This window comes from Homo sapiens, chromosome 1 (genome assembly GCF_000001405.40).
Source record: "Homo sapiens chromosome 1, GRCh38.p14 Primary Assembly".
Classification (NCBI taxonomy): domain Eukaryota; kingdom Metazoa; phylum Chordata; class Mammalia; order Primates; family Hominidae; genus Homo; species Homo sapiens.
This window is the reverse complement of record NC_000001.11, coordinates 177829168-178982600: the sequence shown is the minus strand read 5'-3', so window position 1 is coordinate 178982600 and position 1153433 is coordinate 177829168. Positions and strand designations below refer to the sequence as shown.

The following is a 1153433-nucleotide window of genomic DNA, read 5'->3' as shown; positions in this document are numbered from 1 at the left end:
TTGTATATGGTGAGAATAAGGGTCTAGTTTCATTCTTCTGCATATAGTTCCCAGCACCGTTTTTTGAAGAAGGTGTCCTTCTTCAATATTTCCCAGCACCATTTATTGAAGAAGGTGTCCTTTTCCCAATGTATGTTCTTGGTGCCTTTGTCAAAAATTAGTTGGCTTTAAATATGTGGATTTCTGGATTCTCTATTCTGTTCCATTGTTCTATGTGTCTGTTTTTATACCAATACTATGCTGTTTTGGTTACTATACCTCTATAGCTTTGTCGTGTATTTTGAAGTCAGGTAGTATGATGCCTCCTGCTATTTTTTTTTCTATATATATTGCTTTAGCTATTTGAGGTCTTTTGTGGTTCCATATGTATTTTAGGATTGTTTTTCTATTCCCATGAAGAATGTCTGGTATGTTGATAGAGATTACATTGAACCTGTAAATTGCTTTAGTCATTTTGATAATATTAATTTTTCCAATCCATGAGCATGGGATGTATTTTCATTTGTTTGTGTCTTCTTCAGTTTCTTTTATCAGTGTTCTCTAGTTTTCATTGTGAAGGTCTTTTGCATCCTTGGTTAAGTTTATTCCTTTTTTTTTTTTAGCTATTGTAAATGGGGTTCATTTCTTGCTTTTTCAGTTCATTTATTATTGCTGTATAGAAACACTACTGATTTTTATATGTTTATTTTGTATCCTGCAACTTTACTGAATTTGTTTATTAGTCGTAACAGTTTTTGGTGGAGTCTAGGCTTTTCTATATATAAGGTTATGTCATCTGCAATAAGGGACAATTTGATTTTCTCTTTCCAAATTTGGATGTCCTTTCTTTTTCTTCCTAGTTGCTCTGGCTAAGACTCCCAATACTATGTTAAATAGGGATGGTGAAAATGGACATCCTTGTCTTGTTCCAGTTTTTAGAGGAAGGGGTTTCAACCTTTCCCTATTTAGTATGATGTTAGTTGTGGGTTTGTCATATATAACCTTTATTATGTTGAAGTGTGTTCCTTCTGTGCCTAATCTGTTGAGAATTTTATCATGAAGGAATGTTAAATTTTATTACATGCTATTTCTGTGTCTATTGAGATGATTATATGGTTTTTATCCTTCATTCTGTTAATGTGATACATCACATTTATTGCTTTGTGTATGTTGAAACATCCTTGCATCCTTGGGATAAATCCCACTTCATCATGTGTATTATCTTTTTGATGTGCTGTTGAACTTGATTTGGCAGTAATTTGTTAAAAAGTTTGAATTTATGTTCATAAAGAATGGTGGCCTGAAGTTTTCTTTTGTTGTTGTAGTCTTGTCTGGTTTTGGTATCAGGGCAATGCTGGTCTCATAGCATGAGTTAGGAAGAATTCCCTCCTCTTCACTTTTTGGAATAACTTGAGAAGAATTGGTGTTAAATCTTTTTCAAATGATTTGTAGGCTGAGTGCAGTGGCTCAGATCTGTAGTCCCAGCATTTTGGGAGGTTGAGGTGGGAGGGTTGCTTGAGGCCAGGAGCTGGAGACCAGCCTGGGCAACATAACAAGACCCTGTGTCTACAAAAAAATAATTAGCTGGGCATTATGGTATGCACCTATAGTCCTAGTGACTCAGGAGGCTGATGTGGGAGAATCACTTGAGCCTGAGTTTGAGGCTGCAGTGAGCTATGATCACACGACTGTACTCCAGACTGAGTGACAGAGTGAGATCATGTTTCTAAAAAAATTTAATAAAAATTGGTAGAATTTTGCAATAAAGCTATCTGGTCCTGGGTTTTTTTGCTGGGAAACTTTTTATTACTGATTCAATCTCATTACTTGTTATTGGTCTTTTCAGGTCTATTTCTTCCTGGTTCAATTTTGGTAGGTTATATGTGTCTAGGAATTTATCCATGTCCTCTAGGTTTTCTAATTTGTTAGCATATAATTTTTCATAATAGTCTCTAAAGATCTTTTGTACTTTTTTCTTTTTCTTTTTGAGACAGAGTTTTGCTCTGTCACCTAGACTAGAGTGCAGTGGTAGGATCTTGACTCACTGCAACTTCTCCCTCCTGGGTTCAAGTGATTCTCATGCCTCAGCCTCCCAAGTAGCTGGGATTACAGGCGCCTGCCACCACACTCAGCCAATTTGTTGTATTTTTAGTAGAGACAGGGATTCACCATGTTGGCTGGGCTGGTCACAAACTCCTGACCTCAAGTGAGCCACCTGCCTCGGCCTCCCAAAGTGCTGGGATTACAGGCATGAGCCACAGCACCTGGCCGATCGTTTGTATTTCTGTGATATCAGTTGTAATGTCTCCTTTATCATTTCTAATTTTATTTATTTGGGACTTCTTTTTTTCTTGGTTAGTTTAGCTAGTAATTTATTGATTTTGTTTATATTTTCAAATAACCAACTTTTTGGTTTTTTGATTCTTTGTAATTTTTTAGTGTCTATTTCATTTAGTTCTGTTCTGATTTTTATTATTTCCTTTCTTCTACTAACTTTGGGGTTGGTTTATTCTTGCTTTTCTAGTTCCTCGAGGTGCATCATTAGGTTCGTTATTTGAAAGTTTTCTACTTTTTTGGATGTAGGTGTTTATTGCTATAAATTTCCCTCTGAGTACTGTTTTTGCTATATCCCATAAGTTTTAGTATGTTGTATTTCCATTTTTCATTTGTTTCAAGAAATGTTTCTATTTCCTTTTTAATTTCTTCTTTGACTCAGTAGTTGTTTAGGAGCATGTTGTTTAATTTTCATGTATTTGCATGGTTTCCAAAGTTGTTCTTGTTAGTGATTTCTAGTTTTATTCTACTGTGGCTTAAGAAGATACTTGATATGATTTTGACCTTGAAAAATTTGTTGAGGCTTGTTTTGTGGTTTAACATATGGTATATACTGGAGAATGTTCCAGGTGCTGATGAAAAGAATGTGTATTCTGTAGCTATTCGATGAAATTTTCTGTAACTTTCTGTTAGGTCCACTTGGTCTATAGTGCAGATTAAGCCTGATGCTTCTTTATTTATTTTCTGTCTAGATGTTATCCAGTGCTGAAAGTGGAGTGTTAATGTTACCAATTATCATTATATTGGGGTCTATCTCTCACTTGAGCTCTAATATTATTTTATATATCTGGGTGCTTCAGTGTTGGGTACATATGTATTTACAGTTGTTACTTCCTCTTGCTGAATTGATCCTTTTATCATTGTATAATGATCTTCTCTCTCTTTGTTTCCTTTTAGAGCTTTTGACTTGAAGCTTGTTTTATCTGATAAAAGTATGGCTATTCCTGCTTGTTTTTGGTTTCCATTTATGTAGAATACCTTTTTCCATCCCTTTGCTTTCAACCTATGTGTGGCTTTTCAGGTGAAGGGAGTTTCCTGTAGGCAACATATAGTTGGGACTTTTTTTTTTTTTTTTAAAACCTATGCAGTCACTCTGTGTCTTCTAATTGGATAATTAAGTCCATTTGCCTTCAATGTTGTTATTGACAGGTAAGGATTTGCTACTACCATTTTGTTACCTGTTTCCTGGTTCTTTATAACTCCTCTCTTCCTTTCTTATTGTTTTTCTTTGTGGTTTAAGCGATTTTCTTTGGTAGTATATTTTAATTCCTTGTTTTTTCAGTGTATCTATTACGGGTTTTTGCTTTGTAGTTACCATGAGACTTAGCTTTAGCTGTAGTAAATTATTTTAAAGGCTTATCTTTAGCTATAATAAATTATTAAGATGACATCTTAATTTTGATTGCAAAAAAAGAGACAGAGGAAAAAGATACTTACCTCCATCCCCCTCTGCATTTTGATTATTTGTTGTCAATTTAAATCTTTTTATATTGTTTCTCTCTTAACAAATTGTAGTTATTAATTTTGATAGGTGTGTCTTTTAGTGTTCATACTAAAGACACAAGTAGCTTACGTACTACAATTACTATATTATTCTGAATTTGTCTATGTACACACTTATTTTTTTTTAGAAAGAGTCTTGCTCTGTCACCCAGGCTGGAGTGCAGTGGCACGATCTCGGCTCACTGCAACCTCTGCCTCCTGGGTTCGAGTGATTCTTGCGCCTCAGCCTCCCTAGAAGCTGGGATTACAGGTGCCCGCCACCATACCTGGCTAATTTTTGTAATTCTAGTAGAGATGGGGTTTCACTATGTTGGCCAGGCTGGCCTTAAACTCCTGACCTCAAGTGATCCACCCACCTCAGCCTCCCAAAGTGCTGGGATTACAGGCTTGAGGCACTGAGCCTGGCTATGTACATAGTTTTACCAGTGAGTTTTATATCTTCAAATGCTTTCTTTTTGCACATTAGCATCCTTTTATTTCAGATGGAAGAACTCTTTTTTTCACATATCTTGTAAGACAGGTCTGGTGGTGATAAATTCCTTCAGCTTTTGTTTGCCTGACAAAGTCTTTATCTCTCCTTTGTGTTTGAAAGATAGCTTTACTGGATACAGTATTCTCAGTTTGTAATTTTTGTTTTCTTCATCACTTTGAATATGGCATCCCACTCTTTCCTGGCCTCTAAGATTTCCACTGGGAAGTCCACTGTCAGACAGATGTATTGGAGCTTTTTTTTTTTTTTTTGACAGAGTCTCACTCTGTTGCCCAGGCTGGAGTGCAATGGTGTGATCTCTGCTCACTGCAACCTCCAACTCCCAGGTTCAAGCAATTCTCCCTTCCTCAGCCTCCTGAGTAGCTAGGATTACAGGCACCAGCCACCATGCCTAGCTAATTTTTGTATTGTTTAGTAGGGATGCAGTTTTGCCATGATGGCCAGGCTAGTCTTGAACTCCTGACCTCAGGTGATCTGCCGACCTCAGCCTCCCAAAGTGTTGGGATTACAGGTGTGAGCCACTGTACCTGGCCTGGAGCTTCTTTATATGTTGTTTGTTTCTTTTTTCTTGCCATTTTAGGATCCTCTTTTTCTTGTTTAACTTTGAGAGTCTGATTTTTTATATGGCTTGAGTCTTATTTGGGTTCAATCTGCTTGGTGCTCTTTGACCATCTCGTAACTGGATATTCATAACTTTCTTTAGGTTTGGAAAGTTTTCTGATATTATTTTTTTTCTTCTCCCCACTCCATGATATTATTTCTTTGAATAAACTTTCTACCCCTTTTTCTGTCTCTACTCCCTCTTTAAGGCCAACGACTCTTACATTTGCTCTTTTGAAGCTATTTTTTAATTCTCGTGTTTGTCTTTCCTTTTTCTCCTCTGTGCATTTTCAAATAGCCTGATTCTTTCTTCTGTTTGATCAATTCTTCTGTTGAAGATGTCAAATGCATTTTTTACTTGATCTATCGTATTATATTTTTCAGGTCCAGGATTTCTATTTATTTTCAAATTTTCAGTCTTTTTGTTAAATTTCTCTGATAAATTTCTGAATTTTGTGTGTGTGTGTGTGTGTGTGTGTGTGTGTGTGTGTGTGTGTGTGTGTGTGTTTAAGTTGACTGAACTTCCTCAAAACAGCTATTTTGAATTCCTTGGCTGAGAGGTCACACATCTCCATCTCTCCAGGGTCATTACTGGTGCCTTATTTAGTCTATTTAGTGAGACCATATTTTCTGAATGTTTCTGATGCTTGCATACATTCATCAATATCTGGGCATTGATGAAGTAGATACTTATTCCAGTCTTCACTGTCTGGCCTTGTTTGTATCTGTTCTTCAGGGAGCCTTCGAATAATTCAAAAGGGACCACCTGTTGAGTTCACTAAACCTGTGGTCAGTGCAGCCATTTTGCAGTAGAGAGGGCCCTAAGCCAAGTTTCACTATGAGTCTTGCAGACTCCAAGATCGCCAACCCTGATGTAGTTCTGGAAAATCAGAGATAGTTCCCTGGTGGGGGAGGGCTGACATGGACATATCCATGGCCTCTGCAGCTGGCACTATGCTAGGTCATACCAAAGCCTATAGTCTCCCTGACCGGTGCAGTACCAGGGCTAGCTCAATGCCTGCAGCTGCTACTGCCTTAATACTGCTGATATTTATTCAAAGGCCAAGGTCACTTTGGTCAGCTGGTGGTGAAGCAGGCTGGGACTTGGGTTTTTCCTGCCATGGTGATGGATTCCCTTCTGTCCCAGGACAAGTCTAGAAGTATGTCCAGGTGGGGGTTCAGCCCTGTGTTTTGTTTTACTGTGGCAAAACTGACACTAGATTCACAGGCAAAGTCTCCTGTACTCTTCTTTCTTCCCAAGTAGAGGGAGTCTCTCTGAACTGCACTGCCTGGAGCTGAGGGAGGGGTGACATGGGTACTTTTGTGGCAGACACCACTGATGTCATACTGTGTCTGGAATTTATCCCTTCTTGTGGGTTCTTGGTCTCGCTGACTTCAAGAATGAAGCCGTGGACCCTCGCAGTGAGTGTTACAGTTCTTAAAGATGGTGTGTCTGGAGTTTTTTCCTTCAGATGTTCAGATGTGTCTGGAGTTTATTCCTTGCGGTGGGTTCGTGGTCTCACTGACTTCAGGAGTGAAGCCGCAGACCCTTGCGGTGAGTGTTACAGCTCTTAAAGGTGGTGCGTCCAGAGTTGTTTTTTCCTCCTGGTGGGTTTGTGGTCTCGCTGACTTCAGGAATGAAGCTGCAGACCCTCGTGGTGAGTGTTACAGCTCATAAAGGTAGTGCAGACCCAAAGAGTGATGCTGCAGGATTTATTGTGAAGAGTGAAAGAACAAAGCTTCCACAGTGTGGAAGGGGACCTGAGTGTGTTGCCACTGCTGGCTCTGGTGGCCAGCTTTTATTCCCTTATTTGGCCCCGCTCACGTCCTGCTGATTGGTCCATTATACAGAGTGCTGATTGGTGTGTTTTTACAGAGTGCTGATTGGTACATTTACAATCCTTTAGCTAGACGCAGAGTGCTGATTGGTGCATTTCTACAGAGTGCTGATTGGTGTGTTTACAATCCTTTAGCTAGACAGAGTGCTGATTGGTGCATTTACAATCCTTTAGCTAGACACAGAGTGCTGATTGGTGCATTTACAATCCTTTAGCTAGACACAGAGCGCTGATTGGTGTGTTTACAATCCTTTAGCTGGACAGAAAAGTTCTCCAAGTCCCCACTCGACCCAGGAAGTCCAGCTGGCTTTACCTCTGAATACTGGGTCACTTTTCAGCCAATGGCCTCTCAGACCAGCACATTACTGGGTCTCATCCAAGGACCATGGTTTCTAAAGCCTGCTTGCCAGCCACTGAAGTTTATTTGGGTCCTGATGCCACTTTAGTTTCCTGGTGATCAAGTGGACAGGGACTCTAGCTCCTCCTGCCTGGGCGGTAGATTCCCCTCTGCCCTGGGCTAGGTATAAATTCTCCCTCTGTGGGCCCCAGCCTGGAATTTCAGGCTGCAGGAGCTCTGCATGGAGCTTTGTTCCATTGTGGTGGGGCTGGCACTAAGTTCTAATTCAAAGTTTCACACTCACTTCCCTTTCTGTTCCCCAAGCAGGCAGTTTCTGTCTCCTACCGTCCTGCCTGGGGTTGGGGTAGGGGTGGTTTAGGCAATGTGAGATTGTCCTTCCTACCCTCTCCAGTGCATCTGTAGCTCTTCAGAAGGTGCTTTTTTGTGTGGATAGTTGTTCAATTTGATGTTCCTGCAGAGGGACAATTACTGGGAGATTCTATTCAGTCACCTTGCTTTGCCCCTTGATATGGTTCGGCTCTGTGTCCCCACCCAAATCTCGTTTTGAATTATACTCCCATAATTCCCACAAGTTGTGGGAGGGAGCCGGTGGAAGATAACTGAATCCTGGGGGCCATTTCTCCTATATTGTTCTCAGGGTAGTGAATAAGTCTCATGAGATCTGATGGTTTTATGAGGGGAAACTGCTTTCACTTGGCTCTCATTCTCTCTCTTGCCACCGCCATGTAAGAAGTGTCTTTTACCTTCTGCCATGATTGTGAGGCCTCCCTAGCCACGTGGAATTGTGAGTGCATTAAACCTCTTTTTTTTTTTTGTAAATTGCCCAGTCTCAGGTATGTCCTTATCAGCAGCGTGAAAACAGACTAATACACCCCTCTCCAAGGTAAATTTTTACCAATAGTTAAAACTAAAAATAGGTTGCCCTTGAGACTGGAGCTCAGAGCTGGATAAGAGTGACAATGGACTGTTGTTCTAAGCCTTGAAGTACTATTATTATGCAAATATTAATGCAATTGCTATGTATTAATTATACTAAACACAAAAATTAGTGCAATTCCCCATAATTTTGCCCCCTTCAATTTTATACTTCACTGCCACCAGGTTCTCTGAATCTGGTGGGAGTGAATCATGAATCCAGTTTATCATGAATCTAAGGAAGTTTCAAGTCCCCTGAAGCCCACCAGAGTTCCTGAAGACAGCCCCTCCACTCTCTCCTGAGAGAGAGAGAAAGCCAGCCAATAGCTCACCAGTGGGTCAAGTTTAGGGCTTATTCCCCCACTTTTCTTCTAAATTGCTGGGCTCCTGCCAGACTCAGTTCTTTACTGCATCAAATCAGCAAACCCTAAATCTCCTGCCTGCTCCCCACCCTAATAATGCAATTCAGCCAAACCGACTTTGCAGGAAGACTCATTAAACTGGAGAAACCTACAAAGTGGCAGGGTTGGGGGGAGGGTAGAAACACACACACACCTCAAACCACAAGCATCTTCGATTGCTTTTGTCTCTGGAGACAGCAGAATGGATGGGCTGCCCTGGGCGACTGAGCAGATGGGAAACTCATTACAGATGTGAGCTTTAGAGGAAGAAGGACATTTGGAGACCCATACACTTCAGGAGTTTGGGGGTATTCATGTGTTGCCTGGAAACCAGAGACCAAATAGGAAACAGGAAACCCCAGGAGAGAGAGGCTGAAATATTTCGGCATCATTTCCAGAGGTGAAGGCTGCTCTCCAAGGCCTGAGGGCGGCTCTGGTCCTTATTTCTCCTCCAGCCTCAGATCATCAGAACTCCTTCCCCCTCATCCCTCCTTACCCCTCAATCTCACTTTGCACCTCTTAGAGTTCAAAGTACAGAGATAGGCTTCTAAAGGGTGTTGGAGCCCATAGACACACACACACACACACACACACACACACACACACACACACACAGCTGCAAAGCCATTTTCTGGCACTGATTTCTGATGAAACTGAGAGTCTAACAGAAATATCGACTCACACCTCCAGGCTTCCTGCAGCTGTAGCAGCTGCCTGTGCGGAGCATCGACTTACCACTTCCATTTGTGTGACCTGGGTGAGGCTGTGGCTGAGTCCATCCCAGAATCAGCAGCTGGAGCTGATTGTGGCCAAGCCTGGGAAATTCTCAGGGCACAAAGGAGTCCAGAGCATAAAACCTGAGTGACCTCCACCCTGGGCCCCCCGCTGAACATGCCAACTGTGTCTTTCTCTGCTATAGAAACAGGCCTGACAAAAAAATGCATCTCCTTCAATATGCCTTGCTGGTTCCTGGCACTCACACTTGGTCTCTCTACTGTATCTCTCTCTCTCACTCTGTCACTCCAAACCCATATGGAACCCCACTCCCTCTCTACCTGAAGAGCTCCTCAGGGGCTCCAGTTTTTTTGTGCTTACCCCTCCTCCTCCACACTCTGTAGCTTTTTTTTTTTTTTTTTTTGAGACAGAATTTTTGCTCTTGTCACCTAGGCTGGAATGCAATGGAATGATCTTGGCTCACTGCAACCTCTGCCTCCTGGGTTCAAGTGATTCTCCTGCCTCAGTCTCCCACGTAGCTGGGATTACAGGTGCCCGACACCATGCCTGGCTAATTTTTGTACTTTTAGTAGAAACAGGGTTTCACCATGTTGGCCAGGCTGGTCTCGAACTCCTGACCTCATGTGATCCACCCATCTCGGCCTCCCAAAGTGCTGGAATTATAGGCATGAGCCACTGCACCCAGCCCCCTGTAGCTTTTTGACTGTATTTCTCATTTGGCACAAGCATCTGCACACTGGAATATTTGGGGCGTGTGTATGGTATGAATTTCAAGCATCGGCAGATCTTGCTTTCTGTCATCAATTGGAGTTGGGGCATTCTCTCAGCCTCAGTTTCTTCATCTAGAAAAATGTGAACAATCCTTTCCTCTCAGTGGTGCTATGAGGATTAGGAGGCATAAAGTATCTGGGTCTTGAATAGACTCTTCTCCAAAGAAGATATACAAATAGTTAACAAGTACAAGAAAAAATGCTCGATATTATTCCTCATTAGGGAGATGAAAATTAAAACCACAATAAGATACCACTTTACACTTACAAGGATGGCTATAATAATAAAAAAATGAAAAACAGACAGTGTTAACAAGGATGTGGACAAATTGGAACATTTGTACATTGCTGGTGGGAATGTGCAATGGTGCAGCATGTGTGGGAAACAGTTTGGCAGTTCATTAAAAGATAAGCATCAGCCAGAAGTGGGTGGCTCACGCCTGTAATCCCAGCACTCTGGGAGGCTGAGGCAGGCGGATCACTTGAGGTCAGGGGTTTGAGACCAGACTGGGCAACATAGGGAAAAACCATCTCTACAAAATTTTTTTTAAAAAATTAGCCAGGTGTGGTGGCACATGCCTGTGGTCCCAGCTACTTGGGAGACTGAGGGAGGAGGATCACCTGAGCCCAGGAGGCCAAGGCTGCAGTGGGCCATGATCTTGCCACTGCACTCCAGCCTGGGCTACAGACAGACCCTGTCTAGAAAAAAAAAAAAGTAGCATCAAATTACCATATAACCCAGCAATTCTGCTCCCAGAATACCCCAAAGAATCAAAAATAGAGATTCAAACAAAGACTTGTACATGAATATTCAAAGCAGCATTATTCGCAGTAGCCCAAAGGTGAAAACAATCCAAATGTCTATCAGCGGTTAAATGGATAAATACAGTGTGTCCTAGTCATACAGGGTAATATTATTCAGCCATAAGAAGGAAGTACTGATTCATGCTACAACATGGATGAACTTATGCCAAGCAAAGAAGTTAGAAACAAAATGTCAAATATTGTCTAGTTCTACTTATATGAAATACACAGAATAGGTAAATCCATAGAAACAGAAGCAGATTTGTGGTTGGCAGGGACTGAGGGGAGAGGGGGAGAGGGGAATGCTTGCTTAATGTGTACAGGGTTTCTCCTTAGGGTGATGAAAATGTTTTGGAACTAGATGGAAGTGATGGTTACACAACAGTGTGAATGTACGAAATGCCACTAAATTGTATACTTTAAAATGAGTAAGTTTATATGAATTTCACCTCAATTTTTAAAAATCTCCACCACAGGCCTGTGTGTGATGATGAATAAAAGTCTTTGGGCTGGGCATGGTGGCTCACGCCTGTAATCCCAGCACTTTGGGAGGCTGAGGAGGGCAGATCACTTGAGGTCAGGAGTTTGAGACCAGCTGGCCAACATGATAAAACCCTGTCTCTACTAAAAATACAAAAAAATCAGCTGGGCATGATTGCACACACCTGTAGTCCCAGCTACTTGGGAGGCTGAGGCAGGAGAATCACTTGAACCTGGGAGGCGGATGTTGCAGTGAGCCAAGATTGTGCCACTGCACTCCAGTCTGAGTGATAGAGTGAGGCTCTGTCTCAAAAAAAAAAAAAAAACCAACAAAGATCTTTGGTTCTTGAAGTTGGCTGCACATAGGAGTCACCAGTTAATACTGATGTCTGGGTCTTACACCCAAATATTCGATTTCATTGGCATGAGCAGTGACCTGAACATCAAGATTTGTGAAAGCTTCCTTCCCTGGTGATCTTAATGTGCAACAAAGTCTGGGAACCCCCTCTTAGAGCATTCCCACCAGGCAGATGTGAGAGGAGAATGGAAACAGAGCTCAGCTTCTCTCAGGCTTGCAGAAACAATGCTAGTACAGTGCTAGCATCTGTACACTTGAATGTTTAGAGGTGTGTGTGTGCATGTGTGTGTGTTAGAGGGGGTTTTGGTTTCTACCTTGCAGGCCAGGCCCTCTTGGTACCGAGAGGTTTAGTTGGTAAGACGGAGGCTTCAACATTCTCATCTCCTAAAGGCCTTGAAGACCAGAGACTTACAATTTCTGCCCAGGGTCCAGGCCCTTACCTTGCAGATGTCCCACCTGGCCTTCCAGGAGCAAGCCAGCTGCCAGGATCACCCACAGTCCTGCACCTTCCCTTCTGTTTCCACCTAGCTGGGCACCTCTCCTCCCAGCTTTCAGGCCTGCTGAGGGCTCCTGGCCAGCTGGAAGGGATGCACTGGCTGCCCTAGCACAGGTTGTGCTTCCTTGTAACTTGCATCGGCAGGGACTGACCTTGTACTTGAGCGTGTGAATGTGAAGACCGTGAAAAGCTACATCTGTCTGTGAACACATGAAAGTCTACCCAAGGCCTCTGGAGTGTGGGGTGACTGAGTGGAGTGTACCTGTGGCCACTTGTCTATGTGGATGAGGGTCAGTGAAGGCTGCCAGGCGCAACCATAAAAACTTCTACCTTGGAGGAGTCCCACGTATTTCCTATGTAAATCACCTGTGGAGCCAACCCCAAAAGGCTGGATTAAACCAGAGGAGGTGGGGTATCTAATTCTTCTGGAAGCAGAGTGTTGGAAAATCCTCAATAATCTTTTCAAATGGCTCCTTCTGGGGGCAGCTACTCTAGACTTAATCTTGACCAAGCACAAAAAATCAGAAAGTGCTGATGGCAGATCTTGTGAGGAGGTGACTGTGCCCTCTTAGCGTCCATGAAAACCAGAGAGCATAGCCCAGATTCAAGGGCAGGAGACTACCCAAGGGTGTGCAGACTGTAGGCACGGGCCATTGGGCCACCTTGTCGTCCAGCTGCCATGCTCAGCATTCATTTCCAGAACTGCTGCTTGTGAGCTCCTCCATGCCCATCTCCGCACGTCTCTGGCCACCCAATCTCCCCCTTTCCCAGAGTTCCTTGTGTTGCAGAGTAGCACAACCATCCAGTCCCCTAATAGTGAACCAGAGTCACCCCTTTCACCTCCCTCTTCCTCCCCTGCTCCTGCCCCAACACACTCAATCACCAAAAGTCCTGCTTCTTCCCCATCCTAAGTACTTCCACTCTTCCCCAGCCCACCATCATGGTTTCACTGTAGGCCACCATCATCCCATGCATGGGCTACCACAGGACCCCCCTTTAACTAGGCTCCTGGACTGGCCCTGCCAGCACATCCCCACACCCACTCCAGAGTGAGTGAGCCACAGAGGGACTGGGCCCTGTCCTCCCCTGCCTAGCGTCCCCTGCTGGCTCCCTGAGTCTTCCACGGGGTCCTGGCCAACCTCCTGAGCGTAACACAGCAGGTCATTGCCTCCCAGGGCCCTTCCCTGACCACCCAATCCAAAGGGGCTCCCAGGTGTGCCCCATTGCAGGGCTGAGGGTTTTTTGTTGTTGTTTTAAGAGACAGAGTCTTGCTCTTTCACCCACGCTGGAGTGCAGTGGTACAACCATGGTTCACTGCAGCCTTGACCTCCTGGGCTCAAACAATCCACCTACCTCAGCCTCCCAAGTAGCTAGGACTACAAGTAAGCACCACCATGCCTGGCTAGTTTTGTATGTTTTTGTGGAGACAGGGTTTTGCCATGTTGCCCAGGCTGGTCTCAAACTCATGGGCTCAAGTGACCCTCCTGCCTTGGTCTCCCTAAGTGCTGGGACTACAGGTGTGAGCCACTATTTTCTCCATAGCATTTCTCATTACTATTTTCTTATGTATTTGTCCCCCTCCACCATGACACCTGTTCTTGTTTCTGTTTCTGTAGTATATTTTTCACACCTGTAGTTATTTGCCTGTCTTCTCTTTTCTTATGTTGAACTTTTATAGAATTACTGATACTTGACTTTTAGATCTTAAAAAAAAAGCAATTTCAGGAGATTCTGCCCAACGGATCTTGAGTGACTTTGTTGTGTCTTGATGTTCTGAGCACTTGGCACTAGATTTTAACTAGTCAGTCCCACGCACCAAGCCTTAGGACAGGACTTCAGAAAGTCCAGAGGAAAGGAAGGCGTGACTCCAGAGACAAAGACAAGAAATGTGAGGAGAAAAGGGAGTGCCCAGCGGATACCAGCAATGACTTCCATGAAAGAGAGGGACATGTTTAAATAAACACAGCACTTCTTAGAGAGCTCTTAGTGCAAAAGAACCTGCATCAGTTCTGGGACCAGGGGCAGAGAAGAAAAGACGAGCTCAGGAGAAAGATAAGAACTTTCGAAAACAGGGTCAGAAAAGCTAAAGCTGAGCTTTGCAAAAACAAGTGTTTTTGTTTGATTATTGTTTCTATATTGGTGGTTTTGTCTATTCATTCCTATTGCTGTGAAAACACATTACCACAGACTTAGAGGCTTAAAACATCACAGATGTATAATCTTACAGCTCTGAGGTCAGAAGGCTGACATGGGTCTCACTGGACTGAAAATCAAGCTGTCACCAGGGCTGCATCCCTTCCTTCTGGAGGCTCTAAGGGATAATCTGTTCCCTTGAATTTCCCAGCTTTCTAGAGGTTGCCCATGTACCTTGGCTTATGGCCCCTTCCTCGCTTTCTCACAGCCAGAAATGTTGGGCCATGTCTTTCCACTCTGCCATCTCTTGGGCTTTCCCTCTTCTGTTTCCCTCTCCTGATTTTCTTTCTTTCTTTTTGAGATAGTGTCTTGCTCTGTTGCCCAGGGTGGAGGACAGTAGCATGATCTTGGCTCACTGCAGCCTTCGCTTCCCAGGCTCAAAAGATTCTCGTGCCTCAGTCTCCCAAGTAGCTGGGATTACAGGTACACACCACCACGCCTGGCTAGTTTTTGTATTTTTAGTAGAGATGGGGTTTCACCATGTTGGCCAGGCTGGTCTCGAACTCCTTACCTCAAGTGATCTGCCTGCCTTGGCCTCCCAAAGTGCTGGGATTACAGGTGTGAGCCACCATGCCTGGCCCCCTCTCCCACTTATAAGGACCCTTGTGATAGGATCCACCAAAATAACCCAAGCCACCATCCCTATTTTAAGGGCAGCTGATTAGCAACTTTAATTCTCTCTGCATTCCTTAATTCTATCTACATCCTCTTTGCTATGTAACACAACACATTCATTCATGGATTCTGGAGATTAGGACACAGACATCTTCAGGAAGCCTTTCTATCACAGTTTTGTTTGGAAGAAGATTAATATGATGAATAAGAAAGGGTAGACCGGCTGCTTTGGGAAGGTGGGAAATCTTAGTAGATGACAGAGCCCACTCAGGTGCTCTCTGTTCCCTGAAATATAAAACATAATTTTAACAGGACATTGTAACCTGATACAGGAGTGAGATAGTGGAGAAGTTGAGAATATTGGTTCATAAATTTAAGTGTGCAAGAAAGGTCACATTTCTCTATTTCTTTTCTTTTCTTTTTTTTTTTTTTTGAGGCATTTCACCCAGGCTAGTGTGCAGTGGTACAATCTTGGCCTACTGCAACCTCTGCTTCTCGGGTTCAAGCAATTCTTGTGCCTCAGCCTCCTGAGTAGCAGGGACTACAGGCATGCACCACCACACCCAGCCAATTTTTGTATTTTTAGTAGAGACGAGGTTTCATCATGTTGGCCAGGCTGGTCTTGAACTCCTGGCCTCAAGTGATCCACCTGCCTCAGCCTCCCAAAGTGCTGTGATTACAGACGTGAGCCACTGCTCCCAGCCACATTTCTCTATTTTCTTCAAGTTGACTTAAACTGACTCCAAGTGCCAGCTTGGAGTCTTCCTTGAACTTCCTTACCAGCTTGGCAGGAAACCCAATTTAAATTATTACCAAGGCTCTCTCCTTTCTCCAGAATTCGGGGGCTGCACCTTAAAACAATCATCATCATCAACAACATAACACTACATGCTAGGCATGGTTCTAAGTATTTATATGTATCAACTGATTTAATCCTAACAATAATCCTGAGACAAGGAATGCTACCATCCTCATTTCACAGATGAGGAACCAAGGCCCAGAGAGGTCAGGAACTTGCCCAAGGTCACACAGTTCCAGGCCATTATGGCTGTGGATCTTAGTAGATGACAGAGCCACTTTGTCCTGTCCAAACCCAGAGTGGTCCCTTGAAGGTTCTGTCTCAATGCCATGTGTGGGGTGTGAAAATTATTGCTGGGATGGGGCACTCTGCTGCCTATGCCCATCCCCAGGGCACCATGCAGCCATCAACCCAGCTCTCACCACTTCCTTAGCACTCCCTCCCACTCTGATTGATGTTTTCTCTCTCTCTCTCTTTTTTTTTTTTTTTTTTTTTTGCCTCAGGGAGTTCTGTCTTACTCTTCCAATTGCCACTAAAAATATTTATCATACTCTTTCAACCAACACCAGGAATAGATAATCAAGTAGGTACTTCTGCTTTTGGCCTCTTTGTGCAAAACTTCCCCATGGGAAGGAACACATAGGGACCCAGTTGCTTTCACCAATCTTAGGACCAGGACATTTCAGTGAGAACACACTCACATTAATACTTTGAGAAATCATCCTGTTACACAGGAAGAGCGTGTCCTGCACCTTTGAATTGGTTCAGATACATCCCAGAGCATGGAGAGAGGCTGCAAAGATACCCAAACTCTGCTTGGTCCTCTTTGAGGTATCCTGGAGAAAGCAGCAGGTGCCAGGAGACCGGCAGACATTGAAGCAACTTTCAAAAAACAATTCAACCATTTTTTAAAGTTTAAATTTAAAAATGGAAAAAGAGGTAGATTCCAAAATTGACAACCAAACCTTGGCAAAATCTTCTGAAAAGATTACTAAATATGTAATTTGTAAGCCTTTAGCAGAGGAAATGGTCTGACTTCCTTTAATAATACAGTCATCACCAGACTGGAGGATCAGTGAGGTTTATACTCAAGGAGATTCTGGACTGTAGCAGGGACCTTAACAAAGACTCTTGTTACATCTTCAAGGTCAACATGAAGAAATGCTGTCCAGGTAAAAACTTGGTTGGATTGGTTTATAGCTGGTTCAACAAAAGTCCTTTAAGAGTGTTTGCCAATGGAATTCTATCAAGGGGGCAGAGTGGGCAGGGATCAGGGCATCCTTAAATTGATGTGTACTAGGTAGATCTGGCCTGGCCTTATCACATTCAATATCTGAATAACTCATGTGATGATACAGAAGGCATGTTTATGGAAGTGTAGCTTGCACTGCTGAGCTGAGGGTGGAGTGAAGGAGAGCTCACAGTTCAGATAACTGACTCTCAGCACAGTGCCTGCCACACAACAAGTAGCATCTTCTTCGCGAAGCCTCTACTGACCTGTGTTCGGTGAAACTGAGTACCCCTGAGTGCTTTGTATTTCTCATGATCCTGTTTGTTGTATACGTGTGTGTACACAGGGCCTCTCCTACTAGATATTAGGCTCCTGAAGGGCAGTGACTGCCTTGTTCATTTTTGTATCAGCATCTAGCACAGCGCCTGGCATGTTGTAGGTGCTTAACAAACATTTGTGGAGGGAAAGAAGGAAGGAGAGAAGGAAGAAGGGGAGAGAGGGGGAAGGAAGGAATTAAGTTGACTATTGCTCATCTCTTCCCATATGAAGGGGTTGTGATCATTTATATTGTTGCGTAACAAGCCACCCCAACATTTAGTGGCTTAAAGCAATAATCATTTTATTTTCTCATGATTCTGTGGGTCAGGGATTCAGGCAGGGCTCAGCTGGGTGGCTCTTCTTCTCCACGTTATTGGCTGGGGCCATTTACTTGGCTGTATTTGGCTGGTGGCTTGGCTGGCCTAGAAGGCTTCATTTGCATGGCTGAAGCTTCGGTGCTCCAGCAGGTAGCCTCTCCCCCTCCATGTGGCTTGAACTTCCTCTCAGATTGATGGTCATGGGATGGTTACATTTCTTACCTCACAGCATGTTTTCAAGAGGGAACATTTCAACTGACAAAGACTTATAAGAAGCTGTGAATCTCTTAAGGCCCAGTCTCAGAAGTTACATTATATCATTTCCACTAAGTTCTTTTGGTCAAAAACTGGTCACAGGGCCAGCCCAGATTCACAGGGGAGGGGCTCACTGGGAGGAGTAACTCAGGTTATGTTGCGGGGTGGGGGTGCTCCTAGTGGCTGTGTGATGTGGTGAAACAATCCTAGGCTTTAGAGGCAGGAAACCTGGTTTAAATCTCGCCTCCCTCACTTACCAGGTGTCACGTCACCTAGCTTCTTGAGATGAGGATAACAGCATCACCTCTTTCAGAGTGCTATTGTGAGCCTCGAGTGAGATCCTGCATTTGAAAGTGTTCTACAAAAGCCAGGCCAGTTATTATGAGTGGCAGAACCAGGACTAGACACTGAGCCAGGCTTCTAGCCCACGTCCTTCTCCTCCCTTCACACTCCCCTTAGGAAGAAGCAATAAATACATATTCATTGAGGGCCAGTGGACACAGGCCACCCTCTCTGCGCAGGGATTCTTTCTCATCCTAAATAAGATGCAGGTTATGACATTGCCATGTGACTCAATAGGTCTTGGGCTTCTGTTGCTGAGGACAGGGAATAGGGTTTCCAGGAGAAAGTGGAGTTTTTTGTTTTTGCTAGGGGAGGTGTCTGATTTAAATCCAGGCAGAAAATAAGAGGAGTAAGAGGCTGGGCGTGGTGGCTAACGCCTGTAATCCCAGCACTTTGGGAGGCCAAGACGGGCGGATCACAAGGTCAGGAGATCGAGACCATACTGGCTAACACGATGAAACCCTGTCTTTACTAAAAATACAAAAAATTAGCTGGGCGTGGTGGTGGGCGCCTGTAGTCCCAGCTACTTGGGAGGCTGAGGCAGGAGAATGGTGTGAACCCGGGAGGCAGAGCTTCCAGTGAGCCGAGATTGTGCCACTGCACTCCAGCCTGGGCGACAGAGCGAGACTCCGTCTCAAAAAAAAAAAAAAAAAAAAAAGCAGTAAGAAACATTTCTTTTCAAAAGGCTTTAAACTAACAATGTCCTTACCCTGCAACATCCCCCTAGCCACCCCTCACCCATGAGTAGCACAGAATACATCCTGACCCCACAGCCAGAGCACATTTGCCCAAGACTGTGCCTACAGACAGCCTGGCATGGAGAGGCCAGCAAGGCTGACCAAGTGCCAGCCATTTCAGGGTTAACAAACAAACCTGCCAAAGAGAATTGGGTCATGTGTGTTCTTTCCACAGAGAATGGCTGAACGAGCATTTCTCTCCTAACTGGTTTCCAAGCTTCCCCTGCAGTCTGTTCTCCACACAGCAGCCAGTTATCCCTTTAAACCTTAAGTCAGAACTCTCCAGTGGCCCTTCAGCACATCAGGGTAGAAGCCCACGTCCTCAGCTATGAAGTCCTGCTGGGCCTGGCCTCTCTCTCACTCTCAAATGCTTGCCTTTCCTCCCTCCCTCCCCACCGCTCGTGGAATACGCCAGGCTTTGGGCTTTGCACAGGCTGTCCCCTGCATCTAGAACACTCTTCCTCCAGATATTGGTGTGGCTCACCCTTTCACTTCCTTCAAGTCTTTGCTCAAATTTCACCTTCTCAATGGGGCCCACCCTGACCATCCTATTTAAAACTGTAGCCTAGGGTGGGTGTGGTGGCTCATGGCTATAATCCCAGCACTTTGGGAGGCCTAGGCGGGAAGATCACTTGAGGTCAGTGATTCGAGACCAGCCTGGCCAGCGTGGTGAAACCCTGTCTGTACTAAAAATATAAAAATTAGCTGGTTGTGGTGATGCATGCCTGTAATCCCAGCTACTCAGGAGGCTGAGGCACAAGAATTGCCAGAACCCAGGAGGGGAGGTTGCAGTGAGCCAAGATCATGCTATTACACTCCAGCCTGGGCCTCGCGACAGAATGAGACTCTGCCTCAAAAATAAATAAATAAAATAAAATAAAATAAAATAAAATTGCAGCCTTCAACTTATTACCTTTATTGTCTTTCTCCCTTCACTAGAAGGTAAGCTCTATGAGGGCAGGAGTCTGTTTGGTTCACTGATATATCCCAAAGTGTCTAAAGCAGTTGCTGATTTGTGGTGCTCCCTGAAGTTCTCTGCTGCTATTTCCAGTGCTCCCCTTTCTGGGTACATGGCAGAATTACACTCTCCCTACTCCTCTAAGACAGCCATGTGATTTGGTTTGGTTCCTGAAATGAAAATTAAAGTAACTTGGTACTTCCAGCAGGAACGTTTAAGAACCAATGTGTGACTTGCTCTGATTCCCCCTTCGTCCTGTTATTGATGGGTGATACCTCCCAGGGTGGTGGGGCTTTGTCAGCCCTCATCCCTCAGTGAGGAGCAGGTGGAACAGAGCCCCTGGAACCTGAGATGGACAGCGAGCATTGGCAAGAAACGGACTTTGCTGGCCAGGTGTGGTGGCTCACACCTGTAATCCCAGCACTTTGGGAGGCCGAGGCAGGTGGATCGCCTGAGGTCAGGAGTTTAAGGTCAGCCTGGCCAATATAGTGAAACCCCATCTCAACTAAAAAAATACAAAAAATTGTCTGGCCATGGTGGTGGGTACCTGTAATCCCAGCTACTTTGGGAGGCTGAGGCCGAAGAATCACTTGAACCTGGGAGGTGGAGGTTGCCATGAGCCAAGATCGCACCACTGCACTCCGGCCTGGGCAACAAGAGTGAAACTCTGTCTCACAAACAAAAGAAAGGGACTTTGCTGCTGTGAGTTACTGAGATAGTGGGGATGTTTGTTATTACAGAATAACCTAGCTCATCCTGACTGATGCAGTAGGCCCTCAATTAATATTTAATAAATTGACAATGAATCCTTTTGCAGTCCTCATAAAATCCTGAGTTAAAAGAGCCCCACTCTAGGTACTCATATATGTATATATATACACACACACACACATATATATATGTGTATGTACATATATATGTATATATTATAAATAATAATTATGGCTATTTTTTGAGTGGCAAGCACTTAAAATTTTGCAAGTCACAGTTCTAAGCATTTATCATTTACTTCCCCACTTAATTCTCTCAATAACCCTATGAGATAAGCGCTATTATCATTTCCATTTTTCAGATGAGGAAACTGAGGCCCAGAGAGGTCAGGAAAGAGGTTAGTGTCAGCCACTGGACTCCACTTGAATTTAACCAACATTCTGGAGCTCATAGTGGGTGAACCCAGGCAAGCAGCCCCCAGGGGGCCGCAGTCGAGGTGTGCCACCTGGCCGGTGGAATACCTGTGGTCACCATTTCCTCTGCCAATGGATGTGCAGCCCCTGGGTGGAGAGCAAGCAGGGGTGTGGGCTCAGTGGCAGGGAGGGGGAAGACACTTGGCTTATATGCCATGTAGGGTGTTGGGTCACATGGATGCCTCAAGTCTGGTTAACATGTTAGGATGTTTTAAGTGCTTTGGCTTCCAGTAAAATTTCCCCAAAATGTACTTTTGGGGGAAAAAACACCCAATCAGAAAAAAAAAAATCCAACCCCCTTCCTTGCCCTTTAATTTTTAAATCCATGTGTATTCTTTGGGAAAATTCAGTCCATATGTTTCTCAGTCTTTTATACATTGAAATGTTTCCTAGGGAGTATTTGACTTCCAAAAGCCTCAGAACCTCCCCTCTCTTTCCTGTCCCTGTCTTCTGCATTACCCCATCTCTCCCAACACTTTCGGAACAGGAATTCACATCCTGGCAAAGGCAAACTGTGGGGGAAGCACTCAGGCTATACTCAAAGAAGTCAGAAGCCTGAATGGCCCTGGGCCACTGAGATGCCCAAAGCAGCATCCCCCAGGGCCTGTCACCTCCGAGCCTCATAGCAGATCAGGCTGGACGCTCTCGTCCTTCCCATGTGAGTCCCACTCCACTCCCTGCACACTTCTTTTGGAACGATGGATGCCGGAGTTAGGACAGCCAGAAAGTACAAAGATGCATGTGAAACCAGATGGGGAGTCACATTTTGTTGGGGGCTGGATCTTGGGTGCATGAGAGTCTCATAGCTCTGCCCACTTCTGATGGTGACTCTTCCTGAGGGAGGGGTGGGTGGCAGGGGGTGTGTGTGTGCAGTGCAGCAGGTCTGAAGTGCAGGCTGCACCGGGGCTTTAAGCCAAGCTGCAGGAGGTGGAAATAATAATAATTATTAATGCTTGCCATTTGAGTAGCACTTCATAGTTTAAAAAATGCTGTCAGCACTTTGATGTAGCCAGTTTTTTGGAGCCAGAAAACTTCGATTTGGATTATTTGTCCTAGCTGTGCAACCTGGGCAAATCGTCTCATCTTTCTGAGCCTCAATTTATCCTGCTGTGAAATGGGAACGATAACGATTCCTGCCTCATACGTTAGCTGTGCGTCTCCTGAGGAAACGTCAGTGAACACCCTTTCAAGCTGTGAAGTGCTAACAGCTAAGGTGCTGCTGTGGAGGTGACGCCGCCACTCAGTCTCAAACCTTGATGCGCAGGGGCATGGCCTGCTCAAGGATGACAAATGAATTTTCAACTTTCCATTCTTTATTTTAATCTAAAAAGGAAAACAGATGGTACCACTGTCTGGCTTCTTGGGTGCTCCCCATGGTCAAAAATATGTGTGGGTCTCCAGATTCTGGATGCCGGGGCCATTTCCAGGAGGGACCATGGAGCCTCCTTGGGGAGAGCTCGTCCTAAGGGAAGAAGGCAGGGCATGGGTGTCTGATAGAGAGAGGTGGCTTTGAGTGCCTCTGGGGAATCAGACCAAAAGACAAAAAGGATGGAATGGTTTCCATGGGTGCTCCCTGAGCCCCCAGGAGCACAGGGCAGCTGAGCAGAGGCTCACATAAAGAGGCTGTATTAGTACGTTTTCATGCTGCTAATAAAGACATACCTGCGACTGGGCAACTTACAAATGAAAGAGGTTTAATGAACTCACAGTTCCACGTGGCTGGGGAGGCCTCACAATCATGGCAGAGGGTGAGAGTCACATCTCACATGGCAGCAGACAAGAGAAGAATGAGAGCCAAGCGAAAGGGGTTTCCCCTCATAAAACCATCAGATCTCATGACAGTTATTCACTACCACAAGAACAGTGTGGGGGAAGCGGCCCCCATGATTCAGGTATTTCCCCCTGGCTCCCTCCCACAACACGAGGGAATTATGAAAGCTACAATTCAAGATGAGATTTGGGTGGGGACGCAGAGCCAAACCATATCAGAAGTCTAGCATGGAGACGCCTCAGCAGCCACCCACAGTGCCCCCGTGTCCCTCCCTGGGCTCGGTGGTAGACAACTTTGCAGGGAATGGGAGGAGGCACAGCAGGGGTGGGGCAGGCACCACAGTACTGTCCCGACATGCATTGACACAACCCCGAGGACTCTGAGGATAATGGGGTATTGACGTGGGCGTCCCATAACAGCGGGTGGAGGCAGACTGGGAAGCGCTGTTGATCCTGCGACTGTGACCTTATTTGGCTCAGGATCATGTGTTTGGGAAGTTGGGTCCCCAAGACAGAGCTCGAAAGCCTTAGCATCACACATGAGGTGTGGCTGGGTCCTTGTCTGTGCCTCCCTCCGCAGCATCCCGGTCCTGCCTTTTACAGCTCTGTGTCTTTGCCCAGTCTGCTCCTTGGCCTGAAGATTCTCCTCCTGGAAACTTTGCCCCAGACAACACACACATGAACACATGGTACACTTGGGGTGCAGCCTTCCACGTGTACTGCTGGCCTTTTCTACTGCTGGCCTTTTCTGATCCTTTGCTAAAATGCACCCCCGCCACCCCTGCCCCCCGCGCCTCCAGCAAGCCACCTTCAGCCCAGCACCAACAACTATACCTGGCTCCTTGAGAGCAGGCCTCGTGTCCAACTCCTCTTTCCCTCAGGGCCCAGCACAGTGCTTGATCAATACTGGTGCAAAGCATGTATAAAAATGAATTAATAGGTGGAGAGGATGAGGGACTCACCCAGGATTCAGACCAAGATCAAAACCCACATCTTCTGAAGGAACAGCATTTCTGTGCTCTCGCCCTTCTAGCTGCCTCCGGGGCTCCTGTGGAGGGATGATGGCCTGGGACACACGGCCCCACGAGCCCTGTTTGCAGCCAGCACTCTCATTCAGCCTGGGGTGGCCAGGACAGCAAGCGCCCAACCTGCATCACTCCAGCCAGGGCGCACCGGCCCGTTGCAGGGGCCTCAGCTTTGCAAGCTGCCCTGGGCATCCCTGGCCGCTCCTGGCTTTGATTCTACTCAAGGTTCTCAAGGGATGTCTTTCTGAGCAGGAATGAAAGTCTGACAAGACTGAGGAAGTGGCAGCCAGTGTGATGCAGGCCTGCTGAGGAGATGCCTCCAGCTGAGAGGCGTTTTTGCTGTACATTAAGATCACCTGGGGAGCTTTGAAACCCACCAATGCCCAGGCTCCTCCCACTTTATCAATTATGTCAGACTCTCTGGGGGTGGGACGCAGGCATCAGTCTTTACAACTCCCCAAGTGACTCCAATGTGTAACCAAGTTTGAAAAAAGATGATCTAGAGAACTTTAAAGAAATGCCCATGTCCTGGTCTCACCCCTAGATTAGGCTGTCTCTGAGCCGGGCGTGGTGGCACATGCCCGCAGTCTCAGCTACTCACAGGAGGCTGAGGTGGGAGACTCACTTAAACCCAGGAGTTCGAGTCCAGCCTGGGCAACATAGTGAGGCCCCTGTTTCAGAAAATAAAAAATTAAAAAATGTTATGCTCTCTCTGGATGTCTGGGCATCATTTCATGTGGTGTTAATAGGTCTCCAGGTGATCCCAATGTGTAGATGAGGCAAGAACCGCTCATCAAGCCTGAAGCACTCATCGTGCCGATGGAATCTGCAGCCTAGAGAGATCAAGGCACTTGCCCGAGGGCATGTACTACCCAGAAGGACCAGGACATGAGCCCAGCTCCAGGCTCCTGGATCCTAATCCAGTGTTCTTCCTGTCACAAGGCAGAGGACACACATGGGGACTCCTTCTAGCTACTCATTTCAGTTTAGGTGTTGGGTTGCCACATTTAGTATAAACAGGTTGCAAAGCTGCTCTTGATCAGAGAGCTTACGCAGGGTGACCTATCTACTCCCCTCGACTTTTATCAAACCCAAGGGCAAATCCTTTGGAGAGATATTACCCAGCTCTGGGAACAGTTAGAGTTCTTGTGGCATGACTACTGACACAGATGGTGATGTTAAAATGCAAACTTATACTGGGTAAAACTGGAAGAAAGAACAATTCCCAGAGGAATTTTCTGGGCTGCACACACCCTGGGGTCTCCTGGAACCTGCCTGGGGTCTCTAGTGTCTTTTTTTTTTTTTTTTTTTTTTTTTTGAGATGGAGTTTTGCTTGTCGCCCAGGCTGGAGTGCAGTGGCGTGATCTTAGCTCACTGCAACCTCTGCCTCCGGGGTTCAAGCAATTCTCCCGCCCCAGCCTCTGGAGTAGCTGGGATTACAGGTGCCTGCCACCACGTCCAGCTAATTTTTGTATTTTTAGTAGAGACGGGGTTTTACCATGTTGGCCAGGCTGGTCTCGAACTCCTGACCTCAGGTGATCCACCCACCTCAGCCTCCCAAAGTGCTGGGATTACAGGCATGAGCCCCCGCGCCTGGGCTCTAGTGTCTTTTGTCCTGATTCATAGCACTTTTTTCTGTCCTTCCTACCACGTGGTTCAGTGGGAGCATCGTGGACTTGGAACAGGCTGCCTGGGTTTCCTGCCACCTCCACCAAAAATAAGTGTGAAAGCCAACATGTACTGAGTACTTGCCAGGTGCAGGCACTGTACTTTCAGATCCATGACCTCTCTTCATACACAGGAGAATTAATACTCAGGTAGAGATCATTAAATGCCCATTTCACAGACGAGAAAACTAATATTAATAGTTTGCTCCAGGTTACCTGGGTAGTAAGTGATAGAGCTGGGATCTCAGCTGAGGATGCAAAGTCCATGCTTTCTCCCCTAAAGCACCCCGACCCCCAGCATGGGTCCTACCCAGACAAAATCCTCCTTGTCTTTTTTTGTTGTTGTTTGTTTGTTTTGAGACAGTCTCGGTCTGTCGCCCAGGCTGGAGTGGAGTGGTGTGACCTCAGCTTACTGCAACCTCCGCGTCCCAGGTTCAAGTGATTCTTCTGCCTCAGCCTCCCAAGTAGCTGGGATTACAGGCACCTGCCACCATGCCTGGCTAATTTTTTGTATTTTTAGTAGAGATGGGATTTCACCATGTTGGCCAGGCTGGTCTCAAACTCCTGACCTCAGGTGATCTGCCTGCCTTGGCCTCCCAAAGTGTTGGGATAACAGGCGTGAGCCACCACCGCTAGCATTTTTTTTTTTTTTTAAAGGCAGAGTCTCGTTATGTCACTCAGGCTGGAGTGCAATGGTGCCATCTTGGCTCACTGCAACCTCTGCCTCCCGGATTCCAGCGATTCTTGTGCCTCAGCCTCCTGAGTAGCTGGGACCACAGGCACACACAACCACATCTGACTAATTTTTGTATTTTTAGTCGAGACAGCATTTCGCCATGTTGGCTAGGCTGGTCTTGAACTTCTGGCCTTGAGTGATCCTCCTGCCTTGGCCTCCCAAAGAGCTGGGATTACAGGCAGGAGCCACCATGTCTGGCCCCTCCTTGTCTTTTGAGACCTCAGTGACTCGCTTCCTGCCCTTTTAACCCACACTGTAGCTTGGACTGACCCTGGTCTCTCTGTGTGTCCCATGGAATGGGGCAACTGAGGATTGGGTACCATCTCTAATTTACCTCTTGACTGCTGGGCACCTGGCCCATAGGAGGAGCCCAGAAAACTGTGGTGCCTTCTATGGCCACCTGGGCCCCCGGTGCCCGAATTCTCCGCCCTGTGAGGGCACATGCCAGGTGCTGAGGCAGCAGAGACCTTGCTCCACTCTGCCCTGTCCCAGACCTCATCTCCTAGAGTTTCCTCTTAAATTTAAGAGGTCTCCTTCCCAGGAGGCTTCTTTCAGATCCAAATATACAACCAGGGGAAGGTAACTCCAAGCCATGATCATCTTGACATGAACTTACTTGGAATAGGACAGAGGACTGGCATTTTTATTTTTATATGACATTTTTATTATTAACATAACTTTGCAGTAACATTAAGGGAATTTAAAAGCATGCCAATGCATAACCCCTTCTACTCCTCTTACACAATTGTTTTCATTTATCTGTGCCCCTTTCTAACTTTAGTCAGAGAAATACACATTTTTTTACTTATTTCTAATCACAGTGTTTATAAACAATCTTATGTTCTGCTTATTTTACTTAGAACCAGCTTATAAATGTGTTTTGAGACATTTGTCTTCATGTTGATGCATTCTTACATCTGTAGAGTCTTCTATAACATTTTTTATGCTGTAGTTAAATTGTTCCTCAATAGTTGAAGATCGAGGCTCATTTTATAAATAATTTTGTGATGAATATCTTTGTACACACATTTTTCTTTTTGGGGGGAATTATTTCTTCAGGTATGTTTTGGAGGGGCAGGGAGGCCAGCACTGGTGAGGAGACCCATGAGATTGGAAGGGGTGTGTGGGGAGGAATGGAAGGTCGAGGAAGGGAAGGAAGAGAAATATTTGCTCACACAGCAGCTTCCCATCCACCAGCTGACAGGCAGTTACACGTACCAGACATCACTAGGAACTTCTGTGCCGTCTCTGGCTCTGAAAACCTTTGCCCTCTTCCCTGCCTACATTTATACAATTTGGCCATGAGAAAAGACCTCACCTGTGAACCCTACTTATTTAGAGCACAAGGCTGCGGAGCAGTGCATGCATCTATTTGTGCTTGAAGAAGAGAACAGAGGCTGGGTGCAGTGGCTCACACCTATAATCCCAGCGGTCGGGATGCCAAGGTGGGTGGATCGTTTGACTCCACGAGTTTGAGACCAGCCGGGGCAATATGGCGAAACCCCATCTCTACGTAAAATAAAAAATTAGCCAAGCGTGGTGGTGCACACCTGTAGTCCCAGCTACTGGGGAGGCTGAGGTGGGAGGCTAGCTTGAGCCCAGGAGGTTGAGGCTGGAGTGAGCTGAGATTGCACTACCGCACGTCAGTCTGGAGAACGGAAGGAAGCATGAGCTGGTCTTGTTTTCCTTATGAAGGTTGGGCTGAGGATGGAATGTAATACATGCAGAAATGCCCGCTTAGACCTATTGAGGAAGTACCGTGTGCTGGATGCTAAGTACTTTGTGCAAATGATCTCACTGCATGCTCCCACGCAGCGAGGCGGGTGTCGCACATCCTCTCTAGGCGCTGGTCGGTGGTGATCACAAGGTTTAATCCACATATGTCTGACTTACTTCACTTCCAAGCCCTAGTGAGCAAGGAAGATTTAAGTCATTTCCCAACAACTTCAGGAGGCAGCTGGAACTCTAGCCCACACCCCCACCCAGGCTGGAAGAGAGGCTGTGCTGTCGGTGGCGGCGGGGTGGCAGTGAGGTGGCAGGCAGAAGTGCCTGGGAGACCTGAGGAAGACAGCAGCGAAGTCGGCTCGAGGATGTTCTCTAAATGCCGAAGAGGAATTTCTCATCCTTCCAGTTGGGGCTGTAATTGTTAACGCACACGTTCGCCGCTGCCTGTGTCAGAAGCTGCTGGAAGGCAGGGTGTGGTCACATTCTACCTTGGTCCTGAGCGGTGACCAGGACCCAGTCACTGTGGGCTGGAAGCAATGACGGCCAAGCTCAGCTGTGAGGACAGGTGGGGTCCCAGGAGGTGTAAGGAAATGGGAAGGGCACCCCCAGCAGGGGAGAGAGTATGAGCTCAGGCTGGGAGAGGGGAATGAGCCTGGAGTGTGACGGGGCCAGGAGGAGATGGAACTCTCGAGGTTAGGTCCCTACTGGGGAAAGGTGAGAAAGAAGGCTGGGAACAAGGCCCCTGGGTGAGCTTTTGGCCTTGGGAACGATCCTTCTCTAGGTCTGATTTTCTCTGGCTCAGAGCCGAGAACAGCGATGGGCCCAGACAGCTGATTACATTTGGCACTTTCTTGCAATCAGGAAAGGGGAAAAAATAACCCAACGCTAGATTAGGTAAACAACCAGGATCCAAGTTGCCACGTCCAGACCCTGAGTGAAAACAGGCTGCAGTTCAAACAACACTCCCAGATGAGCACAGTCCTGCGGATGCTCCGAGGGAGGGAGGCGGTGGTGCCTTCTCTGCGGGTGGGGCCCAGATGCTGCCCTGGCCAAGGCGAAGTCTTGGGGGGCAGGTGGTGCTTGGGCCAGACCCGTCCCACAGCACCCCCACAGCACCACCAAAATTGCTGCATGGGAGGTGGGAGAAGATCTTTCCTCTGCAAACCCTCCTCTATTCCTCACCCCTACTGTCCCTCCAGACACTCCAGAACCTACCAGGAAACCCTGGGAGGCAGAGACCATCTTTTGGAATCGCCAGGGCTTGCTCTAGAAGCCTCTGTGGCCTAGATTCTAGGTCCCCAACCTTGTTCTCTAGAGCTGGCAGTGGAGAGACATGGTCAGCCCTCTCTCTGAGTCCCACCTCCTGGGCCGTTTGCTAATTTGGGTTGGAACTCTGGTGTTAAGTAAAAACACCAGGGATTCCTGGCAAGGACTCACACAAAATGAGAATGAGAAGTGCCTCCAAGTCTTCCCAAGCCGTGTAAGCAAACAACCCAAGCTGTTGACGGCCTCTGGAGAATACTCCTTGGCAACAGACAGCTCCAAACCACCTGCCTGAGCTTGGGAGCTTCCTCGGCCTGTGGTTTGTGTTAGACATCCTATCCCATGCATCCAACAGACAGCTGGATATTTCCATCTGAATGGAGACACCTCAAGCTCAAGGTCAAAACCAAGCTGACTCCAGGCCCTTCAGGTGTCTGTGTCTCCCACTGTTCTCTCCCTGGGCTGGCACCTCCTTCCACCTGGAGACTAGGGCCAGGGACATGGGATGCACCTTGATCTCCTCTGTCCAGACACCAAATAATCCCCAGCTCCATGTCCTCCTCTCCACCTCTACTGCTGCCTCCCTGGTTCAAGGCTCTCATTCTGGACGGCCGCAGCCCACTCTTTTTTTTTTTTTTTTTTTTTTTTGAGACGGCGTCTCACTCTGTCACCCAGTCTGGAGTGCAGTGGCACAATCTCGGCTCACTGCAAGCTCCGCCTCCCCGGGTTCCTGCCATTCTCCTGCCTCAGCCTCCCAAGTAGCTGGGACTACAGGCGCATGCCACCACACCTGGCTAACTTTTTGTATTTTTAGTAGGGACGGGGTTTCACCATGTTAGCCAGGATGGTCTCGATCTCCTGTCCTCGTGATCCGCCCGCCTCGGCCTCCCAAAGTGCTGGGATTACAGGTGTGAGCCACCGCGCCTGGCCCTGCAGCCCACTCTTGAGTGACCTTCCTGCTTCTCTGTCCTGACCTCTGTCCTGTCATCCAGCCTTGACCCAGCTACAGGGGCGTCCGTGCAAAATACAAAGTTGATCATGCACCCACCCCCATTCCCATAGAATATATGCTGGAGAAAGCAGTTGAAAACCAAATCCTTGTAGGGCAGCCTTCTTACAAGAGTAAAGTGGTGGCACTGTTTCTGCTAGTCAGAAAATAATCTCTGTCCAGCTTCCTTCCCCTGACAGGAAGGGATGGGGAGAAAAGGTAAAGGCTGAATTTATGGCTTCTTATTTAGGTCTGCATGGAGAAGGTCTTAGTGGCCTCTGAAGGCTCATACTGTGAGAAATGTGGGTGGAACCCACCAGGCACGCTGTGTTAAGTTGGAAAGAGTAGTATGAACACAACCTTACAAGTAAATATGTTTCTGTCTCTGTTGCCACCAAAGCAGCACGCTTACCCCGTTTCCCCACCTTCCCTGCTCCACGCTCACATGCAGCCAGCACTCAGATTGTGATCTTTAATAGCATTCTCCATTAAAAGGAACCAGGATTATTTGGAGGAGAGTTGATTCCATATCTTGAAGCAGGAAACAATCAGAATGGGTCTGGAACATCTTGTTGCCAGGAGGTAAGGATGTTTTCAGGAAGTCAGGTGCAGCACTGCCAGGACAAAGGAGTCAAACCAAGGGCGCTCTGGAGCCACGCCTTGGCATTTGGACATTAATTGGAACAGGCTGAGCTAAAGACAGACTGGATTCATTACAATCCTCAAAAAACTTTAAGTGTACAGAGAAGTGGTTGGAGATTAAAAGGAGGCTGGATCTAATGGGATATGTTCATTCGTATTGACTTTTTTTTTTTTTTGAGACAAAGTCTCGCTCTGCTGCCTAGGCTGGAGTGCAGTGGTGCCGTCTCGGCTCACAGCAACCTCCTCCTCACAGGTTCAAGCGATTCTTCTGCCTCAGCCTCCCGAGTAGCTGAGATTACAGGCATGCACCACCACACCCGGCTAATTTTTGTATTTTTAGTAGAGACGGGGTTTCACCTTGTTTCCCAGGCTGGTCTTGAACTCCTGACCTCAGGTGATCCGCCCACCTTGGCCTCCCAAAGTGCTGGATTACAGGCATGAGCCTCCACACCTGACTGTGTATTGACTTTCATAAGTAGGGCATTTCCTATGAACAGGTCTTTTGTTTTTTCTGTTAATTGCTTATCTGTATATAAAGATAGATCTGTGTTTGTCTCTGCTGTGTAAGCAGGAAAGAAGAAATGCAGGGAACTCTGAGTCAGCAGATTTGTTTGGGGGAAAAGTAGGCACTGTCCTAGGACAGGGTTTCTCAGCCTGGGGGTCACACATGACAACTGGGTAAAGAAGGGTCCCTCATGTGTTCCCAATGGGCCTGGAGAGAAGCACAAACTTCACGGACTCCATGCCTCCTCCCTTAGCTGATGAAACTTCACGATGGCCCCTACAAATTATTATACAACACCAATGAGGACACACACGTTTTTAATAATCTAACAGCCCAGGTCACCAATATATCATGATGACAGGGCAATGGACTGTGTAACGCTGCCAAGTGAGATGTGAACTCATCTCATTCCAGGGGGAAAATTCAATGTTGCAAAACCCAGACACCTTTCCAAAAGGTGTGGACTTTAAAAGTCTTAGTGAAGTAACAAGGTTTAATGATGAAAAGGGAGCTCCCCTTATTTGAATCGTCTTGGACTTTGCAGCCCAGCCTCATATCCTTACCCAGAATCAACTGTTCAACCACCCAGACTCTGCAATCCCAGCAGTTCGAGGTGGTTCTTTTTCTTCTTCTTGTGGTCTGGTAAGATTGTTAAAAACCCTAGGAAGGTAAAAATAGTACTTGGTAAAAATCACTGAAATCCTAGGAAGCTGTCAAAATTGGCACCCCAGGAAGGTGTGGAACTTAGGATAAAAAACAAAGCGAAATCCACTGTATTAACACTTTTATAACAGGCTTTGCTGTAAGGGTATTAAACAGTTCAGAATCATGACTTTTTTTGAGTTTTATATATTTAATATCTTTAAAGTAGTTAAGAGGAGCTGCTCTTTATGAATTTAATTAAATGTTTGGTTGGAGGTGTTTGCTTAAGTTTGCAATCAAGCTAAATATTTGTGAAAATCCAATTTGCTAAATTCATGATTTTTTTTTTTTTTAAAGGGACAGGGTCTCACTCTGTCACCCTGGCTGGAGTGCAGTGGTGTGATCATGGGTCACTACAGCCTCGAGCTCCTGGGCTTAAGTGATCCTGCCACCTCAGTCTCCTGAGTAGCTGGGATCACAGGCTTGTGCCACCACATCTGGCTAATTGTTTTTTTGTTTTTTTTAAGAGATGAAGTCTTGGCTGGGCACGGTGCCTCATGTCTGTAATCCCAGCAATTTGGGAGGCTGAGGCGGGTGTATCACTTGAGGCCAGGAGTTTGAGACCAGCTTGGCCAATGTGACGAAACCCTGTCTCTACTAAAGACACAAAAATTAGCTGGGCATGGTGGTGCATGCCTGTAGTCCCAACTACTCAGAAGGTTGAGGCATGAGAATGCTTGAACCTGGAAGGTGAAGGTTGCAGTGAGCTGAGATTGTGCCACTAAACTCCAGCTTGGGCGACAGAGTGAGACTCTGTCTGAAAAAAATAAATAACTAAAACAAAAAATAAAAAAGAGATGAGGTCTTTTTTATATTGTCCAGGCTGGTCTCAAACTCCTGGGCTCAAGGGATCCCTCCGCCTCGGCCTCCCAAAGTCCTGTACTGGGATTGCAAATGTGAACCACCACACCTGGTCATGATTTTTTTTTTTTTCTTTCCCAAGATGGAGTCTCGCTCTATTGCCCAGGCTGGAGCATGATCTCGGCTCACCGCAACCTCCGCCTCCCAGGTTCAAGTGATTCTTCTGCCTCAGCCTTCTGTGTAGCTGGGACTACAGGCATGCACCACCACGCCCGGTTAGTTTTTGTATTTTTAGTAGAGACGGGGTTCCTCTATGTTGGCCAGGCTGGTCTCAATTTCCTGACCTCGTGATCCACCCACCTCAGCCTCCCAAAGTGCTGGGATTACAGGCGTGAGCCACTGCGCCCGGCCAATTTTGTTTTTTTAATATACTGTATTTTGTAGAGCAATGTTAGGTTCACAGCAAAGTTGAGCAGAAAATACAGAGAATTCCCATATATGCCCTGCCCTCACACACAATCTCCTCCACTGTCAACTTCCCAAATCACAGTGGTACCTATACTGACGCGGCATCATCACCCAGAGTCCATAGTTTACATTACCATTCACTCTTGGTGTTGTACATTCTATGAGTTTGGGAAAATGTATAATCACATGTATCCACTATTACAGTATCACACAGAATATTTTCACTGCCCTAAAAATCCTCTGTGCTCCATCTATTCATCCTTCCCTCACCCCTAGTCCCTGGCAACGACTGTTCTTTTTACTGTCTCCATAGTTTTGCCTTTTCCAGAATGTCATATCGTTGGAATGATACAGTATATGGGCTTTGCAGTCTTCTCCATGCCTTTTCGTGACAGCTCATTTGCTTTTATCACTAAATAATATTTCACTGTCTGGGTATACCACAGTTTAGCCATTCATTTACTGAAGGACATCTTGGCTGATTCCAAGTTTTGGCAATTATGAATAAAGCTGCTGTAAACATCTGTGTGCGGTTTTTTTTTTTAAATGGACATTAATTTGCAATTTATTTGGGTAAATACCAAGAGGCATGATTGCTGGGTCATACAGAAAGAGTATGTTTAGTTTTATAGAAACTGCCAAAGTGTCTCCCAATGTGGCTGTACCATTTTGCATTCCCACCAGCAATGAATGAGAGTTCCTGTTGCTCCTCATCCTTGCCAGCATTTGGTGTTTTTGGATTTTGGCCATTCTAATAGGTGTGAAATCGGACCTTGTTTGAAATACGTGTTTGATGTACTAGCTATGTAGTGTGTGAATATTTAGAGTAATGTTCATAGTTTAAGGAGTGATGATTGTTAAAAATGCATAAGATTAATAAATGGGCATTGAGCCAGGTGTAAACAGTAGTTGGTATTCCTCTCCATGCCTGGGAATTCTACAGATTTGCAGCGCCTTGAATATGACATGAACAGTGCAGGACTGTGTACCAGGTGGAGGTGGCTAGGGACCACATTCTCTCCATGGTAGTATTTTGAGGGAGTGTCAAGGGAAGATGGGTCAATCAAGGTTGGAGAGGGTGGACACAGGACTTGGGGCGGAGGTGGCTAGGGAGGGCCGCATTGCTCTCTATGATGGACTAGAAGCATTTTGAGGGGAGTGTCAAGGAGAAAAGGGTCAACCAAGGTTGGAGAGCATGGGGGAAAAGCAATATGGCAGAAGATCAAAGCCCAGGATTGTGTCAATGGCCAAGGAAAAATTTAATAGGGTGTTTAATATTTCATTTGATGTGAGTAGCATTGCTGTGATGTGAACCTTCTTTGTTTTTATAAGTTGGCTACACTATAAATGCCTTACGTGAGTGGTTTTTATGAAACTCCAGGAAAAATGTCCATGCCTGCATCCATGAGGGACAGAAAGAAGGAACAGCCATGGGCAGGGGGAGGTGAGTGAGACTGAGATACTTGTGGCAACAGCCTGAAGTGACTTCATTAATGTGGTTCCCCTCCCTCCAAGGACTGCTTAGGGATGTTGTGACAAGGAAGTGGGTGAAAAGGTAACAGGTGACATATGATGCAGGCGTGTTCGAGCCAGCCCTTATCAGCTTGCAAGTTGATTGTTAAATTTGCAGGAATTTTGGTGAGCCAGATATTAAACCATTGGTAGAGTGAAGTCAACCACAATGGGAGGTATTCTAATATTAACACCACAGAAACTGGTACAAACATTACAAATCAGCACTCGCCCCCCCCACCCCCTGTCCACAGCCTGTTAAACATTGACCAGCACACCACCACATATGAGGCCATTTCTTTTCTTTTTTTTCTCCCTTTTTAGAGATAGGGTCTCGCTCTGTCACTCAGGCTAGAGTACAGTGGCTCTACTGTACTCTACTGTTTGAGCTCACTGTAGCCTCAAACTTCTTGTCTCAAGCAGTCCTCCCACCTCAGCCTCTGGAGTAGCTAGGACTATAGGCATGTGCCACCACACCTCACTAATTTAAAACTTTTTTTTTTGTAGAGATGGGGTCTTGCTATGTTGCCCAGGCTGGTCTCAAACTCCTGGCCTCAAGCAATCCTCCAACTTTGGCCTCCCAAACTGCTGGGACTACAGGCGTGAGCCACTGTGCCCAACCGTGAGTCCATTTCTGATCTTGCTCCCATCCTTTTTCCAGGCTCATTTTGTGTTACTTCCTGTTTTCACCCAGATGCCAAAGCAGTCACAATTTCTACCTCCTGGTCTTCTGCAAATACACTGCCCTTACCCTGGCTCCTTTCCAGTTTTCAACTGAAATATCACCTCCTGGGGCTGCTGCCAGCACAGACAGTGCTTGAACACCTTAGGAAAAGGTGTCTGACCCCATGGGGCCCCTCCTTGTGCTCCCCTCCCATCCTCTCCCCTACAGTTTGAGGTCCTTGAGTTGGGCCTGCACATTCACTCATTTCTGAATGAGGAGAGCCTGGTGTGGACCGGACCCTCTCTCAGCTTCTGCAGAACTAATCTCTCCTGGTAGTTTTGTGCCTCAAGGACAGTCATGGTGGGACCAAGTGGCGGCTGATGCCGTCTTTGAAGTTAGAGGGAAAAGTCTGCAGAGCTTCCCTGGATGAGGCGAGGTGAGGGGCAGCAGGGGGCGCGTGCGGATGACAGGGAATTAAAGAGAAGACCCCTCATGTGCTGAGGCCTGAAGCTCCACTCCGGTGTGGCAGGATTTCTGGCCTGCGCCTGCCTCTATTGTGGAGGGAGGAACCAATATCACAGCGTGAACTGGTCCCCAGGGCTCTGGGATGGCTCCAAGGTGTCCCTGCATCAGACCACGCTGTCTCTGGGCCGCCCTCTGTCTCTGCTGTTGCTCCCGGTCAGAGCCATTTTCTGACTTGTCGGCAGGACTGGAAATGGTGACTTGAATGAAAAATTCAAGCTGCAGGGAAAATTTTTAGGGCTGCAGAGAGAACTGCTCTCGGGGCTTTTACAAGGCTCTCTTTTCCCAAAGACGGCGCCATCCCAGAGCATTTAAAACTTGTCCCTGCCCTCAGCTCCACCAACTCCTGTTAGAAGGGAGGGGAGGGAAGATGAAGAGAAACACAGGGGAAGATGCCTGCTGAGTCAGCCCTGGGAACCGAAAGACAGAGCCGGCCCCTGCACGCCCTGCCTCCCCTCGGTTCACCAAGGACAGGCAGCAGTCAGGAGGGGCTGCCAGAGACTGTGCCCTCACACCCGCTTCCTTACTCGGAGCAGCGCCCATCACAAACCCTATTGACTTTAGAATGCTGTGTATTGCTTAAAAATCCGTACTGATGCAAGCCAGTCTTCCTAAGGGTGGTCACTGTCGCCATCCCCAGCAGGAGAGTGCTTCGGGAACCAAGAAAGTAAGCGTCCACGCCCGCCTGGTGCAGCAGAGAGGAGTCCTGCCCAGGTGCCTGGCCCGTCCCAGGCTTGGTTGGGACATGCGCTTCAGCTACCTTACCTCTCTGGTTTCAGATTCCCCTCTGAGTGGCCAAGATTTCTTTTCCTGGAAAGCCGAGCACCTGTTTTTCCCGAGCCTCTGGTGCCCAAGCCATCACCACTGCTTTCCTGGGAACCACTCCAGGGTGGTTGACTTGGTACCTTGCAGAAACCCTTTTGCTCAAAAAAAAAAAAAAAAAAAAAAATCTACCTCTGAGCCAGGCGTGCCTGCCAGGAGAGACCTGGGAATATGAAATTCCTTAGAAGGTTTGCTCTGAGGCTGAAAGCAACTAAATGGCTGAATGGGATCATGTGGAGCTTCTTGTCCTTCTAACCTGAGAAACTCAAGCATCACATATTTTCTTGTATCTTCTTTCTCCCTTTTCTACTTAAGACTAAAATAGGTGCTCAAATAGGCGACCGTCCTGCTGCCTCCATCGAAACACACTATGGCTCTAAGACGCAAAGATGCAACTCTTTTTGTGACTCGTGGACATGGGGTCATCCCTCAGTGCTCATTGTGCTCTTGACATAAATGATGACCCTGCAAACAGCTACTGGGTGCTGCCTATAGGCCAGCATTGTGTTAAGCAGTGTACAGGCACCATCTCATTTAATCATTTCAACTACGTTGTGAGGAAGGGAAGTATTATTTTTGTCATCATTTTCCAGGTGAGAAAACCAAGCCTCAGAAAGTTATGAAGCTGATCACACAGTTCATATGCAGTGGTGTTGGAATGTAGACTCAAATATTTCGGACTCGGGGTACAATACTGCCTTCCTGTGACTTGTAAATTCAGTCCAGTTGTGAAGTGCAAAGTCTCACTTGGACTGGTAATATGGTTTGGCTCTCTGTCCTTACCCAAATCTCACCTTGAACTGTAGTAATCCCCACATGTCATGGGAGGGGCCCGGTGGGAGGTAAGTGAATCATGGAGGTGGGTATTTCCTGTGCTGTTCTCATCATAGTGAATAAGGCTCACGAGATCTGATGGTTTTATAAAGGGGAGTTCCCCTACACATGCTCTCTTGCCCGCTGCCATATAAGACATGTCTTGCTACCCCTTTGGCTTCCACCATGATTGCGAGGCCTCTCGAGCCATGTAGAACTGTGAGTCGATTAAACCCCTTTCTTTTATAAATTACCCAGTTTTGGGTATGTCTTTATTAGCAGCATGAGGACAGACTAATAGAACTGGTCTTTGGACAATAGACAAACTATAACACCAATCCTTTTTTTTTGAGATGGAGTCTCACTTTGTCACTCAGGCTGGAGTGCAGTGACGTAATCTCGGCTTACTGCAACCTCCGCCTCCCGGTTTCAAGTGATTCTCCTGCCTCAGCTCCCTGAGTAGCTGGAATTACAGGTGCCCGCCACTACGCCCAGCTAATTTGTGTATTTTTAGTAGAGACGGGGTTTCACCATATTGACCAGGCTGGTCTCAAACTCCTGATCTCAAGTGATCCACTTGCCTTGGCCTCCCAAAGCTCTGGGATTACAGGCGTGAGCCACTGTGCCCGGCCTAGTCCTGTTTTGAGAAAGTAGAAAATGCCATCCCTAGACAATCTCTGTCAACACATTATTAAAAGGTTAAATTAGTGTAAGTTTACCAGTTGCTGACAGACATTGAACTTCTTTGGCCTGGGTTTTTCTCTACAAGTGGTGTTTTCCCACTTCCATGTTGTACCCAGGAAGTATGATGTTGGACCATCTGAAGTTGGTGTTATTGTAGGTCAATACCGATAGACTATCAGCAATTTCATGTGAGTCAACCTAATCACAGATACTGCAGCTTGAGAAGCCTTTACTATCTTTACCACCCCATCCCCCCAAACCCTCAAGCAATAATTCTTTCTGCCCCAATTTTACCCTCACTTCAAGTTCCAGCTAAAATAATGCCAGCTCCTCCAAGAAGCCTTTCTCGAATTCTCAACTGGAAACAGTCTTTCCTGAACTTCCACAGCACCTGATTTGTACCTCTCTTCACTATCTTCTGGACATATTGGTTGTGTATATGTGTGCATTCTTTTGCCTGGTCAAGGAGCCATGTCTAATTTTTTTGTTTGTTTGTTTTTGTTTTTGAGATGGAGTTTTGCTCTTGTTGCCCAGGCTGGAGTGCAATGGTGCAATCTCGGCTCACTGCAACCTCTGTCTCCTGGGTTCAAGCGATTCTCCTGCCTCAGCCTCTGGAGTAGCTGGGATTACAGGCACCTGCCACCATACCCGGCTAATTTTTTGTATTTTTAGTAGAGACAGGGTTTCACCATGTTGGCCAGGCCGGTCTCAAACTCCTGACCTCAGGTGATCCACCTGCCTTGACCTCCCAAAATGCTGGGATTACAGGCGTGAGGCGCCTGGCCAGCCATGTCTAATTTATCCCTATCTGATCAGCTCTCAGCATAATATCTGGCACATGGTAGCTGCTGGTTAAGAGTTTACTGAGCTCAGCTGTATGACTTTCTGCTCTTGTGGTGGCAGTGTCTATCCCAGGGCTTCACACTCTAGCTTGTAGGATAATCTGAGCAGAAATCGGGGAATGGGGGGTAGTCCTCCCAGTCTCTCCCACCCCCACCCTGGTACCTTCTCGGGAAAAGGGTAGTGAAAGTGCACCTCTGGCCCTGCTTGGGTGGAGAGTAGCTGAGAAGCCCTCTCTGAGTGAGACTGAATGAAAGGCTCAGGTGAGGATCACTTTAGATGTGCCAGGGACAGGGCCCTTTTAATGTCATTCTACCTCAGAGAAACATCTCCCGAATCCGGCTGATTGGCAGAGCCACAGCCACAATTTCAGTCATTGCCTCATGTACCGTCTCAGGAAGTGGTCTGCTGGCCGGTGAGTCAGAAGGCAGGGGCTCTGCATTTTCCCCACTGACTACGTTCTGGAAAGGATCCCCTGGCAGCCCTTCCCTCCCAGGCTTGATTAAAATGGAAGGGATTAGTGAATTTGTGTTTCCTCCAGAGAGGCGAAATCCACACAAACTGAGTCGGCTTCGTCTCTAGAAAATGTTGATGGTAGAAGACTGCATGCTCTTGAGTAGCTCATCTCAAGAGCTGTGGTTTCCTCTTTGTATCTCCTGGCTTAAAAGCATGACAGGAAAAGGGGGAAGCCAGGATTTGAAGTGGCTGACAATCTCCATCTCTTTGTGGGCAACTACCCAGTGCAGACTCCAGATCCAGCACAGTCTCCAAATCCAGCGCAGTGGAGCCAGCATATGGGAGACATGGGGTGCGGGGGAGAACACAGGCGGAGACGGAGGGCTGTTGGGTCTTCCAGGCACCAGCTGTGTGACCTGGGCAGCAGGACCCCTCCGGGTCATGCTGCACCTCACTTTCACCACCTCTCCTGTCTGCCAGCCTCAAGTGAGAATGCAGATGGTGCAGGCAATACTGCTGAAAACAAGTTCAGGGGCACAAAACCCAACCGCAAACACACATAAGAAAGTACTTAGAAAAATCATAAAGAGCTGCATGAATGTAAAGAATCAATATTATCCACTCAGTCCTTAACTCGCTTACTGAGTGGTTAGGAGATGCTAGGCAGTATGGGCAGTGCCTGGACACAGATGAAAGCTCCTGGCCCTCGAGGAAGTCAGACAGCAGTGGGGAGACAGACAAAGACAAGAGGAATCACCAACGCTAAGCAAAGACACAGGCGTGAAAGCATGCAGGAGCACGCAAGAGACTGTGTTGAGGAGCCGGTAAAGTGGCAGGGGTGACCCGGGGGAAACAGGATGGGGAAGGCAAGGGCGTTCCAAGCACGGGAGCAGCACAGGCAAAGGCTCTGAGTCAGGGAGACAATGATGCATGGGGGGGGACCTCCAGCTGTTGCTCATGGTGGGTGGGAGGGTGCAGGGCAAGGGCTGCAAGGCCGGAGCCTGTGAAGGTGGGCAGGATCGGATCACGGAGGGCCTTGGAAGCCATGCAAGTTGCTCCAGTGTGCTCTGGAAATGAGGAGGCCGCTGCGGGTTTTTATTCGTATTTATTTATTTTGGAGGCAGTCTTGCTGTACCGCCCAGGCTGGAGTGAAGTGGTGCGATCTCACTGCAACCTCTGCCTCCCGGGTTCAAGCAATTCTCATGCCTCAATAGCTGAATAGCTGGCATTAGGCATGCACCACCACGCCCAGCTAATTTATTTTTTTTATTTTTAGTAGAAACGGGGTTTCACCGTGTTGCCCTGGCTGGTCTCAAACTCCTGATCTCAGGCAATTCGCCCACCTTGGCCTCCTAAAGTGCGGGGTTTCAGGCATAAGCCACTGCGCCCAGCCCCACTGCAGGTTTTTAACAGGCCCGTGGCAGGAGCGGATGTGGGTTTCAGGGAAGATCACCACGGCTGCAGGGTGCCCGCATGGAGGCGGAGAGCATGCTGAGGAGCCAGCCTAGCCCCATCGGTAGCAAGCAAGGTAGTGGAAACCCAAACTGAGAGGCAGTGGGCGTGGCACCTGTGTGAACAGGAGTCAGGAAATTTAAGTATGAAGGAAGCTGCATGTGGAGACTTAGTAAGTAATTGGATGAATGGGTTTAGGGAAGGTAGGAGGCTGGGATGCCTGTGGGACGTGGGCTGGTGAGAACCTGGTGCTATTTTCAGAACTGGGGATGCAGGAAGAGAGTCAGGTTAGGGAGGGAGATGAAGAGTTCTATTTTGAGTATCCTGAACTTCCTTCCTTTTAAGTGGAAAATAGCATTTCCCCTCCTTTATACTATCAATTTGTTTCGTTGAAATGTCCTTTGCTGCAAAAAATTTTTCAGGACACCCAGAAGAATACATAAGTGAATAAAAATTCTCAATTCTATTACTTGGAGATAGTTAACATATTGGTGACTGTTCTTCCAAATCTTTTTTCTCTGCACGTTAATTCTAAAAAACATAATTAGGGGCCAGGTGTGGTGGCTCACACCTGTAATCCCAGCACTTTGGGAGGCCGAGGCAGGTGGATCACCTGAGGTCAGGAGTTCGAGACCAGCCTGGGCAAAATGGTGAAATGCTGTCTCTACTAAAAATACAAAAATTAGCTGGGCGTGGTGGCGTATGCCTGTAATCCCAGCTAGTAGGGAGGCTGAGGCAGGAGAATTGCTTGAACTCAGGAGGTAGATGTTGCAGTGAGCTGAGATTGTGCCATTTCACTCCAGCCTGGGTGACAAGAGTGAAACTCCATCTCAAAAAACAAACAAAAAACAAAATACATAAATAAGATAGAGTATAACACCTTAAAAAACTTTTGGTGCTCAGGCGTGCCCTAGATCAATATAATCAGAATCGCTGGGGGTTGGGGACCAGGCCTCAGTGTTTTTAAAGCTGTCCAGATGATCGTATGTGCAGTCAGGGTCAAGCACCAGCCCCTTAGAGATGAGGTAGTACAAGGAAGGAGAGCACAGGCAGCATCTGTGTTGATTCCACACTGTTCCTGCCTTCCTCCTGGAGTAGGAAGGATTCCATGCTTTCCTTCAGAAAGAAACCAAAATCTATGCAATAACAAGAGTCATTGACCCTAAGGCATTGCAGACTTCTATCCAATAGAATCAGACCCAGTCATGGTTCAAAGACTTGAGGAAACGGCAGGACTTTTGGATAATCTTCTCAAGCCCAGTGGAGGCTTTGCCTTGGGTGATGGATGGTGAGGAGCCACGTCAGTGGTTGAATCATTGCATTAACACGTCAAGGCTCAGGCTTTCTAGCTGGCCATTGGAACTGAGGATGTCATTAGTCTCTTAGCAAGGTTAACTTTGGGTAATACGAAGAAAAGGGATTATGAACTCTTGGAATCAGCATTCACCTTCTTAGAGAAAGAAAAGAAGGCGAAGACGAAAAAGAGTGCCTCCGATTCACGTTAGAGCTTTGAGTCCAAGAATTGTAAACATGTATAGGCTGCCAAATCTCACTCTAAATATATTCCAATGATCTCATGTTTTCATATGCAGTGGAATAAAAAGAGGCATTTTTATTCATTTTGGATGACAGCATCTTGAGCTTTTATGGGAGTGTTGTAGGAGTATTAGTTTAACCAAGAGCTGCAATCAATATTTCAACCATTCAGAGTCACCACAACAGGCACGTTAGACACTGAATGACAATTATCTTGTCATTGCAAGTTGGACCCTCAAACGTGTTCCCAAATATTGATGGCAAATCCCCCACCCCCAGGGGGAAAATCCCCCATCAAAGATCCTCTGAGGAGAGCCAAGCGAGGCACTGGAGAGAGCAGTGCACATATTTCGAGGTGATTAACATTTCGGTTTTGGCCTCCTCATCTGCAAGGGCTTCGTCTGTTACTCGTTTTCTCTTTGGCCAAAGAGACCACATCCAGTGTCCCGAAGGAGAAGGCTGGAAATTTTTCGGAAAGCCCTTTTAGGAGAAGCCCAGTGAGAGGGCAAGCAAAGCTTCATTCCTTTTATGGCCAAGATCTCACAGTGTGAGACACAAAAAAGAGAGCAAGAGCAAGAGAGCTGGAGAGCATGTTGTCTCTGTTCCTCTGCTCCCGGGGCTGTGGCGTCCACATGGTCTCCAACCTTGAGCTGAACACAGTTGATACAAAAACCAGGGACCCTTTCAGTGGCCCCTGGGGTGACGGGAGAGTCCAGCACCCCACTTCCCCTCACCCTCGGGGTTAGCCTTCACCCCGCTCTGGCATCTTCGTCCCAGCCCTGCGTGCACATAAATCAAGCAGCAGGGTAGCTCGGAAACATGACGAATACCTTGGCTGGCTCCTGCTTGAAAAGACAAGGGGGGAGAAGAGGGATTCTAAAGTAACCCGGCCTTGACTGGAAACGCAGCCAGAATTTAGTGTTCCTGGAGCTGGCCCCAGCTGCTCAGACAGGAGCTGCCAGGGGAGACTTCCCTGGGGGCAGCCCCAGCCCTCCACGCTCTGGAGGAGGAAAAAGCTTTGGTGTCTGTCAAGAACATTATTCAAAAATTCTTGGACACTTCTAAGCCCTTTCTGTGAGCATGGAGACAGGGGGTTGAGGGAAGCTTTGCCTAGGCTGGGATGGCACTTGGGTATAGCCCCAGGTTTGAGTGCTGCTGTATTCATGGACAGTGCCCCAGAGGTGGGTGTGTGATGCCTGTGTGTGTGTGCATGTGCATGCGTGTGCATGTATGTAGGGGACCGGTGAGGCAAGACAGCCCACTTAAGGACACGGTTTTAAGTACACTGCCAGCTTTCAGTCTGGGGGCCTGTGAATGTTGTGGCTGTTGGCTTCTCCCTTTCTCTGTTTCCCAGTTCCACCAGCTCCCAGTGTCTCTGGTCTCTCCATTCATTCTTTTCAGTGGGTCAGGCCCCTGCTGGAATGACTCTTCAAGAGTCTGCTCTGCCCACCCTGACCAGGGGCTCCCAGTAGGGAAAGCCGAGGGTTCTAGGCGTTGCCCTCCTGCCTCCTCTGTCTGCCAGGACCACTGCAGGGGGCTCCTGAGTGTCCTGGCTCTCCTGTGAGGTGCCACAGAGGCAGGACTGCGTAAGGGACTAGTTCAGCCTTCAAGGAGCTTCAGTCGAGAGATTCTCTTTGTTTTGTTCTTGAGGGTCATGAAGAGATCATTCCAGCTGTCACCGACAAGAGATTCTGGGAGGCACCTGAACACAGTGGAGGGCCACAGAGAGTCTTCTTCCACAGAGAGCTCTGTAGGGATGAGGCCTCAGATGTGACAGGCTCTGAGCACGGGAGTATTAGAGGCTGAGAAGGGCTGCCTCCCTAAAAAACATTAATCGTGTTAAAATATTCACTGCCCTCTCCAAAATCTCAACACTTAAAAGCATTTTTTACGTTTCTTTTCTTTTCTTTTTTTTTTAAAGGAAGAAGCACCGTGGGGACTCTCACTGCAAAGAAGACAGACCATTATCAACACTCCTCCCCTCTGTTCCCCAAAGTCCCCTCCTGACCGCAGCATCAATCTTCCACGCTGGCCGGCCGGTAATTAGCTTTCCTCAGGGCAGGGGCAGATCACCAGCTCAGGCCTCCATCCAGGGGTTTCCTGTCCCCAAAGTTGCACTAATGCAAATCCATTTTTCATTAGGAGAAAATAAAACTCACAAGTGACATCAACTGAAAAATGTTTTTTGAGAGCAAGTTATTTCCATTTAAAGCTAAGCACATGACAGCTGGTGACTTTTAATGGAAAGTAAAATTTGCTGGGCTGAATTACTATCAAACCACTTGAGAATTTGTTTCTAATTTTCCTTTTTGGAGGAAGGCAGTGCTCTGGAGTCCAGCAGAGCAGATGAGGAATGGAAAGGTCTGGTCTCATCTCTAATTGCGGCCTCAAAAGACCCTGGACAATCCTCAGTAAAATCATGTCCCAAGATTTAGTTACATTAATTTTCTTTACTCTGTACTTGAAACTCATTTAATAAGCTGGTTAGAAAACAAACTTTCTGTACCACCTTTTGTTTGGGCCCCCAAAACCAAAATGGTTGTATGTGTACTGAAAACTATCTACGGTTGGCCAGGCGCGGTGGCTCACGCCTGTAATCCCAGCACTTTGGGAGGCCGAGGCGGGTGGATCATGAGGTCAGGAGATCGAGACCATCCTGGCTAACAAGGTGAAACCCCGTCTCTACTAAAAATACAAAAAATTAGCCAGGCGCGGTGGCGGGCGCCTGTAGTCCCAGCTACTCGGGAGGCTGAGGCAGGAGAATGGCGTGAACCCGGGAAGCAGAGCTTGCAGTGAGCCGAGATTGCGCCACTGCAGTCCGCAGTCCGGCCTGGGCGACAGAGCGAGACTCCGTCTCAAAAAAAAAAAAAAAAAAAAAAAAAGAAAACTATCTACAGTTTCTCCACTTAATAGAAAATATCTGGTATAGCAGAACCTGGTGGGCATTTGCTATGGACTGAATGTGCCCCTGCCATTCATATACTGAAGCCCTAACCCCCAGTGTGATGGTATTTATTAGGAGGTGGTGCCTCTGGCAGATTTAAATGAGAGCATGAAGGTGGGACCTCCATTACTGGATTAGTGTCCTTATAAGAAGAGGAAGAGACCAGAGCTCACTCTCCCCACCACGTGAGGATACAGTGAGAAGGTGGCTGTCTGCAAGCCAAGAGCCCTCACCCAAACAGAATCTGCTGGTATCTTGATGTTGGATTTTCTAGCCTCCAGGACTGTGAGAAATAAATGTGTGTTGTTTAAACCACCCAGTCTATGGTATTTTGTTATAGTAGCTAGGGCTGACTACAACTGAAGTAGGCTAGAAGGAACTCTGTTATCATGAGCTCCAGGGATGAGCTGTCTATACACTTGTGCTGCATCAGACATGAAAGAGGAGTGGTGTGAGACTTGCTTTTCTGTGCATCCTGTTTCAGAGCAATATAAATTCAGTTCCTCTTATCTTCCAGAATCTTCTAGCACTTCTGGAATCTATAACATATGTCTGTATGGATAATAGCACCTCTGGAATTTGGGGACAAGGTCAAAGGGTGTCGGGATTTGAAGGGGAAGCCATAAGAATCTTCACAATATAAATTGAGATTAAACACTTGCAGATGCAACCCATCCTTGGGGTGGTTTTGCAAACATATTGCTGAGGATTTCATGGTTTGCTACATCAAGATTAGATACCCAAAGTTTATTGGAAGATTAAATTACAAAAAGTAATGACAAGGTAAGTTGTAATAAGTCATGTTATTTGATGAGAAGTAAAGATAATTAAAGGCATGAAAGAGTCTGTAAGGAGCCTAGAAGAAGAGAGGTGAAGAGTAAGAATCTAGCTAGTGTTTCCCCAGGGGTGTCAGGGAATGGCAAAAATGTTCCAGACTGTACCAACGATCTGAGCCACACACTCCTGAAGACTTCTTTTACCCTGATTCCTGTTTAACAAGTAGTTTTCTAAATGCTAATTCAGTTTTTCTGGTACACAGCAGAAAGGGGTCCCCTGCATAGTAATTAGAAAGGTGTGTCTCTGATGGTACATTACTTCAACTGGCATGCTGGTTTTCCCGTCAGTCTACTATGGGAGTTTGGTTGGCAAGAGTCCATTCCTTGAGGCCTGGTCAACGTTGTGTGGGCTGATTACAACATGGGGTTTCTGAAACTTAAAAGTTAAGGGCCCGATCTGGACCCAGGCCTCTACCAAGCCACAGATGACCTTTGAGGCTCCGCTTGATCAGGCAGCCAGCCATGGAACATCATCATGTGGCAACTCCACACCCACAGCTATCATGGCTCCCACTTGCGGACACATTACTTTGTATGTATTTTGTCTTTCTTAAACAACTCCTTGCTCCCATTTCTTCTCCCTCAAATTGTGAGATTTTCTGCTGCAGGGCCTTGTCTCTCCTCTTTCATACATTAAATGTGTAAGATCTTGACCACAGGGACACTCAATATATTGAATGACTTTGTTGGCAAAGATATTTGAAAAGATGATAGGTGCAAATATAATTTATTTATCTTCTTTGGAATCCAGCTGTAAAATACATAGTTAAAATAGAAGCTAAAATGTTCTGTTGTTTGATCTTCAGCTTCTGTCTAAATTGAATTGACTCTCCATCCCATCCTACTTCCTTAGAGACAGACAAGAAACTCCTGTCACCATGCTTTTCTGTACTCTGTCCTACGACTTTGCTTCCATTTAATTTGTCCTCTACTTGTCATTAAGATGTTATTTGGGGCTGATTAGAGTTTGCACCTGTTTCAGTTTATTCCCAATTATATAGTTATAGGTAATCATTATAGCCAGCCACCATTATGGAACTACAAACCTCTCAATCATCCTATTACAGAAAATTTGCTGAATTGGAAAGTCATGGTAACAGGCCAGGCATGGTGGCACACACCTGTAGTCCCTGCACTCGAGTGGCTGAGGCAAGAGGATTACTTGAGCCTAGGAGTTCATGTCTGTAGTAAGCTACAATTGTGCCTGTGAATAGCCATGGCACTCCAGGTGGTGCAACACAGTGAGGCCTCGTCTCCTAAAAAACACATTGAAAAAGGAAACTCATAGGAACAGCAGCAGTAGGCTTACCATGTGGCCTCAGCAGCCCTGGGAGGAGGAGAGTATGCAGGAAATAAGGAGCTTCAGCGAGGGGCACCAAGAGGCAGAATGTTGGTTGCAGTGATGACTAGATGTGTGAGTTTGGGTAAGGCCCTTCAATCAAGACTATTTCCTTACTTACAACAGTGCAGATAACAATCCCTATCTCATAGGACTGGTGTGAGGGTTACATAACATGACACGTGTCAAAGCCACAGCACATTGTCGTTAAATGTCAGTTCCTCCTCTCTTTCTATGTCCAAGACATACAGGGATGGGATGAGGGAGCTCTTGTGTGAAGGCCCTTCCAGTATTCCCAGGACTTGACCTCTATGGAAGGGGTCCAAAAGCATCCTAAATTCCTATCCAGGGGCTCTGCTATAGCTTGGCTCCAAGACATCATGGCATAAACACAAAAAGGAAGAAAAGTCTGTCTGTACAACTTATAGAATAAGAAACTATGAAGTCATGCTTCACTGTCAGAATGAAACAACTTCTGGCTCTTTTGTTAGGAAGTTGCTTATGTCCAACTTACCTGACAAGGAGCCCCAGAGAGAGACCACAGTTCAAACTTGCTTGATTTCACCTTCAGCTGTCTGCTAGTGTCTAACATTTCATAGAGAGAGACGAGAATAGCCACTCTCAATAATGGGTCCCAGCTGACCAAGGGTGCAGAATATTTATGCTGGCGGTTCCCATCTGCTGAGCGGTTACAAGCGCCAGGCCCTGTGCTTTGCATCTTCCACGCATGACCTTATTCAACCTCACAATAAACTTAGGAAGGAGGAGCTTTCTCATGCTGTTTTTGCAGATGAGGAAATACACTTGGGAGGGTAAGTGTGGTGGACAGGAAGAGTTGAGTGATGTGGGCAATTGAACATGGAGGGATAGGGGGCCAGAGTCCCACTCTTCTCCAAGAAGGGTGCCGGGTCATCAGGGAGGGCCAATGCATCCACTGGCAGATCAGTTAATCAGCATTACTAGTCCCAGAGCCTAGCAGAGGGCAGGGCTCCTGGGCACAGGAGACAGAGGAGCCTTCATCCTTCAAAATGCCTCTCAATTGTTTCCTACCTGTGCTCCCACTTTGGGACAGACCCTTGCTCTCTCTCTCCTGGAGAACAGCTGTTTCCTGCCTGGTCTCCCAGCTTCCATTCTCCAATTCCTCCTTCTGGCACTTAAAATCCTGAGCAATTTGGCTCCAACCTACTTTTCCAACTTTATGTGTTGCCACTTCTCAGTGTGAGCTCTTCCCAGCCTCAACTGTATATTTCCAGCTCTTGCTTGCAATTCTTCTCCCCTGGTCCTAAATCCTACCCACCCATGGACTCTCCTCTTCCACGTGGCCTTCCCTGGCCTCTCAGGGCCACAGTGTTTCTCCTGAATACGAAGAACTTTCTTAGTCTAGCATGGGCATCCAGCACATTTATGCAATTCAGGATTGCTTGTGTTAACCACTCTGTTTTGTGTCTGTAGTGAGGCTGTAAAACTCCAGGGACCACATGCAGCACAGTGCAAGGCCTACTGGGAGGCTCTGTCCCGGGAACAGACATTGGAAAAAAAAAAAGGTTATATTTACATGTTGACAGCACATGGATTTCTTCAGCTGAAAACTGTCATTAGCAAGGAAAATTAAAGTAGGAAGCTTGTTCTTTCTTTGAGTTTCATAATAAATCACAAAGTCATTTGCGGAGCTTTTGTGCTGCAGGTTCTGGGCACCAAAACTGCAAGTTACAGCTCTGAAAGCCAGTGTCCACCAGGGCCGAGAATCAGACCAGAGTTTGAATCCTGGCTCCACCTCCTTACTGGGTGACTGTAGGCAAGTTCTTCAACCTCTCCAAATTTTCTGGTTGTAATTCAAGAAGAAGTATCTCTACTATACAGGGTTGTTAAGAAAGAATAAATTAGATAACAATGTATAAAATAAGCTTAGAACCACAACATCAGAACCAATGACTATATGATGAATCAAACTGACTTACTTTCACAAAATGCGTTGGGAACTTAGAATGGTATCGGTAGGAAAGTAGTGAGGACCTGAGGTGGGGTGAACAGGAAAACAGCTGCTCAGTTGCCTTTGCTTAGGATGAGTTTGTGCTCCGGGCGCAGGGATTAGGTGATGAGGAGGTAGTTGCCACTGGACAGGGAAATGTGTTGCTTCTTCCCAGCGACCTCAGGGGACACTCTCCTCACTGACTGTGAGATCCCCTTGGTCAGGGACTGCCTCCCCTTCCCCAGAACCTAGCACAGAGCAGGAGTTCAGCACATACTGGTTTTCATTGAACATTCCCAAGTACTTACTTTCCAAGAATAAAAGAAGCAGTTCTTTCTAGACTTACTTGCTAAGCAAAAAATGGATAATTAAGATGTTGCAAGAAAGTCGCTGGCAAAAGTCCAAGGAGCTGCTTTTCTTAAACCCTGCACGGAGGTGCAGGGGGTGACATATTTTGACAGCTATGACATAGCTCAGGGCAGATGGAAGAACAACAAGTACAAAAGAGAACTTGATTTTGGCTTTGGCCAAAGAGAACTTTTGACTTTGTTTGGCAACTGTTTACTGGATACCATAGTAGCATGCCTTGCCCTAGTGTGGTGTGAGAGCTGCCCCTCAGCCAGTGATGGAGAATGAAAATACTTGAGAGTAAAAGCCTAATTATTTAAAAATACATCAAAACAAAAGCAAAGAGGGAAACAATCTGGCTTCAACGTTTATGAGAGTCCAGAGTCTCTGAAGAAGCTGGTCCTGTTAAGGAATGGAAGACAGGGCCCCAAGGGAGCTGAGGGCGTGGCTGCTTCCCCAGGGCCTGCTGTGGGGGCCAAACTGACCCTGAGAGGCAGTGTGTCAGCTTCACAGCTGACTTGAGAACCAGCGGGGCCCTGGGTCTGGTTTACCACAATAAAGGAACAAAATGTTCCCTTTCTAGCAGAGCCGCTGCTGGTGGGGTTCGGGACAGAGGCGGGTCAGGGCCCTCCGAGATGTAAGGACACTGCTTTGCTTTGCCAGTGAACTCTGGTTTGGTTTGGGGGTATTTCATCTTTAAGGACTGTGAAGGTCCCATTTGTTCCCTGCTTTAATAAAAAATAACACAAGAAATAGGTGTTTCTCTCCCTTATTTTGAGACCACTAATCAATACCATCTGATCATAGTTTTAAAAATTAATAAATTGGGCTACACAAGCAGAAATCTATTTTTTAAGCTATATTATTTCTTACCAGCACATGTAAAATTCTTAAAGGTGGCTGATGTTTTTCCCCCTTTCTTCTTCCTCTTTTTCCCTCCTTCTTTCCTCCCTCCCTCTCCTCTCTTTTTTCTCCTTTCTCTCCTTTTTTCTTCTTCCCTATCTTTCTCCCATTTTTCTTTTTTCTTTCTTAAAAGTCCAGAAGTAAGGCTCTTGTAGGGTTAGTTCAGTAGCACAAGAAAATCATTATGGGGCTAGGTTCTTTCCATCTTTCCCTTCTGTTCTCTGAGGACCAGCTTTGCTCAAGGGCCAGCCTTTATCTTGGTCATAAGATGGGATGCCCAGTTCTAGGCATCACATGACAACACCTGAGTTGGTAAAGAAACATCAGTCAAAAGACTATAGGGGCCGGGTGCGGTGGCCCATGCCTGTCATCCCAGCACTTCGGGAGGCTGAGGCGGGTGGATCATCTGAGCTCAGGAGTTCGAGACCAGCCTGACCAACATGGTGAAACCTCGTCTCTACTAAAAATACAAAAATTAGCCAGGTGTGGTGCTGCATGCCTGTAATCTCAGCTACTCAGGATGCTGAGGCAGAAGAATCACTTGAACCCGGGAGGTGGAGGTTGCAGTGAGCTGCGATCGTGCCATTGCACTCCAGCCTGGTCAACAAGAGTGAAAAAAAAAAAAAAAAAGAAGGCTATAGTGAGTGGTGGGGACTGTAGTGAACTGGAGAGGAAATGGCCCTATTTAACACATTCAAATACAAAACCATTTTTTCTTTTTGTAGTTTCAAAATATTTTGTTATTGTTAGGGAGGGGGAAAGGGAATTATGGATGTTTTCAAATAATCCTTTTGCGAGTAACTACACTGTTGCAAGCAGTCAAAACACTGTTAATGTTCCAATTTTGCAGAAGTCAGCATGGAACTTCAGGGGAGGTTAGGTGATCTGCCCCAGATGGAACTGTTACAGGAAAGGGGTCCTGATCCAGACCCCAAGAGAGGGCCCTTGGATCTTGTGCAATAAAGAATGCAGGGCCAGTCCACAGAGTAAAGTGAAAGCAAGTTTACTAAGAAAGTAGAGGAATAAAGAATGGCTACTCCATAGACAGAGCAGCCCCGAGGGCTGCTGGTTGCCCATTTTTATGGTTATTTCTTGATGATATGCTAAACAAGGGGTGGATTATTCGTTATTCATGCCTCCCCTTTTTAGACCATATAGAGTAACTTCCTAACATTGCCATGGCATTTGTAAGCTCCCATGGCGCTGGTGGGAGTGTAGCAGTGCGGATGACCAAAGGTCACTCTCATGGCCATCTTGCTTTTGGTGGGTCTTGGCTGGCTTCTTTACTACAACCTGTTTTACAAGCAAGGTCTTTATGGCCTGTATCTTGTGCCGACTCCCTATCTCATCCTGTGATTTAGAATGCCTTAACCATCTGGGAATGCAGATGACCAGTAGGTCTCATTTTACCCAGCCCCTACTCAAGATGGAGTTGCTCTGGTTCAAACACCTCTGACAGAATGGGAGTAAAGGCATTGTCAGCCCCAGGCTCTCTCTGCTGCTTCATGGCTGCTCAGAAAACTTGCTGCTGCCCAGGTGTGAGCTCTACCTCCTTTGCAAGATCCTGAGCTTCCTAAGGGTTGGGTGGTGTCTTCTTTTGTGCCCTCCCATCCCCCAACTCATATAATCATGATATCGAAGGGACCCCATTCACATTCACGCAGAGCTCAGGATGGATCCTCTGATGCTTCCCTTTCTAATCCAATTTTTAATTTATGTGTTTTAATAAGTCCTCCAGGGATTCTGTTGCCCTCTAAAGTTTGAGGACCACTGTTCAAAAGTCTCTGTAATGCTTATAGACCAACAATCTAAATATTGGTTCTCAACCTGAGCTAGATATTCAGGTCACCTGGGGGAGCTTTCAAAAATTGTTAATGCCTGGATCCTAGCCTGGCCTCCCACCCACAGATTCTGATAGAATTGGTCTGGTGTGCAGCCTGAGAACTGGGACTTTTAAAAACTCGCTAGGTGATTCTAAATTGCAGCCAAACTTAAGAACCACTGATCTAAATAAAATATGAAGGGAGACAACTGCACTGTAAACAAATGAAAGATTAAGTGGAAATCCAAAAGTGAGATGCACACTGACAAAAAATGAAAAAAAAAAGGCTAACATGAAAGATTAAACTCTAACAATAGAAGTATAAGGGAAGAGAGATTATTTGGTTTAGGCACTACTGGAGGTATTTCTCTTCCATATTTAAAGGAGCCTGGAAAGCTCATGACTGCCTTCAGGAACAGGTGTATGTACTGATGGTTTCTAAATTGCTGTGGATTAGTGTTACTGGAAAAATCCTCTTTACTGCTTCAAAATGCACAGCTCAGTATGTTATGAAACACTCTCATCATTTGATATGTTCTCCTAACTGTCCTTTTCCCTTTTCTGTGAGTTCAGAGAGAGGGAGTGGGTAAAATAAGCTTGTGCTGTAACAGGGAACCTCATGTCACTTTCAAACAATAGTAAGATGTGCCCCTGGGAAAGTCCCATGACTGCAGAAGCCCTCCTGCTACCAGGCAGCTCAAATAACAAAGGGCACTCGGAGACTACTTTAACCAATATGAACACAGAATAAAAGGCTCCTTTTAGAGAAGGAAAAACAGAGAGACAGAAATGAGTTTTCCTTTAAGAGGGGAATCAGTTTTAAGTAAAAGCAAGGAAGCACATAGAATTTGTTACTCAAGTGCAGTACAGTATTTTGATTTGGAATGAGACAGAACTTCATTAACTGTACCCTAGCAAGTTAGTCTAGAATCAGAGGTCTCAATTCAAATTGCACCAGGCCATATTTGGATATTTTCTTAGGCTAATTCAAAGATCCAGGGAGATACAATCACCCTCAAAAGTGTAGTCATTTCTCTTTTAAAATGGAAATACTAACCCCATGCTTTTGTGGTTAAAATTTGTTAAAACATGATTTAGGTTACATAAAGTCATAAAACATGGCTACTAGAAGGCTTAACGGCTGGCAGGGGGTTCATTGATTGCACCTATTGTTAATTGTTCACGAATCTCCAGGTTTTTCTTCTAACTCAATTAAAAAATTTCCACTTTTCACATTAAAATCTCAGAATAGTTTCTGGCAATAAAAATGACGACTTGCTTGTCTGTCTTTCTCCCACAACAGCTTAACACAGATGCCAATGGTTTCTGAAAAGCTTGGGTCTGACAATCAGGCAATAATAAAGCAAATTCAGCAACTGTTACTTCTAGTTTAACTTGGGCTGTGGGCAAATCAGGTGCACATTTTAGTGTGCAGCAGACTCTGGCCTCAGATTCTGATTTGGCTGGTGGGGTGGCATTCAGAAGTCTGCATTTTATACAAGGGCCTCCAGCAATCTAACCCATGTGGCTGAAATACTCCTCTTAATAATCAACAATAGGCTGGGCGCAGTGGCTCATGTGTGTAATCCTGGCACTTTGGAAGGCCAAGGCGGGAGGATCACTTGAGGCCAAGATCAGTCTGGACAACATGGCAACTCCCTGTCTCTATAAAAACAAAACAAAACAAGGCCATTGTGGTGGCTCATGCCTGTACTCCAACACTTTGGGAGGTCAAGGTGGGCGGATCGCTTGAGGCCAGGAGTTTGAGACCAGTCTGGCCAACATGGTGAAACCCTGTCTTTACTAAAAATGCAAAAATTAGCTGGGCATGGTAGTGTGCACCTGTAATCCCAGCTACTCGGGAGGCCGAGGCATGAGAATCTCTTGAACCTGGGAGATGGAGGTTTCAGTGAGCCAAGATAGTGCCACGGCAGTGCAGCCTGGGTGACAGAGCGAGACTCTGTCTCAAAACAAAAACCCAAACCAACCACCCCCCCCCCAAAAACCCCAAACAATAATAAATGCGAATTGTTTCTTTTTTTAGACTCACTCGTCCCAGGCTGGAGTACAAAGGTGCCATCTTGGCTCACTGCAACCTCCGCCTCCCGGGTTCAAGCGATTCTCCTGCTTCAGCCTCCTGAGTAGCTGGGATTACAGGTGCCTGCCACTACACCCAGCTAATTTTTGTATTTTTAGTAGAGATGGGGTTTCACCATGTTGGCCAGGCTGGTCTCAAACTCCCGACCTCAGGTGATCTGCCCACCTCGGCCTCCCAAAGCGCTGGGATTACAGGCGTGAGCCACCGTGCCCGGCCACGGGAATTGTTTTACAGGTGGCTTTTCTTCAGGTTTTCCTCTCCTTGCTAGTTTGTTCATAAGGAATATGCCTGGTTTATTTCTATATTCGATAAACAGGTGAAGACACTCCTTAGTTCACTGTGACTTAATTCATAGGTAACTGCAAAGACCTGACTCTTGTGACTAGTTTTATGACTGTTTTGTAACTGTTCCATGTAAAATTTCCCCTTCATTCCTAATCTCACTCCCAGTGCCTGATTCCAAGAGCAGCTAGTAGGTTACAGTGTAACAATGACACTAATCTACCTCACACTGACGAAGTGTTTCCTATGTGCTAGCCCTGCTCTAGGGCTTGAGATTTATCAGCTAAGTTTAGCCTTACAACAACTCTATGACATGGGTTTTGACACTGTGCACATTTTACTGATGAGGAAATTGAGGGACGAAGTCACCTGCTCCAGGTCCTGCCGCTAGTTAAGTGACAGAGCCAGCGTCTGAACCCAGGCAGTTCAATTCCAGCATCAGAATCCTTATTCCTGTGCTCTATACACATACATGATTTCCCTAATACTGTCCAGATGTTCTCTGGCATGGCCTCATCAGTTTATACCCTCATCTGCTGAGTGCATGAGGATTCCAGTATTCCCCAAACCATAACCGGTATTATCTGGCTATTTTTCACCAATTTGATAAAACATATAGAACATGACAGCTCTCACCTTGCACTTCTCTACTAGTGAGGTTGAGCATTTTTTCATGATTTAGATTTCCCTTTATAAATTGTCTATTCATATCCGTTAGCTCAGTTTTCTCATTTTATTTTGCAAAAATGTCCTGTTATCTTCTTGACATTAATCTTTTGCTCTTATAAACTCCAAAAGTTTTCTTCCAAATTTTCACCAGTCTGTTAACTTTGTCTTGTCCATTGAACAGAAACCCTGTTTTTTGTATTTACAGAAGGGCTTTGAGGGATTTAAGTTCTTTCCCATCCAGGTTCAGAGATTTCCTTTTACTGTCTTTGTAGCTTTAACAATCCAATCAGGTCTTTAAATTTCTCCACATCCTCACCAAACACTTGTTATTTATTTTTTGATAGTAGCCATCCCATTGGGTGGGATGTGGTATCTCACTGTACCCTTGATTTGCATTTCCCTAATTAGTCCTGATATTAAGCATTCTAAAAAATGTATTTATTGGCAATCTTCTTCAGAGAAATGTGTATTCAAGTTCTTTGCCCATTTCTGAATTATTTCTGTTGCTGAGTTTCAGTTCTCTATACATTCTGGATATTAATCCCTTATCAGCTAGATAATTTGCATATGCTTTCTCCCATTCTGTGGGTTGCTTTCTGTTTATATTGTCTATGACACACATCTTAAATTTTCATTAAGTCCAATCTGTTTTTCCCTTTGTTGCCTGTGCCTTTAGTGTCATACCTATAAAGTCACTGCCAAATTCAACGATGTGAAGCTTTTGCCCTATGTTATCTTCAGTAAGACTTACAGGCTTAGGTCTTACATTAAGGTCTTTGATTCATTTTGAGTTAATTTTTGTATACAGTGTTAGGTAAGGATACAACTTCATTCTTTTGCATGTGGAGATACAGTTCCCCAGCGCCATCTGAAAAGACTCCTTTCCTTATGGGTGTCTTGGCACCCTGTCAAAAATCATTTGACCATATATGCGAGGGTTTATTTCTGGGCTCTCTATCCCGTAGGTTTATGTTTTTACGCAAGTACCACAGTACTTTGATTACTGTAGCTTTGTAGTAAGTTTTGAAATCAGGAAATAAGTCTTCTAGCTTTGTTCTTTTTCAAGATGTTTTGGTTATTAGGGGTCCCTTGAGATTCCATATGAATTTTTGAATGGGGTTTTCTATTTCTGTAAAAAACACTACAATAGGGATTGTATTGAATCTATATATTGATTTGAGTAGTACTGACATCTTAACGATATTGTCTTTCAATCCAGGAGCAGGTGATATGTTTCCATTTATTTGCCTTTAATTTTTTTCAGCAACGTTTTATAGTTTTCATTGCACAAATATTTTACCTCCTTGGTTAAGTTAGTTCCTATTTTATTCTTTTTGATGCTTTAGTAAATGGAATTTTGTAATTTTCAGATTGCTCATTGTTAGTATACAGAAATGTGACTTTTATGTTGACTTTGTATCCCGCTACTTTGCTGGATTCATTTACTTGTTCTAATAGTGTGTGTGTGTAATCTTTAGGGTTTTCTACATATACAATCATATCATCTGTGAACAGAGATAATTTTATCTTTCCAATTCTGACTAGAATTTCCAGTACTATGTTCAATAGAAGTGGTGAAAGTGTACATTCTTGCTTTGTTCCTGATCTCAGAGGAAAAGCTTTCAGTCTTTCACCATTCAGTGTATTTGCTGTGGGTTTTCCATATATGGCTTTTCCATATATGGCTTTTATGTTGAGGTAGAGTCTATTAGTTTGTTATTATCATTTTTTTAATCATGAAAGGGTGTTGAATTTTGTCAAATACTTTTTCTGCACCGAGATTTTTTTCCTTCATTCTGTTAATATGGTATATTACATTGATTTTCATGTTGAACCATCCTTGCATTTCAGGAATAAATCCCACTCAGTCATGTTATATAATCCTTGTAATACGCTGCTGAAATTAAAATTATAGTGTTTTGTTGAGGATTTCTGCATAAATTGCTCATAATAGATATTGATCTGTGGTTTTCTTGTAGTGTCTATGTCTGACTTTGGTATCAGGATAATCCTAGCCTCACAGAATAAATTAGGAAGTGTTCCCTCAGCTTTAATTTTTTGGAAAAATTTTAGAAGGATTGGTATTAATTTGTCTTTAATGTTTTATCATTCACCAGTGAAGCCATCAGGTTCACGGTCTTTCTTTTTTGGGAGGTTTCTGATTACTGATCTATAAGCTCCTTACTAGTTATAGGTCTGTTCAGATGTTCTTTGTGATTTTGTGTTGGTAGGTTTCGAGTTTCCAGAAATTTGTCCATTTTCTAGGTTATTCAATTTGTTGGCATATATTTGTTCAAAGTACTCTCTTATAATCATTTTTACAGCTAATTCGACCAAATAAAAAATAATGTAACCAATGCATCACAAGTCTATGTGGAGTAAGGACGATACTTTTTATGCTTTTAGCTCTGACAGTACTAGAGTATATGTAAGGGTCTTAGATTGGGCAAAGGTTTGAGGGAGGTGAAAAATCATTCTTCAGAGCCTGAGACTGAAAGAAACTAGGCTAGCATTACAGGAATTTAGTCAAAGATAGATGTTTTTATTAAATTTGGAGATGGGAATTTGATAGGTCGGGCATGCATTTTTTACTGTATAGTTTTCTTTAATTGAACTTTTTATAATGTGGATATAACACTATCATAAGAACAAAAAGTAAATAGCTTCTGGTTTTATTAAAGCTCAGATTAAATAAATAATCCAGCCTGACATATTGATAACCTATTTTGTCCTACTGCTATTGGGGTTATCTTTTCAGACTTGGAATAACCATACAGAGGTAGACAAACATTTCTGTAGGTCTGCACTCATTTAGAATGTCCCCACAAATCTACTTTAGGTTGAAACATGTAGCTTTTAGCTCAACAAATACTTGAAGAATAACACATTATGGTCCAGGCCATGAATATATTCCCATGCTATTAATTTATCTCCTCTGGCCAGTAGGTTAAACTTCTGTAAGAAAGGTTAACTTCCAGGGAAAAGTTAAAGTCCCTTGCCAAACATAAACCGAATTCTTTCCTACAACCAAGCTCAATATATTCAACTTATGAGATACAATAAGTCACTCACATAGAGCAGGATTTCACAACCTTGGCATTATTGACATTCTGGAACAGATAATTCTTTGTTGGGGGGCTGGCCTGTACACCATAGGATGTTTAGCAGCATCCCTTACCTCTCTACCTACTAGATGCCAGAAGAACCCTCTCCCAGTTGTGACAACCAAAAATGTCTGTAGACACTGACAATATCTCCTGGGGACAAAATCGCTTCCAGTTGAGAATCAGTGACATAGAATAAGAAAATTAATTACACGTGGATACTCTAAATTTTGCAGTATCCCTGTGACCCACCATTTTACTTAGTTTTGACTGATAAGTGGTGGCTGAGAGCAAATGCCACTTATTTTCTGCCTAACAGTATAAACATACTTTACAAGAAAAAGGAGAAATTTAAGTTGATGATTAGTTGGCCTACAAATACAATAAAGATTATACTTGGGCTACACTATAACATGCTTAGGGTTCATTCTAGGGCTGTGTTATATTCTGAGGTTTTCTGAGGAGACTGGATAATTAAGTTCTTTGGCATTGTACCACTGCTTCTAATCCAATATTGTACTGGAGTCCTAGCCAAATAAGGATAAGACAAGAAAAAAAAGGTACAAAGATTGGAAAGGAAGAAACAACTATTCTTATTTGCCACTAATATAATTCCAACAGATCTTTGGACAAACCATTATAACTAGGTAAGGGAGTTCAACAAGGTTGCTAGATATAAGAATCAACATAAAGACCAATGGCATTCCTACACACAATAGTCAATGAGGAAATGTAACAAAAAAGTCACATTCATAGTAGAAAGAAAAACTAACTTACTTAGACATAAACTAATAAAAAATGTAAGAGACTACTCAGGAGAAAACTGTAAAACATTACTGAAGGACATTAAAAGCCCTAAATGAACAGAGAGACATGTGTACAGATGAAAGGAGTAAATTTTTCAAAACTGTGAATTCTCAGATTAACCTATAAATCCAAAGTAATTCCAATAAAAATAACAACAGTGTTTTCATGGAACATAACAAACTGATCCTAGAATTTACAGCAAAGACAAAGTCAAGAAGAGCTAAGCTAATTCTGAAGAACATACAATTAGCTCACCAGATACCAACTTATACAGCTATATAGTAATGAAGACAATATGGTATTGGTTGGGACAAACAACCGTTGAAACAGGAAAGGGGATCTAGAAAATTCTGCATATATGGGAAACTGATGTATGACAAAGGTGGTACTATATGAGGTAATGACAGGTTGGCCCCAACAAATAAGTGTCATTCTTCTCTTTTGGTTCAAGTAAAGGGACAGTGAGAAGTTTCAAAGGGCACTATGGAGGTGAGAAAACTGCTGAAAACTGAATTATAATTTGCCAAAATATTGGGCTTTTCCTGGCTGGGGGTTCCTAAACCATGCAGAGGCTAAGCTAACGTGGAATTCTCAAGCATAACCAACACCCAGACAATAGCCTACAGGAGACTCCACACAGGTATTTCTGTACTTCTTCCAATTTAAAGCTCCATGGTCTCGAATATGGATTGTTTTCAGAAATGGTAAAAAGAAAAAAATGTTATGTATTAGCAAAGAGAGCCTCTTTGGGGACTACTCCTATCGTATCACATACTCAGAGTGGGAGATGTAGTTGGAAATGTTATGCCCTTACTCTCTATTCCCCACAACCCCATTTGTCCACATGCGAGGTGGCACATTCTTGTCTTGGGCTAGAGAAGAGTGACTAAAGTTTTTTCAGAGCTTTCCCTGCACCAACAATAGCCTTGTTGACTACCTTAGAAAGGGGAAAAAAATCAACTTAAAGTTTATTTGCACCTTAAAAGTTCATGATAAAAATGCAAATACAGTAACAAAAACATCCTCACCCAATCTATAATTTTAAGTAATTTATTTCAATAGAAATATTTCAGAAAACTGTACTTAAATTCATCTTAAGTTAGCTTATGCAGACACACTGAAGATCGCACACTCACATTTGCATATTAAAAAGAAACAAAAAGTGAGAGAGGAACCAAGCTGCACATCACTCAAGGAGGTCATAGTGCAATCGAGTGCTTCATCATTAGAGTACCTCAAGTTAATTGGGATAAAGAATAAAAATGGCTTGTGTTTTCAGATATATTATCATCACTGGGTACCTGTCCTTACAGATGTTTGATCTCCTTCAGATTATGTTGTGAACCAGTTCCCCACCCCCTCCCCACACACATGTTCTTTAGTAGGATGTAAAACAATGAATTTGTCAATAATCAAGGTACAGAAACTCTTGAGAGTCTGACTTATTATCAGCTATTTTACCATACCTATTAAGTCAGTAATTATTGGACTATATATGTGAGTAGTTCTAGTAGGTCATATCTTCAGGGGAAACAATATTTGTTATCTGGTATCTAAAGCACAGCTATTATTTATGAAGTTTCTGCTTTTCTATTAAGAAAAAAAAGAGCCCAATCCCAAAACACTGTAATTATGTATTCTTTTAATCCCATAATCACTTCTGTAGTACAAATGGCCAGGGTCAAAATTTAAATTTTGCTAACACTCCTCAAGGACCAGTTAACTCTTTCATTTGGCTTGAATGACTACTTGCCTACTCTGGAACATACTAGCCCTTTAAAAAAATGTGAAAAGAACATCTTGATTCAGGTTAACATCCAGTAGCTCTAGGTCTTCCAATAATCTGAGAGAAGCAAAATATTTCCAACTTTGCTTTCACTGAAAAAACTAGCTTAGTCTCTTAACTTTCCTTTAACTTATATATTAGAGATATTTTTACTTTCTTGTATATTTTCAAGAAAATAATAACTGGCAGGTTAAGTGACTACTTGTTTGTTTTGAGTGTTACTTAAATGTAAAAATAAATGGAAATAAATCTCATTTCTGGCCAAAGGGATTTTCATTACAAGATTTCAGTACATTTAACAAAACTCAAATATTTCTGGTTGTATCTTATTCTTTTAGGGCTTTTCCAAAAGGCCTTACAATTAAATGTATGCTCAAAACATCAACAACAAAATAAAAATGAACTTGGCTGAAGAGTGCTCTTCAAATTTGTTTTTAAGAGTGCTTATCTAAAGGTTGACTGGGGTGGGTTTATTTTTAATCTCCTACTCTAAAAGGATAGAAGCAGGGTAGGAGCTTGTTTAAAAAGACTCAAAAACCAAGGAAGACTGCAACAATCACCTACAGAGGTTTCTGTAAAGACTTTGTTAGACTTGGGGTGAGAAAGATTAAGCTGGTGGAGAGAGGGATAGCACACACTCCTGAAATAAGAGGAGCAAGAGGGCACATGATTATTGTCATACTTGATGCCCTAAAATTGCTCTTCAAATAATAAGGCACTGACCAAATTTTCTCCCCACTATAACCTGAAACATAGGTGTAATCAAATTGCTTTCAATAAGCAAAAGAGTTTTTATGCCTGGATCTCTTTCATTAGAACCCTCCAAATAGGGAAAAAAATGTCACTTTAGACACAAGCCATTTTTAGGGGAGCAAAATCAAAGGTACTTAAATCATTTTGAGAAGGTTCACATGGAAAGTAATTCATCATCAATGTGATTAAATAGCAATATTTGTATCTCAAAGCTTAGAAAAAACAGAATACCACTTTGGCTGTAAAATCATATATTTACTATGTTTGAAAGAAATAATACAAAAAAGAGAGGAAAATAAAAGCAAACCCTAAAAGGTCACTAAAGAAGTCATACCAACCTCATCACTTGCTTTGTATCATCTATTCATGCAACAGCAGTACTATTACTCCACCTGGACACAGTTAAACTCATCTTCCTTTTCAAAAAGGGATCCAATTATTTCAAAAACCTTTGAAGCAGAGGATTTGCTTTATTAAAGATTATCTTCTGTTAGGCAACACTGGCACCCCTTGTTTGCAGAAGATGATTACGTGGTGGTTTAAACACTGGTTGTAAAGGAATGTGCCTCAAAAAAACAGGAAGGAAATCAATACCAGATCTATTCATTTAAAAAGCTAATGGATGGAACCCATTACTATTGATTTTCAATTAGTATGATGCCCTATAGTTTTGTTTTCAGTAGTAAAGGTATACAGTTTACGATTTAACCTTAAAAAGAAATAAAAGACTTATGCTCAAGTCATTTGGCCAAAAGATCAACAGGCTGCTCTTTGAGGGCCCCAGTTTAAGCTAATAAGGAAAGCTAGAGTCTGTAAACATGTTTTCCATTCTTTTTTCCTCCTGTACCAATAGTGCTTCCTAGGCTCCTCATAAATCTTCTAGAAGAGGAATAAAGCCACTTATACAAACTTTGCAGTTATAAACACCCTGACTTTTGATATACAGAAAGAACCAATACCAACACAGTCCACACAGAAGGTAGTGCAATAGTTACATGGCATTTTCCACACAGAAAAAAATATTTGAAATTGAAGCACATGCCTAGGGAGAAAAAAATACTGAAACTCAAATTGTTTGGATCCCTTTTTGTAATGTTTGCCCAAATAATATTTACATAGTGAAGAAAACAAAATAGGAAGGTGTGTTTGATCAGTTCTTGTTCAATTCTTACTGTCTGGAGGTAAAAATCATATTCTGAAAAACAAGCAGAGCCTGAACAGAGCGGGCACGAGGCCAAAAACAGTGCTCTGGAAGGTCATTCTGTAGTTATTTTCAACAGGCTATATAACATGCCAATCATTATGCTTATCATAAACAGGCTTAAATTGAAATTATAACTGAATTTCTAATGAGTTCTTCTTGGCTAAGGGTGAAACAAATGACCTGAATGCTGATGAACATTTTGAGTTTTTGAGTCACTTATTTACAATTGAGGGCAGGCTTAATAAGAAGATTCATCTTCCCACGAATGAACTACCTATATATTTAATATATTTTGGTAACATATTTTCTTTGAATTATTATCAGGTATTATTTGGTAAATTATAGATAAAAAATTCACCTACACTATTTTAAGTCACTTTTCTGTTTTCAATTTGCTTCAAATGCTAAAATAATCTTAAAAAGCAATGACTAATTTTCTGAATGAATAAATTTTAAAGACAGAAAAACAACGACTTCTGTGCTGTTAAGAAATTTAGTCAGTCAGAGGCCACAAGTCTATCTATAAACTATTAACCAAATTTGAACGCTATCTTACTCTACGCAAACATCCATTAATGTTTAGAGCCGAAAGTATCAAAAACATCTTCCAGCTTAGCTCTCTCCCTTTGGCAAAACTATGTGATGTCAGGCTCTGACTTCCAACTGCATATTTCCACAGATATGGTTAACCTACAACATTTCTACGTTAGCTTATTATGACAAACAAATGAAATAAAAAAAATCCACAGGGTTCTCATTCACAATACTTTTTAAAAAAGCACATACACTGTTAAAAACGCTATTTCTGAAGAGAAATAAACAAATTAAGAAATTTTTAAAAATGCAAAACAAAAGTAAGATGTGCAAGGTCTACGTAGTAATACTGCTGGCTATGTCTTTCTATTACCCAACATGGGTTAAGCTTAGAGCATTAATTGAAAAATCATTCAGGACAGGAAACTTTTGTCCTCTCCAGCCTGTGTCACTAAACCCCAGAAATAATGGTATTTCTGTTACATAAGAAGCATATTTGAACTCTTAACATCTTTTCCAAACAGAATACTAAATTAAAAAACTTAACACTCAAAAAAAGCTCTTCTCTTTTCCTTTGGATGGATTTTAAGCTAATTATTGTATAAGCAATATTTTCTATTGAAGTTTCATGGACTCAAGGGCAAAATACTTATAATAAAAAAGTATAAAATTCTCTAAGAATACGAATGTGAGAAATTTTATGTGAGGCCCAAAGTAACAGAAGTCTATTAGTAGATATCAGTCACAAAGCATTACCTTACTCTAGGCCACTGCTAAAATTCATTATGTCTCAAGAGTTTATAACATTCGACATATAGCCTTTGTTTGAGTGTCATTTTTCATTAAAATTCTAAGGCATCTTACCTTCAAACTTTTTTTTTAATAATTCAACATTTACTTTAGAAATTAAATGCATCATTGCATAGAAGAGTTCTCATAAAACTGCTTGGTCAACTACTGACAAAATACGGTTTCATGTCAGAGACCGACAGTAAATTTTCAGAAAAATGTTTTGGTATGTTTATGGTAAATCATACAAGTATAAAGTTTAGATACTTAAAATTTCCAGAATCTGATATTTTCACCTTTATCCCTCTTAAAATTATTTTGTATGTCTTATAACAAAATATATACATACATCTCTATGTGTTACCTTTTAAACAAATATGATCCTGAATCTCATATTGAACAAAAAGAGAGAAAATGAATAATAAAAAAATAACTCTGGCATTATGCACATCAAACACTGTAAAAGAAAATATCCTGACAAAATATCAGTCTGTCTTGATGATAAAAACCACCTATGACTGGGAGAAGGGAAAACCCAATTAACTTGGAAAAAGATCTAATTATTGTAAAATCTCAGAAAAGTTTAGGTTGGGATTATAGCTCTTTACTTAAGCAGATCTGTGGTCCAACAATGAATTCATATAGAAAGCTAAACTTTAACCCTAGTTAGAAACAACCATGTTTTCTGGAACCTATTTAAAAAAAAAGCGTCTGGCAAATGAACACACAGCCTTTGTACCTCCTGCAGGAAATAATGTTCCCCTTACAGTACTACATTTCAGAAGTTTAGTGTTTAAAAAAATTCTCCCCTCATCCAAAACAAAACAAACACCCCCACCCAATCCCAAACAAACCCAAGAACTCACATGACTAACATTTCTCATTCCTACACTCTTGCTGTGAGAAAGCCAGTGAGGTTGCAGACTACTAGAGGGAGAACAAACCTTGCAGGTGGGCTGCTGGTACAATCCCTGCTAAGTCTCTTCACCTCGGTTCAAAACCAGCTCCTGATGGAATCCACAAGAGTATGTTTTTCCTTTTTAAAGCATATCTAAAAAAGGCAATTCCCCCCTCTAAAATTATTACAAAGTTAAAAGAAATGCAAATTAGCTACGATCTATTCCAAGCACAGCACCGCCAGAAGATTCACACACACTATTTGGTGTTTCATGTTGGTTTTCCTTTCATTCTTTTAAGGCAGTGGTTTCCACAGGTCAGTTCTGAGATAAGAAGCATGGTTCATGGCAGTTTGTTTTGCAACTCCAATTTGTTCTCTGGGAATATCTCAAATCATTCCCTGAAATTAGTGCTTTTTTGGTTGAGAACTCCAACGACTGAGACAGAGCCTCTGGGCTCTTCCTGGCACAGGATGGTTTATAGCTGGCGCTCTTTTATCAGGTCCTCATGCTCACGTAGAAGCAACAGTTCACCTCTCTTTTTTTCTCAGGCTTCTACTCAAAAGTCATCAAGTTTGTAGGAACCTAAAAAATATAAGCATTAAAAACTGAGTTTAAAAGTTGTTTTTCAAAGGAGTATTTCTTATCTTTCCTTGTTATTTAGGCAAGCCCAATCTTTCTACTTAAGTATCTTTTAAAAGGAACTTGATATAAGGAGCTTCAATAGTTTATGAATAATTAACATGCTAGAACATTTTTGAGAGAAAATCACCAAAATGAGTTAATACTCTTTCTAGTAAAATGACATCTATACAGGAGAAGGGGTAGAGACAATATCTTTCTTGTCTAACACAGGGGGCTCAGTAGACGTTTACTGAATGAATAAATGAGAGCAAGAGTAAGTATGACTCTGGTAGGGTGAGATTCCAGATACACTTGTTTGCCATTATTTATTTTCTCATTATATATTACAAAAATTCCTAGGTGCATATTTTTAAAATCAGCAAAAATAATTTTATAACAAACATTACTAAGAATTTATTTGTAAAATCATGATTAAAATAAGTACAGAAAAACAAAATTCCTTATTAGAGTTTCACTATGTTAAAACAAATCCTCAAAACCAGTTTTCCAAAATACTGGGAGAGGTATTCATATGTCAGTGGTCTTTTCTGTCCTTAAGACAGCTCTCACAGTTTAGCAACCTCTCTCTGAAACCTATTATATGCAAAAACATAAATACCTTACAAGTGTCAGCTTCTGAATAAAAAAATTATGTTGGCCAATGTACTCATAACTGAATTACAAATCAAATACAACACAAATGCTCAAGTGCTTAAAGTATAAATTTTCAGGTCTGATTATAAGAAACTCATATTTGGCCGGGTGCGGTGGCTCACGCCTATAATCCCAGCACTTTGGGAGGCTGAGGCAGGCAGATCACCTGAGGTCAGGAGTTTAAGACCAGCCTGGCCAACATTGTGAAACTCCATCTCTACTGAAAATACAAAAATTAGCTGGGCCTGTGGTGGGTGCCTGTAATCCCAGCTACTCAGGAGGCTGAGGCAGGAGAATGGCTTGAACCCGGGAGGCAGAGGTTGCAGTGAGCCAAGATCGCACCATTGCACTGTCCAGGCTGGGCAACAAGAGTGAAACCCTGTCTCAAAGAAAAAAAAAGAAACTTGTATTTAAGTAAAGTAAAAGTTTCATTTCTTTTTAAGTTGCCTGAATGTGGTTTAAGATATTTTGCATTTGAGTCAGAGTTTTCTACTAAAACTTTCACAGGTTCTACTTACAAATTTGCCACTATTCTAATTCTTGCAAGTATAGAAACAAATATTTATACACGTCTGGTTGACTTGTTGCACAGAAATACTCACTAATACAGTAAAAGAAATTGAACCTTTAAGCTGGTATATGTATATATTGTCTAGATTCATCTTGGAATCTGAGATTGAAAAAAAAAGAGTCTTAATACCCTAAATTACATTTAAAGAAAATGTATAGCAATGAGGTGAATCCTGAAAGGCTTAGTCTAGACAAAGCCTGATCTGTTTCTTTCATTCTGCCCCAGACACTAACCTGACAAGGCAAAAAATAATTTTCGCTCTATGACATTTCATGTCCTTTATGGAGGTTGCTAAAAATGGTACTAAATACTGCTATTAGTGTTGCATATATATTTGAAACAATAAAAACTATGAGAGAACAAAGCCCACTCCAACAATATTTTAAAAAAATGCCCTCGGGATTGGGACAAGATGGCCAACTAGGCAAAGCCAGGAAGAGCTTCTCCCACCAAGAGAGATCTGAGTATCTAGTAGACCAGCATACTCCAAGCCTATCTTCTGAGAGGATGCACTGAGAGAAAATCACCGATTTTCTGAGAGTGGGTGGAGAGATGATGCAGAACCAGGGTTGAAGAGCGAAGAAGCTAGGAACCCTGCACAGGGCTGTGGAGTGCTGGGACTCATTCCTGGTCCTGAACAGCTCCTAAGGAAGGGGTGAGTAAAGTAACTGTGGAATGGCCCACTCTCACCACAAACCGCTGGGATCCTAGTGGCAGGAGATCCCATAGTCCTCCTGGATATTTGAGTTGCCAGGGGGAACTGCCTGGAGAGCTGGCAGAGACAGAACTTAGGTCTACATGGAGCCCAGGGGGTATGGTGTGGGGAAAGCTGCAAAGGAACACGGCCATAGGCGCCCACCCACCAAGGCTCTTCATACTCCTCTAGGTGGCTCTGACCTTTGCTAACTGCCATATTTGGAGAGAGCAGGGCTGTGTTTCCCATGGGACTGGGGTGAGTCTGAGCTGCATGTCCCACTGTCTACTGGCCCCTTCCAAGGTCCCTGTTTGGCCACTCCCATGGGAGCAGGCACACAGTGTAGCTTCCACTATTCTGTTGGAATGCTTTTGCGGGCGACTGTCACCATAGTGCTTTTACCAGTGGCCCCCACCATCCTGCCAGAACACTTTCAACAGTGGCCCCTGAGGAAGTGCTTTTGCCAGTAGCCTGATGGAGAGGTTTTGCCAGCAGCCTGGGAGCACCTTGGTCCACCCAGTGCAGCCGGTGGTCGACCTCAAGAGGCCAGAGGAAAAAGCCAGGGGCCCAGTCCCAGCCCCTTGGGAGTTACAGGACACAGCCCAGGAGTGCCAAGCTGAACCTTGGTTCTCTGAAGACATCCAGAAAGGAAGCCAATTGACTATACCCAACTTATACCACAGTCAAACCCTGAAGGGAAATCAAAAACATAAAAACAAAAAGCACCATCCAAAAGTCAGCAACTTCAAAGGATAAAGGAATATCAGCCCTCACAGATGAGAAAGAACCAATGCAAGAACTCTAGCAACTCTAAAAACCACAGTGTCTTCTTACCTCCAGACAACTACAATAGGTTCCCAGCAATGGTTCTTAACCAGACTGAAATGACAGACTTTGGATTTAGAATCTGAATAGCAAGGAAGCTCAGTGAGATACAGGAAAAAGTGAAACCCAGTTTAAGGAAAACAGTAAAACAATCCAAGAGTTGAAAGATAACACAGCCATTTTAAGAAAGAACCAAACTGAACCTCTGGAATTTAAAAATTCACTCTAGAAATTTCTTTCTTTTTCTTTTCTTTTTTTTTTTTTGAGATGGGAGTCTTGCTCTGTTGCCCAGGCTGGAGTGCGGTGGCATGATCTTGGCTCATTGCAACCTCTGCCTCCCAGGTTCAAGCGATTCTCCTGCCTCAGCCTCCCTAGTGGCTGGGACTACAGGTATGCACCAACATGCCCAGCTAATTTTTCTATTTTTAGCAGAGACGGGGTTTCACCATGTTGGCCGGGCTGGTCCCGAACTCCTGACCTCAAGTGATCTGCCTGCCTTGGCCTCCCAAAGTGCTGGGATTACAGGTGAGAGCCACCACTCCCAGCCTAGGAATTTCATAATGCAATTGGAAGCATTAACAACAGAATAGACCAAACCAAGGAAAGAATCTCAGAACTCGAAGAGCACTCCTTCAAATTAACAGAGACAAACATTAAAGAAAAAAATTTTAAAAATGAGCAAAACCTTTGATAAATATGGGATTATGTAAAGAGACTAAACCTATGACTCACTGGTGTTACTGCAAGAAAAGGAGACAGAGTAAGCAACTTGGAAAACATATTTGAGGATACGATCCACAAAAATTATCCCAATCTTGCTACAGAAGTTGATGTGCAAACTCAAGAAATTCAGACTCCCCACAAGATACTATACAAGATGAGCATCCCCAAGACACTTAATCATCACATTCTCCAAGGTCAATGCAAAAGAAAAAAATCTTAAATGGAGCTTGAGAAAAGGGGCAGTAAAGGGAACCTCATCAGGTTAACAGTGGACCTTTCAGTAGAAGCCTAACAAGCCAGAAGAGGCTGGGGGCCTATTTTTAGCATCCTTAAAGAAAAGAAATTCCAACTAAGAATTTCATGTCCCACCAAACTAAGCTTCATAAGTGAAGGAAACAGAAAATCCTTTTCAGACAAGCAAAGACTAAGGAATTCACTATCATCAGACTTGCCTTACAAGAGGTCCTTTAAGGAGTGCTACATGTGGAAATGAAAGAAAAATAACTGCCACCACAAAAACACACTTAAGTATATAGTCCACTGACACTATAAAGCAACTATACAATGAAGTCTACATAACAAGCAGCTAACAACATGATGACAGGATTAAATCCTCACACATCAATAGTAACCTTGAATGTAAACAGGCAAAAAAGGCAAAGTGATAAGCTGGCCAAAGAAGCAAGACCCAACTGTCTGCTATCTTCAAGAGAACCATCTCACATGTAACAACATACTAGGTGCAAAGTAAAGGTAAGGAGCAAGATTTATCAAGCAAATGGAAAACAAAAAAGAACAAAGGTTGCTAGTCTTATATTAGATACAACAGACTATAACAATGGTCAAAAAGGACAAAGAAGGGCATTACATAATGATAAAGGGTTCAATTCATCCAGAAGACTTAACTATCCTAAAGATACATGCACCCAACATTGGAGCATCTAGATTAGGAAAACAAGTTCTTAGAGACCTACAAAGAGACTTAGATAACTACATAATGGAAGACTTCAACACCCCACTGATAGTGTCAGGCAGATCACTGAGGCAGAAAACTAACAAAAATGTTCTGGACTTAAACTCAACATTTGACAAACTAGACCCAACAGACATCTACAGAATACTTCATTCAACAACACAAGAATATACATTCTTTTCATTGGCACAAGGCACATTCTCTAAGATCAACCACATGCTTGGGCATAAAGCAAGTGCCAACATATTCAAAAAAATTGAAATCATACCAACCATAGCCTCAGACTACAGTACAATAAAACTAGAAATCAATACCAAGAAGTTTTCTCAAAACCACACAATTATATGGAACTTAAACAACTTTCTTCCAAATGACTTTTGGGTAAAGAATGAAATTATGACACAAATCAAAAAATGATTTAAAACTAAGGAAAACAGAGACACAACATATCAGACTCAATACCTATGTCAAGAAGTTAGAAAGAGCTCAAATTAACAACCTAACATCATACCTTGAGGAACTAGAAAAACAAAACAAAAGGAAACCAACCCCAAAGCTAGCAGAAAAAAAGAAATAACCAAAATCAGAGCAGAAGTGAATGAAATTGAGATGTGAAAATGCATACAAAAAAGCAATGAACCAAAAGTTGGTTCTTTGAAAGAAAAAACAAGATCGATAGACTGGTAGCTAGATTAACAAATAAAACAAGAGAAAAGATCCAAATAATCACAATCAGAAATTACAAAGGTGACATACAACTGACTCCAAAGAAATACAAAAAATCCTCAGAGACTAACACTTATATGCACACAAACTAGAAAACCTAAAAGAAATGGATAAATTCCTGGAAACACAACCTCTGAAGATTGAATGAGGAAGAAACTGAATCCCTAAAAAGACCAATAATGAGTTCCAAAACTGAATCAGTAATAAACAACCTACCAACCCAAAAAAGCCTTGAAATAGGTGGATTTCACAGTTGAATTCTACCATATGTACGAAAAAGAGCTAGTACCAATCCTACTGAAAATATTCCGAAAAATCGAGAAAGAAAAGACTCCTCCCTAACTCATTCCATGAAGCCAACATCATTCTGATTCCAAAAACTAGCAGAGATACAATGAAAAAACAGAACTACAGGTCAATATACCTGATGAACAGACACAAAAATTCTCAACAAAATATTAGCTAACTGAATCCAGCAGCATATCAGAAAGTTAATTCACCACAATCAAGTAGACTTTATTCCTGAGATGCAAGGTTGGTTCACCAGATGCAAATCAATAAATGTGATTCACCACATAAACAAAATTAAAAACAGAAAACCATATGATCATCTCAAAAGATGCAAAAAAGGCTTTTGATAAAATTCAACATCCTTTCATGTTAAAAGCCCTCAACAAATTAGGCACTGAAAGAACATATCTCAAAATAGTAAGAGTCATCTATGGCAAACCCACAGCAACATCATTCTAAATGGGCAAAAGTTGGAAGTATTCCCTTACAGAACTGGAACAGGACAAGGATGCCCACTCTAACCACTCCTATTCAACATAATACTTACTGGAGGTCCCAGCCAGAGCAATCAGACACGAGAAAGAAATAAAAGGCATTCAAATAGAAAGAGGAAGTCAAACCATCTCTCTTCAGACTATATGATGTTATGTCTAGAAAACCCCATAGTCTCTGACCCAAAGCTCCTAGATCTGATAAACAACTTCAGCAAAGTCTCAGGATACAAAATCAATGTACAAAAATCAACAGCATTTCTATACACCAATAACACTCAAACTGAGAGCCAAATCAAGAACACAATTCCATTTACAATAGCCACAAAAAGAAAAAAATATCTAGGGATACAGCTAATCAAGGAGGTAAAAGATCTCTACTATGAGAATTACAAGCCGGGCACAGTGGCTCACGCCTGTAATCCCAGCACTTTGGGAGGCGGAGGTGGGTGGATCACGAGGTCAGGAGATCGAGACCATCCTGGCTAACACAGTGAAACCCTTTGTCTACTAAAAATACAAAAAATTAGCTGGGCGTGGTGGCATACGCCTGTACTCCCAGCTACTCGGGAGACTGAGGCAGGAGAATCGCTTGAACCCGGGAGGTGGAGGTTGCAATGAGCCGAGACCGCGCCACTGCACTCCAGCCTGAAGACAGAGCAAGACTCCGTCTCCAAAAAAAAAAAAAAAAAAAAAAAATTAAAAAAGAAAAAGAGAATTACAAAAATTGCTCAAAGTAATCAGAGATGACACAAACAAATGGAAAAGCATTCCATGCTCATGGATTGGAAGAATCAATACTGTTAAATGTCCATATTGTCCAAACCAACCTACAGATTCAATGCTATTCTTATCAAACTACCAATGACATTCTTCAAAGAATTAGAAAAAACCATTAGAAAATTCATATGGGAACAACAACAACAACAACAACAACAAAAGCCCAAATAGCTAAAGCAATTCTAAGTAAAAAGAACAAAGCTGAAGGCATCACACTACCTGACTTCAAACTATACTACAAGACTACAGTAACCAAAAAATAGCATGGTACTGGTACAAAAACAGATACCAATGGAACAGGATAGAACCAATGGAACAGTATAGAGAGCCCAGAAATAATGCCTCACACCTACTACCATCTGATCTTTGACAAAGCTGACAAAAACAAGCAATGGGGAAAAGGCTCCCTATTCAATATGCTGCTAGGATAACTGGATAGCCATATACAGAAGATTAAAACTGGACCCCTTCCTTACACTGTATACAAAAATCAACTCAAGATGGATTAAAGACTTAAATGCAAAACCTAAAACTATAAAAACCCTGAAAGATAACCTAGGATATACCATTCTGGACACAGGCCCTGGCAAAGACTTCATGATGAAGACTCCAAAAGCAGTTGCAACAAAAACAAAAACTGACAAACAGGACCTAATTAGAGAGCTTCTGCAGAGCAAAAGAAACTATCAGCAGAATAAACCAACATTCCTAGAGAATGGGAGAAAATATTTTCAAACTGTGTATCTGAAAAAGGTCTAATATCTAGAATCTATAAGAAACTTAAATTTACAGGCAAAAAACAACCCCATTAAAAAGTGGGCAAAGGACATGAACAGACACTTCTCAAGAGAAGAAATACACATGGCCAACAAGCATTTGAAAAACGGCCAATATCACTAATTGCCAGAGAAATGCAAATCAAAATTGCAATGAGATACCATCTCACACCAGTCAGAATGGCTAAGTCAAAAAATAACAGATGTTGGCAAGGTTGCAGAGAAAAGGGAATGCTTATACACTTGGTAGGAATGTAAGTTCAGCCACTGTGGAAAGCAGCTTGGAGATTTCTCAAAGATCTTGAAACAGAACTACCACTGAACCCAGCAATCCCATTACTGAGCATATACCCAAAGGAAAATAAATTGTTCTACCAAAAAGACACATGTATGTTCATCCCAGCAGTATACACTATAGCAAAGACATGGAATCAACCTACGTGCCTGTCAACAGTGGATTGGATAAAGAAAATGTGGTACATATATGCTATGGAATACTACACAGTGATTTTTAAAAAACAGTGAAATTATGCCCTTGGCAGCAACATGAATGCAGCTGGAGACCATTAAGTGAATTAATCCAGGAACAGAAAACCAAATACTGCATGTTCTCACTTGTAAGTGGGAGGTAAACATTGAATACACCTAGACACAAAGATGGGAACAATCGACACTGAGCATTACCAGAGTGGGGAGGGTGGGAGAGGGGTGACGGTTGAAAAACCAGTGGGTACTCTGCTCACTAACTGGGTGACAGGATCATTTATACACCAAACCTCAGTGACACACAATATACCCATGTAACAAACCTGCACAAGTACCCTCTGAACCCAAAAGTCAAAAAACAAACAAAAAGAATGGACTTAAAGGATGAAGAAAGTTTGAATCCACCATTTTTTACTTGTGTGACCTGTGTAGGTCATTTTGTATTATGGAGCCTTAGTTTCAATTATCAAGAAAGGGTAATAACTTACATCCTGATATGACAGGGTGAAAAATACTTCTGTAAGCTTTCTAAGCTTATATAGTGCATCATATTCAATATTACCTACTGATAATGCTAACCATAGACTTCTGCATTATCAATATGCTAAGTCAATGATTTTCAAATATATTTAACAAACAACTGGTTCTACAAAAAGTCTATATAAATTTCTATAAATGTGGCTATGTGTTTTATGTCTGCTCTACCAATCTGTGGTTCAACTCTAACTGTGCAACAGGGTTTGGGGAAAACAACACAATGGATTCCTGCTCTTCTGCAGCTGAAAGCCTTTCAATTAGACCATTTTTGTTTCAGTAAAATAAAAGCAAACAAAATTTAAATGGTTTTTGGTTTCACTACCACCACAGAAACCCACATCAAATTGTCAATAGATCAAATAAAGATGAATTCGAATAATTTTTATTAATTTAATATGCCATCTAATTTTTACCCTTTAGAGAACTATACTCTGACTACTATACTAGCTACCTTTCTGTGCTTTGAACTCACCTTAAGCTTGTTCCAGCTTCAGGCTCCCTGCACTTGCTCTTCCCTTACACAGCACTCTGCTCTCCTCTTCTTATAGCTCGTTCCTTCTTGTGGTTCTTGTCAATACCATCTCCTCAGGGAGATCTTTGCTGCCCAACCTTATGTTATCAAAAGTTGTCTGTACTCCCATTGCTCTATATCACATACGTCTATTGTTTTCTTTATATAGTTCTGACTGTTCGAAATTTTGTTACTTGTTTGCATGATTACTGTCTAGCTCCTCACTAAGATGTAGACCTTCATATCTTATTAACTGTAATCAACAAGAATAAAAACACCACCATTCTCCTAGTTAATTCAGAACTAGTCTGTTTACTTCTCTTGGAACTCTTTTACATATGTTCCCAAATTATGGACTATTCTGAGAATTAGGAGAAATGCTTACCTGTTGTTTGTTACTTTGGCAGGCTGCACTCAAATGCTTAAACCATAACATTGCATTCATTCTATTGCCAGCTTGAAACTTGTACGAATTTCCTAAAATTATCCAAAATAAGGGGGAAATATTAAAAATGTAAGGACGACACATAATAATTCTGCCAGATAATAATGAGCAAATTAAACATGACTAGAGTTTTCAGTTTTAGAATTCTATTCAACACCTCCATTTTATTGTATTTCCTATTTTTATTGTATTTCCAATACAATAAAGAGTTCTCGATGCAACACATTTACATGCTATCATATATTCAGAAAGTCACTTTTGCTGCTTATGAATTAGAAGAAATAATTTTGTCTCCTTAAATATTCTTTAGAATGAAATACACCTACATAAAATAACTGTGTGGCATCTCTAGATCTGTGTGGATAAGACTGCAGAATATTGGTTCTGAATACTTACTACTTAGATGATCTAAATATTAGATTTTTTTTTTTTTGAGATGGAGTCTCGCTCTGTCGCCCAGGCTGGAGTGCAGTGGCACAATCTCAGCTCATTGCAACCTCTGCCTCCCAGCTTTATGAGATTCTCGTGTCTCGGCCTCCCAATAAGCTGGGATTACAGGTGTGCACCACCATGCCCAGCTAAGTTTTTTGTATTTTTAGTAGAGACGGGGTTTCACCATGTTGGCTAGGCTGGTCTCGAACTCCTGACCTCAAGTGATGTGCCTGCCTTGGCTTCCCAAAGTGCTGGGATTGCAGGCATGAGCCCCCACACCTGGCCTAAATATTAGTAGATGTTAATGTTAAGTTTTAACATGCCAGAATGCTTCAATATGTTTAATACTTAAACACTAGCTATTCAGTATAATTAAGGATTAGTCATATAACATTGATAGACTATGCTTTTAGTCTTTAGTTACAAGATATTTGTCAATATTATTACAGATTTCCAGTTCTGTTGAGGGCTCTTGGGGAAAGTCTAGGAGGCAACTTTCTCTCTTTTAAGAAATTAGATATTCATTTGTGCTGTGTGTATTTTGTAATTTCTATATTGACTTTAATTCAAGACTGACATATAATGAGGATATTTTAAATGGTTATATGTATTAAGGTGAGAAAACAAATTGAGAAAAGAAAGGATCCATGTACTATAGGCTGCTCTAAATTAAGCTTTATTTCCTTTTTTCATTGACCTAAGTTCTTTTTATTTCACAATTTGTGCTGAATTCTATTCTTTCCTTAATAACTGCATTCAATGGCTCAAGAGCCTAACTATATTTAAGCATTATTCAGCTTTTCCTTGAGATTCTAACACTCAAAATAACTTTTTCACTTTCTGAAGTAATTGTTTCTTCACCAAATGTTTAGTCAAGTAACACCGTTACACTTGCTGAACTCAGACACAGACATTAGGTCAATGTGAAAAAAAGCCATATCTACAATAAAGCTGGCCACAGCTACAATTTACATACTCACCCCTCCCCCGCAAAAAACCATTAGTATAGATAGACTTCATAAAATTTTGGCTACCTGAAGTAGTTCTATTAGGCATGCTAAGAGAAACTGAAGAAAACAAAGAATCTGTTAACTAAATCCAATGAAAATGCTCTCATCTTGAAATGTAATTTCGTGAATTATGCCTTTGATATGGGAAGGAGGCTGGGGCTTTGAATTCAAAATTTTGAGTAGGCTTCTATACACCAACAATGACCAAACAGAGAATCAAATCAAGAATTCAACGCCTTTTATAATAGCTGCAAAACAAAACAAAACAAAAAACCACTTAGGAATATACCTAACAAAGGAGTCGAAAGAGCTCTACAAGGAAACTACAAAACACTGCTGAAAAAAATCACTGATGACACAAATAAATGGAAACACATCCCATGCTCATGGATGGGTAGAATCAATATTGGGAAAATGACTATACTGCCAAAAGCAAAATCTACAAATTCAATGCAATCGCCATCAAAATACCAGTATCATTCTTCACAAAATCAGAAAAAACAATTCTAAAATTCACATACAATCAAAAAAGAGCCCACCACAGCCGAAGCAAGACTAAGTGAAAAGAACAAATCTGGAGGCATCACACTACCTGATTTCAAACTATACCGTAAGGCCACAGTCACCAAAACAGCATGGTACTGCTATGAAAATAGGCACATAGACCAATGGAATAGAATAGAGAACTCTGAAGTAAACCCAAATACAGCCAACTGATCTTTAACAAAGCAAACAAAAACATAAAGTGGGGAAAGGACACCCTTTTTAACTAACGGTGCTGGGATAATTGGCTAGCCGCATGTAGGAGAATGAAACTGGATCCTCATCTCTCACCTTATACAAAAATCAACTCAAGATGAATTAAGGACTTAAATCTAAGACCTGAAACTATAAAAATTCTAGAAGACAACATTGGAAAACTCTTCTAGACATTGGCTTAGGCAAGGATTTCATGACCAAAAACCCAAAAGCAAATGCAATAAAAACAAAGATAAATAGTTGGGACCTAATTAAACTAAAGAGCGTTTGCACAGCAAAAGCAACAGTCAGCAGAGTAAACAGACAACCCATAGAGTGGGAGAAAATCTTCACAATCTATACATCTGACAAAGGACTAACATCTAGAATCTACAATGAACTCAAAACGAATCAGTAAGAAAAAAACCAATCCCATCGAAAAGTGGGCTAAGGATATGAATAGACAATTCTCAAAAGAAGATACACAAATGGCCAACAAACAAATGAAAAAATGCTCCATATCACTAATGATCAGGGAAATGCAAATCAAAACTACAATGAGATACTAGCTTACTCCTGCAAGAATGGCCATAATAAAAAAAATAAAAAAACAGTAGATGTTGGCATGGATGTGGTAAACATGCAACACTTCTACACTGCTGGTGGGAATGTAAACTAGTACAGCCACTATGGAATACAGTGTGGAGATTCCCTGAGGAACTAAAAGTAGAACTACCATTTGATCCAGCAATCCCACTACTGGGTATCTACCCAGAGGAAAAGAAGTCATTATATGAAAAAGATACTTGCATGCGCATGTTCACAGCAGCACAATTCACAATTGCAAAATCATGGAACCAACCCAAATGCCCATCAATCAACGAGTGGATAAAGAAACTGTGGTATATATATGTGATAGAATACTACACAGCCATAAAAAGGAATGAATTAACAGCATTTGCAGTGACCTGGATAAGATTAGAAACTATTATTCTAAGTGAAGTAACTGAGGAATGGAAAACCAAACATCATATGTTCTCACTGATACGTGGGAGCTAAGCTATGAGGATGCAAAAGCATAAGAATGATACAATGGACTTTGGGGACTTGGGGAGAAAAGTGAGAAGGGGGATGAGGGTAAAAAGACTACAAACAGAGTGCAGTGTATGCTGCTCGGGTGATGGGTGCACCAAAATCTCACAAATCACCACTAAACAACTTACTCATGTAACCAGATACCACCTGTACCCCAATAACTTATGGGAAAAAAAATGTTGAGTAGGGTGTATTTATTCTGTAAATCAATCTACTTAATCTAAAAAGAAGACATTTTGGTATTATTTTTTCCTGCCTCCAACATATTTGCTTACTTGTTTACTTAAAACACTGAAACATAAAAGTGGGATATCTGTTGATACAAAATAGTATCTGAATAAACAGAGGTCAAAATATAGTTGTGAAGTCAATAAAAGGTAACATAGTATTCCAGTTGTGAACTGCTGAAAGTATCTTTCTGGTACTTGTCAACAGCTAGCAGTTGTTATGATGGAAGAAAAGCAACCACTTGGGGATATTTTCTGATGAGCCTTGAGGTATCCACTATAGTCACAGGTAGAGTAAGAAGAACATATGATGTGATTATACATGGCCCATCCTCCAATTTCTCATATCTACTTTATAAACTCCAATGGTCAATAGCCAGTTATTTTATTCATAAGTGTCTCTCTATATACTGTATGTAAAATATTATAATTAACTTGGAAAGTGATCTGAGCCAAATATATTCAGAAAGTCACTGTTTTGCTGCTTATGGATTAAAAGAAATAATTTTGTTCTTAAATATTCTTTAGAATAAAATACATCTAAATAAATACAATAATTGTGTGGCATCTCTAGATCTGTGTGGATAAGACTGCAGAATATTGGTTCTGAATAATTTAATTAAAAGTGATAGAATAAATATTTAAAGGAAAACTCTGCCACTTTCAGAACTTAAGAATAACAATCCATTTCAAGGTATTGATGAAGGAAGCAGTATGGCCTATATGGCAAGTCTCTAAAAATTTGAAGTAACAATGGGGTATATATTCTCAAATTCCCTCCCTCCTTTCCTAGTTAGGTCTCTAGGGATTAGCTGGGCTTTTAATTTTCAAGCATATATGCCCATGGAGCAAAGAAAATAAGCTCCACAAATATTATTAAAATACATAATGGGACAGAAGTATTTCCCAATAGATAAAACTACACAAATACTTTCTCTCTTGAGTATTCCAGTGAAACTAGGTTTTGGCTCATCAAGTTCTTCATGTATGCATAAAACATTATATATATGACAAGTATACACACACACATACATACATACATATACACAAACACATACGCAGTATCGTAAGCCCCAGTTATTCTAACAATTCACCTTTCTCAGAGTCAGTCAGCAGGAAGAGATCAGGATGTTCAGGGTCATCAGCCATCATCACCATCCATCCTATCACAGATACGTTCTTATTGGATGTTGATTTGAACTGAGAGAAAAAAAGATAATTAGCGGAAACAGAAAATTTATGGTTTATTCTAGCAAAACTTCAGTGTTAGGGAGTGTATTTTCAGTTTCTCCTAATGAAAGATGAGATTTGTGACTTCATGCTGGTCTCAGCCAGCCTGGGGCCTTTTACTGCTGAATTTCATCCTAGGCATGCCTTCTTCAGATAATCTCCTACTTTCCAGACCTTCCCAGCTTCAACTCTGCATCAAAACCTAACTGATCTATTCCCTATTCCCAGAGAGCATGTTTGTGAATATGATATATTAATCTGTTGTTTTTTTTCTGAATTACTGTACTACTCCTTATAGGAAGGACATTTGCATTTTAGTAGCTATGCTGTCTTAAATCTGATGATGTAATAAATCAGCAGTGCTATCAGAGAGTTCTTTTTTTTTTTTTTGAGACAGTCTCACTCTGTTGCCCAGGCTGTGGTGCAGTGGTGTGATCTCAGCTCCCTGCAACCAGATAATTCTTAATGACAATATTCTTACTTGTATTTTTCAAAAAAGAAGGGTATTCTTAGCCTGTCTATTACTTTTGTAGTTAACCATTCTTTTATTATTATTTTAGCTACAACTTCTTTTCTTAATTCTGAGAAAGGGCAGTTATAAAAGAAGAACAGGTTGGCTTAAGCTAGTGCTTAAGACTGTATGTGAAGCCATTCAGGTATTGTTTAAAAATCAAACAGTGCATTGTATAAGGACGTGTACATGGTAAAACACTAAAGAAAAACAAGGCGACAATTAACAAGAAATTCAGGACAGCAAGAAGCTGTGGATATGGTTGACAGGGAAGAAGTGGATGCCTCTGGGAAGGCTTTGACGGTTCTAGTAACATTCTGTTCCTCACACTGGGTGGAGAGTATACAGGTGTTCATTTTATTTATTATGCTTTAAAATGTACATGTACACTACCTATCTTCTTTTGTATGTATGATATGCTTCACGATTAAAGGAAATGGGAAAAAGAATGAACATGGCACATTCATAACAACATGAAATTGAAATATGAAAGCTAAAGAAATCAGTAAGTTTTACTACTGTGAAGAATGAAATTGGCCCTACCACAGGACTGCTGATTTGACAGCTCATAATGTACTTCGACATGAATACTATGATCTTCTAATATTCTTTTCTTAAGCCTAAAAACTTCCACCTCAATTCCCTTTTTCAAAAAGTAAAAAGTAACTCAAGCAACATAAACTGCTTCAGAAACAGGGATGAAACTAGAGTGCAAATGCCCTTTAACCACCAGCGAATCCCATCACATTCCCCAGATATAATCATCACTTGAGGTGACAACCTCCAGACCTTATTCTATGCATTTATTATATCAGAGGTTTGTGTCATTGCTGCTGTTGGTTTTTACGTATTAATGGGGGATATATTTACACTCTGACTTGTGTTTTTCATCTATCAGTAACCATTTCCTTATTGATAAGTATTTTGGGTATTTCCAGATTTCTGTTGTCATAAATATTATAGAAATATTCTTCTACAGATAATCTTTGTGCACTTGTTCAAAAATTTCAGTAGGACAGATTCTCAGATGAGGAATTTCTGGTTATTACCAAGCTAAATACTGACTCGGACTGGCCACCACAAAAACAATACCAATTTAAATTTTTACCAGCCATGGATGACAGTCTGTTTCCCCATATCATGACCAATGCTATGTCATCAATCTTTTAAATTTTTGTCTAATGGCAGGAAAGTGTCTCCCTTAATTTGCATTTTTAAATAGTAAGTGAGGTTGATCACTCTACCCACACAAACTGTTCTTCATAGGCAAAAAAATATATACTTTATAGAATACTAAAATAAGGTATACAGACTTCCATATGTCCCACTTCTGGGTTTATTGCCATGAACAGGTATATTTTAATCTATGATTTTTTTTCTCCTCCAGCTTTTTATTTTGAAAAAATTCAAACTGTACAGAAGTTGAGAATGCCACAATGATTAGCCATATATCCTTAATCTACATTTTTGTGTTTGTTTGATCTTTCTGAACATTCAAATGCAAATTGCAGACATCATAACATTGAACCCTAAATATTTCAACATGTATCTTTTAATAACAAGAATATATTCCTATACAATCACAACGTAATTGTCATTTCTAAGAAATTGAAGAGACAACCACATAAAGTCCATGTTACATTTTCTTAAGTTGTTCCAATAATAACCTTTATAGCTTTTTAAATTTTTTCCCCAATATAACTCCAGGATTCAACTAAAAGACATACATTGCATTTAGTTGTCAAGTCTCCTTTAATCTAGAACAGTCCTCCTGTCCCCCTGCCCTTACTCCACCTGCCAAATTTTGGTCTTTTTAAGAATCTAGGCCAGCTGTCTCATAGAATGACCCACAATTTGGATTTGATTATTTCCTCATAAGATTCAGGTTAAATATTTTGGCAAAAAAAAAAACCAAAACCAAAACCAAAACCAAAACCAAAACCAAAACACAACAATACAGGTGGTGCTATGTTTAAATGGTGATTTTAATCCTTTTTCGGTTGCTTACATATAGCAGATATTTTCCTCCAATTTATTTGTATTCTAACTTTATTTGAAAACGATTAAAATTTTTTTCTTCCATTTAGTTCTGTGCCATATCTTTTCTATCTCAAGATTAATACCAAATATAGATATAGACCTGTCTCTATACCCTCTATCCTGTTCTTCAAATTTATTCTTTAATTATATTTTAATTTAATTAGAAAAGATGAGAAATGCGGTCAATTTCCTTGGTACTCAATAAGATTTTCTCACAACTCACTATGCTTTAATTTCCAAACATTTTGCATACATTACCTATCAGAAACCTCATATAATTAAAAACCCAAAGTATAATATACTAGTAACTTTATGCACAAGCAACAATGCAAAGCACAAAACAATATTTAACATATCCATTAGATGACAAATTCAGTTATAACTTCTCTAATTTGGACTTTTTCTAATTGAAACTAAGAAAAAACAAAAAACAAAAAAACCATTTTATTTTGAATAATGACTTTTCTACAATAGTCAGCTAAGTGAAATCTATCCAGCAAGTATCTCAATGTGGCTATGTGAAAAGTTACTTTCCATATGAAGCTAAGGATTTAATTGAACTGAATGAATCCAACCTTTTTCTCACTTTGAGAACAGCAGTACTAACTCTACAAATTGTTCTAGCAAAACTAATCTATGTAAATGTTGTAGGGTATATAGGCATTATTGTCAATTTGACCAGAATACAAAAAATAAATATTCACCGAAGAAATCTCCATGATCCTTCACTCAAGTCCTTTATCTCAATGCAAGAGCTATCTTAACAATTATATAATAATAGTGAGCAAAAAAGCTAGTGCTTAAGAATATATATGATCCCACTGAGGTACAGTTAAAAAATGAAACCATGGATTAATTAGGGAAACATATATGCTAACACTATGAAGAAAAGCAAGACAATGAGTCATGATGATCAGGAGGGTGGCAGGTGGTGGGTATAGCTGATAAAGAAAGGCAATGCTATCTTACGGTACTTCCCACATTCATTTAAACCAAAAATGTTCTTTTCTATACCTGTGGTTTGATTAAAGGGCTAAAACTGTGAGAATAAAGAAGAGTTTCTCTGAATTACTCTGAATTATACAGTATCATTTGGTTAAGTTTTAAGTAGAAAAAGGACTTAAATTTTTCTTCACTGGCTTACCTTTCCTCAGTAGGATAAACCACGTAATTTTTCTCCCCCAAAACATGTGACTTAGAAATAAAATTCCTCTCAGATTTTATTAATGCAACATAGAAAATCATTCTTCCTTTCAAAGATTCTATCACTGGTATGTAAAAACAAAACAGCATGCAAAAAAGATTTATAGGAAAATTCTACAGGGTGAAAAGAGGCTTCTTTTAAGTAATATGAAGCACAAGAAAGTGATTGCAGTAACTGTTGTAATTGATCATTCCTCTTCATTGTTGGGAAGAATCACTGAACCAGAGATTGAGGTGGAAAGAACTTTAGATGTTGGTCCCACATTTCCACATTTTGCTGATTAGGAAAGGAAACTCCAAGGCAATAGTTTTGAACAATATTGAACAGGAAACTCCAGATTTGAGAAAGCTTTGATGTCAAAATAGATAAGCGTAATGTGCAGTTTTGACATTTGCAATGGAAAAATGGTATTTAAAAAAGAAATAAATGTAAAAACTTTTGGACTAGAAGATAGGAAAAAACAAGGCAAACCCAAAAAACCTTTGTATCCCATTAGGACTGCTTTCTTTATAACCATGAACAGTCTGGGAAACCACGCTAAAAATGTAGAGAACAAATACTTACATGTTTTCTTTCGGTAGCCTTTAGAGATTTGGCAGCATAGTAAAAAAGCTGTGTCCCACACAAAGCTGCCCAATATTTTGTCCAAGATGCTACCTGGATAGGACAAACACAGGAATATACTATTACAATGCTCCTGGCTTCTTAGTTTCTTTACATTCTAAGTGCCAATGATCAAGTCCACTTCACTTCAACCAAAGTCCTAACCTCAGAGTTGAGCTGTATCACTTCTGAAATCTTAATCTCAAATACTCCTGTCACTGCCATGTAACTACCTGTTTGTAGACCCACATACTCAGTCTTTCCTCCAGCTACAAAAGAATAGTTAACCCCGATTCTATCTAAAGGCAAACTCAACTCTCTTTTTATGCCCTAGATTCCAACTCTCTCTCACTTTTTAAAGAAGTTTGCTTTACAGTCCCACCAACAGTGTAAAAGTGTTCCTATTTCTCCACATCCTCTCCAGCACCTGTTGTTTCCTGACTTTTTAATGACTGCCATTCTAACTGGTGTGAGATGGTATCTCATTGTGGTTTTGATTTGCATTTCTCTGATGGCCAGTGATGATGAGCATTTTTTCATGTGTTTTTTGGCTGCATAAATGTCTTCTTTTGAGAAGTGTCTGTTCATGTCCTTCGCCCACTTTTTGATGGGGTTGTTTGTTTTTTTCTTGTAAATTTGTTGGTGGGACTGTAAACTAATTCAACCATTGTGGAAGTCAGTGTGGCGATTCCTCAGGGATCTAGAACTGGAAATACCATTTGACCCAGCCATCCCATTACTGGGTATATACACAAAGGACTATAAATCATGCTGCTATAAAGACACATGCACACGTATGTTTATTGCGGCATTATTCACAATAGCAAAGACTTGGAACCAATCCAAATGTCCAACAATGATAGACTGGATTAAGAAAATGTGGCACATATACACCATGGAATACTATGCAGCCATAAAAAATGATGAGTTCATGTCCTTTGTAGGGACATGGATGAAATTGGAAATCATCATTCTCAGTAAACTATCGCAAGAACAAAAAACCAAACACCGCATATTCTCACTCATAGGTGGGAATTGAACAATGAGATCACATGGACACAGGAAGGGGAATATCACACTCTGGGGACTGTTGTGGGGTCGGGGGAGGGATAGCATCGGGAGATATACCTAATGCTAGATGACGAGTTAGTGGGTGCAGCGCACCAGCATGGCACATGTATACATATGTAACTAACCTGCACAATGTGCACATGTACCCTAAAACTTAAAGTATAATAAAAAAAAAAAAAGAAAAAAAAAATAAAGAAGTTTGCTTTTGCAATTAACTCCATTGCTTCTCAATCTCTCTCCCTCTACCACCATTATACAAATGAACCTTAATAGTACTCCCACCTTTAAAATCCCTCCTTTGACCCATCTCCTCACTCCCCAGACACCAACCAATTTCTCTTCTCCTTTTCACAGCATAACTTCTTGCAAGGGTGTCTCTAAATCTTGCCTCTACTTCTTCTGTTTTGCCCATTTTCTACTTAACTCATTTCATTTGGCTTTTGGGCCATCAAGGTCACTGATGATTGTAATTTTAGCAAAGCCTCTATCCTTATCATAGCCAGCCTCTTAACAGCATCTGACCCAGCTGGCCACTCTTTGCTTTTTGAAGTACTGTAACTGCTAGGCTTCTGGGATAACAGTTCCTTAGTTTTCCTTTATACTCTTCTTTGTGGGAGACCTTTAATGCTACAGAGCCCCATCTCCAACCTTGTTTTCTTCTCTAGCTATACTTTCTTCTTAGATAATCTATCATCCAGTTCCATATTTCAAATACTATCTATCTGTATGCTAATGACTCCCAAATCTATCTCCCTGCCACCTCTCTGCTGACCTCATGATCCATACTTTTTCAACAGCCACAATGACACCTCCACTTGAATGTTTAATAAGCATATCAAACTGAACTTGGCCAAGACTGACCTGCCCCCCATTTCAATAAATGTCCCCAACATACACCCATCTCAGTCCCCAAACCTAGAAGTTATCTTTGTTTTCACTCTTTCTCTCATACATCATGTTTAATTTATCATCAAACAACTCCAGCTTTTGCCTCTTACTTGATCTCCTCCACCTTCCCCAATTTCAATGCGTAAACTACACAAGCCTTCTTGTCTCCTGAACTCTAGATATTCACACAGCTAACTCACCTTCCTCATTCAGATCTCAGCTCAAATGTTTTGCCATGGTGGCATCCCTCCTTGCCCCATCATTCTGTATCCTATGACATTATTTTAAAGCCTTATTCTCTATTTCTCCTCACTGAAATGTAATCCAGGAGGAAGACACTTTGCCTCACCTTGTTCACTGCTCTATTTCTAGCATCCAGCACACAAAAGGTATGGTAATGCTTCAACTGACATGCAATTCTGAGTTCACTAGCCTGCCTAAGAGATTCTTGATTTGTATGTGCCTTTGGCTTACTGTGATATAAACAACAAAATAAGATTACTTATATGAAGCCCCCATATCTTCAAAAGCTTTAAGTGTGAATATATATCAAAGGTTTTATATTTCAAATTTGAGAAAGGGAAAAAAATTGTTCCTTAGTAGTCAAACTACTATGCTGGTGTTGAGGAAGAAGAAACTTCTTTGATACATATTAAGAGCTTTGTTCCACCAATCTTCCTTTTTTCCCCCCCCAATATAGTTATAGGTTTGGAAAGCATTTAATATTTGGATTCTATGTTATGTAGAAAACAAAACTGTATTACAGGAATTTAAATAAAATGATAAAACACAATCAAATTCCATTTTTTAGGGTTGTTACTCTTTATTTTCTATTTTACCTAAACTTAATACTAAAATACTTCTTCATGATATACTTTCAGGGTTCTCTAAGAAATAATTTTGTATACGAACTATAATGGGGGTAAAAAAAAGTACAGGATTTAAGCACCCTTAACACATGATTTAACAGAAATCTATATGGCACATATAATAACATTTTATGTTAAGAAAACATGGTGAAACAAATGTGTACAATATTTTCCCTCTTATCTGTGGTTTCAGTTACCCACAGGCAACCATAGTCTAAAAATATTTATTGGAAAATTTGAGAAATAAACAATTCACAGGTTTTAAAATCATGTGTTGTTCTGAGTAACATGATAAAATCTCACACAGTTCTGCTCTGTGCTTCTGTGGACATAATCTTCCCTTTCTTTGTCCAGCGTCTCCACACTATATGTGCTACCCTTGTGTCCCACTCCCCACTGCTTCCTTAAGTGAAAAGAAAACTTCTTGGATTAAGGAAAGAAAAATTAGACGCTAAGGTTGCTAAGATCCATGGTAAGAACAAATTTTGTATCTGTGAAATTGTGAAGAAGGAAAAAGAAATTCATGCTAGTTTTGCTATAGCATCGCAAACTGCAAAAGTTACGGTTACTGTGTGGGCTTAAGTGCTTAGTTAAGATAGAAAAGGTATTATATTTGTGAATGGAAGACATGAACAGAAACATGTTCCAAATGATGGTAATTTGGTTTGGTACTATCTGAGGTTTCAGTCATCCCCGGGGGATCTTGGAATGGATGACCCAAGGATAAGAGGGGAGGACCTTATTTAATATTATTTCAAGTCTACTATAATCAGGTTTTATTTTAATTGTTTTAGTACTTTTACAGAGTCTTATAAATTTGCATATTTTTAGAGGTGTATTAAAATATAATATGATGAAATCTTACTGTAGGCTTTTTGCCTTCTTTTAACAAAGTTTTTCTCCTGAGAACACCTTGAATAGTAACAGCTCCTGGATATAAATGTACTGCCAAATCTTCTGATTCTGCAGAACTATAATAACGAAGAAAAGAACACATAAGAGCTTTTGTCTACAATAGTCATCAAGTAGGTACTTAAATAAAATGTAATTATTCTTAATTTTAAAAGTTTGTTACTTTATTCAGAGCTGAGAAGACACTGACAATTCTAAAGGTTTATTAATCTTGAAATTTATAAGCTGTACAAAAAGTTGATTAGAAAGTTATTAAAGTCAGCAGATGGTTAAAAAACACACTTTATTACATATTTGAACAGTATAATTTAGAAAGAATGCAGTAATTCACTTTAGTAAATATTAAATTAAAAATTTAAGATTTGTTTTCTTCTTCTTAACATGCCACACTGCATCACTGTTGCAACCTTATTTTCCACATAGAAACTTTAAGTCCTGGTAGGAAAAATGAGGATTCTATTTGTTAAAAGTATTTAAGTATATATAAAACTGAAAATAAAAATACAAGCTCAAAAAAAAAAAAAGAAAACATGCTTAATTTAATTCTAAAATAGCAGAAAGAAGTAATAAAGTCAATAATAATATATTTTAAAAACTAGCTTTCTGCAATACATTTTAATAACATTTAAATGGTGTCAATGGATAAGTGATTATGGCCTAATAGCTCTCCACGAAAGGAAAAAACCCAAAACTCAAGATTTCCTTTTCATGTATCTTTTAAAAAAAAAAAAATCACAAAATAACCAACACTTTAATATCTTTCCCTAATTGATTTAAGGTCCTATGTTTAATACAATAATTAATGATTTCTACATGAGCCAATAAAACATACATGCTGACAAAAATGTCACTGGTGACTTGACATGAGCTGCAGAATTCCTATAAGAGCAATGAAAACTAAAGTTTGCCAGTTTATTCCTTTGTGATTATTTAGGTGTCTTCAGAGTGACTTAAGAACCTATAAACCAGTAGAAATTTCATGCTAGAGCTATTTATATTCAGGGAGGTACATGCACGGAGATTAGACACCATCAAACTGACGTAAAGTTTGCTTCTGAAGTTTGGTATTTTGTTGTATTATGAACTGATTACCCATCACCACTAAACCCCACGTTCCCAATCAATACACCACCCTTATCTGCCTCCACAGCTAATAACAGTCCAAAAGAGACCTGGTTTAACCAGACAAACAACTGAATGAATATGAATTTAAATATACAAATGATTATTTTATGAAATAGACTCGTCTACATTCAGGACCTGTAGTTTATCTGAAAAACTTTTTAAAAAGACAAATCAAATATAAATTTATTAGCAAAGAAAATGCTTTGATTACAACTTATGAATAAAGAAGCAGATTTTTATATTGTTCATTCAAAAACTATCAGCATTAGAAAGACTGGTGCAGTTTAAAGGCTACCAACTTGGAAGCATTTTAAAATATGTAACATTAAGATGCAAGTTTTAGCAATTAGCTCTGTGGATCAGAAAGAATAGTTGAAATTTATCTTCATATTAGATCTTGGAAAGAAAGTTTTTCTAGGTAATTTGTTTAGTTTTTAAATCAATTAGTTGAGAAAGAAAAGAAATAACGTCAGACCACACCCATGTAAGCCAATCACCAACACCATAAGGGAGTTCTGTGACCCCTGAATGCAGGGGAATTGTACCTGCTGGCCTTCATGTGACTTCGATAGCCATTTCGTGCCACTCTTGTCACCGGGCCGAGAGAATGGTATAATCTGTTCCTGTTGGATTCCATTATAAATTGTATATATTACATATACTTTTATTCACACAGTCATTATCAATACCTAGAACAGTATAATAGTTTCTTCTTGTAATATAGCTTTCTAAATCTTACAAAAGGATAGTATGTGATTGTTCCTCTTTCTTTTTTAAAGCATGCAGCATAGATTTCAAAAAATTTTTTCTTCTACTATTGACTCTAGAAATACTTAGAGGTATTTAGTACACACCATATATTTACATATACATTCACTTTCACAAATCTGCTAAAAGAATTAAAGAGCTATTTATAGCCAAATAATAAAAAAAAAACCTCAAAAATACTTCAAAAATTCTTACGTTTCTATACCACTTCTTGGATTCTAGTTTAAATATGATGCCCGGATTTATATAAGTAATTCATTTTTATTATATGTCCCTATGAAGACACCTAAAAGCAATGTGGCTTGTAAACTCATGAGGAAAACTTTATTTTCCTCTTTATCCTTTATAGTAAATAAAAGAAATGAACTGAGTAATATAGGCGTTATATTATTTCTACATTAACTGACAAAGCCAATAAATGATAAAAATGATGAGTTAATACTTATCCAAAATGGCACATAATAGTTAAAAACAAAAAAAATAAAAACAGACACATAAAAATACTGATACTTCTTTGCCTAGGAAAACCCGAAAGCACTGTTGATAAATGATGTTTTAAAGGAAAAGCATTATTTTAGCAACTTAAACAATGTATTTGATGTCTGTCTAGAAAAAAAGACAACAATGTATTTGATTTCTGTCTAGAAAATAAGACAATGTATTTGATGTCTGTCTAGAAAATAAGAACAGAAAATGGTATGTCAACATTCAGAGTACATTTTTCAAGTTCACTATCCATGAGTAGTACTTTATATCCTAGTTCTTTATTCACTTTCTATTATTTCATGTCTGAATCTTGCTGGGCAGCATTCATTTCACTGTTCTCAAAATGTTCTAAGAGCCCACTATTTTAAACTTGGCATAAGAAAAGTAGCTTTTTTTAGCCACACATGTCTGCAAAGCAAAACACCTGTTATAAAGCAAAAAAATTGTTTTGAGACGTGAAGGTAACATCATTAAATACTGTCTTCATAAGTAACCTGCTGGGATGAGAACAGATTATTTAACACACCACCATTCTGGTTAGTCATAAGTCAAGCAATCTAAAAAACAATTTGGTTAATCAATATTTTTTAAATATAAAGATTACAGTACACTCTATAATCAACTTCTCATGGTTTTACGTTCTTTCTAGAGGGAAAGACAATTTGAACAAATTCAGACAACATGTCAAAGGCAATTCTTGTGTTTTTCACATTTCAGGCAAACCCAAATGAACAGATCAGAAGTAAAGGTTGCAAGAAAAATAATGCAAAAATAAATAAAAATAATTTGTTTTTACTTATTATTATCCCGCAAAACAAAGAGAACAAAAGTTGGGAACACTGATAATTAGAGTAGAAAGGATCAAAAGTACTTTGCAATGTAGAACTTATAAACAAAATCTTAATCACATAATAGTGAGAAATCTTTATGAAGTCACATAAAAAATAAGGATCTATTTTTCCAATTAAACAGCATGAAATTTATGATTTCAAATAAAATTTAATTTAAAATTGTTTTATAAATTGTGACTGATAAGGAGTTATGCAATTACACATTTTCAACTTCAGTATTAATATGACATTTAACATTCAATCTAAATGACCCGCTTGAGTAATGAATATAGGCATTTTCAGAAATTTAGTTACTTAGTTCATATACAAAAAAGGGAGCAATTGTTTTGGTCAAAAGCCAAATACCTTATGAGTCTGAAATGGCAGAACTGAAATGGTCAGTGAAAACATAAGAATCCTAATGGACATTTAATAAATAATTATTTGCATTGTTTGGTCACATTCTTCAGATCTTATATGTACTTAGACCTCAATATAGTATGATATTTGCTACAGGCAGATGACAGATTTAACAGCTTAAAGCAACAAAGGAAGGAGAAGGGAGCACAACTTAGAGTATTTCAGTATAAAAGTGTACTCTGAAAATTTTGAGTTTATGACCATTTAAATTCTAACCTTAACTTGCTTTACTTGTATAATTTAAAATTTATTAAATCATTTTGTCCTTGACAAAGCAGCAGAGAATAAAGTTGACCATTCCACTAAATGCCTTAAAATTACTTAAATGAACCAGAACTTAAGGAAATAATTTTTTGAATATGTAAGTAGGTTACTTGTCGATGATCGGTTATTATTTTTAAGTTATAAATGTAAATGTATTAAAATTCAAATACATGTGTCATGCCACCAAATAAACATTTAGAGATAAGACTATCATTCATTCTCATTACTTACATATCCAAACTTAAATATCAACTTCTAATTTCTTTTACCAGTAGAAAACTTAATCGCTTAGGGATATGTAGTAAATATTATCTCTGAAAATTTGTATTATATTATTTAACCCAGACAAAATAAACTCCAAGTAGTTCAAATGGACAATTTATCTTACCTTTCAAAAGCAGGCCATGAGGTCTCTTCACTTAGTTCAGAACCATCGCTGCTACCTAAAATGAAAAGTTATCCTATTTTTTAAACATCAGAATTACCTCTCTAGTTTGCATTTCACAATGTAAAAATAAATTAATTAACTATGCTCATAAAATGACAATCGCATTGTAGATGAACATATCCACATATTAATTCTTTATTCTAATATTACTGCTGTTAGGTTTATTTTGCAATATATTGGAATACAGTTGACACGACAACCTAAAATAACAAAATAGCATAAAACATTTTTGCTTGCCTATTTGTAGCTGAAATTCATTATGTCAATAAACAATTTTTCCTACCATTAGAGAACATAAAATAACACAAAATTTCTTATTAGGTTTGTCATAATTTAGGACCAATATAATTATAAAATCCTTGACGATTCATGGCATACTCCTTTCTCTTTGTATTAAAGTCCATTACTACCCTAAGTATAAAAAGCCTAATGAAATCCACTTATTTGTCTCTAGAGACAAAGAAGATGGAATCTCTAAATTTAAAAAACCAAAAACCGGTGCTATAAAAATGCAACAATTTTCTCTTTGGCCAAAAGATCAGTTAAAATAAAATGGTCTTCAAACAGAACGTTTACAATTAGCTAGGGGGAAAAAAAACCAACAAAAAAACTATGGGGAATGAATTTAGAGAGTCCAAAACAGCTTAGTTTACTTAAATGTTACTTTAAAGGTAATTCTGGCTCTCAAAAAAATTAGGATGATTAATAGGTCAAGTTAAATTGTCTATCAGACAGGGTTCTAAGAAGAGAGACTCAAACTCTTTTTTACGGGCAGGGTTCTGAGAGACTCAAATTCTAATGCTGTAAGGTATCCATCAGACACCTGTAATGGATGCTGTAAGGTATCCATTAGACTCGTCTCTCTTAGAGACGATGGATTAATACCCTTCTACGGGTTTGCAATGGCACTAGTTATGTACCATCCTTGGATAAACTGAGATAACAATCACTGAAATAATTTTCTGTATTGTATGGTTCAGAAGAACCAGAGGTAACCCGTGGTGGTGGTGGGGTCTTGTACATTATCTACATTATCCTTTGATTTGTGGCACTATGTGGTAAAGACTGAAAATTTAAGCATAATTAGGATAACTTATTTGTAGAAAATGTAAGCATGAAGCTCAGAGTGAATATGCTTCTCTTAGTTAGCTAGGTGAGACTACTCAAGATTATCTAGGATAGATACCACATTAGAAAATGTTTAAGGCCATTGTTCTAAGCACTGGTTAATTTTCCCACAGTATTTTCAAAGCCTTCACTGTAGATTAATATTGCATGTAAAAGTTAAAGCTGAGGGAAAAACTCGTGTGTGTATATTAACACCTATCATCTTATGGTAATAGACTTATTCTTTTTTTCATATTGTTAAAGCTTTAAAACAAAAATCCTCGAAGGTAAATGCCTATGTGTAATGTTCTTAGTTTACAAACTAGGATGCAATGATCTTTTACTGTTTACTTACTTAGCCTTAGAATAATTAAAAAATAAACACAAATGCAAAAATCTGCTCTAAAAGAGAAAAGTCTCCACACTGAGACACTAACTGTAACTCAATAAAATAACTAAACAATAATCTTTTGGTAGCCAAAAGGACATCCATGAAAAGTAAAAGCTATAAACTACAGAATAATTCTCATTATAACACTTATGAGAAAGAGTAAAATATTATATACTTGAGAGCTGTAATTTTAAAAACTTTTTGCTTTAAGTGGCATGCCAAATTCCATGGACGTGTAGAAAATTTTTGACTGAAAAAAAGTTCTTTCTTTTGCAAAATTATTCTTCATACTGAGATTAGTATTTGCATATAGGCAACTTAGAACATTGATAAGAGGTATTTCAGGTGACAAACTTGCCTTCTTTTTAAAACATTTTATCATTTAATCACTTGTATTTTTATATAAAAAGGGGACTATCAGAATAAACAACTACTGAATGGTAATGGAGAGCTCTGAAATAATTTAATTTTAACTCTCAAGGGCTAAGAAAGTCAGTATGTTCCAGAAAATCAATCTCCTTTTGCATCTCCTTCTACTGGCTGTTTACCAATATTAAGATATTAGTAACAATAGGCTTAGTCCTTGAACAATCTGGTAGTTAATCATAGATGAAGACATATTCCTCCTTTATTTCTTTTTAAAAATAAAAGTAGCTATTATATGAACAATTTCTTTCTTTTTTTGAGACAGAATCTCGCTCTGTGATCCAGGCAGGGTAGTGCAGTGCTGCGAACATGGCTCGCTGCAACCTCTGTTTCCTGGGTTCAAATGATTCCTATGCCTCAGCCTCCTAAGTAGCTGGGATTACAGGCATGCACCACCACGCCCTGCTACTTTTTGTATTTTTAGTAGAGATGGGGTTTTGCCATGTTGGCCAGGCTCATTTTGAACTCCTGACCTCAAGAGATCTGCCCATCTGGGCCTCCCAAAGTGCTGGGATTACAGGTGTGAGCCACACTGCCCAGGCTATATGAATAATTTCTAATTGTAACAAGAAATAATGCTCATCTAGAAGACTCAAAAATTAAAAGTTTAGGAAGTAAAAACAAACAAATCCCTCTCTTAATCTCACATCCCTTTCTAATATGGTCTCTATTTTCTGCTCTCCTTCACAGTAGCTATCTCTGTTTCCTCACCTCTCATTTTCAAATCTACTCCAATCCAGGCCATGCCCTGACACTTCCATGAAGCAACTCTTATCAAGGTCACCAATGACTTTTATCTTGCCAAATCCCCCAGTCAATTCCCCATTCTCATCTTAGCTCTCTTGTTCTGCATTTGATATTCACACATTCAGTACTTTCCTCCTCCTTGAGATACTTCATCTACTGGGCTTTTGTTTTTTTCCCCTTACTTCACTGATCTCTCCTTTTTAGTTTCCTTTGATGACTCATCCTTCTTTTAAAAAATAATCAGACTTCTAAATGTGAGAATGTTTTTTTATTTATGTACACTCTCTCTTTAGGTACCCTCAACCAATCATGGCTTATAAATATGCTACCTCTCGTATATCTTCAGATCTGACCTTATCCCCGAGCTCCAGATTCACATATTCAACAACCTACCTGACATCTCCATAGGGACTAAACATGTCCAAAACACACCTGATTCCCCAAATTCACAAACGCTTCACTGCCCACAGATTATTACTCTGTCTTCTCTACCTTGGTAATAGCATCATCATCTAACTATTATACTTGTTTAACCCAAATAACCGGAAGTCATTCTTGACTCCACACTCTTCCTCCTCCCCATATCCAAATCACATGCAGTTAACTAATTCAACCAGCCCATATGTTCTTTTTCCACCTTCTTCAAATGCTTCCCCTTCTGGAGTTAAAAACAGCAAGCACTTTTAAAACCATCACAAATTATTAACTTCATCCCATATTTAACTGCTACTTTGTTTTTTTAACCAAATTTTCTCTGTGTGTGGGTGGGGTTTTTTTCCAGCCAAGTTTTATTAACATTTTTATTTAAAGTTAAATTGCAACCCTCTCAGAGAAGTATTTCTCACCTATTGATATTCCACTAGAAAGAGTAGAACTTTCAGCTTGGCCTCGAGATGGCGCATGGGGCTCCATGACGCTATCATCTAACAGATGTCTTGGTCCTGCATTTGGAAACGTTGCACTCTTAAATTCTGCTGTGTTCATTTTATGAATGAAACTAGAAACAGAAAAAAAAGTTCATATCTTTTATTATTGTTACTAATTTAAAAACTGCTCTTTATATAAAGATTTAGGACATAAAAGATTTACCTAACTGTCATACTCAGATCTTACCATAAAAGCCTCAAATGAACAGTTTAGGGAAAATGTTTTAGGAAACCTGGCCCTATCTATCTATATAATTAGAGCATACTTTAAAATAATTTCATTTTAAGCCTCGTGTCCGTTTAAAAAATTGTTTCCACATTCACTTTTGGAGAACAGTTATTACATTTCCAGAGAAATCATGGCAAAAGTGAACATGTGTCCCCATTTTGAAAAAACAATACTGCAAAACTAATGAAGTTAAACAAAAAGTCAGTTTTCTTTATATTTAGGAATAAAGAAAATAATTTTTATAGCTGTTATTTTTGACTTATTTTGGTTAAGACAAACAATGACTGTCTTGATATAAAGGTTGTAACTCTTTTAAAAAGGTATATTGCTATCCTGATTTTATTTATGATGGCCCTCTGTAATGTTCATTTATCGTCCCCAAATATAAATGCATTGTTGACAAAATCCCATTTCCAAATTCAGGTAAAGTAAGAAATAAAAGCTTTTAGGCAAACAAGGCATTTTACTGAATCAGAAAACAGCTATTAAGAAAAAAGAAAACTATTCAAGGATACCATTTTCTACTGAACTAATAAATCGACAATAAATCCAATTACAAAAGACTTAAAAATTTGAAAGATAAAATTAAAAATGCTGACTTATAACCCAAACTATGGCACTTCCTATGTCCATGTGGAATCAGATTCCGAGGGGATGGCGGTGTCTGTGGGAGCAAGGCTCCTTCAGCTGCCACACTTTTTCGTCCACTCTGTGGAGACGCTCCTACTTCAGGACCTAAGGGTTAAATTTAAAGAGATTTTCAAATGATTACTTTATTTTTCAGTCCCTTGAAAGAAAATATTAAATGTGGTTCAAATTTTGAGATAGTACTGATGTTAGTTCTATTTAATTGGCTTGAAGATGAGAAATATATCTAAGTCCTAAAACACAAAATCCCAAACCATACAAAATCCATTAATTTTTATCTTACTTATACTAAGTAGAGGCAGTGTAAATATTTTCTCCATTTACATAGGAAGAAGTAGAATTAGAAGAGACTAGCTTTCACATCACAGACAAAATCTGGACTAAACACACAGGTCTTCTGAGTCCTAGGTTCAGTGCTCTTTTAATTTTATACATTACTTCTTTACTCCTAGTTTCAACTTCCTCTTAGATAAAGAATGTGTAGGGTAGGTCAAACACTCAAATCAGAAATTAAATCTACACTGACACTGTTCAGGCTTATGGGAATAAATAAAAGAATATTATAAAAGTGCAAAACAGCACTTTAAGAATAAAAAGAAAAGCAAATTTAAGAAATTTAAACTGCAATGTTTTTTCTGCTTGGAATATTCTTCCCCATAGACATTGTCATGGTTTGTTTCTCCACTTCACATCTTATCAGATTAGCCATCAAATATTTTTAGAATATACATGAAACTTAGTGCGAAGGCCTATATTGGGAATTTTAAAAAAGGTACTTATCAGGGATTTCTTAAATAATGATAATTTTATGTTTTTTAAAAAATTATTTGTGGTATATGCATAATATCCCCATTACAATGTAACAGGTAAAGTAAGGAACTATGATTTTTACATTTTTAATACTTGGTCTAGTATTAAAGTGAACATTTGAAAAAATTACGTCACTAAAATTGACTTCTATAATTATTCAAATTAGTAGACTTTCCCATTAGACCACAGAAATTTCTAGTGTAATCAACCTTCATTGCCTAGGACAGTGCATTCTTAATCAAAAATGAATATTCATAACTACTTATCTATTATTTTCCATCTGTTGCATCTATCTATTTTCCTTGATTAGGTAGCATACTTGTTTGTACACTACTGACAAACTATAGCAACATTTTTTTTTTTTGAGATGGAGTCTTGCTGTGTCACACAGGCTGGAGTGCAGTGGCACGATCTCGGCTCATTGCAAGCTCTGCCTCCCGGGTTCACGCCATTCTGCTGCCTCAGCCTCCTGAGTAGCTGGGACTATAGGTGCCCGCCACCACACCCGGCTAATTTTTTTGTTATTTTTTTAGCAGAGACGGGGTTTCACTGTGTTAGCCAGGATGGTCTTGATCTCCTGACCCTGTGATCCGCCCGCCTCGGCCTCCCAAAGTGCTGGGATTACAGGCGTGAGCCACCCTGCCCGGCCAGCAACTTTTAAATTAAAAACCAAAAAACCCAGAAAGGACAGATTTTAATATCAAAATAAATTTTACATGCAGTATAAGATGTACTAAGTTTTTATTTACTTTGGAGTATATTCTTCCTTATTAGGTTATCTGATTTAGATTTGGTAACAAGAGAAAACTACGTACTGACCTACTAAATCTTCTCTGGAAGCAGCAGAACGTGGGGTGCTTGTCCCTGGTTCTATCTTTAATGAAAGCCTGAATTTTAAAAAGACAAAATACATACAATGATTAATTAACATTTGACAAAATAAGATTAAAGTTGTGTATTTTCTCACAAAAAAACTAAAAACATTTTTATGAAATAATCTGACCTATATACTTTTCTTCAAGAGCAATCTTCTTCTTTTTAAGAGACAGGGAATCTCACTTAAGCCTCAAACTCCTGGGCTCAAGCGATCCTTCCATCTTGGCCTCCCAAAGTGCTGGGATTACAGGCATGAGCCACCAAGCCTGGCCAAGGGCAATTTTTAATTAAGATGTTAAGTCTCTTATCTCTTTCATACAAAGCTGATCTTATGGTTATTTTAGGAAATATTAGGAAGGGAAAATACATTAAAAAGTTGTATTTAAAAACACAAAAATCTCCCCAATTACCCCAAAGTTGCCAAACCATGGAACACATTTAAAGATATTTGATGAATGACTAAATGATGATTCAACTTAGAGCTTACACTGATACTTTACATTTAAATTCAGAAACTTTCATATGTATTATTAAATATATTATGCAAATTATTTCTAAAAACACCTTATTTAAAACTAACCATCTAACAAACCAGCTGACAGAACTCTTCAGCAGAAAGATCTATACAAATAAAAATGTTGTTTGCAAAATTCCTAGTAAGTCCCTGTCCTAAGTCAGAGTTTATTATATGGTACTTAAGTTTCATTTAGGATAATATATCCAGTTCTGAGTTTCACAGTGAAAGAGATTATGATTTCTATCAGTGGAAGCTATTTCAGAAAACAGGACACTAAAGTAGTTGTAGAAAATGCTTTGGTGTAATACACGAAGCTTAATATTGCGGAGTCTGTCTGAAATTTAATAAAAACTGTTTAGTATTCTACTGACTAAAATTTTAAAAATAATTGAATAATACAAGAGGCATTTATAATGATAAATCTACTGTAGGTTATTAATTATATTCCAGTTATTTGATAATATAAAATGCATATATTGAATAGATAAATGATTAACCAGACTTTTTCTTTTTATGAAGATGTTTAATTATTTAGGCTACAAACTATACTGCATTCATTCATGTGACAAATATTTACTGAACACTTGTGTTGGGCACTGTGCTCAGAACTGGAATATAATAGAGATTACGGCAGACACGGTATTCCTGTCCTTCTGAAGCTTACAGTCTAGTGGATGAAAGAAAAGTAGTAAATGAAATAACTACCATTTCCCAATGGCACCAAAATAGAAAGGAACAGAAAGGGAGCTTATTGGGTGAATCACATTGCTATTGGTAGCACCTAGAAACTGACAGCAATATAAAAAGCAGAGGCATCTTTAAAAAGCAGTGAAGGCTAGTCTGAGTGCCAGCTGCTTACAACATCGTCAAAGCACCACATTATAATAGAGATGCTGATTCATTAAGAACAGATATGTTCAGTATTAAAATAAAATCACCCAGAAGAATTTTCACCCTGATCAAAAGACATGTAATTTGTAATATCTATACTGGCTGCCTATGTAGATGAAGTTGCCCAAAACAGGCCTTTTGTAAGTGACATGCCATTTCTATTTACAAATTTTTCATCATAAAAGGCATTTTTTCTAAAAAATGTTTTCTTCTAATTTTTTCTAATAATTTTAATGACATCTTAAAATGCTCTATTTTTCAAACACACTAAATTATTAGGCTCAGGCAACACACTGCATTTTTAGAAAAACAATCTGTCAGTGAGTGCGGTGGCTCACGCCTGTAATCCTAGCACTTTGGGAGGCCAAAGCTGGTGAATCATCTGAGGTCAGGAGTTCAAGATCAGCCTGGCCAATATGGTGAAACCCCATCTCTACTAAAAATACAAAAATTAGCCGGGCATGATGGCGGGCACCTGTAATCCCAGCTACTCGGGAGGCTGAGGCAGAAGAATTGCTTGAACCCCAGGCGGCGGAGGTTGCAGTGAGCTGAGATTGTGCCATTGCCCTCCAAACTGGGAAACAGAGTGAGATTCCGTCTCCAAGAAAAAGAAAAACAATGTCTTCTCTAGTGCCGTATGATGTCCCAATAACACCAAATGACTCATCGTTCGCCATGCAAAGACACTGTTTCTTATCCCATTCCTTTGATCATTCCATCCCCAGCATACTTTTCCTTACCCTTCACGTGAGACTAACTCCCACTCACCTGTTAAGATTCAGCCTCAGATGACGCTGTCTCCTGAAGCTGTTCATATTTCCTTTTAGTTTTCCTAGGTAAAGCTAGGTTAGGTCCCCCCTTATCTATGTTTCCATAGCATCCTTGGCATATCTTTATTATGGTTCTGTTTGAAATGTTTTATAATCATCTGTTTTGTGGATGTATCTGACATTAGACTGAGCTTCTTGAGGGCAAGAACAGTATCTTATTTTTATAATCCCAGCAACTAGCACAGTAACTGGCCTATAACAAAACCTTAGTAAATATATGTCAATGTAATGGAAGGGCTGCTCTGGTTCTAGCTCCTCATGAAAACAAAAACCAGTATAATAGCATTAGCTTTCCTACAAAAATGAAGGCATTATATGATATGTCAATTTACAGAATGTCAGAACTACCTCATGGCTTCACTGGCTAAGTCTACCCTTTTAGCAAAGTAAAAACTAGCTTTAATAAATATTGTATTATAATTTTACAGTAGTCACAAAAAATTTGCCATCCTCTATAAACTGTGCAAAATTTTCTTAGATTACATTTCAATCTAATAAACTTTAAATTCTTTTAAATTCAGTAAGTTTCTTGAGCCAGATAAATGACTAATAGCTACTTACTCACATTTTGAATTTTAAGATATCTGTTCTACATCTCACTGGACAAAACTTAAGTATTTATTAGGTAGGAGTTCTATGTCAGTAATTAGAGAGAAGGGAAAAATAGTGGTAAGTATAAGACACAGACCATCAAACTTGAAAAACAACCTAGGGCAACAGATTTGTGAAACAACTCCAGTCTTAAAAAGCTTCTTCATTGACTTCATACATTTTCAAGTAAGTAACCATGTAGAAACTTTTTGTAGACTGAAAATTGGTACAGAAATACAGTGTTGCTATTATGGTGTGAGAGAGAAGATGGCAATAAAGGCATTTTCAAACATCAGTAAAATTTTAGATGCATTTAGAAAAATTATTCCTAGATGTTTTCCAGAATTTCTATAGCCATTTACTGGGACTAATTCTGTTCTACAAAATTTTTTAAAAACTGTCAAAATCTGGAAAAAGGAAGTTAATAATCATTACCAAAGGAAGATAAAAAATATTTCTATGTAATGCATTAACACTGAAAAATAATCTAGTCTTTCACTTCGATAAATTTTTGAAACACGACCTTTTATTGGAAAAAATATTTGTGAAAGTGCAAAATTCAATTTGAAAGCTTGCGAACAAATGGGATAATAAAGCTAAATAAACTTTTTAAAAAAAGTAACAAATGAAGCTAAAAGAAAAGAGTGAAGCTTCAAGAGAAATAAGCTCTTTATCCTCCTACCTTAAAAAAAAACCCAGCAGTTTTGATGTAAACTGTATCAACGAAAGATGAAAGGGTTAATAATTTAAAAATTTCCTCTCCCATCTTTGGGAAATACTGTGGATATAAGGAGATAAAAATGGATATCAGCTATTTTAAAAATGATTTCAAACAATCTTTTTTTTTTTTTTTTTTTTTAGACGGAGTTTTGCTCTTTTTGCCCAGGCTGGAGTGCAATGGTGCACTCTCGGCTCACTGCAACCTCTGCCTCCTGTGTTCAAGTGATTCTCCTGCCTCAGCCTCCCAAGCAGCTGGGATTACAGGCATGCACCATGCCCGGCTAATTCTGTATTTTTAGTACAGACAGTGTTTCACTATATTGGTCAGGCTGGTCTTGAACTCCTGACCTCAAGTGATCCACCCGCCTCGGCCTCCCAAAGTGCTGGGGTTACAGGCGTGAGTCACTGTGCCCGGCCTCAAAAATCTTTAATAAAGAACTTGCTATAATACAGGGAAGAGGATAATTCTGCTACATTGGAGAAAGGTTTCTTCTCCTGAGACAAGATGGACCAAGTCTCTCAATCCGCAAAAACAATGAAAAACAAACAACGATGTGTCAATACTTAGCATTAAAGAAGAGTAATTTTTCTATTTTAAAAAGTTTCATTAATTTTTCTGTCTATTAAAAGACAAATTCTATAAGGATTCAATGATTGAATATGGGGGAAAGGAAGAAATTTAAATTAGAACTATCAAACGTTAGCTCTCTACAAACAGAGATAAAATATTAAAAAGAACAGATGAGGTATTTGTATATTGGCTCAATCATAACAAGTGATTAAGAAGTAATACATGTTAGTACCTTTACTGCTGTAAACCACTGGATTAGTCCTTTGTATGATACCATGTAGGATTTAGATGTTTAAATACATAGGGATAGAAAGGTGGAGGACAGGACAAAGTTATACAAACCACTTTTGAAGATCCAACCTACTTGTAATTATCGTCTTCCACAAATTTTTGTAGTTCTTCTATATACTGAACAGAGTTGAGATATTTTTGGACATGAGGCAACATGGGAATATCTAGGCAAAAGGTGATAAATAATTATCTGATAAAGTACATCTTAACCAGAACTTTAAAAATTAAGCTGAAAATAACTTAAAGGTAAATTAAGGCCACATGGCAGCAAAATTTAAATTAACTCTAGAAGGACATTACTGAGATAAACTTTAATGTGAATCTGAAGGTAATTTAGAAAATTACAGTTGTATATTGTTTGTATAGATTGTTGTATTTTTTTAATAGCTCCAATTATAAAGTCCCATATATTTGAGAAATTTCACAGAAAAAGATCAAGAACTATTCTAAACTAAACAGAAGACATGAAGGCAGTTACTTTTCTTTTAAAGAAACCTGGTTCCCATTTATAAATGTGGTTTATCTCCTCCCCTTGTAAGTTTCAAGCAAGATTAATTTAACATCACAACTTGATGCTATGTTTAAAATACTGAGAAAAGGACAAAATAAGGAATTATTTGATTTAACTTTCAGTAAGATTCTATCTCCACACTGATAGTTTTAGGAAGTTTTTGAGGTTTTCTAAAAAGTATAGATGCATGAAGCAAAAGTTAGCTTTAAGATAAATTCACTTGAAGTAATCATATAATGTAAAACTCAGTTTTTTAACCCATAAAAATTATGTATTAACAGCCTAACTTTATTTCCTATCAAACTGGAAGTATTTAAACATTAAAAAAAATGCCTTTTCTCATCATTTGGGCTTATGTAGCTGTTTCTATATTTGTCATTCCATAAAATACATGTTGGACAAAAACTGGCTATTTACTCGATAGTCTGACTCAAGAAAGTTGGTCAATTGTCACGAGGCTCAAGGGTCTCAGCTATACTTCCCTAATTGAAAACTGTAAGAACGATTTACATAATAGATCAGGGAGATCAAATGAGATAATAGAAAATGACTAGAAAATGACTTTGTAAACTATAAAGGGCCAAATAGCTGTGCTATAAAGGGCCAAATAGCTGTGAGGTAGTAATATTAAATACTTAGTGCCTTTGTGCTGTGAGAAAGTTGCTGCAAAATAGCAGAAAAGCAAAATATAAAAATAAAAATTTTAAATATTAAATACTTAAATTCCTTAAAAGCAAGATCTTAAACAGGATGCTACATAGTAAATGGCAAAATAAAACAAGCATTATTTTCCTTTACATTAGAATGGAAATAAGAAATTGATGTCCCCTGCTGTGTGAAAAGTGATCATCAGTGTGTGTAAATAAATCACTGGATTACAGCAATCTTAATGGCTTGGCATTATCCCCTAGAAACTTACCATATTCACAAGACTGCTGTAAATCAGAAATTATTCGAAGGATATTATTCATTAAATTTGATCTTTGCTCATTTTCTAGAATGCTGCCAGTTGATGGGTATGCTGAATCGATGTATGTTAAATCTGACAAATAGATACCTGAAATACAATTAGATAAATGAACGTTTTCTTAGTTGTAGGTTGGGAGACTATGACAAAGAAAAGGGGGGAAGGGGTTGTTTATAGATATATTCCACTGTACGCTACATTTAAAATATATTGCTATTAATACACTGAAGCCTGGGTAACATATGGTTACTGGGGCCTAGCTTTCCATACAGTTGGGGTCAGACATATACCAATTTTTTGTAATAATATGCTATTTTGTAAATGTCTTCTTGTGATTTCATTTTCAAGTATAGTTTGAGGCTAGAGTTAGAAACTCCAGCACATATGGGAATTAATGGAAAGGAGCTGAGTTCTTCAATTGGCTCTGCCTCTGACTAGTTTCATAATGGAGAGTTATTTTAAACTGAGAACCTCAGACTTAAAACCTATGCAAGTATCCATTTTCCAAGGTGTGTTACAACTTGAAGATATTAATTTAGCCAGCAGCCCAGCCACTGACTGACATAGGGAAATTATTTAATATTTGTTTTTACTCTCTTGCCTTGAGTTGATAGCTATCATTTGAGTCTTAACTACTTTGAAAATTATCTCAATCTGGTAGAAATGTTTTACATTTTAAAGATCAACAAATAAATTTCTGAAATGGTTCATGTGACTACAAATTGAAGTTAACTATTTCTTACCCTCCATGCTTTTTGTACCAACAAAAATAACACATCCTCTAAAATTTGGTTGTACTAGTCCTTAACATGAAAGGTCACTTATTTAAGTTTATTTCTGGAGAGTTCACAATGCACATGTGAAATGTATTAGACAACTATAGCTGGAGAGAAAAGAAAAACATACCTTCCTACTTTTACCCCATTACTTCATGTTCATGTACTCTCAGGGTAAATGCAACCAAAATGACATACCCACTGCCTTCTAAATAAACCCTGTTTTTACTCAGCTTTTTCTTATACCTAAAATGTTTTCTGGACTTATCTCTGCCTATCCAAATCTTATATTTTGCTTATCTAATTCGGTGTCAATATTCTCTAGTTTTCTCACAGATTCCAAGAAAGGAATTCAGACACTGTCTAGTCTAATCCTCTCCTTTTATAGATGAAGAACCTGAAATACATAGATAGTAAAGGGACCTGTCTAATGCCATGCAACCTGTTAGTGACAGCTGGATCTCAGACGTTTCACTTATAGCCCAATTTAAAAAAAAATTACTTATATTCTATTAAAAAATCATACATTATGTGTGCTTACTATTCACTTAATGACTTTTATGACTTCAAAATCTCATTACTTATTTTTTTTACATTTATATCTTATCTATTCAAGACTGCAAACTCATTTAAGGCAGTTGCTCTATCTTGCACTCCAAGAGAAAGAAAATCTTGTGCAATGTTTTGACAATAGGTGCTTAACATAAAAGGTTGGCATGGCAATCTTTTTACTCATCCTAGTATCATTCATTTTCCACTCAGTAAATCTTTACAGTATTCTTTAAGTCACCTATCATACTTTTTTTTCTTTAGATAACCTCAACTTTATTTCCCTATGACTCCAAATGAATCTTGAGGTTCCAAATGAAGCTGAGGTTCTTCCCACTTTCCCCAATCTTGGAGGAAGAATCATCTCTCTCTTCTTCCGAAATCTCAACTGTAATTTTGAATGCAATCGTTGCTGCCTCCTTCCAGACAACCACTGTTGCCTCTACTATCATTCACCCCTACTGGCTCCTTCCCCAGAGCCAGTATACATATTTTTTTTTAAACCATTTTTTTTTTCAAGAAAGAGTCTTGCTCTGTCACAGGCTGGAATGCAGTGGTGCGATCTCGGCTCACTGCCACCTCTGCCTTCTGGGTTCAAGTGATTCTTGTGCCTCAGCCACCCGAATAGCTGAGATGACAGGCATGCGCAACCACGCCTGGGTAGTTCTTGCATTTTTAGTAGAGATGGGGTTTCACCATGTTGGCCAGGCTGGTCTCGAACTCCTGGTCTCAAGTGATCCACCCGCCTCAGCCTCCCAAAGTGCTAGGATTACAGGCATGAGCCACTGCACCTGGCCCAATATACATGTTTAAATCTCCCCTACTTATAAAACAAAATCTAAGCAACTCTTCCTTCAAATCTGATCCCACGCCTCAAGATAACATCCTTGTCCTCCCTTCAACAAACACCTTGGAAGAGAAACATACAATAGTACACTTCTTTTATTCTTCGTTCTATTTTTAATGTAATATTTGATACACATGTGTCAGGAAAATTGTGAAAAACTTTGAGATGGGAAAAAAGATTACTGGGTATCCTGTCTCCAGTGCACCCATTTGGTCCTTCTGAGCTATTTTACAACTCTGCACAGCTGTTGAAAACTGGTAATACAAATTATTGTCCATAAACATGCCAAAGAATTATGTCCAGTGGGATCTAATCAGTGATGACCAATTTTGCAACTATTTGTAAATTTACTTCAGCGTTCCTGATTGCATATATGTGTGTTACTTTGAATTCTCCCTTGACACATTTTTGATTCCCTTATAAATTTAATAATTTAAATGAAAATTCTGACACATATTCATTTCATATTTGTGTGAGAATCGTGATTTCACAAAAATTATTGCCGGGAACGGTGGCTCATGCCTGTAATCTCAGCACTTCGGGAGGCTGAGGCGGGCAGACTGCTTAGGAGTTTGAGACCAGTCTGGGCAACATGGTGAGACTCCTGCCCTAAGAAAAAATTATCAACACATGTGACACTTGTTGTTATCAAACAACATAATAAACATTTGTGAAAGACCAGTCAACTTATGACTACAACATCCCTAAGGAGAGCTAAAAGATTCCTCAAGGAAATGGCACGGGGATGTTGGCATATGTACATCAATAACAGCAATAGAAGATATAAAAAAGTAGCACAGAAAAGTTTAAACAGGAGTTTCATAAGAATTCTGTGCAAAAAAATGTCATTCCTTGCTGATGGGATCAGAGAAAGCTTCAAGGAAGAAGTGGGATTTGAGCGGGGTACTAATGTGCCAGTTCTTGCCATTCTTCCATCTTATTAAACTCAGATGACAACTCGCCTGTAGTCACTCGCTATACTGTGCTGTCCAATATAACCACTTGCCACATGTGACTACTGTTTCGTGGGTCTATTCTGAATTGAGGTGTATTTGAATATAAAATAGACAAGATTTTGAAGAGTTAACATGAAAAATTAATGTAAAATATCTATTAACTTTTTTATTGGTTACATGTTAATATTTTAATATGTTGGGGTAAACTACTTTAAAAAAGAACTACGACATCATCAATACTGTTGCATCTATCTGTATGTTCCTTCTCTACTTCATCTCCTTGCTTCCTGTCCAGAAGTAACCATTACCTTGAACTTTAAGATCATTCCCTTATTTTTTCCCCGACATTTGTCTGTATTCCTACTTTTGCCTATTTTTGAGCTTTAAAAATCATATTTTATTGTATGTGTGGATTAAATAATAGTATTTGTAATGTTAGAAAAGTGTCTAGTATGGGAGGCTGAGGCAGGAGAATGGCGAGAACCCAGGAGGCGGAGCTTGTAGTGAGCCGAGATCGTACCACTGCACTCCCGCTTGGGTGACAGAGCAAGACTCCGTCTCAAAAAAAAAGTGTCTAGTACATACCAAGTGATTTATAAGCATTTATTAAATAAAATTTAAAAATATGGTCTTCTGTGGTTGCTTCGTCTATTTTGTTTCTAAGACTTGTCCACGCTGTTAAATGCTGCTGTAATTCCTTATAATGAGAACAAGCTAATGTGTGACAATTGTAACTCATCCATTTTATTTGATAGACTTTTGAGTTACTCCCATCCCACCCCCAACCATGTTGCTATAGACATTCTTATACACATCTCCCAGTACACATGTACAAAATTTCTTCAGGATATACAAACATGCCTAGGAGCAAAACTGCCAAGTGCTAAAGTATATTAATATTCAACTTTACAAGATGGTGTCACATTATTTTTCAAAGCTGTATCAATTCATACTCCCACTCACGGTATATAAGCTTCTGTTGATCCACATTTGTGCTAACAATTGGTATTATCCATCTCAATTTTGCCAATCTTCTGAGTATAAAATGGTATCTCTCTGTGTCTTAATTTTTATTTCCTTGATTAGTAATAAGGTTAAACGTATATATTTCTATGTAATAAATGTTTCTGTTCATTTTTTCTTTTGGGTTGTCTTTTTCTTATGGATTTCTAATTTCTTAATGTATTGTGGACACTAATTTGTCAGTTAAATTTTATCTAGTCACCCTTCAACACACTAAATAATCTGAAATCTGTATGTATCACTTATTTTGGCAATGGCATTAATAACTTTCTCATTCTAAGTCTTAAAACATCTCTCTTGGTCTCCCCTCCCTATGTAATGTCTCTGCAGTATTGTAACCATTCTCGTCTAGTTCTCAGGTTTTCCCTACCTTGAACTTTCGTATCTTCCCCCTAAGCCCCCACCATTCTTCTTTTTCCTCATGTTTCTTGTAAGCTGGTTTCCTGGAAATTGGTATCATGGTCTGTCATTAACCTTCCTTTACATTCTACATGTACTTTCTCTAGTATCTTAGTTCCATAGCTTTAGCTACTACCTAATTGCTGGTGACTTTCAAATCTCTCCATATAACTGAGCTCCTGACTTTCATTTTCAATTTAACATATCTAACCATAATCTGTCCCTAAATACCTGTCATTCCAATTTCCTACCCTGGCTAGTGATATTACTAAGTGCTCAAGTTAGAAAGCTCCAAACTGCTGAAAGTTTAAAAGCTCAGAAAGAATTTATTATCTCTTATTTTTCCCAGATTTAAGCCATTAGTGACTACAACATAATTACTGAATGCTCAAGAAACGATACATAATACAAATCAGAGGCCAGAAGCTGGCAGCACATCTGTCCCAATGTTTTTTAAAATCAGGAAGTATTACAGGAAAAATCTAAATGGCTCTTTTTTCCTGAATAATGGGAAGATCTGGCAACACTGTCTCATAATCCTTCATGGCCACAAGCACAGCTGAGAAGGTGCAGGCAGATCCCTTTAAATTAACCAAAAGGATGCCAACTTGCCATAAACTTCATTTCCCTCCAGTATCTTACTACTGATTTACTTCACTGATTTATATTACCTGCTCCATTCTTCTTGTGAGCATTTGCCTTTCTAGGCCCTTGTGTTTGCAACCTCTGGTATACCTATATATGGCATAGGAATTCAAATAAATGATTCTGTGAAAGAGGTAGAAAATAAGCTCAGACTTTAAATAAAGGATGTGGATCAACAGTGTGGCCTAACAGAAAGAGAAACACAGCACAAGCTACAGCAATAAGGAAGGGAAAGCACAGGTATGTAGAGAAAGCCCAAAAGTTTTATCTAGAAGCAGCTTACAGCAACTAGGTAATCAATGACAGAGAGTGTGGCATAATGCTTTGGCATTAGATTCAAATCCCAGTTCCACTACTTAGTACTTAAGTGCTAAGCTAAGTTACTTAAGCCTAAGTTTGTGTTTCTTCAGCTACTGAGTTATTTAACATTTCTTCAATTAATGAAATACAATAGTATAGTTGTACTCAACACTTATTCATTTCTTCCACCACCTTATTTCATAGCAGAAGAACCTTGCCAGAGGCAGGTAAAGTGATTTGTCTAAGTTCACATAGCTGGCATAGAGTCAGAGCTTCCTTGTTTTTTACTCAGTTCAGGGTTATGTTTGTTTTTAAACCACACCACATCAATTAATAACAAGAATGACCTTTTACAGAGAGGAGAGGTCATTTTGTAGAATAGGAGGATATGACATTATGTAACACCAGAATGTAATATTTAAAAGTCTTAAGCATCTGAAAGAATTTCACTTATGTTTGGTAATTATATATAAAGGCTGTTTTATCTTAAGACACATTACACAGTAAGACATAACATACTACAACAACATCAAGTTTCTTGTAAGTTTAAAACCTTCATTAGCAACTTAGTAAAATGTTTACAAATTCTTCTAGGCTATAAAGAGTATTTATTACATTATTTAGGTGGCTGCCTCCTGACAAAGTCTAGCTCTTGTTCTTTGTTAACAAAAACCAAACTCATCAGCCTGCAACTACTTCTAAGTGAAGTGGAGCACTATTTTTTTTTTCGGTATTCAACTTAAAAGATCTCTGGCCAGCAGACTAAAATGTTTGTTTTATAATTGCCCGCTGAACTATGATAGTTTGTTTCCAGATGGTGCCCTTCCTTCAACCTGCACACAATCTCTCCTTGTTCAAAACTATTCAACCTCCTGCTGATCCCACCCCCCTATTTAAGGCTACAAAGAGGAAATCCTAAGGAGATTCCCGCCCCCAGTCTCCAGCAATTTTTGGTGATGTAATATGTGGGCTGAACTTGAGTCTACTGAGAAAGAGGGAATCACTATTCAGGGGTACTGTATATACAATCTGGGTCAGCTGCAGCTGGTTACTGCATTTCTCCATGTGGCAGACAGAGCAAAGCCACAACGCTTTCTCTGCTGGATTAAAGACGGCCCACAGACCAGAACTTCCACTATACTACTTAAAATTACATAGGTGGCTTGTCAAATTCAATTGATTAGTATTGTAAAAGGAAAAAGAAGTTCCTTCTTACAGCTTGGATTCAACGGTCCAAAACAAAAATGCAGCTGCCATTAAAGTCACAGATGAACAAACTTCTACACTGATTTTTAAAATCAAGAATAAGGGCAGCAAGTTTCTGGATTCACTGAATCAACAGACACAAAAAGGTATTTAATATTTCTTTTATTTAAAAATATTATGTATAGCAAATGCATAACTATTTTATATTTGTAGTAGAAATTTCAGAATCTTTTACTAAACAAAGACCTTTGGAATATACTACAGTTTATCTCATCTGAAAAAGGTTTTATCTTGCAACTTGACATAAAAACATTAAGTACTGTGCAATGGTTAATGCATTATTTGAGGTTCAATTTAATGATGTTTAGTGTATATGATTACAGACTGATACATGCATGCCATGCTGGGTTTCTGAAAACAAGTGCTTTAGTGACAGTAGAAAGAAATTTTAACAAGTAACAGATTAAATGTATAAGGCTTACAGCACAATGATTAAAAACAAAGGAATACAAACTAAATAGTCGTGAACACAATTAGTTTCTCTTCCTGCAGCCACAGTGTGTGTGCTGAAGATATACATAAACTGTTGGATTTCTCAGTGTAGTCATAAAACAAAGCTAAGATACAAAAATAGTTGAAAGTCTTTGCAACAAAATCTCAATTACAGTATAACCAAATATTAAGCAGAAATTCTTGTACAGATTTAAGATTAATCTATGGCATTTCTTGTTCCAACTCAAAATTTTAAATAGCTTTCCAGGCTTACATGTAATAGTAATTTAATTTGGATGACAGAAATTAAACTTGCTACAAATGGAATCACTTGGAAAAGCTAAGTTATTGATATACACACAAAAGCATTATGTAAGTGGTATTAACAATAGAAAATAAGAACCCAGAAGATGTAATTAAATTCATGACTAAAAGGCCAAAAATATGTAATATTTTAGGTAGAAATAATTTTGTTAAGCACACATAAGAGGTTTCCTTCAATATTCTATCTGGGAGCTTTTTTTACATGCATTATAAAAACTATTAAAGATAAAATTACTCGTTACCAATAGTATGCCTTAAACCAAAGACACTTAAGTTTGTTAGATTTGGGGCTCCTTTAGCCTTGTAAAAATTAAAGATATTAATGGTTAAGAATCTTGAACAAGCAAATAATGGTAAAGCTAAAATTTTTTCCAACTTTGCTTTTGTGTCCTTTCCTTAAAGATTTAAAACTGTAAATGCTGGCAGGATTTCTGTTAAACACATATTTTACAAGAAATTCTAACAAAATTTCCAAGCAACAGTGGATCTGAAATACTGTCATCTCTCTTTTTTGTTGTTGCATGCTATGGGAAGTGCAGGACTTCATTAAGCCTCAGTTCTTACTGACGCTGTCTTAAGGCAGGCATTTAATCTGAACCCCAAATTACACAGATAACTATTTATCCTTTTCTTAAATATATCCAGGGGATTAGATTGTTCTCAAGTCTCTTCCCAGAACATATTTCACAATCTAGAAATTCTTTATCTAACATATCCTGAATGCTTCATAAATTTAACTTCATTGCCTCATGCTGTTTTCAGTGCATGACACAGCCAGTTAAATGCCTCTGTGAGTTTACCATCTGAAAGGAGGCAAATCCTGACTTTCGTTTCTTCTCTCTACTAGCTGGCAATATAGCAACTATGAAGAGAAAAGCTACTAATAAAATTAACCCAACGCATAGAAGACTTTTTTTTCTCTTCTAAAAACAACTAAGTAAAGACTTAAATTTAAACGTAAGTATTCTATAACTAATTTATAACATTCTCTTGGGGCCTAGGAAAATTTTAACATATACAGAAAGTTTTATGAGGTAACATAGATTTATGGATCTTTTGCTTCAAAACTGAACATATGTGAGAAAATATTAAATAAGAGAATGTTTTCAGAAAACATAACAGTAAATGTATTTTTAAAACCAGTTCTTTACTCCTGACGTAGCTAGTCTACTACTTAAGAAATGTGGCTCCTTGCCCTGCTTTAAGTGACAGTGAAGCCAATACTTTTGTATTTATTAAAAAAAAATTATATTTATTTAAAAACTAAACTTTTAGTTGCCTCCTTTAAATGCTAATTTAGACCACTTTCTCTTATGGTAAACAGTGATTTATCTTATGATTTAATCTTATAGGAACCACAATGAGCCAAGGCAGAATACACACAAGGAAGCTGTTTTTGTTTTAATTTAGATTAGCATTTTGGTGTTTTTTGTTCTTCAATGACAACACTGATGCAAAGTCCTAACAGCAGTCTTGGATGATGCGCTTTTAGCTGTTTTATAAAAATCTGTGTCTGGTATTAATACAAGCTGTTCAATCAGAATATTGCTCATAAAATTCTATTTGTTTTAGAGTTTTATATTACTTCCTGCATTTTCCTTGTTTTGGTAGTTTATTTCATAGTAAATATTATTTAAGTAAAATAATTTTATGATCTCAGAGTTTCCATTCTAGTATTAAAATGAATGGACTTTAGCAGTGGTAAGTTAAATTAAATATATAGGAAAAATGATATGCATGTGCCCAGGAGGATGATGGCTTTTATTTCTTGTCCCTAGTTTTTAAAATAACCCATATCTAAATTCCACGAATCTGGAGATATAATAAATGTTTTATTGGTTTTTGGTATAGGTAACTCCTACATAGTAAAAGTCTATTTTTAAAAATAAAATAGATGACTGTTTCTAAATTTTCTATATATGTCAGAAAGCAAGGTATGAAAACATAAAAAGCTAAAAAAAATACCCATGTGTGCTTTGGCTATCAGTCAGCAAAAGAAGGCCTCGATAGAAATACAGATTGTTATGTCCTCCCTATCTTTTGTTTTCATTCCCTCTCTTGTTAGTAAAATAATAATAATTCTCCATACTCCATCTATATTTGCCTTATTTTCATTATCTACCCATTTTGAAGACACTATTCAATTGAAAAATACCAAAAAAGGAACATGGTTTTAGAAAGTGAAAGTAGCAGTAGTCTTCATGACGACAGCATAAGAGTTATATTTCATTGACATGACCTTTGTTTTCGGGAGGGGTCCATAATCATAGGTTAGATATATAACTATCAGCTGACAGAATACATACAGAAGGAAAGAAATTGCCGCAGAAGAGTCTGAGATGTAAAAAAATGATCTGGCAGAACGTGGACACAAATTCTACCAAAAATTATCCATAAATACTTTTGCATAATTAAGTAACCGGTCAATGAAAAGGGACATAAACCAGGAAAAGGCAGCGAAAAACAAGAAACATAAACTTAAGACTCCTCTGTGGTTATGACATGACTAGGGTAAAAATCATAGGTCTAGAAAAGTTAGGAGTAGAAGGTTTGAATCCCATTTGAGTGATTTAGCTTCTCAAGGATTTTCCTCCTTTATAAAATGATACAGCATTACTTCAGTGTTATAAATGCAAATAGTTAACATGTGTTAAGCTACATAAATACAGGGGATTGAAAACATGAACTCTGAAGTCTTCAGCCTGGATTCAAATTCTCGCTCCATCACTATGAACCTGTGTGACTCTTGATAATAAGGTACTTAACTTTTGGATGCCAAGTTTTCCATCTGAAAGTGGGGATCATAATAATCTACTTCATAGGGTTGTGGTGATAAGTAAAACATGAAAATGGCTTAAAACAGTGCCTAACACTGAACAAGCACTCAATAAATATTAATTACTGTTATTGTGTTGTTATTAACAACAGGCATAAACAACTTAGGAGCTGGTTTCTTAAATCAAGAAACAGGTACTTATGTGGAAATTTGGACAGAAAAGCTCTGTCTTAGGGTATCCACTGCCATCCTTCAAAAATGGCAGATAGGTATGAAGTTCGCAAGAGTGAAAAGGTGGCCTGTAATAGACCAGCTCGTTAGTAGATCTGACAGAGTGAACATACCTTACCCATTCTACTTCTGCTACTCTTGTGGGAGGTAACTAGAGAGAAAGGAAAAAGTCTTGGCTCTTGAAACTGTTTCCTCAGAAGAATTTGTACTATAAAGAAGTATTTCTCATCTGCTACAGCAAAAACGAAACATTCTAAGCACATATTTTAGTATAGGTGCTGCTTCTATAAATACTGACTATGGGTCAGAGAATCCGATCTAGACCTGGTTCTAATCCTTGTGTGGCCTTAGCCTTCAACATGCACAGAGTACAAAGAGGTTCTTGAATGACAGGGTCTCTAAGGCATTTCCAACTCTGACATTCATATTCAATTACAGACAAGTTTCTTTCCTTGGTAATGGTTGTAGAAAATTACTAACATTTTACTAAAATACAGTTCAGTAGGACTTCTGTTAGAAGAACAAACCTGCTGAATTATCTATAAGCTCAGAGTACATATAATTACAGTTCAGGAAATATAATTACCCACAATGACTGTGAGCATTCTATCATTCTAAAACCTGTCACTAATCCCAAAAGGAGATGCTATAAAAATAAAAAGCATGTGATGCTAAAACTATCTGGGTTTAGATTTCCCTAAAATCTTTAACTTTATTGAACATTTTAATGAAGATGACATAATTTATTACAGAGGATCAATTTAATTGGAATTGCATGGTATGAATCTAAAACATTGGCTAGTAAAGTCACCTGGTAATTTTAATACTAGTTAGGCAAGAATGTTTTAATTAATGCCTTACAAACACTGTGTACCATTTTCATAGTCTTAAGGCAGTGAGCTTTTTAAAGGTAAGAAAGCTATCTTATCAGGGTCTCAAAAGCCTCAACAGCACTAGCAGCGTATCTTTGCACAGAGTAGACACTGACCAAAATCTGCTCAATAAACTGGGGAACAAAAAGGATTACAATAAGGTGGTAGCTGGAAGAGTTATTCTCTGAAACCTAATCTTTAAACAAATGCCAAAGTATTACAACTTAATATTAAATTTAAGAAATTAATAAAGTTAATTCTAGCCTAATCTATTAACACCAATAAATATTCAGTTTTTCCCTCAGATAGTTTTTAAGATTACTGACTTTAACATAGATTAATATGAATTCTTTTTGCTTTTTCTCCTTCACTGATTTGTTTTTCAAAAGACATCATTTTACAACCTCATTTCAAAATGAAGACTTTTACCTGGACCCTAGGTGTGCTATTCTTCCTACTAGTGGACACTGGACATTGCAGAGGTGGACAATTCAAAATTAAAAAAATAAACCAGAGAAGATACCCTCGTGCCACAGATGGTAAAGAGGAAGCAAAGAAATGTGCATACACATTCCTGGTACCTGAACAAAGAATAACAGGGCCAATCTGTGTCAACACCAAGGGGCAAGATGCAAGTACCATTAAAGACATGATCACCAGGATGGACCTTGAAAACCTGAAGGATGTGCTCTCCAGGCAGAAGCGGGAGATAGATGTTCTGCAACTGGTGGTGGATGTAGATGGAAACATTGTGAATGAGGTAAAGCTGCTGAGAAAGGAAAGCCGTAACATGAACTCTCGTGTTACTCAACTCTATATGCAATTATTACATGAGATTATCCGTAAGAGGGATAATTCACTTGAACTTTCCCAACTGGAAAACAAAATCCTCAATGTCACCACAGAAATGTTGAAGATGGCAACAAGATACAGGGAACTAGAGGTGAAATACGCTTCCTTGACTGATCTTGTCAATAACCAATCTGTGATGATCACTTTGTTGGAAGAACAGTGCTTGAGGATATTTTCCCGACAAGACACCCATGTGTCTCCCCCACTTGTCCAGGTGGTGCCACAACATATTCCTAACAGCCAACAGTATACTCCTGGTCTGCTGGGAGGTAACGAGATTCAGAGGGATCCAGGTTATCCCAGAGATTTAATGCCACCACCTGATCTGGCAACTTCTCCCACCAAAAGCCCTTTCAAGATACCACCGGTAACTTTCATCAATGAAGGTGAGTTACCTCTTACTGTAAAAAGTGGGAGTATGAGGTTTATATTTTTATGCCTTATGAAACAATGCTCATAATAAATGCTTATTCATTTTGCGATGTTATATATGTACATTAAAATTTCTATTGTTTTTTATTAATATCAAGAATTGAACTTAAATACATCTCCTCTTCCAGCTCTGAAGTTCCAGGAGTTTATAAAAACTTAATGTATTCTGTGAAAAAAACCAGTCTTCCATCCAAATTCTTATGATCGAGGGGCTACTATTCTTGAGACAGGAATAAGTACATGCTCCACTCCGAACCACTCCTGTGCACCATAACCATCCTATCAGCTTCTAGCTAGGTCGTCGCTGCTACCCGACAATTCTTTTATTTACTTCCTGCTGCTTGTACATCATCTTCTTCAAAAGAAACATGTAAAATTTTGCTTTCACTCTCTTCAAGCTGTAATTACACCTCATTATCTCCACTCTCAGCAGATGACTCAACTACTACTATACTGAGTAAGTCTAATCAGGTCCTGGGTTTTGTTCTTTCTTATCTTGAAAGCATCTGTACAAAAGCCATGCCTTCTTGCCGTCAGCCTCAAGAAAAGGTATCCCTCCTATTTTCCAAGGCTAAACAATTAGTACTGTGTATCCTAAGAAATATAAATGTTCATTATTATAAAAAAAAACTATTGCATTGATCATGCATGATTCCAAACTCTACTTTTAAATTTCATTTCTTTCTCTCTTCATGCATTCAATGTCAGTCACTGATCTAGGTGTCCAGAAAGCAAAGATGAATAATTCATCTTTGTTTCAGTTTACTAAACCCACTGCTAACTTTCTGAATTCAGTATTTTATGTTTATTTTACACTTGCATCCATTTTCTCACAACTCATTCCCCAGAATCCTTTACAAGCTGATTTGCTTCCTTAGAGTGGAAGGGAAAACCCAAATGCCCCAAAGCAACGAGTAAATAAATTGCAGCTCATTCACTTATTGAAAAGGCAGGACATAAAACATATACTATGAAATAATTTTAAACAATAACAATAAAAACACAGACTAAAGACTAGAAAGAAATATATCATGAAGTGGTTTCATCTCTCTGTCAGTGAATACCACTTCGCTATTCACAGCCCTGCTTTCCTGGCCTTCTACATTTTAATATTCTTCCTTCACTTCCTATTTCTTTAGGTCCTTCACTGGCATCTTCTTCCTTCTATGCCTTAAAGTCTTTCTTCAAGATATTCTACTTTAGAGTATTTTGGCTTCAAGTATCACCACTGCTCAGATGATTCCTGAATGTAGCTCTCCCTCCTGATTTAACCAAAGCTAGACGTTTGCATTTGGATATTTCACCATTACCTCACATGCTACTGCTTTCTTTACTGAAACACCTTCTTTCAGCTTATCTGTCGTCAATTTAGCAGATCTCAAGGCTTAACTCAAATAATACCTCTGATGTTATGACTTCCTAGATTCAAACAAACACACCTAGGTGGCTTTTTCCCCAAATCACTGACTATTTCTTAAACATGTTTTCTATATGATATTACACTGAAGTTATTTATTTATGTCTGTCTCCTTGCTGGTCTGAATGCTTCTGGAAGACAGTTAACTGTCTTTTCACCATTTGATCTCAACATCTCTGTTTTGATTAATGTTGTCATCCATTTCCAAATAAGCTTGGCTCATCTTTGATACTTCCCCAGCTGCCCCATACACAGTCCACTGAATTCTACTCATGTCCCCTTTTTGGTCTCTTGTGTGCATGTCCCTCATTTCTATTCAGAGCCAGAACTCTTGTTTAGATTCAAATGATCCACAGCAGCAGCTAGAAGACAGAGACTCCATAGGCTACCAGCTGTGTGATCTTAGGGGAAAGAAAATTATCTGTGCCTCAGTTTCCTTACCTGTGAAATGGGAATAACAGTATTTACTGCATAAGATTTAACAATTGAAGAGTGCTTAGAACAGTGCCTGGCACTCAAATGTTAGTTCTTACTATGAACTGTGTAATAGCTTGCCAACTGGTGTAACTCTGTTTTCTCTCTCCATCAAAATATATTTACATTGCCAGCAGATTCATCTTCTTAAACTACTCACATATCTGCTTCTGCAAACAGAAAAAGTCCAATTTGCTTAGTCTGGCTAAGAATAATGTCCTCCTAAAGAATGAAGCCTACTTTCCTAGCGGACCTTCCACTAGTTTCCTTCACAAAAACCATCTGTTCCAATAAAACAAATTCACTCATTTTCCCCTAAATATTTTCATGCTTTCTGCCTACTCAAAGAATAAGGCTCAAGCCAAACCAACCAACCAACCAACCAAATAAATAAATAAATAAATAAATAAATAAATAAATAAAAAAAATGCAACTCCTCCTTGAGGCCCTTGTTGACGCCTACAGGTTTGAAGTGATCGTTCCTCTCCATGAATACCTCTACTCTCTGTAACATACATAAGACATTTTGTATAGTCCCTCTTAAATTATCAATTATCTTTACATACACTCAGAATACATCTAACTAAGAGGCTTTCCAACTATATTATAAGCTCCTTCCTGGTAGATGGTTACAGTGTCTTACCTGCAGTTGCTAAATATGTGTTAGTTGATTTGGTGACATTTTTATAGAGCTTCTTAAAATTGTCATTCCAAAGACCCTCATGAAAGTAATTTAATACGTTATATCATATTGGATTTGTTCATTTTATACTGTTCTAAGTTACAGTAGCAATAGGCCAGAGTATCATTAAATTAAGTAAATGATTATCATTATTAATATCCTCGCCGGGCATGGTGGCTCATGCCTGTAATCTCAACACTTTCGGAGGCCGAGGCAGACGGATCACTTGAGGTCAGGAGTTTGAGACCAGCCTGGCCAACATGGTGAAACCCCGTCTCTACTAAAAATACAAAAAAGTATTGGGCATGGTGGTGCGTGCCTGTAATCCTAGCTATTCAGGAGGCTGAGGCAGGAGAATCACTTGAACCTGGGGGGCGGAGGTTGCAGTGAGCCGAGATCGCACCACTGCACTCCAGCCTGGGCAACAGAGTGAGACTCAAACAACAACAACAACTACAACAACAACAAACAAACCTCAATCCCTTTGATTTCCAAAGGAAAATGCAGTGTATAAAGTGACCCACTGGGTATAGAAATAAAAAACAGAAAAAAAATTGCTTTTGATATCCTTTAAAAATTTTGTTTTATGTAAGCTTTTATATAATTTATCAGTAGTTTGTATACGTAAGTTATAAATAAACATAATTGAGCTGTGTGAATTTTTTTAACTGATGAGGTATACAATTATGTAAGTATGAAGACAACTGCCATGGAGTATTCTATGTGATCCCTGAAGCTTGAGTGGATGGTATAACCAATTCTAGCAGAAATCACTATTCACATTTTTAAACACTGACAAACTTTTCTAAGAAAATGTTTATACAAAATGAAACATACCAATTCTATGTTTTATTATACACTTAGCATTAGTACAAAAAAAAAAACCCACGAATGCTACAGAATTAAACCTCATATTAGGGATTTAGTATGTCAAAAGTCCTCTTAAACACATTTTGTTTTAATGAAAACATGGTGTACCTATCCCCAGTGAAACTTTCTTTAACACAAAAATTAAGGGCAGATAACTTTTTCTGTTATTCATTATTTGTTTTATGTAAACATTAACTTTTTACTTATTTTATTCTATAAATGTGGATCTCTTAAATTCAAAGGGATAATCTGCTAGACCATAAGAATTACTATACTAATTAGTACATTAATGAACATATAAGGGAAAGAGCATGGAATTAAGAACACCTGGTTCTACCACTACCTTTGTTATGTGACCTTGGGTAAGTCACTGCCAGTTTGTGTTTTCTCATTTGTATAATGAGAGTGCTGGACTGGATTATTCTAATATCCTTTTCAAATTCTAATATTCTGTGATGCTTACTAAATTAAATTACTACAAGCAACAACAAATAGGCTGGCTATTTTCCTTACACAATGTGCTCAATTATTCACTTATGTTATTTTTACATCTGTCTGGAAAAAAATGTCTCAGGCTGTTTAGGTGCTTGCACAAAAAGGGTAAAGATGGATGGCTACTGGTGTACTTATGTATGCTCTGGCACCAAGAAATTCCTATTACTGTACTTTACATGGAGGTACATGGTCATTCTAAAGTCTCCACATGCATAAGGTGAAAATATACAACAATGTATATTTTAAGAGGTGTTTAGCCAGTTACAAAAGATAAACACTGTATGAGACTCTACTTATATGAAGTATTTAGAGTGGTCAAATTCATAGACAGAAAGTAGAATTGTGGCTGCCAGATGTTAGGCGGAGGGTGAATGGGGAGTTGTTTAATGGTTATTTAATAGTTACAGTTTTGCAAGATGAAGAGTTCTGGAGAAGGATGGTGGTGATGGCTGTACAATATAAATGTTCTTAATGCCAATAAACTGTACATTTAAAAATGGTGAAGACAGTAATTATGCATATCACATTTTATAAAAGATGTTATGACAATCTTTTATTTTCTTTAAAAATGGTTATAAGAAAAATCTACCTCAAAAAACCCATGAAGTTATAAAAAATAGTATTTAGATAAAAAACATTTTTCAAACACATTACCTTCTTCTCTACCTTAAAAACAAAATGTTTGAGAATGTAATAATACACCTGACAAGCTGCAATCAATGAAATTCTTAACTATTAATGTTATTTGGTGCCTGCATTTTGGGTTAGTCTTTTATTAAAAAAAATTACTCTTTTACAAATAGCGTATTTATAAAAACAAGTTTATTCCTTGTAGGAGAGCTGAGTGGAGAAAGTTCCTTCACCATGTGTAAAAGCATAGATCTGAGTATCAGTAAACTTGGATTCTGGCAAAGCTTTCTGGGGTCCAGTTGCCTCTTTTGTAAAATAAATTGTTGTGATGATTAAATGAGGGGGTACAGGTAGAAGTGCTTTGTGTAGCCGAGACGGGTGGATCACGAGGTCAGGAGATCGAGACCATCCTGGCTAACATGGCGAAACCCCGTCTCTACCAAAAATACAAAAAAATTAGCCAGGCGTGGTGGCGGGCGCCTGTAGTCCCAGCTACTTGGGCGGTTGGGGGGGGGGGGGCGGGCAGAGGCAGGAGAATGGCATGAACCCGGGAGGCAGAGCTTGCAGTGAGCCGAGATCGCGACACTGCACTCCAGCCTGGCGACAGAGCGAGACTCCGTCTCAAAAAAAAAAAAAAAAAAAAAGTGCTTCGTGTATGATGTGGCATGGTTTGACCACCATTAATCATTGCATATTTTGTACACTTCCCTTTATGTGTCTTTCCTTGTCATATTAGGTATATGAGGACATAAATGGTAAGCTTAAAAAGTTAAAACTTCGTAGTGGCGGGCGCCTGTAATCCCAGCTACTTGGGAGGCTGAGGCAGGAAAATTGCTTGAACTCGGGAGGCGGAGGTTGCAGTGAGCCGAGATCGTGACACTGCACTCCAGCCTGGCGACAGAGCGAGACTCCGTCTCAAAAAAAAAAAAAAAAAAAAAGTTAAACTTGGAAAGTAGTCATTAGAAACTAAAAATATGCTTTTTAGTGGTAGGCTTATTTTAAATCACCAAATATTTACATTTTTCAAATTATTTATAATGCTTCTTAATATACTTTTTAGGTATAATTGGTTTCAATGGAATACTTATACTAACATTTAATACAAAACAAAAAAACTAGTTAAGCCAAGGTGCTGTTGGAAAATGACTGTATTAGCCAGTTATGAGAACGTAATTGATAAATTCTTTAATAATTAAAAGTTTGGGTTGCTAAATACAGTTTAAACATACAGATTAATAAACTAAGTAATTCATATTATTACAGAAAGACCCTACTGTCACTTCAGAAAGTATTTGTCTCAAACTTCCCACTCCAGAAATGTTGAATATATTTAACTGAAAGTTAATGCACAACCCAACTGAAAAGTTTACCTCTCAAAAGATCCTACTTGGTAACCAATAATTTGAAAGCTCTGAATTGGTTTACTGTTTCTCCTGTCATAAAAAGGATTCTCTTTGTAATCTGTAATTCTCTTTGTAAAAGCTCTTTTTACAGAAAAAGAACACATATGTTACAGATGGCTCCCAGTAAAGCTGCTATTCAAAGTGTGAAATCCTTTTTTCTTTTTTAACTCACTGTTCTATTCAAAATATGGGTTCTTAATAAATACACCTTGGGAAATAATGTGGCATGACTGGTCAACATTTTTCTTTCTATAAATCAGAGGTATTAATATGGTTTCATTAGCCCTATGTAAACTTTAATCCTCACATAAATTGAGGAACAGAGAGACTGGTTCTTCAAATTCAATGTACAGAATTCCAGTTGCCTGCTTTGAGAAGACTCTTGCAAAAAATAGTTGATACTATGCTTAGTTTAAAAGAAAGGTAATTCCAGTTTATACCTTTTGAATCATCATGAACAAATTCCTGATTCACAGATCAATCAATTTATTTCTGAAAATATGCAAACCTGTGAATTAAATCTGGCTTCTCAAGAATAAAGCTTAAAATTTTCTATTTGTCATTAATTTCTTTCAAGCAATGTTCTTTATGGTACAGAAAAAGCAGTGAAAACATTTAAGATAGGGACAATAGAGAATCTAATTTTAGGGCAGAAAGTAAATAAGATTTTCAAGTAATAATGAGAAAATATTTCTGCTAGGATCAACAATATACACTGGACTAAGACAGGTTAATGGTATGTTTATAAAAATAAATACAAATAAATATTGAATTCTGATATCTAATATCTTTACTGAGGAGAAAAAAATAGCTTTAGGCACTGCTAAATTTTATCCATATGTTCTGGAAAAGAACTTCAACTACATTTCCCTAAGTCTAACAGATATCCAACTGTAAACACAAAGCCCACTGCAAAACATGGGTTGAAAATTAAAGCTGAAGATAATCTTAAATTTGCATAATTGAAGTCTTATGAAATCAAAGCTGGATTCAGAAAACCAGAACTCTCTATTTTGCTTTAAACATCTGAGTGTCTATTAAATAGCAAAAAATGAGTATAGCTCTATGGAACAAATGATACTTGACAAATATTCTGTCAACATTCAGAACACTGATGTTTCTAAATATTCTGCAGCAAAGCAAATAACCTAATAAAAGTCCAACCTTTGAATATATACTTAAATGTAAACTGTCAAAACTATACTCAAATGAATGCAGAGTAAACATTTACGAAAATGATATTCATAGAATAAGCAATAAGCATAACATTTACAGAATATGCAAATTTATAAAATGAGATAAATATATATATGTTGTAACAAAACTACTTTCATGTGTGCATTAACTATAATACTAATAGGTTTTAAAGTAAGAGCAATGCTCCTCAGATATCTCAGCTAGTTCTTAGACTTTGCTACCATGTGCGCTACATAACTCCATCAAAGTACTTGTCATATTATAGTGGAATTCTCTCTTTCTTGTGACTTCTCCCACCCCCCACTTGACTCTAAGGTTGTTTCTTTATCCCTTGAGCCTAAAACAGTCCTTAGCCTGTAGTAGATGCAGAAAAGACATTTCTTGAAAGAATAATGCAGAACTAAGGGAATTCTGGGAACCATGCCTACTAGGAATCACATAGTTTCATATCTACATATCTGAATTCCTAAGTGGGCTCAAACTGTGGATACATACTGAAAGATAAAGTCCTTGCCTATGAATACTGTAAGTATACAAATATACTACCTGCATTACACGCAATAATCTAAGTATGAACCTGGGAGTCATAATTTACTTTTCCTTCCATCTCACTCCCACATAAGAAATTAAAATTCTGTAAATTTCATCTTTTCTGAAATATAGGCTCTTTACCCTTCCTTCCTACTTGACTACAATGCATGTTTCTATAATGTGAAGTAGCCCATATGTGACTAGTGAAAAGGAGAATAGTGGTAGCAAAACAGAGAGGTTATACTGGTTTACATGGGATTTTTTCCAAGCACATTAATGTTTTGTGCCACAGGTAACTGCAGCTGAATACAAATTATGTTAAGAGCTAAAATTGGCTACTATTTTTAACGCATGAATTTGCAGAACATGAGGTTTTTCAGTAATATTTATCTGCAGTAGAAATGACTGTACATTCATCTTTGATGAGCTATATTAAATTTATTAAATAAGCAGACATTAAATAAGCTACTTTATTAAATAAGCTACAATTATGTGTTAAGATGAGGAATAAAGGAGAAACGAAATAACTAACAATTACCGATGATGACTACTTTGTTGGGTATAGTGTTAAGGGCTCTGAATACGTTCACTAAGTTGAGTCTATCCCAGAAGCACAAAGTTGGTTTAACATTCAAAATACAATCAATGTAAAGGCTGGGTGGAGTGGCTCATGCCTGCAATCCCAACACTTTGGGAGTCTGAAGTCCGACTTGAGACCTGGAGTTCACTTGAGACCTGGAGTTCAAGACCACCCTGGGCAATGTACCAAGACCTCATCTCTCAAAAAAAAAAAAAAAAAAAAAAAAAAAAAAAATTAGCCAGGCAGGGTGGCACTTGCCTGTAGTCCTAGCTACTTGGGAGGCTGAGGTGGGAGGATCACTTGAGCCCAGAAGTTCGAGGCTGTGGTGAGCTATGACTACACCACTGCACTCCAGCCTGGGAAACAGGCTCCAAAAAAAACAAAACCCAAAACCATATATATATATATATATATATATATATATATCTCTCTCTCTCTGGAAAAGTACAGGTAACACAGTTCTCAAAATTTCAACAATCCTATTCTCCTTATAGTACAGAAATTCTTATAAGGATAAAACTATTATCCTTATCGTACAGAACTTTTACTTGACTAAACTCTCACATATTTCTAGTAAAATATAAAATTTGACAATCAGAATTTTTATACATTCTTTGTTCTAATATATATATTTTGTTCTTATATATATTACTTTTTTGTTCTTATATTAGATATTATATATAAAATGTATATATATTCAATGTAATTCGTGTATTAACAAACAACAAAAAGAAAAACCCTATCATCATCTCAATAGGCAGATAAAAAGCCTTTGATTCCTGTGATGTGTCTAGTTAGAAAAGAAATTAAAAAAGAAAAGATTTTAAAAGCCTTTGAAAAAATCCAAAATCCATTCATGATAAAAACTCTCAGCAAACTTGGAACTGAAAGGACAATAATTTTAAAGTAGTGGTTGTAGCTATTTTCAATGTCTTAAAGGAAAATATGTTTATAACGAATGCAAAGATAGGGCATCTCAAAAGAGAAATAAAAACTATAAAAAATCAAATTGCAACTCTAGAACTAAAAAATACAATACCTAAAATAAATATAACGCAGGAAAGACACCATAAATAAGGCTTTCCAGTTTCTCAAATTTTTACTAGTCTGTACTACTTATGGATATTGCATTATAATTTTTAAAAATTTAAGAGAAAAATATCAATGAACTATAATAAACATTTGGACTAGAGAAACTGATGTCCTCTTGATTTTTGCGTGTACTTTTCAATTTCCTTGTATTTAAAATGAGAAATTTAATCAACAAAAAATTATAGACAGTTTCCTAAGGGTTTAAACACTGATGATATGAAGTAAAAAAAAAAAAAAAAAGTCTCTGTCCTCACGGAACAATCTACAAGGAAGAGATCATAGTCTCTAAGAATCCCTTCTATTGTTATAGTTGTGTAACTACCTAATGAGATTAATTCTATCCCAGTAAGACCCAAAAGGAATACTGTACATATCTGGCAAAGTATAGATAACACATTTCTCAAAATTTCAACAATCCTATTATCCTTATAGTACAGAAATTCTTGTTAAGAACTTTACTTGACTAAACTCTCACATATTTCTAGTAAAATATAAAATTTGACAATCAGAATTTTTATACATTTTTTGTTCTAAGAGATCTTTAGGGTAATTCTTTTTTCTAAATCCATTAATATATTTTGCATGTTTATAAAAAAGGCTCGAAACACTGGAGAAGGATGATATTCACCTGATCCAAAAATGTGGAAATCTCAAGTTCAAGAGTCAGACACCCTAAAAGTAATTTCACAAAATGTGTTGTCACTTGTAAAATTTGAAGAAATTATTAGTGGATTAAAAATGGAGAATACCTAAAATTATGAAATAACATGAGGGCAAATGCATGCAACACAGCAGTTCAGAGCAGGGACTCTGGGATTAGACAAGGATTTATGTCTATCTAGGGTTTACCATCTTCTGTGATACATGACCTTAGTTAATCGTTCTATCTCTAGAACATCTATCAACTATCACCAGGTAACTGTAGGTTAAATGAGAAAATTACTATTAGTCATACAGATTGATACAACTCTTTAGATACTCATTTATGCTAACATTCCTGAAATGTATTCTCATGGGCTGTTAGTAAGTGTTGTTGGGGGAAATTTAAGATTCTATGAGTTTGGGCATCTGGTTTATTTCAGGGCTTTTCAGTCTTTAATATGTGAATGTACATTGAGAATTTCCAAAAGGGAAACATAATATTTTGCATTTCTAAAACTTATTTGACTGACCCCATTTGCAATGAGTATCTCAAGGTACTAGTATGTTCCACTGAAATCAAATTTCCAAAACTGTAACTTGGGTATTATGTAGGACTATGAATAAACTGATATCCTCTGATCCAGTAGATCGATCCCTCAGCATTTTTATAATATTAAAAAATGAATTCAATAAGAATGAAGACACTTTGTGCAGTGTTTTTATAATAGCAAAAATCCATAAAACCTCAATGTCCAATGATAGAAGGATAAAAATATATCAATGTCAAGGATTATTATGCAGCTAGAATGGAGACTATAGCTGCATGAAAATGTTAAGACAGAATCCAATTTTCTACATGTATTAGGATTATAACAATATAAAAAATACATATATGGAAAAGAAAAGAACAGATGAAAACGAAACAAATTAATGTTCCAGATAGAACTGGAGTCACCCTTTTATTTAGTTATATTTTATAATATTGTATATATGATAAACAATGGTAACTGTAAACAAAGACACAAAGGTAAAAATCTTGATTAAAAACTTTTAACATGTCTCTTCTCATATTAAGTTTGCTGATAATAAATGATATTTAAATTATAGGACCATTCAAAGACTGTCAGCAAGCAAAAGAAGCTGGGCATTCGGTCAGTGGGATTTATATGATTAAACCTGAAAACAGCAATGGACCAATGCAGTTATGGTGTGAAAACAGTTTGGACCCTGGGGGTTGGACTGTTATTCAGAAAAGAACAGACGGCTCTGTCAACTTCTTCAGAAATTGGGAAAATTATAAGGTAAATCAGTGATGCAGACCTAAGGGAAGTAAAACAAATCCATTCTTGCAATAATGCAAGAAACAAGATGCTATGCAATAAATAAGACACACAGTTAAAAATAACTATCCATATGTTTTTTCATTATCTACATCTGTCAAAAAAATGATTCTCATCTCTGGTTTTAAAGTCAAAATTAAATTGCAAAAAGGAAACAGAAGATATACTTTTAAATGATCCCTTTCAGTCTGGATGACTTATACTTACTACTTTACAAAGATTACTATTAGGAAAAAAATGTTGGGCTCTTTAGATGAATATGAGAGAGACCAGGAACCCTTTTTAAGGATCTGGGTAGTATACTAGCTAATATTTTTAGTAGCTATGGATAAATTTTATTCTCATTTGCATTGTCTTATTTGTAGGATTTGAAGCTAGCTATGCAAATGAATACTGACATATCAGAAGCAAAAAACAAACAAACAAAAAGAGAATGACAATGTGTGGCTTATAAAACGCAAGTGACCAACTAAAATGGAAGCTCACATTACCACTTAAATGGCCAGTATCTTTATGCTATCGAATGTTTAACACTGCTCTGTAAAAATGTTTACTATCTCTATACTTATTTATGCACTCATGTTTCTTCACTTATTAACAGAAAGGGTTTGGAAACATTGACGGAGAATACTGGCTTGGACTGGAAAATATCTATATGCTTAGCAATCAAGATAATTACAAGTTATTGATTGAATTAGAAGACTGGAGTGATAAAAAAGTCTATGCAGAATACAGCAGCTTTCGTCTGGAACCTGAAAGTGAATTCTATAGACTGCGCCTGGGAACTTACCAGGGAAATGCAGGGGATTCTATGATGTGGCATAATGGTAAACAATTCACCACACTGGACAGAGATAAAGATATGTATGCAGGTAAGTATGAAAAACTTTCATTCTTTGTAGAATCATCACCTTCTATGCATTAAATAGAATCTACTAATATATATGCTACTAAAGTCTTTTCAAAAAGGTCAGTTTTGGTCACTGTGGCAGGAAATACAACCAACCTACTGAAAGAAATAGCTTTTAGGATTTCTTCTATAAGGCAATCCCAAAGTGTGATCTATGTGAAAAACAAAGTTCTGGGAAAAAAACACAAAGCAAAACAGAAACACATTAATCTGGAAATAAAATGCAAGTGCCTACAATTCATAACAAATACTAACTGAACACCTACCACGTGCCAGGCACTGTTGTAGGTGCTAGGGATATAACAGTGAACAAAGTTCCCGCCCTTTGGAGCTTACTCACTGGAGGAGAGACAAAACAATTTGTTAGGTGGGAATAAGTACTCTCAAAAATAAAACTGAGTAAGAAAATAGAAAGTGGTGGGCAGCAAGGCCTGGGATGGCAGCTATTTTATATGGGTTCGCCAGGAAAATCTGCTGTGAGAAAGCAACATTTGAATAAAGAGTCGCAAGAAATGAAGGATGCAAGCCATTTGGATACATGGTGTAAGAGCATTTCTTTGAGGGGGAAAACCAAGATGACTGTGACATGTGGCATAGGAATAACAAAAAAGCTTGATTCAAAGGGGAAATTAATATTTTCATTAGAAAGAAACAACTAGACCATCCACATAATTTCAAATTTAGTTTTCATATGCTTTTGACTTTTTAACCCAGGTTTCTTCTCGTCCTGATACAGAGATCCCCTCCTCCCCTCCACCCAACAATTCTCCCCCATCCCTGTCCCAAACTGGTTTTTCTCTCCAGCTGTATTTTGGCAAACAGCACACAGGTCTCTATTTTAACCAATTTTACACTGGTAAACGAGAAAAGAGGAGAGATAGACCATAACATATGTCTTATTTACAGAAACCCATTTGACTGCTGGTTTTATTTTACTTTGTATTATTTTTTGCTATTTTATTTTGACAATTCAATTTTCCTCAGACTTTTATCTTCTTCTGTATCTTTCCTTCCCAATTTCTCCCTCTGTAACTCTTTCACATATAAACACTGCTTGCATCTACTCTGCTAACTAGAAAATTAAATCCCCCTTTTTAAAAAAGTACATTGTAAGCAAGCAAAGAGTTAAAAAAAGGCAATTCAAGTGATTTTTCAAGCAGTTGATGCAACAGCCATCAAGTAAGTGAAGGCATTTAAAACTGCTGAGATAAAGGTAACTGGGATTAGTAAGGGAAGTTCAAATTAAAGGTAGAATAAGTTTTTTATGATTGCAGAGTACCACACCTAGAAGAAACTTTTACATTTATATCTGTATTTTTTCCTCAAAGGAAACTGCGCCCACTTTCATAAAGGAGGCTGGTGGTACAATGCCTGTGCACATTCTAACCTAAATGGAGTATGGTACAGAGGAGGCCATTACAGAAGCAAGCACCAAGATGGAATTTTCTGGGCCGAATACAGAGGCGGGTCATACTCCTTAAGAGCAGTTCAGATGATGATCAAGCCTATTGACTGAAGAGAGACACTCGCCAATTTAAATGACACAGAACTTTGTACTTTTCAGCTCTTAAAAATGTAAATGTTACATGTATATTACTTGGCACAATTTATTTCTACACAGAAAGTTTTTAAAATGAATTTTACCGTAACTATAAAAGGGAACCTATAAATGTAGTTTCATCTGTCGTCAATTACTGCAGAAAATTATGTGTATCCACAACCTAGTTATTTTAAAAATTATGTTGACTAAATACAAAGTTTGTTTTCTAAAATGTAAATATTTGCCACAATGTAAAGCAAATCTTAGCTATATTTTAAATCATAAATAACATGTTCAAGATACTTAACAATTTATTTAAAATCTAAGATTGCTCTAACGTCTAGTGAAAAAAATATTTTTAAAATTTCAGCCAAATAATGCATTTTATTTATAAAAATACAGACAGAAAATTAGGGAGAAACCTCTAGTTTTGCCAATAGAAAATGCTTCTTCCATTGAATAAAAGTTATTTCAAATTGAATTTGTGCCTTTCACACGTAATGATTAAATCTGAATTCTTAATAATATATCCTATGCTGATTTTCCCAAAACATGACCCATAGTATTAAATACATATCATTTTTAAAAATAAAAAAAAACCCAAAAATAATGCATGCATAATTTAAATGGTCAATTTATAAAGACAAATCTATGAATGAATTTTTCAGTGTTATCTTCATATGATATGCTGAACACCAAAATCTCCAGAAATGCATTTTATGTAGTTCTAAAATCAGCAAAATATTGGTATTACAAAAATGCAGAATATTTAGTGTGCTACAGATCTGAATTATAGTTCTAATTTATTATTACTTTTTTTCTAATTTACTGATCTTACTACTACAAAGAAAAAAAAACCCAACCAATCTGCAATTCAAATCAGAAAGTTTGGACAGCTTTACAAGTATTAGTGCATGCTCAGAACAGGTGGGACTAAAACAAACTCAAGGAACTGTTGGCTGTTTTCCCGATACTGAGAATTCAACAGCTCCAGAGCAGAAGCCACAGGGGCATAGCTTAGTCCAAACTGCTAATTTCATTTTACAGTGTATGTAACGCTTAGTCTCACAGTGTCTTTAACTCATCTTTGCAATCAACAACTTTACTAGTGACTTTCTGGAACAATTTCCTTTCAGGAATACATATTCACTGCTTAGAGGTGACCTTGCCTTAATATATTTGTGAAGTTAAAATTTTAAAGATAGCTCATGAAACTTTTGCTTAAGCAAAAAGAAAACCTCGAATTGAAATGTGTGAGGCAAACTATGCATGGGAATAGCTTAATGTGAAGATAATCATTTGGACAACTCAAATCCATCAACATGACCAATGTTTTTCATCTGCCACATCTCAAAATAAAACTTCTGGTGAAACAAATTAAACAAAATATCCAAACCTCATAGTGGTATTATTCTTTGTTTTACCTGTGGTCATCTTAAACTGGTTTTTCAGTCCCTCTCCACTTCCTTCAGAACCAAAGAATCTGTTATAAGATTCCTGGAAGGAACTGGGCATCTAACTGTTACACCAAATCTTAAGTGAATAAAACTTTACCAAGGCTTCTCAGTTATTGAAAGCAGTATATCATTTCATTTAAACACCCAAAACTTTATCAAAGACAAGCCTTACAGAATTTTCACAGAAGAATATCATTAAAACTAGAATTTGAAAGTCAACATACAACCTTGGAAAACTAGGCTGAATGCTAAACTGCCTTAGCCAATGGGCCCATTCTGCTCTCCTTCAGAGAGCTGATTTATTTTACTCTGAAGTTCCTAGACAGCATAATAACTTGGGCAACTAAGTTTCTTGAGAGGAGAGAATAAGAAGCGGTATTATATGATAGTTAGTGTAGGTTCTGAAGTCAGAACTGCTTGGGTCTGTGGCCCAGCTCTACCACTTGCTAGCTGTGTTACCTTGAGCAATTTATAAACTCCTATCTCAGCCTGAATCTATAAAATGGGGTATAATAAGAATATCTAGCTCGTGGTTTTTGTGACGATCAAATAAATGAGTTAATACAGGTAAAACATTAAGAATAATGCTTGACATTCGTAAGTACTCAGATTTAAACTATCATATTATTACTACTCATCTACGTACTTTCTGCAATACAAATCATAGCACCTTGCATAGAGTAGGTGATCAACAAACGTGTTTTAAAAACAATATCCGGGCCAGGCGTGGTGGCTCACATCTGTAATCCCAAGACTTTGGGAGGCCGAAGCAGGTGGATCACTTGAGCTCAGGAGTTTGAGACCAGCCTGGCCGACATGGTGAAACCCCATCTCTACTGAAAACACAAAAATTAGCCAGATGTGGCACATGCCTGTAAACCCAGCTACTCGGGAGGCTGAGGCAGAAGAATTGCTTGCAGTGGGCCGAGATTATGCCACTGCACTCGAGCCTGGGGGACAGAGTTAGACTCTTTCTCAAAAAACAAAACAATATCCAAGTTTTCGGGTATGAAATTACATTGATCCATTATCTTCACTTGCAAATCTAACAAAGCCATGACAGCTGTTATAGTAGGCAGTTAAGTGGCTGGACCAAAAATAAAAAGAAAACTTAAGGCAAGAAGAGACATAGTATGAATTTCAGCCTAAAGAGAGTCTTGTGAAAGACCAGGTTAGCTCATTTGTGTGGTAGGTAAGGTCCAAGAGCTACCTACTTTGCAGGTCATCTAGGAATAAAGATGGGTTTGCCTTATCTTCAGTAAGACTGAACTACAACCTTCTCTTAGAGCTGGTTTATAGAAGGATTCTTTTACTTAATTTTTCTTTTTGTTTTTTTTTAGACAGGGTCCCACTATGTCACCCAGGCTGGAGTGCAGTGGCATGATCTTAGCTCACTGTAATCTTGAACTCCTGGGCTCAAACAATCCTCCCACCTTAGCCTCCTGAGTAGCTGGGACTACAGGTGCATGCCACCATGCCCAGCTAATTTTCGTATTTTCTTTGTAGAGATGGGGTCTCACTGTGTTGCCCAGGTTGGTCTCAAACTCCTGGCCTCAAGTGATCCTCCCACCTTGGCCTCCCTAAGCACTGGGATTACAGGTGTGAGCCACTGTGTCCAGTCAAGAATAAGTTAATGAATTTTATCCTACAACAGATATAGACTCTATTCTGGACTAAATGGGAGGCCATCATTGCCTAGAACACCTGACCTCCTGAAGCAGATTTTAAAAATTTGAGATTTTGGAAAATGCCAAAATTAGACAGCAACTTGAAATTTAGTAGACACCTACAAATACACTATCTCTGGGCTTCATGCCTCGTAGAATAAAGATCAATTTTCATTCTACTGTTTACTTAACTCTGAGTCATGACAGGAGAGTGCTATTCTCTTAGCATTATATTTCTTAGGACTCCTGCTGGTAATATAAGCAGCAGAATAAACCTTCCACAATCATAAAAACATTTTAAATAACTTATAAATCTGTACTAAAGTAATATGGTTTACATATATTTAAATTAATCTTTGTAGTAAGTTAAAGATTATTATACCCTAACAAGTTTTTAGTCTTTTTATTCTAGTGTCTGTGAAAAATAACCAAGTAAGAAAACAATGATTCCACTTACAAGGCTATGACCTCGCCCTGAAAAAATGGCCATCTTATCTTAAACTAGCTCACTTTTCAGTTTTTTTTTTTCTTTTTGAGACAGAGTTTTGCTCTTGTTGCCCATGCTGAAGTGCAATGGCACAATCTCGGCTCACTGCAACCTCTGCCTCCCGGGTTCAAGTGATTCTCCTGCCTCAGCCTCCCCAGTAGCTGGGATTACAGGCGCCCACCACCACACCCAGCTAATTTTTGTATTTTCAGTAGAGATGGGGTTTCACCAAATTGGCCAGGCTAGTCTCGAACTCCTGACCTCAGGTGATCCGCCTGCTTTGGCCTCCCAAAGTGCTGGGATTACAGGCATGAGCCACCATGCCCGGCCACTTTTTAGTTTTATCAGTGGAGTTAACTGTTATCAAGTTATAATTGTACACATAATTACAGGAAAGACTGATGAATGAACTCAAAATTTTAACCTGAACACAGATACCCCAAATTTTAATGTAATCCATAATGCTTTCTTTGAGCTGTGAATGAAATACGTATCTTTACAGCAAGTCAATTTAAACTCCTTTGTCTCAGTTTCTTCACCTGTAAAATACAAGTATCATTTACCTTATAAAACTGCTGTTATGTATTAGATAATCTATATAAAGTACAGTGTCAGCTATATAGGCCTAAGTGTTGAATAAATGTTACTGAAATTATTACTTTCCTGCTAAAGCCTGCTTAAAAAAATTACAAAACAAATCACTGAAATATTCACAGTTGGAAACACCACTGGTAAAACTGTTGTTAGGGGAATCTGATTCTGTTTACAATTAGCATGCAGATCTGTATAGCTGCTGTTCTTATTTTTTTAGAAAGACAAGGCACTTAAAGAAAACACTATGAACATGGGGATGAAATTAACACAACCCCACCCCCAGCTCTTTTATTTCAGAAGTCTTTGGTCTAAAGTAAACTTCAGAAAACATATCAACAAAGAATTTAGAGGAATTTTAAATATATAAAAGAGTGAGGGTAAAAAAATATATAAATGAGGTAATGGAAAATGGGGATGTAATTCTGGCTAAAGAAAAGGGGCTAGCTGCCATTTGGTCAGAGCTTATTCTCAAATCCAAAAGAAAATCAGTGAAGATGCTTTACTGCTGTTTTAGTATACAATATATAACAACATATAATTAAAAGAATAGGGTAAGGTAATCCATAATGTATATTATTGACAAATCAAACTAAAGAAAGGAAAATGGAATAAAACTTGAAATATTAAAAGCCAATGACATTTATTGACCAACAGGCATTTCTGAGATCAGTGTCAGAGCCTTACATATTGAAGAAAAATTCTATCAAACGAGAGGAAAAATCTCCTTTTAATTCCTACAGATCAGCAAAAAGACTTGGACTTTGTTGAAATTATCTGAATAGAAATATGAATACAAAACTATTATTCTTGAAAACATTTTTACATGAGTTAGAAATTTCTAAAACTAAATAACTATATTCTACTGAATATTTAACAATTCAATATATGCAAAAACGACTGAAAACCAAATCGGTAAGATTCTTATCATTTTAGGTATGCTTTAAAAATGTCATTAACTATGATAAGGACACCACTAACAATGTAAGGCACAAGGCAATGATATGCATCTCTTCCAGGATATAGAAAAGAGGAGAGATTATTCATGAGGTTAATGATATCCTGGACCTTTGTAATTCCAGAGATATTAAGTTCTATAAAGGCAGGGACAAAGCCCATTGTAATCTCTTGCTATATATTTAGCACCAAGCACAGTGCTAAGTAAATACTAGGTGCCAGCTGAGGCACCAAAAACAAAACAAAATAACAACAACAAAAAAAATCAGGGGTGGGTAAGGAGTTGACCCATGCAAATATGCCACACAAATACATTTATTGTTTAAACAGAAATTAAATCAAAATCACTGAAACAATGGGAAGAGCTAGAAAGGGATAATTAGTTGAACCAAGAAACATTTATTATATGACTACTTTTGTTCTAGATGCTGTAAGGATAAACCCTTAAACCAAGACAAATAGGGGCTTACATTCTGTTGAGGAGGAGACAGATTAATGAAAATATCATAAACAGGGTGCTTTTCAGAGAGCAGTAGGCAAGGAACACTATATTACAGAGGGTTATAAGAAAAGTATTTCTCTTCTAACAAAAAAGTACTATCATGAAAACCTGACATATTAAATTAAAAATTAAATGGGGAAGGGGAAGAAGTCTCTCTCCAACAGGAAAAAGGAGTCATATCTAGATCCACCAAAAGAGTATACTCACATTCTACAGAGGGCTAGAGATTTTACAAAAACTTTTCTGTTACATTCTGCTTCTACTTAATAGGAAGCAGTACAGAGTACTGCAACAATTTACTGATTTCCACAGTTCAAAAAATATGGTTTTTTTTTTTTTTTTGAGATGGAGTCTTGCTCTGTCACCCAAGCTGGAGTGGGAATACAGGCGTGTGCCACCACACCCAGCTAATTTTTTGTATTTTTTAGTAGAGACGTGGTTTTGCCATGTTGGCCAGGCTGGTCTCGAACTCCTGACCTCAGGTGATCCACCTGCCTCAGCCTCCCAAAGTGCTAGGATGACAGGCATGAACCACCGCACCTAGCCAAAATATGCTTTCTTGGTCGAGCTACTGCATCTTTGTAGTACATAAAGTAGAAATGAGGCTTAGAAAAAGCACATTAAAGAATATTTATGATGTTTCATATAACTAAATTATTTTTTTCACAATATTCTAGTTTGCTCTCGTCAGCAAAATAAAACTTACCATGCCAAATTCTTCAACAAGCCCCTTAAGACTGTTCTCCAATGACAAGAACAAATAAGTGTTGTTAATGACTTTCAGATTTAAAAGCAATAATTCTCTTATAAAGCAATTTTTTCCTTCAGATTTGCCAACTATTCCTCTCTAGACAAATTATATCCTTATTCTAAGAATTTTTCACGATATTGTCCAAGCTGACTAATTTTTACCTTGAATGCAAACCAACAGAAGAGACAATTTTTCAAGGGATGATGAGTTGAGAGCCGAGAAAACATTTCTACTTCTTATAATTTAATCCACATTGAACTACAGATAAATTTGGTGGTATCAAAATAAGAGTTTTACCAGCATATAGGACTCTACTCCCTTTTACAAGCTTCACAAAAATTGGTAGGTTTTGGTTCTCATTTTTAGGGGAGAAAAAACTATTAGTTTGGACCATATACCTCATGTTAAGAAATCATTAGCGGTTACCTTTTTTCTATGCACTATAGATATTTCATGGATATATTCTTTCCATAATAACCTCTGCAGACATAATGAATAAAGCATAGCATTATGCAAACTCTGTATACTTGAAGAGGAATAGTTAAATGAAGCTACCAATTTGCATAATGAGTTTTACCTTTTAATTGTTCTTAGGGCAACTTCTATCAAATGTACAGCATTTATAAATGCTGAAGTTTTTGTCAACTGTACTAAGCCTCCCTTCACATGAATAGAAAAGGATTCTGAATCAAAACCATGTATGTTTTAATAGATTAAATACATTTAATCTAACGGTTTGCTATAAGGCAAAGCAGTCATTACATTAAAAGGATGATTTTCATACTGGAAACGAACTAAACTGAGTCATAAAAACTCATCTGACAAATGTTTCATTTTCCTTTCCCATGTCTACCAAATATTTATGCCCAGGAGTCCACAATAATCTCACAATCAAGATGCTTCTTCACATACCCAGATAGGGATGAACTATATGAAGAATACCAGTATCTAAAATTATGCAGATGCTATAGTGTATGTTCTTAATTTCCTTCTGTTTTTTTTTCCCTTTTTGGTTTCTTTCTTTCTTTTTTTTTTTTTAATTATACTTTAAGTTTTAGGGTACATGTACACAATGTGCAGGTTTGTTACATATGTATACATGCGCCATGTTGGTGCACTGCACCCACTAACTCGTCATCTAGCATTAGGTATATCTCCCAATGCTATCCCTCCCCCCTCCCCCCACCCCACCACAGTCCCCAGAGTGTGATATTCCCCTTCCTGTGTCCATGTGATCTCATTGTTCAGTTCCCACCTATGAGTGAGAATATGTGGTGTTTGGTTTTTTGATCTTGCGATAGTTTACTGAGAATGATGATTTCCAATTTCATCCATGTCCCTACAAAGGACATGAACTCATCATTTTTTATGGCTGCATAGTATTCCATGGTGTATATGTGCCACATTTTCTTAATCCAGTCTATCATTGTTGGACATTTGGGTTGGTTCCAAGTCTTTGCTATTGTGAATAATGCCGCAATAAACATACGTGTGCATGTGTCTTTATAGCAGCATGATTTATAGTCATTTGGGTATATACCCAGTAATGGGATGGCTGGGTCAAATGGTAATTCTAGTTCTAGATCCCTGAGGAATCGCCACACTGACTTCCACAATGGTTGAACTAGTTTACAGTCCCACCAACAGTGTAAAACTGTTCCTATTTCTCCACATCCTCTCCAGCACCTGTCGTTTCCTGACTTTTTAATGATTGCCATTCTAACTGGTGTGAGATGGTATCTCATAGTGGTTTTGATTTGCATTTCTCTGATGGCCAGTGATGGTGAGCATTTTTTCATGTGTTTTTTGGCTGCATAAATGTCTTCTTTTGAGAAGTGTCTGTTCATGTCCTTCGCCCACTTTTTGATGGGGTTGTTTGTTTTTTTCTTGTAAATTTGTTTGAGTTCACTGTAGATTCTGGATATTAGCCCTTTGTCAGATGAGTAGGTTGCAAAAATTTTCTCCCATTTTGTAGGTTGCCTGTTCACTCTGATGGTAGTTTCTTTTGCTGTGCAGAAGCTCTTTAGTTTAATTAGATCCCATTTGTCAATTTTGTCTTTTGTTGCCATTGCTTTTGGTGTTTTGGACATGAAGTCCTTGCCCATGCCTATGTCCTGAATGGTGATGCCTAGGTTTTCTTCTAGGGTTTTTATGGTTTTAGGTCTAACGTTTAAATCTTTAATCCATCTTGAATTGATTTTTGTATAAGGTGTAAGGAAGGGATCCAGTTTCAGCTTCCTACATATGGCTAGCCAGTTTTCCCAGCACCATTTATTAAATAGGGAATCCTTTCCCCATTGCTTGTTTTTCTCAGGTTTGTCAAAGATCAGATAGCTGTAGGTATGCGGCGTTATTTCTGAGGGCTCTGTTCTGTTCCATTGATCTATATCTCTGTTTTGGTACCAGTACCATGCTGTTTTGGTTACTGTAGCCTTGTAGTATAGTTTGAAGTCAGGTAGTGTGATTCCTCCAGCTTTGTTCTTTTGGCTTAGGATTGACTTGGCAATGCGGGCTCTTTTTTGGTTCCATATGAACTTTAAAGTAGTTTTTTCCAATTCTGTGAAGAAAGTCATTGGTAGCTTGATGGGGATGGCATTGAATCTGTAAATTACCTTGGGCAGTATGGCCATTTTCACGATATTGATTCTTCCTACCCATGAGCATGGAATGTTCTTCCATTTGTTTGTATCCTCTTTTATTTCCTTGAGCAGTGGTTTGTAGTTCTCCTTGAAGAGGTGCTTCACATCCCTTGTAAGTTGGATTCCTAGGTATTTTATTCTCTTTGAAGCAATTGTGAATGGGAGTTCACTCATGATTTGGCTCTCTGTTTGTCTGTTGTTGGTGTATAAGAATGCTTGTGATTTTTGTACATTGATTTTGTATCCTGAGACTTTGCTGAAGTTGCTTATCAGCTTAAGGAGATTTTGGGCTGAGACAATGGGGTTTTCTAGATATACAATCATGTCGTCTGCAAACAGGGACAATTTGACTTCCTCTTTTCCTAATTGAATACCCTTTATTTCCTTCTCCTGTCTAATTGCCCTGGCCAGAACTTCCAACACTATGTTGAATAGGAGTGGTGAGAGAGGGCATCCCTGTCTTGTGCCAGTTTTCAAAGGGAATGCTTCCAGTTTTTGCCCATTCAGTATGATATTGGCTGTGGGTTTGTCATAGATAGCTCTTATTATTTTGAAATACGTCCCATCAATACCTAATTTATTGGGAGTTTTTAGCATGAAGGGTTGTTGAATTTTGTCAAAGGCTTTTTCTGCATCTATTGAGATAATCATGTGGTTTTTGTCTTTGGCTCTGTTTATATGCTGGATTACATTTATTGATTTGCATATATTGAACCAGCCTTGCATCCCAGCGATGAAGCCCACTTGATCATGGTGGATAAGCTTTTTGATGTGCTGCTGGATTCGGTTTGCCAGTATTTTATTGAGGATTTTTGCATCAATGTTCATCAAGGATATTGGTCTAAAATTCTCTTTTTTTGTTGTGTCTCTGCCAGGCTTTGGTATCAGGATGATGCTGGCCTCATAAAATGAGTTAGGGAGGATTCCCTCTTTTTCTATTGATTGGAATAGTTTCAGAAGGAATGGTACCAGCAACTCCTTGTACCTCTGGTAGAATTTGGCTGTGAATCCATCTGGTCCTGGACTTTCTTTGGTTGGTAGGCTATTAATTATTGCCTCAATTTCAGAGCCTGTTATTGGTCTATTCAGGGATTCAACTTCTTCCTGGTTTAGTCTTGGGAGGGTGTATGTGTCCAGGAATTTATCCATTTCTTCTAGATTTTCTAGTTTATGTGCAGAGAGGTGTTTACAGTATTCTCTGATGGTAGTTTGTATTTCTGTGGGATCGGTAGTGATATCCCCTTTATCATTTTTTATTGTGTCTGTTTGATTCCTCCCTTTTCTTTATTATATATATAGTCTTGCTAGTGGTCTATTTTGTTGATCTTTTAAAAAAACACCAGCTCCTGGATTCATGGATTTTCTTGAAGGGTTTTTTGTGTCTCTATCTCCTTCAGTTCTGCTCTGATCTTAGTTATTTCTTGCCTTCTGCTAGCTTTTGAAGGTGTTTGCTCTTGCTTCTCTAGTTCAATTGTGATGTTAGGGTGTCAATTTTAGATCTTTCCTGCTTTCTCTTGTGGGCATTTAGTGCTATAAATTTCCCTCTACACACTGCTTTAAATGTGTCCCAGAGATTCTGGTATGTTGTGTCTTTGTTCTCATTGGTTTCAAAGAACAGCTTTATTTCTGCCTTCATTTTGTTATGTACCCAGTAGTCATTCAGGAGCAGGTTGTTCAGTTTCCATGTAGTTGAGCGATTTTGAGTGAGTTTCTTAATCCTGAGTTCTAGTTTGATTGCACTGTGGTCTGAGAGGCAGTTTGTTGTAATTTATGTTCTTTTACATTTGCTGAGGAGTGCTTTACTTCCAACTATGTGGTCAATTTTGGAATAAGTGCAACATGGTGCTGAGAAGAATGTATATTCTGTTGATTTGGGGTGGAGAGTTCTGTAGATGTCTATTAGGTCTGCTTGGTGCAGAGCTGAGTTCAATTCCTGGATATCCTTGTTAACCTTCTGTCTTGTTGATCTGTCTAATGTTGACAGTGGGGTGTTAAAGTCTCCCATTATTATTGTGTGGGAGTCTAAGTCTCTTTGTAGGTCTCTAAGGACTTGCTTTATGAATCTGGGTGCTCCTGTATTGGGTGCATATATATTTAGGATAGTTAGCTCTTCTTGTTGAATTGATCCCTTTACCATTATGTAATGGCTTTGTCTCTTTTGATCTTTGTTGGTTTAAAGTGTTTTATCAGAGACTAGGATCGCAACCCCTTTTTTTGTTTTCCATTTGCTTGGCAGATCTTCCTCCATCCCTTTATTTTGAGCCTATGTGTGTCCCTGCACATGAGATGGGTCTCCTGAATACAGCACACTGATGGGTCTTCACTCTTTATCCAATTTGCCAGTCTGTGTCTTTTAATTGGAGCATTTAGCCCATTTACATTTAGTTAATATTGTTATGTGTGAATTTGATCCTGTCATTATGATGTTCGCTGGTTATTTTGCTCATTAGTTGATGCAGTTTCTTCCTAGCATCAATGGTCTCTACAATTTGGCATGTTTTTGCAGTGGCTGGTACCAGTTGTTCCTTTCCATGTTTAGTGCTTCCTTCAGGAGCTCTTGTAAGGCAGGCCTGGTGGTGACAAAATATCTCAGCATTTGCTTGTCTGTAAAGGATTTTATTTCTCCTTCACTTATGAAGCTTAGTTTGGCTGGATATGAAATTCTGGGTTGAAAATTCTTTTCTTTAAGAATGCTGAATATTGGCCCTCACTCTCTTCTGCCTTGTAGAGTTTCTGCAGAGAGATCTGCTGTTAGTTTGATGGGCTTCCCTTTGAGGGTAACCTGACCTTTCTCTCTGGCTGTCCTTAACATTTTTTCCTTCATTTCAACTTTGGTGAATCTGGCAATTATGTGTCTTGGAGTTGCTCTTCTCGAGGAGTATCTTTGTGGCATTCTCTGTATTTCCTGAATTTGAATGTTGGCCTGCCTTGCTAGGTTGGTGAAGTTCTCCTGGATAATATCCTGCAGAGTGTTTTCCAACTTGGTTCCATTCTCCCTGTCACTTTCGGGTATACCAATCAGACGCAGGTTTGGTCTTTTCACATAGTCCCATTTTTCTTGGAGGCTTTGTTCGTTTCTTTTTACTTTTTTCTCTAAACTTCTCTTCTCGCTTCATTTCATTCATTTGATCTTCAATCACTGATACCCTTTCTTCCAGTTGATCGAATAGGCTACTGAAGCTTGTGCATGTGTCACGTAGTTCTTGTGCCATGGTTTTCAGCTCCATCAGGTCATTTAAGGACTTCTCTACACTGGTTATTCTAGTTAGCCATTCGTCTGATCTTTTCTCAAGGTTTTTAGCTTCTTTGCGACGGATTCGAACTTCCTCCTTTAGCTCGGAGAAGTCTGATAATCTGAAGCCTTCTTCTCTCAACTCGTCAAAGTCATTATCCATCCAGCTTTGTTCTGTTGCTGGCAAGCATTCCTTTGGAGGGGGAGAGGTGCTCTGATTTTTAGAATTTTCAGCTTTTCTGTTCTGTTTTTTCCCCATCTTTGTGGTTTTATCTACCTTTGGTCTTTGATGATGGTGACATATAGATGGGGTTTTGGTGTGGATGTCCTTTCTGTTAGTTTTGCTTCTAACAGTCAGGACCCGCAGCTGCAGGTCTGTTGGAGTTTGCTGGAGGTCCACTCCAGACCCTGTTTGTGGGGATATCAGCAGCGGAGGCTGCAGAACAGTGAATATTGCTGAACAGCAAATGTTGCTGCCTGATTGTTCCTCTAGAAGCTTCGTCTCAGAGGGCTACCCAGATGTGTGAGGTGTCAGTCTGCCCCTACTGGGGGGTGTCTCCCAGTTAGGCTACTTGGGGGTCAGGGACCCACTTGAGGAGGCAGCCTGTCTGTTCTCAGATCTCAAACTCTGTGCTGCGAGAACCATTACTCTCTTCAAAGCTGTCAGACAGGGACATTTAAGTCTGCAGAGGTTTCTGCTGCCTTTTGTTCAGCTATGCCCTGCAGAGGTGGATTCTACAGAGGCAGGTAGGCCTCCTTGAGCTGCGGTGGGCTCCACCCAGTTTGAGCTTCCAGGCCGCTTTGTTTACCTACTCAAGCCTCAGCAATGGCGGATGCCCCTTCCCCAGCCTCGCTGCCGCCTTGCAATTCGATCTCAGATGGCTGTGCTAGCAATGAACAAGGCTCTGTGGGCGTGGCACCCTCTGAGCCAGGCACGGGATCTAATCTCCTGGTGTGCCATTTGCTAAGACCTCTGGAAAAAGTGCAGTATTAGGGTGGGAGTGACCCGATTTTCCAGGTGCCTTCTGTCACACCTTCCCTTGGTTAGGAAAGGGAATGCCCTGACCCCTTGCACTTCCCGGGTGAGGTGATGCCTCGCCCTGCTTCGGCTCGGTGGGCTGCACCCACTGTCCTGCACCCACTGTCCGACAAGCCCCAGTGAGATGAACCCGGTACCTCAGTTGGAAATGCATCAATCACCTGTCTTCTGTGTTGCTCATGCTGGGAGCTGTAGACTGGAGTTGTTCCTGTTCGGCCATCTTGGAACCCTCCCCGCTGCCTTTTGTTTTCTAATTCTTGGGTAACCCTCAGACACATACATTTTACTAGAGAATATGAGAAGCAGAGGAGGAGGAAACAGAAATGCATTAAAACACCAGGCTGTAGTGTGGTACCGCAGTGTCAATACTACTACACTGACTGGTCACTGGTAGAGAAAGCTAGGAGATCAGATGGGGATCAAGTTTGGAGGAAGAAGAAGACATGATGAATTCACTTCTGCACATGTTGAATGGGAGATACCTGTAGATTTTTCTCACTTAATGAATCAGTATTTTAGTACCTAAAAATGTTAGACGGCCCCAGGGATTAAGTAGATAGCTAAGATATACAGATAGATATAAAATATACAGTGATATACAAAGTTAGACAGATTCAGTCTAGATTTGGAAGATCAGGCAATATACAGAAAAAACCTGAATGAGACCACTCCGATTATATAGAGTAAGAAAAGAAGTGGACTGGCTGAGCCCAGTGGCTCACACCTGTAATCCCAGCACTTTGGGAGGCTGAAGCAGGAAGACTGCTTGAGGCCAGGAGTTTGAGATCAGCCTGGGCAACATGGCGAGATCCTGTCTCTACAAAAAAAATTTTAAAATTAGCTGTGCTTGGTGGTGCACACCTGTAGTCTCAGCTACTGCAGAGGCTAAGGTGGGAGGATCGCTTGAGTCCAGAAGTTTGAAGCTGCAGTGAGCTGATCATGCCACTGCACACCAGCCTGGATGACAGAGTGAGACCCTGTCTCTGAAAAATAAAAATAAAAAAAAGAAAGAAAGAAAAGAAGTGGACTGAGACCTCTCAAGAATACATTTAAGAGACAAAGGTAGAGTAAGAGCAGCTAATAAAAGCCAGAAATGTAGAAGGGAAACCAAGAAAGACTGGTGCTACTTGTGGAGAATTTCAAGGAGGAGAAATAATTGACACCAACCCTCACACAATTAAGATGGGGCTTGAGAAACATCTATAAAATGTTTCAACCAGGAAGTCACTGGTGACCTTATTAGGAAAATTTCTAGAGAGTGAAGATGGAGAAAAAGGTGACAACAAGAATGAGATACTTTTAAATTGGCTTAAGTATAAAGTGAAGCAGAACTACACGGTGAGAGTGAAACGTAAGATCCTACATCATGAGAACATATAAAATGAAAGGGAACTGAAAAAAAGAAGGAGTCATTGGAGATGATGGGAAAAATGGAAGATACGAGAAAAACAATGCTTGTAATATTTTCTCAAAATTAACATCTGTACCTCAACATTTTCCGCATTTGCTTTAACCCGTAGGTATGATTACTCTTTGTTTCAGGTCGGGGGCTGAGACAGAAGAGGTATATTCTCCACTAGAAAACCTTTCCTGATTCTACTAAACTCCAACTTGGCTAGTGCTTTCTTCCCCAACTTTCTCTCTGTGTGTGCATGAGAGTGCATGAATGTACCTGAGCACATATACAGACGTACACAGCTTCAATCCTGTACTGATGTCTCCACTGTGGAAAAATGTCAAGAAGGTCCAAGAGTACAAGAAGGTCCCCAACTAGAAATCACAGCATAAGGATTCCTATTATCTTATTTTCTCATTTTGAATGGAAAATAATCTTAATTTTCTTTTCTAGAAGATACAAATTATGAAATTTAGTTTGAGAAAAACATATTTCAATGAGAAAAAGAAAGCAATCGTAAAATTGGTAAATTTTAAAATGAGAGTTCAGCAGGTATAATTGGAGCTCTCTAGGTTAAGACTTCAGAATGCAGACCTGTCAGTAACTAGGTCTTAGGACTATGAGCCAGGTCTTCTACCTTTCTGGATCTTGGTTTTCTCGATAGTAAAATAAGTTAATTAGAAGACATCACTACAGCTGGGTGCCATCACTCATGCCTATAATCCCAGCAATTTGGGAGGCTGAGGTGGGCGGACAACTTGAGGTCAGGAATTCAAGACTAGCCTGGCCAATATGGTGAAACCCCATCTCGACTAAAAATACAAAAATTAGCTGGGCATGGTGGTGCATGCCTGTAATCCCAGCTACCTGGGAGGCTGAGGCAGGAGAATCACTTGAACCCAGGAGGCGGAGGTTGCAGTGAGCTGAGACTGTGCCACTGCACTCTAGCCTGGACAACAGAGCGAGACTCTGTCGCAAAAAAAAAAAAAAAAAAGAAAAGAAAGAAGATATCACAATGCTCCCATCCAGCCTTAAGGAGAACATGATTCTAGTCCTATGCATGCTATTTCTAGGTAAAGAGAACAAGGCTCAAAGAAGAAAATTCAATGACTTGAAAAATAAGGACTGTAGAGTCATTGTGGAATTGAGGATTGCCAATTCTCAGTCTAATGTTCTTCATACTATAAAAAGTACACATTCTTCTGAATTGTGAAGGTATTATTTTTGAAAAATTCCCTATTCCTTCTCTCCTCAAATTATATTTGCAAGTATGGGCACAGCCAAGGCTATGGTAAAACACAGAGCACCACGCTGGGTGTGATGGCTCATGCCTACAATCCCAGCACTTTGGGAGACTGAGATGGGCGGATCACTTGAGGCCAGGAGTTCAAGACCAGCCTGGCCAACATGGCGAAACCCTGTCTCTACTAAAAATACAAAAATTAGCTGGGCGTGGTGGTGCTTGCCTGTAATCCCAGCTACTTGGGAGGCTGAAGCAGGAGAATCACTTGAACTTGGAAGGCAGAGGCTGCAGCAAGCAGCGATCGCACTTCTGAGCTCCAGCCTAGGAAACAGAGCGAGGCTGTCTCAAAAAACAAACAAAACAAAACAAAACAAACAATGACAGCAACAACCTAAAAATGTAAAGCACATACAGAATGTCTTTCTCCTAATATCCAGCTTAGAGCCTCTCTGATAAGAGTCATGCTTACTATGATCCTAAGCTGTTTATCAAAGAAACAGGACAAAATATTCTGGGATGCAGTGGCCACTAACTCTACTGTGCTTAGGGGTATTCTGCCTTCAACACAAGGTACACAATAGGTCCCCATTCTCTGCAATCCTAGGGTGTCCCACAATATTCTAAAGAGTTAAACTCTTCTCTGGGAAACTAAGGTTGATGTTCTATAGTAGCTAAATGGGCATGTATCAACTGCCTTTGTCCCTTCTTTGTCTTCTAGTCACTGGGACTGTAAACACTTCAAGGTGACACTGTAATCACTCTCAGAAATAGCTATCTTGAAATTTAGTGTGAGTAATTTCATCAAACACAAAATCTGGGGGGTGGGGAGGACCAGAAAGCACCAAATCTTCATCATTTGATTACTCTCTACATAGGATCAAATCAATTCATTTTAATGTATGCTAGGTATGTATCATGTATTTTCCTTATGTTTGATTTACATACCTATTTAAAAGAACAACTTATTTGGGTCTTCTTTTCATTCAAACACCTAACAAAGCATTATTCATATTTTGTTAAAAATAATCTTATAATATTACTGGTTAAATACTTCTTGAATTTATAAGCACTACAAGATATATAATAAAGAGATAAATTCTTAATTAGATGAGATGCGAAATACAGAACTGTCTCAGCACGAAGCTAAATTGCCACAGTGAATCAACTCATTTCATTCAGGTAAACAACAATACCAATATGCACTGAGACTACTTCAGAATTCACACTAAAATATCTCCTCACTATATAAGGACTTTGATCAATTTCCTTAATGTATTAAACATCATTACGAACTATTATATTCTTTAAAAGCATTACTAAAACAGCTAAAAATATTGTTTTACTATATGGTCCTACTCTAAGAAAACATAATAGTCTAAGAAAAACCTTGAGGGCAAAAGGCTAATCTAATATGAAAATACATTCCAGGTAACAGGGTAACAACTATCTTTAGTCATTTTTTTCAGCTTACCAATCTTGAAGTAATTTATTTAAAAGATACAAACATTTAAAAAATACCTTGAATTTCACATAAATTACTGAGTAAGGAAGAGTAACAACTAGAAACAAAAAACACACAGTGACATAACTCACCTAAATAGGGAATGCAAGGTGTCATCTTTAAGCTACTTATATAGTCTCTGAGTCTTTTGTAGTTATCTTCTTTACTCATTACATATTCTAATTTTTCAAAGGTAGTTTTGTCTTTTCGACTTAATAACTAAAAAACAAACAGAAAAACCTAAGTTATTTACAAATCTCATTTTATTGTAGCAAAGACCTGAACTGAAGTTGTATTTACTGTGAATATGGATTTTAATTTCAAAGTTATATCTTCTTTAATTATATCTTGGTAGTATATAAATAAGACAAAATCAGATTTGTCTATTAATAATCCAAATTCATTATTTATAAGATATCCTTTGTATGTTCATAAAATTAACTAAGTAATAAATTATAACATTTTCGTGTTTACTATTTTAAATTAATCAATTTTTATTAATCACCTTCCTAATTTTAGAAAATTATGCATTCATATTTAGCTCAAATGTCCAAGTATTTTAATGAACTGTCCCTTGCCACCTCAAAGATAAACATCATTCTTGCATAATGTTAAGAAATAAACACCAAATTTTGCGATTAACACTTTTTCTTGATAAATCTAGTCATGGCTAGTCCTAATAACTGTAAAATCCTTTAATTCCTTACATTTTTGGATTTCTGATATTTTCTTCTCTTTGATCAGTGCTATATCACATACAACATAACTAAAAGATACTGTTGTAAGACACTTGAGAGGCAGATTTGCAGTAAGTGCCTTTGAGATCAATGTAAATAATCAAGGGGAGTTGAAAAAAAAAAAAGCAAAGTCAGTCACCCACAATGGTGTTCACTAAAAGGTTCAGGAAATAGTTTTTCAAATCATTCCAAAGACTGGAAAATTTTTTTTTTTATTTAGACATGAAGTTTCTATTTCATTACTACATTAGATTTCACTTTATTTCATATTAAAATATTGGTGTTGTTTTACAGCATGCAAAACATTTCCACCTATGTAAGTCTCACCTAATTTTCCTATGAGATTAACAAAAAAGTATGAGTATTAATTTAGAGATGAAGAGACTGAGATCACAAGGTTAGCAAGCAGCAGAATATAATACTCTCTGTTACCCACTCACTCACAAAGATGTATGTCCTTGTTTTTCAGGATCTTATAGTCTGGTTCTGGAGATAAGAATATTCTGACACCTAATCCACTACTCTTTCTAGTATTATAAGTAGTACAGTTGGGATCTATTGTTCAGAGGCTCAAAGATGCAGACTATCTTCAGAAAATCTCTATTAGAAAAATGTCTCAACAGTATCGCTCCCTCTTTAAAATACAACGTCAAGGGGTCCTTTGCTTTAATGTTTTAGATGGATATTCCATGGTCTAAAACAGCGGTTTTACAATTTTCTCTTACTCCACTTTCAAGATACTTGATTAGTAATCTCAAGATTAGGTGCAAATGTTTGCTTGCTGCCTGTATATCTAACTCTTTACCACTTAAGGAAGTATCTGGATATGCAAAATATAGTTATGTGACATAGGGATAATGATAAACCTGCTCTTTATTTTCCCCTAAGTCAATCATTCAAAAACTTTGGTACAATACCAGGAGAAACAAATTACTTAGAACTCGTAACTAATCTTGCCACAGCTGAAACACAGAACTGTTATAACAAACTATAACATGATTTTGTAATTTTCATAATAAATCAATAATCAGATAAATAGAATTCAATCTGAGTTGTGGTAGGAGAGACTTGTTTCCAGAAGACTAGAGGAAGAATATGAATATAAAGAACTAATTAGATGTTAATATAGGTATTTCCTGAATGATAGCTCAGAAGCTCTATTAACTGAGAAGCCTTTTCTTTCTTCTTTTCAAATCTTCTTTTGATATTTATAATGTTATATTTAAAAAGTCTCTTTACTGTATTTTCCCCTCCAAAAACCGCTGGGGGTGGGGGGGGCGGGGCGGACAAAATACTTCACAGTGTTCTACTTCTACATGTCCTTGGCACCAAGAGCATGACAAATGGGGGCAAGCCTCTTCACACTTTCATTGATATTAATGAAAGAGGAGACCCACAGAATTCTAGATGTTCCTGACCAGATATCTAACACCACCTTACCACCACAATCTGTTTTGGGGGAAAACCTAGATGAATGCCCGCTCATGTCAGTCACCCCAGGAAACACAAACTCCCAGATTATTCCTCATCACCTTGGTTTGTATCTTCACACAATATGTGTGAATGTGTGCAACTGCATAAATGAATACTTTATCTTAGACCCGGGGTGCAGATTAATTATAATCTTTTGTTTGTGACACTCAATTATCATTAGAGCCTGGTATGGCTTTGTTAAATGGATTTAAACTTTATAACGAACACACATGACTCATCTTCCATCCAATTGCCTTGACTGCCTTTAAGAGGTAACCAGTAACCACTACTCTGAATGTTCTGTTTATCATTCCCCTCAAATTTTATTTCATTTTTGGCAAATTTTATTCCATTTTAACTTTTATTTCATTTTTAGTCTTTGGCAATTACTTTGTTCATATAACATTGTGATATTAAAGCTTCATCCATGAAGTTGTGGGAAGCTATAGTTCATTCATTTTCACTGCTTCTATGTGTATCCTCTCCTCTACAAAATACATTTATAATGTTAATTTTTCTATTTTTTTTCTTTTTTCGTTGTTAAGAGTTCTGGATGCAAATTCTTGTGTTGGACACATTCTAGTTGGACAACTAACTGTTGCACATATCTTCCGCCCACTGCATCCTCTTTTCCATTTTAAGGTATCTTTTGATGAACAGAAATTCTTACTCTAACATGACAAAATTTATTATTATTTTTTTCATTGTTGGAGCTTTCTGTATCTTATCTAAAAAATCCTTACTTATCCAAAGCCAGAAATCTATTCATGCCAAACCAGAGAGATATTCACATATATTTTTCCTTCTAAAAAACTGAAGTTTTTCATTTCACATTTAAGCCCTTGAGTCATCTCACAAGGATTTTTGTGAATGGCGCAAGGGGCCTGATTTCATTTTTTCCCCCAAACTGGTGACCAATTTTGCAGCTCCAATTAATAAACAGCCCCTCATTTCTTTACCAACTTACAATGCCACCTCTGTCATACACGTATCAGAATCCTGTAAAAACAAGGAGGTATTTCTGGGTTCTTCATTCTGTTTCATTGGTAGATATGTCTAAAACTGCAGGAATCATACACTGTCCAAGAATCTAGTATATCCTGACATCTGTTAGGCCAAGTGCTTATCTCCCCAATTCCCATTGTCTTCTTTAGCTATTCCTGAACCTTTAAATTTCCATATAAATTTTACAATCAATCTTCCACCAGCAGTACTGGGGTATAACTGACAAATTTAAATTGCATATACTTGAGGTGTACATGTTTTAATACACATATATAATGAAATTATTATCAAGCTATCAAGCTAATTAACATATCCATCATCTCACAAAGTTAGTTACTTCTTATGTATTTGTATGGTAAGAACATTTAAGATTCACTCTTTTAGGCTGGACACGGTGGCTCAAGCTTGTAATCCTAGCACTTTGGGAGGCCAAGGCAGGCAGATCACTTGAGGTCAGGAGTTCGAGACCAGCCTGGCCAACAAGGCAAAACGCCATCTCTACTAAAAATATAAAAATTAGCTGGGCAAAATGGTGGGCGCCTGTAATCCCAGCTACTCAGGAGGCTGAGGCAGGAGAATCACTTGAGCCTGGGAAGTGGAGATTGCAGTGAGCCAAGATTGTGCCACTGCGCTACAGCCTGGGTGATAGAGCGAGACTCCATCTCAAAAAAAATAAAAATAAATAAATAATAAATAAAATTTAAAAAGATCCACTCTCTCAGAAAAGTTCAAGTATACAACATAGTCTTATTAACTATAGTCAACTATAGTCCTCATGCTGTACATTAGATCTCCAGAACTTATTCTCTCTCCATTAGTGGTCCCTAACCTTTTTGGCACCAGCGACAATTTTTCCATGAACATGAATGGGGAAAGGTTTTGGGATGAAACTGTTCCACCTCAGATCATCAGGCATTAGATTCTCATAAGGAGCACACAACCTAGATCCTTCACATGCGGAGTTCACAATAGGGTTCATGTACCTATGAGAATCTAATGCTGCCACTGATTTGACAGGAGATGGACCTCATGCCGTAATGCTCACTTGCCTGCTGCCCACCTCCTGCTGTGGCCTGGTTCCTAACAGGCCATGGACCAGCACTGGTCAGCAGCCCGGGGTTTGGGGACCCCTGTTCTACATAACTGAAACTTTGTACCTACTGACCCAACATTTCCCCTGCCCCTCAGCAACCATCCTTCTACTTTTTGCTTCTATGAGTTCAGCCTGGTAAGATTTCACAGATAAGTGAAATTGTGCAGTAGCATTTGTCTTTCTGTATCTAGCTTATTTCACTGAGGATAATGATCTCCAAATTCATCCATGCTGTTGTAAATGTAAGGCTGAATAGTATTCCATTGTGTATATAAACCACATTTTCTTTATCCATTCATCTGCTGATGGACATTTAGGTTGGTTCCATATCCTGGCTATTGTGAATAATGCTGCAACGAACATAGGAGTGCAGATATCTCTTTGACATATCAATTTCAATTTCTCTGGACACATACTCAGAAATGGGATTGCTGGATCACATAATTGTTCTATTATTATTTTTGGGGGAATCTCCATACTGTTTTCCATGACTGTACCAATTTACATTCCCACCAACACTGTACAACAGTTCCCTTTTCTCCACATCTTTACCAAAACTCGTTAGTTATCTTTTGGCTTTTTGATAACAGCTATTCTAACAGGTGTGAGATGATATATTATGTGGTTTTGATTTGCACTGCCCTGATGATTAGCGATGTTGAGCACCTTTTGATATACCTGTGGGACTTGTGTATGTTTTCTTTTGAGAAATGTCTATTCAGATCCTTTGCCCATTTTTTAATTGGGTTGTTTTCTTGTTATCACATTGTCTGAGTTCCTTATACAGTCATGTGCTGCAAAACGACATGTCAGTCAAGAACAAACTGCATATACAACAGTGGTCCCATAAGATTATAATACTGTATTTTTTACTGTGCTGTTTCCATGTTTAAATATACAAATACCACCGTGTTATAACTGCCTACTCAGTACAGTAACATGGTGTATAGGTTTGTAGTCTAGAAGCAATAGGCTGTACCATATAGCCTAGGTGTATTGTAGGCTATGCCATCTAGGTTTGTGTGATTACACTCTATGATGTCTGAACAACAAAATCACCAAACAACACATTTCTCCGAAAGTATCCTCATTGTTAAGCCATGCATGACTGTATTTTGGATATTAACCCCTTATCAGATGTATTATTTGCAAATATCTTCTCCCATTCCATAGACTGTCTCCTTTGCTGTACAAAAGCTTTTTAGTTTGATGCAATCCCATTTTGTATATTTTTGCTTTCGTTGCTTGTACTTTTGGGGTCATAGCCAAAAAATTATTGTCCAGATCCACTGTCAAGAAGCTTTTCCCGTGTGTTTTCTTCTAGTAGTTTTACAGTTTCAGGTCTCATGTTTAAGTACTAAGTATATTTTGAGTTCATTTTTGCAGATGGTATGAGATAAGGGTCCAGTTTCATTCTTTTGCATGCGGACATCCAGTTTTTCTGACACAATTTATTGAAGAAACTACCATTTCCCCATTGTGTGTTCTTGTTATCTTTGTTGAGGATCAATTGACTGTAAATGTGTGTATTTATTTCTGGGCCCTTTATTTTGGTCCATTGGTCTACATGTCTATTTTATGCTAACCACAATATTTTGATTACTATAGCTTCACAGTGTATTTTAAAATCAGAGAGTATGGGCCGGGCGCGGTGGCTCACGCCTGTAATCCCAGCACTTTGGGAGGCCGAGGCGGGCGGATCACGAGGTCAGGAGATCGAGACCATCCCGGCTAAAATGGTGAAACCCCGTCTCTACTAAAAAATACAAAAAATTAGCCGGGCGTAGTGGCGGGCGCCTGTAGTCCCAGCTACTTGGGAGGCTGAGGCAGGAGAATGGCGTGAACCCGGGAGGCGGAGCTTGCAGTGAGCCGAGATCCCGCCACTGCACTCCAGCCTGGGCGACAGAGCGAGACTCCGTCTCAAAAAAAAAAAAAAAAAAAATCAGAGAGTATGATGTCTCTAGCTTTGTTGTTGCTCAAGATTGCTTTGGCTATTCTGAGATGTTTGTGATTCCATGTGAATTTTAGAATTGTTTTTTCTATTTCTGTGATAAATGTCATTGAAATTTTGATAGTGACTGCACTGAATCTGTAGATTGCTTTGGGCTGTATGGATATTTTAACAATATGAATTCTTCCAATGCACAAACACAGGATATCCTTCCATTCATTTGTATCTTATTCAATTTCTTTCATTAATGTTTTATAGTTTTCTGTGTATAGATTTTTCACCTCCTTGGTTAAACTTAATTTTTCAGATAGTTCGTTATTAATGTACAGAAATGCAACTGATTTTTGTAAGATAATTTTGTATCTTGGAATGTTACTAAATTCATTTATTTAGTAACATTCAGTTTATTTTACAGTTTCAAAAACCTGTTAGAACTCTAATAGTTCTATCCATGAACATGGGCTATTGCTCCCTCTATTTAGTTCTTTGTTAATGACTTCCTGTAAAGTTTTATAACTTTCTGCATATAGGTCTTACACATTTTATTCCACTTATTGTTTGATATTTTGTTTCTTTTGTTGATATTGTAAACGATGTCCTTTTAAATAATACTTGTTTCAAATATAACCAATTTTGTATTGCTCATATATTCAACCACTTTAAGTAAACCTATTTTTTAAAAACTGTGGTAAAATATATACGTAACATACAATTAACCATTTTCAGGGGGACATTTCAAGGATATCACCAACATCCATATCCAAAAGTTTTTCATCTTCTCAAAATGAAACTCCATATCCATTAAATAATAACTCCCAAATCCCATTTCTCCCCATCCCTGGCAACCATCAATCTAGATTCTGTCTGTATGAATTTGATTACTCTAGGTACCTCATATAAGTGGAATTATAGGAATTATACAGTATTTGTTCTTTTGTATCTGGTTTATTTCACTTAGCATAATGTCTGAAGGTTTATTCATGGTGCAGCATGTATCAAGATTTCATTGCTTTTAAAGAGAGATGAATATTCCACTGTATGTATAAACTATATTTTGTCTATTCATTCATCCACTGTTAGATGTTTGGGTTGTTTCTACCTTTTGACTATGTGAATAATGTTGTTATGAACATTAAAACATATACAATAGCAATTATATGTTGAATACAACAGTGAAATTGTGCATCCTTTTCCTTGATGCTCTTAATATTTTCCCTACATAGAATGTTGTTGTCTTTTTGGTACATTCCCTTTATCGGTTAAAACAAAACAAAACAAAACCATCCCAAACCTTTCCAACTGTATCCTCCTGAATTCATGGTCCATCCTCTGCAAAATCCCTATCCTTAACATTTTCTCTAAGCATTCCCTTTCTTTTCTTATAAACCTTGTAACATATGCCTGGAGGTAGGTTAGGTGTAATCTTTGCTCCTTACTCTTCACAATTTCTTCCAGCTCATTATCTCTCACCCTGCTCCCTAAAATCCTCCAGCTTCTATTAAATTGAAGGCACTAGGATAAGTGCTGTCCAACAGAATTTTATGTGATGGTGAAAATCTATGCCTGTGCTGTCCAATATGATAGCCACTAGCCACATGTGACTACTGAGCACTTGCAATGTGGCTAGTATGATCAAGGAGCTAAATTTTTTATTTTATTTTATTTTAATGATTTAAATGTAATAGCCACATGTAGCTAATGGCTACCATATTAAACAAGAGAACCCTAGATTACAACACTTATGTTACTGTCATTTATAGATCTACAAGTCATTTTCCCCCTATATCTTGAAGATTTTTGTAGTTGGAGAAAAAAAATCCATGAACCAAAATTATTATCATAAATCTTGGTGATTGCCATTTCATGGAGAGAATACTCCCAATACTCTGGTTTCTTAGTTTCTGGACTTCTGCTCCAATGATCTTATCTTCTACCACCCTCAGCTTGCACTCCCTTTCTCATTCTGAATCCAGTGATTATTTGACTCCACTGTGGCTTCCAAACCACTGACCAGCCTACCTTTTCACTGTTCATCATCTTCCTCCTTTTACTTGGCTTAGTTTCCTCATCTGTCAATAAAACAACTCTCATATTTTCCGTCTTTCACCTCTTGTGCTACCCTTAACCCTTCTGGTACAAAAGCCTCGAAAAATCCCATCTCTGGTTAAATACAACTCTTGGCACTATTGAAAGCTTATGCTGAATATCTGAACCTGGCTGGAGAATACATAACTCTGCTGACTGGTTTTACTTTAAATTCATGATTAAAAAAAAGTCTTAAGTAGATGGATCCTACATAAGGTCTATCAAACCTATTACGTTTTCTTAGTTAACACACTCTCACACTCTCCAGATGACTTTTATATCCTCTCTTCTTTCTTCAAATCTCCAACACCTCTCCCATACCACCTTAACTAAAGACCTTGCTTTTTTATGTCTGAGGAAACAAAACAATCAGAACTTCTAAGAATCCCACCACGAAATCTACCAACTTACCTGCATCTGTAACTAAATGTGTTCCCTTCCCTGCTGTTAAAATGGATAAACTATCTTTTCTTTTTTTTTCTTTTTTTTTGAGACAGAGTCTTGCTCTGTCGCACAGGCTGGAGTGCAGTAGCGCGATCTCGGCTCACTGCAAGCTCCGCCTCCTGGGTTCACGCCATTCTCCTGCCTCAGCCTCCAGAGTAGCTGGGACTACAGGCGCCCATCACCACGTCTGACTAATTTTTTTGTATTTTTAGTAGAGACGGGGTTTCACCGTTTTAGCCAGGATGGTCTGGATCTCCTGACCTTGTGATCCGCCCGACTTGGCCTCCCAAAGTGCTGGAGTTACAGGCATGAGCCACCACTGCACCCGGCGTAAAATGGATAAACTCTTACTGATACACTAGGGTACTAAATCTAATTCTCTTTCATCTCATCAAGCATATCACTGGTATAATTCCTCATTCTCTTGTCATTTTTTTAGTTCTACTAGATTATTGCCACCAACATAAAACATATTGCCATTGATGCCATTTCCAAAAACAAAACAAAATACAACAAATCTTTGGTCCCACATTCCCTTCCAGGTACCATATTTCTCTGCAAACCACACTGCAGCCCTTTACAGTAAAATTCCTCAAAAGCATTCTCTATACTTGCTGTCCCACTTCTTCATCACCATTCTCTCAACTCCAGTCAGTTTTTCACCCCATTCTCTACTGAAATCACTCTTCCCGAGGTCACCAATCCTTTCCAATTGTCAGGTCATCTCAAACTTTGCACCTTATTCAAATTATTAGTAGCATTTGACAAAGGTGATCAATTTTTATTGAAACATTTTCTTTACCTGACTGTGAAAAATGTGTCCTACCCGTAATTTCCTTTGTTGATTTCTCCTCATTTTTCCAATCTCTACTTGGGAATCCTGGAGGTTCCCAGGGCTTTTCATCTATGCTCCCTCCTTAGGTAATCCCATCTAGCTTCAAATAGTTTACATTGATGATTATAACAATCTCTCTCTAGCCCCAACCACTCCCTTAAACTTGTACATCTAAGTCTGACCTTACATTTCACATGGATGTTTACTAGCCAACTCAAACACAGTATGTGTAAAATAGAACCCCAGCCCACAATGGTCCTTCTCTATACCTCTCTGAATATAAGTAAACAGCACCTCCATTATCTGATTCATGCCACCTCTTTGAAATCATCTCCTACCACCGGGTACCTTCCTAGCTTATTCTACTGTCAACACTAACCACTCTGCCATTTGAATGTATCTGGGCCTTTTTACTTGTTATTACCTCTACTTGGAATTCTCTTCTCCCAGATATCCAAATAAATGGTTCCCTCAATTCCTCCAGGTCTCTACTGAACTGTCATTTATCAACAATTCTCTTACCATGTTACATAACACAGTACTGTCCTGCCTTCCTTTCTACTTTTCTTCAGAGCATTTATTGCTATTTATGTCATTTATTTATTTGTAATTTATTCTTCCCCAGCAGAATGTTAGCTGTATGAAAATGGAACTTTGTCTAGATCATTCACTATTAAATGTCAAGCAATTACAGAGTGCATAGCACAGTATGAAATATTTTAAAATACAAACCATCAAAAGTTTTATTCAGATAAATAATGAAGCTGTTACCAAATAAAAATTATTATTTTCCACAAAAATACATAAGGGAGGCAATGAAAATATCTTCAAGGAAAATAAAAATTAACTTCAGCAAAATCTACCTCATTACTAAACCAAATCATAAATAAAAGTATAGGACTGGGCGTAATGGCTCATGCCTGTAATCCCAGCACTTTGAGAGGCTAAGGCGGGAGGATCACTTGAGATCAGGCGTTCGAAAACAGCCTGGACAACACAGTGAGACCCCATCACTATAAAAACTTTTTAAAAAATTAGTTGGGCATGGTGGCATGTGCCTGTAGTCCAGTTACTTGGGAGGCTGAGGCTGGAGGATCCTCTGAGCCCAGGAGTTGGGGGCTGCAGTAAGCTATGATCGTGCTACACTCCAGCCTGGATGCAAAAAATAAAAATAGAATTTTTTTTTCACAGCGTATAATTCTTTTCCCTAAAACTTTAAAGATATAATTCATAACTGTATATTTATAATCATTTCCATTCCTCCATGAAATTCAAATTTTAAGAAAAGACAATAAGGCCATAATTATTAAAAAGAATTTTTAAAGAAAACCCTTCACACCAAGGTTTTTCTATAAAATAGAAAAGAGAAACATAAAAAGGATCACAAGCTTTTCCATACTAATGTTTTTCCAATATAGAAATCTACACTGGTTTTCATGGGAAACATCTGTCTCTTCAGATACTATAAAAAGCAAAAGCAGCACTTTGTTAATTAAAAAGTTATATTTTAGTAATAAAGTTTTAAAAAGTCAGTCATGATTTTAGCCCAGAACCTTAAAAACACATTGATCCTTTGTACAAAATGTAATCGATTCTAAACAAAATAGTTGCTCTTTAACATTAAAGAATAGTATTGAATATAAATAAATTTAATTGAATATAAAATTTTACTTATATAAACTATAAATGAAAACTACCTGAAAAGATTGAGTACAATATCATGTTACTCAAATATGAAAATACACAAATTTGCAGAGGTCAAAATTCATACTCTGATCTCATATAAGTAATAGAACCAAATATGATTAACATAATATCAGCATGTGCAGCAACAGCAAATAATTCCATGTTAATCATCTAGTTTTCCATTATTCCTAAGGAAAAAACTTAAGATTTACTCACTAAAAAATAATGGAAATTGAAATCAGTAAAATTTTTTTGAAACCTATGATTCAGATATGCCTCAAACTTTCCAAAAGCATAATCTTTACGATTAAATGCAATTTTTTTGTATTCATACCTTCCATCAGTTGAATATTAAACATTACGTTGTCAAAGATATTGAAAGTGTTTCAACAAAAATGATTCTCTAAGGAGCAAAAACTAAGCACCAAGCTGTACCCAAAAATTACCTTATACCCAGTGCACTGCTTAAGGAGAAAAAATGTAGGTATCAAAGAATAGAGTACAAAGCAATTTAAAAATCCTTATTGATTATCATTATATTAACTTTAATAAGAATTACAAAGGAAATGAATATATCTTTCCTTTCCACAGGAAGTCTAACCTTTCATTAACTAAAGAATATTACTCACCGCCCATGTTTTAGTCAACCTGAAAATTGGGGCACTCTGTAGGCCAGAAACCACTGCCATAAGTGCATGAAGGTTATTCAGCTCATACAGTTTCTGAAGATTTGAAAAAAAATGGGGGAGAGGGATGAAAAAGAACAACATGAATACAAGAAAATTTAGACTAACAAGTACAATCTTGGCAACTGGTAGTGTTCCAGCATATATTACCTTCATTACTGAGAACTGTCTTTAGAGTACCCTGTGTTTACACTAAGTTATTTTGGTGCACAACAGAACTTACATGTTCTACCCTGGCATTGTCCCCAAACTCTGGGAATAAATCTACCTCTAGTTGAGTAATATATTAAGAAAACCAAGGTTATGTCTCATTATCAAGTTTACATGGTATGATCATGAAAGCTGGTTTCTAGTAAACAGTCTCCCTTATACTGAACTATTACTAAGCCTCTGCTTTATGTTTCAAGTTTCAATAAAGGGTCAACATCCAGGATTCTGATTTGGTTTCCCATCCAGTACTCCCATTATTCCAGGGCAAGGGAGAAACCTGCCTTTCACAGTACAGTCCCTCTCAATTTTCTGCTTCCTCCTACCCAAATCCCCAGATCCTTTTTCCCTCATTCGTGCTGAGACATTGATTTTACAGTCTGTATGCATAAAACTCCTACCTAACACTAGTTTCCAGCACTTTCCCATGAGATCTGCATAACATTTATTGCTAATTTCCCAGATTTTTAAATACTGCCTGATGCTTATATCCTGCAAGTCCTGTCTAAAAATCAGTCATTTTACAACTGTCCTAATCCTACAGCCAGGTAAGCCCCAGGTCTAGAAAATGCTGTGGATACAGCATTTAATTGAAAGCCCGAAGAAAACAAATAAAAACAAAATAAATTAATAACACAAAACATAATATAAACCCTCATCCAAGGTTATATAATCTAACTGGAAAACCATTCAATGAATGTATTTTAAGCATTTATTATACTAGGCACCATATTAGACTGCATATACAAAAATGAAAAAGACCTATCAAGAAGCTTCAGTCTAGTGAGACATGAAAACAAATACAAATCCAATTTGCATATTTCTAGAATAAAAGTATATATAGGGTTATATAAATAAAAGTATATATAGGGTTCTACAGAATAATCAGCCCCTAACTTTGTCTGAGAGATTCAGATTTCCAGAAATGACACTTGAGAGTGAGGGGCTATGAGAAAGAGGGAATACAATTTACAAAAAGCACAAAGGCATGAAGGTGTCTGGAAGCTGAATATGAGAAGTATCAGAGTACCAGAAGATGAAACCAGAAAGGGCCATTTTTACATGTGAAGCCTCTTTAAAGGCTAGATTTGCTCTCATAAGCAGTAAGAACTCCAGTGGAGGATTTGGAGAATTTTTAAATTTGAGAATGATATAACTGAATGCCAGGCATCGGTTCACAACCCTTTATCTGCAATTCTGAGATCTCAAACCTGAAAAGTCAAAGTTTTGTTTATTTGGTAGTGTGGTCTCAGGTTCACTAGGTGGGAAAATCTAACCTGATGTGAGGCTAATGACAGACTTCATTGATCTCACTTAAGGTGAATAATTACATGTTTTGCTCCAAAAATATTAAGTGTGTTTGATTTCAAGGTATTACATAAGCAGGAGGTGGAGGTGATTGTGATGAGCATACCACAGATGGTATATGAACTATACCACCTTTCTAAAATCTGGGGAAAAAAGTGTATTCCTAAATATATCTGGCCCCAAATGCTTTGGGTAAGATATTATGGATGTGTACTACATTTTGGAAAGATCAGGGAGCAGAAGGTGGCATACAGGAAGGGAATCAGTTCAGAGACTACAGTGAGAGATGATGAGAAGGATCTGATACATTAGTGTCAGTGGAGTTGAAGAGGGGGAATGGATTCAAAATTTAGTAAGGACTACATACCAGAAGTCTGGTAAATTAGACACCTTGACCTACTCTTCCAGTGAAAATAATTAAAAATATTGGGTAAGATATGAAACACATCTTATGAAAATTCACTGTAAAGCTAGCAATAAAGTAAGGAATACTTAGGGCCCTAAAACTAAGGAGAATCCAGAGATGTAAGCTGAACACCAAAGCTGGCAATCCCTTGGAGGACATTTGAAAATCTGGTTAGCTTTCCAAGCTTCATGGGACACATTGCCCAGGGCCTAATCTATGGTGGGGGTTCCAATAAGAGACTCTCATTGCATAAAGCAGAGACACTGAAGGACTCATTGCCTGAGCGTAAGGGCAGGATAGAAGTAATCCTTACCCACCATCAAGAGACTGCCAGACAACAATGCCTGCTGTGAACCTTAGTGCTAAGGGAAGAGGGGAGGGGTCTTATGGAGGTTTGCAGCCCAAATAACTACTTCATAGTAAGAATAAACAGAGGCCAGCCATGGTGACTCACACTTGTAATCCCAGCACTTCCGGCGGCTGAGGCAGGTGAACTGCTTGAGCCCAGGAGTTCATGAACAGCCTGGGCAACATGGCAAAACCTTGTCTCTATAAAAAAAACACAGAAATTAACCAGGTGCGTGGTGGCATGTGCCTGTAGTCCCAGCTACTGGGGAGGCTGAGATGGGAGGACTGCTTGAGCCCAGGAGGCACAGGTTGTGATGAGCCATGCTTGAGCCACTGCACTCTAGCCTGGGCAACCCAGCAAGACCCTGTCTCAAAAAAAAAAAAAAAAGAAAAAGAAAAACAACAAAAACTCATGCTGAACTAGTAGCTTCTGCCTAAGATGTAGAACAACATGAGAAACCATTGTTAAAGCCATAATGGCAAGAAAACAAAACAGATAAAACTTAGAAAACCATTTTATTAAAGACACTGGAGAGTTGTGGACACAAAGAACACAAATAACTAAATTCCAAAGTAAAAAAAACCAACAGCCTTTAAACAGTTTTTCCTCCCTGAGGGCATACGCTGAATCTCTACAAGGCTAGGCAAAGATGAAGGCTCCGACAGGCAGATTTTGCTAAAGTAAAATCTGTGGGCTGGTATAATAGACTAGAATCTGTAGGAGTCTCAAACCTAGAGTTGGCTCTGTGTCCACTGATTCACTCCTAATGGAACTTACTTTACTGTGTGTCAGTGCTGGAGGCTGACAGCTGGGTTAGAAAGCAGAGAGAGATCTCTGGGACTTAGATCCCAGGGTCCCTACTACAGCAAGGGGCCTGTACCATACAAAGTACAGATTTTGCCCTGAGTCATTTGTGACCAGAGGTTATATGAAACTAACTAAAGCTAAAACTCAACCCTATCCACCTCAATTCCTAATTGGATCAGAAAAATCAGCTTCTCTCTCTTTTTTCTTTTTTGAGACGTGGTCTCGCTCTGTTACCCAGGCTGGAGTGCACTGGCATGATCTCGGCTCACTGCAACCTCTGCCTCCCAGGTTCAAGTGATTCTCCTGCTTCAGCCTCCCGAGTAGCTGGGACTACAGGAGAGCCCCACCATGCATGGCTAATTTTTGTATTTTTAGTAGAGACAGGGTTTCACTATGTTGACCAGCTGGTCTCAAACTCCTGACCTCAGGTGATCTGCCCGCCTTGGCCTTCCAGAGTGCTAGGATTACAGGCGTGAGCCACCATGCCCAGCCAGAAAAATCAGCTTCTCATTCTTGTTCCCTCACAGAGGATTGGGCTTAACCACCCTGGGAGAAGAGAGTATTTACTCCAGTCTCTACCATTCTTTTAAATATAATGTTTAAAGGTAGAAAAGTCAGAAAGGAAGAAGTCAAATCTGCCTTTATTTTCAGGTAACACGACTGCATATGTAGCACCAAACAATTAGAAAATGAGCCGGAAAAACATTTACAATAATATCAGAACATTGGCTGTCTATTAGAAATAATGATATACAACAGTGCTTCACTGAAAATAAAGCACTGCTGAGAGAAATTAAAGAAAACTTAAACAGAAATAAACCATGTTTGTGGATTGAAAGTCTTAATGTTGTTATCAATTCTTCCCAAAGTGATCTATAAATTCAATAAAACCTCAATCAAAAATGGAAGCAGGCCATGTTGTAGAAATTGACAAGCTACTTCTAAAATTTCCACAGATATAAAATGGAGATAGCATAGCCAAGACAATCTTGAAGAAGAAAAAAAAATTAGAACACTATCAGATTGCAAGGCTTACTACAAAGCTACAGTAATTAAGACAAAGAGATATTGGAATAAGAATAGACAAATAAATCAAAGGAACAGAAATATACCTACACGTATTTGATCAAGTGATTTTCAACCAAAATGTCAAAGCAGTTAAACAGAGAAAAGAATGGAGTTAGCACAATTAGATATTCTTTTTTTTTTTTTTTTTTTTTTTTTTAAATTGAGACAGAGTCTCTGTCGCCCAGGCTGGAGTGCAGTGGCGTGATCTTAGCTCACCACAAACTCTGCCTTCCAGGTTCAAGTGATTCTCCTGCCTCAGCCTTCTGAGTAGCTGGGATTACAGGAGTGCGCCAACACACCTAGTTATTTTTGTATTTTTTAGTAGAGTTTGGCCAGGCTGGTCTCAAACTCCTGACCTCAAGTGATCTGCCCGCCTCAGCCTCCCAAAGTGCTAGGATTATAGGTGTGAGCCACTGTGCCTGGCCTAGATATTATTATGAGGAAAAAAAATGAACCTTAACTCCTACACCTTCCACCAGACACAAAAATTAATTTGGCTGGGTGCGGTGGCTCACACCTGTAATCCCAGGACTTTGGGATGCCGAGGTGGGTGGATCACCTGAGTCAGGAGTTCGAGACCAGCTTGGCCAACATGGTGAAACCCCATCTCTACTAAAAATACAAAAATTAGCTGGGCGTGGTGGTGCATGCCTGTAATCTCAGCTACTTGGGAGGCTGAGGCAGGAGAATCGCTTGAACCTAGGAGGCAGAGGTTGCAATGAGCTGAGATTGCGCCATTGTGCACCAGCCTGGGTGACATGAGCAAAACTCCATCTCCAAAAAAAAAAAAAAAATCACTTCAAACTATAATACTTCTAGGAGTGATCAAAGGAAAATGTCTTTATGACCCTGGATTAAGAAAAGATTTATTAAACAAGACACAAAACACAGTAACCACAAAGATAAAAATAACAAATGGGACTTCATTAAAATTGAACAGTTCTGCTCACTAACCAAAAGACAGCATTAAAATAAAAACGCAAGGCATAGACTAGGAAAAAATACTTATTTCTGAAAAGGGTTTGTATTCAGAATACATTAAAAAAATCCCTACAACTTGATAAGACAAACAATCCTATTAAAAATATGGGTAAAAGATTTGAAAGGATAGTATCACAAAACAAAATATCCAAATGGTCCACATACATATGAAAAGATACTCAACCATCACTATCATCAGAAAAATACAAATTAAAACCACAGTAAGATACTATTACACACCCAAAAAGAAAGGCCAGATTAAAAAAAAAAATTAAACACCAAGTACTGGCAAGATGTGTGGAGTAACTGGAAGACTTATTGCTGACTGCAATTTAAAGTGGTAAAACCAACCGGGTTATGTTGGAAAATAACAATATTTGGCAGTTTCTAATAAAGTTAAAACATATTCCTAATCTATAACCCAGAAAGTCCACCATTCCTAGGTATAATCCAAGAAAACTCAATGCATACTCCACAAAAATGTTCATAACAGTTTTATTCATAAAAGCCAAAGTAAAAACAATATGTGCATTAATAAGCAAATGATGAAGAAATTGTGGAATATCCATACACTGGAAATCTACTTAGCAATAAAAGAATTATCAATAACATGCAATGTGGATGAATCTCAACAACATGGTGAGCAAGAGTAGTCAACCACAAGTAATAGCTTTCTGTAGGATCCCACTTACATAAATTCCCAGAACAGCCTTCATCTATATTGTAGCAGTGGGGTGTGTTGGCAGGGCAATATGGAGGAAATGTTGTTTGGGAAAATGCTTGAAGGAACTTTGTTGCAACATGAAGGGCTTTATGAGAAATGGGCCCTTACCAGACACTGAATCTGCTGACACCTTGATATTGGACTTAATCCTCACAGTTCTCTAGAATGTTCACTGTTTATAAATGTTTGTTTTTACAAGCCACCTAGTTAACGGTATTTTTGTTATAGCAGCCAGAACAGACCAAGACAGAAATTAAGGATCAGTAAATCTGACTACTAAAATTAAGAACATGTAAATCAGAAAATACGAAAAAAGTGGTAAGACAAGCTACAAATAGCAAGATACATGCAAAGCTTATGAGAACTAGCATCTAGAGTTATATAAAGAACTCCTACAAAAATCAATAGAAGACTGCCAGGCGCGGTGGCTCACACCTGTAATCCCAGAACTTTGGGAGGCCGAGATGGGAGGATCACCTGAGGTCAGGAGTTCAAGACCAGCCTGACCAACATGGCAAAACCCTGTCCTACTAAAAAAAAAATACAAAAATTAACTGGGCATGGTGGTGTGAGCCTGTAATCCCAGCTACTTGGGAGGCTGAGGCAGGAGAATCACATGAACCCAGGAGGTGGAGGGTGCAGTGAACCAAGATTGCACCACTGCACTACAGCCTGGGCAACAGAGTGAGAATCCATCAAAATAAATAAATAAATAAAAACAAACAAACAAAAAAACCAAAACACACACAATAAAAGACCAATACCAAAACAGAAAACTGCTGAAAGATCTTAAACAGACCTTTCAAGAGAGAAAACCTAAATGGCCAACATAGAAAAGATGTTCACTCCTATCAGATTCAATGAAAAGCAATTAAAACTAAAATGAGATAAATTTCACATCCACCAGAATTGGCAACAATGAAAAATTTTGACAATATCAGATGGTGACATGGATGTGGAGCAACAGGCATCTTCATACATTGCTAGTGAGCATATATAAATATAAATCAGTTTGGAGGTTATCTATAACAAAGCTAAAGAGACGAGGGGACAGGTACAGTAGCTCACACTTGTAATCCCAGCACTTTGGGAGGCCAACATGGGAGGATCACTTGAGCACAGGAGTTCAAGACCAGCCTGGGCAACATAATGAGACCTTGTCTTTACAAAACAAAACAAAACAAAAAAACAGAAATTAGCCACAGGTGGTGGCATATGCCTGTAATCCTAACTATTCGGGAGGCTGAGGTAGGAAGATTGCCTGGGCCCAGAAGGTCAAGGATGCAGTGAGTTGGGATCACACCACTGGCCTTCAGCCTGGGTGACAGAACAACAAGATCCTGTCTAAAAAAAGAGAGAGAGAGAGAGACTCAGTAATTTCACTGCTAGTACGAACTCTGTATTTCTAGGGCTTCAACCGTCACATAAGCACCAAGAGACTCATACAAGAATGCTTATGGCAGCAGGGCTCATAATAGCCAAGAATTTGGAAATAATCCAAAGTACATTGAATAATTTGTGATATATACAAATAGGATACTCTACAACAGAGCTACTCCCAAAACCATTAAGTAACACTGCTGAGTTATGAAAGTACAAAAGTAAATATGGAATAATTCAATTTAAACAAAATCCAAAAGCATATATTTGCAGCAACATATGATTCAGAAACATACACACTGTAAAAGAAAAAATTCAAGGCAGTAGTTCCCATTGCAGTAGAAGGGAAGGAGGTGGCATATGAAGAGGCATATGAAAATTCCCAGTGGTCAGTGGGTGCATGGGTATCCACATTATCATTCTTTTGATACTTTAAATATTCTTATATTCTTTTGTATCTATGTGATGGTAAGTTTGATGTGTCAACTTGTCTAGACTATTAGTATCAGTTATTTAATCGAACCCTAATCTAGGTGTTGTCATGAAGATATTTTGTAGATGCGGTTAACATCTACAAATCAAGAGATTCCACTTGATAATGTGTGTGGGCCTCATTTGATCAGTTGAAAGGCTTTAACATTGAAAATTGGTGTTTCCTGGAAAAGAAATTCTGCTTCAAGACTAGTGCCTAAACTCCTGAGTTTCCAGCCTGTTGGCCTACCCTACAGATTTCATACTTGCCAGTCCCTTCAATTGTATAAGCCAATTCCTAAAATCTATTTATACATTTTATATTTAGATCTCTTTATACATGTTTATACAGAATGCTACGGTTCTATCTCTCTGGAGAATGCTGACTGATAACAATACTCAAGTAAGAGACCTGCCAGTTTTATAACAAACAGTATAGAAGGCAGAGAGTCAGAATAGAAGGGTTTAAGGGACAATGAGAAAAAAACAATTATGAGTTTAGAGCTTGGGATGAAGGCAAGTGCTGTCAAAAATAATTCAAAGTCTGAACTGAAGTTAAATGATTGTTTGATGAAGACAGTGGTAGGTTTGAGCAAAATTTGGTGGTTTTGAGTGGAACATACAAGTAAATTTAAAAACTAACAAAAATATCAGAAAATAATAATGCAGAATCCATGAAGAATCATTAATTTTTATTAGTTAAAAACCAGTATTGGCCGGGTGCAGTGGCTCACGCCTATAATCCCAGCACTTTGGGAGGCCGAGGTGGGAGATCACTTGAGGTCAGGTGTTCAAGACCAGCCTGGCCCAACATGGTGAAACCCCATCTCTACTAAAAATACAAAAATTAGCCGGGTGTGGTGGCATGCACCTGTAGTCCCAGATACTTGGGAAGCTGAGATGTGAGAATCACTTGAACTCGGGAGGCAGAGTTTGCAGTGAGCCGAGATCGCACCACTGCACTCCAGCCTGGGCCACAGAGCGCAACACCACCTCCAAAAAAAAAAAAAAAAAAAAAGTATTTACCTAACATATCATCACAAAGAATTTCTAAAAATATTTTGACACTTTTGCAAAATATCAAATTTGTAGAAGGCTAGCTCTGCCACCTAGTGCCATAGAATGTTAGAATACAATTGCTCCCATGTTCTTAAGGAAAATAGGAAAGAGTTATGACTTTTAATAACTGTAAACATGATATCCTCATTTTATTCTGCCTTCTTTCATTCACATGTGAGGAAAGTTACGTATTTATTACAAGAGTAATGAATGAACGTGGCTACAATTACCATACTTCTTAGTGAACTTAACATTAAAGGAAACCAAAAATATATTACCCTAAAATATACTTCTTTGACATATTTTGAGATAGCTATTCAGAGGGCCTACGGACAGATATAGCCCTGAAAAGCTGCCCTTTGTGGAGGAGATTCACATCTGTAAAGAAAATCTACAATGGTGAAATGAACAGCTAGGCTTCCTCTGAGCATCCTCTCCCTTGTCCAGATCTAGGAAAGATTAACTCAACCATAGGCGACCCCAACTATTCTTTCTGAGGGTAGCTCTGAGATTATCTGAGATACTTCCTTGAGATATCTGTCTTTGCTTAACATGTTCTTCTCCCTTCGCTCTCCCATAACCTGTAATGCCACCTCCCCTAGAGCTCAGAGAAACTTGGTCTCAGGACTTCGTTCTCTGGGCTCATTCATTTTACCTGAAAATCACTTACTCTTATGTACCCCCTCCCCCAAAACTCCCCTCTCCCCAGTGAAGAAGATATTTAAGCATCAACCATTTGGCCCTGCTTTGAGTTTATACTTTGTATGACTCCTATGCACATGTAATAAATCTGCTATGCTTTTCTCTCATTAACTTGTCTTTTGTTACATCGCTGCCGGCCTTGACCCTTCATGATGGAGAGGGAAGGGCTCACTCCCCCTTTCTGCCCCTCCAACCAAATTCAGAGTTGTTACAAGTTTTAATAAAATCTTGGTATCCTTTGTAGAACATCCTGTCTCACCCTTCTAATTTCCAACTACCTTTGAAATCCATTCTCCATTTCTCTTGCTGTATTTATTATCTATGTCACACAATAACTGTTCAGTTAACAATGTGGTAATATCACATATACCATTCTCTTAAAAATAAAGTCTTATTCTTCACATGGTTCACTTCAGAAGTGAAGTAGTATTCTCCTACTTAATTCTTTATGGCTTTCTTCATCACCTGCAGAATAGTCCAATATTTTATAAATATCATACTTTACCATAATCCAACCTTTGTCTACTTATTCAGTAAAACAGATCACATAATTCAGCTACTCAGAGAGTGGGAGGAAGAATATAAAAGAAAAGGTAGGAAAACAGGAAGAATAAAGGAAAAGGCAGAGAAAGTAGGCATCCAATTTTAAAAATTGACTTATATCAATGAGTCTTATTTTTCCAGTATCAATAAACAGTGAATAAAGCATCACGAATATTTATTCACTTACAAACATTTATGAATGGTTGAACTCAAAAATAAAAACACAAGTTTTTCTTACCTTAGCAGTTTTAATATAGTGGCTCAAAACTTCTGCTCTAATTTTTAATGTTTGAGCATGAAGAATCTCTCTAACAACCCAAAAGCTTACCTGTAAATAAAAATTTTAAATAAATATCACTATGATTTTTAATTTGTAAGTTTTTTTGCTGTATTTTAAAAAATTTTGGCAGAATTAGGTAAGCTCTAAAATTAAACATTGTTAAAGGTGCTACTTATAGCAGGTTTTTCTGTGGCTGTGTAATTCTACATGACTGTTTATTTAGATTGAGTAGAATCATAAGTGAAGATTCCCAAGTAGGGTTTTCTTGGTGTAAATAAAATATCAAAAGAAAAAAATATATATCTAAGTTAACATTCTAAGATTAAAACTGCATTTCAAAAATTTTGTAATGCTTTCAAATAAAACCATCTTGATTTAAAAAATAATTAAAACTAATTTATTAGAAGGCAGATTAGATATATAATATGATAATGCTCTACTCTGAATAGTTTGCTTATTATATGATACAATATGTCCATGTAATACACTTTAATTCATGTACTATGAAAAAAAGTCAAAGCACTGTAAGTTGGTTCACTTATACAAATCTAAATACAGAATATAGTTCAAAATTATTGTGCAACAAATAATGCCACTGCCTCATATTTCTTCACATTTTTAATGAGAAATATTTCAGATTTTACTTGCAATTTTCATCTGTAAAGAAATGTCATTATGTATGTATTTTACATATATTTTACAAATATATATGTAAATATAAAGTATACATATTTTACAAAGTCACCTTAATACTTGTTACTATACTTGGGCTACTAAAAGTAATAATCCTCCCCAGTTCTAACAAGGTTTACTCCTAAAAAAAAAAAAAAAATCAAGTTATGCTATGGAAATCTTAACAATAACCTTAGCAAATATCAACTACGAATTCAAATCTAAAGTGCATGTTCACCAACTTAATTAAATTTAACATCAGGCAAATTTTAATACAAATATTATGGTGATTTGTTTTGTTTTGGAGACAGAGTCTTGTTCTGTTGCCCAGGCTGGAGTGTAGTGGGGTGATCTCGGCTAACTGCAACCTCTGCCTCCCAGGCTCAAGTGATTCTCCTGACTCAGCCTCCTAAGTAGCTGAGACCACAGGTGTAAGCTGCCATGCCCAGCTAATTTTTGTATTTTTTTAAATTGAGACAGGGTTTCACCACGTTGCCCAAGCTGGTCTCAAACTCCCGAGCTCAGGTGATCCACCAGCCTCTGCCTCCCAAAGTGCTGGGATTACAGGCATGAGCCACTACACCTGGCCAACGTGACTTTTTTTTTTTTTAAGACAAGGTCTTAGTATGTTGCCCAAGCTGGTCTTGAACTCTTGGGCTCAAGTGATCCTCCTGTCTCAGCCGCCCAGCAGCTGGAACTACAGGCACTTGCCACTGCACCTGGCTTAGACAAATGCTGTGGTGATTTTAAGCATACATTCTTTGTCACTCTCTATCAAAAGTTAGGACGTATATCACTTCTTACTGAATCTGGGCAGGCTTGTGACTGCTTTGATGAAGAAAGTGTTAGTGAAAGTGACACTGACTTCCAGGACGAGGTCATAAAAGACCATGCAGCCCCTGCCTCGATTGCTGGAACATTCTCTTGGAGAGCCCTAAGCTACTATGTAATAAATCCAGCCACCCCGAGACCCCAATACTGGAAGGGTAAGTGTACGTGCTCCCCAAATGACAGTCCATTAAAGCCAACTACATTTAAGAACACTGACCCAGAATAACCAACACCAAGACATGGTTTCATAAAATTACTGGACTCACAAGAAAAAGTATTTTTGCTATCAACCCCTAGAATTGCTGGGTTACATATAACAAACTGTTTTTTTTTAATGTATTTCTGAATTGGAAGAAAAATAAAGGATTTCCTCTAGAGATCAAAAACAAATAAGGAAATAAAAGCAAAGCAGTGGTTACAAGAGTGGGTACTGTAACTGCCCTTGGAGGATTTCCTATCTCGGTGACATTAGGGGCTTGGGACTTAATGCTCCTTCAAAGACATAATACAAGGCCTCACACCTCTCCGCTCCTCCATTTCTATCTAATGCTACTCAAAGGTCTACAATCTCAGTGAAAAGGCAGACTAAAACAATTCACTTATTTTTCAACTCCCTTGAAAAAGGGAGACAACATACAAGTGCATCTATAATAATGTAAGCTCTGGGTGGTCAAGGAGAAAAAAGAAAAACTCTTTCATAAGAATTTGTAGACTGAGAAGAGTGACTCATGCTTACAATCACAGTGCCTTGGGAGGCTGAGGCAGGAGGATCGCTTGAGGCCAGGAGTTCGAGACCAGCTTGGGCAACATAGTGAGACCTCATCTCCACAAAACATTCTTTTTAAATTAGTCTGGCGTGGTGGTGCATGCCTGTAGTCCTGGCTACCTGAGAGGCTGAGTCAGGAGGACTGGTTGCAGTGAGCTATGACTGCAGCACTGTACTCCAGCTTGGGTGACAGAGACCCTGTCTCTAAAAAAAGAAAAAATTAATTTAATTTTAAAAGAAGAATTTGTTAACTACAGGCTGCCTTTAACTGGATTTGGTATTTAAATTTTTACTACAGAGAAGTACAAAGATGCCCCAAGCAAAACAATAAACATAAAAAACAGTCCCAGGTCTGCGACAACCCTACGTATGAGCAAAAGCAAACAAAAAGCCTCTTAGAATAATGTATTCCCTCAATTGAGGCAGCAGCAAAATTCTCATGAATAAAGCTTAAACAGACACGAGCTTTCAAGCCAAAGATACAAAATTCACTATATATCTTTGAAAAAACCACTTTAAGAATGAGCAGAAATAGAGTAGTAGTACCCCAAGAAGTTCCAATAATAACACAGAAACTATGTTGAAAATTAATAAATTTTAAAAATAAAATAAAAATAAGAAAAGAGCATGACTGGTGTAAAAGCATAGAGATTTGAAACAGATAAAACACATCTGAAGAGAATCAGTGAACTGAAATGTAGATCTGAGGAAATCACTCAGAATGGAGGACAAAAACAGAGAGAAAATATGTAAGGTTAAGAGACAAGCAGGAAAGAATGTCAAGTTCCAATAAATTTTCAATAGGAGTTACAGAGAAAAAAAGAGATCATGCACAGAGACAATACTTGAGAGATACTGGCTGAAAATATTCCAGAACTGATGTAAAAAGTTAAATTATTTCTTAAGGAAAAAGTATATATTGAGGAACTGAATTTCAGACACAGTATCAAAATTTATAAACTCACATGATTGAATCTTCTTGTGAAGGCAACTGCATTTGGTGCAGAACTATATTTTTCTTTTTTATTCCATCCACAACTTGAAAGCTCCTGGAAAATTAAGGTGAAAATTAAATTTAAGTAATAGCCTAGTTTTTTTCTGCCAGATTAAGGCTTTCAAAACATTAAAGACAGTTTGTGTTCTTTTCTAGAATCACTTTATTTAATGGGAACATACATAATATTATATCCATTCAGTTGGATCACAAAAGCAAATTTGATTAGCAGGACATAAGAGAGCACAACGACTATGAAAACATAGGCAAATTTACATTCCACAGGCAGAATACTGGTGGATTCTTTTCTGAAAAGATTTGAATCCCAAGAGGAAAAGATCCACAGATAAAGATGAGCATCCCACAACATACAGTGAAGACTATTCAGTCACCCAGAGCTCCCAATCAGCTTTCTAGTATCTCACTCTTTGAGCTAACAGTCAATTACCCCAAACACTTGAAGAAACCTTTAATAAAAGGGATCATGATCCCCAAAAAGTGCCTGTCGACAGAATACAAAATGCCCACAAACTTGTATATTAAAAAATTAATTTTCATTTTACACTAACCTCTAACTGAAATAAGACAGTCCTTTTAGTTATAAATGTAGGCTACAGATTACAGTGGCATTGGCAACACATGTGATGTAGTTACCAATCAAAATCACTGATATTTTCATATCACATTACAGTTGATGCAGATACCTTAAAAATATCATTTACACTCATCACTGCTTCAAACTTATGGTAGTTATTTTATTTTTTTGAGACAGGGTCTTCCTCTGTTGCCCAGGCTGGAGTATACTGGTAGGGTCATAGTTCGCTGCAGCTTTATCTCCCTGTCTCAGGCAATTCTTCCACCTCAGCCTTCCAAGTAGCTGGGGCTACAGGTGTGTACCACCACATTCGGCTAATTTTGTTTGTATTTTTTGTAGAGACAGGGTCTCGCTATGTTGGCCAGACTGGACTTGAAGTCCTTTGCTGAAGCAATCCTACTGCCTCAGCCTCTCAAAGTGCTGGGATTACAGGCATGAATTATCACACCCAGATACGGTAGTATTTAAGACTGACCTCTAGATTTTAATACATTAAGGGCAAAGAAGCACATGTATTGCTGTGTAACAGCTTTACAAAATATTTTGTTAAGTATATTTTAATAGAACTGATTTCCTTTTAAAGAAGGGTTAGCATTCCATAGGCTTCAGCCTGCCGGACGAGTCCAAGGTCCGAAACAGGTTAACAAACTTCTGTAATACAACAATAGCCAGGGAGAGAGAGAACCACAACAAAAAAAGAAAAAGAACTGAGGAAATAGAGTTAGGGCAGAGAACGAGTTAGGGCAGGGAGCGAAGAAAACTGAGAAAAAAAGAAGCCAAAACCATATAATTATTATTTTTTAATACATGAGAAAAAGACATTGTACCCACTAAGCAAAAACAGGAGGATATATAAAAAGAAATATTCAGAGAACAAAATAGAGCTTTTAGAAATAAAAAATATAAGAGAAATTTGAAAGTCAGTAGAAGAGTTGTGAAATAAAGGTGACTAAATCTTTTAAACAAAAAGTTAATGATAGGAGTAAAATGTTGTTATGCTAATTTGAAGACCATAAGAGTCAACATCTGAATAACAGTAATTTTAAGAGGGAACAGAGAAAACTGATCAGAGATTCAAAAACAAAACAACAACAAAAAACAGCACATATGGAAAACAGGCATCAGAAGGTATCAGATATCTTAATAGCAGCACTGGAAGTTAAAAAACAACTGAAGCAATGCCTTCAATTTTGAAGAATTCAATTTTCTAGAATTCTATATCCAACACAAATATCAATGAAGTCTGAAAGTAGACTACAGACATTTTCAGACATGAACATCTCAGAGAATTTGTCTTCTATGTACCTACTCTCTGAGAACTAGTAGAGTATGTGCTTTATCAAAACAAACTAGCAAACAAAGAAAAAGGAAGATATGAGACCCAGGAAACTGAAAAGCCAATATAGAAAAAAAATATATATATATTGGGAATCCTCTGATTAACAGCAATGGGAGATCCTGGGGCAAAGCTATGAGCAGACCTTTAAGAACAAGAGTCAAGAAAGGAGCAAGAGGACAGAAATTCCAACAGACATCTGTTTCTGAAAGTGAAAAAAAAAATTCCTTATGTGTTTGGAAATATTAAGAAGAGACATTCAGTACATTCACTTCTGGCAGAAATTTAGTGATGGATACAAAGAAAACTAAAGTACATTTTAGCTCAAAGAAAACAAAACTTAAGTACAGTTCGATTGTAAAAAATATAGTTACTTAGTCAAAATTGTGATATAACTGTATGTGCAAAAGAAGGAGAAATGAATTATATAAATGGGGGGAGAGAATATAAGACAGTGAAATCATCTTCTATAGTAAAGAGTTAACATATCATACTTAAAATAGAAAAATCAAGGAAAAGTAAGGATTTAGATATATTATGTGAAAAACAGACATAAATTCCTCAAAGAAGAAACAGCTAGCCAACTATCTGATCTTTGACAAACCTGAGAAAAACAAGCAATGGGGAAAGGATTCCCTATTTAATAAATGGTGCTGGGAAAACTGGCTAGCCATATGTAGAAAGCTGAAACTGGATCCCTTCCTTACACCTTATACAAAAATCAATTCAAGATGGATTAAAGACTTAAACGTTAGACCTAAAACCATAAAAACCCTAGAAGAAAACCCAGGCATTACCATTCAGGACATAGGCATGGGCAAGGACTTCATGTCTAAAACACCAAAAGCAATGGCAACAAAAGCCAAAATTGACAAATGGGATCTAATTAAACTAAAGAGCTTCTGCACACCAAAAGAAACTACCATCAGAGTGAACAGGCAACCTACAAAATGGGAGAAAATTTTTGCAACCTACTCATCTGACAAAGGGCTAATATCCAGAATCTACAATGAACTCAAACAAATTTACAAGAAAAAAACAAACAACCCCATCAAAAAATGGGTGAAGGACATGAACAGACACTTCTCAAAAGAAGACATTTATGCAGCCAAAAAACACATGAAAAAATGCTCATCACCACTGGCCATCAGAGAAATGCAAATCAAAACCACAATGAGATACCATCTCACACCAGTTAGAATGGCAATCATTAAAAAGTCAGGAAACAACAGGTGCTGGAGAGGATGTGGAGAAATAGGAACACTTTTACACTGTTGGTGGGACTGTAAACTAGTTCAACCATTGTGGAAGTCAGTGTGGCGATTCCTCAGGGATCTAGAACTAGAAATACCATTTGACCCAGCCATCCCATTACTGGGTATATACCCAAAGGACTATAAATCATGCTGCTATAAAGACACATGCACACGTATGTTTATTGCGGCATTATTCACAATAGCAAAGACTTGGAACCAACCCAAATGTCCAACAATGATAGACTGGATTAAGAAAATGTGGCACATATACACCATGGAATACTATGCAGCCATAAAAAATGATGAGTTCATGTCCTCTGTAGGGACATGGATGAAATTGGAAATCATCATTCTCAGTAAACTATCGCAAGAACAAAAAACCAAACACCGCATATTCTCACTCATAGGTGGGAACTGAACAATGAGATCACATGGACACAGGAAGGGGAACGTCACACTCTGGGGACTGTTGTGGGGTGGGGGGAGGGGGGAGGGATAGCATTGGGAGATATACCTAATGCTAGATGACGAGTTAGTGGGTGCAGCACACCAGCATGGCACATGTATACATATGTAACTAACCTGCACAATGTGCACATGTACCCTAAAACTTAAAGTATAATAATAAATAAATCAATTAATTAAAAAAAAAAAAAAAAGAAGAAACAGCTAAGAGATCTGGGTGGGAGTGGAGCTCCAGGATCGAGGTTGGAAAGATGCGAATAACTGAGTTAGGATTTTGCTATATTTTGTTCTCTTATGCAAATATTTGACTTCTTAAACATGATACATGCAAAACTTCAATAAAATCTTAAATTAAATTAGAAACCAAAAAAAAAAAAAGGAATAGATTGAGTCAGGGGAAGATTGAGGAAACAGTTAAGATGATACTATAGTCCTTCAAGAAAAAAGTAATGTTCCCTCAACCAGGGCACTGTCAGTGGATATGGATACGATAGACTCAAGATACTCTGGAGGCAGACAGGACTTCATCAAGAATTGGACTCATGTGATGTAAGCTAAAAACGAAGTCTGCAGAAGTACTAAGATTCCAGGTTTCTGCTTTGAGCAACTGAGATAGGGAATACTGAGGGGAGAGATGACAATTATTTCTACACAGTAGATAAGGAGTGAATGCTGTGGAGATAAAAACTGCCTTTTTAAATCTAAAATTAGATCATATCTTTCAAGCTTGAAATTTCTGAAAGAAATAATGAAATGATAAAAAGCAATTCTATAGCAAAAATAAAAATTTCTGGATATTCAATTAGCCTAGCTATATGATCATTTTATATTATCTCCCTGTAAAAAAAGAAAACATTTAGTAGTAAAAATTATATTCACACAAAAATATTATGACAATGATACTGAAAACATCAAACTGCTAGAAACATTTTTGTTCTTTCCAAAATCACAGCATACATACACAACTACATAAAGATGTCATATTTTAGGATAAAATTCCTAAGATTAAATCCCTAAGTAACTGAATTCGTTTTTAGCCAATTACTATAATTACAAAACTTATATTAATGCTATAATCAAAGTGTCTATCAAATTAAACTTATCAAACCACTCAAAGTAGCCATTTGACAAAGAAGTCAAACTCCATTATAGACCTTTACACAAAAGGCTGATTTCATTTTCCTATTGTTAAGTAATGCTATAATTACAAATAATGAATATCCTTGCACCTCTTCTGACATTTCTGATTATTTCTTAAAAATATAGTCCTACAAGAAATCACGAGGTCAAAGAGTATGAACCTTTTCAAGGCTCTGCTACCTGTCAAACTGCCCTCCTGAAATACTGAATCATTTACACTCCCACGAGAAATGAATGTAAGTTTCACAACACTCTTATCAAAATGAGGTACATAGTTGACCCTTGAACAACATGGGTTTGAACTGTGTGGGTCCACTCATACACAGATTTTTTTCAAAAAATATTTTGGAAATTTTGTCTTGAAGATTTGCAACAATTTGAAAAAACTTGCAGACAAACCACATGGCTTGGAGTATCGAAAAATTAAGAAAAAGCTAGGGATGGCGTGAATGTATAAAATACTAGTCTATTTTATCATTTACTACCATAAAATACACACAAATGTATTTAAAAAAGTTAACATTTATCAAAATTTATGCACACCAACAGACCTTACATGCTGCCATATGCAGTCCAGAGAAATGTAACAAACATAAAGGTGCAATATTAAATCATAACTGCATAAAATTAACCATAGTACATACTGTTCTACTATAATAATTTTGTACCCACCTCGTGTTGCTCTTACAGTGAGTTTAAGTGTAGAGAGTATTCCCTTAAAACACCCTGTGATGACACTACTTATCTCCACATGAGCAGTTCCTATCTCCAGTAAATTGTATTATCACAGTAAAATGTGATTTCTCACGGTTCTCACGTTATTTTTCATCGTGTTTAGTGCAATATCCTAAACCTTGAATAACACCATGGGACCCATAAGAAGCACCACTAGAGATGCTGGAAGTGCTCCTAAGAAGCAAAGAAAAGTCATGACATTTCAAGAACAAGTTGCATTGCTTGATATGTACCATAGACTGAGGTCCTGCTGCCATTTCAGTCAATATATCTTATAAACAGACTATGTAAACTTATGATGTACAATACAGTACTGTAAATGTATTTTTCCTAATAACATTTTCTTTTTTCTAGCTTACTTTAAGAATATATTATATAATATATATAACATACAAACTATGTGTTAATCGACTGTTTATGTTATCAATAAGGCTTCCAGTCAATGGTAGGCTATGAGTAGTTGAGTTTTACCTGCAAATTTTCGACTTCTGGGAGCCTGGTGTTTCTAACTCCAGAGACATTCAAGGGTAAAGTGTAGTTCTGATTATTGTTGTATGAGATAGGCTAGTGATGTAACACTGTTTCATGGGGGAAATGTTTTCTGATACAGAAACTACCATCTTATGAGGTTCAAAAACATTTTCTCTTGTTTTCTAATTATAAGCTTCTTTAGAATGGAGGGCTTCAAACGGAATTTTAACCCAGCTGCTTCCAAAGAATGTGACTACACACCTCTCCCTCCCTCCCTCCCTCCCTTCTACCCATCAAGTCACCTTTTGTTAATTCCTCTGGTGTGGTGTTTATTAGCTCTTGAATTTCTCCAAGATCCATATCTCGAAACTCTTAGCTCCCTACCTTTTTTGCCATATCCACAATCTCTTTCATGATTTCCTTTCAGTCACCTTCCAACAGTTTTCCTCAAGTGACAAAGCATTTTTTCCATTAAATTAATGATGCAGAAATGTTCTAAGAATTGGACGGACTTTCCAAAACCTCTTGGCATTTATTTGAGGAGTCAGAAAAGTATTAAAAAATTTTTTTAATGTAAAAATGAAGCCACAATCCACCATACTTTTGTCTGGCTTCCTTATTTATCACGATAAATTATAATGATGAAACAGGATCAAATGGGTTGATATGTATAAAGCCTTTAGACTGGCACATAATAATCTCTGTATTAGTGTTAGTATTATTATTATTATTGCTACTATTAAGACATCTGTTTTCAGGATGGGAAAGACTTTTAAAACACAGTAGATTAAATTACACAGCAAAGTATAGCTATTGGCTACCTTAAACAAATGAACAAAAAAGAGACCCACATATGCACATAAAGAAGATTGGGAAGGCTGGGCATAGTGGCTCACACCTGTAATCCTAACACTTTGGGAGGCCGAGGCAGGTGGATCACCTGAGGTCAGGAGTTCAAGACCAGCCTGACCAATATGGTGAAATCCCTCTCTACTAAAAATACAAAAATTAGCCAGGCGTGGTGGCATATGCCTGTAATCCCAGCTACTTGGGAGGCTGAGGCAGGAGAATAACTTGAACCCAGGAGGTGGAGTTTGCAGTGAGCTGAGATCACGCCACTGCGCTCCAGCCTGGGCAACAGAGCGAGACTTCTGTCTCAAAAAAAAAAAAAAAGATTGGGAATATGTTTACATAGGTTTTCTTTGGGGTTTATAGGTGATTCACAGCCCTCTCTCCACCCTTATTTTCTCTCTACTTCACATCAAACATCTTTCGTCTCAAAGTTGGGGAAATTAAGTCAACCATATATAGAAAGAGTAGTAAATACAGTTGACCCTTAAACAACTCAGGGGTTAGGGGCACTGACCCTCCGAACAGTTGAAAACCCACATCTAACTTTTAAAATTATGCACATATAACCTTTGACTCCCCCAAAACCACTAATAGCCTACTGCTGACCAGCCTTACTCATAACATCAACAGGTGATTAACATGTATTTTGTATGTGATATGTATAATACACTATATTCTTACAGTAAAGTAAGCTAGAGAAAATAAAATGTCATTAAGAAAATCATAAGGAAGAGAATTTACTATTCGTTAAGTGGAAGTGGATCATCATTAAGGTCTTCATCCTTGCATCTTCATGGTGTATAGGCTGAAGGGGTTGGTCTTGTTGTCTCAGTGGTGGCAGAGGTGAAAAGAAGGCCAGAAAGGCAGGCACACTTGGTGTAACTTTACAAAAACATATGTAATTTAGGTCTGACTTTTTTTGCTTTTTCCATTTCTCTAAAGATGTTTCCATATGGTACCAATCTTTCTTCCGTAGTTTCCTTTAGTTTCAATGCCTGTATCATAGAACGGTCCATGTTGTAAAAGAAGTCAAATGCAGTCTTGAATCACTAGAACTCTTCTGCTGGACTGTCTAATGTCAATTTGTTTTCTGGTGCTGCTTTTTCTACATCTTCTTCCTCATCATCTGGCACTGGCTCAGAAGCGTTCATCTCCATCAAGTCATCTTTTGTTAATTCCTCTGGTGTGGTGTTTATTAGCTCTTGAATTTCTCCAAGATCCGTATCTTGAAACTCTTAGCTCCCTAACTTTTTTTGCCATATCCACAATCTTTTTCATGATTTCCTTGGTTGGCTCTGTCATAAAACCTGTGAATTCACGTGTAACATCTGGACACAGTTTTCTCCAGCTGAAATTTATTGTTTTGGGCTTGATGGCTTTCATGGCTTTTTCTTTAACAATGATGGCATCTTCAATAGTGCAATTCTTTTAGACTTTGATGATGTTCTATATAAGGGTTCTTATATATCACCGACAATCCTTTTCATAAAGTACTGAGTGTAATGAGCCTTTGGTGTTGAACACACGGGGCTCTGGGTGGCCAGGCGCATTGCTCAGAATCAAAAGAACTTTACGAGGCAGTCCCTTATTAGCAGGGTTCTTCCTGGCTTCAGAGACAAAGCATCAATGGAACCAATCCAGAAAAGGGGTTCTCATTTTCCAGGCTTTATTATTTTACATCCAAAGACGGGCAGCTGGTGTTTACCTTTTCCCTTCAAGACTCAGGGTTTAGCAGCTTTATAGGTAAGGGCAGTCCTGATCATAAACCCAACCGCAATTGCACAAAACAGTAGAGTTAGCCTATCCCCATCTGCCTTAAATTGTGGTGCTTGCCTCTCTTCCTTGCTAATATATGTCCTTTGTGGCATTTTTTTTTTCCAGAGTAGGACACTTTCATCTGTATTAAAAACTTGTTCAGACTGGGTGCAGTGGCCTGTAATCCCAGCACTTTGGGAAGCCGAGGCAGACGGATCATGAGGTCAGGAGTTCAAGACCAGCCTGGCCAACACGGTGAAACCCCATCTCTACTAAAAATACAAAAAATTAGCCAGGCATGGTGGCATGTGCCTGTAATCCAAGCTACTCAGGAGTCTGAGGCAGGAGAATCACTTGAACCCAGGAGGTGGAGGTTGTGGTGAGCGGAGATCGCGCCACTGCACTCTAGCTTGGGTGACAGAGCAAGACTCCGTCTCAAAACAACAACAACAACAGCAACTTGTTCAAGCAGATACCCATTCTCCTCAATGATTTTCTCAATGGTGTCTGGGAGCCTGTCTGCTGCTGCTTGGTAGGCAGAAGCTGCTTCTCCTGTTATCCTGACAATTTTTAAGCAAAACTTCTTTCTAAAATTATCAAACCATCCTTTGCTGGCATTAAATTCTCCAGCTTTAGATACTTCACCTTCCTTTTAAGTTGTCATATAATGAGTTTGCTTTTTCTTGAATAATATTTGAGGCTATGGGTATACTTTCTTATAGAAATCCTGGACCCATTTAAAAAGCTGCATTTTCAATACAAGATAAAAGACACAATATTTCACAAAACGTGTGGGGTTTCCATACCTGCTGGTGTATGAAAAGTGATGACTTCACAAATTTCCTTTTTAAAAAAAAAACGAAACACAATGCTCCTTACACTGGATTCATTTATCTTGAAATGGCAGACAACTGCAGCTGCAGACCTTAATCTGTGGTACATTTCAAGCAATTCAACCTGTTCCTGTAATGTCGTAACTTTTCTCTGCTTCTTAGAAGCACTTCCACCACCACTAATGGTATTTCTTATGGGTCTCATGGTATTATTCAAGGTTAGGATATTGCACTAAACACAGTGAGAGATCACATTTTAACGTCATAACACAATTTACTGGAGACAGGAACTGCTCATGTGGAGATAACTGATTAGCATCATCATTTTCAGCAGATACTCTCAACACTTGAGCTCACTGTAATAGCAACGCGAGGTGGTTACAAAATTACTACAATAGAATGGTATGCACTACAGTTAATTTTATGCAGTTATGACTTAATACTGCATCTTTATGTTTCTTAATAGTTCTCTTGACCGCATATGGCAGAACACAAGGTCTTTGTGTGCATAAGTCTTGATAAATATTAACTTTTCTTAATACATTTGGATATATCTCATGGTAGTAAAAGACAAAATAGACTAGTATCTACATATATTTTATACATTCACGCCATCCCTTTTTCTTAATTTTTTTTTATATTTCTAAGCTATGTGGTTTTTTTTTTTTTTTTTTTTACAAATTGTTGGAAATCTTCAAGACAAAATTTCCAAAATATTTATTGAAAAAAATATGTGTATGAGTGGATTCTCACAGTTCAACAAGATGAAGAACAGATTTGTGGCTGCCAGGGTTAAGGCTGGTGAGGAGTAGGAGAGGAGTAATGCGATGGGTGTGACTATAAAGAGGTAGCACAGGGAGAGATCTTTGTGGTGATGCAATAGTTCTGAATCTTGACTGAGGTAGTGGTTAGATAAATCTACATATATGACAAAAATCACAGATTTATACAGACACGTATTATAAAAATATCAATTTCTTGGTTTTGATATTGTACTATAGTTATGTAAGATGTAACTGCTGAGGAAAACTGAATGAAGAGTAAGTAAATGGGACTTTTCTGGACTACTTTTATAACTGCCTATGGGCCTCTAATTATCTCTGTACTATTTTGTTGCAACTTCCTGTGAATCTATTATGTCAAAATAAAAAGTTAAAAAACAGCAATAAAAACAAAACTACATAATGAATTATGAAGCTAAAATTGCACCGGGACTCCCAAGAACTAACCCACTATTTCTTCTTAAACTTTGACATGCATTTATGGTTACCTGGCATTAAAGGAATTTTGCCCTGCCCCACCTCTACCTCTCAAGAGCTGCTAAATTTCTCTGTGATTAAAAAAAAAAAAATTGCTTTTCCCTTTGTCTCTATCTCTTTCTGTTTCAGATTCTAAGATCTTCCTCCAAGTCACACTAGAATACAATCCAGGAAATAAATTATGCCACAGATGCCATCTTGCATATTGACAGTTCAGCCTGGTCAAGAATTAGTCTATACTAAAATATCTCATATGAACATCAAAAGGTTGAAGTAAACTCAACAACTCAAAGGATGCTTTTTTCAAGGGTATGACTTAGGAATAAAACTGTTTTGAGTATACTATGTAAATAAGCCTCCATTTTAGCAAAGGCTAAATGAAATTTAGCAGCCTTGATACCCCTTAAAATTTGTTACAATGGATTTAACTTGCAATTTTAAAATCACGTAGTAAAGAGAAATCTTCAAATAGTAAATCATATATAAAGGCAATTTCTTAACAGTCATTATAAGTGTATTTGAAAGAATATTCATTGATTAATTTTAAACTATGAAACTACTAAGCCCAATTTTCACTTGCATTTATTTTGGAAGCACAGGGAGGGCAAAATCCCACAACTGATGACCACCTACCCTATGAAAGAATTACTGAATTCACAGAAGTCAGAGCTTCCTTATATCTTGTAGGTTTGTTCTGCAAAGAAATTCTTGATCTAAATTTCATCTTGTAGGTTCCAATACTCTTAAAAGGAATGTTCTAAGGGTGATGCTGTAGGGATACCTACAGATAGAAGAGAGAAAAAGCCAATATAGACTAGTATGTAGATAAGAGACTGAGGGAAGAAAAGAAAAAGCGATGGAATCTGTAAATGACTGGAAGCAGGGAGAGGGCAATGGGGCTGGGAGATCCTAACAAAGAGAAGATAATTATTGCTGAGACATCTCTGTGCTCAAAAGAGGACAGCTTTAGAGGAATACGGCATATCCATTAGCATTCAGCCTAATATGGTTATCTACAAAGAAGTCTCAGTCACACATGAAGTGCTCACTACTATTCCTATATCTTAACCCACAATATAAACTTTAAAACTAACTCCTAGGTATTAAGATATATATATATAAACCCTTCTATTTTCTAATGTACTCACATCCTCTTTTCTCTTCCTTCCTCCCAATATGTTAAAGCTGTCCGTATAATGAGATCACAGATACAGGCAGGAGCTTTCTTTTCCTATCTCTGATGTCATATACACCTACACTACCAAACAACACTTTTCTTCTCTACCTTCCTTAATCCTAATCTAAGCCTTATCTTATTATATATTAAAGAAGTTCACAGTGATGAACAGCAGTAATACAAACTGACAAAACAGCGGCAACTCGCTTCTAACACAGCAATTGGTTTATTCTGGTCTGTATAGCAGAACAATTTCAAGTCTACAAGTCTTCTTTGCTTTCTTCAAATCTCTCATTATATTTATTAATTGTTTATATTTTAATTTTAAGGCAAATGATTAATTTTCATTAAAACAAGGATAGAATTATGATATTCCTGATGCTGGAACTTTGGATGTTTCCAAGATTATATTATCTTGACATACACTAGAAGGTTTGCACAGAGAAGCTTTTTCTATATACTGTCGGAAATATCTCAATTGTTAAATTTTTCAGAAATATTTTAATAAGATACAGTCCAGGTGTGGTGGCTACACCTGTAATCCAGCACTTTGGGAGGCTGAGGTGGGTGGATCACCTTAGGTCAGGTGTTCGAGACAAGCCTGGCCAACATGGTGAAACCCCATCTCTACTAAAAATACAAAAATTAGCCAGGTGTGGTGGTAGCACACCTGTTATCCCAGCTACTCAGGAGGCTGAGGCAGAAGAACCACTTGAACCCGGGAGGCAGAGGTTGCAGTGAGACAAGATCGCACCACTGCACTCTAGCCTGGGCAACAGAGTAAGACTTTGTCTCAAAAAACAAACAAACAAACAAGAAATATTTTAATTAATAAGATTCAGAATTATCTATTACATACTTTCCCTCATTTAACCAACATTCTTCCTTGATCCCTAGTAAATCCTAGTGATCCCAGTTATATAGAGGGGCTTATTATTTTTTGAATTTAATATCTGTTTGTTGATATAATCTAAATGTCTGACTTAATGTATTGATCTACGAGGATAAATAGAGTATAAAACTTTCTTCTTTGCTTTTTTTTTTTTGAGACAGAGTCTCACTCCATCACCCAGGCTGGAGTGCAGTGGCGCAATCTCGGCTCACTGCAACCTCTGCCTCCCTGGTTCAAGCGATTCTTGTGTATCAGCCTCCCGAGTAGCTGGAATTACAGGCATGCACCACCATGCTTGGCTAATTTTTGTATTTTTAGTAGAGATGGGGTTTTTCCATGTTGGCCAGGCTGGTCTTGAACTCCTAGCCTCAAGTGATCCACCTGGCTCAGCCTTCCAATGTGCTGAGATTACAGGCGTTAGCCACCACGCCCAGCCTAAAACATTCTTTGAATGCTCTATATGTCAGACTTTCAGATATATCCTGTCACTTTATGAATACTTGAGACCCTCATAAAAGAGGCAAACAGTATCCAATGTAATAACTACAGCACAAATTTCAAGCACAGTTGATCCCCTACTTAAGGCTTATTAAAAGCACCAGAGAATTGCTACTGGAAAGAAAACCGCACTGCAAACCACCTTTTTGTCATAACTCACCTTGTGCTTAGTAACAGAAAGTTCATTCTGAAGAGAAACCCTATTAGTGTAATCAATGTAGCAATGCCTTCTGAAGAAATACAAGCTTTATAGAACATCCGATAATTTATAATAGACAAAAATCTAAAACAAAAATCCTCTAAATGTAATAACATGGAAAAACCTTCAGAATACAGTCAAGCTTCTGCAACATGAAAGAACTCACACTGGAGAGAAGCCCTATAAATAAATGTGTAAGAGCCTTCTAAAAGAAAACAATCTAAGCCAGGTGTGGTGGCTCACACCTGTAATCCCAGCACTTTGGGAGGCCAAGGCAGCTCACTTTAGGTCAGGAGTTTGAGCCCAGCCTGGCCAACATGGTGAAACCCTGTCTCTACCAAAAAATACAAAAATTAGCTGGGTGTGGTGGCATGCGCCTGTAGTCCCAGCTACTCTGGAGGCTGAAGCATGAGAATCACTTGAACCCAGGAAGCAGAGGTTGCAGTGAACCGAGATCACATCACTGCTCCCCAGCCTGGGCAACAGTGTGAGATCATGTCTCAAAAAAAGAAAAGGGAAAGAAGGGAAAGGGAAGGGAAAAGAAAACAAACCTTCATGATCAAAAGAGAAATCATATTGAGGAGAACTATGTATATAAGAAATATGGGAAAACTTTAATAAGTGCTGAGCTTTGACTGAATACCAAAAATCATTACTAGAAATTAATGAAACTACAGAATCCTTTGGCAAAACTTCTGCCCTACTCAGCATTGGAAAATTCATACTAGGGAAGAAACCTGAAAATATAGCCTAAATTATGGGAAGGAAAAAACTCCTGTTTCTGTAGAAAGGATGCTATTTTACAAAAGTCACATTGGGTGGATAACACTTCTGCAAAAACGACTCCAAAATGATAAACAATGGGAGATCATATGCATACAGGCTATACAGTATGAAGTTTTGAAATGGTCATTTATCAATCTCTAATAGTAAACAGGTGAGAAGGTATTATTCTAAGGTGCTAGAGATACCAGTGAATGGAACAAAGATTCCTGCCCACATGGAATTTATATTCTCGAAATGGGATGACAGACCCCAATCTGTACGTGCTTGACTTGTGACAGCCCCCCAGACTTTATCACCTATTAAGACTCCCGGGCTGGGCATGGTGGCTGATGTCTGTAATCCCAGCACTTTGGGAGGCTGAGGTGGGAGGATCACTTGAGCCCAGGAGTTCAAGACCAGTCTGGGCAACACTGCGAGACCCCATTTCTTAAAAAAAAAAAAAAAAAAAAGACCCCTGTGGTTTTGATCGAAATTCTTATTTATTAAAGCCTTATAACTACTAACTGCAGCTCAACTCTGAAATTACCCACTTCCAGGAATTTCTCAGAAATCTATAAAGTATTTTAAAGATCAACCAGTCTAAATACCCTTTATTTAGATTTAAAAAAAATTTCAAGGCCAAAGACAAGAAACAGATTGTATTAGCAGCACAATTTATAAATAGCAAAGCTGAAACAAAAATACAAGTCTTCTGGCTCCTTGCTCTTATGGTTTGGCCGCTAAAAAATTATCTTCTGTAATTCAAAGGGCTTTTAAATAAATTTTAAAGTAAGTGAAATTAAGTAATTAAGGATTTATTGAGCACCCATTCAGACTGCTGTGTGTTGGACCCTGATTTTACAAAGGGGGAGGGGCAGCAGCAAAATATATGGCAATTTGTCTTCAAAACTGCTTTAAACTAAAAAAGAAAAGACGGAAAGTGAGAGAGCAACTGTGTGAAAGTAAGAGTTGCAAGGGTATATTAATAGTGGTTGAATATAGATGATGGAACTTTCCCCCTTCTTTATAATCACTGTAATTACAGTTTACAGTTACAACCATGTTATTGTATTTTCTCCCCACCACTAAGAGACTACATATCAAGAGGAAGGGGGAACAGTAAAAACCAAGGTTTTGTGTGAAAGGGATCACTATCCATAGAAGTATCCAAATTTGGTCACGCAGCTTGGGCCAATGGACAAATGGAACATCTTAGGATTTCTGCAGCACCAGTATGGAAACACCAGGGCACAGTACTGAGGCCAGGGGTGGAGAGGGAGCTGTCAGGATATATATAACTGACTGAGCTGTGACCAATCTCAGTCCCAACAACCACAGACAGACACTAAAGAATACTCCTATTTCTAGAGCCAATGAGCTGCAGCCGTGTAATAGCATTTTATTCTTTCAATAAATATGCTTCAGAGTTGACAGGAGAAAAGAAGGGGAGAAAATTTAGGAGGTAACGTCAATGGGAGATACTGGAGAACAGAAGAAGGACAGAGAAAGAAGTGGAAAGGCTGAATTTTTGGTTTCTCAATTGTATTAAAAATGGATGGTTCAGAGCACTCAGAGAACCTTAAAAAACTTAACAAAATATGAGTGAACTTTTTTTCTATGTAATTAGATTCCTACTAAGTAGTTTTTAAAATGACTGGTGAAGTTTAATGGTGAATTCTTTTCTTTGGTAAACATATTTGCCTGTCTTCTCTATCATTACACAAAAAACTAGAAAATAAAGTACCAAAACCTGTTTTCTTGTTCTTCAATCTGAAGTAATTTCAAGTGTGTTACAGAATTGGAGAAAAACCAGGCTTAGCATTATGTTTGCTTCAGATCTGCTTTTAAAGATGTGATTTTACTTATCCAGTATTTTATCAATGACCAAGGACAATCTTTGTACAAAGAAAAATAATTTTTAACACTTCAGAGATAAGACAGTTTCTACAGTGAAATAAAAGACTTGGAATTTTTCTTTTTTTCCCCCGAGCAATTCTGAGATATATAGTACAACAGACATTGTAGGTAAGCAGCTTTATTTCTGAGCAAACAACTGTACCTCTTATAATTGCCCTATAGTTTCTTCCTCCAAGTCAAGAACGAGTTTAGGTAGAACACGTTTAGCTAAATTCTGTTTGACATACGAGAGTTGAAAATGCAGAATTCCATAAACTAGTAAGAATTACCAGGTCCTACTTAGGAAATTAAATCAGGAGTGGGAGATATATATTATACGTAACTCAGAAACTGTCTACATTATTGAAAGCTGAGACTTGCGTGGTTCAATCACCAATCTGCAACTAAAATCACTATACCACACAGTTGGATTCAGAATCTATATTCTTCAAAATTGAAATTTAGTTCATATTTTAATATAAATAAACCATCACCTAAAATAATGTTACATGTGGAAACACAAAAATGAGCATTGATTTAAATAGTTTTCAGCCTGGTGTGCTGGCTCACACTGATCCCAGCACTTTGGGAAGCCGAGGCCGGGGGATCGCTTGAGCCCAGGCATTCAAGACCAGCCTGGGCAACGTAGTAAGACCTTGTCTCTATCCAAAAAAAAAAAAAAAAAAAATTAGGCAGGTGTGGTGGTGTATGCCTTTAGTCTTAGATACTTGGCAGGCTGAGGTGGGAAAACCACTTAAGCCCAGGAGATCAAGGATGCAGTGGGCCGTGATCATGCCACTGCAATCCAGCCTGGGCAATACAGTGAGACTCTGTCTCAAAAAACAAACAAAAACAAAATACACTGAAGATCTTTTAAACAGTTTTATAAAGTATATGTATACTTTTAATATACAATTATATATGAAGTAGAGACCTGAATATTGATATAATGGACACAAACATAAAATTAATTTACTAGTTATAGACTCAGTTATAACCAATATCTTTTCATAATATCTGAGGTTTAATTTTGATTTAACAATAAGAATTCCTTTATCCTCCAGTGAAGGTAATATTCTAATGTATACTATATAAAGAGACATCATTTTATGTTAATAAAGATTAATACACTAAACTGGCTGCCATCATAGGTTAAACAATCTATTTTTAACTTATCAGTAGCAAGAGTTTTGACATAATAAACAATATCTGTACAATCATTTTGGAAAACAAATTAGCAATAGTTGATTAAAAATTTAAAGATGCTCTATAATCCAGTGATCAATGCATTAAAGTGTATATATCAACACAGATGCTAGTCAACAATGTTGAACATCAAAAGCATGCTACGAAGACAAGAACATCAAAAGCATGCTAAAAAGACCGAAACAACAGAACACCATCTACATAAAATATTTGAAACTGCAATAGCATGCGTTAAGGGATACCTATACATAAAGAAAAAATATAACTAAATAGACAGGAATGATACAGACCAATACTGGATGGTGATTACCTTGGTGGCAGAATGCAGAAAGCCTTTCTCAGTACTGGTTAGATACACAGGAATTTATCTTATTATTTACTATGCTTTGTTATATGTCTTTAATATATCATACTAAATTTTAAAAACATTTTTCTGCCAGATAACAAAGGCCTTTTTATACTGGCCAGATTTAATACACTCTTAGTGTTCACACGAGACTAATACATTAAGAATATATTGGCTGGGCGCAGTGGCTCACACCTGTAACCCAGCACTTTGGCAGGCCAAGGCAGAAGGATCACTCGAGCCTTGGAGTTTGAGACCAGCCTGGACAGCACAACGAGACCCTGTCTCTAAAAAAATAAAATAAAAAATTAGCCAGGCATGGTGGCACATGTGTATGGTCCCAGCTACTTGGGAGGCTGAGGTGGGAGGATCATTTGGGCCTGGGAGGTCCTGGCTGCAGTGAGCCGTCATTGCGCCGCTGCACTACAACCTGGGGAACAGAGCCAGACCCTGTCTCCAAAAAAAAGCTAAAAGTATTTTGGTGCTACATCATTTCTTCCAATAGTTACTGTTGTCAATTTTTAAAAACACTCTCTCATTGGGCAGACATTTACTAAATACTATGTTCAACCTCTCATTCTAAATATTGAGCTTCCACTATGTGCCAGTCAGATAAAATGGTAAGCAAAAATTGTCAGTCTCTGCCCTCATGTAGCTTAAAATCTGGTGGAGAGGCAAGCAAATCAAGTACCTGTATTCACTCTCTTGATAATCTCACCCACACTTTTAAATACCACCTCTACACTGACATCTCCTAAACTTATTATTTCTAGACTGGACTGGAAATATATGCCAGTATACATTCCCAAACTCAACATTCTCCTTGGCTGTCTAACAGGCATGTCAAAATAAGTATGTCCAAAGCCAAACTCCTGCAAAATCTGTTCCTCTAGCCTTTCTCCACAAGGGTGCATTGTGCATTATATTTTATATGAATAGCAGCCCCAGGAGTTGTATACGACAACAATAATAATTTTTCATCCCAGAGAATATCAACTACATGCATCTGGCTTCAGGCCAAAAACCTTGGTGTCATCCTCTACTCTTGTTTCACATACAATGTCTGGCAACTTCTCATTTATCTCTTCCATTCCCACCCTGATCTAAGCCACCTTCATCTCTCACGTGGTCTCCTTGATTCAGTCCTTGGTACCACCTCTTCTTCCCCTATGCTCTTTGCCACATATCCTAGTCAGCAGTATCAAAGAGCTGCTTAAGGCCGGGCACAGTGGCTCACGCCTGTAAACCCAGCATTTGGGGAGGCCAAGGCGGGTGGATCACTTGAGGCCAGGAGTTTGAGACAAGCCTGGCCAACATAGTGAAACCCTGTCTGTACTAAAAATACAAAAATTAGCGAGGCGTGGTGGCATGCACCTGGAGGCCTAGCTACTAGGGAGGCTGAGGTAGGATAATCACTTGAACCCGGGAGGCGGAGGTTGCAGTAAGTTGAGATCACACCACTGCATTGCATTCCAGCCTGGGTGACAGAGCAAGATTGTCAAAAAAAAAGAAAAAAGAAGAAGAAAGAAAGGAAAGAAAGAAAGAAAAGAAAAGAAAAGAAAAGAAAAGAAAAGAAAAGAAAGAAAGAAAGAAAACAAAAGAAAAGAAAAGAAAAGAAAGAAAGAAAAGAAGAGAAGAGAAAAAAAAGAGCGACTTAAAACCTAACGCGGAAAATGTCACTTCTCTGCTCACAACCCTCTAATGGCTTCCCATCTTTTTCACAATGGCCCCACACCATCTAGCCCTCACCCTACCTCTCATCTTCTAGTACATTCCCTCCCTTGCTCACTCACTGTAGCTCACTGGCCTTTGCCCCGACTTTCCCTTTGCCTGGAATACTATTTCCCCAAACACTCATATGGCTTGCTCTCTCACTCACCTCCTTTAGGCCTTAATGCAGATGTCATCTTCTCAGTAAGGTCTTCCTGATCATCCTATCTAAAGTTGCAACTCCCACTACCCTCACACTTCCTATTCTCTTCTCTCTGCTTTATGTTTTTCATGACACTCTATAGCTAACCTCACCCAAATATCAGATCCATGAGGGCAGGAATTTTAGTGTTGGCTTACTGCTATACCTTCAGCAACTAAACTAGATGTTTTAAATTGCATAAAATAGGCATACAATAGGCATCCAGTAAATATTTGTTGAATCACAACACAAATGTAAAATTGCAATTGACGAGTCCAGTGAAAAAGTATAGAGTGCTAGGTGACCCTGTAGAAAGACAAAAAAAGCTTACCTGAGAAAGTCAAACTAGAGCTGAGAACTGAAAGATGAGTAGAAGTTAATTAGGATGTGCACAGGCTCAGTGGTGAGAGGGGCTAAAGGAAGGCTAGTATATCTTAGACCAGAAAGACAGGAAAGATGTAAGATGGGGTTGCAGAAGGTAGAAAAAGGTAAAACTGTGAAGAGATCTGTAGACCATATTAAGATGGTTCTTTATCCTCAGAGCAACAGGAAGCCAATGAAGTGTTTTAAGCAGAGCGATCACATGAACAGATCCAACAGATGTTGAAAAGATTACCATGGCTACTGGGTAAAAAAGCATTTAGAGGGGTCAAAGTAAATGCAGGTAGATGAAGTAAGAGGTCACTGCAATAATTCACTTGAGAGAAGACAGTATTTTACATTGGGGTGTTGGGAGTAGAGATAGACTGGATAGATAAGGTACTTAGGAGGTTAAAAAAATCAAAGGGATTAGATAAATGGAGTAAAGGTCAAGGGAATTTTAAGGTTTATTTCTAAGTTTCACAAAGTACTATCAGATGCCCCAAGGGAATAAAAATTTCCCATAGATGTGAAGTCTATGTCTTCAAGTAGTATTATCTGGATCTTCAATATCCAAGCTCCTAGCCACCAATGGCTACTAAGCACTTGAAATATAGCTACTCCAAATAAAGATGTACTGCAATTGTTGTATATGTTGGATTTGAAGGCTTAGCGGAGAAAAAAGAATGTAAGATATCTCAATAATTTTTTACACTGATTACAAGTTGAAACGATAATATTTTGTATGTAGCAGGTTACATAAAATCATTAAAATCAATTTCATCTTTCTTTTTACCTTATAATGTGGCTACCAGAAAACAAAGTTATATAAATGGCTTATACTATATTTCTGCTAGACAGCACTGATCTCATATAAAGCAGCAATACAACTGTTGCAGTTCATTCAAAAGGAAAAAATACACCTAAGAAGAAGACAGGTGAATTTTAGGTCAAAAACGTAATTTGCATAAAGAATTTCATTTTTTTGATTTTTTTTTTCAGGGAGGAGAAGAAATAAGTATTTCTGGTTTTTTCTTTTTGCCATTTAAATACAAAAGCCATTTTCTTCTTGTGCTTTATTTATAGAATACATTGTTCTTCTTCTATTGCTAATCCAATGGTTCTACTTAGAGAGCCCTCTGAGGTATGGGGGAAAAGTTAGGAAAACACAGAATTGTGGAAATGATGGGAACTGACGATCATTTCGGCCCACCCCTTCATTTATAGGTATCGAATTTGAGATACTAAGACAGGAAGTAACTTACTTGAAAATCACAGGACTAATACTACCTACATCATGTAGGACATAAATGGAAACTCATAGTCATTACAGTGTTCAGGGCCACTACAGACTTGTATATAGCACAATGAATACACTATATTTTGTTCCCGAAAGAACTAAAATTGTATCTATTTTGTAGTATTGAATTTCAGGATTATCAATGACTTTGTTTTGGAATACAAAATCACATTGATATACTAGATGAGAGGTTAAAAAAAATCAGATTTTAGAGTCTGAAACCCAGTTCCACCACTTAGTTGTGTACCAAAGACAATTGTCACTGTTTCCTCATCAGTAAAACAGAGATACTATCATACTCAGGATGTTAAAATGATAGGAACACTATACACACACACACCCCCATGCTTATAGTGGATAGATGCATAACGCCAGTCCCTTTGTTTTCATTAGAAACAAATGATGTGTTTCTTGATCCTTTCTCTCCTCTCCAAAATGTCAACGCAGTCATATTATTAAGTCATAAAATAAAGATATAAGGGAAAAGATTACTAGAGTTAGTGGTGAAACCCAGTTTCAAATTTCCATCTTCCCATTAAAAAGCTTCAAAGCAATAGGTAAATCATTCAACTTCCCTAAGTCTATTTCCTCCAGTAAGTAATGCAGCCAAATCAATCAAAATGATTCAAATACAGCTGACCTGTAAACAACACATGGGTCTACTTATACACGGATTTTCTTCCACCTCTACCACCCTTGAGATAGCAGAACAAATCTCCCTTCTTCCTCAGTCTACTCGATGTGAGGCTAATGAGGATAAAGACCTTTATGATGATCCGCTTCCCCTGAATGAATAGTAAATATTGTTTCTCTTCCTTATGATTTTCTTAGTAACATTTTTTCTCTAGTTTATTGTAAGAACCGAGTACAAAATACATATAACATACAAAATATGTGTTAGTTGATTGTTTATGTTACCAGTAAGGCTTTTGGTCAACATCAGGCTATTTGAAGTTAAGTTTGCAGGGAATCAAAAGTTATAGAAAGAGTTTTCACTGAGCAAGTGTCAATGCTCCTAACCTCCGCTTTGTTCAGATGTCAAGTATAGTCCTATCTATGACTCAATAATGTATTGCTATGAATGCCACGTGGGTTTCTGAGGCCCAAACAGTATGTAGATAAGTTACAACACAAGCTTCAAACATTTTAAAATTAATATGAAGTATAATTTGACATTTCTAAAACACTTAATTTGAGATTGATCGTTTTCTATATTTAAAAGGAACATTCTCAAAACTACTTACATCTGGTTGAATAGCTTTAAATACTGGAACATCCATTAATGTTATCTGACCCTGAAATATAAAGTAAAAATGACAATTTCTTCTTTGGAATTCTATACCATAACATGTAACCTAAATTAAAATTATATTCTATACTAAAATATTACCAAATACTCAATTTTATAAGGGCTTATGGAAAACAAAATTTAGCCCCTGTACCATTAAATAGAATTATTTCTAATGATCTCATGTCTATTTATATTTTCTTGGAAGATAAATTGTGTAAAGTTAAAAAATAAAAATAATTTTAAAAATTTGGACAGTCACATTAAATTATAATCAAAAAATAAAAACCAGATTTATTAGTTCACATAGCAGTGTTCTTGTTATGATGATTACAGCTCCTCAAACAGTGGTATAAAATCAGATATTACTAAAAAGGTTTTCTTCCTAACTTATAAAAAAATAATGAAACTACACTAAAGCCAACATTATATCTAAGAGCTTTATATGCTATGGACCTATCCCACTTATGGCTATAGATATAAGACAAAAGTCAACACTATCAAGGAATAATATGCTATGACCAAGCACAGTTTATCTCTGGAATGCAGGAATGGTTTAACATTAGGAAATCAATATATTCTGTTAACAAATTAAAGGAGAATGAGAAAACAAATAAATTTATATTAAGAAATAAATGTTTTTCTAGATACCTTTCATCTAATAACACCTTCATATTTCATTTTTCAATTTTTTAATTAAAAAAACCAGTGAAAATGTTTCTTAGATATGTCAACAAAATACAGTTGGCTTAGAGAAATGGTATAGAGGGATGACAGCAATTACCATAATGGTAAATACATATTGCTACTTACCAAATTGAAGTGTAACTTATAAAGTTGCCCTAAAAAAAAATGTACAGCTTTTCTTACTTTTCCCACTTCATCCCTCTGTTTGCTCCACAGCTGTACTATTTTCCCCAATAATTCCCATATCCAGGTTTCTAAAAGCTGTCTCTTTTGCTGGACCTACAAATTCTAACTCAATAGCACCAATATGTAAATTATGTGCAAAACCGGAGAAGACAGAGGTAGGAGGCTTACCGCATATTCTTCTGGTGTAACCTTAAGAACATCGAATACCACAGCATCAAAGCTTTTCTTCAATTCAGAGCCTTTGTCACTTAAGGATTCAGAGCTGCTACTTTTCTGTTAAAGTGAAAGAAAATGCAGCCTTTTACATACTGTCTCACAATCAAGTGATAGAAACTAGATTGGCCTTAAAAACTGAGAAAACAAAACAGTAGGTTAACAAATGCTGCAGAAAAGCTGAGCACAACATGCTGCTTAGTTGTTAGAGTACCAGATAAAGGGTCAGACAACTTGAAATCTAAAACTGTGACTTTAAATTTTTAGGTTCTTGAATGAGTCATTTTCTTGTGTGTCAGTTTCCTCATCCTGACAACCTATCATTTCCTATAGAAATAAATGATTTTAACTAGTTCAATGATTCTCAAATAAGGTAAAGGGAAGTCAGGGGAGAAGGCTATACACTTACTTACAATTTTTTAAACTAATTTTTATTAAGAAAAAGACAAACTAGCTTTATAACAAGTTATCAGAAAATATTCAGAATGCTGTTAATTAAAGAGTTACATATAATCCATTCTTAGTTATGTGATCTGTTTGTGATAGTACAATTAATACTATTCTTCCTATTATATTACAAATTTAAGTTTTCCCTGCTTAAAAATTACTGTTTCAAGTTTGAATATGTTGTGGCTATACATAGAATGAAAGGTGGATTTTGGCCCTGAAAATCTTATTACTGTTAAAAATTTTCCACTTCGTCTGTGCCATGACATAATAATATATTCTGTATCAGCTGGCTAAATTCAGAGGAACATCAATATGAGAATATTTAGATCAGGCTCTATTAAATGGTGGTAGGATATGAGGCTACAGATAACAGCAAAAAAATTAATCAAAGTTTCAATTAGCACAGTACACACAGATCAACCCACCAGCTATTATGTATTAGTTTTAAGCACTTGTCATTATGCCTCATTTTTGCTTTTCCTCCCTTTTAGTAGCAGCTAAATACGAAGTATCGAGCCACGATCATTACAAAGAAAGGGATCTGTCCTTAACTTTAAAAAATTCTCAACTATTATTACTTCAAATATTTCTTCTGCTTCTTTCTCTTGTCTTTCTGGTGTTCCCATTATGCATATGCTACACCTTTTGTCACTGTCCTACAGTCCTGGGCTATTCTGGATTTTTTTTTTCATTCTATTTTCTCTTTGCATTTCAGTTTGGGAAGTTTTACTGACAAGTCTTCCAGTTCACTGATTCTTTCCTTGGCTGTCTATTGGTCACCAGTCTACTGGTACTGGTTAGCTCACCAAAGGCATTCTTCGTTTTTGTCACAGTGCTTTTGAATCCTAGCATTTCTTTTCAATTCTTAATAGTTTTAATATCCCTGCCTATATTATCCATTTGTTCTCGCATGCTGTACGCTTTTTTTCATTAGAGACTTTGGCATATTAATGACAGTTAATTTTAACTCCCAGTCTGATAATTGTGAAATCTCTGCCTCATGAGTGTGGTTCTGTTGCTTGATGTATCTCTTCAAATTGTGTTTTTTCCTTGCCTTTTAGCATGGCTTGTAATTTTTTGTTGAAAGCTAGAAATGGTATATTGGGTAATAGGAACTCAGGTTGAATAGGCCTTTACTGTAAGGGTTTATTTTTATCATGCTAGGCATTATGCTGTGCTTATAATTTGGTGTTGTTATAGGTGTCTGAGTCTTCAATTTCCTCTAGTATCATTTTTTTATCCTCTGTTGTCTTTGGTTTTCCCTAGAAATCTCTTCTTACAGTCTGAGCCTTGCAGTTCTTTCAGCTGAAATCTTAGTATTATACAGGAGCCCTGCTGATGTGGTGGGGGAAGGCAGGGTGTGTGTGTGTATTTGAGGGGTTGCTGGGGGGGAGTGCCCTATAGTCCTAAGATTAGGTTTCAGTCTTTCACTGAGTGTGTCCCCAGGCTATGACCTTCACAAATGCTTCTCTGTCCCCCTGGCTCTGCTTAGGTGAGACAGGAAGTCTAGAGGGGCTTCAAGTTGAGGATTTTTCCTCTCCCAAGTAGGTTAGGCTCTGGTGAAGTAGTTTCCCTTGAGGGCAGGTGGAGAACAGAATGCTCTGGGCATATTTCAATATGGTTACTTTCTATCTGGGTGTATTTCAAAATGGCTGCTTCTTTCCTCCTCCTGCTAGAAGCAGAAGTGAATTTTTCTCTGTCTTTACTGTGAAAAACTGGTGGGCATCCTAGAGGTAATAAAAATCACAAAAGCAGAGGGTGAGAAGAATCTAAGACTGGACACCCAAGGAGTTTTTAACTTTCAAGCTAGTCCACACACTGTCTCCAGCAGTTCATCAATTAGGGTTTACGTGGCTCCACTGACTTCTGCTCCCGTAAGCTGTGATTCTCTATTTGCCTCTCTCTCCAGGTTTCAGGGCATCACTGTTAAATGTGCTCTGTTATAGCAATTCTCTGATAAAGCTAAGAGGAGTTATTGATTTTCAGTTTGTTTAGCTTTTTTCCTATTGTGAGGACAGGAGTGATGAATTCTAAGCTCTTTACAAATCTGAGCAGAAACCTGAATTCCAGTGAATGAATCCAAGCAGAAACCTCAAGTCTCATAAACAAAATGGAGTTTTATTTCTTGTGTTTAATCTCTGTAACTATGACTAGTTTATAGTATGTCAACAATATTATTTTACATCCCAAAACTAATAAAACATTTTTTTCATAATGTTAAGTATTCAAATAGACATCAGTTAAACAGTATACACTAATCCAATAGCTGTCCAAATAACCAGATGCATTCTGTCAGGTGAACACATGAATCATAAACATAAATCAGTAATTTTCTCCAAGTTTTTAACTCATCCAAGTTAGTAAACCATCATGACAATTTTATTGCTTATCAAAAAGAATAAACACTTCTCTTTTTTCCTTCTTAATGGCCATTAGAGGCTTAAAAATTACTAGTGTGCATTTTGACATGCTTCCCTAATACCAGTAATAAATTGGTAATGATAAGACACTAAGCAATAATGTTCACCAGGAGAATAGCAATAATTCATTCAAGGCATGACTCAAAAACTTCTAAATGTCTTCTAAATGTCTGAAAACAAGTTCACTGTAATTCTCCTACTGACGGAAACTTCAAACACGAGTTAAATATAAAAGGATAAAGTATTTTATCCATTCTGTAAGCTTATCACTTCTATAAGAAATTTGTACTTTGATGTTACTAGACCTATAATTTGAGAGAAGGTGGAAAATACAGATTTTTAATTTTATTTTCTTGCCACAATAAATGGACAATTTAAAGGGCAGACTTTTTTCACTCTTACTTTATAACTGCTAATTATACTACTCTGAAGCCTGATGTAATTAATTCACTTTTGGTAAAGTCAACAGAATTGTTTGTACAAGTGAAATGATCTATTTTATTTAACAAATATTTGTATTCTGCTTCCTATGATACTAGAACAGGTATTTCTGGATATATAGTTAAAAATATACACATACATATATATATATATAACATATTCAAGAAATATGGTTATAAATATACAAAGAAAACAAACATATATTACAAACATATATATAAACATAATCTTATGGTTGTAAATATAAAAAAGCTATGCATACATTTACGGAGAAAATTACAGAAAGAGATTTTTCTAAGTGACAGTTTTAAAAATAGGAAAGCTCCCATCTGTTTAAGGGATTAGGAGAGGCTTTATTAAAAGCATAGCATTTGAAATATGTTTGAAAGACAAAACTTTTTGTGTGTGCAGTGATGGGGAGGGGACACACCAGAATGGGAAGAAAAATTCCAGCTAGAAACATTGGTATAGGCAAAGTTATGACAGAAGAAGGAAAATGTAATAGTTTATACAGACAACAGCAAATGTAGTATTCTCTCATTAGACTGTTAAGTTTCAAGTAGAGGATTAGTAGGGGTTAAATCCAAAAATTTGGGGCCATTTTGAAGAAAGTCTTGAATAAAAGGCTCAGTGGGCATTTAAATTTAATTAGTAGGCAATGAGGAACCACAGACAGTTTTGAGAAAAGATAAAGTTTAAGAGCTGTATTTTAAGAATATTAAACTTAAATTTCAGTTGAAGGATCAGAAACAACAGAAAATATAAGTGCAACACCCAACTAAAAGGTCATGGCACTAATCTAGACAAGAAATAATAAACGACCAAACTAACATGGTAGTACAGTAATAGAAATAAGGAGAAAAGTACTGGATCCCAGAGATAAAGCACAGTGGACAGGCTCTAAGATAGCTGCTAAAGATCTCTATCTCTTGGTATTCTCAACCCTGTGTGATCCTCTCCCCTTGAGTGTGGGCAGAACCTGTGACTTGTTTCTAACCAGCAGAATATGGAAAAGGAGATGAGATGTCACTTCCATGATTACGTTATATAAGATTGTAACTTCTGTCTTGCTAGCAGATTCTCTCTGCTATGATGAGACAATGGTTGTGGTGGGCAAAAATTAACAACACATTGGCCGGATGCAGTGGCTCACATCTATAATCCCAGCAGTTTGGGAGGCCAAGGCAGGTGGATCACCTGATGTCAGGAATTCAAGACCAGCCTGGCCAACAAGGTGAAACCCCATCTCTACTAAAAATACAAAAATTAGCCAGGCGTGGTGGCAAGCACCTGTAATCCCAGCTACTGGGGAGGCTGAGGCAGGAGAATTGCTTGAACCTGGGAGGCAGAGGTTGCAATGGGCCCAGATCGTGCCACTGCACTCCAGCCTGGGCAACAAGAACAAAACTCTGTCTCAAACCCCACCACAAATAAACAACACATCTAAAGATTTAAACTTAGATGGCTATGGAAATGTGATGCTATTAACCTAAGTTAGAGAAAAGGCTTGGACTATTTTCTTTATGGTTGTGGAGCAGAACAGTAATAAGAAACTTGATTTTGTGGACATTAAAATGTCTGGTCCATCAAAAATGCTTAATAAAATTCATGAGGGAAGCCAGGGCTAGAGATAAAAATAAATCATCTACATAACAAAAACAATTGAAACCATAGACTTAGACTATTTTCAGTGATATCAAGGCCTAAGTAACTAGCTGGGGCAAAATGGAGTTGGGGCTATTAAGGAACTTTGAGGTCAAGGTGTTAAAGGGTCATAAACATTATTCTCATCCAATATACTAAGAGAAAAATAAGAAATATAGAAGCCAGATGCTAAAGTTATTAAGGAAAGCAGGCAAGTTCCCTAGATTTATACACAAAGAAAAAAATAAAAAAGTTGGGGCAAAAATACAATCATAATATATTAACTAGAGGGGTGAGCATCTAGTTCAGTCTTCACATCTCCATCTTAAATGCTAAACTACATCAGCAGAGTAAGCCCTTACAACATTCCAGCCTAACGGTTCTTTTGTTTCCTCTAATATATGTGGAATCAAGGGATCTAGATGGGTCCAAAATTTAGTGATTCCAAGTAAAAGAATCTTTCTTTGCCTTACTTGCATTATTGCCCTCAAGGATGATGTAATGTAAAAATACTCTAAAAAGAAATTCTATGTTTCTTTTAAAAATAAAGAGTTTTATGAGTTACCATTATTTGTCATTATTTTTCAAGTATCTTAAGTAGATAAGGATTAAGTATACCTATGATGCACAGGGAACATACGAATCACTAAAATAAAAGTTAAAATATGTGTATTTCTCATTGTTCAATTCCCACCTATGAGTGAGAATATGCGGTGTTTGGTTTTTTGTTCTTGCGATAGTTTACTGAGAATGATGATTTCCAATTTCATCCATGTCCCTACAAAGGACATGAACTCATCATTTTTTATGGCTGCATAGTATTCCATGGTGTATATGTGCCACATTTTCTTAATCCAGTCTATCATTGTTGGACATTTGGGTTGGTTCCAAGTCTTTGCTATTGTGAATAATGCCGCAATAAACATACGTGTGCATGTGTCTTTATAGCAGCATGATTTATAGTCCTTTGGGTATATACCCAGTAATGGGATGGCTGGGTCAAATGGTATTTCTAGTTCTAGATCCCTGAGGAATCGCCACACTGACTTCCACAATGGTTGAACTAGTTTACAGTCCCACCAACAGTGTAAAAGTGTTCCTATTTCTCCACATCCTCTCCAGCACCTGTTGTTTCCTGACTTTTTAATGATTGCCATTCTAACTGGTGTGAGATGGTATCTCATTGTGGTTTTGATTTGCATTTCTCTGATGCCCAGTGATGATGAGCATTTTTTCATGTGTTTTTTGGCTGCATAAATGTCTTCTTTTGAGAAGTGTCTGTTCATGTCCTTCGCCCACTTTTTGATGGGGTTGTTTGTTTTTTTCTTGTAAATTTGTTTGAGTTCATTGTAGATTCTGGATATTAGCACTTTGTCAGATGAGTAGGTTGTGAAAATTTTCTCCCATTTTGTAGGTTGCCTGTTCACTCTGATGGTAGTTTCTTTTGCTGTGCAGAAGCTCTTTAGTTTAATTAGATCCCATTTGTCAATTTTGTCTTTTGTTGCCATTGTTTTTGGTGTTTTAGACATGAAGTCCTTGCCCATGCCTATGTCCTGAATGGTAATGCCTAGGTTTTCTTCTAGGGTTTTTATGGTTTTAGGTCTAACGTTTAAGTCTTTAATCCATCTTGAATTGATTTTTGTATAAGGTGTAAGGAAGGGATCCAGTTTCAGCTTTCTACATATGGCTAGCCAGTTTTCCCAGCACCATTTATTAAATAGGGAATCCTTTCCCCGTTGCTTGTTTTTCTCAGGTTTGTCAAAGATCAGATAGTTGTAGATATGCGGTGTTATTTCCGAGGGCTCTGTTCTGTTCCATTGATCTATATCTCTGTTTTGGTACCAGTACCATGCTGTTTTGGTTACTGTAGCCTTGTAGTATAGTTTGAAGTCAGGTAGTGTGATGCCTCCAGCTTTGTTCTTTTGGCTTAGGATTGCCTTGGCGATGCAGGCTCTTTTTTGGTTCCATATGAACTTTAAAGTAGTTTTTTCCAATTCTGTGAAGAAAGTCATTGGTAGCTTGATGGGGATGGCATTGAATCTGTAAATTACCTTGGGCAGTATGGCCATTTTCACCATATTGATTCTTCCTACCCATGAGCATGGAATGTTCTTCCATTTGTTTGTATCCTCTTTTATTTCCTTGAGCAGTGGTTTGTAGTTCTCCTTGAAGAGGTCCTTCACATCCCTTGTAAGTTGGATTCCTGTGTATTTTATTCTCTTTGAAGCAATTGTGAATGGGAGTTCACTCATGATTTGGCTGTCTGTTTGTCTGTTATTGGTGTATAAGAATGCTTGTGATTTTTGTACATTGATTTTGTATCCTGAGACTTTGCTGAAGTTGCTTATCAGCTTAAGGAGATTTCACATGGACACAGGAAGGGGAATACCACACTCTGGGGATTGTGGTGGGGTGGGGGGAGGGGGGAGGGATAGCATTGGGAGATATACCTAATGCTAGATGACGAGTTAGTGGGTGCAGCGCACCAGCATGGCACACGTATACATATGTAACTAACCCGCACAATGTGCACATGTACCCTAAAACTTAAAGTATAAAAAAAAATAAAATTTAAAAAAAAAGGAAATGTGTATTTCTGCACTAAATGCACTTCTGATTTAAGTATGTGAACAAACATAATGCTTGAAAAATTAGAAAGCCAGGTAAGAAACTTTACACCCAAGCTTCTTAAATATCTTACCTCAGAAGCAGTAGCTGCAATATTGACACTGCTTGCCTGCCCGTTCATTAGGTCCATGCTTTCCTCATCAGTCCCTGACCTTATGTTAACAGCAACAGAGGACTGACTGCCTCATGTCCAAGGCCACAAATACATTATTCCTGTAAAAAAAAAAAAAAGTTAAGCAAATGTCTTCCTCGAAGTTCAAGAAAACAACTCTATGCCTACCACCATGCCAAGAAACAAAAATTTCAACTTCACTAAACTCTATTTATTATCTTAGCTCAGTCGCTAAATCCAAACTGAGGACAATCTTGTATGCTCTTTTCAAACAATCAGAACACCAAATAAACAGTATTCAATAGATGTTATTGTTATGTTCTTCATAAGCAAAGCAAAAGCATAACTTTTCGCTAAGTGGGTATTGCGAGGGAAAAAAATCAAATGTACAACTTTCTTAAAGTAAATAAAATGTGTAAAAACACAGGTGGCAAAGTAACACATACCACAACACAATAAATTTTTAGCGATCCAAATGACACCTGTAAATCAACAATACTGAATAAGCTTATCACAGCTAGTGATCTAGATTACCAACATATCACAAATACTTAAAATATTATGAACTACATGTCATAAAAATACAATCATCTCTCAGTATCCATGGGGGATTTGTTCCAGGATCTACTATAGATACCAAAATCCACCGATGCTTAAGGCCCTTATATAATGGTGCAGTATTTGCATATCACCTATACACATCCTCTTGTATACTTTAAATCATCTCCGGATTACTCATAATACTTAATACAGTGCCAATGCTACGTAAATTGTTGTTATATTGTATTTTTTAGGGAATTATAGCAAGGAAAAGTCTGTACATGTTCAGTACAGATGCAACCATCCTTTTTTTTTTTTTTTTGCCCCAAGTATTTTCAACTCAGATTTGTTTGAATCCAGATGTAGAACCCATGGATATGGTGGCTTTACTGTACCATAATATACACTATGTTTATTTGTATAGGACTTTAAAGTTTATTAAATATCTTTAATACATTATGTTGATTTGCACAACTACCAATAACACTAATTAGGGAAGATATACCCACATAACAAACAAACACAGAGCTTCTGAGGACACAGGATGGTAAATAAGGAGCCAAGAACAAGTTTCAAGCCATCAAAATTCTAGTCAAATATTCTTTTCACAACACAGATTTTCCACTTTACTGGAAGTCAGAGTACTTACTTGAAGTTCTAATACCTTTCCATAAATAACCTGTCATATAAACTGAGTAGGTAACTTTACCTCTAGGACAGAATTTCTTCCTCTTTGTAAAATGACAGTGGTAAATGAACTTTAAGATCCCTTTTCAACTTTAAAGATCTATGACGTTTTTCATAAGAGAAATGGTAAGTGTCTATAAATTAGGTACTCTATGCTACATTCACTTTAAAAGCTGAGTTTTAAATGTTAATAATAATTACTTCAATGCTAAGTTTCCTTTCTCTGGAGAAGCAATATAGGATATAGTGATTTAAAAGCACAAATTTTGGAACCACATTACCTCTGTGTAAACCCAGGAAATTTTAACTTTTCTGTACTCAGTTTTCTCATCTATAAAATAGGGATAATAAGTACCTACTTCATAGAGTTGTGGTGAAGCGAAATGAGATAATATACACAAAGCACCTAAAACAGTGTTGGCACATGGTAAATATGCTATTACTATGATGTAATGATGATGCAGATGTTACTATCTGCTTAATTCCCATAAAGCTTAAATTCAACAGAGTCTCTTAAATAAAAAAGAAAAGACAAAACCTTAGAAATACACCTTTGGGAAGCAATTGTTGCTGGGCATTACTAAAAATCCTAATTGCAAACACAATGAATGAGAATGGCTAAGATCTGTTTCCTAGAAGTAGTAAAACATGCTCTTGGTTTTGAAATGCTTAAAAATTATTACTAATGATAGCAGCCTTCAGTCACATCTTGAATTTATCTTAATTTATTCAGATACAGCCTAGGTACCTGCTAAGAGCAGAACATCGTGCTAGGATTTTTAAAACAGAAATATATTCAAAATCATGAAGTTTTAAAACCATTTAACGCACCTACTTAGAAAATCAACGTGAAAATGAATAAACTACAAAACAATTTCCTCCCATCTAAACTATCTTATTCTATAAGCTTCATTATCCTTATAGTATTAAGAATCAACTTATATTTATACTGCTATGCAACAAAACCAGCTGATAATCCAGATTCTCTTTGAACATAGCACTCAGTTTGCAAAATATTTTTCAAATAATTACATTTCATTCCACTTTCTAGGCAACATTAAGTATAACATGAATTTATAAATCAGGGGTGCCCCCTAGTGCTAAGAAAAAGATTTTAATTTAATAGGTAAAGGAGTTATATCTTTAACTTACTTTACATATCAAAATATACAATTTATTACTTTTACTTAAAAAAATGTAATACAGACCAGGAACAATATTAAAATATTTGTAAACTATAAGCATGAAGAATCACATTTTCTCTCCTTTTATTTTTTTTTTTGAGACAGAGTTTTGCTTGTTGCCCAGGCTGGCATGCAATGGCATGATCTCAGCTCACTGCAACCTCCGCCTCCCAGGTTCAAGCAATTCTCCAGCCTCAGCCTCCTGAGTAGCTGGGATTATAGGCACAAGCCACCACACCCAGCTAATTTTGGGTATTTTTAGTAGAGACAGGGTTTCACCATGTTGGTCAGGCTGTAGAGACAGGGTTTCACCATGTTGGCCAGGCTGGTCTCGAACTCTTAACCTCAGGTGATCTGCAGGCCTTGGCCTCCCAAAGTGCTGGGATTACAGGCGTCAGCCACTGCACCTGGCCTTCTCTGCTTTTAAAATAAATTGTCACCCATGTATTTCATGAAAATTAAGGTCACATTAAAATCCATTACATATTTTAAAATATAGCAAAGCATACCTTAAAGAATATAAACTTTTCGTAACTATTTACAAATGTACATGTCAATAGTATTTTTTTTTTTTTTGAGACGGAGTCTTGCTCTGTCGCCCAGGCTGGAGTGCAGTGGCGGGATCTTGGCTCACTGCAAGCTCCATCTCCCGGGTTCACACCATTCTCCTGCCTCAGCCTCCTGAGTAGCTGGGACTACAGGCGCCCGCCACCACGCCCGGCTAATTTTTTGTATTTTTAGTAGAGATGGGGTTTCACCGTGTTAGCCAGGAGTCAATAGTATTTAATAATGTTGAAGTATAACAGAGAGGCTTATACGATATTATAAAAGTACTACAAGTTCTAAAAGACAGAGATACGAGTTTATTCTTTTAGTACGTCCTTCAAAGACCTTTCTATACTTTGCACACAGAAAAGTTCACATTAAATATGCCAAATATATGCTTTAATATTTTATTTACTTTTCTTTGTGTTATAAATGACAAGATCTTTCAACATGACTCAACATCACAGTAGCCTTTTTTTTAAGAGACAGGGTCTTGCTCTGTCATGCAGGCTGGAGCATGTGGCACAATCTTAGCTCACTGCAGCCTCCAATTCCTGGGGTCAAGCAATCCTCCCACCACCTCAGCTTTCTGAGTAGCTGAGGTGTGCACCACCATGCCCAGCTAACTGTTTACATTTTTTTAGAGACAGGGTATCACTATTACATCATCATCTATAAAATAGCAGACGTTATTTCTCAAAGTGTAAAGAAAAGTTTAAAAATAGGCCAGGTACAGGGGCTCACGCCTGTAATCCTAGCACTTTGGAAAGCTGAGACAGGTGGATTACCTGAGGTCAGGAGTTCGAGACCAGCCGGCCAACATGGTGAAACCCCGTCTCCATTAAAAACACAAAAAATTACCTGGGTGTGGTGGCACGTGCCTGTAATCCCAGCTTCTTGGGAGGCTGAGGTAGGAGAATCGCTTGAACCTGGGAGGCAGAGGTTGCAGTGAGCCGAGATTGCACCACTGTACTCCACCTTGGGAGACAGCGAGACTCCGCCTCAAAAAAATGTTTAAAAATAACAAAGTTACTTCATTCACTTAAGTTAAAATTGTTTTGCCTTCAGTCAATAAAAAGAGATTCTACACCTAAGTCTTCCAAATATAATTTTGTCACATTTGAACTAAACTATGAAAGTATGGGCTGATTCATTTGTAAACTGTCCCACATCTATACAGAAAGGTTATATTTCCATATACCTGAACAGCTTGAAACTAAACAACTTGTAGAAGAGAGACTTTCAAATGATTAAATATTAAAGGGAGAAAAATCTATAAAATAATGCATTTAAAGGTTATGCTTTATCTCCTGTACAGAAAGTTCACTAAGATAATTTGCTAAGTAATCCTAATAGACAAGAGCTGAGATCTCCTAAGATACCTGACCCAAAATACGAATATAGGTTAACTAGAAATTCAGGTAATAGCAAAGAAGTTCCAAATAAAAAGATAAACTGTGCTCTCCAAATATTTTGTGTTTTTGTTTTTGGTGGGTATGAGGTATTTTGGCCAGATGCTCTACTCAGAAGACTACCCCATAAAAGTTCACTTAACTCATTATAGCCTATATTTGCAATAAGACAAACAAGAAAACCAACATCTGGATACAATATTAGCAGTTAAAGCATGAAAACAACCCAAGTGAATCAGAAATAGGTTTAAATATTTGACAAAAGTGTGCTACTGTGGACCTAGGAATGGTCAGAGAAAGGAACATAGCATATTAGTGTGGAACAGCAGAACAGAAAAACAACATGGCAGTGCTGATGGGATAAGACAGACATCAAGATTCCATGCTTGGAGGCTCCTGGGTTTAAGAGATTCCCTAACCCCTAGGGGACAGCCACTAAGGATCTCTTGTACCTGGAATGTGAGGCTAAACTGAACATCACAGAACAATCTATAGGCAAGTGACTGCTACACAATGGAAAACTATGCAGCCATTAAAATACTGTAATACTTAATGACACATGAAAAAAATATTTATAATATACTGCTAAATGAATGAAGCAATTTACCAAACAGTATTTAAGGTATAGTCCTTTTTGGTAATCATTATTATAACATAAAGAAGAGAGATGAACCAACATACACTAAAATGTGGTTATCGCTAGGTTTATGACAATTTTTCCCTAACTTTAGCTTACCTGTATATTTTTAAATTTCCTACAAAGACATTAATTAGAAAAAAGTAAAAAAACAAAAACAGTTTTTCCTCACAGACTGCTTACTAGTTACAAGAAAAAAAAATAAGTAACTATATTGTGTGAAGAACTGGACAATCCCTTAACTGAGTACATCAAAATTATTATCACCAATGGGGAAAAGAGAGACATCATGTGCCTCTGGATGTGATGATACTCCGGGAAGGACACAACATTACTGACAAGAAGTTGAGCTGGGAACCCATAACTGAAATCTAATCTCAAGGACATGGACAAGTCTAATCTGAGAAACATTCGATAAATATATTCTTCAAAAAATGCCAATGTTATGAGAAAGGCTGAAGAACTATTACAATTTAAAGGAAACTCAAGAGATATGGCAACTAAAGGTCCTGTACTGGATGGTAGTAAATGCTTTAAGAGATATTAATGGTAATTCACAAAATTGGAATATAGACTGTAGATTACCATATCAATTTCCTAAATGTGACAATTTCCTGTAGTTATTAATACATAAAGAAGGCTGGGTGCGGTGGCTCACGCCTGTAATCCCAGCACTTTGGGAGGCCGAGGCAGGTGGATCACCTGAGATCAGGAGTTCGAGACCAGCGTGGCCAACATGGTGAAACCCCGTCTCCACTAAAAATACAAAATTTAGCTGGGCGTGGTGGCCGGCGCCTGTAATCCCAGCGACTAGAGAGGCTGAGGCAGGAGAATAGCTTGATCCCGCGACGGGGAGGTTGCAGTGAACCGAGATAGTGCCACTGCACTCCAGCCTGGGCAACAAGAGCAAAACTCCGTCTCAAAAAAAAAAAAAAAAACAACAACAACATAAAAAAACTTTGTTTTTAAGAAACGCAGAAGTACTAAGAGGTAAAAGGGTGGCCAGGCGCGGTGCCTCACGCCTGTAATTCCAACACTTTGGGAGGCTGAAGTGGATGGATCACCTGAGATTAGGAGTTCGAGACCAGCCTGGCCAACATGGTGAAACCCTGTCTCTACTAAAAATACAAAAATTTGCCAGGCCTGGTGGTGGGTGCCTATTGTACCAGCTACTCGGGAGGCTAAGGATGCAGTAAGCCAAGATTGCACCACTGCACTCCAGCCTGGGCGAGAGTGCAAGACTGTCTCAGAAAAAAAAAAAAAAAAAAAGTATGAAGTATGCAAACTAATCTTAAATATTTCAGGAAAACAGTATGTATACGTGTGACAGAGAAAATAAAGTGAATGATAAAGATAATGTGGCATCTTTTTCCCCCCAACATGGTTGATTAGAGGCTTTTAGCATGCATCAGCCACTTGGAAATATCAAGATAGTGCATAAAGATCAACTGTGGGCTGGGCATGGTGGCTCAAGCCTGTAATTCCAGCACTTGGGGAGGCCGAGGTGGGTGGATTGCTTCACTTCTGCTTAGGAGTTCAAGACCAGCCTGGGTGACATGGTAAAATCCTATCTCTAAAAACAAAAACAAAAAATCAGCCAGGCATGGTGGTGTGCACCTGTAGTCCCAGCTACTTAGGACACTGAAGCAGGAGAATCACCTGAGCCTGGGAGGCTGAGGCTGCAGTGAGCCGTGATCATGCCACAGCACTCCAGCCTAGGCAAGAGAGTGAGACCTTGTCTCAAAAAAAAAAAAAAAAGAAGCAATCGACTCTGTAAGCTTTAATTCAGGAAGGAAAACAGAAACCCAGTGGAATCATAAACGACACCCAGAGCCTGGGAAGGAGAACACAGGCTGATAAAAGTGAGTGAGGCCCCAGTATGCAAGAAAGGCAGAGAGCCTCTCTCTGTGACACTTTTTCCCTGGGCATCTGAGCAACCCAGGCCAAGGAATAGAACATTGTTGCTCCTAATCCCTGAAGCTAACTGGGGTGTTGGAACTGTGCTTTCCCCCACTGCAGGCCTTGGATGCGTGGGGAGAGCTGCTACAGCTGCACTTTCTCCCGGACAATGAGACGTGCAGCCAGGGCCAGCTTCATGACCTGAAACCAGTCTATGTATATCACTGCTGGGTACCCCAGCAAGCTCTCCTAAGATCGTGGTGCAGCAGGGCCCTCTCCACTCCACCTCAGGCATAAATCCAGAAATTTGGAGCACCCACTTGCCTGGACCAGCAGCCTGGGCCACCCTACCCTTCATGGACATTGATCATAGTGCAGCAGGGCCCTCTCTGCTTCATACCCAGGCAGATCTCCAGGTATTCAGAGCATCCCTTTCCAAGGATCAGCAGGCTAAACCAACCTACACCCTTTCTATGCATAGATTATGGTGCAGTAGGGCCCTCTCTACTGCACGCTTAGGCAGATCTCCAAGCATTTGGAGCACCTGCTTGCATGGACTAGCAGCCTGAGTCACCCCATCCTTCTTGTGCATGGTGGGTCCTCTCCACTTCATACCCAGGCAGATCTCCAGGCATTCAAAGCACTCACTTGCCTGCTTCAGCAGCCTGACCTGCCCCACCCTTCCTGGGTATATATTGTGGTGCAGCAGGGCCTCTCTGCTCTATGGCCAGGAAGACCTCCAGGCATTCAAAGCACTCATTTGCTGGGATTGGTAGCCTGAACAGCCCCACCTTTCCTGTGCAGAGATCCAGGTGCAGGGGTCCCCATCTCTGCTTCATATCCAGGCAGATCTCCAGGCATTTGGAGCACCTGCTCATCTGGAACAGCAGCCTGAGCCACCCTACCATTCCTGTGCAGAGATCCTGGTGCATGGGTGGCTATCTCTGCTCCATGCCCAGGTCCCAGGCATATCTCCAAGCATCTGGAGCACCCACTCTCCTGGATTATGAGTTTAGGCCACTCCTATCTATGTGTAGAGAACTTGGGGTCAAGGAGGTTTCTCAGTTCCACACCTGGACACACTTCTGGGCGTCTGGTGGCCACCCACTGGATTCTCCTTTGGCCTTGGTTCTTGTGCCTGCCACTGGGGGACCCGTAGGTGGACCTGCTTGGTCCAGCCCTGCCCACCTTCCACCCCTCCCAGCACCTCCCCAGGACTGAGGAGGGAGCACAGACCACTGTTTACTCCACAAATCAGCCCACTGCCTGAGGCAACAGAGAGCATCTCCCAGTAAACAAGGATCAAGTGTACACCCAGCCACTTTGGCCACAGCTAGCTCTTACCCGTAAGCGCCATCTACTGGCTGATAGGTAGAACTGCATATCCCAATTAAAAACCTGCCAACAGAAGTGCTTATGGTTACAGAAGCAAAGTCAAAAGACCCTACCCAGCATTCTCTATAGTCACACCCCCTAGGGAGTGGGGAAAGGGAAGGAGGAAAAAATAATATCACAGAAAAAGAAGGAAAAAATTCTACCTGCACAAAAATAATTACAAAAATTGAAGTGCCAATGTCTCCAGATGAGAAGGAACCAACACAAGGATTCTGCACCATGAAAAATCTGAATACAGTGACACCACCAAAGGATCACACAAGCTCTCCAGCAATGGTCCCTAACCAAAATGGAAACTCAGAAATGACAGAAAAAGAATTCAAAGCACCGACAAAAAGGAAGCTCAACAAGATCCAAGACAAGGTCGAATATCAACACAAAGAAACTTCTAAGGCAATCTAGGAAACAAAGGAAGAGATAAACATCTTAAAAAGAAATCAGGCCAGATACAGTAGCTCACATCTATAATCCCAGCACTTTAGGAGACTGAGGTGGGGGAATCGCTATGAGCCCAGGAGTTCGAGACAGCTTCTGGCCTATAGTTGTGCTCTGTGGGAACTCAGCTGGATGGCATGGCCTCCCGTTATCCTAGAAAGCACCTAGATGGCAGGGCGGGCATCCCCACCCACCTCTGCTACTGGTAGCCAGGCAAGCTGCACCTGCTACAGCTTCTAGTCCAGTGATCCTACTTCAGCCTGAATCTGTTGAGAAGCACAGCCTCCCGTCTTCCTGGAAACACTCAGATGACAGGGTGGTCAACTCCACCCACTCCTGGCCTGGCCTCTTGTAGCCAGACAGGCCATATCTGCAACAGCTTCCAGCCCAGCAGTCCCGCTTCTGCCTGAATTCCGTAGGCAGGCACAACCCTGTGATTCCTGGGGAGCACATGAACAGCAGAATAGGGCTTACCTGGCAAGGATACGGCCTTTGCATGAGGGAGCCCCATGGATCAGAACATCCAATAAAAGAAATGCAGGCATAGAGACAGTAAACAGAGGGGGCTCCTTCACAACCCAAGAGCAGACTAGACTCAAAGCCAGTCGACTGAACCCACCTTATACCATAATCAAACCTCCAAGGGCATCCAAGAAGATAAAAGCCAAAAAAAAAAAAAAAAAAAAAAAGCCAAAGGACAGCAACTTCAGAGACTGAAGAAATATCAGCCCACATGGATGAGAAAGAACCAGTACAAAAAACTCAAAAGGCCAGACTGTCCTGTCTTAACTCCAACTACATTGGTTCCCCAGCAATTATTCATAACCTGGCTGAAATGACAGAAATAGAATTCAGAATATGTATAGGAATGAAGATAACTGACATTCAGGAAATAGTCAAAGCCCAATCAAAAAATTCTAAGAAATAGAATAAAACAATACAGGAGATAAAAGATGAAATGGTCATTTTAAGAAAGAACCAAACTAAGCTGAAGGAACTGAAAAACTCACTTCAAGAATTTCAGAAAACAATCACAAATCTTAACAGCAAAATCAACCAAGATGAGAAAAGAATTTCAGAGCTCAAAGACCTGCTCTCCAAAATAACTCAGACAAAAACAAAAAAACAATAAATATGTGATTATGTAAAGAGACCAACTCTACGACTCATTGGCATCCCTGAAAGGGAGAAAAAGCAGGCAACTTGGAAAACATTTCAAGATATTATCCATGAACATTTCCTCAACCTCACTAAAGAGGCCAACATTCAAATTCAGGAAATGCAGAGAACCCCTGAAAAATACTACACAAGAAGACCAACCCCAAGACACACAGTCATCCGATTCTCCAAGGTCAAAATGAAAGAAAAAATGTTAAAGGCAGCCAGAGAGAGCAGGTAGGTCATCTAAAAAGGGAACCCCATCAGGCTAATGGCTGTACTTTGAGCCAAAAACCTACAAGCCAGAAGAGATTGTGGGCCTATGTATTGGTTAGTTCTCACACTGCTATAAAGACACACTGACTAGGTGCGGTGGCTCACACCTGTAATCCCAGCACTTTGAGAGGCTGAGGTGGGCAGATCACTTGATGTAAGGAGTTCAAGACCAGCCTGGCCAACACAGCAAAACCCCATCTCTACTAAAAATGCAAAAAAAAAAAAAATTAGCCGGGTGTGGTAGCAGGCACCTGTAATCCCAGCTACTCGCGAGGCTGAGGTAGGAGAATCACTTGAGCCCAGGAGGTGGTTGTGCAATGAGCTGAGACTGCACTGTTGCAGGAAGTCAGGGACCCCAAATGGAAGAACCGGCTGAAGCCATGGCCGAAGAACATAAATTGTGAAGATTTCATGGACATTTATTAGTTCCCCAAATTAATACTTTTATCATTCTTACACCTGTCTTTACTGCAAACTCTGAACATAAACTGTGAAGATTTCATGGACACTTATCACTTCCCCAATCAATACTCTTGTGACTTCCTATGCCTGTCTTTACTTTAATCTCTTAATCCCGTCATCTTTGTAAGCTGAGGATGAATGTTGCCTCAGGACCCTGTGATGACTGCGTTAACTGCACAAATTGTTTAAACAATAAGAAATCTGGGCACCTTGAAAAAAGAACAGGATAACAGCGATGTTCAGGGAACAAGGGAGATAACCTTAAAGTCTGGCTGCCTGTGGGCCGGGCAGAACAGAGCCTATTTCTCTTCTTTCAAAAGCAAATAGGAGAAGTATCGCTGAATTCTTTTTCTCAGCAAGCAACATCCCTGAGAAAGAGAATGCATTACCAAAGGGAGATCTCTGAAATGGCCGCTTTGGGAATGTCTGTCTTTTATGGTTGTAGATAAGGGACGAAATAAGCCCCTGTCTCCCATAGCGCTCTCAGGCTTATTAGGAAAAGGAAATTCCCGCCTAATAAATTTTGGTCAGACCGGTTATCTGCTCTCAAACCCTGTCTCCTGATAAAATGTTATCAATGACAATGCGTGCCCGAAACTTCATTAACAATTTTAATTTCGCTCCGTTCCTGTGATCTCACCCTGCCTCCATTTGCCTTGTGATATTTTATTACCTTGTGAAGCATGTGATCTCTGTGACCCACACCTTATTCGTACACTCCCTCCCCTTTTGAAAATCACTAATAAAAACTTGCTGGTTTTGCGGCTTTGGGGGCATCACGGAACCTGCCGACATGTGAAGTCTCCCCTGGACACCCAGCTTTAAAATTTCTCTCTTCTGTACTCTTTCCCTTTATTTCTCAGACTGGCCGACATTTAGGGAAAATAGAAAAGGACCCACGTGAAATATTGGGGGCTGAAATTCCCCCGATACTGCACCACTGAACTCCAGCCTGGGCGACAGAGCAAGACTCTGTATAAAAAAAAAAAAAAGACATACCTGAGACTGGGTAATTTATAAAGAAAAGTGGTTTAATCGGCTCTGGTTGTACAGGCTGCACAAGCTTCTGCTTCTGGGGAGGCCTCAGGACACTTACAATCATGGCAGAAGGCAAAGGGGAAGCAAGCATATCTTCACATGGCCAGCAGGAGAGAGAGAGCACAAAGTGGGGATCTGGTTGTTTTACACACTGTCCAACAACCAGATCTCATGAGAACTCTATCATGAGACAGCACTAGCAGGATGGTGCTAAACCATTAGAAACCACCCCCATGATCCAATCACCTCCCACTAGGCCCCACCCCCAACACTGGGGATTACAATTCAACATGAAATTTGGGTGGGGACACAGAGCCAAACCATATCAGCCTATATTCAGCATTCTTAAAGAAAAAACTTTCCAACCAAGAACTTCATATCTAGCCAAACTAAGCTTCATAAGCGAAGAAGAAATAATATCTGTTTCAGAAAAGCAAATGCTAAGGGATTTCATTACACCAGATCTGCCTTACAAAAAGTCCTGAAGGGAGTGCTAAACATGGAAAGGAAAAACAGTTACTGGCCACTATAAAAATACACTTAAGTACACAGGCTAGTAACCCTATAAAGGCACCACACAAGTCTGCATGATAACCAGCTAGCAACATGACAAAAGGAAATAATCCACACATCGCAATACTTACCTTGAATGTAAATGGACTAAATGCTCCAATTAAAAGGCACAGAGTGGCAAACTGGATATAGAAGCAAGACCCAATTGTATGCTGTCTTCAAGAGACCCATCTCAAATGCAATGGCACCCACAAGCTCCAAGTAAAAGGATGGAGAAAAATCTACCAAGCAAATGGAAAATAGAAAAAAGCAGAGGTTGCTACTCTAATTTCAGACAAAACAGACTTTAAACAAAGATTAAAATAAATAAATAAATAAAGGGCATTACATAATGGTAAAGGGCTCAGTTCAACAAGACCTAACTATTCTAAATATATACACACACCCAAAACAGGAGCAGCCAGATCCATAAAGCAAGTTCTTAGAGACCTATGAAGAGACACAGACAAACACACAATAATAGTGGGAGATTTCAACACCTCACTGACAACAGGCAGATCATTCAGGACCTGAACTCAACACTTGATCAAATAGACCTAACAGACATTTACAGAACACTCCACACAGACAAGAGAATATACATTCTTCTCATCTGAACAAGGCACATACTTTAAAATCAACCCACAATCGGACATAAAACAATCCTCATTAAATTAAAAAAAAAAACAAAATCATACAAAGCACACTCTCATACCACAGTGTAGTAAAAATAGAAATCAATACTAAAGAAACTCAGTCAAAACTGTATAATTACATGAAAATTAAGCAACCTGTTCTGGAATGATTTCTGGGTAAATAATGAAATTAAGGCAGAAATCAAGAAATTCTTTGAAACTAATGAGAAGAAAGTACAAAGGTACAAAAATCAGTAGCACTCCTATACACCAACATCCAAACTGAGAGCCAAAGCAAAAATGTAATCCCATTCACCATAGCCGCAAAAAGAATTAAAAACCTAGGAATATAGCTAACTAGAGAGGTTTACTATCTTTACAATGAAGATTATAAAACACTGCTCAAAGAAACAGAGAGGACACAAACAAATGGAAAAGCATTCCATGTTCATGGCTAGGAAGACTCAATATTGTTTGGCCAATGGCCATGCTGCCCAAAGCAATCTAAAGATTCAATGGTATTCCTATCAAACTACCAATGACATTCTTCACAGGATTAGAAAAAACTGTTTTAAAATTCATGTGGAACCTCAAAAGAGCCCAAATAGTGAATGCAAGCCTAAGCAAAAATAACAAAGCAGGAAGCACCACATTACCCAACTTCAAACTATACCACAAGGCTACAGTAACCAAAACAGCATGACACTGCTACAAAAACAGGCACACAAACCAACGGAACAGAATAGAGAGCACAAAAATAAGGCCATACACCTACAATCTGATCTTTCACAAAGCTGACAAAAACAAGCAATGGGGAAAAGACTCCCTATTCAATAAATGGTGCTGGGATAAGTGGATAACCATATGCAGAAGACTAAAACTGGACCCCTTCCTTGTACCATATACAAATACAAAAATCAACTCAAGATGGAGTAAAGACTTAAAGGTAAAACTTAAAACTATAAAAACCCTGGAATGATAACCTAGGAAATACCATTCTGGACATAGGCCCTGGCAAAGATATCATAACAAAGACTCCAAAAGCAACTGCAACAAAAACTGACAAATGAGACCCAATTAAACTAAGGAGCTTCTGCACAGCAAAAGAAACTATCAGAGTAATCAGATACCCTAGAGAATGGAAGAAAATATTTTCAAACTATGCAACTGAAAAATATCTAATATCCAGGATCTATAAGGAACTTAAACAAATTTACAAGCAAAAAACAACCCCACTAAAAAGTGGGCAAAGGACATGAACAGATACTTCTCAAAAGACCTAAATATGGGCAATAAGCATATGAAAAAATGCTCAACATTACTATCATTAGAGAAGTGCAAATCAAAACCATAATGAGATACCATCTCATACCAGTCAGAACGGCTATTATTAAAAAGTCAAGAAATAACAGATGCTGGCAAGGCTGCAGAGAACTGGAAATGTTTATGCGCTGCTGGTGGGAATGTAAATTCGTTCAGCCACTGTGGAAAGCAGCTTGGCAATTTCTCAGAGATCCCAAAGCAGAACTGCCATTCAACCCACAATCCCACTATTTAGTATATACCCAAAAGAATATAAATTGTTCCAACACAAAGACATATGCACATGTATGTTCACTGCAGCACTACTCACAATTGCAAAGACATGGAATCAACCTAAATACCCATTAACGGTAGACTGAATAAAGAAAATATGGCATATATACATCATGGAATACTACACAGCCATAAAAAAGAGTGACATCATGTCCTTTACAGCAACATGGATGGAGCTGGAGGCCATTATCCTAAGCGAACACAGGAACAGAAAACAAAATATTGCATGTTCTTCACTAATAAATAGGAGTTAAACACTGAGTACAGTGGGCACAAAGAGGGGAACAACTGACACCAGGGCCTACTTGAGGGTGGAGGGTGGAAGAAGAGTGAGGATTGAGAAACTACCTACTGGGTACTATGCTTATTACCTGGGCAATGAAACAAATCTATACATCAAACCCCTCAAAACACAATTGACCTACATAACAAATACCCCGGACCCTAAAATAAAATAAAATTTAAAAATCAATCAGAGCTTCTGGAACTAAAGAACTTAAATTTAAAAACAGGAGGTGAAGGCGGGTGGATCATTTGAGGTCAGGAGTTTGAGACCTGCCTGGCCAACATGTTGAGACCCCGTCTCTACTAAAAACACAAAAATTAGCCAGGTGTGATGGTGCGTGCCTGTAATCTCAGCTACTTGGGAGGCTGAGGCAGGAGAATCACTTGAACCTGGAAGGCGGAGGTTGCAGTGAGCCGAGATTACACCATTACACTCCAGCCCAGGCAAAAGAGTGAGACTCTGCCTAAAAAACAAACAAACAAACAAATAAAAACAATTGAAAGCTTTATCAATAAACTGAACCAAACAGAAGAAAGAATTTCAGAGCTTAGAGACGAGACTCTCAAACAAACCCAGTCACGCAAAAATAAAGCAAAAAGAATTTTTTTTTTTTTTGAGACAGAGTGTCACTCAAGTCGCCCAGGCTGGAATGCAGTGGCTCGATCTCCGCTCACTGCAAGCTCTGCCTCCTGGGTTCACGCCATTCTCCTGCCTCAGCCTCCCGAATAGCTGGGACAGCAAAAAGAATTTTTTAAAATGAACAAAGTCAGGCCAGGTGTGCTGGCTCATGTTTGTAATCCCAGCACTTTGGGAGGCCAAGGTGGGCAGATCACTTGAGGCCAGAAGATCGAGACCAGCCTGGCAAACGTGGCCGAAACCCTGTCTCTACTAAAAACACAAAAATTAGCCAGGCATGGTGGCACATACCTGTAATGTCAGCTACCTGGGAGGCTGAGCCACAAGAACCCCTTGAACCTGGGAGGCAAAGGTTGTGGTGAGCCAAGATTGTGCCATTGCACTCCAGCCTGGGTGACACAGCAAGACTCTCAAAAAAAAAAAAAAAAAGAATAAAGTCTTGGAGAAATATGGGATTATGTAAACTGACCGAATCTACAAATTATTGGCACTCCTGAAAGAGACCGAGAAGAAGAAAACCACCTGGAAAATATATTTGAGAAAATAATTCAAGAAAATTTCCCTAATCTTGCTAAAGAGATAGATATCCAGGTATAAGAAATCCAGAGCACCTGTGAGACACTATGCAAAATGAACATCACCAAGGCATATCATCACCAGACTGTTGAAGGTCAATGCTAAGGAAATAATCTTAAAGACAAATAGAGAAAAAGGTCAGATCATGTATAAAGGGAACCACATCAGTCTAACAGCAGAGTTCTCAAGACATAGAGTGGCACACTGGATAAGAAAAACAAGACCCATCCGTCTGCTGTCTTCAAGAGACCCATCTCACATCTAATGACACCCATAGGCTCAAAGTAAAGAGCTGGAGAAAGATCATGCAAAGGGAACACAAAAAAGAGCAGGGGTTGCTATTCTTATATCACAGAAAACAGACTTTAAACCAACAACAGTAAAAAAAGACAAGGGCATTACAGAGTGATAAAATATTCAATTCAACAAGACTTAACTATCCTAAATATATACACACTCAAAATTAGAGCACCCAGATTTATAAAACAAGTACCTTTAAACCTAAGGAAAAACTCAGCCACACAAGTAGTAGTGGGAAACTTCAACATCCCCATGACAACGTTAGATCATTGAGGCAAAAACCTAACAAATTCTGGACTTAAATTTGACACAGACCAACTGGACCTAATAGTCACCTACAGAATACTCCACCCATCAACCATACAATATGATCTGGAACATGACAAGGATGCCCACTATCACCACTGTTATTCAACACAGTACTGGAAAGTCCTAGCTAGGGCAATCAGACAAAAGAAATAAAAGACATTCAAATTGGAAAGGAAGAAGGAAAACTATCCTTGTTTACAGACAATATTATCTTATTTTTGGAAAAACCTAAAGACTCCACCAAAAAACTATTAGGACTGATAAACATTCAGTAAAGTTGCAGGGTATAAAATGAACATACAAAAATCAGTAGCATTTCTGTATGCTAACAGTGAACAATCTGAAAAAGCAATTTTAAAAAGTAATCCCATTTACAAGAACCACAAAAAAAATTAAATACATAGGAAGTAACTTAACCAAAAAAGTAAAAGATGTCTACAATGAAATTATAAAACACTGATGAAAGAAATTGAGGAGGATGCAAAAAAAAATGGATATTGCATATTAACGGACTCAAAGAATCAATATTTTTAACTTGTCTGCACTAACTAATCTACAGATTCAAGGCAATGCAATCCCTATCAACATACCAATAATATTCTTCATGGAAATAGAAAAAACAATCCTAAAATTTATATGGAACCACAGAAGACACAGAATAGCTAAAGCAATCTTGGGCAAAAAAAAAAAAAAAAAGAACAAAACTGAGGAATCCTATTACTTGACTTCAAATTATACTATAGAGTTACAGTAACCAAAACAGCATGTACTGGCATAAAAACATAGAAATAGACCAATTGAACAGAACAGAGAATCCAGAAACAAATCCACACACCTACAGTAAACTCATTTTCAACAAAGGTGCCAAGAACATTCATTGGCAATGGGAAAAGGACAGTCTCTTCAATAAACAGGGCTGGGAAAACTAGATATCCATGTATAGAAGAATGGAACTAGACCCCTAACTCTCACCTTATACAAAAATCAAACCAAAATGGATTACAGACTTAAATCGAAGACCTGAAACAATGAAACTACTACAAGAAAACACTTGGAAAACCCTCCAGAGCATTGGTCTGGGAGAAAATCTATTGAATAACACCCCACAAGCACAGGCAACCAAAGCAAAAATGGACAAATAGGATCACATCAAGTTAAAAAGCTTTTGCGCAACAAAGGAAACAATCAACAAAGAGACGACTTACAGAATGGAAGAAAATATTTGCAGCCTACCCATCTGAGAAGGGATTAATAACCAGAACATATAAGGAGCTCAAACAACTCTACAGGAAAAAAAAAATCTAATACTCTGATTTTTTAAATGGGCAAAAGATCTGACTAGACATTTCTCCAAAGAAAACATATAACTGGTAAAGAGGCATATGAAAAAGTTCTCAACATCACTGTAAGTGTCCATCAACAGATGAACGTATGGATAAAGAAAATATTATACATATACATCATGGAGTACTATTCAGCCATAAAAAGACTGAGATCCTGTCATTTACAACAACATGGATGGAACTGGAGGTCATGTTAAGTGAAATAAGCCAGACACAGAAAGATAAACATTGTATGTTCTCACTTATTTGTGAGAGCTAAAAATCAAAACAATTGAACTCATGGAGACAGAGAGAAGGATGGTTACCAGAGGCTGAGAAGGGCAGTGGAGGGGATGAGGGCAGGGGGGGTAGGAAGTGACAGATAATGGGTATAAAAAGCAGTTAGAAAGAATAAGACCTAGTATTTGATAGCACTACAGGGTGACTATAGTCAATAATAATTTAATTGTACATTTTAAAATAACTAAAAGAGTATAATTGGATTGCTTGTAACAAAGGATAAATGCTTGAGGGGATGAATAACCCATTTACCACGAGATGATTATTACGCACTGTATGCCTCTATCAAAGTATCTCGTACCACCTAAATACATACACCTACTATATACCCCCAAGAATTAAAAATTAAAAGAATCAATGAAACCAAAAGTTGGTTCTTTGAAAGGTTATATGAGATTAACAGACCACCAGATAGATAAACTAAGAAGAAAGGAGATCCAAATAAGCAATCAGAATTGACAAAAGTGACATTACAACCAATTCCACAGAAATACAAAACATCCTCAAAGACTATTATGAACACCTGTACACACACAAACTAAAAAATCTAGAGAAAATGGATAAATTCCTGAAAAATCACAACCCCCCAAGATTGAATTAGAAAGAAACTGAAACCCTAAACACACCAATATCAAATTCCAAAACTGAATAAGTAATAAAATACCTACCAACCAAAAAAGGCCCTAGACCAGATGGATTCACAAATTCTACCAGACATACAAAGAAAAACTGGTAACAGTCTTCCTGAACCTACTCCAAAAAATCAAGGAGGGGGGACTCCTCCCTAACTCATTCTATGAAGCCAGCATCACCTTGATACCAAAACCTGGCAAAAACACAACAAAACAAGTAAACTGCAGGCCAATATCCCTGATGAACATAAACGTAAAAATCTTCAACACACGACTAGCAAGCCGAATCCAGCAGCACACCAAAAAGTTAATTCACCATGATTAAGCAAGCTTCACTCTTGTGATGCAAGGTTGGTTCAACATACACAAATCAATAAATGTGATTCACCACATAAACAGAATTAAAAATAAAAACCCTATGATCATCTCAATAGATACAGAATAAGCTTTTGATAAAATCCAACATCCCTTATGATAAAAACCCTCAAAAAAACTAGGCATCAAAGGAACATACCTCAAAATAATAAGAGCCATCTATGACAAACCCACAGCCAATCATACTGAACAGGCAAAAGCTAAGAGTATTCCCCTTGAGAGCTGGAACAAGACAAGGATGCCCACTCTCACTTAACATAGTACTGGAAGTCCTTGTCAGAACAATTGCACAAGAGAAAGAAATAAAAGGCATCCAAATAGGAAAAAAATAAGTCCAACTAGCTCTCTTCACTGACTATGTGATTCTATACCTAGAAAACCCTAAAGACCGCAAACGGGCTCCTACAACCAATAAATGACTCAGTAAAGTTTCAAGATACAAAGTCAATGTACAAAAATCAGTAGCATTTCCATACAACAATAACGTTCAAGCTGAGAGCCAAATCAAGAACACAATTCCATTTACAATAGAATCAACAACAACAAAATACCTAGGAATACATAGAAACAAACAAACAAATACCAAGGAGGTGAAAGATCTCTACAAAAACTACAAAACACTGCTGAAAGAAATCACATATGATGCAAACAAATGGGTAAGCATTCCATGCTGCTGGTTTGAAAGAATCAAAAAAATTAAGGAGGAGGGACTCCTCCCTAAACTCATTCTATGAAGCCAGCATCACCTTGATACCAAAACCTGGCAAAAACACAACAAAACAAGTAAACTATAGGCCAAATAGCCTGTGGTAAGTAAACTATATGGCCAAATTAAAATGGCCACACTGCTCAAAGCAATCTGCAGATTCAATACTATTCCTATAAAGCTACAAACATTTTTCACAGAACCAGAAAAAAACTACTCTAAAATTCATATGGAACCAAAAAAGAACCTGAGTAGCCAAGGCAATCCTAAGCAAAAAGAACAAAGTGTGATGCATCACACTACCTGAGTTCAAACTATACCATAAGGCTACAGTAAGTAACCAAAACAGCACGGTTCTAGTACAAAACAGACATACAGACCAATGGAACAGAATGGAGAACCCAGAAATAAAGCCAACAGCTACAGCCATCTGATCTTGTATAAAGTTAACAAAAATGAGCAATGGGAAAAGTCTTCCTATTAAATAAATAGTGCTGGGATAGCTGGCTAGCCATATGCAGAACAATGAAATTATACCCCTACCTTTTACCATATACAAAAATTAACAAGATGGATTAAAGATTTAAATGTAAAACCTAAAATTATAAGAACCCTAGAAAAAAACCTAGGAAACACCATTCTGGACATGTGCCTTGGGAAATAACTTATGACTAAGTCCTCAAAAGCAAATGTAACAAAAACAAAAATTGACAAGTGGGACCTAATTAAAGAGCTCTTCCACAAGAAAACAATCAACAGGGTCAACAGACAACCTATAGAATGGGAGAAAATACTGACCAACTATGCATCTGACAAAGGTCTAATACCCAAAATTTATAAGGAATGTAAACAATTGAACAAGCAAAAACAAAGGACAAAAGATACAAACAGACACTTCCCAAAAGAAGACATACAAGTGGCCAAGAAACATATAAAAATGTTCAACATCGCTAATCATTAGGGAAATGCAAATCAAAACCACAATCAGATATCATCTCACACCAGTGAGAATGGGTATTATTAAAAAGTCAAGAAATAAGAGATGTTGGAGGCTATGGAGAAAAGGGAAGGCTTACACACTGTTGGTGGGGATGTAAATAGTACAGCCACTATGGAAAGCAGTTTGGAAATCTCTCATATAACTTAAAATAGAACTACCATTTGACACAGCAACCCATTACTGGGTAAACTTTCAAAAGAAAATAAATTGTTCTTACCAAAAGACACACGCACTCATATGTTCATCACAGCACTATTCACAATAGCAAAGACATATAAAATCAACCTAGGTACCCAACAATGGTGGACTGGATAAAGAAAATGTGGTCCACGTACACCATGGAATATTACGCAGCCATAAAAAAAGAATGAAATCATGTCCTTCGCAGCAACATGGATGCAGCTAGAGGCCATTATCCTAAGCAAATTAACACAGGAACAGAAAACCAAATACTGCCATGTTCTCACTTATAAGTGGGAGCTAATCAATGGGTATTTGTGGACACAAAGATGGCAATGATACTGGGCACCACCAGCAGGAGTAGTGAGGGAAAGGGGGAAGGGTTGAAAAACTAACTACTAGGTAACATGCTCACTACCAAGGTGATGGGATCAATCATACCCCAAACCTCAGCATAACACAATATACCCAGGTAACAAATCTACTACACATGTACCCCATGAATCTAAAATAAAAACTGAAATTATAAAAGAAAAAAAATCACACATGCATTGGAAAAAAATAAAAAGAAAAAAGGAAATGTGACAAAATGTTAAAAACTGGTGAACTGGCCGGGCACTTTGGCTCATGCCTGTAATCTCAGCACTTTAGGAGGCCAAGACAGGCACATCACCTGAGGTCAGGAGTTCAAGACCAGCCTGGCCAACATGGTGAAACCCTGTCTCTACTAAAAACACAAAAATCAGCCAGGCATGGTGGCATATGCCTGTAGTTCCAGCTACTCGGGAGGCTGAGGCAGGATAATCACTTGAATATGGGAGGCAGAAGTTGCAGTGAACTGAGATTGCACCACTGCACTCCAGCCTGGGCAACAGAGTGAGACTTCGTCTCAAAACAATCAAACAAACAAACAAACAAAAACTGGTAAATTTAGTAGAAGGTATATAGGAGTTCTCTATTTTAAATAATTTTATATGTCAACTTGACTGAACCACAGGATGCCCAGACATTTGGTCAAACACTATTCTGGGTGTGTCTTTGAGGGTATTTCTGGATGAGATAAAAACCTGGATTAGTAGACTGAGTAAGGCAGATTGCCCACCCAATGTGGCAGACCTCATCTGTTGAGGGTATGAATAGAACAAAAAGGCTGTAAGAGGGAACTCTGCCTGCCTGAGTGCTTTAACTGAACATTGGTGTTTTCCTCCCTTTGGACTCAAGACTGAAACAACAAAACTCTTCTCAGGTCTAGAACCTGCTGGCTTTTGGACTAGAACTTATACCACCGGCTCTCCTGCTTTTCAGGCCTTCACACTCAGTCAGGAATTACATATTAACTGTTTTGGGTATCCAGCTTACCAATGGCATATCTTGGGACTTCTCAGCTTCTAGGATCATGTGAGCCAATTCCTTGTAATATATACTATATAAGAAATTATATAGTGTATGTAATTATATAAGGATTATATATATAATAAAATATATATACACATCCTATTCATTCTGTTTCTCTGGAGAACCCTAATACACTGTAAATTCTCCCAAATTATACAGAAGCTCCTCAACTTAAAAACCTTCAACCTGCAGGCTGGGGCACGGTGGCTCACACCTGTAATCCCAGCACTTTGGGAGGCCGAGGCGGGCGGATCACGAGGTCAGGATATCAAGACCATACTGGCTAACACAGTGAAACCCCGTCTCTATTAAAAATTAGCCGGGCGTGGTGGCGGGCGCCTGTAGTCCCAACTACTCGGGAGGCTGAGGCAGGAGAATGGCGTGAACCCAGGAGGTGGAGCTTGCACTGAGTCAAGATTGCGCCATCACACTCCAGCCTGGGCGACAGAGTGAGACTCCATCTCAAAAAAAAAAAACCTTCAACCTGCAAATTTTCATAGAAACCAACAAAGCTACACATCCAATAGACAGTACAACTCTAATGCAGGTACTGTTATAACTGAAGTGTTTTACGGTTTTTTCTTCCTGCTTAAAGCACTTGGTACATAAGTATCTCTAACTCGATTCCATAATAAGACAGAGACGCTTGGTCTCAAACATTTTTGTTTGAGTATTACGGTGAACATTACGCTACAACATAAATTTTAAAAGAAAAAGTACAACTGTTACCACCAACAGATGGCGTTAGTGATCACTTGTTTAGCATCAATCTGGACTTGAGACAAAATGAGCCGAGGAACAGCTTTTTGGACCTAAGCTCATATATCCATAAATTTTTGCCTCATGCTAATAATACAGATGAATATTATTTAGGAGATGGAAGATATTTTAGAGATCTCAACTTAGGGTGCATTTCAAACCCCCAGGTCTTCTCTAATTTTAATATTTGACTTGTCTCAGGGCCCATGTCCCACCCCCAAATACCATAGAGAATCATGGCTGTAGGAATTCATTGTAAAGTGATGAGAAAGTGTTGTATCTTTCAAATGTGTAAGAATGAAAGAATACGAAGGCAGGAAAAAAAAGGACAAATTTGCTAACCCACTGCTTTGTTCCAATCCTGATTTTACATAAGACAACATCAATCCAATGCCAAGGTCATGTGATCTTGCCAAGTCCACATAACCAGTATGGCACATTCAGTGCCTCGTATTCAGTGGACTACCAGTAGTTCAAGTACAGTACAGAGGGCAAATGTAAACAGAGGTGGGAAGCATCAGGAACTGAGTCTGAAGAAATAAAGGGCAATGTTTGTCACAATAACAGAAAAGCCTGGACTGTACACAATGAAAAGGCAGAGTCCATATTAATGAACTATTAAATTGTATCTTACAAATTCCATTCAGGATACATACATAAACAGAAAAAGAGAGAGAGAAAGACCATACTGAATTCAGAAGTCTCAACAAATGGATACCTAAGCAATGACTTCCCCTACAACAGACCCTTGGTATCAGTTTATTAAGTATTTTTTCCAAGGCAACTTGAAAGATTTCCAAATTGGAGAATATTACTATGGCATATAAAACATTAAAGTATAACTATTTTTTAACTCCTTCAGACCTTTAATGATTCTAAGAAGATTGAAATAATTTATACTTATTCACATTACTATATAAACTGTAAAGCTGACTCATATGCACCATGAATTTAAGCCATCACGAAATGTTACATTTTACTCTTTAATTTACTCTAAATTCTTCCTTCTACAGCTATTGCTTTTTGCTTCTCTTTGATCACCAGCAGTAGGAGTAGCTGCAGGAAGATAGTGCTGGCAACAAAAGCTACTATGGCCAGGCAACATGGCTCACACCTGTATCTCACCACTTTGGGAGAGGGAAGTGAGAGGGCCACTTGAGCCCAGGAGTTTGAGACCAGCCTAGGCAACAAAGTGAGACCCTCCCCCCCGCCACCAATCTCTACAAAAAAAAAAAAATTAAAAATTAGCTGGGCATGGTGGTTCATGCCTATAGTCCCATAGTCCCAGCTACTTGAAAGGCTGGGGTGAGAGAATTGCTTCAGCTTGGGAGGTCAAGGCTGCAGTGGGCCAAGACTGTGCCACTGCACACTAGCCTGGGCAACAGAGTGACACCCTGTCTCAGAAAAAAAAAAAAAAAAAATTACTACACAAATAGTAGAGATTAGCAAATCAAACTGAGATTTACCTACTAGGTAGCAGACTAGGACCAATCTGGGCTCAGTAAATTACAAATTGTCATATGCCATGCATCCTCCCTGTCATTCATGGGATGGAATAGTGAGAACCCACAATTATAAGTGTTAATTTGTGAAAGCCAGGAATCTATTCTATCAGCAACCGACTAGGAAAAAAAACGTTTTTTGCTCTAATAGTAAAGATCCCTCTGGTCTTTTAAAAGTAACAACACCTATAACAACATAAATATTTGCATAGCGACTTGTAGCTTACCCACATACTTTAATTTCACCAGAAGGATTTCAAGAAATGTTCTAGTAAATTTATGACCTAGTTTTTCATCAGAACATTTTTATTAAGAACTGAGAGTACTAGGTCTCTGAAGATACACTTACTCCTTCCTGCATAAGTTCCGGAGGCCACCCAATGACCAGAAGAAGGGAATTTCCTGTATAAGTATTGAGGTGTTACAGAGATTGAAACACTGTTCTTCATTTATTCTAATACTCCTCTAAGATAAATATTATTATTTATCAATAATGTAATCAATTTAAGAAATTGATAACCAGTTTAGAAAAGGAGGCTTAAAGAGGTTCAGAAGGTTATGGAATAGTGTTCTCTCTCAAGAAGAGCAAATAAAGCTTTCCAAGAAAACTTCCTTCCATATTCCTCCCCACTCTGAAAAAAGGTGTCCCTATTTGTTTCATTTGCTAGAATTCCTTCGTATTTACTTCTGTCTGCCAAGGAAGAGATGTCAGGAATATCTTCACAGAGAATCTGGTATCTGAGATGAGTCTTAACAAGTAGAAAATGGGCATATGGAAGGGAAATTTATGGTAAGGGCAATCCTGGCACGAGGAAATGCTATTTGCAAAGCCACAAGAACGGAAGAAATTGCCATAACGGAGGAATGTTGGTTCTTTGTAGAAAAAAGCATAAGGGTTTGGGGGGGAGGGACATAGGGTGTGTGTGTCTGTGTGTGTGAACATGGAAGATAAATTACAAAGACTCTAGCCAGCTCAAGAAGCACTTACAACAGCATGGAAATAAATGTACTTTAATGTAAATCAAGATTTCCTAACTAAGAGACATGAATAAAACTTTAGGGCCATACATTGTCCAATTCCCCCCAAAGTATGAATACTGTGTACATGAACACACCCAAAAATAAACTCATTTTCCTGGATCCATAGCTATTAGTGATTTTCAAAGGGACTCAGGAATAAAAAGCAGTTAAGAACCACTGTTCTGGGTGACTGGGAGTCCCTGTATAATTATAGACAGAGAAATGTACCACAATACTTTTATTTTAGAAAGGTAGCTTAGGTAACATATGCGGACATTTGACGAATTTGAGAACCTTAAATGCAGAAGGAGCAATAAGAAGGTTATTATCCTACTGCAGCCAAGAAATTATAAATACGAACATCAAAAAACCTAATTCCAGAGACTTTTCAAAGTAAAAGTGCCTGAATTCATCAACCAGCTACATGCAGACTGTGAGAGAGAAAAAAGCTAAGGTTGCCTTATTCTACTTCTTAAAGTTCACGTCATTCACTTATTACATACCATCATCAGTAAAAGCCATTAAACACAGCACAGCAGCTGCAAGTGATAGGGTGCCACTTTGTTTTATTTGCAATGAGCCACCACTGGAAAATTAAGCACAAAATATCAAATATCCCAAAGAGGAGACACTGGTGGCCTAGAGCAAGGTTTGCCAAACTGGCCCACAAGCTAAATCCAGCCCCATTTTTGTAAATAAAATTTTAACAGAACACAGCCACTCATCCATTTATGTGTTGTCTATGGCTGCTTTCACACTCCAAAAGCAGAACTGAATAGCTGCAACAGAGACTTGCATGGCCTGCAAAGTGTAGATTTTAATTTACTTTTTGGGCCTTTAGAGAAGGTTTGCCAACCTCTCGCCTAGAACAAAAATGGATAGATTCTACTTCAGAAAGTACTGTTTTTTTGTTTGTTTTCTTGAGACAGAGTCTCACTCTGTCACCAAGGCTGGCGAACAGTGGCGTGATACTGGCTCACTGTAACCTCAACCTCCCAGGCTCCAGAGATCCTCCCACCTCAGCCCTCCAAGTAGCTGGGACAACAGGTGTGCGCCACCATGCCTGGCTAATTTGTGTGTGTGTGTGTTGTTGTTGTTTTTGTAGAGATGGGGTTTTGCCACACTGCCCAGGCTGGTCTTGAACTCCTGAGCTCAGGCAATCTGCTTGCCTCAGCCTTCCAAAGTGCTGGAATTACAAGCGTGAGCCACCACACCCAGCCAGAAAGCACTGCTTTAGTGCAACAGATGTGAGTAATATGCAAAGTAAGGCACTCTCTACCTCTGTGCATGGATCAAATCCAGCCATGTAGCCATCAGCCTTCTGGAGCAGCTGTAGATAACTCTGCAATAGCAGCAAGCTACTTCTAAGATCCTCATCAAATTGAATTTACAAAATCCCAAGTGTTACTCCGTTTAGAAAAATACTACTCCTCAAAAGCAACATATTAGGGGCCAACGTTTCAAACCAATCCAAATCATTGTCCTTCCCCTATTCTTCCATTCATATCTACCTTCTCTCTCCTCAAGGTTGTCTTTTAAAACGAAAAAGAAGAAAATGCTAAAGATCCAAGTGTTATTAGTAAACTGCTGAAAAACCAGGCTCACTGCAACCTCCGCCTCCTGGGTTCAAGTGATTCTCCTGCCTCAGCCTCCTGAGTAGCTGGGATTATAGGCACCCACTACCACGCCAGCTGATTTTTGTATTTTTAGTAAAGACAAGGATTCATCATGTTAGCCAGGCTGGTCTCACACTCTGGACCTCAGGTGATTCATCCACCTTGGCCTCCCAAAGTGCTAGGATTATAGGCGTGAGCCACCACACCCAGCCTGCATGAATTAAAAAAAAATTTTAAAAACAGCTTTATTTGGTCCAAAAACAAAAGACAAATTTTGGTCTATTAATTACGTGACAGACTAAATGGGTTGTTGGTGGTGTGTACCTGTAAGTGAGAGGACAGCTTGAGCCCAGGAGTTCAAGACTAGCCTAGGCAACACAGCAAGACTCCGTCCACCTCAATGTTTAAAAAACAAAACAAACAAACAAAAAAACCTTTATATATAGGTTACACACAATAAATTACACATGTTCAAAGTACATATATAGTATACACCTATGAAAAATCAAGATAGGGAACATACTTAGTCACCCCCAAAGTGCCTGCCTTCTTTTTTTTTTTTTTTTGAGACAGAGTCTCACTCTGTCACCCAGGTTGGAATGCAGTGGCGCAATCTCGGCTCACTGCAACCTCCGCCTCCTGTTCAAGCGATTCTGCTGCCTCAGCCTCCTGAGTAGCTGGGATTACAGGTGCCCGCCACCACAGCCAGCTAATTTTTATATTTTTAGTAGAGATGGGGTTTCACTATGTTGGCCAGGCTGGTCTCGAACTCCTGACCTCAGGTGATCCACCTGCCTCAGCCTCCCAAAGTGCTGGGATTACAGGCGTGAGCCACCGTGCCCAGCCAGTGCCTGCCTTCTTTTGCTCTGCATAATTATTTTGAGACCTCATCCCTGTTGTTGTGACTATCAATAAATAGTTCATTCCTTTATATTGCTAAATAGTATAGTCACATCACAATTTGTTTATCCATTTTTTCCAGTTTGTGACTATCATAAATAAAGCTGCTGTGAACATTAGTACACAAGTCCTTTCAGTAGATACCTAGGAGTGGAGCTGCTGGTAGGTGTACGTTAACTTCTTTTTTTTTTTTTTTTGAGACGGAGTCTCACTCTGTTGCCCAGGCTGGAGTGCAGTGGCACAATCTTGGCTCACCACAACCTCCACCTCCCAGGTTCAAGGGATCATCTTGCCTCAGCCTCCCGAGTGGCTGGGATTACAGGCATATGCCATGATGCCCAGCTAATTTTTGTATTTTTAGCAGAGACAGGGTTTCACCATGTTGGCCAGGCTGGTCTCAAACTCCTGACCTCAAGTGATCCACCCGCCTCGGCCTCCCAAAGTGCTGGGATTACAGAAGTGAGACGTTGTGCCCAGACTGTATGTTAGCATTTTAAGAAACAACCAAACTGTCTCCTAAAGTAGTTGTACTGTTTTACAGTCCTAAAAGCAAAGTATAGAGTTCTAGTCTTTCACATCTTTGCGAACACTTGGTATGGTCAGTCTTTTAGATAGGTAGTGCTAGTTCACTGATTTTAATTCCCATTTATTTAGTAACTATTAACATTATGATTAATGTAATATAGGCTCTCTGCGGATCGTGCAGGGCCTGAGCGTCTCCGCTGGCACAGGCTCTGCTCGCACCAGCTCGCTCCTGCTGCCATGCCCACCACCATCAAGTGGGAGTTCAAGGAGTTGGATGCTCAGCATCGCTGGCAGCTGCTGTACTTGATGATCACAGTTGTGTTAAACTGCAAAATGCTGAGAATGATTATATTAATGCCAGCTTAGTTGACATAGAAGAGGACAAAGGAGTTACATCTTAACACAGGGTCCACTTCCTAACACATGCTGCCATTTCTGGCTTATGGTTTGGCAGCAGAAGACCAAAGCAGTTGTCATGCTGAACCGCATTATGGAGAAAGAATTGGTTAAATGTGCACAGTACTGGCCAACAGATGACCAAGAGATGCTGTTTAAAGAAACAGGATTCAGTGTGAAGCTCTTGTCAGAAGATGTGAAGTCGTATTATACAGTACATCTACCACAATTAGAAAATATCAATAGTGGTGAAACCAGAACAATATCTCACTTTCATTATACTACTTGGCCAGATTTTGGAGTCCCTCAATCACCAGCTTCATTTCTCAATTTCTTGTTTAAAGTGAGAGAATCTGGCTCCTTGAACCCTGACCATGGACCTGTGGTGATCCACCGTAGTGCAGGCACTGGACGCTCCAGCACCTTCTCTCTGGTAGACACTTGTCTTGTTTTGATGGAAAAAGGAGATGATATTAACATTAAACAAGTGTTACTGAACATAAGAAAATTCCAAATGGGTCTTATCTCAGACCCCAGATCAACTGAGATTCTCATACATGGCTATAACAGAAGGAGCAAAATGTGTAAAGGGAGATTCTAGTATACAGAAACGATGGAAAGAACTTTCTAAGGAAGACTACCTCCTGCTTTTGATCATTCACCAAACAAAATAATGACTGAAAAATACAATAGGAACAGAATAGGTCTAGAAGAAGAAAAACTGACAGGTGACTGACGTACAGGACTTTCCTCTAAAATGCAAGATACAATGGAGGAGAACAATGAGAGTGTTCTACGGAAACGTATGTGAGAGGACAGAAAGGCCACCACAGCTCAGAAGGTGCAGCAGATGAAATAGAGGCTAAATGAGAATGAACGAAAAAGAAAAAGGCCAAGATTGACAGATACCTAATATTCATGACTTGAGAATATTCTGCAGCTATAAATTTGGAACCATTGATGTGCAAATCAAGACCTGAAGCCCACTCTGGAAACTTAAGTGAGGCTCGCTAACCCTCTAGATTGCCTCACAGTTGTTTGTTTACAAAGTAAACTTGACATCCAGGGAATGAAGAGCATCCACCAGCTAAGACCTTGCAGAACCTTTAACTGGATGTTAAGTGTTTATAATGCATGTATGAAATGTAGAAAGATGTACAAGAAATAAATTAGGAGAGATTACTTTGTATTGTACTGCCATTCCTACTGTATTTTTATACTTTTTGGCAGCATTAAATATTTTTGTTAAATAAAAAAATATATATAAGGACTAAACATCTTTTCATATACTTAGCGTATCTTCTGTGGTGAGGTATCTATCAAATATTTTGCAGATTTCAAAAAGTTGGATTGTTGGTGTTGAGAGTTCATTAGTATATATTCTATATACAAGACCTTAATCACATATTTGATTTGCAAGTATTTTCTGCCATCCTGCAGCCGGTCTTTTCATTCTCTTAAGAATTCTCTCTTCGGCTGGGTGTGGTGGCTCACACCTGTAATACCAGCACTTTGGGAGTCTGAGGTGGGTGGATCACCTGAGGTCAGGAGGTCGAGACCAGCCTGGCCAACATAGTGAAACCCCATCTCTACTAAAAATACAAAAATTAGCCAGGTATGGTGGCACATGCCTGTAGTCCCAGCTACTTGGGAGGCTGAGGCAGGAGAATTGCTTGAACCTGGGAGGTGAAAGTTGCAGTGAACCAAGATCACACCACTGCCTCCAGCCTGAGCGACAGAATGAATCTCAAAAAAAAAAAAAAAAAAAAAAAAGAAGAATTGAATTCTCTTTTGAATAGCACATTTTCAATTTGATAAAAAATCATTTTATCAATGTGCTATTTTAAGGATCATGCTTTTGGTGTTGTAACTAAAAATAATTTTGCTTGACTCAAGATAAAGATTTTGTCCTAATTTTGCCAAAAGTTTGTAATTTAAGTCTTGACCATTTAGGTCTTTGATTCATTTTGAGCTCATTTTCCCATACAGTGCAAGATACAGACTGAAGTTCATTTGTTTGCATTTGGATATCCATTTTGTGCCAGCATTATTTGTTGAATAGACTATCCTTTCTCTGCTGAACTGCCTTTGCACCTTGTCAAAATTCAGTTGTCCATTTATGTACTGGCTTACTTCTGGACTCTGTTCTATTCCATTGATCTATTTCATCATCCTTATACAAATACAACATTGTTTTGACTACTTCAGATTTATAATAAATTGTGATATCAGATAGCATTAGACCTCCAACTTTGTTCTTCTTTTTACAAAGCTGTTTTGGCTATTCTACGTCCTTTACATTTCCACACGAATTTTAGAATCAGCTTGCCAATTTCTATTCCCCCACCCCACCGCCAAAAAAGAAAGCCTGCTGGCATTTTGACTGGAATCACATTGATCAATTTAGGGATAATTGTCTTCTTAGCAACGAGTCTTCTCACCCATAAACAAAGAGTATCTATCTCCCCACCTATCTAAGTCTTCTTTACTTACTTTCTATGATGCTGTGTAATTAACAGTATTTCATATCTGATACTATTATCAATAGTACTGGTTTTATTACATTTCAATTTCCAACTGCTCATTGCTAAATAAATGCAATTGATATTTACAGACTGATTCTGTAATCCACAACTTTACTAAATTCACTTAGTCCCAGAAATTTTGCAAGTTCCATCAGATTTTCTACAGACAATCATGTCAACTACAAAGAAGATACTTTACTTCCTCCTTTCCAGTCTGGATGCCTTTTCCTTTCTTTTTTTTTTTTTTTTTTTTGAGATGGAGTCTCGCTCTGTCGCCCAGGCTGGAGTACAGTGGTGCGATCTCGGCTCACTGCACCCTCTGCCCTCCCAGTTTCAAGTGATCCTCCTGCCTCAGCCTCCTGAGTAGCTGGGATTACAGGCAGCTGCCACCATGCCGCGCTAATTTTTTTTGTATTATTAGTAGAGACGGGGTTTCACCATGTTGGCCAGGCTGGTCTCGAGCTCCTGACCTCAAGTGATCCACCCCTGCTCTCCAGCATCCCTAAGTGCTGGCATTACAGGCATGAGCCACCAAACCCAGCTTATTTCTTTTTCTTGACTGTATTGGCTGCAATGAACCTCCAGTACACTGTGAAACAGAAGTGGTGAGAGTAGCCATCTTTGTTTTGTTGCTGGTCTTAGAGAAAAAGCATTCAGTCTTTCACCATTAAATATGATACTACCTACAGTTTTTTCAGAGACATCCTTCACTGGGCTGAAGAATTTCCTTTCTAATCCTAGTTTTCTCAAAGTGACTACCCAGAATGAAGGTTAGATCATCAAATGCTTGCCTCCCCTGCCCCCAATTTTCTGAGATGATCATATAGTTTTTTTTACTTAATGTAGTGAATTACAACGATTGCTTTTTAAATGTTAAACCAACTTTGCATTCCTGAAATAAACCCCAGTTAATTATGATGTATTTTTTAATAAACTGTTACATTCAATTTACTAAAATATGGTTAGAACTTTTGTATGTATGCTCATGTGAGTTATTTCTGTGTAGTCTTCTTACCTCACAACGTCTGTCTAGTTTGAGTAAGAAGGTAATGCTGAGCTCACAAAATAAGTGAGGAAGTACTTCTTCCTCTACAATTTTCTGGAAGTGTTTGTATAGAACTGGTCTTAATTCTTCCTTAAACGTTTAACAGAATTTACTTGTGAAGTCATCTGGGTCTGAAGTTTATTTTGGGTTTTTTTTTGGTGTGGAAATATTGTAATCACAAATTCAATTTCTTTAACAGATACAGGGTTATTTCAGGTTGTATATTCTTCTTGAGTGAAGTTTGGTAGTATGTGTCTGTCAAAAAATTCGTCCAATTCATCTCTGTTTTAAAATGTATAGGCATAAAGTTATTCACAGTATTCCTGTTATCCTTTTATATCTGTAGGCTCTGTAATGATGTCACTTCTGTCTTTCCTGATCTCAATCAGCACAGTTAGAGCTTTATCAATTTTATCGATGTTGCCACAGAACTAATTTTTTTAACTTAAATTAGTTCCATGGCAACATCAATAAAATCAATTTTCATTGATTTTTGTCTAATTAGTAGAAAGTTTAAAAACAATTTCCACACTGATCTTTATCATTTCCTTTACTGTAATTGCTTTCATTTTACATCAAAATCATTTTCATTGATTCTAATGAGTAGAAAGTTAAAAATAATATCCACACTGATCTTTAGTATACCCTTTCCTGTAATTACTTTAATCTGCTCTTCCTCTAATGCCTGAAGGTAGAAATGGAAGTGAATGATTTGAGATCTTTCTTCTTTTCTTATGTAGGCATTCAGGGCTATAAATTCTTTCTGAGTTCTACTTCAATAGTATCCCACAAATTCTTTTTTCTTTATTTATTCTGTTAAGAGACAGGGTCTCACTCTGTTGCCCCAAGCTACAGTGGCATAATCATAGCTCACTGGCCTCAAATTTCTGGGCTCAAGTGATTCTCCTTTCCAGTAGCTAGGACTATAGGGATGTGTCACCATGTCTGGCTAATTTTTTTTAAAAAAATGTTTGTAAAGACAGGGTTTTGCTATGTTGCCCAAGCTGGCCTTGAACTCCTGGCCATAAGTGATCCTCCCACTTCAGACTCCCAAAGTGTTGGGATTACAGGCATGGGCCACCACAACCAGCCCCACAAATTCTGATTTGTTGTTTTCATTTTGATTCAGTTCAAAAGACTTTATAATTTCCCTTTTGATCTCTTCCTTGAACCATAAATTATTTAAAATTGTGTTGTTTAGTTTCCAAAGACCAGATTTTCCCCCATTTTGTTAATAGTTTCAAATTGAATTACACTGTGATCAGATAACATATTTTGAAGGATCTCAACCCTTTTAAATTATTGAGACTTTTTTGTGGACCAAAACATAGTCCATCATGAAAAATGTTCTGTAGACATTTGAGTAAACTGAGAATAATATGTTATTGTTGGGTGGAGATTCTGTAAATGTTAATTAAGTAAAATTGGTTGACAGTATTGTTCAAGTCTACTATATATCCCTATGATTTTCTGTCTGCTTGTTCTATCATTTACTGAGAGAAGAGTAAGTATCCAACACAAATTGTGGATATGACAATTTCTCCCTTGAATACTATCCGTTTTTGTTTCAAGTATTTTGAAATTCTGTTATTAGGGGCATAAATGTTTAGAACTATTACATCCTCTTGATTAACTGCCCTCTTTATCATTTTGTAATGACATCCTTTATCCCTGGAAATACTCTTTGCTTGGGTCTTGTCCAATATTAATATAGCCACATAATGCTCTTTTGACTATTGCGAGCATGGTGTATCTTTTTCCATCCTTTACTTTTAGCCTATTTGTGTCTTAATATTTAAAGTAGGTTTCTTGCAGGCAGGAGATGGTTAACTCTTGTTTTTTTAATCCAATCTCACCATTTCTGCTTCTTCTTCTTTTTTTTTTTTTTTTTTTGACGGAATCTTGCTCTGTTGCCAGGCTGGAGTGCAGCGGCACGATCTCAGCTCACTGCCACCTCTGCCTCCCAGGTTCAAGCAATTCTCCTGCCTCAGCCTCCTGAGTAGCTGGGACTACAGGCGTGCGTCACCATGCCCGGCTAATTTTTGTATTTTTGGTAGAGACAGGGTCTCAACATGTTGGCCAGGATGGTCTCGATCTCCTGACCTCATGATCCTCCCGCCTCGGCCTCCCAAAGTGCTGGGATTACAGGCGTGAGCCACCATGCCCAGCCCATTTCTGCTTCTTAAATGTGTTTAGGTCTTCTAGATTTTATGTGATTATTGATATGGTTAGGTTTAAGTCTATTATATTTTGCTATTTGCTTTACATTTGTCCCTTTTTTTTCTCTTTTTATGCTTTCTTCTGAATAAGTAAGTATAGTTTCTAATTCCATTTTATCTCCTTTGTTGGCTTCTTAGCTACAACTCATTGTTTCACAGGATTGTGTTAGGATTTATAGTATTTAACTTTAACTTACCATGGTCTTCCTTCAGGTGATATACCACTTCATGTACAGTACAGGAACTTTACCAAGAATCACATCTTGTTTCTAGACCTGAGGTATACTATGTCTTTGTCAAAATGGGAGAGAAGCAAGTACTAGAAAAACATAAAAGAAACAGTAACAACAAACTGAGACCTCCTCCTTAGCTTCATTTAAAAAGAAAGAATTGAAAAGGAATTAGATATTTAAAAATTAAAACTCTGTAACTGGACCACCTGGGTTTGAATTCTATTTCTGCCCGTTACATATTGTATAACCTTGGGCAAGTTGGTTAGCCTCTCTGTGCCTCAGTTTCTATATCTTTACAATGAAAGTAACAGAAACATCCAATGAGTTAATACAGGTAAAATGCTTAGAACACCAAGCATCTATTAAATGCTCAGTGTATTATTATTCACACTGTATAAGACAATATTTTCTAACTCCCTATACCTTATCTTGTTTACACAGCTCCCACACAAGGTTACTCTGCTCCAAGTGAATCAGTAAGGAGATTAACTATAGTTAGACTCTTAGTTGCAAAAAAATCAAATTACCTCAAATATCATTACATATATGATACTATTTATTGAACATCTGTTATACGCTTAGCATTGTTCTAAGCTTTCCATGTGTCATTCTCACTTAATCCTCACATCAACCCAGTGAGAAGTATTGTTATGATGCTCATTTTACAGATGAGAAATGAGACAGAGAGTTTAAGCGATTTGCCCAAGGTTGCAGGGGCTGGTAAAAAAGCCAGAATTCTAATGTCAAATGTCTGACACCAAAGCCTACAATCTTTCCTGGGGGTGGGGAGGAATGAATGCAGTCTCAAGAAGGGCAGGAGCCACAGAAGTACTAAAGGAAGAACAGTATCTACAGTGCCAGAAACTAGAATCTTCACTCTCATGTTCCATACCTCTCTCTCAAACCACATGGTTTCTCTCAGAATTTTGCACTTCTCTCAGCACACATGCCCTACTCTTTTATAGTTACCAAATGGCTTCCTCATCTCCTTTATCATTTCTGTAATTCATAGCTTCTGCTTACATCTACTTTCCATTCCCTTAAACTTTAGTTTTACAGGACTCTACACCAACACATCTTTGCAGCTTCAGCTCCCATGGTTCAATGGTAAATTAACTCCATGTTTTCTATAACTGACTATATAAATTTTCCCAGGTGGTTGATGGATTAGCAACCCTTAGGTCAAATGCCCACTGCTGGACCAATCCACTGCAATACAGTTTTATATGGTTAAAAAAATAGCTATTGAGGTCTGTTCTTCTGCAATGTACTGTAGAAAAAGCAGATTTCCTCCAAAGGAACTGTGGGCAAGCCAGAATTATAAATGACATATCTAGGATACTGACTCAGATAAATCACTACTACTCTGGGACTCAAAAGTCTTGCCAGGATTTCTAATCTACTTAGTTATAGTAGTTAAGTAGTTATAAATACAAAATTTGGTTGTTACTAAGGGGATCATATAATTTACAGCATCACACAAGACATGAAATACAGGTCCAGTGATTATTAAGTCAAAGGTTGCCATACTCCATTCAAGAGTACCACAACTGAGGAGGAAAACCCACTATTATCTATTATTTCAAATACCGCTCAGAGTTAGAAGTAGTATCAATGACCCTATTCATCCTTATAGCTATATCTGTTAGGCCATATTGGAATGAAGCAGATGAGGTGGCTAGGTTTGTTGACTTCATTCCTACAGCCAGTTCAGCTGTCCAAACTGTTTAGATAAACAAGTGCAGCACAGATGGCTTCAATTAGTACTGCCTGTTCCCTTAAGTCCAAACCTTCAAAGTGGTTATCTTTAAAAACCTTTTGGCAATGAGTTCTATCTGTCACCTTTTGGATCTCTTGAAGAAAGGAAACAGAGTGACACGCTAAGTTAGTGAATAACAATATGTACTATCATTTCAATTCTAATTTCCCCTGCTTCATTTCTAAGGGCTGAATATTTAGTCCCACCTCATCAAAGGTACTGTATTTCCCGCCACATCCCAAACAAACCCTTCAATCCAAATCGTGCCAACAACACCTAGTTCTGGTTGCCACATCTTGAGTCATGCTGTTTCAACAATCAGTATGTTCTTTCCACATAAATGAAACACATTCCTTAAGGACCACTCCTGTCCTCACTGAGCCTCTTCTTCTGTGACCTGCTAATGCTCTTCAATCTGACACAAAACAACATATTGTTTTATGTTATTTACTGTGGTTTCACATATAAGACTGTCTCTGACCAAGAAGACATGAACAACAATACTTTTATGATAACACTCTCAAGTACTGTGCTTACAAGAAAACATTTAAAAATGCCAGTGGCCAAAATAAGCAAGTCAGAAGCAGAGTTTCTTATCCATAAGATATCCTCAAAATGTTGCTCTTTAAGTAGACTTATTCCTGTCCCTCTAGCTTTAAGAGATAGGATCTAAACTACAAAAACATACAAAAATATATCAGCATATCAAAATTGCAAAAAAAAGAAAAAACTTACTAATCACCCACCTACAAACCCCTAAACTATCTATAAAGATTTCAGCACATACACAAAAGTGTAGCTTAAGAAAAGCAACAGAAAACATACAGATTTGTCATGTAAGCTAATTCCAGAAGGCAAAAAAATGTTCTAGACAAATCCTGGAAATCTAAATCAGGACTGGAAGAGGTATAACGAATAATTTACTCCAGTAACCCTAGAGATCTAGAATAACCACAGATGCAACAGAATCTGGGCTATAATTACACTTGATCTTCAAAATTCTGAAAGAAAGAGTAAAAGAAATCCTTACAATGATCCTATGAGAAGGCACTATTATACCCAATTACAAATAAAAAAGCTGAATGTTAAACAAATTAAGTAACTTGCCCAGATTCATACAGACTTTCATCAAAGAATTATAACCATTGTCTATCCTTAAAAAATTTATTTAATTTTAGCTTAGTAAATTATATGGCTGATCCCAAAAACATGTAGATACTTATTAGAAATTTAAGGAAACATAAAATTGAAATTTAGTTTTGACATTCACATTCCTTTCAATGCAAATTTAAGATATACAACTATTAGCCGACGGCAGTGGCTCACACCTGTAATCCTAGCACTTTGGGAGGCCAAGGCGGGTGGACTGCCTAAGCTCAGGAGTTCGAGACCAGCCTGGGCAACATGGTGAAACTCTGTCTCTACTAAAACACAAAAAATCAGCCAGGCATGGTGGCATGTGCCTGTAATCCCAGCTATTTGGGAGGCTGAGACAGGAGAGTACCTTGAACCTGGGAGGTGGATGTTGCAGTGAGCTAAGATCGTGCCACTGCACTCCAGCCTGGGCGACAGAGTGAGACTCTAACTCAAAAAAAAAAAAAAAAAAAAAAAGATATCCATCTATTAGAAAATAAAACTGATAATTTTTGACTAGACCTAACCAAAATCTATAGCCATATTGTGTTCCTAGCCAGCACATTTGAGCATATCACTACTTGTTCAAAAATCATTATTGTGGTCAAGCGTGGTGGCTCATGCTGTAATCCCAGCACTTTGGGAGTCTGAGGCAAGAGGATTACTTGAGCCCAGGAGTTTGAAACAAGCCTAGGCAACAAAGTAGAGACTATGTCTCTACAAAAAAACAAAAAAATTAGCCAGGGGTGGTGGTGTGCACCCGTAGTCCCACCTACTTGGGAGGCTGAGGCAGGAGGATCACTTAAGTCTGGGAGGTCAAGGCTGCAGTGAGCTGTGATCATGCCATTGGAATCCAGTCTGGGTGAGAGAGTGAGACCCTATCTCAAAAGGAAAAAAAATCATTAATGTCATTTAACTTTTTGACAATTGTTTAACCATTTGGGTAAAAAGACAAAAATTAGATCTTACATTAAAATAAGATGAATTAAAAATGAAAAATATTTAAGCCATAAAAATACTAGAAGTAAACATAGGTGAATTTTAAAATATATTCTGACATAGGAAAGGCTATCTAGGACTCACAGTAGAAACAGAAACAAAAGAAGAGATTGATCATCTGATTAAAGGTGGCGCTGGCCAGGTGCGGTGGCTCATGCCTGTAATCCCAGCACTTTGGGAAGCCGAGGCAGGTGGATCACGAGGTCAGGAGTTCAAGACCAGCCTGGCCAAGATGGTGAAACCCCGTCTCTACTAAAAATACAAAAAAATTAGCCAGGCGTGGTGGCAGGCGCCTGTAATCCCAGCTACTCGCGAGGCTGAGGCAGAGAATTGCTTGAACCTGGGAGGCAGAGGTTGCAGTGAGCCAAGATCATGCCACCGGCACTTCAGCCTGGGCGACAGAGCAAGACTTCATCTCAAAAAGAAAAAAGGCGCAAGACAGTGAAATACATGTATTTCATCAATTCTTAGATGTGCATTTTCTTACCTTTTAAAATCTCTGAAATTAAGATGCCTCTTAAATTCGAATGCCATATTCTTATTTTTAGATGTACATAAATAGTGCATCTTGCAACTGAAGCCATTTTAGATTCAATGAAATACAGTAAGTTGGGTAACAAAAGATAAAACAAGGAAAAGTAAAACAAGAGACAAAGAGTTAATATTTTTAATACATAAAGACTTCTTACACATTAATGTGAACTAGTAGGGTGCTTCAACTGCATTGGTTAATTTCTTAAGTTAGGGATTAACTGTATTAGTCTTCATATGCTTTTTGTTTTTTAAGACAGGGGTGTCCTTCTGTTGCCCAGGCTGGAGTGCAGTGGCTCGATCATGGCCACTGCAGCCTTGACCTCCCGGACTCCAATTCTCCAGCCTCAGCCTCCTGAGTAGCTGGGACTACAGGCACACACCACCATACCTGGCTAATTTTTTGCATTTTTTTGTAGAGACAGGGTTTCACCACATTGCCCAGGCTGGGTCTTAAACTCCTGGGCTCAAGCAATCCGCCCACCTTGGCCTCCCAAAGTGCTGAGATTACAGGTGTGAGCCACCGCACCTGACTCTATACACTTTTTTGTATAACTATTTCATTAAAAGACTTAAAAGATTGAGCAAAAAGAATGGGTAGGATGTGAAGAGAAAATTGGAGAAAGTAGTATAATATCACACATATGAAAACAGTACTTTCATTGAAAACGTTTAAAATGCAAATTAAGGCTGGGTGTAGTGGCTCACATCTTTAATCCCAGCACTTTTGGGAGGCCGAGGTGGCTGGATCACTTGAGGTCAGGAGTTCAAGACCAGCCTGGCCAACATGGTGAAGCTCTGACTCTACTGAAAATACAAGAATTAGCCAGGCATGGTGGTAGGCACCTGTAATCTCAGCTACTTGAGAAGCTGAGGCAGGAGAATCTTGAACCCAGGAGGCGGAGGCTGCAGTGAGCCGAGATCACCACTGCACTCCAGGCTGGGCGACACAGTGAGACTCTGTCTCAGAAAAAAAAAAAAAAAACAACCCACAAATTAAAACACAGAGCACTTATTACATAACACATCAACATATATACGTTTTTAAAGCTAACTGCCAAGTGATTAAGGGCATAGAGAAACAAACATGTACACCATAAGCGAGTATGCAAACATACTTAACCTCCAAATAACTCCCTTTTTAGGAATTCATCAAAAGGAAATTATGTAAGTACAGGAAGAGCTATAAAAAAAGATGTTAACTCTATCACTGTTATACTATCTAAAAGAAACAACCTAAATGCTCAAGAGTTTAAATAATGATACATTCACACAATACAATGCTACCATTAAAAATGATAGTAGAAACTATCTTTGAATGCAATACAATTATCCCCAGAAATATACAAATACTTTTAAATAAGTACAATAATTTTTTTGCTTATTTTTATTTTTTATGGTTTCATTTTTTACTTTTGAGATACATGTACAAATATAATGTACATATATCTAAGGTATTCTGTGTGATGAATTTTACAATGTAGACACCCATGTAACCACCAATCAAATATGGTGAAATCCCATCACTAAAAAAAAAAAAAAAAAAAAAGAATACAAAAATTAGCTGGGCATGGTGGCACGTGCCTGTAATCCCAGCTACTTGGGAGGCTGAGGCAGGAGAACTGCTTGAAGCAGGACCTGGGAGGCAGAGGTTGCAGTGAGCTGAGATCACGCCACTGCACTCCAGCCTGGGCTACAGCATCAAAAAAAAAAAAAAAAGAAAAGAAAAAGAAAATATAGACATTTCTAGCACTCTAGAAGGTCCCTCTTTGTTGTTCCTCTTACCTTTCCAGCCCCAACTCCTAAACACCATGCTCATGCTTCTATCACCATACATGAGTTTGACCTTGCCCTAAACTTTATGTAAATGAAGTCATGGAGTATGACTTCATGGAGTACGTACTCTTTTGTGTCTGGTTTCTTTTGCTCACCATTTTATCTGTGATAGTCACCCATGTTTGCTGAGTATAGCTATAGTTCATTCTTTTCCAGTACTGTACAGTGTTATACTATAAGGCTATACCACAAATTATTTATCCCCTTTTTTTGTTGTTGTTGACAGACATTTGGGTTGTTTCCAGCTGGAAGTGATCACGAAGCTGCTATGGACATGCCCTGTTTGCTATGGTTTTGGCGGTTTCATAACTTATTTTTATTTTATTGCCTCTTAATATCATTTTAACTACTTCTATTATAAAATAAAAAAGATCAAACAACCAGAAAATAATAAAGAAAAAAAGATCTGCTATCCCACCACACAAACTACTCAACATTTTTAACATTTATAGTTCACATAACTGAGATCTTGCTATACATGCTATCCTTTTTCTAAATCAACACCTTTAGTTATTTTTTCCCTTTTTTCTCTCCCTCTCCCTATTTTAGACCAACAAGAAAACAAACATTTACATTTAGTGTGCAACATTTTCCACCTTACAGAATCATCGAAACACATACAGACATAAAGGTTTCGGAGTTGTTTGCTTCATACAAATACTTGGTATATCCCTCTGCATCTTGCTCTTCTCAAATATTATGGCAACACTGTCACATCACTGATTATTTTTCCTATCTTTAACAGCTTTACTGAGATATAATTCACATACCATACAATTCACCCATTTAAAATGTACAAGTCAATGGTTTATAGCATATTCACAGAGGTACAACCATCAACACGGTCAATTTTAGAACATTTTCATCATCTCAGAAAGAAATCCATACCCTTTAGCTACCACCCCCTTACCCCTGCTACTGGCCTAAGCCACTTATCTGTTTTCTACCTCTATCTGCTGTTCTAGGAGAGGAACTGCTGGGTCGTATGGTAATGCTACGTTAAATTATTTGAAGAAGTGCCACATGGTCTTCCAAAGAAGCCACATCCATTTACATTCCCACAAGTGTATGAGGATCCCAATTTCTTAACATCCTTGCCTACACTTATTATCTAACTTTTTCATTCAAGTCATCCTAGTGGTGTGAAGCGGTATCTCACTGCGGTTTTGATTTCATTTTCCTGATAGCTAATAATGTCGAGCATGTTTTCATGTGCTTATTGGCCACTTGTTTATCTTTGAGAAATTTCTATTCAGCTCCTTTGCCTGTTTTTAAATTGAGTTGTCTTTTTATTATTGAGTTATAGGAGTGTTTATACATTCTGACTACAAGTTTCTTGTTAGATATGACTTGCAAATATTTTCTCCAATTCTGTGTATTGTCTTTTCACATTCTTGATGGCATCCTTTGAAGCACAAAAAATTTAATTTTTAAGTTCAATTTACCTCTTGCTTGTTTTGTTGCTCCTGCTTTTGGTGTCACTTTGTGTCATACGTAAGAATCCTTTACCTATTCCAAGGTCATAAAGATTTACCCCTATGTTTTCTTCTAATGTACATGTCCTCTGATGCACACATATACTGATTTCTATCAGGTCTATCCCCAGACATGAAACTGGTGGATCACAGAGCATATACAGATACAGTTTTAGGCAAATGCTGCCAAAGAATTTTCCAAAGTGGCTGTACCAATTTTCAAACCCACTTGAAATGTATAAGGGTTCCAAATGCTCTACATTCTTGCCAACACTTTGTATTTCAGATTTTTTAACTAACACCATTCTGGTGGGTATGCAGTGGCATCACATTGTAGTTTTAATTTGCGGTTTTCTAAAAATTATGTATCAGTACTTTTTAACCTTGGCCATCTGAACAATTCATTTTCTGAATACCTGTTCTAGTCTTTTGTCCATTTGTTTTAAAACTGGGTTGCCTGATTCTTTTGCATTGGTTTGCATACTTTTAAATATACTCTATATATAAGTCCTCTGACAGATATAAGTATTGCAAACACCTTTTCCAGTGTGTTACTTGCCTTTTCCTTCTCTTAATAGTATTGTTTAATGAGTAGATGTTCTTATTTAATGAAATACAGTCTTTTCTTTTCTGGTTAGTACTTTTTGCATCCTGGTTTAAAAAGCCTTTGCCTCCAACAGGGTCATACAGATATTTTTCCATGTTTTGTTTTAGAAACTTTCATATTAAATCTATAGTTCCTTCAAGGAACAAAGAATCCCTACGTTACAGAATTATTTCTGATAATGGGGGAAAAAAAAGAAAGCTTTACAACTGATTTCATGAAGTCAGCGAAACTTTGAATTCAAAATATACCCATGTAAACCTCACTGATAAATGTAGATCTTAAAGAACTCTAAGACACCAGCAAGTCAAATTCAGCCGTGTGGGTGAAAAAATGCACCACAGCTAAATAGGGTTTAACTCAGGAATGCAAAGATGGTTCAACAGGAGATAATCTATTAATGTAATACATCCTATTAACAGATTAATGGAAAAGATGATCTCTACCTGCAAAGAAAAAGCACTTGATGAATTCAACATTTTATGTTTAAAAAAAAAAAAAAACTTAGAAAACTAGTATGACAAAGCATTTCTTAATCATATCTACCAAAAGTCTTAAGTTATTTATCAAAACCAATAGTAAGGCATTATAATTAATGATGAAATATTAAAGGTACTCCTATTAAAATCAGGAACATGGCCGAGTGTGGTGGCTCACGCCTGTAATCCCAGCACTTTGGGAGGCCAAGATGGGCAGATCACGAGGTCAGGAGATCTGAGACCATCCTGGCTAACATGGTGAAACCCTGTCTCTACTAAAAAAACAAAAAATTAGCCGGATGTGGTGGCACGCAACTGTAGTCCCAGCTACTTGGGAGGCTGAGGCAGGAGAACCACCTGAACCCAGGAGATGGAAGTTGCAGTGAGCCGAGATCGCGCCACTGCACTCCAGCCTAGGCGACAGAGTGAGACTCTGTCTCAAATAAATAAATAAATAAATAAAATAAATCAGGAACATAAAATTCAGAACCATGTATCTCAAGTGAGCCCTTACTGCTGCCTGGCAATCATACTCTCCCTCTTCTATTCACTTTTTTACTCTTTGACAAGTGACTATGTCATGTATTATTCCTTCTCAAACCTCTAATACATATTCCCATTCTTCCTTACTCTCAGATGATGAGCTTGGCCTCTATACACAAAGGTAAATTGAAACACTCATGAGAACGTTCTCAAGCTACCACCATCATGTGTCTATCCATATACTTTGTCTTCTCTCCTATTTCTATAGTAACTCTCCCTACTCCTGGTGAAGCAAAGGCTAATCCTTCTGCTTGTATAAGATCAGGTGTCAGCAAACCACAGTCCCACACTGCTTATGCTTGATTTCACTAGACAACAGCAAAGCTGAGTAGCAGTAATGGATTGTATTGCCCAAAATGCCTAAAATACTACCTAACCTTCAAAGAAAAAGTCTGCTGACCTCTAAACTAGATCATATCTCCTCTCCATATAATCATGGACACTGCTGGTTGAAAGCGCCCACTAAATTCAGTGTAGAAGAAATAAAGTAAAGTCAATACAAGATACATAAAATATCAGGGACATAGCAGATATACTGAAGACAAAAGATCGTAGGGCCAGGTCACATATGAAGGATGAAGATTTTGAATGGCATAAGACTTTTCAACAACCACTTCAAACTAGAAAATCAGGCCAGGCACAGTGGCTCACACCTGTAATCCCAGCACTCTGAGAGGCCGAGGTAGGCGGATCACTTGAGGTCAGGAGTTTGAGACTGGTCTGGCCAACATGGTGAAACACCATCTCTACCAAAAATACAAAAATTAGCTGGGTGTGGTGGCGCATGCTTGTAATCCCAGCTACTTAGGAGGCTGAGGCAGGAGGATCACTTGAACCCAGGAGGTGGAGGGTGCACTGAGCCAAGATCATATCACTGCTCTCCAGCCTGGGGGACAGAGGAGACTCTGTCTCAAAAAAAAAAAAAAAAAAAAAAAAAAAAACCAAAACAACTAGAAAAGTATAATCATCTGCTAAATTTGAAGATGATTTTTACCTTGGAATTCTATACCTATCCCTGCCATATTATCAACCAGGTGTCAAGGTAGAAGGAAAATATTTTCAGCAATACACACATCTCACAAATTTTACCTCTTCATATACTCTTTCTTGAAAGTTACCAAAGGATGCATTTCACCAAAACAAAGGAGTAAATCAAGAAAGCGGAGGATATGGATCCAGAGATCACAGGAAAATGGCAAAAAGAATTCTCAGAATCAGCCAGGCGCAGTGGCTCACGCCTATAATCCCAGCACTCTGGGAGCCTGAGGTGGGCGAATCACTTGAGGTTGGGTCGAGACCAGCCTGACCAACATGGAGAAACCCCGTCTCTCCTAAAAATACAAAATTAGCTGGGTGTGGTGGCACATGCCTGTAATCCCAGCTACTTGGGAGGCTGAGGCAGGAGAATCGCTTAAACCCGGGAAGCAGAGGTTGTGGTGAGCCGAGATCACGCCATTGCACTCCAGCCTGGGCAACAAGAGCAAAACTCTTGTCTCAAAAAAAAAAACAAAAAAAAAAACAGAATTCTCAGAATCATGATGAAGGGAAGTCACAATTATAGCTACACAGCATAAGTGGAAGGCAAAAGTGCAGATTTGAGCAAGAAGATAGTTCAAGAAGAATTTTCATTTTTTTTTTTTAAAACTGAAGGGTCAATTACCTGATGTTTGATGATATTGGGACAGTTTGTAGAAAAAAAAATTAGAGACAAATAGGAAACTAAGAAATAAAAAGAAATCAACTCCAAGAAATATAATCATAGTACACTGTAAGGTTCCACTGTAAACATATTTACAAACTCATAATAATGTAAACAACGAATGCTGATTTAATCAAAAGCATGACTATATTGGGAAGACATGGGAAAGAAATTTCAAGGTGGCATAAGAATCCTAAAGCATAGACTCATCTACCACAGAAGAAAGCCAACAGACAACAGCTAAAATTGAAAAACAGGAAAACTGAAAAACAGGGCCAGGCATGGTGGCTCACACCTGTAATCTCAGCACTTAGGGAGGCCAGGGAGAACGGGTGGATCACTTGAGGTCAGGAGTTCACAGCCTGGCCAACATGGTGAAAACCCGTCTCTACTACAAATACAAAAATTAGTCAGGCATGGTGGCACATGCCTGTAACCCCAGCTACCTGGGAAGCTGAGGCAGGAGAATCAGTTGAACCCAAGAGGTGGAGGCTGCAATGAGCCAAGATCGCACCACTGCACTTCAGCCTGGGCGATAGAGCAATACTCTGTCTCAAAAAATAAATAAATAAATAATAAAACTGAAAAACAAACAGTAAAAGTATATAATTTTTAAATATGTAAATAAATAGAAGAAACACCTATGGTTGCTCTGAAAGCAGGACACAGGAGGGAAAGTCATAAAGACATGAGGCAGAGGACCGGAGTTTTAATTACAGGTTATCTGAGTACCTGGCTTGGGGCCAGAAAAATTCAGATTTCAAATTTTGTTGAATTTCAGATTTTGTCAGATTTTGGAAGACTTGCATTGCCAGTTGGGCATCCCAAATCCAAATATTTAAAACTCAAACTGCTCCAATGAACATTTTCTTTGAGAGTCATGCTGGCACTCAAAAAGTTTAATATTTTGGAGCATTTTGGATTTCAGATTTTCAGATTTGGGATGCTCAACCTGTATAACCCTTGTAGTACAATTTTCTTTTTAACTGCACAGCTGTATAAATCAAATATTAATCTTTTTTTAAAAAAGGAACAAAACCAGGGGTCCTTTGATCACTTAATAACAATACCCCACAAATATCTGAGCATCACTACGTGTCAGATACTTTTCTAGGTGCTAGGAAGAGAACAGTGTACAAAATAAGCCCTTGTCCTCATGAAGCTTACAATCAGAGAGGGAGGCAGATAATAAACTAATGTACGTTTTAATGTCAGATAAACCAATGATGTAAAAATAAATAAATAAAGCAAGGCAAAGGCACAGAGTATGATGGGGGATGCTATTTAATAAGGTTTTCAGAAAACACTTCTGCAAGAACAACAAAAGGAAATCAAACTAAAGAAAATCTGTTCTGAAAAAAAAGGTCATGTAAGTGAAATAACAGAAAACTATCAATTAAATTCAAGATGAGAGATTCAAGTCTTTCACACTCCAAAGCAATGTATTATTCAAAAGCCAGTACCAAAAGTTTCTCTGTAATGAAATAAACGGCCAAGCTTCCTCAAGCTAAGTCATATGAACACTGCTATATCCATATAACTGTATGTATATATAGATCCTTCCCATATCCCTAACTAGCTACTTAGTAAAGTGACTATGTAAATTTATATTCAAACTTTTTTCTTTCCATAGAATAGGTAAATGTAACACATTTTAAATTCCAGTGTTTTATTTCTATTATGTAGTTAAAAGTTTTCCTAAATCAAAAGCTCAAGACATTAAACCAAAAAAGATTCCAGATTAATTCCACGTTACTAAAATTTATCACAATCTTTATTCTCTCACTAAAAAGGATTCAATAGGAAATTTAAGACACATTTAAAGAAACAATTTACAGGGTAATGCAATACATTCATTTTCCTCTCCAAGGAACTTCACTCAGGCTGGGGTAGTTTCAAGCTATTTGAATTATCTTTCATTGAAAATTAACTTAAAAAAAAGTATTCATATTAAAGTGACAATTTTATTCCAAATACAGTCGTTACACAATAAATATCTCATATTCAAAAAATGGATACACTTCAATATCTTATTCTCAAACTGTGTATCATTAAAATTAAAAGTAAACCCAAACTATGTGCCTATTTTACATAGCAAAAAAAAAAAAAAAAGCATACTTTCGGAGAAAATGGGTTTAAAGTTTAACTCACAAAAGAAAACAAATTTGATTCAATAAATTTCAATTAATAGTTTGGTTTATGGTTTAAAAGTTATTTAAAAATTTCTGAAAAAGCAGATTATCAAGGAATTGGTTCACTCACAGTCAGCCAGAAATAAAAAGGTGATATTTTAAAATTTTAGACCAAAAAAGAAATTTAGATTCCCTTATAAATAAATGCCGAGAGAATATTTTCAGCAAACATTCATTTAACTACATAAACCAAAAGAATAAGGCTGTCTAACCACATGTAAACTACGCATCATCTGACTTCAGGTAGAATGTTTATCTTTGGTATACTTGGTAACCAGAAACCCAAAGTATATAAACATAGGCATATTCTAAAAACAATTGTCTTAATGTTTTTGTTCGCTAGGCAATAATTCCCACAATTCTCAGAAAGAAAAAAACAATATCCTTAACCAAAAAGTTATCAGAGGAGTTTCTACTTCTTAAACTTTTAAACAAACATATTTGCCCACTTATCATTTAAGCCCCATCAGGGCTTAAATGATAAGCCCTGTTGTGTCTCCCCTGTTGTGTCCCCAACCTCTAGGGAACTAACTGGCACCAAGTAGGTACCCAATACACATGTGCAGAATGAACTGAGTCTCTGGAAAAAGCTTAAGTGTTTTAAGTTGCAACAGGACAATTTCACCTATATATCCATCATTCACTACACTGAACTCTAATGACGTAATAAAAAGACTCGTACCAGGTATTTAAAAACACACACAAAAATATATTACTCACATATGTATCTGACTCACAAAGCCAGTTTTTCAGTTATGTTTTCTCTCAGGAAAATTTGTTGTATTCTTTCTAGTATTACTAATAAATATTAGAAAAGCACGTTGTGTTCTGCCAATGCAAGCATTATCTTCAAACTTACGTTGCAATCTGAAAAAATTTAGGCAAACTAAACAGTATTTCCAGAGTCCTGCCCCAAAGTATTACTAAAAGTCAAATTCCTTAATTCAATGAAAAGTGAAATAACGCACAGTGGCGCATGCCTGTAGTCCCAGCTTCTTGGGAGCCTGACACGGGAGGATCGCTTGAGCTCAGGAGTCTGAGACCAGCCTGAGCCAAATAAGGAGAACCTATCTTAAAAGGAAAAAAAAAAAAGTGGAATATAATGGGAAAAACGCACATCTTACCGTTCAAAAATTATGCTGAATTTTAAAAAGAAAAAATGAACTACGCTTAAAATAAATACACTGAAATTGTTTATCCCAAATGGCATTAATGCCCTTACATTTTGATATTTAGATCTGCCTCAAAAGACCTTTGAAGCTACATGATAAACTTCATGCCTACAAAGCTTGAGTTAGAGGTTATCTTTGTTAAAATAATACTGTTTGGATGCTCAGTTTTGGAAGTTTCCTCATAATTCTAAATTAAGATATTTAGCCGTAAGAGTAATACACTTATGTGTATGATTCTATAGCACTTGTTCTATAGCACTTGTACAAGCATAATGATCTTGAGTGGAACAGGCTTTATAATGAGCAAGCTATGATCTGTCTAACAGCGATACTCTGCAAACACGGGCTGAAAAGTTTCCTAAAATTCTGATGGTCATCTTCAAAGAAACTTGAACAGGAATCGATCTAATGGTGGACACAGAAAAATACCCAAGTCAACTCATGAACACTGGTAAGAAAAGGCTCTCTATAGCAACTAAAGTGTTGGGGAAAAAAAATCCAGGGAGCATAAACGATAAAGCTCAATTAACTGCTGCTTGTGTGATTCCACTTTATGGTCTTAAATACACAGTAGGCATTAGATATTTCTTTTGGGGTTTTTTTTTTTTAACAGAAATTTAGTATTTCAATTGCCCCTCCTCCACAGCTAACATCAGTGCCCTTTCTTCCTCCTCCCTTACCCCTCCCAACTCAAACAAATTAACATTTGTACTAGGTACCTCCTATCAGCTCGCAGCTTCTTCCCAAACACGCCCACGTACACTGAAACTGGCTTGCGTCTACACAACACACAGCTACAGGAAAAGAGCTTCGAGGGGGGAGCTGGGGCGGGGGGTTAATAATTCGCTCCGCACAGGTTTACGGCTATTTTCCAGAAACTAGTTCCTCGCTCGTGGCTCGCGTTTCTTCCAAATCACCTCAAAAGCACGGTGTTTATGAGCCTACCTAATCCGATACTGCAATGGAATTCCGGATATTTGCAGACAGATCTCCCGGCTTTGCAAGTGTTTGATGAGATACGTTCGGAATCTCCTTTTTTTTCTAGAGCCCGGTTCCAGGCCGTAGAGCAAGCCGACCTGGGGCTGCGGCCCCTGCCCCACACCCGGCCCGCGCGCCCGGCCCGAGGCCAGCACAGGACGCAGCCCCTCCGGGGCCGGGGCTGGCGGGGGCCGCTCGGGCTGCGGGCCGCTCTGCAACAGGTCACCCTGACCGCGACTCCGCGGGTTCGCGGGCGGCCAACTCTGCGGCCAGGCTTCTGGGCGCAGCCGCCAGGGCCAGGGGAGGGGGTGTGGCCCGGCTTCTGCTGGTCCTGGCTCCGAGGTCCGGGATCGGGCTCACCTGAAGGAAGACTGAGGCGCCGCTGGGCGCCAGAACAGAGCGGGCGGAGGCTGGGGGCTTCCGCCACCCAAGAGGGAGAGCGAGGCGGGTTCAAGGGGTCGCAGCGCCCCCGGCTTCAGGACGGCGCCCCCGAGCGGGGACCCCACGGCCGCTCCGACTCTGAGAACCCGCGGCCGAGGGAGGCGCGCCGCCCAGCGCCCTTCTCCCTCAGCCTCAGCCCCAGCTCCGCAGCCCCCTCCCTGCGCGCAGGGCGAGCAGCCCCGGGGCCCGCGGCCGGGAGAGCCACACTCCGCAGCGCCGCCGCCGCCATTCCCCGCGCCGCCCGGGGGGCGCCGCGTACCCACCCTCCCTCCCTCCCTCCCCCGCACCGCCCCGCGGCCTGAGCCCACCGACCTGTGCAGCCGCGGCCGTCGCCTCAGAGGACGGAAAGACGATGCCGGCCTCACGCTTCACCGCCACGGCCGCCGCCGCCTAGAGTAGCACTCGTCGACCCGAACAGTCACCGTCTCTCATTCAGCGCCCGCAGCAGCCGCCGCCGCCGCCGCCGCTGCCGCTCGGGGGAGGAGAGTGAGCTGGAACCACCCCGTCCGCGCCAGGGGTGGGGGACGAGAGCGGACCTGGCGGGGGCGCGCGCCAAGCGGGCGGGGCGGAGCCGCGCGCGCGCGCGCACCAACGGAGCGCGCTCGCGGGGGCTCTGAGAGCTGCAGCCGTCAGGGTCTTAACCTCGCGCTTCCCGCCCGCAGCTTTTCGGCCCCGCGGAGCCCAACTGCCGCCGGTGATCGGTGCCCGCAGCGCGCGCAGCCATCCGCAACCCCACCGCCCGGCGCCTGCTGAAAGGAGGGGCTCCCACCGGCCAAACAACGGGGGGGGGAAGGGGTAGGAGGATGGACAGGTGGGGCGTCCGCCACCGCCTGGCCACCCGCTCCCGGAACGCGGCCCTCTGTGAAATCCGCCGTGATGTCTGTGGCCTTCAGCGCCGGGCTCTTCACCTTTAAGGCCAGAGAACAAAGTCTGGAAGCACTTGGCCCCAAGATCAAATATCCAGCCCACGCCAGCGGTGTTTTTAGAAGTCACTGAGGACAAATGAGGGGGCTCCCAATGTGGAGAGTCACCCCACTGTCTTAGATAAGGTCATAAATTATGGTGATCAACATCCTCACACATTAAGATTCGGGAAGTGTTAGAAGTAGGCCTTTGTAAGATGTTACGCAGGGTACTACCCTTGACTTAAGGAGCAAATGACAGAAATTGGGCGGAAAGGTGTTGTTTCAGAGTCTACTAAATGGGTGGCCTACTTAAAGCTAGCACCATTTGATGCAGTGTGACTGTTAACGGAAGGTTTTAAGTGAGCCGCCTTTGTATCTGCTGTCATTAGACCATTTGGAAATGGATAATTATTTGATGATCTGCAGTTCTTTCTCTAGGCAATGTGCAGTAGAATGTGGAAAGAATACTATGTACCAGCATTAAGTGTAAAACATGAAAGGACCAATAATTCACTATTCCCATTTGGTTTCTTTCTTCCCTTTAATAACCGCTAAACAGAACTGATTAATCTTGAACGTTGAAGATTGCTAATTATTTCCTCCTTTGATTGCCTTCTGTCATAGCCCTTTTACTCTAGTTGGGGACGCTAGAATGCCCTTCAACCTCCTTCTCTCAAATAGGGTTACTTTAAAGCACCCCAACGCAAAGTTAAGTCAAAAAGAAAAACAGCGAGGATAGGCAACAAAGTTCGTAGTGTTTCATTTTTATTCCATTTTACTTTCAAAGAAAGTCTTGAATCATGACGAAATCACTAGAAGAAGTAGAGCAATCAAAAGAAGAAAAAAAGCGTTCCCCCCCACCCAATATTTCAAATGACAAGAGTCCAAAAAAGAAAAGAAAAAGGAAGATGATTGGTAAAAAGGAGGGAAGTGCATTATGTATACAGAAAGTTTTCGCATAGATGTTAGTTGCTTCAAGTCCCAAATAAACAACAACTAAATGAATTAGCACTTGGAGGAAAAACCCCTTCCAGTTATTGAGTTGGGTAAATGTTTAGTCTTCTTAAAGTGTTACTAAGAGATTAAGGAAAATGTCGTTGGCTATATGCCAACAATAATACATGCAACATACATACCATTATCACACATAATTAACTGCTCTTAAGAAATATGAAAACTGAGGAACGGAACTCTTATGTTGTTAAATGTCATACAATTACTTGAAACTTGAATTAGGGTTTCATAGATATAAATGAGGCAGGGTCCCTACATCTGCCAATAATTTTCACAGCTTATTGTAAAAGCAGTGAAGTTTTCACTTGGACTTTGAAAAGAAAAAAACATATGACTCATGAGCAAGGCCATGGATACACTAAATTCTTATGCCTACTGAATTTGAGTTTGAATAATTACCCCAAATCTGTTTCTCACATTGATAACTTATAAAACAATACTTTTATTAACCTTAAGAGTTGTGTTAAGTTCAAATTTGTGAACTTGGTAAGATTAAGAATTTGTATATAGGCCGGGCGTGGTGGCTCACACTTGTAATCCCAACACTTTGGGAGGCTGAGGCAGGCAGATCACCTGAGGTCAGGAGTGCAAGACCAGCCTGACCAACATGGTGAAGCTGGTCGCTACTAAAAATACAAAAAAATTAGCCGGGCGTGGTTGTGGGCACCTGTAATTCCAGCTACTCAGGAGGCTGAGGCTGGGGAATCACTTGAACCCAGGAGGCAGTGGTTGCAGTGAGCCAAGATCGCACCACTGCACTCCAGCCTGGGCGACAGAGGGAGATACTATCTCAAAAGAAAAAAAGAATTTGTATATAAAAATAGAGAAAAAAGTTTGTCCTCAATATCTTTTATAAAATAAGTGTCCCTTCCCATTCCTTGATAAATGAAAGCAGTGGCTTTTTATACCAAATTTTCTTTACCAGAGCACTTTTATCACAATTAAATTCTGTATGTTGCTTTATGGATTCCAATTGCTTTTGCCAAAATACAAGAAATATGCAAAGTCTTAGTATAACAAAAAGTACTAATGTATAAAATAGAAATGCCATTATATGAAATAGAAATCGATAAGAATTCAATATGCTTAAAAGTCATTTCAGAGGAATCACCATTATGTAATAGTTTTATTACTATCCATCCAAATTATTTCCAAGGGGCAAGCCAAGGAACTAATTTAGATATAGAACAAACAGTTCAAAGAGACCACCACTGCAGTAAACCAATCAACAAGCAACACAATTCATTACAGCTGTCAAAACAAAATCAAACTGGCATGGTAAGAAAGCTTATTTTTTCAGTAATACTTAATTCTATTACAACCAAAAGAATTTCAGTAATAACATATACCTTTGTTATTTCTCTAACCTTTCATCTCTTTTTTCAAATGTATATAGTGGCTGGACATTTTGAAGAAATTTGTTGGTTGTGTTTACGATGTCACAATTTAAAATAAAGGCAAAGTTAGCATTCCCAAAATTCACCTTGAGGGAAAGGACGCATAAGGGAACTTCCAAGGGCTAGACAGACATTCTCCAGAAAACTGACACTATGGTACAAGGAGAGCCTGCCGTAATTCCCAATCGACAGAGATATGTCACAAGTCTTCAGATACCAAAACAAAGATAATCAACAGTCCGTTCAAATCTGAGCACCATATTAATTTTACAGTTACATTTACAGTTAAGCTGCATCTCAAAGGGGCAACTCTATGTAGGGTGTTAAGCAGCAGGGATTTATTTGCTTAATGATGGTTAATGTTTTCCTAGACTAATTCTTCAAAAGGCCGGAAAGTATATAAATGTTTGCATACACTAATGCTTTTCAATATTAATTTTAAAGATAGTTTTAGTAGGGCCGGCACAGTGGCTCAGGCCTGTAATCCCAGCACTTTGGTAGGCCAAGGCTGGCGGATCACGAGGTCAGGAGATCGAGACCATCCTGGGTAACACGGTGAAACCCTGTCTCTACTAAAAATACCAAAAAAATTAAAAAATTAACTGGGCGTGGTGGGGGGGCGCCTGTAGTCCCAGTTACTCAGGAGGCTGAGGCAGGAGAATCGCTTGAACCTGTAAGGCGGAGCTTGCAGTGAGCCAAGATCATGCCACTGCACTCCAGCCTAGGCGACAGAGCAAGACTCCGTCTCATAAAAAAAAAAAAAAATAGTTTTAGTAATGACTTGTTTATCTGACAGTATTAGGAAAGGGGGCAGTAAAGGATTAGATATAATTAGATATTCTAAATAACTGAGATTTTCATCTTGAAGTACTAGAAACAATTTAAACCACTTTTATTTATTTTTCCTGAAATATCACCAACTCCGTCTTAAACTAATAAAACACAGCACAGTTGTCTTGGTATCCACAGGAACTTCCGGGATACCCAAATCTGTGGATGTTCAAGTCCCTGATATAAAATGGCAGAGTAGGTCACGCATGTAATCCCAGCACTTTGGGAGGCCGAGGTGGGTGGATCACGAGGTCAAGAGATCAAGACCATCCTGGCCAACATGGTGAAACTCCATCTCTACTAAAAATACAAAAATTAGCTGGGCGTGGTGGCGGGCACCTGTAGTCCCAGCTACTGGGGAGGCTGAGACAGGAGAATCGCTTGAACCCAGGAGGCAGAGGTTGCAGTGAGCTGAGATCGCACCACTGCACTCCAGCCTGGCAACAGAGCGAGACTCCGTCTCAAAAAAATAAATAAATAAAATGGCAGAGTATTTGCACATCACCTATGCACATCCTCCCCTATATTTCAAATCATCTTTAGATTACTTATAATCTCTGATACAATGTAAATGCTATGTAAATAGTTCTTAAACCATATTTTTAAATTTATATCATTTTTTATTGTTGCATTGTTATTTTTAATTTTTTTCCCTAATATTTTCCATCTATGGATGTGGAACCCATTGACATGGAAGGCCAACTATATAGCTGAACCTATTTCTGATAGCCTAGAGGTACCTCAGGAACAGGTAAAGTTAAAAAACAAAAGCTATAGTACCAAGATATCCTCAGGAGCCAACAAGTACTGTACTTAGTACTCTTCACCATACACTAAGTAATCACAGCCTTCTATGTTCCTGCACTCTTCTGAGTCTAATGGATTTGGTGGCCCTCATAATTGATCTTTCTGCTGTGCCTTCTTGTTGCTGCCCCTGCTGCTACAGGTTAGCTCTGCACACACATTTCACACACATACACCTCCCCTTGAATTGTCTTATCATGTTAGAGTGGGCTGGGGAAACTAACCAATGTTTAAAAATGCATATAAGGCTGGGCACGGTGGCTTACGCCTGTAATCCCAGCACTTTGGGAGGCCAAGGTGGGCAGATCACCTGAGGTCAGGAGTTCGAGACCAGCCTGGCTAACATGATGAAACCCTGTCTTTACTAAAAATACAAAAAATTAGCTGGGCAAGGTGATGGGTGCCTGTAATCCCAACTACTCGGGAGGCTGATGCGGGAGAATCAGTTGAACCCTAGAGGCGGAGGTTGCAGTGAGCTGAAATCTTGCCACTGCACTCTAGCCTGGGCAACAAGAGCAAAACTCTGTCTCAAAATAAATAAATAAATAAATAAATAAATAAATAAGCATATAAAATAAGAAAAGGCTAAAACAACTCTGATATTTTGGGGGCATTTACTTAGTGTAAAGACCTTTCACTTGCTTTGATATTTTCCTCTATATTTTGGATCATTACATTTACCAGGCAACTTTTTTTCCAGATAAGTGAATTATTATTGTATTCTACTTCCTTTATAATATTTTTAAGCATTATTCTTTATATTTAATGATAGGAAAGGATTTTGGTTGAGTGTTCATCTCTATAGTTTTCTTTTTATATATCCTGCATGTTAAAATAGGTTAGAAATTTTTTAAAAAAACAGGAATTCATAAAGGCATACCAATAATTAATTGATAAAACAAATGGAGAAAAAGGAAATACTCTTGCTTATGGTAGAGTGTTGAGAGATTGTTGAAGTTAGAAAATCATCATTTTGCAACCAGTTAGGGCAAAGATTGGGTAAGGCAAAAACCATCTTATATCTAAACATAGGAAGAAATGTTGATGAGGAACAAGATATTTGCATGATCTTAGAGTATTTTTCCATAGACTTCTTATTAGTTGCAAGGAAATGAGTAATTATACACTGGATAAATTGGACAAAACCCTCACCAGGTGATCAAAATTAACATCACAATTGAGGGACAGACGGACATCATTTGCCTCCAGATGTGATTCCCCGAAGACATAGCATATAATGAGGAAATGAGGAATCTAATGAGGAAATACCAGACAAATTCCAAGTGAGCAACGTTTTGTTTTGTTTTTTAAAAGAGGTAAGGGGTGCTGTATCCTTCAAAGATGTCACTGTCATAAAAGACAAAGGCTGTGAAAATATTCCAGCTGAAGAGCCATGACAACTAAATGTAATATGAGATACTAGACTAGATTCTTTCCTGGAGGAGGAAAAAAATGCTATATTGGACATTATTCAGTTAATTGGAAAACTGATGGTAGATTGATCAGATAAAAATATTTCATCAATGTTAAAGTCACTGAAATTGGTAACTGTGCTGTGGTTATGTCTCTATTCTTAGACAATATATACTAAAGTATTTCAGAATAAAGGGCCAGGACATAGGTATGGTTCTGAAAAAACACACACACACACACACATATATAGTGAGAGAGAAAACAGAAATGATAAAAAGGTAAAATGTTAATAATAGGCGACTCTGGGTAAAGAGTAGATATTATTTGCAGTCTTTCTATAATTTTGAAATTAGTTCAAAATAGAACGGTTTATTTAAGGTTACAATTTTAAAGAAGCAAGAGCAGCAGAAGTAAGCAATTCATAGACTATAACATCAGAGTAATTTTAAATAACCACCTTACTGCAAGATCCCTTATGCTTTCTGAAGTTGTTGACTGCCTCCATGAAATTGTCTCACCTTTCAGGTTAAAATTAGAGACAAGATGTCTTATAATTGAAGAGGCATCTTATTCACCTTTTCATTTTATAAATGAGGGAACTGAGACTCAGAGATTCAAGAGACTTGCTCAAAGTCCCTTAACCAGTTATGACAGAGGACAATCTTGATTCTACTTCTATCTCTACAACTGCTAAGCTGCTACTGCCAGTTTCTATCACTGTCTCTCTTCTCTCCTTCCTGACTCTGAGTTTCCTAATAGCTTTGTATTGTCTTCTTTCTATGATTATACAAGGAACCCATATGCGGCCTTACTCTTTGAACTATCACTGCTCCACTAGTAATTCTTACCCAGGCTTCTGTAGCACATCTCTCATTGCCCCCATGATGTCTACATTAGGACATTTCATCATCAGTTCAACCTCTGTAGGTTCAAACTGAAAAACAAATAGAAGAAAAAATTGTAACGGCTAAGAAAATCTATTCAACCTTACCAATAATCAAAGAAATGCACATTAAAACAAGATTTGTTTTGCCTAATAGCTTGCCCAATTAATAAGATTTGTAATATTTTGTTCTAGCAAGGATGTGGCCCACAGACTCTTTCATACCCTGGGTGTGTAAATAAGCATATCTCTTTCATGTACAATTTGCCAAAGTCAATGAAAAACATAAATGTACATAGACTTTGATCCAGCAATTTCACACATAGGTATTTGTCTTAAAAAAAATACTGTGATGCTGTTCAAAGAGATATACAAGACTGTTCATTAAGCATTGTAATAGCAAAAATTAGAATAATATATGTCCATCAATAGGTGAGTCAGTAAATACAAAATCACAGTATGTTTTTACAATGAAAAGATAGCTCTATATGAACCAATATTGGAAAAAAAAGTTGAAGAGAAATATGCATACTATGATTTCATTTCCTTTTATGTACATAGAAATCAGCCTAGAAAGCTATACAACAGATTATCACAAGATAATAGAATTGGGGGACGGAGAAGAGAACTTTCATTTTCTACTTATATATTTCCATTGTTTGTTGTTGTTGGAGGGTTTTTTTGCTAGAAGCATGTATACCTTCTATAAAAACAACAAAGGTGTTGCTTTCTTTTTAAACTGAAAATATTTAATTCCTTAATCAACATCCCCTGCAACATCACTGTTTCCATTATTTCTTTTCTCTCTCAGGCTTTAAAATGACCTTTAACTCTTTTTCTCTCCTTCGTCATGTATCCATTTAGTCCTGACTCTTGTAAAAAATTTTATTGCAATTATTAGCCCCAACCACATATGTAGAAAGGTAATTCTAACTGATCTCTTAGATTTAGCTACTCCCCACCCCCTTCTTTTCACACACCTTTTCCTACACCACTATCTTCATTGTGTCACATGTCTTCTTCATCCTCCTCACTTCCCAATTCAAAAATCCCTAGCTGTTGCTTTTTGATTTAGTAAGGTGATATCTAGGGACTACCATTGCCCCAGTCTCCCCTACTAATTCACTTCATCACCACTCTACACACTAGCCAAACCATTCTTTTATGTATTCAATAAGCAAACACTTATTCTCTGATCACCAAATACTCCCCTACTCCTATCATTTCATTGCAGTACACCTTTTCCCTACCCTTTCTCTCTGTCTGTTCTAACAGTTTCTTTAGGATCTGACTTAAGACCCACCTCTACTCCTTCCTAGAGGATGTGCTGATTGATATGTCTATTTCACACTGACGTCTCCCTTCTCCAAATTCCTGTTGAGGTTTTCATTGGCATCCTGTCTCACTTTGGCAATTTATTATATAATGCCTTACAGTTTTGTCAAAGTGTGAACTTCTCATATCCCCCAACAGACTGTAAATTCCTGGAGAGCACGATCCCTGATTTTTTCCCTGGATTCATTTTTGCTGAGCATTTATAATAGACAGACAATGCATTAAATGCCTCACCTATGTCACCTTATTTAGTTCTCACAACAATCTTGAAAGGTAGATATTTTTGCTACATTTTGGTAGTGGGACAAGGTTAAATGACTTGTCCAAGGTCATGCTGCTAGGAAATGGCAAAGTGAGTTATCAGATCCAAGCAGACCGATTCATAGTCTCCATGCTCTATTGCCTCCCTATAAAACTGCGTTTCCCATGTATTTGTCAGTTAACAACACAATGTCACAGATGTCAATGAGGCTTGAAAGATACTTATTGAATATAATATGCTTTGTGCTATCAATCAGCAATCCAACATGTGCTACTCGGTACACGTCTAATACAGGTTTAGTATTTTCTATTATTTAGTCCTGTTATAGAAACTTATTCAAGAGCTCCGCAGAGTAAAACTAGTTTCAAAATCTTAACACTTTTAGAATAATGGGAAAGTTAAATTGGAAAAAAAAATGGCATTAGGTTCAATTCCTCATTTTGTCCACCCAAGTGTATTAAAAATATATGTTTCAGGAGATAATTTTCTACCATAATAGCACAGTAATAAAGTTGGTTATCACATTACAGATGGGAAAGGCTTACTGCATAACCACTGAGTCTACTTTCCTGGAGAGATGCAATTCTATCTGTGGTTTCACATTCCAGAAAGAAAGATTCTTACTCCTTCTGGAAATTAGTAACATAAGCATTTTAAAGTACTTATGTTAGATCAACCAGTACATTTTATATAATTTTTACTACATTTAATTGAGACCACTCAGCAAGAGAGACTTTCTTAATTATGATATAAACCAACATATACAGGCTTGATATTCATTGTTGAGTGCTGGCAATTGTATTTGTCACTAAAAGGCACTATAACAGAGTAGTTATTAATTAAGATTGTCAGACTTGAGAAAGTATAAGTGGTAATAAAATTAGTTACAAATTGACTTTCAAACTACGACTCTAGTTAGAAAACATGACTTCAAAAATGAAAACAGCCGGATATGTTAGTCATTTTTCAAAAAATTGGTAGGAATGTACTGATATGTATTACACTATAAATGTTAACAGCATACACATTGAACCTAAAATAAAATCACTTCAAAACTAATGAATGGGCTTTAGGGCTGAGTTACATCTAAATATAAATACTCACGAAGACTTACTTATACTTTTGTTCCTATCAATGTTATTAATTTTGAAATATACCCACAACAGAGGCAGTGCTTCTGGCAGATAAAGCCAAATTTACTGACCACCTTCTATACTTGGTAAATTGAATATACATGTTTATCTGTGCTACCTCCCCAAATTTCCCTAAAATTATAACAAAGAACAAAAAGAATGGAAGAGATGCTAACAAATGATAAATTTTGGAAGATAGTGAAAAAGACAAATAGTAATTGAGTTAGCTAAGCAGAGAAAAATGAAATCAACTGCCTGTAGAGGTGAAAGGCAAAAATAAGCCAGCTGATTTGCACCGCAGAACTTTGGAAATTTTAGGAATTGGAGACACCAGATACTAAGGAAAATGGGGATGAGAAATGCCTCTAAAAACAAGATTGGATAAAAGTCTGTAAAAAGAACAGTTGCAGCCTCTGTCCTACCTCAAGCTACCACGCCACCCCCACCCTAAAGGGAGAATGCACTTTTGCTCTGTGGAGATTTAAACCGGAGAGATTGAGGAGAGGTATCTGACTCTTAATTATGAGCAAGCAGTGCAGCACCACCAAACATTTTAGGAAAGTCTCTAACATGATAGGCAGAGAGCATCTCCCAGTCCCAACCAACACCCACCCCCTCACCAGCCCCCAACATACCTGTCCCCTCCAGAAAACAAATGGCAGGAACAGGGAGAATTTTTTTTAAGTTTAATTAATATCTGTGGAAAGATACAACATTGCGTTCATTAACATTGCATTCAAATAAGGCTATGATGCTATGAAAAAGTTACAATCAAGAACAGAAAAAGGCTCTTACAAATTACAAATATAATAGCTAACATAAAGATATTAACAGGAAGTTGGAAGGTAAATTGAAGTTTCCCAGAGAGTAAAAGACTCTAGCCCAGGCGTGGTGGCTCAAAGCCTCTAATCCCAGCACTTTGGGAGGCCTAGGTAGGAGGACTGCTTGAGCCCAGGAGTTCGAGACCAGCGTGGGCAACAAAGTGAGAAGCTGTCTCTACAAAAAAATACAAAGAGTAGCCAGGTGTGGTCATGTGTGCTAGTGGTCCCAGCCACTTGGGAGACCAAAGTGAGAGGATCACGTGAGCCTGGGAGGTTGAGGCTGCGGTGAGCTATGACCATACCACTGCATTCCAGCCTGGGCCACAGAGTGAGACCTTGTCTCTAAAAAACAAACAAACAAAAAAACTCTAGACCTAACCATATTTTAACTCTACACTGAGCTAAGAATGTAGGCAAATCAGTGCTTTATAAATTGCTAATGGGAAAGAAATTGGTAAAATTTCTCCTGAGGACAGTTTGGCAATTTCTCTCAAAATTAAAAATGTTACAAATTCCATTTCCAGGAATTTTATCCTACAGATAAAGTCACTTGTGTTTAGAAAGAGGTATACGCAAAGATAGTAATAGTAAAAGACTAAATATACTAAATGTCATCAGTAGGAGACTGTTCAAAAAATTACATTACACCCATACACTGGAATGCTGTGCAGCCATTTTAAAAATGAGGTTGCTCTAAATGACCCACATGGAATGATTTCTATGGCATACTGGAAAAAGCAAGATATGGAACTTTGTGTTTAAATACAGAGAGCACATTTCTAGAAGAATACACCAGAATTGACAATGATGATTACCTCCGATAAGGGGAACTGAGGGCTGGGGTATGGGTAAGAGGGAGACTAAGTTTTCAATGTGTGCCCTTTTGTATCTTTTTAATTTTGTATCTATTTTTTAAAACTATTTTTAATCTATAGAGTTAATGCTTCCATTTATCTTCATTAAAATTTATTCATCTCTAATCAAAATAAAGTTTGTAACTCTCATCTGATTTATTCCTAAATCCTTTACGATCTTTTGGTTCAAGTGCCCAAAATAAGACCCTGAACTATAATAAACAATACCCTTGAATTGAACATGGCATCTTATTATAATCAATTAAGGTATACCGTCCTCTTTTTGGTTTTTAATTATATGGCAATACTGATAACTGGTGATCCTATATTTTATCATAGTCATTGTGCATGTACCTCTTTTCCTACACTTCTACCATGACCTACAGCCTCTAGTAAAATGGTGGCCCTGAGTGACTGTGAACCTGTACACATCCCTCCCCTGACCTGCAAAGGTGATGGAGGACCTAGGCCAAGCTCAATCTTCCTGCTTCCCCCAGGAATTTGGAAAAGGGTCACTGAGAAACAGTCAGTTAGCCTTGGAAGCCAAACCACAAAGTTATGTAATGCTTGATTAATGGCAGAAAAGACACAAGTAAGCAGAGAAAGGAAGCCAGTCTCCAACGAGAGGTACAAGGCTGATGGGGGACAGAAACCACATGAGAGATGATTCCTGTCTTTCCAATTCCAGACCCATTGGCCTTTTTTTGCTTGTATATCCTGGTGCTTGTCTGCTGTCTGTTTCTTAAGCTGGTGCGAGTAGTTTTCTATTCCTTGTGCCAAACCATTTCCTTTCTCCCTCCCTCCCTCCCTTCCCTCCTCCCTCCCTTCCTTCCTCCCTTCCTTCTCTCTCTCTCCCTCCCTCCTTCCCTTCCTCCCCCCTCTTTCTCTTTCTTTCTTTCTTTCCCTTCCTTCCTTCCTTCCTTCCTTCTTCCTTCCTTCCTTCCTTCCTTCCTTCTTCCTTCCTTCCTTCCTGCCTTTCTTTTCTTTCTTTCAAATGAGGTCTTGCTCTGTTGCCCAGGCTGGAGTGCAGTGGCATGATCATGGCTCACTGTGGCCTTGACCTGCTGGGCTCAGGTGATCCTCCCGCCTCAGTCTCCTGAGTAGCTGGGGCTACAGACGTGCACCACCACACCCAGCTAATTATGATACAGAGTCCTTTTTTCTTTCTCTCTTTCTTTTTCTTTCTCTTTTTTTCTCTTTCTCTCTCTTTCTTTCTCTTTCTTTTTCCTCCTTCTTTCCTTCCCTCCCTCCCTTTCCCCCTTCCATCATTCCTTCCTTCCTCCCTTCCTGCCTTCCTTCTTTCTCTATCCCCTCTCCTTCCCCCCCTCCCCTTTCCCTCTCTTTCTTCCTTTCTTTCTTTCTTTCTTTCTTTCTTTCTTTCTTTCTTTCTTTCTTTCTTTCTCTTTCTTTCTTTTCTTCTTTCTTTCATTCTTTCTTTTTCTTTCTTTCAAATGGGGTATTGCTCTGTTGCTCAGGCTGGAGTGCAGTGGCATGATCATGGCTCACTGCGGCCTTGCCCTCCTGGGCTGAGGTGATCCTCCCACCTCAGTCTCCTGAGTAGCTTTTCTTTTCTTTCTTTCTTTCTTTCTTTCTTTCTTTCTTTCTTTCTTTCTTTCTTTCTTTCTTTCTTTTCTTTCTTTCTTTCAAATGGGGTCTTGCTCTGTTGCTCAGGCTGGAGTGCAGTGGCATGATCATGGCTCACTGCGGCCTTGCCCTCCTGGGCTGAGGTGATCCTCCCACCTCAGACTCCTGAGTATCTGGGGCTACAGAAACGCACCACCACACCCAGCTAATTAAAAAAAATTTTTTTTTGTACAGAAGGGTGTCACTGTGTTGCCCAGGCTGATCTTGAAATCCTGGGCTCAAGCAATCCTCCTACCTTGGCTTCCCAAAGGGCTGAGATATAGACTATTTTCCAGCCTCCTTATTAAAGACTGGTCTTTTATTTATTAATACTTCTCACTATTTATCCCAGTAGAAATAACATTATAATGGGAGCAGGGTGATGTGGAAGTTAGTCCCTGTTCTCCCAGTGAACCACAATAAACAACTCAACCTTCCTTTCTATATCCAGTTTCTTTTACTTTAAAATTAGGATGAGAATATTTGCCTTATCTTCTTTATAACTTTAGCCTGAGGATTAAATAATATTACAAAAGCAAAGATAAATTTGAAAAGTGTTTTAAGGCTGGGTGCGGTGGCTCACGCCTGTAATCCCAGCACTTTGGGAGGCTGAGGCAGGCACATCACTTGAGGTCGGGAGTTCAAGACCAGCCAGGTCAACACGATGAAACCCCATCTTTACTAAAAATACAAAAATTAGCCGGTCATGGTGGCAGGCACCTGTAATCCCAGCTACCTGGGAGGCTGAGGCAGAAGAATTTTTTGAGCCTGGGAGGTGGAGGTTGCAGTGAGCTGAGATCATACCATCGCACTGCAGCCTGAACGACAAAGCTAGACTCTGTCTCAAAAACAAAACAAACAAAAAAAAAGTTTTAAAATTTCAGGTATTATAAGTAGTATTATGGTTATGTGTCATAATGTCAATTTCAGAGCACTTCCTGAAATCACTGAAGTTAATTTGAGTGTTTGGTGTTCACTTGAAGTTGTGAGACCTGCAGGGTCTTAGTCGTCTCCATTTTCTTTCCTTTGTTTCCAAATTGCTGACCCGGATCAAAACACCAATGTGCAGGCTGGGCTGTGTTTGCCTACTTCCAGATTTGTCCCTCAACACTATCTTTCAGACACCTTCCAATTCTCCGCTTCCCCAACCCCTGGCTAGCCTTGTCCTACCCATGTCCAGGTCAGGCTCCTGGAAAATGAAGCGGGCCCACCTTGCCTGGAAAGGGAATTCACACAAACTTACCTGGGTAGCACTTAATCAACACACCCCATTCTCTCCTGAGTTGTTCAAATGATAAACCCACGTCAGGCTCCAAACTCGCATTGTAAAATCTCATTCTCCTGCCACATCTCTGCAATATCTTAAGAGAGACAGCCAGCTCATGGTATCAGAACAATTAATCATCTTCAACATCTATCCCCCTTCAGGAAGGACAAAGCTCCATCCCATTCTTCTTACAAACATATGCTGTCTTCTGACTTCTTTTCCTTGGATATTTATTTCAATTTGATATTACCTGAATACATCTATTTTCCATTATGCAGGGCACCAGTATGATTTTCTCAGGTTTCATACAACCCCCTAGCGACAGCCAAATGGATGCTTAAGCTACAAATGAGTTAGGTTTCAAATGAGGTATGAATCCTATTCAATTAACTGTATAAAATTTGTTATATAACCAGCAAACAGAAGTTTAAGTCTAAAAATAGTATTCAAGATCTAGGACAAGAGGTGGAGACAAAAAGTCAGGAAGAATATGAAATCCTCAGGAAAAGAAATAATTCAACTACTAGGTTAGTATTTGTTTTCTACAGAAAAACTTCCAACATAACCCATGCTATAGTGGGATTTAGAACATACTGATAAGAAACTAAGTTTCCTCCTTGAATGTCATCAGGAAGAAACTAAAAGTGTAAACTTGGAAATTGTAACATGTTAAAAATCTCTCTTCACATGAAAAAAAGAATGTGTTATAATAGAAAAAATATAAAAAGAGGAGTCTGGAAAAATAATTGTCTGGACACAAAAGTGATCACATAGTTAATACAAATATTCTTAGAGTGGAAAATGTCAATCTTTCTGACTCATACCAAGCAATTTCTTGATACACAATCTATTCCTAAAATGAATCTCTCTACCAGGAATGGTGGGGGGTGGAGATGGAGAGAGGAGAGTCAGGGGTTGTACAGATGATCAGTTCTGTTGGTTAGCTATGTAATCTAATAAATTCTTATTCTGATTCATTTCTTGTTCATTTAATGGGAGTCTCATCAGCCTCTGAACAGCCTGATTAAATTTCTCATCCTGCAAAGGCAAGGTAGAACTAGTCTTAATAGCTATTGTACCCCACGAGGCCCTTCCTAAAGGACTAGATTCCCCTCATGTTCCTCATGTTCATTTTTACATTTGGCATCTGAGCTCCTTTGTGCACCAAAGACTAACCCATTTTTTAAATGTGCTTATTATTGTGTTGCCAGTTGGCATTGCCCTTCCGTGGCACTCTCTGTCTTGTATTTCATTAATGTATAACTTCTTGTAATAGACTATAAGTTCCTTGAGGATAAAGGTGTCTTTGAATTTGTAGTCCTTTATTACCACCATCCCAATGCCTCGCACACAGAAAGTTTTCACTGAAAGGTTTTCATACATAACAAATTGAGGTGAACAATACTGATAATGGACAAGTTACTTTACCAAAGTCCTCAAATTAAAATTTCCACAATGATTAAACCACAGCTCCTTCAAAATCCAGGTCATGGCTCACTTTCTCCAGAAAACATTCTCTTTTATCCCTTGTTTCCTTAATTCTTATTTCTTGATTTTTATTAGGGATATGACAGTGCATACCTTGACTAAAGAAGCTGTTTTTAATGTTAGACATGTTTCTTTTTCTTTTTCTTTCTTTCTTTCCTCTTTTTTTTTTTTTTTTTGAGACAGAGTCTCGTTCTGTCACCCAGGCTAGAGTATAGTGACGTGATCTCAGCTCACTGAAACCTCCACCTCCCAGGTGCAAGCTATTCTCCTGCCTTAGCCTCCCGAGTAGCTGGAATTACAGATACACTCCACCATGCCTGGCTGATTTTTGTATTTTTAGTAGAGTCGATGTTTTGCCATATTGGCCATGCTGGTCTTGAACTCCTGACCTCAGTGATCCACCCGCCTCATCTTCCCAAAGTGCTGGGATTACAGGCGTGAGCCACTGTGCCCGGCCTGTTGTACCTGTTTTAAAGACATATTATAAGCAGATGCTTTCTCTTCCCAGCTAGTTTCTAAGTATTTTTGAAAGTAAGGAACCATATCTTCAATTTCCTCACACAATTCATACACGATTCTGCATACAGTTTTAACTAATATTTATCCAGTGCTTTCCAGGTACCAGGTGGTTTTTAAACACTTCATATGGATTTGATCATTCAACCCTCATGGCAACACTGCAGTACTAGACATAAGTAACTAACTCAAGGTCACACAAAGAGAAAGTGGCAGCACCAGGATTTGATCTTGGGCAGTCTTGCTCCAGAGCCCCTTGTCTTAACCACCCTACTTTACTGCCTCCTAAACAAAAAAACATTAATACAAATCTGCTTTATTGCCCTGTAGACAGAAAACATTACAGTGGCTTCAAGAACAATTGGTTTAATCTAAAAAGTTTATTACAGGCATGCTTTTTGGTAAATGGTGGTTTGTGCTGTAGTCAGACAGAAGAGATTTTTCTGCTCCTTTTGTTTCTCTCTTTGCTCCTTTTATTATTTATATTGCTAAAATAGCTGCCTTACTACCATAATGTGATTCTGTTTTTCATGGAAAATACTGCACTACCACCAAGTTATCCATAACACCACAACTTCTTGACAGGTTGGTCATTTCTGACACTTGTGTATGTCTCAGAATGTCAGTCCCAAAGCCCCTTGCTGCTGCTGCCTCACATACAACAGCAACAGCAGATTTACCTGAGGGTGGGTCTCTGCTACTTACCAGCTGTGGAACCTGTTCTTTAGTTTTTTTTTTTTTTTTTTTGGATGGAGTCTGCTCTGTTTCCCAGGCTGAAGTGCAGTGGCGCGATCTCGGCTCACTGCAACCTCTGCCTCCTGGGTTCAAGTGATTCTCCTGCCTCAGCCTCCCATGTAGCTGGGATTATAGGCATGCACCACCACAGCTGGCTGATTTTTGTATTTTTAGTAGAGATGGGGTTTCACCATGTTGACCAAGCTGGTCTCAAACTCCTGACCTCAGGTGATCCGCCCACCTTGGCCTCCCGAAGTGCTGGGATTACAGAAATGAGCCACTGTGCCCAGCCCCAGCTGTGGAAACTTGGGCAAATCATTGAAATTGTCTTCACCTCAGTTCTTCATCAGACAAACAAGGACAATAAAATCTTCATGAGAGCGTTATTGTAAGGTTCAGAGATGATGTAGGGAAAGTAACTAGCACAGCCTCTGGCACACAGTAGGTGCTGAATTAATAGTAGTTGTTATTATTCTCTTAGCAATTCATACAAGCATTGCTGCGCAAGAATTATCAACATAGAGCTGTTCTTAAAGATCTGCCACTCACTGAGCCTCCTGGTACTGTAGTTTTTTTGTTGTGCTGTTGTTAAAACTGTTTCAATTATAAATCTCACAGATTCTTGTGCCCCATTAATCAGTGAAAGGACATAGTGTCTTTATGGATTTGCATATTATTGCTTTAGATCCCAGTCACTCCAGAGAATTTGCCGTGAGGCAGCTGGTCATTTCACCTTCCTTGGTTAGTCCCACAGCTGTCAAATAGATAGAACAATGACATTATTGATTTGGGATGTTTCTTGCAAGTAAAGAATAATAAATTAAAAATTTCCTATCACTCTCCTAATGCAAAGATGCAAAGTTGTCTATAAATGTGTCTCATAGGTCCTTAATACTTTTTTTTTTTCTTTTGAGATGGAATCTCACTCTGTCACCCAGGCTGGAGTACAGTGATGTGATCTGGGCTCACTGCAACCTCTGCCTCCTGGGTTCAAGTGATTCTCCTGCCTCAGCCTCCCAGGTAGCTGGAATTACAGGCATGTGCCACCATGACCCAGCTAATTTTTGTATTTTTAGTAGAGATGGGGTTTCACCATGTTGGCCAGGCTGGTCTCAAACTCCTGACCTCAGGTGATCCACCTGCCTCTGCCTCCCAAAGTGTTAGGATTACAGGCGTGAGCCACCGCACCTGGCCAGGTCCTTAATACTCTGAACAATTCAGGGCAGATTGTACAAATCAATCTTTGTCAATGAGGAATTATTATGATTTGGGTTGTTGCAATACCTAAAAGGAAAAAGACAACAAGTTATTGATACTATGATCAATTTTAAGATTAAGCAGTGTCGAACAAAATAATCTTGCATTTGGAGGAGTCTTGAAGATCTCCCCATTTTCCTCTCTTCTTCCACCTCCTCCTACTTGATATTTAGATTCCTTTATAAAGAATGACAAAATGTCATTCAGCCTCTGCTTCACCCCCACCATGCAGCTCATGAAGACAAGACAGCTTGCAATTACCAATCTCTAGTTGGCCAATACTGTTCATAAATTCAGATTCTATTGTCTTTTTTAAAATTAAGCATTTCAGTGGCATATTGTGCTGTTCAGCCCATTAAATGCACATCACTATTCTTATTTCATTGAACAGCATTAGTTATGAAGGTAAGGCTACTAAATTAGAACTGTAGAGTCCTGGGGACCTGGGCTGTAGTTGGAGTTGTGTCACTAGTACAGACAAGTCAACCACAGCAGGCTCCAGTTTATTCGATTGTGAAATGCTGGCTCTCTGTCTGACCTGCCCAGCTGCAACCTCCCTGCTCAGCAGACAAGCAGGCCCCAACTTACAAATGATCCTGTTCCAAAAGACCATGGAAACTTGTTACTTGGAACTCAGAAACTATTTTCCTATTGGAACAACATTATAAATGACGGTTGGGATCTCAGGTTTGTCCACAGCAATCTACTTCATTCATAAAGGTAGTTAAATTATGATATCATTCCAAGGGTAAGAGGGATGAAAAAGAATTTCTTTTTCCTTTTCTGGATGCAAGTCAACACTAGACAAAACTTTGAAATACGTGCTGTTTACCTTGGCAGCTTCCCACTTCCATTCCTTTTCCTCTCTTCCATCTTCTTAATGTCCTTTAGGGACCCAAAGGATCCAACCCACACCTGTTTCACTCTACAAAGTTACTAACTTTCTCTATCCTCTCCATTTCCACCCTACCATTCTCCTACTGCTCCTCCACCCCCATCTTCCATCTCTAACCCCGCTGGTCTTCGCCCTGCCCCCACCTTGTCCTCCCATCAAACTTCCACTCCTTCAGTGAAGCTGTCCTCAGCTAGATTAGGGAGAAGGAAATCTGATTTAAATAATCTGTAAATACCTAAGCTTAATAAGAGCTGACATTCACATAGTGCTTCCTGTGTGCCTGGCACTATTTTAAGCATGTATCAACTCTCTAGATTCTCAACAACCCTGTGAGAGAGGTGCTATTATCTCCATACCACAAATGAGGAAACTGAGGCACAGAGAGGTTAAGTGACTTGTCCAAGGTCATAACGCTATAGTCAGTGGTAGAGGTGGTATTTGAATCCATGCAGTCTTATACTGAAGCCTGTGATCTTACGCTCATTTTAAAGAAGTCTATTTTCTTCTTTAAAATGAATGCTTAACCCAACTGAGTCTCCACATCTTAAGCAGCATAACAGAGAAGTAAACAACATTTAAGTAGTGTCAGAGAAGATATTCTGGGACAGGCAGGCACAAGGCCAGAGTGAAAAGTGAGAATGAGGCCGGGCATGGTGGCTCACGCCTGTAATCCCAGCACTTTGGGAGGCCGAGGCGGGCTGATCACGAGGTCAGGAGTTTGAGACCAGCCTGGCCAACATGGTGAAACCCCATCTCTACTAAAAATACAAAAAAGTTAGCCAGGTGTGGTGGCAGGTGCCTGTAATCTCAGCTACTCAGGAGGCTGAGGCAGGAGAATCACTTGAACCTGGGAAAGCGGAGGTTGCAATGAGCCGAGATCGCGCCACTGCACTCCAGCCTGGGCAACAAGGGTGAGACGCCGTCTCAAAAAAGAAAAAAAAATAAGAATGCTTTGCAGGGCTCAAGTAGGTGATGAAAACGAATAAATGGTGGCTTTACTATTGGTGGCTTAGATTGGATTCTTTCCTCATAGGCACAACCTATAGGAATGTTCTTCCCATCCACAGAAAAAAGTTATCTCCTATGTTTCTTGATTCTCTCATTCTACCTTTCTCTTCCCAGTTTTGAAACAGATACAAGAAAAGGTTGACATTTCTCATAAAAGACCTATAAGACTGGCAGCAGTGTCAGTGCCAATAGTAACTGGAAATCAGCTCGGGTGCCTTGGTGTGCTGAGGCTCTCTCTGTGGCAACCAGACAGCATGTATCCTCTCTAGAGAGACAAAAGCTTCTCAGACCCAGGTGTTTTTTAGTAGGCAGGCAAGCAGACAGTTCCACTCCAGAGCCTGGACTCTTAACTGCTGTGTTATCCTGCCTGGGTTCAAGTCACACTTGGACAATGTTTTTAACATACTTCATTGTAAATGTATTGACTTTCACAGTTAATTGTTACAGCTGTAAACAAATTAGAAAGATGTCTGTACTTATCAGAACTCCTTCAGTTGCAAGTGCCATGAACCAATTCAAACTATCTGTAAAACACACATGTGTATTGGGATGTAAGGACACAATGTCAGACATGAACTAAATCTAGGGACCCAAGCAATATAATTAAGCCCCCTCTTTCCATCTTTCAGATCTTCTGTTGGTGTGTTGACCTCATCTATTTCTACAGATGAGAAGATAGCACCCCAGATACACATCCTTTCAGCCCATAAATCTCAAAATGAGGACAGGCTTCCACCCTAGCTCCAGCTGAAAAGTACCAGTGAAGGGCTTTGATTGGCTTATTTGGGGTTGTGTGTCCACCCCTGAGCCAATCACTTGACATGAGGAGCTGGATTTCTTTGATTAGCCAGGTCTAGTTTATTTATTTGTCACCATGATGTGGGGAGTAGATGGCAGAGTACTGTGACTGATAACCCCGCCATGCTCTAATAAAGTTGGATGGCTCTGGGCAATCAAAACTATAGCTGTCTCCTGTAATGTTCAATGTTATCTCCAGCTTGAAAATTAGGGAAATTAAAGAGACAAATTATAGCTTACATTGGATAACTCAAAAAGCCAAAACCAGCTTTAGGATAATCACTTTGTGTACTTAGCATATGCCTTATTGGCTATGACAAATGTCTAAATAAAAAGTGAAAAATTCATTCAATCATAAAGATGTTTCAAGATATTAATTTTGGTGTCTTACAAATATATAGGTAATTGACTGACTCTTTTTTTAAAATCTGGTTGTTTTAATACTATATAAACCCAACTTAATGCCATTCAGAATCTAGAACATGTAACCCTGAATCGTAATTACATAATTAAAAAAACATTGGATTTTAATAGGCAATTTATTGTCTTGCCATATCATGTTTCCACTCGACAAGCTAGAGCTAAACCAGAGAACTAATATAAGATAGAAAGGAGAAATTGCATTGCCATTACATTTCCATAATAGAGTTGAACAAAGAACTAAAATCAAGATATGCTTTATTTAAAAATTTGAAAATCATTGAAGTCTTTGTAAGTCTTTGCTATAATTTTCCATCACATTTAATTGGTATTTTATACAATGAAATACAAAAATGTCAACGAATTTTCTCTTCAAAGTTAATGCCTTGTCTGTTTCTCTTTCATCATATTCATTATCAATAGAGTGTGTTAAATCTCCAAATTCTCAGTTGTAATATGCTATGCAAAAGTAAAATAAACATTTAATTTTATATTGTTAAGTCAGATTTATTTCTCTACTTGCTAACAAAATAAATTTATTGAAGTTATACCATAAGCCAGGCCTTCATGCTAAGCATTGTTCACATATAACCCTTTTAATCCTCACCACAATCTTAAGAGAAAGAGACCATTTTACAGGTGAGGAAATAGGCACTGATGTAATCCTTAAAACAATCATCTGGGGTAGATAACATTTTAGTCCTCTACACTGATGAGAAAACTAAGGCTCAGAGTGGTTATGAAAATTACCCAAGTTCACAGAGCTAATAAGGGATAAAACTGAGATTTGAACTCAGGCAGTCTGGGTTCAAATCTCAGTTTTGGCCGGACATGGCGGCTCACGCCTGTAATCCCAGCACTTCGGGAGGCTGAGGTGGGTGGATCACTTGATGTCAGGAGTTTGAGACCAGCCTGGCCAACATGGTGAAACCCCATCTCTACTAACAATACAAAAATTAGCCTGGCGTGGTGGTGCGCTCCTGAAATCCCAGCTACTTGGGAGGCTGAGACAGGAGAATCACTTGAATCCAGGAGGCAGAGGTTGCAGTGAGCTGAGATTGCACCACTGCACTCCAGCCTGGACAACACAGTGAGACTCTGCCTCAAAAAAATAAAATAAAAAAAAAAATCTCGGTTTTATCCCTTATTAGCTCTGGTTTTGTGCTTACACTCTTAATCACTATTGTTTTACCTCTTCCAATTACTTAATAGTATATATAATATCAAATATACAACCTATAACCGATGGTAGTTAATGCTTAACCATAAAACATGTGTTAAACCTTGTTTTAGGATCCCCTTGGTCAAATTCTTCTCTATAGCTCTGTAGTTACCATAGCACCACTCTTCCCATATTCTCTTTTTGGAAAAAAAAAAAAAGTGGAAATAACTAATAGTAACAATTATTGTTTTCAAGTAAAATATGCCAAGATCTGTGTGTGCTTTTCTCAAAAAGACGAATTTCACAGTATTGCAATAATACAACATGGAATGCTTACATGTGCCTGTGGAAAAACTCTATGACCCAACTTGTGTCAGTTTCTTGTTTAATACTACAATAAAGAGCAGAGAAGGATCTGCTTATTAGGTCATTTGGACCCACCTCCAAATAGAATTAAGACTGGGACCTCTCCATAACTAATCATTTTTGCACCAAAAAGAAGGTCTCACTCCCTCTGCCTTTGAAGCAGCTGTTTGTGGGCAAAAATTCTTGTGTCTTGCGTAAGTCCCTTTCCAAAAAGTAAATGTGACACATCCAGGCTTGCTTGCATATATAAAAGTGAGGGGTGGTGGAGGGGAGGGAGACAGGGAGAAAAAGTATCACAGGCAGCAGCTAAAATCTTTGCGACTTTGTAGAGTTTGTTTAGACTTCTTTTGTGACAAGATTGCAGCCTGAAAGGGCCCCAACTGGAATGACAATTTTGTTCCAGGGAGGCCTCCTTAAGGATTAATCAAAGCACCTTAAATCCATGGGTCTTCCTACCTTTTAATGTTTTACCTATATTTCTGTTAAAAGTGAAGTTTGAAGTTAGAAACAGTGTTGGTTTCATGTTGGGATGGTATAAATTCAGAACATTTGAAGCAGTACAGGTAAATAATTCTTATTCTTTTAAATGAAACTATAATATTTTAAAGTATAAAATTTTAAAAGCATTTAATAAAACTAGTAAAAATTGTATGTGATTTATTTTAAAATTGGCATGATTTGTTTGATAAGTGCACCAATATACTTCAAATAGCATATAACCATATCCAAATATATATCAAATATGATATATTCAAGGCATATCATAAAAGTATTCTAATTTTGATTGTCACCTGATTTTAGTTTATAAAATATTTAATATATGTTCTCTTTTATTAGCAAGAAGTAAACTTATTTAATTATGATGAAAACTGTATATGTCAACTTAAATATGTGCAAGAGAACACATTTTTCAAAATTCTTATATAATATGCATAAGCTAAAAGCTTAAAGATCACTGCTCTACAGAATAAATTCCTGACTTTCAAAACCCTTCATAATCTGACCCCCTACTACCTCTTCAATTTTGGTCTTTTTCACATGTTTATGTGAGGTTTTAAAAAATCTTAGGTAAGATAAATGAAAATTTAAAAAATCATATTTACACATCTAGTGTAACTGCAGAACAGCAAAGTGAAAGAGATCTCAAAAAAAGACAGGGGGCGGGACACATTATCTTCAGAGGAATGAAAATTAGACTAAACAGCACCAGTGAAAGCCAGAAGGTGGTAAATCATATCTTCACTGGGTTGAGAGAAAATAATCTTCAACCTAAAATTGTATAGCCAGCAAAAAATCTTTCCAGAATTTGAGTTTGCCAATTTACTGAAGAAAATTCTAAAGAATATATTTCAAGCAAAAGTAACATAATTTCAAATGGAAAGTCTGAGATGCAAGAAGAAATGAGCAAAAACATGGTAAACATGTGAGTAAACATAAATCTAAACTAGATGAAACTATAACGACACCTTGTGGGGTTCAAAATCAATAAAGAATAAGTGCACATCTGCAATAACATATAAGTCAAGGGATAAATAGAAATAGAATGTTCAAATGTTCTTATGTTATTTAAGAGGGAAATAAAGGTATTGATAAATGTTAGAATTTGATAAATCAAGTAGGCAGACTAAAATGCCTTAGTCACTAAAAGAATAAGATTAGAGTGTATAACTTCCTAATTATTATAAGAAAAAACAGATGGGAGGAGAAAGATATATTCAATCAGTCTAAAAAAAGACAAGAAAAGATAGAAAAAAACACAGTGGAAGAAAAAACAAGACAAATAACACAAAATAAGATGGTAGAAATAAGCCAAAGATAGCCACAATTAATACAATTAATATATAATTATATAGTAGTAACCTATATTATGCCAGATAACACAATATATTTATTCATTCTCTTCATATAGTCCAACTAAATTACTAATAAATATCAAGGAGATAACTAGTAAAAACTCACCCATTTGAAAATTAACAAACACATTTTGAAATAGCTCAGAGAGCAAAGATGATAATGAAAACGAGAAAATATTTGTAATTGAATCATAATGAAAATACTGCAGTAGTACTCAGACAAAAGAAGAAAGTTTGAAAGTTAATGAGCCAAACACCCAGCTAAAGCAGCACAGATCCAAGGAAAGTAGAAAAAAGAAATAATTCAGTTAAGAAAACAGAAACTAATGGGAAAAATACATTAGATAAAATCAACAAAGTCAAAGTTTTCTGAAAAGATGAGTAAAATGGACAGAATTCTGGTAGCTTATCAAGAAAAAGAAAAGAGAACATCAATAAACAATACTGGGAATGAAAAAGGGGCCATGTTGTAGATATTGCAGACACTAAAAGGTGAGAGAATACCCTGAACAATGAACATGCCAAGAGATTTGAAAACTTCAGTAAAATGGAAACATTTCTTGGAGAGTATAACTTAAAACTTCCTCAAGAAGATACAAGAAAACTAAGTCTACAATTTTAAAAAATAAATACTTAGAAATCTTCCAACTAAACCAAACCAAAGCAAACATGCCATCACCACTACCTCCACCAGCTTTGCTGCCATTTCTACCATACATTCAAGGAACACATCATTTCAATATTTAAAAACTTATTCTAGGCTTGGCATGGTGGCTCACACCTGTAATACCAGCACTTTGGGAGGCCAAGGTGGGCGGATCACAAGGTCAGGAGTTGGAGACCAGTCTGGCCAATGTGGTGAAACTCCGTCTGTACTAAAAAATGCAAAAATTAGCTGGGCATGGTGACGCATGCCTGTAATCCCAGCTACTTGTGAGGCCGAGGCAGGAGAATTGCTGGAACCCAGGAGGTGGAGGTTGCAGTGAGCCAACATCATGCCAATGCACTCCAGCTTGGGCGACAGAGCGAGACTCCTTTAAAACAAAAACAAAAACAAAACTTATTCTAGGTTACAGCAAAGGAGAGAATAATTTATGATGTTTGGCTAACATAACCTTGGAATCAAAACTAGTAAGGACAGAACAAGAAACAAAAAGCTCAGTCTCAATTATGAACACAGTGGCAAAAATATAATACTAAACAAATTATTCATAACTGACTCCAGCAGGTTGAATTTATCCCTGAAATATAAGATACCTTAACATTAGAAAATTGATTAATATAATTCACCACATCAACAGAAAAAATGAGAATAATCTCATGATTATTCTAAAAATAAAGAAAAAGATTTGGATAAAATTCAATGTTCATCCATGATCATAATTTCAGCAAGTCAAGAAAAGACAGGCTATGTTATCATTTAGAGAAACATGTGAAGTATTTTATTTCTCCTCACATCAAGAGGTTCACTCTATTTCTGTTCCCCTTGAAAGTGAGCTTTCCTAGTGATTTGCTTTGACCAACAGAATACAATGGAAGTTACCTGTGTGATTTCTGAGTCTAGGCTTTGAGAGTTCTGTGGCTTCAATTCTACTTAGAAGCCCTAAACTGGCCAGGTGCAGTGGCTCACGCCTGTAATCCCAACACTTTGGGAGGCCAAGGCAGGTGGATCACTTGAGGTCAGAAGTTCGAGACCAGCCTGGCCAACATGGTGAAACTCCATCTCTACTAAAAAATACAAAAATTAGCCAGGTGTGGTGGTGGGCACCTGTAATCCCAGCTGCTCGGGAGGCTGAGGCAGGAGCATCGCTTGAACTTGGGAGGTGGAGGCTGCAGTGAGCCAAAATCATGCCATTGCATTCCAGCCTGGGTGACAGAGCAAGACCTCACCTCAAAAAAAAAAAAAAAAAAAAAGCATAAAAAATAAAGGTCATGACATCCTCATCTCAGACTCCTAGCCTGCAGAACTGTGAGGAATAAATGTCTATTGTTTAAGCCAAAAAAAAAAGCTTACAAATAAATGTAACAAGAGAAGTGTGTAATATATATCAAAAATTGTCTTTAAGTTTATTGAAATAATTAAAGATGGCCTATAAAAATGGAAAGACATACTATTTTATGTTTTAGAAGTCCCAATTTCATAAGCATGTAAGTTCTACCCAAATTATTCTAAAAATTCAATGTAATTTCAATCAAAATGACAACACAGGGTTTTTTTTTTTTTGTTTTGGAATTTAATAAGCTAATTTAAAAATATATATACAGGAACTAGTGGCCAAGAATAGTCTGAAGAAAAACATAGTTGGAGGTAGGGCAGGGTAACTGCCTTATAAGATAGCAAGACTTATTATGAAGCCGAAGTAATTAGGAGTGTGGTGTTAGTTTGGGAATAGAAAAATTGGCCAATAAAATAGAATAAAGAACCTATAAACAGATCCACATAGATGTGAAAAACTGAATTATGTCAGCACTGTCAGTGCAGGTCATGGGAAATCAATAAGTGGTACTGGGACAATTGTTTACCCATAAGGGAATAATTAATTTGGACCTCTACCTCATACCGTACCCCACCCCCCTAATCAATTCCAGGTGGATTATATACTTAAAAGTAAAAGGCAAAACTATACAACTTATAGAAAATAATATAGGATAGGCTAGGCGCAGTGGCTCACACCTTTAATCCCATCACTTTGGGAGGCTGAGGTGGATGGATCACTTGAGGTCGGGAGTTCAAAACCAGCCTGGCTAACATGGCGAAAAGTCATCTCTACTTAAAATACAAAAATCAGCCGGGAGTGGTGGCGAACGCCTGTAATCCCAGCTACTCGGGAGGCTGAGACAGGAGAATCGCTTGAACCCAGGAGACGGAGGTTGCAGGGAGCCGAGATCATGCCATTGCACTCCAGCCTGGGTGACAGAGTGAGACTCTGTCTCAAAAAATAAATAAATACATAAATACGTAATGTCTTCACAATCTCAGTGTAGGGAAGAATTTCTTGAACCAGACTTTAAAATCACAAACTCAAAAGAAAAAATTAATATTTTTAATTATATATATATTTGAAACCCTGGTCATTAAAGACGAGCCACAAACTTGGAGAACAAATCTGTAAAACATAACAGCAAATAATTTATAATCAGAATGTAAACAACTCTTACAAAGCTTGATATAAAAAAGGGAAAAACATTAGAATAGGAACTTCACAGAAGGAACCTGAATGCTCAGTAAAAACATGAAAAGATGCTTAACTTTATTAGTAATCAGGAAGATGAAAGTTAAGATTACAATGTGACACTGCTATGAAACCAGTTTGACTAAAACTAAAAACATAATAATACCAAGTGTTGACAAGTATATTGAGCAACAGAAAGAAACTCTCATAAACAACCAATAAGCATGCAAATTGGGACAATAATTTTAGAAAACTATTAGTGTTATCTAATAAGGTTGAAGAGGCATGTATCTTATAACCTAGCAATTCCACTGCTAGATAAATATTAATGCCTTAGAGAAACTTACACATGTGTACTAGGAGACACACACAAGAAAGATCAGAGTGGTATGATTTGCAAAAGCCAAAACCAAGAAACAACCTAAGTATTTATCAATAGTAAAATGGATAAATCAACAGTGGTATATTTCATACAACAAAATACCATACAGTGGTGAAAATCAATGAATTACAAATATATGCATGAATCTGAGGAATATAATTTTGGTAAAAGAGCAAGTCACAGATGAATACCCACTGCATGATCTCATTTGTAGAAAGTTCAAATACATGCAAAAGTAAACAATGTAGTGTTTAGGGATAAAAACTATAAAGGAAAGTAAAGGAATGTTATTTACAAAATTTAGGACAGTCCTTGTCTCTGTGGGAGAAAGGAAGAGGAAGTATAGGAAGGGGTTCACAGGTTAAATTTGATTTTTTAAACTTGAAGGTTGAAGGTTAGGTGAAGGATAACTCTATCTTATCTGTCAATCTATCTATCATTTTTGTTTTTTGAGATGGAGTCTGGCTCTGTCGCCCAGGCTGGAGTGCAGTGGCTCACAATCTCAGCTCACTGCAACCTCCGCCTCCTGGATTCAAGCGATTCTCCTGCCTCAGCCTCCCAAGTAGCCGGGATTACAGGCATGCGTCACCATGCCCGGCTAATTTTTGTATTTTTAGTGAAGACAGGGTTTCACCATGTTGGCCAGGCTTGTCTTGAATTCCTGACCTTAGGTGATCCGTCTGCCTTGCCTTCCAAAGTGTTAATATTACAGCCGTGAGCCACTGCGCCCAGCCCAATCTACCAATCTATCTATCTTATCTATCTACTCTATCTATCTAATCTATCTATCTATCTATCTATCATCTATCATCTATCTATCATCTATCTATCTATCTATCATCTATCTATCATCTATCTATCATCTATCTATCATCTATCATCTATCTATCTACCTATCTATCTATCTATCATCTATCTATCTATCATCTATCTATCTATCTATCATCTATCTATCTATCATCTATCTATCTATCATCTATCTATCTATCTATCATCTATCTATCTATCTATCTACCTATCTATCTATCTATCATCTATCTATCTATCTATCTATCATCTATCTATCATCTATCTATCATCTATCTATCTATCTATCATCTATCTATCTATCATCTATCTATCTATCATCTATCTATCTATCTATCATCTATCTATCTATCTATCTATCTATCTATCTATCTATCATCTATCTATCATCTATCTATCTATCTATCTATCATCTATCTATCTATCTATCATCTATCTATCTATCTATCTATCTATCATCTATCTATCTATCATCTATCTATCTATCTATCTATCTATCTATCTATCTATCTATCATCTATCTATCTATCTATCATCTATCTATCTATCATCTATCTATCTATCATCTATCTATCTATCATCTATCTATCATCTATCTATCTATCTATCATCTATCATCTATCTATCTATCTATCATCTATCTATCTATCATCTATCTATCTATCTATCATCTATCTATCATCTATCTATCTATCTATCATCTATCTATCTATCTATCTATCTATCTATCATCTATCTATCTATCTATCTATCTATCTATCTATCTATCATCTATCTATCAACTATCTATCTATCATCTATCTATCTATCTATCTATCTATCTATCTATCTATCTATCTATCCCTTTTACATAGTTAGTATTCTCTTCAATCCACTCAATATTTATTAAAGATTTAGTCAAGTGTCCAAAAATACTCTCACGTTTAATCAGGATGACCTCAGGTCATCCTCAGTTGCATCAGGTCATCCTGATTAAAGAAACCTCCATGTTTGTTTGCAACTGACAAAGCCTAAACTAACCAGTTGTGGTGGACTTTGCAAAAAGAAGGTCTTGGAAAGAGAATGATCTGATTTGCTTAGCCTCCCTAAAAGGAATGCAGCCAGATTTGGTGGTATGTGCCTGTAGTCCCAGCTACTCAGAATGCTGAGTTAAGAGGATCCCTTGAGACCTGGAGTTCAAAGTGTAGTGCACTATAATGGCACCTGTGAATAGTCACTACTGTCCAACCTGGGCAACATAGTGAGACCCCATGTCTTAAAAAAAAATAAAATAAACAGGTTGGGAGCGAAGGCTCATGCCTGTGTTCCCAGCACTTGTGGGCCAAGGTAGGTTGATTGCTTGAGCCCAGGAGTTTGAGGCCAGCCTGGGCAATATGGCAAACCCCATCTTTACAAAAAAATACAAAAATGAACTGGGTGTGGTGGCACATGCCTGCAGTCTCAGCTACTCTGGAAGCTGAAGTGGGAGGATCCTTGAGCCTGGGAGGCAGAGATTGCAATGAACTGAGATCCTGCCACTGCACTCCAGCCTAGGTGACAGACTGAGACCCTGTCTCAAAAAATAAACAAATAGGCTGGGCGCAGTGGCTCATGCCTGTAATCTCAGCACGTTGGGAGGCCGAGGCTGGCAGATCACTTGAGGCCAGGAGTTCAAGACCAGCCTGGCTAACATGGCAAAACCCTGTTTCTACTAAAAATACAAAAATTAGCCAGTCATGGCAGCGTACTCTTACAATCCCAGCTACTTGGGAGGCTGAGGCATGATCAGGAGGCTAAGCTGGGCGTAGTGACTCACATCTGTAATCCCAGCACTTTGGGAGGCCGAGACGGGTGGATCACTTGAGGTCAGGAGTTCGAGACTAGCCTGGCCAAAATGGTGGAACCCTGTCTCTACTAAAAATACAAAAATTAGCTGGGCATGGTGGCAGGCACCTGTAATCCCAGCTACTTGAGAGGCTGAGATAGGGGAATCGCTTGAGCCTGGGAGGCGGAGGTTGCAGTGAGCTGAGATTGCACCATTGCACTCCTGGGCAACACAGCAAGACTCCATCTCAAAAAAAAGGAAAGGAAAGTAGAAGAGAGGAGAGGAGAGGAGAGGAGAGGAGAGGAGAGGAGAGGAGAGGAAAGGAGTCTGAATCTGAGGCAGGAGAATCGTTCGAGCTCGAGAGGCAGAGCTTACAGTGGAGCCAAAATCATGTCACTGCACTCCAGCCTGGGAGACAGAGGGGAAACTGTCTCAAATATAAATAAAAATAAATAAATAAATAAATACTAATTAAAAAAATAAACCAAACAAATCAAAGAAATGCAGAGAGCAAGAATTTGGCAGTGTCTGTCAAATATCACCACGCACACACCATTTTATATTCTACTCCCTTATACCCTCTACCTCATTCCATTCATATTAATTTGCATTTTCAATATTTTTCACTTCTCCCTATTTTGAGTGGGTTCCCAGTTTCTCTCAATGGGAGAAAGTACATCTTCCATTGCTTTCCTGGGACTGGGGATTTTTCCCAGGCAAAATTTACCAGCAATAGAGTCAAAGCCTCCTCTTGGGTTTTGTAAAAATCCCAAGGCCCTTGAAGAGAATTATGAAGAGTGTCCTGGAGGAAAGAGAAGAGGGCAAATACTTTTCTTTCTTTCTTTCTTTCTTTTTTTTTAACTTTTGGAGAGAAATGGTAATTCTCTCCAGAAATTCCCCTGGATGGAGAAAGGGGGAGCCACAGGGAATCTCACACTGCTCAGCAGCAGTTTCCGGGAAGCATCAGCAGAGGCTGGCTGCATGTTGTATCTAAGGGCTAGGATCTCAGCACCAGGGGCCCAGTCTCAGCGAAGATTCCTGAACCTGAGCACTGGGTGTGTGGAAGGAGAATGCTGCTGGCTTTTAAGGGACCATAGGCTGGGTCCATGACCTCATTGCCATTCTCAATTTATAGAGACAGAATTGAAAGCTAATTCAGTTTTCTAGCTTGGCTGATCCAAAAAAAAAAATTAAATTATTGATGATTGGGGTATACAAAATACTTAACTTTTCACACAAATATATTCATAGTTTGTAATACTACAATACAAATACAAAGGTTCTAATAAGTTCTACTCTTCCTCATTCTCATCAAGAAAAAAAAATTGTGACATGTTTATAATTGTATGTATGGATAATTGTATGTATTGCATAATTTCTTCCCGATGGGAGAAAACTCGCAGTTTGAATAGGCATTCAAGATTACTGAAATTTCTACTTACAACATTACATATGTGAAGGCTAGAAGGGTTTCCCACAGATTAGCTTCTGACTCTACATTTCAAACCTTCTTTCTCTTTTGTTCCACTTACCTTCAATACTACAGGACATGTTCATGTTGCAATCTGGCTTTTTGACCACTGAGACCCTTGGGTCTCAATACTGGGTAAGCTGTCTCAGTGGCAGTAGAAGCACTCCCCAAAGGCATTCTGACATGGCGAAGTCAGCCCTCTAAACCCCAGCATACTGTAGCTCCAACTCAACTTCTCATTTGCCAGATCCCCAAAATGCCTGTGAGATACTCCAGTGCCACCCTACTCAAGAGGAAGTGTGACCGAGGAAGTCAGCGCACAAAGAGATAGTAGTCTTAACCAACTGCATGTAAAATATCTTACTTTTGAAAATCTTACAAAAAGTATGAATGTATCAACATATTACCAAGGCCACTCCAACAGCCTTGAAAGGGCCCTTGTAAGTGAGGGCCATGAAACTTAAGCTTTAATGGCCCAGTAAATCTGCTAGTGGGCTTGTAAATGTTCACTGAATGAGTAAATGAATCAAATGTGAAGCACCTGCAGCCTAGAACTTTTCGTAAAGTAGAAATTGTTCATCTTATCCTATCTAACAGGGCCTGGATGTGATGTCTTTTACTAATTCCATGCTCCTCAAATCTTCTGAATAAAAAAAATTTCCCCAGGTACCTTGATATAGGAAAGGTGGTGCCTAGACAGCAGGCCCGAGCATCCTGGTTGTGAAGAAAGTACATCTCCCATTGCAAATAGATAAGATGTCAGTCTGGATTGAGTATCAGTCTATCAGGAGTTTGGGAGTTTGGTTTGTGCAGTTGGGTCCTGAAAAAGTGACACTTCTGAGTGTCCCGACAAAACTGAGTTTCAGAATTTACCAAGCCAATGTGCCTACATGGAAATGCGGCACCCAGTGTACTGCCACCCAAAAAGCCAAGTCACTGCAGCTAGGTTGGCCTTTCGTAGGGAGATGCATCTAACTCAACAAGCATATGGCAAAACTGCCACTGTGAAGACTCAAAATAACATTCAAATTGGGTGAGAATTATAGATTAACTGGATCTTATACAGGTGACGTTAAAAAGGAGGGGGTTGCTCTTTTGCCACTGCCTTTCCATACTTTAAAAATAATTAATGCTTGGCCGGGTGCGGTGGCTTATGCCTGTAATCCCAGCACTTTGGGAGGCCGACACCAGCAGATCACTTGAGGACTGGAGTTAGAGACCAGCCTGTCCAACATGGTGAAACTCCTTTACTAAAAAAACTACAAACAAACAAAAAAAATTAGCTGAGTGTGGTGGAGCATGCCTCTGTAATCCCAGCTACTCCAGAGGCTGAGGCAGGAGAATTGGTTGAACCTGGGAGGCAGAGGTTGCAGTGAGCTAAGATTGCATTCCAGCCTGGGTGACAGAGTGAGATGAGACCCCATCTCAAAATAAATAAATAAATAAATAAATAAATACATACATACATACATAATGCTGTTTTTTCTTTTCTTTTTTGAGACAGAGTCTCACTCTGTCATCCAGGCTGGAGTGCAGTAGCGTGATCTCGGCTCACTGCAACCTCCACTTCCCGGGTTCAAACAATTTTCCTGCCTCAGCCTCCCAAGTAGCTAGGACTACATATGCCCACCACCATGCCCGGCTAAATTTTGTATTTTTAGTAGAGATGGGGTTTTGCCATGTTGGCCAGGCTGGTCTCGAACTCCTGATCTCAGGTGATCCACCCACCCCGGCCTCCCAAAGTGTTGGGATTACAGGGTGCCACTGTGCCCAGCCCATAATTCTGTTTTCATAATAACTAAAAATTATTTTAAAATCTACTTGCCAGTGTGTGGGGCCAGAATTTTTTTTTCTTTTCTTTTCTTTTTTTTCCAGCTATGGGACAGCAGTTCTTAAACCCGCTAGGAGAAAACAGAAGAATAGAAACCCCTAAGCAGTTGCTTTAAAACTGCACAGGGACGCATCAGCTATTGTTTCGAGATCATGGTCAAACTCTTCACTCCTTCAAGCTTTAAGTGCTTTTGGGGAAAGAGAAAAGGACTGTGGTTACATTCACCATTTAACAACAGATCCCATTTTCTTACGGAATTTTTAGAACTGGAAGTTGAGAGATCATTGCATCCAATTCCTTCATTTTACAGACAAGAAACAAAGTACCTAGAGTAAATTACTCCTGCAAGGTCACATGGCTAGTGATAGACATGTGGACTCTGGAATGGGCTTAGGATATTATTTTAGACCCAAGAAATCCAGAATCGACCATCACAGAGCCTGTGAAAGAAGATATATGGTGAGCCAGCCGCTGTCCCAGATTGTTTGCAGAACGGCACTCAGATCCCCAACACCTCTGCCAAATTAACAGCTGGTAACAGTTGGAAGCAACTGTCAGTTCTAGAATTTTGAGCTTATGAAAATCTTGTAATTAATGGTATTAGGGAACCGTTGCTCCTCCTGGTCCCATCCATCATTCATTGGAAGGTGACTGGGACCACTAGCTGTCGCATACAAGCTTAATCCTAGCTAGAACAGAAACTGGATTTGGAAGATGATAAAACCAATATCAACCAAGGGCAGATTGGCATTTAGAAGAAAAGTCTGCAGGAGAGCTTAACCTTGTCTTTTGAAAGAAGGGATAGGAGAAGAAGAAAAAGAAAGTATGGCAAAATAAGCTAAAAAGGCCCAACTACATATCTCCTGGGGGAAAAAAGTGACAATAAAAGGAAATGATAATGGAATATCTCTGGAAGGATAAGTAAGGAAGGAACTGATAATTGCCTCCCAGGAGGGAAACCAAGTGTTAGGAGTTTGGGCATGGAAAAGACTTCACTGAATTACCTTTCATACATTTAGGCTTTTGAATCATACATTTTTAATCTTTTTTTTAAAATGTAACTTTAAAAAAGAAAATAACAAGGGAATATTTCTTAAGATTATAGTGGTTTTAAAACAATCCTTGTGAAGGAAGGATAGGATCAGTTCAATAAAATCCAGACTTAACCTGGCTCTTTTGCAGAGATTCAGAGACAGCATGGCCAAGGGTGTGCTGCCTTAGGCCTGATGCAGGAACAGCTGGCTTCGACTGGAGCATTACATTCTGATTGAAGGCCAATGCACGTTCCTCATTCTTCTCTAATGTTTCTTGCTGTAATACCTCTCTGAAACTAAATATTTCCTTTTTTGGAGAAGGATTAAATATAGGCAGAATCCTATTTTAACAACTATCACCACACTGTCCAGTTCAATATAACAAAGTTCTTTTCCTAGCCAACAGCCCATACTAGCATGGTTTTGTTTATATTTTTTGGTATGTATAGAGGCAACAGTAAAGGATTTTATACACACACACACACACACACACACACACGTATATATCTTCTTGAGAAATTATATATATACATACATTTTATGCATGTATGTGTATATATACAGATGAAAATATTTCAGAGACATAGCATTATCAGGACTCAGAACTAACTATAGAGGTGGTGTCAAATAGCATATAAAGTAGTTAATGTGTTATGTAGGATGTAGCAGCAGAGATGAGTGTGTAGCACAGAAAAACACAGCATTCAAGAAGCAGTATAGCATAGCAATTTAAGGCATGGACTCTGGAGTCAGGCTACATATGAATCCCAGCTTTACCACTTGATTAGCAATGCAACTTTTAGCAAGTCATTTTCCCCTTTTGTGACTCAGTGTTAGCATCTGTAAAATGGGGCTAATGATAGCATAAGTCTCAAAGTCTTATTACAAAGATTAAGTTAGTTAATAGATGTCTGGAATAGTGATTGGTCACATGGTAAGAACTACCATAAATAAGTATTAGCTATTGTCATTCTACAAAGAGAACTTTGATAATGTGGACCATGCCACATTCCCTTTGGCCCCCAGATAGATTTTTTTTTTTTTTTTTGAGACAGAGTCTTGCTCTGTCACCCAGGCTGGAGTACAGTGGCGCCGTTTGGGCTCACTGCAACCTCCACCTCCTGGGTTCGAGAAATTCTCCTGCCTCAGCCTCCCAAGTAGCTAGGATTACAGGCACCCGCCATCATGTCCAGCTAATTTTTGTATTTTTAGTAGAGACAGGGTTTCACCATCTTGGTCAGGCTGGTCTCGAACTCCCGACCTCAGGTGATCCATCTACCTCGGCCTCCCAAAGTGCTGGGATTACAGGCATGGGCCACCGTGCCCAGCCCCCTAGATAAATATTATCACCCATGTGTGAGGATGTATTTTATCAGAGTCTCATCATGACCTGGGTGAAATAGTCCTCAAGACAATCCACTCCCTTTCTCTTAATTCCATGCTCACCCAGCAGTTGTCTTTATTACTAATCCAGCTTTCCAATTTTCTACCCCTAGGAAAGGGAAGTGTGGTGTTCTGAATGAAATGCAGGTCATCTATCTCCTGCAAAAGGTCATCTCCATTGAAAAATGAAAGCATTGGCATTCTGATTTACATGTCCATCTCATGTGAGTGTTCCACTGAGTCTGCACCTCTGGGAATACACTTATAAAGTCTAGTTTATGGACCTGCCCAAACTGAGGTCCAGAATCTGGATCTTGGTAAAGTCACCAAGGAAATGTCAACCCAGAGGCCTCTTGGGGGTGCATGAGCTGTGTTCTTCCCCAGGAAAGACCTCCGGTGCTCTTACTTCATCGTTGATGGCAACCACTCAACATGGTTGCAAAACATGGTGGTTACTTTGCTCAGAAAAAAAATTTTTTTTTTAAACAGTACTTGTGTATAGTAATTATTTTGAAAACCTGCAATTTGTTAAATACACATGTCAAAATTAAACTAAGCAAGGAGTTGGTAATTCTGTTTCTGAAAGCTAAAGCAGAAACAGAAGGGACTTTGAACTTTTTATAGAAAAGGATATTCTGAAATATCAAAAGTATATTCTGAAATATCCTTTCTATTTTCTCCTGCAAGCTCCTGGGTGTTTAGGGTTTGTGTTCCCAAATGATTCGTAAAATAGGTAGTTTTCTGGTGATAGTTGTTGGAATTGGGGTGATCAAAATTCCAGTACAGTTTCAAGTTCAGACATAATAGCAATACATTGGGATCCAGGCTCATTAGAAAGCCTCTGTGGCCTGCCATGGTCAATCTCATCTACAATAGTAGGTTGTGTTCTGGGAACCTGGTAAGCAGGTCACTGACAAACTGAAGTCTGTCCAAAGGCAGGCAACTCTAGGGAAGAACCATCTCACACATATCAGTCAGGATATTTTCAGTTGCAAGTAACAAAGCACTAGACTCAAACTGGGCTAAGCAAAATAGTATGTTGACTTGTAGTTGAAATCACATAATTCTAAAGTAGAATTGCCTTCAAACAAGGCCTTTCTTCTCATACAAGAAGTACTCAGATTTTTCTCTCCATCTCTCCACCTGCTTTTTGAATATTGGTGCATTTTTCAGTAGGCTCTTCCCTTCATGGTCCAAGATAAACGTCAACAATTCCCAAGGTTCCATGCATCCTCATCTTCACCCCACACTTTAAAACTATCATTTCTAGTTCACCCCTGAGATTTGTTCTGATTGGACTAGCGTTGATCAAGTGTCCACCCCTTGAACCCATCTCTGTGGCCAGGAAAAAGGAACGATAGCCTAGGTCATATACTCCACCCTTGGAGCAGGGGCAGAGTCAGCTTCTCCAGAACCAGATGGAGCCCCGCTCAGAAATCAGGGGCTATTGGGTCAAGGGAAGAAAAAAATAAATGCTGCAAGAGGTAACTAATAAAGGTATGTGCTTGATCATACGAGGAACATTTGAAGGAATAGTGTCCTTAGCTTAAAGATGAATAGACATGAAAAGGACAAGGTAGTTTAAGATTTGAAAGTGTTATTTGGAGGAAGCGTCAGATTTACTGTGTGTAATTCTAGTACTGATGGTTAAGGGGATGCAGATTTTGATTAAATTTAAGTAATTCACCCACAAGGGAAAAAATACATTCATAACAAAAGGGTATATTATGAAACTTGAAAATCTTTCTCCTCCTTTCCCTTTCCTTTCCTGCCTCTCACCTTCCTCCATCTCTACTCTCCAGAGATAGCCTGTGTGAACTGTTTAACGAAAAGAAAACCTTTCTTAAGATTAGAGCTACCCATAAGGACTTGGCTATGTCTTCAAGTATTGATTGCCCCATCATCTCAAGTAGGATATTTTAAAGATTTCTACTTTAGGTGGAATATGGACCAAGTCACTATAAGTAACTATAAGATACCAGTACTCCATTTTTGAGGCAGCATGACTTAAAGACGGGCTGAGACAATTTAAGGGGGAATTCCTGCTTATAAAAAGGTGAGAAAAATTTGAGACATTCAAGAGTAAATATTGTTTGTTGATGGAACAAAAGAACTGTGAAATCCCCTTTCCCTAAAACCAAAGCTATGATGGCAGATGGAATGAGTAACTAGGTAAGGAGGATGAATAACTAGGTAGGAGGATGAATGAAATTGAGATGAGTAGATGTGAAGTTCAGTCCTGTCAAAAAGCACTTGAGGCCAGGTGTGGTGTCTCATACCTGTAATCCCAGCACTTTGGGAGGCTAAGGTGGGCAGATCACTTGAGCTCAGGAGTTTGAGACTAGCCTAGGCAACATGCCAAAACCCTGTCTCTACTAAAAAAAAAAAAAAAAAAAAAAAAAAATTAGCCAGATGTAGTGGCATGTGCCTGTAGTCCCAGCTACTCAGGAGGTTGAGACAGGAGAATCGCTTAAGTGTGGGAGACGGAGGCTGCAGTGAGCCAAGATCGTGCCACTGCACTCCAGCCTGGGTGACAGGAGTGAAACCCTATCTCAAATAAAAAAATAAAAAGTGAAAAATTAAAAAGAAAAAAGCACCTTGAACCAGATCACAGATGCAGGAATGAGCAGAAAACTTAGGAGAGGCAACAACACTCACACAGATGGCCAAGGCCCCTCTGGCCTGTGAAAATACTGGTTTGACTGAATGTTATTTGGGATCTTTCCTTTACACATGAATAATTAAATGTATCCCATGTATGTTCTGAGCTAAAGCAGAAAGAACAGAAAAACACTTAACCTTTTCAAAATTATTTCACAGCTGAACTTGTTCCAATTGACTCCTGATATGTTAATGAAATAGTAGTGGTTGTCATTTAATGTTTCTAGTGTGATCAGAATCAGAAGCAAACGAAATATTCTGAATTTTCTCTTTCATAGACTGTAAGAGTAATAGAAATGAGATTATGTCTTGTCCAGGCCTAGTAAATAAGTAAATCTTAAATAAATGAATAAATACCATTCATTAGGGTTTGCCTCTGTTTCACATTCAATACATCTACCTAGCATTCAACACATCTGATTTAATGAAAACTTCAGAAAACCCTGTGAAGTTATTATTACCTCTATTTCACAGATGAGAAATGAGGCCTGGAAAAGTCAAATAACTTGTTCAAAATCACACAGCTAATAAGTGGTGGAACCAGGCCGGGCGCGGTGGCTCATGCCTGTAATCCCAGCAGTTTGGGAGGCTGGGGCTGGTGGATCACCTGAGGTCAGGAGTTCAAGACCAGCCTGGCCAACATGGTGAACCCCGTCTCTGCTAAAAATACAAAAATTAGCCAGGTGTGGCAGTGGGTGCCTGCAATTCCAGCTACTCAGGAGGCTGAGGCAGGAGAATCGCTTGAACCTGGGAGGCGGGTGTTGCAGTGAGCTGAGATCACACCATTGCAATACAGCCTGGATGACAGAGTGAAGCTGCGTTTCAAAAAAAAAAAAAAGTACTGGAACCAGAATTGGGACCCAATTCTATCTGACTAAATCCATATCCTTTCCACATCCCCCTGTCTTTATGTATGTGAATGTATAGACAGAGCATGTTCATGACTCTACATGGTCAAATATCATGCATGTGTACAGAGCAATCTCAAAATAGAAGTTTTTAGTTCTTTCTAAAAACAAATTTATCCAGGGGAGAAGATCATCATAAAGACATAAACATGCCTACTGGATTTTCAGAGGCTCCTATAAGTTCTTTAATACTTAGATATCTGGACTGCAAAATAGTCTTATTTTTTTCCTTTTGTTGTGGATTTATTTTTCAAGGAGTTGTATAGCAATGACACATTGGATTGTTATTTCTGAGGCTTGTTTTGAAATATGTATTGAAACCTATGAACTCTGCAGTTCCTGTGGTCACACATTTTTTCTTAATGACTGTTAAATGATGTGTTTTTTTTCAAAAGCTCTAAGAGAGCATGACCTTTACCCAACAGGTTTCAATTTTCAAAAAATATTTCCTTACTTTTACACTAAGCTAGATATTTATTTTCATTTCCCTAGTTTCCCATTCACTTTAGCAGATCTTCATGTGCTCAGCCTCTATGCCAAGGCCTGTGAGGGCTTCAAAAGGAGGACACATGGGTTGGTTAAGTTTTCCAGTATCAGCTCTTCAGAGAGCCTGGCCTTCACCACCCAAGCAGACACCCTCCCCCATGCCCACCCTCATCATTCTCTGAATAAGGTACGCTTTTCATCTCTTCATTTCTTCTCACAATCTGTAATTGTTTCATTTATCTACTTGTTTATTAACTGTTGTCCCCACATAAATTTTGCTTTTTTTTTTTTTTTTTTTTTTTTTTTGATGCAGAGTCTCGCTCTGTTGCCCAGGCTGGTGTGCAGTGGTGTGATCTTGGCTTCCTGCAACCTCTGTCTCCCAGGTTCAAGCAGTTCTCCAGCCTCGGCCTCCTGAGTAGCTGGAATTACAGGCATGTGCAACCACATTCAGCTAATTTTTTGTATTTTTAGTAGAGATAGGGTTTCGCCATGTTGGCCAGGCTAGTTTCAAGCTCCCAGCCTCAGGTGATCTACTCTCCTCAGCCTCCCAAAGTGTTGGGATTACAGGCATGAGCCATCACGCCTGGCCGACATGACACAAGTTCTGAGAGGGCAGAGATCTCATCTGTCTTCCTCACTGCTGTGTCCCCCAGCAACTTAGCATAGTACTTGGCACAGAAAGCTCTGAATAAAAATTGCTGACTGACTGAATGAGTAAATGGATGTCTCCAGAACCTAGCAATGCCTACCACATGGTAGGCGCTCCATGAACCTTTTCTCATAATGAATGAAGTCATCAAGAAAGGAGACAGGATTTGACCTGTGATGTGAGGATGTGAGGTAATGATCGTGAAGTTCAGTCCACTCAAAAAGCACCTGAGGCCAGGTGCGGTGGCCTATAGAGGGGCATTCAACCTTTTGTCTGTACAGAACAGGCATTTTTTTTTTTCTGGCAAATGCTCCTTAAAACCATGTGGGGGCTACTAATCATGAAGTACTTCAGAGGTATGGCACATGCTCAAGTTGAGTTAATCAGTGTTCTTCTTTCTTCTGGGCACATTGACTGGTCTCTAGATAGGCACAAAGTCCCGCCCAGGTCATTCAGTGTCTTTTTACCACTCATTTTCAGACTCAAGCGGAAGAAAGATATTCCTTTTTTCTCTAGTCAGAGAGCTGCAAGGATGTGTGCCCAAGGCAGCTATGTCTTCAAAGCTGGTCTGAGAGGATGATGCCAACAGGCAGAAATTCAAAGGCAGGGGATGGTAAGCAAGCCCCAATGGCCAAGGGCCAGAGGACTTTTTCAAGGCTTAACTGTTCAGCTTCAAATCTGTGAGTGAATCTTGTGTCTTATCATAAATAACCTCCCTAAAAAACAAAAACTTAAGTGATTAGGTTGAATCTGAGAATCCCAAGTAATACAAATATGGGTAGGTGAACAGGAGTAGGGATGAGCTTTTGGATAAAAGCACGAAGGTTAGATTAAATATGATTTTTAGGAAAGTTCATAATGAAACGCTTAAATGATAGGTGTTTATGACCTTCAGCCAATGTATATTACTGCTATCTCTAGTATGACCCTCATTTATACAGTTAGCTTTTTCCATTAAAATAGGAAATGGAATGTGATGACATGAGGAAATACTTAGGATATAAAACTAAGTGGAAAAAGATAAATATGAATACAGATACAGCTAGAGTACAACTATATAGAGGACAATGATGCAGTGAAATTGCACAGACTTAGAGTCATGGATTTTGATTTGAATCCAGTTTCAATTTCCTAGGGTGTGAACTTGAGCATATTAATATCTTTGAGCTTTTGTTTTTCTCATCTGTAAATCAGGGATAATATCTTTGAGGGGTTTTGAGAGATAAAATGAAATATAGTATGTAAAATCCCTAGCGCAGTGCCTGGCATTGAATAGATGTTAGTGTTCCATCCTGTTACAAAATAGTAAAACTTGCTGCCTAGAAAACTAGAAGAAAAAAGTCTAAATGTTAACAGTACTTGTGTTTGGATTCCTCCAACAAACGTTTATTCAAGACCAACAATGTACAGGCACTAAGGATAAAACAGTGAACAAAGTGGACAAAGTCCTTGACCTCATGGAGCCTAAATTCTGGGTAGGAATATAGACAATGAACAAAGACATAAATTAAACAGTGATTCACACATCCTGAAGTGCTAAAGATCAGAAGAACCCAGCATTTGTGTATGTGGAAGTGGTAGTGCAACAAGTTTAAACCACGTGTCCTGAAAAGCCTCACTGAGAAAGTGATATTTGAGCAAAGACTTGAAGATGAAGGATGGTAGCACTATGGATACTTTTTCCTTTTTTCTTATATCTACTTCTCTGATTTTTAAAATGAGCATTTACATTTTATTGTTTTTAATTTTTTATTTTGAAAAATGGTTTAACTTTTCTAGCCTTATTAAGGTATAATCAAAAAATAAAAATTGTATACCTCTAACATGTACAATGTGATGATTTTATCCATATAATAAAGATTTGATTATATGTATGTTTTATATGTATACACACACAGTGAAATGATTACCACAATCAAGCTGATTAACATATCCATTACCTCACATTGTCACCTGTGGTGAGAACACTTAAGATCTATGCACACAGCAAATTTCAAGTACACAATAGGTCGGGTGTGGTGGTTCATGCCTGTAATCCCAGCACTTTGGGAGGTTGAGGTGGGAGGATCACTTGAGGTCAGGAGTTTGAGACCAGACTGGCCAACATGGTGAAACCCCATTTACTAAAAATACAAAAATTAGCTGAGTGTGGTGGAGCATGCCTGTAGTCCCAGGTACTCAGGAGGCTGAGGTGGCAGAATCACTTGAGTCTGGGAGGCAGAGGTTACAGTGAGCTGAGTTTGCGCCACTGCACTCCAGCCTGGGTTACAGAGCAAGACTCAGTCTCAAAAAAAAAAAAAAAAAAGTATGCAATAGTCACCATGATGTATGTAAATTCCCAGAATTTATTAATCTTAGAACTGAAAGTCTGTACCTTCAGTTAACATCTCCCTCCACAACCCTTCCCCCTCGCCTCAGCCCCTGGCAACCACCATTCTACTCTCTGCTTCTATGAGTTTGACTAGTATAGATTCCACATATAAGTGAGATAATATAGTATTTGTCTTTCTATATCTAGCTTAATTCACTTAGCATAATCTCCTCCAGGTTCAAGCCTGTTATCACAAATCGTGGGATCTTCTTCCTTTTTCATGGCTGAATGATATTCCAATATGTGTGTGTGTGTGTCTGTGTGTGTGTATGTGCACGTGTGTGTGTATGTGCGTGTGTATAACATTTTCTTTATCCATTCATCTGTGGACAGACACTTGTATTATTTCCATATCTTGGCTACTGTGAATACTGCTCAATGAGAATGGGAGTGCAGATACAGGTTGAATATACCTTATCTGAAATGTTTGGGGCCAGAAGTGTTTTGGATTTCAGATTTTGAAATATTTCCAGATTATGAGATATCTTAGGGATGGGAGCCAAGTCTAAACACAAAGTTCATTTATGTTTCATATATACATTATACACATAGCCTGAAGGTAATTTTATACAATATTTTAAATAATTTTGTGCACAAAACAAAATTTGTGTACACTGAACCATCAGAAAGCACAAGTATCACTATCTCAGCCACCCAAGTGGACAATCTGTGGTTGTTTGGCATCATCATCATTCCTGACTCTGAATTTATATGCTACCAATAAGCAACCATTTTCTCAGACTTATTCACACATTAGTACTTACAATAAAAAATGTGAAATATCATTAATACAGTGAAAAAATAATGTGTTCAGGGAAACTAAGCAGCACAGTGGCATCGCCAGAATACCTGTATCAGCTGTGAAACAATGGTAACGACAAAGGAAGCAAATGTTTTTGCTTCTCTGTCTACAATGCTGCGTTTCAATTAAAAAGTTACAACTTTACACTGTATTTCTTTTTCTTTTTCTTTCTTTCTTTTTTTTTTTGAGACAGAGTTTCGCTATTGTTGCCCAGGCTGGAGGGCAACGGCGCGATCTCAGCTCACCACAACCTCCGCCTCCCGGGTTCAAGCGATTCTCCTGCCTCAGCCTCCCAAGTAGCTGGGATTACAGGTGTGCCACCACGCCCAGCTAATTTTGTATTTTTAGTAGAGACGGGGTTTCTCCATGTTGGTCAGGTCTCAAACTCCCGACCTCAGGTGATCCACCCACCTTGGCCTCCCAAAGTGCTGGGATTACAGGCGTGAGCCACCACGCCCAGCCTGTATTTCTTTTTTTTAGGTGAGAAGAAACATCAAAAGAAGTTGAAGGACCAGGAAGTGGGTCCTCTAGGGATGAGGGGGCATCTGCTGGCTTTTTAAAGTGTTTCCTCCAGATTAATCTGCTTCATTGACCATGGTTTTTGCCTTAGAAGTCTCTCTTGATTTTATAAACAGACATGATTTCTTGTTCTATTATGAATGCACACTGCTCAAATCCTTCAATAAGCTCATCACACATTTGCACCATGTCATCTGTAGGCACTTTTTCTGCAGTGTTAACAACATCATCTTCGTCATCACTATGATCACAATCACCTTGATTCAGAACCATTTTCGCTATTTTACCATAAATCTGTGAATGAACAACTGGAGCCTCGGTATTGATGTTAAAAAGTCTTCAATATTCACTTCTTCCAGCTTACTTAGAGACTCCAAAAGTATATTTTTTGCATATGTAAGGAGGTCAGGCATCATTTTATTCTAACTTGACATATGGAATCCTTTAGAGTCACCATCTTGTTTATCATCATCACTGAACATAGTTGTAGGACACAGGTTATGCCAGGCCAGTGACTTTAGTCACTGTGTGCCAAGCATTGCAAAAGCATATATAGTATACATAGCTAAACTCCTTTTGAAAACCTTCCACACCCACACCTCTGTCCACTGCTGTTAGAATGCTGTTTAAGAAAGTGTTTTTATATTTACTCTTATCTAAGAATTCCCTGGTCATGTGGTTGAAATAATGGAGTCACATTTGGGGGAAAGTACGTGGCATAAACATTATTTTTGGTGAGAATTTCAGCTGGCGGATGAGAATGAGCATAACAGTTGTCAAGGAATAATGAAATCTTCCAATTGCCATCCAGCCCAGCTTCCCAGCAGTGAGCACATGCCACTGGTACAAAATGTTTGTGAAATCAATCAGAAAAGATATTCCTGGTGATCCATGCCTTTTTCTTAATATAATCATAGATTGGTATGAAATTCACTTTTTGGAAACAGTGAGGATGCAAGCTTTTCCCTACCTCAGCAAGTTTACACTTATGTAACTTATGCATACATGCTGCATTGGAACATCCCAGCATAGTTATTCTGTCCTTGGCATCCTTAATTCCTGTAGGAGCTGTCCGATTAGCAGTGGTCAGTGTCTTTCTGGGGCAACAATGCCAAAATAGCGATGTCTCATTAGCATTATTGCTATAGTTTGGATGTTTGTCCCCTCCAAATCTTATGTTGAAGTTTGATCACCAGTGTTGGAGGTGGGAACTAATGGGAGGTGTTTGAATCGGGCAGTGTGGGGCGGGGGTTTGCAGATCCCTGGTAAATAGATTCATGGCTTCCCTGAGGGGAGGAGGCATGAGTGGGTTCTCACTCTATTAGAGAGAGCTGATTGTTAAAAAGAGCCTGGGACCTCCCCAACCCCTGCTTCTTCTCTTGCCATGTGATTTCTGCACAAGATGGCTCTCGCTTCACTTTCCACTATGAGTGGAAGCAATCTGAGGGCCTCACCAGAAGCAGATGCTGGCACCGTATTTTTTGTGCAGCCTGAAGACCCATGAGCCAAATAAACCTCTTTACTTTGTAAATTCCCCAGCCTCAGGCATTCCTTTATAGCAACACAAAATGTACTTAGACAATTACAAGCTTGTTCTGGCATCAGATTTTCATCAGTGATGACCTTGACAAATTCATCAATGAATTTCTCTACTGCTTTGTGATGAGCAGATGCTTTACCACAAAAAAACTTCAAAAATTTAATACCATATCTTTTTAAAAATTTCTGCAACCAGCCTATTGAATATTCACAGCTCCCTCCAATTTTCAGTTCACTGTGATAGATGTTTGCTTGTTTCATGATCAGCATACCATTAAGTGGCATGTGTTCACTGCAATGCTGACAGATCCACTCTTTCAATACATAATCGAGATCTTCATTTTTAGCTTTATGCTTTTCCATTTTTCATAACTTCTATTCATCACTTTAAGCATAGAACTTCAACAGCTTATCCTTCTGTTTCTTCAGGTCTTATATGGTGGCCATTCCAACACAATACTCTTCTATAAGACATTTCACACTTACACTGCTGTCCAGTTTCTCCAATAGCTTGACTTTCTTTCTTTCTTTTTTGTTGAAACAGAGTATCTCTCTGTCTCTCAGACTGGAGTGTGCAATGGCGCGATCTCTGCTCACTGCAACCCTCACCTCCCAGGTTCAAGCAATCCTCCCCTCTCAGCCTCCCAAGTAGCTAGGATTACAGGTGTGCATCACCATACCTGGATACTTTTTTTTTTTTTTGGATTTTTAGTAGAAACATCATTTCACCATGTTGGCTGGGCTGATCTTGAACTCCTAACTTCAAGTGATCTGCCCACCTTGGTCTCCCAAAGTGCTAGGATTATAGGTGTGAGCCACTGTGCCTGGCCTGCAACCTCCTTCTCCCAGGCTCAAGCCATCCTCCCACCTCAGCTTCCCACCATCATGCCTTACAAATTTTTGTAATTTTTTTTTTTTTTTTGATGGAGTCTTGCTCTGTCACCCAGGCTGGAGTGCATTGGTGTGATCTTGGCTCACTGCAACCTCCACCTCCCAGGTTCAAGTGATTCTCCTACCTCAGCCTCCAGAGTTTCTAGACTACATCACACACAGAGTTAACTTGAAATGGACTAACTAGTGGAAAAATTAGTCCATTTTGAGTTAACTCTGTGTGTGATGTAAGATAATGGTCCAATTTCATTATTTTGCATGAGAATATTCAGTTTTCCTCATGCCATTTATTGAAGAGATGATCCTTTCCCTATTATGTATTCTTAGTGCCTTTATTAAAGATTAGTTGACTATATATGCATGTAGTTTTTCCTGGGCTCTCTATTGGTCTATGTGTCTGTTTTTATGCCATTGCCATACTGTTGATTCCTATAGTTTTGTAATATTATTTGAAATCAAGAAATGTGTGCCTCTACCTTTGTTCTCTTTGGCCATTCGGGGTCTTTCATGGTTCCACATAAATATTCAGATAGTTTTTTTCTATTTCTGTGAAAAATGTCATTGGAATTTCATTGAGATTGCATTGAATCTGTAGAGCACTTTGGGTAGTATGGCTATCTTAACAATATGAATTCTTCCAGTCCGTGAACACAGAATTTCTATCTTTCCATTTTATTTGTGTCTTCTTTCATTTCTGTCATCAATGTCATAATTTTCCGTGTACAAATCTTTCACTTCCTTGGTTTAAGTATTTTATTTTTTCTCATGCTATTGTAAATGGGATTGTTTTCTTCTTTTTCAGATAGTTTGTTATTAGTGTATAGAAATGCAACTGATTTTTGTATGATGATTTTGTATCCTGGCACTTTACTGAATTTTAAAATTATTTCCAACAGTTGTTTTGGAGGAGTCTTTAGGGTCTGCCACATATAAGATCATGTCATCTGCAAACAGAGACAATTTCACTTCTTCCTTTCCTATTTGGATGGCTGTTACTTCTTTTTCTTGCTTAATTGCTCTGGCTAGAACTTCCAGTACTATGTTAAATAGAAGTAGCGAGAGTAGGCATCCTTGTCTTGTTCTTGATCTTAGAAAGGAAGCTATCAGTTTTCCACCAGTGAATATGATGTTACCTGTGTGTTTGTAATATATGGCCTTTATTATGTTGAGGTACCTTCCTTCTATACCTAATTTGTAGAGAATTTTTATCATAAAAGGATGTTAAATGCTTTCTCTGCATCAATTGAGATGATCATATGATTTTTACCTTTATCCTGTTAATGTGGTTTATTACATTTATTGATTTGTGTATGTTGAACCATCCGTACATACCAAGGATAAATTCCACTTGATCATAGTGTATGCTCCTTTTAATGTGCTGTTGAATTCAGCCAGTTAATATATATTTTTTTAATTTAACATTTTTTTTTGAGACAGAGTCTCACTCTGTCACCCGGGCTGGAGGGCCATTGTGCAATCTCAGCTCACTGCAACCTCTGCCTCCCGGGTTTAAGTGATTCTTGTGCCTCAACCTCCCAAGTAGCTGGGACTTCAGGCATACATCACCTTGCCCAGCCAATTTTTGTTTTGTTTTGCTTTTTGAGACAGAGTCTTGCTCTGCCACCCAGGCTGGAATGTAGTGATGCAATCTCGGCTCACTGCAGTCTCCGCCTCCTGGGCTCAAGCTATTCTCATGCTTCAGCCTCCCAAGTAGCTGGGATTACAGATGTGCACCACCACACCCAGCTAACTTTTCTAATTTTAGTAGAGACATGGTTTCACCATATTGGCCAGGCTAGTCTCAAACTCCTGACTTCAGGTGATCCACCCACCTCGGCCTCCCAAAGTGCTGGGATTACAGGTGGGAGTCACCGCACCTGGCCCAATTTTTGTATTTTCAGTAAAGACCGGGTTTCACTATGTTGGCCAGGCTGGTCTAAACTCTTGGCCTCAAGTGATCTGCCCACCTTGGCATCCCCAAGTGAGCCACTGTGCCTGGCCTCAGCCTGCAAAAATTTTATTGAGAATTTTTCCATCTGTGTTCAGTATAAGCCTGTAAGTTTCTTTTCTTTTAGTGTTCTTATCTAACTTTGATGCAAGGGTAATACTGGCCTTGTAAAAAGAGTTTGGAAATGTTCCTCCCTCTTGATTTTTTTTTTTAGAAAAGTTTTAGAAGAATTGGTGTTTATTCTTCTCTGTTTGGTGGAATCCACCTAATCTTTTGTATTTTTGTGGTATCAGTTGTAACTATTCTTTTGTCATTTCTGATTGTAATTTTTTGAGTCATCTTTCTTTTTTTCTTGGTTAGTTTACTAAAGGTTTGTCAATTTTGTTTATCTTTTTAAAAAATCAACTCTTAGTTTCTTTGATCTTTTAAATTGTCTTTCTGTTCTCTATTTCATTTACTTCTGCTCTAATTTTTGTTATTTTTCTCCCTTCTGCTAACTTTGGGCTTAGTTTGTCTTTTTTTTTTTTTGAGACAGAGTCTCACTCTGTTGCACAGGCTAGAGTAAAGTCGCACAGTCTCAGCTCACTGCAGCCTCTGCCTCCTGGCTTCAAGGAATTCTCCTGCCTCAGCCTCCTGAGGGTGCCTGCCACCAGGCCTGGCTAATTTTTGTATTTTTAGTAGGGATGGGGTTTCACCATGTTGGCCATGAACTCCTGACCTCAAGTGATCTGCCCACCTCGACCTCCCAAACTGCTGGGGTTACAGGCATGAGCCACTGCACCTGGCTGTGAGATCTTTCTTTTTAAAATTTAGGTATTTATCTCTATAAATTCCTCTGTTAGAACTGCTTTTGTTGCATCCCATGTTTGGTATGTTATGTTTCTATTTCTGTTGGTTTGAAGACAGTTTTTTAAATCTTCTTTGACCCACTGGTTGTTCAAGAGCATGTTGTTTAATTTCTATTAATACTATTTGTGAATTTTCCAATTTTCCTTGTTATTAATTTATAGTTCTATATTATTGATTTCAGGAAAGATACTTGATGTGATTTCAATCTTCTTTAATTTGTTAAGACTTGTGCTATGGCCTAATATATGATCTATCCTAGAGAATATTCCATTGCTCTTGAGAAAAATGTGAAATCTGCTGCTGTTGAGTGGAATGTTCCATGTGTGTCTGTTAGGTCCATTTGGTTTATAGCATTATTCAAGTCTACTGTTTCCTTATTGATTTTTTGTCTGAATGATCTATCCATTGTTGAAAGTGGCATATGGCCAGGCATGGTGGCTCATGCCTGTAATCCCAGCACTTTGAGAGGCCGAGGCAAGCAGATCACCTGAGGTCAGGAATTTGAGACCAGCCTGGCCAACATGGTGAAACCCTGTCTCTACTAAAAATACCAAAATTAGCTGGGCATGGTGGCACAATTCTGTAATCCCAGCTACTTGGGAGGCTGAGGCATGAGAATTGCTTGAATTCGGGAGGCCGAGGTTACAGTGAGCTGAGATCACACCACTGCACTCCAGCCTGGGTGACAGAGCAAGACTCTGTCTCAAAATAAAAAATTAAAAAAAAAAAACAAAAAACAGTGGCATACTGAATTCTCCTATTATTGTATTGCTATCTATTTCTCTCTTTAGTCTTGTTAATATTTCCTTTATGTGTTTAGGTTCTCTGACATTGGGTGCATATATATTTATAATTTTTATATTCTCTTGATGAATTGACTCCTTTATCATTGTTTAATGACCTTCTTGGTTTCTTGTGACAGATTTTGACTGAAAGTCTATTTTGGCTGATATAAGTATAGCCACTTCTGCTCTCTTTTGGTTACTATTTGCAAAGGATATATTTTCCCATCCATTCACTTTTAGCCTATGTAGGCTAAAGTGAGTCTATTGTAGTCAGTATATTATTGGTCTTGTTTTATTTTTTAATTTTTTTTTTTATTTTTTGAGATGGAGTTTTGCTCTTGTTGCCCAGGCTGGAGTACAATGGCATGATCTCGGCTCACTGCAACCTCCGCTTCCCGGGTTCAAGCCATTCTCCTGCCTCAGTCTCCTGAGTAGCTGGGATTACAGGCATGTGCCACCACGCCCAGCTAATTTTGTATTTTTAGTAGAGATGGGGTTTCTCCATGTTGGTCAGGCTGGTCTCAAACTCCTGACATCAGGTGATCCGCCTGCCTTGGCCTACCAAAGTGCTGGGATTACAGCCATGAGCCATCATACCTGGCCTCGTTTTATTTTTAAAATCTATTCAACCACTCTGTGTCTTTTGATTGGAGAATTTAAACCTTTATATTTAAAGTAATTCTTGATAGGTAAAGACTTACTATTGCCATTTGTTAATTGTTTTCTGACAGCTTTGTAATTCCTTTGTTCTTTTCTTTCTCTCTTATTGTCTTTCTTTGTGATTTAATTTTTTGGTAGTGCTATGCTTTGATTATGTACCCTTTTATCCATTATATATCTGCTAGATTTTTTTTTCTTTTTGGTTGCCATGAGGATTACATAAAATATTTTATAGTTATAATGGTCTATTTTAACCTGATAACAAATTAACTTCAATTACATACAAATACTTTACATTTTTACTTCTCTTCCACCTTGCATTTTATGCTACTGATGTCACACTTAACATCATTTTATTGCGTCTATTAACAAATTATTGTAGCTATAGTTATTTTAAACATTTTTGTCTTTTTTTTTTTTTTTTCTGAGTCAGAGTTTCACTCTTGTTGCCCAGGCTGGAGTGTAATGGTGCAATCTTGGCTCACTACAACCTCTGCCTCCCAAGTTCAAGTGATTCTCATGCCCTGGCCTCCTGAGTAGCTGGGATTACAGGCGTGTGCTGCCACCCCTGGCTAATTTTTTGTATTTTTAGTAGAGATGAGGTTTCACCATGTTGGCCATGCTAGTCTTGAACTCCTGACCTCAGGTGATCTGCCTGCCTCGGCCTCCCAAAATGCTGAGATTACAGGCGTGAGCCACCGTACCTGGCCATATTTTTGTTTTTTAACTTTTATACTAGAAGTAAAAATGATTTACCTACTGCTATTATAGTATTAGAGCATTCTGAACTTGACTATGTATTTACCTTTACCAGTGACTTTTGTGCTTTCATATATTTTTATGTTGCTACTTAGCATCCTTTTGTTTCAACTTGCAGAACTCCCTTTAGCATTTTTTGTAAGGCAGTTTTAGTGGTGAGCTTTGTTACATTTTGTCTGGGAATGTCTTTATCTCTTCTTTATTTCTGAAGGATGGCTTTTCTGGCTTTAGTATTTTGGTTGGCATGCTTTTTTTTTTTTAATTTTGTTTTTGTTTTTTAAGCACTTTGAATATATCTGCTGAGAAATCTCTGATAGCCTAATTGATTTCCCTTGTATGTGAAGAGTTTCTCTTGCTGCTTTCAAAATTTTCTCTGTGTTTGATTTTTGATGATTTGACCATATGTCTTGGAATAGTCTTCTTTGGATTGATCTTGGGAATTTTGAGATTTTATGAGTCTTGATGTCCACTTCCCTCCCAAGATTTGGGAACTTTTCAGCCACTATTGTTTTAAATAAGATTTCTACCTCTTTCTCTTTTTCTCTTCTTCTGGGACTTCCATAATGCACACATTTATTCAATGGTGTCCCATGGGTCTTGTATTCTTTTGTCACTTCTTAAATTCTTTTTTCCTTTTCATTCCTCTAATTGGCTCTGGTCCCATGTGTCTCCTCAAGGGTCTACAGTTGGATCCTCAGATAAAGGGCCTGTTACCAGGTGAATGAATGGGTGTGGCTCCCTCCAGGTCTCTGGTAGGACTCCTACTAGGTCACTGGATGGGTCCCTGGACAGGCGGTGATGACTCCAAATGTTAGCTGAGAGGGGCTGGAACTGAGTCACATGGCTGTTTCAGGATCCACAGCTGTGATGGAGGTCTAACTGGGGACTTGACAAGAGAAAGTCTTTATCTGCTTAAACCAGTGTGTAAAGACTGGCAGAAGTGACTGCACCTTCAAATGCACAGACATGAATGCAAGGCTACATGAATCATGAAGAAACAGGCAAACATGACACCATCAAAGGAAACTAATAAAGACCTAATAACTAGCTCCAAAAGCAGGCTAGAGCTGGGTCACAGGGCTGCTTCAGGACCTGCAGTTGGATTGAAGTCAGTGGGGCTGCCTCCAGGGGGACTGCCCTGCCAAAGACAGCTCCTGAACCATGGCTGAGAGGGGCTGAAGCCGGGTCATGGACTGCTTTAGGGTCCATAGCCAGGACCCAGGTCAGCCAGCCTATTATCCAAAGCATGGGCAGGGGTGTCTCCTCCTGAGTCCCTTGATGGATGGTGCTGGTGGGGAGGACCTAAGCCAAATAGGGCTATATCTCAGTCCATTGGCAGATGGGGCTATTTCTGGGTTTATAGCCAGGATCATGGTCAGTGAGCCTTCCACCTGGACATGGGCCTGCCTTCTTAAAATGGCTTACCTAGGTCTTGGGTTCCACCTGAGGTTTGCAACCTCCTACGTAGATCCCAAAGCTCTCACAAAGGCACTTTTGTCTGTGGATGGCTGCCAAATCATTGTTGCTATGGGGGGATATGAGCAGGGACCTCCTATTCAAATATTTTGTTGGCATCATTCTACAAACTGATTATTTTTTTGAGACCGAGTCTCACACTGTCGCCCAGGCTGGAGTGCAATGGCACGATCTCGGCTCACTGCAACATCTGCCTCCCAGGTTCAAGCGATTCTGCTGCCTCAGCCTCTCTAGTAGCTGGGATTACAGGCATGCACCACCATGCCCGGCTAATTTTTTGTATTTTTAGTAGAGAACGGGTTTCACTATGTTGGCCAGGCTGGTCTCAAACTCCTGACCTTGTGATCCACCTGCCTTGGCCTCCCAAAGTGCTGGGATTACAGGTGTGAGCCACTTCGCCTGGCCAAAATGATTTTTAGATTTAAAAAATATAAATGAGGCTGGGCGCAGTGGCTCACGCTTATAATCCCAGCACTTTGGGAGGCCGAGGTGGGCAGATCACCTGAGGTCAGGAGTTCAAGACCAGCCTGGCCAAAATGGTGAAACCCCGTCTCTACTAAACATACAAAAATTAGCTGGCATGTGCAAATGCCTGTAATCCCAGCTAGTCGGGAGGCTGAGGCAAGAGAATCACTTGAACCCAGGAGGTGGAGGTTGCAGTGAGCAGAGATTGTGCCATTGCACTCCAGCCTGGGGGACAAGAGCGAGACTTCATCTCAAAAAAATATAAATATAAATATAAATATAAATATATAAATATAAATATATAAATATAAATATATATATATCCAAAACAATTTTACTAAAAGCATTTATTATTATAACTAATTTATTCGTGATTCCTAGCTCTAAAAAATTTTTCTTTATCACTATTTTCAAAACATCATAGCATTCCTAGAAGGCAAGTAATATTTTATCCCTATTTTACAAATTTAAAATGAACTTCCTCAAGGTCATACAATTAGTAAATGTTAGAATGAATTCTAGAGTCCAGACTTTCATGCTGCAGATCCCATGTTCTAGGGTAAATTCATATTTCTTACAGTCCCTATACACAGAATCATCTATCTTCTCTCAAAATTTACCTATTCAGCTATACCTTCAGAGGCACTACTCAATTTTAACAATTTAACAGTTATTTATTGCAGCCACTGGAGTGGGAACTACAACAATATAATGGTCCCTACACATATGGGAATATATGTAAATTTTTTGAGTGGGGTTGTGTTATTTAAAACGCCATATGGAAATGACCTTTATGTGATATTTAGTATGATGCTTTTTAAGTGGTACCCTATTCCAAATGTTTACTGCTAAAATGTTTTCCCTAGAATGAAAATTGAAAACAAGAGGGCACTAACATCTATCAGTGTTATGTTCTGGGATGATGTGAAAATAGCCATTGTGCTCATTGACACTTTTTACAAAAGGGAGAGTTAGAAAATGTGCCTTGAGCTTGTTAGATGTGAGGGAGTAAATCAGATATTCCATTTTTCTAAGAGCCTAATCCCCAGCAGGTATTTCTCATCCTGACTTCCTTTGTAATTTTTCTGCTCACTTCTGTGACAGTTTTAGCTGAAACCCAGAATTTATGTTTCAATGCAGAATCAAAACATACAAATAAACTAAATACAACAGGGCACTATAACTAAAATATATAGTTATAAAATATACTCATAAAAATATTGGCTTCGAGTTGATAGAATTAACTTTATGGTCTTCAACAAAAACACACTTTTTCTATTTGTTAGAGAAATCCTGAAAGTATCTGAGTCTTTGAAATAGTAGTACTAAAACAAAGTAAGAATGACCTCTTGTTCCTGTTATTCAACACCACCAATGCTACAACCAAAAAAAAAAAAAAAAAAAGAAAAGAAAGAGAGACAATAAGAGAAAAGAAATTTTCTTAGCTGAGAACCAAAATAGTTGCCTCAAGAAGTCTGCAGTATTTTCTAATCTATATAGTTATGGCTGTAAATTAAAGGAAATAAAATGTGTTAAAACACACAACATGACACAAAGTAGATGTTCAATACCTGTTAGTTGAATCTTCATTTGATTCTAAATCTGAATGGATGGTAGAAAATTTGTGAACTGTAGCACTCATCAATTCTGCCATTTACAAAACCTCTTTTGTGACTATTTCCTCAACTGATACGACTTCATTGACTTAGGTGTTAAACCCAATAGAACATTTTTTTTTTTTTTTTTTTTGAGATGGAGTCTCGCTGTCTCCCAGGCAGGAGTGCAGTGGCGCGGTCACGGCTCACCGCAAGCTCCGCCCCCCGGGTTCACACCATTCTCCTGCCTCAGCCTCCCGAGTAGCTGGGACTACAGGCGCCTGCCACCACGCCCGGCTAAATTTTTTTTGTATTTTTAGTAGAGACGGGGTTTCACCGTGTTCGCCAGGATGGTCTCGATCTCCTGACCTCGTGATCCGCCCGCCTCGGCCTCCCAAAGTGCTGGGATTACATTGTTTTTTAATTAAGCACTTAATATATTCCTAGCCTCATGTATGTTTTAGAAGATTTGTATTAATTAGCTTCCCTTTAAATCTCTCTTTTCCTCTCAAACCTCAGACAAGAGTCAGTCAGGGTGGAAGCTTTTTCAGGTTAGGATCTATTTATAAAAGGCATGGTGTGTTTAAACTTGTGTCATTGTCACAACTTGTAGGAAAATGTTCAAATATTTAAAAAGCAAACTAGATCATTTGAAGGGCAAAGAGAAATAGCTTTGATCCATAGATTTTACCAAGAACTATTTGCATGTTCTATTTTGCAGAGCCTGCACATTTATCTGCAGATTATGAAATGTTTTGTGAACACTAAAGCAGAAAACTCCCCAGAGTAGACAATCTTCTGTCTTCCCTTGTTACTTCTATCTTGCAGAACTTCTCTAAGCTGTAATTCTTGCTTCTGTGCTCTTTAGATGTCAGCAGTGGTAAGAATAGACTCTTTACATAAAGGGAGGAAGATCTGACTGCGAACAGGAGAAGCGGCATATGCCATGCTACCCAAAGGGCAGTTTCTCTCTCTCTCTCTCCTTCCTTCCTTCCTTCCTGCCTCCCTCCCTTCTCCTTTCTCGTTCTCTCTTTCTTTCTTCTTCTTTTATTTTTTTATTTTTTTTTATTTTTGAGATGGAGTCTCACTCTGTTGCCCAGGCTGGAGTGCAGTGGCACTGCACTCCTGCGCCTCCTGGGTTCAAGCACTTCTCTCACATCAGCCTTCTGAGTAGCTGGAATTACAGGCCTGCACCACCATGCCCGGCTAATTTTTCTGTTTTTAGTAGAGATGGGGTTTTGCCATTTTGGCCAGGCTGGTCTTGAACTTCTGACTTTAAGTTATCTGCCACCTTGGCCTCCCGAAGTGCTGGGATTCCTGGGATTACAGGCATGAGCCACTGCACCTGACTGAGGACTCCACTTTTTAAATCTCCTTTTTAAAAGAAAAAAAAAATTGAGCTCAACTGCATGAACTCCACTTTTTAAATCTCTGTGGAAGTAAGAGTAAGAGTACCTATGGGGAAACTCATGGCAGGAAAGGTTAAAACCAAAGGGGCTACTTCCCTTCATCTCCCCACCAGAAACTAAAAACTTCAACAACACTTGAATCAAGGGGCTTTGAAATTGTCTGATCCTCCATCAGTTCTTTGGATGAGAAATTGGTCTGGGCCAATTCCTTGGTAGAGTAGATCTACTGAGGTTATTTCAAATACAGCAACAATCCAGGACTAGCCCACGTTAGATAACTGTTGCTTTTATAAACTTATTTTGTGTGTGGTAAAATACACATATCATAGCATTTCCTATCTTAATAATTTTTAAGCATACAAGTCAGTGGCATTAATTACATTCATAACAAGTTCATTTATTCATTCATTCAACATATCTTAGTTGAGTGTATGCTATAGGGCATGCATACTGTCTGATCTTAAAAACAAAGATCCCTAGTTTCATGGAGCTTTCTTCATTCTAGCAGAGAGAGGCAGAAAACTAATAGCAAACATAATAAATAAATAGATTAGGTGGCATGTTAGTAGGTGCCAAAGGCTATGGTTAGGTCCTGGGGCACAGCGTGCCCAGTGTCTGACGGCTTCTGCATCTTTCAAATAGTCCAGAGACCCTTGCTTATCTCCTACCTCCAAAGTCCCACCTTCAAAGACTATTAGTGAACTTGGAGAGTTCACTGGTGTATTAGTAGTTCGTTTTCACGCTGCTGGTAAAGACATACCCAAAAACTGGGAACAAAAAGAGGTTTAATTGGACTTACAGTTCCACATGGCTGGGGAGGCCTCAGAATCGCAGTGGAAGGTGAAAGGCACTTCTTCCATCGCGGCAGCAAGAGAGAAATGAGCAAGATGCAAAAGCGGAAGCCCCTGATAAACCCATCAGATCTCGTGAGACTTATTCACTATCAAGAGAATAGCACGGGAAAGACCAGCCCCCATGATTCAATTACCTCCCCCTGGGTCCCTCCCACAACACGTGGGGATTCTGGGAGATACAATCGAGTTGAGATTTGAATGGGGACACAGCCAAGCCATATCAACTGGTTACCTGACTGAGTAATTAACAAAGAAAATGTGTTCCTTTGAACTGATCTATACGACAACTAAATATACAACAAATGCTGATGGCAGTTGGGGCTGTCAGTTAAAAAGTGTAAAGGTTCTTGCTACACATAGTGTGTTTTCCCCAGACAATAGTCTTCACTTTGAGAATAAGTGTCAAGACAGGTAATTTAAACAGAAAGCCATGCTTTTTTTCACCAATAATGTGATTTTTTAAATAAAAGAAAGAATTATATAGAAATATATACATTTTGAAAATTCTGTCACCTCAAAACCTAAAGTGGCCAAGGACAGAAGAGATGAGGAATGCAGTGATTTATGGTACTCTGCAATGACAATGGAAAACGAATTTTGAAATGCTTTCTTTTGTCAAGTGCAAGGATGCTATCAGATGTTTCCTATAATATATTTTGAGCTTCTGCTTAGGCTGTTTCAGGTAGCAAGGAACACTGTTAACAGAAGTTTATTATAAGCATATATGTGGAAGGAAATAGTAAGCACATGATTATGAAACTAGACCACACCTTGATCATGATCAAAATTAACGTTACCAATGCAGGACAGATGGACATCTGTGCCTCCAGCTGTGATACTTCAAAAAGGACACAAAATCACTAATGTAGTATTCCAACCAGAAATGCATAACCTGGGAGAATATCAGGTAATATCAAGTTGAGGGATGTTCAATAAAGTATCTGACTTGATTTCTTTAAAAATGGCAATGTTATAAAAGACATAACATTGAAAGGCTGAGCCAACGGTTCCAGATTAAAGGAGACTGAAGAGTAGCATAACCAACTCTTCACCCATTCACCTAGGACTGAGTAGTTTCCCAGGATGCAGGACTTTCAGTGCTAAAATGGAGAAGGTCTGGGAAAACAGGGTTATTCTGAATTGATGACTTGATCACCCTGCTGAGGAGACATAATCATTAAATGCAATATGTAAAACATGTGATCCTGGACTGGATCGTGGAATGGAGTGAAAAAAAAAACATGCTACAAGTACATTATTGGGATAATTCACAGAATTAGAACATCAACTTAAAAAAAGTACAGTAAAGTACACAAAACATAAAACTTACCATTTTAACTATTTGTAGATGTACAGCTCAGTAGCATTAAGTCCATTCACACTATTGTGCAACCATCATCACTATCCATCTCCAGAATGTTTTTATCTTTCCATACCTAAACTCTATACCTGTCAAATAATAACTCCCCATTTCCTCCTACTCCTAGCTCCTGGTCACCACCATTCTACTTTCTGTCTCTAGGACTTTGCCTATTCTAGGTATCTCATGTAGGTGAAATCATACAGTATTTGTCCTTTTGTATCCAGTTTATTTCACTTAGCGTAATGTTTTCAAGGTCTATTTATGTTATAGCTTGTGCCAGAATTTCATTCCTTTTTAAGGCTGAATCATTTTCCATTGTATGTATGTACCACATTTGTTTTTGTTTTTGTTTTTGTTTTGTTTTGTTTTGAGACAAAATCTCACTCTGTCATCCAGGCTGGAGTGCAGTGGCACGATCATGGCTCACTGCAAACTCCACCTCCCAGGTTCAAGTGATTCTCCTGCCTCAGCCTCTCAATCAGCTAGGATTACAGGTGCTCGCCATCACACCCGGCTAATTTTTGTATTTTTAGTAGAGATGGGGTTTCACCATGTTGGCCAGGCTGGTTTTGAACTCCTGACCTCAGGTGATCTGCCTGCCTCGGCCTCCCAAAGTGCTGGGATTACAGGCGTGAACCACTGCGCCTGGCCACATTTTGTTTATTCAGTCATCTGTTGATGAACATTTGGGTTGTTTCTACCTTTTCGCTGTTGTGAATAGTGCTGCTATGAACAATGGTGTAGAAATGTGGGGTTTAACATTGAACTATTATATCAATGTAAAATTGCCTGAATTGGAGCTGTGTACCACGACTGTGTAAGAAAATATCTAAGGAAATACATACTGAAATATTAAGAAAAAAAGTGATATATGCATCCTAGTCTCAAATGCTTCAGACAAAAATGAGAAAGAGAGAGAAAGAAATGTGGCAAAATGTTAAAAATTGCTGAATCTGGGTAAAGGGTATGAGTTCTTTGCAATATTCTTGCAACTTTTCTGTAAGTTAATTTTTTTGAGTACAAGAGAAAGGAAGCAAGGGAGAAATTTGATGTATGATATGCGGTCCTTGTGGAGAAAGAAGAATCTATGAAAAGCTGGTCCTCACAGAGCTTGCAATGTCATCAGGGTAATGGAAGATAACGCAGGATTCATCACAGCTTACTTGGGTATCTTGTCCCTATGAACAGAAGTTGGCAACTATACCTATTTCTAGTGCTCGCTCTTTCAGTTTCCAAACTACTCTTTGCTTCTGCCGCTACCAACTAATTTCTCCATCCTGTCCTCTCTTCCTCATCTTCAGCTTGCTCATAGCTTCTATTTTCTTAGGGCTTCTACTTCCTCTTCTCTGTGTGTGTGTTGGCTGCTGCTGCCATCTTCCTCCGGTCCAGGCAGCTGTTGTGGGGTCATGTGGTACACAGCGTGACAACCTTTGCATAGGAGGGCTGCAGCCATGTAACATAAGTGTCTTGCTTGGCCAGTCTAGTCCAACTAAAAGACTATGGTTGGAGCCCTAGATGTGGTGTAGGGAGTTGGTGGTGAGAAAAAGCAAAACACCAAATCTCCCCTGAGGCATTGTGACCCATGTTTGATTTACCTTGGAAATATGAGGAAAAAAATAGAAACTGTGTATATGAAAGTTCAGTAGAATTGGAGGAGACAAGATTTCATTGTAGTTTTGGAGAACATTTTAAGGTTGAGTACTGGAAAAATTCGTCTCTCTCTCCCTCCCTCACTTCATTCCTTCCTTTTTCCCCTGATTTCCTTCCACAAAAATTCATTATGTGCAAGGCATTATAATAGTTGCCACGGGGAATCTAAACTGTATAAGATGTGGTCCCTGCTACAAGAAGCTTATAATCTAGGGTAGTGCATTTTAAACTACAGGCTGCAACCCATTAGTGATTAGTAGATTGTGAAATCAAATCGGTGCATCTGACCAGCATTTAAAAAAACTGAAATTCAATAGAAAGCTCTTAGAGTCCGTCACACTTGGTCATGGTAAATACTGTTGAATGAACATTTTTATAGGTGTGTGTATGTGTACACAGGATTGTGACATAAAATGTATTTCTGCTGTGGGTTATAGAAAAAATAGTCTCAAAGCCATTGATCTAGTAGAACTTAAGCCTATAGCTTCAGTGATCATCCCAGTGCTGATGTCTATCTCCAGCCTAGAACTTCTTCCTGCTCCACACACGGCTTTTCAACTCCCAGCTGGACATCTCAAACTAAACATATCCCATATTGCCCATATCATCTTCCTCCCTAAAATGTTTCTGTTCCAGACATTGAATGTTGGTTAACGACATGCACATCTATCTGGTCATTCAGGACAGAAGACTGAGAGGTACCTAAAGTGTCTTCTTCTGTGCCTTCTCCACTCATTCTTCACATTCAGTTAGCCAATCTGCCTCCTCCCCTCCATCCTTATTAGCACTCTTTGGTTTAGGACCTGTATAATTTCTCTCCTAGTTTCTTGCCATACCTTCTTAACTGGTCTCCTTTTCTTCAGTCTTGTTTCCTAACTCCTGCCCAACAAGTCTGTGTCCTACATTTATTCCCAAGTAATCTTTTAAAAATGCTAAAATGAGTCAGGTGCAATGGCTTACACCTACAATCCCAGCACTTTGGGAGGTTGAGGCAGGAGGATCACTTGAGCCCAGGAGTTTGAGGTCAGCCTGGGCAACATAGTGAGACCCTGTCTCTACAAATAATATTTTTTTAAAAAATTACCCAGGCATGGTGGTGGTATGTGCCTGTGGTCCCAGCTATGTGTAAGGCTAAGGCAAGAGGATCGCCTAAGCCCAGGAGGGCTGTGATTGTGGCACAGCACTCTAGCCTAGGCAACAGAGTAAGACTCTGTCTCAATTTTTAAAAAAAATGTTAACATGACATTTTTTTCTGGTGAAAAACCTTTGATGGTTCCCCACTGCTTTGAGAAAAAATGTCTAATCATGAGAGCCAACATCTTGCTTGGTCTACTTTTGCTACCTTCATCAGCCTCAGTTCCTCATCCTCTCTTAGCCTTACCCCTGATTCTAGTGGTACCAACTAGCTCAGGTGCTCTCATATTTCAGTGACTTTGACTCCCACCTTGAATGTGCTTGCTTCGTTTCTTCGCCTGCGTCTAAATCTTACCCCTCTTTCCCAGCACAGCTCTAATGTCACCTGGTCTTGGGACCCTTTCTGACTGCCCTCCAAGGTTCTCCTTGCATCCTAGGCACGCTGCTGTCCTAGCTAACAGCGCGGTCATTGTTGTTTGGGTTGTCTTCATTATGACCTAGCTGCTAGCAAGGACTCTGTTTTGTTCATCTTTATAAAATAAGCAACTAGCCCAGTACTTGACATCCTAGGCACTGACCAAACATTTGTTGAAAAAATGAATGAAGATGAAATCTCTCAACAGCCCACTCCTTGATTATAATGATAGTATCATAATAATGTTAAATAATTCTTGACAATACTCTTGTTTTCAAAAGTCTTTAGAAGTAGAGGGTGACTGGTTGGCTAGATGTGCTTTGTCTCTATCAGTCCTTTTTCCACCGTCCCCTTCTCTGTCTGGTTCCGATGAGACTAAGAGAACATTGCCATCTGCTTGTAGGAAACATCCAGGAATTCTCCCACCAACAGATTCCTGTTAAAAAAACATACACACAGCCAGAAAAGACAAGAAAAGAAGACAAGAATGCAATGTGTATTGTGTTTATTTTATCTTAAACCCACTTTGTTGTTCTTATTGTTATCTGTATTGTGTTCTAGGCCTTAGGGAGAGAGGTCAGATCCTTTTGTTGCTTACTTTGGATGTAAACGTGCCTGGAAGCAGTGGGCCTGGTCCAGAGTGACTTTGAAGGAATCTTTCAGTCCAGACCCCATAATGCAGGGTCCCAAAGTCACCATATGAATTCATTTGCCCCCACAGAACTATCTCAATTTCCTCTTCACTCTAGGCACTGGGGATATAGTGACAAAGGAAATGTGGCCCCTGTCCAGAGGAGAAAGGGATCATTTGTTTTTTTCCTCTGTATATTCTTTTGTTGTCCTGGACTTTTGTTTTCTCAGTGTTTTTTTCTTGAAACAAGTGAGAGTTAGATATTTCTAAGTAATACAGCATTTTTTTTTTTTTTACAAAGGGTTCCACCTCTATGTGACCAGGCAGAGCTATTCTCTGTGTGTGTGTGTGTGTGTGTGTGTGTGTGTGTGTGTGTGTGTGTGTGTGTTTGTGTGTGTGTGAGAGAGAGAGAGAGAGATAGACCCAGTCTCACTCTGTCACCCAGGCTGGAGTGCAGTGGCGTGATCTTGGCTCACTGCAACCTCCGTCTCCTGGGCTCAAGCAATTCTTGTGCCTCAGCCTCCCTAGTAGCTGGGACTACAGGCGTGCGCCACCATGCCTGGCTAATTTTTTGAATTTTTAGTAGAGACGGGTTTTCACCATGTTGGCCAGGCTGGTCTCGAACTCCTGACTTCAAGTGATCCACCTGGCTTAGCCTCCCAAAGTGCTGGGATTACAGGCGTGAGCCACTGCGCCAGCCTGACAGAGCTATTCTTATTGCAAAAGTTTGGAGTTCAGAAATGAGAGCCCCAAGGGTCAATATATTACTTATCTGAAACAAACAGATGATGGAGGGAAAATGTTCTCTGGAATTTGCTTTTTTCATATGTAACATGGGTGTGATGTTATTTCCTTCACATGTGAACACTCACTGAGCACCCAGCAGAGAGGTGAGTACCCAGGGATGTAACACCCGCTAGATATAAGTCTTCTTCCTAGTGCATCAGAAAACAGGAGGGACACTGAGGCCAGTGTGGAGGAAGGTAGCACAGGTTCAGTGTTCCCATCACCCATGGTGATGCTGTGGTGTATGACACAGTAGGAGGCACAATGGAGGCATTTTCTTTTTTCAAATGCAATAAATGGCCTAGTTACAAGCTTGGGAATAAAGTCAATGCTGAAGCACTCTTTAAAATGTCGCTTTGGTGCTACATAATGAGATGCCTTTCTCTTCTTTGAGAAGAGGTGGAAGCCAGGGAACTATAACAGGTTTAACCATCCAATTAGTCACTTCATCTTAACAGAAAAAAATGAGTGGGTCCTTTGGGTTTTGCTGTGCTTATCTAGGTCATTTCCAGCTTCTAGTCACAGTAAATCTATTCTACACAGCTGGAACATTAGCAACATCTGGATTTCTCAAAAGGTCATGTGTGTGCATCATTAGAGCAAGACTACAAAGTATCATTTTGAATCATAATGAATATTCCACTTCCAAAAGCAAGGATGTTTTTAAGGCAGCTGCAGCAAAACTAAGGAGGCAATTTACTTGAAATTCAATTGTGATCATTTTTTGGTGATTAAAAACCTAACATTTTCCCAACAATATCTCCAATGTGCTTTCAGAAAGCCCCCCAGTGCCATGCCTTCACACAAGAACTAATACTTACTGGATTCTATAGCAACAAACAATTATTTCTAACCAGTGAGTATGTGAGGTCCTCCTGGCTGGGTCCATTCTCAGATTCAGCTGTGACCTCTAAGTTTCTGAGACATATTCCAAGAGCAAAGGGGCTTCTCCTTGGGATTTCTGCTTAGGCTGTGGGGAAATCTAATTGTAGCACCCTTTATCTGTTCCCAAGGTACTTTGCCTGAGTATTGTGCCGGCAGCAGAATACTCCTTTATTCCCAACTTCAGTCACGACATGACACCACACTCATCCTTGACACCTTGACACCCCACTGGAAAATGTCACGTCCCCTTCAAATAACTCCTCTATGTGACACATTCAAAATTTGCTCTGCTCTGACCCTTTTTAACCTATTCAATCTCAGTTCCTTTTTGCCTCTGTCATTTTCTCTCTGCCTCTATTAGATCAGTTTATTTTTATTGCCACACGAATCTTGTGGTTTCCCCACCTAGCTTATGTTAGGCCCTTTCTTCTTTTTTTTTCACCTACTCAAATATTTCCAGCCCTTCCAAAGCCCCAGATAGAATCTTTGTTTTGTTTTTGGTTTTTGTTGTTGTTTTGTTTTTAGTGTACTAATACTCATTATTCTTCTGATTCCCCAAACCCCCTTGTTATTAATAGCTGATATCCGTTCCTCATTTGTTCTTTCATTCTTGCAACAAATATTTACTAAGAACCCACTATTGGTGCTATAGTTTGGATATTTGTCCCTGCCTAACTCTCATGTTGGATTGTAATCCCCAGTGCTGGAGGCGGGACCTGGTGGGAGGTGTTTGGGTCATGTGGGCAGATCCCTTATGGATTGGTGCTGTCTTCATGACAGTGAGTGAGTTCTTATGAGATCTGGTCATTTAAAAGTGTATGGCAACTGCCCCACTCTATCTATTGCACCTGGTCCCACCATGTGAGACACCTGCTCCCTCTTCACCTTCTGCCATGATTGTGAGCTTCCTGAGGGCTCCCTGGAAGCCAAGCCGATGCCAGAACCATACTTCCTGTAAAGGCTGCAGAACCAGAAGCCAATTAAACCTCTTTTTTTCTAAATTACCTAGCCTCATGTATTTCTTTATAGCAACACAAAAACAGCCTAATACAGCTAGTGACCATTCTGGAACTCAGGATGCCATGGTAAGTAAGACAGTCTTTGCCCTCTTGGTGATTTTATTCTAGTATGGCAGACAGATAATCAGGTAGTAAGTAAATAAGTAGTATAACGGACTGAGACAAATGTTGTGAGAAAAAATTAAAAGGCAGGGTAAGGGCTAGTGCGTGACCATAGGAATAAGAGCTTTTTCCATATGGTGATAGGGAAAGGCCTCTTTGAGGAGGAGACACTTGTATTTGAGGAGAGACTTAAATTATGACAAGAAATCAACCATAAGCTGGCCGAGCGCGGCGGCTCACACCTGTAATCCCCACACTTTGGGAGGCCAAGGCAGGCGGATAACGTGAAGTCAGGAGTTCGAGACCAGCCTGGCCGACATGGTGAAACCCCATCTCTCCTAAAAATACAAAAATTAACTGGGCATGGTGGCAGGCACCTGTAATCCCAGCTACTCGGGAGTCTGAGGCAGGAGAATGGCTTGAACCAGGGAGGCGGAGGTTGCAGTGAGCTGAGATCGTGCCCTTGCACTCCAGCCTGGGTGGCTGAGTGAGAATCTGTCTCAAAAAAAAAAAAAAAAAAAAAAAAAAAAGAAAGAAAGAAAGAAAAGAAAAGAAAAGAAAAGAAAAAGAACGAAAAGAAAAGAAATCAACCATAAGCTAACCCAAGAGAAGAAAGGGAAAGGGAACAGGAAGTGAAGTCCCTGAGGCAGGAATGTTCTAGAAAGATGAGGGGTGCTCTAGGAGACCAATAAGAAGGCTAACATGGGCAGAGTGTAGTAGGAGATGAAGATGGATGGGAGGCAGAGGTGAGAACCTGCAGGGCTTTGAGGGAGAGAAGAATCAAGTGCAACTCCTTAGGCTGGGTGCGGTGGCTCATGCCTGTAATCCCAGAACTTTGGGAGGCCAAGGCAGGTGGATCACTTGAGGCCAGGAATTTGAGACCAGCCTGGCCATCATGGCAAAACCCCATCTCTACTAAAAATACAAAAATTAGCCGGGCAAAGTGGCACATGACAGTAATCCAGCTACTTGGGAGGCTGAGGCAGGAGAATTGCTTGAACCCAGGAGGCAGAGGTTGCAGTGAGCCGAGATTGTGCCACTACACTCCAGCCTGGGCAACAGAGTGAGACACTGTCTCAAAAACAAAACAAAGAGCAACTTCTTAATGTTAAGTCTAAGTGCCTGGATAGATGATGTTACCACGTCCTCATAGGGAAAGCTTGGGGAAGGAAGTGAATGCAGATTTGTATGGGGTTATTGAATCTGGAAACAAGAATTTCTTTTTGGACATGTGAAGTTTGAGAACCTTTGAGACATCCAAGTGTAGCTGTTGAGTAGACAGTGGGATATGTAAGAGTTTGAAGCTCAAGGAGCCATCAGGCTAGAGATACAACCTGGGAATTCACTTAAGCTTAGGGATGAGAATGTAAATTGAGAAGAGGCCAGAACCCCGGAGCCCACAGGCATTTAGAGGTTAGGAAGGAGGAGATAGAAGGAAACTCCAAACATGTGGCCTTTGAGGTGTCCCACATATTTGGACACATCCATGGTGTTGTGTGGCATGCCAATAGTTTCACGTGCGCCGGACTTACCATGAAAACCAAGGCTGCAAACTTCCTGAGACCACTCATATTTCTCCATGAGAGCAGGGCTAAAGGTCCAAAATGTTTTATTGGTGTGTAGTCTTGGCACAGTCCCTGTTTACCATGTATTTCTTAGAGCAAGGAGTGTACACTGCCAGGCTATTGAGGGAAGTGTGGCTTCTTCCTTTCTCAAGGACTATATCTTTGAGTTAGTTAAGAATTCTCAGACTTACTTTACTGGCAGTGAACTGATGCACAGAGAGATTAACTGATTTATGCCCAGCCCAAACTGAGTCAACAGCCAGCCCGAGGCCACACTGCAGTGTTTATTAAATTATGGACTGAGGATTGCCAGCATCTCAGCCACCTGGAGTGTTGCTTAAGAAAAAAAAAAAAAAAAAATAGGCCGGGCGCAGTGGCTCATGCCTATAATCCCAGCACTTTGGGAGGCCAAGGCGGGCGGATCATGAGGTCAGGAGATCCAGACCATCCTGGCTAAAATGGTGAAACCCCGTCTCTACTAAAAATACAAAAAAATTAGCCGGGCATGGTGGTGGACGCCTGTAGTCCCAGCTACTTGGGAGGCTGAGGCAGGAGAATGGCGTGAACCCAGGAGGCAGAGGTTGCAGTGAGCCGAGATCGTGCCACTGCACTCCAGGCTGGGCAACAGAGCGAGACTCCGTCTCAAAAAAAAAAAAAAAAAATGCTAACATATATGGGTTATCTATTAAGTGCTTTACAAATGGCAACTCTTAATCCTCAGAACAACTCCATGCAAGAGGCTTATCATCACCAATTTACAGAGGAGGAAATAGACATGAGAGAGTTCCACAGGTAGCAAAGGGGCAGATTAGTCTAGTTCCATGCTCCCAACCACAATGCCATACAGCTTGCTGAAACAGAATCTCTGGAAATGGGACACTGGAGTAGTCTGTATTTAGAAAAATTTCTGGGGGCATTTTTGTGTACTGTATATGAAATCTTGAGAACTGATGTTTCACTGGATCTCAAGTTTGTTCTTTGAAGCTCAGGAAAACCTTACTTGCTCTACTATTTTTTTTAACATCTCTAAGTATCCATGTTTAAGTAAATGTATTAGTTTCAGATTATTCTTGGTAGTATTTTGTTAAACACAGGTAACAACTTACTGCACAGTTGTCATTTCAAGAGGTAAAGCATATGATTGCACATTAAACCGGCTGGCATTGTCTAATATGTTGACAATAATTACCTAACAATTATTGACATTGTTGCATCCTACTGTCAAAAGGAATAATGTGTCTTTTTTTCCCTGTGTTCATGATTGGATACATTTGCCTACAGAGATCCATAAACAATAATGAAATAAATCAATCCTATGGCGAATGCAGTAGTATGCATGACTCCATGGTGGCAGTTTGCCTTGCTGGCTGAGAGGAGGTGGTACTCTGACACGTCTCAGCTCTGCACTCCTTAGCCGAGTAAAGATATGGCCTTTTGATGTATGGGATATCCCAGAGAGCTCAGACATTACTCTCTGCTGACCTTTGTGGATGGTCTCAAGAGCTTATGGGGTGAAAGAAATGAAGTCATAGGAGTATTTAAAAAGAAAGAAAGAAAGAAAATAAATAAGTCCAGTTCAGTTGAAAAATAGACACATGTTGAATATCCAAGGCCTTTAGATCACAAGAGATAACATTAAGCAAACTCCTTTCTGTTAACAAGAAATTGTGCTTTACTGTCACAGATCTCCACCCAGATTGCCCCTTGAATTTGCATTATTCACACAATGAGACTGGTTTCACCTGTTTGCAATTGTTTTAACTATTAGTCATCAGTTCAGAGGTTGCTTAAGCTTATTTCGCCTGCAGTTTATCTTATACACCTTTTATTTATTTATATATTTTTGAGACAGAGTCTCACTCTGTCGCCCAGGCTGGAGTGCTGTGGCACCATCTTGGGTCACTGTAACCTCCAGCTCCCAGGTTCAAGCAATTCTCCTGCCTCAGCCTCCCAAGTAGCTGGGATTATAGGTGTGTGCCACCATGCCTGGCTAATTTTTTTTTGTACTTTTTTAGTAGAGATGGGGTTTCACCACATTGGCTAGTCTGGTCTTGAGCTCCTGACCTCAGGTGATCCTCCCGCCTCAGCCTCCAAAAGTGCTGGGATAACAGGCATGAGCCACTGCACCCAGTCCTTATGCACATTTAAAAATTACACATTAGAAATCAACAAAGGTGACACGCCTGTTATATATTGTCAAAGGAGAAAAAATATCTAAAAACAATTTGGAAGAGAAGTGAGGCCATTACACCAGGGAGAACTAAAATCTTAGTCTTTTTTATGAAAAGAAAGAAAGATAAATAAATGGGGTGGAGGATGGGTTATCAGGTTTAGAAAAAAGAAAGAAAGAAAAATACAAGATGCCCAATTAAGTTTGAATTTCAGATAAACAACAAATAATTTCTTAGTTAAGTATGTCCCTTGCATGTCTGAGATATACTTATGGTGAAAAATTATTTACTATTTATCTGAAATTCAAATTTAAGTGAGTGTCCTGTATTCTCTCTGGCAACCCTGCTTAAGTAGTGCCTTTTTAATCTAAGTTTGAAAAAAATCCTTTTAGAAAACAGATGTCTTCAGGAAACTGGGTCATGGATTCAACAGCATAAATACTTGCTAATTATGTTGCACAGTGTCATGGGATTACATATTTATTAAATATAAATAAACTAGCAATAATAGTGACTGAAACTTACTTTGATTTGAAAACCCATCCATTTTATTTATCTTTTTTTTTTTTTTTTTTGAGACAGAGTTTTGCTCTGTCTCCCAGGCTGGGGTGCAGTGGCACGATCTCAGCTCACTGCAACCTCCACCTCCCAGACTCATGAGATTCTCCTGCCTCAGCCTCCGAGTAGCTGGGATTACAGGTGCCATCACCACACCTGGCTAATTTTTGTATTTTTAGTAGAGACGGGGTTTCACCATGTCGGCCAGGCTGGTCTTGAACTCCTGACCTCAGGTGATCCAACACTTGAGATAAACTGAGTGGGCTTCTGCTCCCTGCAACAAAAGGAGCCTGATTACTACAGATCTGCATCTTCAGGTAAATAAAATAACTCAGATTCTCAAGTTGGAATCTTTACCATCCTGATTTGAGAAGCAATAAAGAATCAAATCACCAGACAATATGTACTCGCAGTTATCAAATACTGCCTTTACAGAGCTATTAGTTGTCTTAGGGAAACAAGGCAAAAAAATCATTAAGTGGGTGAAATGTTTGCATTTCTCTTCACATCTGCAGCAAAGAGCTGACACTAGTTTAAAACCTACAGACTGTGGAACAAACTGCTTTCTGGTCTGAGTATTATGGGTTATTCAGCCATTAGCAACATTGCTTTTTCTTTTCTTTTTTTTTTAACTTTACAAGAAATTTAAATAAAACTTTCTTTACCCTGAGTGGATTTCACGTTTTGGTCAACCCTGGCCTTTTACTACCTACGTAGACCTCAAAGAGGGGCAATTAATTTCAAGTGTCTTAGGAGGAAATAAGTTCTCACAATTATGTTTTGAAAGTGTTTTTGAAATTATCCATGGTATATTAAGGGAGATTTATCTGCTGGCTGATGGAAATTTAAACCTAGCATTCAAGAGAGAGGTTAGGACTATAGGTATAGAGACTTGGAAGTCATTGGCATATAGGTGATAATTAAAGCTCCAGGTAATTAAAACAAGTTGGAAGGGGGATTGTGTACAGTGAAAAGACAAGAAGACAAAGGTTACTATCTAGGGCTTTTTCCCCAAATCCACCATCATCAGATTCACTTGTGGAACCTGTTGTTCTCAGGTCCTACCCTGGACCTATTGAACCTAGAAGATTGAGGCAAGGGTGACTCCCAGGAGTCTGCATTTTGAAAAAGCATCCTAGGTGATCCTTATGCAACCCCACAGAGCCAAGGCTTTATTTGCCTCAGTCAAAAAAAGAAACATCCTGGATGGTGGCTCCTGGATGGTGGCTGCTGTTGGTTAAAGCTACAACTGCACATCTATCAGTGGTTCCTGGCACACAGGACTCAAGAACTGCAACATTCTTGAGGCCAGTGGGACCTCCAAACATCAGAAATTAGTTAAAGATACGATACTTAAATGGGATTGGTCACAGCCTTGGTTCCTTGTCCCTGCACTGCATGCTTCCATTGCCCTACCGTGAACCACTTAGGGTATACGAGGAGCATTTGTGAATTGCCATAGTGGATTCTTCCGGGGATTCCTTGGTAGGGCTTTTTCCTTGACTGAGTCACAGCAGTGGGTTGAAGGTAGAGGATCCGAGGTGGTGGCCAACTCAGAGGCTATGTAAAGTGAAAGAACATGACTCAACAATGAGTGATACATAGTCACTAAGTGCCCTGTGCCCAGCTTGGCCTTTGTACCAAGGCCTCCTCTGTGCCCTCTGCCAGTAGGGTGAGGAAGCCATAATCATACAGGCCAGAACGCAAGCACTATGAGAGATTTGGGAGCACCAGCAGGCCATAGACTTCTGAACCCAAAGTTACCTTTCTGGAGGTTGGTGAAGGGGATTGCACTGACCATTGGCCATTGGGGCTGCCTGGAAGTTCCAGAATGTGGCCCCAGAAGCACTCCAGGGGGCTGGGGAGGTATGCCCAGAGGGTTTATTTGAAGAGGGCAAGCTGTGTGCCACCAGAAAGAATCACTCTTATGCCTAACAGCTGCAACTGGCCTGGCATAGACCAGGAGGCAATGAGTCGGGTCAAACCAGTTCTAATAGCGCTTGCCTCCAGTGGTGCTTGGCAGTCAATCCTATAAGATGCTTTGATTTTTTTAACTGGTGACTATTTTGTAAAGAACTATTTTTATAATATATGGTATTTTTGCTTAAGTAATTTCATCTTCAGCTCACGATGAATTTGAAGAAGTGTCTTTCAACAGAACTGGATGTTGCTGAGGAGTGACAGGTTGCTAACATGTAGGAGTGGGGTGGAGTTTCTTGGCAGGGTGCATGTTTCTGTAGGGGATTGATTATGGGTAGCTGTGAAGGTCCTAGAATTGCTATAAATGTATATGGGGTTATTTTGAAATAAAAATGCTTATAACTTGTCTGCATTGAACAACTGGGGTGGTTAAGTGCAAGTTTACATCACTGGGATAAAATGTATATGTTCTCTCCCTTTACCTTCCCAAGGGAGCAGATGTAAATCTTACCTGAATAGTAACTTGTACTTTCCTTTAGGAGGGAGGGGTAAGCAAGCCTTGGGCAGCTTTACTGTGAGCCTTGATAATAGCTATTTCATATATTGTGAGGGTCAGCTGCTTAAAATTGTTTTGCCTTCAGAGAAAAGCACCAAAGAGAGACAATAAAGCACAAAGCGGGTGTGTGTGTGCAAGCATGCTTACGAATGTGGCAGGCATAAATGTTTATGCTTATTTCTCCTTGTTATACATGCTCATTGTAAATATTTCCAAGATCATAGAAATATAAACCCATCTTCTACAGACAAGCAGGATTAACAGCTTAAATATTCTTGAAATTTTAGATACACAATCACATGGATGATCAAGAAACTGCTTTCCATAAAAGGTTAGGGAACATACAAATCCCTGGGAAAACACATTTCCTGTGGGAGGGATGAGATAAATGCTTGTAATAAGATGTATTAACCATCCTCAGAGACAGATCCAAACAGGCAAAAATCAACAGCAAACTGGGACGCGACTGCTGGGGTAGCTAGACGTCACCCTTGTACGCACACCAGAAGCCAAGAGATTTACCGAGCTCCCAGATGCAAGCACATCCTTCCTTTCTTTAAATCCGATTTTCTTGCCATCTGTTCCTTTACTCCAGCCTTGGCTGTAAACAAAGTTTATGCACAGCGATGCGTTGCGTTGCCAGGCAGCTCTCCTCACTCCTCTGCAGCAAAGTCAGTTCTGGAGTGAAAATCTGTGGGCTTCATTATTATCCATTTTCCCTAATAATATAAATTGTGAGAGAGTAGAAATTGGTCTTATAAATTGGATTTTCAGCTTCATTTGGGGAACATGGTATGACACATACTGTCTGGTTTTGAAAATTCTGTAAGGAAACATCTAAATGAGTAGGGAGGATTTAACTCATAGAAAAAGATTTCCTCAGCCCTCAAGAACAGTAAGGACATTGTGAAGGGGGCCGTCTCAAGGGCCACAGTAAATCGGTCAAGGAGAAACTGACACAGCAGCTGCCGTGCAAAGGAACTTGCTGCCTCCAAGGTTACAATTTGACATGGGGCTGGGGACGCAGTGGGTTGGAGGCAGGAGGCGTGGAAGATGACTTAGGGATGTGTATCTAGGAAGTGAGCTGGTGGCCCTGAGAATATACTAGAAGAGTCAACCATCTGGCAGCTGTGAGGAGGGATCAGCTGACCTTTGGCCTCAAGCTATATAATATTTATCATGCACTCTTCCTGAGAGAAGCCTGGAGCAGGACACATCTTTGAATGGATTCAGTTAATCCTTTTACTGTCCTATGAGTAATCAGAGAAGTAGAGAGGAGCAAACAGAAAAAAAAAATTCCACATTTAAAGGGGTCACTGCCATGGCAAAGCAGAAAATAACATTCACTCTGCTAAGCAACAACAGGAAAAGTCAACCTTGTGATCCTTGTCCACCGATTCTCAGAGTCCAGGCAGTGGCAGAAGTGGGCAGAATTCCCTCAGAGTGTGCATGCTGATCACTATAGGGCATTGTTCATTCAGTCCCACCATGGTGGGGGAAAGGGACTTGCCTGTTTGGGGGAACCCATGGTAACAGGACAAGCTTTTGCCATTGCAGTTGGGACTGATGACATATAGGGATGATTAAGCAAAGAGGTAAGTAAAATGAGGGTTACTTGAACACAAGCACTCTGAGACCCGACAGTCAATCTGAAAACCAATGCAACTACTAAGTGACCAATGGCAGGAGCATAGACATCGTGGATATGTTGGACAAAGGGAGGACTCAAATCCAAGGCAGGACAGAGCAGGACAGATCACAAGGTCAGGAGTTCGAGACCAGCCTGGCCAATATGGTAAAACCCCATCTCTACTAAAAAATACAAAAATTAGCTAGGCACGGTGGCACGCACCTGTAGTTCCAGCTACTTGGGAGGCTGAGGCAGAAGAATTGCTTGAACCTGGGAGGCAGAGGTTGCAGTGAGCTGAGATTGCGCCACTGCACTCCAGCCTGGGCGACAGAGTGAGACTCTGTTTCAAAAAAAAAAAAAAAAAAAAAAGAGCTCCCGATGGTCAAGTCTGGGCAATTTGAGTATCTGAATAAGTGATAGTTACTGATTTTTAACCCTTTGAATAAAATAGGAATCTGTGAATCTACATTGCTAAAAAATAAATGCATAAATGGAGACGAAAGGAAAGCTCTATCTGATAATAGAAGCCTTAAGGTATCTCCTCATAAAATACTTAGGGATGACTCAGTGGAGATACCCGTGAGACACCATCTTTACCAAATACATTGAGCATGATGAGAGTCACATTTCTCGCTGTCAGAAGGGAATTATAAATACTGAAAGGGGAATGGCTAGAATAAGCCCTGTGGTATTAGACTGGAAGAAGAGGAACCAGTGTGAACTCATAGCTTTATGTAGACATTGACACAGATGTTGACATAGGTACCAATGTGTGTAGGTGTTTATGTGGGTGTGCATATGCCCTTATCTGTGGTTTTGCTTTCCTCAATTTCATTTACCTGAAGTCAACCTTGGTCCAAAAATAATACATGGACAATTCTGGAAATAAACAATTCATGAGTTTTAAATTGTGCGCCGTCCTGCTCTGTCTTGCCTAGGATTTGAATCCTCCCTTTGTCCAACATATCCACGATGTCTATGCTCCTGCCATTAGTCACTTAGTAGCTGCATTGGTTTTCAGATTGACTGTCGGGTGTCACAGTGCTTGTGTTCAAGTAACCCTCATTTTACTTACTAATAGCCCCAAAGCACAAGAGTAGCAATGCTGGCAGTTCGGATATGCCAAAGAGAAGCTATAAAGTGCTTTTAAGTGAAAAGGTGAAAGTTCTCCTTAATAAGGAAAGAGAAAATTGTATGCTGAGATTGCTAAGATCCACAGTAAGAACGAATCTTCCATCTGTGAAATTGTGAAAAAGGAAAAAGAAACTGCTAGTTTTGCTATCACACCTCAAACTGCGAAAGTTACAGCCACATTGTTTAATTAACGATGGAGAAGGCATTAAATTTGTGGTTGGAGGACATGGATAGAAGTGCGTTCTAACAGCAATTGGGTTGGGTACTATTCATGGTTTCAGGCAACTACTGGGGGTCTTGGAACACATTTCCCACAGATAAGGAGGGACTACTGTATACACACAGAGATATATATACACATACATGTATATACTCATACAAATATGTAAATAGATATATACATATATATTTCCTAGTTCTATGTGCTGTGAGGGCTGGAGGGAAAAATACCTAGTAGCAATGAGCATCCCTAGCTTGCAGGGTGTGGCTTCTAAATATTATTCTCCATTTAAAGGAACCAGGGTTCCTTAGAGAAATGGTTGATTCTAGGGCTGAAGTACATAAAATAAAAGATGAAACAGGGACATCTTGTACTACAAAGTAAGGAAATGTCCAAAGCATGGTAGGGACATATCAAAAGGTCACAAGATCTGCCTTAAAAGAGCTCCCAATGGGCTGGGCATGGTGCCTCACGCCTGTAATCCCAGCACTTTGGGAGGCTGAGGCAGGCGGATCACGAGGTCAGGAGTTCGAGACCAGCCTGGCCAATATGGTAAAACCCCATCTCTACTAAAAAATACAAAAATTAGCTAGGCATGGTGGCACACACCTGTAGTTCCAGCTACTTGGGAGGCTGAGGCAGAAGAATTGCTTGAACCTGGGAGGCAGAGGTTGCAGTGAGCTGAGATTGCGCCACTGCACTCCAGCCTGGGCGACAGAGTGAGACTCTGTTTCAAAAAAAAAAAAAAAAAAAAAGAGCTCCCGATGGTCAGGTCTGGGCAATTTGAGTATCTGAATAAGTGATAGTTACTGATTTTTAACCCTTTGAATAAAATAGGAATCTATGAATCTACATTGCTAAAAAATAAATGCATAAATGGAGACGAAAGGAAAGCTCTATCTGATAATAGAAGCCTTAAGGTATCTCCTCATAAAATACTTAGGGATGACTCAGTGGAGATACCCGTGAGACATCATCTTTACCAAAACCAGCGATAGGACAATTCGGCATCGTATGCCTCCTGATAGATGCACTGAGAAGAGTAAGGCATTGCTTCTGCGGTGTTCTTGCTACAAACGCATAAATCACGAGGAAACATCAGACACACCCACATTGCGGGACATTCTACAAAGTACGTACTTTAAAAAAATGTCAAGGTCGTGAAAGAGAAAGAAAAGCTGAGCAATTGTTCCAAAATGAAGGAGATTAAAGAAAAATTGTAACTATAAAAGGCCTGTATCTGTACAAGATATTCTTGCAACCATAGGGGAAATTTGAATGCGGTCTGTGAATTATGCGGTAAAGTTGGATCAATGTTAATGTTCTGGTTTGTTCATTGTCAACGTTAATTGATGGTTTGAATGTGTAAGAAAATGTCCTTGTTTACAGGAAATACACACTGAAAGATTAAAGGGTAAGGGGGCATCATGTCTGTAACTTTTTCTCAAGTGGTCCAGGAAAAAACGAAAACAAGTTTAATGTGTGTGTGTGTGTTTACTAGAAAGAATAAGGCAGATGTGATTCAATGGTCATAATTGGTAATCTGGGTGAGTGTCAGTGCTTGGAGTACTTGGAGCTCCAAGTACTATTTTTACAATTTTTCTATAACTTTTAAATTTCAAAAAAAAATAGGCTGGGCACGGTAGCTCACACCTGTAATCTCAGCACTTTGGGAGGCCAAGGTGGCTGAATCACCTGAGGTCGGGAGTTCGAGACCAGCCTGGCCAACATGGTGAAACCTCGTCTCTACTAAAAATACCACAATTAGCTGGGCTTGCTGGTGGGCACCTGTAACGCCAGCTACACGGGAGGCTGAAGCAGGAGAATTGCTTGAATATGGGAGGCAGAGGTTGCAGTGAGCTGAGATAGCGCCATTGCACTCCAGCCTGGGTGACAAGAGTGAAACTCCGTCTCAATGAATAAATAAATACATAAATAAAAAATAAATAAAAACAGAAAAAACTATCTACTATGGATCTCTATGTACACTGACCACAGTGAATCAAACTGAGCAGTTCAATTCAAATCAAGTCCAGTGTTTATGAAATAACAATTAAGTTGAAGGTACTATGCTGCTTTACAAGACTCAATCCCTGCCCTCGGGTTACTCACAAAGAGGGTGGTGAGAGCACAGTGAAATAGGGTAGGGTGGGAAATGGGATGGGAGTGCTAGAGAAATGACACCAATAGTAAAACTGCTGCAGACATTCAAAGGAGCCAGAAACCTTCCCGGAGGAGGTGGTGCTTGCAGAGGTCCTGGATGGGATTTGGGCAAGATTGGTGGTTCTTTTCAGCAGAGAATCACAGGATTTAGGCATTTCTGAGACTTCTGTCTCTGTTTTCTTCTCCATCAGCAAGCAGGCTGCTCTGTTTCTCACCTCCACGCTCTTGCTCCTACTGCTGCTTCTGCCTGGAATGTGGGCAGTTTGTGAGCTTGGAGGATCCATTGCATCCATTCTTCAAGACTTAGCTCATGTCTTTTGCTCTGGATTTTCTGACTGGCTCACTCCCCTCCAGAAAGAAAAGTCCTTTTCTCCCTTGTACCTCTACTATTCTTAGAGCATGTATCGCTCCACACGTGGCTCTTTATGGCACTTGTCAGCTCATCCGTGCATCCCTCCCAGCCTGCAGTCTCCTTGTCGGCTTTGTATGTATCCATCTCCAGTGTCTGGCCATAGTGGAGGCTCAATAATTGTTAAAAATAATCAAATTAACCTAAGACTTCCCCAAACTGTATTTCTTCCCTTTCTTTCCATTTTTACTCCTAGGCTAACTAAAGGTTTCCTTCCTTCCTTCCTTCTTTCTCTCCGTCTCTCTTTCCTTCCTTCCTTCCTTCCTTCCTCCCTTCCCTCCCTCCCTCTGTCCCTCTTTCTTTCTTTCTTTCTTTTTCTTTCTTCTTTCTTTTTTTTTTGACATGAAGTCTTGCTCTGTTGCCCAGACTGGCGTACAATGGCATGATCTGGGCTCACTGCAAACTCCGCCTCCCAGGTTCAAGCGATTCTCCTGTCTCAGCCTCCCAAGTAGCTGCGACTACAGGCGCCCACCATCATGCCCGGCTAATTTTTGTATTTTTAGTAGAGACCAGGTTTTGCTGTGTTGGCCAGTTTGGTCTTGAACTCCTGGCCCCAGGTGATCTGCCAGCCTCAGCCTCCCAAAGTGCTGGGATTACAGGCATAAGCCACGGCGCCCAGCCTCTAAAGGTTTTCTTTATTCAATAAAATTGAATGAAGTACATGGACTTTTAAATTTCCAGCAGTGTGAATCTAAATTTAGGGAAGAATATTTTCTTCTCTACCCTGAGACCATCAGTGAAGGTAGAGGGAGAGATGGACTAGCATGTCCAGCATGTTAGTAATAGCAACAAGATCTGCCACATCAGTGTCTTACATTCTTGGTTTATTAAGGATCCAGTGACTAACCCACATAGAAATATGCGAGCTACTCTTTGGAGTTACAGTAGGGGAGACACCATAATGACCACAGCTGAGCATAATATTTCCCAAACAAAATTATGTTAACCACTGGTGCTTGGGAGCTTCTTACATCAAAGCAGGATATTTATATAAGGCCAACCAACCTCCTATCCACATAATATTATTATTATAGTAATAATTATCGATTGTCAACATTCCTATAAGCACCCTTCATCCAGGCACTCTAAGCACTCAACAAATGTCACAAACTCTGTGTGCATAGATGCCACCTGACCCGTCTGTGGAATGAGGCAGCATGTGGGGGCAGAAACAGCTGCTACCCCTGAGCCTTGCCCTATTATTGAGGCTCCAGTTACAAAGCCAAATGCCTCCTCCCCTTCCTTCTCCATGGTAATTGCAGTCTGAGGCTTGAAAGAACATCTTTTGTGAGTCAATTTATTTTCCATCTCTTAATATACACCATGTATGAGATTGCTGTCTGCTTAGGAGCAGTAAGCCATCAATCTGATGAAGAATGCTGAGGGATTTCTAAGTCGAAAAGTTTCTCCTTGCTGTAGCTAACAAGTAAGTGATAAAGCTTTCCTTTGTCTTCTGTCTTCAGCAAATTTTAAACATTTGTTCCTGCCGAGTGTTGCTTTACCCTTGAGAGAGCGCCTCCTCACCCCATAGGCAAGGTGGCAGCTGTTGGAAGAGTTTTCAACACCAGATTATTTTAAGGCATTTGTAAAGAGGGTGAAAACTAACTCTAGCGAAAAAAAGAAAAACCCTTAAAATAAACTTTTAGAAATAAATCAGAATAACATTCAAGCCCTGCAGCACAGCTGGCTCCTCCAAAACCTAGAATTTTACTTGTTATGCAGAAGCATTTGCAAAATTCCATCCTGAAAACCATGTTATGGGCCATTCTTAAAAAAGTATAATACCAATCATTTTCATATGCTATTCAGCAGAGTGACATCTGACCAATAGCAGGACAGCAAAAAGACTACTGTAATTACAGTTCCTGGTTTCAGCAACTTCACTCTGAGATGATAAAACAAAAAAGCTCATTGGCGTATGTTGCATAATTTCTAAGTGTGTACTTAGTAGTAAATATCAGCTTGATTCCACAGTTTGTTGACATGGCCTTAAGGCAAATTTTAAAACAAAACAGTTTTCATTTCTACACATAATAGAGTACAGCATATTTCTCTGTCTTATACTACCATTCACTGGCACTGTGTCACATGATTGAGCAAAAGTAAATGAAGATGCTTACAACTATCACTGCTATATGTGCAGAGTCATTCACCATCAGTCCAGCCTCATGAAGCCCATAAGAAGAGGGTAGTGCTTCTTACCCTCCATTGACAGATGAAGGCCCACAGATGATGCATGGCAGCCAGTCCTGCAGCAGGATTCTCATAGTCCTAAATTTAGCCCATCAAGTCATGACATCTCTCCCGGTTGGGGATTATGGCTTTAAAAATGATTGTTCATGCAGCAAATCGTTATGATAAACAATCTAATAATTCATGATGAAGGAACTAGAAATTCAGGCTAGCAACAAGTGTGTGACAGCTTGAATTTTCACCAGCTGTATTCCTTGGCCTCTGGCCAGGATGCCATCTGACCTTTAAGCTAACCAAGCACGTGGGTATTGCTTATCAGCACTCAGAACCAAAAAATTGCTGTGGTATTTTAGAGATAGAGAATTCTATTAGAGAGGGAAAAGGGTGAAGAAAATAAAGAGGACACATGTTTTGAAATGGACTTATTTCTTCTTAGAAAAGGCTCTGAGGGTGAAAAGCATCAATACTATTAATCGCATATTTGTTGAGTACTTAATTATGAGTCTATCCCTGTATATAGATTCTGTGGAGAGTCAGAAAAGGTTAAGATATAGTTTTTAAGCCCAAAGATGTTCTATGTAGTTGTGGAGAATATGAACACGGAAGATGCAGTCTGAACGGCTGGCAAACTTTGGCCTATGGTTCAAATCCAGCTGGCCACCTGTTTTTGTTGCAGATCATGGGCTAAGAATAGTTTATTTTTAAATGGTTGGAAAAAATAAAAAGAAGAACACATTTTATGACATGTGAAAATTACATGAAATTCAAATTTCAATGTCCGTAAATAAGATTTTATTGGCGCACAGCCACATTCACTGATTTAGTGATTGTCTGTGGCCGCTTTCATGCTACAGTGGGCAGCAGAGTGGAATAACTGTGACAGAGATGATATGGGCCACAAAACCTAAAATATTTACAATCGATTCCTTTACAGCAAAAGTTTGCTGACCCTTGAGTTAGGTAATACTCTAATGGTGCTAAGGGGGGTGATTTCGAGCCAGTTGAAGAACCAGAGGACGACCACAAAGGAAGAAATGACTTTGAGTGAGAATAAAGCTTCAAGGCGGAAGTGCATCCAAATGGAGCTTAAAGGATAAAGACATTGAGCATCATGGTGAGGGGTGAAGGGCAGCCAGTTACGGCCTGGCAGCTTGACTCCACTGCTGAGTGCAATGTGACCTCAGTAAGTTCTTTGACTTTTCTGTATCTTAGTTTCCTCAGCTGTTGAGTGAAAATAATAATATCTACCTCCCAGGGCTGTTGTAAAGCTCACAACCAGATTTCATATGCAAAGCAGTTAGCACATTGCCTGGTATGGAGCTGGTGTATCATAAATATTAGCTGTCAATAATAGTGACTGCAATTAGTTCTCACACTTGGGTGTCTATTAATAAAAACAAGTCTACATTTCACATAAACAGTAAGCCTCTTAGGGGTTATTAGTGAATAAGCTTTTAAAATATTTCTCATAAGATGAATTTGAGCCACTGAATTCTATGAAGTTATTTAAAATGGTGTCATAAAAGAAGAATAGCACAGGAAAATATTCCCAGGGTATTCTGTGAAAAGAAAAACAAAACCATGTTATGAATAATCCCCTCAATCTAAGATATTATAGTTAGAGTGAGAACAACAACAACAAAAGCATACCCCCTGCCTGATAGGCATTGTTTTACAGCACACCACAGCATACTGTCTTATTGTGGACACTTCAATTTTATAAGCCCAGAAATACTATTTTGCCAGTGTATCCAGACTTGAAACCCTCTATGAGAATCTGTTGAAAGCTATTTCCCCCTCTCCTTGATGAATGCACACTGCAAAGGCACACACACACTTTTGCAAGTAATCTTAGGGCTTAATGGATCCCTTGAAGCCCGCCCCTGGTTTCCAGGTTAAGAAATCCTGCTCCAGTTGCTCAGTCATACTTACAAAACCCACACGATATTGATATATGAACCAGAATGCCAAATAACTAATTTATGAAGAAGAAATAATGTCAAATGGACTAAAATCCTTGCATTGGCCGATCAGCTCATTATCTTGCTATGCAAAAGCTACACAGATCGCCAAAGCACAATTAAAAGTAAGGATGGAATCATAGAGAAGGGAATTCAAGAATGGTCTTAATGGCTCTTGTCGCCAAGCTATGATAATTGATGCATCTGTCTCTGCTGTCGAGGTAACTCTTGCCAAGGATGCTGGAACAGCCAGTCCAGACTCTTTCCTGTGAACAATTCTTGATGTTTGTACTCTGTGCTTGCAGATGCAGGGAAGGCTAACTCCTTCTGTTATCACTCTTGCCAAAGAAAGTTACAGTGGAAACAGCAAGACCCCGGGTTTAGACATGCTAATTTCCTCATGCTACACCTAGGCTCTTCCATTAGGAAATGTCAGCCATATACACATTCCAGTTTAAGGCGGGCTAGTTGTGTTGATCTTTCATAATTTCCTTCTCAGAAGGGATCTTTATTTTCAACTTTAGGAGGCACCTTACTGTCCCCCACCTCTTCACTTCCTCTAGTTCATCCTGACTGCTGTGCCTACACCCTATTAACCTCAACAGAAAAGGCATCAGGTTCAAGAGGCCAAAGAAGAGACACAGAGCCAGAAATGAGATACGTGGAGGTTTTACTAGGGGGTGACATACAAGGGAGAGAGTCCAGTGGTGGACAAGATAACCCCCGGGCCCAGTAGGGGCAGGCCAGGCAGAAGAACCACAACCGCTTGCAAAAGGCATGCAATTTAGGTAGTGTTTTCACTCAGCACCCTTTCCCTAACAATCTCCACCTGGCAACCTTCATTCAACCCAAACTTGGGGCCTCCTTCTCCTGTACAACCTGTGTTTCACGGGCCAGAACGATGGTTGGGACAGAGGCAGGCAGGGCTCAGATGCTCCTCACAGACAACAAATGAATCCTCAAGTTGGCCACACCTGTATTCTCCAGCGCAGAATACAAATTGGATGCATCTGCCATACGGGGTCATTCTAAGGGTGTGCTTAAGTTATTGCTTTCAGGTGTCTTTACCCTACACGGACCACAAAAGGAAGAAAAGAATCCCTGGTGTTTCCTCCCTTCTCCCCTTCTTTCTATCCTCCCCTTCCCTCCTTTTATTTTAAGGCATTTCAAATACCTTTTATTTTGAAATAGTGTAAGACATAAGTTTTTATTTTGTTTTGTTTTGTTGTTTGTTTGTTTTTTGAGATGGAGTTTTGCTCTTGTTGCCCAGGATGGAATGCAGTGGCGCAATCTCGGCTCACTGCAACCTCCGCCTCCTGGGGTTCAAGCTATTCTCCTGCCTCAGCATCCTGAGTAGCTGGGATTACAGGTGCCTGCCACCATGCCTGGCTAATTTTTGTATTTTTAGTAGAGACAGGGTTTCACCATGCTGGCCAGGCTGGTCTTGAACTCCTGACCTCAGGTGATCCACCCACCTTGGCCTCCCAAAGTACTGGGATTACAGGTGTGAGCCACAGCCCCCAACCAAGACATAAATTTTAGCCGGACGCAGTGGCTCATGTCTGTAATCCCAGCGCTTTGGGAGGCCGAGGTGGGCGGATCACGAGGTCAGGAGATCGAGACCATCCTGGCTAACACAGCAAAACCCCGTCTCTACTAAAAATACAAAAAATTAGCGGGTGTGGTGGCGGGCGCCTGTAGTCCCGGCTACTCGGGAGGCTGGGGCTGGAGAATGGCGTGAACCTGGGAGGCGGAGCTTGCACTGAGCCGAGATTGCGCAGCTGCACTCCAGCCTGGGCGACAGAGCAAGACTGTCTTAGAAAAAAAAAAAAAAAAAAGACATAAATTTTAAACGTAGTAGTTTTCTTCCTTTCTCTCTTTCAAATGACTTTTATTTTAAAGAAGTTCAAGATTTACAAGAAGTCTCAAAAATAGTATAGAAGGTTCTCATGTACACTTCACCCAGCTTCCCCCAGTGAAAATAATTCACATAACATAGTGCAGGTTCAAAACCACATTACAGTGGTATGATATTCACTCAGGTACAGACGATACAGATTTTACTAGTTTTCACATTCACTGTGTGTGTGTGTGGGGGCATTCTATGATATTTTAGCACATGTGTAGAATGAGAAACCAACTCCACAATCAAGACATGAAACTTCCTCATGTTATTCCTGAATAACCAGTGATTTTCTTTATATACTCTATTCTCAGTGTTATAATAGAAATCTTAGTTCAGCCAACTTATACGAATAAACTCAGGGACAATAGTTGTGACATCATCAACCTCCTTCTCTGGTAAACATATTTAATATTACCAAGGCCTCGATGGCAGTTTTTAGACTCTAATTATCTTAGGCTTTATTTCTGAATCTCAGTATTTTTTGTCACTTGGCAAGAAATTTTAAATGTATATTCTTGCTATTGTGTAAAAACAGTCTAGAAAGCTTTTCGAAAAGGTTAGGATTTCTGACCACAGTTTCTTTAACTATGGAGGCATAATTAAAAAAAAACATTCTAAGGTAAATTTGTGCGACGTGTTGGTGTATACCTTCTTTAACCCTACACTTGTTTTGCTTCTTCCCTAAACTTGTTTCCTCTGGCCTCTGAGGTTTTCTATGTACATGTCCTCTGTACTAACTTTTCATCTTAATGAGTTTCATGTGGACACATTTGGGACCAATATACTCTTACGGAAAATACCACCTGAGGTTGCACTCTTGTGAAATCTATTTTTGAGGAGTTCAGTTTCCCGGCAAATCTTCTGAGCTGTATACTGTTGTTTGCCTCAGAGTTTACACAAATACCTTTGCATGACCATTCCCTGAGATAGTTAAAAATCAAATGGTTGTTGGAGTCAACTTGATGAGCTAAGTGTTTTAAATAAATAGATAATGACACATGTGTATATTGAGTATACATGTCATAAATGACTACTCAAGGTAACTGTAGAGAATAAAAGTGACATTCAACTCAGGAAAACATAGCTGAAACATTCTCAGTGACCTCATTGAATCTTAGAGTAAAAAAACTGGAAGTGGATCAAAGATTAAAGGATACTTGTCTTATGTCTTAGGGAGGAGAAGTAACCCACAATTGCTGGTGGGAATGTAAAATGATAAAGCCACTTTGGAAAGCAGTTTGGCAGTTTACAGTTGAAAGTTAAATATGAAATGATCTGGCAATTCCACTCCCAAATTTCCTAAGAGAAATGAAAACATATGACCACACAGAGACTAACATGAGAATGTTCATAGCAGTGTTATTCATAATCACCAGAAGCTGGAAACAGCCTAAATGTCCATCAGCTGGTAAATCAGTACATAAAATATGCTATACTCATATGATGGAATACTACTCAGAAATGGAAAAGGAATAAACTACTGGCACATGCTATGTTATGGATGAACCTCAAAAACATTACACCCAGTAAAATAAGTTAGACACAAGAGACCACATATTGTATGATTCCATTTGCATGAAATATCTGGAAAAGGCACATTTATAAGACAGGCAGTGATAGTGATTGCCTGGGGCTAGGGATGGGAATAGGGATGAGGGCATATGGGATCTTACAGGGAAGATGAAAATGTTCTAAGACTGGTTTAAAGAGATGGCTGTGCCATTTGGTAAAGTAAAAATAAATGAACTGTACAATTGAAATGGAAAGCATACTTTGATAATGCTGTTTTAAAAAAGAAAGTGATGCACATCTTTCTGGAATCAGCAAGCTCTCTAAGGGCCCTTAGAAACCCTGCACATGATAAGGGATTTTTCAGATCTCATCCAATCACTCTCTGGGTGTCAGCTATCTTCACAGTCTTTCTCTCTTTAGAAGGTGTTCTTCCCTTCTAGTTTCTGGCTTGGGGCTAGAAAAGGTTTATAGTCCTGGCTGGTACTTGAGAGAAAGGACCAGCACTTTTGTTTCCTATTCTACCTTCTGCATCTTGGAATGGGAAGGGCCAATTATGCAGGCTCCTGGTGGAAAATCTTCCTGGTAGCAAGACAAGCTTATTTTTAAGTCCATCGTGGGGTAAACCTGGCCTGAGGAATGGGAAAGGGCTGAGTGGAGGCTTGAGGAGTGAGTGCTCTGGAGACCTAAAGGAAGGAAGGGGCTGGTTTGGGGCCTACAAGATTCCCTTTGGGAGGAGCCGAGGGGGTGCTGTGGGCACCCAGACCTAGGGAGAAATCTCACACTGTGATGAGAATCTGCCCATCTTACCCAGGGACTTTTGCTACTGCCAATGGTCCTGTCTCATCCAGGACATGCTCAAGACAACAAGGCCAGAGGAAGCCAGGTTGATGAGGAGGGGGCAAGCACAGCAGTGTAGACCAGGAGAGGAGCCCAGAAAGCAGAGATCCAGTCACGATGCCCAGCAGTGTCCAGAAGAGGATAGCTGGACTAGGAATGTATATTGTGCGAACATGGGCCTGTTTATATATTCATATATATCACTTAGAAGCTCTGTGTTCTTGAGCAAATCACTTACCTTCTCTGTATCAGTTATCTATGACTGTGTCTATTTCATAGTATACATATGCTACATTATTACTATCCTAAAACTTAGTGACTTACAACAATAGTTCTATAGTTGCTGACTATAGTTCTTCTACTGTCCTTTTCTAAGTGGCTGCACACTCAGGAAAAGGGGAGGGGGCTGAGATGTTGAGCCAGCTGGGCTTCTCTCACCATGTGCTTCTTTTCAGTCATCAGTTTGGTCTGGTTTTTTTTTTTTTTTTTGTGTGTGTGACAGAGTCTCTCTCTTTTGCCCAGGCTGGAGTGCAGTAGTGAGACCTCGGCTCACTGCAACCTCCACCTCCTGGGTTCAAGCAATTCTCCTGCCTCAGCCTCCTGAGTAGCTGGGATTATAGGTGCCCACCACCAGGCCTGGCTAATTTTTTGTAATTTAAGTAGAGATGGGGGTTTCACCATGTTGGCCAGGCTGGTCTTGAACTCCTGTCCTTAAGTGATCTGCCCACCTCGGCCTCCCAAAGTGCTGGGATTACAGGCGTGAGCCACCGTGCCTGGCCCTGGTCCAGGATTCTTAAATGGTGTCTAGCTTCCAAAAGGAAGAATTTATCAAGCCACCGCTTAAGTCATGTTTGCTGATGTGCCATTGGCCAAAGCAAATCACCTGGGTAACCCAGGAATCAATGTAGGAGGGGGCTGCAGGAGGATGTGAATTCTGCGAGCCCTGATTCATTTGGGGACTATCAGCATAATAGTCTATCACACTTCTCAAGGCTCAGCTTCTTCATCTGTAAAATGGGGATATAACAGTAGTTTATTAGGCTTCTTATGGAGAATAAATGAGGTAATGTAAGTAAACCATCTATCATAATGTCTGAACTTTAGTATTGATGACTGCCTTTTCATTATCATTAACACTGGTATTATGTGACTACTGTATTTTCTCCTCAGTGTTTATCAGAGGCAGATGTGAGAGTGAAAACCAGAGGGCCTGATCTAATCTAGGAAGTCTGGAAAGACTTTTAGAGCAAATGGTATTTGAACTGAGATCTGATCGATACATTAAAAGTTTCAGCACTTTGGGAGGCCGAGGTGGGAGGATCACGAGGTCAGGAGATCGAGACCATCCTGGCTAACACGGTGAAACCCAGTCTCCACTAAAAATACAAAAAATTAGCCAGGCGTGGTGGCAGGCGCCTGTGGTCCCAGCTACTTGGGAGGCTGAGGCAGGAGAATGGCGTGAACTCGGGAGGCGGAGCTTACAGTGAGCCGAGATCGTGCCACTGCACTCCAGCCTGGGCTACAGAGTGAGACTACGTCTCAAAAAAAAAAAAAAGATAAAGAAAAAGAAAAAAATGTTTCCTAGGCTAGAGGGATCAGCGGGGAAGAGCATTCCAGGTAAGGGAAAAGTGTGTGCAAGGGCCCTGTGGTTGGGGGGAGTATGTGGCAACTGCCAGTCATGAAAACAGATGATTATATTAAATACAATGCTAGCACTGCAAACCTAGAGCTATTCCCAGGGTATTATGAGCAGTCCCACATTTAACATTTGCAGGGCCCAGGGCAAGAGTATAAAGAGAAGCCCATGGACTATATGTCTAAGTATTTAAAAGTTATAAACCAAGCTAACAAACTATCAATGAAATATGTCCTCTCCTCCTACCTTGTCAGATAATCAGATATACCCCTAGCTCAGCTCCTTGGGGCTTCCCCATCTCCAGCTCCATCCTGTTCCACAGAGTCAGGTGCATGTGGACTCCTGGGACCGCAGATCCAAGCTCTCTGGCAGCAAATGGTTTTTACCTGGTCCCTCTTCAGTCCCCCCGGGGTGTGTTCACCAGCTGCATGGTCCACTTTTAGGATGGACCTATGGAAGAGGGCTCTGGGCTGTTTAAGGAGAGTATTCTGGGGTGTTGGGTACCTAGAATATGGTCCAAAAGGGAAGGCATGGGCTCTGGGAGGGCACTATTTGTCCTGTAAGGAGGGAACAGTCAAAAAGAGGGTCAGAGGGAGGCCCCCTAAAAACACAGGACCCAAAGCAGAACAATACTGTTTATTGGTTATGCGAACCCAGGGAAAATAACTGACCAGTGAAGGGAAACCAGGGTGAAGAAACGATTCCTGGAGGTAGAAATGTTTGAACCCAATATATTCCTGCAGAGGAAGCATCTGTCACAAAATGGAAGTACATGACATAATAAATCTAATGTTCCTTGAAATCAAATATGAAATGTTACAACCAGGTTGCAGATGTTTTAGCTTTGGTTAAGAAGGTATTTCTCTTTTAACCACTTCATTTGGCAAGATTACCATGTTCTGATAGACTGCAGTTTCTGTTGAGACGTCGCTCTACCAGGCTCAAATATGGCTTAGTAGAGAGCAGTTAGAGGTTCATGTACTCATTTCCAAGTTACCAGGTGGATAAGAAAGAATTTTTATTTTTTTTTTTGAGACAAGGTCTCACTCTGTCACCCAGGCCAGAATGCAGAGGCATGATCACAGCTCACTGCAGCCTCCATCTCCTGGGCTCAAGTGAGCCTCCCACCTCAGCCTCCCAAGTAGTTGGGACTACAGGTGAGTGTCACCATGTCCAGCTAATTTTTAAATTTTTTGTAGAGATGGGGTCTCCCTATGTTGCACAGGCTGGTCTCCAACTCCTGGGCTCAAGCAATCCTCCCGCCTCAGCCTCCCCAGTCTGCACCACCATGCCTGGATAAATTTTTTTTTTTTTTAGTAGAGAAAAGATCTCACTTCATTGCTCAGGCTGTGAAAGATATTCTTAACTCAAGGGCCACACTATGAAAACTTTTTTTTGAGGTAGAGTCTTGCTCTGTTGCCCAGGTTTGAGTGCAGTGGTGCAATCTCTGCTCACTGCAACTTCTGCCTCCCGGGCTCCAGTGATTCTCCTGCCTCAGCCTCCTGAGTAGCTGGGATTACAGGCATGAGCCACCATGCCCAGCTAATTTTTGTATTTTTAGTAGAGACAGGATTTCACCATGTTGGCCAGGCTGGTCTTGAACTCCTAACCTCAAATGATCCACTTGCCTTGGCCTCCCAAAGTGCTGGGATTACAGGTGTCAGCCACCGCGCCCAGCTGAAAACTTTAATGGCTCATACAACTAGGTCTAATGCAGTCCTTGGTGTGGAATACCCACTGGCTAAGGGTGGCTTGGGAGAGAAGACGGTTAAGAAAATACAGATTGGAATGCAGAAATGGCAGCATTGGTACCTTTGTTTTCCTTCAAATTCTGACTGCTGTCAGTGAGGCAGTCATTCATTGTCCCTCCTTTCCTCCCCTATGTCAAGATAGCAGTCCTTTATATTTAAGGACTACAACACTTGACAGATGGAAGGATTTGTTCTCGTGTGTATTTATTTATTTTACTGTGAAAATGCTAATTGTGCATTTGTTTGTGAAGTCCAAGGGAAGAGAGGGAAATGTAAGCTATGGTGGGAAGATTAAACATGCTAAAGAGAGCCAGGAAACCCTGTATTTTTAAATATATCTATCTTGGTCATTTGGCCCAGGGGGAAATAGCAATGTCAGGAATGAACTACTAATTACCAGCAACATCCCAGAAGAGAGACTGGGAGAGTCCATGATGGGAGGGGCGTGGGGCAAAGGCATGTAACCCTTGAGCTGAGAAGTCTCCTCAGCAGCTTAGCCCAAGAGCCCTCGCAAGAAAAGGGCAGCTTCCCAGGGAATTTCCTCCTAATTCCTCTTGCCCCATCCAAGTCCCATCAAGAAGGGGACAATATAAAGATAGATGAGGCCAAACATCTGGAATAGAGAAAGGAAAGAGGAAAAAAAATAAACCCCAGAGCTTGGCAGTTTGGAAGACTGGGGGACTGTGGGTGGGGAGGGGAAGTAGAGGGGAAAGCCATACATAGATATTCAATTTTGGGAGAATTTCTTGGTATCATTACTGCATTATCAATAGTGAATTTTTACTGAGTGCTTACTATGTTTCCAGCAGTGTGAAAGCTTACAAGTCTTGCCTCTATGGGGAACATACAAAACACCCTATGAAGAAAGTCCTATTATTAGCCCATTTTACTGGTGAAAACAAAGAGGCTTAAAGATGGTAGGTTCAGGGTAATAGGGAAGATAATGGGTTCATTCTAGGACACGGTGACTTTCAAGGGACATCAGTTCTAAGAGGGAATCCTGGCTGGGTGCAACGACTCATGCCTGTAATCTCAACACTTTGGGAGGCTGAGGTGGGAGGAATGCTTGAGGCCAGGAGTTCAAGACCATCCTGGGCAACATAGCCAGACGCCCATTTCTACGAAAATTTTCTAAAAAAATCACCAGGGTATGGTGGCTTGTGCCTATAGTCCCTGCTTCTCAGGAGGCTGAGGTGGGAGGATCTCTTGAGCCTAGGAGTTTGAGGCTGCAGTGAGCTATGACTGCGCCACTGCACTCCAACCTGGGCGACAGAGTGTGACCCTGCCTCTCAATAAATAAATAAATAAGTAAACAAACAAACAAACATAAAAGTAGATCTCCAGGATGGTAACAAATTAGAAATTGAAGTTGGAGGATGATGGCGGAGGGGTTACAGTCAGGGAAAGGAAGGACATAATGCCTACAGATTTATACTAAATAGCCTTTTGCATTTCTCGAGTTTTGAATCATATGGGTGTATTGTTTAATAAATAAAAATGTAAAAAAAAAAATCAGAAATTAAAGTTAAGGAATGGTCAGGACTAAAAAAGTAGATTTGGGAGTCAGGTGGTGTTGAAGATAAGGGAGTAGGTGTGAGTGGGAACCTCTAGGAAGCAGGACACAGGGGCAATCCAGTCACCAAGATGGGAGAGATTTTGTTTGTTTTTGTTTTTAATCAGCCAATCAGAAGCAAGCTTAATACTCTGTTGGGCCACAGCTTAGACTCTTAACAGACAAGAGTGACTGAGTTTGTAGAATGACTTAGAAGGCACTAGGAGAGATTCTCGCCACCTGAGTAATCCAGGAAACATTTATCCTGCAGAGAAGTCTGAGGTAAACCTTTCTATAGCTAGTAATAGAAACATGCCAGAGTGATTCACAGCCTTATTCCTCCTAGAAGCAACTGGCTCAAGCATTTTAGTAAGAAGCCGAGGCAGACAAGCCACTGCGTGGAACGTAATTATGCATCACTTGGTTTCTTCAATGTTTCCTGAGCTAAGTAGGGTTATTAAATGTTCTACGTTTAATCTGTACCTATTGCAAGCAGAGGTTGAGTCTGAATGCCCAGGAGAACTGTTTCTCCAAAGTTCCAGCACTCCCAACTTCCTGGCCAGCCCTTCGTCAGCACCAAATAAATGATGAATGACTTGGGGGAGGGATATCCTTTTTGGGAATGGGTTGTCCTCAGCAGGAGAGACAAATGAGAACCGCAGAACATTAAGGCTAAAGAGGACCTTAGTAATCAACTAGGGCAGTGGTTCTCAAATATGAGCATGCATCAGGATCTTTTGAAGGGCCTGCTAAAACATGGGCTCTATTCCCAGTATCTGATTCAGGTCTGGGGTGGGGCATGTACATTTGCATTTCTAACAACTTCCCAGATGACGCTGTTTTAGAAGTACCACGCTTTGAAGACCACTGAGCCAGTGCAAATGAAAAAACTGAGGCCCAGAGAGTTTAAATAACTTGTCCTAGATGCCCCAGCTAATAAAGTTGGAACTAGAATTTCAATTTCCCTCATCCGTAAATACTTCAGTGTGTATTTCCTAAAAGCAAGAACACTCTCTTTCATAACCATAGTACAGGTATAATATCAGGAAATTAACATTAAAACAATACTGTTAACTAATCTACAGACCTTATTCAAATTTTGTCAATTATCCCACTAATGTCCTTTATCTGTCCCAAGATCCAATTCAGATTCAAACAGATGTAGTTGTCATGTCTCTTCAGTTTCCTTTCATCTGGAATAACTCCTTTGTCTTTCTTTGTCTTTTAGGACCTTGACACTTTTAAAGAGTATAGGTCAGTTATTTTGAAGAACGGCCCTAGATTTGGGTTTGTTGGAGTTTTCTTGTGGTTAAATTCAAGTTCTGCGACTTTAGCACAGACACAGCACAGTACAGCCATGGTGCAGTGTCCTTCTCAGGGCATGATATCAGGAGGCACATGAGGTTGCTAGAATCCTACTGTAAGTAAGTTTTCCGTTTGCCCCTATTCATTCATTCATTCATTCATTCATTTGTATTAGTATGGGCTCCTGGGTTCTATTTTATTTTATTTTATTTTATTCTATTTTATTTTTTGGACACAGTCTCGCTCTGTTTCCTAGGCTGGAGTGCAGTTGTGTGATCTTGGTTCACTGCAACCTCTGCCTCCTGGGTTCAAGTAATTCTCATGCCTCAGCCTCCTAAGTAGCTGGGACTACAGGCGCATGCCACCCATGCTCACTTAAGTTTTTGTATTTTAGTAGAGACAGGGCTTCACCATGTTGCTCAGGCTGGTCTCCAACTCCTGAGCTCAGGCAATCGGCCCGTCTTAGCCTACCAAAGTGCTAGGATTACAAGTGTAAGCCTCTGTGCCCAGCCCTGGATTCTTTTTTTAAAAAATTCTAGAATCCATATCTCTTGCTACCCAAGTCAGTTCTCTTTTCACTATATGACCCTGGGGCTAATACCATTATTTCAGAGATGATTTATTAATTTATCACATTAATTCAAAATTGACATATTTCAAAATGTGTTGTACATTATATCATGTGTATATTTATAGTTTTCATTTGTTGATTAAAATAATTAGTTTTAAAAATGGATTAAAATACTATAACAGAACTATCTAATAGAAATACCATGCAAGTTGTAAATTAGAGCCACATATATAGTCTTTTTTTTTTTTTTTTTTTTTTTTGAGACAGAGTTTTGCTCTTGTTGCCCAGGCTGGAGTGCAGAGGAATGATCTTGGCTCACTGCAACCTCCACCTCCCGGGTTCAAGCGATTCTCCTGTCTCAGTCTCCAGAGCAGCTGGGACTATAGGCGTGTATCACCAGGCCCAGCTAATTTTTGTATTTTTGGTAGAGATGGGGTTTCACCATATGGGCCAGGCTGGTCTCAAACTCTTGGGCTCAAGTGATCTTCCCGCCTTGGCCTCCCAAAGTGCTGGGATTACAGGTGTGAACCACCGTGCCTGTCCCACATGTGTAGTCTTACAATTTCTTCAGCCCATAAACTTTATGATGGTTCTCCTCTTGCCAGTGCAGTTTCCAAGCTAGAGCCAAGGAATCCCAGAAGTCTTAAGGGGTACCAGAGCAATTGCTCTGGGTCATATTTTCTGGGGTTATAATAACAATCTCTGAAAATCTGCCTTAAAGCCATCGTGTTCATCATCTTAATTCTCTTTAGGCCTGTGTGTGCTGAGTCTAACCATGCTCACGCTGTGGTGCTTAAGCTAAGGGAGGACCCCACCTCAAGGTCAGATAATGGGAGAAGGGGCCAGCAGAGTTGGCCATGACCAAACCTTGATTTCTATGAAGGAAAAAAAAAACTGCCTTAGCTGACAAACTCTCTCTGTGATTGTCCTTTCCCTCCATTGTCCCTGGGATACAGGAAGAGGGACACTTGACTTGCATTGGTGTTTGGTTGTATGAGTCCAAAGGAGAATACCAGCTCACAAGTAAATATTTGCCATTTTGACTACTAATTACATTATATGATGAAAAAAGCCCAAACATTTACCATATTCTTGATTTCATCATCATGCCATTGTGCAAGAAAAATAAATCAGCTATTTAGCAGGAGCAAGATGTGACTTTTAAAAAAAAGAAAACCCAAACACAGTTTGCTTTTTAGAAACATACATTGGTGACTCAGAATCATAAAGAAATGAAAATGTCATTGGGTTTCCATACACCTCTCTATCCTCTAAGATGCATTCTGAGGGAACTTCCTCTCAGGATTTAGCCACTTATGACCAATATTAGAATTAACTGGGAATAAGACACCAAATCAAACAGTTTGAAATACCTAATGAAGTGTTTCTGACATTAGCATGATGCTGTCCCCCAATGGGGTATTTGGCAGAATATTTTATTTCTTTTCTGGTTGTCACAATCAGTAAGGTGGAATGCTAAGGGCATTTAATGGACAGGGGCCACTACGTGAAATGTCCTGCCAGGGATGGGAGAGTTCTGCAGAGCATGACTTGCTGTGCCTAAAAAGCCAACAACATCCTGTACAGACACAACCAAAGGGTTCCCCAGGAATTTAGAATTGGACTAAGATTCCAATCCAGTATAGGTGCTCTCTTGAACTGGAGAGTTGTATCTCCAGGAGATGTTAGGAACTATTGGCCGTGGCCATTATTTAGTTTGGGGGTTGGAAAGAGAACCAATCTGCAGTGAGAGATGACTGATAAGATAAGTAAAAAGAGATAGGGAAAAGTGACCATATGAGACTCTTGCCCACATTCTCATTCAAGTCCCTGGCTCTTCTTGTGCCTGAGGCCCATCTGCAATCCTGCTGTTGGTTTCTGTGACACCTTGTTGCTTGCAAACAAGAGTTCTAACTTTGGAGAGACAAATTTCTGCACTGCCATCTTCTGCCACATGGACTGAGCAACAGAAAGAGCCAGTCTGCAGAGGGAAAAAGAAAAGCTGAGAGAAGAGAGGCAGCACTGGGTGCTGCCCACAGGCCTTAAGGTCTGGTCAGTTTCTGAGGCCCAGTCCCTCCGGACCAATCAAACACGGCCTGAGAGGTCAGTCCTAAGAAGCAGGTCTTCCCAGAAACTGCACTGTGACTTGATGGGGAGGCGGGGGGCAGTTTCAGAAGAGGAGGAGATGCTGGGCAGCAAATTTCAGAAGAATTCACTGCATCTCCAGTTAGGAATTTGGCCCACACTGAGATGGGAGTTTGGCCCAGACTAATCCCTGGAAGGGATTACTGTGAGATCACTCACTGAGGTCAGGGGATGAAGCCGTTTTAGCATAGGCCTGACTGCCAGGGGGTTGCATCTGTGAATTAGAGGTCAGTTAAGGAAATATCTGTGAGCTGAAAGTAAGAAAGTCACTTTCTTTAAAAGAAAAACAAAAAACCAAACCCTTCACATTCAAGAAAAAATGTGACTTGACATATTAGCTTTGCTTTCTTCATTAGCTTTTATCCACTTGTGCAGTGTACTCAAGTTTGTGTTGAATATAGCAGGTTTCATTTCCATTACTATTGTAACTTGATGAGATAAAGCCGAAAGTGGTTTAGTGGTGTGTTTCTGTGGGCTAGTGCTTAATTGCATGGCTATAGCTTCTTTAACTGCAAAGGAAGATTAGAGAGGGAAAATATAATTCCAAGAAATTTTGGTTTTGCTAGTCAGCATATCATTTAACAATGACAAGGGCATGGCTTCAGAATAGGTTTCCATTTTCACCTGCCATTTACAGGCAGTGAGCCTGGACAGGTGAAGGAAGTGTGGTGGATGACATCATATTCTGGTCATAGACACTGGCATGGCTTGGGCTGTAGTAGCTGAGTTTTTCCTTGCAAGGCCTCTGTCCCACTCTTGCTTTACTTGGATTTCAAAGAGGATGCTGGGTTTTCCACAGTTGATGACTAGCACCTTCATCACTGATGGTGCCCTTGGTACTTCTCCACCCGTCATTCCCTTAACAGAGTTCTTTCATCTCTACATCTTCAGAATTTTCTGACTTAAAACATGAATTATTTAAAAAAAATCTCAATTTCAGGAATGAAAGTATTTCTTAAAGCAAAAATTAGGCCTGGTGCGGTGGCTCATGCCTGTAATCCCAGCTCTTTGGGAGGCCAAGGTGGGCAGATTGCCTGAGGTCAGGAGTTAGAGACCAGGCTGACCAATATGGTGAAACCTCGTCTCTACTAAAAATACAAAAATTGGCCAGGTGTGGTGGCAGGCGCCTGTAGTCCCAGCTACTCGGGAGGCTGAGTCAGGAGACTTGCTTGAACTGGGGAGGCAGAGGTTGCAGTGAGCCAAGATCGTGCCACTGCACTCCAGCCTGGGCGACAGAGTGAGACTCTGTCTCCAGAAAAAAAAAAAAAATTAAAACTTGTGAAATACTCATCTGATTAACCCCCTACAGCTTGCTAAAGGCAGCTGTTCCCCATGTTAAAATGTCTCCAACAACAGAATGTCATCAATTCAGTCATCCTTGTTCTTTCTTTTTTCTTTCCAGTTGTCCTTGTCCTTTTTTTTTTTTTTTTTTTTTAGATAGAGTCTGGCACTGTTGTCCAGGCTGGAGTGCAGTGGTGCGATCTCGGCTCATTGCAACCTCTATTTCCCAGTTTCAAGTGATTCTCATGCTTCAGCCTCCCAAGTAACTGGCATTACAGGCATGCGCCACCATGCCCAGGTAATTTTTTTTTTTTGTATTTTTAGTAGAGACGGGGTTTTGCCATATTGTCCAGGCTACTCTTGAACTCCTGCCCTCAAGTGATCCGCTTACCTCAGCCTCCCAAAGTGCTGGGATTACAGGTGTGAGCCACCATGCCCAGCCATCCTTGTTATTCAACCCTACCACACTTTAAAATCTCTGACAGGGAGTAAGTAGTTACCTGACACATGGTAGGCAATCAGTAACTATTAGTTTAATTGAATTGAAGCAAAGCCTGAGTTCTAATCCTATCTGTGTCATTAGCTATGAGAGTGAGCTGGGCCTTCTCTTTTGCATTTGTTATAGGAGAAGACTGAAGGACTATCTTATCTCTAGGGTCTCTTGTAACTCTAAAATCTATGAGGAGTAAGATGTTTTGTAGCGCAGTTAGTTTTCAGAGCCATTTCTCAAGGTCTATGTCTAACTTTTAAGAATTAATTGCACTACCGATCCCATGCCTGCCCCTGGTTCACTCATTACATGCAACAGCAGTCTTCTCTCTGACCCTTGTATAGACCAAGTTCTCCTGCTAAGGCAGGAGCTAAGGCTCTCGCTGTTTCCCCTGTCTGGGCTGCTATCCTCTTTGCACTTTGCAAAGTTGGTTGCTTTTCATCACTGGAGCCATAGCTGAAATGTCAGCTTTTTAGAAGCCTTATCTAGAGTGAGCATCTCCCCCAGCCTGACGCTCCCCATGACCTCATCCTATTTATTTCTCTATGGTGCTTATTACAATATACAACTATCTTCTATGTTTGCTGGCTCATTACTACCCTCCACCTCCAGACTACAAGTTCCACAAAAGCAGGGAATTGTCTATATTCTTTTTCACTACATCTTCAGAATCAGACTTTGGGAACCCACAGAATGTCTTTTCTGAAATAGAAAAGTCTGCTTCTTCCTCTGAGAATACCCAGCCCCTTGCTGGACATTGGTTTGGTGAGCAGACATTGCCTGGATTTCAGCCCCTCCTTGCCCCTTGACCAGGTACCCTTGTTCAGTGAACAACCTATACAACTGTGTACCCTTTCCCTGCCCAACACCACACAAGGTGCCTGGCAGAATATAGAAACATAATATTAGTTGGATGAATAAATCAGCTTTATTGAGGTGTAATTTATAATACCTACAATGAAATGCACCATTTTAGCTGTTCGGTTCAATAAATTTTGACAAATGCATGCACCCAGGTAACCACTGCTATAATCAAGATATAGAAATTCTGTTAACACCAAAACCTCCCCTGTGCCCTTTTGCAGTTGTCTTTCCTCCCACACTCCCCGCCCCTGGCTTCAAGCAATCATGGAATCATTTAATTCTAGTTATATCTCACCTCTTCCCAAAAGAACTTTAAAATGGCCTTAAAAGGGAATACATATATCAAAATCAATACAAGAGAGGGAAAATGAGGAGAAAGAAAGATGAAGAGGAGAAAGGCAGACATCCCAACCCATAGGGTCGATAGAGCTTCTGTGACTGAGCTTGAGGGCTGGGGCTTGGCTGTAGCCTCCTTAAAACCAACATAAAGAGGGAAAAGTGGTGCTTAAATGACCGACTGAGAGGAAGAAGCATTTCATTTCTCAGGGGAGATAAAGTTTCCCTAGTACAAAGATCTGAGCTATTCCTCACATAGATGATCAGATAGAAGTTTCTGGAAGATGCTCTGCACTGTGTCCTGGATGACCATTTCATAGCAAATGCAGCAGGAATATTCATTTGTCTGTTTTTTCTGCACAATCGTCTATAAACATTTCTATAGCAAATATTAAAGTTTCTGCCCTAAAAAAGATGATCTCAACTGGGCTTTTCAAAGAAGTGGGAGAGTAAACAGTTCAAAATTATCTTCTCTAACAAGGGTCTGGAACTTGGGAATTACTCCCTTATGGGCAGAGGCATTTGCTTTGAAACCCAGGTGAGCATGTGGGAGGGTTAATGTTCAGTTATGAAACTTAAAAGGGCCTGGACAGGATCCCTGTCTAGATCAAAGGCCTCCCCATCCTGCCTGGAGGTTGGCTGTCAGGGTGGGGGAGCTGTCTGAGGAAAAGCCAGGATTATCTTTAGGATTCAGTTTTGGAGCTGGGCCAACAAGCCAGGGCTCCGTTGAGATGCCAAATTTCCATATAGTAGAACATTAAAAGTAACACTTTTAAAATGAAAGTGGGTAAGTGTTGACAGCTTTCTACTTCAGCCATAGAAATTTCTTTGTAATGTCCTTGGAGGACTTAGTTCTCTCTCTCTTTCTTTTTTTTTTTCTTTTTCTTTCTTTTTTTTTCGAGACCGAGTCTAGCTCTTTCGCCCAGGCTGGAGTGCAATGGCATGATCTTGGCTCACTGCAACCTTTGCCTCCTGGGTTCAAGCGATTTTCCTGCCTCAGCCTCCCAAGTAGCTGGGATTACAGGTGCCCGCCATCACGCCCACCTATTTTTTGTATTTTTAGTAGAGATGGGGTTTCACTGTGTTGGTCAGGTTGGTCTCGAACTCCTGACCTCGTGATCTGCCTGCCTAGGCCTCCCAAAGTGCTGCCTGGGATTACAAGCGTGAACCACCATGCCTGGCCGGAAGATTTAGTTCTAAGCTCTGTCTCCTTGCCCGTTGATGGGTTAGAGAGGTCCTGGAACTAATGGCCCCTACCCTATTGGATTCTGAGTCCACGGAGAAATAAGACAACGTGGTAAGGCAGATGGGAACAAAGTACATCTGATGTTGGGAAATGTGGCTTGTGTCTGTGGGCAAGTGAGTTTCCTGGGTCTGAGCCCCAGAATTAACCTTTCCTACCTTGTCATCGGCAATGCCTCGGCAGCACAGGCTTCTGTAAGAAGTAGGACAAGAATGAACTGAGAACATGTGGTCCCTGGTGGAAACATGCTCCCAAGGGGGTGGGGAGAGAACGAGAGAGACAGAAAGAAGTGAGGGCTGGGCAACCCTGTCATTTCACCTTCCAAACCCCCTAAACCTACCGCTCAGGCAAAGCACTTCCCTTCCCCTGGACTACCAGAACAATTCATTCCCTGTGTGTCTTGTAGGATGAAATAGACACAAAAAACCATTGGAGGGATTAAAGTTATGTCATGAACATGTTTGATAATGTTGGTGGCTGCCTGCCCTAAACAGTAATTTTTGTGTAACGTCTTTGGTTGTTGAGGTTAAACTTTTCTTTTTGAAAATGGATAAATGCCAACACTATTTTCTTTTCTTTTCTTTTCTTTTTTTTTTTGGAGATGGAGTCTCACTGTGTCGCCCAGGCTGGAGTGCAGTGGCGTGATCTCGGCTCACTGCAACCTCCGCCCCTCCAGGTTTAAGCAATTCTCTGCCTCAGCCTCCAGAGTAGCTAGGATTACAGGCGCGTGCCACCACGCCCGGCTAATTTTTTGTATTTTTAGTAGAGACGGGGTTTCACCATCTTGGCCAGGCTGGTCTTGAACTCCTGACCTCGTGATCCACCTGCCTAGGCCTCCCAAAGTGCTGGGATTACATGTGTGAGCCACCATGCCCAGCCAGCACTATTTTCTTTTGCTGCTTTTTGATAATGAAACTATACCTGCTGTTAATTATGGAACGGGGTGTGTCTATGCAATCTAAAAGTGGTATACGCCATTAGGATCTACATCAAAAGAAACAAGGGGCTGGGCATGGTGGCTCACAGCTGTAATCCCAGCACTTTGGGAGGCCAAGGCAGGAGGATCATTTGAGGCCAGGAGTTTGAGACCAGCCTGGGCAACAAAGTGAGACCCCATCTTTACAAAAAATACAAAAGAATTAGTCAGGAGTGATGGGATGTGCCTGTAGTCCCAGCTACTCAGAAGGCTGAGCTGGGAGGATTGCTTGAGCTGTGGGAGGTTGAAGCTGCAGTGAGCTGTGATTGTGACACTGCACTCCAGCCTAAGCATCAGAGGAAGACCCTGTCTCAAAAAAAAAAAAAAAAAAAAAAGAGTGGATGGCCCAAATGCACCCTTATTTTACATTGCCTAACACTCATCTGGTCCTTCAAAGTCATTTTTCCACACCTTGATTCAGCGGTTGGTATTATAAACAAGATTTTGCAATAGTCTTAAAAACAGTGATCTCAATATGCTCCCGTTGCTTGGTTTGCAGCTGGTCAATGGTATGCTGGTAAATGCATAAAAAATAGCTAGCTCTCTGAAATAAAGTCCTGATTTACAGCTTTTTCTTTCCTTTTTTTTTTAAGACAGCGTCTCACTCTGTCGCCCAGGCTGGAGTGCAGTGGCACGATCTTAGCTCACTGCAACCTCTGCCTCCCAGGTTCAAGCGATTCTCCTGCCTCAGCCTCCCGAGTAGCTGGGACTACAGGTGCCCACCACCACGCCAGCTAATTTTTGTATTTTTAGTAGACACAGGTTTTCTCCATGTTGGCCAGGCTAGTCTTGAACTCCTGATCTCAAGTGATCCACCTGCCTTGGCCTCCCAAAGTGCTGGATTACAGACGTGAGCCACCTCGCCCGGCTGATTTACAGCCTTTTCAACTTCCAGTTTCTGTGGGGCAAACACTCTCTCCATGGCTGATTTCATGCTACCAATGTGATGTTACTAAATGCAGAGTTAGGGAGAAAAACACAAGAGCACACTATTTTATGATGTTTCCGCCATATCGATACAATAGGCCTAAATAATCTCAAGATAATAGGTATTAGATATCAGTAAAATATTAGTAAATAAAATATTGGTAAAATAGAAAGTTACACATTTTATGCATTATTACATTTGTTTTTAATATAATTTAGCTGTAAGCTTATTTAATTTCATTGTGAATAATGATTATTTTTTTAACAACCAGTTTGCAAAATTCCTGAAAACTTAAGGATCAGTTCTCATGAGCTAGTTAAGTGGTTCCAGCACATCACTGGTTCTGGTCAACATAATGAAGGGTCAAAGAAAGATCAATTTCTCCATGAGGGTAAAAAGCACCAATTGGTGGTCAATACTGCAAAGTCAACCTTGGACAGAGCCCCAAACCTGCCATTTTTTAGGAACAGAGCTTAATGTTTTTGATGGTCTACCCAGCAAACTTAAGAGGTCTACAATTTTGAGAAAGAGGATTTTCCCTTTGAAAAAATGAGATAAATTATACTTTGAGTCAATCTAGAGCAAGCTTGTCCGACCCGTGGTGCCTGCAATGGCTTTGGATGCAACCCAACATGAGTTCCTAAACTTTCTTAAAACATGAGATTTTTTGCGATTAATTTTTATTTATTTATTTATTTTACCTCATCAGCTATCGTTAGTGTTAGTGTATTTTATGTGGGGCCCCTGACAATTCTCCTTCCAGTGTGGCCCAGGGAAGCCAAAAGATTGAACTACCCTGAGAGGGAGGAACAATTAGACAAGGATTAGAGCCCACTGGTTAGAACACACTGACAATTTAAGCCAGGCGCTGTGGCTCACGCCTGTAACCACAGCACTTTGGGAGGCTAAGGTGGGTGGATCACTTGAGGCCGGGAATTCAACACCAGCCTGGCCAACATGGTGAAACCCTGTCTCTACTAAAAATACAAAAACTAGCTGGGCGTGGTGGCGTGCGCCTGTAATCCCAGCTACTAGGGAGGCTGAGGCAGGAGAATCGCTTGAACCTGGCAAGCGGAGACTGCAGTGAGCTGAGATTGTGGCACTGCACTCCAGCCTGGGCAACAGAATGAGTGAGACTCCATCTCCAAAACAAAACAAAAACAGAAAGAACATACTGACCATTTTGATGACACACATTTTAACATTTTGATATCAAATTTAGGTCTGGAGCTTTCTGCGTTTGCGCAGCATTTCATCAGGAGTGTTGTGGCTGCAGGGGCCGTCAAAGACCCACTGTGATGTTTAGGGGTGAGGCAATGAGGGCCCATGCAGGGAGGCGAGCGGGAGACTGGGAAGGAAAGGCCAACGAAGTGACGCAACAGACCCTCTCCTAGGCAGAGAGTCAGTCACCTCCACACACACGAAAATCTGGAGATCGGTTCATGAATTCGAAAGGAGACTTTTCCCCCCAAAGATATTCAGCAAATGGAGATGATGGTACCAGAACAACAAATATGCATTTCTTTCTTCTTTTAAAAAAGAAACACAATGATGTTGCCTCTGACATGTCTGTGTGTAGAGTGAGAAGAGGAGAGTATCTGAAGTCACACACCTCTGAGCAGTTTTTCTCCCTTGGACAAATCACTTAACTTCTCCCAGTCCGACTCCTCCTCTGGTATGAGTGACTATCCGATGTGTGTGAAAGGCCAGTGCATGTGTCCAATGTGTGTGAGTGTTCAATGTGTGAAAGTACCTCACAAACACTAATGCACTAGCCACCCTTTAAAACTAGTGTGCTGCCCTTGCAAGTAGATTTCCTTGTCTTTTTAAACATCCTTGTTGCCAGCGTCTACTGGACTGTGAAATGGGAAACTGCCTCTTGCCCCCACTCTGTTCGTTCGCTACCACCCCTGCGAAGAATGACCATTTCTCTGAGAGGCCGTTTCCTCATCTCCACAAGGGAAGCCTGGACAGTTGGTCACCATTAACATTAGAAACCTCCTTCACGCCTCTCTTTTTGCTCTCTTACTAACAGCTTTATCTGTGCTTTGACCTAAAAGCTAACTCTGAATTTTTTATGCACCTGTGAGGTCTCATGTCTTATCAGAGGGTGTCTTCACAGAAGTGACATTTCCATCTGTTTTCACACCTTGGCAGGTGGGTGGGTGAACAAAGGGGATAGTTCTATTTTCCCCTTCAGGTTTCTAAACCAAATCAATGAAAACAAACAAACAAAAAAAGATCACAAATCAGAGTGAGTTGTAAATCGCTGAATGTCCTGAAAAGTGACCTGTGGTTCTTCATCACTTGGTCTGTTTGCTAAGTTCAAGGTCTGATGGGGTCTGGATGTTTGTTCCCTCCAGATCTCATGTTGAAATGTGACCTCCAGTGTTGGAGGTGGGGCCCAGTGGGAGATGTTGGATCATGGGGGTGGATCCCTAGTGAATGGCTTGGTGCCCTCCCCATGGTAATGAGTGAGTTCCCACTCTGTTAGCTCACATGAGAGCCAGTTGTTTAGAGGAGCCTGGTGCCTCATCCTCTCTCTCTCTCTTGCCATGTGATACACTGTCCCTCCCTTTACCTTCTGCCATGATTGTAAGCTTCCTGAGGCCTCCCCAGAAGCCAAGCAGATGCTGCTGCCATGCTTTTACAGCCTGCAGAACTGTGAGCCAAATAAACCTCTTTTCTTTATAAATTACCCAGCCTCAGGTATTCCTTTATAGCAATGCAAACGGACCAATACAAGGTCATTTAGGGTTTAGCAGAACATCACACTGTTTTTTCAGTCCTAGGACAGCAGGTGAGTGCAAAGCATATGTTCTATGGGCTCCAACATGAATTCAATATGTATGTTCTGATTCATTCACACTCTACTCACTAAATAACCATTTGATATCTGAGAAGTCTTCAGAGTTTTAATGAAAAAATCTCTTCAAAGTATTATTTTCTTTGAATCCAGCATTCATATTTTCCATTGTTAAGAATAAGAATTAATAATAGTCCATAGAGTTTGCGTAGGTTTGAAACATTGCCAGAATCCTTTGTTTCTCAACTTCAGGGTTCCTTCAAAACATCTAATCACATAATCGTAATTTTAAAAAATACTTATATGTGGTGTGTGTGTCAACCATGGGCATGTGCCAGGAATTGTGCTAGGCACTTTGCGTTGTCACTAACATTTATAACAATGGTTGAAGGTAAGTATTACTTTCATTAACAGGCAAGGAAGCCGAGGCTCAGAAGATTTTAGGACTTGCCCAAGGCTAGAGCTGACAAGTCAAAAAGCAATTCTATTGAACTCTCTCTATTTGAATCCCCTTAGTTAATTTTCTTTAATTTAGAAAATGTTTATCAAGTGCCTCTATGTGCCAGGTGCTGTCCTAAGCCTGAGGAGAAAATCTTGAGGGGCTCCCAGTGAAAAGTCTCTCATTTTTATCCTTCAACATGTGATTGCAGATGGCAGGTAAAAAGGAGTTTCTGAGGTTGTACCAATTAGGGTATATTTGATTGCAAGTAACAGGAAACCCAACTCAAATTGCCTCTAGTTATCCTCTAATATCCATTTTCTTCTTCTACTAGGAGCACAGTCTCCAAGGTTTAGCCAGTCACGTGGCCTCCCAGAATAAAGACAAGTCTCTCAGCCTCACCTGAAGCTGGGTGTGGCTGTGTAATTAACTCCTAGCATACAAGCAGAAGTGCTATACGCCTCTTCTGGGAAGGATCATTTCCTTTTCTCCTTGCTGACGGGATTTGGGTGTGATGGCTGGAGTTGGAGAAGCCATCTTGGATGGGGGAAATACATTATGTGTTAATTTAGCTGACAGAGCTACCAGACAAAAGGTATGCTCTCCCTGGAAATTTTTTTTTTTTTTTTTTTTTTTGGCCTGGGAAATAAATAAAACTTAAACTTGTTGAAGCCACTCTTGTTTGGGGTTTCTGGTTACTTGCAACTGAACCTGATCCTAACTCATACACTGTTCACATAGCTGGAAGTGCAGAGGTGGGGTGGGCTCAGTGTTAGTTTGACTTGGCAGCTTGGTCTTTGTTCTGCTTTTGGTGCCAGTCTCATTTTAATACTGCCTTTCTCTCATGGGGCAAGATGGCTGCTAACAAAAAGATAGTTAGTACATGCTTCCTTATCAATTTTCAGAGAAAGGGAGAGAGAGAATCATGTCTACAGCCCTCTCATAAAAATGATAAAGCTCCTTCCCCAGAAGGCCTCTGATATCTTGCTTTTCATCGCCCTGAATTAGGTCAAATGTAGCCAGGGGATTGCCATGACTGATTGGTTTAGTTCTGACAGAACCAATCACTGTGGCAAGGGAATCAGACTTACATTAATTGACTTGGACTAATCAGGGTCTACCCCTGGAGGTGGGATAGTCTCTCTTTCCTCTTTCGTCTCTTTTCTCCCTTCCTCCCTTCTTCCCTCCCTCTCTCTCTCTCCCTTCCTTCCTTTCTTTTTCTTTCTTTCTTTTCTTTTCCTTTTCTTTCCTTTCCCTTTCCTTCTTTCTTTCCCTTCCTTCCTTCCTTCCTTCCTTCCTTCTCTCTCTCTTTCTTGACAGAGTCTCGCTCTGTCATCCAGGCTGGAGTGCAGTGGTGCAATCTTGGCTCACTGCAACCTCCTCCTCCCGGGTTCAAGCAATTCTCCCATCTTAGCATCCTGAGTAGGTGGGATTACAGGCATGCACCACTACGCCCAGCTCATTTTTGTATTTTTAGTAGAAATGGTTTTGCCATGTTGGCCAGGCTGGTCTCGAACGCCTGGCCTCAAGTGATCCGCCCACCTCAGCCTCCCAAACTGTTGGGATTATAGGCATAAGCCACGGCGCCCAGCTAGATAGTTTTTCTTTTTAAATTCAGGATAACAGACGAATTTAGGGTCAGTATAGTTAATCCTTGGCACCGATGAATTTAACCTTCCCAGTTTGTACAGCTTTGAAAGACTCCAGTGGTCTACAACTGTGCAAGGGGTGGTACAACACCTTCCTTCTGTGGGTGCTGAGAAGATTCAATGACATACATTGTCCTCTATTTCAGGAACTAGAGACTGGTGGGCTAGGAAGAGTCATTTTACTGGTGAGTCCCCAGACTGGCGCCATGCAGTCCCCAGATAAATGAACCCCTTGGAAATGAGCAGAATTGTCAGTACTACCTTCTCCCAGGCTGGCGTGTCTTAGGGAGGGCTGCTACCTGAGAATTTCTCCTCCAGCCCCCACCCACCTCTGCTCCAAGGCTGCTTGAGGTGTCTATAATTTCTGGAAGCTTTATTCTTCAGGATCAAGACATCTTCTTGCCAGAAAGTCCCCAGTAAGCTAGGAGGAGCAACACATTAAACCCAGCAGAAATTTGTTGATTAGGAAAATTAGAAAATTAAAAACCCCTCTTACTCATCCCCGCCATTTCCTCTACCATTACAGACAATGGGCCAGTGTGCAGTTGGGGTGTCGTCATAGAAAAGAACAAGTTCCCTGTTCAGGCTGATCAGAAAGGGCAGGATGGGCTATCATAGTGGGAGTCCTAAGTCCCTGCTGAGGATAGAAGGCGGGGATAATAGGAATGATCAGAAAGTGGAGATCATGGAGACATCAAAGTCAAATTCAGTGATTTAATAATTTAGCCAGCCGGGCACCGTGGCTCAGGCCTATAATCCCAGCACTTTCGGTGGCCAAGGCGGGTGGATCACTTGCGGTCAGGAGTTTGAGACCAGCCTGACCAACATGGTGAAACCCCGGTCTCTACTAAAAATAAAAAAATTAGCTCGGCACAGTGGTGCATGCCTGTAATCCCAGCTACTCGGGAGGCTGAGGCAGGAGAATCGCTTGAACTGGGGAGGCAGAGGTTGCAGTGAGCTGAGATCATGCCATTGCACTCCAGCCTGGGCAACAAGAGAGAAACTCTGTCTCAGAAAAAAAATAAAATAAAAATAAATAAAAATAAAAAATAAAAAGAAAATAATTTAGCCCTGGGCTAGCCTCATGCAATCTATGCTGAGTGACAAAATTGCTATCATTTGATTCCATGGCTATTGATTGACAACAGCTCTATTACTTCCCTTCTTGGATACACCAGTGGTTTCCAGAATCTTTGAAGCTTTGTTTCTTACTCATCCATCTGGCCTGTGGTATGCCCACATGGCTTAGTACACAGCCTTGTTAAAATGACAAGACTCCATCAATCTCCCCAAAATGGAAAAACAAAACAAAACAAAACAAACAAACAAACAAAAAACAGAAGAAGAACATTAATGCAGTACAGAAATCATGTCAGAGAAGGAGTGAAGCCAGAAACACTGTCCCAAAATAGGATTAGAGGGAGCTAAGTTGCAGTGGAAAGCAAAAGGTCTTTCTTACTTTCAACCAATTCTAGAAGCAACTTTTACAATGAACATCTTTTTCTGTAGTAAATTTATGTGGGCACTATCTTTCAGTACATCATCCATTCATTAGCTTATTTAAGCTTATCACTTAAATCAATGAAATATGTTGGATATTTAATCTCAAACTGTCAGGATCCAATTTATTCTTCTGAAGGGCCATTTCTGAAGTTCTTTTGAAGTGTCTTACTTCACCTTTACCCCAGTATTTCTCCAAGTGTCATCCCTGGACTATTCATATACAAATCACACAGCAGGGGAAAGAATAATGGTGGTGGTGGTGGTGGTGAGTATTAAAAATGCAACTGAGGCGGGCGGATCACTTCCGGTCAGGAGTTTGAGACCAGCCTGGCCAACATGGCAAAACCCTGTATCTACTAAAAACACAAAAATTAGCCAGGCATGGTGGTGCGTGCCTGTAATCCCAGCTAATCAGGAGGCTGAGGCACGAGAATTGCTTGAACCTGGGAGGCAGAGGTTGCAGTGGGCTATCGTGCCCACTGCATGCCAGCCTAGGTGACAGAGTGAGATTCTGTCCCAAACAAAACAAAAACCAGATGTCTGGGCTCTACCTGGGACCTATTAAATTAGACTCTGTGGAACTAGAGCCTGGAAATGAGCACTGAAAACCAGCAAGTCGTGTGATTTTAATGTACTTCACGGTTTAAGCACATTGACTCCTGTACAGTGCCAATAATAGTAACACCTTAGAGCTTATAGGGCTCTATGCTTTACAAAGACTTTTATGTAATATCTCATTTGAGCCTCACCATAACCCTCAAGGAAGAATGTCAGAACAGGTAGTATCATCTCCATTTATGAAGGAGAGACCACAGCTCTATGCTATCAAGTAACTTTTGTGAGGTCACACACAATAAATGGGGTAGCCTGGACTGCATCTCAGGTCTTGTAGCATCAACTTTGGTGCTCTTGCCATTACCCTGGATGATACTGACATTCCAATTTACTAAATAAGAAATCCAAATTCAGGTCGTGCACGGTGGCTCATGCCTGTAATCCTAGCACTTTGGGAGGCCGAGGCAGGTGGATCACTTGAGGCCTGGAGTTGGACACCAGCCTGGCCAACACGGTGAAACCCTGTCTCTACTAAAAATACAAAAATTAGCCGGGTGTGGTGGTGTGCACCTCTGGTCCCAGCTACTCAGGAGGCTGAGGCAGGAGAATCCCTTGAACCCAGGAGGCGGAGGTTGCAGTGAGCCGAGATCACACCACTGCACTCCAGCCTGGGCAACAGAGCAAGACTTCGTCTCAAAAAAAAAAAAAAAAGAAAGAAAAGAAAATCCAAATTCAGGCCACTGTCTTAAGGGAAAGACAACAGACATAGAGCACCCACAGGAAGGAGAACCTTTTGTGGCAAGGGAAAACAAAATGGTGAAAACTTGGAAGATATCAATAACAAGCATACTTACTGCCATTAGTGGCCTAATGATAATGCTGAATTTGTTCAAACTACAAGTATAATCAATTACATATTTATTATATATTTAGGTTTAGAATGGTTGACTCAATTGGCTTGAGCAGGAATGATCAAGTTTTTACCATAGTGAACCATGTGATCAGAAATTCAATTAAGTGAATGCCACCTTAGTTTACTTTTAAGAATGACAGTGTTGGCCGGGTACAGTGGCTCACGCCTATAATCCCAGCACTTTGGGAGGCCAAGGCGGGCAGATCAGCTGAGGTCAGGAGTTCAAAAGCAGCCTGGCCAACTTGGTGAAACCCTGTCTCTACTAAAAATACAAAAAAAAAAAAAATTAGCTGGGCATGGTGGCAGGCACCTGTAATCCCAGCTACTTGGGAGGCTGAGGCAGGAGAATGGCTTGAACCCGGGAGTGCAGTGAGCCGAGGGTGCGCCACTTGCACTCCAGCCTGGGTGACAGAGCGACACTCGTCTCAAAAAAAAAAAAAAAAAAAAAAAAAAAAAAGTAAAAGAAAAAACCCCCAAACAAACAAACAAAAAAAGAATGACAGTGTTGAATGAGAATCCATGTGACTCAAACCTGAGTCAAGGATGTAGGAGGAATTGATACCTACTTTCCTTTTGTCAGAAATCCATAATGTCCCAGTTTCATTCTGAATTTTAGTGGAAGTAAATCTGAGGAACTCAAAATTATCTCATGAATTATGATTCAGTTCAGTTAGAATTATTAGCTAATCCAAGCCCACTAAAGAGACACACACTGGTGATTAGTTTCACAAACATAGTGTTAGGCAGGTGAATAGTCCCTGAGGAACCCCTAGTTATAAGATACACCTGTTTTTCTTCTCCAAATCTCAGTGGCCACACTGTGGTGGCAGATGGGTCCCATTTAGCCTTGGACCCTTCGCCAGCCATTGGATTTATATCATAATGCTGTGGAGACCCAGGTGATGTGTCGGGCCCCGTCTGGAACTGCTAGTTAGGCCTTGCCTCATAGCTAGAGATTGCAAGGACAGCCATCTTGTGGCCTAAGAGAGCATGAATGGCCGGTTCAGAAGTATCAGAGAGGCCAGACCCCTCTCTGGCATGGCTTCAGGAAGCCATCTCTGGTAAGACACTGCATAAACTGAATAAGTCCTTTGTTAACTCAGACTCCGCATAAATTTTTACGTCACACTTGATGAAAAACGCAGATTAAACTACTGGGCTTATACCACTGTAATGAAGACATTTGGCTAACGGGCTCTTCAGGATTTATTATATTCAGTCCTGAGTTAGAATGAATCCAAGCTGTTTGGGCACAACCTGGCTACAATATGTGATTACATTTCTGTAAGTGCTGGTCAGCCTGTGTGTTTTTCCATGACCCCATTTGTCTAATTTCCTCTGTTTTTATTTTTGTTATTTTGATATCCAGATATTTATCTTTCCTCTACCACTGAGACAAAGAATAGCTTGGTTTTCAAAATAGTTTGCGGTTAATACTTTTTTGGTCATCTGGATTTATTGAAATGTATGATGTGCATAATCGGTATAGTGTTTCACGGCACTTGAGGGGCAAGAAATATTACTTTGTTTTTCTGGATCATCAAATTCATCTCCAGTATTCTCTGAGCCCAGGAGCAATCATCTGGGGAGGGGTCCTCCCTCTCCATCACCCCTCTCTTGAGTTGTCCCAGGCTTCCAGGGCTTACTCAGTCTAGGAGGATGGGGAGAAAAGCCTCTGTCATTAATCCATTTGGTCACTGGAGAAGATGCTCTCACGCAAGCCTGCATGGACCTCTGATGGCTGGGAGCCCTGCAGCTATACTTCCTCCTCACTAGAGCAGACAGCTGTTCCTGAGCCGAGGAGTTGGAGGTCCAGCTTCAACAACATCCACACAGCCATCCGCCAGTCAAGGTCCTATCAGCTCCTGGGCACTGTCTCTCCCCAACTCTAAATGCCTCATGGCCCTGATCCCACCTCCACCCTCAGCCTTCTCCTGCCTGGAACCAGTGCTCCCAAGATTTGGAGCACTGTCCCTTGGGAGCCAAATGTGTCCCTTGGGAGCCAGGGACATAAAAACACTGAAGCTTGCTGCCTTCTCTGAGGTTAGGGGAGAATTCCCTTCAGTTCAATCCACAGCAACAACAACAATAAAACCTCCACAAAACCAAAAACCACAAATAAAAGGGCACAACACTAGAAAATTTCTCAACAATCCACTCTAAGTAGGATATATATATATGGCTATAATTCTTCTTGAGTTTTCTCTACAATTTTATTTAAATAATGTTTCTTTTTTCCATTTTTTGTTGTTGTTTTGTTTTGTTTGTTTTTTGAGACGAAGTCTTGCTCTTGTCGCCCAGGCTGGAGAGCAATGGCGCAATCTCGGCTCACTGCAACCACCACCTCCCAGGTTTAAGCTATTCTCCTGCCCCAGCCTCCTGAGTAGCTAGGAATACAGGTGCCCGCCACCACACCTGGCTAATTTTTGTAATTTTTTTTGTAATTTTGTACTTTTAGTAGGGGTTTCACCATGTTGGCCAGACTGATCTCAAACTCCTGACCTCAGGTGATCCACCCACCTCGACCTTCCAAAGTGCTGGGATTATAGGCATGAGCCACCGTGCCTGGCCTCTTTTTTCCATTGTTATACTGCTTATATTCCTCCCTCCCCTCTCCCTATATATTTTCAACTGAAGCAGTTGAATCTATTTCTGGAATACCCATTTTATTCAATTAGTGATTTTTTTTCTTCTCCCTGTTTTGAAGTTGATACCATATTTTCATGAAGATTTAGTTGTTACAGGTTTCAAAATCTAATAGGGTCTACCAAAAATGAAAAAAAAAAGATTTTGTTATGGTTTACAGCTCTTTTGGACTAATTTCACATTATTTGTCAAGTTGTATAAATGATCTTTGGGAATTTTAATTGCATTAAATTCACATACTCGTTTAAGACATATTATCTTTACTGTATTCTCTTCTCAACCAGAAGCAGAGTAAATGACTTTGCCATTTTTTAACGTCTCCCTTTGTGTTTCCTATTATGGTGTTTTACATTTCTTAGAATAAGATAGTTTTTTCATTCCAAGTTGAGTCAATACTGAAGAATGTATGTTGTTTTATTACTGTTATAGAATGGAATCTTTTTTTGTGTATATCACCAGTACAAAGAATAACACCAAATTTTGTGGAGTTAGCCTGTAATCCAGAGCTCCTTATCACCTCTTGCCTCTTGGGCTTCATAAATATATAATAATATCATCTCTCAATGATACTTTCTTCCTTTTCTGTGTAGCTCCCTCCATTTGCCCTTCTCTGACATTACTGTCAGCATTGCAGTACTGTGCTGAGTGTAATGATGGCAGAGGCAGACTGGCTTTGTTTCTAATTTGAAGGGATTCTCTATTTTATATAATATTGGCTTTTAGCTTTAGTTTCTTTATGAAAGAAACTTTAACAGAGAAACTCTCCTTATTCAAATATTTAGTTTTCAAAAAGAATAGTTGTTGAATTGGTTTGAGTAATTTTTTGGTAGCTGTTGTGATAATGAAGTTATTTTATAAATTTATCATATTAGCACAGTAATTTAAAACCTATCACTTGAATAGATATGTGGACAATACAGTAATATCTGGACTTGACTCACAACTCAAAGCAAAAAAAAACAAAAAAACAACAAAAAAATGAAGAACCCAGTAAGTAAAAAAACCAACTAACCCAGTAGCTCAGAAAAGCCCATGCTTCTTTATGAAAGAAGCGCAGTTTATTTAGGAGTGTTTCTTTCCTTTAGGAGGCCCACCACTGGCAGTCTTTGAAATGTGCTCAGTGGTTTACCCAGACCACTCTTTTTTTTTTTTTTTATTTGAGACAGAGTTTCACTCTGCCACCCAGGCTGGCGTGCAGTGGCGGGATTTTGGCTCACTGCAACCTCCAACTTCGGCCTCCCAGGTTCAAGCGATTCTCCTGCCTCAGCCTCCCGAGTAGCTGGGATTACAGGCATGCACCACCACACCCGGCTAATTTTTGTGTTTTTAGTGGGGACAGGGGTTCACCATGTTGGCCAGGCTGGTCTCGAACTCCTGACCTCAAGTGATCCTCCCACCTCAGCCTCCCTAAGTGCTAGGATTACAGGCATAAGCTGCTGCACCTGGCCCAGACTACTTCTTACCCCTGTTTCCTGGACAACGTGAAGCCGCCTTTGCAAAATTATGACTGAGACACTGGAAGGGATCTAACTTAACCGACTCCATCTTGCTTCTAACCTCCAAGCTGTCTTTGTTCATTCCTGGGCATAGGCTGAACTAACTTTGGGAGAAACTTTGCGGTTTATAGTTTAAACAAAGACAGTAACAGCCCTTTCCCAAAGCAGACCTCCTTCTTGTCTGAGGACTAGATTAACATTAGCCACAGGATTAGAAATTATGGTTTAGGAGTCATGCAGCTGGAGGCTACAAGATTCTGACCCTCCCTAAACTGCTCCTAAGATCAGTGCTTGAGATATTTTGCAGACTTAGCTTTGATGGATCAGCTGGCACCACCCAAATCGATAAACTGGCTCATCTAATCTTGTGGCCCCCACCCAGGAACTGACTCAGTGCAAGAAGACAGCTTCCACTCCCTATGATTTCATCCTGACCAATCAGCACTCCTGGCTCACTGGCTCCCCGACCTACCAAGTTATCCTTAAAAACTTTGCTCCCTGAATGCTCGGGCGACTGATTTGAGTAATAATAAAACTCTGGTCTCTTGCACAACCAGCTCTGCGTGAGTTACTCTTTCTCTATTGCAATTCTCATCTTGATGAATGAGCTCTGTCTAAGCAGAGGGCAAGGTGAACCCCTTGGGCAGTTACAAGTATATGTGCATCGGAACAAATACCAGAGGAAAAACATCAAATTGTTTTTGAGTAATTCCTGTTTTAGCTGGGTAATTCTCATTTTTACCATTATACTCTTCTTTTCTTTTTTTTTTTTTAGACAGGGTCTCACTCTGTTGCCAAGGCTGAGTGCAATGGTGCGATCATGGCTCACTGCAGCCTCTACCTCCCAGCTCAAGCAATCCTCCCACCTCAGCCACCTGAGTATCTGGGACCACAGGTGTGCACCACCATGCCCAGGTACTTTTTATATTTTTTTGTAGAGACGGGTCTCACTATATTGCCCAGGCTGGTCTCAAACTCTTAGACTCAAGTGATCCTCCTGCCTCAGCCTCCCAAAGTGCTGAGATTATAGGCATGAGCCACCATGCCTTGGCCATTATACACTTCTATGTCTTCTAAACATTCTACCAAAGAATTGTATTAATTTTCAGTGAGAGCAATAAATGTTTTTTAATTATAAAAATTACACATTCTCGTGGTCAAATAGCCAAATAGTATTCTTCCAGAATTTTTCTATGCACATAGAAGTATAATTTCACTTTTAAAAAGACACACAAATAAAGGCAGGCTACACACATTGTTCTCCATCTTGTTTTTTCACTTGCAATGTCTTGGTCATATTTTCATATTAGAACCTCTGTATTTACCTCATTCTTTATAGCAGTTGCAGGGGATTCCATTGAATGGTTGTATCATGACTGACTTAGCCAATCCATTTTTCAGATGTATTTAAGATGCTTTGAGGTGTTTTGCTATTATAAATACACTATATATCCTTTTTTTTTTTTTTTTTTGAGACAGATTCTCGCTCTGTTGCCCAGGCTGGAGTGCAGTGACATGATCTTGGCTCACTGCAAGCTCCGCCTCCTGGGTTCACGCCATTCTCCTGCCTCAACCTCCCGAGTAGCTAGGACTACAGTCACCCACCACCATGCCCAGCTAATTTTTTGTATTTTTTTTAGTAGAGACGGGGTTTCACCGTGTTGACCAGGATGGTCTCGATCTCCTGACCTCGTGATCCACCTGCCTCAGCCTCCCAAAGTGCTGGGATTACAAGCGTGAGCCACTGCGCCCAGCCTACACTACATATCCTTATACATTGCACATACATTTTATTATATATGAACGATACCTAGCAATGAAATTACTAGGCGAAAGGGCATGTATATTTACAACTTTGATAGTTATTGCCAAATTGCCCTCACCTTCACTAACTATGGGTTAAATTTTTTTTTATTATACTTTAAGTTTTAGTGGGTTAAATTTTTTTTAACCTTTGCCAGTTGAATATATGTAAAAACAAGAGATTCTTTTACAAAATACTTATAAAGAAAAATGTTCCATCATTGAGCAATATGAAGTATATATTTCAACAGTCCAAAATACATTAGATAATTATACAATTCTTTTAGCCAAGATTGTGACTCAGGGTTGTAATATTTTCTCTCAGTATCCATTTATGAAAAACTACTGTTTATTGTTAATTGTTACTGTGTATCTAGTAATGAAAGCCCAGCCCTATTTATAGTAGAACGTGAGAGTTATCTTATGACTAAAATTGCTATGATTCATGGTACGAGACAGTCACTAAAATTTTCATCCCTGTGATTGAATAACCCAAAAGAATGCACCATGGTTGCAAAGTATAGTTGAAAAGAAGGAAGATTTTCAGAGGGGGCCATTCTCAGGGATGGGGCTGAAGCCTGACCACTGTCCACAGGACAGACGAGCACAGAATACACTTTTTAAGATTAGCACCACAATGCTTATGCAGTCTGGTAGTCAATCTTTTCTCCATCACTCAGTATCATATCATGAGCATTTTTCTATGTCATTAGTCAATAATAAAAATATTTTTTCCAGCATTATTCAGTCTTTCTCTATATTATAACCCAAGGCAGTTTTAGCTTGAGCTTTCCATTGCTGGGTAGCCCAGTGCCCTGGAATGAGAATAGACTTCAGAATTAGACTTCAGAATCTACATTCAAGTCATGCTTCTGCCAGTTAGTTATGTGATCTTAGGCAAGTTGCATAACCGGACTGAACCACATTTTCCTCTTCAGTAATCTGGGTAAAATAAAAGCCAGCTCTCCCCCACACTACGATACTGTGAGGATTAGAGGAAGTAACACAGGCAAAGTGCTTTTTTTTTTTTTTTTTTTTTTGAGACAGAGTCTTGATCTGTCACCCAGGCTGGAATGCAGTGGCATGATCTTTGCTCTCTATAGCCTCCGCCTCCTAGGTTCAAGCAATTCTCGCGCCTCAGCCTCCTGAGAAGCTGGGACTACAGGTGTCTGCCACCACACCCAGCTAATTTTTTGTATTTTTATAGAGATAGGATTTCACCATGTTGGCCAAGCTGGTCTCAGACTCCTGACCTCGGGTAATCTACCCATCTCGGCCTCCCAAGGTGCTGAGATTACAGGCTTGAACCACAGTGCCCGGCCGCAAAGTGCTTTTTGCATTGTTAAGTAGTAAGAAGTGACTCATTGCTTTAACTCAGACCCAAAGGGCCTCTCCCTGGGTCTCCTGACTCCCCCTTCTCCTTACTTGAGTGATTGAGGTCCTCTGAGAGGAACCCCCTCTTGAGCAGTGAAGACCAGACTTTTATTCTGTCACTTAAAGACTCTCACAGTCTGAACCAAACTTAGGCCCATCTGCTGATCCCGGTATCTTGCCACCATTTCAGTCCATTTCTTGTACTTTCACATAAAAGCCTAATTTTTAGGTATCTTGCTGATATTGCCATTTGCCCTTTATTTTCTCTTATGCCTGGCCCAGTGCCAACTTTCTTGTGAGGACTTCCCTGACATCGAAGACTACTATGGTTTACTCCTCTGGGCTCACACAGCACTTGGTCTCTATTGCTGACCTATACATGGTTATCACATAGTTCAAGAATTCCTTGACTCTTGGGGCATAGTTGTCACCTTTTAGGTAGTCTGCTAATCCTATGACTCCTCTCTATTTTTTCAAGACTTGCCTCTTACGCAGCAACCCTATTTGGCCACAGCTGATGGACAAGGGTGAACCCCTGGGCCAATAAGATTCTCTCTTCAGGGACTTTAGAATTGACAGCCAGGATGTTGGTCAGTATTGCTGGAAGTGAGAACACGGCCTTCAGGAGTTGACTCAGCCTTTGTGAAGTGCCCATTTTTGGCCCACCCAGGTACACAGAGGTAGAGAATGTTGTCTGCCAAGGAGATCCAAAAGCAATGAACAGACACCAGAAGCCACGTAACCCAGTGAGAGAAAATGACTGAAAGAAAGCACCTTGGTATCTGAAAGCTTTCTAATTCAGGGTTCCAGTGCTTGAGAGGCCCAGCTATAGTTTCAGCAGCTTTGGGCTCTGTGAACTATCCCTGTATAAATAAATGTCTCCCTTGTGTTTAAGAAAGATGGGTATCATAAAATCATGTGAATGTTCGGTAATAGAGACACATCCAAAGTTTCACGGGGCACCTGGAGGTGAGGGAAAGTAGTCAGGAATGGCTTTCTGTAGAAGGTGATGTTGGTTGGACCAGTAGGGAGGGCACTTCAGACAGCGAGAACAGCATAAGCAATGCTGGGAGCTGCAAGCAGTTCAGTGTTGCTGGCACATAAAGGCATGGACTGGCCAGGAGTGAGGCTGGCCGGAGAGGGTGGCCAGGGGCCCAGTCAGGAGCATCTTGGGTGCCATGGGAAGGAGCCTGGACTTTATCCTGCAGGTCAGGGGTTCTCAACCATGTTTGCACATTAGGATTTCCTGGGAAATTTTAAAAAGAAATATGGTTTCTTTCTCCCATCCAGTCCACTTAAATCAGAATCTCTGGGAATGGAAGCAGGAACTGATTTTTTTTTTTTTTAAGGGCCCAGGTGATTCTAATGAGCAGATAGGCTGGAGAACCTGACAGGATGCCTTGAAGGGGTTTAAGTGAGATATAGACATGGTTTTAGAAAGATCACCATAGATGCTAGACTTTGAGGATGAGACAGAAGGCGGGGTGACTGTGGGCAAACTGCTGCAGTGTGCAGGGAGACGCTGAAGAGAACCTGAAATGGGATGAGGGTGCCAGAATAGAGGGGAAGTTTGCAAACATTATTTAGGAGACAAAATAGTTTTCAGTTTAAGATTTAGTGACTGGAGAGAGATGGAAGGTAGTCAGGGTTGTCCTGAGGGTCCTAGCTTGGGTGACTAAAATTGCCCCAGGCGGCACTCACCAGGGTTAAGCTGTGGATGTGTGGAATATGAGGTGGTGCCTGGTAAAGATCAGGCAGCTGAATAAGGCACCTAAGGCTTCAGGGCTAGACCAGGTGGAAACAAATTTCAGTTTCACAGCTCATTTTGAGTGTTGTCATTTATTTTTTATCATTTATTGAGGAGAACCTCCAAAAAAAAGTCACTTTTGTAGGTTACAAGGTGTTATGGGTGTTGAAAGCAGAGTGAGCCCCACCCCAGACCACCTCCTGAGACAGGGTGTGATGTGTGTCTCCAAGTGCCTTGAAGTCAAGTGACTTCTCAGAGAGGTCTAAAATTAGCAGAGCAGCTGTGCCTAGTGGGTGGCAACACCTCAGCTCACTAGGCCGAGAATGGGGCCTTCCTGCTGTGGGCTCTGTTGTGTGAGTAGGTCAGGAGTTAAAAGCAAGAATCTGTTTCTTTGGAGAATTTCCCCAGGAGCTGCATGTAGTCCCAGTGTGCTCAAAGAGAAGAGAAAATGTCTTCTGTTGCCAGGTGGAAGGGAAAGAACAGGGAGGGGTATGTTGGAAAGAAGCTTCATAGAAGGGCTGATTTTCAAGAACGTTCTCTATGGAAATGACGCCCTTAATGACAGGTGAGGAGTGGAGGAGCTCACACTGGGGAGTCAGTTCTGACAACTGGAAACCTGCTGTGGGCTGTGTTTTGCACAGAATAATGCTGTGTAGATGCTTTTTTTTTTTTTTTTTTTTTTTTTTGAGACAGAGTCTTGCTCTGTCGCCAGGCTGGAGTACAATGGCGCGATCTCGACTCACTGCAAGCTCCGCTCCCGGGTTCACACCATTCTCCTGCCTCAGCCTCCCGAGTAGCTGGGACTACAGGTGCCCACCACACCCAGCTAATTTTTTTTTTTTTTTTTTGTATTTTTAGTAGAGATAGGGTTTCACCGTGTTAGCCAGGATGGTCTCAATCTCCTGACCTCATGATCTGCCCGCCTCAGCCTCCCAAAGTGCTGGGATTACAGGCGTGAGCCACTGCGCCCGGCCTGTAGATGCTTTCTTGTTGTGGGTTTTCACTCTCGGGGGTGGTTCAACCTGGCCTCCAGATCAGGCCTCTGCTGCCAACCCTGCCAACCCAAGGGATTTGTGGTGGGGGCCAGGCAGGTAGGTAGAAGTGGAGGGAGAGGAATCTCTTCACATTTTTTTTTAACATAGTATAGATGTATATAACATATTAAGCATACATTTTAATAGTTTTATATAAAAACTAACCCTCAAGACATATAAAAGCCTGGAGAGGAGATTGGAGGGGAAGGGTAGTAAATGACACAATGTTTCGTTGTGTTTCCATTAGGTTGGATTCTCTCTTCCTTGAGCTTTTGTCTACAGATTATTCTACACACACAGGAAGGATGACTGAGAAAATGAAAAATGGCAAGATACAGGACTCACTACCTAACTGAAAAGTTAAGCATGAACAAGCTGTAGGGGTATTATATATCCAGGAGTATTAATTTATATGGCATTTATCTGGGGATTTTTTTCCTACAAAATACCACCATAATCCCAGATGATACCAGAAAATATTTAATAGCAAGATTAAAAAATTAATCTTAACATGTCCTTTACGTTAATGTCCTCCATTCACACAAGGAATCCCCATTCTCCACCCAGAGATCCCAGCTATCTCCATAACCACGGGAAGTTGGTGAGATTGCCTGGAGCAGCCGCTGTGAAAGGCAGGGAGGAGTACAAAAGGAGGAAGCAGATGGGATGCTCCTAGGGCACCTACGGACTGAAAAGGAAGACTTCTGGGCTGGGTCTCAGGGATCATGTTGAGTTCAAGGAAAGAAACTCCCCAAGAAGCTGTGTCCGTTTGGCCTGTATGCGAGCAGATGTGCATTATCTTGGCCAAGCTGCTTCTCTGAGCTCCGAAAGACTTGCTTTGCTTGAAATAGTCTCTTTTGGCCGGGCACGGTGGCTCACGCCTATAATCCCAGCACTTTAGGAGGCCAAGGCGGGTGGATCACAAGGTTAAGAGATCGAGACCATCCTGGCCAACATGGTGAAACCCCGTCTCTACTAAAAATACTAAAAAATTAGCTGGGCATAGTGGCGCGCGCCTGTAGCCCCAGCTACTTGGGAGGCTGAGGCAGGAGAATCACTTGAACCCGGGAGGCAGAGGTTGCAGTGAGCTGAGATCGCGCCACTGCACTCCAGCCTGGTGACAGAGTGAGACTCCGTCTGGAAAAAAAAAAAAAAAAAGAAAGAGTCTCTTTTGTAATCTTGGTTGTGTTTTCTAGTGAGTTCTTGGATGCATTTAGGAGGTGCTACCATAACTAGGAGACCAAGAGGGCAGCAATTCACTCATGAGGGAGGGCAGAGAGAGTCCCAGGGAGGAGGGAAAACTGTGGGTGGAGCTGAGTGCTAGAGGCAAGAACTCAAAGAGAAAGCGGGGACAGATGAGATTGATGGTGCCATACAACCCTCCTTTCAAAGCTGAGTATTTAACATTGTTGAAAAATCAGCATTCATCCCTTTTATTTTATAACTGGTAAAGACCTTTATAATCCTTCAGTGGCCGAGAGGACCTACTGGGCCAGTCTGCTCTGTGACTCTCCCTCATATCTAATGAAATGGGCAAGGCACTCCCAGAGGCAGGCCCTGGGCCCTTGGGTCAGGGATCTACCCCTGCTTTTGAACTTCTTTTGGCCTCCTTCAGTGCTCTGCCCCTTATAGCCGGGCTTCAGGGTATAGTCCATGTCCATGTGGTTGCTTATACCTCAAAGCTACTTCTGGATAGCCTGAGCCAATCTCGTGCTACTCAAGAAGTAAAGGAGAAGAATTTCCAACTATATACCTGGCTTTGTGAATAGTCTATGGGAGCTACTTATTGGGAGCCTCCACAGAAAAACCTGTTTCCCACTGTTACATATGCTCACTTTTCATCCATTCAGATGCAGAGGCTAAAATGTAAAACCTAATATAAATTCAAAAAGGAGGTACATAAGCATTTCTGTATCTATCACTTGCAATGCTCTTTTTACCTGGACAAATCAAGAGCGAACCTGTTCTTATTTGAGGTCACAGGAACGGCACGTCTTTTGTGACATTTCAGGCTCAGCTTACGGAGAGTTTCTTAGTGGTGAACCAGGATGTTTTGGTGATAACTTGCAAAAGGGATGAGTGAAGTAACTACAATGAAGACTGATGATCTAGATTCAGGATTCCATTCCCTTCTTGTTCCTATATGGTTGAACATTGGGAGACACTCCCAGGATCTCCATTTGTTTCTCCATAACTTTAAAAGCAACCAAAATTTTTAACTAGCTCTATGCACCATGCTAAATGCTTTATATAGATATATGTGTGGAATTTAGTCCTCAAAACAATTTTGTGAGATAGGTGTGGGTAACCCCATTTTACAGATGAGGACTCTTTGAGTCCCTGAGAGGTTAAGTAACTTGCCCGAAGTCTGAGTGCTGGTGAGTGGTGGATCTAAGATTCTAAACCAGCTCATCTGATGCCAGGTCCACATACTTTATGCATTTTACCTTCTGGGAAAGAACTAATGCCTCTTTTCGTAAGGTTTGAGAGAACAAATAAGAAAGTACATATAAAAAGCTTTGAGAGTTGGGAATCAAGGTATCTGTAAGCCTTAGATTCTTAAGTATGGTGAAAAGAAAATTGAAAGGGATCAGTTAAAATCTCACAAGATCAAAATGTATTGCTCAGGGATTCTCAAAATTAGGAATTGTAAGTAGAAACATGGATCTCAGCCTTTTTATCTATAGGTAAGAGGCTGAAAAGGCTCAGTTTTGCTGCAGATTCCAAATTGATGAATATGTGTGATGGCTTTCCAAGTGAGAAGAGCTCTCTGAGTCTTGAAAAAATGGTTTATGACCACAACTTATAGGAGGACTATTAGTGAAGGAAATATGGACTTCCAACTGTTTAAAACAGATTTTAAGAAAGAAACCATGACTGTTTTACAAAAGTCTTGTGTAATGGACAGAGATAGCCATGTTAGTTTCCATTTTCTGCAGAAAGGGGGCATCTCATTTAATTCAAATCAACCCAACAGTCCTCGGGGTTTGGAGACCTCTGTCATTCTCCAGATTTAGCCAGGCCAAAGTATAACATATACATGCCTTAGATGTCTTACAAAAGTCACGTCACTCCAGAGAAAATGTGAATACCTCACAGAAGCTCTGGGGACAGTCCACTGACTTCAATTATTTTGGAAAGAAAGTGAAAGCTCAGGAGTGGCCTTTGAGTTGTGACACCCCCCCTTGCATTGCAGGGACTGGCCTCAAATCAATCTAGGCTCTCTGGATAGGCTGGCTTCAGAGCATTTGGTTCTGAAGTGATCTAAACAAAGACATATTTTTTATGGCTATTCTAAAAAGATAGCTGTTGCTGGGCATGGTGGCTCATGCCTGTAATCCCAGCATTTTGGGAGGCTGAGGCGGGCAGATCACCTGAGGTCAGGAGTTCAAGACCAGCCTGGCCAACATGGTGAAACCCAGTCTCTACTAAAAATACAAAAATTAACCGGGTGTGGTGGTGGGTGCCTGTAATCCCAGCTACGCAGGAGGCTGAGGCAAGAGAATTGCTTGGACCCGGAAGGCAGAGGTTGCAGTGAGCTGAGATCGTGCCCCTGCACTTGAGCCTGGGCGACAAAGCAAGACTCCGTCTCAAAATAAATAGGTAGATAAACAGATAGCTAGCTAGCTATCTGGTCTACCCTGTCCTCTGATGTTAGATGCCACAGAAATAGAGAAAATGCAATGTCTTCTTTTCACAGTCTAACTCTGTTGGATAACATGATTTTCCTATTTGACTGTGTTTTTCATGTTGTTAACTCCATATGTAGAATATGTCAGAGCCATGAAGGTGTTTGGCTGAGAATCTTGGAGGCTGGGGTTGTAAACTGAATGTGTAGCCTCCTTCGATGGGAGGAGTATTCACAGAATCTGAGTGCTGAGTGTGGGAGATAATTTGAAGTAGGCAGCGTCTAAAATAGTTCCTGACAACCCAGTGCAATGACTCACACTTTGGGAGGCTGAGGCAGGAGTTTGACACCAGCCTCAGCAACATCATCAGACCCCGTCTAGACAAAATAAAATAAAATAAATTAGCCTTTAGTGGCACATGCCTGTATCCTAGCTAGACAGAGGCAGGAGGATTGCTTGAGCCAGGAGTTCGAGGCTGCAGGGAGCTATGATTGCATCCCTGGACTCTGGCCTGGGCAACAGAGTGAGACCCTGTCTCTTAAAAAAAAATTAAATAAAAATTGAAATGAAATAAAATCATAAAATAGCTCCTGATGATTTCCCCCTTCTAGTATTCATGCTCTTGTGCAGTTGCCTACAGCCTCCCTGGGGTATGGCCTGGGCTTAGTGAGTCAATTCTAATGAACAGAATATGGCAAATGTGATGGGATGTCACTTTTTAATACATTTATTTATTTTGAGACAGAGTCTTGCTCTGTCGGTCAGGCTGGAGTGCAATAGTGCAATCACAGCTCACTGCAGCCTTGAACTCCTGGTCTCAAGCTGTCTTTCTGCCTCAGCCTCCTGAGTAGCTAGGACTACAGGCATGTGCCACAACGTGCTAATTTTTTATTCTAGGAGAGATGGGGTCTCACTATGTTGCCCAGGCTGGTCTCAAACTCCTCGGCTCAAGTGATCTTCATATCTTCTCCTTCCAAAGTGCTGGGATTATAGGCATGAGCCACTGTGCCTGGCCAGAATGCTACTTTCCTGATAAAATTACATGTAGACTCTGACTTCTGCCTTGCTTGCCCTCTCCTATTCTATATCTTTGATCTTCTGTAGTTTGAATATGATATGCCCAGGTATAGTTTTGGGATTTTTTGTTTGTTTTTGCATTTGTCCTTCTTGGTGTCCTCTAAGCTTCCTGGATCTGTCGCTTGGTGTCCGACATTATTTCGTGGAAATTGTTGGTCATTGTTTCAAATAATTCTTCTGTACTTTTCTCTCTTTCTTCTCTTTCTGATATTCTCATTGTGCATGTGTTATATCTTCTGTAGTTTTCCACCAGTTCTTGGATGTTCTGTTTTTGTTTTGTTTTGTTTCCAGTCTGTGTTCTCTTTGCTTTTCAGTTTTGGAGGTTTCTATTGATGTATCCTCAAGCTCAGAAATTCCTCACCCACGTCCAGTCTCCTGTGAAGACCTTCAAAGGCATTCTGCATCTCCCTTAGAAATTTTGATCTCTAGCATTTCTTTTAGATTCTGTCTTAGGATTTTCGTCTCTCTGCTTCCATTGCTCATCTGTTCTTACATGCTGTCTGCTTTCTCCATTAGAACCTGTAATAGACTAATCATAGATATTTTAAATTCCCATTCTTATAATTCCAACATCCCTGCCATATTTGGTTCTGATGCTTGCTTTGTCTCTCTAAACTGTATTTTTTGACTTTTAGTATGCCTTGTAATTTTTTCTTGTTAGCTGGTCATAGTGTACTGGGTAAAAGGAACTGCTGTAAACAGACCTCTAGTAATGGGGGGGTGAAGTGGGGAAGGCATTCTGTGGTCCTGTGGTTAGTCTCAGCCTCTTAGTGAGCCTGTGCCTCTGAACTTCACAAGTGCTTCTCAGTCCCTTGTCTCCTCCCCACCTTATGTGGGACAGGATGGCTAGAGTTGCTGGAGTAGGGTATTTCCCTCCCCCAGGTCGGGTAGGCTGTGATAAAATCTCAGGGGCTTAGGCTCTGGTTGAATAGTTTCTCCTAAGGGAAGGCCTTGTTAAGAACAGGGTGCTCTGTGCATTTCAAAATCGTTCCTTTCTCCCTCCCTTTGCCAGAAGCATGAGGGCATTTTTCTCTGACATTTAATGTGAGAACCTGGTCGAGATTTTGAAGGTAAGTTTCACAAAAGTGTGGATGGAGCCCCCCTTATGTCTGGGTCCCCCTGGAGTCTTTTTACTCTCAGACTTGTCCACACACAGCCAACAGTAATTTATCATTTACAGTTTGGATTTTTCTATCTTGGCACTAGTTCCCACAGAGATTTCTGCTCATGAATTTCTGCTCTGGTAGGTAAGTTGTGATTCTCTGTATCCATCTGTCTTGTCTCTCCAATTCTGGGGGCAGTGGTTGTCCCTGGGTCCTCACTTCTCTTAGAGTTCTAAGAAGAGTTGATTATTCAGTTTGTTCAGCTTTTTGCTTGTTGTTAGGGGGCAGTGGCATCTTCCAAGCTTTGAAGTACCAGAAAGCAGAAGTGTCTCTTGCTAGCTCGATTGAAGCCTGTCGCCATGTTATGAGCTGCCCTATGGAGAGACCCAGATATCGAGAAACTGAGGGAGGCCTCCAGCTAACAGCCAGCAAGGAACTGAGGTCCTTATTCCAAATGAGACTCTTACTCTGGGACTCCAAGAGGGATTGAATTCTGCCTAACAATCACTTGGGCGAGCTAAAAAGTTGATCATACCTGGTGGAGCCCTGAGTGATCACTGCCCCAGCTGACGCCTCCACTGCAGCCTCAGGGAGACTCTGACGCTGGGGGCTTGGCCACACAGTGCCTGGGTTCCTGACTACAGACTTCATGAGATCATCAGAGTTCTTTGTTTCAAGCTGCTAGGCTTTGAGTTAATTTGTTGTGTCTTTTAAGATAATGAATACTTCATCCAGTCCAATTTCTGTATTCTCAAAGAGCTGATGGAGACCTGGAGAACGTCAGTCCTTTTCCTACGCTCTCACACACTCGGACCAGATTTGAAGCCAGGCCCCTGAATTTCCTGGCCTGGGCCCTCCCATCTCTTTGAATGCTCTTCTGCAATTTGGCATTACGGAGATTTGCCTGGCATGGTTTTGTTTCAACTCCCTTTAAGCGAGCTCATACTTTTTCCGAATAGAATATCAATATCTCCATTTCTACCTGGCCAGGAAGAGGACAGGGCAGTGTGCAAGCCTGATCTCCAAGCCAATCTGCTCCTCCCCTGGCTCCCAGGCTCCTTCTCCCGATCGATCCCCATTCCAGGTACTGGGCTTGGTCTTCTGCTCTGAAAGGCCCTGAAATTGCCAAATCTCCATAGACAGTAGATTCGAGTGTTTTCTAGCCTTTCTCGGTCCTCCTACCATTTAGAGCTTTCTTCTCTTGTTAATCCTTAGTGGAAATGAACAGCAGCCTCTCCCCATCCCCATTCTTCTCAAGTCACGTATGTTATGTGCCTTCCTTTAGCCCTGAGTCCTCTGAGGAGAGGGTATGGAGGAGGCTCTGGGATGGAGAGAACAGCCCCAGAGGTACAGCTTTCAGTGTCCGGGCTGAGGATAAGAGGAGGATGGGGTAGGGTGAGCCTAAGTGAAGCTGGGTGCAGAGGGTGTGGCTGGGCCTGGGAAAGACCTGGCCTGAGGGAAGCCAGTGGCCCAGGCAGAGGTGGAGAAAAATAGGGAGTATGTGTGGGGTAAGAGGCAGGGCTGGAGTTGCGCAATGTGCATAGGAGCAATGGTTTGAGGGTCAAAACCAGGCTGCTGGGCAGGAGTTGTTTGGAGCTTGGAAGCAGGGCAGCTACCAATTTTAAAAAGGGCAAGGCGGCCAAGGCGGGCAGATCACGAGGTCAGGAGATCGAGACCATCCTGGATAACACGGTGAAACCCCGTTTCTACTAAAAATACAAAAAAAAAAAAAAAAAATTAGCCGGGCGTGGTGGCGGGCGCCTGTAGTCCCAGCTACTCAGGAGGCTGAGGCAGGAGAATGGCGTGAATCCAGGAGGCTGAGCTTGCAGTGAGCAGAGATTGCACCACTGCACTCCAGCCTGGGCGACAGAGGGACACTCTGTTTCAAAAAAAAAAAAAGTGTCTTCTGTATGCTAATGAAATGACTGGTGGCTGGCAGATCCTTGGTAGCTTCAGGATGGGGGCCGGTCACTAGAAAGACCAAGACAGGATTAGAGGGTTGGGACTTTCAACACCCCCCTCCTCTAACTTCCAGGCAGGAAAGAGGGCCTGAAGGTTAATTTGATCACCAGTGGCCAATGATGTAATCAATCATGTCTATGCAATGAATCCTCCATAAACACCCAAAAGGAAGGGGTTCAGAGAGCTTCCGATTGCTGGACACGTGGATGTTCCTGGAGTGTGCATGGAAGCTCTGTGTCCCTTCCCCACACTTTGTTCTACGCAACTCTGTCTGGCTTTTCATTTCTATCCTTTATCATATGCTTTATTAATAAACCAGTAAATGTAAGTAGAGTGTTTCTCCGAGTTCTGTGAGCCGCTCTTGCAAATTAATTGAGCCTGAGGAGAAGGTTGTGGGAACCCTGGTTTATGGCTGGTTGGTCAGAAGCACAGGTCACTACCTGGGTCTTGTGATTGGCATCTGAAGTGGGCACAGTCTTATGGGACTGAGCCCCCAACCTGTGCGATCTGATGCTGTCTGCAGGTACATGGTGTCAGAATTGAATTAGAGGACACCCAGCTGGTTAGTGTCTACTGGAGAATTGCTCTGTATGTGGGACACTCTCTCTCCAATCTGGCGTCAGAAGTGTTGTGTTGAGTGGTGAGAATGGAGAAGGAAAAAGCACTTTGGGTTTTTTTCCTCTCATCAGGCAGCCTACTGGGTCCTACCCTTGGATAAAAGTATTTGACCCAGCTCAGTACTTACAAAAATAAAAATAAAGCCACTTAAAAATCAGGATACTTAGTTCAGATTTCTGGTTTCTCTGGCTGCACTGGGCCTCATTTCCTTATGATATAATATCAAGTGCTAGACTGAGGTGGGTGGCCTCCTTCAGGGGAAGCAAGCACTCCCTCTAGTCCAGGAGTCCATGGCCCTTAGGCGCATGGCAGATGCATAGCACTTGAACCCTACCTGTTTTTTCCATTTACTTTCTCTTCCTTGCCCGTGTAGACAGCTGAGATTTTAGCCCATGGAACTGAAGAACAAACCTGGCCCAGAAGAGGTTACAGACATCACACTACAAAGACCAAAATTCCTATACTTAAAATACATTTTTAAACACCTGGGAAAGGATTTTCATAATCTCCCTAATTACATGTCTGCTCCATTTTATTCTTTCTTCTCATTGCACTTTCAAGAGCTCTTGTAGTAGAAATGCCTGAAAGAGACAACTGCACTTATATAATTGGCATAATAATATTGGTCAAGATACATTAGCTTTGCATAAACATGAAATGATCAGAGGGAACCATTTCTCATTAACCGAAAGAAGTCATACAAGGTAGGTTGTGTCAAGAGATGCTAGTTTGGTCAAAAGTAATCTGCTCTGGTTAAGATAGAAATAAAATAGCTGAATTATAACAAGAGAGCTGCTGCTAAACTCACTGTTGATTTCATGAGACAAAGGAGTGGAGGCTACTGATGATGATTCCTGAGAGTCACATCCAAGAAGAGGCAGAGTAACTTCCATCTACCAAGTTATTAGCTATTCAAATCAATATTCCTAAATTCAATAGATACAGTGGATGATTTGCTTCTGCCCTGCATTGATTTTCAATATGCCCCTTACGTGATTGCACTTAACTAGCCTGATACAAAGCAAATCCCCACATATAGTTCTCAATATATTCTAATTGAATTTGAAAATGTGCTTCTCAAAAAGATGACTCGGGGAACAGTGAATTCTAGTTTCTAGTTTGGCTTAACTGCTATTTTGCTCTATAAAATTGAATGAGTGATTTCCTTTCTGGGCCCTCATTTTTCAAGTCTCTCACTCTGCAGGAATCATGAAAACAAGTGCTTGAGCTCTAGGACTTCACAGAGGCCTTTTTCATTAAGGCAGAGACATAGGGAAGAGAGGCTCTGAGGGTAGGCGGCCTGGAAATCCCTTTGAGTATTGAGCTATTGCAGTCACATCTGCCTTCAGCGTACTCTCCTGGATGTCACAAGGGGTTTTGGTTTTTGGAGAGTCACATGAGGAAAGGGAGTTAGCTTTAAAAAGCTGGTAAGCTGGGCACGGTGGCTCACGCCTATAATCTCAATACTTCGGGAGGCTGAGGCAGGTGGATCACTTGAGGTCAGGAGTTCGAGACCAGCCTAGCCAACATGGCAAAACCCCACCTCTACTAGAAATACAAAAATTAGCCAGGTGCTGTGGCACATGCCTGCAGTCCCAGCTACTCGGGAGGCTGAGGCATGAGAATCACTTAAACCTGGGCGACCGAGGTTGCACTGAGCTGAGATCACGCCACTGCACTCCAGCCTGAGCAACAGAATGGGACTCCATCTCAAAAAAATATTAATTAATTTTAAAAAATAAATAAAAAGCAGATAAATTCCAAAAATCTTAGGTAATGAAGCAGAAGAAAAGAACATGGATCAGTACAGTGTTTCTAATGAGAATGAGGAAGTAGGTTTAAAAAGGATTTAACTATAAAACTACAACTTAATTATTCAAACATATATTCTATGGCAGTCTCTATGGATGGGCAACTGGTTCTACGGCATGATTGGGGAGTACCAGCAAATTGACTCTCTTAGGAAAGGAATCAAATCCATCTCCACTTGCTATTACAGTATAGTGTCCTGCGTTAATTTAATCAACAGACATAATGAACCTGCTACAATGCAGGGACCCAGCCTAATAAATGCTAATAACTGACCAATGCCCTACTCTCAATATGAAGTTTCTTCTCTTTAATGTCTCTCCTATCTGCCTACCACTGGGACTGAAGTCTTATTAAAAATGAATTTCAAGTTGTATATGTGTGGGAGATGGACAAGCAAAGTGAAAACAGAACATCTTTGTGTATGTGAGGACCTCCAAGACAACGATGCAACTTGCAGGCTCATGCTCACATCACCCTCATTTTGCTGGTGTGCAATACATTGTCTCTCTAACCTCACCCAAATAGCTGTTTTTAAATTTGGTTTTGTTTTAGATATCAGGCACAATATGCATCACGGGATGTGGGAGATATTAAAATCCTAGCATTTGCCCCTGCAAATTCCTCTTATTTTCTCCCATTCCCAGTGTGAACCTTTACTTCCAACTCAGCCAAAGGTGAAAATCTTAGTTCTTTATTGTTTTCTTTTAAATAATTCGTACTTGGTGAGATATGCAGTTTTTGGAAAAAAACAAGAAAGGAACTCAAATAAGGAGAAGACTTATTTTTATAGATTTGCCAGTGTGGGACAATCGTGCTGGAGCTTGGGCAGGACTGAGCTGCTGAGGGAATATCGACTACAGGGACCAGGGGAACCCGCTGGACGCCACCCAATGTCCAAGGCAGGAAGGAAGAGTCATTATGCTGCCTTGCCCCTGGGAAATGAGTGCAAAAGCCAGTTTAGCTACAGAAAGGAGGGTTGTTTCTTCCTCCTCTTCCTTCTCTTCTTCTTAAAACAACCTTTTCCTAACCAAGGACTCAGAGAGGGTGGAACATGTTTTCTCTCTTCTGGTTAGAAAAACAAATACCAGTGCTGCGCCTCCAGCTTCTCTTTTCTGGTTCATCACAGAGGCCTGTATCTGCCTTGCTCAAGGAGGAGAGAAACTGCCATGCCAAAGGCCCTTCATCACCTGGTTCATTCCCAGTCTAATTCTGTTTCTAGGATAGCTAGCCCCCATCCTCAGGCCTTGGCAGGGAAATACCCCGCTTCAAAGCATGGAACTTTGAATGTTGCTGAGCCCCCAGGACTTGCACTTTATCACTCTGGGGGTATTTTCTTTGAATACAATCCAGTCTCAGATTCCCACATCCCAAGAAGCTGCTCTCTGTCTGATGGAACAGTCTGTAGCTGTTCACTGTGAGCCCATCTTATTTTGTTCTTTTCATTATGGAATGTTTTCATCAGGGGCCTGTGAGTTGAAAAGGCTTCATGCTGAGTAAAAGGGTGGCTTTGTCTTTCCCCCTTTCCTGACCTCTGTCAGGAGTTCTTTCTGGGCTCCACAGAAGACATAATGGGAGAAATGCTGAGAGCTGTACTGATGGAATATTGGGATTTGCAAAGAAATTCCTGTCCAGGCTGCCTGGTTATACTAAAATGTCATCTCTATTTTGGATGTGACTAGCTTGTTTAGTTAATGCTAGAGGGGAAAACAGAATTTGTTCTCAAGAGAGAGAAGCAGAAGGAGGAAACAGGCATACAGACAACTGACAATGTTCCAGCCACTTTGTCACAAATAACTAAATCCACCGTTATTAGGATCCAAAGATTATCAGTCAATTTGAGTCCTATCAGCATGATGTTCGGCTCCAGCAAGGTGGCCAAAAGCCTCCTCAATATAGAGATCGAATGCTAAATTCATTCTGTAACTCAGATTCTTAGGAAGGGAAGTATGTTTCTTAACATTTGTTATTAATTATGTCTCAGGCACTGGGCTTGCTGCTTTATGTTATTTAATTGAATCCTCACAACAACTTGGAAAATAGGTATTATGCCTTGCATAATATCTATGCATGGATGGATTTATTTATTTTTATTTCATTCACATGACTCTTTTTTTTTTATTATACTTTAAGTTCTAGGGTACATGTGCATAACATGCAGGTTTGATACATAAGTATACATGTGCCATGTTGGTTTGCTGTACCCATCAACTCATCATTTACATTAAGTATTTCTCCTAATGCTATCCCTCCCCCTCCCCCCACCCCATGACAGGCCCCAGTGTGTGATGTTCCCTGCCCTGTGTCCAAGTGATTTCATTGTTCAATTCCCACCTATGAGTGAGAACATGCGGTGTTTGGTTTTCTGTCCTTGTGATAGTTTGCTGAGAATGATAGTTTCCAGCTTCATCCATGTCCCTGCAAAGGACATGAACTCATCCTTATGACTGTATAGTATTCCATGTTGTATATGTGCCACATTTTCTTAATCCAGTCTATCATTGATGGACATTTGGGTTGGTTCCAAGTCTTTGCTATTGTAAGTAGTGCCACAATAAACATACGTGTGCATGTGTCTTTAATGTAGCATGATTTATAATCCTTTGGGTATATATCCAGTAATGGGATTGCTGGACCAAATGGTATTTCTAGTTCTAGATCTTTGAGGGATCGCCACACTGTCTTCCACAATGGTTGAACTAATTTACACTCCCACCAACAGTGTAAAAGTGTTCCTATTTCTCCACATCCTTTCCAGCATCTGTTGTTTCCTGACCTTTTAATGATTGCCATTTTAACTGGAGTGAGATGGTATCTCATTGTGGTTTTGATTTGCATTTCTCTAATGATCAGTGATGTTGAGCTTTTTTTTCATATGTTTGTTGGCTGCATAAATGTCTTCTTTTGAGAAGTGTCTGTTCATATCCTTTGCCCACTTTTTGATGGGGTTGTTTTTTTCTTGTAAATTTGTTTGAGTTCTTTGTAGATTCTGGATATTAGCCCTTTGTCAGATAGGTAGATTGCAAAAATTTTCTCCCATTCTATAGGTTGCCTGTTCACTGTGATGGTAGTTTCTTTTGCTGTGCAGAAGTTCTTTGGTTTAATTAGATCCCATTTGTCTATTTTGGCTTTTGTTGCCATTGCTTTTGGTGTTTTAGTCATCACATGACTCGTTCTTACTAAGTCAGGCTGCTGCTTAAATGTGTCCTTTAACAAGCCTTTCCTGAGCCCCTGACCCATAACCACAGTGCCTGTCATTCTCTGTCTTATTCAGATAGCCCCTTTGATACTGTTACTGTCTGGATGAATTCCTTATTCCTATTTGTTAATTCTCTCTTCAACTATGTTTAGTCTAGAATCTATCCCACTGAGTGGCCCCCTGCCCCTTGTCAATGGCTGCATTTTTCTTCTCCACGGTTTTTAATTTTTAAAACTACCTGTGCTTATTTTATCTGTCCCTATTTGGTGGCATATATCTCTTTTAAGGATGTAATTTATTTACCCATCTCTTCAAGGATTTTAAATGTACATATTTTCAAGTCTTTTTTAACATTTAAAATTTTGTGTCTTTCTAGAAAAAACTCATATTGCAATTATTGATTTTATTAGCTATCTTCCTTGGTGTAAGATTTCCTCATGTGTTTTAAGATCGAGCTTCTAAGGTCATCATGGGCAGAAGGTTTACCTCTGCCTCTCTATTTTTTTTTTCTCTCTGTCTGTGCATCCTCTTTATGGGACTTGTGCTTGAGTTCACTCTAGGCACTAAGCTACACTCCAGGCAGTGGTTATCAACAGATTTCCTGGCCTCCTCTCCCTAGCCAGGAAAACCCTGCCATGGCCTCTGGGTGCAGGTCCTGAGCATGGCTCTGGTTCCCCTGCTTCATGTGGAGCCCTTTTACCCTGTGCAGCCTGTCTACCTGCAGAAGTCAAATTCACATCTGCTATTACCTACTCTGAGATCCAGAGCTCAGCAGGCCCTCTACTCGTTGTTTTGCATTTTGACTCTGTTCCATGGACACGTGTATCTCATTTTTGGGGCATGGCTATGACTTTTAAATTCTCTTTTATATGTTATATGTTATCACGCTGTGTGTTGGTGCAGAGAGAGCTTCAAAGCAGTCATTAAAATGCCATCAAATTAGACGAACAAAGGCTAGAAACTAGGAAAAATATTTATAGTGGGCTGGAACTGAGGAGTGAAAAATGGACGATTATGTATAGGTTGAAAGAATAATTAACCTGAAGAATTATTGAGTTCAAATATCATGGGTGAGTTTATGTGCAGGAACCTCAGTTATTAAAATGGAAAGAAAAACCATAAAACTAGGGTTGGGTTGAAAGTCCATAATTTCTCAGTTCTTCCTTTCTTTCCCAAATTCCCTCTCTCTTACCCCCTTTCATGTTGGTAACTACCCCTAGGGTGACTAACCATTCTAGTTTACCTAGGACTGTCCTAGTTTTAGAACTGTAAGTCCTGCTCTCTAGGAAAGCTCTCAGTCTTAGGCAAGCCCAAACCCAGGTAGTTCAAGTAGCCTCTCTGTTAGTAGAAGGATAGATTGTACCTTGGTCGAGGATGAGTAGAGAGGTAAAAAATGAATTATGTGTGGGAAAATCTATGGAACAAGATAAAGGGAACATCATCCCAAAAACTCAGAGGAAGAACATATCTCTGAAAATGTTTTACTGTAGGAACAGAAGATTTGGAGAAATGTGTGACATCCTTAATAGACAAAAAAAAAAAAAAAAAAAAATTAACAGAAACCCAAAGAAACAACTAATCATCCCTGTTTGACATGATCTCATATGTAGAAAAACATAGTCTACTCAAAAAACTCTTACAACTGATCAATTCAGCAGAGTTGCAGGATACAAAATCAACATACAAAAAGCAGTAGCATTTTTTAAACATGAACAACAAACTAGGTGAAAAAGAAATCAAGAAGGCAATCCCATTTATAATAGCTAAGAAAAAGAATACCTAGGAATAAATTTAACCAAGGAGGCAAAAGACCTCTACAAAGGAAAACTACAAAACACTGATGAAAGAAATTGAAGAGGATACAAACAAATGGAAGGACATCTTGTGCTCATGAACCAAGTGAATTAATATTGTTAAAATGACAATACTACTCAAAGCAATCTACAGATTCAATGTAATTCTTATCAAAATACCATGTCATTTTTCACAGAATTAGAAAAAACACTCCTAAAATTTGTATGAAATCAAAAAAGAACTCTATAGCCAAAGCAATCCCTGAGTAAAAAGAACAAAGCTGGAAGCACCACACTACCTGACTTCAAAATATTACAAGGCTCTGGTAACCAAAGGAGCATGGTATTGGTATAAAAACAGACACATTGACTAATGAAACAGAATAAGGAACCCAGAAATTAATACATGTATTTACAGCCAACTGATTTTTGACAAAGGTGCCAAGAACACTCACTGGGGAAAGGATATTCTCTTCAATAAATAGTTCTGGAAAGACTGGATGTTCGTATGCGGAAGAATGAAACTAGACCTCCCACCTCTCACATTATACGAAAATCAACTCAAAATGGATAAAAGATTGAAGTGTTAGACCCAAAACAATAAAACTACTAGAAGAAAACGTACGGGAAACACTTTACGGCATTGGTCTGGGAAAAGATTTATGAATAAGACCTCAAAAGCACAGGCAACAAAAGCAAAAATTTTTAAATGGGATTATCTTCTACACAGCAAAGGAAACAATCAACAGAATGAAAAGACAACCTACATAATGGGAGAAAATATTTACAAACTACTCGTTCCACAGGGGATTAATATCCAGAATATACAAGGAACTCAAACATCTCAGCAGAAAAAAAAATCTGATCAAAAATAGGCAAATGATCTGAACAGACATTTCTCAAAAGAAGACATACAAATGGCCAACAAATATATGAAAAAATGCTCAACATTACTAATCATCAGGGAAATGCAAATCAAAACCACAATGAGGTATCATCTCACTCCAGTTAGACTGGCTATTATCAAAAAGACAAAAATGACAATGGCTGGTGAGGATGAGGAGAAAAGGGAACGCTTATATACTGCTGGGTTTTTTGTTTGTTTGTTTTTTGAGGATCCCCCATACCGTTCTCCATAGTGGCTGTATAAATTTACATTCCCACCAACAGTGTATAAGAGGAATGTAAATTAATACAGCCACTATGGAGAACGGTATGGGGGTTCCTCGAAAAACAAAAAAACAAACAAAAAACAACTACAAAGAGAACTACTGGTAGTCAGTCTAAAAATCCCACTACTGAGCATTTATCCAAAAGCAAGGAAATCCGTATTTTGAAGAAGTAGCTGCATCCTTATGTTTATTGCACTTTTCACAATAGCCATGATATGGAATCAACTTAGGTGTCCAGCAACAGATGAATGGATAAAGAAAATGTGGTATATATCTACAAAAGGGAATACTATTCAGCCATAAAAAGAATGATATCTTGTCATTTGCAGCAACATAGAACTGGAAGACATGTTAAATGAAATAGGCCAGGAATAGAAAATTAAACACTACATGTTCTCACTCATATGTAGAAGCTAAAAAAAAAAGGTGATTTCATAGACGAAAAAAGTAGAACAGAGAATCCTAGAGGCTGGTAAGGGTAGGAGGAAGGGAGAGACAGGGAGAGATTTGTTAAAGAATACAGAATCACAGATAGAGAGGAGGAATAAGTTCCAGTGTTCTATACCACTGTAGAATATTTAACAATAATGTATAGTTTCAAATAGCTAGAAAGAGGATATTGAATGTTCCCAACACCAAGAAATAATAAATGTTTGAGATGATGAATATGCTAATTATCCTGACTTGATCACTATACATTATATGTATGAAAACACTATGTACTCCATGAATATGTAGTTATTATGTGTCATATTTTAAAAATTAAATTTTTAAAAAAGAATGAACCATAGGACTTTTGAGTGCCTTTAACTTCTGAGTGTGTATCAGGCAGCAGGACTGCACTCGATGCTGGAGTTCGGCGATGGCTAAAGCACAGCTCCTGACCACCAGGGGCTCCCAGTGCAGTGATCCCATTCCAACATCAAGACTTATTCCAAATTGAATTCTAACCATGAGCTATGATGTCATGAGGTCCTACTGTATTTAAACGTGGTTTTTAGACAAAGTCATTCTATTTTGGAAAAAAATTAAATTACAATCTCCTAAGTAAACAAAGCAGAGAGTGCACAGAGAAATAGAAGCCAATGAATGCTTTCTTGAGCTCTGGGGTGTTTGATGCAAGATAACCCTTCATCATTTAGAAGACATTTCTTCTTGCTTATAGGGAAGTGATGGAAGGTGCCCAGGAAGAGAGGTAAAGGAATGACAATGAAGGCTACTCTATCCAGCATTCATCTCTTGGGTTGAGCTGTGAGCTCCATGAGAACTCAGATGAAATGACTTTGCACCGTCACAGGAACTTGTCAGGGAAGCTCACCATTGTCTCTGATGTTAACAACTGTTGATCCAAGCCTGCCCAGTTTCCTACCTCCAGTCTTCCCTGGCCCTCCTCTGAAGATGGAAACTAAGCCAACAGGCTCAGAACTTCCTATCCTCTCTTCCTATCTCCAAGGAAATAGCAGCTCACAGCAGAAGAGTGCAGGGGGAGAGGGAACAGTTATTTCTCAAGCCATTAATACAGTTCTTCTTACACGACTCTGCCTCCTGGCCCACAGTGATGGACCCATGGTTGGGAATGGACCACACAGTGGGCCAGCTGTAAAGCCTGGGTAAGGGATGGACATCTGACCCAAGTAGGGACAGTGCAGTACGTGCTTGGAATTGATGACCTAGGGACCAAAGAGTAGTGCTCATTGTCTCTTTGTGGCGGGGTTAGCAGCTCTGAAGTCATCGGGATGGCGTTTCCCACCAGATAGAGGAAGCTGGCCTGTAGCTGAAGGACTGACACCCACACCCAGAGCTGCAGAGAGAGGGGGGCGTAACAGCAGCATGCCAGATCCATTTCCAGCTCTTCTGAGGTGCAGCCACACCTTGACCTTCCTGCAGTCCTCTTAGCCTTCCAAATACATTTTCCTTTGAGTGTAAATGAGTTTAAGGTAGGTATTGACATTTATAACCAAAAAATATATACACACTAATTGTTATACCCCTTTATGTGTTTTGGTTTGTTTTGAGACGGAGTCTTGTTCTGTTGCCCAGGCTGGAGGGCAGTGGCGCAAACTCAGCTCACTGCAACCTCTGCCTCCTGGGTTCAAGTGATTCTCCTGCCTTAGCCTCCCAAGTAGCTGGGATTACAGGTGCCCGCCACCACATCTGGCTAATTTTTATCTTTTTGGTAGAGATGGGGTTTCACCATGTTGGCCAGGCTGGTCTCAAACTCCTGACCTCAAGTGATCTGCTCACCTTGGCCTCCCAAAGTGCTAGGATTACAGGCATGAGCCACCATACCCAGACCCCCAAAAGTTATTTTTTTCTGATTATAAAAATGATGCTTATTTTAAAAACTTTTCAAACAATATTGAAAGTATCATATATAAAGTAAAAATTACTACCCTCCCACCCACCAGACATAGCCATTGCCAGCTAATATTTTTCCAGGCATTTTTTTCTTTTGAAAGATAGATAAATAATTTTAAAAGAGTACATGCTATAACACACCATTTCATTTAAAAATATGTTTTACCTGGGCACAGTGACTTATCCTTGTAATCCCAGGACTTTGGGAGGCCAAGGTAGATGGATCACTTGAGGTCAGGAGTTCAAGACCAGCCTGGCCAACATGGTAAAACCCTGTCTCTACTAAAAATACAAAAAATTAGCTGGGCATGGTGGTGCACACCTGTAGTCCCAGCTACTCAGGAGGCTGAGGCAGAAGAATCGCTTGAAGCCAGGAGGCAGAGGTTGCAGTAAGCTGAGGTCACGTTTCATTCTTTCACTCCAGCAATGAATATTCACTGAGAATATATTATGTGCCAGCTACTCTACTAGGTTTTGGGGAAACGTGGATAAGTTTTGGTTTCTATCCTAAGGATGAAGGAGAAACTAGTGTCTATTGAACTCTCACTCTGTGCCAAGCACTGTAAAGGATTCTTTATCTCATTTATTCTCTATTAAAAAACAAGAACAACCCTGTGCAGTAGATAGTATTATCTCTTGATATAAGTGAGGAAAAAGAAGATCAGAAAGCTTGAGTAGCTTGTCCAAGATCATATAGTTAGTAAGTACAAAGCTGGGATTTGAACCCAGGTCTGTCTGATTTCTTTATGTCACACACAGTTTACGAAGAGAGATGTGAAAATGAATAACAAAAGCCAAGTCATACGTGCTTTATAAAATCTGAACAAAGGGATTTATTTAGGCCCATCAGCCATGATGATCAGAGAGGCCGACTTCAGACAAGTCTTTTCTCTGTAGCAGGCAGCTTCTTAATGGTCCAGGATAAAGAGACAAAACCAAACATGAAATGATTTGCCCTGACTCTTCACAGCACCAGGAGGCCCTCGATAAGCCAGAATATTTGCTGACCAGGAAGCTAGAGAAGAGTAGGAGGGTGTTTCTAAACAGCTACAGGGAAGCCAAAGCCAGCAAAGATAGGAATAGCATTTGAGGAGCAGGCAGAGCCATATGGAAAGAAGAGATTGGAGGAAAAGGACAAACTGTTGGGAGGTCTTAGGGCTCAGGCTGGTGGGACTGACACCTTGAATGGCCTTGCACCATGAACAGGTGATGTGCCAACATAGGCCAACCTGTAGGGTGAGTGTGCATCTCATTGGAGGCCAGGTTGGGAGGAGCCTGGAAGCATTGCTTACCAGGCACTGGGCTGCAGCAGCTGATGAAGCTTGGGTGGGCTGAGTTAGTCTGCTGAGGGGTTTAGATTTGCCTGGACAAGATTCATGGAGTTGACCAGGCAGCATCCCATGAAGTCAGTCCAGGAAGAACGTCCCCAAATTGACAGCCCTCAGCTCTTTCTTTCCCCATCTAAGAGAGAACCTGAAGTGTGGAGCATGCACTTGCTGAGGGTTCACTGGGAAATGGCCACGCCCATGGGGGCTGGTCCTTTCCTTGCTTGTACTTGTTCCTTATGTTATAGCTGAACATCCCCCCTCCCCAGTGTAGGGATCATGGCAGAGGGCAGCGACTTGCCAACTTATTTTAATCCTTTTTTTTTTTTAACAAACAAAATCTTATATACTAAAATTTTTAATACATAAGGCAAGTAAGACTGTAGCTGCTGTCATCTGAGTGATCAGGGAAGCCAGTATCCTCTTCCTCTCTGAGGATGTTCTGTTGGGTACACAGTTTAAAAATCACTGACATAGGACCAGGTGTGGTGGCTCGTGCTTGTAATCCCAACACTTTGGGAGGCCGAGGTAGGAGGATCACTTGAGGCCAGGAGTTCGAGACCAACCTGGCCAACACAGTGAAACCCCATCTCACTAAAAATAGAAAAAATTAGCTAGGCATGATGGCACATGCCTATAATCCCAGCTACTTGGGAGGCTGAGGCATGAGAATCACTTGAACCTGGGAGGCAGAGGTTGCAGTGAGCCGAGATCGCACCACTGCACTCCAGCCTAGGCGATAGAGTGAGACTCCGTCTCAAAAAAGAAAAAAGAAAAACCACTGACATCACTAGAAGAGCCCAGAATTTAAAGTTAGAACACTCAGGTTCTAATCCCAGCTCTGCCATGGAAAAAGAGTGTGGCTTTCAAGAAGTCATTTAGCCTCTCAGACTATTTTTCATCTGTGAAATGAAGATAATTCTTGTCTGCTTCAGATGTGGTTGTGAACATCAAGCACAACCATGTGGGGGAAAGCAGCTGTAAAATGCCATATAAATGTGAAATATTCCTTTCCTTGGCTTTTCCACGTTTGCATAGCTCCATGACTTCTCCACATCCAGGGGCTAGGGGACAAAGCCATACCATTTGGGACCAAACAGTATGATCTACTCGCTTTTCTGATGTCCAAAAAGAGATGGTCATTTGAAGGTATATTTCTTTGGGTTTTTCTCCTCCTCCATGCTGTTATTCTTGGATTGCCCTTTTCACTTTTCTCTGCCAGTCAGACCCATTCTGTATCTCAGTCCACCACATGCAGAGACCCAAATCTGCTGCCCACAAGAGCACTCACCCGGGTCGCAGTCTCTTCCACACAGGTGCTCCTTGTGTGCTAGCCGATTGTCGTTTAGATTTTATAACTCTCTGGAAAATCCATCTTAGCAGAGAATAACAAGGTCATTTCCTCTACTTCTCCAAGAATACCCCAGGTCCATACAAAAGAAAAGCACCAACTCTCTTCTCTGGGTTGCATCAGGGAAACTTATTTCTAGTGGTTCTCCTATTGTTCAATGCTTTATGTTGCAGCATTATACGTGGAAAAAATATCCGAGAGACTGACAGTGTATTCACCCCAGATCCTTCCTCTTGAGGCCAGAGGTGTTAGGAATGAAGATGGTATTGGTGCGGAAAGTGGTTTAATGCTGGGGTTCAACAGAGAGGACCATGTCAATTCCTCACGGTCCTGGGCAGACTTAAATAACGGGCTTAATGTGGAGGTGGTTTTGTACACTCTGGTGCCTGTGCTGTTCCTAGCTTTTCCACCAGCAGTCCACACTGCTGAGGGTTGCCTTCTATAGTAGTCCCCTCTTAGCCTCAGTTGCACTTTCTATGGTTTCAGTTACCCACGGTCAACCATGGTCTGAAAATAGGTGAATATGATACAATTAGATGTTTTGAGACAGAAAGAGCCCCCATTCATGTGACTCATTACAGCATAGCATTATAATTGTTCTATTTTATTATCAGTTATTGTTGTTAATCTCTTACTGTGTCTAATTTGTAAATTAAACTTTATCACAGGCATATATAGGGAGAAACAGTATATATAGGGTTTGATACTACCCAAGGTTTCAGGCATCTACTGGGGATCTTGGATGTCATACAATACAGTAGTCCCCCTTTGAATAAAGTGAAGACTACTTAAATAAGGGGAGACTACTGTATTGCACAACACTAAGAGTGGGAAACTGACGAAAGTGGCATAAGTTGTATCTCCACGTTCCCAGCTATATATAGTTACCACCTATATACCAAAGGCATGTGGGTGTAGGTATTGTGTTAAATGGGATAGACTTTGATTTCTGGGTTAGGATCTCAATTGGTGTTATTGTGATATCTACTAGTAGAATGGCTTCAGGCCTGTGACATCAATAGTCCCCACCTTAAGAGAGAACCAGTGGGCTCACCTGAAGGGCCAGTGGTTTCAATGACCCACTGTGGGCAGAGCAGGAATTGGACTTCATTTGATTGATTGATTGATTGAGAAAGGGGTCTTGCTCTGTTGACCAGTTGACCAGGCTGGTTTTGAACTCTTGGCCTCAAGTTATCCTCCTGCCTCAGCCTCCCAAAGTGCTGGGATTACAGGTGTGAACCACTGTGCCTGGCCAGGAATTGGACTTCAAATGGGGGCAAACCAATCTGCCACATATCCTACAGACTAATAGAGCTTAATTTAGTGGCTGCTTACTCAGAAGGGATTTACTTCTTCTTTTCCCATCTGTTTGGATGTTTCCTATAGGTTCAGAGTCCATCTGACTTTAGTGGAGCCATGGAGACTCTTGCTGGAACTGTGCAGCCCATCTTTGCATTTTCTTTTGAGTGGCATCGTCCAGTGAAGAGGAAGAATAAATGAGGTGAAAGGAGAGAGGCCACTAGCAGGGAACTCTAGCTCTGATTTCCTGGCAGCAAAATCTGCTCCTCTTGCCAGAGGGGCACTTGGGGCTTTACTGTTTGGCCTCTTCCCACTGCTCATATCTGTTTCTTGATATTCCTCCAAAATGTACCAGTCCTTCTAAGACCAGACATCAGGACTCTGAGTTCTTCCAGGGAGTGACATAGAAAGAGAGGCTTCTTTTTCTCTCCTATTCTCTTCATTCCTGCAACCCAACCCTGTATCTTTCCATCGTGCCAAGGAAGCATCACACACACTGCTCCATAGTCCCTACTCCATAGTCCTCACAGGCAGGGCCTCCTGTCCTCCCATCTGCCTGGCATCACCCAGTACACAGGTCCCAGTGGCGCGTCCTGATGCCTGGGCTCACCAGCTTTCAAGTAGGAGACCAGAGAACTCACTGGGAAGTGGGTGTAAAATATGTTTAGTGCCCACATTAACATTTCATTCTGGTTATGCACCATCAAGGGGCCAGAGAGCAGATGGGATAATTAAAATCTCAAGACAATTGGTTTTAACTTCCTTCCCCATTAGACCTTTCACCAGTGCAATTAATTTCCCTATTTTTCTCCTTTTATTTTCTTTAATCAACCTCTGTTTAGGGAGCTAATGAGCCATGACAAGAACAAAAGGCCAGCAGCCAAGAGGAGGGGGAAATAGGAGCTGGCAGACCAGACCGGACTGCGGCTCCTGAGCTGGTTGTTTCCCTTCTCAAAGGCGCAAGTAAGGTGTCGCTGTCCTTTACTCCGCTCAAAACTTTAGGCCTCCTCTGCGAGGCTGCTCCCCTCCATGGCACCCACCCACAGGGCAGAAATGCAGAAAGCAAGGCTTTGCCTCTAGGGTGGGAGGGGAGGGAGGAGCTGGTTCCCAAGGGAACAAGGAATCCCGTTTGAGAGACTAGGATGTTCTCAGCCTCAGAACTGGCTTGCGAGCTGGCCAAACATGCAAATACCCACAGGTGCAGCATGTAAAAGAGAAGTGGCCTTGGGTGAGGCTGCAGGGGCAGCTGGCCGCACATTTTGCATATGCTCCTAGGAAGCTAAAGTTAGGCTCTGGTTTACCCCAGGTGTAGGGGCCACATTTAGCTATTCCTCACCACTGAGCAAGGGGCTTGCTGCATTATTTGGCTAGGGCAGGGTCTGGCTTGCCCTCTGAGTCCTGAATTGGGTCCCGGGCCATTGCTGTATTTGGGTAAGGTTAGGGTAATCACAACTACTCTTTCCCTTCCCCCAACCAAGTCTGAACATCATCGATTTAACACCTAAGATGGACTTGAAGGATTGTCTCCATCCCAGAGCTAAGACATCACCAGGATTCCATACTAGCAGACCCCAATCTGGTTTGCTCATGGACTTCGCCTGTACCATTTCTCCTAACCAGTCTTCTACAGCATCACTTGCTCTGCTTGGCACCCTGCCAGCCTCTGACCCCTAGATGGGCCTTCCTTTTTGTGGCCCAGCCTCATCCCCATACCCGATGCTCTGCTTCTCTGGCCTCCCATTTTTCTCTCTTCTTTGGCCACAGTTTGAATTCCTATTCCGATGAGCTACCTTGAGCCACGTGGCTCACTCCTAGGACCTCATCCAGTTCCCCATGTGTGCAGGACCCAGGAGTCTGGAGGAGGGAGCGGCCTCAAAGACCAGAGGAGGGGGAGGGTGTCGATCAGAGACTGGCACGGGGAGAGGAGGTGTAGGCTGTTGGTGCTGAGGGGATGCCTGCACCCCTCAGGTCTTGTTTCTTCCTCCACCAGCTGCCCCCTCCTCCCAGAAGTGGGATCTGAGCCACCCCAGGGTCCAGGCCAGGAACAAGGGCCCTGTTTGCCACACTCCAGGGCATCTGTGTTGTGCTAAAGGCATGGTGCCCTCTTTTTTCTTTTATAAAGAGTTCAGGATGTGCCCTGAGGAGGAGGGATGGGGAGGGAATGGTGGTGGTCAGAGGATGTGAAGCATCCACTTAGGGTCAGAAATTGCCATGTGTCAGTGGGTGTCAGGGGCAGGTGAAGTCTTTAGTGGTCTCTGAGACCTTGTACTAGTGGGGTGAGAGGGGAGGATGGAGTAGGGAGAGATCAGACCCCCTATCCCATCTTCACCTTGGGCAGCCACCCAGTCAGTGAGGAAGAGCGCATTCCTTTTTTTGGTCCTGGAGCTTAAGGGCTGTTCTCTTGTTGGTAGAAAGCTATAGATTCTAATGCTTCCAAATCAGAGACAGAGGCTGGCTGTGACTGGATTCTGGTCACTAGAATCACAGCGAGGAAGGCTGAAGCCTGTGACGGGGAAGTGTCTAGGAAATCATTGCCCGTAATCCTCCCTGGGCTATTTTTTTTTACATGGTGGTTTTTCCTAGTTCATTGACAGTGATGACCGGTTCCCTACAGAGCTGGCCACCTTGCTGAGTGCACTGGATGGCACACAGTGACAACAAATGACACAGAAGCCTCTCTTCTCGAGGACTCGAGGAGTTAAATATCTGATGGAGAAGAGAAGACAGGACCCAGGCACAAGCAGCGCAATCTGTATGAACAAATACAAGAATCACATACTCCACAGTCCCATGAGCCACGGGGATAGATAGCAAAGGGTTCCCCAGCAGCCCTGGCAGGCAGGTAGACAGCCACAGCTATGCGGGCCCTTAGGTCAGCCCTCTCAGATGATCTGAAACCACTTCAGTCTGTCTGAAGCTCTCATGAACATTTCCTGTTAAGTATTGTTTTCAATAATTTATTCTGGAGGAGATGTTGGCTCCCCTGGGAATCACTTTGCAGCACATCCCCTCCAGAGACCAGCTACAGACATCAGGCGCCAGGATAGAAGAGTCGCTCTGTGTAGACGGTGGACCAGGAATAAGGTTGCCTCAAAAAAATAATAGCTGACATCCGCCCCACCCTCCACTCTTCAATCAAGCCAGTCAGGCAATGAACCTTTTCACACCTGAGGGATTATTTTTGCTTTTGTCTGATTCTGCTGTGTTAAAGGAAACAAGTGTTGAGAAAGGTAAGTTGTAAAAGAAAACTGCTGCCTTTCCCTGATTAACTGGGAACTGACATAGAGGAGATTTTCTTCTTAGGGAAGTCGAAGTGGGAGAACAGAATCGGGGGTTCTGTTCCCTGGTTAGCTCTTTGTTCTGGGGGGCTGTCCTATGCATTGCAGGATGTTTAGCAGCACCCTGGCCTCTGTGACTATGCACTTCCTCTGCTTGTGACCATTGACAGTGTCTCCTGATGCTGCCCAAAATCTCCCTGTGGGCAGTATCACCTGTAGCTGAGAGTCACTGCCACAGATTAAAGAGGATGGAGTCCCAGGCAGCACCAGGGATGCCCCCGGCCGCCTGCTTTGGAAAGGGCTCAACTCCCTAAAATAGAAACAAACCCCAGAAGTGTCTGTAGGTCACAGAATTCAGCATGGCTGAAATTTGAGTGATGTGCACTGCTTTCTCAAGAAAAAAAAAAAAAAGGATGATTTCCAGTGTTAACATAAACCACTTTTATAAAGATTGTTAGTTGGATGTACACAAACATAAAATTGGGTATACAACCCTTGTAAGTTTTCTACAACTATAAAATCAAAATAAGTTCATGATTTGACAAATCAAATATAAAACCAATAAAACTCAAGGTAACATTAATTGAATGAGACAGATAGTGTGATTTTGTGGAGTCAAATTGCCCCTTGCTTGGTAACTCAAGCACCGAGTCGGTTCTCTGAGCTGGGCACGCCTTACACCTGCATTGTCTCATGACTTAAATCTCACGTGGCATCGTCTCTTCAAACTCCTATGGAAACACTGGTTGTGGGCCTTCTGTGAGCTCACTTGGCAAGTACATACTCTACTAAGGCCACTTGCGTTTTCTTCTGATTGGCAATTAACAGTTGACAACTGGCAATTAAAATAGCGCATCTAGGTTGCATTGTGATTGTGAACACTGAGCAAGGCTGGCACTGTACACTCAAACGTGGACATAGGGAGGACCCCAAATATGCTTATATTCTTTAGATTCTTGTCCAAATGAAAAGAATTTTATATTTTAAAAATGACAAACTTCCAACAGATGACTCTTAGTAATATATTAGGAGACTCTCAGAGGAGCAGATCCAGTCTGGGCCTCTACAGATGAGAAACCAAGCCTAGAGAATTGCCTGGGGAAAGAGATGTGGAGGAGCAGAGCTGGCTGGGAAGCAGCCCTTGCCTGGGAGCTGATGCTCCTTCCTTTCCTCTGGCTGTCCTTCCAGCACAACACTGTAGAATTCTGAGGCACAATGGTGCATAGATTCGGCTTGTTGTTTTGAATGTTCATTCAACTGAACTGAATACTTAAAGTTCATTTTTTAAAGGTACTAAATTGAACTAGGGAGTTTCTTTTTCTAGATTTTGATCTTTCAGTATTTAGTAGTATGACTAGAAAGCATCATGTGTGTGTATGTATGTGTGCGTGAAACATAACGTACATCCACAAACTATGGAAGTAAAGATCCAGTTCAGTGAATGATGATGAAGTAAAAACCCATGAAACCACAGCCAGGTCAAGAAATAGAACATTTCCAGAGTGCAGAAGTCTCAGAGTAAGCTCGGTCACAATTCTTTTTCTCCTCTAAAAGTAACCACCATCCTCACTTTTATTATAACAATTTCCTTGCTTTTCTTTAGAGTTTTACTATCTCTATATGCATCCCTAAACAATGTAGTTTAGCTTTGCCCGTTTATAAGCTTTATATCAATGGACCCTGACTCTGAGTATTTGTGTCTTGCTTCTTTTCTTCAACATTATATTTATTAACTCCAACCATGCTGTTGTTAAGTGGCTCTAATTCTTATGCTTTCTATGACAGGCCAGCATTTGGTTTGGTTCCAGCTTGGGGCTATTACAAACACTGCTTCTCTACACATTCTTGTATACATCCTGGTCCACAGCATATGCATGTACACCTGCCTTGATGGCATTTTCCCACATCAGAATTTCTCCACTTGTGAATAGGGTGTGTGAATCTTTAACCTTAGTAGAGAATGGCAACTATTTGCCAAAACTTTGCTTCAATTTAAACTCCCAAAAGCAGACTGGGTGCGGTGATCACACCTGTAATCTCAGCACTTTGGGAGGCTGAGGTGGGAGGATCGCTTGAGCCCAGGAATTCAAGGCCAGCTTGAACAATACAGTGGGACCCCATGTCTACAAAAAAAAGAAAAAAAAATAGCTGGGTATGGTGGTCCACTCCTGTAGTCCCAGCTACTTGGAAGGTGGAGGCTGCAGTGAGCCATGATCGCGCCACCGCACTCCAGCGTGGGTGACAGAGCAAGACCCTGACTCAAAAAATAAATAAAAACAAACTTCCAACAGCAGCGGTTCTCACTATATTCCATCCTCAACAGCACTTGTTATTGTCAAACTTTAAAACTTCAACTGATCAGGTGGCTGTGTAGTGAGTAACATTTCACTGTGAGTTTAATTTGCATTTCCCTGATTATTAAACAAAACCAAGAATCTTTTACTATGTTAATTGGCCACATGAATTTCCTGTTATGTGCCTGTTCAAATCTTTTGACATCTTGCTATTGCCAAATTTAAATTTCCTTTTTAAATAAATTTCATATTCATTAAAATTACATTTGACAGAAAAGTATGTCCGTCTTCCAGGGTACCTCTGCACACCTGAGAACTGTATATAGCTAAAGGTAAAATGTCTAAGATCTGTAAGCTTATAAGCAATTTTTTTTTACTATAAGTCATTGAAAAGATTATAACAATAGTTCACAGAAAAACATGGATTTAGATCATTTTTTCTTATCTCTATTTTCAAATCTAACATCCTTTTTTTGAATTTTGTCCCCTCATTTCCCTATACTTTCATAGAGAACAAACATACTCCTATATATCACAGTCCTTTGTTAAAATCAAGTGCAACCAAAGTTATTTATTATTCTATTCTGTATTTCTCATGCTGTGTGCGATATGAATTGTTAGAAGTTAGCTAAATGTCTGTAATAAAGTAGTGACACTATTGTATATATGACCTTTGCAGCTGAGATAATATTAAGTAAAATATAAATGGCTACAATAGTTATACATATCTAATAAAAATAAATAAACAGCTCACCCAAGCCTGACATCTAGCTTTTGCTCACCTTATCTCCTTTAGACATTTGGGTATGAGCTCACTGGCAAAGAGTGAAGCCCATATAATCTACCATTAAATAAATTATTCAGTAATCTGTGATGTCCTTGTAACATGAGAATCCCCTATTTAAAAAAAAATAGCTGCACTGCTTACAGAGGCACATGCCTGCTATTTATAGTCTTTATGGAAGTTGCTTTGCTAGCAAATCCAACTAGAACTCCCCGGGAATCTACAAGGATTGATGTTTACTGCAGGGTTTTTACACTGAGCTATTTTGCATATGTGTGGGTGTGTGATGCACACACAGAGGACTGACGGAGAAAGCCCAAGCAGGTATGAGGTATTTGTTAGCTCTGCTCCATTTTCCTCTTAACATTCAGGAAACTCAAATAGGGACAAAGTAACTACAGGTCACCCACAGATCCAGTGATATGTATTCCTGACTGTATCCAGGCAACTGGGGCTCTACTTTTTTCTAAGAAGACATGTTAGTTCTCTGCCAACAATGTCAGATTTCTCTCACAGACAAAGCAGACCCAGGGGCACTGAGCCTCCCTTTTTACTTCCCCTTTTCCCCCAGGTGCGAGTATGATGTCCTGAAGACAGGAGGGGATGTGGGTTGCAGGGAGTCAAGGAATCAGGGAGGCAGCTTGCAGATCAGAGTGGGGCAGATGGCCTACATGAATTCTCATTCTGGAAGGGCTGGAAAAGAAACAGCCAGGTTGGCTGGGCATGGTGGCTCACACCTGTAATTCCAGCACTTTGGGAGGTAGAGGTGGGTAGATCACTTGAGGCCAGGAGTTCGAGACCAGCCTGGCCAACATGGTGAAACCCCATCTCTACTAAAAACACAAAAATTAGCCAGGCGTGATAGTGTGCACCTGTAATTCCAACTACTTGGGAGACTGAGACACAAGAATCGCTTGAACCCTGGAGGTGGAGGTGGAGGTTGCAGTGAGCCAAGATGGTGCCACTGTACTCCAGCCCGGGTGACTGAGTGAGACTCTGTCTCAACAACAGAAAAAGAAAGAAACAGCCAGGTGTCTATTTTTTCATAGTTTCAATTAATTTTTTGATTAGAAAAATATTTTATAAATATAGAAACTTAATTGGTATGTGGATGAAGCAATTCTCTTTATAAAAGGCTCAGAATAGCCAATTAACTCCATTTTCATGAAGTATATGTCGTGTTAACTTTTGAGTTGACAATTATCAAAAAGGTTTCATCAAGTGAAACTTGACATCAAGTTATGTGTCAAAAGTAGGCATAGAATTCTTGGCATACTGAAAAAGTATGGACAGGCAAGTGAAATGGAATTATGTGAAATATTACTTGGATTTTTCTAACATGTTACACAGCTATTCAGTAATTAAAATGTTTCTGAAAAATAAAAATATAAAAGCTGCACAAATATTTAGTAACAAAAGTTGAAAAGTACAAATTGTTTTTTAAAACGAAATAACTTCAGTGAAATTTTACTACACACCTATCAGAATGGTTAAAATTTAAAATAGTGACCATATCAATTGCTGATAAGGATGTAGAAAAACTGAATCTCTCATACATTGCTGGTGGGTATAGCCACTCTAGAGAACATTTTGGAAGTTTCTTATAAAACTAAACATGCAATTACCACAAAACCCAGCAATTTCACTCTTGGGTACTTATCCCAGAAACATAAAAACATATTTTATGTTCACACAAAACCCTATATACAAATGTCCACAGCAGCATTATTTATAATAGGCCCTGGAAACAACCCAGATGTCTCAGTGGGCAAATGGTTAAACAAACTGTGGTGCATCTAGACCTTGGACTACTACCCAGCAATAAAAAGGGAGCAAACCATGGATACACACAAAACTTGGATGGATTTCAAGTGAAAAAGCCAATCCCAAAGAATTACGTATGTTATGATTTTATTTATATAACGTTCTTGAAACCATAAAATTAGTGTGAGAGAGTATAGTTTAGTGATTGGCAGGGGTTAGGGCCAGGGGGTGGAGGATGGAAGGAGAGGGAAATAGATTATGTTACAAAAAGGCAACATAAGAGATGGTGATTGATATACAAACCTCCACATGTGATAAAATGGCATAGAATTAAATACACGTGCACGTGCACACACACACACACACACACACACACAGAGTAAATGTAAGACAGGAGGGAAATCTGATCAAGATCTATGGATTGTACCATCAATTTCCTAGTTGTAATATTGCACATACTAGAGTTTTGTAAGATGTTACCATTGGAAGGAAACTGTGGATAAAAGACACATTGTATCTCTCTGTATTATTTCTTACAACCCGATGTGAATCTATAATTACCTCTATTTAATTAAATTGTAAAAAGTTAAATGGAATCTAACTAATATTCTCATGATATAGTTGTTAACCCTGTACAGAAAAAGAACCCAAGTATGAAGCCAAAGAAAGAGCAGTGGTGAAGCCTGAAAAAAGCTCAAAGCGCGGGACAAAGGCAGAGCTGGAGCTGTTCCTGCACCTGTGGGTGTATGGGGAGCAGGGGAGAGAAGGTATCAGCACAGGTCATTTTTAGGGTGCCAGGGCAGGGTTGAGGAGGGAGTTCTTAGCAGTAGAAACCCACTGTGTGCTAACAGCAGTGAGGAGAGTCCTAGCAGCAAGGGTGGGAACAGATAGGCAGCTTCCAATGGGTGCCCAAGGTCCAAGCATGAGTTTTTTTTTAACTCTAGAAACCCAAACATACACTATTTGATAAAACTAAAATTACTTTAGCTGCTGGAAGCAAATCTGTGTTTTTTGTGATCGATTCAAACCACAGATAGAGCAGGGGATTGTCTTTCGGTAGGTGTGAATGGGGCTGTATTAGTCACCAGAGTTTCAAGTGTGCTTCTGTTTAGTTATCAAACTGCAATTCCATTGATACCCCGTCTTGAGTGTCTCCTCTGTGAGTAACATGAAAAGGACCTCTGGTTAAATAGAAAACTTGTCTTGAATTTGGAATTACAACATGCCCTTACTTATTCAGGACTCAATTAACTGAGCTTCAGGATAATCCAAGGTGAAGAAAAACAAGAGCTGACAAAGAAAAGAAATGGGTGAGTCAAGACAGGCACTGGGGTCTCTTCCCACAGACCTTGGGTGGGTTCAATGGAACCTTGAGGCCTGGGTTTAACTGGGCCTAACCCCACCCCAGGGATGTATGGGGGTTAAAGGGATTAATACTAACCTACTGACTGGTTGGAAGGGCCTGGGAGTCTGGGAAATTAGTGGGAAAAACAAAACAGAAGGTACTTAGAGTCCCAATCAAGACAGCAACTTTTAATACTGATTTCTTAATGGCAATTCACAGCCTTGACCTAACCAGTTCCTTAATCCTGCTCCAGTATACAAGCAAGTTCTACAGTGTTTGTTCCTTAATAGCTCTTTCTGATTATCTAGCATTTTGATTCATTTGCTGACCTTCAGATATTTATTGTTGTCCTGGTTGTTTAAAGGGCACTTTATTTAGGTATCTTAATTGGCCTCTTCCAGGTGTTTTCAGCTTAAACATTCAGGTCTATTTTTTGTCACTCCTCCTGGTGGCCCACCAGGGTAAGATAGATTTGGGGCAACTAAGGGGGAAAGGATAAGCTCTGGGGCCAGACAGATCTGCACTAGCCAGCTACATGACCTCAGAGTTCTTTAACTTCTCTGAACCCCAGTTTCCTATTCTGTAAGGCAAAGTGATTTAGGGTCAGGTTGCCTGATTTTTATTTATTTACTTATTTATTTAGAGACAGAGTCTCCCTCTGTCACCAGGCTGCAGTGCAGTGGCATGATCTCAGCTCACTGCAACCTCTGCCTCCCAGGTTCAAGCAATTCTCCTGCCTCAGCCTCCAGAGTAGCTGGGACTACAGGTGCGCGCCACCATGCCCAGCTAATTTTTTGTATTTTTAGTAGAAACGGGGTTTCACCATGCTGGCCAGGATGGTCTCAATTTCCTGACCTCGTGATCCACCTGTCTCGGCCTCCCAACGTACTGGATTACAGGTGTGAGCCACTACAGCCGTTCAGGCTGCCTGATTTTAATCCTAGCACCACTACCTATTGCTTGGATGTCCTTGGGTAAATTACCGAACTTCTCTAAACCTCAGTTTCTTCACCTGTAAAATGAAGGCGGCAGAGATAGCTAGTTTCCCTCATTCCTTGGTTAAAAAAAAAACCCTTCATTTTTAGTTGTACACATGGTCTCCTAAATAAAGGCCACATTTTTCAACCTTTCTGAAAAACAGAAAGACAACACCAAGGCAGAGTTGCTGACTGCCTGGCTTAGTGTTGAAGGCACGCCCCGACACTCACACGAAGCCCTTGGCAAAGACTGGGAGACTTACTGGCTCCAGTTGTTTAAGAAAAATCTCTGTTCATCATCAGCTGACCATTAAACTAACTGAGCAGGGACTTCAGTGGCCTCACCTGACAAAGAAAACAGAGTTCAGAAGAGTCAATAAACAAACGAACTAAAACAACAGCACCATCAAAACAAACCTGGGGAGGGTGGAGAATCTGATTTCCAGAGTTGCCACATTATATTATTTAAAATGTCTAGTTTGGGCCAGGCGTGATGGCTCATGCCTGTAATCCTAGCACTTTGGGAGGCAGAGGCTCACTGCAGCCTCTGTGTTTTGGGTTCAAGCAATTCTTGTGCCTCAGCTTCTGAGCAGATGGGATTATAAGCGCCCGCCACCGTGCCCAGCTAATTTTTGTATGTTTAGTAGAGACAGGGTTTCACCATGTTGGCCAGGCTGGTCTCACTCCTGACCTCAGGTGATCCTCCTGCCTTGGCCTCCCAAAGTGCTGGGGATTACAGGCATGAGCCACTGTGCCTGGCCCAGTTATTTTAAATATATTCAAATATATATTTGAAAACCATGTCTAAAAAAACTGAAGGAAACCATCTCTAAAGAACTTGGCCAGGTGCAATGGCTCACGCCTGTAATCCCAGCACTTTCAGAGGCTGAGGCGGGTGGATTACTTGAGGTCAGGAGTTCAAGACCAGCCTGGCCAACATGGTGAAACCCCGTCTCTACTAAAAATACAAAAATTGGCCAATCACGGTGGCTCGCACCTGTAATCCCAGTACTTTGGGAGGCTGAGGTGGGTGGATCACAAGGTCAGGAGTTCGAGACCAGCCTGGCCAATATGGTGAAACCCCATCTCTACTAAAAACACAAAAATTAGCTGGGCATGGTGGCAGGTGCCTGTAGTCCCAGCTACTCGGGAGGCTGAGGCAGAAGAATTGCTTGAACCCGGAGGTGAAGTTTTCAGTGAGCCGAGATCACACCATTGCACTCCAGCCTGGGCAACAAAGTAAGACTCCGCCTCAAAAAAAAAAAAAATATATATATATATATGTGTGTATATATATAAAAAATATATACAATATGATATAATATATACACATATATACATATATTATATATTGGCTAATTATATTATTAACATACTATATAAATATAATATATAAATAATTATATTAATATAATTTATATATTATATATATAGCCAGGTGCAGTGGTACATGCCTGTAGTCCCAGCTACTTGAGAGGCTGAGGCAGGAGAATCGCTTGAACCCAGGAGGTGGAGGTTGCAGTGAGTTGAGACTGCACTCCAACCTGGGCAACAGAGTGAGACCCCATCTCAAAAAAAAAAAAAGAACTAAAGCAGAGTGTGAGAATTATGTCTCAGCTGGGTATGGTGGCTCACATCTGTAATACCAGCACTTTGGGAGCTGGAGGTGGGAGGATTGCCAGCTCAGGAGTTTGAGACCAGCCTGGGCAACATGGCAAGACTACATCTCTATTACAAAAGAAAAAAAATAAAAATAAAGAGAAATGTCGCACCAGATAGAAAATATTAATAAAGAGATATAATTTGGCCGGGCACAGTGGCTCATGCCTGTAATCCCAGCACTTTGGGAGGCCAAGGCAGGCGGATCACAAGGTCAAGAGTTCGAGACCAGCCTTACCAACATGGTGAGACCCCGTCTCTACTAAAAAAATACAAAAATTTCCAGGTATGGTAGCACGCACCTGTAATCCCAGCTACTCGGGAGATTGAGGCAGGAGAATGCTTGAACCCGGGAGTTGGAGGTTGCAGTGAGCCAAGATCACACCACTGCACTCCAGCCTGGGTGACAGAGCGAGACTCCATCTCAAAAAAAAAAAAAAAAGGAGAGAGATATAATTTATTTTTAAAAATCAAATAGAAATTCTGGCATTAACATGAAAAATTCACAAGAGGAACACCAGGAAAGGTGTGAGCAGGAAGAAGAGAGAATTGGGAAACTTGAAGATAGGCCAATTGTGGTTATCCAATCTCAGAAAGAAAAAGAATGAAGGAAAATGAACAGAGCCTCAAAGACTTGTGTGGGACACCATCAAGTGTTAATAGGCATAACTGAAGTACCAGAAAGAAGCAAGAAAAAGAAAGGGGGAAAAAAAGTACTTGAAGACATAAGGGCTCAATACTTAACAGATTTGATTAAAAACATGAATTTACACATCCACGAAGCTCAACAAACTCCAAGTGGAATAAATTCAAAATATCCACACCTAGACACTTCAAAATCAAACTGTCAAAAGCCATAGACAAAGAATCTTAAAAACAGCAAAAAAAAGTAACTCATCATATACATAGGATCCTCAAGATTAACACTGAAACACTCCAATTAAAAGACAGATATTGGCAGAATGGATTTTAAAAATCATAGAACTATATGTTCTTTGTAAGGGACAAAATGTAGATTCAAAGACAGAAACAGTCTGAAAGCAAAAGAAGGGAAAAAGATACACCATATAAACAATAACCAAAAGAGAACTGGAATAGAAATACTAATATCTGAGAAAAAATACAAATAAATTATACTATATTATGCTAATATATAACAACATTTTCCTAGAGAAAAAAAAAGGAAATTTTATAATGATAAAAGAGTCAGTCTATCAAAAAAAATTTCAAATATATATGCACCTCTCAACAGTTCCAAAATATATGAAGAAAAAAATGACAAAACTGAAAAGTTAAACAATTCAACAATAGCAGTTGAAGATTTCAATATCCCACTTTCAATGATGAATATAAAAACTAAGTAGAAGATCCACAAGGAAACAGAAGATTTGAATAACACTATAAGCCAACTAGACGTAACAGTTTCTATGGATATAGAAAACTCCACACAACACCAGCAAAATACACATCCTTTTCTTTTTTTTCTTTTTTTTTCCAAGACAGGGTCTTGCTCTGTTGCCCAGGCTGGAGTGCAGTGGCCCGATCTCGGCTCACTGCAATCTCTGCCTCCTGAGTTCAAGTGATTTTTCTGCCTCAGCCTCCTGAGTAGCTGGGATTACAGGCACCCGTCACCATGCCCAGCTAATCTTTTGTATTTTTAGTAGAGACAGTGTTTCACCATGTTGGCTAAGCTGGTCTCGAACTCCTGACCTCATGATTCACCCGCCTCAGCCTCCCAAAGTGCTGGGATTACAGGCGTGAGCCACCATACCTGGCCTACACATTCTTTTCAAATGTGCATGAATATTTCACATGATGGACCCTGTATTAGTCCAGAAAACAACTCTCTAATTTTAAGAGGACTGAAATCATACAAAGTATGTCCTCTAACCACAATGGAAGTAGAAACCAACAACAGAAGAAAATTTGGGAAATTCACAAATATGTAGAAATTAGACAAGCGATAGGTCAAAGAAGAAATAAGAGATATTAGTAGTCTTTGATATGAATGAAAACAAAACACATCATACCAAATCTTATGGGATGCAACAAAAACAGTGTTTACAGGGGAAAATTATAGCTGTAAATGCCTATATTAAAAGGTAAAAAGGATCTCAAATCAATGACCCAACCTTCCACTTTAAGAAATTAGAAAAGAAGAGCAAATTAAATCCAAAGCAAGCCAAAGAAAGAAAGTAATAAAGGTGAATAGAAATAAATGAAATGGGGGAGGAAAAAAAGTAGAAAAAAAAAATCAACAAACCCAAAAGTTAGTTCTTCAAAAAGGTCAAAAAATTGACAAAACTTTAGCTACACTGACCAAGAAAAAAATACAGAAAACTCAATTATTAAAATCAGAGATGAAAGAGGGGACATTGCATTGAACTTAGAGAAACAGAAAGGATTATAAGGGAATACTATGAACAATTGTATTCCAACAAATTAGATAACCTAGGCCGGGCACGGTGGCTCACACCTCCCAGCACTTTGGGAGGCTGAGGCGGGTGCATCACATGAAGTCAGGAGTTCCAGACCAGCCTGGCCAACATGGTGAAACCCCATCTCTACTAAAAATACAAAAATTTGCCAGGCGTGGTGGCGCATGCCTGTAATCCCAGCTACCTGGGAGGCTGAGGCAGGAAAATTGCTGGAACCCGGGAGGTGGAGGCTTCAGTGAGCCAAGATCATGCCACTACACTCCAGCCTGGGCAACAGAGCGAGACTCTGCCTCAAACACACACACACACACACACACAAACACACACACACACACACACGAAAGAGAAAGAAAGTCTAATTTGACCTATAACAAGAGATTGAATTATTAATCAAAAATCTTCCCACAAAGAAAAGTCCTGGACCAGATGGTTTTATTTGTAAATGCTACCAAACATTTGTAGAAGAATTAGCAACAATCCTTCACAAACTCTTTCAAAAAGAAACAGAAGAGAAGGGAACACTCCTAATTCATTCTATGAGGACAGTAGTGCCCTGATACCAAAGGCAGAAAAAGACATCACAAGAAAACTACATGACCAATATCCCTCATAAATATAAAAGCAAAAATTCTCAACAAAATACTAGCAAACTGAATCCAGCAACATATAAAAAAAGGTTATATTATTAACTACTCCATAGGGTTGCTGTGATAAGCGAGTTAGTAGGTGCACAGGGGCTGCACATAGGAAGTGTTCCATAAATGTTCATTTCTTCTTCCTGTTTTCTCATGAATGGATGTGCCAGGAAGTACTAGGTTCACCAATATCTGGATTCTCTCTTTTATGTATAGTTGATCTCATTACTCATGGATTCTGTATTTGTGAATTCACCTACTTGTTAAAATTTATTTGTAATTCCCAAATCAATACTCATGTTGCTTTCTTGGTCATTCATAGGCATGTGCAAAGCGATGAAAAATCTGTGTTGCCTGACAAACAACTGTCAGTGAAACAAGGCTATATTTTACCTTATTTTTTCAGTTCTCATATCATAAACAAGTATCCTTTTTGGGGATCTATTTAGTGACACACTTTTTACTTTTTTTGCTTTCTGCTGGTTATTTCACTTTTTCCCAAATGTAATGCTATAATGCTGATGTTTATAAGCACAAAAAGTCTGTGATGTGCCTTATGGAGAAAATACAGGTATTAGATAAGCTTTGTTTAGGCATGAATTATAGTGCTTTTGGCCATGAGTTCAATGTTAAGAAATCAACAATATGTATTTAAAAAATAAGATGTCTTCAAATAGACACACATAGAACAAGGTTATATATTGAATAGGTGATGAAAATGTTGTGTCCAGGGGCTTGTAGGAACCTAACCCTGTATTTCCCTTAGGAGCAATGGTTCAATATTCTCTAAGTCAGTGTTCATAACAACTTTGTAAAACATAACTACCACACATAATGAGAATTGGCTGTACATGTTCCTGCTGTGATAGATTAAAACACATGGCGACAACATTTGCAACTCCTCCATTAAGAGACTATTTCCCCATACCTTGAATCTGGGCTGTCCTGTGACTAGCCTTGACCAATAAAATATGGCAGTTTTGTGCAATTTTTGGAGCCTGGACTCAAAGGATCTAGCAGCTTTTGGCTTTGTCCTCTTGGAACACTGTCCTGAGATCATCATGTAAGGATGTGAGTTGAGACCGCCCACTGGAGGATGAGAAGCCACATGGGGAAGAACCAAGACACCCCAGCCAACAGCCAGAAACAATTGCTACACATGTGAATGAGGACATCTTGGACTTTCCAGCACAGTCAATCCTCCAACCACATAGAGCTGTATGAGTAAGCCCAGGCAAAACCAGCAAAAGAGTTGCCCAGCTGACGGATCACTTGAGGTCAGGAGTTTGAGACTAGCCTGGCCAACAGGGTGAAATCCTGTCTCTAGTAAAAATACAAAAAATTAGCCATGCGTGATGGTGGGCACCTGTAATCCCAGCTACTTGGGAAGCTGAGGCAGGATAATTGCTTGAACCCTGGAGGCAGAGGTTTCAGTGAGCCGAGATTGGGCCACTGAACTCCAGCCTGGGCGACACAGCCAGACCCTGTCTCAGAAAAAAAAAAAAAAAAAAAGAGTTGCCCAGCTGAATCATAGAACCATGAGAAGTAATAAACTGTGTTGTTTTGGGGTGGTTTGTTTTACAGGAATCAATAACTGGTATACCTACCTGCTGGGAGTTCAGTGTGGCTATGGGACTTGCTTTTGCAAATTAAATATGACACATGTCGCTTCTAAGTGGAAGCATGTAATTGCTCTTCCCCTACTGTGGCAATCAGGGAAGGGTATGTTGATAAAGAAAAGCTGTGAGATCGAATGGCATGCTAAGTCATCACGCAAGGACAGTTGCCCTGGATGGCAGCCACCCAAACCCAAAAGCAGACCAGGGTGAGCTATGAATAAACTTGTATAAATCCTAAGATTTGGGGGATGTTTTTTACTGTGGCATATCTAGCCTATTTTGACTATCAGAACTGGAGATTTTAATAAACATTTTATTTATTTATTTATTTATTTATTTATTTATTTATTTATTTATTTTGAGACAGGGTCTTGCACTGTCACCCACGCTGGAATACAGTGGTGCAATCTTGGCTCACTGCAACCTCCACCTCCCAGATTCAAGCAATTCTCCCATGTCAGCTTCCCAGGTAGCTGTGACTACAGGTGCCACCATGCCTGGCTAATTTTTGTGTTTTTAGTAGAGACAGCGTTTCACCATGTTGGCCAGGCTGGTCTGGAACTCCTGGCCTCAAATGATCTGCCTGCCTCAGCCTCCCAGAGTGCTGGGATTACAGGCATGAACCACTGCGCCTGGCCTAATAGACATTTCCTATGCTAAGCCTTTTTCCTACTCACCCAAGAATTTCTAGACCTCTCTGGAAAAAGGAAAAAAATGCTTGAATGTAGGCTGACAGGTCAATGCCAAGCTGGGTGTCTGGGATTAATTACAAATATTCATCTGCCCCTTTGAATCCATTCATTCCACATACATTTGTTAGTGTCCTTACCAGTTAATTGTACAGAAGATGCTCTTGGACCACCCTGGTGATAATCTGATAGTCCTTTGCAGAACAAAGAGGTGATCCCGAACCAGGTCAGTGGATATGCGTACAGAAAACAGAACACCAGTCAGCTGACCTTGCTGTCTTTGCTGAGCTGTGTCCCATTATCACAGTCAAGTTCACCTTACAGCTCAATTGGCATGCAACATTTTTCTCATATGTCAAATGAAATGAGAAGTAAAATGTGTCCTGAGATCTAAATGGTAGCTGATAAAAATGAAAGTTTCCTAATGATACTTCTTTAAAAATAAATAAATAAATAAGACCTAGTTACTTCTACAGACAGGGCCCTGCAAGGGGGCAGACACTAGTTAGGTTTTTACAAATTTTAATGCCTGAGATGTTTCTACACAGAATGCCCTTAGCTTAACAACACGGGACTGATTTAACACAAACAGGGAGATCCTTGCTGAGAAAATAGGCATGGACTTTGGTCTTGTTGTCAAAGATGAAAGTGCCCCTTGGCACATATAGAGACAGAAGGCAGATTTATATGTGCAACCGGACAGGGCTGAGGAGATTAAACTGTGCTTAGCAGCTTCAGTACCCATTTGGGCTCATGGTGAATGGCATTTTTGTTCCACCTTGCTGTCAGTATTCTCGGTTGCTTCAGATTGGTGTCAATCAGCATTAGAAATTACACCACTGGAAGACTCAGGTATTTCTGATTTTCCTTCTCATTCATTTTGCCAAGTGGGAATTGTTCACGAACTTTTCTGCAGAACAATAGCTCCCTTCCTATGGCTGCAGTCCAAGCCTCTGTAACAGTGTAATTCATTTTCTAGAAATGCTTGGTCCACAATTTCCATTGACTGTGGTCACAGACTTTTCCCTTCCCCAGCTACTCCTTTTTCTACAACTCTGGATTTTGTGGCTCAAAATTTGGGACACTGACAAGGACTCAACTTGAGCCAGACCAGAAGAAATGAATTTGAATCTGAATTAAAAGAGGAATGATTTAAAAGATGTGAAGGAGGACTTTTTTTCTTTTTTTTTTTTTTGATATGGAGTTTCATTCTGTCACCCAGGCTGGAGTACAGTGGTACGATCTTGGCTGACTGCAGCCTCTGCCTCCTGGGTTCAAGTAATTTTCCTGTCTCAGCCTCCCGAGTAGCTGGGATTACAGGTGCCCACCACCACATCCAGCTAATTTTTGTATTTTTAGTAGAGATGGGGTTTTATCATGTTGGCCAGGCTGGTCTCGAACTCCTGACCTTAGGTGATCTGCCTGCCTTGGCCTCCCAAAGTGCTAGGATCACAGGCGTGAGCCACGGTGCCCAGCCAGAAAGAGGACTTCTTGATAAAATTTATCTTCAGATTAGAAGATTGGTGCCTCTTCCCCAGTGAAATCTGCGGTGTGTGACCTGCATATGACCGGGAGCACTCAGCTGCTCCCTACCTTCACCTCAAGCCCAACCAGTTACCTCCCACTGCTACCCATTAGCGCCAAATGCACCTGTTAGTAACATAAATTTGACTGAGGCTTGCATGGGGAAACAGGAATGAGGAAAGGTGAATGAATGCATGTCACACAGCCACCTTCCATCCCATTCATCATCTCCTCCTCTGAAGTTCCCCTCCACAGTCTCCTTTTCTGCCTCTCCAGCCCCTGCTCACTCCACTCCCATCCCCGAGTTCCCCTCTCAAAATCTCATCAACTCACATGCCCCTCAGACAACCAGAAACCACTGAATAGCATTCACCAAAGGAAAGCCCTGTGGGTGCTGAGTGCGACCCTTATGCCCCTGGGGATGCAGGTACCCCCACCACAAGGGGACCTCCAAAACAGGAGGTCAAGTGAGGAGCTACCCTGGCCCTTTCTTCTGCTCTGAACTCTGGAGCAGGCCCTCAGCACCCCAAGGCCCCCTCAACCCAGCTTGGAAACTTGGGGTTGGGCCTCCACTGGGCTCAAGGCCTCAGGTTAGTCCCTGATGGCTGAATGGTTCTGTGACTGACTTTCTCGGTGAGTTAAACAAATTGTGTTACCGAGAACCCAAGCATCTGTCAGAAGGCAGGACACTTTCCCTGGAGATAAAAGTTCTTATGAAAACCAAGAATAAAGGGAACAGGGACAAGCCAGAAAGAATGGCAATGGTGTTGAATAGAAAGTACTTGGAACTAGAAGACACAATTTCTTGTTGCAGCTGGCCTCAGACTGGCTGTTCTGGGCCCGGAGGAAATCTCTCAGGTCTTGTGAACCTTTGCTTCTAATTTAAAAATGGAAATGCCCTTCCCACCTCACGGGGTCATTGTGAGGCTAACATGAGGTGCTGCCTAGGAAAGGAGGAGAAGGGGGATAAGGGGAAAGGGGGCTTAGCAACATGAGGGAGCCGACATGTACTTCCGTTCAGCCTGAACCTAGAGCCTCTAGGATACAGTTAGACTAGCTTTTCCCCCGCGACAAGGGTTTACGGTTCCCGACATGTTGGTACTTGTGAAGAGCTTACTCATTGTTTCAAAAGAAAGCTCCTTGTACCGTGAAATTTTTGCCCTTGCAAATCATTATAGCTAAAAAGTAGAGGTCGGGTGCGGTGGCTGACGCCTGTCATCCCAGCACTTTGGGAGGCCGAGGCAGGCAGATCACCTGAGGTCAGGAGTTCGAGACCAGCCTGGCCAACATGGTGAAACCCCGTCTCTACTAAAAATACAAAAATTAGCTGGGCGTGGTGCTAATTACTGTAATCCCAGCTACTCAAGAGGCTGAGGCAGGAGAATCACTTGAACCTGGGAGGCAGAGGTTGCAGTGAGCCAAGATTGTGCCACTGCACTCCAGCCTGGGCAACAAAGTGACACTCCATCTCAAAAAAAAAAAAAAAAAAAAGAGTAGAATCCCTGATATGCCAAAATTCTCCCTAGTATAGCTCCAAGGCTAGGTAGTTCAAGGGACAGATGAGCTTCAAGGAGCAAAAGGAGCCAGAATTGGATTTGAATTTGGGGCCAGAAAACTGGTGGAAAACTTTCTGAAAACACGGCTGAGGGTCAGAGCCCAAAAGGGGCCAAGAAAGAAGCCAAAAGTATCTCAAGAGGGCTGGTGGGTGGGGTGGCAGGAAGTAAGGGGGAATCATAATAATGGCCTCTCACTTTGTAGAGCACAGCAGAGTTTTAAAGGTGCTTGTGCATTGGTTATTTCCTTCAACTCTCACGTGAATCCCATGTTGTATTACCTTGACCCTCATGAAATTGCCATATTGGCTCAGAGAGTTAAGTGACTTTCACAAGCTCACACACAGTAAGTGTTAAGAGCGTGGCAGAGAGATGAGGTCTGGTAGTTTGTAAAGTGAAGAAGTTTGAATTTTTTCCCCCACAACTTCTCAAAGACTTTTCTTTTTACTGTCATATGTTGCTGAGTACAGACACCAGCCTAGAGAAAGAAGTTGTAAATGGCATTTGGAGGTCTGGTAGGGCTGGGGTTTCAGTGGGATGGCAAAAAGGTAACCACCTTTTTCACCCCTAACTCCCTGTTTATCACTGAACCAAACCCAGTTGATTAGCAAGTTTAGGAGCAAGTTTATCTCCTTGTAGGAAGCCTCTCTGAGCCAATATGGCAATTTCATGAGGGTCAACATAATATGTACAAAACAGGATTCTTGTGAAAATTCAAGGAAATAACCAATGCACAGCATTTTTAAAACTCTGGTGTGCTCTACGAGGTGAGAGGCTGTTATTATGATTCCCTCTCTCTTCCTGTCATCACCCCACCCACCATCCAGGCTGCTTGGCCCCACACGTCCTCCGGCCTTGGCCACTGCTACCATCGCCCCTGCACTTCACTCCTGGGAGGACACTGGGCTTCTGTATGTTTCTCTTGTGCCCAATGCCAGGCCAACCCTGAATGAGTGAGACAGGCACAAGGTGTGTCTACTCGGGGAGACAAGGCAGCAGAACCTCAGGGGTAGTAACGCTCCACAGAGAGACCCGTGATCAGTGACAGACAGGAGACAGCAAACAGCCTTCAGACATTCCTTTTCTCTCCTCTCCCACTCCGAGGTGTGATGGGTCCATGTGGCCCCATCTGTAAGGCTGCAGGGTGTATTTTCTCCCATCCCCCCCATCCAAGTACTAACCAGGTCAAACCCTGCTTAGCTTCCGAGATCAGATGAGATCAGGCATGTTCAGGGTGGTATTGCTGTGGACAGGGTGTATTTTCTTGTGAAGCTGTTCCCAGCTTGGTAATACCCCTGCCTTCCCTGCCTCAGCTCTCCTTTTCCTTCCCTCTTGCAGCCTTGGTATTGCCCCTCCCGGTTAAGCCTTAACACACAAACTTTGCCTCAAGGACTTTTTTTCCTAGAGAGTCTAGGTTAAGACAATCACTTTGACCCAAATTCCCATTTCCTACCCACTCTGTGGAAAGCTCTGTCATCTTCATGAGCATGAAGTCTTTGGACTCAAAGCACAGGACCCCGTCCCTTGGTGAGGCCTGCAGCCACAGAGAGGACTGATGGATGACATTTGCAAGAATGCCATTCTGTGCAAAGCTACCAGACGGTTTGGCTAAAGATGGAGGCAGGAGAAGAAAAATTTCTCAGGTGAAGTTCTCTGGGTAAAATGGTTTTCTCAGGCCCAGGTGTTGTGAGCAGGCACCCCAAAATCTGGCCATAAACTGGCCCCAAAACTGGCCATAAATAGAATCTCTGCAGCACTATGACATGTTCCTGATGGCCATAATGCCCACGCTGGAAGATTGTGGGTTTAAGGGAATGAGGGCAAGGAATACCTGGCCTGCTCAGGGCGGAAAACCGCTTAAAGGCATTCTTAAGCCACAAACAATAGCATGAGTGATCTGTGTCTTAAGGACATACTCCTGCTGCAGTTAATTAGCCCAACTTATTCCTTTAATTTGGCCCAACCCTTCATTTCCCATAAGGGATATTTTTAGTTAATTTAATGTCTATAGAAACAGTGCTAATTACTGGCTTGCTGTTAATAAATACGTGGGTAAATCTCTGTTTGGGGCTCTCAGCTCTGAAGGCTGTGAGACCCCTGATTTCCCACTTCACACCTCTATATTTCTGTGTGTGTGTGTCTTTAATTCCTCTAGTGCTGCTGGGTTAGGGTCTCCCCAACTGAGCTGGTCTCAGCAAGTGGCGTCCATTCGTGGGAGCTTGAATCCAGGTCGAAGGGTCACCGGAGCAATGGTTGGAATGGAAAACTAGCTGGAGGACACCCGAGTACTCTAAAAGCAATCCCCATGGTGAGTAAGAAGGGGAGCTCGGAAGTGTCAGGGTAACAATGGGACAAGTGTGGGCTGTGGTTTGTTCCACCTTGGAACTTTTTCACACTGATAATGAGGAGGAAGGACTGTATAACGAAGTAACAGAAGAGGTTACAGACCAGGTTTATTTGCCAGCTAAATCTAAAGCGGCAAAGGAGGGAGAGGTCCATCCCTACCCTTCTGCACCCCCTCATTATTATTTTGAAGAAAAAGACACTCCAGATCTTTCTTTTCCGGAGGACACTGGACGAAAAGTAGTTGCCCCAGTGACTGTTTGAGCAGCACCTTGAGCGACCACTCTTAGTTCTATTCAGGCAGGAATTCAGCAAGCTAGACGAGAGGGTGATATAGAGGCTTGGCAGTTCCCTGTTAGAATATACCTCCACTGATCAACAGGGAAGTATTATAGCTACATTTGAGCCTTTTCCTTTTAAATTCGAGAAAGCACATTTAGTTGATTATATCAAGGCCTGTGATGGTATCGGAGGTAATCTGCATAAAGCTACTTTGTTGGCACAGGCAATGGCAGGACTGAGAGTGGATAAAGGAAATACTCCATTTCCTGGAGCTTGTTTTAACTGTGGGAAGCATGGTCATACTAAAAAAGAATGTAGAAAAAAATCAGTGAGTCAGGCCACCAGATAGGGGAAAAAAGAAAACTGCTGAGCCTGAAATATGTCCAAAAGGTGAAAAAGGAAAACATTGGGCTAATCAGTGTCACTCTAAGTTTGATAAAGAAGGGAACCCGATTTCAGGAAATGCCACAAGGGGCCCGTCCCGGGCCCTGTTCTAAACCGGGGCACTTCCAGCTCAGGCCATTCCCTCACCCCTGTACAATGTCTGTCCCCTGTCACAGCCAATAGTGCTGCAGTAGATTTATGCCGCACAAAAGCTGTGAGCCTTCTGCCTGGGGAACACCCACAAAAGGTCCCAACAGGAGTCTGTGGACCCTTGCCAGTGGGGACAATAGGATTACTTTTAGGAAGGCCTAGTTTAAGTTTAAAAGGGGTACAAATACATACAGGAGTCATTGATTCAGATTACAATGGGGAAATTCAAATTGTCGTATCTACTTCTGTTCCCTGGAAAGCAGAGCCAGGAGGAGAGCGCATAGAATAGCTCCTCATTGTGCCGTATGTGGGAATGGGAAAAAGTGAAATTAAATGAACAGGAGGATTTGGAAGCACAGAAAAACAAGGCAAAGCAGCTTATTGGGTAAATCAAATTACTGATAAATGCCCTACCTGTGAAATAACTATTCAGGGAAAGAAATTTAAAGGTTTTGTAGATACAGGAGCAGATATTTCAATCATTTCTCTATAGCACTGGCCATCCACGTGGCCAATTCAACCCACTCAATTTAACATAGTTAGAGTTGATAAAGCCCCTGAAGTATATCAAAGTAGTTATATTTTGCATTGTGAAGGGCAAAATATACGTGATGGACAACCTGTGACTATTCAACCAATTATAACTTCTGTACCTATAAATTTATGGGGAAGAGATTTATTGCAACAATGGGGAGCACAAGTTCTAATTCCAGAACAATTATATAGCCCTCAAAGTCAACATACAATGCATGAAATGTGGCATGTCCCTGGTATGGGACTAGAAAAAAGTTGCAAGGTTTGAAAGAACCGCTTCAAGCAGAAAGACAAAATTCCCGCCAAAGATTAGGATATCATTTTGATGGCAGCCATTGTTAAGCCTCCAGAACCTATACCTTTAAGATGGATAACAGATAAGCCAATTTGGATAGAACAATGGCCACTAAGTAAAGAGAAACTGGAGGCTTTAGAGAAATTAGTTGCTGAACAATTAGAAAATGGGCACATAGGTCCAACATTTTCCCCTTGGAATTCTCCAGTTTTCATAATTAATAAAAAATCAGGTAAATGGAGAATGTTAAATGACTTAAGAGCCATCAATTCAGTTATACAACCTATGGGAGCATTACAGCCAGGATTGCCTTCTCCTGCTATAATTCCAAAAAACTGGCCTTTAATAGTCATAGATTTAAAAGACTGTTTCTTTACTATCCCTTTAGCTAAGCAAGACTGTAAACGGTTTGCATTTACAATTCCTGCAGTAAACAACCTGCAGCCTGCTAAGCGTTATCATTGGAAAGTGTTGCCACAGGGCATGTCAAACAGCCCAACAATTTGCCAGACGTATGTGGGGCAAGCAATTGAACCTACGCGTAAAAAATTTTCACAGTGTTACATTATTCACTATATGGATGATATACTTCGTGCTGCCCCCACTTGAGAAATATTACTCCAATGTTATGATCACTTGCAAAATTCAATTTCTCACGCTGATTTAATTATAGCTCCTGACAAAATGCAGACTACTCCTCCCTACTCCTACTTCGGGACCTTAGTAAATGACACTACTATTGTGCCACAGAAAGTAACCATATGTAAGGATCAACTAAAAACATTAGACTTTCAAAAATTACTAGGGGATATTAATTAGATATGACCTGCTCTAGGCATTCCTACCTATGCCATGAGTAATCTGTTTTCTATCCTTAGAGGAAATCCTAGTCTCACTAGCCCTCAGCAGATTAACAAAGGAGGCGGAGGCAGAGTTACAACTGATTGAGAAGCAAGTCCATAAAGCTCAAATAGATAGAATAGATCCAGAGAAGACTCTAGATTTGCTCATTTTTTCAACTCAGCATTCACTTACTGGTTTTATTGTCCAAGAACAGGACTTAGTAGAGTGGCTTTTTCTTCCACATACTACTTCACAGACTCTAACTCCTTATTTAGATCAAATCGCTACTATGATAGGGATTGGGAGAACTTGGATTGTTAAATTACATGGATATGATCCTGGAAAAGTTATTGTCCCTCTCAGGAAGGCACAAATACAGTAAGCTTTTATAAATAGTCTTACTTGGCAAACCCATTTAGCTGACTTTGTGGGTATTCTTGATAATCATTTTCCTAAAACGAAGTTGTTTCAGTTTTTGAAATTAACTAATTGGATTCTCCCTAAAGTAACTAAATTTAAACCAATTGAAGGTGCTGAGAATGTTTTTACAGATGGGTCTAGTAATGGTAAAGCTTCTTATTCTGGCTCAAAAAGTAAAGTTTTTCAGACGCCCTATACTTCAGCTCAAAAAGCGGGGCTTGTAGCTGTAATTGAGGTATTGACTGCTTTTGATATGCCTATTAATGTGATTTCTGAATCTTCATACATGGTTCACTCCACAGAGTTAATTGAAAATTCTGTTATGATTTCATGCAGATGAACAACTGATGACTTTATTTACCCAATTGCAAATAGCAGTTAGGAGTAGAATGTACCCTTTTTACATCACTCACATTAGGGCTCTTACACCTCTTCCAGGACCTTTGACTGAAGGGAATCAAATGGCTGATCACGTAGTTGCTACTGCGATATCCAATGCTAGACACTTTCACAATTTAACCTGTGTTAATGCCTCTGGTCTCAAATGCAGATACAGCATTACCTGGAAAAAAGCTAAAGCTATTGTCCAGCAATGCCCAACTTGCCAAATGGTACATTCCTCATCTTTTACAGGAGGAGTTAACCCTTGAGGACTGGAACCTAATTCTATTTGGCAAATGGATGTCACACATGTTCCCTCATTTGGGAGACTAGCTTATGTACATGTATGTGTGGACACCTTTTCTCACTTTGTCTGGGCTACATGCCAAACAGGAGAGTCTTCTGCCTGTGTTAAACATCGTGTTTTGCAGTGATGGGCATTCCGGCTTCTGTTAAAACAGATAATGCCCCAGGCTATACTAGCCAAGCTCTAGCTACATTTTTCTCTATGTGGAATATTAAACACATTACTGGTATCCCATACAATTCTCAAGGACAAGCCATAGTGGAAAGAATGAATCTCTCCCTAAAACAGCAGTTGCAAAAGCAGAAAGGGAGAGACAGAGAATATGGAACCCCACAAATGCAACTGAACCTAGCATTATTAATTTTAAATTTTTTGAGCCTGCCCAAAGGCCAGATGTTATCAGCAGCTGAACAGCATCTACAGAAACCAGCTGCAAAGACAGAAACAGAACAACTGATTTGGTGGAGAGATCCGATAACAAAAAGTGGGAAATAGGTAAAATAATAATTTGGGGTAGAGGTTATGCTTGTATTTCTCCAGGCCAAAATCAACAGCCAATTTGGATACCATCAAGACACCTGAAACCTTATCATGAGCCAGATGCCAAGGAAGAGATTCGGGAGGATCCTGAGGACCCCCCGGTTGCAGCCATGTTGAGACTGATGCTGAGGAGGACCCCAACTGTCACGAGCAACACCCGTCGACCACAGCCACCCACCTGGGGACAGATCAAGAAGCTGTCACAGATGGCGGAGGAAAGCGGAACAACCAGTCACAATGAATAATTTAATGGTAGCTATGATAGTGGTTATCACCACTGCCGTGAGTATTCCTACAATAAGGGCTGGTAATAACGCCTGGATGCAATCACTCTATGACACAGTTACATATGCTTTCTGATCTCAGTATTTACCATAATAAATCTGCTCCTATAATTGAGGCATACCACCCTTAAAAACCTATTTGTAAACAGGATTGGACCCAGTTAGAAAAAATGAACACAATTGTTTAGGAAGATTGCCTTGCAGAACAGGCAGAGATGCTGCACAACGATTCCTATGGAATCATTATTAATTGGTCCCCTAAGGGGATGTTTAGCTTGAATTGCACCTCTCAGTCTGCGTGCCACAGTCACACTATGTTTAGATGATCTGAACAAAACAGTCAGATGGTAGAAATGTTAAGAAGTACGGCAAAAGTTCCTATTATGTGGAACCATGGCGGTATAGTGGCACCTCAACCTCAAATGATATGGCCTGCTCTAGGAGCTAAACATAAGGATTTGCGGAAACTATTAAATGCTCTTAATAAGATCAAAATTTGGGAAAGAATAAAAAAGCATCTAGAAGGACACTCTACAAAATTGTTTTTGGATATAGCAAAATTAAAAGAACAAATATTTAAAGCATCCCAGGCACACCTGACCTTAATGCCAGGAACTGAAGTGCTTAAAGGAGCTGCAGACAAATTAGCAGCTAGTAACCCATTAAAATGGATAAAAACACTTGGAAGCTCTGTGATTTCAATGATGACTGTGCTTTTAATCTATGTTGTTTGTCTTTGTATAGTCTGCAGATATGGATCCTGACTCCTGCAAGAAATAGCTCACCGTGACAAAGCTGCCCTTGCTTTTATCGATTTGCAAATCAAAGAAGGGGGACATGTTGGGAGCAGGCCCCCCCCCCCAAAATCTGGCCATAATCTCTGCAGCACTATGACATGTTCATGACGGCCATAATGCCCACACTGGAAGATTGTGGGTTTATGGGAATGAGGGCAAGGAACACCTGGCCCACCCAGGGCGGAAAACTGCTTAAAGGCATTCTTAAGCCACAAACAATAGCATGAACGATCTGTGCCTTAAGGACATACTCCTGCTGCAGTTAACTAGCCCAACCTATTCCTTTAATTCAGCCCATCCCTTCTTTTCCCATAAGGGATACTTCTAGTTAATTTAATATCTATAGAAACAATGCTAATGACTGGCTTGCTGTTAATAAATACGTGGGTAAATCTCTGTTTGGGGCTCTCAGCTCTGAAGGCTGTGAGACCCCTGATTTCCCACTTCACACCTCTATATTTCTGTGTGTGTCTTTAATTCCTCTAGCGCCGCTGGTTTAGGGTCTCCCTGACTGAGCTGGTCTCGGCACCCAGGGGTGCTACTCACAATGACATGGACTTCTTTAATACAAAAGGGACAACTTTGTAAGATAATAGCAATTTCAAATCAAAATCTCTAAAAGTAGGGAGCCATTTATATCCAGAAATTATTCACATCTATAAAAAGATTAATGCTACCCCTACTTAATAACAAATAGATAAAAAAGAAAAATAACTTCTACATGGTACATGACAGTCCATTGTGTAAATCATTTTAAAAGAAGAAGAGGCCAGGTGCCTCTCTTCCACCCACCACACCTCAGAGCAGGAGAGGAAGGAAAAGGAATTTGTCTGCTGGCTCTTTGCTGTCTCCTGGGCAAAGTCTCCTAGCACTCCCAAAGTGCTAAGATTACAGGTGTGAGCATCGCTTGAGCCCAGGAGTTCAAGAACAGCCAGGACAACATGGTGAAACCCCATCTCCACAAAAAATACAAAAATTAGCCAGGAGTGGTGGTGTGTGCCTGTAGTCCTAGCTACTCGGGAAGACCTCCACTTGAGCCTGGAAGGTTGAGGCTGCAGTGATCCGTGATCACACCACTGCACTCCAGCCTGGGTGACGGAGTGACAGTGAGATTCTGTATCCAAAAACAAAACAAAACAAAACAAAACAAAACAAAACAAACAAACAAAAAACCCGCAAGAAGAAGAAGAAAAATGTCCATGTGGAGTCCAGGCATTTTTAAATTCCCTAAATGGGAGGGCTCTGGAAATGTCAGGTGTAGTTACCACTAAATGGGTTTGGGGTTTAAAAGGCAACCCTTTGGGATCAGCCATCATTTCCACTCTCTGTCCTCCTCCAGGAAAATCTGTCACACCTGACATTTGGTAACTTTATCAGCTGGGGCCATGGACAGGCTGTGTTTGGGACTAGGGTGCATCTATAACCTGAGCATTCCCAGGGAGTGGCCCTGGCTTGTCCCCAGGCTGAGAGCTGCTATCAGGTGAGCAGGGCCAGCTGGTGCCAGCAGGAGGAGAGGGAGCCCAGGACCTCTCCCCTACATGTGTGAAGAGCTGCAGATCCCGTGGATGCCAGCTCCCAGAAAAGCAGGTGCTGGTCAGGAGGCCGCCCTGGCGGCAGCCTCTTCCCTGCCCTCCTCCTTTTCTCCCCACCCAGCCAGGGCCCATCCTTGCTCCCTGTTCTCTCCCTGGAATCCAGTTTCTCTTCCTCTCTATGGTGGTGCCTGCTTCAGTCAGGCCTTTGCCAACTCTCACCCACAATCCAAGCTCCATACTGATCTGGCCACCAGCTTAGCTTTTCTCTAGTCCAGTGTTTGATAAGGTCTGCCAACTGTCAGAATCATGAGGTGAGGGGGCAAGTACACATGCTTAAAATGCAAATTCTCAGGCCCTGCCCTGGCCTAGTGAATGAGAATTTCCAGGTAGGGCACAGCAACCTTTACCTCCAACCAGCTGTCTAGGAGATTCTGCTGCAGGCTAATCATTCTCTCCTTGGCTGCCATCTAATTTTATGTAAACACAGATTGGCTCATATCACCCCCTTGCTTTAGGTAGCTGGGGTGGGGATGGGAGGGGTTCGTGTGTCTAGATGTGCCAGACGAACTGGTGGGATTGAGCCACCCAAAGTCTCTTTACTGAGAGCCGGAGATGCTGCCTGACCTGAGAAAGAACTTGTCTTAAGAGACAGGGCGGGCTGGACCTCATGAGGAGGATCAGCCCCAGGAAAGGCCAGTGCTTGGCATTAACTTGGCCCTTGGTTAATAGAGCCAAACAGATACCTGGCCCTAATTTACTATGCCTAAGGACAGAGGGAGTTGTAAGTAAAATCTGGATGTACGATTGCACTAAACATTGCTTAATGCACTCACGCACACCCATGCACTCACATGCAGCAGCACTTTTTAGAGGCCCCTGTAGGAGAGCATTTCTCCCACTTCCACACAGGGTGACTCTGGCCCCCTGAGGACTCTGTGTGTTGGGATGTCTGGCTGGAGAAGGTGAAGACCAGTGCAAAAGGGCAGCAATGCCTGCCAAGGGACACCAGGACCTCACCACTTTAAAATGAAGGCTTTCTCCCCTCCATAGTTAACCCCTACCTGTCGTTTTAGATTCATCAACCCCCTCCCCAAGCAGGCACCCTGATTTCCAGTCATTCCAACCCAAACAATTCCCCTCTGTCCCCTGCACGGGATTAGGCTGCAAACTTCAGTGGCAGGACAATTCGTGGTTGAGGAACTTAAACCCTTATGGGGAAAAACAGACAGTTGGGAGTTGAGACAACAGAGAAGCTAGAAAAACTTCTGTAAATACTCATATAACCAGGACACCACATAGAATACACCACAGAATAAAGACAACGTTTGTGATATTTGCTCATCTTTATTAATTTCCATTAGAATTTGTAGACAATGGAATCTTCCTTCCCTGTATTTTAAAGGAAATGCTTGTCAATGGATTTTGCTTTGCCCCCTATATTATAAACATGAGGGTACTGTCCTTGATTTTTTTAAACTCAGAATGGTTAGCTGTTGTCCTGTTCACAGGCCCCACAGCTGCAATGTCGCCTGGGGAAATGGTAACTTGGATGTTTGCACAGAAAACATGGAGTTGTCCTTTTGCCAGAGGCACAGAGTCCTTACTGCTTCTGATCTTTGGGCCAAAGCTGGCACCATCTCTGCTTCCCCCCTCTCTGATCCCACCACAGTTAGTTCCAAGGCCAGGGTCAGCTCCCTGTAACTTCCACAGAAGCATCTTACGGACAAGACTTCAGCCTGTACTCATCTCTGTGGAAGGAGGCGGATGCCACGACTGGCCACTCTTTTCACTCACCTTATTATCATCTTCCTATAATCTGGTCCCCACAGAGTAGTCACAGTAATAATTGGAAAGTATAAATCAGTCTTATCATGTCCCTACTTAAGATCTTCCAATGACTTCCCATTCTCCTTGGAAGAGAATCCAAGCATTTGGCCATGCCTAAAAGGCCCACATGGCCTGACCTCTGTGACTTCTTCATCTTCCTCTCCCACTTTTCTTCCTCTTCTCCAGCTCAGCGATACTGGCACCCTCTTGCTCCTCATCCAGCACATCAGGGTCCTTCCTGCCCCAGGGCCTTTGTACTTGCTCCGTCTGGAGTGTCCTACCCCCGCCCCCGGTGCTTCCCATCGCTGGCTCCTTCGCTGCTCAGATGTCCTGACCTCAGAGAGGCCTTCCCTAACCACCTCTTTAAACAGCCCCTTTTCTTCTCTCACACTTAAATCTCTTTACCTTGCTTTATTTTCTCAGCGCAAATCGCCATGTGCAACTCTTTCAATTATTTATCTATGTGTTTACAGACTGTCTCCTCTGACTAGAATGTCAGCTGCAAGAGGCCAGGAACCTGCTCTCCTTGTTCATGGGTGTGTCCCCAGGACCTAGCCCAGTGCCTGGCACATAATTAGCACTCAAAAAGTGCATACTGTGAACAAATGTATCCAGACCTTAAGGTGAGGTGGCTTAGGAAGGCTGGGCCTTGGAAGTGGCACATCCACCTGGAGGCACTTGGATCTACGACATGACCAGAACTTGTGGCTTGGACAGGTGAGCAACACTTCCTGGTGAAGGTGCAGGCAGTAGCCACCACAGTGGGGGCTCTCTTCTGTCACCTTTCCGATCTCTTGTCTCCTTCCAATCCATATCTGACGCCCATTCCCCACCTTTCTCAGAATACTTTCTCATTCAAACCTATTTTCTTTACCTTATTGGTTTTATGATGTTGTTCATATAAATTAGAATATGCCATTACTTGCAGTTGGGAAAGCTACTAGATCCTAAACTGCCTTCTAATACAGAGGTAGTCACCTTCAATATTGTCAAAAGTTACAGGCACTTTTCTTTTTGACTATTTATGAGCCTTGTACAATTACTAGTTAGATGAGTTTACCGTAAAATATCTTTAAAAGGATAAAATATACTTATATGATTCCTTTATGAAACAGCTCACAAATCATGTAAAAATGGGCTGTTCAAAGGAAAATAAGCTGGCACTTAGATCCTTAACCAATTTTCTTTTGTGTTTGCATACATGTCTGTCTACAATATTATAAATTTCACTCAATTGCCCTTCCGCAACATCAGATTCTTAATTAAATGAACACCACTGCTACAATTCTCTGAAAAATAAAACAGCATTTCCACATGAATTAGAAATGACAACTTGTTAATTGCGTCCCTGAGGTTTTGTTACAAAATCATCACTCTTTTTGTCATTGTTCAGGCATAAAAAGACCATGCTACAATCTGGAAATAAGAATGTTCTTCAGGCAATTGATTCTCAAGTGTGGACTCAATATTCCATAAGACGGCTTTCCCCCTTATTCCTATTATAATACATGACAACAGTTAATTGCGTAGAAACGTTTTTCGTATTGTTTTATTTTATTGAAATTCACCAAATTCAGATGAGCTGGAAGAGGAAGCTGGCCTGAACTTATTAGAGAATTTACATTAAAAAATACTAGGTGGTAAACTTCTTAAAGGCAGACAGCCTGTTGTACTTGTCTTTGCTTTCCTAGCATTTAGCTAGGTAATTCAGGCAAGGCACTTGGAGGCCTTCATTTTCCTCCTCTATAAAATGGTCATAATCCTAGGCCTGTGGTGAAGACTAAATACTTGGAACTGAGGAACTAGCATGTAATAAACACCTAACAAATGTTACCGACTTAAAACGACTCAGTAATTATTAGTATCTGCCACCTAGGCTGAAGGGCAGTGGCACGATCATGGCTCACTGCAACCTCTGCCTCCCAGGTTCAAGCGATTCTCCTGCCTCAGCCTCCTAAGCAGTTGGGATTACAGGCGCATGCCACCATGCCCAGCTAATTTTTGTATTTTTAGTAGAGACAGGGTTTCACCATGTTGGCCAGGCTGGTCTCGAACTCCTGACCTCAGGTAATCCACCCACCTTGGCCTCCCAAAGTTCTGCAATTACAGGCATGAGCCACCACACCTGGCCTTCAACAACTTAAAATGCTCCCCAAGTCTTTCCAAGAAGAGATCCTTTTCCAAGAAGAGATCATTCTTCAAAGAATGAATGATTCATTTATAATTCACAACCCCACTTGCATACCAACAATTATTCTGGTTAAGCCCTTTAAAGAGCTGATTTCTTAATTAAACCTAACATTCCCTTTGCACTTTCGTTTGTCCTTTGAATTTTTTTAGTAAATCTTTTCTTTTAAGCAGTGTAGACAAGTGCTCCAGTCTAGCCTAACCATGTACATTTGCCCATATATTAAATGAATGGCATCTAAAAGAATGATGCTATGCTGTGTTTTACGTAATAGAACAATACCAAGAATGGTCACCACAAATAATGCACACTCGTTTTTGAGGAGGAAACTTGGTATATTCAGTTTGATGTCAGCTGCCTTCCTCTTCTAATCACCCCCCTTTGCCTTATACTCCCTTTTTAAATTAATGCATTGTTGGAACGGAGTCTTTGAAATCATTACAGGGACCTGCAGTTTGCACTTTTTCATAATTTATTTAGAAAGACCTCATGGTTTTGTTTTTAAGCTTAGGTAGGCATTTCATTATTTTGGTGACTTGTTTCTTGGCACCACATAGGTGACAGCAAGATGAGAATTAAACAGGGCTTTGAGGGATTGAATGGGCCAAGACATACCCAGGCTGCCTTGAACATGTGTGAGGCCTGGAACAAGAGATCCAACAGAAGCCCACATTCCTTATGCTGGGAGGCATCTCCTCACACCTGCCACTCCAGCCAGGTAACCTCTGCCCACCAGGTGTCTCCAGCACTGCCAACGTCTGCTGGCATTACCTTTTACATCCTGCAGAGGAACATGAGGCTGGGGAGTCCAGTTCAAATGAAGAATTTGTGGCCTCTCTGGAACTCTACACTAAATGTGGTGGCACGAGGTGATAGTCCCTGGTGCCCAGTCTATAGCCCAGCCCACTTCTCTTCCCACCAGGCTCCGGTGCCATGAAAGTTCTTCCATACAGGCATGTGGACACCCCAGCTCCACAGCGGAGCTCTGTCAGAGCCTCTGCAAATAGCTGCACCTTGGCCATTCCATAGAAAAAGGAGTGTGCACAATGCTGTGGTTTGAATGTCTGTATCCCTCCAAAACTCATGCTGAAACTGAATCCCCAGTGCAACAGTAATAAGAGATGGGGTGTTTAGGGAGTGATTAGCACCTTATAAAAGGGATTGATGGAGTGAGTTTGGACACTTTCTGCCCTTCTGTCTTTTCTGTCATTCGAGAACATACGTTCATCCCTTTTGGAAGATCCAGCAATGAGGCACCATTTTGGTTTTTTGTTTGTCTTTTGAGACAGAGTCTCGCTCTATCACTCAGGCTGGAGTGCAGTGGTGCAATCTCGGCTCACTGCAAATTCTGCCTCCTGGGTTCAAGCAATTCTCTTGCCTCAGCCTCCCAAGTAGCTGGAATTACAGGCATGCATCACCATGCCTGGCTAATTTTTTGTATTTTTAGTAGGGATGGGGTTTTCACCATGTTGGCCAGGCTGGTCTTAACCTCCTGACCTCAGGTGATCTGCCCGCCTTGGCCTCCCAAAGTGCTGGGATTATAGGTATGAGCCATCACGCCCAGCCCCAAGGCACCATTTTGGAAGCAGAGAGCAGCCCTCGCCAGACACCAAACCAGCTGGTGCCTTGATCTTGGATTTCCCAGCCTCCAGAACTGTGAGAAATAAATGTCTATTGTTTATACATTTTTCAGTCTCAGGTATTGTTATAGCAGCAGGACTAAGATACCATTCCATGGAAATACAGGTGTGCACACCGACAACACAGTCCACTCAAGGAGGACAAACCCAGTAAGTGACTTATGAAGCCCTAGCTACCCAAAGAATGTTCTAGAAGGATGGCCTATGGGCTTGGCCCTTGAAAGTAATGTCCCAAGGCTGGGATTCCTCTTACCTGGGTCTAAAGGCAACGCCCACTAGGTCTGTTCATTCTTCTCATTGAAAAAGCAGCTCCTGCCCCCAATCTGTGTGTTGAAGAAGGGAGTGCAGTCAAATGTAAGAGGGTAGGTTATTTAAAACACTATGGTATATTCTCTACATTAGAAAAACCTCAGATGGGCTGGGTGTGGTGGCTCACGCCTATAATCCCAGCACTTTGGGAGGCCGAGGTGGGTGGATCATTTGAGGTCAGGAATTCAAGACCAGCCTGGCCAATAGGGTGAGACCTGGTCTCTACTAAAAATACAAAAATTAGCTGGGCATGGTGGCACGCGCCTGTAGTCCCAGCTACTCAGGAGGCTGAGGTAGGAGAATTGCTTGATCCAGGGAAGCGGAGGTTGTAGTGAGCTGAGATCATACCATTAGACTCCAGCCTGGGCATCGCAGCGAGACTCCATTGCCAAAAAAAAAAAAAAAAAAAGAAAAATCTCAGATGACATCAGCGAACAGAGAGAGCTGAGATTCTAGTGTTGCTTGTGAGCTTCCCCAGAGGAGGTCGAACCGAAACCAGGTCTCAAATGCAGTAGGGATATCCATCTGCTGTTTTTTAAAAATATTTTTTAAAGTATATTTTTAAAATACAGATAGGGTCTCACTTTGTTCCTCAGGCTGCTGTCAAACTCCTGGCCTCAAGCAATCCTCCGGCCTCCTCCTCCCAAACTGCTGCCATTACAGGGATGAGCCACTGCGCCCAGCCCATTGTAGTTTTTATTAGAATTTATGATAAACTTTTCATTTCATGGCATTGTCAATTATATCAGGTATTTTCTTGGTCATTTTTTATTTTTTTTGTCTGGAAAGCTGCTCTGGGGAGACCTCAGTTTTCTGCCCACCTCCTCTGTGTGTGGCCCTCAAACTAAAGACAAGCCCCTTAAGGATCACCACTCCCATGCCTTGCCCCTACCACGGGTACCTCAACCGCTTCTAAAATTTTTAGATCATCTCTGCTATATTCAACGGCCATGGAAGTTTCAAAAGTTTCCAAAGCAAAATGTTTTGTCTGAAACAAGCTGCTTTGGATTTTGTCTACATGATACAGGCACCTTCCTCTGGGCCCCATAATTGTCTCCTCTGTCACTTGCTTGGTGTTATGACATGTAACAAATCAGAGTGGGAAGGTCTTAGTTTTCTCTTTGTCAGCATTCTGGGATGCCCTGGTGGTAACAGGAAATGCACCCACAGCTCCATGCAGCTCTCTTGTAGGTGCTTTTCTTACCTGTGGGCCAGATCCTGTCCTATGTAATGTTGATGTTTGTAGAGTTTATTTTTTGGTTTAGGGCATGAAATGATAATCGGCTTAAGCAGCACCAGAATTGAAGCAGAGAAGGTGAGGACACAGATTTCTTGGCCCTTTGACGAACAAACTGAAGATCACTGTTCAGTCTTCCCAACTGCAGAAGCTGTGATGTGGCGGAAAGAGCTGGAACCGTGCAGCTGGGCTTGCTCCCCCATGTCCCTCGTCCATCCTTCGTGGCCCACTCACTTGCCAAGAGCTGTTGATGTTGAAGCACCCAGGATATCCAGGAGGCAGCACCACATTCAGCAGGGCATTGTGACTTGGGGCCAAGTCTTTCAGCCTCCCTCAATCTCACTTTCTTTACTTGCAAATAGCAATACCACAGACCCCTCACAGGGATCATGGGAAGGTTAAAGAAGTGGAACTGGTTCAGCTGGAGCTTAGTAAGTAGTCAAAATCAACCTTCAAGAGTCCGTGTCCTGGAGCTCAGCAGCTGTCCTGGGCCTGGAAGACGGGGTGTGCTTCTGCTCTGTCTCCTTCTGTGGTTCTGGGGTGGGGGATCTGCATAGCCTGTGGGGTCCCCAGAGAGCCTGGGGCTGCTGCAGAGCAAGTTCTCTGTTGTTGGCAAATAAAGCCATAGCAGAGATGACTCCAGCAAGTTGAGCACCCTCTGAACAAAGAAGGAAATGTATTATCTCTTTCCTGAGGCCTATTCATATTGGAAAAAACACTACCAGATTTAACTTCAAAATATAATTTTTCCAGCACAGCTGGAATGCACCCCCCGGCCATCCAGAGGCTTCTAAATGCATTGGGAGCTCAGTTACGACGCTCACCAAGTTGTCTCATCTCGCCTGGAACCCACTGGCCCTCACAGAGTTGAGAGAATATTCATTTTCTTGAACTCTTATGAACGACAGTTTCTCGCTTGCCATGATTCTGTGGAACTGGGCATCCGGCATCTCAGAGATGGGAAGTCGGAGAAATTCTGAGCATAGGCTGTATTTGCTGAGAAGATAAAGAGACTACTTTCCATTTCTCACTTCTCTCTCAAAGCGCAAAAACAACGGGCCTGTCTGGCCTAGTCACTGCTTTCTGTCTCTGAAGTGTTCCAGGCGCCAGAACCAGCCTTCCTCCTTATTAACGTTCCATGATGATTCCTTCCAGGTGCTGGGGATCCAGCCCGTGGGGTTATTAGAGGGCAGACACCAACAGGGAAGGTGTTGTTGACTCACCCTCACAAATATCATTCCTTACATTGTCAGGGCAATTACAAAACACGACTTTAAAAATACTATAATAAAATATCCAACTGAAGACTTTCAGTATAATTAATCCGCCAACCTTATATTTTGAGAAGGTTGAGAGCCGTGAGGGAAAATAAACCCTAGAGAAATACATTGTTTTTAAGTTCTTTCAATAAAGACATGTAGGCATTTTCTAATGTTTTTCCCAAAAAGAAAGAACATCTACTCCTCTAATTCCACAAGAGATATAAAGAATTAAAGAAATTGTGATTAACAGCCCTGTGTCTGGAGCTCATGAAGCTCAGAGGATTGGGAATGGAAGTGGCAGGTTTAGGCTTGAATCAGAACTTCTGGATTTAGGAAAACAAAACAGGCCAGGCGCGGTGGCTCACACCTGTAATCCCAGCACTCTGGGAGGCCAAGGCGGGCAGATCAGGAGCTTGAGACCAGCCTGCCCAACGTGAGAAACCCTGTCTCTACTAAGAATAAAAAATTTAGCCAGGCATGGTGGTGGCACGCCTGTTAATCCCCGCTACTTGGGAGATTGAGGCAGGAGAATCGCTTGAACCTGGGAAGCAGAGGTTGCAGTGAGTCGAGATGGCGCCACTGCACTCCAGCCTGGGCCACAGAGCGAGACTCCGTCTCAAACAAACAAACGACAACAACAAAATGCAAACTCTGGCCAGGCGCGGTGGCTCATGCCTGTAATCCCAGCACGTTGGGAGGCCAAGGTGGGCGTATCACTTGAGGTCAGGAGTTCAAGACCAGCCTGGCGAACATGGTGAAACCCCATCTCTACTAAAAATACAAAAATTAGCCAGGTGTGGTGTCATGCACCTGTAGTCCCAGCTACTCAGAAGGCTGAGGCAGGATAATCGCTTGAACCTGGAAGACAGGTTGCGGTGAGCACAGATCGCGCCACTGCACCCCAACCTGAGCGACAGAACAAGACTTCATAAAAAAAAAAAAAACCCCACGCAGATTGCAGATTCCTGGGCCCCATCTTCGCCTTTCTGAATTGCAGCCTTTCACCCTTTAAGAATGAGAGGGTGAAATCTGCACGTCATACAAATAGCCCAGGGGCTATTAATCTGATGTTGCTCCCCAGCTCCCTCCAACACCGTCAGAGGGTGCACGGATTAGGCCTCTGCTGCGTGCAGAGAAGCATCCTAGGTGCTGCGTGGCTGTGCCAAAGCAGCAGAAACCGGTGGTGTGCCTTAAGATGCATGCTCCAAAGCTGTCCACAAGGCCTCTGGTACAGGCTTCCAGGTCTACGTCTCGGCTTCCCCGACAGTGTCCATGCGACACTGTCACCAGTTTCTCCTCTCACAAGCAGAAAATCAAATTCGGATTGGGCAAATGATTCCCTGCCCGGGTGTGGAATAAGGGTCAAGTCCTAAGTATGGAGAGAGAGCGCCGGCTCCCGCCAGGATATGCGAAGCTCTGGAGGGGAGGCCAAGCCACCAGGCACCCGGCGGGAGAAGAGGAGGCTGGAGAGCGCCGCCCAGTGCCTGCAGGCCGGGCGCTCCACGCCTCCCCTCCCTCCTGCACACCCCATTCCCCTCCGGTTGCCCCGCCTGGGAAGCCCCCTCCCCACACCTCCCGGCCCAGCATCTGCACGAGAGCCGCGAGCCCTGGCCCAGAGCTCTGGGTGGGCCTCTCACCCCAGACGGCGGCCGCAGCCCGTCCCTGATCACCGGCCGCCTGAGCCCTCCGTTCGCTCGGCGCGAGCGCCGCCACCCGTCCTTACCCCCATCCAGTCCGAGGCCAGCCCCGTAGGCTCCGAGCCTGCTCCGTGAAAAGCCTTTTCCCCAGGAGGAGAGTTACTGTAAAGCAAGAGGAAGCCGAGAAGAGGCGGTGGCTGCAGCGCGCGGGGCCCGGCGGGGGCGCGGGGGCGTCGGGGTACTGACTGGGCAGCGCGGTTTCCCCTCATCCCGGGACACGGTGCGGCGCTAGCGCCACCCAGCGGGCGCGGTGGGAATTGCGCTCCCTTCCTGCGCTGGGGCTCTGGACACACAGGCGACCAAGAATGACGCCTGCAGCCGGATAAACGCTCGGGGCAAGGCCGCTATCATCCCTCTGCCGGGAGTGAGTCAAGTCTCAGCAAAAGAAGAAGCCACTTTGGCCAAAATTCCAAGAGTGCTGATGAAGACGGTGACATCTGACATTTCAATGGCACTTTCCATTTCCCCCGGGGTGCGCATTCCGGGCCAGTGGAGCGCTGCGTCGCCTGTGCAGGACCTGGAGGTCTGCAGGACTGTGACCAGTCGGAGTCTCGGAGTCGTGGGTTAAACATTAGTCGGGAGCACTCGTTCATTCCCTGAGCTCCCCTTGCCCTTCACCCTTCGGTCCCGGAAGCCGGAAGGGAGACTGCCCCGCCCCTTGCCTGCCGCCCAGTGGCTCTCCCGGGGCCCTCTTGGCCCCTCTCTCCCAGCCCTCCATACAGTGAAGGGTTGTTTCCGCTGGTGACTTCCACCTGTGGGAGCAGAGAAAGGAAGCGGGGCAGAGGAGAAGGGGAAGGTGTCAGGCGATTCCCCTCCTTGCGCTGCAAGCCGGGTGGGAATAGAACACCTGCAGCCCTCCCCGGCGCCCTGCGAATGAGGTGGGAGTGGGAACGCCATCAGGGCAGAGCCCCTCCAGCTGGCTGGGGTCTGCACCTCCTCGCCAGCCCGGCCACCTCAAAACGGTGCTTGCCTCCCTGCGGGGGTGTAGAAGCCTCTTGGAGCAGCACTTGTAGAAAATCAAGTCCCTGGAAAGAAGCAAAATTAATCCGTTTGTTTCTCTATTTATTTTTGCTTCCCCACACCAGGTATTCACTTCATCCAAGGCTGCCCAATGTCACCTTCCACCCAGAGGAATCTCCCCTCTCCACCCCAGGCCAACAGCCTCTGCCTTCAGCTGTGGCCTCCACTCTGGCATTACTCTGGGCAGAGGGCTCAGGAGGGCTCAAGGAGGACCAGTGACATTCAGAGTGGCCAGAGTAAAGGGAGGGAGGGGGAGTGGTGGGAGAGGCGTGCAGAAGGCACAGGTGAGGTGGCGGAGGGGGGCAGGTGGTGGGGGGAGCGGGCTGGGGTGGGATGGGCCTGTCAGCATAGCAAGGGCTGTGATGGGCTTGAGTCTGACAGGGGGCAATGACCTGACCTACGGTTTTGTAAGATCACTCTGGCTGCCACCTGGAGAGCTGGTGTGGGGATGATGGCCATGGTAGACACAAGGGGAGCAGTTAGGAGACCACCACAAGTGACCATGCGGCCCAGGCGAGTAGGGTAGCAACAGAGATGGGGAGAGGAGGTCAGATTTGTGATCTGTATCTGAAGGTGGAATGGACAGGAATTGCTGATGAGCTTGGGTGTGGTGCATGAGGGAAAGAGAGAAATAAGCATCATTCTTAGGATTTGTCCTGAGCAACTGGAAGAAAAAGAATGACAGTGGCTAATACGGTTAGCCAGGCGCTCCTCTAAACCCTTCACATAGTTTAACCTGTCTAGATTTCATAACACTCCTATGAATTAGGAATTAGTTCTTCCCACATTTTACAGAAGAGGCAATCGAGGCCCAGAGAGTTGAATCAGTTTGCATAAAGTCCCACCATTAGCAAATGGAAAAGCTGGAATTTGGACCCAGCACTTCACCACTGCACACTTCCCCGGCTTTACAGAAAGAGAAATGCCGTGAACTGAGCTAGATGAGCCCGGGGGAGGAATGGGGTTTTTCCGTGGGGGTGTGAATCAAGAGTTCTAGTTGGAATGAATTCAGGCTGAGGTGCCTTTTAAACATCCAAGTAGAGATATTTAGCTCAGCAGATGGATGTATGACTCAGGCCCTGGGTGGCAAGGAGGAGCATCTGGGGCTGGCGTGTTAAGCATGGAGAGGAGACAGGAGAAGAGGGCAGAAGGCTGGGAAGTGGGATTAAATGCTGCATGTGAACGGATGAGGACAGAAATGGATACTTTAGAGCATCCTGTCAAGCCTTGGGGTGTCGGGTGATGAGTGTGTTTAGGAAATATTATTCTAGAGCAGTGCTTGTTTTTGTTTGAGGATTCAATAAAGGCTGTCACCTTGTTCCAGAAAAAGTACATGAACACACACGCAACATTTTGCATACAATTTCAGGGTGTCCGTGGGTCCCCAGAGGACATGCATGGGCCATTCTATTTCTATCAAACCTTACTTCATCCACCAGCCACAATCAAATTTCACTGTATCTCTCAAGTCCTGACCAGACCTCTGATGCAGTCACCCCACCCTCTCTGTCTGCATGAGATAGGAGCTGCACTCCTCTGAATCGAGACGGTTTTGAATTGAGACGGTTTTGAATGTCTATGTAGAATGCAGCTCGCCCTGCAGGTATTGCCTGTGTACATGTCTCATTTGGAAATGGTTCCCCTGAGGAATGAGAGGATGAACCCACAGAGTCTTTTGCTCTCTTATTCACCTGGGAGGTGATGTTATTCATCTATTTCCTAGATTTATTTGTTTTTTTGGTGTTTTTTGTTTTTGTTTTCGTTTTGAGATGGACTCTTTCTCTGTCGCCCAGGCTGGAATGCAATGGCGTGATCTCAACTCACTGCAACCTCTGCCTCCCGGGTTCAAGCGATTCTCCTGCCTCAGCCTTCTGAGTAGCTGGGATTACAGGTGTGCACCACCACACCTGGCTAATTTTTGTATTTTTAGTGGAGACCGGGTTTCACCATGTTGGCCAGCCTGGTCTCGAACTCCTGACCTCAAGTGATCCACCCTCCTCAGCCCCCTATAGTGCTGGGATTACAGGCATGAGCCACCATGCCTGGCCTTATTTCCTAGGTTTAAAGACAAAACTAGCTCGTTCTATTGTTTCCATCGACACAATTGCTTCCCCAATATATAATGGGCATTTGTTGCTATTGTTCTGTTTGTTTTGGCGGTCCAGCTTCCAGCATCCATTCTATTTGGGAGGATTCCCCGGTGACTCTTGGCAGGAATCCATCAGCCCCTCTGGAAATGGAAGGAATGGAAGGAACCAGGTGTCCCTCTTGTCCCCCACCCCTGCAGAGGTCACAGCCTTCCTATCCTGCCCAGCCCAGTGGGGCTTTGAAGGCTAGGGTGCAGGAACAGAAGAGAACTTATTTTTGGCCATGGCAGCTAGGCCAGGAGACCATCTGTGAGAGTAGCATCCTGTGTCCTGTGGCAGCAGTCCCGGCCACGGTATCCTCACCACAGCCTGGCCACAGCTTGGCCTCGCCTGCATCTCCTGCTGCCAGCCGCCTTGATACCTGCCCATTTTCCCCATGCGGTTCTCCAGCCTTCCGACTGATAAGTTCTGCACATATTTCCCCATGTCCATTGCCTGCACGAGTCAGCCAGGTCAGCTCTGTCGCTTCCACCAAGACCTCTCACTGCAGTGGCTGTGCTGAGCTTGCAGCTGACGTCTGCTCTACAGTGTCAGCACTTGGGATTCTTCTTCTGTTGGGGGTCCCTGAAGGTGGGATTCCTGGCCTGTCGAAGCATTGCTGTGTGACACATGCCAGATCCTTGCGGTTGCCTGTGAAGCTCGGAGCCCTCCATATCGAGGGAGGAAGGCTTTCCTTCCAGCAAAGTCTTGTGGCTTTCAGCGAGAGCGACTATGCAGCAGCCAGACCAACTACAGAGGTCACAACAACAACCCCTGTCCCGATGACAATCCTGTGATTTTCCTGGCTCAAAATGAAGTTTGACAAGTCTTGTTTTATACTCTTGTCATCACTGGGATTTCTTCTGACTTTACAAGACCAACAGGAATTGGAGTCAGACTCACAGGGGAGCCTGAGAGCCTCTCTATCCCACACCGCTGTGGGAGCCACGCCCAGGTGGGGCCAGGGCTGCAGAGGGGGAAGCTGGGAATGGCTGGGCAAGGATAGAGGCAGCTCAGCTTCCCCTAAGCCTGGGGTGGCCTGAGGGGCCCCCTGCACTATGCTGGAACGTACCTTCCTTTCCAAGGAAGGAAAACAGCAGCTTCTGACTCATGACTGTGTCCTCCTGCAGACAAGTACACAGCTCATCCCCTCAGAGTGTCTGAGTGCTGAGCTCACATCTCATGGTGGGGTGTTGCGGCCATGTCGCTGCCCCATCCCACGGGCATGGTGAGGATTCTGTTACTGCACACTCTTTAGGGTCCTTTATAGTTAATAAAATATTGAACCACTTCCATACTGGTTGGTAAACAGCTGCTGCCCTGAGCTGCCCCCACCTCCGACCCAGTGGCCACCTGCCCATCATTCTCCTGGTCCTTTCCCAGGACTGGCCAGGTGTCCCCACAACCTAGCAGCTAAGGGTCCTACCTGGCACAGATTCTGGTGGGTCAGGGCCCATGGTTAAGTATTTGGGGGTATCACCCCACCCACGAGTGTTCTCAGCACGCACTCACTCCTGCCTCTTCTCTGGTCCCCACACACTCAGCCACCCTGTCCCACCTCTTCTCACCACCAAATTAATATGCTCATCCTTCTCACCTCATCCTAGCCCCACCTCCTTCAAGAATCAGTCCTGAGTCCATAGCCCCTGCATCTCCCCCTCACACCCAGAGCACTCCGCCTCCTACAGATAGCGCTTCCCAAATACGTCTCTCTCAAAGCTCTTTATGAGTCTTCAATATTTCCTTGGCCGGCTGGCCGATTGATTGGTTACAGAGCCTTGCCTTCTCATTTTCTGGCAGCAGATAAGTGAGGCCGGGACCTCTGGGGCCAGAGGCAGAGAGGCAGAGGTCCCAGGCCACACCTGAAAAGGCCGCCTGAGAAGGGAAGTTTCTGAAAGAGGCCAAGCAAGAGGGACCCCAATGCTGGGGCACTGTGAGCAGTGCTGAGCTGGTCAGTGGTCAGAACAGGTAAACTGGTGGGGCTCAGGCAAAGAGAAGGTCAAAGTGCAAGTCACACCTGGAGCAGGCGGGCATGACGCAAGGCCAGCTCAGCCACAAACCCCGTGTTGGGGGCAGGTGCCTTCCCTCTGGATCAAGATGTCCTGGAAGTGATTGGCTCCTGTTGGACAGGCAAAAGGTTAAGCAACACTCATCCTAGCTTCGAGCTGTCCCTCCCACCGACCTGAGTGGCAAGGAAGTTGCAGGGAAGGGGGCCTTGCTCTGTGCCACAGCTAATACCTGAGAATAGAATTTGGGAAACTTGAATCACAGTTTCCCATAACGTGTCGCGATTGCTTAGAAACTACGTGTCTCCCCTCCCCACAGTCGTCGGGGATCAGTGGCTCCTGACGCGTTTGCTTTAAATCTCTCTGTTCCCTGCCAATTAGCCAGTTTGACTTTCTGCTGTGGCAGGGATGAAAGTCACACTATTCAGCGCTAGACACGGATGCTGGGGGAGGAATCTCATTGCTGTGGAGATGGAATCTGGGCTTGGCACTGCCTGTTCAGCTGCTGAGTGTTACTTTGGGTTGACTCACAGCCCAGCATGAAGCAGGAGGCCAATCTTCGTGCACTCCACAACTCTTCCCTCCCCAGCTTTATCCAGACTGTGTCTTCTGCTGACCAGCTGTTTACGCTTGTACTTGATATGCGCTTGCCAAAGCCTGCAGCATAGAAGCCCACAGCTCAGTCCAAAGCAGCCAACCTTCGGCCTACTAGGATCTTAGCCACACCCCAGAGTCCCAGAGAGAAGTGACTCAGGTTGGACACAGTGGCTCCAAATGACCTCAGGTGACTCACAGCAAACAGATTAAAGGTGACACCCAGTGTCTCACCTATCAACTCAATTTGTCATTGAGTTGGCAGCCATGGCTGCCACCATTTCCCAGCTCGTTCACCCAGCTGTTTTTAAATATGGGCACACCAGCTTAAATCCCAATCTTGCCTGTCCTAACACCACAAGTCTCAACTCTGGCTGCAGGTTAGAATCACCCGAGGAGCATTTGAAACCACTGAAACCCCAGGCCTCCCTCCTGCAGAGATCTCAATCTAATTGGTCCAGGATGGGCCTGGGCATCTGTATGTTTTCAGAGCTCCTCAGGTGGGATGTTTGTTTGTTTGTTTGTTTGTTTGTTTGTTTTGTAGAGATGGAGTTTCCCCATCTTGCCCAGGCTGGTCTCAAACTCCTGAGTTGAAGCGATCCACCCGCCTCGGCCTCCCAAGGTGCTGGGATCACAGGTGTGCGCCACTGTGCCCAGCCCCCAGGTGGTTTTAATGTTCAATGGTCCTGAGAACCAGGGATCTGCCATCCAATTCTGTGAGGAAGGAGGATGCCAGACAGATATGCTATTTTCATATCCAATTCAGTCACCAGCACGTCTGCAGCCTGGCTCATGCCTTCAGTAGAGGACCTTCTGGTGTGAACACTTGCTCATTTCTGACCCAGAATCTTCCATAAATTTTTCTGCATCCAACTCTTTCTCCTTGGGTTTTAGTAATCTGTAAGTTTCTGCTTAATTTTCTGGATTAGGAGTTGAGAGTCCCAGCTTGTGAAACACACATTGCCAAAAAACCTAGTTATGGAAAAACTGGCTGAGATGAGAAAGATCTTGTTCTTACATAATTATGGATTCTCAATCTGTTCCATTTTGTTTATATTTGTTTCTCTGGAGAAATACTTTGTTATACATCATATATATTTTTTGATCTATATATATCTTTGTTTTAGCTTTATTAACTTTGGAGACTCGAACATACACAAAAGTAGACAGGATAGTATCATGAACTACTACAAACCTACCCACTCTCCTGCCCCAGCAATGGCTTAACCCAGCCCCATCCCCACACCCATCAGTTCACTCCATCTTCTATTATTTTCAGTCAAATACCAGATATCATACTATTTTATCTGTGAATGTTTTAGCAGATCACTCGAAAAGAACTTCTTGGGTATCATAACCACCATTCTACTGCACAGCAAAACTAGCAATAATTCCTAGAATTTAAATTTCCCAATTGTCTTAAAACTGTCCTGTGTGAATTATTAAAAAGAATTTGAGCCAGGCACAGTGGCTCATGCCTGTAATCCCAGCACTTTGTGAGGCCAAGGCAGGTGGATCACCTGAGGCCAGGAGTTCGAGACCAGCCTGGCCAACAGGGTGAAACCCCATCTCTACTAAAAATACAAAAATTAGCCGAGCGTGGTGGTAAGTGCCTCTAATCCCAGTTACTTGGGAGGCTGAGGCAGGAGAATCACTTGAATGCGGAAGGCAGAGGTTGCAGTAAGCTGAGATGGCGCCATTGCACTCCAGCCTGGGCAACAAGAGTGAAACTCTGTCTAAAAAAAAAAAAAGAATTTGAATCAGGGTACAAATGAGATGCAGATGTTGAAACTGGCTGATATAACTTTTTAGTCTGTTTTAGTCTATAGATTACCCCTCCTTTTTTTTTTTTTTTTTTTTTTTTGAGATGGAGTCTGGCATTGTTGCCCAGGCTGGAGTGCAGTGGCTTGATCTCGGCTCACTGCAGCCTCCACCTCCCGGTTTCCAGTGATTCTCCTGCCTCAGCCTCCCAAGTAACTAGAATTACAGGTGCTCACCACCATGCCTGGCTAATTTTTGTATTTTTAGTAGAGACGGGGTTTCACCCTGTTGGCCAGGCTGGTCTCGAACTCCTAACCTCAGGTGATCCACCCACCTCGGCCTCCCAAAGTTCTAGGATTACAGGCGTGAGCCACCACGCCCGGCCTCCATGTTCCATTTTTGAGGAACTGCCAAACTGTTTTCCAAAGCAGCATCACCATTTGACATATTCAGTTTGATGAATTTTTACACATAGTACACACCCATATCCCCACCACGAGATCAGGAATAGGGCATCAGCACTCTAGAATCCTCCCTGTCATCCTTGCACTCTAAAGGTAACCCTATTTTGACTTCTGTCACTCTGGATTAATTTTGATGGCCAGGACTTGAGAGGTGATCCGAGGAATGCTTCCACTGGAGAACTCAGCGTTAGCAAAGGCACAATGGCCGAGGCAGGGCAACCCCAGCTTTACATTCTGCAGGACAGGGACCCAGATTCTCTTGTGGTCCCACCAAGGCCTGGTGAGCAGGCAGGTCTCCTCCTCCCCTGCCCCGCTTCCTGCACAGCCAGCAGAACTTTTCAAAGGAACAGCAAGCAGGGGGGCTTCTTAATTGGGATCCCCTGGGAGGCAGAGGAGGAGATCCATGTGCGCGATGACTAAGTTTCATCCTAATGGAGGACTTTAGCATGCAGTGCCATGGCAAAACCTGGCTTGCGGTGGGAAGGGAATCTGTCCTTGCATGGCCCTGGCACAACTGTGTCCCCGGGCCTGTTAGGCTCTGCTCACCTCCTACAGCAGGCTCTTTAGGAAAGACCCAGGCTCCCAGAGCCCAGCTCACAGCCGCTGAGGCAGGACTTTCTGAGCAAGTCTCTCCTGACCACAGGGAACTGCTGTGTGGGCAATTTGGCAGCAAGGGCATCTGTTCTGCAGGGCAAAATGCTAGAGAACCAGCTGGAGAACCATGCTGCATGGGGAGGGCTCTCAGGTGGTGGCCCCTGGAGAGTCAGGCCTGCTGCAGCCCCATTACCTTGAGGCCTTTCTCCCAGCTCAGCAGTTCTCTGGCTTCCAGCCTTTTCCCTGAACTGACCTTCTGTCTCTGGCCTCACCCAAGCACACATGCAGAATGACACTGAAGTCACTCAAAACTGCTAGAGATATTTACCCCTGATCTGCAAACCCCCTAACTTGCCAATGATCTTTCCATCCCAGCCCCTAACTCTAATTTGCTTCCAAATTCCATCCTCAGCACAGTCTGAAATTGTCACTCCCCTCCAGCCCACTGCCTGGGAACTTACCAATTAGAGGTTAATTTGGGTACTCATTAAAAGATGCAAACAGGCTGGGTGTAAGGGCTCACACCTATAATCACAGCACTTTGGGAGGCCGAGGTGGGAGGATCACTTGAGCTCACAAGGGGTTGGAGACCGGCCAAGGCAACGTGGTGAGATCTCCGCCTCTACAATAAAAAATATTTTAAAATTAGCTGGGCATGTGCTTGTAGCCCTAGATACTCAGGAGGCTGAGGCAGGAGGATCACTTGAACCCAGGAGGTTGAGGCAGCAGTGAGCCATGATTGTGTCACTTCATTCTAGCCAGGACAACAGAGCAAGACCCTGTTTCACTCAAAAAAAAAAAAAAGATGTGCAAAGTCCCTGGGAGGGCTGGTCTGTCCCATATCAGGGTGCTTTCTTTTAAGAGATTGAGCTCCTACCAACACTGAGCTGGGAAGAGCAGCAGCTGCAGACACTTGGCTTTGGGGCGCCTCACATAATGCTGTGCTCTGCAGAGATAAGTCTCGGGTCCAGGTCTAGAAAGGGAAATAGGATGATGCCAAAACCAAACCTTTTATGGTTCAGTATTTTGTGTACACCAGGGCCGGGTGCAGTGGCTTCGCCTGTAATCCTGAGCTTTGGCTGAGGCTTGAGGCAGGAGGATCACTTGAGGCCAGGAGTTTGAGACCAACCTGGACAACATAGTGAGACCCTGTTTCTACAAAAAGAATTAAAAATTAGCCAGGTATGTTGGCATGCACCTGTAGTCCCAACTACTCGGTACTATTTTTTTTACTCAGGAGGAAAAATAATAAAATAATTATAAATATATATATACCATGATGGGATTGAAACCCAGCTTCTTTTTCTCTCCAGTCCTCTCGCTCCTACTTGTCTCCCTTCCTTTCTCTCTCTTCTCCACACTGTCCTTCCCCTATTCCTTTTCTCTGACCCTAAAACAGAAAATAGTCTCATTCCATTAAAGATATAAAACAGTTTTTTTTTGGCGGGGCGGGGTGGGGCAGCAAACTTGGAATCTAACCATTGTCACAGCATCATTTTATGGAAAAAACACCTCGTCCAGCCCTGTACCTGGCCCATTGCAGGTACTCAACAAATGCTAGTTAAGTAAATAAAGGAATGAATGGAAGTCCCTTTATTGTGAGTTCCGAATACGGATTTGGGGTGTCCTTTTGGAACTGATCCCTCTGTGAGGGGCCACTGGCTTTCCTGTAGGCACAGATCAGCGGTGTCAGTCTTCCTGGGTCCCCCTGAAAATTCCAAAGAGGAAGCCATGGTGGGACCGCGTGGGACGCAGGGTCTAGACTCCCAGTCTGGTCTGATTTTCTTGTTTGCATCCTTGCCGCTTTTCCTTCTGGAGAGTTCAGTGGGCAGGGACTGATGGGGCCACAGCGCCCTCTGCTGGCGTGTTCTCACAGTCGACTTTTGCCTGCCCGAGCTTATACATACAGCGCCCTCGGAATTGGAGGGCTTGGGGCAGACTGAGAATGGGGATTTCTGGTTTTATTCCAGGCCCACTCCTTAGTGAATGTCAAGACCAAAGGTGGCTCCTGGTAATAAAATGAGTGTCAGGGCTCCCAGGCATTAATAACCTAAATGAGAGTAGGTTTTGTTTTTGTTTTAACAGCCTTCCTGGTCCAAGTGCCTGAGAAGTGTCAAGGGGAAATGGCTTCTTGCCCGGGCTCAGCGCTGTACCTCTGATGTCAAATTGGCTCTCTGCCTGCTTTTGAGAGGTGCAGCCTGCTGCTCCCTAAGTGAACGGGGAGCGTTTTCTCCAACAGCCCTGTCCATGACAGGCCTGGCTCTCACACACAGGCAGGGGCTGAGCCTTCCCTGATCAACACGAAATCTGGCCCTCCGACAGAGGCCCGTGGGCAGCTGAAGAGGAAGCCTAAAGCCTCACTACCTGCACCAAGCCCTTCTCAGCCTTCTTTCAGGATTGCAACAGCAGACAGGGGAGCGCTCCTGGGTAGGGCGGGGGGCGGTAATGGCAGGGGAATGACCCCCAGGCCGTGGGCAGCCCCTTGTTCAGAGCGAGGCCCCCTGTTTTCCATACAGCAGATCCCATTGCTTATAGTGGTGACTTTAGTGTGCCCTGGAAGGGCTCACCCAGGAAGTATTGTGAAAATGCAGATTCTGATTCAGTAGGTCTGGGGTAGAGCCTGAGATGCTGCACCTCCCACAAGCTCCCAGACAGTGCTGATGCTGCCGGGCCGGGGACCACATCGAGAGAAGCCAGAGTGTCCAGGAAACAGGTTCTGAAGTCAGAATGCTAGGATTCGAATTTCAGCTCTGCCACGTATCCTGTGACCTCAGACAGATTATGCTCATTACCTTCTCTCTGAGTTTATTTCATCCTGTATAAAATGGCAAGAATGACAATTTCAACGGCTGCATAGAATGACAGAGGGACTTCACAGGGTTGTCATAAGTATAAAATGAAATAAATAACCAGGCGTGGTGGCTCACGCCTGTAATCCCAACACTTTGGGAGGCTGAGGCAGGCAGATCACAAGGTCAGGAGTTCAAGACCAACCTGGCCAACATGGTGAAACCCTGTGTCTACTAAAAATACAAAAATCAGCCAGGTGTGGTGGTAGGCACCTGTAATCCCAGCTACTCGGGAGGCTGAGGCAGGAGAATTGCTTGAACCCGGGAGGCGGAGGTTGCAGTGAGCGGAGATCACGCCACTGTACTCCAGCCTGGGGGACAGAGCAAGACTCTGTCTCAAAAGAAAAAAAAATGAAATAAATAATATTAGAAAAGCTCTTAGCCCAGAACCCTCAGTGCCCAGTAGATGGTAAGTCTCTTGATGTCCACGTGGCCTTTCGACAGGTGCTTATCGATCCCCTGCTAGTGCCTGGCACTGTTCTGGGCCCTGGGATATGGCAGTGACAGAAACAAAATCTCCACACTCAAAAAGCTTAGATTCTCGTAGAAAAAGACAGACAATAAACAAATAAGTAAACTGTATGGTATGTGAGTTGGTGACAAGAGTGCTGGAGAGAAAAATAAAGCAGACAGTAAGAGAGATAAGGAATGCTGGGACTGGGGGCCACTGAGAAGGTAACTTTGAGGCGAGGGAGCTGGCCGACTGGAAGGCTGAGAATTCTAGTGATGGTGGTGGCAGGGTGGTGAGAGGGGGTAGGGTTTGCAAGTGCAGAGGCCCTGAGGCAAGAGGGTATGTGTTGTGTTTGAAGAAAAACAAAGAAACCAGCATGGCTAGAAAGTGCAAGTGAAATACTGTACAGGGTTAGGGATGGGGAAGGCAGCAGGGCGGATCCTGTAGGGCTTTGTGAACCATTGACTTTGCATTTTGCTCTGAGAGAAGTGGGAAAACACTGGAAAGTTCTGAGCTGAAGAGTGACATGTTCTAATTTATGTTTTTAAAGGACAGCTTCAGTTTGCTGAGACTAGACTGTGGCAAGTCAGAGTAGCACCCCTTGGGAAGGTGGGTAGGCAGCCCGTTGCCATGGAATTGGGGGATCCTCAGAGCTGCTGAGTTTAAGAGAGATGGATCTGGGCCCCAGTCAGAAGTGTTGGATGCCTGAGCCCATCCTCAGCCACCTTCTGGGCTGGCCTGTGGCCTGTGACCCAGGAGAAGGAATGTTGTGAGTGGGCACTGGGCCAGTGCTGTGGCAGTGATGGGATGGATGACACAGTCTGGCCTCCTCCTGGGCCTCCCCTCTTAATTGCTCCCAGATGACTCACCCTCATGTTTCTCTGATGACCACATGCGTCAAGGCCTGGGGCTGCCGCACCTGTTACCTATGGGAGGGCTGGGGTGAGCCAACTGCCCCTCACTCTGTTGTCATTGGCCACCAGGTTGACAGGAGTGAGATGCTGTGTTACAAGGGACCCACCCCTGTCCTCTAGAATAGCCAGTCCTGATCCCCACCCACTCACGTTTTCCTATTATTTTATTTCCTACCTCCTCTCAAAATAACTGTAAGTCATTTGTTTATTTTTTAAGGTAGATCAAAATTCATTTCATTGCAGGCCTCGACATGATAAGTGTTAGTCAATGTGTCAGAAAACTGGGTCTGTGAATGGAAGGCCTTTGATCCAGGAAAGGCAACTCTGACCTCATGGTTACTGTCAACACAACAGTTTTTAAAAAATCTAATTCCTCCATATATACTCATTTAATTCTCACAACACTCCTATTAACTAGATGTTATCACCCCTACATTCTGGAGGAATATGCTGAGTCTCAGAGAGGCTAAGTAACGTGTCTGCAGCATCCACCAATTTGTATCTGGATCCGGCTGGCTGTGACCTCTGAGCTCCTCCTATCTCACCTGCTATCTCTAAAAGAGTTGCTGGCCCCAGAGGGCCACAGGGCAAAGGGAGCAAAGTGCTGGGCCGGGAGCCAGAAAACCTGGGCTGTAGTCCTGGCCTGGCCACAGCGGAGGGCGCCTCGCCACACACCTCTGGACCTCAAACCCCTCACCTGTAAATGGAAGAGATTGACCAGACCATCTCCAAGATCTCTTCTGTGTGGCCTTAGCTAAGGCTTGTTTGGTGATAACAGAAGCCCACTCTGCCTAAACAGGAATGGGTGATATAGTCCAAGAGGCCAGGGGGTCCCTCAGAGCTAAGGTGGGAACTACAACTGGACCAAGAGGGCCTGGGACCCGGAGAGTGGCTCTTGCAGCCCCCTCTTTGGATTGCAGGGCCTTTCCCTCCACTCCTCCACTTCATTCTTCTCTTTCTGTGAACTGGTTTTCTTTTCCAACAGATCAGCTTTTTCTGCATCTTCAGCTAACGGTGGCAGATGGCAACCCAGCTCCCAGTTACATATCTTCAATTCTGGGGCCAACTGAGCTCTCACCAAATTCCAGTTCCAAATCCCCAGGGAAAGGAATCCAACTGGGTGAGCTGGGTTTGGCATCCACCCCGGTCCAGTCAACCGGCTCCTGATTATGTCCAGGAGGGCAGGGTCCCATGGCACAGAAGTAGGGGCCTGGGTCAGGGAGATGCCCACCATGGCTCTGTACACAGGACAGGAATAGTATTTTTAGGAAAAGAGACAAAATTAAGTATCATTCTGTCCCAGAGGAGGTGACATTGAGACCTACGAATAAAGCACAAGCTTGCCAGTAAAGCTGGCCTGTGCGCAGTGTCAGCAGGAACGTCTGGCGGTGGCTCCCTGCAGGTCTCTCCCCAGGGGCACAGGAAACAGCTTTTTGACAGCCAGGCAAGCCTGTCCCTGAAACACACACAGATGTCCTGTTGCCTGTGAGTTGGGTGACATGGGACTGGGGCATGAGGGGGCTTGGGAAAGATCAAGGGATGGGGAAGGCAGAGACCACTGCCACCAGTCCTCGGCACTGAATTAGAGCTGCAGCATCATTTCCATAAAGAAGTTAGTGCCTCAGCAGATTGTGGCAGCTCAGTTTCCCTGATGACTTTGCTTCTGTTCTTAAAACTGGCACCTACGTAGGCTGGGAGGCAGCCTTGCTCATCCCGTCTGCCAGCCTGGCACCATGGTGATGTATGTATATTTCCAGATATGATCTGGGATGGACACTGGATAGTATGGAGAATTTTCTTGGGATCGCCCCCAAACCTGCACAGTCCCGGAGGGCTCCATGTGACAGGAGACCCCTGTTGGCACCCCAGGACCCTCGGGGATGTCCACAGTCCCAAGGCCACAGAGCCAAGAGGGCAGGAGTGGGTCAGAAGGGCCAACATGTGAATCTGTCAGGCTAGGCAGCAAAAGTTCAACCAAAAAATTTTTCCTCAGCCCCTGCCAAGTGCAGGGTTCTGACCACCATGCTGAGGATGAAGATGAAGACAGCATAAGCTCTGCCTCTAGAAACTGACAATCTGCATGGAGAGGAAAGACATATGCAGGTTGGAACAGTAAGATGGGAAACACCTCTACACGGCCGAGTGACCTATTCCTTGGGTCAATGAGGAGCTGTTAGAGCAGAGGGCAGTGCAGCGGGGATGATGGGAGATTCCTGGAGCTCAGAGAAGAAGGGGAGTGAAGGCAAGGATATGGGAATGTGAAGGGCACATTTGGGACCCTAGAGTGTAGGGTTTACAGATAGGAACGGGGGAGAAAAGGTGAAAAATAATATGGGAAATGCAAGGCCTTGAACGGCAGGTTAAAGAGTGTGTCTGTTATCCCACCAGTAATCAGCCCTGGGGATGGTTTTTGAGCAAGACGGTGAGTTGCAGAGTAAAGTAGTAGTTCGGGAGGAAATCTCTGGAAGTGGCGTGGACAATGGATTCCAGGCTGTGAGAAGAAACTCCTGGAGTCAAGAGGACTGGGTCAGAAGCTACTGGACATAGCTCAGGATCCAGACACTAAGAGCTTGGATTAGAGTGTGTATGGGAGAGGGGAGAATTCAGGAATAAACATTTGAAATGGTTAAAGGCCATGGGACCCAGGTGCTCATTTGCTATGGGAGATGGAGAAGATGTGAAGCTTTAATGACTAACGTGGTACCAAGGGCAGAAAAAGGGCATGCTCTCCACAGCCACGCAGCCATCAAGTGGCAGGGGCAGGGCATAATCAATGAATTCTACACAGTCTCTGCCCTTAAGGGACTCACATCCTCTTTTTTCATCCTCAGCTCTTCGGAAAAGGCCCTAAGAAGCCATCAAAGATATGTCATGGAGGAAGCCATCGAAGAGGAAAGAGGAAGCTTTGTAACAGGTACTTTACCTGTATTCTCAGAAATCCTCAAAATAACCAAAGGAGCTCTGGGACCAGCTGCTCAGGGCAGGGGGCTCTGAGCTCCACAGCACTCCAGGTTTCCTCCAGGGATGTTTAGTCCAGGGCACCAAGTGGACAGGCAAACAGACAGGCTGGTGAAAGCCCTGTGGGGGGATGAGGTCCAACCTTTGGCTGGAGATCAGCCTGTGCTCTAGCTGTCAGAGAACTGAGCAAAGACAAGGACTCCCATCAGCAAGTCAGACAGAGAAGGGTTTGGGGACACGGGGAAGTTTGGTTTTGGCTGTGTTGAAGTTGACAGGATGATGAGGCCCTGAAACAACAGGTAGATCCAAGCTTGGGTGACAGGTCAGGGCTTGAGTCCAAGGCTTGGGGTCACCTGCCAGAGACCGTGATTTGAGGCCACTGGTCAAGTTCATGCTTCTTTTCTTTCTTTTTTTTTTTTTTTTGAGATGGAGTCTCACTCTGTCCCCCAGGCTGGAGTGCGATGGTGCAATCTCGGCTCACTGCAACCTCTGCCTCCCGGGATTAAGTGATTCTCCTGCCTTAGCCTCCGAAGTAGCTGGGATTACAGGGGCCCACCACCATGCCAGGCTAATTTTTGTATTTTTAGTAGAGATGGGGTTTCTCTATGTTGGTCAGGCTGGTCTCAAACTCCTGACCTCAGGTGATCCACCCACCTTGGCCTCCCAAAGTGCTGGGATTACAGTCATGAGCCACCGCAGCTGGCCAAGTTCATGATGCTTTAGAGCAAAGTTGACATTGGTACCTCTTAAACAAATTTATATTCCCTCTCAACCAGTTTACCTGGGAGGAATAACAAGCTGCCATATGAATACTGATGAGAAAGGAGGTGGGAGAGACATTTGATCATCAATCAAGTTATGATTATGAACACTCAGTTAAGAAAGAAATGTGAAGTCAGTGTTCCTGAACATGAAGAACAAGACCAGGGGTTGGGTTTTGGAGTCACACGGACTTTTTTTGTTCCAGCTCATTTGTCTTTTTACCCATTAATAAATTAATCTAAACTCTAGATTCCAGAGCCAGTTTGATCTCTTTCAGGAGGCCCTGTGTCAATTTGGTTTCGACCTCCTGGTCCTGAGGGTTGATACTGAGTGCTACATACTCATTCACTGAGCAGTGTGTTAATTCTGGGGCTGCTGTGTTGAGTGAGACAGACTCAATTTCTACCCTCCAACTCCAAGAAGGAAGTGAAGTAGGTCCCTAGAAAAATGTCAGGTAATTAAGGGAAAAGCCTAGGGGTCATCCATGTTGAGAATGGAGGCAGATGCTATGGTCTGAAAGTTTATGTCCCTCAGAACTTGTATGCTGAAACCTAACCTCCAAGGGGATGATGGATGGTATTAGAGTTGGGGGATTGGGTCATGATGGCAGCACCCTCACGAATGGAATTAGTGCCTCTTATAAAAGAGAGACCTCTTGCCCCATCTACCATGTGAAGACACATGAGAAGATGCCATCTGTGACCCAGGAAATGCCTGCATTAGAAACCAGATCTGCCGGTGCCTTGAGCTTGAACTTTACAGCCTGCAGGACTGTGAGAAATAAATCTCTGTAGTTTATAGGCTGCTCCATTTACGATATTTTGATATAGTAGCCCAAACTACTAAGACAGTGGAGGAAGAGTAACCAAGAGAGATACAAAAGAAGTTAGGGGTAGAACAGGAGTCAAGGAAACCGGGGAATTCAAGGAAGATCGATTACTCACCAGGGTCAAAAGCAGGAACTCAATCAGAAGAACAAGAGCTGCAGAAGGGTCAATAGAATTGGCTGTCAGGAGGTGACGAGCTTCCTTTAGGGGAGCAGCTTCAAGAGAAAAGCAGGCAGAGGACAGGCATTCAGGGCTAAGCAGAGTAGGCATGGGGAGGCAGGCAGGCCCTTTCGTACACTCCTCAGTGAAGAGGAAGCAGTGTAACCCACCAGGCACTGTGGACTAAGGAAAGTGTTCAAATATAGGGAAGAATGGACAGAGGGCAACTGGGAAAATGGCTTTTACTTAGATTATTTTAAAGAACAATCTGGACTACCAACAGGAGAATAGAAAAATAGATTATGAGGTAGACACAAGATAGAAACTTCATGGCAGTTAAAAAATAATGAATTACTGCTATATACAAACAATATGCATGAGTTGTACAATTTTGAGCAAAATAATACATAACATATTATCCCATTTATGTCAACTTTAAGAACAGGCAAAATAACACAAAATGGTAGAGATTAAAATAGTGGTAACCTGGATATGGGGCAAATGTGAGCTGGGAAGAGGGGATGGAAGTGTTCTAGAACAATTCCAGTCATGTATCTGTATGTAAAAGTTCATCAAGTTGTACATTTGTGTGCATAACCATATAAATCTCAATGTTTCAAGTCTTTAAAACAATGAAGAGGAGATAGACACATTCTTATCTGTTGCTAAGTAACAACAAATTACCTCAAGACTTAGCAACTTAAAAACAACAAGCATTTATTATTTCATGGTTGCTGCAGGCCAGGTGTCTAGGAGAAGCTTAACCGAGTGGTTCTGGCTCAGGATCTTCTCAGGCAGTTGCAGGCAAGAGGTCAGCCAGGGTTGCCATCATCTGAAGGCTCTACTGGGGCTGGAGGATTCACTTCCTGGTCAAATGGCTCACTCAAATGGCTATTGGCAGGAGGCCTCAGTTTCTTGCCATGTGGCCCTCTCCACAGGATTGCTTGGGTGTCCTTACAACATGGCAGCCGGCTTCACTCAGAATGAGTGTCCAAGAGAGAGCAAGATGGAAGCCACCATGTCTTCTACGACTTAACCTCAGAAGTAATACACATCACTTCTGCTATGTTCCATTCATTAGAAGCAAGTCACTCTGTGTAGCCCACACTTAAGAGGAGAGGAACTGGGTTCCTCTTGAAGGAAAGAGTATAAAAGGAGTATCAAAGAATTTGTGGGCCTAGTTTAAAACCACCACAGCACAGAACTGAATAGTGCAGTGTTCCCAAGTGTTTGGAGGCTTGGTAGTCAAGGGACAGGGTCTGGGAAGTCCCCTGTGGTGGGTAGAATAATGTCCTGCAAAGATGTCCATGTTCTAACTCCCTGAGCCTGTGAATATGTTATGTTACCTGGAAAAGGGGAATTAGAGTTGCTAACTGGCTAACCTTAAAATAAAAAGATTATTCTGGATTACCCAGGTGGGCTCAATGTAATCACAAGGGTCCTTAAATGTGGTAGCAAGAGGCAGAAGAGTCAATGTCAGAGTGATGAGGCACAAGAAAGATCCCATGGCCATTGCTGGCCTTGAAGATGGGGAGGGACCATCAGCCAAGGAAGGCAGGTGGCCTCCAGAAGTGGGGAAAGGCCAGGAAGCAGATTTTCCCCTAGAGCTTCCAGAAGGAATGCAGTTGTGCTGGCACCTTGATTTGAGCCCAACAAGATCCATCTTAGGCCCATTTCTTGTTGTCTTAAGTCATTAAATTTGTGGTGATCTGTGACAGCAGCAATAGGGAACTAATACAGAGTTCTGCCCACCCTTCTTCTTTTCCCTATTTCTGATCCATTTCTGCTTTCATCACATGCTTATGATTATTGTACTTATTTCTACACGGTCCATATTGTTATTCTGCATGTTTGCCATCTCACCTTTAAAGCTATAAGCTCCTTGCAAACAAGGCCTACATGTGTTTTGAGTTTTGTTTTTTAAATATTTATCTGAAGCACCAAATACATTGCTCATTAATTTGCAGCCATTAAGAACTTGACCCGGAGAAAAGGGAATCTTTGTACACTGTTGGTGGGAATGTAAATTAGTACAGCCACTATGGAGAACAGTTTGGAGGTTGTTCCTCAAAAAACTAAAAATTGAGCTACCATAGATCCAGCAGTCCCACTGCAGCGTATATACCTACAAGAAAGAAAATCAGCATATTGAAGAGATATCTGCACTCTCACATTTGTTGCATCACTGTTCACAATAGCCAGGATTCGGAAGCAACCTAAGTGTCATCAACAGATGAATGAGGAAAATATCGTACACACACACAATTGAGTTCTATTCAGCCATAAAAAGAATGAACTCCTGTCGTTTGCAACAATGTGGATGGAACTGGAAATCATTATGTTTAGTGAAATAAGCCGGGCACAGAAAGACAAACATCGCATGTTCTCACTTATTTGTGGGATCTAAAAATGAAAACAATGAAACTCATGGATATAGAGTAGAAGGATGGTTACCAGAGGCTGGGAAGGGTAGTCAGGGGCTTGGGGGCCGGTAGGGATGGTTAAGGGGTACAAAAAATAGAATAAATTAGACCTACCATTTGATAGCACAACAGGGTGACTACAGTCAATAACTGTACATTTTCAAATAACTTAGAGCGTAACTGGATTGTTTGCAACTCAAAGATAAATGCTTGAAGGGATGGATACCCCATTCTCCATGGCATGCTTATTTCACCTTGCATAACTTTGTCAAAACATCTCATGTACCCCATAAATATATACACCTACTATGAACCCACAAAATTAACCATAATAATAAAATTCCAAAAAAAAAGAACTTGGCCAATTATTTATTAGATGGTAGAAGCAGCCAGCTTAGCAAAGAGATGAAACAAGGAGGAACTGGTGTGAAATAAAATATGAAATCCCATCATTCCTCGTCCTTCAAATTGAAGCCAAAGAATCACACCCAGGGCAGGACAGTTTCTGAAACACTGTTTGCTCTGTATCTTCTTTACTCTCATTTCAAGCTGGCAGTTAAGCTTCACCTTCCCTCAGTCTGGGACTTTGGGGCAGGCACAGCGTGGCCCACAGAAGGTTGGGTGGTCACTGGCTCCTCTCCACCTTTGTAAAGGCCTGAGGCCTCTGAAGGAATGTTCCCTTTGGGGGTGGAGGGAGGGAGAGGAAACCTTCAAGGGGGTGAGAAGGGTGGATCCCCAGAACCCAAGAAAGCTACCCAGTTCCTATGAGCAGCAGGGACCTGAGTCCTGCTTGGTGACAAGACCTCAGAGGGGTGTGGTGCAGGCAGAACTCGAGGCTGAGGGGTTCCCTGCATCACCCAAGACACCCTGGCCCCATGCACAGGTGGAGGCTGATTATGTGGAGGGAGCGGATGGGCCAGGCAGCAGGGTCTCTCCTGAGACCACACAGACTGGCGTCCGCTATCATCAGGGGCCCTCCCCATGCTATGACCTGGGACGTTTGCAGACCCAGGTGGAATGGAGGGAGGTGGTGGTTGGGAGGACCCTAAGATGACTAAGATGTAATTTCCCACCAATCCATCAGGAAGCAGGGGGAAGGGTTGGAGTCTGAAATACACTGATATAGAACCAAAAATAATCAACCTCCACACACTCAAGTTTTGGACTGGTACTCAAAACCATGACATCCCCTTTGGCTTTGAATGAAGGTTTTTAATCTCCAGTGGAGGCCTGGGGTTGGGGTGGTATTTAACAGGACAAGAAGCCCTGACTGTGCATCTTAAGGAGCTTGGAGGTGATGAATCGGAACTGCTGGTAGGTTCTGCAGCTGCGCTAGGTTGGAAACACATATTCGATGTCACCGGGGTTGAGGTACAGATAAATCAGAAGGCAGCTCCAGAAGCCAAGGGTGAAAAGGGTGCCCAGACCTGGTGTGAATATTTCCCACTGGATGGGGAGAAAGGGCAGGACCTGAGGCAAGGTCAGTTCCGCCACTAGTGGTGCACCCTCCCCACCATGGGAGCCCCAGGCAGCAGCCTCTAGGCTGGGTGACCCAAGTCCTCCTTCCTGGTGCCACATCCTGTATGACTGAGCATGCTGGGTGGCAGCATCTGCTAACAGTCCCTACTCCTGGCACAACCTCAGGAGGGGTGTGATGTGAATGCGGCTGGGAGCACATGGCCTTGGGGACAACAAGGCACCTGATCGAGAAAAGGCACATCTTGTATGAATCTACCTACCCCGATTGTAGTTGTTCTTTAGAGCACACAACAAACATTTCTCCTGCAGAGGACAGAAACGGCACAAGAAAGATCAATTTCCCCTGGTCCAAGAAGGGCAGCCTGCTAGGCACCTTATCTGCCCTTGCTAAAGGGAAGGACAGAATAAGAGGGTGGAGCTGGCGGGTAGGCCCATCCAGGGTCAAGTCCTGCATGGTCACAGCTAAGGAGGCTCCACAGGCCTAGAAGGCAAGGCAGGTCAGGGAGGGCGCAGGCTCGGGCGGCACCCAGAAGTCAGCAGCGGGCGGACCTGTCCCTTCACTATGATACAGCACAAGCTCGGGGAAGTCACCAGGGAGCCGGAGCCAGGGGTCTGGCACCAGTGCTGGGCTCGGGCAGGGTTTCACTTACGCAGCAGGTCCCACAGTGATGAAGGGGATCCAGTGAGCCCTGTTTTGTTTTTTGTGGTGCCATCGTCTTCTTGTGAAGAGCACAGGGTGCTCCATTGACTCCACTGGCTCCATCCATTTTCTTGGGCCTGAGCTGTGGTTCTCTGTGAGTCTTTCCCATCAGCCTGAGTTCCTGCTGCTCCTTTGGTGCTCTTCTAAGGGGACTGGGGGAGGAGGGCCAGGGAGGGGCAGAGAGTTGGGGAGACATTTTGCAGCATGACAAGGAGATAACCAGTACACGGGTGGCCATGGAAGGCCTTGACTCCAAGTCACAGGGGCAGTAGGAGCAAAGACAACTCCTCCAAGAGTCTGGGTGTCCTCTGAACCCCAAAGGGATCCAACAAAGGGAAGGGAGGAGACCCTTTAGGGATGAGGAGAGACGAGTGCAGGTTACACTTACAGCTTATAGTTCTTCTGTGTATTTATTAAAATGTCCATCTTCTCATCCATATCTTTCTGCATTTCCTTCGAGAGAGAATTCAGAACTAGCATCTTCATTTTGAAGGACTTTGGAAATACCTTCCTCCTGCCTCTCTGCAAACCATTCTGCATCTTACTTCCTCAAGAATCCTCGCTAGACTTGGGTGAGGTGGCTTTTGGAGTGTCCGTGACATGTACAGCTTCTCCCCTTCCTCATCCCCCTTCCCCAATGAGACGAAAGCACAGGCAGAGACATTAGGGGACTTTTCTGAAGTCTCTAGGTGAGCCAGAGGCCAGCTACTGTTTTATCTGATCTCACACTTTGGATAAAACCAATGCTTGCCTTGGTTTGATGCCTATAAAATGATGGAACCAAGAAGACCAATCTTGTGACCCCAAAGACAATTTGACTGCAATGTTTTGACCCTTGGCATGCACCCAGATCCTGCATATTTATGTTTGCTTCATCTTTTACCTAATTCCTGGCAAAGATGGTCAACAAAAAGTAAAATGACAGCAGCTAAAGGGATACATCACACGTATTATTCGCTCAGAACAGAAGGAATAATAAAATCTTGACAAAGTTTTGATCTATAAAATGTGACCTGGGTAAATTGAATGGAAATAGTGGACATGAGAAAAATTCTAAGATGGTAGAAGCTATAACTGACAATATTTGTCACAGAGAAAAACAGGTTTGGGTTGTCATAAAACAGAAATAAAAACAATTTATTCCAATAAAATAATTTTCATTAAAAATGAAAGATTTGGTAACAGTTTAATTGATGTACTATAGAAAATTGATCAAGAAATTACACCATCTGCATAGAGATGATTTCATAAAATACCTTCTTGAAAAGCATTTTTAAATGTTAGTACAAATTTGAATAAAATATTTGTATTCATAGAGTCAAAATATCCTTGAAGTCAATGTCCCCTAGGTCCAAAACATCAGAGTCAAAATGTCCCATATTCTTACACGTTTCACCAACATGTACCCCTTCAAAATCATCATGTTCCAAACTGATTTCATTTTCCCAAGCTACCTCTATCTCCCCACTGTCATTGTCATCGTCACCACTTTCTTTTAATCAACCAGATTAAAATTTGGTGTCATCACGGACGCTTGCCTCTCAAGACTTCAGTCTCCATATTGAATCAGTCACCAGGAACTGTTATTTTTCCCTCAGTGCATCTTTCAGATTTATCTCTTCCTTCTTTCCCTACACCTGGTCCAGCTGTGGTGTTCTTGCTGTCAGACATCTCCACCTGCTCCCTGGGCCCCACCCAGGCCGCCTTGCAAACAAAACCTGCCGGGCTAAGCTTTTTGAAGTGCTCCTCCCAGAATGTTCTTTGATTAAGAATCTCCAGAGGCCTCTTGCTGCTCACAGAACCAAGTCCTAGCTTGTCTGCATGTCTTTCAAAAGCCATCATTACCTACAGCCTTTGTGCCCATTCATTTTTTTTTTCCCTCACAGTTTCCCCCAGTGGTCCCACTTCATGACTGATCCCCGTGCTGACCACCATATACAACATACTCCTCCTGCCTCCTGCCCTGCTTAAGGGGTTCCCCTGCCTGAAATCGCCTCCTTTGTGCCTTTCCATACCCAGCCTCCCCACCAACAAAACACTTAACTTTGTTTGGATTTTAACAGAGAAATAATTAATGCATGCCCTTTGTAGAAAATTTGGACAGTACAGAGGGATATAAAAGTATGAATATTCTCATCCAGAAATAACTGCTATGAACCCCTTTGGTATATTTCTTTCCAGTCTTTTTTCTATATATTTGCTTATTTTTTTTAACCTAGCTGAGATCAGCCTATGTATATTACTTGTATCTTGCTTTTTTAGTTCTTATTATAAATATTCTTTCTAAACATTGTCTTTAATAGTTCCTAACTTTTATTATATAAGTATTTCATAATTTATTTGGCCATTCCCCTACTGTTGAAAATTGAGGTCGTTTCCAAATTTTTATTATTACAAATAATCCTGTCATGAACATCTTTTTATGTATACCCATGATGGCGTTTCTGATTATTCTCATAGGTTAAATTCTAAGAAGTGAAATTGACAAATCAAGAGGTTGATTTTTTTATATCTATTGTCTAACAATGTTCCAGTTTTGTACAAATTTGCACTCTAATTAACAGTATAAGAGCATTTATATGTCTTATACTGTAATTGTAATAAATTAAAATTTTGCTTGAGTGTAACAATAATTGATTGTTCATTTGCATGTATTTAATTATGAGGTCAGGCCTTTGTTAATATGTTTATTGCTTTTTAGTTATATTCTCTTCTGTGGATTGTCTGTTCACACTCGTCTATTTTCCTACTTAGTTCTTATTGATTTATGTGAACTTTATATGTTATGGATAAAAACCTTTTTTCTGTGCTTATATTTTTGGAAAAATGTTCCCCCAAACAGTTTCTTTAATTCTGTAAATGTAAGTGATTTTTCTGTCATAATTCTTTTAAAAAAATCTTACATAGTTAAATATATCAATATGTCCTTTGTAATTTCTTCCATTGTATTTATATTTAGAACTTCTATTTACATATTTACTTAACATTTCTTCTTATTGGTTTTTATTATTTAAAATCACTTCATAGACTATTTAGCTTTACAGTGTTAACTGGCTTAAGTTTTTTCTTCATATAGTCAAGCAATGTTTCTAATATTACTACCTAATCCTTTCCTTCTGACTGACATCAAAAAATCACCTTTATCATATTGTAAATTCTATAGAGCTGTGATTCTCAACTTGAGTATACACTGGAATCACCTGGGCAACTAAAACCCACTGGCGTCTGGACCTCATTCTAAGAGCTTCTGACTTAATCGTTATGAGGTGTAGCCTGGATGGGGAGGGCATAGGTGAAAGGCTTTCCAGGTGATTATAATGTGCAGCCAAGGTTAGTAACTGCTGCTAAAGTGTTTAGGACCTGGTTCTCATCCACAGGCAAGCATCTGAATCTAAACGGAGTTTTAAGCAACTCCGGCCCACCCTGGAGATTTTTATTCAGTTCCTCTGGGAAAGGGTCTAAGTAAATGGAGTTTTAAAATTCTCACAACTGATTCTCATTACATCCCAGGCAGAGAGGCTGTTGAGGCGTTATCTATCCCATTTCATTCATGTGTTTGGTTATCGTTGGGCTGATTTAATAACTTTGTTTTTATCGTGAATTTTAATATCTGGTAAGGCTAATGTCCCCTTACAACTCTTGAAAAATGGGTACCTATTTGCTTTTGCCAGCTTATGCTTCTCAGTCTTTCCCCTGGGAACTTGTCTAAACTACAAGGGCCCAGCACCATCTGAACATGAGCCCAGGCTCTGTTTTATTAGTGTTCCAGGTGATTCTGAAACACACCACATGTTGTCAATCACTGCTCTAGAATCTAGATCATCCTAGTAATTTTTTGAGTTAAAAAAGAATCTTACTGGGCTCTTGATGAGATTTGCATTAAGCTTCCCATGCAGTCTTCAAGGCTCAACTTGAGACTCACTTTCTCTGTAAGGACTTCGCTGCTTACTCCAACCCGCATTCATTTCTCATGTCTCTAAGCCCCTAACTAGCAAACAACGAATTAATTATTTGGCTTGCAATGCTTTCTTGCAATGGAATATGGGACTACTAGTAGATAATAAGCTCCTGGAGGGCAGGGTCTGCTGGTGTCTCTTCCACAGTTTCCAGTATGGTACTGGCCCATGGAAGGCACTCAAGTAATGCTTACCTTCATAATTTCCACAAATTCGTGAAGTTTATCAAAATCCTTGTCCATTAGATCCTTTATCTAACAAGGAAGAAAGGCATGGCTTGACAAAGCACAGAGCATGTTATTGAGGTTAGTTGTGGCATCTTTCAGGCATTTTAAGCAAAGGGCAGTGGCTGCTTCTCTGGCATGGACTAATAATGGCCTGTTAGAGCCACTTTCTTCTCAAGGAGTCTGTGAAGGGACTAGGGTGCAAGCACCATCAAGTCACCACCACCATCAGCCTTGGCACGGCTTAGATCTGGCTACTGCAAGACTGCATGTGGAGCTTGAACCACAGCTTCGATTACACTTTCTTGCTCGATTATTCGCTTTTTTCCTAAGGATGCTACAGGTGGTTGGTTGGTTGTATCATAGAAATGAGAGGTTTCCTGCTTTGCAACTTGCTCAGGGGAAGTGAATAAGGAAGATGGGGTTGGTCCCTGACTTCCCCTAAATTCATATTCCAAATCAGCCCCTCTTACTCAGCTTCATCACTAAGGTGACATCACCCACCCTTACCAAAGAGACACTTTAGGGAGTCCTCAGTCACTCAAAAATTGGGTTTAGGCATCAAACAAGTAAGAAGTGAATAACCTAATACTGAAGTGCTCTGGGTATTAGGACTGAGTTACATTTTTCCATGCAATTCCTGCTTTCCTTCACTATTCAAACTTAAGGATTGCATTTTTCCTGAAGCTACACTTTCCCTCCATGATATGGAAGGCCTCATCTTCTTACCTGTTTTATCTCCTCCATTTTCTCCTTGAGCTCTTCTCTCACTTCCCTGAGTTCATTCTGAGGAAATAAAATGGAGAAGAGAAGGAGGAAAGAAATATCTAGGATGGAGGGGAAACCATCAACAGGAGGAAAGGAAAGATCCTGGGACACTGTCAGAGAAAAGCTTTCAATAGGGAGGAAAGAAAAGATGTTGTTGAGACAATAGGATAGACCAGGTGCACTGGCTCACACCTGTAATCCCAGCACTTTGGGAGGCCAAGGCGGGAGGATCACTTGAAACAAGGAGTTTGAAACCAGCCTGGGCAACATAGCGAGACCCCCACCCCCATCTCAAAATTAATTAATTAATTAATGTTTTAAAAAGACTATAAGATAGTGGGACCTACAGGCATCATGTGTCTCTGCCAAAAAATGCACAGCCTGAATCTCATCATGAGGAATCCAACAGACAAAGCCAAATTGAGGGTTATCCCACAACATAAGTGATCTGTAATCTGTAAAAATGTCAATGTCCCCAGACGAGGTGCAGTGGCTCAAACCTGTAATCCCAGCACTTCAGGAGGCCAAGGCAGACAGATCAGCTGAGGTCAGGAGTTCAAAACCAATATGGTGAAACCCTGTGTCTACTAAAAATACAAAAATTAGCTGGGCATGGTGGTGCACGCCTATAGTCCCAGATACTCGGGAGGCTGAGGCAGGAGAATTGCTTGAACTTGGGAGTTGGAGGTTGCAGTGAGCCTAGATCATGCCACTGCACTCCAGCCTGGGCGACAGAGGGAGACCTTGTCTCAAAAAATAAAATAAAAATAAATAAATGTCAGTGTACCCAAAGAAAAAGAACTGTTCTGTTCCAGATTATAGAAAAGACACCTGGTAATTCGAGGCAATGTGTGATCCTGGATCAGACCCTAGACCAGAAAACGTCCCCTTTCTGTTGTTATGCAACACATGTGTGGGACAACTGGTGAAATTAGAACAAGGGCTATAGATGAGTATTGTCTGTGTGTTAACTTCTGGATTTTGATAATTGCACTGTGCCTATGTAAGAGGATATTCTTGTATTTAGGAAACAGGCACTGAGGATTTGGGGAAAACTTACACTCACGTGGTTTGGAATATAGACATGCCTCCAAGTTCACGCACTCACCTTTAGGTCCTGTGTCACTCCTGCTTTGGTAAACCGCCCTTCTTGTTTAACTGCTTTGTAATCAAATGTCTGTGGATTGAAACAGGAACACAGACCTTTGGGAATTGCAGATGGGCGGTGGAAGTGCAGAGGCAGAAGAGATCCCCCTGTGTTTCTGTTCCTCCCTTAGGGCTAAGGCAAGAGGAAAGCTGGTGGCCCCACCTGTGCAGAAGGTTCCTCTATCCTCCTCCCTCTTTCAGCTCATCTTGTTCCACTCCCCTGCTGGCCCACGGGGCCTCAGCTCCTTTTGTCCCTTGAACAGCCAGGCTCATTCCCACCTTGGGCCTCAGTGCATGCTGCCTCCTCTGCCTAGAAGGCTCTTACTCTGCCTTTGCAAAGCCAGAGTCTTGTCCTTCAGCTCTCAGCTCAAAGGAAGGCCTTTCCCTACCACCCACTCCACGGCAGCCACTCAGACATGTCTCCCTGTCTTGATTCCCAGCAGAGCAGGTAACACTGCTGAATGAGTCCTTGTTCGTTTATGTATCTGATTGGTTACAGTGTGAAGTTCTATGAGAGCAAGAACTCTCAGTGCATCCCCCAGCACCTGGGACAAATCTTGGCCACTAGGATCAGCAAATGACCCCTGACTCCTGGTCACTTCCCCATGGATCTCAGGCCTGGCTGCCTGCATGGCCTCAAAAGGGCTTCTTACTTTGGTCGGCTCTGGCTTCAATTCCAGGCAAACTGCCTTGTAGTTCTTGCTCTGCAAAAAGAGGAGACTGAGATTCAGGCTGGCAGACATCAGGATTGGGGAGGAGAACATCTGGCCCTTGCACGGGAACCCTGCCCCCTGCCCCCCACAACCATGCAACCCTGCCTGTCCAACTGGCTTGAGCTCAGGCTCACAGACCCCGCAGCACCCGGATCCGATTCCTAACAAATCACATCTTGTCGTGCTGTCCTCTTCCTATGGGCGTGTGTCTGCCTATTTGGCAGGCAGCCCTCTCCCTGCTGGAGGCGCCAGCGTGGAGAAAGCACTTTAAGATAACTAGAAGCAAGCCCCGGAAGTGTTGTTTCCAGAGCAAGGGCTTTGGCCATAGGCAGATTTGCACTATAGTCTCAGCTGACCTCTCTACTATCTCTGTTATTTTGGGTGAGTTGCTTAGCCTCTCTGAGCCCCCATTTCCTCATCTATAAAATCGACGTGATGATTATATTTATCTAATAAGGTTATTCTGAGCCTTAGCCCTGCTGGTTAGATGTGGGCCTGGCAGGCCTGGCATGGGCCGTGGAACCATGAGTGGTCTTGGAGTAGGGAGTGCTCCCTTGGCAGTGCTCCTCATCCCCAGAGGGAGGCAGCAGAGGCCTCTTTCCTTCCCACCCCCAAGGCTAGGGATTAATCCCACACCCCTTCCAGACTGAGAGGCTGCTTTATGCTCAGTACAGAGAAAGAAAAACCAGAGATTCATGCGAGCATTCTCTGTATCCCTTGCCCCGACACCATCTCCATTCAGTAGGAGCTCAGAGAGGACCCACACTGTCCAGCAATGTCTCTCTTTTACCAGATGTGTTTTCTTCAATTCTGCCCTCTTGGCCGACATGATGGAGGAGGCCAGGGTGTTCTTCAACTCCCCACAACAGCCCCTGGGACCAGGCCACTGTCCTAGGCAACTTACAGGTCAAGGTGAGGGCAGGGTGACCACCCCTTTGTGTACGGAACAGCTGAGGTCACAATGCCAGGACCCACATGGTGGTCCAGAGCGTCACCACAGCTTCAGGCCTGGGGGGCTTCGGCCACTGAGATGAGGGGTTCAGGCCAGGTTTCAGAGTCCCACCAGGCCTCCCTCTTGCAACAGAAGGAAAGTCCACACTGAGGAGGATCATGGCCTGCTACGGTCGAAGTGCAAGGCACGCGTCAGAAGCAGTGGCTCCTTCTGCAGCAGGACTCACCTACTGACTCAGAAGGACGTCCTCCAGGGACAGCCAGCTCCTCCTCTGAGCGCACAGCCCATGTCCTCTGCTGTGCGCTCCTCGCGCGAACCGACCCCACCTCGGACCGGAAGCCACCTTGGGCTGGAGGATGCCATGAAGTCTCTCTGGTTCAACGTGCATGCACCGTCTCACTTAACCTGGGTTACTCTGTATGAGGTGGGGTAGCCAGTCTCAGCAGGATGGTTTCTGATGCCTCTGACCTCACACTGCCCCTGTCCCACAACCACCCCCAGACCCCTGCCCACCTAAAAATTCTCTTTTCCTAGTTCTTCTATCATCCGGGAAGAGGGTTGGGACAAGAAGCTAAAGATAAGAAGCTTTTCGGGCAAATGAAGAATACTAAAGAAAAGGCCATTCTGCGGGTAGCCATAGTTTGTGCTAAAGTAGACAGTCAGAGGAACATGGCACCCCATGGGATAAAAAATCACTGGGGATCTGGGTTGGTGAAATTGATTTCTCTTTTCCTCTTATCACTGGTCATTCACTTCCTTCTTCCCTCTCATTTCAACTGCTAGTTGCACAGAAAAGGCCAACATGGACATCTGAGGACAGACAGCACAGGAGTACAGGAACTAATGCAAATTGCATGTGAATGACATCCCCATGCAGGCCACTACTGACCACACTTACCCTCCCATTTCACACACCTGCTTGGGACTATCCTTCCTGGAGGCCACTGGAACTTCTGGAGCCACCTGCAGCACTTCTGATGCATTTCCTAGGTGGTGATTTCCCAGCCCTGACACTGGTGACAGCTGTGGGTCTTACTCCACCATAGCCAGAGGAGAATGTGTCTGCCACTGCATCAGCGGAAGGAGAGGGAGTTGGGGGTGGTCACCAGCTTCCCAGGCTTCACTTTCCCCACTTATAAATGAGGGGCTGGAACTTTTCAGTTTCCTTGGACCTTTTAATTCAGCCCTCTCAGATCTGATGGCCTCGTGGTAGGAATGCCCTTCCTCTAAGGGAATTACAGTGAAAATGACTGACTCCATCTCAACATCCACCAGCCCCGTGAAAATGTGCCCCACCTCCTTCTGCTAATTTTGGCTTGGGGGCCTCCTGGACCTGCAGTAGAGCTTCCCTTGCTTGGCTGAGCAGTTGTTAAATGAGCTGCCTTCTAGCCAAGCATAGCACATGAGCCCACTGGCCTATCTATTAGGAAAGAAGGTCTAAGAGAAATCAGGGTCTCAATGCAAAGCTGCATTATAAAGTAAAAAATTATCTATGTATATATACACAAGTACACATGGTATTATCATTTGGGCAGAATTTTAACTACAGAGCCACAGCTCTGGGCTTGTGCCTTCTCACAGCGTTTACTATTCATGTTCTCAAACATTGTACACCATTGTTTTATCGATATATTCTGGCGGGGCTGGGGGAATCCACGTGGCGAACCTGAATACTGATTATTTATTTATGAAGAGACAGGATCTTGCTCTTTCTCCCAGGCTGGAGTGCAGTGGTATGATCATGGATCATTGCAGTCTCGAACCCCTGGACTCAAGCAATTCTCCTGCCTCAGCATCCTGTGTAGCTGGGACCACAGGCATGCGCCACCCCACTCCCAGCTAATTTTTAAAATTTTTTTGTGGAGACAAGGTCTCACTATGTTGCTCAGGCTGATCTCCAACTCCTGAGCTCAAGGGATCCTCCCACCTCGGCCTCCCAGAGTGCTAGGATTGCAAGCATGAGCCACCATGCCCAGTCTGAATAATGATTCTCATATTCTTTTAAGAAGCTTTTGCACCTGCAAGAGAAACGAGGTTGAAGCAGTGTTGCAGTGTTGGTATTGCTGTGGTGTGACTTTGTTCTAGGTAAGCCATAGGACGTTCTTACTTGAAGAACGCCAGACACGCTTTTCCTAATCCCCCTTCAGGGCAAAACCCCTCTGTACCAGGGCAAGCAGCATAGAGCCCACTGCTGCTCCATCGGAGTTTGGGGGAAAAGGAATATTCACAACAGACAGAAAGAAGCAGCCACCTGTCTCTGTTCTCCAAGTTGATATCATTTGGGTTTCATTTTCTTTACAAGGGTCCTGCTTTTTTTTTTTCAGTTTTAAGGATACAGTGTTGTGAGGGGAGGCTGGGGTCGGGGGGAATTTTAAAATGGTTTTAAGCCTCTGAGTTTGGCATTTTGTGATTCTGGGTCTGGCCCATGATGAGGTCCAGGCTCAGCCACTCCCTGCGTCAAGGCCCAGAGAACATGAAGAGAACATCATGCGTGCTGAGGGGCCTATTCGACCACTGGGGGCCCAATGTTCTAAAGTCCTTTGATTAGGGTGGAACATTTCACAAAGACCCAGAATCCCACAGGCTTTGCTGTCCAGTCAAACTCAAACAGACACGGCTCAATACATGTGACCTAGACGACTCACACTTAGGATGCCCTGGCTGTTTACATCCCAACAGGCTGCAGTATCTGGGTGGCTGCCCTCAGCCAGAGACGATCTTACATGAGATCCTCTTACATGACATTTTTAGAGATCTCATATGATTGATTCCTGTGTCATCCTACTTGACTGATTTATAGACACCTTGGAAAGCTTTACTCCGAGCAGAGTAGAAATAGCTTTTATCATTGGCACACTGATTACTATGCAATTTCTGATCATTTTTATCATAGTGTATCAGACCTTGGCTGGAATCATAATCCTATTATGTTGTTTCTTTGGAAAATTTATATCCAGTTTTTATCATATGAACTTCCTGGTACCTCTATTTCAGCAACAAAACATAACAGTCTGAACAGATCATTGTAAATCTCTGGCTATTTCAATACAGCCAATGACAAGTGAAAAGTCTGAGCAAATGTATTGTGGAAGGATCTTCTCTGTAAGTTCACCATGACAGGCCTATGCTTGCCAGGGCCTTCTGAGACCCAGGGGAAACTGCTACTCTTCCCACAACCAACCATCACAGGGCACCTACCATGTGAGATAAAGACAACACCGCCAGCCAGCAGAGGCTCTCCCTGCTCCTGCCAAACAGGGCTCCTGAGGCCTCCTTACTTAGCCAGTTCCCTTTACCCTCTTTGGATGGAACCCAAATAGAGTACAGTGATGATTTCACGCCTGTCTCTCTCAGCTTCCCTGCCGGAAGGTGCTCTGCAGTTGAGATTCCCTCCCCTAATAGCCTCCTGTCCACCTCTGACAGCTTCAAATTCCCATCCATCACTGAAACAATCAAACTGAGTGGCACAGTAGCCTCTTGGGGCTGGCCTTGCTGGGGGACTATGCTTCACACAGGGTCCATGGAGAGTGGAACGTCTCAGATGGGAGGGTTTCTTGGGTTAGTCCTGGGAATAGCCCTCGTCTCTCCCACTCACATTCCTTTGGCTGGAATATAATCACAAGGCCATATCTCACTGCAAAAGAGGCTGGGAAATATGGCCAGGTTTCTCCCAAGAATAAGAGGAGACAGGCTTATGGGGCAGGCAGCTAATCTCCGCTATACTTTCCTGACACATTTCATCTTCCTTATTCTACTCTAACAAGTCTCCTCATAAGAAAACTTGATTTCGAGTTCTTCCACACTTAGGGTAAAAGGGAGGTAGCTTACAAGGTCCAAAATCCATGAAGTCAGTAGCTGGGTTTGGTGGTGCACGCCTGTGGTCCCAGCTACTTTAGAGGCTGAGGTGGAAGGATTGCTTGAGCCCAGGAGGCCAAGGCTGCAGTGAGCTAGGATCACACCACTGCACTCCAGTCTGGGCAACAGAATGAGACCCTGTCTAATTAAAAAACAAAAAACAAAAAAGAAGAGGAAACCTACACTGGACACTCAAACAGAATGAAATCTCCTAGCAAATGTGAACTGGAAGAGTTAGGATTAGGGTTAGGGACTCACCTCTGTGTCACCTGAATGGCCAGTGGGCTGGAGCATTGAGACAGAGACTGGAATAATGATCTGGTTTGTCCAGGGCTTTCCCGTGCAATAGTTCCAGTCTGTCCCAGTCCCAGTCTAACCCAGTCTCATTCTGTGGAAGGCCCTGCAAACCTCCCTCCCCACCACAGGCTTCTGCCCTTCTGCAGCACAGAATGTGGGTCTGGTCTACACTTCTCTTGCTGTTCTAAGCCCTCTGAGTAGCACTAGGGCCCAACCAAGTTGCCTCAGCTTTGCCAGCCCCTTCCTGAGGGGTGGGCCCTGCTGCTGTCTTCTTGGCTGAGAATCCATAACCTTCTTCAGCTGAACCTTTGTGTCCAGCCCCATGAAGCCACCTGAACTTGATTCCTGCCTGGAGATGCCAAATGCTAGGCCCCACCCACCGAACATGGCAATGACTCAGATTGAGCCAAGTTTTTCAGAACCCGGAGATACTGACTGCTGGTTGGCATCCAGTGGGGTCAGCCTGGCCATTGACTCTTTTACATCTGGTTTACCTCCTTCCCTTGAACGTTCTGCCCCCGAGGTCATTAGGACCTCAGAGCTGAGTCCATGTGAACATTGGCCCAGAAAGTTTGAATCCTCTTCTCTTGGTAGGGGTTTGGGCCTAGGCTGGAGACAGAGCATTTCTCTCTCTCTCTCTTTTTTTTTCCTTTTTTTAATTTAAGACAGAGTTTCACTCTTTTCACCCAGGCTGGAGTGCAGTGGCATGATCTCAACTCACTGCAACTTCCACCTGCCACGTTCAAGCTATTCTCCTGCCTGAGCCTCCCAAGTAGCTAGGATTACAGGACCCCATCACTATGCCTGGTTAATTTTTTTTTTTGTATTTTTAGTAGAGACGGGGTTTTACCCTGTTGGCCAAGCTGGTCTCGAACTCCTGACCTCAGATGATCCGCCCACCTTGGCCTCCCAAAGTGCTGGGATTATAGGCATGAGCCACTGCGCCTGGCCTAGAGCATCTCTTACCTGGGGCTGTGGGGTGGTGATAAAAGTGAGGGAACTTGTAAAGCCAAGAGTCACGTAGAGAGCTGAGGTCAATGTGCTCAAGAAAACTGGTTAAGTGGGTCTCCAAACAGAGAAGCCAAAGGCAGATCCTGAGAGCTCTGGTGGAGAGACCCAGGGGAGATGAGAGAAGTGAGGGAACTGATGCTAGCATAGACATAGCCAGCCTGGGAGGTTCTCCTGGGTGACTGAGTGGTGAGTAGGGAGCATCTGGGTGCATTTAAAGACTAAGAATTAGGCAGTTTCCAAGGTGGTTTGCTCCTTTCTTCTTGTTACATCACTGAGCCCTGTGCAGGGCTGTGGATTTTTTCTCTTGTTGGCAAAGAGCATTGGTAGAATGCTCATAAACAGGCTGTGTGGTTTTCTAGAACTTGAATTCAATGGATTCTATTTTCCTCTCGCATTTAATGCCAAAATATTTTTCTTCTCTAGTTTAGGTTTAACAAAGTTAAACAATATACATCCAGATCCACGTTGATATGCTGGACATAAGATTGGGTTGTGTTTAGCTCTGAGTCACGCCCTGAAGAAACCCCTGCGAGGCATCCTGTTTGCCTCTGTGAGTGGAGCGAGGGAGCCAGCTCCCTGAATCAGCCCATCTCCGAGGTGGCTCCGAACATTGTTGCTGGAAGCTTAGAGTCCAGCCTTATTCTCTAGTCCTTCCAACAATTAAACCAGCTGAATGTGGATTCTCTTTGCAACTGAGAACCTAACTGACAGAGCTGGCCGCATGTTCCTGGTCATTGTAGATCTTTGGGGATGCCCAGGTGTGCAGAGGTAACTCCTGGTTGGTGACCCATGAGGACACTTCCTATGCAAACATCAAGGATGTCTACTTCGTGCCATGTCGTGAATTCTCAGGGTAGGTAATTTCGACTCGTGGCCATGAGCAAAAGGAAGCCCGATGTGTTTCTGTTTAAGCCTCTCATGATTTTTTTCCACAAATGCTCTCACTTGGCTGGTTTTCTGCAGCCAAACATCAGACCTTTTACTGCACCCAGACACCTGGGACAGCCTTTTCCTCACAGAGGGTTGAGGTATCCTTATCTTATCTGCTCACCCAGCATGCACTTTCACCAGCAGCCCTGCTTGTGCAGTGAGCAGCCAACAGAAGCCTGCTTCCTGACGCTTCCGGCTCCTCCCTACATGGGACTCTGAGGTGTTCTTGAGCCATGTGACAAACCAACACTTCAAGATGAACCCTCTGGGGCCCTGGACTCTGACTTAAAGCTGAGGAAGAGGCATAAGTGACATTACTCTTCTGGGTGGCAACATGTGTGAAAATTGCCCTCTAGGGAAAGACAACTTGGATTGAATCAAACGCTAGAGCAAGCTGCACTCATTTGCCAAATCCCCTAAACACACATGTGAATTTATTTGTATCTAATTATTGATTAAACCCCATTGATCCCCTTCTTGTGCCCTCATCCCTCGAAAGACCATGATGATCATCCAGAGAAACCCAGCCAGAGAAACACGGATCCCGGGGCCTGCCTGGCTCTCAGCCCCACAGCTCGCTGGCAGGCCCAGGCTCCGGGCCAGGCTGGCTCTTAGCAAGCAGCTCTAGTTCAACATGCAGGTGACACCACACCCATTCCCATGTTCATTCAGCACAGGCTTCCTGAGCATCTACCATGCGTCAAGCACTCTGCAAGGCACCAAAGGCACACAGGTAATTAAGACATGGTGCTGGCTCCTGGGAACTCACCATCCATGAGGCTCACAGAGGCATCATTTGACCATTTTAGCACAAGATGGTAAGTGTGATGCTTGCGGTAGGCTCAGGGAACTGAGGGAGCCCAGAGGAGGAGCACAACCCAGCTACTGGGGCTGGGTCTCTGCCATGTTCATCTGGACCTCATTCCTGGCCTGGTGAGCTTCCCAATACCCCAGCTCCCCAAAATCCTAACTCCTCTGAATCCTAGCTCCCCTGAATCCTAGCTCCCCTGAATCCTAGCTCCTCTGAATCCTAGCTCCCCGGAATCCTAGCTCCCCTGAATCCTAACTCCCCTGAATCCTAGCTCCTCTGAATCCTAGCTCCTCTGAATCCTAGCTCCCCAAAATCCTAGCTCCTCTGAATCCTAGCTCCCCTGAATCCTAGCTCCTCTGAATCCTAGCTCCCCTGAATCCTAGCTCCCCTAAATCCTAGCTCCTCTGAATCCTAGCTCCTCTGAATCCTAGCTCCCCTGAATCCTAGCTCCCCTAAATCCTAGCTCCTCTGAATCCTAGCTCCTCTGAATCCTAGCTCCCCTGAATCCTAGCTCCCCTAAATCCTAGCTCCTCTGAATCCTAGCTCCTCTGAATCCTAGCTCCTCTGAATCCTAGCTTCTCTGAATCCACTGCAGGAGCCAGGCAGGGCCACTGAATGCCAGGCTTTGCCAGTCCCATTGCCTGCCTGAGCCTCTGAAGACGGCACACCCCCTCCGCTCATCATGGGGAGCTCCTGTCCATGCTGGGCCCTGGGGGGGCAGTGTGCCCCTGTCATATCAAATGGCTCTTTCTTCTAGCAGAGACCATGCTCACCTGTCCCAGCAGGCATGCTGCATACCAAATCAGCCCTCTGTCTGCTCCACTGGCCCAAGAGCACCTTTGCCTGGCCTTGTCACTGCACACAGCAGTTTGGACTGGACGGAAATCTACACATCCTCTAAGACTGTTGAACAACAAGGTGTTCTCTGAGCTGTGTGTGTCAGACTGACATTTCACCACATGGGGGTCTGGGCAGCTAACATATTCTTGTTTTTGGAGGTCCTATCATTCCTGCCTCAGGAAATGATGGGCTATTCATAAACGCAGCAGCCCTTGGGTTCTGAGTATTGTCTCCTTCAGCTGTCAGTGCTCAGAGAATAAGAAAAATGGGAGCCGGCCGGGCACAGTGGGTCACACTTGTAATCCCAGCACTTTGGGAGGCCGAGGCGGGTGGATCACCTGAGGTCAGGAGTTTGAGACCAGCCTGGCCAACATGGCAAAACCCCATCTCTACTAAAAATACAAAAATTAGCTGGGCATGGAGGCATGCACCTGTAATCCAGCTACTCAGGAGGCTGAGGCAGGAGAATTGCTTGAATCCAGGAGGCGGAGGTTGCAGTAAGCTGAGATTGCACCACTACACTCCAGCCTTGGCAACAGAGTGAGACTCTGTCTCAAAAACAAAAAAACAAACAAAAAAAGAAAATGGGAGCCACAGAAGTCCACAGGAAGGACACTGTGAAGTGCTGGCCTGGTGTCCATGAGACTCCTCTCACTGATGCAATAACCTTACCTGGCCTTCATCCTGCTGTTCCTCTGGACGTCCCACCCTTCCTCCCTCTTGACCCGTCACTTCATCTCCTGAGCAGAGCACATCTCCTCCCTCAGCTGTGGCGCTTACGGCCCAGCCTCAGGGTAGCTGACCACTGGGTGGACTGCAGGACCTTCCTCTCTTGACCTTCCTTCTCAGGCAGTTCCAGCAGGAGCTCTGGGGCTCTCAGGCCCCTCCACTCAGATCCTGTCCCCTGGCTGTTGGGATGCCAGCTCCTCCCTTCCTCCCTTTGTCCCTGTTGGAGACCTGCAGTTCACCCAGCCCCATGGCTCCTGATACCAAGGCAAAGTCTCCCAGAAGGACATTTCTCTCTCTTGGCTCAGTGATAGGAATGGGAATGGGCACATTCTAAAGCCCCCACCTCCTCCTGCTCTCATTCGTGGTGTTTCCTCCCCTGGCACCTGGCTAATATAAGGGTATTTGTCTAAACCCCACGCCCCCACCAGCCCCTTTTTCCAGGATGGAATATCCCGTTTTTCAGATTCCCTTGAGCAGTCCTCAGCCACAGCTGCACCTGCCACAGCCCCTCCTGAGCTCACTCTCAGACATCCTCTCAAGAGTGCAAACCCCAGCTCCATGTATGGCCCCTCCTGGGGAAGCCCCTGGCCCCGCCTCTGCAGCCTCCTGCTGCTCCTCAACCCGTTTCCACAGCTTGGTTCATGCCAAATGGGAGAGCAGCTTAGGGGCCGGGGACACATGGCACCATTTCCTCATGGAAGGGTGGATGGCTCAGGCTTAAAGAGATGTTGATCTGTCCCATTGCTAAAGGGCAACTGATGAGGAGCTTGGGGCCTGCATCCTCTGTTTCAATGTGTTTCAGTGGCCCTGCCAGTCTTCTTCCTTGTGGGTCCTTAGAGTCAATGGTTTGCCTGCTGGGATACAGGGAACCACTGTCACAAACCAGGTAGTGGCTTGAGCAAGCATTTTTTTTGTGTGTGTGCGTGCCTGTGTGTGTGTATGTGCGTGTTTCTTGGAGACGGAGTCTCGCTCTGTCGCCCAGGTGGAGTGTGGTGACATGATTTCAGCTCACTGCAGCCTCTGCCTCCTGGGTTCAAGCAATTCTCCTGCCCCAGCCTCCCGACTAGCTGGGACTACAGGTGTACGCCGCTATGCCTGGCTAGTTTTTTGTATTTTAGTAGAGACGGGGTTTCACCGTGTTGCCTAGGCTGGTCTCGAACTCCTGAGCTCAGGCAATCTGCCTACCTCGGCCTCCCAAAGTGCTGAGATTACAGGCGTGAGCCACCACACCCGGCCTTGTGTGTGTTTATTTAGCCCACATGACTACCCTAAGAAATAAACACTGCTGCTATTCCCATTTTGCAGGTGAGGAAACTGTTTAACTCAGAAGTTAACTTTTCTGAAGTCACAGCTAAATGGGGGAGCCATGGCTACACAGCCAGCACATTTGACCTGCACCCCAGACTCTTCCCCGAGGGGCATACACCCTCCACCTTCCTTGCTTGGGGAGTAGAGGGGTGGACTGTGTTGACCACTGCACCCCGTGACAGCATTTCCCACTTGACATTTGTAAAATTGTGGTTTAAAAAAATGAGTAAATAGACATGATCCCTGCTTTCCCAGGCCATGCCCCGATGCAGGAGGGTCATCTGCATAGTGTGGATGGAGGGACTCCATCCTTTCCCCCGATAACTCAGTTGGCCTGAGGCGGGTCCTGGAATAGCAGCCTTGGGAAATGAGCCTGGGCTGTAATATCACACAGCCCTGCTCTAAACTCCAGGTCCTTGCCATACCAGTTACATGGCCTTGGGCAGGTTTCTTAACCTCTCTGAACTTGTTTCCTCATTTGTAAAATCGGATATTATACAGTACCTACCTCATAGGGTTTTAACATTTTATTTCTAAGAATTAAATAAGGCAAAGCATGCGAAGGGTGTGACACATGCTCCTTGTGAACCCTAAGTGCCCCCAAAGGCCTCTAGTTCTTGGGGACGATACCCTCCAGTCCTTACTCCTGTCCCAGGATCTCGCAGGGTAGGATGCTCCACTTAGCAGAGACACCAGTGCTTCCCTTTTTTAATGGCTCCACTCCCACCCCCAGGGCTCTGGACCCAGTTCAGAAGTATGTTGGGGTGGGAGTTGGGGGGTGGAGGAGGCTTTAGGGACAGGTGCTCCTGTGGCGGTCCCTGCACTGTCCCTGAAGCCAGCTTTTTCAGAGGCACCCATCACATGTGGTGTGTACCCAACCCACTCCCTCCTTCCCCCTTCCATGAATACTTGAAATAAATAAAATATTAAGAGGAAATTAATCATGTATCTAACCAAGCTATTGGTATGAAATACTTGCTGAAGAAAATTATATGAAGCAGAACAGAAAAGACCAAAACAGTTATATAAAACAAAAGGAATTTAGTAATTTGAAAGGTAAGAGGATCAAAATCAGAGATAATATACATATTAGGTTAATGGGAAGAAAAATAGTCAAATTAGGTACCTAGTATTAACTCAATATTTAGTTGTAAAGGAATCAAGTAGAATTGTTTCTATTTAAGACTAGCTATTAAAGCAGCACTTAAACAGGGGGAAGGGGGTGGAATAAATGAAAGATACAAGCAGCAGTAGCTTAGAATGCAAGGGTTCACCCTTCCTCTCCCCCACCAGCAAAAAGGGCTCTTCAGGTTGAAGGAAGCCGGTCTGGCTGCCCAGTACTGAGTGTTTGCCCCTAGGGGGCGCCCAAGAACAGAGGCTCTCGCCAAGGGATCCAAGTGTTCCAGAAGTACCCCAGTGACCTGCCCCAGCTGCTCCCCTGCTTTCCCTGCCTGCATAGGGATTTAGAGCAGAACTTTTCCCTTGGGCAGAAATGGCCCCACGAGGCACAGGCGACTTCACAGGTCATGTCCAAACCCACACAATCATCAGCAGGAAATCATTTTTATCCAACCACTCATTCAGTCAACATATACCGACTGCCCCTCCTTGCCAGGCATGGCAACCCACACTTATAACAGAGGATGTGGAAACAGATTTAGGTTACAAGCCGAATAAACAGTTCAGAGCAGGGAGCAGGAATAAAGGGAACAAGCTCCTCACCGCAGACACCCTACCTTTCAGGGTGGGCAGGTGTTCCTAAGAGCTGCCCCTCCATCCAATGGGACATGGCCTGTGGCTCTCCAGTGTCCACAAAATGAACAAAGTGCAGCCGAGCTTGAGGTCCTGCGGTCCTTGAGGATGATCTGAACCCACGCAGCTGATGGAGCCTTCGGAGGACACAGGTGCTGTCCCCGTACTGCCCTCAGAGCACAGCCCTGGTCTCCAGTTCACAGCGCCTCCCACAGGGAGAGGAGAAAACCTTCCTTTCTCTGAAGAAATGGAAGGAAGTCTAGCTGAGCCTCTTCTATGGGTCTGGGATGAGGTTGAGTGCTTTATAGACACGAGGCAGGATAAGCTTGTTAGGTAGTAATTTGTGTTTTTTTCCCAGAGCCCTAGGCGGGAGTAGGACCTCAGAGAGGAGCAGCCATGTGGGGGTCCCAGATTCTCAGAACATCCTCCGTCACTGGGGTGGCTCATCCATGGCAGAGCTGGCTGACCTCAAGTCACCCTAAGGACTGGAAACGGGTGTCTCAGTGGTGAGCAGTGCAGACAGGCCCAAGGCAAGACCCAGTCTCTTGTTCTTTCTCTACAGCCTGTGAGTATGTGTGCAAGAGAGTGTGTGTTGGGGGAACAGCCCTGAAAAAAGAGGGGCTCTAATTTCTTCCTTGCTTGGCAGGGTGAGCGCTCAGAGTGAAAGCTAAGTTGCTTTACTGGTTATCAAGGCAGCAGAATAACTGGGATTATCATACATTGGGGTAGGAGTAGAAAATGAGACACCCACTCTAGAAAAGAAAGTGTTTCCTGCACACTGGAATTTGTAAAGTGCATCATATTCATGACAAGGAATCCTCATGATACCGTAATGCCATTGTCAAATAGCTATGTTGACTCTCATCTTGTAGATGAAGAATCAAGGCTCAGAGAAAATCTCTCAAGCTGGCCGCAGGGCTGTTTCCACTGTGCCTGCTCCGATGGTTGGCAGGGGTACTGCGGCCACGGCACACAACTTTAGCAAAAGCACTGTGGGAAACGCAGCTCCCACATTGGGAATGCAGATCTGGTGGTTCTGGGAGAAAAGGTGTGGATTGTAGGAAAGTGAAAGTTGTCTGTCTATAAAGAAGGGTTCTTTAAGCCTGGGTAAAAATGGCATTCCCGTGTTCGGGGATAGGAAAAGAGTGGCTGGGAGTTTCCCTGAACCATTTGGCTTCCTGTAGCTCATGCAAACCAAGTGTTTGTTCCTGGGCCACTTAGGAAGCCTGCTCCTCCCTCACTCTTGGTTCCTTTGACCCTTGCCTAGATTTCCTGGCACAGCCACCAATGTAACTCACACACTGGGTGCCAAGGCTGTCCTCCCCCGCCTTCACCATCGGCCCTCTGTGTCTTGTTCAAGCCATCTCCTTCATTCATGTATTTAAGGTCTCTATGTACCAGGCAGAGCACTGCGTAGAAGCTGCAATCTAAAGAGAATAATAATAGCAAATGCTACTGTATTAGTCAGGGTTCTCTAGAGGGACAGAACTAACAGGATAGATGTATATATAAAGGGGAGTTTATTTTATTTATTTATTTATTTATTTATTTTCGAGACGGAGTCTTGCTCTGACCCCCAGGCTGGAGTGCAGAGGCGCGATATCGGCTCACTGCAAGCTCCGCCTCCCAGGTTCACGCCATTCTCCTGCCTCAGCCTCCTGAGTAGCTGGAACTACAGGCGCCCACCACCACACCCGGCTAATTTTTTGTATTTTTAGTAGAGACGGGGTTTCACTGTGTTAGCCAGGATGGTCTCGATCTCCTGACCCTGTGATCCGCCCATCTCGGCCTCCCAAAGTGCTGGGATTACAGGCGTGAGCCACCACGCCCGGCATAAAGGGGAGTTTATTACGGAGTATGGACTCACATGATCACAAGGTGAGGTCCAACAATAGGCCATCTGCAAGCTGAGGAAAAAGGAGGCCAGTCCAAATCCCAAAGCTGAAGAACTCGGAGTCCGATGTTCAAGGGCAGGAAGCATCGAGCACGGGAGAACGATGTATGTTGAGGCCAAGCCAGTCTAGTTTTTCCGTGTTCTTCTGCCTGCTTTTATTCTGGCCGCGATGGCAGCTGATTAGATTCTGCCTACCCAGATTGAGGGTGTGTCTTGCCTTTCCCAGTTCAGCTGACTCAAATGTTAATCTCCTCTGGCAACACCCTCACAGACACACCCAGGATCAATACTTTGTATCCTTCAATCCAATCAAGTCGACACTCGATATTAACCATCACAGCTACTAATGATAAACATAATGCTTGCCATTTATTGAAAGGTTTTGTTGGGCTTGTGAGAAGCGAGTGCTTTGTGACTTTGGCACAGTCCGTGCTCTCAAGGAGCTCACAGTCAGGAAGGCACGTGGAATTTCAGCCTGGAGTTCCAAGTGCTGCCCTCAGGGAGTGCTGGGCCTGAGCTGGGGTGAGGCTGCAGGGCCCTTCCTGGAAAGACTTGAGGGAGACGACTGGGGGAGTGGCCAAATGAAAAGGTGGCTGGCAGGGCAGCATCTTCCAGGTCAGGATTGTCAGGTTCTCTTCTGTCCCCAGAGAGTGGTCCTGGGAGGCCCTGACACAAGCAGGACCTGCTTCTGGGAGGAAGTTATCCGAGGCCATTGCTGCACGAGAGAATACTGTGGCAGGACATTTTTGTGGCTGCATTAACAAATTTTCCCCTCTTTCTCTTTTGCCCATTCAGAGGGGCCGTTTGCCCTTCCATCAGGGAAGGGTGAGAAGGGGTAGGGGGTAGGAAAAAAGAGAGCCTTCCAGACTGTGTTCCTGAAAGTCTTCGCCCTTAGGCCAACAGAGAGGGCTCTGGGCCTAAACAGCATGTTTGATGTTGTGTAGAGAGAGAGAGAACACAAGCAAGCTGTTTTTGGTTCCCCAGAGAAAGTGCCTTGGCCTCCAGTCCTGCACTTTATTTTTGTTTTACTTGTTTATTTATTTATTTTAGAGACAGGGTCTCGCCCTGTCTCCCAGGCTGGAGTACAGTGGTACAATCACAACTCACTGCAGCCTTAACCTCCCATGCTCAAGCAATCCTCCTGTCTCAGCCTACTGAGTAGCTGGGACTACAGACATGCACCACCAAGCCTGGCTAATTTATAATTTTTGTAGAGATGGAGTCTCACTATGTTGCCTAGGCTGGTCTCAAATTCCTGGGCACAAACAACCCTCCTGCCTCGGTTTCTCAAAGTCCTGGGGCTATAGGTGCATGCCACTGTGCCCAGCCCAGTCCTGTGCTTAATTTTGGAGTCAGAGCCTAGACTGGGCCTGGGGGTCTCTGACCGTGCGGAAGCAGAACTTGTCGGGGCCATCACCTCCCAACCTCATGCTTTTCAGTGTATTCACTGAAAAGCTTTTAGTATTCAACCTAAGCTTGAATACTGTCTCACCTCTGCCTGCGGTGTAGTCCTGAGCATGCTGTTTCACTTCTCTGAGCCACAGTTTCTCCCCTGTGAGCCAGTGAAAATGACAGCCCTCTCCCTCACGTCATGTGGTTGCTGTGAGGAGGGGTAGGGGGTGAGTCTAGCAAAGCCTGCCTGGTCCACAATTTCCAGCTCCTTCTCCCTCCTCACCCGCTTCTTCCCCATCCTTCCTTTCTGCCCCTTGCTCCTCTGACCCTGAGGACCCAAGGGGTCTAGCCTCACCCTGCCCTCTGCTACCCTACTCTCTTTCTCCCCCAGCAGCCAGCCCCAAGGATGGGTTCCTTCCCTCCCCGATCTGCTTATTAATTACCAGATCCATGTTGCCTTCCTCCTAAGTTGCAGGAGGACCTCTGAAGATGCTCTGAAAAATCAACTTGCAAAAGGCAGATTAATTGGAGGAAAGGCATACACATTTATTTAACATGTGTATGTGTCCCCGGGAGCCTTCAGAATGAAGACCCAATGATAGAGGGAGACATTGTTCGTTTTTATGCTTAGGTTCAACAAAGTGTGGGCAGCTGTGTAGAAATATGATTGGACAGAAGGGTCTGATCTAATGTGAATAGACTGAGTGGGGAAACCCAGCCAGGCCTGTGGGTCTGGATTCTTCTTGGCCCCTCTGAGCATGAAGTCCTTCCTTCTGGGCGTGGAGCAGGGCCCTCTCTGGAATGGGGGATTCTCATGACCTACAGTCAAACGATGATCCCTTCAGATCATTTCTTTACAGCCAGTTTCTACACAGCCAGGCAAGGGCAAGTTAGAGTAATATTTTTAGGTTTTATGGCTGGCTTTGGCGAAAAGGGGTTCTAGTTCCTACGGCTGGCCTTGGGGAGAGTGGGGCTGAGAGACAGGAAGGCAGGAGAAGGTAAGAGAAAAACTTGTGCTTCTGGGGCCTTCATTTTGGGACACTGTTTTCTGAACCCCCACACAGGGATCTCTTCCGCATCCTCCAGGCCGCATCTCCAGCACCTCACACCCTGCTGGCAGCGACAGACACTGGGTAAGTATTTGTTTAGTAAAATCCAGCAGTTTGGGTGGCAAAGAGGAAGAGAGGAAACAGCAAGGAATGAAAGGCCAGAAGGTCAGACGCAGCCTCTTCTACAGTCCCCGCCAGCTCCGGGGTCTTGTCCCGTGCCCAGCCAGCACCCAGCCATCGCCCAGCCAGTGCCCAGCCATGCTGCCCCGGGCGCTGCTGCTCTCCTTCTGCGCAGCAGGTGAGGCCCCCCAACCTGGAGGAGGGTGCCTGGCTCCATGCTCCCCCGGGCTAGAGGCTGAGGGAAGGGGGCGCACCCCTGAAGTTCCCAGATTTCCAGGTTGGAGGGAGGCAAGGTGGAAAGAAATGAATGCTTTTCAACCCTCAGAACAGGGTTGGGAAGGGAGCTTCGCCCTCATCGCCCCTAACCAGACAGTACTCAGCCAGCGTCCAGAAGGCAGCAGTCAGAAACAGTGCGGCTCCAGCAGCTTTCTTTCTAGCGGGGCTAAGACATTCCTCAAAGAGACGGCCGCGCAGGTCACTTCAGAAGCATGTGCAATGCAGGGAAGGACATCACCGGGGTGTGGACAGGGACGGGCGTTGTGGGGGTCTGTGGACCAGGGGGCGGCAAGGGTTCTCGGAGAAAGGGAGCCGTGGGTGAGCCTGAGGGGGAGAAGGAGCCACCAAGAAAGCCAGGAAAAGCCCTGGCTTGGAGGGTGGCGGCTGCTGATGCAGGTGGGAGGGGAGGGCGCAGGGCCCCATGGCTGCGACCCACATGGCGGTGGGTGGTCAGGTTTTAGGCCCTCTGGCTGCAGAGTCGGGGCGTGTGGGGACTGCCGAGGGTAGAGGGGTCTTGGGCCCAGGTGTCGGCAGGCAGGCAGAGAAGGGCTAAGTTCAAGGCCATGGAACTGACTAGAGGCTCCCGGGTAGGGCTGGAGAGGCCGGCGGGAGGGGCGCCCTGCATGGGGCTGGGGTGCCAGGGGTGGACACCGTCCTAAAATCAATTATGCGGGCCACAGCCAGTCATTAAAAAAATAAGCAGAATGCTTTTCTCAGTGACAGGAAGCATCCTCCCCTACGGTGGGTGTGAGGAGCTTGTTCTCCTTGGCAAGTGCCTCCTCAGCCCTGGCCCCTGGCTTCCATGCCACGGCCTGTGCCCAGCTCTCCAGTCTCATTCTCCTCTCCTGGGGCATTTAGCTTGAAGGGTTCCTTGTGGCCCAGACCCCCAAGGTCCCAGCACCAAGCCCTTCATTCTTCTCTGCCTCCCTCCATAGGCAGGGCCTGGGCAGACAGAGCAGCCCTGGACCAACCACATTTACTGGGACCAAGAGGGTGGAGTCAAGGAAGGAAGGAACACAGATCTTGGGGCTTGGGTTGGCTTCCTGGGAGACGTTTGATTTGCTCATTAGTTCCTCCCTCTCTTTCCTTCCTCCCTCCCTCCCTTCCTTCCTTCCTTCTTTCCTTCCCTTCTCTTCCTTCCTTTTCAATACATTGAGCCCTTGTGATGTGGCTGGCATCATGCTGGGCCCTGGGAATATAATGAATGAGGCTCGTTCTTTGCTCCTAAGTTGCCTATACCAGGTGATACAGACAGACAAGCAAAAAGGTCTCTTCCCTAAAAGCTTTTAAAAAATCCTGATGCTAGTCCCAGCAGCAGATCTTTGCTTTAGGGTGGGCCTGGAAATTGGTATATTTGAAAAGCTTCCTAGGTGACTCCAGCTTGCAGCTCTGGTTATGAGCCCCAGATGGAGGGGCAGTGCCCTGCCATGGATATGGGCCTGGAGCTGAGAGCCTGCCCAGGGTACTTGAGTCTGGGCTGTATTCCTTCCCACTGAGTGACCTTGGCTGTGCCTCTTTAACTCTCTGTGACTTGGTTCCTTCATTTGTAAAACAGAGTGCTATCTTAGGCAGCTGGAAGAATTCCTTGAGCTGATGGCACATGGCGGGTGCTCAGCAAGCATTGTCTATTGTTATCAAGCACTAACAAAGGTGCACTGCAGCATGTAGGAAAGGCACCTCACCTTTTCTGTAGAAAGGATGGGGCAGAAGAGTGAGGAGTTAGCTGGGCAAAGGGACTGGGGAGATGAGGGAATGGGAGAATAGGAATCGTGGATTGAGGGAGCTGGAGGAGGTGGCCGGCTCTTCAAGAACAAGAGAACAGCTTGTGCCAAGGCTGGGAGGTAGAGCTGGATATGACTGGTGGGCCAGCGGCGAAGTGCAGAGTGGGCGGGAAGAGGCTGGGGAGGCCCACCCGAGTGTGGCTGAAAGCTCTTTGAGGACTAGGGGCTGGGGTGGGGACAGCCATGCTATGACAGCCTCTCCTGTTCCAGCCCTGCAGCTGGTGAGCAGTAAGAGGGACTTGGTTCTGGTGAAGGAGGCGCTGAGCTGGTACGACGCCCAGCAGCACTGCCGGCTGCACTACACAGACCTCGCTGACCTGCAGCCAAGTGGCCTGTGGAAGCTCTACTCCCTCATGACCAGCACCCCGGCTTGGATTGGCCTCTTCTTCGACGCAAGCACTTCTGGCCTGAGATGGTCCAGCGGCTCCACCTTCACAGCCCTGGAGTGGGGCCAGAAGCTACCTGAATTTGGGGTGGGCTTCTGTGCCACGCTGTACACTTGGCTGAAATTACCCAGCATAGGGGCTGCCTCCTGCACAGCCCAGAAGCCCTTCCTCTGCTACTGTGGTGTGTTCACATTCATATTTCAGGCTTGGTCTTTCCCCCAGGGGCCTCACTCTGTTGCCCAGGCTGGAGTGCAGTGGTGTGATCATAGCTCACTGTAACCTCCAACTCCTGGGCTCAGGTGATTCTCCTGCCTCAGCCTCCTGAGCAGCTGGGACTACAGGTGCATGCCACCATACCTGGCTAATTAAAAAACAAAACAAAACAAACAAAAAACCAACCTTAATAGAGACAGGGTCTCGCTATGTTGCCCAGGCTGGTCTCAAATTCTTGCCTTCAAATGATCCTCCTGCCTCAAGTCTCCCAAAGTGCTGGGATTATAGGCATGAGCCATTGGGCCTGGCCCAGGGTTGGTTTTCAATAGCAAATGACGGGGCAGGGAGAGACAGAGAGAGAAGCACCCTTTCAGAGGATAACTGGTCATGACTTTACTCTTTTTGCCACATCACTTTCTCTCTGTGGCCTCTATTTCTATCTCCTCTGCACCCCTATTCGAAGACCTCAATAGAAAAAATGGGTGTAAGTCAGGATAGAATACAAATAAAATTTGGAAATTTCCTTTCTTTCCAATTAGGGATTTGGGGGAAGGAGAAAAAGAAAGGGAGCCAAGAGGGAAAGACAGGCTGGGGTTGGGGGGATGCATGTGTACCTATGCAGAAGCAAGAGCAGAATTCACTGTCTTCTTCTCATGAAGCACAGGTGGATGGTTAGGGTCTCAGAACTGGGCAGGAGGGGAGCGGCCACCCTCTGGGAGATCCCCTGCTTCCCGCTAAGTGGGCAGTGGGAGCCAACTCTTCGGGCATCTTTGCGGGAAATCCACCATCGGTACGCCATGCGCAAGGCTCCAGCTGTTGGAGAACAGCAGCCCCCTCCTTGTGCTCCACCGGGCCCCTCTCTGTCCTGGCTGCCGGTGCCTCCGACTCCTGTCTCGTTGCTGTTGGGAAGATCATACGTGGGCTGGTTGTGGCGTGCACAGCACTTGCCCGGTAAGAGTGTCACTTCCTGCTTCTCCCTCTGTCAGCCAAGGCTCAGTCCAACTCTGTGCCATCCTCACCTCTCAAATAGGGTTATGGAGGACCAACCTCAACATGTGCCCAACATGGCCACGTGGTGCCTGCCCCGGGACCTTGAGAAGTAGCAGGTGGTGGCTGCCTAGATTTAAATGCTGGGTTCCCAAGGGAGTAAGGAGATTCCCAGGGGTGGTGAGTGTGCCTGGGACCAGGAGGCCTGCAAAGGGAGGGGTGTGCGTATGGCGTTGTCTCCCGCTCCCCACACTGTCCCCACACTCCACCAAGATGGGTCCTGACCTCTCTCCAGCTCTGCACCTCTGCTGCTAGCATGTGGGGTCAAGTCAGCGCTGTCTCTCCTCTGGGTCTGCCCTTGACCCCTAAAATCTGTTCTCTACACAGAGTGAGCTTTTAAAAAGGTAAATCAGGTCACTTCCCTGTAAACAAAAGAATCAGGAGGACCTGGCAGCACTTAGAATCCTGTCCTCCTTTAGCCATCAGGCCTCGCCTCCCCTCTTCGGCCTCATCTCCTACTCCTGTCCCAGCCACATGAATTCCTTTGGCTCCTTCTCACTGCAGAACCTTTGTCGTGGCTGTGCTTGGGCAGCTCCTCCCAGCTCTCTACAAGATTTGCTCCTTCTCATATTCTCTTCAAGAGCAAGGACTCCGCTTGTCTTATTTCTGCCATTTTTTCCCAGGGTGTAGAATAGCATCTGCGACACAATAGGTGCCCAGTATTTATTGAATGGATTGAATCGATGTGGAAAGGGATGGACCAGCCTGTCTGCCCCTGAGCTAGGTTTTCCCGGCTATAACCGGACAGCTCCTGCCTGCAGAGGATCCTGGGCCTCCCCATAACTCGTGGTCTGTTTCTGTTTTACAGACCCTGACGTCGGGCACCTCATCTCCACGAAGCCCTCTCTCAGCCTGACCACCTCTCCAAAGCCAGGTACATACCTGCTCCCCATTCCCTTTTCTGGGAATTTGGCTTGTTTTGCCTTGGATCTCTCCACCAAGACCAGCCAGCAGGATCTCCACCCCCGCGTCCCCTCTGTTCCCCTGATTTCTGCCTGGCTGTCCGGGAGGGATTTCCAGAATTTGCTGCCCCCTGGCTGAACCCCATGGGGAGAATCAATGTCCTTATTTTTATTTTTTATTTTTTATTTTTTTAAGACACGGATGGTCTCACTCTGTCTCCCAGGCTGGAGTACAGTGGCACACTCACAGCTCACCCGACATTCCCGGTGGCTGATCCTCCTGCCTCAGCCTCCTGAGTAGCTGGTACTACAGGCACATGCCACCATGCCCAGCTAATTTTTTGTATTTTTAGTAGAGATGGGGTTTTGCCATGTTGCTCAGGCTGGTCTCGAACTCCTGGGCTCTAGTGATCCACCTGCCTGGGCCTCCCAAAGTGCTGGGATTACAGGTATGAGCCACCGAGCCGGCCATTGTCTTTATTATTCTGATGGGCCCAGAGGGGAGGGTGACTGGCTCAAGGTCTCCAATCACAGACTAGAATCAGACAGTGGATGGGCCCTTGGCTGCAGCCCAGCTCTCACTCTGGGGTTGGGGACAGGGTGGTTCCTTTTCACAGCCCAAGTACCTGCTCATCCATCTAGGGGTGGGGCGGCTTCTCTGAAATAGTCCCCTCTGGTATTACTGCATTGGTGTCTTTTAAAAAGTTTCTTCCTATCTGATATGGAGAAGATCTATGACAGAGGCAATATACTCACTCAATCTGCTCTGTAGAGTGGGTTTTCTGCATGGTATGGAGTACAGAGTTGTAGAGTGAAGATGGCGTGGGCTTCCCATGTTCGAATCTCTAGTATGGCCTGAGTTCGGGCAGGTTGTTGCCTCCCTGAGCCTCCTTTTCCTCATCTGTGAACTGAGGCTAATGACACCAACTTCTCAGGATGGTAGTGGGGTTTTCAAAGATGACACAGGCCACATGCATAGCTCAGGGCTGGCACATACTAGGGGTTTAATCAAGAGTAACTTTAAAAAATCTGTTTAGATAGGGAAAATGTTAGGGAAATTGGAGGCAAATCTTGATGGGCTTAGGTGAAAGGCTCATGTCCGAGTTTGGGAGGCTCCATTTGAATCTGAGGATGTGACTCCCGACTCAGCAAACAGGAGTGTTTCATCTTCCGGGCCTCCGGAATCAATGCCTCAGGTCAAGTCCCAGCCACTCACGTCGTTGGCAATCTTCCATTGTCTGGAATCTCAGATGTGTGGGCTTATGAGCTGCACCGGCGATGGGCAGGGTAGGCTGGGCCTGTCCTACCTCAGGACCTGGCCCAGTCCAGCCTCAGGCAGGGACTGGCAGTGGTGGTTGTGGGAGGATAGCATCTCAGTCTGTCTGGGCTCCCCAGAAGGCAAGGCCACTGAGCCTGCTCTGCCTCCTGTCCACCAGGCCCATCCCTCCAGGCTGGCCTCTTCTCCCTGGCTCTCCAGGCACGGTGAGTCTAGGAACATCGCACAGTTCATCTATTCTGCTCAGCCCTGGATTCGCCCGAGAGCCAGTGGGGGCAGGCACCGCCCCTAGAAATCACACTGGAGGGTGGCCCCAAACCAAGATTGTTCTGTCTTCCTCATAATCTCCCCCGAAATGGTCACTACCATCTTGCCAAGTGCTTACTATTAATATATCACTGTGCTAAACCATTTGCATATGTGATTTCATGTAATCCTGACCTTAGGTACTATTATTTTCCCATTGTATAGATGAAGAAATTAGGACTTAAACTGAACTTGTGAGGCCATATAGCTACAAGAACTCTTAAGCTCTGCTTTCCCTAATGTTTCCCCCACCTGCTGCTATACTATCTCATCCATTCTTCCATCCTGGTATTTAGTCTACCTATAAAACTGTTGTTTTGATCAAATCTAATACTCAAGGACCAGGGACAAGGGCCCATGTCAGACCAAAATTCTATCCCCAAGGGTGATGAAGGCTGGGCTGTCAGAGACCCAGGCCCTCAGGCCAGTGATCTCCACATTCTTTGACCCCAGCTGTGGTCCAGATCAGTGGTCAGACCTTCATGCGATTTGACCAAGTGATGACATGGTCCTCGGCCCTGCTGTACTGCCGCAGCCACCACACGGATCTGGCCGACCTGCAGATGGTGACGGATGAGACAGGCAAGGAGGCCTTGAGATCCATCATGAGTGAGACTGAAGCCTGGATTGGCCTCTACCTCAATGCAAACTCCGGATCTCTGAGCTGGTCCAGTGACCTGGGGGCCAGCATCCCCTCCTGGCTGCAGGTGCCGATGATGGTGAGAGGACTGTGCACAGCTCTTGGCATCTATATGACCTACTCCCCAAAAGTGTACTCAGTGAACTGCTCTTCCCTGCTGCCCTTCTTCTGCTTCTATGGTGAGTGAGAGTCTGCTCTTGCTGGCCCTCGGCCCATTGAGGATAGAATGAGATGGGAAATGGGTTTACTTGGCAGCAGATGACATTGAGGATAGACCCAAGGAAGCACTTCCAGACTCTGAGGGGTAACTGAGTTCTGGAGCAGGCTCCTGAGATCCTTGCACTATAAACTTGTGAGGAAGTTGTATTATTTTAATTCTGGGAATCTTTAAATAATGGAACGGATTCCATCCAGCCTTAGGGCAGTGGCAATTAGCAAGAGCAATGCGTTATTGGACAATGAAGTTAAGAGTCTGGGCTTTGGAATCAGACTTTACAGAAATAAGGTGGGCAGCATCTCGGAGCCTCCTTTTCCTCATCTCTGAAATACACTGAACAAAATGAATTGGTGGCACCCATCTCATAGGATGTCTTTGAGAGCTGAATGAGAAAGTGAATGTAAGGGGCAGAGTAGAAACTCTGGCACAGAGTGGGCCCCGGTGGACGGGAGCCATTGTCCTTGTTCTGTCCCTGTGAATGCATGGGATCCCAAACCTGCCTGGTGCCCACATCCTGTGTGATGGGCGTCCTTCTGCCTTGCCCTTTCCTTCTCTCCTTCCTCCCTTCCTCATTCCCCACCTCTCTCTTTTTTGTAAGTTTTGTTGAGATATAATTCCCATCTTAAAATTTACCTTATTTTTTATTTAGTTAAATTAATTAATTAATTAATTTTTGAGACAGAGTCTTGCTCTGTCGCCCAGGCTGGAGTGCAGTGGTCCTCAGCTCACTGCAGCCTCCACCTCCTGGGTTCAAGCAATTCTCACGCTTCAGCCTCCCAAGTAGCTGGGGTTACAGGTGCCCACTACCACGCCTGACTAATTTTTGTATTTTTGGTAGAGACGGGGTTTTGCCATGTTAGCCAGGCTGGTCTTGAACTCCTGACCTCAAGTGATCCACCCGCCTTGGCCTCCCAAGGTGTTGGAATTACAGGCATGAGCCACCGCACCCAGCCAAAATTTACCTTTTTAAAGGGTACAACGCAGTGGCTTTTAGAATATTCACAAGGTTGTCCAACTATCATCACTAATCTGATTTTAGGACATTTTCATCACCGCCCCCCCCACCTCAAAGAAACCCCTTACCCGGTAGAAGTCACTCCCTCTCCGCCCCACCGGCAACCACAAACCTATTTTCTGTTTCTGTGGATTTGCTTGTCCTTGGCTGTTTCTTTTTGTGTTTTGGATTTGATGAGACGCATGATCCTTATCCTTAAAGATGCTCTTCCTCCCTGAGGAGCTGCTTGCTGTGAGGATTAGAGATGGTGAATGTGTCTCCTGCAGGGATTGGCACACGGTAGATGTACAATAACTGCGCCCTCCTGAGTTTGGCTACCATGATGGGCAACCAAATGCGGGGCCATCAGAGCCTGGGGTGGCCACTCACCTGCTGGGTGTTGCAGACCCTGCCCTCACACTCACTCTGTTTTCTTGCAGACTCCTCCACTGGACACCGGGCATCAGCAGAGTTGCCTCCACTCTTCCACACTTCCCCCACAGAAATGACAGAGGAAACAACTCCCAGGCCAGGCAGAGGTGCTTTGAGCCTGCCCTTGGCTGGATCTGGGTCTTCAGGGTCTGGGGAAGTGGCAAGGCTGGCTTGCAGGCCCCATAAGCCCCTCTTAGAAGGGCCAGTGTATGCCTAGAAAAGGGGTGAGCTAAGGGGGTGGCAGTCAAGGGCCACTTACGCAGAGGGGAGTTTCCCTCCGCTCCCCACCCTGCTGGTCCAGCCAGGGCTGGGGAAGGAGGACTGGGCCACATCAAACTCCCTTTTCCTGGAATTGGGCCACTGAACTTGCAGCTCCAGGGCCAGGAGACCCAGGAGAGGCCGTACGGTCTCTCAGGTGAGAGGCTGAGGCCCTGGGGGAGGTGGAGGGGAAGATGCCTGAGCAGTGTTCCTGAGGAAGAATCATCAGAGAGGTCCTGAGGCTCAGCATCCAGAGGGAAGCACCGCAAAGTCCCTCGGAATTGCAGGCTCCTCTGCAGGGAGAGGATGAGGGATGATGAGCTGTTGGCATTATGTATGGGGAGGTGGCTGGGAAGGACAGTGACAGCATTCCTATAGCATTTTAAAATTTCTGAAACATCTTCACAGCTGTTACCTCATTTTACTTCCCAAGAGTTCTGAGGCTAACTAGAGTAATTGAGGGCAAAATCACCGTTTTCCTGGCCTCCTTACAGATTCCTATATCACACAAAGGGATTATTGTCTTTTTTTGAGGACACAGAAAAGTGAGGGCACTTGATCAAGGTCGAGCAGAGCCTCGTTCATTCACTCATTAGAAAGTGTGGATGGAGTCCTGTGCTAGCCCAGGCACAGCCACCAGGCAAGATTTTGGGGACACAACGAAAAGGGAAGGTTTGTTCTGAAGGCGCTCACAGCCAGTTGGGAAGAGGCTGGTGCTTGGTATAGGCACAGGCGTGGTGGGGACGCTGAGAAGGGGAGCATCCCCCCCTGTAATTGTCCAGGGGATTTCGCAGAGGAGGTGACTTTATAACTATTGGAAGGATGAGAAGGATTTAGCTTGCAAAGTGGAGTGGGGGTGCGTGGCTGGGTGAGGACTGCAGATGGAAGGAGCTGCAGGTGGGGTGGGGACAGTCAGCGCTGGAGAGTGTGGGAGCCCAGATCCTGCCGGCCGGGCCCCCTGTGAGTCACTAAGGGACCTCACCCTGAAGGCGACAGAGCCCAGGCTGGTAGCTGTGATCAGATTTGGGTCAGAAGCTGGGTAACAGCCTGTCTTCTCATCTAAGGTCTATCCTGGCACCTGCCTGGCTGCCCCAGGCTCGCTGGCCACCTGGGCCGCGCTATTGGGTTCAGGAGGCCCTCCCTGCTCGCCCCTGTCTGCACTGGGTGGGCAAGGCCAGGCGTGGAAGAGGCACAGGCCCGGGGAGCCAGCGCGCGAAGCCACTCCTTCTTGCCCTCGGCTTTGGGAGGGGTCCCGGGCGCAGCGGACCCCACAGAAGTCTTCTCTCTGGCCCTAGGGACCAGCACCGGCCCCGTGGGCGCCTCGCAGGGCCCGGCTTCAGCAGCGCGGCTCACTCAGAGGGGCAGCCCGGAGCCCCGCGAGCCCGACCTCCGCACCTCCTACTCGCGCGCTTCCGCCTCCGCGGGCCCAGCGGCCCTCCAGCCCCAAGGGGCGGTAACACCCGGCCCTTCGGCCAACCTCGCGGCCCCGGGGGGCACCTTGGTTCCCGCGGAAGGACCCAGGATGCCGCCGGTCACTGCCCAGAGTGCGTCTTCCCACCCTGCGCCCTCGGCGTCCCAGCCCTCCAGCCCTGCTGCGGCCTCTCGGGGGAGCCTCTCTGTCCCCCAGGAAGTAACTGCGACTCTTCTGGCCTCCGCTTCGAGCCCCACACTCGATGCCACCCGCGATGCCCCAGCTACTCCCAGGATAGCAGCACCCCCTGGGTCTGCCACATCCAGCCGGGGCCTCGGCTCCCAGGCTCAAGGGAGCTCTCTGGGGACCAAAGAAAGCATCTCGGACTCATTTGGCTTAGGGAGCCCAGCCGTGACCCAGAGGACAACTGCACCCCCTGACTCTGCAGCCCTGAGCCAAGACACCCGCCCAGAGGCAGCTGGGAGCTGGCCAGGGCCCCAAACAGGTGCCTGTCTGCGTCGCTGGAAATTAGGACCTCCACCCCAGGCAGGCCCAAGCATCTTGGGGAGTTCCTCTCTTGGGGCGACCAGGCCTGGCTTCCATGAGTAGGGTGCAGGCCAGGGAGTTGAGGATGAGAGGTGGGGTGTGGTGTGGGCGCGTTGTGTGCTGGGCCACAGTCTCCCCACTCCGGCTGCATTCCAGCGCATCCTACAGGGGTCCTGTCTGGCCAGAGCCAGCTCACTGTCTCGTCCTCCCTGGGTAATTTAGGATGGAAATGGAGGTGAAGTGGGGTGATCTGGGGGAGAAATAATCCATTTTGGTTCTAAAAGCAAGAGTCTGACAGTCAAGAGTTGGAATATTGGCTCCAGTACCTACTGTGTGGCCTTATGCAAGTTTCCTAACTTCTCTGAACCTTATTTTTCTCATCTCTCAGTGCCTGGCATCTGGCAGACACTCAATAAATGGTAGTTATTACCATTTTAATCTCAGTTCTCTAGTGAAATGTTTAGTGACTCACTCCTTCTCCCACCTCTCTCCTTAATAGATGGAGCTGGCCTCATTCTCATTTTATTAATCATAAATGATTACAATTATGAATTATTGAGATTGCAGAATCTCACAGGGCAGGGGCTGTTCTGTACTTCTTTGTATCTCTCTGGGGACTAGGATAGTGCACATTGGTAGATGATTTAATTGGACGATAATTTCCTGAGTACTTGTTTTGAAGAAGGCATTGAACTGTGGATACCAAGATGAGCAGGGCTGTTTCCTGTTTTTAGAAGCACATGGTCTCATAGGAACTAACGGAGACAGTCAGGACGGTTTGGAAAATGCTGCACCAGAAGTGTGAACCAAGAGCTGTGGCAGGAAAGCAATTCATTTCCTTCTGCCTGGAAGGTGGTAATAGGATAGAAGGTGTAACAATGGAGGATTTCATCTGGCAGAAAAGTACAGAAAGTTCTTCCTGGCAGAAGGAATAGCATGGGTAAAGACAGATGTCAAACTGTATGGTTTGCTTGGGAATGACAAGCAGTTTGATGCGACTGGTGTAGGCCACATAGTGGGGAAGGGAGTGGCAGGGGATGAGGAGAAAGGGGTACACTGGGGGCAAAATCTGAAGGACTTGATCCCCCAGCCAATGGAGCCATCAGAGGTTTACAGCAGGTGAGCAAAATGCTCAGATCTGTAGTTTCCAGAAGCAAGGTGGTTAGGATGATGTAGGACAATGCTTGTATTAGGGTGCTAAATGAAAAAAGCATTATCAATGTTATGTACATAATACAGTCACAACAAGGCTGAAAGGAAATAGCAATGCTTAGGAATCAAGTCTGGAAGGAGATGTGTGACAATGTTAACAGTGACTATATTCAGGGGATGAAAATACAGATGTTTCCTCCTCTTCTGTGTTTCTGAATTTTACACATTTATCCACTTTATTAAAGAAATTTATGATGCTTTGGGTGGGGAAAGAGGCCTTTGAAGGGGTGGCCAATCAGAAAAGGAGAGACAGGAAACGTGTGTGTGGGGAAAGAATATTGCACAGTCTGGGTGGGTGGAACCCAGGCCTGTTCTGGAGCACTGGAGTGGGAAGGGACATGACAGCGAATTGATTTTACATTGTTCACAAGTGACGTTAACTGAAGTACCAATACAAATACATTTTAAAAAATGCTCAGCTTTGTTCACTGAATCACACAAATGCAAAGTTTATAAAGATGCTTACTTTTTTTTGCTTTTTGTTTTGTTTTTGTTTTCAGAGACAAGGTCTCACTCTGTTGCCCAGGCTGGAGAGCAGTGGTATGATCATAGCTCACTGCAGCCTTGAACTCCTGGGTTCAAGCGATTCTCCCACCTCACCCTCCCAAGTAGCTAGAACTATATGCATACACCACCACGCCTGGCTAATTTTTTTTTTTTAAAGACAGGATCTCGTCATGTTGCACAGCCGGCCTTGAACTCCTGGCCTCAAGTGATCCTCCTGCCTCACCCTCCCAGTGTTGAGATTACAGGTGTGAGCCATCACACCTAGCCAAAAGATGCAGTTTTAAAATGTATTTTTGTACTTAACAGTGTGGCAAAGATTTGAAAGGTAATAATGCTGAGAATGTGGGAAAAACAGTGATCTTGGCACAGTAGGTATGCCGACTGGGGCTACCACTCTGGTATCAGAATTTGTGTCAGTTTTAACATGTGCATAATCTTTCGTACAGAAATTCTACCCTTAGAAATTGATTAAGGAAATAGTAATATGAGGTACACACATATATATGCACCTTCCACACACACGGTTGTTTGTTGCGGCATTGTTTATTACAGTGAAAAGGTGGAAACAACGTAATGTCCACTGAAAGCAGATCGGTTAAATAAGTTATGGTACATTCAGTGAAATACTACTATGCAGCCTTTAAAGAGAACAAGGGAGATCTTTACACATTCAAATTAACAAATTCGAGAGTGTGAAGGACCTTCTACAGCAAAGTGTTAATCATGGGTGTCCCTGGGTTGGGGAGGGGACAAATTTGCTTACATATTTTACAATAATATATTCCAAATAAAAGGATTATTTCCATATTTGAAAAAATAAGACATCTGCAAGGCACTGACAGGACTTTGGTGACTGAACATGAGAGCAGGTGAGATGGAGCAAGGGAGCCGCTGAGGACACCAGGGTCTCTGGCTGGAGCGCCTCCGGGCATGGCCAGCCATACAGGAAGAGAGGGGGTGCTGGGGGAGAGCCTGAACTTGGTTTGGGATGGAGATGGCGATATTGAGGGTCCCTGGGTGCCATGGTGGGGGCTTTGTGTAGCTGGCAGACAAAATAAGGACATTAGGCCCTTTGGAGCACAGGCTACTGAACAAAAAAAATTTGATGAGGAAAAACCTCCTAACATTGCCCAAGCCCCACAGGTCCTGCTGCCAGGGGGGCTTTCTGAAAGATGATGGTGTAGCAACTCAAGTGCTGGGTTAAAAGAGCCTGTAGGGGTGAGTCAGGGATTGGCAGGAATTGAGCTTCCCACATCGCTGGCTTCTGCAGCAACTGTGTGCCTAGCAGTGGCTGTCCTTGCCTGTCTTTTAGCTCAGGGGCAGTCACCAATATCAGGCCACCTTACTCCTGGTTGTATTTGCAATAAATCTTTTATTTTCCCCTCCTGTAGCTGTGGCCAGTGTAGGGAGTGGCACTGATAGAAGAGATACAGCTGCTGCCACGGAGGCCCAACATCTGAGTTCAGAATCTAAAGAAAAAACATCAGCACAAAAATCAGGTAACTGCTTCTGTCTACCAAGTTCCTACTCTTACCAGTGGAGCAGTTAAATCTGGACAGTCACTCCTTGGCACAGGGCCCTTGAGACCTTTTCATGAAAGACAGCATGAAATGTTGGGAATAGGGATAGTAATAAAGAGGTGGATTCTAGTTTATGCTCCATGACTATTATGAAAACTTAGGGGACAAGTTTCTGAATTTCTATTTCTCTTCTGTGAAGGGGATGTGGTAAAAACTACCCTGCCTATATCACAGCGTTGTTGTGAGCACCCAATGAGATAACTATAAACTTTATAAACAATAAAATGCAATGCAAATATAGTCTTATTATGAGATTGTAGTTCCTGTAATGATTATGGATGGCTCACGGGCAAAGGCTGGATTTATTTAAAAAGTCAGAGAACTTCTTTAGAATTTTCTGTGGTGGGGAGCTCAAGGAGAGATGAGTATTTCCGGCATGGTGTGGAGTATCTACTTACTGGATTAAAAGTAAGGAGAAAAATACAGAAGAAACAAAAAAGAAAATAATTGCCTGATGGGTAGCCAGGCTGTGGAAGACTTCGCATTACCCAAAGCATGGGACTCTTTTTTTCAGCCACTAATTGGTTAACCCTAATTGTGGCTGAGCATTCTTCTGCTCAGCAGTTTCTTTCTTCTTCTTGAAATCCCAAATCAACATGTAGCATCTATGGTGTCCACCGGGTGCTCCTGACTGCTAAGAACTTGAAATGGAAATAGGATAATATCCCCCTGAACAGGTAGCACTTTCTTTTTCAGGGCACCCTTTTGGAATCTTGAAAGCAGACTTTACCATCTCAACTCTGATGGACCCAGAAGAGATGAAAGACCAATTTCTGAGACAGGTGAGACTTCTGCACACTCTTCTAATTCTGATCAGATGATTGGACATTGCAAGACAATCTTATAAAAACCAATATATTAAGGTGGAAAACCTGTGGAATATGACCTCATCTTGTTCCACTGCCATCACTTTGGCTCATGGTGACAAGTTGGTTATGTGGCAAGATCTTTTTGGATCTTTTCTTACCCTCTCCAATGTCTTTCCTAAGTTTTTTTTTTTGTTGTTTTTTTGTTTTTTTGTTTTTTTTTGGTCAAGACAGCACGGTCAGAGGGATCTGAGCGTGGGTCTTAGTTTTGCCCTTATCCATTGTGTAGCTTTGGGCAAGTAACTTAGTCTTTCTGAGCCTCAGTTTCCTCCTGAAATAAGAATGATAATAATAATGCCTAACTCACATGGTTGGTGTTATGATTAAATGATATATTCCATATAAAGTGCTTAGCAAATAATCTGACACATAGTTGGTGCTCAATAAACATTAGCTATTATTTTTGAGTCAGGGTCTTGCTTTGTCCACCTTGGCTGGAGTGCAATGGTGTGATTATAGCTCACTGCAACCTCCAATTCTTGGGCTCAAGCAATACTCCTGCCTCAGCCTCCCAAAGGGCTGGGATTATAAGCGTGAGCCACTACGCCTGGCCAGCTATTATTATTATCAACATTATCACTGTAGTGTTCTGAATATACATTTGTTCCAGACTTTATTTTTTTTGGTTCTTAAAAACTACTGTGCCATGGGAGACTGTGGAGGAAGAATTGTTCCTAAATACTGAGAGAAAAGCTTCAAGCCGATTTTTGAACATAGTCTAAGGACACATTTCTCAATTATATCAGATAATAACCACAGAATGTCAGTGCTAGAGAGTACCCTATACACCATTTAGCCACAATCTTAATTTTACAGACAAGGAAACATTGGCATTTACCTGTTAGTTCATTGCAATTTATTCATAGGCCAAACAAATATCACCCTGGGAATTCATTCTAGAATTTCACAAAATCAAGTTTCTAGAAAGACCAGTAATATGTGTGTGTGAGTATATAATGTATATGTGTTTACTATAAATTTTACTGATATAAAGAATGTATAGCACACAATTTACAAATTATAATAAAATATATAATACTCTTTATTGTAATTTCATATAACCAACTGAATCTTACAAAATGCTCATGATTTTGGAAAATTCACACGAGCACGTGACTGCATGCTTGCCAGGAGTGGAGGGGGGACTGGAGAGCTTTCAGTACATTTTGCTATTGAAAGAACAATAAGTATGAATGGTGTAATTTAGCATCTGATAAGTTTCAAGTAATAAGACTTCAGTGCTGAATATTAGGTCAAGAAAAGTTAAGAACCTTTTCTTTTTTTTTGGGTGGGGAGAGACAAAGGAATTCTGAGTTCTCTTATGTTTATTCCTTAAAGTCAAATGTAGTTAAGGGCCTTTTTTTTTGGTGGGGGGTGGTGGAGGTAGACAAAGGAACTTTTGAGTTCTCTATGTTGTTTACTTTTTTTTTTAATTTTTATTTTTTTAAGACGGAGTCTTGCTCTGTCGCCCAGGCTGGAGTGCAGTGGCGTGATCGCGGCTCACTGCAAGCTCCACCTCCTGAGTTCACCCCATGCTCCTGCCTCAGCCTCCCGAGTAGCTGGGACTACAGGTGCCCGCCACCACGCCTGGCTAATTTTTTGTATTTTCAGTAGAGATGGGGTTTCACCATGTTAGCCAGGATGGTCTCGATCTCCTGACCTTGTGATCCACCTGCCTTGGCCTCCCAAAGTGCTGGGATTACAGGCGTGAGCCACTGTTGTTTACTCTTTAAAGTCAAATGTAGCATATTTGATTCTGGCCTGGGCCCTTCAGCACTCCTCAAGGGGTGTACTCATTGAAGCTTCTGACTCCAAACCAGAAGCCACCTACCTTCTGCTTTAAATTGAAGCCAGTGGGGAAACTGAGGTCGAAATAGGGAATTCCATCTTCTGGTCAGCTTTGTCAGAATGTATCTATTCCATAAATGGGATGACCATGTTAATGGAGAGAATTTCTACCTCACAGACTTAAAGGACAGATTGGTGGGGACAAGGTGTATGTGGGGGAAGGCTGAGTATATATTGTCAGTTTTAGTAGAATTTTAAATTCCAAATAGAAGGGAAGGAAACACCTGTAACCAACTTACCCCAGTTTCAGGATTGGGGACAGAAAACATTTTAAGACAGCTACGCACAGTGCTCACAGCTTGATTTGGACTAGTGTTTCTTACCCCCTGGCTCTTCGGAATCCCCTGGCAAGGTTAAAAAGAAAAAAAAAAAAAAAAAAGCCTGGCCAGGCCCAATCCTTAGAGAGATTCTATTTAATTGTTCAATGGTGGAGCTCAAGAGGTACTCCTCTGTTTTTTTTCTTTTTTTTTTTTTTTAAACAACTCTCCAGTGATTCTGATGAACAATCAGGATTGAAAACCACTGATTTAGTCATCTGTTTTAGTGTTCTTTGTCATTAAATTTTTTTTTTTGCTAACAAAATTAATTTATGTATTTTCCTACTGGTAAAATGCTAATAAAAAAAGTCAGGCAGCTGGAGGGAGGCTAAAAACAATTACAGGGTATGGATATGCATAAAGGGTATACGGATGGATAGTTTAGGGCTAAGAGGACCATGAAGTAAAAAGACCGCATCAACACTTTCTCTCTTTTTGATGTTTCAGATCCAGGAAGTCTTAAAGCTTACATTAGGTCACGAACAATTTAGACTGAAATGGGTCAGCTTCGAAGTGAACAAAAAATAGCACAATTCTTGGATATGCAGTTTCTGTTTCATGCAATCTTCTCTGGATTTTGAGTAAATTTTAATTTTTTAATCCCTAGTAGAACAAGATTAGGAAGAACTCGACATGTGCCAAAAAGCACAGACCTACAACTAACACAAAACAAGACTACACATGAAACCTGCATCCCTGGATTTTACAGAATGAAACAGGGATGCAGGAGAAGATGGGTGTATTTGGGAACAATCATGTTGGGAATGACAAATGAACTTCTATTAAGAAATTAAAATAAAAAACCTGAACCAAACATCAAAAATCCTGAAAACAAACCCCATTAATCTAACTGGAAAATTACAAGAGGATGGTAGTGGTCTAGGAAGCTAAGTGGGGCTACATTTCCTAATAAACCAGATGAAACTTTCTTTACCTGTCACAAGTTATTAAAGAGATTTCAAATTCTGCAGAATTCGAAAGTAACAGTTTTATCACAATACATGCTAATGCTAGTTATTTTTCCTAAATTGAAATCTTATTACATGGAAGTTGGGAAATTCTAGGACAGACTGTTCTTAATGTTAAAATATATTTTTAGAAGAATATTCCGGCATACATTTCCTTTCTTGTTTCTCTTCAAGTGTCCTAGTCACCCAGGTGCATGCTAGAAGACAGCAATATGTCAAATATAGTAGCAACTTTAGTCTGAAATGTTTAAAGTTAAAGTTTATTTGTATTCTTTGTAGGAATATCAATAAAAGACCTCAAACGTATCTATATCTGTACATGTACAAGAACTGTCAAAAATTATTCACAGAACAAAAATAAATCTTCTTTAGAACAAACCCAGGTAATGAAATGCTGATACGGATCTCACATACGGAATAATCTAAATGCTACTAGCACAAAAATATGGCTTTAAAAATAAAATAAAATCTTGGGTTTTGTTTTTCTAAGGTGTATTTCTCTTTCTTGAAATAAAAAATAAATTATTTAGAGCTATCATTGTAAAATAGTCGTGTGTTAACACACTCTTATTAAGGCCCTGGAGATGAAAAACAAAATCAAATTTAGAAGGTCATTTCCTCACAGGTGTAACTCAGGTTAATGTGCTGCTGTCTGCTTAAGTTAATATAACTAGGAAATGTCTAAGCACCAGTCAAAATTTAACCTAATTTACTATTTAACTTTCCTGAAGGTGGTCATTGAGTCAATTAGTATTTAACCTTTTGTTGAACTGGGAATTGAAATGTTTCCCTCGAAAATTTGGAAATCACATAAAATGATATTTACACATAAATATCTGTACCCCCACAAAGATGATGGAGGTCCCTAAAACACAACTTCTGTGGAAATCTCTCTACAACAACAAATAAATCTGGTTTTAAGTCTCAAACTAAAAAAAAAAACAAAAAACTTCCTAGGGTCAAATGAGGGTATTTAAGTGGAAGATAGCAACTGAGTAGGAAAGGAAAATGCATGCTGAAATGCAGGCAAAGACTACCACTTTCCTTTCCTCGGGTGCTCACTGCATTTCCCAAGTCTTGCTGTGTTGGTTACTCAAACACTTGAGGCTTAACTGATCAGGAACTGAAACTACTTATTTCTGGATCCTACTCTCAGATCAATGATATTCAACTTTATTTCTATGATTCCCCATGGTATCAATAATGATATCTAGGGTTCTTGAGACAATGCCAAACCAAGTCAATTTCAAGTTGCTTTAACTTATATATACATATAACACATATAGTACATTTTTTAGGATGATAGAATGTCATAAAATCTAACAGACGAGAGCATAAAATCTGAAAATCTCAAAGTTTGGGAATCACTGCTCGATAAAATGGATTAACATTCAGAAAAAGGAAGCCCCAGGAATTATGTTTTGTGTGGGTGTGTGCATGTGTTGTCTACAGAGACTGCCTTTTTATGTATCTATGTATTTTAAGAGTGGGCAAGGGATATAAATATTCCTGTTTCCTGGAAACTCTGGGCTACTGAGAAGACTGCTTATGCATTCATTCCCTTAGGGTCGTGTCTCTTCCTCAGGTTCTTTCACTCCTCCTAAGATATTTATTCTATCTCATGCAAATTTCATCACTTTTGTCCTTCCTAAACCCAAGAGTATACATAATCGGGTCATGACAAAGAGAATGCTTCTAGAACTAATAACAATCATTCAAACATGAAAAGAGATTCTATTTAAAAATTCAACACTCCAACATTTCTTGCTTTTAAGAAACTAAATCCTTCAACTGACGCATTGAAAAAACAAAGTATCTCAAATTATCGGCCCCCAGGTAAGGGGTAGGAAGGCAACTATTTACTGCTGGGGTAAGCAGGAGATTTCACTATTAGACTTGAAAAAGGGAAGGAGAATGGAGAAGGGAGCCCTTCTGGCTTTCCACAGTTGATAGGAGAAGGTGGCCTCCAAAGGTGTAGCTGAAAATGCAGTGAAGCTATGGCATGTGGCTGTTGGGTTTGGCCCTGTGACAAGTCTAGTCTGGTGTCAAGCGTGTGTGTTGGGCTCAATGTCACAATGGGGTAGACTGATGGGACTGAGGTAATCCTGAAGAGGGTTCCTTTCCCACGCTCAGTCCTATAACCAGCCTTCTCAGGAACTCCAAGCTAGAGGTAACTAAAACTAACCCTCTATGGAAGGGGAAACAAATACGAATGCAAACTCACTTGATGGCAGTTATTTTGCTCTGGGACTTCCAAAGAAGAACTCTGCTCTCAATCTGGTGTACCTCTGAGAACACAGTGAAAGCCAGGGGTCTACAGAACCACAGACCCATCAACAAAGGCCCCGGGTAGACTAAGATCTGAAAAGCTTTACTTCCAAAGTCAAGCTCATTCTTAAGGGCATATAGTTAACACTTGTAGCAGTCTTAGGTAATCTTCTTTTTCTTTCATAATCTTAACACCATCACAGAGAAACACGGAAGCAGACCAGTCAGAGAAAGCTAATTCTGACCAACTTGATACTATATGAAAAAAAGCAAAAAGCTATAGCAGCATGATTACCTCATTTTACCACATTTTTCTTACCGTTAGACTGCCATAAACCCCAACAGTACCTTGGTGATAGTGCTTGGAACATGGTAAGTGCTCAAGTGCTTGTTATAGTTACCTAGTTATAATCTCCCCTCTGACATGGCTTTTGCTGCAGAGACTCAGGGAATATGATGACCTGATGGAAATGTGACTCTTTTTGCTGCTTCAGCTCAGATTGCTTATTGCTTCAGTAATATAAAAGGGGAATATGAAGCTCTTTTCTGACTCCTACCAACACTGTCCTCATTAATGGTCAAGTCTGTTGTCAGCTAGACATGCACTTTACAAGCACTTCACCTGAATTCCAAATTCCACTCAACCCTGATCTATCCTGCGCCCCACAATGTGGTGTTGTTTTGAGGGAAACAGGAAGTGCAAGACATTGCTATCTTAATCTATTTGCCTCTCTTCAGCCATGTACCTCCTCCCAGCAAACAAAGTTATTTACCTACTTGAACTGAGGGAAAGCCAATTAAGAAACATCTCCATAAAAATTATCACCTGTTGGTGGCTTCTCTTCTTAAAAAATCCTTCAGAGTAACTTATACAGATTGCAGCATTCTCTAAAGAAATACTGAGAAAAAAGGTTGGACAGGAGTAGGCTCACAGGATAACTTAACATTTAACATCTATCAGCAACTCTGAACTTTTAGCTTATTGGTAATGCTCTATTATTATTATTTTTTACTATTTCTTCTTCATTCAAGATAACCTGGTAGTAGAAGGCTGCATAATCTGTCCAAATGTTTTGGGCATTAAATCTTTCAGTGAAGACAGCCCTCTAAGGAGCTCCCATAATGCTAATAAGATACACTCTATCCATCAAAAGCACATTTGATTTTTTGGGGCTTCTCTCAATTCCCAATATAAGTAATTTTATCAGCCCTCTGTAATCCATAATCGGCACTTAAGAGCTTCCAAACCTCAATGGCAAGACATCACCCACATTACATACTTATGGCCAATGAAACTGACAATTCTCTTACCAGGTTTTCTGTGGCACAATTGAAGGCTTTTACAAAGAATGAATTAAACATGGCTTGAGCTGAGAATAGCCAGAAACAAGAACAAATCTATGCTTACATCCCTCCTCCTTCAACAAAGGACACTACACTTTGGAACAGTTACCTCTTTTTCCTAATAAAATAAGTGATTTTGACCACAGTGTGCCCTCCGCTTGGAGAGAAGGTGTAAGAATTTGCAAACCAAAACCAAAGGTGAAGAAAACGTAAAAGTGCCAAAACAGCTGGATATAAAGTGTGCAGATCAGATAAACACAGTGAGAAACTCCCATTTTAGATCTGTCTGGCAGAAACAGGGATTGCTATGAAAGAAACTGTTTTAAAAGGTTGTGGGTTATGTGGCCATGGTGAGGTTGCTGAAACGTAAGGTCCAACACAAAGATCCACCTGAGAGAGGGCAGAGCTCAAGAGGCTGGAATGCAAGCCTGGGACTTGGTGAAAAGGAGGGCTTGGTGTCTGTCGGCATCACTCAAAAGAGGGCACTATACATGTTCTCTTATAAATATTCTGTTATGGAGAAACACTCACTTGATGCATATGGCTCCCTCAGGTCCTTTTTTTTCCATCCCCTTTTTCTAGAAAAAAAATTCTTTAAAGCTTATAATTTAAAATCAACATCAACTTATTCGAGAAACATTGTTGCTTTCTCAATATAAAACAACTACTTAGATCTTGCTTAAAGAGGTTTGAGACCCTTTTAACATTATATCTGAACAGCATAGAAGGCATGAACTTTTCCTATTTGTGCAGTTATATGTACATATGTGTGAATATATATTATATATATATTTGTATATATAATGTCTGTTTAACATGTAACCTTCCATACTTCTGGTAATCAAGGTTGCATTCAAGATGACATTGCACACCTCTGGAAAAAAGGAAATGAATTCGTTTCCATGACTTTTTCTGTTCTATAATAATAAGGCTATGGATGACAAGTGTTGAAATTGGGTCATTATTGTCAGATCTACGAGCATTGGAATAATAACTGGAATGTGCCATCCTGACACTTTCCATTATTTTCTTTTTCTTTTAAGAGAGTGATGCTTCAAATTTGGATTTCCTTTCTTTATTGAGGGGATAAGGGGAAGAAGTACTTTAAAAGTTAAAGATGGAGATAAAATTACCCCCCATAGATTTGCTAGTACAATGGATAGAGTCTTTATCCCAAACAAAAATTATAACAACACATAGAAAAAATTTTTAATAGGAAATATTCAGAGATTCCAGCTGTGGTATGGTTAGCCCTTTTCTGTATGGAAGAAAGGGTGTTGATCTGGATGGCTTATGGACAGCTATTTAAATAACCTCTCCAGGGGAGAGTAAACCCTGTTGGTGATGACAGCTCCCACTATGGGGAGGAAAGCACAGTGAATGTGTGAAGATGAAGATGGTATGTGGAGACACAAATATTTATAGTTTTGTAAACTCTAAAGAGGAAAAAGAACACCCTTTATTACAATTGGGGTTAAAAACAAAAAGCCCCTGTCTAAAAGAGAAGACTCCCATCTGCTGTAGACAGAGGAAATAAACATATTGACAGGAGTTCAATAGAAATTACTCCTAAAGTCCAGTTTTGATGCAACAGCTTTTGTCTGTGTCCTCTGAAACAGTGAATCCCCAAATCAGATTAGCTGTCCAACCAGAACCAGTCTTGGTTGATCAGTGGAATAAATTATTGTTTTGTATGGATCTTGGTATTTGCATGTTTTCTGAAAGGACAAGAGGGCCAGAGTGGGGTTTTTAAACTAGTAGATGAATCCCTGAAAAATTCCTTCTCACAATGTCCTATTGCACTCCATGTGCTTCTATCAGATAGATGCTTGGTCTCTACCTACTGAACCTACAGGCTCATGTCTCGCTCACACAACAGTTCCTACTTTACTTCCTGTAACAACTGCAGTGCTTTCAACAAGAGGAAAACAATAATAAAAATAGCAATAATCAAAAAGGTAATCTACATTATTAACTTCCTTTTGGTATATTACAGTGATATTTTCTGTACATGGCCCAGAACTAAGTTCCCTATGTACATAGAGATGTGGGGGAAAAGCATTGACCTTGGAAGTCGCCGCCTTATGCCCTGAAAGACAAGGTTCCTTTCTTCATTCAGGAGTTTCTCACCACATCGCCATTGTGAAGTAGCAACATTCTGTAAACCTGGAGGGGCTAGGTAAAGGTCTGGAGATAGGAGAGTGGGTCAATTTCCTTCTGTCTCCTTCCACAGACAAAGCCCGTCAGCAGCTGCTGTTTTTGAATTCACCATTCTCCGTGATGGAAAGCTTGGTGGGGTTGGTGGGGGAGATGCCATTGCGGACCTGCATGCTGTACCGCTCCTTCACTTGGGTCAGCGCGCTCATCAGTCTGGTGTTGGCTGAATCCAGGGACACGATCCGTTTTTCCTACAACACACCAATCATGGCTTTATTCAGGCTACAGGCAGGAGGTAACACGCTTTCTTTACTGAATGACTAGTCCAGTGCTTTCTCTCAAACAGTTGTATGCATGGTGCTTCCCAGACAAATGGAACGTCTCTGCCTCTTTCTGCACACTGGTCAGGTTCAGCTTCCCCTGAGCCCAGTGGATCTGTGTTTATTTTTTTCTCTCTCTCTTTTTCTTTCAGCATAGCAGGACTTTTTATTAACAATCTCTTGGGACATTAGACTGTCATGTAAAAGTGATACCATGTGTTACCTCAGACTATGCAACACAGGTATCAAGCTGCCTTATTATACTAAGTGCTTTAGGTCAAAATTGAAACATGGAAATTAGGTGGCAAAGAAAGAAGCACCAGAGGTTTCATTTCACAGAGGAGAAGAGCATGTGATCTATGGGTTCTTAGCCCCAAAAGAGGGCATATCAGTCACATTTGGAAGGAATTCACATTGTGCTCAAAATTAAAACAATACATGGTGGCAGTGTAGAGTCACCAACAAGGTGAGGTTGCAACAGCAAGAGGGGAAAAAAGCAGCCAAAAAGCTCAGACCAAGGAGTTACTTGAATATGGGGAGGGAGATGTGCCGAAAAGGGAATGCCATCAACATAACACATGAGAACAAACAGAGAACACAGGCTCCTAGACCCATTCCAGCTCAAAGTTACTCCAGGAGGGCTGCCCAATACGGAGATTGCTTTCATTTTACTTTTGAGTCTCTGAAAAAAAATGCTTTAGAAACAATATTTGGAAACCAAGCATTGGTGAATACACACACACAAAAACCAAGGGGGAAGAAAAGAGGAAAAAAAATAGGCAGTCTAACTAAAGGAAAGTAGGACTATCTAAAATTTTTTTAATAAAATCATTTTATCAAAACATTATCAGTCTCCTAAGGATTAGGTTAGAAGAGATACCCTAATCTTAGCTTCAGCAGCTCAGTAAATCATTCTAGAACCTTTCTAACATGAAGTCTATAGTTTTCAGAAAACAACGCAGGAAACAGTCTTTACCTATGCCTGTAAAATTAAAAAGAAAATAACACATAGGGAATACCTCCAAAGCCAAAAGGAGTTTTACTACCTTAGGGGTTTTTAAAATTGACCCTGAGAAAAGCATGGTAAAGTTTAGTCATGGTAAAGTTCAGAGAGGAAGTAGCAGGGCTCAGGGCTGGTGCTGCTCCTTGCTATTAAAACAGCAGCTACCCAGGGCTGTCATGTAGTGCTACACTTTGGGACACATGCTACTGGGAGCATGCAGAGTGAAGACCACGGCCCTGGGGGAAAAATCTAGGTAAAATCACATACCACCATGGCATCAAGTAATACTTCCCTTTACTCTCCTGCTTTCTGGGGGCAGGAGGGTAGGATCCGTAAGGCAGCAGTGCTGGTGGTCACAGTTTCAAAAGTATATTAAAAAAAAAGAAACAACAACAAACTAGCTCTTGCTTGTCATTATCATTTAAAAAAAAATCCTTCTTTCCCTGATGGAGAACTCATGTGGTAAGATATACAAAATCAGCACTATTAATGACCCATGCATCTGGTATAAAATGCTTTTTATTTTAGGAAAGTAATTCATTTTAAGGATAGACAAAACTAAAGGAAAGAGCTGCAAGGCTTTTAAAAAATAATTATTATTAAAAAAATTTTAACCAATGAAGTTTACTGGGATAACAAATATAGATCTTTGAAAAGCCAATAGGTAAGAACTGGCCAGTGAATACTAGAAAACAAGAGGTAAGAGCTAAGTATGATATTCCCCCCTCCCTACTCGCATTATTAGGAATGATCTCTAAACTGAGTAACTGATAATTTCTTGAACGATTAAAGAAAAGATATTTCAGAACTGGGATAAATTATAAGGCCTCATAAGGAAATTAGGATTCTCCAGGGTTCATCCAAAAATAAATAATTCATAAAAAATTTGATTTTTAAAGGGTCAAAAAGCCTAAGAATGACTGTAATTACTTACTGCCTAAAAAGGTAACAACTGAAGACAAACAGCCCCCCTACTAAACAGCTGAAAGTTTCCACATAAAGAAACTCCCTTTGTATTTCCCCCTATTGCCAACCTCTCAAAATAAAACAAAAAAGTTAAAAAAAATCAAATAGAGACTTATGAAAGTCAAGTTCAGTTGACAAAAGATGCTCGGACATTTCAATTCTGCCTGGATTGTAAGGGAAAGCAATCTAGTCCACACCTGACAGGAAGGATTCCCATGTGGGGAGTGGCAGGAGCTGGAATGTGTAGGAGGCCAGTGCACTGGGCCAGGGCTGGGAACTGCTCAGCTAGAGAACGGACGCGGGGTTTACTTGCCTGTTTGAATAATCTCATCTCCATTTATGACCTGTAATTTAACACAGCGGAGATATCACTTGCAACAGTAACTAGGCAGCTGCTTTTGCTTCTCATAGGAGGAAGCCCTTCTCTGTTCTCCACCTGAGTCACATAGAGAGATCCTGGGAGCCACAGTGTCTCCTCATGCTCAGGGGTGAAAGGTGGCACATTCTCTGGTCTGATATTTAAGAAATGGATCCTTATGATCACCACTAGGATCCCTATGGCCCCTAAGCTACAAGGTCCAGGATAGGTGCTTCTGCCACTCACCAAAGGAGTGCTCATCCTTTTGCAGTTCCTGTTAGAAAGTGGCTGATGCAGGCCTGTGCCTTGTAGCATGAAATGACTCAAAAAGAGGCAGAGGCTGAATTCAGGGACAAGATTTTCCTGGGAGCACAGGGCTGCTGAGAGACATGAAAACCAGTTTACTGGGCACCTGGCTGGTAGTGTTTTGGGAAGTGTTGACATAAGAGTCACTTCTCTGGGAAGCTTTCACCCCAAACACGTCTTCATTCTATTAAATGATGCCAGAAGGGCTGCTCTGCTCCATCATTCACTTAAGAGAGAAGATTTATCCTTACAAAAGAAAGGATCTGATACAAAAGTCATTCATTACAAAGAATGCCAAAGGATGTTTAAAGTCATTTGCTATAATAAGATTTTAATGTATCAGTAAGCCAACAGCTGGAATTAAGAAACCTTCCTTTTAAGGACACTATAATTTTTTAAAATTTAACTATAGTGTTTAGGATTTGTGCTATGCATGGTGCAGAGGTTTTCCAAATATAGTTTAGTGGATTCTCCCAACTATTCTTTAGGGATCCACAGTGGGTCTCTGGTAGAATAATTTATTATATAGTAATATTTGTGTTTGGGTAGGTAATTTATTATATTTAACCAATCCCAGTATGATTTGATTCATTAGTTGAGAGTGTGGTCCTTGCTGTTGAGTGGTCAGTGGAAGGAGCTGGATATTCATTTATGAAAGGTGCCTGGATTCTACCAAAATAGTCCAGAGAACCAAACCATTTCAAAACCACTGTCTTGAAGTATGGACTGAAAACATTAACTAGCTTAGCAGACCACCAGTCTGACAGTGACTTACGGTTTGAGGATAGCATTTCTCCCATTCCTACACATGACACCCTCCTGGTTAACTGAGAGAAAGTCCTTACTTTCCAGAGCATTTGAGTCCTAATAAATCAGATTCCCTCCCTGGCTTTTACCTCCTATGCCTAGCAGGTGACTTCTGCTTTATACCCAGTCACCTAGCCCTAATATAAAATTAGGGGGTGGGGTAGAAATCTTCAGGAGCTAATCATGAGGCTGTCCTGTCAGCCTGTGTACAGAACCACAACTGTGGCACACCCAAGCTCCCTCTGCTTAAGACTATTACATTTTTTTTCAAGACAGGGTCTCACTTTGTCGCTCAGGCTATAGTGCACTGGCGCAAATATGGCTCACCACAGCCTTGACCTCCTGGGCTCAAGCTATCCTCCCACCTCAGCCCCCCAAGCAGCTGGGACTACAGGCATGAGCCACCATGTCTGACTAATTTTTGCATTTTTTGTAGAGGTGGGTCTCACCATGTTACCCAGGCTGGTCTTGAAATCCTGAGCTCAAGCAATCCGCCTGCCTCAGCCTCCCAAAGTGCTGGGATTACAGGCATCAGCCACCTTGCCTGGCCAAGACTGATACTTTTAAACCAGCTGAAATTATTTAAAAAGTCTGTTTTATCTCTTAGTACTAACATCTCTCCTTGTGTGGTTATTAATAGAACTCTTCTTGCTTTATATTGTTATATTGAAATTTCCAAAGTGAAAACCTACTAACATTAGTTTTCCTGACTCAATTGCCTTATTTATCCAGGCTGTTTTTCTTAAGTCTCTGGGATGATTTTTTATAGTGTGAATAGTGAGATGGCCTAGTCTCCACTACCCTTACCTCACCTACCCTGGGGGCATCTAGAAAGATTTCTTTCAAAGGACCAAGTAAGATAATTACTACAGACCTTTCTTCTGATTCTCCGCATGTCTAAGTATCCAGAAACTATAGAGTTCAAGAATCCAAAATATTTTAAGGAGCAGTGCTGATTGCATCCTCACAACTCTCACCTGACTTCCAAGTCTAGTGTGTTTAAAGGAGTGTGAGGCCCATGAAGCATTCTTTCCACGACCGTGCTTTCAGCCTCACTCTCAATTTTGTTGAAAAATAAACCCATTCCACATGGACTCTGTAAGGAAACTAGACTGTTAAGTACATGTTTAAGAATACTGGGGGCTCTAAAATATGTTGATTACTAGCTGATACCTAGAGAAGGGAGGAGGCTATCTATGCATAAAATCCTTGCTCTCATTTTTTATTTCACAGCTTAGGGATATGATATGTCATTTAAGGTTGAAAAATGCAAACCTGGATCGGCTATCTTCAGGGAAGCAACACATTCAGTGGCTAGATCAGCCACTATCAAAACTATAAAAACTGTAACTGCTTTTTGTTATTTGTTTCACCCTAAGAAATACAACCATATTTTGCAATGATAAAATAAAAAGGAGTTAGAAACACTTCTTGCCTCCTGGATTTTGCTCTAATCATTGACATGTCCCTATGAGGTGCTCTTGGCAGCCTTTATGTCATTGGTGTCACAGGTGTGAGCTACAGTGAGCAGAAGCCTAGGTTCTGATTTCAACAACCTTTTCTTTTTTTAAAGTTTTATCAAAAGATGCTCTCTAAGCACAGCACCAACAAAGAAGAGCAGCCAAGCACATTCCAAGCAGCAATGCCAAACCCTAAACCAAAAGAACAACAAGGAAAGGTACCTTTTTACAACCTTGTCTTTCCCTGGCAATTCCATTACTGTCTGGGGCAAAAGGTTGATGGCAGTGGACGTGACTGACAAGACCATGAACAGCACAGCCAAGCAATGGTCAGTGGAGGTCACAAGCCAGGCACATGCAGTGCACTTTTCACAATTACGCCCTTAGAAAATGCCCTCCTTTCCATAGGGAAAGAAGCAAACCCCATCATGCACTAGGTTGAGATTTGTCAAGCAACTGCACTAAACACGCTAATACTTTGCTGAGTAAACAGACTTCTCACCAGTGAAAGAAAGGAAAATAATGGAGGTCACACAGACACTCATTTAATCTTCAAAATGTAGCGTCTAGAACTTTTCAATGACACATTTTTGGGTACCTGCCTTGGCATTTGCAAGGGTGTGAAGTCAGGAAATAATCGTTACTATAAACAAGTGCCTTCTATTAGATTCAAAGCCTGCTTACCTGTGCATCAATTATTTTCTGCTTTGCATCAATAACTGCTTGCATCTCAGCATGATCCTTCTTCAGTTCCTCTTCCACAGCCATTAGCCTAGAATGTGGCAGGAAGGAAATATCAACATCTTCAAAGAAAGGGCTAGCTAGTGTAGAGAACAGGAAAACTCAATATCCTCTGCCCTTTTTAATAAGACACCTGCAACCATCTTTTCTTTCTTCTCTACTACCTTGGAATAAGACATCTAAGGTTGATTTTTCTCCTTGTGCCTGGATCCCACACATTTTCATCTCCCTTGGAATAGTAACCCCATAATCATTTCCTCCCTCTTCTCTCTCAGATTCCTTCCTGAGCACAACTTATTTCATCTTAAAATATCAAATCAACCAACAAAAAACAAACAACCCTCTCTTAATCTCAAGTTACCCTAAACCTGGCCCACTTTCTCTTCCCTTGCACAGCTAAGTTTCCTCAATGAGTACTCTATACCTAGTATGTTTAGCTTGTTTTCTGTCCGCCATTCACATCTTAACTCATTGATGTTTAATTCTGCCAGTCTACCCAAACACCTCTCAGTAAGACTGTCAATTACCTCCACACTATTAAAACAACAAACAGTTCTGTTTACTTGACCTGTCCATAGCATTTTACAAATATTGAGGCATAGAGGTTATGAGCATGGAATCTGGAGTCCGGGATTCAAATCCTGGTGCATCACTATGTGACCTTGGGCAAGTGACTTAATGAATTTGTTGCCTGTTTATTTGTAAAATGAGAATAATAATGCGTAGGTGGAGGCTGTGATAAAGATTAAACAAACTATTATGTGTAAAGTGCTTAGAAAGGTGTGTGTCCCATGTCGAGTGCTATACAAGTGTTTGGTAAAACTGACCCTCCCTTTTTCTCCCTTGGCATCTGCAGCACTCTCAAAAGAGGTCCTCTGGCCCTAAAGATATTCCATAAAATTCCTTTCCATGTTTCTGGACTTATTTTGAAAGATTAATTTAGTCTTGGGCATTGGATATTTACATTTTTAAAACCGAGTTCTCCTCTAAGATTTCTCAAGTAAACCACCAAGTTTTAATTTTTTCTAATTGTTATGGTTAAAGAAAAACAGATTATCTTCATAGGAAGTGCCCAAGGTCTCATATTTAGGATATTTTAAGAGATACAGTCAATTATCACATTTGTACTCAGTACCACAAGGATAAAAATGGCTTTTGCTGCCATTCCTTCAGGGTTCTGTGGATCATCTCAATTCTTTGTCTTGCTAACTAGCCCACATCTGCTGCCAGGTGATGTCTAACCTGCTGATGATGCTTTTCATCTGGCTATCTTTTTCTTCCTGCTGTCTTCGGAGCCGCTCCTCGCTGTCCTCCAGTCGGGCCTTGTATTCCAGCAGCAGCTTCTGCATCTGCTGCTCCTGCACCAGCAAGCGGCGTTCATATTCCTCCAGTCGCCGGCTGGAAACTCTCAGGCGCTCCTTCAGTTTAGTAATTTCTTGTTCATACTAGGGCAGAGGAGGCAAGGAGACAAAAACTAGAGTCACATTGCTTTTAGAAATCAGTGATTTACTTTTCTTTCTTTCTCTTTCTTTCTTTTTTTCTTTTTCTTTTTTCTTTTTTTTAACAAAAGAAACCCTAAGCAGTGTAGCTAGATGCTGGCTGTGCTGTCATTCCCTATACTGTTCTTAATATTCTTTATAATTATCAACTGGCATAAATGTTAATGGAGCATTGCCTTCCTTACTAAAATTACATTTTAAATCTTAACTTGGCATTCCAAATTCTACATATATATGTATCTCTCTCTACACTAGGCTACCATTGCTATAAGCCACATCCAATCTGTGATGGTATCAAATGAAAGGGGGAAAAAAAAACCAGATGAAGTACTTAAAAGTCTGACAAATCACTTAAAATAAGCCAAAAGTCAGTTGTCTATAAGAGAAAAAGATTCTGTGTCATCATCTGCACTGTAGGATCTCTGATGTGTCTTAGCTCATCAGACTGCCATTCCTTTGTTCTACTAGAATCAGCCCTACAGAGAACAAGCAACATTTCTATAATGTTAAGCCCATGAATCAATAAGACTTTCATGGCAGAGGTTATTGCTGCTTTTTCCCCAACTATAAAAGTGTAAAGTATTCCAGTCACAAGCACTAAACAAAGGCCTACATGTTCTCTAGGGCCAATTAATATTGCTTCTTTGCCCATTTTTGTAATATGACTCACCTGCCCAATTTTGTACTGCTTGCTGGAACATACATGTTTGTGTTCTAAGGAGCTTTACATAAATTCAGTGACTCAATTAGTTACATGGCCCTTTCCTGTACTGTAGTTGCTGTGGCTGGGGTTTGAGTACACTGGAATATCATGCTGATAAAAAGAAGCTAATTGTCTGGTTGTCAATTAAATAATATAATGCTATATATGATGACAAGGTTCTTGTTTGATAACCCTTTTACCCCTTGTCAACTTTTCCTTAAAAAACAAAAAAACAAAATCTAAACAATAGATAATATCCTTTTAACAGTCATTTATAGAGCTATACATTCTTTATCCAGAAAAGGCAAAAAAAAAAAAAAAAAAAAAAAAACAACTAAAACCAAAACCTAATTGTTACCAAGATAAACAAAAAGTCTTGCCCTAGGGTAATTTTGTCCTTGGGTGAAGACCAACAAGTTTATGGAAACACAGAAACATGAAATATTTACCTAAAATGACTAGAAATGAATAGTAGAGTGTCCTCTAGATTAAGGCATCTACATTAAAAAAAATAGTAGCTAACTGCCACCCCCTAGCAAGATGAACATTTTCCATGTATATTCACACACACACACACACACACACACACACACACCACTGACCTATTTTACATAGATATGTATAGGATGATTAACATAAGGGGTAGAGGTGAAGATGGGGGTGGGATGAGTTTATGTTCTTAGCTAGATAACCTTTTTAGTGGCCTGTCATTTTGGGATCAGAAAGTTGATGAAGCAGACTAGGTTCTACCTTCTCAGCATGCTTGGCTTCATCTAGATTTTGCTCAGTTTCTTCCACATCCTCTTCATACTGCCCATTGTTCAGAACCCAGGCTGCTGTCCTCTCTACTGGGGACATTGTGGCAGAGTCCACAGGTGACTGAACCTGCATCAGAAACAGTTATTAGCATTTCCCCTAACAGCTCACCCGTGTGCTATGTTTCACAAACAGCTATTCTTGGAAGACATTAACTGTGATCTCTCAGTTTTCTAATAAATGCTCTTAGCTTTAAGTATTATTTTACTAATGCCAAGGCTAGGGGTGGGGAAAGAGAATATACATTTGTATAAGTGCAAACTATTCTGAATAGAAAGTTGCATATATCATATCCAAGAGGCATCCTTATTCTCCCTCTAAAGAAAGTCAAAGCCTTAAAATTGTTAATTTGCCCAGTGGTCCAAATACTGGTAGGTAACAAATTGCCTGCTGAAATTAATAAATGACCTCTGCCATAAAAGTCTTTTATGCCATAAAAGTCTATTTGATGATTAAATAAGAGAAAGAAAGCATAACCTGATGGTCAAAATATCTGTTTAGCCCAGACACAATCAGAAACCAAAAAACTGATTAGTGCTAAACAAACTCACAAAGTGCCCATTTATATATCAGAATGGCAAATACTAGGTTGGTGCAAAAGTAATTGTGGGTTAAATGGCAAAACCTGCAATTACTTTTGCACCAGTCTATTTAGTTTTCATATTATTGATTTAGAGAAAAAGAAGGACAAGTGATGCTGGTTATCTTTACAGAACACTGACTTCATGATGGATTAAGATCACTCAAGGGTCCTTATACTGGAAAATTTCTTGAATACAGGATCAAAATGATGGATACTGGGTAGTCTATTTTCCTAATCTACTGAATAGACATACCAACACTGTCACCACCACCTATCTTGATCATCTCATAGGGAGCTGTGAGGATAAGACAATATATTTGAAAATTCTTTGGAAACTTCAGAGTGCTACAGAGAGGTTAGGTGTCAGTCATTACAATATTTATGTTTCAAAAACTAGCATTAGATATTACAATTTATATTAGGCTATTGAACATTAGTGCTTTCTCCACAAACAATGATGGAAACACACAATTTTTTTCCCCTCTGTCCTGCCTCAGAGAGAGAGAGTAAGCTAAAGAGAGAGTACAAAACTTGGCATGTGAGTTAGCCTTTTATAATTAAATAGAGGGATTTGTATTTTAAGGACCAGAATTCCATAATTTCATAATTGAAGGGCATTTTCTCCCCTATCACAGCCATTACATCTTAAGGATCTTTATACCATTCTGAAATAGAACTCAGTTAAACTCTAAATAAATATTTTAAAAGAAGGGGTATTTTGATGAACTGGAGAGTGAGGAAGACCAGATTAAAAAACTGATTGCAGAGACTAAAAGGCTATCAGAGATGGGTTGGGAGAGACTTTAAAACTTACACATGCAAAAGTAACATAGGGACATTTCTTAAAGGTGTGAAGAAAGATCTGGTTTAGTCGATTTACAGATTATAGTTATATATCAATAAAAATAGCTTCATGCCTGAGGATGGATGTGCATAGTTTATATAAATAGACCCGTACACACTAAGCAATTGTGAATGAACTTCTAGAAATTTCTACTATTTTGTTGGTCAAATCTTATTTTCAGCCACTTCCTAATATATCCTAGCACTTTGCTTGGCATACAGTAGGTGGTCAAAATAATAAAAATAAAAGTGACAAAATAGATCAATCCTAACTATTCCTTCTATTAATGATAAAGCCTTCACAAAATTGTAAAAAGGCTAGAAATATAGAATAAATAAAAAATAGTTATTGTGCTAGATTGAAAGGAAACAGAGGTGATTTTTGTTTCATGAATTTTTTTGTTGTAGTATGTTCTTCAAATGAAAAAACTATATACTATCTTTTATATATTCTTGGTCTTATAAGCGTTGCTCTTATTTTCCAATTAGTCAATCTAATGGGCATCATATCATACAGTTCTTTTAAATGATACTGACTAGTTAAATACACAACAGATGCTCAATAAAATATTATTCATTTATTATTCTGGATTATCTTTAGAATTCATTACTAAAATATAATTTATTACTTAGAGAATATTCTATGTTTTTCCCCTAATCCTTTGGAAGGGCACCAAAGGCTTCTTTTCAATGATTGTTCCATCTCCTTATAAGCTGGATAAATAGCAAAAAATATCTCTAGTTTATAGTCCAAAAAATTGAGGGAGGAGGTTAGTAAGTGGTTCAGATTCCATCTTGCTTAGGAATGGCCTTAGAAAGAGAATTTATATCCACTGACTTTCAACATGATCATCAAAGATAATGAAAAAGACAAAAAGAAAAAGGAGCAGGAATTCCCATTAGGAATATCTTCCCTTTGAGATAAAGCTGTATAGGGTTTCCCTGGAAAAACAGTAACGCTTTAGGGCAAAAGAGCCTGATGCAGCAGTTTCACTGATACTACAATTAATCATAGCCTGGCTATGCTGAGGCCAGTTCCTCGTTCCTTGCTAGTATTTACTAGACATAAACAAGACCAATTGGTTTCAGCTTCATAGTGTGAAATAGTCGGATTCCCATAAATGAATAACCCTTCTGCTATCAACACCAAAGAAAGGGCCGAATAAATTAATCCACAAACTTTGGGAGTTCTTGAAGAGGTTGGTTAAGAGACAGTTCAACAAATCTAAATGTGAAAACTGCAGCATCATATTAACAGGCTTGTCAATTATCTATTTTAAAAGGTCTCTTCAAATTCAAATTTCTAAGATTAGAGTACATGATAAATCTGAACAACTCATATATATAAAGTCTACTGTTTGTACGAAGTAGATGATACATGAAAAACAAAATAGAGAGGAAAATAAGAAAAAAGCAATACAAACAGAGGCTGAAATGGGTTAAAAAATTAAGAGAGTTTCTTGAAAAAAAATTTATCTGTGAATTTTTTCACCAGGATTTTATTTCCTTCCTACTCATTAGACGTAGAAGACTGAAGCCAGTTACTCTGCAGACAATGGCCACTACTTTGTGCTAAGATATAAATGGAATTTGCATGGGACAAAGCTACTGATAATTACAGCCGCCTACAGAACAATCCCCACAAAGAAATCCTCTAGTTTCTGGGAGAGAATTCCCCAACACAATTTGCAATTAAAATATGTAAAGGAATTTGCCTTAAAAATGTGCTGATTATATAGAACTTCAGAGGCTTCATGGGAGTGAGATGAACAAAGCAAGCAAGAAACAGATAAGAAATAAAAAACTAGGCCAGGCACGGTGGCTCACTCCTGTAATCAAAGCACTTTGGGAGGCCGAGGCAGGTGGATCACTTGAGGTCAGGAGTTCAAGACCAACCTGGCCAACATGATGAAACCCCACCTCTACTAAAAATACAAAAATTAGCCAGGCGTGGTGGTGGGCATCTGTAATCCCAGCTACTCAGGAGGCTGAGACAGGAGAACTGCTTGAACCTGGGAGGCGGAAGTTACAGTGAGCCGAGATCGTGCCACTGCACTCCAGCCTAGGCGACAGAGCAAGACTCTGTTTCAAAAAAATAAAAATAAAAATAAAAAACTAACAATGTAAGTTCAAAACAATGAACCAAAAGCCAGTGTAGGAAAAAAAAAAGAAACTTGAGCAATCAAAATACGGTGATTTATGCTTCAACTGATAGGACAGTGGCAGTACCAGCAAAAGTATAAACAAAGATTAATATTCAAAGCTGTACCTGGACATCTCACTGTGCCTGTACCCCACTTCATGCCAAAAAATATATTTGGTGACTCATTAATGGCTGTGACACAAAAACTAATTTTTATATTGGTTGTTTGGAGACTGTATGCATTTCCTACCTCCCATCCATCCAGGCAGCCCTCTAATCATAACCCACAGAAACATGTATTATGTGCTTATGCGATAGGTATTGTATTTTCCTAAAGAAAAAATGTTATAAATGACAACTGGTTCCAGATGAGCACAAAAAAGGCTATTTAATTTATAATATTAATAAACAACCAGCCTGAGTCATAGGCCCTCCATGATACAGAAGGAAAGGGTAAGCAAAAGAAAAAAAAAAGAATCTTTATTTTCCTTTTCTGTACAGGGCTGGGCCTAAGTACACTTTTGAAAAGCAGGTGGAGGACACTTTCCCTGTCCTGTCCCTCTCTGCCAGATCTCATGCTCTTCGCTAATCCTATTTTATCTTCAGTGCCCTTGTGCTGCCCTAAGTCCCTGAGTAGATATTTGCTTCTACACAGTATTCTGATTTCTAAAATTATGTATTTTTTCCTTTCTCCTCCCAATAAACATCTTAATTCTCTGAAAGTAGTTGATCGCAACTAGAATCTAGCACAAAAGTGATGTGAGGAAACTACTTCACAATAAGGTAGGAATGACTGATAGCCTTCTAACACATACATTTTATGCTTATATACACATACACATTTATATATAAAAAATACATATGATACATATAAAAGATATCTATTTTTCCTTTTCTTCAAATAAAAATGCTTACTAAATCAAATGATTTGGTAAAATTTTGGGAAATATAACAAAATAAAAATGAAAAATTTAAGACTGTAGAAAAACTTTATTACTCAGTAAAAAATGACCAACTAGGAGGTTTAGCCCAGGAAGTCTGCTTCCAGAAACAGCTTAAGTTAGTCATGCTTTTCATCCCTTCTTCTATTTCTGTATCCAAGGATTCTATAAATAATCCAATTAAAAAATCAAAGTAGGTGCAAGGGGCTCTGATCATAGCAGACTGGAGGCAGAGGCAGCCATATAGGTAAGTGCCTAAACTGTAAAAATGCAAATATATAACAGATACAAACTAGGATTTTATTGCAGTCTCCCTGCCCAGTTATTTTGCTGCATAAAAGGATTTGTCATAGAACTCTTTTAATCTCAAGTTTTTTAGTACTATCATTAGGTTTCAAAAAAAATTCAACTAATACAATGCTTTTTTAGGAGAAAAATCTTTTTAGATGAAAGATATATAAAGATATATATTATATACATGAAAAATTATATGAATGTGTATATTATATATTTAACAGTAGTTTGTTTCAAAGGGAAAAATATGTATTGATGCTTCAAAATGTAATATTTAAGGAAGAAATGATTAGTTTCTTGGCAAAGCTTTTTATTTGTCAATAAAAAAATTAGAAAAACTTATATTAAGATTGGATGTGATGTTAGCTGGGCTTGTCCATGTAAATAGAAATGTAAGGGATTTGCAGATGTTTAGAATACTTCCTTTTCCACCTGTGCTTCTATCTTTTTACTCTCTCCTTTACCTTGACTCTACAGGTGTTCAAGTGTTTATTTTTCTAGCTATTTCCAGGAAAAGCCACATGGGACTTTGTATTTCCAGAAGGAGTTGAGGGATGGAATGGAGAGCAGTCATATTAAACTCTTGGCTCGGAATGCAAACCTTTATTCTGGAAGCTTAAGAAAAAAAATTAAGAAGGATTAATTTTCAGATTTCCAAAATAATAGCTGGTTTTGCCTACAGATTTTAAGTATCTAATTATTCATTCAACATCATAGATTTGCTCTAAGTGCAAACTGAGGTAGCAGCTCTGCTGCTTGAAGAGAAGGAAGGGGGCCTCTGCGTGTTTGTTAGACTCTTAAGGGTAATGAGTCAAACTACATTCTGTAGTCACACCTGGGCAGAAGCCTCCCAAATTTTTCCTTTCCTCTTTCCATTTAAAGGTTGCTTTTAAGAGGAAATCTTGTTAACAATAGGATTTCCCAATGATTTATGTATAAAGAACCAAGGAAACAGATGGACCAAGTAGAAGCCAGGCCCCTTCAGCACTCACACCTACCTGCTGTGTCTGTTGTCTCTGGATTGCTCTAACTTTGGGAACAGGGCTCTCTCTGGAGGAAGAGGACTGCTGCCGGGACCGGCTCCCATTCTGCACAGGTTCGGCCACCAGGGCTGCGGACACCACTGACATGCTCCCGGTGCTACGTAAAGAAGCACTGTGTGGCAGGGATGGTGGGGCTTTGGCTCGGGCACCTAACCCACCCTGGTCCACTTTTCGGATCTGGGCCTGCCCAGTACTATTTTGTCGTGGCAAAGCAAGAGGTATGTGTCTATCTGGCACCGTGTGCCGCCTGGAGAAGTCCTCACTCTGAGTGCTACGTTTAGTGAAATCTTCCATGCTGCTATTGCTGGGTCCACTGAGCTTGAAGTCTTCACTGTTACTTTGGCTTCTGGAACTGGCAGTGCTTAGGTTCTCCAAACTGGAATCTATAGAGGCCTTTGGCATTGCTGGAATTGGGTTATTGAGGTGATAGACAGGGTTCTGGAACGACAAGGGCTGAAGGCCACCTGGCTGGTTCAAGGCTGGGTGCAGGGGCCTTCTCACTTGGGGTGCACTTTGGGGAGTGCTCTGGGTTTCCCGCAGCTGTTTGATGCTGGCCACCTGGGTTATGGAAAGCTGGCTTCCGGTCAAGCGTATAGGCACATCAAGCATGACAGATGCATGCTCCACTTGAGCAGCATGAGTGTCCTGGAGGTCCATGAGGGAGACGCTCCGACCATTAGGAAGGCTACTTTCCCTTTCATCCTTTTCAGAATAAGTCATGCTCTGAGAGGAGGCTTGCTGAACCAGCAATAATGTTTTCCCTCTGAAGTAGCTGTCTGTGTTGTCCTGGCTTGGAGATTTTAGTTTATGCAAATCACTGTGGAAAAGGAAAGGACACTTAATTTCTCTTGAGACAACTTCAACATGGCTAAGATGCCTCAATTCAGGCATATGAACTCCTCCGAAGGTTCTTATGTGGATACGTACATTTCTTTGGAAACTCAGATTTTATCTAATTAGGGAATTATTACAATGCTTAGAATAAAATCCAGCATTTTTACTTTTTCCCCAAAGGTACAGAATAACACTGTAGATACCAACCCATCACTGTCTTCAGTTTTAACCAGGATTCCAATAATTTCCTAGTTAGGTTTTAAACCTTCCCCAAATATTCCAATTCATACTTACTTGTCTAAACCTTCAAGAGAAGAAGTTCTAAGCACACAACTGAAAGGTCCCTGCAAAAGGCACAAGTCTTGCCAATCCCTAAAACAGTCTAAGCATCGACATTGTATCTACCTGTCCAGTTGACATAGCCAGCTATAAAATGGTTTTAACCGAGGTTCTCCAAGATTTTGAATGCTATAACGTACAGAAACATGAATTTCATAAAGCCTTTAGTCTTCCACTAAGCAAGACAGAAATTTTAAAAATATGCTTGTGGAATATATTGTAACTCTCTATACTACCATTCTAGAAAATAAGTCATCCCAGATCTTGTGCATTATTATGACAAATAATTGGACTGCTCTCAGGTCAGATGAGTCTTCAGTTGCTCATGATTTTAAACTTGTAAATTCAACAAATAGGTTGAATATACTTCTGCTAAATCTAAACATTATGTTTCTCCGAGATAGTGGTCAAATTCTCTCTTTCATACCTGTCAGTGGGGTCTTCAAATATTTTCTGCAGCCCAGAGGAGAGGCTTCCACTGACATTTGGACTGGAGTTATGTTCAGTGAAGCGTCTCAGTTGCTGTTGTATTGGCGTAGGATTAGTCAATGACTTGGTAATATCAGCAAGAACACGAGGGAGAGGCCCCAATTTTGCCACGGTCGCCTGTAGGAAGGAATTTTCACCCTAATTGGATAATAAGCATTGCGACATCCACCACAGATTGTTTTTGGCACAACGATGGCCATTGATGGAGGGGTGTAGGTTGGAGGGAAGGGTAAGTGTTTGCATATGGGAGTGGCAGGTTCATAATGCATTGTTATGGAGCAGCAGAACCATGGCGTCGAGATGAATGGAGGAGGCGAAACAAGGTGCGGCAGACATCGAGGAAAGAAAGGAAATCGAAATCAGGATTATGCAAGTAAAAATTAAAAGACATGCTCAAAACTACCAAACTAATGCCATTCCAACTAAAATAGGCATGCGAAGCAAACTAAATCTTTGGGAGGCTAGTAGATCAAGGTGGGGGAGGGTGGAGGCAGAACCAAATTCCTTCTAACCAAAAGAACTTCAAGATCAGAGGATCAACTAGTATGATAAACTTTCAAAGAAAAGGGATCATGTGAGAAAAGAAATGCATGCCAACATATAAGAAGGTGCTCATTCAGGAATCCAGAGTACTGCAGGGCACACAGATGATACTGCCATCCACTATCCCAGTCAATCTTGGGAACCCTGACCCACTGCCAACTGAGTTTCCATCAGTAAGACAATTTTTATTGTTAATTTAACAGCAAAATCAGGTAAACTTCCTCTATGAGATATGTCTAGATGTATTCCTGGTTCCCAGGACCAAACACAGATTAAAAAGGAGAAAGTGTGTTTACATAGCAAAGCCCGTTAAAAAGACTTTGATCCTGAATAAACCAGGCCCATTTCACAGGAAAACTGAATCTGCATTCCACTGAGATGCAGTTATTCAACAAAGACGAACTCTTTAATACTTGCTTTATCCATTTCAATCATTTTTTTATTTAGGGAATTCTTATTCTCATGGGGTCTTAGGGGTCCCCTTCAACTGTCAGTCAGTTTGGCATAGCTGCCTTTGGGTCTTTGCCTTCTCAACAATCAACAGACTCTTCTACCCTACTCAAACAGGGATAGATGCCACCAAGGCCTTTACTTGCTCAATAATGTTGGGCTACGATTCACATGAAAAGGGTTTATCTTTGGCATAGCTGCAACTTAAAAATCTAGCTAGCATTTCTAAAAGTGAAGAAAAGGTCCTCGAGAATAAGGAACAGTTTATTGTTTTACAAATATTTTAAGCACTGGAGGACACATTACCACATATGTTTCCTCAGCAAAGTGGTCTTTGTTAATAGGTTTTATTCCCCTTCAAATTTTACTGATATAGCATTTTTATTGATAGGAAAATAGAGGAAAATAAGTAGATCATTATCATAGAAAAATGACTGTCTTTTGAAGTTATTCTAACATACCACCACACATATTTATAAAGTGCCTGTAGCAAACAAAAACATCAATAAATAATTATTGTAATAAGCCTAGCCAACGTCTTTTAGACTATTTTTTACTACCAAATCTATTCCTTTTTGTTAAATTCCAGAAGGAAGAAAATGATTGGCATGGTGTATATTTACTTATTAATACGGTATATAATAAAATTCTTAGCAAACGATTAAAAATAATTGCTTTCTGTATTCTTAATTCACATCTGTAAAGAAAGAAAACAATGACTGTTAGCACTAATAATTATATGAAACTCTATGACTTGTATAGTAAAAAAATTTGTTTCATGGGTAGTTACTTAAAACATGATAAACCTAGTATTTTCTTAGCTAAATCTATACTTTTATTAGAAATTACTATATGAGGTTTCATCTTATCCTATTAGACATGCATAAGGCTGTATATACCAATATATTAGTTTCTAGTCAAGTTTTCAGATATGCACTCTGTATATATAAATTTAGAGAAATATACTCCATTAATTCAGATAATTATTAAAAACATATATTAATAATGTCATGGTTTTCTAGAGTTTCATGGTTGTCGATCTCATATTTTACTCAGAAATGATGACCATTTACTCTCAGATTTCTAGGGTAAACAGTTGCTTTCAATTAGCAGAAAGAGTGAGTGCTATCACTCTATAGTTACTTTCCAGAATTCAGGTACATTAAAGTTCTCTATCTTCCACCAACCTACTTTACCTTATCAAGTTGGGAAACTACTTCCCACAGTAAGGAATGCAAAACTGAAAGCTCTCGGCCCAGATCAATGTAACCATCAAAGCCTGGGGTGTTTGAGATGGTGTCTGGATTAGAGATCTCCAAAAGAAAGCGCTTCATTCCACCCCATTCATGTTCTAAAAAATCATTCATGAATGCCATGTATTCCTCTTTGTTACCAAACCTGAAGTAGAGGATGAGAAAATGAGAAAGAACATATTCAAGAGAGATATGATCATTTTGATTTGACATTACACAGAACTATTACTTTTTTTTATTTTGTGGAGGGAATGACTAATTTTGTTTATTATCTATAAGTGATAAATGTTATAACATACTTTCTTAATATCACTTTAATATTCTAATGCTTTGAGAATAGCTTTCTATTCTCTCTAAAGGGTAAAGCCAAAACTCCTTTTTTTTTTTTTTTTTTTAGTTCTGGGATTTAAATTTCTCTGCAATATAGCCCTCACTTACCTACCAAAAGCTCACCAGTACAAACCTTCAATACTGCTAGCTTCTACAAAGTCTCCCAAATATATTACACATTTTTTTCTTCTCCAAGCTTTTGCCCATGCTATTTACTTGCACTAGAGAAAAACTTCTCTCCTTTGCCTATCTAGATTCTAGCTATCTGCAGGGCCTAGTTTAAGTCCATAAAACCTGTTCCAAAATAAAATATAAATATTTTTAGCTCAAATATCGATAAATATGTATATTTCTGCATTGGCTTATATATAAATTATACAAAATTAAAATAGTACACCTCTAAAAAGCCACCACTTATACTAGAAAACAATCTGTTCACTGAAGTTCCAATTTTTTTCTTCAATACATTGCTAACAGAAACTTGTCTTTAAGCATCAATACTGAGTAAATCTGTGGTCAGTTCTGTAAATGTGAATTCCTTCCCAGCCATTTCTTAAATTTATTTTCTATAAATTATAAAAATATCATAAACTTACTGAAAAAAGTTTGAAACAATGAAAAGTAGAAAGAAAAAAGTGTGGATGTATCATTCAAGCTACCCAAATATATCTGCTGTTTATATTTTAGTACATTTCCTTCCCAACTGTTTTCTCCTAATTTTCTTTTGAAAAATTTTAAACCTACAGAAAAGTTGAAAGAATATACAATGAATACCCATATGCCTTTCATCTACAATAACCAACTGTTATATTTGCCAAGTTTGCTTTCACACCCTCTCTTTCTAGACAGATTTTTTTTTTTTTCTTTCTGGAACCATTTTAAACTAAGTTGCAGACATCACCTCTAAATAGTTTAGCGTCCATTTCTTCAGAATAAGGAATATCTCTTACATAAACCAATGCTATTATCACACTAAAACTTTTAAAAACATTATTCACGAATTATCTTATCTATATATTTAAATTCCACCCATTGCCCCCAAAAGGACATATATATATATTTTTCCAACTTAAGATCCAAATAAGTTTCAAGTATTGCATTTAATCTCTTTTAATCTAGAACAGCCCCCCTCCATCTTTTGCATTTTTCATAAAATTGTCTTTTTTGAAGTGGCCAGGATAATTGTCTTAGACATTGTAACCGCAGAATTTGTCTTTTCTTCCCAACTTTTTTTATACTTAGATTTTTGTGTTTTCATATTGCTGGGATAACAGTATACATACCACTTTTTATTCTGCCCTTTTTTTCCCACTAAAGTATTTTTATCAGCACTTTTAATATAATTTTATCTTCATGCTCTATATTATTAGATAGTTTTTGTAAACAGTTTGTAGTGCCTGCAAATATTCCATTGAATGCATGTATCATAGGTTACTTAACCATTCCTCTATGAAGTGATTAAGTTGTTTCCATTTTTTTGCTATATTTATTAATAACACAGTGAAAATCTGGTAACATGAGTGATGAGGCTCCCAACCCTCATCCAAATTTTAGGCCTCAAGTATTTTTTAAACTGTGTTTTTAAAGTGGTTACAACAGTATCACCTACTTGGCAAAGTTGGCCAGGTTCTGAATGACCTTGGCAATAAGAGTTAGAGTCCGAGATGTGCGGTCATCAGGATACTCCTGCATAAGGTTGAAAAGACTGGGAGACATAATGGCTGGACACAGAAAACGGAGAAATAATGAGGCACTGATGAGCCTCTCGCTGATGTCTTGCTTGCCACGGTTCAGGCACTGCTGCTTCCATGATGCAAACACTTCTTTCAACTCACGAGGGAAAACACTAGGGAAGGAAAGAAGTACCAAAACCTCTAAACACAGAAGTACCAGTACAAGCACAAGTGATTCCACCCTGACCCAATATACTTTTGCTTAAGAGTCAGGCTGTGAGGAGGACCTAGTAGAAATTCCGGGATGAGGTTTTACCTGATTCATGGCTGAGAGGCGGTGGAAAATTCACAGAGGCCAGATGGAGACTGGAAACCCAAGGCTACAGAACTCTGGATTAGTTTAAATTTAGTTTTGCAAAGTGGGAAAATGGCATGAGGCTCCTGACTAAACCATCTGGTTTAGTATAACTCACCATAATCTCTCTAAAGACTGTTTATCAAAAATCTTCCAAAATTTCGCCAATTGCTGGAGTTAGAGCAATGATCAAAATTCATGAACACATCTGTTCAACACTAGTAAATATTTTAGAAAGCAAAAGAAATACTTTTGATATTAGAGGCTATAGTACTAATATTCTATTAGAGAGATTATATTTATGTAGATAGCCAGTTCAAAAGTACTTCTGCTTACAATAGAGATTTCAATTTTAGACGGGACTGTATTAGGGAAACTTTCAATTTTTCTCCAAGACCCTCCCCTTTGGTTGTAAAATAATTGTTAACATTGTGATGACTTTTACATGAAAAAATGTAAGTTCCACTGTGATGACCTTTACATGAAAAAATGTAAGGCAGAGGATAAGATAAGCTCACCAGTAAGAGTTGATGATCTTGCAGAAAGCCAGCTCACAGCACATTTTCAGGTTGCTCTGATGGTCTATCAGTTCACTAGATGAACATTTGCTGGGATCCACTTCACAGTTCTCATCGGACTCATACAAAGCTTTGATAAACTCCCCTATTTGAAGAGAGAAGATAACGGTATAGCTATAAACAGTGTCTTCCTGAATAGAATAAAAGGACTTATGATTTCTGTCCTAAAACGTATAATGGGGAATTCTTTTCTAGATCTGACAGGGAGGGCACAAAAGATGGCCCATGAAGCCTCATTGCTTTGGAACCCAAGAGTTGCCACATCCTACATATCATGTTTATTTTTCTTATCCTGGAAGTGGAATAACAGCAATCACTAACATCATCATCACAGTATTTATAAAAGTGGTAATGATACTACTCAAAAAATGTATTAAACTAAATATATGTTTAATTAGTACAAACTTGTTATGTTTTAAGGCTCGCTCTACTTAGGTGACTATTATTGTTATTCTAGAAGAACAAATGACCCAAGCTTGATTGAATAGTCCAGTGAAGGTTTTAAGTGCTAATGTTGGTGCCAAACACGGATGCAAGTAAGGATCTATCTTCTATGTTTACCTCTTGTAACGGAGACAGTCATTCAACATTGCACAATAATATAGCAGATCTCCTTACATAATCTGTATATGCTTTTCCATATAAATTTAGTTTAGAAGCCGTGTTCATACGGCCTATGCTCTATGAAGATACACCCACTATTCCCTGAAAGAACAAATTCCTACCTTACCTGTTTATCCTCTAGTATACACCATACCTTGTATATCTTCGACTACTTCATATTTCTCATTATTTGTGTTTGTTTCATTCCTAGGATGAATACCTTCAGAGGTTAGGTACTAGGTTTTATTCATGTTCAAATCTTGACTCTTCTGAATAGCTCCCAAAATGTTACAGGTGCTCAATAAATATTTATCAGAGATGGCAGTATGTATTCTTGGTTTTTTATAGGTCTTTATGAAAGAGGAGTGGATCTTTCAAAGATCCTCCTAAATATGTGTTTATTACTTGAGGTTCAGGCTAGTTATAACAGACTTCATGAAAGTGAACAATAATGCCTGCAAAACTAAGTAGCAGCATCAGCAGCAGAAAGAGCATTTCTATCAAAGTGGTTAGTATTTGGATAAATGAAAGCTTTTAAAAATACCCGTGACAGGAGATGAGAAGCGATAATTTTGAGGAAAAATGCTTAGAGAACAGGAAACAATGTGGTATACAGAAAGGAAAGTGGTGCACAGAAAAATTAAAGGCATTGAGGTCAGAGATCTAGGCTCAAATCCGGATCCATCATTTAACTGACTGTGGGGCCTGGAAAAGTCACTTAATTCGTCTGAGTTTCAGCTGTCTTGTTTGTAAAACAGTGTTAATAGCAATCATCCTGTAGAGTTGTGGTGAGGAACAGACATAATGCATGAAAAGCATCTAATATGGTACCTGGCTCTTAGTAGGTGCACCATACAAAAAGTATTTTAATTTAAAAATCATGCAACTTTTGAATAATTTTTTGTCAGGTGAAATGGCCAAAACTAGTAAAAGACTGTTTTAAAATGTTATCAATTCTCCCAAGATATGTAGTCAATATGTTCTCTATGTCTCCTGTGCTATGTGTTTCCACAATTAAACTTCATTTAAAGAGTACCTAAATTTAAAACTAAGAAATCAATGTCAAATATCCCATGTAAAAACTGGCCAAACTCTACACCTGTATCCTAAATATTCTGTTTAGTGACTTCTTTTAGGTTATATGTATTCAAGGGAAAAAATACTAATATTAATAAAAAACATGAATATTAACCATATTTTTCTTTAATTCTTCAAGAAAAGTGCCAGATAAATAACTCCAGGGCCCAGAAGTAAATTAATTGTCTATAGTACCAGCTTAAAAAGTTTTTGTCCCTGATTATCACATATTTAAAATGCTCCAAAATAGAAAAATAATACTTTAACTGTTGAAACAATAACCAATGTTTGAGCATGCAGAATGTACCATATTGAAAGGAGAGGCTTTTATTGATTTGTAACTAGAAGGTGCTTAATTACCAACACAGATTAAAAAACCCACTTAAGTTTGCCTTCTTGCATTTGAAAAAAAAACCAGAGCCAAAGGGGGTGCTTGTTATGTTGTTTACATGTTAAGTTTGTGCCCAGAATGTTCTATGATGTATTTTCTATGTAAATCATTAACTCATTACTATCTGGCATAAAAATTTCACATGTAGGAATAAGTCAACAAGGATGGACATATTACTGCCGAAAGAAACCTGCCTCCACTGCTACAAGTGGAAATCAGGTCTTTTCATCAGGGCTTTCTTTAGTGTATCTCACAGATAGTATTTCCTGTGTGTCACAGGATACCAAGGTGCAATCTGATTTCAATTGGAAAGGTAAAATGGGATAATAGATGGAAGATTCAAGTCTAAACAATGCAGAGTCTGTGCAGAAAGAGTGACGCTTTAATTAAGATAAGGACTGGCTAAGAAGCAGACAGATATCGTACACTATTACTGGCAACTTTTAAAATCAATTCTCTCTGAAAATTCTTCAAGCAGTCTGGAAACAGCATCTATTTCCTGCCCAAAGTATATGAAATATAGCAAAACTTTAACGAGAAGAAGACAATACAGCCCCTGTCCTGAAGAAGCTTACCAATTAATTCTGCTTATGCTCTTAGAAGCAGCAGCCATTTTTACTACTCTGGCCCTTGCTCTTGGATTATAAATATTATTACAGAGATTTCTGAGGGGTTAATTGAATTTCTTTCCATGTCCACTGAATTAATTTTCATGCCTCATTGAGCCCATCGGCCATTTAATCATTCACTGTTATAAAAAGACTAGTATCCACTTTTCATTTTGGAAATTATTTCATTCAGAAATCCTGTTTAGCACACTGAATTTCAAATATGAATAATTGATTTCAAAGAAGCAGATAGTCAATAAATACTCACTCCTATCTCCATAGAATGGAGAATACGGTTTGAGATGCTTTTTTTTTTTGGTGGACTTTTTTAACAAAACACAAATCATTAAAGCAAATCATGAGATATAATTTATGGCTGTAATAAGCTCTTTATGTAAATGACACTATAAACCTCTTTGTACTTTTCTTAAGCTCTTTGTACCATTCTTAATGTCTATATGATTAGAGAAAAAAATATGAAGATAAGCAGGAAGACAAAAAATCTGCTTCAGAGCAGAAACTAATTGTAGTAGCTACTATAATGTGTCTGCTTCATGTAAACACAGTGATCCTGTTTCTTGAATGGCGACTCACTCTATTCCTTACAGCCTGCCTCCTTTCCTCCTGAAACCAGTGTGAGCCATCACTAGTGATATTTAAGGTGCCAAATGCAATATCCATTCTTTTTCTTTACCTTCCATAATTTCTGACTCTACTGATGCTCTCTTCTCTATTGGTATCTAGGACTCAGTATTTTCCTGGTTTTCTTTCTTTTTTGGATGCTCTCTCTTTCTCTGATCACTTCTCTGATTCCTCTTCTTCATTCTATACCATAAACCCAGGTGCACTCTAAGATCTATCCTTGGCCCTGTTCTCTTCCTGCTCTGGTAATCTTACAGCTTCATTTAACCTCTCCACAAGCATAAATTAGTCTCAAATTTCCAACAGCCAGCTAGACAGGTATCTTAGATTGCCTATCTAAAACCCCTGAGATTTCCTACTAGAACTTCAAATTGAATATATATGTAATTTCCACTGTTTCACACCTACTACTTCTGTGGTTTCTATTCCTGTTAAGAATCTCATCATCCCCCTAGTCACTCACAACACCCCACAATTCTCTGTAATATTCGTTCCCTCCTTGCTTCCCACAAACTGAAAAATTTGCCAAGTTCTATCAGTTCAACCTTAATATTTCTCATATCCGTCTTCCTCTCTATTCTTACTTGCATGATTACAGTCATTCAGAGTCTCATTCTTTCTTATTACAATGGCTTTTTTTTTTTTTTTTTTTTTTTTTTTTAAGAGAAGGAGTTTTGCTCTTGTCTCCCAGGCTGGAGTGCAATGGTATAATCTTGGCTTACCGCAACTTCCACCTCTCTGGTTCAAGCAATTCTCCTGCCTCAGCCTCCTTAGCTGGGATTACAGGTGCCCGCCACCATGCCTGGCTAATTTTTGTATTTTTAGTAGAGATGGGGTTTCAGCATGTTGGCCAGGCTGGTCTCGAACTCCTGACCTTGGGTGGTGGGCCTGCCTCGGCCTCCTAAAGTGTTGGGATTACAAGTGTGAGCCACCGCGCCCAGCCTACAATGGCTTCTTAATTGATTGGCTTTCAGTAGGCTTTCTTCACCTTTATTTATTTATTTATTTTTTTTAAGACAAGGTCTTTCTCTGTCACCCAGGCTGGAGTGCAGTGATGTGACCATAGCTCACTGCTGCCTCGAACTCCTGGGCTCAAGCAGTTCTCTTACCTTGGCCTCCTGAGTAGCTGGAACTATAGATGTGAGCCACCATGCCTGGATACAACTCGTCTTAATCAGTCTGCTAAGTTAATTCCACTGAAAACACCTGCTCAAAACTTTCAGTGGCTCTCCAGTTATTACTGTAAACTTTAAATCTTCACCCAGGCATTTGAGGTTTTCACAAATTAGTTCTAATTATTGTTTAATCTTTTTGTTGTTGTTGTTCACATGTTTCTTTCATGTCTTTTTCCAGCTAAATAGTTTTATTCCACACATTCCTGGTTCTGTCCCACCTCTATGTCTTTTTGTTTATGGGTCCTTTCCCCCATGCTACTTCTTATCTTATCTGCTCTTGCTCAATGTCTGTTTTTAACCTTTCTATTCATCAAACTACATACAAAACATAAATGTATTTCACACAGAAAGTTTGACAATTCTATCAGCTGGATTCAATTTTTTTAAAATTATTTGAAAGAACACAGAATGTCTCTTTTTGGTATAGAGATATCCCTAATGTTATATCCTTACATTGCAAACTTCTCGAGGGTAAAAATCTCTCCAATCATTCAACATGTTTTTACTTTCTATTCTTGATAGTCACACGTGGCTGTTGAGCATTAGAAATGGCTTGTGCAAATTAAAATGTGTGATACATGTGAAATACACACTGATTTTCAAAAAGAATAAAAAAGTAAAACACCTAATTAATAACTTTTATTCTTCTAAACCATTAAATAGTATTTGGATATACTGGGTCAAATGAAATATGTTATCAATTTCACCTGTTTCTCTTCATCCTTTTTAATACTGTGACTACTAGAAAATTTACAATTACTCAAAAAATAAAAATAAATAAAAGTATTCACACATGGGTCATATTTCTATCGGACAGTGCTGCTCAACAGTGTGTGCAGGTAGTGGGGATATGGAGGTAAAACAAAGGGCTATTTCCTTCAAGGAACTCACATCTGCTCTATCATGATGTATATTAAAGTGACCAGCACAGTACCTTACTCTAGCGGTTAATGCCTCAATTTCATGACCAAATCTGGAACTGCAAGTGCGTAGCCTAGTCAGCAAGAACTACTGATTGGACAAAAATTAGTTATGTTAAAAATTCTAGAGAAAGGCAGAAATTTGTGGGGGAGTTGTGGGAAGTGGCAAGAGTTTCTTCACTTTTGATTAGAGTTTTGCATGCATGATAACAAATGTCAGGGTAACACTCTCAAGACTAGGTAATAATATCATCATATAAACACCCAAAACTTTGGGCAAAACAGACCACCTCAGATCTATCAGTGGACACTGCTGATATTACTGTGCATCCTGGAATCATGAAGCTGGGGACCTGGGGTAGCAGTGTATGCTGACAAGGTTTCTGTTTCTACATTTATTATTATTTCTCTACTGGTGAGTACTGCAGACTTCTTACAGCCATGATTCAAACCTTAACACCTGAGTCAGCTAGAACTAAATAACATGCAGAATTTGAGCTCAATTCGTCTCATGGGGGTGAAATAGCTTAAAACTGAAAAGTAAATAAAAGAAAATAGATGTTTTTCTCTTTCATACCCAGTGCGTCATGAAGATACTGTTGTCCCACCAACTTGAGGTATTCCTCAATGGATTTGGTGGCAATAGTGTTCTCTCTGAAGATCAAGACATCATGCTCTCCACAACGATCCACCTCAGACATCACCAAGTCAGTCAGAAAATCCTGGTAGAATAATGTTCAATCAGGCAGAAAGCAACTGAATAAATAATACACATTAGAAGAGACTTTTGAAATATCAGACATCCTGGAAATGCTGCTTTAAAACTAAAGCTATCAGATTCATCTGAAAGGAAAAAAAGCAATCAGGATAAAATGTTAGGTGTTCCTACCCCTACATTTAAAATTCCCTCAAAGATTTTCCATTGCACTTTTGATAAAGGCCATAATTCTGAATGCAGTCTACAAGTCCCTATATTTTCTGGTTTCTGTCTACCTTTCAAGCCTTGTACCTTTTCTTTTTAGGTCCTTTAATACACCAAGCCCTTTCTAACACACACAATGTTCTCTATTCACCACAAAGCCTTTTTTTTTTTTTTTCCAAATACTGTTCTCAGTTCTGCTCTGCTCCCACCCTTGCTTCCACTCCCACTGTCAGGTAGCTCATTCCTGGGATCCTTTGGATTTTAGTTCACACATCATTTCCTCAGTGAAGGTGTCCCTGACCAACATTGCCCCTGAACTCCATTAGTCAGCTCCCCTTGCTCCATTTCATAGTATCATCTCTCTTTTTATCCTCTGTAGTTCTCACTGTAATCATATTTATTTCTGTAATTACTTGATTAATATTTATTTTCCCCAGAAAACCAGTTTCTGTTTTTGTTTACCACCATATCTCCAGCACCTAACAGTTTCTGGCATATATTAGGTGTTCAATATATAATACTTACAAATCGGTCCACAGTGTCAATGTAGAATCTACTGAACTCATCACTTGAAGTCATTGTCTAGGCTATCTTTCTGTCTGCCCGCCCACCCATCCATCCGTCCATCCATCCATCAATCCAGAAGGATAGCATAAGGGGAAATAAAGGTGCAAAGAAACAGCTGCTTCATTCCTCAACAGTCTTAAAGAACTTCTAGTAAAGCTCAATGTTGGTTGTTCAGTTTGAATGTGATAACATCATATATTTTGAATGCTATATAATTATTGGATATTTCAAGGGCTGCAAATGCCAAAATAGGAGGAATATGCTGATTTACTTTTACTTTAAAATTAAGCATTTTAAACATCAATGGGACTTACTCTGGGGCAGCTTAACAGTATAACAGAGTTGTAGACTTAGGAATCACTATTAAACTTAATGCTAAGAGACAGGAGGAAACTCTTGGGGGTAACGGTAACATTCTGTATCTTGATCATAGTGGTGGTTTCGATGGGTGCAAAATCGGTCAAAGCTTACTGAACTTTTCCACTTTAAATGGGTGTTTATTCTACCTAAAATGTACGTAAATCAGTATTAAGTCATTTAAAAAAGTCTTAATGTATATTCTGAACCTTGAGCAACTGAAAAGTAGAAATATATCCATACAATTCAAAATTTCAGTGACACCTCGCTCCAAACTCATAAGCTTTTTAATGACAGAATGCCCAAGATTATCATAAGTAAATTTAAACACAAAAGTTATAATCCATAGAAGCCAGATAAGAGACTAAATATTGAATATATTGATATATTCCGACATATCAAGAAATAGTAATAGTACTTTGTTTGGTTCTAAATACATTATTCTAGCTGTGAGTTTCTTTGGATCTGAGATGTAATTTTATCATGACCAGTTTGCATACAGTATAACGGTAACTCTTCCTAGTTAATATCCTTCATAGGTCAAAGACTCTCTCAACTAGTTTTTGTTCTTCCCACAACCAGCATATTTCTCCTTTAAATAAAAAATATTCCTGAGTTTTTACTTCTATCCAAGGTGAAATAAGTGTATCATGAAACAGCTACCAATTGTATCATATCCCTTGGATTTTTATTCTAAATATAGATTTTAATCCCACAAAGACTCTTGCTAATACTCAATATGCTTCTGGAATACTTCCTTCTGTGCCTAGAGGATACAGTCATCAGTTAAACTTAAATAAAATACAGTGAGGAAGAAAACCACCATACAACACTCTAGAACTAAATTAAAGATAAGGAACCTTGAACATGCTGTAGGGTTATCGTGCCAATCCTACCATTTATTTTGTCAGACAAGAAAGAGCTGGCTGTGTTATCTATGTTTCATGCAAATTGGCTTTAAATATTTGCTGGTCTCTCCATTTTACTTGTTTAGTTTTATAATCTTCATCTTTTCTGGATCTAATAGGTTTTCTTCTTAATTCTTCTTGTTTTGACCAATAGTAAAGCACATTTCTCTAATTTGGATTTCTACAATATCCATATCTTGGTTTATGAAAGGTAGGGAAGAGACTTCAGGTACTGCAATCCCCCTTTTCCACTTACCTTGGCTCTGCCAGTACTTTGAAGAATGTGCACTAAGGCACAAGCCAACTCCTCTTTATTTCTCACACTAATTACTGGCTCAAGGACAGAACACAGCATGGTGTAGTTGCTGGTGACAAATTCTGCAAATTCTTTGTATTGCTCCATAGGCAGAATGGTGATAGTTTGGAAACGTGATTTAATCCGAATAGAAGGTCCTCCTGTCTTTCCTTTGTTGGGTGTAGGTGTACTCACTGGATACCACTTTTCTACAAATTGGCGACCAGTCACACTGGCAGTGGGGATGTTGACTAGCCCTACATAATTATTCTTGTCCTTTTTTTTCTTTTTTTCCACATCCTTGTAAATGTGAACTGTGATACTATGAAGAGGTGGAAGGCTGAAGAATTCAAAATGTTCGCCCCAGAAAATATTGTCTGCTTTGGTCTTGCTGGTTGTACGAGCAAAGAGGGTATCATCAAGGCACAGTTCGCAGAAATATTTCTTTTTAGGGGCAAGGTCCTTGGCTTCAATGATCCATAAACGAAGAACATTTTCAGCTCGCCTGCAATTGTCCTATAAAGAGGCAACAAAGCTGAATTTCAGAGCTGACATTGCAGAAAAAAAAACATTTTTTTCTTAAGTTGGCAATGTTCATTAGGTACTCTATTAAGGGGAGTCAACAAATAATGAAAGGGATTGCTATCTCATTGCTTAGGTTAACAGCAAGCTCTAAACAAGCATGCATTAGAATCTTGAAGAATTATATATAGTTCATTATATATATTATATATAGTTCATTCTATTTTATTTACTTGGGTTAAGAAAATATCATTTTGTAACGGTAAGTTTTCATATAACCAGTCTAATATCTGCAAATAAAAGAGATAAGCTGTTAAGAAGCTCGTATTCTAGTCCCTCTTCTATCATGTACTAGCTTCTGACATGGCCAATTCACCTAACTTTTCAGAGTCCTTTTATCCATGCTGGTAGAACCATGGCAATAATATCTGCAGTAAGACTGCTTTTAGCTTAAAATGATAATACAGTTTGGATAGTTGTCCCTGCCCAAATTTTATGTTGAATTGTAATCCCCAGTGCTAGAGGTGGGGCCTGGTGGGAGGTGTTTGGATCATGGGGGCAGATTCCTCATGCCTTGGTGCCATCTTCCTGATACTGAGTTCCTGTGAGATCTGGTGGTTTAAAAGTGTGTGGCACCTTCCCCCCAAGTCACTCACACACACACTCTCTCTCTCGCTTGCTCCTGCTTTCACCATGTGATGTGCCTGCTCCCCTTCTGCCTTCTGCCATGACTGTAAGTTTCCTGAGGCCTTACTAGAGGCTGAGCAGATAACAGCACCATGCTTCCTGTAAAGCCTGCAGAACCGTGAGCCAATTAAACTGCTTTTCTTGATAAATTACCCAGTCTCAGATACTTCTTTATGGTGATATAATAAGGGCTTACTACAAATGGCATAACATATAAATGTGCTTTAAAACTCTCAAGCTATAGACAAATTAAGGTATTACTACCACACTTACCTTCTATCAATTAACTGCTTACAAAGTTATACATTTTTTAGATACTTGAAGCTACTATTACCTTATTAGGTTGAACTGTCCTGCGAAGGTTTTCCATCCACTTGTCTCTCTCAGAAGCAGAATTACAGCTGAAGCATTTACTTCCACTTAAGTAGGTAACCTTCAACATAAAAATTAGACATAAGAAAAAGAAAACACTGGATTTCAGGGCTCTGTCATTAGGGTTCACAGCATACCTCTAACTCTTAAATGATAAGGTCGAAATGTCCTGGAATTAGGATGGATGGATGGATAGATAAGAAAAACATGGTCTCAGATCCCAAACTACTCATGCTGTGGTTACAAAAATAACCTAATGAGCGACATCCTTACCAATACTAAAAAATTAATATACTAATTTAGTGTTATTGTTAGTCTCATCCTCTGACGAAAATGTACTAAGAGTCCAATTTTATTGAAAGTAGACAAGGCCAAAAGGAATGCAAAGCTGTGAGTTAGACATATGCTATGAACCTAAATCATACCATAAGAAACTAAGATGATCTTTGCTAGTTTTCCGATACTTATATCTACATCTACATCTGCTTTTTGCTTAGGTAGCATCCACATCCATTTCCAGGTATGAGAACAAAGGCCATTTTAAATTCATCCAAGGAAATTAAAACTGGCCTATGGTTCAGAAAAATCAAAATTAAAGGCCTTTTAGGCAATAACTTAAATTACCTGCAAATAAATATGTTCAACTTTGAGTTAGTAAAAAATAGGTAATAAAGGATGAGAGTTTCTGAAACAGCTTATCAGATTTCTTGAGACTGTCCTCACTATATTATAGAAGGGTGCTAAATGAAATTGAAGAGTTACTAATATTGAATTACTATCTTTGGAACCCATTTTTCCTCCACTACGCAACCAGCCTGTTGATTTCTAGTCATTTATTAGGTTAGCCTGACCACTATTAACACAGTCCTTTAAAAATGAAATATGTTGTTATATACTTAGCACCTAACTCTGGGCTTGATATACAGCCTAATGAACTGAGTTCCGCAAATACAAGAAAGTTCAACTGATTTTTATAAAAAAGAACACCAATAAATGTCTTGCCCAAATTGCTGAAGTCTGCTCACTTATTAACTCAATCTCTGGTCACAACCTAATAAATCCGATCAGATTATATGCTCTGTCCAATACAGCAGCTACTAGCCTCACATGGCTATTCCAGATTGAGATGTGCTGCAAGTGTAAACACACATCAGATTTTGAAGACTTAGTTTTAAAAAAAAAGGAAACAATTTCTCTGATAGTGAACATGTTGAAATGATAATATTTTGGATATGCATGCAGATTGTACTATATTTCTTTTGGACAGTGCTGGTCCATAAGAAGAGGAACCAAACAAACATCTTTTGACTTCTACAACATCTAGTATAGGACTCATCTGTAGTCACTTAGTAAGCTCTTGTTAATTAATCAAATCTCAGCCCTAATAATTCTATGTATGTATAAATACATGTATATATAGTTTTTGAATTTTACTTGTAACTGGCTAGTAGTACATATTTGGAAGGGAGAAATTACCTTATGATAGTTGGCAATTTTGTTTATTCAAAAATCAGGCACCTGCAATGTGCTGGGGTCTGGGTTAGTTACAGGGGATTTCAAAAATAAATAAGACATTTAGGTCAAAATGTCCTGGAATTAGGATGGATGGATGGATGGATGGATGGATGGATGGATGGATGGATAAATAAGAAAAACATGGTCTCAGATCTTGAACCACTGATGCTGTGGTTAGAAAAATAACATGATGAGTGACATCCTTACCAATACTAAAAATTAACATAGTAATGTAATGTTATTGTTAGTCTTGTCCCCTGATGAAAATGTACTAAGAATCAAATTTTACTGAAAGGAGGCAAAGCCAAAAGGAATGCAAAGCTATCTTTAATAACTTTAACTGCAAATATGATTAGATGAAAAGATTTCTAACTTTTTCTCTGTAAGTAGATAATTTCTAGCAACTGAAAACCAGTTAATTAAATCATCAACTGTACAGCAATGAAATCGCAAAATTACTGGACATAAAATCCAATTGTTGTTTAACTACTCTTCCTTTTTTCTACACTTTATTTTTACCTCAAAGCAGAAGTCTTGTCCAAGGATGCTACTATGAAGTGGTTTCACTGATACAGGTTCCCCTCTACCAAGATCCAGACATTCCACTGTGCTGCATGGGCTCAGCAAGGATTCATGGGAACGTGACTCTTTTAGTTTAGGCAGCCCACGAGACCTAAAAGTAGAAAAAGATATTTAAGGTAGTGTAACTTGGCCAGCAAGGAAATGAAGGTCTAATGCAATGGAGGATAACAATAAATGTACAAATGCCTAAGGGAAGAAATAAATGAGGAACAAATTAATAGTTAATCTACAGTAACAATAATAGTAATCATATTTATGTGGCAAATATATTCTCTCTATATATCTATGTGAGTGCACACACACTTTTTTTCAATATGGCATAAAAATATACTATAATTTTACTAGTCTTGAGTGACCTTCAAATCCCATTACAGAAATTGTTTTTTATTCTTATTCCTATTTTGGAAGACGGAGAAATATATACTCTTTAAGGTTATCTTATATATTCTTTCTTATGCAAAGGTATTGCCAAAAGACAAATGATTTCTTTTTGTTTTTCATGTTATAGCTTTATCCTCTTATATGATTGACAGAATAGTAGTGGCTGAATCTTCATTTTGTTTCTTTCTACTTTGGCAAAACACACACACACACACACACACACACACACACACACACACACACACACACAGAGTCGAAGCTCAACTTTTTATCACAAGACCTTGTCTTTCAAAAGTCCTGATTTCCATCTCAATATAGAATTCTTTTCTGGCAGGCTTTTGGTTCAATACATGCTTTACTATATAAGCATGAATAAAGAATAAAATGCCTTGAAGAAACCTCCCAGCATGGAAAAAAAAGCCCAAACTCTCATCTAGAAGAGAGATCTTTGTCAACACCGTTCAGTCATCCTGGCTGATTTTGTTTCCTAGTTGCTTATAAGAAGAATGCTAGGAATCATGACTTGTCACTACAAGAGCCAGTACTTCACTGCCTTCCTCTTGAAAGAATTAAAGGAGTCAAACGTAAGTACAATATTCTTGAATCCCAAACTGGATGGCCATGCAGTTTGACTCAATAATTATAGTATCTATTGAAGTAAACACCCAGAGTTACACACATATATTTCAAGCAGAAGTACTTAGTAATAAGGATAAAAAGAAATGCCTTGTGTAAAGACAATTGTTTTTATAAAACACATTAAATAAGTAGCTTCATTTAATTCCTTGAAATAACCACATTAACACTAAAAGGAACTTAAATATTTAATGCCAGAGTAGCTTTTGGTTAAATTATAAAGTAAAAAGATATAAGAAACTAGCACTAAGGCTGCTTTCTCCTTTCTACCTTTATTCTAACACTGTTTAATCAAATTTCATAAAATAAGAAAAATCTTAAGCTTATAAGGATTTTAGTTCTTCTTCTTTCCACACACACACACACACACACACACACACACACACACACACAAGCCACCATTTAAAGTTTAGGCTGCAAAACATGTGTTCTGATATTTAGTAATTTTTAAAGTAAAAAAGTCAACATTTATATTTCTTGTTGACAGTACAAAGTATGCACAAAAGGGACAAATGCTACCTAATGTTTTGTATCTTAAAATGACAATGTTTATTTTTCTGATATTGGGCAAGAACAAAAAATTAAAATATTTAAAAATTAAAAAAACAAAAAAGAAAAATATAACAATGTAAGCTCCATATTTATTTCCTTCTGTTCTATGTATAAGACAATGACATGTTATGTACTGCAAATATAGTACATCAACTATAAATAATTAAATGTTAGAAAGATTGTACTTTAATTATCATATAATCTTTCCCAATATGCTACACGGGAAGCCTGATTAAGGAAACTGGACACTGTAATCTTTCTTAAACAAAACAACAATTCTAGCTCATTTTTCCCAGGAGGAGTTGCTGGGAGGAAAAATCCTCTCATGCTCTGGGGTGAGCTTCTCAACAGGAAAGATTAAGGCATGTTTAAAACAGAAGGAGGTATGACAAAGGCAACTTTTATTTTTTAAATTCTCTAGGAAAAATTTCTAAAGCATAAATTAATTTTATTTCAAACAAAATAAACGTCTACCTACATGAAGCAATGGTAGAGCCACCTGGCAGTGCAACCCCAAATCATAGCGGTGCCACATGTCCCGGTATAGCAAGTCACTTTCTGAACTATATGTCAGAAAACAACTCTCTGTTTAGAAGACGAGAACAAATAGAAGATGGCTTCTTTGTTGCCTTTGGTTACTGATAAAATCTTTGAATAAATGTTTTCCAGGTGTTATTTCAAGTCTTCCATAGAAGCAGAACAGAAACACAAACAACAGATCAAGACTTCATCTATCCAAACAATTTGTAGGATAGGTAATATTCCTTATTCTATTCCTTCAGGCTGCACCCAGCCCCTCAGGTAACAAACAAGGCACCTGGGCTCTAGGCTGGGTCTGTTGCCATGGTGCTACACCTATAAGGAGATTAGAGCTGGAAGGCAGCAAGAAGCTATGGCTTGAATAACGCAAGGGGCATGCTCTGCAAACATGGCAAAGTTGACTACTTTAAGACAGAAAGGAAGGAATGGTGAGGCTTCTATCCATTTCTATGAACAAGTTCTCAGTAAAAGGCAATAGAAAAGAGACGAGGCCAACTCTGGGAGTGGGAGATAATCTCTTATTAAAACCTCTACTAGGTGGCTCACACCTGTAATCCCAGCACTTCGGGAGGCTGAGGTGGGCAAACCACTTGAGTTTAGCAATTTGAGACCAGTCTGGGCAACATGGTAAAACTCCAACTCTACCAAAAATACAAAATAAATAAAAAATAAAAAGTAAAACCTCTACTAGGGACTAACTTGAGAAACTTTAGCTTGCTTCATATACAATTCCCATGCCCCTACTAGAAGCTATTTCCTATATCTCACCTTGCAAGTACAAAGCTTTCTCTCACATGTATTCTGTTTCCTTTACAGTGCCTACCGTGGTTTAATGTTTCTAGGTATTATTTTACTGAAACTTACCTGGCTTACATATATTTTCTTCTTTTACAGAAAGATGGTGAAAACTATTTTTTCACTGTATTTCCAGTGCTGAACAAGTTTCATTTTGATACTCAGGTCTAACTTCAAATGTAGCCATAAGAGAATTTAAAACTAAGCCACTTAGAATTATAACTCCAAACTCTTCCTAGTTACCGAAATTTTAATTAATACATAGTTCAGAATGTCATATCTTTTGGCATTTTTATGTGTGTGTGTACTGAATTGAAAACCAAAGTCACGAATATATTCAACATTATTATTGAATAAATAAGCAAGCCCTCCCTGTATTGGGAAGAAAGTATCTCTAAGAAGACAGAAGTAATTCCCAGAGAAGCAAGATTATAGTAAACAGGAAGATCAAACAGCCTGGGACTGGCTTGGGACAGGGGAGGCATTATTTGTACAAATATTTCAATGTAATAGCATTAGTAACCCCAAGTTTCCTCTAATTCATGTTTACCTCCTTCTGAATTGATTTTTCTTAGATCTACTAACTACAGAGTTTTAGTAGCCCTGTTTGGCACCAGAGTTTACTCCTCTAACAGAAAGCAGAATGTGGATTTATTGGGAGAATAATGAGTTTAAAATAATGATTCCCAGTCCAATCTGACAATGGCCTTCATCAAAAAATCTAACCCATCCTTGAAAGTGGACTTTGTGAATCCCTTGACTACTGGCCAGGTTCTCTCCCTGACTACTTCCCATACTGCCCCATCATCCTGAACACCATGTAAGAATAATTCAGGGCTCCAACAGACTATGTATTGATTTAAATAAAAAACTGCTTCCCAGAGGCAATTTTACTTCTAATTAAGGCACACCATATTCTTTATATTTTTATCTTAAGGTCAGCAGACAATCTTGATTTCTGTGTAAACTTCAAGACCTCTAGCAATGTGATAGGTAATGGTTAAAATCTAATTGCTTTGCTGATGAAAATTACCTGCTGCTTCTGACTTATTTAAGAAATAAACTACTAGCCAGGTGAGGCTTTCTATTACTCACTAAAGTGAATGAGTATTATATTGCTTGAATCCTCATCCCTATATGAAATCAGTCTTAAAAGATAAAAGTGAAGGGCTGGGAGATGGGGAGCCAACATTCACATAACAGCAGATACACTGGTGAAGAAAAAGAGGAATAAAATAACACTGATTAGTGCAATTTTAAGTAAAACACAGCTGGATTTTCTCAGCTTAACTGGCCAATTTTTCAGAATGCCACATTTCCCCCACAGCTCCAATGAGGCTTGGTGGTGCTAGCTCAATCTGCTACATGTTTACAGATTAAGTTCCAAATTTAGGAATTGGGAAACTTTTAATTAAAAATGCTTATTGCCACATAAAATCCTGGACTCCAGTGCAGGTGAGTTTCTGCTTGGCTTGGCAGTTGTGATTCCAGACTGCTTCAGTGAATTCCTGATGAGATAGCTCAGCCAGTAAGCTGGGTGCAGCAACATACTGTTGTATTCACCAGTATGCATTTCTAAGGCACTCACTTTGTTTAAAAATGTCCTAGGTAGTAATTAACAAAATTGGGTACCCTAATACTCTACCAGCAAGTTTATATAGTGTCTAATCAGTTTTTTAAAAATTGAATTTGAGCTTTCACTTTGGGAAAAATGTAGCTTTACTTGCTCCCTGGATTTTATTATTTTCCAATTAGGTATTTTGTGAAAATCTTCAACTGATGTTTGCCATTTGAAAGTGCACATCCTTTCTTGTATTATAATTTTAAAGGTTTTCCTCCCTGGATTAAAAAAAAAAAGAAATTAGAGCTCATTCGCCAGAGCTCTACTTATGTGCAAAGACTTGTTCAGCCTGAGGATCCTGACAGCACCAGCTGAGCTGGTTTACCTGCTGTAGTTAAAGCCAGTAGTCTCTACTGCTTATATTACTCACTGATTTTTATGTTAGCTTAAAAATATGTACCACACCACTCACATTAAAAAGCTATTTATGGAAACATAACATATAGGTCTTACTTCTCCCTGCTCTCAGCCTCTAGGACAGGATGGTCTAATGGGACCAGCTGGTAATGATGAAGAAGGATATTTGTCAGCCTGAGTTGTCACTCAAAATGAGAAACTCATGGTAAAGAAATGTATCAGCATAGACAAAAATATCCTTACCTACTTTGTACTTGGTACATATACATGTATACACACAGTGAAGGTGGATACAGAAGGAAGACTAGATTATAAACATTAAGACATATTCTAGGGAGTAGAAAATCCAACTTGCCTCCAATATGATAGACACTAGGGAACAATTCCTTTACAGAAACTGTACCATGTTATAACATATCTTTTTGTCCTTAAATTGCAAAGGTAATATAATCTACTAGCACCTATTAAACAAATTCAATATAAACACAACTACATTGAATTTTAAAAAACAGAAACTAAACCAAACCAAACCAAACTCGTAATCCAACTCAAGTAACATACCAGTAAGAGTGGACAGACTACAGCTTTTATTTCCTTATTTCTGATTTCAGTTGCTAGACTTTTAGTCTCATAATTGCCATAAAAGTAATGGGTAGAAGGATAAGAGAGGAAAAAAACTGGTGAAGTTCAATAACACTGACTTTTTTTTTTTTGAGACATAGTTTCTCTCTTGTTGCCCAGGCTGGAGTGCAGTGGTGCAATCTCAGCTCACTGAAACTTCCGCCTCCTGGGTTCAAGTGATTCTGGTGCCTCAACTTCCCAAGTAGTTGGGATTACAGATGTGTACCACCAACCACTCCCAGTTAATTTTTGTATTTTTAGTAGAGACGGGGTTTTACCATGTTGGCCAGGCTGGTCTTGAACTCCTGACCTCAGGTGATCCGCCCGCCTCAGCCTTCCAAAGTGCTAGGATTACAGGTGTGAGCCAACATGCTTGGCAACACTGACTTTTTAGTAATTCCTAAACTCATAACTGATTTGCTTTCCCATTAGTTTCTCGTTTGGTTGAATAAATGAATATATGTATGAATCCATCTATCTAACCAATAATTACCTGGTGTGCATTATGGGTCAGGCACTATACTAGAGGTAGATGCAAGGAATACAAAGGTGAAGAAGAAAAGCACGGTCTGTGTACTCACACACAATTTATAATCTAGTGAGTTAACAATCCATTATAATACAATGTGACAAGACTTACGAAAAAGGATGCCAAAAAAGGCTCTATGAGCACTAAGTAGAGGATTTTAAGGTGGGGGTGGTTCAGAGAAGACTTCTTGGAGAAAACAGTAACACAAAGTTGTAACCATCTTCATGGGGATGGGGTGGATTTCACTATATGCAGGTGTGGAGATCTACAGAAAATGGATAGCATGTGAAAAGGCCTGTATGACAGTATGCAAGGCTGTGGTGTTCAGACAGTGAAAGAAATTCAGCAGTGTGGCTCTACTATAGTATGGATGTTAGAAGGAGAAGAGGCTGGGGTGTTGGAGTGGGTGAGGCCTGGTGAATAATGACGTTTGAGAGAGATCACAGACTTGTAGTCATGTGTGGGTATTTGAATTTGATCACAATACCAGTAGATGTACATCGGAAGGCTTTAGGTGGTAGAAGGGGAATTACATGGTAAGATGTGTGTCTCAGTAAAACTACCTTGGCTAAGGAGTGGAAAAAGAAAGGAGTACACAGAGAGTGGAGAGAAAAGAAATGAAAGACCTAGAAACCAGTTCATTGATTATGGTAGTAATCTGAGTAAAGATAATGAATTAGACTAACAGATATGGGGAAGAAGTAGATGGCACTGAGAGATATTTAGGAGGTAAATAGGCTTTGATGACTGGAATGCTGGAGGAATTGGGGAGAGGGTAGAGTCCAGGACAACTGCTCATTTCTGGCTTGAAACACTGGGTGAAAGATGGTGATGTCCTTCACAGGGATAGGAAAGAGGAGGCAATGCTGGTTGAGGTGAGAGTACAAATAAAATCAAGTTTTATACAAGTTGAGTTTGAGGTTCCTGTCGGGGTAGATGTGAACAGTGAAACAGAACATACATATTGAGAAGACAACCTAAAAACATAACCTGAGGCATGTTAACATTTAAAGCTACAAAACTGACAAAAGACACTGAAGAATTTGAGAAAGAAGAAAAACCAGGTGAGTCAAGTATCACAGAAGGCCAGGAAAGAGGGATCTCAAGAAAGGTGGATTAATAGTAGCCACTGAATTTGGGAATTGAATTTAGAGGTAATTGGAGACTTTGGCAAGAGCAGTTTCAGAAAAGAGGACAAAAATAAGATTTCAATGGGTTGAGAAAATGAATGAAATATGAGGAAGTGAAGATTAATTCCACAAGTCTGATTGTGAAGGGGTGACAACAGTAAAATAGCTAGAGGGAGACATGGGTTTGAAACAGGTTTTTTAAAAAAATTAATCATCTTTTAATTTTTCTCCTGAAACAGTAAGTGATAAATACTCTTGGTAAAAAATTCCAGGAGTTCAGAAGGATAGAAGGTAAAGAATAAAAAAAGGGTACCTCCCACAACCTCCTATAGAAAGGAGGCCATTAACAGTTTTTGTGAACCCAGAAATATTTTATACGAAGGTACCCATATATGTATATAATTATATAAAGTATGTAATATATAGCATATTACATATATTTATATAACAATATATTTGCATGTATTTAACATAATATACATAATTTATTTAAATACAAACATATATGTCTATATATACATATTCATTTACATAAATGGGATGGTACAATACTGTTTTTAAGAGAATATTTTGGACTTCTATCCATATTGGAACCTACAGATATACTTTGTCTCTTTGTAATGACCACATAGTATTCCTTTACATGAGCCTGTAATAATTTACAGTCCTTGATGACCATCTAAGTTTCCTTTTTTTGTGATTAGCAACAAAATTCAGAATATCTTACTACATATATCTTCATGCACATGTGCATACATTCATACTTCAAATTCTCAGATGTGAAATTGCTAGATCCAAGGGCATATGCATTTAAATTTTTGATATGGCTCAATTACCCTCCATAAAGACAACATCAATTTAAGTGTCTATCAGCAGTGCATGTTTCTACCTGCTATCTTCAACATGAGATGTGGCTGAACTTCAAAATCTTTTGCCTGTTTAATTGGTAAAAAATGGTATTTCATTATGGCTTTAGTGTGCATTTCTTTAATTATGAGATTGAGGACATTTGTACATGTTTATTGGCAATCTCAGTTCCCTTTTCTGTGAATTATAAACTGCTATTCCATGTTCTTAAACCATTTTCCTAATTGTTAAAATTAACTGATATGTAAACACTCTTTGTATATTAAGTAAATTAGTTCTTTTTCTGTCATATTTATAATTATTTCCCCCCAGTTTATGTTTACAAAGGGTTTTTAAATTCCAAGATCATAAGAAATAAGCTACATTTTCTTTTAGTGCTTTTAAGTTTTCATTCAATCCATTTGGATTTTTTGGCAGAGGAGGAGAGATGAAAAGAGTACAGTACGGAGTCAGCTTTGTATTTTTCCAAATTGCAGAAATATTATGATCATAAATTGACTCAATTATTACCGTATAGTATTCTGCTGGTATAAGAGGGGTGTGTGTGTGTGTGTGTGTGTGTGTGTGTGTGTGTGTACTTTTTTGCCTTTGTTTTTCCCTTCTTTCTTATTTTGTCAGCAAGTTAGGATTCGTATCAACACACACAACAAAGAGTATAATGGAAAAAAACACTCAAACTGAAGCCAAAAGCCCTACATATTCACATCAGCTAGAACCACTTATTAGCCATGTGACATGCAGTAAATAATTTATTCTTTCTGAACCTCAGTTATCTCATTTAAGATATGTGTAGATAATGTGGATAATGATTTCTCTTCCTACATCTCACACAGTTGTGAGAATCAAATGCAGTAATCTATAATTTCACATCTATTTCATAAACTGCAGTACAATACAAATGTGAAGGAGTAAGATTGTAGACACACAGCTTTTTTTGCAGTGATATGACATGCATTAGTTCATTTTATGTAAATTATTCATCTGGTTGAGATCAGGAAAGCTATTCTTGAATACACTCTTCACTGGAAGAATACAAAGATGGAGTAAATGTGTAGAAATATTTTTTCTATTAAGATAAAGCATTTTAATGAATTTAAAATGTTATCATGATGCAATTAGATACTTCAATTGGGTTTTAGTTCATAAAACTAAGGGATCCTTAATTGGCCCATGGCTGTAAATCTGGAATAGGAAACTCTAATCGATAGCTAGACTGTATTGATTAATTAATGGCTTGGAGTCCAGTAATTTCTGAGAAGTTGTCATATCCACATAGACCATATTTTAAAAGATTGTAATTCTTTATTATCTGGAAGTCAGTTTTGACTCTCCTCTTCTGTTTCAGGCCAACAAATGTGTATTGAGTTCCTCAATAGGACAGTCATTGTGCTAGGGAATGAAGATACAAAGATTGTATCCTGGAGGAGCTTTCAATCTGCTGCAGTAAGCAGACATATGAAAAGATAAATTCAATAAAAAAGTTAGTCCTAGAATAAAGTATGCAGAGTTGGACTCAGGTAGTTGGGGGGTGGGGTAGGCACTTAGTCTAGGATGATATGTGGGAAGAATACCAAAAAGAAGGGAGGGAGCATGTAACTCCTGACTTGGGTACTGTTGCATGAGGATGAACTAGAAGTGAGCTTGACAAAAGACAGGGTATAGGAAAAGGAAATGGCATTTGGGTTAGAGGAGACAGTAAGATCAAAAGCAGAGAAATATGAAACAGTATGACAAGTATAATACTATAAAGAAGACTTTTGGCAGGAGTGACAGGAGGTAATATTGAGAGGGAAAGACTGGGCCATGTTGCCTTTTGTGCGGTAGCTAAAGATTACAGATTTATAGAAGTATTACATACATAGGCAATGAGATATGAAAATTGCAGTTTCAATTGAGACACCTAGATAAAACAGATTCTGTATACCAAAGTCATGTATCAGATCAACTGCAGCATTTACAAAGGAAATGTGTTAGAACCAGTTCCACTACCTTGATCCTCTCAGTTATGTCAAGACTATAAAAAGTGGTCAGAGAATGGAGAATGGGAAAGATTTTGTGAGAAACAATTTTTGAAAGAAGTTGTGAGGCTCATCCTCCTGCTACCTACAAGGGAGAAGGGTAAAAGATACATAGAGGGCAGGGTTTGATTCCATCTGGGAAATCTAGATGATGAGAAATGACCAACTAACTGTTGGTGGCAGAGCAAGAGCATTGATGCTTTTGGATAAGCCTGTAGTCCTAGAGGTTGTTAGGGCAAAAGATTTGTGGAGGTTTCCTGCGGACCATAAGACTGCATGATGAAGAAACCAAAGCATCAAGAACTCCTTTCTAGAAAGGATTCGCAAGTGAGCACTTGGAAGAGAAATGCATCTGTCAGAGTCAATGAAACCATAGGTGAGAGCTCCTCAGGGATGATAAATCTCTGAAAAAGTCCCCAAATCACCCCATGAGAGAAAAGTCAGCTTCAAATTTCTGTTAGGCTCAGTGAGCATTATGGAAGGCTAAGATAGACTTTGTTATCCTCTTTCTCATCTTTTTGTTGCTTCACCTTCCCCAAAACCTGGAGGGTGCCTAAAAACATGGTGAGTAGGCTACAGGGGAAGAGCAGATGAGGAGAGAAGTAAGTAGTCTATCATACTTTCTTCTCCAAAGGCAGGCAGACTGCCTGTAACTGGTTTGGCTGGGGCAAGTGTGTAGTTTTGATTAGAATTTTGTAATATCTTAAACTGGGCCTGGTGCCACAGCTCATGCCTATAATCCCAGCACTTTAGGAGGCTAAGGCAGGAGGATTACTTGAGCCCAGGAGTTCAAGGTTACAGTGAGCTATGATGGCACCACTGCACGCTAGCCTGAGCAACAGAGCAAGACCTTGTCTCTTAAAAATATATATATATTCAATATATATGTAGAATATATATATAGAGAGAACATCAATAAGTTCTGAATTAAGATCTTTTATTTAAAGCTATCACAGATGAACTCTAAATGGATCATAGACTTATATATAAAAGCTAAAATCATAAAACTTCTAAAAGAAAACATAAGTGAAAATCTCTTGGGACATAAAAAATTCCTCTGCAAACATTGCTTATCAGGATGTAAAATGGCACAGCCTCTTTGGAAAAGTTTGGTAGTTTCTTACAAACCTAAACATGTACATACCATAGAACCCAGCAATTATACTCTTGGGCATTTACCCCATAGAAGGGAAAACACGTTCACAAAAACCTGTATCTAACTGTTCACAGCAGCTTTATTCATATTAATGATAGCAAAAACTGGAAACAACCCAAACGTCTTTCAATGGCTGAATGGTTAAACAAACCGTAGTACATCCATACAATGAAATACTACTCAGCAACCGAAGAAACAAACTACTGATACATGTAACAATTTGGATGGACCTCAAGGGCATATGTTTAGTGTAAAAAAAAAAAAAAGCCAATCTCAACCAATTATATACTATATGATTCTGTGAAACACTATTCTTAAAATAATAAAGCGATAGAGACAGGAAACAAATTAGTAGTTCTTTAAGGGATGTGATAGGTGTGGGGAGGTGGGTATGACTATAAAGGGGTAGCATAGGGAGTTCTTTCTTGGTAATGAAACAGTTCTTTATCTTGATCATGGTAGTAGTTACACTAATCTATACATATGATTAAATTGGACAGAACTACACACACACACATGCACAAATGAATGCATGTAAAATTGGCGAAAACTGAATAAAGTCTGCAGTTTATTTAATATTACTATACCAATGTCCATTACCTGGTTTTGATATTATACTACAGTTATAAGACCTCACTATTGGGGAAAGCTGGGGGGAAGAGTCTACAGAACTGTATGTACTATTTTTGCAACTTTCTTTATATAATTTCAAGATAAAAAGTTAAAAAATTCTAATTAATAAGGAGAAACTCAAGAAGCTGAGAATATTGTTCCATAATTCCACCTACCAATGAACACCATACTTACTTTCAGGTATCTTTTGACAAAGAAAAAGTAGACTACTTAAAACCATACTTTGTTAGTGAGCCTTAGAATTGAGAACATTACTGTGAAGGTTTTTATTTGAGGGAAGTTTGGAGTGGGTGAGAATATTCTACTCCATATGCTCATCTTTACCTTTAGTCTTTGGTAAATTTAAGTAGCACTTCCAAAGCAAGGCTGGCAACAGGCATTTGGAATCTTGGAATGCCTGACAATACAGTACCACTGTTTTCAGTCATTTCCTAGTTTTAAGTGCATTTGAATGAAAGGCAGAAACATCACAGAGTCTTTTTGTGTCCCAACACCCTCCTATATGACATGGCTTTAATGTGAAAATGCTGCCAATATTGATTCTAGGAAATCGCTTTACTGGCTTTTATCTGATTAGATGGCTTTGGAACAATGATGACTTTGTGACATCCTATTGATTTTGCCTCTAAAACGTTCCTCCTATCTTGTCTCTGCCTCTCCATTTCCACTGCTACTATCCGCCTTGGAGCCCTCATTATATCTTCTTACAGCTTTTTGTTAACTGGTCTCTCAGACTTAGTATCTGCAAACTAAGTTACCTGAAATTCCACTGCTGGATTAATCCATCCATAGCAAAACTCTGATTAGGTCATTTTCTTGATCAAAAATGTTTAAAGGCTCCTTGTTTCTTATAGGCTAAAATCCAAACTCCTCAGTTTGACATTCGAGATCTGCTCTGGGTATGGAATATTGGGTTGAAAATAATTTCCGCTCAGAATTTTCAAGACATTGCTCCACTAACGTCTGGTTTTCATTGTTTCTACTGAGAATTCCAATGTCATCCCCCCACCCCCAACATTCCTTTGTATGCAACCTATTTTTTCTTTCTAGAAAATTTTAATTTTTTTTTAAACCTTAGCATTCAGATATGTCACGATGATATAAATTGATTTACCTATTCTTGGCATTTTCATTTCTTATACATGGAATCATCCAATATGTGGTACTTTGTGACTGACTGGCTTATTATTATTACTATTATTGAGACAGAGTCTCTCCTGTTTCCCAGGCTGGAGTGCAGTGGCACGATCACGGCTGACTGCAGCCTTGACGTCCTGGCCTAAAGTGATCCTCCCACTTCAGTGTTTTCAAGGTTGAAAACATGCATACACATTGCAACATGTACCAGTACTCTTTTTATTGCTGATGAATATTCTATTGTACGGGTATATCATGTTTTTGTATATCTATTGATCAGCTGATGGGCATTTGGGTTGTTATCACTTTTTGCCTATTATGAATAATGTTGTTATGAACATTCACATACAAGTTTTTATATGAATATATATTTTTATTTCTCTTGGATCTACCTAGGAATGAATTTATCAGCTGGGATTTTAATAGGCAAAAAAACCTACAGATATAAATGTAGCTATCTGTAGGTCTGTTTCTCCAGGGTGGTTCAATTTCTCAAACTGCTATGTGACAGGGGTAAGTCTGGCTGCTGACTTTCTAGAGCTGGGTGGAAGCTGAACCTTTCCAGAGTAGGTGGGTAAATCAACTTCCTATGCAGAGACTGCTAGCTGTTTTACCAATGTCCATCCCTCTCTCTTTCCTTAAGAACAGAGTCCTATATTATTGGGCCCACCAATATATCCAGGTATAAAGTTTCCCAGGTTCCCTTAGAAAAAGGTGGCAATGAGACAGAAGTCAAAGTCAACTAGGTATGGTTTCAGAGAGATTGCTTTAAAGGGAGATAACTCAGCTGGAAAGCATGTGTCTTTTTATGGGCCCATCTTTTCTGGTATCTAAAACAAATATGTTATGGTTGGAGCTCTAGTAGCTATCTTATGCCTATAAAGAGATTCTTGAAGATCCTGAAGAATGGCAGACTTGAACAGGACTGTCCACTTTCAGACAGAAGTGAAAAAAAAAATAATTCTACCTTGTTTCAGTCATTTCTATTTTGGGTATCTGTTAATTGGCAACTAAACTGAATCCTAAGTAGAGACTTCTTTTTAGAATTTCCTTTTGTAGGTAACTACATCTGTTTGTCATCTAAGTGAGAATTATAGATTAAGTAATCTATCTCTCATATTTTTCCTAGTTTCATTAAAGATGGAGTTCATATTTGTTTCTCATATTAATTTTTAAGACAAAAAAAAGCAGAACTGTTTTCACCCATTAAGTTAAAAACTGGAATTTTACCTTTCCAAACTTATTTCCTACCTTGCCCCTTTTCATGTTAATACCATGAACTATTCAGTAATTCTCTTCAAGCTCCATAATTTCCTACTTTCTACTTTTGCTCATTATTTCCATTCCAAGGAAAGTTCTGTGTGCGTGTCTATTTCTATGTTCAAATTACACCTGTAAGATCCAACTCACAGGCCATTGCCCTCTAAGGTCTCTCCTGATCCACTCAACAAGAAGTAATTTTATCTTCACCGATACCATTTCCTCCTTGACACTTACCTCTTTTACTGGACTCCTCGAGGTTGAGGGCTGTATCTTTGGTTCTCTATGCTATATTCTCTGTAGCATACAGCATAGTAGCTTGTACATAACTGTCACATATTGAGTGTGTTACTGTATATCAATACATTTGGATTTTAGAAACATTATTTGGTAAAACTATGGTATTTTTCACAGCTTGCTTTCTTTAGATAAAATTAACCATTTTAAAAATGTTTTTCTGCTATCTTAAAGTGGTAACTCAGACCTCCTGAGAATAATTTTATCTTTTAAAAATATGAGGGCTGTGCATGGTGGCTCACACTTGTAATTCCAGACTCTGGGAGGCCAGGGTGGGCAAATCACTTGAGCCCAGGAGTTTGAGACCAGCCTAGGGAACATGACAAAATCCCATCTCTACAAAAAGTATAAAAATAAGCCAGGGATGGTAGTGTGTGGCTGTAGTCCCAGCTACTCAGGAGGCTGAGGCAGGAGAATTAAGTAAGCTTGAGAAGTCAAGGCTGCAGTGAACCGTGATCGTGCCACTGCACTCCAGCCTGGGTGACAGAACAAGACACTGTCTCAAAAAATAAAAATAAAAGTGTAATGAGTGAAGATAAGGTTTGTGGTTTATCTCAAAAATTTTGAAGATTTCTGGCTGGAGGCAGTGGCTTATGTCTGCAATCCAAGCTACTCAGGAGGCTGAGGCAGGAGAATTGCTTGAACCCAGGAGGTGGAGGTTGCAATGAGCCGAGATTGTGCCACTACACTCCAGCCTGGGCGACAGAGTGAGACTCCGTATCCAAAAAACAAACAAACAAACAAAAAAAACCAAAAAAAAAAAACCACAACACTTTGAAGATTTCAAAATATCATGTCCACTATTTCATTATCCTCTGGATCGCTCCAGATAGAATATTTCTCCCTTTTGAAGAAGGGAAAAATAAAGTAATTTGCAGAGTATCATAAAGAAGAATTTAACAAGAAACAGGTCCCTCACCTCTTGAGTTCAATGTTCTGATCAAATTTGATCAGATAAGCCCCCCTTCCCACCCAAAAAGACTGACATATCAGAGAAAGGAAAATTGAAAACTTCCATGTAACTTGAAGACATGATTTTAAAACACAAGAAACAGATTGGGAGAAAAATTTTATTAACATGCATAGTAGTGGCTTACTATCCGTAGTAATAAAAAGTGCTATTCCAAATCATAAGAAATAGGACAAACAACTCAATAGAAAAATGGGCAAAGGAAATAGGTAAGTCACAGAAGAAGAAAACATACGACAGGATATTCAGTATACTAAGCATTAGCAAAATACAAATTAAAACAAAGAAATCCCCCCCCATCCCATCTTTTAGAGAGGCAATACACAGTAAAGATTACAAATACAGACTCTAAAGCCAATCTTCCTGGGTTTGAACCTCAGTTCTCTCATTTTCCAAGCTGTATAACCTCAGGCAACTTACGAATTTCTCTGCGTCTCAGTTTTCTCATCTTCAAAATAGGAGTAATGACAGTGACTATCTCTTAGGGTGGTTGTAATGATTAAATGAGTTAGTTTATATAAAGTACCTAGGATATATCTGTCACATAATAAATACTACATTTTACTATTTCTATTCTTTCAACATATTGATAAAATGGAAAAGGTTGTCTGAAGGATAAAAGTAATCTCAATTTGTTGGTGGGAAAGGTCCTTTTTTGAAGGAAAATTTGATAACATACATACTCTATACCAAGCAGTTCTACTTCTGAAATCCAACCCAGCCACCAGTACAAAAAGGCACATGTTCAAAAATGTTCATGACATCTCTATTTTGTACCAAAAAAGGGAAACAATGTAAATATCCATCAATAGAGAAGTGAGGTACATTATTATAAAAACACTGTAGCATACAAAGATTCAGTTGTTAAAAAGAATGATGTGGACTGACATTTACTGACACAGGGAGAGTACAAAATATTTATACTAAAAAGCAAGTCACAAAGTAATATGTGATCCCATTTATATGAAAACATGAAAACATATACTTGGGTTCCCTTTATGTATGGAGTTTTAAAGAGGTTTGAAAATATACAAATGGTTAATAAGGTTATTTATGTGGGGAGATAGGAAAGATAAAGAGGGTCTTTAGTTCTTTTTCTCTTTACTTATATACTGAAACTTTTCCCCCTCCAAAACAAAGACAAATGAGTATTTTACTTTATAATTTAAAAATGGAAAAAAAAGGAGCTGCTTACTACATTTAACTGGAAGTTCCACAGATTGGATAAAAGAACAGAAATGTTTTGCTACTTAGATTTAGACACTGTATAACATTTTGAAAGAAGTGGCTGACTTCAGCAGTTGATGTATCTGACCCAAGAAAATCAGGTCTTCAGAAAATACTTGGTCACACCTATAAGGGCACTAATTCAAAGAACTCAGCTGATCAATATCTTGTACCTTAGCTCTATTTATCTGACTGTTCATATGATCTGAAGGCAAGAGAGTCTTTTTTAAAAATGGTAACACATTCAAACTATATTGAGTACACCTCTATACAAGAAAAAGTTTTTTGAAAAATTTCTGTATAGGAAATCTCTACAATTCAAATGGAGTTGATAAATTAAAAGGGTTACTTAATATTTGAGATTTACTAGCACTTTTTTATTGTGCTGTACTTAAGAAAGAAAGACTTTGCTATTGATTAAAGCATTAACATTATAAAAGTCACAAATAATACATTTCAATCACTGGAAAGGCTAAAAATACAGTAACTATATAATAGAAATACAAGAGACTCTGGGAGAATATAATCTCTTGGTAATTCAATCAAACAATTCCCATGGGCAACCTAAAACAAAATGGAATAGGAGAGAGCCCTTTGTTTGAAATAAAGAAGGTAACATTTAGTGCAAGGTTAAAAAATAATGTAAACTTTAAAAAAAAAATCTTGTCTCCCAAGTTTCTATATGATGCTGCAGAGTTTAAGAAATTGCCTATTGAATTGGGAGTGTTTTATTTGCTGCACAACATTTTTGTTCTTAAGAATCGATAATCTGAAAAAAAATTGTTATTCTATTTTTTGAGACATTAATAAAATGCTTTGAATTCCTGGAATGATGAAAATTATAGAATAACAGGAAACTAAGAAAAATATTTTAAAAATCTTTTTTTATGATTACCTTAAAACAAAGAGGTATAAAAGAGATAATAATATAAATATAATGCAAATTGGGCTGACTTGCAAATTTCACAGAGCACCTTTAATGTGGTTCAAGAAGGGCTAATAAAGCAGTAGTCCCTCATCAAGTCCCTTCATTTACAAAATAAAGACAGTAATCATCTGCTTGGCAAATCTATAATTTTATTTCTGTTTTCTAGGTAGATAAGTGAAAAAAAGTCACTTACTGGAAAAAAAAAGTAAAACATAAATAAGAGTATCAAATATGAGAGGCAGACCTGAGTTCAAATCTTAGCTCTACTACTTATTAGCTGTGTGACCCTGGGCAAGTTTCTCAAACTTTTTATGCCTCAGTTCCTCATCTATAAAATGAGGATAATAATAGTATCTAGGGTTGTTGTATTACATGAGAGACTACATTTAACACGTATGGCACACAGTAGGTACTTAATAAATATAGGTGGTGGTGATGATGTGCTGATGCTGATACCACAAGCACTGTTTCCAAAATTTTGAACATTATCGAGACATGATGTGTCAAAAATGTGTTAGCACACATTCAATGATTTTTGAAGCATATTATCCTTAGGGAGCTGTACTCAAGCTAGTAGTCCTAATTATGGAAATCCACCCAGGCTTCCTTTTCAGCACGTCTTCTAGATGTAATTGCAAACCAACAAGGCCAATTTCATATGCTATACATACAGAACATAGCAGTAAAAAGCATGGACTCTGGAGCCAAACTGCCCAAGTTCAAATACCATTTTTGCTATTTACTAGCTGTATGACCCTGGGCAAGATTATTTAACCTCTCTGTACTTCAGATTCCTCATCTATAAAATGGTGATAATAATAGTATTTATCATATACGGTTATTATAAAGATGAAACAAGATAACATGTATGAAGCATCCTGCGACAGTGCTAAAATTGTTTAGCTATCATAATCATTATTCTTTATAGTCATTCTACCAAAAACCAAACAAAAGATACACCTCTGACCACTGTAACTTGATTCTACAGAAATAGCTTAACTGACTCTGAAATTAGTTTTTATGTATCCACAAACTCTCCAATATTATAACATTCTTAAACTGGTTGGGTATTTGAGTCAATATTTTGTATCTTGCCTTAATATGAACACGACATAAAAGTCAATTTTTTATTGTATTTTTCTATTTGTCATTGATTCAAATTCAGAATAGACCAAAATGCCTTAACAAAATTCACTCTCAAACTGCTTTTTTTGTTTTAAGAAAGTTAACTTCCTACCTGTCATCTGTACTGCGAAGGGATGGAAGCCGAAAGCTCGTGTTTCTGTCAAGCTTTGACTGGCTTTTGGTCCTCTTGATGGAGCCTTTCAGGCGCTTGCTGAAGAATCCCTAGAAGGAAAGGCAGAAGGTGATGGGAGAGAGAACCAAAAGGGAATGTTACTCGTCCACACTATCTCTGCAAAAGGTATTTAGACTTTTACAATAAAGACCAGAAATAGAAACTAGCTTTTAAGCTTTTTAATTTTGTAAATAATAGTCACTTGAAACCACCTGGCAATGTGATGAGAAAATTTTCTTCTGTGAGAATTGGGATAACTAAACTTTCTAGTAGCACCTAATTTATTATTTATTAATGTTTATATTAGTTATGGAAGAAAAACTTCTAATTTTACTGGTAGATTTCTAAAAAGCACAACAATATAACATACACAAATATATTCCTTTCTATGAAGATGGTACCAGCAATTTCAATACAAATGACATCTACTGATTTCCCAAACTAAGGGAAAACAGGCAAAGAAAATGGCATGTGCAAAGGCCCCCAGGTGAGAAGGTACTTGGCGCATTGGAGGAATTAAAAGATAACTGACAGAAGAGAAAAAGCTTTGTTCTAAGATATGTAAAAAGGAGTTAACTAAGTTGTAAAATATAATGTATTGGTGGTCTCAGAAGTGTTAAAACTCAGTCTATGTCACCTTGGATATGGCATTGTAAAATTAAGTATTGAATGTGGATAAACTATTTTAAAATGAAGTATAGATCATTTATGAAATCATTAAAGCTTCCAGACTGGAACAAAGTGCTTTACAGTCTATGGCCCCTGCCTGCCTCCTGCCAGTTTTACCAAACTATCTAGAGTTCCCTGAACATCCTCCTCGACTCTGCACCTGGCAAATAGTGAGCACTTAACAAAAGTTTGTTGAATAAAAGAATAAATGCAAAAATGAATGACGGTCACTACTTTCAAGAAATTTACAATTCTGTCATTGGCAGGTGAAAGGAATCTTATAGAAGCATATTAAAATTTCTCAGTCAGACACGGTAGCTCATGCCTGTAGTCCCAGCATTTTGAAAAGGCTGAGGTGACAGGATAGCTTGAGGCCAGGAATTTAAGACCAGCCTGGGCAAAATGGCGAGACCCCATCTCTACAAAAATAAAATAAAATAAAATAAAAAATTTAGCCAGCCATGGTAGCACATGCCTGTAGTCCCAGCTACTCAGGAGGATGATGTGGGAGGATTGCTTGAACTCAGGAGTTCGAGGCTGCAGTAAGTGATGACTGTACCACAGCACTCCAGCCGGGGCAATAGAATGAAACCCTAACCCAAAAACAAATAAATAAAATAAAACAAAATTTTTCAAGCAAAGATTCTAATTCAAAGAAAAATATTTTGACACATGGAGAATGACTCTTTCTTGAGATGAATATCATTTTATATAAGCTGTGTACAATAAACATTTCTATAATGAAGAAAAAGAAATACTAGGCCAATATTAGCACATCAAATCTTTTATATTCCTTTAGTAACTACCAAAGCCCACTGTTTTGGGGTGAAGGCTATATTTATCAGGATAAGCTAGGTTATGATTATCTAATCACCCCCCTAATCTTCGTGGCATAAAATATGTTACATGTCCATAAGCAGGTCAACTGAGGGGGTGGGATCCTGTCTATGCTGTCCTTACTCAGGAACTTAGGCTAAGGGAGGCTATCTGGGCTTCTACAGTTTTTGCAGCAGGATAAAGGTAAAATAGCAAATTATGTACATGTACTAGCTCTTAAAGCTTCATATCACTTCTGGTCTCATTTCACTGACAAAACAATCACGTGACCATATCTAACTTCAATGGAGGAAGGGATATATAGTACTACCAGGTACTCAGAAAGGGAACTGAAAATATTTGGTGAACAACAGTATAGACTGCCACAGTGTTTTACCAAGCCAAGTGATTTTTAAACATGCAGGCATTGCTCCTTTTATTAGAGAAAAATGAAAACAAACTTACTCAAATCAAAGTGGAACTATTTAGATTACTGAAAGAAAATACTTATAATGCTATATCTTATTGTTTTGGCCATCCAAGGAGTTAAGTGTAAAAACTCCTAGTATATATCACATAGACATAATACCCTAGGCTGTTTTTCACTCCAGCTTATTATAGGTATGTAGAGATTGACTAAAGGCAAGGGAAAAAGGCTCAATGTGAAGATGATGAGGATGAAGGTCTTTATGATTCACTTCCACCTAATGAATAGTAAATAGTATATTTTCTTTTCCTTATGATTTTCTCAATAACACTTTCTTTTCTCTAGTTTACAATTTTAAGAATGCAACATATAATACATATATCACACAAAAGATGTGTTAATTGACTGTATATGTTATTGGCAAGGCTTCCAGTCAACAGTAGGCTAATAGTAGTTAAGTTTTGGGTGAGTCAAAAGTTATATGAAATTTTTCAACTGCATAGCAGGGTGGTGTCTCTAACCCCCATGTTGTTCAAGGGTCAACTGTACAATTTTGGTGTCATTAGGGAGAGTCACTGTCATTAGTCACAGTCATTAGTACATAAAGGCAAAGGCTTTATGTACTATTTTCTATGACTCAATCAGAATGAGTCACCACATTTGCTAATAAATGTAGCTAGCAAACCAGGCTTAAGTTTATAGAATTGTAATAGGATTGCTAGGCCTAGGTTGAGATCCAGGCCGAGGAGTCGACCAAAAATCATACATATATTTCTAATGAAAATACAGTTAAGCATTTGACTGAGACAGTATTAGTAGACTGTCTACTAATTAAATCTAGTAATTTAATTCTACCTTTTTGTGGCACTTTTTTTTTTTTTTTTTTTTTTAGACGGAGTTTCACTCTTGTTGCCCAGGCTGGAGTGCAATGGTGCAATCTCGGCTCACCGCAACCTCCGCCTCCCAGGTTCAAGCTCTTCTCCTGCCTCAACCTCCCGAGTAGCTGGGATTACAGTTGGAATTACACACCTGGCTAATTTTGTATTTTTGGTAGAGATGGTGTTTTTCCATGTTGGTCAGGCTGGTCTTGAACTTCCGACCTCAGGTGATCCGCCCACCTCGGCCTCCCAAAGTGCTGGGATTACAGGCATGAGCCACTGCGTCCAGCCTTGTGGCACATATCATATCATACCTCATATGACATAATATGATACATTGTATTTAATAAAACTTATGCTTATTTGTTGTAGAGAACTCTACTAGGAGTTGTAAGGAAATCAAAGATAAACACAAACTCTGCCCTCAAGGAACTTGCCATTTAATACAGACTTTAGATACTAAATATAAATTTATGCACAGGCTTATTAGTAGACTGGACATGGCTGAGGAAAGAATCTCTAAGCATGAGGATATATCAATAGAAACATCCAAAACTGAAAAGCAAGCAGAACAAACAAAAATAACCCAGAAAAGAATATCCAAAGACTACAGGACAACTACGAAAGGCGTAACGTGTAATGGGAATACCAAAAGGAGAAAAGAGAAAGAAATAGAAAATCAGAAACAATAATGACTGAGAATTTCCCCAAATTAATATACCAAACCAAAGATCCAGGAAGCTCAGAGAATACTGAGAATACCAAGCAGCATAAATGCCAAAAAAAAAAACCCTAAAAGAAAAAAAATCCCAACCCCCAAAACTACACTGAGGCATATAATTTTCAAACTGCAGAAAAACAAAGAAAAAGAAAAAATCCTAAAGAAGCCAGAAGGAAAAAACACCTTATGTACAGAGGAACAAAAATAAGCATTACATCTGGCTTCTCCTCAGAAACCATACAAGCAAGAGAATGGAGTGAAATATTAAAGTGTTGAGAGGAAAAAAAAAGAACCCAAACTACCAACCTAGAATTCTATAACCTGCAAAACTATCATTCAAAAGTGAAGGTGAAATAAAGCTTTCTCACATACATGAAAAAATTGAGGAAAAATGTTGCCAGTAGACCAGCATTGCAAAAAATGTTTAAAGAAGTTCCTTAGAGAGAAAAGAAAACAATATAGGTCACAAATTGGACCTTCTTAAGAAAACAAAGAGTATAAAAGGAATAAGTGAAAATAAAACCACCTTTTATTTTTCTTCTTAATTGATTTAATATTGAAGTAATAACAACAATGTATTTAATTATGTATGCTTATGTATATATGCTTATGTCTATATGATATATATGCTTATGTATACTTATATATAAGGGAAATGAATAATAATGATACAAATGACAAGGTGGAAGAATTAAGATTATTTTATTATAAGGTACTCATACTATCTACGAAGTTGTATAGTGTTATGTGAAAGTGGACTTACATTAGTTATACATTTAAAAAACTGCAAATTCTAGGGAAACCACTAAATTTTTTAAAAAATAAGTATAACTGATATGCTAAGAAAGGAGAGAAAATGGAATCATATAAGTCATTCAATTACAATCACGAAAGGTTATAAACAGTGGAAGACAAAAATAAGGACACAGAACAAAGGCAACAAATAGAAAACAGTTAACAAATATGGTTAGAAACCCAACTATGTCAATAATCACTTCGAACGTCAATAGTCTAAATACCCCAATTAAAAGAGATTGTCAGTGTAGATCAGAAAACAAAACCCAACTATATATCATCTACCAGAAACTCACTTTAAATATAAAGGCACATAAAGATTAATAGTAAATGGATGGAAACAATATACTATGCCAACACTAATCAAAAGAAAGCAGGCATAGCTATATTAATTTCAGACAGAGCAGATATTACAGCAAGAAAACTTAACAAGGATAAAGAATGGCATTATATAATGATAAATGGGTCAATTTTCCAAGAATACAGCCTTAATGTGTATGTGCTTAATAACAGAGTGTCAAGAGACATGAGGCAAAACTGGTAAGAGTTGCTAGGAGAAACAGATAAATCTATATAGTTGAAGACTACACACCTATCTATCAGAAATGGACAGATCTAGCAGGCAGAAAATCAGTGAGGACATAGTTGAACTCCAAAACACCATTTAATCAACTGGATATAATTGACATCTATAGACTACTTTATCCAACAACAGCAGAATAGAGATTCCTCAAGCTCATATGGAACATTCACCAAGACAGATCAAATTCTGGGCATAAAACACATATTAATAAATTTAAAAGAATAGAGATCATACAATGTCTTCTTTTAGATCATAATGGAATTAAACTAGAAATCAGTAATAGAAAGATGACTAGAAAATCCCAAAATATGTGGGGATTAAACAACATACTTCTGAACAACACATGGATCAAAGAAGAAATCTCAAGAGAAATTAAAAAACACTTTGAACTGAATGAAATAAAAATGAAAACATAGCATCTAAATTTTGTGGTATGCAGTAAAAACAGTGCTTAGAGGAAAATTTATAGCATTGAATGCATATACTAGAAAAGAAGAAAGATCTAAACCCAATACTAAGTGTCTATCTTAGAAAACTAGAAAAAAAAGAGCAAATTAAATCCAAAGCAAACACAAGAAATAAAAATTAGTGCAGAATCGATTAAATTGAAAACAATAAATCAATAGATAAAAGCAATAAAATCAAAAGCTGGTTCCTTATGAAGATCAATAAAATTTGTAAGTCTGTAGCCAGACTAAGAAAAAAATAGAGATGACCCAAATGACTTATATTAGAAATAAAAGAGGGGTCATCACAACAGGTTCTATGGACCTTAAAATGGTAAAAAGGGATTTGATAATCTAGGTGAAACAGATCAATTCCTTGAAAGACACGATCTGCCAAACTTATACAGGAAGAAATAGACAATATGAATAGGGCTATATCTATTAAAGAAATTGAGTCAATAATTAATAACCTTACAAAACAGAAGCACCAGGCCCAGATGGGTTCCTCTGGTGAATTCCATGAAACATTAAAGGAAGAAATGATACCAATTCTCTACAATGTCTTTCAGAAGATAGAAGATAGAAGCAGAGACAATACTTCTTAACTTAGTTCTAGATTCACAGCAAAACTGAGTAGAAGATATAAAGATTTCCAATGTTCCTCCCCTTCCCTCTACACATGCATAGCCACTCCCACCAACATGCCCTACCAAACTGGAATATTTGTCACAACTGACGAATCTACATTGACATCATCATCACCCATATTCCATAGTTTACTTTAGGGTTTGTTATTGGTGTTGTGCATTCTATGGGTTTGGACAAATGCATGGTGATATGTATCCACAATTATAGTATTATGCAGAGTATATTTACTACTCAAAATCCTCTGTGCTCTGCCTATTCATCCCTCAGTACCTCCCACACTCCAACCCCTGGCAAACAGTGATCTTTTCACTGATTCCATAGTTTTACCTTTTCTAGAATGTCATACATTGATAGTCCCCCATTTAAGATGGTTTGAACAATTTTTTGATTTATGATAGGTTTATCAGGACGTTAAATACTTTTCAATTTAGGATATTTTTGACTTATGATGGGTTTATTTGGACATAACCCTATTGTAAGTCAAGGAGCATCTGTGGTTGGAATCATACTGCAGCCTTTTTAGACTGGCTTGTTTCACTTAGTAATATGTACCTAAGGTTCCTCTGGGTCTGTTCTGTTTTTGTTTTTTCTGCAGTCTTTTTTTTCTTTGCTTTTCAGTCTTGCCACTTTCTACTGAGGTGTCCTCAAGCTCAGAAATTCTTTCCTCAATTGTGTCCTGTCTACTAATATGCCCATAAAAGGCATTCTTCATTTCTGCTACAGTGTTTTTGATTTCCAGCATTCCCTTTTGGTTCTTTTTTATAATTTCTATCTCTCTTCTTACATTGTCCATCTGTTCTTGCATGCTATCTGCTTTATCCATTAGAGCCCTTAGTACATTTATCATAATTGTTTTAAGTTTCCGATCTGATAATTTCAATATTTTCTGAGGCTGGTTCTGATGCTTGCTCTGAGGATGGTTCTGATGCTTGCCCTGTCTCTTTAAACTGTGTTTTCTGCCTTTTAGTATGTTCTGTAATTATTTTCTTGCTAGCTGGATATGCTAAATACTAGGTGAGAGGATATGCTAAAACTAGGTACCAGGTGAGAGGAACTGCAGTAAACCAGCCTTTAGTCATGTAGTAGTAAGGTGGGGGAAAACATTCTGAAGTCCTATTAGATCTCAGTCTTTTAATGAGTCTGTGTTTCTGGACTGTGAACTTCATAAGTGCTGCTCAGTGCCCCTCACCCCACCCACCCCACTTAGGTGGAAGGGGATGGCTAGAGAGTGCTGGAATTGGGTATTTCCCTTCCTTCTGATCAGTTAGGCTCTGATTAGTTTCTTCTGAGAGCAGACCTTGTTAAGAAAAACAGAACGGGCCAGGTGTGGTGGCTCATGCCTGTAATCCCAGCACTTTGGGAGGCTGAGGCAGGCGGATCACCTGAGGTCAGGAGTTTGAGACCAGCCTGGCCAACATGGCAAAACCCCATCTCTACAAAACATACAAAAATTAGCCGGAGATCGTGCCACTGCCCTCCAGCCTGGGAGACAGAGCAAGACTCTGAAGAAAAGACAGACAGACGGATGGACAGACGGAAGGAAGGAAGGAAGGAAAGAAAGAGAAAAGAAAGAAAGAAAGAGAAAGAAAGAAAAAGAAAGAAAGAAAGAAAGAAAAAGAAAGAGAAAGAAAGCTCTGATGCATTTCAAAATGCCTCCTTTCCCTTCTCCCTGCTGGAAAAATGAGGGGAATTTTCTCAGATATTCACTGTGAGAACCTGGTAGGACTCTAGGAGGTAAAATTTTTAAAAATTGTGGCCTCCCCATTAATGAATACCCCTACAGTTTTTATCTCTCAAACTTGGCCACACTAAGCCTCCAGCATTTCATAAATTACAGTTGAGGTTTTCCTATCTGAAAACAAGAAGTCTTGCATTTAAACTTTCGAGGGGATGGCATAATGTTATATTTACCTTAACATCAACCACAATGTTTAAACTTTAGTAAGTCCTTGATAAATACATACATGAAATCATGGCTGATTTAGGAACACAGATAAGGAAAAGGTTAAGATTGCACAGAGTGGGCAGTAATACTTCAGGGAGGTAGTGAAACCTTTCAAAATTTTGTGGTCACCTCCTTGATGTAAATGAAGCATAGTTTTAACCTGAGAAATGGTTTCTCTCACAGCTCTATTTAGTTGAAGTTTTTTCATTCTCCATTACCCAATATTCAGTGGTACCCAGGAAGAGGTAGCTGGACTTTACCTAGCTTACCATGACTGTTTCCAAATCAATAGTCCATAAAATCATGGTTTGGAGTAAATGCATATTTTTTAAGGTACATACCATCTTGATTTAGCATTCTTCATCTCTCTTTGCTGCTCTCATGTTTCAATCTCTCTTTCACTTTCCTTTATTCATTAAGAACTTTAGCCCCTAGCTTGTAATATTTTTCTGACTCTTAACACCATGCTAGAAAATAACCAAATAGTGATGTCTAGTACCCTAGCTTCATAATTCCTTGACTCCATTACTCAGTATCCTCCCCTTCAGCCACCTACTCTTTTTTTTTTTTTCACATGATGGCAATTTATTTTCAGAAAGTATTTTGAGGAGTCTTGTTCACAGACGGTGACCACAGCGACCCCACTTCCTGTGGGTGCCGTCAAGAGGGGATGGGGGGTGATGTCCTCAATCTGCCTGATCTTCATACTCAAGCGGGCAAGGGCTCTGAAGGCCGACTGGCCCCAGGTCCAGGGGTCTTGGTCCTATTTCCTCCTGTGGCCCAGAGTTTGACGTGTAGGGCAGTGATACCTGGCTCCTTGCACCTCTGGGCCACATCCTGGGCAGCCAAAAAAGCAGCACATGGCGAGGATTCATCTCGGTCTGCCTTCACCTTCATCCCACCAGTCACACGGCAGATGGTTTCTTTGCCAGAAAGATCAGTGACATGGACAAAAGTGTCACTGAAGGTTGCAAAGATATGGCAGACACCAAATACATTTCTCTCCTTCAGCCACCTGAAGTGTGCCATTTCTGCATGTCGTCTCTCCATCCACTCATTTTTTTAAATCAAATTTTTATTTTTATTCAATAGTTTTAGGGGAATAGGTCATGTCTGATTGCATGGAAAAGTTCTTTAGTGGTGATTTGTGAGATTTTGGGGCACCCATCACCTGAGCAGTGTAGACTGTACCCAATGTGTAGTCTTTTATCCCTCACCCATCTCCCACCCTTCCTCCCAAGTCCCCAGAGTCCATTATATCATTCTTATGCCTTTGTGTCCTCACAGCTTAGCTCCCACTTATAAGTGAGAACATACAATATTTGGTTTTCCATTCCTGAGTTATTTTACTAAGAATAATGGTCTCCAACTCCATCCAGGTTTCTGCGAATGCCATTATTTCGTTCCTTTTTGTTTGTGACTGAGTAGTATTCCATGGGGTGTGTGTGTGTGTGTGTGTGTGTGTGTACACACACACACACCACATTTTCTTTATTCACTCATTAGTTGATAGGCATTTAGACTGGTTCCACACTTTTGCAATTGCGAATTGTGCTACTATATACGTGTGCAAGTGTCTTTTTCATATGACTTCTTTTCCTCTGGGTAGATATCCAGTAGTGGGATTGCTGGATCAAATGGCAGTTCTACTTTTAGTTCTTTAAGGAATCTCTATACTGTTTTCCATAGTGGTTGTACTAGTTTACATTCTCATCAGCAGTGTAAAAGTGTTCCCTTTTCACCACATCCATGTCACCATCTGTTATTTTTTTATTTTTAATTATGGCCATTCTTGCAGGAGTAAGGTGGTTATCTCATTGTGGTTTTGATTTGCATTTCCCTGATAATTAGTGATGCTGAGCATTTTTTTGACGTTTCTTGGCCATTTGTATATCTTCTTTTGAGAACTGTGTATTCATTTCCTTTGCTCACTTTTTGACGGGATTATCTGTTTTTTTTTTCTTGATTTGTTTGAGTTCCTGGTAGATTCTGGATATTAGTCCTTTGGCAGATGCAGTTTGTGAACATTTTTCTCCCACCCTGTGGGTTGTCTGTTTATTGATTCTGATCTCTTTTGCTGTGCAGAAGCTTTTTAGTTTTATTAGGTTCCATCTATTTATCTTTACTTTTGTTGCATTTGCTTTTGGGTTCTTGATCACGAAGTCTTTGCCTAAGTCAATGTCTAGAAGAGTTTTTCCGATGTTATCTTCTAGAATTCTTATGGTTTCAGGTCTTAGATGTAAGTCTTTGATCCATCTTGAGTTGATTTTTGTATAAGGTGAGAGATGAGGACCCAGCTTCATTCTTCAACATTTCAGCCACCCACTCTTATATCTACACACTAGATCTTATCATCATTCAGAGATCCTCCATCTCAGACATCTTAAACAGTAATATTTTTTTCTCTGATTTCCTCCCTAATCACATGTCTTTCATATATCTCTTTCTCCACATTAATCTACTCTTCAACCTAACAGAAACCTTCACTTTCTGGACCACCTCATTTTCTCCCTGTCCCTTGTTTTTTCCTGCTCTCTTTTCCTTCTCCCTAGATTCCACAGCTAATCATCTGATGCTATTCAATTACCAACACCCTCCATTTTCTTAATGATTAGCTATCCAAAATAACAATTAAAACAATATTTAAGTCAATCTTCCTGGTGCCATGACGAAGCTCTTTAGGAAGACCACATAGCTGTACCGGATGAAACCACAACAAATTCACTGTTTTCAAGCTTGGCTTGGCTTCTACTATCCCTCCATCCTGGACCAACCATGTACTGAGTCTTCCCACATTATCCTCTTCTGAGAAACAACAAAGTACATGTCATGCCCAGTTGCCCATTGCCTGCTTCTGAGCAACTGCTTACATATTCAGGTCACTATGCTTTGTGCCATGCAATCTTTCTGCCCTGGATCCATATGACTGGTCAAGGGATGGATAATTAACCCAAAGGTACCTAAAAGCAGCTAGGCATGGCCCTGGTAAGAGTTCTGCCTATAAGATATAGTATCATCTGGTAACGACTTACCATTCCAGCTGATCCCTGGTCATTCCACTTCATACTTTATCCTCCACTAACTTGAAATACCTGTAATTCTCTATATTCACCATGCATGTTTACCACTGCTCATATTCTCTTCCTTCTCCCTGGCTGAATCATCCTTTTTGATACCGCTTAGGAATGATCTCTTCTAGGGTGTCTTTTTTGACATGACCTGACCCTGCCCTAGATTACGTGCCCCTCCACTGTGCTTTATAGAGAGCTAGCCTTACATCTAGCACAGTGTATGCCCACTTATGTGTCATCCTCACTAAACCCTGCAAGCTTTGTGTTCCCAGGGCAGGTCTGATATCTGGTATTTAGTAGGGGCTCAAAAATTGCTTTCAGAACTGAAAAATCATATGCAGTGTGTCCTCAGATCATCTGAGAACTCACTCACTCACTATCATGAGAACAGCATAGGGGAAATCCTCTCCCATGATGCAATCTTCTCCAACCACCTCCCATGGCCTAAAAGTATGGCAGTTCCCCGCTTGCTCTCTCTTGCCTCCATGTGAAGAAGGTCCTTCTTCTCCTTCCGCTATAACTGTAAATTTCCTGAGGCCTCCTAGTCATGCTTCCTGTTAAGGCTGTGGAACTGTGAGTCAAACCTCTCTCTTCATAAATTACCCAGTCTCAGGTAGTTCTTTACAGTAGTGTGAAAACAGACTAATACAGAAGATATATGACTTTCCCAAGGTCACATAGATGCTAAATGGCAGAGGAGAACTTTGAGCCTAGGTAGCCTCACACCGGAACCCTTCCTTTTTAACCACTGTGCTATATGAATTCTTGACATTCTAATTCCACATCAAATACTTTAAGTACTATAACATAACTTATTTTCCCCATATGTATTATATGTAACTTCTACACATACCTTATTATAGAATTATGTATCATAAACAGCCAGAAATGTAATATGACAATTCAAAATATGAGGAAAAAAAAGAGAAGCAAAACAAAAAACAAAAAACAAAAAAAAACCAACCAAACAACAACAACAAAAAACCTAAAAAACAAAAAAACTACTATTGTGGCATTTGACTTACAAGAATTTGCCCCTAGGATTCCTAGCTATATAATTAAACTAAAGTAAAATCAAAACCTTATTGAAATGGCTTTTATATGTAACTGATTCTGTGGTCACTGAGTATAAAATAAAAAAATCCAAATATAAAATTTAAAAATAGATGGATACCAAGAGGAAAATGCTTTTTTCTCTTTCACAGTTATGATATCCATGCCTTATAAAAATGTGAAGAGTGTGAATGATGTTCCAGTCTAAATGGAAACAAAGGAAAGAAAGAATGTAAATAAACTGATTTCATCCTTCTGACACCAACCTAATCTGAAAGCATACTAATCAAACACTCAAAACAAATCCTACTCTATCCAATTTTTTCAAATGCTGTTGCTACCATTTACAAGTCTTAAAAATAGTAAAAAGCTCATTATTTTTTTAAAAAAGGTACATTGTCATAGCAATTGATACAACTAAAATAATTTAATTAGTTGGTATTCATTATTTTCTTTCAAAATAAGGCTTAAAATTAGCAACAGTCAATGAAAGAAAAAGCCAACTATTGCCTTTCTCTGGAGCTTGGTAAATGTTAAGACAATGATAACTAAAGTTGTTGGCCACCTGCAAATTGGAGTATTCCCTGAAGACTGAACTCGGCTAGCTGTGAATGAGTGGTAACTGAAATAAAACTGCTGCTATGCAACTGCTCTCAGAAGCCTCCGTGGGGGTAATAAGGGACAATGCCTTGCCAGCATCCTAGCACTGCTGCGTTCCCTTAAGACAGGGAGAAGCGGAGACAGGGAAACATGTCATCACCTTTCACATGAAAAATGTAGGGATGTGCAACAAAACCCTGCTTTAATTCTGCTTGAGACTTTTTCACATCAGTGACCACACAAGGGATTAAGGACAATGTTACAGCAATTCTAAGTGATTAACTATTTTTAAATGGCAATTTCTCAAAATGTTACCTGATTCACAGTAAGAAAATGCCACCCTGTCAACTAGAAAGGACCCAGGTGAGAATTGTTTTCATTCTTGCTTTTCAAGTTTTAGTTTATTAGTAAATTAAAATCTCTATGTATTTTACATATTTGTTTTATCATGGATTGTAAATACCTGAGAAAAAAAGCTGTGTCATCTATAAATAATTCCCTTCCTTGCTCTCAATATAACTTAGGAACTTGTAGATATTCACTAAATGTTGACTAAAACGTAATTCTAAAAAATTAACAAGGAAAAAGGAGAAGACTAACTGAAAACGTTCAAGTTTACTTTCTAGTCTTTATATTTTACTTAAGTTTATCTTCCAGTTATTTGGAAGTCCAAACAGGAAGGGAGACTGTAGATGACAAGAATAACAAAACAAGAAATAGTTGCAAAGTGCATTATAGTTTAGTTGTAGTATGGGTAGTTTATCCTCTAGTAGGTTTTTTGTTTTTGTTTTTCAAATTTAAGCATCAAAAGGAAAGAGAAAAGGTTCTGTCATAAATCACAATTGTTCTTCTAGCACAGATCTGATATATCGGAATCTTTGGGATTGGGGCACAGTGATCTACATTTTTAACAAGCATTCAATTCAATGTGATTTTTTTATTAAGCAAACTAAAACTTTCATTATGAAACTTTTAAACATACAAAGCACAGAAATTAATAAACACATATCCATTAATCAGATCTAATTGATGTTGACACATTAATGTCATTATGCTACATTATGTATAATTATTATATTAAAATATAAAATACATATTATATTACAGGTATTACATTATAACATGTTAAAACACATATTGACATGTTAAGATCTGCTAGAGGGACCAATGGAAGATATCTAGCATACTTTATTAACTAATTACATTCTTAGAGATTCATTTTCATGAATCTGTCATGTCAGATTTTTATTACCTTCTTGTTATATTATTTCAAACCTTTTATGTCCAACTTTTTATGTATTTTGTTTTAAAACATTTCTTTTAAAACAGGTTTGAGGTGTAATTTACAAAAAACAAGTCAATATTTTTCAATGTACAGCTTGACAAGTTTTGATAAATGTATGCTGTACCAATACAAGTGAGATATGGAACATTTCTATCACCCCAAAAATGTCTTCATGCCTTTCTGTAGTCAGTCAATCCCTTCCTCTCACCCTCAGCCCCTGGAAACCACTAATATGACTTGTTCCTATAGTTTTATCTTTTCCACAATGTCACATAAATGGATTTATGCAGTATGTAGTCTTTCTTCACTTAGCATAATGTTTTTGAAATTTATGCATGCTGTTGCATGTACAGTTTGCTCCTTTTTATTCCACTGTATGGGTACACCAACAATTGTTTAACCATTTGTCAACTCATGGACGTTCGAGTTATTTCCAGTTTTGGGATATTAAGAATAAAGTTGCCATAAACATTTATGAACAAGTCTTTATGTGGACATATGGTTTGGAAACCACTGAGTTAAAAGCTTGGTTGGAAATTCACAAATAACAAGACGACATGGCAACTTTTTAAGGGGATGTTAATGAGGTAGAGTGGGGAAAGGACACTGAGGAGGGAAGGAATCCTTAGTTATTTTTCCTCTAGATATGAAGTAATTTTAGATGTACAAAAAATTTGGAAAAATAGTACAGAGTTTTCCTTTGCCCAGCTTCCCCTAATGTTATTATCTTATATAACCATAGTATGATTATGAAAACTAAGAAATTAACATAGGTACTATACTCACCTAAACACAGCCCTAATTCTAAATTCACCAGTTTTCCACTGTATTAGTTTTCAACTGCCATTATAACAAATTAAAACAAATGTGGTTTAAACAGTACAAATTTATTATCTTACAGTTCTATCGATCAGAAGTCCAACACAGGTCTCATCTGGCTAAAATCAAAGTGTCAGCAGGTCTGCATTCCTTTCTGAAGGCTCTAGGGGAGAATCTGTCTTATGCCTTTTCAAGCTTCTAAAGGCCACCCACATTCCTTGGCTCATGGCCTTTCCTCCATCTTCAAAGCCAGCAATGTTGCATCTCTATGAAAGCTTTTCAGCTTTTAAAGTCTCGTGATCTGACTGGATCCATCTGGATAATTTAGGATAATCTTCCTATCTCAAGGTCCTTAGCCTTAATCCTATCTACAAAAGTCCCTTTTGCCACATAAGATAGCATATTCACAATTTCCATGTATTAGGATGTGGACATCTTGGGAGATGGGGGAGGAACCACTATTCTACTCTCTACATATAGTTTAGTCACCCTCTTATGAATGTGCATATAGGCTGTTTACAATATTTTGCAATTAAAAAACAATGCTGCATAAATAACTTTGTGCATATGTGTTTTCATAATGGTGGAAATGTATCTTCAGGTTGGATTCCTAGAAATGGGATGCTGGGTCAAAAGGTAAGTGTATATGTAATCTTGCCAAATCCCCTGTAGAAGGGTTGTACCAGTTTGCCTTCCCTTCAACAATGTATGAGAGTGTCTGTTTCCCACAACCTTGCCAACTGAATTCGTTGTCATCCTTTATAGTCTGTCAGACTGAAAGGTGAAATAATATTTCTATGTTGTTTTAAAATGTGCATTTCTCGGCTAGGTGCTGTGGCTCATCCCTGTAATCCCAGCGCTTCGAGAGGCCGAGGCAGGAGGATTGATTGATCCTAGGAGTATGAAACCAGCCTGGCCAACATGGTGAGACCTCGTCTCTACAAACAATACAGAAATTAGCTGGGTGTGGTGGCATGTACCTGCAGACCCGGCTACTCAGGAGGCTGAGGTGGGAAGATCCTTTGAACCCGGGAGGTGGAGGTTACAGTGAGCTGAGGTTGCGCCACTGTACTCCAGCCTGGGCGACAGAGCGAGACTCAAAAAAAAAAAAAAAAAAAAATTGGGGGGCCAGGTGCGGTTGCTCACGCCTGTAATCCCAGTACTTTGGGAGGCCGAGGTGGGCGGATCACGAGGTCAAGAGATTGAGACCAGCCTGGCCAACATGGTGAAACCCTGTCTCTACTAAAAATACAAAAATTATCTGGGCGTGGTGGTACGGGCTTGTAGTCCCAGCTACTCCAGAGGCTGAGGCAGGAGAATGGCTTGAATCCAGGAGGCAGAAGTTGCAGTGAGCAGAGATGGCACCACTACGCTCTAGCCTGGCGACAGAGCGAGACTCTGTCTCAAAAAACAAACACATAAACAAAAAAATTGCATTTGTCTGATTATAAGTGAATTTGAACATTGTTTTCATATGTTCAGAAACATTTTTACCTATTACCTCTTCACGTCTTTCTTTTCTTCAGTTTTCCTATTGGGTCTTAGTCACTTGTCCCTTAATTTTTTTTTTTTTTTTTTTGAGACGGGGTCTCGCACTGTAGCCTCAGCTGGAGTGCAATGGCGTGATCTCGGCTCACTGCAACCTCTGCCTCCCGGGTTCAAGCAATTCTCCTGCCTCAGCCTCCCGAGTAGCTGGGATTACAGGCGCCCACCACCATGCCCGGCTAATTTTTTGTATTTTTAGTAGAGATGGGGTTTCGGCATGTTGGACAGGCTGGTCTCGAACTCCTGACCTGGTGATCTGCCTGCTTCAGCCTCCCAAAATGATGGGGTTAGAGGCGTGAGCCACCGTGCCCGACCTTAATAGTTTCCTACATGTTGTAAATATTTTCTCTCAATTGATTCATTGGTTGTCTTTTAACTTTAATTTTTTTATTTTTTTGTCACGCAATTATTAAAAAACTTTCTTTTGTACAATCAAATTTATCAATCTATTTTTAAAAAATTGCCTCTGGCTTTTCAGTAACCATCATAGAAAGTTTTTCCCTGCATTAAGGTTAGAGAATTCATCCATGTTTCCGACTAGGTATGCTTTTTTTTCACATTTTAGATCCCTAATCCATTTGGAGTTTACTCTTGTGTAAGGTATGAGATACACATCTAATATTATCTTTTTCCACATGGTTACTCAGTTGTCCTTATATCATTTATTTCAAGTACCAATTCTTGAGGAAACCATTCCTGATTACTCTAATAGGACTTAGTCTCTCCCACTTCTGATTATCTAAACTTTTTATTTATACTACTGTTTTCCCCTACCTTGACCTATAATTAATTCTGTTCCTATTTTATATTCCCTATGAATCTTAACTCCTGAAGGCAAACAGAAAACAAACACATTGAGCTCATCTTCATATTTCTGTAATGCTTAGCATACAGTGGGCTACTTAATACGTATTTGCAGAATGCTGATAATGATTAATGTGAATTATTAAGAAAAGTTGAATTCACTCAAGAAAGTACGGAAATAACACATAGGAGGGAAAACCCCCTCAAAATTATTAAAACCAAACTAAATCTGGTGGTTAAGGAAGAAAAGTTTAGTATCTGGAAAATTCACTTCTGTAGAACACTTCAGTTCCTGTTAATGAGGCGTATACTGATTTTTTTTAAATTTTATTGTAAATTGAATGTCATACATACTCTATATAGTATGTTGATTTTCTTATGACTAACAGAGACTGTGCTAATCTCATTCAAGTTCACAAAGTATGAATATTGAGGATGATGGCTTTAAGGAATATAATAATGAGAAATGATGGGTCAAAATGAAGACCTCAAAGTGAGGTCTATTAGCCTATTGGACAGTCTCTCAGAGGTTATCATGGAAGGCCTGAAAAAGCATTAGATAATATAATGTGAAATACTATTTTTTTTCATTGTCAGGGGAGACGGACTAGATGAATTTAATTGAAGTTTTCCATCTCTCATTTCTAGGACTCTAAGAATAACAGCATCAGAGATGGAGGGGGGCTTTTGAGCCTATTAGTTATTGAAAAAGATAAAATTCTTACTGCCTCTGTTGAAACAAAATGTACCAAAAATCCACATTATGGATGGTCATGAGCAAAAGGTATAATGTGAAACAATGTAATTACTCTTTACTAACGTCTATCAGGATGGATTTGTTTTTTCCTAAGGATAAAATGAAGGGGGAAAGAAGTGGGGAAATACATTACTGAAAAGATTGTATTAGACTTATTTTATTACTTCTAGAGGCTATTTCCTAACTATACTGTTTGTAATACTGCAAACAGTTTTTCCATTGTAAATTTGGCACCAAAATATTAACAAATTGGTCCTTACTATATATAATATATATGTTGGTCCTTTTTTTTTTTTAGATGAAGTCTCGCTCTGTCGCCCAGGCTGGAGTGCAGTGGCGTTATCTCAGCTCACTGCAACCTCCACCTCCCAGGTTCAAGTGATCCTCCCGAGTAGCTGGGACTACAGGTGCCTGCCACCACACCTGGCTAATTTTTTGTATTTTTAGTAGAGACGGGCTTTCAACATGTTGGCTAGGCTGGTCTCGAACTTCTGACCTCAAGTGATCTGCCCACCTTGGCCTCCCAAAGTGCTGGGATTACAGGCGTGAGCCAACACACCCAGCCTATAGTATCTTTTTATCTGCAAACTTCCAAAGATCTTAAAATATTTGTGTAATATTTCATTACTACAGAAAAGAAATCATAGGTGTTAGAGGAAGTCAAACAATTTGCTCTTGATCATACAAGTGAGATGCTAGTTGAAGAACGGTAAAAAATACAGTTCTCTTATCATTCCTTTGCCTATTCTAGGTACAAATCCTTCAAAGTTAATAATATGAAATCTTTGTTCTGGTACTCTCACAGAGTTAAAAAGACAGGGTGACGCGGGCCCTAAATCTTATGATCAGAAAAGCTCAGGGCCTTTTTAAACTGTAACCACCTTATTTTAATGAAAAAGTTTCCGAGTAACAGTCTCACTGACTGCATAACATATAAGCCCAGGTAGCTAGGACAGATCATCAGGTTTTCACCTTCACTTCTGTTGACTGTATTGTCTTTTCTCCCCATTTACCTTTAATTTATTTATTATTAGTATTAGTATTTTTTAGAGATGGGGTCTCACTACGTTGCCCAAGCTGGAGTTCAGTGGCTATTCACAGAACAATCATCCGCACTACGGCCTGAAACTCCTGGGCTCAAGTGAACCTCTTGCCTCAGGCTCCCAAATAGCTTGGAACTACTGGCATGTACCACCAGGCCCAGCCCCATGGAACTTTTAAAGAGTTGACAGGCAGAACACATTCTTACACATTCAATTATACCTTAAATGAGAAGCAAACTAAGATACTCCCCATGAGTTTCTCTATCATTATTCTCACAGGACTTCCACAGAAATTCTTCCTACTCACTAAATTCCACCCTTCTTAATTCTATTTCACTTAATAGATTTATTGTAGACCCTTTATAAAAACCAGTACACAATGTTGATTAATTAAAAACTACCAACTAATGATGAAGAAACTATGGCATAAGAGGTCAATGTCTTTGCAACGTGCATACTTTGGGTAATCAAGAATATCACCCATATATTAAATCAGTTTTCATAAACAGATTAGGAAAAATAAAAGGTCAGTGCTGAAGTTATGAGATGAATAAGATATAGTTCTTGTCTTCTAGAAGAGTGGTTTCTAAATTATTTTGACTATTGGCTGGGTGGGGTGGCTCACGCCTGTAATTCCAGCACCTTGGGAGGCCAAGGTAGGTGGATCACCTGAGGGCAGGAGTTCAAGACCAGCCTGGCCAACATGGCAAAACTCCGTCTCTACTAAAAATAGAAAAATTAGCCAGGCGTGGTGGCATGTGCTTGTAATCCCACCTACTCGGGAAGCTGAGGCAGGAGAATCACTTGAACATGGGAGGCAGAGGTTGCAGTGAGCTGAGATTACACCACTGCATTCCAACCTGAGTGACTGAGACACCGTCTCAAAATAATTAATTAATTAATTAATTTTGACTATGAAATGAATAAAATATTGTTGAGTGTGCCTTCCTAATAAAATATACTTATAAAATATGATTTTCTGATATATGACTGTAAAATATTCAATAACATAAAACTTTTAAAGAGCAAAAATTTTTTTAAAATATCAAACATTTAATATTTTCTTTCTGCACCCCAAATGAATTGTCTGTGTATCCTCTGAAGTATACACAACCTATTCTGGAGATCACCAACTAGAATATCACAGACTAGGGAAGGCAACCCTACAATATAATAGTGTCGGTGCTATAATGGATAATGTACACTCCCGTGGAAGGACAGAGACGGCCAAGGTTAATGCTGCCTAGAAGAGGTAACGAAACACTGGAATTGAGTCTTAATGGATGAGAATACTTTTAGCAAGGATGGAAGGTAGACTTCCTGGGCAGAAATGTGTAAGGAGACCTGAGAAAACTTGTTTGGGGAACTCTCAGATTTGTTAAAGATGGAACTCAGGACTGAAGAGAGTTGGGGGTGAAAATGAGGATACTGAGCATTAGGAAATGAGTCTGGAAAGGCAGTACAAAATTAGACAATGAAAGCTCTCAGTGCCAATTTAACTTTGGTTTTATCATCCTGTAACACAAGTTCAACTCAAAAGCCTTCAGCGGGCGACTGACAGTTTTTGAAGTAAAAGGTAGTTCTGTCTGAAGACATTCAAATGAAGGGAAAGAAGAGGGGAAAGGAAGAGAGAGGAGGAAGAAACCACTGAGCAGGCCAAATAAAATGTATGAAACTAGTCTTGTTCATGGGCATGGAATCGTAGAGAGCTAAAAGACATTAAGCAAGGGAGGCCCAAGTAATGATGGAGTTTAGATTTTAGAGACCACTCTGGCAGCAGAGCGAAGGCTAAAGTTGATGAGGAGGAATTGGAGGCCGGGAGTGAGTTAAGAATCTCTACTGCACTAGACAGGACCTGCAGCATAATTAGAGGGGCTCAGTGCAAAATGAAAAGCTGGGAGTAGTACTGTTCAAAAAGCAGGAAGACAATGTCATTAAACGTACTATTATAAATTAGGAAACTTTTCCCTTTCTTCAGTAGTTTTTGTCTCCACTTGCCATGCTGCCTTTTATTTACTATTTAATGTCACACTTCCTCCAGTACCAGGAAAAATTACAGGTAAGTATAAACCTTCAGAGGTGCCAGGGGCCCCAGACTATGACTCAGCAGTGGGCGTCCACTGGCTACCAGGTTCCACCATGCCAGCCACCAAACCTGCGTGTCATGCCATGCTGGGAGGCTGATGCTTCTTCCCTTCCTGTGGCTGCCCCTACAACTCACTAGGTACCTGGCTTGGAGATAGGCAAGAGGCTTGTCCCTTCACTCCCCTGCCCCTCCCCCGCCCACCCAAACACAGTTGTGGTTTCTATCTACCTGTAAGACATCCCTGGAGATGACAGGCAGGGGCAAGGACTACCCTTACCAAGCCCTGCTCCAAGACACCATGGGTTGTGCTGTCTAATCCCTATCTTTCTCACACTTGTGCAAAGGCCCCTGCCAGGGTCAGAGAGTGACAGCTGTGGCTGGGTGAAGAGAGAGGGAGGCTGAATGAGATCAGGGAGTGGGGAAGTGGGCAACAGATAATTCATTCCAGGGAGGCAGCAGGAGGTGGTACCATGCCCAAGGTCCCCACGAATTCTCCATTGTCCCATTAAACTTCACTTAGAAAATACAAATCCAAAGATCAATCACTAAGAACTTTGAGATGGCAACAATACAGCATTGAACTTCATGCATTGAGCCTTTGTAAGTGTAGGCCCTGTGTACTGCACTGGTCTCATGCTCATGAAGCTGACCCTGGTACTAGTTCAGGGAAGGAACCACAAGTACTGATAAGCGAAGTCAGTAAATGGCAGTGGGGCTGGAAAAGGGGATGAATGAATTTGAAGAGAGGTAGACAAGATCTGGTGACAGAATTTGAGAGAAGGGGAAGAGTATATTATGACTCTTAGGGTTTTGGCCCTGGGAACTGAAGAAATGTGCAGCACTACAAAGAGAAATTCAAGGGAAAATTTTTTAAGAAAAACATAAAGTGAATACAGTTTGGGGGAAGCTGAGTTTAAATTACTATGAGACATCAGAACCAAGCCATAGTACAATACAGAGGACTGAATGAAAGAATGTTTGCCAAAACAGCATCCTTTTCTATTTCCTGATTTGTTGATATTAATTGCATTGATATACAAATATAATAAAAACACTCCTCTAATATGAAATCTCAGCATTATCCCACTAAACAAACCCACATATAGGACATCTTACAAGAATGGAGAGGCAGAGGTGGACTGTATTAAAAATACAAAAGGTCAAACAATTTAACAGGTATGAATTTATAGAAGAAACTATAACATATGCTATGCAAACATGAACAAGATATAAAAATTTGTTGATAATTTGCAAAAATTAAAAAATATTCCACATATAGGACACTACTGTAAATTAGCTTTTTTCTCTTTAAACTAAATATTATGCTTCTATTTCTACATCCTTGAGTAAAAGTAGTTAGTACTATCTCCCTTATAGTAGGCCAAATTATGGTAGTTTGTATAAAAATGCAAATATGCAAAGTATCAGAAACGATTAACTAAAAAAAACTGTAGAAAATAAGCAGCCAATATGTAATATATTACATATCTAAAATATATCTAAAACATTATTTCAATTTATAATCAATATTAAAGTATTAATATTTTCAAATTTTTTATCCTAAGTCTCCTAAGCCTGGTGTTTTACTTTTTAAAAAGTTTTACTGAGATACAATTCATATACCATAAATTCACCCTTTTAAAGTGTGCAACTCTGCTGGGCATGGTGACTCATGCCTGTAATCCCAGCACTTTAGAAGACCAAAGCAGGATGACTGCTTGAGCCCAGGAGTTTGAGACAAGCCTGGGCAACATAAGCAAGATCCCATCTCTCCAAAAGTTAAAAAAAAAAAAAAAATTAGCCAGGTACAGTGCCATGCGCTTGTGGTTCCAGCTTCACAGCTGAGGTGGGAGGTTCGTTTGAGCCTGGGTTGTTGAGGCTGCAGTGAGCCAAGATTGTGCCATTGCAGTCCAGCATGGGTGACACAGCGAGACCCTATCTAAAAAAAAAAAAGTAAGTAAAAAATAAAAGATGCAACTCAGTGATTTTTATATATCCCCAAAGCTGTGCAACCATCACCACAGTCTAATTCCTGAACATTTTCATTATGTAAAAAGAAACCCCATGCCCATTAGCAGTCACTTCCCATTTCTCCCTCACCCAACTCATGAGAAACACTAATCTCTTTTTTGGTCTGTATAGATTTGCCTATTCTGAACATCTCATATAAATGGAATCATACAACATGTGGCCTTTGGTACGGCTTCTTTCACTTAGCATAATATTTTCAAAGTTCATTCATGTTGTGGCATGTGTCAGTATCTCATTCCTTTTTCATGGCTAAATAATAAGCCATTGTATGGATAAATCATAGTTTGCATATCTATTCTTCAGTTGATAGACATTTGGGTTATGACTACTTTGTGGCTGTCATAAATAATGCTGCTATAAACATCTGTGTACATTTTATGTGGACATATATTTTCAATTTTCTTGTGTATATTCCTAAAAGTAGAATTGCTAGGTCATATAGAAACTCTACATTTAATGTTTTGAGGAGCTGTCAAAAGTGGCCACACCATTTTACATTCCAATTTCTCCACATTCTCACCAATACTTATTATTGTCTCTCTTTTTGATTGTGGTCATCCTAGTGGGCATCAAGTGGTATTTCATTGTGGTTTTGATTTTTTTCTTAATGAATAATGATATTGAGCATCTTTTCATGTGTGTATTGGCCATTTGTATATTTTCTTTGGAGAAACATCTATTCAAATTCTTCTAGAGCCTTTTTTTTTTTTTTACCAGCCACTCAACAATCTGACAAAAAATTTTGTATTGATATTATAATCAAATAATACTGTTGGAATGAAGTTTCTTTAAATTGAAATTAGTAGATGTTTAATATAAAAGAAACAAAGCATTTTAAAAATCCAGTGGAATGCTACTGGCATTGGTTATGAAATTAAAGGGCCTTATGGTAGAAAGGCACACCAAGGGTATTATTGTTTACCAGCAATTCTCATACCTTGCTGAGTATAAGTACAGCTGAGAAGACCAAAATATATATATATATTTTTTTGCATAGCTAACTCTAGCTTAATCATGAAGGTGGCAAATTTTCTTTTCTACATCTCTGGCTTCAGAACTTCTGTAAAAGAGGTTATACTTAGTAGCTAATTACATGCTCCCTTAAGTGGGCATTAGGCCTTCAAAGTGTTTATCTCTCATTGTGAAATGAGAGGTCTTGTGTTTCCCCTTGCCCATTAAAACTGAGGAGAAATATCTTTGCTTTGAGAGGAAAAGGGTTTATGGTACATCATCTATAAGAATGAGCTGTGAGTGTATCTCATCCTCTCTCTCAAACAGCCCTCTTCTCCTGGTTAGGGTAAGTTGGAATCTCCAGTAGTTAGTGCTGCTGCAAGCCCATTTCTAGGAATTACCACAGATTGAGGAGGGCTTCCCTCATTCTTTAATTCTTTCAAGTTTAGAGTCTTGGTAGTATTTCCTAACCAAGCCTGCTCCCTTTTCCTCCAGGTATTTGCCAGTTCTCACCCTGTTCCCTTAAGGAGTTGTATCTAACCTTATTCTTTTTTTTTCTCTGCTCTGAGACCTTTGGTTCTAAATTATATATTTTCTAAGATATTTATCATTAGAAGATTTTAAAATTATGCCCTTTCTGATTACAAAATGACTTAAAGATATAGTTAATATCTACAGGCTATAGTTTTCTGACATACCCATGATTGCTATATGATTTCTACCTTTGGTAATAACATTTTCATAGACATATGAATATACTCATATCTATACATTCATACACATATGAATAAATAAATATATATATATATATATATACTGTTCATTAAAAGAGGTCTCACTGGAGGGCGATCCTATTATGGATTTTAACTCCATGCAGATGGTTAGTGAAAAGAGGGAAGAAACACGGATAGAGAGTCTTTAAGCATCATGGGAAATAAGTTTTAAGTATCCTCTTGGAATACAGTAATGCTGAGAATATGAAAGTTGGAACTGTATTGTAGCTTGGATGCTATGAATTGAATTTCAATATTTCACCCTGAAATCTGAGATTCTTAGGCTGGTCAAAGGTAAAGCAAGTATTTTGTAAATTTACATTGGTCATCTGAACTGATTGTGGCAAACACAGAAGGGCAACTAACAGGCAACTCAGCAATTAGTATGTGAGTAACAAAGGCCACTGAGAAAATACTGCTTCTTAGTTTCTTATGTCAGACTTGAAGGTAGGAAAGAAAGCACTCATATTCACAGGTAACACACTGACTAAAATGAGTTCCTAATATTTTATCAATCATTTAGACAAATGGCTTACAACCCTAGCTGCATATTAGAATCATCTGGGACCTTTAAAAAAATACAGAAGACTGGGCTCTAGTCTAGAGATTTTGATTTAACTGGTCTGAGGTGGAGTCTAAGCATCAGTATATTTTTTGAAGTTCCTTAGGTGATTTTCATGTATGGCCAGAGTTGAAAACCCCTAGTTTGGACAATGGACACTTACTAGTCTTTATTAAATAGTGGACGTGAAGCTTTCTATCTCTTTGTTTAACTTGGAAAAACACTTACATAGGATCTTATAGAGGATTCAAAACAGAAACCAATAGCAACTGAGTCTGATAATCTCGATACTTAAGACACATTTCTTTTTACACAGGACTTTAACTTAGCCTATATCTTATTTCCCAGGGCTTTAGATTCTTCTAAAAACTATGTAAAGATTTGTTTTTTTGACAATGTTTTCTTTCTAGTGTATTTATTTGATTGGGAATGCTTAGGTGTCACAGTGACAAGAGCACAGGGAGAGTTACATAGGAATATTCAGCTACTGCCTTAGTTCAATTATGCTTTCTGGATGTCTTGGCATAATTTTTGGTGCCTGAATTCTTTCAGAGCCAAGCTCAAAGCAAACACAAATGAAGCAGCTGCAACTGTATTGTGTTATACTTACATGAAAGGCCAAGTTAGACCATTGTGTTATGAAAATCAGAACACTAAGCCTAGCACCTGGCCCAGAACACAAGCAGTTCCCTCTTGACCGAAGCCAAATTGATGGTATCATGTAAGTAGAAGTGATTAAACAAATCATAAATATCAATAGTCACTTTATAAATAGAGTATAAAGAAAAAAGCCTGTTCCAAAATATCAGGCACTGTGAAACAAATATACACAATTACAAGACATAATCATTTTCTCTTTCTGAATTAAACTTAAGTATGTACCTGGATAACTTTTCATTATTTATTCAATTGTTCCTCATCATCCCAGTAATTTCATTTAAATGAAAGTCTAGCACGATGTTAAAGAAAAAATGAAAAATGATCTTTAAAAGAGGAGAAAATGTCAAATGACTAAAGTTGTTTTTGAAGAACAGTCAAAACTCAGATGTGCAAAAACATTGTGAATTTATACATATGTATAACACCTAAAAGGTTCCAAGAAATAGCCACAGAAACAAATCATTAAATAATAAAGAATTCTATCTAGTTTCAGTTACCAACATAAGTAGACAAAGTATACACTATATAACTAAAACACCATAGTTCTGAATTTCAAATATTAATTAAAATCTCTCTTTAAGGAAAAAAATCCATCCATTCTGCTCTTATCCCACATGATCTCTTATTAAATGTTTATTAAATGTAATTACATATTTAATATTCCATTTGACTAGGGACATTATCAGTAATACCAAGAGAATATGTGTGAGATAAACTCGTTCGATTCTGGTCTTTGATAATTCATGCATATTTTATCTATTCAACAATTATTTGTTGAATGTTTGCTCTGTGGGAGGTACTGTGTTAGGCACTGGGGTTGTTATAAAGATGATCGGAACAGATTATCTGTTGTCTAATGAGGGACAGAACCTACAAACAAATAATTGCAATTGGAATTACGGTATGTGTGAAGAAATATGGAATGAGAGCGAAAGAAGGAAGAAACTCTCCTATAGATCAGGGGTCCTCAACCCCAGGGCCATGGACCAGTACTGGTCTGTGGCCTGTTAGGAACTGGGCGGCACAGCAGGAGGTGAGCAGCAGGTGAGCGAGTAAAACATCATCTGTGTTTACAGCTGCTCCCCATCGACTTGCAGCCTGAGCTCTGCCTCCTGTCAGATCAGCGGTGGCATTAGATTCTCATAGGAGCACATACCCTATTGTGAACTGCGCATGCGAGGGATCTAGGTTGTGTGTTCCTGATGAGAATCTACTGCGTGAGGATCTGTCACTGTCTACCATCACCCCCAGATGGGACCGTCTAGTTGCAGAAAAACAAACTCAGGGTTCCCAGTGATTCTACATTATGGTGAGTTGCATAATTATTTCATTATATATTACAACCTAATAATAACAGAAATAAAGTGCACAATAAATGTAATGCACTTCAATCATCCCCAAACCATCCCCCACAACCCAACCCTGGTCCGTGGAAAAATTGTCTTCCACAAAACTGGTCCCTGGTGCCAGAAAGGTTGGGGACCACTACTTTTTCTTATGGCTATGATTAGATAAGAGTACAAATACATTTAAATATTGCTGAAAACCAAGACATTGCCTTAACCTACAGGTTCAGTAGCCATATAAATTTCCTCTTCTTCCCACATTTTGAATGTTATTATACATGAATACCCTGCTGTACCAGTTGCCTATTTTAAGTTTTTAAAAGTATAAATTTTTGTGAATGAGGAAGGCATACAAAGGTTTTTTAGGGTTCCCTGCTTTGAGCTCACTGTTACAGTTATTCTTCTTTCTGCCTAACTTGGCATCAACCAGCAGGATATGAGTGATCCTTACCCACTGGCTTCTCCTTGATCTCCTTAAGGCTAAATATTATTCTAGAAAAATCAGTAGTATCAGCTGAAAGGCCAGGGGTGAGTGCTGGGCTGGCCTTCTATTGAATGATAGCCCCTTACCTATCACCCTGAGTTGGAATAGTGACAGCAAGAGGAAAAAAGACTCACTTAGGAGAAGAGTCAAGTAATTTACCCATATTTCACAGTATTCATGCCACTTTGTTCAGTTTTAGAGTCAAAGACAAATATTCTAATAAACACATCTTTAATGCTTCAGCAGCAAGTATAATTTAGTTAAGTTTGATGAACAAACTCAATCACAGTCTTGCCCCCACCTACCTTTCCGGCCTTCTCACCTGCGATTTTTGCCCACATACTTTTCAATTCCTGTCTCACTCAGTTCTTTCTATAATCCCTGGAAGCATCAGTCATCCCATGACTGTGTGTCTTTCCAAAATGCCATTCCCACAGCCTGGAGTACTTTCTTCCCCTGTCAATTATTTTCTTTCAGACTTTGAAACTCTGCTCAAATGCTGCTCCTTGTCAAAGCCTTAACTTACACATTGTGTTGTTAATAACTTGTGTTACCATGCTCACTTATCTCTTTATGAATCTGGTCATTTTTCTATCTCTTGCTACTAGGCTATATATAGGGTCTCAGAATGGAAAACTTTTTTATACCACGCACAGTATGCCAAGAAGGTATCAATTGATGAATCACCAATACTTTGCCCAAAGTAAGCATTCAATAAGTGTGTCATTGTAAATAATTTCATTTAGGACTTGTTAAAATCTATTTTATCTGCTCTCAGTTAGTCTGAAAATGGAGCTCGGAAGAATAAGGTCCTTTGTGAGAGTCCACTACTATAATTTTGGGGTCCAATTGATGAGTGGTAAACCTACTGCTCACCATAGCAATGACATCTGAATCCTGGAACCACTGGTACTTGTGGTAAAATATTGGTTCTGTCTCTCCACAAAGTTAACATAGAAACGATCTGAGATATTGTATAAACAACTCTAAGTTAAATATCTCAAAGTCTGACTCCTTTTTGTACTGCTATCCTAAATTCAGATATTGCATAAACAACTCTAAGTTAAATATCTCAAAGTCTGACTCCTTTTTGTACTGCTTTCCCAAATTCAAAGAGTCCACTGTGATATTAATTATAAATGTATTGTGTGTTGACCTGAAAATTAGACATTCTTCTAATCAGCAATATATTTAAGTGATGTAAATCACACTACTATTGGTATTACATGAAAATTTAAGAAAATACAATGAATTTCTACAGATATCCAAGTACTCATTTAGCCAGCATATTTTGATTTCTCTTGAAAAAATAAATTATTTATCTAGCATGACCAAGGAATGAGGTACTTCACAAACCACTTTTCTGGATAACAAGTTTTATAAACATCACATATCTTCAACATTTTAAATGTTCTCAATGGATGCATGTCACAAACATAGTTCCACTTTTTAAAAAAATAGTGAAATAAATATAATCTCACTTTTTCTTGATGATTCAGGATCATTATTATCAATGTCAATTTCTGCACTATAGACCATCCTGGAACACAATAATATCCTTAAGGTCTAATTAATCCTCCCACCTCAGCCTCCCAAAAATGCTAGGATTACAGGTGTGAACCACTAGGCCCAGCCTCTTTTGTATTTAATGCTGATTCTCAATACTGCCTGGTCAATTTAAGGAGTTAGTTTCTTTCAAGGTTTTTCTTAAGCACTTCCATGGTCATCCAAAAGATAGCTTAAGCAAAGTGCAGACCAAGTCTTAGGATTAGAATTCACAATTGTCTAATTCTCTGTGAATTTAGTCTGCAACTTTCTGAGTCTCGTCACTCTCTGCTTATGTTCCAGCTCTGAAAAATAAAAAAAACCACATCCCGTTCCTAAAAAAAAAACCTGCCACCAGATTCTTTACAGAATTGTGATAGGTTTTTGCTAGCAACTTGATAAAAAGATGTCTGCAAGGATTTGAACTCTACAGTTGAGAGGAATTTGAACTTAATGTAGTTACATATTTTGTTAAGTACCCTGTGAGTAAAAATAATATTCCCTAAAACCTAATAAATATTATACTGAAAGTAGTGGACGGCTGGGCATGGTGGCTTAAGCCTGTAATCCCAACACTTTGGGAGGCTGAGGCAGGGGGATCACTTGAGGTTAGGAGTTTGAGACCAGCCTGGCCAATGTGGTAAAACCCCGCCTCTACTAAAAATACAAAAATTAGCCAGGCATGATGGTATGCGCCTGTAATTCCAGCTACTCCGGAGGCTGAGGCAGGAGAATCGCCTAAACTCGGGAGGGGGAGGTTGCAGTGAGTGTTATCGCGCCACTGCACTCCAGCCTGGATGACAGAGTGAGACTCAGTCTCAAAAAAAGAAAGTAGTTGACAATTAACCACAGTTAATTTACACAAGTTGATGAGTCTATCCTTTAATCACAGAATTATAAAGAAATTCTTGAAGAGAAGAATGTTTGGATTCCTTAGTAGCTGCCCCTAACTCTAAGAAGAAAGGAGAAAAGGAAAAGTAAAATATTCTTATAAAGAAGATAAACACTTACTGGTACTTTGAAGGGTGAGGTATTTGCAGTGTCCATGGAGTTGGGTTTCTCTGATGTACTGGTCCCTGAGATACTCCGTCTACGAGGGGACCTTTCTGCTGGTACCTCTGGAAAAAAGGAGGAAAGTTGAAACATCATTAAGAACCCCAAATTTAGGATCTTCCACTGAACTGTAAAGTTACTGGTTTTTCACAATAAACCAGCATGCTTTAAAGGTATATTACATTCTATCTCACATAATTTATCTATCTTTGAGGTGCTTAAACTATCAAGACACTAGAGAGACTTGGTCACAGTTAAGAATCTGCTTTAGTGTGACAGTTTATATTTTCATCTGTGCACATATAAAAATAATTTCCTCTGAGCTATGTTTAATATCTTTAAGTTCACTTAATAGTTGCATCTCACAGTATATAAATCTACTTCTCTACATGTCAGCAATGTAGGAGTTAATAGAATAAAATGGAATTTCTAATATTCTTCTGAACAAAATATAGTCTAATGTTGCATATGATTTGATGGTGTTTGCACAAAGGTCAAAGTTAGTTCTGTGCAGATAAGATGATTCACCAGACTGCAACAAAAGGGCCATGAGAAGACTGAAAGCTGCTGCCAAGATAAAATAACATATATGCCTATGCAGATATAAAAATAGATCAGCTTCTCCTTGTTCTGGCAATATGACCTTACTAAGATCTTACTCTGGAATCCTAAATCTGTTCAAACTAACCTAACAAGCTTAGGATTTTGCAGATAATGTGATCTTCTCCCATTTAATTACTATATACTGTATTAAGGCTACATTTTTAAGATTTTTTCATAGAGTGATATATATATACATGTGTATATATATATGCATACACACGCACACACAGATGATAGATATATACGTATTATACCTTTATCACAACTGCTTCCCATCGCCACTTCAACTGACAGACATAAAGGAATCCAGCTTCTCAGATAACATTAGATAATCTCAACATGGACAAGGAAAAAAAAGCCACATCCTAAAAAAAGTATTCTGTGTTATCTTCCAGATCTTAGAAAACAAGGAGTAAATCGTAACTCCGGAGACTGACATTTTGATTCCTGCTGTTCTCCCTTTAAAAGACAGATGCAGTTTAAACTTCCATTTCTGGCCTCCTGGCCCCTGGGATCCGTGCTACTTCCACTTAAGAGAGAGCGTTTTTTCTCTCGCTCCCTCTCTGTGTCTTGCTCTTCCCCCTCCCTCTCCACAGCTTGCAGAGAGCAAGCAAGAAAGAAATACACAGGACTGCAGCTATTCAATCAATCGTTCTGACTGCACATCCTCATTAGTTACTTTCAGGCTATTAACAGATGCCCAACCACTGCCTTCCCTCAGTTACTGAAAATTTCACTGTCTTACACTAATCTGCAGCAAGAAAAAACATTTACTGAAATGTATATCCACCTAGTGCCAAAAGGACACCATTTTACACAGATCCAGTAATGCACACAAATCAATTCCTCCTATGAAAATCCAACTGGAAGTGCTTACCCTTTTACTATCTTTGCATGCTGGACACTGATTTTCTTTTCCATGACTAAACATATCTTCTCTGTGACATCTTGACTGGTAAGGCACAAGCCAAATTGGAACATTCCTAAAGACTGAGAGGCTGACAACATAGCATCTTGTATGCTTGCAGTACAAGAGAGTTCCATACTACTACTGTATTTTAAAATTATGACCAGTAACTGTAAGTCCCTTAACTTCTCTCTAACCATCACTAGTCAAATGAGCCTTAATGTGCAAAGCTGTTCTCAGAATTAGGCACACATGACTTCTAATGCACATCGCTGAAAAATGGCAGCATAATTAGCTCAGATTCATGGGAATGGCACAAAGCACTGAATTTAAGTAAATCAGCTTGTTGGAGCACATTGAACAGAAAGACTTCCAGACTTCAGGAATATGACTTTACAGAGTAATTATCCAAGTTAGATGACTCTATGTGGCTAGGGGCAAGGCAGGCAGGGAATGGGGCTGGTGAAGGTAGAAAAAAAATCTCACCTTTCCTCTAATAATTACCTATAAAGGTAACCTCATATCAAATTAGAAGACACTGGAGATTTAATATTACAATATAGTATGTTTTAATTTCTGAATAATTGACAGAGAAACTAAATTGGGGGAAAAATAAATTTCATTAGCTGGGATAAAATGATCTAGTAAACCATTTCCTTAATTTGCAATGTTCTGGCTAAGGAAAAAAAACTGAAATTAATTTCCTCACTTTCTTCCATACATCCAATTTTAGTTTTCAGGCATACAAACTCATTAAATGAATATGTTTCAATGCTTTTAACTATTTGAAACTATATTGACTAAAATTAGTGGCCACATTTCAAACTCCAATAAATATGGTATTGTTATACTTCTGTTTTCTTTTCTCTTTTTTCCAACAATGATAGACTGGATTAAGAAAATGTGGCACATATACACCATGGGATACTATGCAGCCATAAAAAATGATGAGTTCATGTCCTTTGTAGGGACACGGATGAAACTGGAAACCATCATTCTCAGCAAACTATCGCAAGGACAAAAAACCAAACACTGCATGTTCTCACTCATAGGTGGGAACTGAACAATGAGAACACATGGACACAGGAAGGGGAACATCACACTCCGGGGACTGTTGTGGGGTAGGGGGAGGGGGGAAGGATAACATTAGGAGATATACCTAATGCTAAATGATGAATTAATGGGTGCAGCACACCAACATGGCACATGTATACATATGTAACAAACCTGCACATGGTGCACATGTACCCTAAAACTTAAAGTATAATAATAATAAAATTAAAAAAAAAATTCTCTTTCTGTATTATGGGAAAAAATACAATGCTGATGTAGCTTATATGATGTATTATCGGGTCCAGAAAGAAGATATTAAATCATTCCTGAAGTTTGAACAATTTCCACTAAAAAGGGGAAAGAAGGGGAAGAAATAAGGTAAAGCTAAATCACCTAATGAAAAGAAGTTTACACTTTGTTGCTTTCTCAACCCCCACAATAATACCACTCACCTGCTAGTGTAGAATAGGCCTTTGGAGAATCCCAGTTCTTTAGTTCTCAGAAGATTCATAACTACTTCAAAGCATACAGAAAAATAAATACCCCAAGTACCAATGTCCACTTAGAAGCAAGGTAGCAGCATTAGCAAGAGCGGAATGAGCAACCTGCTGGATTAGTCACAGAACGAACAGCATATTAAACTTGTGCCTTTAACTTTAAATCTGTAAGCAGAAAGGAAAGCTGCTACTATGCTCTAAGAGCTACATTTCTGCTCAGTTTGAAGGAAAATCTACACTAGTTCCAGTAGACCAAAATTAGACAGCTGTATCCTCTACCCCCACTCATGCTACATACTATTGCATTATTTTCACCTGCTGTAAAATTAATGTTCTTTTCATAGTTACAATATTTAATTACAGTCATTTTAAAATATGCTCATTCTCTGAGACTGATGAGACAAGAGAGATACAGTATTGTTTCAGATAAAGGCCTGAAACTGCCTCACTTTCTCATCTCTAAACATAATATTTTTCATCTTCAGATTGAAAGGCAAAAAGAGTTATAAAAAGCCTGGTTAAGTTTTAAATGTATCTCTTCATTTCCTTTGCCATTGGATATGACCTCAGATGATGTGATGACTTAAAATGATGAGAGATAACCTCCAATACAGCTCCATATAGAATGATGTATTGAACAAAGAGAACATCTGGATGTTTTTCTTAGCAGCTCTACCAATGATATGTACGATTCTGTGTAAGCCATTTCACCTTTTCTGTCCTGGTCTTCGCCATTTAATAAACTGGGTTATCCAGACCAAACAGAGATAAAGACAAGATTAATGAGTTTATATGCTTTGAGGCAAAATTAGCTTTCTGGAAGGAAGAATCTTTTAAAATCCAAAATAGAGTACTATCATTTCCTCAACATACACATATTCCTCTATGTCAACGCACTTTCTTTGGAAAGTGTGGCAAAGAAATTGAAAATTGGATAATTATAGGGGCAAATATACTTTTGGTGGAGGATGTTCCTGTTCAACAAACAGAAGTCAATTTCTGCCTTAGAACCTAATAGTGTATACACTGCCTTTGGTTCACTTACCAGGGAGTAAATGCCAAAAATTCCTATCATGTATTTGAGAGGACCCTAAGGAGTAAGTTAGAAGGTGACAAGTGTTTTAGGGGAAATAAAAAGTAGTCAGGGAGATGAATAGGTACAGTAATTTTCAATAGGTAGTTGCACTGCAAAGGTGAGGTGTGAGTCAATACTTTAGGAGGTAAGGAAGTCAGCCTTGCAGGTTTAACAGGGAAGAAGACTACAGGTAGAGGGAAGCTAGTACAAAGCTTCTAAGGTAAACCGCAACAAAGAGGCCAGTGGGATTGGTGCCAGTGAGTGGGAACAAATAGTAGGAGGTAAAGTCTGAGAGGAACTGGGGCAGACATGTTCAGATAATACTGGCCAATATAAGGACAGTGACAGAAGAAAATGTATATGCTAAGGAAATGACACTACAATACTACTATATTTTAAAGAACCCCTTTCTTCCAAAAAGCTAATTTTGCACCAAAACATATAAACTCATTAATCTTCTCTTGTAAGGACTTTTTTTTTTTAACTCTAAAATGAAAAACCACCTGGTCAGACATGCGTCACCAAAAGGTACAAATCGTATTGAAAGTCCATAGATATACACTTACTGGTATTTCTTAATGCTTTTCTTTTTCTTTCTTTTTTTTAAGACAGTCGCCCAGGCTGGAGTGCAGTGGTATGATCTGGGCTCACTACAAACTCCACCTCCGGGGTTCAAGTGATCCTCCCACCTCAGCCTCCTGAGTAGCTGGGACTATAAGTGTGTGCCACCATGCCTGTTTCTAGAAAGGGTATTTCACCATCTTACCCAGGCTAGTCTCTAACTCCTGGGCTCAAATGATCCACTCGCCTTGGCCTCCCAAAGTGCTAGGGTTACAGGCTTGAGCCAACTCCACCAGGTCAATTTTCTTTTCAGGATTTTGAATAATGAATGTGATACAGAATAAATCTGGAATGTTATTATGTTTGGAAAGAGAGTAAAGTGAAATGTCTATCATATTAACTGAGGGTTAGGTTCCAAAAGACTCCGAAAATATCTTAAATGAGAAAGGTATCTGCTACACAATGTCATTACTATACGGTCAAATATCTATAGGCATCAATTACATTTACTTTTTGTTCAATCTCGTTTAACCGAAGGTCATATGCCATATAATATTTGCATATACTTAACTATTATAAATAACATAAATTTCTTATAATGTCTATCATTTTTAGAATTAGTTACCATAGCGTAAAAAACAAGTAAAGATAATAATTTAAATTTTTTTTCTTTTAAAAGAGTTACATTATAAAAGCTATTTAAGCACCTCTTTGTGAATAATTTGTCTAGGGAAAATAGTTTTATTATAATTTTAGCTCATATTGAGTTTTTTTTTTGTGTGTGTGTGTGTGTTTTTTTTTTTTTGAGACATGGACTCAGTCTCCCAAGCTGGAGTGCAGTGGCACAATCTCAGCTCCTTGCAGCCTATACCTCCCATGTTCAAACGATCCTCCCACCTCAGCCTCCTGATTAGCTGGGACCACAGGTGCGTGCCACCACACCCAGCGAATTTTAGCTCATGTTGAGAATTTATGTGCTAAGTACTGGGCCTAGTATCTAACTTACTTAATCTTTGCTGTAGCCCCTGAGATAGTAACAATTATTACTCTCTCTGAGGATGGTGGCAAAATTTAAAAGGGAATAAAGTAAGTTCAGAGGAGGAAATTCAGCAGGAAAGGTAAATAAAATGTAGAAAGATATTTATAGCTTTAATTTGGTGAACAATTATATAAGAAACTAAAATATCATAGTAAAATTCTCAAGTTACAATAGAACAGAAAAATATTACATGTCACAGATGCAGTTTCTTTGGCATATACAGGATTCTAAGCACTTCATATTAATGGCAACCTGAACCAATTCTTAGTAATTTTTTGCACAGAATTATAAAACATGAATAAATGTAAATACTCTTTCAATTATAATTATTCACATGCCTCTTTAATAATTTTGATATTTGTAGGTAGGAAACAAGTTTCTAATGTTTTTCTCATAAAGTGAATTCTTCAGTTTACTTCAAAAGCCTTTTTAAAAATCAACATTTCAACAAAACATGATAAAACATTGAATACAAACCAAACTGTTTGTGTACCCATTCAAGTCACTGAAATTTTGGCATATATAGTGTTGCTATGAATGAGTCCACTTCACTATAATCTATTTTCCCTTGCATTTTGTAAATAATGACAACATTAAATAGGATGTGGTATGTTGGTGGCTCTAGTTATTAATGAATGAAATAAGCAAATAACTTCTCTCTCCATGCTGTGAATTCTGAATTAGGAGGGTTCTTCTTCCATAGGATGCACAGAAGACATTTAAGGCACAGAAGACATTTAAGAAACAGAATAGGAAGGATGAAATAGTAGGAGGAAATGGGTTTGTAGCTCTTCAGTAGAGGGGCTTTAATAACAAATGGCAAATTGTGAAACAAAAAAGGCTTTCATGAAAATAAGGTTTCATATTTTTTTGCTGGAGGACTCCTAAAGGTAATAGGAACTTAAAAGACAGAGTTAGAAAAATATTATAAAGAAAAAGTGACAAGAGCAAAGAGAAGAAAAATCACATACTGCATTTATACGGCTGCTAACACTATAGCACCTGGGTGTTTTTATAAACTTCATCCACCATTTTCAGTAGGATACTTTCTGCTGTATCCCACTTTTACTGCCTTAAAGCCTATGCACTGTCAGCCACAAGCATCCAGCTGCTCTGAAATACAAATCCCCAGAGCCACTTTAATTCACCCAATTTGTATCACTCAGACTGCAGTACTTCACTCAAACAAGTAGTCCTTTCAAGTTTGCATGCCCCACACACTCCAATATGTACAAATTGGTGCTAAGTACATAAATGTGGTAAATTCTCATAAAGTAAAGCCATCCAGTCTCCCCACCACTTCCTTGCTTCAGTAAATTTATTATTATTTTTAATATTTAATATTTCTTCTTGTTAACATAATAGAAAAACAATTTTTTTCCCCAGCCAAGGAATCTGAATACCACCCACAAGTATTCCATTTCTTCAACTTAGGGCTTCACATGACAATGTTGGATGAGATGGTAGAGAATACTTTTAGTGCAAACAACACTCTCAACTGAAAAGGCCAAGAAAATAGCTCAGGGATATTTATGTGTTATCTTAAGTTTCAGATAGAAAACACGTATCTAGTTCTTAGTGATGACAAGTGGGTATCTTAATGATGATGATGAAAACATAACAACGACAAGTACAAACATCAAACTGTCATGTTTGGTGCAAAAGTAATTGTGGCTTTTGCAACTTAAAAAATGTGAAACCACAATTACTTTTGCGCCAACCTTGTATTATGCCTTATTATTTGCTACATGTTTTACATAAGTTACATCTTTAATCCTCAAAACAACTCTTTGGAGGTGGAACTATCACCCATGTATTACTCTGCCCATGTTTGCACAGCTGGTAAAAAGGGTGGGGGCAGGATTAGAATCCATGCAGTTTGGCTTTAGAGACAGCTTTAATTGCCATGCATTCTATCCTGTTCTCCATGTGTTTTGTATAATGGGCTGCAATGGAGAAAAAAAATAAGATGAATGATCACAGAGACTCTAGTTTTCTTCATATTTTAAAGAGAATTAAGTCATACTCTTGAGGTGTTTTCTGCACACAAAACCTGTAAAGAACAACTCAATCCTTGAATGCTGATGCTGATAAAAACATTCTAGTCAAGAAACACAGAGAGGTGAGGCAAAACAATAACAAGGGACAAAAGTTTACTAACTTAATGACAAAAGTTAATGGTGAAAAAATGTGAACAAAACAGGAAACAACTTATAAAGAATATCTAATACTGATCCCTTGAACAAAAAAGTGACAAGAGCCCTCCAAAATAAACCATGTCTTTCAATGCCACTAATCTTCAGTATACCTATGTGGGGAGATAAGTACTTAGATAAGTTGTATGAGATGAACAGAGATAAAAAGCATTAATATTTTAGGTTTTGCAAAGAACAATTACTAAACAACAAAGCATTGTTCAGCATAAAATGACTATTTTGAACATGTCAGTCCAATTATTTATAATGTATTAACTTCAGTTTGGTATTTATAAGGTATCAACTTCAGTTTGGTGAGTTTTATTTTGTCATCAACTATCTCTTCTAATCTACAGATAGGGCCTAACACCTTTATTTAAACCTTTTCTGTAACTGATTTAATAATATATACTCATTATTAATATGCTTCATATATAACTTTTTCTGTAACTGATTTAGTAATATATTCTCATTGTTAATATGCTTCATGTACAATTGGGGGTATAATGGTAGATTTATTCATACCATCATTTTGGTAGTCAGTGAACATTAAAAAAAAGATTTAGTCTTGATTATGCCAGAGCCTCTGTTTGGGTTTTATTTCCCAAACAAATATTAATAGAGGACATTAAAAAAAGAAAACATACAAATATGTAAACCTGTAATATAAAGATGAAAATTTAATCATTTACCAAGAACTAAATATGCACATGACACTGTACAAAAACAAAATCATTTACACTCAACATCACCCATTAGTGAAGGTAATAAAAAAGAAAGGAGCCTATGATGTTGATTTGCCCCCCTTTAGCCAACACACACTGCTAAGTATCTCTTCGAAATGGCTGTTGGCTTCATTTTGTCTTATTTCCACTACCATCCACCATCCTAATCTAGGGCTTTTTATCTTCTCATGCAGATTATGGCAGGAAGCACCTAACTGCTCTTACTGACTCCAGTCTCTCCCTGCTTAAAGCTATCCTACTCATCATTACCAGATTAATCTCCCTAAAACATTACTTTCTGGATGAAATTTCCTTCCTAGAGATCTTTAGATAGTCAGACATTAGGAAAAAAATCACCTGGCCCTACTTTGCATATTTAGTCCTTTCTGCCAACAGTTTTCTACAATTTGCCTCAGTCAGATGATCTCTAATCTCAAACTGGCCACATTCATTCTCACATGCCTGCTTTTTTCACCTACATATCTGCCAACTCTTAGATGACCTTCAATATCAACTTCAATTCATCTACTTCCATAAAACCAGGCCTAATTACTCACATTTCTTTGATTTCCAATTAATACATTTATATAAGTTCATATTCTTTGATTATATGCGTTTTAGTTTTGGGTACCAAACTAAACTATATTCCTGACTAATACTGATACTAGTGTTCCATAATGGAGGTCTTAAGTCACTGCAAGATTGGAATCATCTTGTGATTGTGTCTAAATTTTTAAACAAATTTTAACCGGTAGAATTCTCTCTGTTTTAAGTATTTCTCTCACAATGTTTTTATAAACCATTTGCACCCATTCTTGCTTGTCTGCAGGGATTATTAAGATAGAATAAAAGATAATAAATAATGGCAAATATATTTTAACAACTAAAAAATAGTTAAGCATACTTTGTCTGGACACCTGCCCCTACCCCCACTCAATAGACACATGTGCTTATAATCATGACTCTATTAGGTACAGCCCTATAGAACTGCCTTTTTTTGGTAGATTAAAATGGTAAAATACCAGCAATTTCATATAGTTCAATTTAATACAAAATAAATTAATAAATTTTCTAGTTACCTCTAACTCACACATGGAATTAAATTCAACCAACTGGTTGAGTTTAGGACCACTCTCCTTTATGTATATTAAATTGTTATTTTTTCTTCTAATTTTTTTCTTTTTCTTTTGATCTCTCTATTAGTGACATGGCTATCACAGAAAAATTGAGATTATGATAAATAAGCCTCATGGGAAATTAGGTTTAAAAGTTTTGAGGATTTTCCTTCTATGCATCATTCTATTTAAAAAGGTCACAAATTGGCGGGGCACGGTGACTCACGCCTGTAATCCCAGCACTTTGGGGGCCCGAGGCGGGTGTATCACTTGAGTTCAGGAGTTCGAGACCAGCCTGGGCAACCTGGTGAGAAACCCCATCTCTACAAAAAATACAAAAATTAGCTGGGCGTGGCGGCGTGCGACTGCACCTGTCGTCCCAGCTACTACGGGTAGGGGGCGCTGAGGCTGGGAGGCAAGGCGCTGAGGTGGAAGAGGCAGGGCTTGACTGACAAGAGTGAGACCCTGTCTCAAATTAAGTCACAAATTTCCAAATTTTATTGAGAAGCACACTTAAACATAATTACATTTAAGTCTTGATATCTTATTCATTTTCTTTAGATATCTGTTCAGCTTAATTTCCTTTAGTTTTTAAATTATACATCCCCAAAAGGAAAATTTTTGCAAGAACATCTTCTGTTCTACACTTTTTCTGTTCTAAGGAAATCCCTAAACAAAGGATGTAAGACTTAAAAACTCTAAGGGAACCATGTCCACCTGTGAGACTCAATATGGATTCAATAGCCATACTGAGGTACTTTTTGCTTTTAAATTTAGATGCCAGAATGCTAATTTATTCACTTGCTATGAAAAACTGAATTATCACTGATTGGAAATATTAACGCAAGTGTGCTTTGACATTAATTATTTTTCTGAAGTCAAGCTGTATGAGAAATTAAACCATAATCAGTGGTAGATTTTAAACTACTGATTCCATTTCTCTCTCTCTTCTCTCTTCCTTTCTTCCCTTCCTTCCCTCCCCTCCCCTCCCCTTCCTTTCTCTCTGTCTCTCTCTCTCTTTCAAGACAGGGTCTTGCTCTGTCACTCCCAGTAAAGTGGCAGAATCACAGCTCACTGCCTCAAACTTCTGGTCTCAAGTGATCCTCCCAACTCAGCCTCCCCAGTAGCTGAGACTACAGGTGTGCTCCACTGTGTCTAGCCTCTGTTTCTTTAATGGTTACAGGTCACAGGCCTAATTACAGTTTTTTATTGCTTCTACAATTTTAAGTTACATTTTTCTTAAAATGTCCACTTGTCTAAATTTCCAAATATATTATCAAAAAGGTCTTTTTTATAATAGTCTATTTTTCAATTCTCTAATTTTCTATAATTATACCCTTTTTTCATGTCAACATTGTTTATATTTTCTCTTTTTAGCAAATCTTGTCGGTTTCATCTATTTTCATTAGGCTTTTTAAAGGAACAACTCTTGGCTTTATTGATTCTGTTTATTTCTATTTTCCATTTCATCATTATCTACTCTTATTTTCATTCTTTCTTTCCCTAAACTTTCTTTGGGTTTGTTATTATCTAACTTGTTGAGTTAAACGCTTAGCTCATTGATTTGTAGCTTTTGCCCTTTTCAATGTAAAAGACTACACATTTCATTTAAGAACTATTTTAGTGATATTCCACAAGTTTTGATATACACTATTTTCAGTATTGCTTAGTATTTTATAATTTCCATTATGTTTTCCTTTTTGACTAACAAGTTATTTGCAAGTAACTTTAAAAGACTGCAAAAATAAAGGTTTTTACAGTAAATTTTTGTTACTAATTTCTAACTTAGTTCAACTGTTATTAGAGAATGCAATCCGTATAACTTTGAAATTTGTTGAGATTTGTTTTATGACCTGGTCTATTGCCAGTTTTTATAAAGATTCTGTATGTGCTTGAGAAGACTAATTGTTGGAGTCAGGATTCTATATATGTCCATTAAATCAAGCTTACTGCATTTTTGAATATTCTCTATATCCTTACTAATTTTTATAGATAGGACTGTAGAATTATCCATTTCTGTCCATTTTTGCCAAATAAAATTTGAGGTTTTGTTATTGGGTACATGTAAGATTGTTATGTCTTCCTAGTGATTTTTATATTTTATCATTATTTAGGGACCTCCTTTATTCCAGTAACTTTTTTGATAGTCTTATTCTATTTCACTGGCTACACCAGCTTTCTTTTTCCAAGCCTTTACTTTTAACTTTCCTAGGTCCCTGTGTTTTAGATCTCTCATTCATAGCATTAAAAAAAATCCAGTCTGACAATATTTATCTTTTAACATTTTCATATATAATTTATGATATAATTGGATTTTATTTTTACCATCTTACTGTATTTTCTATTTTTTTCCCCATTTTTTTCTGATTTTCTTTTTTTTAAAATCAGGTTAATCAGGTTTAAAAAATTCCATTTTCTTCTGTATTGCTTTTGAAAATATTTTTTAATATTTTCAAATATTTCAATAAAAATACTCTATTTTTACTCTTCTAGTAGTTGTCCTTAACATTTTAACACGTATACTTAAAGCCTAAAGTTAATCACGATTTCTATCCTTTTCTCGAATAATTCAACAATCTTAAAATACTTCAATTCCAATTACCCACTTCCTATCTCTGACATATTAATGTTGTCCACTATTTCAGTTTTACCTTATCACGACTGTGATTATGAATTCTCAGGATGTTTTTCCCCCTCCCACCTCACCTACCAGTCCAGGTTAAGATAATTAAGATTTGTCTATATTTGTCAATGAGAGATTTTTCTAACTTCAACTCTCACTGAAGGTGTAACTCATTCAGAGGCCCAGTCCTATGGGGAAGAATGACATAGGCCTTTCAGTTCTAATTCTTTACTTTGTTAGACCCTTGGCCCATCTCCTATATTATAGCCATTAAAACTTAACTCTAATATTCTAAAATTGGTAAATGCCCCCAGGAGAGTTTACTGTCTAGATTTCGAGTTTTGTTTTGTTTTCTTTTTCCTCTTCCTGGGGACTTCCTTTCCTTCCTGAGAGTTCAGCCATTTAGTTAAAAGTGTTTGTTACACTAATGTGAAATTTCTAATTGTCTCTATATTATTTTTGAGGTTATCTAGTCTGGCATATTACCAGAAATTAGAGTTTCAATTTTTGAATATGTTTCTCCCTTGATGTTTGGTGTAAATTTTGGGAATCAGATAATAGTTGCCAATGCCAAATAATTAACTATAGTCAACAGAGTCATTTAGAAACTTAAAATGTTTAGGATTTGTCAAAATTACATTATTCTTTCATAGAACTATTCCATCACATAAATTACTTCACTCTATGAAGTAAAATGAAATCATTTAAATTCCATTTAGAAAAGGCAAAGTGGAAAAAAGTATACGCTGAGTATTTTCCTTCTTATTCTAGAATTTGGAAAACGCAATCATTATCTACTGAATAATAATTTCAAATGCTATCAAAGTACCTGAAAAGGTTATGGGACTACAGAATAGTAGTAGAATAAGAGGGAAAAAAAGCTGGATCTGACAGAATAATTTCAATAATTTTGAAAAGTCCCGAGTCTCAAATTTTTGGGTATCTGGATATCATTCATTCATTCAAAAAGTATCTACTAAGTACCTATTCGGTGCTATTCTGGAAGATGCCAAAATATTAAGAGAAGATCCTTATCTGGCAGTAGCAGGGAAGTATTTGATGGGCACACAAATAACAACATAAATGGGTACACAAATAGCTAACTCTGCAAGACTGGGTGTGATAAATGGCATAAGATTAATACAGTAGCTGTTATCTCCCCATCTTCCCTACATTCCATTGCTAAATCTCGGCATGTATATTTGGTTCCTGTATGAGTTTTTTCTTTCTCCCTTCAAAAGGTTAATCCTATGCTTTTAATTCTACTCTCACCTCCAAACCCATAAAATGTTTTGTTTTCTTAGTCTTTATTCTTGTAGGTTCAAGATCTTGCTCTCTCCTCCACTTAAAAATATGTACAAGTCTTCTCAATCTAGTTTTTAACAGGGTACATGTTTCTGTCAGTCACAGATTTCTTCAGGCAAAAGGCTTAACCTGTGGTTTCCACTATCTCACCTCCTACTGTCATTCTCAGTATTATAAAATCTGACTTCTCCCTCTTCAACTTTACTCAAATAGCATTAACACTTTCACAGGTTATCAACAGTCTCTTACATTGTCAAGCCTAGTGGTTTTTTTCTGACTTCTCTTTGGCTTTTGTAGCCACTGACACTACTGACCACATTGTTAACCTTTTCTACCTTAGCACCTGTAATACCACACCATCCTGGCTTTCCTCCCACATTTACGGTCATTCGCTCTGTGTCTCCTCTTTGTCTCCACCCACCCCCAAATGTTGATATTCTTCAAGTTTCAGCTGCTGCCCTCTCTTTTTTCTTGACAAGCTCTTGATAGCAGATGACCTACAGATGCTTAGAATATCAACAATCTTTCTTCTCTAGATGAACAGCTCCCACCTGTGACTTCATTTCCAATTACCAAAACTGTTTTTTCTGTCTGGATGTGGATTAGTCTTCTAAAAGTGAAAATACCTAAACAGAACTCCCATCTTCCTAAAAAATTGGCTCCCTTTCTCAATTTATTTCTGTTAATAGTACCACCATTCTTCCAAGTTCAAAAATTATCTTTGATTCATTTTGTTCCCCATTCCTCTAATATGTCACCAATTCTGCTGATACATTCTTTGTAATCTCTCCATCTATTTTAATCTGTTATTCACCTGAGCTACACAAACATTCATCTGCACAAGGAGTATTCCACGTGCTGAAAAGACAGAGGATTAAGCCCTCCTTGTGGAGGCATTCACAGTCTGGTTTTAATACACAAACCAACAATTATAATACACAGGGATAAAAAAAGTAGAGGCACTTATTGCATACCTGTACTACTGCAATAGCTTTCAAACTGATTTAACTGCTTCTAGCCTCTTCCCCTTTAGTATCACTTTCAGATGTCTTTCTAAAAAACTATTTTGATCATATCTTCTTCTTGCTCAAGGGTCTTTCATTCTTCTCTATGGCTTTCAGGATAAAATTGTCACTAGTCCTACATAGTGAGCTTCCAAATACCCTTCAAATGTTATCTCTCATTACTTCTTTACATGAATTCTGCGTTCTTTTCAAGACAGTTTGCTCACCGGATGTGAAATTATTTAATGTTCCTCAGGACACTGCTTTCATACAGAAAACCCTACCATTTCCATAAAAAATCTTTTAGGATTCAGATTAAACCCTATCTCTGTAAGATAATTTTCAATGTTTTTAAATGTCTCTTCTTCAAACTCCCAAAGCAATTTTTACCTGGATAATTTTACAATTAGGAACTGCCTTATTTTCATTTTCTCCACTGTCGTCTGAATTACCATTTAATTTTTCTCATTTAACTTGTGCGTAGTTCATGTTTTCTCCCTAGCCAAACACTATGCCTCTCACAAGCAGCTTTTTCTTATACTTCTCTGTATCCAGCCACAGCATCTAGCAGTGTCTAGAACATTGCATTTATTTATAAGAAAGTTTTGAAACAAGGGCAGAGTTTTAAAAAGCTGAATTTAGAAAGCTGAGTTTGAACACTGCTGACAGAAGAAACAAGGTAGGAAAGGGCAATATTTGTTCCAAGACAGGAAGTAAATCAATTTGGTTGGAAGGGAGGCTTGGGGATTTTCTCCTCTAAAATGAATAATAGAATGTCAGGTGTGAAAGGCCAAATTAAGTTTCACAGTAAGGTGTTTTAAATTTATCTGGTAGGTGATGAAGAAACCATGGAAGGTTTTTTAACAGATTAATAACAGTGCACAGTTGTATGAAGTTTCATCAAACTAGCAGTGAGCTACGTTATTGGGAAGGCCTGAACATCAGTTAGGTGGTTACTGTACAGAAGTAAGTAGTAGATCCTAACCAGCACAAAGTACTTTTCTTGCATCCCCCCTTCTGGAGGGAAATCTGCCTTAAAATTCCTTAGGCAAAGAAAGCATAATTTGATAGCTACCAAAAGACACAGTGTTTCTTGGTTCTACTCATCCTAGATTCACCATAAAGTAGATTTAGTTTTCTTGTTTTTCTCTTGGCATCTTCATTGGGAAAAGCATGTTGTCACTAATGGTAATTACATTAGCAAATGACTCAACACAAGGGTTTTACTTAATCCTCGAACTATCACAAGCTACATCTCAGATAGTTTTGTTCCTCATTCCTGTGGAGGAGCTCAGTAAAATTCCTGTTTATCCACAGATGGAGGTGTTTGCTGCCTATGGTCAGGAGAGAGCTTCAATCCTAAAAATAAGATTTGCTGACTTTCACAGCTTAGCACTGCCACAGCAGAGCATGGGATACATTGCTGTCTATTCACTCAGCAACTAAACTTATTGTAGCCCTTGAGCAGAATCAGGACTCTAACTTACCTGTTTTTATCTATAATCTGAAGCTTCCATTGGGTGGATAATCGGGAATTGACTACCCAGAAGTCAACATCATAATTTATGGAAATTTGCGTTTTTTTCTTCTAAGCAAGTTCTAACATTCTTTGTCTTTATTACCTCCATTTATCCATCTGTGGATAAATAGGAATTTACTAACTCCCTTAATCAGAGGACAGGAGCAGGGATGGGTGGGGGCACTACTATAGCACTTTTTATTTACTCATCTTTGTTAACCAAATTCATTTCAGGTATAGTAGGATAATGCCTTCCCCACAAAAACAGGAGATAAATAAATTTATCTTTAGGCTAGATAATTAGAATTCATAAAGGTATGCCAGAGCACAGAAAATATGTTTAATGATAACTCTGCCTTCCTTTCCCATGATGTAGTAGAGTCTAAGTGATTGGTTTTACTTAGGGATATCTGTATTTGTTTCTTCACTGATGTTTCTCTATGTGTATGTATGCATGTGTCAGGGGAGGGGAATGGGAAGCAAGTAGAATGAGATAGGCTTCAGAGAAACGAAGGCTTAAGAGGTATACATATTTCTTAAAGTCATCCAAATGCCGAAGATAAATAAGGCCATGGTAAATTAAGAGTCGGGTTAGTATCTAAATATATGTACCTAGGAAGACCTGATTAGGATGACCCTTTACATCTAAACTGCAAAAAAAAAAAAAAAGGAAAGAAACAGAATGCTAAGATTGACAACAGAATTGAAAGATAAACTTATGCTAACTATAAGAAAGATTTTCAAATAATAGTAGAGATAACTTTTGGACTGGCAGAAGACTATCCATAGGTCATACATAATATTCATGAGGAATAAATTAGAAAATTAGAAGATCAACTGAATTTTGTCCATTTATAATAAAGGCATACTTATATCTAGGAAAATAGAAGATAAATCAAATTTATAAGAAAGATAAATTTGAAGGCTATAATTAATCTAGGGAAAGTATTCACAAATAGGTTTTTAAATGAGTATCAAGCTCTTCTATCACATTTAAGATATGACTGGATTTACAACCTAACTTTCCTAATAATTTGTTTATTATATCAATAACCACAAGATAAACAATTGCTTTACTTAGAAATTTATTAGAAAGCATTCAAAAATGCAAAATTAAAGCAATGGGAGGTCCATGTGTCCTATTTTATGTAGTCAGTAGAAATCATATATAAGCATTACAAATATTTCACACCTTGCATAAAAGCTACTTCTCGATTTGTACATTGGCTTTTCATGCACACAAAGCCTACTCCCACTCTCACACAGCACACCTCACCATCACTGTATTGAGAGTAAAGTAAAACAATAATATTATTTTGGTTGGCAGAAGTTGTCTAAATACCATGAACAGCTGGCCAGATGACATGGTAAGCCTTGAATGGAGCTAGCACTCTTTGTTAAGGCAAAGCAATCTCTCTCTTATTTCTCATAGCTAGTGTTGGTGGCATTATTTCTACAGACAAACAAAATTTGAAAAGCAAACGACTTAAACATATTCCCTTAATTCCTCTTCTCCTTTTAAAAATACAAAAGTGGATTTAGAGAATTTGGGGTCCTATTCCCAAAAGTAAGAAAAGTTCAGACAATAAAGGGTTAAAAGAACAAGCAAGCCCTACCGTACCCAGAAATGACAGAAGGCTCTTCTCTTCTTCGGTGCTACTATCCAACCACTCCGCCACATCACCGGGGGAAAGGAGACTCATTCTCCAGCCAGAAAACTTTTCCATACAGAGCACAATTACTGAATGATGAAGTGAGAAAAAAAGGATACAGAGACTAAATTCTTGGGGGTCCAACACTTAAATTGCTGGCTAGGCAGTAATGATGAAAGAGAAAATGTGATCCTCCCTCCACTCTGAATTCTGTCTCTGTGACATCAATCTAATACAACCAGGGGGAGGGGGAAAGAAATAGGGTTAAAAGAGGGTGGTATAAGAGAAGAGAAGGGAGATTTGTCCTTCTGTCTCTTGGTGTTATGCTTTAGTCTGAAAGAAAAAGCCAGGATAACACTGAATAATGAAGTGTGTTTAATGACAGGAAAAATCATACGAAAATAAAGAATAAAGACACTCAAAGAAAAAGAAACAGGTTCCTACACTGGAAGCAGCTTAGATAACCAGACAGCACAATAGCTAATCAGTTAAGTAAAAAATATCAAACAAAAACAAAGACAAAAGAACAAATTCAGCATTTTGTTTTGTTTTGAGGAGAAAGGTTTTCAAATTTCCTTTCAGTCCTCCGCAAGAACTGCAGCCCCCTTCCCCTTCCTGCTTTAGCTATTTCAACAGCCCCCTTTACGAAGATTTCCTGCAAGAAAAGGCAGGTTGATAAATCTGTGAATAGGAAGCTCTCATCCCTCCTTTCTTCTCCTCCTCCTCCATTCCTCCCCCCACCTCGCATGGCGACTGCACTGATCGACAATAATGGAATCTGTAACTGACTGCCAACAGCAACATTAAGGATATTACAAGTCCACTTCATAAGAATTCGAGCTGGTGGTCGGAACTTGGGGGCAATTCTGGGCTTCTAGTCAATAGCTGTCTTTCTTTGCGAGGAAAGAAAGGAAGTGTGTGTGTGTGTGTGTGTGTATTTGTGTGTGTGTGTGTGTGTGTGTGTGTGTGGGAAAGAAGGCTGAAATCTGAAAGAAGAGAAGTAAGCTTGTTGGGCTGAAGGTACAGAGATCAACATAGAGAATGACTGTTCTGCAACATCATCATGAAGGTGTCAGATCCAGATGAATTTTTTACATCGTTTACATTACATATTTTCATGGTTTGACTTAAGATTATTTCACAGGTTTATACCTTATTACCAGGCAGAGAAAAATCAAGCAGAAGAGGTATGTTCACAGAACCATAAATTATTAATATCCTTGTTCTCTGGAGATTGATTAGGCTTGTTACTAGGATAAAACAATATTCTTAATAAAAGATAGAGCTTTTTTTCCCCTGTATTAGCAAAACACTAGCTCTTTTCCTAAGAATCTGGTCTTTGCTTCTATTCTAGTAGTCTGCTTTCAGTGAGAGATTCTCATTGATTAAGAGTTACTACCTCCTTAACATATCCTGAATCTATACCCTTTTCTCCATGCTTACTTCAGTCTTATTTATTTTTAATCTAGACTCTATTTCATTATGACTGTAAGTTCCCTGAGGACATGGACCTTGTTTTATATTAATCTTTGTAATCCTAGTGGCTAGAGCAGTGCTTGGCACTTAGATGGAGCTCATCAAATATTAACTGAAGTTTTAGATGGTAGCTCTAGAAGTTTTAACAGGTTCAACACTGGCAGGAGATGCCAGGCTGAATATTTTAGGACCTCATTTAAAAATTAACCATTTTGACGATTACTTAAAAGTAGTTAAAGTGACAGTACCACACGATTGAGAAAATAAAAATTGTCGAAAAAGGTATTATGAATTCATATGTTTAAATGAGTTTCTATTACTCAAAATAACTACAAAAAATTGAGAAGTAGTACAAAAATAGGTGTAAAAGACATTTTATTAAAATCCACAGGCTATGCATGCTTAATATCTAAGCATGGATTGCTAATTCCTTTGTAATAACTTCATGACACACCAGTATCCCTGGAGCTCTGGGATTGGACATCAGTAGCCTACAGGATTACACTCAAACTTCCTGGTGTGACACGGCTTCTGCTTTTTTCTTGTCAGGGACCCCCAGACTCCTCTCGACTCAGCCATTCTGTATTATTTACCTCACTTCCACGCCTTTACATGTTCCACTGAAAGTGGCAGAAAAAAGTCATTTGTTTTGTTCATTTGTATAGAACAACTAGACAACTGTTTTGTTTTGTTCAACTGCCTAAAACATTATCTGACACACAGTAGAAGCTCAAAGATTTTTGCCGAATGACTTTGGTACCTCTTGTGTGGTATCACTCTACCATATACATCTGACAATATTGAACTGTTCCCTTGAGACTCAGCTCAAATGTCACCTCTCCAGGTCTTCCCTGACATCTTAAAGTAGAACTAATGGCTCTCACGTCCGTACTTTCATTGTTATTACTATTATGTTATTAAAATTACTTGTTTACATAATGTTTTTCTCAACAATATCTCATACCTTTAGAAAACAAAATTTCTGTTCTACTAAGTTTTTAAAAAATTTTAATGCCTAGCATATAGTAGATTTATAACTGTTTACTAGATTATTATTGAAAGTGAGATTATAATTTCATGTATTGCAGATATCTTAATACTAAAGATATCCTGATTTAAGGATTCATACCATTGGTCTTCTTATTTAACAACCAAAATAACTTGGTTAAGGAAAAATTAAATCTCTTATTTATTTTAACAAAGAAAACACTGTATAGTTAGAAAGGTCATCAAAATAATCCAGCCCTATGAATTTGCCTTCTGTATACTGACAGTTAGAAAATGAGGCACCCAGACCAGGTGCTGTGGCTCATGCCTGTAATCCCAGCATTTCGGAGGCTGAGGCAGGCAGATCACTTGAGGTCAGGAGTTCAAGACGAGCCTGGCCAACATGGTGAAACCCTGTTTCTAATAAAAATACAAAAAAACTAGCCAGGCGTGGTGGTGCACGCCTGTAATCCCAGCTACTCGGGAGACTGAGGCAGGAGAATTGCTTGAACCCGGGAGGCAGAGGTTGCAGTAAGCCGAGATCGCGCCACTGCACTCCAGCCTGGGTGCAGAGACCCCATATCTGCACCCTAGTAAGAGTGCAGACCCCACTGCACTCTTTGTATGGGGTACAAGCGAGACCCCATATCAAAAAAAGAAAAAAGAAAATGAGGCACCCAAGAAAAAGTTCTAGATTGAAATTTTGTCATAATATGATGTATAAGGCATTACACTGTTTTCCTCTTTTTATAATCCGAACAAAGCATGAACTAGTCCTTCCTTAAAAATAAAACATTGAAACTTACCTGAAAATGTAAAACTCTATAGTGGGCTGTACATTTTGCTAAAATGTGAGTCAAGAGCATCAAAATACTGTAAATAGGGCTGTCAGAAATAATGCTTGAAGGTTAGGCATGGTGGTTCATGCCTATAATCCCACCATTTTGGGAGGCTGAGGAACCCAGGAGTTTGATAACACCATGGGCAACATAGTGAGACCCCACTTCTACGAAAAATGCAAAAATTAGCCGGATGTGGTGACATGTGCCTGTAGTCTCAGCTACTTGGGAGGCTGAGGCAGGGGGATCGCTTGAGCCCAGGAGTTTGAGGCTGCAGTGAGCTATGACTGTGCCACTGTGCTGCAGTCTAGGTGACGGAGTGAGACCCTGTTTCTAAGGAGAAAAAAAAAAAAGAAAGAAAGAATGTTTGACTATAATTTTCTACATAAAAAACAAAATCCCATACATTTTGGCAGTTTACCATGTCGTCTTATGTGTAGTAAGTACTTACTAATTAACTTTATTCATTATTTACTTAAAAATATAGAAAGTGTCTGGAGAATGCTTGGTGACTTACAGAGTTCCTATTTGAGGGCATATGCATTTCCTGTGTGTATGTGCATGTCTGTATATATGCATATACACATATGCATGTGCTACTTACTGGGCTGACATTTACTGTTTACTAGGCACTTCACTAAGTGCTTTATACACATTAGCTCAGTTAAAATTCTTAAACAACAACCACGTGAGATAAGTATTCTATTCATTTTCAGATGAGAAACCGAAAATCATAGAACTTAACTTTTCCAAATCAACACAGCCAGTCCAGGAAATGAAACGTAAACTTCTGAAGGCTTGGTCATGATTCTCTATTATACTAATCCATATTCCACAGAGACCAATTTAGGCAGGGGTCAGCAAATGCACTTTTTCTGTGGAGGGCCAGATAGTAAATATTTTAAGTTTTGTGGGTCATATAATCTGCTGCAACTACTTTAACTCCACTGTTATAGCACAAAAACAACCATAGAAAATACGTAGACTAATGGGCATGGCTGTGTTCCAATACAAATTTTTTTACAAAAAAAGGCATGGGCCATACTTAAATGATCCCTGATTTATGTCAACACTGTCCATTCAGGCAACATATTTTCAGTACTTAATGTATGTCCGGATATCTACCAAGTCCTTATCATTGAAAAGTAAAGTAACTATTATCTGCCTGGGTCAAATAACGTTTTATTTCCATTTTAATAACTGAATAATTGTCTTATTATTTTGCTTTCAAGACAGAAATTACTGCTTTCCTTCTACTCCTTTAGTTTCATGGTCCCATGAGATACTTAATTTTTATTTTAATAAAGGGCATAAAATATGTAGCCCTTTCTTCAATTACTTAGTATTCCTGATTTTCATTATAGCTGCTTGTACTCATACTTTCAGATTCATTCATTCAACAATATCAGTGCTAATATGTGCCAAGCATATTTTAGACCCCCACATACAGTTGTGAACAAAAGCAACAAAATCTCTGTCCTCAGGGAGCTTATATTTTATGGGGAAGAGAAATAGTAAGATAAAAAAGTAAAATATATATTGTGTTAGATGGTAAATAATACCAAGGAGAAGAGTAAAGCAAAAAGGGGAAATAGGTAATCTGGGGGAGGTTTACAATTTCAGAGAGGGTAGCCAGGGAAAGCCTTGCTGAGAGGTTGACATTTGACTAAACTGTTAAAGGTGGTAAGTTTTAGGAAGAAGGAACTACCAATAAAAAGACTAGAGGCAAGAACAGCCAGGAGGCACTGCAGCTAGACTGGAATGAGAGGGAAAAAGTAAAAGGAGATCAGACTGTGGAGTAATAGGAAGCCAGATCATGTAATGTTAGGGGTCTTTGACTTACCTTTAATTAGACAGGAAGACTCCGAGGCAAGAGTGATGGGCAAGGTTTTACTTTTTTAAAATAAGAGCTTTATTGAAATATAATTCACATACTATAAAATTCATCCTTTTAAAGTGATTTTTAATACATTCACATTTTTGTAGCCATTACTACTATTTAATTACAGAACATTTTCATGGCCTGTAAAAGAAACTCTGTGTCCATTAGCAGTCACTCTGTATACTCCCCAGCCCCTAATCCCCTAACAAATACTCATCTAAGTTTTGACTCTATGCATTTGCCTATTCTGGACATTTTATACAACTGAAATCATATAATATGTGGTCTTTTATGCCTGGTTTCTTTTACTTAGGTTCATCCATGTTTTAGCGAGTACTTCATTCCTTTTTATGGCCGAAAATATTCCACTAATGGACATTTGGGTTGTTTCTACTTTTTAATATTATGAAGAATGCTGCCATGAACAATTTGTGTACAAGTTTTTGTGTGGAAGCCTTATACTTCAAAAGGATGTCCAAATAAGATGTTTTCTATAATCTGTGTTTTTTTTTGGCGGGGGGGGGTGGGAGGTACCAAGTAATTTTAAAATGTGACAGCGGATGAGCGTTATCTTCTAATTTTACAATCACCACATTTTCTCCCTAATTCCTCTGGGATTTCCATCCTTCTTGAAGAAACCAAAACCACTAACTCAGTCTCTTTCCTCCTGCTTTAGTATTCTTGCACATAGGAAAAGATTAATGCTAGATACTCAAGAATGAACAAAGGCAAGTAATACATGATCTTTTCCTAAACTGATAACTAAAGTTGGTGTAGATTTTTTAGTAACTTTATATAAATAGTATAAGCAACTCCTGAATATCTTTTTTCCAGATTTATCAACAGTTTACATTTTGCCAACTTTGCTGAATCACTCTATGTATATTTTTATTATATATATGCATTTTTCCTGACTCATTTGAGGAAGCTGGAGACATTATGCCCTTTACCAGCAACTGTTTCAGTGTGCATTTTCTAAAACAAAGGACATTCTCTTACTAAACCAAGAACAAAAATTAAAATCAGGAAATTTAACATTGATGTTGGTTGACATTTTAAGGATAAAATTAGGCATGCTACTCCATGAATAATCTACTATACAAATTATATTTCAATATCATAAAAAGGCATTTATTTGAAAAACAAAGTGTCTTCAAGCAATGGTGACTGAGAAATCATGGGTACTGATTGCAAGTATAATTCAAAGTAATAATCTATATAATATTAAAATATGTCTCAAATATTTGGAGGATTACTATTGAACTTACGGACATTCAATACACTATTGTGATAAAGGACTGAAAGCAAGAATAACTAGTTTTCTAAAAGGCAACTAGGTTGGCATGGTGGCTCATGCCTATAATCCCAGCACTGTGGGAGGCTGAGGTGGGTGGATCACCTGAGGTCAGGAGATCGAGACCAGCCTGGCCAACATGGTGAAAACCCATCTCTGCTAAAAACACAAAAAATTACCTGGGCATAGTGGTGCGTGCCTGTAATCCCAGCTACTTGGGAGGCTGAGGCAGGAGAATCACTTGATGCCGGGAGGCAGAGGTTGCAGTGAGCCTAGATCATGTCACTGCACTCCAGCCTGAGCGACAGTGAGACTCCATCAAAATAACATAACATAACATAACATAACATAACATAACATAACATAACATAACATAACATAACAGGCAACTAGAGGATAGATACCATGATTGCATCTCTATCTTGATACTCCTTTGTACATGTACAATACTTTTCCTCAAAGAAGCTTAAAGTAAATATCAAACTATAACTTTCCTTGTATTTTAGTGAGGAGATATAGTATTATATGATCATATAAGGTATTATAAGATTAGAGCTGATGAAACTAATGAAACTAAGATGAATTTTCATTTATCTAGATTTAGGAAGCAATACTTAGACATGCAAAGCCACAATGTAACAAGGATGTTAGCATCAGAAGTATTCCCATCATATGAATATTTAATATATACATAGAAGTTGCTTTGATTTCAGTGAAAAAGGCTATCAAGATGTAAAGTAATAAAAAAAAAAGCAAGGTAGTCAACAGTATTATAAAACATGTGCTCAACAGAAATATTCCATTCAAAGCTAAAGGCAGGTTCTGTTTAAAGACGTTAATGATTATCTAGAATTAAAGATAATCAGATTCTTTAAATACTAAAGCTATTCTTCTAAGAAAAAAAAAGTAAATACAGTGACAGCTGTTGTTAATGAACAGATAACTCCTTCTCAAAAAGACCCAGAAAGTAGCTAATGCATAACTATTCTTGAAATATTTTTTCTTTAATATAAAGTTATATTTTACATTTTACTCATAGTATATACAATTCTTGGAGCCTATCACTTTTAGCACCTAACAAAATATCAAGCAAATAGTAGCTACCTAATATTTATTGAGTAGATGCATAGATGGATATATAAACCCAATATACCTATGATTAGCACTGCTCTGTAAGTAAACTGAAAATCATTAGGGTAACATCTCCTGCAATTTGTCACTAGGCCTAGCAATAATTTGAATACTTGTAGCAACAATAATAATAGATCAAATGTATTCTGCATTTACAATGTACTAGGTAGTACGTGAGGTGCTATTAACCTCTCATTTTCTCCTCATATCAACCCTACAAGGTTGTAGTAACATTTTTCCCATTTTATAGTTAAGTAAACTAAGGTTCAGAGAAAACAAAGGTTTAGAGAAGTGATGAAGTCATATAGCCAGTATTGGAGGTTGGGTGAAGACTTAGATATTCTTATTCCAGAGCCGACACTCAGAACTACATTCCATATTGGAATTTCTTCCATAACATTTTTAGATATTTTGGGTGAGGTATGAAGGGTGAAGGTGAACAGTTATTTAATGAGAAGTAAAACTCTTTTCCTTGATCAGTGATCTGAGACACTACAACAGAGTTAAGTAAATTGTGTAGGAATCCAGAGAGTTAGTGGCCAAATAAAAAGGCCAGACCCCATAGTTTCTTCTTTTTTTTTTTTTTTGAGATGGAGTCTCGCTCTGTCACCCAGGCTGGAGTGCAGTGGCGCGATCTCGGCTCACTGCAAGCTCCACCTCCCAGGTTCACACCATTCTCCTGCCTCAGCCTCCCGAGTAGCTGGGACTACAGGTGCCTGCCACCTGGCCCCGCTAATTTTTTGTATTTTTAGTAGAGATGGGGTTTCACCGTGTTAGCCAGGATGGTCTCAATCTCCTGACCTCGTGATCCGCCCGCCTCAGCCTCCCAAAGTGCTGGGATTACAGGCGTGAGCCACCGCACCCGGCCTTTTTATAGCATATAGATGTTTTACTCTTTTCCACCAATAAATAATATTTATAGTCTGATTGTTTTTCAAAAGAATCTCTTAACAAAAGGATTTCACTGAACATTAGTCAATGCTGGGCACATAGTAAGTGCTTAATATTTGTTAAATGAGCAAAATTTTTCCATATCTGAACAGGGTATTTGACATGGTTATTTGCTCCTATGAACATTTAATGAGGCTGTTTAATGCTTCGACAAATTTACCATTGCTAATTTTACAATGAAAACTATGTTAATTTAAATCTAACTTTGGACGTGTGGTACCGGATAAAAGTTAATAGCCTTTTTTTGCACAGCAAAGGAAACAATCAACAAAATGAAAAGGAGGCCTACGCATTAGGAGAAAATATCTGCAAACCATGTATCTGATAAGGGGTTAATATCAAAAATATATAACGATGCAATGCCAAAAAATTGAATAACCTAATTAAAAAATGGGCAAAGAACCTGAATAAACATTTCTCAAAAGACATAAAAATGGCCAACAGGTATATGAAAAGATGCTCAACATCACTAATCATCAGGAAAATGAAAATCAAAACCACAATAAGATATCACCTCACCCCTTTTAGGATGGCTATTATCAAAAAAACAAGAGATAACAAGTGTTAGTAAGAGTGGGAGGAAAAGGGAACCCTTGTACACTGTTGGTGGAAATGCAGATTTGTGCAGCCCGTGTGGAAAACAGTATGGAGGTTTCTTAAGGAATTAAAAATAGAACTAGTAATATGACCCTGCAATCCCGCCTCTTCTGAGTATCTACTCAAAGGAAATGAAATCACAATCTTATTAAAAAAATCTGCATTCCCATATTCATTGCAACATTATTCACAATACAAGTTATGGAAGCAACTGAAGTGCCTGTTGACGAATAAAGAAACTATGATGTGGGTGTGTGTGTATGTAATGAAATATTCATCCTTGAAAAAGAGAGAGATCCTGCCATTTGCAAAACATTAATGAACTTAGAGGACATTATGCTAAGTGAAATACGCCAGACACACAGAGAAAAACACTGCATGATCTCACTTATATGTGGAATTAAAAAAAAAACATAATGAAAAACCAAAAAATGCAACAACAAATACACAGATAGCAACAAAGAGCAGAATACTGGTTACCTGGGGCAGAGAAAATGGGAAGAATTAGGTCAAAGGGTATAAAGTTTGCAGCTATGTAGGCTAAATCTAGAGATCTAGTGTACAACATGAGGACTATGGTTAATAATATTTTATACTGGAAATTTCCAAGGGAGTAGATTTTAGATACTCTTACTATGAAGGAAAAGAGAAGGGAAGAGAGGGAGGGAGGGAGGGAGAGAAGGAAGGAGGGAGGGAGAGAAGTATATGAGATAACAGATATGTTAATTTGCTGGACTGTAGTAATCATTTCACTATGTATATCAAAACATCATGTTATAGACCTTAAGTCATACACAGTAATCTCTCGGTATCCATGGGGGATTGGTTCCAGGACCTCCTACAGACATCAAAATCCATGGATGCTTAAATCCCTGATAAAAGAGGGCACAGTATTTGTATATAACCTATGCATAACCTTCCATGTACTTTAAATCATCTCTAGATTACTTGTAATACCTAATACAATGTAAATCCTATGTAAATAGTTATTACACTATATTACTTAGGGCAGGGGTCCCCAACCCCCAGGCCACGGAGCAGTACTGGTTTATGGCCTGGTAGGAAGTAGGCCGCACAGCAGGAGGTGAGTGGCAGATGAACAAGCATTACCGCCAGAGCGCCACCTCCTGTTAGATCAGTGGTGGCATCAGATTCTCACAGAAGCACATACCCTATTGTAAACCGTACATGCAAGGGATCTAGGTTGCGTGTTCCTTATGAGAATCTAATGCCTGATGATCTGTCACTGTCTCCCATCACCCCCAGATGAGACCATCTAGTTGCAGGGAAACGAGCTCAGGCTCCCACTGATTCTACATTATGGTGAGTTGTATAATTATTTCATTATATATTACAATGTAATAATAATAGAAATAAAATGCACAGTAAGTGTAATGTGCTTGAATCATGCCAAAACCAACCCCCACCCCCGACTCCCTCCTGTCCATGGAAAAATCTTCCATGAAACCAGACCCTGGTGCCAAAAAGGCTGGGGAGCACTAGTTTAGGGAATAGTGATGAGAACAAAAGTCTGTACATGTTCAGTACAGATGCAATTTTTTTAAGAATATTTTTGATCCATGGTTGGTTGAATCCACACATATGCAGAACCCAGAGATATGAAGGGCCAACTGTTCAATTAAAAAAAGCTAACGGGTACTAATAGCTATGGAGAATGTATACATTATTACAGAAATGTTTTGGCAACTCAAAAAAAAGTCAAGGGTTTTCATACCTTTCTTTTTTTACATTAAAAACCACAATTATAAAAAATGTTCAATACATTTATCACCTGGATTGTTACAACACTGTATCTAGATGTATCCAGAAAACACTTCTGATTGAAAAAAAAATACCACAATCAACTCATTAATTTCCTTCTGGTTAGTATTTGAATCTGTTGTAAATTCGGCTGTAGTTGGACAAAACAGTTGCATCAACAGATATGTAAAGCATGCCCTATTTGATCTTAAATGAGTTTAAATGGCAGAACTATTTTACAGAACTACATTATTATCTACCTCAGAAATTCATTAACATTACAATAAAATACATCACATTTGTGGAATATAGAGACAAATTAGAAAAAGATTTGTTCTCAAGAAGCTCATGGTCTATACTTCTTAAATATTATATCAATAGAAAATTTAACTTCATATCTCTAGTATATTTATTCATAAATGACATACATGGGCTCCAAATCTATAAAGCAAATATTAGTGAAGTACACTTTTCCTTATTTCAGATAAAAACCAAAGGGATAAAACTCTATTATTTTCTTCCCACCCATACCTACAAACCAAGGAACACCAAACATTGCCAGCAACCCACTGGAAGCGAGGTGAAAAGGCATGCAACAGATTCGTTCTCACAGCCCTCAGAAGGAAACAACCCCGTTGACACCTTCTAACTTCCAGAACTGTGAAACAATACATTTCTGTTGTCTAAGCCACCCAGTCAGTGGTTCTTTGTTATAGCAGCCCTGGTAAAATAAAACCCTGAACAAGGTGCTGCAGTGGAGCAGCCTGTAACCTTGCTGACTGGAAGAACAAGAATGCAAAGGAAAGATATAGTTGATTACTATGAGCTAAGTAGACACCAAAAAAGAGAACCAGGTCTATATCGTGGATGCTGGATCTCCAACACCAAAGAACTATTCAGTAGGGAAGCTTCCTATGGGCCCCTCTGAAGAGTTTGCACCCTTCTACCTGTAACAGAACCAGCACTGGAACACACGCAGAAGGCATTCAAATTCACGGCCAATGTTAGCTAGAGAAGCAACAATAACCAACAGGGGCTTGTAATTTCATGTCTGGCTAAGTAAAAACTGTGGCATCAGACCAGAACACCTTTTCTCCAATCCTGTCTCCCTACTCCAATGCCAGAAGGGTTAGAAGTTGAAGAGGGTAGAGCAGGGGTGGAGGAGTGAAAGAACTGGCTGGCTATCTCCTACTCCATGGTGGGGTTGGGGGTGGAGTTAAATAGGATATGAGATAAAATTTTAATCAAGTAGATTAAATTAACTTTAATTACTGAAAGTAAAGTAAACAACGATTGGCTCCCCATCATAGAGATCAGCTTTCTAGCAGTGATAGCACAATTGTGGGCAAGAACTGGGGTAAATAAAACCCCCACTCTTCACCCCTTACACCCAGAGGCAGACTCATGTGTTGTGGGACCTGAAGCTTATATAATCTGTGAGTCCATATGTTAAAAAAATCACAAAATTGCAAACACAATTTTTTTTCTTCTTCTATCATTTATTAAGGTCTCATACGCTAAAAAGATCTTAAGGTTTGGGGTCAACAGAGGCCGCTGTAAGACAGGAGAAATTAATTCAACAACAGTAACATCAAAGGTTTATCAAAGATCTACAGTCATTTATAACAAAATCAGAGTTCACCATCATCATCTGACTACAGCATAGAATAAATGGTAGTAAGTTGCTGCCTTGCTTTCCCTAATTGCATCTTCATTTTACAGCAGTAGTGTAATTAGCTGGCATGAAGAGAGACCCCAAGTTTTTCTGCACATAGTTAATAAATAATAAAAATTTAAGTATCTTGGGAAATTCCAAAATGATGTTTTGTAAAATGAAAGTAGATAAGCAGAGTAAAAAGATGAGCACAAGGTCGGTATGCTGGATGACAAAACACAAAAAATTCTAAGGCTTTAAGAATACTGCAAAGAACAAATTTGTATTTTCAATGACCTGCTATATTTAAGTTTCCTGGCTTTACTTTTGTGACTTGGGAGAAATGAATAAATATTTTAATACAACATCATTATGACACTGTATTAAGAGATTAAAAGGTAAAAACAAAATGATTATATCAGTACATGCTGAAAAGGCAACTGACAAAATCCTGTATTTGGCCTTTTATTAATGTATTTACTTTTCCAAATGAATGGTAGTATCAAGTCCCTCTGTACTCCCAGCCAAAAACAAAAAACAAAAAACGTGTTGACATTTCAGTTGGAATTACAACGAATGTATAGATTATTTGGGAGACAATTTACTTTCATACACATTTTTAAATTTTAGTCATTTTTAACTTTACATAAAGAGCATGTTTTATATATTCTTTTGAACTTTTTCCATTTAAATATTATATTACTCATATCTCTCCATATTTTTGCTGTAGTTTATTTGACTACTGTATAATTTTTACATTGTTTGAATATAACAACAAATTTAGATTAAGAGTTGCGGTTGGGGTTGGTATTCAGGTTCAGTCTCTTATTGAAGTATATTGTATTTCCTTTGTTAAGAGTTTTGCTATTGGTGTCAGTGCTGCTGTGAACATCCTTGCAAATGTCTTCTTTTATCCTTTGTAGGAATTCCTCTTTGGTATATACATAGGAATAGAATCTCTGGGCTTAGGGTATATAAATGTTCAACTTCAGCAATGCCAAACTTTTTCCCACCAGCAGGATATATGAAATCCTGAGTCATCTACATTCTGCTCAATATTAATACTTGGTATTGTCAGAATTTTTAGTGTTTCTCATGGAATGAAGATAAGATGGTTGATTTTGCATATCCTGACTACCAGTAATACCGAACATTTTTCATAAGTCTATGGGTATATATGTTATGCTTTTGTGAAAGTCTTCTTTATATCTCTTGCCCACTTTTCTATTGAGTTGGTCATGCTCAGCCTATTAATAGATAGCAGTTCTTTGTATGTCCTTGATAGTAATCCTGTGAAAAATTGTGGGTCTTGTGAATATCATTTCTCAGTTTCTAACTGGTCTTTTTACCTTCTTTACTTAAAGTCTATAGATGGACAGAAGTTTATAATTTTAATATAATGGCCAACCCCACCAGTCTTTTATAGTCAATACTTCTTGTTTGTTTCCTTTCCTTTTTTTTTTTTTTTTTTTTTTTTTTTTTAGGAGACAGAGTCTCACTCTGTCACGGAGGCTGGAGAACAGTGGCGCCTTCTCGGCTTACTGCAACCTCCGCCTCCCAGGTTCAAGCAATTCTTGTGCCTTGGTCTCCTGAGTAGCTGGAATTACAGGCACATGCCACCACGCCTGGCTAATTTTCTTATTTTTAGTAGAGACTGGGTTTTGCCACATTGGCCAGGCTGGTCTTGAACTCCTGACCTCCAGTGATCCGCCTTCCTTAGCTTCCCAAAGTGCTGGGATTACAGGTGTGAGGCACCACACCTGGCCTTGTTTTTTGTTTAAAAAATATACTTCAATAAGAGACTGAACTTGAATACCAACCCCAACCACAACTCTTAATCTAAATTTGTTGTTATATTCAAACAATGTAAAAATTATACAGTAGTCAAATAAACTATAGCAAAAATATGGAGAGATATGAGTAATATAATATTTACATGGAAAAAGTTCAAAAGAATATATAAAACATGCTCTTTATATAAAGTTAAAAATGACTAAAATTTAAAAATGTGTATGAAAGTAAATTATCTCCCAAATAATCTATACATTCATTGTAATTCCAACTGAAATGTCAACACATGTTTTTTGTTTTTTGTTTTTGGCTGAGAGTACAGAGGGACTTGATACTACCATTCATTTGGAAAAGTAAGTACATGAATAAAAGGCCAAATACCTTTTGAAAGGAAAAACTAATTAGAATTCCCTATATCAGTAAGAGAAAAACATTAAAATCTATAATCATTAAAATACTGTGACATTGATATAGAAATAGATCAGTAGAGTAGAAAAAGACATATAGACATTTAGCTGATGATAAAGGGTAGCTTTTACATCACTGTGCAAAGAACTGACCATTCGAAAAAAAAAAAAGCACTGAAACAACTAGCTATATGGCTGAAAAAAAATCTCATTTCACATAACCAAAAATAAATTCCGGATAAAGACATAAACTGAAGTTGAAAAAGGCTTTCTAAGCATGACACAAAAGCGAGAAATTACAATGGAAAAGAGAGACAGATTGAACAATAAAAAATTAAAAGCTTCAAATAGCAAAAGACAGGCTGAACAAATTTGCAAGGCTATTTAACAGCATCTATCAAAATATGAAATGCAAATTATCTTTTGATTCTATTTCTGGAAACCAATCCTACAGAAATACCAGCACAAGCAAATGAACACAGATATATGTACAAAGATGCTTAACTCAAAGTTGGCAACTGCAAAAAACAAAAACACTCCAACTATTCAAAAGGAGGGGAACAGATAAATCTACAATGGAATAAGATGCAGCCTTTAAGGATAACAAGTATAGATATGATGAAATAAAAATGTCTTCAATATATGCCTTTATTTTATTGTGAAATATGATGCCCCACAGAGAATAGCATAAAACATAAATGTAGAGTTTAATGAATTATAATACCGCCATAGCAAGAATTAGAACATTGTCTGCAACAAATGATTCCCCAAATACTCCATCCTGATCCCAATTCCTTTCACCCTATAGATAACCACTATACCTATTTCCGGGGTAAACATTCCTTGCTTTTATTTAGTTTTAGCACTGAAATGTGCATATCTCAACATGTTTTCTTTTTCCTTTTCTTGAATTTTATATAAATAGTATAAGAAGATATACTTTTTAGTTTGATTTACTAAATATTATATTTTAAAGATTTATTAATGTTGCTGTGTGTCACTGTAGTTTGTTCATTTTACTACATGATGATGTCACTTTTTTAAAACTCATTTTACTGATTTTTTTCCAGGTTGTATCCATTTTGGGGCCATTATGGATGCTTGTTTATTCTTGTACATGCATCCTCATGTACATAAGCATGTATTTATGTTGGGTTAGCATTACTTTCAATTTTATTAGATAATGCTAAAGTGTTCTCCAATGAAACTGTACAAGTTTTTACTCCCACTAGCAATGTAGGAGTTCCCATTGCTCTATATGCTTGACAACTTTAGTATCATCTGATTTTAAATCTTAGCCAATCTGGAGATTATGTGGGGGTATCTTGTGGGTTTTTTTTTTTTTTTTTTTGAGACAGAGTCTTGCTCTGTTACCCAGGCTGGAGGAGTGCAGTGGCACAATCTCGGCTCACTGCAGCCTCTGCCTCCCGGGTTCAAGCGATTCTCTGCCTCAGCCTCCCAGGTAGCTGGGATTACAGGTGCCCGCCACCATCCCGGCTAATTTTTTGTATTTTCAGTAGAGATGGGGTTTCGCCATCCTGGCCAGGCTGATCTTGAACTCCTGACCTCGTAATCCACCTGCCTCGGCCTCCCAAAGTGCTGGGATTACAGGCGTGAGCCACCGCGCCTGGCCCCATTGTTGTGGTTTTAACTTGGGATTCCTTGATAAGGCTGAGCACCTCTTTAAATGTATACAGCCATTTGGTTATATTCTTTTGTGAAGTGCCTATTAAGTCTCTGCCCATTTTTCTATTGGGCTTTGTCTTTCTCAATTTGTCGGGATGCTTGAAATATTCTGGTATAATTTCTTTGTTGGTTTATATAGCTTGACTTTTTGCACTTTCAGTAGTGTCTTTTGACAAACAGAAGTTATTAATATTAATAAACATTATCACCTTTTTCTTCTTTATAATTGGTGCTTTTTCTATTTGATTTAATAATTACTTCTTTATCCTCAGGTCATGAAGATGCTATAATATATTCTAAAAGTGGTATTATTACTATTTGGTGTTTTACACGTAGGTCTACAATTTAGATGGAATTCATTTTTATGTAAATTGTTAAGAAATAATCCACTTCCACTTTATTTTTCCATATGGATCTCCAGATGAGCCAGGATCATTTATTGAAAAGATCTTAATTTCCCCACCACTCTGCAGTGTCAATTTTATCATAAGTAAAATGTACATATATGCACAGGTCTGTTTTTGGACTCTTTATTCTGTTCCATTGGTCTATTTCTAACACTAATACCACTTTGTCTCAATTAATATAGTTTTATAAAGAGCCTTAATAGCTGACAGAGCAAGTCCTCCTAAATTAGGTTTCTAAAAGAGTTTTTGGCTATCCTAATATATACAAATATATAGATACCTAGAAAGAAAGAGAGAAAGACAGACAGACAGGGTCTTGCTCTGTCACCCAGGCTGGAGTGCAGGGGTGTGATCACAGCTCGCTGCAATCTAGAATTCCTGGCTCAAGTGATCCTCCCTGCTTCAGTCTCCCAAGTAGCTGGGACCACAGGCATGTGCCACCACGCCCAGCTAATTTTCAAATTTTTTGTAGAGATGGGGCTTATCATGTTGCCCAGGCTTCACAAGATTTTTAAAACTGGAATTACATTGAATCTATAAAGGAATTTAGGGTAAAAGTTAACACCATACAAACCAGTTTTCCAACTCCAGAAACGTAGTATATATCTACTTTAGATTATTCTTAAATTTCTCCTAATAAAGCTTTATAGTTTACTTTTTAGATGTTTTACACATCTTTTAAAAGATTTACTCCTAGGTTATTACATTTTGTTATTGTAAACAGTATCTCAAAAAATTTGCTTTCAGTTTATTGTTGATCTATGGAAATGCAATTAGGTTTTGTTTATGGATCTTGTTATCTAGCAACTTGCTAAACTCAATGCCTGTAAAGTTTTTACTGGATTTTCTAAATGATCACATCACTTGTGAAGTTTTAATTTTCTAATCCTTACATATTTTCTTGTATTGATTGAGACCTTACTGTATTGATTACTGTATTGATTGAGACCTCCAATACAATGTGGAATAGCAAGGATAATAATGGACATCCCAGCCTTGGTCCTCATCTAAAAGGGAAAGCTTTTCACCATTACATATATTTGTCGATGGGTTTTTGTAGATATCACTAATCAGAGTAAAGAAATTCTTTTCTATTGTTGTTTTGCTAAGAGTTCTTATGAATAGTTGTTAAATTTTATTAAATGTCATTTTTGCTCAATCGAGATGATTTTAAGATTTTTCTCCTTTAGTTCATTAATGGTAAACTATTCTAACTTTCTAATATTAAATCTACTTTGCATTTTGTGTTATAAACCCAACTTTAGTCATAATGTATTATTCCATTTGCTAATATTTTTTTTAGGATTTCTGGAACTATAATAATGAGTAAAACTCCCTGTAATTGTCCTTTCATGATGTGTCATTGCTAGGTGGTATAAAAGTAGCTGATGTGTGTAGTCTCTTTTACTGAAAAAAATTTGTAATTTGAAAATGTATCTTCCTTCTTCTTTTTTTTTTGGACAGGGTTTCATTTTTGTCACCCAAGCTGGAGTGCAGTGGCACAATCTTGGCTCACCCTGTAGCCTTGACCTCCTGGGCTCCAGTGATCCACCCACCTCAGCCTCCTGAGCAGCTGGGACTACAGGCATGAGCCACCACACCCTTGTATAATTCTCTACCCTCAGGGGCCTGGAATCTGTAATATGATGGGATAGCCACTCCACTGATTAGGTTACATTACATGGCCAAGGTGACGTATAGTCACTATCATGATTACAGTTGTGTTATACTGGATTACATCATAGCCAAAAAATTAGTACTGAAGAGTTGGGCACTGCTATAAAGATACCTTAAAATATGTAAGAAGCTTTGGAATTTGGTAACTGGTAGAAGCTGGAAGAGTGTGGAGGGTTGAGAAGAAGACAGGAAGATGAGGGAAAATTTGGAACTCCCTAGAGACTGGTTAAATGGTTGTGACCAAAATACTGATAGTGATATAAACAGTGAAGTCCAGGCTGAAGAGGTCTCAGATGGAGATGAGGAACTTATTGGGTACTGGAGCAAAGGTCACTTTTGTTATGCATTAGCAAAGAACCTGGTGGCCTTCTGCCCCTGTCCTAGGGATCTACGGAATTTTGAACTTGAGCGTGATGATTTAGTATATCTGGCAGAAGAAATCTCTAAGCATCAAAGTAATCAAGATGTAGCCTGGCTGCTTCTAACAACCTATGCTCATACGCATGAGCAAAGACATGACGTAAAACTGGAACTTATATTTAAAGGGGAAATGGACAGTAAAAGCTTGAAAAATTTGCAGCCTGGCCATGTGGTAGAAGAGAAGAGCCCATTTTCAGGGGAGGAATTCAAGCAGGTTGCAGAAATTTGCATAAGTAAAAAGGTGCCAAGTACTGATAGCCAAGACACTAGGGAAAAGGCCTTGCAGGCATTTCTGAGACCTTGGCAGCAGCCCCTCCCATCACAGGCCTGTAAGCCCAAGAAAACAAAATGGTTCTGTGGGCCAGGCCCAGGGTCTGCTGCCCCATGCAGCCTCAGGACACTGCTCTCTGTGTCCCAGCTGTCTAACTCCAGCCATGGCTCAAAGGGACCCAGGTACAGCTTAGGCTGCTGCTTCAGACAGTACAAGCTGAAAGCCTTAAATACATGGTGTTAAGCCTGTGGGTACACAGAGTGCAAGAGCTGAGGCTTGGGAGCCTCTGCCTAGATTTCAGAGAATGTACGGAAAAGCCTGGATGTCCAGACAGAAGCCTAATGCAGGGCCAGAGCCCTCATGGAGAACCTCTACTAGGGCAATGCAGAGGACAAATGTGGGGTTGGAGCCACCACAAATAATCCCCACTGGGGCACTACCTAGTGGAGCTGTAAGAAGAGGGCCACCATCCTACAGACTCTAGAATGGTAGAGCCACCAAGAGCTTGCACCCTGCACCTGGAAAAACTGCCAGCACTCAATAACAGCCCAAGAGAACAGCACATGGGCTGACCTCTGAAAGGCCCACAGGAATGGATTGCCCAAGGCCTTGGGAGCCCACCTCTCACATCAGTGTGTCCTGGATGTAGGAAATGGAGTCAAAGGAGATTATTTTGGAGCCTTAAGATTTAATTCTTCTCCTGTTTGCCCCAAGAATACTTGCTGGCAAAGCTTGCAGTTTCAGCATTTACCCCAAGATAACTTTGCCACAAAACATCTCATTTTTATTATTATTTTCACACTGCTCTAGTATATCAACTTTGAAAACAAAAGACATCATTCTATTTATAGCATTCTGTTTTTAGTAGTGGTATTTCCACTTACAAAATATAGTAATTCTCGATTGCTAAAAATGTCAAATCCTAGAAAACATAGCATTCCTATGTGTGATGTTAACATCATTCTGGAACAGTTGTTGGCCAAAGATTCCTTTGATGAATTCAATTTTTCTGAAATAGACAATTCTGATGATTCAGATGATTCTGATGTTAGTTCTATTTAGAAATAACTCCAAGAACAGTTTTTATATTTTGTTTTCACACTGAAAATCAGTCAGATTTGCTTCAGCCTCAAAGAGTATGTTTATGTAAAATTAAATGAGCACTGGCAGCGAGCTGCACTTTTTGTTTTCTAAATGGGAAAAGGGCTAATGGCTGCTCTGCTGGGTTTCAGACTTGTATGGGGCCTGTAGCCGCTTTCTTTTGGCCAATTTCTCCCTTTTGGAATGGGAGTATTTACCCAATGCCTACACTTTTTTTTTTTTTTTTTCCTTGAGATAGAGTCTCGCTCTGTCATCCAGGCTGGAGTGCAGTGGCACAATCTTGGCTCACTGCAAGCTCTGCCTCACGGGTTCACGCCACTCTTCTGCCTCAGCCTCCCAAGTAGCTGGGACTACAGCCGCGCCACCACACCTGGCTAATTTTTTGTATTTTTAGTAGAGACGGGGTTTCACTGTGTTAGCCAGGATGGTCTTGATCTCCTGACCTCGTGATCCGCCCACCTTGGCCTCCCAAAGTGCTGGGATTACAGCCCAATGCCTATACTTTCATTGTATCTTGGAAGTAACTAACTTGTGTTTGACTTTACAGGCTCATAGGCAAAAGGGACTAGCCTTCTCTAAGATGATACTTTGGGTTTTGGACTTTTGAGTTAATACTGGAATGAGTCAAGACTTCAAGGACTGTTGGGAAGGCATGACTGTATTTTGAAATGTGAGAAGAACATGAGATTTGGAAGGGGCCAAGGGTGGAATGATATGGTTTGGATCTGTATCCCTGCCCAAATCTCATGTCAAATTATAATCCCTAATGCGGGAAATGGAGCCTGGTGGGAGGTGACTGGATCATGGGGGCAGTTTCTCATGGTTTAACACCATGCAACCTTGGTCCTGTCATCAGGATAGTGAGTTCTCATGAGATCTGGTTGTTTAAAAGTGTGTAGCATCTCCCCCACCCAAGTCCTGCTCCTGCCTGCATGTAAGAAGCCTGATCTCGTTTTGCCTTCTGTCATGAATAAAAGCTCTCTGAGACTTCCCCAGAAGCAGATGATGCCATGCTTCCTGTACAGCCTGCAGAACTATGAGCCAATTAAACCTCTTTTCTTTATAAATTACCCAGTCTCAGGTATTTCTTTGTAGCAATGCAAGAATGAACTAATACATCCAACCAGAGTAAGATTCTCTCACTGGCTTTGAAAAAGTAAGCGCCAAGTAGTAAGGGGGCCATGGAAATGGGACATAACAGTGGCCTCTAGAAGCTAGGAGTGACTCCTTGCCAACAGCAAGCCAAAAAACAGGGATCTCAGTCCTACCACTGCAAGAAACTGAATCCTGCTGACAACCTGAACAAGTTTGAAAGAGGACTCTGAGCTCCAGATACGAGTGTGGTCTGGCTGATATGTTTGTTTTGGCCCTGAGCAGAGAACCAGCTGCACTCTCCCTAGACTTCTGATGTATAGAAATTGAAATAGGCTGGGAGTGGTGGCTCACACCTGTAATCCCAGCACTTTGGGAGGTCAAGGCAGGCGGACTGCCTGAACTCAGGAGTTTGAGACCAAGATGAGCATCATGGCGAAACCCTGTCTCTACAAAAACAAAACAAAACAAAACAAAAAATTAGCCAGGTGTGGTGACACGCAGTTGTAGTTCCAGCTACTCGGGGGGCTGAGGCGAGAGGATCGCTTGAACCCAGGAGGTTGAGGCTGCAGTGAGCCATGATCATGCCACTGCACACTCCAGCCTGGGTGACAAAGTGAGACCCTGTCTCAACAGAGAAAGAGAGAGAGAAGGCTGGGGGACAGGGTAAATGAATGCTGTTTTCACTTGCCAAGTTTGTGGTAACTTTTTACACAGCAACAAATAAATAATATGCTAACATTAAAACATCAAGTTTGAGTAAAACAAGTGATATGAAAGAACTAGTGAAGAAGATTGCTCTAGAAGAATCCAGAAATAAAACTAAACACATGTGTTTTAATGGTTCAGAACAGGAAGAACAGCACAGGTGGCAGAGCTTAATCTGAGAAGATAAGACGGGCATGTTCAAGAGTATGTCATGTTTGTAGTTTTGTAAAGACAAAGAAGGATATTAACATTTATTAGGCGTCTTCCATTTGTTGTATTGGATATTTTCACATTTCACAATGATGAAAAAGCTGTTATTTTTCGTCCAATATAACAAGGAATTACACATCCTTTAAAAGTCCAAATACATATTTTTAAAGCAAAATTATATTAAAGCCAAAGTATGGAAAATTCTTATTAAATTTGTATCATCAACTCTTTAGTAACTATATGTAAAAGTTAATGTGTTAAGTACGAGTACATATATATCTTTTTATATATATTACTATTATAAAATATTTTCAATTAAGGTATGACTAGATTAGTGTTTTTATACAGTAAGCTCAGAGCTTTAGAAAGCCTAGAAATTCTATTATTTACATGATGAAATTTTGTTTTGAGGATACATCCACAAGCCTAGTTTCCCAAATGCTTTCCTCATCTAACCTATTCAATGACCCCAAATGTAAAGTCCTTGATGGCACACATAGACTGGTGAACTTTCTTTATTTTATTTGGAGACCAAGTCTCACTCTGTCGCCAGGCTGGAGTGCAGTGGCACAATCTCAGCTCACTTCAACCTCTGCCTCCGGGTTCAAGTGATTCCCCTGCCTCAGCCTCCCGAGTAGCTGGGACTACAGGCGCGCGCCACCATGCCTGGCTTTTTTTTTTTTTTTTTTTTAAAGTAGAGACAGGGTTTCACCATGTTGGCCAGGACGGTCTCGATCTCCTGACCTGGTGATCTGCCCGCCTCAGCCTCCCAAAATGCTGGAATTACAGGCGTGAGCCACGGCGTCCGGCCAGACTGGAGAACTTTCAACATGAAAATAAACCTGGTGTCGGGCCGGGCGCGGTGGCTCAGGCCTGTAATCCCAGCACTTTGGGAGGCCGAGGCAGGTGGATCACGAGGTCAGGAGATCAAGATCATCCTGGCTAACACGTTGAAAGCCCGTCTCCACTAAAAATACAAAAAATTAGCCAGGCATGGTGGCAGGCACCTGTAGTCCCAGCTACTTGGGAGGCTGAGGCAGGAGAATGGCATGAACCCAGGAGGCGGAGCTTGCAGTGAGCCGAGATCGCGCCACTGCACTCCAGCCTGGGCGAGAGCGAGACTCCATCTCAAAAAAAAAAAAAACCAAAAAGAAAAGAAAGAAACCTGGTGTCCTGCTCACATTCTCCATAAACAAAAAAGGACTTTTACAGAACATCACTTCCATCAACTTGGAAGTTGCCTAGAGTTTTTTGTTTTTGTTTTGTTTGTTTGCAAACTGGAGCGCTTATAATAGGAATATTTTCCTTGAACTTTTTACTGAAGTATAACATACATGTAGAAAAGTGTACAGGCTGGGCGTGGTAGCTCATGCCTGTAATCCCAGCCCTTTGGGAGGCCAAGATGGGAGGGCTGCTTGAGGCCAGGAGTTTAAGACCAGTTTGGGCAAGATAGCAAGACCCCATCTTTACAAAAAAATAATTTTAAAAATTAGCCAGGTGTAGTCGTGTGCACCTATAGTCCCAGCTACTCAGAAGGCTGAGAGGTGGGAGAATCACTTGAGCCAAGGGGTTTGAGGTTACAATGAGCTATGATTAGTTGGGCCATTGCACTCCACCCTGGTTGACAGAGAAAGACCTTGTCTCAAGAAAAAAAGAAAAAGAAAAAAGAGCAGTGTACAAATAACATATGTACAGGTCAATAAGTTTTCACAAATGTAATTCATGCTAGTAACCAGCATCTGAATCAGAAAACAACACCACCACAGAACATCACCAGCAGCCAGAGGCCTCTCTTATGTATCCTTGGCAGTTATTACCCCCATAAGGATAATCACTATCCTGATTTCCATCACCCTAGATCAGTCTGAACTCTATATAAATGGAATCACTCAGTGAGTATTCTTTTGAGACTTTTCATGCTCAACATACATTTGTGAGGTTCATGCATTCTGTCACATGAAGCAGTGGTTTGTTCTTTTTCATTGCTGTATAGAATTCCATTTTATAAGCAAACCACAATTTATTCATTCTACTGCTGATGAGCATTTGGGTAGTTTCAAATTTTTAGCTGTTATAAATAGTGCTGTTAAAAGCATTTTTGTACAGGTCTTCTGATGAACCTAGGTATACATTGCTATTGGGTACATAAATAGGAGTGTAATTGCTGGGTCACTGAGCATTGTTCAGCTTTAGGAGATATTGTCAAATAGCTGTTCAAAGTAACTGTACAAGTTTACACTCTCGTCAATATGGTATGAAAACTATTTTTGTTCCAGATACTTATCAACATTTGGTATTTTCTTTTTTCTCATTTTAGACGTTTTGATGGGTATGTAATCCTATTTTGGTTTAAATTTGCATTTCCCTGATGACTAACAATAGCTGCACACCTTGTTATATACTAAATGGTCATCTGGATTACCTCTTTTGTAAAATGAGCATTCCAGTCTTGCTTTTTTCTCACTGATGTGTAGGAGCCTGTTATATATTATGATCAAACGTTAAAATTTAAAAATTTATTTTTTCAGACTATCAGAGAAAATGTAACATAAGCAACATCTGAACTAAATCTGAAGAGCCTTAAAACAGTTTCTATTCTCCCGTCACACAGGTCTGATAGGGGGAAAGAGAAACAAAAATTCTACCTTTAAATATTTAATTCAAGAACAAAGTAAAATGAAAATGGGTTTATAATTTCTGACACTGGGAGAATTTCTACTGGGAAGCTGTCATAAATCACAGCACTTTATGGCAATAGTCACACCCTTCAAGCTCACTATTTCTTGATAATTAAAATTTCACCGTCAAATACATTTTGCAATTTGTTCACAGTAAGATAGCTTCTGAGAAAAACAGGTAAATCATTGTTTGGATATTCCTTTTAAAAAAGACCAGATGAAAGCCTGGCTTCTGGTTTTAAATACCCTTCCATTAAAAAAACCAAACAAAACCAAAATAAAGCAGTGTCATCAAGTGTTGACCTAAACAGTTCTACTGAGGCACTGGGGACAAACAGCTATACTTCCACTAGACTTCTACCTTTTATATTACAATAAATTTCCTCTGCCTAGTACATTTTGATCTTGCATAAGCTAAAAAATGTTTACAAGGGAGACTAGTTTTCATTCCTTGTAATGATAGCAGTTAACTCCTAGGGTTTCTTCTTTATACTATATTTTTGGTTAATAAAAATGGTCTATACCATTTCTCAGAGATGAGAAGAGAATGGTAAGGTGTTTAATTGATTTTAAAAAGCTACTTTAAAAAATTATCTTTAAAAGTTGATCACCAATCATTTTCCAAGTGCTGTTTTTTATAGGGGAAGGAAATAAATAAAACTTAACATACTAAAAGCATATTTCAAAATTTCAGCAATTATACCCCAGCAAGTAAATGATGCTACTCATATAATAGCGTATTTATTGTTTCAGGAAACTACAGTGACATTTCACTGGACTTCAGGTGGAGGAAAAATGCTTCAAGGAAAATATCAGGATGTATATAGCGATTTCTTTTCTTTTCTTTCTTTCTTTCTTTTTTTTTTTTAAAGATACAAGGTTTTGCTCTGTCACCCAGGCGGGAGTACAGTGATGTGACCATAGCTCACTGCAGTCTTGATTCCTGGGCTCAAGCAATCCTCTTACCTCAGCCTTCTGAGTAGCTGGGACTAGAGGTGCATGCCACGATGCCTGGCTGATTTTTAAATTTTCTGTAGAGGGGAGGTCTCACTATGTTGCCAGGCCTGGCCTCAAGCAATCCTCCTGATTCAGCCTCCCAAAGTGTTGAGATTACAAGTATGAGCCACTGAACCTGGCTGATGTGGCAAACTATATGAAAGATAAAATATTTCAATTAATAAAAAAACTCCTTAAATTTCAGCTGTACAATAGAGATTCATAAATAAAGCAGGCCAAATACTGTGTGATGCAATTCCTCTACCACATGTTGAAAGCATTGAAATAATCTATTTCCCTTTGTTTGAGGGATTAGTTTCCCATACTTTGAGAAAATACTGATAAGAAATATTCTATAATCATACTGGACACACTCTTCGAAATGAGCTCTTGGTACACAGGAGATGATTATCCTTCCCTGTTAATAGACTTATCACATCTTCCCTTGTCCTTTGACTGAACAAACTCAATTCTATGTACTCACACAAGCTAGATTTTTGGTGGCTCTTCTTGCACTCATTTTGACAAATCACTTCTCTTTGTTATTTCACTTCACTTATTTACCTGAAACTTCATATTCCAGGTATTCCTGGAAAGAAGAGTGATTGAAGTAGGGACCCAGACATCTTACCTTCTCTGATCTGACTCGAGAGGCACACACAACCCACTTGAAGTATTTTAGCAAAAAAGTTACAAACCAGAATCTTAAAAATGGAAAGAATACCCATTTTACTAATCTTCATATAAACTAAAGGTAGTATTTACGAATAGTTACACAACAGTGCTGTTACAACATTTTTCAAAGGTACTCCGTAATCTTTGGAATTGGATTCAGGACATCAGTTAGCAACTTGTCTAACAGGCTAGCTATCCTAGGCAACACTTGATCCTGAACGACACCTGCTTTATTCCAGCAGCTCAAGTTGCTTATTTTCCAAGATCTGACATTAGAAAGAGCAAGCAGAACCAGGTATCTTTTCTTCTTCAAAGAATAGGGCTGCACAAACCTAAACTACTTTTTCAAGGTGTTTTTCAGCAACTCATTTACTCAAAAAATATTGCAAACCTGAGAATGACAGAAATGTGGAGTTCTATAGAGTCGTATTATTAACAGGATCTCCTCAATGGTTCCCTCTTCATGTGCTTGAGTTAACAGTATTTCCAATTCAGCTTAATGACACGGTTTGAGTAGGGGCAAGGAGGGTACCAGAGAGGACAAAGGCCTTCATCTGAATTTTAATCACTGACTCAGTAAGTCTCTCTTACTTGTCAAGTATGTACAAAGAAAGTATTCTGAGTGGCATTGCTTAAGGCTTCCAAACACAAGCTGAGATCATACCCACAATTAAATGTGGAATTTTGATAGATGGAATTCCCATCAGCAGTTAAAAATAACCCCGGCTAAAAGAGAATTCATATCGCTGAGTCATGACTCATTTTCTTGAATCATTGTCCACTAGGAACAACAGGACAAAAATTTTTGCTTCTGATTCTGCATATAAGAATCAGTTATTTTAAGAAAGTTTATGCAACTCAAATATAAGAATCCGGTGAACCTTATTTCACAATACAATAGTCACCTCCTTCTCCTTCTCACTACAACTGATATACAGGGAACTGAAAACAAGAATGACCATGAACAACCACTAGGGAGCGTGAAACAACAGAAGAGAACAAAAAGAGTCTGTAACAAACACTTTTCCTCTTTAGAGACTGCTGAAGGTCAAGACTGGAGCAGAAGGGCAAACACAATCGTGTTGTCTACATAAAAGGACTCTTGGAGTCTTGGGTGGATAACTGGGTAACTTTCATGAGTAAAGAATTAATTTGACATCTCAGAACAATTTATATGTCCAGCTTCAAGTCCCTGCTCCTGGCCCCTATCTTTTGCCTTCATTTTTCTTTGAAGATATTTCATTCTTGGGGATTTAACTGGGACACATAACATAGAATTATGCCCAAGAGGTAGAAAGAAATTGCAACAGCAAAGAAAGCAGTTCCTTTCAATGAGTCAAAAGTTTTGATCAACTATAGCCAAATCTTTTTCAGAAAATGTTGTCATTACATAGCAGAGCTCTTTACCTTCTTTGAAAATTTAATATATAAACAATATTTATATATAGATTGTTCATGGGAAAAAATTTTAAAACAGTATCAAGGAGAAAATCATGAATAGTGAAAATAGGTCTGCCTTCAAGAAAACACTGGTCAAAAGAAAATTATTTCACATACATATGAGAGTTTCTTTTTTATGCCACTCATTTCACTATACCCATTCTATTCCCATTTAAAATTTGTCTCCTTTTCAGGTGATGGGTATCCCAAGTATACTGATTTGATCTTTCCAAATTGTGTAAACATATTAAATTATCAAATGAATCCCACAACTATCTACATGTATTATACACCAATAAAAACTTGTTTAAAAATAAAATTTATCTTTAGCCACAAAGTGGGCACCTTTTTATTGTTTTTTTTTTCTAACACGGAAGGTATGAACCTGCATAATCTGACATTTGTTTTCAGAATTAAAAAAGAAGTGTGTTTCCTTTGAGTATTTTTCTCTTTGTAGTGCATGGTAGTGAGTTTTATCATGATTAGCTTGGTTAATAAAATAGTTTCTTTTAACTTAGGTCAGTAAAATACCAGCAATAGATTAATGACTTCTGATCATTTCTGGCATCAGAAAATATACTCAGGCCAAAGGCCCATTTTACTCTCTATTCTATCATATAATATACACACACAACATAATATACATAGATATATCATGGCAGTCCTTTCACATATTAAAAGCAGGATAAAAGCTCAGAGAAGAATCTAAGCTTTGTGTAATACAACATGAATACTGTTAAGTTGGATAGAGCATTAATGTCCTCATTCTCACAGCCATCAGTCCTCTTAAAAACAGTGCTTAAATAATGGATTCTCCAGTAAGACAGACAGTCTCTTCTTTCCTACTGGGTGGAGAATTCACTTGGTAATTTGGTTTCCGATATAGCCGAGAGGAGTAATGAAACTATTCCTTATAACTTGCTGCCCATTCCACACAGACTTGTAAGTCAGTACTACACTTACACAGACCCAGCCAAAAACTGGAAAGAGCAGGTCAGGCTTTAATACAAAAGGACAACATCCCTTTACTGTGCTTATAGCCAAATCAAGCTAACTTGTTCCCAGGAGTTGTAAAGAGCCATGACAGATTCTGTTGACAGTGGCTATCTTTACTATTTAGCTCACTAGAATAGTGTGGCCTCTCATCCCCACAATGGTCTCCAGAAAAATGGAAAGGGCAGCAACCTTTTTTAGGCACTAAATGAAAATGTATGAAGACAGATGTTCACTGTCTGTTGCGGCTCTCAAGATCCTTCACTTAAATTATCTGCTAACACATAATTCATGAGGTGAAGTAACAGACGATCCTTATAAGCAGGGAGAAACAGAAATGGACCTTGGATAAGGAAGCAACTGGTCAAAATAGCTGGATAATTTAAAATATTATCTTATATTTTTGAATAAACATAACAAAGGCAGTGAATACGATTTGCTTTCAGTAAAACAGATACATTACAAAAATAGATATTTGCATACAGAAAAAAGTTTACTAACATATTTATACAGAAAATTGATGTCCTAAAGTCTTTTAAAAAATTAAAAGCAGCGTACAAACTAATTTTCCTTCACTGAAAGCCATTTTTTCCTCTTGATAAATATTTTGTTACATGTTTTTGGTTTTGGTCAAGAGCATGTATCAATAGTGATTTGATGACATCCATTTCTCAATACCTCCTCTCCATAAGATTTCAATCTAGGTTTATGATGTACTTGGTCTATTTAGGCAATAATTCATTGTAATTGGGGCTAGCAGATGTAGTATAGAGAAAATATAAGCCTATATATAATTGGTTCTATGAAAAACACGTTAAACTGACAATAAGGAGATCTGGGTTTTCATTTCAATTCTGTTCCTAATTCTGACCTTGGGCAAGTACCTTAGACCACAAAATTTTCATTGAAAATGGAGAGAATAGACTATAGATAATCTCCAAGTCTCTTTCAGATTTAACTTTCAATAAGTCAATAAACTTTCTTACCTGTCATCTTGGCAGAGGATATTAAAAGCCTACCTTGGGCAAAAATAACAAGCAAAGTTCTCATTTGAATGCTCTTACTGCTGTCTATGGATCAAACCTGTTAAACTTTTGAATGACACAGATTATGTGTTACTGAGATTCAAGCAAGGCTGTTAATATCTTGTTGATGGTCAATATATTCTGTCTCACTCAGAGAGAAATGAGCTTTACCTGTTCCCAGGTATCTTTATATTTCATAAAGAATTTTAAGAAAGATCCAGAATAAGGACCCATTTCATATTATTAACAGAACAAGTACATGCTGCAGTGTTAATATTTTGCTATGGTCATTATTCTTTTAATTTATCTGAGTTTCTTAGATGGCTATTCTTGTGCTGGATTTTGTACTGGAATGCTAACAGACAGCTTCCACACAGTATTTCTGTGAACTCACAGCAATAAAAACCAACCTATTTTTTTAAAGCCAATAATCATAAAGGTAAATAGTCACTGCATTTGTGTAATTTTTAAAAAGCCACATTCCCCTTAAATACGTGACTTTTCATTTCGGTCTCAGACTCTACAAACTCTTACCTGGGGTCTGCATCGTGTGAAGTTTCTGGGTGTGCTAACATGATCTTTCCGGCACGCCAGTCAGAAACTCAAAACACTTTGTATACTGTACTCGCCTGTGCTCGCTTTCCTGCTCTCTCCCTTTTTGCTCTCATTTCGTGCCTCAGACAGTTTGGAATGCAGAAAAGCCAGAGCCAATGCCAGTTAAACTCAATCCTCGCCCCAACCCCGCCCCCAATCCCATTCTTTTGCTAGAGAGCACTAAACAATAGCCACCCTTCCTTACTCACTCACTGGGCTTTCTTTCACAGCACTGGGTGAAGGCAGTCTACTTCAGGAGAAGCAATGTGATTTACCAAGCTAAGTATTTCATTTTTTCTATCACAAAGGATGGGAGGGTGGATGTGTGAATCTGTGCACTTTAAGAAGTGATTTTTTCAAAAGCAGTCTAAAATAAAACTAAGTTCAGAGATTCTTATTTTGAATGTTTTATTATGTTGAATTTAAATATAAACTCTTCAGAGTATAAAAACCAGGTAAATCTTACAGCTGACGCAGAGATAGAAGCCTGTTAACACATATACATTACTATCTTAAACTACCTTCTTAAACCGATCAGTTTAACTTACCATAACGGAAATATCTAAAATTTAGAAAAGGAACAAAGTTTTTATTTCCCTAAAGCCCTTAATTCAGGTCTTAGGCTAGAACTTCATTTTTTAAAAGTTATTTTTAAAAAATATTTAATACTTTATTCATACAGAAATGCCCTGTATTGTATGGACTCTGTATTATATAGTCTGTAGCTGTGCTGAGGACAGTGTTGACTACTAAAGGCAAAGTCTTAAAATGAAAAGTTCATCTACTGTTAGGCAAGTCCCATTAAGTTAGGAAGTTATTAGACCCCTGGAAGCTGATGCCTGATTTCCTCCTCAAAATTTTTTTAACTTATTGACAGATAAAAATCTGCTCTGCTGTAATCAAGAGATTTCCTGTTGAGATTAAAACTGAGAACTTCATTTTTTAAATAAAGAATAATCAAAACAATTTTATAAACTGAGTGGCTTTCCAAAGCTAATTTTCTACTAGATGCAATGAAATTATAGATAGTATTACTGTTCTCAATCATCATTTTAGTTTGTTTTAAAATCAGTCATATTTCTAGGGTTTTTTTCTATATTCCCCCAATAAAAAGGCAAGTCAACTATGTAATCTTCATTATTAATATGATGACCTAACATATTATGCAGGTGCTCAGTTGCTGAGGTTAGCATGTCAGAATTGATCAATGAAAAAATTCATAGTTTGAATCACAGTGGACTCCACCTGCCACATTAAAGCAGTAGAACAGAAGAGACATGAAAATGACACAGTATTAATCTATCATCTACCTTTTAACAGCTGATGGAAACACATACACTGTATCTATCATCTATCTACCCATTTATATTTATGTATATATGTATTATATATCTTACACATTAGATATGTATTATACACATTAAAATGAGGAGCACATAGTCATCTAGTATAAAAATAGCTAAATCACTGTGATAAGTTCCAAGAAAGACAAGAACAGGGTGCCAGGTTTGTGTACAATATGAGCACCATGGTTTCATAAGTTGGTAGCTAAGTATTGAAACTGACTGATGATGTTATTTATGTTTGAATTATAAGGTCATGAAATCCCAGAACCGGAAGAGATCTTTAAAATCATCTAGTCCAACCAGTCATTCACTGCTTGAATTTTTCTTATTATTCACTTGACCATTGCTGATATTTGACTATTTTTTGACTTACAAACACAGCATTTTTATACAGTTCAACCTAATACAAACATTTATTAAGTTTGGTGCTGGGCCAGGACCACATAAGATGGATTAGTCAAGACAACCCTACCCAACTCTTTATACAGGGGAGAAATGTGAAACCAAATAATTATAACATAGTGACTATTTGTAGAAATAAAATGGCTAAAGTGGCCTCACCTATCCAAAATGAACAGGCTTGGTGCTGAGTTGAGTGGTCAAATTGTGTGATCTAATGCAACAGTTCAAAACTCCATCAAACTCTATGAGGCTATTCGTAACCAATGAGGGATTCACTACAGAGACATGAATTTCGGCCACTTTCTAGCTTGAGCTCATGGCTAAATAGTGAAGCATTTACTCGTGCTTCTCCAGCTTCTTGGAGAACTCACTCATGCTGCAGGAAAAGATTACAATTTTACCAGTCACTTCAGTCTCTATCCCAAAAGCTGTGTTTCCCATAGCACATGGCTATGGGTTCATAGACATTGAAGGTTAAGTAGAAATTACTCTTAGAAGCAACTTCTATTGACCACGATCCCACCTGTTAGAAATAGGTCCTAACTGTGTAAATGATGAAAGGACTATCTTTCCTTGGTATTTAATTCTATTGGCTTCAGTTAGTCACTTGAAACTGCACAAGATGGAGATGAATTCCTTAATGTTCTTATTTCAGCACATAACATACACAGTGCTAGGCTGGCATCAGAAAATAGATATGCTATGGCCCCTGTCCTCAAGTTATGCTAAAGTCCTCTTAAGTCTAAATACTTTAAAAAGGTTTGATGAGTGTAATATATTCATCCATCCATCCATCATTTATGAAGCACTGACTAACGTCAGGCATTTTCCTGAACTCTGGGATAAGTGGGAAATAAGACAAAGTCCCTGCTGCCACCCCACCCTTACCATGTATATATTTATTGGAACAATATACTGAATTTTCAAAAGGACATTCCACTTATGTGCTTTTTTCATTTGTTTCAGCAACCGGAGAAAACTGTATCACTCAGAATCTGAGTGGTGGCAGAGACTATAACTGCCTTGTTCGCTGCTATATCTGCAACGCTAAAAGTATACTGTCTGCCACATAGTAAGTGCTTACTAAGTATCTGTTGAATAAATAAATGGTTTGAAAACAGAGAAAAGTAAACTCCCGGAGGCTACATCTATGATAGTTTCAAAGTTCAATATCAACAAATATAGTGTTTCTAAAAGGCTGTGAGATTTTTTTTCTTAGTTATGAATCAACCAAATAGTATACTTGCTGAATTTTGAAGAATGTAGATAATGTATTTTCCCTCCATCCCATATAAAAGTAATATTATGGGATTCTGACTTTGGTTCAGGTATACAATTCAATATGCTAGCCATTAAGAAATTCTGAAACCAGGCCCGGCACGGTGGCTCACGCCTGTAATCCCAGCACTTTGGGAGGCTGAGGTTGGTGGATTGCTTGAGGTTAGGAGTTCGAGACTAGCCTGACCAACATGGTAAAACCCCATCTCTATTAAAAATACAAAAATTAGCCAGGCGTGGTGGCACATGCCTGTAATCCCATCTACTTGGGAGGCTGAGGCAAGAGAATCGCTTGAACCCAGGAGGCAAATGTTGCAGTGAGCCGAGATCATGCCACTGCACTCCAGCCTGGGTAACACAGCAAGACTCTGTCTCAAAAATAAATAAATAAATAAATAATAAAAAAAAATTCTGAAACCATAAATGCATGATCTTTTTGAAAATCAGTGAGCACAAAAATAATAAGCTAGCTGTATATAATTAAAAATCACAGCTGGGCACAGTGGCTCACGCCTGTAATCCCAGTACTTTGGGAGGCCGAGGTGGGTGGATCACCTGAGGTGAGGAGTTCAAGAACAGCCTGGCCAACATGGTGAAACCCTGTCTCTACTGAAAATACAAAAATTAGCCAGGCGTGGTGGCAGGCGCCTATAATCTCGGCTACTCGGGAGGTTGAGGCAGGAGAATCGCTTGAACCCGGGAGAAGGAGATTGCAGTGAGCTGAGATTGCGCCACTGCACTCCAGCCTGGGCAATAAGAGCAAAACTCCGTCTCAAAAAAAAAAAATTACTTGCATATCAATTTTATTGCTTATCAAATAAATTAATGAACAACAAGCCACCCTCTGGATACCTATGTTCTCCTCTTCCAAGCAGAAAACACATCTCAAAGCAAACCAACTGAGGTTATACCAGGCTGTAAGTGTGCTGGCTCTTGAGCTTACATGTGCTTCCTCTTTTGAACAGCAGATGATCATATACTCAGCTTCTTCTAACCATAAACACAGTGTCTTTTCATGTTTACCCATAAAAAAGATTGGCATTCTGATATGTGGGTCTTCCCACTGCATTCTTTTGAGAGTTCATATTTAAAAAGAAAACCATTGTTTATCATTTGAATGACAAACACCAAAGTCACCCACTTATTCAGAAATACCATTAAAACTTTATTTAATTTCATTTTTGTATGATGGGATGCCAGCACAATACACAGATACACATACATACATACTTCTGCTCTCTGATAAAGGGAGGCATTATGAAGATCAGAAGACTTGTTAATTCATATGGTTAGCAAAGTACTTACAAGTGTTTAGAAAGGGCCATGTCAAACAAGTAACAATTATGATAGTCACAAAATATTTTTAGAACTTCTGGCTAAGCATTAGAGCTTTACCTTGCTCTTCCCACTAAGATGACTTAGTAGACTGCATTTTTTTTTTCTGGAATGGCAATTGGCTAGGAGGAAGTATTATAGGGAGTAGGCAAAATCAAATATCAGTCCCCTGATATTGAGTTGAGAAACTAAGGCTTTCATGTGAACAAGACCACAGTTCAAAAAAATAATAATAATAAGCAAAATCTAAATGGGAAAATACAAGGAAATCTTTCCTACTTTTATTTCATCATATGAGTAAGATTATACTAAAAGAACAAAACCAACACTTTTATTTCTACAAAAAAATTCATGAATAAACAATGAAAAGCAACTAAAAGTATTTTCGGATAGTGTTGGATATTACTGGGTACTATCTCTGAATATGCTCAGAGAGCCAAGGACGTGCCTGTAATATTGGACCTCCTCATTTAAAAAGGGAGTTTAAACAAATTCATTTTCTTTAGTGGATTTAAAAATATATTTATATATTTATTTAGTTATACATACATACATATATTTTTATATATACACATACATAATTATACATATACATACACACACATAATTATGTTAGGCTTACAGATTTCCTATTAAGCTAATGTGCTGTCACAACTAAAGCATTAGTCCATTTTTCTCATATAATGCAGATAACACTCAGTTTCAGTAGAAATAACGATCATTAGGCATTTGGTTTTGCCTTCGTTTTAAAGAATATTTGCAACTATGGGCTACTGTTTCTATAAAATCTATTTAGAAAAAGCATAGATCTTATGGTACAATCAGTCTTTGGCTTACCACTGATACAAAGACATACATATGTATTATATAATTCAAAATACTACTGCAGGCAGTTAACTTCATCCAATTTCCAATTTCCATTATTTCCTTACAACTAACTGAAGCACACCAAAATCCAGTAGAACTCTAAAGACTGTTATCAAGCATTAAAAAAAAAAAGGAAGAAAAAGGAAAATTACAACAGCGATTTCCTAGGAAAACAGACTTCTAAAATATAAAAACCTACGAAGTAAATTATACTATTTTGCCCATTTTACAGATGAGGAAATGGAGACACAAGTTAAGTGAGTAACTTGCCCAAGGTCACAAAGTGGTAGAGCCAGAATTCATGCTTTAGCTGGCTCTTGGAGTGCTTTCCCTTAACCACTATGGTATACTAAACTACTCCAAATTTATCTTTAATTGGCATTTTGGGTTTTTTTTTTTCCTCTTCATAGCTTTCTATACTTTCCAAATTTTCTATAATAGTATTAATTTTATAAAGGAGCTTGCATATTGTTCCAAATTAGGTTTATCAGAAGCTATTGCTCTTTTCCTCAGTGTGTATTAATCCAGATGCAACAATGTATATATTTATTGGAACGATGTACTGAATTTTCAAAAGGACATTCCACTTATGTGCTTTTTCATTTGTTTCAGCAACTGGAGAGCCTGTATCACTCAGAATCTGAGAGGCAGCTCCTGACTTGAAAATGATCATTGTGTGTAATGTGTGAGCAGTTTCCAAACATCTGTGTCCGAGAATACGGAGGGGCCAGGGAGAGGAAGATCAGTGTGTGTGTCTGAGAGTGTGTGTGTGTTTTAAGGGAGAAGGGAATAGATTGAGTAAGGAAAGGAGAGGAACATATTCTCAGTATCAGCAGTCTGGCCCCAAATTTTGTGTTGTTTGGAAGAAATCAAATTCAAGAGAAAATGAGGGGCCCCTTTCCTCAGTTCAGCGGCTACTTATTTTCCTCCTCTATTTTTAAACATATTTAATATTAAATAGGCCAATGAATTTAATCAGACCCTATATTTTATATAAAGGAAGAAAGAGAAGAAAAACCAGTATTACAAATATATAGTCTTTGGTTTGTAGATATGCTATATTTTTTTTCTGTAGAATATTATCCTTTATCCAAACCTTTGAAAATTATGGTCCTGATTATTTTTTAAAAGAAAATAAATTCCCCAAAGGAAAATTTAAGTTCTTAAGGAAAAAAAAATTGATCTGTGGTACTTCTACTTATTACTTCTGATCCATTAGGATAGTGATAGTGACAAAAACAAAACTCTTTTATTCAATTATTTTTCAGGCTCCAAAAGGACAATCTTGTTATATTTTATGATACTGGTTATATTACATTTTTATTTCAAATATTATATTTTAAAATACATTTTTTTTTTAAATTTTAGACAGAGTCTCACTCTGTCACCACACTGTAGTGCAGTGGCGCAATCTCAGCTCACTGCAACTCTCCCTCCCGGGTTCAAGCGATTCTCCTGCCTCAGCCTCCCTAGTAGCTGGGACTACAGGTGCACAGCACCACATCCAGCTAATTTTTGTATTTTCAGTAAAGAAGGGATTTCACCATGTTGGCCAGGATGGTCTTCATCTCTTGACCTCATGGGTCCATCCCCCATCCGGCCTGCCTATTTTTTTAGAAAGATTATTTTTTAAAGTTCCTATGTAATGACATGCATTTTTTTATCTTTTAAAAGTTGTGGCCGGGTGCAGTGGCTCATGCCTGTAATCCCAGCACTCTGGGAGGCTGAGGCAGGCAGATCACCTGAGGTCAGGAGTTCGAGACCAGCCTGGCCAACATGGTGAACCCCTGATTCTATCTATTAAAAATACAAAAATTAGCAAGGCGTGGTGGCGCATGCCTGTAATCCCAGCTACTTGGGAGGCTGAGGCAGGAGAATGGCTTGAACCCAGGAGGTGGAGGTTGCAGTGACCCGAGATAGTGCCACTGCACTCCGGCCTGGGTGACAAGAGCAAAACTCCATCTCAAAAAAAAAAAAGAAAAAAAAGTTGCAATAAATGAATGATTTTTTACCAAGTATAAAACATTGTGGACATGAGAAACAAACCAATAAATAATCATTTTTAGTTTTTGAAAATCTCATTAAATAAGAAAAATAACTTTCAAGAGGTTAAAAATTCCCTCTAAATTTCTGCACATGCAGTAAAAAATTATTACTAGTATTAAAAAAATTCAACACGATAAGAAATGAATTAGGTATTATACCCAGAAAAGGCAAAAGCAATGTTATAAAAAGCATGGAATTACGCAAGGCCTATAATCAATTCATGATCAATTCCAAAACAATGATCCCACAAAGAAAACACAATGTAGTTCAAAAACACAAATACTACATTCAAAGACTGATTTACTGTTGCTTTAAAAACAAGCCAAGTTTTTCTGTCTACCACAAGGGTTAACATATTTTCTCTTGGCAATAAAACATGATATCTAAATTTATTACTGCTGAAACTACAGACAAAATAAATTACTACTAATGAAAAACTGAAAAATCCTCTAGGAGAAGTTTGTTTCAGTGAGTAGAGAAGTAATTCTAAGAAAAGATAATTTGTTTTTTAGTATAGTCAAGAATTATGATTATTTACTATTATGATTATACACTATTTTGTAACTTATCTTCAACAGTAGTTACTATCAACAGGTAAATGTGCCCCATGGGTAAAGTAAACTCAGCATATGGCTTGGGTTTTTGAACTCATTTAAAACTAAATAATGTATCTAACATGCTGGTCTTAACCCATTTATGCCAGAGGTTGCAATTTTTTTGTTTTGCAAAAAAATCAGACTTTGGTGATGACCTTGAGCAATAGGATATAAATAACTCCCAAAAGTTTAGTGTTCCAATAATGGAACACTAGGCATAAATGGGTTAAAATGTCATATTGACAAAAAACAAAAATAGGTGAAAAATAGCTTCACCTCAGTAAAGTCTAATATTTGAGGGATATTTTATGGATGACAAAATTCAGAGAATAAAAGAGATATTAATAAATCTGGCCGGGCGCGGTGGCTTACGCCTGTAATCCCAGCACTTTGGGAGGCCGAGACGGGCGGGTCACAAGGTCAGGAGATCGAGACCATCCTGGCTAACACGTGAAACCCCATCTCTACTAAAAATACAAAAAATTAGCCGGGAGCGGTGGCGGGCGCCTGTAGTCCCAGCTACTCGGGAGGCTGAGGCAGGAGAATGGCGTGAACCCGGGAGGCGGAGCTTGCAGTGAGCCCAGATCGTGCCACTGCACTCCAGCCTGGGCGATAGAGCGAGACTCCGTCTCAAAAAAAAATTAATAAATAAATAAATCTGATAAGGAAATATTCATTAGTGACTAAAGGCAGATTCAAACAGCCACTATTACATTTCTCAAGGCCACACAGAGAAATTAGACAGGAATATCTTTGTATAAGAATTGGAGACAATTTGGCCAGGCGCAGTGGCTCACGCCTGTAATCCCAGCACTTTGGGAGGCTGAGGCAGGCAGATCACGAGGTCAGGAGATCGAGACCACGGTGAAACCCCGTCTCTACTAAAAATACAAAAAAGAATTAGCTGGGCGTGGTGGCGGGCACCTGTAGTCCCAGCTATTTGGGAGGCTGAGGCAGGAGAATGGCGTGAACCCGGGAGGTGGAGCTTGCAGTGAGCCAAGATCGCGCCACCGCACTCCAGCCTGGGCGGCAGAGTGAGACTCCGTCTCAAAAAAAAAAAAAAAAGAATTGGAGACAATTTTTTCTCCCTCATACAAGGAAATAAAGAATGGTTTCCATCTGACTGGCAAAGTGTCAGGCCACAACATTGATTTTGAGAATACAGGTTTTTTGTTTTGTTTTGTTGTTCTTTATTGCCTAGGCTGGAGTGCAGTGGTGCAATCTCGGCTCACTGCAACTTCTGCCTCCCGGGTTCAAGCGATTGTCCTGCCTCAGCCTCCTGAGTAGCTGGGATACAAGTGCCTGCCACCACCCCTGGCTAATTTTTTTGTGTGATTTTAGTAGAGACGAGGTTTTACCATGTTGGCCAGGCTGGTCTTGAACTCCTGACCCTCAGGTGATCTGCCCGCCTCGGCCTCCCAAAGTGCTAGGATTACAGGCGTGAGTCACTGTGCCCGGCCGAGAACATAGGTTTTTCTGTAGAGAAAATCTAGGCTTGAATTAGAAAAATTCTATTACTAGTGGGCTATGCTTTATCCTATACCATCATTTATTGCATAATTAAAATCATAATCCAAAAAACATTTAAAATTTACTAAAATTTTTATGACACGTTTTAAATTTTACATATCTATACATGTAAACTGAAATTAATGAGAATATAATCAATTGAATAATGCTGAAAGTATATTGTACACTCTTTTTGACATTTAACTGAACTCAATATTTATTGAATGCTATTAAATGCCAAAAATGTTCTTTGTATTGAAATTCTTTAAATGATGCATGAAGTGGCTGGGCATGGTGGCTCATGCCTGTAATCCCAGCACTTTGGGAGGCCGAGGCAGGCGGATCATGAGGTCAGGAGTTTGAGACCAGGCTGGCCAACATAGTGAAACCCCGTCTTTACTAAAAGTACAAAAAAATTAGCCAGGCGTGGTGGTGGGCGCCCATAATCCTAGCTATTCGGGAGGCTGAGGCAAGAGAATCACTTGAACCCAGGAGGCGGAGGTTGCAGTGAGCCGAGATCACGCCACTGCATGCCAGCCTGGATGACAGTGCGAGAATCTGTCTCAAAAAAAAAAAAAAAAAAAAAGATGCATGAAGTTACATCTCTAAGAAACATGATTATTTCACTCATCACAGTTTGTCCTATGATTGCTAATAGCAACAAAAACCCCATATAGTCTCTTTTTATGTTTTTAAATAGATTACTACACATTTTTCCTCCACTAAATAACAGTAAAATAGACAACTTGACAAATAAATTTATTTTTATAAGGGCATAGGGATTCAACCACTGACAATGTCATAGGACACGGGAGTATAGAACGCTGCCTCTTAGTCACGTGTGGTGCTGCGCACCTGTGCTCCCAGCTACTCAGGAGGCTGAGGCGGGTGGATTTGCTTGAGCCTAGGAGGTTGAGGCTGCAGTTTGCAGCACTGTATCTTGGCCTGGGTGACAGAGCAAAACCCCGTCTTAAAAAACAAAAATAAAAAATAAAACAGAACTCTGCCTCTTTTGCTCACCACTTCTAAGGTACTACATTAGCAGACAGAAGAGCACAGTGGTTAAGAGGACTGACTTTAGGGCCAAATTCCAGCTATGCCATTTACTACTTATGGTGTCTTGGACAAGCACTGTCTCAGTTTCATTAATTGCTGGCAAACAAACAAAGAGGCATAATAACAGTACCCACCTTATAGGGTTATGTGAATAAATATTTGCAAAGTGCTTAGAACAGTACTTGGCACAAACCACTACATAATATTTTGTTAAGTAAGATAAAATAAAAACAGTATTCCGGGGGAGAGGCACTGTTATTAAATGCCAAACATATTTATTGTATAGAAATTCCATAAATGAAGATGAAAGGTGAAAAAAAGGAAAATGAGAGCGATTTTTATCATTCACCCCCCATTTGACATAGTATTTTTTTCCCTCAAAAACCTTACCTCTTTATACACTGCTCCACTCACTAGGACCCACAAGCTATTATTGATCAGACTCTCTGAAATCTTTTTCTTTTCCTTCCATTTACAGAAATGTTTAATTCTTTTACCAGAGAACATTTTTAATCTGTTATTTCATGACCCAGACTACAGCCCACTGCAACTACAATTATGTGAAAAAGTCTATAACTTTGTCAAAAAGAACTCCACTTTACCAAGAGTACTGTTCACTGTTCAGTCTTTTGTTCCATCCACAGAGAATATGTATTAGAAATAAGACACTACATACTCTATGTTGTAATCATAGACACCTTGGTAAAAAAATGCAGACATCATAAATCACCCAAGGAGAGATATAAATAGAATACTTTAGTGAAATAATTTCTCAGGTATGCAGGACAGTAGCTTGCAGAATCTTAGATATATATTACAAGCAGAACCATTAAGACAAAATAATACATTACTTATGTTACTCATATTATGATCTAGCATTAGCCCAATCTTCCAAATTTATCGAATCAAACAATTTTGAGAAAAGATTTGTGCAGGTCTTACTAGTCATCTGATAACACTGCTGTAACACAGTGGAACTGTAATAAACTAGTGCCTTAACTTGAGCATTCAATAATATTTATCCTTCCCCCTACCCCTACTAATGGCTCTGATTAAAGCAACTTAGTCAACAATATAATTAACCAAAATTTACTGAATGTATACTTATTATTAACTTATAATACTAATATATACCAGAGCCTTCCATCCTTTTACCCCAGTTTGGACTGGATGCTCACTCAGTCAGCTACATAGCTGCCATCCAGAGACTTCCTTTCACCAAGATTCTGGGGATAACCTTTGTCTTTCTCTTGTCCTTTTTTTTTTAAGAGACAGGATCTCGCTCTGTCACCCAGGCTGGAGCACAGTGGTGTGATCATAGTTCACTGCAACCCCCAATTCCTGGGCTTAAGCGATCCTCCTGAATAGCTGGAACTTCAGTCTGGGTCCTTAATTTACCCCTTCTTATACTTGACAGATACATTAGCTTGGAATATAATTTCAGTTTAGACATCATGTTCACTTGGAATGATATTTAGACATCACGTTCACTTGGAATTTTAAGGGCACTGCTCCAGCGTCTCAGCCTCTAATATTACTATCAAGAAGTCAGATGCTGCTCTCATTCAAATCCTTTAGAGAGTATTTTTTGTTTCTGCTTTAAATCCCTGAAAACTTTTAGAAGGGTCTCTCCCATTGTGGATGTTCTGAAATTTCCTGAAGATGTGCCTTCAAGGGGGTTGTATTTATTTACAATGCTGAGCACTTCACAGGCCTATTAAATTGGAAATTCACAGGCCTATTAAACTGGAAATTCAAGGAACTCAAATGTCAGTTCTGGGACATTTTCTTTCAGATCTTCACCAAATGTTCCTTAATCAGTGAGGTCTTCTCTGATGATCTCATATAAAAGTAACATTCCTTTGCTTCCTTCTCCACCCACAGCACTCCCTACATCTTTTACCTTACCTTTTTTCTCCATTGCATTTATCACCATGCGGTATATTGTAAAGGTGTTTGCTTTGCCAGTCTAGTCCCACCAGAATGTAAGTTCCCTGAAGGCAGAGGCTTTTAACTGTACTGCCGGCTATTTTTGAATGCTTTGTTCAACAGGCCAGAACAGTGTGTGGCACATAATAGGAATTAAAAAATATATATTTGAGGAATGAAAGGCTGTACTCCCTAGGTTAGGCAATTTGCTAAGTCAATCACTCTGCGGGGCTCTGAATCAGGGAACAAATATAGCTGGGGAGAGGAAGAGAAGAGAGACAAGGTCTCACAGCTGCCTGTTAGTATTTATAAGTCACTCATAACCCGAAATACCCTACTGGTAATTGTGATTTGTATAAAGCAGTAGGAAAATACCATGGTAAGGTGGATTTAAAGTCATACAGACCTGGGTTTGAATTCTGGTTCTGCCACTTATTTGGCATCAGTACTCTTCTCTATAAAATAAGGGTACTAATAATACTTGTTTCACAGGACTACTGCCAGGAATAAATGAGATAATATATATCCAGAACTTAACATTGTCACTGTTTTGTCATCATTATGTCTACCTAGTTACATCACTTATTGTTTCTTTACATTTATAACTATTCTTTATTTTTATTCTAAAAACATAAAGAGATGAATTTGAGATGGCAATTGGTGATACTAAGAAATAAGAATTACAGAATAAGTAAGATCTAATATTTGATAGCACAACAAAGTAACTACAGTCAGCAACAATTTGTTGTACCTTTTAGAATAACGATTGGAATATTCATAATACAAAGAAATGATTAATGCTTGAGGTGATAGATACCACTTACCCTGATGTGATTATTACACATTATATGCCTGTATCAAAATATCTCATGTACCCCATAAATATATACACCTACTATGTACCCATACAAATTAAAAATAAAAAAAATTTAAAAAGAAATAGGAATAAGAGACTCACAATTAAAAAGAGCAGATTCATGGTACTGTACACCAAAAACGTGATAGGAGATGAGATAGTCTGTATAGCAGAAAAAATAACCAGATGTATCATTTCCCTAGTGCTACCATAAGAAATTACCACAAACAGAGTAACTTAAAAAACAAAGGAAATTTATGCTCTCATAATTTTCTGGAAGTCAGAAGTCCAAAATCAAGGCATAGGCAGAGCCACCCTTCCTTGGAAGTCTGCAGGGGAGAAGACCTGCTTGCCTCTTCCTATTTCTGGTGGCTCCTGGCATTCCCTGGCTTGTGTCTGCTTTACTCCAATCATTGTCTCTGTCTTCACAAGGCCTTCTCCTCCATGTCTATGTCTTCCCTTTTTCTGTCTCTTATGAGGAAATTTGTCATTGGATTAGGACCCACCTAGATATCCAGGATGTTCTTATCTTGAGATTTTTAATTATACCTACAAAGACCTTTTCTCTAAATAAGGTCATTCTTGGGACTGGCCATTTCTATACTGTTTTTCTAGGTACAAGAACTAACAAGGTTGTCTTTCTGCCAATTATGCTTTCTGATTCAACAATGAACTGTGGCTGGGCACAGTGGCTCATGTCTGTAATCCCAGAACTTTGGAAGGCTGATGCAGGTAGATTGCTTGAGCCCAGGAATTTGAGACTAGCCTGGGTAATGTGGAGAAATACTGTCTCTATTAAAAAAACACAAAAAATTATTAGCTAGGTGTGATGGTATGTGCCTGTAGTCCCAGCTACTCAGGAGGCTGAAGTGGGAGGATTGCTTGAACTCAAGAGGTTGAGGCTGCAGTGAGCCAAGATCATGCCACTGCACTCCAGCCTGGGTGACAGAGTAAGACCCTTTCTCGAAATATAAATAAATAAAATAAAAATAAAATAAACTGTATTTTATTAATTATATTCTCCCTGGTAAATTAATAATTTTCTGTTATCTAAGATTCTAATTTAAAAATACTTTATAGCCTGAAGAATGTTACTTATAATCTAAATGAATATTAGGAAATACTATAGTTTTAAAAAGCTACTTAAGAGGACCTCCATGGGAGCAACTAAATTTGTATATACACACATACTGAAATGTTTTAAGAGTTTGATGATTTTAAATTTCATTCAAAATAGAAAAGAAATGCTAAGTTAGAATGAGATTGTTCTATTTACCTGGACAATATTACTATATGAAACTTGTCCTTTATTAAGAGCCTTTCAATATTTATATTGTAGCATGGTTTAAACCATAGGGATAATGCTATTTTTGATTGTCTCCAGAAAGAACGAATCATCACTTAAAACGTGATAAAAAGTCGGTAAGAGAAGATAACATAGGTAAAATGGGAGAAAAAGGGGGTTATAGAAAGGAAAACAAAATTGGCCAGGAGTGGTGGCTCACCCCTGTAATCCCAGCACTTTGGGAGGCCGAGGCGGGCAGATCACCTGAGGTCGGGAGTTCGAGACCAGCCTGACCAACATGGAGAAACCCCATCTCTACTAAAAATACAAAATTAGCCGGGCATGGTGGCACATGCCTGTAATCCCAGCTACTTGGGAGGCTGAGGCAGGAGAATTGCCTGAACTTTGGAGGCGGAGGTTGTGGTGAGCCGAGATTGTGCCATTGCACTCCAGCCTGGGCAACAAGAGTGAAACTCCATCTCAAAAATAAATAAAATAAAATAAAAAATTAATTAGATATTTTCTGAGACATAAACTTTTAGTACAATAATCAATTCTGAAATAGCAGAGCATTATTATAAATAAAATGTAAATAGTATACAATAAATTTTGAAAGACACATACATACTAAAAGGTGACTTCTTAGAGTCTAAAAACATTTCTTTTGAAAATCCACTTATTATTCTCACTTATGAGGGATAATTATGAGGGAGGTAGATTTCTGCTAATGAAATTTTGAACCTATTCTCTTATTCCCTGATGGGAACTGATACCATATACCTTTGATATATGATTCATTCTTTCTAATGTGGAAAACATATAATCCAGCCTTTTACATGGGTACATGAGATTCTGCAAAATTAATTTTTCTTGGGAAAGTTAAAAAAAATTCTTATTTATTTATTAATTCATTTCTTTATTTTTAGAGGCAGGGTCTTGCTCGCTCTGTCACCCAGGCTGGAGTGCAGTAGCATAATCGTAGCTAGTGTAGACTATATAGTCATAGCTATATGTAGAATCAAACTCCTGGGCTCAAGTGATCCTCCCACCTCTGCCTCCCAAGTAGCTGGGACTACAGGCACACACCAACATGCCTGGCTAGTTTTTTTATTTTTTGTAAAGATGGGGTCTCATTATGTTGCCCAGGCTGGTCTCAAACACCTGACCTCAAGCAATCTTTCTGTTAAAGTGCTAGGATTACAGTCATGAGCCATGGTACCCAGCTAATTTTAACTTATCAACTGCAGTAACACATTTAGTTATAAAAGCTCATCTTTTACTGTAACTCTATACTGTATCAGTGATGCCAAGCCTTATTAGAAGAGGCCAAATTTTCTCTTTTCTCATATTCTGCATACAGTTTCTTTCAGGGAGCCTATCTACCACTATGAAACTTTCTAGCTTTTAGTGGCTACTCCAAGGCTATTTCTATCCAACTGTTATATGCACTGCTAATGATATTCTGCTTTTAAATGTATTTTTTTCTCTTCTTATTTTAAGTCACACCCAATGTATTATCTCATTAGCTCTATCCCTAGCTCATCTAGTTCCTAATACATATATCTGAATGAATACTTCTCTACAATTCCTACCTTTAAAAATTAATTACAAAAGATTTGTTTAAATAAGTTTTTGACTCTTCGGTGGCACTACTCTGATTAAAGTGGGAGGGAAAAAACCTAAAGGCCTTTAAGAGGAAAAAATGAACTGATAATTATCTTTCCTCTATTACTAGTTCTCTTTCTAATTCACTCGCTTTTACTTCCTTCTCATCCTGTGAATTCATGTTCTAGACACTATTTTCTACCTTGAATTTTTCCTATGTTATTCTCTACTCTTCAGAGTTAGAAAGAACACGTCAAACACAGACAAAATAGGAATGTTGTAAGGAGAATTTTTTTAAAAAATGAAATGAATGGAAGCTTCCTGTTGTGCTATATTAAATATCAATCAAAATGAGGAAACATGTTAACATGCAAATATCTGAAGACAACAGGAAAAGAAAATAGGCTTTAAATTTTACAGAAATAAAAGTAACCAGAACAATCCAATGAACACAACAGCTTTATGAGAAACTAGGGAGCTTTCTTGGTTAAGCATTGTTACTAGAGAGACCAGTTGGCAGGTGGGTGCCAAGGGGGTCATAACAAGCCAAAAACTTCATTCCTTGAGGCAGTTAGAGTCTGTTTCGCACATAAAATTAAACTAGATTTTCCACCAATCTGATTTATAAATCCTTCTGCTTGAAATGTAAACTTAAAAGGCTTTGGTAAACAGCATAGCCAATCTTGGGCTACCTAAAAAGAGAGCCATATGCACATGTACAATTAAACGATATTTAGCTAATTTTGCTCAATTTATCTGAATTACTTATTTTTCCTTTCAGAAAAGGTTCTGGGCAGTCAAGGGCCTAGGTCAAGTCTCCAAATATATTTCAAGATGCATTGTAAACAAGCCCACTCCCATCTTTCTACCTTCATTACATAACAGACTGGTGAATTATGACTATACTTTAGAAGAAAGGAAGTGCAAGTGAAAATGGAAAAAAACAAATGGGCAAAGTCACAAGATACAGAGATAGAATGCTTTAAGATGTCACACCTCAAATTTCTTTTCTTTTTTTTTTTTTCCTAGAGATCGAGTCTTGCTCTGTCACCCAGGCTGGAGTGCAGTGGTGTGATCTGCAGCCTCAAAATCCTGGACCAAAGCAATCCTCCCACCTTAGCCTCCCAAGTAGTTGGGATTACAGAAGTGAGCTACTATGACCAGCTTCAAATTTCTTTAATAGCTTAAACCTGTCCAAGCAAGATGAGAAACATAACACCTAGTCTATTATCTCACTGGTTCCATGATTTTATGAGTCAGAGCGAACTGAAGTTTGGCTCAAATCAAAGTTTATGTTATTGCTCCTGCATTCTTCTTTTGAATCATAATAAAAATCTCATCCAACAAGGAAGCTGAGGTTCAGAGTTAATGATGAGAGCATATGGAATTTGAATCCAGGTTAAGACAACTTCAAAGCTGGTGCCATTTTCCACTACCCAGCACAGTCACTGGTAAAGGTATCCTTCCAGACAGAATGTGTTCTAGTTACGGGTATGCATTTTCTTTCCTGAAAAAGTAAACCCTCTATCTGTGAAATAACTGCTAAATCTTCTTGTGTGGTTTTTATATACTAATTAATCTCTTAACAACCTAATACATGTTTTTGTTATAAATAACCTAATATTCATTTTGTGAAATGCAGCAAAAAGGATAAAATGGTCATTTCCTTTCATTAAGATACTTCATTTTCTCTTATCATTCTCTATAAATATAAGAAATTAATAAAAGTGATTTACTATTAATAAAATCTTAAAAATAAACACAAATATCTTGCTCACTAACACAACTATGGTTATGATATTAACCAACAGCACGGAGTTCAGACCTGACATTCACAACCAAGTACACTTGATACTGTGACTTGTTAACTTGGACAATGGCATTTACCAACTTTGTATTTATCAAAACCAATAGTTGTGATTATACTGCTTATAGTCCTGTGGCTGTGCAATGATATTTAGTAATTCTCTAATTTCATTACTAAACGATTTTCTCTCAAGTGGGTATGGTTTTCCCTTCAGGATAAAAAAAAATTACCCACATCTAAGATTATTTTTCACTTTGACATGCTCCACCTGAAAGTCAAGAAAGAGTTTCTCTAGTATGTCTCATATCAGTCATTTGCTCAACAATCAGTCACTCACTCAGCCTGCAGTTATGTACAAAACAACCTGCTATGGTGATACCAAGGTGAGTAAGATACAATCTTGCCATCTAAGAGGTTCCAATCTAGTAAAGATGACACATACCAACAACTTACTGAAAACATAAGAACATACATCCAAATATCAGAAGTACAAAAAGTACTGTTTATCACAAACAAAAATGCTAATGAATTCTGATTAGTGAATGAAGAAAAAGATTGCCAAGAGTTAATATCTTATTGGTCCCTTAGGATAAATGGGATTTCTACATACAGAAGGTAGAAATGAAGGTGGAAAAACAGAGCAAGATATTCCAGGTTTATGCCCTATGTGAACAAAAGCCCATGTGTATTGAGAATGCCTAGGGAATCTGAAGCAGTCCTATGTGGCCAGAACCCAGAATACATACCTGTGGTGGGTAAAAAGAAAAAAGATGATCTTAAAGAGCTAACTCTCAGTCAGAATATATAGGACGTTTAGTGTCACTGTAAATTTGAACCTCATCTTATAGATCAGTGGAGATACAGTAAAAGTGTTTAAACAAGGAAAGTAGTATGATTCAATTAGTGCTCTAAGATGACAAAAGAGCAGTGAAATGAGTTAATACAGAAGGATAAAAATGGAAACAGGAAAAGATATATGAGTAGCTATTCAGATATTTAGGTAGAAATAAAAGAGTAATGTAAAGTTAGAATGACTAGAAGGATGGTGGTCATATTAACAGAACCAACCACCACATGAGAACAGGTTGTTGGGGAGGGAAGGAACAAAGAAGGGAAACTAATCAAAGATAATGGCTTCAGTTTTGAACATTCTAGTACAGACGACCAGTTGGGAATTCAGGTCTGGAACTGAGAAGAGACGAGGAAGCCAAAAATAGAGATTTAAAAGGTACTGGCCCAGGGATGACATTTGGAAACATGAATATAGGTGAAGTCAACTACTGAGAAAGGACAAAGCAAAAGAAAAAGGGTAAGGATAAGACCTTTAGACATCTGCATTTAAAAAGTGGGAAATATTTTAAAAAGTACGGTGAGGCAGGACATAAGCAATAGAGGAAAAAATGTCACAGAAGTCAAGAAAGAGAAGCTTTAAAGGGAAGTCGATCATTAAAAACCACGAAGAGAGTTAGAAGGTGATGAGGACTAAAGTTATGAAACTTGGCCAGATGCAGTGGCTTGTACCTGTATTCCCAGCACTTTGGGAGGCCGAGGTGGGAGTATCACTTGAGGTGAGGAGTTTGAGACCAGCCTGGGCAACACGGTGAGACCCCATCTCTACCAAAAAAAAATTTTTTTTTTTTTTTGAGATGGAGTTTCGCTCTTGTTGCCCAGGCTGGAGTGCAATGGCGCGATCTCGGCTCACCAAAACCTCCACCTTCTGGGTTCAAGCAATTCTCCTGCCTCAGCCTCCCGAGTAGTTGGGATTACAGACATGCACCACCTCACCCAGCTAATTTTGTATTTTTAGTAGAGACGGGGTTTCACCATGTTGGTCAGGCTGGTCTCAAACTCCTGACCTCAGGTGATCCACCCGCCTTGGCCTCCCAAAGTGCTGGGATTACAGATGTGAGCCACTGCACCCGACCTACAAAAATTTTTTTAAATAAAAAAATTATCTGGTTCTGGTGGCACATGCCTGTAGTCCCAGCTACTAGGGAGGCTGAGGCAGGGGAGGATCACTTGAGCCTAGGAGGTCAAGGCTGCAGTGAGCTATGATCATGCCATGCGCCACTGCACTCTAGCCTAGCCACAAAGCGAGACACCAGCTAAAAAAAATAGAAAAACAAAAAAGAAAAAAATAATGAAGTTATGAAACTTATTATCAAATCTCTGATAGTTGGGGGTAATTTCAGTGGCAAATAAAGCCAGATTTCAGGGTATTGAAAAAATTATTAAAAAATTATTGAGGCGGGGCGCGGTGGCTCACGCCTGTAATTGCAGCACTTTGGGAGGCCGAGGTGGGTGGATCACCTTAGGTCAGGAGTTCGAGACTAGCCTGGCCAACATGGGGTGAAACCCTGTCTCTACTAAAAATACAAAAATTAGCCATGCATGGTGGCAAATTCCTGTAATCTCAGCTACTTGGGAGGCTGGGACAGGAGAATCGATGGAACCCGGGAGGTGGAGGTTGCAGTGAGCCAAGATCAAGCCACTGCACTCCAGCCTGGGTGACAGAGATGAGACTCCGCCTCAAAAAAATAAATAAATAAAAAATTATTGTGCACAGATAAAGTACTTTTTAGAAAAGGTTGGTGAAGAATGGAGATAGCCACTAACGTGTCAAAACTTTCACAATCTGCTAAAAACCAGCTGATATACTGAAAACTTAGAATGTGCTTGTTACCGAAGAGGATGTTAACTGACTCAGTGAATGAGAGCTTAACTGGGAATAACTCAAGTGTGCCATTTTGGTTTTAACTTAGTTTCTAAATTGAGTAAATTTTACGAATTAAATAGTCATAATAATAAAGTGAGGGGAGGAGCCAAGATGGCCGAATAGGAACAGCTCCGGTCTACAGCTCCCAGCGTGAGCGAGGCAGAAGACGGGTGATTTCTGCATTTCCATCTGAGGTACCGGGTTCATCTCACTAGGGAGTGCCAGACAGTGGGCGCAGGTCAGTGGGTGCGCGCACCGTGTGCGAGCCAAAGCAGGGCGAGGCATTGCCTCACCTGGGAAGCGCAAGGGGTCAGGGAGTTCCCTCTCCCAGTCAAAGAAAGGGGTGACGGACGCACCTGGAAAATCAGGTCACTCCCACCCAAATATTGCGCTTTTCAGACCGGCTTAAAAAACGGCGCACCACGAGACTATATCCCACACCTGGCTCGGAGGGTCCTACGCCCACGGAGTCTCGCTGATTGCTAGCACAGCAGTCTGAGATCAAACTGCAAGGCGGCAGCGAGGCTGGGGGAGGGTGCCCACCATTGCCCAGGCTTGCTTAGGCAAACAAAGCAGCCGGGAAGCTCGAACTGGGTGGAGCCCACCACAGCTCAAGGAGGCCTGCCTGCCCCTGTAGGCTCCACCTCTGGGGGCAGGGCACAGACAAACAAAAAGACAGCAGTAACCTCTGCAGACTTAAATGTCCCTGTCTGACAGCTTTGAAGAGAGCAGTGGTTCTCCCAGCACGCAGCTGGAGATCTGAGAACCGGCAGACTGCCTCCTCAAGTGGGTCCCTGACCCCTGACCCCCGAGCAGCCTAACTGGGAGGCACCCCCCAGCAGGGGCACACTGACACCTCACATGGCAGGGTATTCCAACAGACCTGCAGCTGAGGGTCCTGTCTGTTAGAAGGAAAACTAACAAACAGAAAGGACATCCACACCGAAAACCCATCTGTACATCACCATCATCAAAGACCAAAAGTAGATAAAACCACAAAGATGGAGAAAAAACGGAACAGAAAAACTGGAAACTCTAAAACGCAGAGCGTCTCTCCTCCTCCAAAGGAACGCAGTTCCTCATCAGCAACAGAACAAAGCTGGATGGAGAATGACTTTGACGAGCTGAGAGAAGAAGGCTTCAGACGATCAAATTACTCTGAGCTACGGGAGGACATTCAATCCAAAGGCAAAGAAGTTGAAAACTTTGAAAAAAATTTAGAAGAATGTATAACTAGAATAACTAATACAGAGAAGTGATTAAAGGAGCTGATGGAGCTGAAAACCAAGGCTCGAGAACTACGTGAAGAATGCAGAAGCCTCAGGAGCCGATACGATCAACTGGAAGAAAGGGTATCAGCAATGGAAGATGAAATGAATGAAATGAAGAGAGAAGGGAAGTTTAGAGAAAAAAGAATAAAAAGAAATGAGCAAAGCCTCCAAGAAATATGGGACTATGTGAAAAGACCAAATCTACGTCTGATTGGTGTACCTGAAAGTGATGGGGAGAATGGAACCAAGTTGGAAAACACACTGCAGGATATTATCCAGGAGAACTTCCCCAATCTAGCAAGGCAGGCCAACGTTCAGATTCAGGAAATACAGAGAACGCCATAAAGATACTCCTCGAGAAGAGCAACTCCAAGACACATAATTGTCAGATTCACCAAAGTTGAAATGAAGGAAAAAATGTTAAGGGCAGCCAGAGAAAAAGGTTGGGTTACCCTCAAAGGGAAGCCCATCAGACTAACAGCGGATCTCTCGGCAGAAATCCTACAAGCCAGAAGAGTGTGGGGGCCAATATTCAACATTCTTAAAGAAAAGAATTTTCAACCCAGAATTTCATATCCAGCCAAACTAAGCTTCATAAGTGAAGGAGAAACAAAATACTTTACAGACAAGCAAATGCTGACTGATTTTGTCACCACCAGGTCTGCCCTAAAAGAGCTCCTGAAGGAAGTGCTAAACATGGAAAGGAACAACCGGTACCAGCCGCTGCAAAATCATGCCAAAATGTAAAGACCATCGAGACTAGGCAGAAACTGCATCAACTAACGAGCAAAATCACCAGCTAACATCATAATGACAGGATCAAATTCACACATAACAATATTAACTTTAAATATAAATGGACTAAATGCTCCAATTAAAAGACACAGACTGGCAAATTGGATAAAGAGTCAAGATCCATCAGTGTGCTGTATTCAGGAAACCCATCTCACGTGCAGAGACACACATAGGCTCAAAATAAAAGGATGGAGGAAGATCTACCAAGCAAATGGAAAACAAAAAAAGACAGGGGTTGCAATCCTAGTCTCTGATAAAACAGACTTTAAACCAACAAAGATCAAAAGAGACAAAGAAGGCCATTACATAATGGTAAAGGGATCAATTCAACAAGAAGAGCTAACTATCCTAAATATATATGCACCCAATACGGGAGCACCCAGATTCATAAAGCAAGTCCTGAGTGACTTACAAAGAGATTTAGACTCCCACACATTAATAATGGGAGACTTTAACACCCCACTGTCAACATTAGACAGATCAACGAGACAGAAAGTCAACAAGGATACCCAGGAATTGAACTCAGCTCTGCACCAAGCGGACCTAATAGACATCTACAGAACTCTCCACCCCAAATCAACAGAATATACATTTTTTTCAGCACCACACCACACCTATTCCAAAATTGACCACATAGTTGGAAGTAAAGCTCTCCTCAGCAAATGTAAAAGAACAGAAATTATAACAAACTGTCTCTCAGACCACAGTGCAATCCAACTAGAACTCAGGACTAAGAATCCCACTCAAAGCCGCTCAACTACATGGAAACTGAACAACCTGCTCCTGAATGACTACTGGGTACATAACGAAATGAAGGCAGAAATAAAGATGTTCTTTGAAACCAATGAGAACAAAGACACAACATACCAGAATCTCTGGGACGCATTCAAAGCAGTGTGTAGAGGGAAATTTATAGCAATAAATGCCCACAAGAGAAAGCAGGAAAGATCCAAAATTGACACCCTAACATCACAATTAAAAGAACTAGAAAAGCCAGAGCAAACACATTCAAAAGCTAGCAGAGGGCAAGAAATAACTAAAATCAGAGCAGAACTGAAGGAAATAGAGACACAAAAAACCCTTCAAAAAATCAATGAATCCAGGAGCTGGTTTTTTGAAAGGATCAACAAAATTGATAGACCGCTAGCAAGACTAATAAAGAAAAAAAGAGAGAAGAATCAAATAGACACAATAAGAAATGATAAAGGGGATATCACCACCGATCCCACAGAAATACAAACTACCATCAGAGAATACTACAAACACCTCTACGCAAATAAACTAGAAAATCTAGAAGAAATGGATAAATTCCTCGACACATACACTCTCCCAAGACTAAACCAGAAAGAAGTTGAATCTCTGAATAGACCAATAACAGGAGCTGAAATTGTGGCAATAATCAATAGTTTACCAACCAAAAAGAGTCCAGGACCAGATGGATTCACAGCCGAATTCTACCAGAGGTACAAGGAGGAACTGGTACCATTCCTTCTGAAACTATTCCAATCAATAGAAAAAGAGAGAATCCTCCCTAACTCATTTTATGAGGCCAGCATCATTCTGATACCAAAGCCGGGCAGAGACACAACCAAAAAAGAGAATTTTAGACCAATATCCTTGATGAACATTGATGCAAAAATCCTCAGTAAAATACTGGCAAACCGAATCCAGCAGCACATCAAAAAGCTTATCCACCATGATCAAGTGGGCTTCATCGCTGGGATGCAAGGCTGGTTCAATATATGCAAATCAATAAATGTAATCCAGCATATAAACAGAGCCAAAGACAAAAACCACATGATTATCTCAATAGATGCAGAAAAAGCCTTTGACAAAATTCAACAACCCTTCATGCTAAAAACTCCCAATAAATTAGGTATTGATGGGACGTATTTCAAAATAATAAGAGCTATCTATGACAAACCCACAGCCAATATCATACTGAATGGGCAAAAACTGGAAGCATTCCCTTTGAAAACTGGCACAAGACAGGGATGCCCTCTCTCACCACTCCTATTCAACATAGTGTTGGAAGTTCTGGCCAGGGCAATTAGACAGGAGAAGGAAATAAAGGGTATTCAATTAGGAAAAGAGGAAGTCAAATTGTCCCTGTTTGCAGATGACATGATTGTATATCTAGAAAACCCCATCGTCTCAGCCCAAAATCTCCTTAAGCTGATAAGCAACTTCAGCAAAGTCTCAGGATACAAAATCAATGTACAAAAATCACAAGCATTCTTATACACCAACAACAGACAAACAGAGAGCCAAATCATGAGTGAACTCCCATTCACAATTGCTTCAAAGAGAATAAAATACCTAGGAATCCAACTTACAAGGGATGTGAAGCACCTCTTCAAGGAGAACTACAAACCACTGCTCAAGGAAATAAAAGAGGATACAAACAAATGGAAGAACATTCCATGCTCATGGGTAGGAAGAATCAATATCGTGAAAATGGCCATACTGCCCAAGGTAATTTACAGATTCAATGCCATCCCCATCAAGCTACCAATGACTTTCTTCACAGAATTGGAAAAAACTACTTTAAAGTTCATATGGAACCAAAAAAGAGCCCGCATTGCCAAGTCAATCCTAAGCCAAAAGAACAAAGCTGGAGGAATCACACTACCTGACTTCAAACTATACTACAAGGCTACAGTAACCAAAACAGCATGGTACTGGTACCAAAACAGAGATATAGATCAATGGAACAGAACAGAGCCCTCAGAAATAACGCCGCATACCTACAGCTATCTGATCTTTGACAAACCTGAGAAAAACAAGCAATGGGGAAAGGATTCCCTATTTAATAAATGGTGCTGGGAAAACTGGCTAGCCATATGTAGGAAGCTGAAACTGGATCCCTTCCTTACACCTTATACAAAAATCAATTCAAGATGGATTAAAGATTTAAACGTTAGACCTAAAACCATAAAAACCCTAGAAGAAAACCTAGGCATCACCATTCAGGACATAGGCATGGGCAAGGACTTCATGTCCAAAACACCAAAAGCAATGGCAACAAAAGACAAAATTGACAAATGGGATCTAATTAAACTAAAGAGCTTCTGCACAGCAAAAGAAACTACCATCAGAGTGAACAGGCAACCTACAAAATGGGAGAAAGTTTTCGCAACCTACTCATCTGACAAAGGGCTAATATCCAGAATCTACAGTGAACTCAAACAAATTTACAAGAAAAAAACAAACAACCCCATCAAAAAGTGGGCGAAGGACATGAACAGACACTTCTCAAAAGAAGACATTTATGCAGCCAAAAAACACATGAAAAAATGCTCACCATCACTGGCCATCAGAGAAATGCAAATCAAAACCACAATGAGATACCATCTCACACCAGTTAGAATGGCAATCATTAAAAAGTCAGGAAACGACAGGTGCTGGAGAGGATGTGGAGAAATAGGAACAGTTTTACACTGTTGGTGGGACTGTAAACTAGTTCAACCATTGTGGAAGTCAGTGTGGCGATTCCTCAGGGATCTAGAACTAGAAATACCATTTGACCCAGCCATCCCATTACTGGGTATATACCCAAATGACTATAAATCATGCTGCTATAAAGACACATGCACATGTATGGTTATTGCGGCATTATTCACAATAGCAAAGACTTGGAACCAACCCAAATGTCCAACAATGATAGACTGGATTAAGAAAATGTGGCACATATACACCATGGAATACTATGCAGCCATAAAAAATGATGAGTTCATGTCCTTTGTAGGGACATGGATGAAATTGGAAATCATCATTCTCAGTAAACTATCGCAAGATCAAAAAACCAAACACCACATATTCTCACTCACAGGTGGGAACTGAACAATGAGATCACATGGACACAGGAAGGGGAATATCACACTCTGGGGACTGTGGTGGGGTGGGGGGAGGGGGGAGGGATAGCATTGGGAGATATACCTAATGCTAGATGACGAGTTAGTGGGTGCAGCGCACCAGCATGGCACATGTATACATATGTAACTAACCTGCACAATGTGCACATGTACCCTAAAACTTAAAGTATAATAAAAAATAAATAAATAAATAAAGTGAGAGGAAGCTGTTTTTAGTTTTATAAGTATCTGTGATGCCTACCACTTCAAATCAAATAAGATGTTACAACTAGTATTGAACAAGCACAGAAGCTTGCTTTACTTCACAGAGAAACACTAAAAATACTGAATCTCAGTCAAAAAAAATATTGTAAACATAATAATTTCCCCAATATTTTGGGGGAAAAAGAGATAAAGAAAATCTTACCATGAGGCCAAATAATAGAACATTAGAAAGTAGTTTGAATTCATAAAATGACAGTTTGAAACATAACACTTGTCCAATAACCCTGTAGATCATGTTTTATTTATTTCATTTTCATGCAGATCACTGGCAAATCTGTAATCTAAAGTAGGAAGCTGCGGTACTTTAAAAGCTGCAAGAGAATTATTTTGTTAGCCTAATATTTGCTAGGCTCACCACCAATACTACTTGGAAAACTGTAAAATAAAACGACTTACATACAGATAATTTTTCTTACTGACATTTTCTGAATTCTATTTATATGACACTGCAAGAGACACAGTAAAAATATTCCTAACCTAGGTATAAAAACTCCACTTTTGGATCTTCTCACGTGAGCAAAGGTTGCTGTGAGTCTACAAGAGACCTATGTGGAATTAATTCTTATGTATTTTACTATCGTGGTCCCTGGGTTTTGAATTCATCGGCAGAAATATAAACAATCAAAATGATACATTAAATCATAGGCACAGCATTTATGGTCTGCAGAAAACTTGTTCTTTAGCATTATTTCAGCTGAATTTTTATTTAACAAAGAGACAAAGAGAAGAAAATATCTTCTTAAAACATTCCTGAAGCATCCAATAGAGGTTGTTTTTATTGTCTATTAGATTATAATAATTTAACCTGAAAACGCCAAGAAGTTTTTAGTCTTGTTTTGTCAGATTCAATTTATCTTCCTTACCTTAGATAAGGAAAAACTAAGCTGTTTTAAAGGCTAACTTAATATCTTACTACAAGTGACTATAGAATGAGAAAAGACTTAGCTAATTTTAAAAACAGTATATTTTAGTAGTGTGAAACCCACCTGTCGTCATCAATGTAATATGCCCTCCCATTTAAATCCCTAAAAGCTAAGGAATTAATGCCCTTAATTAGCTGGGTGTGGTGGTGTGCACCTGCAGTTCCAGCTCCCTGGGAGGCTGAGGTGGGAGGATTGCTTGAGCCCAGGAGTTTGAGGCTGCAGTGAGCTGTGATCATGCCACTGCACTCCAGCCCGGGTGACAGAGTGAGACCCTGTCTCAAAACAGAAAAAAAAAAAATGTGCACACAGTTTAGAGTCAACTGGTTCTACAACTTGTTAAAACAAACAGCAATACCCAGCCCTCCTCTTTTAACACATTTCCTTCTGCAGAAGCAACCACTTTTACCTCTCTTAGCCAATTGTTTTGGTAGTTAACATCAAATATTGAATAATATTGCTTTGTTGATACTTTAAAATTTCTCTATTTTAGACATTATCTATTGACTTTCCACTATGAAAGATGAGAATGTGAATCCTTCCTCCTCCATCACCATCCCAGTAGGTGCATACATACTCCTATTCTCTCACCTTCCCTATATAGTTACATAATAATTTTGGTAAAGGCAAACAATATTATGACTATGTACGTTATTTAGACTCCAGCCACAGAGTAAATCCTATGTAGACTGTAGCATAGTGGTCAGGAGCATAGATCTTGAAGGCATACTTCCAGGGTTCAAAGCCTATCTTTGCCACTTAATGGCTGTCTAGCTATTTAGGCAAGTTACTTCACCTCTCTATGCCTCAGTTTCCTTATCCATAAAATATTCATTGTAACATTATCTACCTCTTGGGTTTACAAGGATTAAAAAATTCATATATGTAAAGTGCCCAATATGATAAAAAGTGCTATAGAAGTGTTCTCTTTGTCCTGAGCTACTTTTTTGTTTCTCTTATAGTGTTCTCTTGTATTATTCATTTGCTTAGATATCTATATGCTTATTGTTAATTCAACCACAAATGCGCTTCCTATTGTTTCCGCTGATTGAGTTAACTTATCAATTTTGTGTTCTTGGAAAGTCTCGCTACAGCCTTATCAGCTGCTCCAGTCTGAACTGGCTGTCTTTATTCTACATCTTGTACCGAGCTATTAAACTTGGTTCTGTCTTTAGCATTCTACTAAAAGTTCCCTTTTTCTCTCCCCTGTGCTAGATCTCCTGTCCTCATTCTTAGTAAAACATATCTTTCATTAGCTTCAGGAAAAATGATGTGTAGGAGGTAATCTTTTTTGAGTCTTGCATGTCTGAAAATGTCTTTATGCTATTCTCAAATTTGACTAATAGTTTACAGCTAAATATACAATTCTGGACTGGAAAAAAATTTCCTTCAGAATTTTGAGGGCATTCCTCATTGTTCTCTAGCTTCTGATATTGCTTATTGTAAGTCCGCAGCCTTTCTGATCCTTTGTATGTACTCCAATTTCCCTTTTTTTGCAGGTTTGTAAGACTGTCTCTTGTCACTAGAGACAATTTAGAATTTCATGAAATGTGACTTGTCATGGGAACTCAGTAAGCCCTTTCAATCTGGAAACACATATCTTTCAGTGGTGGGAAATTTCCTGAAATTATTTTGCTAGGGTTTTGCTCCCTTTCTTTCCCTTTTTCTGGAATTGTTGTTTTGATATTCAACTTCCTAGACTGGTCCTCTCATTATTTTATCTTTTTTTTCTCTCCACTTTCTATTTTCTCAATTCCATTTTCCAACCCTTATATTGAGTTTTATATTCTAATTTTTTAGTAGACAAAAGCTCAACTTTGTAAAACATTCTGTTCTTGTTTCATGTATGTAACATCCTATCTTTCTGAGGATATCAATCATTTTTTTAAAGTTTTCTGTTCCCTGCCTAGTCTCTACCTCCAAGTTGTTTTTTCCCTTTTTTCTTTTTCTTTTCTTCTTCTTCTTTTTTTGTATGTTTTAGTCTCTCTCTTTCAGGCTTTTCTTCAGATGTCCACTAATCTTGGGAAAGTTGGTATTCTTAGATCTTTCTTCTTGGGCTAAATACACCAAGGGGTATTCTACTAATCTCCTGCCTGTAGGGTAAAGGCAAGTGAGAGAAGAAAGGTGGAGGAGTCCCATCATTCAGCGTGCACATATTCACCTAATTCCCTCATATGTGGTAAAATGCCCTGTTCTCAATTTTGCCTAGTATCTCCCAATCCAAAGATACTTGGGCTTTTTTTTTTCCCTCCAAAGAGTATACTTGGAGTCTTATACTAAGGTGGAGGTATAGGTAGGAAGAACAGTTGTTCAGTGGAATGGGGAAGAGGAGGAGACCTGGGGATCTGCTACCACATATGTCTGGCTCAATTCCTGAGCTATTTAAAGATTCTGTGGTAAAGGTCAGCTTCATTTTTAGCCTTCTTCATAGCCAAGTTAAGATTTGGCTTTCTTAAGTAAGCTATGTCATTTGCCACACTCTATTTGCTTTTCAGCTTTCAATGTGTGTGTGTGTGTGTGTGTGTGTGTGTGTGTGTTTGTGTGTGTGTATGGCTGTTTTCTTCTTTCTCGTTCTCCATATCCTTGATGGATCATGTCTTTAAAATAAAACACCTTTAGTAGGTTTGGTGGAGTTTCTGGGAGGAGTATAATTAGATGCTTGTGTTCAATCTGCCATTCATCTCCTCCAGATGTCCAGGCTGAATCTAAAAATCATTCCTACTTCCCACCTGATTCTCCAACCACCACAGTGGTTTCCTAAGAACTTGGCCTTAGGGCTGATTAAGAGGAGCCTCTAGTGTGGGTATCACATTTTGGAGTACTCTACTCTGGTCTTCTTGGGCACCCATTTCCACAGAACTTGACTGTACAAACTGGGAACAGTAACCATGACAATAGCCTATACAAATGACTTCCACAAATTAGAAAGGGAGTCCTTTATTGAAGAAACTCTACTGCCATCTACTGGAAATTTTATGAAACAGCTACAAATCAGCGATAACAAGTGACAGGTAATTGGGTAACAGTTTGAGCAACCATAAGTGGCAGCACTGCCTTGGAGCCACCTTCACAGAAGTAAACAAATCTCCACTGTGCTAAAATATGGAAGATAAAAGAACAAATTAGGAATCCAAACTTCAAATTACAGCAGAATTGTGGTCTCGCACCTCAACTTAGAATTGAGAACTGATGTCCCAATCGAAAAAAAATGTTACTGCTAATCAAAATCTAGCTCATAAGAGTAACAAAAGTAACAAAATCAAACAGTAAAATTGATTTTAGTAGGTTAGCTTGAGAACTTAAGTACTAGTTTTTTTTTATTTTATTCATGTCAGTTTTGAGACCCAATTAACTACTTCCAAAAGAAAATCAGGAAAATGTTCAAATGTAAATGAAGTTTTTGCATTTAATTGGCTAATAATGCAAACTTCTTTCTAATGGGCAAATCTAACTATATCAGATTGGTAGTAAGGTCAGTTCTGTTATAATATTTGCTTTGAAAACTTTAATGTTCTACTGCAATTGATTTATTTTAGGTAACAATTTGCACATAACACAAAATCTGTGTTTCCTTATGCACAACCTTCACTACTCACATATCCTGTCTATCAATGCTATTATCATCCAGTAGTTTTATAGAAGATTCTAGCATCTTGAAAATATTTCACAAATTATCTAGATATTTCTAACAATGTCTTGGGAATAAAAACAGAGTCCTCACTAATTTACAAATTTCATCTGTAATAAACACTAAATGAACAAAGGAAACTCTACTCACCAAGCCATGTTGAATATACAAGATGTTCATATTCAGATACACCTCAAACATCTACCAGCTGCCTCAGTTCACTGCATGAGTGTTATTAGCCACACCCAACATGCCTGTTGTAACAACATTCTATCCGCTTTTAAATAACCCTCCTTCTATCAATTCAAAATACACTTACAAATTAGTCTGATGCCCTCTACCACAAGGAAACTTTAGGATTTTTTCAAGGTAAAGTGCTATATTCATTATAGTATTTGAAACCTAGTTTTATCACTTTTTTGTGTGTTACTGACCATGTTTTTGAGAGTAGTGCCCCTAACCACTTTGTCTCCACTTGCATAGTGTAGTGATTTTTAGGACTCTGTATGTCATATTATAACAGAACTGACTGTATATGGCTATTTTATCCCATAATCAAGCCAATTCTTCCAGAATATTACCATCAGTATTACCACATACATCCTTCCAAATCTTATTTCAAAGAATAAATATATAGTCACTCATGGTTTTTAAGAAAACCCAAAACTACTCAACCAAAACCTTGAGGAAGATTTTTCCAGGGTTTTCTACCTTAATTATTCATAATGATTTTGATAATTCTTGAGCTTATCTGAGTTCTCCTCAAATTACTTGCATATCACTGCCATCTATTAATGTGGAATACAAATATAATGCCTAGATATTATGCAGCTGTTTTAATGTGAGCTTTCTTATAGACAGTAGTCAAATAATCTTATTTTACAGGAGAGGAATAAGACATGACATTTTAAGGAAATTTCAAAGAAAATCAGTGGCTGCCATTATCCACTGAGCTCCAACTTTCAGAGCTAGAAATACCAGGATATTATTTTTTATAAAGATTTTGATCTTTATATGTATTAATATATCACCATAAAGTTCAAGGTCTGCTTCTGTTGGTTAAGTAAATACACACATTAATTTAATAGCCAATCTAAATATTGAGTACTACCATACACAGACATTATTTATCAGCATTTTTACTCTATTTTATAAAGGAAAGAATATATCTCTTATAATATTAAATCTTCATTATGCACATATCCTGTCTACCAATGCTATTACCATCCAGTAGTTCTACAGAAGATTCTAGCATCTTGAAATTATTGCATAAATTATCTAGATATTTCTAACAATGTCTTGGGAATAAAAACAGAGTCCTCACTAATTTACAAATAAAGTTAGAACTGAGGCTAATTTAATCTAACAGAAAGGGCCAGGGTTTAAACCAAGGTTTCCCAGCATGAGCAACATAGTGACACCCTGTCTCTAGAATAAATTAAAAAAAAAAATAGCCAGGCATGGTGGTGAGTGCCTGTAGTATCAGTTGCTTGGCAGGTGGAGGTGGGAGAATCAGTTGAGCCTAGGAAGTTGAGGCTGCAGTGAGTCATGATTACACCACACCACTGTAATCTAGCCTGGGCAACAGAGTGAGACCCTGCCTCCAAAAAAAAAAAAAAAAAAGCTAATGTTTGAATAATCAATATCTTTTATTAATTCTGATCAAAAGCTTTATCCTTTATAATATTTTTATAAATACCCTAGAGAACATATTCTACTTTAATATTAATTTTCTTCAAAGTTTTCTCAAGTTTTTGGTCACTCAGAGGTCAATAAACTTAGGAAAAGATGGTATAAAGTAAAAGGCTGGCTTTTCCTCAGAGTTTTCCAACTTAATTTCCTTTTTTGGTCTTCATGTATACAAACATAAAAATTTTAGATAGCTAGCTTTGACTCTAAAAGACTTTTGATACACTCTTCTCTAAGGCTTGCTAGAATATATCGGAGGCATACTATGTTAAATTATAATTTTAAATGTATTTACCAAATGTTTATAGGTTTTTGAGGACTCTAGGATAATAACACAAATTTACTATCACAGGCACAGTTTTTATAAAAATCCAGACATTCTGTAAGTAAGATGACGGGATAACTTTAATATTTTATTATAATATATTAAAATAGAGGCATGAGATCTCTGCAGCCTTGAGTTAGTAAATGTTTGGATTTGAATTTACCAGTTCAATCTGAACTTTCTGTTTGAGGACTGAGAAAGCCTCGGATTTACGAATGTTTGGCATTTTCTAATTAAACCAGCTTTATGAACATGTTTATGATGTTACATGCAAACAACTATCCTTGCTCATTTCAGGCTCATACTGTAGTTTGCCCATTTGGGCATGAAAACATGAACTTTACCGGAATGTCAAAGAAATACAACAAAAAGATTGGAGACAGCTCCAAATTCACCTTGTGCTATCCACCAGCCAAGCAGTAAGCAATATGCAATAACAGAGATAAATTTTCTTCCATAAATGCACAGTTCATAAAAATGTCCACTCTTCAGCTTTCACTTTTCCCCCTTCTCAGAGTTCTTGCAAGCTATTTGATAGCTTTGGTTTTTTTAAAAGAAGTTGAATTTGTAGGTTACATTGACATTGAAAATGACTATTTACTAATTTTAGTTCACACGGCCAACTAATATGCCTTCCAGTATTATTTGTATACAAAGAACCCTACTACCTCCTCTTGAAAATTCAGCAAGTCATGCTTTGCATGGTTTGAATCTAGATAGTCTTTTGATGAATAAATTAAAATCTGGATACTGTTACTAGGGGAAAATAGTTTTTTCCTAGGTTTTCTAAATCTGGAAGTGGGTACTTTAGACATGATGCACACATGCCTTAAGAAAACATCTCATTTTCAGTGGAAAAAAATTTTTTTTTTAAAAGTAATTAGTATATTTTATTTAAAAATATTTTTAGTATGAAAGAAATGCACATTGCTTAAGAAAATCTAGAACATACAAGCAAAATAAAGATAATGCTCATAATACGTTGATGTGTATAAGCAATCTTTATTCTGTGTGCATACTGTACCTTTTTTTAAAAAATGAAATAATGATTAGACTGCACATGCTGTTATATAACTTGTCTTCTTCGCAATTTATTTAGAACATCTTTTTCGTGCTTTTTTTTTTTCTTTTATTATTATACTTTAAGTTTTAGGGTACATGTGCACATTGTGCAGGTTAGTTACATATGTATACATGTGCCATGCTGCTGCACTGCACCCACTAACTTATCATCTAGCATTAGGTATATCTCCCAATGCTATCCCTCCCCCCTCCCCCCACCCCACAACAGTCCCCAGAGTGTGATGTTCCCCTTCCTGTGTCCATGTGATTTGTTCATCTGACAAAGGGCTAATATCCAGAATCTACAATGAACTCAAACAAATTTACAAGAAGAAAACAAACAACCCCATCAAAAAGTGGGTGAAGGACATGAACAGACACTTCTCAAAAGAAGACACTTACGCAGCCAAAAAACACATGAAAAAATGCTCATCATCACTGGCCATCAGAGAAATGCAAATCAAAACCACAATGAGATACCATCTCACACCAGTTAGAATGGCAATCATTAAAAAGTCAGGAAACAACAGGTGCTGGAGAGGATGTGGAGAAATAGGAACACTTTTACACTATTGGTGGGACTGTAAACTAGTTCAACCATTGTGGAAGTCAGTGTGGCTATTCCTCAGGGATCTAGAACTAGAATTACCATTTGACCCAGCCATCCCATTACTGGGTATATACCCAAAGGACTATAAATCATGCTGCTATAAAGACACATGCATACATATGTTTATTGCGGCACTATTCACAATAGCAAAGACTTGGAACCAACCCAAATGTCCAACAATGATAGACTGGATTAAGAAAATGTGGCACATATACACCATGGAATACTATGCAGCCATAAAAAATGATAAGTTCATGTCCTTTGTAGGGACATGGATGAAATTGGAAATCATCATTCTCAGTAAACTATCGCAAGAACAAAAAACCAAACACCGCATATTCTCACTCAAAGGTGGGAATTGAACAATGAAAAAAATTTGATGAATCAAAATCTATGTCAAATTTAGTATCCTTGGTAACTGTAAACTGCTGAATGCAACAGTCGGAGAACTCTTGTCAATAAGAAGTAAATTCTGTGCTTAAGCACTCCCTTCTTCTTCCCCATACACATTTGTCTCAATTTGCTTATTTGGAAACAAAATTCTGGATTTTCATCTTTCCTCTTTAGTTCTTCCTTTGCTAGTGCTACTTCATCTTCCTAACCTCTAAATGTTGTCCCAGGGCTTAGTCTTTGCATTTCTTCTGTCATACATTCTAATAGGAATGTCATTAAATCTCAGGGTTTTAAATATCATCTATTTGCCAAAGGCTTGCAATTTGTATCTGTAGTCTGTACCTTCCCCTTTATTTCCAAATTCATATATCCAACAAATTTCGACTTGGGGGTCTAATAATACCCTCAAACTTAACGTGTGCAAAAATTGAGCTGCTGGTCAATCACACTTTCAAACTAGTTTCTCCCAGTCTTCCCACTTTAAACAATAGTAACTTCATTCCTGTAGCTGTTCTAGCCAACATTCTTGAATATTCTATTTCTCACTTTCCACATCCAATCCATTAAGCAAATTCTGAGTTCACTGTAGGTGTGTGGATTTGTTTCTGGATTCTCTGTTCCACTGGTCTGTGTGTCTGTTTTTCTGCCTGTGCCGTGCTATTTTGGTTACTATACCTCTGTACTGTAATTTGAACTCAGGTAATGTGATTCCTCTAGTTTTGTTCCTTTTGCTCAGAATGACTTTGGCTATTCAGGGTCTTTTGTGATTCCATATAAATTTTAGTATTGTTTTTTCTATTTCTGTGAAGAATGTCATTGGTATTTTGATAGGAATTGCACTGGATTTGTCGACTGCTTTGTGCAGTATGGACATTATAACAATATTGATTCTTCCAACCCATGAACATGAAATATCTTTCCATTTGTTGCCATCCTCTTCAATTTCTTTCATCAGTATTTTATAGTTTTCATTGTAGCGATACTCACTTCTTTGGTTAATTCCTAGGTACTTCATTTTACTTGTGGCTCTTGTAAATGGGATTACTTTTTAAATTTCTTTTTTTCAGATTGTTCACTGTTAACATACAGAAATGCCACTGATTTTTGTATGCTGATTTGGTATCCTGTAACTTTACTGAATTTGTTTATCAGTCCTAACAGTTTTTTAGTGGAGTCTTTAGGTTTCTCCAAATATAAGATCGTATCATCTGCAAACAAGAATAAGTTGGCTTCTTCCTTTCTAATTTGGATGCCCTTTATTTCCTTCTCTTGTCTGACTGCTCTAGCTAGGACTTCCAGTACTATAACAAATAAGAGTGGTAAAAGTGCACAACCTTGTTGTGTTCCAGATCTAAGAGGAAACGCTTTCAGTTTTTCCACAGGCAAACGTTTAAGAAGAATTGTCTCCATTTGCTGTTTTGATTTCCTTATCACACTATCTTCTCAACTCATTTCAGTAGGGCTTCTGCTGCCACATACCATTAAAACTACAGTTCCTAAACTTACCAAGAACCCTAATGTCACTTAATCTAATGTGTGGTTTTTGTTTTGTTTTGTTTTTGAGACAAGGTCTCACTCTGTCGCCTAAGCTAGAGTGCAGTGGTGTGATCTCAGCTCACGGTAGCCTCAACCTCCCAGGCTCAAGAGATCCTCCCACTTTAGCCTTCAGAGTAGCTGAGACTACAGATGTGTGCCACCATGCCTGGCTAATTTTTTTATTTTGTAGAGATAAGGGTCTCACTATGTTGTCTAGGCTGGTCTCATACTCCTAGACATAAGTGACCCTCCAGCTTCAGCCTCCCAAAGTGCTGGGATTATAGGTGTGAGCCATCACACCTGGCCTAATGATTTTCGTTAGTCCTCATCCTAGTGGCCCTTTTGGTAGCATAAAACAGAGTTGGCTATATAGTTCTTAATCCTCCCTACTGTGTACTTTGTAATAGTATAGACCACTTATGTGACAGTACAATTTAGCTTGTTTTTCTTTGTCTTTTTAAAATTTTCTTTAAGTATAACACACATATGCTCAATGAATTATCACAAAGTGAACACACCTGTGTAATTCCTACCCAAGTCAACAAACAGAACACCACTGGCACTCCAGAATCCACCTTTATATTTCTCCCAATCACTATTCATGCCTCCTCCCCAAAAGTAACCACCATCCTAATAACTAACACCATAGATTAGTTTTAACGGTTTTGGAACTTGATATAAACGGAATCAGACAGGATGTACTAATTTGTGTCTGTTCCTCAGTGAACTCTTCGTTAAAATATCTGTTCAAGCCTCTTGCTCATTTTCTACGAGGAAGCATTTATATATACTAGATAAAAGCCCTTTGTTCATTATAGGTGTTGCAAATATATTATTCTACTCTGTGGTTTGCCTTTTCATTCTCTTAATGATGTACTGATTGACAGAATTCTTAATCTTAATATAGTCCAATGTATCAATTATTTCCATTACAATTTGTGTTTTTTGTATTGTTTAAGACAAACTTGTCCAACCCACGGTCCATGGGCTGCATGCAGCCCAGGATGGTTCTGAATGCAGCCCAACACAAATTCTTAAACTTTCTTAAAACATTATGAGATTTTTGCATGAACCTTTTTTTTTTTTAAGCTCATCAGCTGTCGTTAGTGTTAGTGCATTTTGGGTGTGGTCCAAGACAATTCTTCTTCTGATGTGGCCCAGGAAAGCGAAAAGATTGGACACTCCTGACTTAAGAAATCTTTCTTTATCCAAGATCATGAAAATATCCTACACTATTTCTAGAAGTTTTATTGTATTATCTCTCTTGTTCAGATCTTGGAATTGATATTGTGCATGGTTATAAGGTCACTATCTTATAGGTCAATTCCTCCTCATTCCCACCCCACTCCAAAAAGATATGTTATTGAGCCAGCACCAATGACTAAAAAGACTGTCTTTTCTCTCACTGCCGTGAGGGAAATGTCACACCAAATGTCCTTATATATGGGATAACTTCAAGACTCTCTATTCTATTTCACTATTCTATTTGTTTATTCTTCCACCAACACACTATTATACTTTGTTTTTTTTTGAGATGGAGTGTCGCTCTGTCTCCCAGGCTGGAGTGCAGTGGCTCAATCTTGGCTCACTGCAACCTCCACCTCCTGGGTTCAAGCGATTCTCCTGCCTCAGCCTCCTGAGTAACTGGGACTACAGGCACATGCCACCACACTCGAGACAGGGTTTCACCATATTGACCAGGCTGGTCTTGAACTCCTGACCTCGTGATCTTCCCACCTTGGCCTCCCAAAGTGCTGGGATTATAGGCGTGAACCACTGCGCCCGGCCTATTATACTTTTTAAACAGATCTTAATACTAGTAATTAAGTCTTCTCACCTTGTTTTCTTCTGCTGTGGCTATACTTGGTCTATGGCATTTCGAGATGAATTTTAGAATCAACTTGCCAATTTGTATACGTGTATGTGGTGGTAAGGATGGGGACAGAAATTTTGAAATTCATTGAAATTTTGATCTTAAAGAGAACTGACATTGTATTAAGTCTTCTAAACCATCATCATGGTATTTAGCCCTCCATTTGTTTATTTAAATCTTTTTTTCTTTTATGTTTTAAAGTTCTCTATGTAGAAGTCTTTCACATCTGTTATTAGATCTTTTCCCCTAGGAATTTGTTATCATGATGCTATATTAAACAGGATATTTAATTTTTTTTGTTTCCTGTTTATTGCTAGTATATAGACAATCAATTTTTGTACACTAACTTATATTTTAGTTTCTATGTATATTCATCCTATCTTGCTAACTACATAAAAAAAATGTTCTAAGAGCAGAAATCTTATACTTCTTTTCACTCTTAGCGACTGGCATAGAATGTTACATATACAGCAATTATTCAATGAAATACCTGACAGCAGAAATTTTGGCTAAAGACAAATCACTTGGAGATAACAATAAAAAAACAGAACAATTATCTAATTCAAGATTAGACTGGCATGTAAGGAAGAATGGCTCTAGAAGTAGTGTTTTTCCCTATAATATTTACGAGGATAGCTTTTAGTGCAAATTTAGGACATTTGCTCATGGACTGTCCATGAGTCAGAATGGCTACTGGACTTCTTGTTAAGCACAAAAGATAAGGACTGGCTCTAGACCAGACACTTTTGTCACCTTTAGTTTGTTTTTGGGGCCAGTACCTCGAACACTGTAGATATTTAACAATTTCCTATATAGTTCTCTCTTCTATAACACTGCAATAATTCTTGAGACTATAGTTGTACTTCCTCAAAATCTATTGACTTTTATGGGTCAAAACTTGAAGAGCGAAAGGTTCCTAGAAAATTGGTAAAGACAATAGTCAGGCTGGGCGCAGTGGTTCATGCTTTATTCCTAGCACTTTGGGAGGCTGAGGAGGGCAGATCATCAGTGGTCGGGAGTTTGAGACCAGCCTGGCCAACATGGTGAAACCCTGTCTCTATTAAAAATACAAAAATTAGCCGGGCATGGTGGTGCATGCCTGTAATCCCAGCTACTTGGGAGGCTGAGGCAGGAGAATTGCTTGAACCAAGTAGGTGGAGGCTGCAGTGAGCCAAGATCACGCCATTGCACTCCAGCCTGGGCAACACAGCAAGTCTCTGTCTCAGAAAAAAAAAAAGAGAGACAACAGTCAACATATCATTGCAAATAATGAAAGCAAAGGAACTGAAAGAAGGTGACTCTAAGCCAGTTCAATTTACATAGAACTTGGATGTGAAATATAAATAGGCTATAAAATGGTTACACCCAGACAGGTTTTTAGTAGAATTTAGGCCCACACCTAAACTGGTTTCAACACATGTTAAAGAAGTATAGTGGAAATAAGATGAGAGAAAAATCTGACTTCTCCAAGGTGGCTCCTTGGAAAAAAGTACTTGCTAACTCAACTAATTTCTAGGAAAGCAACAACTATTACACAATAAAAAGAAAAATAAAAGATTCAAATTCTGCCCAAAAGGATTCAAATTCCAGCCAAAAGCTCTGGGTTCCACTTAGAAATGAAGAAAAAGGCAACCCCCTCCAAAATCCCAAACCAAACCATGATTTTAGAAAACACAAACAAAATTACAGAATTATCCATACTGATCACCATAGAGACAATAAATGATTTCATCTACTTATCAAATGTCAAAAGTCTATGGTTCACTAAGCAAATAATAACACAACAATATAAAGCACCAAAACAATTCCTACTTTTCAAATTGCTTCATTTTTCTATTTAATCTTAATTATGTTCTTTTAAAATTACCTGACCAGTCTGATTATTTAAATATCCATTATTAAAAATGAAAACATTTAACAGAATACATTTGGTAGGGAATGGGAGAAGAGCTAGCTGCTTTGATATTGACATTAACTCCTTTAGTATATAACAATGGAAGTAAGGTTTCTTTAGTAACCTTACTGGAAAAATGGAAGTAGGATTTCTCCCTTTTGTCACCCACTCCAACCATAGTCCAGCATATGACTTTTATGAGACATGCAAGATTAACTTAGCTAAATTAGCCTGATCTAATATTACATCATATAAGACAACACCAGTAGCTACCTGAACAAGACACATCTAAACCACTTAATACTAAGTTCCAACACATACTGCTCCCTTATGAACCTCAGTGCTTCAACAAGATCACCAAATACTCTCTCAAAATCTACAGCTGAGCAATAAACCCAGAAGCAACACATTATCCCATCTGCCTAGGACTAAACAGCAACCTTACTAGTGCTCACATAAAGTCTTTCTCTTTAAAATAACTTTGCTGTCAGTTGGTTATAAAGAACAGAACTCTCTAATGACCTCTAACTCTCGCTTAACGTGCCATTGATTTCAAAGCACTTACTTAACAGGAAATGCAGGATGTTCTGTTTTACTCAGTAACAAGTCCATAAATTATGGGATAAAAGCTAGGAATTTATTTCCTTTTCATAGTAGCTTACCCAGTTTAGTGGCGCCCTCTGGTGGGTACTCGGGAAACTGACCCTCGGAAGGGACACTGACAGTTCTCCTCAGGCATCGCCCTTTGGTGGAATCTGTCTGCTGCTCCTGTCCCCCTTCCACAGGTATCTAGTTAATCAAAAGCAAAAGATAAAACTTAATAGTGAACTCACCATAACTACGTTCTGATTGAATAATGGTTTTAGTCAAAGAAGACAGGAGTGTGTAACAAAGAGTAAGGCAGGAGAAATATAGAAATAAAGTATATACAATGGTAAGGTATTACCAACCCCTTCACAGTAAGCTTTCCTTTAAAAAGAAAACTGGGCCAGGTGCAGTGACTCACGCCTGTAATCCCAGCACTTTGGGAGGCTGAGGTGGGTGGATAACGAGGTCAAGAGATCCAGATCATCCTGGCCAACATGGTGAAACCCTGTTTCTACAAAAATACAAAAATTAGCTGGGCGTGGTGGCGCCCACCTGTAGTCCCAGCTACTTGGGAGACTGAGACAGGAGAATCGCTTGAACCTGGGAGGCAGAGGTTGCAGTGAGCCGAGATCACACCACTGCACTCCAGCCTGGTGACACAGCAAGACTCCATCTCAAAAAAAAAGAAAAAAGAAAACTGAAACATCAGGAAAGGTGGGCATGTAAATTAGCTAACATGAAGTATGTACAAATCATAACCAGGTGCGTACTTGCTCCTGGAGCTCAGAAAACAAAACACCCACACAAATAAAATGTTTTTCTATATCAGAAACTGGTTCACAAGCTCCAATTTTGTCCAATGTTAAATAAAATAAATGGAAATAAAAGTTGATCAGAAAGACTTCGCCTCAAAATTATCTTAAAATATTTCATTAAAGGTAGTAAGATCACCCAAATGTTCTTCAATTTTAGAGTTGAGCACTTAGACATAGTTAATAAATCACATTTTCAGTGGAAACTTGTATAGATACCAACATAAAATGGTATATTTTCTTCCAAAGGTAAGAGTGTTTTTATAATCCTAATAAACATTTTTTCTGACATAATTTCAGAAACATATCAAGCGGTTATTTGCATATCAAGTGGAATGAGAACTATGAATAGTAAAAAAAAATCTCTAATACTAATAACTATTTTAAGACTTACAAAGCAGGTTATCAATGTAGAGTAATGGGATGGTTCAAAGTTGTGGGTTTTTTTTGGTTTTGGGGTTTTTTTTTTCTGGTAATCCTAAGTATTCAGTAATGAGATTTTACTAGTAGCTTTTATCAGAATTAAGAATTGTAACATCCTAAATAGTTTGGCAGAGTATGTCATAATTAATCATAACTCCTAATTTATTATGGCTCCAATACTGTTTTCAATATATTTCAATAATGAAACACTGAGTTCTTACATGTGCAAGTCTAATGAGTTCATATGTGTGACATTATGAGGGAGACATTATTATTATCTCCTTTTAAGAGATGGGGAATGAATGATTTATTTCTTCAAATGATTATAATGGACATGTATTGCATCAATTGATCCAGCAAAAGTAGGACAGGTATAGGCTTAAGTGTACATGCCTTCTGCTTTGCTTCCGTAATCCAACTCCTGTGACTTGGGTCAAGGAGATGATGGCAAGGAAAACTCTCTCTCTGTTACTGAGAATCCGAGGAGCAAATTCCTAATGCCTCCATAGGCACTTCAAATTTTCATACTCCTTATAGGACCCCCAATTCTCCCATTTCCTTATTACCATAACTATGGTTACTCTTTGCACATTGAGAAATTGAAGGGCAGAAGAAATGTAAAATTACAAAAATAAGCTGAGGCCAAAAAATAGCATCAATAAAGACATGAAGTCTTCCAAAAGTACTCTGTAATATAAAACTTCACAAACAGTAATCTAAGTCATCTGTCCCTTTCAGGATGGAAATTTTATTATCTCTACTTAAATAATTAAAAGAGTATCACTGATAGGTTTAAATGACTATCTCCTATTAAAAAAGGCGAAACATATCCTGTATCTGCCTTAAAAGTGGGAAGAATGACAGTAAATTTGGAAAAAATAGTCTGGTTCTTTGAAGAAATAGTTCAATCTAAATAAACATAACTATTTGATAATAGTTCTAAAAATGCCTATTATTTTAAATAATAAAGGTCTAAACCATGCAGAAAAAAAGTAGTAGTTTCTTATGGTGTTTTAGGAGGAAATATTTTTTCTATGCAAATTTATAAACGCCATATCCAAATAAAGTAAGAATGTCTTCTATGAGGACATATTTTGTCTCTGCTATATCAAAGGAGAGAATAAATACAATATTTTTTATTTGGGCCTAAAATTCACTCAATTATTTTCTCAAAGTTTTAATGTAGACTCTTTATTTCCCAGTATTAAAACTTAAAATATGATAAAAGGTTGTATTCAAAGTTTCACTTTTAAAGGTTAGGGCATTTTACTTCTCATTCAGGATACAAAGAACATAATATAACCTTTATTCTGAATTGCATTTCTTAAGTTTTTTTTTTTTTTTTTTTTTGAGATGGAGTCTTGCTCTTGTTGCTCAGGCTGGAGTGCAGTGGTGTGATTTTGGCTCACTGCAACCTCCGCCTCCCAAGTTCAAGCGATTCTCCTGTCTCAGCCTCCCAAGTAGCTGGGATTACAGGTGCCCGCCACCACGCCCAGCTGATTTTTTTTTTTTATTTTTAGTAGAGACAGGGTTTTACAATGTTGGCCAGGCTGGTCTCAAACTCCTGACCTCAGGTGATCCACCCGCCTCAGCCTCCCAAAGTGCTGGGATTACAGGTATGAGCCACACTACAGATTGCTTCTTAGCTAAAATATTTTTTAAAAAGATATTGATCTACTCCTTTAAAATTGGATAGATCCTATTTCAAGTAATTTCAAATGACCCAAGCTGAAATATACAAATCTTAGCATATAGCTAAGAGAATCAGCTATACATGAGCAATTTTCTCCAGTGTGATTGTCGTAATTTATTTTACTAGTTCATATTTACTTGTTTATACTGAATTCCTCATAAAAATTATGTATCTTCCAAGTTCTATAACATGAGAGTAAATTTTCTTTCTTTGTTTTTTTTTCTTCTCTGCCCTTGTGGCCCTGTACTGGGCTTCTTCTCATCTTCTTTTGCCTCAACTAAAAAAAAAAATTGGCTGGGTGTGGTGGCTCATGTCTGTAAATCCCAGCACTTTGGGAGGCTGAGGTGAGTAGATCACCTGAGTTCAGGAGTTCAAGACCAGCCTGACCAACATGGTGAAACCCCATATCTACTAAATACAAAAAATCAGTTGGACATGGTGGGGCATGCCTGTAATTCCAGCTACTTGGGAGGCTGAGGCAGGAGAACTGCTTGAACCCGAGAGGTGGAGGATGCAGTGAGCCGAGACTGTGCCACTGCACTCTGGCCTGGGCAACAAGAGCAAAACTCTGTCTCAAAAAAAAAAAAAAAAAAAAATCAAGGCCAGGTGCAGTAGGGCTCCCACCTGTAATCGCAGCACTTTGGGAGGTCAAGGTGGGAGAATCTCTTGAGGCCAAAAGTTCAAGACCCTGGGCAACAACGTGAGATCCCCCATCTTTAAAAAAATAAAAAATAAAAATCAGCCAGTTGTAGTGGCATGCACCTGCAGTCCCAGCTACTCGGGAGGCTGAGGCAAGAGGATCACTTAAGCACAGGAATCTAAGGCTGCCATGAGCTATGAACACATCACTGTACTCCAGCCTGGGTGACAGAGTGAGACCCTGTCTCTCAAAAACAAACAAACAAAACCGAGCACTTTAATTTCATTCCATTTTATAGGAAGAAAGTAGAAAAGGAGATATCTCAGGTATCTAAGATGTGTTAATAACAAAGCCAAACTAGAGCTCTGGCTCCCTGTCCTCTTTGTTAATTTCAAACCATCCAGGAAAATCAAAAAGCAATGTGGCACATATTTATATATATATATATGCACACACACACACATATATATACACATATATACACACACATATATATACACATATATATACACACATATATACACATATATATACACACACATATATACACATACATATACACACACATATATATACACACACACATACACACATATTTTCTGTAAAACTGCCTTTCATATTGTTTAGAATCATATGGAAATTAATGTTGATTTCAATCTAAACTCATACAGATTAAACAGATAGTCAAGTACAGGAAATCAAGATTACGCTAACTAGCATCAGAAAGCTCTTCTTATTTCTTTTCCTAAAGAATGCTAAAAAGATGCTCAGGACTACTATATGCTTAAGAGGATTTTTCAGTACTTTAAAGAAAAAACAATTCCTCAACTTTCTTATTTCCTTAAGGCACTGGTTCTCAAAACAAGCGGTCTAGGTACCAGCAGCAACAGCATAACCCAGGAACTTATTAGAAAACCACATTCTCAGTCCCCACCCCAGACCTACTGCATCAGAAACTCAGGGTAGAGCTTGGCAATCTGTGTTTTAACAAGCCTCCGACTGATTCTGATGCTCACTAAGGTTGCGAACCACTGCCTTAAGGTGTTGTTTCCTCTCCTTCCTATCATGGATAAGCATCTCAAAGTGTCAGGTATAACAGACATTCTCAACCTTGGCTGCAACTTATAATCATCTATGGGAGCTTTAAAAAAAAAAAACCAATGCTGTTCTCACTCATAAACGGGAGCTGAACAATGAGAACACATGGACACAGAGAGGTGAACAACAGACACCAGGGCCTGCTGGGGGGTGAGGGGTGAGGAGAGGGAACTTAGAGGACAGGTCAATAGGTGCAGCAAACCACCATGGCACACGTGTACCTATGTAACAAACCTGAACATTCTGCACATGTACCCTGGTTTTTTTTTGTTTTTTTTTTTTTGGGAGAAAAAAAATGCCAACGCTTAGACCACTCTAGACATTCTAGACATGCAAAGTTGAGAACCACTGATCTATACTCTGTACCTCCAATTCTAATTATTCACTTATTAGTCCTTGGCTACCAGTACTAAGTGTGAAGATATAAATAAATCATTTGGCTTTAATAAACCTCAATTTCCACAACTTTGAGGTATCTTTCTGGTATCTCAGCTGGATTCCTGGAGTAGTCAGGTTTTAAACAGATTTCTCACTGGCAGTGTCAGATCTCTGTCATTGCTCAACATGACCACTAGTATCTCTATTCTGTTTTCAATATACTTCAGTTTCTCTCTGGAAAACTTACGTAGTCTTTCCCTGGACATGTGCAGTCCAGCTAAAGACTCTCTGGTATCCTACCCAGCAGGTTCCAGCCCTTTCAGATGCAAAATTCTGTTCTGTGCCTCCTCAGCTCAGTGAGTCTATTGTACTCTGGCAGGCCTGGCCTCCAGATTACAGCACCACAGTTGGAAAATAGTATGCAGCAGACACCTGGGCAATGGTGACCAACACAGTGGCTGCCTATTGTCCAATGCCTGAAAATAGTTGTGTTGCACACCCATGCTCTCTTTCGATTGATCGATAGATGGACAGACAGATAGACAGATAGTGAGGGGGTGGTGTCCTATTTTTTGTTGTTTACAGTGGGAGGGCCCATCTTGCACCAGTCATTCTGTCATAGCTGGTGCCAAAAGCCTCTATTTATCTCTTAATTAAACTCCTGCAACAGTTTCTTCACTGGTATCTGCCTGGGACGTTCTGCCCCTTAAACCTATCCTTTACATAGTTATCATAATAGTTCCAAAATGCAAATACGATCATGTCATCCTGAGGTTTAAAGCCCTTCAGCAGTTCTTTGCCTCTAGCAGTGGTTTTCAAAGAAGTGGTGGTGTGTTTGTGTATGGAAGTATGTGGGGGTGGGGGGAAGTATCTCTGCTTCAACCTGAACATCATTCTCAGTGTATCTGTTGTACAGGGCTTCTGCATAAGCCTTTCTACAAAGAAAGTGTCCTTCTGCTTAAAAAGGGTTTAAAAACTACTATCCTATAAATTAGTGCAAGCTCCCTAATATAGTACACCAGATTTTCCACAATCCAGCCACTGTCTCTGTCTGTGTGCTCAGTTTTAGACTTCATTCTAGAAATACCAAATTGCTTGCAATTCTTTAATACATTCCCTATTGTGTAGTTCAGTGCCATGGCTTAGTTTGTTCTCTCTTCCTGAAATGTTTTCCCTCTTTCTTTTCTATTCTACATCTGCAAGGTAAACTCCTAATCATCCTGAGGCTTAGGACAGGCTTTGCATTTCCCAGGAATCTTCCTCCTCTATCAGTCCCCTAAGGGAAGGTCAAGGTACACTTCCATTTAGTTCTCCGGTAACACATCTTTCTCTGTCATTATACTTACTGTGTTAAATTATAATTATTCATTTATGCAACTAATTCCACGTAAGTTAACAGCTTGTACTTTACCAGTAAATCCCCAAACCTTAAAATAGTTCACAAATAAGTGAATGATAGGTAGAGATGGGGGCCATTTTAGGCAAAGGAAAAAGCATAACATCAGCCAGGAAGCTGGTAAGTATATGACTTTTTTGTTTTGTTTTGGAATAGGGAGTAGGCCAATTTGGCTAGAGCCTCTTAATAGGGAGAAAAGGGATGGAACAATATATTATGAACATGTTAGGAGGGCTGGAATACCAGACCACGCATGGGGAGCACTGAGAAGCCACTCAAGCTTTTAGATCTAAGGACTGGCAGTCTCCTAATTGTTCTGTTTCCTGTGTCTTGTTCTTCCAATACGTCCTACAGATTAATATTTATAACACCTAACTTTGATCAAATTGCTTCTTTTATTAAGCTTTCCTTTGGTAATTCCCCATTGCCAGTGGCATCTTAATGACATATTTAGTTAGGCTAAGGTTCTTTTTATAATTAATGGATTTCTCTCTCTTATTCTATCCATTTACTTGTGTTATTTATCAAATGTCACTTTAAAATTGTCTTATTTTTACCACTAAATTTGTTACGGGGGAGAAAGAGGAAAGAAGATCTGTCTTGTGCTTTGTAACTCCTAACACAGTGAATAACATATAAGGGCATATTATATATCTATTGAATAATTTAAAAGTGGTTCTGAATGAAATATGCCATAGGTAGCTCACCCCAGAATAAATACCAGTTAATTTTTAGCTATTTGCACAAAGACTGATATTTTCATCAACATATCTGAGTGTAAACACTTTCAAAAGAAAAATGTTTTAAAACATTTAAAAGTGTCATTTTAAATGCCTTGCTGCCTATACACCAGAATCCAGCCTTAAACATTCTAAATATAGAAAGTAGAGTTTGCATTAAGAAAAATGGAGTCAAATGGACCCTGCCTAATAGACTGTTATTGCCAAAAGAAATAAACTCATAAATTCAGCTTTTGTATTTTTATAATGGCTGTACCTCTGAGGGGTTCATGTTTGTCTTCTCTACCATTTCCCTCAACTCCTTAATCTCAAATTTACTTGGTCTCATCTCTTGCAAGCAAAATGAAAGTCAAATGGCCTCCTGTGCCCTCTTTGAACTGGGCTGGTATCAAGCCAGTTGGGGCCTTTCCTGGTACCCAGGCAAGAAAGTATATTTCATAGCACATAAGCAATATCTATTTGGCACAATTTGCATGAAGCAGTTTACTGAACCAATAAGTCATTTGTCAAGGTGACACTCCCAGCAAGCTTCTCTTTCAGCATTCTGCCCCAATCTACCCTTCTGCCACATTCCCAGATTGGTCATTGGAATATTTAACACTCTTCCCATGTATACTCCTCAAACAGACTTTTCCCCAGTTCTGACAAGAAACATGTAGAGTTAAGAGAAAGCATTAAAAGATGCCACACACTGACTTAATACATGAGTGATACTAGACTAATATAATCCTCCCACATTCCAGCAGTGCCTGGCTAAGGATTCAGTTTAAATCCTTACAGAACCCTTTTAATTAATTTTTTAACACAGCAATAAACACCCCCATGATGATTTAATTAAAGTTTAAAACCATCTTTTTAGATAATTTTAGCAGGAAATTCCTTAAACTCATTTTAAGAAATTCTAAATTATTCAATGCAAAATTCCAAGGATTAAGAGTTAAATTCTTTATAATTCTTTTTTTTTTTTTTTTTTTTTTGAGACAAAGTCTTGCCCAGTCACCCAGGCTGGAGTGCAATGGTGCGATCTCAACTTACTGCAACCTCCACCTCCCGAGTTCAAAGGATTTCTCCTGCCTCAGCCTCCCGAGTAGCTGGGGTTACAGGCACCCGACACCATGTCCAGCTAATTTTTGTATTTTTCGTAGAGACAGGATTTCACCATATTGGTCAGGCTGGTCTCGAACTCCTGACCTCGTGATCCACCTGCCTCGGCCTCCAAAAGTGCTGGGATTCCAGGTGTGAGCCGCCGTGCCCGGCCCACATTCTTTATAATTCTTAAGTGTGGGTGAAAGGTAGAAGGGTGACAGCATATTCTGGTTCCTACACAAGAAATTGATTTATAATCTTTTCATGTAATGAAATTAACAGAAAATCAAACTTATTCAAGTAAAGCAATGTAAAGCAATGGCTTCACATTTTCTTTTCCTAGAGATTTAATTCAATTTTCCCCATATAATAATGGCAGAACATAAACACCTGTCTGAGGGCATTAAACTGTTTTTGTAAACTGTTTTGTAAATTTATCCCTTCATTATTCCTCACCTGGTCTACTGCAGCAATCTTGTAACTCATCTATTTGCTTCTAATCCCTTTCACTTCATTTTCCATATAATCCACAGAGTTACTTCTCTAAGAAGCAAATCTGATGATGTCATTACCTTGCTAAATACCCTTTCCCTGGTCCAGATCATTTCCGGAATAAAATCCAAATTCCTCATCATAGCCTTCAAGGTTCTTCATTACCTAGTTCTTGCTAGCTATCACTTTTCCTCTTGCAAACTATGTTCCATGAACTCTGAATATTTTTCAGTTTGCCAAAGAGACATATGTTTCTTGACTTTGTATCATTATATACACTCAGAATGTCCTTCCCTTCTTTTTCTCCTCATGAGCCCTTATTTGTCCCTTAAGATACAGTCCAAGCATAAATTTCTCTGTAAAACACTTTTTTGGCATTCTCCACTCCATACTATAATCCATCCTAGGCCATATCTCAGTTAATCTCTTATGGTTATATTACAATTAAAAACTAAACTTGGCTGGGTGTGGTGGCTCACACCTATAATCCCAGCACTTTGGGAGGCTGAGGCAGGCGGATCACGAGGTCAGGAGATCGAGACCATCCTGGCTAACACGATGAAACCCTGTCTCTACTAAAAATACAAAAAAATTAGCCGTGCGTGGTGGTGGGCGCCTGTAGTCCCAGCTACTTGGGAGGCTGAGGCAGGAGAATGGCGTGAACCCAGGAGGCGGAGCTTGCAGCGAGCCGAGATCGCACCACCGCACTTCAGCCTGGGTGACATAGCAAGACTCCATCTCAAAAACAAAAAACAAACAAAAAAATAAATAAAAATAAACTTACTGAAGCAAAATTTATATAACATAAAATTTACTATTTTAAAGTGAATAATTCATCAGCATTTAGTACATTCACAACGTTGTGCAACTACCACTGCTGTCTAATTCCAAATGGTTTTAACTTTATTTTACCTCTCAACAAAACTGCATCTTTGTGTCCACAATACTACAAATAATGATAGGTGCTCAATAAATAAAGATGGAATCATGTATTCAACTGTGGAAAAGCACCGCATCAATTATTTTTCTCTTTTTATTAGTTTTAGAAAAATAAAGAATTAAGTTACATGTTCTGGGTAGATATATCATGGAAAGAAAGGATAGAAGATATTTTCTATTCAACTTATATTAAGGAAATAGACATTCAGAAATAAAAGTTTTTAATTTGGCTTTTGCAACATTCATTCAACAAATATTTATTGAGAGTTTCCTATGTTTCATCAGGAACTGTTCTAAGAACTGGTGGATACATCCTTGAACAAAACAAACAAAATCTTTGCTCAAAAGCTTATATTCCAGTAGGAGATGAGAGACAGTAAACATAATAAATAAATTATATAGCATTTTAGCAGGTGGCAAATGCTATAAAAAATATATTAGAGCCAGGTAATTAGGTCAGAAGTTCTGGATACAGATGTGGGGAGCAGTAGTGATTTAAAATAGGTCAGGGTTGGCCTTACTAAGTATGTGGTATGTAAGCAAAGAGATGAAGGAGGTAAGAAAATGAGCCATGTAAATATAAGAGGGAAGAATGTTCCATGCAAAGAAAAAGCCAAGACCACGGCCTTAGGGAGGAACATGCCTGATGTACTCATGAAATAACGATGAAGACAGTATGTCTGGAAAGTAGCACGTTGGGGAAGCTTTTGGCCTTTGAAACTTGGAAGGATGGAGTTGTCATTAATGGAGATAACTTACCTATGGTAAGTCATGAAGTGAAGATTAGGGCTGAAGTGTGGGGCATGTTGAAAATGACTCTTACATATCCAAGTGGAGATGTGTAATGCACAGATGGATATATGAGTCTAGAGAAGAGAGATGGCCTGGTGCAGTGGCTCATGCCTGTAATCCCAGCACTTTGGGAGGCTGAGGTGGAAGGATCACTTGAGCCCAAGAGTTACAGACCAGTTTGGGCAACATAGTGAGACTCCATCTTTTGAAGAGAGAGAGAACAGTGATATGTAGTTTTAAGATATAAAATAAGGAATCATCAGCATTAGAGGACATTTATAGTCTCAAGACTATAAATGAGATGAGATCCCTAAGGAAATAAGGTCCCATGGCGCTTCCATGTTAAGATTTGAAGAGAAGAAGAGAAATCTGTAAAGATGACTCAAAAGAAACTTCCAGAGAGGCAGGAAAGAAAAAGAACACAGTGTCATGGAAGCCAAATAGGAAAAGTGACCTTAGGAGAAGAAATGAGTGATCAACTCTACTAAATGCCATTAACAGATTAAGATGAGAACTGAGAACTGACCACTGAATTTAACAATGGGAAGGTCACTAGTGAGCTTAACAAGCACAATTCTGGCAGTGATGTGGGTAAGAGTCTGGCTGAAATAGATTTAAAGGAGAACAGGAATTAAAGACAATGAGCATAGAAGTTTTGAGAATTTGTGTTATAAAGGAGAGAAGAGAAAGGGGTGGTATCTGGAGGTACAAGTGAGGTTAATACAGGCTTTGTTTTTTTCAGATGAGAAAAAAAGCTGGGCTCAGTGGCTCACACCTGTAATCCCAGCACTTTGGGAGGCCGAGGCGGGTGGATCACCTGAGGTGAGGAGTTCGAGTCCAGCCTGGCCAACATGGTGAAACCCCATCTCTACTAAAAATACAAAAATTAGCTGGGCATGGTGGCGCATGCCTGTAATTCCAGCTACTCAGGAGGCTAAGGCAGGAGAATCGCTTGAACCCAGGAGGCGGAGATTGCAGTGAGCTGAGATTGCACCATTGCACTCCAGCCTGGGTGACAGAGTGAAAGTCTGTCTCAAAAAAAAAAAAAAAAAAAAAAAAAAGAGAGAGAAAGAATAGCATGCTGATGGGAATGATCTGATAGAAAGCAAAAAACTAAAATGTTTTTCAAAAATGGTAGGGGAGAATTGCTAGTGATATATCCTTGAACAGGCAAGAAATAATGGAATGAACACAAGCAGAAGGGCTGACCACAGTGGACAGCTCAATCACAGTTAAAAAAGTAAAATAAGGGTAGAAGGAAACAGTTGCTGTTAGGCAGATACAGTAATGGAGTGTGCAGAAGTTCTCTTGTGAATTTTCCAATTTTCTCAGTGAAGTAATAAGCAAAGTAATCAGCTCTAGGTGGGAATAATAAAGAAGAGATTGGCAGTTTGAGGAAACAGGAGAAGGTATGAAAAACATCTTCTTAGAAATTATTCTGGACTGTGTTACTCAAAGTGTAGTTCAAGCTCCTGTGCTATCTGCAAATTGTGACTAGTCCACAATAAACAAAATAGTACAGAAACCGAGAAGCAGCATGCTTGGTGTGATCAGTGGGTTTGTACAGCCTACTTTCCATGAATATATACAATTTTTATCCTTCTATTCCTTCTTTTCCTATGTTATGATTATGCTGAACATACTTAACTGAATTGTGATTTAATGTCTGTTAAACCCAATAAAAATTTGGTCTTATATATTTTTTAAATTTTTAATTATTATTTCAATAGGTTTTTGGGGGAATGGGTGGTGTTTGGTTACATGGATAAGTTTTTTAGTGGTGATTTCTGAGATTTTGGTTCACTCATTATCTGAGCAGTGTGCATGGTACCCAATATGCAGTCTTTTATCCCTCACTTCTCTCCCACCCTTTCCCCTGAGTCCCCAAAGTCCATTGTTATCATTCTTATTCCTTTGCATCCTCATAGCTCAGCTCCCACTTATGAGTGAGGACATACTCCATTCCTGAGTTACTTCATAGAATAATGGTCTCCAGTTTCTTCCAGTTTGCTTCAAATGCTATTATTTCATTCCTTTTTATGGCTGAGTAGTATTCCACAGTATATACATACACCATATTTTCTTTATCCACCCCTTGATTGATGGGCATTTGGGCTGGTTCCGTATTTTTGCAATTGCGAATTGTGCTGCTGTAAACATGTGTGCTGTAAACATGTATATCCTTGTTATATAACGACTTATTTTCCTCTGGGTAGATAGCCAGGAGTAGGATTATATTTTTACTTTTTTTTTTCATTTTTTTCTTAACAATCCACTTTATTGTATTTTATTGATCACAACAAGGTGGGTGGAGAGGAAACTGGTACTTTACCACAGATAGAATGTGAAGCACTAGTCCAGGAGAGTGGGACAGTAACTGAAGTGGGAAAATGTTTTGTGATTGCCAAGCAGCATTATGGGCTGATATGAGGTTTGCAGCCATTTGTTTAACACCAGGCAGCATGGTATGTGTAATTTTCTCCAGATACATTAAGCTGCATAGATACTGGGCAGACTAGATAAAGAGTAAGATTCACTTCAGCTATCACTTTGCCAAGTGTGTATGATGAAGCAAGGGAAGGGCAAGGAAACAGTATGCAAAGGAGTGATGAGAATGACTGACCATGGAACTCAGGGGAGAGAGAGGACATCAGAGGCTTTATAAAAGCCAGAAAAGGTGACAGGATCAATGGGTCCTAGGTCTCAGAAGGGTTGAAGGATTGCTGAAATAAGAAATGAGCTAGAAAGATAGAAGGTATTAGTCAAAGAGTAATATGCACACAATTGTGAATATGAAGGAGTTGTAGCAATAAGGTGGGATCCTTAGAGAGGAAAAAGTTCAAGGAACTGACAGCTAGTGTGTTACAAAAGAAAAATCTCTCTATGGATATCAGAATCGTAAAAAATTAAAACTGGAGTAGTCTTGGAGATAATAATGGCCCAGGGGATAGAATCAACAAAAAACGACGAGGAAGGTTAGAAGATGACTACAGGCCGGGCACGGTGGCCCACGCCTATAATCCCAGCACTTTGGGAGGCTGAGGCGGGTGGATCACCTGAGGTCAGGAGTTCGAGACCAGCCTGGCCAACATTGTGAAACCACATCTCTACTAAAAATACAAAAAATTAGCTGGGCATGGTGACAGATGCCTGTAATCCCAGCTACTCGGGAGGCTGAGGCAGGAGAATCACTTGAACTCAGGAGGCGGAGGTTGCAGTGAGCCGAGATGGCACCATTGCACTCCAGCTTGAGAAACAAGAGAGAGACTCCATCTCAAAAAAAAAGAAGATAACTATAATGTGAGACTCAAAGTTTGGACATTTTAGGGAAAACAGGGGAGAATAGACAGCAGCCATGAAAGAGGAAGACAGCTATCACAGACATTATGGTATGAGGAAAAACGGCCATCCACTGACAAAACTTAATGGAAGATAGTGTCTTCAGGGAAGATCTCAGTTCTTGTAAGACTAAGAAGTTAAGGGACCCCTTCAGAGAAAAGGTGGAAGAAACAGCTGGTTTTGCTGATGATGAACCTGGAATTGCAGTGGACACAGTGAAAGGGTTTCAAGAGGTGGAGAAGGACAAGTGGAAGACAGTGTCAGAAAAGAGAATACACAGAGCCATAGGGAGAGTACATACAGCGTGGTGGATGAGGGTTACCCAGGTGTTTAGGGTTACTCATGATGACTGGTATAAAAAGGGATAAAGGACATAAGATGTTGTTTTAGAAAATTATTTATCATGGACAGTTATATTATGAGACAAAAGGTGGCCCAAGCGCAGGTAACTCAATTGACTAATTTGCACCTTGGTTCTGGAAAAGGCATGCTTCCTGACTTTCTGCTATCTATACTTAAAGCTATTTCATCTCTTACAGTACTAAATTGAATAAAATGTAGGTAAGGGCAAAAAGATGGCAAATGATTTGTTTATATTACTCCTTACTAATAGCTCTGAGAAAAGACTGCTGACAGTACATTTGGTTAAAATGAAGATTTTGAATAGTTTGGATAATTAGAAATGTTCTATACTAATATTCACTTTACCAATTTTTATTATCTACTTAATATAAACACAGCAACATACACAACTTGTTCTAGAAAAGTCTGGCCTTTATTCAGTTATTTTAATAAAATTAAATTTAAGAATATTAAAATGCTGGAAAAGGGTTACAGGTAGGGAGATGATAACAAAAGTAAAAGATATTTTCAATGGCAAGAGAAAAAGAATGAGCAAGTTCTTCATGGAGGCATATTAACAAGCCTCTTGGAAGTAGCAATGCCGGCCGGGCGCGGTGGCTCATGCCTGTAATCCCAGCACTTTGGGAGGCCGAGGCGGGTGGATCATGAGGTCAGGAGATCGAGACCATCCTGGCTAACAAGGTGAAACCCCGTCTCTACTAAAAATACAAAAAATTAGCCGGGCGCGGTGGCGGGCGCCTGTAGTCCCAGCTACTCGGGAGGCTGAGGCAGGAGAATGGCGTGAACCCGGGAAGCGGAGCTTGCAGTGAGCCGAGATTGTGCCACTGCAGTCCACAGTCCGGCCTGGGTGACAGAGCGAGACTCCGTCTCAAAAAAAAAAAAAAAAAAAAAAAAAAAAGAAAGTAGCAATGCCTATTAAAATACAAGAAGAAACTGGAATTGTTTTATTGGTAGTATTGTTACCACATTAAAAAATGCTGAGAAAGAGAAGGGATAGGTAAGAGAAGGAACAGGGAAGGAAGGAGGAGCAAGAGAAGAGAAAGGGGAGGTAGGGATCCACAGAGGAGAATTAAGAAATGTGTTTCCTGTTGCTTCTTTTGAACTCACCTTTCTGGAAGGTGACTTACTGAATGGATATTCTACCTACATCTTTCTAGTTATTTATATAGTTTTGGCAATTAATCTTTCTCCTTCATTGAATCATATCTTCTCCTTCCCTTTCATTATTCCTCTTCTTTGTCAATATTATATTCACTTATTTTTTTATATGGTGGAAATTGGGAATTATGATGATTTTACAGAGTAGTTTTATCATACCAGATCAGAATATCAATTACCTGATTAATCACCAATAAGCAAATAAATGAGATAGCTGTGGAAGGATTTGTAAACTGTAACAGTTTGAGGAATAAAATAGTAATAGCATGTGATAAGTTTAAGAGTTTTTTAATTTAGAAGAACAGAAAGTACACCTAGAACTAGATGCCTGTCCTGGTTACATTCTGTCTACCTCGCCAGATCTATTCTACTCTCTGCCCTTCTTGACCTTGTTACATGTTTCAGGAAGCTGACCTCTACAGAATACATCAAAAAGCAATCTTTTTCTGCCTTCGAGTTAGATTTGGCCAGTAGGTGACACTGGCAAGAAATCAGAAGGCAGAAGAAAAGAGTTGGAGTGTTTATTCTGTCTTACTTCCTCCCTGCTGGCCATTTTTGTTTGGTATAGAGACTGTGTTCTTTTGTGCATAACCACAGCAACTGTCAAGCAGCATTCTCATGCAGCTACAGTTCTCTAGGTTCCAGAAACATCACTTTCTTCCCTTGCCTTGGAAGCCCAGGGTGATAACTGCTTTCTGCGACTGCTAGCTCGTGGGTGCTTCCTCATCCTTAGTTAGGTCCTTTATGCTGCCCACACATCTGCAAATAGTCCCTCCAATAAACCTCTTTCAATTAATCCAATTAATGACATTTGTTTTTGCTAGGAAGTACTGATGTAATTCCCAATGGCCCCTCGAGATCATTTGCAGGGCCAGGCCTATATAATCCAACCCCTTCCCATTCCAAACTCCTCAGTTTAACTCAGTATCTCTTCCATTGTTTCTTAGTGAAAATCCAGCCCTATCTTGTGAAACCCACTCCTTCATGAAGATAACATATCTTTATGACATTAGCAGCCTTTTAGACTTACCTATATCTTCATCAAGCCTTTATTTTTATAATCCAACTTTTCAAAATGCAAACAAAAACTAGGTAATTTCAGGAATTTACTCAGAAAAGGAAACTAACTTTCCTGAATAATATCCATCTCACCTCCTTCTCCTTGTTGAGCAATACCAACTGGCTGTCTGTGAGGATGCAATACTTCCGCTCCCACGTTGTTGTCTCGGTGTAGGGTGACTGACCACAAGACAGACGGTGGGTGGGTGGTCCTTTCACATCTGCATGAGAAAAGGGAAAAACAAAAGTGACAAATCATTATCTTGCTTAGTAAACCAGTATTTCAAATGTAAAATTCTTCCAAATCAAATAAAGAGGTGAGCCTAAACACGAATCTCAATGGTAAATTTAAAGCTTCCTCTTAAGAAAATGAAAACTATTATATACAGAATAAGGAAAAAATAGCCCTATGACCTTCAGAGAAGAGGGCTGAAACACTCTGGGAAGAACTGTTAGTGCAAACTTTACATAGTAATTACCACTGTATATAAACTATAATAATGAGAGGTTGCTTCAGAGCTTAACCAGTATCGTTTAAAATACAGAAGCAGAGTGACTCAGACACCTTCCCTAGTCTTTAGGAGAAAGATGATGTTACATGTACACTTTGAGAACACTGTTAACCCAGAACTCTGAGAGTAAATGTATCAGCAGACTAGGCCTTCCAAATGGCTTTACACTCACAGGAATTGACAATGTTTAAACAACAGCATCGTATTACCACTAGAGGCCAGCAAGATCTTAAAAACATGGAAAATAATTTTCTTAAGAAAATATCTAAATATATTACCATGATGTTTCTTAAAGGTGGAGGTACCCGATATTAAAGCAAAATGTCTCAGCAATTCCCAACTGTCTCATTTCCTTATAAAATACCAAGTGGTTACTAACATCTCTGTCATTTTCAATTTTTTTGATATAAAATGTTTACTCATTTGGGCTGCTGGAACTGGGCACATATTTTAATTTATAAGTACACATTAGCTCCATTAAGTAAAGCTTTTATGACAGTTCGATATATATTAAAAGTTCTTCAGGCATGAGGAACTAATTCTTCTCAGGAATATACTATAGAGACTACTTAACATGCATTATCATTACTTAGTTATTATGCTAAAGTAAAAACTCAAATTGAAAAGATTAGAAAACCAATACCCATGAGGGCAGGGGAGTTGTAAATCATAAAAAAGTACATTATATCTATTATATGAGTATTTTTCATTATCACTGCTTTCTGTAAAATTTTTGTCTTTTGTCACAGGATGATAGGTATATTACTGGCACTGGCTTGACTTCAAGGAAAGGCAAATAATTTCCTAGGTGTCTTACATTATAATTAACCAAATATGCATAATTATAGCTGGAGTTCTGTAGAACGTTAGCAACAAGTCAGTTGCTATATGTCTCTCTTCATAGAACTACGTAGGTCTCTGTTTATAAATCCCTTTATGTGTTCAATATTGTCTTCATTGTTTCTTCTGGTTTAACTTCCTGTCCTCTCTAAGGCTATCTAAACTGCGCTGCATGTTTGGGGGTTTATCAACTCCCCCCAAAGATAATTCAAGGTCCAAGAACCAACAGTGTTATTAGGGCTTGGTTAGACATGTTACTAATTCTTAGAAGTTCACTGTTTTGTCTTTTCTTCCCTTATTTTCTGTTTGTATCTCCTCCGCACTATGCACAGCATTACATGCTACATCTGTAGCATCTCCAATCTACACCAACCCTCTCTCCCCTACCCTCAACCCTCCCCTTGTAGTCTAAGCATCTTAAATTATTTTATGTTAGAACTGCATCTTTAGTTCTTCCAAAGTTTTCTTCTGACTTCAAAATCTCAAAATTATCACAAAAAAGCTCTAATGAAACTGACTCTTAATCCTTTTGTACATATATAGGATATTCTTGCCTACATTTAAAAGCCATGTCAAAACCAATTTTCTTCACATGATTTGGACAAAAATATGGGTTACAATTTTACCACACGTAGGCCTATTTTTAGAGTCAAATACCAAGACGACTTCAACAGAAAAAGATGCATCTACTTTATGTAGAAATATGAATAGTTTTGTGGTCTAAACAATTAGAAACTTTGACAAAATTAGACAATTTATGGTCATTCAAATAACTAGCTTTATTATATAAGTTAGCCATGGGTGACCTAAACTGCGTACTGTAAGCTTTACTGTAAATTAACTTTAGCAAGAAAACACTGATAAACCCTGTCCATAAAAATTTTAATACAGGATATTGATTAATAGCACAACCCAGGTTTCCTGACAAAATATAAATCTGTATCAACACTGAATTTAAGAAAATCTAAATTCTCTTTTCTGTGAGATCCTAATAAATTCTCTTAAAGCCTCACTGTCTAATATTCTCCCTTTGTCCAACCTAATCCTTTTCCTAATTTCTTCATGGTATTGTGAAAACAAGACAATGTCTCAAAAAAACATTCTGGAACCCCGAACCATCCCCCTCTAGTGCTAAAGATAAGAAGAAATAGAGAACAATGAAATAGAGAGCAATGCTTCTATATTAAAAAAAAATTATGTCTGTCTAAACAGAGGGATTTATTAGCCATCCTATAGATTTTACAGCTTCTTTTTCTAATGCCCATTTTTGGTCATTTTATGAGAATGTATACCAAGGGGGGAAAAAAAACAAGAAAAAAAGTGATAGTTTCTGTTCTTTTTAGCACTTCTCTATTATCTAAAAGGCATTTTAAGTAATAAAATTATGTTTTTTAAAATAACCTATATTTAACTTATATAGGTTATGTTATATCATGTTCTCATTTCCAGGGCTAAATGAAGGTTTAAAAGCAAGTAAGCAAGGCCTGTATACTGAGACTATACACGTTACCAGGACAAGCTCAGATTTTTGTCCCATTTCACCTTGCCAATCCTATCTTATTTTTTGCTCTAGTGACTTACTTTTAATTTCTGACTTCCAATTATTTTTAGTATCTAAAATTCACTAGAGAAAAGAATAACTAACTTAGAATCACACAGAAGAATCTTAATAGCAAAACTGAAAACAATTTTGGATTTGCTCTGTCCATTCCTAGGAGGATACTAAGGACAATGAATGCTGGCCTCATTACAAAAATTAAATTTTAGAAACATTAAAAAGAATCAGAGGTAAGTCAATGGATCTCTTTGTAAATACTTCTTTAAAACTGTATTATTCTGTAGACCAGCAATTCTCCACTTTCTTGACTGCAGGACTCCTTTAGGCTTTAAAATTACTGAGGACTTCAGTATATGGGTTATATCAATATGGGTTTATATGGGTTATATCAATATTTACCATGTTAGAAATTAAAACTGAGAAATTTAAAAAATATGAATTCATTTAACAATAACACTCCTACTGCATGTTAACATAGGTAACACATTTTTAATGAAATGTAACTGTTTTCAAAAAAAATTAAAAGAGCGACTCTTTTATATTTTTGCAAATCTCTTTAAAGTCTGGCTGAATAGAAGACAGCAAGGTTTTTATATCTGTTTCTACATTCAATCTATTGCTTTGTGTTCTTCTGGTTGATATACACAAAGAAAATCTGGACTCACAAATATGTAGTTGGAAAAGGAAAGAGTGGTTTAATAATATTTTCAAATAACTATGAATATTCTTCGTTAATACTATACCAAACCTGACAAGCAGTTGCTTTTCAAAAGTTAGTATACAATGTGTAATCTGAAACCAAATCAATGAACTTTTCGTATTCTGTTACATCAAAAACCACTGGTCCACCTTGTCCTTTGAGTGCATCTTTCACCCCATGTATGTGAGTTTATAAACATCATGCACCGATCAGTTAAAAAATATTGGTTCATTCAGATTTGCAGATATTCCAAATATTGACACCTTTCATTATATAATATCAAAAAAGTCACATTCATCAATCTTCAGAAAAGTTTTGATCTCATCAGAAAAGACTTCAAGTACTACTGGGAAGCTGCCAAGCTCAAAGTTGCAGATGCAAATTTTCTAACATTCTAATTTTTGCTTTTAGTCTTAAATTTTATCATTAGCAATAAATACTCTTGGTTGTTTCCCTGAAGTGATAAGTTTATGTCTTCCTTTTTTCAGAAAATGTCTGCCATATAACCAAGACTGAATAACCATAATTAGTCTTATAGTTCTACTATAAAAAATAGTTTTAAACTATCAGATCGGGGGGGTCCTGGAGATCTAGCATTCCACAGACCACATGCTAAAAACCACTGCTTAGAAAACAGAAAGTCAATGAGGTATTCTAAGAAAATATGGCAATACTAGTTTGTAACAAGATGAAGAAAGTGGGGGAAAGACCAGAGGTCTTAACAATGTATGGGAGACTGATGTAATGGCCTGGTTTAGGGATGGTCAGGGTCTGAAACAGATCAGTTATAGTGAAAATGGTAACAAACAGACCATGTGAGCCAGATTTTGAAATAGGAATCAACAGGACAGGTAACTTTCTAGTTGTTTGTGGTGGATGAATAACACAAAAGAGATGAGAGAATAAAAGAGTCACTAATAAAAATACAAATTGATAAAAGTTAATAAAGCAGGTTATGTAACTATAATATATAACAGGAAGTCCAATATAGATGGTTTTCAAAAAAGGAAGAAAGATAACCTAAAAGGGAAGCTTATTTGAAGTATTCAATGCAATCTATTATTTCCAAATAATTTCAAAACAGCATTCAAAATACTAAGTCATTTGGCCTGCCACTAAGTCTAAAAAGCAAACTTTGGGCTCCTTCAAATGCTAATATAAATTCAGTAACTGCAAATGCTAATATAAATTTAGAAACTACTTGGCAAGGAAACAACAACAATAACAATAGATCTCTCATGTGTTAACCCTTCCTTGTAATGGGAGAAAGGAGCATCATAGCATGATATATTACTTGACAAAAATGACAAACTGAATGATATGATAGAGCTGGAAATTTCAGTATAGGAACACACACACAGACACACTCCAACTTTTTTCTTAGAGGATAAGCAACTTATCTCTTCCATACTTAGGAAAAGTGCCTCAAAAATTTTATAGCAGGAGAGTAATTAAAGGGATCTGATAGAAAGCAGAAATAGGGATAAGGGAGAAAGGACAATAAGTCTATGGCCAAAATATGAAGAATGGGTAAGAAAAAATTGCTGTGAGAAATTTTATTTTTGTATCTTACGGCTCCTTAGAAGTTCATCTGAGTTGCTTTTGAATCACATCATTTACTAGTCTCATGTTTTTAAAAATTCTGACATGATATGTTAAATGCAATTGGTAAAATCATGAACCTATTGAGAGGAGAAAGAAGAAACTGGTCAGGCAGGCAGCTAGGGTGGGGCCTCAGTTGAATCCTTTCAAACAAAAGCCTGATTTTTCAGGCTATAGGCACAAATAAGGGAACTTAGACAAGGAAGCTTGCCTAAGACATGCTCACAGCCACACAGATAAGACAGGTTACAGAGATGACTTGCCCAGACATGGCCACAATGGAAAATTCCATCCCCTAACACATGTGCAGTAAGGGGAACAAAGCATTATGGAGTAACTCAAGCTAAGGGCCCACATGTACACTAGCAGGACGGGGTGGAGGTACCAGAAATTCACACCTTATGTAAATGAGACGCCCAGCCCTCATCAGTTTCGTATAAAAGCCTTTGCATTGAACTGTAAAAATGGCAACCCTCTTCTGGGCCCCCTCTCTGCGGCAGACAGCTTTCATTCTTTTGCTTATTAAACTTTTGCTCCAACCTCACCCTTTGTGACCATGCTCCTTAATTCTCTTGGTCATGAGACAAACAACTCTGGGTGATGTCTCACAATAACAGACACTACACTGTGTTGCATTGGTGAGACTGTAACACTATTAATATTTACTGCCTTCCAGAGAAAGCTTTATAAAGGGATTCTACAGAGAGAATCTTCCCAGTTAATACAAACTCTAATGTTTCATTCAGTCTCAGGGGCCTTTCATCTATCTTAGTGCCAACCTAAAAAAAGAAATAACAACAGCATAGTTTTGGGAAATCTATCTGAATAGGGAAGGTCTTAATACACTAAAAGAGAAACATATTCCCAACAGATAATTGGTGTAAACTGCAGAAGTCTGAACTGTTGTGGAAGGATAGATCTGTATTTTCCTGTATCTATACATACATTTTCATTTCCACACCACAGCTAACCTGGCTTAGAAATGGCAAATTCTTCGCAACTCTGAAATTTCAATGACCAGATTTGTTTTGGCTTTGAACCCAAAGTCAAAAAGTATTACTTCATAAAAGCTAAGAATTAAAGTGATCACTTTATTACAGAAGCAAAAACATCTGGCCAGGAACGGTGGCTCACGCCTATAATCCCAGCACTTTGGGAGGCCAAGGTGGGTGGATCACTTGAACTCAGAAGTTTGAGGCTAGCCTGGTCAACACAGTGAGACCTCATCTCTACAAAAAATACAAAAATCAGCCAGGCATGGTGGTGCGTGCCTGTAGTCCCAGCTACTTGGGAAGCTGAGGTGGGAGGATTGCATTTTTTCTTTTCATCAACATGTTCACAACAGTTTTAACAGGCATTCATGTTTAATATCATATTAATAGGCCAATTAACAAGTTTTTGGTTTTTTTTTTTTTTTTTTTTTTTGAGAGGGAATCTCACTCTGTCGCCCAGGCTGGAGTGCAGTGGCGCGATCTCAGCTCACGGCAAGCTCTGCCTCGCAGGTTCACGCCATTCTCCTGCCTCAGCCTCCCGAGTAGCTGAGACTACAGGCGACCGCCACCACACCTGGCTAATTTTTTCTATTTTTAGTAGAGATGGGGTTTTACCGTGTTAGCCAGGATGATCTAAATCTCCTGACCTTGTGATCCGCCAGCCTCGGCCTCCCAAAGTGCTGGGATTACAGGCATGAGCCACTGTGCCCGGCCAACAAGCTATTTTTTAAAAGGCAGTTCTTTATTTTTTTAATAAACAATAAAATCCTTGCCCCTGACATGCAGATTTAAAAATATGGCATACACATGGCTATCTTCTATAGACAATTTCTGATATAATAGAAGAAATAATGTTAGAGTTGTTACGTGGAGATGATTCTTAACAATGTCAATAACTGTAACAGGCTGGGCACAGTGGCTCATGCCTGTAACCCCAGCAGTTTGGGAGGCTAAGGCAGGAGGATCACTTGAGCCCAGGAAGTCAAGGCTGCAGTGGGCCATGATCACACCACTGTACTCTGCCTGGGCAACAGAATAACACCTTGTCTCAAAAAAAAAAACAAAAAAATTGTAATGTGGTTGAGGAGTAGTCCACAATATACTGCAGATTTATGCTCAAATTATTTTATAAATGTATTAATGTTGTCTGCTTAAGACCTAGTGTAGTTCCCATCAACTAAGTCACTCTCTTTCATTCTTAAAGTACAAAAGGAAAGGAAAATCCAGTCAGGTCACTTAAAGTAAAGTTTAATTTTACTTATTTTATCCCTTCATTACCTTCCCACCCTCTATATTCTGTCAAAATGTCAGAAAATAACATTTCCAGAACAACAAACAAAAATTTTCTTAGACTGATAACCACCCAACACACAGTACCTGTGAACTTTGCTTTGTCCTGACACACAATGAACATTTGGGCTGGCAAATTATATTATAGTTCATACAAATAAATGGCCTCAGTGGATTTAAATATGGCCACCCTCGTACCTTGATGAGTAATATGGATACTAAGTAATCATTCAATATGTTTAAGATATAGTCATTAGGTCAGAAATGGTTGCCTTCATGGAAATACAAGTCTTAATCCTTACATTACCATAAATTTACTATGAGACCACAACTATTTGCCGAAATAAATTTATATTGTGTCTTTTAACCTTAGCTAACCACTTTAGTTTCCTTGTCAACTACAAAGGCTTAATTTCCGACCTACTTGATCACTGGTGTCTAGTTAGTAAATCCACTATGCTCATTATCACCCTTGTTAAGAGAAGGAGAGAGCAGGAAAGAGATAACATGTGATACTTCTCTCTGGTGAGTAATTTCCTTTAGTCTAACATTTGCAGAGTTCTGCTGCTGCTTCCCTCTCAGTCTCAGCTGCATCACAGTTCAGCATGAATGTTCTAACTCTGCTCTATCACAGGTCAGAGTGAGTTATCTGGTAAAAAAGTAATAAATTCCTTGAAGGCATGACTTATTTATGGCAGACAACTTGATATTTGATAAAGGTAACACTTCTCTATAGAAGAGCTCATTTTAGTTTGGTGCCATTACTTATTTTAAGAAGATGGTAAGGATGGGGAACAATTCCTATGATAGTTCTACCTTGCTTCTCCCTTCCACATCACTACAACAGTTTGCACTGTCCTGATCACATGTGCCGTGAAATGCAAACAAAGCAGATCATATAGTTTTCTTCCACTTCTTAAATATGCACTTGAAGAAATAAGTCCTGCTGGGATATCAGGGCATGCCTCTATAGTCCCAGCTACTTGGGAGCTGAGATCACTTGAGCTCAGAAGATCAAAGCTGTAGGGTGCATGACTGTGCTCTCAATAGCCACTGCATTCAAACCGGGGCAACACAGCACAACCCAGTCTCTTAAAAGAGGTAAGTCCCTTAATTTCCACATTAAGCCAAGTCTGCTTAAGCAACTATGTGGCCTAGTTAACTGAATGGAGTCTTATGAATGGTGCCAGCAGTAAGATGAGAAATGGCAGTCCATCACAGCCTGTTCTTCAATCCCAATAGATCAGTCATAATCTACAGTTCATACTAAACCTCTTAAACAGAAAAATATAAAATATTCAAAATAAAATAGGTCACTTATATACTAATCCTTTGAAGGAAATAAAAGCCTATCTACAATTTTTTCTTAAATAAATATTGTGCTAATTTAAGAAAAGTGTAGCCAAGCACGGTGGCTCATGCCTGTAATCCTAGCACTTTGGGAGGCAGCAGCAGGAGGATCCTTTGAGCTCCAGAGTTCAAGACCAGCCTGGGCAACAAAGTGGGACCCCTGGCTCTACAAAAAGAGTACAAAAATCAGCCAGGTGTGGTGGCTTGCACCTTTAGTCCCAACTACTCAGGAGGCTGTGGCAGGAGGATTGCTTGAGCCTGGGAGGTCGATGCTGTGGTGAGCTGTGATTTGTGTTACTGTATTCCAGCCTGGGTGACAGAGCAAGACCCTGTCTCAAAAAGAAAAGAAAGAGAAAAGCATAAGAAAAACTAGCATGGCACTTAAAATATGACCATAGTATTATATTACTAAGCGATAAAAACTCAAGATCATTTTCATGTCTCGTTTCTGTTACCGACAGAAAAATGAACTACACTAAGACTTAATCTCAAACAGCATTTAATGCACATTCCTTTTGTTATATTTAGTATCTCTCCCTATATTAATATATTCTCATGCTTGCCTCTTTTTGAATTGGATCGCATCACTTTCCTTTAGGGGCAGCTGGTGTGGGAAAAGAATTAGAGCTTTTCAAGGAATGTGATTCTTTGTGGAGAGGGTGAAAAAGAGTGAACTCAGACACTAATTTCACTATTGAGAAATTAGTGTCTGACTTTTTAGCAACTGGTTACACAACCAATGCTGTGATATCACCTCTCTACCTAAGAAAGCAGAAGAAGGCAGGCTACATTAGAAATAAAAGTTGTCAAGAGTATGGCAGCACTAAAAATCTTTAATAGCTCTACCTCTATTTATAGCATCAAGTGCAATAGAATCCAGAGCTACATATGCATCTTTTCTGAATTGAGACCCATTTGAATCACAAATCGCTGAGCTTACAGTGAAAACTATCAAGGTGATAATATAAGCATCTCTAAAGAATGTTATCCGTCACTCACTAGGAATTAGATAACCCAATTCGATGAGCACAACTTAGCTGACTCATATCAGCAGTGAAAAACCTTTCTTTTTATGAAAAACCACTGACCTCAAGTGAGTGGTAGGAAACAAACACCTACAATACAAGGCTATAAAGCAGTAAGAAGCAGCATTTAGTTTTTCTCTTTAATACGGCCAACACAAATAGAAAAACATCCCTCTTATCGAAATCTAATCCATTCCTGAAAATGCATTGGATGGCAAATTTTCATGTAACAGGAGCCTATATTCCATGATTTTTTAAATGGAAAAAGAAAATTTAGTTCAAACCCATCTAAAACTCCAAATTAATTTCCCCAAATATTAAGTATTCTTAAACCCCTATACGTAATCCATCAGAAAGTTCTAAATTAAAAATGCCAATACAAAATTGTTTAACATTTGGTGAACCTGTTAGTGGGTATGTTTATACATAGTATATACATCAGACACAAGTTACATTCCCTTCGACACTACAAACCTGTACTGTAAGGTAAATAAACAATAATTTGTTAAAGATATATAATGAATGCAAATAAGGCAATAAAATTAAACAAATTACAAGGCTTTCTAAAACTAACACCATTATCATAATTTTCTTTATAAAAGTCATACACACAGTACAAGAGGACATATCCACGGCCAAGTTTATGGTTTTTGCCTCATTAGCCTTTATCACATATCTTTTCTTCAAAGTAAGAATTTTTCTAATTTCCTAGGCAAACCTACTTTTTGCAGCCTTTTCCATTATCTTAGAAGATATTAAGATTGCATAAAACCCTTAACATAATCATGAAATACAATCCTATTGGGAACATAGCTGATACAGGACAATAAGTCTATATTCTCCAACCACATTTGTGTGGCACTTATGTTTTTGGCCACAATACACGTGCAGGGTTCTTTTAGTAATATTTTAATCTGGATAGTCAATTTAAGGTTAAAAAAATTCCAAGTCGTTACAGCAAATATTTGGATTTTTTTTTTTTTTAAGGTGGAATCTCATTCTGTCACCCAGGCTGCAGTGCAATGGTGCGATCTCAGCTCACTCACTGCAACCTCTGCCTCCTGGGTTCAAGTGATTCTCCTGCCTCAGCCTCCCGAGTAGCTGGGACTACAGGCATGTGCCAGCACACCCAGCTGATTTTTGTATTTTTAGTAGAGACAGGGTTTAACCATGTTGGCCAGGCTGGTCTCGAACTCTTGACCTCAAGTGATCCACCTGTCTTGGTCTCCCAAAGTGCTAGGATTACAGGCTAAGCAACCGTGCCTGGCCAAATAGTTGGATTTTAATTGAGAAAAGAAAATATAGTTCAAGCCCATCTTGAACTAAAGTGAGAGTTCAAATACCAAGGAATATATTCATATTACAGAGAATAAAAAGAATGAACATAAGGAAGAAATGATTTATGAGTATCAAGTAGGAAAATAAAAATGAAAGCCAACTGGAAAAGAAATGAATAGAAAGGGAAAGGGGGGGTCCTTTAATGTAGAGTTAAAAGGTATCTTAGAGATCAATAAATCACACTTCCTTAATTCATAAATAAAATAAGGCTGAGAATTATATAATTATTTGCTCAAAGTGACACACCTAGCATAGCTATCTTAGAATTCAGTTATTCTGACGTATAGTCCGGGATTTTTTTCTAGCATATCAATAAAGCTTCTCCTTTATTTTTAAGTTCAATGAGTATTTGTTTATTGTAAGTAAAGCACTGTACTCAAGCCTCGGGATATAACAATGAACAAGACGGATCTAGTGACTGGACTTGTGGAACATCAACTTAATGGGGTCAAATACTGTACAATCAGTATATAACTAATTTAAAATAATTCTGATAAACACTACAAAAAAGCAGTATAGGGTGCTGTGAGAACATTCAACAAGCAATAGACTTAGGCTTGGGCATTATTACAGCTGGAAGAATGGTAGGTGGTGAAGGGAAATGTATTAGCATTTCAGACAAATGAACCACAGATGTAAAAGCCCTTGAGGAAGACGGTGGTCCTACTTCAACAATCTGAAAGGTGGGGGGCCCTACGGCTGAAGCAGTTTTGGAAAGCAAGGAAGTAGTGCAGAGATAGGAGGCTAGTGAAAAGTTTGGGGCAAGATCATGCAAAGCCCAATAAACCAGGTTAAGGAGGTTGATTTTTATCCTATGAATAATGGGAAGCATCTGAAGAATTTTAAACAGAGGAATGACACCGCTGATTTGCATTTTTGTCAAAAGGTGAACAGAGGTTTCATTTACTGAGATTAGGAATTCTGAAAGAAGAACAACTTTGAGGAAGAAGCTGAGAAATTCAGTTTGGGTCACATCTAGTCAGATAAAGTCAAGCCAAATGCTAGATCCATCTGTCTAAGGCCAAGATCTCTAACTCTGGCCTACAAAAAAAAACTGGAATTGCTCCAAGAGCTCCATAATGCCTTATTCAAATTTCATTTTAAGAAATATATGGCAGCTACTAGGTTAAAACAGTAGATTGAACATATATAATTTCACTTCCTTTCAAAACCCCACTTAAACTACAGTAAAGATAAATTTATATACGGAGAGACAGAGACATGGACCCACAAAAGTAGTGAGAACGGAAATAAAAAGTAAATAAAAGTTTAAAAGCTAGAAGAAACATGTTCAAGTGGTAACTGACTTAGCAGGCCTGAGTAACAGAATCCTAGGTTAAGAATGAGAAAAGCTAAGAACCAACCTAATTTAAACCACAGAATCCTTGAAAGGTTCAGGGATAGGCCAGTACTAGGTAGCTCTCAATGGAGAAGAGGGGTAGTATAAAATCTGTTTAAGAGGCAGAGTACCAAGATCCTCTCGCCCATTATATAGATAAATGTCCCTTCCCAACCCAGGTAAAAGAATGGAGGTTTGCTCTCCTGGGAGGGTAAAATAAATGGTGGACAAAAGAGTAATTGTCACAGTTGAGAAAAGGCTACTCTAAACATGTTAAGACATGAGCTTCCCCCAAAGGTCTCTTCAACTCCCATTTGACTCTCAAAATTAGACTTTTACATTCCAGACAGGCAATTTAGAAGAACACTCTGGGCATCAGACCATCCCAAGAGAAAAGAACTAAAGATACTAACAAAAGGGTTCCCCCGACAAACAGCAGGTCCAGGTCACCTTATAGTAAAGCCCTTAAAATGGGCAAGGTCCATCTTCACACTTAGATCCTCCAGTAAGCTTTCTCATCTCCCATTCTTAATCTGAAGCAGACCAACAAGAATTACCAGAACCAAAAGAAAGCTTCTAGCAGAAGAATATAGACATAAAAAAAAAAAAAAGAGAGACACAGAAAAAGGCAACTTGAAGGAGACACAAACAATACAGGGAAAAAACAAAACACTGTTATCCTCAAAGAGACAGATACAAGAAAAAATGGCATCCAGGAAACAAAAATAAGATATTTTTTAATAAAAAGCAACACTTACAGAGCTAAAAAGATCTTTTGTATATTAAAAACATAATAGCAGAAATGAAAAAAATGCAGTAATATAATTAAAAGATAAAATTAAGAAAATAGATCAAAAAGACAAAAAGATGGAAAAGAAAAAGGTAAACTGAGAAACCAATCTAGGAGGGTCAAGATAAAAATAATAGGCAAGAAGAAACAGAAATGAGGAAATCATTTGTGAAATTTCTCAGTACTAAATGATGTGAGTTTCTAGATCGAAACCCGAGTGTCCAGCAAAATTGATAAAAACAGATGACCACCAAAACATATCAGTAAGAAAAAAAACAGTTATGTATAAAACATCAGGAATAAGAATAGATCTGGACTTCTCAAAAGCAACACAGGAATTTGGAAGACAATGGAGCAATGAGTTCAATATTCTGACAGAAAAGTATTTCTAACCTAGATTATTATTCACTTAGCCAAACTAACAACCAAGTGTGAGAAAAAAAGGATTTTAGATAATCAAGGCCTCAAAAATTTTGCCTACCACGAACTGCTAATCAGGAAAAATACCCTACTGGAGTGTTACAGGAAAGGGTCCCGATCCAGACCCCCAAGAGAGGGTTCTTGGATCTCACGCAATAAAGAATTCAGGGCGAGTCCGCAGTGCAAAATGAAAGCAAGTTTATTAAGAAAGTAAAGGAATAAAAGAATGGCTACTCCATAGACAGAGCAGCCCCAAGGGCTGCTGGTTGCCCATTTTTATGGTTATTTCTTGATAATATGCTAAACAAGGGGTAGATTATTCATGCCTCCCCTTTGTGGACCATATAGGGTACGTTGTCATGGCATTTGTAAACTGTCATGGCGCTGGTGGGAGTGTAGAAGTGAGGACGACCAGAGGTCACGCTCGTCACCATTTTGGTTTTGGCAGGTTTTGGCCAGCTCCTTTACTGCAACCTATTTTATCAGGAAGGTCTTCATGACCTGTATTTTGTGCTGACCTCCTGTCTCATCCTGTGACTTAGAATGCCTTAACCATCTGGGAATGCAGCCTGGTAAGTTTCAGCCTCACTGTACCCAGTTCCTACTTAGGATAGAATTGCTCTGGTTCACACGTGTCTGACAAGAAGATGTCCTCCTTCAAAATGGGGGAATGTCTTAGTCTGCTCAGGCTGCCTTAACAAAATATTATAGACGGTGTGAGTTAAACAACACAAATTTATATTCACATAGTTCTGGAGGTTATGAAGTCCAAGATCAAGGTACTGGCCAATTTAGTTCCTGATGAGGGCTCTTTCTTGGCTTACAGATGGCCACCTTCTCACTGTGTCCTCACATGGGGAAGAGAGATCACTGGAGCCTCTCCCCTTCTTTATAAGGGCAACGGCCCTATTAAATTAAGGTCCCACCCTTATTACCTCATTTAATCTTTATCACTTTCCTCACAGGTCCTATGTCCAAATACAGCACACTCAGATAGAAGGCTTCAACATAAAATAACTTTGGGGAGACACACTCAGTTCATAATAGAAAGTAAACCAAGAAAACAAAAAGCATACAGTATTTAAAAAAACAGGTGCTCCAATACAGGAGAGAAGCAAGTAGTATCTCAACATGACAACGAATAAGAATAGGAGGTTGATAACTATCCACCAGTCCTGATTGCAGCAGTATGGTTAAAGAGACTGGCAGGCTGAAGGCTGTCATACCATGCTTTTCTGCCTATGTGCCATCTTTAAAAACTATTGAAGGAAGCCAGGAGCCGTGGTGCATGCCTGTCGTCCTAGCTACTCAGGAGGCTAAGGCAGGGGGGTCATTTGAGTCCAGGAGTTCAGGTTCAGCCTGGACAAAGGAGCAAGCAATACCCCTCCTCTCTCTCTTTTTTTTCTAAGAGACAGGGTCTTGCTTTGTTGCCCAGGCTGGAGTACAGTGGTGTGATCATAGCTCATTGTGACCTTTAACTCCTGGGCTCAAGCAATCCTCCCAAGTAGCCATGATGACAGACATGCACCACCACACCCAGCTAATTTTTTTTCTTTTTTTTTGAGATGGAGGCTCGCTCTGTTGCCAGGCTGGAGTGCAGTGGTGCAATCTCGGCTCACTGCAACCTCTGCCTCCCGGGTTCAAGCAATTCTCCTGCCTCAGCCTCCCAAGTAGCTGGGACTACAGGTGCTCACCACCATGCCCAACTAATTTTTGTATTTTTAGTAGAGATGGGGTTTCACCATGTTGGCCAGGATGGTCTCCATCTCTTGACTTCGTGATCCACCCGCCTCGGCCTCCTAAAGTGCTGGGATTACAGGTGGGAGCCATTGCGCCCAGCTGCTAATTTTTAATTTGTTTATTTTATTTTGGTAGGGTCTCACTCTATTGCCCATGCTGGTCTTAAATTCTGGCCTCAGGCAATTCTCCTGCCTTTCCACAACTGCTAGGATTATGGGTGTGAACCACTATGCCTGGCCTAGACCTTGTCTCTTAAAAAAAAAAACAAAAAACAACAACTAACTACTGGAGGATATGCTTGAACAAAGCAAGGAAGTAAGTAAAAAAAGAGAGGAAGATCCACACAACGAGGAATACAACCTATGAAAAAGGCAAAAGGAATTCCAAGAATGACAGCAAAAGAAACTCCTAAAATGATAGCTATTCAGGAAATAGGCCTAAAGGTAAGAAGAGGAGGGCTCCATGAGGAATGTTTCCAAGAAAAAAGAAAAGAAAGCAAAATAACACTAGATCTGAGGTGGGTGATCACGAGGTCAGGAGATTGAGACCATCCTCTGGAGGCTGAGGCAGGGGAATAGCTTGAATTCAGGAGGTGGAGATTGCAGTGAGCCCTGCATTCCAGCTGGGCGACAGAGCAAGACTCCCTCTCAAAAAAAAAAAAAAAAAGACACTAGATCTGATACGTTACCTGGTATTATCGACCTTGAGTAAAAATATAATGCAATATTACAGTAAGGTCTGAGAAGAATAAGTAATAAGAAAACTAAACAAACAGGAAAAAAGGGCAATTACAAACTTCAAAAAAAAAAAAAGGAAGGAAAAATAATAATGATATTCAACCATACTCAGCATGGCATAATAATACAAACATTGAATACTGATAAAAACAAACCAACCAATCACCAAAAACTATAGTGAGGAAGTTGGAATGGTTTTATGTGATAGCTAAATCCTCATCCGCCATAATAGGAAATCAGTAAAAAGGTCTAAAATGGATGAATAAAAAAGCAACAGTGTATGTATATTATTTGGAATTAAGAGAGATATGTAAATGCCGAAATAAAATGCTAGAAGAGTCTAAAGTTCTTTCTTCAGAAAAAGGGAACAGGGATGGAGAAAGTCAATGTAATCTGTTAAGAAAAGGATGGATAGACTGACAAAAATGTGGTAGGAGTTAAGAAATTATTTTAGGCAGATAGGAGAGGAAAAGGGGTCCTTGGAAAGTTTTTGTCTCTTTCGAAGCAGCTTCAGAAACATTTCTTGTCTAGCAGGAAAGCCCAGCTCTTAGAGCTGGGCTGGAAACCTTTGATATACAAATGCCAGCCATTAGAAACTGGGTCCGCCCAGCATGGCGATTCCTACCCTTGTTCTCTTGCCTTTGCCCCCACATGTGCCTGGCAACATGGCTGCCCCCCATTTCCCCAAGTGTATAGAAACTCATGGCACTCTGCATTTGCATATTAAAAGGCTAGGGTGGGAGGGCCAGTTTTTTCCCACAGGCTACATGAATGACATGCCTGATCAAACCAATCCCCTGAGCCCTATGCAAATAAGACACTGCCTCTTCCAGCCTCTTCATATACCTGGCTGGTTTCTGCCGCACTTGAGGTCTCCTCTCAGCTTTGGAGGCCCCCTCCCTCTGTCTCTGTACAGGGTAGCTTCTTCCTTCTTTCTTCCCTCTTCTTTCTTGCCTATTAAACTCTCTGCTACTTAAAACCACTCCACGTGTGTCCATGTCGTCTTATCGAATTTGGTGTGAGACAAGAGCCCTGGTGTTCCTCCACTCATTGGAGCCGTATCAAAATGAATAAGGCTGTCCAGTAAAACCAAGTGTAAATGGTATGAGAAAAAAGAAACAAGGGCAGACAAACCAGCTGAATACAGGCAAAAGACTTGAATGCTCACTTCACAAAAAAGAATATCCAAATGTCCATTTAACATGTAAAAAGATGCTCAACTTCATTACTCATCAGGGAAATGCAAATTAAGGCCACAGTGAGATAGCACTACATACCCACTAGAATGGCTAAAATGAAAAAGATACTAAGTATTGTTGAGGAATTGAAGGATCTGAGGGTGAGAGTATAAATTGGTAAAATCACTTTTGAAAACTGTTGGACAATATTAACTAAAACCGAACGTATACATATCTAGCAATTCTACTCCTAGATATATACCCAACAGAAATGTGGACATGTTTTAGTCAAAAGACATGTATAAGAACATACATGCCAGCACTATTCAAAATTGCCAAAAGCTAGAAACAATCCAAAATAAAAACCAACAGTAAAATGGATAAATTTTGGTAATTCATAAAATGAAATACTATATACCAGGGAGAATGAAAGAACTATAACTATAGAAAACAATATGTTTGACTCTCACAAATATAACGTTGAGCAAAAAAAGATACAAAAGATGTGTAATTTTGTTTAAACATCAAAATTGGGTAAACCTAATCTATAGTATTAAAAGTCAGTTTAGTAGTCACTGTTTGCAGGTGAAGTGTCTGGGACAGGACATAAGTGGGCTTCTGAGATGGTAATAATGTTCTGTTTCTTGAGCAGGGTATAAATTACACAGATATGCCCCTTTATGCAAATTCATCAAGCCATACATCAAGCTATACAATTTATGTACTTTGTGTACATTATCCTTTCATAAAAAGTTTACTTGAAAAAGACTGGACAAATTACTCAACCTAATTGAACCTCAATCTCCTCATCTATGAATAGGGACTATAAAAATACCTACTCTTTTAGGGAGTTTTTTGAGGTTCAAATGAGATAATGCATACTGAGTGCTTAACAAAGCACTTTGCACATACTGGCATACAATAATAACGTTTTTCTATTATTAATTATTTGGGCATTGAAAAGGAGGGAAACTGTAATTCCAGCTATTTGGGAGGCTGAGGCAGGGGAACTGCTTGAACCCAGGAGGCGGAGGTTGCAGTGAGCCAAGATCGTGCTACTGCACACCAGCCTGGGTGACAGAGGAAGACTCTGTCTCAACAAAAACCAAAAAACCAAAAACAACAACAACAAAAGGAGGGAACCATGACTATATAGTTCCATTTGAACATTTGAACAAGGCCAAATGTGAGTTATATGAAAACACTAATTTAGTGGTATAGTCAGATAACTAGATTCAAATCTTCCATGTATTACAGATGATTTGGGGCAAGTGTGATATTCTGATATAATAAGAAATACATATTTGGTCTTTGTCCCCGGTTCCTAGCACAGAACTGCTAAAATCCTTAGAATTTCTAGAGTAATCAGTTGGAGAAGCATCTTTTGTTATTCATAGTAAGTCCCTTTCAAATTTACTTAAGTTTATACTAATGAGTTGACTCTTAGTGGCCCCCAAATGGGGGCTGGTTGCCAGAGGAACCAACCCTGTGATTAGAGGGTTGGAACTTTCAGATGTAACCCACACCCCCATGGAAGAAATGAGGCTGGAGATTGAGCTAATCACCAATGGCCAATGATTTAATCAATCATATCTATGTAATAGAGTTCCATTAAAACTCTAAACAGTGGGGTTCAGAGAGCTCCCAGGTTGGTGAATACATCCACATGCCAGGATGCTGGTATACCCTAAAACTCCATAGGGACAGAAGTACCTGCCCTTAGAAATCTTCCAGACCTTGCCCTATATACTTCCTCATCTGGCTGTTCATTTGTGTCCTCTATGATATCCTTTTGGTAAACTGATAATAGTAAGTACTATATACTGTTTCCCTGAGTTCTGAGAGCCACTATAGCAAATTATCAAATCTGAGAGGGGGTTGTAAGAACCTCTGATTTTCTAAATTATACAAGGGGATAACATCACAGTTTTGTGCATGAGGGTTTAGAGAGAATTTTAGAAATAGATTACAAGTAGAAGGCAATTCCAAACAAAGAATGTTTAAAACTGTATAAGTCTATCTTGGTTTCATGTATGCGTACGTGAATACATGAGTTATTTAAAATATGATGGTAAATAGTGAAAGAAACCTCTGAAAGAGTTGACAATGGATGCCTCTGTGGAGCAGAAACTAGCTGAGGCAACGGGTAGAGATAGGGAAAGTGAATGATCATTTTCATTTAAATCCTCGCAGAACTGACTTTTTAACTATGTACATCCACTGCTTTAACTTAAACAATCAGAAAAGAAATGCTGGTTACAAGGTATTTAATCTTTCCCTTATAAATATCTAAGCAGCACTTGAAATATTAGGTTCAAACTTAGACTTCTGCATAACTCTCTAAAATTTTTATTTCTCCCATAAGAAAAGTAAGAGTACCTAAATATACCAGAAGGAAGGTAATACTAACTCAGAGCACAATGGCACACGCTGACCTCTGCTAGAATTCCTATGGAGTTGTTTAACACAACTCAATACAGATTTTCAGCAGACACAAATTATTTTCAAAGATCTTTGAGGCCCAGCATGGTGGCATATGGCCTGTAATCCCAACTATTCAGGAGGCTGATGGGGGAGGATCGCTTGAGTCCAGGAATTCAAATCCAGCCTAGGCAAAATAGTGAGACCCTGTCTCAATTTTTTTTTTTAAACGATTTTAGAGAAGAAGTTACCAAACCACAAACGTTTGGCAAAGGGAGGCTCAGAGTCAAACTGAAACCCTGGCAAGACCCATGTCCTCAACTTAGGTTATTTGATTCAATAAGTTAACACACCAGAAAGAGTTGAGAGCAATTTCTGGAACACAGAAAAGTACTCAGTAAATGTTAACTCTGATTATTATCATTCTTGAGAAGCATGAAGGTCAAGTGGTTAAGAGCACAGACTTTGGAGTCAGACTGCCTGAAAAGGAATTCCCATCCTATCACTTGCCAGCCATGTGACTCTAGTCAAGATACTTAACTTCTTAGAGCTCCAGTTTTCTCATCTTTAAAATGGAATAATGTGGTTTCTACTATGTAGGAATGTGGTGAAGATTAAGTGAGAAATATCAAGCATTACAAACAGTGCTTGGCATACTGTAAAGCCCTCAATAAATAATAGCACTTGTTATTATTTTAACTTCACACATCTGAAACAATGGGTTCATTTGTTACTCCTATTGAAAATGTTCAGATGGTAAAAATATTGTAATAAAATCTGATAGAAAAAACTGATTTAAACTGTGAATGGTCTTCAGGATTATATGATGAATGTAAATAAACCTTTCCTTGGAAATATTCTGAGGAAAAAAAGTACTGCACAGATTTGCTCTAACAAAAACATATTTCCATCTGATACCATCAGACAGACTCTAGTTATATTGCTGTGCCAAAAATCTACATATTATTCTTAATACAAACTTTACAAAGGAAAAGACAACAAATCCAGAGCCTTTTGGCTAGAGAAGCAGTTACAAGCAGAAATGAAATATAAGGGCCAAAACACTTTCTGTTATTTAGGTCTATTTGTTCAGCTTAATGTACACCATTTAGGTCAGTCTACCAATTCCCTCTCAGATTTAAAAAAAAAAAAAAAAATGAGTGGGGGGCAGGGGGGATGAGAAGAGAGAAAAAAATCTTTTTAATAGCACTGTTTTACTCTAACCAGTTATCAAATACTCCCAGCTCTAAAAGTCTCTTACCACTCACAGTTGATGGCTAAACTTGAGAGGAGTAATTGATCTTCTTCATCTATTTCTCTACAGGTTTCAATTGGTACAAAAATGTGTATATACTTCTCAAATGCAATCACAAGAATATAAAACAATGACAAATTTGATGGGTGACATCTTTTGCTATTTTTAAAAAAGCTGAATCCAAACTCGTAAGATTTAAAGAAGGAAAAGTAAGGTTGTCACTCTTTCTTAAAATTAAAGCCTGAGAAAACACACACACAAATTAAGCCTTAAATCCTATGGGCATTCAGTTGCTTTTCCAAAACTATCTGAACTCCTCTGTAGGTCCACAAACAAGACGTTCATTGTGTGGATCTGTAAATTGTATGACGTCACTGAAACACAAGCACCAATTGGTATTATAAACAGTTTGTGTTTCCAAGGATACTGGGAACTTTAAATACCCTGCATTTATACAAAGCCCAAGAGCACGACCTTCCTAACAATACAAGGAGCCTGCCCACTTTCTCTTTTTAGTCACTGTTTTCAGCAGAGAAAGGATACTGATTTTGCTAATAATTCCTCCAAATAATATACTTGGAATATTCCTCAATCATTCAATTATTCGTCTTTATATTCTTAATATAATGACACCAAAAAAAGAGGATTAAGAATTTAAATAGCCCTAGCAGGCCCCTAATAGAGAGACTCTCAAAAGGCTAGCTAGGCTGGAGTCCTTTAAGAAAACTTCATGATATAGATTTTTTGTAATGCAAAGCACATCAACACTTTTTTTTTTTTTTTTGAGACAGTCTCACTCTGTCACCCAGGCTGGAGTACAGTGGTGCAATCTCAACTCACTGCAACCTCCACCTCCCAGGTTCAAGCAATTCTCTGCCTCAGCCTCCTGAGTAGCTGGGATGACAGGCGCCCACCACCACACCAGGCTACTTTTTTTGTATTTTTAGTAGAGACGGGGTTTCACCATCTTGGCCAGGCTGGTCTTTAACTCCTGATCTCGTGATCCACCAGCCTCCCAAAATGCTGGGATTACACGCGTTGAGTCACCACGCCCATCCAACACTTCTAATTAATCCTTACAGTTATGTTCCTCTGTGTTATGAAGTACTCTTTTAGTAACACAGAGCACTTATGTGCATTTCCTGGAAAAGTTACTTTTCTTTACTTACTATTCACCTTGAACTCACATATAAAAATTCAGTATATAAACTTGTTTGTGTTAGCTGGAGTAACTACTGCAACATAAAAACACAGGTGGAATATGGGGTGATTATATTATTGTTAAAAGTCAAAAAGGTTGTATGTCTTTATAAAGGTATACAAAAAAAGATATGTAGAGCTAAGTTGTTATAAACGTCTGTAGCTAAGCTCTTCTCTAATACCTATCCAGAGGTAGGCCTAAATATTTATATTATGCTCACATCAAATTTATTTGTTTTCCATGAGTTACAAACATGAGGGTTTGGACAATTCCAGAGTTCTTATTTTTCTACTTAGGAGATAAATATTTTAATCAAGTATTTCTCAAAATACAGATTGGAAACTGGCAAGGAAAAAAGGGAGAATTCACAGAGACTAAAATTAGAGAGTTCCAAAGAGCTGTTTAATAATGATGGCAGCAGCAAGGAGCTCGGAGCTGTATGAATAGAATGACCTCCACACCTTCTGGCTCTTCTCCTTACTGCATCTCACATTCAGACTGTTCTAACGCCAAGATTATAGAACAACAACAATTTCTATTTAGCATTCACAGTTCATCAATTTATTAAACACTGAATATCAGTCTAAGTACAATAACAAGAACAAACTGCCAAATTTGGGAACAAATCACTGATTTATGATAAGCTTACAACTGATGGGTGCAGAAGTAAGTGGGCATGTTGAAGAGCAGTCCTCTCCAACATGTTCAATGCACCATTAGCATCAGTCAGTAGGTTTCACAGAAGGAGTGGAGAAATTTGGGGGAATTAATCATGTCAGTTAATCCAGCAAGTCCTTTATAAAATACTCTTGATATTTTAGTGAAGTTAGTTATTTAGGATATAGAGTTTGACTTAAGGAAATAAAATAATGGGAAATATTTTACCTGTAAGTGAATTTGTTTTTTCTTATTTGGAAGACTTTTTAAAAACTTTGTATGAACGATTCACCTAATAGTGTTAATGAGAACTCTACAATTCTTAACAAAAGTCAAGACTGTAGGGAAAAATAAAACTAGAAACACACATTAGATAAAAGGTGCCAGACTTTCTTGAATCTTCCAGTTTGCTAAAATTATTATCATATATATATATATATATATATATATATATATATATATATATATATATATATTTTTTTTTTTTTTGAGACGAGTCTCGCTCTGTCGCCCAGGCTGGAGTGCAGTGGCGTGATCTCGGCTCACTGCAACCTCCGCCTCTCCGGTTCAAGCAATTCTCTGTCTCAGCCTCCCAAGTGGCTGGGATTACAGGCGCCAGCCACCACGCCCGGCTAATTTTTTTGTATTTTTAGTAGAGACGGAGTTTCACCATCTTGGCCAGGCTGGTCTTGAACTCCTAACCTCGTGTTCCACCCACCTCGGCTTCCCAAAATGCTGGGATTACAGGCGTGAGCCAACGCGCCTGGCCTCAAATATATTTTTAAAACAAAATTTACATCTGTGACGAAGGCAAAACAAACCTTACATTTCAGGTCATTTGTAAGATCATTAGGTCTAAAATAAAAGATTATTTTTCAGTAATTCAAACTGTTAAGGTTGTTTATGGCTGTACTCTACACTCTGAAGTCTAAATACAATGATTAACAAAATAAACATCACTAGTGATATCAAAACATGCAGGGGGGAGTGACCCATCCCCGTAATCTCAGCACTTTGAGAGGCCAAGGAGGGAGGATGACTTGGGCCCAGTATTTCAAGACCAGCATGGACAACAAAGTGAGATCCCATCTCAACAAAAAAAATTAAAATATTAGCTGGGCATGGGAGCACACACCTGTAGTCCCAGCTACTGGGGAGGCTAAGGCAGGCCTGGAGGCCAAGGCTACAGTGAGCTGTGTTCACACCACTGCACTGTCCAGTGAGTGACAGAGAGAGACTTGGCCTCTAAAAACAAAACAAAACATGTAGTTTACCTAGGAAGACGGACATCTTTTAATAACAGCTTTATGAAGATACAACTAACATAGCACATAATTTAGCCATTTAAAGTGTACAATTCAACAGTCTGTACTTTATTCACAGATATGTGCAATCAACATAGACGATTTTAGAACATTCTTGTCAGCTCAAAAAGAAGTTTCACACTTTGGGAGGCCGAGGCGGGCGGATCACGAGGTCAGGAGATCGAGACCATCCTGGCTAACACGGTGAAACCCCGTCTCTACTAAAAATACAAAAAAATTAGCCGGGCGTGGTGGCGGGCGCCTGTAGTCCCAGCTACTCGGGAGGCTGAGGCAGGAGAATGGCGTGAACCTGGGAGGCGGAGCTTGCAGTGAGCCGAGATTGCGCCACTGCACTCCCACCTGGGCCACAGAGCGAGACTCCGTCTCAAAAAAAAAAAAAAAAAAAAAAAAAAGAAGTTTCATTGCCCTTTACACATCCATCCACCCATCCCCCTCGGCCCTAAGAAACTACTAATCTGCTTCCTGTCTCTATATTTCCATAGTCTGGATACTTCATATGAATGGAATCATATAATATGTGTGGTCTTTCACTTAACATAATATAATCAAGATTCGTGTTTAGAAAGTGTTAGTACTACATTCTTTTTAGGGCTGATTATTATTCTATTGTATAGATATACTACATTTTATTTATACATTCATCAGTTGATGAACATTTGGGTTGTTTCCACCTTTTGGCACTTATGAATAATGCGGCTATAAACATTCATGTATGAATTTTTATGAGGACATACGTTTTCATTTCTCTTGGTTATATAACTTGGAGTGGAATTGCTGAGTGATTTAGTAATGTTATTTTAATTGTTTGAAGAACTGCCAGGCAGTCTTTCAAAGCAGCTACACGATTTTATGTCAGCAATGTAGAAGGGTTAAAATTTCTCCACATACAAGTCAACACTTGTTATTATCTGACTTTTTGATTCTAGATATCCTAATAGCAAGATGTGGTATCTCACTGTTGTATTGATTTGTATTTCCCTAATGATTAATGATGCTGAGCATCTTTTCATGTGCTTACTGGCTATTTGTATACCATCCTTAGAGAACTATCTACTCAGATCCTTTGCCTGTTTTTAAAATTGGCTTGTCTTTTTATTATTGAGATGTAAGAGTTTTTATATGTTATGGATACAAGTCCCAAATTAGGTAATTAATTTGCAAATTTTTTCTTCCATTCTGTGGGGATGTCCTTTCACTGTCGTCTTTTTTTTTTTTTTTTTTGAGATGCAGTCTTGCTCTGTTGCCCAGGGTGGAATGCAGTGGCGCGATCTTGGCTCACTGCAAACTCCACCTCCCGGGTTCAAGTGATTCTTCTGCCTCAGCCTCCCGAGTAGCTGGGACTACAGGTGCGTGCCACCATGCCTGGCTAATTTTTAGTATTTTTAGTAGAGACGGGGTTTCACCGTTTAGCCAGGATCGTCTCCCATCTCCTGACCTCATGATCCGCCCGCCTTGACCTCCCAAAGTGCTGGGATTACAGGTGTGAGCCACAGGGCCCAGCCCTCCTTTCACTGTCTTGATGGTATCGTTTTGTTTTAAATATTGATGAAGTCCAATTATTTATTTTTTCTTTTGTTCTTCATGCTTTTGATGTCACTTCTAGAAATACTTTGCCAATCCAAGGTCATTAAGATTTAGCTATGTATCAATTCTTTTTTTTTTTTTTTCTTTTTTGAGACAGGGTCTCACTCTGTTGCCCAGGCTAGAATGCAGTGGCATGATCATGGCTCATTGCAGCCTCAACTCACGGGCTCAGGTGATTCTCCCACCTCAGCCTCCTGAGTACCTGGGACTACAAGCACACGCCACCAAGCCTAATTTTTTGTATTTTTGGTAGAGGTGGGGTTTTGCCATGTTACCTAGGTTGATCTTGAACTCCTGGGCTCAAGCACGTGGGCAGCCACCTGCCTTGGTTTTCCAAAGTGCAGGGATTACAGGCGTGAGCCACCATGCCCAGCCTACATTAATTTTTATAAAGTTATTATACTCTTATGATGAGTGGTCTTGATAACCTTGTCGAAAATCAATTAGTTTTATTAGACACTTGATTTTATTTCTACACACACACACACACACACACACACACACACATATCCCTGAGCCAGCACCACACTGTCTTGATTCTTGATTGGTTACTACTACTTTGTATTAAGTTGTGACATTAAGAAGTGTTCTTTTTATCCCCTATGATTGTTGTGGCTATTCTGGGTTGCTTGCAATTCCATATAAATTTTAGAATCAGTTTGTCAATATCCACAAAAAAGTCAGCTGGGATTCTGACAGGGATTGTATTGAATCTGTGGACCATTTTGTGAGTATTGTTGACATCTTAACAACACTAAGTCTTCTAATCAATGAACATGGGGTGCATTTCCATTTATTTAAATCTTCTTTAATTTCTTTCAATAGTGTTTTGTGGTTTTCAAAGGTTTTGCACTTCTTTTATTAAATTCCTAAGTATCTTATTCTTTTTGATGTTTTATGAATAAAATTATCTTAAATTTTTGGATTATTCATTGCAAGTATATAAAAATACCATTGGGCCAGGCGCAGTGGCTCATGCCTGTAATCCTAGCACTTTGGGAGGCTGAGGCAGGTGGATCACCTGAGATCAGGAGTTTGAGACCAGCCTGGGCAACACGGTGAAACCCCATCTCTACTAAAATACAAAACTTTAGCAGGGCATGGTGGCGTATGCTTGTAGTCCCAGCTACTCGGGAGGCTGAGTCAGGAGAATTGCTTGAACCCAGGAGGCGGAGGTTGCAATGAGCCGAGATCATGCCACAGCACTCCAGCCTGGGCGACAGAGCAAGACTCTGTCTCAAACAAAAACAAAAACACTGATTTTTCTATACATTGATTTTGTATCCCATAATCAAGGTGAAGTTATATATTTACTGTATATTTTAGTGGATTTCTTAGGATTACATACATGTGAACATATCACTTGCAAACAGAAATAGTTTTACTTGTTGGTTTACAATCTGGTTGCTTTTTATTTCTTTATGTTGCCTAATTGCCCTGGTTAGAATTTCCAAGAAGATGTTGAATAGAAGTAGTGAGAGCAAACATCCTTATCTTTTTCACATTAGGAGGAAAGTATCTAATGTTTCCTCATTAAGTATGATATTAGCTGTAGATGTTTGTTGATGGCCTTTATCAGGCTGAGAAAGTTCCCATTTACTTGTTGAGTGTTTTTTATCATGAAAGGTGTTGAATCTCATCGAATGCTCTTTCTGTGTTTATTGGAAGAATCATGTTTTTTTCCTTTATTCTATTAATATGATATATTACCGTCATTGATTTTCTTATGTTCAAACAACCTAGCATTCCTGGGATACATCCCACATGGTCATAGTTTATAATACTTAGATGTTGCTGGATTCAATTTGCTAGTATTTTATTGAGGATGCCCCTCTATTTCTAATAAGAGGATTCCTTTGTTGTTACTGTTTAGTCTATTTTCTCTGATGTTAGTATAGCCACTTCAGCCTTCTTGTTGTTGCTCCTTGTATGATACATGTTTTTCCATCCTTTTACTTACAACCTATTTGCATTTCTTAAAGTGTGTCTCCTGTAGAAAACGTATAGTTGATTCTTATTTTTAATCCAGTCTCACAAGCGCTTTTGATTGGATTGTGTAATCCTTTCACATTTCATGTTGTTATTGACATAACTGAATTTATATCTACTATTTTACCTTTTGTTTTCTATTTATCTCTTGTTTTGTTGTTGTTCTTCTATTTTTCTTTTACTGCTTTCTTTTGCATTAAGTGAATATTTTCTAATACATTTAAATAAAGTTATTTTTCATTTTTTAAAAAAGCTATTGTTTCCTCGTTTCTCTATGGCTTACCATACATATCTCACTAGAATCATCTTCAGATTTGTTCTAATTTAATTGCAGTGGGATATAGAAATTTTACTCCCATACAGCTCTATTCTCTTTCTCCACTTTATTGTTATAGATATTACATGTATTAATATTATAAACCCAATAATATTAATACATTGCTATAATTACTTTACAATCATTGCTTTAGTCCAATACAGCTTTATTCCCACCCATGTCTTTCGTGCGTAATTAGCAAATATACTATGATATATTACGTTTCTATATGTTATGAGCCCAACAATAATAATATACATATTATTTTATGCAATTGCTTTTTCAATTAGAAAAAGAAAGGAGAAAATAAGCATTTATACTATCTTTTAAAATTACATAATTAGCTTTACTGGAGCTCTTTGTTTTTTTTCATTTGGATTTGAATTACTGTCTGGAGTTACTTGCTTTCAGCCTGAAGAACTTCCTTTAGTATTTCCTCTACGGCAAGTCTGCTGGTGACAATTTGTCTCAGTTTTTGTTTCTCTGGAAATATCTTTATATCATTCTGATTTTGCTTATATCTCAACAAAGATAGCTTTGTTAGACATAAGATGTTTGGTTGACAGTTTTTTTGGGTTTTTTTGGATTTTTTCCGGAGTACTTTCAGTATGTTATCCTATTGTCTCCTGGCTTCCTTTTTTTTTCCCCCACAGAGAAGATGTTAATCTCACTGGAGCTTCCTTGTAAATAATGAGTGGTTTTTCTGTAGCTGATTTCAAGATTTTCTCCTTGTACTTGACTGACAGTATTTTTATTATTATGTGCCTATGAATTTCTTTGTGTTTATCCTACTTGGAGTTCACTGAGCTTTCTGGCTGTGCAGCTTATTGTTTTTCAATAAATTGGGGGAGTTCTCTGCTACTGTTTCTTTGAATATTTTTCTGTTTCTTTCTCTCTCTCCTCTCCTTCTGTATTCCTGAGAAGAAAGAATTCCAACAAGGAGCTGAGGAAAGATGGAGCCTTGTGTTCTTGGCTTGGTTGCCAAGATTTGGTTGCAACAGTCTCAGTGAGCTCAGTAGTGGGAGGTCAGGAGCAGTTTCAAGTATTACAGACTCTTGCTTTTTCTTAGCATATTTTTCTAAGTTTTCTTGAACTTTTGTAGGTTTTTCTTCATTTATTGTATGCCTTTATGACCATTTCCAAAGGCTTTAAAATAACTGTTTTCTTTATAAGTTTCAATAATTTCACTGAGAAATGGATCAGCAGATAGACTGCAATGCCAAAAGTTGACATAATCCAGACATTAACTTTTAAAGACCCTGTGCATGTAATTACAGTTATGATATATGAAACGTACAAAATATTATGAGTATATAATATGGGGAGACTTAATCTAGTTTTGGGGATCAGGGCACATTTCTCTAAGAAAGTGACATTTGAATTGAGCTCTGAAGGATAAATAGACATTACCCAGAAGAATAAAATGATGGGGAAGAAGGAGCAGCAAAAGATCTCACACAGAGACAACAGCATTTGACTTGAGGTGAAAAGGAACATGGCACATTCTGGGAACTGAAAGTAGGCCAGTCATTGGAGCAGAAATATGATGGAGACGAATGGCTCCAAGTAAAGCTTGAGAAGCAGAGGCCAGAGTGTGTTATAAATTTTAAGCCTAATTTCAAAAAGAATGGACAACCATTGGATAGTTTTGAATAGAAGACTTACAGGATCGGATTTGTCTCTTTGAAAGATCATTCTGGCTACAAGTCAGGCCTCTGAGCCCAAGCTAAGCCATCATATCCCCTGTGACCAGATGGCCCGAAGCAAGTGAAGAATCACAAAAGAAGTGAAAATGGCCTGTTCCTGCCTTAACTGATGACATTCCACCATAAAAGAAGTGAAAATGGAAGGTCCTTGCCTTAACTGATGACATTACCTTGTGAAATTCCTTTCCCTGGCTCATCCTGGCTCAGAAAGCTCCCCCAATGAGCACCTTGTGACCCCCACCCATGCCCGCCAGAGAACAACCCCTTTGACTGTAATTTTCCTTTACCTACCCAAATCTTATAAAACAGCCCCACCCCTATCTCCCTTCACTGACTCTCTTTCGGACTCACCCGCCTGCACCCAGGTGAAATAAACAGCCTTATTGTTCACACAAAGCCTGTTTGGTGGTCTCTTCACACTGACACGAGTGAAACTACATACAGACAATTGACTCAAAAAAATCTCAAATATAGGGACACTTTTGCTTAGAAGCTGTAACAGGTTGAATTGTATGCCCCCCAAAAGTATGTTAAAGTTATGGCCCTTGGTATCTGCGATTGTGACCCTATTTGAAAATATGGGTCATTGCAGACGTAATTAAGTTAAGGTAAAGTCATATTGGAGTACGGTGAGTCTGAAATCTAATCACCCAAATCATTATAATAAAAGAAAAATTTGAAGTCACAGAAGAGACACACAAATAAGGCAGCCATGTGACACCGGAGACAGAAATTAAGGTGATGAAGCTGAATGCCAAGAAACACCAAAGACTGTCAGCAACCACCAGAAACAAGGAGAGAGGCATGAAACAGATTTTCCCTCAGAGTCTTGAGAAAGAACCAACCCTGCTGACACCTAGATTTTAAGCTTCTAGCCTCCTGAACTGAGAGAGAATAAATTTCTATTGCTTTAAGCTACCTCTTTGTGGTAATTTCTTACAGCAGTCCTAGAAAATGAATACAGAGGCTGCTACGGTAATCCAGGCAAGGTTTACCAGTTACTGGTAGATTGAGACCAATATAGTCGGGGGAGAGATAAACGAAGGTTGTAATAGAGAAATATTTAGGTGGCAAAAAGAATAAGAATTGCTGACGAACTGGATTTAGTGACAGGGAAAGCAAGGTGTTAAAGATGGTCACTTGATTTCTGGATTATCCAATCAGATGGTAGATTTTGATTTCAGGATTTTCTTGCATCAGACCCTTTTCTAACTATCATTATAAAGTTTTTCCCTTTAATTCATATCTAAAGATTCCTCCTTGAGCTTTATAGGCCAAAAACTGTATTCTGATCTTAATGATTTCATTTCTATTTCATTTCTCTTTCTTTAGTAGCATTTTAGGGATCTGCAACTGAAACAAAAATATAAAGAACTAGACTGCCAATTCCAAAGCATCACACCATCAGCCTGAAAGTACTCTTTTCTTAAAAACAAAATAAATTTTTTATTTTCTAATCTCCATACAACTATAAACATCAAAAAACAAAATGTTAACATTTTACATAAATATTAATGTTCATATTGCCATACTGCTGAGATAGATTACATCTCCTCCTATTCCAACATTTCCTTCCTAGTATAAGTGAATAGTGAGATTTCAGAGTGAGTATACTATCTGCATATTCATAATTTACCCCTGGATTTTTATTATTTCAATGTAAAATGCAAAATTAATAGGTTTAGAATATATTTTTCCACATAATTTTATTTTAAAATATTGAATTAAATTCCTCAGAATTAATTTTAAAATAAAACTCATTCAGGCTCAATCATAATCTCAAAGTGGATTACGAGGAAATTAGAACAAAAATTTCCTCCACCCCCACATAAATTTTCAGTTTATAAAATTTTTCAAGCACTTTATTCTCTTAAATAACATAATTTTTCAATGTTTTTGGACCCCAACCAGAAATGAATTTGGCAAATCTGAAACCTTTATGTGTATATCTTTTCTGATCTGACCATCTGACACTTAGAGACTTATATATAAACATTTAGTTAACTGTAGCTAATTTAAAATAGTTAAAATTTACATAACATTCTATTTCAAGCACTGACTATATTTGCAACCATCTTTACAAGGCTAATTCATTAATGAGGATGAAAGAATAAAGTAAATAGTTATGTTTTTACTTTCCCTACTAGACTGATAAGCATCTGAAGAAAAAGACTGTTTTACTTTTTTAATGTGCCATACACATAGTAGCCACTTGATCAATAATTATTGAACTGAATTAACATACAATTCTACTGTGGCAGGACAGGCTACATGATCTTTCAAGGTTCTAGCCCATGTTTTATCACTGTAATTAATCAACCATTCCCTGTCCCCACTTTCATCCTTTTTCTTTCCTTTAAAAAGTACCAAAGCTCATTTCAATTAAAACTATGTAGATAAATGAGGAATTATGTTCAGTCATTAACTATAATTTACATATACTGATTTTTACATATAGTTTTAGTATACTGTGGCAGCAAGTATCTACATTTCTTAAGTGATGAGGAAATCACAAAAGGGAGTGTTCTAACGGAAGCATCAACACTCCCACATTGCACATATACAGTAATTTTGGATTGCTAGTTAAGCAGATTTTTAAAGATTGTATGAGCAAGTTATTGTCAATGGAGAGAACAAAGTTATAAGCTTACATAGTACCTTTCTCCCACAGATGTAAAGCATTTTCCATCATTTTCTTTACGATCTCCCATGACGTAGGCAGATGGCAAGATTCTCCTAGCTTTAGATGGCTAGATTTAGACACGAAAAGGTTAACCAGTTTCCCAAAGAGTCCAAGTGAGTCAGGAACAAAACAGAAATGGAACCCTAAACTCCTGATTCTTAGTTTCCTACAAAAACTATCAGACCTCACTTCACTCTTGCTTTCTCTGATCTTAGAATTTTACAAAATAGTAACAAAAGTTATTAACAGTAGCAGCAAACATGACACTTACTAAATGCTAGCTAGCCCTTGACTGTACTAAGAGCTTTACATCCTCATGTAAGCCTCACAGTACCCCTGTGACTTTATTTTACTCATCTGTAAAATAAGTACATTTGATTCGAAGACTTTATGGTCTTTAAATTTCAAAATAACGTGACTAAGCAAACACAGTGTAAGGACACACATATATATATAGTAAGGTGTTTGCTTATAAGTGTTCACTGCAGTCCCCATAGTTGTAAACTTTTATAAAGAAATAAGGTTTTCTGGATCTGGCAAGATGACCTAATAGGAACAGCTCTGGTATGCAGCTCCCAGCGAGACCAACGCAGAAGGCGGGTGATTTCTGCATTTCCAACTGAGTGGCGCCTGGAACCCCAGCAAGACAGCACTGTTTACTCTCCTGGAAAGGCAGCTAAAGCCAGGGAGCCAAGTGGTCTCGATCAGCGAGTCCCACTCCCAAACAGCTCAGCAAGCTAAGAACCACTGGCTTGAAATTCTTGCTGCCAGGACAGCAGTCTGAAGTCGACCTGGGATGATCAAGCTTGGTGGGGTTGGGGCGTCCGCCATTGCTGAGGCTTGAGTAGGCGGTTTTCCCCTGACAGTGCTAAGGAGGCCTGGGAGTTTGGACTGGGCAGAACTCAACACAGCACAGCAATGTGGCTGTGGCCTGACTGTCTCTCTAGATTCCTCTTCACTGGGCAGGTCATCTCTGAAAGAAAGGCAGCAGCCCCAGTAAGAGGCTTATTGATAAAACTCCCATCTCCCTGGGACAGAGCACCCTGGGGGAAGGGGCGGCTGTGGGCGCAGCTTCAGCAGACATAAACGTTCCAGCTTACTAGCTCTGAAGAGAGCAAGGGGATCCTGACAAAGAGGGCCCTTCCAGCACAATACTCAAGCTCTGCTAAGGGACAGACTGCCTCTTCAAGTGGGTCCCTGACCGCCAAGCCTCCTGAGTGGGAGAGACCTCACAACAGGGGTTGACAGACCCTTCATACAGAAGAGCCCCGGCATCAGGCTGGTGCCCCTCTGGGACGAAGCTTCCAGAGGAAGGAACAGGTAGCAATTTTGCTGTTCTGCAGCTTCCGCTGGTGATAACCAGGCAAACGGTCTGGAGTGGACCTCCAGCAAACTGGAGCAGATCTGCAGAAGAGAGGCCTGTTAGAAGAAACACTAACAAACAGGAAGCAATATCAAAATCAAACACTAACAAACAGGAAGCAATATCAAAATCAACAAAAACGACCCATACAGAAAACCCATCCAAAGGTCATTGGACTCAAAGATCAAAGGTAGATAAATCCACGAAAATGAGGAAAAACCAGAGCAAAAATGCTGAAAATTCCAAGAACCAGAATGCCTCTTCTCCAAATGATCACAACTCCTGTCCAGCAAGGGCACCAAACTGGACAGAGAATGAGTTTGACGAGCTGACAGGAGTAGGCTTCAGAAGGTGGGTAATAACAAACTCCTCTGAGCTAAAGGAGCATGTTCTAATCCAATGCAAGGCAGCTAAGAACCTTGACAAAAGGTTACAGGAACTGCTAACTAGAATAACCAGTTTAGAGAAGAACATAAATGACCTGATGGAGATGAAAAACACAGCACGAGAATTTCGTGAAGCATACACAAGTATCTATAGCTGAATCGATCAAGCAGAAGAAAGGATATCAGAGATTGAAGAACAACTTAATGAAATAACACGTGAAGACAAGATTAGAGAAAAAAGAATGAAAAGGAACGAACAAAGCCTCCAAGAAATATGGGACTATGTGAAAAGACCAAACCTATGCTTGATTGGGGTCCCTGAAAGTGACAGAGAGAATGGAACCAAGTTGGAAAACACACTTTAGGGTATTATCCAGGAGAACTTCCCCAACCTAGGAAGACAGGCTAACATTCAAATTCAGGAAATACAAAGAACACCACAAAGATACTCCTTGAGGAGAGCAACCCGAAGACACATAATCATCAGATTCTCCAAAGTTGAAATGAAGGAAAAAATGTTAAGGGCAGCCAGAGAGAAAGGTCAGGTTACCTACAAAGGGAAGCCCATCAGACTAACAGCAGATTTCTTGGCAGAAACCCTACAAGCCAGAAGAGAGTGGGGGCCAATAGTCAACATTCTTAAAGAAAAGAATTTTCAACCCAGAATTTCATATCCAGCTAAACTAAGCTTCATAAATGAAGGAGAAATAAAATCCTTTACAGACAAGCAAATGCTGAGAAATTTTGTCACCACAAGGCCTTACAAGAGCTCCTGAAGGAAGCACTAAATATGGAAAGGAAAAACTGGTACCAATTACTGCAAAAACATAACAAAATATAAAGAACAGCACTATAAAGAAACTGCATCAACTTATGTGCAAAATAATCAGCTAGCATCATGATGACAGGATCAAATTCACATACTAACGATATTAACCTTAAATGTAATGGGCTAAATGTCTCAGTTAAAAGGCACAAACCGGTAAACTAGATAAAGGGTCAAGACCCATCGATATGCTGTATTCAGGAGACCTATCTCACATGCAAAGACACACATGGGCTCAAAATAAAGGGAATGGAAAGCAAAAAAAGCAGGGTTGCAATCCTAGTCCCTGATAAAACAGACTTTAAACCAACAAAGATCAAAAAAGACACAGAAGGGCATTACATAATGGTAAAGGGATGAATGCACCAAGAAGAGCTAACTATCCTAAATATATAAGCAGTCAATACAGGAGCAACCAGATTCATAAAGCAAGTTATCAGAGATCTACGAAGAGACTTAGACTCCCACACAATAATAGTTGGAGATTTTAACACCCCACTGTCAATATTAAGCAGATCAACGAGACAGAAAATTAACAAGGATATTCAGGATTTGAACTCAGCTCTGGACCAAGTGGACCTAATAGACATCTACAGAACTCTCCACCCCAACTCAACAGAATATACATTCTTCTCAGCACTACACAGCACTTATTCTAAAATTGACCACATAATTGGAAGTAAAACACTCCTCAGTAAATGCAAAAGAATGGAAATCATAACAAACAGCCTCTCAGACCACAATGCAATCAAATTAGAACTCAGGATTAAGAAACTCACTCAAAACCACACAACTACATGGAAACTGAACAACCTGCTCCTGCATGACTACTGCGTAAATAACGAAATTAAGGTAGAGATAACGAAGTTCTTTGAAACCAATGAGAATAAAGACACAACATACCAGAATCTCTGGGATACAGCTAAGGCAGTGTTAAGAGGGAAATTTATAGTACTAAATGCCCATATCAGAAAGTGGGAAAGATCTAAAATCAACACCCTAACATCACACTTAAAAGAACTAGAGAAGCAAGAGAAAACAAATTCAAAAGCCAGCAGAAGGCAATAAATAACTAAGATCAGTGCAGAACTGAAGGAGATAGAGACACGAAAAACTCTTCAAAAAATAAATGAATCCAGGAGCTGGTTTTCTGAAAAGATTAACAAAATAGATAGACTACTAGATAGACTAATAAGAGAGAAGAATCAAATAGACAAAATAAAAAATCATAAAGGGGATATCATCACTGATCCCACAGAAATATAAACTACCATCAAACTACCATCAGAGAATACTATAAACACCTGTATGCAAAAAAAACGGAAATTCTAGAAGAAATGGATAAATTCCTAGACACACACACCCTGCCAAGACTAAACCAGGAAGAAGTCAAATCCCTGAATAGACCAATAACAAGTTCTGAAACTGAGGCAGTAATTAATAGCTTACCAACAAAAAAAAGCCCAGGACCAGATGGATCCACAGCCGAATTCTACCAGAGGTACAAAGAGGAGCTGGTACAATTCTTTCTGAAACTGTTCCAAACAACAGAAAAAGAGGGACTTCTCCATAACTCATTTTATGAGGCCAGCATCATCCTGATTCCAAAACCTGGCCAAGACACAACAAAAAAAGAAAATTTCAGGCCAATATCCCTGATGAACATCGATGTGATAATCCTCAATAAAATACTGGCAAACTGATTCAGCAGCACATCGAAAAGCTTATCCACCACAATCAAGGCAGCTTCATCCCTGTGATGAGAGGCTGGTTCAACATATGCAAATCAATAAACGTAATTCATCACATAAACAGAGCCAATGACAAAAACCATATGATTATCTCAATAGATGCAGAAAAAGCTTTTGATAAAATTCAAAACCCCTTCATGCTAAAAACTCTCAATAAACTAGGTATTGATGGAACATATCTCAAAATAATAAGAGCTATTTATGACAAACCCACAGCCAATATCATACTGAATGGGCAAAAACTGGAAGCATTCCCTTTGAAAACAAGCACAAGACAAGGATGCCCTCTCTCACCACGCCGATTCAACATAGTGTTGGAAGTTCTGGCCAGAGCATCAGGCAAGAGAAAGAAATAAAGGGTATTCAAATAGGAAGAGAGGAAGTCAAATTGTCTCTGTTTGCAGACGACATGATTGTATATTTAGAAAATCCCATCGTCTCAGCCCCAAAACTCCTTAAGCTGATAAACAACTTCACCAAATTCTCAGGATACAAAATCAATGTGCAAAAATCACAAGTATTCCTACACACCAATAATAGACAAGCAGAGAGTCAAATCCTGAATGAACTCCCATTCACAATTGCTACAAAGAAAGTAAAATACCTAGGAATACAACTTACAAGGGATGTGAAGGACCTCTTCGAGGAGAACTACAAACCACTGCTCAAGGAAATAAGGGAGGACAAAAACAAATGGAAAAAAATTCCATGCTCATGGATAGGAAGAATCAATATCGTGAAAATGACCATACTGCCCAAAGTAATTTATAAATTCAATGCTATTCCTATCAAGTTACCACTGACTTTCTTCACAGAACTAGAAAAAATGACTTTAAATTTCATATGGAACCAAACAAGAGCCTGTATAGCCAAGACAATCCTAAGCAAAAAGAACAAAGCTGGAGGCATCATGCTACCCGACTTCAAACTATACTACAAGGCTACAGTAACCAAACACCATGGTAGTGGTACCAAAACAGATATATAGTCCAATGCAACAGAACAGAGGTGTCAGAAATAACACCACACATCTACAACCATCTGATCTTTGACAAACCTGACCAAAAAAAGCAATGGGGAAAGGATTCCGTATTTTACAAATGGTGCTGGGAAAACTGGCTAGCCGTATGCAGAAAACAGAAACTGGACCCCTTCCTTGCACCTCACACAAAAATTAACTCAAGATGGATTAAATAATTAAATGTAAAACCTAAAACCGTAAAAACCCTAGAAGAAAACCTAGGCAATATCATTCAGGACATAGGCAAAGACTTCATGACTAAAACACCAAAAGCAACTGCAACAAAAGCCAAAACTGACAAATGGGATCTAATTAAACTAAAGAGCTTCTGCTCAGCAAAAGAAACTATCATCAGAGTGAATAGGCAACCTACAGAACGGGAGAAAATTTTTGTAATCTACCCATCTGACAAAGAACTGATACCCAGAATCTACAAGGAACTTAAACAAATTTACAAGAAAAAAACAACCCCATCAAAAAGTGGGTGAAGGATATGAACAGACACTTCTCAAAAGAAGACATTTATGGAGCTGACAAACATATGAAAAAAAGCTCATCATCACTGGTCATTAGAGAAATGCAAATTACAACCACAATGAAATACCATCTCATGCCAGTTAGAATGGTGATCATTAAAAAGTCTGGAAACAACAGATGCTGGCGAGGATGCGGAGAAATAGGAACGCTTTTACACTGTTGGTGGCAGTGTAAATTAGTTCAGCCATTGTGGACGACAGTGTGGCGATTCCTCAAGGATCTAGAACCAGAAATACCATTTGAACCAGCAATCCCATTACTGGGTATATACCCAAAGGATTATAAATCATTCTACTATAAAGACATATGCACATATATGTTTATTGCAGCACTATTTACAATAGCAAAAACTTGGAACCAACCCAAATGCCCATCAATGATAGACTGGATAAAGAAAACGTGGCACATATACACCATGGAATACTAAGCAGCCATGAAAAAGAACGAGTTCATGTCCTTTGGAGGGACACGGATGAAGTTGGAAACCATCACCCTCAGCAAACTAACACAGGAACAGAAAACCAAACACTGCATGTTCTCACTCATAAGTGGGAGTTGAACAATGCAAACACATGGACATAGGGAGGGGATCATCACACACCGGGGCCTGTTGGGGGATGAGGGGAAAGGGGAAGGAGAGCATTAGGACAAATATCTAACGCATGTGGGGCTTAAAACATAGATGACAGGTTGATAGGTGCAGCAAACCACCATGGCACATGTATACCTATGTAACAAACCTGCACATTAAGCACATATATCCCAGAACTTAAAGTACAATAAAAATAAAACAAAATTTTAAAGAAGAAATAGGCTGGGCACAGTGGCTCACGCCTGTAATCCCAGCACTTTGGGAGGCCGAGGCGGGTGGATTACAAGGTCAGGAGTTCAAGACCAGCCTGACCAATATGGTGAAACCCCATCTCTACTAAAAATACAAAAATTAGCCGGGCGTGGTGGCACGCGCCTGTAGTCCCAGGTACTTGGGAAGCTGAGGTAGGAGAATCACTTGAACCCGAGAGGCAGAGGTTGCAGTGAGCCAAGATCGCACCACTGCAGTCCAGCCTGGGTGACAGAGCGAGACTCCTTCTCAAAAAGAAAAAAAAAATGAAATAAAAGTTTACCAAGTACAAAAATATTCCTTAGTGAACTGACCCCTTATACAACTTAATACTATCCCCACTTGAATACTATCCATCCCAGTACCTTTTTGATCATTGCTGAATACTGTATAAGTGCAAACTGACTGAAGGGTTAAATTGCTAATCTTGCAAAAAGATAAAATTTCACAGAGCCAATGAAAGTGACGTTGGAAAAGTGCTCAGATTCCATGTAAAAAGCACTAATAAGTGAGGAATAGAAGAGTTATACCATTCAACAACTGCAGATATTTGACATGGATGATGACAAGCTAGGCACTCTAAATGAAAATGATATGAATAACAAAAGATTAAGAAAAAGTCTTGGGCCAGACAAGATGGTGTAGACTCGTTTCTCCCAACTGCTCCTCACTAAATATGACAAAATTTTGAAATAATACAAAAGACAGTCATAGAAGAACTCTGTAAAAAGAAAAATGGCTGATTTGCTAGGGGCCCTAGGACAAGGAGGACCAAAATAGTGGCAGGACATCTGAGGACCCTGCCTCCCAATCCATTAAAAGAAGGCAACCCAGGCCTGACCTCAAACCTAGGAACAGAAAATACCTGGGGCTATTTATTTTGTTGTTGTCATTTTTTTTTTTTTTTTTGATAACAACAAGCAAGCCTAGCATCACTAGCAAGGGGTAATGATGGGGAGGCCAACAGACAATAAGCAGCCAGGGAAAGCATTCTTCTTCCCCTCCAGATCTGGGACTCCCCTTCCCCAGTGAGAGATTCAGGTAGCCAGGTGGATAACAGAAAGGGGGATGCACCACAACCAGGGCTCAGGCTGGGAAGTGTTCCTCATTTTCACAGGCTGGGAGGTCCTGCCAAAACCCAAGAAGCCTCATTTTCCCCAATGGGCCAGAGATTCCCTTCTGCCTCCTAGAGGCACCAGATGGCCTATCCTGGGGAAGCTCATTCCCTGCTTTGGGCAGCACCAGCAGGGATCGGTAGGAACTCCAGCTAAACTAAGCAGACAAAAATAGTACTGCAAAATCTCTGAAAATTAAATTGTCACTGGAAGCACAGCTCACTACTGTAGGCTTGGAGCTGCATGCTAAACTTGAGTAGGGCAACTCCCTGCTAAAATAAAAGATCTAAATAAAACCCAGAGTTCCCTAGCATAATAACCAAAATGTTCAAGATTCAATAAATTTTTAAAAAATCAACACACCAAGAACCAGGAAAATCTCAACTTGAATGAAAAAAGACAATCAACTGAGAAAAATCAGACATTAAAATTATCTGAGAAGTTTAAATTGCATGTCATAAAATGCTTCAGAATCAATTAGAAATTATCTGGAAACAAATTAAGAAAAAAACCTTATAAAAGAAATAGAAGTTACAGAGCTACTCAGGAGACTGAGGTGTGAGGATCGCTTGAGCCTGGAAGGTCAAGGCTGCAGTGAGCTTTGATGGCACCACTCACTCCAGCCTGGGTGGCAGAGTAAGGTCCTGTCTCAAACATAAATAAATAAGATCCAACATCTGTATCACCAGAGATCTAGGAGAGAAGAAAGTAGAGCTAAAAGGGTATTCAAAGAAATAATGGTGAAAACTTCCTAAATTTGGCAAAAGACGTAAACCTACAGATTCAAGAATGTAAGTGGGCCAGGCATTGGTGGCTCACACTTATAATCCCATCACAGCACTTTAAGAAGCCGAGGGTGGAGGACTGCTTGAGCCCAGGAGTGGGGAGAGAGAGAGACAAGAGAGAGAGATGAAAGAGAGAGAGAGAGAGAGAGAGAGAGAGAGAGAGAGAGAGAGAGAGAGAGAGAGAGAGAATGAATTATAAAAATTGTCATTAGCAGACCTATGCATAAAGAATGGCTAAAGGGAGTTCTTCAAAGAGAAAAGATATGTTAAAAGATATGCTAAAATATTAAGAGTATCAGGAAGGAAGCAGAAATATGGGAACGTGTAAGTATCCTCATGAGTTTTATAAACCATATATACTAATTGAAGCAATAATTAGAACACCATCCAATATTCAAAGACAATGATACTTAAAAGTGGGGAAGGCAGAGGGTGTAAATGGAGAGTTTACTACCTGACATTTACTCAGAGTAGTAAAATGTTGATAAAAATAAACTGTGATGTCACATATGAATACTGTAATACCTATAGCAACCACTAAGAAAACTACCCAAAGAGATACACTCAAAAATACTATAAATAAATCAAGAAACAAACCTGAGGGTGAAATAAAGCAGTTCTCCATCCTTGTGCTCTGACCAGTGCTCCCTGCATGAGCAAAAAATTGAATTGAAGAGAGAGCTAGAGGTAAACACCACCATAGCAAGAGAAGACAGAGCCTTCAGATTGAAAAAGCTTTCCAGACTAAGCAACAGCCATGGCCTCTGCATACACTTCTTTGCATGCATATATGTACGTATTTGTGGAAGGGGGAGAATTAATCTGTACTATTATTTCCTGCATTTAACAGCCAAATGAAGAGTAAGTTTGTCCAAGATAATATACTGATAAGTTGGTATGTCATCTGCACACCTTTGCACACCCTTCTGAGTGCAATACTTTGGTCATCCATTTCTGAGAGAGGAAGGTGAAGTATTATGTAAATGTTATTTAATCCTGATGCTCATGATCAAGGCTCAATGTATTCTAGTTAAATTAAAGATGGATAGAGATATCAGATCAGTGGAGGATTCAAGTTTGATTCTCAGACTGACTCTCCATTTCCAAATCCACAGCTGCCTTAAAAGATGAGAAAAGAGCTTACCCATGGAAATTTAATATGTACCCCTAAAGTATTTCTCCTCACACATAAAGTGAACTTATTACTTTCTCCACAATATACTAGCAACACACGTGAAAGAGATTGAAAATTACAAAGAACCAAAAGAAACATATAGTACTTTTGTAGCTTATTTCCTAACACAGCTTGGAGATCTTTCCATATCTGTATATAAACAGCTCTTCATTCTTTCATTCTTTCATACAGTGACTCAACATTCTGTGTACTTATCTCAAGTATATGAATCACATCAATAATACTCATTTAGGGTATTTAAGTTGTAATTATATAGCACACCAGAAAGAAGCATAAATGTCAAAACCTAAATATTCAAGTGTATTCATAAATTCATCCTATTTTAAAATTTTATTTATAAATCATTTTCCTCAAAATTCCACCTCATACTTTATATTCTGCACTCTTATTTAAAAACCACACTGGTCAATTAGAACAATGTGACAGTAGGATACACCAGAGGGCTTATGTTTCTAATCAATAAAAAAGTCATGAATAAAAATAAAAATATGTATAAATAAAATAATTATAATAGAAATAAAAAGGAACCTTAAAAACTAACAAAATCTTCCAATAATTTTCCTAAAAAACATTATAATAAAATAATTCTCCAAAGTAAAATGTGAAGTGAAGGATATTGATTTGCAGTCACACAATTTTGTTCAGGGAAAAATACCACAAAAAGTTGTTAATAATTAGCTTAATAACTTTATTTTAATAACTAGTATATAGTTACAATTATAATGTAAATTTTGTTTAAAAGACTAAAAAGTTTATTTTCATAAATTTTCATTTAAGATAAATTCCCAATATCCTCTCCAGCAACACATGTATACATTATTTACTATGAAAATTTGACACTTGCTTTAAATAATTTAAAGTGGTCTTTTTTCAATGCCATTTGCTTTTGGATAAAACATCCCTTTATATTCTTGTATTTAAAATAAAGTCTAAGGCTAAGAAAAAAAAACTGGATAAAAATAAGAAAATGGACCTATTGTGTTTAAATGAATGTTCTTTATTGGTAAAGAAATACAATAAACACTAACATCTGAAGTGATAGGGTTTACAGGAAAGTATTAAGTTCCTTTTGGCTAAACAAAATGATACATCTAGAATTCTATGAACAGGAAAGCATTATTCAAAGAAATACTGTCTACATCTAGGGACTAATAACAATATCTGCGGTATCACTAACAGTCCAATAAATTGAAATAATAGGCTAGAGAGGATTAGTAAGCCAGCAACTCCATAATTTCCACTAGCAACTGACCTTGTTCACTGTGGACAACATATGTTCATAAAACACTGTGCTTGAAAAGCAATGCCCTAATGTTACATCACAGGGCAAAAAGTAATTACAAAAGTTTATATTAAAGACAAAATAATCAAGTATAAAAATCTGTGTAAAGGCAAATATTTTATGTTTTATTATAGGCTAAGGGATAGCAAGGCACCACAATGTTAAAAAATTTATAAAATAAAAATTTTAAATAAAAATACCATTCATCTGTTTTTAATAAGCTAGGAAAATACCTTTATTACCTTATTTCAGGGGCAGAACACCTCCATCCAGCTCAAGCTTTAAGAACCATGGTTTAGGATGCCATCAAGAGGATAGAGGTAAATAAAACTTAAATACTAGAGTATCAGTGCCTAACGTGTCCACATATTAGAATCATCACACAATCTTAAACGTATTCCTTACTCTTAGATTCTGGCATGTACTACTGTGATATATGGATGGTGTCCATGAGGTAGTGTCCTCAAAAGTCCCTTGGATAGAGAGTAATGTCTAACCACTTTGAACTAAAAATGTTTATTATAAGTTGCTTAAAATACCACACTACTACTTGGAAACAGTAATCATGCCTTTCTCAAAGAAAGATTTATTAAATAATAGAATCACTAAGTACCAGTGACAACTATCATTATTTTACACATATTGTGAGTGATTTATTGCATATTATTCTGCCAGTTGTATAACATCTTCACTAGTATTTACAATATATCTACAGTATGTAAACCATTGCACTAAACATACAACAGGCATGGACTCTGACTTTCCTTTTAAAAAAGCTTGGATCTGGGAAGAAAACCCACAAATGCTGACAGTAACTCTTATGTTCTAACCACCAGATACCACTTTACTTCAGAACAACAAACCACACACATAGCTTTCAAAATACTCTTTAGTTTGACCAAGGTTATGGTTATATACTATGCTAAATTATATGAATCAATATCCCTTAAGATTCAAACTATTTTGACATTTTGGTGACAAAATCTAAAAACATAGATAGAATAGGGTTTCTACTTTGTAAAGGTGAATAAGTAATCATCCTTAAATCCAGAAATTAGAGGCAAAATTTTTTTAAGACATTTCAATGAAAATTCCACATGAGAATGACAGGAAAAATACCTGTGGTTAACTGACTCAAGCTCAGTCACTAAGAACCTGTGTACTCATAAGGATACGGTTTCATAATCATAGATCCAGAGTCATTACTCATCTTACTCTTCTCTTTGCTTCCTCACAAAGACAAACTGGCCTTGAGTGTGAGAAACCAAATAAAAACTTGCCTGAGGCAGATAAATCATTCCAGGATGACAATCATCCTGGAAATGCAGACAAATCATACTGTTCATTGTAATCAAGCTACCAGTTGAAAACTCTAGATCACATTGAACTATATTTATATTTTGAGCAGAGGTGTGGGAAATTACTAACTACAGAAGGTATTTGACTAAGACTAAAATTTTATTTACATATATATATAGTGATTGCTAATAGGTACTTGAGGTGATCAAAGTGTGTGTGTGTGTGTGTATATACACACATACACACAGAAATATTTTACTGAATGAATACACGGATATAAAACAATAATAAAGTAGCAGCACCATTACATGTTCAGATAACAAATGGAAAATTTAATGTGACTTAAGGTCACAAAACACCAAATCATTATTCTGGAGGCAGAATACACTGTTTGCAAAATACAAGGGTAAATGCCCAGGCGAAATGAAAACATATGTTCACGTAAAAATTTGTTCATGAATGTTCATAGTAGCATAATTAATAATAGCACAAATGTGGAAACAACCCAAATGTCCACCAAATGATGAATGTATAAATGAAATATAGTATATCCATACAATAGAAAGTCAGTGATAAAAAGAAAGTACTGCTGCTATAACATGGAGGAGCCATGAAACCATTATGCTAAGTAAAAGAAGCTAGACACAAAATGTCACATATTGTAAAATTCCATTTATATAGCATCTATAAGCAAATCTATAGAGACAGTATATTACTGATTGCCTAGGTCTGATGGATGGGACCTTTAAGGGTAAACAGGAATTGCCTGCTAATAGGTATTTGGTGTAATGAAAATGTTCTAAAATTGTGGTGTGCTTGTACAGCTTTGTAAAAATACTAAAAATAAACTGTACAAAAGAATATTATGATTCCACTTATATGAGGTACTTGGGAATCGAATTCATAGAGACAGAAAGTAGAATGGTGGTTACCAGGGCCTAGGGTGAGGCAAGAATGGGGAGTTAGTGTTTAATGGGTACAGAGTTTCAGTATGTGAAGATAAAATAGTCTGGAGATGGATGATGGTGATGGTTGAACAACAATGTGAAGCTACTTATGCCACTGAACTGTACACCTAAAAATGGTTAAAGTGGTAAATTTTTTGGTATGTGCATGCTATCACAATAAAAAAGTAATTGAATTGTGTGTATTAAGTAGATGAAATACGTTATGTAAGTTATATCTCAAAAAAGCTGTTAAACAAAAATAAATAAGGTGTGTATGCAAGTATATGTAAAAGTAAGAATATTAAAGTTACCACCACATTGGTAAACTCCAAGTCTATACTCGTAAACCACTGGCTCTGTTAACAGACACTGGTTAGACTGGAATAAGATGTCCAGATGTGTTGAGGCTGGGATGCTAGTCTCAACATTCTCATTACTCTCCCACTATATCCCTAGCCTGTGTGATTTCACCCACTCCTGTGGCTTCAATGTCCATGGGCTGATGGCTTCCAAATGTATATCCTCATATGGGAACTAACCTCTGCTGCTAAACTCCTGCCCCTTTATTCCGCAATACTGCTTGAAGCGATGCTCTCAAGTTCCTGAAAAACTCTCAAACATCATGTGTTCAAAGTGGGCCCCCAAATGGAGGAGCACAGAATCATAAGAGACCTAGGACCCACAACTTACTAGCTGTGTAGTCTTGGAGAAGTAACTGAAACTTTCTGAGGCTCTAATTCCTTACTTTTAAAATGAGAATAACACTCCCTCGCAGGATTATTCGGAGGATTAAACCAGATAAAATGCATTTAAAGTACTCAGGGAGGCTGGGCGCGCTGGCTCACACCTGTAATTCCAGCATTTTCGGAGGCTGAGGCGGGTGGATCACCTGAGATCAGAAGTTCGAGACCAGCCTGACCAACATGGCGAAACCCCATCTCTACTAAAAATACAAAAATTAGCTGGGCTTGGTGCTGTGCACCCGTAATCCCAGCTACTCAGGAGGCTGAGGCAGGAGAACCACTTGAACCCGGGAGGCGGAGGTTGCAGTGAGCCGAGATCGCACCACTGGCCTCCAGCCTGGGTGACAGAGCAAGACTCTGTTTCAAAAAAAAAAAAAAAAAAAAAAAAAGTAGTGTCCAATATAAAATATCACAGATTAAGTTTTGCTCATAAGTAAAAGCTAGAGAAGCCTAGTGTTTTGTGCAAGTTATACCCTAAAGTTTTAAACAGTGAAATAAACTACCAATCATAATGCTTAAAGCAAACCCTTTCTGTTTTTTGTTTTCCTTTGTTTTTTAAGACTTCCTTGGAAAACAATGAGCAACTGAAAACCAAGGAATTACTAATCTTTATAGGCTTGAGAAGCAAAGAAATGACCCAGTTGCCACATGGATAAAAAATAACACTTGGTTGACTAGTAAAAATTTGGGGTGATTATTAGACATTCTACAGGTTTTTAGTGGCTAGTCTAAGCTCTTAAAATCCAGAATCTCTGATTTTTGGAAACCAAGTGTAACTGCAAATTCTAAAGCTGAGAGACAGGTACATGGTTATTACAGTATCATACCTCTACGAGGACCATCATAGTATATACTTATGAAGAGATAAATTCTATTATAGGTTGGGGTAGCTTAGCCCTCAAGATTATTAGGCATAATCTAAAAAACCAACAACTTTATAGCTGATGTAACAATTAGCTACCATGACCACACTGGGTCAGATCCTTTGCACCTAATATCTGAACAAAAGAGACTATCTTCTGGTTATCTGAAGGTTTGGTAATCAATAGCTTTCCAATTCCAGTATCTGGAAAATGAGCATTAAAAAAATACTGGTAGGCAGGAGAAAGTAGGATAACAACTAGATAATCTTTTTTGGAAAATTATTTCCAAATAATTTGGATTTTAAATAAATAAATTGCCTCAGAAACTTTATTCATTAGGATACTAGCTCTCGCCTATAAATTCACTTAATTTGCTAACTCAGTGAATTCAACTTTAATTACTTTCTCTTAGATAAGAAAATCAAACTAGTCAGTTATTTGGTAGTCTTTTGCTTGTGGGAAATAAGGGATGAAGAAAGGCTCACAACTGCAAAAGGTTAGAAAACCACTGATGTAGACACTAGGCCAGAAAGAAGTTACTGCCAAAAGAGAAAAGGAGACCTCTGCACAGGCACTTGATCCGGTCTTTATAATAAACAGTACATTTCAGTCTTAAGAGCTTAATCCCCCCTCACTTGCACATACATACCCATACACACACACAGACACACACACACACACACGCACACGAAGCACTTAGGAGATAGCGGAGTAACTGTTTTATAAATGTTGTTATGTTACTGGTAGGACACTATGCACTGTTTTTTCGTTACTGGAATCGAAATTCCTTGAAATAGCACCTTAAACTTAAACTCTGTATGTGCTTCCATATACATATTATTACATTTTATATTTCCTTAAGTAGACCATATATGTGTAAAATGCAGGGACACCTTCTCACAGCACCTCACACATTGTAGACAGTCAAAAATAGCTTGGTATACTTGCTAAAAACTGAAAGTGCACTATCAAAGTCCAAAAATGATTATAAATGCAAAAATTTAAAGTATTGCTTCTTTTATCAAATGCACACATGCTAACCATTGAGAGGAACTGATTGTAAGATTTTAAACTCTTAATTTCCTTTGACATTCTTTTACTTTGATCACCTTATGATCACCTGGCAAGGAAACAGACATACAAGTATCCAAGAAACTGAAACAACCAAGTCTTTCAAAAATTTTAATGGAATGTTAATAGAGGCACATCAAGGAGGAAGATTTTCCTCTAGGTAATTATCTATTTGCCAAGAGTAAGGAGAAAATATATATGTTTAAGAGTATCACTAAAATTCACTGAGCAAAGGAACATCTAGGGAGGACAGGGTTTATAGAAAATACTTAATTTTTGGCATACATTAATTTGGAAAATTACTTCAGTTTTCACTGAAATGATCTCATTAGCATTCTTCAACTTTATTTTAAAATAAATTAAATTATATTTCAATAACAAAATTCTTCAACAATTCTCACAGTTTTAGAAAGGGTTTAAACCTTTGATGATACGTTCAATCTCCTAATAATGAGAGGCTGAAATTTTCTTAATGGTAAGAGCTTCTCAAAAAATGATCTCAGCTGGTCATGAAGATACTACCAAGCTTCCAGTGCTAAGGTTTTTTAAAAAACATAGGCCCCAAGTCATAACCAAAATTGTTCACCAGATAAGGTCAACCATTTTTAAGGCAATCAGTTAAAAAAATTAAGCACTGTGGGCTTTTTGGCTTTAACAATGCTATAATCAATATGAAATAATTTTTAAATTTTAAAAAGTCCCAAATAAGATTTTTAAAAATTTGACAATTCTATTGTCTTAAATGAATCAAACACAAATTTCTATTTTGTCATCTAAACAAATATTCAAGATTTGCATGCTTGGCTTCCATATTCAAATGGAGTATTTTATGATACAAGCAAATTAAAATCCCAACTTTTTAAGAGCTATCAGTGTAATTCTGCTCTACATTTCTCACTAATAACATTAATTTAAAAATAATGTTTATGAAGAGATAACAGTAGAAATACATTTTAAATTCTCAACAGTCATGACAAATTACTTGAATATTTTCCCCTCCAAATTGCACTTAACCTGGAAAAGTAGATCAGTGGAGACAAATGAGCATTAAAAATAATTTTTTCACATGTGCTCCAAAATTGAGTTCAAGAATTAACAACATAAAAATATTCCTTAATTAACCAAATCCATTCACTTCTTGCTATTACTATAAGTCATTAAAAGGTTTCTGAAGCAGTGATGATCACTTTTTTAAAATTGTGCTAATTAAATATATTTGTTTTATAATGAGAAAATGAAATGTTTCACCTGATTATAAAACAAATAATTAAAATTTCAACAGTAACTAAATCTGAGCCATCCCTTTTTTCCCCTTATTCATTGCAATATACCTTCTCTTACTGGCTCATTGGTTGATTCTCCTTTTAGATTCAGCATCCTGGAGAAGCCATTGGAAAGAGTAGAGAAAATGCCACGGATGAAATATCCCTGCTGCTCAGACTCCACTGACCCAAGTGAAGTTGGCCACAGTCTAACAAATGGGATACTGCAGCGGGGTTCTGGTTCTGAAACAGATCTGGTGAATGGTGCTCGAAGTGATCGGCTGTTGACCAGGTGTGGCTTCTCTGTTGATGTTCCAAGGACCTCATCAGCAGAGGAAGAAGCATTATTACTAACCATCTTTGGCAGGATGACCTTTTGTTGTTGTCGTTCAACCAGGTCTCCTTTATTACTCTGCAATCTCTCCCTTTTGTTCCCTTTCCACCTAAAACTCGGATGTCTCTGCCACCGATAAGCACCCAGTGGCTTTCCCAGATTGGAAACAGCAGAATCATTTTTCTTCCTCTTGCTTTTCACTGGACCACACCATGGATAACTCTTTAAACTTGTTCCTATCTCTGAATCTGCATAAGCAGGTTCTGACAAAGATCTTCGATAGCTTGGAGGACAAGGTGATGTTTGTTTCTTAAAGATGCTCATCTTCCCTGACTCCAGTCTTTAACAGTCTCTCTAAACTTTAAGATTCCTCTACTCTGCAGTCTTTGCAGTTGAACCACACATGTCTGTGCAGTCCAAAACATTTGACTGCTTAAGCAGCTTTCTTTGTGTGGCTTTGAACCACAGCAGATGTTGCTGCTTAAGAGCTGGTGTCATGTTATTACGCCATTTTCCAAGATCTCAAAAACTTCAGCAGCACCTAAAAACCTCTTGCCTGAAGCAAAGTATCATCAGAGTAGAGACAAAGTCAAGATTTCCAAAGGATCACCTCACTTCCTGCAGTAGGTTACATTTCTGTAATAGGCTTTCGGGAAATGATTTTTTTAAGTGAAATAAAAACAACAACAACCCACCAACACCTTTATGGACCAGTAGTAGTTAAGTGTTCACCATGCAAATGATAGCGAGTTAAAAACAGATTGTGAAGAAAATCAAATTACTCAAGCTGATATTGATACTTTCCAGAAGAAGAAAAAAAACCTTGCCTAGTCTTGGAGTGACAACTCTTCAGAAGAGTTTTGATGGCCTGCATTTCAGAAGTTTAATTTCAAGCAAATCAATGCTATTTATACTACATCTCTCAAAGTTAATATTGTTTTTCAACCAATAGGTAAAATTCAAACTGGTACTGTAAGAGGAGGAAAAAAGCCAAAAGAAAGCCAACACCATTTTTAGTGTAAATATATTACACTATGAAGAATTTAAAAAGCATAAATAGGAAGAAAAAGAGCAGAGGCAGAGGGTATTTGCTATAAACTACAGCAAAGGAAAAGGAAAATCTTGAGGCAAGATCTTGTGGCAACTGGAACATAGGAATGTACATACTTAAAAAATTTCTGGAAGAAGAAAGTTTGCTATATAAATCCAATTGGGATAAGTTGGCTGGAAAAATATTCCCTATCTGTTTAACCAAAGAAATTCCTTTATTCCTCTTTGTGCTCCTTACAACTTTAAAAAAGAGCTGACTACTTAAAATTTGTTAAAGCAAGTACCTTATACTGAACCAAGATCATGAATGCCAAGTTTTTGCTGGTTAAGTTCTTTTCAACTGCCTGCTCATAAACCCCTGAAAATAGGGGTTTCAAATGGAAAGCCTCACAGACTTCAGACTACCAATAAAACAGATATAACAGTGCAATCAAAGTCACTCTGCAAGTTGTTTTAAAAATGATTTCATCTGGCAAACTAAAAAAACTATCCACTTATTTGTAGAATGTTTTACAATGAAAAACAGGTCTCACACTAAGTCTTTTTCTTATTATGGTCGAAATCGTAACGAAAACCAACATACCTATTCCTTTAAACATATTACAATGTTCTATTTATCACTATTATCATCAACCAATAACTGCATTTTGATTTGTTTATATAGTCTCTAAATCTACATATTTGTATATTAAAGAAATGAAGTATTTGGCTTTCTCAAAAACATATCAAATTAGAGAATCTTACAATTGTACATTTTCCCCTTATTTAAAAGAAAACCTAGAATGGTGAATTTGCACAAGGAAAGGAACAATAAATATCAAGTTCTAATCTCTATTTATGGCACATCACATCATTCACAAAAAATAATCTGTGAGGAGAAAAAAAGACCTAAATGTAGAGTATAAAATTATAAAGCTTGTAAAAAAAAACTGTGAGTGAGTATTTTTGTGACCTGAGGGTAGGCAAAGATTTCTTAGGACACAGAAAGCAAAACTAATACAGGAAAATGGTAATAAGTATGATTTCATAAATTTAACAACTTCTGTTCAATAGAAGACATCATTAGGAAAATCAACATGCAAGCCACAAAATGAGAAAAAATATTCACAATACAAACATTTCAAATAATTTATACCAGAATATACAAAGAACTTCTATACCTTACTGGTAAAAAGAAAAACCAATTTTTTAAAAAGTCAGTAAGAGTTGAACAAACTCTTCACGCACACAAAAAAATATTAAAGGCCAACAAGCATATGAAAAAAGAATTAATCTTGTTACAGTAGGTATCTAGTCAGACATGAACAGGACAGGAGAGGGCCCACCCCACCAGGAATGTCAGGTGACCACCAGGCATGTCAGGTGACCACCAGGTGATGGTCAGGCAGTTGTTAACTGTCTCTCTAAAATAGTAATTGGTTGCAGCCAGCACCAGGGAAAGGCAGTTTCCCAACAGATAGAAACACATGAAACTGGTGATCAGCAGCTTCCCGATAAGATCTCAGGAACTGGGTGAATGGGCTCAAGCATGCACACAAAAGGCAAAATGGCAGAGTTTAACTGGTATATGACCTTCTGAGGACATTCCACCGGTAAAGAGAAGAACGCCTCAGGTAAGCATGTGTACAACTCCAGTAAACACACTGCGCACACTCACTTCCCAAGTGCTAGCAGGCCCCTGTGCATGCGGGCAGCCTACCCCAAGGGAAGAATCAAAGGGAAAGGGACACAAGACCCCAGAAGCATGCCAACATATAAAACCCTAAGTCCATGATCGAATGGAGACATCTGTCCTCCAAGATGTCCACTTGGCCCTCTTCCAAGTGTATTTTACTTCCTTTTCATTGTTGCTCTAAAGCTTTTTAATAAACTTTCACTCCTGCTCTAAAACTTGCCTCGATCTCCTCTTCTGCCTTATGCCCCTAAATTCTTTCTTCTGAGGAGGCAAGAATTAAGGTTGCTGCAGGCCTGTATGGGTGCACCACCAGTAACTCAGATACCCACCACTGATAACAATCTCATTAGTAATTGGGGAAATGCAAATTAAAGCCATAATGAGATATTACTCACATCCACTAGAATGGCTCACACTTAAAAGGCTGATAAAACCACATGCTGGTGAGGATGTAGAGTAACCAGAACTCTCATGATTGGTAATGGGAGCACAAAATGGTACAATTTCTATGGAACATGTTTGCAGTTTTTTAAAAAAAGTTAAGCATACATCTGCCCTATGAACCAGCAATTCCACTTACAGGTATTTACTCAAGAGAAATTAAAAATATATATACTTGTACCTAAATGTTCACAGCAGCTTTATTTATAATAGTCATAAAATAAAACGACCCAAATGTACATCACAAAAGAATGTCTAAATACATTGTGGTGTTTTCATACAATGGAATACTACTCAGCCATAAAAAGAATGAACTACTCATTCACAAAACAATGAGGATGCATCTCACAGATATTATGCCAAAAAAAGACCCTAGACACTAGAGTATACACTGTATGATTCTATTTATACAAAGTTCTAAACCAAACCAAACTAATCTATAATAGAAAAAAAATATCAGAAAAGCAGTTCTCAGTGGTAGATGGCATTATTATTAACCAGAAAGGAGAACCAGGAAGCTTTTGGTGATGGAAACTTTCTAAGCTTTGATAGGGATCTGGATTATGAGGGTTTAAGTATTTTCAAAACTCATCCAAATGTTCCCTTAAGGTTTACCATTTCATCATAATTAGATTTTACCTTGAAAACTAAAAGCAACACTGAACTCTATCTAGTTAGCAGATTTGCTTAATCAGTGTTATAGATTAGCCAGTCAGAAACCACTTTCTGTGTATTATTGGCTTGAGGAAAGGAGTAAATACATTGAAGAGAATGAATGAATCAATCAATCAATGAGCAAGTGACTAAATGGCAATACTGGAACAAACTGACATTATTTGCCTCCTGATATGATTGATGAACAGTGAGGGATACAACATCATTTGTGTGTCATTCCTGCAAAAAAAATGCATAGCCTACATCTAATCATGAGCAAAATCAGACTGGTACCCCCTCCCAATAAAAAAAAAAAAAGTTCTACAAAATAACCATCCTCCTTGCTTCAAAAATGTCAGGATCAGGACAAAGAAAGATCATGGAATTGTTCAGTTTCAAAGAGACTAATGACAGACAATTTAAAGCAATGCATGATTTTGGATTGTATCATGAACTGGGGAAAAACAGTTATGAAAGACATTATTGGGACAACTGACAAATTCTGAATGTGGATTATGGGTTAGGCCATTATCTAATTACAAAAATATTAAAATTTTCATTTTAATAATTTTACTATGGTTATGTAAGAGAAAGTTATCATATTCTTAAGGTACTCACAGAAGGATTTAGGGATAGAGGGTCACAATGTTTCCAACTTATTCTCAAATGACTCAGGAAAAACTGCATATAAAGGTAGATAAAATATGATAAAGCAAATGGGGCAAACTGTACACAGTTGTTGAATCTAAGTAAAGGATTTATGGGAGTTTATTGTACTATTGCAAATTTCTATAGGTTTGAAATCACATTAAAATAAAACAATACGCAAGTAAATATTTTTAAATTTTACAACCTCTTCCTTTGAGTCTATAATATAGATTTTTATAATTAATACTGTAATGTTCCCTCTTTGAGAGTATCTTTTGAGTAGTATAACAAAATATCTTGCTTCATAGATTTTATGAGGGAGAGAAGTTAATCAAGATCACCCTATTAAGATATCTTAGTGGAAAATTAAATTAGAGCTATAATTTTGAGAAAAGTTGCAAACTGGGAATAGAATTTGAGTCCTGAAATCCACATGGTAAAATTCAGAGACTCCTTGTTAAATGAGTCTTATACCAAGAGGTAAGGTTAAAGGTAACAAGGATTACGGTATTTTGTAAACCATCAACACAATTGTTTCGAAAAACTACCAAAATTCTTTTTTTCGTTTCCCCGGGACGGAGTCTCGCTCTGTTACCCAGGAGTGCAGTGGCACGCTTGGCTCATTGCAACCTCCGCCTCCCCAGTTCAAGCAATTCTCTGCCCCAGCCTCCCAAGTAGCTGGGGTTACAGGCACCCGCCACCACACCCGGCTAATTTTTTTTGTATTTTAAGTAGAGACGGGGTTTCACCATCTTGGCCAGGCTAGTCTTGAACTCCTGAACTCGTGAACCACCTGCCTCGGCGTCCTAAAGTGCTGGGATTACAGGCATAAGCCACCGCACCCGGCCCACAATTTTTTTTACCATAAGCTTCCCTATTTAATTCAGAAATATGGAGATGGAAAATATTAAATAACAGAAACAAAATCAAATACAATTAGAAGGCAGAAAGAACCATGGACTGAGGAAGACACACTACACAAGCAAGAATCAAAGAAATAAAGGTGAAGACTCAGATCTGTCACGGCTAGCTAAAATTTAATTTGACAAGTGCTCAAAATTATGTTCTATTATTAACGAAAGCCTAATATCACTCACGTTAGTTATTTCTCTAAGCTTTATCCTTAATCTAACTTTAAAACAATAACTTGACACTTCATTTTCTGAATTTTCTCAAATATATATAATGAATTTAGGAATTTTAAAGAAAATATTCACAGGATGTATAATCTCTTAGAAACAATGATACTAGAACCACTGGATTACTACATTCATTAAGAATTCTTTCTACTATAAAAGTTGGCTGCTCATTGAAATGTCAGAACAAGAACATTTCTGCCACTTCCAACAGCAACTACTTACTTTTACATTTTTTAAACAACAATTTATAACATTTAAAGCACAGCTTTAAGAATCATTCTGGTTGCTATGTCAAAATGACATTTAAATTCTCTGAATAAATATGCAATTACTTAAATTCACAGAATCATATTTCAAATAGTTATTGAGCACCTACCTATCAGGCACTATATTAGGACTAGAGGAACAACAACAACAACAACAAAAAACAACCAGACACTGTCCCTGTCTTCCTGGAACTTCCCATTATCAGGAAAGGCTTACATAAGGAAGGGGAAAATGTAAGGTGTTAGGGAAGTGTGTAGTAAGGGGATTTTTACAAAGTATAAAGTGTAAAGGATGGAGGCAATGTCTTTTGAGAGTCTTATGATCTACAGTCAATTCTGCCATAATGTAACATGAATTCTTTAAAATTCCCTGCACTAAGCAAAACTGCACCCTAAAACCACAGGGCTTACAGGGAAGATGGAGTTAGGGGAATAACATTCAGAAACTTAGACAACGACATGTAAGACAAGACGCTAAACTGTAGCACCATTTTAAATGGCTAAGAAACACATAAATACAAAAATAAATAGGGTGTTTTTTTTTTTTAAACTGGAAGTTTGCTTGTGAAAGTAGGCATCAGAATGGTTGCAGCTTTTGATTTTTTCTGAGGTGGTAGAAGGAGGGTTACCTGAAGTGTACAGCAAGTAATGCTGTAACACCACAGGTGGGCAGGTATGGCTTTAACATGTGGAGAACTCAGGCAGCTGGTAGTTGAGATGTATGTATTTTGAGTATTCTTATGTAGCTTGCTTCAGCTGGATACAGTTGTGGGGTTTTGTTTGTTTGTTTGTCTGTTTGTTTTCTGAGACAGTCTCATTCTGTCACCTAGGCTGGAGTGCAGTGGCATGATCTTGGCTCACTGCAACCTCCACCTCCCGGGTTCAAGTGATTCTCCTGCCTCAACCTCCCGAATAGCTGGGATTACAGGCACATGCCACCACACCTGGCTAGTTTTTGTATTTTTGTAGGGACGGGCCATGTTGGCCAGGCTGGTCTTGAACTCCTGGCCTCAGGTGATCTGCCTGCCTCGGCCGCCCAAAATGCTGGGATTACAGGTGTGAGCCACCGTGTCCAGCCCTGGATACAGTTTTCTGTATTCAGTTAGTAATTCTTACAGACAAATGGCATATAAGTCAACACAAAATTCACATAATGCTTAAATTTTTCCTTAATATCAATTGTGTAGTACAAATCTGTGTTTTCAAAGCAAGTATTACAACACAACCGTTTTTTCTCTTCTCTTCCACATAGCTGGTGTGGTAAAAACCAGGTAAAAATCAACAAAAGACTCTACCATTGCAAGGCACAATAAAAACAGGGAAAATGGCTTTTATCCTTAGTAAATTCAGCTCTTTAGTTCAAACATTTGTATGTTTTTCTTTTCTTCCTCTTCTCTTAATCAGAACAACAAGAAGCAAAGGACCAAACTCATGATGTGGGCACAAAGAAACATGCCCCCCCAAAAAACAATGCAACAAATCTGCTTCCAGACCAGTGCTTCTCACATTATAATGTGTGAATGAATTACTATACTAGGAGATCATATTAAGATGCAGATTTCAATTTACTACTCCGCCTGAGATTCCACATTTCTAAGCTCCTAGATGATAACTATGCTACTGGTCCACGGACCGAATTGTGAATAACAAGCTGTAGATAGATCTTAAACTAAAAGAACTAAGTTCTCAAGGTTCCTCTGTAATTCAGTCAAGTTCACCAAAAGAGAAAACTGTATCAAGATTTCGGGGCAAAATGAGAACATTTGCCTGAAATGTTCTGTGAGATTGTAGAGACCTACGCAGTGCTCATGATAGTGTGCTAAGAATCAAAGATACAGTAATCCTAGCCAAACCTCCTTGAAGACAAAGATTATCTATAGCACATAAAGAAAGCACAATAAAAAATTCAACAATCTTTTGCACTTACATTCTTATGAGTTAGCATATACATATATACAGGATATATATATATATATATGTATGTACAGTATGAAAGGAAAGGAGGCAAATGCTAATGACCATCAATAGAAAAGTGACTAAATAAATCATAGTACATATATATACATACAAAAAGAAACACACATATATTTATACATGCTACAAAGACACACATGCTTTTATAACAGTGATTACTTGTGAGGAGTATAGCTAAGAAATCACCTTAGACCTCTGGTTTTAAGTTTTAACCATGGCTATATACTACATTCATAACAGTGACAAGAAAAAAATGTAAGAGATAAATGTATATGGAAAGGAATCCAAGAGACAAGATAGAAAGGTAAAATATACCATAAAAAGTAGACCATGATCCTACTTTTATTTAAAATAATGATTAATATATCAGTATGTACACGGTAGAATCATATGCATCAAGAAAAAATGTGTTGTTATTTTCTTTCAGGGTAGAATTTCATTTTTTATATTATTAATTTCTATCATATATCAAATTTTATAAGTATGTGTTTTCATTCCTTTTGAAAGCAGAAAAGTTAAGTAAAAATATATATATTTAAAATCCACAGCAAAAATAAAAGCCTTAACACTAATCTACAGAATCATAATTATAGAACAGAGAACTAGACAAGTCATCACAGACCAACTTCACTAAGTCTCTCATATTATAAATAATCCAACAAAGCCAGACAAAAGGGACCTGTCCCTTAGAAGTTAACAGCAAAAATAAAAAAACACAAGTATATCCTAATTTCCAGTTCAGGATTCCATGACCTGCTTAAATTAGCATTTTCTAAACTATGATCCACAGAACATAATTGAGAAATTCAGGCTTAAAGAGCATAGTTGTGGCACTAACTCTTAGATATTCTAGGATTAGTGTAAATGCTAAAAGTCTTTTAAAAAGTTTAAAATAGGATATCAGTTTCTCATTAAAATGTGTTTATTAGGGAAACAAGTAGAGATGAAAAGGGAAAACATGAGCTTTCTCAGCTTAGACATAGTCTGTTGTCACTTCCTATTTTATGACACAACTTTTCTATACGAATATTCTATTTTATTATATGTATCCCACTTGCTCTTTTGTATTAGAATACATGATAGATGCTACGGTTAACAAAGAGAGTTCTAGAATTCTGTTACTAGAACAAGTGACTACATAGCTCTTAGATCAACTCATAAAAATCTTTAAAAATAGAACTCATTTATATTAACCAGAAGATGACATCTTTCAAAAGTACAAAGTCCTTGTTTATACAAAGCTAAATAATTAATAACAAAACATCCTCTTCCCATTTCCTATCACTGGAGCACATATGCTTCCCAATGAAACACTTCCTGCAGTGAAAACTACCTTTCTTCTAAGTATCAGAAGTGAAAGGCACACCTGACATGTACACAACCGCTTCTCATTTAAGAGACAAAGATACGTCTAGAAGGGCCAAATAAAGATTTTTTAAGTGTTGGAATAAAAGATTTATTTAAATAAGAAATCATTTTTAAACAAAAACAAAAACTCCTAAAACCATAATGAACACCTTTAAATATTAAAAAAAAAAAAAAAATTCTAGTTTTCCCCTAACCTCTGATCACACTTCTGACTGGTTCAATCAGAGGTTCAATATTTTCTATCTAGTCTCTAAGTGTTGGGAGACTTTGAAAGCTGGATCCTTGACATCCTCTGTCCATATTCTCACCATGCATATCATCATTCACAATTAACACATCTACTTATATCTCCAGTTCATACTTTGTCTTCTTTGAGCAACATACTCATATATTCAATTTAACACTTAATAGCTATCTCAAGTTCAAAACGTATAAAACCTACACTATGATCTTTCTTTTAAAATCTGGTCTTATTCTAGTGTTCCTTATCCTAATAAATGGGACCACATTCATCCAGCTATACAAGCCCCAAACCTTAGTTATCACCATCTCTCACCATTCAATATCCAATATCTAATGAATCTTACTCATTTCCCCTCCTGAGTATTATCCAACCTATCTACTTCTCACCATTCTCCCCTAAATGAATCTACCATCATCTCTCACCTGGATTACAAGAGCCTCCTAAATTTATCAACCTACATCTACTATGACCACCAAAAAACATTTTTCCTACTGTAGTCAGAATAATCTTTTCAAAATACAAATTTACCTCATCTTGTCTGGAACTATTCAATGGTTTCCCACTTACAATCAAGACAAAATTCTTGATTTTGGTATGAGCCTACTCATACCCACTCTACCCTTGTAAGGCTCCCTCATAAAGACATACTTGAATTCTTTCAGTTCTTCACACCTGTCACTCTCCTTCCCACCACAGGGCTCTTGCTCATCCTGTTCTCTGCAACTGGATGGTATACGATCTTCCTTCCATCATTATCATGCTTCAGATTTCAGTTCAAGTGTCACTTCCTCAGGGAAGTCTTTCCTGACCCCTCTGACCAGGTCAAATCTCCCTATTACAGGCCTTTACAGCCCAATGCATCTCTCCATCACAGCTGTGGCGTTGTAATTGTATATTTCCTCGTGAAATTATCAATCAATGCCTGTTTTACCCACTAGGCTATAACATCCATGTTTGTTTTGATTCTCCATAGTGTCTCAAGTGCTTAGCAAATTGTAAGCACACAATAAATATTTGTTGAATTAATTAATAAAAAGAGAGAGATCTAAAATAAAACTACCTAACTTCAGACTAGTAATGAGAAAGTCAGTAAGCACCTATTTGAGTTTAACATTATCTCTGATACCATGAAGATTACATCAAAATACAGATCATGGGTGAGGAAGCAGTTAAATGCACTACAGGGAGTCATTTTCTCTATACCAAGTAATTTTTTGTTTCTTAAAGGATATGGACAGAATATTAAAAAAGGAAAAAAGAATAATGTGAAACAGGAGGATAAGGAGAAGGCAAGAAATACTACTAAAATTGTTAAAGCAATTTTCTTCCCAGAAATGCCAATTTAGTAGATGTACAAACTATTATCTGGCCTGTTCAAGTTTTTTATAATTATTATTTTTAACATTAGCATCACAATTTAGGGAAATTTTTAAAGCATAAAGAGATATCCACAAGCTCTTAACAAGCTTTATATGTTCTTTAATGAATATATACTTAGAAAATAAATATTCTCATAACCTGAAACAAATATCAACATTGGACATCTGATAAATAATCAGGCAATCGGTTCTAAGATAGAACTTTAAGCATCAAAAATTGAGGATTCCAGAGAGAGATTAGGAATATTTTCTTATTATAAGATACATGCAGTATCTGTAAAATGATACAGTGTTATTTGAAACTAGACTTGAATTAATCGTAAATGTATATTGCAAACTCAAAAGCAAACAATTTAAAAAGTTAAAAAAAGATAACTGACATGCTAAGAAACAAAAGAAAATGGAGTGAAACAAAATGCTCAATTAAACCAGAAAATGTAGAAAATGGGTGGAAGACATATAAGGAAAAAAGAACAAAGGCAATGAATACAAATAGGAAGTAATATGGTAGATATTAATAATCCAAATATATCAATAATCACTTTTACACATCGATAATCTAAATCCAATTTAAAAATAGAGACCGTTAGAATAAATCACAAAACAAAACCTAACTATACGTTATCTACAAGAAATACATTTTAAATATAAAGACACACATAGATTAAAAGTAAATGGAGAAAGCTATACTGTGCTAACACAAATCAAAAGCTGGAATCACTATATTAACTTCAGCACAGCAGACTAGAGAAATAAAAATTATCAGGGGTAAAGAAAGGATAAAGGAGTCAATTCTCCAAGAAAATTTAACAATCCTTAATGTGTATGCACTTAACAACAGAGCATTAAGAGATAGGAAGCAAAAATTAAGAGATGCCAACGAGAAATACATGAATCCAGTATTACAGTTGGAAATTTTAACAGCCCTCTTATCAGAAATGGACAGATCCAGTGGGCAGAAAATCGGTGAGAATATAGTTGATCTCAACAGCACCGGCAATTCACTGAATATACCTGACATCTACAGACTACTTCATTCAACAACAGCAGAACACACATTCTTCTCAAGCTCACATGGAACATTCATCAAGATAGGCCACATTCTAGGTCATAAAACACACCTTAACAAATTTAAAATAGAAATCATACCATGTCTGCTCTCAGACTACACCAGAATTAAACTAGAAATCAATAACACAAAGACAGCTGATAAATCCTCAAACACATAAAGATAAAGCAACACACTTTCAAGTACATGTTATCAAAGAAATCTCAAGAGAAATTTAAATATATTGCAAACTAAGTAAAAATGATGATATAACTTATCAGAATTTGTGGGATGCAGTGAAAACTGTACTTATAGGGAAGTCTATAACATTGAAATGCATATCTTAAAAAAAGAAGGTCTAAAATCAATAACTGAAGCTTCTACCTTAGGATACTAGAAAAACAAAAGCAAATTAAATACAACGTAAGTAGAATAAACAAAATTAGAGGAGAAATCAATGAAATCAATTAAAAATGGGCAAAAATCTCAACAGCCTCCTAACCAAACAAGACATACAAATGGTAAATAAGCATATGAAAAGATGCTCCACAAAGTATTTCACTAGGGAATCAATCACAAGTTCAAACAACGACATATCATTACAAACCTATTAAAATGGCAACAATCCTAAACACTAAAACCACCAAATGCTGGCAAGGGTGTGAAGCAACAGGAACTCTCATGCACTGCTGGTGGGAACACAAAAATGGTACAGCTACTTTAAAAGACGATTTGGCAGTTTCTTTAAAAACTAAACATACTCTTAACGTACAATTCAGCAATCGTACTCTTTGGTGTTTACCCAAATGAGCTGAAAGCTTATGTCCACACAAAAACCTCCACATGAATGTTTATAGCAACTTTATTCATAATTGCCAAAACTTGGAAGCAACCAACATGTCTTTCAGTAGACAAATGGCTAAATAAACCTTGGTACATCCAGACAACTGAATATTATTCAGTGCTAAAAAGAAATGAGCCATCAAGCTATGAAAAGACATGGAAGAACCTTAAATACATATTACTAAGTTAAAGAAGCCAATCTGAAAAGGCTACATACTGTATGATTCCAACTACAGGCATATCTCATTTTTTTAGCACTTTGCAGATATTGCATTTTTTATAAAATTAAGGTTTGTGGCAACCCTGTGTCAATCAGGTCTGTTGGCACCATTCTTCCAGCAGCATGTGCTCGCTTTGTATCTCTGTATCACCCGTAGTAATTCTCACATTACTTCAAATTTTTCATTACTATTGTATCTATTATGGTAATCTATGATAAATAATCTTTGATGTTACTACTGTAATTGTTTGGGGGCACCACAAACCTACGTAAGATAGCAAACATAACCAATAAACCCTTATGTGTTCTGACTGCTCCATCAACTGGCCATTCCTTGCCTCTTTTCTTCCCCTTGGGCCTCCCTATTTGCTGAGACATGATGATGTGGAAATTAGGACAATTAGTCATCCTATATGTTAGTCTACTTTGTGTCTCTATAAAGGAATACCTCAGGTTGAGTAATTTATTTAAAAAAGAGGTCTGTTCAGCTCAAGGATCTGCAGCCTATACAGGCATGGCACAGCATCTGTTTTGCTTCTGGTGACAGCCTCAGGAAGCTTACAATCATGGTGGAAGGCAAAGGGGGAGCAGGCATATCACATGGTGAGAGAGAGAGAGTTAAAGAGAGGAGAGGACATACCACACTCTTTTAAACAACAATATCTCGTGTGAACTCAGAGCAAGAACTCACTCATTACTGAGAGGAGGGTACCAGCCATTCACGAGGGATCCACCCGCCCCTATTAGTCAGACACCTCCCACTAGGCCTCACCTCCAACATTGGAGGTCACATTTTAACACAAGATTTGGAGGGGATGAAACATCCAAACCATATCACCCTACAATGGCATTTAAGTGTTCAGGTGAAAGGAAGAGTCACATATCTCACTTTAAATCAAAAGCTAGAAATGATTAAGCTTAGTGAGGAAGGCAAAACAAAAGCTAAGATAGGCCTCTTACACCAAACAGCCAGGTTGTGAATTAAATGGAAAAATTATTTTTCTTTCTTTCTTTCTTTCTTTTTTTTTTTTTTTCCTGAGGCAGAGTCTCACTCTGTCACTTAGGCTAGAGTGCTATGGCGCGATCACAGCTCACTGCAGCCTTGACCAACGATGCTCCCACCGCAGCCTCCTGAGTAGAGGGGACTATGTGCGTGCACCACCAAGCCTGGCTAATTTTTCTACTTTTTGTAGAAATAGGGTTTGTTGCCCAGGCTGGTCTCAAACCCAGAGCTCAAGCGATCCACCAGCCTCAGCCTCCCAAAGTGCTGGGATTACAGGTGTGAGCCACCACACCTGGCCTGAAAAGTTCTTGAAGGAAATTAAAAGTGCTACTCTCCAGGCATCACATGAAATATAAGAAAGCAAAACAATAAAGCTTGAGTGGTCTGAATAAATGATCAAACCAGCTATATTTCCTTAAACCAAAGCCTAATCCAGAGCAAGGCCCTAACTCTCTTCAATTCTATGTAGGTTGAGAGAAGTAAAGAAGCTACAGAAGAAAAGTTTGAAGCTAGCAGAAGTTGGTTTATAAGGTTTAAAGAAATAACCCATCTCCAGAACATAAAAGTACAAGGTAAAGCAGCAAGTGCTAATGCAGAAGCTGTACCAAGTTATCCAGAAGATCTAGCTAAGACCATTGATGAACACTAAGAACACTGATGAACACTGTACACTAAACAACAGATTTTCAACATAGATGAAACAGTCTGCTATTGGAACAAAATGCCATCTAGGACTTTTCATAGCTAGAGAAGTCAGTGTCTGGCTTAAAAGCTTCAAAGGATAGGCTGACTCTGTTGTTAGGGGCTAATACAGCTGGTGACTTTAAGTTGAAGCCAATGCTCATTTTCTATTCCAAAAAATCCTAGGGCCCGTATGAATTATGCTAAATCTACTCTGACTGCACTCTATCATTAAAATAACAAAGCCTGGATGACAGCACATCTGTTTTAAGCATGGCAAACTGAATTTTTTTTTTGAGACGGAGTCTCGCTCTTGTCGCCCAGGCTGGAGTGTAATGGCGCATCTTGGCTCATTGCAACCTCCTCCTCCAGGATTCATGCAATTCTCCTGCCTCAGCCTCTCGAGTAGCTGGGATTACAGGAGTATGCCATCATGCCTGGCTAATTTTTGTATTTTTAGTAGAGAAGGGGTTTCACCATGTTGGCCAGGCTGGTCTTGAACTCCTGACCTCAGGTAATCCGCCCGCCTCGGCCTTCCAAAGTGCTGGGATTACAGGCATGAGCCACTGCACCTGGCCGCATACTGACTATATTAAGCCCCACTGTTGAGACCTATTGCTCAGAAAAAAAGATTCCTTTAAAAATATTACTGCTCATTGACAATGCACTTAGTTACCCCAAGAGCTCTGATAGAGATACACAAGTAGATTAATGTTGTTTTCATCCCTCCTAACATGACATCCATAATATCAACATTAACAGGTATCTGGAAGAAGCTGATTCCAACTTTCATTGATGACTTTGAAAGGTTTAAGACTTCAGTGAAGGATGTAATGCAGATGTGTTAGAAATAGCAAGAGAATAGGAATTAGGAGTGGAGCCTGAAGATGTGACTGAATTTCTGTGATCTCAAAACTTGAATGGGTGAGGAGTTGCTTCTTATGGATAAGCAAAGAAAGCGGCTTCTTGAGATGGAAGTTTATTCCATCTTGAGATAGAAGTTTATTACATAAACTTAGTTGATATAGCAGTGGAAGAATTTGAAGGGATTGACTCCAGTTTGGAAAGAAATTCTGTGGGTACAATGCTATCAAACAGTACTGCATACTAAAGAGAAATCTTTCATGAAAGGAAAAGTTGATCAATGGGGCAACTTCATTGTCGTCTTCTTTTAAGAAATTGCCACAGCCATCCCCATGTTCAGCAACCAGCACCCTGAGCAGCTAGCAGTCATCAGTATTGAGGCAAGACTCTTCAACAAAAAGATTACAACTCTCTGAAGGCTCAGATGATCATTAGCAGTTTTTAGCAATAAAAAAATTTTAAATTCAGGTATGTGATTTTTTAGACATAATGCACAACTTTTATATGGACTGAGAAACAAAAAAATTCATGTGACTCACTTTATTGAGACATTTGCTTTATTGCAGTGGTCTGGAACTGAACACACAATATCTGCAGTATGCCTGTAGCTTGTCAAAACTCATAAATGTACAACACCAAGAGTGAACCTTAATGGAATTATGAACTTTGGGTGGTGATGATGTGTTGATGTGGGTTCATCTATTTTAACAAATGTACCACTCTGGTGTGAGAAGTTCTAGTAGGAGGGCTTTGGGGAGGAAGCAGGGTTTACATGGGACTTCTTTGTATTTTCTGCTCATTTTTTCTGTCAACCAAATAGCACTCTAAAAAATAAAGTCTACTTGGCTGGGCGCAGTGGCTCATGCCTGTAATCCCAGCACTTTGGGAGGCCGAGGTGGGCAGATCACCTGAGGTTGGGAGTTCAAGACCAGCCTGACTAACATGGAGAAACCTCATCTCTACTAAAAATACAAAATTAGCCAGGCGTGGTGGTGCGTGCCTATAATCCCAGCTACTCGGTGGGCTGAGGCAGGAGAACTGTTTGAACCCGGGAGGTGGAGGTTGCAGTGAGCCGAGGTCGTGCCATTGCACTCCAGCCTGGGCAACAAGAGCGAAACTCCGTCTCAAAAAAATAAATAAATAAATAATAATAAAATCTACTTAAAAAAAATTAAGGGTGCAACTTCTTACTTGCTGCTTCATGGTTCCCACAGAACACTTTTATAATTAGTACAGCCTCCACATTTGCTTCAACCTTTGAACACTATCTTCTTCAACTTCTGATTTCAAAAGAGTGGTTCAAAACTAATAACCATCCAGGCACAGTGGCACACACCTGTAATCCCAGCTAATCAGGAGGCTGAGGCAGGAGAATCACTTGGACCCAGGAGGCAGAGGCTGCAGTGAGCCAAGATCGTGCCACTGCACTTCAGCCTGAGCAACAGAGTGAAACTCCGTCTTAAACACACAAACAAACTGATAACCAATATAATTATTTAAATTAGCTATCCTGAATTCGGCAACCAAAAAAACATTAGATAAGAGTCAATGGATGGCTGGGTAGGTAAGGAATGTTATTTTTACGATAATTGGTTGGTTAAACTAGATAAAATAGTCTTCCTTAAACCAAAAATAATAGTAAATCCAAATAATTGCATTCTCTAATTTTACGGCTGCAGTTATACATATATCTAGAGATGTCTTTTTGGATCATTAATTTAAAGCTTAGAAAGTAAACACAGGCATGTGGAATAGAACATAAAATGTCACAAATTTCTTCTCTGGCTTATGAAATCAGTCTCATTATAAAACACTGTAAATCAACGACAAGATCGAGCCTTTTTTAAAATCTCACAAACAGTGGATTTTCATATCTGATTTATAACTCTTCATATTTAACACAAATTGAAGACATGAAGTAAAAAACATAAAATGAGTTTGATGATGAGATGTTATTAAGACTAGAAAATTCTGTAACTGTAACATCTGAGATCCAGTCTTTCCTAAGGACTTCTAAATCAACCCAATCTTTTCCTCTCATTGTCAACCTCTAAAATGATTATTAGAGCAAAAAGTCTCAAGAGCATTTTAATTCTCTTCTAAGCTACTATTTATTATTATTGGTTGGGAGAACAGAAAATATGTTCCACTGAATAGATTTAGTTACTTTGCTGAAATTATTTTGTAAAAGGACAAATCTTTATTTTCTTGGATCTTTTTTCTCATATAAGTAATATATTCATAATTTGAACTTTAAGTAAGGCTAGATGGATATTGCAAAGGTCTTCTGGTCTAATTATTCCTAATCACTGATTCAGTGATAATTCTTTGTGTCTTCAGCTTGTTTAGGCATTAAATGAAATTACCCCTAAATTGTCAAAGCTGACATATTTAAACAAAATAAACATTCATAATACTTTTTCTCCTTTTCTGAGGAGAGGAGTAGAGCTAGGGAGAAGAAACTATCTTTAGGACCTATTAAGACTTTCTAATCCTGCTACCTATTAGAAAAGTGCCTGGTACACTGAGATGATGAATATAACTTTTATAGTCACACAGACAAAGTGTATTCATAAGTAATACTAGCTGGTATAATGAACACTCAAGTCTTAGCAAAGATTTAGTTGAACAAAACAGAAGCTTGTTTTCCACTCACGTAAGGTCCAATGGAGTATTCAGAATCCTGGGTTCTTCCATCCCCTAGGACTTCCCACTATTTCTCAGCATCTTCTCCATCCAACAAGTACACCAGAGAAGAAGAGAGAGAACCCATGGGAGGTTTTGTGGTGTCAAAGTGGCTTACATCAGTTCCACCCATGTTCCCTTGGTTAGATCTCAGACACATGGCCACTGCTAATGAAAGAGAGGCTAAGAAATATAGCTTAGCTACATGACCAGAGTCAAGAAACAAAGAAACAAACAAAAAGCAGATTTGGTGAGCACCTAATCCATCTCTGCCACACTTGAATACAAATACTGGCCTGCTATATATCAGTTGGATGATTTAATGCAAGTTAACTGTTACACATGGAATACTGAACTTACACATGAGATAACATTTGAAGAAAAAGTTCCACAGCTAAAACGAAGTTTGAAAACATCTGTACTACAGCAACAGCAAAGTTCCCCTTACAGAAAAGGTTAGACACCCATAAATTCACGATGCAAACAGTTAATATGTCCCATTTAATATGCTATCTGCTTGGAGACCAGATAGCTTTACTAGGGATAAATGCAAAATAAAAATGCATAGTCCAGGTGGGCCAGGCATGGTGGCTCATGCCTGTAATCCCTGCACTTTCAGAGGCCGAGGCGGGCAGATCACGAGGTCAAGAGATCGAGACCATCGTGGCTAACACAGTGAAACCCCGTCTCTACTAAAAATACAAAAAATTAGCCGAGCGTGGTGGCAGGCACCTGTAGTCCCAGCTACTTGGGAGGCTGAGGCAGGAGAATGGCATGAACCCAGGAGGCAGAGCTTGCAGTGAGCCGAGATTGCGCCACTGCACTCCAGCCTGGGCGACAGAGCGAGACTCTGTCTCAAAAAAAAAAAAAAAATACATAGTCCAGGTGATGTTACTGATTAAAATGTGTGAGTTTCAGCCAATGGCAGCTACTATGTGAAACATACTTGACTGCCCAAAAGGTATTTGTTTTTATCTTTGGCTTAGCATTCAGGTATTTTCTATGACCTGGTTAAGTAAGGTTTCCAAATAGCTAAGTTCCAAATAAGTCAAGTTATATGTATGGCTACAGTAACTACTACTACAAGACACAAGTTAATCTTCTTACCTTCCTGAAATTATTTATTTATTTATTCATCCATTCATTCATTCATTCATTCATTCTAAGGTTCTCACTCAGTCATCCAGGCTGGAGAGCAGTGGCAGGATGATAGCTCGTTCACTATAGCCTTGAACTCCTAGACTCAAGTGATCCACTTGCTTCAGCCTCCCAAGTAGCTAGGACTACAGACATGGATTACCACGCCCAGTTAGTTTTTGTTTTGTTTTGTCTTGTCTTGCTTTTGTAGAGGTAGTCTCAAGATGTTGTCCAGGCTGGTCTTGAACTCCTGGCCTCAAGCAATCCCAAAGGATTGCTATCAATCCTTTGGGAGTCTCCCAAAGTGTTAGAATTACAGGTATGAGCTACCACGTCCAGCCTCTTCCTGAATTCAGATAGAAATATATTCTTTTCAGGGTTTGTGTTTGGAGTTTTTTTTTTCCCTATATAAAGTCCTCATATCTATAGTAAAAAGTTCAGTGAGTTCTCATGTATTTGTATTCACCACTCAATTCAGCTCACAGATTTTCAGGATCCCAGAAGGTTCCCTCATACTCTTTTTCAGTCTTTTGTTGCTCCTTCCCCCACTCCCCCAAGAACCTTCAGGTAACTTATTTTCACTTCTGTCATACAGATTAGTTTTACTCTTTTTAAAAATTAATTCATATAAATAAAATTTATTATATATAAATAAAATTATACATTATGTACTCCTTTGCCTTGCTTCTTATGCTCATCATTGTGTCTCAGATTCATCCACATTGTTGTATATAACTTGATTATTTTGTTGCCATGTATTTCATCGTATCATAATTTAACTGTTCCACTGTTGATGAACATTTGATCGTATCCAGTTTTTGTCTATGATAAAGCTGCCATTAATATTCCTGTACAGACTTTTGGTAGATGTCTACACTCTTTTCTCATAGTTATGTTCCTAGACATGGAGTTGCTGGTCGTAAGGTAGGCACATGTGTAATTTTAGTGAATATGGCTAGGTACAGTGGCTCATGCCTGTAATCCCTGCACTTTGGGAAGCCGAGGCAGGAGAATCGCTTGCACCCAGGAGTTTGAGATCAGCCTGGGCAACATAGTGAGACCTCGTTTCTATAGCAAACGAAAGAAAAAGAAATTGAACTGGGCACAGTAGCATGCACCTGTAGTCCCAGCTACTCCAGAGGCTGAGGTGGCAGTATTGCTTGAGCCAGGGAGGTCAAGGTTGTGGTGAGCCGAGATCACACCACTGCACTCCAGCCTGGGCAACAGAGTGAGACCCTGTCTCTTAAAAAAGAATAGTGAATATAACCACACAGTTTTCCAAAGTGGTTGTACCTAGTTGGGAATACAATTAAACCATCTTGGAGAAAGACTGCTTTGTACTTTCAAAGGTCAGGAAAGTACACACAGCTTTTCTCAGAAAATCATTTCATTGTCTGGTGATTACGCCTAAATATAATTCTTTATTGATTGAATATAGTGGGCACCAATGAGACTCAAATACCTTCAATGTTATGATATTTAAAGAGTTAGATAGAAGTGGCCGGGCACGGCGGCTCATGGCTCATGCCTGTAATCCCAACACTTTTGGGAGGCTGAGGCAGGTGGATCATGAGGTCAGGAGTTTGAGACCAGCCTGGCCAATACGGTGAGACCCCATCTCTACTAAAAATACAAAAATTAGTTGGGCGTGGTGGTGCATACCTGTAGTCCCACCTACTCGGGAGGCTGAGGCAGAAGAATGGCTTGAACCCAGGAGGCGGACGTTGCAGTGAGCCGAGATCATGCCACTGCACTCCAGCCTGAGCGACAGAGTGAGACTCCGTCTCAAAAAAACAGAAAAAAAAAGAGTTAGAAGTCTACATCATCTCACTTCCTTCGCGTTGTTTATTATACTGCCGCCTCTTACCAGTTCCTCCGTTAGCTGGCATGATCATTAAAAGATCACAAAGCTCACATATGAAGACCACAAAAACAACAATCTGAAAATGCTATTTTTATATTTGTTTCAGTTATTTATGCTTGTTATAGTTCATTACATTTTGTGTTTGGGAATTCTTTGTAATTCATTCCTTAAATATATATGTTGAATGCATACTGCCTTGTAATGGAATGAACTAGCTGAAGTTTTTATTCTGCCGTTTTTTTGGCAAGTTTTACAATTTTTCAGGGTCACTTTCACTTTAGACATTCTTTCCCAAAGTGTAGACCATTTCTACATCTACCAGAATCCTAGAAGTATAGAAAAGAAGGGACCTCATAAACTATATACTATACCTCCTCATTTTATAGTTCATTTGAATATTAAGTGGGATAGAATAAAAAAATACTGCTCAAGCCGTAACATTCATTCAGGGACCTCAACTGACATTTTTTAAAGCATTTATTGTATTATCAAATTCATGCTAAGGACTGGGGATAAAAAACAATGCATTCTATATTCCCTCAATGGCCTCCATTTAGTTAGGGAAAACAGACATGGACACAAGTAACTGTTACGATGGTTGGTTTGTGCAAAAATATAAAGTACATACAGAATTCAATGGGGACAAAATGGAAACCATAGTCTACCCTATGGGGAATGAGAGAAAGGGAGAGTAAATGAAGAAAGCACTATAGAAAAAAAAGTCAATTTTCCTAGGTTTTACAGGAGGAGGGTTTTTTTAGGTTAAGGGGATAGAGTTTGAGGGTATAAGAAAAGCATTACCAGCAAAGAGAACAGCATGGGCAAATATATGAAGACATAAAACAGCACGATCCATTTCAGGTACTGATAAAGAATCCAGAGTATGGGGCGAGAAGCAATGGGAGACAACACTGTAGAGGCAGATCAAGGGAGGAATAGTGAGTTTCTTCCTTATTAAAGAATCTGGACTTCATCTTATAAATAATGAGGAGCTACTGAAAAAGTTTAAATAAGCTAGTAATGTGATCATGTTTGTGCTTTTTTAAGAAAGCTCTTTCTGGCAACGAGCAGGAAATTAGATGGGAAAGGGATAAGGATCAAGGTAGGGAGGTGAGCTAGGATACAATCAGAAGTGAAATGATGAGAACCTGAACTAAGAGTGGAGTCAGAGCTGGCTCCAAGATCTATCAAAGACTTCACATATGAAACAACTAACCAGATGGTGAAGAAGTTCTTGGTTGAGTCAACAATCTGGAGAAGTGAGCATGGTATCAGGAGCAGTTCTTGCTTGAGGGCTTTTGTTACCTAGAAGAGGTCCTCAGAAACTGAGCTGTGTCTTTAATAGCCACATGGAGCTAAAGGGATAAAAGTCAGAGACCAGGCTTGACAGGGTTCAAACCCCAGGTGACCAATCCCTGTCCCTTTAGCCCATGTTAGACCGGGAGTCTAAAGAGCTACACCCTAGGACTACAGGTTAACCATAAGTAAATGAGATTTGTAAAGAGACTAGCTTCAAGTCTTCTAGGTAGTTCATCAAAAATCTCCAGTCCCAGTCCCAAAACTAAATTATGTTCTACAGTACTAGAGCCCTTGGTGTTTGGACAGAGCAAACAAAAATTTTATTAAGAGAAATGCATTATCCTAAGCCCAAAATGATTTCCATATATAAATTTTCAAATAGGTCCACAGATCTTTATCTAAACTTTCAGACCAAATGTCTTTCAGAATTCAGAAGACTTTAGATTTTAGAAAGGTAATATGGCACATGCACCATAATACTATGTTATATCACCAGTGGAATGTTTGGCGGCACCTGTTATCAGTCTGAAGCAAACTTTAACAACATTCCCGCAAAGTAGGATAAGACTAAACAGCTCTGTGGCACTTCACAGCAGGTTTGGCCAACAAATGAGTCACAAAAAATCTTTTAAGTTATTTGAACTTTTTTGATTTCAAAATTGTAGACAAGGGACTATAATTTCGTATAATGTTCAACACACAATCAAAGATAAGGAAGTCCCCAAGGACAAAAGAAATCATAAGCACTAACAAGAAAATCAACAGGCAACAAAAATATATTAACAGAAACATTAACAGAGATATGATGTGTTTGAATTACAAGGCCAGGTCAATATAATTATATGTTTACAATATATAAGACAATAAATCCAAGCTTGAAAGTTTGGCAGAAAACTAAAAATTATAAAGTGTCAAAGTAGATTAGAAAAATAACTAAATACAAATCCTAGAACTATGAAAAACCATTAGATACTGCTAAAGAGAGAATAAGGTCAGAGGAAACTATCTAGAATGAAGCATGAAAAGACAAAAACATGAAAAATATAAAAATAGAAGAGTAAAGTGACCTAACAGTCACAGGGAGAAAATTTAACATGTTAAATTGAACTACCAAAAGAAAAGGAGAGAAAGAATGGAGAAGCGGTGTTATTTAAAAAGATAATGACTAATATTTTTCCACATTTGATAAAAGATATCAATCCATAGTTTCAAGAAGCCCAAAGAATTCAAATAGAAATAAATAAAAAGAAATCCAGGAAATGGAGATGAAGTAAGAAAGAGAAAGAAGGCCCCTAAAACAGGCAGAAATTAGAAAAGCAAAATATAATATACATACATAGTCTAGGAGACTGATCTGTATATATTAATCAGATAATGATATCTGATTAATAAGAGTCCAAGAAAGAGAGAATGGAAAAATGGATGTTATCATATGAGAGAGAGAGAAAAAGAGAGAAAAGGAGATATAAACAGATGAATTATCCAGAAATGAAATACAAGTCTTTAGACTAAAAGCCCATGAATTAAAAAAGACCCAACCAGAGCACATCATCATGCTATTTCAAAACAATGGGAATAAAGACATGAGCTTAAAACTTCAAAAGAGAGGTGAATATAAAGGTCACCTATATAGGAATGGAAAAAGATGAGAAAACGCTGACTACTTGGGAGTTACACTGAATGCCTCTAAAATACTGAAAGCCTGTTACACCAAAATGACAGGCAAGGATTCAGAAATATTGATCCCAATGCACTATTTCTTAGGAAGCTACTTGATAATATGCCTCAGCAAAATGAAAATTAATTCAAGAAAGAGAAAGAAATGATATCCAGGACAATAGTATCCAATCCATAAAAGCATTTATGGGAAGTCTCATGGCTAAGTCACATAGCAGGTCTAGAGAGCAACCAACGGAGACAAAAGATAATGGACACAAAGCTCCAGAATTATCTCCAAAAACAGCAAAATATGTGTGGGGTGGGATAATTTAATATAAAATTATATAAGAGCACTTGATATCATGGCATACTTGAAAAAATGAGAATATGAAAGACAATACAAAAAGACAATTAAAAATTTAAGGAAAAATTGAATAAGATGCACCAGAAAAGAAATATAACCAAAGTACCATACGATCATTTAAAAAAAAAAATCTTTTTTCCCTGATTTTATCAGAGGAACCTGCCCCCAATATTTCAATGTAGGTTCTTTCTATTTTCCATAAGTGTTGGCCGGCTGAGAAATAAAGAGAAAGAGTACAAAGAGAGGAATTTTACAGCTGGGCCGCCAGGGGTGACATCACATATCGGTAGGACAGTGATGCCCACCTGAGCCTCAAACCAGCAAGTTTTTTATTAAGAGTTTCAAAAGGGAAGGGGGTGTAATAACAGAGAGTAGGTACAAAGATCACATACTTCAAAGCGCAAAAAGCAGAACAAAGATCACATGCTTCTGAGGGAACAGGACAAAAGGCAAAAGCAGAACTACTGATAAGGGTCCAACAAAGATCACAGGTCAAAGGGCAAAAGCAGAACTACTGATAAGGGTCTATGTTCAGCAGTGCATGTATTCTATTGATAAACATCTTAAACAACGGAGAACAGGGTTCGAGAGCAGAGAACTGGTCTGATCACAAATTTACTAGCGCGGAGTTTTTTTCCCACCCTAGTAAGCCTGAGGGTACTGCAGAAGACCAGGGCGTATCTCAGTCCTTATCTCAACTGCATAAGACAGACACTCCCAGAGCGGCTGTTTATAGACCTCCCCCAAGGAATGCATTCCTTTCCCAGGGTATTAATATTAATATTCCTTGCTAGCAAAAGAATTTAGCGATGTCTCTCCTACTCGCACATCCATTTATAGGCTCTCTGCAAGAAGAAAAATATGGCTGTTTTTGCCCAACCCTGCAGACAGTCAGACCTTACAGTTGTCTTCCCTTGTTCCCTAAAAATCGCTGTTATTCTGTTCTTCCTCAAGGTGCACTGATTTCATATTGTTCAAACACACATTTTACAATCGATTTGTACAGTTAACACAATAATCACAGTGGTCCTGAGGTGACGTACATCCTCAGCTTATGAAGATAACAGGATTAAGAGATTAAAGTAAAGATAGGCATAAGAAATTATAAAAGTATTATTTGGGAACTGATAAATGTCCATGAAATCTTCACAATTCATATTCCTCTGCCGTGGCTCCAGCCAGTCCGTTTGGGGTCCCTGACCTCCCGCAACATGATTTGACTAAAATGTGTGCTACAGCTATATGGGGGATGCTATAGTGGAACTGTGTGGTATAAGAGTTCTAATGTTTTTATCATGAGAGAAAATAAATAGATAATATCTAAAATGAATAAGTTAAAAAGTAGAGGATATTATCATGTTACTTATGTGTGTGGGGGGTGGGGAGAGGACTGTTTTTTATTATAAGCTGTATGATATAAGTTATTAACCATATGCATTTTTCAGTCTGATAAAACTTGTTTTAATAATAAAAAGGAATCATCCAAAATCCCATCACTCAATACTTTAGCCTATTTTTTTCTAGGATATTTGTCCCTCAGTATCCATGGGGAATCGGTTCCAGGATTCCCTTCAATACCAAAATATGAGGATGCTCAAGTCTTTTACATAAAATGTCGTAGTATTTGCACATAATCTATACCCAATTTTAAATTATCACCAGATTACTTATAATATCTAACACAATATAAATGTTACATCAATAGTTCTTATACCGTATTTTGTATTTGTGTTATTTTTATTGTTATTATTACTTTTTCTAATATCTTCAATCCATGGTTGGTTGAATCTGCAGATGTGGGACCTGAGGATACAGAGGACAAACTGTATTTATTTTTTCCCATATGTGTGTGCATATTTCTTTGGATATAAGGTCAGAATGTTTTTCTTTTTACATAACATCAGTATTTCCAATCATCATTTAAATGCTTTAAAATCATTACTTTTTTTTTTTTTTTTTTGAGACAAGGTCTCACTCTGTCACCCACTGCAGCCTCAAACTCCTGAGCTAAAGCAATCCTCCTGCCTCAGCCTCCCGAGTAGCTTGGACTACAGGTTTGCAACACCATGCCCAGCTAATATATATATTTTTTATTTTTAGGAAAGACAAGGTCTTGCTATGTAGTCCAGGCTGGTCTCGAACTCCTAAGCTTAAGCAATCCCACTGCCTTGGCCTCCCAAAGTGCTAGGACTACAGGAGTAAGCCACCTCGTCTGGCTGAGATCATTACTTTTAATGTCTGAATTACATTACATTGAGTGGAGTACCATAATTTATTCAGCCATTCCACTATTGATGAACTTTTTTTTAAAGGTTACTCCAAGTTTTTCATTTGTTTGCTTTGTTTTTACTGTTAGAAGTAACATTATAAAAAATGTTAATATAGATCTTTGTCAAATCTTTACTTTTCTCAGGTATATTGTTAAAATTACTGGTTCAAGGGACATAAAAAATTTAAGGCTTTCACCAAAGAGTAGTGACTAGGATGGAAAAATTGATAAAGAAGACAGTGATGAACTGTAAAGAACAAGGACTTTGCAGCCAGGAAGCTTTCTATGCCCAGTATTAGTTCTATTCCTTATTAGCCATGCAACTATATTTTGGCTTGTCACTTAACCTTCTTCCTCATCTGGAAGATGAAAATACTTTTCTCATAGAGTTGTTATAAACATTGATTGAGATAACATAGCAAGTGTCAAGTGTCACACCTATTATCAATAATCCTTAGCTGAGAGTTTTAACTAGTAGAAAGGGAAAGCTTGACTATACAAGACAGGATCAGTGTAGCAAGATCTGGTAGTGGATGGGAAGGTGAAGGAAATACTAGAAAGGAATATACTTTAGCCATTTGGTCTCTCAAATGGGATCTTTGTATAAGAACAAAACAGAATGCTACCCCTCTTTCCTGTCTCGCTTTCTTCACCTCTATCTTTCCTGAAACTTTCGTCTCAAGATGGCTTTTCTGGGTAGACAGGAGTTCAGAGAGGACAGAGTACACAGAGCAAGATAAATACACCAAAAAGAATTCTCTATTTAAGAGAAGGGCAAAGGACTTGAGCTAAGGAAGAAAGCTGAAGAACAGTCAGAGTGTCAGGATAACAATGTCAAGGAAACCAGAGGAAAAAAGAATTTCAAGGAGAGGATGGTCCGTAATGTCACATAGAAGTCAATAATGTTGTGGAGTTAAAAGTTGCCATTAGATTTATCAGCTAGGAAATTTGTAATTTCAATAAAATGGTAAGTATGGGTGGCAAGTTCCTATAGGCTAAGAAGTAAGTGGTTGGTGAGGACGTATACATCTAAAGTGATCTAATGTAAGGCAGCAGAGGTGTGAACATGAGTCTTTTTTTTTTGTTAGACGGAGTCTCGCTCTGTCGCCCAGGCTGGAGTGCAGTGGCGCGATCTCAGCTCACTGCAAGCTCTGCCTCCTGGGTTCATGCCATTCTCCTGCCTCAGCCTCCCAAGTAGCTGGGAGTATAGGCGCCCGCCACCACACCTGGCTAATTTTTTGTATTCTTTAGTAGAGACAGGGTTTCACCATGTTGGCCAGGATGGTCTCGATCTCCTGACGTCGTGATCAGCCCACCTCAGCCTCCCAAAGTGCTGGGATTACAGGTGTGATCCACTGCGCCCGGCCCATAAGAGTCTTTTTAAAAAATTATTGTTAACAAGGTTGGTGACCCATGACTCTGCTTTTGGCTTTTAATTAAAGCACTCAAGAAAAAGTCACTTTATAAAAATTTCTCTAAGATCTGGTATAGCCTGTTAATTCACACAAGCATGTATTTTTCTATAAACAATTTTCTGGGCTGGGCACAGTGCCTCACACCTGTAATCACAGCACTTTGGGAGGCCAAGGCAGGCAAATCACCTGAGGTCAGGAGCTCAAGACCAGCCTGGCCAACATGGTGAAACCCAGTCTCTACCAAAAATACAAAAATTAGCTGGGCATGGAAGCGTACGCCTATAATCCCAGATACTCAGGAGGCTGAGGCACAAGAATTGCTTGAATGCAGGAGGTGGAGGTTGCACTGAGCCAAGATCATGCCACTGTACTCCAGCCTGGGCGACAGAGCAAGACTCTGTCTCACAGTTTATGAATGACAGCAAAGATGCTTTGACACCAGATGATATTTTCAGCTAGTAATTCTAATAATTCTTTTCTCTTTTTTATGATGGATATATGGTAGATCCTAGTTATGGTCAAGGAATGAATTTGGAAGCCTTCACATTTTCCTCTGATTATGAAATACCATTGTATTTCATTTTCTGGAAGAAAGCACACGCTAAATCACAATTGAAATTAAGTGGCAAATGATGCACCTTTTAACTTTATAAGCATTTTGTACATAATTGAAAAAACCTGTGAAACAATTTCATACATTGCTTTGATTCTTTCTGTACAGAATATAGGATGGATTTACTCAAATCTTAAAGTCAGGGTGTTTCAGATTTCAATGTTTTGCTTTTTAATTTATGCAAAATTTCAATATTTGGCTTACGAACCATCTTTCAGTTATTTAATTCCATCATCAACATCAGCAAGTAGTTTTGTTCTGGGTATCACTTTTAAAATATAAAATACTCCAGTCTGTGTAGCTGCCTAAGAAGGGTATGGCATACTATGTATCCTTGAGGAACAGGGTCAAACTATCAAAGATACAGAGATGAATAGTGTTAGTATAAGGCTTCACTTACTTAGTGCAGTGCCTGGCTTCCTCTCATGAACCTCCTGGTGTGTATTAACCATCAATATTAACTATCACAAGTCCACCCCTTGTCAACCTGAACCCATATGCATCTCCTGAGATCATAATCTCCAAATAAACACAATAATAAGGTCATAATTATGCCTAACATAATACAACTATCCTTCGTACAACCAGAGACGCACCAATCCCCAACCCAAATGTTATTACATAAAGTTAACAACACTTAAATGCCGATACAATGAAGATATTTTCTTAATACAAGTGTATAAATGTACAAATATGTTTTTAGCAAAAGGAGAAAATACTCATGACAATTATGGTCCTCATTTCTGCAACTGGCCACATGGTTGTAGCTGGTATTGATGACCTTCTTCTACTACTACCAATTCTGTATTCCCTTTGCCTTCAGCAAGCACCTCAGCAGGTCATGGTTTTTTTTCCTGGTGGAGAGACCCAAACCTTCATTCCTGAAGAGTCTGGGCCATTTGTAGTCTTGCCTGGATTGGGCTGTTGTAGTTTCCCATTGACCTTAATCACAGAGTATGGTAATACTAAGAGATGCTCCAAGGGATCTCCTGTATTCTACACATACTCTTCCTTACCTCCATTGTGGAGCAGTAGACTGATTTCATCTTGATAGTCCAGTCAATCACCCCAGCCAACACAGTAACTTCCTTCTTAGCCTGTTAACTTAAAGGTAGGAGGAGCCCAAAGTGTCCAGGTGGCAATATTAACTTCCAGTTTAATGGAATCACTGTTGTGCCTCCTGGTGGCAGTGTTCTTCCCTCTGGAACTAAGACCTCTAGGCCAGCAGAACATAATGTTGCAGGAATAGGAAGCAAAAATTGTGCTAGTGGATCACTAGGGGTGATACTGAATGGTGCCACTTTTCCATCCCTTGATTCCTGGACCTGTGAATTCTGGCTATGCAAGAAACAGTACCATGTATTAGATGCCGATTCAGAGCATGCACAGCCTTCTGGAGAACTCTGCCCCAGCCTTGCCAAGTATTCTCACCTAGATGGCATTGTAATTGTAACTTCAAAAGGCCATTCTACCGTTCTATCAATCCAGCTGCTTCAGGATGATGAGGAACATGGTAAGACCAGTGAATTCCATAAGCATGAGCCCACTGCCACACATCTTTAGCCATAAAGTGAGTGCCTTGGTCAGAGGCAATGCTGTGTGGAATACCATGACAGTGGATAAGGCATTCCTTGAGTCCACATATGGTAGTCTTGGTAGAAGCATTATGTGCAGGATAGGCAAGCCCCTATCCAGAGTAAGTGTCTATTCCAGTGAGGACAAACCTCTGCCCTTTCCATGATAGAAGAGGTCCAATATAATCGACCTGTCACCAACTAGCTGGCTGATCACCCAGAGGAATGGTGCCATTTTGAGGGCTCAGTTTTGGTCTCTGCTGCTGGCAAATTGGGCATTCAGCAGTGGCCATGGCCAAGTCAGCCTTGGTAAGTGGAAGTCCATGTTGCTGAGCCCATGCATAACCTCCACCCCTGCCACCATGACCACTTTGTTCATGGGCCCATTGGGCAATGACACAGGTGGCTGGGGAAACAGGCTGAGTGGTGCATACAGAACGAGTCATCCCATCCACTTGATTATTAAAATCCTCCTCTGCCAAGGTCACCCTTTGGTGAGCACCCACATGGGATACAAATACCTTCACAGTTTTTGACCACTCAGAGAGGCCCATCCACATACCTCTTCCCCAGATTTCTTTGTCACCAGTTTTCCAATCATGCTTCTTCCAAGTCCCTGACCATCCGGCCAAACCATTGACTATAGCCCATGACTCAGTATATAATAACACATCTGGCCACTTCTCCTTCCATGCAAAGTGCACACCCAGGTGCACTGCTTGAAGTTCTGCCCACTGGAAAGATTTTCCTTCACCGCTATCCTCCAGGGATGTCCTAGAAAGGGGCTGTAGTGCTGCAGCTGTCCACTTTCAGGTGGTGCCTGCATATTGTGCAGAACCATCTGTGAACCAGGCCTTAGTCTTCTCTTCCTCTGTCAGCTGATCATAGGGAACTCCCCATGAGGCCATCAGTGCAGGCTGGGGGAGAGAAGGCAGGGTGGCAGGAGTGAAAACCATGGGCGTTTGAGCCACTTCCTCATGTAACTTACTTGTGCCTTCAGGACCTGCTCAAGCCCGATCATGTATATACCACTTCCATTTGACGATGGATACTGTAAGTCAAACCTGAGCTAAAACTCCATTAATTACCTGACCTCCATAAGCCACTACTTTAACTGGAGGACCACAGTGATGTTTTGGGTCCCCTGGAATCAACGTCAGCTCAGAGCCAGTGTCCAATGGTCCCGGAAATGTCTGATCATTTCCCTTTCTCCAATGCACAGTTACTCTGGTAAAAGGCCAGAGGTCCCTTTGGGGAAGCAGGGAGAAAGATTTACACATAAATTGTCGGTAGAGGGATCCTTCTTCAAGGGGACCCGGCCTCCCCTTCATTCAAGGGGTTCTGGGTCTGTAAACTAGCTCAAGTCTGGAAATTGAGGAGCCATGATTCTGTTTTTATAATTCAAATTAGTTTTCTGTCCACTTGACCTGAACGTTTTCTGCTTATATAAATTAAGTAGGAATGCCGTAGGCTTCTATCAGTTTCACTTCTAGAAACACCATGATTAATTAGCCAATGGCAGAGCTCTACACAAGTCAAACTATTCTGATTGCTGCTTTGCCTCTGCTGTCCATTATGGTAGCTATGTTTACCTTGCTTTTGACAGTTGAGTGCCACCACTTGGCCCCTGCCACACTGGAATCCAATTATTCCCACTGCATTTAAATTTTGTAGTTGAACGACTGCAGTTCCCACAGTTAGATCTGGCATACAGAGAAAAGCAATCCCTATGGAGCTCTTCCAAGATGCAGATGCTGCCCTCACAAATCCATTTCGCTAAGGGTATAGCTTCTGGACTCTTCCAGCTGGGATGAGTAGGTCTAAAGTGACTAATCCACTCCAGTATCACAATCTTCCTAAACCCTTGGATCCCTTCCTCTACATTAAACCAAGGGAGATTAGGCATTTCCAGCTTACTCACAGTGGGCCATCTTTTAATTCACAATTCACCTAACCAAGCAAATGAACTATTAGAACCTTTTTTTAACTCCCCAAGCTGCCACATAAATGCAGAATCCCTACTTAGGGGGCCCAAATTGATAAATTCAGCCTGATCCAACTCTACGTTCCATCCACCATCATCCCACACCCTTAATATCCATTCCCATGCCTGTTCTCCAGATTTCTGCTTATATAAATTAGAGAACTCAGCAGTTTTTTTCGAGTGTAGCACACCTCCTTGTGGGTCACACTCTGAACCTCACCTCTAGGAGCCTGCTGGGACTTTAGTCTAATTATAGGTCTAGAAGCTCACAGGGTGTTGGAGGTGGGTCCTGGGTGTCTTGCCAGGCACCGGCCTCAGGGGACGCCATCACTGTTGCCTTAGGCAGCATATCTCCTCAAACAAAGGTGGAAAGGATGATGGCAGCATGGGTTGGGGAGGGGATGCTGCCACTACTGGGGATGAGGAAGCTGTTTCTTCTGGTAAAAAGGGTTCATCAGAGTTTACAAGCTCAGTGTCCCCAGCTTCGTCAGGGTCCTCTCACACGTCACCATTCCAAGTTGCAGGGTCCCATTCTTTTCCAGTAAATGCCCTCACTTTAATAGTAGACACCTGGCGAGGCTGTCCATGCACCTTTTGTTGCAGGTCAGTCACTCACATAAGAGCTTCTGTCTGTTTTCCCACAATTTCAACTCTTTCTCTACAGGAGATAAGACTCTCAATCACTGCAATCTTAACAGATTTGAGGCTCAGTATCTGCTTCTGAAGCCAGCAGTTAGAAGCCCCGAGTTCATTATTTTCTTAAATCACTTGGTCCAGTTAGAAGCAACTAACCAACTTCATTATGTTTTTTGGTTCTCCATATATGGTCAAAGGTATTATGTATAAAGTTGCTAAACTCTTTGCCTCTCAGGAGCAGCGCATCAGGAATGTCAAACGCATTTATTTTGCATAACTCTCTAAACAGTTCACGCCAAGGACTATCACTGTTCTCCACATTATTAGAAGTAGCGTCCTTAGCATTTTGGGGTCTATTCGTATTAAGCAGCCAACTCCAGAAACCCCAGAACCAACAAAAGAACTCCATCCTTAATATTCTGTTCCTCTAGAACCACTCTTGGTACCAAAATTTGTATTAGTCAGGGTTCTCTAGAGGGACAGAGCTAATAGGACAGATGTATATATAAAGGGGAGTATATTAAGGAGTATTAACTCACACGATCACGAGGTACCATAATAGGCCGTCTGCAAGCTGAGGAGCAAGGAAGCTGGTCCGAGTCCCAGAGCTCAAGAACCTGGAGCCCGATGTTCAGGGCAGGAAGCATCCAGCATGGGAGAAAGATGTAGGCCGGGAGGCTAAGCCAGTCTAATCTCTCCACGATCTTCTGCCTGTTTTTTATTCTGGCCACGCTGGCAGCTGATTAGATGGTGCCCACCCAGATTGAGGGTTGGTCTGCCTCTCTCAGTCCACTGACTCAAAAGTTAATCTCCTTTGGCAACACCCTCACGGATAGACCTGGGAACAATACTTTGCATCCTTCAATCCAATTAAGTTGACACTATTAACCATCACATGGTGGTTGTGCCTAACATTTTTGTCTCCAAAAAAAAACACAGAAGATTGGTTGTCATGAAACATACATATTCACATGTGCACATATTCAATGTTGTATGTACCTGTAGTTCATTTTTACTACTGTAAAATATATTCCAATTTATGAATTTATCAGCATTTAACCAATCTACTGATAATGAACATTTGAGTTATCTCCAATTTTTTGGTTTTATGAACAATGTTCCTGTGAACTTTTTTATATATGTCTCTTGGTCCACATATTTAAGAATTCCTCGGGGTGTCCGTTCCAAGATGGCCAAATAGGAACAGCTCTGGTCTGCAGCTCCTAGCATGATCAACGTAGAAGACAGGTGATTTCTGCATTTCCAACTGAGGTACCTGGTTCATCTCATTGGGACTGGTCAGAAAGTGGGTACAGCCCACGGAGGGCGAGCTGAAGGAGGGTGGGGCATCACCTCACCCGGGAAGCGCAAGGTGTCGAGGGATTTCCCTTTCCTAGCCAAGGGAAGCCTTGACAGACTGTACTAGGAAATCGGGACACTGCCACCTAAACACTGCACTTTTCCAGTGGTCTTAGCAAATGGCACACCAGGAGATTATATCCCATGCCTGGCTCAGCGGGTCCCACGCCCACGAAGCCTTGTTCACTGCTAGTCCCAGATCGAACTGCAGGGCAGCCAGCCTGGCTGGAGGAGGTGTCCACCATTACTTGAGTAGGTAAACAAAGCGGCCAGGAACCTTGAACTGGGTGGAGCCCACCGCAGCTCAATGAGGACCACTTGCCTCTGTAGACTCCACCTCTGGGGGCAGGGCACAGCTGAACAAAACACAACAAAAACTTCTGCAGACTTAAACGTTCCTGTCTGACAGCTCTGAAGAGAGCAGTAGTTCTCCCAGCACAGTGTTTGAGCTCTGGGAATGGACAGATTGCACCCTCAAGTGGGTGCCTGACCCCCAGGTAGCCTAACTTGGAGACACCTCCCAGCAGGGGCCAACTGACACCTCATACAACCAGGTGCCCCTCTGAGACAAAGCTTCCAGAGAAAGGATCAGGCAGCAATATTTGCTGTTCTGCAATATTTGCTGTTCTGTAGCCTCCACTGGTGATACCCAGGCAAACACGGTCTGGAGTGGACCTCCAGCAAACTCCAACAGACCTGCAGCTGAGGGACCTGACTATTAGAAGGAAAACTAACAAACAGAAAGGAATAGCATCAACATCAACAAAAAGGACATCCACACCAAAACCCCATCTGTAGGTCACCATCATCAAAGACCAAAGTTAGATAAAACCACAAAGATGGGGAGAAACCAGAGCAGAAAAGCTGAAAATTCTAAAAACCAGAGTGCCCCCTCCAGATGCTGGAGAGGATGTGGAGAAATAGGAATGCTTTTACACTTTTGGTGGGAGTGTAAACTAGTTCAACCATTGTGGAAGACAGTGTGGCAATTCCTCAAGGATCTAGAACTAGGAATACCATCTGACCCAGAGATCCCATTACTGGGTATATATATACCCAAAGGATTATAAATCATGCTACTATAAAGACACATGCACATGTATGTTTATTGTGGCACTATTCACAAGAGCAAAGACTTGGAACCAACCCAAATGTCCATCAATGATAGACTGGATTAAGCAAATGTGGCACATATACACCATGGAATACTAAGCAGCCACAAAAAAGGATGAGTTCATGTCCTTTGTAGCGACATGGATGAAGCTGGAAACCATCATTCTGAGCAAACTATTCCAAGGACAGAAAACCAAACACTGCATGTTCTCACTCATAGGTGGGAACTGAACAATGAGAATAGTTGGACACAGGGCGGGGAACATCACACAGCGGGGCCTGTCATTGGGTGGGGGAATGGGGGAAGGATAGCATTAGGAGAAATACCTAATGTAAATGATGAGTTAATGGGTGCAGCAAACCAAAATGGCACATGTATACACATGTAACAAACCTGCACATTGTGCACATGTACCCTAGAACTTAAAGTATAATAATTTTTTAAAAAGAAGAATTTCTCTAGAATAAATAGGCAGAAATAAAATTGCCGAGTCTTAAGCTATGAGCATGTTTAACTTTTTTTTTTTTTTTTTTTTCCCCAGATGGAGTCTAGCTCTGTTGCCCAGGCTGGGGTGCAGTGGCACAATCTTGGCTCACTGCAGCCTCCCTTTCCTGGGTTCAAGCAATTCTCCTGCCTCAGCCTCCCGAGTAGCTGGGGCTACAGGTGCACACCACCACGCCTGGTTTTTTTTTCGAGACAGAGTCTCGCTCTGTCGCTCATGCTGGAGTCCAATGGCACAATCTCGGCTCACTGCAACCTCTGCCTCCCAGGTTCAAGCAATTCTCCTGCCCATCTCCTGAGTAGCTAGGATTACAGACGTGAGCCACCAAGCCCAGCTAATTTTTGTATTTTTAATAGAGACGAGGTTTCACCATGTTGGTCAGGCTGGTCTCAAACTCCTGACATCGTGATCTGCCTGCCTCGGCCCCCCAAAGTTTTGGGATTACAGGCGTGAGCCACCACGCCCGGCCACACCTGGCTAATTTTTGTATTTCAGTAGAGACAACGTTTCACGATGTTGGCCAGGCTGGTCTTTAACTCCTGAACTCAAGTGATCTGTCCACCTCGGCCTCCCAAAGTGCTGGGATTATAGGTGTCAGCCACTGTGCCTGGCTTAGCATGTTTAATAGGTAATGTCAAGGTATTTTTCAAAGGGCTTCTACCAATTTACAGTCCCATGAGATAAAAATGAATTCCTATTGCTCTACATGTCCTTCATCACTAATGTCAACATTTTTTAATGTTTAGTCATCAGATGGTATATAAGAGTATTTCTTTGTGGTTTAAAGTTGCATTTTCCTAATTACTAATAAAGTTGAACACCTTTTGTTGTAGTTACTAGTAAGCTGTGTTTCCTCTCTTATGAGGTCTCACTTGAAGTCTTTTACAGTCATCCCTTGGTATCTGTGGAGAACCGGTTTCAGGATCTGCACAACCATGTACCAGAATCCAAGGATGCTTAAGTCTCTTATATAAGATGGTGTAGTATTTGCATACAGCCCAGGCACATCCTCTTGTATACTTTAAATCATCTCTAGATTACTTATAGTACCTAATACAACGCTTTTATATCACTTCACTGGCATGGATTCAAAGTAGTACTCAGCATGCAGCAAATTCAAGTTTTGATTTCTAGAATTTTCTGGAATTTTTTCCCCTAATATTTTCAATCCATGGTTGGTTGATTCCAAGGATGAGGAACCCATGGATACAGAAGGCTGATTACATTTATTTTCCATTGATTGGTTTGCCTTTCTCTCTTAAAAGTTCTTTATTCTGAATTTTAATCTTTTGTTTTACATGTTGCAAATATCTTCTCACTTTGTACCTTGACTTTTCCCTTTCTTTATAGTATTAGTTGTTTTAAACATGTTTTTAAATGAATATGAATGGCCCCCAAATTCGTAAGGCAATATATTTTTAGGTATATATAATACAATTAGCAACTATTTATTTATTTTTTTAAATTAATGAGAAGAAGTACCCCAAGGAGAGGGTAGAACTTCTGAGAATTTAAGATCCTACCTTATTTCTTAAATATAATACCTATAACATTCTACATCTGTTCTTCTTTCATTTATATTTTCATTTGATAGGATTATATAATATCCTCAAATATTTATGAGATATGGAATTTTTACATGTCTGGTCTTGGGATAGTAGATTTATATCTTTACCAGGATATAGAATCCAAAGATTTTCACAGGTCTCTAGAATAGTATGGGTAATATATATGAATAGTATGGCTAGAAGGATGACTGTCAATAACTCTTATCCTTTTATGATTATAATAACAGCCTTGAGACAGCAGATTCAGTGTCTTTAATTCAGAGCTCATCATAATTAGCTTATTTTTTTAAGTGTCATGCTTTCAATAGATCTATCTAGAAAATGTATAGTTTGATGAGTAATTCTGTTTAGTTCTGATGTCATAAAAAATGATTCATCTTCTATAGCAGTATTTTCGAGACGAAAAATATCAAGTGTGCTAAAGGAAAATAATATCTACCATTTATCAAATACTTACTATATAGTTACATCTTATATTTATTATTTTTAATTCTCACAGCACTCTACGAGGTAGGTTTTATAAATGAAGAAAGTGAAGCTTTTTCTTCACTTATATTCTTATATACTTCATTCTATTGTGTGGCTTTGGGAGCCACACAATAAGTGCCAGAGCAATAGTTATTAAGTGGTACAGCAATATTTAGCAAGAGCAACAATTCAAACACAAGCCTAGTAACTTTTAACCTTACACTAATTCACATTGCAAATTATTGAAAAGATCACTAACAATTAGCTATTCAAATGCAGTTAATTAAATCAGAAATATTTAATAAACGCCTACTATGGAAAAAATACTATATTGACTGCTGGCAAATTAGAAGTAATCTAGATTGTATGCTAGAATATAACCTTTAAAATCAGGAAAATATTAAGTCTCACTGGTCCCAGCCACACCTGTCTAGTTGACTGCCTTTGAGCAAGTCATTTAATACCTCTTAGCCCCACTTTACTCAAATATAAATGAAACTACAGTGGAAATGCACTGTGTATGTTTATCTGTGCTGAGTGAAATAGAAGCAGGAATTGAATTTGGTTTTAAAGTAAATGAGGAAAGCAAAAATTAGATACATTCAAAATTACCCTTCAAAATTCTTAAATCACTCAAACTACAGTTTCAAGATAACATCTCTTACTGGATCCTTATACAACTATTTTTATTTTTATTTTTCATCATTTGAACATGACAAGTTGAACAGTAAAAATGGTTGGGCATGTTATACCAAAACTATCTACATTTAAAATCATTCTTTGTGTCAGGTGCAGAGTGTTTGGTCATTCATCGGAGGAGCATCTTTTCTTTGCTTGGTGACTGCAGAAGCAGTGCAGCAGTTGGAGAAGTGGCCTAAGACTTCGGCGTTGGGTAAAAGATGGCCCAAACCAAATAGACTGCTAGTAAATCCACTGGTGAGGAAGCCTCCTGCAAACAGCTAGCCACTAAAGCTTCCAGGAAGAGCAGACTCCTCTAACGATGGTAAAAACAAAACAAAACAAAAAAACAAAAAGAAAACAACAACAACAACAAAAATCATAAAAATGCATCACTACAGGCCCAAGACCTTGGTGCTTAGAGAAATTCATCATTACCGGAAATTGACCAAGCTTCTCCTGTACTTCCAGAGGCAAGTGAGGCATAGTTGGTGGATGTGTTGGAAGACACTACTCTGTGTGCTATCCATGCTAAGAGATGCCCAAAGACATCCAGTTGGTTTGCTGGATATGGGGAGAGAGAGTTTAAGTGAAGGCAGTTTTTATGGAGTTTTGTAGTAAATGCTGTAAAATACTTTAATTCATGACATTTTTGTAAGAAATGACTTATAATAGCTGCATTTATACTTAAGTCATTCCATATTTCACTCAAATGTGAAAAGTGACTGTTCACAGGCCTCAGTAATGAGATGTTGCTCAGGAGTGATAAGTTGCTAATATACAGAAGGGATGGGTGATAGTTCTTGTTCTCATGATGTATGTTTCTATATGTTAATGAGCTGCTGGGTAGATTTTAAGGCACTAAAATTGACAAATAAATGTGTACAAGTCCTTTGGCAATAAACTTAGTTATGATTTGATCCAAGTGTTTAACGATTGGGCCTCAGTTTGACCATACATCACAGTGATAGAATGTGGGCTTTTTCAAGGGTGAAGATATGTCTTAACCACAGTGTAACTTAAAGCTTCCTAAAACAAAAAAGTCTAGTTGGTATCTACAAAATACACCATGTGCATTTGTAATAGCTAGCTATTTCATACATTATAGTGTCAACATTTTAAAATTAAATGTTTTATATTCACCAAAAAAAATTCTTTGTGTCAAGTACTCGTGGTAAATTATGTTTAAGTTTCATGTATTATGAGGCAATCTAAGTGTTTAGGTACAAGGAAAAAAGGAATAACTCCGTTCCAAACAGGACATTTAAATCTAGGTAGGGAAATAATATATCAACTACCTGTGCTAGCTGCTAAGAAAGAACAGGGTGAAGGAGGGAAAGAAAGAAAAGGAAGGGAAAGAAAAGAAAAAACTTTTTTTTAAAGAAAGTTTAAAGAATTTCCAAATAGAATTAAGTTTTACAAAGCGTCATGTCATAAAATCATGTCCTCAGTTTTTCAAAAGTGCTGATTTAATTTTTATTATTTTCAATATAAAAATTCATTATATTATGAACAAAAGTAATTTATTTTACTGTTGCAAGGCTTTCCCAACAAATAATTTTCCAATCAGAAAAAGGAGGGTTGGGGCAGAAAAGACAGTTTGTTATTTATTGTGGTCTTTAACATTCAATAACCTGACTTGCGTTTATCCTATGAACCATATTTAAAGAGCATTATGCTGCTAGGAGATAGAGATAAAATACACCAGAAGATTATCAGTCAATGTTTGTGAAGGAAAATCAACAGATGTAATTGTCACATGAATCCACACTGATTTATTTGTCATGGCAGAAAAACCTGAAAATTTTGGGATGAGTTCCCTCAAACGTGATCTAGATTTAAATATATTTTTTTCGCTGCTTCCTGTTTCGCTATGTAAAAATTTGACCCTACTAAGAGCCTTTGTTTTTTTAAAAAAATAATTTCCCTGATTCTCTAATTGTGACTCAGTCTGGCTGTCTCTATCTGCCTTCTGCCAGGGATCGGCTTCTCTGTGGGAACTGGAAATGTGCACATACCCAAGAAGTAATGCAAGATATCTCACTTTCCCCAGGGGCAGTGCCAACAACCTAGGACTTCAGACTTCTGTACTTCCTTCCCCTAAACCAGTGCCTTGGAGACAGAATGCAAAGGAAATAGCTGGCCAGACTCAGAGGAGGAAGTACTGAAAGAAATATATTCATTTGCCTACTTAGATACAGATCAAAAACTGAAGAAGACTGTAGGTTGCTAAATTGCTTACCATCTTCTTCCCTTTTAGACTCGTTTCTACCTTTAGAAGCTAAATGTGTCCATTTATTGAGAAGTTGATGAAGCTAGTTCAACATCACATGTATGTGTGTGTGTATATACACACATACACTAATGGTTTGTTTAAAGAAAATAAATCTACTTCACATTTATATAGATGTGTCATCTAAAACAGCTGTCCTAAGCATATCCATAGACTGCCTCAGAAGAAACACAGATTTGAAAAGCATTCTGTATTTGAACACTTTTAATTTTAAAATAATTTATTCATATTTTTAAAAGTTCTTCGTTCATGTGCTATTGCACTTCTACCTAATGCATTTTTTTGTCTTTTAGTTAATTTCATGCATTTCTCTTTGTACTCTCCAAGGTGCCTAACAGAGTAGATAATAGACTGTCATCAAATATTTACTGAAATAAAAGTAGTATAACAAGATACCAAATATTAACAGTTGGAGGGACAGGGAAAAGAAAAAAGATAGCACAGAGTACCACGAAACTCTGGGGGCATTAATTTTCAACTCCCTTTCCCATCCCCACCTCCGACCCCCTCACTGTTAAAAATTATTTAAATCAGCATTGCTAGCAAGTTCTCTTAAGGGGTCTTGAGTTTTTATTTAGGTCCATATGCTCCTTCACCTCCACAGTCTGTGTTATACAGTTATGAAATGTATGCATGTGTTCAGGTGTCTATCAAGGGTTATTTTTATAATAATTAGATTCACATAAGTCTTTTGAGACTGAGAAACTGTCTTTTCTTTCTGCAAAATGAAGTTTTCCTTTATCCAGTGTGTGTTGTTATTAAAGCCTCAGGATTTTGCTACAATTCATTCGTTTTTTATTTCATTCATTAAATAAACATTTACTTATTGTCTGTGTGCCACAAACCTTTCTAGGTCTTAAGGACTATTTTTACATTTTCTTTAAATGAAATAAATGAATTGATATCACAGTTGCTATACTAGAGGCCCTTTGGGGATACAGCAAGATTATAGGCTAGGAATTACCCAAGTCAGCTTGGGAAAGTCAAGGAAAGCTTTGAAGACAAGACAGCATTTGAAAGTAAGCAGAAATCTGTACTGAACAAAAGCTAACGTGTAAACGGCAGAGAAAGAAATTTTATTTCATATAATTTCTACTGAAATTCGTGCAACCCAAAGTTTGGTTCACAGGCTTCTGATGATCCACAAACTGTTACCAGGCTATGTCAAGATGGATATAATAATAGAGGATAAGTATTTAGAAACCTTCATTGCAATTTGACAGTAATATTATGTCTGTTGAATCTAAATTTTAAAATTATGGCTTGTTTTTGTATGTGTTTTTTTTTCATTTATCTATTCATTTATATTATATTTAACAAAATTATTGGCTCACAACATACTGAAATTTTTTAAAAGCACATACAGTTTGAGAAGTGCTATTATTAACTGCGTCTAATTCTGCCTGTAACTCTAAAGTTGTTCCCACTTTTAAGCTCCTTTTGAGTTCTAGAGTGTATGCTAAGAGGTTTTTCCACTGACTTCAGGAAGAACCTTCTATCATTTGGATGATTTTAATTAAGGATCATGCTAACAATTCAGCTAGGCTGACCGAAAGCATCCTAAGTATCTCTCAGTGGAGTGAACAGTAGCTGTTTCACATTCTGTGGCACATATTATCAAAAGAAAAAGCAATTAGATGGTGATAGAATACTATTCTATTTAATTCTCCTAATACCTGAAGCCATTAATCCTTACTATTCTTCTGAGAGACAAGCCTTACATCTCTTTGGCATCATCTTTATTTAAAGAACTCAAGTGAATTGTTATAAAAATAAGAGTTTAATTCACATACAAATTCAACTAAGGACAGGTCTTCACCACCTAAAAACCTATGCTCTAAAATGGACAACTCACAGTGACTGTTTATTCCGGCTACATATAGGGGATTTTTTTTTTTTTTAACTATGAAATTACAACAAAGTTTAATATGCATAAGATCACGCATATGAGAAGCATACCAATTTGGAAATTAAACCCTCAAGTCAGAATCTTTCACAAAAATCATTAGATCACGGACTCCTTGTTCTTTACTTTGCACGTAGTTTATTCTAGCTAGATAGATTCCTTCCTGTCAATCTTATCAGTAGCAGCTTTCTTTTTAGATTTCAATGAATCAGTACACCAATGCAGTTCATAAAGCATCAAAAGATTTGATAGGAATTACAAAACAAAAATTAGAACTTAATGAACATATTCAGTTAATCTTAGAAGTGTAAAACCACAAACAAATATTTTAGATACCACTCTGTGTGTAAGGCCTTACACATTTTGTTACCTCTTTTCCTCTAACTGTTCAGAGTATTCTTTTGGTTTTATAAAATTAAGTACCTTCAGTTCTCTTGTGCCTATTTTTGAGATATTGGAAAATATAGACATATACGTAAGAAAACCAAGTAGTCAGCCAACAGCAAGATGAAAAAGAAAATAAACAGGCTAGACTCACTTCTTTGCGATCCCTCCTTCAAGGAAAAAGAAATACACAGTATATACCTGTGTTTCTCAAACTCATTTTAGACCAGATAATTCTTTCTGCGGAAGGTGGGGTAGGGGGCTGAAGGAAAGCTGTCCTGTGAACTCAAGGATGTTTATTTAGCAGCATCCCTGGCATCCACCCACTAGATGTCAGTAGCACACCCTTGCCCCCTTGACATGACACTACTCAGCATGCCCCCAGTTGAGAACCACTGGTTCACAGCACAAAGCAGTAGTTTCAACTTTGTTTTCCCAACATGTACCATCAGTTTACAAAAACAATTGGACATGCATCTCTATCCAGGTGTATTTATAAATTACATTCGTGGACTGCTGTAAATATACATTGCAAAAGATAGAAACATAAATTTAAACACAATGAGAAAAAAACACATAAATAGATGTGCTAATAATTTTATCCTGAACCCCAGAGGATTATCTTTGTACTCCCAGGGATGTATACACCATACTTTTGAGACAACTGGTATAGATTATTTTCAGATTTGATTATCTTATTGGCTCATTTACTGTTTTTTACAGTGAGACTGCGAGGTCATTGGGTTGTGTAGAACATATTCGTGCCATTTATAAACTAGATATAATCACTCCAATATACAATGTAACAGAAATGCTGTGGCCTTTACTGAAAAGTGAAATAACTCTAAAGCTTCCAGAAAAATGTATTCGTTAAATTTTTGGTTCTACAGAAAAGTATACTCATAAGACCAATGACTCAGGATGAATTCTCTGGTTTACTTTGGTCTTTCTTTCTCCTGTATCTGGTACTTGTATTCAAGGATAGACAGATGTCAGCATTTCTACCACACAGTCCTACAACCCTATTTACAAATGGACCCCACTAATGTAGCAAGAATTGGTTATTATATCCTCACATGACAATCAATTTTTATTTAACAAAATTTGTGGAATACATACCAAGGAATATAAGAACTGTAATTATGCTATTGCTGAAGGTCTCTTATTTTATGCCATAATGATTAGCCATAAAATAGTAGTTTGGGAGAATATTATCAGTCATTCATGTAGTAACTCATGGTTGATAATGATGCAGCTGGTATCAATGTCATCACTCCAGATTTACACAGGTAACATAAATCAACATTTGAAGCGAACCACAATAATTGCTATGGTTATTTGCCTTTATCTTGAATGCTTCTAACTACCATATGGGTCTCAATTTTATAACTGGCACCAGTAAATATGGCTCTATATTAAGTGAACTCAGTGGTCCCATCAGAGAAACAGTATTCATAGCTTTTTAGAGGGTATAAAATTTAGAAATTAGGTACTTTTAGTGACTCCTGTGGTTCATCACCCTCAAGCAAAACAATTTAAGCTAGTATACAGATATCTGTAAATAATGAAGAGTATCATTTGCCTTCTAAATAGTAACACTCATTCAATAAATGTTGAATTAGGATCACAGAATGTAAGCTTAAGAATCATAGAATCCGAATGTAAGTTGAAGAATTTTACTACTTCTAAGTTTTATTTGAACATGCTTTTGAGAGGAAATACTTTAAATAATCTGCAAAGTAAAATTCCTTTAGTGGCAGACTTTTTGGTGATGTAATTAATATCGTACTAAAAATGAAACTGCCATCATCCATTTCCTATTATGACCAAGTGACCGATACTGAACTTGCCCTCCTATAAACACCTAGAAAACCAGACAAAATATATGAAACAACTTTTTTTCAGATGCTAGACAACAGAGCACAGGACTGTGATCCCTAAGAAAAGGAAAACCTATCAATAAATCCTATAATAATCCCAGATTTTAAGCAGGAGTCATGTTTTGAAAACTGGTACAAGGAGAGGGAACATAGGCAGAATACAATGGCCTCAATGAATTTGAGGAAACAGAAATGGGAGTTTAGGGAGACTGAGACTGGTAGAATTTTCAGGGTAGAATACCAAAGAAAAGGGAGTTACAAAGAGAAAATGATCCAGAAATGTACAGAAATCCCCTTGAGTTATTGGTTGAATATTAAAGTGTATGTAAGTAGGATTAAACTTCATGACTGAAGGCAAAGAAAACTGCTAGGGAGATATAAGCTGAAAAGTTCCATAACTTACTCAGGGCTGGAGGTCATTTGGGATCCTTCAAGTCAAAGAGGAAGAGACTTTGTTGAATACCCAGAGCATTGTATAGCTATCTTCCAAAGGGTTACACATTGGTATTAATAGTAAGAGTAAATTAGTCCTAGAAAAAAAAGCATACTTTGGGGCCAGGTGCTGTGGCTCACACCTGTAATTCTAGTGCTTTGAGAGGCCAAGATGGAAGAACTCCTTGAGGACAGGAGTTCAAGGTTACAGTGAAGCTATGACTGTACTTCTGCAGAGTGAGACTCTGTCTCTTAGAAAAAGAAAAGTAAAAAGGGTACTTCAGATCCACCCTAATAAAGCTTTCAATCAAGCCTCAAAACTAGCAAGCTGATTCTCAAGAAGTTTAAACCCAGTCATAATTAAAGAAAGACAACAAAAATCAAACCATCAAAAATGTAAAAATTGTTTCCCAAGTAACAGTTTTTCCGGTTGTGGTTCACCTTTTGTGAACTTTTTTTCAGATACTAGACAACAGAGAGCACAGGACTGGTTCACCTTTTGTGAACTTCAACCAGAAAAAAGAAAATCAGTCAGTAGGTACAATACCTACTGAAATGACAGACATGATAGAATTAGGAAAGACTATAAAACAGCTATTATAAACATATTCAATGTGCTAACAAGGAGAGAAGTGAAAGATATTTTTTAAAGGACCAAATAGAAGTTCTAGAATTAAAAAATACAGTATCTAACATGAAAAATTTACTTGATGAATAGAACAGTAGATTAAATACCACAAAGAAAATATCAGTGAACAATAAGATATGGCAATCTAAAATACACCAATTGAAAAACAGAGTGGGGGAAAAAGGGCTGAAAACAGTGGCCAGTGGCCTATGGAGGTTATCAAGGAATCCCTGGTGAAAAAAATAGAAAGGGAGGAGAAACAAATATAGTTGAAGAAATAAGCCGGGTGCAGTGGATCACACCTATAATCCCAGCACTTTGGGAGGCCGAGGCAGGAGGATTGCTTTAGGCCAGGAGTTCGAGACCAACCTGGGCAACACAGAGACCCTTCTCTCCACAAAAAATAAAAATGAACAATTGGTAAGGCATGGTGGCACATGCTTGTAGTCCTAACTACTCAGAAAGTTGAGGCGGGAGGATCACTAGAGCCCAGGAGTTGGAGGCTGAAGTGAGCTATGATTGTACCACTGTCATCTAGCATGGGCAACACAGAGAGACCCTGCCTGCCCAACCCCCCAAAAAAAGAAAGAAAAAAGAAAAAGGAAGAAAGAAGGCTGAAATGTTTTTGAAATTTGAACTAAAAATCCATAAAACCAACAACAAATCCCATGCAGGATAAAACCAAGAAAACCACACCAAGACACATAATAATTAAATTACTGAAAACTGGTTATATAGAAACAAAATAATAATAACAGCCAGAGGAGGGTAAGTATTACATGCAGGGGAACAAATAGGAGAATGACTGCTGACTACTACTCATCGGAAAGAATCAAGCCTCAAGATGATGGAACAAGACTTTAAATGTACAGAAAGAAAAGAAATGAAATTCTATAATTAGTAAAACATACCATACCCTTCAAAAATGAAGGCAAAATACTTTTTTAAAAAGCTGAGTGAATTCACTTCCAACAGACCTTATTTAAGCCTAATGTAAGCAGAAGTAAAAAAAATAACAGAGTAGAAATCAATGGAAATGAAAACGGAGAATCAACAGAGAAAAACAAACAAAACCAGAAGCTGGTTCTTTGAATAGATCAACAAAATAGATAAATCTCTACCCAGTATAAGAAAATAAAAAGGAGAGAAGATAAATTGTCAGTATCAGAAGAAAAAAAAAAAGAGAAAAGTCATCACTACTGATCACATGGACGTTATGCGGACAATAAATGTTACAAACAACACTTTGTCCATAAATATGATAACTTAAATGAAAAATTCCTTAAAAGATGTAATTTACCAAAATTCACACAAAAAGAAATAGATAACTTTAATAGCTCTATATTTATTAATGATATTGAATAAATAATAAACTTTCAAAAAACAAAGTACCAGGTCCAGATAGTTTCAATGGTAAATTCTACCGAACATTTAAGGAACAAGCAATAACAATTCTCCACAATCTCTTCCAGAAAACAGAAGTAGATGGAACACTCCTAATTCAATCTATGAAGCCAGCATTATCCTAATACCAAAACCAGAGAGAGACATTACAAGAAAGGAAAACAATAGAACAATATCTCTCATAAACATGAATATAAAGACTCTCAACAAAATATTAGCAAATCATATCCAGCATTTCATAGGAAGAATTATATAACATAACCAAGTGAGATTCTAGGTGTGCAAGGCTGGTTCAACAGTTCAAATCAATAAATGTAATCCACCATATAAACAGGATAAAGAAGAAAAATCATATAATCATATCAACTGAAGACCAAAAAGGGAGCTGGGAAAAAAGTCCAACACCCATTCATGATTTAACCCCCTCACTCCCCATGACATGAGTTCATCTATGTTAACAAACCTTCTTATATACCCCCAAGCCAAAAAAAAAAAATTTAAAAAACCTTCTCAGCAAATTTCCTCAACTTTGTAAAAAACATCTACAAAAAACCTATAACTAACATACTTAATGATGAGAGACTGGCCACTTTCTCTCTAAGATGGATAACAAGACAAAGATGTTACCCATCTGTCATCATTCCTCTTCAGCATCCTACCATACGTCCTAACTAGAGCAATAGTTAGGAAAAGAAGAAATAAACCTGCCTTTATTTGCAAATGACATGACTGTCTGTAGAAAAAAAAAATGTAAAGACTCTACTAAAAACCTCTCGGAACCAAAAAGCAGTTATAGCAAGGTCACAGGATACAAGGTTAATAAGCAAAAGACTATTGATTTCCTTTATGCCAGCAACAAACAACTACAATTTGAAAATTAAAAAAAAAAAAACAAAAACTAAAACCATTTATGATGGCATCCCCACACATACAACAAAAAGAGAATAGAAAAGAAATACTTCAGTATAAACCTAACAAAATATGTACAGAACCTGCATGCAAAAGCTATGGAACATCGATGAAAGAAACCAAAGAAGATCTAAATAAGAGAAATTCTAAATTCATGGATTGGAAGACTCAATTTTGAAAAGATTCAATTCTTCCCTATTTGTTCTATATATTCAACACAATCTCAATTAAATTTCCAGCAAGTTGTTTTGTGGATAACAAATTATCCCTAAAGTTTATATGAAATAGGAAAAGACCTAGAATAACCAACACAATACTGAAAAAGAACAAAGTTGAAGGATCACACTGTAGCAGATCTTAAGACCTACTACAAAGCTACAGTAATCAAGAGAGCATAGTATCTACAAAGAACAGAAAAAGCAATGAAACAGAATAGAGAGACTGGAAAAAGACACACATTTATATAGTTAACTGGTTTTTGACAAAAGGAAACAAGTAATTCAATGGAGAAAGAATAGTATTTCAACAAATAATGCTGAAACATTGGATGCCTGTATGTAAAACTATGAACCTAAACACAAACCTAACATCTTTCACAAAATAAACTAAAAATGGAACACAGATCTAAATGTAAATAAACTAAAAATGGAACATAGATCTAAATGTAAAATGTAAAAGTATAAAACTTCTTTAAAAAAAAAAACAGGAAAAATTATACGTGACCTGGATTTTGATGAGTTTTTGGATGTAACACCAAAAGCATACTCCATGAAAAAATTAATTTGCAGGATTTAATTAAAATTAAATTCTTTGCAAAACACACTGGTAAGAGAGTCAAAAGACAAGATATAAACTGGAAGAAAATATCTGCAAAACACATATCTGACAAAGGACTTGTATCCAAAATATACAAAGACTCTATAAAGTTCACCAATATAAAAACAGATAACTCAATTTTAAAAATGGGCATAAGGTCTGAATGGGCAGCTTACCAAAGAAAATACACAGATAGCAAATATGCATACAAAAAATGATCAACATCATCTTTCATTAGGGGAATGCAACAGTGAGATTTGTTGTTTTAACACTACATACCTATTAGACTGGCTAAAATCCAAAATACTAACCAACTGCTGGTGAGGATACAGAGCAACAGGAACTCTCATTCATTGCTGGTAAGAATGCAAAATGGTATATTTTGGAGTACAGTTTGGCAATTTCAGAAAAAGTTAAACACAGTCTTACTACATAATCCAGCAATCATGCTCCTAGGTATTTACACAACTGTCTGAAAACTTATGTCCACACAGAAACCCACACATGGATGTATTTTATACCAACTTTATTCATAATCACCAAAAACTAGAAGCAACAAAAATGTCCCTCAATAGGTACATAAATACTATTCAGTGATGCAAAGGAATGAGATATTAAGCCACACAAAGACATGGATGAATCCTAAAGGCATATTACTACATGAAAGGAGTCAGTTTGAGAAGTCTACATACTCTATGATTTTAACAATATGATATTCCAGAAAAGGCAAAACTGGAGAGATGGTAAACATATAAGTTGGCTGCCAAAAGAAGGGAGTGGGTCGGGGGTACTGAACAGGTGAAGTACAGGATATTCTTCGGGATATTCTTGGCAGTGGAACTATTCCCTATGATACAGTAATGATGGATATATGACACTATATATTTGTTACAACCCATAGAACTTTGCAGCACAAAGTGTGAATCTTAAAGGATACAAATTTAAAATAAATTCTTTAGGAGGTCTGGGAATCCCAGGATTGAATGCAGAATGTGACAAAACAATCTATTTGTAATACACATGGTGTGAAACAATCTTACTGAAGATGGTGGGTGGGAAAGGGTGCTGTCCTAAGTAACCCTGGAAACTAGTGAAGTCTGTAAAACTAAACATGAAAGACATTATATGTAAGCACTATACTCTAGTTCAGGGGTCCCTAACTGGTACCAGTCCATGGCCTGTTAGGGCCTGTTAGCAAGTGGGCCACACAGCAGGAGGTGAGCGGTGGGTGAGTGAGCATTACTGCCTGAGCTGCACCTCCTGTCAGATCAGTGGTGGCATTCAATTCTCATGCAATTGCAAACCCCACTGTGAACTGCTCATGCGAAGGTTCTAGGCTGCACACTCCTTACAAGAATCTTAACGCCTGACGATCTGAGGTGGAACAGTTTGATCCCGAAACCATTTCCCCCACCTACCCACCCCCACCCCAGTCCATGGAAAAATTGTCTTCCACAAAACAAAAAGGTTGGGGACTGCTGCTCTAGTTGATGAAGCTGTTTCCCAAAGGGATATGGATTAACAATTCTGAAAACCACTATACATGTATAGTGGAACTGTATACATGTATTGGAACTGAAAAAATAAGTAAATGAGTGGGAGTCCAAGTTTCGAATTGTTGGAGTGGGAGTTTACAGATATGCCAGGGGAGAAGGGTAGAATGATCCAGATAGTAATGGATTAGAGTCAGAAACATTAATATGAACTTACATTTAGCTTATATAGATACAGGTGGTCACATACAGAAATGCTTATCAATATGTGTATATACACGAATCAGTATAAACACATTTAATTTCTTGCTCTGTCAGCAGAGAGGACCTAGAAGCAACGATGCCCCAGTATAAACAAACATACCTAGTGCCTAGATCATGACTTCTAATATTATTCTCCAATAAAAGGAACCAGGGCTCTTTGGAGAAATGGCTCATTACAGGACTGGAACAGGAAATATGTAAGATGGGCCTGGAGCATCTTGTAGTGCCAAAAAGTAAGGATATATTCAAACAAAGGTACAATGATGGGGTCAAGGATCCAACTAAAAGAGTACCCAATGGCTAAAGCTAGAACAATTTGAGTGATAGAATATATAAAGAACTATTGGATAGTAATGCAAGGTATGAATAAATATCCATGAGTCTAGTGATATAAATAAATAAATAAATGGGGTAGGAGGGTGGACAAATCTGTGCAGAACAATTTCAAGTAATCTGTGTAGACACTCTACCCTCAAGGAGGTGGAATATAACACATCATTCCTTAAGTGTGCTGAGCACAGTGACTTCCAAAGAATACAGAATGGAAATAAGGGGGAAAAAGTAACTTTACAGCAGAGAAACCTAGCAAACACTATCTCAACAAGGTGATCAACATTAACAATGTTAAGTCATGTTGATAGTGTGTACCCTTGACATGATGTAATGAAAATGGCACTTTACCTTTGTGTCTCCCTGTAAATAAAAACCTTAAACTGAGTCTAACTATGATTAAAAAAAAAAAAACTGCAAATCCCAGTTGAGGTACTTTTACAAAACCTTATCAATACTCCTCAAAACTGTCAAGGTCATAAAAAATAAAGAACGCCTGAGAGACTGTCACAGCCAAGATGCCAAGATGGATCGGATCTCAGAAGATATGACAACCAAAGTTAAATGTGGTATCCTAGATGGCATCCTGAAACAGAAAAAGAATGTTAGGTAAAAATAATCTAAATCAACGACGGTGAAACCCCGTCTCTACTAAAAATACAAAAAATTAGCCGGGCACGGTGGCAGGTGCCTGTAGTCCCAGCTACTCGGCAGGCTGAGGCAGGAGAATGGCGTGAAGCTGGGAGGCAGAGCTTGCAGTGAGCTGAGATCGCGCCACTGCACTCCAGCCTGGGTGACAGAGTGAGACACTGCCTCAAAAAAAAAAAAAATTCTGAATCAAGTAGGAAATTTATTTAATAATAATGGTTAATATTGTTTCATTAAGTATGATGAATGTACCATATTAATAAGGATGTTAATATAAGTAATAGGGAAATTGGGTGTGAAGCATATGGGAACTCTGTACCATCTTGGTGATTTTTCTATAAATCAAAAACTATTCTATCATTAATATTTATTTTTAAATATCATAAAAACGTTAGTAACACAAAAAGCTGGTTCTTTGAAAAGATTAATAAAACTGAAAAATCTTTAGCCAGATTAATCAAGGAAAAAAGAGACAAGCTACAAAGTATCAATATCATAAATGAAATGGGGACATTACTACAGATTCCATAAACACTAAAAGGATAAGAAAATGTTATGAATAGCATTATGTCATTAGGTCGAACAACTTAGAAGAAATGTGTATCTGTTTCTTATGTGATATGAAACCTGAGAAGCAGAATTAAATTTCAGTGGTTTCTTCTCCCCAGCTTCAATTATGTCTTTGGCTATTTGTATACAGAATAAATTGTGGGTTTTTTTTTTTAAGTAAAGTAACTTTTCAGGATTATTATAGTATTTTGTGCATAAAAATTCTAGATACTACTAGCTGAGAGGCTAATTAAAAATTGTGGTTAGAGTCGCAATAATGCCTTTTCTTCTTTCTCAGAATCGTGTGTGTGTGTGTGTGTGTGTGTGTGTGAGACAGTCTCGCTCCATCACCCAGGCTTGAATGCAGTGCTGTGATCGCAGCTCACTGAAACCTCCACCTTCCAGGCTCAAGCGATTCTCTCACGTCAGCCTCCTGAGAAGCTGGCACTATAGGCGCGCCATCATACTAGGCTACTTTTTGTGGGTTTTTTTTTTTTTTTTTTTTTTTTGGTAGAGATGAGGTTTCACCATGTTGCCCAGGCTGGTTTTGAATTCCTGGACTCAAGCGATCCATCCACCTGCCTTGGCGTCTCAAAGTGCAGGTATAACAGGAATGAGCCACCATGCCCAGCCTCTTAGTATCATATTTTAGTATCAGATTAATTTTGCAAGAATGGTAAAGGGAAAGATTTCTAAAATTAATAATGCATTGTCTTCCCTGTGTGTCCTGCTACTTAGCTCAACTGTGACTATATGCCTTATGAAAGAAGCTAAGTATCATTAAGATAACTCAAAACATTTCAGTAAAATACACGACCTTTATGTGACTGGTTATAAACATATGGAAAGACTTTTTAATCTGAAACCTTATGTATCTCAAAGCTACATACAACGACAGGATTATACTGTAGATTAGAGAATCCAGATTAATAAGTATTTCATAATCAAACTCTAAAAAATTCCAGTGAACGATCTTTCATTCCAGATGTCCTCTGGAACTAGCTTCCTCTCCCCTTGTTATTTATAACAACAAGAAATTTTGTAAACGTTGAATGTACAATGGCATAGTTGGCTTTTTTACCCTCAGAAAATTATGGTTATTTTCTATTTCGTACGAACAAGATTGTTATTTATTATCTAGATTAGCTACTTTGTTGAGCTGCTTTGTGTGTAGCAGTGTGGTCATTAGTTGAAGTTGTATGAATGACAGTGATAAGAATAGATCATCAGTTGCAGGAAGCTTGTCAAAACACAATTCCCCTTAAGTTGTGGTAGCCATTATTATCATTTCTATATACTAGGTGTCCTCTTGAAAGTGACAAAAACACAGCCGACTGCTGCCATTTTGATAAAACTTGTGTTATCACTTTATAAGACTTGTTTTTCTTCTTCCACCTCCAAACGATCTACATCAGTTGCTCTCAATCTTCAATCTAAAAGCTCCTTTCTTCCTCCCTCAACTTTGCTCACTACCTGTCCTCTCTCCTTTCTCTTACCCTCTCTATCTCCTCTACCTCTTTCTTCCCTTCTCAAGTTGAAGAGGTGGACTCTTCGCTACTCTTTTATCCAGTAAAGAAAAGGAGTATTGTGGAAAAAGCACAGTCTTTAGAATTATTAGACTGATACAAGTGTGAATGTTGGCATTATCAAAGAAAAGTTACTTCATTTTTATGTGCCTCAGTCAGTGGTGTTTCAGAACCAGATCACACTGGCTGGAGAACCAATTGTGCTCATCTCTTCTTCCCAAATCCCCTTCACTGACTTCAGGCTGGTAGCTTGAAATCAGCCATAACAGGAATATTTACACCACAGAAATCAGCAAACACTACAAATCAGAACTTTTACCCCAAAGAACTAGTTTTTAAAACATTCACCAACACATCATCAGCTTCAGTTTCCACCTCTCTCAAACAGGACTAATAACACCAACCCTGCAAATATGTTGTAAGGACTTCAAATAATATCAGTAAAACACCTAGCAAAATTCTAGTCACATAAAAGGCACTTAGTATGTGGTATATAGCAAAAAGTTATGGTACTATAAATGAAATCTGGCTATATGAAAGTAGAGCATAAATAATAAGTAATGCAGTCATTCATGTATAAGTATAATAAAGCAATTGAACTTTAGTAGAGGTGCCGGGTCCTTTAGGATTTTTAAATGAAAAGAATTAATACAGAATTCCATATACTTTTCCTCAATTAATGAGAACAATCTTCTTTTTGCATCTTCTCCTATTTTCCAGGTTTCTTTTTAATTATGATCTCTTGTGTTCAAGTTGTCAGCCACTACTACATATCCCATAAAAACAAACTGTTTGAGTACTAGTAGCTGGCACGAATTCAGAAAAGCACAAGCACTGGAAAAAGCACTGCGAAGGAGAAATCATACATATAGGTAACTTAGTATATAATTTAGTAATATATGTTTGAGGCTTTCACAATTCTTTAAGGTTTCAGAAATTTGAGCAAAATCCCTCAACTATAATTTATGTGTAATAAATTGACTTGCAATATCTCATATAAAAAAGATTACATGGAGGCTTCCAAAGTATCTCAGAGGAAAAAAATAGTTACGAATCTGTCTAGAAATATATTATTTTTCCTCCCTTCACTAAGTAATGATTTGAATGATTTTTTTTTACCTTGGCCCCCATAAATGAATGTGAGGTCTTCATTTCAGATTATCATCATGTTGCTAACATCACATAAATGAAATAAATTATTTAAGTAATTTTTAAATTTTCAAGCTCTTTGTTTTAAGTTGGTACACACATTTCCCACTTAGGCCCTCATATCCCTCATATCCTCTGATGCTGATTTATTATTCCTATTGAATTTTTTTATGGTGATCTTACGTCTAAATGTTTGGACTAGTGTTAAGAAGCACTCAAACTGCATTTTTATTAATGACACAAGTCTTATGATAACTGATGATTCTAAACTCAATTCAGTAAGCAACACTCAATACGAAATTTGAAAACTATAATCACAAAAGAGAAATAACCCCTACAATATGGAGATTCAAGTTTCTCCACTGAATAGTTTGAAACTTTATCAAGAGGGGAAATGCTTTTCTAGTCTAAAACATAATTGTAATGTAGGGCATTATCCATTATTAATTACAAAAACTATTTACAGAACGTTTCAGAATTATCATGTTCTATAGTCATTTAAGTTAGTTATTTATACTATAGTTGTAGGTCTACCCCTTGCCTGCCTCTCTGGAATCATCTTACACTGCCTAGGCTCCTTACTTTCCTGGCTCAGCATTATCCCCTTCCTTCAGTTTTTCTAATACATCATCCTTCTTCATTCCATGGGGACCTTCCCATGCTATTCCCTCAAAATGGAATGTTCTTCCAGTGCTTTTTCCACTTTAATCCCAACTCAAAGATCAATTCCTCAGAGAAGTCTTCCTGTATTTCCCAGTGAAGGTACTGTTCCTTTTTAATATATTTTTTCTATTAGAAGCATGTTTCTTTCCTTTACAGTACTTACTAGTTTATATTTATGCATTTGTCTGTTTAACCTAAACTTCAGGCTCCTTGAGAGCAAGAACCTTGTCAATCCCTGCTTACCATTATTACATCAGCAAGTAGCATGGTCTCTGGCACATAGTAAGTGAATATTTAATGAATTATATACATAGATTACTACAAATTAAGCTGCAAGGTATATAAATCAACATCAGATGCAATTCAAGATCACAGCATAATTGCTGAATCCCAAGTAACACTGATCCAGATAACTTAAGATCATACTGAAACCTACAGCAACCATTCGAAAGTATTAAACTCCAAACACGTAATTCAGGCCTTATGTTTTTCCAAACAGCATGGCAATTTTAATTCTCAGGCAGTATCACACACTTAATTCATGGTACTATTCTCACAACTATTCATGTTACCCACTGTTCCTTTAAACAACTAAAGAAAATATTCAGCTGAAGACTATTCTGGAACTAGCAAAATTTAGACTAATTTTCTGTATAAAGAATCCCTGAAATAGAATCCCTGAAATAGAATTTTGAAATTGCACCTGATAGCCAGGCATGGTGCTCACGCCTGTAATCCCAGCTCTTTGGGAGGCTGTGGTGGGAGGATAGTTTTAGGCCAACAGTTCAAGATCAGCCTAGGCAACATAGTGAAACCCTGTCTCTACAAAATGATAAAAAAAGAATTAGCCAGGCATGGTGGCACACGCCTGTAGTCTCAGCTACTCAGGAGGCTAAGCTGGGAGGATCACTTGAGCACGGGAGTTTGAGGTTACAGTGAGCTATGATCACGCCAATGCACTCCAGCCTGGAGGAATGAGGGAGGGAGTCTCTCTGTCTGTCTGTCTCTCTCTCTCTCTCCCTCTTTCTCAAAAAAAAAAAAATGCAACAAATATGGCTTAACATACAGTTACTAATTCTGATGAGTTGGTTATGTCTGTCCAAAGCAAGTATTAAGAAGATTCTGAGGCTGCGTCTAAGCTCGGTGAAAGAGAACTATGAGAATGGGAGAAAACATCTGCAAGCTATGCATCTGACAAACAACTAATATCCAGTATCTACAAACAACTTGAATCAGCAAGGAAAAAAAAAAATCCCATCAAAAAGTGGGCAAATGACAGGAACAGACATTTCTCAAAAGAAGATATACAAATGGTCAAGAAACATGAAAAAATGCTCAACATCAGGGAAATGCAATTTAAAACCACAAGGAGATATCACCTTATTCCTGCAATAATGGCCACGCAAGAATGGCCACAACTAGAGTCAAAAAACAACAGATGTTGGCATGGATGTGGTGACAGGGGAATGCTTATACACTGCTGGTTGGAATGTAAATTAGTAGTACAACCTCTATGGTAAACAGTATGGAGATTTCTTAAAGAACTAAAAGTAGATCTACCATTCCATCCAGCAATAGCATTAACTGGGTATCTACCCAAAGGAAAGGAAGTCATTACATCAAAAGACACCTGTATATGTATGTTTATTGTTGTATAATTCACAATTGCAAAGACATGGAACTAACCTAAGTGCCCATCAACCAATAAGTGAATAAAGAAAATGTGGTATACATACACCATGGAATACTACTCTGCCATTAAAACAACGACAACAACAAAATAATGTCTTTTGCAACAACTTGGATGAAACTGGAGAAAATTATTTTAAGTAAAGTTAACTCAGGGATGGAAAACCAAATACCATATGTTCTCTCTTATAACTGGGACCTAAACAATGGGTACACAAAGGCATTCACAGTGATATATAATGGACTTTGGAAACTCAGAAGGCGGAGGTTGGGAGTGGGGTGAGAGACAAAAAAAAAAACCTACATATAGGGTACAATGTACACCACTTGGGTGATGGGTACACTAAAATCTCAGACTTCACCACTATACAATTCATCTATATAACCAAAAACCACTTGTACACTAAAAGCTGTTGAAATTTTAAAAAGTTTAAAAGAAGTAAATTAAGTAAATTAAATAAGTACGTTTAATTGGTGAAAAAAGGGCATAGTTATCACACACACACACACACACACACACACACACACACGTAACCATGTATATACACAGAATATTTCTGGATGGATACAGTTCCAACAGTTGTTAGTTCTGGGAGAGTCCTGTGAAATTTGGAAGTCTAGGTTAGAAGACGTAGATCTCCCTTTCATCATAAACCCTTGCAGGTATCACAATGTTTTCTACTCTCATATACGACTTTTCCCCCCAAAAAAGTTAATAAAAATGTTCAAAGTTAAATTAACAGCATTAATCATTCCCATAACTTAACTATAAGGGAAAAAAACACATGTCAAAATCATGGCAATGAAAGGGACCTAAGATAATACTTTCCTATTTTATTAATGAGAAAACTAAAATAGTTAAGATAATTTTGTTAAGTAGTTAATTCCAAAGGCAATAGTCAATTCAGTGACATTAGTTCTAAAATCTAGGACCTCCTTATTCCCAGTAATCTGCCATGTACTATATGATTCTATCTCATCTTAGTACATTACAGTAAAACTTGTCTAAAAGCTTCTTGCAACCTAGGTAAGCAATACATAGCAATCACAATTTGACAATAATTTACACCAATTTGAAAACAGGTAGCTCACAAGCTGCAATCTGGCAAGGATGATTATTTTTTAAAGCAAGCTCAGGAAAGAGCTGAATTTAGCACATGAAGGAACCAGCTATTGCCTTCAATTGTCCTTGGAAAGTAAATGCCAAAGTCAAAGGGTTCGTGCATGAACACTCTACACTGTTTAAATCCAGAGGCAGAAGCAGGAAGCAGGAAATTAATTAGCCTCTCATTTGTTATCTGTGGCCTTCTTGACTGACCTAATAATAACTCATCTCCAACATTTAGAGAATTTGGTCTAGAAACAGTTTAAACTTCATCTAACCTATGCAACTCATTTTATCAGGTGCCAACCTGATAAGAAAAGTACCCATTAACTCTTCTTCTTCCACAGGATTCTTGCTTAGAAGTGTATATTAGGCCATCACTCAATTTCATGTGTTAGAAAAGTACAGCATTTGTTTCTGCAAAAGTTGATGAAAGCTTTTTAAATTTTCCAGCTTAACAGAGTGGAAACCGTATTACCATGCAAACTTTAATCTTGGACAGTAAATAAAAAATGACAAATATTGAAAGAAGTCTGAACCCAACTCCCAAATAATTAGGATATAGAAAGACATAAGATGAGGGACACAGATATAGTATTCTAAAATGACTACTAGGAAAAGAGCTATAAGACCTAAATTAAGCATTTAGAGAAAGGTATAAGAATATTGCTGACATTTTCCAAGGACAGAAAAAAAATTATATGCTAATACGTTTTTCATATCATACTAAATTATTAGGGGACAAAATTTCTTCTTGAAAACTTTTTAGAATAAGTAACAAGCAAAAGGAAGAGGCTGCATCAACTAAGTAAAATCTGTCCTAATGTCACTGCCTCACTTAAAAGTAATTTTCATAGAGTATGAATCATAGTCTTAAATATGGAAATAACTAATAGTGGGGAGGGGGGAATTAAGGAGAAAAGTCTTGATTACAATATGAACTTTTTTAAAAAAAAAAAAAGCTTGTTTTTCATAACTGATATCCTGGAAAGCTTTACCCAACCATTAAAATTCCTCTCTTGTCATGTGAAAGGATAAAGACCCAATGACAATATGTTAGCTTTCCTTCTGCACTTTAATGCCACAGTTTCAAAAAAATCTACATTTTTCAAAAATGGATTTCAGGATTTGAATCCTTACTTCTAGGAAAAAGGAAAGAAGTAGTGGTAAAGGTAAGGCTACTCGAATCTTAGTCAATCTCAGGGTGTGCCACTAAGGTTCACAGAAACAGAACAGGTTCCTTCCATACCTGTTAGACTCCATCATGACCTTAGGCACTTCTTTACAGATCTACTGAAAATCATCTCCCCAGAAAAATGTACCCAAGAACATACATACGAAATGTGTAATTTCAGGGAATACCCAAACACCAAATTAGGACCTTTGCCCTAAAAAGGAACAACAGGTATACACACTTTCCACCAAGGCAAATGCTATATTTAGATGTACATTACAATGTGATGGTGGCCTTTTATGTTTCATTTATTCTGTGCATTCTATGACAAAGGCCATTATCTCAGGAAACATGAATACCAAGAACAGACCACACTGCCTTACTGGAGACACACTGGACTGTTAAAACTATTTTCCCATTGATCATTCCTCCAGGGCAGTGGTTCAAAATAGGGGCTATGCACCCCCGTAGGTGGCACATTGGAATTTGTGTGTATTTGGTTACTACAGTAACTAGAGGTTGCTATGGAAATGCAGAGTTCTCTCCTCCCCACAACACTGGGGAGGAAGGGATGGAGAAATGGACACGTATGTTAGAATGGAATGCATGGATATTCCCACAAAGTGACAAACGTCCAACCACACATGCACATAGGTGAAAATCCATTTATAATTATCTAAGCCTGAAACTGAAATCTGTTTTACACATAAATATAAGATATTTTTACACAATTTTAAGACACACTGAATTTCTAGGAATGCAATTACCAGGTAAATAGATGAAGTCTGTATTTTGTTTTGTTTGGAACTTTACCAAGGTTGTTGACCTTTTTGAAAAATCATGTCACCAATGACAACACTATTTGTGGTATTTGAGCTGCCAATGAAACATACCTTTATTAATCTGCATTTGGAAATACTGCAATTATGATGATTCTACACATAGGTGCAAGGACTTCACTATCTCATTATGTCTCCTAGTGTATATGCTTAAGTGTTTACATACTGAAATACAAATTATTTTATTCTAAATTATTTTCCTTATTATTTCTCATTTATATTACTTAGGTATTACTATATAATCACTTTTGACTTATGTTCAGGTGATTTTCACTATATGTCAATTTTACTTCAGGATAGGCTAAAGAGAGCATCACAAAATATTTGCTACAACAAGCGGGCAATAGGTCTGATAGGATTGAGAACCACTGATCTAGGGATAACAATATTAGATTTAAATGAAAAACCTGTTAAACATCTTTACAAACAGAATATTCAATGGTAGCTTACAGGATTAATTTGTAGAATATTTTTATCTATCTCATTATGCTAGGGGCTGGGATTACAGCCAGCTTCTCTACTGAGACCACCACCATTTCTACACATTATTTAGGCCACAGTCAGAGGCAGCCATTCCCCTCACATTAACCTTTGACAAACTATTATCTGGGCCAATTTGTAGATATAATTGATTTTACAAAACAATGTGAAAAAGATGGCATGGTAAAATGGTATGAAGGACTTGCAAATTCATGAAATAGACATGTCTTTCATCTCCTATTAATTTTTCATGGACAACCTCTCCAAACAGGTAACAGTCAATAACAGTTTCAAACTTAGGCCTTGTCCTGGCCCAAGGTTTGAAAAGGACTATCAATGAATGAATGAATGGAAGGAAAGGAAGAACAGAGAGAGAAAAAAGGAAAGGGAAACGTTGGTAAGGCAACATATGAAATAGAGCATGAAAAAGCTCTCCAGGAACATATCAAGTTTATATACCCATAAACTTATTAATTCAAAACATATTAGCCATGATAAATCCTTTTGAAAATACTTGAATGACAGACCCAAGTAAGAAGGCAAATTTGTAGAGATGGTTACTCATGGTATATTCCCATAAGAGACTGCCAAACAGAAAGCAATGAAAATTTGGGAAGGTTACTACTCCTAACACTTTAGTCTTAAATCTCTCTCCTCCAACCTCATCCCTTAGGCCAAAGCTTCATAAAACATCTCCAAATAGGCCACCTCATTAAAATAGCTTATATTAAGTACTGGATAAAGAACTTTGCCACAGAAACTATTTATAACCTATTCTCTATAGCAGGAATATAATCCACACCAACCTGTGCACCCCAACTATACAAGTAAAATATTGTCTGAATAGGCTCACTTTCAAAATGGTTAGTCCTTTTTTCCCTCAAAACTACTAACTACTAGGGCTTCAAAAATATGAATTTCCCAATATTTTTAACAGGCAACTCAAGTATCAATTACTTTTATTCTTTTGTGGGGAAAGCTACTCGGAATATATATGACAGTCTGCAGTTAGCCTTTACTCTGTTTACAGGAACCAGTTACTGGTTAAATTGCCTGAACTACTGGTGTCTCTTTCTGAAAACAAAACCAGTACCCTTGTGAAAATAAGAGTGAGCAGGTACAATGTGCTGAGAGATCACATTATTTAAAAGGCCTAATGTTTCATTCCTCTTCTTTTCAACTCATGTCTTAAGGAGTAGAAATTACTTTTGGATGGCACAGACATAATACGGATAAAAATACTCCATACGTTCTGTGGAATTTTCCAAGGAAAACCCACGTGGAATGGTGTATAAGTTTACTGACTGCTGATTAATAATTATTAATTAACTTAAGGACATAAAGACAAGCAAACTTACACTGAATTAAGAGCATATGCCAAGAAATTTAAATGAAATGAATTCGGTGCCCCCATTCAAACCAGCTGAGACAAAGCTTCATAAAAAATAAGTGAGAAATGACAAAGGAAGAAATGAAATCATGAACAACTCAAATCAACAAAACTAAAAAACAAAAAGAACTGATAACTTTAAATAAAAGCACCTGGGCTGGTATGTATGTGCCTCATGTGTGTGACTACATGCATTTATGTTGAATTGCTGATGAATAAATATTTAATATTTAAAACCTAAAGAACTGAAAAAGAGTTATAGATAGATAAGAGCTCATGGATATATAATATATATAAAAAGACCATGAAATATGAATAAATAGAATGTCCTTCAGAGAAAAAGAGCAAATAAAACAACTTTAAGAAATGAACAAAGAACCACCTCCAAGTAAAAACCACCAAAGAATTCCTCTTGAAAAATATGCTATAAAAAGGAGAAAATATTTAAATAGTTATACATATGAATAAATATTAAATAGTTTAATCCCCCTAAAAATTCTGTTTCCAATTACATATTCCCTTGTCTGATTATATATTTTACTACAATGAAAGAATAAACTATGACTTAGCTCTTCCCACATTAGCAGCATCCTCCATTATGCTACTACCAAAATATATATATATAATATATCTTTACATACTTCCTCCAGGAAAAGACCACAGAATTTCTCTATCTCAATTTAGCTAGTGCATGGGACAATTTGCTGTATCTTTATAAATATTAAAATAGGGAGAGGAAACTTTTTTGTCTACTTCACAAATATGTGGTTCTCCAGTCAACAACATATTTCCTATAAATGCAGGTCAAGAATCCACTTTCAAATGTCTTGAATCTTTTTTAGCAACCAAGTAACAGAGAGGATTGCCTATTTTCAATGTATCCTATTAAGAAATAAGGAGCAATTTAAATCAAACAAGAAAAGATAAAATCTAAAATAAATGAGAATGGGGAGGATAGAGAAGGATATAATCATACACTGAAGAAATTAAGTGGAAATAAATGTATTCATAATCACTTAGCCAAACTGTTAATGTTTTAAACCTTCCCATTCTTCCATGATGTGTATTTCTTTAAAGTATAAAATGGAATGTTAAGAAGGCAGCTCTCTGGCAAGTGTAAACACCCTAATAATTTTTACAAGTTGCTTTTTGGTAAGGCCCATACACCTAACTCCACCCTCATTTTAAAACTGTACTGTCACATAATTAAATACCACAGCCTTCATTTTAAAGGCTCTAAATAGAAATGCAACTGTGGTCTACATTCAGAACTCAGCATATGGGTTCTGAAGGATAATTTCAACAATAAATAGAACGGCTGGGAAAGGTACAAACTTGAAAACTGTGAAGAGTACTCTTCAATTAATAAACGTGACACAAGTAGGACCAATAAGACTTCCGCATATCTCTTGGCTTGTACCTCCTCAAAGGATAATGATCTCTTGGACCATTTAATAGTTAGCATCCTTATGACATACCCAAAGGTAAGCAATTAGTGTCAATTGTAATGATTAAAAAGAACATCTTTTAAAAATAAACTCATCTGAGTAAATGAAGCCAGTTGAAAAGTCAACCAGATGTATTTTATATATCTTATCTAAAAGAGATGTAAAAATAAATGAACACTTCCTTGAAATACAATCTTCTAATACGAAGTGTCGCCAAAGATCCCCTGGGGTTTCTCTAAGTTATGTGAATACAACTTGTCAATCATAGAGGGAAGAAAGTAACCACCACAATTAAATAAGACTTGGAAATATTCAAATATAAAGACTATACATTAGGAGTATTTTTTCGTGTACTAGGTAAGTAGGTAGTCATAAAAATGTCAGAAAATTGACAAATGGTACATTTTTAAAGGAAAAGTAGGCAACTATGCATATTAATGTTAAAAAGTTTCATAATCAAAGATTATATCTTCTATTGCTCTCACACAATAAATACTGCCTCAATAAAAGATGAAAACTAAGGATAACTTCATTGATCTTTTTTCATTGTCCGGGACATCTTCAATGTTACATAAAAACAGTTTTGCAGTTAAAAAATGAATAAATCTATACAACTACAATGAACTGGAACATTATCAAATATGTTCAAAAACATATTAAAATTAGACTTTGGTGTATACATAGGAGCTGCAAAACACTCGGTGACAAACTCTAAAATTCCACACAGTAAAGAACAGGAATAAGAGTGGCTATAAAGAGTTCATGCTGTGTGACTCACAACCCACCTCTCATGTGATGGTGCAGACAGTCCCACTGACTGCTGTGAGATTGAACATAAGCCTGTAAGCAAAAGTCTCACAAACACACAGCCCGGTGTGCATTTCAACTAGCCTACAGAGCTAGCAGTGCTATTGTTGAGATTCTGCAGGCCACATAAAGATGGTACATACCACAATTCCAAATTTTAAAATGAGACTTTAGGTCTAGAGAATATCATACTCAAAACAGCAGTGCCCTCATAGATTACCAGTAAAAACTTCTGATTACAAACTTCAAACCTTCATGAAGTACTTTACAAAAAACAATCCTCTAGAAATTAAGCTAAAGGTATAAAACGGAAAAAAAAAGATTTATAGTAGTAATATTTCTGATAAACTTTTCTTCTTGGGGATATGTATCTACATCTTCATATAATATATGTAGTATTTGTGCAGTCATAAAATACTATATTTTCTGGTCTACAGTTTTTTTTTTTTTGGCTTCTCACAGGGTCTAAAATAAGACTAAATCTTAGTTATTTGTGTGTTATCTTCAATTTCAACTTCAATAAATGTTTGTTAAAACTGGGGAGAGTATTTAAGTTTAAAAGTGTACAGGATTTTATAAAGACTAGAACATATGCAGGTGGGTGCTAAAGGAATTTTCTGCCTGTTTTGCCAGAAGCAGGATGCCATCTGCTTGTGCCATGAATCAAGCTAACCCTCAGCAGTTTCCAAAGTTGAGAGGAAAATCTGGTTGTTAGTTAATATTGAAAACACGCTCTAATCCAAGAAGAACTGTTATTTTTGTAAATGCTCTTAGATACAGTTAAAACCTTGCACTCCCCCTTAAAAGCAGTGATCTGTTTATCCTTTCCTCACACAACAACAGTCAATCCTTGAGCAACACAGGTTTTAATCGCACGGGTCCACATACATGTGAGTTTCTTTCAATAAATGTATTTGAAAATTTTTGGAGATTTGTGACAATTTGAAAAAACATGCAGGCAAACCATGTAGCATAGAAATTTAAAAAAAAAGGAAGAAAGAAAAGAAAAAGTTGGGCAAGTCATCAATGGATAAAATATATGTAAATACTAGTTTATTTGTATATTAATCAATCGTTTATGTTATCAGTAAGGCTTCGGGTCAACCGTAGGCTATTAGTAGTTAAGTTTTGGAAGAGACAAAAGTTACATGCAAATTTCTGGCTGCAAGGCAGGGAGTATTATAGACACCCCCATACCCATTTTGTCCAAAGATCAACTGTACTTTAAAAAGAAAAATCAAATTAATGCCAATCTCTTATTTATAAATAGTATTCTCTATTAAGTAACTGAAATTTTATTATTTTGATTCATTATCTGAAAAGTAAGCACAGCTTTATATTTGAAACTATTTCTATCTTGTATACTACAGATATCAACAAATAAGACAAGTAAAATCACTTATATGAAGAAGTTTCACAGTAGCCAATTAGAAATCATAATTCTCTGATTCTGTTACTGCTTTATCTGTCTGTCTCTCTAATTTAAACTTAAAGTCCACAGTCATTATGTGCTGTGTTTAAATAGCATAAGACACAAAACCTAGTGGTTTATGAACACTCTTACTGTACATATTATTAAAGCCTAAAGAAAACTCTGAAAATGGAAAACATCTTGCCAGATCTTGTTACAGGAGGAAAGTCTTATTGGATTTATCAGTTAGGAAATTTTTTGTTTGAACATTTTGAGTAATAACCTTCCTCAGAGTAGGGGCTAGAAAGAACTTTAATAAAACTCTGTGAAAATCCATGTAAATGACTGAAAGTTAACTTAAAAATGACTCCTAATAATTGATTTTTAAAAATTAATTCAGCAGTTTTCCTTTTGAATAAGCATAACAACAGGGGACTTTTAAAACTATATAGAACTTTCAGCCACATCCTAATCACATTAGGCACCTACAACCTAACATAAATTAGGTACCATTTGTCAATTTTCTGACATTTTTATGACTACCTACTTACCTAGTACACGAAAAAATACTCCTAATGTATAGTCTTCATATTTGAATATTTCCAAGTCTTATTTAATTGTGGTGGTTACTCTTTCTCCCCTCTATGATTGACAAGTTGTATTCACACAGCTTAGAAAAACCCCAAGGGATCTTTGGTGACACTACTTATTAGAAGATTGTATTTTGAGGAAGTGTTCATTTATTTTTACATCTCTTTTAGATAAGATATACAAAATATATCTGGTTGACTTTTCAACTGGCTTCATTTACTCACATAAGTTTATTTTTAAAAGATGTTCTTTTTAATCATTATAATTGACACTAATTGCTTACCTTTGGGTATATCATAAGGATGCTAACTATTAAATAGTCCAAGAGATCATTACCCTTTGAGGAGGTACAAGCCAAGAGATATTAGTTCCATGAGGATTTTAGTCCCATGAGGATATCTATCATTTCATAGAAAACTTTCACCTGAAAATTGTTGCCACTTGGATGGCATGCCTTGAATTTTAAGTTAAATGATCACATTAATATTGTGTTACACAGCTATTATTTTCACATTTTGCAACAGTGAGATTGACCACAAACACACAATCCATTTTAAAAAATTCCTCTGACCTCCCTTATTTATAGCACAAGGGACAGGTCTCGTTTTACTTTCAGGAAGCCGGAAACAATCAATTTGGCTTTGGTGAGATGAGGGAACACTTACAGGGAAACTGGGTTTGCTGATACCAGCAGTGAAGGTGGGTAAAGTGGGTTTGGTGAGTATGTATGTGCACATACGTACAAAGATGGGGGGGAAATGCAGCTTATAAATGTAATTCCCGCTATCTACTCATCTATGACTAAAGCCTTTAAAATACACCACCCACCAAGTATTAGGTTTATGTTGGTCATGGTTAAAAGACAGTGAGCAGGGCAACTCTGGACAAGAGACATTAACTTTCTCTGGACCTCAGCTTCTTTATCTGTAAAATTAGCAGTAAGGTCTACTTTAGCTTGTAAGGTTCCTTTCAGTTCTGAAACTCAAACATTCATTGAATATCAATTTTTAGAACATAAAGATGAATAAAACACAGCTCTGGCTCTAAAAGTTGACTCAATAAAAAACTCAATCACCATGTCCACTGTTTCTAAATAAAACATACTGTGTTTGCATTTGTGTGTATATGTGTACATGTATGTGTACAGTCATCCCTTAGCATCCTTAGGGGATTAGTTCCAGGACTTCCCTTGGATACCCAAATCCACAAATGCTCAAGACTCTGACATAAAATGGCATAGAATTTGCTGTATAACCTATGCACATCCTCTTGTATACTTCAAATAATCTCTGGATTACTTATAATATCTAACACAATGTAAATGTTACACAATAGTTACATTGTTTAGGGAATAATGACAAGAAAAAAGTCTATACGTGATAAGTACAGATACAACTTTTTTCCTGAATCCTTGCTCTTTGGTTGGTTGAATCCACAGATGCAGAGGGCTAACTGTACATACACATTCATATGTAACTATAGACATATATACACATATATGTGTAACTATAGATACACACACACATATATATGTATACACCTGCACGTACAGTTTTACTTTGATATCTGTGGGGGACTGGCTCCAGGATGTCTCTCAGATAATAAAATCCATGCGCTCAAGACTCTTATATAAAATGGTGAAGTATTAGCATATAGCCTACATCTTCCTGTATACTTTAAGTCATCTCTAGATTATTTATAATAACTAATATAATATAAATGCAATGTAAATAGTTGTATTTTTCTTTGTATTATTTTTTAGTGTTATAAAGTTTTCTTTTTATTGTTTTTTTCCAATACATACTTGGTTGAATCCAGACTCAGAATATGCAGCAGATACAGAGGGCCCACTGTATACACACACACACACACACACACACACACACACACACACACACAAACGTTTGATGAACAAAGCGTATGTTCTAAAAAACTTAAAACTGTGGTCTCATGAAATGGAAAACAATCAGTGAAAATTGACAACATATCACTCCACCAAAATAGGTAATTTATCAACTATATCACCACCCAAGAAAGCTTTTAATGCCATGCTCAGTAACCCAGGAATATATATTTCTGCCTTCTTTAAAACAGAGAAAAAAATCCTGTATGCACAGAAGAAAATGACATCCACAAATTTACTGATAGTTTATTTTCAGGAAACCATTTAGAGCAAGGAAGGGGAAATACAGTTTAAAACACACACACACACACACGCACACACACACACACACACACACAAATGCTAATTATCATTGTAATTCTTGCTGAGATGCTTAAAAATTAAATACATTTCCCCTGAAGATTTTGGGCCTGTTCCATTTGGAATAACCAGCTTTTTCAATAATAGGAATTAGAAAAGACATTAATCTCTCTGATTGCTGGCATAATGATGATTGCAAAAATGGAAATAACATGTTATAATTGGAGTCCTGAACTCAGAAAAGTGCCGCATTTTTGACCAGCCCCTAGAAATAAAAATTGATGTCAATAATTAGTATTGGGAGTCTTAGAGCTAATTTCTATGTCTATCAGTTGCCCTACCTTCCTTTTCTACAGTTTTTTAACTTTTTATTTTGAAACAGTTTCAGACACACAAAAAAGTTGAAAGAATTGTACAAATAATTCCTGTATACTCTTCATCCAGATTCCCCAAATGTTTACATTTTGCCATATATGCTTTATTATTTTCCCTTTTTTAAACAAAAACAGGAAAATGAATAAAATACTTAGGAATAAACAACATAAGTGAAAGACTTGTATCCTGAAGACTACTAAACAGTGTAAGAAAAACGTAAATAAATGAAAAGACAATCCCATTCATGGATTACTAGGTTTAATGTTGTTACAAAGGCAATATTCCCTAAATTGATCTACAAATTAAACAAAATCTCTATTAAAATCCCAAATGGTTTTATTATGCAGAAATTGATAAGCTCATATGGAATAACAAGGGCCTCCAAATAGCTAAAACAACCTAGAAACAGAAAAACAAAGTTGGAGTACTCGCATTTTCCCAATCTCAAAACTTACTATAAAGTTACAATAATTAACATTATATGGTACAAACATAGGATAGACACACAGATCATAAAAATAAAAGTAAACTCATAAATTTGTGAGCAATCGATTTTGACACAGGGGCCAAGACAAATTTGGGAATAGTCTTTTCAACAAATGATGTTGGGTTAACAGGATATCCACATGCAGAAGTATAAAGTTAGACCCTAGTCACACCATATACAAAAACTGACTCATCACAGGATCAAAGACCTAAATATATATGCTAAAACTAGAAAACTCTTAGAAGAAAACATAAGCACAATTCTGTTTGACCTTGGAATAGGTAATGGCTTACTGGCTATGACACAAAAAAGCACAGGTAAGAAAAAAGAAAAACTGGACATCATAAAAATTTAAAATATATCCTTCAAAAACTATCATCAAGAAAGTGTAAAGAAAGACACAGGGGCTCATGCCTGTAATCCCAGCATTTTGGGAGGCTGAGGCAGGCAGATAATGAGGTCAGGAGTTCAAGACTAGCCTGGCCAACATGGTGAAACCCCATCTCTACTAAAAATATAAAAATTAGCCAGGCATGGTGTGCGCCTGTAAGCCCAGCTACTCGGGAGGCTGAGGCAGGAGAATTGCCTGAAACCAGGAGGCAGAGGTTTCAGTGAGCCGAGATCACACCACCGCACTCCAGCCTGGGCAACAGAGCAAGACTCTTTCTTGGAAAATAAAAAACAAAGAAAGTGTAAAAATCTGCAAAAGGGAGGAAATGTTTTTCAAATCATGTATCTGATAAGGTTCTAGTATCAAGTATATATAAAGAAATCTCAGCTGGGCACAGTGGCTCACAATCCCAGCACTTTGGGAGGCTGAGGCAGGTGGATCACCTAAGGTCAGGAGTTCAAGACCTGCCTGGCCAACATGGTAAAACACTGTCTCTACTAAAAATACAGAAATTAGACGAGCATGGTGGCTTATGCTTGTAATCCTAGCTACTTGAGAGGCTGAGGCAGGAGGATCACTTGAACCCAGGAGGTGGAGGTTGTGGTGAGCTGAGATCGTGCCACTGCACTCCAGCCTGAGTGACAGAGAGACTCAGTCTCAAAAATATGTATATATAAAATATATATTATATATATTTTATATAAAGATATATTATATATATTTTATATAAAGATATATTATACTTTATATAAAATATATATAATATAAAATATATATATTATATAAAATATAAATATATAAAATATATTTAATATTATATATATTATATATAAAATATATATAATATTATATATAATATATAAAATATATAATATATATAATATATAAATATATATTATATGTATATTATATATTATATACACATAATATATATTATAAATATAATATATAATACATTATATATATATATATATATAAAGAAATCTTATAAATCAACAATTAGGCCAGGTGCGGTGGCTCACGCCTGTAATCCCAGCACTCTGGGAGGCCGACGCGGGCAGATCACGAGATCAGGAGATCAAGACCATCCTGGCTAACACGGTGAAACCCCGTCTCTACTAAAAAATACAAAAAATTAGCCAGGCGTGGTGGCAGGTGCCTGTAGTCCCAGCTACTCAGGAGGCTGAGGCAGGAGAATGGCGTGAAGCTGAGAGGCGGAGCTTGCAGTGAGCAGAGATCACACCACTGCACTCCAGCCTGGCAGACAAAGACTCCGTCTCAAAATAAATAAATAAATAAATAAATAAAAATAAATAAATAAATCAACAATCAAAAGACAAATAACCCAATTTAAATATGGCAAAGAATCTGAATAGACATTTCTTCAAAGAAGACACACAGTGTCTCAAACACATGAAAAGATACTCAGCACTATTAGTCACCAAGGAAATACACAGAGATGCCACTTCACACCCACTAGGAAGGCTATAATAAAAAAAAAATGATAAGAAGTGTTGACAAGGATGTGGAAAACGTGGAATCCTTATTCATTGCTGGTGGGAATATAAAATGGTGGATTTGGCAGTTCATCAAAATGTTAAGCTCAGAGTTACCATGTGACCCAGACATTTCATTCCTAGGCATATACCCAAAAAACTAAAAATGTGTCAACAACAAACGTGTTCACAAATGTTCATATCAGTATTATTCATAATAGTCAAATGGTAGAAAAAACCCAAATGTCCATCAAATGATGAATGTGGTATATTCAAATAATGACTGGAATGATATTCAGCCATAAAATGAAATAATATAGTATTGATACATGCTATAATATGGATGAATCTTGAAAATATTATGCTAAATGAAAGAAGCCAGTCACAAAGTCCATACTGTATATTCTATTTATGTGAAAAGTACAGAATAGGTAGGCAACTCCATAAAGACAGAAAGTAAATTAGTGGTTGCCAGGGCCTGAGGGAGGGGAAATGAACAATGACAATGCATAAGGGGTTTCCCTTCAGGGTGATCAAAGTTCTGGAACTAGACGGTAGTGATTGTTGCAAAAGATATTGTACAAAGTACTAAAAACTACTTAATTGTACGTTTTAAAAGAAAAAAAGTACTGTATTTAACTATATCCTTTTTTTTTTAAAGTATTTGAGGGAAAAAAATGTGTTAGAAAACTCTGTGAGTAAAAAGAGAAAGAAAACAGAAAATAGCCAGACAGACACTTGCGGGAACTCTCACCTATGTGGAACAAAGAGGAAGAAGAGGCCAGAGAAGCAACCAGATGGAAAATGGAGTTTGTAAAATCAAATGGAACACTATTAGGGTCAGAAGTGTCAAATTCTTTCGGAAAATCATTCTGAGTGATGAGCATACTTAATACAAGTCCCACCCAGTTTAAATACGCTCTCTTAAAAAGAAGCCTGCTTACTACTCCATCCCCCTTCTCTGGTTGGAGACCAATCCTGGACATTATTGAAAACAACTAAGCTACGTTTCTTTCACAGTGTTCCATAAGTCAGGTTTTCACCATCTGTCTGATCTTTTCTTCATTAGATAGGATTAAGGATTAATAAAGATGGACTCAATATATTTTTTTGTTTTCATTATTATTATTTTTTTGAGACAGAGTTTCACCCTTGTAGTCCAGGCTGGAGTGCAGTGGTGCGATCTCGGCTCACTGCAACCTCCGCCTCCCAGGTTCAAGCGATTCTCCTGCCTCAGCCTCCCAAGTAGCTGGGATTACAGACACCTGCCACCACGTCCCGCTAATTTTTGTATTTTTAGTAGAGACTGGGTTTTGCCATGTTGGCCAGGCTGGTCTCAAACTCCTGACCTCAGGTGATCCACCCATCTCGGCCTCCCGAAGTTCTGGAATTACAGGGGAGAGCCACCGCGCCCAGCGACACAATAGGTTTAATACAAATACGACCCCCTTATTACCAACCTGATCTTAATCTCATTTCATGAGTTAAATTATGAAAAGAAAATCTACTCTCTTGATGATCATATAAAGTAATAATTTTATTACCTTATTGTTTTTATTAAGTAATGATGTTTCTTTTTTCTTTTGTACTAGTTCTATTGTAGTTTGTAAAACTACAGAATAGGGTGCAGCAAACCAACATGACACATGTATACATATGCAACAAACCTGCACGTTGTGCACATGTACCCTAGAACTTAAAAAAAAAAAGAAAGAAAGAAAATAGACCGGTTATTTCCTTAAAAAAAAAACTACAGAATAATTTTCCTAGAGGCTGACTGGAAATTTAAAAGTTCTGATCATTTTGATTTTTGCTTTGGACACACTTATCCACAGTAGTTTTTTTTGTTTGTTTGTTTGTTTGTTTTAGACAGAGTCTTGCTCTGTCGCCCAGGCAGGAGTGAAGTGTCGCGATCTCGACTCACTGCAACCTCCGCCTCTGGATTCAAACAATTCTCCTGCCTCAGCCTCCCGAGTAGCTGGGATAATCAACTTTTTTATTTTTAGTAAAAACAGAGTTTCACCATGCTGGCCAGGCTGGTCTCAAACTTCCAACCTCAGGTGATCCACCTACCTTGGCCTCCCGAAGTGCTGGGATTACAGGCATGAGTCACCGCACCCGGCCCACAGTAGCATTTTATGGAATATATGCAGAAAAGCAAAAACAAAAACAAGTTTCTTGTTTTTCAATAATAGTCTAATAAGCGAGAGCATTTTAGAAAAGAACAAGTGGATGTATAAATCAGTTTGTTTTCAAACACTTTCCCTGTATCATTTTGTTTTATTTTATTTTCTAGGGCATCAGAAACTGCTACGCTGTATGCAGACTGGCCAGCCAAGAGAAAGTCTTGGCACTACTCTGAAATAAGATATGTCAGGTCTACCCTTCCATATTGCGTGACTGGCCTAGTTAGAGTAAATATATACATGACAGTAAAGAGATACAGTATCAATATGGATGCTACGGTGTTATCACCTCATTCGCAATGTTTCTTGTGTCAATGACATGCATGCTAACTAAAAAAGACTAACATATGAAAAGATAAAGAATTCAAAAATAAAACCAAGCTAAGCAGTATGACACCAATTTGCACAATTAAGTTTGAAAGACCAAACAGTACAAGCTTACACATTCACTTTTAAGACTATTTTATTTTCGAAAAATAATTCCTAAAGTATTTGTTATTTATATTCTAAAATTCAAGTTATATTTTACTTTATTGGTTCCAAAGTGATCAAAACCTCTGTAAGACTGTATTTTGAGCTCACAGGGTAAATATTATCCGGTAATCTGGAGTTAAGCCTGAGCATCTAGAAGTCATCAAGAAACATTTCTATCACAATACTTTAATATTTGCATAAAGTATGTTTGTCTCATGCCCTTTAGCCTCAGAAATATCAGAGTGATTGATACCTATTAAAAGAAAGTTACAAGGCACATATCTTTCTCCTAAGAAGAGTAAGCATCAAATAAATTTTAAGAGAGAAGTCCATTTACATATTTCAACAAAGAGCAACTTAGGGATTTGAATTATAAGGGAAGAAAACATGAGAGATCAAAATAATAGGTGCTTCTAATATTTTAAGAAAACTGCCATGATACTAACGATTCTTCTATTAGCTTTGTCTACAATAAGAATCACTACCATTTATGGAGTACTTGCTATGTGCTAGATGCTACATATAAATTAGCTCATTTAATCCTCAAAAATAATATTTTCCCTATTTTACAAATTAGGTAAATAAGACTTAGTCAACTACTTTGTTGAAGGATGCTCAAGGTATGAGGCAGAACAGGATTTTGAACCCAAGTTGGTCTAAGAATCACTACCATTCATGGAGTACTTGCTATGTGCTAGGTGCTTCATATAAATTGTCTCACTTAATCCTCAAAAATAATATTTTTCCTATTTTACAAATTAGGTAAATAAGACTTAGTCCACTACTTTGTTGAAGGACACACAAGGTATGAGGCAGAACGGGATTTTGAACCCAAGTTGATCTAATTCCAAAGCCTATTCCTTTGCTATACTATGATGCACATCCTCCGTTCTTTTAAAGCAAGGCTGCAAACTCAAAAATGTCAAATGGGGTCTTGCAATTAAAATAAAATACATGCTGTGAGTTAAATAGAGAATAAAGTGATTTTGCAATCAAGTATATACCTGCCTACCTAACCTGGTCTCTTGATATATATTGTACAAACATAACAAAGCAGTCAAAATATGTCCACTGGCCACTAATCTGCTGGACTCATTTTTTAAAATCACCAAGTGATAATCAATAGAAGATGAAGAGCAATCCTAGCAAGGTGTTTTTTTTAAATGTCATTTTCACATGAGATGTGTAGGGTTGAAACCAGTTACCAATGAGCAAATGAATAAAATATTGATATTTTTATGGTAACTCCTTTACTTTTGCCCCTTATATACAAACCTTGTAGCAATAATAAACTCTGCAGAAAAGTATCATTTAGTATTGACTGTTTTCTACTTTTATAGTTAGCATTTCCAAAGATGCACTTGAAGGGTGAATGTACGCAAGTCTAAAAACAGACTTCTTACCTAACAGATTTACATGCAATAGTGGTGGTTATGTACTCAGGGAGTTAAAGGATATAATCAAATCCCTAATTATTGCTCTGAGAGCACTATCAACTACCTGAACACCATCCCTACTCTAAACCAGCAACCCAGGGAGCAGCAGATAACCCTCATAGGCACCCCAACTCCCTGCAGCCTTGGGAATTAGAATTAGGTATTTCTCCTTCCTACAGCCTACAGTCCTTCCCCACTGACCAATTCCCCACTCCACACAAGGGCAAAAACTAGGTGGTAAAATGGCAGAGGTGTGACAGAAAAGGAAGGGCATGGGGAAAGTCTGAGTAGATGGACACCACTGTTAAACAAATTCCAAGCTCTGGCTGTGCAGTGGTCCACAGAAGCATTTGGCAATCTAGGATTCCTGGGAGGCTCCTCCACAAGGCAAAGCACAGTAAAAATACTTAGACCACTGCCAGATCAAGTGCCTACTCTAAAAAGCACTGTCAGTGGTCTAGGGCAGAAGTGCCAAAATGCAATAGATCAAAATTATCAAGACTCAGAAAACAGAACATGGAAAATTCAGTTCCATATGCAGAAGAGAGTTCAGGAAGTCAATATATAATGTTTTAAAACATTATTTTTATGACAGTCAAAGCCCACCAAATGAGTACTAACACTAGATATAAACAAAAGACGTTACCCATAATGTCAGGTATTATAAGCAGAAGTTATACATCTAAGTAGGTATTTAGGCTAAATAAAACTGCTGATTTATAGATTAAATAATACATTATTGATCTGGGCACTCACAAAATGACATTGCCAAACACTGATGAGGATTTTATGCATAACCACGTTTTCAACCTGTCCTAATATCATATTTGCTTCTATTTTAATGAGTATTATGTACCTAAGAATATCACTGTATCAGGCTTTTAACACTGACCTTAATCGCTGTGTTTTTTAAAAAAGAATATTTATTAGAAAGTGTAATATTTCATGTCTTTAGCTCGTTTTCTCTGTTCTCTGTCTACTCAACAGGTCACGTTAAATGTCTGCCATCTAAAAATCCATCACTAGAATTATTGAGTGGTTCAAAAAGAAGTATACACTTTAGTTGAAGTTTGTGACTCATATATACACTTTCACGTGTATTTCTTTCAAATAAAAAAAATATGCATCTGAGCACAGCTGACATTCTGACACAGAAAATATACATCTTCCCTAATCTCACCCATAACTTACTATTATAACAACCAGTGTCATATTAAGACTCATATATTCAAAGTTTACTGTTTATAAGGAGTCCATTAAACCAACACATTACTCATATGTATTCTAAAACTACCTGATATAATGAGAAGTGGAAAAGGGTAGAAATCACACAATTAATCCTTACTTAGAGATAATTTTTATAACATATAAAGTTTAATAAATGAGAGAGAATTCTAAAAACAATAATTTAAATCACCATTGTTCCTAAATCAATAGCTTGATTTCTTTGCATTCAGGTATAAGCTTTCAGCAGCAAATACTGAGTAATACGGTAGCTCAATTCATCTTTAATCTGCTTCAAATTGAATCATTTTTAAACTTCCAGTTAGAAATTCTTGAGCTGTGAGTTTCTATTACTGCATAGCAATTACAAGCTCCCAGCTGTGCAGTAAATATTACCTGAACAGAACTTCTTAAAATACCCTTTACAACTAAATACCTAGTAATCATTAAACAAGGCAAGAAATATAAGGTTTGGGGTTGTCGGGGGAAGAGCAAGCAAACATTGTTTTACAACAGGTTTCTGGAAACTATAAACTCAAATAGCAGATTACTAATTATTGGGAAGGAGATGGGATCTTGGTTCTAAGAATCTCTGTAACAACTTGGATATAGATGTAATAGAGCCTAACTAAATTATTTCTTGCAAAGACAGAGGTGTAATATTCTCAACAAAGTCCTGTAGAGTACACCCAGTCAGCTGACAGTCATCTGTGGTAAAGTCATTCATGGGGGCTTTCAGCAGAACGGAGGGAGAAAGTCCAACATATTCAGCATGCTCTCTAAAGAAAAAGGAAAAAAAAAAAAAAGACTGGCAAGACGACAGTGATCCAGCAAGATCTGTCTCCTACGTCACAAAAGATGTAGGAGGCTGCTTCAGAACTGACTAAAAAAGTTCCCTGGAAGACAGTAACAGATTTTTTTTAAGGCAATGTAAATTATAACTATAGGATGTCAACATCGTACTTCTAAAATTTTTTTTTTTTTTTTTGCTGGTTTATAATGTACTGAGTGAGCTATGTTCTTCAGGGGTAAAAAAAAAAACTTTCTAAAAATGCCTTAAATTTTTAAAATAAACAGCAAATTTATCAGGGGAAATGTACATAAATAATTTAAAAATTTTATTAGAAGACAAAGAGCATGAAACTTGATGATACTCAGAATTGAGTAGTCTAGATCAGAATGATATGTATGTCCAAGAATTTTAGAATATTACAGTATTTTCTAACAACCCCTGGGGCAATAGAAGAATACAGAATCAAAATCCTATTTCCTGCTACTATATCTAGATTATATACCCAAACTCTCCTTTAATTAATAATTATGAATCTGGCCAGGCGCGGTGGCTCACGCTTGCAATCCCAGCACTTTGGGAGGCCAAGGCGGGTGGATCGTCTGAGGTCAGGAGTTCAAGACCAGCCTGACCAACATGGAGAAACCCCATCTCTACTAAAAATACAAAATTAGCTGGGCGTGGTGGCACATAACTGTAATCTCAGGTACTCAGGAGGTTGAGGCAGGAGAATCGCCTGAACCCGGAAGGCAGAGGTTGCAGTGAGCTGAGATGGCACCCTTGCACTCCAGCCTGGGCAACAAGAGTGAAACTCTGTCTCAAAAAATAATTATTATTATTATTATGAATCTATTATACCAATGGCTGATATCCCAATAAAATGAGACAAGCATACACTATGTGCCCCCTGATAGAAGTACACAATAACTTAAGATGTGCTCTTGCAATGTTTATCCAAAGAAGATATATGAATGGCCAATATGCACATGCAAAGATGTTCAACTTAATTAGTCATCAGGGAAATGCAAATTAAAACAACAGATTTAATATCATTTTTCACCCAATAGAATGGTTATAATGAAAAAGTCAAACATTAACAAATGTTGTCAAGGACGTGGAGAAAGTAAAGCCCTCATACACTGCTAATAGGAGTGTAAAACAGTGTGACCACTTTGGAAAACAGTCTGGCAGATCCTTAAAAAATTAATCATAGGCTAGGCAGTGTGGCCCACTGCTGTAATCCCAGCACTTTGGGAAGCCAAGGCCGGAGGACTGCTTGAGCCCGGGAGTTCAACACCAGCCTGGACAACACAGGGAGACCCACGTCTCCACAAAAAATTTTAAAAATTAGCTAAATGTGGTGATGCATAGTTATAGTCCCAGCTACTTAGAAGGCTGAGATGGGAGGATTGCTGGAGCCCAGGAGTTCAAGGCTGCAGTGAGCCATGATGGTGCCACTGTACTACAGCCTGGAGTATAGAGCAAGACCCCATCTCTTTAATAAAAAAAAAAAAAAAATCAATCAGGCCATGCACGATGGCTCACACCTGTAATCCCAGCACTCTGGGAGGCTGAGGCAGGTGGATCACCTGAGGTCAGGAGTTCAAGACCAGCCTGACCAACATGGTGAAACGCTGTCTCTAATAAAAGTACAAAAATTAGCCAGGCGTGGTGGCGGGCGCCTATAATCCCAGCTACTCAGGAGGCTGAGGCAGGAGACTCGCTTGCACCCAGGAGGTAGAGGTTGCAGTAAGCCAAGATCGCACCACTGCATTCCAGCCTGGGCAACAAGAACGAAACTGCATCTCAAAAAACAAAAAAATGTTAATCATAGAATTACATTATCTATCAATTCCATTCCTTGATGTCTATATACACAAGAAAAAAAAAACTTGTGTCTGCACAAAAATTTGTACACCAAAGTTTACAGTAGCATTATTCTTAGCCAAAATATTAACTGGTGAAAGGCCAAGCAAAATATGGTGTATTCATACAATGGAATACTATTCAGGATTAAGAAACAACCAGTCATTGCTACAACATGGATGAACCTCAAAAATATGCTCAGTGAAAGAAGCCAGATACAATAGAACACATATTGTATGATTCCGTTTATATTAAGTATCCCCAAAAAGCCAATTTATAAAGACAGAAGTAGATTAGTGGTTGTCTACATCTGGGGGTGAAAATAAGGACTTACTATAAATAGGCACAAAGTTTATTTTTAGAGTAATCAAAATGTTCTGTTGAATTAGATTGCTGTAATAGTTGTAAAACTGTAACTATACCTAGTTCACTTAAAACCAGTGTATTTTATGTTAAATATTATGCACATTTCACCTCAATAAAGCTAATTTTTTTAAAGTCATCTTACCAAAAAATGTCTAAATCAGATTAAGCTTGTGGATCTAACTATAAACATAGAGAACATGCAGGGGAGCAAGAGGAACATATTAATGATACCACAAGGATAAAACCAGCAAAATCTACACTATGGGAAACTATACAAGATAATCAACCCTGTTTCTTTGACAAAACATTACAAAAAGGGGGTTGGGAGAGAGAAAGAATCTATAAATTAAGAGAGATCTAGAAATATAACAACTACCAAAATGTATGAAATTTATCTGGATCACATTCAAATACATTAAACTGTAAGACAATAGGGGAAATAAATATCTATTGGATATTAGATTATTTTTAAGAAATGATTACTAATTTGGAGGGATATAATAATGATATATAGATTATCTTTTAGAGATATATACTGAATTATTTACTGAAATAATGTCTGAGATTTGCTTCAACATAATCTGAAAGGGTGTGACTGGAAAGTAAACAGGTTCAAACGAAACAAGACTGGCCATGAGTTGACCACTGTTGAAGCTGAGTAATGGTTACATGGGACTCATTAAATTATTTTCTCCACTTTTGTGTATGTATAAAATTTTCTACCGAAAAAGGTGGCTTTTTTGTTTTGTTTTGTTTTGTTTTTTTGAGACAGAGTCTAGCTCTGTTGCCAGGCTAGAGTGCAGTGGCCCAATCTCGGCTCACTGCAACCTCCGCCTCCCAGGCTCAAGTGATTCTCCTGCCTCAGCCTCCCGAGTAGCTGGGACTACAGGTGCCCGCCACCACGCTTGGCTAATTCCAGGCACCAGTCTCAAGTCCTGGAGGGGCCACCCATACTTCTGACTGACCAGCTATAAATCAGGGGTCTCCACAACAACCTCTTCATATTCAATAATTTGCTAGAATGACTCACAAAACACTGTACTTATATTTACGATTTATTATAAGAGATACAACCCAAGAACAGTCAAATGAAAGAGATGCGTAGGGCAAGTTAAGATGGGGAAGAGGGACACATAGTTCCCATGCCCTCTCCATGTGAACCACCCTCCCAGTACCTCCACGTGTTCAATCCAGAAGTTCACCAAACACTGCTGTTTTAAGGAAGAGCTCCTACAGGACTCAATCTCCAGCCTCTACTTCCCCCAGAGGTTGGTGAGTGAAACTGAAAATTTCCACCCTCTAATCACATGGTCTGTCTGGTTACCAGCCATATCCTGAGGCAATTCAGTGGCTCCACTCTAAGTCACCTCACCAGCATAAATTTAGGTGTAATCAAAAGGAACTTCTTATGACTAACAAAACACTCTCCTAACACTCAGGAAACTCCATGAGTTCAAGGAACTCTGTGCCAGGAACAGAGACAAAGACCAAACATAAAATTTACTACACCTCAGCCAGGATGTTAAGTTCCTCTCCAGGTGGGCCTTTCCACAGGACTATACAGACGTCCTCTGGGTACAGTGGAACAGCTGGCTTCCTCCAGAAAGAACAACACAAGTATCAAGGCAGAAGTTTGTAATTCTTCTCATGACCCAGCCTCAGAAAGCACAAATCATCACCATCCACTGTATTCTATTGCTGACACAGAGTCAACCAGCTATAATTCAATGTGGAAGGGGACTACACTAGCATGTAAACACCAGGAGCCTTGGATCATTGGAGGCCATTTTGGAGGTGAGCTACCACAATATACAATCAATTCTGGTTATTATCAATAGTTATGTTCTACCATGTCACTGCAAACACCGAATTAGCCAATACTGAACCGCTTAGCGAATATGAGAAATACAAGGTTAGGTTCCTGTAAGCCTCTGGTCACAACATTTTCATCAACTGATCAATACATAATCTTGTTTAATGTGTGTTTCTGTTTAAAGTACCTTATTTTATTTTATTTTATTTTTGAGACAGAGTCTCACTCTGTTGCGCAGGCTAGAGTGAAGTGGTGCGATCTCGGCTCACTGCAACCTCCGTTTACTGGGTTCAAGCAATTCTCCTGACTCAGTCTCTGAGTAGCTAGGACCACAGGCATGTGCCACCACATCTGGCTAATTTTTGTATTTTTAGTAGAGACAGGGTTTCACCATGTTGGCCAGGTTGTTCTCAAACTCCTGACCTCAAGTGATCCACCCGCCTCGGCCTCCCAAAGTGCTGGGATTACTTACAGACGTGAGCCACCATGCCTGGCTGCTAAAGCACCTTATTTTATATTGTTGATTCATTAACATTGAACTCATGGTCAACAGTCTAAATAAAGCTTATTCAACACTCATATTTTCTCCAGAAGGTAGAGCATAGCCTTCTTGCACTTACAAACACTAGATAACACTTCAGCACTTCATATGGCACCATTTAAACAACCATATCACCAAGAAAAAGCACAAAAGAAGTGAAAAAAATCATGGCACTAAATAGCAAAAAGGATGCTTATTTACAGTATAACAGCTGAAATAATAAGGCAGAGTGTTGCTTTTTTCCCACCTCATCTGGGAAGATGAATGACTGGTGACTCAAATTTTTGCTGCTCTGCAAGTAGCCACAAAAACAACACAAGTATTGATTTGGGGGTTAAAAATAAAATTTAACAAGCAGGTGAATTTGCAAACACAGAATCCATGAATAATGATGAATAATGAGGATCCAACGAATATACAAACAGATAATCCCACAGAAGCCACAGGTTTTAGAAGTGTTCAATATTTTTATATTGAAATACTTGAATTAAATTCCTAAAGTCCACATCAATGTAACAATAGACAACATTTTATCTTCTATGGAGAAAACCAGTAGATTCTTATTTTGGTTTAAAAAACACCTAACAGGCCAAGAGCGCAGTGGATCACGCCTGTAATACCAGCACTTTGGGAGGCCAAGGCGGGTGGATCACCTGAGGTCAGGAGTTTGAGACCAGCCTGCCCAACATGGCAAAACCCTGTCTCTACTAAAAATAAAAAAATTAGCCAGGCGTGAGGGCTAATCTCAGCTACTTGGGAGGCTAAGGTGGGAGAATCACTTGAACCCAGGAGGTGGAGGTTGCGGTGCACCGAGATCATGCTGCTGCACTCCAGCCTGGATGACAAAGTGAGACTCCGTCGCAAAAAAATAAATAACCTAACAGTTAAGCCCAATATACTGTAATTTCTTAATTTAATCAGTCAATAATATAAGGCTTTTAATTATTAAAACATCACAGAAAATCTATTAAAAGATGAAAAGTTTCATAATCAAGCTTATCTAATGAATTGACAAGGAAGTAACTTACAATTCTAACTCTCCTAAAATAGGATGGTACCTTTAAAAGTGGAAAAAGTAGAAGTTGAACCATCTAAAGCAGAAACCAATACTAATAGAACTCACAAAATTTATATACTGGGGGTTGTGGCAGTTTCTAAATCTGGTCCAGTAACAATCATTCCTAGTCTAATTGTTTCCGTTAGTTAATGAAGGAGGATCAGTGGTCAAACAACAGATAATTAAGTATCAGAGTGATCCTATTTGCATGTTAAATGTAATTTATTTTTAAGTACAACAAAGAATCATTCAGACTGCATTATTTGATCAAATCTGCCTTCCATCTAGAAAGGCGGTAGAAGGAAAGATGATAGGAAACATATTTAAACAGAATACAGGACAGTTTTGATTTCATACAAAGAAGAAAGAATATTCTTTCTTCCAATTTGGCTCACAAAGAAGATGTGGACTCTGTGATACTCAAAGTTTGGCAAAAAGGTACATTAAAAATTAATGCACAATATGGAAAAAGACAAAGACAGCAACTACTATGAGGCAAATAACAGAAAATTATGAGATGACAAGCAGAAAGAAAGAATACAATGATTAAAGAGGTACTGGCAAAAATTTTGAGGTTAAGAAAAAAATGAATTAAATCCACAACAATTTTAGAGTATTTTATACTGACAATTTGTACAACAGCCAGAAATGAAAAATAAATCTACCTTTGTTATGTTTTACTTAATCAGATTTTGGCATACTCCTTAAGATAACAGATTAAAATTCCTACAAATGCCTAGTACATTCCCTTTTATAGAGTAAACACATACACACAAAAATCTAAGAACATAAACTCTTCTTATATTATCTGTAAGTTTAGAATCTCTAAAAGGCTTAATTTTCATATCATTAATACCCAAATTAGTGAGTAATTTGGAGACAGTTTATGTCCTAGAATAATCTAACTCAACAAGGGTATTTTTACATGGGTTTAGATCATTCATATGGCACAATCCTCCTTAATAAAATACTTCTGTCATCTATACTTAGGAAAAAAGAAGGGAGGGAAGGGGAAAAGAGAGGAAGAAAGAGAGAGAATGAGAATAGGAATCCAGCTGTCATAGTCGTTTGTTTTCCAGATCGGAGAAAGAGAAGATGGATGGGAAATTAAAGTAAAACAAAACAGTTTACAAAATTACAAAGAGAATCTCCAAGATTATCTAAATAAACCCATGTATTTACATATTGATATTCATATAAGTGTACAGTAACAACTTTGAGTAGCCATGGACAACTCTCCAAATTTCTAAATCTAATTCAGTTAATGGTAAAGGGGTTGGGTGAGGTGTCTCATGCCTGTAATCCTAACACTTTGGGAGGCTGAGGTAGTGTATTGCTTGAGCTTGGGAATTTGAGACTAGCCTGGGCAACATGGCAATCCTGTCTCTACAAAAAATACAAAGCAGCCAGGCATGCTGGTGCACACCTGTAGTCCCAGTTGCTTGAGGAGCTGAGGCAGGAGGATCACCTGAGCCCAGGAGGTTGAAGCTGCAGTGGGCCGAGATCACACCACTGCACTCTAGCCTGGCTGACAAAGTGAGACCCTATCTCAAAAAATAAATAAATAAATAAATAAATAAATAAGAATGAAATAGATTAACCACATTAAGCCTATTGACTATGCGTTTAATAAAATTACTGTGCTTAAATTCACCATTTAAGAGATGCTAACTAAATGGCTTTCCTCCAGACAATTTATAGTGTATACATAAAACTTGCCCCACAGGGGTCAAAACTGAAAGTCAAAGCACTTTACCAAGCCTTACCCTTTTCTATCTCTTCTTTAATCCCTTACTCATGGTTAAGCCCCCTTTCAAAAAAAAAAAAGTGAGCAAAGAAAATAAATGAACACTGGAGAAATGTCAGTTACTCCAGTGTAGATGCTTATAGTCACCTAACAACTCAATCACTCAATCATTTTATTTTTTTAATTAATTTATTTATTTTGAGACAGAGTCTCACTCTGCTGCCCAGGCTGGAGTGCAGTGGCATCATCTCGGCTCACTGCAACCTCCGCCTCCTGGGTTCAAGCGATTCTCCTGCCTCCGCCTTCCAAGTAGCTGGGATTACAGGCATGCACCACCATGCCTGGCTAATTTTTTGTATTTTTAGTGGAAGCAGGTTTTCACCATGTTGGCCAGCCTGGTCTCGAACCCCTGACCTCAGGTGATCCACCCACCTTGGCCTCCCAAAGTGCTGGGATTACAGGTGTGAGCCACCAAGCCCAGCCCAATCACTCAATCATTTTATAGTAAAGCTGGAAATTGAAATCCACATAAATTTGGAAATAAGTTGCTCAGTAAGGTGAACTTTCTCCTGTTGCACATATGTATACAACCTAGTTATATTACTATTACTGCAGGCATCTCAGACAACCAAGGAAAGATCAGCTTGCCTCATATAATCCCATTTATTTGCCAAAGGGAGCCTGTGTGCTCATATATATTTTAATGGTTTGTTCATATTCACTTACCACTTTACTGCTTTACTGTTTATATAAACTAGCTTTCCTTTACTTTTCTTTTTTTTTTTTTTTTTGAGACGGAGTCTCACTCTGTAGCCCAAGCCAGAGTGCAGTGGTAAGACTGCAACCTCCACCTCCGGGGCTCAAGCGATTCTCCTGCCTCAGCCTCCCAAGTAGCTGGGACTACAGGCACACACTACCACGCCCAGCTAATTTTTTGTATTTTTAGTAGAGGGAGGGTTCCGCCATGTTGCCCAGGATGGTCTCTAACTCCTGAGCTCAGGCGATCCACCCACCTCGGCCTCCCTAAGTGCTGGGATTATAGGCATGACCTACCGCGCCCAGCCATAAACTAGCTTTAAAAGGGCAGAATAGAAGATAGAGATGAAGACAATTAAAATATTCAATCCTCTAAATATAAAAGTTCAAAATAAAACGATTATCTACCACAAGTATCTACACTGACAAAACCAATTTTAAGAAAGACTTAATTACAGTTAAAATCTGTAACCTCAGAAATTATTCAAGTTGTATGAAATAAATGAACCAGTCTTAAGAGAGAAACAGCCAAAGGCTACTGCTAAAAGGAAACATTTTATGCTATTAAGTAATTTTGGCATTCACGCCAACCCTTTATATAGACATCTCCACCTGCAGGTTAGCCTGACATACACCTGCTGAGACCAAGTTGATGTGGAAAAGGTTGCTGCCATCCATCACAGTGAAAATTAATAGCTTTTAATAGTTGAAGAAATAATGGTATGGCACAGCAATCTTATAGCAAATATAATTTGCTACCAAAAAAAGCATAGGCAAAGTCCATTCATAACATTCCCTTCCCATGGCCACCTACATGTTAATTCATTATTCAAATGCCAAAGACAGCAGCAGGCACACATACTCAGCCAAGAAGTCACCATTATAAAAGCTGCATAAACATTTCCTGCTCAATCACCTAAGAATAATAGAATGAGACAAGAAGATGTTTTCCAAGTTATCTCAGTAATAAAACCTGTAACAGCTTTGAAAACAGCATGATTACACGCAAAAATGGCCGCAACCAGTATTTTTTGAGCATCTCATGGAATAATTTATATATCCCAAAATTTCTCTAATTATTTTTGAACATAAGAAAACAAAGAATGCAATCTGACTATAAGTGTTAAGCATTATACAGGCTAAATAAAGCCTGCAAGGCTTCGCCTACGTCAGTTTGCAAAGGATAAACTCAAAATCCTCTTAGGACTACAGAGCTTGAATATAACAAGTAAATAAGGACAACCATTCCTCTCTGTTGTGAAAAATCAAAGTATAATCTGTATTATTTTCCAGAAGTACCTTTTTAAAGCCCTCTGAATACAAGTCCATGGCAACTGTCTGTGTTTTTTCCAACAGGAATTTATAAAAGACACCTTGCTAATGGAAAATATACTGAAAATTTGCAATAATCAATAAAATTTGCAGAATTACCTATCATATCTCAGTAGAAACAAAAACTATTACTTCTCTCACTATAGAAGAGAATGCTATTTTCCTATCCAATACACACTCTCTTCCTTCCTCAATAATGGATCCCCAATTTGATTTGGAGTAGCAATTCATCTAGGTTAGTTTTCCAGTTTCCCTTATAGCTAGGTATGACTATGTGTGTGAGTTTTGGCTAATGGGTGCAAATGTGTGGGACTTTCTGGGAAAGTCACTTATAGGTAGTTGGCTTAACTGAAGGGTGGAGTCATTGATCCACTTCCTCTTTGCTGCTACCTAAGGATACTGATGCAATGGCAGAAGGTCCTGTAGGCACAGTTGTCCATAAAGTCAACTGGCCATGCCAGATGATGATAGGAAGAAGAGGAAACTGGTCCTTAATGACTACCCGTTCCTACCTGTCTCCAGTCTTCTTTCATAAACTTCTATTTTGTTTAAGCCACTTTTATTTTTGAGTTTTGTTTTATGCTGTCAAACTTAAAACTAATATACTCCCCCTTTTTTTTTTTTTTTTGTCAAAGTCACTATTTGGGCCCTAACATAATCCTGCTCAGAGCAACGGAAAAAAGGCAAGCCTTTTCAAACATAACTCTCTCTACAAGCCAGCTATTATGGCAAGGGAAAAAAGAAAGCATCTAGATAAATATCTATCAAAATTAACTTTAAGAGAAATACTCTCTTTCCTTAAAAGCCCTTATTTTTTAAGACACTAGAAAATAAGTTACTATAAAAAGTGGTGGTCTGGGGGCTAAAAACAAAACAAAAAAAATCCTCTTTTCTACATTTTTTAGTTTTCTGGCATATTTTTGAAGATTTTACAGTCCCAAATGAGTCAAATGCCTATTTGTTTTTTGAATAAACAATGGACTTGTCATGTGATATATGTTTCTAAACTTAAGTATTACAGAAAACATCACTATCCATTTGTAAAAAACTCATTCTGGAAAATACCTTTCCCTTGTGTTTGCTATAAAATAACTTTCCATAGAGCTTTTTGGTAATTTTGACATGAAAAAACAACAGCATTCATTTATTTCCCACTTCAAAATCAATGGCCCAGAACTTAAAACATATTTTTACAAAGATGTTAAACTTACTACATCAGGTAATAGCAAAAGGATACTAAATAATAGCAGTTCTAACCTAACTCCTGTTGTATGAGTACGCAATTATTCCAGCTGACAGCTGTGAAGAAGCACTAAATTTTTCTGGTCATCTAAAATATATGTGTATAGTTGCTATGTATAAATCCATGGGCAAATCTCCTAGAATGATTTAGAAAAAGACTAAAGCACATTTCTTATCAAAACTGAATAGTGATTACTTAAACTGATAACCATTAACTGCATTATTCCAAAGTCATATTACACAACCATTTACAAACAATGGTTTACACTGGTCATTTAATAGTTCCTCTACAATTCTTTTACCCCATTCCCAAAAAGAGATGTCAAAAATACTTAAATAACCTAAAAAAGTCAAAAAAGCAAATATTAATTAACTCACTGCTTCTCAAATACTTAGAGATTACCAACTACGTGTCAAGCACAGTGATGATACACAGTATTAGGCAATAGACAGAAATTATTCTTTCATAAAGCTTTCAAAGTGGAGGAAAGAGAAACAATTTTAAAATATTTTTAAAAATCAATACAGAATGTGAAGAGCTGTAAATGAAACAGAATAACATGATTTTTAAAAAGGGGAAATTGTAATATATGTTGAACTCATTCCACAGAATGTTTTGTTAGCCCACAAAGTGTCTTAAAAATCAAGATTAGCCAAAGGGGTAGAAGAAAAATACAGAATTGGTGTCAGAGAAGCTGAGAAGAGAGGAAGTGATCAACTTTCTCTCTGTACGGAATCTATCTGTGCAGAGAGGTTAAGTAGGAGGACAGAAAGTGTCCACTGGGCTCAGCAACATGGAGTTCATGGTGACTTCTCAAGAGCATATTAGAGCATTAGTCAGACTGGAGTCAGTAAATGAGACAGAGAGGGAAATAGAAACTGAATACACACACAACTCTTGAGACATTCAACAGTGACAAGAATAATGAGAGAGTGAAAAGAAATTATTCCTGATAGTAGGTAATAATGATACTATAACACCACTTATGATATAACACTTATGACATAACCACCTATATAGGAAACTTCATTTCTTTCATTCATCATAGGTTCAATGATAGGTGTTTTTGGTTTTGCTTTAGATACTTGACTGCCTCCATTTCAGGTTTCCCTTTCTCTTTTGAAAATTTATTTTTAATTGTATAAGTAATACATGAATGTATTCTACTTGTCAAAAAAAAAAAAACCCAAACAATAGAGATAAAGCAAAATTATCCTTTAACCACCCCCACTTCCCAATCCCAGTTGCATCAGAGGGCTTACACTTACCAATCTCGTGTATATCTTTTTCTATTCATTTGCATACACTGATGCATATGTAGAACCATATATTTGGTTCTTTAGGTATAATTCGTTTACATAAATGTTAACATATTCTATCAATTATTCTGCAATTTGCTTTAGTCCCCTAAAGTATCTTGGGAATCTTTCCATATAAATTCATATAGATCTACAATGGCAAGTTAATTTAATGATTTGGGGTTTTTTTTAAATCTGCTTCAAAAAATTGCAGCAAAGGCCTGAATAAAAAACACCCTTTTTAAAAATCTATCTTCCACGCATTCTCAATGAAGGTAGTATCACTCACAATAGGGCAAATATTGGTTCTTCAGGAATGTAAAAATCTTAGCCATGAAAATGGTTTATGGCCCTCCAAAGCCCATAAATATAAACACATTACATCTATGATATTATAGATAAATATATATTACATCTATGTTAAAATTATCAAAGATAATTAAATATACATTACATCTATATATAAATAATATACATTATAAATAAACATACATTACATCTATGATATTAAAATTTAATGGTGGGTGACACGGTTTGAATATGTGTTCCTTCCAAATCTCATGTTGAAATGCGGTCTCCAGTCAGGCCTTTTCAAAACTATCAAGCAGACAGTCAGGGCCTGTGAAGCGTGCCAAAGAAATAATCCCCTGCCTTATCACTAAGCTCCTTCAGGAGAACAAAGAACAGGCCATTACCCAGGAGAAGACTGGCACTAGATTTTACCCACATGCCCAAATCTCAGGGATTTCAGTATCTACTATTCTGGGTAGATACTTTCACTGGTTGGGCGGAGTCCTTCCCTTGCAGGACAGAAAAGGCCCAAGAGGTAATAAAGGCACTAATTCATGAAATAATTCCCAGATTCGGACTTCCCCGAGGTTTACAGAGTGAAAATGGCCCCGCTTTCAAGGCTGCAGTAACCCAGGGAGTATCCCAGGCATTAGGCATACAGTATCACTTACACTGCGCCTAGAGGCCAAAATCCTCAAGAACAGTCGAGAAAATGAACGAAACACTCAAACAACATCTAAAAAAGCTAACCCAAGAAATCCACCTTGCATGGCCTGCTCTGTTGCCTTTAGCCTTACTAAGAATCCGAAACTCTCCCCAAAGAGCAGGACTTAGCCCATACGAAATGCTGTATGGACAGCCCTTCCTAACCAATGACCTTGTGCTTGACCAAGAGACAGCCAACTTAGTTGCAGACATCACCTCCTTAGCCAAATATCAACAAGTTCTTAAAACATTACAGGGAACCTGTCCCCAAGAGGAGGGAAAGGAATTTTTCCACCCTAGTGACATGGTATTAGTCAAGTCCCTTCCCTCTAACTTCCCATCCCTAGACACATCCTGGGAAGGACCCTACCCAGTCATTTTATCTACCCCAACCGCAGTTAAAGTGGCTGGAGTGGAGTCTTGGATACATCGCACTCGAGTCAAACCCTGGATACTGCCAAAGGAACCCAAAAATCCAGGCGACAGTGCTAGCTATTCCTGTGAATCTCTAGAGGATCTGCGCCTGCTCTTCAAGCAACAACCTTGAGGAAAGTAACTAGAATCGTAGATCCTCGTGGCCCTCCCTTGTTGTATTTTTCTTTTTACTGTTCTCTTACCCCCTTTCACTCTCACTGCACCTCCTCCATGCTGCTGTACTACCAGTAGCTCCCCTTACCAAGAGCTCCTATGGAGAATGCAGCTTCCCGGAAATATTGACGCCCCATCGTATAGGGGTTTTTCTAAAGGAAACCCCACTTTCACCACCTACACCCATATGCCCCTGCACTTTAGGCCATACATTTCAATCCCTGTATCTTTAACCTCCTTGTTAAGTTTGTCTCTTCCAGAATCAAAGCTGTAAAACAACACATCGTTCTTCAAATGGAGCCCCAGATGCAGTCCATGACTAAGATCTACCGCGGATCCCTGGACCAGCCTGCTAGCCCATGCTCCGATGTTAATGACATCGAAGGCACTCCTCCCGAGGAAATCTCAAATGCACAACCCCTACTATGCCCCAATTAAGCAGGAAGCAGTTGGAGCAGTCGACGGCCAACCTCCCCAACAGCACTTGGGTTTTCCTGTTGAGAGGGGGTACTGAGAGACAGGACTAGCTGGATTTCCTAGGCCGACTAACAATTTCTAAGCTTAGGTGGGGAAGGTGACTGCACCTACCTTTAAACACAGGACTTTTGTAACTCAGCTCACATCTGGCCAATCAGGTAGTAAAGAGAGCTCATTAAAATACCAATTAGTCTAAAAACAGGAGGTAAAGAAATAAATCATCTCTCGCCTGACAGCACAGAGGAAGGGGCAATGATTGGGATATAAACCCCAGGCATTCGAGCTGGGAGTGGGCAACCCCCTTTGGGTCCCCTCCCATTGTATGGGAGCTCTGTTTTCACTCTATTCAATCTTGCAACTGCAAAAAAAAAAAAAAAAAAAAAAAAAGAAAAGAAAAGAAAAGTGGTCTCCAGTGTTGGAGATGGGGCCTGGTCAGAGGTGTTTGGATCACAGGGGTGGATCCTCATGAATGGCTTGGCACCATTCCCTTGGTGATAAGTGAGCTCTCGCTCTGAGTTCACATAAGACCTGGCTGTTTAAAAAGTATGTAGTGCCTCCCCCACTCCTTCTTGCTCCTACTCTGGCCATGTGATGTGCCTGCTGCCCTTCTGCCTTCCGCTTCCTGAGGCCCTCACCAGAATCTGATGCCAGTGCCATGCTTGCATAGCCTACAGAACCATGAGCCAATTAAACCTCTTTTCTTTATAAATTAACAGTCTCAGGTATTTCTTTATAGCAATGCAAAAATTACCGAATACACTGGGGGTCTAAAGGACTTCTTAGGATTTTGCTTTTCAAGTAAAACATGTGAGGAGTTCACAAATTTAAAATTATGAAAAACTGGAGGCAAACAAGATGTCCTTTAACAGCTAAATGTATAAACTGTGGTACATCCAACACAATGGAGATTCACTGGTTTTTTTAAATGAGCTATCAAGCCACAAAAAGTCATGGAGGAAACTTTTAACTGCATATTGCTAAACGAAAAAGGCCAGGCTACATACTGTCTGACTCCAACCATGTGACATTCTGGAAAAGGTAAAACTATAGAGACAGTAAACATATCTGTGATTGACAGAGTTTCAGGGGGAGGAAAGAATGGAAGAAGAGGAGAAACACAGGGTATTTTCAGGGCAGTAAGCTATCCTATATAATACTGTAATGGTAGAGATATGGCATTATGCATTTGTCAAAACCATAGAACTGTATAATACAAAGACAGAAACCTAATGTAAACTGATAACGCATCAATATTGGTTCATCAACTGCAACAAATGTACCAAACTAACATAGAAGAAATTATGTGTGGTTGGGGGAGAGTGGCACTTGGGAACTCTCTGTATTTTCTGCACAATTTTTCTGTAAATCTCAAACTGCTCTAAAAAATGAAGTCTATTTTAAAAAACAAAAACTGTCCTTGGAGGAGCAATAATGAAAAAAAGATTGAGAAACACTGCTCTAGTCTTAAAAGACAGTGATTCAAATTTTAAACTTCCAATCTGCTTTCATAGGTTTTAGAATAATATAGAACTGGGTTCAAAATTCTGACATTTACCAATAAGGTGACAAGTTCTTTCACCTCTTAGCATTAAAAAGTAGAGGAAAGAATAAGACAAACTTTTAAAAGGGTATTTATAAAAAGAAAAACATTATGTATAGCAAAGTAAATACAACTGCACATATAAAGTGCTCTGGTTTTCACAAAGAGGAGCTCATTAAAAGGTACCCTGACTTTTTATCATGAAATATCAAAATTTGTGTACATTTCATTCCCATAAAAGGTAATAGGGTGTTTAGATAATTTTATCACTAATTTACTACAAAGGAAATCACCCTAGAAAAATCCACGTTAAAAAAAAAACTTATGACAACTGACAATTTTATATGATAATTACAACATGGAGTTCATGTGGTATAGTACCAATAAATAAACAAATAAATAAATAAATAACTTCCCTGCAGTTTCTTCACCTATCATAGGTAACTTTCCGACTCTTGGTAAAAAATGGAAAATATTTTGTCAATAACTCTGTGCCATATTGGGAATTAAAGTTAAGAATATGGAGTAATAGTAAGGAGTAACTTTTAAAAATTCAAAAACACTGTTATCACTCTGAAATTGTCTACTTTTAAGTCAGAAACAGTATATACATCAATAAAAGGGTAAGTAAAAAGTTTATAGCTGTAATCAGATAATGAATAATTATAACACTAATCTATTAGATTTAGTGTAGATCATCTGAAAATTACAATTAGAACAAAAACTGAAATGCTCCATTTTTCACAAATATGGTCCTCTCAGAAAAAAGTTCCCTTATTCCCATGAGAGAAAGAAATCTAAACAGAAAGTATATACCACTAGAGATTAACAATTCTTCCAAAAAGTTGAGATCCACTAGATATTTTTATTAAAATCCACTCCCTAACATTAATACCAGAAATATGTATAGCAGAAACTTACATCTTACATTAAATACAGAAGACATTCTACTTTTACCACCCTCAATTACCTCTTCTAACCAGTAATCTTCTCTACTTTGTATTTATTATATATCTATAACAACAAGGAATTTACCTTTCTTTTTCAAAATGTCCAATAAAACATGCTTTGTGGTCCACAGACAAAGGGTATTATATAATCTTAAAATTATAAATAAATCAGCCAATCACTGTTATATTTCTAATATTAAAAATAGCTAACACAAATAGCATTTACTAGATGGAAGGAACTGTTCTAACTACCTTATATATATAAATTGATTTGATACTCACAAAAGTCCTTCGAGGTATGTACTATCATCAACTCCATTCGGATGATCAGATGCAGTGACCATACCAAAAGGTATAAATTAAGAATTTTCATATAACTTCATGTCTACTGTCACATGACTGATAGTAAAATACAGCAATCACAAACATGTATCCTGATTTCAGAGCCCTTAGAATGTGAAAAAAATGTATGCAGCTCAGAATCAAATTAAATAGGGCATTTTCATACCATTTTAGAGATGAGAGAAATGAGAAAGAGGTTATACAGCTCGTTCAAGGTTATATGGCTTATACATATAATCTCTCTGTTATGAAGAGAGACCAACACAGTGCTGTCTATGATGCCTTAGTGTGTATGATAAAATCAGTTCTAATTCATGAAACTATTCTGAAAAAGTACTTTATGTAAAACTTTTACATTTGAGATATATTAATATGTGGTATAAAAGAATATCCATTATGACAACAATGTACAAAAGTATATGATATCATTCATATGACTATTTCAGGGAACTTCAGGAGAATCAGCTCATGACTTTAAGCATGGTTATCAATTTTTATTCTTTTTTATAAAGGTAGCCAAAAGATCTTCAGACTCCAAACAATTCTCCCTGTGCAGTCAAATAAAGACATCTCATCACCATTTTTCTATTCCCATAATAATCTGAATTCTTAACTCAAGTTTCCAAAAATATAATATTTTTCTTCCTCTTCCTTCTGCATAGCTAACAGAAGGTAGAAAATACACGTGGCACTTCTCCTGACAGCTTCTGGAAAGCACTGAGCAGGAAAGAAGTGAGAGCATCTCTGTTTCCACAATGCCTTTGGCAATCCAGAACACCTGCCCTTTAAATCACCCTCACTAGAGTAAGAACAATCTCTATAAAATATGACGCAGAAATGGCGACTAAAAACAGTACCAACATTAGATTCTTTATATATTCTTCCACAGTTTAAAAAAAGTTATTTGGTATACATTTAACTAAATCATCTGAGTCACAATCATGATTTCTTTGGCCACAAACAAATCATTTCACAAAATCTTTAACTCTACTTTTTGTTGACCATTTGAAAGCGTCAGTAAGCATCTGAGGCTTTCTTCCTAAAACCACTGACAAAATTTTTCATTCTGTGAAATGAAATTCCAAAACTTTTAAAAAGTCATTTAAAAGTTAACAGCTTTGCTAATAAATTAGTGCCCAATATTATGTCCTACTATATACCTCAGATGACAGAAGCATAGGCAATAGACTTCTCTTAGCACCAACAGAAAAAAAGCAGCTGGGATTGTATGTGCCTTAGAAATGTTCCAGAAAATCTGCTTCAGCACAGTAAAAACGGTGCCACACTCCACAGAAAAACAACAGAGGGAGACAGTAGAACTAACTTCAAATGCTCAATCCCCAACTTCCTTAAAAATGCAGTAATTGGGAGAAAGAGGACAGAGGAAAATATAACTTCAATTCTGCGAGCAGAAGCAAAACAGAGAAGGGAAAGTTCTGTCTCAGACCCTGCAGTTATTTTTAAGTTTCTTACTGAGAAGAATCATAGATCTACATGGATCCCTTCTACCCAAGTTTATTCTCTGGCTTTTGAAAAAAGAATAAAATCCTGAAACTAATAAACATTAGATTCTAAGACTCTGAATAACAAGAGAAAAATAAATTCCTCCACGGAAGTTAACTGCAGCTTACTGTCTCAAAATTTTGGAAAGCAGAATTATAGCCCTTGTGGATTTAAACTCTCCAATGGTTTCAACTACATTAAAAATTAAATACAAATAAATGTCACAACCTCAGAGGCCCTTAAGATCTGGCTCCTACTTACCTTTCCAATCTTATCCCCACTACATCTAATTAAAGGATAAAAGCCTTCAATTAGTTCTCAAAATTGTCAAGCTTTTCTTCTTCTAAAGCTCTGAACATATTATTCTCACTGCAGGGATAGGACTAGACCTTTATGTTTCAGTTTAAATATATCTCATCAGGGACACCTTTTCTTTTCTGGTTGTCTTATCTTTTCATCTTTTTTTTTTTTTTTTTTTTTTTTTTTTTTGAGACAGAGTCTCACTTTGTCACCTAGGCTGGAGTACAGTGGCGCAATCTTGGCTCACTGCAACCTCCCCACAACAGGTTCAAGGAATCATCCTGTCTCAGCCTCCTGAGTAGCTGAGATTACTGGCACCCGCCACCACGCCCCGGTAATTTTCGTATTTTTTGGTAGAGACAGGGTTTCACCATGTTGGCCAGGCTGGTCTCGAACTCCTGACCTCAAGTGATCCTCCTGCCTCAGCCTCCCAAAGTGCTGGGACTACAGGCATGAGCCACCACACCTGGCCAAGTCCTTTAAGGGAAAAAATAGAGTATCTAAGAAACACTGGGAAACCCTTCACATAATTTCTTTTAATCTTCACAAGAAACCTTAGATACTATTATTCTAGATGAGGAAATAGATTTGATATGAAGATTAAGCAGCTGGTCCACGGTCCCACAGGTAAAGCAAAGACTCAAGCCCAAATGGGTCTAATTCCAAGCCTACAATCTTTCTGCTACATTATATTGCCTCTCTGTTTGAAAGAAAACTATCTTACCAGAAGGAAATGCTTAATTAAATACAGAGCTACAAAAGGACAGTGGTTTACATAAAAATCTATGAACTGAAAATCTGGATAATTAATTTCATATTCACTATCTTTATTTCTTTTATATTAGCAATCCTAGCTAACTGGGATCATGCTAGATTTAAAAAACAATAGCTATTTATTCTACAGACCCAAAGAGTTCATACGGTTGATATGGTTTGTCTCTGTGTCCCCACCCAAATCTCATCTTGAATTGAACTCCCATAATTCCCACATGTTGTGGGAGGGACCTGGTGGGAGATAACTGAATCATGGGGGCAGTTTCCCCATACTGTTCTCGTGTTAGTGAATACGTCTCATGAGACCTGATGGTTTTATCAGGGGTTTCCACTTTTGCATCCTCCTCATTCTCTCTTTGCCTACTGCCATCCATGTAAGATGGGACTTGCTCCTCCTTGCCTTCCACCATTATTGTGAGGCTTCCCCAGCCACATGGAACTGTAAGTCCAATTAAACCTCTTTATTTTGTAAATTGCCCAGTCTCAGGTATGTCTTTATCAGCAGCATGAAAATGGACTAATACAATAGTATATGTAAAATGCTATTTCTTTTCTATACTTTATATAATTGCTATAATAGGTAAATCAAGTAGTTAAACTACAGAATTTCTCAGTTTAGCCTTAGGAATTCAGCTACTACGTATTCGGAAATGGCTTTTTTTTTTTTTTTTTTTTATGAAGAGACAAGATTTTCAACATTCTCCAATTAAGGTTAATAAATTGGGATAATATTTAGGCCAAATTAATTTGAAAAAGCCATTCACAAGTATTCTGGAAATACAAGGGGACTCCAAAAAGTTTGTGGAAAAAATGGAATTAGATGAAAATAGAAAGTATAAACTTTATTTCTCAACATAAGCTCCATCAAGGTCAAGACACCTGTAGGCAATAATAACACATATTTAGTCCATCCTTAAAGAACTGAGGGTCCTGCATTAACCATGTCAATGCAGTCTTTTTTACATTTTTAACTGAAGAAAAATGGATACGCTTTATAGACGTTTTAAGATTAAGAAATAAAAAAGTCAGAAGGAGCCAAATCAGGACTGTAGGGTGGATGCCTAATAAATGTGCATCAAAACTATCCCAAAATTGACCTTGTTTGATGAGAAGAATGAGCAAGAGCACTATCATGGTGGAGAAGGACTCTCTGGTGAAGCTTTCCTAGGCATTTTTCTGCTCAAGCTTTAGCTAACTTTCTTAAAATACTCTTACAATAAGCAGATGTTGGCATTCATTGGCCCTCCCAAAAGTCAACGAGCAAAATGCCTTGCGTATCCCAAAAAAAGTGTTGCCATGACCTTTGTTCTTGATCAGTCTGCTTCTGCTCTCACTTCCAACTCTTGGTAGCCAGTGATTTGATTGTACTTTGTCTTCAGGATGTACTGGTAAAACCATGTTCATTTATTGTTAAAATTCTTCAAAGAAATCCTTCAGAATGTTGATCCCACCTGTTTGAAATTTCCAGTGAAAGCTCTGCTCTTGTCTGCAATTGATCTGGGAGCAACAGTTTTGGCACCCACTGAGCAGAGTCAGAATTGTGTAAAATGAACCAGCTGAAATGTCTATGGCGTTGGCTATTGTTTTTGCTGTTAATCATCGGTCTCCTGCAATTAGAATACGAAAAAGATTAACTGATGTCGATTGCCTGCCCCTATAGCAGGCTTCACCTTCAACATCATCTAATCCTTCTTTTTTTTTTTTTTTTTTTTTTGAGATAGGGTCTCACTTTGCCACCTAGGCTGGGGTGCCATGCCACGATCACGGCTCACTACAGCCTCAACCTTCCAGGCTCAAGCAATCCTCCCACCTCAGCTTCCCAAGTAGCTGGGACTACTCACTCTAGGCCATGTCCTGAGATTACCCAAACAGCTCTACAGAGAGGTCCACATGATTAACAACTAAGGCTTCCTGCCAAAAGCCAGAGAGGAAGTAAAGTCTCCTGACAATAGCCATCCTCCCACCCCAAAGAGGCCTTCAGATGACTTCAGCCTTGCCAACATCTTGCCTACAATGTTATGAGAATCCCTGAGCCAGAACAACTCTGCTAAGTGGCTCCTAAATTTCTGATGCACAAAACTATGTGAGATAATAGATAAATGTTCATTGTTTTAAGCTGCTAAGTTTAGGGGTAGTTTGTTATACAGCAATAGATAAAAAATTTAAGTATCTCTCAATTATTAAATTTCTCACATTGTTTGCACCTCAACTTTTTTCCTTTCCCAACATTCATCAGAATCTTGAGGAGCAAGGCAGCTATTAATTAGAAAAGGTATCTCCACATGATCGTCACACCCTTCCCTGATTTGACAGTCACTCATAAAGAACATAATTAGCTGAAAATAAATGAGGTGCCCTTTAGATGTTAAGTACAGTAAGAAAGAGAGGCACTGACAAACTTAGCACTATTACTTACTGGTTTGACTTATTTAAACCTCAGGGGGATTCCCTCTACTCTCTCTTTTATATTTGCCCTGTGGAAAGGCTTTCATTGGGAGCAGGGCAAGAGCCCTAACCAGAATTTTTATGAAAACCTAATAACCCTAAAGTACCTAATTACATATCAGACAAATTTTCAAAACTTTGTTAGACAGTGAGTTATAAAGCAACTTACATTACTTCCCTGCCACCACACATTCCCCAACTCCTTACCGCAAAACAAAGTAATTTAAAAAAAAAAAAAAAAGAAGTAACAGGGAGCAGAATGTTTTCTGGTGGCATTTAAGATTAAGAAAGTTAAATAACTTCCTTGCACACACACCACATTCAAGTCTGTCCTGCTATTCATAGAGTTGCTAGGTTTACTTGTGGCTGAAACAGTGTCACCAAAGTGATCATGGAAAGGCAGATAACAGGCTTTTTGTTTCATGCCATGATAATATTTATAACAAAAAGGCAGGGGAGCAAAATGCGTAAGAGTAAAGCTAATGCCTCAGACAAGTTTACTAAAAAGTTGAAGTGAGGAAACGAAGAAAGGGATGCAGTAGAAGGATGACAGAGGACAAAGCATTGAGCTCTAAAACATACCAAACTGCACTCTTAATTAATGGATTTCACTTCCCTGCCTCAAACTCTTCTAAAAGTATCATTTAAATTTCTGAATTGTAGGCCGGGCACAGTGGCTCACGCCTGTAATCCCAGCACTTTGGGAGGCCGAGGCGGGTGGATCACCTGAGGTCAGAAGTTTGAGACCAGCCTGGCTGACATGGACTCTGTCTCTACTAAAAATACAAAAATTAGCTAGGTATGGTGGCACATACCTGCGGTCCCAGCTACTTGGGAGGTTGAGGCAGGAGAATCGCTTGAACCCGGGAGGCAGAGGTTGCAGTAAGCCAAGATTACACCACTGCACTCCAACCTGGGTGACAGAGCAAGACTCCGTCTCAAAAAAAAAAAAAAAAAAAATTCTGAATTGTAAAAGGTGAATCAAAACAACAAAAATGACATACAAATCAGTTATGGTACACATCCTCCAAACCTTAGAAAAAATAAAATCCATCTTGCTATTCAAATTCTACCTCCAAGTTAAATACCCAAAGAGATTTCTCCTCAACTTTAAAAAGGTGTCATTCATAATTGCAAAACCACCATTACTTTTGCACCAACCTAATAACTACTTTGTATAACTACAGGTAAATTACTGGGTGATTTATGTTCTCCTCATATATGATCCTATTCACTTCTAGATTAGAAACTACAAACATAAAAGCTTGCTTATATGATCTTCAAGCCCACAGAAGATCAGAAAGAAATAAGAAAACAGGTAACAGGTATGGTACACTGACAGTAGTAAATTATTTTTTTAAGGAAAAAGAGGCCAGTCACAGTGGCTCACACCTATAATCCCAGCGCTTTGGGAGGCCAAGGCAGGAGAATCACTTGAGCCCAAGAGCTCGAGAACAGCCTTGGCAACATAGTGAGACTCTGTCTCTACAAAAAAAAAAAAAATTTAAAATTTTTTAAATTAGCCAGGCATAGTGGTATACACTTGCAGTCCCAGCTACTCAGGAGGCTGAGGTAGGAGGATGGCTACAGCCCAGGAGTTTGAGGCTACACTCCAGTGTGGGTGGCAGAGCAAGACTCTAAGAGAAGGAAAAAGAGAAGGGGGAAGAGAGGGAAGAGAAAGAGGGAAGGGAAGAAGGAGGGGAAGGGAGGAAGAAAAGATGCCTGACAATGAGGAAGGAAACAAAAATTCTAAAACATGATTACAAAGACTCAAAACAGAATAGCCTAATTGGAATTTTAGTATAGGGATAAACAGTTGCACCATGTTCAAAACTACTGAGGGCATTCAGGTAGCATGTAATTGTTACTTTTATAAACATGTCAAGTTAATACAGTATAATATTTAAGAGTTCAGGCTCTGTGGTCGGGCTGCCCAGAATTCACAGTAGCATTCAGCTACTCACAATTCATGTGACCTCAAGAAAATTAACATCATTTTACTTCCTTGGGGATAACTCACCTACTCCTCAGTCTAACATTTAACTTGTGCATGATAAGGAAATAAGATAGTTGATAAAAGAATGTTCAGCTAAGTGTCAGGTTTTTGGAAAAACCACCACCACCTTGCAAGAGTTACTAAAAGAATGTTAAATTAGGTCTGGTGTATACTTTCCAACAGGGAAGAGAATGAACTGAAATATATCCTAGCTGGGTGCAGTAGCTCACACCTGTAATCTCAGCATTTTGGGAGGCCAAGGCAGGAGGTCTGCTTGAGACCAGGAGTTTGAGACCAGCCTCGGCAACAAATACGTACCCTGTCTCCACAAAAAAAAAAAAAAAAAAAAAAAAAAGATTATCCAGGCGTGGTAGTGCACGACTACAGTGCCAGCTACTCAGGAGGCTGAGGCAGGAGGATCACTTGAGCCTGGGAGTTCAAGACTGCAGTGAGCTATGATTGTGCCACTGCAGTCCAGTCTGGGCCACAGAGTGAAACCCTGTCTATACCTAAATAAATAAATATTTCCATTTAAGAGGCTTGCCTTTAAAAGGGTCTTGGCACTTACTGGGTTTTACTCTAATTATTTGGAATTTTAAAACATGAATTAATCTCGTAACCTAACAATAACACATGTTTTTTTTTGGTTTTTTTTGTTTTTTTTTTGTTTGTTTTTGAGACAGAGTCTCGCTCTTTCACCCAGGCTGGGACTGCAGTGGTGCTATCTCGGCTCACTGCAAGCTCCGCCTCCCGGGTTCACGCCATTCTCCTGCCTCAGCCTCCCGAGTAGCTGGGACTACAGGCACCCACCACCGCGCCCGGCTAATTTTTTGTATTTTTAGTAGAGACGGGGTTTCACTGTGTTAGCCAGGATGGTCTCGATCTCCTGACCTCGTGATCCGCCCGCCTTGGCCTCCCAAAGTGCTGGGATTACAGGCGACAAATGTTATTTTTTAAGTGAAAGGAATATATGACAGGAAAAGCCAAATCAGAAGACCAAGATTAATATTTGATTACATCTGCCAAACAAGGTGAAGAAAAAACAAATCTTTAGTCTAGAGGTTTGTTTATTTTGTTTCCCCCTAAAGTTAGCATCTAAAGACCAGGACTAAATCTAAGATACTAGACGTTACATATGGCTTCCTTACATTTCCCGTATGATAAACTATTCAATATATACTGTAGTCAAGACCGCATTCAAGAACTAACTTGTACACAATATATAATAAGTAAAAGAATAAATTATCTCTCCCACACAGAGGTGATATAGTTGAGATTATGTAAGATTTTCTACGGGGGAAAAACATGCTCCTTCAAACATCAGATGTCAAAACAAATACAGTGGCCCAGGGGGATATTTCAGGGCAACTTAACATAAAACAGAAAAGAAACTTAATTAAACATTTTTCTTTTAACCTTCAACCTCCAAAGTCCAAAGTCATATGACCTGCCAATTGTCAATCACATATTACATCTCCTTGTGTTAAAATTTGGGTAGAAGTCAATGACCACAGGCCCAGAGTGACAATGAAACAGATATGGAAATTGGCCTTTAAAAAAATCAAGTTTGAGACATTATCTTAAATGCACTATATAGTAATTGTTTTATAAACTGCCCTGCTGAATTTGAATATACTACGGAAAAGACCTGTTCTATATTTGAAATGAAGCTTTTCCTTAATTATGTAAATGTCTGTGTATCATAAAAAGGGAAACTCTGTAATACTAACACTTATGTTAATTCTAAAATATAAATCTGGCCAATGAGTCCTGGTGTTTTAATTATTCTAATTTAATGTACTAGTGTCAAAAAGAAAAAAACATGTTTTCACGTGCATACATGTATCAAACATTTATTTTTCAACAAAGATGCCAAGAGCACTCAATGAGGAAAGGAAAATCTTTCTAACAATGATGTCAGGATAATTGGATATCCACAGGCTAAAAAATAATCTTATGGGCTCTTACCTCATAATCATACACAAAAATTAACTTAAATGGATCACGGGTCTAAATTTTAAAACTAAACTATAAAATTTCTTCAAAAAAAAAAATGTTCATGACCTTCAATTAAGCTGAGTTCTTAGATATGATACTAAAACCATCAATTGTAAAAGAAAAACCTGACGAACTGAACTGCATCAAAATTTTAAACTTTTATACTCCAAAAGACATCAAGAAATAAACAGGCCACACACTAAAAGAAAACATATAAAAATCACCTATCTTTATAAAGATCTTTTATTCAGAATATATAAAGAATTCATACAATTCATTAAGCAGACAGACAGCCCAATTTTAAAATGGACAAAACATATGAAGTGACACTTCAGTAAAGAAAATATACAAATATATAGTAAGCACATAACAAGGTGTTCAACATCATTAGTAATCACAAAAAATACAAGTTAAAACCACAATGAAATGCCACTTTACGTACATTAGGATGGCTACTAGAAAATGAAAAAAGTAACAGAAAAATAAGTGTTGGGGAGGATATGGAGAAATCAGAGCCCTTATACAATACTAGTGGAAATGCAGAATGGTGCAGCTGCTATAGAAAACAATTTGGCATTTCCTCAAAAGGTTAAACATAGAGTGACTATATGACCCAGCCATTCCAGTCCTAGGTATATGCCAAAGAGAACTGAAACCTATGTACCTTAACATATAAAACATACGTATGTTCATACTATATAAAACATATGTATGTTAACATAAAAACTTGTACATGAATGTTCATAGTAGCATTATTCATAATAGCCGAACAACCCAAATGTCCATCTACTAATGAATGAATGAATGAATGAATAAACAAAGTATGGTATATCTATACAATAGAATCTTATTCAGCCAAAAAAAAGAATGAAGTACTAATTCACGTTACAACATGGATGAACCCTGAAAACACCATGGTGAAAGAACCCAGTCACAAAGAGCCACAAATTTTATGATTCTATGTATTGAAATGTCCAGAAATGGCACATTTAGGGGAATCAGAAAGCAGATCAGTGGTTGCCTAGGGCTGGGAGTGGGAATTAACTGCAAACAGATACAAAGGAATTTGTGGGAATAATGGAAATGTTCTAAAACTGGATTGAAGTGATGGTTATACGACTTTATAAATTTACTAATAATCAGTGAATTGTACAATTACAATGAATGAATTTTATGTACATAAATTACACCTCAATAAAGTTACTTAACAAAAAAAGATGTACAGAGTATTATTGTTTCAAATAAAAACAACAAAATCATTTCCTTCTCTCTATTATAACATCACCAATGTGAGATTCTGAGTAACTCATTTAATCCTCATAACAAACTAACAAGTAGAATTCTATTATTACCTTCATATCACAAACCAGGGAACTGAGACAGAGAAATTAAGTATTATGTTATTCAGTTAATAAATGGCATGACCAGAGTTAGAACTCCTATTTATCTGACTTCAAATAATAAAAATTGATAGGCACTTCATTTGTTCACAAAATGCATAAGCATTTTTTTCTATGAATCAATTTTTTGAATTCTGAGGTTTTAAAGGAAAGAAATTCTTTAGACACCAAAGAGATCATAAATACTCGGGTAGTGATGTAGAAAGAACACTTCATTGAAGTCAGAAGAACCGGGTTGATGAACCTTAGGTGAAAATGAAAGAATTGAACTACAGTATCTTTAAGGGCCCTTTCAAATTTTGTTCCACAAAATCAAATGTCTTCCACAGAAAATTGAGAAATTTTTCACCACTGGTTTTCCATAGCTTTAGTAACTTAGTTACAGAGCAATCATTTCCTCTTCTTAATTTTTTATATTTAGAGGCAATGCTCTTTATCTGGCTCTGTCTTTTTCTACCAGTCATTTACAGTAAACTTCTATTCTTTAAAAAGAAATTAACACTGACAAAATTCAACTGAAATGATGTACAATTCTCCTGATCAGGGATTGAGGGGGAAATGTATAGGCTATGGGAGCACATGTATGAAAAGTCTAGATTCTAGAATAAGTATGGAGATACTAGATATTAAAGGTGATCTTTTAAAGATCACCACTAGAGGAATGTATCTCCAGCCTAAAAGTAACAAAGTTATAAAATGTAATGTTCACTCCATTTCCTCTGTAAGCCTTGAGTTTTGTTTCTATCAGGTAATTCTCTCAAATACAGGGTTTCAAAAAAGACAGGCTCTTTCCAGATAATTTATCCCTGAAATTTTAAAAATCAGAGAAAACACTATCAATGACAAAGGAATGATGTATTATGATTACTTACTATGAAAAATGGCAAAGAAAGAGTTACTGCTGTTCTTGTTATTTTCACAGGAAAAAAGAGGATTGCAATTACCATTTCCTTGTGCCTTTAAACGCTTCTATTTCAGAATAGAAAATATTTTTTTTCCTGCTGCCTAATTTTTAACAGGCTATGTATTTCTCTAAAACTCAAGAATAATTCGAAGCCAAGAGAAAACACTGAACTTAATAAATATACTATCATTAAGTACTGGGTAATAACAAATATTAGAAGGAATGCTACTTAAAAACCAGGTATAACCTTTGATAAGTCTCTATCTTCAAGCCACTATACTGTGACACATTCCACACATTCTGGAAATATTAATCATTACAGGTTGAGTCAACTCAACCTACAGTTTGTGGGTCACAAGATGACTGAGGCGAAATAAGCTACAAAATGAAGGACAAAGAATTAGACAGCAATCCTACCTTAAGTATTTCAGAAAGAAAGACAGTATTAATCTAGCTGCTATAAGTGGGTGTTTGCTTCTCTTGTGCTGAAGGCCAAGCCTCAAACCACTGACTGAGTCAGTTTTACTCAGAGAAGTCATGAGGCAGCAGACTGGACATGACAGCATGCTATGTAATGAATGACACACCCTGTTTCTGAGCACAAACCTGAAGCATCAGAACAATGTTAATAAAAGTCATTTACAGGAATTGAATGAATGTCACTGCTCCCTTCTTATCTTTCCACTCCCCATCATCTCCCATGGAATATGAAGAACAACTTCCAAACAGTAATGCAAGTAGAAATCTGAAAAAGGCAGCCAGGTTGTAAAGTGTACTCACTCTTGAGCTTTCCCACATTTTTATTTAAATAGATTTCAGAAATAAGTGAGACAATTTTAATAAACTATTCAATATAACTACCTGTACATGGTTAAAAGTGTTTTTTAAAAGGTAATGACTAAAAGAATGGTGTTTCTTTAAATCTTACTCATGGAGGGTGCAAATGCACAGTGCACAGCCCATCCCAGATGTTCAATATTACACAACAATATGGCCAGAGTCTAGAATCCTGATTATGCCAGTCAGGATTGCCTTGCTAGTCAACCTAGGCAAATAAATAGATGAATATTTCTACTTACAGCATTTATTTACTGTCTACAATCTTAAAAAATATACATTATATATCTTTACATGTGTTTGAGACTTGTCACTGCAACTAGACAACAGGCTATTTGAGGGCAGGAACCAGGTCTTCTGCTTCGTGCTACTGATTACAAGATAATAACACAGGCTCCACAGCCATATCACCAGGTTTCAAATCCAAACTCCACCACCAGCTTTGTGACCTTGTCCAAGATACTTATCTTCCCTATGTCTCAGTTTTCTTATTTGCAAGAGAGGTAAGAGCATATGACTGCTGTAAAATTTATACAAGTAGTAAGTTCTGAGTACCCAGAAAGTGTCTGGCACATAGTAAACATTATAAAATATCAGTTATTATAACTATCTGTATCCCTACAATGCCTAGCACCAGCCCTTGCTCCTTAGGTAGGTGTCCAAGTATCTGCCAATTGGCCAAAAATATGTACTATATCAACAATACAATTTCTCTCACTGTCACCATCTAATTTATGAAAAATGAACTCTCTGCTATTCTAGAATATCTTCTTTAATTCTTCAAGATGTCTTACGCAATTAGTCTAAAATGTAGGATTATATATCCCTACTTTTCAATCTAGTTGAAAAGGAAATGAAAAATAACTAACTAAACAAATTATTCACCTGTTCGTTCTGCATCTGTTTGACAGTCCCAGCTACTAAGTGTGAGAAAGCAGAAGCCTTGTCAATGTAATTGTAAGCTACTTAAAATATCACATCGATTATCAGAATACAGGAAAGTATACTGTTATTCTTCTGAAAAATAATTAAGTTAATTTCAGTAGCAAAAAATAAAACACCATGATTTTAAGCTTTTTGAGGCCCTCACCAGAAGCAGATGCCGGCACCACATTTCCTGTACAGCCTGAAGAACTCTGAGACAATTAAACTTCTTCTCTTTATAAATTACCCAGCCTCAGGTATTCCTTCACAGCAACACAAAGTGGACTAATACAGTAAGCATATATTCTACGTTGCATATGAAGAGATGCCATTCCAAAGACCTAGGAAATAATTTAGTGAAAGAAACTTAAAATAAGGTAGTAAAATATATTCTCAGCAACTACCACCAGTCAGATAATTCAATTTCCCCTAAAATATAAAGCAAAAATGATCTGAAATGTAAAACATTTACTATACATATGCCACAGAAATTGGCCAAAATGCTGCATATTTGCTAGAGGAAATAAGATTAAAGGAAGCATTTCAAGTGACCAGAACTTCCTTAACATACTTTTTCTAACTGATGTTTGGGCAATAATTCTCCCAGGATATTTCTGCCAATTTGTAAGAACCTAAAAAGGATAGGAGATAATTTCTCTAAGTATGAGATATAACATTTTCAAACTCAAGTTTTTTACCTCACTATAACACTTCTTTGATGCTGAATTAATAGAAAAGAAAGCTTATGGAGAAAGGAAATTCTACCACTGAAATACTGCGGCATTTTAAAAGTTAACCCATTTTAATAAAGCTGATAAAAAATGTGTTTTTTTAAAAAACCAAATCAACTGATACAAGCTGGTAATAAAATTAGAGAGTCTCTCCCAAAGGAGGGCGGGGCAATTCTGAAAGAGAGGCTATTGTCTCATACCATATAGGTCTAATAGGTTATCATACATAAAATACAAATAACATTTTCTTATTAAAAATCTTACTAAAGCTGTTGAAAGAAAACTTAGGTTTAATCAAAATATCTTTGCAAAATAAACATCCTAATAAAAGAGTAAACTAACGGTAAAATAACCACAACTTACTAAGCTACTCGTTTATAAAAATATTTGCCTCCCGTCCACTAAACTCTTATCTACAGAGAATATGGACTGCAAACTAAATTATATTTTAGAAAACATTTCTCTAAGGCAGAGTTTCTCAGCCTAGGTACTTACCCTTGATATTTGGGACAGGATAAGTCTTTGGTATGAGGGGCACCATGCACTCTAAAATGTTTAGCAGTACTCTGGGCTCCACCCACAAGATACCAGTGGCTCCCCACCCCCCTACTCCAGTTGTGACAACCAAAAATGTCTGCAGACTTTGTCAAATGTCCCCTGGAGGGCAAAATTCCCCTAGGCTGAGAACTACCACTCTAAGGATTGAACAGCTTTGACAGAACTTCAGACTCTCTCCTATCCTCTCTACATAAAATTTAATAAAAATTAGCTACCACTTCTTCCAGTGATTTTCAAATTTTATGCCCAAAGCCCTGAGTCCCTAGGAAATGTCTCAGGAACACCCATGGGGTATGTAACCAGAGCAGGTCTACTTTCATTTTCTGGGGTTCTGGATATTTCCTTTGGGTGGGAAAAAGTTTGGAAATCCTGTCATAGATAAGTATGTCACTAATAGTGCATTTTGGGCCAGGCAAGGTGGCTCATGCCTATAATCCCAGCACTTTGGAAGGCCGAGGCAGAAGGATCGCTTGAGCCCAGAAGTTCAAGACCAGCCTAGGCAACATGACAAAACCCCATCTCTACAAAAAATACAAAAATCAGTGGGGCATCATGGCGTGCACCTGTAGTCCCAGCTACTCAGAAGGCTGAGGCAGGAGGATCAATTGAGCCCAGGAGGTTGAGGCTGCAATGAGCCATGGCTGTACCACTGCATTCCGCCTGGGTGACAGAAAAAACAAAAATATTACCTTTTATACAACATCAAATTTAAAACCTCACATTTTTTTCTGTCACTTCTCTATTTTTAAATTCAGGATCAATTTCAGAAAACCTGACATCTGGAAGAGCTCTAGGAGAGAGGACAGTGAAGTGGGGACCACAAAGCAAGTTTGAACATGTAGCTTATCTATATCTACTTAGCGCAACAGGAACTGTAAATGTAGTTTTTAGAAGCATTACAGTACTTTCTACTTTGGTTAAACAAAAATTAGATGTTCAAAGCCCTGAATTATAAAATTCAAGGCCAAGTTTCGTCCTCAGGAGAAACTAATAAATGAAATGAATGCTATAATTATGTGTTAGCTTTTAAAACTCCAAAAATTCATTCAATTCATAAATTGAAAACAGATACCCTCGTTCTCTCTCAGCCTTCAAAGATCTCATAATTTAATCATCTTAAACAGGTGAGCAATACGTATAACATGTTGAATGTTCTATGTCAGGAGATCTCGACTTTTAATGTATATCCAAATTACCTGGGTGCCTGTTAAATGCAATTCCTAGGCAGCTCCCAGATATTCTGATTGGTGAGAGATGGGTGAAGGAAGGGTCCAAGGATCCGAATTTTTAACAAGCATTCCAGGTGATTTTTAGATAGATGATCTGAAAAACTCATTTTGTAAAACACTGGTCAATATGCTGAATTTGGCACACACATTATATAGCGTTATCATGAAATTCTATCCTTTTCTATCCCTAGACTATTCCATACTTGGTATTATCACTAGTCTCTGGTCAACTCATCTAAGATCTAAAAATTAATTTTAAATACTATACAATTAAAATCATCCAAAGTAGTGTGTGAGCAAAAAAAAAAAAATGGAAAGTAAGTATTACAGATTCATTTTATGATGAATAGCTAGGCTATAAAATTTGACAAATCCAAACCATTAATCTTTCCCTTGTGAAAAAAACTACATTTATCCCAGCTATAATTTTATATATTACAAGACATTCAAAAAAAACAAAAACTTTACTGGTTATGAAAATCCAAGCTCCTTGATAAAGATTTTCATGCACCACAAACATACTTGGCTCTAACAAATAGTACAGTCAGTTCATGAATCAGTCTTCATTTATTTTCTTCCTGGACACACATTAAGTTGATGTTCTAGGATGCAAATAGATAAATGACTTCTAGTGTCATTTCTGAAATCCAGTCATTATGACTGCATTCCTACTATAGTCTGAACACCTCAAAATATTTCAGCAAATGGCCATGTCAATTTCAACTTCTCCATTTCTGACCCAAACACAGTCAAAGCAGGCAGCATTAGTTTCTTTTTGACTTAATGTGTATCCCCAAACACTCAATTTTTTACACTCCAGTGTTGGCTTTATAAGACATATAAACAATCCCATACTTGTCGTATTTTTTCTTACACCAGACAAAAACAGATCGGTGATAAAGCACACTGATGTTTTTACATTTCACCTAACATACCAAACCGATTTTAATGCACATTTCATGAATCTCAGGCTGGTGGTACATTCAGTCACTATTTCAGCAGTAACAATGAGAGTCAGCTCCATGGATTCCACGCTCCTTTGAAAAGACTCAGCATGTCCTTTGTTTTCAAGATACAGAATACCATAAATAAAAACGAGGCAGTCTAACAATGACTTGGTCCTAGAGCCAGGCTGAGCTCTTAAAGAGCCTCCAAAAGCCTCCAGAAAAAAAACCAGAAAACAGTTATCAGGAAGACTAAAGCCAAAAATGAGGTGATGTCAGTGAAAAATGGCAAAGAAAAAAAAAGTGGGGTTAGGTTTTTTTCTATTTGTTATTGTTTTGTTTTAAGCTATACACAGAGTAACATGAAAGAAACTCAGAGAGGTTCAGGGTTGGGGGAAAAGAGTATAACAACAACAAATGGGCTGGGCATGGTGGCTCATGCCTGTAATCCCAGCACTTTGGGAGGCTGACTGGGCAGATCACCTGAGGTCAGGAAATTCAAGACCAGCCTGGCTAACACGGCAAAACCCCAGCTCTACTAAAAATATAAAACTTAGCCAGGCATGGTGGTGCGCACCTGTAATCCCAGCTACTCAGGAGGCTGAGGCAGGAGAATCACCTGAACCCGGGAGATGGAGGTTGCAGTGAGCCAAGATCACGCCACTGCACTCCAGCCTGGGCAAGAGTGAGACTCCATCCCAAAAAAAAAAAGAAAACAACCAATGATGAAGAGAAAGCAGAAATACTTGATTTCTATTAGAAGAGAGGTTGAGAAATCAACCACTGGATTAGTCTCTAACTGAGCAAATCACAACCTATTTTAGCCTCAGTTTCTTCATCTATAACCTTGTGTATTTCACAAAGTTGTTATGAGGAACACTGAGAAAAATGTATATCATGCACATCAAAGTAATACATAAATACGAGTTTCTAATACCCTAGTGAACAAAATATATTTTGAAAGGAAACATTAAGAGAAAACTGGAACAAGAGATAAGAAAGAATTTATTCACAAAACCTCTGAAAGTGATCTTGTAAAAGGAAAATGTACTGATTTTCATAAAGTAGTTAGGGGTAGATTTCAGAAGCTAGAAACCAGTAAGTCTGACGATACTCACCTGGAAAAACTTGAAAATGTAGTATGAAAACTTGAGGAAAAGGAAATTACTGGGACCCTGAAACTGATTCTCTAAAACAGGGGTCCCCATACCCTGGTTCCTGTTAGGAACTGGGCCACCACACAGGAGGAGATGAGCAGCAGGCAAGCAAGCGCAAGCGAAGCTTCATCTGTATTTACAGCTGTTCGCCATGGCTCACATTACTGCCTGAGCTCCACCTCCTGTCAGATCAGCAGCGGCATTAGATTCTCATGGGAGCACGAACCCTACTGTGAACTGAGCATGCAAGGGATCTAGGTTGTGTGCCCCTTATGAGAATCTAATGCCTGATGATCTGAGGTGGAGCTGAGGTGGTAATGCTAGCGCTGGTGAGTGGCTGCAAATAGAGATTAACATCAGCAGAGAGGTTTGACTGCACAGAGACCATAATAAATCAATTGCTTGCAGACTCATATCAAAACCCTATCAGTAAGTGGCAAGTGACAATTAAGCTACATTTGGTGGCAGGCTTTATAGTGACAGTGAGTTGATGTACATCAATGGTACAGCCGCATCTGGTGGAAGGCTTTAAGTCAGAATCTGACACTGATTTTAGTCCATGTGTAGCCCATCATTATTTTATTTACCACTTCCATCTATGCCTCTTTCCTGTACTGTGCACTTGTCTCAGTCACAGTTTTGGTAAGCCCACAAGCTAACTCTAGCAAAAATGAGTAAAAAATAAACATTACTGGAGAGCTTCTTTGAAAACAGGAAAAGACCCAATGGTGAAACAGCAGGGGACTCTAAGACTGCCAACAAAAAGAAATCTACACTTAAAATACCAAGAGTCCTACTTAAATTATGAGTTCATTGCAACAGGTGATTCACATTCTCCAAGCCACTTTGTACAATATTTGATGACTAGCTATCAAACGAAGCCATCAAACCTTCAACACTGCTTCGCCACATGGAGACCAAGCGCCCTGCGTTAAAACACAAGCCTTTGGAGTTCTTTAAATGAAAAAAATGTGAATATCAAGTACAGAAGCAATTACTGAAGGCCACCACTTCATCAAATGTGTCTGCACTGAGAGCATCATTCTTAGTAGCTAACGGCATTGCTAAAGCTGAGAAACCCTTTAATACTGGTGAAGAGTGATCCTGTTTGCTGTTAAGGACAACTGTCATGAACTTTCAAGAGAGGCTGCAGTTCAAAGGGTGGCATGTGTTCCTCTTTTGGCTAGCACCATAACTAGATGAATTGAGGAAATAGCAGAGGATCCTGAGGCACAATCGTTAGAGAGGATTAGTGAGTCACCGTGGTAGGCAATCCAGATTGACAAGTCTACCGATGTTGACAACAAGGCAACAGTGCTTGTTTTTGTGTGATATATTTTTCAGGAGGATATCCATGAAAATATGTTACATGTACTTCTGTTGCCAACCAACACCACAGCTGCAGAACTATTCACGTCTTTGAATGAATACATATCAGGAAAACTGAACTGATCATTTTGTGTTGGTATATGCAAGGATGGAGTGACTGCCATGACTGGACAGCTTTCTGGTTTCACTACTTGGGTCAAAGAGGTCATTTTTGAATGTTGAGTCTATGCAGTGTATCATCCATAGAGAAATGCTGGCTAGCTGCAAAATGTCACCTGAACTTAACAACGTTTTGCAGGATGTGATTAAAATTATCAACCACGTTAAAGTACATGCCCTTAACTCACGCCTGTTCACGCAACTCTGGGAGGTGATGGATGTAGAACACACACATCTTCTCTTACACACAGAAGTGAGATGGCTTTCTAAAGGTAGATCCCTGGCCAGAGTTTTTGAGTTATAAGAACCACTCCAGAGATTTCTCTTAGAAAAACAGTCACCAGTGGCAGCATATTTCAGTGACACACAATGGGTCACAAAACTTGCTCACTTGGCCAGGCATGGTGGCTCACGCCTGGAATCCCAGCACTTTGGGAGGCCAAGGTGGGTGGATCACCTGAGGTCAGGAGTTCGAGACCAACCTGGCCAACATGGTGAAACCCTGTCTCTACTAAAAATACAAAAATTAGCTGGGTGTGGTGGCGGGTGCCTGTAATCCCAGCTACTTGGGAGGCTGAGACAGAAGAACCACTTGAACCTGGGAGGCAGAGGTTGCAGTGAGCCAAGATCACACCACTGCACTGCAGCCTGGGCAACAAGAGCGAAACTCCATCTCAAAAAACAAACAAACAAAAAAAAAAAAACCTGCTCAATTGTGTGACATATTCAACCTGCTCAACAAACTCAATCTGTCATTTCGGGAGAGAATGACAACTGTGTTCAAGTCAGCAGATAAAGTGGCTGCATTCAAAGCCAAACTGGAACTATGAGGGCGATGAGTGAACATTGGGATTTCTGAAATGTTTCAAACATTAGCAGAGATTTTGAAAGAGACTAAGCCAGGGCCTTCCTTCTCCCAGCTGGTGCGTGATCACCTATCTCAGCTTTCAAAAGAGTTGAAGTATTACTTCCCAACCACAAAAGATCCCCAAACTGGAAAGGAATAGATCCACAACCCATTTGTGACTAAGCCAGGTGAACTGACTTTGTCCATGCTAGAATAGGATCAACTGCTTGAGATCGCAACACACTTTGTGTGTCACTGTCTCCCATCACCCCCAGATGAGACCATCTAGTTGCACGACAACGAGCTCAGGGCTTCCACTGATTCTACATTATGGTGAGTTGTATAATTATTTCATTATATATTACAATGTAATAATAATAGAAATAAAGTATACAATAAATGTAATGAGCTTGAATCGTCCCCACCCACCTCCTCCCCATCCGTGGAGGGGAGGTTTCTTCCATGAAACCAGTCCCTGGTGCCAAAAAGGTTGAGAACCACTGCTCTAAAACAAGTTAAAAGAAATATATATATATCTTTTTTTTTTTTTTAAACAGAGTCTCGTTCTTACTGCTCAGGCTGGAGTGCAATGGTGCAAGCTCAGCTACTGCAACCTCCACCTCCCGGGTTCAAGGGATTCTCCTGCCTCAACCTCCTAAGTAGCTGGGATTACAGAGGCCAGCCACCGTGCCCAGCTAATTTTTTGTATTTAGTCGAGACGGAGTTTCATCATGTTGGTCAGGCTGGTCTCGAACTCGTGACCTCAGGTGATCCACCCATCTTGGCCTCCCAAAGTGCTGGGATTACAGGTATGAGTCACCACGCCTGGCCAAGAATATTATTATATTCTATCTTAGTCTACTTGGGCTGCTATAACAAAATATCTTAGACTGCATAATTTACAAATAATAGAAATTTATTTCTCACATTTCTGGAGGCCTGGAAGTCTAAGATCAAGGCCCCATTAGATTCAGTGTCTGGTGAAGGTTCACTTTCTGCTTCATGGACAGTGCCTCTTGCTGCATTCTCACATGGCAGAAAAGTCCATACAGCTAGCTCCCTTGCACCCCTTTTATAAGGGCACTAATCCCATTCACAAGGATTAAGTCACCCTTGTGACTGAATCACCTCCTAAAGGCCCCACCTCTTAACACTATCACATTGGTGATTAACTTTCAACATATGAATTGGGGAGGACATCAGCATTCAGACCATAGCATATTCCACATCCTAATTGTGCTTTATTTATAAGATCACACTATTTCCTTCAAAGTACATTTTAAACATAAATAAATCTATTTCAAAATGCATCTTTACTAGTTACTTCAAAGACAAATTTAAAGTCTGTTTTAAACTAAAATATTAAAACATCATAAAATGCTTAAACAGAATGGTTAGAGTTGAGTTCATCTCAGAAACTGCACCTGATTGAGATGCTAGCCCCAAAAGCTACTCAGGTTAAATCATAAAAATTACTATTTACAACAGTATCAATTACTTTATTACTCAAATGCTTCCAGTTAACTCTAGTAGAGAAAGTATAAGGGAATATTTTGATTTTTGTAAACACAAAATAGCCTCATTCCAATGTCTTAATAAGTGTTCTTCAATATATGGCATAAATCTGTAAATTAAGAACAATACCTTTCTTACCCATCTAACAGGTCTGTTATGAAAACAGAATGAGATATATTATGTATGAATGTTTTAAGTAGTTATTGAGCCCTATAAAAGTGTTAGGCATTATTTAAGTCTATGTTTGGCTCTTCACTTTCAGACTGATAAATCAAAAATTACAAAAATTAGCAATCTAGGCCAGGTGTGGTGGGTAATCCCAGCACTTTGGGAGGCGGAGGCAGGCGGATCACGAGGTCAGGAGATCAAGGTCATCCTGGCTAACACGGTGAAACCCCGTCTCAACTAAAAATACAAAAAAATTAGCCAGGCGTGGTGGTGGGTGCATGTAATCCCAGTTACTCAGGAGGCTGAGGCAGGAGAATGGCGTGAACGCAGGAGGTGAAGATTGCAGTGAGCCGAGATCGTGCCACTGCACTCAAGCCTGGGCGACAGAGCAAGACTCCGTCTCAAAAAAAATAAAATAAAATAAAATAACAATCTATTAAGAAACTTTGAGCAAAGATTCATATTTAACTGAAGTAGTTCCTCCTTTAAAAAAAAAAAGTAATGTTTAATAATGGTTAATAACCTAAATAATGGAATCATAAGAAATCTTCCTACTATTATACTACTCTAGTGATTCTTCTTGTTTGTAGATACCTCAATGTGCATAAGAGTTCTGATTTACTGAACTAGGTATACTCTTTCATAGACTACCCACCTCCATAAGGCTATAGCATGTGTTCACTGAAGAAACCATTACTTTTAGTTGTGAACTATTAAAATGAGTAACGCTCCCTTTCAATGAGCAGTTTCTACTACAATAAAGAAAATAAAACATATATACCAATAAGAATACGACAAGTTAGATAATAAAAAAGCTCCATAAAAGAAATGTAAACAAAGTTTAATAGAAATTCAGAAAAGGGAAAGGTTATTTCTAGTCAGGAGGGAAAAGCAAGCAAAGAGATATCAAGAAAGACTCCAAGGAAGAAGTTCTATTTGTGCTGGGTACTAACGGATGAATAGGATTTTAAAACATCCCTAAATAAAATACATATTCCCCTGGAAGAAAAATGCTTCCAGTTTAGGGAAAAAACTCTCAGTAAATAGTACCAACATCCCTCTAGTTTTCATTCACCATTAAACCAAAATTTACCCTTCACACATCTCTCTATCTCTCCCAATATCTGCCTGCCCCCATATCCATTCCTCACCAAGTCTTATTAATATTAACCTTCAAAATATTTTTCAAAATCTGTCCACTTCTCTTTTCTCTACCATCTCCCTAGCCCAAATTATCACCATGTTTTACCCAGTCTACAAAGCAGCCTTCTGGCTGATCTCTCTGCTCCACAGGAATCTATTTTCTACACCACAACCAGAGTGGTCTTTTTGAAAATAAAGATACCAGGCATCACCTTCCAGACTCAAATCTTTGGCATAGCTATTTCTCTAGCCTTATACTATGCCATGTACCCTCTCACTATCTGTGCTCCAGCCTTTATTCAGAGTTCCTCAAAGCTGCCATGCTGGCTAACACCAGAACCTTTGCATGTGTTATCCCCTTCATCTGGAACACTCACCCACTACTAACTCCCACTACCTAGTTAACTCCTATTCACCCTTTTGGTCTTAGTACAAATGTCACTTCCTCCAGAAGGTCTTTCCTACTCTCCCACACTAAATTAGATCTCCCACACAAATAAATAAAATTGATGAACCAGACTGGGGACAAAACAGGGAAGACATAAACTAATATGAGGAATGAAAGAGGTAACATCATTAAGGATTCTAAGATAAGGAAATATTATGAACAATTTTATGTTAATACATTTGACAATTTAGACAAAATGGACATATTCCTTCAAAGACACAAACAATAAAAGCACACTCAAGAAGAAACAAATAATCTAAATAGCCCTATATCTATTAAGGAAATTGGATTTGAAGTGAATTACCCTCCAACAAAGAAAAGTCCGGGTGTAGATGGCTTATCTGATAAACTGTACCAAATATATAAGGAAGAAATAGTACTAATTCTACACAAACTCTTCCAGAAAGTGGAAAAAAAATTTATAATGTATACTACGAAGTCAGCATATTCTGAAACCAAAGACATAAGAAAACTAAAAACCAATATTCCTCATGAATATAGGTACAAAAATCTTAACATAATTTTAGCAAATCAAATCAACACAGAAAAAGAATAATAATACATCAAGACCAAATAAGGTTTATGCCAGGATTGTAAATTGGTTTAAAACTCAAAAATGGCTGGGCGCAGTGGCTCACGCCTGTAATCCCAGCCCTTTGGGAGGCCAAGGCGGGCGGATCACGAGGTCAGGAGATCGAGACCATCCTGGCTAACATGGTGAAACACCGTCTCTACTAAAAGATAGAAAAAATTAGCCGGGCGTGGTGGTGGGCGCCTGTAGTCCCAGCTACTAGGGAGGCTGAGGCAGGAGAATGGCATGAACCCAGGAGGCGGAGCTTGCAGTGAGCAGATATCCCGCCATTGCACTCCAGCCTGGGCAAAAGAGCGAGACTCCATCTCAAAGAAAAAAAAAAAAACCTCAAAAATCAAGGTTATTCACAATATTAATGAACAAAAAAGAAAAACCATACGGTCTTCTCCATAGATACAGGAAATGCATTTGACAAAAATCCAACATCCACTTCTAATTTAAAATTTAAAAAAGCTCTCAGAAACTAAAAATAGGAGGGAACATCTTTAAACTAATAAAGGAGATCTGTATTTTTTAACAAACAACAAAAAAACCTAAGGCTAACATCATACTTAAATGGCAAAAGACTGACTGCTTTTTACCTACGATCAGGTTGATGGCAAGGATGTCTACTCTCACCACTTCATTAAACATTATACTGGAAGTTCTAGCCAATGTAATCAAGCAAGAAATAAAAGGTATCCTGATTACAAAAAGAAGTAATCTATCTTTATTTGCAGACAATATGATCCTCCATTTAGAAAAGCCAATGGAATCCACAAAAAACAAAACAAAACAAAAAAAAACACTAGAAATAATAAATGAGTTTAGCAAGGTTGCAGGGTACAAGATAAAAAATGTAAAAAATTATTGTATGCCTATATACTAGCAACAAATAATTGGAAATTTAAAAATTTAAACCATACATTTATAATATTATCAAAAATTATGAAATACTTAAAGGTAAATCCAACAAAAGATGTATCAGATCTATATACTGAAATCTTTGTAGTAAAAAATCAAAGACAAACCACATGAAGAAATGTATTGTGCTCCCAGATTGAAAGACTTAATATTGTTAAGATAGTAACTCTCCCCAAAATTGATCTATAGATTTAACACAATCCCAATCAAAATCTTGCAGGCTTTTTTTCTGTAAAAGTGACAAAGTGATTCTAAAATTTCCGCCCAGGTGTGGTGGCTCACAGCTATAATCCCAGCACGTTTGGAGGCGAAGGTTGGGGGATTGCTTGAGGCCAGGAGTTTCAGACCAGCCTGGGCAATACAGCAAGACTCTGCCTCTACACACACACACACACACACACACACACACACACACACACACACACACACACACTCGCAGGCATGCATGCCCACACACATACACATACACAAAATCAGCCTGGTATGGTGATGCATGCCTGCAGTCCTAGCTACTAAGGAATCTGAGGTGGGAAGATTGCTTGAGCCCAGGAGTTCAAAGCTACAGTAATGATCACACAACTGAGCTCCAGCCTGGGTGACAGAACAAGACCTATGGGCATGCAAATGATCTAGAGTAGTCAAAGTAACTTTGAAAAAAAAAAAGTCAGGGTTGTATATCTCACCTCAATTTATCATTAATCTATAGTAATCAAAACAGTATGCTTGTAAATCAAGATAGACAACAGACCGATGGAATTGAATAGTCCAGATATAAACCCACACATATATTACATTTTCAACAAAGATACAAAGGCACCTGAGTGCTCAAAGGATAGTTTTTTCAACAAATGGTGCTATTTGATATCCATTTAAAAAAAGAAGAATTTCAATTCTTATTCTTTACCACACACAAAAATACAATCAAAATGGATGATAGGACAAAAACTATAAAACTTTCAATGAAAAAAATAGAAGAAAATCTTTGTGAAATTGGGCTAGACCATGATTTCTTTTTTTTCTTTTTTTTCTTTTACTATTATACTTTAAGTTTTAGGGTACATGTGCACATTGTGCAGGTTAGTTACATATGTATACATGTGCCATGCTGGTGTGCTGCACCCACTAACTCGTCATCTAGCATTAGGTATATCTCCCAAAGCTATCCCTCCCCCCTCCTCCCTCCCCCCACCCCACAACAGTCCCCAGAGTGTGATGTTCCCCTTCCTGTGTCCATGTGATCTCATTGTTCAATTCCCACCTATGAGTGAGAATATGCAGTGTTTGGTTTTTTGTTCTTGCGATAGTTTACTGAGAATGATGATTTCCAATTTCATCCACGTCCCTACAAAGGACATGAACTCATCATTTTTCATGATTTCTTTTTTCCTTTTTTTTGAGATGGAGTCTCGCTCTGTCACCCAGGCGGGAGTGCAGTGTCGCGATCCTGGCTCACTGCAACCTCCACCTCCCGGGTTCAAGCAATTCTCCTGCCTCAGCCTCCTGAGTAGTTGAGATTACAGGCACACACCACCACGCCCAGCTAACTTTTGTATTTTTAGTAGAGACGGGGTTTCACCATATTAGTCAGGCTGGTCTCGAACTCCTGACCTCGTGATCCACCCGCCTTGGCCTCCCAAAGTGCTAGGATTACAGGCATGAGCCACCGTGCCCAGCTGACAATGATTTCTTAAATAAAATAGCAAAAGTACAATCCACGAAAGCAAAAGAAAATAGGGATAAATCAACCTCATCAAAATTAAGAATTTTAATTCTTTGAAAGGTTTAAGAGAATAAGACCAGCCACAGAATGAGGAAAAAATAATTACAGATCACATATCTGACAAAGGACATATCCAAAATATATGAGGACTTCATACAATAAATAAGAAAAAATCAATTTTAAAATTGACAAAAGAGGCCAGGAGCGGTAGCTCACATCTGTAATTCCAGCACTTTGGGAGGTGGAGGCAGGCAGATCACCTGAGGTCAGGAGTTCAAGACCAGCCTGGCCAACATGGTGAAACTCTGTCTCTACAAAAATACAAAAATTAGCCAGGCATGATGGCAGGTGCCTGTAATCCCAGCTACTCGGGAGGCTGAGGTGGGAGAATCGCTTGAACCCGGGAGGCGGAGGTTGCAGTGAGCTGAAATCATGCCATCGCACTACAACCTGGGTGACAAAGCAAGACTCCATCTTAAAACAAAATAAAATAAAATAGACAAAAGATTGAACATTTTACTAAAGATACATGAATATCCAATAAGCATATGAAAAGCTGCTCAACATTATTAGTCATTGAATAAATTGAAACCACAATGGCTATCACTGCACACCTCTTGAAATGGCTAAAATTAAGTATTGATGAGGATGTGGAAATGGAACTTACATACACTGCTGGTAGGAAAACATGGAAATGGAACCTACGTACACTGCTGGTAGGAAAATGTGATAATGGAACCTGCCACACACTGCTAGTGGGAAAACGGTACAACCACTTAGGAAAACAATTCAGCAGTTTCTTAAAATATTAAACAAGGTCAGGCATGGTGGCTCATGCACGTAATCCTAGCACTTTGGGAGGCCAAGGCAGGAGGATCACTTGAGCCCAGGAGTTTGAGATAAGCCTGGGCAACATGGCAAAACCCTGTCTCTACAAAAAAATACAAATTAGCCAGGTGTGGTGGTGTGCGCAAAGACTAGTACACAAATGTTCACAACAACTTTATCTGTCATAGTCAAAAACTAAAAACAACTCAAATGTTCATCAAAAGGCGAGCTGGCAAACAATTGTAGAATATCGATGGGATACTATCAGCAATACAAAGGAATTAACTATTGATACATGCAACAACATGGATGAATCTCAAAATATGCTGAAAGAAGCCAAACAAAAAATTAGTATATATCATACAATTCCACTTACAGTTGACCTTCCATAAATTCCACATCCATGGATTGAACCAACTGCAAATCAAAAATATTCCGTAAAAAGAAAAAAACACAACTATAAAAAATGTAGAATACAAATTTTAAAAAACAATACAGTATGGCCGGGTGCAGTGGCTCAATCCTGTAATCCCAGCAAATCCCAAATTTGGGAGGCTGAGGCAGACGGATTGCCTGAGCTCAGGAGTTCGAGATCAGCCTGGGAAACATGGTGAAACCCCATCTCTACTAAAAATACAAAAAATTAGCCAGGCATAGTAGTGTGTGCCTTAATCCCAGCTACTCAGGAGGCTGAGGCATGAGAATACCTTGAACCTGGAAGGTGGAGTTTGCAGTATACATACATATATATATATATATGTATACACTATATATAGTGTATATAGTGTATATATACAGTATATATAGCATATATATACTACATATGCTATATATACTATATATACACTGTATATATAGTATATATAGCATATATATACACTATATATGCTATATATACTATATATACACTGTATAAATATAGTATAAAAACTATTCACATAGAATTTACATTGTATTAGCTATTTTATGTAATCTAGGAATGGTTTAAAGTATATGGAAGGATAAGCCTAAACTATATGCAAATAGAATGCCATTTTATATATGGAACTTCAGCATCTGAGGATTTTGGTATCTGTTGGGACCCTGGAACCAATCCCCTGGTAAATAATGAGGGATTAATGTCCATAAAATTCTTGAAAATCCAAACTAATCTATACAGATAGAAAGCAGATTAGTAGCTGTCTAGTGTTAGGCTGGGGAAAGGGGGGAATTACAAAGGGATGCAAAGAAACTTTTTAGACAAAGTAAGTGTTCATTTTCTTGCTTGTGGTAATGGTTTCATGGTTACTTATTTCAAATACATCAAATTACACTTTAAAGATGTGTAGTTTGTTGTTGCAATTTTCTTATTGAATCCGGTTTTTCGTTTGTTTGCTTTAGAGATGGTGTCTCACTCTGTAGCTCAGGCTGAAGTGTAGTAGCAGGATCACAGTTCACTGTAGACTTGAACTCCTGGGTTTAAGCAATCCTCCTGCTTCAGCCTCCCAAGTAGCTAGGACTACAAGTGCGGGCCACAACACCTGGCTAATTTATTTTTTGTAGAGGCAGGTTTTCACTATGTTGCCCAGGCTGGTCTCCAACTCCTGGCCTCAAGAGATTCTCCCACCTTAGCCTCCCAAAACACCAGGATTATAGACGTCAGCCAACCATGCCTCGCCTAAATCTGGTTTCTAAAAAGATATATGAATTGGTCAGAATGAAATACTGTAATTCACTTCCCATTGCTAAACTGGCCAAAACAGAATCACAGATTTTTAAGAACTGCAACCTATTTGTAAGAAATGGAGTTAAATTTCAAAACTGATTCACAGTTTTGTGTGTATGAATCATACTTTAAGTTTCTGAGTCCTTGAAATACAAACCCTGGGATATAAATTATGAATTATAAAGCATATGTACCATAAGTATAGTCAGGCTCAAGAGGAACTTAGAGAAAGAGAACTAGGCTCACTAGGAGCCCACAGTGTTCCTGAGCTTTTAGAAAAGAACATGTGAAGGTGAGTAGAGAAGCATGCACCTATAATCCCAGCTCCCTGGGAGACTGAGGCAAGAGAATTCCTTGACTTCAGGAGTTTAAGACCAGCCTGGGCAAAACAGTAAGACCCTCATCTAGGAAAAAAAAACAAAACAAAAAACTGTGAATTCTATCAATGTCCTAAAATATCTCCTGTAGGGCTAAGCTCTGAGCAATGTTTTAACTGACCTGCTTCTGTGAAAGTGAATTCTCTTTCCTAGAATTACTAATATTAAAGTAGAGAGCCACCTGAATAAATCCTGGAGTAAATAAAGCTATGTCCCAGATGAATACAACTTGTGGTTCTTAAGATTGTGTGATTTCTTAACTATCAGTAGTCTCACTGGCTTGATCAAACATAAGTAATAGGCATAGAAAGACATGCTTTTATAGAAAAAAAGTCCATATTTTATATTACTGCTAAAAATACATGAATTTTAGAGAGCTAACAGACTTTAACCTTTTTTAAATACAAAACTATTCAAATGGCTCACCCACATAGAGCTTCCTCATGTTATCTACGGTTAATAAAACTTATACAACTCGATGAAAATATTCTGTAAATTATGACATCCAAAGCGTATCAAGCATAACAATGTCATTATTTTATAGTCATGGTGCTAATATAAAACTCACAGGTAAACTACAGGATTGGGATACAAATTAACAAACATCATACTGAATACTTTTTATAATAACTATTTGCATTCTTTATTTGTGAGAAGTCAAATTATATAGTGATTAAGAGCACAGATTTGAGAGGAACTGTCTAGATTCAAATCCCGCATCAGCCACTTGCTTTCTGTATAATGTTGGACAAGTTCCTCTACATCTTTATGCCTCTAATTCCTCATCTATAAAATGAGAAAAACAATAGTATTTACCTGATAGTGTAGTTATAAAGATTAAATAAGTTAACAGGCATAAAGCACTTAGAACTGTGCCAGGTTCACAGCAAACACTCAACAAGTTTTCTCATTATCATCATTATCATCATGCTCATGACTGTCACAGTTACCAGAGTTAAGATTAATATGTAGAATAATTAACACCATCAGTGACAATCTAAAAAATACCAATACATCTACTGAGAATTCATGCAAAAAAGAGGACTTGAATAGACATGTCTCCAAAGAAGATATACAAATGGCCAATAAGCAATAAAAATATGCTCAATATCATTAATCATTATGTAAATACAAATAAAAACCACAATGGGATATCACTTCACACCTACTAGGATGGTTAAACCAAAAATGAATAATAAATGTTGGTAAGGAAGTGGAGTAACTGGAACCCTCGTGCATTGCTGGTAAGGATGTAAAAGGGTACATACAGCTGCTGTACCAAAACAGTCTGGCAGTTTCTCAAAAGGCTAAACATAGAACAACCATACACCCAGCATTTCCACCCCTAGGTATATAAGAATGGAAAGCAGAGACTCAAACAGATATTTGTATACCAAAGCTCATAGCAGCATTATTCAAAACAGACAAAATGTGGAAACAACCCAAATGTCCATCAACAAATGAATGGATAAAAAATATAGTTTATACATACAATGGAATATTTATTTAGCCATAAAAAATGAAATTTTTATACATGTTACAAGAATGGACCTTGAAGCCATTATGCTTAGTGAATAAGTCAGACACAGGAGGACAAATGTATGATTTCACCTATATGAGGTACCTAGAATAGGCAAATTCAGGGAGACAGAAAGAATAGAGGTTACCAGCTGCTAAGAGGAGGGGAAAGGGAGAGTCATTGTTTAATGGGAAGTTTGAAGATGATGAAAACATTTGGGGTATAGGTAGTGGTGATGGTTACACAACATTATGAATGTATTTAATATCATTAAATTGTATACTTATTAAATATAGCAAACTTAAAATGAAAATTTGCTATATTTACCATAATAAAAAAAACACAAAATAATTTATTGGTTACTCTATCTAGCATCCTCACTTTTATTCCTGCAGTTCACCAAAGAACTCAATATCTGTTACTATCCACATGGGTCTCAAAGAGGCAGAGAAGATAGGATAAGACATACTGTTAAATTCTAAGACAACTTAGAAAAGCACAAAAATGCTTGTAATACATTTTAACACAAATATGTTAAAACAGTAAATGTGAACTTCAATAATAGAGGGTAATATTTCAAAAGAAACTACTGGATTGGGAGTCAAATAGTAATCATCTCACATCACCAAGAATCGTTAGGAGTCACTAACTTTTTCACAATTATTTCCCTGATAAAATGGAGAAATGACTTATCATGTTTAATAAGTTTGTTGACAGAAAAAAATGCAAGGTTTTTCAAGATTGTAGGGAAAAAGCAACTCTGTAAAAACATATAATTTCATACAATATGCTCACAGGTAAACAGAATAATATTACTGGATATATATGAGGAAATTTATTATGCTAGTTAAGCTACAGGAAAAGAAAGATGATCAGCTAATAGATATTACAAAGTCAAGCCTCTCTCAAGGTGACACTCTGGCATGACAATCTCAGTATAGACCAAAACTACAACCTAAAATGCAAATAACTGAAAATGTTCTCTTAAGCTTATTTTGGTTGAACTTGCAAAAGAATGACTGAAGACTTTCTGACCTGAACAAAACAGGAAGAAATCGACTGTATCTGGGGTATCTTTCTATTTCAATAGAAATCACCATATGATACCATTTTTTCTTAATCATGTTATCAAGCTAGATTCAAAAACAGGAATATAAATTTTATTTTCTATAAAAAGGAAAACCATGAAGTCTTTATAAAACTAGACAACATTAAAAGCAAAGTCATTGTTTTAGACATTACAACATATCTTTCGTTACTTGGTAGCTACTGTACTGACCATCTTATTCAAGGTCCATACGTTGATACAGAGTAATCAGCAACCACTTGGACAAAAAGCAGCCATTTCAAAATAGGAACATGCAACAGAAAGGCCTTGGGTTTCCTCACTCAAGGGCAGTCTTGAAATTTACAAATACACATAAAGTTGTACACAGTCAAGCCTAAGGGAACCATGGAGGGAAATCTAGGAATTGTGGATATGCTATACTTCAGCACAAACTGGAACATGCAAATATAGATTATAGCCAGGCAAAGAGATTTTTTATGCTGTCAGTCACTACCCTGGAGATAGTGTACATGCTATCCTTTTTGGAAAATTATTACATAAAATATGACATTAAAAAAATTTCATTACAAGAACAGAAAAACAAAACAAGAATAATCTTCACCTTGTCAGTGTATCCCTCAGAGCAACAGAGTTATAGATTAACTCCTAACAATAATGTTGTCATCTACAGCGATTTCATGTTTCCATGAACTAAATTAGTAAAATGCTTTAAAACTACAATTGATTTTTACTGAGTTCAAAAAGAAAACGTGGCTGGGTACAGCAGCTCATGCCTATAATCACAGCACTTTGGAAGGCTGGGGCAAGAGGATTGCTTGAGCTTAGAAGTTCAAAACCAGCCTGGGCAACACAGTGAGACCTCGTCTCTACAAAAAGTAAACAAAAAACTAGCTGGGCGCAGTGGTGCACACCTGAAGTAGCACCTACTTGGTGGGAGGATCCCTTGAGCCTGGGAGGTCCAGGCTACAGTGAGCCAAGATAGAGCCACAGCACTCCAGCCTGAGTGACAGAACAAGACTCCGTCTCAAAAAAAAAAAAAAGAACCCCAAAAAACAAAAAGAGAATGTGTCTAGTAATTTCATACACTTCAAAAACTGACAAAAATACTGCCATACTTTCCCACTGTATCATATCCTTCATATGTCTTCATTATTTAGTACTTATTTATGGAGCAAGATATTTGCATATTCTATCCTGCCCGAATTAAACAAATTTTCCTACAAACCTCCAGAGTATTAACTGGATAAGGGATTATTTTTTCATTTCACTTTCAAACTACTTTAAGTCATTGTTAAAAGTTAAAAACAGTTTGTTCTTTTTCTAAGTTTGCTCCTTTCTGGCCTAGCAAGACAAGCTTATGCTTATGTATTACATGCTAAACAGCTAAATGGTAAAAGAAAATTTGGTTAACTTTGTTAACGGTCTATATAAAATATGATTTTTTCCATAGTCTTATTCCTATTCCTGCCATTATTTTTTCTGAAGAAAAGATTTTAAATTACTTTAATCATTAATATTAGTTCTTGTTGCCATTACTTGGATTTGGCTTTGTTTAACATTATGAAAAACTTTCCTCAGAACATACCTAAATTAATCCCATGCTATAAAACTGGGTCATTAACACAGTATTATATAAGACATACAACTCAATCACTCATCCAGGTAAAACTAAATGAAACTATATTCAAATCATGTTCAAAATAACTTTCATGAATGTCAACTCCTTCTAGCTGAGATAAAAGTTACCAACTGTGTGCTTCTTAGAATACCTAAAACATATGTCTGCATCAAGTTATTTCAGTTGGAGGGTCTGACATAATACAAGTAAGGTCACGGTCATGGATTTGACCTTTAGCAGACCAATTGCTTTGAGTCTATACTCCCGCCCTTCCCTCATTCACTTGGAAATATGCCATTAATAAAAAGGAGTACCATTTAAACAACAACTAAGTTTTTGAAGGACAGTCTTAAAGGCATAAAGACTCAAGGCATTTAATATGTGCTAAGTAACGTTTAAGGTATTATATAAAATTTATGTAAAAAGATTTTAATACATTGAAAGTAGCAACACAGCAGTAGAACTTAAAATTATGAGCCATATTTCACATACTAGAGGCAGGAATTACTTTCCAGGAAGGTTTCACCAATTTCGCACTAAATCTCAGGCCTTTAAAAACATTTCATACTCTTCTAGGAATTCAGCATAAGAAAACATTCAGAAGTTTGGATCAAAGATTTGTGCACAAAGACAAATCAGTAAAGTGTTAAACTTTTTGAAAAATGTTAACATCTAAAATAGAATAATGGTTAAATAATGTTAGTCATTAAAAATTGTATTTTCATATTATAAAGTCTCAACAATAAAGCTGTGTGATACTGGCACATGAATATAAACAGACCAATAGAACAGAATAGAAAATCTTGAAATAACCCAAAATATAAATGGCAATCTTGTATAGAATAAAGAAGTCTTCTTAAATCAGTGCGAAAAAGCTGGTTTCTTCAACAAATGATGGTAGGACAACTGGAAAGCCATCTTTCAAAAAATGAAATTGGATCCATATCTCATATTTAATACCAGACTGGATTAAAGATTTGAATGTAAAAAATAAAACCAACGAAGTACTAGATAAACCAAGAGAGAATTATTTCATAACCTCAGAACAGGAAAGCCCACTCTTTTTTTTGTCCCCCAAGGGTATTTAGGTACTTAGTGTATGTAGAGGGGGAAAAAAAAAGAATGGGCTTTCCTATTCTGAGGTTACAAAATAAAGGTCCAGAGAACTCCCAGGAAAGCCCATTCTAACATAAAATACATTCTGACATAAAACCAAAAAGCCATAAAAGAAAAATCCGATACATTCAATTGTGTAAGAATCATTTCTTCATAAGGGTGGGGGGAATACCATAAGAAAAATGAAAATACTGGCAACTGTTGCAGATAAAGGGTTCTTTACTTAAATACTAAGAGTTCCTTAGTATGCTTTGCTTAATATACTAATAGTTCCTACAAATCACTAAGAAAAAGATCCAAGAACCCAATAAAAATGGGCAAAAGGTATGTACAGTTCACAGAAAAGGTTATATTTAAATGACTCTTAAAAATGAAAAGATGTTCAATCACACTTAATGTAAAAGATATTAAAAAAAATTAAATTAAGACACCATTTTTACCTTTCAGATTGTCTGATCCAAAATTTCGTGATAATTCATTATGTGTGGGGAGACAGGCACTCTCATATATTGCGGGCGAAGTACAGACAGGTAGGGCAATTTGGCAATATCTTTCAAAATTACAAATACACGTACCTTTGACCTAGCAATTCTATGTATTTTTCTTACAGATATGCTCATACACAAGCAAAATGGCTTATACTCAAGATCATTCACTGCAAAATCACTTGAACTAGCAAAACTTGGGGAATAATTAAATGAGTTATGATTAATTCAGGCATTATGCAGCCATAAAAAGAATGAGGTACCTCTTTACAAAATGAAAGGAAAATATATCTGAGATACATTAATAAGTGAGGGGCGGGGGGAAGAAAGAAGAAGCAATCTCAAAGTGCAGATAAAAATCAGTTCTAATGGGTTATCATACGTGTAAAAATAGAGAAAAATGCATATATACAGTAAAAACCTATGATATCATTTCAGATATAAAGCAATTTACCGGCTCCAGACCCCCAGAACTCATGGCCAACTTCATTTGCAGGTTTGTTCTGGTCATTTCACTAACCTCACAGAAATATAACCCTGAATTTTTTGTAAACTAGATTTCTTGGATCCCACTTATGGCAGGATTTTTACATATCTATCTATCTCTACATTTGCTTCTATGCACGTGGAATAGGTATGGAAAGATACATAACAATTTCAAGTATTTATTGATTGGGAAGAGGGACCATGCCTGCCAGATGGCAAGTTGTAGAGGCAGGGAGGAAGAGTAAGAGAGAGCTCATGGAATATCTTTTTATACTCTGAATTTTGGAACAAAGGAATATATTACCTATTTTTTAAAATAAATAACATATTTAAAAAAATGTGTTAATGTTTTCAATAACATGAGAAAATACACTTAAGAGAAAAAAAGTAGAATGTAAAATATATGCAGTTTGATACCAAATATGTATTAATACAAAAAAATCTGTACACAAAAAAGACTGGAATAAAACACAATAAAATATTAAAAGAATAATTATCTCAGCCAGGTGTGGTAGCACACTCCTGTAGTCCCAGTTATTCGGGAGGCTGAGGTGGAAGGATCCCCTGAACCCAGGCAATGGATAATATGTAAGCTATGATTGCGCCACTGCACTCCAACCTGGGCATGAGCTATGATTGCGCCACTGCACTCCAACCTTGGCAACAGAATGAGACCCCGTCTCTAAAATATAATATTTAAAAAAAAATGATAGTTATCTCTAAGAGGTAGAATTACAAATGATTTTAATTTTGGCTTTTCCTAAAATTCTAATTCTTTATGTTAAGCACAAATTATATTCATAATCAGAAAAAGGGTATTAATTTTTAATGACAGGAATCAGAGGTTAGAAATTCAAGTGGAAGGTACAAAGTTATTAGGTATTATTCAGGGTTCTAAGCATCATATATGAAATTCAAATTTCCTTCAGACATCACTTCCAATCACAGCACCAAAAAAAGTATGCATAATAAGCTTAGGAAAAATATGAAAAAAAAAATCTCATCTGTCCTCTGGTCTATCTCTTAAGGATTACTATGAAATTATTTTCATCCTCCTACTTTATGGATGTTTTGTCCATTTTTGTTTTCTGTTACCTAGGTAATGGTATTTCCAGCATTTCCCTTAAAAGACTGTGAAACTAACAATCTGGTATTTCTCACTGTCGAGTTTTCCTGACCTTCAGCTTTGAGAGGCCATCTCCCTAAGGGAAGGCAGCAAGATCTAGAAGCTAAATCAGGAGGCTAAGGAATCTGAGGTTAAGAGTTCCAATCCTGACAAACTGTGGAGTCTGTCTCCAATTTTGGGAATAAGCTAAACTTCCTGAGCCAGTTTCTTCAATGAGAAAACCTAAAGGATTGCTTTGAAAAATATCAAAAACTATTGACTTTAAGGTTTCATTTTAACTTTTCAGACTACTCTTCCGAATTTTGTTATCTTATCTATGTTGAATGTTTTCCCCTCACTAAATTTTCACTCTCTCAATCAATATCTATAAGTATTACCAATCCCTTAGACTCAGGGATGGAGGTAAGGGGTACTTTTAGAAAGTCTGCTACAAGTGACACAATGTGAATGGAACTCGAGCAATGTTGAAGATAATTTATGGAGGGGTAAAAATACAATCAGGATCTAAACTGAACCCTTATGAGCAAAGCCAACAAAGACAATTAATTGATGTTACTAACACCTGGTAAGGGAAGGTAAAATTCAGACAGCTCATATCTGAACCCAGCTGTAGAGATTAGGAAAGTGATAACTTCTGTATCATAGTCTAGCAAATGAAATGTTTTTATGCCTTTAAGGGTTCAATTTTTATTTCTTTTGTTTACTGTATACTCACTAACACCACTGCACTGGGCCTCAAGACTTCTCTTTTCCCTTCTACTTGTGAACCACATTACTTCTTGATGGGCTGCCCTCTCACTATAAAATAAACTACATGAAATTTGCAAAAGGGTTTTCTACATGCTAGCCTTAAGAAGTACTTGACAGCCTTTGGGAAGAAAGGTGTTTTTACAAACATCAGACAGCAATTATCCCTCTACCAAGATAGGGTGAAGCAATTTTAGCAGTGCCCTTAGCACACTTCAAACTCCTCCTCCTGGTTAACAAGACCAAACAACTCTCTAGTTAGTTAAAAGTTTTTCCAATAGGGAGGGACAAGGGAGCAAACAGCTGAAGTTTTTCTGAATTAACTGTCATTAGTTGAATGCTTTTTTGTGGTTCACCTACTTAAAAGGTGATCAAATCACTTTGTGCTACTGAAGAAAGCAACTGCAAAGAACAATTACATAAACCCTCTATTTCAACTTACCTCATCCTTCCTTCTAATGAAACAAAGGATCCGAAACCACTACCTTGCCACCATTTCCTTAATAATCTTGGTAAAGCCTACTATGTCATGTGAATCTCTTTTCTTTTTCTTAGCAAACCACAGAAATTTCACTCACTATAGTAGGAAACACAACTGTACAACTTTTTTTTTTTTTTTTTATTTGAGACTGAGTCTCGCTCTGTTGCCCAGGCTGGAGTGCAGTGGCACGATCTCAGCTAGCTGCAACCTCTCCCTCCTGGGCTCAAGCGATTCTCGTGCCTCAGCATCCCGAGTAGCTGGGATTACAGATGTGCCACCATGCCCTGCTAATTTTTTTTTTTTTTTGTATTTATAGTAGAGACAAGGTTTCACCATGTTGGCCAGGCTGGTCTCAAACTCCTTACCTCAGGTGATCCGCCCACCTTGGCCTCCTAAAGTGCTGGAATTATGGGCATAAGCCACCGCGCCCGGCCCATTTTTAAAAATGTGTTCAGTAAATGTTATTATCTGAAAAAGATAAAGGATATCCACACAAACTATTCTTAAAGAGGGGTGTTCTAGAACTTTGTATTATTTATGTCTGAAGATTTGTACAGATCCTCAATTCCATATCTGCAATTCCTAAATCAAAAAAGCTCTGAAAAGCAAAAGACTGTATGCAACTTTTCTGGCAGTAAAGTCTGACCTGCACTGACATAAGGCTATTTATAGTCTTTATACCACTTGGTATGATTTTGTTTTTTTTTTGAGATAGTCTCACTCTGTCACCCAGGCTGCAGTGCAACGGTGGAATCACAGCTCACTGCAATCTCCCCCTCCCTGGTTCAAGCGATTCTCCTGCCTCAGCCTCCCAAGTAGCTGGGATTACAGGTGCATGCCACCACACCCGGCTAATTTCTTTGTACTTTAGTAGAAACGGGGTTTCACCATGTTGGCCAGGCTGGTCTTGAACTCCTGACCTCAAGTGATCCACCTGCCTCGGCCTCCCAAAGTGCTGGGATTACAGGCGTGAGCCACCACGCCCGGCCTATTCACTTGTTTAACTGCAGAAATATTAACATAACTGTCTAGTCCAAATGGTTTTGGAAAAGAGATTGTGGATGTATAATTCTATTCCTTAAAAATATTTTCACTGTTTGAAAATCAAATAGCAGTGAACCAACATGATAGAGGGTAGAACAATACTAAGATGTTATAAATGAAACTATCACCTACATTAATAGAGCACACAATTTAAATAAGACATACAAATTTTCTCTCAAAAGAAGAAAAAAGGGGGCTATTTAAAGTCACTTAAACAGTACATGCCTAGGCATTCTTAGAAGTTCTCTCTGATTTCAATGAAAAACTGTCTATTCTTAATGTGTTTTAATGTATTTGGAAATCATTGGAAACTAATACATCAACAAGCCTATGCCACATCCTAAGTATTGAACTCAAGCTTAAGATTCCAAAAATTTCTAAAATATGACTACTCAGGTGTAAAGATTCAATTAACAGTACCTGAGGAAATTAAGACATTTAAGGAACATGAACATGTTTGGGGATGTATTTTATACACACTCACTGATTTTCTTCTAGCCATACTAGTTGCAACATTTTAAATAAATTTAGAGACATAACCTCTAGAAACGTAACTTTTAAAAATCTCATCCTGTGTCTTAATTGGTGAGGCGTAAGCAGTATCATATAATACAACCAGATATGACTTCTGTCTCATCAGCTCATATTCACTTCTTGAATATGAACTTCTATTAATTCTTACCGAATTCCCACTGCCACATTTCTGGAATTATAAGGTACTTAATGAAGTATGATTAATTCCCTTTTTCTTCTGTTTGCTTAAATAGTACTAGCCCTTTGAAATTTTCCAGCAGGTCCCTATGTTGTTATCAATAAACAATGAGCTGTATACAAGCTTAATGGTAATAATGTTGATGCTATTCATTTTCTTAACAGAATATTTTACCTAATTCCTTCTGATAATATTAAAATTTAAAAGTACAAGATTTCTTGTTGATCCCTTTCTTGTGCTGATTATATTTCCCTTCTAACTCTCCAAGAGCATATCTGAGCACATACTTGCAGACCTGTCATACTGATGAGTGCAGAGCTCCACCGCAGGCAATCCTAGAGATTGGGATCTTAAATTTCTCCCAGAGTGTCCTACACTCCCCATCCATTCATGGTAAAGTATTTAATTTTAATGTTCTCATTGTTTACCAGAAAGCACAGACAGTGAGGCTGGCTTTGCCACTCCCGTTTCCTTTCGCTATGCTGCTGAGCTTTTTCAGCCAATTGACTTTGCTTTGAGGCTATAAATATCTGAAAAATGTTCTGCATTTGATGCTCTTGGATTCTGTATCCATATTTAGCTGTTTGTGGCATGCCTTTGTTTAAGCTACTCTACCACCCATACAGTCAGTCAGGTTGAGATCTGGATGGTCAAAGGACAAACGGATCAACATACAACAGACACTGACTTACTATGAGCAAGGTACCAATCTGGCAGACAAGTTGACAATGAAGGGGGTGGCAAGATAAGAATACAAAGATAAACAAGGCTCCCTGATATCAAAAATTTTATAGTCTTGACAAGGCATGGGCACAACTTATAATACTGGAATAAAACAAATGAAACATTTTACAACTACAAGGAAATGAAGATTAGGACAGACAGCACAAATATTTTTCTCTCAGCCACATCTCAAAAATGTGCATTAGTTTGTGTTCTAAATATAGAGCCACCTATTATAAAGCTCTGAACATATTCCAGAAAAGTTTTCCAAATCATGGCAATACACAAAACCCTGAGTATACGTATTATGACAATATATACATATGTACACAATATATATGTATTATCAACCAAGGAGCCAAACCTGTCAACAAGAAACTCAAAACAGTGCCTAGTCTTCAAATTTTGTGAGGCAAACTAATAAAATATTGTTTCTAGAAGTTCCTGTTAAGATATTCTTTGGGGGGTTACTTCTGTTGTTGTTTGTTCCCATCATGATTTCAAACAGAAGTATATTGCAGGAGATGCAAATTGCACTTAATAAAGTTCCTTATTATTATCCTACCTTTAGAACCCACATGGCTATGTAGGTTAGGTCTCAAAACTGGATGAACTAGACCTAAGCAACATCGCCATACTCATCTTCCTATCTTGTGAAAACATTCCAAATAAATAAACATCTGCCTTCAATATATCTTCTTTGAAAACTCAGTTCACTGACCTTTTGATAAAACTGCTCCCCAGAATTCCCTGACAATCATGATTTAAATGCATTAAGTTAAGGGCTTGGTTAATGCCTGGCCCCAAGAGCCAGGATAAAGATTATAGGCCAACCTGCAGGTAAAATAATGGGCCAAGCCACAGAATCAGACAACTTTAAAGCTAAAAGGGACCACAGATACCAATTACTCCAGATTCCACTTTTATGCTGAAACCTAGAGGCCATGAGTTAAAACTACCTGCCCAGAATTAGACAACCAACTTGTGGCAAAGCCAGAATGAAACCAATACTCTAAGCTTCTAGTTGTATCCTCTAGACTAGGTTCCCAATTTGTAGATTTCCCTGAAACATGTTAGACTACACTCATCAAAGTCTCTTTAAATTGTGAGAAGAACCTAGGTGATCCAAGACAACGAAGGTTTTGAACACACAGACAAGAAACAAGAAAAACAAAAATTCTGTATTCTCCAAATTGTTTTTCTACATTCTATTACTTTTATTTCAAAGTTTTTACTTCAAAGTTTTCAAACATACACCCTGTTCATACAATAGGCAACTTAAAACTAGCTAAGGACATAGCCAAGAGTCATTCCAATAGTTCTGAAATATTTACATAAACTAAAGACAACAAAATAGTATCCAGGATGAGCTGCCTCAGAGGAAGGAAAGTAGCAATACTAAACAATAAATAAAAACAACTTCTGGTTAATTGATAGAGAAAACAAAAAAAGTTACAATGCAGTGGTAAGTCTGCAATTGGTCACAAAAATGCAAGGCATGGTATGTATATGTGTGTGTCACACACATATACATACCATGCATTTCTGTGATGTCTGATATGAAGTCTTGACATCAATTGAACCACGCAGAAAGAAAACTTCTAAGTCGTGGTCACTCTTGAACAATAAACATATATCCTGTTCAGAAGGACGAAAGAAAAAAAACATAATGTAAACTTGCTCTCACTCTCTCTCTCTCTTACACACACACACACACACACACAAAATATACAATATATATTTCACAAATCAACCCCTAGGAATGGACTACAAAACAACATACATTTGTAGACTTTTATGTCCTTACAAATGAAGAACGATAGTTAACACTAGGTCCAGAGAACCCAGATTGTTTTGGATACTGAAATACCGAATTATCATATACATGTATTCTTAGAATAGCATGGCCCTATTTCTAACATCACACAAATAAACAGTATGCCAAAGAAGTGTGTAAGGAGAGAAAGATGATAGAATGGGAAAACGTTGTAACTACAATATACTCTAATTCATATGCACTTTCAGATTCTCACCAACCTTTGTTCTAAATGACCAGCTAAGTGGGATTTAGCAGGCAGACGGAAAATCAGGCACCAAAGTTTTTAATCTAATTTGCTGAGAACAAACTGGGTGACCTTGCATCGTCTCCCACTCCTTTGCTTTAAATCTTCCGGTACGTAGAGTAACATCAAGAAACAGCCAGCAAAATACAAAGTGGTACACAAATCCTTAAGAACTGGTTATAAGAAGAATTCCTGGATTTTTATGATTAAAAGGGTCACTAGTGATGATTTAATCCAATCCACTCACTTTACAGATGAGGAATCACAAGCCAAAAATGTGACTCGATCTGCCCCAAATCCCATAGCCATTTAGTGGTAGAACTGAGACAAGAACTGAGATCTCTGGACTCCTAGTTCTATGATCTTTGCGATGGACATTAAGTCTTCAAATCAACTGAACTACACAGAAAAAAACCTAAGTCTTGGTCACTCTTGAATAGTAAGCATATACCCTGTTCAGAAAGATGAAAGAAAAAAACATAAGGTACTTGATCACTACAGGCTTAGATGCACAAGACTGCAGGATAACATCTTAACATTGTGTTTGATCCCAGGTGCTTCAAATTTGCCATCTTATACTCAGCCACGTTACTAATGTCTTCTGCAGTCACGTGAGCTAGGCGATAAACATCTTGCCGTTTCAATATTTTGGAAAGCCACAGCTCAGTCCTGAATGCCAGGCTATAAATCCTTAAGCTATGAGTTTTCAAAACCAGCATGGTTTTAGTGCTGCCACAAGGCTCACCCTAATAGAATCTCATCATTCAGTTTTAATTAAAGAGGTGGTTACCAGGAATGCAGAAAGGGAAAGTTTTAGTGTGTTCATCACTTTTAACCTGCTGAGTGGCAACCCAGTCACTTTACAACGAGATTCAGAAACAATAGTGTAATCTGAAACAATCCACACCCGTTGGAATAAGTGGTTGCTTTTAGAGAGAGTGAGGTTCAGGCAGAGGTTATAGATTAGTCTTGCTCCCACCAAATACATAGTTTGCATTTTTTTCATTCATTAGCTTATCCTCTGCTTTTTCATAATATCTTGGTTTCCAGTCTTGCCTCATTCAACAATAAAAAGAGACGAAAATCCATTCACTTGGTTTCATGGAGTTTTTCCATCATACCTTCTTGAAGATTGATTGCCTGGCTGTTCCCTTGAAGTAATCGCCTAAGAATTACGTCTTGGATAGCCCAACTCCCGCATTAAACTTACTGCAGGTGTCTGAAGAGGTCCAAAGACCATACTGAGTGACATCCCTGCCCAAGTGATAGTCTGAAGAAACTTGTCAGAAATGCACCCCCAGAACAAAAAGGGATGTGGGAAACTGACCTAGCACGGATGAGGACTGGGAATGAGCCTGTGACTTAGGGAATGAATTTCAGCCCAAGCAAAAATAGGAAACACCAGCCTCTAAGACGGCCTGTGGTCCTTACCGTACACCCGGACCCAGCTCTGTTGCTGGCACACGGACTCCAGAAGGATCCGATCCAACATGCCACCGGCGACGGCTCCACTGACTGGGACAACCGCGTCCAGGTCCTCCGGGGGCAGCGGCGAGTCGGACTCCAGCGCCGGGAACATCTCCGGCCAGGACAGCGCCTCCGCGGCTCCTCCGGACGACGGAGAGAGCTCCATGGTGCCCCGAGGCGGGAGGGGGACGAGGCGGCGGCTTCGGGGCGGGCTGGCGCGCGGCTCCGCGCCCTGCCTGCGGTAAGGGGAGGAGGAGAGCGCGCAGCGAGGGCAGGGACCCGAGCGGCAGCCGGCGCGGACACCTCTCACCTCCTTCCCCGTCGCCCACTGCCCGAGGCTCGGGCGATGCAGCCCACCTGCAGTCGGCGGGCGGGACCCAGGCCGGGAGGAGGATCCAGCGTGGCCCCGACCAAGGGTGGGTCCGGGCTCAGGTGTGTGTGGGTCCCTCCCGGGAGAGGACGCAGAAGAACCCGGGAGGGGAGGCTCGCCCTCCCACCTCCTCGGAGCCGCCTTCTTCAGCCCCGCCGGCGTCTCTCGCGGTCAGACCAGGCTCTGGCTGGGGATGGAGCGGGGCCGGGCAGGGCTGGGCTTGGGGGCGTCGCCGCCAGGGGCCGCCCCCTCTGACCGGCTCCCGCCGCCGCCGCCTCAGAAGCTCCGAGTGCCCGTTCCCTCAGCCTGAGGAGGGGTAGGGGGCGGTGGCCCCGGGTTCTAGCCCGCCTGTCCTCGGCCCCCACTTCTGGAATGAGCCTGCCCGCCCCCTGACTCTCAGGCCACAGCTCCGGCCACAGCTCTGGCTCCTGCTCCGCGGCGGATCCCACAAACCCGGCAGCCACGGCGGTGGCGGTGGCGGTGGCGGTGGCGGTGGCGGCGGCGGCGGCGGCGGCAGCGGCAGGCGGCATCCCAGGGTGATAGGCTGAAGCAATCGAGGGCCGAGAGCCCGGCCGCGTGTGCACTCGAGTAACGAAGCCGGGGAGGGACTGCGCCGCAGGCAGGAAAAGTCGGACACCGAATTATTCATCCGGCCTGTCCCGCCTACTTTCCAAGTACCCTCCCAGGGATAGCCGGGTATTGAGCGGTCCGGGTCTCTGCTGCTCAAAGTAAAGACCGTTTGAGAAGGCGGGGAGGTAAAAGGGTGCGGGAAATTTAAACAGAAAAGAAAGGAGCTTCCCTTCCTTCTCACACCTTTCCTATTTATTTGTTTCTTTCTTTCTTTATGGGCCAACGTTTCTTTCTTATTGGACAAAGAGATCGAAGAAGCTGCTTTATCTTACAGTCACCCAAGGGGGAGCGCCTTCTTCCTTCCCAGAGTGGAGTGGCAGTGGGTCCGGGATTCTGGGATATGCACAGGGTCTGCGCCCTGCGCCCTGTCCGCGCTGAAGCTGAACTTGTCATTGGTTTGCAACAGCATGGTGAAGAAGTGTGGTGTGGATGGACGGACGGGCCTCTCAGGCACATGAAATACTCAAAGCCCAGTATTAACCAAACATGTTTCTCTGTTTTGTCTTTGATCTTTGTGCAGTGTGTTGGCTTTTTTCCTTTAATGATGTCACTTGTATTTTATTTTTGGTTTATTTGTAGACTGTCTCCCTCCTTGGCCATGGCTTTACTTTTATGTCCACCCAAGGAGAGTTTCACCAGTTTAGGTTTAAGAAATTACTGACAAGTTAACAATAATAATTTCAAAATTGAACAGTAATAACTTAAACCGTGCCTTGGACATAGTAGATCTCCAACAGTTTTTCTTGAATGTGGCTACCTAATGTGGAACAAGATTTTTCATAATTACATGTTGCTATTTTTAATACCTTTTGGGAGGTTCTTTAGTCCCCCCCGCCCTTTCTCCCTACGTTGCACAAAGAGACTGGTCTACAAGGGGTCCTGTTAGTTTTCTGGTTTTGTGGGGTCCTGGAATATTGTTTGGGCTTATTGAGAGTTAACAAGGATGTATTTTGTGAGTTTCTCCAAAGTCTTATTTAGAGTAATAGTATTTCAAAGCAAGAAGTGTTTTAGAGAGAACATCATTCTGCCTCTTGTTTAACAGGTGAGGAAACTGAGGAAAAACCAGCTTACCTGGCTAATCAACCACAAGTACAGATAGTTCCACAATGACTCAATGGATATTACTTCAACTTTGTTCCCTCAAGAAACTTTTGTGATTAAGCTTGTTGATTTGTGGCTTGATGGTTTACAGGAATGGTCATTTTTAATATCTAGGACCCTGCTTGCTTGCTTGCTTGCTTGCTTACTAGACTGGCTGCATAGTCAGTCTTCCACGTGTAAACAACAGTGTGTGCTTTAGTGGATAAGAGATGTTGAGTGCTGAGATTTCAAGGCTCAGCACTGAGTAGACCTAGAGCATTTTTATTTATACTAAATTAATGCCATGGTAACATAAGTTAGACAGCAAGTGAATATGGCATCAAATGTACAAAGTTGAGTATCTCTTTACTAGTCAATGTATAAGGAATTTATTTACCCAAGCAATTATCTTAAAAACAGCATTACAAGTGGTATGCGAAACATTTCCAGAATTTATTTCCACATCTGCTCTTTCAGTGGCATCATCCATTCCTGAGCTCAAGAAAAGGCCTCTGCCAACCGCCAGTAATCCTGCTTTTTTAGTAATCCTACTATTTTTTTTTTAACTTTAAGTTCTGGGATACATGTGCAGAACATGCAGGTTTGTTACATAGGTATACATGTGCCTATGTATACCTATGTAACATGGTGGTTACAGTAAACATGGTGGTTTACTGCATCTATCAACCCGTCATCTAGGTTTTAAGCCCTGCATTCATTAGATATTTGTCCTAATGCTCTCCCTCCCCTTTCCCCCACGCCCCGACAGGCCCCAGTATGTGATATTACCCTCCCTGTGTCCATGTGTTCTCATCGTTCAACTCCCACTTATAAGTGAGAATATGCAGAGTTTGGTTTTCTGTTGTGTTACTTTGCTTAGAATGATGGCTCCCAGCTTCATCCATGTCCCTGCAAATGACATGAACTCATTCTTTTTTATGGCTGCATAGTATTCCATGGTGTATATGTGCCACATTGTCTTTATCCAGTCTATCATCGATGGCATTTGGGTTGGTTCCAAGTCTTTGCTATTGTAAATAGCACTGCAATAAACATACATGTGCATGTGTCTTTATAGTAGAATGATTTATAATCCTTTGGGTATATACCCAGTAATGGGATTGCTGGGTCAAATGGTATTTTGGTTCTAGATCCTTGAGGAATCGCCACAGTGTCTTCCACAATGGTTGAACTAATTTACACTCCCACCAACAGTGTAAAAGCATTCCTATTTCTCCATAGCCTTGGCAGAATCTGTTGTTTCCTGACTTTTTAATAATCACCATTCTCACTGGCGTGAGGTGGTATCTCACTGTGGTTTTGATTTGCATTTCTCTAATGACCAATGATGATGAACTTTTTTTCATATGTTTATTGGCTGCATAAATGTCTTCTTTTGAGAAGTGTCTGTTCATATCCTTTGCCCACTTTTTGATGGGGTTGTTTGTTTTTTTCTTGTAAATTTGTCTAAGTTCCTTGTAGATTCTGGACATTAGACCTTTGTCGGATGGGTAGATTGCAAAACTTTCTCCCATTCTGTAGGTTGCCTGTTCACTCTGATGATAGTTTCTTTTGCTGTGCAGAAGCTCTTTAGTTGGATTAGATCCCATTTGTCAATTTTGGCTTTTGTTGCAATTGCTTTTGGTGTTTTAGTCATGAAGTCTTTGCCCATGCCTATGTCCTGAATGGTATTGCCTAGATTTTCTTCTAGGGTTTTTATGGTTTGGGGTTTTACATTTAAGTCTTTAATCCATTTTCAATAATCCTACTTTTTAAATCCAAACGTTCCAGATACTGGTCCCTGCTTCACCTCCCTATCCTGACCCCAGACTAGCAGCAGGTCATTATCTAATTGCCTAAGTAATAGTATGTCTGAAATTTATCTAGTGTTCATAACTTAAAAATAAAATACTTTCACAGGCCAGGCATGGTGGCTTACACCTATAATCATAGTGCTTTTAGAGGCTGAGGCAGGAGGACCACTTGAGCCCCAGGAGTTTGTGACCAGCCTGGACAACATAGTGAGACCCTCATCTCTACAAAAAAATAGAAAAAAATTAACTGGGCCTGGTTGCAAACACCTGTAGTCCCAGCTACTCAGGAGGCTGAGGCAGGAGAATCACTTGAGTCCAGGAGTTTGAGACTGCAGTGAACCATAATTGCACCACTACATTCCAGCCTGGGCAACAGCATGAGACCCTGTCTCAAAAAAAAGAAAAGAAAGAAAGAAAATACTTTCACAACCTGAACAATAATTCTGTGAGATAAGTAGAACCAGTATTTTAAAATCATCATTTAGAGAATTTAAAAAAAAAATTAAGCATAGAATTGTATTAAGCAACCTACCTAAACATGGCTACTTAGGAGATTGAGATTAAAACTCAAGTCCCCTAATTTTTAATTTCATTAATAGATCTGGATTCCTGAAGAGTGTTTTTCTTTGGTGTTCTGACATTTGTAGAACCAAAAATAATATTTCATGGTTTTTGCAAATTATTATCATTTAAGAAAAATATCCCAAAAAATATTGAAGAAAAAACAAAACAAAAAAGTTGGAAACCAATTTGCATTGCTGGGAGGCAGTTAATCCTACTTGAACTTACACCAGTGGTATCTCCCCAGAGCCAACCCAGATTTTAATGTGAAGATAAATCCTTGGCTGATGAAGTCTTAGTTAACACTGTAGTTTGCAAACAGTCCTTTATGTGTGAACTACAAGAAAGCTCTCACACCCCTGCCTGCCTTCTCCCCTCCTCTTTCCTCCAGGTTTCAAGCTCCCAAAGGTGATCTACATATTTACTATCATTGGAATTCATAACATCAAGAATCAGACCCAAGTCCCCGGAGAAGTGGGAACTAAAAATTGGGTAACTATCGAGGAGAAGAAATAATAGTTTTCCTATGTCTAAAAACAAATGCTGGCACAAATCTGAGGTTTCTAAAAGACAGAAAGAGGCCTTTGGTTCTGAATACACATTGCCAGTAATAAAGAGAAGTATACATTACCAATAGTCAATAATAAGGGGAGATGAGGGTTTGGAATCTTGGCTGTCACAAAACTGAGGTCCGGGTATGGGTCCAGTTTTCTTCTTCATTCACACACACACACACACACACACACACACACACACACACACACGAGGTTCCCTCTTCACAAATGCTGTTAACTATTTTCTTTCCTTTTAAGGCAGGGCCTTGCTCTGTCGCCCAGGCTGGAGTGCAGTGGCATGATCTTGGCTCACTGCAACCTCCACCTCCCAGGCTCAAGCAATTCTCCCACCTCAACCTCCCAAGTAGCTGGGACTACAGGTGTGCGCCACCATGCCTGGCTAATTTTGCATTTTTTGTAGAGACAGGGTTGCCCCATGTTGCCCAGGCTGGCCTCAAGCTCCTGGGCTCAAGTGATCCACCTGCATCGACTTCCCAAAATGCTGGGATTACAGGAGTGAGCCACCGAGCCTGGCCAGCTATTTTCTTATAGCCAGTCCCTTCTAGACTATGTATGCCCCACCTCTAAGCAGCTAATCCCCAAAACAGTAATGCAATTTTTAAACTGGTTCGCCAGCTCCTCCCTTTCAATATCCTCTCTCCCTTTAGACACGTTTATGCAGCACTCTCCTGATTATAACACTGACTATGCCCAGTCTATCATAAGGAAGAATTCAGACATTTCCCAAGATTCTGCCATCTGTCTTCCTCTCACCTCACTCCCTAAATCCCTGGTGATCTACCCACTTCTGTGATTTCAGCTGTCACTTGGATAATGTTGACTTTGAGAAACTCATCTCCAGCCTTATCCACAGTACTAGGGTCCTATCAGGAGTTTTTAAATGTTGAACACCTCCAACAAAATATGCTTCCTGGACTTCCAACTCAATGCATGGAAAGTGACATCTTCATGATCTCCTTACCCCTTGCCCAACCACCCTTGCCTTCTTGAATTGCCTTTTTATGTTAGTAAAACTAGTGGGTTCTGTCTCAAACTTGCTTATACATGGAGTTACTTTTGAGTCCTCTCCTCCATCCTAGCTTGCATAAATCCAACTCATGCTTTGAATTCGTATTGACACTGTCCTAGCTCAGACCTAGTTAGCTTTCACGAGGATTATTGCATTAGCTTGTTAGCCGTCCTCCTTCCCCTGCCACCTTTCCACCTCCAATACTTTCTACTTTCTGTTGTAGGTGAATTATTCTACAGCACAGTTCAGACCAAATCACATCCAAGCTCAAAAAAACAGCTCCTTGTTGCCTACTAAGTAAAATATATGCTTTACAGAGCTTAAAAGGGCCTTCCAAATGTAATCCCAAACCACTGTTGCTGCCTCGCTCATTGCATGTGCTCTGCCAACCCAATAGACTCTCTGTTCTACAAATACATCCAGCACTTTCCTTGCCCCTTGCCTCGGCTTAATTGTTTCTTCCACCTGGAATGGGACTTTTCAAGGGTCCCCATCAAATACCACTGTCCTCCTCCATCAAGTCATTCCCTATTCTCCAAGCTGGCAATTAGCCTCCTCTGAGTTCCTATAGCATTTGTTTCTGTCTGTCTTCTGGAACCAATCATAGTACATATTATGGAATTATCCTTTGTATAACTCTTTTTTTTTTGAGACGGAGTCTGGCTCTGTCTCCCAGGCTGGAGTGCAGTGGCACGATCTTGGCTCACTGGAAGCTCCGCCTCCCGGGTCCACGCCATTCTCCTGCCTTAGCCTCCTGAGTAGCTGGGACTACAGGCGCCCGCCGCCACACCCGGCTAATTTTTTTTTTTTTTTTTTTGTATTTTTAGTAGAGACAGGGTTTCATTGTGTTAGCCAGGATGGTCTCGATCTCCTGACCTCGTGATCCACCCTCCTCGGCCTCCCAAAGTGCTGGGATTACGGGCGTGAGCCACTGCGCCTAGCCTGTATAACTCTTAATATCTGCTATCAGGTTATAAGCACCTTGAGACAGAAAACTTGTTTCTCCCCGGCAATGTCTTTCATAAATTAACCCCTCAATGAAACCAGAAGCCAAGAAACAAGAAATTATACTAAGGGTTTCTTCATAGATGTTTGGGGCTGCAAAAGATACTAAAATATCCGTTTAATAAGTCCAATCATGCAACTCTCATTTTCTCTCCTGCCCCTGCCCATTTTAAAAATAAACATTCCTAGGCCCAGGAAAATGACATGACTGTGCTCACAAAACTAATGACAGAGGAAAGATTAGAATTCAGATCTCCTGAATCTCAATTCATTAGCCCTATCAAAAGATTCATTCCTTTCCATCCTTTTCTGTCCTTTAAATGGATATTTTTCTTGTTAATAAAGGTTTTCTCAGCAAAGTAATTTTATTCTTTTACATATTATTTAAGCTTAAAGCATTCGTGCCATATTCCTGGCCCCACATATAATTTTAGCAAAATTATACTTATTTTTTTTTAACCAAAGGACCAAACAGAGACATCAGAGAAACATCTGGTCTGATTCATCAGGGTAGCAGCAACATTGCTATTTATACACGAGCACAGCCCTATCTTTGTAGCTCTCAGCTGTTCCTCATTGCTCAGTATGTTCCCCTTTTCAACCTTGTCTGTCCCTCGTCACGATAGCATCCTGCATCCTGAGTCTTAAGCAGAATCTAATGCAATCATAGAAAATATATTTCCTACTCCCTAGAAGGGGTCTGTCTTTAAAAGGAAATATTTCTCTACTCTCTCAATCTCTTCATTGAGGAGTATAGGACAGCAAGCCTCAAGTGGTTGGGTGGCTGCCATTCATTCCACAGCATTCTCGGTAGAAAGAAGTTGGATAGAAACCAAAGCTGTGGCATAAGTCAAGTTTGGAAGCAGGTCAGGTAGAAAGGAAGTGAGCATTCTAAATGGGGAAACTGAGGTTAATGAGGAGAATTTAAGGAGCACTGATTCTCCTCATAGCAGTTAGAAACTTCATGATCTTAGGGAGTCATCAGGACCAAAGAAAGGCTTAGCAATCTTCTTGGGTTTTGTGAGTACCCTTTTATATCTGGCCCGTGTCCTCTAAGAGAAGGCCACTGTTTGTACTAACCAATGACAATATTGTTTGGAAAAGCAGTGGAACAGCCCAGAGACAAACAGACGTCTACCAGTCACTTCTGGGAAAAACTCCTCCAAAATCATGACCTCACTTCAGCATTCAACTACAGGAATGCGAAAAAAGTAAAAATACTCAGATGTAATCACAATGGCCCCTGACATCAGGGCCTAATTAAAACCTTAGAGGTCCTAAGCACTGAAAATAATAAGGTGCCTCACCCCACCTAAAAATTATTTTTGCAAAGTGTTATGAAGAGCAACAAAGTTCTGTTTTATTTTTTCAGTGATAACCACTACAGAATGTGTTTCAGAAATGGCAGATATCAAACTCTTAAAAGTTTTGTATGTGTCTTTGTGTATTCCTACTTTGCCAGTGCCCTAAACACCATATCTGTTGAGTAACCCAGCTCTTCTTGGAATATGCCGAGCCAACCATCTATTAACAGACACTATCTATGAAGAGAGTAATCTTTAGCAAATTAATTTCTGTGTTTTTCTATTAACTATAGAGACACCAAGTTAGGTAACCCTAGCCAAAGAAAATGATCACTTCCTTAGCTTTGTTGTTCTAATGAGTCCTCAAAAATGTGATTAAAAAATCAGAACCAAATGATTCTGAAGAAGAGATTTAAAAAAATTATTCCACTGTCCTCCTATTACTCTGAAAGAAATATTATCTTTTTTTTTTTTTTGAGACAGAGTCTTGCTCTGTCGCCCAGGCTGGAGTGCAGTGGCATGATCTCAGCTCACTAAAACCTCCACCTCCTGGGTTCACGCCATTCTCCAGCCTCAGCCTCCTGAGTAGCTGGGACTACAGTCACCCGCCACCACGCCTGACTAATTTTTTTTTTTTTTTTTGTATTTTTAGTAGAGACGGGGTTTCACCGTGTTAGCCAGGATGGTCTCGATTTCCTGACCTCGTGATCCGCCCTCCTCGGCCTCCCAAAGTGCTGGGATTACAGGCGTGAGCCACCGTGCCTGGCCAAGAAATATTATCTTAATTGGTCAATATGTGGAGGCTACACAACCATTTTCATTTTTCTCTGATATCTTAAAGATGTCAAGACATTGGTTATAATAGCTAAAGCCTATTTAAGACTTGTGAATAAAGAAAAAAATATCCAAAATATATCCTTTGTAAGCTGTTATCTAAATATGGATGAAGAATCTCTTCCCAGTGTTGATTATGGTTAATCGTTAGTATTGAGAAATAAGAAACCTGGAAGGGTTTTTTTTTTTTTGGTCATTTTTCCATTAGTTTATAACAGGAAATTATTAGCAGGATAACCAGGGAGGAGCTGGAAGGTTAGAAGCAAGTAGTCAGAAAGTGGGATATCAGAATCTAAGATTGCTAAGGTGTAATGTCTGAGTGATGACAAGATACAAAATGTGGTCCTAAGTGGTGGATGACTAAAGTAGATTGAAGGAGAAGGTCAGAAGGGTTAAGAAGGTACAAAAATTAAAAAGCTAAGTTAGTGGAACAGTTGTTAACAGCAACTCCTAGGATGGTACTAGGAGGTAGGATAAAGATAAAAACTATTGGGGAGTTAAGTCCCCAAATTTTTGGAGAATGAAGGGAACCAAGTGGCAAAAAGGAAGATAGGGTAGAGGGAACCCTTAAGAAAAGAGTAAGCATTTACATGAGAGTTCAAGAGTGGTGGTCTGGAAGTAGCAAAGGACAGTCAGCCAAATGCTAACCCCTGCATCCCAACTCCCTCTACAGCACAACAGAACAAAGTATGTGGGAGAATGAACAGCCTCAACTAGAGGATGTTGCAAGGCAAATCCTAGCCTTGAAGTGGGTCTTCACGGATCACGAGGTCAGGAGATAGAGACTATCCTGGCTAACACGGTGAAACCCCGTCTCTACTAAAAATACAAAAAATTAGCCGGGCGTGGTGGCGGGCGCCTGTAGTCCCAGCTACTCAGGAGGCTGAGGCAGGAGAATGGCGTGAACCCGGGAGGCGGAGCTTGCAGTGAGCCGAGATTCCGCCACTGCACTCCAGCCTGGGTGACAGAGCGAGACTCCGTCTCAAAAAAAAAAAAAAAAAGAATGTAGAATGTCTTATTTATAATGGGATAATGGTTCCAGATGGCTCAGTGCAAAGGATGATTAAGGGGTTTGTAGTGATAGCCACAAGAGGTGAGAAAGAGGGGTTTCATAGTGATAGGCAGATGTGAGAAAGTACTGAACCATTCATTAAGGGGGTGAAGGCAATAGAGAGCACAGGTGACTAGAAATATTGCCCATTCAATCAATGACTGGGGATTAGAGGAATGAGGGAGAGATGGGCTTCAAATATTATACTTTGGCTCACTGTGAAGCCTGTCACAAAGTTTTTGGAAAGGCCACAAGGACCTTGTTCTAATCCAAGCTGTCTCCCTGTGTCTGGAGCTGAAGCAATGAGCCTAGTGAGGACAGAGCTCTCTCAAGGTTTGTGGCTCAATAGAGGGGTTGTTTTTCCATTTCATGAGAACTCTACTCTGTAGATACCTTCATTTTATTCCAGTTGATCAGCCTTTCCTAGACTCTGTTAGTTCCGTGCTCTGCCTGGGACTAATGATTGATCATCTAAAACACACTACTCCTGGGCCAGGAGTGGTGGCTCATGCCTGTAATCCCAGTACTTTGGGAGATTGAGGCCGGTGGATCATTTGAGTTCAGGAGTTTGAGACCAGCCTGGCCAACATGGCGAAACCCCATCTCTACTAAAAATACAAAAATTAGCCAGGCGTGGTGGCACATGCCTGTAATCCCAGCTATTTGGGAGGCTGAGGCATGAGAATCGCTTGAGCCTGGGAGGTGGAGGTTGCAGTGAGCTAAGATTGTACCATTAATTCCAGCCTGGGTGACAGAGCAAGACCTTGTCTCAAAATAGAATAAAATTGAATTAAATTAAAAAAATAAAATACACTAGTCCCTTCTGTTCCCTTGCACCTTGCCCACTGCATCAACTCTGTATCAGTCTCACAGTCTATTTTTCCTTCTCCTCCTTTGTTTTAGTCTGTTCTCACACTGTTATAAAGATACTACCTGAGACTGGGTAATTTATAAAGAAAAGAAGTTTAATTGACTTACAGTTCCACATAGCTAGGGAGGCCTCAGAAAACGTACAATCATGGCGAAAGGTGAAGAGGAAGCGAGGCACATCTTACATGATGGTAGAAGAAGGAGAGAGAGAGTGCAGAGGAAACTACCACTTTTAAACCATCAGATCCTGTGAGAACTCCCTCACTATCACAAGAACAGCATGAGGGAAACTGCCACAGTGATTCAGTCAACTCCTACTATGTCCCTCCCTCAACAAGTGGGGATTACAATTTGAGATGAGATTTGGGTGGGGACACAGAGCCAAACCATATCATCCTTCTCAAACAGTTGAGGCCTGGAGAAAATCCCATAACCTGGAGTCATCTGCTGCTACAGATTCAAGCTCAACTGGGCCCTCAAAGATTTCACCAACCCCTTAACTTGTCTTTGATCAGTTCCCTCTCCCATTCTGCTCAGTGAATAGACCTAATCTTTGTCTTCCCTCCTCAAGACCTGGTCAACTCCCAACTCTCATTCTCAACAAATGTTTCCACCTCCTGTTTCAAAGAGAAAAATTGAGGCACTAAGTAAGATCTCCTTCAACATCCATATCCCTCCAGTCTTTTCTTTCAGGCTCAGGGGATGAGAGCTCCCTCCTCTTTTTCAAAGGTCAGATGCTCCCACCTCTTTTAGGGCTTAAGCAATTATTTTCTCTTTTTTCCTTCAACCACACCCTCAACACTGACTCCTTTCAATTCATATGTTCATCTCTCCCATCTAATCAAAAAGTTGGCCGGGCACGGTGGCTCATACCTGTAATCCCAGCATTTTGGGAGGCCGAAGTGAGTGGATCAGTTGAGGTCAGGAGTTCGAGACCAGCCTGGCCAACATAGTGAAACCCTGTCTCTACTAAACATACAAAAATGGCTGCGCATGATGATGGGCATCTGTAATGCCAGCTACTCAGGGAGGCTGAGGCAGGAGAATCGCTTGAACCTGGAAGGTAATGGTTGCAGTAAGCCGAGATCATGCCACTGCATTCCAGTAACATGCCACTGCACTCTGGGTAACAGAGCAAGACTCTCAGAAAAAAACAAAAAACGCTACTGACTGACGAAGTGCACTGATGTCTACAAATTTCTTTGAAATGCATCTAAAAAAATAGGCTGGATTGATGGATGGATAGATGTAGAATAAACCAAATAAAGCAAAATGCTCTTTGTGGAATCTAGGTTGTGGGTAAATGAGTGTTCACTGTACAGTTCTTTCAACTTTTCTGTGTTTTTTAAAATTGTCATAGCTGGGCACGCTGCCTCACGCCTGTAATCCCAGCTACTTGGGAGGCTGAGGCAGTAGGATAGCTTAAGCCCAGGAGTTCGAGGCTGCAGTGAGCTATGACTGTGCCATTACACTCCAGTGTAGGCAATAGAGCAAAATCCTCTTTTAAAAAATTATAATAAAAGTGTTGGGGTACACAACATTTTTATGGGGGTGTGGCTTCCAACCCAGCGTCTTCCTCAAGCCACTATCCAATCTTTCTTCCTTTCTCTACCTGAACTTTTCTAAAGGGTAGATGATACTCACTATCTTCACTACTTCCTTACCTCCCAGCCACTGTTTTTCTTCAGATCTTTAAAAAAAGAGATAAAATGGTTTTGTGTCTTTATAAAATGTATATATATATATATATATATATATATATATATATATATATATATCCTAGACTTTACCTTTTACATTCAGTATTGTTTCATGATTTATCTACGTTGATACTTGTGATTCTATTCCATTCATTTTAACTGCTGTATAGTTGCATGTCATATAAATAGTCCATCCATTAGTTTACATATTCCACAGAAATGGTTGTTTCCACCTTTTTTATTGCAAACAATAAAGCAGTGATCATCCTTAAGGCACTTCTCCTTATGTATATATGCATTTCTCTAGATATATGTTCAGAAATTGAATTGCCATGTGTAGGGAATACACATATTCAACTCTACAAATAGTTGGAAAATTGCTTTTCATAGTGGTTGTACCAATTTACTTTCCCATCAGAAGATATAGAAATTCCTTTCTTCACGCTGTTGCCAAGATTTAGCATTATCAGATTTTTAGATTTTGCTATTATCACATATATGAAAAGCAACCCAATGTTAATTCTGAATTTTCCTCTTTAGGAGAGAGGTTAAACATCTTTTGATATGCTGTTGACAATTTGGGTTTTACTTCTCTGAATTGCCTATTCACGTTCTTTTTATTTATTTTTAATTTTTTTTTTTTTTGAGACTGAGTCTTGCTCTGTTGCCTAGGCTGGAGTACAGTGGCTCAATCATGGCTCACTACAACCTTAAACTCCTGAGCTCAAGTGATCCTCCCACCTCAACCTCCCAAGTAACTGGGACTACAGGTGTGCACCACCACGCCTGGCTATTTTAAATTTTTTGTACAGATGGAGTCTTACTATGTTGACTTGGCTGGTCTCAGACTTCTGGCCTCAAGTAATCCTCCTGCCTTGGCCTCTCAAAGTGCTGGGATTACAGGCATGAGCCACTGTGCCTGGCCAATTCACATTCTTTGATAATTTTTTTTTCCATTGCATTTTTGTCTTTTCCTTATTGATTTATAAAAGTTTTCCCTGTATATATGCTGTACTCTAATCTTTTGTCAGTTTTTTTAATTGTAAACATTTTCTCCTGGTCTTTTAACATAGTTCATGGTATTTTTTCTCACATAGGAATTTATTTTAGGCTGGGTGCAGTGGTTCCTGCCTGTAATCCCAGCACTGTGGAAGGCCAGCGCAGGTGGGTGGATCGCTTGAGCCCAGGAGTTCAAGACCAGCCTGGGCAACATAGCAAAACCCTATTAAAAATACAAAAAAATTAGCCTGGTGTGGTGGCATGTGCCTGTAGTCCCAGCCACTAGGGAAGCTGAGGTGGGAGGATGGCTTCAGCCTGGGAAGTGAAGGTTATAGTGAGCTGAGATTGCACCACTGCACTCCAGCCTAGGCAACAGAGTGAAGAGTGAGACCCTGTCTCACAAGAAGGAAGGAAGGAAGGGAGGAAGGGAAGAAAGGAGGGAGGGAGGGAGGGAGGGAGAGAGGGAAGGAAATTTTAATTTATCATGTTTATGTTCATTTATGATGTAAGTTTTTCATGCCTTAAAATGGCCTTCCCTACTCCAAAGTTATAAATGTATTCTCCTCTACTATATTCCAAAAGCTTTATTATTCTGCCTTTCACATTGAAAAGTTTAATCCACCTGATATGTATTTATGTATATAGTGAGAAAGATCTAGTTTTTCTCTATATGGATAACTAATTGACCTAGCACCACTTATTGAATAGTACAGCTATTTCCTGCTGCTTTATATGTTCTATCACATACCAAGCTCTCCTATGTGTTGCTCTCTGTTCTGTTGAACTTTATATTTACTTATGCTCTACTACCATACCATCTTAATTCCTTTCCATTCTTATTTTCCTTTTTCAAATTTGTTTTGCTTGTTCTTGGCGCTGAACTCTTCGATGGGCATTTTATAATCAAATGTCAAATTCCACAAAGCACTCATTGAGATTCTGATTGTAAAATGTTAAATGTATACATTAATTAGGGAGAATTGCCTGGTTATAATATTGAGTTTCCCTTCAAGAACATGATATATTTCTTCCATTTTGTATTCATTGATAAAGTCTCATTTTTTTTTCCATATAAGTCTTAGACATATTTTGTTAAATCTATTTCTGGGTACATTATGGCTTTTGTTGGGACTGCAATTTAGATATTCTTATTATATTTTCTAATTGGTTATTGCTGTCATAGAAAAACACTATTTTTGTTTTATTTTATTTTATTTTATTTTGAGACGGAGTCTTTCTGTGATGCCCAGGCTGGAGTGCAATGGCATGATCTTGGCTCACTGCAGCCTCCGCCTCCTGGGTTCAAGTGATTCTCCTGCCCCAGCCTCCTGAGTAGCTGGGACTACATGTGTGCACCACCACGCCCAGCTGATTTTTGTATTTTTAGTAGAGATGGGTTTTCACCATATTGGCCGGGCTGGTCTCAAACTCCTGACCTCAAGTGATCCGCCCACCTTGGCCTTCCAAAGTGCTGGGATTACAAGCGTGAGCCACTGTGCCAGGCTGAAAAACACTATTGATTCTTGAACATTGGCTTTGTGTCCATCAACCTTGAAAAACTCTCTTAGAAGTATTGATAGGCTGGGCACAGTGGCACACACCTGTAATCTTAGTATTTTGGGAGGCCGAGGTGGACGGATCACAAGGTCAAGAAATAGAGACCATCCTGGCCAACATGGTGAAAACCCGTCTCTACTAAAAATACAAAAATCAGCTGGGCATGGTGGTGCACACATGTAGTCCCAGCTACTCAGGAGGCTGAGGCAGGAGAATCGCTTGAACCTGGGAGGCGGAGGTTGCAGTGAGCCAAGATTGCACCACTGCACTCCAGCCTGGCATCAGAGCGAGACTCTTTCTCAAAAAAAAAAAAAAAAAAACCCCAAAAGTATTGATAAAATGTCAAAAGATTGTCTTGAATATCCTCTGTAGACAATTATATTATTTTCATATAATTATTATTTCCTTTCTTTCCAATTCCTATGCTTTTATTTCTTATCTTATTGCATTGTTTAGGACCCCCAGAAACAATGTGGAATGGATACAATACCATGTCTTGTTCTTGACTTTGAAGAAAATGTTTCCATTTTTTTCACCATTAAGTACAATATTTGCTGTAGGTTTTTGATATTTAGGATGATCTGATCTATTTCTGGTTTTCTAAGAAGAATATTTTAAAATAAATGAGGGCCTGGCATGGTGGCTCACGCCTGTAATCCTAGCACTTTGGGAGGCCGAGGCGGGTGGATCATGAGGTCAGGGGATCAAGACCAGCCTGGCCAACATGGTGAAACCCCGTCTCTACTAAAAATACAAAAATTAGCTGGGCGTGGTGCTGCATATCTGTAATCCCAGCTACTCAGGAGGCTGAGGCAGGAGAATCGCTTGAAGCCGGGAGGCAGAGGTTGAAGTGAGCCAAGATCATGCTACTGCACTCCAGTCTGGCAACAGAGTGAGACTCCATCTCAACAAAGAAAAAAAAAGAATGTTTTCCTATAGTTATTGAGGTGATCATTTAAGTTCCTCCATTAATTGGATATGATAGTGAATTACACTAATAGATTTCAAAAAATAAAGTATCATTCACTTCTGAGATTAACCCCCCTTGATTATACTGCATTTTCAATGAATTGCAAATATTTTGTTTAGTTTTTGTATATCTATATTTATATGTGAGACAAGCTAGTAACTTTCTATTTTGGTCCTGCCCTTGCTTGGTTTGAATATCCTCTTTTGATATTCAAGGGAGTTGCCTCCCTACTCATTCTTAGCTCCTTACAACTCTATGACAACAGCTCTTGAAATGACATCTAAGTAAATAAATTGACATCTAAGTGAATAAATTTATTTTCCTCTAAGCCCTATATTACAACCCCTGTTATAATCATTTGACACAATGATCACTTCCTTCTGAAAATGCATTCTTTATTTTAATATACCACTCTCCTCCTTTTCTTATACATCTCTGATCATTCCTTCTCTACCTTCCTTGTGGGCTCATCTTCTCCCTGGACTCTCCCTTGTCTATCAGTCTACACATGTTCCTTAAGTGATCCAAGGCATCTTCAATGTTTCAACTACCACCTGTACAGAAATGAATTCCAGTGCTGTACTTTCAGACCTCTCCCCTCATTTCTAGCATTTTCTGGCTCATGCTGGCTGTCCCAAAGGCACCCAGAACTTCACGTTTAGAATGAAATTTATCATCTTCTCCATTAAAAAAGTTTTACCTCCTGTTGACACAATCTTAGCTCATGACCCCGTTATCCATACTTGTCATCTGAGAGAGTCCTTTGGTAGTGTCTCTCCTTCATCTCCAAAATCTAATCGGTTACCATGCCCTGAGGGTTTAACTTCCTAAACATTGCTTGACCTGTTCCCACTTCTCCATCTTCACCATCCACACCTCAGATAGGCCACTCTTCATCTTTCACCTGGTCTAGAACAACAATTTGCTAACAAATTTCCTTTGTTTTGTCTACCTTAAATACAGGTATAACCACAGGTACAACTACAACCCCTTTTTAACTGTTCTCTCTATAACACTGAAGTAATTTATTTAAAACTCTACTCTTGCCCTGCCACTTTTCTGCCTCAAAACCCATTAGACTTTCCACATCACAGACAAGATGGTCTACACTTTTTAGAGATAACACTCAGAGTCACCACCGTCTACCTTTTACCCTTTTCTCTAGTGCATTATAACTGTTTCCAGCAAATCAAATCTTGTAGTTTCCTATGTAGTCTTTGCACTTTTCCCCTTCTATGTCTTTGCCTGTGCTGTTCCTTTTGGAACCACATCTCTGCTTCTATTTCCCTCTCCTACACCTAACCCCAATCCAGTTTCCTTCCCATCAGGAATTTGTCTTGAGTAATTCTTCATATCCTTAAAAATCCAACTCAGCTGTCAACTTATTAAAAAGGCCACCCCTGGGTAGGCACAGTGGCTCACATCTGTAATCCCAGTGCTTTGGGAGGAATGAGGCAGGAGGATTGCTTGAGCCCAAGAGTTCAGGGTTACAGTGAGCTATGATTGCACCACTTTATTTCAGCCTGGACTTCAGCCTGGGCAACAGAGCGAGACCCCGTCTCAAGGAAAAAAAAAAAAAGCCACTCCTAACTCTGATCTCTTCCAAAGGGTTCACTAAGTGCCTCTTTCTTCAGTGATCTCATAAAAGCCATGATTGTTTTTATATTTTGCACTTCCTACATTGTATCATAAGTATTTGCTTTTGTATCCCCACTGAACTGTGAACTCATGGAGAGGGACAACTGGGTTTTTTCATATTCAAAGTTCCAGAACCTAGCAGAGTATTTGGCACAGAGTATTTGTTGAATTCAATGAATAAGTGATTTAGCTGAATTGGATATGCTCTTTCCAGCTAACTTTAGGCTTTTCTATTATTATTTAAATTTTAGTTTTCACTAGCCTGCTCATACTACATAGATTTGATAAATTTAATTTTTATTGTTCTGGCTAACCAACTCTAAAAATAATAAAAAACAGTGATCTATCACTGTGGCCAACATGGTTTACATTGGAGTATGGAACCACAGGGGAAAACAGAAACAAATAAAGCAGGATGGAATGATCAAAGGAGAGGATCAAAATCGAAACACACACCACCTATTGTTTTAGTCATTTGGGGCTGGTATGACAAAGCACCACAGACTGGATGGCTTATATACAAATGAAATTTATTTCTCGCAGTTTGGAAGGCTAGAAATCCTAGATCAGCATGCTGGCAGGGTTGCATTCTGGTGAGGGTCCTCTTCTGGATTGCAGACTGCTGTCTTCTCATTGAATCCTCACATGACAGAAAGAGGGCAAGGGAGCTCTCTGGGGTTCTTTTTATAGGGGCGCTAATTCCACTCATTAGGGCACCACCCTCATGACCTAATTAGCTCCCAAAAACACTACCATCTAATACCATCACATTGGGGGATGACATACGAATTTGTCAGGGGGAGGACACAGACATTGTCTGTTGCACCTATCATCTCTAATGAGAGTTTTCACTAATACTATGGTGAGGGGTGATTAATATTTATCAGCAGAATCCTATTGTCAGTGGCTCTTAGATTATTTGTGAAGTCAAATACCACCTTGCAGTTTAATAAACTCACCTGGAAACCTCATCCCATGTGTTATGGGAAGTTGGTGCTCTCCCAAACTCCCTGAGATACTTCTGGGCTTCCCATTCTCTTGGTACCTCTGGGTTTGATTTCTGGCTTCTGCTGAATTACCATTCTTCACTCTGCAGTATCTTGCAGCTGTTCCTTTATCTTCTTTTGGCACTGACCCAGGGATGTGTTACAGCTCCTCCTCTTTGATTTCCCATCCCAAATTCATGAGAGGCAGCTGTGTGTGGTAGCCTGTTCCTGGCAATTCAAAGATAATGTTTGCCATATAGGGAGGCTACATGGCAAATATGCAAAACTCTTTAGCAGCCAATTTAAAACTGAAAACTTGATTTCCTTGTTCTATTTCCACCAACCCAAATGTAAGCTTCCTGACATTTTGCTCAGCCTCCTCTCCCACTGTGCCTCCTCCCTTACCACTTCTCTCTTCTTCCCATACCTCCCAATAATTGCTTATGCAGAATTATTTTGTGATTTTTTTTCTACTCTTGGCTCTGCAGAATATGATTTTGTGATCTTTTAATTGTTTTTTTCCCCAACCCGTACAGAGCCTCACCTACCACCCCTTAGGCATCTCTCAAGATATTATTATAAATAAAGACAATTACTTACCTAAAAAGAACTCATGTACCAGTTTGCAAAAGAATAATTTCTATTTTCAACTACATTTCTATTTAGAGTGTGTATATATTTATGCTTCAGCTAACTATGTAATAAATTCAACATTGATCATTTTAATCCATGTGATTATTTCTTCTCATCTAAATATTTTGTTTTGTCATAAGATCTTAACACTTTCAGTCCAGGCACAGTGGCATATACTTGTAATCTTAGCACTTTGGGAAGCCAAGGTGGGAGAATTGCTTAAACCCAAGAGTTTGAGACTAGCCTGTGCAACATATTGAGACTCCTGTCTCTACAAAAATAAAAATAAAAATCAGCTGGGCTTGGTGGCACATGCCTACAGTCCTAGCCACTTGGGAGGCTGAGGCAGGAGGATCACTTGAGCCCAGGAGGTTGAGGCTGCAGTGAGCTATGATGGCACCGCTGTACTCCAGCCTGGGTGACAGAGCAAGACTCCACCTCTAAACAAAATAAATCAAAACAAAACACTTTTAGTTATATCTAACAATTGGTGCCTGAACCTGGTGATACTAAGCAACATGGATTGTTACCCCAGTGTTCAGGTTGGGACAATCAAACAAAATAGTAGTTTTTAAGAATTACGTCTGAACTAGGCCTCAAAATATTCTCAACTCATTCCCTTTAAATAATACATGTATTTTATACATGTATATGTGGCCAATCTGAATGGAATACTTCTGAACAACAGCAAATATTGATGGTGCCTAAATTTTTAGAATCCCAGAAATATCCTCTTTTGCAAATACCTGAATTCATTCCTGCCGGCAAATATTTGTTAAGAGGCTACTGTGGGTCAGGCACTGCAGTAAACCCTGAGGACTAATGGAGAAGAAAAGAGTTGAACTCTGCTTTTGTGGCGCTTATATTCTAGAGGGAAATATGGTCAATAGGAAGGAAATAGAAAGTTACATATAGTGGTAAGTTCTATGAAGAAAGTCAACATGGTGAGTTAATAAAGAACAGGTCGGGGGCGGTGGCTCACGCCTGTAATCCCAGCACTTTGGGAGGCTGAGGCAGGCCTCTACTAAAAATACAAAAAATAAAATTAGCCGGGCATAGTGGCACGCGCCTGTAGTCCCAGCTGCTCGGGAGGCCGAGGCAGAAGAATCACTTTAACCTGGGAGGCGGAGGTTGCAGTGAGCTGAGATCGCGCCACTGCACTCTAGCCTGGGTGACAGAGTGAGACTCTGTCTCAAAAACAAACAAACAACAACAACAACAAAAAACAAGTAGTGGGTGGAGGGGAGTACTCTTGATAGGGTAGTTTCATTTGTCCTTCTTGAGCTTTGCTTGATCTGCTGAGAACTAAAAAAAAAAAAGGAGGGGAAACCAGTTAAGATTGCATACGCATTCGTTGAATTGACTGAAAAAAGAAAAAGAGGCCATTGCAATAGTCGTGGAAAAAGATGATGGTGGCTTGGACTAGGGTTGTGGCATTTGAAGAGATATAGTCAAGATATATTTTGGAGGTAGACCCATAGTAATATTTGCTGGTGGATTATATATATGGGATGTGAAAAACAAAATCAGGGATAACTTCTATGTGTGTGGCTTGGGAGACTATATAGTTCATTTTCACACTAAGATGAAGAAGACTAGAAGAAGAACAGGTTTGAATCAGTGTTCCATTATGGAACTATAAGTTTGAAATATCTCTTGGACTTTCGAATAGAGATATTGGTTTTATGGTGAATGGTTAGGGCTGTGATATGGTTTGGTTCTGTGTCACCACCCAAATCTCATCTTGTAGCTCCCATAATTCTCACATGTTATGGGAGGGACCCTGTGGGAGATGATTGAATCATGGGGTTGGGTCTTTCCCATGCTGTTCTTGTGGTAGTGAATGGATCTCAGGAAATCTGATGGTTTTAAAAATGGGAGTTTCTCTTCACAAGCTCTCTCGCTTTGCTTGCTGCCATCCACGTAAGATGCAACTTGTTCCTCCTTGCGTTCTGCCATGATTGTGAGGCCTCCCCAGCTATGTGGAAATGTAAGTCCAATAAACCTCTTTCTTTTGTAAATTGCCCAGTCTCGGGTATGTCATTATCAGCAGTATGCAAATAGACTAATGCAGGCTGAAAAGACATATTTGGAGTAGTCAGCACACAGATGTTATTTAAAGTCTTAGAATTGAAGGTGCTCTCTTAAGGAGAGAGTTATACTTAGAGAAGAAGGCCCAAGACTGAGCACAGAGGCACTCCAGCATATAGAGGTCAGGTAGAAAAATAGGAGACAGAAAAAGACTGAGAAGGAGTAGACAGTGAGGCAGGATAAAGCCAAGAGAGTGTGGTGCCTTGAAAGTCAAGGAAGAGTTGGTCAGCAATTAAGTTAGGAACAGAGAGCAATTAAGTTAGAACACTATATATTGTATACCCAGAGCAAGAATCTCCCCAGTCTATAAGCTTTCTTAGCCTGAAAATACAGGTTAGAAAGGGTTTATCACATCAACATTTTCAGGAAAGATTTTGCATCCTAATTGGGTGCCTGAAGAGGCATCAGGTCAGGGCATGATCATGTGATATGGGTTTTTCCAGGCTTGTGATTGAACAGAATATGCAATGGTAGTCAGTGAACATGTGACTCTGAGCTGCCTCAATGCTGACATAAATGTGTTGGCTGATTGTTAGTAGATAATTCCAAAAGATCTCTGTGATGAGAACAAAGTGTAAAGACATGATTATAAAATTAGTATGGGAGTTTCACAATTTTCATGGTGAAAGCAGGATCATCTTTATTAAATTGTACCCAATTCTTTTTTGCAGAAGACATTGATCATTAGGAGTAAGGAGTGGGTACCTCTTTATCATCCTTGTGGGGTCCCTGTGCGTAATTCTAGCTCCCAATTGAAAGTAGAAGCATTGGTGGTGGAAAGAAACACAACTTTTCATTTTTACGTTACTATAAACAGTAATGACATTCTAGAAACCATTCTTGTCATGGCAAGTCCTGTGCCAATGTAGGATACAGCCATTTTGATAAAGGCTGTTTTGTCATAGTCAAGTTTGCTGACACACAGCTTTGGCTGTCATTTTGATGCCAAGAACATCTTGATGTGGCTGCCTTGATGTGGCTGTTTTGATATGGGAATATTTTGACTCTGCCTAAAAACAAACCAATAAACTTTTGCTTAAAAAAAGTATGTTTAAGTAATGCGCCTGAGAAATATCTTTATCCACTCCCTGAGCCCCTCTCATCTTTTAGCCCCCACCAGTAGAAGCCAGACTGCAGAAGTAAACAGTGGGACCCTTGAAAGGAAAAAAAAAATCACTGTAGGGGAGGGAAGAGACTGGAACAGGGGACCTGACCCAGCAACACAACCTGAAGGGAAAGAAAGATGGTTCTAGTAAAGCCTAACTGTTTTCAAACCCATCCTGACGCAGCTCCTTGAAGAAGTCATCCAACACATTCATATGACACCGAAAGGGGATTAAGGGGCTCTGCTGTAAGACAAACCCCACTGCCACTCAAGAGCTCACAGGAGCCGTGCATGACCAGGCATTTCTCTGACAAGACACGTACCATTGAATGAAGAACAGCACCACTGAGCAGAAAGATTTAAAAAGCCACAGCACTGCACACCCAAACAGTAGGCAGTAATCGCAGGCTGCCAAGTGACAGAGTTAGGGGGACGCATGGAGAAATTAGATGATTGAGTTTGGGGTTGATCTAGAGTTGACATTTTGTCATTCAGGTGTAACTAGGCACTAGGATGAGGAAAGTAAAATGCCTCAGGCCTGTTGTCCCACTCACACCATGAGGGATCGAAAGTGTCCTATCTTGTTGCCCCTAGTAGTTGAAAAGAGAATATAAATTGCCTTCCTCTAAATCCTTTTCCTCTCTAATAATTCTCTCTTTAAGCAACAATAGAACTGAAACATTTACTCTGGGAAGCCAATTAAATCATTAATATGATTAATGGTATAATTTCTCCAGTACCAGGTATTCATATCACTTAAGCTCATGAAATAAAATATTAAATATTTTCAAAAGATGAATCTGTCTATTTCTGTCATCATTATCTCTTTAAATATTTGAAATGTTATTTAATTGAATTTTAAAATGTTCGTAGAGAGTATTGAATGATACGTAATAGGAAAATCTATATGGTGCATGTGATTTGTTTCGTGGAAATATTAATTTCTCCTATCTCCAAAGCCATTTACTTCATCTTCCACTGCAAGGATTTTCTGTTTTCTTTTCATTTCAGTCTGTTCTAAATACTCATTTTAATTTAGGTCAGCAAATACATATTAAATACTACTATGTACCAGTCACTTTGCTAGGTACTATAGAGAAAAAATATATAAATATGAATCAGAAATATTCCCTGCCTTCAGGAAATATATTGAGGGAGACAGGGTTGACTTTTTGCAAAATACAAAATAAATAGAGATATCATCGGGCACTTTTCTTATGCATTTAAATATCATCTGATACATTTCAGGTGTGGTAAGCTAGCAGAATCAAAATTATTTGGGACCACAATGACTGGAGCAATTAAACCCTATTTGAAGGAGGAAAAGGAAAATGACATTTAACTCTAGGAGCCTATTCTGTGATAAGCACTGTGCTAAATACTTTATGTAAATTATCTCATTTAGTCCTCCCAACAGCCCAGTTTTACAAAGGATGAAAGAATAGCTCAGTAACATTAGGTCGCTTTCCCAAGTCACACAGCTTGTTTGGTATGAAGGCCAAATTCAAACCTAGCAGAAGCCATACTCTTTTCAGTCACCTCAAGGAAGGTAGTGGTATGGGTTACCTTCGAGTTAAGAGGACAATTGGCAGCTTCTGATTTAGACCGGACTGTAATGTCTGAAAGAAAGACTTTGGGTTATTAAAACTTTATGAAAAGGAGGAAAACAAATAGTAGTCATAATCAATCTAGATCCACCACTGAGCAATTGGTGGACACATGAGCACGGGGATCAAAATGGCAATTTGTACACATGAATAAAGTGTCCAAGTTGTTAATGAAAGTAACAAAAGAGAGTAATAAAAACATAATGTTTACCTTTCAAAATGACTGTACCCATCCTTTAGCTTCTTGAATCTATAATAGGTTATCTTTTGTTCCAATGAGAAAAATTAATAATAATAATAACATCTATTGAACACTTACTAATGCTGGGCTTCATGCTAAATACATGTGCCATACATACATGTAGAATAGAGGTTGAGATTTACAACAAGGTTCAGCAGGTTCAAATCTTGTTTTCACCACATGTTAGTTATTACCCCCCTCCCAAGTTACTCAACCTATCTGGACCTCAATTTCTTCACCTGAAAAGTGAGGATGTGATAAATAAACACCTGGTAAAAGTTAGCGATTACGCAGATGGAATATGTTTAACCACTGCCCCGGTTAGAAAGGGAGTTTTCTTAGTACACTGGCCCATCAATAAGTCCAGGCTTTCTTCTTTTGTGCTCTCTGCAAGTTAGGGGTCATGCACATAGGGTAAGCAGGCCCAAGCAAAGTCTCAGAGCATGGTGGCCATCACTCCTGCTGGAAGATCCTTGTGTGATGAGAGGATGTCTGTTGTAGAAGAGACACCCTCCACTAATGCCAAAGGCAAGTTGAGAGCCACAGGTGCCGAACAAAACTCAGGGAAGTCAGGCAGACTGCTCCCACTTGTGCCTGGCTGCTCCAACAATACCCATCATGGTATCTGTGACAGCCAGCCTCTGAAATAATTCCCAATGATCACCATCTCCCAGTATTCTCATTCTCATGCAAACCCCTTCCATATTGTACCGGAGATGGTTATATAATAAGACAGAAGAATGTAGCAGAAATGATGGTATGACATCTAAGATTAAGTAATAAAAGATACTGTTGCTTCCATCTGGGTCTCTTTCTCTTTTCTCTCCTTGTCTTTCCTCTCCTCTTCTCTCTCTTAGATCACTCACTATAAGGAAAGTCAGATACTATGTCTTGAACATCCCTATGGAGAGGCCCATGCGGTGAGAAATTGAAGCCTCCTGCTAATAGCCATGTAAGTGAGCTTGAAGCAGGTCCTACAGCTCCAATCAAGCCTGTAGATGACTGCAACCCAGCTAGTGGCTTGACTGCAATCTCATGAGAGGCTCAGAGCCACAAATACTCAGTTAAGCCCCTTTTTGACTCCTCACCCCTGAAACTGTGATATAGTAAATGTTTGTTTTCTTTGACTACTAAGGTTTGGGGTAAATTGTTACAGAGAAATAGATAACTAATAGAATGTCCCCTTTGCTGAGCTGTCCCTCATTCTTACAGGCTTGGTTCTGATTAAGTCTGGACTTCTCTCCAGTGACTCAGACACACACACACATACACACACACACACACACACACACACACACACACACACACAATTCTCTCAGCTTCTTTCTTTTCTCTCCAGAAAGGAGGGAGTCTTTTCTACTCTTCAGGGACCGTCGGTTGTCTCAGAGACAATTCCTCCCTTGCTAATGGCTTAAAGTATATCCCCTGATATCCTTTTCTTAATTGGTTTAGGGGTTCTCAAATTAGGAAGACTCCTTTTGCTTTTTTTTTTTCTCACCAGTTTCACAACCTGCTCTGCCCCATTTTACTTCAAAGAATATACCACAAAGAACAGTTCCAGAAAGAGAATTAGTTAATAACTTAAAAGTTAATATATCAAAAAATATTATTACACCAAATATGTCATCTCCTTTAACAACCCTATGAGGTAAGTGTTCTTATCATGCCCATTTTACAGGTAAACAGTTACCTTGCTTTTGATCACATGGATGGTAGGTGGCCCAACCAGGATGACCACCCTCAGGGTGACCACCTCCAGAGTCTGTGCTTTTAACTATCAAGTAATTCTACCTCCGTATACTAGTTATACCGATGTAGTGACTATAGAATCTAAAGAAAAAATGATAGGCCGGGCGCGGTGACTCACGCCTGTAATTCCAGCACTTTGGGAGGCCGAGGCGAGCAGATCATGAGGTCAGGAGATCGAGACCATCCTGGCTAACACGGTGAAACCCCGTCTCTCTAAAAATACAAAAAATTAGCCAGGCGTGGTGGCATGACCTGTAGTCCCAGTTACTCGGGAGACTGAGGCAGGAAAATCACTTGAACCTGGGAGGCGGAGAGTGCAGTGAGCTGAGATCGCGCCACTGCACTCCAGCCTGAGTGACAGAGCAAGACTCTGTCTCAAAAAAAAAAAAAAAAAGTAAAGAAAGAAAGAAACGATGATGTTTGTGGAGTCTGCATATTTACTGTAAATATATCACTTATAATGAATCATTAATTAATATTAATTTCAAGAAATGTTTTTTAGGCTATGTCCCAACAAACAGCTGACATGTCTTCATATGTTTCAAACTTAGTTGTGGAGTAGGATAAAGTGCTTTCCCAGGCAAGATTCTAGGTCTCATACAAAGCAGGGAATTTGTCTGAAAGTCTATGTCACAGTGAAGGCAGTCCTCCTACTTTACTCTAGACCCAGCTGGGCCCCTTGTAACATGTTCCCTTTCTTTCTCCAAAGCAGCATTTTCCCGTCTTCTCCATTCTCCAGAAATCTTCAACCATCCCTCCCACCCACGAACATCAACCATGTCCCCATCATTCTAATGACTCAACACCCACTGAGAGGGGAAATACAAGCCAACCGACGATAACCACTTCAACTTCCCACCACATGCTAAAGCCTGGCCTCCCACCAGACTATGGAAGCATTCCTCTTTTCTGCAGCTAAGGCCCCTGCCTGTTCTTTGGATCTCAAACTCTTTACTTTCTCAGGAATCTTGCCCTATTGATTTCTCCCTCTCTCTTCCTTCTCCACCTTTCCCTCTCCTATGATATTATTTCAATATTTAAAATGCTCAAATCTTTGCTTAGTAAATGCAAAACAAACAAAAACCCTCCCATGGCCTCTGCTCTTTCTCTCTTCCCCTTTTCAGCCAGTTTTCAGAAACTGTCTACACTTGGCGTCACTACTTTCCTACCTCCCACTCACTCCTCACCCCCACCACATTTCAGCTTATGCCATCAACACTTCTCTCAATCTGCTATCACCAAGGGCACCGATAAACTCCCTTTGCAAAATCCCAGGGACACTGTTTACTCCATTTATTTCTTCACCTCTCAATGTTTGACACTACTGTTTACCATCTCTTGAGCTGCTCTCTTTGCTTGGCTGGATTTTCTTTCTACCTCTCTGGCTATGCTTTTTTTGTGTGCTTCTCTTCCACTGGCCATCTTTTCCCCTTGGTGTTCTGTACTGGGGCATCTTCATTTCTCAATCTACACACTTTCCCTGAGTGGGATTATCTATTCCTTTGGCCTAAATTACCATCTATTTGCCTGTGACTCCCCTATTTATAATTCTGGCCTAGATCTCCCTTGTGAGCTTACATACCTCAGATATGTACATACCTAAAATATGTACATATCGACGTACCTCCTGGACATTTCCACTTAGATATGGGGCCCCCAACCCCTGGGCCTTGGACTGGTACTGGTTTGTGGCCTGTTAGGAACTGGGGCGCACAGCAGGAGGTGAGCAGCACCATGAGCCCCTGTTACTGCCTGAGCTCCACCTTCTGTCAGATTAGTGAGGAAATTAGATTCTCATAGGAGTATCCACCCTATTGTGAACTGCGCATGCGAAGGCTGCACACTCTTTATGAGAATCTAACTAATGTGTGATGATGTGAGGTGGAACAGTTTCATCCGGAAACCATCCCTCCACCCCACCAACGAAACTGGTCCCTGGTGCCAAAAAAGTTGGGGATGTCCTATAGGCGCTTCAAACTCACTTGCTCCAAATTCACCTGCTTTTGCCTCCTAACCTGCTCTTTCTCTTGGGTTTCCATACAACCAGTTGCCTACGTCTAAAATGTGGGTGTCCTTCCTAAATTATTCTCCCTCATATGTGCCCCATTCCTTTTGGGTTTTTTTTGAAATAGGGTCTCTCTGTCACTTAGGGTGGAGTGCAGTGGCATAATCATGGCTCACTGCAGTCTTGACCTCCTGGGCTCACATGATCCTCCCACCTCAGCCTCCAGAGTACCTGGGACTATGAGTGTATGCCACTACCCCCAACTAATTTTCAATTTTTTTTTTTTTTTAGGCGATGGGGTCTCTTGCTACGTTGCCCCAGCTGGTCTGAAACTCCTGGCCTCAGGTGATCCTTCCACCTCGGCCTCCCAAAGTGCTGGAATTACAGGTGTGAGCCACCACCCCATTTCTAATCAAGTTTGACAATAATATCTCTTAAATATACCTGGAATCCATCCACTATTTCCATGTTTACTACCACTGTCCAGACCAAGTCCCCATCTCCTCTAACCAGAATTACTACAGGCATCTCCCAACTGATCTTGCCTCCAGTCTTGTCCTTCCCGAATTCATTCTCCATCCTGCAGCCAGAGTGATCTTTTCTTGAGATAGGGTCTTGCTCTGTCATCCAGGCTGAATGCAGTGGTGTGATCATGGCTTACTGCATGCCATGATCCCAGAGTCAAACAATCCTCTCACCTCAGCTCCTGAGTAGCTGGAACTACAGGTGCACAACATCACACTTGGCTAATTTTTAACTTTTATTTTTTGCAGAGACAGGGTCTTGTTATGTTGCCCAGGCTGGTGTCGAACTCTTGGGCTCAAATGGTCCTCCTGCCTTGGCCTCCCGAAATGCTGGGATTACAAGCATGAGCCACTGCATCTGGCCCAGAATGATCTTTATAAAGTGTAAATCCTTCAGGATGGAGCTCTGATTTCCTGGTGCGGCATGTGTGGCCTCTCATGACCCAGCCAACTTTTAGCAGGCTCTCCTTTGTTCCCTTCCCACTCCAGCTTTCTATCCAGCCTTAATGAACTGATTCTGTATTTTCTGCTAGAAAGCTGTCCTTAGTCTCCATAAGATAAAGTCTTGCTAACTTTTCCTCTGGGGTACCTGCTCTTCTCTATCAATCTCTATATTGTCTATGTTTCTACCTACTGTGGATGAAGTTAAAGTACTTTCTCAGCCACGCTCTTGAGTCTCACACAAAACAGGCAATTTGTCTAAAAATGTACGTCTTGATGGTGGGTACCTTAGGTCAATATATCTCTTAAATGTTTCCTGCTTTTCTACCCCTCCTTCTATCATAGTTCATATTTTTCTTCTCTCTTTAAGCTACAAGGCATGTGAGGCCGTGGCAATCAAATATAGCAGGTCCTCAAATAACATTGTTTCATTCAACATCATTCATTATAATGTTGATGAGAAAAATAATTGATTCCCGGACAAGGTCACTGTCTGTGTGGAGTGTGCATGCTCTCCCATGTCTTCCTGAGTTTCTCCGGGTACTCCAGTTTCCTGCCACATCCCAAAAATGTGCATGCTAGGTGAACTGGCATGTCAAAATGGTCCTGGTGTGAGTGAGCACAGGTGTGGGTGTGAGAGCACCCTGACATGGAATGGAGTCCCGTCCAGGGTGGCTTTGACTTTGCCCCTGAGCTGCTGGAACAGGCCCTGACCATCCACCACCCTGAACTGGAATAAGCAGGTTGCAAAATGAATGAATACAAATTACTGCAAAAAAATAAATATTCAGTCAGGCGCAATCGCTCATGTCTGTAATCCCAGCACTTTGAGAAGCCAAGGCAGGAGGATTGCTTGAAGCCAGGAGTTAGAGACATGCCTGGCCAACAAAGCAAGACCCCGTCTCTGTAAAAAACAAACAAACAAACAAGAAAACCTAGCGAGGTGCCGTGGCATGCATCTGTAATCCCAGCTACCTGGGAGGGTGAAGCGGGAGGATCACTTGAGCTCAGGAGTTCAAGGTTGCAGTGAGCTATGATCACATCACTGCACTCTAGCCTGGGCAATAGAATGAGACCCAATAAATAAATAAATAATCTTAAGCTCAACAATAATCATACAAATGCATGATAATAAAGGAGGTGGTAGGAAAGTACTCAGTGAGCCCAACATATTCATTTTGGTTTGTGCTTGACCTTTGTGGTTGAGAGAGGTGCTCCTTCTAATTTTTGCTTTGAAAACATTTATTCCCTGATTTAACCCACCACCACAATGACTGCTGTCACTCACTGGCTCACCAAAAATTGAGTTAGTAAGTCACTTATTGTTTTTATTTCTCTTTCTTTAATGTACGTATAGTTCACATTTATTTCAATCTTTAATATTAGAAGTGTTTGGGGGTCCTTAGTTAGAAGTTTGGTGAGGTTTGTGACCAGAAATGTGCCTTAGGAGGTTAACTCTTGTTTGTATCAATTAGCCTACAGTAAAATTGATTTTGTTATATATCATTTTGCTTAAAGTTGCAGTTTCCAAGAACCTGCCAATGATGGTAAGTGAGGACTTACTGTACAATTGGTTAAGAATTCAGGCTCTAGAATAAGATTGCCTGGCTTCAAATCCAAGATCTGCAACATCCTGTTACTGTGATCTTAGACAACTTGCAAATTCGAGCCTCAGTTTTCTCATCTGCAAAATGGAGATTATATTGGTGCCTATCTCATAGGCTTGTTGTGAGGATTCAATGAGAAAAGGTAAGTAAAGCATTTAGAATGGTGCCTTGAATGTAGCAAATATTCAATAAGTCTTGGCTGTTATTAATTTTTTTGTTTGTTTGTTTGTTTTTTGAGGCGGGGTCTTGCTCTGTAGCCCAGGCTGGAATGCAGTGATGCCATCATGTCTCACTGCAGCCTTGACCTTCTGGGCTCAAATGATCCTCCTGCTTCAGTCTCCTGAGTAGCTGGGACTACAGGCATGCACCACCATGCCCTGCTAATTTTTTTTTAGTTTTTTGTAAAGACAGGGTCTCCCTATGTTGCCCAGGCTGGTCTCAAATTCCTGGGCTCAATCTGTCCTCCCACTCAGTCTCCCAAAGTGCTGAGATTACAGGCTTGAGCCACCATGCCCAGCATACTGTTATTACTTCTAAAGTCAGATACTGTAGCATTTATCCCCATATGGTTATTTACTCATTATTTATAAAATCAATGTGTCTTAAACCAAAATTCTTAACATTAACCCAAAGGTGAATATTAAATCTATTACACTAAGCACCTTGCATAAAAATTACACCACCTTGGTTGCTGGTCACTTGGAGCTTTTGGAAAATGAGGTCATTCTATTTCTACCCAAGCACTCAGGGAATTATATTCCCTTGAGGAAGGAGGTCTGAATCAAACAGGACACCTCAAGGTTCCTGAAGCCGTCATGACTGAGGTAACGTCTTCTTTATATAAACTGGCAGGTTTATATATTTCTTTATATAAACATGACTGTTAAAAGCAAGTAAACATCAAGATAACTGTTTTAACTTGTTTTCCAGTAATTTAAGAGGACTGGGCCCTCGGTTCTTCCAGTGTCGCAGACACCTGCAATCTCACGCATCCTGCCCCAGGACAGGGATAAGTTCTGCAGGTGCTTTCCTTTTCCAGAGTTACAGAAGCCAGGCCTTAGTTCAAGTTTCACAAGCTTGGGATTTAAAAGTCAAGTTTTGATAATAGAAGTAGTGCCTCTAGATGCTTAGTTTGTTTGGTCTGGGGAGAGAAAGAAACAGAATAGAATTGTATAACAGCGTTGGATTTGTTTCCAAGGACACAATGTAAGAGGGAACTGAGGTGACTTAAGAGAAGTTTCAGAGTAGGAGGAAAAGCTGGAACAGGCATATTTATAGCACCAACCTGCCATATATATATATATATATATATATATATATATATATATATATATATATATATGTAAATAAATAAATGTGCATCCTACTCTTATTACTGCTTGTCTTCCTTATTGGCCTCCTTCCTCTTGTAGGTTTAGACAGACACCGACACAGTATTTCCGTCTTCACAAAGAAAGGCTGGCATCTAGGGAAATGACCTTGATAGACAACTATAAACACAATATTAATCAGAGCAATTTGCTCTTCATTGTGCCCCCTTCCCAATATCCCAAAGCAACCCCAGAAGAGAGGCCAAAAAAAAAAAAAAAAGAAAGAAAAAGCACAATCGCTGGCCATCTAATGAGTGTGCAAATAAAGGTAAAATATTCCAACATGGTCCGAAAATGACCCAAGTCCTGCCTCCAAAGAAAGAGATTTTTAAAGATCAGCTAAATCCTAACAGATTTTATGGCAGCACCTCTGTGCCAAATGGTTTCTGTCTTGGTATCATAGAACAAGGTGTTAAGGAAGATAAAGTCGGGGATTTAATCCACATATAACTAGACACCTTTACTCTTTGTAAATAGTGACACAACCTTTACTCCTAGGACAGCTGTCTTGCAAAGAGCTGTGCTCCAGAGAGTCTGGGGCAGAAAGGGAAAATGAAAAATGAGTACCAGCCTATTGTCAGTAATGGGAAAAGAAAGTACCAACTCACAATCACAGCCTACTGGCAATAAGAGTGGCACATTACATTACTTTGTCCTATACTCTCATTGGACCTGAGCATTATTTTTCAGGTCAACTGAATACTTGATTTCAAAAAGACCAGTATTCTAAATGTTGCCCAAATAAATGTCCTCAAATAGATGTTCCTGCCAGTGTAAAAAATATTTTCTGCTTGAAGGTTGAACACGGAAATGGGAGCCCCTTGTTGCTGCTTGCATAAGAGCCTCTGTGGACAATTTAGCTGCTGTTTTACAAGTCAAAGCTGGCCTTTCACAGGCAGCATTGGTGCCTCCATGTGAGACTGGAAAATTGAGCTGCTCTTTCTCTGCCTCTAGTGACCTGCTGAGTAATAAAGGTTTGTGGAGTTGCTTTGTTTCTTTCTCTTTTTTGTTGTTTTAAAATCAGAGCTAAGCTGACAGTCTTCATGAGGATGGTGGGGAGGGCAAGGGCAAGTTAAAATCCACCTCCAGCTCCCCGGGGAAGGAAGAAGCGGAGAGGCTCATTCCTGTCAGCAGGTGTGAGTCAGACACACAGGGAGCAGCAAAATTGAGTAAGAAGGTGCCATTTTGTCGTCAATGTTCCCACCACCACCGCACAGAAATAAATAGTTTGAGAAAATGATCCCGCATGAAAGAAAGATCTGGTTAGGAGTCAGACAGAATAGAAAGTCCCCATGGAATGCTGCTTCATTACGCAATCCTTCCTTTCACCGAGGGATTCCAACTTTTGGTGGAACCAATTTGACAAGCAAGGGCTGACAGCCTGGGAACCAGAAAAGCTGGCCTCCAAAGTGATTAGTCACTTTGAAGCTCAGTCCTACCATTGTATTGTTAGTTGGTATAAGAAGAACTCGGTTAGCCTCAAGTCTCAGTTTTTAAATCTGGAAACTGGGATCAGTAATCTTTACCAACAGATGAATGTTTCTAAGTAATGCTTGGGTTGGAGACACCATCATTCCCCTTTTTAACTATTCCCCCAAATCTTCCTGGAGACACTGTTTTTCTCTTCCTGTGTATTTTACACTGAAGGTTTGCCTCTCCCACTCTGCTCACTGCTGGAGGGATGGTGAATGGCTTGATGTTTAGATAGCCCACACTAGGTTAGCTTCAAAGGAACCTAAATACACTCAGGACAGAATTGTCCCATAAATGGCTATGAATATTACCAATGTCATAATGGAAGAGACTGGAAATTAATCTGGCAGCTTTCTTCTATTATTCATCATTTTTGTATGCTTCAGCTTTAACTGTTTAGTAAGTTATGCATAGTTCATTTGGAAGATATTTTGAAAGGAGGACCTAAAGTATAGTTAATCCCAGAGAGTGGGAGGTTTATCTATAATTCCTTTCACTTGTTTCATTACAAAGTCCAGAATTTTAAACACAGAACTCCACCAACTATTATTTTACAATTTAGCAGCTCTCCATTGAATATATATTTTTGGACCCCTACTCCAGACTTACTAAAGAAGAATCTTTTGGGATCTTGGGCAAGTATAATTGTGAAAGCGTCCCACATGATTCTGATCAACACACTTGGATAAGAACCATAGATAAGTTACTTGGATCAAATGCACCCCAAGTGACCCTGGTGCACCCTTCCCTTTCTCCACTGATGCTTTTTCCTTCCTCTCGGTTGCTCAGGCCAAAAGCTTTGCAGTTGTCCTTGATTTAACTCTTATTCTCGCATTCCACATCTAATCTATCAGCAAATCTTGCTGGCTCTACTTTCAAAATATATCCTGAAAAAAATATATATGTTTATATACCTAGGATTAATCACTTTTGCTGATACACTATCCCAGTCTATTTTCTACAAGGCAGCCAGTATGGTTCTGTAAAAATTTAAATGAGATCCCTTCATTGCTTTGCTCAAAAAATCTCCCATGATTCCCTCTTTTGCTCAGAGTCAAAGGCAAAGTCCTTACCATGGCACACGGGGCTCTGCTGAGCTGGAGTCTGTCACCTCTCTCCACTCTCCTCCTATGCTCTCCTACTCCAACCATAGCAGCCTCCTTGTTGCTCTAAGCACATTTTCATCTCAAGTCCTCTGCATTGGCTCTTCTCTCGTTTGGAAAAGTTTCTTCTCCACAGATGTCTACATGGCGAACTCCATCACTTCACTCATTCATTCGTTCGTTCGTTTATTAGAAACAGGCTCTTGCTATGTTACCCAGACTGGTCTTGAACTCCCGGCCTCAAGTGATCCTCCCACTTCTGTCTCCTGAGTTGCTGCAATTACAGGTGCAAGCCACTGCACCCAGCTTTCCATCACTTCCATCAAGTCTTTTTCAACTGTCACCTCAATGACCACCTCATGGTTACCCTGACCACCCTAACTGAATTGCAACCTGCCTCCTTCACCACAACTCTCCCAATTGCCCTTATTTTGATCTATGTTTCCCCCGAAAGCACTTGTCAGCTTGTAATATATTATATAACCTACTTATTTTTCTTTATTTTATCTTCCTCAGCTAGACTGTAAGCCCCACAAGGGCAGGAATCTGTGTTTGTTTCATCCACGAATATATCTGAAGCACCCAGAACACTACCTAGCATGTGGTCAGTGCTCAATAAATATTTGTAGTATTTGATACATAAAGATTTTTAAATCCAGAGAGAGCAAACCAGATAAGTGACACACCTTACAGAATGCTGCCTCAACATGTTTGCTCCTAATTGGGTTTGCTACTATGGGGACAATCATAGCTTATATATTTTAAGACCTTTGTGGTGCTGTATCTTACAAATGCCATAAAATATGCTACTCCTGTTTTGGAAGTCAAGAACTGAGAGTTGTTGAACTACTTCTACACGCACAGCCCACAGCTAAATCTATATAGTTGCTGGAAATTTCACTTTAGCAGCACCCCTGCATGTTTGGGGTGAAATAGAATAAGGCATTAGTCCTGTGACCTCCAGTCTGTGCCAGGTCAGTGGGAGTTAAAAGCCAAATTGTTGGAGTGTCCTTTTCTGAAGTGAGTTAGTACCGGAAACTCAAATGCCAAAAAAGAGAGAGAGAAAGAGAGAGGGAGGGAGGGAGAGATTATACTTCACGTATCTATTTTTATGTTATTGGGCTTCATCACAATCTCCCCCTAAAACGGTTGACCCAGCAGGACAGAGAGATCTCAGCAGCCCTCACTTACCCCTGGTGAAAACCACCATCTCGGAAAGCCCTCCGCCTTCCCCCCCTCACAGGACAATGCTCTTAATTAGCTTCACCATATTTCCCAGAGAACAAAAGCTCCCCACCCCTTACAGGAAAAGCTTTTGCAGGAGATATCTCACTGGGGAAGCGCCAGGCGCACAACAGGGAGAGGAGAACATACAGGCTGTTCTGAGCTCTGCAAAGAGACACAAACTCTGGATTCTCTAGGGAGTCTCAGAGGTTAGCCCAGCACATTTTTTCTCCACGTGACAAGCACGTGCTTCATATACCCTGAGGTGGCCAACTTCAGAGGGCCCCTTTCCTCCTCTCTCTCCTTCAGTCACTAGCTGGGGGGCTGGGGTTAGAAACCTTGGGGGTGGCAAAATAAGCTGGAATAATCTTTAGAATTGAGTATCTGAGAAGCAGTAGGAGAGGAACAGGGAGTTTATTTCAGGTGACAGACACAGAGCAGGCCCCTATTTTTTTTTTCCTGAGACTAATAATATTTCTGGAATGAGGATGCTTGAATCATATGTCGCTTCATACCACTGTGTGGGAAGTCTCAGTTATGAGCCCAACAATCAAAGACATGGTGGTGCTTTGAAGACTTGGTGGGGGGCCTTGCAAAGGCGTCTAGAAGCATGCTGGGGGGAGGCATGTGGGGGGGGCAATGTGATTGCAAGCAAAAAGGGCAATTAAGGAAGAAAAAGACTGCCTCACCTTGGCCTGTTTGGGGCCAAAGAAGATGGGGCTGAAAAATCTTCTCTCAACAGTTTTGTTCCTCCCATTAAACGTGTTTTTTGAAAAACAGAGGAAAAAAAATCTTGCTTAAATGCCTCTTCCTGAGTAAGTTCACTGTCAGGAAAGGAAAATCCAAACGCTCGAATATTCTATTTTTGTGTCCAGAGGCTCCAGCCCCTGCACACAGACTCTTCCTCACTCTGAAGGAAAGGAAACTGGGCGGGAGACCTCCCTGTCACAGAGGCCGGAATTGAGGAACCTGTGTCCCTCCAAGGCCTGTTCTCCATACATTCGGCTTCCATTTTAGGAAATGAGGATATAGTGCAGGCTGCTTTGGGATTGGCCTGAGGGTGGAGTTAGTGGTTTAAAAAAAAAAGTGCTCCTTTGACTATTCTCCAGGCAAGCAGCAAGCGCGGAACTAGACTTTAATTAAATTGGGAGGTTTAAACGGCTGCATTAGTATTACACTTCCTCTGGTCATTAAAGTTTACTGCCATCACCTGCTTCTCAGCTAACATGTAGATAAGGACGAGAGGCCTGATTAAGAGTTTTACATTTTGATGTGTGAGCAAAGTGAAAGCTGTAAGTCAGTCATAGCAGTAATAAAACAGCAGTTACCTAGGAAGATAAAGCCCCTCTTCGTACGTTCCACATTAATTTTGTACACTGATCCATACATTTGTCTGTAGTTTCCCCCTCTGCATTGCCTTTATTTAATTAATTTTTTAAATGGACACATAATAATTGTGTATGTTTATAGGATACATAGGAATGCTGCAATACATATAATGTATAGTGATCAGATCAGGATAATTAGCATCTCCATCATCTCAAATATTTATCACTTCTTTGTGTTGGGAACATTCAATAGGCACTGCCTTTAAATGATGGTAAGTGCTAAGGGTGTCCAACCTGGGAACTGGGGTTTGGACCACCACTCTTCCTCTCAATCCAGTGTGGCTCTTCCTCCTTCTGCACTTTACTAGAGATGGCCCTTTTCAAGGACTGTAAGGGACACAGAGAAGGGCAGTCCAGCTTGTGATAGTCACATTTTTAAGCTATTCCTGTTTCCTCTGCCATCCAGCATGGGAAGCAGACCTTAAAAACAGACCTCAGTTTGAAAGGATTTCAAGGGAAGCTGGTAAATGGAGATGGAGGAAGGAAACCGGAAAGGTCCAGTTAAAGAGAGACTGATTCCTATGGCTTTGCTTGTTTATTACTACTCCAAGGTAGCACTGACCCTGGCATAGACAGGTCCTCCTAAAATGCAGATCTTATTAGGGAACCACCATTCCCCTGCTCTTAACCCTTCAGTGGTTCCCCAGTGACCGGAGGATGATGTCTAGGTAGCCCAGTTATGATTTACAAGACTCTTCATGAGCTGGCCCCAGTCTACCGCGAGCTCTCCATGCTGTTCAGCACACCCCCACTACCACGGGGCCAGCCCTACTGCCTTTCTTTCAGTTCCTCAAATATACTGTTTCTTCTCTCCCCCAGCCTTCAAACATGCTCTTTCTCCCTCTGCTCCTAACTCATCCTTCCTTTCATTGGACATTTCTACCCCAGGGAAGCCTTCTGTTACCACCCTGGCTCTGGATTAGGCTTCTCTCCTGTGAACACCCACAAACCTCCTGCTTTACCTACCACGTAACACACTGCTCTGGAATCATTGTGCTTGCTGGCCTGTCTCTCCAACTGAACTGTAAACACATGAGGGCAGCACTAAGCGTTTGCCTTGTCCAGTGTTGTACTCCCAGTAGCTGGCACACAGTAGTGCTCTGCAAGTATTTGTTGAATAAATGGCTACTGTGCAATATGACAATTGAAAGCCCAGTGGTACTTCCCAGATTTACATTCGACATGTTTATTTTAGTTAAGTCACTGCTAAGACACAGGAAGGGCCCTGAATTAGACATGTGTTGTAATTAGGCTGCCCTGACCTCCTCTTCTCCCTTTCACTTTATTCCAAGGCCCTCTCTCATCCCACCTTTTCCACGATGCCTTCTCAGGAATCCTGGTTTGCAGTCATCCGAGTCAGCTTAGGGGCCACTCCCTGTGTGTACATTTACTGGCAAACGTCTGCGTCAGATTTTGTAATTTAAAAAAAATTTTTTTTACTGTTCATTTGAAAATTACTATTAATTATAATTGCTTTTAAATGATTTTACAATTTTGTCTTATCTTTTCCAGGTTTTTCTTGATAGTAGGAAGGATGTTTTCTTTTATTAATCCTGTTGATACCTAATGCTTTTGCAGTACACAATTTGTGTTTAATGAATACACACGAGATAACTTAAACTCTAATTTTTCTTTAGAAATTGAATTTATTATAGTGCCATTGTGGAAATGAATACTAGATCTGTTTGGTGATGTGGCAACTGCACTAAGTTTCTTAAAGGAAACTGTGGTTCCAGGATGGGCTTGGAAGCTGTAGCCCAGAACTATGTGGGCACCGCATCCCTGGTGGGTTGGCAGGAACAGGAAGCCCGCAGCCAGAAAAAACATTGTTCCATGGTGCCCTCTAGTGAGCCAAGGCGCCACCAGGTCAGAAGTCAGGGCCAGAGGCCCTCCAACCTCGGCAGGAAGCAGGATCATCCGGGGAGCCTGACAAAACTGTAGATGTCAGTGCTCCTTCCCAGAATGCCAAGCCAGCAGGGAGATCAAGCCCTTCAATCAGCATCTTCAGGGATCTGATGCACACAGTCCTCAGATCACACTTTGTGAAGTACTGACTAGGTGATGCTCATCAGAAAAAAACTCTCCAGATACATAATCTGAGAACACCCACGCCCATTCTTCTGCTCCTAGGGATGGATCACTGACTTCTTGCTTACTACTCAAGGATGGATTTGGATGAGAAAGACAGAGAGAGGAGAGAGAGAGAGAGGGAAGAAACAGTGTCTACATCTCTGGTATGAATCCAGTACACACAAGAATATTGAGCAGCAAAAAATGGATGGAAACACTGAGCGAATGTTTTAGGGAGGATTGTGTCACCCTCTTTTGATACCTATCTCCAATCCAATAAAGCACTAATGAAGAGCGCTACTTTCCTCATTTTGTACCCTTCCTGGCAACAAGGGTGGGGAGGTGCCTGGCTTTTATCAAGCAAACCATCCACGGCCACCACTATGTCAGACTTTTAAAGTATATCATCTCTAGAAGTCCCTGGAATCATAGAGAGTGAGGCATTCTTTGTACCATACAGAGGGAAGGATTGCTGGACAACTGGTTCAAGCATAGGCAACAGAGAGAATTCACTTTCATGTGTCTGTATTTATGTTCTGTTAACAAACTCACTGTAAAGATAAATACGGTAACAACTGCATCACTTTCTCATTCATAAAAAGGGCCAATTCATGACCAGAAACCCAATAGACAGTGCTCATCAATGACAAAAAAAAAAAAACCACTTCAAATCCCCACCAGTACTTTTCTTCCTTCCTCTTGAAAATTTTATTATTATTATTATTATTATTTATTTATTTATTTATTTTTGAGACAGAGTCTCGCTCTGTTGCCCAGGCTGGAGTGCAGCAGCACAATCTCAGCTCACTGAAGCCTCTACCTCCCGGGTTCAAGCGATTCTTGTGCCTTAGCCTCTTGAGTAGCTGGGATTACAGGCATGTACCATCACATCCACCTAATTTTTGTATTTTTAGTAGAGATGGGGTTTCACCATGTTGGTCAGGCTGCTCTCTAACTTCTGGCCTCAGGTGATCTGCCCGCCTCGGCCTCCCAAAGTCCTGGGATTGCAGGGGTAAGCCATCACGCCCGGCCTCCCTCTTGATAATTTTAAATGAAGGCTGCCGCTTTACTAAGGGGCTGTTCACAAACTAAAATGTTTGTTGAACCTTGCGAGGTGATAAATTACTCTGATGTGAAGTCTACTACTCAAGTGTAAGTCTTTTATGTACTTGTTCATGTGTTAATTTTACCTAATGAATTCATTTAAACGGCAAAACTACATTTATTGAATGTCTACTATATGTCTGGACACTGTGTTGGGCTCAAGAAGTATAAAGGAGCACTGGGTAAGGCTGACTGCCTATACAGGGGTCAGCGTCTAGAGGGGACATTATCTGATGCAGTGTGATGGGTACTCTACCAGAAATATGAACCCAGGGCTAGGATAGCACAGGACAATTATTACCTCTCTCCATGGGAACCAGCTGAATAGAGAAATGCTATCACAGACACACTCTAATATTCTAATACTTGATGAACGTTGGAATTTTCATGGGGATTAGTTAAGACCACATCATTAATTTTCAAATGTTTTAAGACAAAAGAGTTATCAAATCTCTGTTCTCACACATAATGTTTTTTTAATCTCCTCCATTCCCCGTGACTGTAGCTTTTTTTTTTTTTTTTTTTTTTTTTGTGGTTTGAAACAAACTATGAGGTGCTGGGCTGATGCCATCTGATTTCAGTCTTGCTTATTTGCTTGTCCGGAAAACTTTAAGCATAGACTCACAGAGCCCTTAATGAGAATGCTCATTAAAAAGCCGTCTGAAATGGTGAAACAAATTACATGCACAACACAGCCCACTCTTTTCCTCTTCATTTCCTTCTTTCCCTCCCAGCCTGCAGCATTATAAACGACAAGGTGAAGTGAATCATCAGGTCAAAAAAAGGCACTGCCGAATGGGTCTATCCGTACCTCGTCGCTTTGATGACATTTCTCTTGCTTCACTGCAGCACTAAAATGTTGCCCAAACAGCAGGAGGGCCCTGCACAAGTAATGATGGCCTTGGTTAAAGCCTTTGATTGTGTGTATTTGGGTGGAACTTTAACTTGTAATTGCCGAATGCACACACTGTCTGATTTCAGAGCCTCTCCCTGGAAGGCTTGTTTATTCCTGGTAAAGGCAAAATTTCCTTCTTTCCAGGTGTATCTTTGACCACTTTATGAAGGTTTCTTCAGGAGTATTACTTCAGGATGGTAGAGATCATATTCAGGGCAGGCCTGGCTACAAGGCATCTTATTAAAACACTCTCCACCCCTGGGTCTGTGAGGAAACCTGAGGGAAATCGGGAGTTTCAGGAGCTAGGACATATTTCCTGCCTCCCAGCTTAACAGGAAGTGATGGTGACGGCTGTCCACTGGGAGGAAGAGAGGGGAGGTGGGTGTTTTTTTTTTTTCTTCTTTTATCCTGGGGTATGCAAAAGGAAGGCTACAGATGCCAAACAATCCTTCCACACCTGGTAGCTGGGGCAATATTTGTGGGGAAAAGGAAATCCTTCCCTCCATCTTGCTCCTTAATTTATAGAATTCACTGGGGTTGAGGCACTTATAATTAAATACTTGCAACACTGCTTTTTTTCTCTGCTGAGGTAGAGAGACTACCACCTTTAAAGTCAGAAGACTGGGGTTTAGGCCCTGACTTTTTATTGATTGCTCTTGGTTTGACTCTTAAGAATTCACCAAACATTTGTAAATCTGTGTCTACCATATGCCAGGTACCTAGCTAGGCACTGAGAATACACAAATAGCGAAGTCACAGTCTTGACCCTGAAGTTTTTCATAATCTCCTGGGGAAGGCATACACACAAACAGTCACAGCACAATGTGATGTGAGCTTTACTGAAGCTAGGAAAGAGCCACTGTGAAAGCAAGAGGAAGGGGAATGCACATGTTTTCAAGGTGGGGCAGCAGAGTGAGAAGGTGAGAGGTGGTCGGACTGCTGCTAGGGAGGGTTTCACAAATCGGAAGCCTGAGCAGGATTTTAAAGAAATCCTGTTCACTTGGAGAGATGGAGACACACACACACACACACACACACACACACACACACACACACACAGAGAAGGGTGGTAGAAAGAGCCCCGATAGACAGCATCAAAGTGTGGCAGAGGAGAAGAAGCTGAGGACAAGACTGAGAAGGAGCAGGCTGGGAAGCAGGAGGAGAAAGAGCAGAAAATGGCTTTGAAAGCTAAAGAAGCCAACTATCATAGGGACCGATGAGCATCCCTTGGACTGAGCATATGGGAAGTCACAACAATTTCACTGGCCTTTGGGGGTTGATCACAATAGGATGAGTAAATGGAAGGAGACCAATGGAGCTAACAAGCATATTCTTAATGTTTGGTGGACTTGGCTGTGAGGAGGAGATGATGGCTAGACAGAGATAAGGAATGAAGGAAGCCTTTCGTTGTTTTTGTTTATGACTGAAACGTGGGCATCATTATATGCCACAGTGGAGAGGGAGGAGTTAACCTACAGGACAGAGATGGGATTAAATGGGGTGAATGCCTACTTCACAGAGTCGTTCTGAGGATTAAATGAGATCCCCTTGGTGAACCCCTTGGTGAACCCTTTCTCTAAAGAGATACACACATGTGAAGTATGATTATCCTGCTGTTGAAATGAAACCATGCATCATCACAAGGCATTTGAGCTCACTTATCACTTGGCTGCTGAGATAGGCAAATCTCCCTCTCCATAGCCTTTTTGTATGCACTGCTTTCCTATTTCCTCTTGCCATGGCTTTAAACATTAGAGCCCAATAATTACTTGAGCTCTCCTTGACATTTCTTCCTGACAAACAACACAACTCACCAGTTCCCCCGGATCACAACAGGAAGCTGGGGGTTGATAAGTGAGAAGCGATTAAGGGGAGGACGAGAGCCTCCTCATTGTTATTATGAAGTGGAATTAACATCCAGACCTCTTGGGAACTTTGCCTTGTCAGGTTATTAGCTTTTCATCAGAGAACCATAAAGACACAGGGACCATGATGTACAATGTCCCCTCACGGACACCTGCGTCCCCTTTCCCATCTCAATTCACGAACTGTAAGTCCCACCGCGGCAGAGACTTTTGTCTGCTTTGTTAGCTGCTGTGTCCCTAGTGCCTAGAACAGTGACTGGCACATGGAGAGTGTCTAAAAAATATGCAGTAAGTGAATGATTCACCCATTCCTCTTTCAACTGATTCAATAAAAATGAGTGTATACTATGGATCAACCACCAAATGTATCCTAGATAAACACAGTTAAAGAATACTTGTTATCATTTAAACAATGTATATTCTGTGCCAGGCACTTTACATACATTAGTTCATATAATCGCCATCATTTTACAAATGGGGAAACGGAGACTCAGAAAGAAGTCACTTGGTTGAGGATATGTGATTGGAGAGTGAAGAAGCTAGAATTCCTGACTGCTGGAATTCCAAAACCTATACTCTTTCTACAACAGCCTCATCCCTCATCATTCTCCAGCTCAAACCGTAACTTCAATTGTAAATGACCACTTGCAATTCCTTGACCATGCCATGTTCTGTCGTGTGTACTCCTTTGCCTGGGACACATTTAGCTGTGCCCTCTGGCTGGGTAATTCTTCTTCATTCTTCTTCTCTGAGGCTTTCCTGAAATGATGTCCTCTGGCTGGGGTAGGCTGACCTTCCTCTCTGCTCCCATATCGCCTCTTGCAGCCCTTCATCACAGAACATATCACAGGCATTTGAGATGCCTCCTTATGCGAACTTCGCTCCACTAAACAGTGAGAGGCTCAAGGGCAGGGACAGTGTCTTCATAACAAAAGCTGCTATTGATTGAGTGCTGCCACAAACGTGCTTACTTTGTTTAATTTTCACGACCACTACCTGAGGTGGGAATTATTATGCTTCTTTTTTTTTTTTTTGAAATGGAGTTTTGCTCTTGTTGTCCAGGCTGGAGTACAATGGCATGATCTCGGCTCACTGCAACTTCTGCCTCCTGGGTTCAAGTGATTCTCCTGCCTCAGCCTCCCGAGTAGCTGGGACTACAGGCATGCACTACCACACCCGGCTAATTTTGTATTTTTAGTAGAGACAGGTTTTCTCCATGTTGGTCAAGCTGGTCTCGAACTCCCGACCTCAGGCGATCCGCCTGCCTCGGCCTCCCAAAGTGCTGGGATTACAGGCGTGAGCCACGGCTCCCAGCCTATTATGCCTCTTTTTTTTTTTTTTTTTTTTTTTTTTTTTGTGAGATGGAGTCTCACTGTCACCCAGGCTGGAGTGCAGTGGCCTGTTATCAGCTCACTGCAACCTCTGCCTCCTGGGTTCAAGCAATTATCCTGCCTCAGCCTCCTAAGTAGTTGGGTTTACAGGCACGCACTACCATGCCCAGCTAATTTTTTATTTTTAGTAGAGATGGGGTTTTACCATGTTGGTAGGGCTGGTCTTGAACTCCTGACCACGTGATCCACCTGCCTTGGCCTCCCAAAGTGCTGGGATGACAGGCATGAGCCACTGTGCCTGGCTTATTATGCCTCTTTTAAAGATGTGGAAATGGAGGCTCAGAGAAGTTAGATAACTTTAACAAGGTCACAGTGAGTAAGTAGCTAACCCAGGAATTAAACATAGTTACATCTTAATCCAAAGCCCAAATTTTCACTTCGCTATGCTGTCGTTGGAATTATCTACAATGCTCACAGCTTAGCTGTGGGGGTAAATAGATAAATACCACCTGAACATTGAGATTAGCAAGCTACTACAGGTTGGTACAAAGTTCTTTGGAGTGACATATGGAAGGGAATAATTTGTTCCCTTTGGGGGAGGTGGGAGATGGAAGAGCTTCATAAGGTTGCCAGAATGCTTGGGAATTTGTCAACTGAATTAATAATGATGGTTCAAGGTGGAAGACAGTTCCCTGCATCTAATCCTGGTGGTTGGTTTTAAGGGCCACAACAGCCATTGCCCAGGTCACTACTGCTTCCAAGTTGGCCCATCTGGGTGCCAGGAATGCAGCCCAAATGCCTGCTGGTACCTGCTTAAGTGATGACTGGTAACCAGGCAACCCTGTCAGCACATTGTTTCATTGAAATCATATTTGTGAGTGTGTGAATATGAAAACAACTTTACATAATCACAGTTTTAATCTTGCACAATATACTTTACATTTAAATGAAATAAGTGTATTTTCAAGCTTATGGCTATATGGAATAGTGCAGCAACCCCTAATTATGTGTTAGCTTCTCTTCCTGCTCTTGTCCCTTAACTACAGGCATCCCTGGAGGCTGCTTTCTGTATTCTCTCCTCCAGGGAATTAATCTATTTTCTAGGCTTGAATGACTGTAAAATTCCTATAAAATGAGGCTTAAAACTGCAAGCAAAGCATTGCTTTAAAATATATTGTATAATACCTTCTTTGTCTGCTCTTGGGGGTATTTGTCAGGGAAAGCACAGTAGGCAGCCGGATACTGTTGTAGGGGCTCTGGTACCAGGCAATTAGGATGATTCTAAACTGCTCCATTTCCCAGCTATGTGGCCTTGGGCAAGTTACTTGGCTTCCTTAAGCCTACATTCCTGATCTATAAAAGAGCAAAAATAATAGTATCTTAGTCATAGAACTATTGGGTGGATTAATGAAATCATGCAAAAGCACTTAGTGACTGGTTTGTTAGAAAAAACCAGTAAGTGCTACTGTTTATTTACATATTTACCTACTTGTTTATTTTTGTTAGAGACAGGGTCTCTCTCTGTTGCCCAGGCTGGAGTGCAGGGGCACAATCATGGCTCACTGCAACCTTGAACTCCTAGGCTCAAGCGATTCCCTCTCCTCAGCCTTTCTAGTAGCTGGGACTTCAGGCGCATGTCACCATGTCTGGCACTAATTTTTCTATTTTTTTTTTTCATAGAGGTGGGGGGTCTCACTATGTTGCCCAGGCTGGTCTCAAACTCCTGGCCTCAAGTGATCCTCCTGCCATGGCCTCCCAAAGTGCTGGAATTATAGGTGTGAGTCACCATGCCCAGCCAGTGCTACTTGTGATGATTATTATTACTCTCATGGTTAGCAGGGTGAACAAATTTGGGTGACAGTGATTTGAAACCTATGAAGCACTATAAAAATGTGAAATATTATCACTATTATGGATACTGCTGAGGAGTGAGATCTAAACAGCATGGTATTAAGAGCAGTGAACAGGAAGTCAGGAAAGCCAGATCCCAATGCTACTCCTGTCACTAATCAGCAGTGTGACCTTGGGCCAGTCTCTCCCCTAACCTCAGGTTTTTTTACTTGTAAATAAAGTGGTTTGATTAGATTATCTCGAAGACCCATTCCAGCTCCGAAATTCTATGATTCCATGACTTTTGGAGCAAATAACTTATGTAGAAATCTTATACATTTCCTGGAATAGAGTAGGTCAATATACATTATATATTAATGGCCAAAGTACATTTCTGAAGTTGATAAAAGTTAACACCAATTGCAACAATCAGAAAGAGCATTCCTAGGGGAATGCAGTGAAAAAGCAAACTACTCCTACCCACCTTAGGAATTTTGAAGGACATCATTGTGGCAGAAGAGAATTTATATCTAAAATGGCAATACTGAACTAGTCATAAAGAAGATGAGATTATGTTCAGCATTTGTATACTTAGCTAAAGAAGTGGGTGCAGTAACCCTTAAAATTGTCTGGATTTGGGCTTTGGATAGTTATGTTGTGGCTGGCAGCTCCTCACACCTTCCTACCATTTACTGAGTACCTGCCATGTTCCAGGAGTGGTGGTAGGCTCTGAGGCTACTGAGACAGTCTCTATTCTCAAGGGACTGACAATCTATCGGGTAAAGCATTTTAACTGTGGAGGATACTTTTGCATTTTCTGCATATTCCTGCATGATGCTTACATTGTTTATATATTGTTTGTCTATTATTCTGTGAAAACATAGCTGTTTGTGTATTCAGCTTTGGCTTGCTTCCCCACCCTCAGCCCTCCACCAGCTTCTGGATGTTAAATATTATCTCTTCATGTGAGCTGTACCAGAAGGAAGAGTCATCTGTTACTCTTTTACTTCCTTAATGAGCCCTCAAGCTGGTTTGCAGGGCAGCTATCTATACTTTCTTTCTTTTTTTTCCCAGAGGACAGATTGGTTCAGATATAGCTGCTTGGTCTTATTCTCTCCCAGGACTCAAATTTTATTCTTCTTGTCCCCTCTCCATCTTACCCTCAAATAAAATAAAATAATCAGAAACAATCACCAAAACTAGATAGTAGGGTGTGGTGGCAGCACTTTGATGGATAGACCAAATATTTCTTTTGCTACTATAGCAACTACTATTAAATGCCTTGTCACACATCTTTGATTCTCTTTGGAAATGTGAAGGTTATTTTGCATATGTGCTTAAAATCACCTCAATTACTGAAAATACTTTCATCTCCCTCCAAGATTCTTCTTAATGGGGCTTTTACTATTTTCTTTAGATATTGTTATAAATGCAGAATGCAGTCTTGACCGTTTTCTCCAAACTATTTGATTTCTCTAAATATTCTCATCCCAAATATTTTCATATTATCTGAGAATGACAAGGATATTATGAAAATCATAATTGAAAAATTTTCCATAAAACAATTAAAAATAAAAAGTTTGATTCTTAAAGATTTTTTTGTTATCTAGAAAATTGATAACAGATAACTCAATGTTTATTGAACAATTCATTAGATAAACCAGTATTAAATGGCTGTGTCAGGTATTGTGAAAAGTACTGCAAACATAAAGGAGATTAAGAAATGATTGCTACTTTCAAGGAGTTCAATTAAGAGCTGCTTGCTTTATACCTTGTATAAATAGTTAATATTTTACAAAACACTTTCCATATGTAATAACTCATTTCATCCTCAGAACAATAAATCCTGGTTTCATACTTAATAAACTTGCAGTTTCTTGTTGCTCACTGCTTTTTTTTTTTTTTTTTTTTTTTTTTTTTTTTTTTTTTTTTTTTTTTAGACCAGGTCTCACTCTGTTACCCAGGCTGGAGTGCAGTGGAGCAATTCCAGCTCACTGCAATCTCCACCTCCCGGGTTCAAGCCATTCTCATGCCTCAGCCTCCCAAGTAGTTGGGACTACAGGTGTATACTACCACAGTTGGCTAAGTTTTTGTATTTTTGGTAGAGATGGGGTCTCATTGTCATGCACGTCTGTGTGAAGAGACCACCAAACAGGCTTTGTGTGAGCAACAAGGCTGTTTATTTCACCCGGGTGCAGGTGGGCTGAGTCCGAAAAGAGAGTCAGCAAAGGGTGGTGGGATTATCATTAGTTCTTATAGGTTTTGGGGTAGGCGGTGGAGTTAGGAGCAATGTTTTGTGGGCAGGGAGTGGATCTCACAAAGTGCATTCTCAAGGGTGGGGAGAATTACAAAGAACCTTCTTAAGATGTGGGGGAGATTACAAAGAACCTTCTTAAGGGTTGGGGAGATTACAAAGTACATTGATCAGTTAGGGTGGGGCAGAAACAAATCACAATGGTGGAATGTCATCAGTTAAGGCTATTTTCATTTCTTTTGTGGATCTTCAGTTGCTTCAGGCCATCTGGATGTATACGTGCAGGTCACAGGGGATATGATGGCTTAGCTTGGGCTCAGAGGCCTGACATTCCTGTCTTCTTATGTTAATAAGAAAAGCAAAACAAAATAGTGGTTAAGTGTTGGAGAGGTGAAAAATTTTGGGGGTGGTATGGAGAGATAATGGGCGATGTTTCTCAGGGCTGCTTCGAGCGGGATTAGGGGTGGTGTGGGAACCTAGAGTGGGAGAGATTAAGTTGAAGGAAGATTTTGTGGTCAGGGGTGATATTGTGGGTGATTAGAAGGAGCATTTTTCATATAGAATGATTGGCGATGGCCTGGATACAGTTTTGGATGAATTGAGAAATTAAACAGAAGATATAAGGTCTGAATAAAAGAAGGAGAAAAATAGGTATTAAAGGACTAAGAATTGGGAGGACCCAGGACATCCAATTAGAGAGTGCCCAAGGGGGTCCAGTGTAATTACTTACTTGGTTGGTGAGTTTTTGGGAAAAGACCATTAGTCTGTTTTATCTTTCCTGAAGATTGAGGACGGTCAGGGGTATGAAAGTTCCACTGAATACCAAGAGCCTGAGAAATTGCTTGGGTATTTGACTAGTAAAGGCTGGTCTGTTATTGGACTGTATAGAGGTGAGAAAGCCAAACTGAGGAATTATGTCTGACAAAAGGGAAGAAATGACCATGGTGGCCTTCTCAGACCCAGTGGGAAAGGCCTCTACACATCCAGCAAAAGTGTCTACCCAGATCAAGAGGTATTTTAGTTTCCTGACTTGGGCATGTGAATAAAGTCAATTTGCCAGTCCTGGGGGTGGCAAATCCCCGAGCTTGATGTGTAGGGAAGGGAGGGGGCCTGAACAATCCCTGAGGGGTAGTAGAATAGCAGATGGAACACTGAGAAGTGATTTCCTTAAGGATAGATTTCCACAATGGAAAGGAAATGAGAGGTTCTAAGAGGTGGGCTAGCGGCTTGTAACCTACATGGAAGAGGTTATGAAATGACGATAGAATAGAATGGGCCTGTGAGGCAAGAAGGAGATATTTTCCTTGGTCCAAGAAGCATTTGCTTGTGTGGGAAGAGATTGATAGGTGGAAGTTTCAGTGGGAGAGTAGGTGGGAGTGACCAGATGAGAAGGAGAAAAACTGCCGTGAGGGATAGAAGTTGGAATGCTAACTGCTTCTTTAGCTACCTTATCAGCATAAGTGCTGCCCCTAGCAATGGGATCTGATGCCTTTTGGTGGCCCTTACAGTGTATGACTCCAGCTTTCTTTGGAAGTAAGGCAGCCTTGAGAAGAGTTTTCATTAAAGAGGCATTAATGATGGAGGACCCTTGCGTAGTAAGGAAACCTCTTTCAGCCCATATAACAGCATGGTGGTGCAGGATATGGAAGGCATATTTGGAGTCAGTATAAATATTGACACGTAATTCCTTTGCAAGAGTGAGGGCTCGAGTTAAGGCAATGAGTTCGGCTTGCTGAGAGGTAGTGGAGGGAGGCAGAGCAGTAGCCTCAATGATAGATGTGGAAGATACTATAGCATAGCCTGCTTTTGCTGGTGAGTGGCAATTAGGCCTGGTGGAACTGCCATCAATAAACCAAGTGTGATCAGGGTGAGGACCAGGAAAGAAGGAAATATGGGGAAGTGGAGTGAATGTCAGGTGGATTAGAGAGATACAGCCATGGGGGTCAGGTGTGGTATCAGGAATAATGTAGAGGCTAGCCTAAAAAGGTAAGGTCAAGTTGTTTGGATGGAAAGGCTACAGGGTGTGGTCCCAGCTCTTGTGTAAGAATTTTGACTGCACAGCCCTGTAGTTTGGCTGTGTGTAATGAAAAGGGTCGGGATGAGTTAGGGAGAGCTAGTGTGGGAGCAGCTTCTAGGGCTGTTTTTAAGGAATGGAAAGAGGAGTGGGGAAAGGATTTAGGATCTATGGATTCAGCTAGGTTTGCTTTTGTGAGTTTATATAATGGTTTAGTCAGGATGGTAAAACTAGGTATCCAAAGGCGGAAGTACCTAACCATGCATAGGAAGGAAAGGAGTTGTTGTTTTGTAGAAGGGGTTGGGTTTGGGAGATTAGCCAGACACAATCAGCAGGGAGAGCACGTGTGTTTTCATGAAGAATTATGCCGAGATAGGTAACGGATGAGGAAGAAATTTCGGCTTGACTGAAGTAATGGGAGCTGTCTGTGAAGCCTTGTGGCAGTATAGCCCAGGTAATTTGCTTAGCCTAATGGGTGTCAGGGTCAGTTCAAGTAAAAGTGAAGAGAGGCTGGGATGAAGGGTGCAAAGAAATAGTAAAGACAACATGTTTGAGATCCAGAACAGAATAATGGGTTGTGGAGGGAGGTATTGAGGATAGGAGAGTATATGGCTTTGGCATCACAGGTTGGATAGGCAAGACAATTTGGTTGATAAGGCACAAATCCTGAACTAACCTGTAAGGCTTGTCTGGTTTTTGGACAAGTAAAATGGAGGAATTGTAAGGAGAGTTTATAGGCTGTAAAAGGCCGTGCTGTAACAGGCAAGTGATAACAGGCTTTAATCCTTTTAAAGCATGCTGTGGGATGGGATATTGGCATTGAGTGGGGTAAGGGTGATTAGGTTTTAATGGGATGGTAAGAGGTGCATAATTGGACGCCAAGGAGGGAGTAGAGGTGCCCTATACTTGTGGATTAAGGTGGGGAGGTACAAGGGGAGGAGGCGAAGGAGGTGTTGAACTGGGGAAAAGGGTGTAAATGAGGTGAGGCTATAGGCTAGGAATAGTCAGGGAAGCAGATAATTTAGTTAAAATGTCTCAGCCTAATAAGGGAGCTGGGCAGGTGGGGATAACTAAAAAGGAGCGCATAAAAGAATGTTGTCCAAGTTGGCATCAGAGTTGGGGAGTTTTAAGGGGTCTAGAAGCCTGGCCATCAATACCCACAACAGTTATGGAGGCAAAGGAAATAGGCCCTTGAAAAGAAGGTAATGTGGAGTGAGTAGCCTCCATATTGACTAAGAAGGGGTCGGACTTACCCTCCACTGTGAGAGTTCCCGAAGCTCGGCATCTGTGATGGTCTAGGGGGGCTTCCAAGGCAATCGGGCAGCATCAGTCTTCAGCTGCTAAGTCAAGAAGATCTGGGAAGGAATCAGTCAGAGAGCCTTGGGCCAGAGTTCCAGGGGCTCTGGGAGTGGCTGCCGGGTAAGTTGGACAGTCCAATTTCCAGTGGGGTCCCGCACAGATGGGACATGGCATAGGAGGAATCCCAGGCTGCAGGCATTCCTTGGCCCGGTGGCCAGATTTCTGGCACTTGAAGCAAGATCCTGGGGCAGGCAGTCCTGGAGGAATGCCTGGCCGCCGCAGTTTAGGCATTTGGAGTTCTTGTGTGCTGGAGATGTGGCTGGGGTTTGTCTCACGGTGGAGGCAAAGAATTGCAACTCAGAAATACGTTGCTACTTGGCTGCCTCTACTCTATTATTGTACACCTTGAAGGTGAGGTTAATTAGGTCCCGTTGTGGGGTTTGAGGGCCAGAATCTAATTTTTGGAGCTTTTTCTAATGTCGCCAGTGGATTGGGTAATAAAATGCATATTGAGAATAAGACGGCCTTCTGGCCCTTCTGGGTCTAGGGCAGTAAACCGTCTAAGGGTTGTTGCCAAACGGGCCATGAACTGGGTTGAGTTTTTATATTTGATGAAAAAGAGCCTAAACCCTGATTTGGGAGAGGTCGGAAAAAGGAGCATTTACCTTGGCTATGCCTTCAGCTCCAGCCACCTCTTTAAGAGGAAATTGTTGGGCAGGTGGGGGAGGGCTAGTGGAGGAATGTAACTGTAAACTGGACCGGGTGTGAGGAGGGGAGGTGATAAAAGGATTATAGGATCGGGGAGCGGAGGCTGAGGAAGAATTGGGACCTGGCTCAGCCTGGTGAGGAGCAGCCTGGGTAGGAGGGGAGAGGTTAGATGGGTCTGTAGAAAAGGAGCATTCAAAGGACTCAGAGCTTGGGGTGGAGACTGAAGGAACAGACCGCAGAGAAAGAAGAAAGATTTGGGATGAGTCGCATTGGGAGCAGAGACTAAGGAGGGACCAGTGTATGAAACAATGCCTGGATGTCAGGCACATCAGACCCATTTGCCCATTTTTCAACAAAAATCATCCAGGTCTTGTAAAATGGAGAAATCAAAAGTGTCATTTTCTAGCTATTTAGAACCATTATTGAGTTTGTATTGGGGCCAAGCGGTGTTGCAGAAGAAAATAAGACGCTTAGGTTTTAGGTCAGGCGAGAGTTGAAGAGGTTTTAAGTTTTTGAGAACACAGGCTAAGGGAGAAGATGGGGGAATGGAGGGTGGAAGGTTGCCCATAGTAATGGAGGTAAGTTTAAAGAGAAAGGTAGAGACATGGAGAAGGGAGTAGGTGAGCAGCCAAAGCAGGTGTCCCCGCAATTGACTTGCCACCAAAGGAATGTGGGTGAATGACCAAGGCAGGCGTCCCCGCGGTGATCAGACACCAATGGAGTGTGAGTGAATAATCAGGCAGGCGTCCCCGCAGTGATTAAACACCAAGGGAAGACTGTCTTCCCAAGTCCGTGACTGGCGCTGGAGTCTACAGATAAAATGTGTTTCCTTTGTCTCTACTAGAGAGGAAAAAGAACTGGAGTTGGAAGGACTGGGAGATTGAAGGGTAGCGAGAGAGGGAGATTGAAGGGTAGCAAGAGAGGCTGGAGAAGAGAGTGAAAAGACCGCTTACCCAATTTGAAATTCATGAGATGTTCCTTGGGCTGGTTGGTCTGAGGACCCGAGGTTGCAGGTGGATCTCCTCAAGGAGTGAGGGCGAGGACAGGGGAAGGGGACTGGTCTCCCGAAGGAGTCCTCCTGTCCCGGGTTTCAGCACCCAATGTCATGCACGTCCATGTGAGGAGACCACCAAATAGGCTTTGTGTGAGCAACAAGGCTGTTTATTTCACCTGGGTGCAGGCGGGCTAAGTCCGAAAAGAGAGTCAGCAAAGGGTGGTGGGATTATCATTAGTTCTTATAGGTTTTGGGGTAGGCGGTGGAGTTAGGAGCAATGTTTTGCGGGCAGGGGGTGGATCTCACAAAGTACATTCTCAAGGGTGGGGAGAATTACAAAGAACCTTCTTAAGGGTGGGGGAGATCACAAAGTACATTGATCAGTTAGGGTGGGGCAGAAACAAATCACAATGGTGGAATGTCATCAGTTAAGGCTATTTTCACTTCTTTTGTGAATCTTCAGTTGCTTCAGGCCATCTGAATGTATATGTGCAGGTCACAGGGGATATGATGGCTTAGCTTGGGCTCAGAGGCCTGACAATTATCTTGCCCAGGCTGTGAGCTCCTGGCCTCAAGCGATCCACCTCCCTCGGCCTCTCAAAGTGCTGAGATTACAGGTGTGAGCCACTGCACCCAGTTGCTCACTGTTATTTGGCAACCAGAATGTTCACTTTGATGATAACATTAGTATTTCTCCATTATTCCTGGTTTGATTTTATATGTCTAATGATTAACAGTTCACAAAGTGCTTTATTGTCTCATTGGAAACACAAGTTTTTTCAACTTCTCAGCTTCTAGTCATTGTTCTAGTCTTCCTCTTGTGGGAAGGGGGAGAGGACTAAAATGACTTCTCAAATTCCTTGTGAGTGCTATTAAAATAACAGTAAGCTCTGTTGTATATCCAAGGTGAGGACCTTGCTCTTGTACTCCTTTTCCCCAGAGCCTTTAGGCTATAATCTCAGAAGTTCATTCCTACTTCATTTTTGCTCTCCATTTTCCCTTTATTCCATTCCTGATCATGCCTTCCAGGTCATGCTCTATCTGGGAATTCTGTTTCTGTCAAAAAATAGAAGGAATTTAGAACTTAGGGATTATTCTGCCCGATGTGTTCATTTTACAGAGGAGTTCACTGAGACAGAGAGCCAAGAAATGTCAATGTTAAACCCGCAAATAAGTGGGAGAGCTGGGCTTGAACCTGAGACTACTCTTCTGCCAGATGTCTTTTAAAGACATCAGGCTGTCTTTAAAAGTTACCTGTCAAACGAAATATTCTCTCCAACATAATGTGTGCTTCTCTTATATAGCTAGCCTATAAATATTTGGTTACTGTTGCAATAGAGATCTACCCAATTTTATAATATTTCACAGATTATATTGTATATTTTCAATTCTTCCAGAGTGTGCTTATTCGCCTAGTGTGAATGGTCTGTGTTGGTCTTCGAGTCAACAATCATTTATTGAGCATCTACTATGTGCCAAGCATAATACTGGCATTGGGGACATGAGAACCAATGCTCTTCCACTCTCCCCGTGGTGGGTTTTGGTCTGATTTTAACTGGAAGTATTATTTGGATTTGTGTAGGCTCATTCAACATTGGATCATTAGTAACTCTTTGGATTTAGTGTAAATGGTCCTGCAAATGTGAGAAAATTAGTAACAAGAATTGAACTCTAACAAGGTGTTCAAATGCTGACTTTAAAGCCTTCACCTAGGCAGGTGTGGTGGCTCACACTTGTAATCCTAGCACTTTGGAAGGCTGAGGCGGGCAGGGCGCTTGAGGCCAGGAGTTCGAGACCAGCCTGGGCAAAATGATGAAACCCGTCTTTAAAAAAATACAAAAATTAGCCAGATATGGTGGCGCACAACTATAGTACCAGCTACATGGGAGGCTGAGGCGGGAGGATGGTTTGACCCTAAGTGGCGGAGGTTGCAGTGAGCCGAAATAGTGCCACTACACTCCAGCCTGGGTGACAGAGAAGGACACTGTCTCAAAAATAAATACATAAATAAAGCCTTTACCTGTGCATTTAGGATTTTTTGCACTGGCAGAGGACCCAATAACCTTTATCTATGTATCATCTGTCTGTCTGTCTATCTATCTAATCGATAGAGAAGGTCTCACTCTGTCACTCAGGGTGGTGCGATCATAGTTCACCGCAGCCTCCAACTCCTGCACTCAAGCGACCCTCCCGCCTCAGCCTCCTGAGTAGCTGAGACCACAGACACTGGCCACCACCCGCCTTGGCCTCCAAAAGTGCTGGGATTACAGGCGTTAACCACCCAGCCAAGAACCACTATTTAAATGTCGCCAAGTGTGGTTTAAAAAGTTTCCCAATTTTGAGGGGGGCAAGGGTTGAAAAACTATTAGGTACTATGTTCAGCACCGAAGTGACGAGATGATTCGTACCCTGAACCTTAGCATCACACAATATACCCAGGTCACATCTGCACATGTAGCCCCTGAATCTAAAATAAAAGTTGAAACTACAAAAAAAAAAAGTCTCCCAAATTTGTTATAAAAATGCCAAAGAAGGTTAATCTCGGGTAATCGAATTCCGTTTCCTGGTGTTTTCCTTTATTCTTTTTTTCTTCCAGCCGGCTCCACCTCCAGAGAGGCCCAACAGGGAGCTCGCGCGGTCGTTTGGTCTCGGCGGCCGTAGAAGCCGGGCGCACTGGACCGGAGCTGCCCCGCCGGGGTTGGGTCGTGGCTGCCAGGGCGCGTCGCCAGGAGGCCTCGCGGGCCGCCCTTCCGCTCTCCCGGGGCTGGGCGGCGCTGTCCGGCTCTTCCTGCCGCGCTCTGGCCACTCCCCCTCGCCCCTCGCTGGGCTTGGCCTTGGCGGCCGTGCTCTGCAGGCAGTGCCTCCCTCGGGCGTGGGTCTGCAGGTGCAACCCCGACTCCTCCCTGAGCCCCGCAAGGCAGTCCCAGGGTGCTCCCGGCGGGGCTGCCCGACTGACCCTTCCCTTGTTTTGTGTTGCAGGAGAGCCGGACAGGGCAGCGGCCGGCACTACCGCGCTGCGATTTGCGCAGAGCTGAAGAAGCCCCTGACCATTGAAGAGGTGGCCCCCGCCCCGTCGGGCCTCACGAGGTAGGGGGCTGGCTTATCCCCTTCTACCCTCCCCTTCTCCCCGCCACCACACACTCCCCGCAGGCTTCCTTCTTGAATCAAGTTCCCAGTTCTGAAGCGAGGGGGCGACCGAGAGAGTGGAGGGCAACTTCGTCCTGGGATAGCTAGGGGGCTGAAGCCCTTTCCAAGGTCTAAAGTGCTAAAGGAAGATTGTTCCCCCAAAACACGCCTATAGGCCTCTTTCTCAATGCTCAGAGCTGTTGCCTTAGAAACAGAGAATTCTGATTTGCACACGACTTTGTATGTGCAAGTTATTGGTTTAACACAGGTACATGGACCTCATCCTTTGCTTCCTTCCACCTCAGTGCCGGAATCGAATTATTCGGCCTCTGCCTCCCTGAAACCAGCCCGGTAACCTCCGTGTTTCCATGTGAACATACGCCTCTGGTATATTGCAGACATTTGGGATGGGGTTCGTTTAGGGATGTGGGCAGCTGGTCCACTGAAATGTGGACATCATTTTGGCCTTGCCTATTGACCACTCTAGTAACACAGTGTCATCTGGTGTGGAGATGAGAACCTCAGACAGCGTGAAGCAGATAGTGGGCCTCAGTGTTGGAGACCTTCAGGGAGAGGGAGAAAGGCAGCCATAGCCCTGAAGTGTTACCAGCATGGAGCCTGTTAACTAACATGGCTAACACGGATTATTTGAATGAGCACATGATGGCAGCCAATCTACTTCCTGGGATTCACATGCTGAACGACATTCATCCTCAAATCATCCTTAAATCTAGGTGGAGTGGCTGGAGAACACATGTGTGCCCTGTGCATGCCTGTCAATAACTGATGTGTCCTGCATGGAATGTGTCCAGGCTGAGGGCTAGGCTCCTTTGTTCTGTTATTTGTCCTAGACATTGCATTGTAAGGAATTAGCCCATGAGAGCTGTGACTATGTTTGTTTTACTCACTACTAAATCCCTTAAGTCTAAAATGGTTCCTGGCATGTGGCAGAGGCTTAAAAAATTGTTGAATGAATGAATTTTGTAGATAAAAATTTCTTCTCACCAATATGGCCACCTCTGTACAAACAAATCAATATCATCCCTTTGGTGTCTCAGCTTTCATTTCTTCCAGTAATTCCAACCCCTGTTGGGATGTGTTGGTTTATGACAGTGGTTGTCTAGCACAGCGGTCCGCAACCTTTTTGGCACCAGTTCTGTGGAAGACAGTTTTTCCATGGACTGATGGGGGTTGGAGGGGATGGTTTTGGAATGAAACTGTTCCACCGCAGATCCTCAGGCATTAGATTCTCATAAGGAGTGCGCAACCTGGATCCCTTGCCTGTGTAGTTCACAATACGGTTCGCACTTCTGTGAGAATCTGATGCCGCCACTGATCTGACGGGAGGCAGAGCTGGGCGGTATGCTTGCTTTGTCTGCTCACCTCTTGCTGTGCAGCTGGATTCCTGACAGCATACCGGTCTGTGGCCCCGGGGTTGGGAACCCCTGGTCTTGAGGCTTGTTAAAACAGAACGCTAGGCTTTGTCTTCAGAGCTTCTGATTCAGTAGGTCTGGGATGGGGCTTGATAATTTGAATTTCTTTTCTTTTTTTTTTTTTTTTTTGAGATAGGGTCTCACTCTGTCACTCAGGCTGGAGTGCAGTGGCATGATCATGGCTCACTGCAACCTTGACCTCCCAGGCTCAAGCAGTTCTCCCACCCCAGTCTCCCAAGTAGCTGAGACCACAGGCACATGCCACCATTCCTGGCTAATTTTTTAATTTTTATTTTTGTAGAGATGGTTGCCCAGGCTAGTCTCGAACTCCTGGGCTCAAGTGATTCTCCTGCTTTGGCCTCCTGAAGTGCTGGGATTACAGGCATGAGCCATTGTGCCTGGCCTGTGCCAGGTGATACTGATGCTGGTGGTCTGGGGCCACATTTTGAGAACCGTGGGCTTACAAGGCCTAGAGAAACTACTGGCTACACTGCTGTAGGTCTGCCTCAGCTATGGCACTATCACAAAACATAGAGGCTGGGGATCTGGGACTAGGGTAAAGGATTCCAGATTCCCCAAAGAGCTGATCATTTTACCCTTCTGTTTAAAACTCATTAATGACTTCCCATTGTTCCTAGTATGAAAATTAAGATCTTCAGTAAGGAGGCCGGATGCAGTGGCTCACGCCTGTAATCCCAGCACTTTGGGAGGCTGAGGCAGGCGGATCACGAGGTCAGGAGTTCAAGACCAGCCTGGCTAATATGGTGAAACCCTGTCTCTACTAAAAATACAAAAAAAATTAGCTGGGTGTGGTGGTGCATGCCTGTAATCCCAGCTATTTGGGAGGCTGAGGCAGGAGAATTGCTTGAACCGGGGAGGCAGAGGTTGCAGTGAGCTGAGATCATGCCACTGCACTCCACCCTGGGCAACAGTGTGAGAGTCCGTCTTAAAAAAAAAAAAATCCTCAGTAAGGCTTCAAACTCTCTTGTGTCCCCACTGTAGTGTCTTTGTACACGCCATTGCTTTTGTCTGTGCCAAGGCTTTTGCCTCCTATTTTGAATAGTTAACTCTCAGTTGTTAGTTCAAAGTGTTGCTTACTTAGGAATGCTTTTCCTGACTTCCCTAAGTGGTCAAATCCTTCCATTATGTGCTTTCATAGCACCATATATTTTTTATCATTAATGCTTGGTACTGGAGTTATAACTTAATATATGTATCTTCATTATTATCTGGTTAATATCTGTTTTCCCTCCTATACTTTAGCTTCATGAAGGCAGAGGCCTTGCCCATGAGTGTGTGCCAGCTGTTACTTTAGTACCTGGCATGTTGTTGTCATTCAGTAACTATTTTGGTATGATTGAATAAACATTGTCTCCGTGGATGTGTACTGTTCTGCTTTGCTGCTCTATTTCTTTTGTAGGTCAGAGTTGATGTCCATTTCTGTGGAGTTAACTTTGGTGATATTTTGATCTGCCGTGATCAATATCAGGAAAGGCCCCATCTTCCCTTCACACCTGGTGAGTATAGGGAGACCAAGTGACTGCTTCAGGAAAAAAAGATACAGGGAGTTTTCAGAATCATGCCCCTGGGCTCAGGCAGTGCTCTGTTGGTGTCTGCCTGCCATCGGTGATGTTTCAGTTATATGTGTCCATCTCACTGTGTATTGGGATCACTGGATTGTGAGCCCCATGAGGGCAAAGTCTATGCCTGTCTTGATCAACATTATATCCCCCAGCTTAGCATTGTACGTGGCTCTTAGTAGGTGCTCAATAAATACTCTAAAAATGAAGAAATGAACAAATGAATTTTCACCAGAATTATCATTGGTCCTAGCCATTCATTCCCTTTCCTTGCTGGATATTGCCCCAGTTTTGTTTCTTCACTGAAGGATCACAGACATCTGTTTGCAGCTAAAACTTTCAGCCTCACAGACACATTCCCAATAAAACCTAATGCCAGGCCGGGCATGGTGGCTCACGCCTGTAATCCTAGCACTTTGTGAGGCTGAGGCGGGCGGATTGCCTGAGCCTAGGAGTTCAAGACCAGCCTGGGCAACAATGGTGAAACCCTGTCTCTACCAAAATACAAAAATTAGCCGGACGTGGCGGTGTGCGCCTGTAGTCCCAGCTACTCGGGAGGCTGAGGCAGGAAAATTGCTTGAACCTAGAAGGCGGAGGTTGCAGTGAGCCAAGATCATGCCACTGCACTCCAGCCTGGGCAACAGAGTGAGACTCCGTCTCAAAAACAAAACAAACAAACAAACAAACAAAACCTAATGCCAAAGGATCAGAGAGAAGAAGAGTGTGGATTTCTTAGCAGCCCTCTGCCTGATTTTTGTTCCCAGTCTACCCCTAGATCCTGCACATGTGGACAAGTGACTGATTTTTGTTGTTGAAATTTATTTAAAGGGATGTAAGTATAGCTTAGCATGTATATAGTACATGTACATTTTATACAGATATATATCATGAAAGATAGAGTGATTGCAAATAGTTACCGTGTTTTGTTTTCAGGGTGTTTGATTGTATCTCGACAGTTAGAACCATTTCCTTCTGTTTATATTTGCTGAAATACTGGTTGGGGGGAAGATGTCATACACAATTGAGTTATTCCCCTGGCAGCTCAAGTAGGAAACATCATCATTAATTCAGAAATTTCAGAGGTGAAAAAGGAAAGGGCAGACAGCACCAGTTCATCCAGTTGAGCCAAGTACTGTCTGAATAAACACAGTTCATGTCCTTGAGGGCCCTACAGGCCAGCAGAAGAGACTTGAAAACAGATAAATAAATAGGATGAACATTGTCACTGGGGTGCTATAGGAGGTCCCAGTGATTAGGGTCAAAAGTACCTGTGTACCTGTGATTCTCTGTGCTTTTGCACATTCTTGAAATTTTCATTTGTGTCATGGTAAGATTGAGACTGCTATAGCTTCCCAGGTTGTGATGGTGAAATCTTATGTTTACTTTCCTGTGCTTTGAGTATAACACCTTACCTCTCTACCTGCATATGGAGAGGAGGAGGGGCACCTAAATCCTCAGCTCCGAAAGCTGTTGGAATAGCCTGTCGATCAGTGTTTTCTCATCTCCATGGTGTTGTGTTTTACAGATAACCTAATCTTTAAACAATATGTTTTTAGGAATGGACTTTTCTGGGACAGTATTGGAGACAGGCACAGATGTCAGGACAGTTAAAGAGGTAAATTAATTGAAGTCTAGGGAATCAATGTATATGTAGCTATGAAAAATATGCTAACTTCATTTGTAGCCAAAGGGTCTTGCTTCTACTGGCTTTTGCCTGCAGACACCAAAGGGAAACCTAACTAGAAAGGTAAGAAACAAAATTCTTTCTGGGGAAAGGAAGTAATTGGAAGTTCCTGGCTTCATTAAACTTTTCATTATGAATAAAAGGCGGCACCTCAGTCTTTAACCAAGAGGACAGAGAATTTGATTCTCTTGTGAAATTAAGAGTGGGCTTCTAATTCAAATCAACCTTTCCCTTACTCTCTCTCTTCGTCTCAAATGTGCTCACTCAAATTGGCTTCACAGCCTGGTGGTGGTATTGAGAGAGTTATTATTTTATTTACTAAACAGTAACTCTGAATAATTAAGACCAACCTGTGTCTTATGGAGTCAGAGATGTGCATTTTTTTTTCTTTTTTGATTAATTCAGGAAAAGGAATGCAAGGTCATACATTTGCACATATCCTTAATGGTATGTTTCCTTTAGGGAGATAGAGTTATTGGCACAAGAAACTTTAATTGTATGGCTGAAGAATGCGTCACTGACCAGAAGGTATCTGTACCACTCAAGATTAATGGTTGAAGATGTTTTTTCTCCTTTGTTTTTCTTTAATTTCCACCTATCCCTCATTCCTGTCTTCCCCTCTCCCTCTTTTTCTTTGTATTTATTTGGTCATGTCTTGTTTCTCAGCTAAGCACTTCATTTTTTCAAATGTTAAACTCCTTCTCTTCATTAATGTGACAACACTTTGCACAGAGCTTTGTTTGCATTGAGTGTTTTAATGAAGAACAACATTTTGTTTTCTGAGTCCTTGAGCTGGCTGTTCATTTGGACTAGGTAGTTTTAGTAGAAAAGCTGGTTTTGGGCATTGAGCTGGATGTAATGGGCTTCTCCCAGACACAAAGCTTATGAAAGAGATAGCCCTGGGAATGGAGCCAGCCAGGGTAGTCTAGCATGGTTGTGCAGGGTGTGAATGGTGCCCCCTGGTGGTGGACAGTACACAATTGTCCCCACCAGCTTTACTGAGGTAAAACTGACATACCAGACCATTCACCCATCACAGTACAGTGATCTGTGTTCCATTCTCTACCTGTTGGCTCCTTTCTGAGCCAGATGCTAGCCTTGGGGTTTTGAAGTCTGATGCATTCAAGTTCTGAAATCTGCTACAGCTTGCTTAGTTTTGACTTCCACTGGGCTTGGTTATGGGCAAGTGATTCCCTTTACAAATCAGTCACTGAATCAAATCCTAATATTTACTGAGCAGCCTTTACGACTTAGGTACATACACTCAATCTGTAAGTCACTGTTATCTCTTTTTTAGGACCTGTGGCAGATTCCAGAAAAGGTCTCCCTATAAGAAGCTGCTGTCCTCCCTATAACTTATGGCACTGCGATTTTTGCTCTTGAGCATTGGGCCCGTACCCAGCCTGGGTAAGGACTGTGTAGATGACAGAAGGCTAGAAAGTACCCTTCTCTTGATATCAGAAGTGTCCGACAAGGCCATGCCCCACCTCTTCCCTTCCCTTCCCTTCCTTTTGGCTGAGGAAAGGCCAAAGGGAGGTAGCCACTTGAGATTGGGGTTTTTTGACTGTGAGGACATCCTTCTGTCTGAGAGGAGATGATAGGCTGTGAACTTGGCCATTGTGAATTGGAGAAATACCTCTCTCAAATGTGACCGCCCTGGAGATCTCATAAAAGTATTAAAGTGTAGATAGTTGGTTTATTTAAACCCATTTCACTCTGAGTTTATTAGAGGCCTATGGTATTTGTTTCTGTGAGGCCTTGTTGAGTGTGTCAGATGGGACATTTCAGGAGAAAAGGTGCTGAAGTTTGACTCTTTACCTGGAGCATACGTACTACTTCTTGATCTTTTCAGAGAGGTGAGACTCAGAATTGCTTCAGAGAGGTGGGTTTAGTTGAGCAGTGGCCATTACATGCTCATCACCTTGTAACATTGGGCAGTATCTAATATGAGAAGGATTTTAAGATAGAATTTCTGAAGAATAAATTGGAGTGGTAGCTCAAAGGAAGGGTTGCCACTGATATGAGGGAGAGGCTACCTAGAGAGATTCAGGAATATTTTTCCTGGGAGGTCTTCAAAACTGAACCCAATTAGCACTAATCTAGAAGTCACATCCGTAAGCTTACAGGGTGGAGAACAGATGTATATGAAGGTTTGAATGAAACGACCTCTAACATTCTTGCTTTAAAATGTTCTGTTTCTAAAATATTTGTGAAATCATATTACTGGTTGACTTCTGAAGGTTTCTGAAGTAGCATTCATCTTTCTTTGGCACAGAGTTGTTTTAGTGACGGCAGCAGCTGGAGCCACAGGCCTTGCAGTGATGTAGCAACAAATGTTCTTCAGGCCAAGGTTATTTGTATGTTAGAGTCACCACTTACAAAAATCATAACTCCAGTTTTCAAACATATATTTATTCAAACAATATATTCATTCATTGATTAAAAATCATGTGCAAGGCACTGGGGATATAAAGTAACCCAGAGCAGGGTCTTGCCATCTATTCGCTTACAGACTAGGGAGGGGGCCTAGAAGCAAATCACTCATCCTTCCAGCTACTAGACCCTGGCAAGGTCTGACCCACTTCATGCCTTCTGCACATGCTATTTTCTCTACCTGTAATTCTCAGAGCTGTCGTTCAGATTTAAACTCAAATGTCATTTTTTCAGAGAAGTATTCTCTGTCCCTCAGTCTAGGTGAGGCCCCTCTCCCTCCTCTGTATATATGATTTCATAGCACCTTCTACTTCTCTTTCATAATACATAGCTCAGAGTGTGGTTACTTGTGTCCTTATCGGGTTATTGTCTCCCTCTTACTGGATTGTAATCCCCATAAAGGCAGTGACAGTGTCTCTTTGGTTCATCCCTGTAGTCCTGCACCTAGCATGGTACCTAGAACATAGTAGGCCCTCAAGAACTATTTCTTAAATGAATGAATGAATAAAATAATGAAAAAAGACTTAGGTCTCTTCAGAAGTATCTTTCTGAGGCTGTGAGTGTTGGAAAAGGGGGATTTCTTGGAGAAGGTGGACATTTAAACTGACTTTTAAAGAATTGGTAGCAGTTGAATAGAGGAAGAAGGGAAGTGAAGGCCATTTCAGTGGTGGGAGGACTTATTAGAAGATAGAGAACTAGGAACTAGCATGATGCATTCAGAGAATTGCAAATAGTATCTCTGGAGCCAGGGACCTGGGGGGAAATGGTGGAAGGTGGCTCTAGAGAGGAGGGCAGAGATAAGATCACGAGGCCCTTGTGTGGGGCTGAAGAATTTGAACATTTATTGGAAGCTATTGAGAGGAGTTGAGGATTTAAAGTAGGGAAGTGACATGATATTTTTGCATTTGGAAAAGTTCACTCTGGTAGCTGTGGGGATGAGGGATAGGGGAAAGGTCAAGGGTAGTCTGGAAGCAATAGGACAGGCTCTTGGAGCAATCTGAGCCAGGATTAGGATAGGCTACCTGAACCAAGGCAGTGGAAACAATGCATTGAGAGATACTGAAGTGGAAAAAAAATAGATAATTTGGTACCTGGAGAGCATCCTGCTCTAGTCGAAAGAACAAGGACTTTAAAGTTAGCCTGACGTAGGTTCAAATTCCAGCTCTGCCTCCAGCTTAATATCGTCAGTTTTCTCACTTGTAAAAGAATGCTCTCTCCATGGAGTTGTTGTGGGAATACTGAGATTACACGTGCAGTGCCTATTAGAGGGCGGGGCATGTCAGTAAGAATCTCTTTAAAAAGAATCCTGTTATTATTAGACATTGAGTGGGAAGGAGCAAACTAAGTTAACTCGTGGAGTTGCCATCTAATTGAGATTGAGAACACAGGCAGGAATAGTGAGTTGGGTTTTGGCTGTGTTGAATGTGAGATTCCTGTGGAGCGTGCAATTGGATAGCCAGAGGGCAGCTGGGTATATAGGTTTGGAAATAATTGGATTGGTCTGGAATTCCTTTAGGGGACATCTCTCCTTTCTCCTATTAAGTTCCATTTGGGAAGGACATGTGAGTTCTGAAAGTAATCATAGATACCAGGAGGCTCCTCAAGTGATATGAACACATTTCATGTTAACAGGATGGGCTTTTAGCTCCTGTCTGGGGGAGAGACTATAATTGGTTTTATTGTCTAGAGCTATTGGTTATTTAACATTTCGAGGAAGATAAAATTGTACAAATTGTTTTAAATAGTTATAAATTGTTATAAATAGTAGATAGAAAAGCTCACTTTAATTAATATATTAAAATTAACCTAAGCTGTATTTTCTTGAACCTCAATAATGGTTTTAAACAAAAGCAAACAAAAATATAAATGTTACCATGCCACCTATGTGGAACAGGTCATTTTGATTACACCTCGAATCCACAGCATTTCATATTGCTTCCAAAGTGTCTCTGCGGCAATTATCTTACCCTTGATCCTCACAAAGCCCCTGGGATGTGGGCAGTGTAAGTGTTTATTATCCCTATTTCACAGATCAAGAAAGCGAGGCACCAAGAGAGAAAATGGTTCACTGCAGGTCCCATGGAGACCTAGTGAGAATCTCGGGATTCAATTCAGGTGCCTGACCCTAGAGCAGTGTCTGCCCACTGTGGCACTGTGTGCTAATAGCCCTCACTGAACTGCAACTATTTCAGGGTTCCACCAAGGAATATTTGAGGGAAGCATTCAGTTTCAAATAGTTATGAGTAAGTTTGGAATCTTTTAAGGGCACCAGTGTTCTTGGAGTATTTCATTGCAAATTCACTTTGAGACTAAAGTGCTTGGGCTGGTGGGTGCTGCCCCATGGTGAGGCATGTCTAGGCAATGCTTGAGTGTTTGCAGCTTTTCTGGAGACTTCCAAACCCCAGACTTCCCCACAGTATGGCTCACCACCATCTATGCCATCTGTGTCGGGCCTTAGGTATGGCTTTCTCCTAGGGTGATGGAGTGGAAAAGCATGGGCTTTGGAGTAACGCAGCAGTGGGCTTGAGTAATTGTTCTAACACCTGCAACCTGGATGACCCTGGTTGATTGCTTTACCTCTCTGAGTCTATGTCTCTGTCTGGAAACTGGAAGTAATTATATCTCCTCAATAATGTTCTTATGAGGTTCAAATAGAAAAAATGATTGCATGGTGTAACAATGGCTTCAGTTTGTCTAACACTTTGTTTTCCAAGTGCTTTGTATACAGTGTCCCATTTAATTCTTTTTCCTTTATTTCTCTTGAGCTTGTGCCTGGAGATAATTTTTTTTTTTTTTTTTTAAACGGAGTCTTGCTCTGTCGCCCAGGCTGGAGTGCAGTGGTAAGATCTCGGCTCGCTGCAACCTCTGACTCCCAGGTTCAAGCAATTAGTCTGCCTCAGCCTTCCGAGTAGCTGGGACTACAGACACACACCACCATGCCCAGCTAATTTTTGTATTTTTAGTAGAGATGGGGTTTCCCGATATTGGCCAGGCTGGTCTTGAACTCCTGACCTTGTGATCTGCCCACCTTGGCCACCCAAAGTGCTGGGATTACAGGCGTGAGCCACCGCGCCCAGCCCGTGAATTTTTTTTTTTTTTTTTGAGACGAAGTCTCGCTCTGTTGCCCAGGCTGGAGTGCAGTGGCACACCTTGGCTCACTGCAGCCTCCACTTCCCAGGTTCAAGTGATTCTCCTGCTTCAGCCTCCCGAGTAGCTGGGACTACAGGTGTGTGCCACCATGCCCAGCTAATTTTTGTATTTTTAGTGGAGATGGGGGATTCACCATATTGGCCAGGCTGGTCTTGAATTCCCGACCTTGTGATCTGCCCACCTGGGCCTCCCAAAGTGCTGGGATTACAGGCGTGAGCCACCGCGCCTGGCCTCTGATAATTTTTTAAATGTCTTACTTTACTGATGAGGTAACTGAAACCTTGAGAAGCTGGCAGGCAGTATGGAGGTTAAATGCATGGACTCTGGAGACGAATTACGTGGGTTTGGACCCCAGTGCTGTCTCCCATTTGCTGTGCGACCTTCCTTGGGCAACAAGTTACTTAACTTCTTTTGCCTCAGTTTCTTCATCTATAAAACAAGGATAATAATACTGTATATTTCATTGGGCTATTACAATTAAATGAGTTATTCATATACATAAAATGTTTAGAATGTTAACTGGCAAATAGTAACAAAATGTTGTTTTGTTACTAAGTATTTTGCCTAGGTCAACACAGCTAGTGAGTGGCAAAGCCAGAAGTTGGACTAAGGTCTCTCTAACCTCAAGATCTTTCTATTGAATCATGTTTTACCCTCTAGGAAGTCTTTCCTGATCCTCTAGATTTAGACTGGGTACCTCTTGTTTACATTTCTGGACCCCTGTTTATTTCCCCCATCATTCTGCTGTATCTTGCTTTCTTGGCTCTAAAGGATCCATCTTGTATCCTTACTGCTTGATTCATAGTAGATGCTCAATAAATGGTGGTTTTCATTTGAATTTGAGAAGACTTTCTGAATGTCTCTTGAACCACCTTCTAGCTATCCTTGTTAGGGTTCCACGATTCCTAGAAATGTGGACCTCATGACTAGTAGGGCATGGAGGGGCCAGTGGGATGGTCTGTGTGTTGGGCCTGATGTGTGGGCTCAAGGCCAGTGCCAGGGCAGCAAGGTCACAATGATTTCCTTGAGTAGCACCCTTGGGCTGGAGATGGGTTAGGTGGGGTGCCCCTTTCTTGGGACATGTTCTGGATAATCAGATATCTTGTGTTCTTGATGCAGGTAATATAGCTGCTGCTGGAAGTGACGAGAAGTGCAAGCTGGCGATGCAGAGGGGTGCGCAGTCCAGCGTGAACTACAGTCAGGGCAGCCTGAAGGATGCAGTAAGGAAGCTGGTGGGCGAGGGCGGGGTGAATGTGGCCATCGACATGGTGGGAGGAGACATCTGCCTGGAGGCTCTCCGCAGGTGCATGGGGTGGTCTGTCTAGAGTGGGCTGGAGCTGAAACCTTTCCTGATCTCTGCCTTCCTTCTGGCCTTGCTTCTCTCTCATCTTTGCTTTTCATTTCTTCTGTAGGCATCAGCATCAACGAGAACAGCAAGTGGGTGGGTGAAAAGGAATAGAAGCAGAGAAAATCAGGAAATGCTTATATATAGCAAAAACAAAATACCCATCTGGAAAATATCCAAAAAATGACTGCAGACTCTCTTAGTTGGCAATGCCAAATGCTTTAGAAATTATTCATGTGTTAAATTCAGTTATGCCAGTTCTCACTAACTACTTTATATCCATGTCTGTGGGGAATTCTTGCAGAGGGCATTGTTCAGCTATTAGAATTACTGGGGTGGCAGTTCCCCTTTTCCCAGTTCATTGTGGACCAAACTACAGGCTCTTCTGATCTTACTGCTTTCTGAAGCAGCCAGCAGCGTAGATAATTCCTTGACTTGTTTTATTTAAAAAATATCACTGGAGATTTAGTAGGAGTGTTGTATCACACCAATTCTCATTCTGTTTTCAACCAAGGATTCTGGAGTACTCTGATAGCATTGGTTTCATTTCTCATGTCGTCCTGGCAAGCATAATTTTGTAGTTTATCTCAGTTTCAGGTAGAAGCTGCAGAAGCAGAGAGCAGCCTACCCACAAAAGGGGTCCAGTTGGTTCTCTAGCCCCTGAGCTGAGTGGCAGGCAGTCTATATGTTTGTTCATCTCTGCACTGTGCCTGGTGCTGTGCTTAGAGGAGAAGCAAAGGAAGGAGCGTGTAGTCCAAGTGGAAAGCCAGGATAGACAGCTGGTAAAACTCGCCCATCTCTTGCCTTCCTTCTTGCCTTCTGGATAATTGTGTTTTTGCAATAGCTTCTCATTTCCCTTCTAAAGAAGAAAAGCAAAAAGCAAAAGCCAAACAAATATACACATATTTTATATCAAAGATGTTTGCAAAAGTTGTTTCTGTAACTCATTGCTTAGCAATGGTACCGTAGGGGAATTTTCATACTGGGCTACAGAATACTTATGCATTTTTGTAGTTTATTTAAAATTCTCTAAAGAGGCAATGTGTTAAAGGAATCCTAAAGTAAGTCTTTGTATAAAGCAAATGGTCCTTCCCTCATTAAAGTGTATTTCTTCTTATTCCTGCTTCCTAAGTTCATAATCTTCAAACTGAGTTGTTTCAGTACAACCTATGGAATGACATTGCCCAATTTTCTTCCACAAAGTGGTTGAGGTAGTTAAATAGATAGTCTTGATTCTTCATTTTTTTCTGAGATAGGGTCTCACTCTGTCACACAGGCTGGAGCACAGTGGTGCAATCATGGCTCCATGGCTCACTACGGCCTTGACCTCCTGGGCTCAAGCAGTCCTCCTCCCTCAGCCTCCTGAGTAGCTGGGTGTATTAGTCTGTTCTTACACTGCTAATAAAGACATACCTGAGAATGGGTAATTTATAAAGGAAAAAGGTTTAATTGACTCGCTGTTCAGCATGGCTGGGGAGACCTCAGGAAACTCACAATCATGGTGGAAAGGGAAGCAAACACGTCCTTCTTCACATGGCAGCAGCAAGGAGAAGTGCTGGAGAAAGCCCCTTATAAAACCATCAGATCTTTTGAGAACCTACTCACTATCACGAGAACAGCATGAAGGTAACTGCCCCCTTGATTAAATTACCTCCCACTGGGTCCCTCCCACGACATGTGAGGATTATGGGAACTACAATTCAATATGAGATTTGGATGGGGACACAGCAAAACCATATCACTGGGACTACAGGCATGTGCCACAATGCCTGGCTAATTTTTTTTTTTTTTTTTTTTTGAGATGGAGTCTCTCTCTGCCACCCAGGCTTAAGTGCAGTGGCACTATCTCTGCTCACTGCAAGCTCCGCCTCCCGAGTTCACGCCATTCTCCTGCCTCAGCCTCCCAAGTAGCTGGGACTATAGGCGCCCACCACCACGCCCGACTAATTTTTTTGTAATTTTAGTAGAGATGGGGTTTCATCGTGTTCTGGCTAATATTTTTATTTTTTGTAGAGACAAGGTCTCACTATGTTGCCCAGGCTGGTCTTGGCCTCCTGGGCTCACATGATCCTCTTGCCTTGGCCTCCAAAGGTGCTTGGATTATAGGTTTAAGCCACTGCACCTGGCTCAACAGCCTGGATTTTAAGTGGGCCCCCTTATAAAATTGTCTAGTTCCTTTGGTTCCCTAATACTTTGCTTATGGTATATATATATATATATGTGTATATATATATATATGTGTGTGTGTGTGTGTGTGTATATATATATATATTTTTTTTTTTTTTACTGAGAAGCCCAAAGTAATAAATGATGGTTCACTCCTGCCAGTCTGCAAGGTCAAGAGGACTGCCCAGCTGTGGATTTAATACATGTTGGTTTTTTTAATGTTGGTAAAATATACTATAACCTAATATTTATCATTTTAATGATTTGTAAGTGTGCAATTCACTGGCATTAAATACAGTCATAATGTTGCATAATCATCCCCAACAAAAACTCTGTGCTTGTTAAATATTAACTGCCTCTTTCCCCTTCCCCAACCCCTGGTAACCTCTGTCCTACTTTCTGTCTCTGTGAATGAATGTACATTGCTCTTTTTTTCATTTTACTTTTTTTATTGTGGTAAAAAACAGATAACATAAAGTTTACCATCTTAACCATTTTCAAGTGTACAGTTCAGTAGTGTTAATTATATTCACATTGTTATGTGACAGATCTCAAGAACTTTTTCATCTTGTAAACCTGAAACTCTATAGCCATTAAACAGCGACTCTCCTTTCCTCCCTTTCCCTAGCCCTTGGTAACCACCATTCACTTTCTGTTTCTACGAATTTGACTACTTTAGATATCTCATATAAGTGGAATCGTACAGTATTTGCCTTTTTGTGTTTGGCTTATTTCACTTAGCATAATGTTCTCAAGGATCATCCATGTTATTGCATGTGACAGGATTTCCTTCCTTTTTAAGGCAGAATAGTATTTCATTATATGTATATATCACATTTTGTTTATCATTTTTCTGTTGATGGACACTTGGACTGCTTCTACCTCTTGGCTATTGTGAATAGTGCTGCTGTGAATATGGCTGTGCAAATATCTCTTTGAGACCTTGCTTTCAATTCTTTTAGATATATATCAGAAGTGGAATTGCTGAACCTATTTTTCATTTTTTGAGGAACCTTCATACTGTTTTCTATAGTAGTTGCACTGTTTTATAATCCCACCAACAGTGCACAGGTGCTTAAACTTCTTCACATCCTCGCCATTTGTCACTTGTTATTTTACGAGACTAGCCTTCCTAATGGGTGTGAATGTATGTTGCTTTTTTATCATTTCTTTTTCTTCTTCTCTTTCTCCTCAGCCTGGCATGGGAGGGCAGGATTGTGGTGGTGGGATTTGCTGGAGGAAACATTGCTTCTGAACCAGCCAACCTTCTGCTCCTGAAGAATATCTCTGCTATGGGCCTGTACTGTGGTCAATACAAAGATATGAACTTTCCCGTCTTCTCCAAGAGCCTATCTTCAGTGCTTCAGTACTGCCAGCAAGGGTGCATCCAGCTATATGTCAGAATGGTTTTCAAGCTGGACGAGGTGAGACACACTTAAGGGATGTGATGCAGATGAGGCCAGGAAATAACTTGTGCAAGCTACTGGGCAGTTTATCTCTGGATGCTATCAGTCCTCTTTTTATAAAAGGAAAAGATGAAAATGCAACACAGAATAGTGGGATTGCACAGGTGTCAGGGTCACAGGATTTTTCCCAGCCTTCTGGGTTGTATGGCTGTAAACTCAGGCCTAATGTGAATCTGAATCCGTGAAGGCCATGTGAAGCCGAAATTTGAGGGCTCTGTGTGCATCACTGCTCCCTCAAATAGAGGAAAGTTACGGTTCTTTAGAAAATGATTTACACGTGTTGATATGAACTTTGAACTCTACAACATACAAGCCTAAGAAGAAAGTGCTTGGCATGACCTTTGGTTTTAAAATATAGATGCTTTAAAGCACAACCAGATGATCTAAGTTGGGGTTCTGTGAGGAGAACACTAAATAATGCCTGGCATCATAAGACTATAATTCATCCATTAGTCACTGTAGTTAATTTTGTTGGCTATTCACTACCTTTTTTCATTCCCCCCAGTCTCATTAATGTGGCTTAAACTTCCTCTGAAGTGTAATTGTGAGCATGCATATGCAATATAGTTGTAAATGTGAATCTGTTAGGCATTCACTGTGAAATCTTTATTTTTTTTTGACTTAATTTATTTTAATGTTCAAAAAACTGTCTTGGTAACTCTTGTCAGCCATAGATGGAGGTGATATTTTGTTCAAATGCAGATTAGTGGAGCCCAAGCTGTCGATGCCAGACTTCATTGCTAACCAGCCTTCCATGGTTGTTTCTTTCTGTGAGGAGACCCGTTCTTTTCAAACATGGCTTATTTTCTTTATCTTTTTAATATGTAAGTCAGGAAGATGGTGTTCAATGGTGAAGAGAACCTGACTGGCCAGTAGAAAACTGGTTGGATGCCAGTCACAGCTCATCCCTCCAGCCATGCTATTTTGTGGAAATCCCCTTGCTTTTCTGACTTCAGTTTCTGCCTCTCTAAATAAGCAGGAGGACGTGATGAGTGGTTTTTAGACTGTGCTGCAGGAGCCACAGCAGGGATGTGGGGCTAGGGCAGCAGCCATAGATGTGAGCTGCCTGGGCTGTGGGACCCCATCGCTGCTAGGGTTTGAGTAGCTGCACATTTTAACTACTTTTTCAGACTTTTAAGCAGAGGTCTTGTGGCTTTAAAACTTGAAAACCCCAAGTTCTGGGTCCCCTTCCATCCTGTGGCGTTTATCACGTGACTTCTAACCTGAGGCTATACCTGTTGATAAGGGATAAGGACAAGTAGGCATACAGAAGTGGAAACAAGTGTCTGTTTGAACTGTCTCTTCTCTCTCAAGGTCTTTTAGGTGCCGTTTAGGCAGGAACGAAAGCCAGAGGTGGATTATTGTTTTAATTATCCCCGTTGAAGTTCTCTCTCCTCTGTAAACATGAATTGACTATGTAATTACTAACCACCTGTCAGCTTCCATTTGCCCTTCTCCTTTCCAGTGAGGTCTCTGCATGTGGGATGTATAGAGTTGTTCTCACTCTGCTGCCCTTGGTGTAATCGGGTGGCTCTTTAGGCCATGCTCCCTCACACATTTCAAGCATCTCATTCATATACCATCCATTTACCATGTCTTCTTTTTCTGTTTCTTTCAATATGCAAACCATTTAGAGGATTCATAATAGGAATGACAGCTCATATACATTAGGTGCTTACTGTGGGTCAAGAACTATGCTAAACACTTTACATGCATTATCTCCTTTAACCTTCACAACAACCCTTTGAGGTATGCCAACTTTATTATATTTTACGGATGAAAGAATCAGGACTTATAGAGGCTAGGAGCCTTGTCCAGTTATAGGTAGGAAGTAAATCTAGTCTTGCTCCATCTGATGCCAGAATCTGGGCTGCTTATGACTGTCAAACTCTCTCCTCAAACAAGCCAAGAAGTCACTTCTGAGAAGCCTTATTCTATAGGATGCAGTTTATCTATTTATCATAGAATTATCTGTGTGAAAGAGATTATTTTAACTATGTTATAGTTATACTCTTATATTTTCCTGAGCAGTACCAGAATTTATATATTTTGTTCTTTTGTTCTTTGTTCTTTTGAAAATGAAGATGGTTAAATGAATATATAATTAATTTCACTGAACTTTAAAGCCTGGGTAAGAAAAATATTAAATGAGTAAATCAGTAAACGTGTAAATTAGTTAACATACTGGAAAAAGTTATTTATCAGGACCTGTTTGGGTTTGGAAAATGACCACTGTACTGTATATAGAGAAAATACAAACTAAAATGCACTAGTATTTCTGACTGGCTTGTATTTTCTCCTGAATATGTGTACTTGCAGATTTAACCTTGATAGTTGATACTAATATGACCACAAACTTTGCACCATAGATTTTTGAGTAGGCACAGGGTGTGAACTTCCATAGGACTCTGCTTGTCCTTTATTTACTTGTGATTACTTCTTTAATGCCTGTCTTTCCCATAGAGCATAAACTCTGTGCAAGCAGGGCCATGTGCTGTCTGCACCTCTATATCTCCAGCTTCTGGCAGGTGCTCACATACCTGTTGAATGACTGTGTGTGTGTGGGGCTCTGGGCTCAGACCAACAGCGCTCAGACGCTGGCTGTGGGCAAATTACACATATTTGTGCCTTAGTTTTCTCATCTGTAGCAGGGGCAGTAATATACCCTGCATCCTAGGGTGATTATGAGGATTAAATAACATGATACATGTAAAAGCACATAATGAATATAGTAACTTTTTAAAAGCATAATATATTTCCATGATAAAATATGGAGTTGAGCTTTTTCAGTTCCCCTGAACTGTAACACTTTTGCTTTGATGTCTCAGAGGGAAGGATTATAAGACAGTCTTTAGATTTTGAATTCTACCTAGAATTTATTATTTTCTGAAGGATTATATCTATGCTGTGGTGGGTGGATCATGAATTGGTCCTGTAATCTGTCCAGAGGAGGGCATTATTTTGATGTGCAGTGTCTGTTTTCTGTAGGGAGCTGTCTCTGAATGTGTCAGCTTGACACGGTATTTAACCTCACAGATCTGAGCTTATTTATTATTTAAAGGTCAAGTGAGATCATCATATGAACAGATGGATAGAAATTGTTAATGGATAGAAATTGCTTGAAATTTTCTTAGTGTATCTGTGGCATATTCTTAAAAATGAAACTACTCTTTTAGTTTAGAAGGTCTATTAATTATAGCCCATTGTTCTAGACCCAGTTTGAGGAATTCCTCATATCTGCTGGCCCCACCTGCCCCAGGCCTTGGCCACTTGTCATGCTTTTCCAGTGATGCCTCCTATAGCTGATCCTACAATGCATACAGCCCAGACCACTATCTCTAGGATGCATCTCCTAACATCATTGATTGCCTTGTGCTTTCCTGGGTTGGGAGCTGATCCTAGAGGCAAGGCCACTATTGTGTTCATCATACAGGAGCTTCTGCAGCGCTGGTACAGAGGTTTGATCCAAATGGACCTGTTGAAGCTTCTGGCTTCCCCAGAAACTGTATGCAGGGTCTGGGCAATGCAGTTCAGAAGTATGGATATTTTACTCCATTGGGCAAGCTTTTCATTGGGAGGAATGAAAGGAGATAAATTGTTTGCCTTTTCTCCTCCCTGTTGACTGTTTCATATGGCTGCTGCTTTATTTATTTATTTATTTAAGATGGAGTTTCATTCTTGTTGCTCAGGCTGGAGTGCAGTGGCATGTTCTCGGTCACTGCAACCTCTGCCTCCCAGGTTCAAGTGATTCTCCTGCCTCAGCCTCCCGAGTAGCTGGGAGTATAGGCGCCTGCCACCACTCATGGCTAATTTTGTATTTTTAGTAGAGATGGGGTTTCACTATGTTGGTCAGGCTGGTCTCAAACTCCTGATCTCAGGTGATCCACCCGCCTCAGCCTCCCAAAGTGCTGGGACTATAGGTGTGAGCCACTCTGCCCAGCCTTTTTTATTTATTTATTTATTTTTTTGCAACCATTGCCTCTATCCAATGGCTTCTCTATAGAGGTCCCGTGTGAACAACAGCCAACTACATGTCCCCCTGAAACTACAACCAATTCAAAATCAGTAACACAGTGCCCTGTAGTTTCTCTCCTTCTCTCCTTGGTTTGTTTTACTTTTTCTGTTACCCTTGCCTCCCTGGGATTGCAACCCTCTGATGCATTAGGGCATAACTTTTGATTAGGTTCTATTTTCTAAGGGCTTATGCTGATGCTCAACTTCAAAAATTTATTTATTTTTATGTTCAGTACCACATTGTCTGACTTTTTTTAAAAAAAGTTAAGTTTGTTGAGATATAATTTACGTATAATAAAATTCACCCTTTTTAGGTGTACAGTTCTCTGAGTTTTGACAAACCTATACAGCACGTAGCTACCCCACCAAGATATAAGAACATTTCCGTCACCCCCAAAAGTTCCCTTTTGTGCCTTGTAATCAGTCTCCTTTTCCTGCTCCACAGCTACTGGTAGTCACTGACCTGTTTTCTTCCCATTTAATTTTTCCTTTTCCAGAGTGTCATGTAAATGAAATCATTCAGTATGTAGCCTTTTGGGTCTGATTTCTTTCTCTTTGCGTAATGCTTCTGAGGTGCACCATGTTGCTACATGTGTCGGTAGTCCATTCCTTTTTATTGCTGAGTAGTATTTCATTGTATGGATGTACCACAGTTTTTTTCATTCACCAGTATGCAGACATTTGATTATTTTCAGTTTTTTGGTGATTGTGAATGTATCTTCTATAAACATTCATGACAGGTATAGACATATGGTTTTATATATTTTAGGACTGAGATTTCTGGGTTATATGCTAGATGTATGTTTAACTTAAGACAATTTACACAGATGTGTGATTGGTTTTACTTTTCTCCTAATTCTCCATTTTTGCCTAGATAACATCATGAAGCAAGAATGATATAAGGCAAGGATTGAATTGTAGCTGCTACCGAATGATAACTTTAAAATAAATCCGTGCAGAATTCTAAAAAGAGCAGATGTTGATGCCACTTCAAAAAGAGGCAACTTCGATTATATCAGCAGCTGTTTCTCTATGCCTCAGTTATTCAGAAACAATTCTGTTTCGGTTTCTATGTCCTATGATTTTGAAGAGAAGGCTGTTGTTACTACATTCCTATCAAAGCCCGTATCACACAGGTTTTCCATTTCTTTGGCTGTATTCTGGATTAGAAACTGGTGCTCTGGCATACAAATGTGCCCAAAGTTGAGCTCTCTGTTTCAACACTTTGGGAGTTTGCTTGCACTGGTTTGCTACTACATGTTTAGCTTTTAATAAATTGGCAAACTATTTTCCAAAGTGCTTGTACCATTTTGCATTCCCTGTGTGTGAGAGTTCCAGTTGCTCTGCATCTGCCAAAACTTAGTCTTGTCAGTTGTTTCCTTGAATGTTAGCCATTTCATTAGGTTTGTAGTGGTATCTAAGATTTAGATAAACTTAGATCAATGATGTGATGAATATAATTCACCTATGACAACATCCTGCTAACCAAAAGTTTTTACCTTTTAGAAACTATCCCAATTCTGTAGGCCAGGGTTGAACCTCCTTAAAGCGTGAGTCTTACAGGGCCTGTAAAACAATAGCACAATGAAAAAAACAGTATCTAGGTAACAACTGATACGATGAATAGAACAGTACCTCACATCTCAATATTAACATTGAATGTAAATGGCCTAAATGCTCTACTTAAAAGATACAGAATGGCAGAATGAATAAAGAACCACCAACCAAATATTTGCTATCTTCAAGAGACTCACCTAACACAAAAGGATTCGTGTAAATTCAAGGTAAAGGGGTGGAAAAAGATGTTCCACACAAATAGAAACCAAAAGAGAGCAGGAGTAGCTGTTCTTACAGGCAAAACAGACTTTAAAGCAGCAACAGTTAAAAAAAAATACAAAGAAGGACATTATGTAATGATAAAAGGATCAGTCCAACAATAAGATATTATAATCCTACATTTATATGAATCTAACACTGGAGCTTCCAGAGTTATAAAGCAATTACTACTAGACCTAAGAAATGACATAGTGACACAATAATAATGGGGGACTTCAATACTTCACTGACAGCACTAGACAGATCATCAAGACAGAAAGTCAATGAAGAAACAATGGACTTAAATTATACCCTAGAACAATTGGACTTAACAGATACTTACAGAAATTCTTCCCAGCACCTGTAGTATTCTATATTCTTCTCATCAGCACATGGAACATTCTCCAAGATAGACCATATGAAGACCACAAAACAAGTCTCAATAAATTTAAGAAAATCAAAATTATATCAAGTATCTTCTTAGACCACAGTGGAATAAAACTGGAAATCAACTCCAGAAAGTACCCTCAAAACTATACAATTATGTGGAAATTAAATAATCTGCTCTTGAATGATTTTTGGGTTAACAATGAAATCAAGATGGAAGTTAAAAAATTCTTTGAAATGAATGATAATAGTGACACAACTTATTAAAACCTCTGGGATACAGCAAAAGTAGCGCTATGAGGAAAGTTCATAGCATTAAATGCTTACATCAAAAAGCATGAAAGAGCACAAATTGACAACCTAATGTCACACCTCAAGGAACTAGAGAAACAAGAACAAACTAAACCAAAACCCAGAAGAAGAAAAGAAATAACAAAGATTAGAGCAGAGCCAAATGAAATTGAAACAACAACAACAACAAAATACAAAAGACAAATGAAATAAAAGCTGGTTCTTTGAAAAGATAAACAAAGTTGATAGACCATTAGTGAGATTAACCAAGGAAAGAAGAGAGAAAATCCAAATAAGCTCAATTAGAAATGAAACTGGAGATATTACAAATGATACCACATAAATACAAAAGATCATGCAAGGCTACTACCAACACCTTTACGAGTACAAACTAGAAAATCTAGAGGAAATAGATAAATTCCTAGAAACATACAACCCTCCTAGATTAAATCAGGAAGAAATAGAAACCATGAACAGACCAATAACAAGCAGAGAGATTGAATCAGTAATAAAAAAATTACCAAAAACAAAAAAAGGTCCAGGACCAGATAGATTCACAGCTGAATTCTACTAGACATTCAAAGAAGGATTGGTACCAATCCCACTGAAACCATTCCAAAAGATAGAGAAAGAGGTAATGCTCCCTAAGTCATTCTGTGAAACCAGTATCGCCCTAATTCGCAAACCAGGAAAGGACATAAGAAAAAAGAAAACTACAGACCAATTTCCCTGATGAATATAGATGCAAAAATCCTTAACAAAATACTAGATAACCAAATCCAACAGCCCATCAGAAAGATTATGCATCATGAACAAGTGGGTTTCATCCCAGGGATGCAGGGATGGTTTAACATATGCAAGTCAATAAATATGGTACATCACATAAAAAAAATTAAAAAAAAACTATATGATCATTTCAATAGGTACAGAGAAAGCATTTGATAAAATCCAGCATCCTTGCATGATAAAAACCCTCAATAAAATAGGCATAGAAGGGACTTACCTCAAAGTAATAAAAGCTGTATATGACAAACCCACTGCCAACATCATAATGAATGGGGAAAAGTTGAAAGTATTCCCCTTGAGAACTGGGACAAGACAAGGATGCTCACTTTCACCACTTCTATTTAACATAGTACTGGAAGTCCTAGCCAGAGCAATCAGGCAAAAGAAAGAAATAAAGGGTATCCAAATTGGAAAAGAGGAAGTCAAACTGTCACCATTTGCTGATGATATGATTGTATACCTAGAAGACCCTAAGACTCATCCAAAAAGCTCCCAGATCTGAGAAATGAATTCAGTAAAGTCTCAGGATACAAAATCATTATACACAAATCAGTAGCACTACTGTACACCAAAGCGACTAAGCTGAGAATCAAATCAAGAACTCAATCCTTTTTATAATAACTGCAAAAAACAAACAGAAAAACCCTCCCAAAAACCTAGGAATATACTTAACCAAGGAGGTGAAAGATCTCTACAAGGAAAACTGCAAAACACTGCTGAAAGAAATCATAGATAACACAACCAAATGGAAACATATCCCATGCTCATGGATGGGAACAATCAATATTGTGAAAATGACCATGCTGCCCAAAGCAATCTACAGATTCAATGCAATTGCTATCAGAATACCAGCATCATTCTTCACATAACTGGAAAAAACAATCCTAAAATTCATATGGAACCAAAAAAGAGCCCACATAGCCAGAGCAATACTAAGCAAAAAGAACAAATCTGGAAACATCACATTACCCAACTTCAAATTATAGTACAAGGCCATAGTTACCAAAACAGCATGCTACTGGTTTAAAAATAGGCACATAGACCAATGGAACAGAATAGAGAGCCCAGAAATAAAGCCCAATTCTTACAGCCAACTGACTTTCAACAAATCACACAAAAACATAAATTGGGGAAAGGACACCCCATTCAATAAATGGTGCTAGGAAAACTGGCAGGCACATCTAGAAGAAACAAACTGGATCCCTATCGCTCACCTTATACAAAAATCAACTCAAGAACTCAAGATGGATCAAATACTTAAATATAAGACCTGAAACCATAAAAATTCTAGAAGATAACATCAGAAAAACTCTTCTAGACATTGGCTTAGGCAAAGAATTCATGACTAAGACCCCAAAAGCAAATGCAACAAAAACAAAAAATAAATAGATGGGACCTAATTAAACTAGAAAGCTTCTGCACAGCAAAAGAAATAATTAGCAGAGTAAACAGACAACCCACGGAGAGGGAGAAAATATTTGCAACCTATGCATCTGACAAAGGACTAGTATCCAGAATCTACAAGGAACTCAAATCAGCAAGAAAAAAAAACAAATAGTTCCATCAAAAGTGGGGGAAGGACATGAATAGACATTTCTCAAAAAGAGATATACAAACAGCCAACAAACGTATGAAAAAAATGCTCAGCATCACTAATAATTGGGGAAATGCAAATTAAAATCACAGTGAGATACCATGTTACTCCTGCAAGAATGGCCATAATTAAAAAGTTAAAAAACAATAGATGTTGGTGTGGATGTGGTGAAAAGGGAACGCTTTTACACTGCTGGTGGGAATGTAAATTAGCATAACCATTATGGAAAACAGTATGGAGATTCCTTAAAGAACTAAAAGTAGAACTATCATTCAATCCAGCAATCCCAGTATTGGGTATCTACCCAAAGGAAAAGAAGTCATTATATGAAAAAGACATGTACACACATGTTTATAGTGGCACAATTTGCAATTGCAAAGATATGGAACCCACCTAAGTGCCCAATGACCAATGAGTGGATAAAGAAAATGTGGTATATGTACACCATGGAATTCTACTCAGCCATAAAAAGAGACAAAAAAAAAAATGCCTTTTGCAGCATCTTGGATGAAGCTGGAGGTCATTATTCTAAGTGAAGTAACTCAGGAATGGAAAATCAAATACCGTATGTTCTCACTTATAAGTGGGATCTAAGCTATGAAGACTCAAAGGCATAAGAGTGATATTAATGAATTTTGGGGTCTCGGTTTGGGGGAAGATTTGGGGGATGGATAAAAGGCTACATATTCGGTACCATGTATACTGCTGGGTAATGGGTACACTAAAATCTCAGAAATCACAACTAAGTAACTTATCCATGTAACCAAAAGCCACCTGTACTCCAAAAACGATTAGAAAAAAAACCCAGTCCCACTCATCTCACATATACTCATTCATTCATGATTTATTTTATTCATCAAACATTCACTTTATGTCAGTCAATAAAAAGTAAGATTTAGTCTTGCCCATGAGGAGTTTATGTTTTAGTTGGGAAGATCTCAGGACAGTACTATGATGGGGGAGAGCCAGTTTCTAATGAATGCACACATCAATATGATATATTTAGAAAACTCTAGGTTACTTTGATTATTCCTGATTGATGAACTAGTTAAAAATTCCAACAGCAGAACCTTCATATCCTAAAACAAAAGCAGTGTTTTTATCTTGCTGCAAATTCCAGGTTGCATATCTCCAGAGACAAATTTAATTATGGCTTCATCCACCTGAAGGCAGAAAACCAGAGTGCTGGGAACAGCCTGTGTATCTATTACACCTAGGCATCAGTATTGTACAGTCTTCCTCTCTGTAACACAGCCTGTAGAATCCAGGAGGAAAGCGTCCCTAGTCTATCTGAAGTAGCTATCAAAAGACTCTGGTCTAAAGCCATGCATTTTACTTTTTAGTTTCTCACTCAGAGCCTTATCACTTTTATTAAACTTCCAGTCCTTAACACCACTGAGAGTCTGTTTTCCCAGCCCGGACAGAGACCACCAGGTAGAAAGGGACAGAGTTGGGTTATTTTTAGAAGCAGCTACAGTTACAACAGAAGTGGCAACTGGACATGGAGAGGTGACAGAATATCAGAAAAATAGAAGGTAAAATAATGGATGTTCAAAATTTTGAAATGCTGAAGTCATGGAACAAGATTATGCTTTCCCCCAGTATTCTCTGTAATAGAAGTCACAGAAATATGTGATACATTTTAATAAAGATTTTTATGCAAAATGATTAAAATTAGCTTGAGCATTTGAAGGGACAGCTTTCTTTTTATGTTAACATTTATTTGCAGAAGACCTTGACTCCCTTAGGATGCCAGGTGAAAAAGTATCACTAGCTTTAATAATATTTATTTTCTCAAGTATTTTCTATTGTCGGGCTATGACACATCTCTGGGAACAAGTTACTTCTAACTGACAGGGAGAATGATGCAGCTGTGAGTCACCTGGAAATGACTGACAGGGGGGATGAGTGTTTCAAACATCTGTCTTAGACCTCTTCCACCTCCTCGTCGAGAGTCTAAACTTGCTTAGATGGGAAAGGTCTCTGTAAGGCACAGAGCTCTGAAAAACAGATGTTTTCAGAGGATTTCATGCAGGGATTTCATGCAGCAGAGAGATTGCCATGATTGATTTGTTCCTGTACTTATTTTACTTTATTTTTTGTATTTTTTTTTTTTGAGAATCTCAAACGGAAAGGGTTGATTAATCATAATCGTCATTTCAAAGTACATTTTCATTGTTGGGCCATGGACAGCTGATCTTTTGTTTTTATGTCTGTATATTTATGAATGTCTGTATTATTCCCTTTCCCCTCATTTCCCACTGCCTCTCCCCACCTTTTCCTTCCTTCTGAGCCAGTCTGTGATGAGTTTGATATGCATCTTTGGATTTGCATTTCCTTGTAAAACAAATAGAGTTAATTTGTGTGTTAATTTCTTTTTAAGTTACATAAATGGTGTTATGCACTAGACCTTGTTCTGTTTCATATAACTCAGTCGGTGCTTTTTAAGATCCATCTGTGTTGCTGTTCCTGTATCCAGTTCATTGCTTCCCACTGTTACATCGTGGTGCATCGTATGCATCCACCACAGTTTATAGATTCATTTTCTACTGATAAACTTTGCGGTTGACTTGATGCCCTAATCAAATCATAATAATCAGTATGGCAGTAAACAGACTTATTGCACAACCTTAGGGACTTGTGCAAAGGTCACGTTGGGGTTATTTTCCCAGGTGTAGATTGTTGGGTCATAGGATGTATGCATACTTAATTTGACTGCCAGTTACTCTCCAGAATGACTTGACCAGTTTATGCCTCTATCGTCAATCAGTACGTGAGAATTCTTGTTTATTTGTCACCCTGTTGATATGTCCAACGTTCAGAATTTTGCCAAACTGGTAAGGCGTAAAGTGGCATCTTACTATTTTACTTTGAATTTTCCTGATTTCTAATACATTTAAGTATCTCTTTATATATTTGGTATCCATTCAGGTTTCCAGTGCTTTGAATTGCAATTTAAGCTCTTTGTGTAGTTTTCTATTGGGCTTCCTGTCTTTGGGTTTTGTTCTTGTTTTTTTGAGATGAGGTCTTGCTCTGTCACCTAGGCTGAAGTGCAGTGGCACAATCATGGTTCACTGAAGGCTACCTCTGGGCCTCAAGCAATCCTCCCAAATTCAAGTGAGTTCCTACCTCAGCCTCCTGAGCAGCCGGGACTACAGGCATGTGCCACCATGCCTGGCTAATTAAAAAAACCTTTTTAATAGAGATGGGGTCTCCCTGTGTTGCCCAGGCTGGTCTCCAATTCCTGGGCTCAAGCGATCCTCCCAACATGGCCTCCTGAAATGCCGGGATTGCAGGTATGAATCACCACGCCTGGCCTTCCTGTCTTTCTCTAAGTTGCAAACGTTCCTTGTGTAATCTGTGGCTCTCAAACTTTGATGTGCATATAAATCACCTGGGAATCTTTTTAAGATTCAGATTATGGTTCAATAAAGACAGGATGGGGCTCAAACCTGTGCATTTCTTATAAGCTCCCAGATGATGCGGAAGCCTGGGGTTCTTGTACCACCCTTTGAGTAGCAAAGTTCTAGATGTTAGTTTGAGACTTTGCAAAAGTCTCCTTCCACATTTGTCATGCTACTATCACTTTTGTCTAGATTTAATTGCTTTTTGTCTAGATTTAATTGCTTCACAGCTCTAAAAAAATCCTCTGAGCTCCACATAGTCATCTTTACCCCCAGCCCCTGAATCCCTGGCAGGCACTGATCTTTTTACTGTCTCTACAGTTTTGCTTTTTCCCGAATGTCATATGGTTGGATTTAGACTGCATGTAGCCTTTTCACACTGGCTTCTTTCACTTAGAAACATGCACTTAAGGTTCCTCCATGTCTTTTCTTGGCTTGATGGATCATTTCTTCTTATCACAGAATGATATTTCATTGTATAGATGTACCACTGGTTGTTTTTCCATTTACCTATTGAAGGACATTTTGGTTGCTTCCAAGTTTTGGCAATTGTGAATAAAGGTGCTATAAACATTTATGTGCAGGTTTTTATATGGACATACATTTTCGGATCATTTGGGTAAATACCTAGGAGTGAAATTGCTGGATTGTATGGTAAGGATATGTTTAGTTGTGTAAGAAACTGCCAAACTGTCTTCCAAAGTGGCTGTACCATTTTGTATTCCCTCTAGCAGCAAATGGGAGTTTCTATTGCTCTATATCTTCATCAGCATTTACTGTTAGTGTTTTGGATTTTAGCCATTCTGGTTGGTGTGTAGTGGTATCTCATTGTTGTTTTAATTTGCAATTCCCTAGTGACATATGATGTTGGGCATCTTTTTATATACTGATTTGCCATCTGTATATCTTCTTTGGTGAAGTGTCCGTTCAGATCTTTTGCCTGCTTTTTATTGTTAAGTTTTAAGAATTCTGTGTATATTTTAGATACACATCCTTTGTCAGATATATGTTTTGCAGAGATTTTTCTCCCAGACTGTGGCTTGTCTTTTTATTCTTTTAACAGTGTCTTCTGCAGAGCATAAGTTTTTAACTTTAATGAAGACTACTTACCCATTTTTTTTTCATGGATTGTGCTTTTTTGGTGCTGTATCTAAAAACTCATTGCTAAACCAAGGTGACCTAGATTTTTCGCTATATTTTCTTCTGGAAGTTTTATAGTTTTGCATTTTACATTTAAGGTCTATGATCCATTTTAAGGTTTTTTTTTGTGAAGAGTATAAGGTCTGTATCTAGATTCATATTTTTGCATGTGGCTGTGCAGTTTTTCCAGCACCATTTGTTGAAAGACTATTCTGTCTCCATTGAATTGCTTTGTTCTTTGGTCAAAGATCAGTTAACTATATTTGTATGGGTCTATTTTTGGGCTCTCTATTCTATTCCATTGATCTGTTTGTCTATTCTTTCACCAATATCACACTGCCTTGATTACTGTAGCTGCTTTTAAATATATGGTTTGTAACCTTGTACTTCCTAAAAAATGATTCAAGATAGATTACAATTTCAGTTACATAGGAAGTAGGACAATTTTAATAAAAAGACAAAAATTATTAAACATAAAAATACTGATTCTTCTGCCAGTGCCTCCATTCTTTCAAAAGCTGGAAAACAAAGCACTATTACAGTGGTGTATGAACAGGCCTAGGGCTTTTTACCGTCTGGCATTTATCTGACAACACTGAGAATTATACATTTAGAGAAATACTGAGGCTGAGTTATTCTTGAATGTTATTGTTTTCCTTTGCATTTGTGATAACTAGTTAGTGTTGCATAGTTAGTTATAGTTCATTGGAGATACATCTTAATACTTTAGTTATTTTATTGCTTGATCCTGCATCAAATGTTTGTTGAAATATCCATATATGCAAATCTGACCACATTCTTTTGCATTTTGTTTTAGGTCAATGATGCCTTCCTTCATGTGATACAGGGGAAATCCGTGGGCAAGGTGCTTCTCGCTCTTAAATAAATCCTTGCCTGAGCAGCAAAGTTAACATGTCCAGATCAAAACTCCACATCTTTCCCCAAAACCTGATTTCCCTTCTGTGTTTCCAAAGGTGTTACCACTTTCCTTACTAATCCAGGTTTAAAATCTTGGAGTCACCTTTGATTCTGTTTACTAATTGCTCCTAATTAATATGATTATATAGTTTATTGTCCAAACCTTTTCGAGAGTAAAAGGGTGCCATTAGTAATTACATCAGGAAAACATATCCCAGGCAAACCAGGATATATGGTCAGCCTACTTGATGCATTATGAAATGCGGTGATTGCCGAGTTCTGTCATTCTCACCTCTAAGATATCTCTCATGTCCATATCCTCTTTTCCATTCTGACTAATTAAGCCTCAACTGCTATTACCAGTGACCTTCTAACTGCTTTTCCTACCTTTAAGCTATTCTCACCCCCTCCATCCTTGTGATGCATTATTGCCATCGTGATCTTCCCGAAGCATAGCTCTGACTATGGCCCATCTCAGAAAACCTACAGTGGCTCACCATTGCCTGATGGTGGAGTTCAGAGCCCTTGAGCTAGCATTTCATTATGACCGTGATTTTTCCCCGCACCACTTTCCAGCCTTGTGGTCCACAATTCCACTGGGCCTTAAGTATGTACTGAACTTTCCTGCCTCCCTCATTTTGCTCTGCTTGTGCAATTTTTTCCACCCTCCATCTCTGTCAAACGTAAGCCTTCCTGACCTCTAAGACCTACCTTTGTCATGTACCTTTACCCTCAGGCAAGGAGCAATCTCTTCTCTTCCTCTTCTACCTTGCTGTAGCTTCTCCCCAAGGATTTATCACATTCTGCCTTGAATCATAGGGAACAGCATGTGTAGTGGAATGAACACAGGCCTCTGAATCCAAGATACGAGTTTAAATCCCAGCTTTGGAGGTGGTTACTTAAAGTCTCAGTGCCTTCATTCTTCTTCCTATATAAAGTAGATATTACAATATCTAACTTACAGAGTCATTGGGAGCTATACATGCAGCGATTGGGTAAAGCACCTGGCACATGGCAAGCGATTAGCAAATGCTGGTTACTTCTACTTCTTTCTCTTCCCTTTTCCCAGTCTATCATAATTTCCTTGAGAGCAGGCACCATGTCTTATTTACCCTTGTATTTCCCACAGTACTTCCCATAGTGAGTTACCCTTAGTAAATACTCAGTAAGTTGAATTGAATTTAAATTACCTGTAAGTCTTAAAATGTGGGATTAAATTAAGAATATATTGTCCTGGAAATACCCAAATGTCTATTGATGGATGAATGGATAAACAAAATGTGGTATACACATAATGGAATATTATTCAGCCTTAAAAAGGAATGAAATTCTGACATGTGCTACAATATGATGAACCTGGAAGACATTATATGTGAAATAAGCCAGACAGAAAAGGACAAATACTATATGATTCCACTTATATGAAGTACCTAGAGTAGTGTAATTCATAGAAACAGAAAGTACAGGTTGACATCCAAAATCTGAAATGAGAAATGCTCCAAAAACTGAAACTTTTTCAATGCCGACACGATGCTCAAAGAAAATGCTAATTGGAGCATTTCAGATTTTGGATTTTTGGATTTGGGATGCTCAACTGGCATAATGTGAATATTCCAAACTCTGAAAAAATCTGAAGTCTAAAACACTTCTGGTCTCAAGGATTTTGGATAAAGGATACTCAATGTGCAACATGTAGAATGGTGGTTGCAAGGTGGGAGGAGAGAATGGAGAGTTACTGTTTAATGATACAATGTTTCCGTTTGGGAAGATGGAAAGTTTTGGAGATGTGTGATGGTTATGGTTGCGCAACAATGGGAAGGTACTTAGTACTGCTTAACTGTGCACACTTAAAAATGGTAAAAATGATAAATTTTGTGTATGTCTTAAAACAATAAAAGAAGTTTTTTAAAAAATCATGTTATCCTCCTTTCTAAGTGAATCCATTCAGGGAGGAGAACTGGGAATGTGTGTAGCGTGCGTACCTTAGGTTGAAGTCAGCTCCAGTCTCTGCCGGCATCCTGGTTTGTTGGGAGAGGTCCTGTACTTTTGCTGGGTGCTAAACATTGTGCTCTATTCCTCCTACTGCATGAGTGATAATTCTCAGAAAGGAGGAGGTGGCATGGGGATAAAAACAGGCACCTGACACAACAGGGAGATGTAGGTACTTCCACTTATTCTTGATGAAGTCCGCTTCCAATAAATGTGGTAAGAGGCTTTGTTTAGAAAAAATATATATTTTTTTGAAGAATAGAATGGTAAAATAGGGATTAACATTTGAGGAAAGAATTTAAAATGGAGAAATTAGCAGAAGGAAGAGGGAGGAGAAAGATGTCAGGGAAATCACCCACGTGTGTGTTGTGGGCCACGTGGTGCCTCCACAACGCCCAGCGCACATGCTGCTGCCTCTTCCGTATCTCAGGGGGTGTGTTTCAGCCTTCTGGGAGCTTCATGCCCTGTGATTCCATTTCATAATAGGCTTCTTCTCACTTCCCTTCCCCCAACCCCATTTCATCTTAATATGAACTACTTTTATATTTAAGTGAAAGTTGGTTTTCAAAAATATTAAGAAAGTAAACTTTGAGCCTTATTTTAGAGTTTTCTAACACCCTTTGGCATAACTGAAGACATGCTGGATAGATCGTGGGAGAGAAGACAAATCAGGATTGGGAAAAGTGTATGAGCCCAGCCAGGAGCTGTCTTTTCTGCTGCTGAGAGCTGATCAGTACGTGTCACAAGTAATAAAGATCTATTGTCCCTGGTTCACTAACATCAAAATGACTTAAATAGAAAGAGACAGTCATTTAGGAGAATGAGTTTTTTCAGATTTAACACGTTTTGGTTAGAACCCCTAATGACCTGTTCTCTGCTTGCCTCTGTTCCTGTTTCATTGGAATGATTTGATTTGAAAGCATTTGACTCATATTTTAGTCATCGTTTGGTTGTTCTACCATCTGAGCCATTAGTTAGTCTGAAAAAAGAATCAATGCAGCTCCAAGTGACAGTATTTATTCTATATTCACAGACTTTTCCCAGCGTTTCCTCGTAGGCTGCTGCTGGAGGAATCATGCCCACACGCCCACCTCCCCTTTTTCAATAACTGTGGGTCTCTCCACCTGCACATACTTCTCTCCAAACCAAAGTGAGATTTTCTGCCATTAGCCGTGGAATGATCCTATCTATGCACCACCAGTATATTTGTCCCTGCTCCTTCCTCTGTAATCTCTGTGAATTTAGAAAATGACCTTTTCTATTTGAGTTATGGTAAAGATAATAAGGGCTGCTATTTGAGAAGTAAAGGATGGTGAGGTGCCTTCATGTACTCAATTGTATTTAATTTAAAACAATTGGAGTAAACTAAGAAAAATTCATTTTATTATTTCTTTTTCTTATTTTCCTTCCAAGTTTATATAAAGGAATCAATGAGCAATGACTTTTTTTTTTTCTTTTTTTGAGATGGAGTCTCACTCTGTCATCTAGGCTGGAGTGCAGTGGCACGATCTCAGCTCACTGCAAGCTCCACTTTCCGGGTTACGCCATTCTCCTGCCTCAGCCTCCCGAGTAGCTGGGACTACAGGCGCCTGCCACCACACCCAGCTAATTTTTGTATTTTTACTAGAGACGGGGTTTCACCATATTGGCCAGGCTGGCCTTGGACTCCTGACCTCAAGTGATCCACCCACCTTGGCCTCCCAAAGTGCTGGGATTACAGGTGTGAGCCACCGTGCCAGGCCAGCAGTGACTTTTTGAAATCTCTTTTGTTTATAAAAGTGATGTGAGGGGAAGACCGAATTAAACAAACAAATTCTGGCATTTCCATTTGTTCTCTTCCATTTCACGTCTTCATCAGAACTTATTGCTAGATTGAAGGTCTGACTTGGAAATTAGCTTGTTTCTAGAACTGTATCCTTGTTGAGGAATCATATACAAAGTGGCTTTTTTCCCTTTTTCGCACTGTATTTAGAAATGATCCTTTTCTTGAACTTTGGTGAACTACATCATTATTTTAGAAATGGCATTGTTAAAATAATTACAACAATACCATATAGTCACTGGAAAAGTCAAACCACCAAGAAATTTATAAGTAGAAATTGTTATCCTATTTTTCCTCTTTCTTGTCTCATTTCCATTCTCCCGGGAAAGCACTGCAAGCAATTTGTTGTTAGTCTTGACTCTTGCAAACCTTTTTAAATAGAGGCCCCCTCCACACTCCCTCCACAAACACAGAGGTGTTTTTTTTTTTAAATAAAGATATGTAAGTTTTAAAAATAGTATGCATACTGTTCTGTAATGTGCTGTTTTAAATTTAAAATATAGACATTCATATTAGTATATAGAGTTATCTCTTTTTAACAGCTGCTTAGTATTCCATAGTGAGGAGGTATATAATATATAATCATTTCCTTATTAGTGAGCTTATTCACATAAATGTTTATCAATGTGCCTCTATGTGAGCAAAAGTTTACAAATCTAGTGGGGGAGACAAACATTAATCAAATATATAAAATCATGCTAAACTGGTGCCATCTGAGGTCTAATGGAGGAATTCAACTCAGGAAGGTCAAGAAACATTCCCTGAGGAAAGACCTTTGAGCCTCTATCTGAAGATGGAAGCTTCTAGGAATTTAATCCTAGAGATTTAGATATGGAAGAAAGGGAAGAATATTCCCAGACCCTGTGGGTAGTGAAAGCACAGTGAATAAAGGGAGCTGAAAGAAGGCTAGTGGGGCTGAAGCTTGAGGAATGAAGGTAACTGTTGTGAGATGAGGCTGGCAGTGGGGACCAGGTTAGGCAGGGATGTGCAAACAAGTTATGGGAGTTTTGACTTTACCCTAAAAGCAAGGGGTGCCATTGCAGTGTTGTAAGCAGAGGTGAAACGGGGTAGCATGACCAGAATGGCCTTTTGGAATCCCTTCACCTGTAGTGGGGAGAAGGGATTAGAGAGGAATGGACAGCTAGGAGTTCATTAAAGTCCAAATGAAAGATGGTTGTATCTTGGACTAAGGTGGTGGTGATGGGGAAGGAGAGAAATGGACAGAAGGCAGAGCTATGCAGGAGATGAAAGTGAAAGGACTTGATGTTAAATTGGGTATAGGGGTAAGGAGGAGGAAAGGAGAGGGAAATGTCAAGATGACTCCTAGCTCCTAGATGTTTGAGAAGAGGGACATCAAAATTGGGTTTTGGCAGTGGAGATGGGCTATGATGGGGCAAAAGGTTAAGTTTTGTAAATATTGAGATTTACAGGACATGTTAAATACCTGTCTGGGACTCAGAAGAGAGATGTGGCCTGGAGATACAACTTTGGGAATCATTTGCATGAGGGTGATATTGATGCCTGTGGTGTGGCTGAGATTATCCATGGAGAGTGTGTAGGGTGAGAAAAGAATAGGGTATAGGCTAGTCTTGAACATGTTTCCTTTCAATAGAACCATGTAATATTTCATAACTGTGCTGTTTACCACTAAAAGTCTTAGAAGGGGTAGTTTGGTGATTTAAAATAAGTGCCAAGTGAATATAAGGAAGGATGCACTGCACAGTTGCAAAAGCACCGTCCTCTTAATGAAGGGCCAGGGACTGGGACTCTAATTCCAGCTCTTTGATCTTAGTCTAGTTACCTTTTTACTGTTTTCATGTGAAAAATAAGGATCACATGTTTTCTCTACCTTGCATGGTTCATGTGAGGGTCAAATGAGATAATGTATGTAAAAGTGCTTTGCAAGTTATTTTCATAATAGATTACAAGGTTGACTTTTACCAGTGTATTTAAATTCATTGCAGAGTTCAATTCATTTCATTTTATTGGAGCAAAAAAATGTATATTTTTTCAGCATATGCTGGGCTGACATGGAGCAAAAGAATTGTTTGATTTTTAAAATGATCCGTCAAATATTTTTACATTTTAACTAAAGCCATTGTGCTCTTTTATACAGAAGAATAGACAGAGTGATGGGAGCCCAATGATCTGATGTACTTCAAAGAATTACAGAGCCAGACAAGGTCTAGAGAAGGACATGTAAGTTGATCAAGAGGGTAGAGAGCGTTCTTTGTGAGCGATGATAAAAGAATTGGAACTCTTCATTCTGGAAGGAAAGACATGGGCTGAGGGGGGAATATGATTGAGATTTACAAGATAACGAAAACCTAGGATAAAAATATGAACTTATTAAATCCCCGAGCATAGGAACTACGGACGACTTTAACATTTTAAAGAAATAGTTTTAGGGCAAAGTAAAAATAGCACTTTTTAACAGAAGAAGAGTAAGCATATAGAACTTACTACTCTTAAAGTTTGCTAAGACCAAAAGCAAATATTGTAAGAGATTTATATTGTTGGAGGATAGATTCATAGGAGATTATAAAATGAAACCAAAACTATTTGGTTAAATCTCCCTAATCTGTTAGGATGAGGATACGGAATGACTATTAAACTTTCCTGTCTCTATCTGGCATCCTTATCTAAATCAAGATTCCTGAGTGTACATGCTGGAGAGCAGAGAGCATAGAATTTGGGCTCAGGGGCCTGGCTGGCTGCAACTATTACCTCTGTAACTTTAGAGAATCATTTCTCTTCTGTGTACCTCAGTTTACTCATCTGTTAAAGAAAGGAAGAGGGAAGGTAGTATAAACTATTATGAGAGATTCAAATGAAGTGGTGTTTCTGAAAGTGTTTTGTCATTGATAAATAGGTTTATCCTTCAAAATGTAATAATTTCCTCTTTTATTGCAGCATTTCCAGTTCTATGCCCTTCAGGTGGGATGAGCTTTACCGTGCCCGTCCTGACCCTAGCCTAGTTAGGGAGCGGTACTTGCAACTCAGAAATAGAGAGGATGGAGGGCAGGGAAGAATCCCTGGTCCTCTAAGGAGGTGGAGAGAGTGCAGACACCCCTTTTCTGATACCCCTTTCCCTCTCTGGGAAGATCTGGTGGGTAAACTAAAGAACTAAAAGTAGGGAGAACTTTCCAAACATCTGTCTTCTCCTTTAGATGTTTTGGGTGATAAGATGCCACTTAAAAGATGGGGGTGTTTGATCTCGGGTAACTTCCAGGGTTCTTGTGGATCTTAGGAACCCTGAAAAAAGCCAGTACAGGGGCTGGATGAGAAAAACCGTGGGGACTGGTTTCTTATGGCTATCATTGGTTTAGGATTTAAGGGAGAGAGAAAAATATTGCAGTTCTCTAAGGCGGGAAAGCTGATGGAGATCTGGGAGCAGGGGAAGTATGTCTTACCAGCAGGATCCTTTAAGCTCCATGTGTATCTCTTGGGAATATGACTTTGACAGAGGGGGTACACAGCAGCAGGAAGAGAGAACTGATAACAGATAACTTCCTATCTCTTCCATAGCAGATATGAATTACTTCACCTGGCTTTCAAGCACTACATCATACAATCTCATCTGATCTTACTTCCCATGTGGTATGGTGGAGAAAGAATGGCTCATAAGCCAGGAAACCTTGGATTTGAATTTTTGCTTCACCACTAATTAGGTCTGTGAGCTCAGTTTCCCATGCATAAAATGATGATAATAGTAATGGCCTTATCATTGAGTTGCTATGGGGATCAAATAAGATTATATTTGCGAAGCGCTTAGCATAGTGCCTGGCACATCATAGACCCTACATAAGTGCCAGCTTTTGTCATGACCCACCAGTACCCTCTTCTGTAAGTAGACTGATTGCTAGACTATGAGCTCTATGAAAGTGGGGATCGGGATGCATCTTGTCCACCATGGTGTCTGGTGCATGCCAGACCCTGGAGGAAGAAGTCTCCCTGTACCAAGATTCTGTCATTCCCTTTCTATGCAAGTTGTATCCATTCAGGGTCCAGTTGAAGGCTCATTTCCTCAGTGAAGCCAGCTTATATTGATCTTTCTGTCTCAGAACTCCCTTAGCAATTCAGTCCTCAGATAGCCATAGATTCGCATATTTGACTTGCTGCATTGTATATGTTAGTCCTGTCCTTCAATGATGTTCAGCTAATGGTGAAACTTGCTATGATCCAGGTCTTGGATTAGAGATGCGACCAAGGAGTCAATTCCTTAGATGCGGGACTTCTATTATATGTGATACTTTTTCCCCTGCATGGGATTCAGTGCAGGAAAGTGCCTGTCTTGCCTCAGACCTGAGGGAAACCTACTGTTTTCATGTGCTGCGTTGACATGTGACACAGTGGGGTGCTTTGCAGGAACCTCTCCCTTTGAGGGGGACATATTTTCTGGCACTTACAACTAGAATTCCTTCCTCATTCCTAGTACCTTTGACTTGATGGAAAAGCTGTGCAGGGCGTTAGTGTTATTGCTAATTTGTCACAATGAACATAAAGCAGTGCTCAGAATATCTTTCTCAATATTAAAACAGCATTTACATGTCAATTGGTGCCACTTTCACGTAACATACCACGCTTGCTTAAAAGATTCCCCTTCCTTTCCTTTTGTTCTGAAAATTGCGAGAGCCAGTGGTAGAAGCTGGGACAGGTTTGCTGAATTTCTTCCTCCCTTTCTTCTCTCAAGAAAGGGTGAAGGGCAATGCCTTTCTGGAGGCAGTGTGAGGGAGTGGCACTAGCCCTTGCACGTTTCCTGCTTTGCATTTCTGCTCATGTCTCAGGTCCATTTTCTGATTCCAGGCCACCCTTTACAGATATGATGGAGCCAGGAACCACTGTGATCCACCAAGGATACCTCCCTACAGCTTCCAAATCAGGGTCAATAACCTGCTCTTCCTATAGAACAGCTCTCTTTTGACTTCAGCTTGTAAAAATTCTGATTTATTTATTAATTTCATTTTTATCCTCTCTTTTGCTTTAAAGGTTATATTTTTTAAGTTAAAAATAACCACAAGGAGACCTTGTGATCCTCTTCTCACTGACCCAGATATTTTAAGAGCAGATATTTTAAGAGACTGACAGCCGCTTCTCATCTGGGGATTCAGGCCAGCTCTCAGGAGCTGATGAGCTAAATGTAATAATAAAATATTAATCCTATTTCCCATACATGAACCACTCTTCTTGTTTTCCCTTACCTATCCAGACCCTACTCATCCTTCAGTGCATTGTAGAAAAAGCCTTGGAATTGGGGATAAAGACTTGTGCTCAATTCTCGACTTGGAAATTTTTGCTATCTGACCTTGGGCAAGCCACTTCATGTCTGTGAATCTTGGTTTCTTCACCTGTAAAACAGGAATGCTGAGACTCTCTCAGGGTGAATGTAGAGGGTTTAGGGTCCAGCCAGCCTGGTGACTGGAATATACAGAATGGAAATACCAAACTCCAGAAAGCCCAATTTGAGTAATCATCAATCTTTGATCTCTCCTATTTTTGTATTTCTGTGTTATTGAGTAATCCTCAATCTTTGATCTCTCCTATTTTTGTATTTCTGTGTTATTGAGTCTATCTACATCATAAAATTTAACAATTAACTATACCCTGTCTTTAATATGTGGCTCTAGTTTTCTTCACATCCCCAACTAGTGGGTAAGCACAGGAGGGCGCTGGGCATTTTATTTTTCCTGTGTTAACATTGCAATATTAGGCACTTAATTCTTGATAATTGATAGATGGAGTACTTTACCCATTTAACGAAATTAGCTTCTGCCACACAACACAGGTTATTTTTGTTGTCTTGATTGGTCCAGTTTCACTGCTTGTTGCTAATGATGAGCTAGCAGGACATTTTTTAGGCTTTCATTCTCTTGTCAGATTGTGGCTTCTCATCAAATATATGCAATATGTGTATTCAAAGACACTGCTGACCTGCTATGAACAGAGAGTTTACTTGTTTATCCACTGTGACGATGCATTTTCCCGGTGGAGCTTTGTTTTCTCTCTCAAGTGGGTTTGAGGAGGCCCATGGAGCTGTGTTTGTGCCTGCTGAGACTGTCTTTCCCCTGCCCTGACACAGAGGGCCAGAAAGGAGGCCTATGGCTGACGCTCTTCTGGCTGTGACACCCTCTCAGTGGAATTCATAGTGGCCCAAAGAGCTGGTGTTATTTAGGTGGGAACCCCATTCCCAGATGTCACATCGCTTTCACCAACTGCCTGCTGTGAGTTGAATTGTGTCCCCCAAAAGATATGTTGAAGTTCTAGCCTGTGGTATATGTGAATGTGACCTTATTTGGAAATAGGGTATTTGCAAATGTAATCAAGTTAAGATTAGGCCATACTGGATTGGCTCAAGGCATAAATCCAGTGTCTGCCATCTTTGTAAGGAGAGAGAGGGATTTGGCCACACACAGAAGGAAGATGGCCGTGTGAAGATGGAGGCAGAAATTGGGCTGATGCAGCTACAAGCCAGAGAATGTCAAGGCTGGCTGGGAGCCACCCGAAGCCAGAAGAGGCAGGAAAGGGTTCTCCTCTAGAGGCTGCAGAGGGAGCGTGACCCTGCCCACACCTCGATTCCAGACTTCTGGGCTTCAGAATCATTGGAGAATACATTTCTGTTGTTTTAGGCTACAAAGTTTGTGGTAATTTGTTATGGCAGCCACAGGAAACTAATATGCTGCCCAAGAGTCTAAATAAAATACAAAAGAGAAGCTCTAATTAGAATAGATTACCCACCTTCACCTAAAAGGCCTTGATCCTAATCCCGCTGTGCCCTACCTGGTGATTACCTGAGTACAAGGCTCCCAGGCCCTTCCCCTACACAGCTCTGTATGGTTCTTTATTTGACTTCATCTCCCAGGCGCCTGACCCCTAGCCCCTTCCTCTATATCCTCAACCTCACTGTTGTGCTCTAAATGATGCCCGACTAGCTCCTGGGGACAGGGGGACACCCCTCAAATGTACCAGGGCCTGATGGTGGGGTAGGTATCTGCATTGCTCCTCATGGCCACTCCCAGGCTATGCTTCTCCCTAACCCTCCCCCGAGCTTGGAAGCACAGGCCATGGGAATCTGTGTAAGCCTCTTGTGCCATGGCCTCTTACCAGCCTGCTGTCACTCTTCCCACTGAGTGAAGCTTTGAGCCCCTGCCGGCTCTCCTTTGCTCTTCTCTTGGTGATTGCATTGTCCACGTAATTCAGTCAGTCCCACCCCTGGCTGCGCTTTACAATTGTCTGGGAAGATTTTAAAAATGCCCACCATTAAGCTTCTCTCCTCTTTCCCTGTTTCTTCCCAATTAAGCCTGAATCTTTGGGGAGTTGGAGGCATGTGTATTTTTATTTTATTTTATTTTTTGAGACAGGGTCTCAGTCTGTCACCCAGGCTGGAGTGCAGTGGCGCCATCTTGGCTTACTGCAACCTCTCCCTCCTGGGTTCAAGCAATTCACCACCTCAGCCTCCCGAGTAGCTGGGACTATAGGCACACACCACCATGCCCGGCTAATTTTTGTACTTTTTGGTAGAAACAGGGTTTCACCATTGGCGAGGCTGGTCTCAAACTCCTGACCTCAAGTGATCCACCTGCCTCGGTCACCCAAAGTGCTGGGATTACAGGTGTGAGTCCCCACACCGAGATGGCATGTGCCTTTTTTAAGAGCTCCCAGGTCATTCTAGAATGTGGCCAGGTTGGAGAAGCTGGTGATGCAGGTAGTATTCTGGCCTCTTGATTTCTTACCTTCCTTAGAGCCAGCAGCCCTTCCTCCTCCCTCAGCCACCCGCTCTCAGTCATGCTATGGTGATTGGCTTTCCTAGTATTTGTTCCAACCTCAAAAATGTGGATTTCTGGCATCCTACTCTGACCACCACCTCCTCACTTCCAGTTCCTCCCTCTAGAACCCCAACTCTGACCATCATCTGGCCTCACCAGGTTCCCTAATCCATATACTTTTTCGTTGTCCATCATGACCCTCAGGTTCCCCTTTTATCCTTCCTTTCCCAGCCTGAGTCCATGGTCCCTGTTCAACTCCCTGGCTCTCGTGTTTCTCCGATGCTTTCCCCTGGCAAACCCCAGACCTGATAAAAATCTACTCACCAATTCAGGTCTGCATCCTGGCACCAAATCTCAGAGTGTGGCTGGATAAAAATACATAGCTGACTTACTGGTCTTAATTTTATGCACAGAGTGCAAGTGGATTCTCAGTGGTGCCTGGCAGTGCTGCCTCATTTCCCTAGTTAATTCACTTTCCTATTCTTTGAGAGGCTATTTTACACCTTCTCTCTCCAAACCAACTCCCTCTAGTATCTCTGCCTCCTCACTCTTCCAATAGGCACAGCTCATTTCTGCCTCCAGACGTTTGCACTTACAGTCACTCTGTCTTCTACATTTCCCCCTGCCATTCTTGCCACGAAAAACCCCTCACCGGATTCATTTCCACTTCTCAAAGAAGTATTCCCTGACTTCTCTGCCTAAAATAGCCTCCCATCCGGGCCCTGATGCTCTCTATCCTCTGACCCTTCCTTATGCACTTACCCCCGCTGGCATTACATGATGGGTTTATTTTTGTTCTCTTGTCTCCCTCCCTCCCTCCCTGGTGCCTAGGCTCCATGCAGGCAGCACCCTTCTGGTCTATCTGTTTCACCTCTACACCCACTACACCAGGGACAGTGCCTGGCACACAGCCAGCTCTCAGCGAATGAACCAGTGAATGGATGAGCAGAGGAATGGGTCTATGTTGTATATTTTTGAACTGCTGACTTGGGAGGAAGTATAAACAGGGATTAAAAGTTCAAGCTCTTGATTCATACTAGACCTAGACTCAAAGTCTGGTTCTTGAGACGGAGTCTTGCTCTGTCGCCCAGACTGGAGTGCAGTGGCGCGATCTCAGCTCACTGCAAGCTCCACCTTCCGGGTTATGCCATTCTCCTGCCTCAGCCTCCCGAGTAGCTGGGACTACAGGCGCCCGCCACCTCGCCTGGCTAATTTTTTGTATTTTTAGTAGAGATGGGGTTTCACCATGTTAGCCAGGATGGTCTTGATCTCCTGACCTCGTGATCCGTCTGCCTCGGCCTCCCAAAGTGCTGGGATTACAGGCATGAGCCACCGCACCCAGCCGACTCAAAGTCTGGTTCTATCCTTGCTAGCTGTGGGCCATTGAGCAAATTACCCACCTTCTCTGAGCTTCAGTTTTCTCACCTATAATAGAAGGGGATGGATGACAGTAGCTACATCAAAGGGCTGCTGTGTGGATTGCATAAAATTATATACATATAAAAAACAGCATAAAGCTGACAAACTGTAAGCACTCAACAATTGTTAAATAATAGCATAACAATTTACTAATTACTATTAAGTTAGAGGTATAGACCATAGGCTGCAGCAATAGTCTAAATGCTTTACTGGTAATGATTCAATCACTCTTCACAACAACCTTTGAGGTAGTTACTACTAACCCCATTTCACAGATAAGGAAGCTGAGGCCCAGAGAGATTCAATGATTTACCTGATATCATGGAACTAGAGAGTGGCAGAACCAGGACCCAGCCTGGCAGTATGTCTTCAGAGCCCACACACATAACCATGTGATATACTGCCTTTGCTCTAAAAAGGGGCTTTTCACATTTTACATAGTCACTCCTGAGGAGTTCAAGATGTTTTCCCAATACTTGACTCAGACTCGTGGTGGATAAACGTGAGATTTCTCGTCTATTGTAAATAAGTAATTTAGCTTAAGTATTGGAGATTAAAATTCTTTCGAGAAGAAACATTTATACTTATTATTTTCTGCCATGGGTTTTGGTTTAGTGAAGTCTGAGCTAATACTTCCAATCTGCTGGTGATGTTGGAAAGGATGTGCCTATGACACCCAAAAGTATGTATTTAGAAGCACATCAGTTATTGCATTTTGTTTGTTTGTTTGTTTTTGAGACGGAGTCATGCTCTGTCGCCAGGCGTGAGTGCAGTGGTGTGATCTTGGCTTACTGCAACCTCCGCCTTTTGGGTTTGAGCAATTATCCTGCCTCAGCCTCCCAAGTAGCTGGGACTACAGGCGTGTGCCACCACACCCAGCTAATTTTTGTATTTTTAGTACAGACAGGGTTTCACCATGTTGGCCCGAATGGTCTCGATCTCTTGACCGCCTGCCTCTGCCTCCCAAAGTGCTGGGATTACAGGTGTGAGCCACCACGCCTGGCCCAGTTATTGCATTTTTCACTTTTTTTTTGGTTTGTTTTTGTTTTAGAAATGGGGGTCTTGTTATGTCCCTCAGGCTGGTCTCGAACTTCTGGACTCAAGCAATCCTCTTGCCTTGGCCTCCCAAAGTGTTGGGGTTACAGGTGTGAGCCACCGTGCCCAGCCTTTCTTTTTCTTTTCTTTTTTTGAGATAAAGTCTCGCTCTGTCGCCCAGGCTGTAGTGCAATGGCACGATCTTGGCTCACTGCAACCTCTGCCTCCCAGGTTCAAGTGATTCTCCTGCTTCAGCCTCCTGCTTTCATTTTTATTCTATTGTTTAGTTACATGCAGACAAGTCTAGTAACTTCCCTAATTTATCCAAGCTGTCTGAACCAAAGAAAATGCAGGTCTATGAGTATGTGGATGTACGCTTTTTGCACATATTCCAAATGTGTCTCTTTTTAAATAGGGGACATGTGTGGGAAATGAGGTTGCAATATTGTCTTAGGATTGGGGGTCACAAGTTCCATGTAAACTAAAGCTCAATATTATCAAATAGGAGCCTGTGTAATACAAATGTTCTTAAATATGTGCAACATTCGCAGGTAAGAAATCTTTTAATATTCCTTCTTATTTCTTTTTTCACGAATCTTTTGTTCTCCACCACCCCAAGTTAATTTGAATTCATCTCCCACTGCTGACCTCTCACAGCACTTAATGTTGATATCACACACTTGGCATTTGTTCACATTCTGCTCTTTATGGATATCTACTTGTATCCTTAATTTCGTCTAGTTGAGTAATTATGAACAACCTAAAGGAGAATAAACTAATTGCGAGACAAGATGGCAAATGCAGGCCATATTTAATTATTCTTTGCATAAATCTCAGGAAGTGCTCTTTGCACACAAAGCAAGAATATGGTAATTATGAGTGTCTTTTCTAATTATGACAAGCCACTTTCCACAAGAACTGCTTTTAATATTTGCAGCACGATGTTTTGGGATCTTTGAGAGCCAAAAGCCCTGAGTTCTACTGTGCGACCTTGGCAAGTTATTTAACCTTTCTGAATCTCTAATTTATTTTATTTTTTTTGAGACAGGGTTTCATTTTGCTGTCCAGGCTGGAATGCACTGGTGTGATAACAGCTCACTGTGGCCTCAACCTCTTGGGTTCAAGTGATCCTCCCACCTCAGCCTCCCAAGTAGCTGGGACAATAGGCACACCACTATGCCTGGCTAATTTTTGTATTTTTTGTAGAGAGAGGGATTCGCCCTGTTGCCCAGGCTAGTCTTGAACTCCTGAGCTCAAGTGATTTGCCTGCCTCAGCCTCCCAAAGTGCTGGGATTACAGGTAAAAGCCGCTGTGCCTGGCCTGAATCTCTGATTATTTCTGTCTAAAATTATGGGTTGAATTAGAGATAAGTGCTATGGTTTGATTGTTTGTTTTCCCCCACAATTAATATGTTGAAATCCTAACTCCCAAGGTAATGGTATCAGGAGGTGGGGACTTTGGGAGGTGATTAGGTCATGAGGGTGGAACCATTATTAATGGGATTAATGCCCTTACAAAAGAGGCCTGAGGGATCTCAGTCATCCTTTCCACCATGCGAGGTCACAGTGAGATGTCTGCATATGAGGAATGGGTCTTCACGAAACACTCAATCTGCCATCCTCTCGAGCTTGGACTTTTGAGATGCCAGAACTGTGAGGACTAAACAGCTGTTTATAAGCCACACAACCTATGATATTTTGTTACAGCAGCCCATACAAACTGAGACAAGATACTTTAGGATTACAAAAAATGTTTAGGACTCTACTTTGAATTATTTTTGTAGTGGAAGTAAAAGAACATTTCTTTTTAAAAAGTTATTTCTTTTTCTTTTTTTTGTTATTATACTTTAAGTTCTAGCGTACATGTGCACAACGTGCAGTTTTGATACATAGGTAGACATGTGTCATGTTGGTTTGCTGCACCCATCAACTCGTCATTTACATTAGGTATTTCTCCTAATGCTATCCCTCCCCCAGCCCCCCAACCCCCAACAGGCCCCAGTATGTGATGTTTCCCACCCTGTGTCCATGTGTTCTCATTGTTCAGTTCCCACCTATGAGTGAGAACATGTGGTGTTTGGTTTTCTGTCTTTGTGATAGTTTGCTGAGAATGATGGTTTCTAGCTTTATCTATGTCCCTACAAAGGACATAAACTCATCTTTTTTATGGCTGCATAGTATTCCATGGTGTATATGTGCCACATTTTCTTAATCTAGTCTATCATTGTTGGGCATTTGGGTTGGTTCCAAGTCTTTGCTATTGTCAATAGTGCCGCAGTAAACATATGTGTGCATGTGTCTTTATAGTAGCATGATTTATAATCCTTTGGGTATATACCCAGAAATGCAATTGCTGGGTCAAATGGTATTTCTAGTTCTAGATCCTTGAGGAAATGCCACACTGTCTTCCACAATGGTCGAACTAGTTTACACTCCCACAAACAGTGTAAAAGCATTCCTATTTCCCCACATCCTCTCCAGCATCTGTTGTTTCCTGGCTTTTTAATGATTGCCATTCTAACTGGAGTGAGATGGTATCTCATTGTGGTTTTGATTTGCATTTCCCTGATGACCAGTGATGATGAGCATTTTTTCATGTGTCTGTTGGCTGCATAAAAGTCTTCTTTTGAGAAGTGTCTGTTCTTATCATTTACCCACTTTTTGATGAGGTTGTTTGTTTTTTTCTTGTAAATTTGTTTGAGTCCTTTGTAGATTCTGGATATTAGACCTTTGTCAGTTGGATAGATTGCACAAATTTTCTCCCATTCTGTAGGTTGCCTGTTCACTCTGATGGTAGTTTCTTTTGCCATGCAGAAGCTCTTTAGTTTAATTAGATCCCATTTGTCTATTTTGGCTTTTGTTGCCATTGCTTTTGGTGTTTTAGACATGAAGTCCTTGCCCATGCCTATGTCCTGAATCGTATTGCCTAAGTTTTCTTTTAGGGTTTTTATGGTTTTAGGTCTAACATTTAAATCTTTAATCCATCTTGAATGAATTTTTGTATAAGGTGTAAGGAAGGGATCCAGTTTCAGCTTTCTACACATGGCTAGCCAGTTTTCCCAGCACCATTTATCAAATAGGGAATCCCTTCCCCATTGCTTGTTTTTGTCAGGTTTGTCAAAGATCAGATGGTTGTAGACGTGTGGTGTTATTTCTGAGGCCTCTGTTCTGTTCCATTGGTCTATGTATCTGTTTTGGTACCAGTACCAGGCTGTTTTGGTTACTGTAGCCTTGTAGTATAGTTTGAAGTCAGGTTGAGTGATGCCTCTAGCTTTGTTCTTTTTGCTTAGGATTGTCTTGGCAATGCGGGCTCTTTTTTGGTTCCATATGAACTTTAAATTAGTTTTTTCCAATTCTGTGTAGAAAGTCATTGGTAGCTTGATGGGGATGGCATTGAATCTACAAATTACCTTGGGCAGTATGGCCATTTTCACAATATTGATTCTTCCTATCCATGAGCATGGACTGTTCTTCCATTTGTTTGTGTCCTCTTTTATTTCCTTGAGCAGTGGTTTGTAGTTCTCCTTAAAGAGATCCTTCACATCCCTTGTAAGTTGGATTCCCAGGTATTTTATTCTCTTTGAAGCAATTGTGAATGGGAGTTCACTCATGATTTGGCTCTCTGTTTGTCTGTTATTGGTGTGTAGGAATGCTTGTGATTTTTGCACATTGCTTTTGTATCCTGAGACTTTGCTGAAGTTGCTTATCAGCTTAGGGAGATTTTGGGCTGAGACAATGGGGTTTTCCAAATATACAATCATGTCATCTGTAAACAGGGACAATTTGACTTCCTCTTTTCCTAATTGAATACCCTTTGTTTCTTTCTCTTGCCTGATTGCCCTGGCCAGAACTTCCAACACTATGTTGAACAGGAGTGGTGAGAGAGGGCTTCCTTGTCTTGTGCCAGTTTTGAAAGGGAATGCTTCCAGTTTTTGCCCATTCAGTATGATATTGGCTGTGGGTTTGTCATAAACAGCTCTTATTATTTTGCAATATGTTCCATCAATACCTAGTTTATTGAGAGTTTTTAGCACAAAGTGCTGTTGAATTTTGTCGAAGTCTTTTTCTGCATCTATTGAGATAATCATGTGGTTTTTTGTTGTTTCTGTTTATGTGATGGATTACGTTTATTGATTTGCATATGTCGAACCAGCCTTGCATTCCAGGGATGAAGCCCACTTGATCGTGGTGGATAAGCTTTTTGATGTGCTGCTGGATTTGCTTTGCCAGTATTTTATTGAGGATTTTCGCATCGATGTTCATCAGGGATATTGGTCTACAATTCTGTTTTTTTGTTGTGTCTCTGCCAGGCTTTGCTATTAGGATGATGTTGGTCTCATAAGATGAGTTAGGGAGGATTCCCTCTTTTTCTATTGATTGGAATAGTTTCAGAAGGAATGGTACCAGCTCCTCTTTGTACCTCTGGTCGAATTCAGCTGTGAGTCTGTCTGGTCCTGGACTTTTTTTGGTTGGTAGGCTATTAATTATTGCCTCAATTTCAGAGCCTGTTATTGGTCTATTCAGAGATTCAACTTCTTCCTGGTTTAGTCTTGGAAGGTTGTGTGTGTCCAGGAATGTATCCATTTCTTCTAGATTTTCCAGTTTATTTGCATAGAGGTGTTTATAGTATTCTCTGATGGTAGTTTGTATTGCTGTGGGATTGGTGGTGATATCCCCTTTATAATTTTTTATTGCATCTATTTGATTCTTCTCTCTTTTCTTCTTTATTAGTCTTGCTAGCAGTCTATCAATTTTGTTGATCTTTTCAAAAAATCAGTTCCTGGAATCATTGATTTTCTGAAGGGTTTTTTGTGTCTCTTATCTCTTTCAGTTCTGCTCTGATCTTAGTTATTTCTTGCCTTCTGCTAGCTTTTGAATGTGTTTGCTCTTGCTTCTCTAGTTCTTTTAATTGCGACGTTAGGGTGTCACTTTTAGATCTTTCCTGCTTTCTCTTGTGGGCATTTAGTGCTATAAATTTCCCTCTACATGCTGCTTTAAATGTGTCCCAGAGATTGTATGTTGTGTCTTTGTTCTCATTGGTTTCAAAGAACATCTTTATTTCTGCCTTCATTTCGTTATGTACCCAGTAGTCATTCAGGAGCAGGTTGTTCAGTTTCCATGTAGTTGTGTGGTTTTGAGTGAGTTTCTTAATCCTGAGTTCTAATTTGATTGCACTGTGGTCTGAGAGACAGTTGGTTGTAATTTCTATTCTTTTATATTTGCTGAGGAGTGCTTTACTTCCAACTATGTGGTCAATTTTGGAATAAGTGCAACGTGGTGCTGAGAAGAATGTATATTCTGTTGACTTGGAGTGGAGAGTTCTGTAGATGTCTATTAGGTCTGCTTGGTGCAGAGCTGAGTTCAAGTCCTGGATATCCTTGTTAACCTTCTGTCTCGTTAATCTGTCTAATATTGACACTGGGGTGTTAAAGTCTCCCATTATTATTGGGTGGGAGTCTAAGTCTCTTTGTAGGTCTCTCAGGACTTGCTCTATGAATCTGGGTGCTCACGTATTGGGTGCATATATATTTAGGATTGTTAGCTCTTCTTGTTGAATTGATCCCTTTAGCATTATGTAATGGCCTTCTTTGTCTCTTTTGATCTTTGTTGGTTTAAAGTCTGTTTTACCAGAGAGTTGGATTGCAACCCCTGCTTTTTTTTGCTTTCCATTTGCTTGGTAGAGCTTCCTCCATCCCTTTATTTTGAGCCTGTGTGCATCTCTGCACCTGAGATGTGTCTCCTGAATACAGCACACTGATGGGTCTTGACTGTTTATCCAATTTGCCAGTCTGTGTCTTTTAAATGGGGCATTTAGCCCATTTACATTTAAGGTTAATATTGTTATGTGTGAATTTGATCCTGTCATTATGATGTTACCTGGTTATTTTGCCCGTTAATTGATGCAGTTTCTTCCTAGCATTGATGGTCTTTACATTTTGGTTTGTTTTTGCAGTGGCTGGTACTGGTTGCTCCTTTCCATGTTTAGTGCTTCCTTCAGGAGCTCTTGTAAGGCAGGCCTGGTGGTGACAAAATCTCTCAGCATTTGCTTGTCTGTAAAGGATTTTATTTCTCCTTCACTTATGAAGCTTAGTTTGGCTAGATATGAAATTCTGGGTTGAAAATTCCTTTCTTTAAGAATGTTGAATATTGGCCCTGACTCTCTTCTGGCTTGTAGGGTTTTTGCCAAGAGATCCACTGTTAGTCTGATGGGCTTCCCTTTGTGGGTAACCCAACCTTTCTCTCTGGCTGCCCTTAACATTTTTTCCTTCACTTCAACTTTGGTGAATCTGACAATTATGTGTCTTGGAGTTGCTCTTATCGAGTAGTATCTTTGTGGCGTTCTCTGTATTTCCTGAATTTGAATGTTGGCCTGCCTTGCTAGATTGGGGAATTTCTCCTGGATAATGTCCTGAAGAGTGTTTTCCAACTTGGTTCCATTCTCCCCATCACTTTTAGGTACACCAATCAAATGTAGATTTGGTCTTTTCACATAGTCTTATATTTCCTGGAGGCTTTGTTCATTTCTTTTTACCCTTTTGTCTCTAACCTTGTCTTTTCATTTCATTTCATTAATTTGATCTTCAATCACTGATACCCTTTCTTCCACTTGATCGAATTGGCTATTGAAGCTTGTGCATGCGTCATGAAGTTCTTGTGCCATGGTTTTCAGCTCCATCAGGTCATTTAAGATTTTCTCTACACTGTTTATTCTAGTTGGCCATTCGTCTAACCTTTTTTCAAGGTTTTTAGCTTCCTCGCGATGGGTTTGAACATGCTCCTTTAGCTCGGAGAAGTTTGTTATTACCGACTTCCTGAAGTCTACTTCTGTCAACTCATCAAAGTCATTCTCTGTCCCGCTTTGTTCCATTGCTGGCAAAGAGCTGCGATCCTTTGGAAGAGAAGAGGTGCTCTGGTTTTTAGATTTTTCTGCTTTTCTGTTCCGGTTTCTCCCCATCTTTGTGTTTTTGTCTACCTTTGGTCTTTGATGTTGGTGACCTACAGATGGGATTTTGGTGTAGATGTCCTTTTTGGTGATGTTGGTTCTATTCCTTTCTGTTTGCTAGTTTTCCTTTTAACAGTCAGGTCCCTCAGCTGTAGGTCTGTTGGAGTTTGCTGGAGGTCCACTCCAGACTCTGTGTACCTGGGTGTCACCAGTGGAGGCTCCAGAACAGCAAATATTGCAGAACGGCAAATATTGCTGCCTGGTCTTTCCTCTGGAAGCTTTGTCCCAGAGGGGCACCCGCCTATATGAGGTGTCTCTTGGCCCCTACTGGGAGGCGTCTTATCTCCCAGTTAGGCTACACAGGGATCAGGGACCCACTTGAGGAGGCAGTCTGTCCGTTCTCAGAGCTCAAACACCATGCTGGGAGAATCACTGCTCTCTTCAGAGCTGTCAGACAGGGACATTTATGTCTGCAGAAGCTGTCTGCTGCCTTTTGTTCAGCTATGCCCTGCCCATAAAGGTGGAGTCTATAGAGACAGAGGCCTTGCTAAGTTGCAGTGGGCTCCACCCAATTCGAGCTTCCTGGCTGCTTTGTTTACCTACTCAAGCCTCAGCAATGGCAGACTCTCCTCCCCCAGCCAGGCTGCCACCTCACAGATTGATCTCAGACTGCTGTGCTAGCAGTGAGCAAGGCTCCGTGGGCGTGGGATCCACTGAGCCAGGCACAGGAGAGAATCTCCTTGTCTGCTGGTTGCTAAGACCTTGGGAAAAATGCAATATTTGGGCGGCAGTGTCCCGTTTTTCTAGGTACAGTCTGTTACGGCTTCCTTTGGTTAGGAAAGGGAAATCCCCCGACCCCTTGTGCTTCCTGGGTGAGGTGATGCCCTGCCCTGCTTTGGCTTGCCCTCTGTGGACTGCATCCACTGTCCGACCAGTCCCAGTGAGATGAACCAGGTACCTCAGTTGGAAATGCAGAAATCACCTGTCTTCTGCATCAATCACGCTGGGAGCTGCAGACTGGAGCTGTTCCTATTTGGCCACCTTGGAACAGCTCCTAAAAAGTTATTTTGGAAACAGTTGTACAATTCAGAAATTTTACCCAAATCAGGACTCTTCCCTATTTAACATTGAGAACTTCCTCCATTCCAGGGTAATAAATACCCAATACATATGTGCCTTCTGCTTCACACTTGTATGTACTTCATACACAGCCATTAAGGTGAGTGAAAACTTGAATTTTCTATAATTTTCCCCATTAAAAAAAGCTTCTGTTGTCTATATAATTAAGATAATTTAACATCCAAGTACATTCATATGCCTCACATAATTTTCTTTTTTTGAGACAAGGTCTTACTCTGTCACCCAGGCTGGAGTGAAGTGGTGTGATCTTGACTCACTGAATTCTTGACCTCATGCCTCTCAACCTCAGCCCCCCAGGTAGCTGGGAGTACAGGTGCACGCCATCGCACAGGGCTAATTTTTATAATTTTAGTAGAGATGGGGTTTCACCATGTTGCCCAGGCTGATCTCAAACTCCTGGGCTCAAGCGATCTGCCTGGCTCAGCCTCCCAAAATGCTGGGATTACAGGCATGAACCACCTTGCCCAGCTCACTTCATTTTAATTCAAAAAAGTGGCTGAGAAATACATAGTGACCTCTCTTATGTTCTAATTATGTAAGATGCATTGGTTATTTGGTCATTGATCAATAAGTGCTTATTTCCCAGTTTTTGGCTGGTGCTAAAATGCAGGGATTGGTTGATCAATTCTAAGTCTCCTCTTTTCTGCAATCGGTAGTTTTTAAAATAATTTCTGAATCACCCCTGGAGGCACTATCTGAGACAGTATGGATTGAACAGCACTGTCAACAACATGTTCTGGGGTCCCTGCCTCTGTAGAAAGGACGTGAAGAGTTGACCTGCCTCTGAGAACAATCTCAAAAGAGGGAAGGGCTGTGTGAGGTCTGGGCTGGAAGAGGATTTTACATTGTCTCTTTTGCGTGGCTTGTCTTTTCCAGATAAGCAGAAGACATCTTTAGGATTCTTTTGTGTGTTTGGAACAGAGAGAGGAAAAACCCAGATCCATTTAAGATTCAGCAGAGGGCTTGGAAGCCTAAGAGTTCAGGCAAGTTACCACTTGTCAGTGATTCTTACCTAATAAAGACAGCTTTATTATTTCTTCTGATTATATAAATAGTCTTCTTTGATACCTACATACTCATAAATAAACTGAAATAATTCTGTATATGCATATATAATGGCATGTGGGATAATATACCTTTTCACTCAATAATATGTCATAGAAACCCTTCCAAGTCAACTGGCATAGCTTTATTATTTGTTATTAGGTATCCTAATGCTTCACAACATAAATATCTCATTATTTATCCAACTATTTCTTTATTCATGAGCATTCACATCTTCACTTTTTTGCTACTCCAAACTAACAATTTTATAATGAACTAACATCTGTTATGCTGAGTTCCTAATTTTCACTTTTTCAATGTCTAATCCCGATGGAATTTTTTCCCAATTATTAACTTGCTGCCCTGATTGTTTAGGAATTCAATGTAACAGTTAGGTTCTCTTTGGAACTCTCATTTAGAAATACAAAGGGGAGTGTGTGGTTTCTGTAATGTCAGAGAGTGGCCTCTTTTTTCAGACCTTCTCAATATGGTGGTCAGATCATGTTTCCAGCCTCAGGAGCTGCCTATTAAGCCATTCCGATGGGAAACTGCTGCTGAAGCAGAAAGGTTCTGGGCAGCTGACGTGGCAACACAGTTTACAGTATCTGCCAGCTGTGAGTAACAGCAGGCTGTCATGATGGGATATAGCAGAAGCAGCAGCAGCAACTCCTGATTTAGGGGCAATCGATGTAAGTACTTATTTTCACCATTAACCAATTAACCCAAACCAAATGCAAATTGAAGAATGCTAAGAGGGAATACAGTTCTCACTAAAGACCCTTCTAGCAGACTCATTTGAGAAGCATTTGGTCTCAACCAGAACAAAAAGGCATTAAGCCAGCACATGGTTTTCAGCAAAATGAAGAACTTCACAGGGTTTTGCTTGAAAAAACTAACTTCAGCTGTGGCTAATGCCAATTTCCAACCCTAACTCCTTGGAGTTCCTTCATACTCTGGCAAAGGCTGTTCCCTGGGGGATGGAATGGATTGTTAATGTGCAAAAGAACACGTGATTTCAACTTACTAAAAAACTTTAGGCAGGTTTGATTATGGAAAGATGAAAGGAAGCTTAGCAGTTACAGTGTTTGGGAAAAGGAGAGAGGCTGTTAAATATTTTGAGGAGGATTCAAGTTGGTTAAAACTGACTTAGAGGCAGTGTGGAAACTTTTGCTCTCAAGCTATATAGATGGCTAGGGGTGTGGTGCCTGCCAACCCCATGACAATAGAACTCCGGCTTGGATCTCTTCACAAGAGGAGGCTCTGTGGCTGCTGTTCCCAAGGCTTCCACCCTGGAAATCGTGTTTAGAGTTTCTAGTATTTTCAGAGATCATAAACCATGTATTTATGGGTTGGTGATTTTTTTTTTTTTCTGTTGAGACCTTTTACTCTGATGTTCAGCTCTGCATAAAACCTGAGTGACCAACAGCGGCTTAACCTGAGTACGGTTAACTTATTGACGAACAGATATTTTTGATTGTCACCTCTCTATGTGGGGGGATACCTAAGTGAACAAGATGGAAGAGGTGGGTCACTGCCCCTGAGGAGTCTGCTGCCCAGCAGGAGTAACAGATGTTATAAGAGGAGAAATGAACACTGGGCTGGGAGTCAGGGGACCTGGATTCGGATCCTGGCATTGATCCCAGTGAACCATATGGCACTCTGGGCTTCAGTTTATGTGCTATAAAATGAATGCATTGGGATGGATAACCTCTTCAGTAATTGATTGCTCACCTAGTGTGAATTTTCCCCTTGCTGAACAGCTTCTCACACAGCATTACCTTAGCTCCACATCCAATTCGGGGACAGGTGCTTTATTTCTGAAATGGATCTCACATGTCACCAGCCAGGCCTCATCAGATTGAGATATTCTATAATAGAAACTTGAAGGATTCTCCTAAATGGGCCCATTTACAGTGTAATGTTGATAGGTGGAAAGGTTGCTTTTGAGAAAGATGTCTTAAAAGGAGCAATTCCACACAGACTCATCTTAAATATCTATTTCTGTTTTCAAATGGTTATTGATTGGAACAAGTACCTTTTCAACGGCTGCTGACTTTTGAGAGGCAAAGACACAACAGCCTGACTCTTAAGAAAATGAAATTGCTTGAAATAAGTGTGACCCATAGGCTTAAGGTTTGAAATAAATTTAACTGAGTCAAAAACTAAACTAAAATAAAAATTAGCCAGGCTATGGTTTCAAGTAGAACAGAAAATACCCACCATTGGTGGCCATGCAGTGCAGCCTCAGCTTCCTAGAACTCCTCACCATCAGTTCAGTCCTTTTTGACTTTGGAAGTTGTAGGAGATTCATAACACGTTAGTAGAATGATGGATCAAATCCATTTTTAAAAAGCACAATTTTTATGTAGACTTATTGTCCATCAGCCCTGCTAGCCTAGCTCACAAAATTATCTGCATGGGCATTCATACCCTTGCTGCCTGCCTCCCTTCCCCAAGAGAGAGGTGTACTTCCTGACCCAGGACAAATCCCTTCTCTTGGATTACTTATCCCCATAAGCCTCCTCTGGAACTACCACACTCATCACTCAGTTCCTTTATTCTGCCTGTGTCTTCAGTCTTTCCACTGGCTTTCCACCACAAGTAAAAACATCTTTAAGTCTCTCCCATTTTATAATACACCAACCGACTACCCACCAAACCAGCCAATGAGCAAACACAATCCCTCCTTACTGTTTTCTCCCTTTTCTGACCCTTTCACCAACCCTATGGACTCCAGTGGGCACTTTTGAGTTCTTATGTAATTTGATGTCTTACTGTGTTTGTTGTCTTTATGCCTTTCTTGACAGCCTCTCCTCCCTTGGTTGCCTTTGATGCTGTTCTGACTTTGCCTTCTTAGTCTTCATTACTTCTCTTCCTCTGCTTTTTACCTTAAACTATTATTTTCTTATTTTGAAGTCTGTGCTCTTCTTTGACAATCTGATTCATATCTGAGATTTTAATTATGACTTGTATGCTGATAATGCCTAAATCAAAGCACATACAAATCTTCAGGAAAGAAGCAAAGTATAAACAAATGAATACCACCCACCACAGGTGTGTGTCTCTGCAGACTTCTCTTGGGAGCTCTTGACTCATATTTACTGCCTAAGACACCTCCAGTACATTGTCCTGCAGGCACCTCAACTCACCATGGCCCATCCTGAACATAGCTTTCTCTTAGTTGGCTGCCTTTCCCTCTGCATATAATAATGTATGTAACTTCTACCCTAACACTTACCACATTTTATTAAAGTGATTGGTTTATTTTATTTGTCTCTCCAGTTAATGGTGAAAACCTGAGAAATAGAATTATGTCTTTATTTTTGTATTCCTAATGCCTACAACATGAGGCACATAATAGTTATTCAGTCATTAATTATTGAATGAATAAATGGTGGACAGATGGCTGCTTGCTGCTGTAGGTTGACATTCTGTTATGTCAGTCAACCCAGTGAGAAACATCCTTCTTTCACAGTAGTTCAAGCATAAGTTCCGGGTGCCTGCTTTTTGGAATGTCTCTGGACATGTGCTGACTGCTGAGTTAATCACCATGGCCAGGGAGATGCAAGACTCTTACTGTCCAGGTCTAAATTTTGTGCTCATTCATAGAGCAAGAGATGGGGTCAGTCTCACACATGGCAAATAAACTGAGAGGGGGCAGGGAAGTTCATAAAAGTAAAACTGATAATTTATTACTAGAAGCCAGAGTGTAGGATGCTGGCAGAAATGGCAGGTATTCATCATAACTGTGTGCAAACCCCCTGGCTTTTATCATATAACTGCTATGATAAAAGCTAAACATCAGGGGTTTGCACATACTTATGCTGAGTACCTGCCATTTCTACACTCCACTCTTCTTGTCCGGGTGCCAAGCAGGGACAGTCTTCAGTATCAGCTCTCAACTTTTCTTTGCATTCTAAGCTCAAACCACATTGAGCATAAAACCCATTATGATGCTGCAAATGTACCAGGTCTTCCTTCGCCTCTTAGCCCTCATCATGTCTGTTCTGCCCAGAACACATCCTCTCTTGCTCTCCTTTCTCTCTTTCCAGGATAATGCACTCTCATCCTTCAGGTCTCAGTTGAGGCAGATTTTTTTTTTCTTTCTTTTCTTTCTTTCTTTCTTTTTTTTTTTCGCAGAGAAACCTTCTCTGGTGAGGGTTGATACCTTTTCTTTGCATTACATCTGCTTCTCATTGTCATCCTCTCCCAGCACTTATTATTGGAATTGCCTGTCACCTAGGCTGTGTCCCCATTAGGCACTAAACTCCAAGAAGAGAAGGAACAAGTTCACCTTGCCCACTTAGTGTGGCCTGAATTTAACACCTAAAATGATTATTGCCGCATAGTAGATATTCAAGAAATACACAATAATAAAGTACTCCTGGGTTCCCACCTGTTTCTTGGTTATTAAATAGGAGCACAAACTGTTTTGGGTTCCTTCCATATAGTTTCAGGGCTAGCAGCTTTCTTAGAGGAGCTATGGGGAAAAGGCTTTTCTCCCATAGGAACTGAATAAATGAAAGTCTTCGTTTATTATTTCATAAATAAATGAATTAATATTGTCTAAAATATTATTTGGTGAATGAAGGAGATAATTAAAAAAAATTCTCCCAGGGGTGAAATTATACCACAGTTGGATTCATTTAGTGACATAATTTATTTAATGAATGACATCTAGATCAGCACTAGGACATGGTGTCACAGTGTCATAATGTTATGAGGCATACAGAATATTGCATCCTAAGTGTAAAAGGGAATACGTCTAGCAAGCTCGTACAGAAACTACATCACAGAAGCAGTGTTGCATACAAAGAATCTACAAAATTCAGTTATGGGATGCTCCCAGAAAATAGTGAACTTTAGCCATCTCCCTTGTAATGACAGCAGACACATATGCTTAGTAATATGCTTTGGCTGTGTCCCCACCCAAATCTCATCTTGAATTCCCACATGTTGTGGGAGGGACCTGGTGGAAGGTAATTGAATCCTGGGGGCAAGTCTTTCCCATGCTCTTCTCATGATAGTGAGTAAGTTTCACGAGATCTGATGGTTCTATAAGGAGGTGTTTCCCTACACAAGCTCTCTCTTTGCCTGCTGCCATCCACATAAGATGTGACTTGCTCCTCCTTGCCTTCTGCCATGATTGTGAGGCCTCCTCAGCCATGTGGGACTGTAAGTCCATTAAACCTCTTTCTTTTGTAAATTGCCCAGGCTTGGGTATATCTTTATCAGCAGCATGAAAATGGACTAATACACTTAGAAAATCATCTTCTTGTGCCCTTCAATGTCCTCCAGAACCTGAAATTTGAATTTGGTTTTTTGGCATCATAAGTGGCTTCTATGGAAATTGTCCTGCTATGCTAAATTTAGCATTAGAACAGCACTGCTGGGGAGCTTTGCTATATTTGCAGCCACTCATTCCAGACTGATAGAGCAAGGGATGTGAGTACCATTTAAACACATGTATGCATCCACACTGTACACACACGGGCCATTTCTGTACATGGAACAGTGGGCAGAACAGTAGAACCTGCAAAATAGTATGAACCTTTATACAAGGAGAACTTGTCCCATTTGTCAGAAATTAATCTTTGAATTCTTATTTTTATGATTTAATATCTATCTATCTATCATCAGGTTGAATGAACCTATTTACACTGACTGATAACTTTGAAGGTTATAGTTATTGTATTCACATGAAATAGATTTTAAATAATTGCATTTTTGTGTTAAATATATTACTATATTACATGGCTATTACTAAGCCATATGCTCTTCCGAGCAAAAGCATTCCAATAGAAGACCTGTGGTTGATTTTCCTCTACTTGATGACTGGTACTGACACACTCTGTGAATTTGGTAAAAGTATCACTTTTATTGCCTCTAAAATGGACATTCTACTGATGCCACTGGGTAATGAAAATAATGAGCTAAGGATAGGCATCTCTGGGAAAGATAAGCTATGACTGCAATGGATTATTATGATGAGCGACAGAGCAGAATAAAAATTAAAAACAATAACCTCAGATTAGATTATGTCAATAATGAAGAATAGCTAAGATAAAAGTTAAATATGAACTGCTATGATAAAAGCTAAATAAGAACATATACTCTGAACAGCCTAGAAATGAACTTTTCTGCTATGCTATTTATTTATTTATTTATTTATTTATTTATTTATTTATTTATTTGAGACAGGGTCTTACTTTGTCACCCAGGCTTGAGTGCAGTATGATCATAGTTCACTGCAACTTTGAACTCCTGGGCTCAAGTGATCCTTCCACCAAAGCTTCCCAATTAGGTAAGACTACAGGTGTGAGCCACCATGCCCAATTAATTTTTTCTTTTTTGTAGAGACAGGGTCTTACTATGTTGACCAGGGTTTCTTGAGCTTCTGGCCTCAGCAATCCTCCTGCCTCAGCCTCCCAAATTCCTGGGATTACAGGCATGAGCCATCATGCCCTGCTAGAAATAGTGCTATGCTCTTTTAAACAACGTTGATACCAACCATTTGTTGGACACTTACCAAGGTGCAGGGAGTGTGCTGAGTGCTTTTCCTAGATCATGCATTAATTTATTTATCAAATACTTATTGTGCACCTCCTACAGGCCATGCACAGTACATTATCTCATTTATTCTACAACAATCTCATGAAGATATTCATTATTATACACTCATTTAGCAAATGGGGACACTTAGCCTGAGAGGTTAAATAACTTGCCTGAAGGCTCACAGCTAATCAGCAGAGGCATTGGAACCCAAATCCAATTCTGACTGCAAAGCCTGAGCTCTCAATTCCCATAGTGTACCAAAGTCATGAGCTTTGTATATAGTTTAGCTTCTCACACCTTTAACAGAATATAAGTAACCTGAAAGAGAGAAGAGCAAAGATTTATTGAAAACCCACTCCTGTAATTAATAGGCACTTTCTATGGTGTTTTTCCATGTATCATTTCATCCACATCACAGTCCTTTTAAATGAGATTTCATTTTTAAAATCTCATTTAAAAATTTCATTTAAAAGATGGGCTCATAGAGATTAGGCGATTTTTCCAAAGGCACATGGCTAGCAAATGGTGTAGTTAAAACCAAATCCAGGTTTCATTTTCTATTTTCTTTCCTTTGGGCCTTTGCTACTTCCCAAAATGATGAAGGAAAGGACAGTTTTTAAGGAGATATAAACAAGATCACAGCTCTGTACCCAGAGAGGAGCAGATTGCTGAGTGGTATGGGGGCTGTCTACCCTATTCAGACAGCTGCAATGAGAGTCCGAGTCCCATGTGACTGTGTGTATCATGCATCAGGAAGTAACATCTGGACTCTAAAATACTGGGTTGTGTTTCTATATGGAGCTGAAAGACCTACTTTCCTTGAAGGACAAATACTACCCATCTCAGGTAAACTGAGAGTGTCACTAGCCCCCTAGGTACCTTCTAGTATCTTATATAATATGATATTTTTTATCCAGCAATAGAGAGTAGTTGAAGTTCTATGACTGTAAATGAAAGAGCCATGTGTGCATGAGGGCCTTGGCTTGAGTCTGTCTGGCTTAGACACTGCTTCGCCTGCAGGGATGGAGACTTTCCACAGATCCTTTCCAGCTCATTGGTTCTGTGTATCTGAATGTCTGCTTCTGTTTAGAGTGCATCTCTCAAAATTTTCCAACAAATGGCAGGGAGTGACTTCTGGGGGTACAGGGTATGTGTGTGTGAATGTGTGTGTATGTGTATCTGTCCCATTGCACATGTAAAGTTTCTTTGAAGTATCATGCTTCATCTTAAAAATTAAGGCAAATTTGAATTTCACTCCAAAACATTTGTATTTGTTTTAAATTAAGATACTATTAAAATTGTTTAGAAAAGAAAATTGATGAGTATCCGTGGCATCCTGCATTGTTCCTGAAACAACAAGTACTCCAGTGTGAGAAGCACTGGGCTGCATTTTCTTAAAGTTTCTAATTTTGTTGTTTTCACCTTAGCCCATTATTTTTTTCCTGTGTTGTTGTATGACACATTTTCTCTATTTCTTTTTGATCTCATGGCTCAATGGGGGCATTGGATTAAGTGTCAAGGAGAAATTGTAGATTTCACAGCAGTGATGAATAATCAGTTAATCCCTTACTGATGACTTGTGCAGAATACTTCTTAGGCAATTTATGGTATTTCCAGGGAAATAATAACTGTTAACATTTATTGTGCATTTTGTGATTTGCCAAACACTTTGTAGGGTTTTAATCTAATTTTACCCTTATAATAACTCTGTGAGGTAGGAGGTTCTATTATTATCCCTATTTTACAGATGAAGAAAAGGAGATGCAGAGTAATTTGCCCAACTTCACACAACCAGCATAGTAGGACTGGGATTCACACCTGGACAACTTTATTCCAGGACCACCAAGTTGTCTTGCTCCTTTGGGGAATTTACATCCTGTCGACCTGCAGCTGAGAGAACATTCCAAGAATATTCCAGTCCTACTTCACTTAGTGGGTTTATGAGTCACCTCTGCCTGCTGGAGCTTGACATGGGGTCAGAAGTCACAGCAGCATCCATCTGCCACCCACTGTTCTTGATATAGGGGGCATCAATCAAACGGGAGGGGTGAAGAGAGGAGGAGGTTGGGCCACCTCTGCCAGCCTAGGGCTAATAAGGAAGCATAGAGTCATTCTTCTTGAATGATAGACTGCCTCTCCAGCTCTTGGCAGCAGAGGTGGATGCAGAGCAGGCAGGTTTGCAGGCAGCTACGTAGGTGGCATTTGAAGGAGTCCTTTGTGGGTGCAACCACAGGGTGCCTTGGTCCTGTAGGAAGCCTGCATTGTGCCTAAACCTTCACTCCTAAGGTTGTGGTAAGAGTAACAATCCCAGGACTGGCACTGGTAGCTTATGGCACCTGTGCCAGGCTAATTGTCTCTGGCACAGGCACCATCTTTTCTTGGCACACTCCCTCCTAATAACTAGAACAGCTGAGCAGCACAGGACGCTCTGCATCTTGTCTGCCACCCAGCTCACCTGAAGCAAGGGGCTGGAGTCTTGGTGGCCAACACTGGCTGAGGCCATGAGAGTTCCATATCCCAGGACTGTTTCCAGGGGGTAGCTTAGTTGGAGTCAAGAGGCTGCTCTGCACTAAACCGTCACTCCCTGATTCATTCTTGGAGTCAGAAATATGAGATGCTTGCTGACTAAAAAGAGCCACAATGCATCAGATGTTGCTGGAAATACATGTGTGGCCATTATCTCATCATTCCCACTTTGATTAAGAATTTTTAAAAAATTATTGTAATGTAATGTTTTTCTTTCACTGTCTTGTTGGAGTGGGCCTCTCAAGATTAGCTAGGGACTTCATTTTCATAAAGTATGCAGATAATTTGTGTCTGTTTGTGTCTCATTTATATCCCACACAGCAGCCCTTTATCCACACTTAGGTCAGCCCCCTAAACTCACTGCCTCAGCCTTCTCTTTTACTTTCTCTGGAAACTCTCTTTCAATATTTAATTCTATACTCAGGCTATGAAAACTATTGGGTACAGTCATACAGTATAAGCTGTTGCTGGTATACATTTAAGGTGTCCATTCATTTATAAATAAAATTTTATCGAGCTCTTGTCATATGCCAGGCACTGTGCAAGGCACTGCGAATATTGCATGGAACAAAGCACAGAAGGCTGACATCCCCATGGAGCTTGAAGTCAGCCTAGGTGTTCAATAACAGCTGCATTTCCAGCCCACTTGTTACTCTGAGCACACGTTCTTAGTTAAAGCCCACTCCTATATTCCACACTGGCCATTCCAAACCGTCATAATGTTTCTCAAGTCTCTTACCAAATTCTCACCCTAGAGGTGGCCAGTAGAACTTGGCATTCTACTCCACAGGGAATTCTTGGTTTCTGTCCCCTTATGTTCAAACTTATCTCCACCTGTGCCCATCTTCACCTCTTTTTCCCTGATTTAGAGGAACAGGTGCCCTTCCTCGGCTAGGTTTAACTTTTGTTCCTGTGCTCTGGATCCCATGTGATGCATTTTCTCTGAGATTTGTTTCTTCAGTAATTGTGTATTTCCAGTCTCTTCATATGAATCAGCAGAAACCCTCTCTTGTCTAGTCCACCCTAAACCAATTCTTCAAATCCAAGTGCCTCATGGTAGCCCCAACCCTTTTCTTCACATCTAGGGTTCTGGAAAGAGTAATTTTACTTGCTGCCTCCTCTTCCGTAATTTCCATATGCTGTAGAAGTGATTTCTATGTCTAATCCCTCACTCCCTTGACCATGGCCCTACTGAAATTGTTCCGTTAAGATCATCAAACCTCTTAATTGTCAAATCCAGTGATCCAGAGAACACATTTTTACTTGTTGTCTTTCTCAATATTCCTCCTAGGTTTGGCATTGTTGACCACTGTCCTGCTTTTGAAGCCATCACCTCTGGCTTCTGGGACACCATCCTTTTCTGGTTATCTGCCCATCTTTCTGGCACCTCCATGTTGTCTTTCATAGGCTCCTCTTTCTGTGTCCAGTTCTTCTATGTCCACCTCAGAGCTCCTTCCTCAGACTTGTCTTCTAAGCATTTCTTCAGTGATCCTGTCTGTGTCTGTGGCTTCAACCACCACATCTCTCCTCCATGCTTTCTCTTGAGCTCATTACAGTGAACTACTTATTGACCATACTCACCTCTGTGTCCCACAGGCCCCTCACATTCAGCATGTGCAAAACTGAACACATCATCTTCCCCACCAAACTGGCTCCTCTTCTAAGATTATTAGCCAAAATAAAAAAAAAAGGTAGCATTTCATCTCCACAGCCTGAAAACTTGGATCATCCTTGACTTCTCCTTCTCCCTCATCTTCTACAGTCAACAGACCATCAATGCATGTTGATTATATTTTATAAACATATATATATATATTCTATATGTCCCTTCTCCTCCAGTCTCTCCACAGCTGCTCTCGTTCAGGCATTCATCTGTCCTGCTTGATTTATGGAATAGCCTTGAACAGCACACCTACCATTTCCAGTCTCCTGCTTTCCGCTGTGCTTCTTCCATTAGAAAAATCAGTGATATATCCATTAGAATGATGATTACATTGTATTACTATTGCATTGTACTGTGACTCATTGTATTATGATTCAATGTCTACTGCTCTGCTGAATTGAGAGCTTCTTTGGGGCAGGTATTGCATGTTATTTATCTTTGTATCCCCAGTGCATGTGATAATGATGGGCATATAGTAGGTGTTCAATAAACACTTGTTCAGTGTACAAACGACTCAACCTCTATCAAGAAAAGCAGACTGAGCACAGTTAATCAATCTTGGAAGTTTTGAGCACTGTCCCATTTTAGCAGCTTGAATGCCTAATTAGTAACTGATGTGACAATAACACATTTGATGGTTGAACTAACACTATTGATTAAAAATAATGTCAGTTAATTTTGCCTTTTAAAATAATATACATTTATTGTAGAAAAGTTAGAAAATATGGATAAGCAAGAGGAAGAAAATAAAATCATCCACCATTCCATTACCTGGTGGATAACTACTGATAACACGTTGATGTAGATCTTCTCAACTTGTTTTCTAAATTTTTACTTTCAGTAAAGGATTAGGATGAAGCCTGAGGGATGTCTTAAATGCTGAGCTGCCCTTTGCAAGAGTAACCAGTCATTAAATCACAGTGCTCAAGGATTCCTGGCAAACCTGACCTAGATCTAGGTGGGTGTTCACATCCATCAGCACTAATCCGGTGGCTAAACATTAGCAGCATCATTAACAGTGATAATACTTTTGCTAGACAGGTGTCAAACTAGGGTAGTGTCTTAGTCAGTTTGGGTTACTGTAACAGAAAACCATAGACTAGGGCTTAAACAACAGAAATTTATTTCTCACCCTTCTGGAGGCTGGGAAGTCCAAGATCAAGATTCCAGCAGATCTGGTGTCTGGTGAGGGCCACTTCCTGGTTTGCAGATGGCCATCTTTTGGTTGTATTCTTACACACCAGAGAGCAGAGAGAGAGAGGAGAAGCAAACCCTCTTGTGTCTTTTTATAAGGGAACTAATTCCATTGACAAGGCTCCACTCTCATGCCCTAATTACTTCTTGGAGGCCTACCTCCTAATACCATCACATTGGGAGTTAGGTTTTCAACATATGAATTTTGGGAGGAAACAGACATTCAGTTCACAGCAGGCAGTTACTCTTGTTTGAAGCTAGACCCTAGACAGTGCTGTCCGGCATTTGGAAAGGAGGATGGAGACTGGGAAAGGAAATTCACATAAATTAGTAAACTTCTAGGACTCCAATCCTGGTGCATAGTTGGGATGCAGGGCAGGAATCAAGTATGAGGACAGAGCACTTGGGGCAGGATGATGTGAAGACTGTAGCCATTTGGGCATGAGGGAGCCTACTGGATTATCCAAGAACACTGCAGCCAGGACTTGGGGTGGCAAGACTCATTCTGGTCCACCTCCTGGTGGGGATTGAGCTCCTAATGTATTGTCAAACTGGGTCAATTTGGTTTAGAAATCAGGAAGAATTGAGCTGCCAGGTCGAAAGACTTAGTAATTGTAGTTATGTGGGGCTGGGAAGGTAGGAAATGATAAATCCTAAACCCTTTGGAGTGGTGAGATCCCATCACAATCTAGTTAATTTTGTGACCCATATAACTGTTGTATGCCATATGTCTATATAGAATAATTAAAGCTAATTAGAATTAATTTTGGTTGGTGAGTGTTTGAAGAGTTTCATAATAACTCTAGAGATAATTAGAGATACTTTGGGATGTCACAAAATAAGCATTTAGAATAATTTGACTAGATGTTTAAGCCAGGGTTGTGCAATGAAGGCTAGTAACAGAATGACAATTCTATAATTGCAAGAATGCTGAATCAGGAAGTAAGAGTTTGGGGTTCAAATCAGTATGCTGCTAAACAGGTTCTCTGAAATAAACCAGCAACCCACCAACAACCTTGCTTTGTAGCAGTTGCCAATTTCTGTGGTGTAAATACTCCCACCATGGTGGATTTCAAGTTTTCCATGGTTTAACAACCGGCTCACACAATTCCTGAATATTTAATAATCAGCTCTTACTAAACTTGCACTGGTGTGCAAGGCAGCTAGAGCACACCAGTGTAATTTTCACTGAACTTCTAGGTAACTTTGTGATCTTGGGTAAATCATTTCACTTGTTTGGATCTTGGTTTTATCATCAAAAAAGCATAGTTGCTAAAATAACCTCTAAGGTCCTTTTCAAAGTTAACATTCCCATAATGCAGCTGGTGTTACAGGGCAAGACTAATGTCACATTATATGCCAAAAGAGTGACATCAAGAACTTTTGTGAATGTTGTTGTGATATATCAGAACATATAATTTGATATCACGTCAGTGTAATCATCACCCACATTCTGATTCCTGCTGTTAATGTGCATGTTCTTCTCTAGTTCCTCTTCCCAGAAGGATTAAAAACAACAGTGCAGCCATTAGAGAGCCAAACTTCACAGCCCAAGAGTGAGGTAAGAAACCATTAGTGGCTAGGCATGGTGGCTTACGCCTGTAATCCCAGCACTTTGGGAGGCTCAGGCAGGTGGATCACAAGGTCAGGAGTTTGAGACCAGCCTGGCCAACATGATGAAACCCCTTCTTTACTAAAAATACAAAAATTAGCCAGGGGTGGTGGCACGCACCTGTAATCCCAGCTACTCGGGAGGCTGAGGCAGGAGAATTGCTTGAACCTGGGAGGTAGAGGTTGCAGTGAGCTGAGATTGTACCATTAAACTCCATCTCTGGGCGACAGAGAAAGACTCTGTCTTGGAAAAAAAAAAAAAGAAACCATTAGCTACAGTCAGAGAATTCTATGCTCAGTTGCTGGGTTCTAGAGTCAGCTGAGGGGCTGAGAGAAAATCTTGTAGCTTAGGTACATGACCCTATATGACCATGAGACCCAAGAGGGGTGGTTTTCCCTGGACTAGTAAGGACAGACATGAGAGACTAATTTGTGTCTTTTATATTTATGTGTGTCAAATCCTGGCCCTTAATAGGAACACAGTAAGCATTTGTTGAGAGAAAGAATAAACCATTTGGGATTTTTTAAAAGAGCAAATTCAGAATTTTAAAATATTAATTCAGAAGTAGTCATGTGCTTTTCTGCGTTTACCTTAATAATGCAGAAGAAATGTATATTTCAAGTGCGAGAAACTACTTTCTTGTTATAATGGAAAACTTTTTAGTGCCTTCAGTTCAGTACTGGGGATATAAATCTGCCTTCCAGCTAGATGACAGAATTTATTACATAACCAGAACCCAATGGTGAGAAATATACATAAGAAAAACCCACACTGGGCAAACCAGGTGTTTGCTCCCACCAGTGAGCGTGTCCCCTTCCCCATGTGCCTCAACCAGTGGAATTAACTTGTCTCTTTGGGAAGGAAAAGATAATATTGATCTGCAGGGCATACTTACCTATATATCATGTGCTGCTTTACCAACATTTCAGCCCCGTAATGACCCTCATAAGCTAAGCATTGCCATTCCCATTTTAAAGAAAAAGAAACTGAAACTCGGAGAGGTTAAGTAACAGAACCAGCTAGTGGTAGAGCCCCGAGTTAACACCCCAAAGGTGGTGCTTTTCTCGCCAGACCAGGCTGCCTTGGGGCTTCTGGACTTCCTCTTCCTGATGTCTCTCTTCCGTGATTGCTGTGGGAATTTGGATGATTTCTCATGTGAGTGAACCTGGCTCAGCCCATGCTCAGGCAAACAGAAGCGCCAGTCTCTGACAGGGTTCTGAGCAAATTCGTCAAGTCAGGCGGGTCCTGGGCTGCGGTATCTGGGCTGTACTTTGCCCTAATGAATCAGCTCCATGGAGGTTGGGCAGTTGCAAAGGTAACTGACATGATGTAGATCTGAGGGCCTGGGGAGTCTTGGTAGATGTGGCACCTGGACTTTGACAGTCTCCAAGAGGAGAGGAGGCACTCTTGGGCCAGGTCCCTGGAGCAGCGCTGAAGGAAGGTGGGAAGCCATCAGAGCAGGTGTGTGGGAACACTCGCTCCCTTCTTTCCCCTCTTTGAGCTGGACGTGCTGTGCCGTCAGATTAGGAAAGGCAAGATTGCCTTTACTGGGGCTAGGAAAGGTCATCTACATGAATGTGTGAGTCTGATTTGTCATCATAGATGTAATTCCTTCATTTTGAGAATCGAAGGTGTTATTTATTTGGTGTCCTTAATCTGAGGACTGATTTGCTGGAGTTGATGTCTCTTGGCAGCAAAATGATGTGATTTCAGTGGAAAGATTGGGTGTTGCACCTTTGCAGTTGGGAAAGGGCTGCCTAATGAGACTATCTGGGGACAAGGAGAAAGCAGGTTTCTTCTCATTCTGCTTACTTGGTCCAAATGGTTTTGAGTTCCACCAGCCTTCAGAAAAGGCTCATGTGCCCTTCCCTGTGTCTGGGACATTTGGCCTTTCCTGGGATTTGCTGGCAAAGGCTGTCATTGCACCTGGCTTTTTCAAGGGAGTGAGATGATATGGGAAGGAAGCCAGAGGTTCCCCTGAGTTGTGAGTGACCTTGAGGTGGGAGGCCCCCTCCGCACCTTGTTCTTCTTGTGTGTTCTGCCGTCTCATAGCTCTTGGCTCATAGCTGTCGACCTCGGCTCCCTGGTGTTTGAGCAGAGTGACGTCTCAATTTCAACACCCACTCTTTTGACCTTTTGTTCTGATATGAATTTTTATATGAGGCTGGGACCTTCAGTAGTGGAAACAAGTTAACTGATTTGATCAGAATCTTGCAACCTAAAACAGTTCCTAAGGAAGAAAAAAATCGAGGCCGACCTAGCCTGTGGATGCTCCTGACACAAGGAATCCCTGAGCAAGAGTAAGATCTGAGGCGTGCTTTCCTTTTGTGGGTGCAACCCCTGTCCCCCGCTACCCCGTGCAATGGGCAGAGGAACCTGGAAGGTAATCAGTCCTTGGAGCAATTTCCCTTTTTCAGGATTACGTGGGGGAAAATTAGTTTGATGCTAGGGAGACTTTCAGCATTTAAAATCTCCAACCGGGAAGAATCCTGAGATATGGCCTTCTATTTTCTTATGAAAACAATCCCAAATTTGCCTCTTGTTGGCTCCTCTGGAGGAGGAGCAGGTATGACCATATTATATAGGTTCTAGTTCTTTGAGGGGGTTAATGTAAGGATTCAGAAAAGGTGCTTCTTGAAAAGGTCAGTCTAAATTTCTTTTTGTTTAATAAACATCTTCAGCCACTCATACTACCCTAATCTTTATCCTTGATAACACTGCTATTTATTGAGCATTTTAACATGTTAGGTAACATGTTACGCACTTCGCATAGGTTATCTTTAACTCTGTCAATAACCTTGCAAGGTAGTCCTTACAGTCTCCATTTCATGGGTAAGGAAATTGAGGCTTGAAAAAATGAACTAGCTAGTTAAGTGGCAGAGTTAGGATTTGAACTCTGATCTAGCTCTCTGCAAGACCCACTCTGTTTATGATACCACAGGGCCTCCGCTGTAAGTGTTAAATAAACACTTGCTGGGGGAATATGTGAAGAAACATCAACTGGGATTCCTTGATAGCATTTTTAGCTGTACCTATTATTGTTATCTGTCTCCCTTGCCTCCCTCATCTGTCGTTGTTCCACATGTACTTTTTAATTTTTTAAGCAATATTAATATAATTGTCTAGTCTGTTATTTGCTTCATGTATCTGAGATTGTTTCTCAGATTTCTCTGTATCCGTGACCATATGGTTTGTTTTAGATATATTTCGAGGACCATAGCTGCTCTTTTCACAAAACCTAATCAACCACTATGTTTGGATATAGGCTTCAAGTGATGATTTTTTCCTTTTTCTTTTGTCTGCAGGAAGATAAAATAACTGCACAACTTACTCAAAACCCAGGACAAATTCAGAGAGTCAAGGATGGAACTTTGGGCTCCCCAGAGGCTGCCCCAGACACGAGGGAAGGCCACAGCACCCTCAAAGGATCCAGACCGAGGGTTTCGGAGAGATGGACATCATCGGCCTGTCCCTCACTCTTGGCACAATGGAGAGAGGTTTCACCAATGGCAAGACAACCGTGGGAGCCCCCAGCCACAGCAGGAGCCCAGGGCAGACCATCAGCAGCAGCCCCATTATGCATCCAGGCCAGGGGACTGGCATCAGCCTGTGTCTGGAGTTGACTATTACGAAGGTGGTTATCGCAATCAGTTGTATTCAAGGTATGGCTTTAGGGCTTGGAATGAATGCAACTCTCCTAAATGCGTATGAATAGGTTGTTCTTTTCCTTCTTCCTTTTCCTTTTATTTTTCTCCCCCTTTTTTCTTTTTCCTTCTCTACCTTACTACGTGGCTTTAGCTAAATCCTGTCCTCTCCCAAATTTGTTTTTGATGACTGAAGATAGTATTTCTCTCCTGTTTTTCCCCTAGTGGAGCTTCTTAAAGAAGCCATCACAAATGCCACTGGGTATGGGGGCTTGGGGAGGCAGTGTCAAGGGTAGAAAAAGTGGTGAAATTCAAGACAGCAGATGGAACCCTCTTGCTCTGGGATTGCAAAAGTTCATTTATGTAGACTATGGAAAAGCTTTTCTTGGAGATCCCTATAAGGAGTTCCTCGTTGTCATTGGACCACTCTACCTTGGGATTAGCATGACACTACCAGCACCAAGAAGAGTCCTAGTGCCTACGACAGTACCCGGAATGGAACAGGCATACCAATAATCTGTATTGAATGAATGGGAACTTAAAAAAAATTGACCTCAGGGAAAGCAGATAGAAACCTGCAGGCTCCAAGTTCGGAAGGAAGAGGTTGCAGTGAGGTCATTCTATCCAGGTTGGAGAATCTGGAATTCCTGCTTCCCTGGTCTGTAAGCACTGGACTTAATATTTCATGGAATGTTGGAAGCCGTCTATGTTCTACTTCAGCTTTTCCAGTTGGGGTGATATTTACCTGCTTACAGATTCAGGGTTGAAATTATGACAATTATTATAAAGAAATTTATCCCTAAGAAATACTAAAGAATTGCTAATTGGGCCAGGCTCCTGGATCACGCCTGTAATCCCAGCACTTTGGGAGGCCAAGGCAGGCAGATCATCTGAGGTTGGGAGTTCGAGACCAGCCTGGTCAACATGGTGAAACCCCGCCTCTACTAAAAATACAAAACAAAACAAAAAAATTAGCTGGGCGCGGTGGTGCATGCCTGTAATCCCAGCTACCTGGGTAGAGACGGGAGAATCACTTAAACCCGGGAGATGGAGGTTGCAGTGAGCCAAGATCACGCCACTGCACTCCAGCCTGGGTGACAGAGTGAGGCTCTGTCTCAAAAAAAAAAATTATTAATTGATAAAAACATTAATATTATGATGTTCCTCTCCCCAGTCTTTTTGGATTGTTGAATTCTCAAAGAGAGGCGTGTTCAGGACAGAGGCAATAAAAGTAATCAGACTTAACATAGTCCAGTTTGACTTTTAAATCTCAACTCCATCTGGGATAAGCATGGAAATTACGGTGGTGTATTGGAGACTTAACACAGTCATCTCAGGAAGTGGTTTTCTCAGATAATATCAGGATGGAGTTTTCTAAGATAATATGTATGTGTTTGGGGAGTGAGAGTTTTACTACAAAATAAAAGAGTTTTAAATAAAAAAGAGGTTTTTAGAAAAAGAGTTTTAAGTAAAAAAAATTGTACTATAAAAATTCTACTCCTGTTGTGCAACAAAGGCCTGACTCCTGCTTTGATTCTGTTTACAGGATCTAGAATTAACTGTGGCTTTCAAGCAGATTCTAGGCTGGGGTCACAACTCTGTCCTCTGAACCTGTTTAGTTTGTCAAGTTCTTCATTGGTTTCTCTCTTTACTACCCTTGTCCTCAACTGACCAGTCTTCTTTGTGATATTTTAGGCCAGGTTATGAGAATTCATATCAGAGCTATCAGTCTCCCACAATGAGGGAGGAATATGCTTATGGAAGTTATTACTATCATGGACACCCACAGTGGCTGCAGGAAGAAAGAGGTATGGAAAAGTCTCCAAGAAGCCTCTGGGATTTGGGGATGGGGCAGCTGGTCTGAGAGGCAGGGGAGAGACCAAAGGAGCCATGTTCAGACCCTCACCTTGGGCATCCTTTCTTGGCCAGACGAGACCATAGCAGAAACACTCCTCCTAGATGTCCTGAGAAGAGATATAAAGGAGTTGTTTTCCTTTGTATGCATAGATGATGGTACTGTTACTAGCACTATGGGTAGTTTGTACTTCATCCATGTTTTTTCTCCTACTTTGCCTTATAGCCCAGATTATATAGTCTTTGACCAAGTAACAGTGAAGTCAGTTCTTAAGGACATCTGCTGGGCTATAGTAAGAGTGTATCACTTCACCCTGAGGACAGCAGATATGCACCCAAATGAGTGTTCTACCGTATGCTAATAGGTATAGGGTGTGTCTTAATGGCAGCATCTGAACTGCTAGGAAAGATAAATCTGTTTCAACATTGAACACACACACACACACCAATCCCCATCGTTGTGCGGTTGTATAGATCCATGCTAACTAGTTCAGAGGGGACTGAGAGGCGTCCTATGGACTTTCTTTATTAGCTCTCACCTATCTATTTTTTCAATTTGGAAAATATGTTTTTAGATCTACTGTGCTCCAGGAGCTCCTCACAGCTCACTAATATCTTTCTAAGAACTTTCAGAAACAGGAAGTGACCTGTCTTGATTTTGTTTTCTCTGAGGGTGCAGTGCCAAGGCAACGGAGTCCTTATATCTGGCACGAAGATTACCGAGAGCAAAAGTACCTTGATGAACATCATTATGAAAACCAGCACAGTCCATTTGGAACAAATAGTGAGACCCACTTCCAGTAAGTGTGAAAGGAGAGGCCAGTTTGACATGATGTTGTCAAACTCAGACTATGTCGGGCAAATCTTCTGGCGTCTGATGCTGCCATCTCACCTCCAGAAGCCCATGTACCTTTGTTGTAGCCACAGGGATATGGGAATATCCCAGGATGGGCCTGGCCAGCTGTTAATATGGACCCTGGGAAGGGAGGTTCTTATCACTGACAGTCTGTTCCCAAAGCTGGGCGAGTCTGAGTCCTGTGAGGTTCCTTGAGGTCTGTCCTAAAAGAGGACTTTAATTCTGTGTTGGCCTTAGAACAGATATGGCCTAGCAAAAGTTCTCACGATTAGGTCATGAGAACTTACCTGGTGCTGTGGTGCTTTTCCTCAGCCTACGCCTGAGCCCTGAGAATGGGCCATCTCCCTGTGGTAAGACAAGACAGGGAAGAGAGTTTTGCTCAAGCATCTGTCCTGGTGCTTGCAGCTGTGGAATTCACCAACCTAAACACTCTGATGTAAGTCATTCCAGAATGTCAGGCTGTAGAGACCAACCCTTCTCATCAGGGCCTGAGGCCACTTCCAGCCACTGAGCTGTGGAACTCCAGCACTCCTGTTTTTCTGGGATTAGTAGATTGAGGTGGTGAGTAGGAGGAAAATGCTTTCTCCTATGGCACCCAGGCTGACATGGTACCTGCCCACGCTTTGGAGCAGGTCAGCTTCCGGCGGAGAGTGCCTCAGCCTTGCTGGCTTGCCCAGGACCCCGCTCACTGCTCCTGTCATTTTGCTGCAGATCTAACAGTAGGAACCCTTGTAAAGACAGCCCTGCTTCCAACTCTGGACAGGAGTGGCCGGGGGAGCTGTTTCCAGGGAGCCTGCTTGCTGAGGCCCAGAAAAATAAGGTAACCTAAAGTGACGTGGGGGCTGGAGACTGTGGCCATGTGTCGCAGCTGACACTGTCAGCAGTGGCAGAACAGGGCCCTTGGGGATGGATGTCCAGTGGCCAGCCGTCTGGAGGACCCATTCCTCCCCTCTTGGCAGAACCTCCGCCCATGCCTTCCTTTTTTCCCTCCTTACTGCCTCAGTCTTAGGCATCCGAGGCCCTGAACTGAACTCCTTTGCATTTTTATCAAATTGACAGGATCAAGAAATGTCACCTAGCTCACTCCAACATACTGGGAAAGAGAGGACGCTGTCATCAGGTGTTAGGTGTTAGGGACCCCAGGGGACTAGCAATTTGGTTTAATCCAGGAAGTGGGAAATTGCTAGAATCTTTGAATTCAGGTTTGAGAAGCAGGGCTTGAAACCTTTTCTAACTCTTCATTCATCCCTTTCCTCTAAAAATCTTATTGTATGCGCCAGCTGGGCCACAAAATGGAAATCTTTTTTAAAATAAACTTTTTATTTTAGGATAATTTTAGATTTGTGGAAAATTTGCAAATATACTACAGAGATGGGTTCTTTTCTTTTGAGACAGAGTCTCACTCTGTTGCCCAGGCTGAAGTGCAGTGGTGCAATCTCGGCTTACTGCCACCTTCACCTCCTGGGTTCAAGCGAATCTCCTGCCTCAGCCTCCCGAGTAGCTGGGATTACAGGTGCCTGCCACCATGCCCAGCTAATTTTTGTATTTTTAGTAGAGACCGGGTTTCACCATGTTGGCCAGGCTGGTTTTGAACTCCTGACCTTGTGATCCACCCACCTCGGCCTCCCAAAGTGCTGGGATTACAGGCCTGAGCCACCACGCTCGGCCAGAGATGGGGTTGTAATTTTGAAAGTCTTGTATTAATCTTGTCTCCCTTATTAGGTTTGTATGAGGTCAATTTCTTTTGTATACTTAGTGCTTAATAGAGTAGGGCACATATTATTATGACTAATAGTAACAATACAATGACAGCAGCCACATACATATGTACAGCACCTTACACTGTACAAAGAGCTTTACTTTTTATTTTATTTTATTTTTTTGAGACAGAGTCTCACTGTGTTGCCCAGGCTGGAGTGCTGTGGCACAATCTCGGCTCACTGCAACCTCCGCCTCCCTGGTTCAAGTGATCCTCCTGCCTCGGCCTTCCTAGTAGCTGGGACTACAGGTGTGCACCACCATGCCCAGCTAATTTTTGTATTTTTTAGTAGAGATGGGGTTTCACCATGTTGGCCAGGCTGGTCTGGAAATCCTTACCTCAGGTGATCCTCCTGCGTCGGCCTCCCAAAGTGCTGGGATTACAGGTGTGAGCCACTGCGCTTGGCCCAAAGAGCTTTTGAATCCATTATTTTACTTGTATGCACACAAGATGTAAATTCAATGAATTTCTTTATTTATTTATTTAGAGACAGAGTGTTGCTCTGTCACCCAGGCTGGAGTGTAACAGCATGATCATAGCTCACTGCAGCCTTGAACTCCTGGGCTCAGGTGATCCTTCCACCTCAGCCTCCCAAGTAGCTGGGGCTATAGTTGTGCACCACCATGCCCAGCTAAATTTTTTTATGTTTTGTTTTTTTGTAGAGATGGGGTCTTGCTATGTTGCAATTTGGGGTCTCAAATTCGTGGGCTCAAGTGATCCTCCTGCTTTGGCCTCCCAAAGTGCTGGGATTACAGGTGAGAGCCATCATACCTGGCCCCATGAATTTCTTTACACCTGCATCCAAGGGGAAAGCACAGTACCTGGAGCATAATAGGTGCTCATTAAACAGTCAATGAAGGAGGGCCAGGCATGGTGGCTCACGCCTGTAATCCCAGCACTTTGGGAGGCTGAGGTGGGCAGATCATAATGTCAAGAGATTGAGACCATCCTGGCCAACATGGTGAAACCCCATCTCTACTAAAAATACAAAAATCAGCTGGGCGTGGTGGCGTGCCTGTAGTCCTAGCTACTTGGGAGGCTGAGGCAGAAGAATCGCTTGAACCCAGGAGGTGGAGGTTGCAGTGAGCCGAGATCATGCCACTGCACTCCAGCCTGGTGACAGAGTGAGACTCTGTCTCAAAAAAGAAAATTGTTTATGAATGAATACATGAATTGCTTGAAGTATATAGGGCAGATATGATTATATCACAGATGAAAGCACTGAGCTCAGAGAGCCTAAGTCACGTGTCCAGGGGCACAGCAGCTGAGTATAAGGCAAAGCTGAGATTTCAATTCAAGGGCCCCTGACCCCAAGGCCTGCACTCTTTCCATTGGGTCATAATATATCCTTTGGCAAATGCCTATCAACTTGATTATCTCTTTTTATCCTTTCAACACATCCACTTTCACCGTATGTATTTTGTTTCTTTGAAGGAACGCTTGAGAAGACCAGCTCTCTGAAACTTCTTCCTGTGTGTTTTTGTTTTTAACTTTCAGCCATCATTGGCTAGTGAGTCCAACCTTCTCCAGCAGCGTGAGTCTGGTCTCAGCTCCAGCAGCTATGAGCTCAGTCAGTACATCAGAGATGCCCCGGAGCGGGATGATCCCCCAGCTTCAGCAGCTTGGAGTCCAGTTCAGGCTGGTGGGTTCTAAAATGATCAGAAGAGTTGATTGAATCTGATGTGGAAGGGCTGGGTGGCAAGTCTCTGGGAAAGTCAGCCTTACGATGGATCATTGTCCACCTCATTTGCTTATGTAGGTCACCTGGGCAGAGAGGTCAACTTTGGTTCCATTTTCTCTCTTTTTGCTTGTAATAGTAATTGCATCATAGCTGATTCCTGGAAGGGAACACTGCCCCTATCCATTATCAAGTTGGGAAAGGAGGCACTCAGTGGTGCTTTTAAGAAAGGGAAGACCAGAGAGAATTAGGAAAAGCAAAAGCAAGATGCAAAGCTTCATTGCTTTGTCTGGATGTAGGAACTTTGTCATGAGTATAGAGGCCATGAAAGCCAGAGACTCCTTGGCCTCTCAGCATCACTGAGAGTCTGGGCTGAGAGCATTATCATTTGGACTGAATCATCAAGCCCACGCATTGTATTCTGACACCTTCTCAGAGGCTTAAATCTGACTGGAGCAGGGAACATGGGCTTCTTCTAATTACACAACCCACCCAGAATCTTATTTTGGTTCAGGCAGAATTTGGGCAGAAATACATCTGTGGCATATTCCTAAACTAAAGAAAAGTGATGGAAGTAACGCTAACAATGTCCATCTGTGTCTGTTGGTCAGAAGATGTCTCCTCAGCTGGTCCCAAAGCACCCATGAAGTTCTACATCCCTCATGTTCCTGTGAGTTTCGGGCCAGGAGGTCAGCTGGTGCATGTAGGTCCCAGCTCTCCCACTGACGGGCAAGCAGCCCTTGTTGAACTGCACAGCATGGAGGTAAAGAAGACCCAGTGTCCCTGGAATGCTGGCACACTGCTTACCCAACTACTCCTAACATGCTTACCTTGCTTTCCTGTGCCTGAGCCGGGGCATCTCCAGGAATGGGATGCTCTTGCGGGAAACTGGGCCATGTACCCCCTGGATTAGGAGGGTGCAGGAATGGGTGGGGCTCTTCTCTGAAAGAATTGATGCTACAGTTGTGTTTTTCCTGAGATGTCAATGTCTCATCTTTAGCAACAAAATTCACTTTTTTCTTTCTGCTTTCTCCACAAGGCCTTGAGCCATATCCTAGCCCCACGGCCTTGGGGTCTGACACTAGACTTGACTGAAAGGGGCCTAGGGTGGCCACAGTCTTAAACACAAAATCTGATTGTTTTATTCCAGGTTATTCTTAATGATTCCGAAGAGCAAGAGGAGATGAGAAGTTTCTCAGGACCCTTGATTAGGTATAGTGCTGTAAGAGCTGCTGAGTAAGGGCTTTTGAAACCTAGAAAATCTTCCTGCCCAGATCAGCATTTTGGAGATTTGTTCTTGGTTTCCTTGGAAAAAAATATCTGTCCTTGTTGGAGTGGAATTCTCTGTGCTGCAAGATAGAACCAGATGTGGCCTGAGTCATTTTGACAAGCCATTCAATAGTTGAAGGACAGAAAGAAAAATTAGCATGACAGTTTAGAAATCTAAAACCAGTTCCATTATGCAGAGGCTGCATGGTTGGAAGTTTTAGCATTCCGTGTGCTTGATAGATGTTAGTAGAAAAGTGGAGCATCGCCTGGGAAGTCACTGACAAGTGGATCATAGCAGAAACAATTCTTGTAACAGTGGCTTTTTCCTGGAGAGGTAAATAAGATCGGCAGTGTTCAAGTTACAGAACAGTGTGCAAGTGAGCCCTCTGCAGTACTGAACTAGGACTGCTTTTAAATGTCTAGTTATATTTCTGATAAATGTAACTCAGGGCATCTTTGTTGAGGAGAGAGTCCTTGCTGGATGACAGCCCACGTGGGTCTCAGGCTCAGGCGTCTTACTGACTAGGAATACCATGGTGGACAGGTCAGTTAGCCCTCTCTGAACCTTAGTTTTCCCCTTGAGAAATGGTATAACACCTGCTCTCCCTACCCGAGGCTTGTCTATGAGTCTCAAGTCAGATTATGCACATGGAAAGTATCATCACTACTATATAAATGTATTCCTCAAATGGCATTTGACGGTTCCCTCAAGTAAAAATGAGTGTTATCTCTTTCTTACAAACAGGTATACAGATATGGGGCAAAAAAGCGAGTTGGGTATTCAAACACTGGGGTACTAAGCCTAACTTGGCTTTGATGTTATTGGATAATCTTGAGCAAATCATAATGCCAATCATATTGATCACTTAATATATGCCACACAATTTTCTAATTCCTTTTTGTATGGAGGTAGGTCCTTTTACTGTCCCTATTTTAGGGGACAAAGCTGAGGCTCAGAGGAGGTAAGAAACTTGTCTAAACAGAGAAGTGGCAGAGCCAGATTTAGATCCAGGGTTGTCTGACTCCAAAGTCTGCTTTTACTTGCTTTCCTGTGCAGTGACTTCAGGTCTCTGAGCCTCTGTTTCTTCATCTATAAAGGGGGTGCATGAGAGAATCTCTGAAATTTCTTCTTGTTCTATAAGAAAATAACTATCCTATAGCTATAGACTCATTACCTTAGCCCTGGCTTGTCAGATTTCTATCTCAATCACAGCCCAGCCAGCACTTGCACACTTAGGAGGAGCCTGGGGTCCGAAACAGGGAAGTGTCTGCCTGCTCACTCTTTGCTCCCTAAATTTTTTCCATGTAGGGAAGATGTACATAAGGTGGATATTATGACGTTTTGCCAGCAGAAAGCAGCTCAGAGCTGCAAATCTGAGACACTGGGGAGCAGAGACTCAGCTCTACTGTGGCAGCTCTTGGTTCTCCTTTGTCGCCAGAATGGGGTAAGTTCTGTTCTGGTGGGAGAGCAGGTGCAGGCTGAAATTTAAGTCTTCATGGGATAGATAAGATTATGTTTATGACATGATTATGAAAAGCAATATTAAAGAAGCCACAAATTGCCCCAAGGGAAAAAATTGCTCAAATGTCAATGCGAGTTTGCTAACGCAGATCTTCCCTGATGATCTTCTTCCTTGGTCTGGGAAAATTGTACAGTTTCTGGGTTATTGCACCAGCCAGATAATATACCTGTGAAATTGTGAATGTTTCTGGTAAGCTTTATGGCTCCTGACAGGCAGAAAATAACCATGATAGTGATGCTGAAGTCTGAAATATAGCAATCTAACAAAGGACTGCCTTATGTTTGCATAATTGGCTTCCATGTGAAGAAGGCAGGCTCCCTGGTGCCTTCCTTCTCCAGCTGGGGCTGCCAGCCTGAGGACTCATAGGATTCTCCCCAGATGATCCTCTTTGCCTTACAGTCCATGGTGGGGTCTGACATCGCTGAGCTGCTAATGCAAGACTGCAAGAAGCTGGAGAAGTACAAGCGGCAGCCCCCTGTGGCCAACCTCATCAACCTGACCGATGAGGACTGGCCAGTGCTGAGCTCTGGGACCCCGAACCTGCTCACGGGAGAGATCCCCCCCAGTGTGGAGACACCTGCGCAGATCGTGGAGAAATTCACTAGGCTGCTCTACTATGGAAGGAAGAAGGCAAGTATGCCCTTCCCCCATACTTATTTTGAAAAAGCAATCACCATCCCTCTCCACCACTCACCGCTGCTCAAATTATGTGAATAGTATATACTCATTTCAGGGAGGATGCAAGAAGTTCGGAAAGACAGAACAAAGAAAATGAAAACACCCATAGTTCTACCACTAAAAGACAATGAACTATTAAATGAAATAAGCCAGGTACAGAAAAACAAACATCACATGTTCTCACTTATTTGTGGGATCTAAAAATCAAAACAATTGAACTCATGGAGATAGACAGTAGAAGGATGGTTATCAGAGGCTGGGAAGGGCAGTAGGGGAGGGTGGGAGGGAGGGTGGGTGGGTTAATGGGTGCAAAAAAAAGTTAGAATGAATAAGACTTAGTATTTGATAGCACAAAAGGGGAACTATAGTCCATAATAGCTTAATTGTACATTTAAAGATAACTAAAAGAGTATAATTGGGTTGTTTGTAACACAAAGGATAAAGGCTTGAGGGGATGGATGCCCCATTTATCAGGATGTGATTATTATACATTGCATGCCTGTACCAAAATATCTCATATTTTTTACTCCATAAATATATATACCTACTATGTACTCATACAAATTAAAAATAAAAAAGATAATACCTGTTAACATTTTGATACATTTACTTCCAGCATTTTCCCATGCATATATATTAAAAAGAAAATAAAATTGCATATACAGTTGTTTATTTCTCTTTTTAAACTTAAGATGATATGGTAAAATACCCTCATGGCATTATATATACCCCAATAGCGCCATTTAAAAAATAGTTATACAATATTCCATCATATTAATGTATCATATTTTATTTATCTATTCTACTATTATTGAATATTTAGACTATTTATAATTTTGTCAACCACTATAAATTATACCATTTACACATCTTGTTACATAAGTCTTTGCCTGATCTTTTAAATTTTTTAGGGCAGATTCCTAGAAGTGGAATTATTGGGTATATAAAGGGCATGCACTTTTAAAAGGTTCTTTATATATACACCAAATTAATTTCCAGGAAGTTTGTTTACAAATACTCCTGCTGCTATATCTAAGGCTTCCTATCAATATTGAATATAGATGCTCCATGACTTACAATGTTTACATCCCAATAAACCCATCATTAAATAGAAAATATCATAAGTTAAAAATGCATTTGATACACCTAACCCGACATCATAACTTAGCCTAGCCTACCTCAAATGTGCTCAGAATGTTTACCATAACCCACAAAATCATCTAAGCCAGAGTCTGTTTTATAATAAGGTGCTAAATATCTCATATAATTTATTGAATATGCTACTGAAAGTGAAAAACAGAATGGTTGTATGGGCACTTGAATTACAGTTTCTACCGAATGTGTATTGATTTCACAGCATTGTAAAGTCAAAAACTCATAAAGCAGGGACTGTCTGTACTTTAAACAGATGAAGATTGATTTCTAGCTTAATTTTGAAGTTGAGATTATGCTTTACAAAATTCATAAAAATTTAAGTATTTGGATAGATAATTAAAATCAATTTGAATCAATTTAATTCAAAAATTAAAATATAAAAAAGATATACTTGGGAAATGATGCTCCCACCCCCTAGTCACCCAGTTTTCCTCTCAGAAATATCCAGAGAAATTTTATGCATATATTGTTATTTTCTCTTTTCTAAAAAATAGCATGCTGTATACCATTTCTGTACCTTCCCTTTTTGATTTTACAAAATACCTCAGAAAACACTCTATATTAGAGTTGCCGAACTTTTTCTATAATTGGACAGATGTAAAAAATGTAAAATGTAAACATTTTACATTTTGCAAGCCATGGGGTCTCTATTACAACTACTCAGGTCTGCCCTTATAGTGTGAAAGCAGCCACAGAAAATATGTAAATGAATGGAGGTGGCCGTGTTTCAGTAAACTTCATTTTGGATATAGAAATTTGAGTTACCATATAATTATAATGCATAATGAAATTAAAAAAAAATTTTTTCCAATCACTTAAAAAGGTAATAACTATTCTGAGGCTATGGCCAGTACCAAAATAGGCAGTGTGCTGGATTTGGCCTTTAGGCCATATTTTGCTGACCTCTGCTCTATAGCCTATATAAATGCCTTTCTCATTATTTCTTATGTTGGCATAGTTTTCTACTGATAAATTATAATTAATTTAACTAAACCCCCTATAGCTTGACATTAAGAGTACTTCCAATCTTTTGCAATTACAATGTTGCAATGAATAATCACTGTCATTTTGCCCACTGTGAGAGAATATATGTAAGATAAATTTCCAGAGGCAGAAGTGTTGGGTCAAAGGATATAGTTTATGATTTTGATAGATATTGACAAATGGCCTTTTAGAGATTGTGCCAATTCACTCTACCAGCAATGCAAAAGAGTGCCTGTTTTCATACATTCTCACCACAGTGTGTTTCAAACTCTTTGATAGGTGCCAATCTGAGAAGTGAAAAAATGCTGGGCGTGGTGGCTCACGCCTGTAATCCCAGCACTTTGGGAGGTGGGCGGATCACTTGAGGCCAGGAGTTTTGAGACCAGCCTGGGTGACATGGAGAAACCCCGTCTCTACAAAAAATACAAAAATTAGCCAGGCATGATGGCATGGCCTGTAGTCCCAGCTACTTGGGAGGCTGAGGCATGAGAATCACTTAAACCTGGGAAGTGGAGGTTGCAGTGAGCTGAGATCATGCCACTGCACTCCAACCTGGGCAACAGAGAGACACTGTCTCAAAAGAAAAAATTATCAGCTAATTTAAATTTTTTTTGTAGATATGGGGTCTTGCTATGTTGCCAGGGCTGGTCTCAAACTCCTGGGCTCAAGTGATCCTCTCCCTCCACCTCCCAAAGTGTAGGGATTACAGGTGTGAGCCACCGCACCGGGCCTGCATTTCTCTTATTGAAATGAATACATTCAATTCAATTCAATTCAAAATGCATTCAATGAAGTTGAATATTTTTTAATCTGTGAATTTTTTTGTCATTGATTTTCTGCATTTTTCTATTGAGGCTTTGATCCTCACTTATTGATTTGTTGGAGCTCTTTTTGTTTTTAGGGCTTTCTGTGCAAAATTGTAAGTTTCTGGGGGTCATATTTAGAAAGGCTTTTTCTACTTCAAAATTAATTTATAAAAATGAAGTTGAAGTACTTTTGTGATTCATTTTTACATTTAAATATTTAATTTCTTGTTTTTGTATATGACGCTTTTATTTTTTTAATTGACAAAAATTGTATATATTTGTGGTATACGACATGATATATATGTATATATACACACACACTGTGGAATGGCTAAATGGAGCTAGTTAACATATGTGTTACCTCACATATTTATCATGTTTTTTCTAATGAGAACACTTAAAATCTCCTCTCTTAGTGATTTTCAAGTGTACTATACATTGGTATTTACTGTAGTCATGATGTTCAAGTGCTACGAAACTTTTGCTAAAGAGATGAGGCTAACTGGCAACCATGTCTGATGGGAAGATGATGGAATAGCACAGTGGATTTTGATAAAGTGAAGGCTGGTGAAGGTGACATCCTAGAGAAAAATACTGTGCTAGCTACAGTCTGCTTCCTGGCTGTTCACATTCTTATATGAGGCTCTAAGAGTTTTCTGGAAGCCTAGCCTCTGCTGCTCAGGATGCAGCAGCACCTAAGCACAGGAACTTGTGAGTGGAAGGTGGGAAAGGCACTCTTGAATGTGATGTTTTGGTTTTCAGGAAGCCTTGGAGTGGGCCATGAAGAACCACTTGTGGGGCCATGCTTTGTTCCTGTCCAGCAAGATGGACCCACAGACCTACAGCTGGGTCATGAGTGGGTGAGTCAGGACTTAACAAAAGAGGCCAGTGGGGCAGAGAGGCCTCCTCACCAAAGGTGGAGGATGAGGGTGTGGAGAAATGTCAGACGCGCTAAGGAGACTCACACTCCAGGGATCTTTCCATGTTCTCTTTTCTGAGCTGGACATAGCATTTCTCTGTTTTAGACACAGATACATTCTTTCTACCTGCTAAATTGGATAAAAAATTTTAGTACAATTGCCCAGAGTGAGACTTTCCAAAAATTAAGTAGGTTTTTACATTGCAGTAGCCTTCTTTCTTTGGGAGGGGCTGTTCCAGCTAGTTCTGGTAATGAGGGGTAGCGATCACTTCCTTAGAGCCTTGGGACTGTGGGTCTTTGACGTAAGCAGTTGTCTACTGCTTATTCTTGTGATGAGGTTCTGGATACTGAGAGTAGGGTGGGGGTGTGGGGTAGCAGGGTCGTGAGCTGTGGTAGGAAAAGGAGTTTTAGCACTGGCAGTGAGATCCAGAAGTCTGCATTGGCGGCAGTGGGAGGTGTTGAGACTGAAGGGATATGCTTAGTCAGAAATGACGCCAGCACACTGTGATCTGGGTGCCAGCGTGGACCAGGAAAAATGCCCAAACCAGAATGAGCTAGGGATGGAAGCAAGGATCCATAGCCAGGAGTTTGGAATAAGGAGATGAAACAGAGTGAAAGAGAGCCAGGATCAAATGGAGGTGGCGGGTATAGGGGTGCTGGATGGAGAAGGGTTTCTGAATAAGTCCTTCAGGCTCCGCCTAGCATCCACAGGTTGGCAGGGACAAATGTGGTGGGGGTGGTGAGGGACCCTCCTTTAAGGGGCAGACTTGGGTCAGACAGCAAGAAAGATGCTACCTCAAAGTGTTTAGCTTCTAGTGCTGGTTAAAGCTGTGAAGCTATCCTCTCAGCTGAACTAATATTTGAATTGGCCATTAATCCTGTTGAGTAGAGGTTGAATTAGAAGATGACACTTCCACTGGGTGTGGTGGCTCATGCCTGTAATGCCAGCATTTTGGGTGGCTGAGGAGGGTGGATCACCTGAGGTTAAGAGTCCAAGACCAGCTTGGCCAACATGGTGAAACCCCGTCTCTACTAAAAATACAAATATTAGCCAGGTGTGGTGGCTGGCACCTGTAATCCCAGCTACTCTGGAAGCTGAGGCAGGAGAATCGCTTGAACCTGGGAGGTGGAGGTTGCAGTGAGCAGAGATCACATCGTTGCACTCCAGCCTGGGTGACAAGAGCAAAACTCGGTCTCAAAAAAAAAAAAAAAAAAATGACACTTCCATGTTAAGTTCAGTCCGGGGGCCTAATGGCTGCACCACTGGTGGGCCCATTCTGGATGATGGCCTAGTTGAGTCTCATGACGACTCCACCCCTCAGTCTTCCTGGAGACTGGTGACACCACGGTGCACTTTATTATCCTCTGAGACTGGAATGGTGAGGAACACAGAAATTGTATTGTGATACGTGCTCGGAGCTCCTGTGGCAAGGGTGCTGTTAAATAAAGGACGGTGTTCTGAGGATGATTTTCCTTTGGGCTTTGAAAATGAACGTCCCACAGCCCCACATTGTAGCATACATCTCTGCTACAGATTTTTGCCTTGGGCCATTGATTTTTGATGGAGCCCAGTGAATTGTGAAAAATACCTCTCACTGAGTAAGCTTAAATCTCAAATCAGCCGTAGAGCTTATTATATCCTTGTTAAGCATATCCCATGGTTTGTCATCAGCAGGATCATTTCTGGCCCCTGTTCCACGCCTCTTTGGTTACTGAAAATGGCTATTTAGCGCTTGTGAGCAAAAGCACTACAGACCCAGGCTCTTGATGAGCCAGAAAAACGGCACTGAGTGCTGTGGGCTTGGCGTGGAGGAGGGCTGCAGGGAGTGGGAGATCGGGATGGCTGAGAAGGGGGGTGCCGATGGAGAAGAGCTTCCAGATAAACTGCTGTGGCTCTCCAGGGGACCTTTGAGATGTCAGAGGGTCATCTCAGTGATGGAAGAAGGCCCACAGAAATGGTTATTCCAGAGTTAGGCCATCAAGACCAAGGTGCAGAAAATACCCTCAACTATGAGATCTAGCTGGGGTGTGCGGTAGAATGAGGATCCTGCCATCTCTCCCCAGAGGAGGCTGTGACAGAGGCACAGCAGAAAGCAAAGCGATGCTCATGTTCCTAAGGAAGCTGCCAAAATCTAATAGAATTATGCAAGGCCCTGAGCCTTGTGGGCAATGGGTAAAGAGGTTCCCTGGGCTTGGTCCTCGCTGACTATCCTTCTCTCCGCAGCTTCACCAGCACGCTGGCGCTCAATGACCCACTGCAGACCCTCTTCCAGCTCATGTCGGGGAGGATTCCACAGGCAGCCACGGTACCCCTATGACAGGATTCCTTTATCACCCAGGCATCCCAAGGGCTTGAGGGGGCGGGGACTGCTCAGGAGTGCACTGATGGCTTTCAGGAGCAAAAGTGATGATAATATTAATGGTTTGTTAATCACCATGTGCCAGGCCCTGTGCTAAGTGCTTTGATGCATATTATTTGGTTTAATGCATAGAGGTAGGAAACATTCTTTCTGCTTTGCAGATGTGGAAACTGAGCTCCAAAGGTGTAAGATGACCCAAGATCAGAGATAGTGAGTAGTGGGGTCAGGATCTGTCCAGGTCTGTCTGACTCTGAAGACCTTGGCCTTCCCAAAATGTCAAAGCTGCCTGCTCTGCTGTGAATGGCAAGAGGACCTGTGCCTGTTCTGCAGGCTTCCCCTGGCAGGGCTGCCCTTCTTTTCTCTGGAGGAATGTTTCCCACCACTGCACACTGGCACTTCAAAGCTGGACATACTCGATTTCAATCTTCTAGAGTTGATGTGGCTGAGAGTCTGAGGCTAGCTTGATAGTTTTCCCATTATAGGAGACTTGATCTTTTGGCCCCAAAGTATTCCTTCCTTACCTTTGACGTCCAGTCACTTTACTAGATTATGCTCTGGTGTTGACTGTCTGGATCGATTTTTTTCCTTGGGGTATATATAGCATGCCCTTTTAATATGTACATTCATATGTTAGAGTTCAGGGATATTTTCTTGGATTATATCCTTCAATATTTGTTTTGTTCCCATTATTTTGGTTTCCTTTTCAGGAATTCCATGTACACATATTTCATATATATACACGTATGAATTATATCTATAATTTTCTCTTTAATAATTTTTTATTCTCTTTTTTCCTCTCTTGCCCTCCTTTCCTTCCTTCCTTCCTCCCTCCCTCCCTCCTTTACATCCTCCCTCCCTGTCCTCCCTCCCCTCCCCTCCCTCCCTCCCTTCCTTCCTTCTTTCCTTCCCTCCTTCCCTCCCTCCCTCCTTTACATCCTCCTTTTCTTCCTTCCTTCCTTCTTTCCTTCCTTCCTCCTTCCTTCCTTCCCTCCTTTCTTTTTTCCTTCCTCTGTCCTTTACTGTGTTTTCACTGGTGTCTCTTACTTTTGTGCTCTTTTGTTTCTGTCTTTATTTCTTCAATTTCCCCCTACTTTTTTCCTGAGCTCTGAACATTACATTCATTTCCTGTTATCTACCATCTATTTCCTGAGCTCTAGTAACTCAGATTATGCTCTTGCTTCATAGATGCAATTGCTTCATTATTTTACTTAAATTCATGACAAAATGTTTGGTGATAATTTTTCATTTGTTTTGTGGTAACATTTTTGTAGTGAATGTTCTCTCTCCTCTCTATTTTTCATGTTACCTTCCTCTTTCTGTCTTAGGGTGTATTTGTATACATTCTGTGCTTGTTTTCTCATATTACATAACTTTAAAGGAGTTGACTCTTCCCTGGATTTTTATTTCCAGTTATTTATATTAGGTTTGTGCAGAGGATGGGCCAGGCCATATTCCAGGCCATCCGACATTTTCTGCAGGACCCAGTTTTCCATGTGAGCCTGAGTTGCCTTTGCTGCTCTCCAGCCAGTGGGGAGAGCTGTGGGGTCCTCTCCCTCGTGTCCTCTTGGCTTCCCGGGACATGGAGGCACGTCTGTCCAATCTCCATTACTTTTGGTAATGGAGCCTTTTCTCGTATCTTGAGGCTTGGGTTTTTGGTGAACACTAGTTTAAATAAAAATCGACCTCACACTTTTCATTTTTTTTTTTTATCCTTCTTATGGCTTGTGGCTAATTCCAAGAAAAGAGAAATGATTTTCATGCCCCATCATCAAATCAACCGGCTATTTTGTAGCACAGAGTGTGCCTCACAATTCAGTGGAATGGCCTGTGCTCCAGAATGGAATTGCATTATGTCACAAAGTACTAAATGCAGGAAATGATACAATTAGCTATGGTTCATTTTTTTTTTTTGTAATAGTAGAGTTAGCTTAATTTCCCCTATTTTTAGATGAGAAAACGGAGGAGCCAGAGGTGATGTGCCAATGCAGTATTTGATCTTAGGGAGTTTCCCAGCACTTTAGCATCTACTAAAAGGCTGGACTTCAGTTCCATGTGATGAATGGGGTGGTGGAAAAGCATGGCAACAGGACAACACAGACGTGGGTTTCACACAAGTTTAACCTGGACTCTATGTACATCTTTCTGCCAGGGGAACTTGGCTTTGTGTCTTAATTTCACAGAGCCTCAGTTTTTAATCTTTATGGGGATTTTGGTGCCCAGTAGAGTTATTGTGAAAATTAAGGGAGAGAGAACATCTGAACATATCAACCATCATGCTTGGCCCATTTTCGTTAATTAATAAATGTTGGTGCTTTCTCTCTCTCTCTCTCTCTCTACTGTGTCCCCTCCGCCTCTCCATTGATCTGATTTATAGTGATCTTTTCAAATCACCAGCGAGGAGACAGAATAATGACCTCTAAGTTTTTCTTTGTGTGTGTGTGTGTGTGTGTGTGTGTGTGTGTGTGTGTGTGTGTGTTTAGCAAGGGATTTCCTTCCCTTTTGCTGGTTTCTGTAGATCCAGCAAGAAGCAGTTTGGCTTACATGTTAAAATGCAGGTCATAATAGGACTTAGCACATGTGATTATTGGTAGGAGAAATGCTTAGCACAGGATATAGTTCATGGTTCGATGTGACACATGAGAACTGCTATTATTATGATTTATCATCACCATTATTGTTATCATCCTCTTCTCACTGCATTGACCAGATCAACAAGGACTGGGTATAAAATGGAGTTGAATAAAGCATCTTTTATTCCCTGGGATAATTACAAAGACCAAGTAATTATGAATGGTTTTAACTCCAAATCTTAGTTATTATTGGCAATCTTCTGCCCTACCTATCTATATAACAAATTGGAAGGTAGGCGGCTATGCAAATCACCTCTTTCCTCTGCTGAGCTTCCAACTGTGTGTGTGTGTGTGTGTGTGTGTGTGTATTTATACCTACATGTAATTGATTAAGTGCAAACCAAATGTGAAGCACCATGCGATGTGCTTTACACAACTATCTTATTTTATTATCAACAATAACCTGTTAGGTAGAAATTACGATCTCCATTTTAGGGATGAGAAAACAAAGGTTCAGAGACATTAAGAAACTTGCTCAAGGTAGGTAAGCTAGTAAGATGCAGGACTCGAGTTGGGGCCTGTGTTGTTTCCATGACATTATATTGTTTCTTTATTGATATTTTCTGCCTTGAAATTCTCCTTTATTTAGTAGGACAGCCTTAGGGAGAGATTGTGGGGAAAACACCATTGATGCGGGGCTTTGTACATTTCCACCACGCTGCTTACTCTTTTTTGCCCCCTGGTGGAATTCTGCTGCCTCTGCATCGTCCTAGCTGGGCCACTTGGCTTGATTTTCTTATTCTTAAAGTGGCAGTAGGAACTAGACTTCATAGGGTTCCTGTGAAGATTAAGAGGATGTGTGTGAATGGGCTTTGTAGAGCCAGAAAACATAGGCATTTGGTAAGACATTAAGCAGGCCCGTGTTCCCCCGACTTCTGTGACAGGCTGTGGCCTCTTCTACTCATAAGCCAAGGATGTTTGATCTTCCTTCTCCCACTGAAGCCTCAGGGTTTTTCTGAGTTTTGTCTCTAGCTATCTGGGGGTCAGGCACTGGGGAGAAATGTGAAAAATAGTAAGTGAGCAATGTCATTTTATTTATCCATTTTCCAATATCCCTGTGAATGTATGTATGTATGTATGCATGTACACGTATCTGTCTATCTGTGTCCTTCTGACAGTTTTACTTTTTTAAAGATGAGAGCTCTAAATCAATGAATGGCAGCATTGCAGGTGGTAGAGTGGGCATTCTCTGACCACTTCTGAACCAGGAAATAGACAACAGCCTTCTTTATGTACATCTGGCCATTCTTAAATGATTGTACATTTATTTTTTCTGGTGCTTTTCAGTGTTGTGGAGAAAAGCAGTGGGGAGACTGGAGGCCTCACTTGGCTGTGATTCTGTCGAATCAGGCTGGGGACCCAGAGCTGTATCAGCGTGCGATTGTTGCCATTGGGGACACCCTGGGTAAGCGACACCAGCATTTCCCCTCCGCTCCCCTCCCTGTCCCTTCCCTCCCCTCCCCTCCCTGTCCCTTTCCTCACCTCCCCTCCCCGTCCCTCTCCTCACCTCCCCTCCCTCTCCTCACCTCCCCTCCCCGTCCAGGTCAGCTTTAAACATCCTGCCCTTAGATTCTCAGGTTCTAGGTAGGGCCAGAGTCTATGCCCTAGGCTTTTCCTGGACCCAGGAGCCTCCATGTTTTGGGGAAAGAAACTCCAGGGAAACACGTGTCCTTCTTGCCTCTCTGTTTCACAGAATTTCTGCCGTGAGTGAATGCAGGCCAGGCCCCTGAGACTTGGTGTTCTGCTGCTGTAGGAGTCTCCTCTCAGCAGCTGATTTTCTAGCCCTGGGTCAGATTCCCCTGTGGATGGAGTTAACGCATAGGACACCTTGCCTCCTGTTGCTGTAAATTTCTCAGTGACCCAGTTCAATCAGATAGGAAATTCTGTTTTTGCCTGAACCACTCTGGGTTAACCCTGTAGTCTTTCTTGCTATCATCTCTCTGTGAATGTGGCCTTATAAACGCTTAGGGGGCTATTGAGTGTTCCAGATCAGTGGTTCTCAAATTTAGCCAAGAAGCAGAGCATCCAGAAATCATGGTGCTCCCATGAGGCTTTTTAAAATATTGCTCTGTTAAACTTTAATAGCTATGGGTTAGGTTGTGCCAAGTCAGATGGAGGCCATGCAGCACCCTGAGTGGAAGGGAACTAATGTTTGTTGAGCCCTTCTTGGGGGCCAGGCACTGTGCTAGGTATTGTATCTAGCTGAATTAACTCAATTTTGAGGCAGTGGAAAATGTATGGGAGAACATTTCAAAACATGTTGGTAATTAATATGATTTTTATGTTTGACTTCAGCAGGGAAAGCAATGCTGCCTCAGGAAGCCTAGTTTAAGAACGACCACTCTCAGTAGTCTCCTTCTTTGCTCAGGTGCAGGCATTTCAAACTCATTTTTCACCCTGAGGAAAGACTAAAACGTTTAGGGAATTCCTCGTAAAAAGTCCTTTAGGGAGAACGTGAAATTGTGCCTTATTCTGGCTGAAGAGAAATGTAACGTCTGAGGCCAAATGGGCTGTGGGAGGAGGAGTGGGGTTTAGGGGTCTGTGACTCACGCTATGAAAGGCTCATTCATTTAGTCCCATGTGGCTTCTCCCCTCTGACCCCCGAGGCCACTCTTCCATCTGTCTCCCATCCCACCCAGATGATGGCTCCCCATACGGGTGTGCTCCGTGATTGGGTCTTGTTCTCTTCCTCCCGCAGCTGGGAAGGGGCTTGTGGAGGCAGCTCACTTCTGCTATCTCATGGCTCACGTGCCCTTTGGCCACTACACCGTGAAGACAGACCATCTGGTCTTGCTGGGCAGCAGCCACAGGTATGCGACCTGGGAGAAAGGAAACAGTAAGGACATTTTCCAAGGGACTGTTTTAGCCCTTGTTGGGTTTTATGGATCCATTTTTCATTTTCTCATGTGAATTTCAGCTACCGCCGGCTCCCTTATTTGGGATTGTTATCTGTGCAGGTCTGTGCAAGGAGATGCCCCGTGGGCCCCACATTACAGCATTGGCGGGGGCCTCAGGCCACAGGTCCTCCTCTGCAAAGAGGTGGGCTGATGCCTTTGTGTGGTATTGTGCCCTTTGGCCACTGGGTGGCACCCTGGCTCCACAAGCTAACTTTGTTCCTTTAAAAAAACAACATTTTACATGTGGAGGCTTGTGGGTCCGTGTTAGGCAGCCCTGGGCCTGTTCTGAGAGCCTACCCAGGCAAAACTGGAAAATGGAAGAAGTTTATGTTTAGTCCCTCTTTGGGGCCCTAGCATCCCTACAATGACTTGGTGCACAAGCTACTTAGAGTCCCACTGGTGACATTCTCTGTTGGCCATAGCATTAGGCTTTTCCTGCAGGAGGCCCTCAATCAGCTCTCAGTGAATGAATGCATGGACAGAACGATTTGCTCCCTAGAGGCCCTCCCTGTTCTGTATCTCTCTATCCCCCTCCCCATACGTGTTAAGAGTCACTAAGCTCTTACGTTGTGCCAGGCATTTTCTTTGCACTATTTCCTTTAATTATTACACATTTACCCTATGAAGAAGTGAAGTGAAGCAAAGATTTTAATCGTCACTTATGGAGGAGGAAAACCAAGGCACAGGGAGATGAAATAACTTGTCTCAGATGGTACAGTGAGGGTGTGGGTGAGTTGGATTCGGAATCCAGGCAGTCAGCCTGCAAAGCCCTTTTAACTGTTGCACCACACTGCCTACCACTGAGGCAGTGTACCCAGCTCATTGCCTGTTCCTTCCAGGTTCCTGGTCTCTGATAGCACATGGCTAGCTTGTCAAAGAATCCCTTCTGTGCCAAATGTACAATAAGTGTGTATGGGCTAATATGTCTCCCCTCCTATGTTTACGTTGGTTTATGTTGAATGAGGAAATTCTTGGAAATAAAGTCCTACCCCCAGGAATAACCTGGTGATTGTGGTTTTTAAACACCATAGCAAGTTGTTGATGGGAGAAATTTTGGGTCACATGAGACTCTTGTGCCCACCACCTGCCCCAACCAGATCACATTCACTCAGTCCCCATCCTCACTGGTGGAATGAACATCCAATGTATGGACCCGTGTTTGATTTCTGGCTCAGCAGTCCTCACCTGCTCTGCCATGCCTTTTGGTCTCAGTGCTCCCGGAGTGTTACATGGCTCCCCTCTTTTGTGCGAGTTTGCTCAAACTAGGGGTGCCCTTCACAGGTACATGACAGGCTTTATGGGCATGGGGGCCAGCTCTCTGTGTGTCTAAGAGTAGGGCCCAGTGTCCTTCGAGGTAGCCTGCCTTGAGTTACCCTTCAGCAAGAAGGCAGGTGACCCCCCTTTTCTGCAGCCTCCGCCTCCCAGTGCCTCTGGTGCAGAGTTCTGTTTTGTTCCTTCCTCAGCCTCAAGGAGGGAGAGGGAGAGGAAGTGAAACACTCACTCTGGGAGCCCAGAGTCTCCTTCTTCTCTTGAAGCCGCCGCAGGCATCAGCCCAGGATGGAAACTCCCCCATGAAAGGCTGCAGCTGGTGTTTGGAGAGCCACTAGGATTTAACTCCTGCGTCCCCCACACCTCAATCTCTTTTATTGTTATTCTCTGGTTTTAGTCAAGAGTTTTTGAAATTTGCAACAACTGAGGCAATCCAGAGGACGGAAATCTTCGAGTACTGTCAGATGCTGGGCCGCCCCAAATCCTTCATCCCTTCTTTCCAGGTAACTGAGCCCAGATGAGGCCACCACCGTCACTGTCAGGCAGCTGCAGGCAGCTGTATTTGCAGCTTTGCTTTTTGGCACTTAGTACCTGGGGCTAAGTTATCTACTGAACTTTTCCTCATTAGCTTAAGCGTGGGAGGGTGTAGGATTTCTTTTTATGTCCCCTAAAGGTCTGTATTTTATAATATGAAGGCAAAACCTTGCAGAGGCCTCTCTGCTGGAGGCTCCTGCCTCACTGCTGATGTTTGAACGTCCTGCCTGCCGCCCCGGCCTGTGCCTCACTCCTGCTGTCAGCTCCTTCTCCCCATCTCTCCAGACAGCTCTCCCTTTCTTCTGAGCCTCCGCAGCTGTCCTGTGGGAGGGAGTGGGAGCGCAGGCCCAGCCCAGTGTCTGCTCACCCTCCCTCTGCTCCGCACTCCTTCTCCGGCCTCTTTTGAAATCCTCTGTCCTCTACCTCCGCCCTCACCCTTCTTCGTCCCACTCAGAGCATCAGCTGTGTGGGTGGTGTCCATACTGTGGTTTCCGCCCTCTTCTCAACGTTTCTACATGATGCTGTTGTCACCTTACATTCGTAAAGACCAGTGCTGACATCGTGTCCTCCTCCGTCTAAATCCTCTGTGAGCTCTGACGTCCAGCACCATCCCTTCCTCCATGCAGACTACCTGGGCCACACCTACGAGTATGACTGAGATGGCAGCCTTCAGTGGTCTCAGCTGTAAAATGGGATGAGAGTGGTGCCTTGTAATGGAGCTGGCATGAAATCGAGTTAGTTTCCTTAATGCTCGAGAACAGCGCCTGGCACACAGCAACTGCTTTCGGCGTTGACGTCATGGCAGGCACAGTGTGGCTCCCACAGCCGAATCCAGGGCCCCCCACTGACACTGAGCTCACGCTGCCTTGTGTTTTCTTGACTTTTATGCACAGGTATCTTATCTTCCTACCTTAGTTATCTTCTTTAGGTAGAGACATTTTCCAGCGATTCCTTGTTTCTCCTTCAGTGCTTGGTGTCGAGGGTACACACAGCAGCAGCAACAACAACAATTACAACAACATGCACACACAACACAAAGCCTTGAAAGTGAAATCCTGTGTCATAGAGAAATGGCCCAATTAGCTTCTTCTCTTTTTCTTTAAGTTCTGGGATGCATGTGCTGAATGTGCAGGTTTGTTACATAGGTATACATATGCCATGGTGGTTTGCTGCACCTATCAACCTGTCATCTAGGTTTTAAGCCCTGCATGCATTAGGCATTTGTCCTATAGCATCTTCTCTTTTTTAAGGGCTTTGCCAAAGACTCACCTTTTCCAGCAAAACCTTGCCCCATGAGCTCCTCTTTGCAGTTCCTCGACCGGCTCTTTGGTCTCTTTTTCTTTCCTTTCTTTATTCATCCCACCTGTCAGTTATTTTGGTGCTGCTTGGGGCTGATAGTAATGAGATTAGCTTCTGCGTGCCTGGCATTGTGGCATTACTCTTCTTGTGTATTGTTTCGAATCCTGTGAGGTAGGCATGATTAACTTCCTTTTACGAAAGAGAAAACGGAGGCCCGGAAGGGTAACATGCTATCGGCCCTCATCTCTTGCATGCGGTTTGTTCTCAGTACTTTACCTGAATTATCTCATTTAATCTCCATAACAACCAAGGGAGTAGGTAGTAGTAGTATTCCCATGTTGTAGAGAGGAAACCGAGGCACAGAGAGATGAGGTAACTAGCCCAATGTTTCACACCTCGCATGGAGCTTTTATTTGAACTTGGGTCTGTCTGATACCAAAGCCCTCACACTTGATCCTGCCCTGCCACTCATGCTTTCACGAGCGCTTACTTGTTTTTCTCAGTACTCTCCATTAGCTTGACGCCCTTTGCACTAGGGTCTAATTTTGCTTCTTTTTTTTTTTGAGACAGAGTCTCACTCTGTTGCCCAGGCTAGAGGGCAGTGGCATGATCTCGGCTCACTGGAACCTCCGCCTCCTGGGTTCAAGCAATTCTCCTGTCTCAGCCTTCCGAGTAGCTGGGACTACAGGTGCATGCCACCATGCCCAGCTAATTTTTGTATTTTTAGTAGAGACGGAGTTTTGTCATGTTGGCCAGGCTGGTCTCAAACTCCTGACCTCAAGTGATCCACCTGCGTCGGCCTCCCAAGGCATGAGCCAGCACACCTGGGCTATTTTTGCTTCTTTTAATGTCCGTCTTGTGCCTGGTGCTATGCCTCTACATCAGACTCTCTGGATATGTGGGGCTACCCAATAAATAAGGACTCCAGTGCACTTTGCATGGTGACCAGGACCTAGGAAGTTTGAGCGGATGGGACTCCTGTTCTTTTCTCTGTAATGCAGGAACTGCAGGCTGGATTTGGAGTTGTGCCCGTGCATAGATAAAATGCTCCAAATGGCACAAGCCTCTTGGTATTTGGATGCCAGAGTTAGCGGAAACTGACAGCTGACTTCCAAGAAGTCTTATCTATGTTTCTTTCTCCTTCTCTCCCTGCCTGGATGGACTAGTCACTGACTCTTTTCTCTTCACAGGTGTATAAGCTCCTTTATGCTTCCCGTCTGGCAGATTATGGCCTCGTGTCCCAGGCTTTGCATTACTGCGAAGCCATTGGTGCAGCTGTCTTGAGCCAGGGAGAGAGCAGTCACCCTGTGCTATTAGTGGAACTCATCAAGGTGAGCCTCTCAAAGGGTTCTGTGCAGTTGTTTTATCTTCACTATTCAGAGAAAGCCATCGTAGAGCAGCTTAGACTCTACATTTCATCTTCTTTGAACATGCCATAAAATTGGAGCCCACGGCCATCTTTGACCATGTATGCATGCCCAGATGCGATAAGCAGAGGCCCAACACTACACAAAGAAGGATCTTCTCTGGGCGGGTGGTGGTGGGATTGGAGACTGGAAACCATGTGTGTGTTACTCAAGAAATTCATTCTTGCATCTGCTTTTCTGGTACAGTAAAACTACATGCTACGGTGAACCATTCTAATTATAAAAGCTGGGCTTAGAAAATATATTTTAGTGATTAAAAGAGTAAATGATCCTTATTAAAATGCTTTTAAATGCATGGAATATTTTGTCACATGTGAGGTACATTTAAAATAGAAAACAAAAACATATCAACCTTTAGTTCCTAGGAAAGAAAACAACAATCAAGCAAATAGTTGTTTCAATTAATTGAAGAAAAATCCATTAGCTAGAGAGTAAAAAAGCAGCCTACCCTTAAATTTTTGCTTTGCCATAGATGAGGCCCAAGTGCTGGCTTCTTTAACGTATAAAATTTGTGGTGGTGAGCCTCCCCATACCCTGAAGTTTCTGCCAACAGGTTGATGGTTGCAAGGAGCTCAGGGATCCAGAATGAATTATTAGAAAAGTTTCAGTAACTAAAACTTGTTTATGGAATAAATCCTTGAAATACAAAGTAACATTAGCATCACCTGGGAGCTGGTTAAAAGTGCAGACTCTTAGGCCCTGCCCAGACGTATGGAATCAGAATTAGCATTTTAACAAGTTTACAATTAGAATTTTAACAAAATTCCTATGTATACCCTAAGTTTGAGAAACACTGTTACAGAGCAGACAGCTTTGCAGAGAAATGAAGCTGAGTAACTGTTTCTCCTCATATTTTATTTAGAATCTAGCACCCAAGACGGGTTGTTTATTTATGTTGCAATTTTGGGAGGATATCTGCTGAATTTGCTGTTTTTCGATTATTTTTTATAATGTAATTTACAAGTTAGTTAAGGCTCTCTTTCTCCTTTTTCCTTGTTTTCTCTTCCCCGTTGTCTTTCCATTTCTCTTCCCTCTCTCTCCTCTCCTCTCTTACTTTCTGCCCCTAACCCATCTGGAAACCTGGCACAGCTAGCAGAGAAACTGAAGCTGTCAGATCCTCTGGTTTTAGAAAGACGCAGTGGAGACAGGGACCTGGAGCCAGATTGGCTAGCGCAACTTCGGAGGCAGCTGGAGGTGAGTGGGATTGGAGCCAGGGCGTTGGGGGGACTGGCCTTTGTTTCCCTCTTCCCACCCCTAGACATGGAACAGGTAGGCACTGACATTAGCAAGTCCCTGGTCCCCATGCCTCACCCTGGTCTCTCCCATCACCCATGAGGCACAGTTGGTGTCTGCGCAAGGGGTGGGACTCAGCTTCCCTGCCACTGCTTGTCCCCTGTGTGGAAGCGTTTTCCTATGTTCGCATGTGACACGGTGGGGTGCTCTTCCCAGTCACTCTTGCCATCCTTCCCTGAGGCCCCAGAGAATATGTTTCATGACCATCAAAGCTTCCCCATCTCCGCTAGGAACAATGGATCACAGTGGACCAGTGTCACTTTCATGTAATGTGGGGCAATTGCTTAAAAGACTTCCGGGCCTTTTCCTTTTTGTTCTGACAATTGCAAAAGCTGCTGGTTGTAATTGGAACAGTAATTGGAACAGGGCCTCCTCCATTTTCTTTTTCCCATTCTGCTCTGAAGAAAAGACAGGGTGGATTTTTTAAAGCACACACAGCCTCTACCCCTTCTATCTGCTGCACGTGCTGAGGCCTACAGTTTAGTTCTTTCCATGCGCTCCTTCCTTCAGGGGAGGGTGGATGACTCTGGTCTCCAGCCATCTCTGCCTGCTCTGAGCAGAGCTGGGAGCCCTGTCCACGTGACCCCCCAGGCCCCTAAGCATACAAGCATTTCCCTTACCTTGTCTTTCCCACTGGAAGTTTCTTTTTGGCTTAAGTTTTGAATCACTTTGTTTCTCTGTTCTTGTTTTTCCTTTGTGCTGCTTAAAAGGAATTTTACTTTATTTTAAATAGCAAAAGGTAGCAGGAGACATTGGGGATCCTCATCCTACTCGCTCAGATATTTCGGGAGCCGGAGGAACAACAACAGGTACCCAAAATGATGAACTGAGCATATACATAGCTGACGCTCAGGATCTGATTCTACGAGACAAAGTAATTTATGAAAGCACTCGCCCTTTGCTTCCCAGGGTGCCTGCCTTGCCTGTGTAAGTCCGCCCCGTTGTCCAGGCGCCTTCTCCACCCAGCTCCTGCCAGCCTCACACATCCCTAACACTTCTAAGTTCCCTCAGTCTGAGCTTCTGCTTCATGATTCAGGTTTTTAAATATCTGAGTGTTTTTTGTGTTGCACTGTATTGTTAGCCAATTCTTTCTCCTATGTTAATAACTTCTCTCCAGCTGGATACATTTCTTGAGTCCAGAGATTGTGGTTCATCTGTATCTTATGTGAGTGCTGGGGATGTCAGAAGTCCTTAAGAGTTTTGAGCTAGTGATTGCCAGATGATTGTGGAATAAGTATGTTTCAATGTTTTCATGGCATCTCCACTCTTCCCTTGGGATGATTCCCAATGGTGTGTTGGCAGGCACCATATCCCTGGTTAACTGTGTACCCTTTCCCCAAGTTCCCCCTGCAGTAGGGCCGGGAAAGGGCCCCCGTCTCTTCCCAGCCCTGTGTCCTTCCTCAGGCGTGAGCAAAGGGAAGGGTGGGCAGGGCAGGCCTTGGCTTCTGTTTCTCACTGTGTAGCAGGATCTGTAAAGGTGGGGGGTGGAGGAGAGCCCGGCTGGGTGCCTGTGGATTGTGCTTCCCCACAGCCCTGCCTCCTGATGCCTTGGTGCCCAGTGGAGCAGGCGGGTTGGCCACCCATGCCAGTCCTGTGACCAATCTTGTTATAGGTCCACACCTTAGTTTATGTTACCAGTCAGGTCTTTTCCAGGGCAAATGTACTCTGATTCCTTAAGAACAGAGCCATGATTTCTGTGGTCTGATTTGGGTTTTTAGCTGGAAGCTTTCTAAGTTTTAAATACCCATGTCCATCAGGAAGTCCTTAAAGAAGAAATAATTTATCAAAAAATAAAAAGGTGTGGAGTTAGATAGGATGGTAATTTCAGCCCTCCCAACCCACTGGCTAGAGGCTCAGGGATCATACAAGGCAGTGTTAACTTAAAAAAAAAGTCATACAATGTGTACATTTGGAAAGGAGACTTTATTTCTTACAAAGGGTTCCATCCTGCAAGGTGGCCATCCCGCAGGCTGGGAAGTATAGCCAGGCACTTTGAGGGAAGGAGAGGTAAGACAAGAATTTAAGTTGAATGGGTTGATCAAACATACATATTTAACAGGTTATAGGAGGAGCTGTGACTGTTCACAAAGGAGGTCCTCACACATGGATAATGAACTAATGTGCGTGTAACACATGACCCATGTTCACCTTGGGGTGGAGACTTATCCTTTAAGTGTATTACAGTTAGGCCCTATGCGTCAAAAGATCTTTTCGGGACACAGAAGCACTGAAGTGGGGAGCCTCTGTAAACTGGCCAGACCCAGTTCATGGTTGGTGGTCTTCTTATCTGGAGAAAGTTACTGATATCAGTCTTGTCCAATCAAAGCTGTGGTCATGGCTGATGGAACGGAGGCTCATTTAGTCAGCATTTGTGAATGGAATGAGTTGTAATTGTTCTAACATTGCTCATCTTGAGGCCAGTGCTTGTTGAGCTGCCAGAGAAAAAAAACCTTGTGGCCGTGAGAACGCAGTTTTTTCTTAAGGTGTAGGGGTGCGGGACTTAACCATTGCCTGGCAGGGCTTTAGGTTCTGTGTATAGTTTGGTATCTTATGGCCACCAAGAGTCTTTTCTGTTAGTCTTAAGATCTCTGTTTTAACATTAATGCTGGTCAGTTGTGTCTAAACTGCAAAAGAGAGGGGGTATAATGAGGGGTGTCTCACCTCCCATCCTGTCATGGCTGGGAACTCAGTTTTTAAGGTTTTTCTGGGGTCCCCTTGGCCAAAAGGGAGTCTGTTAAGTCAATGGAGGAGCTTAGGATTTTATTTTTAGGGTACACTAGTGAAGAAAAAAACAAACAAACAAAATTCTGTAAACAGCAATGAGGATGTTACAATCACTGTGTTTTACTTGTCATCATGTTACTGGAAGCCGCATTAGACAGCTCGTCCTTGTGACTGCTTTCCAAAGAAGACATAAGCAGGAATGTTTCTGGTGTGATCAGTATGCAAATGCCGCATTTCAGGTCTGACTTCTTTACCTTTGTTCCACGTCCTTAGAAAACACTTTCTACCAGGACTTTTCTGGATGTCAAGGCTACTCTGAAGCCCCTGGGTACCGCTCAGCTCTGTGGCTGACACCTGAGCAGACCTGCCTGCTCCAGCCCAGCCCACAGCAGCCCTTTCCCCTCCAGCCGGGCTCCTACCCAGCAGGAGGGGGTGCAGGGCAGACAGGGACACCGAGGCCTTTTTACTCAGTTCCTGAGACCCATCTACCAGGGACTGGCAGCAGCGTGGCAGTGACAGAGGCCACTGGAGGAACAGTCTGGGAGGAAATGCTGCAGACACACCTGGGCCCTGGTAAGACCTGGCCGCTAGGGTGGCCACATTGAATGTAGGGTCTGGGTGGGGAGGAAGCAGGAAAGGGAGGTGGTGGGACCAGTCAGAGGAGGTAGGGTTGGAGCTGGGAAAGACACAGATGCGTGGATGTGTGCCCGTTACGGAGGGCCTGCTAGTTTTCAGCCACTGTATTGGTGCTTTGCATACATCTGAAGGAGATTGCTATCTTCCAGCCCAGTCCATCTCTCCACTGGGTACAGCAGGGCAAATGGAGCCACTCCTGCCATCCAAATGATTACATAGTTTCTAGGAGAGAGATTACAGGGTGGAAAAATATAGGCCAAGTTCTCTTTCTCCAATCATCCTGCACTCAAGAGCTTACTATCAGGCTCTCCAGCAGAAACCCATGTTTCTGTCTTGGTCCCGAGTTTCTTCAGGCCCATCAGACCTTCGACAACAAGGGCTGAGTATGGGTAAGCAATGCTGAGTGATGCCAGGGAGATGGTGGAAGCCATCTAGAATGATTAGCTCTTAGACCTTCCAGGATTAGGTCCTGTCCAAGATGGAGGCTCAGATGGAGAGGAGTGGTGGAGGATCCCTGTGACCTAGCTTGATGTTGCTCTGATTTCCAAGATTCCTGAAGAGTGGCTTTGGAAGTAGAGGATGAGTTGAACAGCATGTCCTGGGGTGGCTGGGATTGAGATGAGCTACGTGAGCATTCTTTGTATTTGCTGTGATTGGCTTGGGCTTATGGGCTCCGAGCTTCTGCTGCAGTTAAGAAAGCTGATTGTGTCCCAGTTACCCTTCTTCAGGATAGATGGGAAAAGCACAACTTCCAATTGCTATTTCCATTTCTGTTTGTGATGCAGGAGAGAACACAGTGTCTCAAGAAACTTCCCAGCCTCCTGATGGCCAAGAGGTCATTTCCAAACCACAGGTGAGAGCGCACAGCATAAAAGATGCCACTGCCCACTCAAATGCTTCTGGTTTTTACCAGTTGCCTTGGTTTCCCAGCCACATGCAAGCTCCTCCTCAGTGTTGCAGCAGCTTTCTCTTCCACATCTCGCCTTGCCTTTTCCTATTCCAACTCCTGGGAGCTGGGCGGGAGGCTGTGTTCTTGTTTACGCTCAGCCCCACAAACCTGTGTCCATGGGGAGAGAGGGAGCAACTGAGCTGATTCGTTTTGGCCTCTCAGATCTCTGTTACCTCTGACATCTTCTCAGTGCTGCACAAAACGCTTGCCCTACCCTGTCCTGCCATGGAAGACTGTTGATATTTCCTTGTTTTAATTTTTACCTGGCTTTATTTCAAAGAAAGATCTGTGGTAGCTGTGACAGTGCCTGCCTGTCTTTTCTCCTCAGTTAGGCTGTAAGGTCCTCATGTCTGGTGAATCATTCCATCTAGCTCTGATTGGACACACCCCTGCCCTCAGCAATGGGCAGTGTTGGTCCCAAACCTGAGGCGTTCTTCAGCTTCTCCTGGTTGGAGGGTTACATCCTATAACTTTTTAAAGTAGAAAAACAGGGGTACAGGTCTTAACAAACTTTAATGTTTTTCCGTTTTTTTTTTTTTCCTGACTGAAGTGGTACATTATTGTTATAGAAAAATCTAATAGTGAAGTATCATATAAAGAATCAAATATCATTCAATCCAACAGTCAGAATATTTTTCTTTTCTTATACTATTTTTCTATATATACACACATATACTCACATATATGTATATCTGTATATACATTATACACATATACATGTTTTTAAATGGCTAAGAACATATGTATGCAAAGCTTTATTTCATATCTGTTACTTAACACTCTATGAGATTTTTCTATGTCATTCATAAATATGATTTTTAATATTGGCATGACGAAATTGATTTTATGAAAGTAGCGCTATTCATTCATTTATTTGAAATATTCACTGAGTTCCTACAATGTGCCAGACCCTGTCACAGGGGCTGGGGAGGCATCAGCACATCAGACCAAGCCTAACCTCAGGCGCTCAAGTCTAGTGGAAGTGACTAAAAATAGACAACTATACGCGCCAGGCATCTCACTTCAGAGGGGTGGCCAAGGAAGGTGTCTCTGAGGAGGCCTTCAAGTGGAGATCAGGGTGGAGCATGGAAATGAGCCAGGTGAATATCTGGGGGAAAGGTGTTTGAGGCAGAGAAACAGCAGGACTGGAGGCCCTGCAGTGGCTCCCTTGGTGTAGTTAAGGGAGAGCAAGGGAGCCACTGTGCCCTGAGAGTGGGGAGCAGTAGGGAGGAGGGCTGAGAAACAAGGCTGGAGGGCAGCAGAGGTAAACTTATGGGGCCTCCACGACCATGGTAAGGAGCTCGCATTCTGGTGGATCATTCCCATGTTGTCGTTAATCATTGTGAGTGTTGCGTCCTTTCCCCTCCCTCCCTCCATTCCTCCTTCCTTTTCTCACTCATATATAACACACAGTGCTGGTCATCCTAGTATATAAGCCCTTGTCTATGTCTTGAATCATTCACTTAGAAGAAATTCCTAGAAGGAAAGCCAGACAGCCTACTTTTAACCTTTGCTGTGCCATTTATGAGCTGTGTGACCCGACACAGGTTGCTTAACCTTTCTGTGCCTTAGTTTTCTTATATATAAAATGAGATAATAATAGCACCTAGCTCACAGGACTATTGTAAGGATTAAATGAATCACTACATATAAAGCCCTTAAAACAGTGCCCGGCACAAAGTCAACACTATATTCATTTGAATAAAAAATAAAGTTTTTTTCTTTATTTTCCTAAAGTATTTCCAAAGGTTTGTATCAATTGTGCTCTATTGAGAGTAAAAAATGTAAATATAACAGAAGAGGGCAATATGTCATATGACTCCACCTACGTGAGATACATAGAATAGGCAAATTCAGAGACATAAAGTGGAATGGCAGTGACCAGGGCCTGGGGGAAGGGGAGATGGGGAGTTAGGTAATGGGGATGATGAAAAAGTTCTGGAGATGGCTAGTGGTGATGGTTGTACGACACTGTGTGTATACTTACTGCCACTGAATTGTACATTTAAAAATAGTTAAAATGGCAAGCTTTATCCTGTATCTATCTTACCACAAAAAAAAAAAAAGTTAATGTAAAGGGATGTGGGTGTATTTTACCCCCCTTTGGTGCATATGTTCACAGTTGAGCTTGAGCAAGTCTGTTAGGAAATGAGCTCTAAGATGAGTTATGTTTGGTGGTTGCTACATTCTCTGTTTTTTTTTTTTTGGGGGGAGCTTGTGGGCCTCTGTGGGTTGTTTTCTGGCCCTCTTCATCTCCAGCAGTAGCAGTCCATACCCCCTACTCCAGGCCTTGGCATAGTTCTGAAAACTGTCTGTTTCTGGAGAGGTGGCACACCAGACAAAGGTCTGTAGAATTAGGGATAACATGGGCTTGGGCTCTGTCCTTATCCTGCGACCTTCAGTGAGTCATTTTTCATGGCTGAGCCTTCCTTCCTCTTCAGTACAATATGATCCTGAGACAACAGTCCCACTGCCTTCTGAGCAGGTCAGGTGAGGGAGTATGTGCAAATGTGTTTGGTAACCTGTCAAGTGCCATGCAAATGTGAGTTATTTCTTTAATTCCAGACACCATTGGCTGCTAGACCACGAAGTATTTCTGAGAGTTCCGCCAGTTCAGCCAAGGAGGATGAGAAGGAGTCCTCTGATGAGGCTGATAAAAACTCTCCCCGAAATACTGCCCAGAGAGGCAAGCTCGGAGATGGGAAGGAGCATACAAAGGTGGAGGGACTTGTTCTTCTCTCCCCTGCCTTCCTTCCCCTGCCATTCCCTTCCTCGAGGGTGGTGCAGACTTGGAAGTCTGGGCTCTGATGGTTACATGGGGGCGGGTTAACCTCATAGTTGGGGAAGAAGCCAACCTGCAGGTCATAAAATGTCCTCTTCCCCTTCCAGAGCTCAGGGTTTGGCTGGTTCAGCTGGTTTCGATCGAAGCCCACCAAGAACGCATCCCCCGCTGGAGACGAGGACTCCTCAGACAGCCCTGACTCTGAGGTAGGCTCTGTGGGAGGGGGAGGATGCCCCTCTCTGTGGGTCTTTCAGAGGGAGCTGCCTCAGCACCTAGGAGCTCTCAGAGCTGGCACCTGAGTCTACCCCAGGCCACATGAGACAGAGGTTTTGTGATGGGATATGGTGGGAAATGAATGGGTCCTGTGAGGGCAAAGGCAGATTAAAAAAGCTTTAAAAAGTTTGGATGAAGAAATGTAACTTTAGAGGGTCAGCAGTAGGGAGCTAGTGTGGATTGTTGAGCAGAAGAGTGGGATGAGGAGGGGGGTTTTGGGGAGTGCCCAGCAGCAGTTTGTGGCAAGGCCGCCATCGTGAGTGTGGGAACACAAATTGGCGGGCATCAATTTGTTAACTGCCAATGTTGCCAATGCTGCCTTTCTTTCTCCACAAAGCAGGAGACCCCCAGAGCATCTTCTCCCCACCAGGCTGGCCTGGGCCTCTCACTGACACCTTCCCCTGAGTCCCCACCTCTGCCGGATGTTAGTGCCTTCTCCAGGGGCAGAGGTACCGTCACCTCACGTCCTCTGGGCCATGGGTGGTCCCCTCAGCACTCCCAAGGGTTGGGGTGCCTTCTGGGAGTGGGGACCCCCAGTCCTGAGCAGAGGAAACAGCTCTGCCTCATTACTTTCCAGGTGGGGGTGAAGGCCGAGGATCCGCATCCAGCGGGGGAGCAGCTGCGGGCGCTGGGGTTGGAGGCTTGTCTGGACCAGAGGTAAGCGGCCCCCCTGGGCTGGAGCCTCGGACCCCAGCAGATGCCTGTGTGTGAGGACTGAACCTTCAGTGTGGGCAGTGCTGACTCCTGGCGAACCTGAAGAATGCTTCTCTGCTGTGTTAGTTTGCTCAGGCTGTCATAACAAAGTACCACAGAACAGAGGCTCAGACCACAGAAACCGAATTTCTCACAGTTCTCCAGGCTGAAAGCTGAGGTCCAGGTTTCAGCAGGGTTGTGTCTTTTGAGACCTCTTTCCTTGGCTTGTGCCCGGCCATCTTCTTTCCACGTCTTCACATGGCCTTTCCTCTGAGCGTGTCTGTGTTCAGATTTCTTCCTCTTATAGGGACATCAGTCATACTGGAATGGGCTACCAATATGACCTCCATTTATGTTAATTGCCTCTTTAAAGACCCCATCTCCAAATGTTGTATTTTTATGTTTCTCCAAACATATGTTTTCTGAGGTACTGGGGGTTAGGGCTTCAACACGTGATTTTTTTTTTTTCTGGGAACACAGTTCAACCTATAACAGCTTCCTCGGGGGAAGCCTGGGGACTTGCCTTTTTCCCTGTCCCAGGAGGAGGTGGAGTTCACTGGAGACCTTGGCCAGGGCTGTGACAAATTCTTGATGAGTTGTCCACATCAGTATGGATTTCATATCTATTGCTAGGAAAACATTTTTATTTCTTTAAGTCTGGTTAGATAACTCTTGTAGAGTTTTAGGCCTTTTGAAGGCTATATTACTTTTTATGATGGTATCAATATAATTTATTGAGGCTTTTTCTTCTTGTCAGTATTGCCACTCCAGACCCAGGGGTTGGTTGTTTCCACTTGAACCATGTTTGCTTGCTTGAGATTCCCTGAGTTCTATTAAGAAACCCTTCTGATATGGTTCTCTTTGAAAACATTTCAGTAGCTTTTGGGGCACAAGTGGTTTTTGGTTAATAGATGAATTATATAGTGGTGAATTCTGACATTTTAGTGCACCCACCAGCCAAGTAGTGTTGGCGTGGATGTGGGTTGTACCTAATATGTAGTTTTTTTTATCCCTGACCCTCCTCCCACCCTTCCTCTTCTGAATCTCTAAAGTCCATTATGTCACTCTGTGTGTCTTCACATACTCATAGCTCCCCACTTATAAGTGAGAACATATGGTTTTCGGTTTTCCACTCCTGTGTACTTCACTTAGAATAATGGACTCCGGCTTCATCCAAGTTGCTGCAAAAGACATTATTTTGTTCATTTTAATGGCTGAGTGTATTCCATCGTATACGTATACCGCATTTTCTTTATGTACTCATTAGTCGATGGGCACTTAGGTTGGTTCCACGTTTTGCAATTGTGAATTGTGCTGCTATAAACATACTTGTGCAAGTGTATTTTTCAAGTAATGACTTCTTTCCTTTTGGGCCGATACCCAGTAGTGGGATTGCTGGATCAAATGGTAGTTCTACTTTTAGCTCTTTAAGGAATCTTCATACTGTTTTTCATAGAGGTTGTACTAATTTACATTCCCACCAGCGGTGTATAAGTGTCCCCTTTTGCCAACATCTATTATTTTTTGACATTTTAGTTATGGTCATTTTTGCAGGAGTAAGATGGTATCTCATTGTGGCTTTAATTTGCATTTCCCTGATGATTATTGATGTTGAACATTTTTTTCATTTGTTTATTGGCCATTTCTTCTTTTGAGAAATGCATATTCATGTCCTTTGGAGAGTCGATAAGGAACTTAAAGAAATCACTGAGAAAAAAACAAATAATCCTGATATGCTTCTTGAAGGCCTCGACATTCTGGAATCTGGGAGGCAGGCACTGATGGGATTTTCCATGCTTTTCCATCACAGAGTGTTTCCTTTGAGCTCTGCTCCAACCCTGGTGTTCTTCTTCCTCCACCTGCCTTAAAAGGGGCTGTTCCTCTTTACAACCCATCTCAGGTGCCTCAGGTAAGGAAGCCCTCAGGGGGAGGGGCTGGCCAGGAGTACAGGTTTTGGATTAAGGAGACCTAGGTTTATCATCCCAGTTTACCATTTATGATATGTGAGTTCTTGAGCAATTATTTAGCCTCTCCAAGTCTCAGTTTCTGCATCTGTAAAGTGGGATTAGTAGTAGCTAGCTCAGAGATATGTATATGAAGGGCCTGGAACCCAGAAAATGGTCAATAAATGTAGTTACTATTAATATCATGTTTAAATTTTAATAGCTCTTGAGATGTGGGAGACACAGTTGGTGTTGGTATCAGTAGTGTGGGTGCAGTGTCACTCTGTCCTGGGGATGAAGGGATCATTGGAAACTTTGAGAGAAGCTAAGTTCCCTGTTCCTCAGCAATCTGGGTAGACTTAGCTCTGCTAATGTCTCATTTGGCCTCCTCTCTTTATAAAAATCAAATTTCTTTTACCACAGTTAGGTGAAGGGTTGGGTGGAGGTACGCAATTAGAACACAACCTTGGGAAATGTTCTACACAGAGGCTCAGGGTGCCCTAGCTCCATCTGTCCAATCAACCCCGGGCAGAGTCATGTTTGGGGCTGTACTCAGTGTAATATTTGTTCTTCTTTTCCAGCTGCCCACGGCCACTAGCCTGAATCGGCCAAATCGCCTAGCTCAGCGTCGCTATCCCACCCAGCCATGCTGAGAATAAACACACGTCCCAGGCTCATCTCCCAGGACTGAAACTTTCTTGCTCTCTTTTTCTCAATCTCCCAGCCCCTCTCTACCATATTGGGACCCTCAAGAGGTTTGTGCTAGCCCGATGCCTCCACCGGGCACTTAGAAGGCAAGAGGACAGGATCTCTCAAGACACAGCACAATTCAGTCTCTTAAGATTAGCTTCACAATGATGGAAATTATTTCATCAGGTGGAAAGTCTGGGTCTAATAGCAGACTGCACATGAGCAGAGTGACATGGTGGTGGCACTTATGGTGGTGGCTTGAGAGCCTTGGGGAAATTAGGGCCCTAACAGCTAGAATCAAAGATGATACCGCAGGGCCCTGTAGCAAGAAATGGGAAGCAGGGGGAGGGGCAGGGGCTCAGAACAATATTCTAGACCAACTTTGACTACTTCCTGTCTTAGTAATAGACCAATACATGGCTCTATTTAGCAAAGTTTTTATACTGAAACTTGATTATTGCTGCCCTTTATAATTTCCTCTTCAATGATATTTCAGCAGTTTCCCTCTTGGTCCTAGTTTTGTGCACATTTTTTTGAATGTGGTTCAGATTAATTATATTTCTCTCACTTTCTTAGCTGGTCCTATTTTTTCACATTCTGGCATGTGGCTATCAAGTTAGATTGCTGTAGGCATCATATTGTCATGGTAACTACTGAACCTAATGATGCAGATGGATGGCACATCAGTATAATAAATGATGGAAAACGGTTCCTAAAAATTCATCCCTTTCATAAGAGGGGAAGAATGAGTGCCTGATATTGTTAATACCTCCCTTTCTACCTCAGGCCTTTGCAAATTGATGTTCAGAGGGTCACTGGAGTGAGAGGGAGGAGGGGGGCGTCTTGGAAATTTCCATTTCTCTTTTCAAACCCAAAATAGGAATGACTCTTGCTGTTTGTCAGATTTGCTGAAAATTGCTCCTCACAAAGAACATTTTTTTTTGTACATGTAATTGTAAATACAGGTTTAGTACGTTAATGTTCTATAGTTCTGATATTGATAATAATTAAACCCAGATAATTTTATAGCAAATGCTTGTCTCTGGCTGATTTTTACAGAGGAAGAAAGTACATTGGTGGTCTCTTCCCTGAAGTCTTTCTAATAATGGTTTTATTGTGTGATCAAGTGTGAATAGCTGGAAAGAGCCCTTTGTTAATGAGGAATCTAGGGACAGATCCTCTTAACTTCTAAGTCTACTCTAATTTTATTATTTTTCCAATTTAAAAAATATGAACAAAAAGCTCCTCTGATGCAAGTCAGTCACTTTACTAACTGAACTAAGTGTTGTATATTTTGTTCCATAAAAAGTTGTTTTTAACCTCTTAGATTAAATTAGAAAATGTATGCATAAATGTTTTGCACCTGGAAGGCCCTCAGTAAATGCTGTTCCGCTTTTTTCCTTAAAAGGCTGCTGCTCCTTCAATTTGGTATGCTGACATCCAGTGGTGGTGCTGTGGCATTAGTGTGTGAGTTTCACAGGAGCCACACTGCTTAGTCTTGCATCCTGGCTCATCCGTAGCTCACCCTGTAACTTTGGGCAAGGTTACCTCACTGTCTTGTATTTCAGTTTTCTCATCTATAAAATTAAGATGATAATAATCATAGTACCTGCCCTACAGGGACATTGCAAAAATTAAATGAGTTAGGCCCTTAGAAATGGGCCTGGTATATGCTAGGTACAGTTGGCCCTTGAACAAAATGAGTTTGAACTGTGTGGGTCCACTTATACTTGGATTTTATTCTGCCTCTGCCTGTCCAAGACAGTAAGACCAACCCCTCTTCTTCCTCCTCCGCAGCCTACTGAATGTGAAGACTATGAAGATGAAGACCTTTATGATGATCCACTTTCACTTAATGAAGGGTCAATATATTTTCTCTTTCTTATGATTTTCTTAATCATGTTTTTTCTCTAGCTTACTTTAAGAATACAGTGTATAATACATATAACATATACAATATGTGTTAATTGACTGTTTATATTATCAATAAGGCTTCCAGTCAACAGTGGGCTATCAGCAGCTGAGTTTTTGGGGAGTCAAAAATCATATGTGGATTTTTGACTTTGCAGGGCTCAGTGCCCATCATGTCCACATTGTTCAAAGCTCAACTGTACTTTATTACAGTGTCTTTTATTGTTAATTTGCAATCTAATAAGATCTGGACTGTTTTTTTTGGGCCTACCAGATCTGACTATAGATTTTTTGTTCTTGATACCTGTATAGGACAGGAATGATGATTAAAACATACTTCTCAATATGTGTCATTGCCAAGTCAGTTTCTCTTCCTGCATCCCTTCTAACACCAACATTAGGCCATGAGGCTTTGTGCCCATGGGAGCAATGGCGTAGGGGAGGTCCTGTCCAAGAAATAAAGCACTTTAGGGGAGGAGATTGCAGACCAAAGAGGAAGGCACAGATGTCGGATGCCTGTGTCCTCATGTCCTCCTCCCGTTAAGAGAATTCATGGAATACCAGTGGCTACTGTCATGCTCAACAAAGCAAGCACTGAGTTTAGTTACCTCCCAGGCCAAAGGAATACAGAGCAATGAATATACTTTCTGAAGAGGAAGAGTCAGGGGTTTCTGTGCACTAGGAAGGGAGGAGGTTCTTGGTGTTTATGGTGATTCATAATTGAAAGATTTTACTCTGGCAAAGTCCGAATGTGTCGTTAATCTGTGTATGCTTGGTTAAAACAAGCCCAGTTGCTCATTGGTTAGGAATGTTAGGTCCAGTAAGGGTCTGAGGAACTGGGGTCACTCCCAGTTCTTAGTTGCCCATCTGTGTTCTTTGGGTAGTGGTGGTGGTATTGCTAAAGGTCATGGTTATTTTACAACTTCAACTGGTTAAAATCTGTTGTAGTGAAACAAAGCAAGTGCAGCTGTCAGAAGAAAATATTGTTTTCTCCTTTGATAAGGTGGAGGCTTGGGAAGGAGGCTTGGGAAATAGAGCAGGTTGTGACAGATATACACTGCTATGAAAGGGAGCATACTGGGCTAGTGGCCCTTTCCTCTAGCTCCCCTGGTAATCTTGGGAAGGGAGGCTGCAAGACTTGAGGAGAAGCTGGCTTTGGCTTGGCAGTGTGTCCAATGTGTCTGGGGAGCCATAGCAGCTTGGCTTTGGGGATCTGAGGCAGAGCTCCGAGCTCCCTGAAGCCTGCTGTAGTGTAGACTCTAGCAGAGAATAATTGCATAATGACCCCAAAGGCCAGATGGGACAAGTAGTATCCCAAAAGGCAAAAGGTCAGGAGTGGGCCAGACCAGCCACCAGCAATGAATAGGCCACACTGTGAAGGTCATAGCCCTCTTTTCCATCACCATGAGCTGTTTGGGGAGAGAGAATGAACAGAATTCTCTTTCTCTCTCAAAAAATGAAAGATCAAAAGACATGGTATGAAAGGGAAGAGCCTGAGATAATATTAATTGGCAAGTTTGTTTTTTCACCTGCTTCTTAACAGGATCCAAGCTTGGAGGAAAAATAGATCAGTCATAGGAAATGAGCCACACTTTCCTTGAAAAGCTGAGTAGTAGTGTGCAAATTTATGATTCTGCTATATACATATAATTCAATATTTATATGAAAACATTTAAACTTAATGTTCTATAATTTGAAAGTGAACAAACCACTAAATTCCATTTCAGGGTCTTTATCACATGTTACCATTCCAGCCCTCTGTCTAATCCCCTCATGTGGCTATAGAGCTGTAAATGAGCCGTGAGTCCTCAGTGACCTGTGTGTCCTCTCTGTTCAGCCCTCTCGCAGGCTTCAGGTTGCTCAGGATCAAAGCCTCTGCTAGCTTTGTTTTCCCCTAGAAAGTCTCTTTCTTTTTGGTCTCTTCCTCTGAGTAACCAAGAAGAGGAGCAAGAGACTGCATCTACTTCTTCACTAAAATCAGAAGATTTTCTACCCAAGAGGGAATGTGCAAAACCCTCTTTCTTCTTGAAAAGAATAATAGGTGTGTAATTTGGGTCTCTCCAATCACATGAGTTTCTCTCTCACTTTTTCCCCCAAAGAGTGGAATGGAAGTGACTTTTTCCCTCTTCTGTTTGCTGTCTTAAGCTGAAAATTGCATGAAGCATGATCTGCAAGCAACAGAATGTTAGGTACTTAACTGAGGTTGTCCCTAAATGTGGCCTCAACAACGGCCTGTTTTCATTTCGTTAATTGGCCATACTTATACCAGGCATCATTCATTCGGGTCCTTTAGAAATGGTTTCTTAATGAGATTTAAAGTTATTCTGAACAAGGATTAACAGCATATGAAAATGTTTTCTTTACAATCGCACTAGGTAGAGGAATCTTGTTCCCATACTTTCTTTCTTTTTGTATATTCCTGTTTCCAGATAATCAGGGTCAACAGCAGTTTAACTCAAACTCAACTGACCTTTGCAAACTGCTTGTTATTTTACTGTGAGATGTTTTCCTGGCCCTTACCTACCTTAGAGAGAGCCAGTTAACCTACCCAATTTTTAAAGAATTCTCAATAGAGCAGGATTCCATGGCTTCCTTTGAGGTTTCAGCCTGTGGTTCCTCAAACGTTAGGAAGCTATTTCTAATACTTTATACTCCAATCACTCATGTGGCTCTTTAAGACTCTTAGCTGGTCCTCAGCAGAGATGGAAAACAGCTGCTCCCCACCACCTGTGCCTGGGAACTCGTTCACATTTTGGAAGGCCATTGAATCATGCCTCAGCTTATGAAATGAAGTCTTACAAAATGGGGTTTTAGGAGATTAAACCAGATAAATGCTTGGAGTCTTTTGGTAGCTACAGTGGTCAGACATCCTGAATTTCAATAATAATAGTGTAACATTTATTGAGTATTTTGTGTCAGACACATGCATTCTATGTATGTATACTTTCTATGCAGTATATAGTATTGTGATTTCAACATATATTAGGAATAAAAAACTGAATAGAGAGGTGAGGTAACTTGTCCAAACATACACAGCTAGTAAGGATGGAGCTGGAATTAGAATCCAGGTAGTCTGATCTCAGAATCTGGGCCCTTAGCCACATTATCCCTGGGCATGTGTACATTTGTTCACTGATTTATCAAATATTAATTGAATGGCACGTCAGGCATTGCTGTTTTCCCAACAAAAATGGTTCCGACACTTAAAATACTTACAGTCTAGTGGGAGAGACAGACATGTAAACATAGAAATTTCTGCATAATGTGAGAACTGTTCTAAATATATGTACAAATAACTTTGTAGCTTCAATCCCTTAATAATATAGGAATTTCACATATTTAATTTTGAGGGAAGTATATAATATGTTCAAATTATATCATCCCTATAGGCTAAGATGAAAGTGAAGTTCACTGCTAGCTGTGTAGAGTAGCATACCTGTTGGCCAAGTTTAAAGTGGCCTTAAGATGTGGTGGATGCAGACAAAGTCTGGATAAACAAGGGTAATAGTGTACTGTGATCACAAATACCACCATGATCTATGAAAGGACGATGATCTGATTTAGACTTGCCAAATTGCCGTTGCAGAAATTCTTCCTGCTTCTCCATGCTCTTGATTTGGAGGCAGGAAAGGACTGTGAATGTTGCAATGGAATGCGTTTGAAGGCAAGGGCCCCAGGTGAGGAGTGTATATGGTTTTGTGTGTTGCACATATGTGGGTGCCATCCCATGAAGCTCATTTTGGAATGTCTCTTTTCCCCAGTCTCCACTCCTAGCCTCTTTCACTTCCCCTTCCTCGCAATTACTCTTTATTGCCAAGAGAAGATTACGCAGAAGACAGCCTCTCCATGAAGCATCTTCCAAGTGGCTGATACTACGAAGACTCCATAAAGTCCCACTTACCAGCACAGGATGGAACAGATCCTATGTCAATACATCCAGACTTTTGGCTAGAAAATTTTAGCTAATTTTTGTGTTTCCCCAAACTGGTTCTTAGAAATCCAAGGCCTTGACTTTTAAAACTTGTCTCTGAGTTTTAAGGGCTCATTTTGGAATGTAAAAGATAATCACTGTTTTTCATTGTTTTGGTGTTCTACAATCATGATTTGGGATCATGAGAAAACCTCATTGTCCTGGAGTGAAAATAATTTGAGTTTTGTGCTTCAAGATTTCATTCCACTTCTTTGAGTATTTGGATAAATGCCCATGAATTAAGTAAGAACCAATGAGAGCCTTAGAGTCATGATTTCTTTATTTAATTTTTCAGCTGCTTCTCTTTGCAAACAACAACAACAAACCAACCCCAAGCCCACAGATGGCGTTAGTCATCCTAATAATACACATCAATTAAAACTGTGAGTCGGGATCCAGCCTCATTTGCTTTGAGCAACAGGTATATTACTGACGAGTTGCAGATACATTGACATTTTCTAAATCAAATTAATTTTTAAAGGCACTGGAGTAGCTTGCAATTTAAAGGTAATTGTTATTAACCCCCTGAAATAAAGAGTTATTTGTAAAGAAAACAATCGTTCCCAATTTCTCACTTTGTAGATGCTGACTTTGTAGTCTTGGGGGAAGATACTGTAGTAAGAAGGAGAAGACTTTCAGTTCCAGGCTCACATTTTCTGCTAGCTAGATGGTTGGCTTTAAGTATGTCAATTGAATCTCTCAGTGCCCCCAAACATCTCAGCTAAAATCTTGGGACTTGCTGAATCAACAAACATTTATTTAGGACCTTCTATGGGATACAGAGGTGAGATCAAAGTCCTAGCCCTCAAAGCACTCACAGATGAATTAGGAAACTAGTAAGTGACCCAGAGCAACCCAGGATAGTCGTTTCTCCAGGTGCTCTTTGTGTGTTATTGTGGCCCCCGACTTTGCCTACCAGGGAAGGAGGTTGTCAGGAAGGCTCCGCAGGAGGGGGCTCTATCAGTGAAAAAACCATGGTCCAGAGAGGTTAATCAATTTTCCTAAATCCTCTTCAAGTTCAGATTTCCAGGCTGATGGTGTTTTTCTTCAAATAGGAGAACATAATTTAAAATGTAAAGCTTTTTAATTATTACATTGAGGGTATATTTGTGGTTAATAAAAACATCAATATAATAACTGATATTTTGTGCCAGGCATTTTATATAAGAGGTTACATGTGTTTATTCATTAAATTCTCTTAATGGCCCTAGGAAGTAGATATTTGGAAGATGCTAAGGCACAGTGTTCAAATAACTCATCCAACGTTACACAGCTAATGATGGAACTGGGAGAGCATCGAGGCAGGTGCTTTATATATGTTGTCTTTAATCCTTAAAACAACTTGGAGAGGGGGTTTGATTAGCTCACTTTATAGATCAGGAAATGGAGGCACAGAAAATATAAGTAACTACCCCAGAACCACACATAGAAAGTGGAGGACCTGGCATTTGAACTTATGCAGTCTTGCCTGTACCCTTATCTCTTGTTCACTTAATTTAAAGTGGGTGAACCTGTACTGCAATACCAAGCAGGACCACTGAACTTTATTTCGAGTCTTGTGCTGTCTCAGCTAGGTGATTCTGTGTGCCTCTCTTTCCGAAGTACGACCAAGGGATATTACTTGTTGTCTCAAGTGTTTATGTGTATGCCTATTTTTTCCCACTAGACTTATGACTTTCAGGGACTGGGATGATATTATAACTTACTTATTTTTGTATTTCTGGCACCTTGCACAGTACCCATGCCTAATAAGGGCTCAATATTCAAAACAGAACTGAGTGAATAATTTTCCATCGTGAGAACTTCAGGAGAACTTGCAAAAAATGTCCACAAATTATATTTGGTCTAGAGATTATCATGTGAGCTCATTCTCTTGTTAGTTTGATCCTTTTCTGCGTCTTTAGAAGCTGATACAGGTCTTGGCGTATGGTAAGTGCTCAAACAAAATCTGTGAAGGGATGAGTGGCTTAGTAGGGCAGGTAAAATGAAAGGATCATCACAGCTTCTGAGAAACTGTCCATGAAAGAGATAATGGAGTTCTAGGGAAGAGGGAATCTAGTGCTTCGTCCCCAGGCCAGTGACATTTGTGGCAGCTGAGAGAAGGGAAGCGCCCTACTTGAGGTCAAGGCAAGTGATGTCCTGCATTTACAATTCCTCATTTGACCCTCAGGGGCGCTTATTTCTGGCAAAAGCATTTCTTGGTTTTAAAAGGTACTTCACCCCTTTACAACCTGTGTAATTGCTATTGGAATGCTTTGCCCCGCTAGTGTCTTAATTAGGTCAAATTTTATACCAAAGGCTTTAAGTTAATGCTGTATTTGCAATTCTAAGGCCCCCTTCTCTCAGCACTGCCAGGAAGCACTCACATTTTTTTTAGAGATGGAGACACCCTGAGAAGCTGGTTTGGGCACTCTTCTAAGGGAGTAGGATGGAAATGGGGGTCCAGGGGAACTAGGCCAAAGGAGATGTGTGTGCCAGGAGCGTCATCTAAATGCTTCTAGAAAGAAAATCCAGTCTCTAAGTTACCCTGTTCCAAGCATTGCTTGGATAATTGCAGGATCCAAGGCTCTTTGCATTTGGTTAAATTATATAGTTCTGCTGTCTCTGTGTTAAAAAAAACCCACCTTTTTATTATCTGCCTTTTATCAAGCAGACCATACCCCTAGAGTTACACCCTTCCTCTCTCCCGCATGCCACCCCAATAATGAGATAACCATCTGCCAAGAAAATAAACATAATATAAAAATTATACAAATACATAATCCCCGACCCAGAAGGAAGGGAGCAGCTGCCACCTGGTACCAAACAGCAAACAGCATATTTATCCAGAGCAGAGGGTTCCCCCAACAGGCTGTAATTCCTCTATTGGGTAGGGCAGGGGGTGAGGGGTCAAGGGGAGGTCAGTGATGAAAATCACCTCCATAGGCCTGGTCTAAATAGGTAAGCAGGTGGAAATCAATTCGGTGAGCTCAATGTTTCTGTTCCCTGTCTCAGGACACACTCAGGAGGCACCTGAGGAGCCCATCAATCTGTCACTGGAAAGGGGAGAGGTGGTGGGAGAAAGGAGGTAATTGGATTGTGCTTCAGTGGGACTTTTTCTTTAGCTGGAAGCGTAGCTGGAGAAATACGAAGCAGAGCCATCCCTGAGGTCAGGTAAATTGGGACTTTTGCTCCTGGAGCTGGAAAGTAGTGCCCTTGAGGTTTGAAAATCTGCTCTGGCTGTAACATTTTGGGTAAGCCTCTTTTCTAACCTTTGGGCTGGTCTTGGATTAGGATAAAATTTTACTCCCCTTGCCTAAGAACTGCACTTTCCATGGCCTCAGTGAACTCAGGGCTTGCACTGATTCATATATAACTAGTATTTAATTTCTTAATCAAATGCTCTCTGAGCAAGTAGAAATTCAGTTGTTAGAAACTGTGCAATGCATGGAAGCTAGTCAATCTTCTGTTTTATTGATAAATTGGAATGTTAAAGCAATGTTGCTAGTCAACATGACAGTTCTTCCTAATAAAGAGGCAGTTTACAGAGCTGTGTAAAACAAAGTGTCCTTAAACTGTGGTTGGGGAGACATGATATGGCAAAATGTCTACCAATAAAGTGGAGCATTATAGCAAATTACCCAGTTTATACATGCAGGCAAAGCTTCGTTTCTTACGCCATGTTGGAGAGCCAATAAAGCTTGCAAATGTGATGGGAGCCACTATTTCTGCCTCTGTGCAGCTGTTTATCAGCAGCTTTTTAACACATTTTCACATATTAATGAGGTGGCATAGCAGTTCCAGAATTAGAACAGTGGGATGTATCATTGTCTGCTTATCTGAAGATATGCCTGCTGTCAGCTCAGCATCATTACCGGGGTATGTATAATGAAAGATGTACTTTTTGGTGGCGGGTGGCATGTACATGCTATCCCACCCTCCCCATGCCCCAAACCCCCTCACCTTCTGATCATCATAGCTGGATGGGCTCCGGCACCGCTTTTGTAGGTTTTCCTGCAACTTTGTCTCCTTGTTTCATGATTTGTGTGTCAGTAGGGCTTGGAAATTCCTTTTTGCGTCTCCATTTCCCAATATAGTCCTTGATAGTCAATAGGTACTTATTAAATGATGAATGAATGAATGAATGAGTAGATAGGTGAATGTATAAAAGTGTTCCCTCAGGAACTGTCCTCTGCAGGCACAGTCTGTCACTGTGGCTTGAAGGAACAAGATAGATATGTGGCATGGCTTTCCTTGAATTTGTATGAAAAGGTAAAATGGCAAATGGGATCTTATAAAATAAGGGCTGTAAGAGACCTCAGGAAGCATTCACCCCGGTGGTTTCCAAATGCAGGTATGCAGTTGGTGCCAGAACACTGCAAAATTTTCACCCGTCTGCAATGAGATGAAAAAAAAAATAGAGTGAGCTTTTCGTTAAGCCAAATGTATTATCTGTTAGAATTCTGAGATTAGGTCCTTTTACTCTATTTGGTGTTAAAGTTTCTTCTTTAAAAATAAAATGAGGTAATAGTAGATAATAGCTGCTGCTTTTCTTCTCTCTCAAGTCCCTTTATTTGGTAAAATAACAAATTCCTAATTTTTTTTACAGGTTCCTGAATCACTCACATTTTTTTGAGAGGGAGAGGAGAGGATGTTTCGTGGGTCTATAAAATCCCAAAGTCTGGAACCACTGACTTAATTCATCTCTGTCTTATCTGAAAAAAATTCACTGACATCCCCTGTTGGCCTTAAGTGAGACACTGGGCTCCTTAAAAGAAGTAGCACATTTCAGCAAATGATAAGATGCTTCAAGTCATACAAGTTCCTTTCTGCGTTGTCTCTTCAGAGCAGGGATCCAGGCTGGGTCACAGGCTTGTAGCAATGCCATAACTAAGACATAGGAGATTTCTTAAATCCAGGTCAGTCAATAACAGGGGCACAGAGGCCCGATTTACCAGTGTCTAATGTGCTCTCTTTTGCTGTGGATGTAGTCGCTGTTTTGTCTTTAGGTAGAACGTATATGTGTTCTGTGTAATACAGAGCACCTCTCTGAGAATGACAATTCTAGTTGATATAAACCATGGGAAAAAGAGAACTCCACGGGGACACACCTCCTCAATCACCTCTCCTTTCTCTGAATTGCTGCAGCTCTATTGTCTGTGCCATACAACGTAGCTGTTGGATTTTACATTGTTTTCTGTTTTCTGTTTATTAGTCACAAATCTTATCTCTCCTAAAGAATGGGAACAATCCACTTAAATCCTGTTATTAATTGATAAGCTTTTTCTTTTTTAACTCAATCTTCTCTGGAGGCCGTTGGCCCTTACTGGTCCTATGTATGTTGGAAAGATCTGAGGTTCTGCCGACCTGGTTTCCAGCCCTGACTCTGTGACTGATGGATGACAAGTTGATGAGTGAGGGCTGAATCTCATGGCACCTGGATGGCTGTTGCTCAGAGAGAAGAACGGTACTGACCTGCCTCACCAAGAGAAGTGGCAGATGCATTAACTGCCTAATGATGCTGATGTTCTTTGAGAATATAAACGTGAAACATGATCATTATGGTTTATAGTATTTGGATTAAATTTTTTTTTCCTCAAAGAGGAGACGAAGAAAGATTATTTAAGGAAATAGTGAATAGAGGGCCCCAGTTTGTTCTTAATTCATGATTGACTTTGATCAGAATGGCATAAGCAGTGGGAATGCAGTTTTAAAATCTGGAAGGTAATTATCTCTACTTCAGGGCATGAAGTCTTCTCTTTCTCCTCCTCCCACTGGGGAAAAAATAAAAAAAGAAAAAGCTAGGGAAGCAAATGCTCTTAAAAAATAAGATGATTTCTCTATGTCAGGTCTGAAAATAGTATTTCCTAAAGCTACTGCTGTATAAGAGGCCAAGCAAAGTGGAAGAGAACTGGCCCAGGGCTGGCCTCAGCCTCCAACATCTTGCTATGGAAGAAGCCAGAAGCAGGCGGGGCTGTGATGAATTTTTTTTTTTGTTTTTTTCACTTTTTTAAAAATTTTATTATTATTATACTTTAAGTTTTAGGGTACATGTGCACAATGTGCAGGTTAGTTACATATGTACACATGTGCCATGCTGGTGTGCTGCACCCATTAACTCGTCATTTAGCATTAGGTATATCTCCTAATGCTATCCCTCCCCCCTCCCCCCACCCCACAACAGTCCCCAGAGTGTGACGTTCCCCTTCCTGTGTCCATGTGTTCTCATTGTTCAATTCCCACCTATGAGTGAGAACATGCGGTGTTTGGTTTTTTGTCCTTGTGATAGTTTACTGAGAATGATGATTTCCAATTTCATCCATGTCCCTACAAAGGACATGAATTCATCATTTTTTATGGCTGCATAGTATGCTGTGATGAATTTTTATTAAAGCCCCTGTTTATTAAAAGTTGAGTGAAAGTCTTCCTAATATCTAATAGGCCTTTTCCAATGCTTTTCTACTTGTGATGGACATCATTGGTTCCCCAGCTGTATCAGTTTCCTATGGCTGCTGTAACAAATTGCCACACTTAGTGATTTCATGCAACATGCCTTTATCACCTTACAGTTCTGGAGGCCAGAAGTCTGAAATGAGGCCTGCAGGAGTAAGATCCAGGTGTCTGCAGTGCTGGTTCCTACTGGAGGCTCCAGGGGAGAAACTGTTCCCTGCTTCCTCCACCTTCTGGTGGCTCGTGGCCGCACCACTCCAATCGCCACTTCCTTCATCACATGGCCTTCTTCTCTTCCCTTTCAAATTTCCCTCTGTTTCCCTCTTTTAAGAAGGCTTTTGATTACATTGGCTGTGCCTGGATAATCCAGGTTTATCTCCCCATCTCAAGATCCTTGATTCAATCACATCTGTAAAGTCCTTTTGCCACATAAGGCAACATTTGTAGGCCCCAGGGAGGAGGAACTAGATGTCTCCCAGGCTGTTATTCATTCTGTCACAAACAGACAATAGCTCTTCTTCCCCTCTTCCTTCCTAACAGAACCCTAATTTGGCTCAGGCATCCTAAGACACTGGTTTCAGGGGACAGTGGTCCTTCCCAGCCCTTGTATAAATCTTGATTAAGCCAAGATTGTCACAGCTTTCCCATTCCCTTGCCAGGCACTGGTTAGGAATGGGCATGGGATTAAACTCTGCCAATGGTATGGAAGGAGAAATCTGCTCTGTGATTTCTGGAGAGCTCCCCTCACTCTTAAAGTGGTGCTGGGAAAGGAATGCTCTCTCTTAAATAGTCTCTGGATGATGGGGATTGCTAGTTGAGGATGTAATGCTTGAAGCCACCATAGCTGCCTTGTGACCATAAGGGGACAGGTCTGAGGACAAAACAAAAAATGCTGAGAATGTCTGAACAGAAAGATGGAAAAAACTGGGTCCACAGTGTTATCAGTGAGCTGCTAAATTAGCCGTCTCTGGAACCTTTCTCTCTATGCTTATTGGTGGACACAAAGAACTGCGTTAATGTTCTAGTCCCTTTGAGTTGGGTTTGCTGTGACTTGAAGCTACTAGACATGACCAGAGACCCACTATTTATTTATGCTTCCAATAACGTAAGTGTGTATATAAACATATGCAAGCCCCGGATCTGCCCTAGCTCTGGACTTCATCCATGACTGTCTTGAATCATTATAAGAACCTCTTTGGTGGTCTTTGATGGTGTCTCTGACTCTAGACATGCACCTTCTTGATCTAGACATTACAAAATAGCACTGTGTATACTTCTGTGCTTATTCACCATACATATTTATTGAGCACTTACTATGTGCCAGCCACCATGCTAGTCACAGAGATACATCTGTGAATACAACAGTCTTTGCTGTCATAGAGCTTACATTCTAGTGGAAGGAGATATGTGAAAAACAAAGTATAATACATCAGGTGGCAATAAATGTTACAAAGAAAAATACAGCAAGGTAAGGGGAAAAGAGTGATTGCTGTAGGAATTTGTTTTTCACATGTGAAGGTCAGGGAATGGTCTCTTTGACAAGGAGGTGATTGAGTAGAGCCCTGGCTGGAGTGACAGAGTGAGGTGTGCAGGTACCTGAGAGCAACGAGCCAGGCCAAGGGAGCAGCGCGTGTAAAGGCCCTGAGGCAGAGCATGCTTGGTGAATGAGTAAGAGCAAGGAGGCCAGCATGTGGGGGTGAGGCAGGAGGAGGGAGTGGTAGGAGAAGAGCTCAGAGAGGATGGTAGGGACAGGTCTTGTTGGACACAGAGGCCAAGGTAAGGACTTTGGCCATTACTCTGAGTTAGGGGAAGCCACTGAAGGGTTTTGAGCAGAGAAGTGACTGTGACATGATTTAACTTACATTTTTCAAGGATCACTCTGGCTTCTGAGTAGAGGTTAGACTCTGGGTGGCAGACAAGAAGCTCTTGTAATAACTCAGGCTGGGCAGGGTAACTCACACCTGTAATCCCAGCACTTTGGGAGGCCGAGGCGGGTGAATCACGAGGTCAGGAGTTCAAGACCAGCCTGGCCAACATGGTGAAATCCCATCTCTACTAAAAATACAAAAAATTAGCTGGGTGTGATTGTGGCCACCTGTAATCCCAGCTACTCAGAAGGCTGAGGCAGGAGAATCGCTTGAACTCAGGAGGCGGAGGCTGCAGTGAGCCAAGATCGCACCACTGCACTTCAGCCTGGGTGACAGAGCAAGACTCCATCTGAAAAACAAACAAACAAACAAACAAACATACATCAGGCAATAGATAATAGTGATTGGACCAAGGTGGTAACCATAGGGATGGTGGTAGAAAGTGGTTGGATTCAGCATATATTTTCAGGGTAAAGCTATTAGAATTTGCTGATGAATTGGCTATGGAGTGTGACAGAAAGAAAGGAATATAACCTGACTCCTAGGTTTCTGGCTCAAGCAGCAGAAAGGTGGGGAAGACTTCAAGAAGAGTAGATTTGGAGAGAAAAGGAAGAGTTTGGTTTGGACACATTAAGTTTGAGATATGTGTGACCACGACAAGTACAGGCATGCCAAGCCCATGAGCTGGATTTGCTAGTCCAGAGTTCAAGGGAGAGGTAGGGAAGTTTTCAGAAAATAAATACTCCAAACCTATAGTATCTGCTTACTTGTTAAAGGACAAAAGCCGAGTCATGTAACATGGAGCCTTTCCTGCACCCAGTGTGTCAACCATTGATATCCGTCTGAGTCGAAACTGCACACCCTTTCATGCGTCATAGTCTCTACTCACGTGTTCCCTTGACCTGGACTGCACTTCCCTTCCTTGCCATCAGAATCCGATTCATCCTTCAAGGCCTGTAAAACCTCTTCTAATGTTTTCACTGACATCCATCATGACCTCTTTTGTGTTCCCAGGGCACAGACTACCTTTTTTCTGACTACTTGTCAGAAATCTATGTCTCCACTAGATTGTATGCTCCTCGAAGGAAGGGAAGGACCATGGGTCGTTGATCTTTGTATCTTTAACATGGAGATGGACATGGGTGAGATCCTGAAAACCAGACTCCTCACTCAGTCCCAGTTCACCACTACTGGTTTTGAGGTGAAAATGCATGAAGACAAGGTCAGACAATTGCATGCTATTTATTACTACAGAGTATTGGCTAAAAGCCCCACATAGAACTCATAGCCTGGACGAGCTGGCTTCACCATGTATGTGTCACAGCATTCTCTTTGCATCCTGAGGAGTTCAAGAACTGGACTAAAATCTGGCTTCCTTTGTCTTTTTGTCTGAGGCCCATCCTCAGGTTTTGATCACTCTGGTGGTAGGAAGGATGAGGACAGCTGAATCTAATGGGGAGATGGTCTAGGGAAGTATAGACTAGAGCACAGCTGGCCTAAATTATAACCCTGAGGCATTGGGATGTGGGGGTTGGTAGGGAGCTGAAGGCTTAATTTACCACACTAACCAAATATGAGGACATGATCTGGAAAGGAAGGCAGTGACTAAACAAGGCAGGCAGAGAGCAGATCAAGGATGCAAGAAGATTTAACTTCTTGCTCATTGCACAGAACATCCCACCCAGCATTATGGCCAGTGGGTCCCCAAGCACCTTCTCCTTGGGGGTGAGCTGCAACGAGGAGAGCCCTGACTCCTGCCACCAGATGGAGCTGGCCCTGCATCTAGTCCTGATTTTCACCTAGCACGTGCTGAATAAGGCTTCATTTAACTTACTGAATTGGATAAATACTCAGGAACATGCATATATCCCAGTGGAGAGATTGAGGGGTTACTCTGTGTCAGTGAGAGCATGTGAGATACAAACTACGAGGATTTCCCTGGGATCTTAACACAAGACATGGTATAGTATATGCTTAAGAGTGAGAGTTCCGGAGTTGCGTGATCTTGGATAAGTTCTAGCTATTTTATGATTTAGGATAGCTGTAGAGGGGCAAAGAGAAGCTATGTCAGTGGTCATGTCTAGGTCTTTGTGTCCAAGAAGGTTTGAAATTCCCCGGAAAGAAATACATAGACTATCACATTCTCTGCTTCTTTTACCTGAATATTTCTTCCTGCCTCACGGCGCATATCCTGGCTGCACCAGTGACCCTTCTTATCCAGAGGGGAAATCTTAGTGGAGCTGGTTATGGTCCTGTTATTCAGGCAGCTGCTTTTTGGTGTGATCCCGAGTGAAACGTTTGAGCTGGCTGTTCCCTCAGGCTTGGAAGTCACCTGGCTAGTGTAAACTTTGATGGTCCTGGGATGCTCAGCTGGAATTTCTGGCTTGTGTTGCACCAGGCAGGTGGTTTGGGACCAAAGGGCACAGCAGTTGGCAACAATGGTTGTTGGAAGGTTACCAAGGCCTGGGAACATTCTCATCAGTTATGTGCATAAGCGTGAGTGTGTGTGTGTGTGTGTGTGTGGTCTCTCCAGATGGGTAAAAAGGTCTTACTAGGAATCTTTGAAGTAGCATTTTCTTCCAAACCTGCCTGGTGTTCATTGTTCAGGATTTCAGATTTCTGTTGGCAGTTTGAGGGTCTTTTGCAGTGCAGCCTTCTGCTCTATTCACAATCCTATTTTGCCTGACCAATTAGAACTCTGACTTGGGAGTTCTATGTGCCTTTTGATGGTGTTCTTTTAACTCTTTTATTTTTATTTACCTTTTCAACTGAATTTCACCCCCATTTCTATGGGGATCATCCCTGAAAAGTGAAATCTCTTCCTCCTAAAAAGCATCTGGCAGAGGCCAAGGGACTCTTGGGAAAATAAAGATTTTTGTTTTGATCCCTGATTAATGTAACTCCCTCTTCCCCCATATTCCTGTGTCAACAACTCTTGTCACTTTCTGAATTCCAAGAGGAGGATTTGCTTTTGGAATTAGGAAAAAAAACCAATGCTTTAAGGCTTCTCTTCTTTGAATTCTATTTTGTTGAATCATTTGTAATTTTTTATTGCCCCTGATAGATTTTACATAAGAGTATTCAGTCAACAAATACTTACTAAGTATATGTTGGGGGCAAAGACCAGTTCTAGACATTGAAAGGGAATGTAAAATATATACATCTCTAGACCTATATCTTTTTGTTTGTTTCTCCTCCTCCTCGTCCTCCTCCTCCTCCTCCTCCTCCTCCTCCTCCTTCTTCTTCTTCTTCTTCTTCTACTTCTTCTTTTTTTTTTTTTTGAGATGGAGTCTCGCTCTGTTGCCCAGGCTGCAGTGCAGTGGTACAATCTTGGCTCACTGCACCCTCCGCCTCCCAGGTTCAAGTGATTCTTGTGCCTCAATCACCCGAGTAGCTGGGATTACAGGTACCTGCCACCATGCCTGGCTAATTTTTGTGTTTTTAGTAAGGATGGGGTTTTGCCATGTTGGCCAGGCTGGTCTCGAACTCCTGACCTCAAATAATCCACCACCTTGGCCTCACTAAGTGTTGGGATTACAGACGTGAGGCACCGTGCCCAGCCTCTAGCTCTATATCTACATCTAAAATATAGATTATAATCTAGAAAGGGAGACACACCATAAGCAAAAGTGAATGCAATAGTGATTATGATACAAGGCAGTATAGTGCCACAAAAATGATAAAACTTGAATGTTTTGAGAGGTGGGAGGGTTTACTTCTGATTGAATGGAGGGAAGAGTTGGTGAGAGCTTCCTGGAAGAGGTGGTATTACAGTTGTGGCTTGAAGGATAAGTCTTCTTGTAGCTTATCTGGTTCTAAGAATGCAAACGAGCTGCTTCAGACATCAATGTTCCCCAAATAACGCCTCCGACTACTGTGGGTGCTTCTTCTTGCTGTTTTGTGAGCAACACCAGTGCAAGCTTCCTGAATGGAGTCGAGTATGTTGGTGTTGATTTGCAAGGTTGTCTCTCTGCCTCACTTTTCCTGGGCCCAGGCATCTCAGGCACTACTGCTGCAAGCCATTTGTTATTGCCACATGTGTGGTTGGGAAAACTTCTGCATGTTTCTAACCTGCTGTGGAGCCTGTTTTGAGCAGGGCATTGGGCTGGATCTTGATCAGCATCTTTTGCTGAGATACGCCAGGGCTAGATTTGACCGAACACTCTTGAGAGGGTATCAGGACCTGCCTTCTTGTCCATTTGCCATTAACAAGGCCACTCTGTTGTTGGCTGAGTCACTTCCCTCTGTACTCCACTTTCCTCTTTGTAAAATAGGAAGGTTAGTTAGGGAGAATTGAGGATCCTCCCTGTCCTAATTCCCTGGGTTTTTTGACGTGAGTGTGGCCATGCCTCAGCATGCTCTTGCAGGGGCATGCAAGGCCTACCTTCCTGGGAGTCCTGTACCTTAGGGTAGGGGCATTATGGACACTAATGTGGAGGTGGGGTCCTGCCAGACTTGAATGGGTTGAGCCAGCTTCAGCTGGAGTCCCATCCTGCAGACCCTCTGCCACAAATAAGGCTACTTTTACTCTACCTCACTCCTAGCTTCCTGTGTTTCTTGACTTCAATTGAGCTTCCCCTTCTCTTTGATGAGACAATTTAGAGTAAGTCCCACCACTTTTCAGGAGGGAAAATGACTGTGAGGTGCTCTGGTCTGAAGCCCACAGCAAATTCTGTGGAATGAATGAAAGAACTGCTGACCCTGACTTGCTGTAGGACGTGCGTTTTCAGTGGGACCCAAGTTCATGCTTTCTGGGGTGTAGGGAGGGAAGGGCAGCAAAAAATCTTATTCTTTTTATGTATAAAGCACAGATATATCCATATATATCCATATATATATAATATACAGTATATATGTGGTATTAAAATTTCATGATTAGGAAAATAGTATCTAAAAAGGCTGCTTTAGGGGGACCATAGTGAAAAAAAAATTGAGAAACTGCTCTAGGACTACATGACTTTCACTCAATTTGCTATAAAGAAAGTCCTTGTTCCTCTTTCCACAGTAAAGAACATTTTGATGCCATTGAAATGTGTAAAGATTCCTTCCTCCCTCTCGGTGTACTCATTCCAAGGGCATAGCCCACAGTTAAGCTTTTCCCAGGGCACTGTTGCTCATTGCCCATGGAGCCGTTTGGCATGGACTCTGTGGCCACCAGCAGGGTCCCGTGCCATCTTCTGAGAAGAGGCAGCTTAGTATGAAGCAGACTCAGTGTATTACTCTGTTTTCACACTGTTGATAAAGACATACCCAAGACTGGGAAGAAGAAGAGGTTTAATGGATCTACACAGTTCCATGTGGCTGGGGAAGCCTCACAATCATGGTAGAAGGCAAGGCAGAGCAAGTCAAATCTTACATGGATGGTGGCAGGCAAAGAGAGAGAGAACTTGTGCAGGGAAACTCCTTTTTTTAAAACCATCAGATCTTGTGAGACTTATTCACTATCACGCGAACAGCACAGGAAAGACCAGCCCCCATGATTCAATTACCTCCCACCAGGTTTCTCCCACAACATGTGGGAATTGTGGGAGTTACAATTCAACAGGAGATTTGGGTGGAGACACAGCCAAACTATATCACCCAGGTTCCAATTTCAGCTCCTCTGCTTGCTGCTTGTGTTTTGGTAGTCACTTAACTTCTTTGAACAGTGATTTCATCATCTGCAAAACAGATAGTGTAGCACCTACTTCATGATGTACAAATTAAAATGAAATCATATGTTACCATGTACCCTACATGGTACATAGAATACCATGGATCATATGTACCATACATGGCACACAGAAGATGGGCAGTCAGTGAAAATTCTCTTTGTTCTTACACCAAAATTTACTTTTTCTTTCCCTCCCCTCCCCTCCCCTCCCCTCCCCTCCCCTTCTTTTCCCTTCCCTCCCTCTTGCAGTGATGGTGAATGCCTGAATTGTTTCCATTAGTCGTTTTGGGGTCCAGGCACAACTGAGATTAATATCAGTCAGAACTTGAGCATCGTTGCCAAATCCTCAACTCCTTATGCTGACACATGGACCACATGAAGGGACTTGTCTCAGTGCTAGGTGATGCTAATTACCATCTGATCTGAAGCCAGAGTTGCTTTCCTTTGTTTAATCATTTATATCTTCTCTGAGAACACTGAGCTAAAGTTTAATATTACAGAAAGGGATGATTGATCTAAATGCCAACAAAGCTAAACTGCAGGAAAATCACCCAAAGCCCCTTTGTGGGCTGCCACTCACAGGCAACCTAAAGCACCAGGTGGCATTTGAGGGAGTGTGCTCAAGAAACAGTAGGAGAGTTCAGCTTCTGAGATGTGAGGTCTGGGTCAAGCCTCTCTCCCTGGGTGTCACCAGCTCCTGCTGGCTGAGAGGCATGGCAGGGCTCCTGGAAGCGAGCACAATACAGCATCATGCTCCAGTGTATGGTACTCTACTTTATTTTTCATTTATTCCTTCATCAACCATTTACTGAATATCTACAATGTGCCAAGTGCTCTGCTGGGCAGTGTGCATAGTCACAGAGCTGGAGATTGTGACTCTGAAGCTGCTCACAGTCTGGTGCAGAACATACACATTAACAGCCAGTTGTCTCTTTCCTCCCCATCTCCACCCATGCTCCCCAAATAGTGACAGCATAAAAGCCCCTCCAGTATTTTTCCTCCTCTGTAGCATTTTGGAAGGGTGGGGTTTGGGGAAAGTGAAGGGGGAAGACTGAAATCACAGTAATAACCATTAAAAACAGTTATGATGTGCCAGGTGATAGGCTAGGCATTTTCCAGATATCTCATTTAATTGATATGCCCACAGAAAAAAGAGGTTTGTGATACATAGACAGAAACAGATCTGGAATTTTCATAAGTGTTATTCCTTATCAGGCTGAGAAACCCAGTTTCATCTTATAGACACAGCTTAGTTAATGAAGGGCTGGTGCTCTTTGACTGCTTTGATTCTGTGGAAGAATGCACCCTCAAGTGACTTCTACCACCCAGGTGCTGAAGGAAACGCTCGCCATTTCAGTATGGCTGTGACAGATGCCCCCGAGGTGCTGTAGTAAAAACAAGCTGAATCTGGCACTTTCTCTTTCCTCTAACTGGAAGGCTCTTCTCCCTACGGCCACGTGGCTGGCTCCATCACTTCTTTGGGCTTCCTGGAAATATCACCTTTTTAGGCAGGTTGTCCCTCTCCACTCTATTTATAACTGAGCCTCCCCCGCTCCTTGAGCACTCAAAACAGTACCTGGCCCAGAGCAGGTGATCAAAAAATATTTGTCAAAGGAATTAATGACCTGATGCTGTTAGGAAGAAATGACTCCGTGTAGCCTGAGGATGGTAGGAGTAGAGAATGTATACTTATTCATCGAGTTATTGATTTATTAGGTATTTATTATGCAGCCAAATTGTGTCTGGCACAGTGCTGGGCTTTGGGGTACCAAATATAATAAGACACAGTTCCTGCTTCTAGAGAACTCAGTCTATGGAGGAAAATAGACACATGTAATACTCATAGTAGTTGTAATGATAGCTCACATTTAATGGGGTGTACTGCATGCCAGGTGCTGTTCTAAGCATGTTTATGTATATTAACTCTTTCACAACAAAATGAGATGTTACTCTTATGCCCATTTTGTGGATGAGGAAACACGCACAGAGGCAGGAAGCCTACACACCTAGACGCAATACAGTGCGATCAGTGTTGGGGTGTGTGAAAGCAGCTTCTGTTTTGGCTGGGCACTTTATTCCTTAGAGCAGGGAGGGGAAATGGCAGCTTCAATAGGCCTGTTTGAAATCATTGCTGTCCTGCCCACACCCCATTGACTGGCTCTTTTAGCTGCTGTACATGTTTACCCTCCCTCCCTCCAATCCTTTGCTGCTCTGGATCTGGTCTCCCCTAAGCTCAAAGTGGCAGTGGGTGAGCTCTTGCTCTGGCCCACATGACTACTTGACATTTTGGTCCTGGGTCTGCAGGTCCCTCCAGTGTTCTATGGTAGGCAAGACGGCTCAACTCAGGCATCCAAATTCCCCACTCCCCTCTCTCAAACCTGTGGTCTCAGACATCCCATTTTGAGTCCTGCTGTCCTCAGTGAGAGGGGAGAGACAGTGAACAGCTCCCAGGCTCCACAACTGCTCACTTTGTAGGGGTTGAAAGGATCTTTTGCGAGCCTCCACAAGGAGAAAATATGACACCTTCAACCCTCTCACCTTGTCTACTCCTCCCTCAGTCCCTTTTGGGTCTTGGGTGACCACACTTTGTGCTTCAAAACTCTAGGAGGTCACTTGTCTTCCTCACCTAACGATGTGTTACAGAAAACAAGCTTCCATTACTTGCAAAAGTGTGATGGGAACATGAATATTAATAACTCCCACGGGTTCCCTGCAAACATCCATCACCATAGCTTAGAAGTCTTGTTCTGACTTGCCTGGCATGGGGGTAACTGTTCAGCAGAACAATAATAAAGCATTCATGAACCCAGCTTAGGCGGAGCTCTTCCCCGGGCTTTGAACTCCCGTGCTCCTGCAGGGCTGAGATGGGAATGTGCTCTCCTCCACCTGGGTTCTCACAGGAAGATGTATGACTTTGGTCAGGGACAGGACCTGGCAGATGTGCCAGGATCCAGTGGAACTGGAGTAGGGACATCTCTTTATCAAAAAGAAAGTGATCCTGGGTGACAGCATCTTGGTGATCAGCATTAGATCTAGGCTAAGCATGTTGGAGAGATGCTGGAACCTATACCTGGAGAGCTGGTCCAGCACAGAATCATACAACCTCAGGGCTCAGAGATCAGCATTTTGGGTAAACTGAGTCCATAAAAGGAAGAAAAGTAGTAGCAAATCAGCAGCAGGGCCAGGAGTAGAGAATCTGGAAATGATTGTTTATCTTGGAAAGCCCTAGGGCAAGAACATTAGGATAATGTTGCCCTTGTCCTTTATTCAGGATTTCCATTGAAATCTGCTGACATATTCGTCTCATTGAAAATTGTTTTCTTCTGAAAATCTCCTGTTATATGACATCCTCTGTTTCCTGGGCCCCAGAATCTCACAGGGTGGACCCAGGCTGGGATAGAGGTTGGGAGGCTCATAGAATTTCCATCTTAGGCAGTACTGCTCTAGTAAAAAGTGCTCCCAGGATCTGAAGGGCATTCCTGGCAGGCCTGCAGAATGGATAGAATACAAGGGGATTGGAGCTTCTGAGGTTGAGAAATGTGTCGGCCCTGTCTCTTGGGTTCTGTTGTTCCAGGATTCCCAGGTGATCTTTGAGGGTTGAGCTCCTGGTTTGATGGCTCTTTAAGAACACAACAGCCTGGGTCCTCTGGCTGAAAGGTCATTGTTGACATTTATTTTAATGTGTAATGTACCTGCTTTTTCCACTTTTCTCTTTTTTTTCCTATTTAGAATTTTAAAAACACCCGTATCTCTAGCTCACAAAAGTAGAATTAAAAATCTTTTGGATTTTCTAGAGAAAAACATCTTGGGTAATTTCAATGTGATCAAGGTATCATCTCTTTTGCTCAACTTTAGTTAATTCATTAAAGCTATAGTGGGAAATAAAAATGCTTTTTTATTTTCTTGGGCAGCAGCATGCAAAATCCCTCTGTTGTACAATTAACAGTGGTGGGGAAATCTGTGCCATTTGTTCTAGCTGTAAGATTTTCTTGTAGTTGGAATTCCAATGTCTTGCATTAGAGAAGGCCATGCAGATGAAAGTCATTGAAACATTTGTAGCTTTCTCCATATAAGACTTTTTTGCAGGAGGTCACCCCCCACAGAGCTCTGTTGGAGGATGTTCCAGAAGATCTGCAGCTGGAAGACCTGTGAAGTGAATCCTGGCCTTGAGCTGTGTGATTCTGCCCTTTCTGAGCTTCAGTGTTCCCACCACTAAAATGAAAATAAAAATAATAACTATTCTTTCTACTGTACAGAATTGTCCTGAGGATAACATAAAACCCGTTATGGGAAATAATTTTAAAGACTGTGTGTGCGTTGCTGAAGAGTTGTTGTTTTTGTTGGATGTTGTATAGAAATAGTAACTATTTCTAAGCATATCAAAAATGTTCTTTGAAAATATCCTTGCCAGTTATTGGTTACTGAATATGTTCAAAAAAGCTTGTAATACCAGAAGGCTGTGTCTTAAAAAAGGGAAAAATTACATGGTGATTCTAACAGATAATGTTGGCTATCTATTCAACACCTATTTTTCCATCACTCCTTTCTCCTTCATAAAAGAACCCCTGTGTTGTTCATCCACCCTCCTTTATCATGACCACATGTTTCAAGGGAGGCAGGCTTTCACCCACAAGCAGGTCTTGATTGGTTTAACCCAGTGGTTCCCCAACTTTAATGTGCCTTGGAATCAATCACCTTGGAATCAACCAACAATTACTGGGACCCACCAGTAATGTCTGAGTTAGTAGATCGAGATGGAGTCAGAGAATTTGTATTTCTAACTTCCTAGGTGATGCGGATACTGCCGGTCTGAGGACCATGTTTTGAGCATCACTGGCCTAAGCTAATCAAAGTGGTCCCATTTGTATTGCCAGTTATTGTTTAGATATAGATACATGATGCAGTTCTGGCCCATGAGATGTGATCACTATGCTGAGGGCTTATGAGAAATGTTGTCCCACTCTTCCACGGAGACCCAGGGAGAAGAGAGTTCCCTTTCTGCTTCTTGACATTATCTCTGAATGGGCCCCCTGGAACTGCTGCAGATATTTTGGGACTATGAAGGGAAAAATCCTAAGGGCAAAGTGGATACATTAAGAATGATCAGACAAAAGATAAAAAGCATTTAGGTCCTTGGTTATTTCACTGAGTTGCCAAGTTAACCGTGGTGCTGGCCACCTCTTATTTATAGGCCATTTGGAGTTGGAGCTCTCTGTTACTTTCAGTCAAAGGGAACCTAATAGATAAAATGACATGGCAAAAATTCTTTTTCCTTCATGGGGACATGGAGGTAGGGTATGTGACAGGAGCCCTGAGCCTTATAGAGGAAATGAGAGATACCTGGTCTTAGAGACTGTCCTTAGTCGTAAACTATGCACCTAAGTTAAGGTCTATCAGGAGAAGAACCAGGAAGGGACCAATTTTAGAAAGAGCTGGAGGTGGAGGGTTGGGATATGAGTAAAGAGTTCATGACCTGGGAGACGTGACCACAGTGGAAAAGGTTGGAAGCACCTGGGTGAATGGAAAGGTATGTTGGGTGATTTAAGAATAGCAAAAAAGGAAAGAACAGACTGAAAAGTAGAAAAAGTAGTGGCAAAGGGACCTGGGGACCTGTGTGCTGATGGAGATGTGATGCCCTCAAATGATACATTAAAGAAAAAACTGGTTTTGACTCCAGTAAAGCTTTTCTCAGTTAAAAGACAACATGGGGTCCTGAAATGGTCTCTATCCAGTGGTATATAAGCTATTAGGGACAGCCTGTGATTTCATAACAATTACTAGAATTTACTTTTATTCAAACTCTGTGACTTGTTGTAAGTGTGTTCATCTATCACCTGTGGGCCTGATCTGTGACTTTCTAGTGTTTGTCCTATGTTCCTATGCTCCTGAGTATCTTCAATGGGCCAGTGCCTAGCAACCCCACTTGTAAGCATTACTTACTGACTCTGTCCCCATTACAAGGTCTCCAGGAGCTCTGTTCTCAATGTTGGTGATGCAGCAATGAAAAGGCATGAACCTCGATCCCAAGATGCTCACAGGTTAGGGTAGCACTGTCCGATAGAAATACAATACAAGCCACAAAGGCAAGCCACATGTGTAAGTTTAGGTTCTTCAGTAACTACCTTAAAAAAGTAAAATGAACTCCATCTCAAAAAAAAAAAAGTAAAATGAAATAGTAATGTTAATTTTAATAGTATATATTTTTGTCCTGGTGGTTCTCAACCAGGGGAGATATTGCTCCCCAGGAGTCATTTGCTGATATCTAAAAATGTCACTTGGCAATGTCACTGGGCAATTTCTGATTGTCACAACTAGGAGGGCATTAGTGGTATTTAGTGGATGGGATGCTGGTCAACATCCTACAATGCATTGGGAGACAGCCTCCCACAACAAAGTAATATCTGGCCTAGATGTCAATCAACAGTGCTAAGGTTGAGAAACTCTGATTTAACCCAATACATCCAAAATATCATTTCAATATGTAATCAAATAGAAAAAAACTGAAAATCTGTTTTTTTACATTTAAAAATTTAAGGTCTGGTGGTTATTTTACACTTATAGTGTATCTTCATTCACGCTAGCCATATTTCAACTGTTCAGTTGCCACATGTAGCTAGCAGCTACTGTATTAGACACTACAGGAGTATGGAGTGTATAGTTAATGTCCAGAAAGCTCTCTGTACCCCTCATATTTCCTGAGCACAGCAAATATGGTGGGATACAAAGTCTTTACCTTTGAGAGACCCACATGATAAGGAATCGGGATAAAAGGATTGCATGGGGACTCTCTGATTATTAAACTGGATAAGAATACAGATACGTTTAAGACAATATCTATTTAACCTTTGCATTATTTCCCGGCAAAATGCCACCAAGAGGACCTATGTAGTTTCTTATTCTCTTGAGGCAAAGGTCAAATACCCCATTGGGAAGATTACTGAGAGGGAGTTGGCTTCAGTGCAGCACTGAAGATTTAGATATTGATCACTAAAGCTTTCATGTAGTTAAACAACCAAGCAGCACCCTTTGCCTCCTCCAAAGAGCTCTAAAATTTTTTGCTATTGAAAAATGAAAATTAAAGGGTTTCAGGTTAAAAAGAAGGTGATCGTGTAGTAATCAGAGCTTTAGAACAATTCAGACCGACCTTGGTACAACATGCTGCAGTTTGTAATCCCCAATTTGAAGGCTTCGCAGCATCTCATTAGTCTGGAGTCTTGGTACAGATAATTCTGTATTGAATGAGTAATTAAATGTGACATAGAAGCAGGCGGATGGATTAGTGACACACCCAGGGGTCCCTCTAAGGGGGCCTTTCCTCTCTCTGCCCATGAGGGAAGGTGGCGAGAGGCTTAGCAGAGATCCTGCAAGGCAAAATGCCATGCAAAGGCAAGACAAGATTTTGTACATTATCTGTGGGCCAGGGCAATGCGCCAGTAAGTGTGGGGACAAGGACCTTATGGAAGGACCTTGATGGAAGCCCAGCTCTGTGCATGAAGTAATAGGGTCACCTCTGTGGTGCAGCTGATCCTTTCTGTGCTGATGCTGGCAATCGGTCCTCAGCTTTCCGGAGTAAGCTGCTCATTCTGTCCTCTGTGGGATGAGAGCCTGTCTGTATTTACTTTAAGTCAGAGTGGAGAAGGCTGCCTATTATGCCAGAGCCCTCTGCAACCAGAGCATATGTGACAAAGCCAGGCTTTGTCTAAAATGAAGGAAGCCGAAAAGAGGTTTTCTCATTTTTACAGTGTCAGTAAGGTACTTGTTTTCATATAGTCAAAGGCTTGGACAGGGACTCACATGATTTACCTTTTTGTTTCCAGAAAGGTTCTTACTCTGCTTTCCACACACTTGGAAATCTACCCTATATTTCAAAGTCCACCAGGGAAGGAGGTTATACAATCTTTTTGGAAACAAATTCAATTTCTTGTCAGCCCTCAATTGACATAGATTGAGCACTGGCTCTGCACAAGGAATTAGGAGCCAAGAGAATAAAGAAAAGGAGCTGCAGTTTCTGTTTTCAAGGAGCTCATGAGGGACATGAAAAGACCGGGTGTGACAAGGGCTAACCGAAAAGCACACACATTAAGGCCTGTAGGAGTCGAGAAGAGGAAGTTTGGGGCTGCATTGGAGAGGAAAGATGTCCTTCAGTAGGTGAAATTTATCTGGTCTTCTGGGGTTGGGTAGTGGGGAGGGCCTGGTGTTGGGAAATCCCACCTCACGCTCTCCCTTCCTCTGCACCCCATCTTTGAGTTCACTGACTACAGCGTTTCAGCATAATACAAGGCACCACAGTTACAAAGATGAGTCAGGCTTGGTCCCAGCCTCTAGGAATTCGCAAGGGACTTATACCAATTGCCAGAGAGTTGTTCTTCCATGGAGATATGGCTTGTAACTCACTCACTCATTCAACAAGGACCTACTGAACATCTGTTCTGTGCCTAGTCCTGCTCTTGATGCTAAGAATACAATGGGCCACAAGGCAGATATAGCCCTGCCTTTATAAAGGTCATGGTCTAGAGGGGCAGGAGACAGTAAACACATAATTACAAGTGTGATAAGAGTTATGAAAAAGGAACAACAGTGTGCTAAGGGGCAGATAGCAAGGCATTCAACCTGGTCTGGGAGAGAGAGGCTTCTTTTCAGATGTGATGCTTAAGCCGACACTGAAATGCCGAATGGAGTTATCCAGGTGAAGGGGGAGAGGAGAGTGAGGGGAGAAGAATATGCCCATGAGAAGGAAGACACAGTGCAAAAGTCCAAAGTGGAGAGAATATGGCACCTTTGAGGAGCTAAAACATGTCCAAGAGGGCTGCAGCAGGAATGGGGCTGAAGTCCAAGAGCTAGGGCTGGCCCTTCTGGGCTGGAAAGTGACCACTTTCCACATAAAGTGGAAAAGTAATTGTCTGCTGGGCTCAATGGTCAAAACAAATCGAAGCTAAAGCAAATATTCTCTCTTCTCTTCCATTTTGTGCAGGAAAGCAGGCTCCCTTCTTGCACAGTTGCAGAGGGATAGTGTAGACCATGTGCATCCTCACTAAGAGGGTCCCTGCCCTGATCCTTGTACCCGTCATCTCACCTCTACTCAATCAGCCTTCAGTGCAGGACCCATGGACACCCTCCATCTACAAGCTCTGTCCCACCAGTCCCTGCTAGTCCTCGAGGACAGGAGTCTGCCTTCTTTGTCTCTGTTTCTGCAGCATCAACACAGTGCCTGGCACCCAGGGTGCTCAATGAGTGCACAACTCCACTGTGCCAGGGGAAGTCTTATGATGGGCTGAGTCCTGAATACCTGAGGAAGCTCCAAGAGGTAGTCTTCTGTTTTTTTGTTTTGTTTTGTTTTGAGACGGAGTCTCACTCTGTCGCCCAGGCTTGAATGCAGTGACACGATCTCGGCTCACAGCAAGCTCCACCTCCCAGGTTCACACCATTCTCCTGCCTCAGCCTCCCAAGTAGCTGGGACTACAGGCACCTGCCACCACACCCGGCTAATTTTTTGTGTTTTTAGTAGAAACTGGGTTTCACCGTGTTAGCCAGGATTGTCGCGATCTCCTGACCTCGTGATCCACCCACCTCAGCCTCCCAAAGTGCTGGGATTACAGCCACTGGGTTGGTTCACAATTGGGCTTCTGCCTCAGTTTCTCTGCTTAATATTCCAGTGACCTGATGAGGCTGGAGTTGTGCCTGGAAACTCTAGCCACTGATGTTTATGGAGTACCTGCTGAGTGTAGAGACAGTGTCAGATGCTGTTGAGGATGGTATATAACACCATTTGTGATTAAAAAATACACTAGAAGACATGACCCCTGATCACATGCATCTAAGCATTTGCAATAATTAAGTATGCTGGGTTTTCATTAGTACTTTGAAAATGTGAAAATCATCTTGTTTCATTACTTCAAAGAATAAGGTGATTCTGACTGTAAATATGACACTTAAGTAATCTCATGTTTTAAAAAAATTGGTCTTTGTAGCTTTGTAGGTGCCAACACTTACTTCCTCCTTTTTCCAGTTGACAGCTGTTTTACATTCATTACATCTTTGTGTTATGAAATCTACATGAGGTAAAAAGTAGCACTGGTTTCAGAGATGGAATAGAGTTCAAAGGTCTTTGACATTTAAAGCCTTTCACCATCTTACCCCAACCTCCTTCCACTGTTCCTTTTCATATTCTCTTTCATGAAGACGTCTTTTTTTCCATTTGTGCTTGCTTTCCCTCTTCCTCCTCCATCTCTGACTTCTTCCTCTCTTCCTGGTTCCTCATTTTCCATGTTCTTTCTCGTCTTTCACCTGGTGCCCTGATCAGACCCATATTCTCATACATCAGCTGTGTATAGCTAACAATTTTTGATGGCTAACTTAGAAAGCTAACCAAAAATGTCCTCCTGATTGTACAATTAAAACAATTCATTTTCAAATTTGGGAAATATGGAAAGTATAAAGGACAGAAGGGTCACTGCTGACTGTGGAGGAGTGGTCAAGAGCACAGGCTTCGAGCCTCAGCTTTGGTGCCTTGTAACCTTGGGTAAGTTACCCTCTCTGAGCCTCAGTATTCTCATCTGTGAAACGGAAAAGACAAACCCCATCTCATGGGCTTACCATAAATATCATGAAAATTACCTATAAAATGCTTAGTACTGTTTCTGGCAAGTAATAAGCACTCAATACTTGATACTATTAATACTTAATACTAGTGTTATTATAATAACCATTAAACATTTTCAGACTACTATTTATAATTTCTATTAAAAATACTTTGCGAATGCCAACCAACAATCTTACAAGCAAAATTTGGACCCATTCTGTTATCAAGCTGTGGACTGCTTCTCCTTCCCAGAGTGGAAAAGTGATTTGCCTTACATTACAGAAGAGTTCACAGGTGCCACCAGGAAATGGAACAAGCATACTTGACTCCCTTATCTGTGCCATAAGACTGTGTCATGCAGGTAAACACAGTCATGTTGGTGTGAAACCAGCAGAAGGCAGGTGTTGGAGGCTGAGTCATCACTATGTGCTGAGAGTGCATGCTATGTTTTTTTTTTTTTTTGTTAGACGGAGTCTCGCTCTGTCACCAGGCTGGAGTGCAGTGGCGCGATCTCGGCTCACTGCAAGCTCCGCCTCCCAGGTTCACGCTATTCTCCTGCCTCAGCCTCCCAAGTAGCTGGGACTACAGGTGCCCGCCACCACGCCCGGCTAATTTTTTGTATTTTTAGTAGAGACGAGGTTTCACTGTGTTAGCCAGGATGGTCTCGATCTCCTGACCTCATGATCCGCCCACCTTGGCCTCCCAAAGTGCTGGGATTACAGGCATGAGCCACCGTGCCTGGCCAAGTGCATGCCATGTTATGTCCCAATGGTAGACATGGCCTTTGATTCAGACAATGCAGTAGAACACCCTGGATTGGGCATGGGCTCCTTCTTATCCTGCCCAACCTGCCTCCCTGTGCCACTAAGCCTGTCAAGATAACTGGCTCACATCCCATTAGGAAGAATTACCATGATCACTAATGGGTAGTTAGGGACAGCGTTCCAGTTTAAAGGCTTTCATGGGCCGTGAAAGCTGGTGAGTAAATAATCGTTTATCAACCAGTCACTTAAAGGACACCACACAGAACGATGTTCTAGGACTTCCAAACATATAGAAGCCGTATATCATAATGGAGCATAAAAGTTATGTGTGAATAGACTGTAAAACCGAACAACTGTTTACCTTTGTGAAGGTTTTATTTACTCGCCCTGCAATAGATACTTAGATGTGCTTCATACGAAGGCTGCCGATCCCAGCTGCAAGCAGAGCTCAACTAGATGGCCATGCATCGGTTAGATGCCAACAGCAGCGTGCTTTCAGGGGCCCAGGGAAAGCTTCTCACACTCCTTGCAAAACTCAGTTTGCCTGCCTGATGCTTCAAGTTTCTTGAATGAGAAACTAAAGCTTTATTTCTATGAGTCCAGAAAATTCAATTTAACAATTTCAACATTGGATTCAACATGGAATAGTGCTTAATGCACAAATAGCCAACATTTATAAAGCTACATTCTTTACAGAGAACTTCCGTATGTGTGCTCTTCTTTATCCTCAAATGCTCCAATAAATTTAACCATTGCTCCCAATTATGAGGAGGGATCTGTGACTTGAAGGAGTTAAATGCCTTGCCTGAGGGCGCATTCTGGGCATGGCAGGGCTGGGACTGGAGTCTGGTGCTTCTGATGAGGCCGCCTTGTCAGTGATCTTTCTACGAGGGTGGGGGCTTGCATTAACTGCCATACAGGAGCCAGTTTTGAAAGGCAGTAGATGCGAACTGGAGAGGGGTGCCAGCACTCCCCAGTTGGGGCATGTCCGGAGGGCCCCTTCTCTGCAGTGCTCCCTGCTCACTCCTGGTTGATCCTGCCCAGGGCCATGGTGTTCTGATGAGCCTGCACGTGTTTCCTCTAAGCTTGCTGAGTTGACCCCATTCGACACTCGCATTCCCTGTTGGGATTGAAACCCCATTCCGATCCCCAGCCTCCTTGGCTGAAGTCCTGGAAACCTGCTACTTCCTTGCCAGCCCTGTCCTCCAGGAAGCTGAGCTCTGTTCCCCATGCTCCCTTCCCCAGCTGGGGTTTTGTTCCTGTGGACAGACCTGCCAGAACTGAATGCTGATTGCTGTTCTTTTCCCTTGGTCTCCTGCTATTTCAGGGAACTGCCATTTGTTCATTTTTATTTCTATCATTATATGCATTTTTATTGAGCATCTACTATATATAAGACACAATCCAGGATTGACCCCCTTAGGCTCTCAAGGTCACCCTAATGGAACTAGTTTGCCACACACCTATAGAAGTTCTACTTTGTGTTACTGTGGTCTATCTCACAGGAGGCCTTAAAGTTGGGCTTTGGTTCTCTACGCGTCCCCCAGCTGGTCAACACACAGTAAGTGGTAGCTTAGGGGAGACACCAGAGGTAAGGGTGGGTCACGGTTGGGAACAGAACATGGGAAATGGGTTTTAGGAGACTTTTAAGACAACATAGGGATTCCTGAATATTACCAAGGCCTGACTGGCCCTGGCTCCAGGTGAGTCAGTGAGCGAGTGACTCTGCTGAGTGACAGTCAATGAGCCAAAGAAGAGGTGGGATCATTTATAGAAAAGGGTAACAAGGAATGACCTTCAGTGTCATTGTTTAATGACATTACCTTCCCAAGCTGCAATCCTTTAGTTTCACAGGTATCAGTGGCAATATTTGAATGAATTTGATCTGAATTTCTACTCTATTTATTTCCCCACCAGCTTCATTTTGAAAATCACCTTTTCTGAATGACAACTCAATCAATTCAATAACATGCAATTTTACACAGTAGGAACCTATTCCCGTATCCCACTTCATACTTGTAACTGTTGGCTGCTTTTCTGAATAGCAGGCATATGTTTCAAAGCCACTTTATTTTCATCTCCACACTCTGAGGAGATGGACACAACTCTGATTTGAGGCTGAAGACTCTCCTCTTCCTCCTCTGTTTTCTCATGCCTCTCTTTTTTGTCACAGCCAGAGCTGCCAGCCTGCATTCAGTGTCCCATCAGTTCAGTTGTGTGAAGAAATCATTGGCTTGATCAGCTTCATTTTAGAAGCTTTCTGATATGCTGGGATTTTTTTTTATGTTGTTTCCTGAGCTTTTGGAATCCTGACAAGGTAAATGAAGTTGAAATGAACACGTATATTTTGGCTTTGTTTTCCAGGGCTAGGTAAAATGATGGACAGGATTGTATTACTCGAGGAATTAGGAGGAGATGGGCTGCACACATTGGTTGATCCACAGAGTCTTTGGGTAATGAGCTGGAAAAAAGAAAACTAAAAACTGCTGATTGAAAATTAGAATCATTAAAAGCTTTGAAATCAACATCTTCTTTCAGAATTTCAATCTTCTATGATTTGCTTAGAGTCAGTGGTCTGAGCCACAGGCCAAATTGTCAATCAGAATGAGTGGGGTTTGCTCATAGCCTCCGTTATTTCAGAGATTATATTAAACACTTTAAAAAGCTGCAGTAACTCTTCCAGGGCAGCGGAGTGGTCATCAGGGTACAGTACTCCCTGGACTTCCATTGATTTAGAATTTGCATTTCTCATTATTTGCAAATGACCCTCCATGTTTAAAATATATTATAATTTGTATTTTTGCTGAAGCATGAATTAGAATTTCACTTGCCGGCTGGGATGCTGGAGTGTAGTGGTGGGTTGCACAGCTAGTAAATGAGTCAGGCATCTTGCCCCTAGGCACCCAAAGAAAAAATGTTGTTTTCACTCATTGTATATGCATATTATGGGGGAAATTATGTGCCATAGTGGTAATTTGTGAATTGGAGGGATTCATAAAGGTCTTGGAAAGAATTACTCTTGAGTGTCAGGCTGTACTGTAGGTATATCTTATTATAATGAAACTCAGTACAGCATTGCTTTGCTTGTGTGAACATGACTTACTGGCCATTAAGAGATGACTTATTTTGTAATCAGTATGTAAAGAAAAAGGGCTGCTGAGCAGACAATATAGATGTTCCACATTTATCCACACGAAAATTCATGCTCTTAACTCAAAGGTGATCTCCTCAGACCTTCATCCAGAGCCACTTTCTCCCTTTTTTCTTTAGTGTGGATCTCAGGTACAAATTGAAGTCATCATCCTAAGGAGCTTGTGGCATCTACCTGCTCATGGTCTTGCCCATGTGTTAGTTCATTTTCATATTTTCCCCTTTCATGCCCCAATCCCAATGCCTATTCTCTCCCTTGATATATTATAAACATGCATACTAATGTGTTGAGAATATGCCATTAAAATGTATGACATTTAAGTTTATATAAATGGTATTTCAGTAAATATATACGCATATATATGTATATTTGCTTTTTACTGTTTCCATTTGGCATAATTTTCCAGGATTTATCCATTTGGCGAATGTGCATCTGGGTAATTCTGTTGTATCGTGTCCAGAGTGTATCCACCATGTGATTCTTACAGCCCCAGTAACAGGCACCATTGTTGGCTCAAGGCTTTGCTGCTACAATCAACACCGTGAGGACCATTCTTTTCCATGTCCCTATACCATCATGGGTGAGTGTTTCTGGGGTGTTAGATCTAGAGTAGGCTTACAGGTTGCGGGGTGGTCCCATGCTTAACGGGTAGTACTGCCAAGGTACTCTCCAGAGTGCCTGTTCCACTTTCCTCTCCTATCAGGAGTGAACTAGGTTTTCCATTTCATCATAACTTTTTTCCTCAAACTGAGTCATGGAAATATGCTTCTTGATTTTATTTAGCACATTTCTTGTTATTTGTGAGGTAGAACATCTCTTCATATATTTATTAGTCTTTTGGATTTCTCTTCCTGGGAATTGTCTATTCACTGCCTTGTCCATTTTACAGTTGGTTTTCTTGTCTTTCTTATTAATTTATTGGCATTCCATGTATATTTCAGACATTTATTTTTGTCAACTTTAGTCGGTGCAAGTTTCTTCTTGTATCTTTTTGTTGAAGAGAAATTCTTTTATATATGGCAAATGTTTTATTTTGGAATAATTTTAGATTTACAGAAAAGTTTTAAAGATACTACAGAGAGTTTTCTCTTCACCAAGGTTCCCTTAATGTTAATGTCTTACCTAACTTGGCACATTTTTAAAAACTTACAAATTAACATTGGTATAATACTATTAACTAAACCACAGATTATTCAGGTTTTACCAGTTTTCGCATTGATATCCGTTTACTCTTCCAAGATCCAATCCAGGATGCTACATTGCATTTGGTTGCTGTATCTCTTTAGTCTTTTGATCTGTGAAAGTTACTCTCTTTTTCCTTAGTTTTTATGATCGTCTCAGTTTGAGGAGTACTGGTCAAGCATTTTCTAGACTGTCCCTCAATTTGGGTTTGTCTGATATTTTCTTTTTTTAAAAAAAAATTTCAATTTTTATTTTAGATTCCAGGTGCACATGTGTAGGTTTGTTAAATGGGTGTATTGTGTGATGCTGAGGTTTGGGATATGAGTGATTCTACCACCCAGATAGTGAGCATAGTGCCCAATAGGTAGTTTTTTAACCCTTGTCCCTTCCCTCCCTCCCCCTTCAAGTACTTCCCAATGTCTATTGTTGCCATCTTTATGTCCATGAGTACCCAATGTTTAGCTCCCACTTATAAGTGAAAATGTGGTATTTGTTTTTCTGTTTTTGCATTAATTTCCTTAGGATAATGTTCTCCAGCTCCAGCCATGTTGCTGCAAATGATGTGATTTTGTTCTTTTTTATGGCTTTGTAGTATTCCATGGTGCATATGTACCACATTTTCTTTATCCAATCCATAACTGATGGGCACCTAGGTTGATTCCATGTCTTTGCTATAGTGAGTAGTGCCATGATGAGCATATGAGTACAAGTGTCTTTTGGGTAGAGCTATTTATTTTCTTTTAAATATATAACTAGCAATGGGATTGCTGGGTCAAATGGTAGTTCCATTTTAAGTTATTTGAGAAATCTCCAAACTGCTTTCCACAGTGGCTGAACTAATTTACATTCCCAACAGTGTATAAGCATTCCCTTTTCTCCACAGCCTTGCCAGCATCTGTTTTTTGACTTTTTGGTAACAGCCATTCTAATTGGTGTGAGATGTTGTCTCATTGCGGTCTTGATTTGCATTTCTCTGATGATTAGTGATGTTGAGCATTTTTAAATGTTTGCTGGCTACTTGTATGTCTTCTTTTGAGAAGTGTCTGTTCATGTCTTCTGCCCACTTATTTTTTTGAGTGAGTCTCACTCTGTTGCCCAGGCTGGAGTGCAGTGGTGTGACATCAGCTCATTGCAACCTCTGCCTCCTAGATTCCAGCAATTCTCCTGCCTCAGCCTCCCAAGTAGCTGGGATTACAGGGTCACCATGCCTGGCTAATTTTTGTATTTTTAATAGAGATGGGGTTTCACCATGTTGGCCAGGTCGGTCATGAATTTGCTCACTTTTTAATGGGTTTATTTTGTTTTTGCTTGTTGAATTGTTTAAATTCCTTATAGATTCTGGATATTAGACCCTTGTCTGCTGCATAGTTTGTGAATGTTTTCTTTCATCTTGTAGGTTGCCTGTCCTCTCTGTTGACGTTTTCTTTTGCTGTGCAGAAGCTGTTTAGTTTAATTAGGTCCCACTTACAATTTTTGTTTTTTCTGCCATTGCTTTTGAGGACTTAATCATAAATTCTTTCCCAAGGTTGATGTCCAGAATGGTATTTCCTAGGTTTTCTTCTAAGATTCTTATGGTTTGAGGTCTTATATTTAAATCTTTAATCCATCATCAGTGAATTTTTGTATATAGTGAAAGGTTGGGGTCCAGTTTCATTCTTCGGCATATGGCTAGCCAGCTATTCCAGCACCATTTATTGACTAAGGAGTCTTTCCCCATTGCTTATTTTTGTTGACTTTAAATTAGATGGCTGTGAGTATACAGCTTTATTCCTGGGTTCTCTATTCTGTTCTGTTAGTGTATGTATCTGTTTCTGTACCAGAACCATGCTGTTTAGGTTACTGTAGCCTTGTAGTATAGTTTGCAATTGGGTAATGTACTGCCTCTGGCTTTTTTCTTTTTGCTTAGGATTGCTTTGGCTGTTCAGGCTCTGTATTGAAACAACTCATATTGGTTCAATATGCATTTTAGAATAGTTTTTTTCTAATTCTTTGAAAAATGACAGTAGTTTATGACATTAGTAGGAGTAGCATTGAATCTTTAGGTGCACAATTTCTAAACTCCTGTTGCAGAAGAGTGGGTGCTTCAGATGTCAGAAGATCTCCCTGGGCATAAGCAGAGAAGGCCCTGGTGAAACACAATCTCTGCACAGGAAGAGGGGTGTGGTTCAGGCTACCAATCTATGTGAGCAGGTGCTTTACATGCCTGGAGATCTGCCTGGGCATGGAGCAGAGAGGGCCCCACTGAACCACAATCTATGCCCGGGAAGGGTGGGGTGGCTCAGGCTGCTGAATCAGGTGAGCCAGTGCTCCAAGTTCCAGGAGATCTGCCTGGGCATGAAGTGGAAAGGGCTCCCCTGCAACAAGATCTCTGCACAGGAAGAGTGGGGCAGCTCAGGCTGCTCATCCAGGTGAGGGAGTGCTCTGGATGCCTGGAGATCTGCCTGGTGTGGAATGGAGAGGGCCCTACTGCACCATGATCTATGCTCAGGGAGGTCTAGGTGGCTCAGGCTGCTGGTCTAGGCAAGCATGTACTCTGAATTCCTGGAGTTCTGCCTGGGGGTGGAGTGGAGAGGGCTCTGCTTCACTGTGATCTCAGGGGAGCAGGCGGGGGCACCCAGCAATGACACACACAAAGTGATTCCAGGTTGCCAAGCTGGCTGTGGGCTGCAAGTCTCATTGTTCAGGAGAAACTGCAGCTGTAGCAGCTCTCCTGCTGCTCCAGGCCTGTGATGGGGAAAAGCACAGTTCCAGCACCTACTAGTGAGGTGCTGTCCATAGTTCTGGCTGTGGAGGCCCCTACCCTGCTCCAGAGCAAGTGCTCCAATATCTGGCCTGAGATTAAAATACCTGCATGGTCACTCTGCTAGGCTGCCAAAGAATGACTGACTTTGTTTGTAGCTGGATTAAAAATGGAATCCTGCTCTCAATACCAGTCTGGGAAAATGCCTGCAGCTTCTCCCAGTATCTTTCTTTCTTGGTGCCTCCAACCCTTTCCCCAAGTTAGCTCTAGAGGTTGGGAGAAACACAATGCTCTCCCCTGTCCTGGGTTGCTAGGTGAGTTACAAGGAAGGCTGCTTTCCCCTCTCACGTACTGGGGCTTCACTCACTTTTATCAGCCGGTCACCTTCACAGGAGCTGTTTGCCTGTGTTCTCCTCCTCAGGATCTGGGGTGTCCTTCATGATTATAGTGGGTTCTCATTTTCCTTCTTGAATTAAAGCTCACAGAGTCGATCTATTTTTCTTTTTCTTTCTGTCTCTTTTTTTTTTTTTTTTGAGACAGGGTCTCACTCTGTCACCCAGGCTGGAGTGCAGTGGCATGATCTTGGCTCACTGAGGTTTCACCATATTGGCTAGGCTGGTCTCTCTAACTCCTGACCTCAAGTGGTCCACCAGCCTCAGCCTCCCAAAGTGTTAGGATTACAGGTGTGAGCCACCGTACCCAGCCACAGAGTTGATCTTTATGCACTAGGTTGCTATTTCCAAGTGGCCAAGGAATGTTAAAAGCCTTTAATCCACCATCTTGGGAAAAAAAATAAGTGTGTGATGTTTGCTTATGATTAAACTGGGCTTATGCATTTTTTGGAAGAAGATCACAGAAGTAAAGTGCTCTTTTTATCACACCACATCAAAGGGTACATAATATTAACATAACTTATCTCTGGTGATACTAACTTTGAACACTTGGTTAAGGTGGTGTCTGCTGTTTCTCCACTGAAAAGCTATATTTTTTTCTTTTTCATATTCTGTTCTTTGGATATGGCTCACTAGGTTCAGCCCACAGTCAAAGGGAGGGGAATTAAGCTTCACCTTTTTGACGGAGGAGTATTTACATGTATTATTTGGAATTTCCTTAGGAAGAATAAATCCTTAATTTTGATGTAATTGAAGTTGCTAATTTTTCATCTTATTTTAAATTTTGATCCAGGGTCAGTTGGACATCAGGGATCATATTTTGCATTTGGTTGTCTTCAACTTGTTTTTTATGAGGTCAGTCCAATTGTCCTAATATTTTGCAATATGGATTTTTCAGATTTTTTTTATTAGAGTCAAAGTTATGTTGTTCCCATTGTATTACATGAGGAGGCACATAATGTCAGCTTGTTCCATTATTGGTAACTTGGTTTAGGCGGTGTGTATTAGATCTCTTTGTTGTAAATGTATATTTTTTTTTCACTGTGGAATCAATAAGTAGTCCGTGGGATGATATGTTAAGATTGTGTAAATATTGTGTTTTCAATAATCTTTTGCCCAATGGCTTTATCATATATTAATGATCCTCGCCTGAATCAAGAATTACATTGTTAGTTACAGATGGTGATTTTCTCCTGCTACTGCGTCCTCCACATTTATTAGTTGTTCTGTAAATGAGCACTCTTTCCCTCTTTTTTGGATATGACTGTAGATTCAAGGATTTCTTTCGTGTGTGCTTGATTTAATAGATTTTGGAAGATGCATCTAAAAATTTTAACTATAGTTATTGTTTTTTTCTCCCCTTATTTTTGTTAGTTATTGCCTTGTATTTCAGAACTTTATTGTTGATGCATTTGTATTTTTGGTTATTACTTATATTTGTGCCTCAGTTGCCTCATGTGTAAGATGTAGATAACAATGTAACTTATGTCATGGGCTTATCGTGAAGATTAAATGAGCTAGTACCTGAAAAGATCTTAGATTAGGATTTAGAATGGTGCTCAGTCCTCAATAAATGTTCATACTACTTTTTAAAATAATATATATTTTGGATCCATTACTGCTTTTATCAATATATAATGTCTCTGTTCCTTGTTGTTTCTTGCACTTTGATTTCCAATTTGTCTGAAATGTAGATTGCTACTCCAGTTCTCTTTGGTTTATAATTGCCTAGCATAAATATGTTTTTTACATCCTTTCTACTTTCAGAAAACTTGTGTTTAAAATGTGGTTCTCAGAAGTATCTTATTTCATGGTGATTATGTTCTCATCCAGTCTGAGAGTCTCTTCCTTTAATCAGTGAATTCAATTCATTTACATTTTAAAATTACTGATACATTAGGAATTATTTTTACCAACTTAATTTATGTTTTCCATGTATCGTATTTTTGTCCCCCCTGCACTTTCTACTTTTCACTGGATATTTATTAAGACCTTTAATCACCTTTTACATATTTCATGGTATCCATGTAGACTACTTTCTTTTCTTTGGGAGTTAGGGAATGTTTTTAATAGCACAGGAAGCGTTCTGAAGCCTTATACAAGCAAGAGTATTTTTATTTTATTTTCTAATTTAAATAACAGTTTAGTTAGCTATGAAAATCCAGGTTTGAATTAATTTTTCTACAACACTTAAAAATAGTTATCTATTGAATTCTTGTCTCCAGTATTGCTGTTCGGAAGTTAGATGCCAATTTTGTCTTTGTTTCTTTGTAGGTGTTTTCCTTTTGTTTCTCTCTGAAAGCCTTTGAAATTTTCTTTTTGACTTTATGAATCATAATTTACTATAATAGGTTTAGATTTTTAAAATCTAATTTATTAATATATAAAGCCTTTAATTTCATGGCTTATATCTTTAATTTTTGGAAAATTGTAGTCATTATTTTGCTAAATACATTCACCTCTCTGCATATATTTTCTCTCCATTGGAAAGTCCAGTAATATAAATTCCAGTGATATGAATGTCTATGCCTAGCCTCCATATCTTTTAAATAAATATAGACTCTATAGAGAGACACATACACATATGCTCTATAATTGTAACTGTATATAGTTGTATCTCTATAGTGTTTTTATATACATATGTATACAGATGCTTCTTGACTTACAGTGGGGTTATATCCTGATAATCTCTGCATAAACTGAAAATATCATAAGTTGAAAATGCATTTAGTACCCCTAGCTTACTGAACATCATAACTTAGCTTAACCTACTTTAAATGTGCTCAGAACACTCACTTACCTTAGCCCACAGTTGGGCAAATCATCTAACACAAAGTCTATTTTATAATAAAGTGTTGAACTTATTAATGTAATTTATTAAATATTGTACTAAAAGTGAAAAACAGAATTGTTATATGGGTGCTTGCCATTAGTGTACACAGCTGAATGCACACTGGGCCTGAATAATGTTTGAAGCATTGAACTACAATTAATTACTGGGTGATGGTGATGCTATAATGACAGGATCAACAATTCTTCTTAGCCCAGGAAAATATCAAAATTCAAAATTCAAAGTACAGACTAAATGCATATCATTTTCACACCTTCATAAAGTTGAAAAATCAAGTCGGGACATCATTAAGTTGGGGACTGTCTATATTTAGATGACCCATTAATCCCGTATTATATCTCGTAGGTTGATCAGTTCATTGTATTTCTTTTATAGTTGTTTCACTTTTCTGATATCTTGTTAATTTTACCTAAAACTTATATTCTCCCGGGGTGATTATTCATCTCAGGTGATAGTGTGTCTCTGAAAAGAGGAAATAAATCTGTATTCCCTCTTTGTGTATGTGTTGCCTCAGGGTAGCATGTTTCTGGTGATACAGTCGCTCAGAATTTCTTTAATTTGGGGAACTTTAAAAAAATTACCAATATGGTTGTATGGTTATATGGCTTGATGGTCCACAGTCAATTGGAAGAAACAAATTAAAAGAGAGGTAGCTGCTAAGGATAAGCACATACTATGGTAGCAAGAAATGATAGGTGACATCTTAAAGGGTGGCGAATCCCAAAAATGTGTGCATCCACAGATAGGAGTACAACAAGCAAAATGGTCTGGGACCATCCAATGTAAATTGTCCAGTAGTTTTTGGTACTCCCTCAGGTCATTACTGTATAGTACTTTAGGATAGCATTTTTATTAATAATGCCATCAAGGGAAAGTTAAATACAGAATTCAAATATTATGTTGATGCTGATGAATGAATGAAGGAAATGTATATATACACAACGTCATACTATTCAGCCATAAATCAGAATGAAATTCTGTCATTTGAAGCAACAGGGGATGGAAATGGAGGACATTATGTTAACTGAAATAAGTCAGGTATAGAAAGATAAATACCACATGTTCTCCCTTATATATGGGAGATTTAAAAAGCTGAGCTCCTAGAAGCAGAGTGTAGAATTTGGTTCTTATAGAACAGGAAGGGCAGTGGGGAGGGGAGGACACGGAATTGGTTAATGAATAGACTATTATAGCTAGATAGGTGGAATAAGTTCTACTGTTTTACAGCACTGCAAGATGAATGTTGTTAACATAATTTACTGTATATTTTTAAAAAGCTAGAAGAAAGGATTTTAAATGTTTTCAACAGAAAGAAATGACAAATGTTTGAGGTGAAGGTGAATGCTTGAATGCTAATTACCTTGATTTGAGCATTACACATTATACATGAATAAAAACATCATGCTGTATCCCATAAGTATGTACAATTATTGCATGTCAATGAAAAATAAAAGGAAAAAACCCCAAATATTATGTTGATGTTACAGCATAGATGTATGTATAATAGAGTTTAGAACGATTACCATAAAAATGATTATATTAAATAAAAGGTTTTATGTGTAAAGAGGTAAGCATCAATTATCTGAAAAATTAGTGATATATTTTAGCTTATTCTTTGATGATTCTGGATAAATGAATAAAAAAGAGAACAGATTTCTTGACAATTTCTAAAGAGTTTAAATTAAGGTAGTTTTCCATTAAATGTGACTGTGATTAAAAAGACCTCTTTAAAGATATTTAGCACTTAAATAATGCAGTGTAGCAAACCATCCCAAAACTTAGTGCCTTAAAACAATACTCATGAGTCTGTAGGCAGCTGGGTGGCTCTGCTGTTCTGGGGCAAACTTGGTTGATCTTGGCTGGGCCTGCTTGTGCAGGTCCACGAGGGATTTCCTGGTCTAGTATGTCTGATTCCAATATCTGGCAGTTAATTGCTGTTGGCCGAGATGTTAGGGAGGATTAGGCCATGTGAAGTTCATCATCCAGCTGGCTAATGGGCTTGCTTTACCCTTTCTTTGCTGGGCAAGTTTCATGAGAATAAGTAACAACATCCAGCTTCCCTTGAGGCCTGTCCTTGGAACAGGCACATGGTCACATCTGATATATTCTACTGACCAAAGTAACTCACAATACTAGATTCAAGGGGATGGGAAAATAGACTCCACATCTTGATTGGGAGAAGAATCAAAGTTACGCTGCAAAGGTCAGGGTCATAGAGAGGAGTGAGGAATTATGACAATTATTGCAGTCAATGTACCACATTCCCACTGTGTAAGTAATCAGCTCTATTTAACATAGTAAATTTCTGGATGGAAGAGAGATGAAGGGAGTGGCAGGTGTGAAGTTAGGGACTACTTAGTCATGAAAGAAATATCCATGGCTTGGACATGGGCATTGGTGGAAGGAAGCTAATTGCAGCAGGAGCATCATAGAGGCTGACTACTGCAAAGTACAGTAATGTTTTATGAAGATTAAAAAAATAGTAAACCACTGGGTGGAGACTACAATTTCCAACAAGCACAACTTTGTATACCATGGAACTAACTACCAACTTGTTCACCAATTCATCAGTAAATATTTACTAAGTAATTACCGCAGGCCAAGCACTGTCCTTGTGCCTGGAGGAATACAAAGAATAAGATAGTTTGCTTCAAGATACTTTCTATCTATTAGAAAGATATGATATTCCCCTAAAGAAGGCCAGTGATACAAGTAATAAAATATAACAGACACCAAAATGCAGCCCATAGAGATGGCAATAAAACATTCAGTTCTTTTAAAAGATTTTTGAAAATATGAATATATATATATCTTCAATAATATAATGAAAACCAGGGGAGAAGGAGATTCTCTTTTCATAATTAGGCCACCAAAGTATTTAAATTCCAAAAGTAAGCAATGTTTATATTGAAATTCAGTCACAAATAGTGCCCTACTAAGTGAATTTTCTAGAGATTTGAAAGAATTATTGTGACTTTGAAAATAGCTTCCCAAAGTGTGACTCCATGAATTAAATGTAAGAGACATGACCTAGTTGCCAAATCTTTCGTACTTGAGTCTCTTCACTTGCAAACCACTAACAACAAACTCAATTCATGTGTTGACATGAGAATTAGTTAATAGAAACCATTGCAAATCACTATGGAAATCTTAGGTGCTATGGAACTAGGTCAATAATGAATGCTGGCTTTCTTCCAGTTGCTTCTGAAAGGGAGAAGGAGTTTGATGACAGTTGAATGACCATTTAACCTGCTAATCAGGTGGCTGGAGGGATGCCTGGTGATAAATAGAAGAAGAAAATTTACAGAAGACAGAGATGGGGCAGCAAAAGGGATCAGATGCCATGTTTCCTAACAGGGGCACTGCTGGCATTTTGGGCAGGATGAGCCTTTGTTGTACAGGACTGCCCAGTGTGTTGAGACTATTTGGCATCACTGGCCCCTGTGAGACTAAATGCCAGTACCCCCTCTTCCCTAACTTGTGAAAACAGCAAGAACCCCAATAAGAAATGCAAATTCATTTCCAAACCCTGTGCCTCCTCTGGTTGAAAATCACTGAGACAGAAAGCTAGAAGCCTTTAGCAAACAATTTGCCAGGGGTTTAGAGTGAGTGAGTATGATGATGCAACAATAGGGGAAAGTGGAAGGTCTAATTAGAATGACTGCAATACTTTAGTATTGAGTAGATTTTAGCCAAGTTGATTCATTTTGCACAAGGTTGTTAGATTCTTCTTGAACATTTGTTTTAATCTCATATGGCTCTACTCAAAAGCCTTCAATGACTCCCTCTTGCTTACAAATGTAGACTACATTCCTAGGCCTAACATTTATCTTCCCACCAAAACTCATTTCCCACCCCCCATCTTCCATTTTCTTCTATAGACTTCTGGTTCCAGGTAATGATGACTAACAAAAGAACCTTTAACGATCTAGAATGACAAACACTGAAAATGAAATAATGTTGAATTATTTATAATTGAAGATTGTAAAGAAGAGTTTCAAATGAGGTCAATTCCAAGGCATAGTCTTTGTTGTTCTGATGGTGGCACTTGGGGGTACTCCTACAGCAGTAGCCCCCTCAAGTTGCAGCAGTCCACATTCCCTTTGCAGTTGTCTAACTTAAAATCACCTCGGTAATGTTTTTCTGATCATAGTCCTCCTATCTGGACCACGTACATTTGTTCTGTACCTAAAAGTCTTTGTTTCTGTCTGTTTCTCCATTCATTCCACCTAGTCTTCTCTGCATGAGCTGTCAGTGCAAGGAGACTGAATGCAGTAGTAGATTCTTAATTGAATTCAAGATCTGTTGCTGCTTAAAAAATTTGTCCATCAGAGGTTTCAGGGTCTTTCTTTGTTATCCAGTTGGTATGATTAAAATTCTAGTTAGTATTGTCTTAAAATGAAAAATACCTAAAATATTACACAGAAAATGTACAAATCTAAATACTCTTAGGATTTCTAAGTCATAAATTGAAGCTTGACTTTCTATTCATGGTGGAAATCTGGGACTTATCCATCTCTGTCTCCTTTCCGTAACTAGTTTCCACATCCTGATGATCTAACCTCGTAAATAGTTCTGAAATGTCTTCATTTCTTTTAATCCTACTTAGTTTAGGTTCTTAGTTAAATCTTAGTTTAGGTTCTTACCATCTCTCACTTGGATTGTTACAAATCCAGGTTTATCACCAAATGATCTCTGCTTCTGGACCCTCCTCCCCTCCACCAGAAAACCGTCTTCTACCCAAATGCAAAATTTACCATGTTACTTCCTTGCTTAGAACACTTTGTTGTTTCTCCTTTCATCCCATGGTAAGCTATAAAAGACTTGACGAAGCATGAAGTCCTTTCAAGGTCTGGTACCTGCTTATTTTTCCATTCTCATTCCCATCCCTCCCCGTTACTCTGTTCCCTCTAGTGCTGCCAGAAGACCATTGTTCCAAAATCGCATTATATTTTTTCATGCCTGTATGCTTTTCAATGCTATTCCTTTGTGAATGACTACCCATCCTTTAAGACCTATCTCTGAGGTCACCTCTTCCTGGCAGCCTTTCCTGATCAACCCATCTGGGTTGGATGCCCCTTCTCTATTCTCTATAAGCTCCCTGTGCATTTCTGACTTAGCATCATCACACTGCATTGAAGTGATGTGTCCAGCTGCCTGTTTATCCCTCTTGACTGTGACCTGGAAGCCAAAGACTGTCTCTGATTCATCCTTACATCTGCAGCCCCCAGAACAGTACCTGACATAAAATTGATGCTCAATAAATGTTTCCCGAAAGGTTATATTAAAACTTATAAACTTTATGAATGAGAGAGGCCATAAGGTTGAGAAATATCTGGTGCTTTGTGTTAACATGGACGTTTCAGACATTTTAGACCAAAAGACACATTTTTAATGGTCTCTCTACAGAGGAGTAGACCAAAAGATTCCACGGGCCCTCTGATCTCCCCCCTGCTCAGTAGAGAGAATTGAAGGCAATTCCCTGAGGAAAGCATGTCTAGGATACTGCTGAGGACTTTGCTTCATTAAGAGGTGGTGAGCATTGGTGTTGTTGAAGCCTCCCGGAAATGATTCTTCTCTAGACGTGAGGTACTGCTGAGGGGTGTGTGTGTGTGTGTGTGTGTGTGTGTGTGTGTGTGTGTGTACATGTGCACACAGTGGTGGTGACAACAAGCAGGGTGTTGAAACAGTCCCTGGGCAAACAGAGAGCTGTCTCAATCAATCACTCTGATTGTAATGTGCCTGGGACCTAAATGATTGAGGACTTGATTCATTAATTATGACAGCAAACACTTATTGAGAAGCTACTATGTGCCAAGCAGTATTCTAAGCGCTTTGTGTGCATCAACTCATTTGATCTTCACAAAAACCCCATGAGGCAGGTCCTATTATTGTCTTCATATTATAGATGAGGAAACCAAGGCACAGAGAAGGTAAGCAGTGTGCACAAGATCACCCAGCTAAGAAATGGCAGAGGGAGGAACAATTCCAGGCAGTCTGACTCAACAGCCCAGGTTAAGGTTAACCTGCCATAACCATCATTCTTTCCTGCCTCTTATGTACTGTCATGGTCCTGAGTCAGTGCTGTTCACTCTCTGGGACCTTAAGACTGTACCTGGTCACTAGGAATGGTAAGGAGGTATAACTCTTTGAGGAGAAGTGAAGCCCCCCACACCTGGAGGTCTCTGAGTACTGGGGCAGCCATGGGGAACACCTGCAGACCTGTAATCCTTGGAGGAAAATCTGTAATCGCTGTAATCACTGGCCAGACAGCAGGCTCCCATTGCACTCTCTAGCCCAGGTTAGAAGTCGGAACAGTACTGCAGAAGGCTGGTAGAGTAACCCTGCTAGTCAAGAGAGAGTGGACCAACCCTGTGAGAACCCTTGGAGTGGAATGGAACCTACTGGGGCTGGAGGTGGTAGTGGAGTAATACAGCAAGACCGAGAGGCTAAGTGCCAGGGTCTGTGCTGGAACTCTACATATATTGACTATAATTCTTAGATCAACCCTGCAAGTTGGATATTTGCCCTATTTTACTGAGAAGAAAGCAGTATCAGAAAGGCTAAGTAGCATGCCCAAGTTACAGCATTAGTAAGTCTCTGGAATCCAGTCTACTTACTCCAAAGCCTATCTTTTTAACCTATACCCTTTGCCCCTCCTATATAATGTTTTTGCTTTTCTGTTTTATTTTACTGAATAGAAATTCCTTCTGAATTTCTCAGGGAAAGCTGGGGCCTGACTTGTGGATTACACAGTGGGCATACTTTTCCAGGATCTGAAGAGGGTGTGAGAATCAGATGCATTGTGACATTCCCCATAAAAAAGCAGTGTAGAATGAACTTTTAACCCCTTGGTGTCTGCACTAAGAATTCATCTCAGATTCTTTCTTCCTTTTTCAACGTCTTCACATGCTTAGGAAGTCATTGTGAGCAAAAACAGAGTCCAAGGCCCAGAGTGCCTCCTGCAGGGCCAGAGGGAGGATTCAGGACAGCGGCAGGATGCACAGTCAGCTGTGGGGCTGTGAGGTGGGGCCCTGGAGACCTTCCCATCAGTGAGGGTTTACAGGCTAATCCTGTAGGCAAAGGGCACTCATGGAGCATTGTTGAGGAGGGATGTGATGAAATCAAGATGGTTTAGGTGGATTATTCTGCAGGCATGTGCATGGTGGGTGGGGTGGGGGAGAGACTGAAGGATAGGAGGTATTGCAGGAATAGAGACAATGTGATATGGGGCTGAAATTAGACAATAGAGTGAGAATGGAAGCCAGGGACAGATGGGAAAGGCATTAAGATGCTACAAAGGGAGTAACGAGACTTACTTGATTGTGAAGAATGACAAAAAGTGCCATAAGAGGAGGAAAATAAAGCATCCTAGCAGAACTAGGGGAATCAGAAATGAGAACTTATTTGGGGAGAAAAAGGGTTTACTTTTTTAAACAGTTTTAGCATCTTGGATTTTGGGGGCATATTTTGAAAAGGACTAAATAGGAATTGTTTTTGCTGCAGAGACCATCCCATCCCTTGCCTTTCAGAGACACCATCATGTAGGAAATGTGAATCTTTTACCCATCTCTTCAGGACTCCCGAAGACAGAGATGAGCCTTCTGTTCCCAGTGATCACAGGGCCCCAGGATGAAGCTAGCCTCAAGATAATAAATCAGGTAATTATTTCCATCCTTCCTATGACAATAATGGTGTCGAGGCAGGCAAAAATTCATCAGAGGAAGCTTTGCAAGTCCCCAGGGAGACTCACGATAAAGAGGTTGATTGTCAGAATCTGCCTCTGCAGCATCACACCAGGGCTCTGTAATGACGGCCGAGGGCCACAATGTGCCTCCAGAGTAAAGAATCGTGAAGATGAAAAAGAGAAAGACACCTACATCCTAGCCCAGTGCCCCTCCGAGTCTGTGTGGATGGTCTGGATCAGTAATTAGAAACACAGCACAATAAATATTGAAAGAAGCTCTATAAACATTCTAGAGGACAATGAAATTAGAAATAATAAGCAGATGGGCTTTTATTCAAAGCAAATCATGCCAGATGGACTCAGTACCTCTTTCTTTTTTGCAGTAAAAGTACAAAGTTGGTAGATAAAGGAAAATGGTATGCTTGATGTCATATGTTTGAAGACTGTTAAAACATTTGAGTCTTCCAAGAAGTTTGATTTGCAGAATTGGCTCAGAATGCCTGGAATAGAAGCACATACCTGATAAAAAAAAAAAGCTGGATAAATGCTGCTAATTGGGCAATAGAAAGTACTGGAACAATGGGCTGTTGGGACAGCCTCAGGAGAGGTCTTCTAAGAGACTGCAGAGATCATCAGTTCCAACCCTCTCAGTTAAGAGTAAAGAAGCTCAATCAAAAGGAGACAACGACTTCACAAAAGCAAGGCTAGAAAAAAGGTTACTTGACAATTAGTTGTGCAGTGTGAGTGCTTGGTCTCCTCTTTACCTGGTGTCTCTATTATCTAGGAAAGGAAATAGATATGGTCAAGTCTAGTTTTGAAAGGATCCTAAATACAGAGATACAATAATCGGACCCTGGCCACCAAACCCCATATCAATCATGTCTTCTAAAGAGTGTGGGGCTTCAGACAAAGTGGAGATGGGAGTTGAGAAACAATTGGGAAGTTTTGCCACAGGCTGAGCTCCTGAGGTCCCTGTGAAGTTTTCCAGCCACTTTCAAGGGTATTAATTCATTCTTGCTGTGAAGCACATGTTGCCCATTTTGCAGTGAGAAAATGGCAAAACTCAGGGAGATTTGGAGACTACTCCAATGAAGCCTAAAGCCAGCAAGTACCAGAGTTGGGATTAAAGCACAGGTCCTCTGATTCCAGTTACTTCTATCTCACTCAAATTACACTTTGGTAAAATTCTGTTTTAGGCCCAGACGTCCTTCCTGCCCCTCTATCTCCCCAGAAGTCTCTCCTCTCTCTTGGCTGGGCCCTTATACAGTTTCCAAACGCCTGGCATTTCTAACTGTAAGGCCTTGCCCTCTCAGGAATACTCCACGACCTTCTCCCATTCCCTCCCCATTCTTCCTCAAAACAAATTGATTTCTTTTCCTGTTTCTGCTCAGCTCTTATATATAAACTTTGTCACCCTAAAAAGCATAAACTTCCTATAAACAAATTTCCACTATTGCCTCTACGGATGATCGTTTCACCTTCAGGAAATCATTGCACTTCCCAAGGCTGCTTCTTCATTTAAAAAACAAAAACCAGCCATGATGTCTAGTTTGTGACTTACATTGAAGGAACATATGTAAATCCCATCTAGTCAATGCCTAACATGGAGTGGATGCTCAATATGTATTTATTAAGAGAAATTTAGGCTGAGATCTTTTCTTAAGGCACCTCTCCATAGTTTTTCCTTTCTTATGCAGAGCAATGTATTGCCCCCAAACCCATATCTAAACACCCCACTTTACCCATTAAACAGGGGACCCTCCGGTTGTCAGGATCTAGTCTTTTGAGTGGCTGGCAGTTTGAAGTTGGAGGTTGATTGTTAATAAATGATTTTGTTCCTTTCACACATAATTTTTTTTTCACTGTCAGAGAGTAAAAGAACTTTGCAACAGGCAGATCTGGAAAGGGGAGTCATTGAAGCATAGGAAAAAAATGGAAGCCCACCTTCATTTCTTTTTCCTGCTAAAAAATAGCTCATTGGTCTTCATTGGTCCAAGTTTTCTGCTCTGGGTGACTTCTGGGACAACACTGTTAAATAAAACTCTTGAACTTACTATTGTCTCTTTTTTTCTTTTTGTAACAACCCTAGATGCAGTCTTAGTAGGAAATACCTTGTTTACCATCTGATGACTGTATTATTATTATTATTTTAGTTTATTTATTTTCTACAGAAGGAGCATAGCAGCTAAAGAAATACCTATTTTGGCTGGACGTGGTGGCTCACGCCTGTAATCCCAGCACTTTGGGAGGCTGAGGCGGGAGGAACACTTGAGGTCAGGAGTTCAAGACCAGCCTGGCCAACATGGCGAAACCCCGTCTCTACTAAAAATACAAAAATTAGCCAGGCATGGTGGTGTGCACCTGTAATCCCAGCTACTCGGGAGGCTGAGGCAGGAGAATTGCTTGAACCCGGGAGGCAGAGTTTGCGTTGAGCCGAGATAGTGCCACTGCACTCCAGCCTGGGCAACAGGGAAAGACTCCGTCTCAAGAGAAAAAAAAAAAAAAAAAAGCTTATTTTTCCCCTCTCCTCACAACAGGAATAAATTTAGTAAATATTTGAGAATCATAACTCTAAATGTTGCTGAAACACATTGTCGCGCAGACATCTATCACTAAGAAATATCATTGCACAGAGTGCAAAAATATATGACTTACATTGCTATCTAATCACATAAGAACTCTGAAAATGGCAGCTATTATTATCACTATTTTGCAGATAAGAAAACTGAGGTGCAGAAGAGATTAAGTGACTGACCTCTTGCCTAGTTGGTAGCAAAGTCAGGATTTGAACTCAGGTCTGTCTGCTTCTGTTTTTCTGTTAATCTGTATTCAGGATCTATGCTTCTCATGTAATACTTTATCATTATATAAGGCTTTTGACTTTTAAAATATAGCAGAGAAAAGACTTCTTTGCTCTAAGATAGAGTAAGAAGAAGTCACAGATTCTGAAAAGAAAGTGCCAATGGTCATTGATTGGTGAGGGGTAAAATGTTGTCCTTGAGATGTTTTTCTCCAGGACTGTCCTTCTAGGTCCCCTTCCTCCCCCAGTACTTGACCTGGTTTACCTTGACTAGTGTGCTATTTCAGGGTTTATGCTCCTGGTTTCAGATGCTCCATTTTTTCCCCTATCCAGCTAGAGACTTAAACCAAGTCAGCACAGTTACTGGGTTCCCACATTGTGCTGGTGCTGAGGATATCCTGTGAACAGGAAAATCCTTTCCCTTTCCTTCTAGGAACTTATGGTCTAGCAGCAGAGATGAAGGAGTAAACAGACAATTTCCATTAAGTGGTGATCACGGGGAGCAGCACAAGCACATAGGTCACATAACACAGCCTTGGGAGCTGGGGAACACAGGCTAAGGAAGTGGCCTGTGCAGAGGCTAAAGGAGGAGTAGGCTAGCCTGGAGAAAGCCAGGGTAGGGCAGAGGCTACAAAGCCTCAGAGGCTATAGAAAGCATTTTAGATGTAGAGAATGACTTTAGTGTTTTTTCTTCTGATTTAGAGCTGGAATATTCCAGAAAAAAGTTCATCCCTCCCCATACCCTAGTGTATCGGTCCGTTTTCACACTGCTGATAAAGACATACCCGATACTGGGCAATTTACAAAAGAAAGAGGTTTAATGGATTCACAGTTCCACGTGGCTGGGGAGGCCTCACAATTGTGGCAGGAGGCAAAAGGCACATCTCACATGGCGGCAGACAAGAGAAGAGAATCAGAGCCAAGCAAAAGGGGTTTCCCCTTATAAAACCATCAGATCTCATGAGCCTTATTCACTACTACCACGAGAACAGTATGGGGGAACTGCTCCCATGATCCAATTATCTCCCACTGGGTCTCTCCCACAACATGAGGGAATTATGGGAGCTATAATTCAAGATGAGATTTGGGTGGGGACACAGCCAGACCATATCACTGCACATAGGCCACTGCACATATTCTCTGGTTCTAAGATTAGATAGATCTCCTCTCCTGCCCCTGCTGGTAGTGTTTGCTGGGGTCCAGCCTCCTCCCCACTGCCCAGGTGCTGATTCCTACAATGAGGCCATTTTAGTACTTTAGTAACTGAAGAGCTCTGTGCCACATTTGCTTCATCTAGAATTCAGCTCAAAACAAGTACTATTACATCTGGGAACTGCCAGTGTCTTTATCTGGCATATATCTTTACTCAGTGATGAGGAGGTACTTAGACAATGGGGTAGGCTGTGAGTCTCAGTTTATATGACTTTTTTTAAATAAAGAACATCCAAAGTGGCTTTTAGTCACTTAATTATCATGTTTTTTCTTAAGTTTCCCATGGCTAATAGTAAGCAAATTCTGTGTATATTTTTTTTCTCTGTAATCTTTCACTGCAATCCCAAGTTGAAAGTTTTTCCTTCCCTTTTTTTTGTGCTTCTTGGATAGATTGCATTAATTCTTTAGAAAAGGAAAAGATTAGGTTTTTGTATCCCATAATTAGCATTACGCCGAGGGAGGCAGAAGCTGGAGCTTATGGAAGAAGGCCTGGGACAATGGCTTCATGCTCATGTGTGACCTGCACACCCACTCTGAGCCAAGGCGGTGGGGCAGCCTTGCTTGGCTTGAATCTTCAAGTCTGTCATATTAGTATCTTTGCACTAAAGATAGAAATTTTTATATTTTCCTATATGCTAGGACAGGTCTCTCCAAGTGTCCTACCTATTGTCCCTAAAGCAAAAATATTCTTTACAATATGAAATATGGCATGCACAACTTTTTCTGGTTCTCTTTGTCTCCCCCCACCCCCCCAAGATTTAACAAAGTAACTCTGAAATCAACTTTCGCAGTGAAATGAATCTGCCCAAGGAATATTTTTTACCCTGAAGAATAATAACTCCCCTAAGAGTGGAACACTTTCCATTTGCAGAGCTTTATTATTGTTATTCGGGACTGATGGACTGTCAGCGGTTTCTGCCAGAAACAGAAATGCTAATCAGGGCCTTCAGCAGGGTGGCACTGGGGGTTCACACTTCTACACTTTGTTTAGGCTCATGGGGATGATGGTTTTGCTGACTCTTGTTTTTGCAAGCCCTTCTGGAGTTGTGGCCTGTAAGAAACTCTGGCAATCGAGAGAATGGAGTTCTGATAGATGTAGTGCATTTTCTACCAAATTACATTAGCATATAAAACTTGGATTATTGATTCTTTCTTTACTTGTTGTGATTTCTGGGCAAAAGTCCAGTTTATAGAAGGAAAGAGAATATACACACACTTGAGAGTAGTTTATTTTTTCTTGATTTTAGAGACTGGTGCCATGACTCAGAAAGGTAGTGTGATTTTGCACTGTGATGCACTCTAACATCTGCATTAGGCTGTGCTCAAGCCTTCCGTGGTACCGTCCTTTCATTTTGGATCCAAACTGGACAGGAAGGAAAGGGCAGCACACCATCTGCCAGGGGCAACAGAGTACCTACTACTTGTTTAAGCACCTGCTGGTGTCAGGCAGTTGATGGCACTGTACTGAAAGTATCTCCTTTGGTACATAATATCCTCATTTTGCAGATGAGGAAACTGAGGCTCAGTGAGGTTAAGTGACTTTTGTTTCAGGTCACCTAGAAGAAAGTGCAAGATTAGTAGCTATTAGCTTTGGAAAATAATTTGAAAATGCCTCAAAAGGTGAAACAGAGTTACAGGATGACCTCGCAATTCTACTCCCATATATATATATACATACCTAAGATAATTAAAAACATAGGTCCACACAAAGATTTGTACACAGGTGTTCATAGCAGCATTATTTATTTTAAGACAAGGTCTCGCTCTGTTGCCCAGGCTGGAGTGCAGTGATGCAATCATAGCTCACTGTAGCCTCAAACTCTTGGGCTCACAGGATCCTCCCACCTCAGCCTCATGAGTAGCTAGGACTACAGACATCTGCCACCATGCTCAGCTGATTTTTGTATTTTTTTGTGGAGATGGGGTGTTGCTATGTTGCCCAGGCTGGTCTCTAACTCTTGGCCTCATGTGATCCTCCTGCCTTGGCCTCCCAAGGCACTGGGATTATACGCATGCAGAATTATTAATAATAGCCAAAAAGGAGAAACAACTCAAATATCCACCAACTAATAAAAGGCAAAATAAAATAAGGCTATCCGTACCATGGAATATTATTCAGCAATAATGAGAAATGAAGTATTGGCACATGCTAAGCTTAGATGAACTTTGAAACCATCATGCTAAGTAAAACAAGTCACTCACAAAGACCACATATCGTATGGTTCCACTTATATGAAATGTTCAGGACACACAGAAAATAGATTAGTGATTGCCAGGGGCGTGGATGGGAGGAGAGCTTGGGGCAAATGGGGAGTAATGGCTATGGGGTTTCTTTTTTGGGTGATAAAAACATCTCCCAAAATTGATTCTAAGTTTGGTTCTAAACTGGTTTCTAAATACTAAATTGGTTCTAAAATTGATTGTACAGCTCTGAATATACTAAAAAACATTCATTGTACATTTGTAATGGGTGAATGCTATGGTATGTGAATTATGTCTAAATAAAATTATAAAAAAATTTAATGGCTGCTACCCACTGCTTTTATACAGGGAGGCAGTGGCCACTTAGATTGGGGAGTAACTTGAGATGCTCCTAATGTACCCATGTACCAAATAACAGCAGCAGCAGCATCTAACTTTTGTAAAGCATTTAATAAATGCCTGGCACTGTGCCATGCACTTTACAGACATCATCTAACGTCATCATCATTGTTCTTACCCTTATTTTCTAGAAGAGTTTTAGATCTAGAAGAGGTTTAGAGCAGTTTAACAGTTTTTTTTTAAGGTCACATAGCTAGTAAGTGCTAAGCTGTCTTCTACGGAATAAAAACCTTGGAGACAGGTGTGTTTATTTGTCTAAGTCTCAGCATCATATAGTAGCAGCAAAGAGAATAGGATCTATGGCTAGATGGCCTGGCTTTGAATCAGGATTCTGCTTCAGCAGCCTTGTGTAAATGTGAGCAAGTTGCTCAAACTCTGTACTCCAGTTTTGTCATCTGTATAATGGGATAATAAAGGCATTAAACTCACAGAGTTGAGTGAAATTCAGAGATAACATGTGGAAAGCATCTAGAACAGTGCCTGGCATATACAGTAAGTGCTCAACAGCTGTGAACTGTTATATACCATCTCTGTTGGAGGATGGGAGTACAGGAATGAATGAGTCACAGACTGTAATCAGCTGCAGACAAGGAGGAAGACAGATGGAGACATCATTGAAATAGGGAGCCACGGGGAAGGCAGGCGGGAGGCAGAGTAGCACACAGGCGGGGTGACTAATGATGAATTAGGGCCACTCCTGTGGTCCCAGATCTTTGGTCTTTCAGGCTCTCGTTTGCCGTGGCAGGATTTTCTTCCCTTTCCCTCAAGGGTTCAGGCATACACAAGAGTTATGAAATCTGGTTGTGGAGTTTCAGGATTGTGTTTTTCCTGACAGTTGGGTCAGGAAATTAAACACTTGAAAGCACAGAGCAGAGAGAGTAGAAAAAGTCTTTTATTTGCGTTTCTTGAATATTTAACGGTAGTTAAGTCCCGAGGCAAATATAATAGAAACTTGATTAGGAGATAAAAATCATGAAAGAAGAGAGCATGAGGTGTGTTCATACGCAGGATGAGTGCTTTCTCATATTCTAATTACACTGAGCCTTAGGAATGTGTAGGAGATTAGCTACTGCTGCACAAGATCTGTAAGATTTATAAGTATATGTATTTGGGTACATGCATCATATATAAAAGTTGAGATGGAGCAGAGAGAGGGAAAAAAAGAGGGAGAGAGAGAGATTGAATTTGAAACAGGAAACCAAGTTTCCAAATCTGAAGGGGCAGAAGGGAGCACAAAATACGTGGAGGAAATGTTTGATGTACATGCTCACGTCTTAGTTCCCAGCACAGCGTCTGGTCCATAATAGGCATTCAGCAAATATTTGCTCAATCTGAATAAATAGACGGTGTTTATTCTAGTTGGTACATTGAGGATAACCTCAATGACCTTCAGATTCTGAACTTAGGTATCCCCTCTGAGAATTTATCAGAAAAACAAGCAATAAGTGAGACCAACGTTGTGAGGTATTAACTCGGAACCGTCATCTATCCTTGTGGAGAAAAACCCGGAGGACTTGGATTAGGACCCAATAGTCTACCTTGGCGGCAGGTGAGAATCACCTGGGGAGCTTTTGAAACATGAGGCTGCCAGGCTGGACCTCACTCCAGACCAATTGAACCAGAATCTCTGAGGCGGGGCCTGGGTGTTGGTAATTTTCCTTTGAAACACTCCCCAGGTGATTCTAATGGAATCTAGGAGTGAGAATCACTGGGGGAAGGCATTTGTAGATGGGAAGGCTGGTGGCATCTGCTAGAAGACTTGATGTGTACTTGGCCAGAGATAAACCACAGGTCTGGCCTGAATGGGTGTGGAAATGTGTCAGTCATGTTTTCAGATTTCCAAGGTCATTTTCCAAGAGACCTCTGTGAGCTTGGACTGGATAGCGCAGCACAGGGCCAGCGATGGCAGCTGGAAGGGTGGCTGCCTAGGAAGGAGGTAAGCTTTAATAACTGAAATAGATGCTGCACTTTCATCTACTTAATTGCTATGATTTGAAGTCTCCCATAGCCTGAAACGAGGTACCCAGGGGAGGGTGTGAGAGAAGGGGAGGGTACTGAGGGATCCTGGGGCCCCTAGACCTTATCTCATGGAAGGTGCTGGGCTGGGTCAGCAGGACTCAATTGCCTGCTGCAAAGGCCTCAGTGCTCCCCAGAGATCCGGCTCCCCACAGAGGCACTGACTGCACCACACCCTGAGATCTCACTGCCGGTCTACAGCAGGACCATTAAGATAATCAAAGAGTCTCTGGGGAGTTTGTGGAGCGTGACTGTGACCACGGGAGCATATTTTATTTTGCCTTGAACCAAACTGCTAAGGAAGAATTCTCTTACATTTTCAACAGAAAGAGGGTATCAGTCAGCCAAATAGCCCTGAGCACACTTCTAGTTAGCTAACAGCATCCCAGAAAAATAGACCTGAAGTTTCTATAAGCAGCCTGTCTCCTTCGAGACCAAAGCTTTCTCTCAGTCAGGGATGTTGTTGGGCCCCATAGTAAATTTGGGGAGACCAGGGAAAATCCAGGCTCAGGAGAGGTAAATTTTCACTGTGCTTGAATCAGGAGAATCTGATTATCAACATCAACCCTTCTCTAAAATGAATTTAAACCAACATTTAAACATGCTTCCTGCCACCTGCCCCCACTCTATAGAATTTTTCCTCGACTCTCCCCACCCCCCTACTCTCTTTCCTTCCAACAACTCCATTTCAACCACACGCACTTGATAGAATATCACACACAGGCACATTTATTATTGACCAGCTTCTTTATCTCGGATAGTATGTCATGAGTAGTCAAGACTATAGCTCTTGAAGGTAGTTTCATAGATTTAAGATGAAGAAACAGTATCCATATAGTTCCAGAGTCAAGGTAGTCTAATAGCCAGTGAAAAAATACAAGCTGTTGGAGAGTGGAAGTTTACTCATGGGAGCTGGCTTGGACTTTAGATATGAAACATTTGATTTATAGTTTCTATTTCTCTCTGATAGAAAACTCTGCTAACCCTTATTGGAAGGTCGAATGTGTTGGGTTCTTTAGCTGAGGTAGCTGTTAAAATTTATTTCACATTCAAGGAAAGGGGCTCTTGTTATTAACCATGTTCCCATTTTAATTATGATTTTCCTGGCATCATTTTTAACAAGAATAACCTAAGGCCTGCAAGGAGTGATTTCCCCTAATCACTTCTTAAACCCTCCCTCCCCACCCCCAACTAACTGCTATAGCTACAGCTACACAGATGAAATGAAATGGAGACTTGAGCAATTACCTGGTGGATCTGAACAGTGTGGAGTCAGCAGTCAATTAGAATAGTTCAATTACAAAAATCCTTTTTTCTCCCTTCTTCTTTTCTGCTATAGAATTATCACCTTAACTCTTCCTCCTCCACCCACCCTGTGTTGAGGCCTCCTTTCTCATCCTTCTGCTTCCGTTGGCCCCAGACCCCTCTCTACTGGATGGCCCTGGCTCCTCTGCCAGCCTAGCCCTCATATCTATTCCTTTTTGGGGAGAGGCCTCGAATTCCTCCTCTCCCAATTGGATGGGCTTAAGATGGGGAACCTTGTGTTACGCTGACCCCTGAACCCTCACATCATTTCCCAGGTGTCAGTGTACCTTCAGAAAGCCTGTGCCTGAGGTCCTGAGCCACATCCCCCTGGCCTTCCATGTTGCTATTCTGAGATTCTCTTTGCACACCCCGTTGGCTACCCAGATCCATTCACCTACGGGGACACTACTTATTCTTGCCAGCTTCCTTCACCAGGGAGTGAGCCTGACCCTAGTCCAGTATGATGAGAGTGCCTGCCCCCAGACACAGAAGTCACAGATATGGGTGCCAGTAGGCCTTCTGAGTATGGCTGTACCTCCTGCCAACTGGGGCTCCAAGGACTTCCTCTTCACCACAGTGGCAAACACTTGCCTGGATGTTGATTACAGATAGATAGCCAGTCCCATCTTTGGATGATTCTCACTGTCAGCCATGTCTTTCTCCTTAGCAGAGGTCTCAAGCACCTCTCCTCTGGCATGTCTTGCTGGGAATATGATCCACCATACCAGATATGTATTCATCTATTCAGCCATTTAACACGTGTTTATTAAGCACTTACTATGTACCAAGCTTTCTGCTAGATGCTGGGGAAAACAACTTACAAACCCTTATTTACTCTTACATACGTATTCATATGTACCTTTAAGGAATGAGTATTAATTTGCCAGCAATGCCCTAACAAAATACCACAAAGCATGTTTAAACTTGGCTTAAACAACAAAAAATTTATTTCGTCACAGTTCTGAAGGTTAGAAGTCCAAAATCAAGGTATTCGCAGGGTTGCTTCCTTCTGAGGTCTGTGAGGAAGAATCTGTTTCAGACTGGAACACTACCTTTCACCATTAAACAAAAATTCACTCAAGATGGATTAAAGATTTAAATGTAAGACCTCAAACTATAAAAATCCTAGGAAAAAACCTAGGAAATACTATTCTGGACATTAGTCTTAGGAAAGAATTTGTGACTAAGTCTTCAACAGTGATCGCAACAAAAACAAAAATTGACAAATGCAGACCTAATTAAAGAGCTGCATAGCAAAATAAATTATTAACAGAGTAAACAGACAACCTATAGAATGGGAGAAAATACTTGCAAACTATGCATCTGACAAAGGTCTAATATCCAGAATCTATAAGGAACTTAATGCAACAAGCAAAAAACAACCCCATTAAAAAGTGGGCAAAAGACATGAACAGACACTTCTCAAAAGAAGACATACAAGCAGCCAGCAAACATAAAAAAATGCTCAGCATCACTAATCATCAGAGAAAATACAAATCAAAACCACAATGAGATACCATCTCATACCAGTCAAATGGCTAGTATTAAAAAGTAAAAACAAAACAAAACAAAACAAACAGATGCTGACAAGGCTCTGGAGAAAAGGGAATGCTTATACACTGTTAGTGGGAATATAAATTAGATTTCCACCATGGAAATCAGTTTGGAGATTACTCAAAGCACTTAGAACAGAACTACTATTCAACCCAGAAATCTCATTCCTGGGTATATATATCCTAAAGAAAATAAATTATTCTACCAAAAAGACACATGCACATATGATACAGAACATATGATGCACCTATGTTCTACCAAAAACAACATATGTTCATCACAGCACTATTCACAAAGCAAAGACACGGAATCAACCTAGGTGCCTATCAGTGGGGGATTGGATAAAGAAAATGTGGTACATATACCCCATAGAATACTATGAAGCCATAAAAAAGTGAAATCCTGTCCTTTGCAGCAACGTGGATTCAGCTGGAGGCCATTATCCTAAGCAATTTAATGCAGGAACAGAAAACCAAGTACGGCATGCTCTCATTTGTAAGTGGGAGCTAAACAATGGGTGCATAGGGACATAAATATGGCAACAACAGACACTGGGGACTACTAGAGGGAGGAGGGAGGAGCAGGACAAGGACAAGGGTTGAAAAACTACCTGTTGGGTACCCACAGTGTCACACAATATATGCATGTAACAAACCTGTACATGTACTCCCTGAATCTAAAAAGTTGAAATTATATATATAAAATGAAAGTATAGAATAAATTAATAATATAATCCACTGTATAAAAAAAAAAGAAAAAAATCTGTTTCAGGTTCCTCTTCTAGGATTGCTGATGACCATCTTCTCCCTGTGTCTCTTCACGTCATCTCCCCTCTATGCATTTCTTTGTCTGTGTCCAAATTCTCACTTTTTTATAAGGACACCAGTCATACTGGATTAGGAGCCCACCCTACTTGTGACCTTAACTTAGTGAATTACATCTGTACTGATCTTATTTCCAGATAAGGCCACATTCTGAGGTACTGGGGGTTATATCATTTTTGGGGGACACACATTGTTCAACCCATAACAGTATGCATCATTTTATGGGGCAGTAATGATAGAGATGTATATGTACAGTGCAGACCTAGTAAAGGGAGTAGACACTTTTTTTTTTTCAGGGCAGACACATCCTCAAGAAAGCTAATATGAAGCCACAACTATGTTTCAGGAACTATTTTTGTTTATTGATCACTTATTATGTGCTAAACACCATTTAGTAATTTACGTGTGTCAACACAATCCTATGAAGAAGCTGAGCCACAGAGAGGTTAAGTAAACAGTCCCAATGCACATAGGAAGGGGCAGAGTGGCAGATCAGGTGTATTTTGCAGGAACTGAATTACTTATACTGTCTTCCCCTACCTCCCTGAAACACCAGGCTCTGCCCATTGAGGATCTGTCCATAGTTTAAGACCCTGGCCCTGACAGGGACCAGCTTACATGGATGATTAGGCGTGAAAGCTGTCTGAGTCAGGCAAAGCAGAAGCCTCATTGTGCCAAACTTCCTAATCCCCTTGGTCAGAACCTCTGTCCCCATGCACCCTTAAAATAGGCACTTTCCAGTCTATTTCAGGTGCTGTTTATTGTCTTCTTGGTATCTTTCAAACACGATTATCATATTCATTTGGTTATCTCTAGAGTGTAAGCCCCATGAAGGGAGGGACTTGTGTTGTCTTCTTTAGTGCTGCATTGCCAGTGCCTAGCAATGGCCCAGAGAGGCATTCCAGAAAGACTTCTGGTAAATGGATTGTGCTATATATCAGATTTCTTTGGGGTCTTCTCAGAAATTAGACTTCATTAAAAAAATAAGCCCTAGGTGAAAAATGCCTCTACGAACTTGTACATTAAATTACTGAGTAAAAATGAGGCACTTAAAGCATCACAGCTGGTCTCTAGCCCAGGCATGGAGGCCACTGAAGATGTGGCTGTCTGCACCAAAGTCATATTACTGAATTCATTGATAATTATCCTAAGTGGAGCAAATAGCCCTCATACAACTCTTGAGCATAGCTGTAAGTTTTATTTTCACTTAAAGTATTGACTTCCCATCCAGGGATCCATCATCCTTTTTTTTTTTTTTTTTTTTTTTTTGTAACAGTGGCCCACTCCCATTGCTTTGTGGAAACAGGCCACGCGTTCAAGGCAAACTTGACTGTACAGAGCTCACAGTGGGGTGGGTACTTCACGGACACTCTCTGAACTGCTAAGGTGGTAGAGCAAAGCAGGTGGAGTTGGGAGTTGGAAGGCCTGTGTGCTCACCCTGGCCCACAGGCAGCTCATAATTTATGTTGAGATTGGGTATCCCACTTGTAAGAAGGAGTAAATAATTTCTGCCCTGTTTGCCTCACATACTATTGCAGGGTTCAATTAAGTTAATGCACAGAAAAGCACTTCGGACTCAGAATTTACATATGTAAAGAATAATTACCTGGGAGCAACGTGGCAAGAACAGGAGTGGTGGCATCTGATAGACCTGGGCTTAAATCCCAGTTCTACTCACCCTGCTGTGACTTTAGTTATCTATAAATCTCTTTGATTTTTTGTCATTTGTTTTATCATCTGTAAAATGGGGAGAACAATACCAGCCTTGCATGATTATGAGAGTCAAAGGGAATAATATTTGGAAAGTTCTTGGCACATAGTAGGTGCAGTGGTAACTTTTTTGCTGCTCATTTTAGTTTGTCACTTAATCAGAGAGTGTCATTGTATTAGTTTTCTGTTATTGCCATAAACTATCACACACTTAGCCACTTAAAACAATACAAATTTATCATCATGTATTTATAGGTCAGAAGTCCAGTGGGCTTGGCTGGTTTCTCTGGCCAGGTCTCACAAAGTTGAAATCAAGGTGTTGGCAGGCCCAGGGGATTATCTACTTTCAGACTTATTCAAGGCATTGGTAGAGTTGAGTTCCATGTGATTGTAGAATTGAGGTCTCCCAGCTGGTGGCTGGGGATTGTTTTCTGTTTATAGAGACCACCCACACTACTTGGCTTGTGGTCTCTTCCCCCTTCTTAAAAGCCAGCAATGGTGGGTTTTGTCCTTCTCATTCTTTGAATGTCTCCTCTGTTTCCCTTTTCTGCTGCAGCTGACTCTTCTGTCTCCTCTACCCCTTTAAGGGCCCCATGATTATGTTGTGTGTAATTTCATCTGCAAAGCCACGTAAGCATATTGTGCCAAGGTAACACATTCACAAATTCCAGGGGATAAAAACATGAACATCTTTTGCTGGGGGTGGGGTGGAGCGGGATTATTTTTTCTACCACAACCATATGTTGATATCCGATGTTCTCATATTATTAATAATGTCTCCTCAACAAGATCTAATATTCAAAGTACTTAGCTCAATGCCTGGCGTAGAGTAAGCGCTTGGCCAATATTAGTTTCTATTTTTGTTGTTGGTAAGCAGATGACAATAAGTATCTTGTTTTTTTCTACAGGTTCTAGCAAATCCACCTGGCTAAGGGATGCATCTTCCTTTACTACTCATTGTCAATTCTCTCCAGAAAGTCTTTCTGACCCCAGTCCTTGCCCACCAGGCTGGATTCAGTGCCAGTCCTCTGTGTTACAGCATCATAGAACTTCCCTTGTTCAGCTGTCCATTACCCTATAACTCTTTCACCAGATTGTGCTTTTTGAGTACAGAAACTGACATTTCTGTATCATTTAGTAGAGTGTCTGGTACATAGTACATGCTCAAGAAATGCTTATTGAATAAATGAATGATGGGAAAATTTATTATATACTTAAAAATTTTTGATCAAATAATTACTGGTTGGAAAGTATCCCTTAAACAACACAAATATTGAAATATTCAGTGAGAGGAAAATCTATGCATATCAATACTGTGCTTCCTGAGAATTATCTTTACACAGAAGACTTCTTGAAAAATAAATAAACATTGTGTTTGTGAATTGTCCAGGCCTGGATCTTGAGGAGGAAGGCACTTCTGAAATAGCTGCAACTCCCGGTAAGTATTGTACTTGGAATTCACTGAATGATTGTGACACTTTTTTTTTCTGAATGCATTAGGGAACAAACAAAGAGAGTATTGAAATAAAGCCACATCATCTTGGCTTCTCATTTGCTTCCTTACTGGGACTTATTATATCTAACAGCAAAACTGAACCCTAGTGTTATTTCTCTTGGAAATTCACGAGGAGCTCTTCCTTCTGTTTTTTTTTTTTTTTTTTTTGTCTCACACATTGAATACTCATTTTCTGTCCATTTTGTGAAGTGTCTTAACAATACTGCAAGTAGTTAGTGACCAATAATAATCAAATAAGAGCAATTTTCATAGGGCCATTAATATTGCCATGTGTGTTTTCCATATTTTAGAAGTTTCTCAATTTTGGTTTGTCAGCCTGCCCATGTGATTCCAGATCAGCCAAGGAGGCCAGGCTCCTCTTGCTTGGGCCAGGATCACTTAACAGCTGTTTTGAGCTTGGCTGGTCTTTTTGCAATAATTGCTCCCACTAAGGGACTTTGATCTTTTGATATTTATTTTTAGATACAATATAGTCACCATTATTTTAAAGGAACAGTTTTATTATCTGAAACAAACAACCACAAATGAAAAATTGGAGCCAAATCACAGGCCTCAGGACCCAGATGAGGAATAAAGAAAAATTGTTTATAGCCATAAATGCTTTCTTTGCAGCTTTCCTTCTGTCTATTGGGCTGGGTCACATTTTCTACCATCACAGAATGGTGATTAGACATCAGATTATATCTTGATATTACAATGGTACTGCCCTCTATTGGAAGTCTGGGAATCCTAATTTCCTTTGGATTCAGTGCTCCATTTTGAAATCACAGTCCAGCTCAGGTAGCAGGCTCACATATAACATCGAAGGGTTGCAATGAAGTAATTTCTCAATGGCTCCTCTGGTTGAACATGCTTGCACAATTATTTTAAACTCAGCAAACATTTGTTGAACACCTATGATGTGCCAGACATTGTGCAAGGAACTCAATAGATGCAGAGATGTCTAAAACACGGTTCGTGATTTCAAGAATCTTATGACCTGGTACAGGAGACAGACTTTTATATAAATAAATAGAAAGGAATCTGACTTCATGGAGTTCTGCAATTCCAAGGAATTTTAAGTGGTATGTGGGCAGATGCATGGCCAAGGAGAATTAGGACTTACTACTGGACCAGTCATTGGCTCAGTGCCTGGCATACGGTAGATACTTCATAAGTGGGGTATGCATGATTTGGAGAAGGTGATGTAATTAGGACGGAGGGGTCTGGAAGGGCTGTACAGGAAGGGATGCAGCCAGAGCCTCACTGACATCTTCCTCTCCTGCTCATACTCTGAGCAATCCTAGAACCATGGTGGATGACTTTAGCTGCAGCACAGTACGAGAACAGAGTGATCAGGAGTGATGCACTGACAGAGCATCCAGCAAGGCCTCTTTCATTAATAAACTATTAATAAACACAACAGACTGATGTGCCACACATAGCAGTACTATTTGAGCCTGAATATGCCTATAGGGCAGCACACCTTGAGTGGACAGTGGGTGCTAAAGAGCCATTTATACAAGTAATGTCACTCTCTTGCCTGTCCTAGAGTTCTTGCTCCATTGTAACCTCTCTTGAGGAATTCACTCCTCCACTGAGTCTCTGAAAAAAGAAAAGCTTTATCTATCAATGAGCAAGCTCTATAGCAGGGTTTATAGGCCTTCCTTGACCTGGGCCCTGACTACCATCTCTATCTCCTCTCCCAGAACTCTCCCACCTTCCTCCAACCGATCCAAGCTGTTATTAGTTTCTTCTCACACTTTCATGCCTTTGCACTGCCTTTCCCTCTAATTGGAATAGTCTAGTTTTTAATCTAAAGTTTCTACTTATTCTTTAAGACTTAGCTCAAAGGCCACTTTTTTTTGGAAAGCATTTCTTTGCTTTTTTAGACTACAAAAACATCTTCTGAATCTCCATAACACTAGGTCATGTGTCTGTCCTACTGCTTACTGCAATTCTCCAACTATTTGGTTATATATCTGTTTCCCTAGAGGTCAAATACGGTGTCCTATTAGTCATTTTAGCCCCAGGGGGTTAATATATTATCTGGAACATAGCTAACATTTTGTGAATACTTTTCTAATAAACGAAGTGGATTTGGCAAAAAACTCTGTGTTAAGAAAGGTCTAGTGAAATATTTTTCATCTTTCATTTATAAGTATCTATAAGGTAAGATAGGCCCATTGTCCACAATCTGCATTAATAGATCTCAATAACTGGCAAAGGAAGAATGCTCCCCAGAGACCAGGAGAGAGAAAAGGCCAAGTGGGCAAAGCCAGGGCCCTCTTTAACAGACAGGGAGGACAGAAAGGATGGGAACCCTTGTTCATAACTGTTCCTGTGAAATATCCCACAAAAAGGAATCTGTGCTAGAATTATTTTGGGAAATGCGATTTACTCTTTTCTATTTCATTATTTACTCATCCTATTATTTAACAAGTATATTTTAAATGTCTACTATTTGCCATACATTGTTCTCAGCACTGGAAAGATGGCAGTGAACAGCATAGGTCATGGTTCCTGCCCTCCCAGAGTTTACATTCTAGTGTGAGACACAAGCCATAAACAAAATAAGAACTTGAACTGGGCAGTGTTTTACAGAGGGGTATTAAGTGCTATGGAGAAAAGAAGTGGGAAAGCTTTTATTGGAAGTGGTGGGGAGTGGAGTATGGGAATTTTGAATAAGAGGTCAAGGAAGTTCTCACCAAAAGGTTGCATCTGAGTAAAGACCTGAAAGAAGAGAAGGAGTGAGGTAGGTGGATGTCTGGCTAAAGAGCAATCAGGAAAGAAGGAGCTGTGAAAGTTCCATGTTTAGAGGAACAGCACAGGGCCCAGTGTATTTTCAGCCCAGGAAGGGAGGGAGGTGAAGATGGGAGATGTAGGTGGAGAAGTCATAGAAGAGCAATCATTTGGGGTTGTAGGTAAGAACTCTGGATTTCATCTGAGTAAAAGGGGAAAGCCATTGCAAGGTTTTGAAGAAAGAGGTGATATTACCTGTTGTGGCAAGTGAGGCAGTCAACCTAGGTGTTGGGCTGAGAGTAGACTATCGGTGAAGGGCAGAGGCAGGGACACCATTTGGAAGGCTTCTTAAATGGTCCAGGTGAGGGAAGATGGTGGCTTGGGCCAGGGTAGTGGAGTAAAGTGGTCAAATTCTGGATATATTTTGCATGTAGAATGGATAGGATTTGCTGATGGATGAAACAGGAGGCGAAGAAGAAATAGAGGAATCAAGAATGACATTAAGATTTTTGGCCTGAGTAACTTGAAGAATGAAGTTGACATGAACTCGTGGTGGGGGAAGACTGAGTGAGGAGGAGTTGAGGGGATATCAAGTTAAGTTTCAGACGTTTATTAGACATCTCGTGGAAGACCATGAATAGGCAGTCAAGCAATCAGAGGACAGGTATGGGCAGGAGATGTAAATTGAACAGTCCTTATCATGAAGACAGTATTTAAAGCCAGGAGACTAGGAGAGGTCACCCAGAGTATGAAAGTAGGCCAGGAAGAGAAGAGAAGAGAAGAGAACCAAGAACTGAACTCTGAGATGGATTTAGAGTCCCAGCTCTTGAATTCTCATCTCTGACAGTCCTTGAAGAAAAGAAACAGGTTTAACTTGGCTTTTCCCAATGTATCGGATGATGGAACACCCTTTCCCCTATAGAACTGTGGAATTTATGTTCCACTGAACACTTTTTGGAGAAGGCCACTCTAGGCTTGGAAGTTATCCTAGGGCCATAAGGGAAAGCCTTTTTTATCCTCTACTAAGAAGTTTGGACTTTGTCTCCCAGGTGTTGGTAGTTCACCAGTGAATTTTTTTTTTCTTCAACACAAGAATAGTGGTGTTCTTTATTTACCTTTGCATATTTTTTTTCTTCTCTGAATTTTTTTATTATACTTTAAGTTCTGGGGTACATGTGCAGAATGTGCAGTTTTGTTACATAGGTATACACGTGCCATAGTGGTTTGCTGCACCCATCAACCCATCATCTACATTAGGTGTTTCTCCTAATGCTGTCCCTCCCCTAGCCCCCAACCCCCCAACAGGCCCCCAGTGTGTGATGTTCCCCTCCCTGTGTCCATATGTTCTCATTTTTCAACTCCCACTTACGAGTGAGAGCATGTGATGTTTGGTTTTCTGTTCATGGATGGATTTTAAGAGAAGTAACAGGATTTACATATTTTGGTGGCAGTATGGAAAGTGGCTTGTAGAGGGGAGTCTGATGGAATAAGACAAGAGAATAGCTGACTGCAGTAGCCTTGGTGACAGATGATGAAGCCCTGAACATAGCGACTAGGAATGGATGGAAGAATCAGATTAAATGGGTATTTAGGATGTTTAGAATCATTAACATTTGATGACCAATTAGATATAGTGGATGATGAAAAATATTCAATGATAATCCTGAGAGTTCTGTCTTGGGTCAGATTGTCTATATTTACCTGTATCCCTTAGAGAGATCTATCAATGCAAGGTACAAAGCAACATTCCATGTAATTAGCTTTTATTTTTAACTCTGTTCAAGTTATATTTTAACAGAGGAAATTGTGAATTGATTTAATGCCCAATGTTGCCTTCTATTTTTGTCATTCATAAAGCCATGTTAGTTTTTTTATTAATACAAAAATACTTTAAAATGGTATTTACTTGAGTAAGCATGATGAATCGTTTGAATGTGCAGAGGATTATGATGTTATTTTTTAAACACTAATAGTCATATTTTGGGATTGGTGTGTTCTAATCTTTTACATGCAGAGTACAGAATTAAAAAGAAAACAGATTATACTGACTAGAAAAGTGTTTCTAGAAGGTGGTTTAAGGACCTTGTATAGATTGGGCCTTGTTCTCCAACACTGGGAAAAGGTGGGAGAAATTTCCAACATTGCTTCATTGCTTATCTGGATTTTTGTATGTTTAGAATGGGACTAAGAAATGCTGGAATTTCTCTGAATACTCCAAGGACTCTGGAAGGAAAGTACATTTCTATAATGTGGCTGTGGTATGTGCACACCTTTTGCCTTTTAAAACAGCCTTTTGCCGGCATTAATGGCATCTCCTGAATATCTTGGGTTTGAAGCTGTGAATTGAGAAGCAGAATCAAATTGTTTAGGGTCATGTGAATATCACATCTTTACTACTAATAAAGCACAGAGGAAAGACCTTCAGTTGGACATTTAAATAATTCCTAAGACAAAATCAATGCTTTTTTGGTAGTAAGTATTTGTCCTATTCACAATTTTTTTTCTTGTTTTCTTTCCTCTAGGCACATTGTAGGGTTGAACTTCCCTGTTTGCATTACATAGGACTGGTCATCTGACTGGCTGTGGCCAGTGAAAATGTAGATGAAAATAGCCTGTATCACCTCTGGACGAGTCATTAGGAGTCAGTGTATGATTTGATACATTTCCTTCTCTCTGCCATGGTGATTGGTGATGGAGGCTCTATTAGTTTTTGTTCCTGAGTAAAGTAATGTGGGTATGAGTCCCTAGCTGACTTCCAATACGAGTGAGAAATAAACCTTAATTGTTTTAAGCCTCCAAGCTTTGGAGTTTGTTGTACAGCCCACCATGACAAATATACTTTTAGTCCTTTATTTACATGCTTTAAAATACTGCTTGCATTTTCTGATTACCATATGTTCATTGTGGAGAATTTCAAAAAATATAAAAAAAAACCTTTGAAATCACTTACATAGAAATAGTCTCTGTTAATATTTTGATGTATTGTCTTCCTCTCCCAATTTAAAAAATCAGGATCCTAATATATACGATATTGATTTTTTCACTTCATATATACTCTTAAAATACATGAATTTGCTGCATATTATTAATTGATGAGGAAGTGTTATAATCTATTTTTATATTTATGTTTTATATTTATACTATACAATTCATAAGAGTCACATTTTATTTTTGTACTTTTTCTTGTTGTAAATAACATTCCAATGAAACTTTTGTGATTAAGTCTTTGCTCAAATTGCTGCTGCTGTCCTTGGAGTAGATCCCTAGAAGGTGAACGACTAGGTCAAGGAGTATGCATACTTTTAAGATTTTTGCTACCTATTGCCAGGAGAAAGGTTATACCAATTAACACGTCAGCTGTGTGAGATGGGCCATCTCACCAGTCTGTTGAGTATTAGAATTCCTTTTAATCTTTGTTAATTTGATAGGTGAAAACGCTATCTTGTTTTATATTTGCATTTCTTTGATTACAAGTGTTGTTGAACATTTATTTCGTATGTTTATGAGTCATTTGCACTTTTTTCTTGTGGGAATTATCTAAATGGATTCTCACACCCCCCAAACAACAAGCTAATAAACGGAAAGCCACACAGGAAGCCGGCAGTACTGTTGCCACGGAGCCTCTGCACGAGCTTTTGAAGTGTCAGCGTTGAACAGGTTCCTCTAACTCCCTCTCATCTGCCTTGTTTTGATTATTTTCTCTCCAGCTGTATCCCTCCACAGTCCATGTCTCCCTCAAGCCTTGGACTCCCTCCAAGCATTTTATTGCACTAGACTGTAGTCATGGCTCAACCTAAAATTGAGAGAGAAAAGGACAAACGTGATTGAAGTCAGTTTGGAATGAACAGCATTACTGTGGAAAAATCCATTAAGTGTCTCCCTTATGAAGCCCCTCCCTACCAACTGATGGGTCCCTGTGGCAAAGAGGCGGTGGGTGTATCCCCTGCTTGAGATCAGGGGTGGGAGCGCAGCCTGCTCCTCTGGCTTTAGGCCTGACTCTACGGTCCCTGGTGATGAAGCTTCAATTACTCTTCCCGGAAGCATTCTTATTTATTTCATAGACCTTGCATTACCTCTGACTGTCTGTTTGGTGCTTTTAAGAGAGGAGAAGAAAGAATCTAAATTTCCCCAAAGTAAGTGTTACTTTTTAGCTAGTGTGAGATAAAAGACAGATTGAAATGGAGCCAGAGGGACCTGCCCTTCACCCTCCATCTTCCTCGGAGTTGGAAGCTCACATTGGTATGTCAGGCAGCAGCTGGCAGGCTCTTTTATCATCATTAATTGTCCACTGAGTTGTCACAAGGAGAGACTAGAATTCAGGTTTAATTACATCTGTATCATCTCGGTAAAGTTCAGGGGATTCTGGTGGTGCGAAGCAGGAGTGGGCCAGTGATGTGCCAGGGATACTCTGTGAAGTGGAAACCATGTGCATCCTTGAGGGGAAAAGGTGAATTAACCGAATTCCAAGGGAAGTAAGCCTTATCCAGGCTGGGCAACTCTCATGAGACATGGTGATGGAGAAGGGAGGCTGCTCCATGCATTAGAGCTGCTTAAGGGTAATTTAGTTTAAATGAGGCAGGTGTCATGGCTCTTCACAGCAAACAAGTCAAGATTTGTTCCAGAAAGCTTGCTTGTTTTTATGGACAACAATCTACTACCAGACTGGGAGCAAAGAAATACATTTGGTCTTAGATAAAACAATGGCACTCCCCCCGCCTCCCATTTCCTTTATGGAATGAATCTTTTTGAATGGTCTCTGATTTAGTTCTGGAAATACTGGAGCAGAGTGAGGATTAAGTGACAAGCTAGCTTTGACTAAAAACGAGAACTAAGTACAGCTTAATGGAAACGGCAGGTGGCAGATGGCAGGTGGCATGGGAGCTAGGTGCATCAGCAGCTCATTTTTTCATGAAAATAAGTCAGTGAGTGCTAAGAGTCTTCACCACACTTACGACAATGACCCTTCTGCCAAACTTAGTCACACAAGGTGTCATTCTGATCTTTTATTAATCCTTGGGGACCACCCTATCTGCTCTGATCCTTTCGTTATTGACCAACACCTGGACTTTGCACTTCAGAATAAAGCTTTGGCCACATGGTCGGTTCTTGTCATCAGGGAATGGATCTTGTTCTGACCACTAGACTTTATAACTCTCGCTTCCTGAGAGAAAATCTGAAGCCATTTCATGAGCTATCTCTTGTGCAATTAAGTGTTTTCAAAGAATCGGCCTTCTGCTTTTCAGAAGAATAATTTCTATGCTACTCCTATGTCTCAGGAAGAGCAATTTATTTTAGTCCGTAGGCCCTCTTTCAGCATTAAAAAAAACAAATTAAAAAAAAAACTAGATCAGATGAATGAAATCTAAAAAATCTAAAAAATAATAAGTATGTGTGTGTATGTGTCTCTGTGTGTTGTATGCACAATAAAAGGGTTTTGCACACACTCTAATTTTCCAGTAAGAGAAAATTCTTCCCAATCTAAAGGTCAGGATCTTTAGTTTTGAGCCTCTCATTCAATCTACAAAACTAATTTTTGCTTTGATTTTTATCACCAGAAGCACAACTTACAGGGGTAAGTTTGGAAAAACAAGTAAATCAAATTCAGAGCTCTCAGAATTTAAAAGCTAGGTTGACTCAGAATAGATACATAACAATATTAAAACAGAATGCAGGAAGATTGGTATACAAAAACTTACCTGTGATCATAAATTTCCTGAAGCCAGAGGTTCTATATCTATTTTATTTTATTTTATTTTATTAATTAATTAATTTTTTTAGATGGAGTTTCGCTCTTGCTGCCCAGGCTGGAGTGCAGTGGTGCGATCTCTGCTCACTGCAACCTCTGCCTCCTGGGTTTAAATGATTCTCCTGCCTCAGCCTCCTGAGTAGCTGGGATTACAGGTGCCCACCACCAGGCCAGGCTAATTGTTATATTTTTAGTAGGGACAGGGTTTCACCATGTTGGCAGGCTGGTCTCGGACTCCTGACCTCAGGTGATCTGCTCACCTCGACCTGGGAAAGTGCTGAGATTACAGGCATGAGCCGCCGTGCCCGGCCTCAGAGGCTCTATAGCTATACTTCTACCCAACAATATTAGGCACAGGGTAGATGCTTAATAAAGTGCTGGGATTACAGGCATGAGACACTGTGCCCAGCCTCAGAGGCTCTATATACTTCTACCCAACAATATTAGGCACAGGGTAGATGCTCAATAAATAGATACTTAATGTGGAAAGTATTTATGGATTGTGTTAAACACCTTTCATAGTTACCATATGCTCTGGTGGGCTAGTCATGTTAACTAAGATGTGACTAGAGGTAGAAAGAGGTGCTGTGTGCCAAAATATTGAGCTCATCCCAGTTTATGGGCCCATCAGAACTGCTCCTACGAACAACTGAGGCCCTTGCCCCAGGCCCAGGGCTGGTCCTCCATGCTGCAGACACTAGTAGCTGGTTGTAACTTAAGCAGGCCTCTGATCAAGAAGAAGGATGTCTATCCATATATAACTATGAAGTGGAGTCAGATAATAGCTGTATTTTGTCTCCCACTACCTTTCTATCTCTGTAGGACTAATTTTTCCTCTTTCCCCAAATGAAACACAGACATGCCCTATGACTTTTCTGTCCACGCCAGTGTAGCACAAACATCAGTCATTTCAAGCCACACAGAATAGTCTCCCATCATGTGAAGTCACACAACACAGTCTTAGGATGGTAATTAGTAGGCCTGGTTCCATGTTATAGTTAAAACTCTAAAGTAATAAATTCTTTCTTTCTCCCAGTTCAGGCTTATTCCAAGTAGGAGACCACAGTCCAGAAAAGAGAGTACAGTCAGCCTCTCCTCTCTCCTCACCCAGCACTTTTTTTTTCTTTTTTAAATTATCCTTTAAGTTCTAGGGTACATGTGCACAACGTGTAGGTTTGTTACATGTGCATACATGTGCTGTGTTGGTTTGCTGCACCCATTAACTCTTCATTTACATTAGGTATTTCTCCTAATGCTATCCCTCCCCCATCCCCCCACCTCACTCACTCAGCACTTCTAAACCTACTTCCACATCCCACCAACTCCATGCTCCACAGTCCACTAACTTCCACATCCCACTAACTCTTGGGTTCTGACTGGTTAACTGGTTAGCTCAGGGTAGTCTCAGTTGCTTTTGCCTGGGCCTAGTTATTAATAGTTCCCCTTTGGCTCAGTCAGGGTTCTCCTTTACTTAAAGTCAACTGATTGTAAGTGTTAATCACATGAACAAAATGCCTTCACAGTAACACCTAGTGTTGGAAACACAGCTGGGCACCAGAGCCTGGCCAAGTTGACACATGAAAAGAACCATCACACCATTTCCCTTTCAGAAGCCTTTCTGTATGTAAATTATGTGCCACCCTAATTAGTTCTGACCCCTCCCAAGTAGGTGCAGGGAGGGAGAGAAGATGAGGAGAGCAGGAAATGTCTCCCTTAAAGGATACCTCAAGATACACAGAATTGGCACTGTTGGGGCTTGGAAGATGCTTAAACCTGAGTCTTGCTCTGAAGGGCATTTTTTGGGGTGTCCTCTGGAGATTTTACCCCTCCTTCTCTGACACTGGTGATCTCTGTTTTTGGCTCTTGACAGGGCAAAAACATCTTTATTCTGGTAGCCCAGAGACTCGCCCTCAGTGTCACGAATTCTCTTTCACTCTGCCATGAAACCGGCCAGTAAGCCCATGTCTTGCTGATATGGTTTGGTTCTGTGTCCCCACCCAAATCTCAGCTTGAATTATAATAATCCCCACATGTCAAGGGTGGGGCCAGGTGGAGATAATTGAATCATGGGGGCAGTTTCCCCCCTACTGTTCTCATGGCAGTGAATAAGTCTCATGAAAGCTGATGGTTTTATAAAGGGGAGTTTCCTGCCCAAGCTGCCTTGCCTGCTGCCATGTAGGATGTGCCTTTGCTTCTCCTTTGCCTTATGCCCTGATTATGAGGCCTCCCCAGTCATGCTGAACTGTGAGTCCATTAAACATCTTTCCTTTATAAATTACCCAGTCTTGGTTATGTCTTTATTAGCAGCATGGGAACAGACTAATACACTTGCCTTTCAGATTTTGCGGGCGGGAGTCGGGTGTGTGTACAAGAACCACACATTAGGCCTTAGGCTCTCTGAGAGTTCTTTTGACATCTTTTCCTTTAGACACGACTTGGTGGGAGGAAGCTCAGAATATAAACTCTCACCACAGGCCCTTTCCATAATCAAACAATCTCTACCACCCCCTCACCCAAAACAACAACAACAAAAAACCCAACTAAAAATCTCTTAGTTATCTCTTAATCTCTAAACCTTATACCCTGGACGTGAGAGAGAGGATTAAGAATTGAACCTCCTTTGAAATTGTGCCACCATGGCCAAATGATATCTATACTTCAGGACTTTAGCCTAAAGTCCATTTTAACATTCTGTATACACACACAAACACACACACACACACACACACACACACACACACACACACACATAAGAGTTTGCATTCATCTACAAATCTCATCAGTCCCTGGAACTCCCAGTAACAAGGAGAAAGTGAGTTGGGGGATTGTGCTTCACATTTCCCTCTGTATCTTCTTTTCCTCTTAATTCTCTTCTGGATGTTTATTATGACCTCATCTTACCAGCAGGAGTGTGTGTGTGTGTGTGTGTGTGTGTGTGTGTGTGTGCATGTGCTCAGAGGTGGTGTGGAGATGGGGCAGAGTATGATTCTCCCAGAGGGTGGTTTAGTCTGAGCCCTAACAGTCCTCTGGGTTCAGCGCTGGGTCTCACTTCCGATGGGCTGTCTGGATGCTCTTTAAGCGGAATAGTAGGAAGGATGAATGCTACTGCTGGAATCACTCGAAGGATGAATGCTACTGCTGGAATCACTCTTTGCTACAATGGCATTTAAAAGAAGGCCTGAGGCAATTTGGACATCAAATAATCCTATTGCTCTTATAATACCTAAATATTGAATATTTAAAAGTAAGCAGGCTTGAAATTTGAAATGGAAAGAAAATGTCCCTTTAAGTTGTTAAGAAGCGTTAGGTGCCATAAGCCTCTGAAAAAAAGTTAGAAGTTCAAAGAATTCATAAGTCAGAGAACTTGGGTTACATTTATAAATATGTAGAGCTTACAGTAATAAAATCAGAGCCAATTCAGAGGTCCACTTAGGAAGGTGACCAGAGAATAAGTCAAGTAACTGCACTCATAGCCAATTTGGAATTCTGTCTCTAGGAAAATGGTTACTATGAGATATTCACACATAAGTCAGAGAAGGAAAGAAGTCGCAAAAGAGACGTGAGGTGGTTAAGAAAGCAGATTTTAGAATGACAGTGAATAAGTGAATTCCGGCTAAATAATTTATGACCTGGGTGGCCTTAGGATGCATGTAGAGGATTTTTGGCCTCAATTTTCTCACCTGTAAATTGGTACCTATCTCACAAGGTGGTCATGAGAATGCTGGCAGTGTTATTGGTACATAGTAAGTGCTCAATAAATATTAGCTATTATTAAATCTAGATTTTTCCCCTAGAAACACCATGTATCTGATATAAAGACAAACCTTTCAAATAGAGGTTGTAAGACAAAACAGTGAATTCAAGTGATTAACAGTAAGAAAGTAGTTTAGATTTTATACTGATACTAATTTGATTAAATAATCACAAAGATAAATAGTTGACTCTGTTTTAGTTATAAAAGAGAAAAAGTGCACCAAAAAAGTGTTTAATTTGACAGTTATTTTGCTGTGTTTTTTTTTGTGTGTGTGTGTTTAATTTACTTCCAGACGAGAGAAAAACAATTCCATAAAGTTTATTTCACCATCTGATCATGTTCTTTCATACTGGTTTATAGGTACACCTATTATAGACTCATTCTTTAGTTATGGAGATGTGATCCTTATTATTTAGAACAGACCACATGCAGGAACCAACAAACCCTAAGGGCCACTGGTTTCTATTAACAGAGATTTACTTCTCACCCATGCCACAGCTTTCTGGAGAGCAGGCAGCTCCTCTGAAGGGCTCTCCTCCAGTGTTGATACGGAGACGTAGACCCATTTTATACTGTGGCTCTCCTGTTTCCTAGAGCCTCTTTGGTGTTCTTCCCTGAATCTTTAGCTTTCTCCAGCTGATGAGTAAAGGTATAGAATGAAAATGATTGTGTGGGATGTTTTATATGCAGCTTGGAGGTGGCAGTCATCATTCCTTCCCATATTTCTTTGGTCAGAACCTGATCACATGGCCCTCAAAAAACTGCAAGGGAAGATAAGAAATGTAGGTTTTCTGCATCCCCATGATGGGAAAGAGAGGCTGGAGAGCATCTAGTTAGTCTGCCGCTTGACTGTTGTTGATGTTGAATTAAAGAAGAGTTTTTGTATTGAGTAAGGCTTTACAGAATGGTTGCAACAGGGTATGTTGGGAGACCTTGGCTCTTAGATTAAGGCAAAAGCTTTAAACTTCAAAATGTGAATCTGTGCATTAATCTGCAAAGTAGGGAGAACCTATTTGAGTAGAATGGCACCTGATCTACTGGGGAGGTAGAACACATTTTTGTTTCCTTAGGTCAAGATGCTGAGGAAATGGCAGTAATGTTATGCTTACTTGATATCCCCATAACATCAGAGCTCTTCCTGATACATCCCAGAGAATACTGAAGCCCCTTTCACTCGCTGTTCTACTTTAACTTGATGTAATCCTGATATAATTTCCCTTAACATGCTTCCATTTTCCCATCTAAGTCTGGAAAATCAAAATGGCCCTTGCCCTACCATTATGCATGGATTCAGACATTAGTTATTGAAGCTCTCTTATGACACTACAATAAGAATAATTTTGGCTATATTGACAGATAGTAAGGCGGCTTTACAAAAAGGTAGAAACTTTCAGCTCATGAAAAATTCATTCAGTAAGAGCAATTTGTAGAAGCACAACACAGTGTTCTCAAGTAAACGTTATCCTACATGCCTGCCAGCTCCTCATTTGAGTAATCAGCCCCATGAGAGAATGGGCAAATATGGTAGAGCATGCATCAGCTTTGAGAGGAAGAACACAAGTCTGCCCTCACAAAGTTTTTGAATGCCAAATGGGCTGTGTGGTGTATGGCTTGGTACTATTTTGGTCAAGGCTGGATTGTCTGTGACCCTTAACATCTCTGTTCCTTTATCTCCCAATCTCTGGCAGTGGTAAGCTGGACAAGATGATCACTCTTGTTCATTTCAGCTTTTAGAGTCTGTCCTTTGCTCTTTCTGCCGCCCAGAGCACCTAAGGAATGTCTCTGCCTATTTCTCCTTCTTCCCCACCCCTTTCTCTGGTGTGGGCCCAAGAAAAGGGAAAAGCAATTTAATTTTAATATTGTCTGAAGTCAGACATAATTCAAAAGACAAATCTGCTGGAAAAATAAAGTGCATTCCTAAGCTAAGTACTATAGTGTTGGCAGTCAGATCGAGCACCAACCTAGCACATTAACTGTGCTCCATGAGGCTTTCACTGAAGGTAATACTATGTTTCAAGAGGGCATGATGGTGCTCATGGTATTTCCAAATTCTTAAGAGTAACAAACCATGAAAAAACAGGATTTATGTGTATACATGAGTTTTATAAGTACCTTTTGATTTTGCAAGGTAGAGTATCAGACTGGGGAAATGTTATCAAAGGACCATGTAGGATGTTGTTAAAAATGCAGATTTCTGGGTGTTATCCAGAAATCAATCAATCTGACTTTGATTGGTTAATTTCTACGGTCAAATTTCCAGGATAGAATTAAATACTCTGTATATCGGACAAACTACCCAGTTTGAGAGCTCACTAAAAGTGTGGCAACCATTAAAGAAGTTGGACAAATCACAGAATTTTCCCCACCTGTACAAGGAGACTATCAACCTTTACTCTGTTTGCCACACAGAGCTGTTGCACAGGTTAAAAGTAAAGCATGTGCTGCAAAGCCCTTTGCCGGATGAAAATTCCTCTGCCAACATCAGCTTATGCCATTATTGTCAGGGGCAATTAAAACATAGACTGACAACCGTCTTTTGCCTTTGCATGTTCTTGAAAATGTCTCAGGTCTCTTTCCTCTTGGGAGCTTAGGCATGGAGTATCAGAATATGATGTATTTATTCTGCACCCCCTACTTTAATGGAGCTTATGTCAACTGCAGCAGCTCCAAAGTGCTTGTGGAGTTAACCATAAGCAAGGCTTCATTTGTGCACTTACAGATTTTAAAGGGGACAAGCCCGGTGTTCTCTTCTGTTCTTCAGGGACACAAACAAAGCTATTAGCTCTAGGTCCAGGGAAAGGGGAAAAAAATCACTTTTCATATTGTGCAACCAACCCTAAATCAGGTCAATCTTTCCTTTATTGCTGGCTAATATCCAAGTCACAGTGAAAAGCTGATGTTTTTGTTTAGAATGGATTTTTGCAGCGTTTATAAACCAAGTCTCCTTGAAATTTTCATTAGGAGGATCACACAGTTCACCTCTTGTCCTGCCCTTTATCCTTTCTGCTGGAATAGTTGAGTGATTTTGAAAATTCTCACTAGTTTAATTGATTAGTAAGGAGAGTTATTTTTGAAAGTCACCTTCTGCAAAGCAGAACTGAGACTGACATCCAGTCAAGATTCTGTGACCTTGGTTTATGTAGCACAGAGAATGATGAGAACATGACCTTCATTACAGCTTTGAATGTGTGAGGAAGGGGAGGGAAGGATCATTTCTCAACTCAGTGCCAACATTTTACTAGGCACCAAAGAAAGGCCCGTTATTTCATTGAATCCTAATAATTTATAATCCTGTGACATGGGTATTATGATCACTATATTTATAGGCAAGGAAACTGAAGCTCAAGTGGTTACTTCATTAATGGGTGGTGGAGCCAGGTTACTTCCAAATTTAACCACTTAAGACAATAACCATCTATTATTGCTCACAGTCTGCAGCCATCATCAGTTGACAGGTTGGCTGGGATGTTCTGTTGATCTGGGTGAGGCTTGGCTAATTTTGGTTGGGCTTGCTCATGCATTTGCAGCCCATTGGCTGGTTGGCTGGTGTGTGTGTGTGTGTGTATGTGTGACTTGGTCAGGATGGCTTTACTCATGTGTTTGGCAGCTGGCTGCCTGTTGGCTAGAGTGATGGGAGTATGAAAGATGGCCACTACAATATATATCTCTTTTTACAATGTGGCTCTGACAGTTTCTTTGTCTCTATGGTCCTCTCCCTTGAATCTGGGCAGAACTTTGTGACTGCCTTGACCAACAGAATGTGGTGGGTTTAATGGCAGGCCAACTTCCAGGCTTAGGACTTGAGAAACTGGCAGCTTCCACTTCCTTCCTTTTGCAACGTCGCTCTTGGAACTCTCCTACAATGCTGTGTGGCAGTGGAGCAGCCACATGAAGAGGTCAGGTATGGCTGTCTCGCCACCAGTCCTGCTGAGGTCCTGGTGGGCAGCAGCATCAACCACCAGACATGTAAGTGAGTGAGTGAGTGAGTGAGCCTGCAGTTGACTCCAGCTCCAAGAGACTGAGTGACTCCCAGATACTGAGTCACCCTCAGCCTTTAAGTTTTCCCAGTGGATGCCACATGGAGCAGAGGTGAGCTGTCCCTGCCAGGCCCTGCCCAAATTGCTGATTTGTAGGCTGAATAAACGATAATTGTTGTCTTAAGTCACTGCGTTTGAGGCAGGTGGTTATGCAACAATAGAGAACTGAAATAGAGGGTAGTTGGTCCGTGTGTCTCATATCATTCAGCAGGCTAGACTGAGTTTGTTTGCATGGTAGCTAGCAGGTTCTGAGAGGGAGAGGGAGAGAGGGAGATGGGGCAGGAGGGAGGGAGGGAAAAAGAGAAAGAAATAGAGCGAAAACACAAAAGGTCTAGGCTCAAAACTAGCACACTGTTACTTCTACTGCATTCTGTTGTGCAAAGCAAGTAACATGGCCAGATTCAAGAGGAGCAGAGTAGACTCTGCCTTTTGATGGGAGCAGTTGAAAGTCACATTGAAAAGTGTTCAGATAAAGCCAGGAATGAAGCCTTGTGGTCATTTTTGCAACTTACTACATTATGCCACCTCCTAAGGCTTATGGCTAATTCAGGTAAGAAAAGAGAAGCGACACTTTTAAAACCCAAAAAACCTTAGTGATTGTGCTTCGTTTAACAACGTATGGTCTAACTTCTGACAAGTTTGACCATATATAGAATGCTAGTTGCATGAAAAGGTTTTTGAGTCCAAGCAAATAACTATCACAAAGCCCACATACTTTACTCATAGCAGAGGCATGCTTGTTCCCCACAGGCCCCAGTCAGGTGGTGAGGAATAGAGCTTGGAAGGATATGAGCAACATTGTTCTTCATGCTGCAGAACACACAGGGCCCGTGTCAAAGCTTGACTCACATTAATTCATTAATTAACTTGAGAAATCTGCATTCAGTGTGCCTGGCGAGAGGTGGAAGTGATGATCTCAGGACGATTGTCAAGGCCCCTTGCTGGGTCTAAGCTCATGAACATCCACCTCTGAAGATGGGTTATGCTGGGTAGCAGAGGAAGCCAGCTTCACTATGGGGCAAACAACAGATTTGGGTCAGCTTTGGAGTGAGTTTGGTGACTCCTGGCAGTAGCCTGACTTTTGGGAAAGTTGCTGTCAGTTACCAACTTGCTGGGCTGGGGAACACAAGGAGTGTCCACTGGGATGGAGTGCATTGAATACTAAACCTCGCTGAATTTCTTCAGACAAACTCACCAAACTGACTGAGCCAGGTTCCCTTTAGTTAGGCATCACTCAAATCAACAAATAGTGATTGAGTAACTCCTAGGCTCCTGTCACTGTTGTGAGTGCTGGACACACGAAGCTAAAATAAAGGTTGGCCTTTCTTCAGAGTTATTACGGTCTTGAAATAAGTCAATAGATCAATTCTTGCCATTCAGTGGGCTAAATACTATAATCATATGAAAGAAGACGTGCTCAGGAAGCACTGAAGAGGGACACTAAATGTGGCCTTTGGGGTTGGGGAAATCTGGAAATCTTCAGGATGAGAAAGAATTACCTAGGAGAAGCAGGGAAAGGCATTACATGAAGAGGGAACAGCATTTGCAAAGGCCTGGAAGTATTTGGACAGTTAGAGTAAAGGGCCAGATTGTGTGACAGAAAGGCAAGAAATGAGCTTGCAGAGGAAGAAAGGGGCTGAGGGAAGTGGCTTAGAAATCAGCAGTATGAAGAATGAATTCAAGGGGGAAGACAGGCAGGGGGACTATAGGAGATGATTGCAGTAATCAGGCCAGGAGTGATGAGGGCCTCGACCCCAATAGTAGTCATAGGACTGGAAAGAGGACTTTTTAAGAATGTTGTGTCTACTGGACTTGAATGAACTGGGTGGAGCGGTGGGAGTCCAGGGTGATGCCAAGATTTTAAGCAGTGTGTGGCTGGTGGAGCCATTGTCTGATAGAAGGAACATATGAGGATGAGCCTGTCAGAGTGGGGACAATGGTGAGTTTGGCTCAGGACATGCTGTGTTGGAAGGATCCATGAGACATCTAGCCTAACAGGGTGCACCTTGAAGATAAGAGTGTGTCCTGGTTGTTCCTATTTTTATTTTTTCCCTCTTTGCCTGCTTCCATCCCTGCCTCCCCTGTCTCCTACAAAATCCAAACTAAAATAGTGAAAACCACATCTGCAACACTCTATGTCCATATGGAGCATTGACATGTTCCCACCATCTCCTAGGTCATGCTCTGTCCTCCCTTCAAAGATCTGCATGTGTCCAGTGCAGTACCATACACAATCCATACAAATGTCATCAGACATTACGGTGAGCCCACTACGAGCCCACTGTAACTTACATCCTGGAGAGCAGAGAAATGTATTGGTCTGTGCCTAAGTAAACTGTCCTGTATCTGCCCTCAAACCTAAAAGCTATTATATTGTTCTCCAGTTGCAATGAAGGAAAGTTACTTCCCATGGGTTTACAAAGTTTTGCAATTTGCAAATTATAATTCTAATGTGAATCTCACACAATCCTCTCAGGCCTGTGGGAAAGATATTATGGATTCCATTTTATTGATAAATAAATTAAGGCTTGGAGAGCTTGTGGCTTGTCTACTGTGGTAGATCTGGAACATGAAACCCAGGTCTCCTTCTCTAAGTCCAATGTTCTCTCTGTTCCAGCACCTTTTCCCTCCTTGGGCAAGAACAACCAAGGAATGGGTAAGCTCTACAGGGTCTGGGAATTAAATCCTCTAGGCAAGCCTGATCTTCTCTGGTTCAGGTGACATCAGCTCTCTTTCAGAAGTGAGCCTTCTCCATTTGCATCCTGGTTGTTTCGCTGGTCAGAGGCTCCAAGTGGCTATTGCATTTGTCTGCTGTGCCTTTTACTGAGGTTTTCTGGTTAGGGTGAAATTGCTACTGTTCTTTCAAGAGCACTATTTTTTTTGTATATATGCTAGCTTTATGCTTTTATGCATAGGTATTTTTCCTTGTCACATCATATTTCTTTCCAGCTCAGTAGCTAGTGAAACTCAAGTGCCACCACTAATCTGTAGGCTGAATTTCAGGTCTGAAATTGACAAAGTAGGTGTGCACTTTGGCAGCCCCTCACTTACAGCACAGGTCAACAGGGCCAGGGATTGGCAAAAGGAAGGGCAGAATCACTTTCTTGTTTACTTACTTGATGGGCCTTGGTAGGTCGACTACCTGGCAGGTAGTGGGCACTCACACCAACATTGTTTTGGAGAGTATATGTCTTAAAAGGATATGTTATAAACATTTGCAGACAACCTCAATGTCCTCAACATCATGGGAATGGTATTACCCAATAACCAGTTTATTTTATTTATTTATTTATTTTTCATTATACTTTAAGTTTTAGGGTACATGTGCACAATGTGCAGGTTTGTTACATACGTATTCATGTGCCATGTTGGTGTGCTGCACCCATTAACTCATCATTTAACATTAGGTATATCTCCTAATGCTATCCCTCCCCACTCCTCCCACCCCACAACAGGCCCCGGTGTGTGATGTTCCCCTTCCTGTGTCCATGTGTTCTCACTGTTCAATTCCCACCGATGAGTGAGAACATGTGGTGTTTGGTTTTTTGTCCTTGCGATAGTTTGCTGAGAATGATGGTTTCCAGCTTCATCCATGTCCCTACAAAGGACATGAACTCATCATTTTTTATGGCTGCATAGTATTCCATGGTGTATATATGCCACATTTTCTTAACCCAGTCTATCATTGTTGGACATTTGGGTTGGTTCCAAGTCTTTGCTATTGTGAATAGTGCCCCAATAAACATACATGTGCATGTGTCTTTATAGCAGCATGATTTATAATCCCTTGGGTATAAACCCAGTAATGGGATGGCTGGGTCAAATGGTATTTCTAGTTTTAGATCCCTGAGGAATCGCCACACTGACTTCCACAATGGTTGAACTAGTTTACAGTCCCACCAACAGTGTAAAAGTGTTCCTATTTCTCCACATCCTCTCCAGCACCTGTGGTTTCCTGACTTTTTAATGATTGCCATTCTAACTGGTGTGAGATGGTATCTCATTGTGGTTTTGATTTGCATTTCTCTGATGGCCAGTGATGATGAGCATTTTTTCATGTGTCTGTTGGCTGCATAAATGTCTTCTTTTGAGAAGTGTCTGTTCATATCCTTCGCCCACTTTTTGATGGGGTTGTTTGTTTTTTTCTTGTAAGTTTGTTTGAGTTCATTGTAGATTCTGGATATTAGCCCTTTGTCAGATGAGTAGATTGCAAAAATTTTCTCCCATTCTGTAGGTTGCCTGTTCACTCTGATGGTAGTTTCTTTTGCTGTGCAGAAGCTCTTTAGTTTAATGAGATCCCATTCATCAATTTTGGCTTTTGTTGCCATTGCTTTTGGTGTTTTAGACATGAAGTCCTTGCCCATGCCTATGTCCTGAATGGTATTGCCTAGGTTTTCTTCTAGGGTTTTTATGGTTTTAGGTCCAACATTTAAGTCTTTAATCCATCTTGAATTAATTTTTGTATGAGGTGTAAGGAAGGGGTCCAGTTTCAGCTTTCTACATGTGGCTAGTCAGTTTTCCCAGCACCATTTATTAAATAGGGAATCCTTTCCCCATTTCTTGTTTTTGTCAGGTTTGTCAAAGATCAGATAGTTGTAGATATGCGGCGTTATTTCTGAGGGCTCTGTTCTGTTCCATTGATCTATATCTCTGTTTTGGTACCAGTACCATGCTGTTTTGGTTACTGTAGCCTTGTAGTATAGTTGGAAGTCAGGTAGCGTGATGCCTCCAGCTTTGTTCTTTTGGCTTAGTATTGTCTTGGCGATGCAGGCTCTTTTTTGGTTCCATATGAACTTTAAAGTAGTTTTTTCCAATTCTGTGAAGAAAGTCATTGGTAGCTTGATGGGGATGGCATTGAATCTATAAATTACCTTGGGCAATATGGCCATTTTCACGATATTGATTCTTCCTACCCATGAGCATTGAATGTTATTCCATTTGTTTGTATCCTCTTTTATTTCATTGAGCAGTAGTTTGTAGTTCTCCTTGAAGAGGTCCTTCACGTCCCTTGTAAGTTGGATTCCTAGGTATTTTATTCTCTTTGAAGCAATTGTGAATGGGAGTTCACTCATGATTTGGCTCTCTGTTTGTCTGTTATTGGTGTATAAGAATGCTTGTGATTTTTGTACATTGATTTTGTATCCTGAGACTTTGCTGAAGTTGCCTATCAGTTTAAGGAGATTTTGGGCTGAGATGATGGGGTTTTCTAGATATAAAATCATGTCATCTGCAAACAGAGACAATTTGACTTCCTGTTTTCCTAATTGAATGCTCTTTATTTCCTTCTCCTGCCTGATTGCCCTGACCAGAACTTTCAACACTATGTTGAATTGGAGTGGTGAGAGAGGGCATCCCTGTCTTGTGCCCGTTTTCAAAGGGAATGCTTCCAGTTTTTGCCCATTCAGTATGATATTGGCTGTGGGTTTGTCATAGATAGCTGTTATTATTTTGAGATACGTCTCATCAACATCTAATTTATTTAGTGTTTTTAGCATGAAGCGTGTTGAATTTTGTCAGAGGCCTTTTCTGCATCTATTGAGATAATCATTTGGTTTTTGTCGTTGGTTCTGTTTATTTGCTGGATTACATTTATTGACTTCCTTTTGCCAATAACCAGTTTCTTATGGAAGCAAGATTACACTGTTTCCTCCCTTTGCTAGCTCCCTTGGAGCTAATGAAAAAAATAATTATAAAGGACTTTAGTAAGTGTAAAATAAAGGATGCGCAATATAAAAAAAGAAAATATATATATATATATATTGGTAAGGGGTCTAGAAAAATGGTCCCCAAAAGGTATTCTTTGAATAATTGATGGGTCATATTAAAGTCATTTGAAAGATCTAGCATCAAGTTCCAGCATGACTGAATTGGCATATTCTCATGAGAATAAGTGGCATTCTTTATATTCATTCTGGGGAGAGATCCTTTACTTTTTAGGAAATTGCCAGGTGATAGACTTCTTGGGCGATATTTCCCTGCTCAGTGGCTCAATGCCCTGCTCAATGCCCTAGATGTTGAGTACCACCGGGCAGCTAGTGGGTGCGTATGAGGGGCAGGCTCCTGAGCCAGGAACCAGAGAATCAAGATCTCATCTCAGTCTTCCTCCAGCTATGGGCTTGCTTTTTGATCTCATCCAATTTCTCATCAGTCCACTCTTCTGAGCAGAGATGTCATCAGGATACCTGAGAGCAGTCTAGAGAAGAAAGGCCCTCTTGAACACCTGCAGGAAGGACACGTATGAGAGCTATGGCCTTGGCAGCTGCTGTCCATGAAGAGCCCCAGGGATGGAGGCACCTAGAACAAGCCTGTTGGGTTCCTGGTTGCCTCTTCCTGAAGCCCTTTTGGGTTGATGTGGAGCTGGGAAGCAGCAGAAGATGGGCCTGTGGTACCTCACAGCCCATAACCCTCAGGTACCTCTGCTCTGGCCCTTTGAAATTCCAAGCCATATAATTTCCAAGAGAGTGGTTGGTATTTCTACACTGCATGCTACATTTTAGCTTGGTCTAAGTCTGTTGGGAAAACTTCTGTTTGTTGGGAAGCAGTGTGGCTTTATGAAAAGAGCCCAAACTCTGGCAGGAGAAGTCCCTAGGTTCAGACCCCATTGCTGGCTGAATAACACTGAACAAGCCAGTTTTGCTTTCCAGATGTAGTTTCTACATCTGTAAGACAGTAGTTAAATGGTTATATATGTAAAATTCCTCTTAATGTTTGGCTGCAATCAGAACTCAAAAATAGTCATTATATTTATTGACATTGTTGCCCAGGCAATGGGGTTGGACTAAGGTGAGACTGAGGCAAAACACCTGCTCGACTGCCCCCAGGTTCTATAATGGAACTTGCTGTCTGACTTTCCCTAATGCTCTCCCCTGCCCACAGCCCCATCCCCACTGCGTACTCTCACTGCTGAACTCCACTTGACAGTTCCTTGAGGGTGCTGCCTATTCTTGTCACCTTGATAAATACAGTCACCCAGTTCTCTGAATGCAATACAACATGCTATGCTAGCCTGTCTGAGACACTCCCAAATGGAGTTGTGGCCACTCATCCCATCCATCTCCCTCCCCAGGCTCCATATAAAAGCAATAAAGAGAGTGGGATGGTTGGTGCCCAGACAAAAGCCTTTTTTTTTGCCAGGCAGCAGATGGTTTTAATAATAATCATGGTAAATAACTTGGTGGTGAAAACCCATGAGAATATCTGCTATCTGTTTAGGTGCTCTCTCATATCATTTTATTTAATACTGATTGTATTACTTTCAACTCCAAGACCTTGCTTGTTCACAAAACCTTGACCAAACACAGGGACCTGATCATCTTGCCTTTCTTCATTCACCATGCATTCTGAAGGAGTCCCGAGGCCTGATGTTTCAGTCATTTATTCATTTGGAGCTAGCCAAGGAGCCACACACACACAAAAAAAACAGTCTCATTACCTAATAATCACAGCTAGTTACCTTTTTACATCAATCAACACCCCCACAGCCTATTGGACTCTCTATGAGTATTCCATAAATAACAAAATGTATTGTCTTATGAGGGAGCCCTCAAAAGCTTCCCAGTTATTCTCAGGCCCCTGAGTTTCTCTATGACCTTCAGCAGCATAGTCAGGCTTAGCAGCAGGGGCCTGCAGACAGGATCTCCTAAGAGAAAGAGGCTCCCTTGGGCAAAAATCTCAAAACTTTCCTGGGCCTGGTCTTCCAGAGGTTGGCCTCCTTCCTTAAAGCGCAAGCAGGAAGAGAGCTTCTGACTCAGTTATACTCATATTGTAGTACTCATGAGAGTGGTTAAAAGACTAATGTATGTTTATGTGGGTGTGGGTTGGGGAAGGGGAATGGCAAATTGTGTTGCAGGTAGATGACCCATCATTCAAGTTGACCAGTCCTAAGCAAACCAGGGTGGCTGGTCACTTTAGCTTTAGAAAGGGCATCACACTTATTCAGTTATTATTCTGGGAAGCAATGCACTGTTGTGTTTAATAATTTAGGAGTTGCGGTCAGACTGCCTAGGTTCTCACATACTGTGAGACTCTGGGCATGATAGACCCTGTGCCTCAGTTTCATCATCTGTAGGTGGGGATACTAATTGTATCTACTTCGTAGGGTTGTTGTACAGATTAAATGACATATCACAGTAAATCCCCTGACATGTAGAGGGGTTTCAATAACTGGCAGCCATTATGTGATTACCTGGGAGCACAGCCCACCTACATGGGCACTGTGTCTTGAGTCTAGTCTATTCAAGACCCCCTAGTGTTGTAACTGCCCAGTGGGTTCATTTTGCCTGCTGCCCAGATATAGCCCACTTATCAAGACAGCGGAATCACAATAAAGAAAGGGTTTAGTTTACACAGAGCTGGCTGAATGGAAGACTAGAGATTTATTATTACTCAAGTCAGTCTCCCCGAATCGAAGACTAGAGTTTTTCAAGGATAGTTTGTTGGTTAGGTGGCCAGGGAATGGGGAGTGCTGATTGGTTGGGTCAGAGATGAAATCCTAGGGAGTAGGAGCTGCCCTCTTCTGTTGAGTTGACTTCTGGGTGGAGGGCCACAGGACTGGTTGGTGAGTCTGGTTGGGACCATCAGCTTGTCAGAAATGCAAAAACCTGAAAAGACATCTCAAAAGACCAATCTTAGGATCTACAATAGTGATGTTATCTGCAGGAGTAATTGAGGAAGTTGCAAATCTTGTGATCTCTGGAATAATGGCTGGTAATTATTTAACCATGCCTGCATCTCAGTAGATTCAGGCCCCTCTCATCCTTCCAACTTGGTGGACTTTCATTAGGTTTATAGGAACAGTTTAGTTTTTGGGAAGGGCTATTATCATTTAGACTATAAACTAAAATTCTCCCAAAGTTAGCTTGGTCCGCAACCAGGAATGAGTGAAGACAGCCAGCCTGTGAGGATAGAAGCATAATGGAGTCAGCCGTGTCAGGTTCCTTTCACTGTCATGAGTTTGCAAAGGTGGTTTTATTGTCAGTGTGTGGTTCACGGTGACATATGCATGGCCATTTGCAGCTTCCTGAGGGGTGTTTGTTAACTCGTTGGAGGGCTTGTGTGAGACTGAGCGCTATGGGAGTGGGGGTGGGCCAGGCTGCTCCAGGGTTAGCATCTTTCCCAAAGATGGAGTCTGTGTTCTGAGCACCAGCTATGATAAACATCATGGCCTGAGGATTGGAGCCTGAGGTGTCAGCAGGCCTAGGACCCATGTCTCCATGAGTTCCTCTCCTTGAAGAAGGTGTCGGGGTGGAGAGGAGAAGGTGGGAAGGGGGAGCACGAATATGGTGGCTCCCAAATGTGGGGGTCAGTTCTACAAAGGCACAGCAGGCCATTTTTGTTATCTGCTAGTCACACTGCTTATGTATTTTTATATACACACACACACACAAACACACACACATCACTTTCTGCTGTTTCCACCATCCTCCAGAAGGCAAGGTGCAGGGCCTGCTTTTCCCAATTGTCGGACCTCTCTTCTTCCCATCTCCATCAGCTGGTACAAACTTCCTCCTCCAGATTTTTCCTACTGCCTATTTCTGTCCCGGTCCTTTTCCATGCTGACTTTTCTACCCTTTGCTTTGAGGAGTGGGGACCCTGCTTTGTAGGATAACAAATAGAACTGTCAAACCCATCAGTGCTGCCGCCTGCAAAGATAAATGGGGCGACATGTGGAGCAACCTCTGTGGATCCCAGGGCCCCAGCAGGAACTGACATTGTGACAGATGGGGGGACAAGTGACGCTGACACAATCGGGTCACATGAATGTCGAGGGGGTGAGGCTGGTGGCTGCTCCCCTGTTGACTCCCCCTCCCTCTCCACCATGGACATACTGTGTTACTGGGGATCATAGAGATAGGAGGCAGGTTTGTGCTCCTCCCCAGGCCTTGTGAATCTTCCCCGTCAGTGGCACAGGGCAAGAAAGCAGGCTGTCTGCAGAGCATCCTGCTATCTCAAGGGTGACAGCTGAGTTACCTTGCAAAGAAAGCCTGTCCTAGGCAAAGAACCAGGGCAAAGTTTGTCTTTAACCTTCAACCTCATCTTTCTCCAGGCTTGCCCTGCTGATTCACACTTTCTCATCAGTCCTGCCTAACACCCAGGGAGCTCACCTGATCTCTGGGCTTTCACCCAGAACCTCCTCCCAGGCCTTGTTGATCAGTCTGTACAATGGCTGTATTTCTTTTTATATGAAAATGCACCCCATGTCTCATTTCATCAAGAATTGGTAGGGTATCTTACTGATGACTCCCAAACTTCCCTCCTTGAGGAGGAGTGCATACATCAGCATACTCCCTAGGAAGGACTGGACAGGGCATTCCGAAGCCCCTGAGGATGGCCCACAGTGTTGGAAACTCCACTCCAAAAAGATCCAAATGCTTGATAGCATTTGGAGGCATGAATTCTGAGTGGTAATTGCTCACTTGCAATTTCCTTTTTCATTCTACCTCAAGTAAAATTTTCATTTGAATAGTCATCCTTTATTCTGAGTTGGGGGCTTCTCTGGGTTCCTGCCTTCAATAGCCACTGCAGATCTGCTGCCCCAACAGTCAATTCGATTCATTAAACACACAGTGATGATTTACTTCTTGTAAAGCCATGTGTTGACTACTGTGAATTTAGGCAGGCAGAAGAGTGGCTTCAGAGATAAATAAGATGTGACCTGTTGCATCTGGGGAATAACAACTTAGCTGAGAAGAGAGACTTTAATACAAAGCCAGCCACGAAAAAGAGTTAAAGGGACAGAGTAAGAACAGGAGGAGAAAGATCAGCCTTGACTTGAGAGGAACAAGTACTTCCTTGAGAAAGAGCAGGCCTTGAAGGATGAATAGCCTTTGGAGAGGTCGAAATCATGGGGAAAAGGCTATGTAGGCTAGGAAGAGTATGAATTCTGACAGATGGGAGATGTAGACGGTACTGGAGTCTGGACTTGGTCAGATGTAACTGGGGCACATGAGGAGTGTGTGCATGTGTGAGAGAGAGACAGAGGGAGGGAAAGAGAGAGAACATTTGGTTGGGAGAAAAGACTGGGCACAGGCAGTTTAGATTTCATTCTGTATTCATCTATGAGTGAGGGGACAGAATGGTTCTTCACCTTCCATTTCACCTCTTGTCACAGAATTCTCAATGGAATTGGATGCTGTCCTTGGTGTTGAGGAAGGAAATACATAATGAATTACACAGTTCTCTTTGATGCCACAAAAAACTGGGGGTGATGGGCCTTAGGGGAAGAAAGGACAGTGGGGAGGAGCCATTACAGAACGCCTTTGAATAGAATGAATGCACTGTCTTAAATAGGGATAACATGATTCCTGACCTAAAATGGGGATACTACTACTTTCCTCATAGGGCTGTTGTGAGGTTCATGAGTGAAAATATATGTAAAGTGTTTACACAGGGCATCTGAATACCTGCTGGCTATTATTATGACTGTGCCCCTAACTCCTAATCCATTTTCCCAGGCAAGCACTCTCAGACACTGTTGTGGGCAGCTGTGTGAAAGGAACATGTGGTCTGTTTGTAGGAATGAGGCTGCTGAGGGATGCTCAAAGTCTAGATGATGAGGAGACTTAACAAGATCAATACCACTTTTGGAAAAGATTATATGCTATAGTAGGCAGCAAATAGACCATTGAAACTGGATTTGAAAAGCATTTATGGAGTCATTAGAGATGGTTAAACATACCATTACAGAGAAAAATACACAGTGGATTATACATATGCAGCCTACTAGGGCTCTTTTTCTTGGTGTTGCTCTCTCTTCCTCCCTCTTTCCCCATCTTCAGGGTTAGGCAGGTAGGACGCATCAAATAACTCCTTTGAGAAAAGATGGAGAAGGCTCTACATGGTATTATGGCTGTGCAGATCTAGCCTATTTATAGTGTGTGAAATTTCAGGAGCTCAATAGGAGGAGATGGATTCTCCCTGATTAATAAGCTGATGGGCTTTCCATGAATAGCTTAAACCTTTTGGTTAGCTTTTTAAGGTTACTAGCAAGCAATTTAGTGCATTGGAGCTGTAATTCTGTGATCTCTAGTGGCTTGAAATAATTAGATTATTTTTTTGTAATGAATAAATGAGAAGTTAACTCACTGGCATGGATCAGTGTGGTAACATGATTTATTTCTTGCAAAGGTGAATGCTGTAGAGGCTAGACCCTACAAATAATTGTTTTGACTCCCTCTCCTATCTCATTTATAATATGTTTTGGGTCATCTTGTGAGAGAGGCTGCCCAGTGGGATGGGAAGAGCATATGGGCTTTAGGATCAGCCAAATCTTGATTCAATTTTTACTAGATGTGTGACCTTGGGCAAATCACTTAACATGCCAGATCCTGCTTCCGCATTAGTAAACAGTGGTGATAATACTTACTTTTATGAAAGGCATATGAATTAAATCAGTATGGAAGGAGAGGACCTACACAGCTCCTAGCCCGCATTGAAAACCCAAGTAAACATTAGATTCCTTTCTGTCTCCCTCCCACTCTATTATTTTAAATGATTAATGTTTAGAACAAGGATAAACAGCTAGGACATTCATTAATTATGGTTTTACTCATTTGTTCAGTTAGAAAGAATTTGTTAGGTTAAAAAGAAAGCCTTGATAAAGTACTTTAATGAAAATGCTTACTGAGCCTCCAGTTTTGGGTGGCATGAAAGGAGCTCGAAACCTAAATATTCTTGTGGAAATCTATATTAGCATTTTACTTTATGGCCACTAATGACTTAATTCAAGGAAAAACCTCTATTTTCAAATTAACCAATGATTACCTTAATATATAAGGTTTAAACAGAATCTTGAGAATTGGCTTTCTATTCTCTTCTGTGATGACATTATGTACAGTGGGCATTCTACAGCCCTTAGATAAAGTAGAGAAAAAAAATCAATAGCCAAACAGCATTTGGAGATTGGAGAGCCAGTATATTCTGGTGAATTGATGATAGAAGCAGATCTTGGTTTTTGCAGACTAACCAGCCACAATGGGTCCAAATTAATTCAGCAGGGAGGGATGGGGATATGTGCTCTCGGTTCTTGCTAGAACATTACAGCATTGAAATTCTTGTTACGATTTGTTCCAAGCCTCAAATCTGTATATCACTTATCCACTGAATTGAGCAAATTGAAAGTGATCACATTTAGGAGCTGTTGGTAGGAGGCTGGTGCTTCCTTCTCTTTAATAACATCTTGAGAGCTAACGGGGTTCTCTGATGTTCCTTGAATTCATCCTACCTCCCTCTGCACAAATGAACTCAGCTGGAGGTCAGGTTTATTGATGTTTAAATGAGTATATTTGGCTCATTCTAGCATCTATCTAAATGAACACTGATTTGGTGCACTGAAATTTAACGATTTATTCTGCATCCAGGTGACAGAGGGGCATGTTATGGCATTCAGGCTGGGATGAAAACATACGGAACACGTGTCTTCCAGCCAAAAATTGTGCAAATTAAATTAATTTCTGTGATATATCATAGAAAGTTATTTTGATGTTGGGATGGGGGGGAGCTTTAAGAATGTGCTACTGAGCCTAGAAAAGTAAAATAATAGCTACAGAGGGGAAAAATCAGGAGGAATGTCCAGATGAGACTACTAGCACTTGCCCTGTCAGTGTTTTCCTACAATTTCATGGTCCCTCTTAGGGGACAAAAGACATAATCCATTTTGGCTTTGGTGACTGAGCTTAGAAATTTGCAAGATAAAATCATGGAACCTCAAGTTTACTCCTTATAAATACCAGTAATCCATCATGACAGAACTCCTTCCCTGACCCCATGTGCTGCCTACAAACATTCTTTTCACATCTTCACTTCCCGATCTCTCTTCAACCTATTCACATCAAGTCTTTGACCCTGCCAACTGATTGAACTCGATTTTCCCAAGATTTCCAATGATCTCCAAGTTACCAAATCCAATGGTTGATTCTTTCCTCTCATCTTGTTTGAACTCTCAACAGCTTGGGGGCAATGTTGATGATTTCCTTCTCTTTGAAACACTCTTTGTTCTTATCTTCCATAATAATATTTTTTTTCCTGGTACTTTGACTTCATTGATCATATCCCCTGGTCTCCTTGGCTGATTCTTTCTTCTCCACCCAACCTCTAATTCATTAGAGCTTGTTCTTAGTTCTTCAATCTTTTTTTCTCCAGATTCTCCTCCTAGCTGATCTACTCAAGTTCCATGTATTTAAATACAGCTTTTACATTGATGTCTCCAATATTTATATTTTCAATCTAGGCCTCTCCTCTGAGTTCTAGATTTATAAATCCAATTGTCTGCTTGGTATCACCAAGGTACGAAGAGTACCATCATGGTATCTATTTCCCAACTCCTCTCCCAACACCTCAACATCATATTCATTAACAGAGCCTATCCATTCAAATTCTGCAATAGACCTTGCTATGTCCATTGCTATCCTTAATCTTGGCTTATTTCATTTTCTACCTGGGATAGTACAACCACTTCCTAATTGATCTTTTTTTTTTCTTTTGGTCTTACTCTATGCTACAGTCTGTTGTACATACAGCAGCAACTGTCTTGCATCCAACCTTCCAAATTTTCACATTGCCCCTAGAATAAACCCAAACTCCTTGTCATGCTCACAAAGCTTTGCCTGCTGGGGCCCTTATTACCTTTCCAGTAATTTCTTACCACCCTTTCCTCTTCATTCACCATGCTCCAGTCATGCCAATCTTCTTTCATCCCTTGGACATACCATACTTCCTTACATATCAAGGTTTTGCACATGCTGTCTTTTTTGCCTGGAATAGTAATTTTGTAATTACTATTAACTTAATGGCACTTATTACGGGCCAGGTGAATTTCAAGTGCTTTCTCTGGATTAACAGATTAAATTTTCATATCACCCACCCAAGGTAGGAACTGTTATTCTTCCATGTAATAGACGAGGAAATTCACTCACAATGTACTCATCTGAATGCTCTTTCTGCCTTCCATGTGAAAACTCCCTCAGTTTTTTAGATCTTTGCTTAGACATCACTCTTCAAAGATGATGATTACCTCCCACGGAATTTAGTCAATGAACTCTGGCGAGGGAAGGGAAGGGGTGGGAGGGTATCTTCTTGGAGACACTAAATAAATCATAGATGTGGTGCCCATGTCTACATGATTTGTTCTATTCCATTCTACTCCTCCAGAAACAACAACAATAAAACAAAGTAAACAAAAAAGAGTGGAAATGAGCTTAAGGAGAAGGTTGGTTACTTGTAAATATTTCTCTGATCATAGCCTACGCCCTAAAGTAACAAATATCTATTGGGCACGTACTCAGTGGGAGAAACGGCATAGATGAAAGGGTGGAGGCAGGAATCGCGGTTTGATGTGACTATACCAGCCTGTCTGGGGTAGGGGGTTTGGATGTGAGTGCAGTGAAAAATAGCTTCAAAAAACCAGATTAGGGCACTGATACAGCTTGGCTCTGTGTCCCCACCCAAATCTCATCTCCAATTGTAATCTCCACATGTTGAGGGAGGGACCTGGTGGGAGGTGACTGGATCATGGGGGTGGTTTTTCTCATGCTGTTCTTGTGATAGTGAGAGAGTTCTCACAAGATCTGATGGTTTTAAAAGTGGCAGTTTCCCCTGCACTCTCTCTCTCTCTTGCTGCCATATAAGATGTGCCTTGCTTCCCCTTTGCCTTCTGCCATGATTGCAAGGTTCCTGAGGCCTCCTAACCATGTGGAACTGTGAGTCAATTAAACTTCCTTTCTTTATAAATTGCCTAGTCTCAGGTAGTATCTTTATAGTGGTGTGAGAACAGACTAATACAGGCCCTGAATGCCAAATTGGGGAGTGTGGATGGGAATCATTGAAGGTGAAAAGCCACTAAAAATCTTTGCAAAAGGTAGTTTGGGGATTACCAAGAATCATAAAACCCTTAATATATTACAGATATTAGATATATGATCAAATGGCCTTACTGTTATGCCCTCAGCTTGCATTGAGGGAAGTTGTAAGAAACATTTTTTTCTCTATGCCACTTACTGTGCCCTCTATGAGGACTCATAGTGTCCATGCTAGCAGAGCGATGTTAGATAAAGTTAGCATGTAATTATCTTGTAGCTAATTGTGTTTCTGCCTATGCTAGGGCCTAAAAAGGATCTGGACATCAAATTTGAATGATTTAAATAATTGTTCAGCTCTCTTCATCTTGCATTTCTCTCTGTTATCACTCCCTGGCTGCATATTACTATTAGATGTTGATTTTTTTCTTTATTTTAATGTTGTAATTCTTGTTTTTATTATTCCGTACTTTATTTATTTTTATAATCTCTCACAAATCCTTTTTGTTACAAGGGGGTACCCTTTGATTAACATATACACAAGAGAAAGGTTCCATAGGCTTAGAAATGTCTTTGGGGTGTATTATTCTTGTTTTCATTACTGCAAAGGTGAAAGTGTTTATCTGACATGAAATTGGTACATGGTTAATTGTACCTTTTTCTTTAAACCAATTTCCTTTATTCTTATGAGTCATTTGGTCCTCAAGAGGACCATACTGGATTAATGGGGCAGGAAATACTGGGGTAGCAATGATTCTTCCTCAACTCTCACAAGGCCTGATGTAGAGTATTAAAAATTTCCGGACAGTTGCTGTCCAACCTTAAAAAGTGGTTATAGAGGGAGGTTATGTCTCAGTTTGACTCTTTACATGCTGAATGGGCAGCTGTTCAGAGGTTTGACATACCTAGGTGTTAGCATTTTCCTTTCTCTTATAACTTTCCAATTCCCTCTCCCACCTTTTTTTACATTTCAAGAAAAGATAAATAGTATTCACTGGTTCTCTAAGTGTGGGCCAGGGATCTTTGGGAGTCCTTAAGACCTCCCAGGGGTCCATGAGTCAAAACTATTTTCAAAATAACATTAAAATGGTATTTTTTTCATTTCCATAGTCCCATGGTGACCAAGAGAATTTCTCCAGAGGCTACCTCATCTATAATATCTCAAAAGACTGAATACAGAAGCAGATATTAAAAAATGTAAAAACAATGCCAGCTTTTTCCTAAAATTATTTGTATTTTGAAAAATATACTTAAAAAATCAAACTGTTAACGTGTAGTGGGTTTATTATAGTTATTTAAATGAATGAATACATATTTTAAATATTTCTCATTTTAAATTTTGATTATGGTAAATATTGTTAGTGTTAACAGTTTTTATAAAAATGAAAAAGAGACTGCATTAAACAAAAGTCCTTTGGGGTCTTCACTAAGTTCTTTAAGAATATGAAGAGGTACTGAAACCAAATAGTCTGACAATCATTGCTTCAAAACTTCTAGCATATCAGTAGTAACCTTTTACTTGTGAAGGGAGGAGTAATTGAAGAATCGAAGGAATAGAATCCAAAGATAGCATTGGTGGAGGAAGGCAGAGTGGTGAGGGGCTCCCATTGGACGGAAGGCTCTTGGAGGGCAGAGGCTGCGACCTGCCCGAGCTATCTTTGTCTCTCCAGCATCCAGCATTATATCTAGCACATAGGAGCAGCTCAATGAAATTTGGGTATTGAATAAACTGATGAGTGAATGGTAAAATACAATTCACCAGAGTGAAATGTACATTTGATATGATATACAAGGTCTAATTAGGGCTAGTCCTGCCATCAGCAATTTGGATGAGCTTTTATTCATTCAATTTTCAATTCATTCATTTGTTCAACAATTATTTATTGAGTGCCTATTATGCATCAGGCCTGACTTTGTATAAGTCAAATTCTGTCTGTGATTTTTTCATCTCTAAAAAGGAAGCTCGGACAAACTGTGAAACCCCTTGTAGCAATGTCTTCCTCAGGATAATACAAAAACTCTTCTCTTTGTCTCTCTTAGATAAGCTAACACATGAAAGAAGATAATTCTCCTCAGGCAAAAATCACTGTCCGCTTTAAGAGCAACTCTTGCAGAAACTTAAGTGGCAGATGGTCTACTGCGTTGGTGTGTTTCACAGTTAGAAATGGTCAAGTTTGTGAATGAAAAAAATGTAAAGTATGAAGTCAACTCAATTTATTTTTCCTAGATTTATTTAGTATCAGGCTTCAACTGAATAATTTTAATTTAGGGAACTTGGAAACCCTACCAGTTTCTCTCCCCCAACAGAAGGATGATCATCAAAGGCCTTTTGTGAGAAATCTGAGGGACTTTGTGCAGTGCATGCAAGCTTGGAAACTCGCTTCATTGCTCTAAATGGGCCATGACTTTGGAAAAAATGAGTGCCCCTTTTCTTTTAGTCATTTGTCCACAACTTCTGTTCTGGTTGGCAAAGTCTTAAGCATTCAAACCCCATATGCCTGTTTCTTGGGGCCTTGTATGGATAGCTTCCCACATGTATTAATTTTCTGCAGGTTATGTTACAGTACCAAGCAACCCCCAAATCTTAGTGGCTTACAACAAAAGTTTATTTCATGGTCACATTTCAGATTGACTGTGGGTTGGAATGGCACTGCTACTGCTCCAACTATCTTCTTCCTTTAAGAATCAAGGTTGAAAGCCGGGCATGGTGGCTCACCCCTGTATTCCCAGCACTTTGGGAGACCGAGACAGGAGGATCACCTGAGGTCAAGAGTTTGAGACCAGCCTGACTAATGTGGAGAAACCCTGTCTCTACTAAAAAATACAAAATTAGCCAGGCGTGGTGGTGCATGCCTGTAATCCCAGCTACTCGGGAGGCTGAGGCAGGATAATTGCTTGAACCTGGGAGGTGGAGGTTGCAGTGAGCCAAGATTGCACCATTGCCTGGGAAACAAGAGTGAAACTCTGTCTCAAAAAAAAAAAAAAAAAAAAAAAAAATCAAGGTTGAAGAAGCAGCCATCATCTGGGATAACCTTTCTTATGGAAAATGAAACAGACACATGGTTGAATCATACAATGGCTCTTATGTAGAATGTGGCATATATCACTTTGGTTCCCACTCAGTTGGCCAAAGCACGTCACATGCAGCTTGAGGTCAGTGGGGCAGGGAATAGCTCCTTCTCACAAGGAGTTTCTGTATAACATTTGGCAACAGGCAGGGATGCGTATTTCTCAGAAAGGAAGAGTGAACAATTCAGAATGATAATACAATCTAGCTCACTATTCTTTCTTTGCAGGATATTGTATACATGAATTGTTCTCTCTACCCAGTTTATTTTACTTTGTAACATCTAAAGTGGAAAGGGGATCACAAAATTAAAAGCTATGGTTACGGGCCTGCTAGAGCACAGTTCTAGATCATTTTTCATCATCAAAGATGGGTCTTGGTGTTTCTGCCATGGAATTAGGAAAACACAAGAAAATGAAAGAACACCACCCTTCACCAAACAGAAACAAAATAAACACACAGTCACTACTCACACTTCCTTGCTGTCCTTGGTGTTCCACAAAGGAAAGAAACAGTGATTGAGAGGTCTGGCTAACATGCATTTTCTCCTTCACCTCTGGTGCCTGTGTTGTGAAATCTCCACCTGTTGTGTCTCTGAGCTTAGATGCAAGCGTAGACAATGCCCTGTCATTGAACTGTAGAAATGGAGATTCAAGGAAATGGCCCAGAAATACAAAATGTACTCATTATCGCCTTTCCCCAAAAACTCTCCATTCCCTCTGCTTCTGCTTTAATTTAGGCCATTAACATTTTTTTTTTTTTTTTTTTTTTTTGAGACGGAGTCTCGCTCTGTCGCCCAGGCTGGAGTGCAGTGGCGGGATC

At 40.0% G+C, this 1153433-nt stretch overlaps 7 protein-coding genes, 12 long non-coding RNA genes, 1 other non-coding gene and 5 pseudogenes across 86 annotated transcripts, besides 44 other annotated features; 15 read left to right on the top strand and 10 right to left on the bottom strand.

Moving 5' to 3' along the window:
* Positions 35528 to 36313: an enhancer, noted in NCBI's record as "H3K4me1 hESC enhancer chr1:178915423-178916208 (GRCh37/hg19 assembly coordinates)". NCBI's record gives its function as "activates a minimal SCP1, AML or CMV promoter by ChIP-STARR-seq in primed H9 embryonic stem cells {active_cell/tissue: H9 hESC(primed)}" and the evidence as "EXISTENCE:reporter gene assay evidence [ECO:0000049][PMID:30033119]".
* Positions 39721 to 39921: a silencer, noted in NCBI's record as "peak477 fragment used in MPRA reporter construct". NCBI's record gives its function as "represses an SCP1 promoter by STARR-seq MPRAs in K562 erythroleukemia cells {active_cell/tissue: K562}" and the evidence as "EXISTENCE:reporter gene assay evidence [ECO:0000049][PMID:32103011]".
* Positions 42932 to 43431: an enhancer, noted in NCBI's record as "H3K4me1 hESC enhancer chr1:178908305-178908804 (GRCh37/hg19 assembly coordinates)". NCBI's record gives its function as "activates a minimal SCP1, AML or CMV promoter by ChIP-STARR-seq in primed H9 embryonic stem cells {active_cell/tissue: H9 hESC(primed)}" and the evidence as "EXISTENCE:reporter gene assay evidence [ECO:0000049][PMID:30033119]".
* Positions 43530 to 45702, top strand: LOC102724754 (uncharacterized). The gene is made up of 3 exons (XR_426873.4): positions 43530 to 43784; positions 44525 to 44642; positions 45623 to 45702. It is a non-coding gene; the product is annotated as an uncharacterized LOC102724754 (long non-coding RNA).
* A 15058-nt stretch (positions 45703 to 60760) lies between these two features.
* On the bottom strand, positions 60761 to 257357 carry RALGPS2 (Ral GEF with PH domain and SH3 binding motif 2). Of its 9 annotated transcripts, XM_047423755.1 has the most exons (21): positions 256396 to 257357; positions 240992 to 255855; positions 205780 to 205919; positions 198079 to 198183; positions 196994 to 197044; positions 174473 to 174556; positions 171197 to 171286; positions 160897 to 160989; positions 149051 to 149177; positions 104966 to 105103; positions 103609 to 103699; positions 99068 to 99135; positions 97390 to 97525; positions 96481 to 96632; positions 92905 to 92959; positions 90294 to 90371; positions 88577 to 88682; positions 84845 to 84937; positions 80390 to 80495; positions 75734 to 75825; positions 60761 to 66271 (listed from the first exon to the last, which is right to left on the bottom strand). In XM_047423755.1, the coding sequence occupies exons 3-21, from the start codon at positions 205834 to 205836 to the stop codon at positions 66242 to 66244; spliced, it is 1752 nt and encodes a 583-aa protein (XP_047279711.1). In that variant the 5' UTR covers positions 205837 to 205919; positions 240992 to 255855; positions 256396 to 257357; the 3' UTR covers positions 60761 to 66241. The 9 variants fall into 9 exon arrangements, 7 of the variants coding, with proteins under 7 accessions (XP_047279711.1, NP_689876.2, XP_006711473.1 ...); NM_152663.5 differs by lacking the exon at positions 240992 to 255855 and having other exon boundaries at positions 257182 to 257357; XM_006711410.4 differs by lacking the exon at positions 240992 to 255855 and having other exon boundaries at positions 256396 to 256475.
* ANGPTL1 (angiopoietin like 1) lies at positions 111524 to 133066 on the top strand. 4 transcript variants are annotated; one of them, NM_004673.4, is made up of 6 exons: positions 111524 to 111860; positions 113378 to 113487; positions 116799 to 117647; positions 128814 to 129007; positions 129648 to 129918; positions 131285 to 133066. In NM_004673.4, the coding sequence occupies exons 3-6, from the start codon at positions 116825 to 116827 to the stop codon at positions 131470 to 131472; spliced, it is 1476 nt and encodes a 491-aa protein (NP_004664.1). In that variant the 5' UTR covers positions 111524 to 111860; positions 113378 to 113487; positions 116799 to 116824; the 3' UTR covers positions 131473 to 133066. The 4 variants fall into 4 exon arrangements, 3 of the variants coding, with proteins under 3 accessions (NP_004664.1, NP_001363692.1, XP_047289667.1); NM_001376763.1 differs by lacking the exon at positions 113378 to 113487; XR_002957991.2 differs by lacking the exons at positions 111524 to 111860; positions 131285 to 133066 and adding an exon at positions 129412 to 129547 and having other exon boundaries at positions 113272 to 113487; positions 129648 to 129722.
* Positions 172818 to 185414, top strand: LOC124904462 (uncharacterized). The gene is made up of 3 exons (XR_007066749.1): positions 172818 to 172896; positions 179420 to 179529; positions 185328 to 185414. It is a non-coding gene; the product is annotated as an uncharacterized LOC124904462 (long non-coding RNA).
* On the top strand, positions 234771 to 236257 carry PTPN2P1 (PTPN2 pseudogene 1; annotated as a pseudogene).
* On the top strand, positions 256317 to 259592 carry RALGPS2-AS1 (RALGPS2 antisense RNA 1). Its single transcript, NR_187252.1, has one exon. It is a non-coding gene; the product is annotated as an RALGPS2 antisense RNA 1 (long non-coding RNA).
* Positions 256418 to 257007: an enhancer, noted in NCBI's record as "H3K27ac hESC enhancer chr1:178694729-178695318 (GRCh37/hg19 assembly coordinates)". NCBI's record gives its function as "activates a minimal SCP1, AML or CMV promoter by ChIP-STARR-seq in primed H9 embryonic stem cells {active_cell/tissue: H9 hESC(primed)}" and the evidence as "EXISTENCE:reporter gene assay evidence [ECO:0000049][PMID:30033119]".
* Positions 256418 to 257097: a biological region, named in NCBI's record as "H3K27ac hESC enhancer GRCh37_chr1:178694729-178695318".
* Positions 256548 to 256777: a silencer, noted in NCBI's record as "silent region_1581". NCBI's record gives its function as "represses an Ori minimal core promoter by ATAC-STARR-seq in GM12878 lymphoblastoid cells {active_cell/tissue: GM12878}" and the evidence as "EXISTENCE:reporter gene assay evidence [ECO:0000049][PMID:35858748]".
* Positions 256978 to 257097: a silencer, noted in NCBI's record as "silent region_1580". NCBI's record gives its function as "represses an Ori minimal core promoter by ATAC-STARR-seq in GM12878 lymphoblastoid cells {active_cell/tissue: GM12878}" and the evidence as "EXISTENCE:reporter gene assay evidence [ECO:0000049][PMID:35858748]".
* Positions 257358 to 257527: a silencer, noted in NCBI's record as "silent region_1579". NCBI's record gives its function as "represses an Ori minimal core promoter by ATAC-STARR-seq in GM12878 lymphoblastoid cells {active_cell/tissue: GM12878}" and the evidence as "EXISTENCE:reporter gene assay evidence [ECO:0000049][PMID:35858748]".
* Positions 257358 to 257583: a biological region, named in NCBI's record as "ReSE screen-validated silencer GRCh37_chr1:178694153-178694307".
* Positions 257429 to 257583: a silencer, noted in NCBI's record as "fragment chr1:178694153-178694307 (GRCh37/hg19 assembly coordinates)". NCBI's record gives its function as "represses an EF-1alpha promoter that drives an FKBP-Casp9 reporter gene in an ReSE screen in K562 erythroleukemia cells {active_cell/tissue: K562}" and the evidence as "EXISTENCE:reporter gene assay evidence [ECO:0000049][PMID:32094911]".
* On the bottom strand, positions 273626 to 273698 carry TRUND-NNN7-1 (tRNA-undetermined (NNN) 7-1; annotated as a pseudogene).
* Positions 297431 to 298630: an enhancer, noted in NCBI's record as "BRD4-independent group 4 enhancer chr1:178653106-178654305 (GRCh37/hg19 assembly coordinates)". NCBI's record gives its function as "activates an origin of replication core promoter dependent on BRD2, P300/CBP, MED14 and CDK7 cofactors, and independent of BRD4, by STARR-seq in HCT116 cells {active_cell/tissue: HCT116}" and the evidence as "EXISTENCE:reporter gene assay evidence [ECO:0000049][PMID:35650434]".
* Positions 300180 to 300740: an enhancer, noted in NCBI's record as "NANOG hESC enhancer chr1:178650996-178651556 (GRCh37/hg19 assembly coordinates)". NCBI's record gives its function as "activates a minimal SCP1, AML or CMV promoter by ChIP-STARR-seq in naive H9 embryonic stem cells {active_cell/tissue: H9 hESC(naive)}" and the evidence as "EXISTENCE:reporter gene assay evidence [ECO:0000049][PMID:30033119]".
* On the bottom strand, positions 304767 to 304852 carry MIR4424 (microRNA 4424). Its single transcript, NR_039622.1, has one exon. It is a non-coding gene; the product is annotated as a microRNA 4424 (primary transcript).
* Positions 318022 to 318231: an enhancer, noted in NCBI's record as "active region_2148". NCBI's record gives its function as "activates an Ori minimal core promoter by ATAC-STARR-seq in GM12878 lymphoblastoid cells {active_cell/tissue: GM12878}" and the evidence as "EXISTENCE:reporter gene assay evidence [ECO:0000049][PMID:35858748]".
* Positions 328842 to 330041: an enhancer, noted in NCBI's record as "CDK7 strongly-dependent group 2 enhancer chr1:178621695-178622894 (GRCh37/hg19 assembly coordinates)". NCBI's record gives its function as "activates an origin of replication core promoter dependent on BRD2, BRD4, P300/CBP, MED14 and CDK7 cofactors, with strong dependence on CDK7, by STARR-seq in HCT116 cells {active_cell/tissue: HCT116}" and the evidence as "EXISTENCE:reporter gene assay evidence [ECO:0000049][PMID:35650434]".
* Positions 349213 to 349507: a silencer, noted in NCBI's record as "tiled region #1317; HepG2 Repressive non-DNase unmatched - State 23:Low". NCBI's record gives its function as "represses a minimal TATA promoter and a strong SV40 promoter by Sharpr-MPRA in HepG2 cells {active_cell/tissue: HepG2}" and the evidence as "EXISTENCE:reporter gene assay evidence [ECO:0000049][PMID:27701403]".
* Positions 374197 to 374276: an enhancer, noted in NCBI's record as "active region_2147". NCBI's record gives its function as "activates an Ori minimal core promoter by ATAC-STARR-seq in GM12878 lymphoblastoid cells {active_cell/tissue: GM12878}" and the evidence as "EXISTENCE:reporter gene assay evidence [ECO:0000049][PMID:35858748]".
* Positions 376381 to 376520: an enhancer, noted in NCBI's record as "active region_2146". NCBI's record gives its function as "activates an Ori minimal core promoter by ATAC-STARR-seq in GM12878 lymphoblastoid cells {active_cell/tissue: GM12878}" and the evidence as "EXISTENCE:reporter gene assay evidence [ECO:0000049][PMID:35858748]".
* Positions 376531 to 376680: an enhancer, noted in NCBI's record as "active region_2145". NCBI's record gives its function as "activates an Ori minimal core promoter by ATAC-STARR-seq in GM12878 lymphoblastoid cells {active_cell/tissue: GM12878}" and the evidence as "EXISTENCE:reporter gene assay evidence [ECO:0000049][PMID:35858748]".
* LOC105371632 (uncharacterized) lies at positions 396740 to 428451 on the top strand. 4 transcript variants are annotated; one of them, XR_922315.3, is made up of 4 exons: positions 396741 to 409308; positions 422593 to 422745; positions 426917 to 427198; positions 427945 to 428451. It is a non-coding gene; the product is annotated as an uncharacterized LOC105371632 (long non-coding RNA). The 4 variants fall into 4 exon arrangements; XR_007066747.1 differs by lacking the exons at positions 426917 to 427198; positions 427945 to 428451 and having other exon boundaries at positions 402494 to 403108; positions 408620 to 408765; positions 409239 to 409308; positions 415375 to 422713; XR_922313.3 differs by lacking the exon at positions 427945 to 428451 and having other exon boundaries at positions 396740 to 409308; positions 426917 to 427749.
* Positions 401288 to 401337: an enhancer, noted in NCBI's record as "active region_2144". NCBI's record gives its function as "activates an Ori minimal core promoter by ATAC-STARR-seq in GM12878 lymphoblastoid cells {active_cell/tissue: GM12878}" and the evidence as "EXISTENCE:reporter gene assay evidence [ECO:0000049][PMID:35858748]".
* Positions 416069 to 416118: an enhancer, noted in NCBI's record as "active region_2143". NCBI's record gives its function as "activates an Ori minimal core promoter by ATAC-STARR-seq in GM12878 lymphoblastoid cells {active_cell/tissue: GM12878}" and the evidence as "EXISTENCE:reporter gene assay evidence [ECO:0000049][PMID:35858748]".
* RNA5SP69 (RNA, 5S ribosomal pseudogene 69) lies at positions 421572 to 421688 on the bottom strand (annotated as a pseudogene).
* Positions 428452 to 433711: 5260 nt separating the features above from the next.
* C1orf220 (chromosome 1 putative open reading frame 220) lies at positions 433712 to 439805 on the bottom strand. The gene is made up of 3 exons (NR_033186.1): positions 439716 to 439805; positions 436698 to 437388; positions 433712 to 435507 (listed from the first exon to the last, which is right to left on the bottom strand). It is a non-coding gene; the product is annotated as a chromosome 1 putative open reading frame 220 (long non-coding RNA).
* Positions 439571 to 439640: a silencer, noted in NCBI's record as "silent region_1578". NCBI's record gives its function as "represses an Ori minimal core promoter by ATAC-STARR-seq in GM12878 lymphoblastoid cells {active_cell/tissue: GM12878}" and the evidence as "EXISTENCE:reporter gene assay evidence [ECO:0000049][PMID:35858748]".
* Positions 439671 to 440000: a silencer, noted in NCBI's record as "silent region_1577". NCBI's record gives its function as "represses an Ori minimal core promoter by ATAC-STARR-seq in GM12878 lymphoblastoid cells {active_cell/tissue: GM12878}" and the evidence as "EXISTENCE:reporter gene assay evidence [ECO:0000049][PMID:35858748]".
* Positions 439956 to 442038, top strand: LOC124904460 (uncharacterized). The gene is made up of 2 exons (XR_007066748.1): positions 439956 to 440567; positions 440775 to 442038. It is a non-coding gene; the product is annotated as an uncharacterized LOC124904460 (long non-coding RNA).
* Positions 440051 to 440110: an enhancer, noted in NCBI's record as "active region_2142". NCBI's record gives its function as "activates an Ori minimal core promoter by ATAC-STARR-seq in GM12878 lymphoblastoid cells {active_cell/tissue: GM12878}" and the evidence as "EXISTENCE:reporter gene assay evidence [ECO:0000049][PMID:35858748]".
* Positions 445013 to 446212: an enhancer, noted in NCBI's record as "P300/CBP strongly-dependent group 1 enhancer chr1:178505524-178506723 (GRCh37/hg19 assembly coordinates)". NCBI's record gives its function as "activates an origin of replication core promoter dependent on BRD2, BRD4, P300/CBP, MED14 and CDK7 cofactors, with strong dependence on P300/CBP, by STARR-seq in HCT116 cells {active_cell/tissue: HCT116}" and the evidence as "EXISTENCE:reporter gene assay evidence [ECO:0000049][PMID:35650434]".
* LOC105371631 (uncharacterized) lies at positions 449869 to 456436 on the top strand. 5 transcript variants are annotated; one of them, XR_922310.3, is made up of 5 exons: positions 449869 to 450265; positions 453454 to 453588; positions 454462 to 454571; positions 455300 to 455382; positions 456203 to 456436. It is a non-coding gene; the product is annotated as an uncharacterized LOC105371631 (long non-coding RNA). The 5 variants fall into 5 exon arrangements; XR_922309.3 differs by lacking the exon at positions 449869 to 450265 and adding an exon at positions 451020 to 451133; XR_922308.3 differs by lacking the exon at positions 449869 to 450265 and adding an exon at positions 451413 to 451512.
* Positions 456437 to 459090: 2654 nt separating this feature from the next.
* Positions 459091 to 469492, bottom strand: TEX35 (testis expressed 35). Of its 4 annotated transcripts, none has more exons than NM_001170722.2 (9): positions 469350 to 469492; positions 468524 to 468574; positions 467833 to 467901; positions 466686 to 466742; positions 465927 to 465986; positions 462165 to 462229; positions 461727 to 461928; positions 461337 to 461379; positions 459091 to 459299 (listed from the first exon to the last, which is right to left on the bottom strand). In NM_001170722.2, the coding sequence occupies exons 1-9, from the start codon at positions 469410 to 469412 to the stop codon at positions 459262 to 459264; spliced, it is 648 nt and encodes a 215-aa protein (NP_001164193.1). In that variant the 5' UTR covers positions 469413 to 469492; the 3' UTR covers positions 459091 to 459261. The 4 variants fall into 4 exon arrangements, with proteins under 4 accessions (NP_001164193.1, NP_001164195.1, NP_115502.2 ...); NM_001170724.2 differs by having other exon boundaries at positions 469374 to 469492; NM_032126.5 differs by lacking the exon at positions 459091 to 459299 and adding an exon at positions 459951 to 460276 and having other exon boundaries at positions 469374 to 469492.
* A 58-nt stretch (positions 469493 to 469550) lies between these two features.
* Positions 469551 to 481143, top strand: LOC101928866 (uncharacterized). Of its 5 annotated transcripts, none has more exons than XR_001738305.2 (6): positions 469551 to 469959; positions 470319 to 470525; positions 471545 to 471620; positions 475122 to 475551; positions 476301 to 476446; positions 481060 to 481143. It is a non-coding gene; the product is annotated as an uncharacterized LOC101928866 (long non-coding RNA). The 5 variants fall into 5 exon arrangements; XR_001738307.2 differs by having other exon boundaries at positions 471542 to 471620; positions 475439 to 475551; XR_922305.3 differs by lacking the exons at positions 476301 to 476446; positions 481060 to 481143 and having other exon boundaries at positions 471542 to 471620; positions 475122 to 476102.
* Positions 480510 to 480954: a silencer, noted in NCBI's record as "S4 fragment used in the reporter construct". NCBI's record gives its function as "represses activity of a beta-globin enhancer-driven SV40 promoter in transfected K562 erythroleukemia cells {active_cell/tissue: K562}" and the evidence as "EXISTENCE:reporter gene assay evidence [ECO:0000049][PMID:30886051]".
* Positions 481144 to 482977: 1834 nt separating the features above from the next.
* On the top strand, positions 482978 to 503809 carry CLEC20A (C-type lectin domain containing 20A). Of its 8 annotated transcripts, XM_047420517.1 has the most exons (10): positions 482978 to 483067; positions 485419 to 485487; positions 485592 to 485701; positions 487791 to 488147; positions 490035 to 490100; positions 492164 to 492529; positions 494002 to 494100; positions 499319 to 499426; positions 500204 to 500289; positions 502986 to 503809. In XM_047420517.1, coding segments are annotated over exons 1-10 (1344 nt in total). In that variant the 5' UTR covers positions 482978 to 483065; the 3' UTR covers positions 503067 to 503809. The 8 variants fall into 8 exon arrangements, with proteins under 8 accessions (XP_047276473.1, XP_035717074.1, NP_001382260.1 ...); XM_035861181.2 differs by lacking the exon at positions 494002 to 494100; NM_001395331.1 differs by lacking the exons at positions 482978 to 483067; positions 485419 to 485487 and having other exon boundaries at positions 485637 to 485701; positions 502986 to 503361.
* Positions 491221 to 491421: a silencer, noted in NCBI's record as "peak476 fragment used in MPRA reporter construct". NCBI's record gives its function as "represses an SCP1 promoter by STARR-seq MPRAs in K562 erythroleukemia cells {active_cell/tissue: K562}" and the evidence as "EXISTENCE:reporter gene assay evidence [ECO:0000049][PMID:32103011]".
* Positions 498768 to 498944: a silencer, noted in NCBI's record as "fragment chr1:178452792-178452968 (GRCh37/hg19 assembly coordinates)". NCBI's record gives its function as "represses an EF-1alpha promoter that drives an FKBP-Casp9 reporter gene in an ReSE screen in phorbol 12-myristate 13-acetate-treated (for megakaryocytic differentiation) K562 erythroleukemia cells {active_cell/tissue: K562(+PMA)}" and the evidence as "EXISTENCE:reporter gene assay evidence [ECO:0000049][PMID:32094911]".
* RASAL2 (RAS protein activator like 2) lies at positions 503751 to 888497 on the bottom strand. Of its 19 annotated transcripts, none has more exons than NM_001437625.1 (19): positions 887907 to 888497; positions 698910 to 699037; positions 682483 to 682609; positions 592395 to 592501; positions 561981 to 562090; positions 543026 to 543179; positions 540954 to 541052; positions 539372 to 539926; positions 536939 to 537083; positions 530886 to 531030; positions 529949 to 530185; positions 527953 to 528154; positions 525702 to 525901; positions 524057 to 524918; positions 518189 to 518323; positions 516479 to 516681; positions 515180 to 515267; positions 511878 to 511908; positions 503751 to 509526 (listed from the first exon to the last, which is right to left on the bottom strand). In NM_001437625.1, the coding sequence occupies exons 1-19, from the start codon at positions 888106 to 888108 to the stop codon at positions 509384 to 509386; spliced, it is 3873 nt and encodes a 1290-aa protein (NP_001424554.1). In that variant the 5' UTR covers positions 888109 to 888497; the 3' UTR covers positions 503751 to 509383. The 19 variants fall into 19 exon arrangements, with proteins under 19 accessions (NP_001424554.1, NP_001424556.1, XP_016858338.1 ...); NM_001437627.1 differs by having other exon boundaries at positions 525702 to 525880; XM_017002849.2 differs by lacking the exon at positions 887907 to 888497 and adding an exon at positions 748721 to 754040.
* Positions 563938 to 565137: an enhancer, noted in NCBI's record as "CDK7 strongly-dependent group 2 enhancer chr1:178386599-178387798 (GRCh37/hg19 assembly coordinates)". NCBI's record gives its function as "activates an origin of replication core promoter dependent on BRD2, BRD4, P300/CBP, MED14 and CDK7 cofactors, with strong dependence on CDK7, by STARR-seq in HCT116 cells {active_cell/tissue: HCT116}" and the evidence as "EXISTENCE:reporter gene assay evidence [ECO:0000049][PMID:35650434]".
* Positions 570538 to 571017, bottom strand: RPS14P2 (ribosomal protein S14 pseudogene 2; annotated as a pseudogene).
* Positions 637242 to 637810: an enhancer, noted in NCBI's record as "NANOG hESC enhancer chr1:178313926-178314494 (GRCh37/hg19 assembly coordinates)". NCBI's record gives its function as "activates a minimal SCP1, AML or CMV promoter by ChIP-STARR-seq in primed H9 embryonic stem cells {active_cell/tissue: H9 hESC(primed)}" and the evidence as "EXISTENCE:reporter gene assay evidence [ECO:0000049][PMID:30033119]".
* Positions 641260 to 658513, top strand: LOC105371629 (uncharacterized). 2 transcript variants are annotated; one of them, XR_922306.3, is made up of 3 exons: positions 641260 to 643872; positions 646893 to 646965; positions 658192 to 658513. It is a non-coding gene; the product is annotated as an uncharacterized LOC105371629 (long non-coding RNA). The 2 variants fall into 2 exon arrangements; XR_007066746.1 differs by lacking the exon at positions 646893 to 646965.
* Positions 661473 to 662068: an enhancer, noted in NCBI's record as "H3K27ac-H3K4me1 hESC enhancer chr1:178289668-178290263 (GRCh37/hg19 assembly coordinates)". NCBI's record gives its function as "activates a minimal SCP1, AML or CMV promoter by ChIP-STARR-seq in naive H9 embryonic stem cells {active_cell/tissue: H9 hESC(naive)}" and the evidence as "EXISTENCE:reporter gene assay evidence [ECO:0000049][PMID:30033119]".
* Positions 671593 to 671887: a silencer, noted in NCBI's record as "tiled region #3505; HepG2 Repressive DNase matched - State 12:CtcfO". NCBI's record gives its function as "represses a minimal TATA promoter and a strong SV40 promoter by Sharpr-MPRA in HepG2 cells {active_cell/tissue: HepG2}" and the evidence as "EXISTENCE:reporter gene assay evidence [ECO:0000049][PMID:27701403]".
* Positions 697848 to 698655: an enhancer, noted in NCBI's record as "NANOG-H3K27ac hESC enhancer chr1:178253081-178253888 (GRCh37/hg19 assembly coordinates)". NCBI's record gives its function as "activates a minimal SCP1, AML or CMV promoter by ChIP-STARR-seq in naive H9 embryonic stem cells {active_cell/tissue: H9 hESC(naive)}" and the evidence as "EXISTENCE:reporter gene assay evidence [ECO:0000049][PMID:30033119]".
* On the bottom strand, positions 847251 to 864272 carry LOC105371630 (uncharacterized). Of its 2 annotated transcripts, XR_007066745.1 has the most exons (4): positions 859419 to 864272; positions 858786 to 858882; positions 857100 to 857274; positions 847251 to 848036 (listed from the first exon to the last, which is right to left on the bottom strand). It is a non-coding gene; the product is annotated as an uncharacterized LOC105371630 (long non-coding RNA). The 2 variants fall into 2 exon arrangements; XR_922307.2 differs by lacking the exon at positions 858786 to 858882.
* Positions 888059 to 888118: a silencer, noted in NCBI's record as "silent region_1576". NCBI's record gives its function as "represses an Ori minimal core promoter by ATAC-STARR-seq in GM12878 lymphoblastoid cells {active_cell/tissue: GM12878}" and the evidence as "EXISTENCE:reporter gene assay evidence [ECO:0000049][PMID:35858748]".
* Positions 888269 to 888428: a silencer, noted in NCBI's record as "silent region_1575". NCBI's record gives its function as "represses an Ori minimal core promoter by ATAC-STARR-seq in GM12878 lymphoblastoid cells {active_cell/tissue: GM12878}" and the evidence as "EXISTENCE:reporter gene assay evidence [ECO:0000049][PMID:35858748]".
* Positions 888499 to 888798: a silencer, noted in NCBI's record as "silent region_1574". NCBI's record gives its function as "represses an Ori minimal core promoter by ATAC-STARR-seq in GM12878 lymphoblastoid cells {active_cell/tissue: GM12878}" and the evidence as "EXISTENCE:reporter gene assay evidence [ECO:0000049][PMID:35858748]".
* Positions 888499 to 889021: a biological region, named in NCBI's record as "H3K27ac hESC enhancer GRCh37_chr1:178062715-178063216".
* Positions 888520 to 889021: an enhancer, noted in NCBI's record as "H3K27ac hESC enhancer chr1:178062715-178063216 (GRCh37/hg19 assembly coordinates)". NCBI's record gives its function as "activates a minimal SCP1, AML or CMV promoter by ChIP-STARR-seq in primed H9 embryonic stem cells {active_cell/tissue: H9 hESC(primed)}" and the evidence as "EXISTENCE:reporter gene assay evidence [ECO:0000049][PMID:30033119]".
* Positions 888608 to 891093, top strand: RASAL2-AS1 (RASAL2 antisense RNA 1). Its single transcript, NR_027982.1, has 2 exons — positions 888608 to 889040; positions 889189 to 891093. It is a non-coding gene; the product is annotated as an RASAL2 antisense RNA 1 (long non-coding RNA).
* Positions 888849 to 888898: a silencer, noted in NCBI's record as "silent region_1573". NCBI's record gives its function as "represses an Ori minimal core promoter by ATAC-STARR-seq in GM12878 lymphoblastoid cells {active_cell/tissue: GM12878}" and the evidence as "EXISTENCE:reporter gene assay evidence [ECO:0000049][PMID:35858748]".
* Positions 906419 to 907031, bottom strand: LOC124904459 (uncharacterized). The gene is made up of 2 exons (XR_007066744.1): positions 906869 to 907031; positions 906419 to 906549 (listed from the first exon to the last, which is right to left on the bottom strand). It is a non-coding gene; the product is annotated as an uncharacterized LOC124904459 (long non-coding RNA).
* Positions 915269 to 915318: an enhancer, noted in NCBI's record as "active region_2141". NCBI's record gives its function as "activates an Ori minimal core promoter by ATAC-STARR-seq in GM12878 lymphoblastoid cells {active_cell/tissue: GM12878}" and the evidence as "EXISTENCE:reporter gene assay evidence [ECO:0000049][PMID:35858748]".
* Positions 932525 to 932682: a silencer, noted in NCBI's record as "fragment chr1:178019054-178019211 (GRCh37/hg19 assembly coordinates)". NCBI's record gives its function as "represses an EF-1alpha promoter that drives an FKBP-Casp9 reporter gene in an ReSE screen in phorbol 12-myristate 13-acetate-treated (for megakaryocytic differentiation) K562 erythroleukemia cells {active_cell/tissue: K562(+PMA)}" and the evidence as "EXISTENCE:reporter gene assay evidence [ECO:0000049][PMID:32094911]".
* Positions 944594 to 976465, top strand: CRYZL2P (crystallin zeta like 2, pseudogene; annotated as a pseudogene). Of its 8 annotated transcripts, none has more exons than NR_037167.1 (10): positions 944594 to 944704; positions 944800 to 944907; positions 947800 to 947896; positions 949516 to 949574; positions 950106 to 950171; positions 950941 to 951050; positions 956346 to 956446; positions 958115 to 958197; positions 959933 to 960161; positions 974452 to 976465. The product of NR_037167.1 is annotated as a crystallin zeta like 2, pseudogene, transcript variant 1 (transcript). The 8 variants fall into 8 exon arrangements; NR_151487.1 differs by having other exon boundaries at positions 958112 to 958197; NR_151485.1 differs by lacking the exon at positions 958115 to 958197.
* On the top strand, positions 944625 to 1053813 carry CRYZL2P-SEC16B (CRYZL2P-SEC16B readthrough). 3 transcript variants are annotated; one of them, NM_001356505.2, is made up of 34 exons: positions 944625 to 944704; positions 944800 to 944907; positions 947800 to 947896; positions 949516 to 949574; positions 950106 to 950171; positions 950941 to 951050; positions 956346 to 956446; positions 959933 to 960161; positions 997539 to 997645; positions 1014562 to 1014918; positions 1016596 to 1016708; positions 1017434 to 1017554; positions 1018322 to 1018430; positions 1020867 to 1021011; positions 1021662 to 1021810; positions 1022198 to 1022259; positions 1023626 to 1023761; positions 1024239 to 1024469; positions 1028225 to 1028322; positions 1030606 to 1030687; positions 1034659 to 1034776; positions 1036070 to 1036181; positions 1037935 to 1038040; positions 1040561 to 1040701; positions 1041887 to 1041991; positions 1042824 to 1042899; positions 1045088 to 1045387; positions 1046236 to 1046303; positions 1048965 to 1049117; positions 1049289 to 1049387; positions 1049792 to 1049903; positions 1050032 to 1050111; positions 1051958 to 1052056; positions 1052672 to 1053813. In NM_001356505.2, the coding sequence occupies exons 10-34, from the start codon at positions 1014620 to 1014622 to the stop codon at positions 1052741 to 1052743; spliced, it is 3186 nt and encodes a 1061-aa protein (NP_001343434.1). In that variant the 5' UTR covers positions 944625 to 944704; positions 944800 to 944907; positions 947800 to 947896; positions 949516 to 949574; positions 950106 to 950171; positions 950941 to 951050; positions 956346 to 956446; positions 959933 to 960161; positions 997539 to 997645; positions 1014562 to 1014619; the 3' UTR covers positions 1052744 to 1053813. The 3 variants fall into 3 exon arrangements, 2 of the variants coding, with proteins under 2 accessions (NP_001343434.1, NP_001343435.1); NM_001356506.2 differs by lacking the exons at positions 959933 to 960161; positions 997539 to 997645; NR_151492.2 differs by lacking the exons at positions 949516 to 949574; positions 950106 to 950171; positions 950941 to 951050; ... (10 more) ...; positions 1051958 to 1052056; positions 1052672 to 1053813 and adding exons at positions 958112 to 958197; positions 998183 to 998395; positions 1009292 to 1009408; positions 1011134 to 1011205 and having other exon boundaries at positions 1017427 to 1017554; positions 1036070 to 1037266.
* Positions 970920 to 971120: a silencer, noted in NCBI's record as "peak475 fragment used in MPRA reporter construct". NCBI's record gives its function as "represses an SCP1 promoter by STARR-seq MPRAs in K562 erythroleukemia cells {active_cell/tissue: K562}" and the evidence as "EXISTENCE:reporter gene assay evidence [ECO:0000049][PMID:32103011]".
* SEC16B (SEC16 homolog B, endoplasmic reticulum export factor) lies at positions 998317 to 1053813 on the top strand. 5 transcript variants are annotated; one of them, NM_001390835.1, is made up of 26 exons: positions 998317 to 998395; positions 1014562 to 1014918; positions 1016596 to 1016708; positions 1017434 to 1017554; positions 1018322 to 1018430; positions 1020867 to 1021011; positions 1021659 to 1021810; positions 1022198 to 1022259; positions 1023626 to 1023761; positions 1024239 to 1024469; positions 1028225 to 1028322; positions 1030606 to 1030687; positions 1034659 to 1034776; positions 1036070 to 1036181; positions 1037935 to 1038040; positions 1040561 to 1040701; positions 1041887 to 1041991; positions 1042824 to 1042899; positions 1045088 to 1045387; positions 1046236 to 1046303; positions 1048965 to 1049117; positions 1049289 to 1049387; positions 1049792 to 1049903; positions 1050032 to 1050111; positions 1051958 to 1052056; positions 1052672 to 1053813. In NM_001390835.1, the coding sequence occupies exons 2-26, from the start codon at positions 1014620 to 1014622 to the stop codon at positions 1052741 to 1052743; spliced, it is 3189 nt and encodes a 1062-aa protein (NP_001377764.1). In that variant the 5' UTR covers positions 998317 to 998395; positions 1014562 to 1014619; the 3' UTR covers positions 1052744 to 1053813. The 5 variants fall into 5 exon arrangements, with proteins under 5 accessions (NP_001377764.1, NP_001377762.1, NP_001343428.1 ...); NM_001390833.1 differs by lacking the exon at positions 998317 to 998395 and adding an exon at positions 1012357 to 1012411 and having other exon boundaries at positions 1021662 to 1021810; positions 1049795 to 1049903; NM_033127.4 differs by lacking the exon at positions 998317 to 998395 and adding an exon at positions 1012543 to 1012717 and having other exon boundaries at positions 1021662 to 1021810; positions 1049795 to 1049903.
* Positions 1022307 to 1022808: an enhancer, noted in NCBI's record as "OCT4-NANOG hESC enhancer chr1:177928928-177929429 (GRCh37/hg19 assembly coordinates)". NCBI's record gives its function as "activates a minimal SCP1, AML or CMV promoter by ChIP-STARR-seq in primed H9 embryonic stem cells {active_cell/tissue: H9 hESC(primed)}" and the evidence as "EXISTENCE:reporter gene assay evidence [ECO:0000049][PMID:30033119]".
* Positions 1045260 to 1045761: an enhancer, noted in NCBI's record as "H3K4me1 hESC enhancer chr1:177905975-177906476 (GRCh37/hg19 assembly coordinates)". NCBI's record gives its function as "activates a minimal SCP1, AML or CMV promoter by ChIP-STARR-seq in naive H9 embryonic stem cells {active_cell/tissue: H9 hESC(naive)}" and the evidence as "EXISTENCE:reporter gene assay evidence [ECO:0000049][PMID:30033119]".
* Positions 1066748 to 1067947: an enhancer, noted in NCBI's record as "P300/CBP strongly-dependent group 1 enhancer chr1:177883789-177884988 (GRCh37/hg19 assembly coordinates)". NCBI's record gives its function as "activates an origin of replication core promoter dependent on BRD2, BRD4, P300/CBP, MED14 and CDK7 cofactors, with strong dependence on P300/CBP, by STARR-seq in HCT116 cells {active_cell/tissue: HCT116}" and the evidence as "EXISTENCE:reporter gene assay evidence [ECO:0000049][PMID:35650434]".

Coding starts and splice junctions, on each gene's coding strand:
- ANGPTL1 (NM_001376763.1), top strand. CDS start 116,825: ATGAAGACTTTTACCTGGACCCTAGGTGTGCTATTCTTCCTACTAGTG. Junction 117,648..128,813: donor GGTAACTTTCATCAATGAAG/GTGAGTTACCTC, acceptor TTTAAATTATAG/GACCATTCAAAGACTGTCAG. Junction 129,008..129,647: donor GAAATTGGGAAAATTATAAG/GTAAATCAGTGA, acceptor ACTTATTAACAG/AAAGGGTTTGGAAACATTGA.
- RALGPS2 (XM_047423755.1), bottom strand. CDS start 205,836: ATGGACCTAATGAACGGGCAGGCAAGCAGTGTCAATATTGCAGCTACT. Junction 174,557..196,993: donor TTAAAGCTATTCAACCAGAT/GTAAGTAGTTTT, acceptor TTAATTTTCCAG/GAGCTTTCAAGTTGTGGATG. Junction 88,683..90,293: donor AGTCACATGAAGGCCAGCAG/GTACAATTCCCC, acceptor TCGTTATTATAG/TTCTGCAGAATCAGAAGATT.
- TEX35 (NM_032126.5), bottom strand. CDS start 469,412: ATGTCGGCCAAGAGGGCAGAATTGAAGAAAACACATCTG. Junction 461,929..462,164: donor ACACAGAAGAACTATAAGCT/GTAAGTGTAACC, acceptor CTCCTCCCCCAG/TCCCCTTAGAAGAGCACCAA. Junction 460,277..461,336: donor AAAGAACAACTACAATCGGG/GTAGGTAGATTC, acceptor CCACCCCCAAAG/GGAACATTCCTTCAGAGGCC.
- CLEC20A (XM_047420517.1), top strand. Junction 485,488..485,591: donor CTGGCAGCGACAGACACTGG/GTAAGTATTTGT, acceptor CCTCTTCTACAG/TCCCCGCCAGCTCCGGGGTC. Junction 494,101..499,318: donor AACTCCCAGGCCAGGCAGAG/GTGCTTTGAGCC, acceptor CCCCTCCTGTAG/CTGTGGCCAGTGTAGGGAGT.
- RASAL2 (XM_017002849.2), bottom strand. CDS start 749,309: ATGAGCATCTTTAAGAAACAAACATCACCTTGTCCTCCAAGCTATCGA. Junction 592,502..682,482: donor AGAGGGCGCCACTAAACTGG/GTAAGCTACTAT, acceptor CCTTTTTTCCAG/AGGTACCAGCAGAAAGGTCC. Junction 524,919..525,701: donor TTTGAAGACCCCACTGACAG/GTATGAAAGAGA, acceptor CCTTTTCCACAG/TGATTTGCATAAACTAAAAT.
- CRYZL2P-SEC16B (NM_001356506.2), top strand. CDS start 1,014,620: ATGGAACTTTGGGCTCCCCAGAGGCTGCCCCAGACACGAGGGAAGGCC. Junction 1,023,762..1,024,238: donor TCCTTTGTCGCCAGAATGGG/GTAAGTTCTGTT, acceptor TTTGCCTTACAG/TCCATGGTGGGGTCTGACAT. Junction 1,045,388..1,046,235: donor GCAGACACACCTGGGCCCTG/GTAAGACCTGGC, acceptor TTTGTGATGCAG/GAGAGAACACAGTGTCTCAA.
- SEC16B (NM_001390835.1), top strand. CDS start 1,014,620: ATGGAACTTTGGGCTCCCCAGAGGCTGCCCCAGACACGAGGGAAGGCC. Junction 1,017,555..1,018,321: donor AATAGTGAGACCCACTTCCA/GTAAGTGTGAAA, acceptor ATTTTGCTGCAG/ATCTAACAGTAGGAACCCTT. Junction 1,018,431..1,020,866: donor CTGAGGCCCAGAAAAATAAG/GTAACCTAAAGT, acceptor TTTAACTTTCAG/CCATCATTGGCTAGTGAGTC.